This window comes from Schistocerca cancellata, chromosome 12, assembly GCF_023864275.1.
Source record: "Schistocerca cancellata isolate TAMUIC-IGC-003103 chromosome 12, iqSchCanc2.1, whole genome shotgun sequence".
NCBI lineage: Eukaryota > Metazoa > Arthropoda > Insecta > Orthoptera > Acrididae > Schistocerca > Schistocerca cancellata.
In genome coordinates this window covers 103,898,014-105,019,722 of record NC_064637.1, presented here as the reverse complement: position 1 = coordinate 105,019,722, position 1,121,709 = coordinate 103,898,014, and the positions used below count along the sequence as shown (strand labels likewise).

The window sequence follows — 1,121,709 nt, the reverse complement described above, 5'->3', positions numbered from 1 at the left end:
CGCACGGCACAGCGGACACACCAGGAACCGCGGTGTTGGCCGTCGAATGGCGCTAGCTGCGCAGCATTTGTGCACCGCCGCCGTCAGTGTCAGCCAGTTTGCCGTGGCATACGGAGCTCCATAGCAGTCTTTAACACTGGTAGCATGCCGCGACAGCGTGGACGTGAACCGTATGTGCAGTTGACGGACTTTGAGCGAGGGCGTATAGTGGGCATGCGGGAGGCCGGGTGGACGTACCGCCGAATTGCTCAACACGTGGGGCGTGAGGTCTCCACAGTACATCGATGTTGTCGCCAGTGGTCGGCGGAAGGTGCACGTGCCCGTCGACCTGGGACCGGACCGCAGCGACGCACGGATGCACGCCAAGACCGTAGGATCCTACGCAGTGCCGTAGGGGACCGCACCGCCACTTCCCAGCAAATTAGGGACACTGTTTCTCCTGGGGTATCGGCGAGGACCATTCGCAACCGTCTCCATGAAGCTGGGCTACGGTCCCGCACCACCGTTAGGCCGTCTTCCGCTCACGCCCCAACATCGTGCAGCCCGCCTCCAGTGGTGTCGCGACAGGCGTGAATGGAGGGACGAATGGAGACGTGTCGTCTTCAGCGATGAGAGTCGCTTCTGCCTTGGTGCCAATGATGGTCGTATGCGTGTTTGGCGCCGTGCAGGTGAGCGCCACAATCAGGACTGCATACGACCGAGGCACACAGGGCCAACACCCGGCATCATGGTGTGGGGAGCGCTCTCCTACACTGGCCGTACACCACTGGTGATCGTCGAGGGGACACTGAATAGTGCACGGTACATCCAAACCGTCATCGAACCCATCGTTCTACCATTCCTAGACCGGCAAGGGAACTTGCTGTTCCAACAGGACAATGCACGTCCGCATGTATCCCGTGCCACCTAACGTACTCTAGAAGGTGTAAGTCAACTACCCTGGTCAGCAAGATCTCCGGATCTGTCCCCCATTGAGCATGTTTGGGACTGGATGAAGCGTCGTCTCACGCGGTCTGCACGTCCAGCACGAACGCTGGTCCAACTGAGGCGCCAGGTGGAAATGGCATGGCAAGCCGTTCCACAGGACTACATCCAGCATCTCTACGATCGTCTCCATGAGAGAATAGCAGCCTGCATTGCTGCGAAACGTGGATATACACTGTACTAGTGCCGACATTGTACATGCTCTGTTGCCTGTGTCTATGTGCCTGTGGTTCTGTCAGTGTGATCATGTGATGTATCTGACTCCAGGAATGTGTCAATAAAGTTTCCCCTTCCTGGGACAATGAATTCACGGTGTTCTTATTTCAATTTCCAGGTGTGTATTATCCGTTGCTCTTTACATTCTCATGCTGCTTTGCAACAGCAATTTTGTTCTGTGTTGTATGTGTCATTAATTTCTGTGTAATGACTGAAATTAATATTTTGTATATTGTTGGTAGGCATGTTATGGGGCGGTATTTAGCTGGGTTTGCTGTGTCTGCTTGATCTTTAGGTTTCAGATAAGTTAATCTATGTGTAAGTGTATCAGGGAATGTGTATGGGTCTGCAATGTAACTGTTAAATAATTTAGTTGGATGTGAATGTGTTGAGGTGAACTTCTTTAGCCAGAAATTTGCTATTTTATCTTTCCCAGGGGCTTTCCAATTGTGCATAGAATTAACTGCTCGGGTGACTTCATGTTCCAAAATTATCACTTCAGGCATCCGCAGTATCATCTTGTATGCATCTGTTTCTGCTTGTATTCACCGTGCATGCCAGTTATCCTGCACTGGGTTTGACCATATGTTGCTCCAGAAGTGTTCCATGTCTGTTATGTTTGGTGGATTGTCTATTTTAATGTGTGTGTTATCTATTTTCTGGTAAAATTTCTTTTGGTTTGTGTTGAATGTTTGGTTTTGTTTCCTTCTATTTTCACTTTTTTTGTATCTTCCAAGTCGTTCGGCAAATGCTTGTAATTTCTGCGTCTTTTCATCTAATTTCTCTATCGCTTCTTGTTGTGAGATGTTACCTAACCTTTTTCGTTTTTTGTCTGATGTTTCATTTCTTATAAATTGTGTTAGCTGTCTGATGTCTTTTCTCAGTTTTTCTATTCTGATCTGTAGCCTGTGTTGCCATGCTGGTTTTGTGGGATTATTATTATTATTATTATTATTATTATTATTATTATTATTTAAAGAAAAAATAAGAAATCTCTGTCCCACACACATACACACACAATCACAAAACAGTTGAATACAGAGAATTGAAAATGTTGGTAACACAGAGAAACAAACGAAACTCTGTATTAAAAAGATGGCAGTTACAGTGATGTGTAATGTAAACAGTGAACTGTAAGACGTCCACCTGGTTGCCAGATGGGAAAAAGTAGTATGCTTAGAAGCAATTTAGAAGTTACCTGTAAGTACCTTTACGTATCATAAAATACGTTAAGGAACTGTTTTCAACTCTATAACCTAGATGTGAAACCATAACCTATGTGTAAAAATGGACAAATCACGTAATATTTCAGGACACCCACTGAAGATGCCTTGTAAAAAAAAGGTTAAATGCGTCTGGATGCATAAATAAAAATAAAGATTTCGATGTGCAGCATACAAAAAAGGCATTTTCTTTGAAACAACTGCAATTTATATACAGCTGCTGCGAAAATGGCCACTACAAGAAACGTGTTAAAACGATAGCTTTTTATTTTTGAAATAGAGTTGGACTGTGGAGCGTGTTTTGGATATACAGAAGACAGTCACAGCTAAGTGGTACACTGAGCAGTGCCTGCCCAAAGTCATCCAAACTTTGAAGAACCTGCGACCGAAGTCAAAAATGGATACTTGGTCCCTCCATCACGACAACGCTCCAGCTGACCGCGCCAAAGCATGCACCGAATATTTGAGCGATACAGGACAAGCTTCTTGAGCACCCGCCTTACAGTTCAGAACTTGCTCCTTGTGACTTTGCACTGTTGCCACATGTGAAAATTAAGCTGAAAGGAGCGCTGTTTTCAAGCGTTGAGAACCTTCTGAGGGCTTGGGACGATGAGTGTGCTTTACTCCCTACAGAAACTTGCGAGAACTGGTTTAGAGATTGGTTTCGGAGGATGGAGAAATGTACTCAATGTTGCGGAAATTACTTCGAAAAAACTTTCCTAGTATCCGTTGTACGTGCTGTTAAACATTGCTAACGTGGCAGATGGCGAGACAGAGGTGTCGTGAGGCAATTTCTAGAGAGGAATCTTCTGTCTTATTATTATGACACTCGAAGAAGAAAAAATGACGCACCACGAAGAAATTTTCCGAATGGGGCAAAAATCTGTAGATGTAATGTACAAACAAACGATTACAATTTCAGAAAAACTAATTAATTTCCCCTGGACATTTTTGTACTTCCTTCTTCCGTTCAGTTTTTTTTTTTTTTTTTTTTTGCAGTTACCTTTTTTTTCCAACTTCTGTGATTGAACTTTTTACAGATGTCCGTTCCCCTTCAACTGCATTGCCTGCAGTGCTATTCATTACCGCAGTGTCTATAGCCTCAGAAAAATTCAGTAGTATCTATTCATTCTTCAGTTCTTCCGTATCTAATTTCTTTGAGCGCTGATGAATCCTTTATAGTCTCTTAAATTTCAACCTACTGTTCTTCATCATCATAATGTGATCCTAGTCCATATCTGTTCCTGGGTACGCCTTACAATCCAGTACCTAATTTCAGCCACACTGTTCAGTCATGATGTAATCTAACTGGAATCTTCCAGTATATCTTTCCAAGTATACCACCCCCTCCTGTGGTTCTTGAACAGAGTATTCGCTATTACTTGCTGCATTTTATAGCAGAACTCAGTCTTTATCCTCTCTCATTCATAGTACCAAGCCCACATTGTATCGTAACCGTTTCTTCCCCTCCTTCCCCTACAATCACATTCCAGTCCTTATGACTATTGGATTTTTATCTCTCTCTTTAAGTACTGAATCACCAGTTCATTATCCTCATATACTTAGACTCTTCATCTTCGGCTTGCGACGTCGACATATATACCTGAACTATCGTTGTCTGTGTTGGTTTGCTGTCGATTCTGTTGCAAACAATCGTATCACTGTTCACAGTACATCACTCTTTGCCCTACCTTTCTATTCATAATGAATCCTACTTCCATTATACCATTTTCTGCTACCGTTGATATCACCCTATACTCATCTGACCAGAAATCCTTGTCCTCCTTTCACTGCACTTAAATGACCCCTCCACCAAATCTAGATTAAGCCTTAGCATTTCCTGCCTACAATCACGAAATCGCCAGTACCAGAGGCAACCATATTGTCTCCGTTACTGTACGGTGGAGGTACTGTCGATACAAGTCGTCCAAATAGAACGAAGACTTAGCGTTATACGCACATAACACTATGTTGGTGCCACGAAAAGACAACGACAAATGAACACGCAGGAAACCAGAAAACTGTCTCGGCCTGTGGCTTTTAAAAACTAACGCTACAGAAAGTCACCTTGTCTTCAGACACAAAATGTTTTCAAGGAATACAAAATACACGCCACGATATAACATTTAACTCCTTTGCAATATTATTAGTACTGTCTCAGGAAAAAAACCATGTTTAACATTAAAACGTCCTCTCACACAGAGAAGTATAACGTTACTCATGTGCAGCCTTGTCTTCTAAACGTGGTCTCCTGTCATAATGTTAGAATCAGTACATTACCTGAGAACTCCTATGAAAGCTACTCCAAAAATAGAGACTAAATCATACATTACCCTTTTTATTGGCATTTAAAAATATTACATTGACCGTGTAGTGTATGTCTGATGGATAACAATATCAGATTACTACTTCGTATACTGAAGGGATTCCAGTATGGAGCAATGTTATAGGTGATCTGAGATGGAACAGGTAACCTTTTGGTTCCCGGCGTTTTATGTGGAGAAGTCGCTATCCTAATCAGGCACGAAACTACCTTGCTGTATTAACGAAAGCAGAAACAGTTTCTCATATACAGCATAACACTTAACTTTCATTCTTACTTTGTCAACAGCAGCCAGATACATTAACACTTTCTCTACTCTCTGTGTAGATACCTTTGGTCAAGTGTAGAAAAAGAAAAATCTGCCATGAGGGGTTTCTACACCTCATGCTCATGCTCATAAATTAAGGATACTTGCAGAATGTGGTGCCCCACAACGTGGCACTACACAAAACTGGCGCTAATTGCATAGGCACATAGGCAACACACACGACACAGACTTGGAAGTCCACAGTATTGGTGGTAAGTTGAGAAAACCGTCCCAAAATACATGTGCTACAAAACGCTACTGTTTCATGCGCATGTACCCAGATATCAATATGGGATATAATCACCATGCACACGTACACAGGCCGCACAACGGGTTGGCATACTCTGGATCAGGTGGTCGAGCAGCTGCTGGTGTACAGCCTCCCATTCTTGCACCAGTGCCTGTCAGAGCTCCTGAAGTGCCATAGGGGTTTGAAGACGTGAAGCGATACGTCGACTGACAGCATCCCAGACGTACTCGATGGGGTTTAGGTCTGGAGAACAGGCAGGCCACTGCATTCGCCTGATGTCTTCTGTTTCAAGGTACTCCTCCAAGATGGCAGCTCGGTGGGGCCGTGCATTATCATCCATCAGGAGGAAGGTGGGACCCACTGCACCCCTGAAAAGGCGGACATGTTGGTGCAAAAAGACCTCACTATACACCTGTTACAGTTCCTCTGTCAAAGACATGCAGGGGTGTACGTGCACCAATCAGAATCCCACCCCACACCATCAAATCACGACCTCCATATAGATCCCTTTCAACGACATTAAGAGGTTTGTATCTGTTTCCTGGTTCACGCCAGATGAAAACATGGCGGGAATCACTGTTCAGACTATATCTGGACTCGCCCGTGAATGTAACCTGGGACCAATGTTCTAATGACTATATACTATGTTCTTGACACCAGGCTTTACGGGCTCTCCTGTGACCAGGGGTCAGTGGAATGCACCTTGCAGTTCTCCAGGCGAATGAATTATGTCTGTTCAGTCGACTGTAGACTGGGTGTCTCGAGACAACTGTTCCAGTGGCTGCGGTAATGCCCTGAGCAAGGCTACCTGCAGTACTCCGTGGCCGTCTGAAGGCACTGATGGTGAGATATCGGTCTTCTTGTGGTGCTGTACACTGTGGACGTCCCGTACTGTAGCGCCTGGACATGTTTCCTGTCTGGTGGAATCGTTGTCATAATGTTGAGATCACACTTTGTGGCAGATGGAGGGTCCATACTACAACCTGCTGTGTTTCTCCAGCCTCCAGTCGTTCTAGTATTCTACCCCTCATAACGTCATCAATATGTGTTCTTTTAGCCACTTTCAACACACAGTCACCATTAGCACGTCTGAAAACGTCTGCACACTTACTCGCTGCACCATACTCTGACATGCACCAACACACCTCTGCTGCCAGCGCCACCGTGCGACGACCGCAGATCAAATGCACCGCATGGTCATCCCCCGAGGTGATTTGCAAACCGCCCACCAGAGCGTTTTTTCACGATGTATCAGCATTATCCTTAATTTATGAGCATCAGTGTATAACAGTGATTTCAAGAAACAGCTACTATTCTAATTCAATTAAGCAAAATTACTTTGTTATAATACTGACAATCTTAAGACATACTTTGAAATCATCCTTTCATTTATGGACCATCTCAAATATATTACTATATTAAGTTTCAAAAATTATAGTTCTTTGTAATTATAGGATACTCTGAATCATTTTCACTTGCGTAGGATCCTGTCTAGGTCTAGACTGATCATCCAGAACTATATGACCACCTAACTAATATCTGGTACATCCACCTTTGGCACGGATAACAGTGGCGACGCGTCGTAACACGGAAGCAATGAGGCGTTGGTCGGTTGCTCGAGGGAGTTAGCACCGCATCTGCGCACACAAGTCACCTAATTGTTTAATCACATCCCAGATGTGTTGTATTGGATCCATACCTGGCGAGTTGGGGGGGGGGGGGGGGGGGAGGGCTGCACATCAATTCGAACTCGCCACTCTGTTCCTCAAACGACTCCATCACACTCCTGACTATGACACGGCGCATTATCCTGTTGGAAAATGGCACTGTCGTCGTGAAACATGGTTCAAATGGCTCTGAGCACTATGGGACTTAACATCTGTGGTCATCAGTCCCCTAGAACTTAGAACTACTTAAACCTAACTAACCTAAGGACATCACACACATCCATGCCCAAGGCAGCATTCGAACCTGCGACCGTAGTGGTCGAGTGGTTCCAGACTGCAGCGCCTAGAATCGCTTGGTCACACCGGCCGGCCGTGAAACATGATCGTCATAGTCTGCAACTAGTGTGTGATACTCACTGGCCGTCACGGTACCTAGATCGAGCTCCACTGGACCCATGTATGGCCACGTGAATGTTTCCCAGAGCATAACGGAGCCGGAGCTCGCCTTTGTCCCACAGTACGAGTGTCAAGAAACTGTACCCCTGGAAGACTATGGATTAGCGCACTCCCATTGGCATCGTGATTCATCAGACCATGCAACACACTGGCACTGCGCCAAAATCCAGTGCCGATGGCCACTTGCCCATTTCGGTAGTAGGTTGCCGATGTCGTGGTGTTAACGTTGGCACATGCACGGGTAGTCGGCTGCGGAGACCCATCGTTGGGAGTCCTCGGTGCACTGTGTGTTCAGACACACTTTTACTCTGCCCAGCATTAAGGTCTGTTATTAGTTCCGCCACAGTTCGCTGCCTGTGCTCTTTCACCAGTCTGCCCAGCATATGACATCCGACATCTGTAACGACGGGTGGCCGCCCAACCCCACGTCGTTCAGACGTAGTTTCACCTTGGTTTCGCCATGTGTTGAAGACACCACAGCACTCCTCAAATACCCAACAAGTCCCACAGTTTCCGAAATGCCCGTGCCGAGCCTCTGGGTCATCACAGTCCGCCCTGAATCAAACTCAGACAGATCGCGCTTCTTCCCCACTCTACACGTGGACAGCACACTCACTGATACTACATATCACGTGCATGTGTCTGACTAGCAGTCATTCCTCACCATGTAATGCTGCTTTCGCCCAGACGGATTTATGTCGACAGTAGGTCACTGGTCATAATGTTCTGCCTGATCAGTGTGTGCCTTAGGAAAATGTTCTTTGAGCAAGTGTACAATATAACAGGAACATACTACGAGGGTGAGTCAAATGAAAACCTTAAATATTGTTTTCAATATTATTTATTGTGCAGAAGTGGTACAAAGCTGTATCAATTTTCAACACAATCTCCACCACGCTCAATGCAAGTCCTCCAGCGCTTACAAAGTGCATGAACTCCTTTACAAAATTATTTCTTTCTGTAGTCGGCGCAACCACTCGTGCACCGCGTGGCGTACCTCTTCATCAGAACGGAACTTCTTTCCTCCCATTGCGTCTTTGAGTGGTCCAAACATATCGAAATCACTTGGGGCAAGGTCTGGTGAGCACGGTGGATGAGGAAGACACTCAAAATGCAGGTCTGTGATTGTTGCAACTGTTGTACGGGCAGTGTGGGGCCTTGCATTGTCATGTTGCAAAAGGACACTTGCTGACAGCAATCCAAGTCGCTTTGATTTTATTGCAGGCCGCAGATGATTTTTTTTTGGAGATCTGTGTATGATGCACTGGTGACAGCGGTCCCTCTAGGCATGTAACGCTCCAAAATGACGCCTTTTTCGTTCCAAAAGTCAGCATAACCTTCCCTGCTGATGGTTCTGTTCGAAACTTCTTTGGTTTTGGTGCCATTCCTTGCTCGCTCTCTTCGTGTCCAGTTGGTGGAAGTGAACCCAGGTTTCGTTCCCAGTAACGATTCTTGCAAGGAAGCCATCACTTTCTCGTTGAAAGCACCGAAGTAGTTCTTCACAAGCATCAACACGTCGTTCTCTCATTTCAGGAGTCAGCTGCCGTGTCACCCATCTTGCAGAAACTTTGTGAAACTGGAGCACATCATGCACAATGTGGTGTGCTGACCCATAACTAATCTGTAAACATGCTGCAATGTCATTCAGTGTCACTCGGCGGCTTTCCTTCGCTATGGCTTCAACTGCTGCAATGTTCTGTGGAGTCACAACTCATTGTGCCTGACCTGGACGAGGAGCATCTTCCACTGAAGTCACACCGTTTGCGAAGTTCCTACTCCATTCGCAGACTTGCTGCTGTGACAAACATTCATCACCGTACTGAAGCGTCATTCGTCGATGAATTTCAATGGGTTTCACACCTTCACTACGCAAAAACCGAATAACAGAACACTGTTCTTCCCTGGTGCAAGTCGCAAGCGGGACGGCCATCTTTATACTGACACTGCGACGGTATGTGTGCATCTGCACTATGCTGCCACCTACAGGCCATTCTGCCCGCTGTTTGTAGCACGCTTACCAACGTACAAATAACGGCGCGAAATTTCGATTTATTACAAATTTGAGGTTTTCATTTGACCCACCCTCGTATTTTTAAAAATACACACAAGAAACTTTACTGGTTCAAGCTGTTACTACAGTTCTAAATGAAGTTCTTAATCCTTTGCTGTAGGCGATGGGTGTGGCATTTCACTGTGGCGACTACACAACCCATGCATTAGCAGTCAGGGCTATGATTTTGGGCCTAATAAACTCTTCTTGCTGTCTATTTACATATACAACATAGCCCAACTGTAAACGCCGTGCTACTATAAAACAGCAGTCTCCATCCAAGGCTGTTTAGGCAGCTGATGCATAAGCCACAAAGCCACACTCACGCCAAGCCTATGACGCTTCTATCACTGCTGCCTATAGAGTAACACCACTCTTCCTTGTTCTAGCTAGCTGCAGCGCGCCAAATCATTCCACCTTTTCGCCATCCCGCCTTTCCATTCCGTTTTGGATGCCTTCAGCATGAACCAGTTTTCAATTTGACAATATTTCTTTTAATACACTAATATATTTATCTCAGAGAATGGATTAGTTGGAATGCTGGGGAAAGCAATGCAATGGAATCCAGAAAAAATAAACTTGAATTGGCCTTCCAACTAACAAAAAATACGCACAACAAAAAATCCCTTTCATGGAGGTCCAAAATTACACATTACAAGACATTGATTAAGCCAGAAGCCCTGAATGAAGCAGAAACACTAAACATGAATTTCAAAGGCCAAATTGAGAAACTTGAGCTAAAGGAAAGAACAATTTTAAGAAAAATCATAGGACCAAAATTTCAAGGCAATAATATTATATACATAAAAAATGAAACACTCTACAAGAAAACTGAAAAACTTTCAGACACTATGCGAAAAAGGAGGAGAAATTTTTATGGTCATCTTCTCAGAATGAATTCCAACAGATTAACTAATCAAATCTTTGACTTTTTCCGTAAGCGCAAAACGAAACCCAAATGGTTTAAAGAAACCCAGGAAGACCTAGTAGATTTAATGATTTCAGAAAATTCACTTATTGATCGAACACCTAAATTAACTACTAAAGATAAAACCATAAGGTTCCAAGACAAATCTACACTTAAGTCCAAACCCTGCGTCTCGGAAGAAGAGAGGAAAAGAAGACCAGAAAGAAGGAAGAAATACTGGGCCCTAAGAAAAGAACAAGATGCAAAGTAATGATTGATCCAGCGTACCCCAAAGAGGGTGAAACGAAAGAAGACATTTATCTCGTTCAGAAATAAATTGTTTAAAAATGTTATAAAAAAGTCTTTTACAAATTCATCTTATTACAATTTAGACTTAACTTGCTATATAGCAGTTTTGTTAAAAGGTATTAACTTTCACAGATAAGACATTAAACTTATGATCTTTCTTATAAAAATGATTATTTGTCTCTTACTATGGATGCTACATTATCATGGAAACCTCACAAAGACGTCATAGTAAAAGCAATGGAATGACTAGGACTCTTGAAACTGCATGGTTGTATAAACAGCGCTTCAAAAGAAACATTAATTCACACTGCAAGATTACTACTTATTGAGGAACTTCGAGCAATCATCTATCCAGTGGCACATGTAATGTGATTCTTTTACAGTTCGTAATAAACAACTGAAATCTTTTCTTTCTTTTTGAATCAATCTACACTGAAGAATAACCGCTGGCCATCGCGAATGACAAATAACAAGTCAAAGTATAACATAGAACATTTGAATATAATAATTATTATCCTCATCATTTGTCAGTTAATTATCAAAATATGTGAATATATTACAATAACTGCTAATATTTACAGAATTGATTCACTGTCTGAATAAAACATAGTTATGTACTTTTAATAAATTTATCATACACAAAGTAACTGATCTTGACTGTTGTGACCAAGTGCTGTCAAAACTGAAATACAGCAGAATGTTTACTTAAGCCGGTCTAACAGTCTCTGTTAAGATATTCATCTACAGAGTAGGAGGAGGGGGGTCAATGGAAGCGTCCGATTCTAGCCGTCTGCTTTGACGTAAAGGTGTTGTGTGTGAATGTCATTCCACGGTGTTCATGAGGTGATTGTGTTGCAGATGTCGGAATTTGCTGGTGGTAAGTAATCTTTTTTTCCTAGTTGTGATGTTTTGTGAATTTATGGTGTTTTAATTTATGTAGGGATGTTTGATTTCTGGATTTTTGAGGTTGTGGTTTTGGTTTCATTTTTCGCAGTTATAGGTGATGGTTTTTTGGCATCAATAGTTGTGGTGGTCACCGGAAATGACCGATTCCCATTTTCGTAGTTGAAGGTTTTGGTTGACCTATATAGGCCAAGGGAAATCTGCAATTCCAATTTTCGTAGTTTTAGTTGTAGGTATTGGTGTTTCGGTATTGTCACCTATGGTTGAGATGATGATGTTTGGTTTGTGGGGCGCTCAACAGCGTGGTTATCAGCGCCCGTACAATTACCCAATCTTTGCTCAGTCCAATTGCGCCACTTTCCTGGATGATGATGAAATGATGAGGACAACACAAACACCCAGTCATCTCGAGGCAGGTGAAAATCCCTGACCCCGCCGGGAATCGAACCCAGGACCCCGTGCTCGGGAAGCGAGAACGCTACCGCGAGACCACGAGCGGCGGACACACCTATGGTTAACCAACCTGTATAAGGTTCAATGGAAGTGTCCCATTCCTGTAGATTTTGTTGGTGTAGCGGAATGTTTTAGTCTTTTTCTTTTTGTTCGTCATTTTGTGTTTTAGGATCGTGGCTTTTTTTACTATTATATTTAGTTTGTCCTCACCCTAGAACCCACAACTTCCCGCGGTTGTCCCATTAGTTTGATTGTATTTTTGGAGGGAGGTGTCTTTTTTATATGTATCTTCGTGTTGGTTGCCGTGTGTATGTAGTGACGTCATAGGAGACACTTAGAATAGCCATTTCCGCCATATTGATGACGTCATGGGTCAAAGTAGACGGGTGGAATCGTACACTTCTGTATCAAAAAGTCTTTATCTAAAATCAAGTTTTTAATCGTTGCTGACTTGTTGGCAGCTTATTGAAAATGAGTGTTCCTGAATATTGTACCCCTTATTGAACCAAGGTAAGTGATTTTAGGTGTTTATGTACATTGCTGTTCCTATTTCTGGTATTGATATTATGTATTGAGCTATTGGTTGGAAATACTTGCAACAAATTTCATTAAGGAATAAATATACTAGGATGCAATGGTTAGAATGCGAAGTTCCTCGAACAGATTCCTATGTGATCTTTAATTTACACCACAAACGATTTTTATTACACGCTTTTACATCCTAAAAATTTTTGCTCCGTTTGATGAGTTATCCCGGAATATGATCCCTTATCAAATAATAGAATGAAAGTATGTAAGCTTTTTCACTTTTATGTCTCCTACATCTGACATTCTCAATGCAATTACAAACTTCTTTACGCGCTTCATCAATTCTGTGGTATGCCCTTCCCAACTGAATGTATTATCGAGTTGTAGTCCCAGAAATGTAACGCTGTCAACGTTTTCGATCTGCATGTCTTCATATGTTACACACATGATGTAGATGGAGAAATAAAGCAGTTTTCCAAATTTCACATAAAACTTGGTTTAGCGTACTCACACTTGCCCCAATAGGACTGTCGTCTACAGGACAGGAGTAAACGAGTCTGTCACATTACGTATATTTTTTTGTTGTATTACAAGGCTATACACTTATTAAGTGAGCAGCACAAGAAATTAAGCTTTGAATTTAACCTACAGTATTCAGTTTACATATTCCTTCATACTTAAAAACGCACGTTGTTAACATTTTACTTAAACAGTGCTGTGGCGAAGTTCCGCGTACTTTCTGATGCAGCTGCGAAAATAATACACTACTGGCCATTAAAATTGCTACACCACGAAGATGATGTGCTACAGATCCGAAATTTAACCCACAGGACGAAGATGCTGTGATATACAAATGATTAGCTTTTCAGAGCATTCACACAAGGTTGGCGCCGGTGGCGACAACTTCAACGTGCCGACATGAGGAAGTTTCCAACGGATTTCTCATACACAAACGGGTGACAGGCGTTGCCTGGTGAAACGCTGTTGTGATGGCTCGTGTAAGGAGGAGAAATGCGTACCATCACGTTTCCGACTTTGATATAGGTCGGATTGTAGCCTATCGCGATTGAGATTTATCGTATCGCGACATTGCTGCTCGCGTTGGTCGAGATCCAGTGAGTGTTGGCAGTATATGCAATCGGTGGGTTCAGGAGGGTAATACGGAACGCCGTGCTGGATCCCAACGGCGTCGAATCACTAGCAGTCGAGATGACAGGCATCTTATCCTCATGGCTGTAACAGATCGTGCAGCCACGTCTCGATACCTGAGTCAACAGATGGGGACGTTTGCAAGACATCAACCATGTGTACGAACAATTCGACGTCGTTTGCAGCAGCGTGGACTACCAGCTCGGAGACCACGGCTGCGGTTACCCTTCACGCTGCATCACAGACAGGAGCGCCAGCGATGGTGTACTCTACGACGAACCTGGGTGCACGAATGGCAAAACGTCGTTTTTTCGGATGAATCCAGGTTTTGTTTACAGCATCATTATGGTCGCATCCGTGTTTGGCGACATCGCGGTGAACGGACATTGGACGCGTGTATTCGTCATCGCCATACTGGCGTATTACCCGGCGTGATGGTATGGGATGCCACCGGTTACACGTTTCGGTCACCTCTTGTTCGCACTGACGGCACTTTGAACAGTGGACGTTACATTTCAGATGTGTTACGACCTGTGTCTCTACCCTTCATTCGATCCCTGCGAAACCCTACATTTCAGCATGATAATGCACGACCGCATGTTGCAGGTCCTGTACGGGCCTTTCTGGATACAGAAAAAGTTCGACAGATGCCCTGGCCAGTACTCCAGATCTCTCACCAATGGAAAACGTCTGGTCAATGGTGGCTGAGCAACTGGCTCGTCACAATACGCCGGTCACTACTCTTGATGAACTGTGGTATCGTGTTGAAGCTGCGTGGGCAGCTGTTCCTGTACACGCTATCCAAGCTCTGTTTGACTCAATGCTCAGGCGTTTCAAGGCAGTTATTACGGCCAGAGGTGGTTGTTCTGGGTACTGATTTCTCAGGTTGCATGCACCGAAATTGCGTTAAAATGTAATCACATGTCAGTTCTAGTATAATATATTTGTCCAATGAATACCCGTTTATAATCTGCATTTCTTCTTGGTGTAGCAATTTTAATGGCCAATAGTGTGATCGATGAAAGTATTTAAGCTTTTTCGTATTTATTTCTCCTACATCTGACATTCTCAATCCAAATGCAAACTTGTTTACGCGCTTCATCAGTTCTGTGGTATGCCCTTTCCAACTGAATTTACTATCGAGTTGTAGTCCCAGAAATGTAACGCTGTCAACGTTTTCGATCTGCATGTCTTCATATGTTATACACATGATGTAGATGGAGAAATAAAGCAGTTTTCCAAATTTCACATAAAACTTGGTCTAGCGTACTCACAGTTTCCACAATTGGAGCATCTTCTACAGGACAGGAGTAAACGAATCTGTCACATTACGTATATTTTTTTGTTGTATTACAAGGCTGTACTCTTATTCTATTAAGTGAGCGGTACAAGAAATTAAGCTTCGAATTTAACCTACAGTATTCAGTTTAGATATTATTTCATACTTAAAAACGGACGTTGTTAACATTTTACTTAAACAGTGCTGTGGCGAAGTTCTACATACTTCCTGTTGCAGGTGCGAGAATAATATTTGTAATAGCGACCGATAACCTGCATACATATATGAAACACTAATAATCGTTCTGACATCAACTGAAATGTACCCTCAGCTAATTAGCTAAGGTTATTTCACTATTCATACGACATTCCTGCGATTTCGCGCTACTCGCTGTTTTACTGATAACTAAACTGATGGGTTCCAAGTATGTCGTTATTTAACTGTAACACCGTCCGAGTAATCGGTATTCGATAGTGAAAAATAACTTGTCAGTTATTGATAATCGTTAAAAATAACTTATCAAAGAATAACTGTAACCGTGGTAACGGTTACTCCAAAATAACTGTTTGGCCCACATCTACTGCGACGTAGCGAGTTGTGGACGGGCGGGTTCGAGAGTGGGGGAACAATTGCACACGGCACTACTGTCGGATTTAGCGTAGCACCTTGCTTCGAGGCTGTAGCTCATTGGGAACCTTACTTTTGGAACAACCCTCGTACCTAGGTGCGCGAGTGACGGTGCTGTGGTGCTAGCGACGTCAAGGGTGACAGTGTGGTTTAGTGCAAGCTAGGCCGGCCGCTCAGTGCTTCACTACTGATGTTTTACGGTCGCAGTGTCGCATAGGGACAACACAGCGACGAGGCAGAACTGTGCTGGCCAGCGTTGTGGCTGCGGTTAGCACGTGTGTCCGTTGGCATTAAGCTCTGCGGAAGCGTCGATGTACGCCTATGGTGGTTTAGTTCTAAGGTGCTGGTCACGGCTTTGGTTACCATCTGGATTCATTCAGGATACTGGAGATTAGTGGCTGGGCTTGGAAGACCATTCCCCTTGTCTTTCTTCAACATTACTGGACGGATTCCGTTAAGTGGTGCTTAGTGTCATCGTAACGTTTATTTCTACCTTAAGAAGACAACGCCGATAGACAGTGCCGACGATAAGAAGCCATGTGGTAGGTGACGGTAGTTGACAACGAGAACTGGCTAAGACAGTTACGTTGGTTCCGTAGTTTCTTGGTGGTAACGACTCCGAGTTGTTAGCGTTATTGCCGGCGGAGTGGCCGAGCGGTTCTAGGCGCTACAATCTGGAACCGCGCGACCGCTACGGTAGCAGGTTCTAAGATCTAGGGGACTGATGATCTCAGAAGTTGAGTCCCATAGTGCTCAGAGCCATTTGAACCACTTGTTAGCGTTATTCTTCAACTGTGTGCGAAGTGCTCATTTCCTTGTCTTGGTTCATGGTACGGTCGTTGTGAGTTATTGCAAGGTCTGGCTCCGACAATGGCTGTGGATAATAATAATCTTGTTGAGAAACACAAAAGAATGTCGACCGTAGTAAAGTGATGGAAACGACCGTTAATGAGTAGCTATATTAGATGAGATTAGTACTTGTTCCATAGATCATGAATACGACACTTCGTAATGATGTGGAACGTGTCAGGTTAATAAAAGGTGTCTATACAAGATATTACATTATACAAAATATTACACGACACTTAATTTTTTTTTCTGTGGGGGTTGAGGAAATTACCCACTTACTGTATCCAAAAATTCATCTAGTGAGTAGAAGGAGTTGCCATTAAGAAATTCTTTTAATTTCCTTTTAAATGTCTATGTCAGACTTTTGATGCTATTAGGTAAGTGAGCAAAGACTTTTGTGGCAGCATAATTTACCCCCATCTGAGCCAAAGTTAGATTTAACCTTGAGTAGTGAAGATCATCCTTTCTCCTAGTGTTGTAGCCATGTACACTGCTATTACTTTTGATTTCGTTCGGATTGTTAATAACAAATTCCATAAGTGAATATATGTATATTGTGAGGCTACAGTGAAGATCTCTAGCTCTTTAAATAAGTGTCTGCAGGATGATTTTGGATGAGCTCCAGCAATTATTCTGATTACACGCTTTTGTGCAATGAACACTCTTTTACTCAATGATGAGTTACCCCAGAATAAGATGCCACACGAAAGCAGAGAATGAAAATAGGCATGGTAAGTTAATTTACTGAGATGTATATCGCCAAAATTTGCAATGACCCTAATAACATAAGTAGCTGAACTCAAACGTTTCAGCAGATCCTCAGAGTGTTTTTTCCAGTTCAACCCCTCATCAATGCATACACCTAGAAATTTTGAATATTCTACCTTAGCTACCGATTTCTGATCGAAGTCTATATTTATTAATGGTGTCATTCCATTTACTGTGTGGAACTGTATGTACTGTGTTTTGTCAAAGTTTAATGAGAGCCCATTTGCAGAGAACCACTTAATGATTTTCTGAAAAACATCGTTTACAATTTCACCAGTTAATTCTTGTCTGTTGGGTGTCATAGCTATACTTGTATCATTGGCAAAAAGTACCAGCTTTGCATCTTCGTGAATATAGAATGGCAAGTCATTAATATATATTAAGAACAGCAGAGGACCCAAGACCGAACCTTGCGGCACCCCATTCTTGATTGTTCCCCAGTTTGAGAAATCGCTAGTTTTTTGCTGCCACCATTTGTTTTATTGTCTTGTGGTGTGGTGAGGCCGTTCTGAAATGTAAGTATTGCCTCATGTGGCAACGCTGCCGGCAAAAGTTTCATTAGTTGCAACGGAGTGTTAGCTCATGGACCCGTCCCATTAGGCTGATGGAGAGATTCGTCATTCGGCAGTGATACCATTCTTGGCAGTGGCGATTCTGAATCGTCCGTATCTGGTCGTTGCTACTGATGTAACCTACAAGGGGGAGGCACTGGCGGTCTGTTGCGTGCGTACATTGTTTTTACAAAAGAATTAAGCTTGGACTGTGGAAAGTTGAGACGTCCCTGTGCTGTGTTGTGTTGTGTGGGCACAACGTTTGGTATTGCAGGGCGTTGTATGGTCAAGATTTTAATCGTATTTTTCCTTTGAACTGGCTATGAAGTTTTTATAATAAAGTTTGTATGTTGCCCTTTGGGGTGGTTGTTTTGCAGAGTGTGTTCTTCAAGTATCGTGCTTCGCTCCTGTAGGACTGTAAAGTGGTGCACCACTGCAGATAGTAAATTTTAAGTAAGAATGCTTGACCGCAGCTGATGAGCTGGGTACGGTGGCACAGACTTACTTAACATTTTTTGTGCAGCTCCTTAAGGTGAAGCTATTGCATTGAGATTGTGTCCCTGGCAGCATATAACACGACTGGGCGACAGTAGCTTAATGTTTTAACGTTGTGATGACTGAGCTTGGCCAGTACTGAGTTTAGCGTAATAAATTTTAAAGGCCTTGTTGCTAAGCTCTGTTAGCCTATTTTGTTTAAATCTAGGAATTATGTGCTTGGCCAATATGAAGGTTTTTTTAGCGTTGTATGTTTGAAAAGCCTTGGTGCTAAATCTGGGCCCTATTAGCTTAAATTAGTTATCGTGCACGTGGCCATTATTAAGCTGTAAGAAACTTTTTACTGAAACGTGACTAGTTTGCATGCTATTTGCGTGTTTGATGGTTAAAACATCGCCCTAGTACTGAAGTTCCTTACTGCCCTTTCTTGTTCTGTGGTAGCTGTACTTCTCGTGGGACTACGTAGTTGAGCTCTGCTATTTAATTATTCATCGGAAGCTTATGCTCTTAAGCCAGCAGCTAAGTTTGTGCTAAGCTAATTCCAGGAGGAAGGTAGTGACTCTGGTCTTAGTTTCAGGGATCCTGCTGCAGCGTGTTGCGAGTTTGGCCTGGCTTCAAGTTTCATCACCCGATCTACTCGAAAGTCTTCCTTGGGTGGACGGCCAAGATCAAGAACTCCATTAGGGCCGAGACGGCTTCGCTTCCTGTCATCATACAGCGAGCGACGGGTGTTGAACATCCGGGAGAACTTGTACCATTAATTGTTGAAACCCATTAAAGATTTCTCCATTGAAGCCTGCACGCTTAATAATCAAGCGCTCCAGTCCCACGATATTGGGAATACGCCTTACCTTTAACTCCTTTTCCAAAACGAACATTATCGGGCGACAACATTAGCTTCATCCGCAACCAGCATTAACCGTCGCTGTATTCACCAAACAAGTGCAACAGGCATGGAACACCATCCCACAAACTGATATCTGGCAACTGTGCAACACAATTCACGCGCGTTTGCGTGCTTGCATTCAACATTCTGGCGGTTACACCGGTTATTGATGTACCCATATTTCACATTTGCAATGGCTTTCCTCCCGTTTACATTAACCTATGCTCTTGTAATGCTAATCACTTATATACGTTGTCTAGACAAATGTATTCCAGAAATTTCAATAATGTACTTTTTTTGGGCTGCGTTCTTTTTCCAAAGAAACCAATAATAATTAATTACTTTTGAATACAATATAGGAATGGCAGTGATCAATGTCTTACAAATTATAACTATCTGTTTTAGAATTTTTGCTTATATGATTTTAGACTCCATATTGCTAATTAACATTCTTTAATTTTGACACTATGACTCATAGTATTATAATTTTAAATTGCTTCCATTTTCATTATTTTTATTTGTTTATAAGACTGGCATATAACTTAAGGAATAGCAATACCTTTTAAAAATTGTCACATATAATTTACGTACGAACTTCATAGACAATATTTCATATATATGGACAACTAATTCGTATCATATTTGTGCAGCATGTAGTATACATGTCAGCTAAAGATTATTGCAGCCTAGTCATTGAAAATCGTTTCAATAAAGGCACGTTGCTGATCAATAATACATCGTCTGACGTGACAGTCTTCGCCATTTCACTTTCGCAACAACTTCGTTAGAAAGAAGCCTGCTGCCACATCTTTGCACTGGCGTTTCTCCTCACCACGGCAACCACTAGTTCGCCTGGAAAGAAGCTTGCTGCTTCATCTTTGGAACGGCGTCCAACTTCACCATGGCAACCAGTGGTTCCAAATGGTTCACTAACAGGCCTTGAGAGGGCAACCCATGTACTGCCAAACCGAAGTTCATTTGTCCTACATATTTAAATATTTTTAACGCTTCTTAATTGAGAATAGCTGTTTAATAAGCTAAGTTTAGTGTGTGTTTATTTTTATTTCTTGACAATGTTCTTTTAACTAAGAAATTTTAAATTGTTATTCGACTTATAACTCATTGGTTAGTAATGACATCATGCCGTCAGAAGTCGGCGGAGCCTCCATTATATATAGTAAGACGTGCACTGGTTTCTCCAGTAGTGATTCTCCAACAGAAAGAGGTTCCTACTCAATGATAATTCATCGTTTTATAGCTTTATAACTTCTTTATAATAGTAAATATCAATAATAATTAACTTTCCTTCATTTTTCGGCACTGTAAGCTAATTCACGCCCTGTGGCGTTTTCAAGCTATCTTGTAGTTAAACAAATGAAGAAAGTTATAGCAGCTTCAAAAACAGAAAAATAATGTCAGTAATGTGCAGAGACACTTTTTATTCACCTCCCTCACAGTGAACAACTAGTTACATCTTCAACACAGCGTGGATAAAACGCAATCTAATGGTATCCCTAATGAAGGTTATTTATGAACGTTGTCGAAACGAGCACAACCTGCACGTACATCACTAATTAGCACAACATACATAAAAAACGTAAAAACGTTTATATTTAGTACTACCGGCAAATTATGTTACAATTTCCGTATCTGAAATGAAATAATCCGACCTTATACAGGTCTTTGCACTGTGACAGGGTACGAAACATACGGAATTCACATCTGCCAAAGCAAGATGTAACACCTTTTGGCGGTAATACCAAATATAATTAATATTCTTTTCTTTTTTATGTAAATTGTGCTAAGTAGTGATGTACATTCAGATTGTGCCCGTCTCGACGACGTTTATAAATAACCTTTATTAGGGAGGCCAATAGATCTTGTTTTGTCCATACTAATCTGTGAAAGATATGTGACTATAGTTTTGCATTGTGTGTAGGTAGTTTTTCAGTACATTTGTGACATTTTCCTATCCTTGAAGCTGCTTTAACTTCTGTCATTTGTTTCACTAGCAGATAGCTAAAAAATGACAAAAGGGGCCAAATTAGTTAATAGTGCAGAAGCATGACACAAAGTGTTTATTTCAAAAATAAAAACAACCTATGCAGGACAGTGTCTTCGCTGAATAAACCTGAAGGAGTTTTGGAACCATACCTACAAAAGACTATACCCTACATTAATTGCTGCTACAGTAGTGAGAGCTCAGACAATGAACACCCAAGACAGAACCACGTTATAAAAGAAGGGGAACAGGCGCGCTCTGCTGAGCTCTGATCATCACATAGCAAAATGCCCTAATCTGCCGGTCCTGCGGACATACATTACCAAGCTGTCTTCTTAACTGCAAGACACGATCTGGCATACCAGAGGTGATGGCTGGTTGCTTCGACGTCCCGTCGTGGTGGTGATAATGTCGCGAGTATAGCTCGAAACAAGTTACCCTGGCCTGGTTGTTCCAGACTAAAGACTTCCTAGCAACACAAATGCACCTCTGAGGGAGACGAAGAAGGGTCGCTACACAATCACTGACTGTACAGTGACTGATTTTAACATGCGAAGTCACGCAGTAACTCCGCTACAGTCAACTTTAGCCAAAACTGTTCAAGACGGACAACATAGGCCGCTTGTATGCAGAACGCTCAATTGTCAATGGTACTCGGAAAGTTACGTTGAAGTCGAAACTTCAGCTACTTCGTCAAACAGTTACAATTAAATGAAAGTATATTAGACAGCCAACGGAAGGCAGGCTGTCCAGAGCAGCGAGAGCTCAGTTTTGTAACCTACCCCAACCGAAAGGCGAGAGCCGACTCCCTCAACAACACCCGTACAAACCGAACACCGAACATTCCCACACCCACGACAGTGGCCATGGTTAAAACGTGCCAATCAGCAACTCGAAAACCGGCGGAAAATTCCACTCTATTGCCGAAGCACTACTATTCTAATAATGGAGATACTTGGCGCCAATTTCTGCGCCCATTTTGCGACGTCACGGAGCTATCCCCTGAGCAAGCCAATCACTGTTATGATTTTGCAGAAAACGCGGGAATTTGCCCGCCAAGACTGCCTGGGAACACAAATTCCCACTCCTCGCTAGTAGCCCGTCAGAAAGTGTTTCACTAAGTTTCTGCGAAGTAATGGAATCTCTAGCCCCACCCGCTCCTTCAAGCCCCTGTGGGTGTGTCGCCCCCACTCTTACAACAATGTTGGCGTCTGGAAAGCATCCACTCGACTCACTCACAGCCGTCGGCATAACCCGCCCGTCACCGGACCACCTGGGTCACGAGAGACACTGAGTGGGAAGTCCGCGTGTGAAGCAATAGCAACTTTTCACCACATGCAATTAGAGAGGAAAATATTCATATCTTCTGGGTTCTCAGTACTAGCCTTGTAATAACCATACTTGGCTATACTTCCCCAAACGAATTACTCCGAGTAAGATAGAAATATGAGAGGGGGCAAGTCACTGTGCGCATTTAAAGGCACGTAACCTCTCATACAGACAGACAGACAGACAGACAGACAGATAGATAGAACAACAAAATAGGACACTTTTGAAAAGTAAACGTCCAAACTCACTATAATAATGTATATTTTCACACAAAGGACGAATGAAAATTTATACCAAGGCGAGGACTCGAACCGAGTTTCCTGCTCAATAAGCTGACATGTTAATCGTTATGCCCCCTAACAAGCCTTCCTCCTCAATACAAATTCCCGTTCTCACCTCAGCCCACTTGGTATTTCCTCAAAACTAAATGCATTGCAGCAGCTCTCCAGCTGTATTGAAGCAGCATCTTAGCACCGAATGAAACTGCAGATCCTGCCTGAAACTCAAGCATAGGTCTTTAATCAAATGAAACTATGGTTCTAGCAGCTCGCCCGGTTAGCCGAGTGTCTAACGCACTGCTTTCCGGATTGGCAAGGAGCGTGTCGTCCCTGGCACGAATCCGCCCGGTGGGCTTGTGTCGAGGTCCGGTGAGCCGCCCAGTCTGCGGATGGTTTTTAGGCGGTTTTCCATCTGCCTCGGCGAATGCGGGCTGGTTCCCCTCATTCCGCCTCAGCTACACTACGTCGGCGATTGCTGCGCAAACCAGTTCTCCACGTACGCGTACACCATAATTATTCTACCACGCAAACATAGGGGTTACACTCGTCTGGTGTGAGATGTTCCCTGGGGGGGGGGGGGGGGGGGGGGGTCCACCGTGGGCCGAACCGCGCAATAACCCTGGGTTCGGTGTGGGGCGGCGGAGGGGTGGACTGCAGTAGTCGTCGTGGGGTTGTGGACCACTGTGGCTGCGGCGAGGACGGAGCCTCTCCGTCGCTTCTAGGTCCTCGGTTAACATATAATACAATAGAATACAATACAATGGTTCTAGAATATGAATTTGGATTGCGAAGGGGGGAGAGTTAGAGTAGTCCACGCAGTTCTGCGAAGGCACTGTGCCAGGGTGGCATAGAGGTTAGCACATCTGCCTAGTGAGCAGGAAAGCTGGATTAGAACCTTGGTAGTGGTACAGATTTCTTTTTGTCGCTTCAGCCCCGTTTGAGACTTGAAAAGATCACTGGAACCAAACAGTTTCATTTGATTAGCTGCAGTAAGTTTAATATTCTTTATTACGACAGCTGTTTCTGGTTTATTGTCACCCTCGACTAACCTGCGAATACAACACTGGTGAAATTATCTACTCATTCGGTCGTTGTCCATGTGAGTAATTATGCAGTAGAATAGTACAGTGGTACTTTCATCAAGTTTGTTTTGACGTCCATATTGTTTCTATAGTAAACTGTCATTATCTAATTCAAATGGTTCAAATGGCTCTAAGCACTATGGGACTTAACATGTGAGGTCATGAGTCCCCTAGACTTAGTACTACTTAAACCTAACTAACCTAAGCCCATCACATACATGCCCGAGGCAGGATTTTGATCCTGCGACCATAGCAGCAGCGCGGTTCCGCAATGAAGCGCCTAGAACCGCTCGGCCACAGCGGCTGGCCATTATCTAATTCATAGACACTACGCAACACGTTATTATAAACGTACGAAATACGTTTTCTCACTTATTTGACAGTTCGCTTGCTATGAAGTGTGATTTGACATTGGAGTATTCGTGTATTCTGGTGCTATATGTTTACAAAATATAGTTAGCTAAGTAATGATAAAGTTGTATTTCACTGCCTAGAGTTTGCTGTGAATTATACCTATGTTTTATTGTACATATATACTATCCCTTTTCGTATTACAATACGTTAATGAAGCTTTCCACATAATATTTATATTTAAAGTCTGTGTTCGTTTAGCATTTCGTCTAGACAGTCTTTTGTACGTATATTTATCTCCCAACTCTTGAAATATGTTCGGCCACCATATGTGTAGATAGTTTCTCCGATGTTGCATTCGCGGATTACTTGAGAATGCAGTAGAGCCGAAACTCCTGTCGTAATAAAGACTATTAAACATATTATAGCTAGTTTGGATTTTTACTTCTCAAAATGTCATATGCCGTGTACTATGCTGCGGGCGCAATCGAACGAAAGAAATAGGACACAGTACATGTTAAGTAATAGTTCCTTCTTTCGCTACACGACCGCATGTCTGTACTTGCTAAACCTTCACCTCTTTATTATATAACCAATTACCACAGGTACAATTACGTGTAAATGACATTTAGAACTTTCTGCCATATGTTGTGACACAGTTGCGGGATGAAATACAGTAGCCCTTGCGGGTACTTTCCCTAAGTCGCTCCAGTATCGACTTATGTTTGGACAAGAACCAGTAAACTTTCACCTCCTATACTTCCGTACGACCTTAAGCCTCGCGCACACACATGGAAAACATTTATCAACAATCTGAGCGGTTTTAGGAAGGCGTTTCCCAACTGAAGACGCTCGTTTGCTAGAGGCGCATGGGCGGCGAGAAAACTGCCCATTCAGCACGAGCGTAAATACGATTGCGTAGGAAACAAGAAACAAAATTTTCCCCCCATCGCCATAAGATTAAATACCGTGCAAACTCAACTTTCATGTTTCCGTCTCAGGTCACTGCAAAGTAACATAGGTCGATGGAACTTCGACCATACATACAAAGAACTATTATAATATACTGAGGTGACAAAAGTCATGGGATAGTTATACTTACATATGTGTATGGCCGTAGTATCGCGTACACAACGTATACAAGGGATAGTCATATGAACTTATATGATTGATATGAAAAAGTTTTCGACGAGATTATGGCTGCACAATGGGAATTATCAGACTCTGAACGTGGAATGGTAGTCTTCTAGATGCACGGAACATTCCACTTCGGTAATACGAGGGTAGTCCCAAAAGAAAGGCCTCCTATTTTTTTTATAAGTACATAGAACCGTTTATTTCTACAATGGTTTACATCAGTTCACAGTTTGTACATTTAGCTATTTTTCGACATAATCACCATTTCTGTCGATGCATTTTTGTATGCGCACGTCATACCAGCTCGCCGCCGTGCTGTTCAGAAAGTTACGAACCTCTTCTTTCACCTCGTCGTCGGAGCTGAATCGCTTTCCGGCCGAATGTTCTTTTAACTTAGGGAACAGGAGATAGTTACTGGGCGCCATGTCACGACTATAGGGAGGGAGGGTGATTATGTTCCACTGAAATTGTTGCAGCAGAGCAACGGTTTGCCGAGCGATGTGTGGGCGAGTGTTGTCATGGAGAATGTGTACGCCCTTGCTCAACATTCCTCTCAGAGTCTGAATTGCTCGTTCGAGTTTTTTCAGAGTCTCACAGTACCTGCCAGCGTTACTTGTGGCCCCAGCGATTCAGCTACGACGACGTAATGAAAGAGGAGGTTCATAATTTTATGAACAGCATGGCGGCGAGCTGGTATGACATGGGCAAACAAAAACTGCCACAGCGTCTACAAAAATGCATCGACAGAAATGGTGATTATGTCGAAAAATATCTAAATGTTGAAGCTGTAAACTGATGTAAACCATTGTAGAAATGAACAGGTCTATGTACTTATAAAAAAATAGGAGACCTTACTTACCCTCGTAGCTAGGAAATTCAATATTCCGAGATCCACCGTATGAAGAGTGTGTCGAGAATACCAATTTTCAGGCATTACCTCTCACCACCGACAACGCAGTGGCCGATGGCCTTCACTTAACGCCCGGGAGCAGCGGCGTTTAAGTAGAGTTGTCAGTGCTGACAGACAGCTGGTGGTGGCTCAATATTTGTGTTGGCTGTGTTTACATGGAATGTACTGGGTCCCCTGGCTCAACGGATCATTGAGTGGAAATGGTTATGTTCGACTACTTTGAGATCATTTGCAGCCATTTGTGGGCTTCACGTTCCCAGACAAGGGTATGTACCCAGATCACAATTATTCGCGACTGGTTTCAGGAACATTACAGACAATTTGAGAAAATGGTTGGGCCCCACAGGTCGCCCGACATGAACACCATCCAGTACTTATGGGACATAATCGAGACGTCAGATCGTGCACAACATCCTGCAGCGGCTACGCTTTCGCAGTTACAGACGGCTATAGCGAGGCCTATGAGAAAGACAGGCCGCAGCGCGTACGTCACGAAGGTAGTCCTGTGCTCGCTCGCTCAAATCAGCAGACAAACTACGTTTCTACACCTGTTAACTCGTAACTAGGCGTGTCCGTACAAACGAAAACTGAATCTTCTACTGGAATCTGCTATTATGGAATCTTACTTTTATTAGTCCTATAATGATGGGAAGTCCATGGGCCTACTTATTTGTTACGGCTGTACTAGCGTACAATAAAATAAAATCATGCTAAAATGATTATCAGTTGCATAAGGCACCACTTCCAACAGGTAATGAGTACTGTTAAGCAGAAGAGACTAAATGCTATAAACAAGCCGTTATACCATGAAACGTCCCCTTAGAACAATTATACAAGACTGTGCTTGTTCTGGACACACAATATTTTTTAGCGCAACGCAATCTGACTTTCAAAAATCCCTACAAAAGAATGGCCCTGACTAACATTAATCTGTACCTTTCACAAATCACTTACCTCATAAAAATCTTCGTTACTCAAGCTACTGCAATACAGCGAGCGCCACTACTGCCAGCTAAATAAAAGATTCAAACTACGGAAGGCACTAACTACTGATAGGCGTAGTTAGCAAATGAAAGATTTTTGTAGAGAACAAACAATGTATTTACCTTAATAGTCATAATATATATATCAGTTCATGACATCCAGTCTAACAAATTTCAAAACTCCGCCGTCTCTCTCCCCACATCCACCACTGCTGGCGGCTCACCTCCAACTGCGCAACGCTACGCCCTGTTCACGTCCAGCTGCCCAACACTACAATGGCAGACAACAATGCAAACTAGCACACAGAGCGCTACGTAACGTTGCCAATAAGAAAACATAAACAGCCCACTTACATAGCCCCCACGCTCCCCACAAAAAATTTTACAAATTGTTTTGGGCACTGGGCAATACATATTCGTTAAAATTTTTCATAATCGTAATTACAATAACAAAGAAATCAAATGCACACACTTATTGATACAATGTTGGTCAAAAGCTAAAATTTTCTAACAGTCCATAAAGACAGTCCTGATCATTCATCATAGTAGTAATTACAGTTTTTTTTTTACAAAGTCTCATTAGTAAAAGAAATTGCACACAGAAGTAGTGGATTTCCATGCAGTCTTGAAGAAGTAGTGTTGTCCTTCCAACGGAAAGACAGTGCTGACTCTTGACACGCTGACAGGTAATGGGTCACAACAGAGCAAACCCACAGCAGAGTCATTCGACGTTTTGAAGAATATTGGTAGGTAGTTCATCACAGAGCAGACCCACTGTAGTCCTGGTAGAGATTACGGTATTGGTGGGCCACCAGAGATGCAGACCCACTGCAGTCCTTGTAGAAATAATGATATTGGTGGGCCATCAGAGATGCAGACCCACTGTAGTCCTTGTAGAGATGGCCAGCAGCCATCTGTTGTGACTGTGCGGGTGCACAATCACCATTGAAGAGTCTTACAGATAATATAGCAAGTCCATAACCACCACTTGTGCACTCACAAAGTTTTTGGAATGTCCTTCGAACCAGCAATGCTGTTATCCAGTCCCTTGCTCAATTATTAACACACGTGCAAACACTATCAGTCCCTACTTCTCATATATTGTGCATATAGTATGACCAACAGAAATGTGTGCAGTGAAATGTAACTTACAAGTTACTTCACTTGATGAACTGGTGTCAATTACAATTTTATAACATAAGAATACAATAACAAAGGTACAAAATACATCATTAAAAACACAATAATGCAGATAACATTTGTAGTAATACAGGCTTTACAAAAGAATAGAAATAGACATATACATCAGTGTTACAGGAATTATGACATAAGTAAATACATAAAAGATCAGAATAATTATTGAAACATCTTCACACATGAGCATTAAAACAAAACAGAATAAATAATGTCTAAGCATATTTACAAAGTAAATAACATATTATTAATGCAAATTATATTTGAGGATAACAGTATTCCTCATCATAGTTCATGTAGCTGAGTATTAGAAAAATTCTACAACATAAGTCTTATCAGATAAACATATAAATACAGGAAAAACATAAATACACAAGGGTACACAAACACATAGTGGGATAACACAAAAGGAAAGGACAGGGTTTGTTTTCAGTGTAACATTTGGTACTGCAGTCCAACCCAAAACTTCATTCCATAGATCTTTCGTCTTATTTCAACCTTTGCTTCCACCAAAAAAAAATCCTATCCAAGCATGATTTCTGTATTTATTTCACATATTTCTTACCTCATTATTTATTTCCAGGAAAATCCTACCTATACCTGTACTTTGTTCGTATAACTTCTCACTGCATTTCTTCAAATTCATTGCAACTCATTCTCTTATAGGCTACCCCCTCTTAAGCTAACTTAAATCTACTGAGCTCAGATGCTAAACTAAGGGACGAGGCAATGCAGCAGCACAAAACAATTAACACAAACAGTAATGACAAAAAAATGCAAATTGGCAGCAGCAGTAAATCTAAATTAACAGAGAAAACGCAACATTACAACTAATATGAGCCAATGTGCAGCAACAAGAAAAATAAAACAGTAGTAAAGCTAGCTTAACAGAGTAATACAAAGTGAAATTTAGTAGCACTATGCCTGGCAAAAAGCAGTAACTTATATCTAAACATGACATAGCTCAAGCAAAAAAACATTACGCTAAAGACAATAATGCAGATAAGGGAAATGTATATTCACATCTTAATGTCTATGTAATTAAAGTGGTGCACCACAACTTATTCTACAAAATAAATTACCAAGTGCTTGAAAAGAAAATTATGTATGCAGTTCCTGTGAAGGGAAATGTCTTTTTATGCTCCTTCATTTGTTTGAAAAAAAATATTATTTACTCGATCTGTAGACAGAAAACATTTATATTAGTACATCTATAAAATTCTATTTTAACCAATGCTGCTGCAGCTAGAAACTTGATATTAAAGAAAATGAGCAAATATGTACAAAGGACGGCATGAGACATCATTCATTAGCCATATGGCATTTCATAAGGCAGTAAAAATTCTCTCAATTCTCGAGAAAGACGCTTGTCATAATCAGGTGTGCAGATGTAAGAATGTTTCCAAGTAATGAGCGTGTCGTATTTGCGGTGCTTTATATAAAGGAATGTCAATAGCGAAGTCAATGGCCTCCCCTTTTTTTTTCTACCTGTGCCTCTGAAATGCACACCCTAATGGTTTTTTCTCAAGACGGCTGGCACACCTGGCCACTCACAACGCATTACGTGCAGGTGGTCACTTAACTTTCTTACGGAAATATTTACGACAGCAGTTTCCGCTACACTGACAGTCTCATATACAAAATTTCACGGGTCGAGAATTTGCATCGCAAATGTGTAGAAACAAAATCTTATGAATATAACAGTGTCCAAAAAATTTTCGCCGGCATTGTGATACATTCACGCATTTACACACATTTCATAACTCTTAAAGTACGATTCTTGGTTTCCAACATCCTTTTTCACAAGTCAGAGTCCCTAACCACTATTCATTACTCCTTATCTTATTCGTCAACACTTCTTCAATATTTCATCATAACAGATATGTAGCATAATCAAATAACTCATATAGCATCAGCTTATTGATCATAAACATACCGCAACAGCATAATACACATAGTCATCGTAATAATAACATCATAACACCTCAGTCACAAACCAGAGTCCCTAAACACTACTCATTATTCCTTACCTTATTCGTCGACACTTCTTCAATATTTCATCATAACAGATACGTAGCATAATCAAATAACTCATATAGCATCAGCCTATTAATCATAAACATACCCCAGCAGCATAATACACATCGTCGCCGTAATAATAACATCATAACACCTCAATCAAATCTCAAAAACGTCGTAGCTTTCTGCAATAATTTCAAAACCTAAAGAAAATTCTCTGCTCATTTCAGTAGTGTCATCTACCTCAAACGTACTTTAAACATCGTGATCCCATACCAAATACATCATTCAAAGCTCTCATAGTATCAAAGTCATTCTGAAAAAATATGAAGAGTTCACAAAGTACATACAAAATACAGTTTCATAAGTGTGAAGTTATCCAACGGTGTAATTGCGTAAACATGTGTCACTGACGTAGTAAAAAACATGTTTATCTCTCAGTTAAATGATCAGATATCTGTGTAATTTATGTATTAGAGAAATATGGTACCGATGTGTAAAGTTGTATAAGCAAATACCATATTAGCTAGGGCTCCTTGTGCTTGCCAAACACATGGTACACAAAGTAAGCGTGTACCCCCCTGAGGATTAATGTAATTATACCCTCAGGTGTTACAGATTACAGCAATGGAATGAAATGTATAACGGAAAACCTTTGTGTCATTGTACTTCAAATATCTTTAAAAATAAATGTTTTAAGTATAAAATTAATCACTCAAATACGTGTACTGTAGCGCTAAACTGTGCGTCTTGTTGTAAGATAATCTCTGTGGAAGTGTCGTAGTTATCGTCCTCCGAAAGCTAAGTTCTGTAGAAGCCTATGTACTTACCTCATGATAAACAAAAGTGAAATGCTTTGCGTATAGATATCTTAGTTATTATGCTTATTGTTGTGATGAAGAACGTACTGTGCTGTAACGTATTGTTGTGCTATGAAAGAGGCTGTCTCATTGTAGCTATACCACAAAAGTTACTACTAAAACATGTTTTACTTTCCAGAATAATACAGAAAAACTGTGCAGATATGAAACAGAAACACCGCATAAGCAACATTGTAAATTGTCACTCATTAGTAGCGTCATGATAAAATCGTGTAGCTGTCACATAAACTAACCACTGTGTCGTCTGTTCACTGTAACAATGCATTCGCAGTATCTGTTTAAAAATGTTCCCTAGGTTCTAGACTGGATATTTAACTTCAAACATTGTTGCATGGTAACAGCTTCTAAAGCATACTAGTAACGTGAAGTGAAACGTTTTATGACAAAGACAAAGTTAAAAAGCAGATTATCTTTCAATAAACGGTTTTGCATGTGAAATGTGGTGTAAACCTTTACTCTTCCTAGTACACAGAGTTTCAACTTCAACGCAATTATCATGTGGTATACGTCGGTAAAGAATACTGGAATTTTTCTCAAGTTAGCGTCTATGTTATTTTTCTCTGAGCCAGCCGACGCATGCGGCAGCCTGCGGTACGAGTCATTGTCTGTTCCTTTGTTGGCGCACGTCATTATTGGGATTTGGAGACCTAACTTCTACAAATTCACGTTGTCGAGAGTGCCCTGCTCTGTTTGAATCCCGCCAGTTCTGATGAAATTCAGGTCTGTCATTATGATTATATCGTCTGTCGTCATGTCGGTAGTTCCTGTACTTACTTTCTTGTCGGTTAAGTGGTGGAGAATTTCTCCCTGAATTATCACTGCACGGTGGACCATTGCATCTGAAGTTATTCTGCCTCCCGTGATAATAATAGTTCTGGTTGCCATATTGTCTGTTTCTAAGGTAATCTCTGTCATATTCATTACTACAGAAATGCGATCTTTCTCTGTAACTATTATTACTCTGCCAGTGGTTGTCATATGGGTGGTGTCTGTTTTGGTTACGATTTGCGTTGTAAGAATAGACTTGTCGTGTCCAGTTATTGCTTCCGTTGTCACGGAATTGTGACGGATGTGACCTGTAGTGATTGTTTTCCTGTTTTCGCAACCCGCGACTGTTTGTGTCAATTTCTAATTCTTGTAAGAGTCCCTGAAAAGCTTCAATGCCATCTTTGCAACGTCCTGCCAAAATAATATTTCTTAAATGTTCAGGCAATTTCAGTAAGCAAATGCGGATGAGTTCTGAAGGGCTGTATGGGTTTGAAAGATATTGATTCTTATGCAACATGTCTTCAAAATATTTCACAAGACTGGAAAATTCAGATTGTTCGTAATGTTTCATCATTATGATGCCATGTTTTACTCTGTCTTGTGTGGCTTGAGACCAATATGCTGAGAGGAAGGCATGATAAAAATCTCCTTCACTGTGACAATCGTGAATGACCGATCGCATTCTTACAGCTGGTTCATTCTCCAAGTAGCCACACATAAATTCTAATCTGTGTTCTAATGACCAGTTGGGAGGAAAACAATGAGAAAATTGATGAAGCCATGCTTGTGGATGAATGTCGTTGCCAGAATTCTTAAATGTTTTGAATTTACGTGTAGTAATGAACAGCTTATAGTCGAAATCATCGTGTCGGCGAGTCGCACATCGCTCATTGTTACTTCGTTTCGGCGGTTCCATCTCAAAATCCAATGCGCCTTGCCAATTTCTTTCATAATTTCCGAAGTGTCCTGTGTTATTATTTTGTGGTTGTTCCGTATTTCTATGTCCCTCTTCCCGTACTGGAGCGCGAGTGTCCTCTGAAATATGTAATTCTTGTATTACCTGCGTCAACTGATCTTGTACTTCCCGGATATCTCTTTTGTACTGTGTATTGATTTGATTTTGTTTGAATTTTCTAATTTGTTCATACTCTTCTGTGTCATTAAAGACTACCGGTTTTGTGTCATTCAGTTTATCATCTACCTTCGTAGATAAATTATTTAGCTGATCCGAAAGTTCAACTACTTTCTCTGATAATGAACTAATTTCCTCCATGTGTCTTTCTGAACCAATTTTCAGAGTATCTACTGTGTCCTTTAAGTTTTCTTGAGTTTTTGCAAGTTGCGTAACCGAATCGGTAGATGCAACTGAGTCAATTTTAGCCCACAACGTCTCATGATTTTCATGAACAATGGTTTGCAGTTCTTTTATGGCTGCTTCGTGATTCTGTAATGCATTTTCATGTCGCGAAAAAATAGGTTGAAAATACTCACAAATTTGTGTTTTTACGTCATTACAGACTTTTTGACATTTCGATTCAATGTTATGTAACTCAATAGTTAAATCTTCACGTGTTTGTTCAAGTGTAGTGTCTAACTTTTTAAGATTTTGTTCCACTGTGTCTAACTTTTTAAGATTTTGTTCCATTGTATTTAACTGTTGCTGTGTTTGTCTCTGGTGTTGTTCCATTGTGTCTACCTTTTGAAGATTTTGTCCCATTTGTCTCTGATTTTGTTCCATTTGTTGCATTAATTGCAATAATAATGTATTAGTGTATGGAATCTTTTTCTCTATGCTTTTTGGCAGTGCATTTTCACCGGCAACATTCACATTTTGACAAGCAGAAAATGTGTCTTGACTCATTTGAGAAAACGGTGAGGACCCAAAACCTAAGTCTACAGTATTTGCAGTATTGTGTTCTGTCATTTCGGATTCCTGAGGCGAGCTGTTGCCGACCGATCGATCGATAATGCTTCCCTGTTCACTACCTGTTTCACTGTCTACACCATTATTTGCCGCCCGCTCCATTTCCCTATGCACAATTACCAAATTACTACTTCGAATGTCTGTTAATTCATTACACGGTGGCGCTAACACACTACTTTCGTCTTCACTGTCATTTCTCAGTTTACTTTGGAGCCTAGTGTTACGTTTTTCACACGCCATTATTGTCACAATATTTCACACGACAACACAGAAAAGCACAATTTGAAGAGCAAAAATAAGAAAACACATTAACATAGCACTGAAAATAATATCTAGTTAATTGCAAGCGCAGCTGCGACATACTTGGTGCAAATCTAAATGCATGCCACAACTGTGTACAATATTATTTAGCGCAACGCAATCTGACTTTCAAAAATCCCTACAAAAGAATGGCCCTGACTAACATTAACCTGTACCTTTCACAAATCACTTACCTCACAAAAATCTTCGTTAAGCTACTGCAATACAGCGAGCGCCACTACTGCCAGCTAAATAAAAGATTCAAACTACGGAAGGCACTAACTACTGATAGGCATAGTTAGCAAATGAAAGATTTTTGTAGAGAACAAACAATGTATTTACCTTAATAGTCATAATATATATATCAGTTCATGACATCCAGTCTAACAAATTTCAAAACTCCGCCTTCTCTCCCCCCACATCCACCACTACTGGCAGCTCACCTCCAACTGCGCAACGCTACGCGCTGTTCACATCCAGCTGCCGCTGCCCAACACTACAATGGCAGACAACAATGCAAACTTGCCACAGACTGCACACAGCACAGCCAGTGATTTTCATACAGAGCGCTATGTAACGTTGCCAATAAGAAAACATAAACAGCCTACTTACAACCATTTATGTGGAGTATTGGTCTTAAATTAAATTTTGCTATAGTAATGTTAATCAGTAAGACTTCATTATAGCAGATTCCAGAGGAAGATGCAATTCTCTTTAGTACTTACACGCCCAGCTGCGAGTTAACAGGTGTAGAAATGCATTTTGTCTGCTGAGCTGAGCGAGCGAGTTCAGCACTACCTTCGTGACGTACGAGCCGCGGCCTGCTTTTCTCATAGGCCTCGGCTACAGGGGCAGTATGGCTCAATATTCCTCCATAGGAGTTCCAACGACTTGTTAAGTCCATTCCACGCCGAGTTACTGCACTACACAGGGCAAAAGAATGTCCGACACGATATTGCAAGGTATCCAATTACTTGTCTCCTCAGTGTATAATACAGAAATACACTCCTGGAAATGGAAAAAAGAACACATTGACACCGGTGTGTCAGACCCACCATACTTGCTCCGGACACTGCGAGAGGGCTGTACAAGCAATGATCACACGCACGGCACAGCGGACACACCAGGAACCGCGGTGTTGGCCGTCGAATGGCGCTAGCTGCGCAGCATTTGTGCACCGCCGCCGTCAGTGTCAGCCAGTTTGCCGTGGCATACAGAGCTCCATCGCAGTCTTTAACACTGGTAGCATGCCGCGACAGCGTGGACGTGAACCGTATGTGCAGTTGACGGACTTTGAGCAACGGCGTATAGTGGGCATGCGGGAGGCCGGGTGGACGTACCGCCGAATTGCTCAACACGTGGGGCGTGAGGTCTCCACAGTACATCGATGTTGTCGCCAGTGGTCGGCGGAAGGTGCACGTGCCCGTCGACCTGGGACCGGACCGCAGCGACACACGGATGCACGCCAAGACCGTAGGATCCTACGCAGTGCCGTAGGGGACCGCACCGCCACTTCCCAGCAAATTAGGGACACTGTTGCTCCTGTGGTATCGGCGAGGACCATTCGCAACCGTCTCCATGAAGCTGGGCTACGGTCCCGCACACCGTTAGGCCGTCTTCCGCTCACGCCCCAACATCGTGCAGCCCGCCTCCAGTGGTGTCGCGACAGGCGTGAATGGAGGGACGAATGGAGACGTGTCGTCTTCAGCGATGAGAGTCGCTTCTGCCTTGGTGCCAATGATGGTCGTATGCGTGTTTGGCGCCGTGCAGGTGAGCGCCACAATCAGGACTGCATACGACCGAGGCACACAGGGCCAACACCCGGCATCATGGTGTGGGGAGCGATCTCCTACACTGGCCGTACACCACTGGTAATCGTCGAGAGGACACTGAATAGTGCACGGTACATCCAAACCGTCATCGAACCCATCGTTCTACCATTCCTAGACCGGCAAGGGAACTTGCTGTTCCAACAGGACAATTCACGTCCGCATGTATCCCCTGCCACCCAACGTGCTCTAGAAGGTGTAAGTCAACTACCCTGGCCAGCAAGATCTCCGGATCTGTCCCCCATTGAGCATGTTTGGGACTGGATGAAGCGTCGTCTCACGCGGTCTGCACGTCCAGCACGAACGCTGGTCCAACTGAGGCGCCAGGTGGAAATGGCATGGCAAGCCGTTCCACAGGACTACATCCAGCATCTCTACGATCGTCTCCATGGGAGAATAGTAGCCTGCATTGCTGCGAAAGGTGGATATACACTGTACTAGTGCCGACATTGTGCATGCTCTGTTGCCTGTGTCTATGTGCCTGTGGTTCTGTCAGTGTGATCATGTGATGTATCTGACCCCAGGTATGTGTCAATAAAGTTTCCCCTTCCTGGGACAATGAATTCACGGTGTTCTTATTTCAATTTCCAGGAGTGTATATACGCGATGACACGAACAGAAATGAGACTTTTATTCGAAGACAATGATTACACAGAAGACTCCACGGTTAATAACGGTCCCCTCAACATTATAAAGCGCCAGGGAGACTGGTATACGCAAGCGTATTCAAATACAAAAAAATGGTTCAAATGGCTCTGAGCACTATGGGTCTTAACATCTGAGATCCTCAGTCCCCTAGAACTTAGAACGACTTACACCTAACGAACCTAAGGACAGCAGACACATCCATGCCCGAGGCAGGATTCGAACCTGCGACCGTAGCGGTCACGCGGTTCCAGACTGAAGCGACTAGAACCGCTCGGCCGCAACGGCCGGCGCGCTAGTCAAATACAGAATTGTAAACAGGCAGAATACGGCGCTGCGGCCGGCAACGCCTATGTAAGAGAAGTGCCTGGTGCATTTTTTTTAGATCGGTTGCTGCTGCTACAATGGCACGTTATCGCGATTTAACTGAGTTTGAACGTGGTGTTACAGTCGGCGCATGTGTGACGGGACACAGCATCTCCGAGGTAGCGCTGAAGTGGACGATTTTCCTCTACGACCATTTCACCAGTGTTCCGTGAGTATCAGGAACCCGATAAAACATCACATCTCCGACATCGCTGCGGCCGGAAAAAGATCCTGCAAGAACAGGACCGACGATCATATAAAATTAATTGTTGGTAAGGCGGGTGCCAGGTTGAGATTCAGTGGGAGAGTCCATAGAAAATGTAGTCCATCAATAAAGGAGGTGGCTTACATAACACTCGTTCGACCTATACGTGAGTATTGCTCATCAGTGTGGGATCCGCACCAGGTCGGGTTGATAGAGAAGATCCAAAGAAGAGCGGCGCGTTTCGTCACAGGGTTATTTGGTAAGCGTGATAGCGTTACGGAGATGTTTAGCAAACTCCAGTAGCAGACTCTGCAAGAGAGGCGCTCTGCCTCGCAGTGTAGCTTGCTGTCCAGGTTTCGAGAGGGTGCGCTTCTGTATGAGGTATCGAATATATTGCTTCCCCCTACTTATACCTCCCGAGGAGATCACGAATGTAAAATTAGAGGTATTCGAGCGCGCACGGAGGCATTCCGGCAGTCGTTCTTCCCGCGAACCATACGCGACTGGAACAGGAAAGGGAGGCAATGAGAGCGGCACGTGAAGTGCCCTCCGCTACACACCGTTGGTTGGCTTGCGGAGTATAAATGTAGATGTAGAAGAGAATCGTTCAACGTGACAGAAGTGCAACTCTTCCGCAAATTGCTACAGATTTCAATGCTGGGCCATCATCAAGTATCAGCGTACGAACCATTCAACGAATCATCATCGATATGGGCATTCGGAGCCCATGGCTCACTCGTGTATTCTTGATGACTGCACGACACAAAGCCTTATGCCTCACCTGTATCCGTCAGCACCGACACTGGATAGTTTATGACTGGAAACATGTTGTCTGGTCGGACGAGTCTCGTTTCAAATTGTATTGAGTGTATCGGTGTGTACGGGTGTGAAGACGTCATGAATCCATGGACCCTGCCTGTGAGCAGAGGACTGTTCAAGCTCTGTAATGGTGTCGGGCGTGTGCAGTTGGAGTGGTACGGGACCCCTGGTACGTTTAAATACGACTCTCGCAGGTGACACGTACGTAAGCATCCTGTCTGATCACCTGCATCCATTCATGTCCAGTGTGCATTCGACGGACTTGGACAATGCGACACCCCACACGTCTAGAGTTGCTACAGAGTGTTCCAAGAACACACTTCTGAGATTAAACACTTGCGATGACCACCAAAATCCCCAGACATGAACATCGAGCATATGTGAGATGCCTTGCAACGTGCTGTTCAGAAGAGATCTCCACCCCCTCATACTCTTACGGATTTATGGACAGCGCTGCAGCATTCATCGAGTCAGTTCCCTTCAGCACTTCTTCAGACATTAGTCGAATCCATGCCACGTCGTGTTGCGGCACTTCTGCGTCCTCGCGCGGGGACTAGACGATGTTAGACAGGTGTACCAGTTTGTTTGGTTCTTCAGTGTAAAAGGTAGGACATGGCTCTTAATAGCGCGTACGATCGCCACGGAGGGCAGTAGATGCTCTACAACGTGGTTCCTTGCTGGCCACATCGTGGTAAGGAGAGCGTTCCATTTCTCAACCACAGCGAACGACAATTGCTAGATGGTGGTTTGTGCGTGTGGGCGTGCTGAAATAAGTCTGTCCAGTGCATTCCATTCGTGCTCGATTGTATTTAAGCTGGAGAAAAGGGCAGGTCACTCCATTCGCCGAATATCCTCTTTCCAAGAGCTGCTCCTCCTGCTCAGCTCGATCTCGTCGCCCATTGTTATCCGTATCAATTAAGACAGGGCCCAATGCAACCCTGAAAGGACGCGCATGGGAAAAAGTGCATTGTAAAAATAATGTTGACAAGTGAGTGTATCGTGTTGAAAGATTTTAATGTCATTACACCCATGCAGCGTTAGGGCTCCACCAGCCGCGAGATGTGGACCACCAAAACGATCATGTCGACGATGCTGGACGTACCCTCACATGGCGAGAGGTGGTGCAGCCAGAAAAATTGTCGAAATGATCGTTTTGGCGGTCCAGATGGTTTGGTGTGGGGAGGCATACTGTTGCATGAGGGTACTGTTCAAAAAATATGTGAAGGTACACACATTGGTGAACGTTATTGTGAATTTGTACCCCTTCCCCATCTCCAACGGTGCATTCGGCAGTAACGTCATTTTTATGGATGCGACTCATAAAATGACTTATCTTAATAATATGAATATTTATGTATGTGTTGAGAGAGAGAGAGAGAGAGAGAGAGAGAGAGAGAGAGAGAGAGAGAGAGAGATTGATTTTTGATTAAGATTTTTACTTTAAGTCGTAACTGGTACCTGAATTTTGGTTGCTGCCTCCTTGAATGATCAGGTTATGCACCAGTTGGTGACGTATTGCAATTTGGAGGAAGTTATTATTCTTTAAGGTTTAAAAGACGACTCAGTTACTTGGCCGTATTGCGGATGGCTTTGAGCCCAAGTTTTCGTACCTTTTCATACTTAAGGGACCACTGTTGTAAGTAAATAAGATCAAACAGAAATCTGCTTTTCGTGAGAAAAGGAGATTGCTTAGCACACAAACTTCCTTCAAACTACAAGTCCTGCTGCATCAAAATTGGTCAGTGGAGTTCAGCACCATACTATTGTACAAGAACATAATCCAATTACTGTAATTAAGAAATTATGAGAGGTTGTTACTTATTGGATGAAAACTATAGAGAATGCATTTCCTTTCCTGTATTTTAGTGAACTTTGTACACTTAGAGTTCTGTCGATTGATAGCCGACGACAACAATGAAGTTCGTCTCCTTTTCCAAAAGCAAGATATTTCTATTCTTCAATTCCAGAAAATTTGTATACGAAAATGTTTGGCAACTATTACACATACTTTACTCGGTTTTATCACTGAAACAGCAATTTCCATTAAATGTAACAATACGTTCTGAGCGACGCCCTAGCAACACGTCATCTTTCCACAAGATACAGATTAACAGTCCTTTTTATTTAATAAATCAATTGTTTTTGAGTCCATACTCAAAGACTCACAACTACCATCGTTGCGGGGATTGCGCGCTAAAGAGTTTCTTGCTGTCCAGCTGCGCTTCACTTCACTTCAAGTACTTTTTGAAGCAAATGTACATTTACAGTATTTACATACATTACTGAGCTTCTCAGAATAAAATCAGGCACATATTAGTTAAAAAGGTGGGCAGTGAGGCTCACATAACATTACAAACTGCATCGAACTGCGCAGGTGGAAGAAGAATGAGTGGATATTCGGACTGCCCGCTCCTCTGACCCACGTCCCATCGAGAACGTGTGGCATGCGTTGAGCATACGTTTTGAGACACGTCTACATGCATCAAGCATCGACCACCATCCAGGAGTTAACCTCGCCGATGGAGGAACGGAACGCCGTGTCACAAGAACTCTTACCAACCATGTGACCAGCTTGGAAGCACGTTGCAAAACATGCGTTGCAAATCTTAAGACTGTATACTCAACAAAGGACTAAGGGATTACTATTGCAAATAACTCAGATTGGAGTGATCACATAGCTAATGTGAGGAAAGCACCAAATACTGCGGTTTATCAGAAAAACACTTAGAAAGTATAACATGTCTACTAAAGAGACTGCTTACACTACGCTTGTTCGCCCTCTGTTGGAGTATTGCTGAGCAGTGTGGGTTCCGCATTAGATAGGATTGACAGAGAACACCGAAAAAGTTCAGTGAAGAGCAGATCGTATTGTATTGGATTGAAAGAGGGGAGAAAGTGTTATGGACACAGTACACGAATTGGTGTGACAATCATTAAAACAAAGGCTTTTTCGTTTCCGCAGGTTCTTCTCGTGACTTTTCGATCACCAACTGGTAGCAGTTACTTCTGTAAAATATCTGGGAGTATGCGTGCGGGACGATTTGAAGTGGAATGATCATATAAAATTAATTGTTGGTAAGGCGGGTGCCAGGTTGAGATTCATTGGGAGAGTCCTTAGAAAAGGTAGTCCATCAACAAAGGAGGTGGCTTACAAAACACTCGTTCGACCTATACTTGAGTATTGCTCATCAGTGTGGGATCCGTACCAGGTCGGGTTGACAGAGGAGATAGAGAAGATAGAGAAGATCCAAAGAAGAGCGGCGCGTTTCGTCACAGGGTTACAGAGATGTTTAGCAAACTCAAGTGGCAGACTCTGCAAGAGAGGCGCTCTGCATCGCGGTGTAGCTTGCTGTCCAGGTTTCGAGAGGGTGCGTTTCTGGATGAGGTATCGAATATATTGCTTCCCCCTACTTATACCTTCCGAGGAGACCACGAATGTAAAATTAGAGAGATTCGAGCGCGCACTGAGGCATTCCGGCAGTCGTTATTCACGCTAACCATACGCGACTGGAAGAGGAAAGAGAGGTAATGACAGTGGCACGTAAAGTCCCTCCGCCACACACGGTTTGGTGGCTTGCGGAGTATAAATGTAGATGCAGATGTAGAACTTTCTCCTGAAAATATGTTGTTGGTGCCCGCCTACATAGGGCGAAATAATAATCATAATCAGAAATCAGAGTTCGCACAGAAATATGTAAGTGGTCGCCTTCCCCTCGCGCTGTTCGGGAGCGGTATCGTAGAGAAATAGCTTCAAGGTCACTCGATGAACCTTCTACCATGCACTTCATTTGAATTGCAGAATAATTACGTAGATGCAGATCCAGATTTCTGTGCGTGGTGACCACATACTCTCCCCCTCCTATGTTGTTCAGGGGACCACCGCAAATCGTGATGGGTTCACTGTAATTATCATCTTTGAATAGAAGTGTCATTTCTGAACGTCTTATTGCGTATTTTTTATGTGTACTATACACCAAGGTGACAAGTCATGGCATAGCGATATGCACATATACAGATGGCGGTGGTATCACGTACACGAGGTATGAAAGGGCAGTGGATAGCCGGAGCTCCCATTTGTACCCAGGCGATTCACGTGAAAAGGTTTCATCTCCACATCTACATCCACACTCCGCAAGCCACCTGACGGTGTGTGGCGGAGGGTACCTTGAGTACCTCTGTCGGTTCTCCCTTCTGTTCCAGTCTCGTATTGTTCGTGGAAAGAAAGATTGTCGGTATGCCTCTGTGTGGGCTCTAATCTCTCTGATTTTATCCTCATGGTCTCTTCGCGAGATACGTAGGAGGGAGCAATATACTGCTTGACTCCTTGGTGATGGTATGTTCTCGAAGCTACAACGAAAGCCCGTGCCGAGCTACTGAGCGTCTCTCTTGCAGAGTCTTCCACTGGAGTTTATCTGTCATCTCCCTAACGCTTTCGCGATTACTAAATGATCCTGTAACGCAGCGCGCTGCTCTCCGTAGGATCTTCTCTATATCTTCTATCAACCCTATCTGGTACGGACCCCACACTGGTGAGCAGTATTCAAGCAGTGGGCGAACAAATGCACTGTAATTTAATTCCTTTCTTTTCGGACTGCATTTCCATAGAATCCTTCCAATGAATCTCAGTCTTGCATCTGCTTTACCGACGATTAATTTTATATGGTCATTCCATTTTAAATCGCTCCTAATGCCTACTCCCAGATAATTTATGGAATTAACTGCTTCCAGTTGCTGACCTGCTATATTGTAGCTAAATGATAAAGGATCTTTCTTTCTGTGTATTCGCAGCACATTAGACTTGTCTACATTGAGATTCAGTTGCCATTCCCTTCACCATGTGTCAATTCGTTGCAGATCCTCCTGCACTTTAGTACAATTTTCCATTGTTACAACCTCTCAATATACTACAGCATCATCCATAAGTAGCCTCAGTGAAGTTCCGATGTTATCCACAAGGTCATATATATATATATATATATATATATATATATATATATATATATATATATATATATAAATCCGCCATTGCCGGTCCCAAGCCCGGATGAGAAAGGAGGAGGGTTAGAGGATGGGCCAACCCCCCATCCTCTGTAAAAAAAGATTCTGGTTAAAGAAAAAGACAAAAGGAAAAACTGGACGGATCAAAATGGTGACGAAACTGGATACGTAAATGGATTTTCTGGATTTAGAATTGGAACATGGAATGTAAGGTCAATCATGACGGGGGGAATGAAACAACTTGGAGGAGAACTGAGTAAATATCAATGCATAGTGGCAGCAATTCAAGAAACAAGACTTCCTCAGGGTGTTATGAAGATTGGAGATACTCATACGCTCTTTAACAGCAATGAGCTAAGCCCAGCCTGGACTTCTGGAGTTGGTTTTGCTGTACACAATAAAATGATATCGGCTGTCAACAAATGGTCTCCTGTAAACGACCGAATCTGTTGGATGATTTTACACGCTAAACCATATAAGATCTGCCTAGTCAACTGTCATGCCCCATCAGAGGATGCCGATGAAGAAACAAAGAATAACTTCTATCTAGAACTAGAGAATGTAGTAGACAAACTCCCAAGACACTCAATTCAGTTGATAATGGGAGACTTCAATGCCCAAGTGGGAAGAGAAGTGCAGTATCGTCCAACGATAGGGCCTGATAGTATCCATGAAACAAGCAACGAGAATGGTATCAAATTAATTAACCTTGCCGATACAAGGAGAATGATCGTTAGAAGCACATACTTCCCCCGCAAAGCAGTGCATAAAGTAACCTGGATATCCCCAGATGGAAGTACGATGAACCAGATCGATCACGTTCTTGTTGACCGAAGACATCATTGTAGTGTCGAGCATGTAAGATCCTTTCGCGGGGCAGATATGAATTCAGACCATTTCTTAGTGGTAGTCAAACTACGTCTGAAACTTTCAACCATGTGGAGAAGAAATTCTGAAATGATGGTCCGCTTCGACAAGAATAAGTTGAAAGATGTAGAAGTGAGACAGCGCTATCAAGAAAAAATTGCAGAACATCTCACAATAACAGAGAACCCTACCAGTGTGGAGAACGCATGGATGCTGCTGAGGAATGCAGTGTTAGAAAGTGCAAATGAAGAACTAGTTTGCGATGCAAAACGAAGAAGTAAACCTTGGTTCGATGAACAATGTCGAGAATCTGTTGAGATTAGATCAGCGAAGAGGATAAAATGGCTACAGCAACTCTCGGAAGAAGCAAGGGTAGCTTACTACGAAGCGAGGCGTAACACGGACCAACTCATGAGAAAGAAGAAACGGGACCACCACAAAAGTCTGTTGATTGCAGTCGAAGAAGCAAAGTCGTCACGCTCGTTTTTCCAGGCCTCAAGATTCGCCAGAGGCGCATACAGACAACGTACATTGGTCCTAACGAATGAGACGGGTGAAGTTGTACCGCCAGAAGAGCAAGCAACCCTATTTAAAAAACATTTTGAAAACCTATTGAATCCCGACAACCCACCAGTAGGGACAACACAGACGGATGCCCGTTTTGACAGAGTTGAAGTCCCTGAACCATCTGAGGAAGAAATCAGTGTTGCCCTAAAAGCACTCAAGAACAACAAGGCTCCAGGAGGTAGTGGTATCACAGCTGAGATGCTTCGCTTGGGAGGGGAAACACTGGTGGGTGCTTTGAAACGATTAATTTCTACCATCTGGGAAGCAGAAGTTATTCCTGAGGAATGGAAGGGAGCAATCATATGTCCCATATTCAAGAAGGGAGATGCTACTCATGTATCCAACTACCGAGGGATTTCGTTACTTGAAATTGGCTACAAAGTTTTTACAACACTGCTACTAAACCGCATGAAACCACTGGCTGAAGGAATTGTAGGGACCTATCAATGTGGGTTCGTTGCTGGACGATCGACAATTGATCACATATTTACTCTGAGGCAGTTGATAGAAAAATTCTACGAATTCAATAAGGATCTACACCTCATCTTCATCGATTTTCGACAAGCTTATGACAGCATTGACCGCGCCACGTTATGGGAAACGTTAGAGGAACTTGGCATCCCATCAAAATACATCCGCTTAATTGCTGCTTGCTACTCTCAGTCTACGGCCCAAGTGCGGTTTGGTAATCAACTATCACCATCATTCAGTATACAAAATGGATTGAGACAAGGAGATCCATTGGCGCCAATATTATTCAATTTGGCCCTGGAAAAAGTAAGCCGTGACACTTGTCGAACCAGAGAGATGGAGATGGTGGGAGCAGACACAATCTTGGCATTTGCTGATGATGTTGTGATCCTTGGCGACACTCTAGAGCAAGTACGCAGGGATACTTCCCGATTCCTCCACAATGCAGAGAAAATTGGGCTGGTGGTGAACGAGGAAAAAACTAAATATCTTGTTGTATCACGCCGCCGAGATCTCCCTCCTTCCATTGATGTCGACAGGCATACCTTCGAACGAGTTGAAGAGTTCAAGTACCTGGGCTCCATACTAACAAATAGAAGTGAAGTAACGAAAGAAGTACAGCAACGTATAACAAATGCTAATCGCATGTTCTTTAGCCTGAACAATCTTTTCAGATCTCGGCTGATATCGCAGAAGAACAAGATCCACCTATACACGACACTGGTGAGACCAGTACTTTTATACGGCTGTGAAACTTGGGCAACATCAGCAACAGCAGAAGAAGCAATATGTGCATTTGAAAGGAAGGTACTTCGGAAGATATATGGACCCATCTACAATGCCATGGAAGGTAAATGGGAACGAAGAAAAAAAGAAGATTTATACCAGCGGTATGGAAAGCCACACATTGGACGAATATTGGCGCAGAAGAGACTCCAATGGTTTGGCCACATCCTACGGGCAGACGGATCCCTTCCAAACAGAGTCCTCCACTCTCAACCCACAGGAAAACGCCCTAGAGGACGCCCAAGAACTCGATGGAAGGATAGGATAACAACGATCCTGAAAGAAGTGGAACCAGCAGCCGTGGAGGAGGACGCCAACGACCGGATGAGATGGACTGCCATCTGCAACAGCTCCCTCCTCTCGTGTAATTGACAGACACTGCGTGTGTGTTTTTTTTTGTTTTTTGTTTCTGTAATGTATCCCTCTTGCCTTTTAAACCTTTGATTGATTGCCCTGTTTATTTTTTCGTTTCTTCTTTAAGCTGTAATGTACATATGTAACTTTTACTACTGTATAGAGTACTTTTGTAAGTCCTTTGTCTTTACTTTTCCTTTTGTTCTTCTTGCTGTAGGCCTTAAAGGCCCGATAAGGCAATAAATAAATGAAATGAAATATATATATATATATTGTGAATAGCAACAGTCCTACGGCACTCCCCTGCGGCACACCTGAAATCACTCTTACTTCTGTAGACTTCTCTCCATTCAGAATGACATGCTGCCTTCTGTTATCATTCCGTCATGATTATGTCCGTACGACAGGAATTAACAGACTTTGAACGGGAATGGTATTTGGAGCTAGACCTGTGGAACATTCCAGTTCGGAAATCATTTGGGAATTCAATATTCGAAGATACACAGTGTCAATAGTGTAACGAGAATACCACATTTCAGGCGTTACTTCTCACTACGGACAACGCGGCCTTTGTGCAGAGATGTCAGTGCTAACAGACAAGCAACACTGCCGCAGATATCAATGTGGGACAAACAAATTTACCCTTTAGGTCAGTGCAGCGAAATTAGGTGTTCATGGGGCTACGGCAGCACAGGACCGTAGCGAGTGCCTTTGGTAGCACCACGACATCACCTGTAGCGCCTCTCTCGGACTCATGACCGTACCAGTTGGACCCTAGATGTCTGGAAAACCTTGGGCTGGTCAGATGTGTACCGATTTCAGCTGGTAGCAGCTGATGGAAGGGTTCGAGTGTGGCGCAGACCCCATGAAGCCATCGACCCAGGTTGTCAACACAATGCAAGCTGTTGGTGGCTCCATAATGGTGTGGGATGTGTTTACATGGAATGGACTGGGTCCTCTGGTTCAACTGAACCGGCAATTGACTGAAATGGTTGTGTTTGGCTATTTAGAGACTATCTGCAGTCAATCATGAATTTCATGTTCCCAAACAACGATGTCGTGTCACTAAGCCAAAATTGTACACAATTGATTTGAAGTACGAGGATGAGTCAAATGAAAATATTAAATATTTTTTTAAATATTATTTATTGTGCAGAAGTGGTACAAAGCTGTATCACTTTTCAACATAATCTCCCCCACACTCGATGCAAGTCCTCCAGCGCTTACAAAGTGCATAAATTCCTTTAGAAAACAATTGTTTTGGTAGTCCGCGCAACCACTCGTGCACCGCGTGGCGTACCTCTTCATCAGAACGGAACTTCTTTCCTCCCATTGCGTCTTTGAGTGGTCCAGACATATGGAAATCACTTGAGGCAAGGTCTGGTGAGTATGGTGGATGAACACTCAAAATGCAGGTCTGTGATTGTTGCAACTGTTGTACGGGCAGTGTGGGGCCTTGCATTGTCGTGTTGCAAAAGGACACCTGCTGACAGCAATCCACATCGCTTTGATTTGATTGCAGGCCGCAGATGATTTTTTGGAGATCTGTGTATGATGCACTAGTGACAGTGCTCCCTCTAGGCATGTAATGCTCCGAAATGAGGCCTTTTTCGTCCGAAACGAGAGTCAGCATATCCTTCCCTGCTGATGGTTCTGTTCGAAACTTCTTTGGTTTTGCTGATGAGGAATGGCGCCATACCTTGCTCGCTATCTTCGTTTCCGGTAGGTGGAAGTGAACCCATGTTTTGTCCCCAGTAACGATTCTTGCAAGGAAGCCATCATCATCTCGTTCAAAGGTCCGAAGTAGTTCTTCACAAGCATCAGCACGCCGTTCTTTCATTTCAGGAGTCAGCTGCCGTGTCACCCATCTTGCAGACACTTTGTGAAACTGGAACACATCATATCATGGACATAATACTATGCTGACCCATGACTAATCTGTAAACATACTGCAGTGTCATTCAGTGTCACTCGGCGGTTTTCCTTCACTATGGCTTCAACTGCCCCATTGTTCTGTGGAGTCAAAACTCGTTATGCGTGACCTGGACGAGGAGCATCTCCCACTGAAGTCACTCCATTTGCGAACTTCCTACTCCATTCGTAGACCTGCTGCAGTGACAAACATGCCTCACCGTACTGAACCTTCATTCGTCGATGAATTTCAATAGGTTTCACACCTTCACTATGCAAAAAGCGAATAGCAGAACGCTGTTCTTCCCTGATGCAAGTCGCAAGTGGGGCGTCCATCTTTATACTGGTACTGCGACGGTATGTGTGCATCTGCACTATGCTGCCACCTACATGCCATTCTGTTTGTAGCACGCTCACCAACTTACAGGATGACGGCGCTAAATTTCGATTTGTTATTACAAATTTAAGGTTTTCATTTGACTCACCCTCGCACTTTGTGGACAGTTGAAATGAATGATTCGGCCACCCATATCGCCCGACAGGAATTTCATCGAACATTTATGGGATATAATCGAGGTGTCAGTTCGTGCACGAAATCCTGCACTGGCTACTCTTTCGCAATTATTGACGGCTGTAGAGGCAGCATTGGCTTAATATGTCCGCAGAGAATTTCCAACGACTGGTTGAGTCCAAGCCACGTCGAGCTGCTGCCTCACGCCATGAAAAAAAATCTGGGACTGACGGGGGCCGAGGGGAAAACTGAATAAACTCACAAGCAGAATGCTCCGAGAAGCCTGTGGCAGTCGGAACAGAAAGTTGGTAGTAGCATTATCAGGGCAGCCATAGAGACTAGCGTAGGCTGGGCTAAGCAGAGTTATTTCTAGTAAAATTACCAACGATGCGGCAACCAGTCGCAAAATCATGTTTTATTTATTCAAATTTGCAAATCGATTTCAATTGATTAACAGCCATCATCGATGCTTTCAACCAATATGTGCCCTGAGCAGTAATACTGTCTTAAGCAGAGGTCAAACATAATTATGTTTGAACTCTGCTTAAGACAGTATTACTACTCAGGGCACATATTGGTTGAAAGCATCGATCATGGCTGTTAACAAGTTGAAATCGATTTGCAAAAGTGAATAAACAAAACATGATTTTGCGACTTGTTGCTGCATAGTTGGTAATTTTATGGTTTACAGTCGCTGCACACGGAGCCCACCATGCATTATTTGTAGTAGTTGCAACACAGCTGATTGAATACTAGTCGTGTAGTTAGGAAAGTCTGTGTGTTTTGCCGTAGGTGTGGGCTCAGTTACTACTGACAATTCCATTTAAAATAATTTGAACTGTAATGGAAATGAGCGTTTGGCGTCATTGGCCGGGAGGCCCCTTGCGGGGCAGGTCCGGCCGCCTTGGTGCAGGTCTTACTACATTCGACGCCACATTGGGCGACCTGCGCGCCGGATTGGGATGAAATGATGATTAGGACAACACAACACCCAGTCCCTGAGCAGAGAAAATCTCCGACACAGCCGGGAATCGAACCCAGGCCCGTAGGACGTCAATCCGTCACGCTGACCACGTTAGTCACTGTCTCTCAGTGAAGTCTGAGAGTACATGGGTACGCTTCCTTTAAAGCAAGTATAGCTGGAGTTGGTACTATTTTCCGAATGACACCAGAAGTTTGGAGGACCACACTTTGTCATTTCATTTTAACATAGTCAGGTCAAGACTACCTCTCAATTAGGCCAAGTGACTATTTCTCTCCCTCCCGAAACCTGTCGCCCAATTCCAAGCAACACTCCCGTTTGGGATGCGACACCACAGGTACGAAACACTGAAGATATGATTCGTAGCGTTCAGGCAAGAAGCTGGTGGTACGAAATTTTCCATCACTACCAACATAGGTAGTGTAAGGCGCCTCTTACGTGAGGAAGACATTTTTACCAGTTCTAATAAATTATTGTCTCTTATTGATGTATTCACGATTTTTAGGAAGTTCTGTAGTCCTTAGACGGCCATGAGTCAGAGCATTTAGCACGCTGGCTGGTAGGTGACGAAGCGACCATATGTCGCGCGTAGTGGGGTGGGGCTCGGCGCTGGACCGTAGCAACAAGCGTCAGCCTGGGGAATATACGTGACGGGAAGTACCGCCATCTTGGCGCCAAAGTCACCGATTTTGTTTATTTGTATTTAATAATTAAAGTCATTTATGACAACATGGATACTAGGAGGAGCCTCTGGATGTTTAAAACTATTTATCATAATTTTGCCTCGTTAAAATTCACACCCGTTCATTAACAAATGCATCTCTCAGCAAGTACGAACTTGATCGGAAATCCACGAACTGTGACGAAACTAGTAAGAGATACGGACTGCGCGCCAAAGTCGGCAGTCGGCGTTAAAAACTCTTCCTGTCTTGTTCAATGGTAGCCATGCTCTCGGTTACGAGTAGTTTGTGACGTGAGTGTTTCATTATTGATCTAATAGGAATAAAAGTGATATTACAGCATTCTGAATGTTACTTTCGAGTAAATAGATACCTCAAAGTTGATTGACAGCAATTCAAATAATTAGCTTCCACCGACAGAGACATCCAATGCGCCAATGGAGAATCTGAACGGGACGACATTTACGAGAGCTGCACCGCGCACAGGTAGGAGGAAATCCGACGACACGACCCACCAAGGCGGATCAAGGAAGGTCCGACTTACACTCGCAAATTCTGGGTGGAAATGCTGACCAGTTATACTGTACGTCACATATACATACTACCCTCTATGAACTCGCGGTTAAGCTGAGTAATAACAGTATCAGTTTAGAGGTGAGGGGATCTTTCACATTCCTCCACTTTTCTCAGTCGCTCCTGACCCCCAGTTGATGACCTGCGATGCACTCTGGTGCAGTGCCCACGTGACCACCGGCGCCGAACTTGGCCGAGGCCTGCGTAGAGTAAGGACAAGGCGTCTGCGGCGCTCGAGTCCAGGGCCGCGCCACGCGTGGCTGCATGCAGCAACACCGCCCCGGAGTTGCGTCATGCCGCTGGCCGCGCGCAAACAAACCGCCCCGTGCAGTCGGGACAACAATAGCGCTCCCCGTACCTGGCCGCCGGCTGTTTGTGGCCATGTGAAGCCTGAATGCCACAGACGCCACCCGCTGGGATATGACAGTCGCCGCACGTGGAAGCGTACCAGAGCACACGGCCGAGGTAACCAGCAGACACAGCCGAGGCTGATGCCAGAATGGTTGAAGCTGCAATCTTGGTGTTGGAGAAAATTCAGTTTTTGGCTACTATTAGTCTAAAAAAACGCACCATGATTATCCAAATGGGATGGGAATCGATAGATGCGATATACACTACTGGTTGTGATGATGATGTTTGGTTTGTGGGGCGCTCAACAGCGTGGTTATCAGCGCCCGTACAATTACCCAATCTTTGCTCAGTCCAATTTCGCCACTTTCCTGGATGATGATGAAATGATGAGGACAACACAAACACCCAGTCATCTCGAGGCAGGAGAAAATCCCTGACCCCGCCGGCAATCGAACCCGGGACCCCGTGCTCGGGAAGCGAGAACGCTACCGCGAGACCACGAGCGGCGGACTACACTACTGGCCATTAAAATTGCTACACCAAGAAGAAATGCAGATGATAAACGGGTATTCATTGCACAAATATACCATGAGAAATCAGTATCCAGAACAACCACCTCTGGCCGTAATAATGGCCTTGATACGCCTGGGCGTTGAGTGAAAGAGCTTGGATGGCCTGTACAGGTACAGCTGTCCATGCAGCTTCAACACGATACCATAGTTCATCAAGAGTAGTGACCGGCGTATTGTGACGAGCCAAATGCTCGACGACCATTGATCAGACTTTTTCAATTGGTGAGAGATCTGGAGAGTGTGCTGGCCAGGGCATCTGTCGAACATGTTCTGTATCCAGAAAGGCCCGTACAGGACCTGCAACGTGTGGTCGTGCATTATGCTGCTGAAATGTAGGCTTTCACAGGGATCGAATGAAGGGTAGAGCCACGGGTCGCAACACATTGAAATGTAACGACCACTGTTCCAAGTGCTGTCAATGCGAACGAGAGGTGACCGAAACGTGTAACCAGTGGCACCCCATACCATCACGCCAGGTGATATGCCAGTATGACGATGACGAATACACGCTTCCAATGTGCGTTCACCGTGATGTCGCAAAACACGGATGCAAGTATCATGATGCTGTAAACAGAACCTGTATTCATCCGAAAAAATGACGTTTTGCCATTTGTGCACCCAGGTTCGTCGTCGAGTACACCATCGTAGGCGCTCCTGTCTGTGATGCAGCGTCAAGGGTAACCGCAGCCATGGTCTCTGAACTGACAGTCCATGCTGCTCCAAACGTCGTCGAACTGAACTGTTCCTGCAGATGGTTGTCGTCTTGCAAACGTCCCCATCTGTTGACTCAGGCATCGAGACGTGGCTCCACGATCCGTTACAACCATGCGGATAAGATGCCCGTAATCTCGACTGCTAGTGATACGAGGCCGTTGGGATCCAGCACGGCGTTCCGTATTACCCTCCTGAACCCACCGACTCCATATTCTGCTAACAGTCATTGGATCTCGACCAACGCGAGCAGCAATGTCGCGATGCGATAAACCTCAATCGCGATAGGCTAAAATCCGACCTTTATCAAAGTCGGAAACGTGATGGTACGCATTTCTCCTCCTTACACGAGGCATCACAACAACGTTTCACCAGGCAACGCCGGTCAACTGCTGTTTGTGTATGAGAAATCATCATGTCAGCACGTTGTAGGTGTCGCCACCGGCGCCAGTCTTGTGTGAATGCTCTGAAAACCTAATCATTTGCATAATACAGCATCTTTTTCCTGTCGGTTAAATTTCGCGTCTGTAGCACGTCATCTCCGTGGTGTAGCAATTGTAAATTCTGATGAAGACACTCTTATTAAACCGAGCGAGGTGGCGCAGTGGTTAGACACTGGACTCGCATTCGGGAGGACGACGGTTCAATCCCGCGTCCGGCCATCCTGATTTAGGTTTTCCGTGATTTCCCTAAATCACTCCAGGCAAATGCCGGGATGGTTCCTCTGAAAGGGCACGGCCGACTTCCTTCCCCATCCTTCCCTAATCCGATGAGACCGATGACCACGCTGTCTGGTCTCCTTCCCCAAAACAACCAACCACTCTTATTAAGTGTTGAAACCTGGTCAAAAAGACTAAAAATTGTGACCGAGAGCTTAATTATTTTACTTTAATTTAAAAACGACATTACTAAATAGCTCATTCTGAACAAAACCAGAGTTGAACCGAGTTTAGCGAGAAATGAGCTTGTAATAAGCCGAAACCATTTTGTAAAGCAGATAAAGTTTTGAAGCGTAAGGGATTCTGAGGCTCCCACCATACCACTGATCTGGACCCTGTAGGGCTGATATGAAAAACGATTACACCAGAATCAGGGGACAAAAACGTTTCTTCCTACAGCAAATAACAAGAGAGACTTCATCTAAGACTCGTCAACCCAGCAAAGCTTCGCAGTCTCTCTCTGTAACTAGAAAGGCAATGTCCCTGCTGACTCACTCACTCACTGACCCGTCACCGCCCAGCCCGAACCACTAACAAGGGAACTACCCATTTCAGCCCTCCTCAGATTTAATGGTAAAAAACTGAACAGAAAAATTCGAATGGCTCTGAGCACTATGTGACTTAACATCTGAGGTCATCAGTCGCCTAGAACTTAAACCTAACTAACCTAAGGACATCACACACATCCATGCCTGAGGCAGGATTTTAACCTGCGACCGCAGCAGTCGCGCGGTTCCTAACCGAAACTGAACAGAGCTCAAGCATGAAAACAGGAATAAGGTGTACTGATGTGGGGGAAAAAAATAAAGACAGCAACAGAGAACGGTCCAAGCTTAAGAAGTGCAACATCGAGCAAATATAAATAGCCACAGCGTTGTGGTTATGTGGTCACGGTATTGAATTGCAAAGAGGGAGATACGTATTCAAATCTCCCTCGTGATTTTTATTTTCTTCATAAAATTATGAACCTTTCGCCCGGGTCTTGACATGTCTGTTGTTTATAGAATACGTGTAGTAAGAATATGTTACCGTCTCAAGTAACTATGATGGATAGTGAGGGCAGGCGAGATGCCGAACAGAACTGTCACGTAGATAAAAACGACAAACCTGTGTGAAACACTCGTGCTCATAAATTAAGGATAATTGCAGAATGTTGTGCCACACATCGTGGCACTACACAAAACTGACGCTAATAGCATAGGCATATTGGGAACACACATTGCACAGATCTGTAAGTCCACGGTAATGTTGATTAGTTGAGAAAACCGTCCCGAAACACATGTTCTACAAAGCGCCACTGTTTCCTGCGAATGTACCGCGACATCAATATGGGATATGATCACCATGCACACGTACACAGGCTGCACAACGGGTTGGCATACTATGGATCAGGTGGTCGAGCAGCTGCTGGGGTATAGCCTCCCATTCTTGCACCATTGCCTTTCGGAGCTCCTGAAGTGCCGTAGGGGTTTCAAGACGTGCAGCGATACGTCGACCGAGAGCATCCCCGACGTGCACGATGGGGTTTAGACCTGGAGAAGAGGCATGCCACTCCATTCACCTGGTATCTTCTGTTTCAAGGTACTCCTCCACGATGGCAGCTCGGTGGGGCAGTGCGTTATCATCCATCAGGAGGATGCACTGCACCCCTGAAAAGGCGGACATACTGGTGCAAAATGACGTCCCGATACACCTGACCTGTTTCAGTTCCTCTGTCAAAGACATGCAGGGGTGTACGTGCACCAATCATAATCCCATCCCACACCATCAAACCACGACCTCCATACAGGTCCCTTTAAAGGACGTTAAGGGGTTGGTATCTGGTCCCTGGTTCACGCCAGATGAAACCACGGCGAGAATCACTGTTCAGACTATACCTGGACTCGTCCGTGAACATAACCTGGGACCAGTGTTCCAATGACCATGTACTGTGTTCTTGACACCAGACTGTCTCTCCTGTGAGAGAATGCACCTTGGAGGTCTCCGGGCGAATAAACCATGTCTGTTCAGTCGTCTGTAGACTGTCTGGAGACAACTGTTCCAGTGGCTGCGGTAAGGTCCCCAGCATGGCTACCTGCAGTAGTCCGTGGCCGTCTGTGGGCACTGACGAGATATCGGTCTTCTTGTGGTGTTGTACACTGTGGACGTCCCGCACTGTAGCACCTGGACACGTTTCCTGCCTGCTGGAATCGTTGCCATAATCGTAAGATTACACTTTGTGGCACACGGAGGGCCCGTGCTACGACCTGCTGTGTTTAACCAGCCTCCAGTCCCCTAGTATTCTACCCCTCATAACGTCATCAATATGGGTTCTTTGAGTCATTTTTAACACTCAGTCACCATTAGCACGTGTGAAAATGTCTGCATACTTACTTGCTGCACCGTACTCTGACATGCACCAACACACCTCTGCGTATGTGGACTGCTGCCAGCGCCACTGTACGACGAACGCAGGTCAAATGCGCCGCATGGTCATACCCCGAGGAGATTTAAATCCGCAAGCAGCCCATCAGAGCGTTGTTTCACCATGTATAGCATTATCCTTAATTTATGAGCATGAGTGTATATTACAACAAAGGAATTAAATTGTCAAAACTTCTAAAGCGGAACGCAAGAGTCGTAACATGTGGCACTGGTTTAGGATGTATGTACGTCTGGAGGCGCCATCCTTACACCCAGCTGTTCCAAATGGATATTACAGCACGACACACACACAAATTTGAATACAGAGAACATACATTCAATGACCCGACGGACAGTTCACAATTTTGTAAAAAAAAAAAAAAAATAGTCGGGCATAAGGGAGATTCGAACGCGGATCTCCTCCCACGTGGTCCAACACCGAGACCACATAACGACGACGCTGTGGGTGTTTATATTTGCTCAATATCGCACTTCTTAAGCTTGGACCGCCCTCTGTTTCTATTTTCCTGCTTTTTTCACACTTCAGTACACCTTCTTCCTGTTTTCATGCTCGATCTGTGTTCAGTTATTGACGGGCTATCCATTGGGCCATTTTGGCGCTAATTCTAAGGGGGTTGCGATGGGGAATTTCCCTTGTAAGGATAGAAACTTAAAATTTGCAGTTTTTTTATGGATGGGGCCCCCAGCGGCTTGGTGACCATACCAAAAGTTCTACTGTCATCTCCGTATAACATATTAGTTTTCGATGATGATGAGTTGGGTTGAGGGGGGCGCTCGACATCACGGTCGTCAGCGCCCTGACGAAAAGTCAACATGAAATCTGATGGGTGGGGACGAAGGCTGTCCCGACATGCAGAGCAGTTTATAACGTGCTAAAGTCTCCCGCCCTTCCCCACCAGTTTATGGATGAGGCCTGATAGTTCACAAAATTTCACCACTCTGATAACACTGGTATCGCTATCTGCGAGGACAGTGGGCAGATCTCCAGCGAGACCAAGGGCTGCCCTATTATCAGCATACAAGACACACACAGCCACAATATGCTGAACTGAAAGCGGCACGCCACAAACTCCACAGAAAGGTGGATAATCCCCCCTGGAGGAGGAAGCCGTGTGTGAAAGGGCTGTGGCCGATGCGCAATCTGGTAAGCAAAACCTCCTTCCAGCGGTGAGGCTGACATGAAGTCCGCCAAGCTTTTGTGGGGTCGGCCTGAGTGACCGCAGTTTGTTGTCCGACACCTGCAACCATTCAGTCTCCCATTGACGCATGATGCATCTGTCAGAAAATGAGACCATGGGGTGCAACAGGATGGGACACTGATGAACTATCCCCGCATGCTTCGTTGGCAGCTTTGTCAGCCACGTCGTTACCCTGTATCCCAATGTGGCCAGGTATCCAGCAAGAAACATCACTTCAATGCTGTTCAACCCACATGGCCAAGTTTCAGTAGCCAACAGAAACCCAGAAAAATATGGACACACACGATTATTCCTTCCCTATTTTACACTCTATCGTATGATTACTCATCGTGTACAATATATTTTCAGATCGAAACTACAATTTATCAATGCGGCGGTTGCCCCAACCGACCACGTGGCGCGAAAGCAAGTTCACAAAGGAAACATATGGAAAATAAATAAAAATCCCCAAAATATTACTGTAAATACAAGAGCAGATTAAAATACATTGAATGAGTGAATTTCCGTTAAGCACAGAGCCATAACGTGACCGTGAGCTTAAGGCACAGCGTGCGTTGTCTGAACAAGGCACTAACGCAAGGTCTACTGAAATTCAAGTAAATTAAGAAAACCCATTCCCTTATTGCGTTCAGTGGTAATTTCGCACCTGATTTTAACATCTGGACTTCATTACAGAGCAGATTTGAGACAATCTAATACCTATGTTAACGTTACCAAAACGAGAGCTGCGTCTCCATGTCTTTCCAGCACCACGACCCAGGAACAAGTGCTTCTCTAAACGAATTCGCCTAACCGTTCCGCTTACAAACGTGGTGGGGGTGGCGCGCCAACCTGACAGAGCCAATACGCGCGCCTTCGTGTGATCTTTGCCCTGACCTGCAAACTTGGTCTCTGCTAAACTGGTTCACGCTTGGGGGGGTTGGTACTACCCTACCCCAGAACGACCATTCATGCAGTGTTACTATCTGTGCCTAAAGCTTTCTGCTAGTTCACACACTCACTCATTTATACCGTCCAGGCCGCACAAAGGAAAGGAAAATGGGAAACGTGGTATACAACAACAAAAAACTCAGTAAATAACCCTGTTTAGTCCATTCTCTCCTTTTGGACATCAGCTGAGGTATTACCTGCAAGAGAAGAAACTCTTGCTAATAATTTCTGCGTGCTAGCAATTTAATAAAACATTGGAACGGTACAACAAGTTCCGTTTCAGTATAAATAACGATAAAACTATAGTACATACTTAAAATAGACGGAAACGAAGTTGTAAAAGCCGTATCTGGAGTACAATTTTTCGGATACTGCTTCAGGCTTCAAATCACTTTGGGTCTCTGAAGACACCAAGGCGGCACTGCCTTCCATCCCTGGGTGTGTATTTTCATGCCAGAGAGATCCGGATCCTTGAGGCAGGCCGTAGCACGTATACCAAATGGGTGGGTCTCTTGGAGCAGATTCCTGAACAGTCGTTTGAAGGCGGGTTGGATCACTGGACTGAATGCCAACGACAGGGGTGACGCTGAGATTAGTTCTCGAATCAGGAGTCACAAAATGCGGGCTGTGATGTTGTCCATGCGTCTAGGTAGGATTACTCATTGACATGGTCCTTCATGAGACAGAGTGGACGAAGGTGATCAAAATGTAGTGGTTTGTAAGGGCAGAGGGGAAAAAGTGCCAAGGCAAGCGCCAAGGGAAAAGAACCTCTGCGACAGTAGGACGGGTAGTAGGGGCAGTAGCGGCTTGCTAGCTGCGACAGTGCATGCAAGGTGAGGTTACGTTAGTGCGAGGTAAAGTGCATCGTTACCTTTGTTTCTGCGGGTGCTCGTTGTAGATGTGTCAGTCCGTGCTCAGCAGCTGGGCTCCTGTTAATTCTCCTGGGGCTGCTGCAGTGGCTTCGTCCCTGTAACAGTCCGAGGTCGTCATACATTAGAGGGCGAACGGCCATAGATCGGCTCACAGTGTAGGGGGCGCGTGTGGCTGGTTTGCGTGTTGTGTACAGTACGGCTTCCCTGCGATTGCCTGTTTTTCGCCGGGTCGAGCATCTGGGGTTGCCAGTAGTAGCTGTGTTGCAGGGGCTCGCCAGTACTGTTGTGTTAGCGTGCTATGGACCATAGATGTTGAGTTGCTTGCTAAGAGTGTCTTTGCTCTATTATGTTCCCATCTATGGTTGTGGTCGTAGTTCCCCAGAGAAAGAACAAACGGGTTATGCGAGTGTCTCTTGTTTCTGTACAGTCGTGTGGAGAGTTTTTGGAATACCTGCAACAGGGTATCTACCCGATATTCCCTGTGAAGATCTGCGGTGCGTGTGTAACGCGGACCATCGCTTATGATTCTGAGTACTTTGTTGTGTATGAGCTGCAGACGGTGCAGGCGTGTGGGTGCAGCCAATCCCCCAGACGGGACCAGCATACGTCATCAGAGGTCTGGTAAGTGTGGTGTACACGGACCTGGACACCCTCCAATTCAGCGTGCTACACCTGTTAAGCATTGGATAGAGTTGTTTGAGCCTCGCGTTTAATTTGTTGGTCACGTGTTGAATGTGGTCCCCCCCCACAGAGTAGTTTCCGGTCCAGCAATACACCGAGGTATTTGACCTTTTCGCGGAAACTTATTGGGCGTGCATGTAGTGTTATTGGGTTGCAGTGCTGATGTTTGGGCAGTAGTTTCGGTCTTCTAGTGAACAGAATGGCTTCGCACTTGTCGACGTTTACTCTAACACGCCATTTCACCAACCAAGGCTCTGTCGCTCTGAGTGCAGTCTGTAGTCGTGAGTTAATGTTAGACGGCTTCCAATCCTGCGCGAGGATGGCAGTGTCATCCGCGTACATTGCCACCATCGTGTTGCGTGTAGCTGGAAGGTCATTAATGTGGAGGTTCAACAGTATGGACCCTAGGATGCTTCCTTGGGGTACTCCAGCCTGAATACCGTGTCGTGTTGATTGTTTGCCCTGCACGTCGGTGTTGAAACTCCTGTCCGTGAGATATGAGTGTATGAGACGTACGAGCCCATCAGAGAACCCTGCGTCACTAGGTTTGCGTATGAGGCCGTTGCGCCACAGACGGTCGAAGGCCTTTTCGATGTCCAGGAACACTGCCCCAGTTTCTTTATTGGTGTTGTATCCGTGTGTTATGTATTCCATGACGCGGAGGAGTAGTTGTGTTGTCGAGTGGTGATTCTTGAAAAAATGGTTCAAATGGCTCTGAGCACTATGGGACTTAACATCTGAGGCCATCACTCCCCTAGAACTTAGAACTACTTAAACCTAACTAACCTAAGGACATCACACACATCCATGCCCGAGGTAGGATTCGAACCTGCGACCGTAGCGGTCGCATGGTTCGAAAGTGAAGCGCCTATCACCGCTCGGCCAGAGCGGCCGGCGGTGATTCCTGAAGCCGAATTGCTCCGTCCTCAGAGAGTCGTTTGTAATGCAGTGCATAGTGAGTCGTTACTGAGCACGCTCAGCAGAGTGATGGGTCGCTAATTTTGTGGGAGGGAGTGGTCTTTCCCCGGCTTCCTGAACATCAGGACTTTGGCCGTCTTCCAAAAGGCGGGAAGTGTCTGTGTTTAAGTATGGCATTCGTGATGTGTGTAAGGTATTCTACTGCTTTATTTGTGAACTCCTGGAGTACGATTATGAACTTCGCCTCTGGGTAGGGAGTCGTCGTTGAGTACGTAGTGTTCAGTGACAGAACACTTCTTCTGTCCATACTCATACTGAGAAGTTATCTGAATTCCGTCCTTGTGGCTGGGAGTTCGCGTTTCTTGTCTGTAGAAGGCAGAGGGGAGAAGGCAGAGAGGAGAAGAAGGTATTAGAGTATACTGGTCAGAGGACCGCCTTCTGCCGTCCTAGTGTTTGAATGAGTTTCTTATTTTGCGGCTGGAGTTATTCCATTGCCACAGGCGTGTACGAGAACCATCACGCGATGCGCCGGACGCAGTACATACGGTGATATTACTAATTGCTTCGGCTTATTGGGGCTATAAAGCTAAACAGCTGTGATTACGTAAGTTTTATTTCCACTGAGGTTGCGCGCCACTGTAGATCATCTTTGAAAGTAGTGTCTTCTAGTGTTTGGTACGTAGGTGTCAGTGATCTTGCGTTATTTATAATAGATTCCGTAGCCATAAAAAGGGGCAGATTTGGGCAATTGATCAGTAATATTAGTTAGGAAATTCATTTGTATCTCTTTATGTCCATTGATATACAAACATTTGTAATATATAAATGTATAATGTACAATAAATATATAAGGCGAAACAACATTTATCATTTAGTAGTTACTAGTTCCCTTAATCATTCATTTATGTTTATGTTGTAATATATATGTGTAATATATATGTGTTAAAGAGCAAGGAGGAGGAAATAATATCACCATTAAGAGATCCTAAGATCTGCTTCAGGGGGTAGTCAGATAGAGGCAAATCTTCATTTTCGCGTTCAGTATTTTCCATGGCGCACATTCATTTTTACACCTGCCTGGAGTGGCATCCTGGAATATTAACAAAATTTTTAAACTAAATCTATGAAAACTGATATTTTACTTCTCGTTTAGATATAAATATATATGTATTAGGGGATAAAACTTTTTATGTAAATATCACCACAGGAACACAACAGACATGATTAACAAGAGCCCAGGACTCCTGCTTCCAGAATTTGTGCTCAGAATTATTTTCAGTAAAGACCATGCTTCAATAGAGTTAATTAGCATGAAAAGTTTAGAAGGTGTTGCAGTTTCTGAACAACATACAAATTTGATAAAAAGTCTGTGCAGATCATATAATCTACACGAGTGTAGCAGCTGGTGCTAAATGTGTATGGGAATTGGATTACATCCAAAACTACTCCCCATCTCTGTCCGTTTCCTCCTTCGCTCTTTGTGCGTTTCTTCCTTCCCTCTCTGTCCATCTCCTCTTTTCCCCCTCTCACCTCTAGTCTTGTTTACTGCTAATACAAACGAAATCTTGACTGGAAATTAAAGTCGCTTAAAATGAATGGGTGAATCTGTCGAGTTCACTGGTAGCCTACATACGGGGTATGAGAGCGGCCCCTCCAGCTGCTGGTTCTGAGAGGATGGTGGCTTCAGTGACAGTATTTCGCATAGTTTTAATCTGCAGACGCTTAGGATTGGGAAGTTGCTGACGATTCAGATTCCTTAGTAACATTCCAATCATAAGCCGATTAGCCACAAATACAACTTTCCTGTATTCCGTTAAAACCATCTGTGAAGAAGAAAAATACAACATTTTGTATACATTTTTTTGTTTTAAATTTTATGCAAGGAAAAAGGGTATATACGCGAGAAACAATTTGTGTAATAGTTTAACTACCTTACTGTTGTAGCTAAAACTGATTGAGAGAAAGGGTTTTCACAGCACAGCATTATCTTTCTCGTCATCGTTTTTAGAAGACAAAAAGAACATAGTTTTTCAGAAACAAGCTATAGCCTGTGTCCATCTGAAAGTTAGTAGAGAATGTGTAAAAATTTGAAGTAAGTCGGTCACGAACTTTCCGAAGGTTTTTGCTACCAACATCGACCCTTTCTTATTGTATATTAAAAATATACAGGGTGAGGCAGCTAAGCCATGATGTCTCTTGTATCTCTCCAACCGTAATAGATACAAAGATGCCGTTTGGACGGTGAATTGCTGGGACAGGGGCTACATGAATACATCGCATTTCGTGTTTGTGCTATTTTTTTATTACAGAGATATGAGGCCATCTGTTTTTTTTAATGGAACCCTATGTTAAATTTTAGCGTAACAGGATGGGCTTCAAAAGACGGTTTCAAATACGTGTGTATCATAATATTTAGGTGAATAGTTTTTGAGACACAGATATGTTCTCGTGTCGTATTCGTCCTTAGAAGCGGCGTTGTCCAATGCGACATTTCCTGTTCTGTAGAGTACATGGTAAACGGCGCGAGTCCGTCCTTACACACACTCGCCCATTTACCCAACAATAGTAATACATAATGCGATATTTTGCGCAAAAATTGAGTTATGATGTCGCGTAAATACTATCAGTTATTTGACAACTGTGATACCAAAATAGTAGACAAATAGTATTAAAATACTAAAAGATGTTAATACATTTTAAGTAACAGAAATACAAATGTAAATGAGGAGGCCCTTATTGGTCACAATTATTTCGCACGTATTTGTTTTTTATTTGAAAATATTTTGGCAAGTGACCTGAATAAATGCAGCTACAGCAAACAACAGATCATTTCATTCAGTTTCATTTTTAAAGTTTTAAAATATTTTAAAAAACAGTTCACTGTATGAATTGTCAAGCAGTCATGTTAAACTATTTTCGCTGTGATTCCCCAAGTTTTAAAATTATCTGTAAAACTGTCGTGCCGGCCGAAGTGGCCGTGCGGTACTAGGCGCTGCAGTCTGGAACAGCGAGACCGCTACGGTCGCGGGTTCGAATCCTGCCTTGGGCATGGATGTGTGTGATGTCCTTAGGTTAGTTAGGTTTAACTAGTTCTAAGGGGACTAATGACCTCAGAAGTTAAGTCCCATAGTGCTGAGAGCCATTTCAACCAAAGCTGTCGTCGTCGTCGTTGTTGTTGTTGTGTTAGGTGGAGCTAAGAACATGCTGGAAAGAAATTGACGTCTGCATGAAATTTATTGCCATCAGCTTCAGGGAGACAGCGATGGGGACCCTTGAAAAAAAAAAGGGGGACCACATCAAAACAAATTTAACGATGTGACTTGCTTAGACTATGTGCTCCAAGTCTATCAATAAAGACTGTCGAGTTGAGAATGTGAACATTTTCCAGACACTCTCTGACCATAAAGGCATTGAATCGGACTATGAGAGACAGGGGGTCGAAGTACTTAATTCCTTTTCCCAGAACTGTTTTACTGACGAAGATCGTGCTGCAGCTCTTTCCGTAAACCGTAGTAAGAACGGAAACAAATAACTGCGTTATAACGTCACAAACTTTTACGCGAAATTTACCCTAAGTAATATAATTATGCCAGATACCTCTGGATAATACATCGATAACCATACAAAAATCAAAATGTGTAATTAGTAAAAATAGCAGTGAAACAAGGGCAGCGTTCCCTTCTGCTCTGCTCTTTTCGCTCTTTACCCTCTTGTAATTGTGCTTGATTCATGTTACACAGTTCTGCGGATTTCATGGAATGGTCATAGGAGATCTTTTTTGGACTTAATTATTTGCAACTGGAACGTATTAGTAATCAGAATATAAAGTGCGTGCATTTGAATATCACGCGTTTCTTGTAGAGGATCTTTTGTTTTAAATATTTGCTGTATGGAATAGTGTAGGTTGACTTATTTCTTTAAAATATTATTATTATTATTCTGGATTTACAATGTGAGTACATTTTTCCAGCACCTTAATATACTTTTAAAGTTTAATCACATATCATTTGCAATCCTGACCTTCCTTTACAGATTCATAATTTTGTGAATTTTCTTAAATACGGAAGCATTTCTTTTGGTTATTACAGTTTGTGTGCACCGTTTCATGCGCCATAGTCTTGTTTGTGGAATACGCTAATACCTGCAATCATTTTAATATTAGTAATATCTGCAAGGAAACATACTAAAATTCACTGTCAGTAACAAATTTTGCTAAAGAAATTGCTTTCCAAGATACAGTTATGGGCAGTTGCTACTTTCAGAAGAATTGCATTGAATTTCGTAACAGTTTGAATTAAGTCAGTCATTTAATGAAAGAGACTACTCTTTCTTTTAACGTTGCCGCCATTGCTTTTCATTTTAATATAAAAGTAGTTCACAACCCGAAATTTCCTTCCATATTAAATACTAAATGTCTTTTCCCAAAGCAGTTTCACAGAGGAAGACTGCACTGTAGTTCCTTCTCTAGATTGTCGCACAGATGACAAAATGGTAGATATCGAAATAGATGGCAGAGGGATAGAAAAACAATTAATCGCTCAAAAGAGGAAAGGTCGCTGGACCTGATGGGATACCAGTTCGATTTTACACAGAGTAAGCGAAGGAACTTGGTCCCCTTCTTGCAGCGGTGTACCGTAGGTCTCTAGAAGAGCGTAGCGTTCCAAAGGATTGGAAAAGGGCACAGGTCATCCCCGTTTTCAAGAAGGGACGTCGAACAGATGTGCAGAACTATAGACCTATATCTCTAACGTCGATCAGTTGCAGAATTTTGGAACACGTATTGTGTTCGAGTATAATGACTTTTCTGCAGACTAGAAATCTACTCTGTAGGAATCAGCATGGGTTTCGAAAAAGACGGTCATGTGAAACCCAGCTCGCGCTATTCGTCCACGAGACTCAGAGGGCCATAGACACGGGTTCCCAGGTAGGTGCCGTGTTTCTAGACTTCCGCAAGGCATTCGATACAGTTCCCCACAGTCGTTTAATGAACAAAGTAAGAGCATATGGACTATCAGACCAATTGTGTGATTGGATTGAAGAGTTCCAAGATAACAGAACGCGGCATGTCATTCTCAATGGAGAGAAGTCTTCCGAAGTAAGAGTGATTTCAGGTGTGCCGCAGGGGAGAGTCGTAAGACAATATACATAAATGACCTTGTGGATGACATCGGAAGTTCACTGAGGCTTTTTGCGGATGATGGTGTGGTTTATCGAGAGGTTGTAACAATGGAAAATTGTACTGAAATGCAGGAGGACCTGCAGCGAGTTGACGCATGGTGCAGGGAATGGCAATTGAATCTCAATGTAGACAAGTGTAATGTGCTGCGAATACATAGTAAGAAAGATCCTTTATCATTTAGCTACAATATAGCAGGTCAGCAACTGGAAGCAGTTAATTCCATAAATTATCTGGGAGTAGGCATTAGGAGTTATTTGAAATGGAATGACCATATAAAATTAATCGTCAGTAAAGCGGATGCCAGACAGATTCATTGGAGGAATCCTAAGAAAATGCAGTCCGAAAACAAAGAAAGTATGTTCCAGTACACTTGTTCACCCACTGCTTGAATACTGCTCACCGGTGTGGGATCCGTACCAGATAGGTTTGATAGAAGAGAGAGAGAAGATTCAACGGAGATCAGCGCGCTTCGTTACAGGATCATTTAGTAATCGCGAAAGCGTTACGGAGATGATAAATAAACTCCAGTGGAAGACTCTGCAGGAGAGACGCTCAGTAGATCGGTACGGGCTTTTGTTGAAGTTTCGAGAACATACCTTCACCGAGAAGTCAAGCAGTATATTGCAGTATATAATGTTACAGGTCCTCCACAGACATGCTTTTGTACGGAACGTGACCGTGTAGCTCTCTGGAATGAGATTGCAATTAACTAAATACCATTAGCTGCCGACGGGCGTTGGTATACATCAACCGGGACAGTTTAAAATGTGCTCCAACCGGGACTCGAATCCAGGATCTCCTGCTTACATGGCAGACGCTGTACCCACCTGGGGCACAGAGGATATTGCGCCTGCGCAGGGATTTATCGCCGGCACGGTCCCCGTGAGACCCACATTCTCAACTTATAGTCCCCGATTCGAGTCCTGGTCGGGGCACACATTTTCAACTGTCCCCGTTGATTACATTGTCGAACGATTTTTCCAGGTCGACAAATCCCATGAACGTGTCTTGATTTTTCTTTAGTCTTGCGTCCATTATGAATCGCAACGTCATAATTGCCTCTCTCGTGCCTTTACCCTTTCTAAAGCCAAACTGATCGTCATCTAGCCCTTCCTCAATTTTCTTTTCCGTTCTTCTGTATGTCACTGTCACTTCCGATACAACTCTCCAAAACAAGCGACGAAAAGGCGAAGGATGGGGAAAAAATAAAAGATCAACCAACGTATATTCTTGTATCATCGAGTTTTACAATACTATTCAGTAACGTCTAATACTGGTTATATGAGAAATATTGCAATAAAAGCTTCAGAAAATACCGTGTGGTTCTAATTAAAGGGTAGCTTTTCACGGATAACCTGCATGTGCTGTAATTATCGTGCGGCATCGAAACTTGGTAGATATGCTAATGCGTTAATGCGGAACCAGTTTACGATGGAAAACAAATTAGTTCCAATTTCGGCCACAAGATGCAAATCTCGCGCTGTACATTGTGTGTGTGTGTGTGTGTGTGTGTGTGTGTGTGTGTGTGTGTCTGTGTGTGTGTGTGTGTGTGTGTGTGGCCGGCTGCGGTGGTCTAGCGGTTCTGGCGCTGCAGTCCGGAACCGCAGGACTGCTCCGGTCGCAGGTTCGAATCCTGCCTCGGGCATGGGTGTGTGTGATGTCCTTAGGTTAGTTAGGTTTAAGTAGTTCTAAGTTCTAGGGGACTTACGACCTAAGATGTTGAGTCCCATAGTGCTCAGAGCCATTTGAACCATTTGTGTGTGGGGGGGAGGGGGGAGGGGGGGGGCGGTATGAAATCCACGCTGTGTTGTGACACAGCTATAACGAGAGAACAGTACGGCTATTGAGCAGAGAGACTGTATCCTGTTACTGAAACAATTTTATGTGAGCGGCAGCAATTCCAGTGCTGCATTGAGAGAGTATCGTTGATGCTCTGAGGAGAGTTACGATGTCATTAAATGATTTAAAGGAGATCACCTTGACATTCGAAAACCCGTGTGGCCCTTAGAAGAGGCGTCCTGTCCCGGAAGCTACTGACGAGGTTGCTATTGCCGTAATTAACCACGCAGCACGGGCCCGGGTAGCTAATGCTCGCGCAGTGTCGCGAGAATTGAGCATCCCATGGTCAGTGGTACGGAATGTTTTACGATCTACACTCCTGGAAATGGAAAAAAGAACACATTGACACCGGTGTGTCAGACCCACCATACTTGCTCCGGACACTGCGAGAGGGCTGTACAAGCAATGATCACACGCACGGCACAGCGGACACACCAGGAACCGCGGTGTTGGCCGTCGAATGGCGCTAGCTGCGCAGCATTTGTGCACCGCCGCCGTCAGTGTCAGCCAGTTTGCCGTGGCATACGGAGCTCCATCGCAGTCTTTAACACTGGTAGCATGCCGCGACAGCGTGGACGTGAACCGTATGTGCAGTTGACGGACTTTGAGCGAGGGCGTATAGTGGGCATGCGGGAGGCCGGGTGGACGTACCGCCGAATTGCTAAACACGTGGGGCGTGAGGTCTCCACAGTACATCGATGTTGTCGCCAGTGGTCGGCGGAAGGTGCACGTGCCCGTCGACCTGGGACCGGACCGCAGCGACGCACGGATGCACGCCAAGACCGTAGGATCCTACGCAGTGCCGTAGGGGACCGCACCGCCACTTCCCAGCAAATTAGGGACACTGTTGCTCCTGGGGTATTGGCGAGGACCATTCGCAACCGTCTCCATGAAGCTGGGCTACGGTCCCGCACACCGTTAGGCCGTCTTCCGCTCACGCCCCAACATCGTGCAGCCCGCCTCCTGTGGTGTCGCGACAGGCGTGAATGGAGGGACGAATGGAGACGTGTCGTCTTCAGCGATGAGAGTCGCTTCTGCCTTGGTGCCAATGATGGTCGTATGCGTGTTTGGCGCCGTGCAGGTGAGCGCTACAATCAGGACTCCATACGACCGAGGCACACAGGGCCAACACCCGGCATCATGGTGTGGGGAGCGATCTCCTACACTGGCCGTACACCACTGGTGATCGTCGAGGGGACACTGAATAGTGCACGGTACATCTAAACCGTCATCGAACCCATCGTTCTACCATTCCTAGACCGGCAAGGGAACTTGCTGTTCCAACAGGACAATGCACGTCCGCATGTATCCCGTGCCACCCAACGTGCTCTAGAAGGTATAAGTCAACTACCCTGGCCAGCAAGATCTCCGGATCTGTCCCCCTTTGAGCATGTTTGGGACTGGATGAAGCGTCGTCTCACGCGGTCTGCACGTCCAGCACGAACGCTGGTCCAACTGAGGCGCCAGGTGGAAATGGCATGGCAAGCCGTTCCACAGGACTACATCCAGCATCTCTACGATCGTCTCCATGGGAGAATAGCAGCCTGCATTGCTGTGAAAGGTGGATATACACTGTACTAGTGCCGACATTGTGCATGCTCTGTTGCCTGTGTCTATGTGCCTGTGGTTCTGTCAGTGTGATCATGTGATGTATCTGACCCCAGGAATGTGTCAATAAAGTTTCCCCTTCCTGGGACAATGAATTCACGGTGTTCTTATTTCAATTTCCAGGAGTGTATGTTACACTGTTACCCGCTGCGACGTCCCCTCTCCCCTTTTTGTTGTCGCTGTTGATGTTGAGCCGCTACTGCCTCGGCTCGGTCGGTGGGAATGGAGACGCGATGCGCAGCGATGGTCGTCCCCGTCGGATAACGTGGAGCAGCACCTGAAAATCTCTAACGAAAATTGTTCCTCGCGTAATGTACGAAAGTCCGTTTGCGAGTCTTCTCAGCGATGCGAACTGCTGACTTTAACTGTCTGTTATGGTTTTATGATTATTTGCTATGCCCGGTTAGTTAGTTATTGCAGTACTGAGTGAATCATTCATCACCGGCGTCGTTTCACACCACTGAAGCGAGGAAAAATTAATTTCCGGTTCAGTATCAGTAGTAGTTACATTGCTAGGCAGAATTATTGACTACGGCACGACGCAAATCCAGAGATAATCTATAATGTTATCTTGCTTTTGTGCGTCGTGATATTATTTCGGCAAAACACTCCTTTCAATGCTCAATGTTCATCAAGTCACTCTTTCAATTAAAATGTTCCCAGTTAGTTTTGATTATCGACTATCACACAGTTCAATTAATGATGGAGCCAACACGTGAGATTTCCATTACTGACGAACAATTTTATTATTCCTTCTTAACAATTAGTTTATAATCATCACACCACACGCAACCGATGGATCAGATCAATTACGATTCTTTTCAGTTCGGTGATCGTGACAATTACGACAACTTTTACAATCGGCGTATTTGTATTATCTTCGTGTGGTCGTATTAATGTTCCCTACTCCAGACTAATCAGGTATTGCAGTCTTCGATACTATGTCCATTCTTCGTTGTAACTTGACTTGGATGAGGGTTGAGTCCAACAATAATATCTCCAACACTTAAAGTTGATTAACTCGACGTAAACTATCAGAATATCACTTCAGTTCAAGTACTCAAGTCAGAATAACAGAGAAAGTCCGCGCATCTCTATCACACAATATTAATTTTTTTTAAAAAAAAGAAACAATCTCGTAGCGATCCGTTTGTAGAACTATAACAAACGGTGCTCCCTCTCGACTTGATAGCAAGCAAGCGACTAACTTTTCCATGATCGAGAAATTGTAGACGCACTGAATTTCCTTTGCGCCGTGTTTACAACTCACTTCCACAATTAATGTTATCTCTGACCGACATATTACATTGGACTTAACTTTCGTCGTATTGATTTGCAGTCATTACTAAGATGTTTGGTAGATAATTAAAAATAATCTTACTTTCTTTCCAGCTTTATATCATGAGAGACTTAGTAATTATTGAAATTGGTGTTCATCAAAAGTTTAAGGTGTTATAGTATTGCCAAAGTTGTTGTACCTGTCAGGATAACACTGTTCCCTGCTTTAAATTATCATGACATTCTTATTTGGGTTTTCGGGTTTCTAGACAGTGCAGCGACAGAAACCTCATGATCCGCAAAGAACGTTCTGAATTTGCTCTTCGGTTTCTGGCACGGATCGAAGTTCATAAATGTGACTAGTCAGTATTCTATGCAGTGACGAGGCGCTTTTTATAGTACAGATTGTAGTGTATACACGAAACTGGTGAATTTGGGGTGCTGTTGAATGATGTGTTATGCACGAAAAAAATTGCTCTCGCCGTATGTGGTAGTGTGTTATGAATGCACAAGCACCTTTATTCGCGGTCCGTCCTTTAAGAGAGAACACCCATTGAGCCTGTCATGTGCACAGTGACGTCTGCACGTTATCGAGACCTCCTTTTACAGCACGTGATTCCTGCATTGGATGAACACAACTGTGTGGAAACCACTGTTTTCATGCAAGACGGGGCAACACCTCACGTCACTCTCCCTGTGAAAGATCTGCTTAACGAAACCTACCAGGAACTTTGTCTTCAGACGTTATCAAGATGCATGGCTTGCAAAATCACCTGATCTGAATCTATTTGACTTGGCTCTAGGGACGCCTAAAAGAACGCGTTTACCAGGGACACTTTCGGTCTACCTCATCTGAAGGCCAGTTACAGGAACACGTGGCTCAGGTTCCAAAGGAACTGCTGCAAGCAACCATTGATCACGTCGCTTTACAGATCCAGCATCTCGTCGACAGCTCCGATGGCCATATTTAACGAACTGTGAAAGCGACGGTTAATAATAAAATCAACGTTATACTTTCTATCTTGTTGGACCATTTCTGCCCATGCCCCGTTGCTAATCCATTACGTATGGAAACGTATCTATGAGAGGTGGCATGAGCCCCCTCTCATATTTCTATCTTACGATTCTCCTCTCTAATTGCATGCGGTGGAAAGTTGCTATTCCTTCACACGCGGACTTCCCACGCAGCGTCTCTCGTCACCCGGGTGGTCCAGTGACAGGCGGGCTCTGTTGACTTTGAGGGTAAGCCGACAGGTGTGAGGGAGTCGAGTGAATGCTTTCCAGACGCCGACATTGTCAAGAGGCACGCCCGCAGGGCCTGAAGTAGTGGCTGGGCTAGAGGTTCCGTTACTTCGCAGAAACTTAGCGAAAACACTTTCTGGTGGGCTACCAGTGAGGCGTGGGAATGACTTGTGTACCCAGGCAGCTGTGGCGGGAATATTCCCGCGTTTTCTGCAAAGTAGTAACTGTGATTGGCTTGCTCAGGGCATAGCTCCGTGACGTAGCAAGATCGGCGCAGAAATTGGCGCCAAGAATCTCCATTGGTGGCATGGTAGCGTTCCGGCAATGGAGTGGAATTTTCCGCCGGTTTTCGAGTTGCTGATTGGAACGTTTAACCACGGCCACTGTCGTGGGGGCGGGAATGTTCTGTTTTCGGTTTTTGTACGGGTGCTCTTGCGGTAGTCGGCTCTCGCCTTTCGGTCGAGGACGTCGAAGCAACCAGCCAACGGCTCCGGTACGCCAGATCGTGTCCTGGGAGTCAAGAAGTCAGTTTGGTAATGTATGTCCGCAGCACCGGCAGATAGGGATTTTCCTAGGTGATAATCAGAGCTCAGCAGAGCGCGCCTGTTCGTCTTTTTTCTAACTTTGTTCTGTCTTGGGTACCAGCAATTAATGTTGGGTTGGCTATGTGTTTTCTCTAAGATTTGAGTTGCAAGGAATTGGCTGCACATACCACTTCGTCATAATCGTCACAATCTAGTTTAGGGACAACTTCACATTCACAGCGTTTGTTTGAGTATCCAATTTGAGCCAATTTGATGTATTGTTAATGTTTCATGTGTTTTTGTTTATTATTTTGTGTTTAGTCTTAATAAATCATATTGTTATTTTGGACAGAACTTTCATTCTGTTAATCGGTAGAGCAACCCCATCATTCCTCATTATATTAATGAAACCATCGTTTAACTAACTTATTTATCAAATTAAATTATTGCAGGTGCCAAACTCTCTTCTACTCCACTGGCAGGGTTGATTAGAGTCAGTTCGCGTATTTTTTTATCCTTGTGCAACAGCAAAAGTTGGAGTTAGAATAGGGGGCTTAGAGCATCATGTACACATGTAGATTCTAGAAGAATTGAGTGTTAAATACACTGCTAGTCCCGGCACCTCGCATCTATACGTCTTTCTTGCGTTCACAGCGCCAGTTTTGCAGCTGCTGGCCAACATAAGAACTATTGTTTTCCAGTAGTCCGCCCAGTTAGCCGAGTAGCCTAAAGCCTTCGGCACACGGACCGTGCTGTCGAACGTTAACGCCGGGCGTGCCAAGTTAGCGTGCTGCTGAACTCTCAGGAACAATGCGACTGCGCAATACGTTACGTGCGCCCCAATGTGGTAAACGCGATCGCAACGCACTCCAGCAGCAGTTGAGGGGTGTTTCTAGTTCGTAAATCACACTATTTACTCAACGGGCGCGCGTAAATTTCCCACGTTAACTCTATTACAACGCACATTTCATCCATCGTCCACGAAAAGGGAACTACCACGTCCAATCAATAAGGACACAGGCTTACAAAAGTTCCATTACAAACAGTGCGGTACAAATTTGGAGTACTTATCAGCATACGAATAATAAATAATGTTTATTATTTCATCATTCGCACATTTTAGTAAAACCCCAAGGTCAGTCTTACTTGATCACTGTTCCTACCCAGTAGCAGAATCTTTGCAACATGTGAATTACGAAGCGTAAAAGAAAAAGGAGCAAAATATGTTTATACATGTAGCGGAAGCTGTATATTAGATTAAGCCAATCGAACAAAGTCACCCCTCAAAAAAAGGTGAACTTATATTTACATAACATCAAATATTATAGTATGTACTTATATTAAACCAGTAATAAAGTATCAGAACCTAATAAAAACGCGAATGTTAGGAAAAAAATTTGGAAACGTCAAGACGCGAACCACCGCCTTGATAAGATAACCAATTACAACACGGTGATTCTACGTATTACACTAAACCAACAACACAGCCGTAGGTTCTAATCATAGTACGTTACCCGTTGCTGAAAACCTTAATGATAGATACGCTACCAATTGAAATTTAATTATAAGAAATTGTACCAAGAACAATGCGTTTTGGGTGGATCTTAAGTGTGTCGCTGCCTTCAAATACCCTACTCTCATAATACGCATGTTACAATAATTCTTTTGCCACGAATATGTTGTTTCTCGTTATTTTATTGGAACGAATCTCACAGTTAACAACGGGTTTTTTCGTGATTCTCAATTTGCTGGTGCTCAGAAACGGCATATATACATATATAGTCTTGAAATGAATGCCAATATGGCGCCTCACAACTCTCTACTGAAGGGAGACGGTGTGCGTGTGACGTAGGTGGCGTTGTGCCATCTCATTGGTCAACGCTCAGACGCACGCTCAGAATATCTGACATGCCAGATATTGCTCTGCACGTTCGGAAAGACTCCCGAACGTGCTGTTCCACGCTATGACGTCAGAAACTCGGCACGCTCAACTCTCAACGTTCGGATGCACGGTCCGTGTGCCGACGGCTTAACGCACGGCTTTCTGGAGCGGGAAGGAGCGCCTGGTCCCTGGCAGGAATCCGCCTGTCAGACTTGTTTCGAGGTCCGGTGAGCCGGCCCGTCTGTGGATGGTTTTTAGGCGGTTTTCCATCCGCCTCAGCGAATGCGGGCTGGTTCCCCTTATTCCGCCTCATCTACACTATGATGGCGATTGCTGCGCAAACAAGTTCTCCACGTACGCGTACACCAACATTAGTCTACCACGCAAACATAGGGGTTACACTCGTCTGGTGTGAGACGTTCCCTGGGGGGTCCACCGGGTGCCGAACCGCACAATAACCGTGAGTTCGGTGTGGGGCGGCGGCGTGGGGTTGTGGACCACTGCGGCTGCGGCGGGAACGGAGCCTCGCTGTCGTTTCTAGGCCCCCAGTTAACAAACATAAGTTTTCCAGTGTATTTCGGTTTCCAATTAACGCTCTAGTTTCGCTGCCATACGATAACTACAGCCCACACTGGACCTCCGTGAACACCTGCACTTTAATTATATAACCTTTGATGACAAATGTTGCGTGTGGAGGTCCAGGCCGAGGGATGAGAGATGGTGCGCGGTGGGGAAGCTGGAAGATGCGTGCGGCGCCTGGCGTCGTTGACGGGGCTCTCTTTCCCGCGGCGATGGACGTCAGACGACTGAGCGGATCGGGGCACAACACCGAAATGGCGGGAACCACGGAAGCAGACCACGGAGGAAAACAAGTCCACACCAGCACCAGTTAGATATATAAATCGCCCTATGTTTTTTAGATCGTATAAAAATGATAATTTTACTGTTTTTTAATTTTGATAAGTACAGATTTTAACCTTGACATCTACGAATTTTAACTAAGTATTTTTTAATCAAAAAAATCTACTGAATATAGTATGTGCAAATGGAATGTAACAAATGTACCAGACGCCACCTGTCGGTAATAGTGTTATAATTAATATAAATGACGTGCACTCTGCCAACCAATTTTATGTGACGCAGCATGTGAAAGTTGCTGGTTTTGGACGGGTCACTCCTGTAACTGAAATATCAGGTACGTTCTGGTACATTTCATGTTGATTAGATAGGATGAAAAAGATTTGCTTCCGTGAAATAGTAAATTAGTATCATTATCGTTACGGGTCTGAAGATGGTTCTGAATGAACCGAAACCGGTCATATGAATAAAAAAAATTGCAATCAAGACGGATTATAAGTAACCTTAATTATAACCACCCGGAAATATACCATCCGACCCTCCGCTGCTTGCCCAACTTCTTAATTGCCACTGTTTTAAAAACAACATATGATGGAATTTCTAACAGTAATAATGTCAGGGGTAATACCGCCACCCTGGCGTACCGTACAAACTTGTATGGCGCCCCTGGTATGTAAGCCACAAGAGTACAGCGCTGTAATTAGCACGGAGCTGTGCGGGACCTCGTCCATAAGGGAACGTGAGAAGCTGTGTATAGTGGACGTGTCGGTTACGTAAGGAAGCAGTGGAAGCGAGAAGGCACGTGGACCATTAATATCTGTTTACACCATCCTTTTACTCGCATTAGCGCGGAGTTGCACACACCGCCTAAACTCGCTGTCGCCACCCCGCTGCTGGCTGCTGTACATGTTGCACGGAACTGAAAGTCTGCAGCTGCAAGTGAAAGAACATACGACGAGGGCGTCCTTAAAAATAATGCCTCCAGTTGTATTATTCTGTTCTCAATGCACACTCCAAGGAAAAATAAAACGCACCACGATGGAATTAATGACCCAAATGGCACGTAAATCGGTAGATGTACATGAACAGACAAGCAGACGACTACAATTTCTCGAGAATTATATTATTTATTCGGGAGAAAGAGCCACAAATCGAGCAAGTCAAGAATGCGTTGGTCCACCTCTGGCCATTATGCAAGCAGTTACTCTGATAGCCGTTGGTAGAGTTGTTGGATGTGTAAGACGTGTATATTTCTATTGTCAAACCACAATTTATGAAAGATATATACCGTATACCATGCACATGCGGAAAAGTTTATGTCGGAATGACACCAGGATCAAAGAACATAAGCGACATTGCAGGCTGGGGCAGGTGGAGAAATCGGCCGTGGCAGAGCACGCACTGAGTGAGACCGACCGCGTAATAAAATTCGCAGACACGGAAGTTCTGGCTGTAGAGAAGCACTATCAAACGTGCTTGTTGAGAGAAACTGTAGAAATACAAAAACACGCGAACAGCTTCAACAAGAAAGAGAAAAGCCTTAAGGTAAACGGATCCTGGCTTCCCGTACTGCAGGGAACGACCGTCGCAGGCAGCAAGAGGAGAACCGCACCGGAAATGACAGCGGAGAAGCCCTCGGACGTTGGCGCGCCAGGTACATATAGCCTGCGGCCGCGAGCTCGGCTCCTGTTCACCACCGGCAATGGAGGGTGAAGCTTTGACAATTCAACCACTCGTGCTGGCGAAACGTCAGTAAAATCATTAGATGAACGTCGGCCGAAGAACCCGAGACAGAAGCCAATAGGCAGTTTGGCAGGACCCCTTTGGTTGCCATCTGTAACAGCCTTACTGAACACCGGTACTTCAATGATATTCTACGCTCCGTTTAGTTACCTTTCATTTGGTAAGCCACACTGGGCTTACATTTCAGCAAGATAGTACCTGTCCGCACGCGGCGAGCGTTTCTGTTGCTTCTCTTGAAATCCCACCTTGGCCACCAAGGTCGCCGGATCTCTCACCGACTGAGCAAGTTTGGAGCAGTATGGGCAGGGGCTTCCAACCAGCTCGAGATTTTGACGACCTAACGCGCCAATTGGACATAATTTGGCACAATCTCTCAGGGAGATATCAGACAACTCAATCAATGCCAATACGAATAAGTGCTTTCATAAAAGTCGGAGGTAGACCAAAATTTTACTGACGTGCTTAATTTTGTTAATTTCTGTCTTGAATAATCATCCATTTTTTTCTGAAATTTTAATGGTTGGTTTGTCTGTACACACAAATCATAACTACCGATTTCCGTCGCATTCCAATAATACCTTCGTGGAGCATCTTCTTTCTTTTGAGTTTACATATTTTTATTGAGCAATATTTCAAAACAGTACTGACCGTCCAGGCACCGTTACATAAACGATTAAATGAGGACTATGGCGGAGCCCTGGTATGCTGGCCACGTATGACAGTTTTGGGCCTAACACATCTAGTTCTACATCCATACTCCGCAAGCCACCTGACGGTGTGTGGCGGAGGATACCTTCAGTACCTCTATCGGTTCTCCCTTTTATTCCAGTCTCGTATTGTTCGTGGAAAGAAAGATTGTCGGTATGCCTCTGTGTGGGCTCTAATCTCTCTGATTTTGTCCTCATGGTCTCTGCGCGAGATATACGTAGGACTTGACTCCTCGGTGAAGGAGTGTTCTCGAAACTTCAACAAAAGCCCGTACCGAGCTACTGAGCGTCTCTCCTGCAGAGTCTTCCATTGGGGTTTATCTATCATCTCTGTAACGCTTTCGCGATTACTAAATGATCCTGTAACGAAGCGCACTGCTCTCCGTTGGATCTTCTCTATCTCTTCTATCGACCCTATCTGCTACAGATCCCACACCGGTGAGGAGTATTCAAGCAGTGGGCGAACAAGTGTACTGTAACCTACTTCCTTTGTTTTCGGATTGCATTTCCTTAGGATTCTTCCAATAAATCTCAGTCTGGCATCTGCTTTACCGACGATGAACTTCAAATGATAATTCCATTTTAAATCACTCCTAATACCTTCTCACACATAATTTATGGAATTAACTGACCTGCAATATTGTAGCTAAATGATAAAGGATCTTTCTTTCTATGTATTCGCAGCGTTACACTTGTCTACATTGAGATTCAATTGTCATTCCCTGCACCATGCGTCAATTCGTTGCAGATCCTCCTGCATTTCAGTACAATTTTCCATTGTTACAACCTCTCGATATACTACAGCGTCATCCGCAAAAAGCCTCGGTGAACTTTTGATGTTATCCACTAGGTCATTTATATATATTGTGAACAGCAACGGTCCTACGACACTCCCTGCGTCACACCTGAAATCGCTCTTACTTCGGAAGACCTCTCTCCATGGAGAACGGACATGCTGCGTTATGTTGTCTAGGAACTGTTCAATCCAATCCTACAATTGGTCTGATAGTCCATATGCTCTTACTTTGTTCATTATACGACTGTGGGGAACTGTATAAAACGCCTTGCGGCAGTCAAGAAACATGGCATCTACCTGGGAACCCGTGTCTATGGCCCTCTGAGTCTCGTGGACGAATAGCGCGCATGGGTTTCACACGATCGTCTTGTTCGAAACTCATGCTGATCCCTACAGAGTAGATTTCTAGTCTGCAGAAAAGTCATTATACTCTAACATAATACGCGTTCCAAAATTCCACAACTGATCGACGTTAGAGATATAGGTCTATAGTTCTGCACATCTGTTGGACGTCCCTTCTTGAAAACGGGGATGACCTGTGCTCTTTTCCAATCCTTTGGAACGCTACACTCTTCTAGAGACCTACGGTACACCGCTGCAAGAAGGGGGGCAAGTTCCTTCGCGTACTCTGTGTAAAATCGAACTGGTATCCCATCAGGTTCAGCGGCCTTTCCTTTTTTGAGCGATTGTAATTGTTTCTCTATCCCTCTGTCGTCTGTTTCGATGTCTACCATTTTGTCATCTGTGCTAGAATCTAGAGAAGGAACTACAGTGCCTTGTGGCACCTCGTGTAGAAGGGAACGTGGGGAGCTCTATGCAGTGGAAGGCACACGTACCACGGAGCAGCGCTGTTTCGAAAGGAAGCAGTGTGGGCTATTAGCGTGACGAGGTCGCACGTCCCACTGCTGTAGGCTGGGCCAGCGGCTGCGACACGACGGAGTGTGTGGGAAGGGGAAGATTTGGACGATATATCACCTGCTTACGGCGTCACGCAAGCCCCAGCGCCACATCTGGCATGGCGCTACCGCTTCGCCTCCCCTACCGCCGTCCCGTGGCGCAGTAGCACAGCCCACAGGACGACGCGCTGACCTCGTACGTAGAGATGGGTCAACTCGTTCATTCCCGTGAACTACTTCATTTCACTCTTTGCCGTGAAGCGTTCAAATGAAGTAGTTCGTTCATGAAGTACGGAAGTCTGGCGAAGTTGCCCAGTTCGCCGCTCAGCTGCGGCTACGCTCGCTTCGCCTCACTCGTACAATAAAGCTTCGTAATACTTCATAATTTTACCAACAGATGGCCGAACTATGCAGTAACGTGCACGCAACGTTTTACGCTCTTACAGCGTCTGAGTTAAATAGAGCATGGTCGAAGGGGACAAAGGAAAGGTAAACAGAGAAGCCTGTGACATATAAAGAAGGTATTACATTTAATCTTGCTCGACATTTTCTCATGAAGCGCCCAAAAAAGTCTTTATCTGCCAAATGAAACATTATTTGTTGTATTCATGGACTGAAAACTAGGGCTACCAACGAAATGCAGTCCAATTTTATGTTCCTTTAAAAATTTAATCCAAAATAGAATGAGTATGTTTACCACTTCGGAGTAGGTATTAAAATTCATGGAGAAGAAGTAAAAACTTTGAGGTTCGCCGATGACATTGTAATTCTGCCAGAGACAGCAAAGGACTTGGAAGAGCAGTTGAACGGAATGGCCAGTGTCTTGAAAGGAGGATATAAGATGAACATCAACAAAAGCAAAACGAGGATAATGGAATGTAGTCCAATTAAGTCGGGTGATGCTGAGGGAATTAGATTAGGAAATGAGACACTTAAAGTAGTAAAGGAGTTTTGCTATTTAGGGAGTAAAATAACCGATGATGGTCGAAGTAGAGAGGATATAAAATGTAGACTGGCAATGGCAAGGAAAGCGTTTCTCAAGAAGAGGAATTTGTTAACATCGAGTATAGATTTAAGTGTCAGGAAGTCGTTTCTGAAAGTATTTGTATGGAGTGTAGCCATGTATGGAAGTGAAACATGGACGATAACTAGTTTGGACAAGAAGAGAATAGAAGCTTTCGAAATGTGGTGCTACAGAAGAATGCTGAAGATAAGGTGGGTAGATCACGTAACTAATGAGGAGGTATTGAATAGGATTGGGGAGAAGAGAAGTTTGTGGCACAACTTGACTAGAAGAAGGGATCGGTTGGTAGGACATGTTTTGAGGCATCAAGGGAACACAAATTTAGCATTGGAGGGCAGTGTGGAGGGTAAAAATCGTAGAGGGAGACCAAGAGATGAATACACTAAGCAGATTCAGAAGGATGTAGGTTGCAGTAGATACTGGGAGATGAAGAAGCTTGCACAGGATAGAATAGTATGGAGAGCTGCATCAAACCAATCTCAGGACTGAAGACCACAACAACAACAACATGTTTACCACTGTCACAAAGTCTATATACACATGTTTACCACTGTCAAAAAGTCTATATACCAAAGATAAGTAATTATTCAGAAGTTCTCCTGTAGATTTTATTTTTGTTGAGAATAATAATCCTCCAGATTCAAAACGTAAACTGTCACCTGTAGTTGTTGGTACGATTTCAGGTAAAATCCCTCTTTCAGTGTTATTAACAAACCTTTTATTTTTATGTTGGCTGGGCGTGCTCACACAGCAAGCCTCTTCGTTTATATTCATTTGTCTGCAAGCGCTTCCAACGGTAGGCTACCCGTAGACGCGAAGTTTAACTGCACAAATAGTCACGGGTAATGATGTCAGCACTGCAGGAAGCAACTGACGCTGCTTTTCCCTCGCCCCCTCACCTCCCCAAGCCATCGTAAACCTATCGTTCGTCGACAGGCAGTAGAGGGAGGACTAAAGGGAAGGGAGGATGAGTGACGTAGCGTCGATGTAGTTGGAGAGGGAGAGGGGAAGAGAGTGAGTGAACTAGGAAAAGTGTGGAGTGTGCTATCTGTGAAGAGTTTGAAGTACCAGTTCTTTGAAATTGAGTGGTTAGTTCACACTTCAATGGAGTGAAGCGTTCATCTGAACGACTCATTCACGAGCTCTCCATCACTACTCGTACGTGGACTGAGCCGGTTCAGTTTCGAGCGCAGGCTAAGGCTTCACAGTAAGCTCTCCAGGGCACTAACGGCAGAAAGAAGGGCGAACGCGAACAAATGTAAGAGAGCACCATACTCACCATACCCACGATTTTGGAAAGGTATCTGGACTTGGGTCGTTCGATGATCACCGATACAAAGTATGACTTTGCAACACCTCTGCCCCACATGACTGCACTGAATCGGTTGGGAAAGATGTCACAAAGCCACTGTATCCTCTACTTTGGCAAGCTGCCCCACAACTGTTCGAACCGGTCCCTGGTATCCCTGATGGTGGCACTAGGACAGAGTTTACTTCTGAGCTAGCCATATTTTGTGTTCAGACATAATTACCTTTCTAGACTGAGAAGCTAATCTGCAGAAACCAGCACGGTTTTAGGAAACAGCGGTCATGCGAGACACAGCTGGCCCTCTTTGTGCATGATGTACAACAGGCTCTAAGCTACCGGCTCCCAGGTTGATGCCATATTTCTCGACTTTCGAAAGGCGTTGGACTCAGTTCCGCACTGTCGCATGCTCCAAAAAGTGCACGCTTACGGTCTATCCGATGACATATGCGGTTGGATAGAAAGTTTCCTAACAGACAGGTAGCGGTATGTCGTCCGGAATGGGGTGACTTCAACAGAAACAAGCGTAACTTCAGGTGTGCCCCAGGGCAGCGTAATAGGTCCAATGCTTTTTACGACTTACACAAACCATCTAGTTGATGGTATTGACAGCGGTCTTAGACTGTTTGCCGATGATGCTGTAGTCTACAGGAAAGTAGTATCACACGAAAGTTGTGAACAAATGAATCAGGATTTGCAGAAAATAAATGCGTGGTGTAATGACTGGCAGTTATCTCTCAATATTAGTAAGTGTAACCTACTGCATAAAACAAGGCGAAAATCCCCATTAATGTACGAGTACAAAATAAATGCCCAGTCTTTGGAAGCGGTATTGTCCGTCAAGTATTTGGGTGTGACTATTCGAAATGATCTCAAATGGAATGATCGGATTACACAAGTAACGGGTAAGGCGAACTCTAGATTGCGGTTTATTGGTGGAATCCTGAAGCGATGCAGTCCTTCAACAAAGGAAATGGATTACAATACGTTAGTTCGTCCAGTCTTGGAGTATTGTTCGTCTGTATGGGACCCTTACCAGTTGGGTCTGATTCAAGAGATTGAGAACGTCCAAAGAAGAGCGGCAAGATTCGTGACCGCTACATTTAGCCACCGCGAGAGCGTTACAAATCTCATAGAAAGTTTGAACTGGGACGCACTAAACAGAGGGGGCTGCTCACTAAATTCCGAAATCCGATCTTCACCGAGGATGTAGAGCATATATTATTACCACCAACTTTCAAATCACGCAATGATCACCATTCAAAGGTAAGGAAAATTAGAGCTCGTACTGAGGCGTTCAGACAGTCGCTTTCTCCTTGCGCGATCGGCGAGTGGAACGGACGGTGGGGTGGGGTGGGGGGAATATGACTTTGGAGCGAATTGTGCCCTCCGCCACACACCGCTTGGTGGCTAGCGGAGTATATATGTAGATGTAGACATATCTTCCGCTGATGACAGTTCTGGGGCTCTTGCTGGCCACATGAGGACCACAAAATTCCGCAGACGAGTCGTAGAGGCACGTGCCATGTGTGGAAGGGCATTAGCCTGTCGAAAAATGGCCCCACGATACATTTGCATGGGAGGTAACACATGCAAATGAAGACTAAAAATGATCATGACGTACCATTGTCCTTCAACCACTTCTGCTAAAGTCACACCAGATGGCTCCCCACACCATGATGGCAGGATTAACGCTGGTCTGGCTCTTCTTAACATTGGAAAAAGAAGACCTCTCCCCAGGTAGCGGCCATGTTGACAGGTGGTCGTTCACGGTGGTGCACGACTGCAGTTCACTGCTGATCACAATACGCCATTATCAATCAGCAGTCCGTATCTCCCAAACACGGCACCACTCCAATTGTAGCCTTTAGCTGATCTTCGATAAGGATATAAGGTGAAGTAATGAATTAAAATTTGTGCTAAGACTAGGACTTGAACCCAGGTCTCCTACTTAATAGACAGATGTGTTATTCACTACACCATCCTGGCACTGTGGCTAACACATCTGCATGCAATACTCTAGTCGAATCCTCGCCAGGAAAAAAAGTAATTGCATCGAATCAATGCAGGAGGTACAGTCAAGATTTCCCCATTTTGTAAAAAGCTTGGGTGCTAGTCCAGCATCGTAGAGCCTCAGCAACACTGCTGATAAAGATGAAAGTCAAGAGGGTCTGAAGTGTGAACTGAAGTTTGTTCTAGGTAGCACATTGGACTAGAGCAGTGGTTCCCAACAGATGGTCCGCGGACCCCCAGGGGTCCGCAAGATGCTATTGGAATAAAAAATATATTAAATATATTTCGCATGATACTCAATTGCTATTTTTTAAGGAGTCTGTTATACTAACACCCAGATTTAAAGACAAAGATTTTGAACAAAAATCAAAAATTTAACAATAACAATGATGGCTAAACTGAAAAAGTTTTAAGCTTTTTTCAATAACGAATATGTCAATTTTTTTCTATGTACCAAACATAGAAAACGTATAAAAAGACTCTTAATTTGGTTTTTTTAGGTACTTGGTACTGTGATATGACAAGGTACCACTCATGCTCGATGAGGGGGTCCTCGAGAAAATTTTGTTGGGAACCGCAGGACTAGAGTATTCTGCACAGCTGTTTTATCCACAATACCAGGTGGTGTAGTGGATAATATCTGCCTAATAACAGGAAACGCGGGTTCAAGTCCCGGCCTTGGCACAAATTTTAATTCGTTACTTCAGTTTCTACCCTTATGACAGTCGTTTGTGTGATGGTGTTGACGCCAACCTACATACGGACCGGTAATTCGCTAGTCTGGCTGCTGCTGGTCCTCGACTGATGGTGCGGTATGACAATGTTGCTGGGATTCCATTACTTGTTCTCGGCAGCGAGTATAGATGTGAAGGGGTTACGATATGTTGGACGCACAGTACAGCGATCCTCCACTGTTGTGGTCAGACTTCACTGACCGGAACCTTGACTACGAGTATTCCTGCCTTCACGTTCCCGAGCAGTCCAACATCTGTCGCACTTGACCCGTTTGGTCAACGAGTGACTGAACATAACGGTTCGACATGCTTAGTGATTTTACGTAGCACCAGATATTTTTCTTGGTATCTCGGCAGGATCCTTTGCTGAGGTATGATGGGGGTTTTTCTACGCACGAAATTCGACGAACTTTCGACATTTTGACGTTCTTTTTTTACTCGTGTGGACGGTTCGGTAGTGCACCATATTTTATCTTGAAACGGAAAGTGATCTACCATGGAACACATGTTAGATGCAAATCGACCGAATCTCTTTACTGTCTCAACAATTTCAATCTTGAAAATGTGAATTAGTGTTAGTTGCGTAAAGCTTTTATTTCAAAATGTAACTTTTAACTGGTTTTTGATGGAACTAAATTTGATTTCATTTAGTGATTATTGGTATACAGCATGTGACAGATCTTATTTTGGTTTAGCCATGAAGCATATGTCATCTAGTAAGTATCTGAATTCTGTGCTGGGAAAAGATGCAATATAAACTTTCCCGCGCCAAGAAGAGATGTACGAAAGCAAAGATGAGCATTTATCTATATTCTAATGTTTCCTTAACCCAATATCAAAATTTTCATACTTTAACGATCTGTCTCTTCCCGTCCTTGATTCTGGGTGGACGTGTTGCTTGTCAGACAACAATGTACACTCCTGGAAATTGAAATAAGAACACCGTGAATTCATTGTCCCAGGAAGGGGAAACTTTATTGACACATTCCTGGGGTCAGATACATCACATGATCACACTGACAGAGCCACAGGCACATAGACACAGGCAACAGAGCATGCACAATGTCGGCACTAGTACAGTGTATATCCACCTTTCGCAGCAATGCAGGCTGCTATTCTCCCATGGAGACGATCGTAGAGATGCTGGATGTAGTCCTGTGGAACGGCTTGCCATGCCATTTCCACCTGGCGCCTCAGTTGGACCAGCGTTCGTGCTGGACGTGCAGACCGCGTGAGACGACGCTTCATCCAGTCCCAAACATGCTCAATGGGGGACAGATCCGGAGATCTTGCTGGCCAGGGTAGTTGACTTACACCTTCTAGAGCACGTTGGGTGGCACGGGATACATGCGGACGTGCATTGTCCTGTTGGAACAGCAAGTTCCCTTGCCGGTCTAGGAATGGTAGAACGATGGGTTCGATGACGGTTTGGATGTACCGTGCACTATTCAGTGTCCCCTCGACGATCACCAGTGGTGTACGGCCTGTGTAGGAGATCGCTCCCCACACCATGATGCCGGGTGTTGGCCCTGTGTGCCTAGGTCGTATGCAGTCCTGATTGTGGCGCTCACCTGCACGGCGCCAAACACGCATACGGCCATCATTGGCACCAAGGCAGAAGCGACTCTCATCGCTGAAGACGACACGTCTCCATTCGTCCCTCCATTCACGCCTGTCGCGACACCACTGGAGGCGGGCTGCACGATGTTGGGGCGTGAGCGGAAGACGGCCTAACGGTGTGCGGGACCGTAGCCCAGCTTCATGGAGACGGTTGCGAATGGTCCTCGCCGATACCCCAGGAGCAACAGTGTCCCTAATTTGCTGGGAAGTGGCGGTGCGGTCCCCTACAGCACTGCGTAGGATCCTACGGTCTTGGCGTGCATCCGTGCGTCGCTGCGGTCCGGTCCCAGGTCGACGGGCACGTGCACCTTCCGCCGACCACTGGCGACAACATCGATGTACTGTGGAGACCTCACGCCCCACGTGTTGAGCAATTCGGCGGTACGTCCACCCGGCCTCCCGCGTGCCCACTATACGCCCTCGCTCAAAGTCCGTCAACTGCACATACGGTTCACGTCCACACTGTCGCGGCATGCTACCAGTGTTAAAGACTGCGATGGAGCTCCGTATGCCACGGCAAACTGGCTGACACTGACGGCGGCGGTGCACAAATGCTGCGCAGCTAGCGCCATTCGACGGCCAACACCGCGGTTCCTGGTGTGTCCGCTGTGCCGTGCGTGTGATCATTGCTTGTACAGCCCTCTCGCAGTGTCCGGAGCAAGTATGGTGGGTCTGACACACCGGTGTCAATGTGTTCTTTTTTCCATTTCCAGGAGTGTATATTTATAAGGTTACCCTCCATTCAGAGGCTGTTGCACGCAGCGATCGTTATTTTGATTTGTAAATAATAGATTTCAGCTATCAGTCGTCCTTTGGAATTTTTATTAGCAGATCTAGATTTGAGCTAGCAACTAGCCATTCTCAATGCACTATCCTTTTTTTTTTGTCAATGCATGTAACGCCTGTTGGTCTGGCTTTGTACACAGTTCATGGAGGGTGTACAAAGCCAGACCAACAGGCATTACATGCATTGATCAAAAAAGGATAGTGCATTGAGAATGGCTAGTTGCTAGCTCAAATCTACATCTGCCAATAAAAATTCCAAAGGATGACTGATAGCTGAAATCTATTATTTACAAATATACAGAGTTATTACAAATGATTGAAGCGATTTCACAGCTCTACAATAACTTTATTATTTGAGATATTTTCAAAATGCTTTGCACACACACACAAAAACTCAAAAAGTTTTTTAGGCATTCACAAATGTTCGATATGTGCCCCTTTAGTGATTCGGCAGACATCAAGCCGATAATCAAATTCCTCCCACACTCGGCGCAGCATGTCCCCATCAATGAGTTCGAAAGCATCGTTGATGCGAGCTCGCAGTTCTGGCACGTTTCTTGGTAGAGGAGGTTTAAACACTGAATCTTTCACATAACCCCACGGAAAGAAATCACATGGGGTTAAGTCGGGAGAGCGTGGAGACCATGACATGAATTGCTGATCATGATCACCACGACCGATCCATCGGTTTACTAATCTCCTGTTTAAGAAATGCCGAACATCATGATGGAAGTGCGGTGGAGCACCATCCTGTTGAAAGATGAAGTCGGCGCTGTCGGTCTCCAGTTGTGGCATGAGCCAATTTTCCGCGGGCTACGCGTGAAACTTGCCCGCACGCGTTCAACCGTTTCTTCGCTCACTGCAGGCCGACCCGTTGATTTTCCCTTACAGTGGCATGCAGAAGCTTTAAACTGCGCATACCATCGCCGAATGGAGTTAGCAGTTGGTGGATCTTTGTTGAACTTCGTTCTGAAGTGTCGTTGCACTGTTATGACTGTTATGACGCTTTCTCGGCTCCTGTCGCCATATTGTCTCACTGCGCTCTCGAGCGCTCTGGCGGCAGAAACCTGAAGTGCGGCTTCAGCCGAACAAAACTTTATGAGTTTTTCTACGTATCTGTAGTGTGTCGTGATCATATGTCAATGAATGGAGCTACAGTGAATTTATGAAATCGTTTCAATCATTTGTAGTAGTCCTGTATATGTACTGTAAATTTTTTACAATGTGTTTTGGAAAGGGAGGCAGTTTCTTTCATTTCTATATTGCTTAATCCTAAAAATGATACCTGGGTACACGGTGCCTGCAAACTTCGGTAAACACGGCGACACTGTTTATGACTGTTTTATACTGCATTCCTTATCACGGGACTGGACGGTGCACCATTCAAGAAAGGAGAGGTAAATATCACTGTGTTCAACGGAGAGTTAATGTATCAATCGATTTTGGCTGTTACAATGGTAATTGTAGCGAGAGACTGTGGAGGTGCGAAGTTAGGAGCGTGAATTTGTACTGGTGAAAGTACCCCCAACCACACACTTCGAAATAATGGACATTATTCGCACCTCTTTACGGGGCCAGTACTTAAACACCAGTATAACAGATGAATAATGTAACGCAGCACTGATAAAATTCTGATTGCAATTGTTTTCAATTTATATGGAATATTTGTTTCTTGGTAAGTGACTGTTGTACTTCGGAACTGATTGTCACATTTGGAAAAACCTTCATTTTGTGGAATAGTTCTTGTACATTGTTGTAGAGAAATACTGCAACACTTACAAAGTTAACGGAGTAAGAAAACAGTGGTCAAAATAAATGTTGCATATTGCTTTATTGTCAGTACTGGGCATAACAGGAAGCAAAACTAATTTTGTTTTGTCAGATGCAGTCATAAAACAAAAATAAACCTAAACACAGTACCAGCTGGTACAAACAGACAAAAAATGAAAAAGCAAGACCTTCCAAAAATTCCACTGCAGACGCTGTTTCTTCTCAATATCATCTCGCATAGCACATTGTTTATAAACCATTTGGACCCTCGCAATTGGTGACACTTCGGAATGCGGTTAGACGTACCACTTATCAAACTGTCAACATAGGCCTGCGCTATATTGTTCCACTCCTCCTTAACTGCTTCTTTGATGCCCTGTAAGGTCTCTGGCGGGACGGGACGATAGCAAATCGCTCGTCTAAGCACGGCTCAACCATTCTCAATGCAGCTGAGATCTGGAGAATAGAGAGTCATTCCTTCAGATTGATTATATGCTCCACTAGGAAAGTGTACACAATATTGTGACGTTGGGGGCGTGCAGTGTCGTCCATCAGTGCGAATCCCGCTCTAAGATGGTCAAAAAAAATGGAGCCACAGTCCTAATACTTCACTCCAGCCTGCTTCTCATGTATTGGCACACGGGGTGTCCTGAGACCACACACTTGCTCAATATACAGATTGAATAAGATCGGGGACAGGCTACACTCCTGTCTCACTCCCTTCCCAACCACTGCTTCCCTTTCGTGCCCCTCGACTCTTGTAACTGCCATCTGGTTTCTGTACAAATTGTAAAAAGGTCTTTCGCTTCCTGTATTTTACCCCTGCCACCTTCAGAATTTGAAAGAGAGATTCCAGTCAACATTGTCAAAAGCTTTCTCTAAGTCTACAAATGCTAGAAACGTAGGTTTTGCTTTCCTTAATCTAGCTTCTAAGATAAGTCGTAAGGTCAGTATTGCCTCCCGTGTTCCAACATTTCTACGGAATCCAAGCTGATCTTTCCCGAGGTCAGCTTCAACCAGTTTTTCCATTCGTCTGTACAGAATACGCGTTAGTATTTTGCATCCGTGACTTATTGGAATGATTGTTCGGTAATTTTCACATCTGTCAGCACCTGCTTTCTTTGGGATTGGAATTATTATATTGTTCTTGAAGTCTGAGGGTATTTCGCCTGTCTCGTACATCTTGCTCACCAGATGGTAGAGTTTTGTCAGGACTGGCTCTCCCAAGGCCGTCAGTAGTTCTAATGGATTGTTGTCTACTCCCAGGACCTTGTTTCGACTCAGGTCTTTCAGTGCTGTGTCAAACTCTTCAGGCAGTATCGTATCTCCCATTTCATCTTCATCTAAATCCTCTTCCATTTCCATAATATTGTCCTCAAGTACATTGCCCTTGTATAGGCCCTCTATATACTCCCTCCACCTTTCTGCTTTCCCTTCTTTGCTTAGAACTGGGTTTCCATCTGAGCTCTTGATATTCATACAAGTGGTTCTCTGTTCTCCATTACAACCTTTAAGTGACTGCGTGCTCTCCTTGGATCGTCATATGAGGGGTCTCTGCTCTGAGCGGCGCTTACTTTCGGAACACAGTTGGTGCGATGGCGACGTGAGGAGAGTAGCGGTTTGAGCTTGAAGCGGTTTTTCTGGAATGCGGTTCGCGCGCAGGGCTACAGTTTTACAGGCTGGTGGAGCGGTGTGTGTCGCAGGTAGTGGCCGCGGCCGTCCCTTCACCTTGGGCTGCCCCTCCCCTCCCCTAACTCCGATACACAAGCTTTGTTTACGCGACAGCCGAGTACGTTAGGGCAGACACGTGGAGCGCTCTGACGCGGCGGTTTGGGCGTAAAAGCCGCGGCGGGCTCAGCTTTCCTGCCGGGGCTGCGTGTGCCGGGATACCTCTCAGAAACAGATCTGTTGACGCAGCCAGCACGGATTAAAAAAACATCGCTCTTGTGAAACTCAACTGGCTCGGTTGTCCACACGAAGTAAAGTGTGTGGCTAGCCAGATTTCAGTGAGGAAAAATAGGACCGAATGTATCGACACCAACTACATACATTTGTATTTACTACACATTTCCTTTACTGCATACTCAACACATTTGTCAGAATAAAATTCAGCCATCAGTTGCGAAAATACTTTTATTTCGCTTTACCAGTTTCGACAAATTTGTCATCTTCAGAAACCTACAAAATTAGGTTGTTATAAATTTGGCTGCACATTTATGTGAAGAATAAGAAGTGTATTACAGAAACTTACTTGGTTTAGCATACGCAAATACACTCATAAATTAAGGATAATTGCAGAATGTTGTGCCACACAGCGTGGCACTATACAAAACTGGCGCTAATAGCACAGGCATATAGGGAACACGAACGACGCAGATCTGTAAGTCCACGGTATTGGTGATAAGCTGACAAAACGGTCCCAAAACACATGTGGTACAAAACGCCACTGTTTCCTACGCATGTACCCCGACATCAGTAGGGATATGATCACCATGAACACGTACACAGGCCGCACAACGGGTAGGCATTGGATCAGGTGGTCGAGCAGCTGCTGGGGTATAGCCTCCCATTCTTGCACCAGTGCCTGTCTGAGCTCCTGAAGTGTCGTAGGGGTTTGAAGACGTGCAGCGATACGTCGACCGAGAGCATCCCAGACGTGCTCGATGAGGTTTAGGACTGGAGAAGAGGCAGGCCACTCCATTCGCCTGATATCTTCTGTTTCAAGGTACTCCTCCACGATGGCAGCTCGATGAGGCCGTGCATTATCATCCATCAGGAGGAAAGTGGGACCCACTGCACCCCTGAAGAGGCGGACATACTGGTGCAAAATGACGTCCCGATTCACCTGACCTGTTACAGTTCCTCTGTCAAAGACATGCAGGGGTGTATGTGCACCAACCATAATCCCACCCCACACCATCAAATCACGACCTCCATACAGGTCCCTTTCGAGGACATTAAGGGGTTGGTATCTGGTTCCGCCGGCCGCAGTGGCCGTGCGGTTCTGGCGCTGCAGTCCGGAACCGCGGGTCTGCTACGGTCGCAGGTTCGAATCCTGCCTCGGGCATGGGTGTGTGTGATGTTCTTAGGTTAGTTAGGTTTAAGTAGTTGTAAGTTCTAGGGGACTTATGACCTAAGATGTTGAGTCCCATAGTGCTCAGAGTCATTTGAACCGTTTTTATCTGGTTCCTGGTTCACGCCTGATGAAAACCCGGCGAGAATCACTGTTAAGACTATATGTGGACTTGTCCATGTACATAGCCTGGGACAACTGTTCCAATGACCATGTACTGTGTTCTTGGCACCAGGCTTTATGGGCTCTCCTGTGACCAGGGTTCAGTGGAATGAACCTTGCAGGTCTCCAGGCGAATAAACCATGACTGCTCAGTCGTCTGTGTGTCTAGAGACAATGGTTCCAGTGGCTGCGGTGAGGTCCCGAGCAAGGCTACCTGCATTACTTTGTGGTCGCTGCACTGATGATGCGATATCGGTCTTCTTGTGGTGTTGTACACTGTGGACGTCCCGTACTGTAGCGCCTGGACACGTTTCCTGTCTGCTGGAATCGTTGCCATAATCGTGAGATCACACTTTGTGGCACCCGGACGGCCCATGCTACAACCTGCTGTGTTTGACCTGCCTCCAGTCGCCCTAGTATTCTACCCCTCATAACGTCATCAATTTGTGTTCTTTGAGCCATTTTCATTTTCAACACACAGTCACCATTAGAACGTCAGAAAACGTATCCACACTTACTCACTGCAATGTACTCTGACATGCACCAACACACCTCTGCGTATGTGGACTGCTGCAGCGCCACCGTGTGACGACCGCAGGTCAGATGCACTGCATGGTCATACCCCGATGGGATTTAAACCCGCAAACCGCCCACCAGAGCGTTATTTCACCATGTATCAGCATCATCCTTGATTTATGAGCACGAGTGTGTCTTATTCATAGAAGCGTAATGCCATGACATGTCCGGAAACGTAATGCGATCCATTGTGAACACAGACTTAAAATTTACAGTAACTGAATCACATCTAGCCTCGAGTAGTGGCCGCGCGGTTAGAGGCGCCATGTCTCGGACTGTTCGGTCCCTCCTGCCAGAGGTTCGAGTCCTCCGTTGGGCATTGGCGTGTATGTTGTTCTTAGCATTAGCTAGAGTAGTGTGTAAGTCTAGGGACAGTTGACCTCAGCAGTTTAGTCACTTAGGAATTCACACACATTTGAACAATCACATCTATGTACACGCCAAGCTGGGCTCGGGGAGGTGCGCCGGCCCCGGATCGAACCAGCCTGACACATTAACCACGAGGGCCAGTGTGCTGGCCAGTCTGGATGTGGTTTTTAGGCGGTTTTCCACATTCCAATAGGTGAATAGTGGGCTGGTCCCCACGTCCCGCCTCAGTTACACGGCTTGCAGACCATTCCACGGCTTACACTAGATGCAGACAGCTGGGGTACACTAATTCCTTGCCAGAGGGTACGGGGTAGTGACAGGAAGGGCATCTGGCCACCCTCTGACCCCAACAATGCCAAATTCATAACAACAGGGCCGGCCCCATAGGACAAACGCCCAAAGAAATGACGATGATCAATGTACATGCCAAGCTGTTGTGCTAGCAAGAAGGAACATACATAAAAGCACATAAAAACACAACCAAGGTATATATGAAGAAGCTACAGGGTGTTTCAAAAATGACCGGTATATTTGAAACGGCAATAAAAACTAAACGAGCAGCGATAGAAATACACCGTTTGTTGCAATATGCTTGGGACAACAGTACATTTTCAGGCGGACAAACTTTCGAAATTACAGTAGTTACAATTTTCAACAACTGATGGCGCTGCAAGTGATGTGAAAGATATAGAAGACAACGCAGTCTGTGGGTGCGCCATTCTGTACGTCGTCTTTCTGCTGTAAGCGTGTGCTGTTCACAACGTGCAAGTGTGCTGTAGACAACATGGTTTATTCCTTAGAACAGAGGATTTTTCTGGTGTTGGAATTCCACCGCCTAGAACACAGTGTTGTTGCAACAAGACGAAGTTTTCAACGAAGGTTTAATGTAACCAAAGGACAGAAAAGCGATACAATAAAGGATCTGTTTGAAAAATTTCAACAGACTGGGAACGTGACGGATGAACATGCTGGAAAGGTAGGGCGACCGCGTACGGCAACCACAGAGGGCAACGCGCAGCTAGTGCAGCAGGTGATCCAACAGCGGCCTCGGGTTTCCGTTCGCCGTGTTGCAGCTGTGGTCCAAATGACGCCAACGTCCACGTATCGTCTCATGCGCCAGAGTTTACACCTCTATCCATACAAAATTCAAATGCGGCAACCCCTCAGCGCCGCTACCATTGCTGCACGAGAGACACTCGCTAACGATATAGTGCACAGGATTGATGATGGCGATATGCATGTGGGCAGCATTTGGTTTACTGACGAAGCTTATTTTTACCTGGACGGCTTCGTCAATAAACAGAACTGGCGCATATGGGAAACCGAAAAGCCCCATGTTGCAGTCCCATCGTCCCTGCATCCTCAAAAAGTACTGGTCTGCGCCGCCATTTCTTCCAAAGGAATCATTGGCCCATTTTTCAGATCCGAAACGATTACTGCATCACGCTATCTGGACATTCTTCGTGAATTTGTGGCGGTACAAACTGCCTTAGACGACACTGCGAACACTTCGTGGTTTATGCAAGATGGTGCCCGGCCACACCGCACGGCCGACGTCTTTAATTTCCTGAATGAATATTTCGATGATCGTGTGATTGCTTTGGGCTATCCGAAACATACAGGAGGCTGCGTGGATTGGCCTCCCTATTCGCCAGACATGAACCCCTGTGACTTCTTTCTGTGGGGACACTTGAAAGACCAGGTGTACCGCCAGAAACAATTGAACAGCTGAAGCAGTACATCTCATCTGCATGTGAAGCCATTCCGCCAGACACGTTGTCAATGGTTTCGGGTAATTTCATTCAGAGACTACGCCATATTATTGCTACGCATGGTGGATATGTGGAAAATATCGTACTATAGTGTTTCCCAGACCGCAGTGCCATCTGTTGTTGAAAATTGTAACTACTGTAATTTCGAAAGTTTGTCTGCCTGAAAATGTACTGTTTTCCCAAGCATATTGCAACAAACGGTGTATTTCTATCGCTGCTCGTTTAGTTTTTATTGCCGTTTCAAATATACCGGTCATTTTTGAAACACCCTGTATATATATAATACACTCGAAATAACATGGTTACTTTTCACATTTTATAAGATATGATATGCATACAAAATAGTGTATATTTTTTATGCAAGTTGATCACTGACAACTGTTAAACCAATACTATGTAAATTACTGTAATACTCTTTTTGAACTTCACATAAATGTATAGCCAAGCATTAAAGATGTCCCTAATTTTGTTGGTTTCAGAAGATAACTAAGTTGTCAAAACTGCTAAGATGTAACAAAAATGTATTTGCAACTGACGACTGAATTTCATCCTTAAAAACATACTACAGTTGCTGCAAAGTACAGCCATGAATAAATTAATAATCAGCTCAATTACGAGGAGTACCTTTGAGTTGAGTGCTCAAATCTCAACTTTTTTCCAAAAGGCAGCGGAGACATATAAAAATCACTTCAGTTTTCACCATATTTGAAGGATATGTGCAATTTTTTTTTATTAGATCAACTGAACACCTGTTCAAATTGTCCCTCTACTTAATGTTCACAATAAAGAAAACCCTTCCCGTGAAAGTATTTGAAGGAAGTGCACTTAAATATAACTAAAACACTGTACATTTCTGAGCGCAATCAGTTCTATTCACTTCCCAACAAAATAAATCAGAAACCATTGCGATCTCTGAACAAATTTTATCTACACTATGAGAATGAGAAGTAAAAATTTCTTAAAGGATTTATGACTGGTTCTGCCAGCAGTAGTAGTATTTATTAGGCGACTAATTTCGAATCCTTACAAGTTAATTTCCAAACCCTGCCTACTGAAGCTGCACTGATAGCAACTGATCCTAATAATAAACACTGAGTGGTATTACATGATCAATGGATGTTAACATGAATGTCACGATCTACCAAGTCAAAATCAAATCACTCGTTTGTTTTGGGGCGCAAAAACAACTAAGGTCATACGCGCCCATGTCAGAGCCGTAGAACACAAAGGCGAAAAAGGAGTTAAAAGCGACTACTAGTTAACATTAGAAATACCGAACTTTTCCGTACCTCTAGAAATACCATGTGGGTCATTTTTTACCCACAATAGGAAACTTATCATTTTATTCTTATTTGGGTGGTATTTTTTGAGCGCCACCATGTTAGCAATATGTTCAGGAAGACTCCAAACGGTAATCAAAGAATAATTTGGCCTCTAGGATGAATAGAACATCGTCAAACATAAATTACCAGGAACAAACTTTCATCTTTAATTATACAGAAGAAATTCCACAGTCTCATTAATCATCATTAAAACAAATAAGATATGTTACAGTGTATTTCTTCATAAAAAGATTGACAAAGAATCAAAAAGTATAGTTTATAGGAGTGCTAATAGTATTTTTACTTTCACAGACAAATTAAGTACCGGGTATTTGCGAAAGATTCTAAAACGTAACAGGTGACTGAATTCTTTGCCTGTTTTCTTGCTTTTTGTAATCGAACTAAAACATAAGGACGAATAACTTCAGTTTATAATTATAAATATTTGGAAATATTTAGGAACAAAGGCTTGACAATTGCCTAAGATGAGATGGGCGCACAGTTCAGACATTCGACAAGAATTTTTGTTTGGCAACTTTTGCATACACATTTGTTGCACTTTAAGCATACGTTTGTTCTTTTGTTGTTTGCAGGAAACTTGAATTTGACAACACCTGTTATTTCCATATTGGCCCAGCACCAGTATCGAGTGCCTGTAAAGAGATTGGCTCCTCTCTGCAGTTTGCACAGGGCAGCAAGCCTAAGAAAATTGTAACATACATGTGCTGGCCATCGGTGGGCGCCAGCTTGGACACTGCAGCGTCTAGCCATTTGGTCAAATATATAGACTCCACCCTTAGTTTCATTATAAAACTTCAGAGTTTCTCCAAGTTTCTTCTCAGTATTCTCAGTCATCTGACATCCAGCATGCATGTTACTCAGAATAAGGATTTTTTTTTCTTTTTCCCTTGGTATGCGCCGGCCATTGTGGCCGAGCGGTTCTAGGCGCTTCAGTCTGGTACCGCGCGACAGCTACGGTCGCAGCTTCGAATCCTGCCTCGGGCATGGACGTGTGTGATGTCCTTAGGTTAGTTAGGTTTAAGTAGTTCTAAGTTCTAGGGGACTGATGACCTCAGATGTTAAATCCCATAGTGCTCAGAGCCATTTGAACCTCGGTATGCTGTGAGAAGTTTGTCGCAAAGAATGCGTCGTCTCCACGCCGCAGGGAGGACCTCTTTGAGTCATCTCCGAAGAGTGCCAACTCCACTTGTTCCATTTTACCAGTGTCTCTCTACAGGGTGTTACAAAAAGGTACGGCCAAACTTTCAGGAAACATTCCTCACACACAAAGAAAGAAAATATGTTATGTGGACATGTGTCCGGAAACGCTTACTTTCCATGTTAGAGCTCATTTTATTACTTCTCTTCAAATCACATTAATCATGGAATGGAAACACACAGCAACAGAACGTACCAGCGTGACTTCAAACACTTTGTTACAGGAAATGTTCAAAATGTCCTCCGTTAGCGAGGATACATGCATCCACCCTCCGTCGCATGGAATGCCTGATGCGCTGATGCAGCCCTGGAGAATGGCGTATTGTATCACAGCCGTCCACAACACGAGCACGAAGAGTCTCTACCTTTGGTACCGGGGTTGCGTAGACAAGAGCTTTCAAATGCCCCCATAAATGAAAGTCAAGAGGGTTCAGGTCAGGAGAGCGTGGAGGCCATCGAATTGGTCCGCCTCTACCAATCCATCTGCCACCGAATCTGTTGTTGAGAAGCGTACGAACGTTTCGACTGAAATGTGCAGGAGCTCCATCGGGGGTGAACCACATGTTGTGTCGTACTTGTAAAGGCACATGTTCTAGCAGGACAGGTAGAGTATCCCGTATGAAATCATGGTAACGTGCTCCATTGAGCGTAGGTGGAAGAAACTAAAATGAGCTCTAACATGGAAATTAAGCGTTTCCGGACACATGTTCACATAATATCTTTTCTTTATTTGTGTGTGAGGAATGTTCCCTGAAAGTTTGGCCGTACCTTTTTGTAACACCCTGTATAGGTCTATGTGTCGCCAGTCCGTATAAAACGGAAAGCCGCGCTGATATAAAGTATCGTCCGACTTCCAAATTCTTCGTATTTCGCGTTATTTTTTGCCCAAAGAGCTGTAATATACTCCATCTCGTGAATAATGTCGAGGCACGCCCAGAAACTATTTAGTGTCTGAAAATCGCTTTTATTGATATCAAATATCGTTAAAATGGGTATGGGTCAAAAGGGACTCACATGGTACTACTGGTAAAACAGGTAAATTTTTTATACTTCTAGGTGGGCTAGGGAGGATTAAATTTTAGTGAGTTTTACAACCCCATAAATGATTAAGTCACGGGAGCGTTTGGTCCTGCGAGGATTATGGAGGGGGGTAGGGCACTCAAAGAAAACCTCGTGGGCCAAAAATAGCACTTCCAGTGTTAAACTAAATGGATGGAAGGAAAGGTAGCTAAAAACAGGGACTTCCTCTTGGGTGGTGGTGGTGGTGGTGGTTGTGGTGGTGGTGGTTGGTTTGTGGGGCGTTCAACTACGTGGTTATCAGCGCCCATACAAATCCCCAACCTTTGCTCAGTCCAGTCTCACCACTGTCATGAATGATGATGAAATGATGAGGACAACACAAACACCCAGTCATCTAGAGGCAGGTGAGAATCCCTGACCCCGCCGGGAATCGAACCCGGGACCCCGTGCTCGGGAAGCGAGAACGCGACCGCGAGACCACGAGCTGCGGACTCTTTCTCTTGGAGAAAGGGCCGTGAAATACGCCATAGACACAACGGAAGTCCAGAACTACAGATTAAATGTCCTTCACCAAGTGCGACATGGTCGCATATACAAACAGTGATCCAATACTGTCAAATGTTTTTTTATTCCAGTCTTTGATCACAATATGAATTCTTCAGACGATGACCGGTTTCAGTCCGTAATGACCATCATTAGATCTATAATGCACAAATATACACACGTAGTGAGCAATATGTCTTTCAGCATAATACAGAATACTTATCACAATATACTATCATACAACCAGAGATATGTACAGAAAATACGGTAAAACATAAATTAGATTAAAAGGAAATATATGAATAGAATAGGACCGATCCTTCTTGTGGTGAATTTACGGTCAACAGTTAATATACGTATTACATTGCCTGTAGCAACCTATAAATTGCCTGTGAAAGATAAAATGTGTATATGACAGCTTAAAAAAAAGACAGATCAATAACTTTTTAATAATTTTATATAGGTGACTGTATTCGTCTTTTGATGTATCACAATTTAGTTTCTATGATAGTTATTAATTTTAAAAGTCTGCTACATGTATTTTACATAATGTGTTTTTATCAGATTATGTTTTTTGCGTAAATGATGACTACATCTAAGCCGACAGCAGCGACATCTAAGGATGATGTAGGCAAACAGATTACTGGTAGCTACTGTACTTCAGTAGCCAGTTGCAACAATGACTGTGTGGACGATGCGGTCTGTTCTACACCTTAGTTTAGATCAATATGACGATGCTATGCTGATTATATGTTTTGACGATGCCATTATGGCCTTATCACTTTAGGACGTGGTGTAAAAAAGGTATGTTCTATCGTATTTTCTGTACATCTCCCTGGTTGTATGACAGTATATTGTGATACGTATTGCTGTATTATGTTGAAAGACACACTGCTCACTACATGTATATATTTGTATAGTATATATCTGAGGATGGTCATTACGGACTGAAACCGGTGATCGTCTAAAGAATTCATATTGTGATCAAAGACTGGAATAAAACACATTTAAATGTCCTTCGCTCTATTGCTACAGCGGATAGAAAGTAAAACGCGGTAGACAGGTCGCGTGTCGTTAGCTGGAACGGCCGATAACTCAACGGCAAATATAAATTAGAACGTAAGTGGTTAAAAGAAAGTGCATCCCATCAGGAAATGACGAACCGTCAATGGTTGATGACACTAAGCACAAAGTGGTGGTGGATCACAACTTAAATTGCGATGGTTAATCATGGAATTCTTTTAGATAAGCCAAATCATTATGGTTTGAGTGGGGCAGTGCACAAATGGTTTAATTCATACTTAACTGGAAGAATGCAGAAAGTTGAAAGAAGTGGTTCATGTAATGTTAAAACAGCTGATTCCTCAAACTGGGGGGCTATCAAGTACGGGGTCCCACAGGGTTCGTTCTTAGGTCCTTTACTGTTCTTGATATACACTCCTGGAAATGGAAAAAAGAACACATTGACACCGGTGTGTCAGACCCACCATTCTTGCTCCGGACACTGCGAGAGGGCTGTACAAGCAATGATCACACGCACGGCACAGCGCACACACCAGGAACCGCGGTGTTGGCCGTCGAATGGCGCTAGCTGCGCAGCATTTGTGCACCGCCGCCGTCAGTGTCAGCCAGTTTTCCGTGGCATACGGAGCTCCATCGCAGTCTTTAACACTGGTAGCATGCCGCGACAGCGTGGACGTGAACCGTATGTGCAGTTGACGGACTTTGAGCGAGGGCGTATAGTGGGCATGCGGGAGGCCGGGTGGACGTACCGCCGAATTGCTCAACACGTGGGGCGTGAGGTCTCCACAGTACATCGATGTTGTCGCCAGTGGTCGGCGGAAGGTGCACGTGCCCGTCGACCTGGGACCGGACCGCAGCGACGCACGGATGCTACGCAGTGCCGTAGGGGACCGCACCGCCACTTCCCAGCAAATTAGGGACACTGTTGCTCCTGGGGTATCGGCGAGGACCATTCGCAACCGTCTCCATGAAGCTGGGCTACGGTCCCGCACACCGTTAGGCCGTCTTCCGCTCACGCCCCAACATCGTGCAGCCCGCCTCCAGTGGTGTCGCGAATGGAGGGACGAATGGAGACGTGTCGTCTTCAGCGATGAGAGTCGCTTCTGCCTTGGTGCCAATGATGGTCGTATGCGTGTTTGGCGCCGTGCAGGTGAGCGCCACAATCAGGACTGCATACGACCGAGGCACACAGGGCCAACACCCGGCATCATGGTGTGGGGAGCGATCTCCTACACTGGCCGTACACCACTGGTGATCGTCGAGGGGACACTGAATAGTGCACGGTACATCCAAACCGTCATCGAACCCATCGTTCTACCATTCCTAGACCGGCAAGGGAACTTGCTGTTCCAACAGGACAATGCACGTCCGCATGTATCCCGTGCCACCCAACGTGCTCTAGAAGGTGTAAGTCAACTACCCTGGCCAGCAAGATCTCCGGATCTGTCCCCCATTGAGCATGTTTGGGACTGGATGAAGCGTCGTCTCACGCGGTCTGCACGTCCAGCACGAACGCTGGTCCAACTGAGGCGCCAGGTGGAAATGGCATGGCAAGCCGTTCCACAGGACTACATCCAGCATCTCTACGATCGTCTCCATGGGAGAATAGCAGCCTGCATTGCTGCGAAAGGTGGATATACACTGTACTAGTGCCGACATTGTGCATGCTCTGTTGCCTGTGTCTATGTGCCTGTGGTTCTGTCAGTGTGATCATGTGATGTATCTGACCCCAGGAATGTGTCAATAAAGTTTCCCCTTCCTGGGACAATGAATTCACGGTGTTCTTATTTCAATTTCCAGGAGTGTACATTAATGACTTACCATTCCACATTGATGAAGATTCAAAGTTAGTTCTTTTTGCTGATGATACAAGTATAGTAATAACATCCAAAAACCAAGAACTAAGTGATGTAATTGTAAATGATGTTTTTCACAAAATTATTAAGTGGTTCTCAGCAAACGGACTCTCTTTAAATTGTGATAAAACACAGTATATACAGTTCTGTACAGTAAATGGCACAACTCCAGTAATAAATATAAACTTTGAACAGAAGTCTGTAGCTAAGGTAGAATTTTCAAAATATTTAGGTGTGTCCATTGATGAGAGGTCAAACTGGAAGCAACACATTGATGGTCTGCTGAAACGTCCGAGTTCAGCTACGTATGCTATTAGGGTTATTGCAAATTTTGGTGATAAGAATCTCAGTAAATTAGCTTACAATGCCTACTTTCATTCACTGCTTTCGTATGGCATCGTATTCTGGGGAAATTCAGCGTTGAGTAGGAAAGTATTCATTGCTCAAAAACGTGTAATCAGAATAATTGCTGGAGCCCACCCACGGTCACCCTGCAGACATCTATTTAAGGATCTAGGGATCCTCACAGTATATATATTCACTTATGAAATTTGTTGTTAATAATCCAGCCCAGTTCAAAAGTAATAGCAGTGTGCACAGCTGTAACACCAGGAGAAAGGATGATCTTCACTATGCAGGGTTAAATCTGACTTTGGCACAGAAAGGGGTAAACTATGCTGCCACAAAAGTCTTTGGCCACCTACCAAACACCATCTAAAGCCTGACAGGCAACTAACATTTAAAAATAAATTAAAAGAATTTCTAGATGACAACTCCTTCTACTCATTGGCTGAATTTTTAGATTTAAATTAAAGGGGGTAGGGGCAAAAAAAAAAAAAAAAAAGAAAAAACAGCTTAAACATTAATGTCATGCAATATTTTGTGTAATGTAATATCTTGTACAGACATCTTTTATTAACCTGACACGTTCCACATCATTACGAAGAGTCGTATTCATGATCTATGGAACAAGTATTAATCTAATCTAATCGACATTGCCCGATACGAAGCGTAGCTAAGATGATTTCCTCGCGGCGAGAGGACCGAAAAGGAGGTCGGCCAAACCGTTGGAGAGGTTTAATTCCTCGGAGCTTGTCCCCGTGAAGGCAAGACCAGTGCTAAAGCCAAAATGACAGGAGCTGCTGACAAAGGGCACACAGAGACCATCGGAGGGAATGGAAGAACCAGCGGGCCGAGGTGCGACAACTCCACCTTTGGCAGCAGCGTCAGCGTCCATGTTTCCTGTCAGACCGAGGTGGCCAGGAACCCACATAAACATCACAGTGGCTCCGTCGACAGTGAGCAGGTGGAAGCTTTGATGGGTCGTGGCATAAGGGATGGACGGTGTACAGCACACAGGCTCTGAAGGGCATTGAGGGAGTCGGAGCAGATGACAGAAGCCTGTGTCGCCGGATGTACTGCATGCCTGACACAGGGCGAAGAGCTTCGCTGCAAACGCTGACAAGGGGAGACCACGACGTTTGCAACGCGGATTTACTGCAGACTTCGTACACTCGCAGTACTTCACGAGAACAACAAAATGTGTAAGCAGTAGCGCTTACTTCACAAGCGTTATTGAGAAAATCGCAAGATAATTTTAGTCGTCAAATATGTACCTGTGCGTGGCCATTTTTAACATGAAGCGGAGGTAGCCTCGTGCTGGGGAAAAAAAAAGAAGTGGTTAGCGTTCAAGTCCCGTAATCGCTGGGTCGCTGGATCGAGTCCCACTCCTCAGTTTTTTTTATTTCTAACACAGTCATTTTCCTTACTATTTATATTACAGTTGATGTAATGGGAAAAATACTTTTATTAAATTTACAATGTTATTTGGCAGTCTAAAAATTTTTATTATCACAAATAAAATAATATTCATAACTACCGACTAGTAAACGACCAAACGCATAAAGTGATACTGAAAATGTGTGCTTGTCCGTGACTTCAAAATTGTTCGTACTTAATCGAAAAAGAACGAGAAATTGCTTCTCGTGAAGACGCTGTTAAAATGCACTCGATACTGCATGATCAATTATCAGCGCCGATATTTCAGGAAATGCTGCGTTAGCCATGGTCTGCTTCCAAAGTATCGGCTGAAAGAGAGGTTTTTGAAAATGTTAACGAGGTTTGTTTTTCCACGGAAATCCTCAAAAGACCTTGCGTGTGCGTAAACCTAGCATTTATTCAATGCAGCTGGTGCCCTTTAACTTTGTTTTTCATGTTTTTTTTCGAAAAATACCATCCCGCAACTTGTACTCGTAATGTCGAAAGCGACGATTAATTGTACATCTTTCGAAAGCCGTCTGTGCCGGTCAAAACTTGGAAGTAACAAGTCGTTTCAGGCTCCTTCCAGGCATAACGGATTCCTCAAATCATGGACAAGCATACATTTTCGGTATCACTTTATGCGTTTGGCCGTTTAATAGTCGGTAGTTATGAATATTATATTATTTGTGATAATAAAAATTTGTAGACTGCCAAATAACGTTGTAAATTTAATAAAAGTTCATCCGATTAAACGTATTTTTCCCATTAAATCAACTGTAATATACAGGGTGTTACAAAAAGGTGCGGCCAAACTTTCAGGAAACATTCCTCAGACACACAAAGAAAGAAAATGTTATGTGGACATGTATCCGGAAACGCTTACTTTCCATGTTAGCCGGCCGTGGTGGTCTAGCGGTTCTAGGCGCTTAGTCCGGAACCGCGCGACTGCTACGGTCGCAGGTTCGAATCCTGCCTCGGGCATGGATGTGTGTGATGTCCTTAGGTTAGTTAGGTTTAAGTAGTTCTAAGTTCTAGGGGACTGATGACCACAGATGTTTAGTCCCATAGTGCTAAGAGCCATTTGAACCATTTTTTTTCCATGTTAGAGCTCATTTTATTACTTCTCTTCAAATCACATTAATCATGGAACGGAAACACACAGCAACAGAACGTACCATGTGACTTCAAACACTTTCTTACAGGAAATGTTCAAAATGTCCTCCGTTAGCGAGGATACATGCATCCACTCTCCGTAGCATGGAATCCCTGATGCGCTGATGCAGCCCTGGAGAATGGCGTATTGTATCACAGCCGTCCACAATACGAGCACGAAGAGAGTCTACATTTGGTACCGGGGTTGCGTAGACAAGAGCTTTCACATGCCCCCATAAATGAAAGTCAAGAGGGTTGAGGTCAGGAGAGCGTGGAGGCCATGGAATTCGTCCGCCTCTATCAATCCATCGGTCACCGAATCTGTTGTTGAGAAGCGCACGAACACTTCAATTGAAATATGCAGGAGCTTCATCGTGCATGAATCACATGTGTCATACTTGTAAAGGCACATGTTCTAGCAGCACAGGTAGAGTATCCCGTATGAAATCATGATAACGTGCTCCATTGAGCGTAGGTGGAAGAACATGGGGACCAATCGAGACATCACCAACAATGCCTGGCCAAACGTTCACAGAAAATCTGTGTTGATGACGTGATTGCACAATTGCCTGCGGATTCTCGTCAGCCCACACATGTTGGTTGTGAAAATTTACAATTTGATCACTTTGGAATGAAGCCTCATCCGTAAAGAGATTTGCACTGAAATGAGGATTGACACATTGTTGGATGAATCATTCGCAGAAGTGTACCCGTGGAGGCCAATCAGCTGCTGATAGTGCCTGCACACGCTGTACATGGTACTGAAACTACTGGTTCTCCCGTAGCGCCCTCCATACAGTGACGTGGTCAACGTTACCTTGCACAGCAGCAACTTCTCTGACGATGACATTAGGGTTATCGTAAACTGCACGAAGAATTGCCTCGTCCATTGCAGGTGTCCTCGTCGTTCTAGGTCTTCCCCAGTCGTGAGTCATAGGCTGGAATGTTCCGTGCTCCCTAAGATGCCGATCAATTGCTTCGAACGTCTTCCTGTCGGGACACCTTCGTTCTGGAAATCTGTCTCGATACAAACGTACCGCGCCACGGCTATTGCCCCGTGCTAATCCATACATCAAATGGGCATCTGCCAACTCCGCATTTGTAAACATTGCACTGACTGCAAAACCACGTTCGTGATTAACACTAACTTGTTGATGCTACGTACTGATGTGCTTGATGCTAGTACTGTAGAGCAATGAGTCGCTTGTCAACACAAGCACCGAAGTCAACATTACTTTCCTTCAATTGGGCCAACTGGCTGTGACTCGAGGAAGTACAGTACATACTGACGAAACTAAAATGAGCTCTAACATGGAAATTAAGCGTTTCCGGACACATGTCCACATAACATCTTTTCTTTATTTGTGTGTGAGGAATGTTTCCTGAAAGTTTAGCCGTACCTTTTTGTAACACCCTGTATATAGTAAAGAAAACGACTGTTACAAATAAAAAAGAACCTGACAAACGGGACCCGATCCAGCGATTACGGGGCTTGAACGCTAACCACTCGGCAGTCGGCGCTTCATGGTAAGAATGGCCACGCTCAGGTATATATTTGACGACTGAAATTATCTTGCGATTTTCTCAATAACGCTTAAGAAGTAAGCGCTACTGCTTACAAATTTTGTTGTCCTCGAGTGTACGAAGTCTGTAGTAAATCCGCGTTCCAAACGTCGTGGCCTCCCCTTGTGAGTAGTGTTTAGGAAGCCGATACCGAAAAACGTCGGTGACAATGACGAAGGCTCACCCAAAACCACGGTCTGTCCGAGAGCCGTCAGTGTACACAAAGGTACTATCGCGAAGTTCCGTGCGAAGGTCGTGAAACTGAAGGCGATAGAGCGAGGCTGGCGTAGGATCCTTAGCAAGCGAATGAAGGCAGAGGCGAACACGGGCTGCCGCACGACGCCAAGGTGGTGAAGGGTTCACACTCATCAGGAAAGAGGGAGAGACGCGCCCCATACTGGCGGTCAAAGGAATCCTACATCTACATGGATGCTCTGGAAATCACTTTTAAGTGCCTGGCATTCATCGAACCACTTTCACACTAATTCTCTATTATTCCAGTCCCACACAACGCGTGGCAAAAACTAACACCTATATCTTTCCGTCCGAACTCTGATTTCCCTTATTTTATTATGATGGTCGTTTGTCCCTGCGCAGGTCACAGTCAACAAAACATTTTCGGATTTGGAGGAGAAAGGTGGTGATTGAAATTTCGTGAGAAGATTCCACCGGAATGAAAAACGCCTTTCTTTTAATGATGTCCACCCCAAATCCTGTATCATTTCAGTGACACTCTCTCCCCTGTTTCGCGATAATACAAAATGTGCTGTCGTTCTTTGAACTTTCTCGATTTAGTCCGTCAGTCCTATTTGGTTAGGATCCAACACCGCGCAGCAATATTCTAAAAGAGGACGGACAAGCGTAGTGTACGCAGTCTCCTTAGTAGGTCTGTTACATTTTCTAAGTGTCCTGCCAATAAAACGAAGTCTTTGGTTAGCTGTCCCCACAACATCTATGTGTTCCTTCCCCAGGGGCCAGGGGGAGATGTTTCAGGGGGGAGATGTTTGGGGGGGGAGATTGTTTTGGGGGGGGGGAGATTGTTTGGGGGGGAGATGTTTTGGGGGGGGAGATTGTTTTGGGGGGGAGATTGTTTTGGTGGGGGAGATTGTTTTGGGGGGGGAGATTGTTTTGGGGGGGAGATTGTTTTGGGGGGGAGATTGTTTTGGGGGGGGAGATTGTTTTGGGGGGAGATTGTTTTGGGGGGGGAGATTGTTTTGGGGGGAGATTGTTTTGGGGGGGAGATTGTTTTGGGGGGGAGATTGTTTTGGGGGGGAGATTGTTTTGGGGGGGAGTTTGTTTTGGGGGGAGTTTGTTTTGGGGGGGAGTTTGTTTTGGAGGGGGAGTTTGTTTTGGGGGGGAGTTTGTTTTGGGGGGGAGTTTGTTTTGGGGGGAGAGATTGTTTTGGGGGGGGATTGTTTTGGGGGGGAGATTGTTTTGGGGGGAGATCGTTTTGGGGGGGAGATTGTTTTGGGGGGGAGATTGTTTTGGGGGGGGAGATTGTTTTGGGGGGGAGATTGTTTTGGGGGGGAGATTGTTTTGGGGGGGGAGATTGTTTTGGGGGGGAGATTGTTTTGGGGGGGAGATTGATTTTGGGGGGGGGAGATTGTTTTGGGGGGAGATTGTTTTGGGGGGGAGATTGTTTTGGGGGGGAGATTGTTTTGGGGGGAGATTGTTTTGGGGGGGAGATTGTTTTGGGGGGGGAGATTGTTTTGGGGGGGAGATTGTTTTGGGGGGAGATTGTTTTGGGGTGGGAGTTTGTTTTGGGGGGGAGTTTGTTTTGGGGGGGAGAGATTGTTTTGGGGGGGAGATTGTTTTGGGGGGGGAGATTGTTTTGGGGGGGGGAGATTGTTTTGGGGGGGGAGATTGTTTTGGGGGGGGAGATGGTTTTGGGTGGGAGATTGTTTTGGGGGGGAGATTGTTTTGGGGGGGAGATTGTTTTGTGGGGGAGATTGTTTTGGGGGGGGATTGTTTTGTGGGGAGATTGTTTTGGGGGGGAGTTTGTTTTGGGGGGGAGTTTGTTTTGGGGGGGAGTTTGTTTTGGGGGGGAGTTTGTTTTGGGGGGGGAGTTTGTTTTGGGGGGAGTTTGTTTTGGGGGGGGAGTTTGTTTTGGGGGGAGTTTGTTTTGGGGGGGAGTTTGTTTTGGAGGGGGAGTTTGGTTTGGGGGGGAGTTTGTTTTGGGGGGGGAGTTTGTTTTGGGGGGGAGTTTGTTTTGGGGGGGGAGTTTGTTTTGGGGGGAGATTGTTTTGGGGGGGGAGATTGTTTTGGGGGGGGGAGAATGTTTTTGGGGGGAGATTGTTTTTGGGGGGAGATTGTTTTGGGGGGAGATTGTTTTGGGGGGGGAGATTGTTTTGGGGGGGGAGATTGTTTTTGGGGGGAGATTGTTTTGGGGGGAGATGGTTTTGGGGGGGAGAGGGGGATTATTCTCACACTGCCGAATTTATCCAGAATTTATCTCAATGTATGAGGTGTGATCAAAAATATGGTAATCTGTTTTTCTTTAACATTAAAATAATTCATATCATTTATATTTCACATGTGCTAGCAATTTCTCCAATTTTGGAAGCACTTCTCGGACTGTTTTCACTATAGTTTTCAGCTCCTTCATATGGTGGCAAAATGACATCCTCTTATGGTTCCCTTCTGCCACGACAATAGTAAGTCTCAGGTGGCCATGTCTGGCGAATACTGTGGCTGGAGCAACAAAGGTTTTCTGTTTTCCCCAAAAAATCACTAACATGCATTGAGGTGTCGGCAGGAGCATTATCGTTATGCCATTTTGACCGAAAGTTCTATAACAGTTCTGTTCGTTTTCTTCGGATCGCTTCACACAAACGGTGCATTATTGCCACATAGTACTCATCATTGCCCGTACCACCATAAGGAAGGAACTTATGATCTATCCCGTTGTAATCAAAGAAAACCGTGAAGAAACTTCACATGTGATCGAACTTGCCGAACTTTTTTTCTGTCTTGTCTCTTCGGGCAGTTTAAATACAGACGATTCGGCCTTTGTTTGGACGTCACAACCTTATTTTTTTTTAAATTTGTCTTAAGATCCTATGGGACTAAACTGCTGAGGTCATCGGTCCCTTGTCTTGCACACTACTTAATCTAACTTAAATTAACTTACGCTAAGGACAAAACACACACACACACACACACACACACACACACACACACACACACCCATGCCTGAGGGAGGACCTTAACGTCGCGGCTGCCCCACGTGGCGTCATAACAGTATACCCATGTTTTGTCACCTGTTATGAACCTGTTAACAGATTCTTCCGTCGGTTCTTGGTAGAACAACTTTATAATAAATGAAAAGCACCAGTTTTCTTTTGTTGTACAATATTACTTTTATTGTTAACCGGTTTTCGGCTTCTTATCTTCAGGTGACCTTGTAAGCCGAAAACCGGTTAACAATAAAAGTAATATTGTAGAACAGAAGCAAACTGGTGCTTTTCGTTTATTGTTATGAACTACTTTAAAAGCTCTATATCGTCGACTTCATTCAGCAATTGCTTGGCGGTGCCTACGTGACATCATTTCTGATCGAAATTCAACAATTTCGGAACAAACTGTGTTGCTACAAGTTTTATGCCCAAAGCATCCGAAAAAATTTCTTGGATTGAGCCGATAAGATATGCCAATATCATTAGCAGTCTCTCTGATTCAGCGATTTTCCAGAACCATTTTCTTTATTTCTTCCACAGTGCCGTCAGTAAATTATGTTCTAGCGCATGCAGGGTGGTTGTTTCCAAAGTCTTATCGACCCTCTTTGAAACGTTTGTACCACTTATAAAGTCTAGTTTTACTCATAGTAGACTCCAAATCCCACAGTCAACATTTCGAATGCGGTGCTACACTATATTCCATTTTTTCAAGAAAACTTTAATGCACATTAGACGCAGAAATCGAAACAAAAGAACAAGTACATTCTGGGCATAAAGTCCCCAGATATGCGTCAGTTTATCAATCGACCGATTGACCAATTTTGTCTCCATCTACACATCCCGACTGACTGCACTCTGCGATTACAGCGCCGCCCCGTTGAGTTGCTTATCTCAAGTTCATGGAGTTTATGTTCTATGAGGTCCCCCTGTTTTACGCAATCATAAACGGGGTTTGCGTTGGGTGTTTTAGAAGTAACAAGGGAAAAAGTCGGAGAGAAAGCTTTGGGGAAAAAAAGAAAAAAAACGGCTACTGGAAGGAAAGACTCACAGACGCTCTATTGCTTAAACAGCTTTGAGCCGATGATTTTTGTGAGTATCTAAGAATGGATGAAAAACGCATTTCGGAGCTGCTGAACATCAAACCATTCCTAACGGAAAAAGGACAGTGTTGAGAGAGGCTAAGCTACATTACGGTTTCTAGACACTGGTAGAAGTTAAGAGACTGTCTACACGATTATTACAGTAGCGCGTAAATATTTGAAGGAAATCTGAAAGTTAGATTTCGAGGCTTTTGCTAATAATGCTTTCCCTTCTATAATGTAAAAATTTCGAAGCAATCTGTCAAGAGCTTTCGAAGATTGATTTTGAACAAACGAATATTTACGTTTTTATTTATACAGGTTCGAAGACGGAAGACTACACATGGTGGCACCCATCTAATAAACACAACAAACATAAATGCATCTAGCAACTGTTAGAACTACATAAAAAAAACATCCACACTTTGTTCTTCACAGCAGAAGGCTTGTATACACGCTGGACTTCAACAGTTATGACAATGAGCCAAGTATGTTTTATGAATATTCTATTGAGTGTGTTTTCGTTTTTAGATAAGGTATCTGGCAAGTTTCAGAAATAAAATCCAAGAACAGAAATACAGAAGGTCTACAGACTACCATTCTCTCTATGGTATGTGCCACTCGATCGTTAAATAAATGAAAGTTCATTTTTTTGCATCTGTATTGCTATATTATTCGCACGACGCGTCCTCCAGAAACTCAAAGAATTCGGCACTCATACTCTGTGTGGGCATTCACGTCTCTGACTAAAAGAATCTGCACTATTGCAGCTTTGGGCGTATTGCCATTATCCAGTAGTACAGTAGTAGGACATGTCAAAACCTAAAAATATTCCGACAAGTCTTATCTGTATGTCGAATCTGTTCACTGCAAGAAAGCGTCATCATTAAATGAGCACAAGACTATCTACGTCGTGAAAATGCCGATGAGTTATACGTAGCCTCGCGTTTATTTAATGCCGAAGCATTCTCACAGGGAACAGCCTGGGCATACAGAGACTTACACATGTCAGGAGATTTTTAGATTGTTGTTGTTGTTGTGGTCTTCAGTCCTGAGACTGGTTTAATGCAGCTCTCCATGCTACTCTATCCTGTGCAAGCTTCTTCATCTCCCAGTATCTACTGCAACCTACATCCTTCTGAATCTGCTTAGTGTATTCATCTCTTGGTCTCCCTCTACGATTTTTACCCTCCACACTGCCCTCCAATGCTAAATTTGTCATCCCTTGATGCCTCAAAACATGTCCTACCAACCGATCCCTTCTTCTAGTCAAGTTGTGCCGCAAACTTCTCTTCTCCCCAATCCTATTCAATACCTCCTCATTAGTTACATGATCTACCCACTTTATCTTCAGCATTCTTCTGTAGCACCACATTTCGAAAGCTTCTATTCTCTTCTTGTCCAAACTAGTTATCGTCCATGTTTCACTTCCATACATGGCTACACTCCATACAAATACTTTCAGAAATGACTTCCTGACATTTAAATCTATACTCGATGTTAACAAATTCCTCTTCTTGAGAAACGCTTTCCTTGCCATTGCCAGTCTACATTTTATATCCTCTCTACTTCGACCATCATCGGTTATTTTACTCCCCAAATAGCAAAACTCCTTTACTACTTTAAGTGTCTCATTTGCTAATCTAATTCCCTCAGCGTCACCCGACTTAATTTGACTACATTCCATTATCCTCGTTTTGCTTTTGTTGATGTTCATCTTATATCCTCCTTTCAAGACACTGTCCATTCCATTCAATTGCTCTTCCAAGTCCTTTGCTGTCTCTGACAGAATTACAATGTCATCGGCGAACCTCAAAGTTTTTACTTCTTCTCCATGAATTTTAATACCTACTCCGAATTTTTCTTTTGTTTCCTTTACTGCTTGCTCAATATACAGATTGAATAACATCGGGGAGAGGCTACAACCCTGTCTTACTCCTTTCCCAACCACTGCTTCCCTTTCATGCCCATCGACTCTTATAACTGCCATCTGGTTTCTGTACAAACTGTAAATAGCCTTTCGCTCCCTGTATTTTACCCCTGCCACCTTCAGAATTTGAAAGAGAGTATTCCAGTTAACATTGTCAAAAGCTTTCTCTAAGTCTACAAATGCTAGAAACGTAGGTTTGCCTTTTCTTAGTCTTTCTTCTAAGATAAGTCGTAAGGTCAGTATTGCCTCACGTGTTCCAACATTTCTACGGAATCCAAACTGATCTTCCCCGAGGTCAGCTTCTACCAGTTTTTCCATTCGTCTGTAAAGAATTCGCGTTAGTATTTTGCAGCTGTGACTTATTAAACTGATTGTTCGGTAATTTTCACATCTGTCAACACCTGCTTTCTTTGGGATTGGAATTATTATATTCTTCTTGAAGTCTGAGGGTATTTCTCCTGTCTCATACATCGTGCTCACCAGATGGTAGAGTTTTGTCATGACTGACTCTCCCGAGGCCATCAGTAGTTCAAATGGAATGTTGTCTACTCCCGGGGCCTTGTTTCGACTCAAGTCTTTCAGTGCTCTGTCAAACTCTTCACGCAGTATCTTATCTCCCATTTCGTCTTCATCTACATCCTCTTCCATTTCCATAATATTGTCCTCAAGAACATCGCCCTTGTATAAACCCTCTATATACTCCTTCCACCTTTCTGCCTTCCCTTCTTTGCTTAGAACTGGGTTGCCATCTGAGCTCTTGATATTCATACAAGTGGTTCTCTTCTCTCCAAAGGTCTCTTTAATTTTCCTGTAGGCAGTATCTATCTTACCCCTAGTGAGACAAGCCTCTACATCCTTACATTTGTCCTCTAGCCATCCCTGCTTAGCCATTTTGCACTTCCTGTCGATATCATTTTTGAGACGTTTGTATTCCTTTTGCGTGCTTCATTTACTGCATTTTTATATTTTCTCCTTTCATCAATTAAATTCAATGATACATCCTAAAGTATAGTTGGACATTTGGCAATAGCCCTACGCCGAAGTTGCAATAGTGCAAATAATTTTTGCACTGAAAGGCGGTTGTTTTACAAAATTCGTAATTTTAGCACACTTGAATCCTGTAAGGACAATGTCTTCATTACGAATGGTAAGTAACCTGTTAAGTTGTCGTATGCAAATACCTGTTTCAGTGTGCACGAAACTGTTTTCCGGTAGCTGCAACCACCAGCCGCAGTCATCACGCTTGCATCTCGGACGTCGGTTACTGGTTGCTGGCCTGTGAGAACTCCATTCGATGAGCGACCCTAACCGTCTGGCTGACGTCATCAAAACAATCGCCGGCGCGGGAGGGGAGCATCCTCTCCTGAGTTGAACAACAAATTAAAGGCACCAACTTATCGGTCGGCCGACCGACCGACCAATTTCGTGTCAGCCCACACACGTCACGACCGACTGCACCCAGCGGCTACAGCGCAGCCCTGTTGTGATTTGTTCATTGAGTTTTATGTTCTGCGAGATCCCGCTTGGTTTTACGCGAACAAATCGGGGGCTTTGCCTTGGCTGTTTTTGAGGCAACAGGGTCAAACAAACAAAAAATAGCTAGAGGAAACAGTGGGCAAAGAATGCTCAATGCAATAAAAGAAATTCACCCGCTTCCGGTTACTTAAGGCCCCTACACACGCACCAGTATGTTGGGCGACCGACCGATCGACCAATTCCACAGCAGGCTACTCTCGTCCCGACTGACTGCACTCAGCTATTACAGCGCCACCGTGTGGTTATGATTTGTTTATCTTTCCTTCATTGAGTTTATGTTCTACGAGATCCCGTCGGTTTCATCCAGTAACAAAAAGAGGGTTTGCAAGGTGATTTATTGTTGACTGAGGAAATACGTCATGACAAAACAAAACAAATAAAAGACGATCATGTTAACCTGTGGTGGATACAGAAAAACCTCAAGGAGGGGGTGCTAAAGATATCTTGACCTACCTTTACTTTAACCGTAATAAGAAATAATCAAGTCACATGCAAAGTTTAAGAAAGTTTTATTTAAACTGATTATACATGTATACAAGACAATGCCATCTTATGATATAATGAAGTTACTATTGTGGTTCCCTTCCTTAAATGATGAATTCTATGCGCCTATTCTTCCTTGGAAATTGCTTAATTACATCGACAATAGGACAATCAATGTCAGGATGAGTGTTCAACAAAGCTAAGCCATTAAATCGATCCTCCATTGTCGACCTCAGCCATGTCTTTGTACGCCACAATGTTGAAAAACGTCTTTCTATTGCAGCAACAGATTCAGATAGGCAAGCAAATGCCGGCCGCGGTGGCCGAGCGGTTTTAGGCGCTCAGTCCGGAACCGCGCGACTGCTACGGTCGCAGGTTCGAATCGTGCCTCGGGCATGGATGTGTGTGACGTCCTCAGGTTAGTTAGGTTTAAGTAGTTATAAGTTCTAGGGGACTGATGACCTCAGATGTTAAGTCCCATAGTGCTCAGAGCCATTTGATCCATATGAAGCAAGCAAATATTTTGTACAGCATGTGCTAAGTAGGATAGTCAGATCTAGGACAAATAGACAACGCTTACATAACATAATCACGATCATTAAGGGCGTTTATACTCGTTTGCTTGTATTGACGAACCTCTCCCGCTAGTCTCTTTTTAATCACAAAGAGTGATTCTTCTTCAAAGAACGGTAGATCAGTTAAGCACTGATTCAATTTATGTATCAGATCATTACCATCATGATTCAGTAGTTGTGAGGGCAAAAGTATGTTGAATTTTAGATGATAAATATTTTCTTCAGCAAAACGTTCTCTCATATCAGTCGTAACATGGACCAGTGTTGGAATAAAAACAGTTGTTTTCCAATGTGTCATAGTATCGTCATTATGATCGCAGTTTTTACTGTGTCTTTGTCTGCCTGTAAGACGAGGAACACTCGTCTCCACGTCTAACTCTTCCATAACTGCCTTCGCTTCTTCAACAATACTATTATTAATACTTCACAATCGCCTCATTACTGTCACTCTTGACTAATCTTCACACTTGCTACAACTACGACTTTTTACTTATTCATTCTTCAGTCTTAATATTCCTGCTTCTGAATGTAAACTAGCTTCCTATTCGACAAATAGTCCGTATTTATAACGCTACGTATCGAAGGTTCTCTGTACAAGAAAACAGTAGAATATTCGCGACTTTTCTCGAACAAGTGCCAGACAGAATAACTTATAGAGATCACTAGAATGGCTGCAACTTTTCTCGTAGGTATGTGTTAGCTATGTATGTGCCAGACATAAACGTATAAAGTACGATGACGCGGATGCGCGTACTACATAGGAAAGTGCAACTACTAGATAACTCGATTCAGTCGCGTCGACTGACGAAAGAAACGAACGAATAGCGTGCGAGCTGACGGGTGGGGGCGGCGCGGGTGGCAACGCTGCCCCCCCCCCCCATATGTATCCTCCACTGATATTAACGTTATTAATATGTTTATGTATGTAGTATAAAAGAAGACCTGTAAGTTTAAGAAACTCATTTTACATTCGAAGGAGAAAAACTACACAAGACGGTGATGCACGTCACCTAATAAATACAACAGATACATAAGAAATGAAGCATTTAGCATCTGTTAGAAACGTAATAAAAAGTCCCTCCATAAAAAGAGTGCTTCATTTCTTGCATCTTTATTGGAATACTCCTCACCCTACGTATCGCACTAGCATATGCAGCTCTTTAAATTTCTCCAGAGACTTTGCTCTTACAGTTTCGTCTCCCTGTGTATTAGACAGCATTCAATCCCGCTCGCGATGACAAAAGACGAACTTTTGTCGGCTGGTTAGCACGACAGCGCTACAGAGGGCAAAATTTATCGGGTGAAGTGTTGGGGTGGGGATTCAGCTGTCTGATTGTCGTACCCGTCCGACACCCGGACAACGAAAGTTTGTCGGTCAGTCGGTTGAAATTTGTCCAATTTGTCTGTCAGTCCGTCGATCGGTTGTTGCGTGTGTAGAGCCCTTTAAGCAGTTAGGAAGCAATGCTTTTTGTAAATATCTAAGAATGGATTAATCGTGCATTTCGGAGCTGCTGAACATCATCAAATCATTCTCAACGAAAAAGGTGATCAGAGAGGTTGTAAGCTGCGAGGATAGGCTGTTAGATTGAGGTTTCTAGCCATTGGAAGAAGTTAAGAGGACCTCAGATTCAGAGCTGTTACATTCTCAAAATTATTATCTAAAATCATTCCTGAACATGCAACGTGATTTATAGTTTCCTTAGGAAATACATCATGGTAAAGCAGAATATATAAAACAGAAGACGTTCATGTAAACGTTATTAATTTGTGTATGTAGTATAAAAGATTACCTGTAAGTTTAAGAAACCTATTTCAAATTCGAAGTAGAAAGATTACGCATGGTGGTCGTGAACATCATCTAAAAATTCGACAGATTTATGAGAAATGAAGCATTTAGCAATCGTTAGGACTATTTTAAAAAATACAACTCTTTGCTCTTCATAGTAGAGGGCTTTGATATATGCTGGACTTCTTTTTAACACTTATAACAATGAACCAGGTATACTTTTTGAATAATCCATTGACTGTCTACATTTCTGTTTTTATATTTAATTTGCGGTAAGTATAGGAAATAAAACCTAAAAACAGAAATACAGAAGGTCAGCGGACTTGTATTCTCTTTACGTGCCACATGAAACCATTATGGATTCATTCTCAATAATAAACGCTTTTCTGTACTTGTAAATAACCTAGAAACGACATCATTAGGTTAAATATGGCGAATCATGACATTAAAATTGCGTCTTGGACGGGACAGAACTACGAATAAATGACAAGGAATGTTCGGTTCCCTCCGAGTTACAACTTTAATGTCATGATTCGCCGTATTTAACCTGATGGTGTGGCTTCTAGGTATGAAACTGGTCATTAAATAAATTCTTTACAAGTGGATATTATTCAAGATATCTACTAATGGCTGTGGTTGTCCCTCACGCAAGTAATGCGCAGCATTACGGATTCGTGCTTCATTTTTTTTCTATTATATTGCTATTCTCCTCGTACAATGTGTCCCACGCACATCTGAAGTCTTCAAATTTCTGCAGAAACTCTGTCCTTAAAGTTTCTCCCGCCTTGCAGCCTGTCGTGTGTATGGCTGTAAGCACTATGGGACTTACCATCAGAGGTCATCAGTGCCTAGACTTACGACTACTTAAACCTGACTAACCTAAGGACATCACACACATACATGCCCGAGGCAGGATTCGAACCTGCGACCGTAGCAGCAGCGCGGTTTCGGACTGAAGCGCCTGTAACCGCTCGGCCACAGCGGCCGGCTGTCATGTGTACTATAATCTAATCATCGTAAGAACAACGCTAGTGTAAACATTACGCTGGGTATTCATCTGTGTTTGCTATTACCTCATTGGATTTTATTTATCATGCAGCTTCAGCTGCATATAGTCAGGTACAGTAATACCCTTATGTTTTACGTGGCAGCGAAATTAGCCCACATTAGTCAGCAATGATAACACGCTACGCACTATAGGCGCGTTTAAACAGGGAAGCCGCGCCATCAGGCCCGCAGCGATGTGAACAACTGCAGATAATTGTATGGAAGCTTATGCGTTTCTGATCGACAGTCCCCCACTGAGTGGGAATAAAGTTTGGCTTAATCTGTTGCCAGTTGTTTTATTTTAACACTTCTCATGGATAGGTATCTGAAAATGCGGGAACACTGAAATCATGCACGACAGAAATATTAATATACGACGGGCGTTGAATAAGTAATACAACAATTTTTTTTTCTCAGTCAGTTTCGGTTGAGAAAATGCGGAGTTTGATGTGGGATGTCGTGGAATATTCTCGCTTCAGCCCTACAATTTCATGAAGTTCCGATAGGTGGCGGCACTCTACATGATGATGATGATGATGAGTCCCATACTTCTTTACAGAGAGTAGGGGAACGACGCGGGAGACCAGCGCCGCCGTACTGGGCAAGGTCCTAGTGGAGGTGGTTTGCCATCGCCTTCCTCCGACCGTAATGGGGAAGAATGATGATGATGAAGACGACACAACAACACCCAGTCATCTCGAGGCAGGAAAAATCCGCACTCTACACAACCTTCAAAATAGCGTTTGTAACAGAGATGCGTTCCAAGAGGCAAGCTGTCAGTTTCTTTTGGCGGAAAACCAGAGCACCGCAGATACTCATGAGCGCTTGCGGAATGTCTAATAAGACCTGGCAGTGAACGAAAGAATGGTGAGTTGTTGGGTGAGGCGCCTGTCATCATCGCGACGAGGTCGCGAGAAGCCTGTCCCATCTCCCGCTTGCCGACCGGCCGCACACAGCTCTGACTCCTGCAGTGTTGGGACGTGCGGACTCTCTCATTAGGGGTGACCGACGGATTACAGTCAAACACCTCGCTGCTCAACTGGACGTCTCTGTTGGTAGTGATGAAATACGCTTACCAGTTGGGATACTCAGAAGCGTGTACCCATTGGGTTCCCCGACGCCTCATAAAAGACCATAAAGAGCAACGAAGGTCCATCAAGCGGAACTGCTCGCGCATTACGAGGCTGATCGTGATAATCTTTTGTCGAACATCATCGCGGTAAATGAAACATGGGTTCATCACTTCGTAACGGAAACAAAACGGCAATCTACGAGGCGTGTTTTTTAAGTAAGTACCATTTTGAAATTAAAAAAAGACGTGCTAAGATATCTCAATAATTTTATTTTTACATGAAACCCTGTACCTTAATCTACGCACTGACACCATTACAGTCTGATTCTTCCTTGAAACTTCCTGGCAGATTAAAACTGTGTGCCCGACCGAGACTCGAACTCGGGACCTTTGCCTTTCGCGGGCAAGTGCTCTACCATCTGAGCTACCGAAGCACGACTCACGCCCGGTCCTCATAGCTTTACTTCTGCCAGCATCTCGTCTCCTACCTTCCAAACTTTGCAGAAGCTCTCCTACCGAGCGAGGTGGCGCAGTGGTTAGCACACTGGACTCGCATTCGGGAGGACGACGGTTCAATCCCGTCTCCAGCCATCCTGATTTAGGTTTTCCATGATTTCCCTAAATCGTTTCAGGCAAATGCTGGGATGGTTCCTTTGAAAGGGCACGGCCGATTTCCTTCCCCATCCTTCCCTAACCCGAGCTTGCGCTCCGTCTCTAATGACCTCGTTGTCGACGGGACGTTAAACACTAACCAACACCACCACCAGAAGCTCTCCTGCGAACCTTGCAGAACTAGCACTCCTGAAAGAACGGATATTGCGGAGACATGGCTTAGCCACAGCCTGGGGGATGTTTCCAGAATGAGATTTTCACTCTGCAGCGGAGTGTGCGCTAAGCCATGTCTCCGCAATATCCTTTCTTTCAGGAGTGCTACTTCTGCAAGGTTCGCAGGAGAGCTTCTGTAAAGTTTGGAAGGTAGGAGACGAGATACTGGCAGAAGTAAAGCTGTGAGGACCGGGCGTGAGTCGTGCTTTGGTAGCTCAGATGGTAGAGCACTTGCCCGCGAAAGGCAAAGGTCCCGAGTTCGAGTCTCGGTCGGGCACACAGTTTTAATCTGCCAGGAAGTTTCATATCAGCGCACACTCCGCTGCAGAGTGAAAATCTCATTCTGATTCTTCCTTGTTTACATTGTGTACTGAGTGTTTAAGATGCCTCCGATAATCGTGAGTCCTGCCGACTGTGAAGTACGGGCTGTTAAAAGATTTCTTGGTGCTAAAGGCCTAAAAGTGATCGATATTCATCGTGAGATCTGTGCAGTTTACGGAGAAAACATTATGAGTGATGGAATGGTAAGAAAGTGGGTGAGAGCATTTAAAGATGGCCGCATAAATGTACATGATGAACAACGGAGGGGGCGTCCTTCGCTCGTTAATGAAAGTTTGGTGCAGGAAGTTGACAATAAGGTGACACAAAACAGACGCTTTACGATTTCGTCCTTGCGGGATGACTTTCCTAATGTTTCTCGTAGTGTTTTGTATGGCATTGTGACCGAGCACTTGAATTACCGAAAATTGTGCGAACGTCGGGTACTGTAAATGTTGACGGATGTGCACAAAACCAAACGTATAGACAGTGCATTGACTTTCCTTGAGCGGTACCACAACGACGGTGATGATTTCTTAAGCCAAATTGTTACGGGAGATGAAACATGGGTGGCCTTCGTCACACCAGAATCAAAGCAACAGTCCATGGAAGTTGAGCAAGGGCATTGTTTTGCTGCAAGACAATGCCCGTCCGCATGTGGCGAATCAGACCTAAGATCTCATCACATCTTTTCGATGGGGAACTCTAGATCATCCTCCGTACAACCCCGATCTTGCGCCCAGTGACTACCATCTGTTCCTGCACTTGAAGAAACACCTGAGCGGTCATCGTCTTAAGGACGATGACAACAGTGGTGATGCAGTGGTTGACAAGTCAGGCGGCAGACTTCTATGAGGAGGGTATTCAAAAACTGGTACAACGTCATGACAAGTGCCTCAATATTGACGGAAATTATGTAGAAAAGTACATTAAGGTACTGACTTTCATGTATAAATAAAATTATTGAGATATCTTAGGACATCTTGTTTAATTTCAAAACGGTACTTACTTAAAAAACACGCCTCGTATGACTTGGCGCCACACTATCTCTCCTCCGAAGAAAAAGTTCAAGGCTGCACCCTCAGCCGGTAAGGTCATGTCGACGGCCTTCCGGGAGTCTGAAGACGTTGTCCTGTTCGATGTCTTCCCTCATGGTGCAACGATCAACTCCGAAGTCTATTGTGCTACCGTCACGAAACTGAAGACACGACTACAGTTTGTTCATCGCCACGAAAATGAAAACAAACTGCTCCTTGACAATGCAAGACCTCACATAAGTCTGCACAACCCGAGAGGAACTCACAGAATTTGATTAGATTGTCCTTCCACATCTACCGTACAGCCCAGATCTAGCACCTACTGAATTGGCTCAATGAAGGACACATTCCGCGGGAAGCAAAATGTGGATGGCAAGCAGGTTGTTGAAGGAGCAAAGACTTTGGCTCCGACGTCGACTAATAGAGTGGTGCCACGCCGGCATACAGGTCTTCCCAGTAAAGTGGCCCAAGGCCGTAGCATTGAAAAGAGAGTATGTTGGAAAATAGGGTTTCGAAGCCAAAAGGGTGGGGCCTAACATCGTGTACTGGAATCCTGAATAAAACCAACCTGGTTTCTGAAAAATAGTGTTGCATTACTTACTGTATGCCCCTTGTATATGCAGTTCATCTATGGTTGATTTTCCCCTTCTAAACCCTTCTTGCTGGAATCCAAGTTCATCCTCAGCTTATGACGTTAGCTGCCTCAGCAACAGCATGCTCAGTACCTTCTAAAAACAATAATTGTTGCAATACGTATTGAACTCACGTCGTATTTATTCTGACCCGTTGCGGTCTTAAGGGAACGTTTACTATCTTTGGTCCGAAAAACGCATGTTCTTCGAAAATTTTTTTATCGGGAAGTCTTATAGATATCAATGTCAAATTCCGCTGCAGTATCATACAATCAGCCATTGCCCGCCGAAGTTTACCTCCTCCGTGGAGTATCGCGTTTTTGTTTTAGAGTGTACATTTAGAAAGGCTTTAAGGGGAGGTTTACTATCTTTGGCCCGAAAAAAAGCATGTTCTTTGAGATTTTTTTCTCGGGATATGTTATAGATATCAATTTCAAATTTGGTCAAAATGTTTATTGATATTTCTTCTACAAACTGGAATTTTTTCGATTGGAAATGTCGAAGAGCAAAGCCGGAATTGCCGTCGGAACGAAACAAAATTTCGATGTAGACCTCCACGCGCCATGTGTCACAGGTCAGCCGGCTCCCCTGAAATCAAAATTAGGTTGACCTTAGCGAAGTACACAAGATTCTTTAGGAGTTTTACCTCGCTTAAGTTATTTGGACCATAGGAAACAAATGGCGGACATTTGAAAAAAAAATGGTTTTTTTCATTGATTTTTCGACTTCGTCGGCCAAGTTAATATATTTATCGTTGATGGATCGGAATAAAAGTGGCACAACTCCTAGACTCCGGTGACAAGCGGTTTTCGGCCGCTTGAATCCGGTGGTCGCCCGAATGCTTGGCGAACTGCGTCGACTAGAGTCCCATGGTGACGTCCATCGTTGTCATGGTCTTCAGAATTGCTGAATACCCTTCGTTGAAGCTGCTCACTGCCAGGAAAGTCGCAATCTCCACAGTCTTCGCACCAGAATGCAAATGGTTGCGAGCTAACTTCCAAACACACGCCTTCAAACTTTCATTTGAATTTTGTGTGTTTCCTCCCAAGCACCGGTACAATAACTCGTCCTCCGAAAGAAAAAAACTGGTGCGTGAAAAAGGCCGATTTCAAGCAGGTGCATTTTTTTGTTCAACCGCGAATAACAAACATTTCCGTTCCGTATTCGGAAAAACCGTTTCAAGGGTGGATTCCAAACACTTTTATGGATCCAAAACTGCAATTTTAAAAAAAATCGATCTTTTGAACCAAAAAATAGTAAACCTCCTCTTAAATCCTGGAAAAATTGAAATAAAAAAAGCTCTCACATGTCGTACTTAACACAACACAAGATTATCATCCTCGGTGACAATAAGGACGGTATTGTGACAGCTTTCTTATTTTTATTTACATTTTTCCTGAATGATGGTTTAAGACCAAAACCGTTCGGAACAAATACAAAACTGAAAAACAGCACTGTGTCGTGCATTTTGTACGATATACTCGATTTTCTGGTCACTGTAATGTTTATATCATACGCAAATAAATATGTGGCATCTAGTAACGTCGCTGATGAAATATCATTAATACACGAGGAAAAAGTAAGGGCGATACATGCAATCTTGTGGGACACCAGATGTAATTAGTTTCCAGTTGGGTGACGCCTGGTACCATAACACAGGCCTCTTTGCTGTTGACACCCTCTGTTTGCTGTCAGAGAGACACGATTTCAACAACTTCTCAACATTTCCTGTGTTACGCCATGTTGTTGTTGTGGTCTTCAGTCAAGAGACTGGTTTGATGCAGCTCTCCATGCTACTCTATCCTGTGCAAGCTGCTTCATCTCCCAGTACCTACTGCAACCTACATCCTTCTGAATCTGTTTACTGTATTCATCTCTTTGTCTCCCTCTACGATTTTTACCCTCCTCGTTGCCCTCCAATACTAAATTAGTGATCCCCTGATGCCTCAGAATATGTCCTACCAACCGTTCCCTTCTTCTCTCCAATTCTATTCAACACCTCCTCATTAGTTATGTGATCTACCAATCTAATCATCAGCATTCTTCTGTAGCACCACATTTGGAAAGCTTCTATTCTCTTTTTGTCTAAACTATTTATCGTCTACGTTTCACTTCCATACGCGGCTACACTCCATACAAATACTTTCAGAAACGACTTCCCGACACTTAAATATATGCTCGATGTTAACAAATTTCTCTTCTTCAGAAACACTATCCTTGCCATTGCTAGCCTACATGTTATATCCTCTCTACTTCGACCACCATCAGTTGTTTTGCTCCCCAAATAGCAAAACTCCTTTACTACTTTAAGTGTCTCATTTCCTAATTTAATTCCCGCAGCATCACCTGACTTAATTCGACTACATTCCGTTATCCTCGTTTTGCTTTTGTTGATGTTCATGTTATATCCTCCTTTCAAGACATTGTCCATTCCGTTCAACTGTTCTTCCAGGTACTTTGCTGTCGCTGACAGAATTACAATTTCATCGGCGAACCTCAAAATTTTTATTTCTTCTCTATGGATTTTAATTCCTGGTCCGAATTTTTCTTTTGTTTCCTTTACTACTTGCTCAATATACAGGGGATACGCTACAACCCTCTCACTCCCAACTACTGCTTCCGTTTCATGCTCCTCGACTCTTATAACTGCCATCTGGTTTCTGTACAAATTGTAAATAGCTTTTCGCTGCCTGTATTTTACCCCTGCCACCTTCAGAATTTGAAAGAGAGTATCCCAGTCAACATTGTCAAAAGCTTTCTCTTAGTCACCAAATGCTAGAAACGTAGATTTGCCTTTCCTTAGTCTATTTTCTAAGATAAGTCGTAGGGCCAGTACTGCCCCACGTGTTCCAACATTTCTATGGAATCCAAACTGATCTTCCCCGAGGAAATACACCATTACACCATAAAATTTTAATTTATGTCAGTAATTCTCCAGGAGACTTCTCTTCCGCACAGCAGTTCGGCGGGCTCCTGCTGAACTTGAAAGTTTTGTAGTTATCAGTGGGAAACTCCTTCCGGATTTCAATCATGATGGACAGGTGTGGGTGTCGAACAGTGTATGCGTTGGATCTGTTTCTTGCTTCTTCTTTTCATTCTCTTCTGCTACCTATCTTCTTACATCTGAAGGTGCTACTTCCTTGAATGGAAATATCTTGTATCCTGGGGTTGGCCTTAGGGACCCTGTGACTGTGTGGCTTGTTTCATGAAGAGGCACACCAACTAGATTAGCATGTGGCCGAGCGGTTCTGGGCGCTTCAGTCTGGAACTACGCGACCGCTACGGTTCGAATCCTGCCTCGGGTATCGATGTGTGTGATGTCCTTAGGTTAGTTAGGTTCAAGTAGTTCTAAGTTCTAGGGGACTGATGACCTCAGATGTTACGTCCCATAGTGCTCACAGCCATTTTGAGCAGAGCTGTTCCACACTAGTGCAGGTACTCCGCAGCAGAGAAACACAGAGCAAGCGAGCATGTGTGAAGGATGCTGGGCTGCAGTCCCTGCGTGGTGTTTGTCAGCTTGCGGATATTGTTCCTGGTGCATACCTTGTGTCTTGTGTCTATACATTGTTGTTTTTAGGTTAATGAGCTATCCAACTTTAACCCTACGTGTAGGGTTGGGCACATAGATTGAGATTTATAAGAGAGGGTGTCAAAAAATAACCAGAATTATTTGTTTGGATTTTAATGCGCCCGCGCTTGAGATTGGTGTTGGCAGCACTGGAGAGGACTGATGTTGAGTGACGTAGTACCATTCGCATCAGTTGCCTGGGATTACACAGTTGGAGGGAAGCAGGGAACGTGTTTACTGTACCCAACGTGGATCTTAAGTTGCAGCAGCGCGCGTCAATTAGACTTTGCGTTCTTCTTGACAAAACTCCATCACAAACATTTCGAAATGTTGCAGCAATCCACCAAAGAGCAAATCATGGGAAAAACACAACTTTCTGAGTGGCATAAACGATTTCGGGAGGGTGAACCCGCGCATGCTCCACGCCCCAGGAAGACTGAAAGCAATGTCAACACAATTGATGTCTTGTTGCGGGAAGAAAGTCGTTTATCGTTAACAAAGATTGAAGAGATTCCTACGGATCAGCCAAAGATATTGTTACAAATGTTCTAGGGCATACAGAAGTTGCAGCAAAGTGTGTGTCTCGTGTGGTCGGTGACGAACAAAGGCTCACCGTGTGATGGCGTGTCAACAATGGAAGAGAATCATACAATGTAGGCTTTCAGGGCCGGTGTTGTCTTCAGTTGAAACTTCCGGGTTGAGAGACTATGGTCGATGTATAAAATTTCCACCTGACGTTTCGTCTCCATCTGCGGGAGACATCTTCTGAGGTCGTCCGGCTACTGCCACTGAGGCTCCAGGTACTCTCGCATTCATAGAGCGCATAGAGGGCACCACCATTCGTCACGTGATGCCGACGATATGCCTGTCTTTGGAAGGCGTCATCATTCTCGATTAAGAGTAATCGATTGTCATTCTGCTGGCGCCACGTCGACATCCATAATTTGTCCAACTTTAAAACTTCCTCTTTTCTGTTAAAATTGTTATGGTGTTTGTGAATCTGTATTGCTTCTCTATACATGATAATGGGATGTTCGTGCTAGAACGCTTGTCTCATTAATTTTAATTTCGTGATTCCCATCTCGAAAAACATGCTCAGCTACGGCCGATGTTTCGATGTGTCCTAAGCGACAGTTTCTTTTATGTTCGGCTAAGCGGGTGTTTACACTTGTTTCGGTTGTCCCAATATATACTTGTCCACAACTGCATGGAATTTTGTATACCCCAGATGTTGCTAGGGGGCGTCGGGCGTCTTTTGCAGTTCTTTAAATATTCCTTAATCTTCTTGGTGGGTCTGAAGATTGTTTCGATCCCATACTTGGCCAGAACTTTCCCGATACGGTACGTGACCTTATTAATGAACGGTAGGAAACTTTTCCTGTAGGTGACCGATGGGAATCACGAAATTAAATTTAATGAGACAAGCGTTCTAGCACGAACATCCCATTATAATGCGCGCGTGTATAGAGAAGCAATAGAAATTCACAAACACCATAACAATTTTAATAGAAAAGAGAAAATTGGACAAAATATGGATGTCGACGTTGCGCCAGCAGAATGACAATCGATTACTCTTAATCGAGAATGATGACGCCTTCCAAAGACAGGCATACCGTCGGCATCACGTGACGAATGGTGGTGCCCTCTATGCGCTCTATAAATGCGAGAGTACCAGCAGCCTCAGTGGCAGTAACCGGACGACCTCAGAAGATGTCTCCCCCAGATGGAGACGAAACGTTAGGTGGAAATTTTATACATCGACCACGGCCTCTCAGCCGGGAAGTTTCAACTCAATGGAAGAGAAGGCTTCAGCGAGAACCAGATTGGTTTGGACAAAGTCGTCACATGCGACCAATCGTGGTTTCACATTATGACCCAGAGACAAAACAGGACAGCGCCCAATGGAAAAATCCTTCAAGTTCAAGACCCAAAAAGGCCAAAGTTCAGCCAAGTGCAGGAAAAGTCACGCATCCTGTCTCCTTCGATAAGCAAGGCATTGCGTACGATCACGTGGTGGATGAGCAACGTACTGTTACTGCGAATTAGTAGTGTGATGTATTGAATCGGCCATTAAGGAGGAAAACTGCATCAAAAAGACCACATCTAGCTCAAGCGGGACGGATCCTTCAACAGGATAATACACCGGCTCATCACTGAATTGGGCACTGAGGTGAAATCACATCCACCTTACTTACTGGACTTGCCGTATGACTTCCACCAATTTCGTGCTGTGAAAAAAGAGCATCAGGTCGTTGTTTTCAGGGTGATCTAGAGCTTAAAAATAAAATTTCATGGGTACTCAACAATCAATAAGCGGCTTCAGAGAGTACTTTGAACATAGGATTGAACGTACTGTGTACGGGGCAGTTTGCTTTGAAGATCTGTAATGGAATTTGAATAAAGGTGGGCAGTATTTATTTCTGTGCCAGTATGGGCTTAGTAATCACAAACTTCTTTTTAAAACATACGAACATTCACCGGTATGCTTGGGAAGGCAGGGAAACCAGATCTATCATTGACTATATAATAACAGATCAGGAATTCAGGAAGGCTGTGAGGGACACGCGTGTATTCAGAAGATTCTTTGATGACACTGATCACTATTTAATCTGCAGTGAAATTGGTACTGCGAGGCCGAAAGTGCAGGAGGTCAGGTCCATGTGTAGGAGGATAAGAGTGGAGAAACTTCAGGATAAGGAAATCAGACACAAGTACATAACAGTGATCTCAGAAAGGTACCAGTTAGTTGAATGTAGTCAATTGCAGTCACTGGAAAAGGAATGGACAAGGTACAGGGACACAGTACTAGAAGTGGCCAAAGAATGTCTTGGAACAGTAGTGTGTAAAGGTAGGATGAAGCAAACAGCTTGGTGGAATGACACAGTCAAGGCAGCCTGTAAAAGGAAAAAGAAGGCATATCAAAAATGGCTACATACTAGAACCCAGGTAGACAGAGAAAGTTATGTTGAAGAAACAAACAAAGCCAAACAGATAATTACAGCATCCAAGAAGAAATCTTGGGAAGACCTTGGAAACAGGTTGGAGACCTTGTGTCAAGCAGCTGGAAAACCATTCTGTAGTGTAATTAGCAGTCTTCGAAAGGGAGGTAAGAAGGAAATGACAAGTATTTTGGACAGGTCAGGAAAACAGCTGGTGAATCCTGTGGATGCCTTGGGCATATGGAGGGAATATTTTGAAGAGTTGCTCAATGTAGGTGAAAATACGATCAGTAATGTTTCAGATTTCGATGTACAATGAGACAGGAATGATGATGGAAATAGTATCACATTTGAGGAAGTGGAGAAAATGGTCAGTAGGTTGCAGTGCAATAAAACGGCTGGGGTGGATGAAATTAAATCGTAACTCATCAAATACAGTGGAATGTCATGTCTTAAATGGCAACACAGGATAATTGAAATGGCGTGGGAGTCGGGACAGGTTCCATCAGACTGGACGAAAGCAGTAATCACACCAATCTTTAAACATGGAAACAGAAAAGATTGTAACAACTACAGAGGTATCTCTTTAATCAGCGTTGTGGGTATAATCTTCTCAGGTATTATTGAAAGGAAAGTGCGAGTATTAGTTGGGGACCAATTGGATGAAAATCTGTGTGGGTTTAGGCCTCTTAGAGGTTGTCAGGACCAGATCTTTAGCTTACGGCAAATAATGGAGAAGTGTTAAGAGTGGAACAGACAATCGTATCTATAGATCTAGAAAAGGCATATGACCGGGTTCCTAGGAGGAAGTTATTGTCTGTTCTACATGATTATGGAATAGGAGGCAAACTTTTGCAAGCAATTAAAGGTCTTTACATGGATAGTCAGGCAGCAGTTAGAGTTGACGGTAAATTGAGTTCATGGTTCAGAGTAGTTTCAGGGGTAACACAAGGCTGCAACCTGTCTCCACTGTTGTTCATATTATTTATGGATCATATGTTGAAAACAATAGACTGGTTGGGTGAGATTAAGATATGTGAACACAAAATAAGCAGTCTCGCATATGCGGATGACTTAGTTGTGATGGCAGATTCGATTGAAAGTTTGCAAAGTAATATTTCAGAGCTAGATCAGAAATGTAAGGACTATGGTATGAAGATTAGCATCTCCAAAACGAAAGTAATGTCAATGGGAAAGAGATATAAACGGATTGAGTGCCAAATAGGAGGAACAAAGTTAGAACAGGTGGACAGTTTCAAGTAGTTAGGATGCATATTCTCACAGGATGGCAACATAGTGAAAGAACTGGAAGCGAGGTGTAGCAAAGCTAATGCAGTGAGCGCTCAGCTACGATCTACTCTCTTCTGCAAGAAGGAAGTCAGTACGAAGACTAAGTTATCTGTGCACCGTTCTATCTTTCGATCAACTTTGTTGTATGGGAGCGAAAGCTGGGTGGATTCAGGTTACCTTATCAACAAGGTTGAGGTTACGGATATGAAAGTAGCTAGGATGGTTGCAGGTACTAGTAGATGGGAACAATGGCAGGAGGGTGTCCACAATGAGGAAATCAAAGAAAAACTGGGAATGAACTCTATAGATGTAGCATTCAGGGCGAACAGGCTTAGATGGTGGGGTCATGTTACACGCATGGGAGAAGCAAGGTTACCCAAGAGACTCATGGGTTCAGCAGTAGAGAGTAGGAGGAGTCGGGGCAGACCGAGGAGAAGGTACCTGGATTCGGTTAAGAACGATTTTGAAGTAATAGGCTTAACATCAGAAGAGGCACCAATGTTAGCACTGAATAGGGGATCATGGAGGAATTTTATAAAGGGGACTATGCTCCAGACTGAACGCTGAAGGGCATAATCAGTCTTAAATGATGATGATGATGATGGTGAGTATTTTCCACTAAGTAAATAATTCTGGCTATCTTTTGTATCCCACCGTAGCTACCATCAGACTGCCACCTCCAATTCAGTGTATGTAAAACCCTCAATAAGTTGAGAACAGGGGTGAAAGGTGAAAGAATAATTTGAAGAAGTGATGACGAATGTGGGTATGGTGAGACTCTGAACACGTGTTATGCAGTAACCTGAGCGAAGCCTGTGACACGGAAGACTTGTTTGCGGTAAATAGCCCTGTCACGCTGGTTGCTGACAATGGATCCACAAAATGTGAAATTCTTTGTAATTAATGTTAGACTGTAGCTTTTAATAAATTGTATTCTAGTGTTACGTGGATGACGATAATTAAATACACTACTGGCCATTAAAATTGCTACACCAAGAAGAAATGCAGATGATATTGGAGTACTCATTGGACAAATATATTATACTAGAACTGACATGTGATTATATTTTCACGCAATTTGGGTGCATAGATCGTGAGAAATCAGTACCCAGAACAACCACCTCTGGCCGTAATAACAGCCTTCATACGCCTGGGTATTAAGTCAAACAGAGCTTGGATGGCGTGTACAGGTACATCTGCCCATGCAGCTTTAACACGATACCACAGTTCATCAACAGTAGTGAATGTCGTATTGTGACGAGCCAGTTGCTCGGCCATCATTGACCAGACGTTTTCAATTGGTGAGAGATCTGGAGAATATGCTGGCCAGGGCAGCAGTCGAACATTTTTTTATCCAGAAATGCAGGTACAGGACCTGCAACATGCGGTCGTGCATTATCCTGCTGAAATGTAGGGTTTCGCAGGGATCGAATGAACGGTAGAGCCACGGGTCGTAACACGTCTGAAATGTAACGACCACTGTTGAAAGCGCCGTCAGTGCGAACAAGAGGTGACCGAAACGTGTAACCAATGGCACCCCATACCATCACGCCGGGTGATACGCCAGTATGGCGATGACGAATACACGCGTCCAATGTGCGTTCACCGCGAAGTCGCCAAACACGGATGCGATCATCGTGATGCTGTAAACAGAACCTGGATTCATCCGAAAAAATGACGTATTGCCACTCGTGCACCCAGGTTCGTCGTCGAGGCTCCTGTCTGTGATGCAGCGTCAAGGGTAACCGCAGCCGCGGTCTCCGAGCTGATAGTCCATGCTGCTGCAAACGTCGTCGAACTGTTCGTGCAGATGGTTGTTGTCTTGCAAACGTCCCCATCTGTTCACTCAGGGATCGAGACGTGGCTGCACGATCCGTTACAGCCATGCGGATAAGATGCCTGTCATCTCTACTGCTAGTGATACGAGGCCGTTGGGATCCAGCACGGCATTCCGTATTACCGTCCTGAACCTACCGATTCCATATTCTGCTAACAGTCATTGGATCTCGACCAACGGGAGCAGCAATGTCGCGATACGATAAACCGCAATCGCGATAGGCTACAATCTGACCTTTATCAAAGTAGGAAACTTGATGATACGTATTTCTCCTCCTTACAGAAGGCATCGCAACAACGTTTCACCAGGCAACGCCGGTCAACTGCTGTTTGTGTATGAGAAATCGGTTGGAAATTTTCCTCGTGTCAGCACGTTGTAGGTGTCGGCAGCGGCGCCAACCTTGTTTGAATGCTCTGAAAAGCTAATCACTTGCGTATCACAGCATCTTATTCCTGTCGGTTAAATTTCGCGTCTGTAGCACGTCATCTTCGTGGTGTAGCAATTTTAATGGCCAGTAGTGTAAATAAATTTTAATATGTTTTGAAGGATGTTGTGAATTACACAGTAAACGCCTTTAGCAGATTACAGACCGTACCAGTAGACTGTAAATTCCCGTGTAACGGACTAAGATAGAAAAACTCAGAGAAGGGTCGCCGATCACCATACCTGTGACTTTTCCCTTATTGCCTGAACGCGGCCAGTAACTGCGGTATATTTCCCGCGCTGGAGGTAAATGTCTCGCCCGCCCGTCTGGAATGAGAAACGAGTGGCCACTTTCGCAATTTATCGGGCTCGCAGCCTTGGCTGGGCCGCATTTAATTCACCGGCCGGCTTGAGGCCTGCCCGAACCAGAAATAACACCGCTGCTTACTGTACTCACCGACTATTTCTAATCGAGCTGTTTTGCAGTGCTGGAGACGGGTTCTCAATGGGCGACGACTCCACATTCCAGCTGACGTAATTCACACTGGAATTGCGTCGTCTTGGCACGCCTCCACGAAGCTGTTGTTGCACCGGGGGTAGAGGGTCAGGTGCATGCAGATCAGCTAGGCGTCCCTGCACTTATGATTCTGCCAGGGCAGTCATAACTATCACCGCCAACAAATCAACCTGCTCTAGTGCAACTCGGTGTTAATCTATTCCTACATATTCACCCTTCAAAGCGTCACATTTTTTCTAGATGATAAACGACTTGTCGGAGACCTCGGTTGTGGAAGCCTGCCTTTTGCACTCCAGGAAACGTACCGGCTCGGAAATCACCTCGTCATTCTGCAACTACATTGGTGTGCAAAACTTAAGTGACTTTCACATGACGTGTCTCTGCCAAGTAGCATAACTTGATGGAACTTGGACCATACACTGGTGTCCAAAATTAATGCTTTAACATAGTTGTGTGGAGATAACAGCGATTAGTTATAATCAATTATTCAAAATTACAGTCACAATCGCATTATTTATTTTGCTGCCAACCGGTTTCAACTCGCAATACACAGTTGGAGGCAAGCAGGAAAAGTGTTTATGTACCCAACATGGATTTCGTGTTGCAGCAGCGCGCGTCAATTAGATTTTGTGTTCTCCTTGGCATAACTCCATCACAAAAATTTGGAAATGTTGCAGCAATCCTACAAAGAGCGAGCCATGGGGAAAGTACAAGTTTCTGGGTGGCATAAACGATTTCGGGGGGGGGGGGGGGGGGGGTGAACCTGCGCCGGCCGGAGTGGCCGAGCGGTTCTAGGTGCTACAGTGTGAAACCGCGCGACCGCTACGGTCGCAGGGTCGAATCCTGCCTCGGGAATGGATGTGTGTGATGTCCTTAGGTTAGTTAGGTTTAAGTAGTTCTAAGTTCTAGGGGACTGATGACCTCAGAAGTTAAGTCCCATATTGCTCAGAGCCATTTGGACCATTTTTGATGAAACTTGGACCATACATTGGTGTCCAAAATAAATGCTACAAACTTTTTTTTTACACAACATAGTTGTGTGGAGATAACAGCGATTAGTTTACTTATAATCAATTATTCAAAATTACAGTCACAATCGTATTATTTATTTTGCTGCCAACCGGTTTCAACTCGCGATAGGGTCATCTTCAGGGCAATTTACACTGTAAAGTTATAATATTACTAAGTAATCATGTACATAATCTACAAGCAATTAGTCAAAGTTACATAAATAAACAGATCAACACGTGGACAAAATATGGATGTCGACGTTGCGCCAGCAGAATGGCAATCGAATACTCTTAATCGACGCCCGCATCTCGTGGTCGTGCGGTAGCGTTCTCGCTTCCCACGCCCGGGTTCCCGGGTTCGATTCCCGGCGGGGTCAGGGATTTTCTCTGCCTCGTGATGGCTGGGTGTCGTGTGCTGTCCTTAGGTTAGTTAGGTTTAAGTAGTTCTAAGTTCTAGGGGACTGATGACAGGTTTAAGTAGTTCTAAGTTCTAGGGGACTGATGACCATAGATGTTAAGTCCCATAGTGCTCAGAGCCATTTGAACCATTTTGAACTCTTAATCGACAATGATGACGCCTTCCAAAGGCAGGCATACCATCGGCATCACGAGACGAATCGTGGTGCCCTCTATGCGCTCTATAAATGCGAGAGTACCTGGAGCCTCAGTGGCAGTATCCGGACGACCTCAAATGTCTCCCGCAGATGGAGACGAAGCGTTAGGTGGAAATTTTATACGTCGACCACGGCCTCTCAGCCCGGAAGTTTCAACTGAAGACAACAGTTTCTGCCTGCAGCAAGAGGCGTTCGCTCGCGCGTACGACGTAGACCTGGCAGGTCTCATAGAATGCATTCGTTCAAGAAACACTGGCGCCACCCCAGGTCTGGGCTGCGATAAGCTCCAAATTTCTTCCACCTTTAGTGTCTCTGGAGGGGACGCTAACCAGTGCTCAGTGCAAGCACAACGTTGTTCGTTATTTTGCAGTCCTTTGCAGCAGGAAGGTGATGCGTTGCCACAACTGTCCGTGACACTCAATACGCTCCGCAAGACGTGCAGCAACTTCTCTGGCCAGCACGATCTCCAGTGGAGAACGCGTGGAATATGATGGGACGAGAAGTGGCCCGTGCGACTCATCAACCAACAACTCTTACTGAACTACGTGAACCGGCCGAGAAGTTGTGGAACGACGTATTCCAGGACAGTATTCGCAATCTGTACGATCGTCTGGATGCATTATCTGAAAACTACCTTGAGCAGTTAAACAGAGAACCGACTCGTGGCGATAACATATTAGACCTTTTGCATCGGTGATTTCAGCCGTAAATAGAAATATTAAAAAAGGTAGGAAGATTTTTCTGTTTAGCAAAAGCGACAATAATTAGATTTCAGAGCACTTGACGGCTCAACACAAAAGTTTTATCTCAAGTGCAGACAGTGTTGAGGATCAGTGGACAAAGTTCAAAACCATCGTACAGTATGCATTAGACGAGTATGTGCCAAGCAAGATCGTAAGAGATGGAAAAGAGCCACCGTGGTACAACAACCGAGTTAGAAAACTGCTACGGAAGCAAAGGGAACTTCACAGCAACTTAAACGTAGCTGCCGGCCGTTGTGGCCGAGCGGTTCTAGGCGCGTCAGTCCAGAACCGCGCTGCTGATACTCTCGCAGGTTCGAATCCTGCCTCGCGCATGGATGTGTGTGATGTCCTTAGGTCAGTTAGGTTTAAGTAGTTCTAAGTTCTAGGGGACTTATGACCACAGCAGTTGAGTCCCATAGTGCTCAGAGCCATTCGAACCATTTGATAAACATAGAAAAAGCCTTACAGACAAACAAAAATTACACGAAGCGAAATGTAATGTGAGGAGGGCTATGCGAGACGCGTTCAATGAATTCGAAAGTAAAGTTCTATGTACTGACTTGGCAGAAAATCCTAAGAAATTTTGGCCTTATGTCAAAGCGGTAGGTGGATCAAAACAAAATGTCCAGACACTCTGTGACCAAAATGGTACTGAAACAGAGGATGACAGACTAAAGGTGGAAATATTAAATGTCTTTTTCCGAAGCTGTTTCACAGAGGAAGACTGTACTGTAGTTCCTTCTCTATATTGTCGCACAGATGACAAAATGGTAGATATCGAAATAGATGACAGAGGGATGGAAAGAGAATTAAAGTCGCTCAAAAAAGGAAAGGCCGCTGGACCTAACGGGATACCAGTTCGATTTTACACACATTACGCGAAGGAACTTGCCCCCTTCTTGCAGCGGTGTACCGTAGGTCTCTAGAAAAGCGTAGCGTTCCAAAAGATTGGAAAAGGGCACAGGTCATCCCCGGGTCCAAGAAGGGACGTCGAACAGTTGTGCAGAACTATAGACCTATATCTCTAACGTTGATCAGTTGTAGAACTTTGGAACAAGTATTATGTTCGAGTATAATGACTTCTCTGGAGACTAGAAATCTGCTCTGTAGCAATCAGCATGAGTTTCGAAAAAGACGATCGCGTGAAACCCAGCTCGCGCAATTCGTCCACGAGAGTCAGAGGGCCATAGACACGGGTTCCCAGGTAGATACGGTGTTTCTTGACTTCCGCAAGGCGTTTGATACAGTTCCCCACAGTCGTTTAATGAACAAAGTAAGAGCATATGGACTATCAGACCAATTGTGTGATTGAATTGAAGAGTTTCTAGATAACGGAACACAGCATGTCATCTTCAATGGAGAGAAGTCTTCCGAAGTAAGAGTGATTTCAGGTGCGCCGCAGGGGAGTGTCGTAGGGCCGTTGCTGTTGACAATATATATAAATGACCTTGTGGATGACATCGGAAGCTCACCGAGGCTTTTTGCGGATGATGTAGTATATCGAGAGGTCGTAACAATGGAAAAATGTACTGAAATGCAGGAGGATCTGCAACGAATTGACGCATAGTGCAGGGAATGGCAATTGAATCTCAATGTAGACAAGTGTAATGTTCTGCGAATACATAGAAAGAAATATCTTTTATCATATAGCTATAATATAGCAAGTCAGCAACTGGAAGCAGTTAATTCCGCAAATTATCTGGGAGTAACTATTCGGAGTGGTTTAAAATGGAATGACCATATAAAATTAATCGTCGGTAAAGCAGATGCCAGACTGAGATTCATTGGAAGAATCATAAGGAAATGCAGTCCGAAAACAAAGGAAGTAGGTTACAGTACACTTGTTCACCAATGCTCGAATACCGCTCGCCAGTGTGGGATCCGTACCAGATAGGGTTGATAGAACAGATAGAGAAGATCCAACGGAGAGCAGCGCGCTTCGTTACATGAGCATTTAGTAATCGCGAAAGCGTTACGGAGATGGTAGATAAACTCCAGTGGAAGACTCTGCAGGAGAGACGCTCAGTAACTCGGTACGGGCTTTTGTTGAAGTTTCGAGAAAATACCTTCACCGAGGAGTCAAGCAGTATATTGCTCCCTCCTACGTATATCTCGCGAAGAGACCACGAGGATAAAATCAGAGAGATTAGAGCCCACACAGAGTCATACCGACAATCTTCCTTTCCACGTACAATACGAGACTGGAATAGAAGGGAGCACCGATAGAGGTACTCAAAGTACCCTCCGCCACATTTCGTCAGGTGGCTTGCGGACTATGGATGTAGATGTAGATGTAAATACCAGAGGCAGCGCCTGCGTTGGCTCCCGTGGAGTCTACACCTCGAACTAATATGAGCGTGTCAGCATGGGTCGATACCTGGTACCTCATAACCGCTTGTTTTATTGAACTGTAAATGTAATCATTTCACGTATTCCATATGCACTGTTGCAACAATAAATCTTGAGTGCATTGGAAACGTGTAAAAGTGTGTACTAACTTTTTTTTCTGGCTGTGTATAAAGAACTTCTTGTGTAGGGGGCAAGAGCTACACGAGAAACACTGCAAGAGGTCGCCACCACAGAGGCTCAGCCACACGCCTGGCATGTCTCAAGTACGAGCAGTAGCCTGCAGATGGCGCTCACAAACACGGACCCCTCTCTGCTTCTGCGCCCCTTCCTTCAGCATGCCGTGTACGTCCGCTAATAATGCAGACAGCCAGTAGGGAATGCTGTCGACCGCAGACTACTTTCCTTCTGCCAAGTACCGGCGGACCCGGAAATCCTTGGCATTGACAGGCACCAAAACACGATGTGCCATGGACATGCACACACAGTTCCGCACCTGCAATTAGACAGTAGCATTCAGTGCCTACAGTTAGTGCAGTAATCTGAAGACTATGTTCCGACTTAGCAGACGCTATTTGCGTAGTAGTTGGACTAAGAAGAGTATATGCAACATTAGTTGTACATAGACTGCCAAGAAGAATATAATAATTCCAGTCCCAAAGAAAGCAGGTGTTGACAGATGTGAAAATTACCGAACGATCAGTTTAATAAGCCACAGCTGCAAAATACTAACACGAATTCTTTACACGCGAATGGAAAAACTAGTAGAAGCCGACCTCGGGGAAGATCAGTTTGGATTCCGTGGAAATACTGGAACACGTGAGGCAATACTGACCTTACGACTTATCTTAGAAGAAAGATTAAGGAAACCTACGTTTCTAGCATTTGTAGACTTAGAGAAAGCTTTTGACAATGTTGATTGGAATACTCTCATTCAAATTCTAAAGGTGGCAGGGGTAAAATACAGGGAGCGAAATGCTATTTACAATTTGTACAGAAACCAGATGGCAGTTATAAGAGTCGAGGGACATGAAAGGGAAGCAGTGGTTGGGAAGGGAGTAAGACAGGGTTGTAGCCTCTCCCCGATGTTATTCAATCTGTATATTGAGCAAGGAGTAAAGGAAACAAAAGAAAAATTCGAAGTAGGTATTAAAATCCATGGAGAAGAAATAAAAACTTTGAGGTTCGCCGATGACATTGTAATTCTGTCAGAGACAGCAAAGGACTTGGAAGAGCAGTTGAACGGAATGGATGGTGTCTTGAAGGGAGGATATAAGATGAACATCAACAAAAGCAAAACGAGGATAATGGAATGTAGTCGAATTAAGTCGGGTGATGTTGAGGGTATTAGATTAGGAAATGAGACACTTAAAGCAGTAAAGGAGTTTTGCTATTTGGGGAGCAAAATAACTGATGATGGTCGAAGTAGAGAGGATATAAAATGTAGACTGGCAATGGCAAGGAAAGCGTTTCTGAAGAAGAGAAATTTGTTAACATCGAGTATAGATTTAAGTGTCAGGAAGTCATTTCTGAAAGTATTTGTATGGAGTGTAGCCATGTATGGAAGTGAAACATGGACGGTAAATAATTTGGACAAGAAGAGAATAGAAGCTTTCGAAATGTGGTGCTACAGAAGAATGCTGAAGATTAGATGGGTAGATCACATAACTAATGAGGAAGTATTGAATAGGATTGGGGAGAAGAGAAGTTTGTGGCACAACTTGACCAGAAGAAGGGATCGGTTGGTAGGACATGTTCTGAGGCATCAAGGGATCACCAATTTAGTATTGGAGGGCAGCGTGGAGGGTAAAAATCGTAGGAGGAAACCAAGAGATGAATACACTAAGCAGATTCAGAAGGATGTAGGTTGCAGTTGGTACTGGGAGATGAAGAAGCTTGCACACGATAGAGTAGCATGGAGAGCTGCATCAAACCAGTCTCAGGACTGAAGACCACAACAACAACAGACTGTCAAGAGACAGCAAAGTCATATTGAAGAGCCAAAGAAACTGTTACATCTGCCTAATATCCTGTAGGACCCCCGCGAGCACGTTGAAGTGACACAGCACGACGTGTCATGGGCTCGACTAATATCTGAAGTAGTACTGGAGGGAATTTACACCATGAATCCTGCAGGGATGTCCATAAATTCGTAAGAATGCGAGGGGCTGGAGATCTCTTCTGAACAGCACGTTGCAAGGCATCCCAGATATGCTCAATAATGCTCATGTCTGGGTAGTCTAGTGGAGAGCGGAGGCATTCAAACTCAGACCAGTGTTCCATGAGCCACACTGTAGCAATTTTGGACGTGTGGGATGTCGCATTGTCCTGCTGGAATTCCCCAAGTCCGTCAGAATGCAAATGGACAGGTGATCAGACAGGATGTTTACGTACGTGTCACCTGTCAGAGTCGTATCTAGACGTATCAGCGGTCCTATATCACTCAAACCGCACACGTCCCAATCTATTACAGAACCACCACTAACCTGAACAGCAGCCCCTGCTGACACGCAGGGTCTATGGATTCATGAGGTTGTCTCCATACCCGTACACGTCCATCCGCTCGATACAATTTGAAATGAGACTCGCCCGACCAGACAACATGTAAAGTCCAATGTCGGTGTTGGCGGGCCCAGACGAGGTGTAAAGCTTTGTGTCGTGTAAAGCTTTGTGTCATCAAGGGTACACGAATGGGCCTTTGGCTCCGAAAGCCTATATCGGAGATGTTTCGTTGACTGGTTCGCACGCTGAAACTTGTTGATTATCCAGCATTGAAATCTACAGATCTTGCGGAAAGGTTACACTTCTATCACGTCGGACGATTCCATGCAGTCGTCGTTGGTCCCGTTCCTGCAGGATTTTTTTCCGGCCGCAGTGGTGTCGCAGATTTGATGTTTTGCCGGATTCCTGATATTTACGGTAACTCGCGAAATGGTCGTGCGGGAAAATCCCCACTTCATCGCTACCTCGGGGATGCTGTGTCCCATTGCTCGTGCGCCGACTATAACACCACGTTCACACTCACTTAAATCTTGATAACCTGTCACTGTAGCAGCAGTAACCGATCTAACAACTGCGCCTGACGCTTGTCTTATAAAGGCCGCAGCGTCGTATTCTGCCTGTTTAAATACACTCCTGGAAATGGAAAAAAGAACACATTGACACCGGTGTGTCAGACCCACCATACTTGCTCCGGACACTGCGAGAGGGCTGTACAAGCAATGATCACACGCACGGCACAGCGGACACACCAGGAACCGCGGTGTTGGCCGTCGAATGGCGCTAGCTGCGCAGCATTTGTGCACCGCCGCCGTCAGTGTCAGCCAGTTTGCCGTGGCATACGGAGCTCCATCGCAGTCTTTAACACTGGTAGCATGCCGCGACAGCGTGGACGTGAACCGTATGTGCAGTTGACGGACTTTGAGCGAGGGCGTATAGTGGGCATGCGGGAGGCCGGGTGGACGTACCGCCGAATTGCTCAACACGTGGGGCGTGAGGTCTCCACAGTACATCGATGTTGTCGCCAGTGGTCGGCGGAAGGTGCACATGCCCGTCAACCTGGGACCGGACCGCAGCGACGCACGGATGCACGCTAAGACCGTAGGATCCTACGCAGTGCCGTAGGGGACCGCACCGCCACTTCCCAGCAAATTAGGGACACTGTTGCTCCTGGGGTATCGGCGAGGACCATTCGCAACCGTCTCCATGAAGCTGGGCTACGGTCCCGCACACCGTTAGGCCGTCTTCCGCTCACGCCCCAACATCGTGCAGCCCGCCTCCAGTGGTGTCGCGACAGGCGTGAATGGAGGGACGAATGGAGACGTGTCGTCTTCAGCGATGAGAGTCGCTTCTGCCTTGGTGCCAATGATGGTCGTATGCGTGTTTGGCGCCGTGCAGGTGAGCGCCACAATCAGGACTGCATACGACCGAGGCACACAGGGCCAGCACCCGGCATCATGGTGTGGGGAGCGATCTCCTACACTGGCCGTACACCACTGGTGATCGTCGAGGGGACACTGAATAGTGCACGGTACATCCAAACCGTCATCGAACCCATCGTTCTACCATTCCTAGACCGGCAAGGGAACTTGCTGTTCCAACAGGACAATGCACGTCCGCATGTATCCCGTGCCACCCAACGTGCTCTAGAAGGTGTAAGTCAACTACCCTGGCCAGCAAGATCTCCGGATCTGTCCCCCATTGAGCATGTTTGGGACTGGATGAAGCGTCGTCTCACGCGGTCTGCACGTCCAGCACGAACGCTGGTCCAACTGAGGCGCCTTTGGAAATGGCATGGCAAGCCGTTCCACAGGACTACATCCTGCATCTCTACGATCGTCTCCATGGGAGAATAGCAGCCTGCATTGCTGCGAAAGGTGGATATACACTGTACTAGTGCCGACATTGTGCATGCTCTGTTGCCTGTGTCTATGTGCCTGTGGTTCTGTCAGTGTGATCATGTGATGTATCTGACCCCAGGAATGTGTCAATAAAGTTTCCCCTTCCTGGGACAATGAATTCACGGTGTTCTTATTTAAATTTCCAGGAGTGTATTTCTGTATTTGAATACGGATGCCTGTACCAGTTTCTTTGGCGATTCAGTGTAGTTGGCAGTAACGGAACAGTATTAGAGAAATATTAAAGGTGACAATACCAGTGGGGGAGGAATAAAGAGAAGGAGAAAGTGGAAGAGGGTGGATCCAGTCATGATGAGAGACAGTGTATGTGACACTGGCAACGAGGATGAGAGTGTAGTGACAGCAGCAGATGCAGTAATGAATGGGATAGCAGCAATCAGAGAGAGAGCAAGGAGGAGGCACTGACAATGAGAGGAGATAGTAGTAGTCGGACAGAATGAAGTAGAATGCGGCTGTGACGCAGGAGACAGTGACAGAGGGACACGAAGAGATAAAGACAATGAGTTGGGCTGCATGAGCGAGTGAGAATGGGAAGTGGGAATGAATGGCTGTGAGTGACTTACATCGATGGACAAATGAGTGTGAGGGAGTTACAGTTAGGGGACCCTTTGGGAGTGAGAGTTTAGTTAAAAAGAGCACGAGTATATTCGCATGTGAAACTTTTTGGGAAAATTTTTAGACGTGCTGATGGTGATAGAATGAGGCAGCTGGTGGTCCACTTTTCAGTCAGAGCCTTTTAGAACAGGAGTATATTAGCCTTGTAGCATATTAGAGTCTTTCAAATAAACAGGAACACAATCGCATTTTTTGTGCTGCAGTATAATCATTTTCTCGCAGGTAATAACTGCTTAAACGCCTCTGCGCGCGCTATTATTACTGTAATCTTGTCATTGCGATGACTCCGAGAGATATACGTAGGAACTCTCTCCGTCCGAGCAGGCCCTGAAGGCCCAACGGTATCGACCGACCGCCGTGTCATTCTCAGTCCATAGGCGTCACTGGATGTGTATATGGGGGCATGTCATTAGCACATCGCTCTGCCGGACGTTGTCAGTTTTCGTGACCGGAGCCACAACTTCTTAATCAAGCAGCTCCTCACTCTGCCTCAAAAGGGCTGACTGCACCCCGCCTTCCAACAGCGCCAGATGGTCACACATCCAATTGCTAGTCAAGCCCGACAGCACTTAAGTTGGGTGATCTCACGGGAACCTGTGTTACCACTGCGGCAAGGCCGTTAGCTATACATAGTGGGGTTGCAGTATATCCCTAGGAATAACTTAAAGTTAGTTCATGAAACTTTCTAATTAGGCATTCACGGGAAGGTTGACATCTATCGTCTAGCGTCTGCAAGTGCAGTTTCCTCAGTGCCTCCGTGGCTTGAGTTGGAAAATTTATCCTGACCTTATTTCTTTATGTACAATATCCTCCACTAATGCTGTTTGGTTCGGGTCACACTACTTGGCATATAGTCAACAGTGGGTTACACCAGTGTTTTGTAAAAGTGATTGCATTTTCCTGGTATTTCACCAATAACCTGGAGCCCACTACTTTACCTGCAGTGAGCCTATGCGATCTTTACATTTCATACGCAAAAATTTGTTAAACACACGTTATTGTATGAGTTAACAGATTCAAATCGTGATTCATAAGATATATATGTCTGTGTGTGTGTGTGTGTGTGTGTGTGCGCGCGTGTGTGGACAAGTGACCGATTTCGTGCAATTAATACTATATCTTCAGGTGGCACATAACTATTATATTTATCCTCTAGTATAAGAGCATAATCTTAAATGTAACAGTAAGGTATTCGCGTATCCTCAGTCATAACATGAGCAACACTGGGGATATGCTCTGAGGTGACGGAAGTCATGGGATAGCTCAAATGGTTCAAATGACTCTCAGCGCTATTTGACTTAAAATTTGAGGTCATCAGTCCCCTAGAACTTAGAACTACTTAAACCTAACTAACCTAAGGACATCACACATATCCATGTCCGAGGCAGGATTCGAACCTGCGACCGTAGCGGTTGCGCGATTTCGGACTGAAGCGCCTAGAACCGCTCGGGTCCGCAGCTCGTGGTCGTGCGGTAGCGTTCTCGCTTCCCACGCCCGGGTTCCCGGGTTCGATTCCCGGCGGGGTCAGGGATTTTCTCTGCCTCGTGATGATTGGGTGTTGTGTGATGTCCTTAGGTTAGTTAGGTTTAAGTAGTTCTAAGTTATAGCGGACTGATGACCATAGATGTTAAGTCCCATAGTGCTCAGAGCCATTTTTTTAACCGCTCGGCCACCGCGGCCGGCTCATGGGATACAGATATGCACATATACAGATGCGTACGCAAAGCATAAAAAGGAAGTGCATTGATGGGGCTGTCATTTGTACACAGGTGATTCATGTGGAAAGGTTTCCAACATGATTATGTCCGGATGATGGGAATCAACAGACTGTGAACGCAGAATGGTAGTTGGAGCTAGACACGCGGGACATTCCATTTCGGAAATAGTTAGGGAATTCAGTATTCCGAGATCCACAGTGTCAAGAGTGTGCCGAAAATGACAAATTTCAAACATTACCTCTCACCAAGGACAACGCAGTGACCGACGTCCATCTCTTAACGTCTGAGAGCAGCGGCGTTTGCGTAGAGTTGTCCGTACTAACAGACAAGCAAAACAGTTCCTTCACTTTTTTATTAAATGGAAAAGTACTTACAGGTAACTTCTAATTCATTGCATCTAAGCAAACTGCTTTTTCTCACCTGGCAACCAGGCGGACATTTTACAATTCACTTTCAGTTCACTGTTTACGTTACACAACGCTGTAGCTGTCATCTTTTTAATACAGAGTTTCATTTGTTTTCATAAGCGTTACCAACATTCTCAGTTTTCTGCATTTAACTGTTTTGTGAATGTGTGTGTGTGTGTATTAGAGAGAGAGAGAGAGAGTTTTTTTTAATAAAATAAAAATTATTTTATTTGTGTTACTATTTTTTATTCATTTATTTATTCTTAAAAAAATAATAATAATTATTATTATTATATTTTCCTGTATATACTTATGAGAAGAATCAGATGTGTAATCATTTGTTGGCATTTCTATTATATGATCAATCAGTGTAAACAGTAAGTTGTTAGTCATATTTCCTTGGTCATTTAGTAGTTGTTTCTTTTCAGCCTTTGTTTTGTATATATGATAATTTTCTTGTAATGTTAGGAGATGTCTTTCATTATTTATTCTAATTATTTTCATATCATTTTCTCTTGTGGGTTTGTGGTTATTTTCTCTCAAATGTTCTGTAAAAGTTGAGTGTCTCGTTCCATATTTCCATGCTCTGATATTTTCTTTGTACTGGGTGTCAAATGTTCTGCTGGTTTGTCCTATATACCTTCCATCACATGTGTTGCACTGTAGTTGGTATATTCCTGCTTTGTGGTAGATATCTGTTGAAAATGATAAAAATGAACAGGGACAAAGCCCAGCGATAAGATTCTAAGATGCAATGGGTAACAATCAGTACGTGAGGGCGTATGACAGCAAAAACACAAACTAAACAAAATTAAGAAGGGAGAGAAGGTGGAATACGATTGGGAGTGGGGGGTGAAAGTCAGGAGGGGGGGGGGGGGGAGGGCGGACGAATGTACTAAACATAAATGTGTCAGTTAACTCTATTATGGCAATCGAAATTCGCTAGTATACTACAATGTCTCAACTCAACATGTCCATTAAGTATACTTTGGGGAAGATGTTTTATCGAATGCATGACCTCCAGTTCTTCAAGTACACTGACGGAAAAAATCGCACCACCAAAAATGATTAATGTAGAGTAATGAAATTTCTGGAATACATTTGTGTAGGTAACATATTTAAATGATTAACATTGCAAGATCACAGGTTAATGTAAATGCGAAGTAAGCCATTGCAGATGTGAAATGCTTGTACACTCCTAGAAATTGAAATAAGAACACCGTGAATTCATTGTCCCAGAAAGGGGAAACTTTATTGACACATTCCTGGGGTCAGATACATCACATGATCACACTGACAGAACCACAGGCACATAGACACAGGCAACAGAGCATGCACAATGTCGGCACTAGTACAGTGTATATCCACCTTTCGCAGCAATGCAGGCTGCTATTCTCCCATGGAGACGATCGTAGAGATGCTGGATGTAGTCCTGTGGAACGGCTTGCCATGCCATTTCCACCTGGCGCCTCAGTTGGACCAGCGTTCGTGCTGGACGTGCAGACCGCGTGAGACGACGCTTCATCCAGTCCCAAACATGCTGAATGGGGGACAGATCCGGAGATCTTGCTGGCCAGGGTAGTTGACTTACACCTTCTAGAGCACGTTGGGTGGCACGGGATACATGCGGACGTGCATTGTCCTGTTGGAACAGCAAGTTCCCTTGCCGGTCTAGGAATGGTAGAACGATGGGTTCGATGACGGTTTGGATGTACCGTGCACTATTCAGTGTCCCCTCAACGATCACCAGTGGTGTACGGCCAAAGTAGGAGATCGCTCCCCACACCATGATGCCGGGTGTTGGCCCTGTGTGCCTCGGTCGTATGCAGTCCTGATTGTGGCGCTCACCTGCACGGCGCCAAACACGCATACGACCATCATTGGCACCAAGGCAGAAGCGACTCTCATCGCTGAAGACGACACGTCTCCATTCGTCCCTCCATTCACGCCTGTCGCGACACCACTGGAGGCGGGCTGCACGATGTTGGGGCGTGAGCGGAAGACGGCCTAACGGTGTGCGGGACCGTAGCCCAGCTTCATGGAGACGGTTGCGAATGGTCCTCGCCGATACTCCAGGAGCAACAGTGTCCCTAATTTGCTGGGAAGTGGCGGTGCGGTCCCCTACGGCACTGCGTAGGATCCTACGGTCTTGGCGTGCATCCGTGCGTCGCTGCGGTCCGGTCCCAGGTCGACGGGCACGTGCACCTTCCGCCGACCACTGGCGACAACATCGATGTACTGTGGAGGCCTCACGCCCCACGTGTTGAGCAATTCGGCGGTACGTCCACCCGGCCTCCCGCATGCCCACTATACGCCCTCGCTCAAAGTCCGTCAACTGCACATACGGTTCACGTCCACGCTGTCGCGGCATGCTACCAGTGTTAAAGACTGCGATGGAGCTCCGTATGCCACGGCAAACTGGCTGACACTGACGGCGGCGGTGCACAAATGCTGCGCATCTAGCGCCATTCGACGGCCAACACCGCGGTTCCTGGTGTATCGGCTGTGCCGTGCGTGTGATCATTGCTTGTACAGCCCTCTCGCAGTGTCCGGAGCAAGTATGGTGAGTCTGACACACCGGTGTCAATGTGTTCTTTTTTCCATTTCCAGGAGTGTATATTAACAACCGGTGTAACCGCCAGAGCGTTGAATGCAAGCATATAAACGTGCATGCATTGTGTTGTTCAGGTGTCAGAAATCAGTTTGTGGGATGGAGTTCCGTGCCTGTTGCACTTGGTCGCTCTATACACAGGGACAGTCAACGCTGTTTGTGGATGCTGTTGGAGCTGTCGGCCGATGATGTACCATTCGATGTGTGATCAAAAAGTAACAGGAATCTTTGTTTTTCTTAAAGAATCTTTGTTTATTCATCAGCATGAACCTTGTCTCCTTCAGAGCTATCCCCTCGGATATAATACACTTGTGCCAGCGCTTTATTTCAGTCGTGGAAGCTCTTCTGGAAGTCGCTTTTCGTTACGGTGTTCAGCTCCTACAGCGATTCTCTTTTCATCTCATCAGTCGTAGCAAAACGTCATCTTTCATGGTTCTCTTCTGACTCGGGAATAGAAAGAAGTCGCAGGCGGCCATGTCGAGCGAATACGGTGGTTGAGGTAACATAACGGTTTTATGGCAAAAAATCACGAACAAGCATTGTGATGTGAGCGGGAGCATTAACGAGGTGTGGAATTTTCGTGAGTGGTTTTGCCACAATCCCGGTCGTTTTCTTCGGATTGCTTCACGCAGACGGCCACGTAGTATTCTTCACTGAGCGTACGACCATAAGGCAGGAACTGATGATGCACTGCATTGTAATCGAAGAGAGCAACGAGAAGAACTTTCACATATGATGGAACTTACCGAGTTTTTTCGGCTTAGACTCCTCGGGCAGTTTCCATTGGGACGCTTGGGCCTCAGTTTCTACATAATATCCGTGTACCCATGTTTCGTAACCTGTTACAGCCTTCATTAGGAGTTCTGGATCGGTTTCGACTTCATTCCGCGATTCCTGAGAGATGTCCACGCGACGTCGTTTTTGGTCAAAATTCAAATATTTCGAAACAAAATTTGCTGCTACACGTTTCATGCTCAAAAAATTCGAAAAAATTGCTTGATATGAGCCAAAGGATGTGTCTACATTATCAGCAATCTTCTAATTCGGTGATTTTCCAGAACCATTTTCTTTACTTCTTCCACATTGTCGGAGTAAACAATGTTCTAGAGCGTCCAGGTCGGCCGTCAGCGTCTTCTCATCTCTCTTCGGAACGTTTATATCACTTGTAAACTTTCGTATTCTCATAGCAGATTCGCCAAAAGCCACAATCAACATTTCGGATGCGGTGCCGCAGTTTATTCCATTTTTCAAGCAACATTTAATGCAAAATCTTTCAGTCAACTTTTTCGAAGGCAAGAATTCGCCATCACCTGAAAACACGTATAACCTTTTCGACTGTCAACAGCAAACTACATGTGATACGTCCCCTTAGAACAATTATACACGACAGCCACAGACTGCACACAGCACAGCCAGTGATTTTCATACAGACCGCTATATGGCGTTACCAATAAAAAAACCTAAACAGCCTACTTACATAGCCCCCATGCTCCCCACAAAAAATTTTACAAATTGTTTTGGGCACTGGCCAATACAGATTTGAAAAAATTTTTCATAATTACAGTAGGCTGTTTAGGTTTTTTTTATTGGTAACGCCACATAGCGCTCTGTATGAAAATCACTGGCTGTGCTGTGTGCAGTCTGTGGCTAGTTTGCATTGTTGTCTGCCATTGTAGTGTTGGGCAGCGGCAGCTGGATGTGAACAGCGCGTAGCGTTGCACAGTTGGAGGTGAGCCGCCAGCAGTGGTGGATGTGGGGAGAGAGATGGCGGAGTTTTTGAAATTTGTAAAAATGGATGTCATGAGCTGCTGTATATATTATGACTTTTGATGACTATTAAGGTAAATACATTGTTTGTTCTCTATTAAAATCTTTGATTTGCTAACTATGCCTATCAGTAGTTAGTGCCTTCTGTAGTTTGAATCTTTTATTTAGCTGGCAGTAGTGGCGCTCGCCGTATTGCAGTAGTTCGAGTAACGAAGATTTTTGTGAGGTAAGTGATTTGTGAAAGGTACAGGTTAATGTTAGTCAGGGCCATTCTTTTGTAGGGATTTTTGAAAGTCAGATTGCGTTGCGCTAAAAAATATTGTGTGTCAGTTTAAGCACAGTCGTGTATAATTGTTCTAAGGGGACGTTTCACATGTTCAAAACAGCTGAAAATGCAAACGTGCAGTAGGAAAATGTGCATCGACAAGAAAAAAAAATAAATTGGTTGCATGAACACCACGAAATTTAAAAAAAAAATCCCGTTGCTTTTTAATCAAATTTCGTATGTGCCCGACTGGAGACAGTTATGGTGATCGAGCAGGCCGAAGCAACATGTCGGCACTCTGTGGGGCGTGTTGACTTACAACAGCGTTATGTGGGCGAGCGTTATCCTGTTAGAAAACACCCCTTAGAAAACACGTTCATGAACGGCAGCACGACAGGTCGGATCACCAGGCTGACTTACAAATCTGCAGTTAGGATGCGTGGGATAACCACGGGAGTGCTCCTGCTGTCGCACGAAATCGCATCCCAGACCATAGCTCCAAGTGTAGGTTCAGTGTGTGTAGCACACATAGAGGTTGGCTGCAGGCCGTCAACCAGCCTCCTTCTACTCGAGACAAGGCCTTCACTGACACCGAGGCAGAACCAGCTTCCATCGGAAAACACAACAGACCTTCACCCGGCCCTCCAATGCGCTGTCGCTGGACCCCACTGAAGTCACAAATGGCGGTGAAATTAAATGAGCGTATGGTATCTGATACGTGTTACAAACCGGACACAATAGGAAGGACAAGGCCCCTTTGCTTTTTTTCTTTTATAACTTGTTTATTACATCAGAGAAATACACATTTTAAGACAAAATTTAACTACATGAAATATTGCTCCCAGTAAAGGTTAACATAAACAGTGACAAAACTTAGTTCTCTTGAGGGTTTCTGCTGGCAACAAATTTTAAGGAGGTAATGTAAGGTTTATATCAATTTAGCTCAAACACGTAGCTAGTGATTGAATCACGACGCAGACACTTCAACAATTTCGGCAACAACTAAAAAGCGTGAATTTGTACTCACAGTAACCAACTAATCAACAGGCCTTGTCATTGAAGAAGTAGTAGGCCATTTGGAACGAATTAGCAACACCCCGCAACTAGAGGAGTTAATACCAACAGTCTTTAAATGTCTTGCTCCCCATTAAATAAACAAACTTACAGTAATTAAAAGAATAACAAATCAAACACACTACGCTCCACTCAAACTCTTCAGTGGAAGCCAATCCAAAATGAAGATTCCATTAACTGACTAGCACTGAAGTCACACTAAAGCTCATCTCTGTGTTCCCAGACACACACGGGGCAAACTTATACAAGACAAGATTTTGAAAGGAGCACATCAGTAAAACCGGTAGTGGAGCTAACTCGGGCCACTGAAAATTAAGGTACTAGACTGGGGCGCAAGGTGGTATATAATAAGGTTGCCTTAGTGCTATACTGCGCTCCAAAATATTAATTCGAATGGCCAATTCAAAATTAAGTACACATAAACCAGCTTTAACTAACGAGGAGTGACACCAGGTCGCTCGAAGGGGTGACAATACTTAATTGAAAAGACGAATGCCGGAGGCGGCAGTAACATCAAACACCTTCTCCAAGTTTTAACCAGGAGTCACTTCCCGCTATACAAGTAAACATTTAACCAAGCACAAGGAAGGAACCCTAAAGAGAAAATTCAAATAAAAACCCCAAAAAATAATAAAGGACAGGGAACCCCAACTATTTAAATTTAAAAGAATTAGCTCTCCCCAAAGACAGTGTAAACGTGAAGGCCACACTTTAGAGGCCACCAAAATTGGTTACAAGAAGTCTTATACATTTGGTCCTTTTCTTTAAAAGAACCACAAGGCTGCTTGACTTCTGCTGGACGTCCAGTATGGCTCGTGTAGGATACACCAGGTAGCAACCCAAGCTAGGCGGCCGCAAGGCACGGCGAGCAAAATCAGGAGAGCAGACAGGCAGGCAGCCAACACATATCCTCCATCCTGAACCAGCAGACCGCGTACAACCAACTCCACGTATACGTCATTGCTTCCCACCTCGTACCTCACGGCGTCTCAGCGGGTAGCCCGAGCAAACGTCAACCGCCACTCGCCCCGCGAATGCGGAAAACAACACGGCAAGCAAAGATAAGAAACCTCGAAGGATCGATAACGGACATCCAAGAGACTGGCGCGCCAGTAACGAGCGCCACGGCTCAGTATCTTTGGCCGGGAGGCCCCATCCGGGGAAGTTCGCAGGCCCCCACAACCGCACGAGTGGTCGACTGTAAAGAGCGGACAAATTGAATAGCTGGCCGGCGGCCATTAGAGTGGTAAACTGACGCGCGGATTTCGAATGTTTATACATCGTTTTTGGTTATAAAACGCCTTCCCTAGAGTTAGGTCACAAACATAATGCCTCATTTAAATACGTTACTACAATATAGTTTTTAATTTATGAACAAACAGCAACTAGTCACTGTTTATGAATTTATGTTACGTAGTACATGGAATCTGCCGTAGCTAAAAGTTATGCACTGGACCCCTAGCATTTTTCGTAGTTCATTTACGATATATGTACGCAAAATGCATCAAAATACTCGAAGATTTGCCCACTATGTTAATAGATATTTTCTGACTCTATCTTGCTTTAGATTTTATGACGAAAAGTGCGTTATATATGGCTTCGTGCTTTGGCATCTCACGACCAAATTATCAAGTTTCAACCTAACCTAGACCATGAAAACACTACCGATCAGCCAGTTACAACAAACAAGACTTCAGGCAGGCATCCAGTATCGCATTAGTCACAATATTTACTTTCGAAGATGTACACTTCAGTTTATGTGTGTGGTTTTTTCATATAATAAATAAAACTCAACAACTGTTCCATCAAGAGAAGTTGTGAAATCAGACTACAATTACACACATTCAGTTGCATTTTATAACGATAAAAAGCCTGCTAACTCAAATTTCGTGTTGCTTTCAACTCAACTTTTATAGTTAAAATAAAATGTGGTTCACAATGAAAAATTTATCTTCTGCTGTATATGGTCTGGAAAACGAAAGATGGATGGAACAGCATCATCTTTCAGCTTTATGCGATTTACGTAATTTTCAAGGAAACAACTTTCTTCAAAATGATCGCAACATATAAAATGGTATTCTGTCGGTCGGAAATCTTGCCTCCTGACAGCGTGTAACCATTTTTGTAACAGTTGTGGTTTTGAGAAAGGAAACCTGCAAATATATGCACAGACATTATGCTAATACCGTGTTACAAAAACATTTACTAAGCAAGTGCATTGACATACAAAACAACTAAAAATATCCACATACCTGTGAAATGTAATATTCGTTCCTTTCTCGAATTTATTTGTACAATTCATCGCTGCACAACTCTTCACCATTGTACTTCTTTTGATTGGAACGTACAGACAGTAGACTTACGAGTAACAAATACTGTATGTACGCCCCAACAAATATACAACGTTGAATCAGGGTCTTCATAAACAACAGTACTACGCAACACATCAGACTACAAACACTATAATGGCGTCCAGCCGAAGGTTCAAATTATCCCGCGACTGCAGCGCCATCAGTGAGTCTAGTTATTTTTTACAAGGTCTTTGGAAGTTCGTCCGCCAAGTGCAAGCCTTATTTCAGTCGACGCCACATTGGGCGACTTGCACGCCGGTGGTGAGGATGAATTGATGATGAGGACAACACAACACCCAGTCCCCGAGCGGAGAAAATCTCCAAGCCGGCCGGATATCGAACACGGGCCCGCTAGCGTGGGAGGCGAGCAAGTTGCCACCCAGCTAAGCAGGCGGACACAACGAATGGCGGTGGTTTGGGGTCAGTGGGACGTGCGCGACAGAGCATCTGGCCCTGAGCTGTCCCTGAAGTGACTAATTTACAACAGTGTGGTCCCAACTGCTGCTCAAAACTGTCGCTGCAGATTCAGTACGATGCGCCATAGCCATATGCCGAACACGATGGTCGTCCCTCTAGGTAGTACTACGTGGCCATCCGGAGCCCGGTCCTCTTGCGAGCGTACATTTCCGTGACTACAGCTGCCAGCAGTCATGTACAGTGGCTACATTCCAGCAGAGCCTTTCTGCAGTATCACAAGAGGAACATGCAGCTTCCCGTAGCCCTATTACACAACCTCGTTCAAGCTCAGTGAGGTGTTGACAATGACGTCTTTGTTGCCTTAGAGGCATTCTTGACTAATATCAACTACCACGTCCAGGGCCGGCCTTAGCCATCCAGGTGCCCCGGGCGAGTCGTCCAGTTGGCGCCCTTTATTGTATAAATAGCGAACCTGGCAGTGCTTTGCAACACGGTATTTGACTGTTATCTAGAAATCGTATTAAGTGGTTAATGGCGTCATCTTATGATCATAACATGGTTTTTCCATCGTAAATTTGAGTATTTTATTTTTTAAAATGGAAATGAAATCCAAATAATCTGAAAGCCCGCTAAGACGCTCCATGTGAGTCTTGTGTAGCCTGTGACGTCAGTCCAGCATGCTGCTGTCGCTGCCGTAACAGTCAGTATAGCAGTGATATATTGTTTGGGCATTCACGTTTTGGGAAATTGTCTAAAAATATTGCGTAGTACTGCGCTGTACATCTACAAAAACTCCAGAAAATTGTTTTTGCGTGTTCCAAACAAAGAAAAGATGCGTAAAATGTGGTTGAAACAGGCTCGTATATCCCAAATATTTCTTTTCTTTTCTGAAGCACCCCTGTACTAAAGCGAACAAAACAAAACAAAAATTATTCAAATTGGTCAAGCCATTTCTTTATTTTGGTGAGACTAACACACAACAATTGATTTTTATATATAGGAGGTAATATGTATAACGAAAAAACTCTAATTTTGAATTGGGTACCATATTTTTATTGAATTTAATGTAACTGTAAGCCATAAACCCATATTTTCTGTCAGTCATCTGAACACAAAACATATTACGCCTAATGAAAACAATTATAAACAACTAAAATTTTACTTTTCTCGCTTTTCTGTCGGCAAAGTCTCTGATCAGATTAGCAAAGTCCAGGTTTGACTTGGAGAAATATCAGAGGATTCATGCAAAGATGTACTGCGCTGGTCAATTTGATCACCTTCAATAGGTGATTGTATATTTTTTGTGTATAATTGTTCACAGTCTGAAGAAATATTTGCTGATACATGGACTTTTGATTCAATATCTGAAGTATTTGCCTTAGAATTTCCTTTAAGGTACTTATAAATATTCATGTGCTTTTTAGTTTCTTCAAGAACTTTTTCTTTTTCAGCTTTTCTTTTCCGATTTTCTGAACCAGAAAGCCTTTTTTTTATTATTTCCTTCTCTTCTGGCATGATTTAATAATTTGACAAATTATTGCTTGGACACTGCTCTATTTTGCGACCACAATATTCGATCTATAACAAATAAAGAAATTCACCTATCAGTAGACGTAACTAGAAAAAAACCTGAACTGAAAGATAAAAATGTTTTTCGCAATTACCAGAAAATTAAAATGTTGACACAGTCACGACACTCGTTTCTCTCACAATTATTCAGCCACGAAAACATGACCGCTGCCTCCGACTCTTACTGACAATTACTGACATGCGGGTGCAAATCGTAGTGCTGCCAACATATGCAGTCTAACAAACATTGTGTGGCGCTGTATTAATTTCAGTACGTTAGGGGAGAATTCTCTATGAATGAAGTGCACGCTTTGCATGATCTATTAATTAATGTACATGAGTCATTAAGTCACAAATATTCGATATAAATACATTCGTATTAATTAAATCATAATGTAATGTATATTTCACAGTCTGTATTTTCTTTTATTTGGAGCGACCGGTAGTTTCTGTTGTGAACGAGAGATGGTGCAGCTGCATGGGCTCTTCCTTGTTGCAGTTCTTGAAACAAATAAGAGAGGCGCTTTGGTAGAGCCCGTGCTAGCCCGCGTCAAACGTGGATGGTTGCAGACAATACGAAGATTGCATTCAGCATGATTTCTCTTCTGCTACCCCGAATTCATCTCGCATTCGTGAGATTAGTGACGTATGTTGAATGGGACTGAATAATATTTTAGTTTCGCGAAATGGGTGATTGTAAATTGTAATTTTTTTTTTACATGCGTTTAGTACGTGGCGCCCCTTGGGCCCCGGCGCCCTGGGCGACCGCCCGGGTCGCCCCACCCTAAAGCCGGCGCTGACCACGTCCACTGTCAGAGGTAACTAACGTTCACGTGTTTAACCCTTTCTCGCCGGCGTCGTGATAGTAGCGTCGTGCACTGTGTGCGAGAACCAGTCCCACCCGGCCGCGCCCGCTCTACGGCACATCTTTCGCGCTGCCCGCGGCGCTACTGCGTCCTGCTTTCCCCTTCGTAGTACTATCGCAAATATTGGACTTTACGCTAGCTATACCAGGCGAACTTCGTTCTGCCTCTGAAAATCTTTATACTTTATAGCTGACTCGGCAAACGCTGTTTTGCCATATAAATTATCTAGTCTATAAGAATAATGTATACGTGTAATACAACGTATACGTCTAACACAATAGCCGTTGTTGGCGGGAGCTCGTGACACAAACAGTAATAGAGACCGAAAACTGTGTAGGGAGTGGGAAAAGGCTAAGGGGGAAGTCCGACAGTATCGACCACTATTGGTTCAAGCGCTTCTATGGTAGATCGCGCGGATTTAACAATTGCAGCCGATACACTACTCGTCCATGAGAGTACAAACACAGCGGCAATTTCGTGTCGAAACGTGTTCGCCAGCATTATGAATAAGGCCGAGCGCACACGCATCAATTTTTATCGTACGTAAAAATATTGTACGATTAAATTCTTTTAGTGGAACAAAGGAGAGCATAGGAACTTCTTTGTTCCACTAAAAGAATTTGATCGTACGATATATTTCCGTACGATAAAAATCGATGCGTGTGCGCTTGGCCTAAATGTCGGTTTGGCGAATGACGCGTGCTACCTAGTTAAACTTCTCGGTCTAGTTACGTCAATTCAAAGAGGGATATTCGAGTCGTTGCTTTTGGTACGTTTTCTTCAATTACCTATCTATCGAATATTGAAAGACTACCATCGGTAGACACATGGCGGGGATAAATGATCAAGTGATAATTGATCAGTTATCGACCGGCGATTACTAAATAGGGGTTGGTGGTAGAAGGGTGAAAATTTAGGGTTGTGTGTATTTTGTAATGCCACATCAAGAAAAAAAAATAAATAAAAATAAAAAGTTTTGTCCAAAAATAAGAAAAAAATTTTTGGGGTGGACCACCCTTATCACTTAGGAGTATGAAAAATAGATTACGACCAATTCTCAAACGTACCGAATACACATGTAAAATTGTAAGTAGGCTGTTTAGATTTTTATATTGGTAATGCCACGTAGCGCTGTTTAGATTTTTATATTGGTAATGCCACGTAGCGCTCTGTATGAAAATCACTGGCTGTACTGTGTGCAGTCTGTGGCTAGTTTGCATTGTTGTCTGCCATTGTAGTGTTGGGCAGCGGCAGCTGGATGTGAACAGCGCGTAGCGTTGCGCAGTTGGAGGTGAGCCGCCAGCAGTGCTGGATGTGGGGAGAGAGATGGCGGAGTTTTGTAATGTGTCATGAACTGCTATATATATTATGACTATTTAAGGTAAATACATTGTTTGTTCTCTATTAATATCTTTCATTTGCTAACTATCCCTATCAGTAGTTAGTGCCTTCCGTAGTTTGAATCTTTTATTTAGCTGGCAGTAGTGGTGCTCGCTGTATTGCAGTAGTTCGAGTAATGAAGATTTTTGTGAGGTAAGTGATTTCTGAAAGGTGTAGTTTAATGTTACTCAGGGCCATTCTTTTGCAGGGATCTTTGATAGTCAGATTGCGTTGCGCAAAAAATATTGTGTGTCACTTTAAATAGTGTAAGAGGTTTATCAGCACAGTCGTGTATAATTGTTCAAAGGGGACGTTTCAAAATTTCATCAGAATCGATCGAGTTGTTGATCAAGTGATAACTGATCAGCTATCGACGGGGGGTGAAAATTATTAAATTACTAAAATCGCTATTAAAAAATAGGGGTTTGTGGTAGAATGGCAAAAATTTAGGGTTGTATGCATATTTTCATGCCACATCATAATAAAATAAAAATAAAAATAAAAAGTTCTGTCCAAAAAATAAATTTTGGGTTGGGCCACCTTTATCTGTTAGAGGTATGAAAAATAGATTACGACCGATTCTCAAACGTACCGAATACACATGTAAAATTTCATCAGAATCGATATAGCCGTTTCGAAGGAGTATGGAAACTAACAGTGTGACACCAGAATTTTATACATAAGGATTTATTCGGGAAATATGTTTTTGATATTCATTTTGAACAAAATCAGTTTTATTGGATATTTCAGATAATTCGCGTAATTTTTTCGTACATTCTGTAAGATCCGTGTTCTGGATTCAGCTCTGGTTTCGTGGGTGGGGTGGGTGCTTTATTATTTAAAATGTATATTGAATACTATTTTGGTTTTCACTTGTTCAATAATATTTATTTACAATTGGTTTACATTGCATTTCAGTAGGATTACATTACGAGAATATCACTGCACAGCGTTACATTTCAAAAAGGCTTTTGTGTATGGTAAATCATGAAGTAGGGAAAGACGCGAAGCGTCGTACTGCATTCCTTACAACACGTTTTAGTCTGCTTCCTCTTCCTCTGCGCTCTACAGACAACGCAAGTTCTGTAGCTGATCCGCTCGTCAGGTAGGTGAGGCGCAGCTGTCAGCCTCGAGGGACGTTCTGAATCTTTTCCTCCGCTGGATCTATTTTTTTCAGGGTTCCCTTTGTGGCTCCCATTTCAAAGTTGGCAAATTTTATATACAGGGGTGTCGTGACCGGGCCAAATATCTCACGAAATAAGTGTCAAACGGAAAAACTACAAAGAACGAAACTTGTCTAGCTTGAAGGGAGAAACCAGATGGCGCTATGGTTGGCCCGCTAGATGGCGCTGCCATAGGTCAAATGGATATAAATTGCATTTTTTTTTAAAATAGGAACCCCCATTTTTATTACGTATTCGTGTAGTACATAAAGAAATATGAATGTTTTAGTTGGACCACTTTTTTCGATTTGTGATAGCTGGCGCTGTAATAGTCACAAACGTGTGGCTCAATTTTAGACGAACAGTTGGTAACAGGTAGGTTTCTTAAATTAAGATACAGAACGTAGGTACGTTTGAACTTTCTATTTCGGTTGTTCCAATGTGATACATGTACCTTTGTGAACTTATCATTTATGACAACGCATCCTGTTACAGCGTGATTACCTGTAAATACCTCATTAATGCAATAAATGCTCAAAATGATGTCCGTCATCCTCAATGCATTTGGCAATACGTGTAACGTCATTCCTCTCGTCAGGTCTGTGTCTTTTAGCCGTTCTCCTTGTTCGCTGTCCGTCTTCGTCCTTTCACTGCATGTGTTCCTGTTTCTATGCGTTTGGGCGCTGATGACCACGCTGTTTAGCGCCCGAAAACCTCAAACCACAACACACGCACAACAGCGAGTAGTTCGCCTTCCGTAATGTTCGCACATGCATTGACAATGCGCTGACGCATGTTGTCAGACGTTGTCGATGGATCACGATAGCAAATATCCTTCAACTTTCCCCACAGAAAGAAATCCGGGGACGTCAGATCCGGTGAACGTGCGAACCATGGTATGGTGCTTCGACGACCAATCCACCTCTCATGAAATATGCTATTCATTACCGCTTCAACCGCACGCGAGCTATGTGCCGGACATCCATCATGTTAGAAGTACATCGCCATTCTGACATGTAGTGAAACATCTTGTAGTAACATCGGTAGAACATTACGTAGGAAATCAGCATACATTGCACCATTTAGATTGTCATCGGTAAAATGGCGGCCAATTATCCTTCTTCCCATAATGCCGCACCATACATTAACCCACAAAGTTCGTTGATGTTCCACTTGTCGGAGCCCAATAGTGCATATTATGCCGGTTGACGTTACCGCTGTTGGTGAATGACGCTTCGTCGCTAAATAGGACTCGTGCAAAAAATCTGTCATCGTCCCGTAATTTCTCTTGTGCCCAGTGGCAGAACTGTACACGACGTTCAGAGACGTCGCCATGCAATTCCTGGTGCATAGAAATATGGTAAGGGTGCAATCGATGTTGATGTAGCATTCTCAACACCGACGTTTTTGAGATTCCCGATTCTCGCGCACTTTGTCTGCTACTGATGTGCGGATTAGCTGCGACAGCAGCTAAAGCACCTACCTGGGCATCATCATTTGTTGCAGGTCGTGGTTGACGTTTCACATGTAGGCTGAACGCTTCCTGTTTCCTTAAATAACGTAACTATCCGGCAAACGGTCCGGACACTTGGATGATGTCGTTCAGGATACCGAGCAGCATACACAGCACACGCCCGTTGGGCATTTTGATCGCATCAGCCATACATCAACACGATATCGCTCTTTTCCGCAATTGGTAAACGGTCCATTTTAATACGGGTAATGTATCACGAAGCAAATACCGTTCACACTGGCGGAATGTTACGTGATACCACGTACTTATACGTTTGTGACCATTATAGCGCCGTCTATTACAAAGCGAAAAAGGTGGTCCAACTAAAACATTAATATTTCTTTACGTACTACACGAATATGTAATAAAAATAGGGGTTCCTATGTAAAAAAAACGCAGTTGATATCCGTTTGACCTATGGCAGCGCTTTCTAGCGGGCCAACCATAGCGCCATCTGGTTTTCCCCTTCAAGCTAGACTAGTTTCGTTCTTTGTAGTTTTTTCGTTTGATGATTATTTCGTGAGATATTTGGCCCCATCACTATCAATGGACCAAGCAATAAGCTTTGAAAAGGGACATGTCCAGGATGTGAATAAACAGCTTGCGACTCTGTCATCGGGGAAGCAGCTGAAATTAGACTATGTGAAAATAATTTGAACAGAGACTTCGGATATGCACTCAGCAATGCATGGAAGTAGGCTGTTTATGCTTTCTTTAATGTAAGTAGGCAGTTTATGTTTCTTATTGGCAACGTTACGTAGCGCTCTGTACGAAAATCACTGGCTGTGCTGTGTGCAGTCTGTGGCTAGTTTTCATTGTTGTCTGCCATTGTAGAGGGGCAGCTGGATGTTAACAGCGCGTAGCGTTGGGCAGTTAGAGGTGAGCCGCCAGCAGTGGTGGATGTGAGGAGAGAGACGGCGGAGTTTTGAAATTACATATATTATGACTTTTGATGATATTAAGGTAAATACAGTGTTTGTTCTCTATTAAAATCTTTCATTTGCTAACTATCCCTATCAGTAGTTAGTGCCTTCAGTAGTTTGAATCTTTTATTTAGCTGGCAGTAGTGGCGCTCGCCGTATTGCAGTAGTTCGAGTAACGGAGATTTTTGTGAGGTAAGTGATTTGTGAAAGGTATAGTTTAAGGTTACTCAGGACCATTCTTTTGCAGGGATCTTTGATAGTCAGATTGCGTTGCGCTAAATAATATTGTGTGTCAGGTTAAGCACAGTCGTGTATAAATTCTTCTAAGGGGACGTTTCACGCGCAGTTGATAAAGAAAGAGCGCAGAGGGAGAGTCCTTACATTCCTCGCAGTTCTCCGCCTGTTGCGATGGATGGCGCTGCAAGCAACGCTGGATAAAGCACGCAAACAATATCTACCGACATAGAGGCCGCCACCTCCGTATGCGTCGTTTTCACTGTGACGTCATCCAGCCAATGAGAAGCCGTCCACTGCTTATAAAAGCGGAAGTCTCACTGTTCCACGACCCCCCCCCCCCCCGCCCTCCCCTTCGTTTTTTCCTCTCCTTCCCCCCTTTTATTTTCCCATCATCTGTCCAATTTCCCACCACCTGCTCTCGGCAGTGATATATTTGCCAACTTTTTTGTGCAGTATTCAAGCGAATGTTCAGTGTTGTTCGGTTTTCCAAAGTGTTGCGAACAGAAACCATGCTGTAGCTGGGTGTGAATTTTATGTCTTTTGCGAACAGAAACCAGATTGTCGTCGTGTTTTTTATTTGTCTGTCTATTATTTTACCTGTCTGCTCATATGTATTTTATTAGCATCATCATCCCTTTGTTCCATGTATTAAGTTCTACGATTTTTTCGCCTTGTTACCATTTAAGTCTCCGATTTTATCGCCTGTTTTTATTATTTATTATCTTCACCTTTTTAAAACAAAGTGTGTAGGCTGAAGAGCGGCATACTAAGCTGCTGCCAGCCCGCCCCCTTCGGGGGGAATCGAAACTCAATAAAGTAAAAAAAAAAAAAAAAAATGGTCCACGACAGTCAGTTTTACCCCTGACGAAGATGACGGAGGTAGTCATCGAGAGCTCGGAATTTTATCCAAATTTGACGCAGCAAGTAAACCGAGAACTTTTATGCAATATCTGTATGTGACCCAAAGAAGACAATAAAATCTAAAATATTTTTAGTGTGAGCGTCGCAAATAAAGAATATCCCACAACGGCTACGTTTAGCAGGTATATACTGCCTGATTTTTAGTCTGACTTTGAATAATAGAAGACTTTCATCTAGGCGTAATTTTTCACTAGGACAGAAAATTTCCTTATATCGTTTTCTCAAGTGGCCAGTTACTGGCCGTAGCTTGTACAAATAGTCACTGTCGTGAGGCTTTTCGTCATTGGCGAAATGCAAAAACCGAAAGATATGTTGAAATCGGTCTCTAGGTAGCAGTTTAGAAAATATTGGTGTATGAATAATGGTGCATAGGTCAAACTTCCACACAAGTCGAGCGCAGTGAAACGGAGAAATATGACGCGAGGCGGAACTGCTACTGCAGTCCACCGGCTGGGCGCTACGGACCGCACTCGACTTTTACAGAAGTCCACCGTAGCGACAGGGTTAAAGCAAACCTGACATGAATCTTCATACTGTCGCTACTAGCTCCACTTTTACGCGATGGCGCGAAAGCGGAATAGACTTCGTCTTTTAGATGTAGAAACGGGCCTCTCAACTATCGTTTTTGTCGTACAACTCCTTCTTTGTGGTATGATTTTTTCCGTCAGTGTATATTGAGGATATGGTCTTTACTTTCTCCGTACAGTATTTTTAAATTACAGTACAAATTAGTGACAGATTCCATAAATGAATGCTCAGGACAGATTCTGACCTGGTTGCATTTAGGTGTCCGTTGAACATGATGTCAAAGCTTCTACCAGCCTGTCCAGTAGACTGCATGGGGCAGCTATCACAGGAAATGCAATAAATCCCCGTGATACTTCGAAATGTGTCAAGATCCGGCGTACTATTCGTACAGCTGTTTTTTCAGACAGTACTTCATTGTAGATAACGTCATCATCGGCGAAAAGTCTGATGTTACTATTAATTGTTGTCTGCAAGGCCATTAATATGAATCACGAACAGCAGGGTTTCCAGCACACTTCCCTGGCATGACGTTTGCGTGAGGCCCGTACCTGCGCAGCCCCTGCACAGAAGGCAACCACACTGACGTACGAGAACGTGTGGTTGCCACAACACAATTGGTGCAGACAATATTCTACAGGGCTATTACAAATGATTGGAGGGATTTCATAAATTCACTGTAGCTCCATTCATTGACATATGATCATGACACACTACAGATACGCAGAAAAACTCATAAAGTTTTGTTCGGCTGAAGCCGCACTTCAGGTTTCTGCTGTCAGAGCGCTCGAGAGCGCAGTGAGACAAAATGGCGACAGAGGCCGAGAAAGCGTATGTCGTGCTTGAAATGCACTCACATCAGTCAGTCATAACAGTGCAACGACACTTCAGGACGAAGTTCAACAAAGATCCACCAACTGCTAACTCCATTCGGCGATGGAAGCGCAGTTTAAAGCTTCTGGAAGCCTCTGTAAGGGGAAATCAACGGGTCGGCCTGCAGTGAGCGAAGAAACGGTTGAACGCGTGCGGGCAAGTTTCACGCGTAGCCCGCGGAAAATTGGCTCATGCCACAACTGGAGACCGACAGCGCCGACTTCATCTTTCAACAGGATGGTGCTCCACCGCACTTCCATCATGATGTTCGGCATTTCTTAAACAGGAGATTGGAAAACCGATGGATCGGTCGTGGTGGAGATCATGATCAGCAATTCATGTCATGGCCTCCACGCTCTCCATGCGATTTCTTTCTGTGGGGTTATGTGAAAGATTCAGTGTTTAAACCTCCTGTACCAAGAAACGTGCCAGAACTGCAAGCTCGCATCAACGATGCTTTCGAACTCATTGATGGGGACATGCTGCGCCGAGTGTAGGAGGAACTTGATTATCGGCTTGATGTCTGCTGAATCACTAAAGGGGCACATATCGAACATTTGTGAATGCCAAAAAAACTTTTTGAGTTTTTGTATGTGTGTGCAAAGCATTGTGAAAATATCTCAAACAATAAAGTTATTGTAGAGCTGTGAAATCGCTTCAATCATTTGTAATAACTTCGTAGGAAGCGTTAGGGATGGCGGTTATCGCTGCGACAACCGGTTTTCGGTTATATCAGTTTTTTAGACGGTTTAATCTGAGTGTCAAACTCGCTCAAGATAATCAGTCCCTGAACTAATTCTTTTCCTGTTTTTATTCATAATGTGTCCTGCCATAAACATAGAAGTTTTGACTGTTTCAAGATACATAGAATGAAACTGTTAGGTTAAATAGGAACATAAAAGGAAATTTAGTGTCTCCTACATTCGCTTCTTTTTCGAAAAGTGATAAGTGGTTGAATACTACACAAAATCACCAGTAATGTCCTACCGATCCAAATTTTTTGAAATTCTGGTCAAAAATCATTTTGTCATCGGAGATCGTACCACTATTTGGGTATTATGAATATTCAGTGCTAAAAATGTAAGAAATGAGCTTTAAAACTCTGTTTTTCGTGTTAATTTGTCCGTTTTCATGGGCTTCAAGCAGATAAAGGCATATTATGTAGACACAGGCTGCAGAAGCAAATAAAGGCATATTATGTAGACAGAGTCTGCAGATCAGTTACTTTCTATTTTTATTGTCTACTATAAATGAATTGTTGTCACGTTTTTTATTACTGTTGCCATAATTTCCTTCTCTGTTTTTCTTTCAGAAAAACGACAGACAAATCTTTAATCTTTTAAGTGAATGGAGCATATTCCTTCATTGTTACGTCACTTCGTAAAAATATTTCAACAGTAGAGTTCGTGCCATTCTGCAATTCAACGGATGTCCGGCGACGACCGCTAGAAAAATGGCTCTGAGCACTATGGGACTTAACATATATGGTCATCAGTCCCGTAGAACTTAGAACTACTTAAACCTAACTAACCTAAGGACATCACACAACATCCAGTCATCACGAGGCAGAGAAAATCCCTGACCCCGCCGGGAATCGAACCCGGGAACCCGGGCGTGACCGCTAGAAACAACAGTACAAATGGTTCAAATGGCTCTGAGCACTATGGGACTTAACATCTATGGTCATCAGTCACCTAGAACTTAGAACTACTTAAACCTAACTAACCTAACGACATCACACAACACCCAGTCATCACGAGGCAGAGAAAATCCCTGACCCCGCCGGGAATCGAACCCGGGAACCCGGGCGTGACCGCTAGAAACAACAGTACAAATGGTTCAAATGGCTCTGAGCACTATGGGACTTAACATCTATGGTCATCAGTCCCCTAGAACTTAGAACTACTTAAACCTAACTAACCTAACGACATCACACAACACCCAGTCATCACGAGGCAGAGAAAATCCCTGACCCCGCCGGGAATCGAACCCGGGAACCCGGGCGTGACCGCTAGAAACAACAGTACAGACCGGGTGGGGCGAGTCTTGCACACGGCACGTACTCGTGCGCCTTATGCCACGACACACGGCAACAGGGACATTATTGTCTGAGAAATGTTGTACTCGTTCTTATGCCACGAGTTTGTTACTCGTTTCTGTCGGCATTGTCATTAAAATAGTGCTGATCGCTTTTCAAATTTTCTATAATAACGCAATGTTTCCAACCAATATAAATTTTACGAGTAAAAATTACTCCTTTTTCAAAAAGGTTTATTTAAAAATGAAGACTTTTAGCACTCCTGCTACGGCTATCTGATATTTCGGTCTTTTTACTCGGTTATTAGTAAAAAATACACTACTGGCCATTAAAATTGCTACACCAAGAAGAAATGCAGATGATAAACGAGTATTCATTGGAAAAATATACTAGAACTGACATGTGATTACCTTTTCACGCAATTTGGGTGCATAGATCCTGAGAAATCAATACCCAGAACAACCACCTCTGGCCTCAATAACGGCCTTGATACGCCTGGGCATTGAGTCAAACAGCGCTTGGATGGCGTGTACAAGTACAGCTGCCCATGCAGCTTCAACACGATACCACAGTTCCTCAAGAGTAGTGACGAGTATTGTGACGATCCAGTTGCTCGGCCACCATTGACCAGACGTTTTCAGTCGGTGAGAGATCTGGAGAATGTGCTGGTCAGGGCAGCAGTCGAACATTTTTTGTATCCAGAAATGCCCGTACAGGACCTGCAACATGCGGTCGTGCATTATCCTGCTGAAATGTAGGGTTTCCCAGGGATCGAATGAAGGGTAGAGCCACGGGTCGTAACACGCCTGAAATGTAACGTCCACTGCTCAAAGTGCCGTCAATGCGAACAAGAGGTGACCGAGACGTGTAACCAATGGCACCCCATACCGTCACGCCGGGTGATACGCCAGTATGGCGATGACGAATACACGCTTCCAATGTGCATTCACCGCGATGACGCCAAACAGGGATCCGATCATCGTGATGCTGTAAACAGAACCTGGATTCATCCGAAAAAATGACGTTTTGCCTTTCGTGCACCATCGCAGGCGCTCCTGTCTGTGATGCAGCGCCAAGGGTAACCGGAGCCACGGTCTCCGAGCTGATAGTCCATACTGCTGCAAATGTCATGAAACTGTTCGTGCAGATGGTTGTTGTATTGCAAACGTCCCCATCTGTTGACTTGACGTGGCTGCACGATCCGTTACAACCATGCGGATAAGATGCCTGTCATCTCGACTGCTAGTGATACGAGGCCGTTGGGATCCAGCACGGCGTGAAGTATTACCCTCCTGAACCCAACGATTCCATATTCTGCTAACAGTCATTGGAAGTCGACCGACGTGAGCAGCAATGTTGCGATACGATAAACCGCAATCACGATAGGCTACAATCCGACCTTTACCAAAGTCGGAAACGTGATGCTACGCATTTCTCCTCCTTACACGAGGCATCACAACAGCGTTTCACCAGGCAACGCCGGTCAACTGCTGTTTGTGTATGAGAAATCGGTTGGAAACTTTCCTCATGTCAGCACGTCGTAGGTGTCATCACCGGCGCCTACGTTGTGTGAATGCTCTGAAAGCTAATCATTTGCACGTCACAGCATCTTCTTCCTCTCGGTTATATTTCACATATGTAGCACGACATCTTCGTGGTGTAGCAATTTTAATGGCCAGTAGTGTATAAAAAACACGTGTAATAACCGAGACCAAACAATTATTGAAAAATGCCGGTTATTGAGAACTGAGATACCGGTATCGGTTTTTATCAGCGGGTTTTTCGCTTCCCTAGGCAACAGTGGACCGCATATGATGGGGCCTCCTGCCGTGCAAGACACCAAAGTCTCTAAACGCTCCGCAGCAGTCTTCTGCAGATGCGCCGCCTGACTATCGCATCACAAGCAATGCAGTCCATATCTGCAATATTGACAAGGAAATTACTCCAGCTCGAACAGGTAAAGCATAATAAAAAAATTTCAAAATACTGCCACGTGCCTTTTTTACCACTCATCAAGGTCACGTATCTGTAAAACTCTACATTTGCCTACAACTGATATCTGGAGGTTAATCAGTCTAAACACAACAGAAGCATCTACATTTGCATGTACATACGAGCTCCACAAACCATCGTGTGGTGCGAGGCGGAGGGTACACTGTACCACTACTACTCATCCCCTTTCCTGTTCCACTCGCAAATAGAGCAAGCGACTGTCTAAAAGCCCCCGTACGATCCCTGACTTCTCGTATCTTACCTTCGTGGTCCTTACGCGAAATGTACGTTGGACGCAGAAGAATCGTTCTGCAGTCGGCCTCACATGCCGGTTCTCTAAATTTGCGCAACTGTGCTTCGCGTAAAGAGCATCGTCTTCCCTCCGGGGAGACCCATTTGAGTTCACGAAGCATATCCGTGATACTTGCGTACCAAATCTAGCACTCCGTCTCTGAAGTGCTTCGATGTCTTCCTTTAACACCGACCTGGTGTGGATCCCAAAAACTCGAACAGTACTCAGCATGCAATACGCTGATCCTTTTATAGATGACCAAACCTCTCCAAAATTCTCTCGATAAAATGAAATCGACCATTCGCCTTCCCTACTGCAATTCATTCCATTTCGTTTCACTCTGCAGTATTAGATCTTGGCAATTAATCGATGCGATTGAGTCAAGCAGCGCATTACTAATTTTCTAGTCGAACATCACAAGATTATTTTTGCTATTCATCCACATTAACTTACATTTTTCTCCACTTAGAGCTACCTGCCATTAACCACACAACCCAGAAACTCTCTGTAGGCCATCTTGTATCAACCTACAGTCAGTCATCAACAAACAATCGTAAATTGCTGCTCGCAATGTCCTTCAGCTCACTTATATACAGCGTGGTCCATTGGTCGTGACCGGGCCAAATGTCTCACGAAATAAGCGTCAAACGAAAAAACTACAAAGAACGAAACTTGTCTAGCTTGAAGGGGGAAACCAGATGGCGCTATGGTTGACCCGCTAGATGGCGCTGTCATAGGTCAAACAGATATTAACTGCGTTTTTTTTAAAGCAACCCCATTTTTATTACATATTCGTGTAGTACGTAAAGAAATATTAATGTTTTAATTGGACCACTTTTTTCGCTTTGTGAGAGATGGCGCTGTAATAGTCACAAACTTATAAGTACGTGGTATCACGTAACATTCCGCCAGTGCGGACGGTATTTGCTTCGTGATGCATTACCCGTGTTAAAATGGACCGTTTACCAATTGCGGAAAAGGTCGATATCATGTTGATGTACGGCTATTGTGATCAAAATACCCAACGGGCGTGTGCTATGTATGCTGCTCGGTATCCTGGACGACATCATCCAAGTGTCCGGACGGTTTGCCGGATAGTTACGTTTTTTGAGGAAACAGGAAGTGTTCAGCCACATGTGAAACCTCAACCACGACCTGCAACAAATGATGATGCCCAAGTAGGTGCTTTAGCTGCTGTCGCAGCTAATACGCACATCAGTAGCAGACAAAGTGCGCGAGAATCGGGAATCTCAAAAACGTCGGTGTTGAGAATGTTACATCAACATCGATTGCACCCGTACCATATTTCTATGCACCAGGAATTGCATGGCGACGACTTGGAACGTCGTGTACAGTTCTGCCACTAGGCACAAGAGAAATTACGGGACGATGACACATTTTTTGTACGCGTCCTATTTAGCGACGAAGCGTCATTCACCAACAGCGGTAACGTAAACCGGCATAATATGCACTATTGGGCAACGGAGAATGCACGATGGCTGCGACAAGTGGAACATCAGCGAACTTGGCGGGTTAATGTATGGCACGGCATTATGGGAGGAAGGATAATTGGCCCCCATTTTACCGATGGCAATCTAAAAGGTGCAATGTATGCTGATTTCCTACGTAATGTTCTACCGATGTCACTACAAGATGTTTCACTGTATGGCAGAATGGCGATGTACTTCGAACATGATGGATGTCCGGCACATAGCTCGAGGGTGGTTGAAGCGGTAATGAACAGCATATTTCATGAGAGGTGGATTGGTCGTCGAAGTCCGCACGTTCGCCGGATCTGACGCCCCGGATTTCTTTCTGTGGGGAAAGTTGGATATTTGCTATCGTGATCCATCGACAACGCCTGACAACATGCGTCAGCGCAATGTCACTGCATGTGCGAACATTACGGAAGGCGAACTACTCGCTGTTGAGAGGAATGTCGTTACACGTATTGCCAAATGCATTGAGGATGACGGACATCATTTTGAGCATCTATTGCATTAATGTGGTATTTACAGGTAACCACGCTGTAACAGCATGCGTTCTCAGAAATGATAAGTTCACGAAGGTACATGTATCGCATCGGAACAACCGAAATATAATGTTCAAACGTACCTACGGTCTGTATTTTAATTTGAGAAACCTACCTGTTACCAACTGTTCGTCTAAACTTGAGCCATACGTTTGTGACTATTATAGCGCCATCTATCACAAATCGAAAAATTGGTCCGTCCAACTAAAACATTCATATTTCTTTACGTACTACACGAATATGTAATAAAAAATGGGGGTTCCTATTTTTAAAAAATACAGTTGATATCCGTTTGATCTATGGCAGCGCCATCTAGCGGGCCAACCATAGCGCCATCTGGTTTCCTCCTTCAAGCTAGACAAGTTTCGTTGTTTGTAGTTTTTTCGTTTGACGCTTACTTCGTGAGATATTTGGCCCGGTCAAGATCAATGGACCACCCTGTGTATGTTTTATATACCAAAGTATATATATCCGACTGCAAAATAAACATACGTTTAATAAATCGATTTCTCTAAATTTTTGACGTCCTGTCTCAAACGCTCGAGGAGGGAGTGGGGGGGCCACTATCGAGTTTTAGCCCCGGTTCCGAAATATAGTAGATCCGGGGCTGACGTGCGATTCTATGTTGGCCACACGACTCTAGTGTCACGTGTTATGGTTACCATTTACAGCGTTTACTAGAGCAACAATAAAAGAACAACGTTTACTAAATCACAAGTAATTATAAATGAAAGGATTATCTCTACTCACTTTACTCGTCAGCCACGTCTTCTATACACCTTCTAATTCCTCGCATTGTATTAAGCCGACGGCTGCAATCCATTTTTCAACAGTCATTGTCTCTGGTATTTCCCAATAGGCGTGTTCGATTCGTCTATTTCGAAAACCTTGTTTTGTCTCGTTCGTGACTGTGACGTAACAGGCTTCTTGGCTGAAACCGCAGTAGTCGCACACTGTGTTCTTGGACAATAGTGTTACAGAAGCCGTCGCTTGTACCGCATAGTACTATTTCATTCAACAAGAACCTAAAACGATGCTCTTCGCGGTAATTTCCAAGAATGATTGCCTCTCAAGGTCGCGGGAGCCAAACGATCCATATCGAACGTGCGATCCTAAATCGATGACGCGACTATAGCGGCAGGTATTATGATCAATTATTTGTGATCGTCATTTCATCTGTTTTCCGTCGTTCCCTTAGTTGCTCTAGGTTATACACCTCTGCGAATTAATGGCCAAAAGAGAATTGTTCCCGTAGCGTGCACATGGACTTTCACATGACGACAACACCGACAACGAGTAAGGAAAGTCGTCTCCTTTGTAATTACAAGTATTTTTGTAACGCTATTCTTTTGTCGTTGATGTAGTGACAACCGTAAACATACTCATAACGCCCGCCACCAGAGTCGCGTGATCGATTTAGGAACGCAAGTTCGATATGTATCGACTTCGAGAGGGAGTCATTCTTCACCCTCTTCTCCATGGGTAACTAGGAAGCGTCAACCCGCGAGTTATATCTTATAGGAGTTTTTTTGTTGCACTAGATGCAGTACAACTGCGAAAGAAAATAAGCAGCCGCAAATTTCTTGTGAAGCTCATCGGAGTGTATTCCAAGACAATCTCCCATTCCCGCTATCGTCATCTTAAGTGCCAACAAAATTTCAAACAACTTTCCACAGTACATAACCGAGTAACTAAAATTCGCCATGTGAGACTACCAGTATTTGAAACTGCAACGCTTTCACTCATTGCTATTCACAACCAAAAACAATATACTATGTTCCCCTGGCACTGCACCAAACGCTTATTATAATTCGCGCCCCCAGAATTGTGCGGTCGACTTAGAGTTCCACGTTCGATATACATCGCTAGCGGCCGCGCGTTCGATAAACAATTATTCTTGGAAATTACCGAGGAGTGATACCTTTTAGGTACTGCTTGTGGTTAACTCGTGAAAAGATTTTTTTCCACATATAAATTAATTACACATAAGGATGCAGTTTGCATGACATTCAGCGCCAACTAGACAACGCAAGAAATAACTACACTACTGGCCATTAAAATTGCTACACCACGAGGTGACGTACTACAGACGCGAAATTTAACCGACAGGAAGAAGATGCTGTGATACGCAAATGATTAGCTTTTCAGAGCATTCACACAAGGTTGGCGCCGGTGGCGACACCTACAACGTGCTACATGAGGAAAGTTTCCAACCTATTTCTCATACACAAAAAGCAGTTGACCGGCGTTGCCTGGTGAAACGCTGTTGTGATGCCTCGTGTAAGGAGGAGAAATGCGTACCATCACGTTTCGCACTTTGATAAAGGTCGGATTGTAGCATATCGCGATTGCGGTTTATCGTATCGCGACATTATTGCTCGCGTCGGTCGAGATCCAATGACTGTTAGCAGAATATGGAATCGGTGGGTTCAGGAGGGTAATACGGAACACCGTCCTGGATCCCAACGGCCTCGTATCACTAGCAGTCGAGATGACAGGTATCTTATCCGCATGGCTGTAACGATCCCTGAGTCAACAGATGTGGACGTTTGCAAGACAACTACCATATGCACGAACAGTTCGACGGCGTTTGCAGCAACATGGACTATCAGCTCGGAGACCGTGGCAGCGGTTACTCTTGACGCTGCATCACAGACAGGAGCGCCTGCGATGGTGTTCTCAACGACGAACCTGGGTGCACGAATGGCAAAACGTCATTTTCTCGGACAAATCCAGGTTCTGTTTACAGCATCATGATGGTCGCATCCGTGTTTGGCGACATCCCGGTGAATGCACATGGGAAGCGTGTATTTGTCATCGCCATACTGGCGTATAATCCAGCGTGATGGTATGGGGTGCCATTGGTTACACGTCTCGGTCACCTCTTGTTCAATTGACAGCACTTTGACAGTGGACGTTACATTTCAGATGTGCTACGACCCGTGGCTCTACCCTCCATTTGATCCCTGCGGAAACCTATATTACAGCAGGATAATCGCGACCGCATGTTGCAGGTCCTGTACGGGCCTTTCTGGATACAGAAAATGTTCGACTGCTGCCCTGGCCAGCACATTCTCCAGATCTCTCACCAATTGAAAGCACCTGGTCAATGGTGGCCGAGCAACTGGCTTGTCACAATACGCCAGTCACTACTCTTGACGAACTGTGGTATCGTGTTGAAGCTGCATGGGCAGCTGTACCTGTACACGCCATCCAAGCTCTGTTTTGGTTCATTGCCCAGGCGTATCAAGACCGTTATTACAGCCAGAGGTGGTTGTTCTGGGTACTGATTTCTTAGGATCTCTGCATGCAAATTGCGTGAAAATGTAATCACATGTCAGTTCTAGTATAATATATTTGTCCAATGAATACCCATTCACCATCTGCATTTCTTCTTGGAGTAGTAATTCTAATGGCCAGTAGTGTATATTATCAAGGGTAATGCTCGTTTCACAATAATCCCCGCAAACGTGACCGCAATTTGACGGCCAGCGCGACATCGACGATCAAATGATGGCAAGGAAGACTTTGTGACAGGGAAGAATATAAATATTATTGCTCCTCGATTCACGCGCTGCAGTTTGAGTCGCAAATAAAAACTGATATATTTGTGACAAGGTAGAATGTGAATGTTAATCTTAATGCTCCTCGTTTCACTCGCAGCAATTTAAGCTATCCTCGCCGGCCGGAGTGGCTGGGCTCTGAGCGCTATGGGATTTAACATCTGAGGTCATCAGTCCCCTCGAACTTAGAACTACTTAAACCTAACCAACCTAAGGACATCACACACACCCATGCCCGAGGCAGGATTCGAACCTGCGACCGTAGCGGTAGCGCGGTTCCAGACTGAAGCGCCTTGAACCGCTGGCCGGAGTGGTTTATTACAAGTTTTAGTTATCTTCTACCTTGAAGACTTATATCGTTGATGCGTTGTTAAGTGACATTTAATGACAATGGTGATGTGCTCGTATACATTTTAAATGCTCTGTTTACTGAAACAGCATACTACAAATTATAAAAGACGTGTGTTTCATTCTTAATTTGTAAATTGTTGACGATAGCAACCCACTCCTAAGAGAGCACTCTTATATGGAGGCATTAACCGCCGATAAACCATTACGTTGACATTTTATTATAGCAATTACACTCCTGGAAATGGAAAAAAGAACACATTGACACCGGTGTGTCAGACCCACCATACTTGCTCCGGACACTGCGAGAGGGCTGTACAAGCAATGATCACACGCACGGCACAGCTACACACCAGGAACCGCGGTGTTGGCCGTCGAATGGCGCTAGCTGCGCAGCATTTGTGCACCGCCGCCGTCAGTGTCAGCCAGTTTGCCGTGGCATACGGAGCTCCATCGCAGTCTTTAACACTGGTAGCATGCCGCGACAGCGTGGACGTGAACCGTATGTGCAGTTGACGGACTTTGAGCGAGGGCGTATAGTGGGCATGCGGGAGGCCGGGTGGACGTACCGCCGAATTGCTCAACACGTGGGGCGTGAGGTCTCCACAGTACATCGATGTTGTCGCCAGTGGTCGGCGGAAGGTGCACGTGCCCGTCGACCTGGGACCGGACCGCAGCGACGCACGGATGCACGCCAAGACCGTAGGATCCTACGCAGTGCCGTAGGGGACCGCACCGCCACTTCCCAGCAAATTAGGGACACTGTTGCTCCTGGGGTATCGGCGAGGACCATTCGCAACCGTCTCCATGAAGCTGGGCTACGGTCCCGCACACCGTTAGGCCGTCTTCCGCTCACACCCCAACATCGTGCAGCCCGCCTCCAGTGGTGTCGCGACAGGCGTGAATGGAGGGACGAATGGAGACGTGTCGTCTTCAGCGATGAGAGTCGCTTCTGCCTTGGTGCCAATGATGGTCGTATGCGTGTTTGGCGCCGTGCAGGTGAGCGCCACAATCAGGACTGCATACGACCGAGGCACACAGGGCCAACACCCGGCATCATGGTGTGGGGAGCGATCTCCTACACTGGCCGTACACCACTGGTGATCGTCGAGGGGACACTGAATAGTGCACAGTACATCCAAACCGTCATCGAACCCATCGTTCTACCATTCCTAGACAGGCAAGGGAACTTGCTGTTCCAACAGGACAATGCACGTCCGCATGTATCCCGTGCCACCCAACGTGCTCTAGAAGGTGTAAGTCAACTACCCTGGCCAGCAAGATCTCCGGATCTGTCCCCCATTGAGCATGTTTGGGACTGGATGAAGCGTCGTCTCACGCGGTCTGCACGTCCAGCACGAACGCTGGTCCAACTGAGGCGCCAGGTGGAAATGGCATGGCAAGCCGTTCCACAGGACTACATCCAGCATCTCTACGATCGTCTCCATGAGAGAATAGCAGCCTGCATTGCTGCGAAAGGTGGATATACACTGTACTAGTGCCGACATTGTGCATGCTCTGTTGCCTGTGTCTATGTGCCTGTGGTTCTGTCAGTGTGATCATGTGATGTATCTGACCCCAGGAATGTGTTAATAAAGTTTCCCCTTCCTGGGACAATGAATTGAAGGTGTTCTTATTTCAATTTCCAGGAGTGTATTATAATAAATCATTCCAAGAAAAATGTGTTTTTTTGTAAATCTCCGGTATGCGCACATGAAATCTTGAGAGGCCCATATCGAATGCTAAAGAAAGTCGATAGCGAATCATGTGGTCCTCGATATTGTTTGTGACGTCAAAACGAGGTCACAATTGCGGGAGTACTGTGAAATGAGCTTTCACGATGACGTAGCGTTACGTCACTATGTCGTAGCGTTTTCCTCATCCAGCGTGAGAATGAAGGGTAGCATTCTTCTCATGCTAGGTGAGCAGTATCCTATGTCATAGTGATGTAACGATACGTCATCCTGACGTAAATAAACCTGAAAGAAGGAACCATAACAATAACGAAAGTAATAAAAGTGAGTAGTTATTTAAAAAAAAATCCGATTAATTGAGCATAAATCATGTGGATAGAAACGTGAAACAGGGAGAAATTAAAGTGTTCCGTATTTTCATAAAAGCCAATGGATTGTACAAAATTCTTCTGAGCAGAAACGTTAAAGCGAGAAATTAATGTGGTTCCAAAAATAACTCCGAATGTTGCTAGAGTTTTAATTTTGCCTAGACGCTATTTTTTACTTTCGTTATTGTTATGGTTCCTTCGCTCAGAGATTCATTACATTCAAGAAACACACACATACATCCAGAATTGTTGGGATTACAGCTTAATAAGTAATTCAACTGGGATGAGCATACCACACAACTGCTGTCACTTCGTTTGTACAGGTCTATTTACATTTAGTTTTCACATTATCGGTGCAACGTCTATTGTACAACTGCAAAGAACGATGTACGTACTCATGTAGTCGATTTAGGCTATTTACGTCACAATGACGTGGCGTTATGTCACTATGCCGCAGGTTCTCTTCATCTAGCGTGAGGTGAATGATACCCTGAGCCTTGACCCTAAAAAACAGAGAATAAACACATTACGATACAGACCCATGGAATTCTCGTATAATCTACACCACTGTACCGTAGAACGTATATAGTAGGAGTCACTACTATTTCTTCTATGCATTTGTAGCTATTATCTGTTGGTAACTCTGATCTCTTGGAGATCGATGGTTGGTTCTTGGTTGGTAGAAATGGTGTTTCTCGACTGTAATCTATGGATACAGAAGTTAGGCGGACTGTTTGATGAGAAATTGTTGTCAGTGACAGGTATTGATATAACATTTTTTGTGTAATACATGCATATAGTGTATATATCCATAACGTGAATAGTATGTTATTTTTCAGTATATGCTCCGTTGAAATAGAACGTATAGAGAATTTCAATCCGAGATATAGTTTTTTTGTCACATGTTGATGCGTCTAAGTAATTGTGTTGTATACTGTTTTGTTATGCTAACTTTTTAAAAGTGTTCGGTGATACGAACTTTACACTACGCCGCCGCTTTATCGTTGTCGCGTCCAGTTCCATATAATACGGCATATCTTGATAGAGTGAACTGGATCGAGTTGTAGGGAGACGTGTATTACGAAGCATTTATTTCGGTTTTGTTTTCTCTAGTTTATAATTCACACCCTGTAAGCAGCAGGGAATGCCGCCACCGTGAAACTTTGTGTGAAGTTATAATTAAACTCATTGCGTTCCTTTATTTTTACATCAGTAGAGGAATGGAATATTTCGCTCTGTGAGACGAGATGCTGTGGGAAAATGATCAGATGCATATGTGGCGTCTGTTATGATATACTTGCGATCATTGGCATTGTATCCAACATCCATAGCAGTTTATGTACATAATGTGCACGAAAATACTTTTTGTGTAATTGTATGGTACGTAAAATTCCGGACCTGGGGGGGGGGGATATAGACTGTGTGACTGGCCCTTCTAAGATATCTCAGATAATTATTCTCCTCCACTAACTTTTATTACCGGTATGTCATCATTTGGAAGACAGACATAATTTGTATGTATGCATAGTGGTATTTAGATTTTGATAAATTTTCTTTATAAATAGAATTTCATCATGTATTAACTGTCATAAAGCCAGCTGAAGTGTAAAATGAAAAGTAACATTATTTACAATACATCTGTCTTGATAGTGTTCCTGTGGCAGGTGTCTTATGGCACACCTTATGATGTTGACACGGTCCTTTTTACAATAAATAAATAAAAAACAAAGTTCTTGTTATGTTTTTCAGTTTCTCTAAATTGGAACAAGTATGGATGGAAGCAATCACAGCATTTTTGTGCATGGTTTGACAGAAATTGAAGTGAACCTAATGCGAGAGTTACTTGAAGTGTTCTGCAAAGATCGGAAAAGAAAATGGCTATCTTATACAGTGAAAAATACGAAAGATGATGACAGTACCATGTTCGCTGTATTGCTGGTACAGGTATGTATTATTCAGTATCTGCACAATTTGAGATCAAATATTATAGGAATGTTTTTGTAGAAAGTAAACACTTTAGGATTAAAGGATACTACTCATTCAAAAGTAGAGAGAGAGAGAGATAGAGAGAGAGAGAGAGAGAGAGAGAGAGAGTGAGAGAGAGGGGGGGGCAAGAGAACGACGACACACACACACACACACACACACACACATATATATATATACATACATATATATGTGTGAATGGATATGTGTGTGTGTGTGTGCGCGAGTGTATACCCGTCCCTTTTTCCCCCTAAGGTAAGTCTTTCCGCTCCCGGGACTGGAATGACTCCTTACCCTCTCTCTTAAAACACCTTAAAACCCACATCCTTTCGTCTTTCCCTCTCCTTCCCTCTTTCCTGATGAGGCAACAGTTTGTTGCGAAAGCTTGAATTTTGTGTGTATGTTTGTGTGTCTGTCGACCTGCCAGCACTTTCATTTGGTAAGTCACATCATCTTTGTTTTTAGGTATATATATATATATATATATATATATATATATATATATATAGCAAAAATGTTTTGAACTTCAAATTTTCTCCCATGTAAAATCTATAAAATAGTCTTAACCCTTCTTCCCGTGTAGTCTTCACATTTGCTACATGATTCTATTGATGGACTGGATTCTTTTCATTAATTAAAAAATTGTAATATTCTGGACGTACATTAGCACTTTCTAAAATTAATTATCTACTGTGTATGCCCTTACTTCATGTTATCTGAAAGTGCAATAAGATGTGTTGTCTCTAGACGAGTCATCAGCCCTCCTAAATATATCCATATGTTCTGAGACATTTATAAAGTATAAAAGTCATTAGGTTCCCATGGAATGTGGGATACATTCGTAATTTTATTTCTGTCACTACAGTAACAGAAATTTCCCTTGTGTAATATTGAGAAGGTAAAATTTATATACTTAGTTATCAGATGTCTGGTCTTTGTAACACAACAAACAGTCCTGCAAACAGAATGCTTTGGCGAGATCTGTAACACAGTGTATCATTGAAACTGCATATCTTTGGAATATGCAAGTATAAATACGAAATCCACAGACTATGGCATGTTAGCTTCTGAAGCATTGCAATTAAAATGATGGCTGCTAGATTTACTAATGACAACCAGTCGTAGCAATCACAGGTCATGTGATCTAGTTAGCCAATTACAGTGAGCAGATGTGATCTAGTCAGCCAGTTACAACATGACTTTTACATTGCATGCTCACACACATTCCTATACATACTGTATAGAAATAAGCAGAGCTATGCCTTCACATATAATTTTGTTTGTCACAAAAATTAGCTGCTTTTTAGGGGAGTTGTGGTTAGGCTGAGATTTAACAGTATAGCTTAAATTGCTCTAAACAAAGTAATGACATGGATGTTCCTATTATTGCACATTAGAAATGTTTGGCTATTGCACATTAGAAATGTTTGGCTTCCACCTCCCCAAATTGGTTGCAATCTCAGAGGGTGCATTTAGGCTGTGTAACAAGAGTACAGCTTGGATTGCCACAAAAAGTCTTGTTCACAGCATATATGATTTAGTCTGTTAATTTGACTCTTTTCGTGAGTGTAACCTTAGGTTAATGTGCATACAGTACAGAAATAAGCAAAGTAATGTCCTGTGTCTTCACACAATTCAGATTGTCACAAGAATTGGTCATTTTTTTCTTCAGTGGGAGGGGGTGGGGGATGAGGCTTGTGGTTGTGTTGCGATCGATGTGAGAGCAGAGCTTCAGTTGCTGTGAGTGAAGTGATGACATTTCTATTCGTGGTTAACTGAGAAATACGTGCTGTTATTATTTGATTATGTCACAATTTTGACATCATGATTTCCCAAGATATGCGTAGGCTTGCCTATCACAGCTTTAATTGCCATGAGTGAAGCGGTGATGTTTGGATTCTTTGTTGTCAGAAATATTTGGCTGTTTTTCTCTATAGGTCGCAATTTCCAGTCTGGTTAGGCTTGGACACGAGAGCAGAGCTTGAACTTCCACAAAAAAAACTTTATTGTGGTGACAGGTATGTATGTAGCTTAGCTCAAGGTCTTGGTTAGGTTGGGATGTGACAGTTTGGTTGCGAGATGGCAAAGCAAATGAATGTAACGACCCCCCACCCCCGGGTACTCATCGCTCTTTGGCAGATTCGTGCTTTGCCACCACTGGGCCCCAGCCATTGCAGCATCTTTTCCCTTCCGTGCTACATGTCTATCCTCTTGCTAATCTTTTTCTCCTCCCCTAGGGAACATGTCTGGGGTGTTTTTGGGAATGTCCCGCACTATCTATAGCTGACATACGAACAGTCACGCCATTGTTTTTCGTTCCTTTTTCCGTTCTTCATTCACCTTCTCCTATCCTTCCTCCACTTTGGTGTTTGAGGCTCCTCTTGCATATGACGCATAACAGCTGACTGGGTAATGCGTAATTCCCAGCCCGACAAGTAGGGTTCGGATGTAGTCCCTGGTACAGGCCAGGCCTAGGAAGGGGTGATTGCTTGAGCTGCTACCTTCCCAAATTGCGAGTGGTCCCTCTGTGAGGTGTTTGGGGGTGTGACCTGAGGTGTGAACAATCACTTACGGCGGGTGTGCCCCCTTGTGAAGGGGACCCTAGTGGAAGGAGCGTGCCATCAGTCATAGGGGATTTCCTCGCAATGAGCCAATCGTCATCTTTGCAGTCCACATCTACCAAATGTAAATTTAATGAAGCTCCCGATTCAAAGACCCAGCTCCACCACAGTTTCTTGTGGTTTCATGTACTGAAGACGGTCAGTCCTTTGCTACAGTAAATCCATTTATTACTGAGAAAGGTGTTGATGCAATTGCCGGCCCAATGAAATCCTGCTCTCGTTTACGCAATTGCACTTTGTTTTTGAAGACTACTTCCGATTCTTAGGCACAACAACTGCTTGCCGCATAGCTTCTCCACAGCTATCTTGTTCGTGTCAGGCCCCTAGAACTCTGAATTCCGCCTGTGGTGTTATTTACACTATGCTGCTCAATGGTCTGACAGAGTCCAAAACCCAAACATGCCTCTGTGATCAGCATGTCATTGCCATCTATTGGTTGATGAAAAAGGTAGATGCCTCCTTAGTGCTCACACACACTCCTTTTCTCACCATTGATAGAGTGGTGCTTCTGTCTGTGATCAAAGCAGGATATGAAGTTACCGTAGTCCGACCGTACACTGCTGCCAGTGTCATCATTTCAACCACAATTGAATGTCTTGTTGACACCCGGCCAAATGTGTAACTTGGGGTAGGGATGCACACGAGTGCAATTGTCCACCTCCTTCTCTATGCTGCCTCCTCTCGGGATTATCCCATGTATCTCGATGAGCGGGTTGTCCAGGAGATCCGGGTAAAGGAAAAAATACCTTACCCACTCGCTCACAATGTATTGGGTAGTCGCAAGCCCTGTGTTCTACCATCTGGCACTTACAGTAATGTTCTTTCTACATCATGGTCAATAGAGGACATAGCCATGCAGACATGCGACCTCAAATTCAGCTCCGAGGTTGTGAAATCGCCAGGTGTCATGGTAGCATCGTCGTCCCCTCGTCCAGCTGTGCAACAAGCCATAAAACTCTCGCCTCACTGGGCGAAGTCACCAGCTACACAACTGGCAGGCCAGAAAGGACAGAAGGAATACTCCCGTGAAGACTTCCTACTTTCCTCCAGCCAACCAACCAACCCCTGACTCTTCCTCTGCTAACTGGAAAACCTCTAAGAAATCCAGCAAAGGCAAATAGTCTTCTTCTTCACTGCCTTTAAGATCCTCTTCGACGTTGTCGCCACGTGATACCTTCGCCTGGTCAGCCTCCGTGTTGCCAGCATGCACCACCAACTGTTTTTCTGCACTGGGCTCTGCAGGCCAACAGCAGAAGAAAGTCAATGCTTCTGTAAACCTCATGGAGCAGGGTCCTCCTGCCTCTGTGCACTGTAGCAGTGAGTCTTCACAGGCTGACACTCGCCAGCCACTGAGATGACAAGCCTTGATTTTTTCCTCATTGTGACTCTCCTCCAATGAAACATTTGTGGCCTTAGAGTGAACAAAGAGGATTTAAGTCTGGTTTTAGAATTGCAGCATCCACTTGTACTCTGCTTTCAGGAAACAAAATTGTGTATTCGTGACCACTTTGAGCTTTTGCATTTCTTCCCGGCCCGTTTTGACCTCCACCCCGAGGTTGGCATTCTATCCCATGGGGGAATCGTGTTGCTCATACGGGATAACATTCATAGTCAACTCATATCCCTGACCACCTGTTTTCAAGCCATAGCAGTTCGCCTTTTTCGTCCTCACTTGACCTTTTCCCTGTGTACCGTTTACATTCCTCCATCGTTCAGTGTCATCAGGGCAGACATCCTCCAGTTTATTGGGCAGCTACCTCACCCGCTTCTGCTGCTTGATGGCTTCAATGTGCACCATCTCCTTTAGGGTTCTCCCAGAACCTGTTAGAGAGGTGCCCTCTTGACTGACCTCCTTAATCAATGTAACCTCATATGCCTTAACACAGGAGCACCCATATTACTTTCAGATTCCTCACACACCTATTCTCATTTGGACCTACCCTTCTGCACTGCCAGATTGCACATCGTCTCAAGTGGTCCGTTCTTTCTGACACCTACTCAAGCGACCGTTTCCTGTGTGTTATCCGTTTGCTGACTCCTACCTAACCTTTGTGCACTTCCAAATGGCAGCTTACTAGGGCCTTTACCCCTCACTGGTGATCTTCAAAAAACAATATTTCCAAAGTTGTGATGACCAAGTGAAATATCTTACAGACGCTATCCTTACCGCTGTGGAACGTTCCATTTCTTACACTTCCTCTTTACCACGCTGTGTCTCGGTCCCTTGGTAGACAGAGGCGTGCCATGAAGCAGTCCGCGTGTGGGTACGTGCTCTCCACGTTTTTAACAGTCATCCTACGATGGCAAACTGCATTCATTATAAACAGATGTGTGCTTAGTGTCGTCGCGTTCTTTGGTATAGCAAGAAAGCTAGCTGGATTTCATTCACTTGTTCTTTTCACAGTTCCACTCCCTCTTCCATCATGTGGTATGGCTCTCTGGGACCAAGATCAATCACTCAATTTCTGACCTGACAGTAACAGATGATGTCATTGTGGACCCTGTTGCTATCTCCAACACGTTGGGCCGCCATTTTGCGGATATTTGAAGCTCCTCCCATTATCACCCTGTCTTCCTCCATCAGAAATGAGCGGAGGAGGCTCAGGCGATACCGTTCTCTTCTCAGAATTGTGCGTGTTACTGTGAGGGAGCTAGATCATGCTCTCACTTCATCTCGATCCTCTGCCCCAGGGCCAGACATTGTTCACATTCAGATGTTGCAGCACCTTTCTCTTGCGGCAAAGCACTTTCTGCTTAATACTTACAACTGTATCTGGGCAGAGGGCATGTTTCCCAGATGCTGGCATGAAACAACTGTCATACCCATACCTAAGCCCAGTGAGGATAAACACCTTCCTTCTAGCTACTGCCCCATCTCTTTCACCAGCTGTGTTTGCAAGGCGATGGAACGTGTGATTCATGCCCGGCTCATATGAAGGCTAGAGTCTCGCAATTTATTAACTACTGTACAATGTGGATTTTGAACGCGCTGTTCTGCAGTTGACCATTTGTCTACCCATGTCATAAATAGTTTTCTGTGGAAATCAAAGACTGAGGCCATGTTTCTCGATTTGGAGAAAGTGTAAGACACCTGCTGGAGGTCTGTTGTAGCCATCTGCCCCATTTTCTGCCCCATTTCCTTGAGGAATTCTTAAAAGACCGAGTTTCCAAGGTACATGTGGGTTCTGTCTTGTCAGACACCTTTATGCAGGAAAACGGTGTGCCTCAGGGTTCAGTGCTGAGCATCATCCTCTTTGCTATCGCCATTAACCCTATAATGGCCTGTCTTCTGCTGGACATGTCTGGCTCCCTTTTTGTTGACGATTTTGCCATATATTGCAGTTCTCCATGTACCTGTCTCATTGAGTGTCGACTTCAGTGATGTCTCTATTGTTTTCACTCATGGAGCATCAATGATGCCTTCAGTTTTCCACTGATGGAACCATTTGTATGAATTTCTGGCAGCACTGTTGGTTTCTCCCACCATCTTTACGTCTTGGACCTGTTGGTCTTCCATTTGTTGAAACTATGAAGTTCCTGGGGCTACTGCTCAGTAGGAAATTCTGTCTGTCTTACCTGGCAGCGCACTGTACATGGACCCTTGTTGTCCTACATGTCCTCAGTGATACTTCCTGGGGTGCAGATCGAGCCAACCTCCTCTGTTGTATCTTGTCCGTTCAAAACTAGAGTATGGGGGCTTTGTTTATGCATCTGGATGCTCGTTCCTCTTATGCTGTCTCAATACTATCCCCCACTATGGTATCCATTTGATCACTGGCGCCTTTCGTACTAGCCCGATTGAGAGTCTGTATGCAGAAGCTGCCAAACTACCACTGTCCTACCACTGTGACTTTCTCCTCAACAGATATGCATGCCATTTGTCTGCTAAGTGTGGCCACCCATCCTATGCCGCCTCCTTCGATGACTCCTTTGATTGCTAGTATGTGACACATCCCTCTTCTCTGTTACCTCCTGGAGTTCACTTTCGACTCTCGCTCCGGCAGATTAATTTCACACTACCTGCAACTTTCCCTGTGGGTGTGAACCCTTGACCATCTTGGCTTCGTGCGGCAGCCTGTGTTCACCTTGGCCTTTATTCGCTTCCTAAGGACAGCACTCCAGCCTTGCTCTATCACCTTCAGTTTCATGACTTTCGGATGGAACTTCGTGATAGTACTTTTGTGTACACTGATGGCTCTCGGACTGACCATGGTGTCAGGTGTGCCTTCGTCATTGGCCCCTACGTTTTTTGTTATCTGCTTCCGGCACACTGCTCAGTATTTACAGCAGAGCTCTTTACCCTGTACCAAGCCACGGAGTACATCCAGCAACACTGGCTTTTCAATTGTCATCTGCTCAGACTCTCTCAGTGGTCTTCAAAGTCTCTGTACACTGTGCACTGGCCATTGCTTAGTGCATTGGGTCCAGGAAAACTGTCACTTGCTCACTCTTGATGAAGCCACTTTGATGTTTATGTGGATTCCTGGTCATGTCCGTCTAACAGGAGACCAGGCTGCAGTCCTCATACGTCAGCCCGCTAGTTCCCTCCGATCTGTGTGTTGCCGTATGTCTGGAGGTAGTGTCACTTTGGCATTACCACTGGTCCTCCCTTCATGGGAATAACTTTAGGGTTGTTAAACTTCTCCCAGTGGCTTGGACGGCCTTCTCTCAGCCCTCCTGCTATGAGAGGTGAATCGAAAATATGAGGTTGTCATCGGCTGATTACATCATGAGTCATGTGCTCTGATTTTTGTGTGCTGCCATTGGCTAATGAGATCACATGTCCCTTGTTCTGGTTGGCTAAGAAAAGCACATTGTGCAGTGCAATCTCGACTTAACAATTTCTGAAGCTGTTTTTCCACATTTAGTGGCTCTCGTATTTATACTTGCAGGTTTCGAATATATGCAGTTTGTGTTACAGCACATTAAAAATATCTCAAAAACACATTGTTATTTGTAGGGATTGTTGTGCTACAGTGGCAGGAAGTCCGATAACGGTATATAAAAAAGATTCCATTCAGAATGGAGTTCTACAGAGTGTGACAAAAGTTGGTTAACTGGAATTGCAGTTCAGTGTTTTGTAGCTTTAGTGGTTTATACGAAGTAATTTTTTCTACTGAAATTGTTCAAAGTGACCTTTGTTACCCAGACATCTAACACATTGTTCAGACATAATAAAAAGAAGATGATGAGACTTACCAAACAAAAGCGCTGGCAGGTCGATAGACACACAAACAAACACAAACATACACACAAAATTCAAGCTTTCGCAACCAGCGGTTGCCTCATCAGGAAAGAGGGAAGGAAATGGAAAGACGAAAGGATTTGGGTTTTAAGGGAGAGGGTAAGGAGTCATTCCAATCCCGGGAGCGGAAAGACTTACCTTAGTGGGGAAAAAGGACAGGTATACACTCGCGCACACACACACATATCCATCCGCGTATACACAGACACAAGCAGACATTTGTAAAGGCAAAGAGTTTGGGCAGAGATGTCAGTCGAGGCGGAAGTACAGAGGCAAAGATGATGTTGAAAGACAGGTGAGGTATGAGCGGTGGCAAATTGAAATTAGAAATTAGTGGAGATTGAGGCCTGGCGGATAGCGAGAACAGAGGATATGCTGAAGGGCAAGTTCCCATCTCCGGAGTTCTGACAGGTTGGTGTTAGTGGGAAGTATCCAGATAACCCGGACGGTGTAACACTGTGCCAAGATGTGCTGGCCGTGCACCAAGGCATGTTTAGCCACAGGGTGATCCTCATTACCAACAAACACTGTCTGCCTGTGTCCATTCATGCGAATGGACAGTTTGTTGCTGGTCATTCCCGCATAGAAGGCTTCACAGTGTAGGCAGGTCAGTTGGTAAATCACGTGGGTGCTTTCACACGTGGCTCTGCCTTTGATCGTGTACACCTTCCGGGTTACAGGACTGGAGTAGGTGGTGGTGGGAGGGTGCATGGGACAGGTTTTACACCGGGGGTGGTTACAAGGGTAGGAGCCTGAGGGTAGGGAAGGTGGTTTGGGGATTTCATAGGGATGAACTACCAGTCCGGAATCCTTGAACCATTACACCAACAACCTGAAAACAGCTTTCGCATCCCGTAACTACCCTCCCGACCTGGTACAGAAGCAAATAACCAGAGCCACTTCCTCATCTCCTCAAACCCAGAACCTTCCACAGAAGAACCCCAAAAGTGCCCCACTTGTGACAGGATACTTTCCGGGACTGGATCAGATTCTGAATGTGGCTTTCCAGCAGGGATACGACTTCCTCAAATCCTGCCCTGAAATGAGATCCATCCTTCATGAAATCCTCCCCACTCCACCTAGAGTGTCTTTCCGCCGTCCACCTAACCTTCGTAACCTCTTAGTTCATCCCTATGAAATCCCCAAACCACCTTCCCTACCCTCTGGCTCCTACCCTTGTAACCACCCCTGGTGTAAAACCTGTCCCATGCACCCTCCCACCACCACCCCCACCTACTCCAGTCCTGTAACCCGGAAGGTGTACACGATCAAAGGCAGAGCCACGTGTGAAAGCACCCACGTGATTTACCAACTGACCTGCCTACACTGTGAAGCGTTCTATGTGGGAATGACCAGCAACAAACTGTCCACTCGCATGAATGGACACAGGCAGACAGTGTTTGTTGGTAATGAGGATCACCCTGTGGCTAAACATGCCTTGGTGCCCGGCCAGCACATCTTGGCACAGTGTTACACCGTCCGGGTTATCTGGATACTTCCCACTAACACCAACCTGTCAGAACTCCGGAGATGGGAATTTGCCCTTCAGCATATCCTCTGTTCTCGCTATCCGCCAGGCCTCAATCTCCGCTAATTTCAATTTGCCGCCGCTCATACCTCACCTGTCTTTCAACATCATCTTTGCCTCTGTACTTCCGCCTCGACTGACATCTCTGCCCAAACTCTTTGCCTTTACAAATGTCTGCTTGTGTCTGTGTATATGCGGATGGATATGTGTGTGTGTGTGTGTGTGTGTGTGTGTGTGTGTGTGTGCGTGCGTGCGAGTGTATACCTGTCCTTTTTTCCCCCTAAGGTAAGTCTCTCCGCTCCCGGGATTGGAATTACTCCTTACCCTCTCCCTTAAAACCCAAATCCTTTCGTCTTTCCCTCTCCTTCCCTCTTTCCTGATGAGGCAACCGTTGGTTGCAAAAGCTTGAATTTTGTGTGTATGTTTGTGTGTGTTTGTGTGTCTATCGACCTGCCAGCGCTTTTGTTTGGTAAGTCTCATCATCTTCTTTTTAGATATATTTTTTCCACGTGGAATGTTTCCCTCTATTATATTCATAACATTGTTCAGACACTTATTTATACCTTGTCATTTAACTCCCCATTATTACCAGAAATGTTTTCAAATTCTTATTTATTCAAATCAAGTGCTGTAGGTTTAGTGGTTGTGTAGCAACAACATTGTCTTCCTGTAATCCCGACATTGAAAAATGGCACAGTGTGAGGATCCATGACCAACCAATTTACCCCCACCTACCTCTCCACTGTTGAAAATTGTCATTCAGAAATGCACAAACTTGGAAATCATAGTGCAGTGGAGCACCATCTTGCTGCAAAACGGGGTTGCTCCAAAAAACATCAAGTACAGGGTATTGTATTTTCTAACTTCTCTTTAGTGTTTCAAGCATTAATAGACCCATCAAAAAAATAAGGGCTTATCACTCCTCTGCTGCACATAGCAGCCCAAGCTCTGACTCCGAGAACATATACCTTCTCCTCAATAACAAATCATGGACTTTCAGAAGACCAATACATACAGTTGTCTGTTAACTCTTCCATTTAACTCAAAACTTGCTTCATCAGACCACAGGATTGTTTTGTAAAAGTTAGGATAACTTTCACTGCAGATCTCACACCATTCACAGAACTGATGTCTTCGATCAGGATCAGGCTTGTTTAGGGTGTGTAGTAAAGTAGGCTTAAGAGTCTTAGGATGTAATGTTTTTAACATTATCTTAAACTTCTGTTGGAAAATTGCAGTTCCTTAGAAGATCTTCTTTCAGATTTCTTGGGTGATTGAAAAAAATGCAGATTATGTAAATTCTTTGAGAAAGAGATGTATTCTAGAATAGTATCTCACCTAAGAAACAATAATATCCTTAGCAAATTGCTTTGGATTTCAGATGATTTGCTCTTTTGGGAATGACATTTATATGTTCACTCACCAAATTTTACATGCTTTAAATAAGAAAATACCACTAATTGGTATTTTCTGCCACCTTTGAGAGGCATTTGACCGTGTGAATCACAGTATTCTCATAGATAAACTGAAGTTTTATGAGATTGATGGTATAGCCACGTAATGGGTAATGTCATATCTAGCCAAAGGAATGCAGGAAGTTGGACTTAGTAACTCAACCAATGTAATCCAGGAATTGCCAACTGATAGGGTGTTGTAACCTTTAAACATCAGTGTCATTCTTTAGTACCAGAGTTGTTGCCTTTGATCCCAAGTATCATTGTTTCAGTGCAATCTCATGGGCAATGTCCTAAGTACAGCTTTATTATGTACTTCACAGTGGTAAAAGTTCACACATAGGTCACTGCTCATGAAAGTTATTTTCTAAAGATAGTGAGGCTGATTTCTCAGTTTTGTGTGAATGAGATTCTGGAACGACAAGTTATAATTAGTGCATTTTTGCAGTTTGGGAGGTTGTAGTAAGTGTGCATGTTTCATGGAGCACATTTTATGTTTGATGTTACCCTGCTGTAAATAAGTTATTGTAGCTAGGTCATGCCTATTTTGCTGAAGATCTGGTGGGTAGCACATTATGTCCGCATCTACATCTACCTATATACTCTGCAAACCATCGTGAGGTGCATGTTAGAGAGGGTATGTCCCATTGTGCCAGTTGGTATGGTTTCTTCCCATTCCATTCACATATGGAGTGTGGGAAGAATGATTGTTTGAATACCTCTGGTATGTAGCCTTATCTTCATGCTCCCTATGTGAGCAATATGCAGGAGGTCGTAGTATATTCCTAGAGTCATCATTTAAAGCTGATTCTTGAAACTTTGTTAATACTCTTTCTCAGGATAGTTTACATCTGCCTTCAAGAGCCTTCCAGTTGAGTTCCTTCAGTATCTCTGTGATATTCTCCCATGAATTAAACAAACCTGTGGCCATTCATACTGTCCCTCTGTATACATTATCACCTGTTAGTCCTACTTGATGTAGGTTCCACACACCTGAGCAGTATTCTAGAACCAGCCTCACCAGTGATTTGCATGCATTCTCTGTGGTAGACTGATTGCACTTCTCCAGTATTCTACCAATAAACTGGTCTACCACCTGCTTTATCTATGACTGAACCTGTGTGATCATTCCATTTCATATCCCTACGAAGTGTTACACCCAGGTATTTGTATGAATTGGCAGACTCCAACAATGACTCATTGATGTTATAGTCATAGGATACTACATGTTTTTCATTTTGTGAAGTGCATGATTTTGCATTACTGAACGTTTAAAGCAAGCTGCCAATCTTTTCATCACTTTGAAATGTTATCAAGATATGACTGAATATTTATGCAATTTCTTTCACACAGCATTTCATCATAGATGACTGCACCATCTGCAAAAAGTCTGAGGTTACTATTAATATTGTCTGCAAGGTCATTTATATGACACGGAGAGCAAGGGTCCAAACACACTTCCCTAGGGCACACCTCAAGTTACTTTGCATCTGATTATGACTCTCCATCCTAGAAAACATGCTTTGTCCTCCCTACCAAAAAGTCCTCATTCTAGTCACAAATTTCACTTGATACCCCATGTGATTGTGCTTTCAACAATTAGCATAGGTGTGGCACTAAGTCAGATACTTTTTGAAAATGGAGAAATACTGAATCTACCTGACTGCCTCGATCAAAAGCTTTCAGTATATCATGTGAGAAAAGTGCGACTTGAGTTTCACGTGAACAATGTTTCTGGAATCTATGATAGTTGGCATTGAGGTGGTCATTATGTTCAAGATACTTCATTATATTTGCACTCAGAATATACTCTTAAGATTCTACAACAAATATATGTCAAGGACATTGGATGGAAGTTTCGTGGATCATTTCTACTACCCTTCTTGTAGACAGATGTGACCTGTGCTTTTCTCCAAGACCTGGGAATACTTTTTTGTTTGAGGGACCTAAGGTAGATTACAGTTACAAGAGGGGCTAACTCACCACATGTTCAGTATAGAAACCGATAGGGAATCCATCGGATCCTGAAGCTTTGTTCAGTTTTAACAATTTCAGCTCTCTCTCGACACCACAGACATTAATTCTTATTTCATTCATCTTTTCAGTGGTATGAGGATTTTCTTGGGTTCTCCTTTGTAAAGGAACATTTGATAACATTAACTATTTCAGCTTTTGCTTTGCTACCATTAGTTTCAGTTCCTGTCTCATATACTAGGGGTGTACACTAACTTTGGTGCCACTAACAGTCTTTACATTTGGACAGAATTTCTTTGGATATATAATAGCATAGAAATGTGTAATAATATTTTGTAGTTTGAAAAGACAAATATGTTAGAAAGTTTGAAGTAAGCATTTAACATTGGCATTCCACAGTGGTAAATGTATATTTCTGATCTCTTTGTAGCCTTGTACTGCTGGAGAAGAAGTCAGGGTGCAAGAATACAGCAGAACTGTGTGTGTCAATGATCTCCCAAATTCAGAAAAATCCATAGATGAGACTAAACAAAGCTGTAAAAAACTTGGTGAAGCAGGTTTTGTGATATAATTTAATTTTAAGAAATGCTTGAATATGTTTTTATTTAATAATCAGTACCAGAGGCTTCTTCGGCTTCATTATTTATTTATTTTTTTATTTTATTTATTTCTCAACAATGTTATGAAAAGGGTAGTTGCTGCTCACTCTGTTGCGGATATACTGAGTTGCAGATAGGTGCAACAAAATGACTGCAAGCAGTAGTGCATGGTGGGAGAGGCAGCTGGGTGATGGGGGTAAGGAGGAGGCGGGGAGGGGGAAGGATGGAACAGTAGGGGTGGATGACAGTAAGTGTTGTTTGTGGGTGCGAATTGGGACGAGGTGTAGAGGGGGTAGGGCAGCTGGATGCAGTTGAGTTAGACGATGGGCAAGGGAGAGGGGGTGGGGGGGGGGTGGTAGTGGAAAAGGAGAGAAGTAAAAAGGCTGGGTGAGATGGTGGAATGAGAGATGTGTAGTGCTGGAATGGGAAGAGGGAAGGGGCTAGATGGGTGACGACAATGACTAACGAAGGTTGAGGCCAGGAGGGTTACATGAATGTAGGATATATTGCAGGGAGAGTTCTCACGTGCACAATTCAGAAAAGCTGGTGCTGGTGGGAAGGATCCAGATGGCACAGGTTGTGAAGCAGTCACTGAAATGAACAATGTTGTGTTGGGTGCCATGCTCAGCAACAGCATGGTCCAGCTGCTTCTTGGCCAGTTTGTCAGTGGCCATTCATGCAGACAGACAGTTTGTTGGTTGTCATGCCTACGTACAATGCAGCACAGTGGTTGCAGCTTAACTTGTAGATCACATGCTTGGTTTTGCAGGTAGTCCTGCCTTTGATGGGATAGGTGTGCTATACTCAGTCCACCCTTTAGTACAATGGATCCAAGAAGGCCTCCACTCGTTTACTGTGGGGGGAACCAACGTGGTGTTCCTGTGGGTTGTTGCTCACATTGTCATGCCAGGGAACAAAGCTGCTGATGATGCTTCTCCCTCGGTCTGCTAGTCATTCTGTTCCCTTGGATGATCTTCATGTCGCTGTCTGCCGGCATGAAATACCACTTTCTACTGCAAAATGCTCTTCCTTCCAAGGGAACAAACTCTGGGATATTAAATATCTCCCAATAGCATGGTTGACTTCCTGTCTGCCCTCACACTGCGAGGAGGTTATTTTAGTCTGGTTGCGTATAGGACACTGTCATTTTAGTTACCACCATTTATTAAGTGGCTACAGTCTATGCCTGTTGCCGTCAGCCCTTGATGGTGTGCCACTTTGTGATTCGGTGCCCATTTTTTAACTGTTTGTCTGTTTTTTGCCATCTACTTTGTCATATGTTTTAGCAGATGACGTGTTCTGTGGATCATGTCTCAAGTTTTATTCACTGCAGTGGCATGGTGAAGCAAATTTGGTTCTCCTCCCCACAGGGACCTCCACCATCTCAACAATATTTTGAGAATTTTTTCGTAGGGACTTCCTTGTCCTTAGCTGCTCCTCTTTTAAAGTTGATTGATTGGGTTTTTGCATTTTTTGCCTCAGGTTTTTATTTAGTGCTTGTTTTTTCTTACATTATGATATGGGTGCTTGTGACCATAGCAGTTTTGTGCCCTAAAGCGCGAACCACCCCTAACTAGGAAATACTTATGTGCTTCACTACTGTGTCTTCCTGACCTTAGTTCTCAGTTCTAGATTACTACCCTACCTTACCTTTGAATAAACTGTAAAATTACAGGGGTGCAGAATAGCTGGCCATTACTTGCTTCCTGGAGCCAAAATTCCAAGTGCTGGTGACAGCTGCATTTAAAAGCAGAAAAAAATTAGGTAGCTTCCAGAACTGACAGTGCCTGCCCCAGAGAGGAAGGACAGCTAGGTAGTGAGGACAAGGTAAGAGATGAAGGTGGGGAAGGGGGGTGGGAGTTGCCGTAGAGAGTAGAAGATCAAAGAGTGTACACTGGTAAGCACTATGACAGCTTCGGTTCAGAGATGATAGGACAGAGTTAGAAGTAAAGAGGAAAAGAAGTAGGTAATAGAGTAAATATCGAAATTAAGAACTAGGAGGAACTCGGGAAAGGAGGCGAAGAAAAACACACACACACACACACACCCAGGGGGTCCACAACTCTTTTGTGGATACGTGCGTAGCGAGCACGGGACCCCGAGCTAATGTGGCCTTCCTTCCTTTCCGGGCTGCATACCTTCCCATTCCGCATCCTTCCCCATCCCTATCTTCGCCCCTCCTCCCCTCACCTCTGGCTCTTTCCTTCCCTTTCTCCCCATCTGGGAGTATGGTTTGTGCCTATGTCCGGAGACGGACGCTCGTAAATGTACTGCATTCTTCGCCTTTCTTGCTTTTATGTCTTCTTCCTTCCTTTGTCCTTCCCTTTTTCCTTACCTCTTCTCTTTCCCTTTTCTGCGCTGCGGCGTTTGAGACCTCTCTTCTTTCCTTTCCCTTTCTCTTTCTTCCTCCCTGTGCGTGTCTGAAGGCCGACCCACGCCCTTCGTGCGTAGCCGGTGACGGGGTAACGCGTAATTCCCCGCCCCGGGTAGACAGGTAGGACACGTACGTACCCCCTGGTAACGGCCAGGCCCAGGGAGGGGTGATTACCCGAGCTGATACCTTCCAAAAATGCCGATTGGTCCCTCCGTCCGTTTGTCGGGAGGTGTGACCTGAGGTGTGAACAATCACCTAAGGCGGGAGTGCCCTCAGAGAGGGCCCCCACAAGGGAGGAGCGCGCCATCGGAGACGCCGGTAATCATGGGGGATTCTTCCGCAATGGTTTCCTCACCTTCCACTATGTCTGCTCACAAACGTAAGTATACTGAGTCTCAGCCACAGACGATTCTTCCATCGTTGCCACAGTTCCTTGTTGTTTCTCGGTCTGATGAAGGTCACGACTTCTCCACGGTCAACCCTTTCATTATTCAGAAAGGTGTCGACGCAATTGCAGGTCCTGTAAAGTCTTGTTCCAGATTACGGAATGGCACCCTGTTGTTAGAAACACACAGTGCCCTCCAGGCACAAAAATTGCTGCGTACTTCTCTGCTCCACACCTTTCCTGTCCGGGTGGAACCACACTGAACCTTAAATTCCTCGCGTGGAGTCGTTTATACACGCTCCCTCGATGGATTGTCTGACGAAGAAATTCAGCACTATCTGTCTGACCAGGGCGTAACGGCAGTTCATAGAGTAATGAAACAGGTTGACACGAACATCATTCCAACCCGCACTGTCTTCTTGACATTTGACACAGTTCAACTCCCATCGAAAATCAAAGCTGGCTATGAGATAATTTCCGTTCGCCCTTACGTCCCAAACCCTACGCGTTGCTATCGATGTCAGCGGTTCAATCACACCAGCCAGTCCTGTTCCAATCCAGCCAAATGTGTTACGTGTGGCAAGGATGCCCATGAGGGTGCTTGTCCACCTCCATCCCCTCGCTGCATCAACTGTATGGGTGACCACGCTGCTTCCTCTCGAGATTGCCCCGTTTTTAAGGACGAAAAGCTCATCCAGGAAATAAGAGTGAAGGAAAAGGTGTCGACCTTTGCTGCTCGAAAATTATTCGCCAGTCGCAAGCCCACCGTGCCTCAGACAGGAAAATATAGCACTGTCCTTGCTTCTCCTCGGCCAACAAAGGAGGCGGCCACACAGACTTGCGACCTCACCTTTAGTGCCACGGTCGTCAGATCGGCCAGCGCAAAGATCGCTCGTTCAACCTCACCACTTTCGCCTGCCCACTCTATGGCTCACCCTTCGTCGGGTTCTGCTAAATCTCGAGCCCAAAAGTCGGACGCCAAGTCTTCGAAAAAAGAGCATACTCGTGAAGAGTTTTTACGTACCGCAACTTCCCAACCATCGGTTCCTCCTTCATCTAAACATCATTCTTCCAAGAAGGCTACAAAGAAACCCAGTTCCTCTCCTTCTCCGCCAAGGCGTGTCCCATCTACAGCACCACCTGGTGGAAATCGCCCTCGGCCGTCTTCTGTGTCGCCGAGGCGCACTGCTGGTGGCCGGTCAACCGGCCGATCGCTGGTGGCAGGAGCTGCTCCTGACCAACCTATGGATCAGGATCTTCTGCCTTCGGCTGACTGCCATTCCATGCTGTCGGTCGCTAGCTCCGAGCCGTCTTTGACTTGACAGCAACTTTGGTCACAGTCCTCCATTTTCTGTTCACCCCATGTCCATTATCCACTGGAATATCCGCGGCATTCGAGCCAATAGGGATGAATTGTCGATCCTCTTAAGATCCTACTCGCCGGTCATCTTCTGTCTTCAGGAAACGAAGCTGCGTCCCCATGACCGCTTTGTTCTCCCTCGTTTTCAGTCCGTCCGATATGATCTCCCCTCTGTTGAAGGCTCTCCAGCCCATGGAGGACTCATGATTCTTCTCCATGATACTCTCCATTATCACCTAATCCCCTTAAACACTTCCTTCCAAGCTGTCGCCGTCCGTCTTTCCCTTTCCGGATACACGCTCTCTCTTTGTACTGTATACATTCCATCGTCCACACCAATGGCACGAGCTGATCTCCTTCATCTTCTTGGTCAGCTTCCACCCCCCTATTTGCTGGTTGGGGACTTCAATGCCCACCACCCGCTTTGGGGATCTCCACATCCTTGTCCACGTGGCTCCATATTGCTAGACGTCTTCCACCAAGCGGATCTAGTTTGCCTCAACACTGGGGTCCCCACATTTTTGGCTGCCTCCACGACAACCTTATCTCATTTGGACCTTGCGGTCGGTACTGTTCCGCTAGCTCGGCGCTTCGAATGGTTCGCCCTTGATGATACACACTCGAGTGACCACTTTCCATGTGTCCTCAGACTGCAGCCTCAACTGCCATATATGCGCCCGCGACGCTGGAAGTTTGCCCAAGCCGATTGGACACTTTGTTCGTCTCTCGCGACATTCGATGACCGTCGCTTTCCCAGCGTCGACGATGAGGTCACACATATTACCGACGTTATCCTTACAGCTGCGGAACGTTCAATACCACGCACCTCCGAATTGCCCCGGCGCCCCCCAGTTCCTTGGTGGAACGAGGCATGCCGTGATGCAATACGTGAGCGGCGACGTGCTCTTCGCATTTTCCGTCACCATCCTACTTTGGCCAACTGTATCCGCTATAAGCAGCTCCGTGCGCGATGCCGTCGCGTCATCCGCGATAGCAAGAAGGCAAGCTGGAAATTCTTTATTAGCTCATTTAACACCTTCACTCCCTCCTCGGAAGTTTGGAGTCGGCTTCGACGGTTCTCAGGCGCGCCTAGTTTCTCCCCGGTCTCTGGGCTCACTGTCGCGCATGATACCTTAGTGGACCCCGTCGCAATTTCTAACTCGTTGGGTCAGCACTTTGCTGAGATTTCGAGCTCCTTTGCTGAGATTTCGAGCTCTTCAAATTACCCGCCAGCGTTTCTCCCGAAGAAACGTGCAGTGGAAGTGCGACCTCTTGCTTTCTCCTCTCAAAATCACGAAAGCTACAATACTGTTTTCTCCATGCGGGAACTCCAACATGCCCTCTCATCTTCTCGCTACTCCGCCCCGGGACCGGATGGTATCCATGTCCAAATGTTGCTGCATTTATCAACCCCTAGTCTGCGTTACCTCCTTCGCCTTTATAATCGAATTTGGACCGACTGTACCTTTCCCAAACGGTGGCGGGAAGCTATTGTCGTTCCTGTTCCGAAACCTGGAAAGGACAAACATCTCCCCTCTAGCTATCGCCCCATTTCTCTCACGAGTAGTGTCTGTAAGGTTTTGGAGCGTATGGTGAATTACCGTTTAGCTTGGTGGCTGGAATCCCGCAGTCTTTTAACACCAGCCCAATGCGGATTCCGGAAGCATCGTTCTGCAGTTGACCATCTTGTTGCTCTCTCCACTTATATCATGAACAATTTTCTCCGGAAACGCCAAACGGTAGCAATATTTTTCGATCTGGAGAGAGCATACGATACCTGTTGGAGGACAGGCATCCTCCGCACACTGTTCTCTTGGGGCTTTCGAGGCCGGCTGCCCCTTTTTCCTCGCGAATTTATGGCAGAGCGCACTTTTAGGGTGCGGGTGAACACTACTCTCTCCCGTACTTTCTCCCAAGAAAACGGGGTACCCCAGGGATCCGTGCTGAGTGTTGTACTGTTTGCCATCGCCATAAATCCAATTATGGATTGTCTCCTTCCTGATGTCTCGGGCTCCCTCTTTGTGGACGATTTTGCGATCTACTACAGCTCTCAACGGACCAGCCTTCTTGAACAACGTCTTCAAGGATGTCTCGATCGCCTCCACTCGTGGAGCATCGAAATCGGCTTCCGTTTCTCACCCAGTAAGACCGTTTGTGTCAATTTTTGGCGACGTAAGGAGTTTCTTCCGCCCTCCTTACATCTAGGTCCTGTCAACCTTCCGTTTTCAGACGTCGCTAAATTCTTGGGTCTTATGTTTGACAGAAAACTGTGCTGGTCCTCCCACGTCTCCTATCTTTCGGCTCGCTGTCTGCGATCGCTTAACACCCTCCGTGTCCTGAATGGTACCTCCTGGGGAGCGGACCGAGTGGTCCTTCTCCGCCTCTATCGCGCCTTAGTGTGCTCAAAATTGGATTACAGAAGCATAGTCTACTCCTCTGCTCGGCCGTCTATTCTTCGGCGTCTCGACTCTATCCACCACCGTGGATTACGTTTAGTGTCTGGAGCTTTTTACACTAGCCCTGTGGAAAGCCTTTATGCTGAGACTGCTGAACCTCCGCTGTCCAATCGGCGAGCAGTCCTCCTGAGTCGTTATGCTAGCCATCTGTCTTCCATGCCTGCTAATCCAGCCCATGACCTTTTTTTCGACGCCTCGTTTGATGTAGGGTATGCAGGCCGCTCCTCCTCCCTACTACCCCCGGGAGTCCGCTTCCGTCAATTGCTCGATTCTCTTTCCTGCCGCTTTCCGAAAACCTTTTTGACAACTTGGGGTACAGCACCGCCTTGGCTCCGTCCCCGGATCTGCCTGCTCTGTGACCTTTGTCAATTTCCCAAGGATGGTACCCCTACACTTGTTTATCGTCGGGCATTTGCTGCTCTATGTGCACAAATGACGGACGCCACGTTTATTTACACCGACGGCTCGAAAACATCATTAGGTGTAGGGAGTGCCTATATTGTTGGTGACACCCCAAATCGCTTTTGACTTCCCGACCAGTGTTCGGTTTATACTGCGGAGCTTTACGCTGTTCTCCAGGCTGTCCACTACATCCGCCGCCATCAGCGGATACAGTACGTTATCTGCTCAGATTCTCTCAGCTCTCTCCTCAGTCTCCAAGCTCTTTACCCTGTGCACCCTCTGGTCCACCGGATTCAGGACTGTCTGCGCTTGCTCCACCTGGGGGGCGTCTCGGTGGCGTTCCTCTGGCTCCCGGGACACGCTGGTATCTGTGGGAATGAGGCGGCCGATATGGCGGCCAAGGCTGCAGTCTCTCTTCCTCGGCCAGCTATTCAGTCGCTTCCCTTCACCGATCTACGGAGCGGTTTATGTCGCCAAGTTGCTCATTTATGGCATGCGCATTGGTCAACACTTCCCCGTAATAAATTGCGGGAAGTGAAAGCCCTTCCTTGCGCTTGGACTTCTTCCTCCCGAACGCATCGTCGGGAGGAGGTAATTTTAGCTCGACTCCGGATAGGGCACTGTCTTTTTAGCCATAGACATCTTTTAAGCGGTGATCCTCCTCCACTCTGTCCCCACTGCTCTCAGCCGTGGACGGTCAGACACCTTTTAATTGAATGCCCCTATTTTAATCCGTTACGCTCCCGTCTACAGCTATCGCCTGATCTATCGTCGATTTTAGCAGATGACACGCGCTCAGCCGACCGCGTTCTCCAGTTTATTAGTGACAGTGAAATGACGTCAGTCATTTGAAGTTTTTTTTTTTTTTTGGGGACAACCACCCCCTGTCTGTACTGGATTTTTAAGCATTCTTTCTACTTTTAGTTTCTCCAATTTTATGAGTTTGTTTCCATTGCTGCTGGTTTTAAAATTCGGTTTTTTACTGTCTTAAGTCACGGGCTGGGCGCTAATGACCTTAGCAGTTTTGCGCCCTAAAACCACAAAAAAAAAAAAAAAAAAAAAAAAAAAAAAAAAAAAAAAAAAAAAAAAAACACACACACACACACACACACACAGAGAGAGAGAGAGAGAGAGAGCGAGAGAGAGAGAGAGAGAGAGAGAGAGAGAGAGAGAGAGGAATGGGGGGAGGGGGAGGATGAAAATAAAAAATAGGAAAAGAAATACGTTGGAGAGCAAGTTCCCGTCTAGCTTCCTTTGTCCTCAGAACAGATGGCTGAGTTCTTCACAAGTTGTTCATCCTTTTCAATCCACCTCCAGCTATCCCTCTCTAAGAAAGGAATTTACGTTTCTGAGAGTGAGATATAATTTTTTTCTACTTTTAGATGTGGCATATATTGACAGTACTTGGAAAGAAGCTGCTGCTTCCTCAGCTGTATTGAATTTCAGTTAACACTGATGTTCCTATTAATTAGGTATTAACCTTTTTGGTATATACAATAGACAGCTGATAACATTCTCTTAAATCAGCAATGGTATATAAATCCTTAGTATCAAGTAGCAGAGAAAAACAGCAGGTTAGCAGTAAAGTAGGAAGATGGATTAAAGTTGGTGGTAGAACGGATACTGAAATTAATCTTCCCCACCCCTCTCTGCAATGTATCTCCTTTTTTCTAGTGTACATAACATTTTATAACAACAGTGGAAATTCCTGGATGGATAATATGTAAAAGAAAGGAAAGGCAACCACTTATCTATAACTGACTGGTATGTGGCACACAGGAACATTCAACAGAAAGCAGTGTTTGTACTAGCATTCGAGCTCTTGCTCTTTTGCTGGAAATAGTACATATACTCTCTCACACACACCCAAATGTGCTCACACATGTTCACAGCTCATGCGTTTGGGTGTCTCATTTTGTGCATGATGAATGTGTGCTTGTGTTAGAGGAAGACCAAGAACTCTATCAGCCAGCTGTAGGTGAGTGGTTGCTTCTCCTTTATTATACAAGTATAAAATTGTGATTTATGATACACTTTCAAAAATATAGACTTAATTGCCCTAATAAAAAATGTACGTAGATTAGCTCTAGTTATAACTGGCTGTTAGTGTGTTACAGAAGCAGTCAGAAAAGGCTGCTTCTGCCCATTAACATATGGCTTCACTCATTGCACATCCCTGCAAGATATACTTCATCCTGGGATATGTGGAACAGGGTGTTATGAGACATCTTCTGCCTTTCAGTGGATACTTGTTTTTAATTGAATTTAATCGTCAGTATTAATACTGCAGCAGAAATTTGATTTCTGTATCAGACCTTTCTGCACTTTTTATTTGGGAAAGTCAAAAAGTAGTAGAATTCTTTTGTTACTCAGAATCTCAGTTCATGTAGTATAAACTCACTTCTTTAATTATGAGAGCTGACTGAAAAGTTCTCAATGGGCCCAATAAAGGTTGCCACTAGTCCAAATGTTTATGGCTATTTTTCAGTGTAGTTGTATTTCAACAGGCCCATTGTACCCACCTTGTAGAATATTTCTTCCTGCTTGGCAGAAAAGTCCTCCAGTTCAGCCACGATAACATCATCTGATGTGTACTAAGCTAGATGTTTATTGAGCTTAGGAAAGAGATGAAAGGTAGACGGGACCAAATGGGGTGAATAAGGTGAGTGCCAAAGCAGTTTGAAGCCATAGGAGTCTAGGGCAGTCATTAAAAAGCTGGATGTATGCGCGGGTGCCTTTTTTCTAACGAGAGCACTCATTTTGTCAACTTGGCACTCAGTGTCATACAGATTATTAACCCTTTCATCACTTATTGCTACATCTTGGTTCATACAATCTCGTTGACTATACTCTTCAAAATCAACATTTTCATTTTCATCTCCATTTGAACAACATTTTTTGTCTCTTGGGTAACCAATTTTTGTAATTGTTTCACACACACACACACACACACACACACACACACACACACACTATTTCAGGAAAATAAACACAGTGTCCACAGTCGTCTTAACGAACCACATATCATTTTAAGTATTTAGCATCAAACTACTTCTGTTTTTGTGTAGGAATCCAAGCATAGCATTCTGTTCCGAATATCACCAAATTTTACAAACAACCTTGTTTCTTCCAAAATATTTCATTTGGAGCTTTACCTTTAATCTTTGGGGGTCCAGATTGATTCAGAGTGTGTGTTGCTGCCAGAACAGCCTCCTCCCACAATGCTCTTGGTAGGTATTGAGCAGAGAAGAGCCAAGAACTTACCATCTCACGAAGTATTCAGTTTTTTTTGCTCAGTAACTCCATTCTGCTGAGGAGTATATGGTGCAGTCATTGAACGTTTTAGTTCAGTTGAATCAGCAAACATATGTACATATTTATTATGGAACTCTGCCACTGTCTGTATGTAATTCTTTGATAGTAACATCAGCTTGAGTCTTTATCATTTTAATGAACAGTGGTAATTTTTCTTTAATTTCATCTTTGTGTTGCAAAAGGTATGTTACTATAAAACTGGAAAAATCATCCTCAAAGACAGCAAAGTATCGATGACCCTGAAAATCATTTTCTTCCGTTGGTCCACAAATACCTGCATAAAATAATTCTCCAAGTTTAGTGGGTTCTGTACTCTTTCACCAAATGCTAGCCAATGATGTTCGTGATAGATACATGCCTCTCAAAGGTTGCCGTCAGTCTTTGTTTCTATGCCATGATCCTTCAAAAACTGGTGCACATAGCATTTGTGTCGGTGACCCATTTTTTCATGCCACCTCTAAAGTGTCGTCATTTTCTGCAACAGCACAAGACTTTTCTTTATGAAAAACTTTCATGGGTAAACGATAAAGCTCATTTTCCCCACTGGATGTAGCAAACGCAATTGGAATATTGCTTTTGAAAAAAGTCTTTTTAACAGAAAATAGGTTATGGGAGTTTCAAATGGTTCATACATAGTGTAGCAAACATGTTGATTTGTTACAATATGTGTCGCACCACTGTCAGTGTACTACTCGTCACAGTCTAGGGGATTTACATCTACAGAAAAATTATTGTGTCCCACCATTAAAACTTTTCTCTCAATTTTTGAAGTAGGCCTATCTGTACGACGACAACTTCCTGAACGGTCCGCTGGTGTTATACCCCTTGACAACATAGCACAGTCTTCTCTTTTGGCTGTTGTAGTACATGCATTTGACCAATGGCCCTTTTTCTTACATTTGAAACAAACTAATCGTGTTTCACATTGTTCTGCTAAGTGACCTGCTTTACTACATGAAAAGTATTTTCTGTCTTTATTCCTTTTCTAATTAGATGTTGTAAATGTATCATATTCAGATGAAGATTGATTGTATCTTTATTGCTGTTTGTTAATATTCATTTTTGACATCATTGCTGTAGCAACACTTTCATCATGGTCTGTTATTCTCGGTTCATAATTTAAATACCGTTTTTGTAACTTATTCCATGTCATCTCTTCAGCAGATAAGTCGTGCTACGTAATATGAATGTAATCGAACTCTTTGGGCAGAGTTTGCAAAAATCATGCACAGAGATCACCACTGTCAATTGGCTTGTCTAACAAGGAAAGTTGAGTTTGTACTTCATCAAATTTGGCTAAATGGCCTTGTATACCACTAGGTGCTTCCCACAAAGTGTTGTGAAATTTGTGTCAAAGCAGATCAATGTTTCCAGCTGAGTGAAAATCATAAATTTTATGTCACTTATCCCAAATCACAGTAGCAGTATTGCATTCTCCAACAGGAAGTAAAGTCCACTTTTCCTGGCCTAAGCAGTTCACCATTTATGACTTCAAAGATTTTGTCACAATCCAAGATACTACTCATTATGATTCTCCAAGTCCCCAAATTGTCTTCGCCAGTGAGCTTTTCAATTTGGTGTCTTTTGTCAGCCATTGGCCATTGTCTCATGTTCTGCACTGCTACGTCAATTTGTCATGGAAATTGGCTTCAACTGTCGCACTTTAGCAAAACTTTATCTAGTACACACATTTGCTACCATGTTGACAAAACATGAAACGCTGTTAAGAAATGAAACATTTATTTGAAGAACCACAAAAGTACAATAATACCACAATACTATCAGCGAATAACAGAATCGCACTATACATCACAGACAGCCATTATGCACAACTGAAAAACCAAAGAACAAAACCATGATGACCTGTGAAGGACAACTTCCAAAGATTATTAATAAAATGTCACCTGTATAACAACATTGAAAATGCTAATACTTTCACAACCCCTATGCGTTTCATGCTCATGGGGCCCATAAATGCATTAGGTTTTGTTTTGTTTTGTTCACTGATTCACCTTTTTTGAGGTATTCAGCCAGGATAACACCCCTCAAATACCGAAAAACAGAGACCAGCAGCTTGCCAGTTGGTGCGACTGATTTGAACTTCTTGGGAAATGGTGAGGGAAGGTGTTTCCACTGTTTCAACTGAACCTTGGATTCGAGTGGAAAGTGGTGAACCTATGCTTCATCCATTGTCACAAAACATTTGAAAAATGTCACAGGATATTCCCAAAAAATACTAAGGTTTTCATTGGTCATGACTTGTCTCTGGCATTTATTTTTTGCTGTCAACCTTCTTGATACTTACTGAGATGAGACCTAGTACACATCAGGTACAACTCTTGTAAATTTGTCCAACTCATTGCTGAGACATGTGCATTTGGGTGTCTGTGGTTTTGTGCGTAATGGATGTGTGTACTTCTACTAGAGGAAGAGCAAGAGCTCAAAAGCTAGTATAAATACCATTTCTGTTTCTTGTTCCTAAATGCCACATATCAGTCAACTACAGGCGAGTGATTGCCTTTGCTTTGTTTTATGAATGTAAATACACTACTGGCCATTAAAATTGCTACACCAAAAAGAAATGCAGATGATAAACGGGTATTCATTGAACAAATATATTATACTAGAACTGACATGTGATTATGTTTTCACGCAATTTGGGTGCATAGATCCTGAGAAATCAGTACCCAGAACAACCACCTCTGGCTGTAATAAAGGCCTCGATACGCCTGGGCAATGAGTCAGACAGAGCTCGGATGGCATGTACAGGTACAGCTGCACATGCAGCTTCAACGCGATACCACAGTTCATTAAGAGTAGTGACTGGCGTATTGTGACAAGCCAGTTGCTCTGCCACCATTGACCAGACGTTTTCAATTGGTGAGAGATCTGGAGAATGTGCTGGCCAGGGCAGCAGTCGAACATTTTCTGTATCCAGAGAGGCCCGTACAGGACCTGCAACATGCGGTTGTGCATTATCCTGCTGAAATGTAGGGTTTCGCAGGGATCGAATGAAGGGTAGAGCCACGGGTCGTAACACATCTGAAATGTAACATCCACTGTTCAAAGTGCCATCAATGCGAACAAGAGGTGACCGAGACGTGTAACCAATGACACCCCATTGCACCCCATTCCATCACGCCGGGTGATACGCCAGTATGGAGATGACAAATACACGCTTCCAATGTGCGTTTACTGCTATGTCGCCAAACATGGATGCGACCATCATGGCGCTGTAAACAGAACCTGAATTCATCCGAAAAAATGACGTTTTGCCATTCGTGCACCCAGGTTCGTCGTTGAGTACACCATCACAGACACTCCTCTCTGTGATGCAGCGTCAAGGGTAACTGCAGTCGTGATCTCCGAGCTGATAGTCCATGCTGCTGCAAACATTGTCGAACTGTTCGTGCAGATGGTTGTTGTCTTGCAAACGTCCCCATCTGTTGACTCAGGGATTGAGATGTGGCTGCACGATCCATTACAGCCATGCTGATAAGATGCCTGTCATCTCGACTGCTAGTGATACGAGGCCGATGGGATCCAGCACTGTGTTCCGTATTACCCTCCTGAACCCACGGATTCCATATTCTGCTAACAGTCATTGGATCTCGACCAACGTGAGCAGCAATATCACGATACGATAAACTGCAATTGCGATAGGCTACAATCCAACCTTTATCAGTCGGAAACGTGACGCTATGCATTTCTCCTCCTTACACGAGGCATCACAACGACATTTCACCAGGCAACGCCAGTCAACTGCTGTTTGTGTAGGAGAAATCGGTTGGAAACTTTCCTCCTGTCAGCATGTTGTAGGTGTCGCCACCGATGCCAACTTTGTGTGAATGCTCTGAAAAGCTAATCATTTGCATATCACAGCATCTTCTTCCTGTCGGTTAATTTTCGCACCTGTAGCTCATCAATTTCGTGGTGTAGCAATTTTAATGGCCAGTAGTGTAAGTATACATCTACTGCCTTATAGTGGATGCACAGAGATATGTCCACTGTCTCAGTACCACAGCATTCTGTCCCACGGCCTCTGCGATGGTGATATCTTGGACTGCAATTGCGTTTTCCTCCATACTTGCTGTTACCAGTGTACCACTGTGAGGGCCGTCTCAGAGGTGTTGCCACACTTGAATTCTGCACCCACTTTTTCACAGTGGAAATGGAAGGGAAATCCTGCCCTAATGTTTCCATCATTTCACTATGGACCCCCTGTGCAGTCATGCCCTTTTTCGGCGGGTATTGGATGACCACATGCTCACTCTCTTTATCCATTTTTCGAAATGTGTACACTTTGGACACTCGAGACTCTTGTACCTGAAACAGAAAAAGGATAGTCATGAACAGTTTTGTCTGTAATCTAGCAAAGAAATGTACTATTAGTTGCTAAGCTGCCATTTGACAAGGACAAGTATTTCACGGCTTGGCTGTAAAACTTTTCAGTCACTCTTTGTTTGAGAAATAATACAGAACGTTGGTGAACACCAGTTTATTAACAGTTTCGTCAGCCTGAAGTTTATGTGGAGAGTGATTTCACCAATCTGGAAAAATCACATTGTCCATTAATTTTTCAAAGCTTTCTTCGTGTAGTAGAGCCTTTCAAAGTTGCATTCCTTGGCAATTCTTGGAGGGCTTTCCTGACATGGATCTGCTCCAGGCTGAAACTACAGTGTGTTGCCTGGTTCTTAGTGTACTTCTTGCTTGTCTCATTAGGGTCTATGAGATTGTGTGAACCAAAGCTTCCTGTGTAAGGAGCAAGTCAGAGCATAGTTTACAGAGCACTAATTACAAAAATGCGAGACTAAAGAATTTATAAAATTCAGGAAAAATTATGAGAAAATATTTGATTAAATACCATATTACAAAATTCTCTATGACTGTGAAGAACTCTTCTACAGAAATGCAGTGTGCCATAAGGAAAATTTTCAACTTGTATTTGAATACTATTGATTTATAACTACATTTTTTTTTCAGTTCTGCTGGAAGACTATTGAAAACGAAACCTAATGAGTAGTGCACACCCATCTGTGGAATACCCAAGGAATTATTATTCAAATATACACTGAGATTACTAAAATCATGGGATGGTGATATGCTCATATGCAGATAGCAGTAGTATTGTGTAAACAAGGTATAAAAGGGCAGTGCATTGACGGAGCTGTCATTTGTACTTGAGTGATTCATGTAAAAAGTTTTCCGATATGATAATGATTAACAGACCTCGAAAGGAATTGGTGATCAGAGCTAGAAGCATGGGCCATTTAATTTTGGAAATCATTACAGAATTCAATACTCAGAGATCCACAGTGCCCAGAGTGTGCTGAGAATACCAAATTTCCGGCATTGTCTCTCACTGCGGACAACGCAGTTGCCAACGGCCTTCACCAAGAGCAACGGCATTTGCAAAGTTGTCAGTGCTAAGAAACAAGCAACTCTGTGTGAAATAATTGCAGAAATCAACGTGGGGCATAGAACGATCATATCCATTAGAATAGTGGGGCAAAATTTGACATTCATGGGCTATGGCAGCAGACGAGTGACGCGAATGCCTTTGCTAAAAGCACACATAGCATGCAGCGGCTCTCCTGCACTTGTGACCTTATCAGTTGGACCATAGATGACTGGAAAACGTGGCCCGGTCAGACGAGTCTAGATTTCAGTTGGTAAGAGCTGATGCTAGGGGTTAGTGTGTGGCACAGACCCTATGAAGCCTTGGATCAAAGTTGTCAACAGGGCACTGTTCAAACTGGTGGTGGTTCCATAATGGTGTGGGCTGTATTTACATGGAATGGACTGTGTCCTCTGGTCCAACGGAACAGATCATTGACTGGAAATGGTTATTGTTGGCTACTTGCAGACAATCTGCAGCCAAACAACGATGGACTTTCTGTGGATGACAGTGTGCCATGTCACCGGGCCACAGTTGTTCATGATTGGTTTGAAGAATATTCTTGACAATTTAAGCGAATGATTTGGCCACACACACCCGACACGAATCCCAGCGAACACTTATGGGTCATAATCAAGAGGCCATTTCTTGCACAAAATCCTGCACCAGCAACACATTTGCAATTAGGGATGACTATAGAGGCAGCATGGATGAGTATTTCTCCAGGGGACTTCTGATGACTTGTTGAGTCCTTGCCACATTGAGTTGCTCCATTATGCCAGGCAAAAGGAGATCAGGCATGATGTTAGTAGGTATCCCATAATTTTTCCCACCTCAGAGTATATCTTTCTGGTTTACTGTTAGTCAGTATTGTGAGCTGTAAACACCAGTATGGGACTTGCGCACAGGAATTACAGAGTTAAAATTCTGAGACAGCTGAACAGTGGCCTACACAGTGTTACCGATCTGACACCACAGATCAGTCTGACCATCCCTTTCTGGTCTGAGAACATTCTCGGTGAGTGCACAGAATTCCGCATGTGAAATAATTTGAGAAAAAGTAAGCAAAATAGACAATCCCTCATGCTTCAATAAGAATATAAAATAGTTGACTTCATTGACTGTTTGATCACCTTGAGACAACAAAATTTCACTGTTACAAAAGTTCCATGTCGGAAACAGTATGCAGTGCATTATGGTGCAGTTAAACGTTAGTATGTTCTCTCAGTGCACAGTACTGATGTTACTGACTACCCTGTTACCTATATCATTTGTTTTACATTGCACATCATTCACAATAACATTTGAAACATGGAAAGAGTACTCAGGAACCTATGAAACACGCATAGTACTTCAAAAATTAGCATCCTGCTAAAATACTCAAAACTTAAGTTGATGACACACAACTATGATGATGTCACAGGTGCCAATCCCCATGATATACTCACCATGCCCAATTGTTTACCATAACAGTGTGCAAGTGAGTAAGGGACTGAGTGAGTTGCTGTTTATTTCCTGTCACCCACTGCTTCGCTCGTGTTGACTGTATAGGTTGCATAGGTCTTACTTTCTTTTTTTTTTTTTCTTGGACAGAATTTTTATGGTGCTCACAAGTTGCAACACCTTCTAAACTCTTCATACTAACAAAGGCCATAGCACCATTGTCTTTTCCAAATGTACTTCTGACCAAAAGGCTGTTCTAGTATCTGGAGTCGCAGGTTTTTCTTAATCCTGTCTTTTGATTTCTTGTGATGAAAACTTTCGTCCCCTAACACATTTCGTTATTTCCAACCAAAATTTGAAATATCAACTTTCATACATGTAGCTTTAACAATATTTTAATATAATATTTTAATATACAATATTTTAATATATGTTATTCAATCTGTATATTGAGCAAGCAGTAAAGGAAACAAAAGAAAAATTTGGAGTAGGAATTAAAATCCATGGAGAAGAAATAAAAACTTTGAGGTTCGCCGATGACATTGTAATTCTGTCAGAGACAGCAAAGGACCTGGAGGAGCAGCTGAATGGAATGGACAGTGTCTTGAAAGGAGGATATAAGATGAACTTCAACAAAAGCAAAACGGGGATAATGGAATGTAGTCAAATTAAATCGGGTAATGATGTGAGAATTAGATTAGGAAATGAGATGCTTAAAGTAGTAAATGAGTTTTGCTATTTGGGGAGCAAAATAACTGATGATGGCCGAAGTAGAGAGGATATAAAATGTAGACTGGCAGTGGCAAGGAAAGCATTTCTGAAGACAAATTTGTTAACATCGAGTACAGATTTAAGTGTCAGGAAGTCGTTTCTGAAAGTATTTGTATGGAGTGTAGCCATTTATGGAAGTGAAACATGGACAATAAATAGTTTAGACAAAAAGAGAATAGAAGGTTTTGAAATGTGGCGCTACAGAAGAATGCTGAAGATTAGATGGGTAGATCACATAACTAATGAGGAGATATTGAATAGAATTGGGGAGAAGAGAAATTTGTTGCACAACTTGACTAGAAGAAGGAATCGGTTGGTAGGGCATATTCTGAGGCATCAAGGGATCACCAGTTTAGCATTTGAGGGCAGTGTGGAGGGTAAAAATCGTAGAGGGAGACCAAGAGATGAATACACTAAACACATTCAGAATGATGTAGGTTGCAGTAGGTACTGAGAGATGAAGAAGCTTGCACAGGATAGAGTAGCATGGAGAGCTGCATCAAACCTGTCTCTGGACTGAAGATGATGACAACGACAACAACAACAACAACAACAATAATGAAATATTGTCCTCAAAATTTTTGTTCCCCATTTATCTCTCTTAGGGGTTAAGCTTCCAGAAATACTGAAATACACACTGTTTTTATTTCTAACCAGGAACTCAAATACCAATTTTCATGGATGTGGCTTTAAAAATGCTTTATTTCTTTGATAATGATTTATTTTCAAAAAAAAAAAAAAAAAAAGAAAATCATCCACCATTATAACCGCTTAGCGATTGAATTTCCAAAAATCAAAAAACCACATTTCTTTTAATTTCCAACCAAACACCAGCCTTCTTAGATCTACCTTCAGACTTGTCTTAATAGCAGCATTTTTCTAAATAATTTTTCACTACCTATTTCACGCCCATAGGGGTGGAATTTTGAAAAATCTCTTCCTAAATTATGCCTTCAGTATAAGATCAACATGCTCTCTAAATTTCAATTCTGTCCTGAGCAGTTCGAACAGTGCAGTGATGAGCCAGTGAATCAGTCATGCCGTAATGAACCCCCTTAGGATTTGAATTTCTAAAAATGCTGAAACACTTAATTTTTTTAGTGAGAAGGCAAATACCAAGTTTTATACAGGGTGTTTCAAAAATGACCGGTATATTTGAAACGGCAATAAAAACTAAACGAGCAGCGATAGAAATACAACGTTTGTTGCAATATGCTTGGGACAACAGTACATTTTCAGGCGGACAGACTTTCGAAATGACAGTAGTTACAATTTTCAACAACAGATGGCGCTGCAAGTGATGTGAAAGATATAGAATACAACGCAGTCTGTGGGTGCACCATTCTGTACGTCGTCTTTCTGCTGTAAGCGTGTGCTGTTCACAACATTCAAGTGTGCTGTAGACAACATGGTTTATTCCTTAGAACAGAGGATTTTTCTGGTGTTGGAATTCCACCGCCTAGAACACAGTGTTGTTGCAACAAGATGAAGTTTTCAATGGAGGTTTAATGTAACCAAAGGACCGAAAAGCGATACAATAAAGGATCTGCTTGAAAAATTTCAACGGACTGGGAACGTGACGGATGAACGTGCTGGAAAGGTAGGGCGACCGCGTACGGCAATCACAGAGGGCAACGCGCAGCTAGTGCAGCAGGTGATCCAACAGCGGCCTCGGGTTTCCGTTCACCGTGTTGCAGCTGCGGTCCAAATGACGCCAACGTCCACGTATCGTCTCATGCGCCAGAGTTTACACCTCTATCCATACAAAATTCAAACGCGGCAACCCCTCAGCGCCGCTACCATTGCTGCACGAGAGACATTCGCTAACGATATAGTGCACAGGATTGATGACGGCGATATGCATGTGGGCAGCATTTGGTTTACTGACGAAGCTTATTTTTACCTGGACGGCTTCGTCAATAAACAGAACTGGCACATATGGGGAACCGAAAAGCCCCATGTTGCAGTCCCATCGTCCTGCATCCTCAAAAAGTACTGGTCTGGGCCGCCATTTCTTCCAAAGGAATCATTGGCCCATTTTTCAGATCCGAAACGATTACCGCATCACGCTATCTGGACATTCTTCGTGAATTTGTGGCCATACAAACTGCCTTAGACGACACTGCGAACACCTCGTGGTTTATGCAAGATGGTGCCTGGCCACATCGCACGGCCGACGTCTTTAATTTCCTGAATGAATATTTCGATGATCGTGTGATTGCTTTGGGCTATCCGAAACATACAGGAGGCGGCGTGGATTGGCCTCCCTATTCGCCAGACATGAACCCCTGTGACTTCTTTCTGTGGGGACACCTGAAAGACCAGGTGTACCGTCAGAATCCAGAAACAATTGAACAGCTGAAGCAGTACATCTCATCTGCATGTGAAGCCATTCCGCCAGACATGTTGTCAAAGGTTTCGGGTAATTTCATTCAGAGACTACGCCATATTATTGCTACGCATGGTGGATATGTGGAAAATATCGTACTATAGAGTTTCCCAGACCGCAGCGCCATCTGTTGTTGAAAATTGTAACTACTGTAATTTCGAAAGTTTGTCTGCCTGAAAATGTACTGTTGTCCCAAGCATATTGCAACAAACGGTGTATTTCTATCGCTGCTCATTTAGTTTTTATTGCCGTTTCAAATATACCGGTCATTTTTGAAACACCCTGTATATGTAGCTTTAGAGATGATTCAATAATTCTTTAATAATAATTCACTTAAAAAAATTTCACTATTTCAGCACTGTAGATTTTAAATTTCCAAACATGCTGAAACACACATTTACTTATTTCTGTTCAAGAAACCAAACACCAATTGTTGTAGTTCTAGCTTCAAAATTGCCTTAATAGCAACACATTTTCAAAAAACTTTGCACCCCCTATTTCACCCTTTTAGGGGCTTTAGGGGTGGAATTTTGAAAAATACCTCCGTAAACAATGCCTACAGCACAGGATAAATACCCTCTCCAAATTTCAAGTTTCTGTCTTAAGTGGTTTGGGCTTGGCGATGATGAGTCATTCAGAACATGTCCTTTTATGTATAGAGATTTCTAACTCATTATGTAACCATATTGATATTTTTGAGTACCAGTCATGTGCACTGATGGAGCCTTGTGAAGCACCAATGTGTTATTTACCAAATTTTGTGGAGGTGTTAGTCATATAAAGGGTACTAAATGATTACACTTTCATTCCATTTGGAACTCATAACCATCATCAGTATCAGTATAATGTGTAACCTCACACGGGCACCAATACATTCATGTATTTGTTTTGGCATGGAAGCAGACAGCCTCCAAATCTCATCTTAAGGAATTTCTTTGCCATGACCATCTTAAAAAAATTGCTGCCATTTGACTTGATGCACAGATGTGATGGGTGCAGGTCAGAGCAGTGTATTGGCTGTTAAATATGCCATACTTTGTGTTAATGGCTATTAACAGTGCACAGTGTCAGCCATATGTGTCCTTGTATGTACCCATACCCTGTAATATGACAACTGGTCTATAACATCAGAATAATGTGTTTTTTTGGCAATGACATGTCACATATGTGTCCCATTCTGACAGCGTTGGGTTCAGTGGCAGAAATGGAGATTGAAAAACACAGACACACACTGTTAGCAGTTTAATGTAATTGTATATTTAACTTGCTCCGATGATTCCGTTGAATGTCCTGATATAAATCCATACAGAAGCTGGAAGTACGTACAGGTATTTCTACCAACAAGAACTCTTGAACTTTAATCACTGTCTGATAACAAGCAGAGGCCCAAGTCCATTACACTCATACTCGCAATTCTATCACAACTGAGCTGACCTTGGACGTAGTCTGAAGACTCTAGAGACTCAAACACTGTAGCCAGAATGCTGGAGTCGAAACACCGGAGCCCGAACACGAGGGACTGGAGGTTCCTTGCTCAGTGTCGATTGCTGATGATACCGCCACGAAGATGGAACATGCACTACATGCACTTGAGAATGGTTATAAAGCCAAGGTCATGATTGTGTGAAATAAATGAACAGTAATTACAGTCAAATGGCAGAAATATGTTGTGATATACCATCCTCTATTGTCGAGTGGAGGCTTGTTTGAATAGATATGTTTTCCTATCAGATTCCAGACATGCTCTGTCAGGGAACTGTGCAAGCCAGTCAAGGATCTGTACATTACTTAAGGCATTTGTGATTTGAACTGCAGTGTGTGGTCTTGCATTATCTTGCTGAAATATACCATTTGGTACTCCGGTCATTAAGGGTATGACAACTGGGTTTCACCTTCTTATCACACATCGGTGAGCATTCAGCCTTGAGAGGATTGTGTGTGTCTGAATCGTAAAAACAGTATTGTTCATGAAGTATATTCCATTTCAATGCATTACTTATTCACCTTTTTTCTAATTACTTCAAATAAATTTCCACTGAATTGTATAACAGAATAAATTTATTGCACCAATGTATGCAGTATTCTGACTGTGAGTATATCTCACTTACACTCAGGCTGCTTCTTATTTGATCTGCACATTTTTAGTATATGTTATTCCACAGTGATACTTCTCATCGTCTACTCCCGAGGGGCCACTTCAGCATCTGTGCTCTGTGGAAAATTCTGTGGCATACTTGTTGTGATGTGGAGGCATCAGCTGGCACGCTCCAGCTACTGCCCACAAGTAAAGGAGTCCCTCAAACAATTAACAATATGATGCAAGCAGGTAACAATACAACAAAAACAAATATCACAGCACATTGTATCCAAAAATCAGGGTGGCAGTTCTGAGCAACCTAGAATTCTCAGAGAATTACATTTTACCTGGAACAAATGGTGAAATTTCAGGAATTTCATAAAATCTGAGGGGCTTCCCCATTTTTAACCTAGCATTGGAATTTAATTTTATTGAGTTTTGTAAGCCACAAATTTTAAAATACTTAATATTTTAAAGTACATTGATTATATGAATATTATTACATATAAATTATCGATGTTTAAAAATTGCGGTGATCTGTGCCAAGATGAAAGAGAAAAGTTGTTGCTGTGAGATGCTCCCCCTTACTCGTTGTTAATTACCAGGAACTTCTTATGATGCCATCCCACCCTGAAAATACAGGCCTGTGTGCTATCTGAAAAATACTGTTTTGCATGACATTAATGAACAAAACGATTACTTGTTTACACAGGATGGTGAGAAACAATCTCAAAAGGTTGTAAGGGTGTTGCAGGGTAGATTGTACTGAGAAATAATTGTGAAGGAAAGAACATGCTACACTGCACCATTTCCAAGTTAATTAGCAATGAAGTTAGCCAATCAGGCCATTGCACATGCAAATTAAACTGGCCTGCCAGATACAATTAGAATCAGTTGTTCTCGTACCCTAGATGACAGGGCGTGAGGCTGCTCAGCCTTTGGCTAGGGTACAATCCTTACTACTGTCACACGTCTAATTTTTGTGTCACTCTTGTTGTTTTTTGGAAACCAAACAAAGATCGCATCTGGTGATACTGTCTCGGGCAGGCCAGTTGAATTTTCATGTGAAACAGTGTGATTGGCTAACTTCAATGCTAATTAACTTGGGAATGGTACAGTGTAACCAGTTTTTTAAACGATTATTTCTCAGTACAACCAGCCTGAAACACCGTTACAAGTTTTTCGGACTGTTTCTGACTACCCTGTGTAAACAAGTAATAGTTTTGTTCATTAAATGTTATGCAAAAGACTGTTTCAGCTAGTGGACAGGCCTATATTTCCAGGGGGGCTACTCAAACTCAGGAAAATGAAGTTCCCTGAGAATTCCAGTGGTAGAGGATTTGTGGTAATTTGAGATATGAACCTCGCAACCAGTAATCCATTCCCGTCAGTTCATGGTGACACACTGCCTGTAATCTCTGCCTGGATTTCAGCTGCCATCATCCGTCTATTTGTCACAGCCAGTTGAACAATACTTCTTCTGGTGCAGTGCTTCTGGAAGGACCTGTGCTGAATCCTCTTGCCACACTATTGCCCCCTGTCATTCTCGTCATCACTTGGTCTGCAGTCTTTCCCTACAGCCAGCTGCATGATATGTCCCTCGTGCCAGTGATTCAATCTTTCCCAGCATCTGAAAGTTGGTGATAAACTGCCCTCGTACTTCCTCTGGGCATGCTGTGTGGTGATCTCCACCTGAAAAGTTCTGACAATATTACACATACCCAATAGCTATCATGTGCTGATACTGTTCTTTGTTTGTAGAGAGGGCTTTGTTTCTGTACTGAAAATATATTCACATCATGATGAAACTGTTACAAGCATATCACAAACATACACTGTCCAGTCACATTAATGTGACCACCATCTATGTTTGATGTTAATGTACAATAAGCACTCACAGATGGCAAGTGGCAGCATTAGCAGTGTGGGTATATAAAACATGTCAGCAGTATGTGGAAAACAGTGCATTCATTGTAATGTAGAAACAGAGTGATTTATCTTACGTCCAAAAGGGCATAATCATTGGCTTTTGGGCCAAGGATGGAAGCATTTCCAAAATGGATAAGTTTGTAAATTTTTTGTGTGCTGCTGTGTTTAAAGTATACTATGAATGTCAGAATGGTGCTATCCAAAATCAGCACTGTGGTGCACCTCAGGACATAGATGACAGTGCTGAATGATGGCTGCAGAGCTTTGTGCAGGCGAATAGATGTCCAACTGTTTACCAAGTGACTGCCCAGATGAACCAAGGGGCTACCAACAATGTGTCCTCAGTGACCATTCATCGAAAGGTGCTACTTATAGGCCTCCAAAGCAGGCACCAGCCTCATGCACTCACGCTGACTGCCGTTCATTGGCAACAAAAATTGTATTTTGCACACCAGTACCCCAACTGGATATCCACTGTGTGGCAACAGGTGGCCTTTTGGATTAATCACATTTTATGCTCCATCGGACGTATGACTGTTGACATGTGGGGCCCTGCAACAATTGTCGGAAGGGTCCATCCGAAAGAGGGAGCATTATAGTTCGGGGAAGGATTTCGTGGCACTCCCTGGGGACCTCGTCACAGGCGCAATGGATGAACAAAAGTATTCATCTATTCTTGGAGATCATGTCCAGCTGTATATACAATTTGTTTTTTCTTGGTATAATGGCATCTTTTAAGCAAAGAAGGGAAAGCAGAAAGGTGGAAGGAGTGAGTATATAGAGGGTCTATACAGGTGCGATGTTCTTGAGGACAATATTATGGAAATTGAAGAGGAGGTAGATGAAGATGAAATGGGAGATATGGTACTGTGTGAAGAGTTTGACAGAGCACTGAAAGACCTAAGTCGAAACAAGGCCCCGGGAGTAGACAACATTCCATTAGAACTACTGACAGCCTTGGGAGAGCCAGTCCTGACAAAACTCCCCCCTGCGGGTCCGGGGATTAGAATAGGCCCGAGGTATTCCTGCCTGTCGTAAGAGGCGACTAAAAGGAGTCCATCCCCCTCACGGGGGTAGTTAGCGCCTGCGTCCGGAGACGGACGGTTCCACGACCTATAATTGTGGTCTTTTTGTTTTTTCACTTCTCGTTTCTTACTTCCTTTGGTTGGTTCCTTTCTTTGCTCTTCTCCACCTCACTGTCTTCCTTACTCTTTCCCTTGACTTCTTCTACTTGCCTCCTCATTGCCTTGTTCTCCTTGCCTTCACATTGCCTTGTTCTCCTTGCCTTCACATTGCCTTCTTCTCCTTGCCTTCTCATTGCCTTCTTCTCCTTGCCTTCTCATTGCCTTCTTCTCCTTGCCTTCTCATTGCCTTCTTCTCCTTGCCTTCTCATTGCCTTCTTCTCCTTGCCTTCTCTGGTCTCCACCTCGGCGTTTGAGACAGTCTGTCCTCTTTCTCCCTCTCTCTCTTCTTTTTCCTCTTCTTCCTTCCTCCCTGTGCGTGCCCGAAGGCTGACCCACGCGTTCGCACGCGTAGCCGGTGACGGGGTAACGTGTAATTCCCCGCCCTGGGTAGACATGTAAGGCACGCACGTACCCCCTGGTAAAGGCCAGGCCCAGGGAGGGGTGATTGCCTGAGCTGATACCTTCTGACCATGCCGATTGGTCCCTCCGTCTGTTTCTCGGGAGGTGTGACCTGAGGTGTAAACATTCACCTAAGGCGGGAGTGCCCTCTGAAAGGGTCCCCACAAGGAAGGAGCACGCCATCGGAGACGCTGGCAATCATGGGGGATTCCTCCGCAATGGATTTCACTCCATCTCTCTCGACTTCTGCCCAAAAACGGAAACATGACCAGCCAACAGTGACAAAAGTCCTACCGCCTGCCCCACAGTTCCTCATCGTTTCTCGATCTGAGGACGGAAAGGATTTTTCTTCTGTCAACCCTTTCGTTATTCAGAAGGGCGTAGATGCCATAGCCGGATCTGTCAAATCTTGTACCAGGTTGCGTAACGGTACCTTATTACTAGAAACTGAGAGCGCCTTTCAGGCACAAAAACTGCTTCGGGCCACACTCCTGTACACCTTCCCTATCCGGGTGGAGGCTCACCGAACTTTGAATTCGTCTCGTGGTGTGGTCTATACTAGATCCCTCGACGGATTGACTGATGAGGAGCTTCAATCTTTCCTCACTGAGCAGGGCGTGACGGCTGTCCATAGGGTCATGAAAAAGGTCAACAATGACCTTGTACCGACCCGGACACTTTTCTTGACCTTTGATAGTGTTAAGCTGCCATCCCACATCAAGGCGGGCTACGAGGTTATTTCTGTTCGCCCCTATGTCCCAACACCTACGCGCTGCTACCAGTGTCAGCGTTTCAATCACACTCGACAGTCTTGTTCCAATGCGGCTAAATGTGTCACTTGTGCCAGGGATGCCCATGAGGGTGACTGTCCACCTCTGTCTCCTCGTTGTGTGAACTGTCAGGGTGACCATGCCGCATCCTCCCGCGACTGTCCTGTCTGTAAGGAAGAACGCTGTATCCATGAAATTTGGGTCCAAGAGAAAGTGTCCACCTCGGCTGCTCGCAAGCTATTGGCTAGTAGGAAGCCCACGCTGCTCCCAGCGGGGACATACAGTACTGTCCTCGCCTCTCCTCGGACTACCAGACATGCAATCTGACCTGCAGCACTACAGTCGTCCGTTCGGCCAGTGCTAAGATCGCGCGGTCGACGTCTCCTCTTCCTCCCATCACCCCACAGACACCAGCCCCTTCATCAGCTTCTGCTAAGACGAAGACCCCGAAGTCAGATGCTCGGGCCTTCAAGAAGGAACTGTCCCGTGCAGACTTCCTACGTACCTGGACCTCCCAGCCTCCGACCGGTACTTCCACCAAACGACCTTCCAAGAAGGCTCATAGGAAGCACAGTTCTCCTTCTCCGCCACGGCGCATTTCTTCTCCTGCGCCACCCAGCGGTTGCCGCCCCAGGCCATCATCTGTTTCGCCTGGCCGCACCGCTGGTAGCCGAACATCTGGCCGTTCACCGGCGGCGGAAGCTTCCCCTCCCGCCCATCTTCCCGAGATGGCTGATGAACCTATAGACCCAATGGACGATGACTGTCCGCCTACTGATAGCGGCGGCAGTTCTCGCTCGAAGTCAGGCCCTCAGCGGCCTTCGAGGTGACCCCTTCTTTCATCTTCCTTTTCTTCTTACGATGGCACTTCTTCACTGGAATATTCGCAGCATTCGCTCCAACCGAGAGGACTTGAAGTTGCTGCTCCGCTTGCACCGTCCGCTCGTCATAGCCCTCCAGGAAACGAAGCTACGCCCATGCGACCAAATTGCCTTGGCACACTACACCTCTGTGCGTTTTGACCTACCCCCTGTGGTAGGTATCCCGGCTCGTGGAGGGGTTATGTTGCTGGTCCGGGATGATATTTACTACGATCCCATCACGTTGCACACCGGCCTGCAGGCAGTTGCCATCCGCATTACTCTCCCCACTTTTACATTTTCCATTTGTTCCGTTTACACTCCATCGTCGTCTGCCGTTACCAGGGCAGATATGATGCAACTTATTGCTCAGCTACCTGCACCATTTTTGTTAACTGGAGACTTCAATGCCCACCATCCCCTTTGGGGCTCTCCAGCATCCTGCCCGAGGGGCTCCCTGTTAGCAGACCTTTTCAACCAGCTCAATCTTGTCTGCCTCAATACTGGTGCCCCTACTTTTCTTTCGGACACATCTCACACCTATTCCCATTTAGACCTCTCTATATCTACTTCCCAACTTGCACGCCGCTCTGAGTGGTATGCACTTTCTGATACATATTCGAGCGACCACTTCCCATGTGTTAGCCATCTCCTGCAGCATACCCCCTCTCCGTGCTCATCTAGTTGGACCATCTCCAAAGCAGACTGGGGGCTCTTCTCTTCCAGGGCGACCTTTCAGGATCAAACCTTCACGAGCTGCGATCGTCAGGTCGCACACCTCACGGCAGTCATTCTCACTGCTGCTGAATATTCCATCCCTCACCCTACTTCTTCTCCACGTCGCGTACCGGTCCCCTGGTGGACCGCAGCATGTAGAGACGCTTTATGTGCTCGTCGACGTGCTTTACGCACCTTTAAACGCCACCCTACATTGGCGAATTGTATCAATTATAAACGATTACGTGCACAGTGTCGTCGTATTATTAAAGAAAGCAAGAAAGCCAGCTGGGCTGCTTTCACAAGCACCTTCAACAGTTTTACTCCTTCTTCTGTTGTCTGGGGTAGCCTGCCCCGGCTATCTGGCACTAAGGTCCACTCACCAGTTTCTGGCTTGAAGGTCGCGAATGACGTCCTTGTGGCCCCTGAGGCTGTCTCCAATGCCTTCGGCCGCTTTTTCGCAGAGGTTTCGAGCTCCGCTCATTACCACCCTGCCTTCCTCCCCCGCAAACAGGCAGAGGAGGCTAGGCCACCTAACTTCCGCTCCTCGAATTGTGAAAGTTATAATGCCCCATTCACCATGCGGGAACTCGAAAACGCACTTGGCCGATCACGGTCCTCCGCTCCAGGGCCTGATTGTATTCATATTCAGATGCTGAAGAACCTTTCTCCTGCGGATAAAGGTTTTCTTCTTCGTACTTACAATCGCATCTGGATTGAGGGACATGTTCCCGCATGCTGGCGCGAGTCTATTGTTGTCCCGATTCCTAAGCCGGGGAAGGACAAGCACTTGCCTTCCAGTTATCGACCCATCTCTCTTACCAGCTGTGTCTGTAAAGTGATGGAGCGAATGGTTAACTCTCGATTGGTTTGGCTGCTCGAGTCTCGACGCCTACTTACCAATGTACAATGTGGATTTCGTAGGCGCCGCTCTGCTGTTGACCATCTGGTTACCTTGTCGACCTTCATTATGAATAACTTCTTGCGGAAGCGCCCGACCGCGGCTGTGTTCTTTGATTTGGAGAAGGCTTACGACACCTGTTGGAGGGCAGACATTCTCCGCACCATGCATACATGGGGCCTTCGCGGTCGCCTCCCTCTTTTTGTTCGTTCCTTTTTAATGGATCGACAGTTCAGGGTACGTGTGGGTTCTGTCCTGTCGGACACCTTTCGCCAGGAGAATGGGGTGCCACAGGGCTCAGTTTTGAGCGTCGCTCTCTTCGCCATAGCGATCAATCCAATAATGGATTGCCTCCCAGCTGATGTATCAGGCTCCCTTTTCGTGGACGATTTTACCATCTATTGCAGCGCGCAGCGTACGTGTTTCCTGGAGCGCTGTCTTCAGCATTCTCTTGACCGTCTTTACTCCTGGAGTGTCGCCAATGGCTTCCGTTTTTCTGCCGAGAAGACGGTCTGTATCAATTTCTGGCGCTACAAAGAGTTTCTCTCGCCGTCCTTATGACTCGGTCCCGTTGTTCTCCCATTCGTGGAGACAACAAAATTTTTAGGCCTTACATTTGACAGGAAACTTAGTTGGTCTCCCCATGTGTCATATTTGGCTGCCCGTTGTACCCGTTCTCTAAATGTCCTCCGTGTTCTCAGTGGTATGTCGTGGGGAGCGGATCGAACCGTCCTACTTCGCCTATATCGGTCGATCGTCTGCTCCAAGCTGGATTATGGGAGCTTCGTCTACTCCTCTGCACGGCCATCCATCTTACGCCGTGTCAACTCCATACAACATCGGGGTTTACGACTTGCGATCGGCGCGTTTTATACTAGTCCCGTCGAGAGTCTTCATGCTGACGCTGGTGAGTTGCCACTCACCTACCGGCGCGATATACTGCTTTGTCGGTATGCCTGTCGGCTACTGGCAATGCCTGACCACCCGTCTTATCGTTCATTTTTTGATGACTCTCTCGACCCTCAATACGGGTTGTATGTCTCTGCCCTGCTACCCCCTGGAGTTCGCTTTCGTCGCCTCCTTCAACACCTTAATTTTTCACTCCCTGCAACCTTTCGAGTGGGCGAGAGCCACACGCCACCTTGGCTCCAGGCTCAGGTTCGCATCCACCCTGACATCTGCTCGCTCCCGAAGGAGGTTACCCCCGGTTCAGTCTACCACTCCCGTTTTGTCGAACTTCGTTCGAAGTTCATTAATATGACCTTCATTTATACAGATGGCTCTAAGACCAATGACGGGGTCGGGTGTTCTTTTATTGTCGGGGCACAAAGTTTCACATACCGGCTCCATGGCCATTGTTCGGTCTTCACAGCTGAGCTCTTTGCCCTCTACCAGGCTGTTCTTTACATCTGCCGCCACCGACATTCTGCATATGTCATCTGCTCCGATTCCCTGAGCGCTATCCAGAGCCTCAGTGATCCGTACCTGGTTCACCCTTTCATGCACCGGATCCAACGCTCTCTTCAGCAGCTGGTGGATGTCGGTTCTCCGGTTAGCTTTATGTGGGTTCCTGGCCATGTCGGTATCCCTGGGAACGAAGCTGCAGATGCCGCGGCCAAGGCTGCGGTCCTCCAGCCTCGGACAGCTTCTTGTTGTGTCCCTTCGTCAGATTTTAGCAGGGTCATTTGTCGGCGCATTTTATCGCTGTGGCATGCCGATTGGGCTGCACTTACAGACAACAAGCTTCGGGCCTTGAAACCTCTTCCTGTGGCTTGGACGTCCTCCTCACGCCCTTCTTGGCAGGAGGAGGTAGTTTTGGCCCGGTTACGAATTGGACACTGCCGGTTCAGCCATCGCCATCTGCTGACGGCTGCGCTGGCACCGTTCTGTCCATGTGGGCAATTGCTGACGGTCCGCCACATTTTAACGTCCTGTCCGGATTTTAACACACTGTGTCTTGATCTTGGCCTGCCATGTACTCTAGAAGCCCTTTTAGCGGATGACCCACGAGCAGCTGCTCGCGTTCTTCATTTTATCAATTTGACAACCCTCTCTAAGGACATTTGATTATGCTGTTTTCCTTTTTTTTTTTAACCCTATGCCTCAGTCTGTCTTTTATCGTGTTTTCCGTTTCGTTGCTGTTTTAAACTTGTGCCTCGCGGTGCATTCCTAACATAGTCTGGGCGCTAATGACCGTTGAAGTTGTGCGCTCTAAAACCACAAAACACACCTGACAAAACTCTACCATCTGGTGAGCAAGATGTATGAGACAGGCGAAATACCCTCAGACTTCAAGAAGAATATAATAATTCCAATCCCAAAGAAAGCAGGTGTTGACAGATGTGAAAATTATCGAACTATCAATTTAATAAGTCACAGCTGCAAAATACTAACGCGTATTCTTTACAGATGAATGGAAAAACTGGTAGAAGCCGACCTCGGGGAAGATCAGTTTGGATTCTGTAGAAATGTTGGAACACGTGAGGCAACACTGACCTTGCGACTTATCTTAGAAGAAAGATTATTTACAATTTCTACAGAAAGCAGATGGCAGTTAAGAGTCGAGGGGTATGAAAGGGAAGCAGTGGTTGGGAAGGGAGTAAGACAGATTTGTAGCCTCTCCCCATTGCTATTCAATCTGTATATTGACCAAGCAGTGAAGGAAACAAAAGAAAAGTGTGGAGTAGGTATTAAAATCTATGGAGAAGAAATGAAAACTTTGAGGTTCGCCAATGACATTGTAATTCTGTCAGAGACAGCAAAGGACTTGGAAGAGCAGTTGAATGGAATGGACAGTGTCTTGAAAGGAGTGTATAAGATGCACATCAACAAAAGCAAAACAAGGATAATGGAATGTAGTTGAGTTAAATCAGGTGATGCTGAGGGAATTAGATTAGGAAATGAGACACTTAAAGTAGTAAAGGAGTTTTGCTATTTGGGGAGCAAAATAACTGATGATGGTCGAAGTAGAGAGGATAAAAAATGTAGACTGGCAATGGCAAGGAAAGCGTTTCTGAAGAAGAGAAATTTGTTAACATCAAGTGTAGATTTAAGTGTCAGGAAGTCGTTCGTGAAAGTATTTATATGGAGTGTAGCTATGTATGGAAGTGAAACATGGACAATTAGTAGTTTAGACAAGAAGAGAATAGAAGCTTTCGAAATGTGGTGCTACAGAAGAATGCTGAAGATTAGATGGGTAGATCACATAACTAATGAGGAGGTATTGAATAGAATTGGGGAGAAGAGGAGTTTGTGGCACAACTTGACTGGAAGAAGGGGTTGGTTTGTAGGACATGTTCTGAGGCATCAAGGGATCACCAATTTAGTACTGGAGGGCAGTGTGGAGGGTAAAAATTGTAGAGGGGGACCAAGAGATGAATACACTAAGCAGATTCAGAAGGATGTAGGCTGCAGTAGGTACTGGGAGATGAAGGAGCTTGTACAGGATAGAGTAGCATGGAGAGCTGCATCAAACCAGTCTCAGGACTGAAGACCACAACAACAGCAACATGGCATCTACCAGCAGGACAATGCAACACGTCACACAGTTCACATTATACGTGCTTGGTTTAAAGATTACCAGGGTGAGTTTACCACACGCCCTTTGCCATAAAATTCTCTGCATTTTAACCTAATCGAGATTCTGTGGGACCACCTCAGTTGGGCTGTTCACACTGTCGATCCTTGACTGAGAAACCTAGAGTAGCTGGCTACAGCACTGGAGTCAGCATGACCACACTTCCCTGTTGATACCTCCCAGAACCTAATTGACTCTCTTCCCACATGTCCACATTGCGAAGGTAGATATTTAGGCTTTTGACATGTGTTCACATTAATGTGACTGGACCATTTGTGAAAATACTGGAAAATCAGTTTGATCAGGGTGTTGATGCTGTAGTATTTTCCATTTTTGTGAGTGTATGTGCCATAAGAATGGAACATGGAATTTTCATACTTCCTGATTTCAAATGGCAACTTTATTTTCAGATAAAGTGAGGAATGAATCTGTAGCATTGAAGCCCCATTTTGAAATAACTGAACAAAAACAGACTGGCAGAATTATCAAGGTGGTTCCTTACTGTCAGTCAAGATCTGTACAACTGTTAGAAAATTATTTTGATGAAGACAGTAAAACAGCAGATGTTCCTGACGCACATCAACAAGAACACTGTGACGAAGAATCACTGGTGCGTTACAATGTGTCTGAATGCTTCTTTTTATTCTAGCATGTAGCTTTGAATGTGTTAAATAGCTGTTGGTAAATCTCAAACAATGGAAAGTGTAGGATGGAATAGCATCAATAGGGAAAAGATAGATTACAATCCAGCTCATAAAGGACACTTTGAGTACAGGTACAGGTACAATGAAAAAGAATGCTAAATATATTCAGCTTTCATACTAAGTCAGTGTTTCTTTCGTAACATTGATCCACTACGTTGTCAAAATGAGAACTGATATCCATCTGTTGCTCTATCTTACGGTAAGTTCACGCTTGTATACAAAATTGAGTGATTGTCTGAACACATTGTAGAGGGACTGTCTAAAGACATGTTGATAGATAATGTATACAGACAGTCTAGATATTTTGTCTCGTGTACACACTTGAATGCATTGTTCATCAATATTTGCTAAATATGGCTGAAGGGATCGTAGCTTGTGCAGTGATAACGGATAGTAAAAGAAATCAAAACAGGAGATGTTGGTGGAAACTCGTACTATTTGCAGAGGGGTGTCACTTCAGCTATTATTTATTTCAGAATTTGAAGGGAGAAGCAGTCTATTTTATCATTATTCACTGATACTTAATATTTTTTGATTGGCTCTTCCATGCAAATTTTTATACAGTCGAACCTCGGTATAAAGAATTTCATGGGACCGTGAAAATTAAATTGTTGTACCATGGTTATTGTTATTGTGACTTGGAGCAAGGAGCCATGTTTTCATGGCTGAGAAGTACATTACTGTAGTACTTTTCTGATCAAAAATAAAATTAAAACAGTCCACAGGTGTACTGCCACTCTATAGTGTCCAACGGGCACAATATTTTGGTGATCAGACATGTTGCCATCGCCAGGTGCGCTGACGATCTGAGCTCCTGAGTGTGGGCAGCCGTCTTAAATGCCCTCCTCTCCCTGCGAGGAGTTCTCTCCGCTGTCCGCACCCGTGGCCATGCTTCGGTGGACGCTGAGACGCTGGCGTCTCGACAACTTCAAGCTGAAATACTCCAATATCCTGGTGGGTTTTGACGTTGTTTCATTATTCACCAGGGTACCTCTTCAAGAGTCAGTTGAGCTTGTTGCACAGACATTTGATGAGGAGACACCCGACCTTTTCAGTCACGTTTTGACCTCCAGGTATTTTCTCTTTAATGGAGAATACTATGAACAGACAGGAGGAGTCACAGTGGGGAGCTCACTCTCGCCTGTGGTCGCGAATTTCTATATGGAGCACTTCGAGGAGGAAGCTTTAGCGTCATCCAAATGGAAACCTACTTGTTTTATCCGTTATGTGGATGACACGCTTGTGATCTGGCTCCACGGAAGGGACAAGCTCCTAGACTTCCTTACGCAGCTGAACTCCATACATCCAAACATCAAATTCACTATGAACACGCAGAGTGTCTGCCCCATGAGCTGGAACACCTCAAAATTGTATTCTGGAAAAACGGGTACTCAGAATGGCAAATCAGATGCGCTCTCCGCCCCACCTCTACAGTACAGCTTGTGGAGATGGAAGAAGTCATGGAGGAAGAGATAGCCACTGCTTACATACTGTATACTGATGCACTATCGGGGAAAATAGGACGAATATAGAGAAAACACTGATTAGGAACTGTCTTTTGCCTACCCAATAAAACACGAGCATTACTGGGAAGTGTCAAAGATGATCTCGGTTCATGGAAGGTTGGCATATACCAGATTCCATGTCAGTGTGGGAAGACTTATATTGGACAGACAGTGTGCACCATCGAAGATTGTTGCCAAGAACATCTGAGGCACACTCGACTTATGTACCCTGACAAGTCGGAGGTTACAGAGCACTGTTTGTCCGAAAATCACAAAATGGACTACCAATATACCAGGGTCTTAGCACAGACTTCTAAATACTGGGACAGCGTCGTTAGAGAGGCTATCGAAATTCGTACCAGAGATGGACTCACCAACCGAGATCGTGGCTATAACCTCAGCAAGGCATGGGAACCAGCATTGAGTCTAATTAAAAAGATGCTCAGCAAAGAAAATGAACAGGTGACCAGGGTGGACAAGGCAATTACACCAACGCCACCACAGATGCTGACGCCAGCATGTCAGTAACCACCAGCGTGCGGGTGCGGCCCACAGACAGAACGCCTCGCAGGGGGAGGGGACTTAAGATGGCCGCCCACCCTCAGGAGCTCAGTTCTTCAGCACACCTGACGGTGGTGACATGTCTGATCGCCGAAATAGTGTCCCCGTTGGACACTACGGATCAGCAGTACACCCATGAACTGTTCGAGCAAGAAATACGCCAGGAGAAACTGAAGAATCGCACGTTGAAAGACAAATAATGAAACACATTTTGTTCACTTCATTTACTAATACTGTACCTGTAGAATCTTACTTTTGTGTACAGTAAAAAAAATCACTTATTTTCCTTTGTTTCTTTTTTCTTAAAGATTCTCTTGTGAATACTGTCTTTATCTCCTCTAACACAATCAATTCCTGTGCTGAAACACTGCGGACTGAAGATGGTACTTGCTGAATAGTTTCCAACTGACCTATTAGCTCCAGCACAGGAGGGGTATTCACACTTATCACATTACTGTCATCGTCAGAGTCTTCAATAGGCAGATTACCCTTTAACTCCTCGATTCGTTGGTATATGCTTCAAACACCAACACTTCATCATCCACTGACAAGTATTCAAATACTGAAGCATCTATGGTTTTACCAGTAACTGCTGAATAAATCTCCAGGTCACTTTGAATATCATTCTGCATTATTTCATCCACCACAACATTCTCACCAACGTCTTCACTTTTGGAAATTCTTGCATTTGTCCAGCAGTTCAGTCACAATTGGCTGTACAGTGTTTCGGTGACTAGCAATCGTGTCACAAGCCTACTTCACATTGAAACTGTAGGGACTGCTCACCTTTCTTTCAGTGTTTCTGATCTGAGGTTGAACTAAACATGGGCGGTATTTTGTCTTAAAGTTCTTCATTATTCCCATATCTGGTGGCTGAAGAATCAAAGTACAGTTCGGGGGAAGTAGCATAGTCCAACGTTTTTCAGTGCTGGCCTGTTGTTATGCACACTAAAAGTATCCACCAGCAATGCACTAGTCTTATTCTTTACTGACATCTCTGCATCAAGCAAAAGCAACTACTCAATAAAAAGAATAGACGTCATCCATGCTTTTTGATTTGCCTTGTAGTTGACTGCAATAAAAGAAATCACATTGCTGAAGCTATACTGTACTGAATTAACTTATAAATTAAAGGAAGGTAAAACAAAATAAAATGTATGTACCCTCTTATCTGGTAAGCTTCTTACATTTTTGAAGCACCGTGCGTTTGCTGATCATCTGATCATCAGTGGTGTCAATTTGTGTGTCTCTGACACATTGCTGCAGAGAAGAACAGTTGGATGTACTTCAGACTGCTTCCCTCTGGTACACTTTTCTCCTCTAAAGGCCATTGTCTCCTCTGGCATCAGTTGATAAAACAATCCTGTCTCACCTGCATTGTATAGGTTCTAGAACTGTATTTTTGTAACAGTTTACACATGCTGTTTTTCCTCCAAAATTATGCGGCACCTAAAGATTCTGATTTTTCTTCTCCCAAAATCACTTTAAAAATGATCCCATGCCTGTCCTCAAATCTTTGCAATTATTCGTTACTTGCCTTAAAATTAGAATCGACAGGCAACTTAGCCAAATCTAAGGCTTTTTGAAGTATCAGTCTACCATTAATTGGTACGTTCTGCACGGGCATCTCATTAAACCACCGCAGTGGAGCACTGTCCACATCGTCAGCAGCAACCGTCTTCATTCTTTTCCTTGAAAGGTTAAATTTGCCACCTACAAAACTTTCTTCAGTTTCTTTTCATATCTTAAGGAATGTAGTTAACATTGATTGTGCAAGTCCATAGTTTCTCACCACGTCTACTTGTTTCATTCCATTATCAATGTCTTTGAAAACTTCCATTTTTGTCTCCAACCTTACTGTATTTGTTTCAGAGCTCCAGCCATTGTTAAAATCTTAGCAAAGTCCAAAGCATTTATATCAACTGAAAAGTCACAGATTGCAAAAATCACAGAGATAAGCAGCGTCTGTCTGCTACTGAAACTCAACAGTGGACAAACTAAACACTCGTTCAAATAAAGGAGCTCTATGACGTTTGCCGCTCAGCACAGCTCTCTCGCGGCTGAACACTATTCTCTTTGCCACTAGAATAAATACAATACTGTAGTATGTAGCGAAGCTTCTGGAAATAAAGTGCCAAAAGTCTAGTAGCTAAATAAACAGTACCTACCACTATAGTGAGCTGCTTAGAAGTAGGAAATAGTAAATGCCTTCATTGTTGTAATGAGGGGTAATTAACATAGTACATATAGCAAATCACCCTGGGCCATATAAAATTATTGCTGTACCCGGCTTTATCATTGTATTGGTAATTGTAATACGGAGGTTTGACTGTATTTGGAATCACTTAACTTCCCACAAATGTGATGCCACATGAAAATCCTCACTCAGCAGCAACACTTTCTCCATTAGCCACATCTTGGTAAGTATTTTTTAACAATAAGAAAAAAATAATAAACTGATGATGTGTTTTCCACAGTGCAATGAGAATAATTGGAGGCCATGTCTACCAACATGTCCACATTACAAAGCGTTGCGCAACATTGTCTAGGAACTGCCTCATGTCTCCTATTTCAAACGGAAGTCGCAAGTTCTGCGATTTTGTTGCAAAAGCATGTCTATAGACAAGGAATGTCTCTCAATTGTCTATATACAAAATAGCTTGATTGTGTATAGACACTGTCTAGATACAAAAATCATTCGACTATGTGTATGTGTGCAAGGCCTTAAAAGTAGCCTGCGAATATACTCCTAAAAGTCTTTGAACATGTCTGGGGAAAAAAATCTTCATAGGCTTCACAGAAAGTGGCAAAATTGGAAAACAATTTAGTAATAAATTGCTCATTGAATTTCAGGCAGCTGTGGATGGCAAGTTTCCTGCACTGAAAGCAGCATTTTGTGTATTAATGCAATTTTCAACCTCCAACCTTTGCAAAACTAGTTTTTCTGCATTGTTGACTCTGTAGACAAAATAAAAATTTCAGCTAAACCAAGAGAAAAAAACTCAATGTCTACTTCTAATATATTAAACCCTCCTTCAAAAACCTTTGCTCTGCAAACCAGACCAAATTGAGTCAGTAGTAATTACTAAACTTGTTTTCTTTTTAGTATTGAAAAGTTAATTATTAAATGCATTGTGTAGTACTGAAATTCATTTCTGGACTGCTGAAGGAAAAACACCAGTGGATATTAATCAGAGAATGAGGAATGTGTATGGGGCATCATGTCTGTTGAAAACCGTCATTGTGGAATGTGAATTTTAATTTTTTATTATGTCAGAATATATGTTGCTTTCCTTTCCTTTCCTTCCAGTAAATTAATAAATTTTTTAATTAATGTTTTTTTGTTCTTTTCAGTAAGGTAACACCCTCCATTTAGTGTTGTCATACCCCCCTCCTCCCCCCCCCCCCTAGGGTGATACATCCCACAAGTTGAGAAATGCAGCACTAAGTCCTTAATCAACTGCAGAAGACTCGCACACAAGCACAACTCTCACATGATTAGCACCGTTGTCTCCATGCATTAAGGTGTGACTGTTACTGTGTCTAAGGTAAACAGCAATCTTTTCTGGGGCTACAGAAGAGGAATGGGGGTGGGAAGGGGATGGGGAGAGATACCAATAGTGGGGTAGAGGTAGAGGAGGGGGGGGGGAGAGGGGGAGAGATAGCTTGGTGGAGATGGCGGAAGGTGTTAGTGCTGCCTGTTGGAATGTGCAGGAACGGGATAGGGACAGGATAAGGCTGCTAGATGGACCATCGGAAATGTGCTGGGTAGGGGAGGTGGGAAGGGGAGAGGAGAGAAGTAGAGCAGGGTGAAAGACTATATAGGTGATCTTGGGGGGTTAGAAGGCAAAGGCATGTGTAGAGGGAGCAGGGAAGACGATAGGCAGGTGGAGGTCAGGGACTAGTGGAGGTTTGTAGGACTGAAGGCTATGTTGCAGGGAGTTTTCACACTTCAGAAAAACTGTTGCTTTTGGAAAGAATCAGAGTGACAGCTCATCCACTCAGTTACTTTGCATGCGACCCAACCTGATGTGCTTCGCTTTAATGACTGCTTCACAGCCTGTTCCATATGGATTCTTCCCACCACAACCATCTTTTCTGAAGTGCATGGGTGGAAACTCTCCAGTATTCCCGTAACCCCTCCTGTCCTCTACCTTTCGCTCCACTGCTACACACCTTCTAACCCACAGAAACACATAGTCCTGTACCCTTCTGTACTTCAGTCCCCCCTCCTCCCCCTAGCACCTAGCAACATTATCCTATTGTAACGTGCATGCGGGGCACACGATACTCATTAAAGCCTGTACTATGGTAAGTTGACGGGCTTCACCTTATAAGAAAGGATTTTCGTATAGATATTGACCGTGTGTACCTGAATGGAGGCAAATCAGACTTACACCCACTCTGTAATACCAATGATACGTCAAGCAAGTCTGAAATGCAACTACACGTCAGGACGGAGAAGAAACAACACAGAAGATGCTACCAATTTGTTAATAATACAGTCGCCAGCCTAATTAGGCTATAACTGAGTTTCTTCCCTAAACAAGTTGATGTACATTCATGCAAAACAACACGTAGTAACACTGCATAATATGGTAAATTTTAGAACCAGAAAATCTACTGAACTGATAATTTTACTTTCTGTACTGATATGGATAAACCATAAATACACAACACTACACTATAATGCTTACTACAAAACTTCGTACTGTCTATAGATCTGATTAAAATCAGGCATAGGTTACCCTAGAAATAGTAATTTCGAGCCACAGACAAAATGTCAATTTTAATAAAGATAAAACACTGATAAATTTTGGCTTTTATATTGACTTTAACTTTGCTGGTCAAATGAGTTTAGAACACTTCAGAATTCAAATGAATAAAAAAGAGGGGGAGACCCTGAAACTGTTATGGTCACTGTATAAAAAAAATTTGATTACTGAAATCATTATGTTCTCAAGATTTTCAATAAATGAGTTACTACTCTTTTTATCTTATTTCCTGCTCATTTAAATACCATTATATCTGTCTCGAAATAATTATACTTCATTACTAAATCAATATCAAAATTATCTTCCAACTTTATCAGACCTTTGTCAATCATCTATTGGTTCATTAACAAAATAGTTCTTTAAACATCATTCTAACATAGCTAGGTCTGCAAGTAATTATTATTAACATAAACTTTAATTCTCCATTTCGGGACACTCGGATTGCACATCATTTGGAAGGGATCCTGTCTAGGTTAGTTGTGAGGATAATTAAATGATAGGACAGTTCTGGTAAAATTTAAGTTGTTATTGAACAGTATGGAACACAAGTAACTCTGGTCCATACGAATACAGTACTAAAAGTTTCAACCTGTTTGTATCGATGCGGCGGTTGGCGGGCGGCGAGATGGCGAGGCACAGAGCACACATACAACCACAGCTATGGCCTTTATATTGGCACTTTATTTCTTCATAGTGTCGCAATACTTTTCCATTTAGTGCCTATGGAATTTTACCATGCTGTATGGGCGTTGGAACGGCATATCCGAGGCTCAATGAAACTGCGTCTTCCAGGAGAGCCTCCTCGATCCAGAACGTGTTGCTCAGACCAATGCCCAACTCCGACTAACTCTGCTGAGCCCGTTATGCCGTGCAGCGCCCGTGCGCATTTTCCCGTGCTCGCCTGCCATCCACCTTTTACCGCTCCCTTACAGACAGGGTATTCACCCGAGGTTTTGCATTCTACATATCCTAATACATTGCCTACGTATGGACCAGACGCACAATTACAATTTTAACATCTTACAACAGTCTCAACATTTGTTACACTTCAATTCTATTACAATATTGCTTGAAATTTGACATAAACATTAATATTCACATCGAAATTTGTTTACAGTTTCCTTAACATAATGGCATGAAACAAAAAAAAAAAAAAAAGAAATGAAATCAGAATATCGATTACACTAATTTATCGAAAATCAGAAGGAAAAAATATTATATGTACAATAGTACAGCATTGTTGTTGTTACACTATCACTGCATAATCTCACAGATAGCACTTCCATCTCCCCACTCCGCTCTCCTCCCCTACCCTACTATGGCCTCCCCATTCCTTCTCTGTATGACCACTATGCTCCCTAGCAACGTTTGCTGCTTACCTCAGATACAAACACAGTGGGGCCTCAGCATTCAGAGATGGTACTGGGAACATGAATATATCTAGTACGCTTATTCGTTGGACATGTCTGCTGCTCAGCATCTCCTCTGTGTACTGAGTAAGAGTCTATCCTTTCCAAATCATTGTTTGGAAATCTCTGTTATGAGTATCCATAGATGCTGTGTCATAAGGGGTGATCAAAAATTTTGTTTTGAGGGTATTGCTGCAGCATATATATTTAACATATCGTGACTCCGAAGCAGATATATAAGCACCACCATGGAGACAAGGAATTACTGTGGCATTCATGTCTTTCTGTCACATGTGCAGTAAATGCAGAAACTTGTACTAAGGCTATGTTATTACCAGATGCTTCCAAAACGGACCAATGTGCTGTTATACTTTTCTTAGCTGCTGAAGGACAAAAGCCAGTAGACATCCAATGGAGATTGAAGAATGAGTGTGGGGCAACATGTCTGTGCTTCATGTATGTCCCAGTATTCCAAATCACGTGAATGTGTGGTGTCGATTCTTTCAGACATGTCCGAAAGAACAGACACCACTGTAACGAGGAGATTCACCTCGATGAGCTGCGAATGCACCACCTTCGTTGCAGATGCACTATTATGTTAGACTTCCTGCGGGAATCTCAGACTAGTGAATGTGAAGGGTCTGGATGGAGACTGGGGACAGGTGGCACTCACTGAGTGTTTGGGCCAGCTGAGAGGCATGCTGAGATAGTCCATGCAATTGCAATAAACAGTGTGTTTGGGTGGCACAGGGTTAACGCAACTGTCTAGTAAGCAGGTGATCCTGAGTTCTATTCTTGCTCTACCGCACATTTTTACTCATTGCCGCTGATTCCACAGAAAAGTCCCAATTCAGCTGATGTCAATAATTCCTTCTTTTTCCTTTGCTTTCTTCTCCCTCCACCTTTGGGTTACATGATAAATTTTGTAATGCAGAAGTTACGCCAACTCGAGTGGTCACACTTCAGCGCCTGCCCCTATAATTGTGATCTCTCCCTATGCAATTATCATGCCCTCAGTCCTTTAAAAAAGACCTTCATGGGTCTACAATTCCTGTCGAATGAAGATGTGCAGCAGCCGGTTATGGAATTCTTCGTGCAACAGGACACAGTGTTTTTGCCAAACAGGCATCTTTCCCTTGGTGCATCAGTGGGATGATTACCTTAATGCTCATAGCGATTTTGCATGATTGGCACACCGATTTTTGGCTGTACAGCCTTCATACAGGAATGCTTTGATTGCCCCTTAAACACTACTGGCCATTAAAGTTGCTACACCAAGAAGAAATGCAGATGATAAACGTGTATTCATTGGACAAATATATTATACTAGAACTGACATGTGATTACATTTTCACGCAATTTGGGTGCATAGATCCTGAGAAATCAGTATCTAGAACAACCACCTCTGGCCGTAATAACGGCCTTGATACGTATGGGCATTGAGTCAAACAGAGCTAGGATGGCGTGTACAGGATACCACAGTTCATCCAGAGTAGTGACTGGTATATTGTGATGAGCCAGTTACTCGGCCACCATTGACCAGATGTTTTCAGTTGGTGAGAGATCTGGAGAATGTGTTGGCCAGGGCAGCAGTTGAACATTTTCTGTATCCAGAAAGGCCCGTATGGGTCCTGCAGCATGCAGTTGTGCATTATCCTGCTGAAATGTAGGGTTTCGCAGGGATCGAATGAAGGGTAGAGCCACGAGTCGTAACACATCTGAAATGTAACATCCACTGTTCAGAGTGCCGTCAATGCGGACAAGAGGTGACCGAGACGTGTAACCAAAGGTATCCCATACCATCACACCGGGTGATATGCCAGTATGGTGATGATAAATACACGCTTCCAATGTGTATTCACCACGATGTCGCCAAACACGGATGCAACAATCATTATGCTGTAAACAGAATCTGGATTCATCCGAAAAAATGACGTTTCGCCATTCGTGCACCCAGGTTCGTCGTTGAGTACACCATCGCAGGCGCTCCTGTCTGTGATGCAGCGTCAGGGGTAACTGCAGCCGTGGTCTCCGAGCTGATAGTCCATGCTGCTGCAAATGTCATGAAACTGTTCGTGCAGATGGTTGTCGTCTTGCAAACGTCCCCACATGTTGACTCAGGGATCGGGACATGGCTGCACGATCCGTTACAGCCATGCGGATGAGATGCCGGTCATCTCGACTGCTACTGATATGAGGCCGTTGGGATCCAGCATGGCGTTCCATATTACCCTCCTGAACCCACCGATTCCATATTCTGCTAACAGTCATTGGATCTCGACCAATGCGAGCAGCAATGTCGCGATACAATAAACCGCAATCGCGCTAGGCTACAATCCGACCTTTATCAAAGTCGGAAACATGATGGTACGCATTTCTCCTCCTTACACAAGGCAACACAACAACGTTTCACCAGGCAACGCCGGTTAACTGCTGTTTGTGTATGAGAAATCAGTTGGAAACTTTCCTCATGTCAGCATGTTGTAGGTGTCGCCACCGGCACCAGCCTTGTGTGAATGCTCTGTAAAGCTAATCATTTGCATATCACAGCATCTTCTTCCTGTTGGTTAAATTTCACATCTGTAGCACGTCATCTTCTTGGTGTAGCGATTTTAATGGTCAGTAGTGTAGATTTCATCATTTATTGATTGTGTAATCATTTGTTACTAAGCAATGAATACTCTTTCTACTTTAATACCACATGTTATCTATTCAGTGTCCCTGTTTCTGTTTTTAGCTGTGTGGCTTTCCTTTGTATGAAGTGAAGGCTAAGGTTAGAAGCAGACAGAGACTTAAAAAGATCAAGAATGTCGTTCTGCTAGGTAGTAGTCCTGGGTGGGTAATGTCTATACTAGTACAGAACTCTGTGGGTAGTGAATGGCAGGTAACATGATATTTTTAGACCATGTACATGAATCATTGATATCATCTGAGATTTTGAGATTTAAGCTTTCTTGAAAATGAAAATGAGCTTGGTAAACATGATCATGTAGTGGTTATTGGTGGGGGGGGGGGGGGGGGTGCAGGGAAGTTGGCATCAGGCACATTGTGAGGTGTTCCGTCCTGCTATTAGTTGTGATACTATTTTCCACTGGTTACAGAATCTCTTAAATAGAAACCGAGCAAGGTGATGCAGCGGCTAGCATACAGGACTCGCATTCGCGAGGACAATGTTTCAGACCAGCGACTGGCCATTTTGATTTAAGTTTTCCCTGATTTCCCTAAATCACTTCAGGCAAATGCCGGGATGGTTCCTCTGGAAGGGCACAACCGATTTCCTTCTCCATCCTTCCCTCGTATGATGGGACCAATGACCTCGCTGTTTGGTCCCCTCTGCCAAATCAACCAACCAGCCTTAAATATAATCTTAACAATTGAAAGCCTCTCGGTCTTAAATTACTCGCAGAGACATACCAGCATATTCAGGATATGGTGAAATGTTGTACTCTTGAAGGAAGAGGTGTTGAATTTTATTAAAATTTCTCAAAGAATGTGTCTGATATTACAGATGGCCATGTGTATCAGCAGGACACCATCTCAGAGTAAAGTCTTCATAAATAATTTTATATCTTCATTTTTCGAAAATATAGTCCATTTTTCATAAAATATGTCAGTGTCATATTATCACCTAGATGAGAGAAAACTGTGTTCTAGATTTTTAGTAAATTGTCTCCTTCATGTAAGGAGTAAATTTCGATCAATAACCAATAAGAAACTAAGAGTTGTTACTCTTCAAAATTCCTATGTTCATTTTCCTCTTTAATCTAAAATGATGATTGGTAAGCCTCACAGTTCCATCATGCATTATTAGTTTGCAAAATTATCTTGTCTGTTCATGACTTCATAATCGATTTCAATAGTCGCCATCAGATAAAGGTGGAAGATCTATCTTTGCAATACAGTAGCACTCGGATGCCTTGAAAGATAATCTTGCTAGCAGTCTAGCTCCAGTAACTTCATTATGGTTCAGTGGTACAATTACTATTCTATTCAGTAGACATAGTTGACACTCATGTGGTAAACATTCAGTTTATTTTACAAACACTGACAACAAATAATGGTCATAAAAGCTGAAGACCTGTAGAACTGGTACATTTTGATGTATTAATTTCAAATCTAAATATTTAATGAAGTGCAGAGATGATACTGATTGTGGTGACCCAATGTTCACAGTGCCATGGACCATTAGCGGTCTTGTGATAGTGACCAGCACTGACAAATTCCTGCGTCTGTGGAAAAGCAATGACTCACTTGTCAGGATCGCCTCTGTAAAACATGCAACAAACAGAAAACCTCAACTTTTCAGTACACAAATCCTAGTAAAGTTACATATGTGAAGCATTTGCTATTACCCCTTATCTGATATCACTCAAGTGAAAAGTAGGGACAGTGCTGATTACCATTTTCAAGCCCTACAATTGGTGAGAATGCTCCTCACACAAATGTGAAAATTGTCACTCTTTGAATGACTCACCCAGATAGTCATGCATGTAAGCACACTGCGTCTGAAATGGAGGACGGCATACCAGCCATGGATCTAACAAGCCTGGCAAGATTAATGATCAGGGCCAATTTGCTGGCCGGGCTACATGTGCATTTAAAGTGGTTTCCCACAACTGACCAGGTCGAACACTATCACATGGAGCAACACTAAATGCAGATGGATGGGGTACACAAATTATGTCTGTGGAGAGAGGGGGGGGGGGGGGAGACATAGGGAGGCCATCTGGCCACCAGCTACCACAAACATTGCGAGATCAAGAAATTGACATGACGACTTTTTGAAGATAAGGGATAAAGACCAACAAAATGAAGATGATGTCACTCTTCCGAATGATACAGAAAGTCCTGGCTGAGAACTCCTATTGAACATGTAAATGAACGGCTTTGGGTGAGACTTAACAGATTGGGCCAGTCACACATGGGTGTGAAAGATGTGGCCACACCACACCTTGTGTCTACATCTGAATGTTTCCATGGAAAGGTTACTTGCACAACCACAGCTGATTTCCACAAGAATTCCAGGTAACTAGAACACTGTCCATTACCTGTGATTTACAGTAGTTGGCCTTTTGTGTAAATGTTTCCAAAAAACTGACCTTCCAAATAACTACAGAGTTCCAATAAAAAATAGGGAAACAAAAAACAGCTTGGGGAGTACAAAGGTTAAGTCGTTATACATTTAGAATTTTTCATCAGATCATAAGAAACTTGTTAAGTTAGAAAAATAAGTTTCTCATATCAATACAGGGCACTGAAAAATCTAAATGTATCCCTACAAATGTGTTATGTATAACAAAACATCACCTAGAAGTCACAGAGACTGAACAGTTGTACCCATGTGGATTCGAGTTAGTATTACACTACTGTAGGTTTAATATGAGGAAAAAGGGAGTGGCTGTATACAAAAGAAGTGGAATAAAATCCCAGTGAATACTGTATTGAAAGCTGCAAGGGTGGTTCGATAAGATTGGTAAATTTCCATGAAAGATGGAACATTTTTTGTTGTGCTTTTGTGGTTGGTAAGTATCGTCGTTCTAAGAACAGTATAAAGAATTTGTACAATGTACAGCATACAGTTCACTGTTGACAGCTGTTGGAATTGGTCAGTGTATTGACTGTGATTTTAAATGGAGAAAAACTGAGCTTTGTACTGTTATTAAAACTCCAAGACTAATTTTATTCCTGGTGTTCAAGTGACATCAGCACAGTAAATATGGTGGCAGCTTGAAGTAACAACTGTAAACAACAGACGTGCTTTGACCAGTGAGTTGTAAGGAGGCAGTGTTAAGTAGTGGACGTGCAGCAATAGTGTGTCATTTGTTGTCACACATTACAGTGGACAACATCCCTAAATCAAATGTCCAAGACATTCTCCACGATGTTTTGAAGAAGAGAAAAGTGTGTGAAAAGGTTGCCTTAAACATTTTGACCCCCAAACAAAGACAATGATGTGCGGACACTTTCTGCAACTTGATTGAAATGCAAAATACAGACAGATGTTTTCTGGAAACAATTATCATGGGTAATGATACAAGATGTTATCACTGCAAACCTACCACAGAATGACAAAGTATAGAATTTCATATGAAGGATCAGTGTTTCAATGAAATAAGAGTCAAGCCAGTGTGATGGGTGAGTTGAACAGAATTTTGAAAAAGGACTTTGACAGTTTCATATGGCTGTAGGAATGTTCTGTGTGTTATACTTAAGCGCTTGGGGTCTCTCTATAATGGAAGCATTAAGAGCACCAGTGTAACTTTTATCTATTTTTTAATTAATCAAGTTTCAGAACTTTTTGGGTTGATTGGGTACTTTACATGCTTTCAATAATTTATGTTCTATGTCACAATCATTAAGGCCGGTCCAAATAAGGTTAAAAAGTATTTGTATGGAATAAGAATACCATGTAAAGTAGATAATCGAACCTCTTTCAGAGTCCTCTTCGGGGACCTGGGGACTCCTACACTTAAATGCCAATCATATGCACACACTCTAATGGTATTTATGGTTAATAAGAGTGAACTTAGGATGAACTCGGCAATTGATAACCACAATAGTAGAAGTAGAAATAATTTTACATACAGACTGTGCACATGTGTCTAGGGTTCAGAATAGTCTTATATTCTGGTGCAAAAGTCTATAACAGGTTACCAGTAAACATCAGGTAAGAAGTTAAAAATCCTGAAATATTTAAAAACAAAATAATACCTCATTAGCCACTTCTTCTATATTACATCAAAATACTTGCACTCAGGAATTTAAATTTCATGTAAATATAATATTTACAATGTGAATTAGGATTGATTTCTAATCACCATATAGAGTAGACAATGAGTGGCAGATACCCATATTTTTACCAAAAGTGGACTAAACTATCAGACAAAATTCTTTTCAGATTTAGAGTGAAACTAACACTAACATGTTCATAAACACACACACACACACACACACACACACACACACACACACACACGTCTCCAGGTGCTAAGGGCCTCTGCACCCAGAGATGACAGTGGTCATGTGTGTGAACTGTCACGCATACAGATTTGTACCTTAATGCACAGAATTTCCATCACCCTGTTCAGATGAGAGCTGTTTTGAACATATTAGTATGAAGAGCAAAAACTCTTTCTTATGAGGACTACTTTAAGTCCGAAATGATCCAACTGAAGCATGTGTTCCGATAGAATGGCTATGGTGTACACGATATAAAGACAGTGTTCTCCAAGAAAAGGAAATCTGAAAATGCTGCACACTCACAGGATGAAACACTGAGTGCGGTTCTTCCTTTTTGTGGCGCTATGTCCAGCAAAATAGGAAGAGTCCTGGGTAGAAGGGGTATATGACAAATTTTTCATCCTCCTAAGAAAATTAAGGAGATGATGCGCCCTGTTAAGGGCAGTCTCGGCCTCAGGGTCTGTGGAATTTATATCATCTCCTGTGAGCGTGGAAGCAATTAGATAGGTCAGACCATTCGTACTGTTTCTGGTCACTGTGCAGAACACCAGTGGCATATTAAAAATAGAGAACTGGAGAAATCGGCAATTGCGAAGCACATCCTCATGAACAAACATAAAATACTGTTTGATGAAACAAAAATTTTGTCCCATGCCTCCACATACTGGGATTCCGTCATTAAGGAGGTTGTTGAAATAAGAATGAGCGAGAAGAACTTTAACCGTGATAGCGGATACTATCGGAGCGGTGCATGGAAACAAGTGCTCGATGCAGAGAAGCAGCAGAGACATTCCTTTCAAGGTTTACATTCCAACGAAAGTGGTGCCCCCCCACCAGCGCACATATTGACACCATCTGTAACAGCAGTATGTAATCGCTGACCAATCAGAAGCTGTCCACGAGCTTTATAAGGCCACCAGTGAAGCCAGTCAGTTGCAACACTGAGAATGTTTTACATATAAGTGCCATCATGAAAGACTTCGTTCTCATTGTCTGGATTACTCATGGTATTTCGGAAAGGATGTTCCAGGGAGAAAATGAATGTGTGATAATTAGATTTCAGGATTTAGGCTCAAGAAGTTCCAATCCTGCAAATACACTCCTGGAAATTGAAATAAGAACACCGTGAATTCATTGTCCCAGGAAGGGGAAACTTTATTGACACATTCCTGGGGTCAGATACATCACATGATCACACTGACAGAACCACAGGCACATAGACACAGGCAACAGAGCATGCACAATGTCGGCACTAGTACAGTGTATATCCACCTTTCGCAGCAATGCAGGCTGCTATTCTCCCATGGAGACGATCGTAGAGATGCTGGATGTAGTCCTGTGGAACGGCTTGCTATGCCATTTCCACCTGGCGCCTCAGTTGGACCAGCGTTCGTGCTGGACGTGCAGACCGCGTGAGACGACGCTTCATCCAGTCCCAAACATGCTCAATGGGGGACAGATCCGGAGATCTTGCTGGCCAGGGTAGTTGACTTACACCTTCTAGAGCACGTTGGGTGGCACAAGATACATGCGGACGTGCATTGTCCTGTTGGAACAGCAAGTTCCCTTGCCGGTCTAGGAATGGTAGAACGATGGGTTCGATGACGGTTTGGATGCACCGTGCACTATTCAGTGTCCCCTCGACGATCACCAGTGGTGTACGGCCAGTGTAGGAGATCGCTCCCCACACCGTGATGCCGGGTGTTGGCCCTGTGTGCCTCGGTCGTATGCAGTCCTGATTGTGGCGCTCACCTGCACGGCGCCAAACACGCATACGACCATCATTGGCACCAAGGCAGAAGCGACTCTCATCGCTGAAGACGACACGTCTCCATTCGTCCCTCCATTCACGCCTGTCGCGACACCACTGGAGGCGGGCTGCACGATGTTGGGGCGTGAGCGGAAGACGGCCTAACGGTGTGCGGGACCGTAGCCCAGCTGCATGGATATGGTTGCGAATGGTCCTCGCCGATACCCCAGGAGCAACAGTGTCCCTAATTTGCTGGGAAGTGGCGGTGCGGTCCCCTACGGCACTGCGTAGGATCCTACGGTCTTGGCGTGCATCCGTGCATCGCTGCGGTCCGGTCCCAGGTCGACGGGCACGTGCACCTTCCGCCGACCACTGGCGACAACATCGATGTACTGTGGAGACTTCACGCCCCACGTGTTGAGCAATTCGGCGGTACGTCCAACCGGCCTCCCGCATGCCCACTATACGCCCTCGCTCAAAGTCCATCAACTGCACATACGGTTCACGTCCACGCTGTCGCGGCATGCTACCAGTGTTAAAGACTGCGATGGAGCTCCGTATGCCACGGCAAACTGGCTGACACTGACGGTGGCGGTGCACAAATGCTGCGCAGCTAGCGCCATTCGACGGCCAACACCGCGGTTCCTGGTGTGTCCGCTGTGCCGTGCGTGTGATCATTGATTGTACAACCCTCTCGCAGTGTCCGGAGCAAGTATGGTGGGTCTGACACACCGGTGTCAATGTGTTCTTTTTTCCATTTCCAGGAGTGTATTAAGTCTTTGTGATAATGAGAGGAATTTGATTGACTACAAGACATGTTACATAATCTAACAGATGTGAGTGTATATAATGTGATGAAAACATTTGTTTCAGAATTAATGCTCATAAGAGATTATTGTTTGATTGAAAAAAAAATATATAATTTCTTTAAGAATTTAATTAAGAAGTCATTGACATCAGAACACCAACCACTCTGAGCAGATGGTTGAAGGAGTAGAAGAAGCATTTAGCTATTGCTTCTCACAAATAAAACTTAGATATTAGAAAATGTAGTTGCTGTTTAGGAACAGAAGCGCAATATTTGATTTGTTTCTGATAATTGTGAAAGGAAAGTAACTTATTGAAACAGAATGAAATTGTTTACCAGCACACTCTAGACCTGCCTCAAATAATTTTTTTTGCTCTGGTAGTTACAAAACGCGCTTTTGGGCATAAAAATGAAACCTAGACCATTTTTACTTTGTGTTCAGAAACACACTGGTAAATCAAAGAGTATGTGGTTTAGTTGATTTTAATCATATCTTATATTTTTGTGATAAAAAAAAATCACAGCTATAAAATTAGTAAAACAGTAACTGCACAGAATTTAGTGTCACCATCAGAATAATCACATAGTTAGTTTCATATCTCAGGAGCATTATAAATAAGCGTATCATATTGTTCTTTTCCAGACATATAAAGATGCCAGATACTCCACTAAGAATAACCACAGAGAGGAAGAACCTCATATTGATACAGTCACAGGGCTTGTTTACAGGTATGTTCGAAATATTCTTTTTCTCCTCTAAAGAAAAACTCAATTTATTTATTTTTTTGTTTGCCTATGGTTTTATATTGTAGCAAGCCTAGACAACTGTTCATTCGGTTTGACTTCTGGAGTTGGTTGAGTGGATGCTACAACATATAAATAATATTAGATCACTTTGAGTAAAACTCTTAAATACAGGCTACTTAAATGTGAAAAATGCTGTAAGGTTGCAACTCCCCCCCACCCCACTCCACCCCCTGACTAATGACTAAGATGATGGTGGTACTGAGTGTGGGTGATGAAAATTGTGCATGTGGCACTGTGCTCTGATGTAAGTACACTTTTCAGCAACGACGACACACCAAGCCTCTCAAGGATATGTCATTGTTGATGTCTCATTCATGGCTGTTTCTCGCAGCAACTGTCTGCAGTTTGTTGTTCCGTTGTGAGATACCAAACTCTTAAATACAGGCTACTTAATGTGAGGGTGAATAATAGATATAATTGCAAAACAACCTCACTCTTTGGATGAAATTACAGACTGCTGATTACTAATCTAACAACATGAGGGCTATGCACAATATGTCATAACTGAAAAATAAGTCACCACAACAAAATTTACAAGCATGTCATATCCAAGGTGAGAGTTCAACTTTTTCATCCACACGGTTGTTCATTTAGACACATGAGAGTTAGCAGAAATTTATACAAGAAACAACAAGACTCTAAAATCGGCAGTTTGTGTTATCTGATTCAATGTGTTTGGGAATGTCAATCGTTGCGGTCTTCAGTCTGAAGAATTGTTTGATACAGCTCTCGATGCTGCTCTATCCTGTGCAAGCCTCTTCATCAATGCGTAACTACTGCAGCATACATCCTTTTCAATCTGCTTACTATCTCCAGCCTTGGGCATCCCTGCACTTCCCTCCAGTACCAAATTGGTGATTCCTTGATGCCTCATAATGTGTCCTATCAACCAATCCCTTTTTTTTAGTTAAGTTCTGCCACAAAATTTTTTCTTTCCCAGTTTGATTCAGTAGCTTCTCATTAATTATTCGTTCTACCCATGTAATGTTAAGCATTCTCCTGTAATACTGCTTTTCAGAAGCTTCTTTGCTCTTCTTGTCTGAATTACTTATCATCAATGTTTCACTTCCATATGTGGCTACATTCTATAGAAATACCTTCAGAGAAGACAACACTTAAATCTATATTTGATGTTAACAAATTTCTCTTCTTTAGAAATGCTTTTCTTGCCATTGGCAATTTACAGTTTATGTCTCCTCTACTTCAGCCATCATCAGTTATTTTGCTTCTCAAATAGCAAAACATACCTACTACTTTGTGTCTCATTTCCTAATTTAATTCCCTCAGCATCATCTGATTTAATTGGCTGTGTTCCATTTCCCTTGTTTCACTTTTGTTGATGCTCATCTTTTAACCTCTTTTCAAGACACTGTCCATTCCATTCAACTGCTTTTCCAAGTCCGTTGCAGTCTGTTGGAAGTTTTTATTTCTTCTCTCTGAACTTTAATTTATTCTCCAAATTTTTCCTTTGTTTCCCTTGCTGCTTGGCCAGTACACAGATGGAATAACATTGGGGAATGAGCTACAACCTTCTCTTACTCCTTCTCAATTACTGCTTCCCTTTCGTGTTCTTCAACACTTATAAAAAGTAGTACGGTTTTTGTATAAGTTGCTCATAACTTTTCACTCTCTGTATTTTATCTCTGCAATTTTCAGACTTTCAAGCAGTGTGTTCCATTCAACATTGTCAAAAGCTTTCTGTAAGCCTATGAATGCTGCAAACATAATTTCCTTTTCTTCAACCTTCCTTTAAAGATAACTCATAGGGTCACTCATGTGTTCCTGCATTCCTGCATTTCTGCAGAACCTAAACTAACCTTCCATGAGATCGGCTTCTACCAAATTTTACGTTTTTCTGTACATAATTCGTGTCAGTATTTTGCAGACATCACTTCGTAAAATGATAGTTCAGTATTATTCGCACCTGTCAGCAATACTAAGCTGGCATTCTGTGTCAGGTGTTTGTTGATTCCCAATAACTTAAAAAAAAAAAAAAAAAAAAAAAAAAAAGGCTCTGAGCACTATGGGACTTAACATCTCAGATCATCAGTCCCCTAGAACTTAGAACTACTTAAACCTAACTAACCTAAGGACATCACACACATCCATGCCCGAGGCAGGATTCGAACCTGCGACCGTAGTGGTCGCGCGGTTCCAGACTGAAGCGCCTAGAACCACTCGGCCACCGGCGGCCGGCCCAATAACTTTTCTTAACAGAATGTAAAACCTTACATTCTGCATCATGAGAATGGTATTCTGGTAAAAGATGATTTGCATTGGTGAATCTTTCTTCCTTTATCTCTAGCTTCTCTACAATTCACTTAGCACAATTGCCACAGCTCTGCCTGACTGACCAATATACACTTTTTCAAACCACTTGCAAGTGATTTTATACATCCCACTCTGTCCCAAGAGTTGCAGTTTATCTTTACTGCTAAATAAAACATGTGATATGCTAATGGTATTATAAAATGCAGGTCTGTAGTTGCAAGACTTCAACTTTTTGGAATGTTGTCTGAAATGTTGAAAGTATATGGGACTTTGCACCAGGCGTTGTAGCTACTGACTAATTGCTGTTGGCCATTGTACAGAAGTGGTTTAATTTTACACATTTTCTTTTTTCCTTGATATTATCAGTCTGGGAAGAGCTATGGCCATTTCTGGAATCGATGTGTTTGGTGATCTGTAGTTTTGTTTGAAAGGCTGCTTCACATAATGGAAAAGATATGAGGCTGATGGAAAGCTGCATGTTTCCACTTGTGTAGGTGCTGGGAGTGTGCAGGAATTACTGTGATTGTGGCTCTGTGTTTTTCTTTAAATGCTTATTAAGTGTCTTCTTGTACTAATGTCTATGTTAAGGCACAACAAATTTATATAAGAGCCTTCCAGCTACATTGTAAATTGAATTTTCTTATGTTGTGAGTATAATTGTTGTAGTAATGTACTTAATTGTCTATTGGTGCTGGTCCACAAACACAGCACATCATCCACATACCTGACCCAGTACTTTATTTTCAAGTCAGTGGCTCTTTCTATAAGAAAGTTTGTTTGAAATTGTCCATAAAAATTTCGGATAGTACAGAACTAAGAGGCGAGACACTAGCTAGCCCATCAGACTGACTATAATACTTGTTTTGAAACTGAGGTGAGACCCTAGCTAGGCCATCAGGCTGACTATAATACTTGTTTTGAAACTGGAAGTAATTCTGTTTTACACACATTTGAATAGCATTGATTATATCATGTAATTCTACAGAATTCAATTTGGCTTTGTTCAAGAGATCTGTTTATATGTTTCTCCATTCATCAGTAGGAACACACGTTAATAAGCTCGTGATGTCGAACAATTTTTGTTTAGAATGGGATTGGATTTGCTTATCTTTAATTGTATCAACAAGAGCCATGGAATTTTTGATATCAAACTTAGATTTAAAAATGGTTTTCTTTAATGATATAATTTACATGTTTTGCTAGTAGATAACAAGGGACAGAAAAGGATGACACAACGGGGCATACTGGAATGCCATCTGTATGTAATTTAGGTAAACCATATACTTTAGGGACCATAGGTTTCAAATATAATAATACTTTTAAATGAAGATTTTCATTTATTCATTGTAAGGTATAGCTGCATCTTTTTGTGCCAGCTGAAAGTAGGAACTATCAAGAAACTGTTACACTTCGATAATGTAATCACCAGTATGATGTGTGTGTGTGTGGAGGGGGGGGGGGGGAGGGGGGAATAATGCCAGCTTAATATTAAATGGTCACTCAAGTTCCTTTTTCCCCTTTCTTAAATAAAGTTTTCAGTACAAATACTAGATTCAAACTGTATGTTCACCGTGTTTTTCATCAGTTGTTAAATGTGTCTCCTCATAAAATCTTTGTTGCCTGCCTCCCTTTTTTAGTTAATGTATTATTCCTGTTTGATGAAAACTGTAATTTTTTACTGTGTAAACAATGTTTGTTTCTTCTGTACAAATAATATCTGTGTAGGTTGCACATCATGTTCAATTGTGTTTATGGCATTCAGTTGTCACCTGAAGAAAGTGTAAGAAGACAAAAATCAATTTGTGACCAAATAAATATATTTTAGCAGTACCTTACAAAGTGTCTTCCTATTATTATTATTTCTTTACTTTCTCAGACGTTAAGTCTGGTTAAAAATGGAAAGTGACGCGGACCTTGATCAAGCGTCACTTCCTTTTAACTGTACGGTATATGTTATATTGCATTTACGAACTTTCGGGTAATTGAACATGTATCAATAATTACAGATTTCTGAAGTTGTATATACATGTTTGGATGTAGCTGTATTCCCTTAATATACTGGTGGATATTGTGTGGTATGACTCCTGTAGTTGATAGTATAATTGGTACAATGTCAACTTTATCCTGATGCCAGATGTCCTTGACTTCCTCAGCCAGTTGGATGTATTTTTCAATTTTTTTCTCCTATTTTCTTTTGTATATTTGTTGTATTGGGTATGGATATTTCGATTAGTTGTGTTAATTTCTTCTTTTTATTGGTGAGTATGATGTCAGGTTTGTTATGTGGTGTTGTTTTATCTGTTATAATGGTTCTGTTCCAGTATAATATGTATTCATCATTCTCCAGTACATCTTGTGGTGCATACTTGTATGTGAGTAAACCCGTGGTCTAGGGGTAGCGTCTTTGATTCATAATCAAAACGTCTTCGGTCCCGGGTTCGATCCCCGCCACTGCCTAAATTTTGATAAATAATCAGCATTGGCGGCCGAAGACTTCCGGCATAAGAAGTCAGCCTCATTCTGCCAACGGCCTTGTCAAAGAGGGCGGAGGAGCGGATAGAGGTTCAGGGCACTCTCTTGTCCTAGGGGTGGGAAATTGCCCCTAAAGGCGGAAGAATCAGCAATGATCCACGACATGAGGATGCAGAAGGCAATGGAAACCACTGCATTAAAGACACGTAACGTGTATCCACAGGACATGTGGCCTGTATTTGAAGAAGTGTCATGATGATCTCTCCATTGGCAAAAGATTCTGGAATAGTCCCCCATTCGGATCTTCGGGAGGGGACTGCCAAGGGGGAGGTTACCATGAGAAAAAGATTGAATAATCAACGAAAGGATAACATTCTACGAGTCGGGGCATGGAATGTCAGAAGCTTGAACGTGGTAGGGAAAGTAGAAAATCTGAAAAGGGAAATGCAAAGGCTCAATCTAGATATAGTAGGGGTCAGTGAAGTGAAGTGGAAGGAAGACAAGGATTTCTGGTCAGACGAGTATCAGGTAATATCAACAGGTGTAGGATTCGTTATGAATAGGAAAGTAGGGCAGAGGGTGTGTTACTGTGAGCAGTTCAGTGACCGGGTTGTTCTAATCAGAATCGACAGCAGACCAACACCTACAACGATAGTTCAGGTATACATGCCGACGTCGCAAGCTGAAGATGAAAAGATAGAGAAAGTGTATGAGGATATTGAAAGGGTAATGCAGTATGTAAAGGGTGACGAAAATCTAATAATCATGGGCAACTGGAATGCAGTTGTAGGGGAAGGAGTAGAAGAAAAGGTTACAGGAGAATATAGGTTTGGGACAAGGAATGAAAGAGGAGAAAGACTAATTGAGTTCTGTAACAAGTTTCAGCTAGTAATAACGAATACCCTGTTCAAGAATTACAAGAGGAGGAGGTATACTTGGAAAAGGCCGGGAGATACGGGAAGATTTCAATTAGATTACATCATGGTCAGACAGAGATTCCGAAATCAGATACTGGATTGTAAGGCGTACCCAGGAGCAGATATAGACTCAGATCACAATATAGTAGTGATGAAGAGTAGGCTGAAGTTCAAGACATTAGTCAGGAAGAATCAATATGCAAAGAAGTGGGATACGGAAGTACTAAGGAATGATGAGATACGTTTGAAGTTCTCTAACGCTATAGATACAGCAATAAGGAATAGCGCAGTAGGCAGTACAGTTGAAGAGGAATGGACATCTCTAAAAAGGGCCATCACAGAAGTTGGGAAGGAAAACATAGGTACAAAGAAGGTAGCTGCGAAGAAACCATGGGTAACAGAAGAAATACTTCAGTTGATTGATGAAAGGAGGAAGTACAAACATGTTCCGGGAAAATCAGGAATACAGAAATACAAGTCACTGAGGAATGAAATAAATAGGAAGTGCAGGGAAGCTAAGACGAAATGGCTGCAGGAAAAATGTGGAGACATCGAAAAAGATATGATTGTCGGAAGGACAGGCTCAGCATACAGGAAAGTCAAAACAACCTTTGGTGACATTAAAAGCAACGGTGGTAACATTAAGAGTGCAACGGGAATTCCACTGTTAAATGCAGTGGAGAGAGCAGATAGGTGAAAAGAATACATTGAAAGCCTCTATGAGGGTGAAGATTTGTCTGATGTGAAGGAAGAAGAAACAGGAGTTGATTTAGAAGAGATAGGGGATCCAGTATTAGAATCGGAATTTAAAAGAGCTCTGGAGGACTTACGGTCAAATAAGGCAGAAGGGATATATAACATTCCATCAGAATTTCTAAAATCATTTGGGGAAGTGGCAACAAAACGACTATTCATGTTGGTGTGTAGAATATATGAGTCTGGCGATATACCATCTGACTTTCGGAAAAGCATCATCCACACAATTCCGAAGACGGCAAGAGCTGACAAGTGCGAGAATTATCGCACAATCAGCTTAACACCTCATGCATCGAAGCTGCTTACAAGAATAATATACAAGAATAATATACAATGATGGAAATAAAAGAAAGGTTCAGGAGTGGAATTAAAATACAAGGTGAAAGGATATCAATGATACGATTCGCTGATGACATTGCTATCCTGAGTGAAAGTGAAGAAGAATTAAATGATCTGCTGAACGGAATGAACAGTCTAATGAGTACACAGTATGGTTTGAGAGTAAATCGGAGAAAGGTGAAGATAATGAGAAGTAGTAGAAATGAGAACAGCGAGAAACTTAACATCAGGATTGATGGTCACGAAGTCAATGAAGTTAAGGAATTCTGCTACCTAGGCAGTAAAATAACCAATGACGGACGGAGCAAAGAGGACATCAAAAGCAGACTCGCTATGGCAAAAAAGGCATTTCTGGCCAAGAGAAGTCTACTAATATCAAATACCGGCCTTAATTTGAGGAACAAATTTCTGAGGATGTACGTCTGGAGTACAGCATTGTATGGTAGTGAAACATGGACTGTGGGAAAACCGGAACAGAACAGAATCTAAGCATTTGAGATGTGCTATAGACGAAAGTTGAAAATTAAGTGGACTGATAAGGTAAGGAATGAAGAGGTTCTACGCAGAATCGGAGAGGAAAGGAATATGTGGAAAACACTGATAAGGAGAAGGGACAGGATGATAGGACATCTGCTAAGACATGAGGGAATGACTTCCATGGTACTAGAGGGAGCTGTAGAGGGCAAAAATTGTAGAGGAAGACAGAGATTGGAATACGCCAAGCAAATAATTGAGGACGTAGGTTGCAAGTGCTACTCTGAGATGAAGAGGTTAGCACAGGAAAGGAATTCATGGCGGGCTGCATCAAACCAGTCAGTAGACTGAAGACAAAAAAAAAAACTTGTGTGTGGGAACGTGTTGTTTTATAAGTTTATGTTGTAAGGCAAGCTGTTGATGTATTATTTTGGCTACATTGTCATGTCTTCTGGGGTATTCTGTATTTGCTAGTATTGTACAGCCGCTTGTGATGTGATCTACGGTTTCTATTTGTTGTTTGGAAAGTCTGCATTTATCTGTTGTGGTTTGGGGTCTTTAATAATATGCTTGCTGTAATATCTGGTGTTTATTGTTTGATCCTGTATTGCAATCATGAATCCTTCCATCTCACTGTATATATTGCCTTTTCTTAGCCATGTGTTGGATGCATCTTGATCGATGTGTGGCTGTGTTAGATGATAGGGGTGCTTGCCATGTAGTGTTTTCTTTTTCCAATTTACTTTATTTGTATCTGTTGATGTTATGTGATCTAAAGGGTTGTAGAAGTGGTTATGAAATTGCAGTGGTTTAGCCGATGTATTTACATGAGTGATTGCTTTGTGTATTTTGCTAGTTTCTGCTCGTTCTAGAAAGAATTTTCTTAAATTGTCTACCTGTCCATAATGTAGGTTTTTTATGTTGATAAATCCCCTTCCTCCTTCCTTTCTGCTTAATGTGAATCTTTCAGTTGCTGAATGTATGTGATGTATTCTATGTATGTGGCATTGCGATCGTGTAAGTGTATTGAGTGCTTCTAGGCCTGTGTTACTCCATTTCACTACTCCAAATGAGTATTATTATTATTATTATTATTATTATCAGTATCTGCCAAGCACTGGTGGAAAATTCAGTTAATGTTATTAATGAAGTTATAACAGCTACTTCTCTTTGTTAATTTGCGCCTATTACTTGTGAACTATGGTTTATTCATCTTGTGATGTATGTGTACAAACCATTTGATATGTGCAAACTTACAGTCATTACCTAATGGCATAAATAATAAGTTTTATCCATCAGAAATTTATACTACAGCTTTTGTCAATATCCCCCATTGAGTAATTGGATCTCTCTGATAGCACCCATAATTTTTAGAATATATTGCACCTTTCCTGAATAAATTAGCATTTAAGTTCAAGTGTACCACTACAGATGATGATGCCAGACATGTTATTTGTTTAATTTCGTAAAACTGAACAAGAGAGCAGTACAAGAAATTGGACATGGAACTGTAGTAAGGATTGTACCATAGCCAGAGGCTGAGCAGTCTTGTGCCCTATCGTGTATGCGATGAGATCAACTGACACTAATTTTATCTGGCAGACTGCATGAATTTGCATGTGTAATGGCCTAATTGGCTAACTTTAATGCCAACTAACTCAGAAATGGCACCATATCGAATTTTTTCGTAACAATTATTTCTTTGCACAACCTGATGCACAACACCCTGACGAGCTTTTCAGACTGTTGCTGAGCACTCTCTGTGGGGATATGACAGTTGACAGTAAATGGGTTTCTGATGTGTGGTGCACATATTCAGATACATTTCTTGTCTTCCTTCCTCCTGTATATCTGTAGTGTTTGTGCTGCGATAGTTGAGTGTTTCCAAGGACGCAATCCACACTTAATTATATATTTAAAGTAACATCTATTTGCTACTTTCCATATATTGATGGCCAGTTGCAGCTGACATTATTTAAGATTCTTTTACATGATAACATCTACACTGCATGGTGAATGAAAGAATGACTATGGAATGTCCGTATCTTTCCCTGAGTTTATTCAGTGATTGCTGTCCCCATCCAGACATTCCCCTAGTAATATTAGCCTTTATTCTGCAGCTCTATGTTGCTTATTTGCTCAATCATGTCAGAAACACATTTTCTGGCTTTATTAGCATGTGTGTAACCTCCCTGGACAGAATGTTAGTCACCACTTAAATGAGCACAGTGGTTGCTCTGAAGCTCTGTGGATAGCATAGAACTGGTATTAGGTGGCCATGTAACCCTCCACTGCTGACACAAATCATGCTGGTAGTATGTATAGAATCACCACAGTAACAGGCAATGAAATTACAAAACTGTCAAAATTGCACAGAAGTTTCTTATTTAAATGGATAATAGTTGCATTTTTAGTATGTGGTCTTGCCTATTCTGTTTTTGACAGTGGTCATAAGATTATCAAAAGCTACTACTAGTAGGATGATTATGCTCAGTATGAATGGACTTCGCATGCATGATGTTAAATGTTATTCCAGTAATGTACGCACAATAAATGTTCTCTGTTGTGTGTTTGTTGATTTAGTTTCACATAATAGTGTATGCATTGCAGTGTATTTTATTGTCAATAAAAATATACTGAAGTATATCTAAAAACAAAGATGATGTAACTTACCAAATGAAGGTGTTGGCATGTTGATAGACACACAAACACACACACAAAATTCAAGCTTTCGCAACCAACGGTTGCTTCGTCAGGAAAGAGGGAAGGAGAGGGAAAGACGAAAGGATGTGGGTTTTTCGTCTTTCCCTCTCCTTCCCTCTTTCCTGACAAAGCAACCATTGGTTGCGAAAGCTTGAATTTTGTGTGTGTGTTTGTGTTTGTGTGTCTATCAACATGCCAACACCTTCATTTGGTAGGTTACATCATCTTTGTTTTTAGATATATTTTTCCCACGTGGAATGTTTCCCTCTATTATATTCAAAATATATTGAAGCTTTGCTATGCTCTCGCTTAAGTGGTCTTGGGCATTCAGTAATTTGGGCTGTGTATTTTGCCATTGCCATTTGTTAAGTGGTGATCCCAGTTCGCCATTTCCTAACATAATGCCCTTTTTTTAACCCTTACGTTCTCATTTATGTTAGTCATTTGAGTTATTAGCCATTTTCTGAACAATGTACAGGCTTTGACCGCTTTTTATCTGTCATAGCAATATGGCGAAGGACATTTAATCTTTAGTTCAGGACCTCCGTTGCCTCTATGGTGTGATTTATAGACCTTTTTCCAAGTTCCTGGTTTTATGTGCCTATCTTTTCATTGATTGGGCTTAACATGTAGTCACTTTTAGCTCCTTTTTCGTCTTTGTGTTCCACGGTTCTGACATGAGCATGTATGACCCTTGTTTTTTGTGCACCCTAAAAAAATAAAAAAAAGACAGACTGTATATTGTCATGTACAGTACATTCATTTGTTTATATTGATCGGTCACTGGTGGCACTACGAAGTGTAATGTTGGAGCGTTTGCAAAATTCTTCTTCTACTTGTTACTGTTGATTGTTTGACTTGGATATTTTAGTTTTTTATAAAAAAAATTTAAATTGTGAACCATTATTTATGCTACAGTCATTTTAATGTTACACTGACTGGCCAGTGGCATCACTACGAGACAAGATGCACATATGTGCACAAGATTTCTTTTGTACATTCATCTTCCATGTTGTGACAGTTTTTAACATCAAGCTAAAATGTGTTTGACTTACAGTCATATGTAACCATTATTTTGTAATTTTGTAAAATAAAACAACCTGTCCACGATGCTCTCCCTTCAGCACCATCCCTTGGCTTACCGAACAATGTTCAACGCTCACGTAACTTTGTTTTGCTGCACGCAACACAGGACTGTCGTATGCAAATAGTACCTTGCACTGAGCCACTCATACAAACAGTGTGGTCAATGTACAAACATTATGGTGCTATGGTAGGACTTCTATGGTATGTAATCATATTGCCAAACGTACTTCTGCTTTGAGTGATCATATGTATTGTTTATGTTCATTCTAACACGGTGCATTTTCTTGTACAGGATGGCTTGATAATGGACTAAAGTCCAAAGCTGGTCGCCATTTAAATAATCAACATCTGTGCAACTTCGGTTACATAATTTCATTAATTTTTGGTAAGTTGCTGCCTGTTGCCATCTGGTATGCTAAAAGTGAGAATACACTAAGATGTGGCACTCTGATAATATAACAGAATGGCAGAAAGTGGCTGTGACCACACTGTGAATGAAGTTGCTCAATTTGTCAGTATATCAAAGAGGACTGTCCAAAGACTCTACAAGAAATTGTGTACAATTTGCAGCCACGTAACACAATATAAGAACAGTGATTGTACAGAGATCCTACTTGACAGGGTATGCTAACAGGAACTGCTGCAATTGTGAATGCAGATCCATATTGACAAGTTATCGAGTGAACATTTCGAAAGGAAATGCATGCAATAGACTTCAGGAGTCAGTCACCTGGCAAAAGACCATTGCTCACAGTATTACATAGAGCCACACATCTTAATGGGCCAGACAATACAGAAACTGGACTGGAGGCACATAGTTTTGTCTGACGAGTCACGTGTTGGCCTTTTATCAAATGACGCAAGGTTTTGAGTGCACCAACTGTCCAGTGAGGCATTTAACACTCGCTGTAGTTCAAATCAAAGGAGTTTTCGTGATGTTTTGAGGTCATTTTTCATATTATGTGTTGGTATACTCATTCACATTACCATGAGCATGGACCAGGATGTTAATTTCAACAGCCTCGGTGACTAAGTCTTGTCATTTCTGCTACATGTTGCAATGTTGATACTCTCAAATGAGATATAAAAATTCAGTGAAAAGTTATATTTAAACATTGCATTTTCATTGACATAAAAATTAGGGATTTTTGCTAATCGTAGAAGTTTTTAGGGCAGAAAACATTACTTTTAACATTGTCACACATCTTGAAGAATCCAAGGACAATATTCATTACTGCTTACATGCTTACAGTTGTTGTCTGCAGTTTTTTTTTTTTTGGATAATGATAAATTCTTAAACAGTTTTCATAGGGAAGATTAGGGTTTAACACCCTGTCAAGATTAACATAGGATAACTTGTTGAAATCAAAAGATTAAACACTAATACACTATTAAGTTTTGTTCATTTATTCATTTCAACTAATTCATACTTGTACTGCCATTGACAACTCACTTGAACCAATCAGTAATTAAACAGAACTACCATCTCTTGCCGCAGTTGCGGCTATGATTACATATATATCTCGACTAAACATGGCACTTAGAATATTATTATATTTAATATTTTTATTATTTATCGTGGAGAAGAACCTGTACAATATTATTCATGCATGACACTGCGCTCAATAGGAAATATAAACCTATTTTGCTTAAATAGTTTCATAAAATACAGAATCTTTCCAAGTTAAATTTTGTATGATGAATATTTTTAACAATGAATACTATGGTACAATATGCAAATTTTTGTCAAAAATAAATTAATATTCTGTGCGCTCCCACTCAATCCTAAACCCTCACAATTTTATACAAAACACAGTACCATCTTTTATTCAAGACAAGCAATTAAAATAGGTTTACAGTATGAACAAACATTTTTGACATTTAACAAGTTTATTTTGAATCAGTATCCTCTTCACAGCAATATACAGTGACTGGTGTAAATTGAAAATTAGAACAGGGTGGTACATCTATTTTTATGTACTGAAATTTTCAATGTATTGAGAGGCATACTAAAATATGAATCCTGTACTATTATTGTTGAATCTCAGTCTGTTACATTATAATTTTCATAATGAGTAAGCTGTGGACACTCTTGTCTTCCAAGATGACCACATCCATATTCACAGGGCTGCTTGAGTACATTTTCAGCTTGACGATCACTGACACAGCCTATTGCATCTCAATTGGTGCACTAAATCACCCCATCTTAATTCCATAAAAGATTTCTGGGATATTTTGGGAGAGCAGGTGAAATATTGTGGGACCTAATGATCAGTGATTGTCTTCAAACAGATAGAGCATGCCTCAAGAAATTTGTAGTCTCTCTTCCTCACCGATTGAGGCCTTTCTCAAGGCTAGAGCTGCTATTACACAGTATTAGCACTGTGTCTCTGAGAGTTGTTCTTATTTGGAGATTTTTTAAAATTTGTGTAATACACACTATTTCACTGTCAGTGTACATGATAAATATGATATGCTTAAAGTGTTTTTTTTTCTTTCAGTTTGGGTCCTCCATTTCCTTTATTAATGCTGAACAGTCAGCAACCGGAAAACAGTCACAACCTTCTTATAAGATTTCTCGAACACCGCATGAAGAGGTCATCTCAGCTTGTGAGCAACTTGTATGAAAACCGTAAGTTATTTCCTCTGACAATGTATGTAGTCATTTCCATTTTCTGGAATAATTTTATTAAAATTAAATTAAATGGGAAAGCATATTACATCCTTATGCAAGACTTTTTCATGATGTTTTATCAGATTGGTTTTATTGCTACAGTTAATGTAGCATTTGGCCAAATGCAACTCAGTTGTGCAGATCTCATTAGGAAGAATAAAGAAAAATGAAGATTGTGCTTCAACACATATCATGTTTTGAAAATAGATTAAATAAAAGCAGAGGGAGAATATACCGAGGTTGGACAAAATAATGTAGATGCTCTGGTATTGACACCACATTTTCGTAGTAATCTTTATGACTTCTATTCCTCGGGGCTGGCTACAGCAACCAACAAATATTGAAAGCAATTTCAGGCAATATCTGGAAACAGAGCACAACTGAGGAGGAGAGTGAGAAGCTCATATTTTTGCCATTCAGTGGTTCAGTGATGGGAGATTAACTATCTGCTGAAGAGAAATTACATCAAGTGTTGGGCACACTCTGTATACAATAGACTGACATTAGATTGAAGATGAGAGGTGTCAGCGACCATGCTGTCTAGAGAAATTAGCAGTAGTTGAACGTTCTTTGGAAAATGACCATAAAATATCATTTGATGGCATCCTGAAACATAATGAGGTCGAATGGATCCACTTGTTGTCATAGCTTTCCTAACATAAAATACTATATTTTTTCTCCTATCTTTTCCATACACAATACATATGCCAGATACACAAGAAATTTCCAAATTCTTTGCCAAGCTTTATTTTTCTAAACCTTATTATTCTGTGTATGAGATCTACATTCTTCTGTTTGGTATCCATAAAGAAATATTGAAAATTTATGTTTCATGAGAACCATGTAGGCTTGAAAATTTGACCCCACTAATAATTCTTTGTTTTAAAATTGCCATACCTTGTTTGAAAGCCTCATTTACATCTTTATAAATATCATCTTGTATGACATGTGATTCAAAAGTTATCACTATTCACTATTAGTTTTATTGTAAGAAATCAAAAATGTTCTAATCTTAAAATGCAGTCCATTCGAAAACCTGTTTTATAGTATTGTAGCTGTAATTTTCCTGTTTCCAAATATCTATACCTTTATAGAGCAACCTGTGAAATATTTCAATCAGAAAGTTCATTTCATCCTTTGCTAAATCCCTGGGATAAAATTGCATGTCAAAAAATCCACACACAAAAGTAGAATCTGTTGTTTATATTATGAGAAGTACATATAGTTGACAGTTAGACAAAATAACCCCATCGTTACGTGTGTATGTACAAGGTTTACGACAAGACTTCCTGATCCTATAATTAAATAATTTGATAACAAAGATCGAACAGTACATTTATTGTGAAAACTAAGAATTGTGTACAGAATTTTGAAGAATAGTTGCAAAAGCTGCTAACAGATGGTGCTGTAACCTCAATAATAGTACCTATAAATAGTACTCCAAAGTTCAGAGCAATCAGTTCCACCACTGACATGTAAGAGGTGATTGAAATCATGTATTCCATTGCACAATGAGATTTTCTGATACTGGAATATCAGAGGCTAGAGCACAGTATTATGGCAACAATGAATATTTTTCAGGCATGATTAAATTTCCAAAAGGGTCTGATGCAAATACCATTTGGAACATCTTCAACAAATTCAAATTGACATACAGCATGGCTGATGATCTAGTGGGGAATGTTTGCACCAGGCAAAGTATAGTTATTCTTGAAAGTGTTGACATAGTTCTAGATTTATTTAGCAACATCTAAGATAATCTGTCTTAATAATTACAATAAACACTGGTTTGAAATGATCAGCATGCATAAAATACTGAATAACAGTTTACATAATCATGTTCCCATTCAAAATCCATAGTCACTATGTACAGTGAACATCATGACTTATGATGTATTGGATGGATAAAAAAAATTTACTCACCAAACAGCGTCAAGATAACACACATATAAAAGATATTACGTGTGCAAGCTTTCAGAGCCAGTGGCTCCTTCTTCTGACAAAACGACTGAAGGAGAAAAGAGAAAGGTGAATGAAAAGGACTGGTAAGATTAAGAAAAGGAGTCTTCCCTTATCTGGGGTTCTGGGTGACTTTTCCGAACTCTACCCTTTTCTGAACCTCGTCAGTCATTTTCCTTGATCAGTCTTCCTTCCCCATCAGCCCTTCTGCCAGAAGAAATAACCACTGGCTCTGAAAGCTTGCAAACCTAAGACCTTTTATACGCATGTTCTCCTGCTGCCATTTGGGGAGAAGATTTTTTTATCTATCCAATACATTATACTTTCAGAGACTGATTATTTTCATTGGAACATCATGACTTGATACCCACCTCCATTCCCCCCCTCAAACCTCCCCCCTCTCAAACCTGCCCCCTCGAACCCTACCCCATCACCAGTTGTGACATACTCCTCCAGAGGCACATGATTGGCCCACCTGTTATACCTTGAGCAGAGGAGTAGAAGGTCAAGCAATTATAAAAGAAACCAACACTTTGCCAGATGATGACCAGTAGGAAACTTGTTGAAACTTTACTACAAGATGACACTACCATTCGGCTAATACCCTGAGATTTCATCAACGAAATACTCTGGGAATGGCTCACCAACTGGACATTTAAATAGGAAGATGACTTAGGAGGCATCCAACAGGTCAATAAAGTTATAACTTTTGTCATCACAAGTGCTAACATTTCTGGAATAGTGTAATGAAAGAAGGTATAGAGTAGCAAAGAAAATGACTTGCAGCTCAGTTCAATCTGGAATTTGGCCATTGTGAGATGTAGTCTTGTGTGGCAGAAGCAGGACATCAACATAGCTTTTGTATCAGTGCTGAAAGTGAGATACTTTTTCCTTACAGCTGACATCACTACAGCACTGACCACCCTCTGTGTTATGATGACATTCCAGCGAGCTGTCAGATGACATTCCAGCAAGCTGTCATGCAGGGCGCCGAAGTGGCATAGCATCAGCTGTTGCAGCACCAAAACAAGTACCCACCAAAGCTCTAATTGCACGTGCCCATTCAGCCGCCAGAGCATGCATCAATCGGTTGAGTCATTTGGCCACCATGCAGCCGGATCACCTGTGCATCTTCCAGATAGCTGTTGTTCACTCATCAGCTACCACCCGTACAATGACATCTGGAGTTCAGCGCTCCAACTCACTGCCGCCATCAGTATTACTGTCGCAAACTGCAGTACCTCACGGGCCTGAGCAGTGAGGCTGTGACAGTCAGCTGCCACCAGATCAGTAGTGCCCACATCTCTTGTAGTGCCATGTAAGCCACCCCCCACATAGTTTCGCCTCACGAGCCAGGCACAGTAAGACCCAGTTCACACAGAAATGGTGTGGTGCAGATGTGTGGCAGGGAAGTGGTGCTGTTTTGTGCCACCTCCTTGTACATAAATGAACATTCCACACAAGATAGCATGCGGGGACACGACACTTCACGGTCTGCACTACATCTGTTTGTCGCCGCAAATGGCGCACCGAAAGGGTGCATGGCAGAGACGTCAAAATGGCATGCTGTTGTTTTCAGCGATTTGAAGTCATCCGATGTGCCTTAAAAAAATTAATGCAGATGAAGCAAAGATGCATCAGTCTCTGAAGGCAGTTTCTAAGTAAAACATGTACCTTTAATGTAAAAAATAAAGGTACACAGTTTTGAGATTCACTTATGTTCACTGCTACACAGTCTTTATTGTTCAATTTTGAGGGAACTATTTAAAAAAAGTTTTTGATTTTATTTTATTTTCCCCCCAAATTGTTGTCTGACATCACATCGTGGTAGTCAAGTGGTTTTATTTTTGTTACTGTGCATAGTAGTGAAACTTCCAAAATAAATAACCACCAGGCATATTTTGAAAAGTTTGCAGTGAAGAATGTAGTTGTTGATCAGTTTACGTTTGGTCAGTTTTAGGACATAGGCTGCTGTGTAGAAATGTAGCTAATACACCAAAATTGTTGTTAGTGGTGGAAGGAGACAGATATCTCTTTCCAGTCCTGGGTAAATAAGTGATATATTTTGACATTTGGCGGCAATGAGCTACGAAGTGCAACAGTCAATGTTATGGTCTCTCACAGTGCGGATTTGTGGCTCATGTTCCTCTTTCGTGTGTTGCTTATGAAGTCATTTGATCAATATTTTAAGTTAATATTCAGTTAAGAGTTATTTTAATTTTAAAACTAGAGGTAGACAAGCACAGATCCAGTGTCAGAGTTAGCTGTGTACTGTATATTGTATATGTGATTTTTTTTTTTTTTTTTTTTTTTTTTTTTTTTTTGCTGCACAAACAGTTTCATTCACAAAACATTCAGTAACTATTTTTGTTCACATACTGTCGAAGAAATGGCTTGTGTTCCGGTGTGCAGTGAGTGAATGAGAAATGGGATTTTGCTATTGATATAACTAAAGTATTGTTTGTTCCAGATGTTTAATGTGTACCTATTTTATCTACATATTTGGGCTATCTAAGTGCAGGTAGTGTATATGACATGAAATGACATTTTACATATTTTTGTTACATTTATTACACAATTACTTATGGTATCGTTTAAAAAATAGTACTATCTTTTTTTATATTTTTGGACAAACGGTGTTGAATATAAGCAATTGCTACTGAAACACTGGTTTTTTTTGTGTTACTTATTGCAGAAACAGAAACCTTATTTTGAGAAAGTATAACAACACATGTCAAAAAACTTAATGTTTACCACAATACAGATCTGCACAAGCAACAGCAGAAGATACACACAAATTTAACACTATTCCTGCTACAATTACACTAAACATGTACAGTCAATATTACATTTTCCATCCTTGGTCAAAGATTTTGCCAGACAGACAAGCAGATCCACTATTTGCTTGGTACTTGCTCATAGAAATTCTGTTTTTCAGCTGGGATATACTGTCACATGTCAAGTAAGGCTTTCTTCTTGGTATTTTTTAGTGGCAGAATTTTATCACACAGGAGAGGGCAAACTGTCAAGTTACCTAGTGGCAGATTCCTGTTCCCAGCATTTCTTGGTTTCTTTGCAGTGCTTTGACAAATTCATGGTTGCTGGATGTTATGACTTTTCCTACTCCGTAATGTAGTAGGTTGTCAGATGAAATGTGTAGCCAGACATATCCAGTTATATTGAATGAGCCTGTGTGCAATCTGTGATATGCTGTGCTAAGATCACTGAAATCCTCTGGTTCCATCTTGCACAGAAGGAATGCATTGTCCTTGGTGTTGGCAATGACTTGAATCTAGTTTTATGGATAAAAGGATATTTTGATCCTCTCTATAAGGGCGAAATCTCTGTCACATGGTAGGAAACTGTGACCTATAACGAGAAATTTCTGGTGTACAGAAGGGAAATATTTACAGATGATCAGATTTTGGAAAAGTGTCAGAGTGTTTTGAACATCTGCCACAAAATCAGCAATCTTTAGGTTTACATTGATATGAAAAATAGGAATTATGATCAAAACATTCCAGTTTCATTGCTTTTCTCTGAATGCTGTTTTCCACTTTGTCTAACACGATATAGAAACACTTTTGAGACATTCTGTAATATGCTGGAAACATTCAGGATACATGTTTGTTTTTGTGGTCTTCAGTTCTGAGACTGGTTTGATGCAGCTCTCCATGCTACTCTATCCTGTGCAAGCTTCTTCATCTCCCAGTACTTACTGCAACCTACATCGTTCTGAATCTGCTTAGCTGTTTAGTTGTTTCAATACCTTGAACGTGCCATATATTTCTTCCTTTTTTTCATCCATAACTGATGTACCTCGATGTACATCAATATCTTCATCTTATGAAGACAACATATTCTGATCCATTCATAGCATGATGGTCCCATACCTCTCTGACAGGCCAGTTCAGTGTGAAGTGTGGAGTGTGAACATGCCATATTAAACTGGAAATGCACTCAGACTGTATACAACTTGATTTTATATTTAACATTTCTCAACAACATAGATCACAAATCACATTTTCAGTATATTTCATTATTTGGGTGCACTGAGTAATATAGTATTCGTGTGGGACACACGCAGACAGTTTCACAAATTTTCATGCTCAGGTTGGCACGTATCTTGACTGACTTAGTTTCAAACATCTTACACACACACACACACACACACACACACACACACATACACACACACCGGTCAAAAATTGTTGCACTTTCGCAAACTCATTATGGGGACTTGGAAACTCTACCTGAGGAAAGCAATGTAGACGTTCTGGACAGTTATAATATTAAAGGGAATTACTTTGCTGATCAATCAGTTACATCTGCATATGTGCAGGGGCTCTTGCAACTGAAACAACAAATGGTCTTGAAAACTGCTCAAAAACAGATGTTTGATTGTCAGTGTCCTCAAAATGTTTAGGGAACAATCATTATAATTTTTCCAAAGCCACAATGAATTCTTCAAACCATGTGATTTTTTTAGTACAGATGAGCTTAGGAAACTAGACAGTGTTTCTCAGAATGTGTTCCTTCTACAACATGGTTTTCTTTTTGGATCCATCAAATCAAAAAGAAGTTGTTTCTCACCTTGTAATGTCTTACTGTGGGCAGTATGCAGTCAAGTCCACTTAAAAACAATGTCAGCAATTAATTCTGGATGTTCTAATTTTTGTTGCTGACCCCCTTTTTCCTTCGTGAATTAAACAATAGCAAGTTTTAAATTGAAAAATCATTCTAGTCATGCCCCTTGACTTAGCCAATGTACTTCGCAGTAATATATACAAGTAAAGTCTTCATACTCTTTGTTTAGTTCCATCAAAAACTGTTGAAACTGACAATGGGGTAATGCTTGTGACTTCAGGAATGTTGCTGTTTGTACCACCAATTTCTCCATGTATTTGTGACGTTATCTTTCAGTAGTATAATGCAGGATTACATATGTGCTGTGCTGTCCTGACCTAGTTCGATACAAACCATGTTCAACTATTGCCTGGCCATCACATTCTGTAACTTTAGCGCAAAGTACTTCTTGAGGTACAGAACAATGAATTGCATCTGTTGATTGCTGTAATTTTTGGTCTTTAATTGTCAACTAAATATCTAGATTCTTTCTCCACAGTATTGTGGTGTTGTTTCATAACAAATATGTCGTACCTATTACTTATGCAACTTCATAATATATACTGAGAACTCTCATCCCTGTTTTCTGTCATTCCCATTCATTGTGAAAGGCTTGTGGTGATAGATCTCTAGACTGTCTGTTTTTGTGCAGACAGACATTGGATCTTTGAATGACCTTCACACCATGAACAAATATTCTGTGTTCTTCCGAGACGGACTGAGCAAATCCCACATGCAGCCTGCACACAAGAAGTTTGGCATGCCGTGGCCATTCATGTGTTTGATGTTACATTAGTTACAGCTATGTGGAAGCATACATACTTGAGCAGCTTAGGAAACATGTGCTGTGTGTGGAGATTTGTGCCAATGTTGCATGTCTGAGATTTAAAATCCTGTGCTATGAGGGCAGGTTGAATAGCAGCCTTATTCAAAGAATGATTGTCCTTGTTTAAATGTTCCTTGCCTATAAATCATTATCTTTCATAGTTTATCTACAGGGTGTTTCAAAAATGACCGGTATATTTGAAACGGCAATAAAAACTAAACGAGCAGCGATAGAAATACACCGTTTGTTGCAATATGCTTGGGACAACAGTACATTTTCAGGCGGACAAACTTTCGAAATGACAGTAGTTACAATTTTCAACAACAGATGGCGCTGCAAGTGATGTGAAAGATATAGAAGACAACGCAGTCTGTGGGTGCGCCATTCTGTACGTCGTCTTTCTGCTGTAAGCGTGTGCTGTTCACAACGTGCAAGTGTGCTGTGGACAACATGGTTTATTCCTTAGAACAGAGGATTTTTCTGGTGTTGGAATTCCACCGCCTAGAACACAGTGTTGTTGCAACAAGACGAAGTTTTCAACGGAGGTTTAATGTAACCAAAGGACCAAAAAGCGATACAATAAAGGATCTGTTTGAAAAATTTCAACGCACTGGGAACGTGACGGATGAACGTGCCGGAAAGGTAGGGCGACCGCGTACGGCAACCACAGAGGGCAACGCGCAGCTAGTGCAGTAGGTGATCCGACAGCGGCCTCGGGTTTCCGTTCGCCGTGTTGCAGCTGCGGTCCAAATGACGCCAACGTCCACGTATCGTCTCATGCACCAGAGTTTACAGCTCTGTCCATACAAAATTCAAACGCGGCAACCCCTCAGCACCGCTACCATTGCTGCACGAGAGACATTCGCTAACGATATAGTGCACAGGATTGATGACGGCGATATGCATGTGGGCAGCATTTGGTTTACTGACGAAGCTTATTTTTACCTGGATGGCTTCGTCAATAAACAGAACTGGCGCATATGGGGAACCGAAAAGCTCCATGTTGCAGTCCCATCATCCCTGCATCCTCAAAAAGTACTGGTCTGGGCCGCCATTTCTTCCAAAGGAATCATTGGCCCATTTTTCAGATCCGAAACGATTACCGCATCACGGTATCTGGACATTCTTTGTGAATTTGTGGCGGTAGAAACTGCCTTAGACGACACTGCGAACACCTCGTGGTTTATGCAAGATGGTGCCCGGCCACATCGCATGCCCAAGTCTTTAGTTTCCTGAATGAATATTTCGATGATCGTGTGATTGCTTTGGGCTATCCGAAACATACAGGAGGCGGCGTGGATTGGCCTCCCTATTCGCCAGACATAAACCCCTGTGACTTCTTTCTGTGGGGACACTTGAAAGACCAGGTGTACCGCCAGAATCCAGAAACAATTGAACAGCTGAAGCAGTACATCTCATCTGCATGTGAAGCCATTCCGCCAGACATGTTGTCAAAGGTTTTGGGTAATTTCATTCAGAGACTACGCCATATTATTGCTACGCATGGTGGATATGTGGAAAATATCGTACTATAGAGTTTCCCAGACCGCAGCGCCATCTGTTGTTGACAATTGTAACTACTGTAATTTCGAAAGTTTGTCTGCCTGAAAATGTACTGTTGTCCCAAGCATATTGCAACAAACGGTGTATTTCTATCGCTGCTCGTTTAGTTTTTATTGCCGTTTCAAATATACCGGTCATTTTTGAAACACCCTGTACATAGGTACACATTGCCTTATGCTAAGACCACCACGCAACGAGCGTGGCACATTGTTAGTGAGAGTACATGTTCTGGGTTTCTTGCAGACACAGTTCTCCTGCAGATCGGATATCAGGTGTTTCCAGAATGAAATTTTCACTCTGCAGTGGAGTGTGCACTGATACGAAACTTGCTGGAGGATTAAAAATGAGTGCCGGACCGAGTCTCGGACTCGGGACCTCTGCCTTTCGCGGGCAAGGTAGGAGACGAGGTGAGTTGTGCTCGGGTAGTTCCCCATCTGTTGACTCAGTGATCGAGATGTGGCTGCACGATCTGTTACAGCCATGTGGATAAGGTGCCTGTCATCTCGACTGCTAGTGATATGAGGCCGTTGGCATCCAGCACGGCATTCCGTATTACCCTCCTGAACCCACCGATTCCGTATTCTGCTAACAGTCATTGGATCTCGACCAACGCTAGCAGCAATGTCGCAATACGATAAACCACCATCACGATAGGCTACAATCTGACCTTTATCAAAGTCGGAAACGTGATGGTACGCATTTCTCCTCCTAACACGAGGCATCCCAGCAACGTTTCACCAGGCAACGCCAGTCAACTGCTGTTTGTGTATGAGAAACGGTTGGAAACTTTCCTCATGTCAGCACATTGTAGGTGTCTCCACCAGCACCAACCTTGTGTGAATGCTCTGAAAAGCTAATCATTTGCATATCAGAGCATCTTCTTCTTCTTGTTTAAATTTCGCATCTGTAGTATGTCAGCTTCGTGGTGTAGCAATTTTAATGACCAGTAGTGTATCTGTCATTTTAAGTGTGATGCAGCGTTTAATAAAAGTTATTTGACTTGTCATAATAATGTGTTACTTACTTTTGGAGTTCCCTCATACGACACCTGGATCTGCTAATAAAGTTTGTTTTTAATTTATGTTTTGCAAATTAAACTCTGAAATTTCTCTTCCTTACAGCAGCTAATTTATTTTTCAGAAAATCAATTTCGTTTGAGATTAATAGAAACTCAGAAGGAAAATGATTTATTCCGTCAGCAGCTTCACACTTATAAGGAAGAACTGAACCAAGAGAGAAAGAGAGTGAGTATTTTACAATAAAAAATTTGTTTTTATGGTCAGTATTTACAGCACGATTGAAAAGATATAAATCTGAATATCTATGGAAATTGACACTTTGACCTTGCAGCTGATTACAGGAGAGTGTTGAAAGTAGTTTCTATGTTCGTTTTATGGCTCATCTGCTCAGTTTCCACTCCAGAAAATCAGACAACTTTTAAAGATAAGTTAGAAGGGGAGATCCTCCGAGTGAACTAATTTTAAGTATATAGGTGTGCTTGTTAATAGCAGATTGCCTCGGTATCTTCATGTGTGGGTTTTTCTTTAGTGTGTTAGGCAAACAGTGTCCTGTTCCAAGTAATAAGGCTGTTCAAGGAAGGTTAAATGAGGCATTCTATTCCTTGATGAGTCCACGTCTGGAGATTGCAGTTCCGTATGGGACCCATACCAACCACACCTGATTTCAAACCTCGAAAGCATACAAAGAGGGGCAGCAAGATTTATCCAGGAAAATTTTGAGCAGTACATTAGTGTCACTGTCTTGTTAAAGAAGCTGAAATGGAACTCGGAAACCTGGATAAAAATAAGTTAGATTTGGTAACATGTATAGGGCTGTTGGATTGCATGCACTGGTATTAAAAATAAGGTGAATGTGGGGGAATGGAGGTTAAGGTTAGATCATTTCCATAAAATAAATGTGCTACTTTGCACCAAGTCTATGCCCACATTTTTTGTTCAGAGGTAGAGGGAATTGGAGTGGAACAGTTTACCAAAAGAGGTCTTAAATCCATGGGCATTGATATTTTTTACCATAATAGTCATCTCTGACATTTAGGCACATTATGCAGTTTTGTTTTTGCAATGTGTAGCTGGAATAAACCCCAAAAAAATTTGCTCATTACATCTTTCATATGACACCCAGTGTTGACGAAAAGCAACTGTTTGCTTCTTATTACAAAGATTTTTTTTTAAAGATGAATTTTACATGACCAAATTAGTCTAGTGCTATATTAATTTTATTGATATGTGTTAACAGGGACAGTAAAATAGAAAGAATAACCAGTGCTCCTTCAGTGACAGCACTGCCCCGGCCTGCAGTGCCTGCTACCCGCTTGCAGAAATGATGCTCAGTTTCTGCTGGAATACTGATTCTTCTTAATGTTTTAATATTCCTGTTAATACATGTAGATAAAATTAATATCACACTGAACTAATTTTGGACCCTCCTATTGAATGGGCACATAAAACTCTGCTTTAAAAATAATTTTGTTTGTAACACTTTATGCACTGAGAGTTGCATGAAAGACGAGATGAGCAGTATTTATCTGGGATGACTCCAGCTACTCACTGCAAAAATGAAATTGTAGATACCTGCCGACATATAAGAGAAAATGTGTCTGATGACTCTTAGCAGTAACGCCAATATACAGGGTCGAGAAAAATTGTCACGAAATTTTAACCCCGGATACCTGATGCCAGTAGGAAACAAATTTACTAATGCCGTGTAGGTTGACAACGCACAATTTTTTTAAACTACGGAAACTTGGCGCCATGCACCCCATTTGCCCTGTTGCCAGATGCTCTGGTCAATGCATGACCGTGAATTCTTTGCGTATCACGTTGGGGGACGAGGGATGTTTGTTTGTGTGAACAGAAAACCATGGCAATGCCCGTCAACCGACGAACGGCAATGGGGCAATCCCACGGCCAATCGGGGTGCAAGGCACCAAGTTTACATAGCTTAAAAATGGTGTTTTGTCAACTTACACAACATTATTATTATTATTATTATTAATTATTATTATTTATATAAATGATGTGCCCTCTAGTATTATGGGTAACTCTAAAATATTTCTGTTTGATGATGATACTAACTTGGTAGTAAAGGATGCTCTGTGCAACAATGGCTTGGTTTCAAATAGCGTAGTTCATGACTTAAGTTCATGTCTCGTAGAAAATAAACTAATGCTAAATTACAGCAAGACTCAGTTTTTACAGTTTCTAACACACAGTTCAAGCCGGCCGCAGTGGCCGTGCGGTTCTAGGCACTTCAGTCCGGAACTGCGTGACTGCTACGGTCGCAGGTTCGAATCCTGCCTCGGGCATGGATGTATGTGATATCCTTAGGTTAGTTAGGTTTAAGTAGTTCTAAGTTCTAGGGGACTGATGACCTCAGATGTTGAGTCTCATAGTGCTCAGAGCCATTTTTGAACACAGTTCAACAAAACCTGATGTTTTAATTTCACAGAATGGGCATATGATTAGTGAAACTAGATAGTTCAATTTTCTAGGTCTTCAGATAGATAGTAAACTGTCGTGGAAAGCCCACATTCAGGATCTTGTTCAAAGACTTAATGCTGCCATTTTTACGATTTGAATGGTATCTGAAGTGACTGATCGTTCAACATGAAAATTAGTCTACTTTGCTTATTTTCATTTGCTTATGTCTTGTGGTATTATATTTTGGGGTAACTGCTCCCATTCTGAATGGATATTTTTGGCTCAGAATGGGCGGTTCAGGTGATAAGTGGTGTAAGTTCATGATCTCTTGTTGACCCCTGCTCACGAGTCTGGGTATTTTGACATTGGCCTCTCAATACTTATGTTCCTTACTGTCATTTCTTGTTAACAATATTAGCTTGTTCCCAAGAATAAGGACCTTTCACTCAGTTAATACTCGGCAGAAATCAAACATGCATTTGGATCGTATTCCCTTAGCTCTTGTGCTGAAAGCTGTGCAGCATACTGCTGTATCCATTTTCAGTAAGCTACCACCAGACTTCAAAAATATTAGCAGTAATCCACATGCTTTCAAGTCAAAACTGAAGAGTTTCCTCATGGGTCACTCCTATTCTATCAAGGAGTTCCTTGAAAAATTGAGCTGATTCATTTTGTATTGTTGATTGTGTTTAATGGCTTGACTTTTTTCGGCTTCATTAACATTTTATTTTTAGCTGTTATTACTTTTAAGTTGTAATTTCATGTACTGACACATTCGATGACCTTGGAGATTTGCTCCTCAATTGAGAACTTGATGTGTAAATAAATAAATTAGTAATTTTGGTTGCTTCTGGCATCAGCTATCGAGGGTTCTCCACTGTGTGTGTAACAAAGATGATGTGACTTACCAAACGAAAGCACTGGCAGGTTGATAGACACACAAACATACACACAAAATTCAAGCTTTCGCAACCAACGGTTGCTTCATCAGGAGAGAGGGAAGGACAGCGAAAGATGAAAGGATGTGAGTTTTAAGGGAGAGGGTAAGGAGTCATTCCAATCACGGGAGCGGAAAGACTTACCTTACGGGGAAAAAAAGGACAGGTATACACTCACACATACACAGACACAAGCAGACATTTGTAAAGGCAAAGAGTTTGGGCAGAGATGTCAGTCGAGGCAGAAGTACAGAGGCAGAGATGTTGTTGAATGACAGGTGAGGTATGAGCGGTGACTTGAAATTAGCGGAGGTTGAGGCCTGGCGGGTAACGAGAAGAGAGGATATACTGAAGGGCAAGTTCCCATTTCCGGAGTTCTGACAGGTTGGTGTTAGTGGGAAGTATCCAGATAACCCGGACGGTGTAACACTGTGCCAAGATGTGCTGGCCGTGCACCAAGGCATGTTTAGCCACAGGGTGATCCTCATTACCAACAAACACTGTCTGCCTGTGTCCATTCATGCGAATGGACAGTTTGTTGCTGGTCATTCCCACACAGAAAGCTTCACAGTGTAGGCAGGTCAGTTGGTAAATCACGTGGGTGCTTTCACACGTGGCTCTGCCTTTGATCGTGTACACCTTCTGGGTTACAGGACTGGAGTAGGTGGTGGTGGGAGGGTGCATGGGACAGGTTTTACACCGGGGGCAGTTACAAGGGCAGGAGCCAGAGGGTAGGGAAGGTGGTTTGGGGATTTCATAGGGATGAACTAAGAGGTTACGAAGGTTAGGTGGATGGCGGAAAGACACTCTTGGTGGAGTGGGGAGGATTTCATGAAGGATGGATCTCATTTCGGGAAAGGATTTGAGGAAGTTGTATGCCTGCTGGAGAGCCACATTCAGAGTCTGATCCAGTCCCGGAAAATATCCTGTCACAAGTGGGGCACTTTTGGGGTTCTTCTGTGGGAGGTTCTGGGTTTGAGTGGATGATGAAGTGGCTCTGGTTATTTGCTTCTGTACCATGTCGGGAGGGTAGTTGCGGGATGCGAAAGCTGTTTTCAGGTTGTTGGTGTAATGGTTCAGGGATTCCGGACTGGAGCAGATTCGTTTGCCACGAAGACCTAGGCTGTAGGGAAGGGACTGTTTGATGTGGAATGGGTGGCAGCTGTCATAATGGAGGTGTGATTGATGTGGACGGACGTGTGAAGCTGGCCATTGGACAGATGGAGGTCAACGTCAAGGAAAGTGGCATGGGATTTGGAGTAGGACCAGGTGAATCTGATGGAACCAAAGGAGTTGAGGTTGGAGTGGAAATTCTGGAGTTCTTCTTCACTGTGAGTCCAGATCATGAAGATGTCATCAATAAATCTGTACCAAACTTTGGGTTGGCAGGCCTGGGTAACCAAGAAGGCTTCCTCTAAGCGACCCATAAATAGGTTGGCATACGAGGGGGCCATCCTAGTACCCATGGCTGTTCCCTTTAATTGTTGGTATGTCTGGCCTTCGAAAGTGAAGAAGTTGTGGGTTAGGATGAAGATCTCTGCCCAAACTCTTTGCCTTTACAAATGTCTGCTTGTGTCTGGGTGTGTGTGCGAGTGTATACCTGTCCTTTTTTCCCCCTGAGGTAAGTCTTTCTGCTCCCGGGATTGGAATGACTCCTTACCCTCTCCTTTACAACCCACATCCTTTCATCTTTCCCTCTCTCCCTCTTTCCTGATGAAGCAACCGTTTGTTGCGAAAGCTTGAATTTTGTGTGTATGTTTGTGTTTGTTTGTGTGTCTATCGACCTGCCAGCACTTTCGTTTTGTAAGTCACATCATCTTTGTTTTTATATATATATAAGCTGTAGACTATAATCTAGATGGAGAGATAAAAAATCTACTCACCAAGTGGTGGCAGGGGAACACACACACACGGATTTAACTTCTACAAGCTTTCAGAGCCATTGGCTCCTTATTCTGGCAGAAGAGTTGAAGGGGAAGGAAGAGGGGCGAAGGAAAAGAACTGGAGAGGCTTAGCGAAAGGGGTACAGTTTAGAAAAATCACCCAGAACCCCAGGTCAGGGGAGACACACCTGATAAGGGTCTTTCCTTGTAATCCTGTCCAGTAAGTCTCCCCTGACTCATGGTTGTGGGTGACTTTTCTGAACTGTACCCCTTACCCTAAGCCTCTCCAGTCCTTTTCCTTCACCTCTCTTCCTTCCCCTTCAACTCTTCAGCCAGGAGGAGGAGCCACTGGCTCTGAAAGCTTGTAGAAGTTAAATGTTAAATCCTTTTGTGTGTGTGTGTGTGTGTGTGTGTGTGTGTGTGTGTGTTTTCCCCTGCTGCTGCTTGGCGAGTTGATTTTTTTTTTATCTGTCCATTTACATTGTATTATCAGTAATTGATTATTTTTGCTGTCATAAAGCCGTAGATTGCAACAAAAGCAAGGAAGCTTCATTGCAATCTAATTTATAAATTGTAGAACATCATTACATATTAAATGTTTCAGGTGAACTTGCTGGAACCAAAAATTTCACTCTTGAAGTCTCACATCAGAGCTTTCCAAAAGGATGTGGATGAGAAAGAACTTGTGTTACACATACTGGGGCGAAAGGTAAAGCTTTTAACCTCAATTCTACAAAAATGTATGCTGCATTGACGGACACTGTAATGCAAATGGAAGACTATGATATTTAGCAGATTGGTGTTAGACGGAAGTGCTCATTCTGCAAACAAAAGATTCTCCAAGATTATCTGTTGTAGTCTGTGAGATTCTTACACAAACACAACAGAAACATTTCATAAGCACCTTCAAAGGCAATAGTAACACAACAGTTCAGATATACACTCTATTACTTCAGCTTCCTTGAGGTGTGTATGCTCCAGGACAACCAGGAAACCCAGGAAAAATGGCAGAATAATACTGCAACGATAAAACATAATGAGAGAATAACACCAAACTAACACTATAGTTGCTAAGAAAATGTGCCATTTACAACAACAAAATGCAGTGCATACAGAAGTGTCTGCCGACAGTAAAATGTGTCAAAGGCTTTAGGACGGAGACTTGTGCAATATTTTGTAACAACAAATTACTTATGATAAGTGTGACATCACACCTGTATACATTTCTAACAGGTCAAGGGAGAATATTGAGTGGTATAAGAAGCATTACTTTCAAAGTAAATTTCCTTGTACACAAAATGAATTAGGTTGTGTCACAATGTGTATCACAAGCCAAAACTGATGTGTCTCCTGCACAATAAAATCAGATGATCTGTAATATGTATGGTATGAGATGAATAAAATAAAAGTACAAATACAAATTACATGTGAGAATGTGTGATCAGTTTCTTAAATCATGGAGTGTGTGTCTCTCTCATCCAAAACAAAAAGAATTATATGTAAAAGCTTTTCTTTCCTTATAATTATACTGTATGTATATTAATCGAAATCCAGAAAAACCAACAACTTTTTCTGTTTGTGTGTTGGTGATAATTAACAGTGAGGTTGCTATTGTCTGTCTATATGACATGAATATCTGCTGTCATTGGCTGGCAAGATAAAATAATGTGAGCTATGATTTGCTAACAAAACTACATCATGCATTGCAATCTCGATTTCATTGCTTTGGAAGGCCCTGTGCTGTATTTCGTCGATTACTTATTCTTATTTTTGCAGTACAAAAATATGAAGTGCGCATGTTACTACACATCAAAAATCTTTCCAAAATGCATTGCTTTTTGCTGTGTTTCATGTGCCAAAGTGCCAGGAATCTCTACACCAGTGTATAAAAGCTTTACCATTCAAAGTATTGAGAAGCTTTGTACCTTTAAGGGAAAGTATATTGTCACTTAATGCAGAGAGAAAGGACTTTCACCCAGTTTTCCATATATTTTCACCTAGGAAAAAGTGTATTTTTAAATTGGGGAAAAATTTGATTTGTGGACCTTTCGGAGGTGGAATGCCGAAGCTTCCTCTGATCTTTGAACTGTCCTACCCATCAAGCTATGGGGGACCTGCAGTTTAATGTAGATTCTGAACCATGGCATCTTTAACATCAACAAACATTGTCAGAGGTGAAACAAGTGATAAGTGACAGATAAAAATCCTAGGATTTACTGGGGATCAAATCCAAGACCTCTGTGCTTGGCACTTTATCACAGCCACATTTCTGGTGGGAATATATTCAATAAACAAAAGCAAGAAACTCTTTGTTGGATTAAAACTGTTTGCTGGACCACTACCCGAACGTGAAACCTTTTTCTTTAATGGGCAGATGCTCTACCGACTGAGCTATCAGAGTACGAATCGTGACCCATCCTCACAGCTTAACTTCAGACAGTACGACAATTCCTTCCTTCCTAAATTCACAGAACTTCTCTGACATTCCATGTGGAACTAGCACTCCAGGAAGAAAGATATCACAGGGGCCATACAAACTTCTTGGCTGATTAAAACTTTACACCTGACTAGAACTCGAACCTGGGACCTCTGCTTTTGGCCGGCAAGTGCTCCACCAACTGAGCTACATGAGTGCAACTTGAGACCTGACCTCACAGCCTTAATTCCACCAGTACTTCTTGTCTTACCTTCCAAGCATCACAGAAGTTCTCCTGCACCCTTTGCACAAATAGTACTTCTTAGAAGAAATGGTATTGTGGAGACATAGCTTAACCACAGCCTACAAGAGTTTTATCAGTGTGTGAAGTCTGGAAAGTAGGAGATCAAATACTGGCAAAATTGAAACATGAGAGCTGGTTGTGAGCCTGTGCACGTATAGCTCAATGAGCAGAGTACTTGGCCATGAAAGACAAAGGTCTCAGGTTTGAGTCCCAGTCTGGCACATAGTTTTAATCTGCCAGGGAGTTTCAGATCATTTCACACTCGATTGCAGAGTGTATATTCATTCTGGAAACAATCCCCTAAGCTGTGGCTAACAAGAGGGCTGTACAAACTTCCCCTCATCAATTTGATTGCTGTGTAAGACATGACTAGACTTCAATATATATAAATAGCAAGAGGCAACTCTCAACCATTTTTGAGGAAATAGAGATTGAACATTTCACTCACACTTGCATACTTCGTATGGTCATTATTAATCATGGATTCTGCAGCCAAGCATAAGTGCTTAGTTTCCTAAGGGTGAGGTCTGAATCAAATCTTACTTCTGTCACATACTTTTTATTTCACTCCGACATAATTCTACCAACAGATATGCGTGATATGCTGCAAAACTGTGTGATGACCAAGCACTGCTTATGAATGTGAACTTGTTTGTTTTGCAATGGATACACTGAAAAAACCAAACCACGCACACGCAAAGATTCAGCATTCATTAAAAATGAACACAAAACAAAAATAAATTAACCTGGAAAGATTTTGCTTATTGAATGAACAAAAATTCCTGCTTTCTGCAGTTTCAATGTCCCCTGGAATTATTGGTGCCTGACATTGTGTGTCAGAATCAGTTAATGATAAAATCTTATTGGGTAATCAGCGAAGTGCCATTGGAATGTCCCTTGAAAGCCTGCAATCGTATAAAAGTCAGTAAATTTTCTGTCAAAATATAGTTTCCTCTTTTCCAGCAACGTACACACTCTGCTCATTCTGGGTTAATTTAATCTTTATTTTAAAAACTGTGCAGCTGATTATGAGACTTCATTTTATAAAATACAAAAATAACTGGTACAAACAGTGATTAGATTTTAATATTTTAGCTCTGCTAGATGTGATCTCTGTGTTGTTGTTTCACTTGAAAAATGTTCAGGGGCAAGTAGCAGTTTTCATTCCTATACTTTCAGTCCATTTTGTTTCTGACACACACTTTAGTCTGTCCTCGATATTTACTAGGATTTCCTCCTTTATGTACCTTGTTCACATTTCCCTGCCTCTATAACTTTGAATAACATAGTGGATTTAGTGGATTGTCAGTGAATTGTAGCATTTTGTGTTTTAGCTGCATGAGAAAGACCTTGCCCTCAAGAAACTTGAGCTGGAGAAAAATTTGATCAAACAGAGATATAGCAGCCTTCTTGTTTCTGAAACTGAAGAAATATCACAGAAAATGCAAAAGCAGTTGAAAATACAGTCGGAACTCAAGGTAACAAATGAACATTTTCCTGTTGTCCAATGAAACATAGTGTTTCATATTTCAATCTTACCAGTTCCTGCATTCAACGGTGAAATTAACTAAAATAAGCACAGGGTTGTCACTGGTCAGTTGAACTTGAAAGTGTAACAGACAGTGACAATAAAACTTTTAGGAAACCCCACATTTTTAATGCACTATTCTTCTTATCTGACCTCAGAAAAAAAAAGAGAGAGAGAGAAAAGTGCTCCAAACTATGAAACATTATAGAAAGAAATAACAAATAACTTTTTCTTGGTTAGTTGTTTGTGTTTTATCTGTAGGGTGTAAGAGTTTCATGTCCATCAAAATCTGATAGGCATTCTGAATTTATAGCAGTGTGGCATAATGTATGGCAGACTTCTATCATTTGCACTTTTTTTCTAATATGCAATAATGATTATTAACTTGCACTTCACTAAATGAAAACATTGTCCTCTTTGCAGAATACATAAATACTAGGGCAGTTCAGAACGATCTGCTGTTTTAGTGTGCCACTAGTGTTTTTGTGCAGCATCATTGTCACATTTGCATGTTCCCTGATTCAGTAAGCATCCAGCTGTGACAGTACGAATCTTGTTCTTCTGTACATTGTCTTATTATAACATCAAAGCGTGAATGCTGTAATAAAGAAATTACACAAAATGCAAAGTGCGAGCGGCAGTAGGATTTCTTTCAGCACAATTCTCCATGCAAGCCGATGAAAGGCTGCAAACTTTGTTGTCATCAAGGAAGGTTATGGATGCAGTTCTTGGAGATGCCGAGGGAATTTTGCTGGTTGAGTTAATGGATTGTGAAATGAATCACTTCAGCTGTCTGCTGTGAAACTCTGAAGAAACTTAAGTGAGCCACTCCAAAGAAATGTTACAGTAAGCTGACATCTGGGGTTGTATTTTTGCTTGACAACACTCGCCCTCACAGTGCCTGAAAAACTTGAGTGATTGTGAATCAATTCAAACAGGATGTTTTTATTGTGCAATTAGTCTAACCTTGTCTTTGTGGTCCTAATGAGTATGAATTGTAGGGAGCTGTAGATTCCTCTAAAATTCTAAAAGGTTTATCAGTAGGATTGTGTGTGATAGTTCAGGTTTCTGAGCATCTCCTACAGCCTAAACATACATGAGACCATTATCAACCTTACATGGCTCAGTATGCACAATTTGTTAAATGTCACACAATCCAACAACTTAAAATTATAATCCATTAAAATTCAGCACATAGATAAGGGTACAGTTTTTGGAAGTACAGATATCTCATTAACTGAAATGGAAAATCCATTTCAGGTTTTAATGAAGCATCCTAGCTCAGTTACATGATTCCAGTTGAGTGATTTAAAATGAAGAAGCTAGTCTTATCTGCCTTCAGAGTATTTATGTCTAGTGTCAACGGAAAATGGCTACTTTCGTGTATCATTGAGGAGGGATGTTTCATCACTTGGTGGAAGAGATAAAGCTGGAAGCATTCCTTCTGTACTTTGAGGTGAAAATCACCTAAATAGGATCGTAGACATGGGTTGAGACCAGCGTTCTGGCCCACTTCAAAGATCCAAGAGACACAATACCAGGTAAAGATTACACGGGCAGTGTGCACGGTATCCCTTGCAAAAGCGGCAGCATCTGTGTAGGATAAATGATTTGGACTTGCTCAGAATTGTACTAGGCACATACACAACCCAAAAGACAAAGGGATCTTGGAAGTAGGCCATAACTGGACATTGCTTAGAGAACTGATGAAAAATACAATTTGAAAGGACAAGAGTATCAGTCCATGTGCTTTTGTGTTGAGGCTCCATTATACAGATGATGACTGACAAGATGTCCTTATGGACTGGGCCTCATCAATTTTATTTGTAATGTATAAGATTTAAGGCTCAGTGATCGGACGTCAATTACCTAAAGTAGTGCGACACCATTTTAAAAAATGGAAAAAAGTTGCCTTTGATGATTGGAGGATTTAGAGTGCAACTGGTAGCTGAAATTTTGATATTGTAAAATTGTTCCTTCAGATCTCATAGTAGCAACATTTTTTGTTACTTCTATTTAAATTTCTCATTTATTAAAAAGTGGAAATACTAATTAATAAATATTGCAGCAATTTTTTAATAAAAATTATTATTTTTAGTTACTGCTCTTACGAAAATTAATTAAACCGTGATTCAAACATGTGAAATGCTAAAGTGTTAAATGACAGGGAATTTACATAAAAATATTTATTTTTATTTAAAAAGTATGATTCCATTTGTTAATAGATACGGAAGTTTAAAAAAATGCTGCAGAGGAGATACAAACCAGAAAAAAGACTTACGCTACCCTGTAAGCTGCTAGCAAGTGGTTTAAATCAATAGAACATTTTCGACTCACCAACGCTTAGTAATGTTCTAATTTTCAGGGGCTACATTTTTCTTTTTTTTCTCTCTTTTTTTTAACTAAAAAAAAAAAATAAGGTGGATCTTTGGAGCTTATAGGTAGTTGGAAGCAACAGTTTCAGACATGGCGCCATCCCCTCTCACCTCCAGATGTAACTCAATAGCACAGAGGCTGCCTGAACTGCTTTGCCACATGTGTGTCCTTTTGCTCCTCATCTGGAAGGTTCTAGACATTGCAGTCATACCTATACAGGGTGTTGGGAAACCCTGTTACAAACTTCTAGGAGTTGTAGAGGGAGTGAGTACATAATGTGTGTGTGTGTGTGTGTGTGTGTGTTTGTTGACAAAGACCATTGGCTGAAAGCTTTAAGTGTGAAAATATTTTTGTTTTGGCTATCTGCAGCTCAGCATCTCCGCTATATGGTGAATAGGAACTTTCCTTCTCATAATATTGAAGCATTTTGAATAGAAACTTATGCCTGAAAATGTACTGTTTCTGTGCTACAGCCATTTGAACACATTTGCTGGGTAGGTATGCAACAGGGCAGTTACAGTGGGGAGTGGTTAAGTCAGATCAGCTGGTGTCATTTGACGTCTGTACTACCTCTCCGACATGTTTCGAGCGTCATTCATGTATGTGTGGGAGCAATGTGGTTCAATACACATTTGCAGAACATACAGACACTATCCTTCTGAATGGCGAAGCTGTTCATCACCTTTTTTGAGATCATTCTCCACAACGTCTGACTGTCGCACACTTTTTTGCCACAATTACACATTGGCTTCTAGAATAGGCACCTTCACTGTCAAAAGGTAGGGCTGTGGTGCTCCTAGGAGATGCTACACATCCTAATTGGAAGAGGCCATACTGCATCATCAGAGAACCTGTCAGTGAGTGCATGAGTAATTTCTTTGGCTATTAATGAGTGTAATTGTAAAACAAGTGATCTACTGGGTCCCATCTAATCAGTTATATGTGAAAGTGGTCATGTTACCAATATGTTTTCAAACAACTGCAGCACAGAAATTGTACGTTTCCAGACATGGGTTTCTGTTAAAAATATGAACACCCTTTATGAGCAGAACACTGTGCATGACCCCAGCAGGTACTCCTGACTGTGACGGGGGAGATAGACAATTTTATTCGAAATGATGTGCTGTGAAAGCAGAAGTTTTCATCTGAACTAGTTCCATCTGCATCTTTCCACTGATTGATCAGAAATAGTCATTTTTTAAGGAAATTGCATACAGAAAATTCTTCCTCAGAGTTCATTCATCACCACCTATAGATCCCACCAAGAATTATAAATATTGTATTAGTTCTAGATGTTCCTACATGTAGATCTTTAAATAGCTTGTTGCTGTAACAACTACTTCACATTATATACACTACTTAATGTCCTTTCTCATGGGCCTACTACAAAGCATGTTAATACCAAGATGTCTGCAAATACTTTGTGGGTTTAATGATAGTTTGGATAGGAGTCAGACACTGGGATACACTTTCTTTCAACCACTTGCAACAGGATATTGAATGTTTTGAGGCAAATATGGTAGCACGAATTAAAGACCTGTTTAATGTCCAACTCAACCCAATCTAATGGAGAGTAACTTCACAAGGATTATCAAATATAATGTGAAATAATTGGAAATCTTTCACTGATGTGTCATTGTATTTACACCCAATGATATTTATGTTTACTAACAAAAATAAAATTTCATGTGAATTGTAAAATTCACAATTGCAGTACTAAAAGTAAAAATAATTTCCATGTAAACTATTCTTAACAAAGATTAAGATATGTAATGGCGTTTTATATTTCAGTGCCCAAATCTTTTGGAGGTTACTGCAGATATCAGTCATGAAATTGAAAATCTCAGGATATTGAAAAATGAAATAAAAATTACTCCTTCCATAATTTATCATGGTTTTTGTAAATTCAATTTGACAGCAATATTCGTGAACCAGAATGAGATTTTCACTCTGCAGCGGAGTGTGCGCTGATATGAAACTTCCTAGCAGATTAAAACTGTGTGCCCGACCGAGACTCGAACTCAGGACCTTTGCCTTTCGCGGGCAAGTGCTCTACCATCTGAGCTACCGAAGCACGACTCTCCTGCAGGAGAGCTTCTGTAAAGTTTGGAAGGTAGGAGACGGATACTGGCAGAAGTAAAGCTGTGAGTACCGGGCGTGAGTCGTGCTTCGGTAGCTCAGATGGTAGAGCACTTGCCCGCGAAGGGCAAAGATCCCGAGTTTGAGTCTCGGTCGGGCACGCAGTTTTAATCTGCTAGGAAGTCTCACAGCAACATTCGTATTGAACAGGTGCCGACTTTTCTAGTATGTAGATAGCTGATCACGTGCTCTGAAATCAGTAAAGTGAAAAGTATGCTTATATAGTTTAAAAATAGCTGCTGACAAGGGAAACTCCCCATCACACCCCCTCAGAGTTAGTGTTAAGATGACCCAGTGGATGGGCCATCAAAAACTGAACACAGATCAAGCATGAAAACAGGAGAACTGCATTCGTGGGCAGGGGAGGGGGGGGGGGGGAGGCGCAGTGAATGGTTCAAGCTTAACAAGTGCAATATTGAGAGATATGCAACCACAGTGGTGTTAGGGTTGAGTGGCTACAGTGTTGGATTATAAACCAGGTGACCCATGTTCAAAACTCCCTCGGGCCATTTATTTATTTATTTATTTATTTCACAACATTATGGTCATTGAAATGTTTGTTCTCTTTTTGTAGGCTTGGCAGTTGTCATACTATATACTAGTTACAGAATATGAGTCATGTGGTAAGGATATGTTAACATTGCAAGTAAATGTGATAAATGATGAGAGCAGGCGAGATATCACATAGACATCTCACAGAAATGAAGACAGCAAATAAACAGGTGTGAACTATGTTATAACAAAGGAATTAAATCAGTCAAAGCTTCCAAAATAGAACACAACTTCAAAAACATATGTTTTGACAGAGCACAAAGAAACTGTATGATTCTGAAAATTTTGCTTATGTGACAAACTATTATGTTTTATCTTTTTTGTGGGAGTGATCACAATCACATTCACATTCATACGAACACCCACAACGGAGATTTGAGCATGGCTCACCCACTGGGCTGTCCAACACCTTACCACAACACTATTGCTCATTCACCCTGCCTTATATTTCATTTCTTGTCCTTGGACCAGTCATTGTTTCTATTTTGCTTTTTTTCCACCTTCTTGTTTTCATGCTTGATCTGTGTTCTGTTTTTGACAGGCTGTCCACTGAGTGCTCTTACTACTAAATCTGAGGAGAGTGCAATGGGGAGTTTGCCTTGTGTGTAGTCTGAGAAGTACAGTTGCTGTTTCCAGAGTATCCACCTATGTATTGTCTACATCGAGGTGTCTATAGTTAGTCCGCAGTTCACGCTTAAGTATTTAGAAGAGGGTTAACTTACGGTGTAACACAGTCATACAGGAGAACTGCAATAATGTGGAAAACTTGGGGAAACTTATTCCAGTGCTGATTAGGTTACTAGAATAACAGGTCACTTTCTGTTCAAAAGTTCTCATTTACTAATGCATTTCAGGCACAGAACATCTGCAAAGTAAAATGATAAACCCAAAAATTCAAACATAAATGATGAAAGTCACTTAGAGTAAATTTTATTAAAACTATTGCGAAGAATGCTCGCGGAGAAGACGTACCAAAGAGGAAAGTCTTTGTACAAAGTATTGAGTCGCATGTATCAGATGTCAGCATCAGAACTCGACAGATAGAGAGCGACAGCATCATAAAGCTTAACTAACAGAACTTGCCAGCAATTGGTGTGAATGTATAACAACAGTGGCACTACATTGTGCCCACAGAAATAGCTGAACAACCTGATATTAAAACCAAAAGGATACCTATATTGACAAGGCTGTCGTCCCATATAGTGAGAATGTATGTAATTCATTATACAATAAATTACAGGCTGTTGCTACATTTTGTGATCTGTCAAAAGCATTTGGCTGTGACAACCACAAATCCTTTTAAATAATTTTAGACTATTATGGTGTACCAGAAAATGCTGCAAAATGATTCTAATCCTATATCTCTGCCAGGAAACAAAGAATGTCAACAAGAAACAGAAGTGCATCATCCGATTGGGAGCTAATTACACGCAATTTCCCACAAGTTTCCATCTTAGGGCTCTTATTTTTTTGCGTATACTAAAGACCTTCCAGTATCATTACTAGTTGTCAAGTTTGTTTTGTTTGGAGATGACACACTCACCGCAGTTAATAGTGAATAAAACATACTCTAAGCAAATCAGTTAATGAAATTCTTTTGAACATTAATAAATGGTTCCTCATCAATTCTTTGTCACTAAACTTTGAAAAGCACACTATATGCAATTCAGAACTTTTAAAACGTTTCCTGCTAGTACATTTGTAAAATACAATCACAAGCAGATAGAAGTACACTACTGGCCATTAAAATTGCTACATCAAGAAGAAATGCAGATGATAAATGGGTATTCTTTGGACAAATATATTATACTAGAACTGACATGAGATTACATTTTCAAGCAGTTTGGGTGCATAGATCCTGAGAAATCAGTACCCAGAACAGCCATCTCTAGCCATAATAACGGCCTTGATACGCTTGGGCATTGAGTTCGGATGGCGTGTACAGCTACAGCGGCCCATGCAGCTTCAACACGATACCACAGTTCATCAAGAGTAGTGACCGGCTTATTGTGACGAGACAGTTGCTTGGCCACCATTGACCAGACGTTTTCAGTTGGTGAGAGATCTGGAGAATGTGCTGGCCAGGGCAGCAGTCGAACATTTTCTGTATCCAGAAAGGCCCATACAAGACCTGCAACATGCGGTCCTACATTATCATGCTGAAATGCAGGGTTTCGCAGGGATTGAATGAATGGTAGAGCCACGGGTGGTAACACATCTGAAGTGTAACGTCCACTTTTCAAAGTGCCGTCAATGCAAACGAGAGGTGACTGAGACGTGTAACCAATGGCACCCCATACCATCATGCCGGGTAATAAGTCAGCATGACGATGATGAAGACACGCTTCCAATGTGTGTTCACCACGATGTCGCCAAACACAGATGCGACCATCATGATGCTGTAAACAGAACCTAGTGTCATCCGAAAAAATGACGTTTTGCCATTCGTGCACCCAGGTTCGTCGTTGAGTACACCATCGCAGGTGCTCCTGTCTGTGACGCAGCGTCAAGGGTAACCGCAGCCACGGTCTCAGAGCTGATAGTGTGTGCTACTGCAAACATAGTTGAACTGTTCGTGCAGATGGTTGTTGTCTTGCAAACGTCCCCATCTGTTGACTCAGTGATCGAGACGTGGCTGCACTATCCGTTACAGCCATGCGGATAAGATGCCTGTCATTTCGACTGCTAGTGATACAAGGCCGTTGGGATCCAGCACAGCGTTCCGTATTACCCTCCTGAATCCACCGATTCCATATTCTGCTAACAGTCATTGGATCTCGACCAACGCGAGCAGCAATGTCGCGATACGATAAACCGCAATCACGATAGGCTTCAATCCGACCTTTAACAAAGTCTTCTCCTTACACGAGGCATCACATCAACGTTTCACCAGGCAACGCCAGTCGACTGCTATTTGTGTATGATAAATCGGTTGGCAACTTTCCTCATGTCGGCATGTTGTAGGTGTCGCCACCGGTGCCAACCTTATGTGAATGCTCTGAAAAGCTAATCATTTGCATATCACAACATCTTCTTCTTGTCGGTAAAATTCCGCATCTGTAGCATGTCTACTTCGTGGTATAGCAATTTTAATGGCCAGTGGTGTAGTTGACAGTGTTAAATTCTTGGGATCACAGACTGATAATGAAACTGGGAGGAGCTTACCACAGAACTGCTGAAGTGCCTAAACAAATCTCTATTTGCAATGTTAATGTTGCCAGATACAGGTGATACAAAAATAAAAAAGCTAGCATACTTTCCTGACGTTCATTCCATAATGATGTAAGGATTATTTTTTGGGGTAATTCATCATGCTAATCTAAAATTTCTGAGTCCAGGAGCATGTAACAAAAACTGTTTGTGGTGCGAACTCAAGAATTTCCTGCAGAGGCCTGTTTAGGGCACTATGGATACTGACTACTGCTTCCCAGTGTCTCACACTACCTATGCCGTGACAAACCCAGACAACAGAGTGTGTTAATAAATCCCTTCTGGGATTCTGAGAGGCGAGCCTGCCCAATATCAAATCATCTCACAAATTAACGACAAGGGCCAGTGACCTGGCCAGCCCAAATATGTGTTTTAGGCAGTTTCCCCACACCTGACTACATGAGCATTGGGCTGGTACTCATATCCTGCCTTGGATACACATTGCGCAAACATTTGGAAAATTCTCACACATTTGAACATGATGCATTCAGATGTGGTACACAGGTTCTGTCCTGGGGAGAGTGGCGGTGCCAGGAAAATCATCCCGCCACCAACTGTCACCAACATGGCCAAAACCTGTATTACTAATGCAGATCCCATAGATAAATGGGAAAATATGCAGATCCCATAGATAAATGGGAAAACCAAGAAGGTGGTGGAGGAGGAGGAGGAGGAGGAGGAGGAGGAGGAGGAGGAGGAGAAAGAAGAAGAAGAAGAAGAAGAAGAAGAAGAAGATGACGACGACTACCTATGGCTATGCATAACTATCATGTGAGTGGGTGTGGGCACAAACCCGTGTGTGTGCCAGCTTTTATCTTCACCTAACTAAGCAAAAGTTTGCATACGATTTATATTATGTCTCATTGTTTTTTTAAAAAAAATAACTATTTCATTCTGGAAAGAATATTTCCCCTTGCAGTAGAGTATGCACTGCTTTTAATTTTCCTACCAGATGCCTTTCTTAGTGGTGCTCTGACTGACTTAAGCTGTGTGGGTGGCTCACGAGTAGTGGCCAGATACTAAGCTTGTAAGAGCACTACCTGCAGAACATGAGACTTTGGGATTTGAGAAAGACAGGCACACAGTTTTATCTCCTTCTTGTTACTTAAGAAATAATTACTGTATCTCTGACACATTACATACTATATATGTTAATCTTTCAGAGACATTTAGAAGTCAAGGACGAGAAATTGAGACAAATCAGACATATACTGAACATTGCCCCTGCTGGCTCCCATATGGGTACATCCAGACTGAAGAGAAGCCATAGTTTGAGAGATGTTGCATTGGTAAGTGTGCTATGCTGTTAAAATTATAAGATACTATATTTTTAAAGACTCAGCCAACTGACAAACAAATGTAGGCTTACAAAACCTACTTTTAATGAAGTAATTAATATCTCTGAGAACTTCAGTAGTTTTTCTCCTATAATTTACTCACATTCAAACTTCTGTTCCTTAAAATTTAATTCAGGAGGACGACAGTTCAATCCCGCGTCCGGCCATCCTGATTTAGGTTTTCCGTGATTTCCCTAAATCGCTCCAGGCAAATGCCGGGATGGTTCCTTTCGAAAGGCACGGCCGACTTCCTTCCCCGTCCTTCCCTAATCCGATGACCTCGCTGTCTGGTCTCCTTCCCCGAAAAAACCAACCAAACTTAAAATTTTGATCATCTACTTTGCAGATGTGTACAAGAGATTTTATTTGGGATGGGCCGAGGAGTAACACACCAGAATTCTGTAGTGTCGCTGTACAGTGGTATGAGAATTAGCTCAGTTACAATAGCACAAAAATCAAATACAATACATGGGGTTTTCTGGCCAAAGATAATCCCTAGCTCTTAATTGCATCACTTACAGACAATTTGTTTGAAAGGCAGCATAGAAGACAACAATCCTGGCTAACCTAATCAAAACTTCTCCACTAACAAAGAAGGAAAATGGAGTGGTTTGCAGAATATGTGAACAAGAGGCAGAAACACCAATTATCCCAGAAGATGCTTTGTAAATAAAAGTGAATAGAGTCTGGTAAAAACTTCGAGATAATTGCAGTAAACTTAAGATGGAGAAACCAATGACAACTGAACTCATCTACAGTGTTTAGTGTGTCATTACCTAATGTAATTCCATCAGATGAACCTGACTTAATTTGACTATACTACATTGTGTGTCCCATGCACACTAAAACTATCAGTTTTTCTGCCTGTTAACACTGATTAGATGGGGATTCCATCTTCTTAAACTCCACTTCGATACACATCAACTGAGTGGTAAAATCAATTGCACTGTTTTAGAAATGATTCAGTTTACAAGCTATCTATAGACACACTTCATGATACTTGAAGTAATTGTGTAAACTGTTGTGGGTTGGCAGGAGAGCCAACACCGGTATACTAGAGGAAACCGAAAGGCACGCGTTTTAGCTCACGCAGGCTGGCATGAGGTCTGGAACAGGACAAGGAAATTAGACTTTAGAAAAAACGGACGTAGCTGGTGGAATACTTAACTTTAATCCATAAATGGTGAACATCGCTCTTGACGGTACATTATTCATAATCTCAATAGTAACTGGTAATGGCGCCTTGCTAGGTCGTAGCAAATGACGTAGCTGAAGGCTATGCTAACTATCGTCTCGGCAAATGAGAGCATATTTTGTCAGTGAACCATCGCTAGCAAAGTCGGTTGTACAGCTGGGGCGAGTGCTAGGAAGTCTCTCTAGACCTGCCGTGTGGCGGCGCTCAGTCTGCAATCACTGATAGTGGCGACACGCGGGTCCGACGTATACTAACGGACAGCGGCCGATTTAAAGGCTACCACCTGGCAAGTGTGGTGTCTGCAGTGACACCACATAAACAACTCTTCCTGATGATTGGACAATATTGGTGCTCTTCAGATAATCCTTCCCACCACTGTATATGTCTACAAAGTGATGCTGTGGTGTTTGCTCAATAATAGACTGTGCAATGTGACACAATGGTTAGGATAGCTAATCAGATCCCTATCCAGGTATCCAGATCTAGGCAAATGCCAGGAAGGTTCCTTTTTAAAAGACATGGCCAGATTCAAGGCCCAGTCTGAGTTTGTGCTTTTTATGTAACAACTTTATCATCAGTAGTACATTAATAATAATAATCTTCTTCACTCAGCCTTAAGCCGTCGGCACACGGACCGTGCATCCGAATGTTGAACGTCCCAACTTTCTGACGTCATAGTGTGGAATAGCACGTTCGGGAGTCTTTCTGAATGTGCAGAGCAATATCTGGCATGTCAGATATTCTGAGCATGCGTCTGAGTGTTGACTAATGGGATGTCACAATGCCACCTACGTCACACGCACGCTGTCTCCCTTCAGTACAGAGTTGTGAGGCGCCATATTGGCATTCATTTCAAGCCTATATGTATATATGCCATTTCTGAGCACCAGCAAATTTGGAATCACTGGAAAACCTGTTTTTTAACTGTGTAATTCGTTCCAATAAAATAATGAGAAACAAAATATTCATAGCAAAAGAATTATTGTAACTTGCTTATTATGGGAGTAGGCTATTTGAAGGCAGCGACACACTGAAAATCCACCCAAAACGCATTGTTCTAGCTATAATTTGTTACAATTAAATTTCAATTAATAACATAATTATCTATGGTTAACATTTTTAGCAAGGGTTAACATAATATGACTAAAAACCAAGCCTGTGTTGTTGGATTAGCGTAATGAGTAGTGTCACCTTCCTCTGACGAATTCATCATTGGAGTGGTGGTTCGCATCCAACACTGCCAAATTTTGTTTCCTAACATTCGCATTTTTATTAGGCTCTGATACTTTATTATTAGTTTAATATAGGTATATGCTACAATATTTTATGTTATGTAAATATAAGTTCACCTTTTTGGGGGGTGACTTTTTTCGAGTGGCTTAATTTACAGGACAGCTTGCGCTACTTGTATAGAGATATTTTACCCTTTCTCTTTTATGCTTTGTAATTCACATGTTGCAAAGATTCTGCTACTGGGTAGGAACAGTGATCAAGTAAGACCAGGGTGTCTACATGGACAAGGAAAAAATAATTCCCGGATTTTTCCCGGTTGAAAATACACTTTCTCCCGGGTGAAAATACACTTTTTCCGTGGTATGTGACAGTATACTTTTTCTCGGCACTTATCAATCCTTTTATGGTTTTATACACCGGCATAGTATTTCCCAGCACTTTAGAAAATGAAACTCAGGGGAAAAAAACACGTTTTGGAAAGATCTTCGATGTGCAGCAACATATACACTGCATATTTCCGTGTTACGAAGGTATAAATTCGAATTTCACCAAACACCGCATGTTAGTTTCCGAAGCATTAAAATCGAGACTGCGGCGTGCTTTTGTAAACCAGTCACAGCTCATGTCACCTGATCTTGCCAGCTGATGACAGCATTTGACACGTGATGTAGTCAGTCAATAGCAAGATCACTCTTAAGAAGCGCGAACATGCAAATAAGAAAAATTAATGGCTTAAATTAATGTAAAATTGTTGCTGCAAGAAAAGAAAAGCTATCACATATAATATTGATCTCTAAGATTAATAAGCTGCAAGAGAAGCTAAGCTTCCACATATATTGATCTTTTTTGCGCGCCATGTGTCACATAAATGTGCCAGTAAAATTTTTTAATAACGACGTAAATGTCTGATCTTGTGGGCTCAAAATTCTTCATATGGTCGTCCCCAAAGAGTTGATTTTTAAATGAGAGTCAAACGCTCTGTGATTTAAGAAATTCGTTGTACAGTCTCTCACATAGTTTATCTTACATAAAAGGAAATTTACTTTGAAAGTAAAGCTTTTCAAAGCAATATTCGCAATATTTTTCCATGGCCTATTAGAAAGGTACATTTCAGCAGTTGCCAGAGAGCGCCAGATAACAGGCATCACTGCAATTGCGCAGCTACGATGACGCAGCCGCATGTTCGTACGTGTGAAATAATAAAAGATCTTGCATTAAAACGAATCTAATGTAAAAAATCTGTCACGTCACGCTCATTGGAGGCAATTTGTTGTTAAAAAAAGCACTGCACAGTCTTCCTAAAGCCTTTGACACAGTTTGCTGTTGGCAGATGCTTGTATGAGCACTGTGTTTTGTTGTTGGATATGGCGACTTAAGTTTTATTTTGGTTTTTTTCTCTCGTTCATGTTTTGTTTCTGCAGAAGCGGGATACAGTAAATTTTTTTGGTAGAGTATTGTTTCTTACCAGTCAAAATCAAAAAAATTTAACTGAAAACTAAAACAATGAAAAATTCCCGGAACTCAAAAAGATTCCCGGGTTTTTCCTGGTTTTCTCCCGGCTGAAAAAATTCCCGTTTGTCCCAGGTCATAGACACTCTGAAGACTGAGTTTTACTAAAATGTGGGAATGATGAAATAATGTTTATCTTATGCGGAGAAGTATTGCAAATTTGTATCGCACTGTTTGTAATGGAACTTTTGTAAGCCTGTGTCCTTACTGATTGGACATGGTACTTTCCTTTTTGTGGACGATGGAGGAAATGTCAGTTTTAATAGAGCTAACGCTGGAATTTTACGTGCGCCCATTGAATAAACAGCTTGATTTACGAACTAGAAACATCCCTCAACTGCCTCTGGAGTGTGTTGCTATTGCGTATACCGTGTTGGGGCCCATGTATTGTATGCACAAGTCGCATCGTTCCTGAGCGTTCAGCAGCATGTTAAATTTGGCACGCTCAATGTTAATGTTTGACAGCATGGTCCGTGTGCCAACGGCTTTAGTGTGGCCCAGGCAGGAGTGAGATATTTACCCATGAAATATCTTTGATGATCTACTCTGTCATGTAAAGAAGCTAATAAGGAACAACGACATTTGACGACGACAGTAATAATATAATAATTCTCTGCTTCTCAACAGCCTGGTACAAGTATCTCAATTGAACACCAGATCATAAGCTCCCGTATTCATTACCTACAACAGTGATTCTACTGAACGATTTGTCACTCCCGGCAAATCTTGACATCACTGACAGATAAGGGCTAGGGTAGAATATACTCAAATATAATAAATCACCGTATGAAGACAAGAGCACAAGATAATTATGTAAATGGTCAATACGTTGCCATATTTTCCACTGTTAAAGTGTACTGTAACAGTAAAACTTACTCATTCCACAATACAGCAAGATACTGTAATCACAATCTGTAGAATTATTACTATCTAATAAAATAGCTGCTTACCTGTCCTTTACATTATTAGTGCTGTGTAAAGGAATTTATATTTAATGAACAGCTGAACTTGCACTTGCATGAAAAATTGTGCTTTTTTTATCTAGGGAGATGCTGCACTGGATGTTGATAGTGGTTCACAGATTGAAATACTGAGACAGCCACCGGAAATGGGGAACTAAAACCTGGAAAACAGTTGGATTGATGGAATAGTGCATAATACTTCCATCATATTGTGCTATTCCTCACCTCCAGGTTCATGAGGTCTCTTTTCTTCTTTGAAATGTGTTTGGTTTTCTTTCTGTTGTTTGAAAGGTTAGACTAATTTTATTCTATTTGTTAACTTATTTTTACAAATATTTAATGTTATTCTATAGGTAAAATAAAATAATTTGGCATTGTCTTTTACCCAGTTTGTGTTCAAAAGTGCATACACAACAAAATCAAATTGGCATGAAAATTTATATTACAAGTGACATTCACTGTTCATTCATTCATTGTTAATAGAGAACCTTCAGGACCATGGAACACCTCAAGGTTTACATTAATGTAGAAGCAGCTGTTAACTAACTCCAGTCACTTGCTGATCATTAACTGTTACTGTAGTGGTAAATTCTCTCTGTGCTTAAACTTTTAAGTATGAGACCTATCATATGACTGGCCAGTAAGATTATGCCTGCATTATGAGACGATACAAAATTTTGAGCTGGTCAGTATATCAATAGAATTTTAGCATCAGTTGTGCTTTTATTTTGTATAAAATAATGGTGCAACTTATGCTCTAATTCTCTTCAATTGATTCACCCAAGGGTTTTTTTTTCTTTTTTTTTTTCTCTTCACCTTTTTAACAAGGTATTCTCAGTGGATGACAGTAAATGTTTAATTCATTACTCGAAGATTGTGCTGTTTTCTACCGTCTGGAAACGTGTTGTGACACACTAGAAACAAAAATAACAGTTGGATTAATTTCTGTTATGAAACTACTACATTATAGATATCCATCTCCCTATGTTATCTTTTGCATTATTTGCTCAGTATTTTGTAAACATAACTATTAAGCTTGCGACATATCTATGGCAGCCACAAGTATTCTATATATACTTGTTCGAGGCAAACATTTTTTGCATCGTATCACAGGTAGTGTTACAGATTGATTGTGTGGTGCACTAGGACACACTTCTCCAAGTCTTCTCTACAGATTTATTTATGTATTAGTTCATTTAATAACTGAAACAGTGGATAGAAGATCAGCTGTATTGTGAAGAGGTCTGATAAATTTGTACTACAAATCAGCTTGGAAAATGTATTTGTCCCACTTATTTGGTTCTCTCTTACTATTGAGCTGAAACTCATCCCGAACAGTTATGTCACTGAGACATTAGTTTTGTGAACTTATACAAGTTTCATGGTTGCTAACCTTGCACCACTGCCAAATATATTAAACTCTCAAATCTCAGTTTTGTGGACAGGCTCTCAAATGTTTGCCCAGTTCCTCACCCTTCTGGCACTACAGCCAATCCAGTGAACTCTATTGATGAAGTGTTAAAACTTAACTTCCTTCCACAATTTTCCTTTTGCTCTTGCATAATGCTTGGTTGTGGATGGAAAGGAACACTCTGACAGAGAACAGACAGCTCACATTTAAGCTTAAATGGCAGGTGCTTAGGCATAATGCCAGAGACAACTGCTGGTCTAACACTGCCCACACTGCCCACACTGTAGCATAACATTTAGGATAAAATCGTAATGGCAAGCAGTGCCAGGTTTTGTTCTTTTTCAGGCCTGTGGCAGTCTAGTGAGTTTGGGGGTCCTGGATAGAGGTGGGAATTTTTCCTCATTCCAGCCCCTCCATGAAAGTCGAAATCTACACAGCCTCCCCTTCAAAATGTGTGCCTGCAATCTTTCATAGGCGTAAAGAGTAGCTGATCATCTTGTCAAATTTGGTGACCTCAAAGTCCCATATCCTGCTGCTAGTGTACCCTTCATTACTTTTGCAAGCTGTTTCAGTGTATTCCTCGTGGCTACATGCTAATGGCCGTGAATTAATACATTCAGATCCTAGGCACACTGTTTCAGTGACCCAGCCATATTTATGATGGCACACGAAAAAGCTGTCAAGTCACCACATTCTAAATAGAGGTTTTATAAACTTACCTGCTGAAGAGGGCAGAGAGAACTGCTGGAATAGTTAAAGTGATTCCAGCAGAGCGCAGAAACTGCAGTAAATGGGTAAGTAATAAATTATGAGAGAAAAAAATACAAGGCTCTATACCACAACATATTACACCAAAATTGGTATGGATGTCACTTGGCTCAGCATGGTATTAAAAAGAGATAAACAACAGGAATAACCTGGGAGCATCAGAGTACAGCATACGTGGTGAAACTGCTGAGCCTGTCACATTGTGTAATACCTTTGGGTAAAAATAAAGGGGTATAAAATAGGGAAGTGAAGAAGATGACTCAATTACCATGTGACCAGTTGGACTACTACTTCAGTGTTAACTTCTTGTCATGTTAACAAGGAAAAAATTCAAAGATTGTAAAACGGATGTTGTTGTTATTGTGGTGGTCTTCAGTCCTGAGACTGGTTTGATGCAGCCCTCCATGCCAATCTATCCTGTGCAAGCTCCTTCATCTCCCAGTACGTACTGCAACCTACATCCTTCTGAATCTGCTTAGTGTATTCATTTCTTGGTCTCCCTCAGATTTTTACCCTCCACGCTGCCCTCCAATGCTAAATTTGTGATCCTTTGATGCCTCAGGACATGTCCTACCAACCGATCCCTTCTTCTAGTCAAGTTGTGCCACAAACTTCTCTTCTCCCCAATCCTATTCAATACCTCCTCATTAGTTACGTGATCTATCCACCTAATCTTCAACATTCTTCTGTAGCACCACATTTCGAAAGCTTCTATTCTCTTCTTGTTCAAACTATTTATTGTCCATGTTTCACTTTCATACATGGCTACACTCCATACAAATACTTTCAGAAACGACTTCCTGACACTTAAATCTATACTCGATGTTAACAAATTTCTCTTCTTCAGAAACGCTTTCCTTGCCATTGCCAGTCTACATTTTATATCCTCTCTACTTCGACCATCATCAGTTATTTTGCTCCCTAAATAGAAAAACTCCTTTACTACTTTAAGTGTCTCATTTCCTAATCTAATACCCTCAGCATCACCCGACTTAATTCGACTACATTCCATTATCCTTGTTTTGCTTTTGTTGATGTTCATCTTATATCCTCCTTTCAAGACACTGCCCATTCCATTCAACTGCTCTCCCAAGTCCTTTGCTGTCTCTGACAGAATTACAATGTCATCGGCGAACCTCGAAGTTTTTATTTCTTCTCCCTGGATTTTAATACCTAATCCGAACTTTTCTTTTGCTTCCTTTATTGCTTGCTCAATATACAGGTTGAATAACATGGGGGAGAGGCTACAACCCAGTCTCACTCGCTTTCCAACCACTGCTTCCCTATCATGCCCCTCGACTCTTATGACTGCCATCTGCTTTCTGTACAAATTGTAAATAGTCTTTTGCTCCCTGTATTTTACCCCTGCCACCTTTAGAATTTGAAAGAGAGTATTCCAGTCAACATTGTCAAATGCTTTCTCTAAGTCTACAAATGCTAGAAACGTAGGTTTGCCTTTCCTTAAGCTTTCTTCTAAGATAAGTCGTAAGGTCAGTAATGCCTCACGTGTTCCCACATTTCTAAGGAATCCAAACTGATCTTCCCCGAGGTAGGCTTCTACTAGTTTTTCCATTCGTCTGTAAATCATTCGTGTTAGTATTTTGCAGCTGTGACTTATTAAACTGATAGTTCAGTAATTTTCACATCTGTCAACACCTGCTTTCTTTGGGATTGGAATTATTATATTCTTCTTGAAGTTTGAGGGTATTTCACCTGTCTCATACATCTTGCTCACCAGATGGTAGAGTTTTGTCAGGACTGGCTCTCCCAAGGCCGTCAGTAGTTCCAATGGAATGTTGTCTACTCCCGGGGCCTTGTTTCGACTCAGGTCTTTCACTGCTCTGTCAAACTCTTCACGCAGTATCGTATCTCCCATTTTATCTTCATCTACATCGTCTTCAATTTCCATAATATTGTCCTCAAGTACATTGCCCTTGTATAGACCCTCTATATACTCCTTCCACCTTTCTGCTTTCCCCTCTTTGCTTAGAATTGGGTTTCCATCTGAGCTCTTGATATTCATACAAGTGGCTCTCTTTTCTTCAAAGGTCTCTTTAAATTTCCTGTGGGCTGTATCTATGTCACCCTAGTGAGATAAGCCTCTACATCCTTACATTTTTCCTCTAGCCATGCCTGCTTAGCCATTTTGCACTTCCTGCATTTTTATATTTTCTCCTTTCATCAATTAAATTCAATATTTCTTCTGTTACCCAAGGATTTCTACTAGCCTTCGTCTTTTTACCTACTTGATCCTCTGCTGCCTTCACTACTTCATCCCTCAGTGCTACCCATTCGTCTTCTACTGTATTTGTTTCCCCCATTACTGTCAATTGTTCCCTTATGCTCTCCCTGAAACTCTGTACAACCTCTGGATTAGTCAGTTTACCCAGGTCCCATCTCCTTAAACTCCTACCTTTTTGCAATTTCTTCAGTTTTAATCTACAGTTCATAACCAATAGATTGTGGTCAGAGTCCACATCTGCCCCTGGAAATGTCCTACAATTTAAAATCTGGTTCCTAAATCTCTGTCTTACCATTATATAATCTATCTGATACCTTTTAGTATCTCCAGGGTTCTTCCATGTATACAACCTTCTCTTATGATTCTTGAACCAAGTGTTAGCTATGATTAAGTTATGCTCTGTGCAAAATTCTAAGACGGCTTCCTCTTTCATTTCTTAACCCCAATCCATATTCACCTACTATGTTTCCTTCTCTCCCTTTTCCTGCTGTCGAATTCCAGTCACCCATGACTATTAAATTTTCGTCTCCCTTCAGTACCTGAATAATTTCTTTTATCTCATCATACATTTCTTCAATTTCTTCGTCATCTGCAGAGCTAGTTGGCATATAAACTTGTACTACTGTAGTAGGTGTGGGCTTCGTGTTTATCTTGGCCACAATAATGCATTCACTATGCTGTTTGTAGTAGCTCACCCGCATTCCTATTTTCCTATTCATTATTAAACCTACTCCTGCATTACCCTTATTTGATTTTGTATTTATAACCCTGTAGTCACCAGACCAAACGTCTTGTGCCTCCTGCCACCGAACTTCACTAATTCCCACTATATCTAACTTTAACCTATCCATTTCCCTTTTTAAATTTTCTAACCTACCTGTCCGATTAAGGGATCTGACATTCCACGCTCCGATCCGCAGAACGCCAGTTTTCTTTCTCCTGATAACGACGTCCTCCTGTGTAGTCCCCGCCCGGAGATCCGAATGGACTATTTTACCTCCGGAATATTTTACCCAAGAGGACGCCATCATCATTTAACCATACAGTAAAGCTGCATGCGCTCGGGAAAAATTACAGCTGTAGTTTCCCCTTGCTTTCAGCCGTTCGCAGTACCAGCACAGCAAGGCCATTTTGGTTAATGTTACAAGGCTAGATCAGTCAATCATCCAGAGTGTTGCCCCTGCAACTACTGAAAAGGCTGCTGCCCCTCTTCAAGAACCACACATTTGTCTGGCCTCTCACCAGATACCCCTCCGTTGTGGTTGCACCTACGGTACGGCTATCTGTATCGTTGAGGCACGCAAGCCTCCCCACCAACGGCAAGGTCCATGGTTCATGGGATATTGTAGGCATAATATCTAATTTTTTCCAAGTATTTACTTGCTTCACTGACAGTAGTTGAATCTCTTCCATTTGCACGTGACAACATTTCTCTGTGTGGAGTAGATATCATTCGTCAGATTGAGACTATTAAGCCAGTTGTATGTAAACAATGGAAAACAACAGTGTCATCATGCTTCCAGAATTGAATCAATGCCAGTTTGATGACATTGCCCGCTGCTGATGTCTGTCTCCATTGTTTTACAAATCCAGTCCTGAGTTACCGGCAATTCATAGTACTGTGTCCTCTGTATCTAGTTTGTTCAGTGAATTCGTCCATAGTTCTACAAGACCATTAAAAATGAAGCAGGGTGTGATGTGACTCGCCAGTTTATTGTATTGCACACAAGGAAAGACCAGAGGCCAGAAATGTTTTAGATTGAGAGTTTACCATCGTACTGCTGAGCCGTTCCCAAACCCAGAATTTCTTTGCAATTATAATAAAAGTTATACATTAGTATAAAATACATATCATTAAGGAGAAACATTACTAGCAAAAATTTCAGTTTTGACTGCTCTCTCTCTCTCTCTCTCTCTCTCTCTCTCTCTCTCTCTCTCTCTCTCACACACACACACACACACACACACACACACAGTATACCAATTTACTCATTCATTTTAAGCAACTTCATTTCCCTATCAAGGTTTCGCTTGCAATAACAATAAACAAAGCTCAAGGTCAAATATTGTGCAATTGATTTTTGATCAGTGTCTTTTTCATGTCGTCAGTTAAATGTTGCCCTTTCACTAACTGGTGGTTCGGAAAACCAACTCATCTTCTTACCACATAGTATCCAAAAAACAAAATTGTGTATTCTGAAGTTTTGTTATTGTATTGTGTACATTTTATAATTCTTAAAAAAATAAAAAATAAAAAATGACGACAAAGGACTTCTTTATTCACATTATATATGACGTATAATAATTTCGAGTGAGCAAAGTCACAACAAGGAGTCGAAATACGCGTCGCAACACAATTCTCAGGGATAACCCAGATTAGGATGTACATCCATTTCCCATCAATATTTAACGATTGAGAAGCATGGCCAAGTTTGCTAGTTATGAACATCAGAGATTACATGGTTGGACACAATCAGGTCTACTCCAGGTTACTTCCTGCGTCCTGAAGAGTAGGACTGGTGATTTAAATTAGTAAGGTACAAATACGGATGATTGTGAACAGTATGACACCATTTATTTCAGATTCTAGGCCACGCATGGGCAGCGTTCGGTGGGGTGACCTGCAGGCCTGTTTGACATACCCAAACTCACTCATACGTGATGCAAGAGCACCACTCTGAGTGCATGAAGTAAAAAACTATAGCATCCATGACGATGTTTGTGGGGTAACCCAATACGAATGGCACCCATTTCCCTGCATACCACGCCAACAAATTATGCCTCAACATTGCTCTTTTTCAAGAATACATTCATTTTATGTTCACCCTAGGTTCAGATGTTTACATTTATTTACATGTATGAACATTATTACTTTACTCACATTTTACAATAGCTGTCTCAAAAATTGCTGCTGAAAAAGTCCTCTCTGAAACAAGAAAAATAAACCCAGTGAACATGGGTCCAGAACTTCATAACTAAAAGTCTACGGTATTGAGGTCTAGCCCCCCACCCCCCTGCTGCCCCCCCTCCAACCAATCCAGTTAGTTGGATTTTGAGCAAGTACACCAAGTCCTTTCATCCATCCATGTATTTTTTCATCATTACTAACTTTTCTACAAGAACGAGTATACAATGTAAATGGCATATTACTATAGACATAACTAGGTCTACTATTAGTCTTCGGGTCAATTCCACAATGGCACGTCTTGTAGGCGATAACATCTCAATCGGCGGATGATTCTAGTCCAGGAAGGAAGGCGTTTTCACAACAGACGATGGCTAGCGTAAACCAACCCCTACCAGAATTTCCAGTAGCGACGTCCAGACTAAAATTAACCCTGCAGCCATGGAAGAATATAGGTCCATTTAATATAACTGCTTGAGCTGTTCCATTTCCTCCAAGTTTATTCTTGAGGCTAATTATGTGTTTGTAGACAGGCATGCGGTGGCGGCGTTGACGATACACTCGTCGATGAGCCATAGTGCTTCAATGCTGTTGCAGATAGAGCTCACAGCGGAATGGTTCCGGTGCACCAGGGTACGCGTGCTGCCAGTACTACTACAGCACACGTACGGGATAACTCCCGCCGGCTGGTGCCTGCAGAGTCTAAGTCCATTATCAGTGCGTTACGTAATCGAGGTCACCCGCTTTCTATCTAAGCGGGCAGTGCACGCCAGCGGAACCATTCCGCTGTGAGCTCTATCTGCGACAGCATTGAAGCACTATGTCTTGTCGACGTGTGTATCGTCAACGCTGCCACCGCATGCCTGTCTACAAACACATAATTAGCCGCATAACTAGCATACCCTTCAGCTAGGTAGCCAGTATACTAATGAGAAAGTCCAGATAATGTGTGCCATTTAACCTCTGTGGTAGCAAGTATGGCCTTATTAATCTATTGCGAAGTATGCTTGCCCATACATTGATTGACAGTCGGTGTTGATACCCTCTTTCCTGAACTGCTTGGGGATTTACATCTGCCCGTATATGCTGGTTATGGAAATACAAAGCATCACCTCTCATGAACCCTGCCTCACCTTCAAATAAAATCTTAGATGTGAACAGTGGATCTGCGGCACACTTCTGCAACAGCCCTTGACAGAACTGCGATCTGCCATGATCGTCTTGTGGCCTTATGGCCTGAACTCGCTCTAGATGATACGGGTACAGCATATGCAGTAATTCATTACCCCCCCCCCCCCCCGATAAGAGAGAGAGACATGCCTTCTGATCATCGCACACTGGTCCCAGGGGGTTTCTTCCACCAAACGGAGCAGGCATGCAGACTGTGTTAGGCCTCCCACTGTCAGTCTTCCAAGGTACAAGGGAACCTATGTCCCTCAGACACTGGAAAAGTCTGCTGAACAGCTTAACAGAGGACACGGCATGCAGCTACATCCATTTGCTAAACAAAAGCAGAAAATCATATCTGCCATTTCTCTTGTAGATTAGTAGGCTTCCATTGCTACTAAGTGACGCAAGAGAGAAAATGTAAATTTACTGTAACCCCTGTTGGTAAGTACAAATGGTGTAGTAAACAGTTATGTGAAAGCACATTTGGAACAAGATAAAACACCATGATACATACCCAGGGTAGACAGTACTCTACAATAAGGCACACAAACATGACAAAAAGTAACGCAGCCCACAGCATGAGTCAAACCATACAACTGACTGCAGACCGCCTAATGGTAGGTAGAGTACTGTGAGTAGACACCTGCCAAAACATTTTATGGAGCGCCAAATGACTGTGGTAATATCCACAACCGAGAGTCGCACAGCTCAGGAAAAAATGTATCTCCGGACCCTATGTAATGGACTTGTTTCAATGAGTACTACCAACTTTCAAAGTATTAGATATTTTTTTTTCTGAACACCCTGTATATTATTTTGTGCACACTATTTTCTCTTCGGCTATATGATGTCATTATTTGTGCCACACATCATGTGATATTAAAAATCTGATTTCAGTAACAGAATCAACAAATGCTGTTATCCATTCAGATCATTGAAGCCAAGGAAGAAGGTTGAGCAAAACTTTAATATCTTTTAAAACAAGATACAGTGTTTTAGTTTCTCTATACATATTAAACTAAAACAGTTTTACTTATGAAAAAAATTTAGTTCAATATATTTGTAACAGTATATAGCGGCAGTCTATCTTACTTCGAGAATATGGCAAAAAAAGGAAAGATAAGTTTCCAAAAATGGTACAAATTAAAATCTGTTATTGTTAATATTTTCAGCCATTTTTCCTCAGTTGCAACTTCAATTTGCTTTATCATACAGATTAGAAAAAAAAAATTGTTTTTTGCCAAGCAGAAGTTTCAGAGGGAGATGTGGAAGTGGTGAACAGTAGTGGTACACAGCAATCTTCAAGTTTCTTCATACACTTTCACACAACTGAAGACGTCCAGCATAAATACGAAACGTGTTCAGAACACACAAATAAAAAAATTCAGCTGCTCGAGACACAACTTTTTCCTTATCTATGTGATAAAGCAATATTAAAATCTGTGCATGTTCTGGCTACAATGACAGTTTATGTATCACAATATCAATAAAAATCAGAACAACAGTAATGTACACATGTTCACAGTAATATAATTATTATTTCAAAATGGCACCAGTGCTTCAACTGGAAATAATGAGAACTAATCACAATAAATCATGAATTATGTGTAGTAAAAATGTTTTAAAAATGCCTGAAAATAACATCTGAAATGCATGCGAATGGAAAATGAATGACACGATGGGCTGAATGCTTCTTACAAACAAACAAATGGACGGGAGGAGGTGTAAAAAGGTTTACACTTTAAATAAGGAGCACATTTGTAATCAACAAAGAAAACAACAACAACGACTTAAAAGCAATACACAATAAGCAATGTTGACTGAACTAAATTGTCCCTTCAATTTCTTACATTTTCTTTAAAAAATAAAACACTCCACTTATCCAGATAAAATTATCCAGAAACTACTTGTCGTTCTACTGGAAGGGGTGACAAGATTCTTTGAGCTTTCAGCTCTCCTATAATTCTTGGAAGCACACACATCACAAATTCATGCTCCCCAGTGAAATGGGAGGAGAAAAAAGTGGATAAAATAACTGCTATGGTATAAAGATAATAATAAACTGAGATTAATATTAGAACAACAACATTTTTATGAGTATTTTTATTCAGCGTTGACAGACAACCTAATACTCTATGCTGACGAATAACAGGGTATGATGAATGCTACACTATTGTAAATTCACAAATGAAATGATGGCGTAGCAAGAAAATGAACTGTGACGTTCTGAAACCTTCACCAGTGGTTCCCAAAGACACAGGTAGTGCCCCTAATGGAGAGGGTGGGGAGGCATAAAAAAAAAGGGTATTAAAAAAAAAGGGTAAAATTATCCCCATGAAGTGCGGAAGTGGGAATAAAGACAGTAATGTGAGCAACAATTTCAATTTAGACTGAAAGCCTGTGATCCTCCTTTCCCTGTTTTGAGAGAATGGATTGGATAGCAGCAGCTAAAGGAAGACACAAATTGGCATAAATGCTCCCTGAAACAAACTGTGAGCATGCAGTGGAACTGGTCAACTTCCACATTTCTTAAAGCAAGAAGCAAACCAGCAGATCAGAAATTTCCCCAATTTTTTCTGTCTATGTGTGTTTACTTTCCAGCGTAATAAATACTGTCACATAGACATTAGGAAGTACTGGCGTTCTCCTTTCAGACTATTAATAGAATTAGTGTCTTGTTATGTACTTTTCTTCTCTTTTTGTTTAATAAAGGCACTTATGGGCAGTTTTAACTCCTAGCTAGGCACCTGCAGAATACCTTTTTCTGATGGAAGAAAAAAAAATTTTGGAGACAATTTTGTGTTGTGCAAGATTATGGAGAGAACATTTGGTTTTTGTAGTTTCCAATATTCCACCGGGCTACATACAAGGAGGTAGATCGACAAAATATCTATTTTTCTACACAGTTCTCTCTCAACTGCAGGAAGAAAGAAATTTCTCAAGAAGAAGGATAAAAACACTGCCATATAAAATGCTTTCTCACAAAGATGGCAACTTGGCAACAGTGGCACATTACGATAAACACGTGCCGTATCATTTATTGCTGGTCAAGTGGAATGTTTACAACTTGAACAGGTAAATCTGTAAGGAGTACTAAATGCACATAGTGAAAACTTCGATGTATCTCCGGACGGACAGAATGAAAACGTTTGGGGACAGGTTTGCAGCGTGCTGACAAGAGCTTCGAAGAGTGCCCACTCTCTTTATGCAGGTGCCTAGGTAGGAGGGTGTCTGCCACAAAAACTGTGTTACAGGACATAGGCCACTGATAAAGTACTCTTACAGATTCTACAAATACAATACAATATATGTAACAATTTTACAGTCACTCTTGGCTCCACGTCTGGGCTCTTGTCTTGACGAGGGTAAAATTATAACCGAAGCAAAATCGGCACAACTCTGTTTAAAATGTCTTATTCTGTATCGACGTTTGTTCACAAATGATTATTCCTAAAAAAAAAAAAAAAACACACAGATGACAATTTACAACAGCAATAAAATTCAGCATGCTAACAGAGAAACACAATAGTGAGAAATAATTGTCCTGTGGTGTAGCACATAATGATTACTTGTAATATTCTTATAAACTATTGTATATAAAAATAAATTCAGAAGAGTAATTTTCATTTGGCACAATTTTATGCCCAAGACAAGGCAAAGAAGACCAAAAAAGTGGGAGAGATATCTTGATGTTCTTGAGGGGGGGGAAAAAATCAGTAAATGGAAATAGAAATTTGAATAGTCCCTTAGCCTGTGGGCTTGCAACAGTATTAGCAAGACAAGAATGAGTGTGATTCGTATTCTGAGCAATGTGAGCAGCTATAAGAAAACCTGCAGCAAACTTATAGCTGTCATAGTAGTTATATTTATATTAAAATAAGATAAAATAAGCTGTAAACTTCATAAAGGAAATTTAAATTTGACCGTGATTGCTTCAGAGTAACCAAATATAAAAACACGGCACCAGAATGTAGCTAATACAGGCAGAGCATGTTAAACAAAACTAAAAGAACAACTCCATTAAAATGTATGCTTACTTGTCCTTTTTTCATACATGACATTTGTCGTCTAGGAGGTAAGAACCCTCCTCCAAAAATTCAATGGTCTGACAATATTTCTCTCTAACACATACAATAACTAAGTGAAACTATACTGCCTTTTAAAACTGACCAACATTTTCAGAACTTCACCTTCAGAGGATCTGTCATCCTGCAATTGACTAACAAGTTGTAATCATAGAATGATGTCACTCTGCACCATTTACACAGTTTTGTCTGCACCGTGGCAGCAGGGAAAGTCACATGTAGTATAGAGGCGGACAGGCCCTCTCGAGTAAAGCAGAGATTCTCAGGTTTGCGTGTGACGGGAAACGGATTGCGGTGGGCCAGGAGCAGAGCCAAGAGTGGACCGGCCGGCCGAGGAACTGCTGGCCGAGCCGTGCCGCGAGGCCGGAAGCTGCCGTCACAGATCCGTGCGGCAGCGGCCACCTCACAGCGGCCGCGTGAAGTTGGCAGGGAACATGCCCTTCTCTCCTGTACCCTCTTTCACGCCCATCAGCCAGCCTTCCTCCTGGAACACAACAAAACCCATTCTATTAGTCTCCAAACATTCTTTATGACTACGGTAATATTTGAAATAGAATAGGAACGCTTATCTATGTAAAAGAATGCATAATGTTGCAATAAGGAACCCAGGGAGTGTGCACAATGAAACAACCTCTTCAGAATGTGGAATACTCACTACCGGTGTACTGGCTGGGTTTAATACCGGTTGCCATCTTGTTCTTGTTCTATACTGGGTGGCTATAATAATTAAAGTGCAGCTGCTCACGGAGGTCCAGTGTGGACCGTAATCATTGAATGACAGTGAAACTTGACAGATGTTTTGCTGTGAATTAGAGACTGTTTCGAAACAAATGAAACAGTAATGTTTTGATACGTTGTTTCGAAACAGTGAAACAGTTTGTGTTTCGTAATCTAATAAACCTACACATTTTATCATCTTGAATGTCTACCGTATAAGTATGTCCATATAAACACAAATGAGGTGTGAGAGCGCTGATCATATTGCAGAAAGTATGAAACTATCACTTAGGCGTCTTGCCAGTTTTGTATTTCCTGCAGCAAATGCGCTGCTTTCGTGTCATGTGACTTTCATACTTTTCAATTGGCTGAGGACAGCCATAGCTGAAGATAGAAGAACCACCACGAACGGAACTGGAGGTGGAAGCAAACTGCAGAAACAACGGATATGCTACTAGGATTACCACATTCCTTTAGTATGGTTAATATACCCATCCTGCTAATTTCCATGCACACAAAGGGAATCATTGTGGATAATAGGCACAGTGACTATAGACTCACAAATAATGCCAAGTAATTTGAATAAATAACAAAAGATAACAGAAAAAATTTGTCTTTCAAGGTGTTTCGAACCGTCGATACGTCAAACAGATTGCTTGCAATTATAACTACATCAAATGTATGTATATGTCTAATAACTGTCACTCTATGCCTTTTTTATTCAAAATGTTGTAGGCTTACTTGCGTTTCTTAATATGATTACTGTACATGAACAGAGAAGCGTATGTTATAAAAAAAGTGTAATTTAACAATGATTTTCACATATTTATTATTTTGAATGTGAACAGTATGCGTTGTTTTATTGCTTGGTTAGTGTTTATAAAGCAGATGTTATGCCATTTCAGAATAGGACAGTCAGCTAGAAATGAAGCTTTATTTTCGGATATCTTAAGCTTCCTGCTATTGCTTGTCAAAAAGATTTCGACACTCTTTAAAGTGTTTCATGAAGTAGTACATTGTGTTTCAGTACCTGTGCCGAGCCCAAATCTCGTCCGACACAGAGCGGAATGAAACATCACTGTTTTGATACAAATAGTCCATTCCAAGCACAGGTGGACTGAAACAGCCTTATTTTGAAACAACGATACAGTTTCTGTGTCTGGCTAGAGATCGAATCTGGTCCGGTTATCTGAGACAGGGGTGGAATGAAACACCACTGTTTCGAAACAGTGAACCACAGCTGTTCCGAAACACTGAAACAGTTCCATGTATCGATACACTGTGTCAAAAAGTAGAAACAGTGGCCAAGTCTACTGTCAATGCAAGAAAGACCTATAGAAATGTTTCCATATGCAATGGATTAGAAACAGGACATGGGCAGAAATGGTCAAATGAATGAGAAAGTCATAATGTTTATATTTTATTATTAACTGCCACTTACACAATTTGCAGATGTACAGCAGCAGATTTGCACCTGGTGGCCAACATTGGAGCTTTTTTTTCCAGTGTAAATTGGTTCTACATTAGCTCATATGCCAAGTTTCTTTCTCATATGATAATTACGGCTCACACTGGATCTCCACAAGTAGCTGGACATTAATTATAACCACCCAGTATAAATGATACTCCATTAAGCACCTGAGATGTCTGACTCTTTCTCTCTGCTTGCATTTCAGGAATTATAATTAAGGCTATAAGAATTAATAACTGGTTCTCTGCAAATGGACTTGCAACGAACTTATGATACTTTTGTGAAAAAACTGTCTAAGATTGGCAAATAAACTGCTTTATTTTTATGCCATTTTTGGCTACTACTTTCATCAGTTATCTGCAATTAATATTAAAGGAACATAAAGTGCAACAAGTTGTACATCACTAAGCTACAATAAATTAAAAACAAAAGTTAAATAATATATTTAATAAAGTTTACTTAACTTAGTACTTGCAAAACAAAGGTTCATTGTCAATCTTAAAGCTCTAATAATGGCATCAACTAATGATGGAGTTAAAAAATTATACGAAGATGGGTGGAGCTAGTGTGAGGTTGTTGCCTTCAAATTTTATTTTATCTTCTTTTTGTCCTTGTTCACTTCATTCTTGTAAAAAAGACAGACATTCTTTTAATTATAAACATACAAAGCTCAATTATAAATGGCAACAAATGAATATAGTTGGATACTCATGACATTAACTTTACAGATGGCGGCAATTAGTCCGTGTGGACTTTGCTTAAACTTAACAAGTATTAATTGACTGTGTTATACAGTATTTTCTATACAACAGCTGTATGTACTTTAGTACATGTCAAATAAATAAGAAAACTGTGAACTAAAACTTAGCCAAACAATATTGTAAAATGTGTAGATTTTTAAAACAGACTGTAAAGAATAAAAGCAAATCTGATTGTTAAATTCAAATATTTTGGAACACAGCTCTGTCTAGGTCCACATGTTGCTACAATGAATGTCTTCATATTAGCTGACACCTCAATTAGGCATAGATTTTACGACTGACATGGAACCTTGTTTTGCAAGTTCTAAGTTTTTCGGTGAGTGAACTTTCTAAAAATATTTTTTTTTTAATGTTGTACAACAAACACCTGTCACTCTTTTATGTTCCTTTTATCTTAATTGTAGATCTGACGTATCCAAAATAGCATAATAAATCAATCAATCAATTTGGTGAACTAGACTGTTTTATTCACAATAACCATATTGATAAGAATCTAACCTGGAAGTTACATGTTACGCCTCACCATAAATGCTTAAGCTTTACAACTTTTATATTACAGATAGTATCAGATGTTGGAGATACCAGTGTCAAAGTCGACTTCACATTTTTTGGCACAGCTCTCCATAGAGGAAGAAAGTGTTGTGGTACAGAACATGTACATGGCTCTTTTGAAATGTTGAGCATACTGACAATACCCTAACAGTACATTTAATTTCTTATAAAGTTGTTGACAGCAATTAATGACTGGTGAAAAACAACAGTATTATTCATAAATATAAGTTCAATGAATGGTCTCAGAAAATAAAGGAAACAATAGTTAAAAAACCTTTCCTATTCTTCAAAATAATCACGTTTAGCTACAACACACTTCTGACATCAGTAGTAAAGTTGGTAGAAACAGTCTGCAAATGCTTCCTGTGTAATCACTAGGCATCATGGCCATAAGTTGTTGGATATCCTCATCATTTGCAGGAGCTGAGTATGGGTTACCAATACAATCCACAGATCAAGTGACAGTTAATGGCACAGTGTTCATCATCTTGCTCACCTCCCCACAAAAATGGGGGGGGGGGGGGGGGGGAGGAGGGAGGGGGGGCGGAGAGAGAGAGAGAGAGAGAGAGAGAGAGAGAGAGAGAGAGAGAGAGAGAGAGAGAGAGAGAGAGAGAGAGAGAGAGACTTCCTTTTTTAACTTCTCAACCTATCCTTCCTCAGAAGAAACAGAATTAATAATTCCAACACCATATAAAAGTAAATATTTTGCTTACTCAAGGTGAGTACTGGCCACTAGGTCTGTCTCATAAAGTAGAATTCTGTGATCAACAGAATCAAAGGCTTTGGGAAATATCACAGAATTTTCCAACAGAACAATTTTTCTTTTTGAGCTCTGCCATGACATCATTTGTCAGGTCAGGTATTCCTGTACCTACCGAGATTTCTTCCTGAAAGTCAATGGGAGAGGCAGCAGACAAGTTCTGCTCACTTAAATGAAAACGTATTCTACCATAGGTCACTGTCGCAAACGCTTTTGCAAAGACTGGAAGGTAATAGATAGATCTGTAATTGGAGGTGGTTTGCATGTCTCCAGTTTTGCAAATGGCTGTTATTACATGATATTTACATCTTTTATGAAATATGCTCAGAGCTGTAAATTCACTTCAAGAATAACTTACGGGTAATGCTATCAAGTCACTTTTTACACCACTTTCTGTGTTCGTGTTTTAACAAGAATTAAATATTATGCTAGAAACACCACCACAGCCAGCAGATTTACTACTTTTTGGTGATCTGATGAATTTTGCAAATATTCTTAGGGGTTGTGTTTTTCAAACTAATATTTGTTGGTGGTACATGGAGCGTCTGTACAAGTAAATCTAACTCGTGTGCATTTTTTTGTTTGTTAGTGGGTGCAATGTCTGCTACCAATGTGAGGAAGTAACAACAGAATTTGTTGGTTGATGGTTTGCAAGTGTAACCATTTCTGCAGAGATCTTAGCTAGGGGGTGAATTTCATAATGGTCACTAAATTGTTTGTTTCATTTTTAATTACGATTAAAATAGTTTTTGGCTTATTCTTGGAGTAACGTATTTTTGTAGTAAAATACACAAGTTTTGAACTGCCTGGCAGATTAAAACTGTCGGCCAGACTGGGACTCAAACCTGGGATTGTTTCCTTCAGCAGGTAAGCATGACCCACGGCCTGCCCTCAGTTCTGTCAGTACCTCATCTTCTACCTTCCTACATGAGTTTTGCTTTTTTAACATCAGATTGGAGATTTTTACCATACTAGTGGTAATGCAGTTTCAACTCTTTAAATGAGTTTGAACATGGTGTGGTGTTACAGTTGGTGCACAAGCAATGGGACACAGCATCTCTGAGGTAGTGGTGAAGTGGGGATTTTCCCATATGACCGTTTCACCAGTGTACCGTGAATATCAGGAATCTGGTAGAACATCAAATCTCCGACATCACTGCGGCCGGAAAAAGATCCTGCAAGAACGGGACCAATGACGCCTGAAGAGAATCTTTCAATATGACGGAAGTGCAATCCTTCTGCAAATTGCTGCAGATTTCAATGCTGGGCCATCAGCAAGTGTCAACGTGCGACCCATTCAATGAAACATCATCGGTATGGGCTTTCGGAGCTGAAGGCCCACTCATGTACCCAGCACAACACAAAGCTTTACACGTCGCCAGGCCGCATCAACACCAACATTGCACTGTTGATGACTGGAAACATGTTCCCTGGTTGGACAAGTCTCATTTAAAATTGTATCGAGTGGATGGATGTGTACAGGTATCCATGGACCCTGCATGTCAGCAGACATGATTTGAAGTGGAATGATCATATAAAATTAATTGTTGGTAAGGCGGGTACCAGGTTGAGATTCATTGGGAGAGTCCTTAGAAAATGTAGTCCATCAACAAAGGAGGTGGCTTACAAAACACTCGTTCGACCTATACTTGAGTATTGCTCATCAGTGTGGGATCCGTACCAGATCGGGTTGACGGAGGAGATAGAGAAGATCCAAAGGAGAGCGGTGCGTTTCGTCACAGGGTTATTTGGTAACCGTGATAGCGTTATGGAGATGTTTTACAAACTCAAGTGGCAGACTCTGCAAGAGAGGCGCTCTGCATCGCGGTGTAGCTTGCTCGCCAGGTTTCGAGAGGGTGCGTTTCTGGATGAGGTATCGAATATATTGCTTCCCCCTACTTATACCTCCCGAGGAGATCACGAATGTAAAATTAGAGAGATTAGAGCGCGCACAGAGGCTTTCAGACAGTCGTTCTTCCCGCGAACCATACGCGACTGGAACAGGAAAGGGAGATAATGACAGTGGCACGTAAAGTGCCCTCCGCCACACACCGTTGGGTGGCTTGCGGAGTATAAATGTAGATGTAGATGTAGATGTAGATGTAGGACTTTCAAGCTGGTGGAGACTCTGTAATGGCATGAGGCTTGTGCAGTTGGAACGATATGGGATCCCTGATACATCTATATACGACTCTGACAGGTGACACATACATAAGCATCCTGTTTGATCACCTGCATCCATTCATGTCCATTGTGCATTTAGGGCGACTTGGGCAATTCCAGCAGGACAATGCGACACCCCACACGTCCAGAATTGCTACAGAGAGGCTCCAGGAAGACTCTTCTGAGTTTAAACACTTCCACTGGCCACCAAACTCCCCAGACATGAACATCATTGAGCATATCTGGGATGCCTTGTAACATGTTATTCAGAAGAGCTCTCCACCCTTTGTGCTCTTATGGATTTATGGACAGCCCTGCAGGATTCATGGCGTCACTTCCCTCCAGCACTACTTCAGACACTGGTCAAGCCTGTGCCACATCATGTTGTGACACTTCTGCATGCTGGCGGGGGTCCTGCACAATATTAGGCAAGTGTACCAGTTTCTTTGGCTCTTAAGTGTATTTTATTATTGACAACTGTCTGCCAAGATAAACCATTTACTATTGACGTTAGTGCTAAATAAATGCAGACTGTTTGGTCTAAAACCTAATTGTCAACAGCTGTTGCACTATTTATTTCACACACATCCATGCCCGAGGCAGGATTCAAACCTGCAACCATAGCAGCCGCGTGGTTCCAGACTAAAGTGCCTAGAACTGCTCGGCGACAAGAGGCCAGCTCAATCCTCTTGGGAAGTTTACTGAGGAAAATAATGCATAGCTGTACATTAACAACTTAGGTGCCCTTAGTCAGTACCATCCGACAGAAAATTGATGTTAAAGCCTCCACAAACAACGATGCTCCAGGAACATCTGCATGACCTCATTAAAACTGTATCCAACTGCTTTACAGAGCTTAAGAGTCTTTCTTCATTAACCTGAAGGGTTGGAAACATTTTGAAGACCTTCATCTGTCAAAATAGATCTGTTCTGCTATGCACAACAAGTCTGCTGAAATTCCATCTACCCTTTCATTTTCTTGAATGGATATAAGACAGTCACCTTTTTTATTTATGAGGCTTCTGAGGTTTTAGTGGAAAATACTAAACATTTCTTTTAATGTATGAGGTTTTGTTCAAGCAATATTTTGTTTTGCCAGTAGCAGTAAATATTCAATCTGTGTCTGCACTTATTCTACAGCACTGGCTTTTGAAAGAATTGACCCTTAAATAGTTTAGGGAACACATGGTAGATCACTGGGATGGGATGGATACTGCCTTGGTCAGACTGGACAGTTTTGGGAATTAGCCATGTGGGCAGCCTCTTACCAGAAGCATTCGTTTACGTACTGCAGCATGTATTGTGCGGCAGTACTGTGATGCATTAACAGATTTCCTGTTAACAATGAGTCTGTGTGTAAGGTCAGTGTGTAATAAGAGGTCTGTGAGCACTAGATGGAAGTCAAAACCAAAAGAGAGGGCACATAGTACAGAAAAAGTCCAGATACATTTTATCCGAGAAAATATAGTAAGGGGATTCATGTTGAACTTAGTGAAAGAAATCTAATACAATGCTCAATTTTGAGCCTCTTAGCCCCTGCTACTATTTCTAGAGAATAAAATTAAGTCTACTAGAAATGAGTTTCTGGGTTGCTATCACGAGCACATGAGCACATCAATTGAGGAAGGGGGGGGGGGGGGGGGGGCAGGTGATGAAAGAAAGGTGCACAGTGGAAGTGAGATGTGTTAATTTATGCACCACTTACTAAAAATATCGTTTTCTGTCATCTAAGATAATCTGCCATCCAGAAATCATAAATTTCAGATACCTTTTTTTTATTTATTGGAGTGCACAGCTATTTAAAACCAGTACCAGTAACATTAATTAGATCTTTGGTATTAAAAAAGCTGCATAATATGTCATTCAAAGTAACATGGGGATATGCTGTTACCCTGGAAGTCACCATATAAAAGAAATGTGACAAAAAAACGATATCATCATAGTAAAATCACTGATAGACACAAAAGGTACAATTATATAGATGTTATATACAACATGTAATAAATTAAAGTTTTATATTAATGACTTCATGTCCTCAGCAAAACAACATTAACCATATTTTACAAATGAGTATCATGCAGTCACACAAACAGAATATGGTACAAATCTGTGCCATATGTGTCAGTATCGTGAGATTGAAAGTGTTTAATTTTTGTCAAACATTTGAAAATTTCTTTGTCGAACACTTATCTTTCAGTGTGTCCTTTCAAGTGTACAGTGGAGTTGTCAATTCCTTTATTTTATGGGCACCTAACACTATCTATACCCCCATGAAGGGACTCCTCACGAGGTGGAATCAAGTAGACAATTAAAAATGCTAACTTTCTACAAAAGTACGGAATGTTGGAAATTAGAAATGCAACTGCGAAAGCCATACAATGATGTACCACCAAAAGCTAAACTTAACTGATACTGAACTGAACTGAACTGAACTGGAGAGCGAACAAAGAGACTGTACGGTTAATAGCAACATCAGTACATAGAGTAACAGGCCATTTTATCAGTATATATGCCACTACACAGTTACATGAATGAAATATCTAAAGGTGCTGGTGGAATGAAGTGCATTAGGGAGAATGTTTTATGCACATTCTGCCACACTTTTATCACAGGGAATGCATAATTTTATGCTTAAAGGAAAATAAAACGAAGTAGTTAATATAAAATGAGGCCCTTTCATGGTTGTCTTCAATCTTAGGAACAGAAAGAAGTTGCAGGAGGCTATGGCAAATACAGTTGTTGAAGCAACATAATGGTTTTGTTTTTGCTGAAAAGTGATGAAAAAGCATCAATGTGCAAGCAGGAGCACTATTATGATGCATTCAGATTGCTTGAGGCAAATAGCACGTAACTCCCAGGAAGTATCCCTTATTGACAGTATGACCATAAGACAGGAATTCATGATGGACTATCCCATTTTAATTGAAGAAAATAGTGAAAGGAACCTTCACACATAATTCAACTTTAATTTTTTTCAGTTTTGGCAGTTTCCATTGGGATGATTAGGCCTCAGTTATGCCATCATACCTATATACCCATGTTTTGCTACCTGTTATAACCTCCTTTATAATTAGAAGTTCTGGATCATTGTTGCTTCATTCACCAATTCCTGAGCAATGTCTATTGTATGCAATGTCATTTTTGGTCGAACCTCAATAATTTCAAAACAAACTTTGGTGCTACACATTTCATGCTGAAAAAAAAAAAATTGCTTGTCATGAGCCAAAGGATATGCCGATATCATGAGCAACCCCTCTGATGGTGATTCAACAATTTTCCTGAATCATTTTCTTTATTTCTTCCTCATTTATGTGCTAGGCCATCCCGGGCAATTGTCATCTTCAAAATCTTCTCAACCCACTTTGGAACATTTATACCGCTCATAAAACCTTGTCTTACTCATAGCAGATTCACCAAGAGCCACAGTCAGCGTTTCGAATGCAGTGATGCACTTTATTCCATTTTTCAAGCACAATTTAATGTAAATTCTTTGACCTATCTTTTTTGAAAGTAAGAAGTCTTAAGGCACTTTACACCGCTTTTAACCTTCTTGACTGTCAACAATAAACTAAATATTCAAAACAGATGAAAATGCCAGCATACATCAGATAAATGTGTACTAGCAAGATTTTAAAAATTGAAATTTGGATGTTTAAAACCTGTGAAATTAAATTCCCATTATTTTTTGATCGCAGCTCCTATGAACTACAACGTTTCTCTCTACATTTCCCTTTCTTATACATGCTCCCTGTTTAACTAACACTTAAGCAGCCTACAACACTTCGACTGGCAGACTAAATCATCCAATGTTAATCCCTAGAAAATGTGTAGGACTAAATGGAACAGCAAGTGAAAGCTTGATATTAACATCCCTGCAAAGTGGCAGCTCTAAATGATCTAACCATCAGCTGGATACTCCATACCCAAAGAAACTTGTCAACATTTTTTTGTCTCATAATTGAGGCTGTTATTGATCTGATAGTGTTATACAGCATTAGCGAGATGTCTTCTTGTGGTAACTAATTTTTGGTGCAGTGTGATTATTTATGAGAAGAAATGCGGAACATGGAGCAGCATTCAATCAGGCATAAATAGAGTGCCATTAGTTGTCACTGACTGCACGTAAAATCCAGACACAGATTGGACAGTACAAAATCCTGCAACAAACCTGTAATGGCAGACTCTACACCAATAGACGCTCCCCCGTCACTCTTACTGAGCCAACAGCTACAAGTAGCAGAATGCTACAGCCACACAGAAGAGGAACCAGATGGGGGCACCACCGCTATTACAGACCTGTTCCTCCGGGTCGTCGTACTCCACGACTCTGATAATCTCGCCCACGTCGAATGACAGCTCGTCCACGTCCTCGCGATTGTACTTGTACGTCGCTTTCACACGGTACAGGACCCCTGGTGGGAGGTTGTCGGTTGTAGCACCTGTCGAGAAAAGGGGTACATTTTTACAAAACAGTTTGCTAACAACTACTTGAGAAACTGGAGTACATCAGTGGCTTGCCTCAAATTAACAATTAAAGCATGTAGAACACATCAGAAAACAGGATTAGTATCACCTCCCTAAATTTGCAAATCTAACTGTGATGCCATGTCACCTGTGGGAAGCAAGAACAGACAAATGTTATCCCCTCTCAAGTTCATTGCTAACCTTAGTGGCATGGCCTTTACTTTGGAAAGTCATTAGCAGCAAGTCTCTTATCTAAATATTTTCAGTAACATTCTGCTGCTGTAAAATATTAATTAAAAGGTGCAAAAGTTTCGAATAAGCAGTAAAATGCAAATTACACATACAGCCTATAAAACAAAATGGAAGCACTCATCTGCTTGAAAAACAGGCATAAATATTTCTTCCAGCCATCTGTAATCAGCTAAATCTTATATTCAGAAAGTGTGAATGCTAAAAAGTTCTCGATTGTCATATTTGTGTAGTGCAGATCAGATAATGTGAGCATGAACACTGCAGTGAGATAAAGAGAAAAGTGTTGCTTCATCTGTAGTCATCTGAGGGTTCTTACTCACATGAGTTCAAATATAGCAACAAGTCATCAGAAGAATTTTATGTTATCATCTCCAATAGGCTCCACCTTGATAGCTGTGTGATGATGTTTACAACACTGAATGTGAATTAAGTTTTGTGGCCATTATTTTTAAAATCAGATTTTCATCAATTTTTTGTTGTTGTGGTCTTTAGTCCAGAGACTGGTTTGATGCAGCTCTCCATGCTACTCTATCCTGTGCAAGCTTCTTCATCTCCCAGTACCTAATGCAACCTACATCCTTCTGAATCTGTTTAGTGTACCCTTCATGCTGCCCTCCAATACTAAATTGGTGATCGCTTGATGCCTCAGAATATGTCCTACCGAGCGATCCCTCCTCCTAGTCAAGTTGTGCCACAAATTCCTCATCTCCCCAATTCTATTCAATACCTCCTCATTAGTTATGTGATCTACCCATCTAATCTTCAGCATTAATAAAAATATTTAGGAGAACATGGTACAGTTAATATTATGTTATTTGCTGGTTCTCAGTCATTATGTCATACACTGCGGTTTGTAATGGGACACCCTCCTCTAACATTGCCCTCCACCCCACCCCCTTTTAATAGAAATGACGGATACAATGTATACTATCGATTATTCTATAGGTGAACATTGTATCAGCTGTTTAACTGAATGAACTTCATTTGATTCTGTGTATGATGTGCTATATTTCAGGCTGGAATGTATAAAAATAAATTAATTTGTTACAAGCGACATGTACTAACAGTTAAAATTATTCTTCTCTTAAAAATATTTGAAATTACGAAATATCGGACATATTTAAAATTAATGTTATTAATTGCACAACATAATGCTAATTATTAAATTTATTTCTGAATAATGATATAATGATATATTCAAGAAAGTATGTTAACTCTTTCGCTTCGTAAACTCTTTGGAATATTGTGAGTACCGCAGAATGTTATTAGTAGTGGGCATGGTTCTGATTGAATCAGACGTGTTTTTGACTGTGTCACTAATAATGTAATTTGTGGTGTGATAGACGTGGATATTGTGTAGTCTGTGTGATATTTAAGAATGTTACAAAGAATAAAATTCAAGAATAATACAGCAAAATCTTATTCAGTCATCAGGAACCCACAACATTAAATCAAAATTTCAGCCACAAGAATGTACCCCTAGACGCAAAAACTGGAGCCAACAACAAGAGAAAAAGAAGATGAGTAAAAAGTTTTTCTTTTGTATCTCATGCCTCACGAAGCTTTAAAAACTTGTGCAGAGACAGAAAATTTTAATAGTGACGTGTGGGAGCGTAATATTACAGGTTGCATGTAAGTGGTTGATTTGCATTTCATCTTCATCTCTTTCCATACTTAAAATTCAGCAATAGAATCAATCTTTCATGCCTAGAGGTCACTTCCATGATGGGACATATTTAGGAATACTACTCATTCAGGGATTTACTTCTCAGATAACACAAGGAAAAAACGTGTGCTTTATACACTAACTAAATTATGGCTATGGTATGGTTCAGTTATGTAATAAATCTCAATACAGAAACAATTTTAATTATTTCTGCACAAACAAGTCTTACTGTTAACACTGACAAGGTTTCTGAGTCATATGGTCTACTGTTAGTCACCCTGGGTACAGATATGCTGTGTACATAAAACGTTAATACAAACATGTTATACATTCAACAATAAATGTTATTTCCAAAATGCAACACTTATTTGTTATAATGCTCAATTATTAACCACATAAAGTCAAAGACAGTACATTGTAGGGATAATGGGAAACCTTGGTTGTACAAGAAAGCTGTAGAACAAATTTACAAAGAAATCATAACAACAGTTAATTGGCATTGCAGCACAAATAAACTCCTACTCAAAGAACAAGTTGAACAGTGAATAATCTTGCCTGTCTTCCAATTTGTCAAAACTGACCTAACACAATGACAGAAAAGGCAGCTGCATTGCAGAAAAATGTATAAACCCGACTTTGTATTGCTTCAGTGCACCATTATTGACATTTCAGAGCCCGTCTGCACTTTCTGTAGTAGGAGGAGAGTTCAATATTTTGGGAAGTTCCTTACTAATGTATTGTTGTGTAATTAGATATGTATTTTACTTTTACCTGTTTCAGAAACTTGCTTTATGTGTAGCTCCCTGGACATGAGTATTGAAAGAAACCAACAGGAAAGAAAGTGAGATTCAAGATATACAAAATAATATTTTCTATCAAGTGGTTTCCAGCAATAGATTACTGTTATATGGCTATGTATAACTATTTGCTCACAAGAATAATTATTGTTCTCATTCTAATCATCATTTTTTTAAATAGTTTGATCTTTTCATACAGATTAGGTTAAATAAGACTGGCTCGGAAAATATTTACAAGTGTGATGCGAGACTGACCCTCTTTCAGGGGGCTCCGACTGTGGGTGCTACAGTACTTGCGCACCCCATTCTAAATTCTTTCGGATGCCCAGCACCCACACAATAAGGGGAATGAATAATAAAAGTGAAATAAAAATCATACCAAATGCAGTTTTACAATAACAAGTGGAGATCGTATTGTAACCCACTCACCCACAAATGCATACAAAAATAAATTCAAAGTAGCATTGATGGTACTGATCTTTGAACCATTTGAGTGATGGTCCATCTCTGAGGTGGACATAATGGAATGATGGATCAGCTCTCAGTCTGTGCAGATGGCTGCATCAGTCACAAATAGTAATTGATACGAACAGTTTTAAGTGGTTAGGCTTATAACGTTAGTGTATGTAATGTCAGGCAAAGTGTCGTAACTAGTGTTTTGTGTAATTGGGAAAACATAATGCAATTTATCAAGGAGGTTGAACTGCCATCAGCACAAGATGAAGGCATAATAAAAAGAGTCTCCTATGAAATGCACAATACATTTTGTACAAAGGGTGAATATGCGGACAAGAAAAACAAGAATCCCCAGATTTTTCCAGGATTTTGCAAGGGAAAATACACTTTTTGCAGGGTGAAAATACCCTATGGCCCTGGTGAAAGTAATTTTTTCCGTGTTAAGTGACTGTATACTTTTCCTCGGAGCTATAAAACTTATCAGTCCTCTGGTATACATTGGCATAGAACTTCCTGGAACTTCAGGAAACAAAAACCATGTGTTTTGGAAAGATCTTTGATGCACTGCAACAGATACATTGCATATTTTCGTATTATAAAAGTATAAATATGAACTCCACCATATACAGCACAGTAGCTTCTAAAGCACTGAATCTGAAACTGCGATGCGCTTTTTCAGCCAATTGTAGTCCACGTCACATTTAAGAAATTCATCGCACAGTCTCGCATGCTACGTAATTCATCTTGCATAAAAAAAATCACTTTGAACGTAACACTTCTCAAACCGCCATTTGCAATATTTCCTGCGACCTGTTAGAAATGTAAACAATTGTAATGTCATGCTTATCGAAAGCAGTTTGTTATTACGAAGTACTGTGTAATCTTTGCCCTAAAGCCCTTGGGCACATTTTGCTGTCAGCAGACACTTTTGTGTCCACTGTGTTTTGCTGTTGTCAATAGCTGTGTCTTTTATGTTTTATTGCTGCAGTATCAGTTCATACCAGCCAAAATTACTAAAATTTAACTGAAAAGTAAACCAATGAATGAAAAATTCCCAGGTTTTTCCCGGATGAAAAGATTCCTCAGTTTTTCCTTCATTTCCTGATTGTCCTGGGGCATATACACCCTGATAAAGTAGCTGAACAACCTATTAACCAAAGTCATCTGTTCTTTTTACTTGAGGAAAATAACAGATCAGGGAACTGTGAAACAGATGCTGCACAGTAAACGGTAAGAACTCTAGAATGTAGCAGATAGGGATCACCAGCAGACACATTCCCTACATAATAATATGTCTATTATTCCATCCATCATATAATGCAGAAGAATTAGATTGTTGTCATTATCGCATATTTATTTCAGGAATTATAGAATCTCATGGCAACAGTCACTTGTCAAAAACTGTATTAAAATTAGATACCAGTCTGCTGATAATACCACCATGCTATTTTTTAAGAGCACCAACCAGAAAGTACAGAGAAAAAAAGAATTAGAAATGCTTATACAATACACATCAAACTAATTGTCAATTTCCATACTCACCCACAGGTATGTCGTACAGCTCTTCCACTTTCTTGCCAGGTGCCGTGCCATCCGGCACTGCCGAGGAGGGTGTCGGCTTGGCGTTACCGTTTACCTGCGGGTGGGGCTCGTCACCTCCTTTCGGAGCCGTCTCCGCCCTCGGTGGGGCAGCCGCTGTGGGGGGTGGGTTTTCGGCCGCAGGTTCCGGGGACGGAGCACTGGGAGGGGGGCTGCTAGGGGAGGGGGGAGGGGGGCCTTGGTTGTCATCGCCAGCTGCAACACACGGGGACCGTGCAGGGCATGCACACGACACCTCAGTCTCAGAGCCGAGCAGTCCGTACAGAATACCAGAAAGAGAGGTGGCCAGGGCACATCTGTCACTCTTGTTCTCCAATAGTACGCTTACCGGTATCCAGCGGAGGTGATGAAGTCATGTCATTCTTGTGCACAATACTGAATGACTGATCAAACTGTCTTTGCTTAATACAAGATTTGTTTGGATTACCTGTATTCTGTCACTTGTAATACTTGTAATTAACAAAATTTATTGTTTATACTGTGCTATGTCCTCAAGGTAAGTGTCATGGTGTTACTTTGCTATTATTTGACAAAGAAAACTGAGCACTTGGGAGAAGTGGAGACTATTTCAGTCATTTGACTAGGGACTGCCGCACTACAGTTCATAGTAGTATATGCTTTCACTACCACCCACGCCCGAATTGCGGGAATAAACACATTCAGTGAACTCGTACACGACGTGCACATCAGGTAAGCCCACATCAGTAAACATATCCGTACTGCAGTGTATCCCTTTTACTTTACAGCCATCACTGCCAGAGAAACAAACTCAAGACAGATCCAAGCAGTACTGAATGCAGGCTTGAGAGTAAAGAGTAAAGTCGGCATTACTGTCGTCAACAGCAAGTACCACAAGTGAATGAAATAAATTTGTTTCCGAACAAGACACACACAGCTCATACCATTAACATTTGACATCTTTTATTTTACAGTTATATTGCACAATGCTTAACGACAGCTTATCCATTTTGGTTATTTCAGTCATGTGTGTCACTTATGTTCATAGCACTCTCCTCTACTGTTCTACTGGCCTGTCCCACATATGTGCCACGTAGGCACAATATGTGGCATAAACCTAGGTATTGAATGCCTATATTGCCTTTATCTTTATAAAAGCAAACCTTTAATTCTGTCATGGGAGTAAAGTGCATTAAATGGAGTACTTTTGTAGCAGTCTTTCAATGATTTCCAAGTTCTGGGGGTTAGCAAACAAACAGTTTGGTTGGAGTCCAAATGGTGAGCAAAAAAATTTACACTCGGCAACTGGTGAATACAACTATGAAAGTGGAAAGAAAATGCAACACCAACTTGGCTTCCACCACAGAAACTGAGGAATCACAAAGTCTGGCAAAAGAATCTTGTAAAATTTAGCCTACAGAGTTTTCTAAAATCTGAGGCAGATAAGCAACTGTCTGTCAGCAGTCAGGCAGCAAGTACACAATGATGAAACTACGTCTACATCGATAATCAAAATATCGTGCACATGAACTGGATCAACTCAAATGGAAACCCAAACCGTACTATTGAATGTGCCACAGAAACTTCTGCAATGAAATTTCTTTCTCATATTCTGTATGACATTGTATGAAAAATTGTGGAGCAATGTGAACTGTAATACCACAATTTTAACAACAATCAGCTCTGAAACAACAGTTAGACTATTAATAAACACATGAAAGTTAATAGTATTAATACATGTATGGCTCAGATGAAATGCTCAAGAACCAGGTATGCACAAACATTAATTAGTAGATGTACTCATGCTAATTCTCATTCACAATACTAAACAACAGCATACTTCATATATTCCTTGCAACTACAGCACAATGATACAGCAAGCCATACATTTGCTTAATTTACACCCTTTTCAATTATCAATCTGGTTTTTATACCTAGAAAAGCTAGTGACACACCAATGACTTTTTTGTGTCCAGAAACAATCACTTTTACATTTTTAGACTACATGTGTGACCATCACAAATGGTAATCTTCAGACCAAAACCAATAAACTAAAACCATAAATGTGTCTCTGGAAATAAAAATTATTGTAACAAGTACAAGAATCACAGTCATCTCCAAACAACAAAAATGGATAACTTTGTAACATCAGTGGTAATCACAAAACTTTTAACATTTTTGGATGAATTTTCTACATTGAAGCAAAAATATTCTTTTAATCAAAGTTTGAATATGGCACACAGGACATTAATCTTTTGGAGAGATGGGCAACCATACCCCACAAGAAGATCTCTGCACTGTAGTTAATAATAAGTTTCACTGATCAGAGCCATAGTTTGAATTTCAAAACTCACTCAGTCATCTAGAACAGAAGACTAGGATTCACATTACAAATGTAAGTCAAGTGGCTTTGGAGGCAACACAAACCACAGAATTTCCATCCACGTTCACGTTTTCTATCGTTTCCACAGATCCTTGTGTGTTAATGCCTGAATGGTTCTTTAAGAAAGGGCATGGCCTATTTCCTTCCCCGATCCAACCCATTCCATTTTTGTTTTCGTATCCAGGATAGACAGTACAGTTATTTACAAATTCAAATACAAATATATACACAATACTTTGTAAACATTAAACTGATTTTGAGGCCCAGAACTCAACAATATCAATTGATGGAACATCTGATAAAACCCGGTCACCAGATGCAGACTTCAGGCAACTTCTGGCAGACAAAGAGGCGTTCAGCATCTTTAAGTTTTCCACTCTCGCAGGTTGCATCTCCAGTAATTTAGCCCCATCACTTCAAGTTTTGTTTGCACCTTGTCACTCCAGTTTGCATGGTGTTCAGAGTCCTCCACATCTGGTAGGATATCTGGAAACTTGCAGCAGGTTCTTTTTTTCGGTCTTGGCTATTACTTCCAGTTGCCTTGTTTCGTCACACTTCTATTCGGTGAGTGGAAGGCGGTGATGTAATTGTTTCAGTTATTCGAAGAAAGCTCTTTCTTGTCTTTAGTGCAGGTCATATGCGTCGCTTCAAAACGAGGGATCGCTAGTATCATTTTCCTATTTTTGGTTACCATTTTTGTAGCTGAAGTGTGATACTAGTGTGATGTAGTAGGAAGCAAGTAAACAGTGGTCAAAAAGTCACATGCATTAAAGTGAATAACTTCACACATATTGTCGTGAACATATTTTCAAGATAGTTGCCCTGTTCAGCAACACATGCATAACTCATTTTACCACGCTCTAGGCCATTTTGTGGAGTACATTTCACTGATGATGTTAAGCTCCATCATTACCTTATTCTTCAGTTCTGCCAGGCATGTAGCCACACACACATTGGCATTCCTTTAAGATAGTCTCACAAGAAGTCTGGAGACAAATTGGGAAAATGTGGAGGCAATAAGACTTTAGAGATGAGTCAATCACCATAACATTCACTGAAGAAATGATTTGTTTCATTAGATGTGTGACAAGTGGCATTGTCCTTTTGCCACCAACAATAACATTGATCAGCCTCTAGAAGCAAAATAAATGGCATAATGATGTCTCAATAAACAACATTGTTCACTGCAGCTAAAAAAAATTGCCCCCCCCCCCCCCCTATTTTCCGACACTATATGGCATACCATACACCTATTTTTTGACTGGGCAAGGTGTCTTCATGAAAGACATGTGGATTTTCAGTTGAGCAAATTCTTGTGTTGTAACTAATCACATATCTTGTATTTTAACGAATCACATATCCACACAGATCAAATGATACCTCATCAGTGAAGAAAACACGTTCCCATTCTGCAATTCCTAGGATGTCAAAAAAAATCACACTTAAACCATGTACAGTTTGATGAAATCTCTCTCTCTCTCTCTCTCTCTCTCTCTCTCACACACACACACACACACACACACACACACACACACACACACACACACACACACACACACACACACACACACACACACACCTTCTGCACACTACAAACATGATGTGCACAAAATTTTGTCTGTTCATCACTTTCTTATCACTCACATAGAAAATCTGAGATTGGGAAAGTAATCTCCTCAAGTTTTTTGAAGGAAAACACACTGTCACATCTATCTCTTCAGTCATGTTTCAAAATGACCCGTCTCTGTGTTCTCACTTTCTCTCCAACTGATCTGCATTGCCAGAAACATTTAATTAATATTATTATTGCGTGTGGCATTTGGATATTTTTCATGAAATGTCTACAATATGTGCATAGGAAAGACGAAAACTCATTGCTCTCGGCAAAATTACATGCTTATCAAGCAATAAACTTTGCAGTATTACAGACATAATGCCACCTGTAACCGTAACACTGGTGTTGACTGTTGTATGTAATACTTGTGGTACCATCTTAGGGTGGCTGATAGAATGAATGCAATACGAGTCCTATTTGTAGACATTTATTTTCATGTGCGTGACTTTTCGATTGCACTGTACAATGATGGAGGAAGAGGGAGGAGCAATGTAGCTCAGTTGACAAGATGAGAGGCAGGTAGGGGACAAATGGACACTCCAGTTTAAAATCTCCACGGTTCCCCTTTGACAGGTGACTGTCAAGTATATGGATCCAGAGCTATCTGAGGGAGGGCGTGTTTGTGATGCAAATGCTCCACTTCAGAACATTTTAGTAAAAATATTTATACAGTGTGTTTCAAACTGAATAGACAGGTTTAAGGCTCTGTAGCATTTATTACATTCAACTTACAATTATAAATAATATATCAAATGACTGACATAGTCAAACAGTTCTTCTTACAAGGAACAGTTTTTCTTCCAAGTGTTCAATGATCGCATATTAAGTTCATAGGTGAGTTCTTCCCAAACCATTATCAGTGTGTCTGGAGTAATTGTTGCAACAATGCTGTTTCTGAAGTTGGGTAGGTCAGTTCGTAGTACCATCTCATGCGGAACTTCAGACCCCAGATGTGCACGTTAAATGATGTTCACATTTACACTTAGGTGAAACGTCAATTCATCACTGAAGACAACACGATAGAGAAAATCTTCGTCGTCATGCAACAACATTTCATTTGCAAAATTGTCATGTAACTTGTGGTCTGTAGGCTTAGAGCTTGTAACAACTGCAGACGGTACATAGTTTTAAGCACCTCCTTTAAAGTCTCCATACTGAGGCCACTGGAATTGCTAATTCACGACTTGCCTTCTGAACTGATTTCTTGGAGCTACAGGTGAAAGACGCACTCATTCAATATTTTCTTCAATCACTCTTGGTCATTCTGTATTCTTCCCTTTGTGCATAGGTATAAAAACAAAACTATGAGTTGCTCTTTCATTTGAAGAATTATTTATTATTGTAAGTTGATTATAATCAATGTTACAAAGCCTTAAAACCTACATGTTCATTTTGAAACATCCTGTATTTTTACATATAGCACTTTTCCAAATGCCTCAGCTAACTCTTGGAGAATGAAGTAGCACGGAACTAACAGCCTCAGATATGGCAAGGTATTCTAGAAATTGCAGGCTACATTTAACACAGGATGCTTTTCAGTCCATTACCTGAAGAATAGCTCATATGGATAGGCCTATTCCACCCAGCAGTTAACATACCTGTCATGAAAGACACCCATTTACATACTGACTGTACACTGTACCTGTTGCCAACAACAAATACTACACAGTTTATGAGTCCATAAGTAGAACCACCAAACCACAAGTGGTCGAGTAACGTGAGACAAAGGGAAAGACCTTCCACTAAGGTAAATAATGACAGAAAGACTGATTTCCCCAATGTTGGCCAAATGATTGAAAGATACACTATTCTCTTTCTTAAAGCACTCGTATAGCCACATACTTGTGTTCACAATACCACTGCTAAGTGAAATACTGACATTGGTCAGTGCACAATTCAGTTTTATGTTGTATAAATTACAACACTGTCAAAGTTGACAGCAAGTGATACTGTTATACATCATCAATCATTTGCATGACACAGGTACCTCTCAAATTTTTTTGACACAGCCTGCATATCTCTGAATTGCATTTTCTTGGAAGTTATTCCATAACAGTGTTTCAATGTAAACAATTTATTATTATTAAACTTGTACATCCCTATTCCTAAGAACAGGAAAAAAATTGATTTTTTGGCCAATTTTGATGTTAATTTTTGTCAAATCCAGTGTTACTTTCTGACTGCTTGTTTTTTAAGTTCTGTTCTGTGTTGAATTATATTTATTTCCATCATACAACTCATTTTGTTTCATTATGTAAAGTGTTACTTCAGATCTATTAAATTTAACCAATTAAAAAACAATTAACTCTGCAGCCAACCAGTGTTAAGTTTTCCAAAAGAAAAAATTCCTATAACTAACGATTTCTATTTAGTGACAGCATGCTGTCAAAACCCTTATATGGTGTGAAAACTGCTGCTTGGAGTCAATATTTTCTATCGATATGAAAGTTGCTGTTTGACTAAATACTGAAGGGACTTGCATGTACCTGCCATTCCCGATACACACTACAGGCTCATGGCCATGTCATCATTAATAGAGTTCACCCTTATCTTACTGAAATGAGAACCTACTGCTATGAACACAGAATTGCATTATATGTGGTCGTAAGAGTTGGCAGTCTGGTTTGAAGGCACAGCCCAATGTGTTTCATGGTTCATTCCACATTGTCTGAAGTATTCCTTCTAATGTTTTTAAAACATTTATTTGTCACGTCATTAAAAATACTTTTTCTCTTAATAACAATAAGTGTAGTTTCAGCTCTCTGAGAATGCAGATGTGTGTGCAAGTTGCGTTTGCATGAATGTGTATTATGTGTGCGAGTGTGTATGCATGTCTACTCCTGACAAAAGCATTAATGGCCGAAAGCTATGAGTGTGTGAATCTTTTTATTGTGCCCATCGTGACTCAGCATCTCTGCTATATGGTGAGTAGCAACTTTCCTCCTCTGGTATTGTTACATTCCATTCTGGATTTTCCATTGTTTTATTTTCTCATAATAATGATTTTATCCTTAAATCATTTTTATTTGTAACTGCTGACAACACTTTTCCCTATACTTTTGCACAACAAACAGTATCACGCATTTTGGGGAGATTTTTAATACTGAGCACCAATTAAATGGTATGTTTTCATAAGAATTAAGTTTAAATACAGGAATCTTCAAAGACAGCACTTCAGCTTCACAAATACATATATCAACATGGCACCTACTTGGTTTGTTTCCATAAACCAATCACAGAACAGGATACGTGATGTCACACAAAGGTGTTTCTGGTGTAGAAATGAATACTGAGATTGTTTATTACAATATTTACTCCATATTATTTCTACTATTTTGTAAAATGAATTCTGTGATGACAACATGATCTGTAGAGTAGCCCAAATGACTGACAGAAGGAAAACAAGGAGGTGCTATGCTGATTTACACGTTTGCAAAGCTGAAGTGCTGTATTTGGAGTTGTAATATTTGCTTGTCGTTATAAAAATATGCTGTTTAACTGACGTGCTGCATTAAGGATCTCTCCAAAATGTGCCTTTTTCCCAGGTGTTTGTTGTGCAAAAGGAGGTACAAAATATGACTTCAGCAGAGAAATCTGTTACCAGGCCGACATCACACCTAGGCGTGTTTCATACGGGAAGTGAACTATCATTTTTGAGGTAATATGCATACCTCAATCTAGAGAACAAAAGTCAAAACCAAATTTCAACATTAAATAACTATTGGTTACCAGTCTCAGTGAATTGTTGGCTTCAGAGTCACAAGATTTGTGTGCAGGAATGGGGGAAAATGCTAAATTTCATGATCTTTGTAAAAACTGCCAAATTAGTTTTACTTGTCACATCATCCATTTATGTAATATTTTCCTGTCCCTGTTTATGGCACATTGCAAGCACGGATGGCAGCAAATTATAATGGGTGGGAGAAGTAACTAATTGAACTTTCATAGAAGCCGTGGCGATATCCTCCATAGATGGGATGAAAAGTTGGCTTTCTACAAGGTATTTATTCAACCACAATACTATAGCCCAGACTATTTTAATAATTATGGCCTTTAATGCATTTAGTTCTACTGACATATCTAAAGATTAATTCTACAGAACATTGGAGACTGTACACAGCCACACTACATATGTGCTGCATGCTTCGTTTTTGTTTTATTCTGAGACTGACTTACCCCCTATGGATGTCGGTGAAGATGGTACACTCTGGATCATGCTGAAACAATAAAAATGTTGTTATGCTAAAGTAATACATCTCAAAATTACAGCACAAATTAAAGTTGTCACCATATGAAGGTCATCAAATATTTTATTTGCCTCGGCAGGCACACACATACTAAGGGACAATCAAAAAAGATTTTTTTCTAATTCAGAATGTAATAGTGTGAGAGAACAGGTACCTGACATGCACAAACATCACTTTTCCAGTAATATTTTGTTAACTCTGAAGAGTTATACTCCATTGTATATACCCAGTACTGCTTCCACCTCCTCCAATGCAGAACTGTTAAAGCTTTCTAGCCATCACTAGAAGGATGTAATCGACTTAGCCTGAGCCAATTTCGGGGCAAGTACAATTCGCCACTGATCAGGTGATAACAGACAAAAGCCTACTCAGAAGATAGAAGAGCAGCTTTCGTGCACTTTGTTACAGATCATCGACCAGGGCTGACTTCGACAGGGAACGTCATTTAGTGAACTCTGAGAAGTGAACAGACAGTTGTTGTAAATTGCATTTGCTGTGTACTGTGAAGTCTACCTACGATTACTTGCACTTAGCCATTGAGGGCCTTTTTGGCATTATATTACATGCAGTGTTGCAGGCTTTATTATTCAGCAAGTCACCAAGATAAGTAACCCCTTTTAACTGATCTGTGTGACATTGTTACTAATTTGTTTGGGTGTTTTAGAACCTTCGTTCTCCTATCCTGTTACGTGACCCTGGGGGATAGCTGTGTAATAGCGGCAGGGAGAAATTGTCTTAGCGGTGTACTGCACAAGAAGCCATTTCATGAACTCTCAAACTCTGCCTACAGCAACAACAATGGAACTCAGTCTCCCCAGCAGCAGTGATGAGGCCTTTGCAAAACTGAGGGTTTACGAAACACAGTAAGGAAATTCCTCGACAGTTGCTGCATCTCGTTGTGTCGCATTTCTTAAGTACTGGGGTGATGACAGACTGCTTCCATTCTGCCAGGATCCTTCCTCTACTCCAGATTAAACAAATCAGACAGTACACGCTCTCGTAGGCTCCCCTTCTTTCTCTCAGCATCTCTGCATGTATTCCATCCATTCTTGATTCCTGTTCTTTCTTCAGCATTTTTATGATTACTACTGCCTTTTCTACACTTGGCAGTTCATTCTCCCCTGTTGGTACTGTTACTATTTCTTCATCTTCTCCTCCTCCTCTGTTTGGTTGAATGTTTTATGGGTAGAAAATTAGCCAAAAGCAATTATGTCATTAGATAAATGAAGCATAACCTCTAAGGTTTCCCGAGTGCAGTCTAAACAGAAACACGCCAAGTATGAGAATTAATACAATAACGCATTATACTACTCACTTGTTATTACTAGTCGAAATCTTGGGCGACTTGGGTGAACTTTTCTTGACAGTGTACGATCCGCGTTGGCATTCAGTTGCTAGCTTGTCCACAATAGCCTCCAGTTCTCCGAAAACCTGCAGTACAAGAGAAAAAAGATATACCCTTTAATGACAGCATAAGTGGATGAGGGATAGCAGTCAGCATGCAGAAGAGGTAGCCAAGTCTCTACCAAAATGGAAGACTGACTGGAAGTACAACAACTCCTGCTGTTGTTACTCTAAAAGAATAAGAGTGCAAAGAATTAGGATGTGTGAAATCAGTCAGTTTCAAGTGCGTGTTTGAAATGATATATTGTTATTTCATAAAACTGTAATATCAAGGCAGTTGCCATAAGCTTTGTGAAGTATGCAAAGAGCCACTAAATCCAATTTACAAAAATAAATAAATAAATAAATAAATAATTCTTAATAATATACAGATTGATATCAAATATCATATTGCATAACTTTCTCTGACATAAGGCACAGTGAATAAAGAGCTGACGGTTCAGTAACGTGAGTCAATGGCACATACAGTGCCACAGTTTGAGCAACACCTGGATTGCCGCATGCACAGTGATGGACATTTGACTGATAGGCCAGGCCAGGGCATCATGTGTGAGTATCTGCTGTCACCAATGGCAGACTTGTGGCAGTCAATGTGTTAAACGTTTTGGCACATCTTCTCTCTCATTTGGATGATATCAGTGAACCACATCATCTAGTTTGACAGCCGCCAAGTTTCTCTTTTTAACTAACTGTAAAGAAGATGAAACTGGTGGACTTGTTTCTACACCTACAGCTACAGCTACATTACCTCTATAACTGCATCAGTTCTCCGTAAGTCACCATACAGTGCGTGCCAGATGGTACTTTGTACCACTACTGATCACATCCTTCCCTGTTCCACTCACAAAAAGAGCAAGTGATAAACAACTTTCTATATACCTCTGTATGAGCCCTAATTTCTTGTATCTTATCATCATGGTCCTTACACGAAAAGTACATTGGCAACAGTAGGATCATTGTGCAGTGCGAACTACATACTGGTCATCTAAATTTTCTCCATAGCATTCCCTGAAAAGAATGTCACCTTTCCTCCAGTGATTTCCATTTCAGTTCCCTAAGCATCTTCGTAATACTTGCATGTTGTTCGAGCCTACCAATAACTTATCTAGTAGCCCATCTCTGAATTGCTTCAATCTCTTTAAACACACTAAGAGTACTCATCAATGTGTTGCACTGACAACCTATATACAGTCTCCTTTACATACGAACCACACTTTCCCAAAATTCTCCAGATAAACTGATGTCCACCATTCACCTTTTGTACCACAATCCTCAAGTGCTCGTTCCATTTCATATCGACCAGATATTTAAACAACAAATGTGTCGAGTAGGACACTGCTAATGCCGTATCTGAGCATTACGGGTTTGTTTTTCTACTCATCCTCCTTAACTTACATTTTTCTACATTTAGAGCTAGCTGCCATTCATTACACCAACTAGAAATTTTGTCCAACTCATCTCGTGTCTTCCTACAGTAAATCAACTTCGACACCTTAACCGTACACCACAGCATCATCGGCAAACAACTGCAGAATGCTTCACACCCCATCTGCCACATCATTTACGTATATAGAGATCAGCAACAGTCCTATCACACTTCCCTGGGGGACTCCTGACGATAACCTCGTCTCCGACAAACACTCTCTGTCAAGGAAAATGTACTGGATTATATTGTTTAAGAAGTCTTTGAGCCATTCACATATCTGTGAACTAATTCCATATGCTCATACCTTTGTTACCAGCTCTCAGTGGGACACCGTGTCAAGTGCTTTTCGGAAGTCTAGAAATATGGAGTCTGCCTGTTGCCCTTCAACCATAGTTTGCAGTATATCAGAGAACAGGGCAAGCCGAGTTTCGCATGAGCAAAGGTTTCTAAAACCGTTCTGATTCTTGGACATAAGAGTTTGAACTCAATTTACTACATTCAAACTGAGTGTATGTTCAAGAATTCTGCAGCAGAACGATGTTAAGGATATTGGTCTGCAATTTTGTGGTTTCATTCTTTTACCCTTCTTATATCCAGCAGCCACCTGCGCTTTATTCCAGTCACTCAGGACTTTGTGGTGGGTGAGAGATTCACAATAAATGCAGGCTGAGGAATGGCCAATGCTGTAGAATGTTCTTTATAAAACTGAATTGTGGTTCCATCTGGACATGGTGACTTATCTGGTTTCAACTTTTTCAGTCATTTCTCTAAGCCAGGGATGCTTATTACTACTTTGTCCATATGGGAGTCTGTTCAGTGGTCAAATGACAGTGTGTTTAAAGCCCATAACTGTGGTGTGTTCTTATTTCCCAGTGTCCACGCCTTTACTTCATCTAGAACATGTAATACTCCTCCTACAGACGGGTTTCTGCAGTTTCATTTGAAACCTTTAAAGTTTATCTGGACCACCCACAGTAACGATGCATGAGGGTCATATTCTGCACCACTACTATTGTCTACTTCAATGGTAAACAAATGTAAACCAAACCATAGACCGAACCTTGGAAATTAACTTGGTCACATGGCTAGGTACAGCCATGTTCCAGTTCGAAGCAGAGCACGTAAAAAAGACTGAAGTCAGTGCTAAGATATTTGACAATATTCTTCCTTGGGAGTTAATTAATTCAAACACTCATAAGAATTAGGATAATCTTGTGCTCCTTCCACTATTTGTGTTCCATCAAAAACTAGTCTTACACTGAGAAGATCATACTCTTATGGACTACAATAGTGACCCTTTAATTGTATTTAATATCTGTCTCAAGATGACATCTTCCCCTGGAAGTTTATTAAATGTCTTTAGTCCCAATTGTGATTTTGGCCTATTATGCCATTCTCAAGTGACAGTTCACTATAAAGTATGTCAATGCCCAGTGATTCCTTTTAGGAAGACACCTTCCTCATCTCCACCATGTTCACATATTTTACATGCGAGGATTCTTTGTCATCTTTATACAAGGTGCATGCCATAAGTAATGCGATCAAATTCATAAAAAGTCATTTATTGACTATATTCATACAAATAATCAAAAAAATTTTAAATAGCACCCTCTTGCGTTGATACACTTCTGGAGGCGGTGTTTCCATGCCTGGAAGGCATCCCGAAATGCCTTTTCTGGAATGTCCTTTAGAGCTGATGTAACATGCGTCTAGATGCTTTCAATCGTGTCCCAGAGTTTTCCTTTCATGACTCCTTTTAACCAAGGAAACAAAAAAAAGTCAGTGGGAGCCAGGTCAGGACTGTAGGGAGGCTGGGGAACCAAAGGGGTCTTGGTCCTGGCCAGGAAGTCATTGGCAATGAGGCGCTGTGACTCGGCGCGTTGCCGTGGTGAACTTTCCACATGTCCTCTATGTCGCTTCAGCTGTGCCAGACCCTCCTTTTCAGTCTTTTGAGCACTTGCAAGAAGGAAGCTGAGTTCACTGTAGTCCCGGTAGGTACGAATTTGTGGAGGACAATGCATCTAACGACAAAGAAGGCAATGAGCACGGTTTTGATCCTGGACTTGTTTATGCATGCCTTCTTGGAACATGGCGATGATGGGGTGTGCCACTCTAAACTCTGCCTTTTTGTCTCAGGGTCGTACAAAAAAAATCCACTACTCATCACCAGTGATAACTGAGTTAAAAAAATGAGGATCATTTTCACACGTTTCCAACATTTCTCGGCACCAAAGCACTCATATGTTCTTGTGTTTGTCGGTCAACACTTTTGGGTCGAGTTTGGCACACACCTTTCTCATGTTCAAATCTTCCGTCACAATGCAGAAAACAGTTGTTTTTGACATGTTTAGAGTTTGTGCTATCAATTGAAGGCTCAGCCATCTGTCAGAGTACAAACAACTGCGCACTCGCTACATTTTCGTCGACTCGTGCCGTTGATGGCCGTTCACTGCGACGTTCGTCGGTGATCTCCTCTCGGCCCTCCACAAACGACTTGTGCCATCGGAAAACTTGTGATTTGGACAAGCAATCATTCCCAAAGACATGCTGAAGTAATGGAAACGTTTCGGTGGCGGACTTCCCAAGTTTAACGCAAAATTTGATAGCATACCATTGCCCTACAGAATGATCCATTGTGCCGTGTTACATAAACTCAAAACGGGGTTGACGGAAACGCACGTCCCGACTCTCCGGCAGCTCGCAGCCGAATGAAACAAAGAGCATTTTGAAGCTAACACCGCCCTTCACTTAGCCCAGCCGGTTACAACACACTACGGTGTTCCGTTGTGTCAGAAAAAATTGGTCGCATTATTTACGGAACACACACTGTAAAGGGGATGTGACACTTCATGTAAAAAATTTTATTCAATTTAAATGCTTTCAGTTCCAAAAAGCAGACATCAATAGTTTATCCCCGATCTGCTCTATTTATGATGCACATATTAGAAGGACGCTCCTCCAGTCCTCTACCAGGGAGACTCGAGTACTGCGAGCACAATGAAGAAACCAAAATCCAAAGAAAAAGTAGGATAATAAAATGGAAAAAGGAAACATAATTCATTTTCCATTCACACAGGCAGAAACATACTGACCTTCGCAGACTCGCAGTGAAAGACCTGTTCGGCAGCGAAGAAGGTCTGCAGGTTGGTGACGAGGAAGAGGACGCGCGAGTCGTAGAGGGCGGGCAGCTCGTCGTGCAGCTCCGAGTTGAGCATCTCGTAGGTGCGCTTCGCCTCCTCCAGCGACTCCCGCGCCCGCACCATCTTCAGCTCGTCGCGCTTCTTCGGGTTGCTCTGCTGTAGCGACTGATAGCTGTGTCGCTGGCTGTCGAAGTCCACCAGCTTCCGGCCGCGCTTCTCGATCTTTTTCTGCAATTACAAAATATTTGTTATAACGCTTAATTGCTTTTAACTCATTCACTCACTCGCACATCGTGTACCATAAATATCACTGTAAAGGAGAGCTTTCAAGGATGTGCAACGAGTCAACATACACACTAAAAGGCAGAAGGCAGCTCCTGTGGTATACGAGGGTGAGTCAAATGAAAACCTTAAATTTGTAATAACAAAACGAAATTTCGCGCCGTTATCCTGCAAGTTGGTAAGCGTCTTACAAGCAGCGTGCAGAATGGCCTGTAGGTGGCAGCATGATGCAGATGCACACATACAGTCGCAGTATCAGTATAAAGATGGCCGCCGCACTTGCGACTTGCACCAGGGAAGAACAGTGTTCTGTTATTCGGTTTTTACGTAGTGAATGTGTGAAACCTATTGAAATTCATCGACGAATGAAGATTCAGTATGGTGATGCGTGTTTGTCACAGCAGCAAGTCCACGAATGGAGTAGGAAGTTCGCAAATGGTGTGACTTCAGTGGAAGATGCTCTTCGTCCAGGTCAGGCGCAACGAGTTGTGACTCCACAGAACACTGCAGCACTTGAAGCCATAGTGAAGGAAAACCGCCGAGTGACACTGAATGACATTGCAGCATGTTTACAGATTAGTCATGGGTCAGCACACCACATTGTGCATAATATGCTCCAGATTCACAAAGTGTCTGCAAGATGGGTACCACAGCAGCTGACTCCTGAAATGAGAGAATGACGTGTCGACGCTTGTGAAAAAATTCTTCGGCGCTTTGAACGAAAAGCCGATGGCTTCCTTGCTAGGATCGTTACTAGGGACGAAACCTGGGTTCACTTCCACCAACCGGAAACAAAGAGAGCGAGCAAGGAATGGCGCCATTCCTCATCACCAAACCCAAAGAAGTTTCTAACAGAACCATCAGCAGGGAAGATTATGGTGACTCTCTTTTGGGACGAAAAAGGCCTCATTTTGGAACATTACATGCCTAGAGGGAGCACTGTCACTAGTGCATCATACACAGATCTCCAAAAAATCATCTGCGGCCTGCAATCAAACCAAAGCGACGTGAATTGCTGTCAGCAGGTGTCCTTTTGCAGCATGACAATGTAAGGCCCCACACTGCCCGTACAACAGCAGCAACAATCACAGACCTGCATTTTGAGTGTCTTCCTCATCCACCATACTCACCAGACCTTGCCCCACAAGTGCTTTCCATATGTTTGGACAACTCAAAGATGCAATGGGAGGAAAGAAGTTCCGTTCTTATGCAGAGGTACGCCACACAGTGCATGAATGATTGCGCGGACTACCAAAAGAATTTTTTTCTAAAGGAATTTATGCGCTTTGTAAGCGCTGGAGGACTTTTATTGAGCGTAGCGGAGATTATGTTGAAATTTGATACAGCTTTGTACCACTTCTGCACAGTAAATATTTTTTAAAAATATTTAAGGCTCTCATTTGCTCACCCTCGTACTAACAGTAGACTATATATAGTGCTCATATAAACAATGCAAAGAAACAAAATGTTCCCAGAGCGAATTTTCACTCTGCAATGGAGTGCACATAGTTTCGAAACTTCCTGGCAGATTAAAACTGTGCGCCAGACAGAGACTCGAACTCGGGACCTTTGCCTTTCGCAGGCAAGTGCTCTACCAACTGAGCTACCCAAGCACAATTCACGTCCCGTGCTCACAGCTTTACTTCCGCCAGTACTTCGTCTCCTACCTTCCAAACTGTACAGAAGCTCTCCTTCGAACCTCGCAGAAGTAGCACTCCTGAAAGAAAGGATATTGCAGAGACATGGCTTAGCCGCAGCCTGGGGGATGTTCCCAGAATGAGATTTAAACTCTGCAGCGGAGTGTGCGCTGATACAGCACTTGCCCCAGTTCGAGTCTCGGCACACAGTTTTAATCTGCCAGGAAGTTTCATATCAGCGCACACTCCGCTGCAGAGTGAAAATTTCATTCTGTTCACGTGCTTCTGTTCTACGGAAGCTAAAATAGTTTAGCAGTGTCACCGACTGCCGATTCAGCACACTGCGTTGTAAGATAAGGAGTAGTAAATTAGGAGTACTGCGTGACTACGGTGCTCACCCTCATCTCGGGGAACTGGCTCTGGTAGGTGTTGAGCGGGATGAGCACCTGGTCGCCCAGCTTGTGGCTGAAGTCCTGCCACAGCATCTCGCAGTTCTGCGCCTGCACGTACAGCAGGTCGTGGCCCGTCCAGTTGCTCTCGTAGATCTCGTTCAGGGAGTCCATCAGGGTTTTGCTCGCCGCCTGCACCGCTGCAAACCGAACAGACTCCCCGCTCTCACTCCGACAACGCACTGGTGCTTCGAGACTAACAGTAATGAGCGACTGCTCTGGAAGCTTTTACTTCACTTTCTACACTAGACAGTACAGACAAACAACAGAAGGAGTATCATTAAGATATTCAAAGCATCATTAAGCTTCTAACAATACAAGTAATCTGCAACAGGGAAACAAAATACTTTAACCGAACCTTCACACACACACACACACACACACACACACACACACACACACACACACAGAGAGAGAGAGAGAGAGAGAGAGAGAGAGAGAGAGAGAGAGAGAGAGAGAGAGAGTCGCACAGCGAGTGAATTATCCGAATTGGATGGAAATCTGTAGATGTCATGTACATGTATTAACAAGAAAATGGTTACAACGTCAGGAGAATTGGATGGTTTGTTCAAGAGAAAGATCTTCCAAAACTGAGTAATTCAGTAACACGTTGGTCCACTGCAGGTCATTATGCAAGCACTTATTCAACTGGGCTTTGACTGACAGAGTTGTTGGATGTCCTCCTGGAGGACATTGTGCCAAACTGTGTCCAATTGGCGCGTTACATCATCAAAATCTCCAGCTACACTCATGCTCATAAATTAAGGATAATGTTGATACATGGTGAAACAACGCTCTGGTGGGCGGTTTCCGGGTTTAGCTCACCAAGCGGTGCATTTGACCTGCGCTCGTCGCACGGTAGCGCCGGCAGCAGTCCACATACGTAGTAGAGGTGTGTTGGTGCACGTCAGAGTATGGTGTAGCGAATAAGTGTGCGGACGTTTTCAGACATACTAATGGTGACTGTGTGTTGAAAATGGCTCAAAGAACACATATTGATGACGTTGTGAGGGGTAGAATACTAGGACGACTGGAGGCTGGAGAAACACAGCAGGTCGTAGCACGGGCCGTCCGTGTGCCACAAAGTGTGATCTCAAGATTATGGCAACGATTCCAGCAGACAGTAAATGTGTCCAGGCGCTACAGTACGGGACGTCCACAGTGTACAACACCACAAGAAGACCGATATCTCACCATCAGTGCCCGCAGACGGCCACGGAGTACTGCAGGTAGCCTTGCTCGGGACCTTACCGTGCAGCCACTGGAACAGTTGTCTCCAGACACACAGTCTATAGACGACTGAACAGACACGGTTTATTCGCCCGGAGACCTGCAAGGTGCATTCCACTGACCCCTGGTCAGAGGAGAGCCCATAAAGCCTCGTGTCAAGAACACAGTACATGGTCATTGGAACAGTGGTCCCCGGTTATGTTCACGGACGAGTCCAGGTATAGTCTGAACAGTGATTCTCGCCGGGTTGTCATCTGGCGTGAACCAGGAAGCACATAACAACCCCTTAATGTCCTTGAAAGGGACCTGTATAGAGGTCGTGGTTTGATGGTGTGCGGTGTGATTATGATTGGTGCACTTACACCCCTGCGTGTCTTTGACAGAGAAACTGTAACAGGTCAGGTGTATCGGGACGTCATTTTGCACCAGTATGTCCGCCTTTTCTGGGGTGCAGTGGGTCCCACCGTCCTCTTGATGGACGATAACGCACTGCCCCACCGAGCTGCCATCGTGGAGACCTTGAAACAGAAGATATCAGGAATGGAGTGGCCTGCCTGTTCTCCAGACCTAAACCCTATCGAGCACGTCTGGGATGCTCTCGGTCGACGTATCGCTGCACGTCTTCAAACCTCTACGACACTTCAGGAGCTCCGACAGGCACTGGTGCAAGAATGGGAGGCTGTAACCCAGCAGCTGCTCAACCACCTGATCCAGAGTATGCCAACCCGTTGTGCGGCCTGTGTACGTGTGCATGGTGATCATATCCCATATTGACGTCGAGGTACATGCGACACTGCGCAATTACCCTTAATTTATCAGCAGGACTGTAGTTGGTGGGCCCAACCCGTTATGCACCAAACGTCCTCAGTTGGGGAGAGATCCGGCGACCTTGCCGACTGAGGCAGCATTTGGCAAGCACGAAGATAAGCAATAGAAACTTTCGCCGTGCTCGGGCGGGTATTACTTGCTGAAACGTAAGCCCAGGATGGCTTGCCATGGAAGAGGGCAAGAAAATGGGGCACATCATTTCGTCGACGTACCGCTTTACTGTAATGGTGCTGTGGATGACAGCGAAAAGTGTCCTGCTATGAAATGAAATGCAACCACAAAGCATCACTCCTGTTTCTTGGACTGTGAGGCAGGTGACAATTAGTCTGGTCTCCCACCGCTGTCTGGAGCGTCTCAACAGAAGTGTTCGTTAGTCACTGGGGCTCACTTCGAAGCGGAAACGCGTCACTAAAATCAATTCTTCTTCATTTAATGAGAATCCTGGACGACTGTGCACGACACCACTGCAAGCGGACTTGGTGCACAGACGTATTCGAAGGCAGTGTTACAGCAACACTACTGTTCACAAAATAGAGTGCCCGGCAAAAAAATGTGAGGAGAAAACGAAATGAAATGTCATGGGTTGAGAGAGCATACAATGTTACTCCAGTGATTAAAAAATCTAGTCAAATTTACAAAGAACTTGGCAGTATGAGCCCACTTATCAGTATGTCACTGCAATCCTCTAGCTTGGATACCTGCACTGATTCACTTGAGAAAGGTGTCACAAGGTCATTGAATCCTCTCCCGAGTCACGCTATTCACGAACTGTTTACTCGGTTCTCAAGTCTCGCGCACCTCACACTTTCGGTGCATCTAACAAATCGTTGATAGGGAAAGAATGAGCAGCTGGTGTATCTTTGCCAGCCACAATTCATTCATATCTGCTTAGCAACAAGATTTTTTTTTTGTTTTTTTCCCCACACGAGTATGTAATAGAAGAAATACTTCAACTGATCGATGAAAGGAGGAAGTACAAAAATGTTCCGGGAAAGTCAGGAATACAGAAATACAAGTTGCTGAGGAATCAAATAAATGGGAAGTGCAGGGAAGCTAAGGCGAAATGGCTGCAGGAAAAATGTGAAGACATCGAAAAAGAAATGTTTCTCGGAAGGATAGACTCAGCATACAGGAAAGTCAAAACAGCCTTCGGTGACATTAAAAGCACGGGCGATAACATTAAAAGTGCAACGGGAATTCCACTGTTAAATGCAGAGGACAGAGCGTATAGGTGGAAAGAATACACTGAAAGCCTCTATGAGGGAGAAGATTTGTCTGATGTGATAGAAGAAGAAACAGGAGTCGATTTAGAAGAGATAGTGGATCCAGTATTAAAATCAGAATTTAAAAGAGCTTTGGAGGACTTACGATCAGATAAGACAGAAGGAATAGATAACATTCCATCAGAATTTCTAAGATCATTGGGGGAAGTGGCAACAAAACGACTATTCACGTTGGTGTGTAGAATGTAAGAGTCTGGCGACATACTATCTGACTTTCGGAAAAGCATCATCCACACGATTCTGAAGACGGAAAGAGCTGACAAGTCCGAGAATTACCGCACAATCAGCTTAACAGCTCATGCATCCAAGTTGCTTACAAGAACAATATACAGAAGAATGGAAAAGAGAATTGAGGATGCGCTAGATGACGATCAGGTTGGCTTTAGGAAAGGCAAACGCACGAGATGGGCAATTCTGACGTTGCGTTTAATAATGGAAACACAACTAAAGAAAATTCAAGACACGTTCATAGAATGTCGACCTGAAAAAAGCGTTCGACAATGTAAAATGGTGCAAGATGTTCGAAATTCTGAAAAAGGTACGGGTACGCTATATGGAGAGACGCGTCATATACAATATGTATAACAACCAAGAGGGAATAATAAGAGTGGACGATCAAGAACGAAGTGCTCGTATTAAGAAGGATGTAAGACAAGGCTGTAGCCTTTCGCTCTTACTGTTCAATCTGTACATCGAGGAAGGTTGACGAATGTGAAGGAGAATTACATGATATGCTGAACGGAATGAATAGTCTGATAAGTAAAGAGTATGGATTGAGAGTAAATCGAAGAAAAACGAAGGTAAAGAGAAGTAATAGCAATGAGAATAGCGAGAAACTTAACATCAGTATTGGTGGTCACGAAGTAGATGAAGTTAAGGAATTCTGCTACCTACGCAGTAAAATAACCAATGACGGACGGAGCAAGGAGGACATCAAAAACAGACTCGCTATGGCAGAAAGGGTACTCCTGGCCAAGAGAAGTCTACTAATATCAAATATCTTCCTTAATATGAGGAAGAAATTTCTGAGACTGTACGTCTGGAGTACAGCATTGTATGCTAGTGAAACATGGACTGTGGGAAAACCGGAACAGGAGAGAATCGAAGCATTTGAGATGCGGTGCTATAGGCGAATATTGGAAATTAGGTGGACTGGTAAGGTAAGGAATAAGGAGGTTCTACGCAGAATCGGAGAGGAAAGGAATATGTGGAAAACACTGATAAGGAGAAGGGACAGGACATTTGTTAAGACATGAGGGAATGACTTCCATGGTACTAGAGGGAGCTGTAAAGGGAAAAAAACTGTAGAGGAAGACAGAGATTGGAATACGCCAAGCAAATAATTGAGGACGTAGGTTGCAAGTGCTACTATGAGATGAAGAGGTTAGCACAGGAAAGGAATTCGTGGCGGAACGCATCAAACCAGTCAGAAGACCGATGAAACAGAAAAAAAAGTAGGTTATTACGGAATCTGCCACACCTGTCGAGTTGAATAAATTGTTCATTCCAAATTCTGTTTTCTCTCAATCATGATTAAAAAGAATTCGGGATAGGCCGTCGCCTTGTCGTGCACATGTTTTTATTCTGAAATGCTCTGAAGTTACTTCCATAAACTTTACTTTACAGACTGCATCTGTAAATGGTTCACGGATTAGGTTTGCCAGTTTAGACTTTACGCCAAACTGTCGATTTGTTTTGTCTATAGCTTCTCTATCAACAAAATCAAAAATATTTGTGAAATCCGCAAACAAAACTACAATGTCCTTTGAATTAAGTAATCTGTGGTGAATTACTGACTCGAGATTAAATATATATTCTGTGCATGACCTTCCCTTCGTAAAACCACCTTGATTTTCACCTAAATGACTGTCTAGTGTTGTTTCTATTATTATTATCATTATTATTACTACTATTATTATGCAAACTATGGTACGTTTTTGCGCCATGTGGCCTAAGACAAGACCAAATGGTGCACAAGATGGTGCTCGACGCTAGACTTATTCAGAGTAACGGTGGCGCTACTTCTGTGGCACTCACCCCGGACGCAGCGGATGTAGTTGTTGAACTCCTTCTGCAGGCGGTTTGCGGCATTCTGCTGGCGTGTGAAGTTCTGCAAGTGCTCGTCGAAAATTTCGTCTGCAGTGCGGTCCACCTTCCCCAAGTTCTGGAGGATCTATGAACAGAGAAGAAAAATGGTGTCAGCAAGTCAATAGTAACAGACAGATTCACAGTTTTAAGAGCTGGGAAAAGAAAGTAATTATGGGCCTCACTGTACGTCAGCAACTTAGCGGAACAAGTCAATATTTTAGTTTATGTTGCAGCTGACAGGCTGAACGCATAAATCAGATTTAGCACAGAGTCAGAAACATGAAGAAATGAAAAGTGAGACTCTGTGCTAGGAGTCTGTCCATCGTGTTTCGTGCAGCTCTTTGGAATTCTGAACTTTTCTCGGATAAAATTCTTGTCTTTCGTTCACTAGCGCTGTGTTGTCCCGCAATGGTCGGAGGGTCGGCGTGGTTTCAAGGGATTTGGCAAGGTTAATTGAAAGGGGTGGCCGGATGCCCTTCCTGCCCCCCCACCCCCCAGGGCAGAATCAGTGTACCCCAGCTGTCTGCATCTAGTGTAAACCATGAAATAGTGCGGAAGTGTTACAAATGTCTGTGTGTCGTGTAACTGAGGCGGGATGTGGGGACCAGCCCAGTATTCACCTAGTGGGATGTGGAAAACCGCCTAAAAACCACATCCAGGCTGGCCGGTACACTGGCCCACGCCGTTAATCCGCCAGGCGGATTCGATCCAGGGCCGGCGCGCCTACCTGAGTCCAGGAAGCAGCGCATTAGCGCTCTCGGCTACCCTGGCGGGTCTTTTCTCGGATAAAATATAGGGTGCGAACGAATATGTACAAATTTTACGGAAACCAGAATGCAGTTATAAGAGCCTAAGAATGTGAAAGAAAAGCCATGGTTGAGAAAGGAGTGAGACACGGTTGTAGCCCAAGCCCGATGTTAATTTATACACTGAACATGCTGTGTAGGACATCAGAGAGAAATCTGAGTTGGAAATTTTAGTTCAAGAAGAAAACTGAAACTTTGATGGTTTTTCGAAGGTATTTTAATTGTCAGGGACGGAAAACTATTTGAAAGAACTTAGTTGTTGATGTATGGCCGTGGCAGAAGAAACTTTATAAGTTCCTGGCTTGTCTGGAGACGCTCTGGATACCAGCCTGACTGATGCCCGTCACACGGCCCCACAACCAGGATTGATGGTCTGGAGTGGCATTTCTTTTCAAAGTAGGGTCCCTTTGGTTATCATCCGTGGACCCTTGTAGCACAGCGGTACGGCTTGCTGCCCCTCGTCACAAGCCGAACTGGGGTTCTGCGAGGGTAATCCCAAAAGTAAGGTCTCCTATTTCTTTATAAGTACAGAACTCTGTTTGTGTGGCAGTTGGCCACACTGTTACGAAGAGTGTTTCACGTGCTGTGTGTAAACATGCGCACGCCGCGCTGAGCAGCTCAGTCTTGGCTTGGCAGCCGTTGAGAATGGAGCTCCCGTTGGATGTTACCGCCAAGTGCGAAAGACTATTTACAATTTGTACAGAAACCAGATGGCAGTTATAAGAGACGAGGGGCGTGAAAGGGAAGCAGTGGTTGGGAAGGGGATGAGACAGTTTTGTATCCTATCCCCGATATTACTCAATCCGTACATTGAGCAAGCAGTAAAGGAAAAAAAAAAAGAAAAATTCAGAGTAGGAATTAAAATCCATGGAGAAGAAATAAAAACTTTGAGGTTCGCCGATGACATTGTAATTCTGTCAGAAACAGCACAGGATCTGGAAGAGCAGCTGAACGGAATGGACTGTGTCTTGAAAGGAGGATATAAGACGAACACCAAAAAAAGCAAAACGAGGATAATGGAATGTAGTCGAATTAAGTCGAGTGATGCCGAGGGAATCAGATTAGGAAATCATACACTTAAAGTAGTAAAGGAGTTTTATTATTTGGGGAGCAAATTAACTGATGATTGTCGAAGTAGAGAGGTTATAAAATGTAGACTGGCAATGGGATGGAAAGCGTTTCTGAAGAAGAGAAATTTGTTAAAATCGGGTATAGATTTAAGTGTGAGGAAGTCGTTTCTGAAAGTATTTGTATGGAGTGTAGCCATGTATGGAAGTGAAACATGGACGATAAATAGTTTGGACAAGAAGAGAATAGACGCTTTCGAAATGTGGTGCTACAGAAGAATGCTGAAGATTAGATGGGTAGATCACATAACTAATGAGGAGGTATTGAATAGAATTTGGGAGAAGAGGAGTTTGTGGCACAACTTGACTAGAAGAAGGGATCGATCGCTTGGTAGGACATGTTGTGAGGCATCAAGGTATCACCAATTTGGTATTGGAGGGCAGCGTGGAGAGTAAAAGTAGTAGAGGGAGACCAAGAGATGAATACACTAAACAGATTCAGAAGGATGTAGTTTGCAGTAGGTACTGGGAGATGAAGAAGCTTGTAAAGTATAGAGTAGCATGGGGAGCTGCATCAAACCAGTCTCTGGACTGAAGACCACAACATTAACATTCGGTTTTTGAACGCAAAGGGCACTGCGCCTATTTAAATCCATCGCCAATTGACGGAAGTGTATGGTGGGTCGTGCATGGATGTCAAAAATGTTCGTCAGTGGTGTATAGAGAGTTTGCAGCTGGTCGGGCCGAAATTCAAGACGAACAAAGGAGCGGGAAACCGTCACTTTCTGAGGAGACAGTGTTGAAGGTTGAGCAAAGCATGCGTGAAGATCGGCGGATGACGCTGGATGATCTCTGCACGTCGGTTCCTGAGGTTTCCCGAAGCACCGCTCACAGAACTTTAACGGAAACATTGAACTACCGGAAGGTGTGCGCAAGATGAGTGCCACGTATGCCGACTGAGGACGACATGCGGCAACGAGTTCATTCTTCCCGCGCATTTCTTCACCACCTTGGAGACGAACAGGACAACTTTCTGGGCTCAATAGTCACGGGTGACGAAACCTGGGCATACTGCTTTACACCTGAGACCAAGCAACAATCACGCCAGTGGCGGCATCCTTCTTCGCCAAAGCCGCGGAAGATCTAACAAACATCGGAAAGGGGTATTGTTGGTCGTCTTTATGCCCACTGGGACCACAATTAACGCTGACAGGTACTGTGAGACTCTGAAAAAACTCAAACGGGCAATTCAGAACCGGAGAAGAGGAATGTTGAGGAAGGGCGTACCCATTCTCCATGACAACGCTCGCCCACACATCGCTCTGCAAACCGTTGCTCTCCTGCAACAGTTGCAGTGGGACATAATCACCCACCCACTCTCTATAGTCCTGACTTGGCGCCCAGTGACTATCACCTGTTCCCTAGGTTAAAAGAACATTTGGCCGGAAAGTGATTCAGCTCCGACGACGAGGTGAAAGAAGAGGTTCATAACTTTCTGAACAGCACGGCGGCGAATTTGTATGACGTGGACATTCAAAAACTGCCACAGCGTCTCCAAAAATGCATCGACAGAAATGGTGATTATGTCGAAAAATAGCTAAATGTTCATGCTGTAAACTGATGTAAACCATTGTAGAAATAAACAGGTCTATGTACTTATAAAAAATAGGAGATCTTAGTTTTGGGATTACCCTCGTATTTCAGCAATATAACGCCCACCCGTGCACAGCGGCAGTTTCTACTGCTTGTGTTCGTTCTTGCCAAACCCTACCTTATCCAGAAAGGTCGCCGCGATCTCTCCACAACTGAGAACATTTGGATCACTACAGGCAGGACCCTCAGGAATTTTACGATCTAACGCGCCAATTGGACAGAATACATATAACTGTATCAATTAACGCCAAGGCGAGTAAGTGCTTGCCTAAGGGCCAGCGGTGGACCAACGCGTTATTCAAATGCTTCAAATGGCTCTGAGCACTAAGGGCCTTAACATCTGTGGTCATCAGTCCCCTATAACTTAGAACTACTTAAACCTAACTAACCTAAGGACATCACACACATCCATGCCCGCGGCAGAATTCGAACCTGCGACCGTAGCGGTTCCAGACTGTAGCGCCTAGAACCGCTCGGCTACACCGGCCGGCCCACGCGTTATTGACTTGCTCAATGTGTAAAGATATTTCTCTTGAATAAATCATCCATTTTTTCTGAAACTTTACTGATTTGTTTGTCTGTACGTCTACATCTCCCGATTTCGGCCCCATTGGGATAATTCCTTCGTGGTGCGTCTTTTTGTCTTACGGTGTATAATTATACCAATTTTTCTTCAAATTTTGATCAATAGTACGTCCTGTAGCAATATGTGACTTTTTTTTTAAACACTGTGCATAGCTTATTTCTACTCCTCCACTCTTTCAAAGATCAGGCAACCATCCGATCTCAAACTTCCTGCCAGATTAAAACTGTGTGCTACCCGAGACTCGGATTCGGGACGTTTGCCTTTCGCGGGCATGTGCTCTACCGTCCGAGTCCTTGCGGCTTTACCTCGTCCCCCATCTTCCAGACAGAAGAGCCCTTGCCTGTGAAAGGCAAAGGTCCCGAGTTCGAGTCCCGTTCCGGAAGGCAGTTTTAATCTGCCAGAAAGTTGCTTATCAGTACACTCAGCTGCAGGGTGAAATATTCATATGGGATCCGGTCTCTGTTTAGAGAGGTCTAAATAATATCCATTTTACAACTACAAATGCAATAATACTCTCAGGTGAACATCTACATTTACGTGATTACTCTGCTCTAGTCTGACGAGTTTTTGATTTTAGGAAAACATGCAGACATTAACACAACAAAAATAAATATTTCCAAATACAGTTGGATTTAAGTGAAAAAAATTACACCTCGTGTCGTCAACACGAGAACATCTACATCTATGTGATTACTCTGCTATTCACAATAAGGTGTCTGGCAGAGGGTTCAAAGAAACCACCTTCAAGCTCCCTCTCTACCGTTCCACTCTCGAACGGCACGTGGGAAAAACGAGCACTTAAAAATTTTCTGTACTAGCCCTGATTTCTCTTATATTATCGTGATGATCACTTCTCCCTATGTAGGTGGGTGCGAACAGAATGTTTTCGCAATCGGAGGAGAAAACTGGTGATTGAAATTTCACGAGAAGATCCCGTCGCAACGAAAAACGCCTTTGTTTTAATGATTGCCACTCCAATTTACCTATCATGTCTGTGACACTATCTCGCGATAATACAAAACGATGATGTATATTTGTACTTTATCGATGTAATCCGTCAGTCCCACTTGATGCGGTTTCCGCACAGCAATACTCCAGAATAGGGCGGACAAGGGTGGTGTAAGCAGCCTCTTTAGTAGACCTGTTGCACCTTATAAGTGTCCTGCCAGGGAATCGCAGTCTTTGGTTTGCTCTACCTACAATGTCATCTATGTGATCGTTCCAATTTAGCTTTTATGTAATTGAAAAAATGGCTGGCTCTGAGCTCTATGGGACTAACATCTGAGGTCATAAGTCCCCTAGAACTTAGAACTAATTAAACCTAACTAACCGAAGGACATCACACACACCCATGCTCGACGCAGGATTCGAACCTCAGACCGTAGCGGTCTTTGTAATTGAAATCTCTAAGTATTTAGCTGAATTTACAGCCTTCAGATTTCTGTGACTTATCGCGTAATCGAAACTTAGCTGATTTCTTTTAGTACTCCTGTGAATAACTTCACACTTGTCCTTATTCAGGGTCAATTGCCAATTTTCGCACCATACAGATATCTTTTATAAATCGTTTTGCAAGTCGTTTTGATCATCTGATGACTTTACAAGACGGTAAATGACAAAATGTTCAAATGTGTGTGAAATCTTATGGGACTAACTGCTAAGCTTACACACTACTTAACCTAAATTATTCTAAGGACAAACACACACACACACACACACACACACAAACACACACACACACACATGCCCGAGGGAGGACTCGAACCTCCGCCGGGACCAGCCGCACAGTCCACGACTGCATCGCCTAGACCGCTCGGCTAATCCCGCGTGGCGATAAATGACAGCATCATCTGCAAACAATCTAAGACGGCTACTCAGATTGTCTCCTATGTCGTTAATATAGATCAGGAACAATACAGGGCCTATAACACTTCCTTGGGGAACGCCGCGTATCGACATGACTCTAAAGTACCTGTTTCTGTTTACCACAGAAGGCATATCAGAACACAAAGTGCCAGAGTCTGTCGGCGGCCTTTCGTGAAATGACCGCTCACTCTGTTCGGTCCGGTCGGCCTCAAACTGCTCGGTCAACCGGAGCGCGGCTGACCAGCTCTCCAAACAAGTGACCGACGCCGGGGTCCCTCCTGTGGGCCAGATGGCCAGATGGGCTGCACTTCGCGACTCCGGTTCGCTAAAAATACGCGCCGCGCTGCACAGCACAGCGTTTCCAGGATGTCTCAAGTGGGCAGTGAGTCACGGCCCGGGGAAGCCAACGCGGCCCGCTCCCTCTCCAGCGGCACGCGCGCCGCTCACTTCAGCTGCGCTCTGTCATCTCCTGATGAGAAACAACGCCTTATAAAAAAAATCCGTCCGGGCATACACGTACAGCCACCGTGTGGTGTGTGCCTCTGGCCTCATAATACATAAGTTCAACAACAATATGAAAACACCGCAAGAAATGCATCCTTGAACATAAATGTAGAGAGGAAATCAACAACGGGCTAAGAGCCAAAAAACTGACTCCGAGTTACTCAATTTTTCTCTTTTCACCAAGATGTTGTTGTTGTTGTCTTCAGTCCTGAGACTGGTTTGATGCAGCTCTCTATGCTGCTGTATCCTGTGCAAGCTTCTTCATCTTCCAGTGCCTACTGCAACCTACATCCTTCTGAATCTGCTTAATGTATTCATCTCTTTGTGTCCCTCCACGATTTTTACCCTCCACGCTGCCCTCCAATATTAAATTGGTGATCCCTTGATGCCTCAGAACATGTCCTACCAACCGATCCATTCTTCTAGTCAAGTTGTGCCACAAACTCCTCTTCTCCCCAATCCTATTCAATATCTCCTCATTAGTTATACGATCTACGCATCAAATCTTCAGCATTCTTCTGTAGTACCACATTTCGAAAGCTTCTATTCTCTTCTTGTCCAAACTAGTTATCGCCCATCTTTCACTTCCATACATGGCTACACTCCATACAAATACTTTCAGAAACGACTTCCTGACACTTAAATCTATACTCGATGTTAACAAATTTCTCTTCTTCAGAAACGCTTTCCTTGCCATTGCCAGTCTACATTTTATATCCCCTCTACTTCGACCATCATCAGTTATTTTGCTCCCCAAATAGCAAAGCTTCTTTACTACTTTAAGTGTCTCATTTCCTAATCTAATTCCCTCAGCATCACCCGATTTATTTCGACATTCCATTATCCTCGTTTTGCTTTTGTTGATGTTCATCTTATACCCTCCTTTCAAGACACTGTCCATTCCGTTCAACTGCTCTTCCAAGTCCTTTGCTGTCTCTGACAGAATTACAATGTCATCGGCGAATCTCAAAGTTTTCACAAAGATATTATAATGAAAAAAAACACAGCAATATTTTTATTTATTGTCTACAGTAAGAGTCACATAACTATTACAGTTTTTTTAAGTTCCCTTCCTTTTATCAATAAAAATACATATTTTATTCTGAAAAACGCATGGTGTGCTAAATGTCATACACTTATCGACAAAAACGAGGTAAGTACCAATGAAATCTCGATCATTTATCAGATTGTTGTGTCCATGCTAACCCATACCTTGAAAAGCTTAGAATAGCTCTAGTCTTTAAATATGTACATTGTTCTCGTGTTGACGACACAAGGTGCAATTTTTTTCACTTGAATCCACCTGTATTTGGAAATATTTATTTTTGTTGTGTTCATGTCTGTATGTTTTCCTAAAATCAAAAAGTCGTCAGACTGGAGCATAGTAACCACAAATCGATTGTCTCCATAAGTTTTACAAGGTCTTCAGGTACTTGACATTCATCCAGCCTCTAATGGCTAAGATTGCTGCCTCTGGATCACGGGGTCCCAGGTTTGATTTCCCGGCCGGCAAATTTTCCAAATGGCTGTAGTTCAACACGCGCAAGTACTCGTCGGTGCAGCAAGATTCTAACCGTAGCATGAATTTTGCAAACCTTGTCCACCTCTGAACTCGGCACAGTTACTGCCTGCAGAGTCAAAACAGAGGGTGCAGAGACATACAAACTCAACGCAAATGGTCGTGACAAATGAATCGCTAACACCACAACCCTTCAGTATGCATACGTCTCACCCTAGTGCTACTGAACACTGTCCATGAAAGTTTTTTTGTTTTGCGGCAGTGTAGATGTACATATATATAAAACAAATCCCGGAACAACAGGCTGTAGATACCGGCTCCCAGGTTGATGCCATATTTCTCGACTTTCGTAAGGCGGTCGACTCAGTTCCGCACTGTCGCTTGCTGCAAAAAGTGCGCGCTAACGGTCTATCCGATGACATATGCGGTTGGATAGAAAGTTTTCTAAAAGACAGGAAGCAGTATGTGGTCGTGAACGGGGTGACTTCAACAGAAACAAGTGTAAGCTCAGGTGTGCCCCAGGGCAGCGTAATAGGTCCGCTGATTTTTACGATTTACATAAACGATGTGGTTCATGGTATTGACAGTGCCATTAGACTGTTTGCCGATGACGCTGTAGTCTACAAGAAAGTAGTATCACACGGAAGTTGCGAACAAATCAATGAGAATTTGCACAAAATAAATGCGTGGTGTAATGACTGACTGTTATCTCCCAATATTAGTAAGTGTAACCTACTGCGTATAACAAGGCGAAAATCCCCATTAATGTACGAGTACAAAATAAATGCCCAGTCTTTGGAAGCGGTAACGTCCGTCAAGTATCTGGGTGTGACTATTCGAAATGATCTCAAATGGAATGATCAGATTACAGAAGTAACGGGTAAGGCGAACTCTAGATTGCGGTTTATTGGTAGAATCCTGAATCGATTCAGTCCTTCAACAAAGGAAATTGCTTACAGTACGTTAGTTCATCCAGTCTTATTGTTCGTCTGTATGGGACCCTTACCAGTTGGGTCTAATTCAAGAGATTGAGAACGTCCAAAGAAGAGCGGCAAGATTCGTGACCTGTACATTTAGCCATCGCGAGAGCGTTACTAATCTCATAGAAAGTTTGAAGTGGGAGACACTTGCACATAGACGGCGCGCTAAACGAAGGGGCTGCTCACTAAATTCCGAAATCAGATCTTCACCGAGCATGTAGAGCATATATTATTACCACCAACTTTCAAATCGTGCAATGATTGCCATTCAAAGATAAGGGAAATTAGAGCTCGTACTGAGGAGTTCAGACAGTCGTTTTTCCCCCGCGCGACCCGCGAGTGGAACAGAGGGGGGGGGAGGGGGGGGGGTTATCACTTTGGCGCGAATTGTGCCCTCCGCCACACACCGCTTGGTGGCTAGCGGAGTATATATGTAGATAGGAATTATCCAAATGGGGCGGAAGAAGGTGAACGTGATGTCCATGTGGAGGCAAACAAATCATTACAATTTCACAAATTGAGCAATTCAAAAACGTGTTGGCCGACCTTTTGTCTTTATGCAAGCAGTTTTTAGTGCTTTGCATTAATTAATTGAGTTGTTGGATGACCTCCTGAAGGATATCGTGATAAAATCTGTCCAACTGACGCGTTAGATCGCCAGCATCCGAGACGGTTGGAGGGCCCTGCTATAAACCCTCCAGACGTTGCCAATTGGGGAGAGATCCGGTGACGTTGCTGGCCAAAGTAACCTTTGGCAAGTACGGAGACAGGCAGTAGAAACTCTCGTGTGCGGAAGTGCATTATCTTGCTGAAATGTGGATGGCTTGCCATGCAGTGCTACGAAACGGCAGCTAGAACATCGTATGTCGACTGTCGCCCGCCGTACGGCGCGACAGCCAGGAGAGATGATTTGGGGTGCCATTTCCTTTCACAGCAGGCCTCCTTTGATTGTCATCCGCGGCCCCCTTAACAGCACAGCGGTACGTCAATGATATTCTACGCTCCGTTTTGTTCCCCTCATGGCAAACCATCCTGGGCTGGCTTACATTTCAGCAAGATAATTCCCGCCCGCGCCGGCGAAACTTGGTACTGCTTATTTTCGTGCTTGTCAAACCATGTTTAGGCCAAGAAAGTCGCCAGATATCCCCACAATTGAGAATTTTGGAGCAGGATTGGCACTGCCCTTCAAGAGAGATTTTGACAATATAACGCGCCAGTTGTAGAGAATTTGGCACGATGTACCTCAGGAGGGTATTCAACAAGTCTACCAATGCCAGGCCGAATAACTGCTTGCATAAGGGCCAGAGGTGGAGCAACGCGTTCTGACTTCCTCAATTTGTGAAGCTCTTTCACTTGAATAAATCATCCAACTGTTCTGAAATTGTAATCATTTGAAACTTCCAGGCAGATTAAAACTGTGTGCCGGACCGAGACTCGAATTCAGGATCTTTGCCTTTCGCGAACAAGTGCTCTACCATCTGAGCTACGCAAGCACGACTCACGCCCCGTCCTCACAGCTTTACTTCTGCCACTGTTGGTAGAGCACTTGCCCGCGAAAGGCAAAGGTCCCGAGTTCGAGTCTCGGTCCGGCACACAGTTTTAATCTTCCAGGAAGTTTCATATCAGCGCACACTCCGCTGCAGAGTGAAAATCTCATTTTTGTAATCATTTGTTTGCCTGTACATGTACGTCACATCTGCCGATTTGCGTCTCATTCGTATAATCCCTTCACGGTGTGTCGTTTTTAGGATTCTGTACCTCAATCTGCAAAAACGGAAGCCTTACATGATCACTTCGTTGTCCGTCTGTGTCTGTCCATCCGACTGTCAAAACACGTTTCCTCGGGAACAGGTGGAGGCATCAAATTAAAATTTATGTCGCATATTAAGGTCGATGTCCCTTGGCGGTATAATAAATATAAGTCAGTGGGAGATCAAAAGATATGATCATTGATGTCTACCTTGACACTCGCTAACTCACTTATCAAAACCCACTATGTCCTGGTCGTTGACCTAGAATCGTGAAATTTCCTTAGAAGCAAGGTTTCACAGTTCAAGTATAGGAAAAAATCCGTAAATTGTTAATTTGTAATTATGCACAAGAAAAAGTTCTTATCATTTAGTCTGTCTGTCTGGTAAGCCAACTTTGTCTCAGGAAGAGACAGTCATTTAAAGATCTGCAGTCGCTTGGCAATTTAAATAAATGTACGCTACTAAGTCAGTGCAAGCAAAAGATTCGGCCATTTAAGTGACACAATCTGATACTTCCAAATTCACTTATTAAAACCTAGAGGTACTTCCTTCTGTCATAGTATCATGAAATTTGGGAAGAAGAAAAGTTTCACGTTGCAAGTAAAGGGAAAAATGTCCGAAAATTGTAAATTTTTAATTATATCACTCGAAAAACATGTTTATTTTGTCATTTGTTGCCTTACTTCGGACTTGAAATTAAAGCATTGGAATCCCTAGGAGCGCTTTCTTGCCAGTATTGGCGTTGCTCTAGGGTAGCCTCACCTTGTTTTCGCGATCTCAATGGGAACTCTCTGTAGAGGGCTGGTGTATGCTCCTCCTAGATTCCTTATTTAACACCCGTTCTTGAATCTTGAAAGAAAGTTTCCGTGCGATAGGTTGCCCCAAGGGTATGATGAACCTGGCGTGAATCACTCTGCCCTTCTTTGAATACTTTCTCCTCTTCGTCGTATCTGGTCTGAATCCCAAACACTTGGGGAATATTATAGTCGCACAAGAGTCTTGCAAGCCGTCTTCTTTATAGACTGATTGTATGTTCCTAGAGTCCTGTCAACGAAGGGAAGTCTGGCACCTTCATTACCTACGACTGTGATCGTTCCATTTCGTATCGCTACAAATTTTAAACCAGGTATTGGTGTCACTTTACTGGTTCTATTGATATTGTAGTCAAAGGATACTAAGCTTTTGCACTTTGCGAAGCACGCAAATTTACATGCATGCACATTTAAAATAGGGTCCAACTCTTTCCACCCCTTTCAAAAATGTTCTGCAACATTTTTGGGGGGTAGTACTTCATTAGATAGAAGCGCATCACGTACAGAATGTCTGAGGTTGCTATCCTACGTCTAGTCTTTTAATACATTAATGTAACACGAAGTAGGGGACAGAGTCTCACTGAAATGATACAGGATTTGGTGTGGACATCGATAAAACAGAGGCGTTTTTCGTTGCGGAAGAATCTGCTCACGAAATTTCAATCACGAACTTTCTCCTCCAAATGCAAAAATATTTTTTTGACGCCAACCTACATAGAAAGAAACAGGAAGATACGATCATCATAATAAAATAAGGGAAATTAGAGCTCCCTCGGAAAGAAATAAGTGTTCGTTTTTTCCGCGCGCTGTCCGAGATTGGAATAATAGAGAATTATTGTGAAGGTGGTTCGATGAAACCTCTGCCAGGCATTTAAGTGTGACTTGCTGGGTATTGATGTACATGTAGATGAACGCAGCCGAGTTGCTTGCTGTGAGTGCGGTGTGACGATCTGCGGATCCTTGCTCATGTCGTCAGCTTCCGCACCCAGTCGCGCCTCACCAGCCATCACTATTCCTCACCATCACGTCACCACCCCTCTGGGATAACTCTTATTTCATCGAGCTAAATAGGTCGCATTCTGGCAATGCAAGGCCACGCAATTGTTTCGGTGAAGCCCTCACTAATATAACAACAATGAACACACCTGATAGCTCTTCCTTCCTAGAACATGTATACCTACATGATTACTCTGTACTTAACACCCAGCTGTTTTGACAGACGGTTCGTCGAACCGCTGTCAAACTATTTCTCTACCGTACTACCGCGCGAGAAACGCGCGCCTACATCTTTCCGTGAGAGCTCTGATTTCTCCTATTTTATTACGATCGTCATTTCTCCCTGCGCAGATGTGACTCAATAAAATATTTTCGCATTCGCAGGAGAAAGTTAGTAAGCGATATTTCGTGACAAGATATCGCCGCAACTAAAAACGGCCTTGTTTCAATGATCGCCACCCCAACTCGCATATCATATCAGTGGCATACTATCCCCTACTTCGCTATAATACAGGGTGATTGTAATTAAACTTTCAAAACGCTGTAGAAATAACACCACAGGTCAGAATGAAGACAAATTGCAACGGAATACTATCGGAGAAGGGGGAAAACGAATGACTGAAGGAAAAAAAAGTGTGAAAATTGATCAATACATAGCGCTGTATGTGTCAGAATACGTAAATGAAAGCATCAGTCATGCGCACGACCAAATGAAGTACACGGCTTTTCCTCATTTCGCGTCTGCGACGTTCGCCATGATTGTCTCAATGCAGGATCGCGCTCTGCTTGTAAAGCTGTATTACAAGAATGATGACTGTGCACACGTCGCTCTGCAGAAGTTCCGGACACTGAAGGTTTGAAAAAAGACGTTGGTCAGATGACTGCCGTGGGTCTGGAGAAAGTCATTCGGAAATTCGAAAAGACGGGTTCTTTTAGTGTGCGACCTGGTAGAGGAAGGAAACGAATTGATTTGACGTCAGTAGAAGCAGCGGCCACAGCAGTGTAGGAAGAGACGTGTGGTGGTGTGCAAACGCGTACTGCACGGATAATTGCCTGAATATTGGATATACCCGTGAGCACGGTGCGTAAAATCTTACGAAACATCCTTCTTTGCTACCCGTTCACCAAAGTGAACGGCTTGCTTCGTGTTGACCTGCCAGCAAGAGAGACCTTTGCTTTAGAATTTCTTGCTCGCATGAAAGTGGACAATGATTGGCCGTGGAAGATTTTGTGGACAGACGAAGCCCACTTCCATCCGACAGGATATGTCAATACACAGAATTGTCGAATATGGGCACCGGAAAATCCACACGCAAATCAACCAGTACCACTTCATCCTGAAAAGGTCACTGTGTGGTGCGGTTTTACGGCATCATTTATCATAGGGCCATATGTTTTCGACGACAGGTGCTTCCTGTTCCGTTACCTGTACCGTCACTGGTAAGTGCTATGAGTGTCTTTTGCACAACCACGTCATTCCAGCTCTTCAGCATCGTGGATATGCGGATGGGATCATTTTTATGCAAGACGGCATATGGTAGTACGAAATTTTAAAGTTAATTTTAGGGAGTGATCGTCTTGGCGCACTAGGAAACCATTTTGAAATGCCACCGAAGCATAATTTTCTAAAACACAGACTCGGCATAACGATGAAGTCCTGTACAAAATCTAAAAAATACAGTTGCAGTGGCCATGCCTACTTTTCCTCTTTACTGTATCCACAGTAAGCTGCTTATGAAAAGTCAGTACAAAATTCACTGTACATTTCAACGGGAGCTATCCGTTCTAGCGATGTATTACTGAAAATACGCAGTGCGCTTACGAACATACACCAGACAGCACAGACTTTTGAAGTCAGTGTACTATGACGACAACAAACCTGTTGCGCGCATCTGAATGCTAACTCCTTAGATATTCCTATGCTACGAGTTGTTTTGAAGACGTCATCAGTGACGCTCGACAAATCTTTATTTGATAGGGCTATATCACTATATCGGCCTATATCACTATCGTCGATTTGCAGTAGGGTTTTGGAACATATACTATATTCGAACATTATGAAAAACCTCGAAGAAAACGATTTATTGACACAGTCAGCACGGTTTCAGAAAATATCGTTCTTATAAAACACAGCTAGGTCTTTATTACTTCATGAGTATAAGTGCTATCGACAGGGAACGTCAAATTGATTTCATATTTTTAGATTTCCAGAAGGCTTTCGACACCGTTCCTCACGAGCGTCTTCTAACCAAACTGCGCGCTTACGGAGTATCGCCTCAGTTGTGCGACTGGATTTGTGATTTCCTGTCAGAAAGGTCACAGTTCGTAGTAATAGACGGAAAGTCATCCAGTAAAACAGAAGTAATAACCGGCGTTCCCCAAGGAAGTGTTATGGGTCCTCTGTTGTTCCTGATCTACATTAACGACATAGGAGACAATCTGAGTAACAGTCTTAGATTGTTTGCAGATGATGCTGTCATTTACCGTCTTGTAAAGTCATCAGATGATCAAAACAACTTTCAAAATGATTTAATATCTGTATGGTGTGAAAATTGGTAATTGACCCTGAATAAGGAAAAGTGTGAAGTTATTCACATGAGTACTAAAAGAAATCAGCTAAATTTCGATTACGCGATAAGTCACACAAATCTGAAGGCTATAAATTCAACTAAATACGTAGGGATTACAATTACAAATACCCTAAATTGGAACGATCACATAGATAATAATGTGGGTAGAGCAAACCAAAGACTGCGATTCAATGGCAGAACACTCAGAATGTGCAACAGGTCAACTAAGGAGACTGCTTACACCACGCTTGTCCGCCCTATTCTGGAGTATTGCTGTGCGATGTGGGATCTGCATCAGGTGGGACTGACGGATGACATCGAAAAGGTACAAAGAAGGGCAACTCGTTTTGTATTTTCGTGAAATAGGGGAGATAGTATCACAGACATGATACGTGAATTGGAGTGGCAATCATCAAAACACAGGCGTTAATTGTTGCGAGGGATCTTCTCATGAACTTTCAATAAACTGTTTTGTCCTCCGATTGCGAAAACATTCTGTTGGCACCCACCTACATAGGGAGAAATGATCATCACGATAAAATAAGAGAAATCAGGGCTCGCACAAAAAATTTTAAGTGCTCGTTTTTCCCGCGTGCCGTTCGAAAGTGGAACGGTAGAGAGACAGTTGAAGGTGGTACATTGGACCCTCTGCCAGGCACTTTATTGTGAATAGCAGAGCAATCACGTATGTGTATATGTAGAATCGACGCAGGACTTAACGTGTGAACAAGACAGCGAAAAACGCTTCCCGAAATTCCGATTCCGTTTCTGTCTTCCGGAGGTCGTGAGACACTTAAACGTGGCAAGTGTTGCGCTGTAGCAGTGCGTGAGAGACAGCTCTCTCTCTCTCTCTCTCTCTCTCTCTCTCTCTCTCTCTCTGCGGCCCACGCCAACAGGTTCCCCAGCCGAGGCCCGGTCTCCGGGGGCACCAGTGACGTCACACGGCGCCGCCTCCGCCGCCGCCCGCGCCACGCCCCATAAGGGCAGGAGAGCATCCCACGACCAGAGGTCACAGCCCCGCCGTAACCCCTGGGAGGGGGCCATTAAGGTCATTTTAAGCCCGCCACCCCGCTTGCTTCTCAACATACCAGCTCACGTCGCTTTGATCAGTCCGGTAGTTCGATCTGACTTAGTTGCCACGTTGTCGCGATGGGCGACATATACGAAGGACAGTCAAAATTTTAATCATCATCTTGGGAAATAAGCTGCTCAATTAATTTTTTGATTTTGAGGTGCACGTCTGCAGTTGAGATCTGCCGATGTTTCTTTGTTTTTCCATAAAAGGAGAGCGCCCATCGGTAGATGCTAAAATCCTAAATTCCCCCCAAATACCCGCGTTTTTTTCATCCACGGTTGCTCCATATCACGGCATCTTTTGTGTTGCTGCTATACTGTTCATTAGACTCTAATAACCTGGAACGCTTGCTGCCACTATTCTGTTAGTAAGTGGTCCACCTCACTGTAAACATGCCAAACTGCCTACCTTCATCCCAGAGTGCTTCTTCGGTGTCGTTTGTAACTTTTTTTTTTCAGCGTCACAATTACGAAGTATGTTATGGCCATTCGTTCAATTTCCAATGACACAAATGACTAAAATAGGTACAGGGGCGAACGAAATCAGCTGTAATTTGTACAGTTAACGCCTTCCAGGTGAAATAAAAATTTTATTTTCACTATTTCCCGTAATTATTGAACGAATTTAAAAATTTTAAATGCTCTCATAATGTGCTCATTAAGAGGTTATAATCTTACATCAAAGACTTAACACAATCAGACGCGTATTAAAGTTAGAGACAGTATACATGCGTATATGCGTAAGTCATAGCGCGGATTGCATAGACGCTAATGATCCAATATTCGACAATGACAGTAATTAGCGACATCCAACAAACTTTACACATAATTTAAAATCCTTACGAAACATTGACGTCATAAACACTGAACTACGTGAAAAAATGCTGCATCATGCATAAACTTTTAATAGATTTATTGCCGCGCGGCTACACCGCGCGGTCTAAAGGCGCATTTCCACGGTTCGCGCAGCTGCCCCCGTCGGAGGTTCGAGTCCTCCCTGGCGCATGGGTGTTAGTGTTGTCCTTAGCGGAAGTCAGTTTAAGTTACTTTAATTAGTGTGTAAGCCTAGAGACCGATGACCTCAGCAGTTTGGTCCCACACAACCTTACTACAAAATACACTACTGTCCATTAAAATTGCTACACCAAGAAGAAATGCAGATGATAAACGAGTATTCATTGGACAAATATATTATACTAGAACTGACAGGTGATTACATTTTCACGCAGTTTGGGTGCATACATCCTGAGAAATCAGTACCCAGAACAACCAACTCTGACCATAATAACGGCCTTGATGCAATCAAACAGAGCTTGGATTGCTGCCCAGGCAGCTTCAACACGATACCACAGTTTATCGAGAGTAGCAAGTGGCGTATTGTGACGAGCCAGTTGCTCGGCCACTATTGACCAGACGTTTTCAGTTGGTGAGAGATCTGGAGAATGTGCTGGCCAGGGCAGCAGTCGAACATTTTCTGTATCCAGAAAGGCCCGTACAGGACCTGCAACATGCGGTCGTGTGTTATCCTGCTGAAATGTAGGGTTTCGCAGGGATTGAATGAAGGGCAGAGCCATTGGTCGTAACACATCTGAAATGTAACGACCACTGTTCAAAGTGCCGTCGTTGAGTACACCATCGCAGGCGCTCCTGTTTGTGATGCAGCGTCAAGGGTAACCGCAGCCATGGTCTACGAGCTGATAGTCCATGCTGCTGCAAACGTCGTCGAACTGTTCGTGCAGATGGTGGTTGTTCTCTTGCAAACGTCGCCATCCATCTGTTGACTCAGGGATCGAGACGTGGCTGCACCATCCGTTACAGCCGTGCAGAACAGATGCCTGTCATTTCGACTGCTAGTGATACGAAGCCGTTGGGATCCAACAGGGCGTTCCGTATTACCCTCCTGAACCCACCGATTCCATATTCTGCTAACAGTCATTGGATCTCGACCAACGCGAGCAGCCATGTCGCGATATGATAAACCGCAATCGCCATAGACTACAATGCGACCTTTATCAAAGTGGGAAACGTGATGGTACGCATTTCTCCTCCTTACACGAGGCATCAGAACAACGTTTCACCAGGCAACGCCGGTCAACTGCTGTTTGTGTATCAGAAATCGGTTGGAAACTTTCCTCATGTCAGCACGTTGTAGGTGTCGCCACCGGCGCCAACCTTGTGTGAATGCTCTGAAAAGCTAATCATTTGCATATCACAGCATCTTCTTCCTGTCGGTTAAATTTCGCGTCTGTAGCACGTCATCTTCGTGGTATAGCAATTTTAATGGCCAGTACTGTACATTTATTCTTTACTACTAAGACGATCCTACAGGTAAGTGAACTTAAGGAACTCCCAGACCCCCGGCAGCGCCTTTGACGGCTTTCAACTGCGAAGCGCTAACGACTATAGGCAAAAACAGCCGCCATCTACAGAGCTATGAAGTCACGATGCCAGAGACACGTTCACAAAATCACGTTACAAACACACGAAGCAGCTGCGCCCAGCGTACAGAAACTGCCCAGGAAACTTACACATTTGTACACAACGTATACTTCTTTGTACGACTGTTTCATAATTTCAAAGGTGTTTTTGCTGATAGATGGAAATGAAATTTTTTCGATGTTACACTACAAACAAAGTTCAAGTTTTGTTTCAGTTTCTGATACAAAATTAGTAAAATGAATATCCAGGCAATGCCGAGTTTGTCGGTCAGTAGCTGCTCATCTTAACACTATGCCGTCCGGCGACACCATAGTGGTGTCATGACCATAGCATCACGCAGTGGCCGGCGACAGCACATTAGTATCTTTTACATTCTGTTGGTGTTTTGTTTAGGTAACAATAAGTTACACTCGTCAACAAATTTTTTTGTTTTTATAAGTACTTGTGCACTTTCATCATGGCAGACGAAAGAGACGATTCGGTTATTTAAAATGAATGCGCGGACGTCTTGTCTGACAATCCGGACGACTTGGCCGATTGGGAAGAAGACATTGGATATCAAGAAAATGAAAGTGAAGCAGAATCGTAGGAGGACAGTGAAATACGTCCGAGAAGAATTCGGTGAACGCTACGGTTGCCAACTCATTCACATGAATCAGACGTTGAAGACAGACTATGATTTACTGAGGACCAATAATATATTTGAAGGATTTCTGGGTCCACACATATTTCCCAAAGATGCACAGAGCGTCGTGGATATCGTAGCATTATATATTGGGAACGGTCTACCTGAATATATTAGCAACGAAACCAACAAGTTTTATAGTAAAATTGCAATAGAAGAAAACTGGATAAAAAAGCGCCAAATTTGTCGAAGTTACAGGACCCGAACTTAGAAAATGGTTTGTGCTTGGTATCCTTACGTGAATTGTAAAAAAAAGCAAAGATCAATGATTACTGGTCAACGAATCCATTGATAAAAACACCGATATTTCGGAAAACGATGTCCCCCAACCGATTCAGACACATGTCATTTTTACATTTTTCCGACAACAATAATAAACCGGGTAATGCCGACCGGCTTTTCAAATAGCAATTCGTAATTGATTATTTTTCCAAAAAGTTTAAAGAAACGTTTCATCTAAGTCAAAACATCTCAGTTGATGAAGGAATGATACCGTGGCATGGACGGTTAAATTTTAAAGTTTACAATCCGTCGAAAATTACGAAATACGACATACTGATTCGGATGCTGTGATTCGAGTACGGGATACACTTCCTAATTCAAGATATATGCCGGCGCTGGACAGCCTTTAGCAAAAACAGTGATGGAACTATTGATACCTTCTTATGGAAAGCGGCATCACCTCTACAAGGATAATTATTATAACAGTGTAGAACTTGCAGAGAAATTACTTGAAAAGAAAATTCGAGTTTGTGGAACGATACGGCAAAACAGACGATTTCCGGAAAAATAAATGCGCGCAAAAGTCAATGTGTTTGAAACTTGTCATCAAAGGAAAGGTGACAAGCGGCCGGCGACAAGCCAAGCAGTCCGAATTAGCGCTGCCGGCGCCAAGCGAATAAGTTTGTACGAGGCGTGCGGACGGCAAAGTGTTAAATGCAGAAGTAGACATAACCCACAGTGATGCAGCGTCCTAAGGATAATCTGCGGTGTTTCCCTGTGCTAATAGGAGAATAAAGGCAACAGTTTTCAACGAAGGTTGTAACACTACATTTTTTGGCCTCTTATTAGTAATACAACAAGTTTCGGCTTTAAAAAGCTTCATAAAATATCTAGACTGATCTTAATAAGAATTAACAGTGCGGTGAACACTGGCAACTTGCTTTAAATGTACAGAAATGTAAAGCTGTGATTTTCAGAAAACGCAGAAGAAATGGAACGCTACCAATCTTAAGCGACTTGTCGCGTGTAACAATTTGTACAGATATGAAATGGAACAACCACACAGTCACAGTTAAATAAATCAGATGGCAGACTACGCTTCATTGGTAAGACACTGGGAAAATACAGTCATTCTACAAAGGAGACGACCTGAACAACACTCGTACGAGCCACCATGCAACAGTGCTGAAGTGTGTGGGATACTTGAACCTACCACATAGCACGCACGGAGGACATTTAAGGGCAGCACCCATTATCACATTCCTCCTCACTCGCTCACCCTCTCTCCTATGGGACAGGGCCAGAGAAATCTCTCATCAATATTCCGCAAGCCACCGAAAGATGTGTTGTGGAGGGTAATTTGTGTACCAATGTGACGTCAGGTACCCCCCCCCCCCCCTTTGCTGTTCCAATCGTGAATGGTTCGCGAGAATAACGATTGCAGGTAAGCTTCTGCGTGGGCTCTAATTTTATATCCATGGATTTTTCGAGAGAAATATGTAGCGGGAAGCAATGTATTTGGTGACTCTTCAGGAACATACCGACTCGGAACAGTAAATCACATCGTGATGCAGAACGACTATGCTGTAGCACCTGGTACTGGTGTTCGCTCACCATCTCCGGGACGTTCCTGCACTTACTAAACGAACCTGTAACAAACCGTGGTGCTCTTCTCTGGACATTCTCTATATCCTCTGTCAGTCCTATCTGCTACGGATCCGAGGCTGATGACGAATATTCAAGTATTGGTTGAAAGAACGATTTTGTAAGCTACTTTCTTTGTTGATGGACTACATTTCTTGAGGATGCTTCCAAAGAATCTGTCTGGCAATTCCTTAATTAGTTTTATGTGGTCACAAATGGTTCAAATGGCTCTGAGCAGTGTGGGACTTAACATCTGAGGTCATTAGTCCCCTAGAACTCAGAACACAGTCCGCTGCAGAGTGTGAATCTCAGTCTGGAAATATCCCCCAGACTGTGGCTACGCCATGTCTCCGCAATATCCTTTCTTTCAGGAGTGCTAGTTCTGCATGGTTCGCAGGAGAGCTTCTGTAAAGTTTGGAAGGTAGGAGACTAGATACTGGCAGAACTAAAGCTGTGGGGAAGGGCCGTGAGTCGTGCTTGGGTAGCTCAGTGGGTACAGCGCTTGCCCGCGAAAGGCAAAGGTCCCGAGTTCGAGTCTCGATCCGGCACACAGTTTTAATCTGCCAGGAAATTTCATTTTTTTTAACAACTACTCTGCAGTGCACGATGGTTCCTGTCCGTCGGTACATAGAAGGGAAGACCAGATTCTTTTTGCGAAACACTACTGAGAAAAATTAAACCAGCTTTTGTAGCTGATTGCAGAAGGATTCTACTGCTGCCAAAGCACGGCGAAGACAAGATAATAGACATTAGGGCTGGTACGGAGGCGTGTAGATGGTCGTTTTTTCGCACGCTCCATTTGCGAGTGAAACAGGAAAAGAAATGACTATCGGCGGTAAAAGGTACCATCCGCAATGTGCCCTGTGGTGGATTGTGGAGTATGTACGTACACGTAAAATAAAGGGCCACTTACTGTCACCGGGCATGTGGAGATAAACATCACTGTTGGTGTTCACGTTAACATGGATGATGGGTCGAAGAGATGGTAAGAAAAATTATTCCAAAACATCAAAGAAGCAGCACTGGCCCGAAGCGCCTGCACAGCTGTATGTGGCGTGTGACAGGAGCCGCCCGGTCCCCTCGCGTTTTATAAGAGGCTTAACTTCGGCCCGGGGCTTCGGGCACGCACTCGGCACGCACACGGACCGCGGCTGGTTGCGCTACGCCCGTCCGCTCACCATTCAAGTACGCGAAGTCTTACACCTGCTCGCTAGCCAGCGAAAACAACACGCATACAATCTAACCCACGCTACACTTACCAGTAGACAACATCACTTACATGTCCCAACTAGAGATGGGTCTTACGCGAACCAACTGGTCCAAAAGAACGATTCACCAAGATGAACGGAACGGAACGAGCGAGCGAGGTACGAATTCTAAGGAACGGTCTCTCATAGTTCTCTTCGGTCGCGGCTTTCTACTTATACAGGGCTATTACAAATGATTGAAGCGATTTCATAAATTCACTGTAGCTCCATTCATTGACATGGTCACGACACACTACAGATACGTAGAAAAACTCATAAAGTTTTGTTCGGATGAAGCCGCACTTCAGGTTTCTGCCGCCAGAGCGCTCGAGAGCGCAGTGAGACAAAATGGCGACAGGAGCCGAGAAAGCGTATGTCGTGCTTGAAATGCACTCACATCAGTCAGTCATAACAGTGCAACGACACTTCAGGACGAAGTTCAACAAAGATCCACCGACTGCTAACTCCATTCGGCGATGGTATGCGCAATTTAAAGCTTCTGGATGCCTCTGTAAGGGGAAATCAACGGGTCGGCCTGCAGTGAGCGAAGAAACGGTTGAACGCGTGCGGGCAAGTTTCACGCGTAGCTCGCGGAAGTCGACGAATAAAGCAAGCAGGGAGCTAAACGTACCACAGCCGACGGTTTGGAAAATCTTACGGAAAAGGCTAAAGCAGAAGCCTTACCGTTTACAATTGCTACAAGCCCTGACACCCGATGACAAAGTCAAACGCTTTGAATTTTCGGCGCGGTTGCAACAGCTCACGGAAGAGGATGCGTTCAGTGCGAAACTTGTTTTCAGTGATGAAGCAACATTTTTTCTTAATGGTGAAGTGAACAGACACAATGTGCGAATCTGGGCGGTAGAGAATCCTCACGCATTTGTGCAGCAAATTCGCAATTCACCAAAAGTTAACGTGTTTTGTGCAATCTCACGGTTTAAAGTTTTTCTTCTGCGAAAAAAACGATACAGGACACTTGTATCTGGACATGCTAGAAATTTGGCTCATGACACAACTGGAGACCGACAGCGCCGACTTCATCTTTCAACAGGACGGTGCTCCACTGCACTCCCATCATGATGTTCGGCATTTCTTAAAAGGGAGATTGGAAAACCGATGGATCGGTCGTGGTGAAGATCACGATCAGCAATTCATGTCATGACCTCCACGCTCTCCCGACTTAACCCCATGCGATTTCTTTCTGTGGGGTTATGTGAAAGATTCAGTGTTTAAACCTCCTCCACCAAGAAACGTGCCAGAACTGCGAGCTCGGATCAACGATGCTTTCGAACTCATTGATGGGGACATGCTGCGCCGAGTGTAGGAGGAACTTGACCATCGGCTTGATGTCTGCCGACTCACTAAAGGGGCACATATCGAACATTTGTGAACGCCTAAAAAAACTTTGAGTGTTTGTATGTGTGTGCAAAGTATTGTGAAAATGTCTCAAATAATAAAGTTATTGTAGAGCTGTGAAATCGCTTCAATCATTTGTACTAACCCTGTAGTTCCCGCGAACGGGAAACGGTCGGTCTCGTTCCAACCTCGGTCCCGTTGCCGCCTGTCTCGGTCTCGCTCGGCCGGACTCGTCCTCCTTCGCGTGGCCACTCGTCGCAGTTCCACTGCCGACTGCTCATAGTTTAGTTCAGTATCAAGTTGTTCGCTTCGCACGCCCATTCTAAATCTGTTTCGAACCTGTCTTGAACTCTGAACTTCTGGTTCTTTTCGTATTCTATTCAGCGTCCACGACCGGTGACGAAAATGTATTTTACAATTACGTAAACTACATAAAAATTACGTGGTATGTAATACATACATCTTTTCAGGTAACAAAACGGCGTATCAGCTTACTTCACAGCAGAAGAAATATTTGTAAACAGGCAAGATTTTTTGTTATTATACATGCAGAGGAAGTCGGCACGGCACACACAAGTGTCCATTTTCCGTCTTTTTTTGTTCCAAGGTAAAAGAGCATGCACTCCGACTTACAACCGAATGAAGGCCGCGAATCGAGTGTATGGTGTCACATTTTGTAAAGAGATTATGATAACAACTTCTAAAATATTATTTCAGTGGTACAGGGTGGCGCACGAAAAATCGGCCCCGAGTACTATACTGCTCACTGTCGCCCACCAATCGTCATCTATTTTGTTCGCATTAGCTTATTTGTTATTTCTTCACTGCCCAATTATTACATGTTTATCTATTCTCCACGCAGCAGTCAACAAATCGTGCGTAATTGGCGAGCAGTCTGTGCTCGGGGCCGGTTTTTCGTGCGCCACCTTGTATTATTTCACTGCGATCAGCCACATAACGTTACAGTTGGCTAAACGAGATGTTTTGCAGAATCATGAAAATTAGAAGTGTGTGAGAATTCTGTTACGAATAAAAACTCTGTACCGCAGGAAGGAGGCAAGTGCCCCTCTTGGCGCCTTCCATCTCCAATCACCTATGCTGCTAATTTTCAGTTTTTCATACGAACCATGTACCAAGCGCAATGAACAGTGAACGAGTAAAAATGAATGATTCCCAAAAAAGAGCCATCACCAGTGAACTAGTTCCCAAGGATGAACGACTTGGCCTATCTCTAGTCTCAACTTTCTTCAACCTGACATTTAATTCATACGATTGTCTGTCAAATGGGGCATGATGCAAGTTAAGTTTGGAAAGTTTTATTTATTTATTTATTTATTTTCTGGTTGGTGCATCGAAGGGGGGGAGGGAGTGCGGCAGCGGTGTAATACCTCGACAAGACTGCCTAGCAGGAAATTTTTGTCTTGCGGATTTTTGTGGTGGTAAGGTCTTATGGGACCAAACTGCTGAGGTCATCGGTCCCTAGACTCACACACTACTTAAACTAACTTACGTTACGAACAACACGCACACACCCATGCCCGAGGGAGGACTCGAACCTCCGGCGGGAGGGGCCGCGAAATCCGTGACATAGCGCCTCAAACCGCGCGGCCACCATGGGCTTACAGTTGGAACCATCTAGGCATTTTCCTGAAGTAAGTTGGGGAAATCACAGAGAAGCTAAAACAAGATAGTCAGATGACGACTGGCCATCCATCCTCAGGAATACAAGGACAGCGTGCTGAAAACAGCGCTAACTCGTTCGTTTTATCCCTAGTGTATAATACTGTTTCGCAAAGATGTTATATAACAATGTAAAAAGCGAGTGCTGCACTGTTCATTCGTTTCTCACCATGGATGACTGCACACACTAGCAGCTGACATCATGACCAGGCGACGATGTTTGGTTGCCATTTTGAGTACCGTAAGTTCGCCTTTGCATGTTTGAGAAATGGACTCTGGACCTGCCCGCATCTCGTGGTCGTGCGGTAGCGTTCTCGCTTCCCACGCCCGGGTTCCCGGGTTCGATTCCCGGCGGGGTCAGGGATTTTCTCTGACTCGTGATGGCTGGGTGTTGTGTGATGTCCTTAGGTTAGTTAGGTTTAAGTAGTTCTAAGTTCTAGGGGACTGATGACCGTAGATGTTAAATCCCATAGTGCTCAGAGCCATTTGAACCATTTGACTCTGGACCGAGCCACAGTCGGCGAGATGAGCTCAAAAAAATGGAAATAAGTGTTTGGCGTCATTGGCCGGGGGCCCCTTTCGGAGCAGCTCCGGCCGCCTTGGTGCAGGTCTTACTACATTCGACGCCACATTGGGCGACCTGCGCGCCGGATGGGGATGAAATGATGATGAAGACAACACAACACCCAGTCCCTGAGCGGAGAAAATCCCCGACCCAGCCGAGGATCGAACCCGGGCCCGTAGGACGGCAACCGTCAAGCTGACCACTCAGCTATCGGGGCAGACATGAGGAGCTCAGAAAAGGACCAAGTGTTACTGTTATCGATTACAGAGCTTTGGAGTAAGGTTTTCCAGATAAAGGGAGAAATGTATAGTGCTGAAGTCTTGTGTGAAATAACAGAGATGTTTTCTTACTAAATACTGGTGTTGCATTACCACTCGCCAGGGTAGCTGAGAGCGCTAACGCGCTACTTCCTGGACTCGGGTACACGCGCTGGCCCCGGATCGAATGCGCCCGGCGGATTAACGGCGACGGCCGGTGTGCCGGCCAGCCTGGATGTTTTTAGGCGGTTCTCCACATCCTCCTAGGTGAATACCGGGCTGGTACCCACATCCCGCCTCAGTTACTCGACTCGCAGACATGTGAAACACATTCACTCTATTTCACGATTTACACTAGGCGCAGACAGCTGGGGTACACTACTTCCGTCCCGGGGGGTACGGGGTGGCGGCAGGAAGGGCATCCGGCCACCCCTTAACATTAAGCATGCCAATTCCGTACTTAACCCTGCCGACCCTGCGCCCAATGCGGGATAAAGGCCGTAGCAAAAGAAGAAAGAAGAAGACTGGTGTTGCATTACCAGACACCTACTCGGTTATCTAAATAATTGAGTTACTGTATCAGTACTCGACGATGCGGTACGGTGTCTAACACCTTTTGGGAACTATGGCAAGACGACTGCGGTCGCTCGAGAATCTCCTCGCACATAGGTAGCAGCAGCAAATGGTGCCACAGGTGAGCACGGGCAAAGTCAGTCACATGACCGAGCCGCCGCTAACAGCCGCTAACTGCTCGGTGACGGCCTTGGCCGACACTGCCGGTCCTCCACCACGTAACAGCCTCCGTCTCTCTCTCTCTCTCTCTCTCTCTCTCTCTCTCTCTCTTCCTGGGTCTCGCACGGACTGAGCGTGCATCGCAAGCACAGACTTACACACCAGTATGGCTGACGATGGAACACAGCCTAGTAACTGACTGTATACTGACGTCGACTTCTTGGGAGAAAAGGGCTCGTCGACAGACTTCTCTGCAGGAAAAATTGCTCTTGATTGTCTAGTCACACCACCTAGGTAGACTTGTCTTCAATCGGGGCCACACCATACTTGTCACCAGGCACAAATGGTTAAAATGGCTCCTAACACTATGGGACCTAACTTCTGAGGTCATGAGTACCCTTGAACTAATTAAACTAACCAACCTAAGGGCATCACACACATCCATGCCCAAGGCAGGATTCGAAACTGCGACCGTAGCGGTCTCACGGTTCCAGACTGTAGCGCCTAGAACCGCTCGGCACACCGGCCGGCTCACCAGGTACAGATTGTTAAAGTGAATGTGTATCCACACATCTTCGAACCACAGACAATGGGTGTGACGATGAGTTAACCACAGAAATTAGTCAAAACAAGGAAGCCGATATGACAGACAAGTTGTTGAATATCTCTGTGGTATGGTGCACTCATGTGGCTAGTTTACGCTGCAAGTAATGGAAACATTTGTATCATCGCAAACCACACACTTTCTAGGGAAAGTCTTTGTGGTACCATGTATCAATACCAACCCATGGGAATCACAGTTCGCAATGAAATTGTAAGTTTCCGTCAGATGACGATAGTGGTTGTGCAGGATCTGTTTCAAATGGTTCAAATGGCCCTGAGCACTATGGGACTTGACTTCTAAGGTCATCAGTCCCCTAGAACTTAGTACTACCTAAGGACATCACACACATCCATGCCCGAGGCAGGATTCGAACCTGCGACCGTAGCGGTCGCGCGGTTCCAGACTGTAGCGCCTAGAACCGCTCGGCCACTCCGGCCGGCTGTTCAGGACGTGGTGGACCCATTGGTGCAGGAATTGCAAATTTCAGTCAGACGGCGGTCGTGCACGATCCATCGGACCCAATCGTGTGCGCCTCCTGAGCCATACATCCAGAAGCTGTGGACTACGAGCGCCCTCTGCTGAAGAGCCAAAGAAACTGGTACACCTGCCTAATATCGTATAGGCCCCCGCGAACACTGAGAAACGGCGCAACACGACGTGGCGTGGACTCGACTAATGTCTGAAATTGTGGTGGAGGGAACTGACACCGTGAACCCTGCCGGGTTGTCCGTAAACCCGGAAGAGCACGAGGGGGTGGAGATCTCTTCTGGACAGCACGCTGCAAGGCATCCCAGATATGCTCAATAATGGGTAGTTTGATGGCCAGCGGAAGTGTTTAGACTCGGAAGAGTGTTCCTGGAGCCAGTCTGTAGCAATTATGGATCCATGGGGTGTCGTACTATTCTGCTGGAATTGTTCAAGTCAGTCGGAATGCACATTGGACATGAATGGATGCAGGGTTCCCATATCACTCCAACTGCACACGCCCCACACCATTACAGACTCTACACCAGCTTGAACAGTCACCTGCTGACATGCAGGGTCTATGAATAGATGCGGTTGTCTCCAAACCCGTACACGTCCATACGCTCGATACACTTTGAAACGAGACTCGTCCGACTAGGCAACATGTTTCCAGTCGTCAACAGTCCAATATTACTGTTGATGGGCCCAGGCGAGGCGTAAAGCTTTGTGTCATGCAGTCATCAAGGGTACACGAGCGGGCCATCGACTCCGAAAGACCATATCGATTATGATTCGTTGAATGGTTCGCACGCTGACATTTGTTGATGCCCAGCACTGAAATCTGCAGCAGTTTGCTGAAGGGTTGCACTTTGTCACGTTGAACGATTCTCTTCAGTCGTCGTTGGTCCCGTTCTTGCAGGATCTTTCTCCGGCCGCAGCGATGTCGGAGATATGATGTCGTACCGGATTCCTGATGTTCACAATACACTCGTGAAATGGTCGTACGGGAAAATCCCGACTTCATCGCTACCTCAGAGATGCTGTGTCCCATCGCTTGTAAGTATCCTGTCTAATCATCTGCATCCATTCACGTGCATTGTGCATTCCGACGGACTTGAGCAATTCCAACAGGTCATTGCGACACCCCACACGTCCAGAATTGGTACAGAGTGGCTTCAGGAACTCTCTTCCGAGTTTAAACACTTTCGTTGGTCTCCGAACTCCCCAGACATGAACATTACTGAGCACGTCTGGGTTGCTTTGCAACGTGCTGTTAAGAAGAGATCTCCACCCCCTCGTAGTCTTACGGATTTGTGGACAGCCCTGCAGGATTCATACTGTCAGTTCCCTCCAGCACCACTTCAGACATTAGTCGAGTCCATGCCACGTTGTGTTGGGCACTGCTGCGTGCTCGCGGGAACCCTACACGATGCTGGGCAGGTGTAAGAATTCCTTTGACTCTTCAGCGTATACAAATGTGCGACACTTATCGTGAAATCCGGTTATAATTTTACAATTAATACTACGTCTTTGTATCCCCTAATTTGATTAGAAGCTTTCGTGTAGTAACCTTCTACAGATATGGGTAGGTAAATGAAAACAAAAAAAAACAATAAAACAAAATAAATAAAAACAGTAACCGGGTTTCTAACACGGGGTACAAGATTAAGTTGCCGTGTCGCTAACACTCTCCCCTCCCCTCCCCCCGAGCCACCATTTTCTTTGAGGATATCGCGCGTTACTACTAGGGTAGTCCCAAAAGTAAGGTCTCCTATTTTTTTTATAAGTACATAGACCTGTTTATTTCTACAGTGGTTTACATCAGTTTACAGCTTGAACATTTAGCTATTTTTCGATATAATCACCATTTCTGTCGATGCATTTTTGTAGACGCTGTGGCAGTTTTTGTATGCTCATGTCACACCAGCTCTCCGCCCTGCTGTTCAGAAAGTTATGAGCCTCTTCTTTCACCTCGTCGTCGGAGCTGAATAGCTTTCCGGCCAAATGTTCTTTTAACCTAGGGAACAGGTGATAGTCACTGGGTGCCAAATCAGGATTATAGGGTGGGTAGGTGGGTGGTTATGTTCCACTGAAACTGTTGCAGGAGAGCAACGGTTTGCCGAGCGATGTGTGGTAGAGCGTTGTCGTGGAGAAAGTGTACGCCCTTGCTTAACATTCCTCTTCTCCGGTTCTGAATTGCCCGTTTGAGTTTTTTCAGAATCTCACAGTACCTGTCAGCGTTAATTGTGGTCCCAGCGATTCAGCTCCGACGACGAGGTGAAAGAAGAGGTTCATAACTTTCTAAACAGCATGGCGGCGAGCTGATGTGACATGGGCATACAAAAACTGCCACAGGGTCTACAAAAATGCATCGACAGAAATGGTGATTATGTCGAAAAATAGCTAAATGTTCCAGCTGTCAACTGATGTAAACCATTTTAGGAATGAACATGTCTATGTACTTACAAAAGAAATAGGATACCTTACTTTTGGGATTACCCTCGTATGTACATAAAATACCTATAAAATACCACGAAAATATTTGACCGCTGTTTTTTCAGAAACTTACTTTGCGCCTCTTCCACTGAGCGAGATTCCTGAGAATCACTTGCCGTGTTCTGCTTGTAAGTAAAACGATTCGCCTTCCACATGAGATATTAAGAGATTTATGTCTTTGCATGAATATCAAGAGCTCAGATGGAAATCCAGTAATAAGCAAAGAAGGGAAAGCAGAAAGGTGGAAGGAGTATATAGAGGATCTATACAAGGGCGATGTACTTCAGGGCAATATTATGGGAATGGAAGAGGATGTAGATGAAGATGAAATGGGAGATATGATACTGCGTGAAGAGTTTGACAGAGCACTGAGAGACCTGAGTCGAACCAAGGCCCCCGGAGTAGACAACACTCCATTAGAACTACTGACAGCCTTGGGAGAGCCAGTCCTGACAAAACTCTACTATCTGGTGAACAAGATGTATGAAACAGGCGAAATACCCTCAGACTTCAAGAAGAATACAATAATTGCAACCCCAAAGAGAGTAGGTGTTGACAGATGTGAAAATTACCGAACTATCAGTTTAATAAGCCGCGGCTGCAAAATACTAACACAGATTCTCTATAGACGAATGGAAAAACTGGTGGAAGCAGACCTCGGGGAAGATCAGTTTGGATTGCATAGAAATGTTTGAACACGAGAGGCAATACTGACCCTACGACTTATCTTAGAGAATAGATTAAGGATAGGCAAAGCAAAGTTTCTAGCATTTGTAGACTTAGAGAAAGCTTTTGACAACATTGACTGGAATACTCTCTTTCAAATTCTGAAGGTGGCAGGGGTAAAATACAGGGAGCAGAAGGCTATTTACAATTTGTACAGAAACCAGATGGCAGTTATAAGAGTCGAGGGACATGAAAGGGAAGCAGTGGTTGGGAAGGGAGTGAGATAGGGTTGTAGCCTCTCCCCTATGTTATTCAATATGTATATTGAGCAAGCAATAAAGGAAACAAAAAGAAAAATTCGGAGTAGGTATTGAAATCCATGGAGAAGAAACAAAAACTTTGAGGTTCGCCGATGACATTGTGAATCTGTCAGAGACAGCAAAGGGCTTGGAAGAGCAGTTGAACGGAATGGACAGTGTCTTGAAAGGAGGGTATAAGATGAACGTCAACAAAAACAAAACGAGGATAATGGAATGTAGTCGAATTAAATCGGGTGATACTGCGGGAATTAGATTAGGAAATGAGACGCTTAAAGTAGTAAATGAGTTTTGCTATTTGGGTAGCAAAATAATTGATGGTCGAAGTAGAGAGGATATAAAATGTAGACTGGCAATGGCAAGGAAAGCGTTTCTGAAGAAGAGAAATTTGTTAACATCGAGTATAGATTTAAGTGTCGGGAAGTCGTATTTGTATGGAGTGTAGCCATGTATGGAAGTGAATCACGGACGATAAATAGTTTGGACAAGAAGAGAATAGAAGCTTTTGAAATGTGGTGCTACAGAAGATTGCTGAAGATTAGATGGGTAGATCACATAACTAATGAGGAAGTATTGAATAGGATTGGGGAGAAGAGAAGTTTGTGGCACAATTTCGACTAGAAGAAGGGATCGGTTGGTAGGGCATATTCTGAGGCGTCAAGGGATCACCAATTTAGTATTGGAGGGCAGCGTGGAAGGTAAAAATCGTAGAGGGAGACCAAAAGATGAATACACTATACAGATTCAGATGGATGTAGGTTGCAGTAGGTACTGGGAGATGAAGAAGATTGTACTGGATAGAGTAGCACGGAGAGCTGCATCAAACCAGTCTCAGGACTGAAGACCACAACAACAACATGTTTGAACACCTGAGAAAGTGTCAGAATGTTGAGGTGTTGTAGCGTATATTCTTTTTAAAGAATGTTCCGTCGTGGCAGCGCAGAGACCGGTGAACGAGGCACCGCGTGCTCTAGTGCAGCGTAAGCAGCGGACGCGGCTCCGCCCAGTGGGGGAGCAGTGGAGTGCCGGGGCGCTGCCTCGACTGCTGCTCTCGTCAGCAGAGGGCGCGCGCGGCGTCTGGTTACACGGCACGCCCGCACACCTCACCACCTCTAGCGGCACTCAGACGGCGACACTTGCCAGCGCTTCAATTGTCCTACGTGAACTTCAAGTATCCTATGCGAGCGAACACGCGCGGGCTCTAATGCAAATCGCGATGCGACGAACTGGACGCGATTTTCTTCCTTCTTTTTGCGTGTCCACACAGCCATCTCCATGGCGAAAAAGCGATCCGACAATGTCTTTTGAAAATTTCCTGTCAGTAATGACTATACGAATTTAAGGACAACACAACGCCCAGTCCCCGAGCGGAGAAAATCTCCCACCCGGTCGGGAATCGAACCGGGGCTTCATCGGCTAGCAGTCTGCCGCAGATAACGAGGCGGGCAAGACGCGATCAGTTAGCTTGATATCTTCGCGCGAACTGGACGCCGTTCGTGTTTCAACTGACGATATCTGAAATTTTGATGAGAGGTGCCCTGTAACGCAGCGTAAATTTACATCGATACTACACGGCTCTGAGCACTATGGGACTCAACATCTTAGGTCATAAGTCCCCTAGAACTTAGAACTACTGAAACCTAACTAACCTAAGGACATCACACACACCCATGCCCGAGGCAGGATTCGAACCTGCGACCGTAGCAGTCCTGCGGTTCCGGACTGCAGCGCCAGAACCGCTAGTCGATACTACACAAACCAATGTAAAGTACATGGCAGAGAGTACGTTTCGTTGTACCAGTTGTTCGTTTTTTTTCCGTTCTACTAGTGCACTTCGTGCAGAAGAGCTGCCATATCCTACAACTATACGTTCACCGACCGGAAAAAAAAACACTAATTTCAAACGAAATTATTTTCAATTATATGCACTACTCGCCATTAAAATCGCTACACCACGAAGATGACGTGCTACAGACTCCAAATTTAACCGACAGGAAGAAGATGCTGTGATATCCAAATGACTAGCTTTTCAGAGCATTCACACGAGGTTGGCGCCGGTGGGGACAACTACAACGTGCTGACATGAACAAAGTTTCCAACCGATTTCTCATACACAAACAGCAGTTGACCGGCGTTGGCTGGTGAAACGTTGTTGTCATGCCTCGTGTAAGGAGGAGAAATGCGTACCATCACGTTTCAGACTTTGATAAAGGTCGGATTTTAGCCTATCGCGACTGCGGTTTATCGTATCGCGACATTGCTGCTCGCGTCGGTCGAGATCCAATGACTGTTAGCAGAATATGGAATCGGCGGGTTCAGGAGGGTAATACGGAATGCCGTGCTGCATCACAACTGCCTCGTATCACTAGCAGTCGAGATGACGGGCATCTTATACGCATGGCTGTAACGGATCGTGCAGCCACGTCTCGATCCCTGAGTCAACAGCCTTTACCAGAAATATTGACCCTTACACAATGTGTCTAATAGTGTATTTTAAATACGACAGTATGCCATCTTACGCACTGTATAACATTAAAACAGTTGATAATGGCACTGTAAAGCCGAAATCATGATCGTGGCCGCGCGGGATTAGCCGAGCGGTGTAATGCGCTGCAGTAATGGTTCAAATGGCTCTGAGCACTATGGGACTTAACTGCTGTGGTCATCAGTCCCCTAGAACTTAGAACTACTTAAACCTAACTAACTTAAGGACATCACACAACACCCAGTCATCACGAGGCAGAGAAAATCCCTGACCCCGCCGAGAATCGTAATGGACTGTGCGGCTGATCCCGACGGAGGTTCGAGTCCTCCCTCGGACATGGGTGTGTGTGTTTGTCCTTAGGATAATTTAGGTTAAGTAGTGTGTAAGCTTAGGGACTGACGACCTTAGCAGTTAAGTCCCATGACATATCACACACATCTGAACATCATGATCGTGTAAATGTAACACTGCAAATAAAAAAGTCTAATGGCGTCACTGACTTTAAAGAATTATATCTCCTGAACTATGTGACGTAACATGGAATAATTTTGCCGTTGCATTCAGTGATGTATGCCAATACTGTCTGCAATGTGTGTTGCCAATAGAGTTGGTAGTAGAGAAGTAATATATTAAAACGTCATGCCGGATGCTGAAGTTATACTGCATGAATAGCTAAAGTATAGTAGGAGAGAACCTTTGTTCCTTTCGTCGTCTCGCGGGTGTCCCTTTTTTTATGATGGCTCTGAGCACTATGGGACTTAACATCTGAGGTCATCAGTCCCCTAGAATTTAGAATGACTTAAACCTAAGGACATCACACATATCCACGCCCGAGGCAGGATTCGAACCTGCGACCGTAGCGGTCACGCAATTCCAGACTGAAGCGCCTAGAACTGCTCGGCCAATGCGGCCGGCTTTTTTCTGAGAAACTGTCACATAAACCACAGATTTCTCATAATTAATTCTCGCTATCGTTAAATGTATAGGCTGCTTATTTAAATTCATTGCCAGTATCTAACTACTATAAGCTACGGCAACCAGCAAAATTTGATAAAAGAGCTAAAATACCTCAGATCCTATTTATTATGTTACTAATATTTTTGTCAAAGCCATCGTGACTGAAATAGTGTAATGCAAACAGGTAGTACGTTGAATGCAAAGTCCAGGATAGAGTAGCAATATGGATTGGATAGACTGCTACTCACGATATAGAGAAGGCGTTGAGTCCCAGATAGGCACAACGAAAACGACTGCTAATATATTTAAGCTTTCGGGTACAGTCATTCTTCCGAGAAGCGCCGTCTGAATGAGTCTGTTTCTTACCAGTTGCGAACAAAATATTTTCGAAGCGAAAATTTATGTTTCCATTCGATAAAGCACTCAAAGATTAGTCTAGTGTGGTATTCGCTTTATCGACGTGTTTTAATTGGGACAGCAAAACACGAAGAATAACCAGTACTAAAGCAGCGACAGCACCGCCCAATTAATACACGTCGATAAAGCGAATACCACACTAGACTAATCTGGGAGTGCTTTATCGAATGGAAACTTAAATTTTCGATTCGAAAATGATTTTGTTTGTAACTGCTAATAAACCGATTATTTCCGTCCACACTGGATGGCTCGTGAACGACGTGACGAGCAGTATCTGTTTGGGCTGACTGCACACTTCAAAAGTAAATTAAAAGTTCGTGCCGAAACACCAGAGAAAATGCCTCTAACGTGTTTTAGTAGGGAGCCGGGTTGTCTGAAATTCTTTGCGACAGACGTCGCCGGTTGATAGATGACGTCACGGGAAACAACTGCCGTTAGACACAAACAAATATTCCCTGAAGCAGCGGTAGGTGTCTTTTTATATATATTTCATTTGCTTGTATCTTTCGCCGAGTTTTGCAGTGAGGAAGGGAACAGCAACAGCTAAATTAATTACAAAGCAAAGGAAAGTACGACTAAGCTGGCATTGCACCATGTCAGCGAAACTACTTATTTAAAATCTGCTAGCAAAAACAGTAAAAGCCTGAGCTTGCACTCACCTTCTTCGATGGCTTAAGCCTCTTATACGCCATATTATTAGTCTGCAACTGCCTTAAGCTGGGTGCAAGGGTAAGACAGTATTTTAAGAAAGCTCGTGGTACACCAGCACGACTGTATTACTTACTATTATCTCTGGAGTTTATGCGCCCAGAGATACATCCAGAGAGTGATTGTTTTGTTTGCAACTAATTGTTTGTACGTGACATTTGAGTTTCGCAAAAACCATACACGACCGAAAAACTTCGGTAAACAGAAAATTATTTACCACGTTGCAACACACCGCCGGTTCGTTACGTTCCGCTGATATCCAATGTGAATCGACCTTTACTCGACAATGCTAACTACAGACTTCGTTAGGGTGGCAGCCCTGTTCATTTACACACCAGAGAAAGAGAGAGAGAGAGAGAGAGAGAGAGAGAGAGAGAGAGAGAGAGATAGACTGTGTGCAACATAGGGACATATAATTACCATAGCCCATAACCCAACAGTTAGATTAACATTACATTACCTTTTTGTTCCATAGATACGTACTAATGAGATCCTCAAGGATGTAGATGATGTCGTAATACAGGAATTCCATATTTATAGAAGAAACAGAGGACAAGAAGACTATAGATTTATGGACGCATACTGTATAAAGAATGGACAGTAGCAGACTAACGAATTAGACCTTCAACTTACTAAACAGCTACAAATCCAACCTCACATGGTTAACTGAAATTGACGAAGATACGAAAACCACTGGAATTAGAATTGACGTAGTACTGTAGACAACACTATACTTTCTAGAGCAGCAACAGAAAGGACAGGTTTTTAAGAAAGAAAGATGTCAACAAAAGGAAAGAAATGGACCGACGAAGAGAAGGAACGACACTCTCTAAGAATGCAGGAAGTCTGGGAGCAACGAAAATTTAACACAAAGAAGTAAAACCAAAGTTGATTTATAGTACTCTTCAAAAGCGTTATTCGAATAAACAAATAAATAAATAAAAAGAAACAGAGATACTAATATATCTTCCACAGATTCTAATGAAACCATGTTCATGGATGTGGACTAAATTTTAAAAAAATGGTAAGGTAATAACAAACTTGTCACAAAACATGTGAATGCATAATACACAGAAGTGCCTATGATGACCATTAGGTTATTGTGAACACGTACGATCGCACAGAATAATAGTTTACGACACTTACATTGATCACATTAAAGTCAGTTTTTCGTAATACATTACATCTATACCTACATACATAACCTGCAAGCCACCATACAGTGCACTGCGGAGAGTACTTCGCCCACTACTAGTCATTTCATATCCTGTTCGACTCGCAAAATAGTGTTCGGGAATAATAACTGTATCACTTCGGGCAGTATATGAAAGTAAAACAGTTTCCACAAAGCCAACTACCTTAGTGAAAGGCAAAGATAGTTATTAAAAAAATGGTTCAAATGGCTCTGAGCACTATGGGAATTAACGTAAGAGGTCATCAGTCCCCTAGAACTTAGAACTACTTAAACCTAACTAACCTAAGAATATCACATACATGCATGCCCGAGGCAGGATTCGAACCTGCGACCGTAGCGGTCGCGCGGTTCCATACTGAAGCGCCTAGAACCGCTCTTAGTGTCTACACATTCGGAACTGGGTCCATCGTTTCAAATCAAGCTATACGGCGCGGACGTGCCAGGAAGCCCGTCTCCTCGTTGTGGGCTGGCCCTTATCAAAATTAATGACAGTCAACTGGGAGAGGAAATCCTGGAAGGAGGGGGTGGGGGGCATCCAGAGCTCACTGACCCTTCCCTCCTCCTCCCTCTCAGCCTTCAGCCGCAGCACGGCCTTCCCTCCACCAACTGGCTAGTGCCGTCTGCTTGATAATATTGCAGCATGACAGGGGCATGGTGCAGTGTTTATTTGCTTGAAACAGTGATGAGCGAAATAGTGAGCGATACGCTACCTGAACGGAGGCGAATAGATCGTGTGTCTGTATGTGTAGGAGAATCGGATTCGTTTTTTCAAATAAACGTATGGCGGTTTTTTGGTTCCAAAATACTAATTCTAAAGTTGTTTCTTTATCATTTATGCATTATCAAAAATTGTTGAAATGGCTCTGAGCACTATGCGGCTTAACTTCTGAGGTCATCAGTCGCCTAGAACTTAGAACTAATTAAACATAACTAACCTAAGGACATCACACACATCCATGCCCGAGGCAGGATTCGAACCTGCGACCGTAGTGGTCACGCGGTTCCAGACTGAAGCGCCTTTAACCGCAAGGCCACACCGGCCGGCCTATGCATTATCCATAAGTTAGTACATTGTTAGGTAATGTTTCATTGGTAAGGATATTTAGACAAAACAAAGCTTAATAACGATACGATACAATACAATACCTTTTTTTTACCGTCAGCATAAGTTTCATGAACTTCTTATGTGATAATACGCGTGATATAATTTGGAAAGAGAGATACGTAAGAATACAGGGTAAAAAAAAACTAAGAAAGTCACATGTTCCTGATACAGACTAGAGGGCTTCCTATAATTCTCTGTCCGGAAACCGATGCGTGAAGACATATGGGCCGTTGAAGATCCACATTTAACAGTCTGTATTTTACTTCCACGTGAAGCAGAATTCAGAAGAGATGGCCAAATAAACTACACCGCAGTATGCACGTATGGGCAGATCCTCGAGCAATCATGGAAGTGAAGCATCAGGAGCGCTTTATTCAAATGTTCAAATGTGCGTTAAATCTTACGGGACTTAACTGCTAAGGTTATCAGTCCCTAAGCTTACACACTACTTAACCTAAATTATCGTAAGGACAAACACACACACCCATGCCCGAGGGAGGACTCGAACCTCCGCCGGGACCAGCCGCACATTCCATGACTGCAGCGCCTGAGACCGCTCGGCTAATCCCGCGCGGCAACGCTTTATTGTCAGTGTATGGGCAGAAATAGTCGATGACAGATTTACAGGGCCACAACTCTACTAGGCAAATTAACAGGTGCTGCCTATCGCTCATCTCTGCGAGTTGAATTGCCAGCACTAAGTGGAGAACGTTGCCCTAGCAGAAAGGCTCGAGGCGTTGGGTTGTTTTGGGGAGGAGACCAGACAGCGAGGTCATGGGTCTCGTCGGATTAGGGAAGGACGGGGAAGGAAGTCGGCAGTGCCCTCTCAAACGAACCATCCCGGCATTTGCCTGGAGCGATTTAGGGAAATCACGGGAAACCTAAATCGGGATGGCCGGACGCGGGATTGAACCGTCGTCCTCCCCAATGCGAGTCCAGTGTGCTAGCCACTGCGCCACCTCGTTCGGTGGAAAGACTGGTTTATGGACGAAGGAGCATCCCTCCACCATTTCCTTACGGCAGTACCTCACCACAACGTTTCATGGACGATAAACTGGCCGAGGAGATCCGCTGTCATACCCTCCCATTTGTGATAAACCTTTTGCATTTCCTTTATGTTTTCGTCTTCTTTAAAGGCAAAGAGAGAAGATGAAGCGGTAGCCCATCATAGAGCCTATGCCTACCGTCATGTATTTTTTGACTTTCAGTTGTCAAAAAACTGAAGATTTTTTCTGGTACCAGTAGGAGGAGGGAAGGATTCGCGCTCAGCTAGTGAACGAGTGAGAAGCACGCCATTTTTAGCGAGTAATTGTAGACCGCCATTTTGGGGTCGCTATGAATAAGTGAGGAGTATGTATTTCATATGTGCACCGTTTAGAAAAATACAGTATTGTTTTATTAACAGAAAAGTCGTGTGAGTTGTTATTTCAAATAGTACAATAATTACAAGAACTGAAGCCCACCTGTGTACTTTGGAAAATTACGAAGATCCGATAAGCTTAATGGGAACACGGTCAAGACTTCAAAGGTGAACACGGCGACCAAACGTAGCATTATAAAGAATGGTAAGCACAAATCTACAGCGCAGAAAGAAACTACTTCGCCCTGCAAAATAATGTTAACTAATACGAACTTATTTCCAGGCATAGCTCAGCTTATTGTGCTTGTCATTCATGCCGAAAAATTAATCTAATTAATTCAATACATTTTAAAAAGCCACGCATTTTATTATCATCTATTCCATTATTTTATTATATTATACCGTCCACCAGAATCCCATGGATTTCTGGCTACAGAGACGTTTACAGACTTTGGTGTATGCCCAACCCATCGACAATTTGCAGACTTTACAACGGTGTGTGATCAGTGAGTGTTAAGTGGTCCGAACGGAACTGGGAGTATTTCAGAAAGTGCACGGTTCACTGCGGAAAACGGATGTGCCAGGACGCGAGGTAACAATGTGCAACAATGCCTGTAATGTCCACTTCTACGTAAAATACGGATGGGAATGAGACTGGCCTCTTTCTCAACAGGTATTGCTTCCCAGACACATCACTGTAGGGTCTTTTCTTCTAGTTTTGACCTATACTAATTCTGTAGGAATGTACGATACTTTTTTAAACATCTTGCACAGGGTAGACTGTAGACTGTAGAATCGCCAATTAAGCGCAAAATGCTGCCCGCCACGAGAAGATACAACAACGAATAGATAAATCTGCAACAATTAGATAATAGAGAGATAATAAATAATCTAATCGAAAGGTCTATATTTACAGTATTGACATTGTCTTTTTCATTACATTAGGTGCTAAAAATAACCTAGTCCTTCAATGCACTTTCGCGCGCGCCCTACATGTTAAACTTTGCGCTACTTTGCCGCACTAGTTTTCACAGTTTAATTACGACTAGTATGTTTCAAGTATTCTAACGTTATTTGGTTACTTGTATACACTTTTCGCTTCAGACTGTTCCACAGACAACAGTCAAAAGTGGATAGATCCGGTGAACGCGACGGAGACAATCCTTTCTTCTATGAATCTTCACGAATTCGTGAGACCGACTCGCGTGGTATGACGGGTCGCCCCATCCTGTTGAAAGACAGCGTACGTACGTTCAAGAGGGGTCAACGCTGCGTAAAATTCCTCAAAGACTCGCATGTGCACAGCAGTGTGTACTGTTGTTTCAATAAACACTGGACCCGCAATCCGACTTTCACTGTGAAGATCTTCATCATTAATCGTATAGCGATTGTTTGTTAAGCATTATCTGGTATTGTGGGAGTTCACACGCACTGTCAGATGGAACCAGGGATTATCATTCATTGCAGAGCCGTTTTACATAGACACGTACAATAACCCACACTTTTTGTGTTATCTTCCTTCTTCAGTTCATGGACACATGACATTTTGTAGGGCTTTATAACTATTTCGTGTAAAAGACGCTGAGCAGTACGTTCAGTTGTTGCGACAATTTTCGGATCGACTTGTTTGCACTCTGGATTATTCGTACTTGAATATCCATGATTACAGCAGGAATACGAACGGACAGGGCTGGATTCTTTTTTGCATATATAACTGACCTTGTACGAGGGTGAGTCAAATGAAAACCTTAAATAATTTTTTAAATATTATTTATTGTGCAGAAGTGGTACAAAGCTGTATCACTTTTCAACATAAACTCCCCCACGCTCAACGCAAGTCCTCTAGCGCTTACAAAGCGCATAAATTCCTTTAGAAAAAAATTCTTTTGGTAGTCCGCGCAACCACTCATGCACCGCGTGGCGTACCTCTTCATCAGAACGGAACTTCTTTCCTCCAATTGCGTCTTTGAGTGGTCCAAACATATGGAAATCACTTGGGATCAAGGTCTGGTGAGTATGGTGGATGAGGAAGACACTCAAAATGCACGTCTGTGAGTGTTGCAACTGTCGTACGGGCAGTGTGGGGCCTTGCATTGTCATGTCACAAAAGGACACCTGCTGACAGCAATCCACGTCGCTTTGATTTGATTGCAGGCCGCAGATGATTCTTTAGGAGATCTGTGTATGATGTACTGGTGATAGTGGTCCCTCTAGGCATGTAATGCTCCAAAATTACGCCTTTTTCGTCCCAAAAAGAGAGTCAGCATAACCCTCGCTGCTGATGGTTCTGTTCGAAACTTCTTTGGTTTTATTGATGAGGAATGGCGCCATTCCTTGCTCGCTCTCTTCGTTTCCGGTTGGTGAAAGTGAACCCATGTTTCGTACCAAGTAACGATTTTTGCAAGGAAGCCATCACCTTCTCGTTCAAAGCGCCGAAGAAGTTCTTCACAAGCATCGCCACGTCGTTCTCTCATTTCAGGAGTCAGCTGCCGTGGCACCCATCTTGCAGACACTTCTTGAAACTGGAGCACATCATGCACAATGTGGCGTGCTGACCCATGACTAATCTGTAAACATGCTGCAATGTCATTCGGTGTCACTCGGCGGTTTTCCTTCACCATGGCTTCAACTGCTGCAATGTTCTGAGGAGTCACAACTCGTTGTGCCTGACCTGGACGAGAAGCGTCTTCCACGGAAGTCACACCATTTGCGAAATTCCTACTCCATTCGTAGAGCTGCTGGTGTGACAAACACGCATCACCATACTGAACCTTCATTCGTCGATGAATTGCAATAGGTTTCACACCTTCAGTACGCAAAAACCGAATAACACAACGCTGTTCTTCCTCGGTGCAAGTCGCAAGTGGGACGGACATCTTCATACTGATACTGCGACGGTATGTGTGCATCTGCACTATGCTGCCACCTACAGCCCATTCTGCACGCTATTTGTAGCACGCTTGTCAACTTACAGGATAAAGGCACGAAATTTCGATTTGTTATTACCAATTTAAGGTTTTCATTTGACTCACCCTCGTACAACACACTTTGTCACTAGATCCTGTGAAGTTCTCTTCGCTGGTGTGGAAAAGCCAGGAAACTTCTTAGCGAAAATGTCGCGCGTTTCTTCAATTGAACCGGTAGACACGTACGCCTCCTTATTGCTATTCTTTCTTGAAGACGGTACATCTCATTGAGATATTTACTTCACACGTTTTAACCGAGTCACAACGGCTTTCCTACTGGCAGTACAAAACGTAGTCGCAACAGCTTCGAAACAATAAATGACAACTGGCGGATGACAACGCACAGTCTAAGTACTGGGGCCGGTTTTTCGTGCGCCACCCAGCATAAACGCTTCTACTAATATGAAGATAGTAACTGTTCCGAAAGAAGAGATACCAATGATGCCCATGCAGCTTCTCTAGAAAGAAATGATAATTAATCGAAAACTTCAGCTGCCAACAGGTGTTTTTGATATACCTCAAAGGCGACAGGTGAAAATGTGTGCCCCGACCGGGACTCGAACCCGGGATCTCCTGCTTACATGGCCTACGCTCTATCCACCTGAGCCACCGAGGGCACAGAGGATAGCACGACTGCAGGGACTTATCTCTTGCACGCTTCCCGTGAGACCCACATTCCGAATTGTCCACAACGGATATTCGTAATGTTTCTAAAGGATATTTGCCCATTCACTCATTACTCGCGCCAACTAGGGTGACGATTCGCGTAAGAGTTGGGGCAAAGGCCGGGTAGCCTTTAACTGTTGGCAGCTGAGGGTTTCCATTAATTATCATTGCTTCTACTAATGTATTTTCTGGGGAGTGGGAGGGGTGCGTCCATGATCCCCATGAACACTGGCCCCCTACACTCCCCCTCCCCTCTGTCCCCCCCCCCCCCCCTAATTCTTTGACGAACGGCCGCTACACTCGGCTGTACTGGATTGCGTCAGAGCCACTGCCAGTGTACGCTGCAGCCTCCAGTCACCCCAGCCCAGCTCACAAGCGGCGCTGATTGGCGGTCTGGAGTCTCGCCAAGCGATGCGGGCCACGCACAAGACAGAACCAGACCACACAGCTGCCCGTCACCAGCTAATGGTGCGTGCACACCTCTCTCTTCTCTTTCTGTCCCGTCTCGGCGGTGAATAACAGCAGCCAGTGCAGTCGGCGTTTCTCTCAGTGGGCTGCAATTTGGAGGCAGGGAAGGGAGGGGGGGGGGGGTGTAGAGGGCACGACATCCACATCTACATCCATACTCCGCAAGCCACCTGACAGTGTGTGGCGGAGGGTACCTTGAGTACCTCTATCGGTTCTCCCTTCTATTCCAGTCTCGTAGTGTTCGTGGAAAGAAAGATTGTCAGTATGCCTCTGTGTGGGCTCTAATCTCTCTGATCTTATCCTCACGGTCTCTTCGCGAGGTATACGTAGGAGAGAGCAATATACTGCTTGACTTATCGGTGAAGGTATGTTCTCAAAACTTCAACAAAAGCCCGTACCGAGCTAATGAGCGTCTCTCTTGCAATCTTCCACTGGGGTTTATCTATCATCTCCGTAACGCTTTCGCGATTACTAAATGATCCTGTAACGAAGCGCGCTGCTCTCCGTTGGATCTTCCCTATCTCTTCTATCAACCCTATCTGGTACGGATCCCACACCGGTGAGCAGTATCGCGTCTGGGTGTTTAAACAAACATAAAAATTTCGATGTGGAGCATGCAAAAAAGGCATTTTCTTTGAAACAACTGCAATTTATATATAGCTGCTACGAAAATGGCCACTACAAGAAACGTGAAATAGTACAAATTATGCCAAGTTCCATATACTACGTGTCGATCAGAGTCCAGACGCAGGAGAATGATGAGCAGTGGATATCTCGTTGGTTGCTGGCTGCAAAGGAACTGCTCTGCTAAGCTCGCACGCTGACCTAAATAGCTGCCTCGTGGAAGGGCACATGCAGACCTATTTTCGGCCCATGACCCTCAGATGCAGGAAAAGGTGCGGTGCGTCAACGACCTCTACCGCCGCCTGGTGACCGGGATGGAACGCTGTTGTCGCCACCTCCCGGCCTGATTTGCGGAGTTCGTAGGGGCGAACGTAGCGGCTACCCAAACGACGTACAAGTTGTGCGGGCTGCAGTCGGCGCCTGTTGCCTAGGAGTCACGGCAATTAGGGTATTAAATGTGGTGTTCTCCATAGAGCAGTCTTTCCCAGCCTGGGGTAACTATCCCCAGAGGGGAAAAAAACTACGGGATTCGCTTCTGTTCCAGTCACGAAACTCAATTATTTTCAAAAGATCATTACTATTATCACAATTTTCTAAGACTCTGATACCGATTATATACACTATTGGCCATTAAAATTGCTACACCACGAAGTCGACGTGCCACAGACGCGAAATTTAACCGACGGGAAGATGATGCTGTGATATGCAAATGATTAACTTTTCAGAGCATTCACACAGGGTTGGCGCCGGTCGCGACACCTACAACGTGCTGACATGAGGGAAGTTCCCAACCCATATAAACAGCAGTTGACCGGCGTTGCCTGGTGAAACGTTGTTGTGATGCCTCGTGTAAGGAGGAGAAATGCGTACCATCACGTTTCCCACTTTGATAAAGGTCGGATTGTAGCCTATCGCGATTGCGGTTTATCGTATCGCGACATTTCTGCTCGCGTTGGTCGAGATCCAATGACTGTTAGCAGAATATGGAATGGGTGGTATCAGGAGGGTAATACGGAACGCCGTGCTGGATCCAACGGCCTCGTATCACTAGCAGTCGAGATGACAGGCATCTTATCCGCATGGTTGTAACGGATCGTGCAGCCACGTCTCGATCCCTGAGTCAACAGATGGGGACGTTTGCAAGACAACAACCATCTGCACGAAAAGTTCGACGACGTTTGCAGCAGCATGGACTATCAGCTCGGAGACCATAGTTACGGTTACCGTTGACGCTGCATCACAGACAGGAGCGTCTGCGATGGTGTACTCGACGACGAACCTGGGTGCACGAATGGCAAAACGTCATTTTTTACGATCAATCCAGGTTCTGTTTACAGTGTCATGATGGTCGCATCCGTGTTTGGCGACATCGCGGTGAACGCACATTAGAAGCGTGTATTCGTCATCGCCATACTGGCCGATCACCCGGCGTGATGGTATGGGGTGCCATTGGTTACGCGACGCGGTCACCTCTTGTTCGCACTGACGGCACTTTGAACAGTGGACGATATATTTCAGGTGTGTTACGAACCTTTACCTTTCATTCGATCCCTGCGAAAACCTGCATTTCAGCAGGATAATGCACGACCGCATATTGCAGGTCCCGTACGGGCCTTTTTGGATACAGAAAATGTTCGACTGCTGCCCTGGCCAGCACTTTCTCCAAATCTCTCACCAACTGAAAACGTCTGGTCAATGGTGGCCGAGCAACTGGCTCGTCACAATACGCCAGTCACTACTCTTGATGAACTGTGGTATCGTGTTGAAGCTGCATGGGCAGCTGTACCTGTACACGCCATCCAAGCTCTGTTAGGCTCAATGCCCAGGCGTATCAAGGCCGTTATTACGGTCTGAGGTGGTTGTTCTGGGTACTGATTTCTCAGGATCTATGCACACAAATTGCGTGATAATGTAATCACATGTTAGTTATAGTATAATATATTTGTACAATGAATACCCGTTTATCATCTGCATTTCTGCTTGGTGTAGCAATTTTAATGGTCAGTAGTGTAAGTTATCAATTATTACTTTTCTTAATAAGTAGCATTAATGCGGTGGAGGATACAGATTCCTCACATAGAACACCCACTACACACACATGTCGTGCTTTGTACTGCACACTGTTGATGATAAAAGTGAGAGATACATAACAAATGCTGAATATCACAAGATAATTTCTTCTCCAAGTTATATGTAGTACCTGCAGTAGGCCAGACATTGCTTCATTACTCGCCTCGAACCAGATAAATGAACCAATTGACAGCACGACACAGCAATTACTTAGTTCCGTGCACACAGTATTATTATTATTATTATTATTATTATTATTATTAGTGGCTGTGGTCAGAGTCAAAGAAGTAACAGCATGAAGTAATCCAATTTCCGCCAATTCTAAAACAAGGAGTGTAGCAAAGATGTGATTTACAAACAGTAATTATAGTACACATATCTGAACTTGTTTGGTTTTAAATGGTGTTGCAGTGTGCAGGTCAATCAAGTGCTGCAGTGGAGAGGAGTAATGCAGGAAAAGCGTGTTTTGTAATAAGTGTGTGGATATATATAGCTTCTTAGGAGTAGTTATCAGTAGCACTTAACCACCTCCCCCCCCCCCCCCAACAAACACATATATATCGTTAATTCTTCATCACTTAAAAAATAACTTTCAGTATACAGTTTAGTTAGGTGCTCAAGCTGGTGGCAATGTGAGGTTGGCGGGAGGACAACAAATGGCAAGGGGGGGCGGAGGGCTAATAGCTAATGTCTGATTGCAATCAGAAGTAATGGTCTAAGAAATGTTGGGAACCACTACTGTAGAGCAAATAATGGCAAAAAAAGTAAAATTACTTTAAATTATTGGTGTCAGAAACACAAATAACAGAATCCTGACTTAATGATCAAATACAGCGTGTAACAAAAGGATATGGTCAAACATTCAGGAAGTACTGATCGAAACAGAGGAAATAAATTGAAATTTGGGCTGCGGCCGGAACTCGAACACGTGTCTTCTTGCTTTCTAGGCAGAAATGCTAACTATTACACCACCGCAGTACGATGGTCAACATTGCCGCACGAACTACCTAAGCTGAGTGCCCTCCCCAACACAAACTTTGTATGTCACTACTGCCAGGGCTCTCCGACATTGGCAAGCACCCCAGCACTGGACGTAATGGGACGTCCTTGTACCATTCTATGTATATGTTTGAAACAATAGTATTAATTGGAAAAGATAAAAAATATAATGTCGTAATGCAGAAATTCATGATCACAATACTAGACAAGTACAAAATTACCATATGATACACAGAAGACTGAAAAAAAAAACCGCAAACAGTCCCTATATTAATGAAGCAAAATACTTCAGTGCACTGCCAAATGCAAGGTAATAACTGGAGAGACATTCAAAAAACATCTAAAATCGTGGCTGATTGAGCAGTGCTTCTATAGCCTACTGTGGAAACTAAAATCTGAAGTATTATGTCAAATAATTTGGACTACATTCTTAAGTTCCTATTATAAAGTAAAATTAGATTATATACTGTTGTACTTACTACCAATTGCTATGCATTTAATTACATTCTTTTCTTTCTTTCTTTCTTTTGCTTGTGCCTTTTTCCCGCAGTGAAGCAGGGTCGGCATGGTTAAACGCATTTGGCAATGTTAGTTTAAGGAGTGGCCGGATGCCCTTCCTGTTGCCACCCCTTACCCCCCCGGGACAGAATTAGTGTACCCCAACTGTTTGTGTCTAGTGTAATCCACGGAATAGTGCGAATGTGTTCAGATGTCTGCGAGCCGTCTAACTGAGGCGGGACGTGGGGACCAGCCCGGTATTCACCTAGTGGGATGTGGAAAACCGCCTAAAAACCACATCCACGTTGGCCGGCACACCGGCCTCCGTCATTAAGACGCCGGGCGGATTCGATCCAGGGCCGGCGCGCCTACCCGAGTCCAGGAAGCAGCGCATTAGTGCTCTTGGCTAATCCAGTGGGTAGCTACGCATGTAATTACATGTTTCACGCAAATAAATTACAAATGACAAAGGAATGTTTCTGCAGTTTTTTCTTTGTTTTTTTAGTTCTTCAGATAGTACCTCATTGTAGGTAACCGAAAATCTGCAAGAATTCAGAAGTTCCTATTCCAGGGTGTATACGTGGACAAGGAAAAAAAATTCCCGGATTTTTCCCAGATTTCCCGGTTAAAAATACACTTTCTCCCGGGTGAAAATACACTTTTTCCGTGCTAAGTGAAAGTATACTCTTCCTCGGCACAGTAAAACTCATCAATCCTTTGAATGTTTATGGTTTCATATACCGGAGTAGAAATTCCCGGCACTTTAGAAAACGAAACTCGGGGGGAAAAACTCGTTTTGAAAGACCTTTAATGTGCAGCAACATGTACGCTGCATATTTTCGTATTACGAAGGTATAAATTTGAATTCCACCAAACAGCGCATGTTACTTTCCGAAACTTTGAAATCGAGGTTGCGGTGCGTTTTTGTAAGACAGTCACAGCTCATGTCACGTGATCTCGCCAGCTGATGGCAGCATAGGAGACGCGATGTAGTAAGCCAATGGCAAGATCACTCTTTAGTGGCGCGAACACACAAATAAGAAAAGTTAATGGTTTAAATTAATATACATAGCATTCACATATAATATTGGTCTCGAAGATTAATAAGCTGGAAGAGAAGCTAAGCTTCCACGTATAATGTTGATCTTTTTTGCGCGTGTTACACTTCAAGAACATCAAACAAATGTGCCAGTCAAAGTTTTAATAACGACATAAATGTCTGATTTTCTGGGCTCGAAATTTTTCTAAATGGTCGTCCTCAAAAAGTTGATTTTTAAATGAGAGTCAAACGCTTTGTGATTCATCGTACAATCTCGCACATAGTTCATCTTGCGTAAAAGGAAATCTGCTTTGAATGTAACGCTTTTCAAACCACCATTCGCAATATTTTCCCGCGACCTGTTAGAAATAGGTTCGCTTCAGCAGTTGCAAGAGAGTGCCAGATAACAGGCGTCACCGCGCTTGCGCAGCTACGATGACGCAGGAAGCCCATATGTTCGTACGTGTAAAACATTAAAAGATCTTACATATGTCCTAAAAGAAACAACACATCAGACGATACTTCAAGTGCGTCGGAATTTCGTGAACCATACTAAAACGCATAATTCGGCTTAAAATGCACATTCGTACGTAAATTTTGTTAGAGCACCAGTCTGTACTATCTAATGTTTGATTTTTTAATATGGCATAATACCATACGTGCACTTGAAATGCAGCGAACAGTTGAAACTAGCCAATAGTGTGAAATTAAACACTTCGTTTCAAATAAATTGACTGCCTCAGCAGAAAAGATTAATTTTAAGCCAAATCTCTTTAGAAAACCGGCAAATATAACTTCATTGTTCTGCAAGGCAACTAATTCTCGACTGTCAAAGAGGTGGAAATAAAATCTGGAACTAATAACATATTTTAGCCTTCCGTAATTATGCGAAAGTATTTTAATTCATTTGATAGCTCCCTGCCACAAAAATCCGTTTGTTTATCATTTAACGTGAGAGCAATAAACGAAGTGGAAACAACAAAATCACCTCAACTCAGACTGCTCTGTGCATCAGCCCCGATTTACTATATTTCCGAACCGGGGCAATATTAAGTAGTGGCGCCCAGCCACACCTCTGTGACTAGAAGCGGGAGAAGGTATCACTCATACGCGACTCAACTGCGCATGCTCAAGAGTCCTCCCGCAACAGCTCCATCTAATCTAAACAGTTGTTTCGTCACGCTCATCGGAGGCAATTTGTTGTTATAAAGCATTGCACAGTCTTCATAAAGCCTTTGGCACACTTTGCTGTTGGTAGACGCTTGTATGAGCACTGTTTTGTTGTTGTAGACGGCGCATTTCCTTTGCAACTTAAGTTTTATTTTTGTTTTTTTTTTCTCTCGTTCAGTATTATTCTGCAGTAGCGGGACACAGTAATATCCTTTGTTAGAGTATTGGTTCTTACCAGTCAAAATCACAAAAATTTAACTGAAAACTAAAACAATGAAAAATCCCCATATTCTAGACAATTCCCGGTTTTTTCCCGGTTTTCTCCCGGATAAAAAAATTCCCGAGTTTTTGCCGGATCTCCCGGTTGTCCCGCGTCGTATACATCCTGTATTCATATTTTCTACGAGGTTATTAACACTTAATATGAATAGCCGCGGTCCCAATATACCGCCGTGGCGATCACGCCTGGAGTTGTCTACCTGTCTTTCTGTGTCTATGTCTCTTCATCCAAAATAACTCGCCGCGTCTTCCTAAACCCACTCCAGTTTTTTTTTTTTTTTTTTTTTGTGGTTTTAGGGCGCACAACTTCAATGGTCATAAGCGCCCTGACGACGTTAAGAATGCACCGCGAGGCACAAGTTTAAAACAACAACTAAAAGGGAAAACACGATAAAAGACAGACTGACAGGCATAGGATTAAAAACAGCAGCATCAAATGTCCTTAGTGAGGTTTGTCAAATGGATAAAACGAAGAACACGAGCAGCTGCTCGTGGGTCATCCGCTAAAACGGCATCTAAAGAACATGGCAGGTTAAGATCGAGACGCAGTGCGTTAAAATCCGGACACGACATTAAAATGTGGCGGACCGTCAGCAATTGCCCACAGCGGCAAAACGGCGCCGGCGCAGCCGTCAGCAGATGGCGATGGCTGAACCGGCAGTGTCCAATTCTTAACCGGGCCAAAACTACCTCCTCCCGCCGAGAAGGGCGTGAGGAGGACGTCCAAGCCACGGGAAGAGGTTTCAAGGCCCGAAGCTTGTTGGCTGTAAGGGCAGCCCAATCGGCATGCCACAGCGATAAAATGCGCCGACAAATAACCCTACTAAAATCTGACGAAGGGACACAACAAGAAGCTGTCCGAAGCTGGAGGACCGCAGCCTTGGCCGCGGCATGCCCACCCACTCCTGTGGCTTCTATCAAAAGAGCGCGTGCAAGCGTTACGGGTCGCAGACCGGACTGGGGTAGGCACAGCGTGGGAGTGAAGGCGAGGTCGCCGTGTCGCCCCGGCAGCCAGGTGGGAGTCACTGTAAACACACTCGTATACTCTCTCTGCAGTCCTCCCACCAGACCTACTGCGAGCGCGCGCCGACAGCTCGACGGCGACCGTATTTCTCCCGGTACTACAGAGCCATTCGTCACACAGCGTGGCAGCCACTTGTACTGGGCAGCAAAGTGCCACGCCGCACACTAGAAACGCGGAGCCCGCTACATTTCCTTGACGTGATTTAAAACGGAAGTCCGGACGGGTGTCTGCGTCACGGTGTGTACAGGAAACCGTCCGCCCCGATAGCTGAGTCGTCAGCGCGACGGAATGCCGCGCACTGGTTCGATTCCCGGCTGGGTCGAGAATTTTTCTCCGCTTAGGGGCTGGGTCTTGTGTTGTCCTCGTCCTTGTCATCGCATTGAGTTGTTATCATCATCGTCTCCTCCAAGGGGTGGCGACAGGAAGGGCTTAGGCCACCCTTTTAATCAACCTTGTCAAATCAGACGATAACCGGGCCGACCCTGCGGAGTGCGCGACACAGGCACAAGGAAAGAGCGAGTGAGTGAGTGAGTGTGTGATGATGATGATGTTTGGTTTGTGGGGCGCTCAACTGCGTGGTTATCAGCGCCCGTACAATTACCCAATCTTTGCTCAGCCCAATTTCGCCACTTTCCTGGATGATGATGAAATGATGAGGACAACACAAACACCCAGTCATCTCGAGGCAGGTGAAAATCCCTGACCCCGCCGGGAATCGAACCCGGGACCCCGTGCTCGGGAAGCGAGAACGCTACCGCGAGACCACGAGCGGCGGACTGTGTGTGTGTGTGTGTGTGTGTGTGTGTGTGTGTGTGTGTGTGTGTCTGTGTGTGTGTAGAAGACACAAAAGCAAGTGTGACATTCAGTGGAGCACTGTCAGAAGAATTTGAGATCAAGGCTGGTGTTAAACAGGGAGATGGATTGTCACCATTGTTTTTCATTATTTCACTGAACGAAGTGATCAGGCAGTGTAGAGCAATAAACGAGGAAATAGGAATACCGAAGACCCATGTGGGGGACAAAAAGGACAACAGGGCTCAAGTGGACTGCCTAGCCTTTGCAGATGACATAGCAATAGTGAGACGGAAGAAGACGCAAAGACACAACTCGAAAACTTACGTAAGAGGATCGCCTACACCAAGACAAACACATTAAACACCACTGCCGACTGGGAAACACTGGAAGGCACTGTGCAAATGGTGGACAAATTTAAATACCTGGGAGAATTTAAAACAGGAAGGAACAGGAGCAAGGAAGCAAGGAAGGAATAACAGAGAGGATAAAGAAGATGAGGTCAGCCTTCTGCATGACGAGAGACATATACAATAAAAAGAATATATCCACAGAGCCAAAGATAAGCCACTACAAGGCAACAGTGAGGAATGCAGTATTATATGCTGCTGAGATGATGACACTAGGAAGAAATGGGGCAGAGCAACTAGAGAAAGAAGAGAGGAAAATACTGAGAAAAATACTAGGTCCCAAAAGAGGTGGAGTGAGGTGGATGTGAAGACCTAGGGAAGAATTGTACCGGAACATGAGAACAATATACGGGGAAATCAGACTCAAAAGGGCAAGATTTGCTGGACATGTAGTTAGGATGAGTATGGACAGAATGACGAAGAGAGTGTGGGAAACAACAAGGAGGGCAAGGGGAAAGACAGGAACCAAGTGGGTTGCTGAACTTCGGAAGGACTGGTTGGAATTGGGGATCAAGGTGGAAGGAAAGGAAAATTGGAGTAACAAATATACACCGACAAATATGCCGGAGGTCAATGACAGAAGAATACAGGAAAAGATTAGAGTGTCACCAGTGGAGCCGACAGGAGAAACGGAAACTCAAGATCTCGGAAGATGAGCGGGAGAGAAGAAGAGCAAGAATGAAGAGGTTCTGGGAGAAGAAGAGGAAAATGCAGTCCACGAAGGGGCTACCCGTGGTCCTACAGAGGCCGTAACAGAAGAAGAAGAAACTCACTTACACTTACCTCTATCTACACGCTTGGAGCATCATAAAGATGCTCCGTGCTCAGACTCTGGCTCATACTTTCAAAGAACAAGAGCCTTGCCGAAGGATGAATAATGTTCCGAAGTGGTTGGTCCTCATATTGTCAAACTGTTTGGGCGTTCCATTCAAAATCAAGAACGTTTGAGAAAGAGGTTGATATTAATGCCGAGGGAGAAAAGCAAAAAATCGCTTATCTACCTTATGTTCGCCCAGTATCTACATCTACTTCCATATTCCGCAAGCCACCTGACGGTGTGTGGCGGAGGGTACCTTGAGTACCTCTATCGGTTCTCCCTTCTACTCCAGTCTTGTACTGTTCGTGGAAAGGAAGATTGTCAGTATGCCTCTGTGTGGGCTCTAATCTCTCTTATTTTATCCTCATGGCCTCTTCGCGATTTACACGTAGGAGGGAGCAATATACTACTTCTCGGTGAAGGTAAGTTCTCGAAACTTCAACAAAAGCCCGTACCGAGCCACTGAGCGCCTCTCTTGCAGAGTCTTCCACTGGAGTTTATCTATCATCTCCGTAACGCTTTCGCGATTACTAAATGATCCTGTAACGAAGCGCACTGCTCTCCACTGGATCTTCTCTATCTCTCCTGTGGTGTCACCCCCAGACACCACACTTGCTAGGTGGTAGCCTTTAAATCGGCCGCGGTCCATTAGTATACGACGGACCCGCGTGTCGCCACTGTCAGTGATTGCAGACCGAGCGCCGCCACACGGCAGGTCTGGAGAGACGTCCTAGCACTCGCCCCAGTTGTAGAGCCGACTTTGCTAGCGAAGCTACACTGACAAATACGCTCTCATTTGCCGAGACGATAGTTAGCATAGCCTTCAGCTACGTCATTTGCTACGACCTAGCAAGGCGCCATTACCAGTTTATATTGAGATTGTACTTAATGTATCATCAAGAGCGATGTACACCAATTATGGATTAAAGTTAAGTATTCCAGCAGCAACGTACCTTATTGGCTATATTAATTACATTGTCCTGTTCCAGACCTCACGCCAGTTTGCGTGAGCTTAAACGCGTGCATTTCGGCATCCTCGCCTAGTGACTTGGCTGTCTTGCCAAGTCACAACATCTCCTATCAACCCCATCTGGTACGGATACCACACTGGTGAGCAGTAATCAAGCAGCGGGCGAACAACTGTACTGCAACCTACTTCTTTTGTTTTCGGACTGCATTTACTTAGGATTCTTCCAATGAATCTCAATCTAGCATCTGCTTTACCGACGATTAATTTCATATCGTCATTCCATTTTAAATCACTTCTAATTCCTACTCCAGATAATTTACGCAATTAACTGCTTCCAGTTGCTGACCTGCTATATTGTAGCTAAATGATAAGGGATCTATCTTTCTATGTATTCGCAGCTCATTACACTTGTCTACATTGAGATGCAATTGCCATTCCCTGCACCATGCGTCAATTCGTTGCAGATCCTCCTGCATTTCAGTACAATTTTCCAATGTTACAACCTCTCGATATACTACAGCGTCATCCGCAAAAAGCCTCAGTGAACTTCCGATGTTATACACAAGGTGCAACGGTCCTTCGACACTCCCCTGCGGCACACCTACAAATCACTCTTACTTCGGAAGACTTCTCTCCATTGAGAATGACATGCTGCGATCTGTTATCTCGGAACTCTTCAATCCAATCACATAATTGGTCTGATAGTCCATACGCTCCTACTTTGTTCATCAGACGACTGTGGGGAACAGTTGCAAACGTCTTGCGGAAGTCAAGAAACACGGTATCTACCTGGGAATCCGTGTCTACGACCCTCTGAGTCTCGTCGACGAATAGCGAGAGCTGGGTTTCACACGATCGTCTTTTTCGAAACCCATGCTGATTCCTACAGGGTAGATTTCTAGTCTCCAGAAAAGTCATTATACTCGAACATAATACGTGTTCCAGTATTCTACAACTCTGTAACTTCAACGTTTACAACAGATCAGATTCAGAAGAGGCGTTAGAACACAGAGTAGCCTAGCGCAGAGAATGTGTTGCACTGCCCCCTACCGCTGAGAGTAGGATCGCCAAGCCCAACAGCCGCATGTACGGCGAGGTACGTCATGTCGTGACGTCATGTGTTCAGCATTTGTCATCCACTTATCGGGTATTTCCCGAAATTTGAGGCCCTATGTATCTTAGATTAAATTACTTGTCTCAGCGACGTCTTCGAAACATGTGGCGTTTTGCAACGTTAACGAGCATCGTCCTGTATAGGCTATCTAGGGTGAGGCAGCCGCTTCGAGCGGCCGGTAAGGCAGTGCCCCGCGGTCAGAGCCGTCCTAATTAATGCGACCTTTAAACTGCTGGCGCCGGGCGCCGCGCTAAAAGTGGACGCCGGGGAGTTCCTCACACAGCACGTTGCCTCAGCGGCGATCTGCATCCACACCCGCAACTACACCCACACCCTGCGAACCACTGTGAATTGCTTCCTGGTATTTCCCACTGTACCAACTACACTACAGGCCATTAAAATTGCTACACCACGAAGATGAAGTGCTACAGACGAGAACGATGACGTGCTACAAACGTGAATTTAACCTACACGAAGAAGATGCTGTGATATGCAAGTGATTGGCTTTTCAGAGCATTCACACAAGGTTGGCGCCGGTGGCGACACCTACAACGTGCTGACATGAGGAACGTTTCCAGCCAATTTCTCATACACAAACAGCAGTTGACCGGCGTTGCCTGGTGAAATGTTGTTCTGACGCCTCGTGTAAGGAGGAGAAATGCGTACCATCACGTTTCCGGCTTTGATAAAGGTCGGATTGTAGCCTATAGCAATTGCGACATTGCTGCTCGCGTTGGTAGAGATCCAATGACTGTTAGCAGAATATGGAATCGGTGGATTCAGGAGGGTAATACGGAACGCCGTGCTGGATCCCAAGGGCCTCTTATCACTAGCAGTCGAGATGACAGGCATCTTATCCGCATGGCTGTAACGGGTCGTGCATCCACGTTTCGATACCTAAGTCAACAGATGGGGACGTTTCCAAGACAACAACCATCTGCACGAACAGTTCGACGACGTTAGCAGCTGCGTGGACTATCAGCTCGGAGACCGTGGCTGCGATTACCCTTGACGCTGCATCACAGACAGGAGCGCCTGCGATGGTGTACTCAACGACGAACCCGGGTGCACGAATGGCAAAACGTCATTTTTTCGTATGAATCCAGGTTCTGTTTACAGCATCATGATGGTCGCATCCTTGTTTGGCGACATCGCGGTGAAAGCACAATCATGATGGTCGCATCCCTGTTTGGCGACATCGCGGTGAAAGCACATTGGGAGCGTGTATTTGTCATCGCCATACTGGCGAATCACACGGTGTGATGGTATGGGGTGCCATTGGTTACATGTCTCGGTCACCTCTTGTTCGCATTGACGGCACTTTGAACAGTGGACGTTACATTTCGGATGTGTTACGACCCGTGGCTCTACCCCTCATTCGATCCCTGCGAAACCCTACATTTGAGCAGGATAATGCACGACCGCATGTTGCAGGTCCTGTACGGGCCTTTCCGGATACAGAAAATATTCGACTGCTGCCCTGGCCAGCACATTCTCCAGATCTCTTACCAATTGAAAACATCTGGTCAACGGTGGCTGAGCAACTGGCTCGTCACAATACGCCAGTCACTACTCTTGATGAACTGTAGTAATGGGTTGAAGCGGCATGGCAGCTGTACCTGTACACGCCATCCAAGCTCTGTTTGACTCAATGCCAAGGCGTATCAAGGCCGTTATTACGGGCAGAGGTGGTTGTTCTGGGTACTGAGGATCTATGCACCCCAATTGCGTGAAAATGTAATGACATGTCAGTTCTACGAGGGCAGTTCAATAAGTAATGCAACACATTTTGTTTCTCGGCCAATTTTGCTTGAAAAAACCGGAAATTTCTTGTGGAATATTTTCAAACATTCCCGCTTCGTCTCGTATAGTTGACTTCCGACAGGTGGCAGCGCTGTACGGAGCTGTTAAAATGGCGTCTGTAACGAATGTGCGTTGCAAACAACGGGCAGTGATCGAATTTCTTTTGGCGGAAAACCAGGGCATCTCAGATATTCATAGGCGCTTGCAGAATGTGTACGGTGATCTGGCAGTGGACAAAAGCACGGTGAGTCGTTGGGCAAAGCGTGTGTCATCATCGCCGCAAGGTCAAGCAAGACTGTCTGATCTCCCGCATGCAGGCCGGCCGTGCACAGCTGTGACTCCTGCAATGGCGGAGCGTGCGAACACACTCGTTCGAGATGATCGACGGATCACCATCAAACAACTCAGTGGTCAACTTGACATCTCTGTTGGTAGTGCTGTCACAATTGTTCACCAGTTGGGATATTCAAAGGTTTGTTCCCGCTGGGTCCCTCGTTGTCTAACCGAACACCATAAAGAGCAAAGGAGAACCATCTGTGCGGAATTGCTTGCTCGTCACGTGGCTGAGGGTGACAATTTCTTGTCAAAGATTGTTACAGGCGATGAAACATGGGTTCATCACTTCGAACCTGAAACAAAACGGCAATCAATGGAGTGGCGCCACACACTCTCCCCTACCAAGAAAAAGTTTAACGCCATACCCTCAGCCGGTAAAGTCACGGTTACAGTCTTCTGGGACGCTGAAGGGGTTATTCTGTTCGATGTCCTTCCCCATGGTCAAACGATCAACTCTGAAGTGTATTGTGCTACTCTTCAGAAATTGAAGAAACGACTTCAGCGTGTTCGTAGGCACAAAAATCTGAACTAACTTCTCCTTCTTCATGACAACGCAAGACCTCACACAAGTGTTCGCACCCGAGAGGAGCTCACAAAACTTCAGTGGACTGTTCTTCCTCATGCACCCTACAGCCCCGATCTCGCACCGTCGGATTTCCATATGTTTGGCCCAATGAAGGACGCAATCCGTGGGAGGCACTACGCGGATGATGCTGAAGTTATTGATGCAGTACGACGTTGGCTCCGACATCGACTAGTGGAATGGTACCGTGCAGGCATACAGGCCCTCATTTCAAGGTGGCGTAAGGCCGTAGCATTGAATGGAGATTACGTTGAAAAATAGTGTTGTGTAGCTAAAAGATTGGGGAATAACCTGGTGTATTTCAATGCTGAATAAAACAACCCCTGTTTCAGAAAAAAAATATGTTGCATTACTTATTGAACTGCCCTCGTAGTATAATATATTTGTCCAATGAATACCCGTTTATCATCAGCATTTCTTCTTGGTGTAGCAATTTTAATGGCCAGTAGTGTAAATTCCATCACTTTAAAGTTTTATATTAGCTCAGTTATTACATGAAATATGCCACGAAGCGGGTAACTTCGATTATAGCGTCGTAGTGCGTTAAAGAACTGACGTGCAGTCTCTGAATCTAACTGCTGTACGTATGAAGAAATTCGAGGCGGGGCAGTCAGTGTGGTCTCCTGGGGAGCCCCCAGGCCGACTATAGACTACTAGGCGGCAGAGTACCGGCGTAGCTTTCGCTGCCCGCTTCCAGGACGCCGGCCGCTGCGTTACGCAACGTGGCTGGCGGCGCGTGGCAGCTGCGTGTGCGTGAGGTCGGCGCACGCGACGGGCTCGCCCGTAGGCGGTAGGCGGCTCCGTCACTCATAGCGAAACACGCCACCACACAGTTTCTGCTTTCTTCCTCCATCCCGTACTGGATGTCACGGTGTCCGCTTGTTGAGCGGTTTGCCGTATCACACCACCAGGAAGGCGGCAAGCGATGAACGCCAAACGCATGAAGTCTACAACACGTGATTGGATATGCTACTTATTAACTTGCGTGAGTTTCTTAGAAGTAGATAGGGGTTGCGAAGCAACTAAAAAAGCTTGATACGGGCAAGTCTTCAGGTCCAGATTGTATACCGATTAGGTTCCTTTCAGATTACGCTGATACAATAGCTCCCTACTTAACAATCATATACAACCGCTCGCTCACCGATAGATCTGTACCTTCAGATTGGAAAATTGCGCAGGCCGCACCAGTGTTTAAGAAGGGTAGTAAGAGTAATCCATCGAACTACAGACCTATATCATTGACGTCGGTTTGCAGTAGGGTTTTGGAGCATATACTGTATTCAAACATTGTGAATCACCTCGAAGGGAACGCTCTATTGATACGTAATCAGCATGGCTTCAGAAAAACGTCGTTCTTGTGCAACGCAGCTAGCTCTTTATTCGCACGAAGTAATGGCCGCTATCGACTGGGGATCTCAAGTTGATTCCGTATTTCTAGATTTCCGGAAAGCTTTTGACACCGTTCCTCACAAGCGACTTCTACTCAAGCTGCGGGCTTATGTGGTATCGTCTCAGTTGTGCGACTGGATTCGTGATTTCTGTCAGGAAGGTCGCAGTTCCTAGTAATAGACAGCAAATCATCGAGTAAAACTGAAGTGATATCAGGTGTTCCCCAGGGAAGCGTCCTGGGACCTTTGCTGTTCCTGATCTATATAAATGACTTGGGTGACAATCTGAGCAGTTCTCTTAGGTTGGTTGGCCGGCCGGTGTGGCCGTGCGGTTCTAGGCGCTTCAGTCTGGAACTGCGTGACCGCTACGGTCGCAGGTTCGAATCCTGCCTCGGGCATGGATGTGTGTGATGTCCTTAGGTTAATTCGGTTTAAGTAGTTCTAAGTCTAGGGGACTGATGACCATAGATGTTAAGTCCCATAGTGCTCAGAGCCATTTTTTTTTTCTCTTAGGTTGTTCGCAGATGATGCTGTAATTTACCGTCTAGTAAGCTCATTCGAAGGCCAGTATCAGTTGCAAAGCGATTTAGAAAAGATTGCTGTATAGTGTGGCAGGTGGCAGTTGACGCTAAATAACGAAAAGTGTGAGGTGATCCACATGAGTTCCAAAAGAAATCCGTTGGAATTCGATTACTCGATAAATAGTACAATTCTCAAGGCTGTCAATTCAACTAAGTACTTGGGTGTAAAAATTACGAACAACTTCGGTTGGAAAGACCACATAGATAATACTGTGGGGAAGGTGAGCCAAAGGTTGCGTTTCATTGGCAGGACACTTAGAAGAAGCAACAAGTCCACTAAAGAGACAGCTTACACTACACTCGTTCGTCCTCTGTTAGAATATTGCTGCGCGGTGTGGGATCCTTACCAGGTGGGATTGACGGAGGACATTGAGAGGGTGCAAAAAAGGGCAGCTCGTTTTGTATTATCACGTAACAGTGGAGAGTGTGTGGCAGATATGATACGCGAGTTGGGATGGAAGTCATTAAAGCAAAGACGTTTTTCGTCGCGGCGAGATCTATTTACGAAATTTCAGCCACCAACTTTCTCTGCCGAATGCGAAAATATTTTGTTGAGCCCAACCTACATAGGTAGGAATGTTCATCAAAATAAAATAAGAGAAATGAGAGCACGAACAGAAAGGTTTAGGTGTTCCTTTTTCCCGCGCACTGTTCGGGAGTGGAATGGTAGTATGACTGTCGTTCGATGAACCCTCTGCCAAGCACTTAAATGTGAATTGCAGAGTAATCATGTAGATGTAGATTTCAGCTTCACGGAACGAAGTGTGTAAAAAGCAATCGGTCTTCAGGCACAAGTGGCCCATCTTGACCATCCGACCGCCGTGTCATCGTCATCTGAGGATGCAGATAGGAGGGGCGTGTGGCCAGCACACCGCACTCCCGGTCGTTATGCTGGTTTTCTTTGACCGGAGCCGCTACTATTGGATCGAGTAGCTCCTCAACTGGCATCACGATGCTGAGTGCACCCCGAAAAATGGCAACAGTGCACCCATCCAAGTGCCGACCACGCCCGACAGCGCTTAACTTCGGTGTATGCACTGCGGCAATGCCGCTGCCCGAACGTAGTGTGTAGGGTGGTTATAATTAAACTTTCCCTATTTAACACGCCATAATACAGAAACTAATTACCAGATGAGGACCAAACTTGCTGGTATTAATCTCAAGGACATGGTGAAGAGAAATAATGCAAAATCAATTCAATTCAAAGACTTTTAATGTGTTGGTAGGGTACATCATACCATTACGTACCGGCACCATTATTGCTACAAAAGGGATTCAATATGGCGCCGATCAGTGTCCAGTAGAGTCAAACCGCAGGATTGTAATCTGCACAGCAGAACGAACCATGTCCGTAGCTATGCTGGCTACCTCTCTTGGTATGCTGCGTTTCAGATCAGCACATGTGTGAACGTTCCCTGGTACTAGAGATGGGCAAAACTGTTCTTTTCAGAGATTGGATCAGAACTGTTCACTCCCTGAAATGAATTAGCTCTTTTTCATGACTCACCACTCATTTACAATAGAAAATAAATGGAAGGCACATTGCCCTTTAAACTTTGTTTATTCCAGTACTATACCTGTATTTTGATCTTATTTGATCCTATTTTGAAGTAACACAGATAATGAGTAAGAATTTTGTATTGTTTATTGAAATTTCCACGATATGACAAAGTTTTTGATTATTGATTTATTTTGCACTATCATGGTTTTTTGGGTGATCGGAAAATGTTGTAACTTGAGATTTACATTAACAATATATTTGGCTATAATGTATTAAAATTTCATTAACCTCATACAAATACATCGCAAGCCATATATTTTTAAAGTGAACGTTTCCTTCCAAAGACGCCTAAAATCGCAAAATCCGTACAAGAATAAGAAAAAAATATATAAATTTGACTGTAAAACGAAAGTGCTGCATATAGCCTTACGCAGAATAAAACAAGGAAAATATTGGTGTATCACATTTTGCGATACGTTTATCGGTTCGCTCGTAATTAAAGCGTAAATTCGAGTGTCCATAATAAAAATCCTATAGTAAGAGGAGTCATCAGGAACCTAATCTAATCAGTTTAAACAAATAAAAATAAAATAAAAACAATTGATGTATACATAACATAATAATGTAATATACATAGTGGTATTACTACGAAGAACAATATCCAGTAGGGACGAACTCCGATGCAGAGGCGCTGAGTCGAGCAGGTCGAGCCGCGAGCTGTATTACTGCGTGAGCTGAGACCGCAGAGACCAGAGTGACACCTGAGTCGCTTTGCTCAACGCTCTGGCTAGAGTCGAGACGGTGGGGTGAGCGTTGAGTGGGCGAGTTCCGAGGGTGGGGAGGAGCGGTGAACTCACCCGCTCCGAGACAAATCGTCCGTTCCCTTGCGAGCAGGTTGTTGCAAGTAGTTCCTATGTTATCCGCTAGGTGGCTCTCTGTCCTGTTGCTCGCATCAACTGCCCAGAGGGCAGGACGTGCGACTGAAACGATCGCCGACAGAGTGCGATGCGAAGTTAAGCTGCGCCAGACACCACGTGGCAGACGACGCACAGAGACGGCACGGCATATGTGAAACACAAAATCCAATGGGGCACTGCACAATGCAGGCAGCCAAGGTAGAAGCAGGGCAGAGGCCGGCGCTGGCTGTGTTGTGTGGCGTGCACTGTGCTCTGACCAGCAGAGGCGCTGCTGATATGCTCCGTCTCTCTCTCTCTCTCTCTCTCTCTCTCTCTCTCTCTCTCTCTCTCTCTCTCTGCCGTGGGGAAACGTTTGGAGCTACCGTTCTTTTTTTCTGAAACACTGATTGTTCACTTCTTTGAAAGATTCAACTCTATGAATTAGTTCAAGAGCGGATCCCCCATCTCTACCTGGTACACCCTGTGCTTCAGGTAACCCCACAACCAGAAATCACAGGGAGTGAGATGAGGTGATCGTGCCGGCCAAGCATTTGGAAACGATTGACCGATAATTTAAAAAAAAAATATGGTTCAAATGGCTCTGAGCACTATGGGACTTACCATCTGAGGTCATCAGTCCCCTAGACTTAGAACTACTTAAACCTAACTAACCTAAGGACATTACACACATCCACGCCCGAGGCAGGATTCGAACCTGCGACCGTAGCAGCAGCGCCGTTCCGGACCCCTCTTTCTGTTTGTGAATGGAACACGAAAGGAAATGACTAGTAGTGGTACAGGGTCCCCTCCGCCACGCACCATATGGTGGCTTGCGGACCATGTACGCAGATGTAGATCCAGAAACATCGCTGATGTGGAACGCATATACAGCAAGTGGATTGGAGCCTAGATGACTCCGAACGTGAGAACTGTGACAACTGGAGACACCAAACGATTGAATCTTGCTTTACATGTGAATAAAATGTTATTGTCAAATGTAGGCTTGCCTACACATTGTTCTTGCCCCCATAGACGAAACGTTAGTGTAGGACCGAAGTTCGCCTCATTAAGCCACTGAACTCGTCGGAGGTGCTACCCCTACATTGCACCCAAACACTGTTGTGGCACATTCCAGGGATTTCTGTCACACGTCTCCTTGTCGAGATTCCTGAAGACTTTTAGACTGTTTCCAGCAACACATCTTCAAGTACAGGTGCAATTCGTGCCCGCATATCCACTCCCGCAGCATGTGCAAAGCTTGCAATTTCTCTGCGGCATCGATGCAGCCTTGCAAACGTTCGTCTTCGGGAGCTGGTTGTTTCTCGGTACACGTGTGCAGCCTCCCGTACATTGCAGTTAGCCTTACTGCACACGAAACGGTCTATCCGATGGCATATGCAGTTGAATAGAAAGTTTGCTAACAGACAGGAAGCAGTATGTCGTCCTGAACGGGGTGACTTCAACAGAAACAAGCGTAACTTCAGTTGTGCCCCAGGGCAGCGTAAGAGGTCCTCTGCTTTTTACGATTTACATAAACCATCTAGTTGATGGTATTGACAGCGGAATTACACTGCTTGCCGGTGATGCTGTAGTCTACAGCAAAGTAGCATCACATGAAAGTTACGAACAAATCGATGAGAATTGCAGAAAATAAGTGCGTGGTGTAATGACTGGCAGTTATCTCCCAATAATAGTAAGTGTAACCTACTGCGTCCCCCACCCCCCCTCTTGAACCATGGACCATGCCGTTGGTAGGGAGCTTTGCGTGCCTCAGCGATACAGATAGCCGTACCGTAAGTGCAACCACAACGGAGGGATATCTGTTGAGAGGCCAGACAAACGTGTGGTTCCTGAAGAGGGGCAGCAGCCTTTTCAGTAGTTGCAGGGGCAACAGTCTGGATGATTGACTGATCTGGTCTTGTAACATTAACCAAAACGGCCTTGCTGTGCTGGTACTGCGAACGGCTGAAAGCAAGGGGAAACTACAGCCGTAATTTTTCCCGAGGGCATGCAGCTTTACTGTATGGTTAAATGATGATGGCGTCCTCTTGGGTAAAATATTCCGGAGGTAAAATAGTCCCCCATTCGGATCTCTGGGCGGGGACTACTCAGGAGGACGTCGTTATCAGGAGAAAGAAAACTGGCGTTCTACGGATCGGAGCGTGGAATGTCAGATCCCTTAGTCGGGCAGGTAGGTTAAAAATTTAAAAAGGGAAATGGATAGGTTACAGTTAGATATAGTGGGAATTAGTGAAGTTCGGTTGCAGGAGGAACAAGACTTTTGGTCAGGTGACTACAGGGTTACAAACACAAAATCAAATAGGGGTAATGCAGGAGTACGTTTAATAATGAATAGGAAAATAGGAATGCGGGTAAGCTACTACGAACAGCATAGTGAACGCATTACTGTGGCCAAGATACATACGAAGAACACGCCTACTACAGTAGTACAAGTTTATATGCGAACTATCTCCGCAGATGACGAAGAGATTGATGAAATGTATGATGAGATAAAAGAAATTATTCAGATAGTGAAGGGAGATGAAAATTTAATAGACATAGGTGACTGGAATTCGATAGTATGAAAAGGAACAGAAGGGAAGAATTTTGCACAGAGCATAACTTACTCAAAGCTAACACTTGGTTCAAGAATCATAAAAGACGGTTGTATACATGGAAGAAGCCTGGAGATACTGGAAGGTCTCAGATAGATTATATAATGGTAAGACAGAGATTTAGGAACCAGGTTTTAAATTGTAAGACATTTCCAGGGGCAGATGTGGACTCTGACCACAATCTATTGGTTATGAGTTGTAGATTAAAACTGAAGAAACTGCAAAAAGGTGGGAATTTGAGGAGATGGGACCTGGATAAACTGAAGGAACCAGACGTTGCAGAGAGCTTCAGGGAGAGCATTAGGGAACGATTGACAAGAATGGGGGAAAGAAATATAGTAGAAGAAGAACGAGTAGATTTGAGAGATGAAATAGTGAAGGTAGCAGAGGATCAAGTAGGTAAAAAGACGAGGGCTAGTAGAAGTCCTTGGAGTAGACAACATTCAATTAGAACTACTGACAGCCTTGGGAGAGCCAGGCCTAAATAAACTCTACCATCTACTGAGCAAGATGTGTGAGACAGGGGAAATACCCTCAAACTTCAAGAAGAATATAATAATTCCAATCCCAAAGTAAGCAGGTGCTGACAGATGTGAAATTTACCGAACTATCAGTTTAATAAGCCACGGCTGCAAAATACAAAAACGAATTCTTTGCAGACGAATGGGAAAACTGGTAGAGCCGACCTCGGGGAAGATCAGTTTGGATTCCGTAGAAATGTTGGAACAAGTGAGGCAATACTGACCCTACGACTTATCTTAGGAAATAGATTAAGGAAAGGCAAACCTAAGTTTCTAGCATTTGTAGACAGAGAAAGCTTTCGACAATGTTGACTGGAATACTCTCTTTCAAATCCTGAAGGTGGCAGGGGTAAAATACAGGGAGCGAAAGGCTATTTACTATTTGTACGGAAACCAGATAGCAGTTATAAGAGTCGAGGGACATGAAAGGGAAGCAGTGGTTGGGAAGGGAGAGAGACAGGGTTGTAGCCTCTCCCCGATGTTATTCCATCTTTATATTGAGCAAACAAAAGAAAAATTCGGAGTAGGAATTAAAATCCATGGAGAAGAAATAAAAACTATGAGGTTCGCCCATTACATTGCAATTCTGTCAGAGACAGCAAAGGACCTGGAAGAGCAGCTGAACGGAATGGATGGTGTCTTGAAAAAAGGATATAAGATGAACATCAACAAAAGCAAAACAAGGATAATGGAATGTAGCCGAATTAAGTCGGGTGATGCTGCAGGAATTAGATTAGGAAATGAGACACTTAAAGCAGTAAACGAGTTTTGCTATTTGAGAAGCAAAATAACTGATGATGTTCGAAATAGAGAGGATATAAAATGTAGACTGGCAATGGCAAGGAAATCGTTTCTGAAGAAGAAAAATTTGTTAACATCGAGTATAGGTTTAAGTGTCAGGAAGTCGTTTCTGAAAGTATTTGTGTGGATTGTAGCCATGTATGGAAGTGAAACGTGGACGATAAATAGACTAGAGAAGAAGAGAATAGAAGCTTTCGAAATGTGGTGCTACAGAAGAACGCTGAAGATTAGATGCGTAGATCACATAACTAATGAGGAGGTATTGAATAGAATTGGAGAGAAGAGAAATTTGTGGCTCAACTTGAGTAGGAGGAGGGATCGGTAGGTGGGACATATTCTGAGGCATCAAGGGATCACCAATTTAGTATTGGAGGTCAGCGTGGGGGGTAAAAATCGTAGAGGGAGACCAAGAGATGAATACACTAAGCAGATTCAGAAAGATGTAGGTTGCAGTAGGTCCTGGGTGATGAAGAAGCTTGTACAGGATATAGTAGCATAGAGAGCTGCATCAAACCAGTCTCAGTACTGAAGACCACAACAACAACCTACTGTGTATAACAAGGCGAAAATCCCCATTAATGTTCGAGTACAAAAGAAATGCCCAGTCTTTGGAAGCGGTAACGTCCGTCAAGTATCTTTGTGTGACTATTCGAAATGATCTCAAATGGAATGGTCAGATTACACAAGTAACGGGTAAGGCGAACTGTAGATCGCGGTTTATTGGTAGAATCCTGAAGCGATGCAATCCTTCAACAAAGGAAATAGCTTACAATACGTTAGTTCGTCCAGTCTTGGACTATTGTTCGTCTGTATGGGACCCTTACCAGTTGAGTCTGATTCAAGAGATTGAGAAGGTCCAAAGAAGAGCGGCAAGATTCGTGACTGGTACATTTAGCCATCGCGAGAGCGCTACAAATCTCATAGAAAGTTTGAAGTGGGACACACTTGCAGATAGACGGCGCGCTGAACGGAAGGGGCTGCTCACTAAATTCCGAAATTAGAGCTCGTACTGATGCGTTCAGACAGTGGTTTTTCCCTCGCGCTATCCCCGAGTGGAACAGAGGAGGGGAAATATGACTTTGCCGAATTGTGCCGTCCGCCACATACCGCTTGTTGGCTAGCGGAGTATATATGTAGATGTAGAAATGCATATCCGCCTACTCCTCGCTTCTCTAATGTTCCTTGTTAACACAGACACTCATACAACGCAGCAGAAGCTTCGCGAGCAACTGACATGAATGGTCCGTTGACTGTGTACTGTATTGTCGTATCCATTCTGTATACAGCTCCACGTCTCGAAAATGTAAACAAAGACCACACCATGCGGTGTTTACACAGAATCATGTCAGTAGTGGCTGGCAACTACACAGTCGCAATTACCTCGCAAACGGTTTGTTTGCGGACCTGTGTTTATCGAGACTTTTCTGCTTCTAGTACCGTGTATTTTCAAGTGTACGCGTTCACGCCATTAATTATGAAACACCCAGTATAATGAAAGATTATGCAGCGGCTGTTTCATTCAGAAACTCCACTAGAATGCTGTGTGTGTGTGTGTGTGTGTGTGTGTGTGTGTGTGTGTGTGTAGGATTAGTGATGGGAACAACGGAATGAAATAATGGGATCCGCGGCTTGTCCGAAAATAATCGCCTCATTCCGCTATAGTTTTAGAATCAATTGAATTATTCATTCACATTTTTGAATGAAACCATTCTGTGGGAGCAACTGAATGAAATTAGTCGACGCAGTCCAGTGAATACAGTCCTTAGTGGAAACATTCGATCGATGTGCCGTTGCTGAGTAATTTTTGTTGGCTGCACTCAGTTATCGCCTGTACTAACTGTTATTTCCTTTTTTATTGAGTGCAAATACGAAGCTTTCAGTTCAGTTTTTCGTCCTTGTTTATGAATAGGTGTTTATTTGGATTAGAATGCAGAAATGGTCAGTGGAGTGGGAATGCAAGAAATAGTATCACGGTATAAAAAGTTATCCTGAAGATAAATTCAGTGTGATTTACAGTGTCTACAAGGATAGTTCATATTAGGAAATTATGTTAATTAAATGAGTCAACGACCTTGCCGCAATGGTAACACCGCTTCCCGTCAGACCATGGAAGTTAAGCGCTGTCGGGGTGGGCTAGCACTTGGATGGGTGACCATCTGCCGGGCACTGTTGGCACAGGGGTGCACTCAGCCCTTGTGACGCAAACTGAGGAGCTACTTGACTGAGGATTAGCGGCTCCCTCTCGTAAACTGACATACGGCCGGGAGAGCGGTGTACTGACCACATGCCCCACCATATCCACATCCAGTGACGCATATGGCCTGAGGATGACACAATTTGAAACGAGACTCGTCCGACCAGGCAACACGTTAGCAGTCATCAACAGTCCAATGTCGGTATTGACGGGCCCAGGCGGGGCGCAAAGCTTCATGTCGTGCAGTCATCAAGAGTACACGGCTCCGGAAACCCATGTCGGTGATGTTTCGTTGAATGGTTCACACGCTGACGCTTGTTGATGGCCCCGCATTGAAATCTGCAGCAATTTGCGGAAGGGTTGCACTTCTATCACGTCGAACTATTCCCTTCAGTCGTCGTTGGTCCCGTTCTTGCTGGATCTTTTTCCGGCCGCAGCGATGTCGGAGATTTGATGTTTTATCGGATCCCTTGTATTCACAGTACACTCGTGAAATGGTCGTATGGGAAAATCCCCACTTCATCGCTACCTCGGAGATGATGTGTCCCGTCGCTCGTGGGCCGACTATAACGCCACGTTCAAAAGCACTTAAATATTGGTAACCTGCGATTGTAGAAGCAGTAACCGATCTAACAACTGTGCCGAAACGTTGTCGACAGCAACGCCGTTTTCTGCCTGCTTGCACATCTCTGCATTTCAATGCGGATGCCTATGCCAGATTCTTTGGCGCTTCAGTGTAAATCTGAGAAGATTTGTGGACAGAAGCTTTTCACTTGATGTGGTGAGTGTGTAAGCCATCGAAACGCGTCTTGCAAGAAAATCAGTGACTGACAGTGGAATCTCTTTTTATATCACAAACAGCAGTAGTTTCAGTAATGTTTCTACGACCGTTCGCATCTGTCGTGACTACAAATTAAAACCAGAGTGTGACTGTGAATATATGTACGTGTCAATTCCAACAATTAATAAGATGTAACTCAACTACGAACCTACGTAGTAGAATCTTATACTAATCAAGGGTTAAAGCGATGGATTCATTTCTTGTCCACTCTATACATCTAATTGATGTTAGGTATATTTTTTGTTCACAGGATAGAGTGACCGATTGATTGAGAGGGCTTATGGGATAACAAAAGGAGTAGCCGACCGAAGTGGTCGTGCGGTTCTAGGCGCTGCAGTCTGGAACCGCGAGACCGCTACGGTCGCAGGTTCGAATCCTGCCTCGGGCATGGCTGTGTGCGATGTCCTAAGGTTAGTTAGGTTTAAGTAGTTCCAAGTTCTAAGGGACTGATGACCTTAGAAGTTGAGTCCCATAGTGCTAAGAGCCATTTGAACCATTTGATAAAAAAAATAAAAAATAAATAAAGGTTCAAATGGCTCTGAGCACTATGGGACTTAACTGCAGAGGTCATCAGTCCCTGGAACTTAGAAGTACTGAAACCTAACTAATCTAAGGACACCACACATGTCCATGCCCGAGGCAGGATTCGAACCTGCGACCGTAGCGATCGTGCGGTTCCAGACTGAAGCGCCTAGAACCGCTCGGCCACACCGGCCGGCGCTTATGGGATCGAGCGGCGGGGACATCAGTCCCGTGATTCCGACGTTAGTCACAGAAGAATGAGGGTCTGCTAAAAGTGGATGTACCCAGTCAGGGGAGTCAGATTATAAAATAATGAAATTAAAACACACACAGCAAAAGGCATAAAAGGTGAAACCAGATCTAAAAACCGCAAAAAGGGGGGCGATCTTCCCATGGCGGAATGATGATGGGGTCCCAGATCGAGAAGACATGACAAGTCCAAACCACAATCATGCTGCCCCTGCTCGAGGAGTAAAGCAAATCCTTACTTTTGTGACGGCTCCCAAACCCTAGGTCCTCGGCGGTACTTTTGGGGCAGCCACCACAAATTGTATAAAGCGTGGGTAGTGACCAGGATGTAGCTATGTCTGTTGGCCAAAAAATAATTAATGACAAGAATTGGGCCAGCTAGAATGAAGAGATAACTTATCTTTATTTCTGACAAAACGTGCACCAGCAATACAAGTCCAAGTAATATCCGAGAGTAATCCGTGTACTGAGCCTAGTCGAATACAATTACAAATACCACACTGCAATGGCTCCGCTATAAACTCCACGAAAGGCTAACAATAGACAATCGACAATAGACTGTCCGTCTCGGGGCCAGCGCTCCTCCTTATATGCAAAAGGCAGAGGGCGCTGCGGACCCGAGCTCAGGCATGGCGCGACCTCTTCCGTCGGCGGTAACGACCTGAGACGCCGACGGCCGCGACAGGAACTGTGGTCAGCGATGTCACGGTCAGGGCGCGCGAGTTGGTTGGTTGGTTGGTTGGTTGGTTGGTGGGTCCGTGGATACAACATTTACATCTGGAAATAAAAACCAGCTTCACGGAAGAAACTGAGAACCAATTCAGCCACCCGTGAATCGTCCGCTAATTTAAGGAATCTGGAAGACAGCACGAAGGGCCAAAAGAAGGGGACATTCCACCAGTATGTGCGATATCGTCAGTCTGGCTCCACAACCACATTGTGGGGGTGGTTCATTAGGCAGGAGGAAACAGTAGGTGGGCCTAGTACGACCAATGCGCAGACGGCATGAAACGGTGGACTAGTTCCGAGAGGGGCGGAAGGAAGAGCGCCAAACTGCAGTAGAGTACTTGCGGTTAACAGGGTGGGCGAATAAGGGTACTGCACGGTACAGTACGTTCTGGGAACATCTCGTATTCTGGTTCAGTTGGCAGGGGCCACGAGTACATTCCCGCAAGCTCTGATTTGCCAACACACACACACACACACACACACACACACACACAGACACAGACACAGACACAGAGCGAGGGGGGGGGGGGGGCAGGCACATGTTTGTCGTGAGTAAACACCTCAAGCGACGCAGCAGGGAAAGACAAGGGAAGGCGTGACGCGTGAAGTCCAGGTGCGCCTGCTTATCCCCGGGCCTCGTTACACAGTCGTCTCGCGTGTACAAAGCGAACAGTCGAGTTGAGGCACACAACCTGACGCCGGGCTCGTTTCTGCGCTGCAGACGGCAAACCGAGGACCCATCGCCTACTAAACTTTCAAATCCTGGGATGACTGACAACAGGCGGTACTCCTTGTCAACAACAGAATGCGAAACCTGTGAAGCAACTGACAAGGGTGGTGGTTGTTGGGATGTTTAAGGGGGACTAAACAGCTAAGATCATCAGTCCCCCAACTGACAAGGGAAGCCGGCCGCTGTGGTAGAGCGGTTCTAGGCGCTTCAGTCCGGAACCACGCTGCTGTTACGGCTACAGGTTCGAATCCTGCCTCGGGAATGGATGTTTGTGATGTCCTTACGTTAACTGGGTTTAAGTAGTTCTAAGTCTAGGGGACTGATGACCTCAGATGTTAAGTCCCACAGTGCTTACAAGGGAACCTCCCCATCGCACCCCCCTCAGATTTAGTGATAAGTTGGCACAGTGGATAGGCCTTGAAAACTGAACACAGATCAATCGAGAAAACAGGAAGAACTTGTGTGGAACTATGAAAAACATAAGCAAAATATACAAACTGAGTAGTCCTTGCGCAAGATAGACAATGTCAAGGATAGTGTGAGCTCAGGAGTGCTGTGGTCCCGTGGTTAGCGTGAGCAGCTGCGGAACGAGAGGTCCTTGGTTCAAGTCTTCCCTCGAGTGAAAAGTTTAATTTTTATTTTCAGACAATTATTATCTGTCCATCCGTCCGTCCGATGCGATCACTTTTTGAGAGTGATTATCACATCCACAAGAAAACCTAAATCGGGCAAGGTAAAAGAATCTTTTTACCCATTCGCCAAGTGTACAAGTTAGGTGGGTCGACAACATATTCCTGTCATGTGACGCACATGTCGTCACCAGTGTCGTATAGAATATATCAGACGTGTTTTCCTGTGGAGGAATCGGTTGACCTATGACCTTGCGATCAAATGTTTTCAGTTCCCATTGGAGAGGCACGTCCTTTCGTCGACTAATCGCACGGTTTTGCGGTGCGGTCGCAAAACACAGACACTAAACTTATTACAGCGAACAGAGACGTCAATGAACGTCATAACTTTGCGAAAATAGAGTAAGTAAACTTTTCACTCGAGGGAAGACTTGAACCAAGGACCTCTCGTTCCGCAGCTGCTCACGCTAACCACGGGACCACAGCACTCCTGAGCTCACACTATCCTTGATGTTGCCTATCTTGCGCAAGGACTACTCAGTTTGTATATTTTGCTTATTTGTTTCATAGTTCCATACAACTTCTTCCTGTTTTCTCGATTGATCTCTGTTCAGTTTTTCAAGGCCTATCCACTGTGCCAACTTATAACTAAATCTGAGGGGGGTGCGATGGGGAGGGTCCCTTGTTAGAACCATTTGACAAGGGAAGCATACGGCCAAGGGGGCCCCGATTTTGCTCATCTCTCGCACTATTTTAGTAGGAACTTACCTGTAACAAATGCTTGTCTATTACACTGCGTCCAAACGTTTCAAGAAATCAATGTTCCATGTTGTCAGATCCTATTCAACAGCAGATGAGTATTACAGACGCAGACTAGAGCAGAATATAATTTCTTTTTTTAAATTTTTCACTGTCTGAAACCCTCCCTTGTAGACTGTTTGTAACATCCGTTCATACGAGGGTTGGACCTTTAATAGTGGCAACTATTTATTCACAACCGATGCAAAAAAGTTACATGTTTGCACGTGTTACTGTTTGTCAAAGTAGTCACCAGCGTTGTGTAGAAGCCGCTGCCAGCGATGTGGAAGGCGTAGTATACCGTTAGCAGAGCCAGTTCCGTTGATGGTGCGTGTGCCGCAGTCTCTGCTTTGAACAACGATTATGAAGTCGACACCTAAACGGGCTTCGGAACACGAGATCACATGAAAAAAGAGCTTAAGGTCGCACTTTAAGATCGACGTTACTAAACGAGGCATCGGATACAACCTGCAGTGAGCGCATTTTAGCATGCCGTGGTTCAGCTCAATTTCCAAAAAAGTGAACCGTGGCGAGGTTACGCTTTCAGATGAATGTGCCATATACACTCCTGGAAATTGAAATAAGAACACCGTTAATTCATTGTCCCAGGAAGGGGAAACTTTATTGACACATTCCTGGGGTCAGATACATCACATGATCACACTGACAGAACCACAGGCACATAGACACAGGCAACAGAGCATGCACAATGTCGGCACTAGTACAGTGTATATCCACCTTTCGCAGCAATGCAGGCTGCTATTCTCCCATGGAGACGATCGTAGAGATGCTGGATGTAGTCCTGTGGAACGGCTTGCCATGCCATTTCCACCTGGCGCCTCAGTTGGACCAGCGTTCGTGCTGGACGTGCAGACCGCGTGAGACGACGCTTCATCCAGTCCCAAACATGCTCAATGGGGGACAGATCCGGAGATCTTGCTGGCCAGGGTAGTTGACTTACACCTTCTAGAGCACGTTGGGTGGCACGGGATACATGCGGACGTGCATTGTCCTGTTGGAACAGCAAGTTCCCTTGCCGGTCTAGGAATGGTAGAACGATGGGTTCGATGACGGTTTGAATGTACCGTGCACTATTCAGTGTCCCCTCGACGATCACCAGTGGTGTACGGCCAGTGTAGGAGATCGCTCCCCACACCATGATGCCGGGTGTTGGCCCTGTGTGCCTCGGTCGTATGCAGTCCTGATTGTGGCGCTCACCTGCACGGCGCCAAACACGCATACGACCATCATTGGCACCAAGGCAGAAGCGACTCTCATCGCTGAAGACGACACGTCTCCATTCGTCCCTCCATTCACGCCTGTCGCGACACCACTGGAGGCGGGCTGCACGATGTTGGGGCGTGAGCGGAAGACGGCCTAACGGTGTGCGGGACCGTAGCCCAGCTTCATGGAGACGGTTGCGAATGCTCCTCGCCGATACCCCAGGAGCAACAGTGTACCTAATTTGCTGGGAAGTGGCGGTGTGGTCCCCTACGACACTGCGTAGGATCCTACGGTCTTGGCGTGCATCCGTGCGTCGCTGCGGTCCGGTCCGGTCCCAGGTCGACGGGCACGTGCACCTTCCGCCGACCACTGGCGACAACATCGATGTACTGTGGAGACCTCACGCCCCACGTGTTGAGCAATTCGGCGGTACGTCCACCCGGCCTCCCGCATGCCCACTATACGCCCTCGCTCAAAGTCCGTCAACTGCACATACGGTTCACGTCCACGCTGTCGCGGCATGCTACCAGTGTTAAAGACTGCGATGGAGCTCCGTATGCCACGGCAAACTGGCTGACACTGACGGCGGCGGTGCACAAATGCTGCGCAGCTAGCGCCATTCGACGGCCAACACTGCGGTTCCTGGTGTGTCCGCTGTGCCGTGCGTGTGATCATTGCTTGTACAGCCCTCTCGCAGTGTCCAGAGCAAGTATGGTGAGTCTGACACACCGGTGTCAATGTGTTCTTTTTTCCATTTCCAGGAGTGTATTACAGCTCATGTGCTACAACTGTTGGTTTGGTCCGAAGAGAATCCTCATGACACAGTCGAGTTAAAAAGGAGCCAGCTCGCGTAATGATATGGTCGGCGATGACATCACGTCTGCTTGGACTGCATTTTTTTTTTTAAGAAAAGCAAATTATTTTCACTTGTTACTAACGTGGTTAGCACTCCAGCTTGAGGAACGAGGCCTGACACAACACATGTGCTTGCAGCACGACTTAGCGCTTGCTCCCTACGCTCTTGCAGTGCGGTATTTCCTAAATGAATACTTTCCAGGACGGTGGATACGCCGTGGTTCATCAGCAATACCAGCTCCTTCGAAATGGCCATCAAGAAGTCCTGGCCTCAAGTCACGTGACAACTCGTTATCGGGAGTCATTAAGGCGCATGTATGTGCACGCAGTTATGTCACAAGCGCAGAACTGCGCAATGCTGTCGTTGATACATTTCCACTGTAACACCGCACATGCTGAAAGTGTGTCAAGAACAACATGGAGGCGTGTGGAAATGCGTTTGCAGGAAGATGAGGAATATATTAGAGACATGCTTTCGTAGGTAAGTACTTGTGCTAAAACAAACCAAATTAATTAAAATTCGTCACTGGGTGTTACGGGACTCCCGGGTTCCCGGGTTCGATTCCCGGCGGGGTCAGGGATTTTCTCTGCCTCGTGATGGCTGGGTGTTGTGTGCTGTCCTTAGGTTAGTTAGGTTTAAGTAGTTCTAAGTTCTAGGGGACTGATGACCGTAGCAGTTAAGTCCCATAGTGCTCAGAGCCATTTTTTTTTTGTTACGGGACTTCTCGCCCTCCCTCTATACAAAGATTACAAGGTGCGTCTGACGATGTGATTCGCAGTCCCGATATCGATTATGCAGTAAAGAAATTCTACGACACGGATGGAAGCAGAAGAAATGAATTAAAATTTGTGCCACGACGGGGACTCGAATACGGGTCTTCTTCCTTACTCTTTTTTTTCCATTTTGTTCGTTATTGTAAGTTGTATTTGGTCGTAGCGGACGTCAGATGACATCCGTTGATGTTCGTTGTTGGTCCGTTCACGCATTTTTTAAATTTTTTTTACTATACTACTGGCTATTAAAATTGCTACACCACGAAGATGAAGTGCTACAGACGCGAAATTTGACCGATAGGAAGAAGTTGCTGTGATATGCAAATGATTAGCTTTTCAGAGCATTCACAGAAGGTTGGCGCCGGTGGCGACACCTACAACGTGCTGACATGAGGAAAGTTTCCAACCGATTTCACATGTTGTGATGCCTCGGGTAAGGAAGAGAAATGCGTACCATCACGCGATTCCGCGTTATCGTATCGCGACATTGCTGCTCGCGTTGGTCGAGATCCAATGAATGTTAGCAGAATATAGAATCGGTGGGTTCAGGAGGGTAGCACGGAACGCCGTGCTGGATCACAACGGCCTCGTATCACTAGCAGTCGAGATGACAGGCATCTTATCCGCATGGCTGTAACGGATCGTGCAGCCACGTCTAGATCCCGGAGTCAACAGATGGGGACGACGTTTGCAAGACAACAACCATCTGCACGAACAGCTCGACGACGTTTGCAGCAACATGGACTATCAGCTCAGAGACCATGGCTGCGGTTACCCATGGCGCTGCATCACAGACGCTCCTGTCTGGTGTACTCAACGACGAACCTGGGTGCACGAATGGCTTAACGTCATTTTTTCAGATGAATCCAGGTTCTGTTTACAGCATCATGATGGTCGCATCCGTGTTTGGCGACATCGCGGTGAACGCACATTGGGAGCGTGTATTCGTTTTCGCCATACTGGCGTGTCACCCGGCGTGATGGTATGGGGTGCCATTGGTTACACGTCTCGGTTTCCTCTTGTTCGCACTGACGGCACTTTGAAAAGTACACATTACATTTCAGATGTGTTACGACCCGTGGCTCTACCCTTCATTGGATCCCTGCGAAACCCTACATTTCAGCAGGCTAATGCACGACCGCATGTTGCAGGTCCTGTACGGGCCTTTCTGGATACAGAGAATGTTCGACTGCTGCCCTGGCCAGCACATTCTCCAGATCCTTCACCAATTGAAAACGTTTAGTCAATGGTGGCCGAGCAACTGGCTCGTCACAATACGCCAGTCACTACTCTTGATGATCTGCGGTATCGTGTTGAAGCTGCATGGGCAGCTGTACCTGTACACGCCATCCAAGCTCTGTTTGACTCAATGCGCAGGCGTATCAAATGGTTCAAATGGCTCTGAGCACTATGGTACTCAACTGCTGTGGTCATAAGTCCCCTAGAACTTAGAACTACTTAAACGTAACTAACCTAAGGACAGCACAAAACACCCAGCCATCACGAGGCAGAGAAAATCCCTGACCCCGCCGGGAATCGAACCCTGGAACCCGGGCGTGGGAAGCGAGAACGCTACCGCACGACCACGAGATGCGGGCAAGTGCAGGCGTATCAAGGCCGTTATTACGGCCAGAGGTGGTTGTTCTGGGTACTGATTTCTCAGGCTCTATGCATCCAAATTGCGTGAAAATGTAATCACATGCCAGCTCTAGTATAATATATTTGTCCTATGAATTATCATCAGCATTTCTTCTTGGTGTAGCAATTTTAATGGTCGGTAGTGTATTACAGAGATCTGCCAGCGCTCTGACCGAACACGCTGAGCTACCGTTCCGGCTGCTTACTAGGCAGAAATGCTGACCATGACACCACCGCAGCGCTATGGTCAACATTGCTGCACGAACGAGTCAAGTCGAGTGCCCTCTTCAACACACACCTTTATTCATATCTTCAGCTTATTTTCGCTCTACATTGTATCAGCATTTCTGCATGAAGAACCGGGTTCGAGTCCCGGCCGTGGCACAAATTTTAATTCATTTCTTCTGCTTCCATCACTATCGTAGAGTAAAGACGAGGCTTAAATGTCTCAGGGAAAATTTAATTATAAGAATAAAGAAATTAAAAACCATCTTTGCAGCCAAATGCTAACTTGTTTACAGTGTAGCTGCACATCATGTCACGGCAGCTTTCCCACCACCCACTACGACGGGACTGGAGTAGTCACAGTAAAAAAGAAACTGTACAGGAATGTGTGCACTATTCCGCCTGTCCCATTTTCAGCAGGTTGGCAGAAGAACACAAACCGAACTCTCACTCGGAGCGGGCTTTGATCAAGGGAAACGTTACCTGTCGACATGCCCGGCGACCGCTGTAATGGTGCTCACAGGACAGTCGCTCTCACTCACCTGCAACAAACAAAGAGCCGGAGATCAGTCGTGTTGTCAATCCTAGTTCTCATCAAAACGTATTACACGATTATCTTATTAGATCGGTGCTTAAGTTCGTAGGGATTTTCCATAAGTTTAATAAACACAACAGATACACACAATAGAGACTTCAGTCATCAATACTACAGGGTGTACATTAAGTCCGCGAAAACTTTCAGCTACTTATTGCACAAGAACCAAACATTATAAGGATATCATACTTCACAAAGGCATATGGCTCCTTCGACGGACAGACTTGTTACGATCCTGAAGAACAGAGGACTTTAGGGAACTACACAAGAACTCATAAAAGAAATTCTGACAGACACAAAAGCAAGGGTGAGATTCGAAGGAGCACTGTCAGAAGAATTTGAGATCAAGACTGGTGTTAAACAGGGAGATGGATTGTCACCATTGTTGTTCAATATTTCACTGGACGAAGTGATCAGGCAGTGGAGAGCAATAAACGAGGAAATGAGAATACCAAAGACCCATGTGGGGGACAAAAAGGACAACAGGGCTCAAGTGGACTGCTTAGTCTTTGCAGATGACATAGCAATAGTAAGTCAGACGGAAGAAGACGCAAAGACACAACTCGAAAACTTACGTAAGAGGATCGCCTACATCAAGACAAACACATTAAACACCACTGCCGACTGGGAAACAATGGAAGGCACTGTGCAAATGGTGGACAAATTTAAATACCTGGGAGAATTTAAAACAGGAAGGAACAGGAGCAAGGAAGGAATAACAGAGAGGATAAAGAAGATGAGGTCAGCCTTCTGCATGACGAGAGACATATACAATAAAAAGAATATATCCACAGAGGCAAAGATAAGCCACTACAAGGCAACAGTGAGGAATGCAGTATTATATGCTGCTGAGATGATGACACTAGGAAGAAATGGGGCAGAGCAACTAGAGAAAAAAGAGAGAAAAATACTAAGAAAAATACTAGGTCCCAAAAGAGGCGGAGAGAGGTGTATGAGAAGACCTAGGGAAGAATTGTACCGGAACACGAGAACAATATCTGGGGAAATCAGACTCAAAAGGGCAACGTTTGCTGGACATGTAGTTAGGATGAGTATGGACAGAATGACGAAGAGATTGTGGGAAACAACAGGGAGAACAAGGGGAAAGACAGGAACCAAGTGGGTTGTTGAACTTCGGAAGGACTGGTTGGAATTGGGGATCAAGGTCGAAGGAAAGGAAAATTGGACCAACAAATATACACCGACAAATATGCCGGAGATCAATGACAGAAGAATACAAGAAAAGATTAGAATGTCACCAGTGGAGCCGCCACGAGAAACGGAAACTGAAGATCTCGGAAGAAGAGCGGGAGAGAAGAAGAGAAAGAATGAAGAGGTTCAGGGAGAAGAAGAGGAAAATGCAGTCCACGAAGGGGCTACCCGTGGTCCTACAGAGGCCGTAACGCAAGAAGAAGAAATCATACATATGTCATTTTGAAGATAAACCCTGAAAGTTTGTCTTTCGTGTTTACCGCCACGGCGTAGTTTGGTAATTTGCCGATAGTCAGCGCTAGTCGCAAACATGGCGGATTTGAGTGCGGAGGGAAGCTGTTTCATGAAATGGCGTCGCCGATCGCCAGATCTCACTCCGTGTGACTTTTTTCTGTGGGGACACATTAAAGATCTGGTGTATGTACCGCCTCTACCACGTGATGTAGCAGAGCTCCGGGAGATAATACGAGAAGCGACTGTCACAGTCGACGATGTCATGCTGGGACGGGTATAGCAAGAATTCTATTACCGTATAGACGTCTGCCGGATCGCTCATGGTTCGCATATCGAATGTTTGCAAAAACTATCTGAGTTTCTTTTCAAAATGCAATATGTATGACATCTGTACAATCTTTAGTTCTTGTGAAATAAATAATGGAAAGTGTTCTCGGACTTTATGTACACCCTGTATTGTCTGTAAGGTCATTAATATACAACGTGAACAGCAAGGGTCGCAACACGCTGTTCAATCTACGAAGTCACTCTGTCGAAGATTTCTTGTCTCCCCAATCCATGATATTGTATTGTATTGTATTATATTATATTATATTATATATGTTAACCGGGGTCTAGAAGCGACGGAGAGGCTCCGTCCCCGCCGCAGCCGCAGTCGTCCACAACCCCACGACGACTACCTCAGTCCACTTCACCCCACCGCCATTAACCCCAAACCAGGGTTAATGTGCGGTTCGGCCCCCGGTGGACCCCCCAGGGAACGTCTCACACTAGACGAGTGTAGCCCCTATGTTTGCGTGGTAGAGTAATGGTGGTGTACGCGTACGTGGAGAACTTGTTTGCGCAGCAATCGCCGATATAGTGTAGCTGAAGCGGAATAAGGGGAACCAGCCCGCATTCGCCGAAGCAGATGGAAAACCGCCTAAAAACCATCCAAACATTTAATGTGAAAACTTGTAAGTAAAAATGAATATTCAACAAATTAGTAATTTGTATTTCACCGAGTTTCATTTCGGTATATTCACTGCGGCATACGGCACGCGCGTCTAACAATCATACGACACTGCGGAGAGACTTTTTGAACACTCCGTATTTTCGGGTCACTGTTCAATTCGCGACCATGTCGCAGCTTGTGGAATAACAGATAAATTTCTAAAAAAATACGTAGGTGGACAATATTAACGGTTTTTACATAAAAACAAGTGCCAAACGAGGACATAGATGGAAAATATTGATGGTTTTTAAAACTCGATTTTACATCACGCTTACAATATTGTCACTGTTGAATGTGACTGATACCATGGTGTAATGGTGATGCTAGAAGACACAAAAAAATTTGTCATAGTTAAGGTGCCGACCATGGGGCCCTGTATTCAAACTTCGAATGACGGCTCCTTCACACCATCAGCGCGCACGAAAGAAATCATCATTAACTGCCCTATAGAGGAGGTGAACATATAGTCCCACTAGCGGCAGTAGGCGAAATCGATAAATCACTAGCAAATACGATTCTGATGACCGAATCAAAGACCGTTGTTTTTTAATCTCTGATAAAACAAAGATCCAAATCTTCCTTAAAGGGTAACCCTCGCCTCTGTTTATAAGGTTGACAGATCGTGGAATTTCAATATAGATTCTCTTCATACAACATTTTATGTCCCTAGGTGAAACAGTACTCTGCCACCGTACACTTCTCACGCTGAAACAAATGTGCGTTGCTCAACACATCGGTCCTGAATGGTACGAATTGTGACCAATACACGTTTTCCCACGATGCCACGGGTATTTCGTACACATCGGGCTTCCTCAAAAAAAATTGTTCAAAATGGTTCAAATGGCTCTGAGCACTATGGGACTTAACAGCTGTGGTCATCAGTCCCCTAGAACTTAGAACTACTTAAACCTAACTAACCTAAGGACAGCACACACATCCATGCCCGAGGCAGTATTCGAACCTGCGACCGTAGCGGTCACGCGGTTCCAGACTGAAGCGCCTAGAACCGCGAGACCACCGCGGCCGGCGGGCTTCCTCAATCCATGATAGATTACTTAGAAAAAGGCAGAACCATAACTGGACACTCTTATGCTTTACTGTTGCATCGTTTTAAACTTACGTTGACTGAAGAAAGACCGAGGTTGGCAGACACAAAAATGCTCTTTTCACCAGGATAATGCACCATCCCACACACACAGCGATAATAACAGTGAAACTGCATGAACTGGGCTTTGATTTGTTTCCTCGTCCACCCTGGTGACCAGACTTAGTACCAACTGACATGAAACTTTAGTTTGCCGAAAGAAATTTTCATGAATTGAGGATGTGACAGTAGCAGTCAACGAGTATTTTGCAGAGTTTGAGTGAACCTATTTTTCCGGTGGGATAAAAAAGCTGGAGGATCGCTGGACCAACTGTATAACCTTCAAAGGAGACTATATTGAGAAGTGTTCACGAAACAAACTTTTTTTCCTTCCTTTTTTTAGCACACTCATCAAATCACCCTCGTACAATCACTCGACAAAGGACACTGCTAACAAAACAGTAATGCATCCGATTTTTGATTATTGCTCTAGTGTATGGCACCCTTAGAAAATATGTGTAGTAGGAGACATTGAACGTATACAAAGAACGGTAACAAGGATGTTCAAAGGTTTGTTTGACCCGTGGGAGAGCTTCAGAAGAACTTCCTGGCAGATTAAAAGTGTGTGCCGGACCGAGACTCGAACTCTGGAACTTTGCCTTTCGCGGGCAAGTGCTCTACCATTTGAGCTACCGAAGCACGATTCACGCCCCGTCCTCACAGTTTTACTGCCGCCAGTACCTCGTCTCCTACTTTCCAAACTTCGCAAGAGCTCTCCTGCGAACCTTGCAGAACTAACACTCCTGGAAGAAAGGATACTGTGGAGACATGGCTTGGCCACAGCCTGGGGGATGTTTCCAAAATGAGATTTTCATTCTGCAGCGGAGTGTGCGCTGATATGAAACTTCCTGGGAGATTAAAAGTGTGTGCCGGACCGAGACTCGAACTCGGGACCTTTGCCTTTCGCGGGCAAGTTTGGAAAGTAGGAGACAAGGTCCTGGCGGAAGTAAAGCTGTGAGGACGCGGCGTGAGTGGCGCTTCGGTAGCTCAGATGGTAGAGAACTTGTCCGCGAAAGGCAAAGTTCCCGAGTTCGAGTCTCGGTCCGGCACACAGTTTTAATCTGCCAGGAAGTTTCATATCAGCGCACACTCCGCCGTAGAGTGAAAATCTCTTTCTGGAAGCTTCAGAGGAACTTCAAAAATCCTGAACTGGCGGACACTAAGACAGACGCCATTGTCGAACTATCGCGCGAAAGCCTACCTGAAAAGTTTCCCAGAACCGGCATAACTGAGGAAACAACCAATAAATATACTAAAAACTCGTCCCTATTTCTTCCGTGGGGATCGCGAATACAACATTAGACTGATTGCGACGCTTTTCCGCGCTGCATATGGGCAAGAAAAGGGTGGTACATTCGAAAGTACCTCTGCCGTGAGCTTCACGCTGTCGTCGTAGGTACGTACGCACGTTGACGGGTGCAGGCGAATGGTGATGGAAACTGGCGAATTGTCTGTGAATGTTCGCTCGCCTTTGTTTCCTACCATTCGCTGCGGTGTGAACGAGTCTTTCAAATTCGCGTGAATGGGAGGCGTGCCTGCCAATACTGAAAGGCGCGACCGGTTACCATCGACAGCGCAGTGGCAGCTGCCGCGTCGGGCGTCACAGCACAGGGAAGACTGTCTGTCATTCCGATGCCACTCACTGTACAAAAGCGTACAAGGGTCCCGACTCTACGCTCTGCCGTCATTAGATCTGCTACCCACATGTTTGTCTCCAAAACTCTGTCAATAAAATGCGACAATCGTCATAGTGCTCGTGAGCACACTTTTCACCACGATGATGATCATGATCATGAAGTTGATGCTGGATTTGGGGTGCTCAACAGCACAGTCATCAGCCGCTTCCTCGGTGTTCAAAATGGTTCAAATGGCTCTGAGCACTATGGGACTTAACATCTATGGTCATCAGTCCCCTAGAACTTAGAACTACCTAACTAACCTAAGGACATCACACAACACCCAGTCCTCACGAGGCAGAGAAAAATCCATGACCCTGCCGAGAATCGAACCCGGGAACCCGGGCGTGGGAAGCTAGAACGCTACCGCACGACCACGAGCTGCGGACTCCTCGGTGTTGGTAAACTACTATTATTGTAGATGCCGACACCAATGTTTATAAAATCTCTCGACAGTAACTTACATCTGAAGCGACACATACGACGACATACAAGCAATTACTTTATTCAGCATGTATTGCACTGCATAAAGGCATTTCTCCTGAGTGACAGTCACGTGGAACATTTTTAACATATACGAGGGCTATCCACAAAGTACATTACGTTTTCGTTTGTGTCCGTTAGGGGCGGGGCTAGCGCGGCCATCTTGGTGTCATGGCATTCCGCCGCTCAGTCGGCATCCTGCCGTGCTAATGAGAGATTCGTGTTGTACTCAGTTGAGTTATTGTGACAGTTTGAAATGTCAGCGTCAATTGAAAAATTGCCGCGAAGAGGGAAGTGCGTGCTGTAATAAGGTTTCTGACAGCAAAAAACTGTACACCGATAGAAATCTATCGGCAGCTTTGTGAAGTGTATGGGGACAACAATCACTGAAGGTGGAGTGCGTCAGTGGGTCATAAAATTTGAAAATGGCCGAACTAACGTTCACGACGAAGAGCGAAGTGGAAGACCCAGCATAGTGACTGCCGAACTTGACGAAAAAGTCGATGCCGCGGTCCGTGAAAACCGTAATTTCACAATAACGGAACTCTCTATGAGTTTTCCACAAATTTCACGAAGCTTGTTGCACGAAATCATTACCGAAAAGCTTGGTTACCACAAGTTTTGTGCAAGATAGATGCCAAAAATCTTGACAGAGACTCACAGAAATCAGCGAATGGCTGCAGCGTTAACGTTTTTGGACGCTTACGAGAAAGATAGCGACTCATTACTCGATCGCATCGTTACTGGTGACGAAACGTGCGTTAGGCGTGTGAACTGCGAGACAAAATTGCAGTCAATGCAGTGGGGGCACACAAATTCCCCCCCAAAACCCAAGAAATGCATGCAGACAATGTCGGCAAGGAAGGTGATGGCGACTGTCTTTTGGGACAGAAAAGGTGTGATTTTTGCGGATTTCCTGGAAAGAGGCATTACAATATACTCTCAAAGGTATTGCCAAACTCTGCACAACCTCAGAAGAGCAATACAAAACAAGCGCAGGGGAAAGTTGGGCTCAAAGATCTTGCTGATTCACGACAACGCCCGGGCCCACACGGCAAATGCCACTCGTGAAGTTCTCGAATCTTTTAAGTGGTAGTTGTTTCCTCATCCGCCGTACAGTCCCGACCTGGCACCGAGCGACTTCCACTTATTGCCAGCAATGAAGAAGTGGTTGGCTATGCAGCGTTTTGATGACGACGCACAGCTTCAAGAAGAGGTAACCACGTGGTTGAAGGTGCAGGCGGCCGAATTTTACGACGGAGGAATTTCCAAGCCCGTCCATCGCTACGATAAGTGCCTTAATTTAAATGGCAACCTATGTAGAAAACTAGTATTTAAGTGTGGCTTTCATCTGTATATAATTAAAAAAAATTTCAATACTTTATTTATTTTCAATTCCAAAACGTAATGTACTTTGTGGATAGCCCTCGTAGTAATAAAACTTCGTAAGCACATAGTTTATTTTAAAATAAAGAAAATAACAGGCCGGCCGCTGTGACAGAGCGCATCTAGGCGCTTCAGTCCGTAACCGCGCTGCTGCTGCTACGGTCGCAGGTTCGAATCCTACCTCGAGCATGGATGTGTGTGATGTCCTTACGTTAGTTAGGTTTAAGTAGCTGTAAGTCTAGAGGACTGATGACCACAGATCTCAAGTCCCATAGTGCTTAGAGCCTTTTGAACCATTTGTCCATACCACTTCACTTCAATGGTTTTCTTTCTATCCTATCGATCACTTCACCATTACTTTCTTTTCTCTCTTCTTCATATTATGACGCACCTTCGTAAATAATTAATTTTCATAGCTATTAGTCTACTTTGGAGGTCAGCATTAAAAATTTATATTTCTGATCCGCAGCGTTATCCTCCACTCTTATTATTGTTTTTAGAAACGTTCTTTTCCATTTAATCTCGCCCCAAAAAAAAATTATCGCTTTTATAGGTCAAGACCTGGTACCAATGAAAAATGTAACAAACGACGAGAAAGCAGAAAGAGGGAATCAATTTGTACAGAAACCAGATGGCAGTTATAAGAGTAGAGGTGCATGTGAAGGCAGTTGTGGTTGGGAAGGGAGTGAGACAGGGTAGTAGTCTGTCCCCGATGTTATTCCATCTGTATATTACGCAAGCAGTAAATGAAACAAAAGAAAAGTTCGGAGTAGGTATTAAAATCCATGGAGAAGAAACAAAAACGTTGAGGTTCGCCGATGACATTGTAATTCTGTCAGAGACAGCAAAGGACTTGGAAGAGCAGTTGAACGGAATGGACAGTGTCTTGAAAGGAGGATATAAGATGAACATCAACAAAAGCAAAACGAGGATAATGGAATGTAGTCGAATTAAATCGGGTGATGCTGAGGGAATTAGATTAGGAAATGAGACACTTAAAGTGGTAAAGGAGTTTTGCTATTTGGGGAGCAAAATAACTGATGATGGTCGAAGTAGAGAGGATATAAAATGTAGGCTGGCAATGGCAATGAAAGTGTTTCTGAGGAAGAGAAATTTGTTAACATCGAGTATAGATTTAAGTGTCAGGAAGTCGTTTCTGAAAGTATTTGTATGGACTGTAGCCATGTATGTAAGTGAAACATGGACGATAAATAGTTTGGACAAGAAGCGAATATAAGCTTTCGAAACGTGGTGTTACAGAAGAATGCTGCAGATTAAATGGTTAGATCACATTACTAATGAGGAGGTATTGAACGGAATTGGGGAGAAGAGGAGTTTGTGGCACAACTTGACAAGAAGAAGGGACCGGTTGGTAGAACATGTTCTGAGGCACGAAGGGACCGCAAATTTAGCATTGGAGGGCAGCACGGAGGGTAAAAATCGTAGATGGAGACCAAGAGATGAATACACTAAGCAGATTCACAAGCATGTAGGTTGCAGTCAGTACTGGGAGATGAAGAAGCTTGCACAGGATAGAGTAGCATGGAGAGCTGCATCAAACCAGTCTCAGGACTGAAGACAACAACAACACCTCCATCACAAACGAAGACGATATTATCGAAAATAATTATCGATCTATAGGGGAAAGGTCACGAGATAGACCAAGAAAAAGGTCGCGGGACCAAATAGCAACTAACCACCGTCTATGTAGGTAGTCAACTAGAGACGTAACAGGCAAAGTCCTAACACGTGAAGAAAGAGTAAGAATAAGAGGAAGAGGTGACCGACTTGGACGAGAAACGCTGACCAGTCCCGGTTCCAGTAACGCTGCTAACCAGTTCTGCTATCACCCAGACGATGGGGAAACGCGTACGGTACCGTAGATAGCCAGCTAGTTTGCCTTCCTATTGTGGGTCGCAGGCCCTGTGCTCAGCCAGACTCGACAACGCGAGCTCCAAAGCCGTGGGTGGGCGTTGTAATCACTACACGGAGTGAGTCAGCTGCCCCTACCGATGTCATTTTATGCAACACGCAGTGTAATACCGGGCCTTCCGAAACCACGCGCGAGAGTCTCATATTCTCGCGCTCGCTACGAGCAAGCTACTAGTCCTACAGGAAAAATAAACAGGACTTTTTGCAGGAAATTTAATGGAGTTTAATTCATTACTGGAACACATTTTCCCTGGAGACCACGGTTTTCAAGTTATTCAGGAAAAACGTACTAAAGTGACCAAATGCTTTCCCACTGCCACAGTCAGCCCTCACCGGTCAGGATTTCTATTATGTTGTTGTGGGACTCCTTCCTAAGACTGTCCAAAAATTTGGAACTGCGCGAATTATTTCCCACAATCTGTCTTTTTCGTCTTCACTGGCTTAGTCAACTAGTTACACAAACTGTAAAAATGAGGTCTGTGTAAATTTTACCCGAATTCTGTGAATTTTAACAGCATACAGTCAATAATTACGTTGATGTATTTTTTAGGCCATCTGACTACGAAAGTACTTTTGATATATGGTTTAAGTCTGCATCGAATTGTCAAAGCAATTAGTTTTACAGTAACACGTTTGTTTGTGTGGTCATATTCCGCAGCAAGCATACAAATACTTGTTTTGCAAATCAAACTGCCTTTTCCTGCTGCTATTTATTTTATTTAATCCATACGCGTTTCGCCTTCTACTGTTTATGATTATCAAACAGTTCACTTCGCGATTTTTGTAAAAATGTAATTACTTACTATTTGCTGATTTGCGTTTCCTCACATCTGGCCTGGAGGTCGCACTATCACTTTTATCACTGTTCTATATTCACCTCTTCGTGTTTTCGCCATCCACACACTGTTCAGCATGTTTGTCACTCTCTTTGTGGTGGACTGTCGTTCTTCTGTCACTCGATACAACTATTTCGTCGTGCACTTCTTTTCACAGCGTAAATATTGCGACTCCATTACGTGTTTCATCGTCTTTGGTACGTTTACCTATCTGTCGCCAACCTAACGAGGTATCTGTTCGTTACTAACTGCCGGCCGGTGTGGCCGTGCGGTTAACGGCGCTTCAGTCTGGAACCGCGTGACCGCTACGGTCGCAGGTTCGAATCCTGCCTCGGGCATGGATGTGTTAGGTTAGTTAGGTTTAACTAGTTCTAAGTTCTAGGGGAATGATGACCTCAGATGTTGAGTCCCATAGGGCTCAGAGCCATTTTTGAAGGTTACTAACTTCTGTTTATACTGTCTATGTGCGTATGAGAGAGAGGGGGAGAGGGGAGAGAGCCTATTTTGGGGGGGGGGGGGGCGGGGGGTGGCGGTGGCGGTTGTACTAGTTGTTAGCGAGTGGCTGAACTTTGGTGACAGCTGTTTCAATATTCTGGGTAGCGGTCATGGATGAGTGAGTGTAAAGATGTTGGGAAGTTCCAACACGATACCACAGTTCATCAAGTTCAGTGACTGGCGTATTGTGACGCGCCAGTTGCTCGGTCACCATTGACCAGACGTTTTCAGTTGGTGAGAGATCTGAAGAATGTGCTGACCAGGGCAGCAGTCTAACATTTTCTGTATCCAGAAAGGCCCGTACAGGACCTGCAATATGAGGTCGTGCATTATCCTGCTGAAATGTAGGGTTTCGCAGGGATCGAATGAAGGGTGGAGCCACGGGTTGTAACACATCTGAAATGTAACGTCCACTGTTCAAAGTGCCGTCAGGGCGAACAAGAGGTAACGGAGACGTGCAAGCAATGGCACCCCATACCACTACGCCGGCTGATACGCCAGTATGGCGATGACGAATACACGCTTGCAACGTGCGTTCACCGCGATGTCGCCAAACACGGTTGCGGCAATCATGACCATCATGATGCTGTAAACAGAACCTGGATTCATCCGATAAAATGACGTTTTGCCATTCGTGCACCCAGGTTCGTCGTTGAGTACACCATTGCAGGCGCTCCTGTCTGTGATGCAGCGTCAAGGGTAACCGCAGCCACGGTCTCCGAGCTTATAGTCCTTGCTGCTGCAAACGTCGTCGAACTGTTCGTGCAGATGGTTGTCGTCTTGCAAACGTTCCCATCTGTTGACTCAGGCATCGAGACGTGGCTGCACGATCCGTTACAGCCATGCGGATAAGATGCCCATCATCTCGACTGCTGGTGATATGAGGCCGTTGGGATCCAGCACGGCGTTCCGTATTACCCTCCTGAACCCACCGATTCGATATTGTACTAACAGCCATTGGATCTCGACTAACGCGAGCGGCAATGTCGCGATACGATAAACCGCAATCGCGATAGGCTATAATCCGACCTTTACCAAAGTCGGAAACGTGATGGTTCGCATTTCTCCTCCTTACACGAGGCGTCACAACAACGTTTCAACAGGCAACGCGGGTGAAGTGCTGTTTGTGTACGAGAAATCGGTCGGAAACTTTCGTCATGTCAGCACGTTGTAGGTGCCGCCACCGGCGCCAACCTTGTGTGAATGCTGTGAAAAGCTAATCATTTGCATATCACAGCATCTTCTTCCTGTCTGTTAAATTACGCGGCTGTAGCACGTCATCTTCGTGGTATAGCAATTTTAATGGCCAGTAGTGTAATAATCGATACTGACAGTTGTTACCGATGTGTTTGAACTGTGGTTGGTTGTATGGTCGTGAAAACAAAAGCCTAAATAAATGAATAAATAGCGCACCTGATACGTAAAGTTAGAATTACCGAATGGATCGTTTTCACTGCATTTCCCTCATAGACTGGTATCACTCAATAGAATGAATGAATAAATGCGTAAATAGTCCAACCGATATGTAAAGTTAGAATGGAATGAGTCGATTCTAAAAAAAAAAGGCGACAGACAGGATTGTTTTGTTTCAGCTGTTTCCATCACTACTGGTTAGCTCCCTGCGTTCTCGCATTCCCCTCTGAATATTCCTCCCCTTCTGCTGGAGGGGCATTCGCTGGAAGCTGAGCACTTGCGCTGCTCTGGAAGCAATGCGAGGGAAGGGAAATAAAGCCCTAACGAGGCCCTGCGTACCAGCTGCCGAGCCAGACTTCATCACGGCAGCGCAGTCCTAATTGCAGCCGCGGATGAAGGCAGGTAGACTGCAGGCGAAAGGAGAGAGAGAGACCTGGAAAATATCCAACCGCAGCGAGCCGAAAAATCTGGAGGGCCGCACGCGCCCCGCCCGAAAGGCTCCAGCTGCGCGTCATAATCCTCCGAATATGGCGCCGGCGCCATCTTGTTTTAAAGCAGACGTGTAGACCGGCAACTCTGTCACATGAAGGCTAGGAGTTGTTTCAGAATAATGCACCCGATAGCGTGCTCAGTTCAGTTCAACTAGTGTTCAAGTAATTACCGATTGTGAAGGTTATTTCAGTATCATATTTTCTTCTTCATCTACATCTACATTTATACTCCGCAAGCCACCCAATGGTGTGTGGCGGAGGGCACTTTTACGTGCCACTGTTATAACCTCCCTTTCCTGTTCCAGTCGCGTATGGTTCGGAGGAAGAACGACTGCCGGAAAGCCTCCGTGCGCGTACGAATCTCTCTACTTTTACGTTCGTGATCTCCTCGGGAGGTATAAGTAGGGGGAAGCAATATATTCGATACCTCATCCAGAAACGCACCCTCTCAAAACCTGGACAGCAAGCTACACCGCGATGCAAAGCGCTGCAGTCATGGACTGTGCGGCTGGTCCCGGCGGAGGTTCGAATCCTCTCTCGGGCATGGATGTGTGTGCTTGTCTTTAGGATAATTTAAGTTAAGTAGTGTGTAAGCCTAGGGATTGATGACCTTAGCAGTTAAGTTCCATAAGATTTCACACACACATTTGAACATTTGATGCAGATCGCCTCTCTTGCAGAGTCTGCCACTTGAGTTTGCTAAACATCTCCGTAACGCTATCACGCTTACCAAATAACCCTGTGACGAAACGCGCCGCTCTTCTTTGGATCTTCTCTATCTCCTCCGTCAACCCGTCCTGGTACGGATCCCACACTGATGAGCAATACTCTAGTATAGGTCGAACGAGTGTCTTGTAAGCCACCTCTTTGTTGATGGACTATATTTTCGAAGGACTCCCCCAATGAATCTCAACCTGGTACCCGCGTTACCAACAATTAATTTTATACGATCATTCCACTTCAAATCGTTCCGCACACATACTCCCAGATATTTTACAGAAGTAACTGCTACCAGTGTTTGTTCCGCTATCATATATAATCATACAATAAAGGATCCTTCTTTCTATGTATTCGCAGTACATTACATTTGTCTATGTTAAGGGTCAGTTGCAACTCCCTGCACCAAGTGCCTATCCGCTGCAGATCTTCCTGCATTTCGCCGCAATTTTCTAATGCTGCAACTTCTCTGCATACTACAACATCATCCGCGAAAAGCCGCATGGAACTTCCGACACTATCTACTAGGTGATTATATATATTGTGAAAAGCAATGGTAACATAACACTCCCCTGTGGCAAGCTAGAGGTTACTTTGACGTCTGTAGACGTCTCTCCATTGAGAACAACATGCTGTGTTCTGTTTCATCCTAGCCGTATCCCGTATCTTCCAAGAGTCCGCATGTTATTCTAAATCTGGCCAAGTACGAGGGCGCTACGATAAGTCTGATACGTTTCCGTGAAACAATGGAACATTTCTGTTGCGACCGTGTTTGGCAAGCTTGATTATTCCATACAGAATTTCAACGATGTACAGCGTACAGTTCATCGTTGACAGCCATCTAAATTGGTCAGTGTATCGTCCGCGATTAAAAATGGAGAATACAGAGTTTCGTCCTGTTATTAAACATTTTCATTTGAACTACTGGACTGCCGCACTATTCAAACAGAGTTGGATGAAGTTCTCGCGGACCCTGTACCATCACACCTTGGATTAATGAATTTAAATGCGGTCGGAGAGGTACCGAAGATGAATCACGCTCCAGCGGTCTAACTGTGGCCACCACAAAGGAAACCATTGATAAAACCTATGGTAAGGTAATACAAGACCGCCGAATAAAAACTCTTGGTTTTGCTCAGACTGTAGGAATCTCAACTGAGCGAGTGCAGAAGAAGATGCTGTGTGCGAGTTGGGTGCCGCGATTGCTCACTGTCGACAAAAAGCGCATCCGGCACATTCCAACATAGTGGCAGTCGATGTCTTATCGCAGTCCGCTACACTGTTGGCGTCGATTTGTGACTATTGATGAAACCTGGATCCATCACTACTAACCAAAGTCACAACGGCCGTCAGAACAATGGACAAAGGCTGGTGAAAGTGCACTGAAGAAGGCAAAGACCATTGTCAACTGGTAAAGTGATGGCCACTGTTTTTTTGGGAATCCCTAGCAATAATCCAGCGCAGTTCACCCGTCAGTTCACCGAAGTTAAGCGCTGTTGGGCGTGGCTGGCACTGGGATGGGTGACCGTCCGAGCCGCCATGGGCTGTTGCCATTTTTCGGGGTGCACTCAGCCTCACGATGCCCATTGAGGAGCACAGAAAACCATCGTAACGACCGGCTGAGCGGTGTGCTGACCACACGCCCCTCCTACCCGCATCATCAGTGAGGATGACACGGCGGTCGGATGGTCCCGATGGGCCACTTCTGGCCTGAAGACGGAGTCTTTTAAGTGATAATCCAGAAAGATTACTGGCAGAAAGGCACAGCCATAGCTGCACCCTATTATGGTTCATTGTTGGATCGTTTGAAACCTGCTTTGGCTGGAAAAAAAAAGCTAGCGCGCAAAAAAGTGCTCTCTCACCAAGACAGTGCACCATCTCACACATCAGTGACAACAATAACGAAAGTGGTGCATGAACTCGGCTGTGTTTTCGCTCCTCATCCACCCTATTCACCAGACTTACAAGGCTAGGTCCCGAGTGTTGCGACCGACTTTTTGAAACTACCTATACTGTGATGTAGTTTAGGATCCCAGATATCGCACGCTATAGCCCTTCACCCTTGTATGCACTCGTTTGCGAGTAATTGACGACAAAACAATCCGCAATTTCGTGTGACAATAATAGCGTTGAAAAAGTTGCATTATACAGTCTGGTTGTGTGGTGCAATGCATAGGATAACAGTTCTGCAAGTAGGAGGTTGTGGGTTCGAATCTCATGAGATGCAGTGCGTTTCATTTTTAAATCTTTATCGAAATGATTTTGATCGTCTGTTTTATTCAGTCAATTGATTTAAAGGTAATTTTTAAATTCCATTCTTTTGTCACATAATTTTAATTAAATATCAACTTCTTCATTTGCTCTCATTTTTCTTTCTGTCGTTCTTTCTCCACTTGAAATCTTTGTTCGTGTGTTTCTAATTATTTTTATCTGCGTTATTTTGTCCATAGCGCAATAGGTATTTAGGTTATGTTTTAAATGTTTGTTCAACGATAAGCCTGCAAAAAAATTGCTTATCTGCTAACGAGAACACATTTTATACCATTGCACGAACATAAATAGATTATTTCATGTTTTGTTTTTTAACAGAGAAATCGAAATTTTCAAATAATTTACTATTTTAATAAATATAAATAAATTCGTATTCAAACACTTCCGATTGGAGAAAGAATGATATAAAGAAAAAATGAAACAAATGAAAAAGTTCCTACGGCAATTAAAATGATATGACGAAGGGCTGGAAATAAAAATTACATTTAAACCCACTAACTGAATAACAATAACGATCGAAGTAATTTCGATAAAGATTTCAAAATAATAATATTTCCTAACATGTCATTCAGTAAGATGTTAGCATGTCCTACGCCATACATTAATATGTTTAATTCTTCGTATAAATCCATGTCCTGTTCCTTGTCCATTTAACGAAGATCGTTCACGATATAGTGAGATGTGTGGCTAGTGGCATTGATGTGTATAGCTTTTGGTGATATATTATTTTTTGTGTGGTTGGCATTTACATGTTTATCGTATTTTTTTCTGGAAGTCTCTCTCTGGCGTGTGCTTCACAAGGGCGATTAGCATGACTTCGTAATCCATACATATTATAAAAATGTATGTCTGTCTGTGTGCGTGAGTCTGTAGGTTTGTTCCACATCTCCTAAACCACTGGATCGATTTCAACCAAACTAGATATATGTATTCCATATTGTCGGGCAGCAATCGGTGATGGGGTAAGAACCGCCCATCATAGTTCAGGGGATATGACGTCTTAAACAATGAGATGCGTGAGAACTGACGCATCATGCATGACGTTAAAATTTGGCAGACCGTATCCACATATGTCGGTAAATCCACCTACAAAATTTTATCACGATAAGACAGATCAGGAGAAACGGCGTCATAACCACTGAGATGCGTGACAAACTGCCGCATCACGCATTAAGTTTTAATACATTCATTCTTTACTATTAAGTCTCTCCTACAGTCGCGTGCCTCTACAGCTATGAAGAGGCGTGCCGTAGAGACGTGTACAAAACCGCGCTCAGCGTGAAGAACCATCCGGGATCGTGTTCCTTAATCTGGATACTGTACTTATACGTTTGTACATTACGCATATTTCTTTGTACAACATTCCTAATTTCACATGCGTTTCTTCGAACCGAGGAAAATGAAATTTTTTTCCGATACTTCACCACAAAAACACAGTTCATTATCTGTTTTCGTTTCCAATAGAAAATTGGCAAAATGAATATCCAGGCAATGCCGGGTTTTGTCAACCGGCATTTATGTGTGTATTCATCTGTCTTGTACGTATGTTGTGTCTCAGTGTATGCTGCAGTTTGTTATTTGTTGCGAAGACAAAATGTTGTGCGGTCTGAAAATATTTGCTGTTTTGTGGGAGAGATTTCCTGTGAACGGTATGCAAGCAGTGGGTAGCTTTTTCCTTTTCTGTGCGGAAGCTGTTATTACTGTTGTTTTCTGTGTGAGGTTGTTAAAAAGTGCGGCATCGTTGACATTTGCTGCTGGTGTTAGTTTGATTGTGCCGAGTTAATCAAACTCCGCATGTTTATCTTTATCAACTGGTATATTGGTGGCTCTGTTAACCGCTGCTCTGAATATTTAAGTCTAGGACAGTGGTTCTCAACCTGGGGTATTTTCCCGAGGGGGGGGGGGGAGGTCAGCATTAACACGTGATACAATGTGGTAGAGGTTACAGCTTGTGAAATGAATGGATGATCATCATCTGCCTCGCACTGTGCTCTGAATACACTCATACTTCGTACTGTTGTTGTTGTTGTTGTTGTTGTTGTCGTCGTCTTCAAGCCAGGAACGGGTTTGATGCAGCTCTCCATGCTACTCTATCCTGTGCAAGCTTCTTCATCCCTAGTACCTACTGCAACCTACATCCTTCTGAATCTGCTTAGTGTATTCATCTCTTGGTCTCCCTCTTCGATTTTTACCCTCCACGCTTCCCTCCAATACCACATTGGTGATTCCTTGATGCCTCAGAATGTGTCCTGCCAACCGATCCCTTCTTCTAGTTAAATGTGCCACAAGATCCTCTTCTCCCAATTCTGTTCAGTACCTCCTGATTCGTTACGTGATCTACCCATCTAATCTTCAGCACTTCGTACTAAGAGAGTAAATTCGTGACATGTGTGTCACATATGCTTAAAGCTATCATGAAAATGCCTTCTCAGAGTTGTAGTTAGTTCCCGCAACAGACCCGAAATTGCTTCCCTGTAGCTACTAGACATCCTATGTTGTACACTGTACTATAATTATTATTGTTATTATTAATATTACTATTATTATAAATTTTATTAGTGGCAGTGGTCAGACACAAAGCGCTGGCTGTTTGAAGTCCTCCGCCGGTTCAAAAGTAAGGAGTTCAGCAATTAAATGTGTTACCGACACTAGGCCTAAGATTGGAGCAAACACTTAAGTGATTTAGGATGTGGACGGAGAGGAATCATGTTTTGTATCCACGGCCGACCCTCACTGACAAGGAAACTCTCCATCGCAGCCCCTCCCCTCAGATTTAATGGTAAGAGGGCTTGGTAGTCAGCCCGCCATAAACTGAACACAGATCAAGCATGAAAACAGGAAGAACGTGTACTGAATTGTGAAAAAAAGGCAAAACAAACAGTGAACGGTCCAACAACAAGATGTGCAATACAGAACAGCGTGACAAGAAGGGGGTCGTGATTAAGTGGTCACGGAGCTGGACTGCTAAGCTGGCGAACCGTGTTCGAACCTCCCTCACACCAAATTTCTTTGTTCTTCGTTGCATTCCAATTTGTGTCTGTGTCATGGTGTAACGTCCGTTTGCAATAGCGAGGTGTAAGGTGGTGGTTGTTGTGGTGTTCAGTCCTGAGACTGGTTTGATGCAGCTCTCCATGCTACTCTATCCTGTGCAAGCTGCTTCGTCTCCCAGTACCTACTGCAACCTACATCCTTCTGAATCTGCTTAGTGTATTCATCTCTACGATTTTTACCCTCCACGCTACCCTACTAAATTGGTGATCCCTTGATGTCTCAGAACATATCCTACCAACCGATCCCTTTTTCTAGTCAAGTTGTGCCACAACCTCCTCTTCTCCCCAATTCTGTTCAATACCTCCTCATTAGATATGTGATCTATCCATCTAATCTTCAGCATTCTTCTGTAGCACTACATTTCGAAAGCTTCTATTCTCTTCCTGTCCAAACTATTTATCGTCCATGTTTCACTTCCATACATGGCTACACTCCATACAAATATGTTCAGAAACGACTTCCTGACACTTAAATCTATACTCGATGTTAACAAATTTCTCTTCCTCAGAAACACTTTCATTGCCATTGCCAGTCTACATTTTATATCTTCTCTACTTCGACCATCATCAGTTATTTTGCTCCCTAAATACCGAAACTCCTTTACTACTTTAAGTGTCTCATTTCCTAATCTAATTCCCTCAGCATCACCCGACTTAATTCGACTACATTCCATTATCCTCGTTTTGCTTTTGTTGATGTTCATCTTATATCCTCCTTTCAAGACACTATCCGTTCCGTTCAACTGCTCTTCTAAGTCCTTCGCCGTCTCTGACAGAATCACAATGTCATAGGCGAACCTCAAAGTTTTTATTTCTTCTCCATGGACCTACCCCGAATTTTTCTTTTGTTTCCTTCACTGCTTGCTCGATATACAGATTGAATAACATCGGGGAGAGGCTACAACCCTGTCTCACTCCCTTCCCAACCACTGCTTCCCTTTCATGCCCCTCAACTCTTATAACTGCCATTTGGTTTCTATACAAATTGTAAACAGCCTTTCGCTCCCTATATTTTACCCCTGCCACCTTCAGAATTTGAAAGAGTATTCCAGTCAACATTGTCAAAAGCTTTCTCTAAGACAACAAATCCCAGAAACGTAGGTTTGCCTTTCCTTAATCTAGCTTCTAAGATAAGTCGTAGGGTCAGTATAGCCTCACGTGTTCCAATATTTCTACGGAATCCAAACTGGTTCTCCCCTCGGTCGGCTTCTACTAGTTTTTCCAATCGTCTGTAAAGAGTTCGCGTTAGTATTTTGCAGCCGTGACTTATTAAACTGATAGTTCGGTAATTTTCACATCTGTCAACACCTGCTTTTTTGGGATAGGTGTAAGGTAGGGACCGATAATGATAGTTGGCCGCCGAAACTAAGTGGATTTCGAATGGCAACCGCAAGTGTTTGATGACAAAGCGACAAGTCACCGGAATCCTCCACCGGGAAACACGTCTGGTGTGTCATACACGGTATTAATAACATTACGTGTGAAACTTCCTGGCAGATTAAAACTGTGTGCCCGACCGAGACTCGAACTCGGGACCTTTGCCTTTCGCGGGCAAGTGCTCTACCATCTGAGTTACCGAAGCACGACTCACGCCCGGTCCTCACAGTTTTACTTCTGCCAGTATCTCGTCTCCTACCTTCCAAACTGCAAGGTTCGCAGGAGAGCTTCTGTAAAGTTTGGAAGGTAGGAGACGAGATACTGGCAGAAGTAAAGATGTGAGGACCGGGCGTGAGTCGTACTTCGGTAGCTCAGATGGTAGAGCACTTGCCCGCGAGAGGCAAAGGTCCCGAGTTCGAGTCTCGGTCGGGCACACAGTTTTAATCTGCCAGGAAGTTTCATATCAGCGCACACTCCGCTGCAGAGTGAAAATCTCATTCTGGAAACATTACGTGTGTCGTATAATAGGAATCTCTTATAGACACACCTAATTTTTACGACAGGTCAGTGAGTTACATATGCCCCTTGTCCGATTTAGGTGTTCGTATGAATGTGATCACTTCCAAGGAAATGATGAAAACATAATACTTTGTCACATAAGCTGCAACAGATGAAAGCAACAGTTTCACAGTCACAGAGTTTCTCTGTAATCTGTCAAAACATACGTTTTTAACGTTTTGAAGTTGCGTTGTGGAAGTTTTGACTCTTGAATTCCTTTATTTTAACATAGTTCACATCCGTTTGTTTGTTGTTTTCATTTCTGCGAGATATCGGTGTGGTATCTCTCCTGCTCTCAGTACTCATCACATTCACTTGCGACGGTAACGAATTGTCACATGATTCATATTCTGTAACCAATGTGTAGTATGACAACTGCCAATACAACAGAACGAGAACAAACATTTGAACGACCGGACGGAGTTTATAAAGTTGTGAAAATAAAATAAAAATATACAGCAGGAGGGGTTTTGAACGCGGCTCGTCCGGTTTTACAAAAATGGTTCAAATTGCTCTGAGCACTATGGGACTTAACTTCTAAGGTCATCAGTCCCCTGGAACTTAGAACTACTTAAACCTAACTAACCTAAGGACATCACACACATTCATGCCTGAGGTAGGATTCGAACCTGCGACCGTAGCGGTCGTGCGGTTCTAGACTGAAGCGCCTAAAACCGCTCGGCCACACCGGCCGACCCCGTTTTACAGTCCACCACCGTGACCACTTATCTGCGACGCTGTAACTGTTTAACTTTACTCGATATTGCTCTTATTAAGCTTGCTTTTCTTCATACTCACATCAAAAAAAAGTTTTGCATCACTCCGGTTCCCAGAACGCCTGAGGATAGTCGTTGCTGTGGATGTTGTATCACAGACTGTTTAGAGATGTCGCTAAACCCGGCCAAAGATGTACACAACCATGCATTAGCAGCGCCTATTAGACGGAGGGCGTCAGACAGCTGATCAGTTCCAGTCATTCCGCCAGTGAGGAGGTACACGGCTCGTGGTGTCTGTAGTTCAGCCACGCCTAGACGGTCAATACCGCGGTTCGATCGCGTCCGCATTGTTACTTTGTGCCAGGAAGGGCTAATACAAGGGAAGTGTTCAGGTGTCTCGGAGTGAAACTATGCGATGTTGTTCGGACATGGAGGAGATACAGAGAGGCATGTCGATGACATGCCTCGCTCAGGCCGCCCAAGGGCTACGAGGTGCATTCAAGTTCTAAGGCTTCCGATTTTTTTTTCTCCGGACTGGAAAGAGATAGAAACATGCGCATTGTTTTAAAATGAGGCCGCGTTCATTGTCAATACGTGCAGAGATGGCAGCACCGTACGGCAGATGGAATTTTACCGCCAGCGGCGAGAATGAGAACCGTTTTAAATACTTAAAATGGCGACGTTTTCCTTACTTGAACAGCGTGCAATCATTCGTTTTCTGAATTTGCGTGGTGGGAAACCAATTGAAATTCATCGACAGTTGAAGGAGACATGTGGTGATGGAGTTATGGATGTGTGGAAAGTGCGTTCGTGGATGCGACAGTTTAATGAAGGCAGAACATCGTGTGACAACAAACCGAAACAACCTCGGGCTGGCACAAGCCGGTCTGACGACACGATCGAGAAAGTGGAGAGAATTGTTTTGGGGGATCGCCGAATGACTGTTGAACAGATCGCCTCCACAGTTGGCATTTCTGTGGGTTCTGTGCACACAATCCTGCATGACGACCTGAAAATGCGAAAAGTGTCATCCAGGTGGGTGCCACGAATGCTGACGGACAACTACACGGCTGCCCGTGTGGCACGTTGCCGAGCAATGTTGACGCGCAACGACAGCACGAATGGGACTTTCTTTTCGTCGGTTGTGACAATGGATGAGACGTGGATGCCATTTTTCAATCCACAAACAAAGCGCCAGTCAGCTCAATGGAAGTACACAGATTCACCGCCAACAAAAAAATTTCGTGTAACCGCCAGTGCTGAAAAAATGATGGTGTCCATGTTCCGGGACAGCGAGGACGTAATCCTTACCCATTCCGTTCCAAAGGGCACTACGGTAACAGGTGCATCCTACGAAAATGTTTTGAAGAACAAATTCCTTCCTGCACTGCGACAAAAACGTCCGGGAAGGGCTGCGCGTGTGCTGTTTCACCAAGACAACGCACCCGCACATCGAGCTAACGTTACGCAACAGTTTCTTCGTGATAACAACTTTGAAGTGATTCCTCATGCTCCCTACTCACCTGACCTGGCTCCTAGTGACTTTTGGAATTTTTCCAACAATGAAAGACACTCTCCGTGGCCGCACACTCACCAGCCGTGCTGCTATTGCCTCAGCGATTTTCCAGTGGTCAAAACAGACTCCTAAAGAAGCTTTCGCCGCTGCCATGGAATCATGGCGTCAGCATTGTGAAAAATGTGTACGTCTGCAGGGCGATTACGTCGAGAAGTAACGCCAGTTTCATCGATTTCGGGTGAGTAGTTAATTAGAAAAAAAAATCGGAGGCCTTGGAACTTGAATGCACCTCGTACTACTGCAGTGGATGACCGCTACTTACGGATTATGCCTCGGAGGAACTTTGACAGCAACGCCACCATGTTGAATAAAGCTTTTCGTGCTGCCACAGGACGTCGTGATACGACTCAAACTGTGCGCAGTAGGCTCCATGATGCACAACTTCACTCCCGACGTCCATGGTGAGATCGATCTTCGCAAACACGACACCATGCAGCGCTGTACATATGGGCCCAACAACATGCCGAATGGACCGCTCAGGATTGGCATCACGTTCTCTTCACCGATGAACGTCGCATATGTCTTCAACCAGACAATCGTCGGAAACATGTTGGCAGGCAACCCGGTCAGGCTGAACGCCTTAGACACACTGTCCAACGAGTGCAGGAAGGTGGAGGTTCGCTGCTGTTTTGGGGTGGCATTATGTAAGGCCGACGTACGCCGCTGGTGGTCAAGGAAGGCGGCATAACGGCTGTTGTACGATACGTGAATGCCATCCTCTGATCGATAGTGCAACCATATCGGCAGCATCTTGGCGAGGCACTCGTCTTCATGGACGACAATTCGCGCCCCCATCGTGCACATCTTGTGATTGACTTCCTTTAGGATAACGACACCGTTCGAGTAGAGTGGCCAGCATGTTCTACAGACAAGAACCCTATTGAACATGCCTGGGATATATTCGAAAGGGATGTTTATAGACGACGTTATCACGAAACACTGAGGGATCTGCGCCGAATCGCCGTTGAGGAGTGGGACAATCTGGACCAACAGTGCCTTGATGAACTTGTGGATCGTATCCCGCGACGAATAGAGGCATGGATCAATGTAAGAAGACGTGCTACTGCGTGTTAGAGGTACCGGTGTGTACAGCAGTCTGGACAACCACCTCTGAAGGTCTCGCTGTGTGTTGGTACAACATGGAAAGTGTGGTTTTCATGACCAATAAAAAGGGCGGAAATGAATGATCTCTATTCCAATTTTCTGTACAGTTTCCGGAACTCTTTTAGGTATGTATTTCAGTACACGTTCTGTTTTTTGTGCTTGATCTATGTTCAGCTTTCGACGGTCAATATTCACTGGGCCATCTTGTCACTAAATCTGACAGGGGGGGAGGGGGGGTTGGGGAGGGGGAGGGGGGTGTGCGATGGGGAGTAATGCTAGCTGATGAGGAGTTGTAGGTAGCACTTAAGATCCATTGAGAACTGCTTTATCATTTTTAGGGGATTAAGCAGCCCCAACCGTGTCAGCGACTACAAAAAAGAAATACTGTATCATTTATCTTTTGTGATTTCAAAAATGAGTGTCCAAAGAAAGTTTAGCTGGGTGCTAATGTTGATGGTGATAGTGCTGGTGCGCGTGCATTGCGGGGGAGGGGGTTAACTGTAGCCGCGCGGGATTAGCCGAGAGGTCTAGGGCGCTGCAGTCATGGACTGTGCGGCTGGTCCTGGCGGAGGTTCGAGTCCTCCCTCGGGCATGGGTGTGTGTGTTTGTCCTTAGGATAATTTAGGTTAAGTAGTGTGTAAGCTTAGGGACTGATGACCTTAGCAGTTAAATCCCATAAGATTTCACACACATTTGAACATTTTTGGTTAACTGTATAATACAAGATTGCTCTCAGGTTCAATGGTCTCTGAGAGCTTGCGAGGCACTGGCCTAGGAAGTGACTAGGCTATCCTGGTGACTGCTAGCTGACTTGTCTGTCCCCCGCTCCTGTAGGCGCATCACGCCTCGCTCCGAGACGGCCTCGTTTGAAGATCTGCGCTGTGCCGCCGCGGCCGTGCGTCGCCTTTTAGCGACTGCCCCTTACCGAGTTCTGAGTACCGGGCACCGACCAGACAGACAGACCCACTAACCTCGAGAGGCGGGACAGGTTTTTTTCTCGCCACCCGGCTACGTCCCGGCAACTGCAAGCTGAGTCACATGTGTGTCGAGCTGTAACGCACCAACCCCGGCTGCGGCCATGGACTCGTCCTTAATACGTAACTAATGTCGTCCATACAGGGTGATTCAAAAGTAACTGTACTCACTTCGTGTGTGTAATGTACGCGTCAAAATAGACTAAAGGCCATTAAAATTCCTACACCAAGAAGAAATGCAGATGATAAACGGGTATTCATTGGACAAGTATATTATACTACAACTGACATGTGATTACATTTTCACGCAATTTGGGTGCACATATCCTGAGAAATCAGTACCCAGAACAACCACCTCTGGCCGTAATAACGACCTTGATACGCCTCGGCATTGAGTCAAACAGACCTTGGATGGCGTGTACAGGTACAGCTGCCCATGCAGCTTCAACACGGGTCCACAGTTCATCAAGAGTAGTGACTGGCGTAGTGTGACGAGCCAGCTGCTCGGCCACCATTGACCAGACGTTTTCAATTGGTGAGAGATGTGGAGGATGTGCTGGCCAGGGCAGCAGTCGAACATTTTATGTATCCAGAAAGGCCCGTACACGACCTGCAACTTGCGGTCGTTCATTATCCTGCTGAAATGTAGGATTTCGCAGGGATCGAATGAAGGGTAGAGCCACAGGTCGTAACACATGTAACTTCCACAGTTCAAAGTGCCGTGAATGCGAACAAGAGGTGACCGAGACTAACCTAAGGACATCACACACATCCATGTCCGAGGCAGGATTCGAACCAGCGGCCGTAGCGACAACAGATACACATAACAGATTTTAGTCATCAGTAACATATGCTCCTTCACTATTTACAACACACTGCCAACGCAGGGGTAACTTTCAGATTCCGTGACTGCAGACATGACGTCGTTTTTAGGCGAAGAACTCATCGAGAAAATTAACAGACTAGTCCGTGAGGTCCCTCCTTAATTCTCAGGAACGGCGATGCGGCTCGAGTGTTTCCTGAGGACAGTGTGTAACACCATAGCTCTAAAACTCTACTGATTTATTTTGCTTTTGTTTTATTTAATGTTACGTTGTTGATCTTCTGTAAATGTGTTTGAATCGATAACATAAAATTGTATACTCCTTTCTTTGTTAAAACTTTGATGTCCCGGTTTGATTCTATGCAATGTAGTATATCTGTCATTTAAATTTTTTGTCCCATTTGGAGGGAACAAAACTTACTCTATATAATTGTAATTTCTGTGTGAATAATTTTTTGTAGAAATGTCAATATGTGCAAATGTTCTTTTTTATTTAATGTATTTGATTACTGTTATGTAAACTGCTGATCCTCACTTAGGGTTCTTAGTTATTTTGTATGTAAAACGTGTTGTGGTTCCCCTCGGGAACGGAACTATGTAGCGCGCGCAAATTGTGGTTGGCCTAGGTAGAAAAGGTGGAATTGAGAGTCAGTCGGGGACGAGCTACCCAACTGTGCACAGCCATGTTAATATTGTATATTGTGCTGGTTGCGAGAGAGGTTTTTTCTGCCACTTTCCCATGTCTCAGATGCATGGATAAATAGCTCTAACGATTCTGGAATTGGTATTCATCATTGCCACCAAGAAGGGACAGAGTCCAGCAATTCTGCGTGCAAATCCACCTACCAACATGCAGTTGCCACCACATTGCACAATCACTGTATCGGAGTGCTATAATAATGTACAGTGATGGATCAGCTCATTGGATGTTTTAGTGTGCACAAATATAAGGTAACTTATAACAATTTATGTACCTACTTGATTTTTTCCTTATCTTAACACCTCTCAGGTTCCTCTCCGTTTGAACTAAAGTGATTACCGAGTGTCCCTACTGAAAGAACATTAAAAACCAGTGTTTCTTTTCTAATTAATTCCTCTTGAACATAGTAAAGAGAAAGTTAAAGTTAATGTGGCAATAGAGTGAGTTAAAGTCAGTGATGCTTGCTGAAAATAATTTTCCTAGTAAAACTGCTTATTAATGTGTTGTTGCCAACTTAAAATTAAAAGTTCTTAAGACTGAGGCTTATAAAGTTTTGCTTAGTAAATGATCACATTACTGCCTGTTGTAAATCGCAGAAGGTGAGTCAGTATCTTTTATATAAGTTAATTTTGTCTCTCAGTGTAGTAAAAGTGGAAAACTCCAGTTGTGAAACGTTATATACCCATGTTTGCTAAGTGTTTGTCTCTCTTGTGTATTGGAAGTGCATATTTAATAATATAACAGGATCCACAGTTTGTCTATTGTGTTAATGCTAGGTAACAAGTAATGGGAACACCACTAATTATGAAAACCATAATTTCTTTATTCAAATGATAGTGAGAAGCAATCTGTTAGTTGATTCCAATTAACTTTCATTTTAAATAGTAAAGTATTTAACTGAGAGAGACTTAACCTATATCCAGTTAAGGATTCTGCAGTGAATAGTAATAGTAACGTTATAAAGACCATTGAGTTTGTATAAGCCCTGAAAGTAATAGCGTGTTTCGGTATCTGTTATAATTTTGCAAATAGTTTCTGCTGCTCTAACTGTTAGGTTCAATCTTACCGTAAACATATGTAGGTGTCAGAGTTCGCTGCACTCGCGGTCGACAAAGTATAGGTTGTGTTTATCCATTAAAGTTACTAATAACTACTTTCTTGAACGAGAATGTTAATCATTCTCTTGCCTAGTTAGGCTGGCGACCGTTTTCTTTATCAGTTAAACAGTGCAGATAGGCGAAATTTTGTTTGTACTGTTCAAATATTTACGTAATTCTGCCTTTCATTTCCGATAAGCCGTCCGCAGCTCGTGGTCGTGCGGTAGTGTTCTCGCTTCCCGCGCCTGGGTTCCCGGGTTCGATTCCCGGCGGGGTCAGGGATTTTCTCTGCCTCGTGATGACTGGGTGTTGTGTGATGTCCTTAGGTTACTTAGGTTTTAGTAGTTCTAAGTTCTAGGGGACTGATGACCATAGATGTTAAGTCCCATAGTGCTCAGAGCCATTTGAACCATTTTTTTTTCGATAAGCCACCTCCGTTAGGTACAACACGATCAACATAACAAAATTCCTCTCAGAGGGTGACACTGCTCTGTTGCTTTATGCCATAATTGCTTTAACAAGATAGTTTTATTTCACGACCTGCCTACAACTTTAAGGTTATGGTACAGCAGTAGCAGACGGGAGTGTTACAAGTGGGCTGCCGACAGTTTGAGCGTGACTCGGACGGGGAGCGCGGTGTGGCCACGGCGCTCCACAGCTGTGGGAGTCGGTGGGGCAGGCGCGTGTGCTGGCTGCGACGTAACCGACCGCGCCTCCCTCCCGCTATCTGCGCACCGCGGCTGGCCACTCGGCCGCCTCTCCAACGCGAGAGCCCGCCACCGGCTGTCCAGATAACCAACCCCCAGCTGCAGCAGGCCTCTCCTGTGGATGTTAGCGTCTGCCTCGGATATACGGCGCAACTTCTCGTCTGCTTCACTAGCAGTCGTAAGCGTCCACAAGGACGGGGTAGACTTTCTTATTATTTCAAAATCATGGGGGTGTAAACGTAGACGACGACAACAGCAAATTCTGAAACTTCCTGACAGATTAAAGCTGTGTGCCGGACCGAGACTCGAACTCGGGACCTTTGCCTCACACGGGCAAGTGCAAGTCTCGGTCCGGCACATACACTCCTGGAAATGGAAAAAAGAACACATTGACACCGGTGTGTCAGACCCACCATACTAGCTCCGGACACTGCGAGAGCGCTGTACAAGCAATGATCACACGCACGGCACAGCGGACACACCAGGAACCGCGGTGTTGGCCGTCGAATGGCGCTAGCTGCGCACCATTTGTGCACCGCCGCCGTCAGTGTCAGCCAGTTTGCCGTGGCATACGGAGCTCCATCGCAGTCTTTAACACTGGTAGCATGCCGCGACAGCGTGGACGTGAACCGTATGTGCAGTTGACGGACTTTGAGCGAGGGCGTATAGTGGGCATGCGGGAGGCCGGCTGGACGTGCCGCCGAATTGCTCAACACGTGGGGCGTGAGGTCTCCACAGTACATCGATGTTGTCGCCAGTGGTCGGCGGAAGGTGCACGTGCCCGTCGACCTGGGACCGGACCGCAGCGACGCACGGATGCACGCCAAGACCGTAGGATCCTACGCAGTGCCGTAGGGGACCGCACCGCCACTTCCCAGCAAATTAGGGACACTGTTGCTCCTGGGGTATCGGCGAGGAGCATTCGCAACCGTCTCCATGAAGCTGGGCTACGGTCCCGCACACCGTTAGGCCGTCTTCCGCTCACGCCCCAACATCGTGCAGCCCGCCTCCAGTGGTGTCGCGACAGGCGTGAATGGAGGGACGAATGGAGACGTGTCGTCTTCAGCGATGAGAGTCGCTTCTGCCTTGGTGCCAATGATGGTCGTATGCGTGTTTGGCGCCGTGCAGGTGAGCGCCACAATCAGGACTGCATACGACCGAGGCACACAAGGCCAACACCCGGCATCATGGTGTGGGGAGCGATCTCCTACACTGGCCGTACACCACTGGTGATCGTCGCGGGGACACTGAATAGTGCTCGGTACATCCAAACCGTCATCGAACCCATCGTTCTACCATTCCTAGACCGGCAAGGGAACTTGCTGTTCCAACAGGACAATGCACGTCCGCATGTATCCCGTGCCACCCAACGTGCTCTAGAAGGTGTAAGTCAACTACCCTGGCCAGCAACATCTCCGGATCTGTCCCCCATTGAGCATGTTTGGGACTGGATGAAGCGTCGTCTCTCGCGGTCTGCACGTCCAGCACGAACGCTGGTCCAACTGAGGCGCCAGGTGGAAATGGCATGGCAAGCCGTTCCACAGGACTACATCCAGCATCTCTACGATCGTCTCCATGGGAGAATAGCAGCCTGCATTGCTGCGAAAGGTGGATATACACTGTACTAGTGCCGACATTGTGCATGCTCTGTTGCCTGTGTCTATGTGCCTGTGGTTCTGTCAGTGTGATCATGTGATGTATCTGACCCCAAGAATGTGTCAATAAAGTTTCCCCTTCCTGGGACAATGAATTCACGGTGTTCTTATTTCAATTTCCAGGAGTGTAGTTTTAATCTGCCAGGAAGTTTCATATCAGCGCACACTCCGCTGCAGAGTGAAAATCTCTTTCTGGAACAAAAAAATTCTCTGATACTTCCCTGATTTCGCAGTTGAAAATACTCTTTCTCCCAGTTGAAAATATACCGTTCCTGTGTCAAGTGACAATGTATTTTCCCTCGGAGCTGTACACCACAAATACCTTGAATGGTAAAGGTTTCATATACCGGCGTAGACCTCCCATGCACTTTAGGAAACCAAATCGAGCAAAAAACAGCGCGCTGCGTAGCAGCCAGCTGCGGTGACCTAGCGGTTCTAGGCGCTTCAGTTCGGAACCGCGCGACGGCTACGGTCGCAGGTTCGAATCCTGCCTCTGGCATGGATGTGTGTGATGTCCTTAGGTTAGTTAGGTTTAAGTAGTTCTAAGTTATAGGAGACTGATGACCTCAGATGTCAAGTCTCATAGTGTTTGGAACCATTTGAACCTCTGTACACCACAAGTCCGTCTGCTGTGCAGTCTGACACATTCGGCCTGGAATCTAACGGACTGGAGTAGAGTTGTCTTCTGTGATGAGCCCCGACGACCAGCGACGATTGCGGTATACCAACGTGACTGTCGCCCGCCGTAAGTGTTGGTATGCCGTGCCATTTCACTTCATAGCAGGACCAGTCTGATTGCCATCCGCGGCACCTTACTTCACAGCCATACATCGACGGAATTCTACAGCCCATTTTCTTGCCCTTCAAGGCAGGCCATCCTGGGCTTACATTTCAGCAAGATAACGGCCGCCCAGACACAGCAAGACTTTTTACTGCTTGTCTTCGTGGTTGCCGAACACCGCATTGGCCAGCAAGGTCGTCGCATCTCTCTCCAATTGAGAACGTTTGGTGCATTATGGGTAGGGTCAGCCAACCAGAGCGGGATTCTGGCGGTCAAATTGGCAGAATTTGGCACGATGTCCATCAGAACGACATCCAACAACTCTATCAATCGACGCCGAGCCGAATAACTGCATGCATAAGTGCCAGACGTCCGCTCCCCGGTAGCTGAATGTTAGTGCAACAGAATGTTAATCGTAAGGGCCCGGGTTCGACTCCCGGCTGGATCAGAGATATTTTTTCCACTCAGGTACTGGGTGTTGTGTTGTCCTAATCATCATCATTTCAGCCCCATCGACGCGCAAGTCGCCGAAGTGGCGTCAAATCGAAAGACTTGCACCCGGCGAAAGGTCTATCCGACGGGCGGCCCTATTCACACGACATTTACACTTTAGTGCTAGACTTTGACAAACGCGTTTATGACTTGCTCTATTTGTGGAGCTCTCTCTCTTGAACAAATCATCCATTTTATTCTGAATTTGTTCTCATTTGTTTGTGCTACATGTAGACCACATCTACAGATTTCTTCATGGTGCTTCGGTTTTTTCCATCTTAGACTGTAATTAACAGGGTTACAAACAAATGTAAATATCTTATCACATGCTTGCGATGCAACTCCACTCAGTCAATGCCTCTCTCTCTCTCTCTCTCTCTCTCTCTCTCTCTCTCTCTCTCTCTCTCTCGTGTTCTACTAAAATATTTTGAAGAATCAGCCTCAGTTGCGCAAATTTTCTGGTCTTCACCAGGTTTCAGCTAAATTAATCTAGCCTTCTTCAGAAGCATAAAATTGCTATAACATGCCAGAGTAAGACACAGTCACCATTAAAATAAAAACCTATAGTACCGTGGTACCATGTCGAATTAAAACTACCCAACTGAAGTCCATCCCCAGCATCTCTTCACCACGCGGTCGGTTGGAAGCGGCAACTACGTTTTAATTCTACATGGTACCACGGTACTATAGGTTTTAATTTTAATGTTGACTCTGCCTTAGTCTGGCACGTTATAGTAATATCATGCTTCTGAAGAAGGCTAGATTAATTAAGCTGAAACCTGGTAAAGACCAGAAAACATGGGCAACTGAGGCTGATTCTACAAAATATTAGTCTATCACAGTTGCTGACGGGGCTGCAGTATGCTAAAAGTTCTTCTACTAAAATAAGTGTAACTGTAGTTTGTAGCATAAGCGATACCTAAACACAGTCTTCCCTGTCGCCCTCTCCACTGTTAAATCGCGCTTACTCACTGTTAGATGTGTGCGAGAATTGCGAAATGAATTAAAAGTCTGCACCCCAGATTGCTTGTGGAGCGCGTGGCTCTTTTGCGTACCTACGGTCGGGTGAAGGTTGCCCCGATCTCAGCGTGACGTCACGTGATGTGACGTGGCAGCCTCTTATGCACAGGCTGTGTTTTGCTGTCGCCGGTGACATTGCTCGCGCGTCTTCGCAGTTGTAAAGTGTTTTTTTTTGCGAAACCATGGAGCTTCCGGGATCGCGTAGCGGGTCACGGCAACTTCTTTAACCAAACCCCGAGTAACTCGACAAATCACTTCCATTACCGACCGTCGGTTTCTTTACTTACGGATAGGCCCTCTACGACTTGCCTCAAATTTATAGCGCCTGAAGGCCATGGAAAGGATATGTTTTCTAAAGCACGGACCACCGCTGCTGGATTTTTGTTAATTTATTTGATGGTTCTACAACAGTACGATGCACTTCTCAAAAACACTCCAAAAATCGGATTTCAAATATTTTCGAGCGCTGTTAAGTGTAAAGACATGGGCCAGTCACGTGTTTGTTACGAACTTCCTTTATAGACAGCGTTTTGCAGCATACTGCCAGTGAACCAAAGTATGACACTTGGTTTAGCTACGGATGTGATGTTTTCCATTACACATCCCCACAGATTCGAAGAGGATAGAAGCCGAAGTAGTGAATTAAATGGACGGGACTCGAAACCGGGTGTGCTGCTTACTAGGCAGATGTTTTACCCACTGCACTCCCCTAGCATTCTGGCTAAAACAGTCCAATGTCTTGCCTAACACAAAACTAGAATAGTACGTGGCGCTAGGTTAACCACAACGTCAGCGTAGTGCAGTGGACAACCCATCCGCCTGGTAAGCAGAAAATCTCGGTTCAAGTTCCGGCCTTGGCAGAAAATTTTAATTCAGTACTTCAGCTTCTACCCTCGTTGAACACAAAGTTGAGACTCAGTATGACTCCAGGGAAATGTAATTCTAGCCCCAGAAATTATTAGAGCCAAGTTTTTGTATGAGTTCACCCATTCGAACTATGACTCACTGATGCAATCATAGCATATTGCCGGCCGGAGTGGCCGTGCGGTTCTAGGCCCTACAGTCTGGATCCGAGCGACCGCGACGGTCGCAGGTTCGAATCCTGCCTTGGGCATGGATGTGTGTGATGTCCTTAGGTTAGTTAGGTTTAATTAGTTCTAAGTTCTAGGCGACTGATGACCTCAGAAGTTAAGTCGCATAGTGCTCAGAGCCATTTGAACCAAGCCATAGCATATTGCTTACCTGCTATTTGCAAAGTTGACGAATTTAATTTTCTAAATACAGAAAGCAAGTTACAACTATAGTCACAATTTAAAAAGCTTATCACGATCTGACTTCTTTAGTACAACTTTTTTTTTGACAGTAATTCATTCTAGAAGGATATGTCAACTGCAAAACATCTTGTGGTCACCATTGCCATTAATATTGTTTGCTAGGCACTTAACGAGGACTGCTGATATTTTTAAAACTATCGAAAATCCGTTATATCGATATTAAGAAGTATCGCTCTTGTACCTCGGGACATCGAAAAATTATCGATATATCGCCAGAAGAAATATCGACTGAACAACCAATAAAGACATCGGCTACACATTGCAAATATACTGCTAATTTTAGAGGTGTATATTTAAGCACTAATTTATTATATGAAGATAGTAACTGTTCTCGAAAGAGCAGATACTATTGATTACCGTGCAGGTTCTCTGGAACAAATGATAATTAATTGAAACCCTCAGCTGCCGACAGATGTTGATATACCATGATGGGGACATGTTGAAAATGTGTGCCCCGACCGGGACTCGAACCCTAGATCTCCTGCTTACATGGCAGACGCTCTATGCATCTGAGCCACCGAGGACACAGATGAATAGCATGACTGCAGGGACTTATCCCTTGCACGCTTCGCGTGAGACCCACATTCCTAACTGTCCACAATCTACATACGTAATGTTCTTAATAGATATTTGCCCATCCACTCATTACTCGCGCCAACTAAGGTAACGATTGCCGTAAGAGTTGGGGCAACCTGTGCGCATTCGCACAGACTGTCAATGGCCGGGCAGCCTTTAACTATATATGAAGATAGTAATTGTTCTCGAAAGAACCCGGTCGGGGTACACATTTTCAGCTGTCCCCCTCGAGGTATATCAACAACACCTGTCGGCAGCTGAGGGTTTCAATTAATTATCATCTGCACTAATTTATCATTAGGTATTACGTACATCCTGCAGCAGCCTGCTTATCCCCCTTACAGCAAGAACCGAAAGGAAAACCATGCACGTTCATGCTTGGCGATACCTACTTTCCTGTATATAAATGGCACAATAAAAGGCGTCCGATGGGTCCGTCCTTCGGTTTCACCACGTATCGGGTTTGCAAGAAACACTTCACTTCATGTCGACTTCCCTATGTTTTATTTCCCCAAACGCCAGCGGCCTACCAGTCGTAGGGTCAGAAGTGGGTGGCGAAGCTAAACACTGCAGTTTCTGTTGGCAGCGCCAATTACATCAGCATTTATCTCGCCTGTCTCCGCCCACTGCAAAGACCAATCTTGTCATTCAGATTTTTGTTCATCAATTTCATCGACTGTTTTTGAAGAATGCCGATGTGACGAAATAGCACACTACTTGCTGTATCTCGAGCCGGACCCTGTGGCCGAGCGGTTCTAGGCGCTTCAGTCTGGAACCGCGCTACCGCTACCGTCGCAGATTCGAATCCTGCCTCGGGTATGGGTGTGTGTGATGTCCTTAGGTTAATTAGGTTTAAGTAGTTCTAAGTTCTAGGCGACTGATGACCTCAGCAGTTAAGTCCCATAGTGCTCAGAGCTATTTGAACCATTTTGCTGCATCTCGTTATTCCATTCGCACCGCCACGCCCCAGTGCAACCGGACTACTATTTTGTGCCATCTATACTTGGTTCGCACAGTCAAAGAGAAAAACTGGACTAGCTGAAAGCTTAAAAAGTAGTAAGACTCCTTCACAAAGTGAAAGTAAAACTATGTTGTATTACAATTTCAACAGAACAGTTCCAAATTTTTACCGAAAACTGCGAAAAAAATATTATATAAAATGTATATTATATAAAATAAAAATATCGGCACTCGATATATTTCCATTTGCATATCGATGTGAGAAATACAGTAAAAAGTATCGACATTTTTGGGGAAGGATCGACATATCGATATTTTATCAATAGACCTACCATTCCAGAATGAGATCCTTACTCTGCAGCTGACTGTGCGCAGATATGAAACTTCCTGGCAGATCAAAACTGTGTGTCAGACCGAGACTCGAACTCGGGACCATTGCTTTTCGCGGGCAATTGCTCTCCCAGCTGAGATACCCAAGCACTATTCACGCCCCGTCCTCACAGCTTTACTTCTGCCAGTACCTCGTCTCCTACCTTCCAAACTTTATAGAAGCTCTCCCGCAAACCTTGCAGAACTAGCACTCCTGGAAGAAAGGATATTGCGGAGACATGGCTTAGCCACAGCCTCGGGGATGTTTCCGGAATGAGATTTTCACTCTCCAGCGGAGTGTGCGCTGATATGAAACTTCCTGGCAGATTACAACTGTGTGCCGGACCCAGATTCGAACTCGGGAACTTTGCCTTTAGTGGGCAAGTGCTCTACCAACTGAGCTATCCAAGCACGACTCACAACCCATCCCCACAGCTTCAACTCTGCCAGTACCTCGGCTTTGGAAACATCCCCCAGGCTGTGGCAAAACCATGTCGCCGCAATATCCTTTCTTTCAGGAGTGCTAGTTCTGCAAGGTTCGCGGGAGAGCTTCTGTAAAGTTTGGAAGGTAGAAGACGAGGTACTGGCAGAAGTAAAGCTGTGAGGACAGGGCGTGCTTGGGTAGCTCAGATGGTAGAGGGCCTGCCCGCGAAAGGCAAAGGTCCCGAGTTCGAGTCTCGGTCCGGCACACATTTTTCATCTGCCAGCATGTTTCAGACCTACCATTAACATACACTGCACTCCACAACTCAAAGACGAGATAATGTAAAGTAACACACCACTGGGAGTGAATGTAAGTGCGGGATCATATCAGAGGTGTCCCAGTCGTGTAGAAAAAGCTGGACGTCAGACGTCGGGAGGCCAGCGTCAGTATAGAGCTAAATGGGGCTGGACGTGACAGGAAATTGGAGAAACGGAAGAAGAATGTATGTGTGTGTGTGTGTGTGTGTGTGTGTGTGTGTGTGTGTGTGTGTGTGTGTGTGTGTAGAACGGTACGTTAGTTAAGAGCAGCTCCGGAACAGCAGTGTCGCTGCCGGAAGGTAGCGGAAGATAAAGCCGGCCGAGTTATCAGCGCTATACTCTGCTCTGCAGGAAGCGGAAGTACACTGTGACTGAAGGGCGCTCCGTGTCCAGGTTTAGTGGCACACTTTACCGCTGTCTCCCTACTGGCCGCCTACTTCAGCAACAGGTTCGCAAGCATCGTCTTCAGCACCTGTTGCACGAGCGACATTCGTGTCTCATTTTGATGATGATCGAGAAAACAGCACAGCTGTATTCATACACATCTGTTATGTCACGAGCTGTTTAGCTCCTCAGAACATCATGAGATTCTCGAGTTGTGCCAATATGACGATGTGAGAGGCGTAGTTGTCTTATGTAACGGCTTTTTTGTCATCAGTCTACTGACTGGTTTGATGCGGCCCGCCACGAATTCCTTTCCTGTGCTAACCTCTTCATCTCAGAGTAGCACTTGCAACCTACGTCCTCAATTATTTGCTTGACGTATTCCAATCTCTGTCTTCCCCTGCAGTTTTTGCCCTCTACAGCTCCCTCTAGTACCATGGAAGTCATTCCCTCATGTCTTAGCAGATGTCCTATCATCCTGTCCCTTCTCCTTATCAGTGTTTTCCACATATTCCTTTCCTCTTCGATTCTGCGTAGAACCTCCTCATTCCTTACCTTATCAGTCCACATAATTTTCAACATTCGTCTATAGCACCACATCTCAAATGCTTCGATTCTCTTCGGTTCCGGTTTTCCCACAGTCCATGTTTCACTACCATATAATGCTGTGCTCCAGACGTACATCCTCAGAAATTTCTTCCTCAAATTAAGGCCGGTATTTGATATTAGTAGACTTCTCTTGGTCAGAAATGCCTTTTTTGCCATAGCGAGTCTGCTTTTGATGTCCTCCTTGCCCCGTCCGTCATTGGTTATTTTACTGCCTAGGTAGCAGGATTCCTTAACGTCATTGACTTCGTGACCATCAATCCTGATGTTAAGTTTCTCGCTGTTCTCATTTCTACTACTTCTCATTACCTTCGTCTTTCTCCGATTTACTCTCAAACCATACTGTGTACTCATTAGACTGTTCATTCCGTTCAGCAGATCATTTAAATCTTCTTCACTTTCACTCAGGATAGCAATGTCATCAGCGAATCGTATCATTGATATCCTTTCACCTTGTATTTTAATTCCACTCCTGAACCTTTCTTTTATTTCCATCATTGCTTCCTCGATGTACAGATTGAAGAGTAGGGGCGAAAGGCTACAGCCTTGTCTTACACCCTTCTTAATACGAGCACTTCGTTTTTGATCGTCCACTCTTATTATTCCCTCTTGGTTGTTCTACATATTGTACAGGACCCGTCTCTCCCTATAGCTTACCCCTACTTTTTTCTGAATCTCGAACAGCTTGCACCATTTTATATTGTCGAACGCTTGTTCCAGGTTAACCTTACACGCTACTTAACCTAAGTTATCCTAAGGACAAATGAAGACCACATAAACAAACTGAAGGCTGTCTGGCAGTAGCATGGCGAGGATTTAGTGCATGCGGTACGGCATGACACCGACACTAGCCTAGAGTCTCTCTCTCTGTTCAAGGATCTCCACCTTAATCTGCTCTCACTTACTTCCTTACTTTAATAGCTCGGCTTGTACGTTCAGCTCATTCCGAACATTTTCATTTCTAATCAAATCATCATCTTGTGCAGCTCCTCGCTCACCTCAAAGATCTCACTTCTTTGATTTGATGTCTCTGTTTATTTATCCAGTTACCACTTCCATACAATACGATGTGCATTCAAGTTCTAAGGCCTCAGATTTTTTTTCTCCGGACTGGAAAGAGATAGAAACATGCGCATTGTTTTAAAATGAGGTCGCGTTCATTGTCAATACGTCCCAGAGATGGTAGCACCGTACGGCAGATGGAATTTTACCGCCAGCGGCGAGAATGAGAACCGTTTTAAATACTTAAAATGGCGACGTTTTCCTTACTTGAACAGCGTGCAATCATTCGTTTTCTGAATTTGCGTGGTGTGAAACCAATTGAAATTCATCGACAGTTGAAGGAGATGTGGTGATGGAGTTATGGATGTGTCGAAAGTGCGTTCGTGGGTGCGACAGTTTAATGAAGGCAGAACATCGTGTGACAACAAATCGAAACAACCTCGGGCTCACACAAGCCGGTCTGACGACACGATCGAGAAAGTGGAGAGAATTGTTTTGGGGGATCGCCGAATGACTGTTTAACAGGTCGCCTCCAGAGTTGGCATATCTGTGGGTTCTGTGCACACAATCCTGCATGACGACCTGAAAATGCGAAAAGTGTCATGCAGGTGGGTGCCACGAATGCTGACGGACGACCACTCGGCTGCCCGTGTGGCATGTTGCCGAGCAATGTTGACGCGCAACGACAGCACGAATGGGACTTTCTTTTCGTCGGTTGTGACAATGGATGAGACGTGGATGCCATTTTCAATCCACAAACAAAGCGCCAGTCAGCTCAATGGAAGAACACAGATTCACCGCCACCAAAAAAATTTCGGGTAACCGCCAGTGCTGAAAAAATGGTGTCCATGTTCTGGGACAGCGAGGGCGTAATCCTTACCCATTGCGTTCCAAAGGGCACTACGGTAACAGGTGCATCCTACGAAAATGTTTTGAAGAACAAATTCCTTCCTGCACTGCAACAAAAACGTCCGGGAAGGGCTGCGCGTGTGCTGTTTCACCAAGACAACGCACCCGCACATCGAGCTAACGTTACGCAACAGTTTCTTCGTGATAACTTTGAAGTGATTCCTCATGCTCCCTACTCACCTGACCTGGCTCCTAGTGACTTTTGGCTTTTTCCAACAATGAAAGACACTCTCCGTGGCCGCACATTCACCAGTCGTGCTGCTATTGCCTCAGCGATTTTCCAGTGGTTAAAACATACTCCTAAAGAAGCCTTCGCCGCTGTCATGGTATCATGGCGTCAGCGTTGTGAAAAATGTGTAGGTCTGCAGGGCGATTACGTCGAGAAGTAACGAAAGTTTCATCGATTTCGGGTGAGTAGTTAATTAGAAAAAAGTCTGAAGCCTTAGAACTTGAATGCACCTCGTAGTACAGCTATACCTCGTGATTTTTTTTTGTTTTTTGTTTGTGGGATTATTTCTCTGAAGTTTCGTCTCCTAATGCTCGAGACATCGTTAGATACGATAAACACTCAGATAGCAGTTTCAAACTTATACCGGTTAGTTATAATTGAAGCATAGGTGCTTATGGAGGTGCAGTGTCAGCTGTAATTATCGTGTGGCAGCAAAATTTGGTAGATATACTAATGCGGAACAGACCTAGGCTAGAAAAAAAATTAGTTCCAATTTTCAAGATTTTAAACATCGTGTAGTTCCAATTTTGGCCACCAGGTGCAAATCTGGCGCAATGCAGCACCTCGTCGTCTTCGGTGCTCATACTGAACAAATTGTGTAAGTTACTAATAAAATCAACCTTACATTTTTCTCACTTGTTTGACCTCTTCTGAGCCAACGTCCTATTCCTAATTCATTACATACAGAAACAATTCTGCGTGTTTCTTGCATTCACAGCGCCAGATTTGTTCCTGGTAGCCAATACTGGAACTGACTGTTCTTCGCCGGCCGTTGTGACCGAGCGGTTCTAGGCGGTTCAGTCCGGAACCGCACGACCGCTACGGCGCAGGTTCGAATTCTGCCTCGGGCATGGATGTGTGTGATGTCCTTAGGTTAGTTAGGTTTAAGCAGGTCAAGGTTCTAGGGGACTGACGACCTCAGATGTTAAGTCCCATGGTGCTTAGAACCATCTGAACCATTTAGTTCTCGGCGGACAGTGTGGATACAAACGGGATACAGATGGGTATTGAGCTCTGCAGTGACTTTAGCCCCCGTAGTTTTGCGTTGTTTTGACAAGTCGTGCTAGCGTGCGACGACCTTTGTTGTTTAGTTTTGATTTGCGCCCACTATTACGTTTACACGATGATGTCTTTTCATGCTTTGTGTAGGCTGTCATTACTGTTGAAGCAGTTGGCTGTCTTTGTTACTGATGCTCTAGCTAATCGGGCCCCCACAATCAGCCCTCTCTGGAACTCTGTTAGGTCTTTCATTGCACGTCGACCTCGGCCTCTGAATGCAAATATGAAGTGTGCACTACTCGTAAACAACGTGCACTGATGCCTAGGCTGTACTGAACACGCACAGTCCAGCGCGACACGTGCCTTATCTGTGTTGTTGACCATCAAGCACAATCACACCTTACTACCACTGTTGACGGTATTTTACCTATCGCCTGTATTTATACTTTATGGGTCTACAGAATGAAGAGGGGAATCGCTATGCACTGAAATATGCCATGGGCAAGGTCGTCGATAAAACAAAATTCACAGAAACGAAAATATCGTCCGTGAAAGCACAGGGGACACAAACATCAAACGAGCACACATTACGCGCTATCCTGGGGTACACATAGATGAAAAATTGTATTTCCACGAACAACAGACAAAGCAGAAAAAATACTACACTAACTGGTGAGGGTACATTCAAAACAGTCCAGACTACCTCTACCAGTCATACGTACATACCACTGTGCGCTCTTCGAATCAGTACTCAGCTTTGCAGCTAGCACGTGGGCACATAGACTGAACGTGGCCACCAACAAAGCATCCGTCAGACGAGGGCAGAGAAGTGTCCTACTTAGGCTATCTGGAGCCCTCGGTACCACCTCAGCGGATGCACTGTGTGTGGTGCTAGAAATATGCCCCATAGATATCACGATCAAATACAGAGCTGCAAGGTACTGGTTAAAGGTGGGGAGACTAATAAGGTACACACAATAACCGGTGTGCCCATGGAGACGATACGTCACCTTAAAAGTTGGCGTTTGGATACATGGCAAGGTGAGTGGGATGTAAGTGATAAGGGACGTAGACTGCACGACTTCCTCCCTGACATAAGGGAGCAGTTGAGAATGAGACATATCGATCCCAGCCACGGTATGGTACATTTCATAACCGGACACGGACCTTATCTCACGCACTTAAACTGCGTGAGTCTGAGGCAGACACCTATATGCGCATGCGGGGAACAAGGTTCCCCAGAACATAGTCTTTTTCTGCAGGCAATACGCGAACAATAGACATGCACAACACTTAGACTACACAGATAAAGATACAGATCTATACACAGCAATAAGAGACGAAGAACAATGGGCACAATTAAACGCACTGACAAACAGTATTTCAAAAACAACACATGAAGAGTACATGCGGACACGACATTACAGACATGCCTATATGCAGTGTAACAACAATGTCCAGAGGGTGAACAGCGATACCCACAGTGACAGCGAAAATAGTGACAATGAGGAGGAACAGGATGAGGAAGCCGAGATGTGACAGTAAATAAGCAAAAGTGCTGGGGATCTAGCGAAGAAATCACCAAATGCTGTACATGGATGGGCACCTAAAGTAGGTCATACATAGGATTAGTAATAAATTGTTTTTTTGTTGTTGTCTTCAGTCCGGAGACTGGTTTGAAGCAGCTCTCCATGCTAATCTTATCTGTGCAAGCTTCTTCATCTCCTAGTACCTACTGCAACCTACATCCTTCTGAATCTGCTTAGTGTATTCATCTCTTGGTCTCCCTCTACGATTCTTACCCTTCACGCTGCCCTCCAATGCTAAACTTGTGATCCCTTGATGCCTCAGAACATGTCCTACCAACCGATCCCTTCTTCTTGTCAAGTTGTGCCACAAACTCCTCTTCTCCACAATTCTATTCAATACCTCCTCATTAGTTATGCGCTCTCCGCATCTAATCTTCAGCATTCTTCTGTAGCACCACATTTCGAAAGCTTCTATTCTCTTCCTGTCCAAACTATTTATCGTCCATGGCTACACTCCATGCAAATACACTACTGGCCAATAAAATTGTTACACCAAGAAGAAATGCAGATGATAAATGGGTATTCATCGGACAAATATATTATACTAGAACTGACATGTGATTACATATTCACGTAATTTGGGTGCACAGATCCTGAGAAATCAGTACTCAGAACAACCACCTCTGGCCGTAATAACGGCCTTGATACGCCTGGGCATTGAGTCAAACAGAGCTTGGATGCTGTGTACAGGTACAGCTTCCCATGCAGCTTCAACACGATACCACAGTTCATCAACAGTAGTGACTGGCGTATTGTGACGAGCCAGTTGCTCGGCCACCATTGACAAGACATTTCCAGTTGGTGAGAGATCTGGAGAATGTGCTGGCCAGGACAGCAGTCGAACTTTTCTGTATCCAGAAAGGCCCGTATAGGACCTGCAACATGCGGTAGTGCATTATCCTGCTGAAATGTAGGGTTTCGCAGGGATCGAATGAAGGGTAGAGCCACGGGTCGTCAAACATCTGAAATGTAACGTCCACTATTCAAAGTGCCATCAATGGGAACAAGAGGAGATCGAGATGTGTAACCAATGGCACCCCATACCATCACGCCGGGTGATGCGTCAGTATGGCGATGAGTACACGCTTCCAATGTGTGTTCACCGCGATGTCGCCAAACACGGATGCGACCATCATGATGCTGTAAACAGAACCTGGATTCATCCGAAAAAAAGACGTTTTGCCATTCGTGCACCCAGGTTCGTCGTTGAGTACACCATCGCAGGCGCTCCTGTCTGTGATGCAGCGTCTAGGGTAACCGCAGCCGTGGTCTCCAAGCTGACAGTCCATGTTGCTGCACATATCGTCGAAATTTTCGTGCAGATGGTTGTTGTATTGCAAACGTCCCCATCTGTTGACTCAGGCATCGAGACGTGGCTGCACGATCCGTTACAGCCATGCGGATAAGATGCCTGTCATCTCGACTGCTAGTGATACGTGGCCGTTGGGATTCAGCATGGCGTTCCGTATTACCCTCCTGAACCCACCGATTCCATATTCTGCTAACAGTCGTTGGAACTCGACCAACGCGAGCAGCAATGTCGCGATACGATAAACCGCAATCGCGAAAGGCTACAATCCGACCTTTATCAAAGTCGAAAACGTGATGGTATGCATTTCTCCTCCTTACTTGAGGCATCACAACAACGTTTCACCAGGCAACGCCTGTCAACTGCTGTTTGTGTATGAATAATCGGTTGGAAACTTTCCTCATGTCAGCACGTTTTAGATGTCGCACCGGCGCCAACCTTGTGTGAATGCTCTGAAAAGGTAATCATTTGCATATCACAGCATCTTCTTCCTGTCTGTTAAATTTCGCGTGTGTAGCACGTCATCTTCGTGGTGTAGCAATTTTAATGGCCAGTAGTGTACTTTCAAAAACGACTTCCTGACACTTAAATCTACACTCGATGTTAACAAATTTCTCTTCTTCAGAAACGCTTTGCTTCCCATTGCCAGTCTACATTTTATATCCTCTCTACTTCGACCATCATCAGTTATTTTGCTCCCCAAATAGCAAAACTCATTTACTACTTTAAGTGTCTCGTTTCCTAATTTAATTCCCTCAGCATTACCCGACTTAATTCGACTACATTCCATTATCCTCGTTTTGCTTTTGTTGATGTTCATCTTGTATCCTTTCAAGACACCATCCATTCCGTTCAACTGCTCTTCCAAGTCCTTTGCTGTATCTGACAGAAATATAATGTCATGGGCGAACCTCAAAGCTTTTACTTCTTCTCCATGGATTTTAATACCTACCCCGAATTTTTCTTTTGTTTCCTTCACTGCTTGCTCGATATACAGATTGAATAACATCGGAGACAGGCTACAACCCTGTCTCACTCCCTTCCCAATCACTGCTTCCCTTTCCTGCCCCTCGACTCTTATAACTGCCATACGGTTACTGTACAAATTGTAAATAGCCTTTCGCTCCCTGTATCTTACCCCTGCCAACTTCAGAATTTTAAAGAGAGTATTCCAGTCAACATTGTCAAAAGCTTTCTCTAAGTCCACAAATGCTCGAAATGTAGGTTTGTCTTCCCTTAATCTATTTTCTAAGATAAGTCGTAGGGTCAGTATTCCCTCACGTGTTCCAACATCTCTGCGGAATCCAAACTGATCTTCGGCGAGGTCGGCTTCTACCAGTTTTTCCATTAGTCTATAAAGAATTCGCGTTACTATTTTGCAGCCGTGACTTATTAAACTGATAGTTCGGTAATTTTCACATCTGTCAACACCGGCTTTCTTTGGGATTGGAATTATTATGTTCTTCTTGAAGTCTGAGGGTATTTCGCGCGTCTCATACATCTTATTCACCAGATGGTAGAGTTTTGTCAGGACTGGCTCACCCAAGGCCGTCAGTAGTTCCAGTGGAATGTTGTCTACTCCCGGGGCGTGGTAATAAATAATAAATAGGATAACCAATATTATTTCTCTACTAATAAACATTTGTGTGTGTGTGTGTGTGTGTGACTGGCGGTCAACGGATCGAAGAAACCATTTCGAGGTGTCGACCGTCAGTCACATAGGGTGATTGTACTAACAAATCTCTCCTCTATCCTATCTTCTTTTTATATTCTTCTTAAAATTTTTTTTTCTGTTTCAACCTTCTATTATTGTTATTTTGAAAAGTATCATTCCTTGTACATGATGTAGATAAAACAAAAGAAAAGAAAACTGTAATAAGATGAAAAACGAAAATTGTAAGATGTACGACCTGTTTTAAACATGAGGTAACAGGTCTATAATTTGGCAGTAAATAAATAGTAATGCTATCGCCAGTTTCAGAAACTTTACATTTTCTGTTTTTTCGGGTATTTAAAAAAAATTAAAACGACAGTAACAAGAGTGGTCCCAGCATCACGCCCTGTGGTGCACTCAAAGAGATCAGCTCCCCCAAAGACGCACGATAACCGGCTGCGTTAAAACGCGCCCCGACGCCTCCTTCCAGCGTGGCTCGGCACGCACAAGGGACAGACTGGGAGACAGTTGATCCGCGCGGCTGCCTAGCCGGGTGGCGCAGCGCCCAGCAGCGCCGGACCGGGCCGGCTGGGAGCACGGATTGCATATCGACCCGGCGGGAGGCGACGCGACGCGATGCGACCTCCCCCAACTGGGGGGGGGGGGGGGGGGAGTCGCCCGGGCGGGAAGGCTGCAACCCCCGCCTGCCGCCCCCGCTAATTACCGGGGCACGCGCCAATTAGTCTGCCGCTCGCGGGCCGTCGCTGCACAGGGCACGACGCCGCTCACCCGTCCACTGACGAACAGCAGTTCTGAAAATACACCCTGTGCACGCTAATTAATATCGCGATTACAAACGGCTGCAACTATTTTACGCATAGCAGTACGTAAGAGATAGATTAAGCCGCTAGAACAGTGGTTCCCAACCTGGGAGTTATTACCCCCTGAAGGGTAAAATGGAATTTGCTGAGGGATACAACATGACCGATTCGATCCTATTTCAGTTAGAAAACTGAATTATTTTCAAAAGATCATTACTATTATCACAATTAGGAAACAGCGGTCGGCCGACCGGTGTGACCAAGCGGTTCTAGGCGCTGCAGTCTGGAACCGCGCGACCGCTACGGTCGCAGGTTCGAATCCTGCCTCGGGCACGGATGTGTGTGATGTCCTTAGGTTGTTGTAGTTGTGGTCGTCTTCAGTCCTGAGACTGGTTTGATGCAGCTCTCCATGCTACTCTATCCTGTGTAACCTTCATCTCCCAGTACCTACTGCAGCCTACATCCTTCTGAATCGGTTTAGTCTATTCATCTCTTGGTCTCCCTCTACGATTTTTACCCTCCACGCTGCCCTCTAGTACTAAATGGGTGATCCCTTGATGCCTCAATATGTCCTACCAACCGATCTTCTTCTTGTCAAGTTGTGCCACAAACTCCTCCCCAATCGTATTCAATACCTCCTCATTAGTTATATGATATACCCATCTAATCTTCAGCATTCTTCTGTAGCACCACATTTCGAAAGCTTCTATTCTCTTCTTGTCCAAACTATTTATCGTCCATGTTTCACTTCCATACATGGCTACACTCCATACAAATACTTTCAGAAATGACTTCCTGACAAATCTATACTCGATGTTAACAAATTTCGCTTCTTCGAAACACTTTCCCTGCCATTGCCAGTCTACATTTTATATCGTCTCTACTTCGACCATCATCAGTTATTTTGCTCCCCAAATAGCAAAACTCCTTTACTACTTTAAGCGTCATATTTCCCAATCTAATTCCCTCAGGTTAGTTACGTGTAATTAGTTCTAAGTTCTAGGCGACTGATCACCTCAGAAGTCGCATAGTGCTCGGAGCCATTTTAACCATTTTTGAAACAGCGGTCATGCGAGACACAGCTGGCCCTCTTTGTGCATGATATACAACAGGTTCTAGATACCGGCTCCCAGGTTGATGCCATATTCCTCGACTTTCGAAAGGCGTTCCACTCAAAAAATGGTTCAAATGGCTCTGAGCACTATGGAACTTAACTGCTGAGGTCATCAGCCCCCTAGAACTTAGAACAACTTAAACCTAACTAACCTAAGGACATCATACACATCCATGCCCGAGGCAGGATTCGAACCTGCGCCGGAGCGGTCGCGCGGTTCCAGACTGAAGCGCCCAGAAACGCTCGGCCACACCGGCCGGCAGTTCGACTTGGTTCCGCACTGTCGCTTGCTCCAAAAAGTTCGGGCTTACAGTCTATCCGATGACATAAGCAGTTGGATAGAATGTTTTCTAGCAGACAGGGAGCAGTATGTCGTCCTGAACGGGGTGACTTCAACAGAAACAAGCGTAACTTCAGCTGTTGGCAGCGTAATAGTAATAGGTCCACTGCTTTTTACGATTTACATAAACGATCTGGTTGATGGTACTGACAGCGGCATTAGACTGTTTGCCGATGATGCTGTAGTGTACAGGAATATAGTATCACACGAAAGTTGTGAACGAATCAATGAGAATTTGCAGAAAATAAATGCGTTGTGTAATAACTGGCAGTTATGTCTCCATATTAGTAAGTGTAAGCTACTGCGTATAACAAGGCGAAAATCCTCATTACTGTAAGAGTACAAAATAAATGCCTACTCTTTGCAAGGTAACATGCACCAAGTAATTGGGTGTGACTATTCGAAATGATCTCAAATGTAATGATCAGATAACACAAGCAACAGGAAAGGCGGTTTATTGGTAGAATCCTGAAGCGATGAAGTCCTTTAACAAAGGAAATAGCTTACAATACGTTAGTTTGTCCAGTCATAGAGCACTGTTCGTGTTGTGTACATAGTTCCGCGTAGTCAGCGCGTACACAACTTTTCCCACTAGAGCGCGCCCCGCTAAGCACAACAGCGCAGGCGCAGCGCTCGTACGTCTCCACACTACGAGATGGCGCTGCCATAGAGACGGACCAAATTCTGCTTCCACCGATCCGCGTAATAATATGTAACGCAGCCAATGAGATTGCTGCTAACGTAGAACCTTTTCCCCTCGCGGATCACACTCGCTCAGTGATAGCTGAACGCTCAAGGTATTCTAACGAGTGTACAGACCTCTGATTAGTCAGTCTGCACCAGTCTGCATTTGTCTGTACCAGTCTGTAGTCAAGCGTCAATCTGTGCCTAATAAGATGACCATATTCCTGCACATAGCCATGAAGATAAATATATATACGCTTTTGTCAAGTATCAGAGATATATGTGAGAATAAGATTAACGTACCAAGACCAAAGGAATTTCAGACTGTCGATTGTAAACAGCATCCAGAATCAAGTTACGTAATGTCTATCCTTTTTATTATTTTAATAAATGTGTGTGAAAATTAATCAAGTTCTGTTTAAAGTTTGTCACCGTCAATCTGCTACTCTAAGCGTGCAAGTGGCATTTCTATCGTCTGACCTAACGGGAGAAGATAAACACGCCACGATAAGACCACGAGACATATTGCTGACACTCGCCTACTTCGCTAGAGCGAGAAGTCAAATAATCTGATGGTGTGTCTACCGAAGGTCTTACAGTACGCACACCACATTTCGTCTGTATGGGACCCTTACCAGTTGGTTCTGATTCAAGAGATTGAGAAGGTCCAAAGAAGAGCGGCAAGATTCGTGACTGGTACATTTAGCCATCGCGAGAGTGTTACAAATCTCATAGAAAGTTGGAAGTGGGACACACTTTGCTAAGCGGAAGGGGCTGCTCACTAAATTCCGAAATACGATCTTCGTCGAGAATGTAGAGCATATATTATTACCACCAACTTTCCAACCGCGCAGTGACCACCATTCCAAGATAGGGAAATTAGGGCTCGTACTGAGGCGTGTATAAGGAACGAGGAGGCGGCAACTTCCTGGCAGGTTAAAATTCCGGGACGAGCGCGAACAAGCAGCACTCGGCAAGGGACCGCTAAAGCATCGATAACTGGATGAGTAAAAGTTTTTAGTAAGCGTTACAAAGTGAGTGGCAGCAGTACCAGTAGAAAACAACCGCCCAGTGCTCAGACAAGGGCCAAAAATATCGGACGCGCTTCAGTTTAGCGAGTACCGGCGCTGACTTGCTGAAGACGTGACCTGCCGAGTCGCAAGCCGCGGCGGAGGCACAATGGGTGATTCATCAGCCGCGCCGACGGCGCCCCGAATAAACGGCTGCGCGGCGCGCGCTCTTTGCGGCTCCCTCCCCCACTCGCGCCAGTACGCCTAGGAAAAGTGCTCCATTCTGGGACCTGGCCGGGTCGCTTTTGCGGGCGACCCACTTCGATGCCTACGCGCGGGCGAATAGTTTCCACCTGGTGCCAACTGAGCTCTGGTCTTCCGTGTACGGTACGCGCAGCGTGATTCAGCAGCCAGAAATATCTTCCGACATACTGCCGGCGGTGTTACAGTCTGTCGCTGTTGGTGGGGGAAGTGGCCTTTCCCTTTGCCTTGCAGACAAACAAAAATTACGCGAAGCGAAATGTAGTGTGAGGAGGGCTATGCCAGAGGCGTTCAATGAATTCGAAAGTAAAGTTCTATGTACTGACTTGGCAGAAAATCCTAAGAAATTTCGGTCTTATGTCAAAGCGGTAGGTGGATCAAAACAAAATGTCCAGACACTCTGTGACCAAAATGGTACTGAAACAGAGGATGACAGACTAAAGGCCGAAATACTAAATGTCTTTTTCCAATGCTGTTTCACATAGGAAGACTGCACTGTAGTTCCTTCTCTAGATTGTCGCACAGATGACAAAATGGTAGATATCGAAATAGAAGATAGAGAAACAATTAAAATCGCTCAAAAGAGGAAAGGCCGCTGGACCTGATGGGACACCTGTTCGATTTTACACAAAGTACGCGAAGGAACTGCCCCCCTTCTTGCAGCGGTGTACCGTAGGCCTCTAGAAGAGCGTAGTGTTCCAAAGGATTGGAAAAGGGCACAGGTCATCCCCGTTTTCAAGAAGGGACGTCGAACAGATGTGCAGAACTATAGACCTATATCTCTAACGTCGATCAGTTGTAGAATTTTGGAACACGTATTATGTTCGAGTATAATGACTTTTCTGGAGACTAGAAATCTACTCTGTAGGAATCAGCATGGGTTTCGAAAAAGACTGTCGTGTGAAACCCAGCTCGCGCTATTCGTCCTCGAGACTCAGAGGGCCATAGGCACGGGTTCCCCGGTAGATGCCGTGTTTCTTGAATTCCGCAAGGCGTTCGATACAGTTCCCCACAGTCGTTTAATAAACAAAGTAAGAGCATATGGACTATCAGACCAATTGTGTGATTGGATTGAAGAGTTCCTAGATAACAGAACGCAGCATGTCATTCTCAATGGAGAGAAGTCTTCCGAAGTAAGAGTGATTTCGGGTGTGCCGCAGGGGAGTGTCGTAGGACCGTTGCTAGTCACAATATATACAAATGACCTTGTGGATAACATCGGAATTTCACTGAGGCTTTTTGCTGATGCTGTGGTATATCGTGAGGTTGTAACAATGGAAAATTGTACTGAAATGCAGGAGGATCTGCAGCGAATTGACGCATGGTGCGGGGAATGGCAATTGAATCTCAATGTAGACGAGTGTAATGTGCTGTGAATACATAGAAAGATAGATCCTTTATCATTTAGCTACAAAATAGCAGGTCAGCAACTGGAAGCAGTTAATTCATTAATTATCTGGGAGTACGCATTAGGAGTGATTTACAATGGAATTATCATTTAAAGTTGATCGTCGGTAAAGCAGATGCCAGACAGATTCATTGGAGGTATCCTAAGGAAATGCAATCCGAAAACAAAGTAAGTACGTTACAGTACGCTTGTTCGCCCACTGCTTGAATACCGCTCAGCAATGTGGGACCCGTCCCAGATAGGGTTGATAGAAGAGATAGAGAAGATCCAACGGAGAGCAGCGTGCTTCGTTACAGGATCATTTAGTAATCGCGAAAGTGTTACGGAGATGATAGATAAACTCCAGTGGAAGACTCTACAGGAGAGTCGCTCAGTAGCTCGCTACGGGATTTTGTTGAAGTTTCGAGAACATACCTTCACCGAAGAGTCAAGCAGTATATTACTCCCTCCTACGTATATCTCGCGAAGAGACCATGAGGGTGAAATCAGAGAGATTAGAGCCCACACAGAGGCATACCAAGAAGCCTCCTTTCCACGAACAATACGAGACTGGAATAGAGGGGAGAACCGATAGAGGTACTGAAGGTACCCTCCGCCACACACCGTCAGGTGGCTTGCGGAGTATGGATGTAGATGTAGAAGAACGCTGCCACAGGCCTACAGGGGCACCAAAATCAGTTTCCCGTTACCTGTCTAGTGGTATAGACCGGCGTGTAGTGATACATCGTTTCTGTTCATGGGGACTTAGTTGCCAGTGTCAGTCAGTTAACCTTGTATACTCACTGACAAACTTCGGTATCCGGAAGTGATTGATGTTCACCCTCATTGCAAGAAAATGTGCAGAATATGAAGAAGAGGAGGCGTAACGAGCGTTCGATCGTCTCTAATGTTATACCAGCGTGTGTTAAAGAGGCGACACAAAAAGAACTGTTGGCGCAATATTACCAGTCCCAATCAAAGGGCTGCAATTTATGCAAACGTCAGCCTCGCCACTATAGGACGCATAAGGAAGTAAAAGCAAAAATAGGCCGCATGCTTTACTGGAATCGCTACGAAAGAAAACTAATAATTTTGGGAGGAAACCCATCGTTATAGACAGGTGCACAATCACGTAAAACCTTTGATGCTTATGAAACAGCAGCATCTGAATGTCTGTCACTAAATATCTATTTCGTTTACTATTCATCTGGTTCTAAGACATATTGCTTAAAACATGTGCGCATTAGCTATTCTAAACACTGCTGAAATTTCCTTCGAAACACGTACACCGATTCTGGACTTCTAAGCAAAAACCTTGATATACGAGGTGCGTTCACATATTTATTTTTATTTTTTGCTAAGAACTTCATTTGCTAATCTACAGCAAGGTTATCATCTTCAAAATATACCCCGTTAATTATTATACTCTTACGTCAGATCTTTAACCAATTTCCGAAACAGTTTAGGAACTGTTTCCTCAGGGTAGTTTATAGGTCTCTTAACTGTGCATTTTTAATCCTATCTGTGCTTGTAAAACCGCTTTCCTTTAAGGCCTGCTTTGAAATGTTTGTACCAGGTGTATGTCCTTGGTTTACTCATAACAGACTCACCAAAAGCAATATTTAACATTTCGAAAAATTTCATACACTTTATTCAATTCTTGTAACAAAAATTAATACAGATTCTCTAATCTATTTTTATAGAAAATAAATAATCGTTGGTGCTACCAAAACACATGTAACATATTTGACAGCTGACAACAGAGTAAATACCCAACATGCATTACATTTTTCACATACTCTTCAGACATGTTTTCGAAAACAGTGAGGAAAAAAAGTACTGAAAATCTGACTAGTACAACATACAAAATAATAAATTTTTCGTTACTTTTTAAACACTCTTCGTGTCGCAAGATTTGTTAAATTTCAATGCAGCGCTTCAAAAAAGAAACTATCTTTTAGTAGAATCGCAAAGTAAGAAAAAGCCTTAAATTATACAGACTGATTGCGTTACATGGAGTTCTTTTTACGAATAACAATAGAGGAAGATACATTCACATGAACAGGCATTCGGTTCTACGTTTGTAGTAGAATCCTGGAAATTGGGGGAATTTGTGGCAAGTTCCTATGGGACCAAACTGCTAAGGTCATCGGTCTCTACGCTTACACACTACTTAATCCAAATTAAACTAACTTACACTAAGGACAACACACACACTCACGCCCGAGGGAGGACTCGAACCTCCGCCACGGGGGGAGCCGCGCGAACCGTGGCAAGGCGCCACAGACCTCGAGGCTACCCCGCGCGGCAGTAGAATCCTGACTTCCGTTCTTATGTTAATATTATTTACTCTATAATGTTGTGTTTCGGAAGAAGCTGTCGTCTTCGTATCCCTTTGGTCTTAACGCATTTGTCTAAAAATAAAAGCAGCAGCCGGGACGTATCTGTACACTGCGTCGCCACAGATTTAGGGCGCGCGCCGCGGCAGGGTCGGCACTACATTGTGAAACAGCCTGTAGAAGCGCCCTGTGACGTAGCTGGGTAGGCAGAGTGGGGACACGCTCGCTCGCTCTTCAGTTTACCGACACACTGTAGTACGGTACTCGGAACGGGGACCGTAAAGCTACAATGCACACTGAACAGGAAGTTTTCAGTCCTTCATATCTAGACAGTCCTCACAAGCATTGTCAGATATTCGACCTTCAGGCCGCCACGAGGAATGTGGCCTGAATCTGTGACAACACTAGCCACTCCTGAATGCCGTTAAAACTCAAACGCAGGGGTTCATGACAAATCTACATATATATACTCCGCTAGCCGCCAAGTTGTGAATGGCGGAGGGCACAATTCGCGCCAAAGTCATATTTCCCCCCCCCCCCCCCCCCCTCTGTCCCACTCGCGGATCGCTCAAGGGAAAAACGACTGCCTGAACGCCTCAGTACGAGCTCTAATTTCCCTTATCTTTAAATGGTGATCATTACGCGATTTGAAAGTTGGTGGTAATAATATATGCTCTGCATCCTCGGTGAGGATTGGATTTCGGAATTCAGTGGGCAGCCCCTTCCGTTTAAGAGCGCCGTCTATATCTACAAGTGTGTCCCACTTCAAACTTTCTATGAGATTTGAAACGCTCTCGCGATGGCTAAATGTACCAGTGACGAATCTTGCCGCTCTTCTTTGGACATTCTCAATCTCTTGAATCAGACCCAACTAGTAGGGGTCCCGTACAGACGAAAAATACTACAAGCCTGGACGAACTAACGTATTGTAAGCTATTTCCTTTGTTGAAGGACTACATCGCTTCAGGATTCTACCAATAAACCGCAATCTAGAGTTCGCCTTACCCGTTACTTGTGTAATCTGATCATTCCATTTGAGATCATTTCGAATAGTCACACCCAGAAACTTGACGGACGTTACCGTTTCCAAAGACGGATCATTTATTTTGTACTCATACATTAATGGGGATTTTCGCCTTGTTATACGCAGTAGGTTACACTTACTAATATTGAGAGATAGCTGCCAGTCATTACACCACGATATTAATTTTCTGTAAATCCTCATTCATTCGTTCACAACTTTCGTGTGATACTACTTTCCTGTAGACCACCACATCATCGGCAAACAGTCTAAGGTCGCTGTCAATACCATGAACCACATCGTTTATGTAAATCGTAAAAAGCAGAGGACCTATTACACTGCCCTGGGGCACACCTGAGGTTACTCTTGTTTCTGTTCAAGTCACCCCGTTCAGGACGACATACTGCTCCGTGTCTGATACAAAACGTTCTATCTAACCGCGTGTGCCATTGGATAGACCGTTAGCGCGCACTTTTTGTAGCAAGCGACAGTGCGGAACTGAGTCGACCGCCTTTCGAAAGTCGAGAAATATGGCATCAACCTGGGAGCCGGTATCTAGAGCCTGTTGTACATCATGCACAACGAGGGGCAGCTGTGTCACGCATGACCGATGTTTCCTAAAACCGCGCTAGTTTCTGTAGATGACAAATAGCGAAGTTTTACTTCTTGTGCGTGTGAGGGAGAGAACATAAATTGGTAAGTGACTTGAACGTATGCAAGGTGCATAATGACGGGCGCCTCATAAAAAAAAAATAAAAAAAAATTATTTGCAGTACATAATAATTATACAATAGAACCCACCACCTTAATGATTAGTGGGTCCTAAGTGATACAATGGTGTATGTTATTTACAGCTATTACAGTTAATTTGCGAATTTGTAAACTACAGACAGGGTAAACAGTACAGGTTAATGGGCAGACTTACGATTTTTGTTAAACTATACACTAATACCTACTTATTAGTAATCCTAACTGCCTGCAGCATTACAAGTGTGTCAGTGTGGATATAAACCTACTTCAAGGCCCTGCTCATCGAGCTAATCCCGATGAGCGTGCCCCTGACACTGGGCAGGTCAAAACTACTAGTCGCTGCAGGTTCCTGTTTTGGTATCTACTTCTAATCCTATCAACTACTAACCAACCTACGTCAAGTCCGGTGCTATTAATATCGTGAAGTTAATGTACCCCACTCCCCCTAGCCCTGCACGTGGCGGATTCCAACTAACAAGTCGACCTGTCCACGCACAGGCGGTACAGGATTAGGCTACTAGGACACGTTCAGTAGTTGGTTTCAATCTCGAATATCCCTCAGTTACGCAGTCAGAACGTTACGTGATACCTTGTTTGCCAGGTTATTCGAAAGTCTATTCGTGTCTCAGTAGGTCATATGTATCATTGTTTGGTAGTTGTTATCGTAATGTAACAGCTACATCATCGAATAGGGGGCACTCGTAAACCACATGGTCGGGAGCGCCCTCCGATGCGCCACTGTCACACTCAGGCGTAGCCCTCTTCCCAAACCGCCGTAGATGTCGGGTAGGGCCCATGACCAGTGAGAAAATGAATTAGGAGGTGCATTCAAGTTCTAAGGCCTCCGATTTTTTTTTTCTAATTAACTACTCACCCCAAATCGATGAAACTGGCGTTACTTCTCGACGTAATCGCCCTGCAGACGTACACATTTTTCACAACGCTGACTCCATGATTCCATGGCAGCAGCGAAGGCTTCTTTAGGAGTCTGTTTTGACCACTGGAAAATCGCTGAGGCAATAGCAGCACGGCTGGTGAATGTGCGGCCACGGAGAGTGTCTTTCATTGTTGGAAAAAGCCAAAAGTCACTAGGAGCCAGGTCAGGTGAGTAGGGAGCATGAGGAATCACTTCAAAGTTGTTATCACGAAGAAACTGTTGCGTAACGTTAGCTCGATGTGCGGGTGCGTTGTCTTGGTGAAACAGCACACGCGCAGCCCTTCCCGGACGTTTTTGTCGCAGTGCAGGAAGGAATTTGTTCTTCATAACATTTTCATAGGATGCACCTGTTACCGTAGTGCCCTTTGGAACGCAATGGGTAAGGATTACGCCCTCGCTGTCCCAGAACATGGACACAATCATTTTTTCAGCACTGGCAGTTACCCGAAATTTTTTTGGTGGCGGTGAATCTGTGTGCTTCCATTGAGCTGACTGGCGCTTTGTTTGTGGATTGAAAAATGGCATCCACGTCTCATCCATTGTCACAACCGACGAAAAGAAAGTCCCATTCGTGCTGTCGTTGCGCGTCAACATTGCTCGGCAACATGCCACACGGGCAGCCGTGTGGTCGTCCGTCAGCGTTCGTGGCACCCACCTGCGTGACACTTTTCGCATTTTCAGGTCGTCATGCAGGATTGTGTGCACAGAACCCACAGAAATGCCAACTCTGGAGGCGATCTGTTCAACAGTCATTCGGCAATCCCCCAAAACAATTCTCTCCACTTTCTCGATCGTGTCGTCAGACCGACTTGTGCGAGCCCGAGGTTGTTTCGGTTTGTTGTCACACGATGTTCTGCCTTCATTAAACTGTCGCACCCATGAACGCACTTTCGACACATCCATAACTCCATCACCACATGTCTCCTTCAACTGTCGATGAATTTCAATTGGTTTCACACCAAGCAAATTCAGAAAACTAATGATTGCACGCTGTTCAAGTAAGGAAAACGTCGGAATTTTAAGTATTTAAAACAGTTCTCATTCTCGCCGCTGACAGTAAAATTCCATCTGCCGTACGATGCTGCCATCTCTGGGACGTATTGACAATGAACGCGGCCTCATTTTAAAACAATGCACATGTTTCTATCTCTTTCTAATCCGGAGAAAAAAAAATCGGAGGCCTTAGAACTTGAATGCATCTCGTAAACCCCGGGTTGGCTCGAAATACCTCATGCCTAACCTTTCTTTAACATTTGGCAAGAGTCTGAAGGTTCTTCTGCCAGATTTATCCATTTCCCATAACTCCTGCCATAGATCCTCGCCCCTTTTCCTTATCTCCCACTTGTCCCTAGCCCGAACTCTCAGAATATTTTCTATTTTCATATCATTCCCTTTCTTAGCCCAGTACCATGTTGCTTGACCTCTAATTTTGATGTCCAGAGGACAGAGCCCCATTATCACTAATAGGGCACCCCCTGGAGTTGTCCCATAAGCCCCCATAGATCTTAACAGCATGTTCCTCTGTACTATTCTCCCTGTCATGGCGGCCACCACCCTTGTGAGCCTGTGTGCCGAGACTCCCGAGCCGTATCCCACTATTGAAGTTAGTAAAACTGTTATGGTACTATTTTATTAGGAGGAGGGGGGGAGGAGGTGCAATCTTTTGTGTCCTATGGAGATGAGGTTATTGAGTACTTGTAATGCTCTTTGGGTTACGGGTTCAATGTGCTTCCCGAGTTCCTTATCGCGAATTCCGCTCTCACCGATCCCCAGGAGCCGTTGTCAGCTTTATTTGGCCCCCAAACCACAGTTTCTGTACGGAAAACGATTCGCGGAAAACTGCTGCGTTAACTCTATGGAAATACGCATTTCCTCCCTTGTCCGTATGTTAGTCACGTAATCCTCTGTAACGCACCTAAACAGAGACTTCAATATCCTTGAAACCGAGCGAGGTGGAGCAGTAGTTAGCGCACTGAACTCGCATTCAGAAGGACTACGTTTCAAACCCGCGTCCGGCCATCCTGATTTAGGTTTTCCGTGATTTCCCTAAATCGCTTCAGGCAAATGCCGAAATGGTTCCTTTGAAAGGGCACGGCCGAATTCCTTCCCCATCCTTGACGAATATAGGAGGGGCGTTTGAAAAGTCCGTGCAAAAATAAAAACTACTTACGTGTTTGGGGTAACCTTTATTTTTCGACATAGTCTGCTCGTAGACTTATACACTTCGTCCAACACTGTTCTAACTTGTTGAGCCCTTCCCGGAATCCTATTTCCATTAATTTTGCGACCACAACTGCTGATTTGTCTGCTGGTGCATTGTCGTGATGGAAAACGACATTTTTGCGGTCCACACGCCGGCATTTTCCTTGCAGCTCGGTTTTCAAACGGTGCAATAACAATGAATAATATGCACCTGTGATGGTTTTACCCTTTTCCAGGTAGTCGACGAGGATTATCCCTTGCGAATCCCAAAACACAGTCGCCACAACTTTTCCAGGAATGGTCTTCGCATTTCTTTGGTGCAGATTCTCCCTTGGTTCAAATGGCTCTGAGCACTATGGGACTTAACATCTATGGTCATCAGTCCCCTAGAACTTAGAACTACTTAAACCTAACTAACCTAAGGACAGCACACAACACCCAGCCATCACGAGGCAGAGAAAATCCCTGACCCCGCCGGGAATCGAACCCGGGAACCCGGGCGTGGGAAGCGAGAACGCTACCGCACGACCACGAGATGCGGGCATTCTCCCTTGGTAACCCATTTTTTAGATTGTTGTTTTGTCTCAGAAGCACAGTAATGTATCCAAGTTTCATCCACAGTGACGACACAATGCTTAAAGTCCTGCAGATTCTTCCTGAACAGCTGCGAACCGTCCTTGCAACACTTCACTGGATTCCGTTTTTGGTCAGGCGTGAGCAATCGCGGAACCCATCTTGCGTTTATACCGAGCGAGGTGGCGCAGTGGTTAGACACTGGACTCGCATTCGGGAGGACGACGGTTCAATCCCACGTCCGGCCATCCTGATTTAGGTTTTCCGTGATTTCCCTAAATCGCTCCAGGCAAATGCCGGGATGGTTCCTCTGAAAGAGCACGGCCGACTTCCTTCCCTAATCCGGTGAGACCGATGACCACGCTGTCTGGTCTCCTTCCCCAACCAACCACCCATCATGCGGATAGTTTTCTCATGTCCAAATGTTTATGCAAAATGTTATGTACCCCGTTCATTCGAGTTGCCCACAGCACTAGCAATCTCACGCACCTTAACTCTTCTGTCATCCATAACCATATCATGGATTTTATCAATGATTTCTGGAGTCGTAACCTCCACAGGGCGTCCAGAACGTTCAGCATCACTTTTGCCCATATGGCCACTCTGAAAATTTTTTAAACCACTTATAAACTGTTATAATCGAAGGTGCAGAGTCACCGTAATGTTTATCAACCTTCTCTTTAGTCTCCTGACGGACATAGAAAACCATCAAAACCATCCTCAACTGAGGATGACACGGCGGTCGGATGGTCCCGATGGGCCACTTGTGGCCTGAAGACGGAGTGCTTTTCTTTAGTCTCCTGAGGCGTTTCGCCTCTCAAAGTAATGATTAATCACCACACGAAATTCTTTTTCGTCCATTTTTTGACAATCACTCGACTTCCTTGATTCACACGAAACGCCCCTCGTAATATGGCATCTCCCAACTTTTTTTGTGACGTTGTGTATTTCAATTTACGGAATAGCCCCTCAATGTGAAATAGTGGGAAGTGACGTCACAAAATTCGTACAGGTCCACGTCAACGTTAAGGAACTCGTCTCGTGTGAGGACGGCTTCAGAAGAGAGCGTTTTCCGCGGTCGGTCCCACGCTGCGGCTGAGGTGAGGCGGTAGCGAGGCCCTGCCGCCTGGCAGGTGCGGGAGGCCCTCTGTGTGTGTGCGTGTGTGTGTGTGTGTGTGTGTGTGTGTGAGGCTGGCAGATTTTCAGGCAGGAGGGCTCAGAAAAGAGCAGACGGCGGAATGCGTCTATTCCCGTCCGCACGCCTGCAGCCCGGCCCGCGACGCGTGGCCCACGTGAGCTCGCCACGCGCGCACGGTGGGGCTGCCACCAGCTCTAGGCCTGGGTTAGCCTAGGCAACGCTAGAGTAGACTAGACTAGACTAGACTAGACGACCCGAAGATTCGCCTCTGGCGAGACTCGATGCCCGCGGCTTCAAGAGACGCGCAAAACCGGCGCCTCTCCACCCACGCTCAAATGGCTCTGAGCACTTTGGGACTTGACAGCTGAGGTCATCAGTCCCCTACAACTTAGAACTACTTGAACCTAACTAACCGAAGGACATCACACACATCCATGCCCAAGGCAGGATTCGAGCCTGCGACCGTAGCAGTCGCGCAGTTCCAGACTGAAGCGCCTAGAACCGCTCGGCCACCCCGGCCGGCTAATAACTAATATCCAAAGACGTTATTAACTATCTTGTCTTCGGTAACGCAGCAACAAATGAAGGGTGCAAAAAGTCATTATTATTATTATTATTATTATTATTATTATTATTATTATTATTTCTTTACTTTCTCGGACGTTAAGTCTGGTTAAAAATGGAAAATGACGCGGACCTTGATCAAGCGTCACTTCCTTTTAACTATACGGTATATGTTATATTGCATTTAGGAACATTCGGGTGATTGAACATGTATCAATAATTACGGATTTCTGTAGTTGTATATATACGTTTGGATGTAGCTGTATTTCATTGATGTACTGGTAGATATTGTGTGGTATGACTCCTGTTGTTGATAGTATAATTGGTATAATGTCAATTTTATACTGATGCCACATGTCCTTGACTTCCTCAGCCGGTTGGATGTATTTTTCAATTTTTTCTCCTGTTTCCTTTTGTATATTTGTTGTATTTGGTATGGATATTTCGATTAGTTGTGTTAATTTCTTCTTTTTATTGGTGAGTATGATGTCAGGTTTGTTATGTGATGTTGTTTTATCTGTTATAATGGTTCCGTTCCAGTATAATTTGTATTCATCATTCTCCAGTACATTTTGTGGTGCATACTTGTATGTGGGAACGTGTTGTTTTATAAATTTATGTTGTATGGCAAGTTGTTGATGTATTATTTTTGCTACATTGTCATGTCTTCTGGGGTATTCTGTATTTGCTAGTATTGTACATCCGCTTGTGATGTGATCTACTGTTTCTATTTGTTGTTTGCAAAGTCTGCATTTATCTGTTGTGGTATTGGGATCTTTAATAATATGCTTGCTGTAATATCTGGTGTTTATTGTTTGATCCTGTATTACAATGATGAATCCTTCCGTCTCGCTGTATATATTGCCTTTTCTTAGCCATGTGTTGGATGCGTCTTGATCGATGTGTGGCTGTGTTAGATGATACAGGTGCTTGCCATGTAGTGTTTTCTTTTTCCAATTTACTTTCTTCGTATCTGTTGATGTTATGTGATCTAAAGGGTTGTAGAAGTGGTTATGAAATTGCAGTGGTGTAGCCGATGTATTTATATGAGTGATTGCTTTGTGTATTTTGCTAGTTTCTGCTCATTCTAGAAAGAATTTTCTTAAATTGTCTACCTGTCCATAATGTAGGTTTTGTATGTCGATGAATCCCCTTCCTCCTTCCTTTCTGCTTAATGTAAATCTTTCTGTTGCTGAATGTATGTAATGTATTCTATATTTGTGGCATTGTGAGCGTGTAAGTGTATTGAGTGCTTCTAGGTCTGTGTTACTCCATTTCACTACTCCAAATGAGTAAGTCAATATTGGTATAGCATAAGTATTTATAGCTTTTGTCTTGTTTCTTGCTGTCAATTCTGTTTTCAGTATTTTTGTTAGTCTTTGTCTATATTTTTCTTTTAGTTCTTCTTTAATATTTTTATTATCTATTCCTATTTTTTGTCTGTATCCTAGATTTTTATAGGCACCTGTTTTTTTCCATCGCTTATATGCAGTCACTGTGGTTATCCAATATGTAATCTTCTTGTTTAGTGTGTTTTCCCTTGACTATGCTATTTTTCTTACATTTGTCTGTTCCAAAAGCCATATTTATATCATTGCTGAATACTTCTGTTATCTTTAGTAATTGGTTGAGTTGTTGTTTTGTTGCTGCTAGTAGTTTTAGATCATCCATGTATAGCAAATGTGTGATTTTGTGTTGGTATGTTCCGGTAATATTGTATCCATAATTTGTATTATTTAGCATGTTGAATAGTGGGTTCAGAGCAAGGCAGAACCAGAAAGGACTTAATGAGTCTCCTTGGTATATTCCACACTTAATCTGTATTGGCTGTGATGTGGTATTATTTGAATTTGTTTGGATATTAAGTGTGGTTTTCCAATTTTTCATTACTATGTTTAGGAACTATATCAATTTAGGATCTACTTTGTATATTTCCAATATTTGTAGTAACCATGAGTGGGGTACACTATCAAAAGCTTTTTGGTAATCAATGTATGCATAGTGTAACGACCTTTGTTTAGTTTTAGCTTGATATGTCACCTCTGCATCTATTATCAGTTGCTCTTTACATCCTCGTGCTCCTTTGCAACAGCCTTTTTGTTCTTCATTTATAATTTTGTTCTGTGTTGTATGTGTCATTAATTTCTGTGTAATGACTGAAGTTAATATTTTATATATTGTTGGTAGGCATGTTATGGGGCGATATTTTGCTGGGTTTGCTGTGTCTGCTTGATCTTTAGGTTTCAGATAGGTTATTCCATGTGTAAGTGTGTCAGGGAATGTGTATGGGTCTGCAATGTAACTGTTAAATAATTTAGTTAGATGTGAATGTGTTGAGGTGAACTACTTTAGCCAGAAATTTGCTATTTTATCTTTTCCAGGGGTTTTCCAATTGTGAGTAGAATTAATTGCTTGGGTGACTTCATGTTGCAAAATTATCACTTCAGGCATTTGTGGCATCATCTTGTATGAGTCTGTTTCTGCTTGTATCCACCGTGCATGCCAGTTATGTTGTACCGGGTTTGACCATATGTTGCTCCAGAAGTGTTCCATGTCTGTTATGTGTGGTGGATTGTCTATTTTAATGTGTGTATTATCTATTGTCTGATAAAATTTATTTTGGTTTGTGTTGAATGTTTGGTTTCGTTACCTTCTATTTTCACTTTTTTTGTATCTTCTAAGTCGTTTGGCCAATGCTTGTAATTTCTGCTCTATCGCTTCTTGTTGTGAGATGTTACCTAACCTTTTTCGTTTTTTGTCTGATATTTCATTTCTTATAAATTGTGTTAGCTGTCCGATGTCTTTTCTCAGTTTTTCTATTCTGATCTGTAGCCTGTGTTGCCATGCTGGCTTTGTGGGTTTCTTCTGTGTGTTGGTTGGTTCTGGTCTCTGCCTAATGTGTATATTTAGTGTAGTGAGTGCTCCTATATAAACCAGTAGCTGTAACTCTTCCATAGTTGTATTTTCATTTATTTTGTTGTGTATGATTGTGTTGATAGTTTTTATTGTTGTTTCGGCTTGTGTGTTATTTGGTGGTCTATACAAGAATGGTGTAATGTCGGTATTTGTGTCTTTGTATTCTATATATGTCAGGTGAAATTTCTCTTCTATATCTAACATGTGTGTCACTGCGTGTTCTATTTGTGCTTGTTCTGGTGGCTGTCTTAAGATTTCGTTTTCCTCTGATTGTTTAATTGATGTGTGTTGTTCTTTGTTTGTTTGCTCTGGGATGTTTGCGTCCATTACTGTATTTTCTTCTTCTTCTTCTTCTTCTTCTTCTTCTTCTTCTTCTTCTGATTGCAGATTATGTATTTTGAAACAAACACGGACAACAAGTAAGAGTCAATAGCAAGATGAATATCGACGTTATTTTATCCATTATGTTTTGAGAATACCCGGGCTATTATCGTATAAATATCACCCATTGAGACGTTTTGAGAGAACTGCATTAATTTTTCCGTAACTAAATACGGACCTGAGCCCACTTCCATACGGCAGCTAGGATTACTTTTACAAATTTCACATATAATGAAGATTTTCACGGCAGGTGTTGTCATCACTTAACACTTCCGGGCTGAGATGCCGTGGCCCATACATAAAATTCTCACCTGACGTTTCGCCTTCGACTGCGGAAGGCATCCTCTGAGGAAAATCGGCGAACTGATGAAATTTCACATATTTGTCTTGAGGAAAGGCTTTTCTTTACCCATTACGGCATGGAGGTGTACCTAACTGGAATAAATAGTGTTGAACATGAGCAGCACTGCTCATGTACGGCAGTCTCCATTATAACGTCAACTGCGGAAATTACTCATCCTTGAAATCAACCTAGTCGTCTTCGACCACCATCCCCTTAGGAGGAATACGGAAAGACCGATATGTCACCCTTGGGCCAAACAAAAAAGCCCTCCCTCCTGGAGCCCGAAACTTGCCAGGGCCACTGCAGTAGCGAACAGCCTAGCACACATGGATGGCCACGAAATAAGTTACATTCTTCGCGTTTTCAGTGGATTATAGTGCGCTTAGTCGGTACACAGGATGAGGTAGCTAACGCTGATGTCGCGCTCTGCCATTTTTGTGACGATATTTCAGCTATTTCACATTGAGGAGCTATTTCGTCACGTGAAACACAAAAGTTCTGCGACATTTCGGCGACGTGTCACGTAAAGTACACCCGGATCGCCAAAGAAACTGGTATAGGCATGCCTATTCAAATACAGAGATATTTAAACAGGCAGAAATGGCACTGCGTCCGCAGCTCGTGGTCGTGCGGTAGCGTTCTCGCTTCCCACGCCCGGGTTCCCGGGTTCGATTCCCGGCGGGGTCAGGGATTTCTCTCCCTCGTGATGACTTGGTGTTGTGTGATGTCCTTATGTTAGTTAGGTTTAAGTAGTTCTAAGCTCTAGGGAACTGATGACCGTAGATGTTAAGTCCCATAGAGCTCAGAGCCATTTGAAATGGCACTGCTGTCAACAAAGCCTGTATAACACAACAAATGTCTGTAGCTGTTGTTAGACCGGTTACTGCTGCTAAAATGGCTGGGTATCAAGATTTAAGTGAGTTGAAGAACGTGGTATTATAGTTGGTGCACGAGCTATGGGACACAGAATCTCCGAGGAAGCGCTGAAGTAGGGATTTTACGGTCCGATCATTTCACGAGTGTATCTCAGGAATCCGGTAGAACATCAAATCTCCGACATCGCTGCGGCCGGAAAAAGATCATGCAAGAACGGGACCAACGACGACTGAAGAGAATCGTTCAACGTGACGGAAGTGCAACTTTTCCGCAAATTGCTGCAGATTTAAATGCTGGGCCAGCAGCAAGTGTCACCGTGCAAACCATTCAACGGACCATCATCGATATGGGTTGTTGGAGCCAAAAGCCTACTCCTGTACCCTTTATGACTGCACGATACGCTAGCCTGGGCACGTCAGCACCGACATTGAACTGCTGATGACTGGAAACAAGTTGCCTGGTAGGACGAGTCTCGTTTCAAATTGTATGGAGTGGATGGACGTGTACGGGTATTAGCACAACCTCATGAATCCATGGACCCTTCATGTCAGCAGGTGAGTGTAATGGTGTGGGGCGTGAGCAGTTTTAGTGATATGGGACCCCTGATGACTGACAGGTGACACGTATGTAATAATCCTATCCGATCAGCCGCATCCATTCATGTCCACTGTGCATCCCGACAGACTTGGGCAATTCCAGCAGGACAATGCGACACCCCACACGTCTATAATTGCTACAGATTGGCACTGGGAACACTCTTCTCAGTTTAAACACTTCCGCTGGCCACCAGACTCCCAAGACATGAACATTAGTGAGCATATGTGGGATGCCTTGTAACGTGCTGTTCAGAAGAGATCTCCACCCCATTGTACTCTTACGGATTTGTGGACAGACCTGCAGGATTAATGGTGTCAGTACCCTGCAGCACTACTTCAGACATTAGTCCAGTCCATGCCACGTCGTGTTCAGACACCTCTGCGTGGTCGCGGAGGCTCTACACAGATCTTTTCCGTTGCGGCAGGATCTTCATGAAATTTCTATCAGCAACTTTCTCTACAGAACGTGCAAGTATTTTGCTAGCGCCTACCTATATAGGAAGGAACAACTGTCATAATAAAGGAAATCAGAGCTCTCAGAAAGATTGAGGTGTTCCTTTTACCCGCGCGCAGTTCGAGAGTAGAACGGTAGAGATATAGTTTTGATGCGCTTCGATGAACCCTCTGCCAGGCACTTAATGGCCAATTGCAGAGTAATGATGTAGATGCACGTGTACAGGGCTATTACAAATGATTGAAGCGATTTCATAAATTCACTGTAGCTCCATTCAATGGTCACGACACACTACAGATATGTAGAAAAACTCATAAAGTTTTGTTCGGCTGCAGCCGCACTTCAGGTTTCTGCCGCCAGAGCGCTCGAGAGCGCAGTGAGACAAAATGGCGACAGGAGCCGAGAAAACGTATGTCGTGTTTGAAATACATCAGTCAGTCATAACAGTGCAACGACACTTCACTTCAGGACGAAGTTCAACAAAGATCCACCGACTGCTAACTCCATTCGGCGATGGTATGCGCAGTTTAAAGCTTCTGGATGCCTCTGTAAGAGGAAATCAACGGGTCGGCCTGCAGTGAGCGAAGAAACGGTTGAACGCGTGCGGGCAAGTTTCACGCGTAGCCCGCGGAAGTCGACGAATAAAGCAAGCAGGGAGCTAAACGTACCACAGCCGACGGTTTGGAAAATCTTACGGAAAAGGCTAAAGCAGAAGCCTTACCGTTTACAATTGCTAAAAGCCCTGACACCCGATGACAAAGTCAAACGCTTTGAATTTTCGGCGCGGTTGCAACAGCTAACGGAAGAGGATGCGTTCAGTGCGAAACTTGTTTTCAGTGAAGAAGCAACATTTTTTATTAATGTTGAAGTGAACAGACACAATGTGCGAATCTGGGCGGTAGAGAATCCTCACGCATTCGTGCAGCAAATTCGCAGTTCACCAAAAGTTAACGTGTTTTGTGCAATTTCACGGTCCCTTTTTCTTCTGCGAAAAAAACGTTACAGGACACTTGTATCTGGACATGCTGGAAAATTGGCTCATGCCACAACTGTAGACCGACAGCGCCGACTTCATCTTTCAAGAGGATGGTGCTCCACCGCACTTCCATCACGATGTTCGGCATTTCTTAAACGGGAGATTGGAAAACCGATGGATCGGTCGTGGTGGAGATCACGATCAGCAATTCATGTCATGGCCTCCACGCTCTCCCGACTTAACCCCATGCGATTTCTTTCTGTGGGGTTATGTGAAAGACCCAGTGTTTAAACCTCCTCTACCAAGAAACGTTCCAGAACTGCGAGCTCGCATCAACGATGCTTTCGAACTCATTGATGGGGACATGCTGCGCCGAGTGTGGGAGGAACTTTATTATCGGCTCGATGTCTGCCGAATCACCAAGGGGCACATATCGAACATTTGTGAATGCCTAAAAAAACTTTTTGAGTTTTTGTATGTGTGTGCAAAGCATTGTGAAAATATCTCAAATAATAAAGTTATTGTAGAGCTGTGAAATCGCTTCAGTCATTTGTAATAACCCTGTATATGTACAGATAGAACATGACTAGCATATGGACAAAGGAGGAAATGTGCATTTTAATAGGGTTAACGTAGTAATGTTACGAACGACCGTTTTCGTGAACAAACTGTGTGGATCGTGAGCCAGATAAAGCCGACAGCTGCCGCTGGAGAGCTCTGACAGCGCAACATCGTGTTCCGACAGCGTCGTGTCTCGTGACATCTGCGACCGCGTCGACGTTAGCTCCCTCCTGCCGTGTGCCGACAGGTTAGCTGCTGCGCCACCATGCGTTGAGGCACGGCTTCTCAACGCGCATACCGGGGTTGTCAGTAAGGTGGGCGGACATTTGCCACGCCGGACATTTGCCACGGTTTTACCTGCTCCAAAGGGTTGGGTCCCTTGTCTCCCCCGCCTCCTCATCGCTGTCGCGCAGTAAAGGTACTTACTGAGCCTTTGCGCTGGTTTACTTAACACAGGACCGGAATCTGTTTGGATCTTGCAGATTTTGCGTTCGTCTAAATTATACGTGCCTTTTTCGGTGCTCCTGCAGCAGCTTCCTGTCGTGTTTTGTATACCGTGGGGGATCAGTTCCGTCTCTTATTAATTTATTTGGTATGAATCTCTCAAGTGCTGTTGATACTATTTCTTTGAACTTAAGCCACATATGGTATTCACTTACATAGTTTGGAAGGACTGGAGACTGTCTCTTAGAAAGACGTCAACCGAATTTTTAGCTGCTTTTATAGATAGATATATTTCGCGTTTGGTTTTGGTGAATTTCTTTGTTACAGAATTGAGCCTCGCCACGACTGTAATGCCTGTATCCGTCGTGACGCTCAGGATTATTTGTGGCTAAGAGGTCAAGTGTGTTTTCGTAACCATTTACAATTTGAATGGCCTCGTGAACTAACTGTTCAGAATAATTTAAAAAAAAAGCATTTAGAACAATTACGGGAGTTCTTTTCTATCAACAATAGGGTCTCAAAATGTATTTTTGTCAACATACGGAAGGTAGATCGAAGTCACTGTCAACGACAATTGTATGAGTAGCGTACCTATTTGTGATGAGACTCAAGTTTTCTTTGAGTTCTTCAGGAACTGTTTCATCTGAGACCGGAAGTCGGGAAAAGGAGCTCGTTATTAATTTATTCCAGTTGTCGAATATAACCTGTGCCCACACTAAGTCACAGGAACTACCTGCTTCAATGTCGCTTGTGAGCTGAAACACACATTATATTATTTTTCTTTAAGTTGTGCTTCTTGTTTCTCTTGTAGCGCAGATCATTACAATTGCGGCTTTTCCCTCCAAAACCTAGGAACTCTGTGACCCTGTAAATACCAGAGCTAAACAATGTAGAACAACAACGAACGTTACAAGCATAGCATTCTGTATTACTTCATTTCCTTATTTCTAACACTTCAAAAATTGTACGTCGCCTTTAGATGACATGTCAATCATAGATGTTCTTATTCTATTTAGTGAACGTATTTTCAGTCATGTTTTGAACATTGTCCCGCTACACTTTACTAATGTTTCGCCGCAAGGGATATCGGATTTTAGACGGTGGTGGTTAGTGTTTAACGGCCCGTCGACAACGAGGTCATTAGAGACGGAGCGCAAGCTCGGGGTTAGGGAAGGATTGGGAAGGAAATCGGCCGTGCCCTTTCAAAGGAACCATCCCGGCATTTACCTGAAACGATTTAGGGAAATCACGGAAAACCTAAATCAGGATGGCTGGAGACGGGATTGAACCGTCGTCCTCCCGAATGCGAGTCCAGGGTGCTAACCACTGCGCCACCTCGCTCGGTCGGATTTTAGAGAGTAAATTAATATGGAGTATGTCGTTCTTCTTTTCAAACATTCATATTCCCATTTCTTCTTTCCTTATTGTCTTTTGGGCATGCAGTTGTAGTAATTAAAGTAGGCACAAAAGCAGTAATCAAAAAGAAATTATTAGCGTACATTCGAATTCTCTTTACATTGTTCCTGTCTTTTTTTTGTTATGGTTTTAGGGCGCAAAACTGCTACGGTCATTAGCGCCCGGTCTGTGACTTAGGAAAAGCTAAAAAACGAAACTGGAAACCAGCAGCAATGGGAACAAAACTCAAAACATTAGAGAAACTAAAAACAGAAGGAAAGCTTTAAAAAACTACTATGGAAGGGGGTTGGTTGTCCCCAAAAAGAGCTTCAAGTGACTGACGTCATCTGACTGGCACTAATAAACTCGAGAACGCGATCGGCTGAGCGCGTGTCATCTGCTAAAATGGAAGATGTATCAGGCGACAGCTGTAGACGGGCGCCTAACGGAGTAAAATAGGGGCACTCGAGTAAAAGGTTTCGCATCGTCCACAGTTGAGAGCAGTGGGGACAGAGTGGGGGAGGATCGCCGCTTAAAATATGTCGATGGCTAAAAAGACAGTGCCCTATCCGGAGTCTAGTTACGATTACCTCCTCCCGACGACGAGTTCGGGAGGAAGAGGTCCGAGCACAGGGAAGAGCTTTCACGTCCCGCAGTTTATTATGGGGAAGTGTCGACCAATGTGCGTGCCATAAAAGAGCAAAACGACGACATAAAACACTCCGTAGATCAGCGAAGGGAATCGTGAGAATAGCTGGCCGAAGAAGAGAGACTGCAGCCTTGGCCGCTATACCGGCCGCCTCATTGCCACAGATACCAACGTGTCCTGGGAGCCAGAGGAACGCCACAGAGACGCCCCCCAAATGGAGCAAGCGCAGGCAGTCTTGAATCCGGTGGACCAGAGGGTGGACAGGGTAGAGAGCTTTGAGGAGAGACCTGAGAGAATCTGAACAGATAACATACTGTATCCGCTGATGGCGACGGATGTATTGGACAGCCTGGGGAACAGCGTTCCTGTCTTGTTGTTCCCATGCCGATGGACTATTTCTATCGCAATCAGTAAGCGTGAAAGGAACCTACCCTACAGACAGAGGGATCTATATTTATATTTATTTATTTTATTTATTTATGAATTTATTTTACCTGGCAAGATTAGGGCCTTCAGGCCCTCTCTTACACCTAACCAGGCATACTCAGATTCAACAAATTTCAGTTTCTACAGAAAATTAAGGACATATAACATCTTATACAGTATTAATGTTACAGAAAAAAATTAGAGATTATAAAAGTAGTACAATGATAATTATAACAATCAAAAAATAATTATAATAATCAAGAATAATAATAATAATAATAATAATAATAATAATAATAATAGTAATGACTATGTATAGGAAAGTAAACATATTTTTTCTTTTATGAATGTCAGTCCTATCGCTAGTTGGGAATTTTCTCGTTATATTCTTGCAGCTTGTGAGTTATTCTCATCAAGCAGAGACATAAGACGATAGAATGGGGTGAAAGAGATATAGAAGAGGTAGATAGGTTAGAGGAAGAGAAATAGAATGGTAAAATTCGAAGCTATGATGGAGAGGAGAAAGAAAAAGATGAGAGGGGCACGACAATGGTGGCTATACCGTCCCTAATATGTAAGTCTTGAGTTCCCTCTTGAATGTTAAGTGGTTCTGGATAAGACGCAGATCACAGGGGAGCGCGTTCCACGTGTGGAGATCGCGTGCCTTATGTGGGCGTATCCAACCTAGCTGGGAGTATGAAGGACTGATATGATCATACAACCGTATATTGCATACGTATCTAACGCAAGCATTCATCACTAGCTCGAGGCATCTCGAATTTTCACTATTTGTGCCGTGTTGAACTACATCACAGTAGTAAAGATTAGGCAAGACTAGTGTTTGGACTAATTTTTGTTTAACATGGGCTGGAAATATTTTTCTAAATTTTTGAATTGCATGTAGGGAGGAGAGCGATTTCCGGCAAGCTGTGACTGTTTGTTCTTCCCAGTTTAGGTGTTCATCCAAGATTATTCCAAGGTCTTTTACTGTTTTTTGGTATGGTAGTTGGGTACCATTGAGGAGTATTTGAGGGACTGTTTCGCGAAAGTACCGACTGATTAACTTTGGGTGAGATATAAGTATGACCAGGAATTTCTTGGGGTTTAGTTTCAGACCTAGGTTCTGTGCCCATCGAGAAACAGAGCAAATATCTGCGTTCATACTCGCTATTGCGTCAGCGATGTTCTTGGGGCTTGCACTTATGTACAGTTGGATGTCGTCGGCATATAGATGATAGTTGCAGGAGTGAATCACTGAAGAAATATCATTAATTTACAGTGAGAAGAGTAATGGACCAAGGACGGAGCCTTGGGGAACTCCAGAGCTCACGTTTTCCATGATGACTTTTCCGACCCACAAATGACTTACCAGAACTGATTACATATCGATATAGTCGTCGGTATTGCTTTCGTTTTCCAAAAGTTATAAATATTTCGATTTCGGAAAAGAAGCTCTGTATTTGGGCAAGATGTCGAAGACGAAGGTCCCTTACGTAATGGGTGCATCGAGTAAGATGTGGAGACGGCGGTTTGAAAGCGGACAGAAGTAGTACGAGGAAGGGCGTCCCTTACCTGAGGGATCGCTACCTGGCGAAGGGGCAAGTGTGACAAATGCCCGGCATTCGTCAGTAACACGGACAGTGACCCGTGTGGACGCCTGGAGCCCGCTCGCTCTATTTCCACGCTACCCCCACCCCTGCCACGCTCCCCCAGTGCGGCTCGGGCTATTCCGACGCGCCGTGACTCAGCCCGGGTGTCCGCGCTCCATTAACGCGGTCGCAGCCCGGTCGGTTGCGCGAGGTCAGCGCTTCGCACCCCCGCGACGATCCGCCACCGACTTCCCCGGTGGCGAACAGTTCCGTTCTGAGAGCCGCCAACTTCCCGCCGGCTATTTCGACCGCGCGGCGCGCAGAGTGGCCGCCGGACGGAAAGTAGTCCGCGCTAAAAGTAGCCGCAGCCCGCTTAATTCCTCGCGAGGGTCCGGTTTGTTGTGACGCGCCGCTGCCACTTTATTTTCCGGGCGGCGTTTTGCCGGACCTTAGCACGTGATTCGCCCTCAGCGGAGTATCTCAACAGCGAGGCCGTGCGACTTCAAAGAGCAGCAGTAACGACGCAGTTACACGCCACCCATCCGCGCTCGTATCGCGTGATTTGTTTATTTCCCCATCGAGCTTCCGGACAGTGAGCGCTCTGTATTTATGTTTTAACACTGCCGGTACGGTCAACTCAGCCATTATAAGCAGGAATACTGCGAAGGCTAACACACAGCGACTTTACTTGTAGCTCGCGTAACGAGGGTAGTGTTATAGGCTCTCTGCTGTTCCTAATCTGAAGGGTCGTCCATTGATCGTGACCGGGCCAAATATCTCACGAAATAAGCGTCAAACGAAAAAACTACAAACAACGAAACTTGTCTAGCTTGAAGGGGGAAACCAGATGGCGCTATGGTTGGCCCGCTAGATGGCGCTGCCATAGGTCAAACGGGTATCAACTGAGGTTTTTTTTTTTTTAAATAGGAACCCCATTTTTATTACATATTCGTGTAGTACGTAAAGAAATATCAATGTTTTAGTTGGACCACTTTTTTCGCTTTGTGATAAATGGCGATGTAATAGTCACAAACATATGGCTCACAATTTTAGACGAACAGTTGGTAACAGGTTGGTTTTTTTTAGATTCAAGTTAACCAGCGGAATTATCTGCCTTGTGGCAGTTAGTGTTCCAGTTACCTGCCCTAGCGACTAGCGTAATTTCAGGCAGTGTCCTTTCCTCACCTGTTGTCGCTGTCCAACATGATGTGTAGTTTGACAGCTTAACACATATTTCATTGTGGATAATCACGTCCGTAACAATTTGGTTTTTGAGTTTTTATGTACCGATTGGTGGCAAGCAAGTCGTTTGGTCGGTCGGTCTGTGACTGTCTCTTGGTTGGGTTACCGATGGATCAGGTGTAGTTGGACCCACCACTTGTCTCATCGTTAATATTTCGAGGGCAGCCCCCCCCCCCCCCCCCCCCTCCCTGTAGGCGTCTGAGTGCCGTTGTCTATACTGTCCTTTTGATGGGTGTTTAATAGTCTGTTGGTAGTCTATTATAGCCAACGCTTCAAAAGAAGCCGGCCGGAGTGGCCGAGCGGTTCTACGCGCTACAGCCTGGAACCGCGCGACCGCTACGTTCGCAGGTTCGAATCCTGCCTCGGGAATGGATGTGTGTGACGTCCTTAGGTTAGTTAGGTTTATGTAGTTCTAAGTTCTAGGGGACTGATGACCTCAGATGTTAAGTCCCATAGTGCTCAGAGCCATTTGAACCATTTTTGCTTCAAAAGAAAAAAAATTATTGTGTTTTATGTAAATCAATTCTGGGCCTTCAGCCGCTTAAAACCTTATTCTTAAATTTAGTTATTGTCGTTGCGTTGCCTTTTCATTTAATGCGCGTTCGGCCATTGAAAACTTACGGTATTTTTGAATTTTTTGGAAAATCAGCTGTGGGCCTTCAGCCGCTTAAAGCCTTATTCTCAGAATTTCTCCTTAAGCGAAAACATTGCGGCCTTCTGCCTTAAAAGATTATTGTAGCATATTTTAAAATTTTTAAATTTAATTGTGGCCTTCAGTAGTTTGTATTGCACCTTGTATATGTTTGTTTTATCCACTTTTGCCTTGAGGCTTGCTGTGATGCATATATTTATTTGCAATTTTAACTGCATGTCTTCGGTCACTTGAAATTTATCTTGTTGCTTTTTAAGATTTCTTGTCTAGAGGCCTTCAGCCGTGAAATAATTGGATTTTGAAACTATTAGTTGTAAAGGTTCGGCTATTTGCCGTTTTGGTTGTAAAGGTGTTATTAAAATAAAATAATTTACAATTTTGAAGTGAAACTGACCGACACCTTCTTTGGCCCTTTCCACAATCCTAATCACCTGATCCGGCCAGCGGCTTTAGCGGGCATCTCGCAGCTTATCCCAGAAATGTTCTGACAGACTTCGAGGGTTGCTGAGTGTCTTCGCGAGCAAATCGAGGATTTGAACCAGTGTCCGCAAACGTCATCCAACGACGCTACAGAGCGTCTGACTTACAGGCCCCAGGGCCTGCCAACTAAGACACCCCTTTCGCACCACCGCGCTTGGTAGCCGCGCGGTCTTGGGCGCCTTGACACGGTTCGTGCGGCTCAACCCGTCGGAGGTTCGAGTCCTCCCTCGGACATGGGTATGTGTATTGTCCCTAACGTAAGTTGGTTTAAGTTAGATTAAGTAGTGTGTAAGCCCAGGGACAGATGACCTCAGCAGTTTTGTCCAATAGGAACTTACCACCACCACCACCACCACCACCACCACCAAACGTGGCTTTATAAGCTGACGGACTGCAGACGCAACGCATCGGATCGGAATGTTGTCTGTTGTTCAGTGATGGCGACTGATTGACACGATGGGCACGATAGGGCTAGCTGCTCTGTAGAAAAGCCTTATCTCTTATGAATGCGGTGAGAAGGTCGTTACAGCTGCTCTTACACTCATTTCACCCGTTCTTTTGATGCCTCTGTGGAGGAAGTCAGAACAGGGACCCCCCAGCGCTGAAACCATGCAGTGGCCGAGGAAAACATTTCAGACACACCGCCGCTCAGAATCGACAAGAAAAAGCCGCAGGGTGTGGCACAAAGGGCGTCAATGGAACCACCCCTTTCCTTGAGACATTAATTCCCACACATTTCGCGATCGAAAATGACAGTCTGCAGCGTGACGAGCATCAGAAAGACGTTCTTGACAGCCTTTGGCACCGTAGATACCTCCTGGACGATTCAACCTTTCTCTATGGAAGACACAGTGCTACAACCCCATTCGACACGATTGTACTTCTTTGAAGTGCAACGCGACCGCAGTTTTTGCTCTGGTATACAGGTGCAGCCACTATGCACCATTCAAAACCCTTCAACGATATCTGAACGTGATCTGAAGCAGCAAACGGTCTTTACAACTATTCAGTGCTAGTTTTTCACGTCTTCCTGTGCCGTGATCATACAGCAGTGCGACAGACACATCTGTGAATAAATGAGAAAAGATCCCTCTAAGACCCCCCAGTTCACCTAACGCTCTGTGGCAGCTAGCCACATTTATTGAGTATTTGAGCCTTTACAGAGACGACCTGCGAAATACTCCTAGACATCTGCTGGGAGGCAACTGGCCTCTGTGTCAAGTGGTTGCCTACATTTCGGCGCCACAGACTAAACTGCAGGTTTTCTGTGTAATGGTACATATTTAAAATTATAAATAAATGTGGCCGGATGCCACCGACGGTTGTGCCGAATTGGGGGCTTTCAAAGTGACCCTTTGCCCTTTTACTCTCGCATGTGTCAGTCTCACACCCCTCTATGATAAGATCACAGGAGGGTGTGAAACGGGAAGACTGAGAAAGCCTAAGGACCCTTTGCTGCTGCATATCACGTTCAAATTTCAGCAAATGGTTTTGGGAACTCTATAGTTGTTCCAGCCTGTACACGAGACAAGAAATTGCACTCGCACTGCACTGCAAAGAGGTCAGATCGTTTTTAGTGGGGATGCAGCCGCACAATATCTATGTGGAAGGGCTGATACGTCCGAGGGTGTCAGCAATGCGAAAGGTTACAAGTCGCAAGGAGAGTTGTAGTTTCATTGACCCCCTTTATGCCATCCCTGAGGCTTTTTTGTGTCGATTCTGAGCGGTGGTGCGTCTGCAATGTTTTCGCCGACCAATCATAAGGAATGGACGTGATTTCAGCCCTAGGCGTCGCTGTTCTGACCGCAGTCACAGCGGCATCAAAAGAAGGGCTGAAATGTGGATAAGACAGGGTCTGACAAGCTTCCCATCGTGTGGCACGTCCACGGTAGCGTTTGGCAGAATTGCGGCGAAATTTGGTGCCAGTGTGACCTCATTAACCCACTCTAAACGTCGCATGAACTTCTGAGCTGAGGCCTTCTTTTTTCGCATGTGTCGACACCTCCCTGTTTGCAACCCAAGGGTAAGGTCGCAAGGCGCCACACTTCTGCACCGTTACAGTGGAAGATTGTCGGCACCTTTGAGAAAAATTTCAAACTTACAAGTCCGAATGGGAAACAACGGCGTTTGAACAAAGTGATCCTTAAATTCTGTTGCTCCGTGTAGTTGGCAAGGGGTGGCAGGCCAGTCTATGGGCAAATTGTTCAAATGGCTCTAAGCACTAGGGGACTTAACATCTGAGGTCATCAGTCCCCTAGAACTTGGGACTACTTAAAGCTAACAAACCTAAGTACATCACACTCATCCATGGCTGAGGTAGGATTCGAACCTACGACCGTAGCAGCAGCGCGGTTCCGGAATGAAGCGCCTAGATTCGCTCCGCCACAGCGGCTGGCGTCTGTGGGCAACCAATGACCAGATTTATTATCTCTGTACTGATATAGGACACCACCGGCTACATGTGATCTCGCGCTATTTCTTTTATAGATAACAGCACAGAGACCTCAAAAACGTTTGAACGGCTAGTGTCAAAGTAGGTTGGTTGGTTGGTTGATTGATTGATTGATTTGGGGCAGGGGAATAAGACACCGAGGTCATCGGTCTCATCGGATCGAAGAAGGATCGGGAAGAAACATGTTCAAATGTGTGTGAAATCTTATGGGACTTAACTGCTAAGGTCATCAGTCCCTAAGCTTACACACTACTTAACCTAAATTATCCTAAGGACAAACACACACACCCATGCCCGAGGGAGGACTCGAACCTCCGCCGGGACCAGCCGCACAGTCCACGACTGCAGCGCTAGGAACCGCTCGGCTAATCCCGCGCGACGTCGGGAAGGAAGTCGGCCGTGCCCTTTCGAGGAAACCATCCCGGCATTTGCCTGAAACGATTTAGGGAGATCACGGAAAACTTACATCAGGATGGCAGGACGCGAGTTTGAACCGACGTCCTCCCGAATGAGAGTCCAATGCGCTAACCACTGCGGCATCTCGCTAGGAACCGTCCAGGTAATCGGCTACGCAAACCAGAGTTAATCGTGATATGTACCTAATGGCACGCCATACTATCATGGAAGATGTTAGCCCTGTAAGATGATGAATGCTAATTGGCAATATCCATTCTTCTCGGAGCCTGCACACACCGATATGAAAATCGTATGAAAGAGACTCCTAAGATGAGTATTGTTGGGCGTACCACAGTCGACACCTCTCTCTCTCTCTCTCTCTCTCTCTCTCTCTCTCTCTCTCTCTCTCTCATGCCGCAACAATGGTCACCATGCCGAGAGCCTGTGGAGCTCCAGACACTGTCGAACTGTCGTGGGAATGCTGCAAACAAGGTCACTGCAACGCACGTGATGCAGCTATATGAGCCGTCACGGACGAGCGAGCGTGGCCACAGATGTTACATTGCGGGAAATGAGCCTTCTAAACTGATTGTTTCCATATTTCCGTAGCAGTCGTGGGAACCGTACCAACGCGAGCAGGAATAGCGCAGGACGATAAATCTTAGGCCACAACCCTGGTGCTGTTCAATTCAGACGGGTGATAACAGACCGAAGGTATAACTCCATCCTCTTAAAAAAAAATGCAAATATAAATCCTTAATGAGAAATATGCTGCGTATCTTCACTTATATAATGCACACAGTGGCGCACCAAAAACCAGCATCCAATGCTAGTAGACTCCTCATTGAAGGCAGCCAGTTGTCATCTACAGCTTCGAAGCTGTTGCCACTACGTTTTGTATCGCCAGAACGAAAGCCGTTACGATTTGGTTATGACGTGTGTAGTAAATATCTCAGCGAGATGCATCCTCTTCAAGAGTGAGTCGCAAATTCGAGACGTACGTGTCTACCGGTTCACGTAACGAAACGCGGGACATTTTTGTAAAGAAGTTTCCTCGCGTCTCCAGACCAGCAAAGAGCAGTATACAGGATTTGGCTGCAAAATGGCGTAGTAAAAGGTCAGCTGGAAACGTAAAAAGTGCTATGATCGCGGATGTCAGAGCACGAATGATCCAGAGCCCAAAGTAGTCTACACGTAAAATGCCGCAATAAGTGAAAGTTTCTCGCAGTTCTCGTCAACCTGTTTCACACCACGTAGGGATAAGCCCAACGAAGTAACATCTGTCCAAGAAATGGAGGAGGAAGATAAGGCAAAACGTGTGAGTTACGGTATGTCAAAGATTTGCGGGTGGAATGTTGGATGTTTCATGTGTGTTGAAGCCGGTTCTATCTGGGAGGACCGCGTGAACTGCCAGAGCACCGGGATACTGGTCAATAAACGACCCCTATACGATTAATGAGGAAACCACAGTGAAAAAATTCGGAGTGTCGTGTGCTATGTCAGCAAGTCGGATTACGTGTGCCGTATTTATTGAAACAACAGTAAACACTGTTTCTTTGACAGATTTCGTAAAATTTGACACCCTCACCGTGGACGTACGTTATGCTTTCTTTCAAAAGGATGGGGGCGAACTGTCAGACTTCAGACAATCACTCACAAATTCATAAAAGATTGACAGGACTCGCAGTAAAGAATTGTGGCCACCGCGTTCGCCGGACCAGACGATTTGTGACTTATTGGTGGGGCAGTCTAAGGTGAAAACTGTACGCAAACAACACAATAACGTTAGAAGGCTAGAAGGACAATATTCGTAATGATACTTTGAGAACTGCTGCAGCAGGGTTGCGTAAAATGCATATTAACACGTTAGGGCGCGCGAAAATGCATTGCAGCACCAGTCGGTCATTTTCAGCACCTAATATAATGTCAAAGACAATAATTTCATTAAATATAGACCTCTGCATTAGCTCATTTGTCATTTCTTTATTATCTAATTATTAAATGTTTATCTGTTGTTGTATCTGCGGTTGGCGAGCAAGAATTCGTGCGAAATAGGCGAGGAGTCTAATCGGGGCCGGTGTTTCGTGCGCCACCCTACACACGATGTTACTCCTATATACAGGGCTATTACAAATGACTGAAGCGATTTCATAAATTCACTGTAGCTCCATTCATTGACATATGGTCACGACACACTACAGATACGTAGAAAAACTCAAAGTTTTGTTCGGCTGAAGCCGCACTTCAGGTTTCTGCCGCCAGAGCGCTCGAGAGCGCAGTCAGACAAAATGGCGACAGGAGCCGAGAAAGCGTATGTCGTGCTTGAAATGCACTCACATCAGTCAGTCATAACAGTGCAACGACACTTCAGGACGAAGTTCAACAAAGATCCACCAACTGCTAACTCCATTCGGCGATGGTATGCGCAGTTTAAAGCTTCTGGATGCCTCTGTAATGGGAAATCAATGGGTCGGCCTGCAGTGAGCAAAGAAACGGTTGAACCCGTGCGGGCAAGTTTCACGCATAGTGATGTGAAAGATTCAGTGTTTAAACCTCCTCTACCAAGAAACGTGCCAGAACTGCGAGCTCGCATCAACAATGCTTTCGAACTCATTGATGGGGACATGCTGCGCCGAGTGTGGGAGGAACTTGATTATCGGCTTGATGTCTGCCGAATCACTAAAGAGGCACATATCGAACATTTGTGAATGCCTAAAAAAACTTTTTGAGTTTTTGTATGTGTATGCAAAGCATTGTGAAAATCTCAAATAATAAAGTTATTGTAGAGCTGTGAAATCGCTTCAATCATTTGTAATAACCCTGTAGTTCGTGCAGTTGTGCCGAATGGATCATGTGTGTATTGAACCATGTAGTACAGTAACAGGATGTTTTTACCGACCGCCCAACAGATGATACAATTGCTCAAAGGTTCAAAGAAAATTTGAGTTTAAATTCAGACACGTACCTGAGTCATACAATTGCACACTGAAGCGGCAAAGAAACTGGTATAGGCATGTGTATAAAAATACACCGACATATGTAAACAGGAAGAATACGGCGCTGCGGTCGGCAACGGCTATATAAGACCAGTGTCTGGCGTAGTTGTTAGCTCTGTTACTGCTGCTACAATGGCAGGTTTCAAGATTTGAGCGAGTCTGAACGTACTGTTATAGTCGGCGCACGGGCGATGGGAGACAGCATCTCCGGGGTAACGATTAAGTGGGGATTTTCCGGTTCGTCCATCCGACGAGTGTACCGCAAATATCAGAAAACCGGTAAAACGGGACCAACGACGACTGAAGAGAATCGTTCAACGAGACAGAAGTGCAACGCTTCGGCAAATTGATGCCGATTTCAGTGCTGGGCCATCAACAAGTGTCGGCGTGCGAACCATTCAACGGAACATCATCGATTAGGGCTTTCGGAGGCGAAGGCACACTCGTGTATCCTTGATGACTGTAAGACACAAAGTTTTACGCCTCGCCTGGACACGTCAGCACCGACAATGGACATTTTGTTGTGACTTGGTAAGACAGCCAAGCCACTAGGAGGAGGAAGCCGAAAGGCACGCGTTTAAGCTCACGCAGGCTAGCGTGAGATCTGGAACAGTTAAGGGAATTTATAGAAGCAAAGAATGTAAGTCACTACTGGAATACTTTAATTCATAATTGGTGAACATCGGTCTGACGGTACATCCATCACAAGATAAATAGCAAATGATAATGGCGCCTTGCTAGGTCGTAGCAAATGACGTAGCTGAAGGCTATGCTAACTATCGTCTCGGCAAATGAGAGCGTAATTTGTCAGTGAACCATCGCTACCAAAGTCGGCTGTACAACTGGGGCGAGTGCTAGGAAGTGTCTCTAGACCTGCCGTGTGGCGGCGCTCGGTCTGCAATCACTGACAGTGGCGACACGCGGGTCCGTCGTATACTAATGGACCGCGGCCGATTTAAAGGCTACCACCTAGCAAGTGTGGTGTCTGGCGGTGACACCACACATTTGATGACTGCAGACATGTTGCCTGGTCGGACGAGTCTCATTTCAAATTGTATCGAGTGGATGGACGTGTACGGGTATGGAGACAATCTCATGAATCCAAGGATCCTGCATGTCAGCAGAGGACTGTTCAAGCTGGTGGACGCTCTATAAGGGTGTGGGACGTGAGCAGTTGTATGGGATCCCTGATATGTCTAGATATGACTGACAGGTGACACGTACGTACGGATCCCATCTGATCACTGCATCCATTCATGTTCATTGTGCATTCCGACGGACTTGGGCAATTCCAGCAGAACAATGAGACACCCCACATATTCAGAATTGCTACAGAGTGGCTCCAGGAACACTCCTCTCAGTTTAAACATTTCCGCTGGTCACCAGACATGAACATTTTTGAGCATATCTGGGATGCTTTGCAATTGCTGCTCAGAACAGGTCTCCAACCCCTGATACTGCTACGGACTTGTGGACAGCCCTGCAGGATTCATCGTGCCAGTTCCCTCCAGCATTACAGACATTAGTCGGGTCCATGTCACGTCGTGTTGCGACACTTCTGCGTGCTCGCGGGGGCCCTGCACGATTTTAGACAGGTGTACCAGTTTCTTTGGCTCTTTAGTGTATATCAAATGATTCGTAAATTTACGTGTAGTTGGATCTACTGTCAGAGAAGTAAAATGTATTTTCTTGCGACACACTCTTTTTCAGAAAGCGTGGACAGGATGGCTGTCGTTCCTACTGCACACCATATGACAGAGCAAAGTCTCTGCTCTACAAGCACCACTTTAGTATCTAATCTCAGAGAGATGAAAATGTGAGCAAAATACACTCATGCTCATAAATTAAGGATAATGCTGATACATGATGAAACAACGCTCTGGTCGGCGGTTTTCGGGTTCAAATCACCTCGGGGTATGACCATGAGGTGTATTTGACCTGCGGTCGTCGCACGGTTGCGCTGACAGCAGTCCACATATGCAGAGGCGTGTTGGTGCATGTCAGAGTACGGTGCAGCGAGTAAGTGTGCAGACGTTTTTAGACATGCTAATGGTTTCTGTGTGTTGAAAATGGCTCAAACAACACATATTGATGACATTATAAGGGGGCAGATTACTAGGGCGACTGGAGGCTGGTCAACCACAGCAGGTCATTCCACGGGCCCTCTCAAGATTATGGCAACAATTCCAGCAGACAGGAAACGTGTCCAGGCGTTACAGTACGGCATGTCCACAGTGTACAGCACCACAAGAAGACCGATATGTCACCATCAGTGCCCGCGGACGGTCACGGAGTACTGCAGGTAGCCTTGCTCGAGACATTACTGCAGCAACTGGAACAGTTGTCTCCAGACACACAGTCTACAGACGACTGAACAGACATGCTTTATTCGCCCGGAGACCTCCAAGGTGCATTCCACTGACCCCTGGTCACAGGAGAGCCCATAAAGCCTGGTGTCAAGCTCGTTGGAACAGTGGTCCCAGGTTATGTTCACGGACGAGTCCAGGTATAGTCTGAACAGAGATGCTCGCCGGGTTTGCATCTGGAGTAAGCCGGCAACCACATACCAACCCCTTAATGTCCTTGAAAGAGACCTGTATGGAGGTCATGGTTTGATGGTGTGGGGTGGGACTATGACTGGTGGACGTACACCCCTGCATGTCTTTGACAGAGGAACTGTAACAGGTCAGGTGTATCGGGAAGTCATTTTGCACCAGTATGTCCACGTTTTCAGGGTGGGGTAGGTCCCACCTTCCTCCTGACGGATGATAACGCACGGCCCCACCGAGCTGGCATCGTGGAGGAGTACCTTGAAACAGAAGAGGTGTCAGGCGAATGGAGTAGCCTGCCTGTTCTGCAGACCTAAACCCCATTGAGCACGTTGGGATGCTCTCGGTCGACTTATCGCTGCACGTCTTCAAACCCCTACGACACTTCCGGAGCTCCGACAGGCACTGGTGCAAGAATGGGAGGCTATTCCCCAGCAGCTGCTCGACCACCTGATCCAGAGTATGCCAACCCGTTGTGCGGCGTGTGTACATGTGCATGGTGCCCACAACGATGTCGGGGCACATGAGCAGGAGACAGTGGCGTTTTGTAGAACATGTGTTTCGGGACGGTTTTCTCAACTTATTACCAATACGGTGTGTCGTATATGTTCACAATGTGCCTATGCTATTAGCGCCAGTTTTGTGTAGTTCCACGTTGTGAGGCACCACATTCTGTAATTATCCTTAATTTATGAGCACGAGTGTAGAAACGAAACGAAATACACCAAGGTGTCAATTGATCACGAATTGCGAGTGGCCGCTAGTCGAAGACACCTGCTGTACAAGCCTTGCACTCGCTGAAGAAGACAGCGACAGATGACGGTGCATGGTCCGCGCCGGAGGAAGAGACAGTTGGAGCAGGAATCGGTTCCAGAAATTGAAAGCCCGGCCGACTGTGCTATTGGCGGCTGAGTGGGCTGTCGCTGAGCGCCGAGAGGTGAGATCGATACGGCAGGAAGGCGGCCGTCAGCACGGCGGCGCTCCCTCCTGCAGCACACACTGTGCACGTCACGAGGAGACGGCAGAACGCACGTATAGTGACATTTTCAAACTGAAATAATATACGACGGAGAAACTAGTAATACACTACTGGCCATTAAAATTGCTACACCAAGAAGAAATGCAGATCATAAACGGGTATTCATTGGACAGATATATTTTACTAGAACTGACATGTGATTACATATTCACGCAATTTGGGTGCATAGATCCTAAGAAATCGGTACCCAGAACAAACACCTCTGGCCGTAATAACGGCCTTGATACGACTGGGAATTGAGTCAAACAGAGCTTGGATGGCGTGTGCAGGTACAGCTGCCCATGCAGCTTCAACACGATACCACAGTTCATCAAGAGTAGTGACTGGCATATTGTGACGAGGCAGTTGCTCGGCCACCATTGACCAGACGTTTTCAATTGATGAGAGATCTGGAGAATGTGCTGGCCAGGGCAGCAGTCGAACATTTTCTGTATCCAGAAAGGCCCGTACAAGACCTGCAACATGCAGTCGTGCATTATCCTGCTGAAACGTAGGGTTTCGCAGGGATCGAATGAAGGATAGAGCCACGGGTCGAAACACATCTGAAATGTGACGTCCACTGTTCAAAGTGCCGTCAATGCAAACAAGAGGTGACAAACGTGTAACCAATGCCACCCTATACCATCACGCCGGTGACGAATACACGCTTCCAATGTGTGTTCACGGCGATGTCGTCAAACACGGATGCCACCATCATGATGCTGTAAACAGAACCTTGATTTATCCGAAAAAATGACGTTTTGCCATTCGTGCACCCAGGTTCGCCGTTGAGTACACAATCGCACACCTGTAGGGCGTCATCTTCGTGATGTAGCAATTTTAATACTTAGTAGTTTATGTTCTTACCAACAGTTGGTTTTTACTCAGGTGCATTCGTGGTCTTTTGTTTCTTAATCACTGACCGCTATGTGAAATGTTTAACTTCCAGCACTGAAGATGATCATCATGTGATCGAAAATCGATTTTGCTGTTAATAAATCATCAAAATTACGGCTAATGATGACCTTGAAGTTAAAATCTTCTGGGTTATTAGGCCGCGTCATGTTTCTACTAAAATGTTCGACGTTTCGACTCCTCTGCTGGGATCTTCCTTAGGATCTTTTGGTGTCCACTACTGCTAGAACACTGGGACGAGTGCCGCGTCCACGTACAAAGGGGGAGATTTCTAGCGTTGGTGCGGGAGAAGTGATAGTATTGGTTAAAATTCATATGGCTACCACTGGTGGGCCATAGTCATAGGCTTATATTCCCGCTCTGATGCAGAAGAAAGGGCGTTGGTAGCTCATCTCCTGTGGATACTATTGGCGGTCCATCGTCATTGAATAAAAAGGCACTTTGCCACGCTTATGCTGGAGAAGGGTTATTGGTTGAAATGCCTGCTACCGCTACTGGTTGGTCGTCATCAGTGGCTAGATTCGAAACGGGCAGAGCATGGGAGGGGGAATGTTTACCCAGAAGATTATTGTCCGCCGAGGTGACTTGCAGCGCGTTGTTTACGCCGCTCACACACCGCGGCCGCATATTTACTTCCTTGATGGCGGGGAGCCACGATGCCGGAAGCCTATAGCCATCCTCTCTATTGAAATTAGATGCATTCTTAGAAATTTAAACCGCTTCTCGGACCTTTCTTCTATAAATATTTGTTTCTTTAGCCAGTACACATACGTTATTAAAATCGATGTCAGAGCCACAGTTCTCGTGATGTTCCGCTACTGCCGATTTTGCACTTTGTTTTAGCCGCATGTGCCGTTCGTGTTCCTTAATGCGTTCCTTAACAGTTCTTCCCGTTTCGCCTATATAAACTTTGCCGCAGCCACATGACACTTGATAGACGCCTGCATTGTGGAGGTAATCGGGTGCATCCTAATAACCCAGAAGATTTTAACTTCAGTGACAATGGCCATGAAAGCCTGCAGACTTACATAATGATGACCCTTCTAATATTTTTTTTTAATTCAGGAGGTGACGCGACAAGTCATTTTAAATCAGTGAATAAAGAAACAGACTACTCAAACGAATCTTGCTAATAATACAGGGTGTCCATAATTACATTCCAGTTCAAAAACCCTGTAGAAAGAGAACTATCGTTTATAATGACATCAAATTTGAACAGTGTATCAGTGGTGCAGAGGGAAAACGTTGTAATGTTGATCCATTAAGTTGTTCTGAAAGCGGTGCTTATATTCAAGATAATAAAAGCGGGTTAAAAGCCGTGAGCTATCTGGGGAAGTTATCCTTGCATTACTGAGCAACTGTTTCGCCAGGTGTCCAGTCTAGTTTACCAAATTGCCAACCAGATTAACATTAATAATAATCTTTTAATAGTCACCTTACGACAACCAATGATATATATATATATATATGTTAAATAAAAAGAAATAAATCAGTTTATATTTTGACATTTATTTTAACACTGATCATTGTAACGTTAAAATTTCAGCAAAATAAACTTGATTCATAACTAAACTGGTGCCTTATTTAGGATTGTGAAAATGTAATCTTACGGAACACATTAAATATAGCGCCAAGATTGGGTGACTGCATACAGCACTGCATTCATAAAATAACACACGAAGAACGTTGAAACATATGCAAGAGGAAATTAACCACAACCAACCGATTCAATTTTCACCCAAAGAAGTTACGGTCGTAGCGCAATCCTGTCCGTCGTGAAATTACCACTCACTGGTATACTAAATTCATACTAACACTCTGTGAAATCTTCCCGAAAGGAACAGCTGAGGGCTATTTTGATGATTACACCACATGCTTCACGTGGTCAACTTGGTTTACACAAAGAGTGTAACTCAACAATAATTTTGAGAATTAAAAAAAATTACATCGAAAAGAAAAACCTCGAACTGGTTAATATCGTCATACTATTAACCTGATGGGTCAAACAATTATATAAGCACGTGGTACTGGTCTCACAAAGTACACTCCATGTGGGTTGAACATGAAGAGAAGTTGCTATATTGAAAAATATTTTCAAGATGAGACGTTGCAATCTCACGCACATTCGCATTTAAGATTGATGACCTTAGAGTTATGGATCATCAACACGTGGTTCCACTTTGCTTTCAAAGTAGTGACAAAGCAACTACTGGAAGATATTCTGAACTTCACACCCAAACTACACTGTGTTGCAATTTAACATAAGATATTTTAGATCTAAACCTGAAATAAAGGTGATTAAATTTTTAGTTAGGCTGAACTTAAGAAATCCATTGTCCTACGGACTTAGCAGAGACGCGCTTAGCCGGAGATCTTACCACTTCAGACGCTCGCCACGGACTGACTGGCGTGGGCCCCTACCGAGGGTGCCTCACATATACAAACGGAAGTGACCGGAGAGCCAGATTCCTATACCAATACGACAAGGGACGAACAGGACCATACCAAGAATAGAAACCTCTTTGCTTCTAGAAAGCGTAGCTACCTGTTCCGACATTGGTCCTACTGTTCTCTAGTAGACCGGCTTGTCTGCTACCATCGAGCATGCAACTAGAAATGGATTTGCTTATTCATCCTTTCACTCAGAAGGGAAGGGGGATGACAGTATCTTATCATGTACAGTATATAAAAGAAAGCGGATGTAGGTTCTGTATGAGACTGTGTGACATGAATTACATATAAACTGTATTTTAAAGTGTAGTAGTGTGACAGATCGTTCTTGATTATGTGTAAAAGTAACACGTTCCACTGCTCAGTCTCCTCCCAGATCGTCAGAAACACCACAGTAAATTTAGAAGTGGAATGTATGCCGTAAATGACAACAGATTTAAGAAATTAACATGAAAGGAATCCAACAGAGACCTTTCAACGTCATCTGACAAAAAAACGTGCTGAAAATTTGGCCAATAGGTGGCACTGTAAGCGTCACAATGTGCACACCAAGGGACGCTCGACACACGGGTGTGCCTCAGTTTGTGTCCGAGACGCCCAATTTGGCTGTCTCCATGAAGGATCACAGCCTGCAGGTAAAACATTTTTACAATAACGGTCATTATGTGACCGTAGCCCTGCGTAAGTTCCAGACACTCGAGGCCACGAAAAAAGATATTGGTCCGATGTCTCCTAACGGTGTGGAGAAAATGATCACAAAGTTAGAAAAGTCACGACCTTTTGAACTGCAATGTGGCAGACGGAGGAAAGCAGCTGATCCGACGTCTGTCGATGTGGTCACGGCATTGCAGAAGGGCTCGAGCGGTGGTTTGGAAACAAGGAGTGCGCAGGGAATTGCCCGAACTTTGGACACGCCTGCGAGCGCGGTGCATTGATATCCATACAAAATCACCCATGTTCAGGAGTTGCTTTCTGCTGACCTGCCAGAAAGCCAACATTCGCTCTGGAATCTCTTGCTCTCGTGGAAGTGGACAATGAATGGCCGTGGAACGTTCTGTGGACAAACGAAGCACATTCCTATCTCCAGCGGCACGTCAATAAGCAGAACTGCAGAAAATCTGCACGCATATTGTAAGTAGGCTGTTTATGTTTTCTTATTGGCAACGTTACGTAGCGCTCTGTATGAAAATCACTGGCTGTACTGTGTGCAGTCTGTGGCTAGTTTGCATTGTTGTCTGCCATTGTAGTGTTGGGCAGCGGCAGCTGGATGTGGACAGCGCGTAGCGTTGCGCAGTTGGAGGTGAGCCGCCAGCAGTGGTGGATGTGGGAAATGAGATGGCGGATTTTTGAGTACAGAATGGATATTATGAAGTGCTATGTATATTATGCTTTTTCAACACTATTAAGGTAAATACATTGTTTGTTCTCTATTAAAATCTTTCATTTGCTAACTATCCCTATCAGTAGTTAGTGCCTTCTGTAGTTTGAATCTTTTATTTAGCTGGCAATAGTGGCGCTCGCTGTATTGCAGTAGTTCGAGTAATGAAGATTTTTGTGAGGTAAGTTATTTGTGAAAGGTATAGTTTAATGTTAGTCAGGGCCATTCTTTTGTAGGGATTTTTGAAAGTCAGATTGCGTTGCGCTGGAACGTTCTGTGGACAAACGAAGCACATTCGTATCTCCAACGGCACGTCAATAAGCAGAACTGCAGAAAATCTGCACGCATATCAGCCGGTACCACTTCATTCTCTAAAGGTGGCTTTGTGGTGCGGGTTGACGGCATCGTTTATCGAAGGGCCTTTTTATTCCGAGGAGATGAGTCCTGCGGATTATGTTACCTGTACCGTCACTGGCAAACGTTATGAAACTTCCTGGCAGATTAAAACTGTGTGCCGGACCGAGACTCGAACTCGGGACCTTTGCCTTTTACAGAAGTAAAGCTGTGGGGACGGGGCGTGAGTCGTGCTTGGGTAGCTCAGATGGTAGAGCACTTGCCCGCGAAAGGCAAAGGTCCCGAGTTCGAGTTTCGGTCCGGCACACAGTTTTAACCTGCCAGGAAGTTTCATATCAGCGCACGCTGCAGAGCGAAAATCTCATTCTGGTTATGAAAGTATTTTGCGCACCAATGTCATTACAATCCTTCGAACAGGTGGACGGGGATGGGGGGGGAGGGGGGGAAAGGGGGGTAGGACCATTTTTATTCAAGATAGCGCTCTTCCGCATATAACACTGCCACTGAACCAGTGAAGCGGCTACTGCAGAGGCATTTCGGAAATCTTAGAATTGTCGGCCATCATTTCCCTACAGCCTAGCCATCCACAACACCTTAGTCCGTGTGACTTCTGGCTGTAAGGTTATCTGAAAGTTGTGTTCAGTGCTCAAATTACAAAATTCTGAACCGAAGACACGCATTGCGCAACGCACTCTGAACGTGGCTTCCGAGTCACTTCGACGTGGGCCGGCCGTTGTGGCCGAGCGGTTCTAGGCGCTACAGTCTGGAACCCCGCGACCGCTACGGTCGCAGGTTCGAATCCTGCCTCGGGAATGGAAGTGTATGATGTCCTTGGGTTAGTTAGGTTTAAGTAGTTCTAAGTTCTAGAGGACTGATGACCTTAGATTTTTAGTCCCATAGTGCTCAGAGCCATTTGCCACTTCGACGTGCTGTTGAACGTGCTGTTCCTCGATTTCAACTTTTGACAGAAAACGATGGACAGTATATTGAAGATGTGTTGTGCCAGTCTCACGACATTTTGCTATTATGCAGTTTTTGGCTCCAGGACAATTAAATTCCAAAGTCACTTTGCTTTTTATTTGGTTTTTGGGCTATAGACCATTACAAAACCGATTTTCCCCATCCGATGTGGAATGACCTTGCTGCGGTGTTACCCAACTAAGTGTCGCCTAAGTGTCGCATCTCGTGGTCGTGCGGTAGCGTTCTCGCTTCCCACGCCCAGGTTCCCGGGTTCGATTCCCGGCGGGGTCACGGATTTTCTCTGCCTCGTGATGGCTGGGTGTTGTGTGCTGTCCTTAGGTTAGTTAGGTTTAAATAGTTCTAAGTTCTAGGGGACTGATGACCATAGATGTTAAGTCCCATAGTGCTCAGAGCCATTTGAACCATTTTTTGAACTAAGTGTCACAACTGTTGAGTGCTGAACTTGTGCGGTCATGGACACTCAACAGTACGAATGGTGTAATGTACAACTCAAACCATAGCCGTCCTATTCATCCATCATTTCTTATCAACCGCCGGCCGGGTGGCCGAGCGGTTCTACACGCTACAGTCTGGAACCGCGCGACCGCTACGGTCGCAGATTCGAATCTTGCCTCGGGCATGGATGTGTGTGATGTCCTTAGGTTAGAAGGTTTAAGTAGTTCTAGGGGACTGATGACCTCAGAAGTTAAGTCTCGTAGCGGTCAGAGCCTTTTTGAACCATTTTTTTGTTATCAACCTCATATACGTTACTGCACTTACAGCACCATCTACTGACAAAAGTTTCGTTAATTTTTTCCTATGGCGTTTCTCCCCGCGTCAATAATGTTCTGTTTAACTTTGTCGTCATTCTGAGCAGTGGTTCTCTTTCTAAAGCGTTTTGAAATTAATTATGGACCCACTGCGTAACACTGCTGGCACAAAAAGATCTCAACAACATTCCACTGCGAAGCAGTTAAAAAATCCACTCTACGTTACGGAAAGTGATTCGCTGGACATCGACGCAGCGGCTGCAGCATACCCGCTCTTAGATCCCGTTCCTGGTACGCCACACACACCACATGCTGTCAGCTACTCACCTGAAAAGCAAACAAAAAGAGTAATTAACACTCTCTCCGGTTTACAGCCGTAAATACATTTGTATATCTGGGAACTGCACCGCCATGAAGGAATGGGGCAAATATTAAGAAATCTGAAGGAAGTTAATGGCTCGACATGACAAGTATTTTACACTACTGACCATTAAAATTGCTACACCACGAATATGATGTGCTACAGACGCGAAATTTAACCGACAGGAAGAAGATGCTGTGATACGCAAATGATTAGCTTTTCAGAGCATTCACAAAAGGCTGGCGCCGGTGGCGACACATACAACGTGTTGACACGAGGAAAGTTTCCACCAGATTTCTCATACACAAACAGCAATTGACCGGCGTTGCCTGGTGAAACGTTGTTTTTATGCCTCGTGTAAGGAGGAGAAATGCGTACCATCACGTTTCCGATTTTGATGGTCCAAATGGCTCTGAGCACTATGGGACTTAACTTCTGAGGTCATCAGTCCCCTAGAACTGCTTAAACCTAACCAACCTAAGGACATCACACACATCCATGCCCGAGGCAGGATTCGAACCTGCGGCCGTAGCGGTCGAGCGGTTCCAGACTGTAGCGCCTAGAATGGCACGGCCACAGCGGCCGGCTCCGACTTTGATGAAGGTCGGATTGTAGCCTATCGCGATTGCGGTTTATCGTATCGTGACATTGCTGCTCGCGTTGGTCGACATCCAGTGATTGTTAGCAGAATATGGAATCGGTGGGTTCAGGAGGGTAATACGGAACGCCGCGCTAGATCCCAACGGCCTCCTATCACTATCAGTCGAGATGACAGGCATCTTATCCGCACGGCTGTAACGGTTCGAGCAGCCACGTCTCAATCCCTGAGTCAACAGATGGGGACGTTTGCAAGACAACAACCATCTGCACGAACAGTTCGACGACGTTTGCAGCAGCATCGACTATCAGCTCGGAGACCACGGCTGCGGTTACCCTTGACGCTGCATCACAGACAGGAGCGCCTGCGATAGTGTACTCATCGACGTACCTGGGTGCACGAATGGCAAAACGTCAGTTTTTCGGATGAATCAAGGTTCTGTTTACAGCATCACGATGATCGCATCCGTGTTTGGCGATATCGCGGTGAACGCACATTGAAAGCGTGTATTCGTCATCGCCATACTGGCGTATCACCCGGCGTGATGGTATGGGGTGCCATTGGTTATACGTGTCGGTCACCTCTAGTTCGCATTGACGGCACTTTGAACAGTGGACGTTACATTTCAGATGTGTTATGACCCGTGGCTCTACCCTTCATTCGATCCCTGCGAAAGCCTACATTTCAGCAGGATAATGCACTACCGCATGTTGCAGGTCCTATACGGGCCTTTCTGGATACAGAAAATGTTCGACTGCTGTCCTGGCCAGCACATTCTCCAGATCTCTCACCAACTGGAAATGTCTGGTCAATGGTGGCCGAGCAACTGGCTCGTCACAATACGCCAGTCACTACTGTTGATGAACTGTGGTAGCGTTTCGAAGCTGCATGGGCAGCTGTACCTGTACACGCCATCCACGCTCTGTTTGACTCAATGCCCAGGCGTCTCAAGGCCGTTATTACGGCCAGAGGTGGTTGTTCTGGGTACTGATTTCTCAGGATCTATGCATCCAAATTGCGTGAAAATGTAATCTCATGCCGGCCGGAGTGGTCGTGCGGTTCTAGGCGCTACAGTCTGGAACCGAGCGACCGCTACGGTCGCAGGTTCGAATCCTGCCTCGGGCATGGATGTGTGTGATGTCCTTAGGTTAGTTAGGTTTAACTAGTTCTAAGTTCTAGGCGACTGATGACCTCAGAATTTAAGTCGCATAGTGCTCAGAGCCATTTGAACCATTTTTTTTGTTGTCACATGTCAGTTCTAGTATAATATTATTGCCCAACGAATATCTGTTTATCATCTACATTTCTTCTTGGTGTAGCAACTTTAGTGGCCAGTAGTGTACAACTTACACACGTTGCCTAAATTTCATACACAGCAATATATGACCTAAAATGAACCACACCGGTACACAAAGTCTACGCTATGTGCATTTATCTCTGCAAACATTTATAATTTCGTGAAGTATGAGACTATAAGATGTTACAGAATCAAGTTCTTTCACTGAATAGTTTTCTTAAAATTTAATCCTAAGTATTTCATATCGGCCGGCGAGTCCTCTTAGTGGCTTCACCTCGCTTGGCTGGAATATTCGCGCGGCCCTGCGGCGCTCGGAAGGATGTCTGCCGAGGGTGAGGCGGGTGTGGGGGAAATAAGCCCGCCCAGTTGGCCGTGCGGTCTAACGCACGGCTTTCCGGCGGATTTGTGTCGAGGACCGGTGACGCAGCCAATCTGTGGATGGTTTTTAGGCGGTTTTCCATCTGTCTTGGCGAATGCGGGCTGGTTCCCCTTGTTCCGCCTCAGCTACAGATACACAAAGTCTGCGATTGCTGCGCAAACAAGTTATCCACGTACCCGTACACGACCATAACTCTACCACGCAAACATAGGGGTTACACTCGTCTGGTGTGAGACGTTCCCTGGGGGGTCCACCGGGGGCCGAACCGCACAATAACCGTGTGTTCGGTGTGGGACGGCGGAGGGGTGAAGTGGACTGCGGTAGTCGTCATGGGGTTGTGGATCACTGCGGATGCGGCGGGGTCGGAGCCTCTCCGTCGTTTCTAGGTCCCCAGTTAACATACAATAAAATACAATACAATGCAATACAATGTATAAAGGCAGTTCAACCATGCCGGGAAATGAGGTCTTTTTGCCTGTTATCGACATTGATACTTCGGTCCCGGGAGCTTCAAAAGTTTTGAGAATATTGTAATTTTAAGTGTGAATTAGGATAAGAAGCGACAAAAATATTTTTGTGCAATATAATTAAAAATTAACAATTTCGGATTTTTCCCTTTACCTGCATTTTGAAACTTTCTTTTCGGTAAATTTTATCATTCTCCACCATGGTAAGTCCCCTATAGGTTTTGAAGATCGAGTTTGCATCAAAATAAGTGATAAATGGCCTTATTTTTGATGGAATTTTTTTAGAAGCTAAAATATACTACAGCACCAAATGACTGTAAGCCTTAGTATGCAATATAAATTTCAACTTGATACGCCTACTCGTTCCGGACAAGAGGGGTTTTGAACAGTGGGACCGACAGACAGACACACAGACAACGAAGTGATGCTACAAGGGTTCCTTTTTCACTTGAGTTACCGAACCCTAAAAATAAAGGCTCCTAGTTTTAAAAAAGGACTGACGTTCATATCGTCTTAAGGAAGTTACAAGGACCGCAGCCATGCTGATTAACGTATGGTAGCTAAACAACATTTGGTTGATACATAATCTCTGTGAAACAAGTTTTTGTGGCTCCATACCTCAGTCGGTAACCCTTATAGGATCACTTTGTTGTCACTGGCTGTCTGACAGGACCCCGTTTTCTAAGGAACAGGTACTATCAAGATGAAATTTATGTCACATAATAAGGTACATGGTGCCTTTGCACTATAATAAATATTAGCTTCTAAGTCAATGCAATCAAAAGATAAGACCATTTATGACACATACACTCCTGGAAATGGAAAAAAGAACACATTGACACCGGTGTGTCAGACCCACCATACTTGCTCCGGACACTGCGAGAGGGCTGTACAAGCAATGATCACACGCACGGCACAGCGGACACACCAGGAACCGCGGTGTTGGCCGTCGAATGGCGCTAGCTGCGCAGCATTTGTGCACCGCCGCCGTCAGTGTCAGCCAGTTTGCCGTGGCATACGGAGCTCCATCGCAGTCTTTAACACTGGTAGCATGCCGCGACAGCGTGGACGTGAACCGTATGTGCAGTTGACGGACTTTGAGCGAGGGCGTATAGTGGGCATGCGGGAGGCCGGGTGGACGTACCGCCTAATTGCTCAACACGTGGGGCGTGAGGTCTCCACAGTACATCGATGTTGTCGCCAGTGGTCGGCGGAAGGTGCACGTGCCCGTCGACCTGGGAACGGACCGCAGCGACGCACGGATGCACGCCAAGACCGTAGGATCCTACGCAGTGCCGTAGGGGACCGCACCGCCACTTCCCAATAAATTAGGGACACTGTTGCTCCTGGGGTATCGGCGAGGACCATTCGCAACCGTCTCCATGAAGCTGGGCTATGGTCCCGCACACCGTTAGGCCGTCTTCCGCTCACGCCCCAACATCGTGCAGCCCGCCTCCAGTGGTGTCGCGACAGGCGTGAATGGAGGGACGAATGGAGACGTGTCGTCTTCAGCGATGAGAGTCGCTTCTGCCTTGGTGCCAATGATGGTCGTATGCGTGTTTGGCGCCGTGCAGGTGAGCGCCACAATCAGGACTGCATACGACCGAGGCACACAGGGCCAACACCCGGCATCATGGTGTGGGGAGCGATCTCCTACACTGGCCGTATACCACTGGTGATCGTCGAGGGGACACTGAATAGTGCACGGTACATCCAAACCGTCATCGAACCCATCGTTCTACCATTCCTAGACCGGCAAGGGAACTTGCTGTTCCAACAGGACAATGCACGTCCGCATGTATCCCGTGCCACCCGACGTGCTCTAGAAGGTGTAAGTCAACTACCCTGGCCAGCAAGATCTCCGGATCTGTCCCCCATTGAGCATGTTTGGGACTGGATGAAGCGTCGTCTCACGCGGTCTGCACGTCCAGCACGAACGCTGGTCCAACTGAGGCGCCAGGTGGAAATGGCATGGCAAGCCGTTCCACAGGACTACATCCAGCATCTCTACGATCGTCTCCATGGGAGAATAGCAGCCTGCATTGCTGCGAAAGGTGGATATACACTGTACTAGTGCCGACATTGTGCATGCTCTGTTGCCTGTGTCTATGTGCCTGTGGTTCTGTCAGTGTGATCATGTGATGTATCTGACCCCAGGAATGTGTCAATAAAGTTTCCCCTTCCTGGGACAATGAATTCACGGTGTTCTTATTTCAATTTCCAGAAGTGTATTTTAGTATTCACAAACTGATTCATTAAAACCTATAGGGTTTACGTAGAATTATTAAACTGGGCAAGAAGGAAGGTTTCGCAGTACCATAAGATCGTTAATTTGTAACTATAACACACGATTTTTTATTTTTTGTTATTTGTTGCCGGCCGCTGTGGCCGAGCGGTTCTATGCGCTTCAGTCTGGAACCACGAGACGGCTACAGTCGCAGGTTCGAATCCTGCCTCGGGCATGGATGTGTGTGATGTCCTTAGGTTAGTTAGGTTTAAGTAGTTCTAAGTTCTAGGGGACTGATGACCTCAGATGTTAAGTCCCATAGTGCTCAGAGCCATTTGAACCATTTTTTTATTTGTTTGTGTCTGTCCATATGTTAAGACTCCTTTTCCTCAGGAAATGGTTGACATTTCAAATCTAAATTTATGTCACAAATTGAGGTCTATAGTTCTTTGGTGGTGTAAAAATATTAAGCTTCTAAGTGAATGCAATCAAAAGATGTGGCCATTTACGTCAGAAATTTTGGTACTCGTGAACTTACCCATTAAAACCTACAGGGTTGTCCGCGTTCACTTCGAATCATTAAATTTGGCTAGAATAAACGTTTCATAGTACAAGTGAAGCAAAAATATAACAAAACTTAATTTTTAATTATATCAAACAAAAACATTTCTTTTGTGGTATGTTAACCGACTTCAAACTAGAAATTAAAACATTCTCGAAAGTTATTCCAGGTTGTTCGGCCCTGGTCCATTGAACTCTTCAGTCCCTGACGTTTCGTCGAAGGCTACGTTGGACATCTTCAGAGGTGCTCCTTGTTGTGCTGAGTCCTGCCGACTGTCGAGTCGGACGTCGAAGAGCGGTCTAAATACCGCGGAAAGTGTCCAAGACGCGACGCACACTAGCGACTGCGACGGGTCGCTACGTGACGTCAGAAGTTGTTTGCTGGCGCATGCGCAGTTCGAGTTTGGGATGCGACGCGCGACTGTTGCGGCAGCTGCTGCAGCACTGCACCAGTGAGCAGTGTTGCGACGGAAGTCCGACTACACAAAGACGTACGGCTGCCAGAAAGATGTCGAGCCACTCAAGGAAAACTGAAATGAGTCACGCACAGGATGTGATGCTCTGTGAGCTGGTCTCGCAACATCCTTGCCTTTACGATTTGAAGAACCCTAAATATAGAGACACTATGTTCAGAGACAGAATTTGGGAAGAAATTGGTGCACAGTTGAAACTGGCAGGTGAGTGAAATATATAGTATTTTCCCATTAATGCAAATTTTTCAGGCCTGTTATGAAAATCAGTATAATCCATGCAGATTTCGAATTAGAATGATGAAAATGAACTTGAAGGTCAATTTTCGCATTACTCTTTTTTGTGACGATAAAAATTGAAAACGGCAAGTACATTATAAAATGAACAATCTAAAGTACAACGAGAAAGTTACATTTTACAATACCTTCACTTTGAAAGTAAACGGTAGATTGGTGTCTTTATGATACCTTCTAGTTGTGAAAAACCACCACCAGATTGTTGTACAACTTTCTGTAATCAATAGATGTTCGTTTTTGAGGAAGGCGTTTCTCAACAGATTGCGCAAACCGTATGCTGCAAGAAGTAATTTGTCACATTCACTTCAATTCATTGGTAGAAGATGGTGCTCAAAAAACTTGCACCAAAAGTGCGCTACTGTTTTACAAGACCCTTCTGGTCTGACACAGTTCACAATTGAAATTCGTCTTTTGTAAATCCTGGAGTCATCTTTTGAGTGCAGCTTGGCAAGATTAAATGTTCATGTCATCCATAACGATGTATGCTGTCAGAATATAAGAATATGGAAGTTCATTTGGATGGGAATAAAGAGTCAGTCGGCTATGAAAGTTGCCTTAGCTTGTTCCAAAAGTTCTGCATGGGAGAAACTGACAAGTATAATTTGGGGAAATTTTGTGAACAAGCACGGACATTATTTCTTCCACATTTCTGCCAGTGTATACTGTAGACGTTCTGAATGAAAATTCTAGAGATGTTTAAGGTGTAACCCTATCGTGTTGTCAAGAACTTGAAACAATGCAATGACGCTAGCGTGCGCTTATTGTTAATAAACTTATCTTTCATTGGAATTTTAGGTGAAATGTGCAAAAACAGATGGAGGAATATTCGGGACTCGTATCAGAGAAATAAACGAGAAAGAAAGCTTGGAACAGGTTCAGATGCCTCAGAAAAACCAAGAAAATGGGTTCTGCTTGATCACTTGGCTTTAAGAAACCTACATTTCGTGGCATTTTAAATGAAATTGTCAAGAGGATATGGAGAAATATTAGTAACTCATACAGAAGAAATATATGACATAAAATGGTTTCATTAGGTCCAAATGTGTCAGCGAAACAAAACAAATGCATTCTCTATCACTCGTTGCGCGTCTACAGAACAGGCGGCTAGTTGCGACGCTCCCGGAGATATATAAGCCCAAATCTCGGAAACGGAGATCGATATCATTCTGATCTCAACTTTAAAAGTTTCGATATATTAGCTTCTTTTCATCGGCAACGATGTATGACCTAACGGGAACCGTACGTAAAGTAGCCAGCGACCACATTTTTCACTGTACACAATTCAAATTTTAAGCAGTAGGTTACTTGTAAATTAAGTATCGGAATAACTGTGACGAATATCGGAAAAATAGACACCTCATTATCAAGCTGTGATGTGAAACTGTAAGATACGCAAACATCAATTTTTTGTGCCTTTTATTTTCCTCACAATTGATAGAGAAGTAATATACAGCGAAAAAAACACGCAAAACCGGAAGAGATACTTTTCAATTTTTTAAAGTAAAAGGAGAATCTGTATCGAAAAACCAACTCTGGGAGCCGATGTAACTTTGTTGCATTAACATACAGTACTTTTTACAGCAAGAAAATCGGAATTCTTATTTTTCTTATGTATTTGAATCCGCCGCCGCCGACCGGAGCTTGGGAAACGGCGACGACTCCAGTCGTGTTGCGGCCGTGTCGCCGTCTGCCAGGGTGGGAAAAGAGGAGGGGGCAGCGTCGCAGTCGCAGCCAACTGTCGCGTCTTGCACAACGTAACTTAGTGTGTGTCGTCCGGAGTGCTAGATCTCTTTTGTCCGGATCAATCTTTAAAGCCGGATAAACGAGAGTCTCTCCACTCCGCCAGTAAGAGAACTCAGCGATTGGTCGCCCGGTCGGGGCTGAGTTCCTGCATCTAAGTCTGCGTGTTAGGCCGCCAGTCTGCTCGAGTTGCTCGGACAACGGTCATTGGCGGTTGGATCGGTCGGTTGGTCGGTCACGCATTGAGACACGAGATGACTTGTCCGTCTCGAGCGTCGGCGCATGTGAGGTCGCCACGTGAGTCCAGTGGGCCGCGCCGTATAGCGAGGGTAGTGGCTTCGCGGCCGACACGAGAGCAACAGGAGTCAACCCACGACATCGGGCTGGCCGGTGCGAGCTGCGACGCCGTGAGACGGGAGATCGGCGCGCCTTCCTGCGTCCGTTGAAGCGGCTGGCAGCGGACGGTTCGGGAGAGCGATTTGGTGGTGCTGCGCCAGGTCTTCTCGAGAAATCGCAGTTTATTAGAAGTTAAGTGATTGGTGATATGTTGTTTGATTTACTCTTGTTAAATTCTACTTGTTTTCTTGGTGAGGTCACCAGCCGCTTTATTTTGCGGTCGTCCCACCATTCTTCTCAGTTTGCCCACCCGCGGGAAGTTGGTTATTTATGAATTGGGTGGTCCGTTTTTCCCTTGTGGAATTGGGGGCGGGTTAGAGCAACCTGCCGTTCGGGTTGTTCGTCATGTTTGTCGGATTTGGTGTGTTAACGAATTTATTGCTTGCAATATAACGGCCAAATTTCTGAAATATGTTTTCATCTTCCCTGTCACCTTGAGAGGCGGTATCTGTGTACTGTAGAGCATCTTAACTATTGTTAGGCCAACCTTGCATAATTTTATATAAGATTGCATTTCATGGGCTTTTATTGAAATGGTCATTTTAGTACATAAAGTTGCCACCCTTCCACCGTAAGATTTTTCTTAGAAGTTAAAATCAAGTTGCACCTTCGGTGGCAAGTTAATCTTTAATTTTAGTGTATTGTACCATTTCCATCCCTCCTACTGGGTGCATAGTTGGTGTGAGTTGTTAAAGCTTTTACTTTAAGGTAATCTGCTGTGTTGCAGATTCGCACGAGTGTAGTCTTTCAGAGGTGGTTGTGAGCGGTCGTGACTACGGCCGTGCCAAAAGGGAGCGGCAAGGTTCTCAGCCCGAAAGCTCATATACTCAAAAATTTCTTTCTTTCTGCCTCTGAAAAAATTGTAACTTGATATTTAGAGGGTGCTTTCTGCTTATAATTTTAAATCTGTTTCTTTTAAAAAATGCTTTTAGGCACTACTGAAGTGAATAAAATTCCCATTGATTTCACCAGTTACTCCCTGGCAACTACTTCCACGCTCACATTGTGTGATTAAATGTGTTAATGTTCTTGATGAATCGCTAGTAAATAAAACTCTAAAGTATATTCTTTGAAAATAAATCCACGGTTCATATCTCTGCTATCACGTGAAATCCAGACCACGCCCACTTTCCAGGATACTTAGGCCGTTCTTCGACGTCCGGCTTGACAGTCGACAAGGCTCAGAACAACCAGGACCACCTCCGGCGATGTCCAACGTAGCTTTGGGCGAAACGTCAGGGGTGGAAGAATTCCATGGACCGCGTCCATACAACCCGAAAGAATTCTCGGCAGCTAAAACACCGGTCGTGAAAGCATTCATTGTATGAAAGTCTTGGACTCCCTGGACCGATATACTGCCAGTGTTATAGTCGACAAGAGACATATACCTAGACATCGATTCCAAGAACGGTTGAACTGTACACATACGAGGGTCACTTCAAAAGAAGTGCACACTATTTTTTTTAATCCATCTTTTATTCTACGTGTTTGAAAGTATTACAGTGTGTAGATACATCCTTCAGGAACAATATTTTCATTTCTCCACATAATTTCCATCCCTCTCAACTGCCTTACGCCATCTTGGAACCAGCGCCTGTATAACCGCACGGGAAAATTCTGGACCAACCTGTTGGAGCCACTGTTTGGCAGCGTGCACAAGGGAGTCGTCATCTTCAAACCTTGTTCCACGAAGAGAGTCTTTCAGTTTACCAAAGAGATGATAGTCACATGGAGCCAGGTCAGGACTGTAAGGCGGGTGTTTCAGTGTTGTCCATCCGAGTTTTGTGATCGCTTCCGCGTTTTTTTGACTGACATGTGGCCGTGCATTGTCGTGCAACAGCAGAACATCCTGCTTTTGCCGATGTGGTCGAACACGACTCAGTCTAGCTCGAAATTTCTTCAGTGTCGTCACACATGCATCAGAATTTATGGTGGTTCCACTTGGCACGATGTCCACAAGCAAGAGTCCTTCGGAATCGAAAAACACCGTAGCCATAACTTTTCCAGCAGAAGGTGTGGTTTTGAATTTTTTTTTCCTTGGGTGAATTTGCATGATGCCACTCGATTGATTGCCTCTTCGTCTCTGGTGAAAAATGACGGAGCCATATTTCATCACCCGTCACAATTCTTCCAAGAAATTCATCACCACCATTCTCGTACTGTTCCAAAAGTTCGCTGCATACCGTTTTTCTTGTTTCTTTGTGAGCCACTGTCAACATCCTGGGAGCCCACCTGGCACAAACCTTTTTTAACGCCAACACTTTCAGTATTCTGCAAACACTTTCGCCGGCTGGTGTGGCCAAGCGGTTAAAGGCGCTACAGTCTGGAACCGCGTGACCGCTACGGTCGCAGGTTCGAATCCTGCCTCGGGCATGGATGTGTGTGATGTCCTTAGGTTAGTTAGGTTTAAGTAGTTCTAAGTTCTAGGGGACTGATGACCTTAGAAGTTAAGTCCCATAGTGCTCAGAGCCATTTTTTGCAAACACTTTCTCCCTCTATCCCAACGTAGCGTGACAATTCGTTCCCTGTGATGCGTCTGTCAGCAGTCACCAGTTCGTTAGCTCTCTGCACATTGTCTGGAGTGTGTGCAGTACGACGCCTGCCGCTGCGAGGACAATCCTCAACATTGCCGTGCCCGCTTTCATCACGTAACCTGCTTGCCCACCGACTAACTGTACTGCGATCGACAGCAGCATCTCCATACACCCTTTTCAACCTCTTGTGGATGTTTCCCACTGTCTCGTTTTCACAGCACATGAGTTCTATTCAGCACGTTGCTTCCGACGAACGTAAAGTGTAGCAGCCATCTTGAAGACATGCTGTGACGGCGCCACTCACGGGAACAGTTTGAACTAAATTTGAAAACAAGTGGGACGGATGTATCTACACACATTGTAAAAATTTCACACATGCAGGACGAAAACTGTATTTTTACAAAAATAGTGTGCATTTCTTTTGCAGTGACCCTCGTAATTAAGCTTGTACTTAACCATGAGTGTCCCAGTGCATCTGGCAGCTGGACAATATTTTTTTCGTCACCTTTTATAAGGGGAACCGTGACTCGTACGGATTGCCGATATTTGGGCAGGGCAGAGCAGAGGAGAGGAGAGGTAGGTATGGTATGGTATGTGTGGCAGGCGCGCCGGCTCGACTTACATAACGGCTCTGGCTGGGCTCGCAGCCACACACGGCCGCATTCTTGAGCCGGCGCTCTGCACAAGGCGAGGCCGTCACCGCCAGAACAGAGTGCTGTAGCTTAGCTCCAGCTTTCACTGGTGGGGCCGATCCGTTTGTGGAAGCCGTCACTGTCATAGAACAGCCGCCGCTGTCACCTGAAGAGCAAGGGACAGCGCAGCGGATGCGGGTCCCATTCGGGAAGTCTGAGTTAAACAAGCTGTAATGCCGGACATTTGCCACACTTGCCCCTTCGGCAGGTAGCTTCAGTAGCGATCCCTTAGGTAAGGGAAGCCCTTCCTCGTACTACTTCTGTCCGCTTTCAAACCGCCGTCTCCACATCTTACTCGATACGACCAGTACGTAAGGGACCTTCTTCTTCGACATCTTGCCCAAATACAGAGCTTCTTTTCCGAAATCGAAATGTTTATAACATTTGGGAAACGAAAGCAATACCGACGATTATGTCATTATGTAATTAGTTCTGCCAAGTATAAATATAGATCCCTCTGTCTGTAGCGTAGCTTCCTTTCACGCGTACTGATTGCGATAGAAACAGTCCATCGGCATGGGAGCAACAAGAAAGGAACGATGTAAAGAGAATGCGAATGTACGCTAATTATTTCTTTTTGATCACTGCATTTGTGCCTACTTTAATTACTACAACTGCATGCCCAAAAGACAATAAGGAAAGAAGAAGTGCGAATGTGAATGTTTGAAAAGAACGACGACATACTCAATATTAATTTACTCACTAAAATCCGATATCCCTTGCACCGAAACATTAGTTAATAAAGTGTAGCGGGAGAATGTTCAAAACATGACTAAAATACCCTCACTAAATAGAGATAAGAACATCTATGACTGCCATGTCATCTAAAGTCGACGTACATTCTTAAAATGTTAGAAATAAGGAAATGAAGTAATACAGATTGCCATGCTTGTAACGTACATTGTTGTTCTACATTGTTTAGCTCTGGTATTTACAGAGTCACAGAGAAAACATCTCTGTCTCTCCTAATAGTCCTACTTGGTAAGACTTCCAGATTGATGAACAATACACTAGAATCGGTCGAACAAGCACATTGTTACTTGTTTAATGAATCAGTTACATATCCCGAAGATTCTCCCTATGAATCCCAGTCTGGCATCTGCTTTTCCTGCTATTTGTTTTATATCATCGTCCCACTGAAGGGTGCACTGGATAGTTACTCCTAGATGTTTTGCGGTAGAGACAGTTTCCAGAAGTTTGTCATCAATAGTGTAGTTTTACAGCAGTGGCTTTCTTTTCCTATGTATGCGCAACATGTTACATTAATTTACGTTCAGGATCAACTGACAGGCCCTGCATCATTCATCACTCTTCTGCACGCTATCCTGCAAATCAGTACTGTCTTCTACCGTTGCTACTTTTATATGCAACCGCATCATCTGCAAACAGTCTCATGGAGCATAGGACGTCATCAATTTACTGAAAATAGCAACGGTCTGTCATACCTCCATGTGGTAATCCTGAAATTACATTTGTCGAATTTGTTCCGTTAGGAACGACTTGATAATTTGCATTTTCAAGGAAGTCTTCAGTCCAGTCAAACATGTGGTCCGAAACACAGTAAGTTCGATTTTTCTTTTCAGTAAAGGACCGTCCGGGGCGGTGACAAATGCCTTTCTGAAGTGAAGGAACACACGGCATCAACCTGAGAGCCGTTGTTCATAGCGCTGTGGGTCTCATGGAGGTACAGAGCGACCTCAGCTTTTTCAAGATGTCCTTGGGATCCATGTTTGTTTTCATGGAGGAGAATTTCTCTCTCCAGAAACGAGAACATAAAATACGTTCCATAATCCTACAACACACTCATCTGAACGAGATACGTCTACAATTGTATGCGTCTGTCTTACGGCCCATCTTGAAAACGGGATTGATCTGCGCTTTATTCCAGTCCCTAAGAACCCATCGTTGCTCCAGCGATCCACAATGACCAACATCGTCCTAGGTATAATTTGAAATTTCTTTATGTATATTTTAGCTGACAAGACCAGGACCTCCAGGGTGACTACGTTGAAAAATAGTGTCATGTTTCTTTTGTAAATAAAAAACGCCTTCTCTTCCTGCAGTGTATTTTATTTTCCGAGACACGTTTCGCCTTTTTTCACTGTAAGGCCACATCAGTGGGATGTTTCTTCATGTTTTTAGTTGACATTGGTCACATGGAGGTCGCACTGCCGCTTTATTTAGGAAACAGAAACATGTTTCATCCCACTTTTCATTTTGTTTGCCTCGTTGTTACGTACATGTACGTAAACAAACCAAACGGGATGAGGAGTGCAAGGAAAATTGAAGTGCCTTTTTAATTAACAAAAAACCTGTGTCACAAGGAATCTGTATCCATAAATGCAAAATTCCGGCACTACAACACTGTCACTAGACCAGAACGCCTTTCGTTAAATACAGCCCAAGAATTAGATTTAAAAAAAAAAAAAAAAGAAAAAAGGAAAAAAGGAAAATAATCATGAGAATCTTGGAACCAAGACATCACAATGTGAAATGGAAATGAAGAAGTAATAGAAAACGTTTATGACAGAATAGAATGAATATTAGACACATTGATTCTAAGAAGAATTGTATTCTATGGACATCCAAAAACAGTTACACGAAAGGAAGACTACCAACAAGATTTAATTGCCAGAATGAGATTTTCACTCTGCAGCGAAGTGTGCGCTGATATGAAACTTCCTGGCAGATTAAAACTGTGTGTCCGACCGAGACTCGAACTCGGGACCTTTGCCTTTCGCGGGCAAGTGCTCTACCATCTGTGCTACCGAAGCACGACTCACGCCCGGTACTCACAGCTTTACTTCTGCCAGTATCTCGCCTCCTACCTTCCAAACTTTACAGAAGCTCTCCTGCGAACCTTGCAGAACTAGCACTCATGAAAGAAAGGATATTGCGGAGACATGGCTTAGCCACAGCCTGGGGGATGTTTCCAGAATGAGATTTTCACTCTGCAGCGGAGTGTGCGCTGATGTGAGATACTGGCAGAAGTAAAGCTGTGAGTACCGGGCGTGAGTCGTGCTTCGGTAGCTCAGATGGTAGAGCACTTGCCCGCGAGAGGCAAAGGTCCCGAGTTCGAGTCTCGGTCGGGCACACAGTTTTAATCTGCCAGGAAGTTTCAAGATTTAATTGTTTTGACAGAACCCCTCAAAACATCAATAATGGCGATCAAGGTACGAGGGTAATTCCAAAAGTAAGGTCACTTTTTTTTTAATTACACACATCTGTTTGTTTCTACAATGGTTTACATCAGTTTACAGCTTGAACATTTAGCTATTTTTCGACATAATCACCATTTCTGTCGATGCGTTCTTGTACACGCTGTGACAGTTTTTGTATGCCCACGTCACACCAGCTCGCCGCCATGCTGTTCAGGAAGTTATGAACCTCTTCTTTCACCTCGTCGTCGGAGCTGAATCGCTTTCCGGCCAAATGTTCTTTTAACCTAGGGAACAGGTGACAGTCACTGGGTGCCAAATCAGGATTATAGGGTGGGTAGGTGGGTGGTTATGTTCCACTGAAACTGTTGCAGGAGAGCAACAGTTTGCCGAGTGATGTGTGGGCGAGCGTTTTCATGGAAAATGGGTATTCCCTTGCTCAACATTCCTCTTCTCAGGTTCTCAATTCCCCGTTTGAGTTTTTTCAGAGTCTCACAGTACCTGTCACGTTAATTGTCGTCCGAGCGATTCAGCTCCGACTGCGAAGTGAAAGAAGAGGTTCATAAATTAATGAACAGCACGGCGGCCAGCTGGTATGGCATGGGCATACAAAAACTGCCACAGCGCCTACGAAAATGCATCGACAGAAATTGTGATTATGTCGAAAAATAGCTAAATGTTCAAGCTGTAAGCTGATGTAAACCATTGTAGAAATAAACATGTCTATGTACTTATAAAAAATAGGAGACCTTACTTTTGGGATTACCATCGTAGTTAAAGTAGACGTGAAGGAAATTGAAATAACGAAGGAGGGAACAGGCGAAAAAAGGAAAGCGCAGAGCAGAAGTATGAAGTTCAAGGGCTTCCAAGAGAAAAACAAAGAAAAAGAAAGGGGCAATACGGACAGAATAAAGAAGTGAACAACGCACGGAAAATATGACAAACAAGATGGGTGGGGGGGGGGGGGGGGGGGAGGAAGGAAGGAAGGAAGGAAAGAAAGAAAGCGTTCCAAACCAATGCAAACAAAAATACGTTAAATGCGAGTAGAACTCGCGCTCTCAGAGTTCCGTACAAACTTAATTATGTATGTAGACAGTTCATCCATCCCGGGAATCTAAAATCTCGACGATTTTTGCTTGTTATCGATATCGGCAAGATATTGGTCCCGCGAATTCCAAAACTGTCGGAAAAAAAGCTTTTCTTCGCGTGATAAAATTACGCATAAACAATTTTCGGATTTTTTCGCTTCCTGCCAAATTTCATGAATCTAAGTCTAGTGAAGTACCCTCTAAGTTTTGATGAGAGTGTTTGCGAGTATCAAAATATGCGACAGAACTGCCCGTATCTTTTGACTGCAATGACTTAGAAGCTTACATTTGTTACACCGCGAAAGGACCGTTGACCTTAGCATGTGAGACAAATTTCAACTTGAAACGTCTGCCCCTTTCTGAGAAAAATGATTTCCAACTGTCGGACACAGACAGACAGGGCGACAACAAACTGATACTATCACGGTTCCGCTTTAACCGATTGAGGTACCACACCCTAAAAAGAGAAAAATGTTACAATTAGTTACTCAGATAATATCCCTTTCCATGCATTGTGTTTTATACGATTTTACCAAGCAATTTTGATGTTTTGAGTGGAGGAAACTCATTGTGTTACTCAAGTCAGTTTAGCATCAGCATCGTTCTGTACTGACAATATGCCTAAATTTCATAGTCTGCTTTCACCCACATTCTACCTTAAGGTTCCTCCATCTTTAATTTTCGGAGACCGCACTTACGAAATGCCGTAATCACTACCGTTGCCATATACTTCTGCAAAGCTGTTGCCCCCTCCTCCCCCCTCCAACCGCTCCCTTTCTTGCTCGCTTCCTCCACCGCCGTGTCTCGCTCGCCCCAGTCCTAAATCGGTCACGCAGCATTACCGGTTCGGTTCAGCAGTTGTCCGCCGCTTTTTGAGACTCTTCAGCAGCGTAGCGAAGCAACAGCGAGAAATGCACTACTAGTACAAGAGTGAGCGAGGAAGGAGAGCACGGCTCGTAAATGTTCCATGAAAATCAAGTGTAGTCCGAAATCTCAAAGAACCAATACCTTCTTTCTGGTTTTATCATCAGGTTTCTAGCATTTGTAGAACTAGAGAAAGCTTTTGACAATGTTGACTGGAATACTCTCTTTCAAATACTGAAGGTGGCAGGGGTAAAATACAGGGAGCGAAAGGCTATTTACAATTTGTACAGAAAGCAGAGGTCAGTTATAAGAGTCGAGGGACATGAAAGGGAAGTAGTGGTTGGGAAGGGAGTGAGACAGGATGGTAGCCTCTACCCAATGTTTCTCAATCTATATATTGAACAAGCAATAAAGGAAACAAAAGAAAAATTCGGAGTAGGTATTAAAATCCATGGAGAAGAAATAAAAACTATGAGGTTCGCCCATTACATTGCAATTCTGTCAGGGACAGCAAAGGACCTGGAAGAACAGCTGAACAGAATGGACAGTGTCTTGAAAGGAGATATAAGATGAAGATCAACAAAAGCAAAACGAGGATAATGGAATGTAGTCGAATTAAATCGGGTGATGCTGTGGGAATTAGATTAGGAAATGAGAAGCTTAAAGTAGTAAAGGAGTTTTGATATTTAGGGAGCAAAATAACTGATGATGGTCGAAGTAGAGAGGATATAATATGTAGTCTGGCAATGGAAAGCAAAGCGTTTCTGAAGAAGAGAAATTTGTTAACATCGAGTGTAGATTCAAACGTCAGGAAGTCGTTTCTCAAAGGATTTGTATGGAGTGTAGCCATGTATGGAAGTGAAACGTGGACGATCAATAGTTTGAACAAAGAGATAATAGAAGTTTCCGAAATGTGGTGCTACAGAAGAATGCTGAAGATTAGATGGGTAGATCACATAACTAATGAGGAGGTATTGAATAGAATTGGGGAAAAGAGGAGTTTGTGGCACAACTTAACTAAAATAAGGGACCGGTTGGTAGGACATGTTCTGAGGCATCAAGGGATCACCAATTTAGTATTGGAGGGCAGCGTGGAGTGTAAAAATCGAAGAGGGAGACCAAGAGATGAATACACTAAGCAGATTCAGAAGGATGTAGGTTGCAGTAGTTACTGGGGGGTGAAGAATCTTGCACAGGATAGAGTAGCATCGAGAGCTGCATCAAACCAGTCTCTGGACTAAAGACCACAGCAACAGACGAGATAAAAGAAAATTCGCAGACCGCGCTTCGAGCGATCCAGCAAGAGGCATACCGAGACTGCTTCCCGAAGTGAAAACTGATTTGGGAGCGGTGTGTCAATTGTGGAGAAGAGTATTTCGTATGAGACCATGCACAGTAAGTAAAAAGTAAGGATAGAAAAGTTTTGTGGACAAAGTTTCGAAATTTTTAGAACAGGCCTCGTACTATGAGGTTTTCAGAGAGAGGAATTCTCCCTTACAATAGTCGAAATGATGATGCGAAACCCAACTCGGTTTGTTCCTCCACGAGGCCCATACCGTTGCAGATAGAAGCGTTCAATTGATGGCGCCTTCTGCTATTTCTGGCAGGAATTCGATTCGGCCTCACACAGTCCTTTAGCGGAAAAAAAATACGAGCTTACTGTCTACTTTTTGAACAGACCTCGTATTGAGGGATACGTTAGTTTCAGTAATAAACAGGTATATTACATACGTTGATACAGCCGTCGGTTGCAGAGAGCCCAGCAGGTAGCAGCGGTCCCGGGACCATGGAGGTAAGAATAGAGGGAGACGCCGTGACGTCACAGCTGTGAAGCTATGTGAAGCCGAGGGTAGCCATCTCAATCCGACCAAAACATTGCTGTTGTAAGCTTGTGTGCATAGGCTTGTCGCTCGCTTTTGGAAGGATTTTGCGCTATTATGGTGACTTGTGTGGTGTTCGGATGTACGAATCGTTCTGATTGTGATGCGAAATCGAAGGGAATAACATTTCATGTGTAAGTTGTCACGTTAAGTATGATTTTACAACTTCATTGTGAATGAACGTGTGCTACATCGGTACTTGTACTATAGCGTGTTTTTCTCCTGCATGATTTTAGATTTCCTAAAAATGAAAGTCGGAAAGCTCTGTGGGAGAATGCCGTGAGGAGGAAGAATTGACGTGCGTCTAAATCGAGCACTATATGTTCTCAGCATTTCCGAGAAGAGGACATAGACCGAACTTCCCTTTCAACAGTAAGGCTCCGAGAAAATGCTGTACCATCAGTTTTCCCTACGCACCCAAAACATTTGCAAAAGGTGTGTTAATTCAAAGAATTAAATTCTTAGTTTTCAATTTCACGTTTCAGTATAATACGTACGTATCGTCGATAATCGAAGTGTTGAGTAACTCACTTTCTCTTCATCATGTACCAAATTAAAAGCTAACACTACATTAACTGGCGTAAAGTATAGGCCTAAACAGGACACTGTGTAGATTTGCCATTCTATGTACCGTATTTCAGTAAATATTGGTGGTAATGAACAGTGTTTCCCAGTAGTGTAACGTAACTGGAATGTCCCAGTACATATTACAAACAAGATGTATTTATGGGGCTTTGGAGGGAGGGTATAGCTAACTTAGTTTTCAGTTTCTATTATTTAGTTTGTGATACACGTTTATTACTGAATTAACAAAATTGTATCGTTTACATTGAAGACTAGCTATTCGTAATATTACATTAAAAACTATTTTTAATCATAAGAAACGCGGAATTTCGCCTTTACGAGATTTTATTTTAAACAAAAACTTTGAAACAACAAATCTGATGACGTTACATGCGTATATGGTGCAATTAGCGACTGTAATACACGCAGCGCTATAGCACACTGGCCATGTTTTGGTCAAAGTGTCATGGCAGCGAGCCACGCCCCCATGGCTTCAAAACGTAGTACGGCTGGGATACGTAGCGCCATCTCCCCTTATTCTTACCTCCATGCCCGGGACAGAGCAGCCGCAGGTCACGGCGTGCAGAGACAGCCGGGCAGTGGCAGTGGCAGTGGCAGTGGGTCACCAGGACAGCGAGGTCGGCCTCAGGGTCACGGTCAGGGTCAAGAGCCGCCGCGCATGCGTACTCCCCCGTCCACACGGCTTTCCCCACCCGCACGCTTTCCACCGCGGCCCGCCTCTTAGCCTTATTCCCCGAGATATGCCGGACCTGCTACAACCGGCTCCCCCTCTTCCCTATCGCCGCCCGCATCTCTGTGGGCCTCGCTTCCCCCTGGCTTTCCTTCTCACAACCGGCCGCGCGAGGACGGAGAAAACTGTTTACATCAGACCAGCACGCCTTCCCGTCTCCTTCGCTCGCTAGCCAGCGCGTGTGCCTGCGTCCGTGTTTCGTTTCGGCACGCATGCGACAGCATGCGCTGCTCAGTATGTCCCAAAACGGCGCGCATAAATACAGGATTCTTCCGGGGCTCATATCTTGGGTTCTATTGGTGGCCTGATCTCATATGGAATAATATTTTGGGTAACTCAACATTTAGACAAAAAGTATTCACTGCTCAAAAGAAAGTGTTGAGAATAATATGTGGCGTTCTTAGTCGCACGTCTTCTAGGCATCTTTTTAAAAGATTAGGATTTCTTAGAACAGCCTCACAGGCCGGGGTGGCCGAGTGGTTGTAGGCGCTACAGTCTGGAACCGCGCAATCGCTACGGTCGGAGGTTCGAATTCTGCCTCGGGCATGGATGTGTCTGGTGTCCTTAGGTTAGTTAGGTTGAAGTACAGTTCTAGGGGACTGATGACCTCAGAAGTTAAGTCCCATAGTGCTCAGAGCTATTTGAACAACAGCCTCACAGTACATTCATTCACTAATGAAATTTGTTCTCAACAACATGAGCCAGTTTAAAAACAACAGTGACATTCATGATTATAATACCAGAATAAAGAAAGCCACTATCCTTTACTCAACCTATCTTTGGCACTGAAGGGGATAAAATATGCTGCTATAAAAATTTTCGACAAATTACCAGATGAACTAAAATGTCTGACAGACAGTAGTAATAGCTTCAAAAATAAATTGAAATCATATCTCCTTGACACTACTCCTATACCATGGATGAAATCTTGAATAGGAATGAATAAATCTATAAATATAGTATATGCATTTTGTGCCATTTAAGGGAGTGGGGTATATATATATATATAGAAAAAAATCTTGTTTCAGATGTGCATTTCTTGTGCACTTGAAACGTTCCACATCATAACGTACAACTAGCAACTAGCTAACTAGAAAAGCACGATCAAGAGTTTTGGATAGTCCTTAGGCTATCAAATGTCCCGCACACTGTAAGGCAGAACTGAAGAAAATAATTTCTTTAAAAAAAAAAAAAAACCTTTAAGGGCCTTCAATACACACTGCATTCATGCTTATGGCAGCTTCCCAACGTTTTGGTAATTTCGGTATTTCGGATGCGGCACCTTCAGTGTTGAGCTGTCTCATTACTCGGGTCATTTCACTGTAAGTTTCATCAACTGTATCAATATGTTTACCACTGTGATGACTGACCCTTCAGCTCTGGCTCAAAACCTCGTATCCAGGATTCACAAAGTGAAGTGACTGTCCTTTTCACAAACTGTTCTTCTCCTGTTCGATAATGCCGAAGCAATTGTTCTGCGATTCTTTTGCGACCTGCTTTCTGCACTTCACTCAGACGATACAGAACCCTTTTGTCTGCATTTTACTCATCTTTAAATTTTCAGTTATGATTCTGTAAACTGACGAGACATTCTGGTCTCATATGCAATTTCCTCTCACGTTTGTCGTCGACCCTCTCCCAAAATGATATTAACAGTAACCTGGGGGTTTTAGCCTGTGTAATGCTGATGCATCAATTTGTTCTCAAAGCGGTGCTGATATTCAACACAAGCGGGTTAAAAGCTGTGAGCTATCTGTGGAAGTTTCACCAGGTCTCCAGTCTAGCTTACCAAATTCCCAACCAGACTAACATTAATTCTAATCTTTTAGTACTCATCTTACGATAACCGGTGATATATATATGAAAAGATAATTTAAATAAAAAGAAATAAATCAGTTTATATTTGGACATTTATTTTAACATTATCATTGTTCCGTTACAATTTCAGCATATCAAACTTGATTCATAACTAAACTGGTGCCTTATTTCAGATTGTGAAAATGTGAGTTTGTAATCTTACGGAACACATCAAATATGGAGCCAAGATTGAGAGACTGCATACAACACTGCATTCATAAAATAACAGACGAAGAACGTTGAAACATATGCAAGAGGAAATTAACCACAACCAACCGATTCAATTTTCACCCAAAGAAGTTACGTTCGTAGCGCAATCCTGTCCGTCATGAAATTACCACACAATGGTATACTAAATTCATACTAACTCTCTGTGAAATCTTCCGCCGGCCGAAGTGGCCGTGCGGTTATAGGCGCTGCAGTCTGGAACCGCGAGACCGCTACGGTCGCAGGTTCGAATCCTGCCTCGGGCATGGATGTGTGTGATGTCCTTAGGTTAGTTAGGTTTAACTAGTTTTAAGTTCTAGGGGACTAATGACCTCATAAGTTGAGTCCCATAGTGCTCGGAGCCATTTGAACCATTTTTTGAAATCTTCCCGAAAAGAATAGCTGAGGGCTACTTTGATGATTACACCACATGCTTCACGTGGTCAACTTGGTTTACACAAAGAGTGTAACTCCACAATAATTTTGATAATTAAAATAAATTACATAGAAACACAAATTACAAAAGGAAAATCTCGAACTGGTTACTATCGTCTTACTATTAACCTGATGGGTCAAACAATTGTATAAGCACGTGGTACTGGTCTCACAAAGTACACCCCACGTGGGTTGAACACGAAGAGAAGTTGCTATATCGAAAAACATTTTCAAGATGAGACGTTATAATCTCACGCACATTCGCATTTAAGATTGATGATCTTAGTTAGAGTTACGAATCATCAACACATGGTTCCACTTTGCTTTCAAAGTAGTGACAAAGCAACTACTGGAAGATATTCTGAACGTCACACTCTAATTACACTGTGTTGCAATTTAAGATAACATTAGATATATTAGATCTAAACCTGAAACAAAGGTGATTAAATTTTCAGTTAGGCTGAACTTAAGAAATCCATTGTCCTACGGACTTAGCAGAGACGCGCTTAGCCGGAGATCGTACCTCTTCATACGCTCGCCACGGACAGACTGGCGTGGGCCCCTACCAAGGGTACTTCCAGATACAAAACGGAAGTGACCAGAGAGGCAGCTTCCTATACCAATACGACAAGGGACGGACAGGACCATACCAAGAATAGAAACCTCTTTGCTTCTAGAAAGCGTAGCTACCTGTTCCGACATTAGTCCTACTGTTCTCTAGCAGACACGGTTGTCTGCTACCATCGAGCATGCAACTAGAAACGGATTTGCTTATTCATCCTTTCACTCAGAAGGGAAGGGGGATGACAGTATCTTATCATATACAGTATATAAAAGAAAGCGGATGTAGGTTCCGTATGAGACTGTGTGACATGAATTACATATAAACTGTGTTTTAAAGTGTAGTAGTGTGACAGATCGTTCTTGATTATGTGTAAAAGTAACACGTTCCACTGCTCAGTCTCCTCCCAGATAGTCAGAAACACCACAGTAAATTTAGAAGTGGAATGTATGCCGTAAATGACAACAGTTTAAGAAATTAACATGAAAGGAATCCAACAGAGACCTTTCACCTGTTTCAATTGATGGCTTCAGTGCTTCCCCAACAATCGCGGAACGAGCACACCTGAATGATGCTGTGCTGCGATCCACTACAATATCCCCACACACATCACTCAAAGCGTTGTAAATTTCCGCTGGGGTCCTCCCACTTACGGATCCGATTTTGATATACCAACGCTGGTCACTATGTGTACTCCGATCTGAGTCAGTTTCGGCTTCGATTTTAAAACTGAATTGCTCTCGACACAGGCACGTAAACCAGCAAACACATATACGACTATCATACCTGAAGTCTCGCTCACACTGATATGACTTTCAACTTGATCACACCACGGTAAAACTTGCGCATGCGCAGTATGCAAGACTTTTGAAATGATCCTCGTACAGCAAACAGAAGGATCGTCTAACTGTAACTACTCTACAGTACAAGGTCAAAGTTTGAATATTACACACTTCGTCCAGCTTAAGCAAATGATGCAAATCGGTTGCTTCTTTTTGCATCAGCTGTGGTCTACGAAGCCCCTTGGAGGGGGATGTACGTAAAATTGGTCAAGAATGTTGAAGTATTGGCGGCCGGAGTGGCTGCGCGCTTCTAGCCCTGCAGTCTGGAACCGCGCGATCGCTACGCTCGCAGGTTCGAATCCTGCCTCGGGCATGGATGTGTGTGATGTCCTTAGGTTAGTTAGGTTTAGAGCCATTTGAACCATTTTTTTTGTTGAAGTATTTTGCCAAGATTTGGTTCTGTAGCATGTTAAAAAGTATGTCTCAAATATTTGAAGTGTAATTCGCACTGAAAATGCTGGAAAAGTCATCTTTCAACCAATGCGTAATGCGACGCCCCCTTTTCTACACCACTCTGTTTGCGATGTTTTATCATTTACTGCGTTCAGGGAAGCATCTCAGAGTATAAAAGGCAGTGAGCCAGTTTATGATGCGTTATCTTTGCCTGCCGTTAACTGTGTTCGCCTGCTGTTAATGTCTGGTGTAACACAAAATCTCAACAAAAGCTTCGGTTACCGATTTGGGAGATATGCCCAAATAAAAAGTTTTGCGCATCTAGTATGGTTATAACTGGCCCATATGATGCTCGTTTGCTGTTCAACGACATTAACACCAGAAGAACCAGGACCCTTATGACACTAGGAGTTCATGCAGGTTGCTTCACTGAAAACCCAGTGAAGAAGATTGATTATGTGCTTATTGTCCGTTCTGAGAAGTGAGTGATGGATACTGCCGAAAGGGCACGCCAGAATAATCAGACTAGAAAAAGAGAGCTACCCGAGAACCAAGAAGAACAAATGTTTTCTCATGGACAAGATTAAGGAACTTGTGACTTACATTCTAACAAGGGAACATTTTCTGCTGAATCACTGCAGATAAAAAGGCGACAGACATTGAAAATACTTATAACACATTTTTTTTTCTTTCTTTCTTCATCAGTCTACTGACTGCTTTGATGCGGCCCGCCACGAATTCCTTTCCTGTGCTAACCTCTTCATCTCAGAGTAGCACATGCAACCTACGTCCTCAATTATTTGCTTGACGTATTCCAATCTCTGTCTTCCTCTACAGTTTTTGCCCTCTACAGCTCCCTCTAGTACCATGGAAGTCATTCCTTCATGCCTTAGCAGATGTCCTATCATCCTGTCCCTTCTCCTTATCAGTGTTTCCCACATATTCCTTTCCTCTCCGATTCTGCGTAGAACCTCCTCATTCCTTACCTTATCAGTCCACCTAATTTTCAACATTCGCCTATAGCATCACATCTCAAATGCTTCGATTCTCTTCTGTTCCGGTTTTCCCACAGTCCATGTTTCACTACCATACGTCTCCAGACGTACATCCTCAGAAATTTCTTCCTCAAATTAAGGCCGGTATTCGATATTAGTAGACTTCTCTTGGCCAGAAATGCCTTTTTTGCCATAGCGAGTCTGCTTTTGATGTCCTCCTTGCTCCGTCCGTCATTGGTTATTTTCCTGCCTAGGTAGCAGAATTCCTTAACTTCATTGACTTCGTGACCATCAATCCTGATGTTAAGTTTCTTGCTGTTCTCATTTCTACTACTTCTCATTACCTTGGTCTTTCTCCGATTTACTCTCAAACCATACTGTGTACTCATTAGACTGTTCATTCCGTTCAGCAGATCATTTAATTCTTCTTCACTTTCACTCAGGATAGCAACATTGATATCCTTTCACCTTGTATTTTAATTCCACTCCTGAACCTTTCTTTTATTTCCATCATTGCGTCCTCGATGCACAGATTCAAGAGTAGGGGCGAAATGCTACAGCCTTGTCTTACACCCTTCTTAATACGAGCACTTCGTTCTTGATCGTCCACTCTTATTATTCCCTCTTGGTTGTTGTAGATATTGTATATGACCCGTCTCTCCCTATAGCTTACCCCTACTTTTTTCAGAATCTCGAACAGCTTGCACCATTTTATATTGTCGAACGCTTTTTCCAGGTTGACAAATCCTATGAAAGTGTCTTGATTTTTCTTTAGCCTTGCTTCCATTATTAGCCGTAACGTCAGAATTGCCTCTCTCGTCCCTTTACTTTTCCTAAAGCCAAACTGATCGTCAGCTAGCGCATTCTCAAGTTTCTTTTCCATTCTTCTGTGTATTATTCTTGTAAGCAGCTTCGATGCATGAGCTGTTAAGCTGATTGTGCGATAATTCTCGCATTTGTCAGCTCTTGCCGTCTTCGGAATTGTGTGGATGATGCTTTTCCGAAAGTCAGATGGCATATCGCCAGACTCATATATTCTACACACCAACGTGAATAGTCGTTTTGTTGCCACTTCCCCCAATGATTTTAGAAATTCTGATGGAATGTTATCTATCCCTTCTGCCTTATTTGACCGTAAGTCCTCCAAAGCTCTTTTAAATTCCAATTCTAATACTGGATCCCCTCTCTCTTCTAAATCGACTCCTGTTTCTTCTTCTATCACATCAGACAAATCTTCACCCTCATAGAGGCTTTCAATGTATTCTTTCCACCTATCTGCTCTCTCCTCTGCATTTAACAGTGGAATTCCTGTTTCACTCTTAATGTTACCACCGTTGCTTTTAAAGTCACCAAAGGTTGTTTTGACTTTCCTGTATGCTGAGTCTGTCCTTCCTACAATCATATCTTTCTGTGGTACAAAATTTTTCAAAGTGCATTACTATCAAATTTATTTAAAACTTCGTGAAATAAAAACCGGTACGTATCAAACACATAAATTGAATATTGACTGTGAGAATAATACTAAAAAACTGGTACACGGATTTGTTTATCTAATCACAAAAATAACATATCACATTGTGAGAGTGATAAGTGAAGGAATGTTTGAGAAAATGTTCCTGGTGTGGTAGAATGTGTTCTAAACATATCCAGTACCGTCAATCATATCATTGGTACAAAAAATTGAAAAAATGCAGATTATACCGAACACCCCAATGACATGATGTGCACAATTTGGTTCAATTATCTCTCAAACAGCAAAGGTTACATAAGCTTATACCTAACCGTGCATTTTCTCATACGATCCCCCGTAAGGGGCTTATGGAGGCACCATTTAGTTCATGTACGGTTCGTGACAAAATCCCAAAAAGATGGTTTTTAGCTACCAAAACCGAACCGCGGACTCCAAGGCGCCTTTGCACAGAAAATGGCTGAAATTTTTACGATACATTCGTAATACCCCGATCTCGAAGAACCGTGACAATTTTCTTGATATGTTTACTGTTTCCAGGATACAGAGATTTAAAGTTATACTACTTGTACATGTGCACGTAATATGCGGTGTGAGGCGAAAACGTAGTTTATAAAATGACACAGCACCGTGCAATATGTTGGAAGAGTCGCGTTTATCGTCAGAAAGGTTCTCATGTTATTGTACTGAAGCACATACAAAATTTTTTCCCACGTAAAATACGGTCTGCTGTGTAAAATTACACAAGTTTTGCTTTTGTTCAATTTCACATAAGTGAATTATCAAAATTTCACTGACTTGTTAAGTTCGTTTGATATGAGTGACATGCCCTGCTGTGGAAGGGAAAAGAAGGCAACCAGCGGAGAAATGTCTAATATGCTCCTGTTTACTGAAAGACTGATTGAAAAGTGGGGTACCAGCTGTCTAATTGCAACTTTTTCAGCTTCATAAAATTTCCCTTTAAGTTTTGGCATGCGAACATACTCGCGCTTCCAGAATGAAATTTTCCCTCTGCAGGAAAATGTGCGGAGATATGAAAATTCCTGGCAGATTAAAACTGTGTGCCGAACCGAGACTCTAACTCGGGACTTTTGCCTTTCGCGGGCAAGTGCTCTACCAACTGAGCTACCCAATCACGATTCCCGACCTGTCCTCACAGCTTCACTTCCGCTAGAATCTCGCCTGTCTTCCAAACTTCACAGAAGCTCTCCTGCTAAACTTGCAGAAATAGCTCTCCTGGAAGAAAGTACTGGCCCAAGTGAAGCCGTGACGACGGGTCGTTAGTCGTGCTTGGGTAGCTCAGTTGGTAAAGCACTTTCCCGCGAAATGCAAAGGTCCCGAGTCCGAGTCTCGGTCCGCCACACAATTTTAATCTGTCACGAAGTTTCATATTCGCGCTTTTTTATGCTGAAAGAGAAGGAGACACTGGCAGAGCGAAAAAGAGACGGAAAAGTAATAAATACGAGGGCAGTTCAATAAGTAATGCAACACATTTTTTTTCTGAAACAGGGGTTGTTTTATTCAGCATTGAAATACACCAGGTTATTCCCCAATCTTTTAGCTACACAACACTATTTTTCAACGTAATCTCCATTCAATGCTACGGCCTTACGCCACCTTGAAATGAGCACGGTACCATTCCACTGGTCGATGTCGGAGCCAACGTCGTACTGCATCAATAACTTCTTCATCATCCGCGTAGTGCCTCCCACGGATTGCGACCTTCATTGGGCCAAACATGTGGAAATCCGACGGTGCGAGATCGGGGCTGTAGGGTGCATGAGGAAGAACAGTCCACTGAAGTTTTGTGAGCTCCTCTCGGGTGCGAAGACTTGTGTGAGGTCTTGCGTTGTCATGAAGAAGGAGAAGTTCGTTCAGATTTTTGTGCCTACGAACACGCTGAAGTCGTTTCTTCAATTTCTGAAGAGTAGCACAATACACTTCAGAGTTGATCGTTTGACCATGGGGAAGGACATCGAACAGAATAACCCCTTCAGCGTCCCAGAAGACTGTAACGATGACTTTACCGGCTGAGGGTATGGCTTTAAACTTTTTCTCGGAAGGGGAGTGGGTGTGGCGCCACTCCATTGATTGCCGTTTTGTTTCAGGTTCGAAGTGATGAACCCATGTTTCATCCCCTGTAACAATCTTTGACAAGAAATTGTCACCCTCAGCCACATGACGAGCAAGCAATTCCGCACAGATGGTTCTCCTTTGCTCTTTATGGTGTTCGGTTAGACAACGAGGGACCCAGCGGGAACAAACCTTTGAATATCCCAACTGGTGAACAATTGTGACAGCACTACCAACAGAGATGTCAAGTTGAGCACTGAGTTGTTTGATGGTGATCCGTCGATCATCTCGAACGAGTGTGTTCGCACGCTCCGCCATTGCAGGAGTCACAGCTGTGCACGGCCGGCCCGCACGCGGGAGATCAGTCTTGCTTGACCTTGCGGCGATGATGACACACGCTTTGCCCAACGACTCACCGTGCTTTTGTCCACTGCCAGATCACCGCAGACATTCTGCAAGCGCCTATGAATATCTGAGATGCCCTGGTTTTCCGCCAAAAGAAACTCGATCACTGCCCGTTGTTTGCAACGCACATCCGTTACAGACGCCATTTTAACAGCTCCGTACAGCGCTGCCACCTGTCGGAAGTCAATGAAACTATACGAGACGAAGCGGGAATGTTTGAAAATATTCCACAAGAAATTTCCGGTTTTTTCAACCAAAATTGGCCGAGAAAAAAAATGTGTTGCATTACTTATTGAACTGCCCTCGTACTAGGAGATGGCAGACAGTGGTTGTGTTACAGAAGTAGCGAAGGGCGCAATGGCAACTTGTGTGAAAGAGAGGCACAGTGGCAGTGCAACATAGCTGACAGAACAGTGTCAGGGAAGGAGTGAAGGAGACAGTGGCGATGGGAGAGGAATAAACAGAAGGAGGAAGTGGTGAGAGCCAGTGATAATGAGAGACAGAGTCTACGCCAGTCACAACGAGGAGAAGGGAGAGAGGGAGTGATCGTGGGAAGGAAGGTTCAAAATGGCTCTGAGCACTATGGGGCTTAACATCTGAGGTTATCAGTCCCCTAGAACTTAGAACTACTTAAACCTAACTAACGTAAGGACATAACACACATCCATGCCCGAGGCAGGATTCGAACCTGCGACCGTAGCAGCAGCGCGGTTCCGGACTGCAGCACCTAGAACCGCTCCGCCAGGAGGGCCGGCTCTTTAACTTCCGTCCGGCCATCGTGTGAACCATTCGTAACACAAAGTACGGCTCAAGCACTCATCACCGTAGACTTCCTGCATCATTTGTCGTGTTTCTGCAAAGGTTTTCCTGAGCTTCACGCAAAATTTAATGCAGGCGTGTTGCTTCTCTAACTCTGCCATCTCTAAATTCGCAAGCAGTGCGACACAACGTTCTACTCAATACAGCACTGGGCAATAACACACATACACCAATGAAACTTCCGGCAGTTACACATTAAACACAGGCGTTTGCTGGGATGCCAACTGCATTTCGCTTCAACCCACACCACTAGCGCGAAATCCCGGATGCTCCGGAATTTTCTGAACAGACCTCGTAGGTAAGCACATGTTGTTGTTGTGGTCTTCAGTCCTGAGACTGGTTTCATGCAGCTCTCGATGCTACTCTATCCTGTGCAAGTTTCTTCATCTCCCAGTACTTACTGCAACCTACATCCTTCTGAATCTGCTTAGTGTATTCATCTCTTGGTCTCCCTCTACGATTTTTACCCTCCACGCTGCGCTGCAATACTAAATTCGTGATCCCTTGATGCCTCAGAACATGTCCTACCAACCGGTCCCTTCTTCTAGTTAAATAGTGTCACAATTTCTCTTCTCCCCAGTTCAATACCTCCTCATTAGTTACTTGATCTACCCACCTAATCTTCAACATTCTTCTGTAGCACCACATTTCGAAAGCTTCTATTCTCTTCTTGTCCAAACTATTTACCCTCCATGTTTCACTTCCATACTTGGCTACACTCCATACAAATACCTTCAGAAAAGACTTCCTGACGTTTGAATCTATGCTCGATGTTAAAAATTTTCTCTTCTTCAGAAACGCTTCCCTTGCCACTGCCAGTCTACATTTTATATCCTCTCTACTTCGACCATCATCAGTTATTTTGCTCCCCAAATAGCAATACTCATTTACTACTTTAAGCGTCTCATTTCCTAATCTAATTTCCGCAGTATCATTGGATTTAATTCGACTACATTCCATTATCCTTGTTTTGCTTTTGTTGATGTTCATCTTATATCCTCCTTTCAAGACACTGTCCATTCCGTTCAGCTGCTCTTCCAGGTCCTTTGCTGTCTGTGACAGAATTACAATGTCATAGGCGAACCTCAAAGTTTTTATTTCTTTTCCATGGATTTTAATACCTACTCCGAATTTTCCTTTTGTTTCCTTTACTGCTTGCTCAATATATAGACTGAATAACATCGGGGAGAGGGTACAACACGGTCTCACTCCCTTCCCAACCACAGCTTCCCTTTCATGTCCCTCGACTCTTATAACTGCCATCTGGTTTCTGTACAAACTGTAAATAGCATTTCGCTCCCTGTATTTTACCCCTGCCACCTTCAGAATTTGAAAGAGAGTATTCCAGTCAACATTGTCAAAATCTTTCTCTAAGTCTACAAATGCTAGAAACGCAGGTTTGCCTTTCCTTAATCTAGCTTGTAAGTGAAGTCGTAGGGTCAGTATTGCCTCACGTGTTCCAATATTTCTACTGAATCTAAACTCATCTTCCCCGAGGTCGACTTCTACCAGTTTTTTCCATTCGTCTGTAAAGAATTCGCGTTAGATTTGGCATCCGTGACTTATCAAACTGATTGTTCGGTTATTTTCACATCTGTCAGCACCTGCTTTCTTTCGGATTGGAATATAACATGTACCATAATTCTACAACCGACGTCAGCGATATAGTCCTTGGAATATGTGTATAATGGTAGTTCTACTGTTGCTACGTGTATCGCTGCATTGGGAATGACTTCTGTTCCCGATACGGCGGCTGTAGCGCCGGAAGTTACTACGCGGCACGGGCCGGAAGAGGTAGGACGCTCTCTTCCGGCAGGCGAGCCACTGCTGCGTCCGGAGGAGGAGACGACCGCTGGTAGACACGTCTGCCGGCCCACCTCAGTAAAGCCGTCCTCTCACGAGGCGTCAAAACGCACGCGGCCGAGGAGCTGGTGACGTCACAGTGTGGAATACCACGTTCTCCCACACCGCGGAGCGCGAAATAAGGTGAAATTTAAAATTTTCTCGGCGACATTTCTCCGAACAAACGTGAAATAAAGAGCCCGTCAAACCAGACTTTTGCCTGGTGGAGAGGAACGCGGCCGATGAAATGCGACATAGTTTTAACCTCGCAAGCGGAACTGAGGAGCCGCCATGTTGAATTGAGCTAAACTACACTACTGGTCATTAAAATTGCTACGCCAAGAAGAAATGCAGATGATAAACGGGTATTAATCGGACAAATATATTATACAAGAACTGACATGTGATTACATTTTCACGCAATTTGGGTGCATACATCATGAGAAATCAGTACCCAGAACAACCACCTCTGGCCTTGATACCCCTGGGCATTGAGTCAAACAGAGCATGGATGGCGTGTACAGGTACAGCTGCCCATGCAGCTTCAACACGATACCACAGTTCATCGAGAGTAGTGACTGGCGTATTGTGACGAGCCAGTTGCTCGGCCATCGCTGACCAGACATTTTCAACTGGTGAGAGATCTGGAGAATGTGCTGCCCAGGGTAGCGGTCGAACATTTTCTGTATCCAGAAAGGCCCCTACAGGACCTGCAACATGCGGTCGTGCATTATCCTGCTGAAATGTAGGGATCCGCAGAGATCGAATGAAGGCTAGAGCCACGGGTCGTAACACATCTGAAATGTAACGTCCACTGTTCAAAGTGCTGCCGGGTGATACGCCAGTATGGCGATGACGAATACACGATTCCAATGCGCGTTCACCGCGATGTCGCCGAACACGGATGCGTTCATCATGATGCTGTAAACAGAACCTCGATTCATCCGAAAGAACGACATTTTGCCATTCGTGCACCCAGGTTCGTCGTCGAGTACACCATCGCAGGCGCTCCTGTCTGTGATGCAGCATCAAGGGTAACCGCAGCCACGGTCTCCGAGCTGATAGTCCATGCTGCTGCAAACGACGTCGAACTGTTCGTGCAGATGATTGTTGTCATGCAAACATCCCCATCTGTTGACTCAGGGATCGAGACGTGGCTGCACGATCCGTTACAGCCATGCGGATAAGATGCCTGTCATCTCGACTGCTAGCGAAACGAGGCCGTTGGGATCCAGCACGGCGTTCCGTATTACCCTCCTGAACCCACGGATTCCATATGACTGGATCTCGACCAACGCCAGCAGCAATGTCGCGATACGATAAACCGCAATCGCGATAGGCTACAATCCGTCCTTTATCGAAGTCGGAAACGTGATGGTACGCATTTCTCCTCCTTACACGACGCATCACAACAACGTTTCACCAGGCAACGCCGGTCAACTGCTGTTTGTGTATGAGAAATCGGTTGGAAAGTTTCGTCATGTCAGCACGTTGTAGGTGTCGCCACCGGCGCCAACCTTGGGTGAATGCTCTGAAAAGCTAATCATTTGCATATCACAGCATCTTCTTCCTGTCGGTTAAATTTCGCGTCTGTAGCACGTCATCTTCGTGGTGCAGCAATTTTAATGGCCAGTAGGGTATTTGGAGGGGTTTCTTTCTCACAGAGTACCTGGCATGAGTATATGTTTCAAAGCAGCGGCGAACTGATCTCTCGAAAACGCGCGATTTTAGCTACGATTTCGTATGGTAAATGACATGTAAGAGGCTTGGAACTTTATTAGTGGCAAATATTTATTTACAGTTCGTATAAAATCGGTACCTGTTTCAAAGTTTTACTGACCTTCAAAATAGTGACCAGCATTGTTTACAGCCCGTATAGCCAGCGATGTGGAAGTCGTAGGATACTCTTAGCAGTGCCAGTTGTGTTGACAGTTCGAGTGGTGCGGTCTATTGCCGGATGAATTTGCAGCAGTTCTGAAGCGAATGCCGTGAAGTGTTTCCTTCAGTTTAGAAATCGAGTTGCACTCACGAGGGCCGAAGTCAGGGGAGTGCAGTAGGTGGTATAGCACTTAGCAGCCCCATCAATCAAAGAAATCAGTAGCAGCTTGCACTGTACGTGCTTGAACACTGTCCTGCAAAATGGTCAGGTCCTGCAAAAGTGTCATCACTTCTAAGCTGGTCGTAGGTTGGGTTCCCAAAATGAACAGCGACGAGATAGAGCGTTGTCGTGATGCAGACTTTCTTCCACCATTCGGATCGTTTCCTTCTTATTTCCTCACGGAGCTGGGCAAGAACCTCAAGGCAGTAATGTTCATTAATAGTTAGACCTTCAGCAACCTAGTGAACATACACAATTCCATCAATATAGAAAAAATATCATCGCTTTGAATCTTTATTTGCTCTTTTTTTTCTGGCCCTTCAGTGAAAAACCAAGATTTGTCACATGTTATCATTCTTTCCAAGAAGTTAGAGCAATTTTCAATGGTATTCAAAGCTTCAGTACAAATATTTTCACGCGCAGTATTTTGTTCCATCGTGAGAATTTTTGGGCAACTGTTCTGCACGCACTTTTCTCATGTTACATTGGTTTTGTGAAATTTGCCTTACGCATTCTGTCAGTTCCTACAGTTCCAGCACTCGATCGAATACTCGACCGACTGTCACATAAAATCAGTTTACTTACTTTTTCGATATTTTCATCATTTTCTGATGATGGGCGACGCGAGCGCGAGTATCTTCTACGTCTTCTCGACCATCTTGGACGCGCTTGACCATCTTCGATACTCGAACTCGGGTAAGTGATAAACAGTCTTCGCCAAACACTTATTTTAATAAAAGATAAGTTTCAGTAGGAACCCGCCAGGGTAGCCGAAAGCGCTAACGCGCTGCTTCCTGGCCTCGGGTAGGCGCACTGCCCCCAGATCGAATCCGCCCAGCGGACTAACGGCGAGGGCTGGTGTGCCGGCCAGCCTGGAAGTGGTTTTTAGGCTGTTTTCCACATCCCACAAGGTGAATACAGAGCTGATCCCGACGTTCCGCCTCAGGTACACGACTCGCAGACATTTGAACACGTTCGCACTATTCCATGGCTTCCACTAGATGCAGACAGCTGGGGTACACTTATTCCATCCCGGGGGGTACAGGGTGGCGACAGGAACTGCATCGGGCCACCTATTAAAATTAACATGCCACATCCGTTTACATCTACATCTACATTTATACTCCGCAAGCCACCCAACGGTGTGTGGCGGAGGGCACTTTACGCGCCACTGTCATTATCTCCCTTTCCTGTTCCAGTCGCGTATGGTTCGCGGGAAGAACGACTGTCTGAAAGCCTCTGTGCGCGCTCTAATCTCTCTAATTTTACATTCGTGATCTCCTCGGGAGGTATAAGTAGGGGGAAGCAATATATTCGATACCTCATCCAGAAACGCACCCTCTCGAAACCTGGCGAGCAAGCTACACCGCGATGCAGAGCGCCTCTCTTGCAGAGTCTGCCACTTGAGTTTGTTAAACATCTCCGTAACGCTATCACGGTTACCAAATAACCCTGTGACGAAACGCGCCGCTCTTCTTTGGATCTTCTCTATCTCCTCCGTCAACCCGATCTGGTACGGATCCCACACTGATGAGCAATACTCAAGTATAGGTCGAACGAGTGTTTTGTAAGCCACCTCCTTTGTTGATGGACTACATTTTCTAAGGACTCTCCCAATGAATCTCAACCTGGTACCCGCCTTACCAACAATTAATTTTATATGATCATTCCACTTCAAATCGTTCCGCACGCATACTCCCAGATATTTTACAGAAGTAACTGCTACCAGTGTTTGTTCCGATATCATATAATCATACAATAAAGGATCCTTCTTTCTATGTATTCGCAATACATTACATAACCATAACAACAGACCCCGCAACGTCGGGATTAATGCTTGGAAACACAGATAGGTTTCAGGAAGAGTTCTCCCAAGTTTCATGTGAATCTTCACGGCATTTCGTTGCTGCATTATTACACTTACGATTTTTCCGCCAAAACAAAAAGCCAGTTTTAAGGCCACATTAAAAAACTAAACTCCGTCCGAACAGGCCATGAAGGCCCGAGGGTACCTACCGGCCGCCACGTCATCCTCACCCACAGGCGTCACTGGATGAGGATATGGAGGGGCATGTTGTCAGCGTACCGATCTCCCGGCTATATGACAGTTTACGAGAGCGGAGCCGCTACTTCTCACAGTTTGCCTCACACGTGTACCCCGCTTGCCAACAGCGCTCGGTAGATCGGATGGCTACCCATCCACGTGCCAGCCCAGTGCTACAGCGCTTAACTTCCGTTATCTGACGTGAACTGGTGTTACCACTGCGGCAAGGCCGTTCACTTTAAGGCCTCATTGATTCGTCTATATACGAGGTGCATTCAAGTTCTAAGGCCTCAGATTTTTTTTCTCCGGACTGGAAAGAGATAGAAACATGCGCATTGTATTAAAATGAGGCCGCGTTCATTGTCAATACGTCCCAGAGATGGCAGCACCGTACGGCAGATGGAATTTTACCGCCAGCAGCGAGAATGAGAACTGTTTTAAATACTTAAAATGGTGATCTTTTCCTTACTTGAACAGCGTGCAATCATTCGTTTTCTGAATTTGCGTGGTGTGAAACCAATTGAAATTCATCGACAGTTGAAGGAGACATGTGGTGATGGAGTTATGGATGTGTCGAAAGTGCGTTCGTGGGTGCGACAGTTTAATGAAGGCAGAACATTGTGTGACAAACTCAAACAACCTCGGGCTCGCACAAGCCGGTCTGACGACACGATCGAGAAAGTGGAGAGAATTGCTTTGGGGGATCGCCGAATGACTGTCGAACAGATTGCTGCTGTGTGGTATGTTGCCAAGCAATGCTGACGCGCAATGACAGCACGAATGGGACTTTCTTTTCGTCGGTTGTGACAATGGATGAGACGTCGATGCCATTTTTCCAATCCAGAAACAGAGCGCAAGTCAGCTCAATGAAAGCACACAGATTCACCGCCACCAACAAAATTTCGGGTAACCGCCAGTGCTGAAAAAATGATGGTGTCCATGTTCTGGGACAGCGAGGGCGTAATCCTTACCCATTGCGTTCCAAAGGGCACTACGGTAACAGGTGCATCCTACGAAAATGTTTTGAAGAACAAATTCCTTCCTGCACTGCAACAAAAACGTCCGGGAAGGGCTGCGCGTGTGCTGTTTCACCAAGACAACGCACCCGCACATCGAGCTAACGTTACGCAACAGTTTCTTTGTGATAACAACTTTGAAGTGATTTCTCATGCTCCCTACTCACCTGACCTGGCTCCTAGTGACTTTTGGCTTTTTCCAACAATGAAAGACACTCTCCGTGGCCGCACATTCACCAGCCGTGCTGCTATTGCCTCAGCGATTTTCCAGTGGTCAAAACAGACTCCTAAAGAAGCCTTCGCCGCTGCCATGGAATCATGGCGTCAGCGTTGTGAAAAATGTGTACGTCTGCAGGGCGATTACGTCGAGACGTAACGCCAGTTTCATCGATTTCGGGTGAGTAGTTAATTAGAAAAAAAATCGGAGGCCTTATAACTTGAATGCACCACGTACACCAGAGATGCCGCATTCGAATGACAAGGCTTCACAGCTAATGGTCGTTCATCTTTGACGCATGCGTACTTACTGTGTGACAGCGAAAGTCCTATTATTTTACAGCCACACGTCGCATATAAACCGTAAGGTAGCTGCTTCTCAGTGGGATCCGTCCGCCGGCTTCTGTCGACCGAGCGCTGCACCCGCTTCCTCATCGTCTGCCACGGAGGCAGCGGAGCCAACCGGAAACTCCGAGTTAGCCGCCGGTTAACCGGATCCGCTGAGCACCGCTACGGAGTTGACAGCCGGACAGCAAGCGCAGGTGCTCAGCTCCGGACGCTCGAGTTTCCTCGACAGTAGCTACAGCTGTAAACAGGAGCGGCGGCGCTCGTTAATCGCGCCGTGTGTAGCAGCCGCCTGTGGACGTGTAAACAAGCGCGGCGCCAAACTCAGCACACAGCGGCCGACGGCGCACAGCTGACAGCGGGCGGCCAGTGGCACTGAGCTGCTTCTCCATCTCTTAGTGCTGCGTTTCTGACACAAGGGACACTGACCATCGAATCCCCTCCCCTCCTAGATTTAGTGGTAAAATGACTCAGTGGATGTTGTTGGAGTCTTCAGTCCAGAGACTGGTTTGATGCAGCTCTCCATGCTACTTTATCCTGTGCAAGCTGCTTCATCTCCCAGCACCTACTGCTACCTACATCCTTCTGAAATTGCTTATTGTATGCATCTCTTGGTCACCCTCTATGATTTTTACTCTCCACTTTGCCCTCCAATACTGCATTGGTGATCCCTTGATGCCTCAGAACATGTCCTACCAACCGATCCCTTCTTCTAGTCAAGGTGTGCCACAAATTTCTCTTCTCCCCAATTCTATTCAGTAGCTCATTAGTTATGTGATCTACCCATCTAATCTTCAGCATTCTTCTGTAGCACCACATTTCGAAAGCTTCTATTTTCTTCTTGTCCAAACTATTTATCGTCCACGTATAACTTCCATACATGGCTACACTCCATACAAATACTTCCAGAAACTTAAATCTACACTCGACGTTAACAAATTTCTCTTCTTCAGAAACGCTTTGCTTCCCATTGCCAGCCTACATTTTATATCCTCTCTACTTCGACCATCATCAGTTATTTTGCTCCCCAAATACCAAACTCCTTTACTACTTTAAGTGTCTCATTTCCTAATCTAATTCCCTCAGCATCACCCGATTTAATTCGACTTCATGCCATTATCCTCGTTTTGCTTTTGTTGATGTTCATCTTATATCCTCCTTTCAAAGTACTGTCCATTGCGTTCAACTGCTCTTCCAAGTCTTCTGTCTCTGACAGAATTACAATGTCATCGGCGAACCTCAGAGTTTTTATTTCTTCTCCATGGATTTTAATACCTACTCCGAATTTTTCTTTTGTTTCCTTTACTGCTTGCTCAATATACAGATTGAATAACATCGGGGATAGGCTACAACCTTGTCTCACTCCCTTCCCAACCACTGCTTCCCTTTCATGTCCCTCGGCATCTTCATCTGGTTTCTGTACAAATTATAAATAGCCTTTCGCTCCCTGTATTTGACCTCGGTCACCTTCAGAATTTGAAAGAGAGTATTCCAGTCAACATTGTCAAAAGCTTTCTCTAAGTCTACAAATGCTAGAAACGTAGGTTTGCCTTCCCTCAATCTGTTTTGTAAGATAAGTCGCAGGGTCAGTATTGTCTTACGTGTTCCAACATTTCTACGGAATCCAAACTGATCTTCCCCGAGGTCGGCTTCTACCAGTTTTTCCATTCGTCTGTAAAGAATTCACGTTAGTATTTTGCAGCCGTGACTTATTAAACTGATAGTTCGGTAATTTTGACATCTGTCAACACCTGCTTTGTTTGGGTTCAAAATGGTTCAAATGGCTCTAAGCACTATGGGACTTAACATCTGAAGTCATCAGTCCAATAGAACTTAGAACTACTTAAACCTAACCAAGCTAAGGACGTCACACACATCCATGCCCGGGGCGAATTCGAACCTGCAACCGTAGCAGTTGCGCGATTCCAGACTGAAGCGTCTAGAACGCGTTACTCATTTCCTCAATTTGTGAACCTCTTTCTTTTGAATAAATCCTCCGATTTTTCTGAAATTGTAATCATTTGTTTGTCTGTTATATGCATATCACAGTTACAGATTTACGTCCCATTCACATACATCAATAGTTCCCATCCTGCGGTAATTACACCCCCCCCTCCCCCGCTCCTCAGAGGGGTAAAATCACTCTTCTGAGGGGTAAAAACTGAACGATTCAATGCTGTATCAGTCAAGAGACCAAATTATTTTCAAAATATAATTACTACTATCGCAATTTTGTAAGACTAATATTGATTATGTAAGTTAGCAATAATTAGTTTTTCTCAGTCAGTAGCATTAACGCGGTGGAGGTTATAGGTTCCTCAGATAGTCCACGCAATACACACACCTGTTGTGCTTTGCCCTGTACATTGCTGATGGTAAAAGTGAAACATATACGTAACAAAAGCTTAATATTCCAAGGAAATGTCCTCTCCAAGTTTAGTACCTGCAGTAGTGCAGAAATTGCTTCATTACTCGCCTCGGAACACATAAATGAATTAATTGAATGCACGACACATCAGGGCCAAAATAAGGGCTACTAGAGTGCTGCATACATTATTATCATTATTATTGTCACTATTTCTATTAGTGGCTGTGGTCAAACACACACCTCAAATTTTTCAATTTCTACCAGTTGAGAAGTACGGAGTGCAGCAATTAAGTGATTTACGCACAGTATGTATAGTGCAGACATTTTTAATTGGTTGATTTTAAATGGGGTTGCCGCTTGCAATGGAGAGGAGTAATACTGGGGATGTATGTTTTGTAACAAATGTCTACGCTCACTGTCCATAGTTACATTCATAGCTGTGGACGAGTTGTGCGTAGAACTTGCGATGCACTACGAATTCCCTCGTCGTTCTTTCAAACACACAGACACACACACAGACACACACACACACACACACACACACACACACACACACACACACACACACACACACAAACGAACAAACAAATTAAATAAATATCAGTCATCTGCTTGCATTATAAAAATGAAAGTATTCCAAGAAAAGTCATCCAAAAAATGGTTCAAATGGCTCTGAGCACTATGGGACTTGACATCTGTGGTCATCAGTCCCCTATAACTTAGAACTAATTAAACCTTTCACCCATGCCCGAGGCAGGATTCGAACCTGCGACCGTAGCAGCAGCAGCAGCAGCAGCGCGGTTCCGGACTGAAGCGCTTAGAACCGCTCGGCCACACAGGCCGGCGGTAAAACGAAATTCTGCGAGATGATACCCCGATCAAATTATACCTTTCAACTCAGAAATACTTAATTTCAGACTCTGGTAAATCGTTAATGTACACTGTGGTATTCGAGTGTTGTACTGTAAGCTAGAGTAACTCTCTCCTGTTGCAAGGAATCGGAGTGTTACAGTGAGCCTGTCTTCTGCAGATATAGCAGTTCGTAAGTGAGTATTGTGCTTTGTGATAAGAAGATACGCTTCACTGAGCACATTCTGAAATGTATGCTGACCCGTTGCAAATAATTTTGTACGACTTGACGCCCACCACTATAAGCTCACGTAACAAGTTTTGTTGAATGCTTTTATCGTCTCGTCGTAAAACCCACGGCTTCACCCAGGTATGTTTCCTTTTTTTCCCCCCCGCTTCTCTTCCACATGTGCACACAGTGCAACTGTGGTACATGCAACTGCTGCGGTTAATAAGTAGTTGTCAGCCATCTTGATCTTTGACGAAAAATATTATGACAGTGTAATACCCCTTTTTAGCGCCACGTCAAAGATCTTGTCAAATATATTTGACGAATATTTGATCACATCTTTGATCAAATATTTGACAAAGAAATATGATAGTGTAATACCGGCCACAGCGCTGCCCGTCAACCGACGAAAGGCAACAGGGCAGCCCCACCGCCAATCGGAGCGCGTGGTTTCCGTAATTTAAAAATGGTGCGTTGCGACCTACAGAACATAGTAAGTTAAAATTTCGTGACAATTTTTCTCCACTCGCATGGCGCGCGCCCCACGCCATCACGCGCTGTCCCCTTGACCTCGCCACCTTCCAGAAGCTTCTATGCTGCTCTTCGTACATCCATAGTTGAAATGTAGGACGTGAGCTGGTATAAATTTATATTAAAAATTAAGAAATTCCTCCAGCTGTATTTAAGGTGTCGATTTTTGGCAACTAGTTTCAACGTTGTAGCAACGTCATCTTCAGGCCCAACACTTGTTGACGTCAACTGCGTGCGGCTGATACTAGAAGTCAGTGGTGATATAGGGGCGTGCTCCGTGTGGAAGTTGGGTAGTCTATGCCGCTGGTCACGGAGCCCGCACTATCCTTAAGCCGTCGGCAGACGGACCGTGCTGCCGAGCGTTAACGTTGAGCGTGCCAAGTTCAACGTGCTGCTGAACGCTCAGGAACTATGCGACTTGTGCATACGGTACGTGAGCCACAACGCGGTACACGCGATCGCAACGCACTCCACCGGCAGTTGAGGCATGTTTCTAGTTCGTAAAATACACTGTTTACTCAACGGGCGCGCGTAAAATTCCCACATTAGCTCTATTAAAACGCACATTTCCTCCATCGTCCACGTAAAGCAAAGTACCATATCCAATCAATAAGGACACAGGTTTATAAAAGTTCCATTATAAACAGTGCGGTACAAATTTGCAATCCTTCTCCGCATAAGATACACATTATTTCATCATTCCCACATTTTAGTAAAACCCCAAGGTCAGTCTTACTTCATCAGTGTTCCTACCCAGTAGCAGAGTCTTTGCAACATGTGAATTACGAAGCTTAAAAGAAAAAGGAGCAAAATATCTTTATACAAGTAGCGCAAGCTATCCAGTAGATTAAGCCAATCGATCAAAGTCACCCCTCAAAAAAATGTGAACTTCTATTCACATAACATCAAATATTATAGTATATACTTATATTAAACTAATAATAAAGTATCAGAACCCAATAAAAACGCGAATGTTAGGAAGAAACGAACCACCGCCCCATCAAACTAATCTACAGGGGGCAGTGACGCTAGTAACTACGCTACAGCAATAACATACTCCAGATGTCTAATCATAGGATCTTAGCTGCTGTAGAAAACCTTAATCGTAGATATGTTACTAATTGAAGTTTAATTGTAAAAAATGGCTCTGAGCACTATGCGACTTAACGTCTGAGGTCATCAGTCGCCTAGAACTTGGAACTAATTAAACCTAACTAACCTAAGGACATCACACACATCCATGCCCGAGGCAGGATTCGAAACTGCGACAGTAGCTGTCCCGCGGTTCCGGACTGAGCGCCTAGAACCGCTAGACCACCGCGGCCGGCCGAAGTTTAATTGTAACAAATTGTACCAAGAAAAAGGCGTTTTGGGTAGATCTATAGTGTGTCGCTGGCTTCAAATAGACTACTCTCATAATACGCAAGTTACAATAATTCTTTTGCCACGAAAATGATGTTTCTCATTATTTTATTGCAACGGATCACACAGCAACGGGTTTTCCAGTGATTCTAAGTCTGCTGGTGCTCAGAAACGGCATATATATACATGTAGGCTTGAAATTAATGTCAATATGGCGCCTCACAACTCTGTGCTGAAGGGAGATGGCGTGCATGTGACGTAGGTGGCGTTGTGCTATCTGATTGGTCAACGCTGAGACGCACGCTCAGAATATCTGAGATGCTAGATATTGCTCTGCACGTTCGGAAAGACTCACTGAAATCAGCAGACAAACTACGTTTCTACACCTGTTAACTTGTAACCAGGCGTGTCCGTACAAACGAAAACTGAACCTTCTACTGCAATCTGGTATTACGGAATATTTCTGTTATTAGTCCTATAATGATAGGAAGTCCACGGGCCTACTTATAATCTGTTACGGCTGTACTGGCTTACAATAAAAGAAAATCATGCTAAAATGATTATCAGTCCCACGGGGTACCACTTCCAGCATGTAATGAGTACTGTTAAGCAGAATAGAATGAACTGTTAAGCAGAAGACTAAATGCTATAGACACGCCGTTATACAATTTTTATAGAGTATTGATCTTAAATTAAATTTTGCTGTAGTACTGTTAATCAGTAAGACTTCATAATAGCAGATTCCAGTGGAAGATGCTGTTCTCGTTAGCACTTACACGCCCAGCTGCGGGTTAACAGGTTTAGAAACGCATTTTGTCTGCTGAGCTGAGCGAGCGAGTTCAGGACTACCTTCGTGACGTAAGCGCCGCGGCCTGTCTTTCTCGTGGGCCTCGTATTCCACGCTATGACGTCAGAAAATCGGCATGCTCAACCCCCAACGTTCGGATGCACGGTCCATGTGCCGACGGCTTTACCACAAAAACGCAGTTCCTCCTGCTTCGTAGCGTCCCTTCTGACGTTAGGTTACTCGTTTACTGGCACACCCTGTGCTACCTTATACCCTCGGCTATACGAGGTGCATTCAAGTTCTAAGGCATTGTCTTGGTGAAACAGCACACGCGCAGCCCTACCCGGACGTTTTTGTTGCAGTGCAGGAAGGAATTTGTTCTTCAAAACATCTTCGTAGGGTGCACCTGTTACCGTAGTGCCCTTTGGAACGCAATGGGGTAAGGATTACGCCCTCGCTATCCCAGAACATGGACACCATCATTTCTTCAGCACTGGCGGTTAGTTTTGGTGGCGGTGAATCTGTGTGCTTCCATTGAGCTGACTGGCGCTTTGTTTCTGGATTGAAAAATGGCATCCACGTCTCATCCATTGTCACAACCGACGAAAAGAAAGTCCCATTCATGCTGTCGTTGCACGTCATCATTGCTTGGCAACATGCCACACGGGCAGCCGTGTGGTCGTCCGTCAGCATTCGTGGCATCCACCTGGATGACACTTTTCGCATTTTCAGGTCGTCGTGCAGGATTGTGTGCACAGAACCCACAGAAATGCCAGCTCTGGAGGCGATCTGTTCAACAGTCATTCGGCGATCCTCCAAAACAATTCTCTCCACTTTCTCGATCATGTCATCAGACCAGCTTGTGCGAGCTCGAGGTTGTTTCGGTTTGTTGTCACACGATGTTCTGCCTTCATTAAACTGTCACACCCACGAACACACTTTCAACACATCCATAACTCCATCACCACATGTCTCCTTCAACTGTCGATGAATTTCAATTGGTTTCACACCACGCAAATTCAGAAAACGAATGATTGCACGCTGTTCAAGTAAGGAAAACGTCGCCATTTTAAGTATTTAAAACAGTTCTCATTCTCGCCCTGGCGGTAAAATTCCATCTGCCGTACGGTGCTGCCATCTCTGGGACGTATTGACAATGAACGCGGCCTCATTTTAAAACAATGCGCAATTTTCTATCTCTTTCCAGTCTGGAGAAAAAAAATCGGAGGCCTTAGAACTTTAATGCACCTCGTACACTCACAATACTTCACGCTACACATTCGCGACAGTGGGATTCCACGCTGTGACGCCAGTCAACTCTACTAACTCCTCGTCCACGAACGCATGCACGTCACGCGAGAAGACGCCTTTATTGGTGTCCGGCCGGTGTAGAGCAGGCGAGACGACACGTCGTTCGAGCCTTTAAACTGCGAGGCGGCGGCTGGCTTTGTGGCTGTGGAGTAGGCGCGTCCGGTGCTTTGTGTGCGGCGGCATTGAGGGCCACTTACCCAACAGCTGGCCAATCACGGACCAGCGCACTGCAGTCTGCGACTGCGACGAAGACCCTCAGTCGTACTGCTCCGGAGGCAATGGCTTAACAAGAGACTGCACCAACACGTCACAACACCTAGACTGCAGGAGACGTGGGACAAGGTCAACAATCGTCCTTCCAAACTGCCCCACTTCCCACGAGACAATGCAGCAGACATTGTGTTCGCTTAAAAGTAGTGAAAAAACAGTCTAGATCGCGATGGTTATTTTATTTAAAACGACTGATTTCGGGCTAATCTTAAGCCATTTTCAGAATAGCACCATCAGCTGAAGTTGACAATGTCCAGTCATCAGACCACAGTCGCTGAAAATACAGTTCAGCAGTTTCAGCGACTGACGTCTGCCGACTGTTCTGGACATCGTCACTTCAACTGATGGCCTAGTCTTAGGTCATTTTAAACTAAATTACCATCGCGATCTAGACTTTTTTGTCACTAATTTTATACAGCTTACTACATCGCTGTTCACCAAAAATGTTACCAAAAAATGTGTTCACTGGCTTAATAACTTGTTGGCCCACCTTTGGAACGCAGTACACCGGGGGTTCTGCCAGACATGGATTCGACAAGTGCTCGTTAGGTTTCTGAAGGTACGTAGCAGCAGAAGTCTATTCACGGGCACCCATTTTCTGTAAATTAAGGTGCAGAAGGTTTGTGTGGGCGGAGATGGGGCGTGGTAGCGTCCAAGATGAGGTCCATCGGCTTCAGATCGGGCGAATTTGGTGGCCAAGACATCAACGAGCCAGCATGAATGTGGAAGTCTATCAAAACTAGACGCGAATGCATTAATGAGATTGCCGCGATCGTTCTTCGTTCTTTAAATAATGACCGGTTTCAGGCTAGCTGCCCATCTTCAGATCATATATTGCAGTTACAGAGTAACCTGTCAGTATAGAACTATCGGTTCGCTGTCCTAACTCAACTGTTCCGAGCAGCGTCGCACTGTATCCATATCTGCATTTCCGGCAAACCGTATGGAATCCGTCGCCAGGCATTTTTTTTTCCCACCCCTCATGCCTCCACAATGTGAAGCACAACCACCAGTCAGCTCAGGGAACGCTTGGGTCGGTCAGTCTCCAGTAAGGCGGTAAGAACACACACTTCTTCACTGACACGGGGACACCCCTAGCTTCGCTTTGCTGTAGAATTCTCGAACATATTCACAGTTCGAATATAATAAAATTTCTTGAGACTGAGAAGCTTATGGCCTCCAATCAGCATGGCTTTAGAAGGCATCGCTCGTACAAATGTCACTTGATACACTGCTAACTATGGGGTTGGGTTGTTTGGGGGAGGAGACCAGACAGCGAGGTCATCGGTATCATCGGATTAGGGAAGGACGGGGAAGAAAGACTGCCGTGTCCTTTCAAAGGAACCATCCCGGCATTTGCCTGGAGCGATTTAGGGAAATCACGGGAAACCTAAATCAGGATGGCAGGACGCGGGGTTGAACCGTCGTCCTCCCGCTCGGTGCTAACTATGGATGAAGGGCAACAGGCAGATTTCATATTTCTAGATTTACGGAAAGCATTTGAGACGGTGCCCCACTGTAGGCTGTTAACGGAGTTATGCGCATCTGGAATAGGTTCGCGGATATGTGAGTGGCTCTAAGACTTCTTAAGTAATAGCAACCAGTATGCTGTCCTCGACGGCGAGTGTTCATCAGAGACAAGGGTATCGTCAGGAGCGACCCAAGAAGTGTGACAGGACCGCTGCTGTTCTCTATATACATAAACGATTTGACAGACAGTGTGGGCAGCAATCTGCGGTTGTTTGCTGATGATGCCGTGGTGTATGGTAAGGTGTCAAAGTTAAATGACGGCAGGAGGATGCAAGACGACTTAGACAAAATTTCCAGTTGGCGTGAATGGCATTTAGCCCTAAATATGCAAAAGTTTAAGTTAATGCGGATGAGTAAGGAGACACAATGTTACTAGTGTCCTGCTTGACACAGTCTAGTCGTTTAAGTATTTGGGCGTAACGTCCAAAGAGAGACAAAATAGAATGAGCATGTGGGAACTGTGGCAGGGAAGGCGAATGGTCGACTTCGGTTCATTGGGAGAGTTTTAGGGAAGAGCGGTTCACCTACACGAGACCGCATATAGGGCGCTGGTGCGACCCATTCTTGAGTAGTGCTGGAGTGTTTGGGATCCGTACCAAGTCGGATTGAAGGCAGGTGAGCCTTGCATGGCTCGTGTTCCCGCCATCATGTATTTTAAACCCTGTTTTTAACGTACTTCCACCTCACTATGTTAATTTAAATTACTACTGTCACTGAGTTGCTGCTTTGCTTGATCGTGAGCGGCACTAGCAGCACGTACCGATAATCCCCTCTCGTAATATCTTTGCTCGGCTGCTATTACTTCCCGGTCGTTCTCTGTCGCGAGTGAGTTTGGGTTGCGAGTTTGGGTCTGCCAGAGTTGGAACGCGTCTGGGAGTTGCAATGCAGCACTAGTGCACTCGGGTTGGAGCTGTTAGGCCTCCGTCGACATGGCTCGCTTGACCATAGCCGCCACGCACCATTTGAGCCGGGCCACGGTCTCGGTGGATCGACGGTCGGTCGTCCTACCGGACGACGCGATTTGGCTCGCCGATCGTTCATGAGTCGGCTGTGTGCGTGTGCATCGACTCCCAATATGTCTTTGTGCGTGCTTAGTTACTGTTGGGTATCGTTCAGGTCTTCGTGCAAGTGTTTGTCAGTTCGTGTGTGTAGCTGGCGTGATTTCCACTGACAACTATTTCAGACGACGTCGGCATTCTGAGCGAGTCGGTCGGTTCGCGCGGTCCAGGGAAGTTATCTCCGCGCAGTGCAGTCGGCTGGGTCCGCTGGCAGTCCCTGCGCAGTGTCGGAGCGTGTGTGGAGCTGTCCCATCGCTACGAGCTTCGTGGTTCACCGATCCAGGACGTCAAAGTTGAGTGGTGTTTTAAGTACCCAAAGCCACGTCCGTTCATGTTGTGGTCCGTTTCGGTGGTTCTCTGTTGGGGAGGTTTTACTGTGAGCAACACCGAGTGTTTATACTGCTGAAATTTAGCCGTCATGCGGTGGAATTAACTATATTGGTTGACTACAACTCAAGAGCACCAGCGAAATTTTCTGCCTTGTGGCCGTCAGTGTTCCGGTTACCTGCCCTGGCCACAAACGTAATTTCAGGCAGTGTCCTTTCCTCACATGTTGTCACTGCCCAACACGGTGTGTAGTTTTGACAGTTTAATACATATACATATAATCACGCCCGTAACATTTTTTGTTTGAATTCTCATGTACGGATTGGTGACAAGCAAGTCGTTTGTCGGTCGGTCCGTGGCTGTCCCCTGGTTGGGTTCCGACAGATCAAGTGTAGTTGGGCTCACCACCTGTCTCACCTAAGTAAACGAGGGCAGACCGACCATCTAGAGGCTTCTGAGTGCTGTTATCTTTACTGTCTTTCTCACCAGTGTTTAATTGTTTATAATTTATCATAGCCAATGATAAAAGAAAAATTCTTGGTTTTACTGTGTTTTATGTAAGTTTGAATTCTGGCGAGTGGATATTCGCTGAAAGGTTATTACCGTCATGTTGCCTTTTCTTTTAGTCTGGTTTCAGTTACTTGAAACTTAAGGCTTATGGTTCTTTAAAATTTTGGAAAATTGTGGTTCTTCAGCCGTTTGTATTGCATCTTGCTTGTCTATCCACTCTTGCCTTGAGGCTTTCAGCCTAGCTGTGTTATATATATTTTTTAATTATTTTATTTGCAATTTTAGCTGCGTGTCTTCAGTCACTTGAAATTTACCTTGTTGATTTTTAAGATTTCTTGTTTGGAGGCCTTCAGCCGTGAAAGACTTGGAGTCTTAAACTCGTAGTTGTAGAAGTTCGGCTATGTGCCGCTTTGGTTGTAAATGTGTTATTAAATTACAATTTTAAGGTGAAACTGACCCCAACTTTATTTGCTCCTTCCCACGACCCTAATCACCTGTTCTGCCCAGCGGGTTTGGCGGCCGTTTCAGCAGGCATCGAAGCAGTTCAGAGCCTGGCTGGTAGATTTGTCACTAGTAGATTCGAACAACACGTAAGTGTTACGGACATGCTTCGGGAACTCAAATGGGAATCCATGGAGGGAAAGCGACGTTCTTTCCGAGAAACACTACTGAGAAAATATAGAGGAACGGGCATTTGAAGCTGACTGCCGAACTATTCTATTGCCACCAACGTACGCTGCACCTAAGGACCACCAACATAACATACTAGAAATTCTCACACGGTGGCATTAAGACACACGCTTTTCCTTCGCCCTATTTGCGGGTGGAACAGGAAAGAAAATGACTTAGTGAATACAGAATACCCTCCGCCACGCAGCGTTCGGTGGCTTACGGAGTATCGACGTAGATGTAGGTGAACAGTTACCGGGCCGGCCATGATAATGCTTAACTCACTTTTGGACGTCTCCTCGCGAGTGTATTTTCTTCTGAAAGCGATTGACTACCGAAAGTCGAACGGAGGTATCATTCCTGTGTGAGTCACTCATAAAAATTGCAAAACATCGTGCAACGAAAAGCCTGAGGCGAAATTTCCGTTTCTTCACAACTCTCTCCCTCCAAACACTCATTCTCAACAAACTATTGGGGGCATTCTCAGAGTTGTTATTCTTTTGACAATAAAAAATACAGATTTTAACACAAGTGTCGTAGGACCGTTGCCATTCACAATAAACATAAATGACCTTGTGGATAACATCGGAAATTCACTGAGGCTTTTTGCGGAGAAGTTGTAACAATGGAAAATTGTACTGAAATGCAAGAGGACCTGCAACGAATTCACGCATGGTGCAGTGAATGGAAATTGAATCCTAATGTAGACAAGTGTAATGTGCTGCGAATACACGGAAAGAAAGATCCTTTATCATTTAGCTACAATATAGCAGGTCAGCAACTGGAAGCAGTTAATTCCATAAATTATCTGGGAGTACGCATTAGGAGTGATCTAAAATTGAATGACCATATAACATTAATTGTCGGTAAAGCAGATGCCATACTGAGATTAATTGGAAGGATCCAAGGAAATGCAGTCCGAAAACAAAGTAAGTAGGTTACAATACACTTGTTCGCCCACTGCTTGAATACTGCTCACAGGTGTGGGATCCGTACCAGATAGGGTTGACAGAAGAGATACAGAAGATCCAACGGAGAGCAGCGCGCTTCGTTACAGGATCATTTAGTAATCGCGAAAGCGTTACGGAGATGATAGATAAACTCCAGTGGAAGACTCTGCAGGAGAGACGCTCAGTACCTCGGTACGGGCTTTTGGTGAAGTTTCGAGAACGTACCTTCATCGACGAGTCAAGCAGTATATTGCTCCCTCCTACGTATATCTCGCGAAGAGACCATGACGATGAAATCAAAGAGACTAGAGCCCACACAGAGGCATACCGAAATTCTTTCTTTCCACGAACAATTTTTTTTTTTTTTTTTTTTTTTTTTTTTTTTTTTGTCATCAGCCTACTGACTGGTTTGATGCGGCAAGCCACCAATTCCTTTCCTGTGCTAACCTCTTCATCTCAGAGTAGCACTTCCAACCTACGTCCTCAATTATTTGCTACATCCTCAGAAATTTCTTCCTGAAATTAAGGCCGGTATTTGATATTAGTAGACTTCTCTTGGCCAGAAATACCTTTTTTGCCATAGCGAGTCTGCTTTTGATGTCCTCCTTGCTCCGTCCGTCATTGGTTATTTTACTGCCTAGGTAGCAGAATTCCTCAACTTCATTGACTTCGTGACCATCAATCCTGATGTTAAGTTTCTCGCTGTTCTCATTTCTACTACTTCTCATTACCTTCGTCTTTCTCCGATTTACTCTCAAACCATACTGTGTACTCATTCGACTGTTCATTCCGTTCAGCAGATCATTTAATTCTTCTTCACTTTCACTCAGGATAGCAATGTCATCAGCGAAACGTATCATTGATATCCTTTCACCTTGTATTTTAATTCCACTCCTGAACCTTACTTTTATTTCCATCATTGCTTCCTTGATGTACAGATTGAAGAGTAGGGGCGAAAGGCTACAGCCTTGTCTTACACCCTTCTTAATACGAGCACTTCGTTCTTGATCGTCCACTCTTATTATTCCCTCTTGGTTGTTGTACATATTGTATATGACCCGTCTCTCCCTATAGCTTACCCCTACTTTTTTCAGAATCTCTAACATCTTGCACCATTTTATATTGTCGAACGGTTTTTCCAGGTCGACAAATCCTATGAAAGTGTCTTGATTTTTCTTTAGCCTTGCTTCCATTATTAGCCGTAACGTCAGAATTGCCTCTCTCGTCCATTTACTTTTCCTAAAGCCAAACTGATCGTCACCTAGCGCATTCTCTATTTTCTTTTCCATTCTTCTGTATATTATTCTTGTAAGCAGCTTCGATGCATGAGCTGTTAAGCTGATTGTGCGATAATTCTCGCACTTGTCAGCTCTTGCCGTCTTCGGAATTGTGTGGATGATGCTTTTCCGAAAGTCAGATGGTATATCGCCAGACTCATATTCTACACACCAACGTGAATAGTCGTTTTGTTGTCACTTCCCCCAATGATTTTAGAAATTCTGATGGAATGTTATCTATCCCTTCTGCCATATTTGACCGTAAGTCCTCCAAAGCTCTTTTAAATTCCGATTCTAATACTGGATCCCCTCTCTCTTCTAAATCGACTCCTGTTTCTTCTTCTATCACATCAGACAAATCTTCACCCTCATAGAGGCTTTCAATGTATTCTTTCCACCTATCTGCTCTCTCCTCTGCATTTAACAGTGGAATTCCCGTTGCACTCTTAATGTTACCACCGTTGCTTTTAATGTCACCAAAGGTTGTTTTGACTTTCCTGTATGCCGAGTCTGTCCTTCCGACAATCATATCTTTTTCGATGTCTTCACATTTTTCCTGCAGCCATTTCGTCTTAGCTTCCCTGCACTTCCTATTTATTTCATTCCTCAGCGACTTTTATTTCTGTATTCCTGATTTTCCGGAACATGTTTGTACTTCCTCCTTTCATCAATCAACTGAAGTATTTCTTCTGTTACCCATAGTTTCTTCGCAGCTTCTTTCTTTGTACCTATGTTTTCCTTCCCAACTTCTGTGATGGCCCTTTTTAGAGATGTCCATTCCTCTTCAACTGTACTGCCTACTGCGCTATTCCTTATTGCTGTATCTATAGCGTTAGAGAACTTCCAACGTATCTAGTCATTCCTTAGTACTTCCGTGTCCCACTTCTTTGCATATTGATTCTTCCAGACTAATGTCTTGAACTTCATCACTACTATATTGTGATCTGAGTCTATATCTGCTCCTGGGTACGCCTGACAATCCAGTATCTGATTTCGGAATCTCTGTCTGACCATGATGTAATCTAATTGAAATCTTCCCGTATCTCCCGGCCTTTTCCAAGTATACCTCCTCCTCTTGTGATTCTTGAACAGGGTATTCGCTATTACTAGCTGAAACTTGTTACAGAACTCAATTAGTCTTTCTCCTCTTTCATTCCTTGTCCCAAGCCTGTATTCTCCTGTAACCTTTTCTTCTACTCCTTCCCCTACAATACGAGACTAGAACAGAAGGGAGAATCTATAGAGGTATTAAGGTACTCTCCGCCACACACCGTCAGGTGGCTTGCGGAGCACGGAAGTAGATTTAGATTTTAACGCAATAGCAGTATCTCGCATCAACAGCGGCTCCTAGTGGCCTGTTTCTAAGAGTGTCCTCTATACAAGCTGTTCCGCCAGAGCTACAGCTTGTGAGCAAGTATAATGGCGAACTTGTCTCCAGGAACGAAGCAACTGTTTTTGTGAATGGTGGTGAAAACCAGACAATGCCCGAATCTGGAGCGCAGAAAATCCCTGGCCTTATAGCCACTACTAATCTCAACGTCAGGGGTTCAGTTCTCCGAGGATAATTTAACACTTTTTCTATCCTCTATTGCTTTGTTCAACTCCTTCAGCAATTTTTTGACTGAAAAATGACGTTGGACTGTGATTCGGGATCCACCTTACCGTTAGATGTACTGGACCTTTACACAGGTTACTCCTGTTGTGTGGTAAGTCTTTAGGGGCCAAACAGCTGCGGCATCAGTCTCCTATTCACCCACCCCCCCCTCCCCACCCCCGCGTCCACAGCTCGTCGTCTCGCGGTCGCGTTCTCGCTTCCCGAGCACGGGGTCCCGGGTTCGATTCCCGGTGGGGTCAGGTGTTATCACCTGCCTCGAGATGACAGGGTGTTTGTGTTGTCATCATCATTTCATCATCATTCATGGAAGTGGGGAGACTGGGCTGAACAAAGGTTGGGAATTTGTACGTGCGCTCATAACCGCGTGGTTGAGCGCCCCACAAACCAAACAACATCATCATCATCATCATCATCATCATCATCATCATCATCATCATCATCATCATCATACCCCCTCCTCCCCGCTCCCCAGCATTGTGCCCCATCTGTCTGCGTATAGGGTAAATTACGTGCGCAAGTGTTGGAAAGTGCTCTTAATGCTTGGGTAGCGTGTATCTGAGGTAGAACATGGCAACCAACCCGGTATTCATCAAATGGCATGTGGGAAACTGCCTAAAAATCACGTTCAGATTGGTCGGCACACCTCCCATTCGTCGTTAATCTGGGCGCGGCATACCTCCCCGTCGCAAAAGCGGTCGCGTTAATACGCCTGGATACGCGGCGAGTACACATATCGATATGTTCATCGCAGACTGGACGTAATGTGCGGTCATAAATGCAAAATGAGAACACCTCCACCAACAACGATAATAATAGTATTAATCTCTTAAAGTACCGAGGTGGCGCAGTGGTTAGACACTGGACTCGCATTCGGGAGGACGACGGTTCAATCCTGATTTAGGTTTTCCGTGATTTCCCTAAATCACTCCAGGCAAATGCCGGGATGACTACTCTGAAAGGGCACGGCCGACTTCCTTCCCCATCCTTCCCTAAACCGATGAGACCGATGACCACGCTGTCTGGTCTCCTTCCCCAAACCAACCAATCTTATAGTACCTACACAAGAAATGCCCAAGTAGAAAAAGAAAACCAAAACACCGTATCGCGGTGGTGCGACCACAATGTTTCTATCCGTGTGACTGCTTCACGATGAATTCACTCAAGAGCCAAAGAAATTGGAACACCTGCCTAATATCATGCAAGGCCTCCGCGAGCACGCAGAAGTTCCGCAACACGACATAGCATGGACTCGACTAATGTCTGAAATAGTGCTGGAGGGAATTGACATCATGGATCCGGCAGGGCTGTCCATAAATCTGTAAATGTACGAGAGGTGAAGATCTCTTCTAAACAGCACGTTGCAAGGCATATCACATATGCTAAATAATGTTCATGTCTGGGGACTCTGGCGGCCATAGGAAGTGTTTAAACTCTAAAGAGTGTTCCTGGAGAATAGCAATTCTGGGCGTTTGGGGTGTCGCATTGTTCTGCTGGAATTGCCCAACTCCGTCGGAATTCACATTGGACATGAATGGATGCAGGTGATCAGACAAGATGCTCACGTACATGTCACCTGTTAAGAGTCCTATCTAGACGTATCAGGGGTCCCAACTGCACACGCCCCACACCATTACAGAGCCTCCACGAGCTTTAACAGTCCGCTGCTGACATGCAGGGTCCATGGATTCATCAGGTTGTCTCCATACCCGTACACGTCCATCCGCTCGACGCAATTTGAAACGAGACTCGTCCGATCAGGCAACACGTTTACAGTCATCAGGAGTCCAGTATCGGTATTAACGGGTCCAGACCAGGCGTAAAGCTTCGTGTTCTGCGGCCATCAAGCGCACACGAATGGGCCTTTGGCTCCGAAAGCCCATCTCGATGACCTTTCGTTAAATGGTTCGCACGCTGACACTTGCTGACGGTCCAGCATTGAAACCTGCAGCAATTTGCGGAAGAGTTGTACTTCTGTCACGTCGAACGAATCTCTTTAGTCGTCGGTTCCGTTCTTGCAGAATCTTTTTCCGGCCACAGCAATGTCGGAGATATGATGTTTTACCGGATTCCTGATATTCACAGCACACTAGTGAAATGATCGTACGGGAAAATCTCCACTTCATCGCTACCTCGGAGATGGTGTGTCCCATCGCTCGTGCGCCGACTAACACCACGTTCAAAGTCGCTTAAATCTTGATACGCAGCCATTGTAGAAGCAGCAACTGATTTAACAACTGCGCCAGACGCTTGTTGTTTTTTATAGGCGTTGCCGACCGCAGCGCCGTATTCCGCTTGTTTACGTATCTCTGTATTTGAATACGCATGCCTATACCAGTTTCTTTGGCGCTTGATTGTGTAAGCTGGACACAATAGAGGTAGTTGAAAGACGGATTATTAGCAAAATAGTGAATGCAATACAAACTACAGATAACTGGAAAATGAGAAGTTACGAAAATATACAGAAAATACCAGACGTAATGGCAAAGCTAACATTAACCTTCCTTGGACGCATTCTGACAAAATAAAAACCCTACACCCGACCTTATGATTTTATTTTATTTTGTTGCAACCAGTTTCAACGCTTCAGTGCGTCATCTTCAGGCAGTTGTTGATGCGGTACGGGTTGATTAACAACGCACTGAAGCGTTGAAACTGGTTCCAACAAAATAAAATAAAATCATAAGGACGGCTGTAGGTGTCTTATTTTGTCACAATAGTAAAAGGCCGTCGTCCCAGAGACCTCCTGCCAAAAGGATGGACATACAAAAAAAATTCCTTGCACGTGTATGCTGAATGAATGAGAACAGGCAACGAAACAAATATTGCTGTATTTCTGAAAAAAGAAATCGATAGTAGCACGGATTACATAAATTAGAGGATTAGAAAGAAACAACATCAAAGAATCGGAAGTAATAGAAAGAAACGCTGTTAAGAATAAAGTACCAAATTCATGAGACTTTCAAGGCAGAGTAAGTAAGACATCGGGAACAACTTGGACAGCAGAAAGGAAAAGACAACGTGGGGACAAGATTAAGGACTACTAGCAAAACAGAAACTACGATGTAATAAGAGGAACTGAAGTCGTTATATTTCTAGTTGTTCAACAGGAAGATTAAAGAAAAAAATATTGCGATTTTCTCTGCTCGACTGCAGTACTGTGTAATACTATGAAGAGGTCTGGACAATGTAGCATAGCTATGATTTTTCGGCAGTCACTTCCAACACCCATTAACGCAGATGGAATTTCAAGTGCATCGTGTAAGCACTCGGAACTACCGGAAAACAGGTTGACAGGTTATCAGCAAGGTCGGCGGATTGAGAGATAAAAAGAGAATACTACGAACAGTTTCAGATCTGATACAGACAGCTCACGGATCAAGTCTGCTATCAGAAAATTTTAAATACCGACCTGTATCTGAGCACGTTCGGAGCATGCGGGAGAAGTTATGGGCTTGGTGGTTAATGGCTATTTGCTGTGTTACCCGACGAACAAATACGAGCGTATACTTTACACGGGCTACCATGAATAATAGCAAATACCGACAAAGGGTATGTCCATAATAATAGAAATAAAAACATTACAGCGGGCAGGGATTCGCGAGCGAGCCGTTCGCGAGAGAAATGCAAATGCATCGTTACCAGCTGTTACTTCAGTACCGTAAATCGGGTACATTTTGACCACTCAAACAGCTGAAGTTTTACAGCTCTCTGCTGGCTTTCAGTTGGGTGTTTAGTACATTCTGTTTGGTGGTACAGTTACATCGATATACGTGAAATGGCGCCAGGCAGTGCCTTGCGCAACAGTTGGCGAACCTGTTGCGACTTTTAGTTGTATACGAAGACAGTGTGTCAAGATCAGTGCCGGTCAGCTATTTATACCCTCCTGGCTTATTTTGCTGCTTAGGTAGCAGAATTCCTTAACTTCATCTACTTCACGATCACCAATCCTGTTAAGTTTCTGTCCTCATTTGTGCTACTTCTCAATACTTCCGTCTCTCTTCGATTTACTCTCAACCCATTTTCTGTGCTCATTACACTGTTCACTCCATTCAGAAAATCATGTGATTCTTCGTCACTTTCTACATCTACATCCATACTCCGCAAGCCACCTGACGGTGTGTGGCGGAGGGTACTTTGACTACCTCTATCGGTTCTCCCTTCTACTCCAGTCTCGTATTGTTCGTGGAAAGAAGGATTGTCGGTATGCCTCTGTGTGGGCTCTAATCTCTCTGATTTTATCCTCATGGTCTCTTCCCGAGGTATACGTAGGAGGGACCAAAATACTGCTCGACTCCTCGGTGAAGGTATGTTCCCGAAACTTCGACAAAAGCCCGTACCGAACTACTGAGCGTCTCTCCTGCAAAGTCTTCCACTGGAGTCTATCTATCATCTCCGTAACGCTTTCGCGATTACTAAATGATCCTGTAACGGAGCGCACTGCTCTCTGATGGATCATCTCTATCTCTTCTATCAACCCTACCTGGTATGGATCCCACACTGGTGAGCAATATTCAAACAGTGGGCAACAAGTGTACTGTAATCTACTTCCTTTGTTTTCGGATTGCATTTCGTTAGGATTCTTCCAATGAATCTCAGTGTGGCATCTGCGTTACCGACAATAATGTTATATGGTCATTCCATTTTAAATCACTCCTAATGCCTACTCCCAGATAATTTATGGAATTAACTGCTTCCAGTTGCTGACCTGCTATATTGTAGCTAAATGATAAAGGGCCTTTCTTTCTATGTATTCGAAGCACATTACACTTGTCTACATTGAGATTCAATTGCCATTCCCTGCACCATGCGTCAATTCGTTGCAGATCCTCTTGCATTTCATTTCAATACAATTTCCCATTGTTACAACCTCTCGATATACCACAGCATCATCCGCAAAAAGCCTCAGTGAAATTCCGATGTTATCCACAAGGTCATTTATATATATTGTGAATAGTAACGGTCCTACGACACTCCCCTACGGCACACCTGAAATAACTCTTACTTCGGAAGACTTCTCTCCATTGACAATGACATGCTGCGTTTTGTTATCTAGGAACTCTTCAATCCAATCACACAATTGGTCTGATACTTCATATGCTCTTACTTTTTTCGTTAAACGACTGTGAAGAACTGTATCAAACGCCTTGCGGAAGTCGACAAACACAGCATCTACCTGGGAATCCGTGTCTATGGCCCTCTGAGTCTCGTGGACGAATAGTGCGAGCTGGGTTTTACACGATCGTCTTTTTCGAAACCCATGCTGATTTTGAAAACGGGGATGATCTGTGCCATTTTCCAATCCTTTGGAACACTACGCTCTTCTAGAGACCTACGGTACACCACTGCAAGAAGGGTGGCAAGTTCCTTCGCGTACTCTGTGTAAAATCGAACTGGTATCCCATCAGGTCCAGCGGCCTTTCCTCTTTTGAGCGATTTTAACTGTTTCTCTATCCCTCTGTCGTCTGTTTCGATATCTACCACTTTGTGCGACAATCTAGAGAAGGAACTACAGTGCAGTCTTCCTCTGTGAAACTGCTTTGGAAAAAGACATTTAGTATTTCGGCCTTTAGTCAGTCATCCTCTGTTTCAGTACCATTTTGGTCACAGAGTGTCTGGACATTTTGTTTTGATCCACCTACCGTTTTGACATAAGATCAAAATTTCTTAGGATTTTCTGCCAAGGCAGTACATAGAACTTTACTTTCGAATTCATTGAACGCTTCTCGCATAGCCCTCCTCACACTACATTTCGCTTCGCGTAATTTTTGTTTGTCTGCAAGGCTTTGGCTATGTTTATGTTTGCTGTGAAGCTTCCTTTGCTTCCGCAGCAGTTTTCTAACTCGGTTGTTGTACCACGGTGGCTCTTTTCCATCTCTTATGATGTTGCTTGGCACATACTCATCTAATGCATATTCTACGATGGTTTTGAACGTTGTCCACTGATCCTCAACACTATCTGTATTTGAGACAACTTGTGTGTTGAGCCGTCAAGTACTCTGAAATCTGCTTTTCGTCACTTTTGCTAAACAGAAAAATCTTCCTGCCTTTTTTAATATTTCTATTTACGGCTGAAATCATCGATGCAGTAACCGTTTCACTCAGGACAGCAATTTCTCAGTCATTATCATCACTAAAATCCTCTCACGTTGAATTTTAATGCAACCCTTTAATCTTTATTTTATTTCTGTCATTACTACTTCGATGTACAGATTGCACCCTTTCTGATTCGTACACGTCCATTCTTGTACATATTGTATATTGACCGTCTTTCCCTATAGCTTACCCTATAGCTTACCCTATTTTTCTCAGAATTTCGAACATTTTGCACTATTTTACATTGTCGAACCCTTTTCCCATGTCGACAAATCCTATGAACGTGTATTTTTCTTTAGTCTTGATTCCATTATCAGCCGCAGCGTCAGAACTGGATCTCTGGTACCTTTCCTTTTCCTAAAGTCAAACTCATCGTTATCTAACACATTCTCAATTTTCTTCTCCATTGTTCTGTATATTGTTTTCGTCAGTATCTTGGATGTACGAGTTATTAAGCTGATTGTAAGATAATCCGCGCACTTCTCGGTTCTTTCAATCTTCGGATTGTGTGGATGATATTTTACCGAAACTCAGATGGTATGTCGCCAGACGCATACTTTCTACACTCCAAAGTGAATAGTCGTTTTGTTACCGCTTCCCTCAATAATTTTAGACATTTTGTTAGAAATTTATCCATTCCTACTGCCTTACTCGATTTTAAGTCTTCCATAGCTCTTAAGTTCTGATTCTAGTAGCCGGCCGGGGTGACCGAGCGGTTCTAGGCGCTTCAGTCCGGAACCGCGCTGCTACTACGATCGCAGGTTCGAATCCTGCCTCGGCCATGGATGTGTGTGATGTCCTTAGGTTAGTTAGGCTTAAGTAGTTCTAAGTCTAGGGGACTGATGACGTCAGATGTTAAGTTCCGTAGTGCTCAGAGTCATTTGAACCTTTTTCTTCTGATTCTAGTACTGGATCCGGCATGTTCATACAAGACCCCTGTTCATTCTTCTCCATGTCATCAGCCGTCTTCCCCTCACAGATGCCTTCAATGTATTCTTTCCACTCATCTGCTCTCTCCTCTGCATTTTGCAGTGGAATTCCCATTGCACTCTTAGTGTTAGCATCCTTGCTTTTAATTTGACAGAAGGTTGTTTTGAATTTTCTGTATTCTGAGTCACTTCTTCCAGCAATCATTTCTTTTTTTGCCTTCAAGTTTTTCAGGCAGTCATTTCACCTTAGGTTACCCGAACTTCCTACTTATTTTATTCCAAAGCGACTTTTATTTCTGTATTCCGGATTACCCTGAATATTTTTGCACTTCATTTTTTCACTCATCTATTGAAGTATTTTTTCTGTTACCGTCTTTGTACCTATGTTTTTCTCTTGAGTTTCTGTGGTTGCCCTTTTTTCAACTGAACTGCCTACAGAGCTATTCATTATAACAATATCTACAGCCTCAGAGAACTTCCAGCGCATCTCTGAAGTCATGAGTCCTTCCGTATCCCACTTCTTTGCGTATTGATACTTCCTGACTAGCCTCTTCATTGCTACTGAATTGTGATTCGCGTCTGTATCTTCTCCTGGTTACGCCTTACAATCCAATCTTGTCACGGTCCCCGAGGCTCTCCCCATCGGAGGTTCGAGTCCTCCCTCGGGCATGCGTATGTGTGTCGTCCTTAGCGTAAGTTAGTTTAAGTTAGATTAAGTAGGGTGTAAGCTTAGGGACCGATGACCTCAGCAGTTTGGTCCCATAAGACCTTACCACGAATTTCCAATTACCAGTATCCGATTTCGGAATCTCAGCCTGACCATGATGTAATCTAACTGAAATCTTCCCGTATCATTGGCCTTTTCCAGGTATACCACCTTCTGTAGTGATTCTTGAGGAGAGTATTCGTTATTACTAGCTGACATTTATTACAGAATGTCTGTCACTCCTAATACCAAGCCCATATTCGCCCGTAACCATTTCTTCTATTCCTTCCCCTATAACCGCATTCCAATCCCCCCACAGACTATTAAGATTTTCATATCCTTTTATGAATTACATGTTCAAAATCCTCATATACTTTCTCTATCTCTTCATCTTTGGTTTGCGACATCGACAAGTATTCCCTAACCATTGTTGTCAGTGTTGGTGTAGGTTTATTGCTTCGACCATAGATACTAGTAGACTGGCCTTGCTGTGCAGAAGCTATAGGGCTGGTGTGGCTCCAACATAAACCACGTGACTGTTGGCAAAACGTGGCGGGATTTCAAATCAGCGGTCTGCCATCCTATGTTTGTATCGTATTTTCCCCACATTTCTCAATTGACTGCCTAACGCTTCCAACAAAAATTACTTTTTTATTTGTGAAAAATTATGCCAGAACTACATTTCACCTGGATTTGTTCACAGTACCATTTATAAAATCTAACAAATACATCGAACGCCACTCTGGTGGGCAGCGAGACGAAATTACTATTAACTATCAATTACAGTAAAATGTCGTTAAAATTCTTTTAGACAGTAAGAGTGGGCTCGTTTCAAAACTTTAAAAATTGGATTCGCCGCGTTTTGAGCTCTAGTCACTTATAAAAGAAAATAGGATATGAGAATTACGTCAACTATAGGTGCCAAAATTGTCGACTTTATGGGCAGTCCATTTTAGAGTATCAATTTTAGGTGCCCTTCAAAGGTTCAGTTCCCACAATTTTTACAAAAGTTTAAACTATCAGTTTAAAAAATGATATTTTAGTTGAAAGGTGAGACTTTGAAGTTTCAGAAAATAATTTTGGAGCCTCGGTTTAAAAATGACAGACACTGTAAATATAAATTATAAATATACATTGTAAATAATGACTAACCTATCAAAACACTTCTCCGCAAAGTGCTTCGAGCAAAGGCGCATATGTGCAGATGGCTTCAAGTTTTTCCGTTTCAGGGCCTGTATCCAAAGCTTCCTTCGGTTTTCATCCTTGGGGAATCTATGAGTAGGAACGAGAAACAGTTATACTTACTTCTGTAACCGAATTATCGCAGATACTTTCCAAAATGCAATACGAGTCTGACTTTACAGGCATCACTTTCAACACCTTAATTTACGTGATACTCTATTTCAAGTGTAAAAAAACATAAGTCACTTCAGCAGATTTCAATAAACGCATCTGCACTATCATAGAAACACTTACACGTGAAATGTAATGCCATTTCCCCCGACAAAACGCTGAGTACAGCCATAAGCGCAGCACGAAACAACCATGTTTTGCCAACATTCACGTGATTTCAGCCCAGAGATGTTGGAGGCACGAAAATGACGTCAGGGCCAGTCTATTATATTTATGGTCGAAGGTTTATTGTCGATTCTGATGAGAACAAGAGTATCACTGAACTGTTCATTGCAGGATCCATTTGGTTGCCATCGACAGTATCATTACGGCACAGCGGTCGGTCGACGATGCGCTACAGCCCCTTTTATTGCCCTCCATGGCAAGCCATCCTGGGCTTCAATTTCAGCAAGATAACGTCCACCCGCACACGGCGAGAGTTTCTGCTGCTTCTCGTCGTAGTTGGCTGTCCCCAACTTGGACAGTAAGGTTGCCGGATCTCTCCCCAACTGAGAACGTTTCGAGCATTATGGGCAGCGCCCTACAACCGTCTCGGGATTTTCATGATTTAGCGCGCCAATTGGACAGACTTTGGCACGACATTCCTGAGGAGGAAATTCAAAACTAAATCAATCGATGCCAAGTCGAGTAACTGCTTACATAAGGGCCAGAGGTGGGCCAATGCGTTATTGAGTTTCTCAATTTGTGAAGCACTTTCTCTTGAATAAATCATACAATTTTTCTGAAACTGTAAACGTTTGTCTATACATTTACAAATCTACCGATTTGTGTTCATTTCGGTAACTCCTTCGTAGTGCGTCGTCTTCTTTTTCCCCTTAGAGTGTATGTTATCTCTCATTCGACACCATCGTGGTGACGTTCTTGAACAACTCAATCTCTCTTCCACTTACGGCACGTGTCTCTGTGAACTGTGTGCGTGATTTTGAGGTACGCCCCTGATCAACAGGATCCTCAGATCTGGCCCCAACAGGATATATGTAGGGTCAGCTTCGACGTCATCTCCGTTTCAGTGCCAGCACCCAGGATATCAAGAACCAATTGCAACATTTGTGGGCCAGCTTGCCTCAGCAGAGGCCACGGTTTTATGATGTGCTTCCCAAACGAAGAGTCTGCATCGAGGCCAGAGTGCGTCTAACGTCATGATGGGATGTGGGGCCATAATGCCAGCTTGTCTGTACATTTGACCGGCAGCAGCGACCGAGCGGTTCTAGGCACTTCAGTCTGGAACCGCGCGACCGCTACGGTCGCAGGTTCGTATCCTGCCTCGGGCATGGATGTGTGTGATGTCCATAGGTTAGTTAGGTTTAAGTTGTTCTAAGTTCTAGGGGACTGATGACCTCGGATGTTAAGTCCCATAGTGCTCAGCGCCATTTTTTTGTCTGTACATTTGACTCAATATTGTCAACCCTGAAACAAAAATCATATTATCTCTGAACCGGTCAGGATTCCTTTCGTTTCCTCTTCCTCTTCCTTCTGTTCCTCCTCTTCATCTTCTGCGTGCCTCGCTTTTCCAGTCAGCGAGTGTGACTTTCGGAAAGATTCTTCCGGGTGTGTGAGCGCGTCATACGATAAAAGTAGCGACGTTTTGTCTATTGCTGCAGGCAGCTTTCATGAGGCTGGCTACATGGTGACCTGTGATTGCTGCTTTACGTACAGAATACCACTGGCTCTCGGCTGTCGCCAATAGCTGCAGACCTGTTAGAATCAATGACCGACGTCCTCTTGACACGCGTGCCAGTACGTGAACGCTACACCAAGAGTAAGCGCAAATGAAAAGGACGGTGCCAAAGCAACGTCTACTGTCATTTGGCACTTACCATCTGTCATTAGTACCTACCTTTCTGTGACGCAGGAAATCATCTCTTCGGAATTGGCATGCTGACGTGCGCAGCGCGAACTCACCTGAAAAATAAAAGTACATATCAGAATGAACAGAGACCTTCCCTAAAACAGTCATTTAATTTTTTAATTAATTAGTTAATTGAGTTTTATTATTTTCCATGTGCCTGTTTGACGTTTACGTCCTGAACACAGGTACCTGCGTCTGGTATATTACTTATGAAACATGGCGGACACACCTCAGCTTACTCTGATTCACGGGAGAGAGTGACGGAAATGTCGAAAAACATTAACCAGCAAACGCCCGAAGATGGATGCCAATTTCGCCGCTAAAGCTCACTTATTAAGTTTTAGGAAGCAGTACTAAGTGAAGACTGTAGATACATTCTTCATCTCGCTAGGCTTATCTACTGTAGTACGAGTCACGAAGACAAACTTTGTGTTCTGCCTTACGGCAAGTCTTGTCATGGGGGGAAGCCTCGTCAGCGAGGTCCACCGCATGAGCGCCTAGGGAGGTGATTCCAGTGGTGGTTTCGCGTTGCCTTCCACTGATGATGATGATGATGAAATGAGAATGAGGACAACACAACACGAAGTCCCTGGGCAGAGAAAATCTCCGACCCAGCCGGGAATCGAACCCGGCCCCTTCGCGTCACAGACCACCGCGCTGACCACTCAGCTATCGGGTCGGAATCACGGAGATAACATTAGTCTTATTACAGCACGCACAGACATATTTGAGCTCCATACGCGATAGAAAGTAGATAAACGCATACATGTGATTGTAAGGGATCCGTTACATATGTTTTTTTTTTCCCCCTTTGAAGCATTAATTTCACGTATAAAGCAAGAAAATAAATATCCAACATTTGCTGAGTGATGGGAGAAGAGGGAAAAGAGGGAAAAAAATCTCTGTATTAATAATTTTGGGGAAAGGAACACGTAAAACATGTGCTTCATGTTCAGCGTTAAGAACTTCCGAACCAGGATCCAGCTTGTGGTTCCGGGAAACGTAGTGAACACTAAAGTGGACGCGCCCGAGGAGCCAGGTGAAGTTCTAAGATTCAGGCCGTCGACAACAAGCGTTGTAACAAAAAAAAAAGTAGGGAAAATAGAAACTGTAATTGTCAATCACTGTACTGCATTCATTCTGGACTCGCTGTTCAAATACACGAAAACAGCCAAGACACAACACCTTACGACGCCTAGAAAGGTGTAGGAAAACCACTGGGATTCAAAACAGGTTCCAGTCGTCTCGGAATGGATAAGTACAGGTCCTGTATGGTTTACAAGGGAATCTTATACCATCCTTCCTGCAAAATGGTGGCAACGATGATTGAGGCGGAGTAAACCAGAAAGGCTCAATAGTATTGAGATTTGGCCAGGGGAGATGCGACAATTCATGCTCGTGCTCACACAACCAGTCCCAGACGATAAGAGTTGTGGGAACAGAGGCGTTGTCTTGGAACTCACTATCGTCACTGGAGAACAAACACTGTACAGTGGGCTGGACCTATCAGCCAAAACGGTCACACGATCCTTGCCACTAAAGTGACGTTGCAGAGTGACCATGGAATACCAAAATATAGCTGCCGAAATCACCACCGAACCCCGCCATGTTTCACTCCTGGGAGGTAAACTCGGCCAGAAATTCTAACCAGTACGGAAAGAGACTCATTCGGCCAAATGACTTTCGTCCATTGGTCCATAGTCCAAGTTTTATAGTTTCGCCACCCCGTTTACCTGTTACGGACAGGCTATATTCACCCAGTATATGAGAAAGAGCACTCTCAGCAAATTCCAAGAAATTTCACACATGCTTTCAAACTTTTTAGAAACTTTTTCTCGCTAACCCCTCCACAAATCGATAAAAGGAAAAAAAGTTTATCGCTTATGACAGTTTCACTTTTTGTGTAGTAGAACTTCAGCATCGAGAAGGACAATTTATTACTCCTTCACTACTAACTCTATTTGCAACACACTTTGTAAACAGCGTCCATACATACGAGTGAACGTACCAGAGTATGTACAGAGAGTTCGATTTCTTAAAGAACTAAGGCTGGAGGGAGAGTTACTAATTGGAACTGAATTATGTGCAGAATGTTAAAAGCTGATCTTCGTCTTAATCTGTCCGACATCGATTGTTTAACAAGGAAAAACTACAGCTGTGCAAACACAAAATGAAAACGTAAAACATGACTATATAATGAAGAGTCTGAAGTACTTTGTATGTTGTTAGGAAAAACAGTGAGTGTTGGCCGCAGGAAAAGGGGGACAATTAGCAGGGAAGTGTGACTTTGTACACTCACGTCCTCACTGATGACGGCAGAGTCCCGCCGAAACGTGTCGCGTCACTTTACTTCGTAAACAGAGACAGAAGCAAGCGGATGTACGTAGAACATGTGCTGTTTTAATAGTGTGCACGCCACTTCCGACTCTTTAACACAGTTTCAACAAAAACTAGTTTTTGAACCATCTCTATGTTTATTATGTTCCATTTCCTGATGTACGTGTCGCGCAATGATACAGGTTTTAGGTACATTCAATTATATATGCGGATACTGTATGCAAACAGCGTTGCAAATAGCGTTATTAATTGGTAAAGAAATAATTAATTAAAACATAGTCTGATGCTGAAGTTTTACTGCACGAATAGCGAAAAACTAGTAAGCGATAAACCTTTTCCTAAACGAGACCAACGACGACTGGAGAGAATCGTTCAACGTGACAGAAGTGCTAGCTTTCCGCAAATTGCCGCAGATTTCAATGCTGGGCCATCAACAAGTGTCAGCGTGCGAATCATTCAACGAATCATCATCATCGATATGGGCATTCGAAGCCGAAGGCCCACTCGTGTACTCTTGATGACTGCACGACACAAAGCTTTACGCTTCGCCTGGCCCCGTCAACACCGTCAGTGGACTGTTGATGACTGGAAACATGTTGCATGGTCCGACCAGCCTCGTTTCAAACTGTATCCAGCGGATGGACGAGTACGGGTATGGCGACAACCTCATGAATTCATGGACCACGTATGTCAGCATGTAACCTCCCCCTCACTTATCCACCCTAATGACAGTGAAAAATTTAACCGCGTGTACCTAATGGAATTTGGGAAAAGCAATCGTCACCGAAGTTAATTTGTCGGTAAATGAAAGGAAAAATGCTAATGAAACTGGTGGAAATTAATTTTGAAAAGGGGTAAAGTTAATAAAGAAAGTAAATGTGCGGCCGTTACGTTAACAATTAACTAGCGGTAATTAGATATTTGAGATTTGGGGGAAATTACGGTCGCCAGTCCTAAGGACAATTACTATAGTAACTGGAAAAGAAAGGTTATTACATATATAATTATCACTAGAAGCGTGGCAACTGAAGATTGACACGTGTAGTGTGAAAACTGAAAGTTTGTCAGAAGTAATAAATTTCGCTACACTCTGACTTAATTTAGCAAAAGAATTAATAAAACCGGAAAATCGAAAGTTAATTTAGTGACTGAAGTTAATAGTGAGCTTTCTTTCTGAAGCACATCGAAATTCAGTAAAATACGGTTAGTCTTGGACTACCTCAACAATCATTTCAAAAGCTACTTGAATCTATGCAATTTAGAAATAAGAGATTTAACTTTGAAAGATGAATTAAATTATTCTGAACAATTAACAATAGTAAAATTTAGTACGTACCAAGCTGAGCTGCAGTCACAGGTAAGCTAAAATACGGTAACAAAACTCGCACTCTTAATTTGTGCTTGTGTAATCTAAATATTGTAGCCAGCTACGAATACCTTAACTGAACTTTGAAATTAAAGCAGTGAAATAGAATGATGCTGGCGTTTGAATTTCAGCGACACTCGCGTTCATTCCGGCAAAGGAAGGGACCCTGCTTGGTAATGCAATTGGGACAACGAGCAACAAACATTCATGCTAAGTTGCTGTAATTTTGTGATGCAACAATTTTAAAAGTTTGAAAAGCTGAGGTCTGCCATACAGTTCTAAAACTTTACGTGCTTCCAGTCTTCCTTGTTGGTTGATTGAAGGTTTGAAGCCGTCGATCGAGGAGGTGGCGACAGTCACTCATTGTCGGCCGTCGCTGTTGCAGAAGCTGGATGTTGGCGCGCCTTCTTCTCGACACGATCACCAGACGAAACGGGCTCTTGATGTGGGCCAGGTAATGCTTCCCGTCCGCGACACCATGTCAGAAACTATCATCGCAAGTCGAGTGCAATTACTTGCTGCCAAACCCCGAAAGCGCGGCAACTCGCGGGAGCGTCACACAACACACCTGCTCCACTGCACCACCCCAGCCAGACTCCTCTCTGCCCGCGCTCCACGCGACAGAGTTAACACTACCAAAGATCCTAAACACTTTGGTTCTCCAGACGACCTATCGATGTATTCGTTCGATAGCATATTTTTCCCTAGGCCAGACTCAGCGCATAAATACAAATAATATTCACAAAACAAACCAATTATAAATCGACATAAATGCATATATATACAAATAGTAAAACAATTACAATATACAAAGACACAGAAATGTCATATCTTGAGGTAACAAAACAAGGAAAAAGAATTATAGTACAATAGATGAAAATAGGAGGATATGCATTTCCGGCGTTACAAGCAGGGGACTGTTAAAGGTGGTGAAGGCTCTGTAATGGTGTGGAGCGTGTGTTGCTGGAGTGACATGGGACCGCCGATGCGTCTAGTTACGACTGTGACAGGTGACACGTACGTAAGCATTCCGTCTGGTCACCTGCAGCCATTCATGTCCATTGTGCATTCCGACGGACTTGGACAATTCCAGCAGGACAATAAGACACCCGCAGACGTCCAGAACTGCTACAGAGTGGCTCCAGGAACACTCTTCTGAGTTTAAACACTTCCGCTGGCCACCAAACTTCCCACACATTGCGCATATCTGGGATGCCTTGCAACGTGCTGTTCAGAAGAGATATCCACCCCGTCGTACTCTTACGCATTTACGGACAGCCCCCGGGTCCCCGGATTCGATTCCCGGCGGGGTCAGGGATTTTCTCTGCCTCGTGATGACTGGGTGTTGTGTGATGTCCTTAGGTTAGTTAGGTTTAAGCAGTTCTAAGTTCTAGGGGACTGATGACCACGGCAGATGTTAAGTCCCGTAGTGCTCAGAGCCATTTTTTTTATTTTTATGGAAAGCCCTGCAGGATTCACGGTGTCAATACCCGCCAGCACTACTTCAGACAATAGTAGAGTCCATGCCACATCGTGCTGCGGCATTTCTGCTTGCTCGCAAGGGTTCTACAGGATATTAGGTACCAGTTCCTTTGGTTCTTCAGTGTACTATCGGCTGAGATGGAGGATGTGTATGGACTTCGCATAGAAACTTCTGGAGCGTGGTCAAAACGTGCTAGGCAATATTTGGGCAAGCATTTTCTTACAACAGACTGATGTCGTCCGTCAACATTCCTGGTCATTTGGACTGCCCTGCAGAAGTTTCGCTGGGAAGCCCTTACACATCCTCCATACAGACCATACTATTTCCGTGTACTCGGCACTCTGAAGAAGACATTCGTGGCCGTCGATTTGGTACAGGCGGACAAGTGCACGCCTAGGTACAATCACTGTTCCATAGGCAACCGCAAACATTTTTGCATGAAGGCATTGACGTTCTTGTCTCATACTGGTACAAATGTATTGACACTTTGCCGTCCGCACGTCTAGTGCAAATTTATTCGCTTGGCGCCGGCAGCGCTAGTTCGGATTACTTGGATTGTCGCCGGCCGCTTGTCACCTATCCGTTGATGGCAAGCATCAAACACATTCACTTTTTCGCGCTTTAGTTTTCCTGAAATCCTCTGTTTTGCCGTATCGTCCTACAAACTCGAATTTTCTTTTCGAGTAACTTATCTGCAAGTTCTACACTGTTACAATAATCATCCATGAAGAGTGATGCCACTTTCCATCACAATGTGTAAATACTTCCATCACTGTTTTTGCTAAAGGTTGTCCAGCGGCGGAATATATCTTGAATGAGGAAATGTATCCCGTACTCGAATCTCACAGCATCCGAATGAGTATGCCGTATTTCGTGATTTTAGACGGATTGTAAAGTTTAAAATTTAACTGTCCACGCCACGGCATGATTCCTTCATGAACTGAGATATTTTGACTTAGATTAAACGTTTCTTTAAATTTTGTGAAAAAATAATCAATTATCAATTGCGATTTGAAAAGCCGGACGGCATTATCCGGTTTATTGTTGTTGTCGGAAGAATGTAAAAATGATAATATTTGTCTGAATCGGTTGCGGGACATAGTTTTGCGAAATATCGGCGTGTCTATCAACGGATTCGTTGACCAATAATAATCGATTCATGCTTTTTTTTTTTTTTTTTTTTACAATTCCCATAAGGATAGCAAGCAAAAACAATTTTCTAAGTTCGGGTCGCGTAACGTCGACAAATTTGGCATTTCTTAAATCTAGTTTTCTTCTATTGTAGTTTTGACTGTAGTATTTGTCGTTGCTAATATATTCAATTAGACCGTTCCCAATATATAGTTGTACGATATCCTCGAGGCTCTGTATGTTTGGGAAATACACTCCTGGAAATGGAAAAAAGAACACATTGACACCGGTGTGTCAGACCCACCATACTTGCTCCGGACACTGCGAGAGGGCTGTACAAGCAATGATCACACGCACGGCACAGCGGACACACCAGGAACCGCGGTGTTGGCCGTCGAATGGCGCTAGCTGCGCAGCATTTGTGCACCGCCGCCGTCAGTGTCAGCCAGTTTGCCGTGGCATACGGAGCTCCATCGCAGTCTTTAACACTGGTAGCATGCCGCGACAGCGTGGACGTGAACCGTATGTGCAGTTGACGGACTTTGAGCGAGGGCGTATAGTGGGCATGCGGGAGGCCGGGTGGACGTACCGCCGAATTGCTCAACACGTGGGGCGTGAGGTCTCCACAGTACATCGATGTTGTCGCCAGTGGTCGGCGGAAGGTGCACGTGCCCGTCGACCTGGGACCGGACCGCAGCGATGCACGGATGCACGCCAAGACCGTAGGATCCTACGCAGTGCCGTACGGGACCACACCGCCACTTCCCAGCAAATTAGGGACACTGTTTCTCCTGGGGTATCGGCGAGGACCATTCGCAACCGTCTCCATGAAGCTGGGCTACGGTCCCGCACACCGTTAGGCCGTCTTCCGCTCACGCCCCAACATCGTGCAGCCCGCCTCCAGTGGTGTCGCGACAGGCGTGAATGGAGGGACGAATGGAGACGTGTCGTCTTCAGCGATGAGGGTCGCTTCTGCCTTGGTGCCAGTGATGGTCGTATGCGTGTTTGGCGCCGTGCAGGTGAGCGCCACAATCAGGACTGCATACGACCGAGGCACACAGGGCCAACACCCGGCATCATGGTGTGGGGAGCGATCTCCTACACTGGCCGTACACCACTGGTGATCGTCGAGGGGACACTGAATAGTGCACGGTACATCCAAACCGTCATCGAAACCATCGTTCTACCATTCCTAGACCGGCAAGGGAACTTGCTGTTCCAACAGGACAATGCACGTCCGCATGTATCCCGTGCCACCCAACGTGCTCTAGAAGGTGTAAGTCAACTAGCCTGGCCAGCAAGATCTCCGGATCTGTCCCCCATTGAGCATGTTTGGGACTGGATGAAGCGTCGTCTCACGCGGTCTGCGCGTCCAGCACGAACGCTGGTCGAACTGAGGCGCCAGGTGGAAATGGCATGGCAAGCCGTTCCACAGGACTACATCCAGCATCTCTACGATCGTCTCCATGGGAGAATAGCAGCCTGCATTGCTGCGAAAGGTGGATATACACTGTACTAGTGCCGACATTGTGCATGCTCTGTTGCCTGTGTCTATGTGCCTGTGGTTCTGTCAGTGTGATCATGTGATGTATCTGACCCCAGGAATGTGTCAATAAAGTTTCCCCTTCCTGGGACAATGAATTCACGGTGTTCTTATTTCAATTTCCAGGAGTGTATATCTGGACCCGGGGATCCTTCAAATTTATTACTGGTCCTCGGTAAATCAAAGTCTGACCACTGTGCACTGCCTTCTTCGTCTGATTCAGCTGAATCAGCTGGCAACCGTAGCGTTCGCCGAATTCTTATTGGACGTATTTCACTGTCTTCCGACGATTCTGCTTCACTTTAATTTTTTTTATATCCAATGTCTTCTTCCCAATCGGCCAAGTCGTCCGGAACGTCAGACAAGACGTCCGCGCATTCATCGTAAATAATTCTATTGTCTCCTTTGTTCGCCATGATGAAAGTGCACAAGTACTTATAAAAACAAAAAACTTTGTCGTGTGTAACTCATTGTTACCTAAACAAAACAATAAGAGAAGGGAAAAGATACTACAGTGCTGTCGTCGGCCACTGCGCGATACCATGCAGACGACACCACTGTGGTGTTGCCCGACGGCATAATGTTAATTGTTATGGAGATTACTTCAGATATAACAAATAGGTTACTTACGAGGTGCATTCAAGTTCTAAGGCCTCCGATTTTTTTTTTCTGGACTGGAAAGAGATAGAAACATGTGCATTGTTTTAAAATGAGGCCGCGTTCATTGTCAATACGTCCCAGACATGGCAGCACCGTACAGCAGATGGAATTTTACCGCCAGCGGCGAGAATGAGAACTGTTTTAAATACTTAAAATGGCGACGTTTTCCTTACTTGAACAGCGTGTAATCATTCGTTTTCTGAATTTGCGTGATGTGAAACCAATTGAAATTCATCGACAGTTGAAGGAGACATGTGGTGATGGAGTTATGGATGTGGCCAAAGTGCGTTCGTGGGTGCGACAGTTTAATGAAGGCAGAACATCGTGTGACAACAAACCGAAACAACCTCGGGCTCGCAGAAGCCGGTCTAACGACACGATCGAGAAAGTGGAGAGAATTGTTTTGGGGGATCGTCGAACGACTGTTGAACAGATCGCCTCCAGAGTTGGCATTTCTGTGGGTTCTGTGCACACAATCCTGCATGACGACCTGAAAATGCGAAAAGTGTCATCCAGGTGGGTGCCACGAATGCTGACGGTCGACCACACGGTTGCCCGTGTGGGATGTTGCCAAGCAATGTTGATGCGCAACGACATCACGAATGGGACTTTCTTTTCGTCGGTTGTGACAATGGATGAGACGTGGATGCCATTTTTCAATCTAAAACAAAGCGCCAGTCAGCTCAATGGAAGCACAATGATTCACCGCCACCAAAAAAATTTCGGGTAACCGCCAGTGCTGAAAAAATGATGGTGTCCATGTTCTAGGACAGCGAGGGCGTAATCCTTACCCATTGCGTTCCAAAGGGCACTACGGTTAGAGGTGCATCCTACGAAAATGTTTTGAAGCACTGTAACAAAAACGTCTGGGAAGGGCTGCGCGTGTGCTGTTTCACCAAAACAACGCACCCGCACATCGAGCTAACGTTACGCAACAGTTTCTTCGTGATAACAACTTTGAAGTGATTCCTCATGCTCCCTACTCACCTCACGTGGCTCCTAGTGACTTTTGGCTTTTTCCAACAATGAAAGACACTCTCCGTGGGCGCACATTCACCAGCCGTGCTGCTATTGCCTCAGCGATTTTCCAGTGGTCAAAACAGACTCCTAAAGAAGCCTTCGCCGCTGCCATGGAATCAGGGCGTCAGTGTTGTGAAAAATGTGTACGTCTACAGGGCGATGACGTCGAGAAGTAACGCCAGTTTCATCAATTTCGGGTCAGTAGTTAATTAGAAAAAAAATCTGAGGCCTTAGAACTTGAATGCACCTCGTACTTTGAAGCGTTCTGTACCTCAATCGGTAAAAACAAAACCGTTACAGGATCGCTTTGTTGTCTGATCGTCCGTCCATCCGACTGTTAAGAACTCCTTTTTCTCTGGAACGAGTGGACGTATCAAGCTCAAATTTGTGTCACAAACTCCCTTGGAGGTGCAAAGAACGTAATTTTCTGAGTCAATATAGTCAAAAGACTCACCCATTTACGTCACATATTTTGATACTCTCATACTCACTTATCAAACCTATAGGCTATTTCTCGTTGACCTAGAATCGTGAAATTTTGAATAAACTAGGTTTCGCAGCACACACAAAGGCAAAAAATTTAATAATCGTTAACTTGTAATTATATCACACGCAAAAATATTTTTGTTGTCATTTGTTATCCAACTGTGTCCGCCCGTGTTTGAGACCACTATTTGGTTCAAATGGCTCTGAGCACTATGGGACTTAACATCTGTGGTCATCAGTCCCCTAGAACTTAGAACTACTTAACCCTAACTAACCTAAGGACATCACACACATCCATGTCCGAGGCAGGATTCGAACCTGCGACCGTAGCGGTCACGCGGTTCCAAACTGAAGCGCTTAGAACCGCACGGCCACACCGGCCGGCTGAGACCACTATTTCTCAGGAACAGATACACACATAACTTGCCAGTACGGATAGCTGTAACAGGTAAAAATCTTAAATATCCTCGATTCCCGGGATGAATGAACTCTCTGTATACATAATTAAGATTGTACGGAACACTCGGTTCGCGAGCCCACTTATCCAGATTTTTTCCCATCTGTCTCATTCTCATTTGATGTCCGCCCCCCGGTAGCTGAATGGAGGTCGTGAATCGTGCTTGGGTAGCTCAGATGGTAGAGCACTTGCCCGCGAAAGGCAAAGGTCCAGAACACAGGTAAACGGCACGATAGGTCAGCGTGTTCGTTCAGAGGGTTTAGCTACCCTCTGTAAAAAAAACTGAGTGAACGGATCAACGAACAACCTGAACGGGGGTCATCGGACATCTGCCACGAACAAATTCAACGAACAATACAGAACAAAATGAGATCAACAAAAAAAATGGTCAGTGCGACAGATCGTCAATCCTAAGGGCCCGGGTTCGATTTCCGGCTGGGTCCGAGATTTTCTCTGCTCAGGGACCGGGTGTTGTGTTGTCCTAATCACCATCATTTCATCCCCATCGACACGCAAGTCGCCGAAGTGGCGTCAGCTCTAAAGACTTGCACCCGGCGAACGGTCTACCCGACGGGAGGCCCTAGCAACACGTCATTTTTTTATTCTCATTTGATTGCCCTCTTAGACTTGTCTTGCTATATTAAACCTTTAAGACAAGATTATACCTCTTAATGAGTCGATTATGGCAGCACTTTAAATTTGTAAATTGCGTCACTAACTATACGAAATATTGAAAATCCCATTTCTATTGCCCCTGAAAGCAGTTAGATAGGCAACCTGCAACTAGGATGCAGCGTGCACTGTTTTAGACATTACGCCAAATATTAAAGAGTAGAATTATTTACTGAAAGAGATCCTTACGTTAACCATATTATAATGGATAACGTCCGATGGGAGCTGTACAAGTGCTTTATAGCAGAGCTGGTCACTGGTCCCGGTTAACCAGTACGTTCCCTTTCGTTGTTTATAGTTTTATCACAGGATGCGGTGAGGTAGCGGATGAGGCGGTTATCTCACGAAAGACAGCTGGCGCAAATTGACACTGTTGTGTTGCCAAACACTGTGTGTGCCGCACAGAGAAGCAAGTACGTTGAAATTTATATATAGTAGTGGATTTTTCTCGCTAAATTGATTTATATGAGCGTATTATTATACTTGTACAAGGAAAATAAATTTGAAGGCTCTCATAGTGAGAAATAAGGAGTAACCTGTATGTAAATTTAAAGGAATTCTTTTTAATAACCAAGATAGCGTTAAAAACTTTTTTTATTACCCGTTTCGACAAGTAAGACCCATCCAAGTGTCGGCCACGCCCGACAGCGCTTAAGTTCGGTGATCTCACGGAAACCGGTGTATCCACTGCGGCAAGGCCGTTGCCGGAGAATGGATAGGTCGCCTAACAGTGAAGTACTGAGCCAAAATTAATAGAAAAAGTAATTTTTGGCGCAAGTTGATTACAGGAAGGGATCGGTTGAGAAGATACATTATGAGGCATCAAGAGATTGTCAATTAGGTAACAGAACGAAGTGTGCGGGGTTAAAATTTAAGAAAGTGACGAAGAGGTGAATACAGTAAGCACGTTGAAATGGACGTGGTTTGAAGGTCGCTGATCGAAATATAACACGCTCTCAGTTAAAATATGGCATCCCGAAATGTGTACTCCACAGGCACCGCAAACGACCTTAGTTTCCTGCTTGGATTACCTGGAAGATGCCCTCTGTTAACAGCCACTTACGTAAGAAGGACGATGCAGTGTACACAGGAGACTGTAGTTGTTTCAACACTCTCTTAAAGCGACTAGGCTAATAACGGCACCGCAGGGGCGCAAAGCCACAAGAAAATCTTGAGTCACACGTTACACAGGTAAGCGGCCTGGCGAAGTACGAGAGTCACCGCTGATTCTGTGGACTCGAGCTCACCGCCAAGGTGCACACGCTCTAACGACTACATCTACATCTACATCCATACTCCGCAAGCCACCTGACGGTGTGTGGCGGAGGGTACCCTTAGTACCTCTATCGGTTCTCCCTTCTATTCCAGTCTCGTATTGTTCGTGGAAAGAAGGATTGTCGGTATGCCTCTGTGTGGGCTCTAATCTCTCTGATTTTATCCTCATGGTCTCTTCGCGAGATATACGTAGGAGGGGGCAATATACTGCTTGACTCTTCGGTGAAGGTATGTTCTCGAAAATGACATCAACCGATCCGAAGTAACCGCCTCCCACCATGACTACCTGTTGGGCCGGCCGCGGTGGCCATGCGGTTCTAGGCGCTTCAGTTCGGAACCGCGCTGCTGCTACGGTCGCAGGTTCGAGTCCTGCCTCGGGCATGGATGTGTGTGATGTCCTTAGGTTAGTTAGGTTTAAGTAGTTCTAAGTTCTAGGGGACTGATGACCTCAGATGTTAAGTCCCATGGTGCTCACAGCCATTTGAAACATTTTTGAACAATTTCGAGAAACAGGTTGTTTGTGCAAAGGCAAATCGGGCCCTCCCCGAGTCGGACGCATCCGTTATAGTTTCACAAGGAGTCTGCAGAAATCCGTTCGACTTGCAGATCGACAGCTCCACATGCGCCCGATGTACGTCTGGCGTGTGTTGCGTCGACGTTTACACATGAAACCATACAAAATTCAGCTACCGCAAACACTTCGTAAGGGTGACAATTGTAAGTAGGCTGTTTATGTTTTCTTATTGTCAACGTTACGTAGCGCTCTGTATGAAAATCACTGGCTGTGCTGTGTGCAGTCTGTGGCTAGTTTGCATTGTTGTCTGCCATTGTAGTGTTGGGCAGCGGCAGCTGGATGTGAACAGCGCGTAGCGTTGCGCAGTTGGAGGTGAGCCGCCAGCAATGGTGGATGTGGGGAGAGAGATGGCGGAGTTTTGAAATTTGTAATACTGGATATTATGAACTGCTATGTATATTATGATTTTTCAACACTATTAAGGTAAATACGTTCCTTGTTCTCTATAAAAATCTTTCATTTGCTAACTATGCCTATCAGTAGTTAGTGCCTTCCGTAGTTTGAATCTTTCATTTAGCTGGCAGTAGTGGCACTCGCTGTATTGCTGTAGTTCGAGTAACGAAGATTTTTGGTGAGGTAAGTGATTTGTGAAACGTATAGGTTAATTTAGTCAGTGCCATTCTTTTGTAGGGATTTTTGAAAGTCAGATGGCGTTGCGCTAAAAATGTTGTGTCAGTTTAAGCACATTCTTGTATAAATGTTCAAAGGGGAAGTTTCACAATCAACAACGTGTGAACAATTGTAATTTCGTTCTTGGCAAGATGGAGGATGACAGTTTTCTTCCACGCTTATTGTTTAGTGACGCGGCAACGTCCATTTAAATGGAAAGGTGAACCGTCATAATGTGAGAATATGGGGTACAGAACAACCAGAACAAGATGTAGAATGCAATAGGAACTCTCCATAATTTTTACGTGTTTTATGCAGTTTCACAGTAAACAGCAAACAGGTGTAAGGTCCGTTTTGCTTTGCCGAGAACACTGTTACTCGATATGTTTGAGAACTTTCTTTTCCTACAGTTGGAGACAGATTCCAACGACTTCATTTACGAACAGGATGGGACGCCGCCACACTGGTATCTGGAAGTGCGGGAATTTTTAAATCAGAGGATTACTGAACGATGGATTGGTCGCACTGGGCCAGATGGTTCAGCCTTACATTACTGACCTCCAAGGTCACCAGACCTGACTGTATGTGATTATTTCTTGTGGGGGGTTTATGAAAGATACTGTTTATGTACCTCCGTTACTAACAACAATGAATGACCTGAGACATCGCATAACAGCACCTGTGGAAGCTGTAACTCAAGACATGCTCACTGCAGTGTGGGAACAATCTGAATACCGCAGTGACATATGCCGTGCATCTAAAAGGAGGGCATATTGAACATCTACGAAAAGGTATAAAAAACTGAGTTTCCCCATTCATCAAAAAACAAAATTCATTGTATTAGTTTCACAAATATAGACGTGCCACATCGGATGATTCTTTTTGATACACGCTGTACGGTATTATCTGCTCACTTCCTACTACAAGTTATACCGCCCCCAGAGAAATACTAAGAAAATATTTAAAAACGGCACTTATAAAGAAGATACATTTAAAAATTGAATAATAAGTGGACACTAGCCGCTCAGGCGAACATGTATTTTTCTCATGTGTCCGTATTATAATAATTTCTCTGCGTAAGTTTCGAGGGAAAAGAAATATAAAGATGCACTAGAAACAACATGATCTAAAGAGATGACAAAACGCGCTCTTTTGTTAAGTTTTTAGTCGTCTTCACTACTTCTCTTGTCTTGGTTGCGTGTAGACTGACATCTTGCGAGTGCTGGCAAATGTAAACCTATTTGTACTAATTAAGCAGATAATATATTCATTTAATATTATTGTTCACTTTTAATTTGTAAGAGGTGATCCCGATTTCATGTCCGCCATCCTTGAATTAACCTGCATGCGAGTAATTTACAGTGCAACAATCGCAGCGGCCGACGCAGCAAACGACGCCATTATGTGGCGATATTATAAAAATTAGCGGAAGCGAAAAACTCGCCCGCCATCAACATAACATACATTCTACTCCACAGCCGCCCGACGTTGCAGAAAATACGTACCTTTAAGATTCTTATTTTCAGTACAACAGCCGAAAGCCGGGACTCTAACTACAATGCATTGGTTAACGGAGGTAAGAAAAAATACTCTCGTGTGTGTGTGTGTGTGTGTGTGTGTGTGTGTGTGTGTGTGTGTCGCAGTTGTAATTAATAACTAAAGATTTTTTGCTTTAAAGTGAACTGACTAGCCGAGGGAATTACTATGAAAAGTTTATTCCATTGCACAACTTACGAGGGTCACTCCAAAAGAAATGCACACTATTTTTGTAAAAATACAGTTTTCATTCTGCAGTGAAAAAGTTTTATAGTGTCTAGATACATCCTTCCCGCTTGTTTGCAAACTTAGTTCAACCTGTTTCCGTGAGTGGCGCCGTCACAGCATGTCTTCCAGATGGCTGCTACACTTGACGTTCGTCAGAAGCAACGTGCTGAATAGAACTCATGTGCTGTGAAAACGAGACAGTGGGAAACATCCACTAGAGGTTGAAAAAGGTGTATGGAGATGCTGCTGTCGATCGCAGTACAGTTAGTCTGTGGGCAAGCAGGTTACGTGATGAAAGCGGGCACGGCAATATTGAGGATTGTCCTCGCAGGCCTCGTACTGCACACACTCCAGACAATGTGCAGAGAGCTAACGAACTGGTGACTGCTGACAGACGCATCACAGTGAACGAATTGTCACGCTACGTTGAGATAGAGGAAGAAAGTGTTTGCAGAATACTGAAAGTGTTGGCGTTAAAAAACGTTTGTGCCAGGTGGGCTCCCAGGATGTTGACAGCGGCTCACAAAGAAACAAGAAAAACGGTATGCAGCGAACTTTTGGAACAGTACGAGAATGGTGGAGATGAATTTCTTGGAAGAATTGTGACAGGTGATGAAACATGGCTCCTTCATTTTTCACAAGAGACGAAGGGACAATCAATGGAGTGGCATCATGCAAAGTGACCCAAGAAAAAAAATTCAAAACCACACCTTCTGCTGGAAAAGTTATGGTGTTTTTCGATTCCGAAGGACTCTTGCTTGTGGATATCATGCAAAGTGGAACCACCGTAAATTCTGATGCATATGTGACGACACTGAAGAAACTTTAAGCTCGACTGAGTCGTGTTCGACCACATCGGCAAAAGCAGGATGTTTTGCTATTGCACGACAAGGCACGGCTACACGTCAGTCAAAAAACCACGGAAGCGATCACAAAACTCGGATGGACAACACTGAAACACCCGCCTTACAGACCTGACCTGGCTCCATTTGACTATCATCTCTTTGGGAAACTGAAAGACTCTCTTCGTGGAACAAGGCTTGAAGATGACGACTCCCTTGTGTACGCTGCCAAACAGTGGCTCCAACAGGTTGGTCCAGAACGTGCGAGTATACAGGCGCTGGTTCCAAGATGGCGTAAGGCAGTTGAGAGGGATGGAAATTATGTGGAGAAATGAAACTATTGTTCCTAAAGGATGTATCTACACACTGTGAAAGTTTCAAACATGTAGAATAAAAGTTGGATTTTTTAAAAAAAGAATGCGCATTTCTTTTGGAGTGACCCTCGTATATGCTCATGTTAAGATTCAGCGAGTCTTACAGTCATTAACGTAGCAAATAATTTCCACTGAAGATTAATATTGTTAAAAAAGAAAACTTCACAAAAGCATTTAACTGTAAATCAAAATTGAATGAAATATCATTTTCATTAAGGCCCACCACGTAAGTCGTCAACAGTCACCATAACCACATATATATAAAGTCGTGTTAGTTACACTATTTACAACTCAACCGATTTGGCTGAAAATTGGTGGACAGGTAGCTTAGAACCAAGAGACGGACATAGGATACTTCTTATCACGTTCTACCGCTATAAAACGTGATACAACAAAACCGCATCTGGCATGGAATAACAAAACGCAAATGACAGCTAAAGGTCTATGGTTAAGTATCAGTATATATACCTTTAATTAAAAATTTAAAGAAATAATTTGTAGCCGGCCGGTTTGGCTGAGCGGTTCTAGGCGCTTCAGTCTGGAACCGCGTGACCGCTACGGTCGCAGGTTCGAATCCTGCCTCGGGCATGGATGTGTGTGATGTCCTTAGGTTAGTTAGGTTTAAGTAGTTCTAAGTTCTCGGGGACTGATGACCACAGATGTTAAGTTCCATAGTGGTCAGAGCCATTTGAACCATTTTTGAAATAATTTGTGTTTTCTTTGAATCCGCGAACAAGACGATCGAATATTTCTCGACAAAGCCGTAATGCAAGAAGGATAAAAAAGATTGCAAATGAAAGGACTGAAGAACAACAACAAATTGCCCGTGAAGAGCGCCGCGTTTCTGTGGCTCGACTTCGTGCTTCTCAATCACGAGAGCAAAGTGAGGCAGCCCGTGAAACGGCTCGGTTGGCAATGCGAAATCGTCGAGCGAACAACAGAGATCAACATGCAGATAATTTTCGACGCACAAGAAGAGATTTATGACGTGATGATTTGAATCGAGCAGCGTGTAGATACGATTGCAGCACTGATTACTGCTTGCATCCTTGCGTTTGCATTGGGCCGATGGACGTTGTTTGCGAGTATTGTGACGCATTGAAGTTTTCCGGAGAAACGCACGGATTGTACCCCTTGGATGTGCCTGGCTTACCACCGCACAATTTATGCCTAAAAGTTGGCTCCGTAGTAATCATGCTTCGAAACATAAACCAATCAAAACTGTGCAACGTTACGTGTTTGGTGGTAAGGAAATTGATGAACTATGTTATTTACGCTGCGATACTCAATGGAAAATTCGAAAGTGAGGAAGTTCTCATTCCAAGGATCCCGATGAACCCAGCCGATATGCCGTTTGAGTTTAAAAGACTTCAATTTCCGATCCGTCTTGCATTCTTCATCACCATTAACAACTCACAGTGCCAATCCTTGAAAGTTTGTGGTTTAAATCTGGAATATCCTTGTTTTTCACATGGTCAGTTATATTTGGCATGTTCACGTGTCGGAAGACCATCTATGTTGTTTGTTCTTGCGCCTGATAATAAAACAAAAAATGTCGTGTATCACAAGGTACTTAATTGAAGAGTGGAAGCTATGCACCAAAAAACAAAGAATGAAGAACCATTAAAATACTTAATTTTTTTTATTTGTATTTCCTAATAAAAAAATTGAAGTTAACATCCAAAATCTGATTATTTATTGGCTTTAAGGCGGAACAGAGCTCGCCGGGTCAGCTAGTAATAAGTTAAATTACGACGGCCGACGGACGCGAGAAAGTACTGACAAGATTGTTATGGGAATCTTCAAACTTCCTGTATTTCTTAGGCTCAAGGCTCTGAGCACTATGGGACTTAACATCTATGGTCATCAGTCCCCTAGAACTTAGAACTACTTAAACCTAACTAACCTAAGGACATCACACAACACCCAGTCATCACGAGGCAGAGAAAATCCCTGACCCCGCCGGGAATCGAACCCGGGAACCCGGAAGCGGGAAGCGAGAACGCTACTGTATTTCTTCTTTACTCCTTTTTGTATACAGCGGGTTACCTAACTAAGCTTTACCAAGCTCAACTTGTGTACGCTGTCGCGTACAAGATTTACAGGAAAAACTCAATTACACTGGTGTGAGGCTTGCGTGCACAGGGAGCGTGCTTATTACCCAGAGCGGCTGGTGCGTGCGGAGCTGTCGAGCGCAGGGAGGGAAAAGGCGCCGAGAGGGAGTAAGAAGGAAAGGAAGGCTTTACACGGAGAGACACGCAGAGGCACGTGGGATGAGGCGTGGCCGCAAACCGGTTCCACCCGCGGCCTACGCGCCTGCCGTGCTACAGCTTCAGCTGTAACTGTCTGCTGAGAGGAGGCGCCGTTACTGCCTCTACACTATAGGTCTGTCTGTAAACTCAAGAGCGAGCAGCGCTTTTGCTGCGGTGAAGTGGCCTTTCCCGGAAGAACGCTGCCACCGACCTACAGGGTCACCCAAAATCCGTTGCCCGTTATCTGTCTGGCAGTGTAGATCGCCGTGCAATGATATACGTCGCTTCTGTTCGTGACATCTTACACTACTGGCCATTAAAATTGCTACACCACGAAGATGACGTACTACAGATGCGAAATTTAACCGACAGGAAGACGATGCTGTAATATGCAAATGATTAGCTTTTCAGAGCATTCACACAAGGTTGGCGCCGGTGGCGACACCTAGAACGTGCTGACGTGAGGAAAGTTTACAACCGATTTCTCATGCACAAACAGCAGTTGACAGGCGCTGCCTAGTGAAACGTTGTTGTGATGCCTCGTGTAAGGAGGAGAAATGCGTACCATCACGTTTCCGACTTTGATAAAGGTCGGATTGTAGCCTATCGCGATTGCGGTTTAGCGCGACATTGTTGCTCGCGTTGGTCGAGATCCAATGACTGTTAGCGCACTATGGAATCGGTGGCTTCAGGAGGGTAATACGGAACGTCGTGCTGGGATCCCAACGGCCTCGTATCACTAGCAGTCGATATGACAGGCATCTTATGCGCATGGCTGTAACGGATCGTGCAGTCAACAGATGGGGACGTTTGCAAGACAACAACCATCTGCACGAACATTTCGACGACGTTTGCAGCAGCATGGACTATGAGCTCGGAGACCGTGGCTGCGGTTACCCTTGACGCTGCATCACAGACAGGAGTGCCTACGATGGTGTACTCAACGACGAACCTGGGTGCAAGAATGGCAAAACGCCATTTTTTCGGATGAATCCAGGTTCTGTTTACAGCATCATGATTGTCGCATCCGTGTTTGGCGACATCGCGGTGAACGCACATTGAAAGCGTGTATTCGTCATCGCCATACTGGTGTATCTCCCGGCGTGATGGTATGGGGTCCCATTGGTTACACGTCTCGATCACCTCTTGTTCACACTGACGGCACTTTGAACAGTGGACGTTACATTTCAGATGTGTTACGACCTGTGGCTCTACCCTTCATTCGATCCCTGCGAAACCCTACATTTCAGCAGGATAATGCACGACCGCATGTTGCAGATCCTGTTCGGGCCTTTCTGGATACAGAAAATGTTCGACTGCTGCCCTGGCCAGCACATTCTTCAGATCTGTCACCAATTGAAAACGTCTGGTCAATGGTGGTCGAGCAAGTGGCTCGTCACAACACGCCAGTCACTACTCTTGAACTGTGGTATCATGTTGAAGCTGCATGGGCAGCTGTACCTGTACACGCCATCCAAGCTCTGACTCAATGCCCAGGCGTATCAGGCTGTTATTACGGCCAGAGGTGGTTGTTCCGGGTACTGATTTCTCAGGATCTATGCACCCAAATTGCGTGAAAATGTAATCACATGTCAGTTCTAGTATAATATATTTGTCCGATTAATACCCGTTTATCACCTGCGGTTCTTCTTGGTGTAGCTATTTTAATGGCCAGTAGTGTAGTTGCCAGTGTCAGTGAGTTAACTTTGTATACTTACTGATGTACTTCGATATCCGGAAGTGATAGATAATCGTCTAGCATTGCAAGAAAATATTCAGAATACGAAGAAGAGGAGGTATTTGGGGACTAACGAGCGTTCTATCGTCTCTAATGTTATTACAGCGTGTATTAAGGAGGCGAAGCAAAGAGAACTGTTGGCTAATATTACCAGTCCCAATGAAAGGGCTGCAATTTATGCGAACGTCAGCGTTACCTAATAGGACGCATAGGTAAGGAATGGAAAAATAAGCCCCACGGTTTACTGGAATCGCCACGAATGAAAAATAATAATTTTGGGAGGAAACCCATCGTTATAGACAGTTTCGAAATCTCGTAAAACCTTTTAATGCTTATGGAACACTAAATCTCTATCTCTGTCACTATTCACGTGATTCTAAGACATAATGCTTAAAACATGTGCGCAATACCTATTCTAAACACTGCTGAAAATTCCTTCGAAACATGTACACCGATTCTGGACTTCTAAGCAAAAAGCTTGACATACGAGATGCGTTCACATATTAATTTTTATGTTTTGGTAAGAACTTTATTTTATAACCTACAGTAATGTCATCCTCTTCAAAATATTCCCCATTACATACTATACACTTACGCCACTGATTTTTCCAATTCCCGAAACAATTTAGGAACTGTTTCTTCGGGATAGTTTTAGGTCTCTTAACTGTGCATTTTTAATCTCAACCATGCTTGTAAAACCGCTGTCTTTTAAGGCCTGCTTTGAAATGTTTATACCACTTGTCTGCCCTTGGTTTACTCATAAGAGGCTCACCAAAAGCAATATTTACCATTTCTAAAAATTTCATACACTTTATTCCATTATTATAACAAAATTTAATAAAGATTCTCTAATTTACTTTTACACAAAACAAATAATCGTTGATGCTACCAAAACACATGTTATCTTTCTGATAGCTGACAACAGAGTAGATACTCAATATGCATAACATTGAACACACACTTTTGAGGCATGTTTACGAAGACTGTGACAAAAAAGTAGTGCAAATCGGACTAATACAACATAAAAAATTATTAATTTCAGCTTACTTTTTAAACACTCTGTGTTGCAAGAATTGTTAAGTTTCAATACAGTCCTTCAAAGAAAACTTCTACCTTTTAGTACAAACACAAAGTAAGAACAAGCCTTAAATTCTACAGCCTGATCGCATTATATTGGGTTCGTTTTACGAATAGCAACAGAGGAACGTACATTCACATGATCAGGCATTTGGTTCTATGTTTGTAGTAGAATCCGGACTTCCGTTTTATGTTAATACTATTTACACTAAAATGTTGTGTTTCGGAAGAAGCTATCGTTTTTTATATTCCTTATGATCTTAATGCATTTGTTGAAAAATAAATGCAGCCGCGACGTATCTGCACACGGCCTCGCCACAGATTTGGAGCGAGCGCCGCGGCAGGGCCGGTACTACGTTGTGGAACAGCCGGTAGAAGCGTCTTGTGACGTAGCTGGATTGACGGAGTGGGGACTCGCTCGCTCTTCTGTTTGCCGAGACACTATAGTTGCTGCTGCTGCTGCTGCTGCTCTGATCTTCAGTCGAAAGACTGGTTTCATGCAGCTCTCAATGCTACTCTATCCTGTGCAAGCGTCTTCATCTCCGAGTAACTACTGCACCCTACATCCCTCTGAATCTGCTTACTGTATCCATCTCTTTATCTCCCTTTACGACTTTTACCCCCCACTGACTGAATTGGTGATCCCTTGACGTCTCAGAACGAGTTCTACCAACCATTCCTTATTATAATAATACTTTCAGCTGCCAATGGGCGTTGATATACATCAACGGAGACAGGTGAAAATGTGTGCTCCGACTGGGACTCGAAACCGGGATCTCTTGCTTACATGGCACACACACTATCCATCTGCGCCACCGAGGGCACAGAGGACAACGCGACTGCTGGGACTATCTCGCGCGCGCCTCCCTCGAGACCCACATTCTCACCTTACGTGTCCACACACTACATTCGTAGTGTCCCTACCAAACACTCATTACTCGTGAAAGACATTCTTACCAAGTCCCGTAAGAGTTCGGGGAATGTGTGTGCATCTAAACGGAAGAAGGAGGTCATGGCCGGTGTTGCCAGAACTATATACTTATATGGATATGGTGTCTGTTCTTTCGGACATGTCCGAAAGAACAGACAGGCACCATATCCATATAAGTATATATTCCTCCTCCTAGTCAAGTTGTGCCACGAATTCCTCTTCTCCCCAGCCCTACTGAGTACATCCTCATTACTTATGTGATCTACCCCTTTGGCGACTCTAAAGGTTTGCCTGCGACATTGTAATTCTATCAAAGCTTTTTTTTTGTTCTCTACATCTACACCTACATGGAACTCTCCAAATCGCAATCCCGTACAGCGCGCCGAAAAAAACGAACACCAACATCTTTGCGTGCGAGCTTTGATTTCCCTTATTTTATTATGATCATCGTTTCTCCCTATGTAGGTCGGCGTCAACAAAACATTTTCGCATTCGGATGAGAAAGTTCGTGATTGAAATTTCGTGAGAAGATTCCGGTGCAACGAAATACGCCTTTCTTTTAATGATTTCCAGTCCAAATCCTGTATCGTTTCAGTGACACACTCTCCCATATTCTGCGATAATAGAAAACGTGGCGCCCTTCTGTGAACTTCCTCGATTTACTCCGTCAGTCCTACCCGGTAACGATTCTAAAAGAGATTGGACAAGCGCAGTGTAGGCAGTCTTTTTAGTAGATCTGTTACATTTTCTAAGTGTCCTGCCGATAAAACGCAGTCTTCGATTAGCCTTCCCCACAACACTTTCTGTGAGTTCCTTCTAATTTAAATTGTCCGTAATTGTAATTCCTAAGTATTTAGTTTAATTTACAGCCTTTACATTTCACTGATTGATCGTGTAATCGAAGTTTAACGGATTCGTTTTAGCACTCATGTGGATGACCACAGACTTTTCGTTATTTAGGGTCAACTGCCACTTTTCGTACCATTCAGATATCTTTTCTAAAACGTTTTAAAGTTTGCTTTGATCTTCTGATGACTTTATTAGTCGATAAACGACAGCGTCATCTGTAAACAACCGAAGACGGCTGCTCAGATGGTCTCCCAAATCGTTTATATAGATTAGGAACAGCAAAGGGACTATAACACTACCTTGGGGAACGCCAGAAATCACTTCTGTTTTACTCGATGACTATTCGTCAATTACTACGAACTGTGACCTCTCTGACAGGAAATCACAAATCCAGTCACATAACAGGCGATATTCCATAAGCACGAAATTTCACTACGAGCCGCTTGTGTGGCACAGTGTCAAAAGCCTTCTGTAAATGTAGAAATACGTAATCAGTTTGAAATCCTTCGTCAATAGCACTCAACACTTCATGCGAGTAAAGAGCTAGTTGTGTTTCACAAAAAGTTTCTAAATTCTAAACCCGTGTTGACTGTGTCAATAGGTAGTTTTCTTGGAGGTAAATCATAATGTTCGAACACAATGTATGTTCCAAAATCCTGCTTCATATCGACGTCAATGGTTCGAATGGCTCTGAGCACTATTGGATTTAACTTCTGAGGTCATCATTCCCCTAGAACGTAGAACTACTTAAACCTAACTGACCTAAGGACATCACACACATCTATGCCCGAGTCAGGATTCGAACCTGCGACCGTAGCGGTCGAGCGGTTCCAGACTGTAGCGCCTAGAACCGCTGGGCCACCGCGGGCTTTGAATTAAGTGGATTACACCTACTAGTTTTCTTGAATATTTGTGTGATCTGTGCAACTTTCCAGTCTTTGGGTAAGGACTTTTCGTCGAGCGAACGGTTGTATATGACTTAAGTATGGAGCTATTGTATAAGTGTACTCTGAACGGAACCTAACTGGTATAAAGTTTGGACAAGAAGACTTGCGTTTATTAAGTGATTTAAGTTGCGTCACTACTCCGAAGATATCTACTTTTAAGTTACTTATTTCTGCAGCTGTTCTTGATTCGAATTCTGGAGGGTATGGTGAAGGAATTTCCGGAGGCTATGTTTGGTAACTCTGCTTTGGCAGCACTGTCTTCGTTAGTATTTCCATTGATACGCCAACATATCGAGAGTAAATTGAGGTCACAACCAACCATAGTTGTATGAGTCAGGTACGTATTTGAAATTAGACTCAATATTTGTTCCAATATGTGTGAAATCTTATGGGACTTAACTGCTAAGGTCATCAGTCCCTAAGCTTACACACTACTTAACATAAATTATCCTAAAGATACACACACACACACACACACACACACACACACACACACACACACACATGCCCGAGGGAGGACTCGAACCTCCGCCGGGACCAGCCGCACAGTCCATGACTGCAGCGCCTCAGACCGCTCGGCTAATACCGCGCGGCCGACTCAATATTTCTTTGAAACTTTCATCAGTTGTATCATCTGAATTTTGAGGTCCGTCGACTAATTCTTTTTAGAGATTTCTCCTTGGTTCCGTTCGCAGCGTATTTAATACACAGACTGAACAACACGGGATAGGCAACAACCCTGTCTCACTAGTTGAACTGCTTCCGTTTCACGTCCATTCTGCTTCCTGTACAAGTTTTTGCGACATTTATTAATTTTTCCAGAATGAGAATTTCACTCTGCAGCGGAGTGTGCGCTGATATGAAACTTCCTGGCAGATTAAAACTGTTGTGGGTTGGCAGGAGAGCCAACACCGGGTACTAGAGGAAGCCGAAAGGCACGCGTTTTAGCTCACGCAGGCTGGCGTGAGGTCTGGAACAGGACAAGGAATTTAGACTTTAGAAAAACGGACGTAGCTGGTGGAATACTTAACTTTAATCCATTAATGATGAGCGTCGCTCTTGACTGTACATGACTCAGCATCAGTAGTAACTGGTAATGGTGGCTTGCTAGGTCGTAGCAAATGACGTAGCTGAAGGCTATGCTAACTATCGTCTCGGCAAATGAGAGCGTATGTTGTCAGTGAACCATCGCTAGCAAAGTCGGTTGTACAACTGGGGCGAGTACTAGGAAGTCTCTCTAGACCTGCCGTGTGGCGGCGCTCGGACTGCAATCACTGATAGTGGCGACACACGGGTCCGACGTATACTAGCGGACCGCGGCCGATTTAAAGGCTACCAACTAGCAAGTGTGGTGTCTGGCGGTGACACCACAAAAACTGTGCGCCGGACCGAGACTCGAACTGGGGACCTTTGCCTTTCGCGACCAAGTGCTCTACCAACTGAGCTACCCAAGCACGACTCACGCCCCGACCTCACAGCTTTACTTCTGCCAGTACCTCGTCTCCTACTTTCCAAACTTTACAGAAGCTCTCCTGCGAACCTTGCAGAACTAGCACTCCTGAAAGAAAGGATATAGCGGAGACATGGCTTAGCCACAGCCTGGGGAATGTTTCCAGAATGAGATTTTCACTCTGCAGCGGAAGGTGCGCTGATATGAAACTTCCTGGCAGATTAAAACACTGTGCCGGACCGAGACTCGAACCGGGGACCTTTGCCTTTCGCGGGCAAGTGCTCTACCATCTCATTCTGGAAACATTCCCCAAGCTGTGGCTAAGCCATGTCTCCGCAATATCCTTTCTTTCAGGAGCGCTAGTTCTGCAAGGTTCGCAGGAAAGCTTCTGTAAAGTTTGGAAGGTAGGAGACGAGATACTGGCAGAAATAAAGCTGTGAGTACCGGGCGTGAGTCGTGCTTGGGTAGCTCAGTTGGTAGAGCACTTGCCCGCGAAAGGCAAAGGTCCCGAGTTCGAGCCTCGGTCCGGCACACAGTTTTAACCTGCCAGGAAGTTTCGTTTATTAATTTGTCTGAGGCAGACCTGCCAGTCCTCGAGATACGCAGCCACTAGGCAGACGGCGGCGCCGCTGCAGTTGAGTGAACGCGCTGTTAGACGGGTGTGGCAGGCTCGCCGGCTCTGCTTCCCTTCCACGGCTCCGCTGACCTCCTGGCCTTCGCAAAGGAATTCACGCACGCTGCGATCTCGGCAGGCAGCGGGAGCAGGGCTCACACCACATCTCACGCACTCGACCGCGTCAGGTGATCCAAACCTCGTCTCCTCCAGTGCTACGCTTACAATCTCAAGCGTATTTAAAATCTGCGTACATCTACATGATTACTCTGCAATTCACATTTAAGTGCTTGGCAGAGGGTTCATAGAACCACAATCATACTATCTCTCTACCCAACTCGCTTTATTTGTTCATGAGACCCAGAAAATATTAGATGCAGATTCCCAGGTAGATACTACTTTCCTTTACTTTCGGAAGGCGTTCGATACAGTTCCGCACTGTCGCCTGATAAATAAAGTAAGAGCCTACGCAATATCAGACCAACTGTGTGGCTGGATTGTAGAGTTTTTAGCAAACAGAACACAGCATGTTGTTCTCAATGGAGAGACGTCTACCTACGTTAAAGTAACTTCTGGCATGCCACAAGCTAGTGTTATGGGACCATTGCTTTTCACAATATATATAAATGACCTAGTAGATAGTGTCGGAAGTTCCATGCGGCTTTTCGCGGATGATGCTGTAGTATACAGAGAAGTTGCAGCATTAGAAAATTGTAGCGAAATGCAGGAAGATCTGCAGCGGATAGGCACTTGGTGCAGGGAGTGGCAACTGACCCTTAACATAGACAAATGTAAGGTATTGCGAATACATAGAAAGAAGGATCCTTTATTGTACGATTATATGATAGCGGAACAAACACTGGTAGCAGTTACTTCTGTAAAATATCTGGGAGTATGCTTGCGGAACGATTTTAAGTGGAATTATCATATAAAATTAATTGTTGGTAAGGCGGGTACCAGGTTGAGATTCACTGGGAGAGTCCTTAGAAAATGTAGTCCATCAACAAAGGAGGTGGCTTACAAAACACAAACTATAATTGAGTATTGCTCATCAGTGTGGGATCCGTACCAGATCGGGTTGACGGAGGAGATAGAGAAGATCCAAGAACAGCGGCGCGTTTCGTCACAGGATTATTTGGTAAGCGTGATAGCATTACGGAGATGTTTAGCAAACTCAAGTGGCAGACTCTGCAAGAGAGGCGCTCTGCATCGCGGTGTAGGTTGCTCGCCAGGTTTCGAGAGGGCGCGTTTCTGGATGAGGTATCGAATATATTGCTTCCCCCTACTTATACCTCCCGAGGAGATCACGAATGTAAAATTAGAAATATTCGAGCGCGCACGGAGGCTTTCCGGCAGTCGTTCTTCCCGCGAACCATACGCGACTGGAACAGAAAAGGGAGGTAATGATGGTGGCACGTAAAGTGCCCTCCGCCACACACCGTTGGGTGGCTTGCGGAGTATAACTGTAGATGTAGATTCCACTCCCGAACAGCGCGCGGGAAAAACGAACACCTCAACCTTTCTGTTCGAGCTCTGATTTCTCGTATTTTATTTTGATGATCATTCCTACCTATGTAGGTTGACCTCAACAAAATATTTTCGAATTCGGAAGAGAAAGTTGGTGACCGAAATTTCGTAAATAGATCTCGCCACGACGAAAAACGTCTTTGCTTGAATGACTTCCATCCCAACTCGCGTATCATATCTGCTACACTCTCTCCCCTATTACGTGATAATACAAAACGAGCTTCCTTTTTTGCACCCTTTCGATGTCCTCGTCAATCCCACCTGGTAAGGATCCCACACCGCGCAGCAATATTCTAACAGAGGACGAACGAGTGTAGTGTAAGCTGTCTCTTTAGTGGACTTGTCGCATCTTCTAAGTGTCCTGCCAATGAAACGCAACCTTTGGCTCGCCTTCCCCACAATAATATCTATGTGGTCTTTCCAACTGAAGTTGTTCGTAAATTTAACACCCAGGTACTTAGTTGAATTGATAGCCTTGAGAATTGTACTATTTATCGACTAATCGAATTCCAACGGATTTCTTTTGGAAGTCATGTGGATCACCTCACACTTTTCGTTATTTAGCGTCAACTGCCACCTGCCACACCGTACAGCAATCTTTTCTAAATCGCTTTGCAACTGATTCTAGTTTTCGGATGACCTTACTAGACGATAAATTATCTGCGAACAACCTAAGAGAAATGCTCACATTGTCAGCTAGGTCATTTATATAGATCAGGAACAGCAGAGGTCCCAGGACGCTTCCCTGGGGAGCACTTGATATCACTTCCGTTTTACTCGATGATTTGCCGTCTATTACTACGAACTGCGACCTTCCTGACAGGAAGTCACGAATCCAGTCGCACAATTGAGTCGATACCCCATGGGCCCGCAGCTTGATTAGAAGTCACTTGTGAGGAACGGTGTCAAAAGCTTTCCGGAAATCTAGAAATACGGAATCACCTTGAGATCCCCTGTCGATAGCGGCCATTACTTCGTGCGAATAAAGAGCTAGCTGCGTTGCACGAGAACGATATTTTCTGTAACCATGCTGATTGCGTATCAATAGATCGTTCCCTTCGAGGTGATTCATAGTGTTTGAATACAGTATATGCTCCAAAACCCTACTGCAAACCGACGTCAATGATATAGGTCTGTAGTTATATGGATTACTCCTACTACCCTTCTTGAACACTGGTGCGGCCTGCGCAATTTTCCAATCTGAAGGTACAGATCTATCGGTGAGCGAGCGGTTGTATATGATTGCTAAGTAGGGAGCTATTGTATCAGCGTAATCTGAAAGGAACCTAATCGGTATACAATCTGGACCTGAAGACTTGCCCGTATCAAGCGATTTGAGTTGCTTCGCAACCCCTAAGGTATCTACTTCTAAGAAACTCATGCTAGCAGCTGTTCGTGTTTCAAATTCTGGAATATTCCATTCGTCTTCCCTGGTGAAGGAATTTCGGAAAACTGTGTTCAATAACTCCGCTTTAGCGGCACAGTCGTCGGCAACAGTACCATCGGCACACCACATACAGACACGTTATGCAAACCACTATCAAGTGCATGGCATAGGGTACGTCCCATGGTGTTAGTTATTAGGGTTTTTCTCCATTCCATTCAGAGTGTCTATTTCTAATATTAAACCCTTCTTCGATAAATTCTGCTCTGCAATCCAGGCCCAAGGGGCTAACCGTTAATTACAAAACTTATTTTCAATTTAGTATTGAAAAGTTAATTACTAAATGCATTGTGCAGAATTGATACAGTCCTGTTTATAAGCCCGTTACATCAGAGTGAAGAGTTAATTTCACTTTCTTATTGTGTCAGAATAATTTTGCTTTTCTTTTATTTTCTTCGAGTAAATCCTTTAATTTTTGAATTAATATTATTTTCTTTTCATTAAGCTCGCCCTCCCCACATTGTGTTGCCACGCCCCCAAACGGGGCGCGCCAACGCTGTTAAAAATCCCTGCGCTAGGTACCGTAGACCCGCGTATTTAGCACAAATTTCAACTTGACACATCTTCCCCCTGCTGAGAAGAACGGGTGGTAACAGACAGACAAAAAATTGATCCACTAAGGGTCCCGTTTTTACTGACTGAGATACGGAACACTGTCTCCTTTCCTCCACCTCGCCCCCCCCCCCCCTCCGAACTACCACTTAACCTATCTGGAACCGGTCCCACAAGTCGAGCAATATTATAAGGCGGGATACAGAAGTGATTTGCAAGCAGTCTCGTTTATTGCAGACTGACTTCATTTCCCAAATACTCTACCAATGATTATCTTGAGGTTCAAGCTCTTTTGTCTGTGTTTGCTGTAACAATAACATATGTTTTTGGATGGGGTCCGCCTTTAGCAAAACAATTTTATTTTTTCTCTCAGATATGTTTTACCGCAGTTGCAGCATCATCAGTGGGTTTTTTATTATTATGGCTGTGAAACATAAGGAATGTTCTTTACTGTTTAATTACATGTAAATATTAGTTTCTAAACCGTAATTACAGATTTTTGAAGACCACTTAAAATTATGCATTCATACCTTCTTACCACATGGTGTGTTTCCCCTGCTGTATTACGTTTTTACAGTGTCTGTTTTTTCTTTACAGTTTGTCATCTGCAACTATATACAACTTAATGTAGGCAAAATATTTACGCAAAAATTACGATTTCTGAACTGTTATGGCTATGCCTGAAATTAATTTATGCGAAAAGTTAAGTGAAATATAATTTAAATAGACACACACACACACACACACACACACACACGGTTTCACAGAAATTATTAATTTCAGGCGTAGCCATAACAGTTTAGAAATCGTAATTTTTGCGTAAATATTTTGCCTGCATTAACTTGTATATAGTTGCAGTTGACAAACTGTAAAGAAAAAAATCAGACACCGTAAAAACTTAATACAGCAGGAAAACCACATTATGTCGTAAGAAGGTATGAATACATAATTTTATGTGCTTTTCAAAAAATCTGTAACTCATATGTACATGTAATGAAACAGTAAGGAACATTCCTTATGTTAAACAGCCATAATAATAAAAAAAAACCACTGACGATTCTGCAACTGCAGTGAAACACGCCTGGGACAAAAAACAATCGTGTTTTGCTAAAGGCGGACCCCACCAAAAAACAAATGTAACTCTACCAATGAACCGAGCTCTCCCACACCTTTTCCCTACGACAGCTTATTTTATCGTTCCATTTCATATATTTTATATCCCGCATGTTCTTACACGTAAACGATTCCGGTTGTGACCTATAAATATTATCGTTAGTTGCTAAGTTTCAGCGTTTTGTAAAGTGCACACTTTTCCATTTCTGTACATATGAAGCAAGCTGACCACCTCTGCACCAGTTTAAAATCTTACTGTGTTACTTTTCACCAGACAGCACTTTATTATAGCTAACCGACGTCTGTAAATAGTCTGAGGTTGCTATTAATATCTCTGGCAGGACACTTTGACTGCCGCAGCAGTTCAGCGACGATGTGCCCACCCCTGTAGTGAATGCTCGTATAGTTTATCGGTAAGCTGTAATGGAATATCAAGTTCATTACATTGCGCGTAAAAAAGACTCATCATCTCCGACGAGATACTGCCTCTTGCTGACGGAGATTTATTACCTAGAACCGTTATGGCCATGAGAGAGAGAGAGAGAGAGAGAGAGAGAGAGAGAGAGAGAGAGATTCATTCTCTTCACACCCTGCAATTACTAGTGCGCTGTCAACGACATCGAGGAGACAAACGGTCCTCGGATGAAGATATAACACAGTTCAAATGGCTCTGAGCACTATGGGACTTAACATCTGAGGTCATCAGCCCCCTAGAACTTAGAACTACTTAAACCTAACTGACCTAAGGACATCCATGCCCGAGGCAGGATTCAAACCCGCGACCGTAGCGGTCACCCGGTTGCAGACTGTAGCGTCTAGAACCGCTCGGCCACCCCGGCCGGCTACAACACAGTCAACACACAAAAGACAAATAAAATGGGAAAAATTCAAATGCAAATACAAATCCCGAAACGTATTCAGTGTCATCAGTTACGATACTGGGAAAATGCAGTCTTCATAGCTGACCGCTTACAAATCATTCCGTTCGACCCAACCTAGAATATTGCTCAAGTTTGTGGGGCGCGTATCAGATAGGACTAACAGGCAACACTGAACGTATACAGAGACAAGCATGGTTGTTTCAACCATGGGAGAGCGCCATACTGATGCAGAAACAACTGAACTTACAGACTCTTTAAGACCGACGAAAACTATCCTAAGAGAGCCTACTTACAAAGTTTGAAGGACCAGCTTTAGTTGATGACTCTAGGAATATACAGGATGATTCAAAAACAAAGTTTACAATTATTTATAAAAGACAAACAACAAAAAACAGAAAGGCAATGCGCATGTCACTGGACAGAGGAGGGTTAAAAGTTTTATATTCGCATAGTCAACGGCCTTGCCGCAGTGGATACACCGATTCCCGTGAGATCACCGAAGTTAAGCGCTGTCGGGTGTGGTCGGCACTCGGATGGGTGACCATCTAGGCCGCCATGTGCTGTTGCCATTTTTCGGGGTGTGCTCAGCCTCGTGATGCCAATTGAGGAGCTACTCGACCGAATAGTAGCGGCTTCCGTCAAGAATACCATCATAACGACCGGGAGAGCGGTGTGCTGACCCCACGCCCCTCCTACCAGCATCCTCCTCTGAGGATGACACGGCGGTCGGATCGTCCCTGTAGGCCACTCGTGGTCTGAAGACGGAGTGCTAATATTCGCACAGTTACTACACCATACCCTCAACATGAGCACCGTGCCATGCTCGAGAAACATGGAAACGGTAGCCCATTTCATTCCACACATGAATCAACAGCTTCAACAATTAGATTTCTCAGATCTTGAAGAATAGCTGCCATAGATGGATCAAGGCTGTCTGTTATGTACCGCCTCTGAAAAAAAAAATCTGAAGGTGTTGTCTGGTGGCTGGCACGCCAAAAGCAATGAACGAGGTCTTTGTTGTCCACCTCTTGTCATCCATCGTTGTGGCGCGGAGTGGTCGCACGGTTTGACGCGCCATGTCACGGACTGCGCGGCCCCTCCCGCCGGAGGTTCGAGTCCTCCCTCATATATATATAGGGTGAGTCAAAAGTCCTTGGACACCTTCACAAGTTGGAAGATTAAAGGGAAAATTGAAATGATATGATGGGAACATAGGTTTGACGTGGTGCCACAACTTTTGGAGTGAATGCCATTCATGGCCGCCATCTTGAAATCAGCCATTTTGGATTCAAGTACTTTTTTTTTAATGGGAAGGGGGGTGTATGACACATCAAATAACACTTGCTTGAGCCCTGGAATTTAGTGGTGTAATTTGTTTTTGTCTATTTGTACAGTTTAGAAGTCATTAATGTTCAAAGTTACCTTGATACTGACTCGTGTCTCTCTTTGTTCCAGGTCTGATACGTGAACAGAAGATCGAAATCATCCTTATATCAGGGGAAGGCAGCTACCGAACAATAGCAGCTGACTACAACAGACGGCATCCAGACAGAGAACCGGTATCGCACAGCACGGTGGCTCACCAAATTCCGAAAGACGGCCTCTGTTCACGATAGGGCACGTAGTGGGCGACCAAGGATTGCCACCAATGAGGAAACTGCAACTGCGATTGTTGCGTCGTTTGAGAAAAGTCCTAAAAGAAGTACCCGTCATGTGGCCCTAACATGTGGAATAAGCCAAACCTCCGTTGTCCGGATATTGCACACCAATACGGTTGATTTCGATCTTCTGTGCTCGTGTCAGACCCATTTTAGATCACTTGGAACAAAGAGAGACATGAGTCGGTATCAAGGTAACTTTGAACATTAATAACTTCTGAACTGTACAAGATAGACAAAAACAAATCACACCACTAAATTCCTGAGCTCAAGCGAGTGTTATTTGATGTGTCATACACCTCCTTCCCATTTTTAAAAAAATTACTTGAATCCAAAATGGCTGATTTCAAGATGGCGGCCATGAATGGCATTCAAAAAATGGCTCTGAGCACTATGGGACTTAACACCGGAGGTCATCAGTCCCCTAGAACTTAGAACTACTTAAACCTAACTAACCTAAGGACATCACACAACACACAGTCATCACGAGGCAGAGAAAATCCCTGACCCCGCCGGGAATCGAACCCGGGCGTGGGAAGCGAGAACGCTACCGCACGACCACGAGCTGCGAACAATGGCATTCACTCCTAAAGTTGCGGCCCCACGTCAAACCTATGTTCCCATCATCACATTTCCATTTTCCATTTAATCTTCCAACTTATGAAGGTGTCCAAGGACTTTTGACTCTGTGTGTGTGTGTGTGTGTGTGTGTGTGTGTGTGTGTGTGTTCTTAGCATGAGTTAGTTAAAGTCAGTTGCAGTAGTGTGTAAGTCTAGGGATCGATGACCTCAGCAGTTTGGTCCCTTAAGAATTCACACACACACACACACACACACACACACACACACACACACACACAAACCATCGTTGTGAGATGGTGGTGTTAAGATAACGCCGCACCTCAAGGTGAAAGAGACGAGGCGCCGTCATGAATAAAAATAAAATCATTGGAAACTTCGTAAAACTGAGGAAATAACCACTTTTCCAGCATGTCCCAGTACGACACCCTTGTCACAGCTTCCCCCGCAAAAAAGAAAAGTCCATAAAGTTTGTGAACAGAAAAGGTAAAAAACACGTTCAGTTTCGGTCAATCTCATGTTCGACGACAACGCCAAGATTTTGTGACCCGAAAATTCTGACATTATGGAAGCTTACTTTAATCGAAAGATGAAACGTCGATACGTCCGGAAAGGTGAGTCCTTTGCCATACCAGGGAGAACTGAAATGCAGAATTCGTAGCTTCTGTTATGGTTGGCGGGACGCAGTTGCTGCAGTAACTGCAACTCCAGATGCAGAAGTCTTTCCACAACAGGCCAAACCGTTGTTTGATGAAGTTTAAGTTCCTGGGCTGCTCATCCTGTGGACTTCCGATGGATCCGAGTCAACCCATATCTGATACGCTGGACATTTTCATCAGACATGGGAGGCCGATCTTTGCGATCGAGGGGCGTTTGAAAAGTCCGTTCAAAAATAAAAACTACTTACATGTTTAGGGGTAAACCTTTTTACATAATCTCCTTTTAGACGTACACTTCGTCCAACGCTGTTCTAATTTGTTGATCCCTTCCGAATAATAGGAATTGTCCAAGTCTGCAAAATAGCTATTAGTTTCCACACTCACCTCCTCGTTTGAACAAAATCTTTGTCCAACCAGCCATTTCTTCAAATTGTGGAACAAATAGTAGTCAGAGGGAGCCAAGTCTGGAGAATAGCATGATGTGAAATGAGTTGGAATCCGATTTCCATCAATTTTACGACTACAACTTAGGAGGTGTGTGCTAGTGCATTGTCGTGATGGAAAAATGACTTTTTTGCGGTCCAATCGTCGACGTTTTTCTTGCAGTTCGGTTTTCAAACGGTCCAGTAACGATGAATAATATGCAACTGTAATAGTTTTACCCTTTTCCAGATAGTCGTTGAGGATTACCCCTTGCGAATCCCTGAAGACAGTCGCCATAACCCTTCCGGCCGAAGAAACGGTCTCCGCCTGTTTTGGTGCAGATTCTCCCTTGGCAACACAGTGTTTAGATTATTGTTTGGTCTCAGGAGTATAGTAGTCTATCCATGTTTCATCCAAAGTGACGAAACGACGCTTATAAGTCTTGCGGATTCTTCCTGAACAGCTGCAAACCATCCTTGCAACACTTCACACGATTTCGTTTTTGGTCAAGTGTGAGCAATATCGGAACCCATCTTGCGGATAGCTTTCTGATATCCAAATGTTTACCCAAAATATTATGTACCCGTTCATTCGAGATGACCACAGCACTAGCAATTTCACGCACCTTGACTCTTCTGTCATCCGCCACCATTTTATCAATGATTTCTGGAGTCGTAACCTCCACAGGGCGTCCAGAACGTTCAGCATCACTTGTGCCCTTATGGCCACTCCAAAAGTTTTGAAACCACTTACAAACTGTTGTAATCGAAGGTGCAGAGTCATCGTAATGTTTATCAAGCTTCTCTTTAGTCTCATGAGGCATTTTACCTTTCATAAAGTCATGTGTAATCACCACACTAAATGCTTTTTCGTCCATTTTTGACAATCACTCGACTTCTTTGATTCACACAAATTCCAAACACAAAGAAATAGACCAATATGGCTGAAACTTGGTGTCCGTTCTTTCCAAAGATGCTAAACATGACCTCGGTATGCGCCGGTGGTGCCATATCTCGGACTTTGCATGGGCTTTTCAAACGCCCCTCGAATGGAACCAGTTCCCAAGAATTTTGTGTGCCACTCATAAGTCTGCTTGTTCAGAGGAGACTTCTTGCTGAATCGTTCCACGTGAAAATGAATTGACTTCGCGCGAATTCCCAAACGAAGAATGATTTCTCTTCCTGCTACAAACTAACAACAGCGCAGCTGTGCCAAAAATTTCAACCTTCCTCTATCCACTGCCCTGTGCAATGCCTTCCTATCTTTTGTACAATGAAGCGCCAAAGAATCTTGTGTAGGAGTGCGTATTCACATACAGAGATACAGTGTATAAACAGGCAGAATACGGCGCTGCTGTCGACAACGTCTATGTGAGACAACAAGTGTCTGGCCCAGTTGTTAGATCGGTTACTGGTCATACAACGTCAGGTAATCAAGATTTAAGTGAGTCTGAAGTGGTGCTATAGCCGGCGCACGAGCGATGGGGCACAGCATCTCCGAGGTACCGATGAAGTGGGGATTTTCCAGTACGACCATTTCACTTGGTACCGTGAATATCAGGAACGTGGAAAACATCAAATCTCCGACATCGCTGCGGTCGGGAAAAAATCCTGCAAGAAAGGGACCAAAAACGACTGAAGAGAATCGTTCAACATGACAGAATTGCAACCTTTCTGCAAACTGCTGCAGATTTTAATGCTGGGTCATCAACAAGTGTCAAGAAACAAAGAAACATCATCGATACTGGCTTTAGGAGCCGAAGGTCCACTCGTGTACCCTTGATGACTGCACGACACAAAGCTTTACGCTCCGCCTGAGCCCGTCAACACCGTCATTGGGCTGTTGATGACTGCAAACATGTTGTCCGGTCGGACGAGTCTCGTTTCAAATAGTTCAAATGGCTCTGAGCACTATGGGACTTAACATCTGTGGTCATCAGTCCCCTAGAACTTAGAACTACTTAAACCTAACTAACCTAAGGACATCACACACATCCATGCCCGAGGCAGGATTCGAACCTGCGACCGTAGCAGTGGCACGGTTCCGGACTGAGCGCCTAGAACCGCGAGACCATCGCGGCCGGCGTTTCAAATAGTATCGAGCGGATGGACGTGTAAGGGTATGGAGACAACGTCATGAATCCATGTACCCTGCATATGCAGGTGACTGTTCAAGCTGGTGGAGGCTCTTTAATGGTGTGGGGCGTGTGCAGTTGAAGTGACATGGGACCCCTGATACGTCTAGATACGGCTGACAAGTGACACGTACGTAAGCATCCTGTCTGATCACCTGCATCCATTCATGTCCACTGTGCATTCCCACCGACTTGGTCAATTCCAGCAGGACAATGCGACACGCCGTACGTCCAGAATTGCTACAGAGTGGCTCCAGGAACATTCTTCTGAGCTTAAACGCTTCCGCTGTCCACTAAACTCCCCAGACATGAACATTTTTGAGCATATCTGGGATGCCTTCCAATGTGCCTAAGGCGCTGCAGTCATGAACTGTGCGGCTGGTCCCGGCGGAGGTTCGAGTCCTCCCTCGGGCATAGGTGTGTGTGTGTTTGTCCTTAGGATAGTTTAGATTAGGTAGTGTGTAAGCTTAAGGACTGATGACCTTAGCAGTTAAATAACTTAAGACTTCACACACACATTTGCAACGTGCTGTTCAGAAGACATCACCCCCTCGTACTCTTCCGGATTTATGGTCAGCCCTGCAGGATTCATGGTGTCAGTTCCCTACAGCACTACTTCAGACATTAGTCGAGTCCATTCCAAGTCGTGTTGCAGCACTTCTGCATGCTCGTGGGGGCCCTACACGATATTAGGCAGGTGTACCAGTTTCTTTGTCTCTTCAGTGTATTATGTCTGCAATAAACAATTAATATCTGTTCTTTGTTTTAGAATCACCCGGTACTACAACCACCTACGTACCGCTCCGGTGCGGACGGCGAGCACGAGATTACACTCATTATAGCGCGCAGGGCATTCAAACAGTAATTCCTCCTGCGCTCCACATATGCATACAGCGGGCAAAGACTCCTCTTAGCTGGTACAATAGGCGTACGCTCTGTCATGCACTTCACAGTGGTTTGCAGAGTAGGATGTAAAACTGTTGTTAATACTTACAAAAAAGGAAAAAAAATTCGACGACGAAATATGCATATGTGATCAATACGCACATGCGTGTTTTGCACGAAAGCTGTTGCAACAGTTGACATGCATAGGTGATGCGCGCGAGTTCACATTTTTAAGCCCAGTCTGATTTCTCCCGAATAAATAAGGAAATCTGAAAAACTACGCCAATCAGACGTACCGCTAACTCGGAGTGAATGCTGCATCGCCAGGCTACGTAGTCACAGGTGGTTGTGTGTGTGTGTGTGTGTGTGTGTGTGTGTGTGTGTGTGTGTGTGTGTGTGTGTGAGAGAGAGAGAGAGAGAGAGAGAGAGAGCGCTCTGCTAGGCGGCCGCCCACACACACTCAGAGGGCAATGACACGTGCCGTGCTGTTTCCACATCGGTCCTACACCTGCCCACCAGACGACGACTAAGCAGTAAGGAAGCTTTCAGTTGGCTCCAAAGTAAAATTCTGCCTACCGACCCCACTGAAAAAAACGTAACAACTTTTGGTTTTACGCAAAGCCAGCAAATCGATGAACGTAATCTACATACTTGCTCAGTGACCCAATTGGCAACGAGGAGAATCAGGATAACACAGGCAAAGCCGAAATATCGAACTCGGTCTTCCGAAATCGTTTCACAGCGGAAAATCATTGTACCGTGCCTCCTATCAGTCATCTTACGAATGCTAAAACGATAAGTACTCGGGCAACTGTCTTCGAACATATCTACATGCCTCCGGAAACCATTAAAGCACATGGCAGAGGGAGCTTACCATTCTACCACGCACTTTCACTTCTCCCCTATACATTCGCGTTATTTAGCCGGCCATTGTGGCCGAGCTGTTCTAGGCGCTACAGTCTGCAACCCCGCGACCACTACGGACGCAGGTTCGAATCCTGCCTCGGGCATGGAGGTGAGTGATGTCTTTAGGTTAGTTAGATTAAAGTAGTTCTAAGTTCTAGGGGACTGATGATCTCAGATGTTAAGTCCCATACTGCTCAGAGCCATTTGAACCATTCGCGTTATTTACCACGGGAAGGATCTACGTCACTAAACAGTTAACCCGGTGCATGGTTGGCGGTTCATGGTACACAGTCAGTTGCAGATTGCCTACCTAACAGTTTTCAGGAGCAATAAAAATTAGTTTTTTCACAACTTCATGTTATTGAACTAATTTAAAAGTCTATCACAATCTGCTCATTAAGAGGTAAAACTTGCCTTTTTTACGCAGTAAGACAAGCATTAAAGTTGGAAACTTTGTATATGTTTGTTTTGTAAATAAAAAGACCTTCTCTTGTTGCTCTGTGTTTTATTTTCCCCCAGACGCGTTTCACATTTTTTCATTTTAAGGCATCGTCGGTGGGATCTATAATGATATTCAAAACCAGTCAGTCAGGTAAATTGCTCCGTATCCAAATTACAGCAACAGCTGCACTGTTTTCCGCGTTCCCCGAGCTGTATACCCTCCACTGCTGGTGCTGCCACCTGTCACATGAGGGCTGTTATTGCACGGCGAAGTAGAACGTGCCAGTGGACACATTAATGTGACTCGGCCGTGTATAAGCCGTGTGGTGGCTACCGTCGGACGCTCCGTGGATAATACAGTTATCTATAATAAGGGTGAAACGCCACAAGACTGGCGAAATGCACGAAGACCTGCGCCGGATGGTGCTGGGACTCTAAGTTGGCCCTCATCACAAATGTAACGTACTGCGTGTACGTAGGCGGCTAGAGGCTTTGATGTTCGATTACACTGCTGGCAATAAGTCACGGGGAACAGAAACAACAGTAAATCACCTTAGAGTGGCCATCCGTGGCCACCTGAAGTGTAACGACCACATAAAACTAGTCTGGCGCAAGCAGATGTCAGGCCGAGATTTACTGGGAGAACCTCAAGGAAATTTTAATACATCCACGGAAGACGCGACTCACAAGATACTCGTCCAACCGATTCTTGAGAATTGTTGTTCAGTCAGGGACGCTTGTCATGTAGGATTCATACAGGAGAAAGGGAAGATCCAAAGAAGAGCGGCGGGTTTTATCACAGGGATCATTTACTCGACGCGAGAGCGTTACGGAGATGTTGAACAAACTGCAGTGGCAGGCGCTACAAGAGAGGCGCGGGGCGTCACGGACAGATCTGAGATCTATTGACACTGGACGTCAACGAAGCTGACAGTGACAGATCATCGACTTAACGAAGCATCACTTAGCCCGGTACTGAAATGCGAAAGTGATGTTATGAAGTACCGACCGCGATACAGAAAGTCTGAATATACAGCGTGAACTAAAACTCTGGAGATGGTAGTATCCTGCCGCTTGGTCCGCCGACTGTCTGTCGGTTGGTCGGCCGGGGTGGTCGAGCGGTTCTAGGCGCTACAGTCCGGAACCGCGCTGCTGCTTCGGTCGCAGATTCGAATCCTGCCTCCGGCATGGATGTGTGTGATGTCCTTAAGTTAGTTAGGTTTAATTAGTTCTACGTTCTACGGGACTGATGACCTTATAAGTTAGGTCCCATAGTGCTCAGAGCCTTTAGAACAATTTTGTCTGTCGGTTGGGTTGCCGTCGGATTGAGAATTTGTTGGGCCGACTGCCTGTCTCACCTAAACAAGCGTTAGTGTGAATTCCAGGCCGACCCTTGTAAACTTCTGAGCGCCGTATGACGTGCTGCCTTTTCTTATTTGTCCTTGTTGTTTGTTTATATATGGCTTCTAGCCGATTTTAAATTGAAGTTGTTTTACAAAATTGTTAAGGCTTTCGTGGCCACTTGTTGACAAACCGGCCAGGCAACACCACCGGCAATGGAGGGTGAAGCTTTGACAGTGCCAGCCAGTCGTGCTGGCGAAACGTCAGAAAAATCAGTATATGAACGTCGGCCGAAGAACTCGAGACAGAAGCCAATAGGCAGTTTGAAGTTGTTTTGCGTGAGATTGTTTGAGCCTTCAGCTTAATTTAAAGAAATGTTTTAAGATAAGGCCTTCTGCCTTTTAAAATTCAAATTCTTGTTTGTAAGTCTTAAGTGACTGGTCTCCAGCAGTTATCATATTAAAGTTGTTTTGCCCTTGAGGCGTGAGATTGAATGGCGCATTTTGCCGCGAATTAAGTTCTAAAATTAATGTTGGCTTCATCTGTTTTTAATGTTTTCTTTACTCTTGTAATGTTTGTCAAATGAATAAAGTAGTATGTCCGAGTGCAACTGACAGCCACTCATTTTGGCCCCTTTCCACAGATTAAACTATCTGTCCTGTCCTGTCCTGCGGATATAGCACGGGATCGCGGGGTGTTTTAACGTTTCATTCAGTAACGTACAGTGTAAATCAACCTTTCCCGTTAAAATTCCGAGCCGCCTTTTGCCGGCCAGCGTTGCCGAGCGGTTCTAGGCGCTACAGTTTGGAACCGCGCGGCCGCTACGGTCGTAGGTTCGAATCCTGCCTCGGGCATGGATGTGTGTGATGTCCTTAGGTTAGTTAGGTTTAAGTAGTTCTAAGTTCTAGGGGACTGATGACCTCAGATGTTAAGTCCCATAGTGCTCAGAGCCATCTGAACCAGCCATTTAAAATTCAGAGAGCGTACCGTTCTAAGAACAGCATTAAGACATTACTTTCTTGTACGCAAATGTCCCAAAGCGACCATGACGAAAAATATCAGAGGATTTACAGCTAAGAAGCTGCCTTACCAACGGTTGTTCTTCCCACGAATCATTCGCTAATGGAACGGGAGGAGAGCTTTGCAATGGACGACTTAAAGTAACAGAAATTCCCGCTGGGAATGCCTTTTATACGCAGACGACGCTACACGCTGAAGGACAATGAAGATGACGTACGAAGATAGTTTTTGAAGGAGAACGCCCTGTACGGACAAAAATTAAAATTAATAACAGAACACGTTTAATACTTTAGGTTGCTGCGCCACACATGTGTCTGACGAAGTATGGGAGTGTATTTCCAACAATAAACATATGTCTAAAAATAAAAAGAGGAAAGAAACCAAACTGAAATTTTACAAGAATATAGCATCTCCAACGCTTGTTTACGGAAGTGAATCGTAGGCTATAAATAAACGCCCAAGAAAGTCGCATGCTAGCATCAGAGATCAGATTTACGACACCAGAAAAGAGGTGAACAAGAGCTGGTAGATTTCGAGATTCGGAGATTAGGAGACAACTGAATATATTAAGTATCTTCAATAAAATACATAAAAAATTGGAGATAATTGGAAGCACTCTTATTTGGATGAAAGATTCCGTGCTATGATTCTTAGCGATTAGGAACCACAACGAAATAATATTTTTAAAATAGATACTCAAATAATATGGACATCGAAAAAGGCGAAAGAATTAAGAATAATGTAGTAGCCGGTCGTTGTAACCGAGCAGTTCTACGCGCTTCAGTCTGGAACCGCGCTGCTGCTACGGTAGCAGATTCGAATCCTGCCTCCGGTTGGATGTGTGTGATGTCCTTAGGTTAGTTAGGTTTAATTATTTGTAAGTCTAGGGGACTGATAACCTCAGATGTTAAGTCTCATAGTGCTCAGAGCCATTTGAACTATTTTTTGAACCAACCAACCAACAAACCAGCCAGCCAGCCAACACCTGTTAGAGGACGTAGCGGTAGCAATGTAGTTCAGAGCTCCATTTGCTTTAAAAAATTAAAAACAGTAGACAAACTTGCAACATCATACATGGAAAAAACATCCACAATATTCTTTTATATACTTACAAGTTACCGAGCGAGGTGGCATAGTGGTTAGCATGCTGGACTTTCATTCGGGAGGACAACGGTTCAAACCCGCGTCCGGCCCCCCTGATTTAGGTTTTCCTATATCGCTTCAGGTAAATGCCGGGATGGTTCGTTTGAAAGGGCACGGCCGACTTCCTTCCCTATCCTTCGGTAATCTGTTGGGGCCGATGACCTCTCTGTTCGGTCCCCTCCCCCAAATTAACCAACCGTGCGAGGTGGCGCAGTGGTTAGACACTGGACTCGCATTCGGGAGGACGACGGTTCAATCACGCGTCCGTGATTTCCCTAACTCGCTTCAGGTAAATGCCGGGATGGTTCCTTTGAAAGGGCACGGCCGACTTCCTTCCCCTTCTTTCCCTAATCCGATGAGACAAATGACCTCGCTGTCTGGTCTCCTTCCCCAAACAACCCAACCCCAAGTCAACCAACCAACCTTACGCTGACAAATTCATTTACAGAGTCAAAAAGTAGAAGACTGTACCATTCTTGTGCTGTTCTCCTTATCGGATACCAGACATACCCTCACATAAGAAATAACCGGCGCGATTAATTCGCACGCACGTATAATAAGGAAGGAGACGGCACAAACCGAAACGAACATCTCTAAAGAGTGGGTGGAGGAAGATTACCTTTCCAGATACGAAGATTTAATACAGTTGTGAGAAGAAGCAGTGGAAGCGATGGGTACCGCAACAGGGGAAAACAAGAAAGGCCTACTGCTTGAAGTAAAGAAGAGGATTGTTGAACACCAGTGGCGTAAGGGGCGCCGCCCCTGGTCTCGAACCGCAGACTCCGTCGTCGGCGGACCACTCTGCCGGACCACAAGAGTCCCAGTAGCGCAGCCTCCCCCTGGCTAGACTACGGCGGTCACTTAATGAGGAAGCCCGCCGTCTGCCAGCAAAGCTCGGGCCACCGACCTACGTCGCTGACGTCACACGCCGCCCCCGCCGCCGAGACTGCCAACCTGTCACCACAGACCGGCAGAGGACGGGAAACCAATTAGCTCCCCAGCGCCCGGTGATGCCCCCTGAACTATTCATCTCGCATGTAAGTGTCCCGTTTACATGGCAGGCTTTCGTAATCGGGTAGTTACGCATATTCGAAGCTCACACATTACGACGTTTCTGGATTCAGGAAAAACCACTCATTTTCAAAGACGGTGAGGTTTATTCATACTAGAAATCTTTCAAACAGTAAATGCAGTTGAAGACGCGGACTCCATCTTCCTAGAAAAGTCATGAGAATAACCAAGAATCAAGGGTCACTTAACATATTTTTAGACGGAAAAAGCTAGAATAATTAAAATTCTTTCGGTATCTGGGAAGTTTAATGGCACGGAATGCAAGCTGAACAGAAGTAACAATATGTCGGATATACACTGCCAGAAAAAAAACACTCTTTTAGAGGTTTCCAGTTCCCTCAAGATGTATTGTTTCAACAGTGCATATGGTGTATATGAAATGATTACAGGTCAATGACATATCGGCTCAGAGGTATCATGCTGAAACATCATACGAGGGTCACTCCAAAAGAAATACACACTATTTTTTAAAAAATACATCTTTTATTCTACATGTCTGAAAGTTTTACAGTGTGTAGATACGTCCTTTAGGAACAATAGTTTCATTTCTCCACATAATTTCCATCCCTCTCAACTGCCTTACGCCATCTTGGAACCAGCGCCTGTATAGCCACATTGTAAAGTTCTGGACCAACCTGTTGGAGCCACTGTTTGGCAGCGTGCACAAGAGAGTCATCATCTTCAAACTTTGTTCCACGAAGAGATTCTTTCAGTTTCCCAGAGAGATGATAGTCACATGGAGCCAGGTCAGGACCGTAAGGCGGGTGTTTCAGTGTTGTCCATCCGAGTTTTGTGATCGCTCCCATGTTGTTTTTTTTTTCTTTTTTTCTGACATGTGGCCGTGCATTGTCGTGCAACAGCAAACCATCCAGCTTTTGCCGACTCAGTCGAGCTTGAAGTTTCTTCAGATTCGTCACATCGGCTGGTCCCGGCGGAGGTTCCAGTCCTCCCTCGGGCATGCGTGTGTGTGTGTGTGTGTGTGTGTGTGTGTGTGTGTGTGTCCTTAGGTTAAGTAGTGTATAAGCTTAGGGACTGATGACCTTACGTCCCAAAAGATTTCACACACATTTTAACATTTTTGTCGTCACATATGCATCAGAATTTATGGTGGTTCCACTTGGCATGATGTCCACGAGCAAGAGTCCTTCGGAATCGAAAAACACTGAAGCCATAACTTTTCCAGCAGAAGGTGTGGTTTCGAATTTTTTTTTTTTTCTTGGGTGAATTTTCATGATGCCACTCCATTGATTGCCTCTTTGTCTCTGGTGAAAAATGACGGAGCCATGTTTCATCACCTGTCATAATTCTTCCAAGAAATTCATCTCTACCATTCTCGTATTGTTCCAAAAGTTCACTGCGTACCGTATTTCTTGTTTCTTTGTGAGCCACTGTCAACATCCTGGGAACCCACCTGGCATAAAACCTTTAACGCCAACACTTTCAGTATTCTGCAAACACTTCCTTCCCCTATCCCAACTTAGCGTGACAATTCGTTCACTGTGATGCGTCGGTCAGCAGTCACCAACTCGTTAACTCTCTGCACATTGTCTGGAGTATGTGCAGTACGAGGCCTGCCGCTGCGAGGACAATCCTCAATATTGCCGTGCCCGCTTTCATCACGTAACCTGCTTGCCCACCGACTAACTGTACTGCGATCGACAGCAGCATCTCCGTACACCTTTTTCAACCTCTCGTGGATGTTTCCACTGTCTCGTTTTCACAGCACAGGAATTCTATGACAGCACGTTGCTGCAGCCACCCTGAAGACATGCTGTGATGGCGCCACGCACGGGAACAGGTTGAACTAAGTTGAAAACAAACGGGAAGGATGTATCTACTCACTGTAAAACTTTCACACATGCAGAAAGAAAACTGTATTTTTACAAAAATAGTCTGCATTTCTTTTGGAGTGACCCTCGTATTAGTATGTGGAGTAGCCTCCGCAATCGGCAATGCAGGCGTTTGCCCTGGCAACTAGTCGATCATCCAGATGGCGAATACTGTCCTGGGATACATTATGCTACGTCTGCTCAACCTGTTCACATAGTTCTGTAAGAGTTGTTGGCTGACGAGTCGCACGTGAATTCTCGTCCCATCATACATGCTCCACTGAAGACAATTCCGGAGAATGTGATGGGAGGGAAGCTCCTGCAGAACACGTTGGGCTTCACGGGCAGAGGGCGAGCGTTATCCTGTTGGAACAACAAATGATTTCCCTGCCGCAAGAGCGACAAAAGAACGAACGACATTGTGCATGTACTGAGCGCTGGTTAGCATCCCCTCGAGAAACACCACAGATGAACGAGAGTTGTGACTCATTGCACCACAGACCATAAGAAATGGGGTGGGCGCAGTGTGCCTTGGACGAATTTACGAGACAGCGCTCGCCTGGTCTATCTCATACGCACAAACGACCACCACTTGAGTGCAGGCAGAATCTGCTTTTATCACTGAAGACCACGGTGCGACATCCCTTCTTGCAAGTGATCCTCTGAGGGCATCGGATTTTAGAACATGTTTTTTGCTCGTGTATCATGTCATTTCTGGAAACCCAGAATCCACTCTGTTGGAATCAACATGGATCCCGGAAACAGCGATCGTGTGAGACCCAACTCGCTTTATTTGTTCATGAGAACCAGAAAATATTAGGTACAGGCTCCCAGGTAGACGCCATTTTCCTTGACTTCCAGAAGGCATTCGATACAGTTCTGCACTGTCGCCTGATAAACAAAGTAAGAGCCAACGGAATATCAGACCAGCTGTGTGGCTAGATTGAAGAGTTTTTAGCAAACAGAACACAGCATGTTGTTCTCAATGGAGAGACGTCTGCAGACGTTGAGGTAACCTCTGGCGTGCCACAGGGGAGTGTTACGGGACCATTGCTTTTCCCAACATATATGAATGACCTAGTAGATAGTGTCTGAAGTTCCATGCGGCTTTTCGCGGATGATGCTGTAGTTTACAGAGAAGTTGCAGCATTAGAAAATTGCAGCAAAATGTAGGAAGATCTGCAGCGGATAGGCACTTCGTGCAGGGAGTGGCAACTGACCCTTAACATAGACAAATGTAATGTATTGCGAATACATAGAAAGAAGGATCCTTTATTGTATGATTATATGATAGCTGGACAAACACTGGTAGTAGTTATTTCTGTAAAACTGTAAAATATCTGGGAGTATTCGTACGGAACAATTTGAAGTGGAATGATCATACAAAATTAATTGTTGGTAAGGCAGGTGCCAGGTTGAGATTCATTGGGAGACTCCTTAGAAAATGTAGTCCATCAACAAAGGAGGTGGCTTACAAAACACGCGTTCGACCTATATTTGAGTATTGCTCATCAGTGTGGGATCCGTACCAGATGGGGTTGACGGAGGAGATAGAGAAGATTCAAAGAAGAGTGGCGCGTTTCGGCACAGGCTTATTTGGTAAGCGTGATAGCGTTACCGAGATGTTTAGCTAACTCCATTGGCAGACTCTGCAAGAGAGGCGCTCTGCATCGCGGTGTAGCTTGCTGTCCAGGTTTCGAGAGGGTGCGTTTCTGGATGAGTATCAAATATATTGCTTCGCCCTACTTATACCTCCCGAGGAGATCACGAACGTAATATCAGAGAGATTCGAGCGCGCACGGAGTCTTTCCGGCAGTCGTTCTTCCCGCGAACCATACGCGGTGGAACAGGAAAGGGAGGTAATGACGGTAGCACGTAAAGTGCCCTCCGCCACACACCGTTGGGTGGCTTGCGGAGTATAAATGTAGATGTAGATCAGTCGAGTGGTGCACGCCGATGCTGTGGCGTGAGTGGAAGACGGGCTAGAGGTGTGCGTTCCAGTAGTCCCACTGCTAATAACTGCTCCGTAACAGTTAATGTTGACTTGCCTGGGCTCACAAACCCTCTTATCTGTGTTGTGGTAGCTTAACGATCTGCCAATACTGCCCTTACAATACGAACATCCGAGTGAGCGTCTACGCTGTGTGGACATCCAGAACCTCGTCTGCAGATGTGAGAATGTTCTCGTGACCACGAACACCAGCATGTTTGAACAACTGACGCAGCGTCTCCAGCTTGTCTGGGAGTTCTCTGAAAAGAGCGTCTCGCCACTCTTAAGACCACAATATGACCCCTTTCAAACTCGCTCAGTTGGCTGTAGGAAGGACGAATGCATCTCCATGGCAAGGTTTCCTGCTTGCTTAACTCGTTTGTACCACCCCCAGCCTTCTACCTGTGAGCATTTCGTATTAATGGTAAGACACAGATGGCACTCAGGCCGTTATGCTATTCTGCTTTTGGCGGACGACACAAACCACTATCAGTACATCTATCTTCACAAGCTGCGACATCGTCGCGAAAAAACAGTGGCCCGTATATGTAATAAGTTTCCTTTAATTTGCGTCTACGGTCACAAACTTTTTGTTAACACATTACCGGTTTCGGTCTTTAATGACAATTATCAGATCTGTTTCATAAAAACAAAGTCCTAATGTACTGCAGCCATAGTGGCATTTAACATTTCACGATACCACTATGGCTGCAGTACACTAGGACTTTGCTTTTATGAAACAGATCTGATGATGGTCATTAAAAACCGAAACCGGTAATGTGTTAACAAAAAGTTTGTGACCATGTACGTAAAATAAAGGAAACTTCTTACATCTGCAATCCCCAGACGGAATATGCTGTCATCGGATCGAAATCGACGTCGTCTTTCGAGATGTATTAAATTTTTTCAGACAGAGTGTGTGGGAAAGGGATCATTTGAATATGTGAAGCACTTACTAATACCCAGAATACGAGTAATATTCCGATGGAACTGAGAAAATACTTGTTGAATGTTGTATGTGGAGTGTAGTATAACACTGCAGTGAATCATCGACAAAAAGACAGATGAAAGATATTTAGATAGTTTTGAAATATGAATACAGAGAAAGAGTGCTTCAGAATTAAGAATTTTGTTGTAAATAGGGAAAAGTGCATATATTGGAAATGATCAGAATACCTTGGCTGGGACATGAATTGCGCAGGAACTGTCTGCAGCAAAGCATTACAGAGGAAAAAGTGGGAGGCATGTGAGCAAGAGGTGGGAAGAGAATTGGAATATTGGACAACACTGAGGACGACCATACAACAGATGAAGAAAATGCTCAGAACAGTGCACAGCGGAAAGTGTCCTGCTGAGATCTGTCGTAAGGCGCACACACAAAGAAGGAGACTGCGCGGTCAGCAGCGCCAGTACACATTCCAAATCTGAACACAGTCTAATCTTGAACGTGCATGAATGATCATGGAATGATGAGGACCACAAAAACACCCAGTCCCCGGGAGGACAACAAATACACGCAGTCCCCTTGGCAACGAAAATCCCAAACCCGGCCGGTAATCGAACCCTGGACCCCGTGATCCAAAGGTAACCAACGCTAGCCACAAAACCGCGATCTGCCGACATATCCTAGTGGCGGCTCCATAAAGGTGACAGTTGTGTTTACATGGAATGCACTAGGTTGTCTGGTCCAACTAAATCGATCACTGACTAGTTATGTTTGGCAACTTTGAGATAATCTGCAGCCATTCACGTATGGATGACAATGCGCCATGCCACTAGACCGCAGTTGTTCGTAAATGGTTTGAGAAAAGTACTGGACATTTCCAGCGAATGGTTTGGCCGCCCAGATCGCCCGTCATGAATACTATCCTACATTTATGGAACATAATCAGGAGGTCAATTCGTGCACAAAATCCTGCACCGGTAAGTTTCTACAATTACGGACGGCTATTGAGGCAGAATGATTCTGTACTTCTACCGGGGACTTCCAAAGAAATGTTGAGTCCAGGAGACGTCGAGTTCACACGACGCCGGACAAAGAGAGGTCCGACACTACAGGGTCGTTCATTGATAGTGACCGGGCCAAATATCTCACGAAATAAGCGTCGAACGAAAAAACTACAAAGAACGAAACTCGTCTAGCTTGAAGGGGGAAACCAGATGGCGCTGTGGTTGGCCCGCTAGATGGCGCTGCCATAGGTCAAACGGATATCAACTGCGTTTTTTTAAATAGGAACCCCCATTTTTTATTTCATGTTCGTGTAGTACGTAAAGAAATATGAATGTTTTAGTTGGACCACTTTTTTCGCTTTGTGACAGATGGCGCTGTAATAGTCACAAACGTATAACTACGTGGTATCACGTAACATTCCGCCAGTGCGGACGGTATTTGCTTCGTAATACATTACCCGTGTTAAAATGGACCAATTGCGGATAAGGTCGATATCGTGTTGGTGTATGGTTATTGTGATCAAAATGCCCAACGGGCGTGTGCTATGTATGCTGCTCGGTATCCTGGACGACATCATCCAAGTGTCCGGACCGTTCGCCGGATAGTTACGTTATTTAAGGAAACAAGAAGTGTTGAGCGACATATGGAACGTCAAACACGAGCTGCAACGAATGATGGTGCCCAAGTAGGTGTTTTAGTTGCTGTCGCGGCTAAATCGCACATCAGTACTAGACAAAGTGCGCGAGAATCGGGAATCTCAAAAACGTCGGTGTTGAGAATGCTACATCAACATCGATTGCACCCGTACCATATTTCTATGCACCAGGAATTGCATGGCGACGACTTTGAACATCGTGTGCAGTTCTGCCACTGGGCACAACACAAATTACCGGACGATGAAAGATTTTTTGCACGCGTACTATTTAGCGACGAAGCGTCATTCACCAACAGCGGTAACGTAAACCGGCATCATATGCACTATTGGGCACCGTAAAATCCACGATGGCTGCGACAAGTGGAACACCAGGGGGTGTTAATGTATGGTGCGGAATTATGGGAGGAAGGACAATTGGCCCCCATTTTATCGATGGCAAACTAAATGGTTGCTGATTACCTACGTAATGTTGTACCAATGTCACTACCAAGATATTTCACTGCATGACAGAATGGCAATGTACTTTTAACATGATGGATGTCCGGCACATAGCTCGCGTGCGGTTGAAGCGGTATTGAGTAGCATATTTTATGACAAGTGCATTGGTCGTCCAAGCACCATACCGTGGCCCGCACGTTCACCGGATCTGACGTCCCCGGATTTCTTTCTGTGGGGTAAAGTTGAAGGATATTTGCTATCGTGAGCCACCGACACCGCCTGACAACATGCGTTAGCGAGTTGTCAACGCATGTGTGAACATCACGGAAGGCGAACTGCTCGCTGTTGAGAGGAATGTCGTTACACGTTTTACCAAATGCATTGAGGTTGACGGACATCATTTTGAGCTTTTATTGCAATAATGTGGTATTTACATGTAATCACGCTGTAACAACATGCGAAACGATAAGTTCACAAAGGTACATGTATCACAGTGGAACAACCGAAATAAAATGTTCAAACGTACCTACGTTCTGTATTTTAATTTAAAAAACCTACCTGTTAGTCTAAAATTGTGAGCCATACGTTTGTGACTATTACAGCGCCATCTATCACAAAGCGAAAAAAGTGGTCCGACTAAAACATTCATATTTCTTTACGTACTACAGGAATATGTAATAAAAAGTGTGGGTTCCTATTTAAAAAACACAGTTGATATCCGTTTGACCTATGGCAGCACCATCTAGCAGGCCAACCATAGCGCCATCTGGTTTCCCCTTCAAGCTAGACAAGTTTCGTTCTTTGTAGCTTTTTCGTTTGACTCTTATTTCGTGAGATATTTGGCCCGGTCACGATCAATGGACCACCCTGTATATTAGGAAGTATTCCGTAACTTCTCTCACCTCAGTGTATTAAGCATGCCGACCCTGTGCTGATGCAGGTCAAAGATACAGTAAACGAACGCCTGATCGGGAAATCTTAGGACTTAAGCGCGGTGTATTGCGTGTTGCTTAAGAGTATCCCCGACTAGGAGTTTGTCGAGAGTGTAACGGGCGACGTGCTGGGACTGCGAGACGAGGCAGCGGGGAATGCGGAAAGCGCCCCGGTCAGCTGCCGGCGCGGGCCGTGACGTCACAGCTCCCGTGGGCTGCGCGGCTCGGCCGCTTCCGCCGCTCCTCGGCGCAGTTCGTGGTGACGTCACGCGGAGACGGGTCCTTTCGGCGTCGGTTGCCAGGGAGACGGGCGGCCGGCCGCCGCCCGCGCTGCTACATTACTGGGAATGGCCCGAAAGGTCAGAGCAGTGGCCGAGGTGTGCGGGCGGCAGCACGCCTCAACCCGCTATTGCCGCACTCCGCGCCGGTCACGCCCGCGTGGGCTACGCAGTACGGATGCCGGTTATCGCAGGAACAAAATTTTTTCGGTTATATCTTTTCTTTCGTCGCCACTTTAATCTGACCTTTAAAACCGTCAAAACCCGTTTTGGAAATAACCGATTTTTCGGTTTTTTTTGCTACTATTTCCAATTTATAAATTTGGACTCTCAGCAAAGGTGAAAAATTCTAATAAAGGTGATCTCGATTAACTTCTCATGGTTGGGATTCAAAGTCGTAAAATATTTCTTAAAAGACATCATAGTTACCGTTGACTGTGTAAGGTGTCAGGCAAATCCAACACCTTCCATGAAAACCCTGACATGATAAGCAAATCCGGCAGTATGTCACATAGCTCCGAATAAATCCTGACATTACATTAACCAAAGTAATACGATCAACGTGTGAGCAAATGGAATACCACAGACTAACACAAGAACGCCTAAATGCATGTCATACCTTCCCACCGTGAAACAACGCAGTTCCGAGGGAAGAAACGAGAACAGAAGCCGAGAGCAGAGTCGTGTAGGGTAAGAGGCCCTACGATAAGGGACAGACACCCACGTCACCAGCCAGCCACCAGGACCACCACCCAGCCCATGTTAAAAGATAGATCCCTCCAGAAGAACAGTATAGATCTTACGATAACACTAAAAGGGCCACACCAGCTGCAAGTTGTAGCGTGAGACTTTTTCGCGTCTCTGTTACGTTGCAAACTTTAAAAACATTGCCCCACCACGAAAAGTATAACGTTTCTCATTGGATGGACAGAATTTTTGTAGGTGGAGCTTAAGGTTAACATTGAGACCCTGATTGGTCAGATGAAAACACAGCCAGATAGTCTTTTTTTAAACCAACTTCGGTAAACTGTAGTAGGAGAAGTTAGGAGAGAGTTGCTTCCGAGACAGCGAGGTGAGCAGAGCTGTGCTGGCCGCCGCCCCCTGACGAACACCGACGAGGTAATGAACGCACACGATGCCGCATTTTTGAGCGCATAAGGCTTCACTCAGAACTGCAGAAGTCTCATCTGTTACATCCCCTTTTTACGTAATACTAGTGTCTATCGTCAATTAAAGCTCATGGTGTTCACATTTGCCACTTGGAGTAAAAATCTGAAACTCCATGATTTTTCTGTTATATAGTTATTGAGAAGCCACATCAGCCACTGTAATTTACGACAAGTTAGATAAGTAATTAAAGATAATTTAGGGTCACTGTAGACCATTTTGATAGTTTTCTCCTTTGTGAAAGTTAATTTACATCTAGATTATAGATGTGATATGGCATAGGTCATCCTTCGATCCATTGTAGAACTTGGAAACCCATTCAGGGAATATTCGTTCACATTTTTGTTGAACGCAGTTGGTTTTTACCATCCTGTATTAAAATATTTTCTTTTATCAATAGTGCAATTTATAAACGATGTTTTGTGAGCAGAATAAAATTTCCAATGGTAAACTTAACTGCTTTTTCGACGTTATTTTACCAGCTAACTAAAAATAGGAAAGCCTTGAACCCCTTCCACTAAATTTAGTTAGTATTAAGATTCTTTTACACGGAGTGCAGTGGAGCTGACGCTGAAATCATTAAGTATTTTGTTATATCATCGCTAGTCTCACTGAACTCTTCTGAACTCTACATGTCATGTGTGGTCTGGCGTCTCCTTACCAGCAACAGGTCCCAGGTTCAAACTAGTCAATTCCCTAAAAAACACGCTCAGAGCGTCGTTTCGCGAAAGTGGTAGGGAGACACGACTTAGAACAAATAGACACAACGCAGAATGTTAGAACTGTACAAAATATTTATTATTACTATTGCAATTTCGGCCTTAAGCCCATTTTCAAGTAAACTGCAAAAGTTACATTCTGTCAGAATATAGAACTATCTGACATGAGTACAGGGTTATTACAAATGATTGAAGCGATTTCACAGCTCTACAATAACTTTATTATTTGAGATATTTTCAAAATGCTTTGCACACACATACAAAAACTCAAAAAGTTTTTTTAGGCATTCACAAATGTTCGATATGTGCCCCTTTAGTGATTCGGCAGACATCAAGCCGATAATCAAGTTCCTCTCACACTCGGCGCAGCATGTCCCCATGAATGAGTTCTAAAGCATCGTTTATGCGAGCTCGAAGTTCTGGCACGTTTCTTGGTAGAGGAGGTTTAAACACTGAATCTTTCACATAACCCCACAGAAAGAAATCGCATGGGGTTAAGTCGGGAGAGCGTGGAGGCCATGACATGAATTGCTGATCATGATCTCCACCACGACCGATCCATCGGTTTCCCAATCTCCCGTTTAAGAAATGCCGAACATCATGATGGAAGTGCGGTGGAGCACCATCCTGTTGAAAGATGAAGTCGGCGCTGTCGGTCTCCAGTTGTGGCATGAGCCAATTTTCCGCGGGCTACGCGTGTAACTTGCTCGCACGCGTTCAACCGTTTCTTCGCTCACTGCAGGCCGACCCGTTGATTTCCCCTTACAGAGGCATCCAAAAGCTTTAAACTGCGCATACCATCGTCGAATGGAGTTAGCAGTTGGTGGATCTTTGTTGAACTTCGTCCTGAAGTGTCGTTGCACTGTTATGACTGACTGATGTGAGTGCATTTCAAGCACGACATACGCTTTCTCGGCTCCTGTCGCCATTTTGTCTCACTGCGCTCTCGAGCGCTCTGACGGCAGAAACCTGAAGTGCGGCTTCAGCCGAACAAAACTTTATGAGTTTTTCTACGTATCTGTAGTGTGTCGCGACCATATGTCAATGAATGAAGCTACAGTGAATTCATGAAATCGCTTCAATCATTTGTAATAGCCCTGTACATGTCGTCGTCGCATTTTGACGATTTATGTGTAGTGCAGGCTCTCTCCTTGTGCCGGTATTGTTAAGATGTGAACACCTTTTTGCTTTAATATTCCTTTGTAGTATAAAAACCATCAGGCCCATGAGCAAAGTCTGCAATATCTCACGAAAAAAAGCAAAGAGATCAAAAAAAGATTAGGAAGACACAAAAGGCCAAAATACACACTACAACTGAAGAACCGTCGGACGTCGAAGAAATTATCCGAATGGGACGGAAATTGGTAGAAGTGATGTACATGTACACAAAAATGAATTTTTACAATTTCAGAAAAAATTGATCTATTCCAGAGAAAGAGATTCACAAATAGACAGTAACACGTTAGTCCACGTCTGACTCGCATGCGAGCAGTTATTCGGCGTGGCGATGACAGACAGACTTCTTGTATATGCTCCTGAGAGATAGTCCCAAAGTCTGTCCAACTGGAGCGTTAGATTGTGAAAATCCCGAGCTGGCTGAAGGGTCCTACCAATAAACGTTCTCAATTGGGGAGAGATCCAGCGAACCTCCTCACCAAGGTACGACGGGCGTTTGAAAAGCCCGTGCAAAATCCGAGAGATGGCATCACCGGCGCGTATAGAGGTCATGTTTAGTTAGTAGCATCTTTGGAAAGAACGCACAACAAGTTTCAACCATATTGGTCTATTTCTTTGTTTGGCATTCGTGTGAATCGAGGAAGCCGAGTGATTGTCAAACAAATGGACGAACAAGAATTTCGTGTGGTGATTACACATTACTTTATGAAAGGCAAAATGCCTCAGACACTAAAGGGAAGCTTGATAAACATTATAGTGACTCTGCACCTTCGATTAGAACAGTTCATAATTGGTTTCAAAATTTTCAGAGACGTCATATGGGCACAAGTGATGCTGAAAGTTTTGGACGCCCTGTGGAGGTTACGACTCCAAAAATCATTGATAAAATCCATGATATGGTGATGGATGACAGAAGAGTTAAGGTGCGTGAGATTGCTAGTGCTGTGGGCATCTCGAATGAACGAGTACATAATATTTTGCATAAACATTTGGACATGAGAAAGCTATGCGCAAGATGGGTTCCGCGATTGCTCAGGCTTGACCAAAAACGGAATCGTGTGAAGTGTGGCAAGGATGGTTTGCAGCTGTTCAGGAACTATTACAAGTGCATATTATTAATCGTTAGTGGACCGTTTGAAAACCGAGCCGCAAGAAAAACGCCGGCGATTGGACCGCAAAAAAGTCTTTTTCCATCAAGACAATACACCAGCACACGCCTCAGCAGTTGTGGTCGCAAAATTAATGGAAACAGGATTCCAACTCGTTTCACATGCTCCCTATTCTCCATAGTCCCTTGGACTGCTATTTGTTCCCCAATTTGAAAAAAATGGCTGGCGGGACAAAGATTTTGTTCAAACGAGGTGGTGATTGCAGCAGCTAATAGCTATTTTGCAGACTCGGACAATTCCTATTATTCGGAAGGGATCAACAAATTAGAACAGCGTTGGTCGATGTATACACGTCTAAAAGGAGACTATGTCGAAAAATACAAAAGGTGTACCCCAAACACGTAAGTGGTTTTTATTTTTGCACTGACTTTTCGAACGCCCCTCGTAAAATTTGGCAAGCACGAAGACAAGCAAAAGGAAACGCCGTGCGGACGGGCTTTGTCTTGCTCAAACGTAAGCCCAGGATGGATTGCCGTGAATGGCAACAAAACGGGGCGCAGTACATCGTCGACGTACCACCCCGCTGTAAGGGTGCCGCGCATAACAACCGAAGGGGTAAAAAATGGCACCCAGAATACTGCTCCTGGCTGTCGGGCCGTATGGTATCTCACTGCTTGGGGAGTCTCCAGACAAGTCTTCACTATTCATTGGGGCTCAGTTCGAAGCTGCACTCGTCACTGAATTTTACTCCAGTCAATAAGATTGCAGGGTCGAATCTGACCGACAGCACCGCAAATGGGCTTGTTGGTGTAGAGAGGCTAATGGTAGTCGGCGCAAAAGTCTCCGTGAACTCAGCTCCCTTTTCTGTGAGCCGCCTATTAATGGTTCTTATGGTTACTGAAGCACTAGTTGCTTATCGAATCGATGATAATGTTGTATCTTTATGATTGCTCGGACCTCACGTTCTGTCGTCTCTCTAGGCCGACCACTTCTTTCTTGACACTGTGTTCGGCCGTGGTTCACCCTGTCTTGTCAACATCGTCGCATGGTGGTGTCGGTCCTATCTAAATGACTATCGACTCGCCGATTACTCCAACCAGATTCTTTGAGCCCGACTACATGTCCTCTCTCAAATGCTGACATCTGCATCTGTTGTTCACGCACCTGTCTACGTGATATAGTTACTGTCCAGCTGAGTACACGGAATAAAATTCGCACAGAGTTCATGCTTTCGCATCGACATGTCCCTTGTTTACTATCTGTGTCAGTTGCGCGGTGAAATTGAGCTGCAGCGTCACACATTCATCCATCGACAGCCAAAGTTTACAGTTTTCCATTTTCCGTCATGTCGGTACCAATTTGCGACCAATATTCGTAACATGTTAGTGGTGCGCTGTTTTCTTTTCTCTTAAAGTGTGTTACTTCCTTTCACACAGTTTTCGCTGCAGCTAACGCATGTTTTACCATTGTGTTAAGGAAAAAAAAGAGTAGCACTTAAAATCCATGGAGAAGAAATAAAAACTTTGAGGTTCGCCGATGACACTCTAATTCTGTCAGAGACAGCAAAGGACTTGGAAGAGCAGTTGAACGGAATGGATAGTATCTTGAAGGGAGGATATAAGATGAACATCAACAAAAGCAAAACGAGGATAATGGAATGTAGTGGAATGAAATCGGGTGATGCAGAGGGAATTAGATTAGGAAATGAGACACTTAAAGTAGTAAAGGAGTTTTGCTATTTGGAGAGCAAAATAACTGATGATGGTCGAAGTAGAGAGGATATAAAATGTAGACTGGCAGTGGCAAGGAAAGCGTTTCTGAAGAAGAGAAATTTGTTAACATCGAGTATAGATTTAAGTGTCAGGAAGTCATTTCTCAAAGTATTTGTATGGAGTGTAGCCATGTATGGAAGTGAAACATGGACGGTAAATAGTTCGGACAAGAAGAGAATAGAAGGTTTCAAAACGTGGTGCTACAGAAGAATGCTGAAGATTAGGTGGGTAGATCAAGTAACTAATGAGGAGGTACTGAATAGAATTAGTGAGAAGAGGAATTTGTGGTACAACTTGACTAGAAGAAGGGATCGGTTGGTAGGACATGTTCTGAGGCATCAAGGGATCACCAATTTAGCACCAGAGGGAAGCGTGGAAGGGTAAAAATTGTAGATGGAGACCAAGAGATGAATACACTAAGCAGATTCAGAAGGATGTAGGTTGCAGTAGGTACTGGGAAATAATGAAGCTTGCACAGGATAGAGTAGCATGGAGAGCTGCATCAAACCAGTCTCTGGACTGAAGACCACAACAACAACAACAACAACAACAACAACAACAACAAGGAAACCTTCACTAAAAATGCTAAAATTATGATAAAGATGAACTGAACAGCATTCCAGAAGTCGACAGAAAACGGATGCGGCCACATGGCAGGTGATCGAGACGTTGGTTTGAATATAATGAGGTGATGAGCGGTCTATAACATGTACGGTCTGAAGAACTTTGCTCACGCGCCGTCTTTTGGCGCCAGTTTGGCGTAGCCCCGCCCGCTGAGGGTTTAAACTGCCCTCTGCAGTCCGTCGTGCTTCCATTTGTGCCTTGAAGTCGTTACGCGGCTGCATGTCAATAGTGTGGTATCGATAGCTACGATGCCACAACGTAGGTGCGCTCTGCTAGTTTGACACAACGACAGACACCGACGACATCGCACTCTAGCCGGCGCGGGAGAGCTCTACGAGCTCCGCTCCAGATTCTGATTCTCCCCTTTTCATCAAGAGCAGATGGCCTGGAAACATCGCTTCAACCTCAGCTTGCTATTAGAACTATGTACTACTTACGACGGGAATACGGTTTTGCACCTACGGGCTCTTCAGTTGTAAAGTTACGTATGTCATTGACTAATAATTAAATGTACTTACAGTGAAATGAACACCCTTAACTGCTTTCAGGTGTTGACATACGTCAACGGGGACAGATGAAAATGTGTGCCCCGACTGGGACTCGAACCCGGGATCTCCTGCTTACATGGCAGACGCTCTATCCATCTGAGCCACCGAGGACACAGATAAATAGAGCGACTGCACGGTTTTATCTGGCACGCCTCCCGCGAAACCCACACTCTCAACATATTGTCCCGCCCATTATACTCATTACACGCGGCGCGTTGCCGATTCGCGTAAGAGTTCGGGCACTGTTTGTGCATTCGCACAGAAGAAAAACATGGTCAAGTGGCCGGTGAGCCTTAACTATATATATAATAAAATGGTATCTGTTCCTTCGGACATGTCCGAAAGAACAGATACCATCTTAGTATACAGGGTGTCCCAGCTATTTTGTCCACCCAAAATATCTCTGGAACAATAGCAGCTATTGGAAAACGACTTTCACCGGTATCAATGTAGGGCTGGGGCCCATGAATGTACATATTAGGAAACATTCTAAAACGAAAGCATATGTGTTTTTTAACATAAACTTATGTTTTTTTAATGGACCTCCTATATTTTTTCTTCAGCAATCCATAGCATGACAAAGCACATACGCAATGGCGTTGATTGCATCGCATTATTCCCATTACATCCCGAGATATTGAGATGCGAAGTTGATGCTTGAAACACCCGACATGTGCTGCTGGCGCACGTCCTGAGGCTCAGGCGTGAACCCCATGCTGCCCGTAATCGCGATGTAATTGACAAGTAAGTATCCCTCTTTGATACGTATGGAGGTGTGATTACACATGTGAATCACATCGCGATTACGGGCAGCATGGGGTTCAGGCCTGAGTTTCAGGACGTGCGCTAGCAGCGCATGTCGGGTTTTTCAAGTGTCAAATTCGCGTCTCAATATCTCGGGATGTAATGGGAATATTGCGATGCAATCAACGCCATTGTGTACGTGCTTTGTCATACTACGGATAGCTGAAGAAAAAATATAGGAGGTCCATTAAAAAAAACACAAGTTTATGATAAAAAACACATATGCTTTCGTTTTAGAATGTTTCCTAATATGTACATTCATGGGCCCCAGCCCTACACTGATACCGGTGAAAGTCATTTTCCAATAGCTGTTATTGTTCCAGAGATATTTTGGGTGGACAAGATAGCTGGGACATACTGTATATAGAATTAAATGTACTTTCACGTAAAAATCTGTACCGAGAATCTTACCTCACCTGCTCCTGCTCACTTCCTACAGTCTGCTTACCCATTCCGTTTATAGGAGCAGATCCACGCGCCGCCTACCAGGGGGGGGGGGGTTACAAGTAATACGTTATATGAACTACAGAAACGCGAGAAACTCTGACCGGCCGGGGAATCGAAGCAACGACCTCCCGAGTGCGAGTGCAGTGTTTCACCCGGCGCGCCAGCTCGCTGTTCTCGGCTGCGACCTTCACGCGCGTGGAACCGGGTCCGCGTGTGGGAAGTGTGGCAGACACACGTGACGCTGGGAGAACACGGCAGGACGCGCGAACGCCCGGGATTGCGCCACACTGCTGCCCACGGATACACCACACTAGCACTTACGCGTGAAATTTGTTTGGATACCAATATGTTTCTTACGTCTTAATTAAGAACTTAAATCAATCATGGTCAGGCAAAATTATAAAAGTAAAAAAAAAAGAAAATGGCTCTGAGCACTATGGGACTTTACTGCTCAGGTCATTCAGTCCCCTAGAACTGAGAACTAGTTGTTGTTGTTGTGGTCTTCAGTCCTGAGACTGGTTTGATGCCCCTCTCCATGCTACTCTATCCTGTGCAATCTTCTTCATCTCCCAGTACTTACTGCAACCTACATCCTTCTGAATCTGCTTAATGTATTCATCTCTTGGTCTCCCTACACGATTTTTACCCTCCACGCTGCCCTCCAATGCTAAATTTGTGATCCCTTGATGCCTCAGAACATGTCCTACCAACCGGTCCCTTCTTCTTGTCAAGTTGTGCCACAAATTCCTCCCCAATTCAATTCAATACCTCGTCATTAGTTATGTGATCTACCCATCTAATCTTCAGCATTTTTCTGTAGCACCACATCTCGAAACCTATTGTTTTCTTGTCCAAACTATTTATCGTCCATGTTTCACTTCCATACATGGCTACACTCCAAACAAATACTTTCAGAAACGACTTCCACACACTTAAATCTATACTCGATGTTAACAAATTTCTCTTCTTCAGAAACGCTTTTCTTGCCATTGCCAGTCTACATTTTATATCATCTCTACTCCAACCATCATTAGTTATTTTGCTCCCCAAATAGCAAAACTCCTTTACATCTTTAAGCGTCTCATTTCCTAATCTAATTCCCTCAGCATCACCCGATTTAATTCGACTACATTCCATTATCCACGTTTTGCTTTTGTTGATGTTCATCTTATATCCTCCCTTCAAGACACTGTCCATTCCGATCAACTCCTCTTCCAAGTCCTTTGCTGTCTCTGACAGAATTACAATGTCGTCGGCGAACCTCAAAGTTTTTATTTCTTCTCCATGGATTTTAATACCTACTCCGAATTTTTCTTTTGTTTTCTTTAAACTGCTTGCTCAATATAGAGATTGAATAACATCGGGGACAGGCTACAACCCTGTCTCACTCCCTTCCCAACCATCTACATCTACATCTACATCTACATCTACATCTACATCTATACTCCGCAAGCCACCTGACGGTGTGTAGCGGAGGGTACCTTCAGTACCTCTATCGGTTCTCCCTTCTATTCCAGTCTCGTATTGTTCGTGGAAAGAAGGATTGTCGGTATGCCTCTGTGTGGGCTCTAATCTCTCTGATTTTATACTCATGGTCTCTTCGCGAGATATACGTAGGAGGGAGCAATATACTGCTTGACTCTTCGGTGAAGGTATGTTCTCGAAACTTTGACAAAAGCCCGTACCGAGCTACTGAGCGTCTCTCCTGCAGAGTCTTCCACTGGAGTTTATCTATCATCTCCGTAACGCTTTCGCGATTACTAAATGATCCTGTAACGAAGCGCGCTGCTCTCCGTTGGATCTTCTCTATGTCTTGTATCAACCCTATCTGGTACAGATCCCACACTGCTGAGCAGTATTCAAGCAGTGGGCGAACAAGCGTACTGTAACCAACTTCCTTTGTTTTCGGATTGCATTTCCTTAGGATTCTTCCGATGAATCTGTCTGGCATCTGCTTTACCGACAATCAACTTTATATGATCATTCCATTTTAAATCACTCCTAATGCGTACTCCCAGATAATTTATGGTATTAACTGCTTCCAGTTGCTGACCTATTTTGTAGCTAAATGATAAAGGATCTATCTTTCTGTGTATTCGCAGCACATTACACTTGTCTACATTGAGATTCAATTGCCATTCCCTGCACCATGCGTCAATTCGCTGCAGATCCTCCTGCATTTCAGTACAATTTTCCATTGTTACAACCTCTCGATACACCACAGCATCATCTGCAAAAAGCCTCAGTGAACTTCCGATGTCATCCACCAGGTCATTTATGTATATTGTGAATAGCAACGGTCCTATGACACTCCCCTGCGGCACACCTGATATCACTCTTACTTCGGAAGACTTCTCTCCATTGAGAATAACATGCTGCGTCCTGTTATCTAGGAACTCTTCAATTCAATCACACAATTGGTCTGATACTCCATATGCTCTTACTTTGTTCATTAAACGACTGTGGGGAACTGTATCGAACGCCTTGCGGAAGTCAAGAAACACGGCATCTACCTGTGAACCCGTGTTTATGGCCCTGTGAGTCTCGTGGACGAATAGCGCGAGCTGGGTTTCACATGACCGTCTTTTTCGAAACCCATGCTGATTCCTACAGAGTAGATTTCTCGTCTCCAGAAAAGTCATTATACTCTAACACAATACGTGTTCCAAAATTCTACAACTGATCGACGTTAGAGATATAGGTCTATAGTTCTGCACATCTGTTCGACGTCCCTTCTTGAAAACGGGGTTGACCTGTGCCCTTTTCCAATCCTTTGGAACGCTACGCTCTTCTAGAGATCTACGGTACACCGCTGCAAGAAGGGGGGCAAGTTCCTTCGCGTACTCTGTGTAAAATTGGACTGGTATCCCATCAGGTCCAGAGGCCTTTCCTCTTTTGAGCGATTTTAATTGTTTCTCTATCCCTCTGTCGTCTATTTCGATATCTACCATTTTGTCATTTGTGCGACAATCTAGAGAACGAACTACAGTGAAATCTTCCTCTGTGAAACAACTTTGGAAAAAGACATTTAGTATTTCGGCCTTTAGTCTGTCATCCTCTGTTTCAGTACCATTTTGGTCACAGAGTGTCTGGACATTTTGTTTTGCTCCACCTACCGCTTTGACATAAGACCAAAATTTCTTAGGATTTTCTGCCAAGTCAGTACATAGAACTTTACTTTCGAATTCATTGAACGCTTCTCCCATAGCCCTCCTCATACTACATTTCGCTTCGCGTAATTTTTGTTTGTCTGCAAGGCTTTGACTATGTTTATGTTTGCTGTGAAGTTCCCTTTGCTTCCGCAGCAGTTTTCTAACTCGGTTGTTGTACCACGGTGGCTCTTTTCCATCTCTTATGATGTTGCTTGGCACATACTCATATAATGCATATTGTACGACGGTTTTGAACTTTGTCCACTGATCCTCAACACTATCTGTACTTGAGACAAAACTTTTGTGTTGAGCCAACAGGTACTCTGAAATCTGCTTTTTGTCACTTTTTCTAAACAGAAAAATCTTCCTACCCTTTTTAATATTCCTATTTACGGCTGAAATCATCGATGCCGTAACCGCTTTATGATCGCTGATTCCCTGTTCTGCGTTAACTTTTTCAAATAGTTCGGGTCTGTTTGTCACCAGAAGGTCTAATATGTTATCGCCTCGAGTCGGTTCTCTGTTTAACTGCTCAAGGTAGTTTTCAGATAAAGCACTTAAAAAAATTTGACTGGATTCTTTGTCCCTGCCACCCGTTATGAACGTTTGTGTCTCCCAGTCTATATCCGGCAAATTAAAATCTCTACCCAGAACTATAACATGGTGGGGAAATCTACTCGAAATATTTTCCAAATTATCCTTCAGGTGCTCAGCCACTACAGCTGCTGAGCCAGGGGGCCTATAGAGACATCCAATTACCATGTCTGAGCCTGCTTTAACCGTGACCTTCACCCAAATCATTTCACATTTCGGATCTCCGTCAATACTATTGCACTTCTTATCGCTATAAACACGCCTCCCCCTTCACTGTTCAGCCTTTCTCTGCGGTATACATTCCAATCTGAGTTTAGGATTTCATTACTGTTTACGTCTGGTTTCAGCCAACTTTCTGTCCCTAGTACTATATGGGCGTTGTGACCGTTTATTAATGAGAGCAGTTCTGGGACCTTTCTATAGACGCTCCTGCAGTTTACTATTAGCACATTAATATTGTTATTCCCTGTTGCATTTTGCCTACTCCTACCTTGCCGCGTCTCAGGAGGCGTCTTGTCGGGCCTAGGGAGGGGATTCTCTAACCTAAAAAACCCCCATGTGCACTCCACACGTACTCCGCTACCCTTGTAGCCGCTTCCGGCGTGTAGTGCACGCCTGACCTATTCAGGGGGACCCTACATTTCTCCACCCGATAGCGGAGGTCGAGAAATTTGCACCCCAGATCTCCGCAGAATCGTCTGAGCCTCTGGTTTAAGCCTTCCACTCGGCTCCAAACCAGAGGACCGCGATCGGTTCTGGGAACGATACTACAAATAGTTAGCTCTGATTCCACCCCGCGAGTGAGGTTTTCCGCCTTCACCAATTCCGCCAACCGCCTGTACGAACTGAGGATGACCTCTGAACCCAGACGGCATGAGTCATTGGTGCCGACATGAGCAACAATTTGCAGTCGGGTGCACCCAGTGCTCTCTATCGCCGCCGTTAGGGCCTCCTCCACATCTCGGATGAGACCCCCCGGCAAGCAGACAGAGTGAACACTGGCCTTCTTCACCGACCTTCCCGCTATTTCCCTAAGGGGCTCCATCACCCGCCTAACGTTGGAGCTCCCAATAACTAATAAACCCCTCCCCCCGTGTGCCTGCTCGGACCTTGCTGAAGGAGCAGCCACATGTCCACTCACAGGCAGAGCGGGCGATGCCACACGGCCAGCCTCCACATTGACCCTCCGCCTCGTGCGCCGCGAACGCCGCTGAACCCGCCACTCCCCTTGGGGAGAGGGTGGCCCAACCGCGCCCGGTACCCGCGAAGATGTCTCGACAGCAGGGACAGTGGGTGAAGCATGTAACACCTGGGGTGTACCTTGCGACGCACCAGACTCCCCACTGCCGCTACACTCCGAGGCAGCAGCCTGAAGACGGCTGACCGCGGCCATCAACACGCTCAGCTGTTCGCGAACAGTGGCCAGCTCCTCCTGCGTCCGTACACAGCAGTCACACATCCTATCCATCCTAAGGAATCAATTTACTGAAGAGAGTTAATCAACCTTTAACTAGACTGCTAATTCACTAAAGGCGGCTGATTATTCACTAAACTTTGGTTGCTAGCCACTTCTTGCAGAAAACAATGAAAATAGCACTACCTGTCTCTGGACTGTATTGAAAACAAACACTAGCACTACTGGCACTATGGTTGACTACAGGGACTCTCTCTGACTGTATTCAAAACCAACACGAAATCTATGGAACACTATTACTAGCACTCGAAAATTAAAGATTCCTAAAAGCAAATTCACACGGAAGAAGAAGTGACAAGTAAGAAAAATACAGTTAATACTTAAATTAAGGTAGCTCGCTGCACAGCTGACGTGAAGCAGGCGGCAGTTACGACGACACTGCTTCCCTTTCATACCCCTCGACTCTTGTAACTGCCATCTGGTTTCTGTACAAATTGTAAATTGCCTTTCGCTCCCTGTATTTTACCCCTGCCACCTTTAGAATTTGAAAGAGAGTATTCCACTCAACATTGTCAAAAGCTTTCGCTAAGTCTACAAATGCTAGAAACGTAGGTTTGCCTCTCCTTAATCTTTCTTCTAAGGTAAGTCGTAGAGTCACTACTACCTCACGTGTTCCAATATTTCTAAGGAATCCAAACTGATCTTCCCCGAGGTCGGCTTCTACCAGTTTTTCCATTCGTCTGTAAAGATTTCGCGTTAGTATTTTGCAGTTGTGACATTACACTGATAGTTCGGTAATTTTCACATCTGTCAACACCTGCTTTCTTTGGGATTGGAATTATTATATTCTTCTTGAAGTCTGAGGGTATTTCGCCTGTTTCATACATCTTGCTCACCAGATGGTAGAGTTTTGTCAGGACAGGCTCTCCCAAGGCCGTCAGTAGTTCTAATGGAATGTTGTCTACTGGGCCTTGTTTCGACTCAGGTCTTTCAGCGCTCTGTCACACTCTTCACGCAGTATCGTATCTCCCATTTCATCTTCATCTACATCCTCTTCCATTTCCATAATATTGTCCTCAAGTACATCGCCCTTGTATAGTCCTCTATATACTCCTTCCACCTTTCTGCTTTCCCTTCTTTGCTCAGAACTGGGTTTCCATCTGAGCTCTGGAGAACTACTTAAACCTAACTAACCTAAGGACATCACACACATCGATGCCCGACGCAGGATTCGAACCTGCGACCGTAGCAATCACGCGGTTCCGGATTGAAGCGCCTAGAACCGAAAAAGGGTGTACCAGAACCTTGTAAAAAAATCTTTGGAGCAAGTGAGGCGCAAATCCACATCTCGTCATTTGATACCTTACAATTCTGAGACTCGTTACGCAACACTGAACACGAATGTATACCACCATACTTTGCGTCTTACCGTCTCCTGGAAGCTTTGATCGTAGATGTGTTATTAACTGACATTTAACTTAACAATTTGTACCAAGAACAATGCGTTTTTGATGTATCCTCAATGCGCCATTGCCTCGAAAAGGCATACTTCCATAAGGCGCAAGTTACAATAATTCTTTAACCATCATTATGAAGTTCCCGTCGCTTTATTACAACACATTCTACAATTAACGACTGGTTTTTGAGGTATCTTTAATTTGCTGTTGCGGCAGCATATACAGGGTGTTCATAATTCCCCGTTACAGACGTCTAGTTCTTTTAGAGGGGACTCAGTACATAATATTTTAAATAGGAACCCATGCCCGGAAACGTCATCCATCGACGTCAAAGAGCGTCGAAGTCATAGGCCCCGGCGCCTGTAATGCATGTACATAACATACAAGGTGATATCGCGATGATAAAGATTTTCTAGTATGATGGAGAAGGATAAATGCATCAATTTTAGGTAAGAGATCATGTACCGGAAACGAACGATTCTAAAGCTACACGCGAAAACCGTTCTACTATGTCTGACAGTGGAAGACACGTACTGCCACTGTTGTTCCTAAGACTGTACGGTAGACAGCTTCCAGAGTTGGTAGTATGGACCATAACATGGAAAAAATGTCCATGGACTCTGAAATGCTTACCAAGGAGCTATGAACACCTGGCCATCTTCGCTACTGTGAAACACATCTCCATTGAACAAGTGCCCATAGTTCCTCAGCTCATGTTTACTCAACGTTTTTTCCTTGTTGTGGTCCACGCTACCAAGTCTCGAAGTTTTTTATCCTAAGACCTTAGCAACGATAGTATCACTAGATGTATTCCACTGACAGAGGATCCCGTGTCTAATTTCAGACTCGTTCGTTTCCACTAGAGGGACTCTTATCTCAAACTTATTCATTTATCCTTCATCACCCTAGAAAGTTTTTCTAATCGTCACAGAATGTATACACGGTGATCCATTGATAGTGACCAGGTCAAATATCTCACGAAATAAGCGTCAAACGAAAAAACTACAAAGAACAAAACTTGTCTAGCTTGAAGGGGCAAACCAGATGGCGCTACGGGTGGCCCGCTAGATGGCGTTGCCATAGGTCAAACGGATAACAACAGCGTTTTTTAAAAGAGAAATCCCATTTTTTATTACATATTCGTGTAGTACGTAAAGAAATATGAATCTTTTAGTTGGACCACTCTTTTCGCTTTGTGATAGATGGCGCTGTAAAAGTCACAAACATAAGTACGTGGTATCACGTAACATTCCGCCAGTGCGGACAGTAAGTATTTGCTTCGTGATACATTACCCGTGTTAAAATGGACCGTTTACCAATTGCGGAAAAGGTCGATATCATGTTGATGTATGGTTATTGTGATCAAAATGCCCAACGGGCGTGTGCTATGTATGCTGCTCGGTATCCTGGACGACATCATCCAAGTGTCCGGACCGTTCGCCGGATAGTTACGTTATTTAAGGAAACAGGAAGTGTTCAGCCACATGTGAAACGTCAGCCACGACCTGCAACAAATGATGCCCAAGTAGGTGTTTTAGCTGCTGTCGCGGCTAATCCGCACCTCAGTACCAGACAAATTGCGCGAGAATCGGGAATCTTAAAAACGTCGCTGTTGAGAATGCTACATCAATATCGATTGCACCCGTACCATATTTCTATGCACCAGGAATTGCATGGTGACGACTCTGAACGTCGTGTACATTTCTGCCACTGGGCACGAGAGAAATCACGGGACGATGACAGATTTTTTGCACTCGTTCTATTTAGCGACGAAACGTCAGTCACCAACAGCGGTAACGTAAACTGGCATAATATGCACTATTGAGCAACGGAAAATCCGCGATGGTTGCGACAAGTGGAACATCAGCGACCTTGGCGGGTTAATGTATGGTGCGGCATTGTGGGAGGAAGGATAATTGGCCCCCATTTTATCTATGGCAATCTAACTGGTGCAATGTATGCTGGTTTCCTACGTAATGTTCTACCGATGTTACTACAAGATGTTTCAGTGCATTACAGAATGGCGACGTACTTCCAACATGATGGATGTCCGGCACATAGCTCGCGTGCGGTTGAAGCGGTATTGAATAGCATATTTCATGACAAGTGGACTGGTCATCGAAGCACCATACCATGGCCCGCACGTTCACCGGATCTGACGTCCCAGGATTTCTTTGTGTGGAAAGTTGAAGGAAAATGCTATCGTGATCCACCGACAACGCCTGACAACATGCGTCAGCGCATTGCCAATGCAAGTGCGAACATTACGGAAGGCGAATTACTCGCTGTTGAGAAGAATGTCGTTACACGTAGTGCCAAATGCATTGAGGTTGACGGACATCATTTAGAGCATTTATTGCATTAATGTGGTATTTACAGGTAATCACGCTGTAGCAGCATGCGTTCACAAAGGTACATGTATCACATTGGAACAACCGAACAAAATGGTTCAAATGGCTCTGAGCACTATGGGACTTAACATCTGTGGTCATCAGTCCCCTAGAACTTAGAACTACTTAAACCTAACTAACCTAAGGACATCACACACATCCTTGCCCGAGGCAGGATCCGAACCTGCGACCGTAGCGGTCACGCTGTTCCAGACTGAAGCGCCTAGAAGCGCACGGCCACACCGGCCGGCCTAACAGCCGAACAACAAGTTAGTCTAAAACTGTGAGCCATATGTTTGTGACTATTACAGCGCCATCTATCAGAAAGCGAAAAAAGTGGTCCAACTAAAACGTTCATATTTCTTTACGTACTACACGAATATGTAATAAAAAATGAGGTTCCTATTTAAAAAAACGCAGTTGATATCCATTTAACCTATAGCAGCGCCATCTAGCGGGCCAACCATAGCGCCATCTGGTTTCCCCCTTCAAGCTAGACAAGTTTCGTTCTTTGTAGTTTTTTCGTTTGACGCTTATTTCGTGAGATATTTGGCCCGGTCACGATCCCAGCATACATACGGTACATTTACAGCTGCCGGCGTCTATAAATTTGACGCTCTGTAGCATCATTGGATGACGTTTCCGGACACAGGTTCCTACCCAAGATATTATGCTCTCTCCTAGCAATTTTTAACGATAATTTCGGAAGATCCTGTGCACATAAGGGTTTCCACTGAAACCCAATACGGCGTTTCGCGAATCTGTAATGAAGAGACAGATGGCGCACACGTGTCGTCGGCAGATTTCTGCCATGTCACTGGTCTACGTTCTAACGCAGCTGGGTACCGTAGGTCTCTAGAAGAGCGTAGCGTTCCAAAGGATTGGAAAAGGGCACCGGTCATCCCCGTTTCCAAGAAGGGACGTCGAACAGATGTGCTGAACTATAGACCTATATCTCTAACGTCAATCAGTTGTAGAATTTTGGAACACGTATTATGTTCGAGTATAATGACTTTTCTGGAGACTAGAAATCTACTCTGTAGGAATCAGCATGGGTTTCGAAAAAGACGATCGTGTGAAACCCAGCTCGCGCTATTCGTCCACGAGACTCAGAGGGCCATAGACACGAGTTCCCAGGTAGATGCCGTGTTTCTTGACTTTCGCAAGGCGTTTGATACAGTTCCCCACAGTCGTTTAATGAACAAAGTAGGAGCATATGGACTATCAGACCAATTGTGTAATTGGATTGAGGAGTTCCTAGATAACAGGACGCTGCATGTCATTCTCAATGGAGAGAAGTCCTCCGAAGTAAGAGTGATTTCAGGTGTGCCGCAGGGGAGTGTCATAGGGCCGTTGCTATTCACAATATACATAAATGACCTGGTGGATGACATCGGAAGTTCACTGAGGCTTTTTGCAGATGATGCTGTGGTGTATCGAGAGGTTGTAACATTGGCAAATTATACAGAAATGCAGGAGGATCTGCAGCGAATTGACGCATGGTGCAGAGAATGGCAATTGAATCTCAATGTAGACAAGTGTAATGTGCTGCGAATACATAGAAAGATAGTTCCCTTATCATTTAGCTACAAAATAGGTCAGCAACTGGAAGCAGTTAATTCCATAAATTATCTGGGAGTACGCATTAGGAGTGATTTAAAACGCAATGATCATATAAAGTTGATCGTCGGTAAAGCAGATGCCAGACTGAGATTCATTGGAAGAATCCTAAGGAAATGCAATCCGAAAACAAAGGAAGTAGGTTACAGTACGCTTGTTCGCCCACTGCTTGAATACTGCTGAACGGTGTGGGATCCGTACTAGATAGGGTTGATAGAAGAGATAGAGAAGATCCAACGGAGAACAGCGCGCTTCGTTACAGGATCATTTAGTAATCGCGAAAGCGTTACGGAGATGATAGATAAACTCCAGTGGAAGACTCTGTAAGAGAGACGCTCAGTAGCTCGGTACGGGCTTTTGTTGGAGTTTCGAGAAGATACCTTCACCGAAGAGTCAAGCAGTATATTGCTCCCTCCTACGTATATCTCACGAAGAGACCATGAGTATAAAATCAGAGAGATTAGAGCCCACACAGAGGCATACCGACAATCCTCCTTTCCACGAACAATACGAGACTGGAATAGAAGGGAGAACCGATAGAGGTACTCAGGGTACCCTCCGCCACACACCGTCAGGTGGCTTGCGGACTATGTAGATGTAGAAACGTACTTTCAGAGTATCTGACGTGCTAGATATTGCTCTGCGCGCTCGGAAGACTCCGCAACGTACTTATCCATGTTACGACGTCAGAAACTCGGCACGCTCAACGCTCGAATGCACGGTCCGTGTGCCGACGGGTTTACAGCGTGCTCGCACAATTATGCCTCGCACGGCGCTTGAGCTGTGTTTTAAATGCCGCGAGCCCGCAATGAGCAGAGCGTCCTTTTAAAGCACGGGACACAGCACTGGCGGATGTTTTGTGAACGGCTAGTAGCGCAGCGCGCTACCTGCTGAGGCGACCCTCCAAGGTGACTCTGGGTACAGCGAGACAGCACGCCACGGCCAGCTCTGCCGCTGCTCGCTCATCTACACTCCTGCTCTGCGTAGAAATGAAGTGCATGGGAGTGGGTACTCCCCACTACGTTATATAGGGCTACTTCCCGTTTCATTCACGTATAGAGGGCGGGAAAAGGCTCTTGCGAGAGCTGTAATTAATCTAATCTTATCCTCACGATCTAATCTCTTCTTCGGGAGAGCGACACACACACACACACACACACACACACACACACACACACACACACACACACAGAGAGAGAGAGAGAGAGAGAGAGAGAGAGAGAGAGAGAGAGAGAGAGAGAGAGAGAGAGACTGATACATGAGAAGTGGAAACGGCTACAAACCGTCGGTGATAGACGGTTATAATTTCTGTTCCAATAAGTATCTCGTAGATGGCGCTGATACACACGAACGTGCGAGTAGAACATTTAAGTGTTTTTTTTGAAATTAAATTCTTTAAACTGTACTTTCGCAGTTTGACCACAGTCATGAGAATGATGACTCTGATCAATTGAACCGAGAAAGATTTTATAACATTGTAAAGAGAAAGGCAAAATAAAACTCGTGTGAGCGTCCTTCGAATATTGCACCCTTCGACGAAGCTCAGAACTCAGAATTTGGTTCAAATAAGGAACAATATTAATGCCACTGCCAGCCGGAGTGGCCGTGCGGTTCTAGGCGCTGCAGTCTGGAGCCGAGCGACCGCTACGGTCGCAGGTTCGAATCCTGCCTCGGACATGGATGTGTGTGATGTCCTTAGGTTAGTTAGGTTTAAGTAGTTCTAAGTTCTAGGCGACCTCAGAAGTTAAGTCCCATAGTGCTCAGAGCCATTTTAATGCCACTAGATTACGCAAACTTCCGAAGTTGCCCCATAACTTACGACAATTACATGAAGTTACATTGAAATAAACACCCCTAGCTGCATACAGGCGTAGATATAAGTGAACGGGAACAGTTGAAAATGTGTGCCCCGACCGGGATACGAACCCGGGATCTCCTGCTTACATGGCACACGCTGTATCCATTTTTTTTTGTCATAGTTCGTTGCATGTGTTCGCGGCGGACGTCTCCTGACGCCCGTTGAAGTTCTTAGTTGATCGATTCTTTTTTTTTTTTTTTTTTTTTTGTTACAGAGCGCAGCTAACCCTCTGACAGAACACGCTGAGCTACCGTGCCGGCATCCATCTGAGCCACCGAGGACACAGAGGATAGTGCGACTGCAGGGACTTATCTCTGGCACGCCTCCCGTGAGACCCACATTAGCAACTTTTTGTTCCGCACTATACTCATAGTGCCCCTGTCCATTATATTCATTACTCGCGGCTTTACCACAGATTCCCGTAAGATTTCGGGCACTGTTTGTGCATCCGCACAGAAGAAGATGGTCAAATGGCCGGTGAGCCTTAACTATATATTTATATGAAGGTGGTATCTGTTCTTTCGGACAACTATCGCCGGAGAGTGCTAAGAGCGCAAAATTACGTTAAGCAGCTTTTGCCACGTGTCGGCGGTGCCGTCTCTTGTGACGTCGTACACGCACATCCCGTCTGCGCGCACGTCAACGTTAGCTGTCTCGTCCCGTGTGCCAGCAGCATTAGGATCAGGCTGTGCGGGCGGGAAATGTACGACAGCCAGTAGTTCAGCGAGACTGCGAAACTGCTCATCGGCCAGCGCAGTAGATCGCGGTTAAGAGGCGAGAAGAGACAGGCCCGCACTGCGGCGGTTATTTGCGAAGGAAGCGCCGCATCAGTCGGCTGCCAAGTGGCCGCCTTCCAGCTGCTGCCGACATCTCCGTCCAGCGCACAGCGTCCCGTGTCCCAGCCGGGCAGGACACGCTGCCACAGCCGCCCTCTCACGGGAACACGAGGAGTTGATGACGTCACACCGGCGAATTGCGCGCCCCACTACTCCGCGGAGCGTGAAGTAAACTGGTACGTCAGACTTTTTGCCTCGTGGAGAGGAACGTGGCCAATGAGATGCGACACAGTTTTTACGTCACCAGCGCCACTTAGGCCCCGGAGTTAAACATCGTATTTGGTGACTCTTATTTATCACAGAGTACGTGATACGAATGTAAGCCGTTTCAAAGCATCATCAAATTGAATACCTCTCGAAAACGCGTCCTGTAACTTCGATTTGTTATACACTACTGGCCATTAAAATAGTTACACCAAGAAGAAGTATAGATAACAAACGGGTATTCATTGGACATATATACTATACTAGAACTGACATGTGATTACATTTTCACGCAGTTTGCGTGCATAGATCCTGAGAAATCAGTACCCAGAACAACGACCTCTCGCCGTAATAACGACCTTGATACGCCTGGGCATTAATTAAAAACAGAGCTTGGATGGCGTGTACAGGTACAGCTGCCAATGCAACTTCAACACGATACCACAGTTCATCGAGAGTAGTGACTGGCGTATTGTGACGAGCCGGTTGCTCGGCCACCATTGACCAGACGTTTTCAATTCGTGGGAGATCTGGGGAATGTGCTGGGCAGGGCAGCAGTCGAACATTTCCTGTATCCAGAAAGGCCCGTACAGGACCTGCAACATGCGGTCGTGCATTATCCTGCTGAAATGTAGGGTTTCGCAGGGATCGAATGAAGGGTAGACCCACGGGTCGTAACACATCTGAAATGTTATGTCCACTGTTCAAAGTACCGTCAATGCGAACAAGACGTGACCGACACGTGTAACCAATGGCACCCCATACCATCACGCCGGGTGATACGCCAGTATGGCGATGACGAATACACGCTTCCAATGGGCGTTCACCGCGATGTCGCCAAACACGGATGCGACGATCACGATGCTGTAAACAGAACATGGATTCATCCGAAAAAAAAAATGACGTTTTGCCATTCGTGCACCAAGGTTCGTCGTCGAGTACACCATCGCAGGCGCTCCTGTCTGTGATGCAGCGTCAAGGGTAACACCAGCCACCGTCTCCGAGCTGATAGTCCGTGCTGCTGCAAACGTCGTCGAACTGTTCGTGCAGATGGTTGTTGTCTTGCAAATGTCCCCATCTGTTGACTCAGGCATCGAGACGTGGCTGCACGACCCGTTACAGCCATGCGGATAAGATGCTTGTCATTTCGACTGCTAGTGACACGAGGCCGTTGGGATCCAACACGGCGTTCCATATTACCCTCCTGAACCCACTGATTCCATATTCTGCCAACAGTCATTGGATCTCGACCAACGCGAGCAGCAAATCGCGATACGATAATCCGCAATCGCGACAGGCTACAATCCGATCTTTATAAAAGTGGGAAACGTGCTGGTACGCATTTCTCCTCCTCACCCGAGGCATCGCAACAACGTTTCACCAGGCAACGCCGGTCAACTGTTGTTTGTGTATGAGAAACCGGTTGGATACTTTCCTCATGTCAGCACGTTGTAGGTGTCGCCACCGGTGCCAACTTCGTGTGAATGCTCTGAAAAGCTAATCATTTGCATATCACAGCATCTTCTTCCTATCGGTTAAATTTTGCGTCTGGAGCACGTCGATTCGTGGTGTAGCAATTTTAATTGCCAGTAGTGTAATAAAAAGACGGGAAATTATATATAGATAGGTGAAGACTTACTGTAGTTGACATTTTTAGTGTCATAAATTATGTGCTCCGAGAGTAGGAATGCTACGGCACAACAGTGATGTATCAAAAGGGCTTCTTTTTGCTACAATTTATGTCATATACGGAGACCTAGTCGTTACGTCGAAGGCGTAGCACAGTTGGTAGCATCATTACTACATGAGTTTTGGTGAGAAAGAGTTCAGAAAACATTCCAATTTTTAACATAAAAACAGGAGAAAGTAAAAAGACGTTCGTGGGAAAACGTACATTTATTATTATATAAAGAAGACAGAGACATACATAGGCTCTGCTTGAACATTTTTTTTTTTTTTTTACATAGATAGAACCTAAGCATGATGAAAACGCCTCATACATTATTGGAATGAAAGCCTTTGACGGCTCCATTTATACAGTTGTGTAGCATTGGTTTTAGTCGCTGCTATACACAAAAAATAACCAATTTACACACACTTAAGAAGTAGTCAGCCATTTCTTTCTCACAAAGAGCATTGAACTGACTTGACAATCACATGTTCCGCCATCGCCGCATCATTTGGTGCTGAAGCGTAAGGCGGCGACAAGAGCATGTGCCGTGTCTGTGTGTGATAAGAGTTCAGTGTGAGCTTTGTCTTTGTTATGGTTTTAGGGCGAAACACTGGTACGGTCATTAGCACCCGGTCTGTGACTTAGGAAAAGGTAAAAAAAATAAAATTAAAAAACTGGAAACCAGCAGTAATGGGAGCGAAACTTAAAAAGGTGGGGAACCTAGAAACAGAATAAAAGCTTAAAAAACCACTATAGAAGGCGGGTTGTTTGTCCGCAAAAGGGCTTCAAATAACTGACGTCATCTGACTGGCACTAAAACTCGAGAACGCGATCGGCTGAGCGCGTGTCATCTGCTAAAATGGAAGATGTATCAGGCGACAGCTGTAGATGGGCGCGTAACGGAGTAAAATAGGGGCACTCAAGTAAAAGGTGTCGCCCGTCCACAGTTGAGAGCAGTGGGGACAAAGTGGGGGAGGATCGCCGCTTAAAAGATGTCGATGGCTAAAAAGACAGTGCCCTACCGGAGTCTAGTTAAAATTACCTCCTCCCGACGACGACGCGTTCGGGAGGAAGAGGTCCGAGCACAGGGAAGAGCTTTCACGTCCCGCAATTTATTATTGGGAAGTGTCGACCAATGTGCGTGCCATAAAAAAGCAACACGACGACATAAAACACTCCGTAGATCGGCGAAGGGAACCGTGCGAACAGCAGGCTGAAGAAGAGAGACTGCAGCCTTGGCCGCTATATCGGCCGCCTCGTTTCCGCGAATACCAACGTGTCCTGGGATCCAGAGGAACGCCACAGAGACGCCCTCCAAGTGGAGCAAGTGGAGGCAGTCCTGAATCCGGTGGACCAGAGGCTGGACAGGGTAGAGGGCTTGGAGACTGAGGAGAGAGCTGTGCGAATCTTAGCATATAATATACTGTACCCGCTGATGGCGACGGATGTATTGGACAGCCTGTTCAGTGTGAGCGTTCACCACCTCCCCGCTTTCCTCCGAGTCGACCTGAGCTGAAGAGCCCAGCACCACTACTGCGATTTCTTTGTCTCTGTATTCCTGGTGGCTACTGTCAACAGGAGACCACTCCTCGTTACGGCTGTCTTCTGTCTTCATAGTTAGTGATTTGCTTCACTACTGGAAGAACGCCACAGTCCTCCATTGGTGTAAAAGTTGTTTCAACAAATTCCAACGTAGATCAGAGATTTTCCCACGATTTTTGCAATGCGCCTTTAGTGGTGGTGTTCCATGCTTCGCCAACCAGTGAATCACATCTTTTATTGTAATTTTCTTAGGTTTTTGCAGGATAGTGATTTCATTTTCATCCTCTCCAAATGATGTGCGGAGCAGCATTTTTCTGTCTTTTTGTTGTAGTAGCAGAATCAACCGTCTATGCCTTAGTGAGGATGATATTGTGGTCAGTTTTGATGTAGTGTTACAAACATTGGTGCATCGTGCAAGAGTAATATCAGACGACGATAACCTGCACCATGAACTGAGCCACCTACGCAAGGTTTTCAGGAATAACGGCTACAGCGCCCATCAAGTGAAAGAAGTGGTTTCTGGGAAATATCAGAATAAGACCACCGACGAAGAGGAGGAAAAGAAACTTGCTTTGCTGCCATTCTATGGCTCTGTGTCGGGGAAGAAAAGCCGCCTGTTGAAAAGATCAAATCAATCTTCAGGCCTCCAACGAAAATCCGTCAATTACTGAGAACAGTTAAAGACGCAGTAGTTCTCAGAACACCTGGAGTCTGCGAAATGCCTTGTGAGTGTAGCCAGAAGTACATAGGACAAACAGTGCGCACTGTGGAACAACGCAAGAAAGAACACGAGAGGTATCGCCTACTCTATCCAGAGAGATCTGCGTTAGTTGAGCATGCGTTAGAAAACGGTCACCACAGAAAATTTGACGATACCTCTGTCGCGGCTCGCACTAACGGCTTCTGGGACAGTTTAATAAAGGAAGCTATTGAAATAAAAATTACCGCACCAACACCCTGAACAGAGACGGTGGCTTGCAGCTCAGCGCCGCGTGGGATCCAGCGAACGCGCGGTTGAAGAGGGCACGTCGAACGCCGACTCAAAACATGCCCATATATGGCAATGTCATGGGCACCAGTGACGTCACAGCCGGCAGCTAGCGTATATAAGGGCGCACCAACAGCCCACTGGCAGTCATACCACTTGACAATGGCCAAGGAGTGTTTGGCCGAAAGCTCGTGTAGTTTCGAGCAATTGACGCGGTTGGAAACCCGAGATTGCACTTCTGTCACACTGAACGATTCTCTTCAGTCGTCGTTGGTCCCGTTCTTGCAAGATCTTTTTCCGGCCGCAGCGACGTCGGAGATTTGATGTTTCACCGTATCCCTGATATTCATGGAACACTCGTGAAAAATCGTACGGAAAAATCCCCACTTCATCGCCACCTCGGAGATACTGTGTCCCATCGCTTTTGCACCGACTATAACACCACGTTCAAACTCACATAAATCTTGGTAACCTGCCATTGTAGCAGCAGTATCCGATCTAACAACTGCTCCAGACACTTGTTGTCTTACATAGGTGTCGCCGACCGTAGTGCCGTATTCGACCTGGTTACACAACTCTGTATTTGAATTCGCATGCCTAAATCAGTTTCTTTGGCGTTTCAGTGTAGATACATATACAGGGCTATTACAAATGATTGAAGCGATTTAATAAATTCACTGTAGCTCCATTCATTGACATATGGTCACGACACACTACAGATACGTAGAAAAACTCATAAAGTTTTGTTCGGCTGAAGCCGCACTTCAGGTTTCTGCCGCCAGAGCGCTCGAGAGCGCCGTGAGACAAAATGGCGACAGGAGCCGAGAAAGCGTATGTCGTGCTTGAAATGCACTCACATCAGTCATAACAGTGCAACGACACTTCAGGACGAAGTTCAACAAAGATCCACCAACTGCTAACTCCATTCGGCGATGGTATGCGCAGTTTACAGCTTCTGGATGCCTCTGTAAGGGGAAATCAACTGGTCGGCCTGCAGTGAACGAAGAAACGGTTGAACGCGTGCGGCAAGTTTCATGCCTAGCCCGCGGAAGTCGACGAATAAAGCAAGCAGGAAGCTAAACGTACCACAACCGACGGTTTGGAAAATCTTACGGAAAAGGCTAAAGCAAAAGCCTTACCGTTTACAATTGCTACAAGCCCTGATATCGGATGACAAAGTCAAACGTTTTGAATTTTCGGCGCGGTTGCAACAGCTCACGGAAGAGGATGCGTTCAGTGCGAAACTTGTTTTCAGTGATGAAGCAACACTTTTTCTTAATGGTGAAGTGAACAGACTCAATGTGCGAATCTGGGCGGTAGAGAATCCTCACGCATTCGTGCAGCAAATTCGCAATTCACCAAAAGTTAACGTGTTTTGTGCAATCTCACGGTTTAAAGTTTACGGCCCCTTTTTCTTCTGCGAAAAAAAGGTTACAGGACAAGTGTACCTAGACATGCTGGAAAATTGGCCCATGCCACAACTGGAGACCGACAGCGCCGACTTCACCTTTCAACAGGATGGTGCTTCACCGCACTTCCATCATGATGTTCAGCATTTCTTAAACAGGAGATTGGAAAACCGATGGATCGGTCGTGGTGGAGATCACGATCAGCGATTCATGTCATGGCCTCCACGCTCTCCCGACTTTCTGTGGGGTGTAACGGAACATATTAAAGGCTTTACTTTACCGAAGTATGCGATACCCTCGAAATTCAACCAGTTTAATGAGTATTTATGATTATAGAAAAGTTATTGTGTATGTTAACAATGATTGCATAACATGTCTGCATAAACAGTCAACCCATTAAATTATACTGAATAACTGACCCACACAAAAGTTTATATCACTTGATCACTGATACAGCAAATGTCATCATGTAAAAACACTAAGTTCATCTTAAATAATTAATATGAAGTACGAAAAATAGTGGCCAACTTAGGTATTTTAGATCTCCTTAAATAAAAATCACCCAGTGAAACCTATTTGTTCACTAGGAGCAGTTTCACTCAGTATTCACGAAATCAATCCTATTTTAGACGAAAACCAATGTAATTCTTAATAATTCATGTCATTTACTTATTTATGCAAATTAGAGAAGTCAATTGACAAACTTCTAAAAAACGGCCTTTTTGTAACAGAGAATTATTCTGTCAAGTCAACAAATCTGTCTGTCATTTTAATAACATGTTAAATTATGTCACTCGATGCAAATTAATAACTTTTCTGCACAAATTATGATAACAGATGTACATGTGACTTGTAAACTATATCTCTTTTTAGTAGTTCTTTGACAATGTTATAAATACAAGCAGCAAGAACGGTCGAGAAGCAGTCGGAATGTCACTTTGGTAAAGAGTGTTTGTGTGTTATTGTTTGAGGTGGATAAACAATGCAAAGAACATGTAACGGAAGTACTACTTTGTGTTGAGTCATGGTCTTTGGCGGACAGTGGAATTAAGATGGCCACCAGAATAATAAATATTTGAAGTTTACATATTTGTTGGTTTCGCTCGTTCTTTATCATCAAAAGCACATAAAAAACACGGGACCTCATGTTTTTAACCCTAGACAACCAGATTTAGAGCCAGCATCAGCATCGAGACAAATCAGCGATCCAGCAAGTAGCAGCGATTACCACAACACAATGCATTTTAATGGCGCCAACCTAACATCAAGTGCTAACAAGCTCCGTAAATGGGAGTGAAATAGTGCGATTACAGCAATTAGCTATATCTACGACCAGGCGACCATTACAGGGGTTATGTGAAAGATTCAGTGTTTCAACCTCCTCTACCAAGAAACGTGCCAGAACTGCGAGCTCGCATCAACGATGCTTTCGAACTCATCATCTGCCGAATCACTGAAGGGGCACATATCGAACATTTGTGAATGCCTAAAAAAACTTTGAGTTTTTGTATGTGTGTGCAAAGTATTGTGAAAATATCTCAAATAATAAAGTTATTGTAGAGCTGTGAAATCGCTTCAGTCATTTGTAATAACCCTGTACAGGGGCTGGTGCCTGCAACATGTACGCTTCGTGGCGGTCTAGGATGATGTTTCCGGAGACGGGGTCCTGTCCTCATTTTGTTCCTCAGGACACCTTCTGCATTCCCTCGAAGTTTGTCTGTGCAACTCTGAAACACCGTTTATATGGCGCACGAGTTAGGAAAGTTTTACGTCGCCAGCTATCCCACGGATCTCACTAGCTCCGTGGGAACGTCGTCTGCTCCATAAACAGACTGCTATATTCAGTCCTAGAGACATGAGAGTGCGCCGGACACCACAGTGCGCGCCTTTAGTGGAATTGGGCGAGTCGCAGTGGGGAGGAGAGACTGCGTTTGCAGGTGGAGGCCACGGCAGTTAGCGTGTGGGAGCCGCGAGGAACAGGTAGCCAGAGATAAGCCCGCCTGGCGCTGACAAGGGGCAGGCAAGGCCAGCGGCGCGTGGACTGCAGGGGGCGCTCCCACGCCAGCCCAGTGGCGGAGTGGGGCCCTGCTAGGGACCTTGGGCTAGTCAGAAAGCTTCAGTAACCTCCAAAAAATGCAAGGTTACGCAATTAATATTTTTTTTGTTCACTGGTACACGACTACAGTACTGATAGTCGTTGAAAGCGCCGACCGCAGTGGCCGAGCGGTTCTAGGAGCTACAGTTTGGAACCGCGAGACCGCTACGGTCGCAGGTTCGAATCCTGCCTCGGGCATGGATGTGTGTGATGTCCTAAGGTTAGTTAGGTTTGTTCTAAGTTCTATGGGCCTGATGACCTCAGCTGTTGTTCCATAGTGCTCAGGTCCATCTGAACCATTTGGACCGAAATTGCCTGTTATCCTACGTTGCAAAGCGCTTCATTTCAATACTAGAAGTTCAAAAATCAAATAGCTCTAAGCACTATAGGACTTAACAAAATATGGTTCAAATGGCTCTGAGGAGGAGGGGGATATTAGTGTTTAATGTCCCGTCGACAACGAGGTCATTAGAGACGGAGCACAAGCTCGGATTAGCGAAGGATGCGGAAGCAAGTCGGCCGTGCCCTTTCAAAGGAACCATCCCGGCATTTGCCTGGAGTGATCTAGGGAAATCAAGGAAAACCTAAATCAGGATGGCCGGACGCGGGATTGAACCGTCGTCGTCCCGAATGCGAGTCCAGTGTGCTAACCACTGCGCCACCTCGCTCGGTCAAATGGCTCTGAGCACTATGGGACTTAACATCTGAGGTCATCAGTCCCCTAGAACTTAGAACTACTTAAACCTAACTAACCTAAGGACATCACACACATCCATGCCCGAGGCAGGATTCGAACCTCCCACCGTAGCAGCAGCGCGGTTCCGGACTGAAGTGACTAGAACCGCTCGACCACAGCGGACGGCATACTAGAAGTAATCAAGTGGACAACCAAGAGTTCGTAAGCGCTCAGAACGTTCGTTCGTTACTGCATACTGGAAATATATTTCTGTGTTGATGAAATGGATTTAGTACCAGGACCTGCAACAGGTTTGGCTCAGACAGACTCGGGGCCTGCCGCCACAGCTGGTTCCGCTAACGCCACTACTCGACCGCTAGCGATCTCTTACTGTATTCAACAGCATCGTAAAACGTGGAACTTCGATTTCTTGGAAGAGCGTCGTAATAGATCAGCATTTGTTACAGCGTCTTATGCACTACAGCCGCAACAAAGATTAGCAGAATCGGCGACACGTTGGATCTAGGCTTCATTTGAAAACTGCCCTTCACTCCCCAAGCGAAGCGAATGTGCATTCGCAGACAATTCGCCAGCGTTCACTACGATTCGCTTGTATCCGTGAACAAGAGTTTACACCAAAGTGAATCGCACAGAACGAGCATAGCCTATGAAAGTTGTGTTATTGTTTTTCAGCGCTAAAAATACGTGCACTGGATGGAACGCTACAGGGCGCGGGTGGTTGAGCGTCGGACTTCATGCCCAACTTTTGAAAATATAGGAAACTTATATTTTGAAAAAAATTGTTTTTAACGAATTCTTCAACAAGATTCCACGATTTTTTTAAAATTTTTCTGTTACAGTTGCACCAAAACTTTAAGTCTTTGGAGTAGACGTCACTTTCTCAACGAGTGCGATATAGAATACTTTTACGTTCAGGACCTCGTTTACAGATCACAGTATCTCTTTACATAGTATGTCGTGAGAAAGTCAACAACAATTAATGAAATTTGCATTTTTAATTATTTTATTTTTTATTCCTCTTTGTTAGTATACGTTATTGAAAATGTCGACATTGCTAAGAGCGTGGTAAAAGATGTTTTCACTTACTCAAATAAATTGTTCAAATGGCTCTGAGCACTATGGCACGTAACATCTGAGGTCATCAGTCCCCTTGAACTTAGAACTGCTTAAACCTAACTAACCTAAGGACGTCACACAGATCCAAGCCCGAGGCAGGATTAGAACCTGCGGCTGTAGCAGTCGCGCGGTTCCGGACTGAAGCGCCTAGAACCGCTCGGCCACCACGGCCGCCTTTTTCAGTAACTGAACCCTACTTACTCATTAGCACGCCTTTAAAAAGTGTCTTATTGATACAAGTCAACAAGTAGCGAATTTTTCTTCAGCTACTTTTACGGTGGGCATGAAGTACCCCTCCCTCCCTCTGGTAACGCGCGCTATGGAAAATGTGTTGGTATTGCTACGCTTCAAGCCACGATGCAAAACTTTGATACTCAGTATTTTGCATGGTGAGCGCACTGCTTCTGACAAAGCAAGCAAAATGGCGTAGGAAAGCGACAGTTTAAGTGTCTGAATTTGTACGTAAAAGAGAAATGCGTGGACGTAGCGCACATAACGGTGAATTTGACCTCCAGCTTTCCTTAACATTATTCCACAACTGCACTTAACGTCGGTTGACGCTTTTCGCTGGCTTCTCACTACAACTGAAGAGGAAGTTTAAAAGCAGAACATTAATTACCGACGACCAACGTAACCTCAAGACGCGCTAGGATTTACTATCTGATTATTAGCAACCGGTAACATTTACCTTAGTGGCTGTTTTGCTTTTCAGTAGCTGCTGTATATCACATAGTTTCTTATGTCAGCAGTCACATGTGTGAGGCACTTCACTTCAAGGATTTTGTTGACGTCTATCTAACGGAGAAAGTGCCAATAAAATGCAGTTACTGAAATGTGAAATATTCGCACGACCTGTCACATACGCTATTTGATAAAATCTGCTCTATAGTTGTTAGGAAACGGTTTTTATTTCTCATTAAATATCTCTGACCTAATAGAGACACATCAGCCATGAACGTAAGCAATGAAAATCATTAGGTTTTTCTTACTTTCTTAATTTTAATCAGTATAATAGATACACATTCGCATTTTTTTACTTTCGAGGATATTTATTGTACTTTTCCTTTTTAATAAAAAAATTACAAAACATGTGCTTAATCACTCTGTTGCCTCCTGGTTGAAGCATCTAACGCATTTATCGTCTTTCTGATCTTAGCACTACAGCGGTTGAATGCTTCGACAATTTTCTACTTACCTTATTTCTTTTACTTCGTCATCTGTGCTGTGGATCTCGTAGCTTTCAGAAGGGCATATGCTATTTATAGCCTCCTATCAGCGACACTGCATGTTTTTCGGAACATTCCATCGCTTATAGCTCAAGCAACTCATGTCGACGACGACAGCCGGCCGGAGTGGCCGAGCGGTTCTGGGCGCTCCAGTCTGGAAGCGCACGACCGCCACGGTCGCAGGTTCGAATCCTGCCTCGGGCATGGGTGTGTGTGGTGTCTTTAGGTTAGTTTGGTTTAAGTAGTTCTAAGTTCTAGGGGACTTATGACCACAGCAGTTGAGTCCCATAGTGCTCAGAGCCATTTGAACCATTTTTTTTTTTTACGACGACGACGACGACGACGACGACGACGACGACGACAACGACAACAACAGTATTAGTCAAAAAATGGTTGAAATGGCTCTGAGCACTATGGGACTTAACATCTATGGTCATCAGTCCCCTAGAACTTAGAACTACTTAAACCTAATTCCTAAGGACACCACACAACACCCAGTCATCACGAGGCAGAGAAAATCCCTGACCCCGCCGGGAATCGAACCCGGGAACCCGGGAACCCGGATGCGGGAAGCGAGAACGCTACCGCACGACCACGAGCTGCGGACCAGTATTAGTCTAATACAATCCAGTGTCCGTAAGTTATGTGCACAACTTAAGAGTTAACTAACCTCAAAACTATACTACATACTAACAAATCGTTTTTAAAATGTGATAATTAAGTGTTTTTTTTACCTTCCGGGTGACTGTTTTGACGTGAAATTGAACTTAAAAACGTGATAAAAATGTGGACGCCATAGGAGAAAGCGGAGTATGTGGTCTGGTTCATACAGACAACGCCCGACACCCAAGTGCAATGAAACTTTCGAATAGGCAACCACTGTCCCGACCAACTATGCGGACTCGGCGTAAGACACTTATGAAAACAGGTAATGCTCTCCGTAAGAAGGGGGCGGGTCGTCCTTCTGTTTCAGACGCTAACATAGACAAGGTACGGCAGGCGTTCGCAAGGATTCCGAAAAAGTCGGTGCGTATGGCAACCAGAGAGTTCGAAATGAAACAACCAACAGTGCACAATGTATTGCATAAGATTACGGCTAAATCCCTGCAACAGGCAGCTGCTTCAAGCATTAAAGCCTACGAACATATCTCAGCGCCAACAGTTTGCAGTGGATATGCTAGGCAAGACTGAGGCAAACAGTGACTTTTTGGAAAAGATTTGTTTATCTGGGAGGGAACGTTTAATGTATCCGGCAAACAGAATCGTCATAACGTTCGTATATCCTCATGTAGATTAAAACTGAAGAAACTGCAAAAAGGTGGGAATTTAAGGAGATGGGACCTGGATAAACTGACTAAACCGGAGGTCGTACAGTGTGTCAGGGAGAGCATAAGGGAACAAGTATCACGAATGGAGAAAAGAAATACAGTAGAAGAAGAATGGGTAGCACTGAGGGATGAAGTAGTGAAGGCAGCAGAGGATCAAGTAGGTAAAAAGACGAGGACTAATAGAAATCCTTGGGGAACAGAAGAAATATTGAATTTAATTGATGAAAGGAGAAAATATAAAAACGCAGTAAGTGAAGCAGGCAAAAAGGAATACAAACCTCTCAAAAATGAGGTCGACAGGAAGTGCAAAATGGCTAAGCAGGGATGGCTAGAGGACAAATGTAAGGATGTAGAGGCTTATCTCACTAGGGGTAAGATAGATACTGCCTACAGGCAAATTAAAGAGACCTTTGGAGAAAAGAGAGCCACTTGTATGAATATCAAGAGCTCAGATGGAAACCCAGTATTAAGCAAAGAAGAGAAAACAGAAAAGTGGAAGGAGTATATAGAGGGTCTATACAAGGGCGATGTACTTGAGCACAATATTATAGAAATGGAAGAGAATGTAGATGAAGATGAAATGGGAGACACGATACTGCGTGAAGAGTTTGACAGAGCACTGAAAGACCTGAGTCGAAACAAGGCCCCCGGAGTAGACAACATTCCATTGGAACTACTGACGGCCTTGGGAGAGCCAGTCCTGTCAAAAAACTCTACCATCTGGTGAGCAAGATGTATGAGACAGGCGAAATACCCCCAGACTTCAAGAAGAATATAATAATTCCTATCCTAAAGACAGCACGTGTTGACAGATGTGAAAATTATCGAACTATCAGTTTAATAAGTCACAGCTGCAAAATACTAACGCGAATCCTTTACAGACAAATGGAAAAACTGGTAGAAGCCGACCTCGGGGAAGATCAGTCTGGATTCCGTAGAAATGTTGGAACACTTCAGGCAATACTGACCCTACGGCTTATCTTGGAAGAAAGATTAAGAAAAGGCAAACCTACGTTTCTAGCATTTGTAGACATAGAGAAAGCTTTTGACCATGTTGACTGGAATACTCTCTTTCAAATTCTGAAGGTGGCAGGGGTAAAATACAGGGAGCAAAATAAGAGTCGAGGGTCATGAAAGGGAAGCAGTGGTTGGGAAGCGAGTGAGACAGTGTTGTACCCTATCCCCGATTTTCAATGTGTATATTGAACAAGCAGCAACGGAAACAAAAGAAAAATTCGGAGTAGGTATTAAATCCCACGGAGAAGAAATAAAAACTTTGAGGTTCGCCGATGACATTATAATTCTGTCAGAGACAGCAAAGGACTTGGAAGAAGAGCTGAACGGAATAAACAGTGTCTTGAAAGGAAGATATAAGATGAACATCAACAAAACCAAAACGAGGATAATGGAATGTAGTCGAATTTAGGTGATGCTGATGGAATTAGATTAGGAAATGAGACACTTAAAGTAGTAAAGGAGTTTCGCTATTTGAGCAGAAAAATAACTGATGGTGGTCGAAGTAGAGAGGATATAAAACGTAGACTGGTAATGGCATTGAAAGCGTTTCTGAAGAAGAGAAATTTGTTAACATCGAGTATAGATTTAAGTGTCAGGAAGTCGTTTCTCAAAGTATTTGTATGGAGTGTAGCCATTTTTGGAAGTGAAACATGGACGATAAATAGTTTGGACAAGAAGGGAATAGAAGCTTTTGAAACGTGGTGCTACAGAAGAATGCTGAAGGTTAGATGGGTAGATCACATAACTAATGAGGAGGTATTTAACAGAATTGGGGAGAAGAGGAGGTTGTGGCACAACTTGACAAGAAGAAGGGATCGGTTGGTAGGACATGTTCTGAGACCTCAAAGGATCACCAATTTAGTATTGGAGGGCAGCGTGGAGGGTAAAAGTCGTAAAGGGAGACCAAGAGATGAATACACTAAGCAGATTCAGAAGGATGTAGGTTGCAGTAGGTACTGGAAGATGATGAAGCTTGCACAGCATAGAGTAGCATGGAGAACTGCATCAAACCAGTCTCACGACTGAAGACCACAACAGCAACAACAACATTACTGAACCACTATAGTATAGCAAAACTGTCTGGAAATCAGTGACGGTATCGTATCTTTTCCTCAGTCGCCACTGTACATGTTTGCTGTAACATCACCGCGTGGATGCGAGACTAAGTGCAATAATATCGTGGTTGGATAGTAGCAGCCAACAGCTTTCCGTACTGCTAGCGCCGAAGAGTAGAGGACGCGAACTTCCTTTGATGGATCGCAAGAAGACCGTCGCGAACCGAAAACGACCGTAAGCGTTCTGCTGACGCACGCCTAGCTATTAGACCACAGAGGAATATGGTTCGCTGTTGGACGTCCGTTCGAGTTCGCTTCGGTGCGAAGGGGGAGGAACAGCTGGGCCGTCGCCAGGCGACACAACCTGTGCTGGCCCGGCAGACAGGTTCGTGACGCAAGCAGGCGGCAGCGCCCGTGATGCAACCTGCGGAGGAAAAACGCCGCGGCCCAAGGTCCCTGCTACACGGGAACCCGCGTCCCAGCTGCAGGCGCCGCTGCCGACAAGTAGCTATCCTCAGGACGCCTGCAGCGTGCACGGAAACACCGCGGCGCGGCCGTAACTCTTCAGAAGCGCAGACTGAGAATACCGTGTCAAGTACACTATTGGTCATTAAAATCGCTACACCAAAAAAGAAACACAGATGATAAACAGGTATTCATGGACAAATATATTATACTAGAACTGACATGTGATTACATTTTCACGCAATTTGGGTGCATAGATCGTCAGAAATCAGTACACAGAACAACCAACTCTGGCCGTAATAAGAGTCTTCATACGCCTGAGCATTGAGTCAAACAGAGCTTGGATGGCGTGTACTGGTACAGCTGCCCATGCAGCTTTAACACGATACCACAGTTCATACTGAGTAGTGACTACGTGTTGTGACGAGCCAGTTGCTCGGCCACCATTGACCATACGTTTTCAATTGGTGAGACATCTGGAGAATGTGCTGGGCAGGGCACCAGTCGAACATTTTCTGTATCCAAAAAAGACCCGTACAGGACCTGCAACATGCGGTCGTGCATTATCCTGCTGAAATGTAGGGTTTCGCAGGGATCGAATGAAGGGTAGAGCCACGGGTCGTAACACATCTGAAATGTAACGTCCACTGTTCAAAGTGCCGCCGGGTGATACGCCAGTACGGCGATGACGAATACACGCTTCCAATGTGCGTTCACCGCGATGTCGCCAAAACACGGATGCGACCATCGTGATGCTGTAACCAGAGCCTGGATTCATCCGAAACAATGACGTTTTGCCATTCGTGCACCCAGGTTCGACGTCGAGTACACCATCGCACGCGCCCCTGTCTGATGCACCGTCAAGGGTAATCGCAGCCGTGGCCTCCGAGCTGATAGTCCATGCTGCTGCAAACGTCATCGAACTGTTCGTGCAGATGGTTGTTGTCTTGCAAACGTTCCCATCTTTTGACTCAGGGATCGAGGTGTGGCTGCACTATCCGCTACAGCCATGCGGATAAGATGCCTGTCATCTCGACTGCTAGTGATACGAGACCGTTGGGATCCAGCACGGCGTTCCATATTACCCTCCTGAACCCACCGATTCCATATTCTGCTAACAGTCATTGGATCTCGACCAACGCGAGCAGCAATGTCGCGATACAATAAACCGAAAGCGCGATAGGCTACAATCCGACCTTTATCAAAGTCGGAAACGTGATGGTACGCATTTCTCATCCTTACACGAGGAATGGTTCAAATGGCTCTGAGCACTATGGGACTCAACTGCTGAGGTCATTAGTCCCCTAGAACTTAGAAGTAGTTAAACCTAACTAACCTAAGGACATCACAAACATCCATGCCCGAGGCAGGATTCGAACCTGCGACCGTAGCGGTCTTGCGGTTCCAGACTGCAGCGCCTTTAACCGCACGGCCACTTCGGCCGGCTCCTTACACGAGGAATCACAACAACGTTTCACCAGGCAACGCTGGTCGACTGCTGTTTCTGTATGAGAAATCGATTGGAAACTTTCCTCATGTCAGCACGTTGTATCTGTCGCCACTGGCGCCAACCTTGTGTAAATGCTTTGAAAAGCTAATCACTTGCATATCACAGCATCTTCTTCCTGTCGGTTAAATTTCGCGTCTGTAGCACGTCATCTTGGCGGTGTAGCAATTTTAATGGCCAGCAGTGTAAATTAACTGACGATAATGAGGGGACGAGATTAGGAAATGAGACACAGGGTAGAAAACTACTTTCGTTATTTGGGCAGCGAAGAAACTCATACACTGAAGGCTTTCTCTACCGGATCTTTCATCTGCTGAGAATCTAAAATTCTAGTGGACAGAGCTAAAAGGATTTGTACGCCGGAACACCTGTACGCCGAGATAAAACATCTAAAGCAGGTTTTTCAGAAGAATGGGTACTCTAGTAAGGAAATAGTTTTGTGACCGAATAACAGGCCTAAGGACAACGATAGGGCACAGCGATGGAAGAACACGGTTTCTGTACCCTTCATGAAAAAAGTAACGGATCAAATCGGCAAGATTCTAACGAAACGCGACGTTCGCCCGATTTTCAGACCAACAAAGAAAACAGGCCAAGCACTTCGTTCAGTTAAGGATAAACGTCCCCCTCTGTCTGCAAGTGGTGTATATAAGATCCCGTGAGCGTGTGTCAAGGTCTACATTGGAACTACAAAGAGAAGTGTGTATACACAGTTGAAGGAACATAAAAGTCTTTGCCGACTAGGGAAAACAGACAAATCAGCCGTGGCGCAACATGCTCTTCGATCAGGTGATCACGTAGTGAAATTTTCGGAAACAGACGTTTTATGTACTATGACGAACTTTTGTCCACGGCTATGTAGAGATGCCATCGAAATATGTGAACATGGGGATAATTTTAACAGAAAAGAAGAAGCCACGAAATGAAATGATCGTACGGCATTGTTGGCCGGGAGACCATATGGGGTGTGTTCGGCCGCCGAAAGTGCAAGTCCTTTTTAGCAATCGCCGTTTCGGCGACTTACGAGTCGATTATGATGAAATGATGATGAAAGACACACAACACCCAGTCATCTCGATGCAGGAAAAATCCCTGACACCGCCGGAAATCGAACCCGGGACCACGTGCGCGGGAAGGAGAACGCTACCGCAAGACCACGAGCCGCGGACAGAAGAAGCCACGAAACACAGTGGCGCTACAGAATCGATGAGAAGTTTTTAGCTTTGGCGTACTAGAATCGATGGCTGAAAAATTTTATCTTTGACAAGGTTTATCTCTGCTTTCACGTCAAATCCAGACCACGCTCACTTTCCAGGGTACTTAGGCCGCTCTTCGACGTCCGACTCGTCAGTCGGCAAAACTCATCAATCACAACCAGGAGCACCTCCGAAGATGACCAACGTAGCTTTGGACGAAACGTCAGGGATGGAAGAGTTCCATGGACCACGGCCATACAACCCGGAAAAATTCTCATCAGCGAAATAAGTGCCGAAGGAAGCAGATTGCTTCTAGGAAAAAAAATTATAAAAAAAGAATACTTGCAATCCAATATAAAGTTAAATAGTCATATTTAGAGCTCTGTACCTCAGTCTGTAAAAACGAAGCCTTACAAGATCACTTTGTTATACGTCTGTCTGTCTGTCTGTCTGTCTATCTATCTATCTATCTATCTAATCCGTTCGTCCGTAATCAGTAACGGATAGCAGTATCAAGTTGAAAATTATGCGACATACTAAGGTCTGTGGTCCCTTGGAGGTGTAATAAATGTATGTCTAAGTCAACGCAGTCAAAAGACACGATCAATTATGTCACATATTTTGATACTTGCAAACTCACTCATGAAAACCTATACATTACCTCGGGTTGACCTGGAATCATGAGATTTGGCGGAAACCAAGAGTTCACAGTAAAAGTGAAGGAAAAAATTCGAAAATTATCCATTTGTAATTAAAGCACACGAAAAAAAAATTTCTCAGTCTCGAAAGCTTTGCAACTCTCGGGACCAATACCGTGCCATTCCTGGAATGGATGAACTGTCTACATACGTAATTAAGTATGTTCGGAACTCTCAAGAGCGCGAGTTCTACTAGCACCTGGCCAATATTTTGTGTTTTCCATCGCTCCTTACCCTCTTCTACCCGTCTACGCAACTAAGTGGAAGCCACTTTATTTTATGCCACATGCATTTAGCTTTGGTTTATTTATGAAGCGGTTCATATGGCTCAGAGCGCTTTGGAACTTAACATCTAAGGATATAAGTCCCCTAGAACTTAGAACTACTTAAACCTAACTAACCTAAGGACATCACACACATCCATGCCCGAGGCAGGATTCGAACCTGCGACCGTAGCGGTCGCGCGGTTCCAGACTGAAGCTCCTAGAACCGCTCGGCCACAGCAGCCGGCGACTCATAGAACGTCCCCATCGCTTGGAAATATTTGGTGCCTAAGTTGAAAAATAATGTCATACACCTGTATCATTTTGCAGTGTAGTACACCACTCAGTAACAGGTACCTGGCCTGCCATGATAATCTGTAAGTTACTTTTTGAAGTCTTATCGTGCTACATGTCCACCGATGACTCCCGCAGGGACCACGAAGACAAGATTAGATTAATTACGGCACGCACAGTGGTGTTTCAAGATCGCTCTTCCCGCGCTACATACGCGAATGGAGGAGGAACAAACCACGATACGTAGTAGAACGGGAAGTGCCCCCTGCGGTGCACTTGTAGAGTATGGTCGTAAACACACTATTAGCCATTAAAAATGCTACACCACGAAGATGACGTGCTACAGTCGTGAAATTTAACCGACAGGAAGAAGATGCTGTGATATGCAAATGATTGGTTTTACGGAGCATTCACACAAGGTTGGCGCCGGGTGGCAACACCTACAACGTGCTGACATGAGGAACTTTTCCGAACGATTTCTCAAACAGCAGTTGACCGGCGTTTCCTGGCGAAACGTTGTTGTTTCCTCGTGTAAGGAGGAGAAATGCGTACCATCACGTTTCCAAATTTGATAAAGGTCGGATTGTATCCTATCGCGATTGCGGTTTATCGTATCGCGACAATGCTGCTCGCATTGGTCGAGATCCAATGACTGTTAGCAGAATATGGAATCGGTGGGCTCAGAAGGGTAATACGGAACGTCGTGCTGGATCCCAACGGCATCGTATCACTAGCAGTCGAGATGACAGGCATCGTATCCACATGGCTGTAACGGATCGTGCAGCCACGTCTCGATCTCTGAGTCAACACATGGGGACGTTTGCAAGACAACAACCATCTGCACGAACAGCCCGACGACGTTTGCAGCAGCTTGGACTATCAACTCTGAGACCACGACTGCGGTTACCATTGACGCTGCATCACAGACAGGAGCGCCTGCGATGGTGTACACAACGACGAACCTGGGTGCACGAATGGCAAAACGTCATTTTTTCGGATGAATCCAGGTTCTGTTTACAGCATCATGATGGTCGCATCTGTGTTTGGCGACATCGCGGTGAGCGCCCATTGGAAGCGTGTATTCGTCATCGCCATAATGGCGTATCTCCCGGCGTGATGGTATGGGGTGCCACTGGTTACACGTCTCTGTCACCTCTTGTTCACATTGACGACACTTTGAACAGTGGACGTTACATTTGAAATGTGTTATGACCCGTGACTCTACCCTTCAGTCGATCCCTGCGAAACCCTACATTTCAGCAGGATAATGCACGACCGCACGTTGCAGGCCCTGTAGGGGTCTTTCTGGATACAGAAATGTTCGACTGCTGCCCTGGCCAGCACATTCTCCAGATCTCTCACCAATTGAAAACGTCTGGTCAATGGTGGCCGAGCAACTGGCTCGTCACAATACGCCAGTCACTACTCTTGATGAACTGTGGTATCGTGTTGAAGCTGCATGGGCAGCTGTACCTGTACACGCCATCCAAGCTCTGTTTGACTCAATGCCCAGACGTTTCAAGGCCGTTATTCCGGCCAGGTGTGGTTGTTCTGGGTACTTATTTCTCAGGATCTATGCACCCAAATTGCGTGAAAATGTAATCACATGTCAATTCTAGTTTAATATATTTGTCCAATGAATACCCGTTTATCATCTGCAGTTCTTCTTGGTGTAGCAATTGTAATGCCCGGTAGTGTAATTCCCGCAAGATGTCATGGTCGAGAGTGGAGTCGGCAGAGTAGAAAGATTGGGAAACGCGTGGAGGTTTCTCTTGCGGCCGGCCTGGACCTGAATTACAGAAATTTCGCTGCAACTGACGCTGCGGTTTGGTTTCCACACAGCTGGCCACCTCTGCGTCCCTCGGTGATCTTTCTCACCCTCCTCGTGCAGCATCTCCTAAATATATTTTTCAGTATTCTAAATATATTTTTCCAGTATTCCTACCATCTGTGTGCACTACAGAAGCTGTAGTCTATAACAACAGGAGGTAGGAAAAGGTCGATGCACTGGTCTGGCCACTCGAGTGAGGTCTGTTTCCCGATTTGCTTTACTGAATTGAGTTAGGACCGCATTATGAATCACCTTGGAGAAAAAGACTTATTCATACATAAACAACACTGATTCAGATAATATCGCTCTTGTGCAACACAGCTAGCTCTTTATTCCCATGAAGTAGTGAGTGCTGTCGACAAGGGATCCCAGATCGATTCCATATTCCTAGATTTCCAAAAGGCTTTTGATACCGTTCCTCACAAGGGACTATTAATCAAATTGCGTGCGTATGGAGTATCGTCTCAGTTGTGTGACTGGATTCGTGAATTCCTCTCAGAGAGGTCACAGTTCGTAGTGATGGACGGTAAATCATCGAGTAGAACAGAAGTGATATCTGGCGTTCCGCAAGGTAGTGTCATAGGCCCTCTGCTGTTCCTGATTTACATAAATGATCTAGGTGATAATCTGAGCAGCCCTCTTATATTGTTTGCAGATGACGCTGTAATTTACCGTCTAGTAAAATCATCATCAGACGAGCAATTCGAATTACAAAATTATCTACAGAGGATTTCTGTACGGTGCGAAAAGTGGCAATTTGCAATAAACAAAGAAAAGTGCGAGGTCATCCACATGGGTACTAAAAGAAATCCGATAAATTTTCGGTATACGGTAAATCACACAAATCTAAGAGCTGTCAATTCGACTAAATACCTAAGAATTACAATTACGACCAACTTAAATTGTAAAGACCACATAGATAATATTGTAGGGAAGGAGAAACAAAGACTGCGATTTGTCGGCAGAACACTTACAAGATTCGACAAACCCACTAAAGAGACAGCTTACATTACACTTGTCCGTCCTCTGCTGGAATATTGCTGCGCGGTGTAGGATCCTTACCAGGTAGGATTGACGGAGGACATCAAAAATGTGCCACTTATATCCATATAAGTATACCGTTTAAAAATGGCCGGACGGAACTTTAAGATGACCCTCGTTCAGAATGGCCTTCGACGTCTACCGACGACACTCATATCAGAAACGTCAGCGAAATCGAGCGCTGACTGTCCGAAACATTGCAGAAGAATGTACCATTTCAGTTGGATTATGTCATGAAATCCTGACACAGCATCTTGGAATGCACCGTGTTGCCGCCAAGTTCGTCCCACGGCTCATGAGTCGAGACCAAAAAGACCTCTGCCTCGCAACCTGTGAAGAGCTTTTGGATCGCGCAAATGAGAACGAGATGTTCCTTGGGAGAATCATAACTGGTGATGAGACGTGGGTCTACGGTTATGATTCCGAGACCAAGGTTCAATCTTAACAATGGGTCGGGAAAGGTTCTCCAAGACGAAAAAAAAAGCTCGTGAGGTCAGGTCAAATCTCAAAACCATGCTGATAGTTTTCTTTTACTTTGAAGGATTAGTTCATCAAGAACTAGAGCCACAGGGACAAACTGTTAATCGATTGTACTACCGGGACGTGCTTCGACGCCTGCGAGAAAATATGAGAAGTAAACAGCCTGGAATGTGTCGGGACGATTCGTGGCTCTTCCATCGCGATAACGCACCGGCACAGCACACTCATCCCCGTTGGTGCGTGACTGTTACAAAAAATTAAAAATAAATAAAAATAAGAAAACGAAATCACTGCGCTGCCTGATCTTCCGTACTCTGCAATCCTGGTCGCTGCGGACTTTTTTTTTTCTTCAAAGTTGAAAACACCGTTGAAAGGACGAAGATTTGCACCAATAGACGAGATAGAAGAAAATTCGCAGATGACGCTTCGCGCGAGTTAGTTAGGTAGTTAGGTGTTCTATTGATCAATAGCACGGAAAAGCGTTATGATGTGGAACGTGTCAAGTGCACAAGAAATGCGCACAGGAAACGAGTTTCTTTTTGTTTACATTATAGTATTTTTCCTAAATATTCCTATTATATATCCCATTCCCTTAAATGGCACAAAATGCATATATCTCCAGATTTATTTACTCACATTCAAGAATTCATCTACGGTATAGAAGGAGTTTTCATGGAGGTACGACTTCAATTTGTTTTTGGAACTATTACTGTCTGTCAGACATTTTATTTCATCTGGTAATTTATCAAAAAGTTTTATACCAGCATATTTTACCACTTTCTGTGACAAAGATAGGTTAAGTAAAGGATAGTGTTGGTCTTTCTTTTTTCTGGTATTGTAATCATGAATTTCGCTGTTGATTTTGAACTGGTCCATGTCGTTGAGAAAAAAATTTCATTACTGAGTAAATGTACTGTGAAGCAGTTTTAAGAATTCCTAACCTATCTAACAGATGCATACAAGATGTGCGACTATGAACCCGCCACATTATTCTACACTACCGGGCATTAAAATTGCTACACCAACAAGAAATGCAGATAATAAACGGGTATTCATTGGACAAATATATTATACAAGAACTGACATGTAATTACTTTTTCACGCAATTTGGGTGCATAGATCCTGACAAATCAGCACAGAACAACCACGTCAGGCCGTAATAACGGCCTTGATATGTCTCGGCATTGATTCAAACAGAGCTTGGATGGCGTGTACAGGTACATCTGCCCATGCAGCTTTAACACGATACCATAGTTCATCAAGAGTAGTAACTGACTTATTGTGACGAGCCAGTTGCTCGGCCACCATTGACCAGACGTTTTCAATTGGTGAGTGATCTGGAGAATGCGCTGGCCACGGCAGAAGTCGAACATTCTCTGTATCCAGAAAGGCCCGTACAGGACCTGCAACATGCGGTCGTGCATTATCCTGCTGAAATGTAGGGTTTCGCGGGGACCGAATGAAGGGTAGAGCCACGGGTCGTAACACATCTGAAATGTAACGTCCACTGTTCAGAGCGCCGTCAATGCGAACAAGAGGTGACCGACACGTGTAACCAATGGCACCCCATACTATCTCGCCGGGTGATACGCCAGTATGGCGATGACGAATACACGCTTCCAATGTGCGTTCACCGCGATGTGGCCAAACACAGATGCGACAATCATGATGCTGTAAACAGAACCTGGATTCATCCGAAACAATGACGTTTTGCCATTCGTGCACCCAGCTTCGTCATTGAGTACACCATCGCAGGCGCTCCTGTCTGTGATGCAGCGTCAAGGGTAACCGCAGCCACGGTCTCCAAGCTGATACTCCATGCTGCTGCAAACGTCGTCGAACTGTTCGTGCAGATGGTTGTTATCTTGCAAACGTCCCCATCTGTTGACTCGGGGATCGAGACGTGGCTGCACGATCCGTTACAGCCATGCGGATAAGATGCCTGTCATCTTGACTGCTAGTGATACGAGGCCGTTGGGATCCAGCACGGCGTTCCGTATTACCCTCCTGAACCCACCGATTCCGTATTCTGATAACAGTCATTGCATCTCGACCAACGCGAGCAGCAATGCCGCGATACGATAAACCGAAATCGCGATAGGCTACAATCCGACCTTTATCAAAGTCGGAAACGTGATGGTACGCATTTCTCCTCCTTACACGAGGCATCACAACAACGTTTCACCAGGCAACACCTGTCAACTGCTGTTTGTGTACGAGAAATCGGTTGGAAACTTTCCTCGTCTCAGCACGTTGTAGGTCTCGCCACCGGCGCCAACCTCGTGTGAATGCTATGAAAAGCTAATCATTTGCGTATCACAGCATCTTCTTCCTGTCGGTAAAAATTTCGCGTCTGTAGCACGTCATCTTCGTGGTGTAGCAATTTTAATGGCCAGTAGTGTAACTACTTTCTACAATAATGTGTGGTGTTGATAGTCTCACATCTTGTAGGCATCTGGTTAAAAGTTTAGGAATTCTTACAACTGCTTCACAGTACATTTACTCAGTAATGAAATTTTTTCTCAATAACATGGATCAGTTAAAAATCAACAGCGATCCAACAAAAGGCGCACCAAGACTGCTTTCGGAACGGCGTTGGGAGACCGTGCACAATTAGTGAAAGATAAACGTTGATAAATTTTGTGGACGAAGTTCCGGAATTTTTTTTTTGAACAGACGTCATATTGTCAGGAAATGTGGCAGACAAGGAAACCTCCCCATCGCACCCCCCTCAGATTTAGTTATAAGTTGGCACAGTGAATAGCCCTTGAAAAACTGAACACAGATCAATCGAGAAAACAGGAAGAAGTTGTGTCGAAGTATGAAAAAAATAAGCAAAATATACAAACTGAGTAGTCCATGCGCAAGATAAGTCAACATCAAGGAGGGTGTGAGCTCAGGAACGCCGTGGTCCCGTGGTTAGCGTGAGCAGCTGCGGAACGAGAGGTCCTTGGTTCGAGTCTTCCCTCGAGTGAAAAGTTTAATTTTTTATTTTCAGACAAGTATTATCTGTCCGTCCGATGCGAGGTAACTGCGCCGTAGTATGGGGACGCCACACCTAAACAAACATCGAAACACACGACGTCAGTCGACTACAGCGCACGGAAGAGAGAGTATTCCTGCTAACGAGGCTCCCTGGCTGGCAGTTGACTGTTCGCTACTTTGGACGAGAGTGCATTAAATACGTGACATGTATTCCGTGGGCAATATGAATCCAGCAAACAGAGATCGCGACTTAAAGAACAAGGTCAACGAATATTTTCCGAACTGTAAGTTTGCGGTGCGGTCGCAAAACACAGACGCAAAAGCTATTACAGTGAACAGAGATGTCAATGAGCGACCGGACAGATCATAACTTTGCGAAAATAAAGAAAATTAAAGTGGACTCTTCACTCGAGGGAAGACTTGAACCAAGGACCTCTCGTTCCGCAGATGCTGACGCTAACCACGGGACCACGGCGGTCCTGAGCTCACATTATCCTTGATGTTGCCTATCTTACGCATCGACTACTCAGTTTGTATATTTTGCTTATTTTTTTCATAGTTCCACACAACCTCTTACTGTTTTCTCGATTGATCTGTGTTCAGTTTTTCAAGGCCTATCCACTGTGCCAACTTATAACTAAATCTGAGGGGGGTGCGATGGGGAGGTTCCCTTGTGAGACCTGTTTGGCGACCACTGCTCTAGAGCGGCAACAGACACGGGCGCCCCCGTCTCACCAGGCTGGCGGTGTGCTCCTTATCGGCGCCACCCACGCATACGCATAAACACACACACACACACACACACACACACACACACACACACACACACACACGCACACACTCTACCCGCTGTGTCCTCGCGCTCCCACTGCCGCTTTTGTCTCGCGTCGCCCACATGTCCTTGCTACACCGCTGATAACCGCAGTATTTAGACACGCTACGGTGCCCCTATCTGCAACGTACCTTTCAACGAGTTATTCTAGAGAAACCGTACACAGGTTCGCCACTTTTTGTTTGTTCAGCTCTTTGCCGGAGAGGGACTTACCACACGGCACACACTGCTTCATTCGGACGCAGTAGCAGGAACAATGGGCCAAGACCTAGACACCAGAATGTATCGCATCGAAAACGACCCTTCCGTCCGGCGAAGCTTCCACTACGTCGCACAAAAGCCCCACATACGGCGGCAGTGGTAGCAAAAAATGTTCAAATGTGTGTGAAATCTTATGGGACTTAACCGCTAAGGTCATCAGTCCCTAAGCTTACACACTACTTAACTTAAATTATCCTAAGGACAAACACACACACACCCATGCCCGAGGGAGGACTCGAACCTCCGCCGGGACCAGCCGCACAGCCCATGACTGCAGCGCCCAAAACCGTTCGGCTAATCCCGCGCGGCGCGGTGGTAGCCATAACCCGCGCTCTCGGTAACATCTCGGACGTCGTATTGTTGCGTTTTCCAACCAAATCGCCGAAGCGCACAGTCCTTTCCGATTGGCAATGTACGGGCTGGCGTTATCATGCAACAGAATGACTCCGTCCGACAATATTCGGACAGCCCGAGAGCAAACAACGAACGCAGTAGTGGAAACATCCCACTTCTCCCTCCGCCAAAGAAATCCACAGCTCTTCGCCCAAGTTCCAGTAATGTAACGCTGACCACCGACTGTTGTGGCCGAGCGGTTCTAGGTGCTTCAGTCCCGGAACTGCTTTGCTGCTACGGTCGCTGGTTCGAATCCTGCCTCGGGCATGGATGTGTGTGGTGTCCTTAGGTTAGGTAGGTTTAAGTAGTTCTAAGTTCTAGGGGACTGATGACCTCAAATGTTAAGTCCCGTAGTGCTCAGAGCCATTTGAACCATTTTTTTGACTAATTCTCAAATTGCAACTATAATCTTGCCGGATGGTGCTACTTCGATGGGGAACCAGTATGCGACTGTACAAACGGACGACCACCTACTGAAGAGCCAAACCCTCAGCACAAACTGTACCCCGCTAGATTTAGTTACCTAACAACAAGACCATCTGTGTAACTGATTATTGAGCAAAGCATATTTAAAATTTAAATTTCATTACAATTGGCATATTTTCTTTAAAGATTTCTTGAAGCCTTCAGCTCTGCCACCCTCTTTATTTCCTGTACGATTGTACAATTTCGGCCTCAGCCCATTTTCAAGTATTTCGTGGATGATTTTCTAGTAGCAGATTATGTCATACGTCGTTGCTCCTATGACATCATGTTATGCTCTTAAAATAATTCCGAGGTGGTGTTTACGCTATTTTAGGAGCACGTTACCAAGAACAGTTCTTGCAAAGCTCAAGGCTTCAATAAATCTTTCAAAAAAATTCATCGCAGCTGCGGACCCTATCGCATTGAAAAAATGCCATAACAAGATTGAAGCACCAAAAAAAAGTAACGGTTTGACAAAACACATTCTTCAAATGCACGCCGAGATGAAAATTTTTAGCAAATTGCTGCTACCACTAATTTCTAGAAAGCAGAGCTTCAGTTCAGTGGCCGGCATAGCACAAGAACGCAGTGAAAGCTTGTAGAACGTTGACTGGTCCCCGTAGCTACTGAGCTGAGAGATGTTGACATAAGACAGCCTAATCACGTTATTTACAGTCGGCGCGAAGTACAGTGTTATGAAGAAGTACCTCCGGTGTATGGGAACACGACCCAGCGAAACTCCAAGGCAAACAGAACTGTATACATTTGAGTGGTACGTTCTGTCTGACATGTCAGACACCACTCACCAGTTCTCTAAGACCGCCACGGCTCTATGCCATTTACTTCAGTGCGAATGCACTAATATTGTCACAACTCTAACGGGAATCAACAACTTGCGAGAAGGGGGTTAATGGATGAGGGAAGCTCCGTTGCGAGCGGTAAGTTTTGAAATTTGAGTCGGTCATGGACCTTGGTTGGATGGCCGAAGCAGTTGAGGCAACCGCTCATGGATGGTGGTAAACCAGGGTTCGAGCCCTGGTCCGGCACAAATTTTCAACTTTCGTCGCTGCATTATCACAATGCCCTGCGCAGCTGAAGTCATGAATCCCCACACCTCCCTTCCCTTTCTTTCTCCATCCTCTACTTCATACTAATACAGAGACAGCAAAGGACTTGGAAGAGCAGTTGAACGGAATGGATGGTATCTTGCTAGGAGGGTATTAGATGAACATCAACAAAAGCAAAACGAGGATAATGGAATGTAGTCGAACTAAATCGGCTGATGCTGAAGGAATTAGATTAGGAAATGAGACGCTTAAAGTAGTAAAGGAGTTTTGCTATTTGGGGAGCAAAATAACTGATGATGGTCGAATTAGAGAGGATATAAAATGTAGACTGGCAATGGCAAGGAAAGCGTTTCTGAAGAAGAGAAATTTGTAAACATCGAGTATAGATTTAAGTGTCAGGAAGTCGTTTCTGAAAGTATTTATATGGACTGTAGCCATTTTTGGAAGTGAAACATGGACGATAAATAGTTTGGACAAGAGAATAGAAGCTTTCGAAATGTGGTGCTAGAGAAGAATGTTGAAGATTAGATGGGTAGATCACATAACTAATGAGAAGGTGTTGAATAGAATTTGAGAGAAGAGAAATAGAAGGGATCGGTTGGTGCGACATATTCTGAGGCATCAAGGGATCACCAATTTAGTATTGGAGGGCAGCTTGGAGGGTAAAAATCGTAGAGGGAGACCAAGAGATTAATACACTAAACAGATACAGAAGGATGTAGGTTGCAGTAGGTACTGGGAGATGAAGAAGCTTGCACAGGAGAGCTGCATCAAACCAGTCTCAGGACTGAAGACCACAACAACAAAAACAACAACAACAGGAAAGTGTCACACATCAGTGGAAGGAGCATCTCACTGTGTTACGATTCGAAATACGAGGCGTGGTGTAGCTGCACTAAGAGGCAGGCGTGGCAGAACAGAGACAAATCACCTTCCCCGGAGTATCGAATCAGCTCGCGCCTGCAGACAGGCAACACAACGAACGGATTTCGAAAGCGGGTTGCTGTCGCACCTTCCCTCGCGTTTCGCGTCAGCGACCTCAGTGAATTGCGAGCTGACGTTTGCCGCATCACGAACTGTGTCCATTTTCTTATACTGAGGACCTGTAATGTGAGTTGAAAACTTGGACAGATGCTTTGTCCACTGATAAGTGTCTACTTTCCGTAATCTTTGAGTTTTCGTGGAGTCATCTTCCGAAACACAAGCTTTAACTGTCCGCCACTTCCTGATGGAATGTCGACTTTTTAACCTTTTCCGTTCCCGCTTGGGTTTGCCGTGTGTTATCAGCCGTTTTAGCAAATGACGCGCGGGCTGTCGACCACAATATGGCGAAGGTCATTTACTTTTTAGTTTTGGACCTCCGTTTCTGTATGGTGCCTTTAACCCTTTATACACGTCCCTGTTTTTGCCTGTCTTGTGTCAGTTGGGGCTGACGTACAGTCGTTGTTTAATTCCTCTGTTTTCGTTTTCTGTAGTTCTGACTTGGGCGCGTATGACCCCAGTTGTTTTGTGCGCCGTAAAGAAAAACAAAACCATACCACCGACGCACCACGAAGGAATTATCCGAATGGGACGGAGATCTGTACATGTTGTAATGGTACTTGAATTACGTAACCATTACGGAACCTCACCTCAACCTCTCGATACCAGCAATATCCTACTGTGTTTCTGTAAAATGTAGAGGTTCTTCGATACATCGGTATGTATATATTGCAATGATATTATTCTTATGTTTATTCTTTCTTTTGTCACTATGATCTTTGACGTACTTGCAACTCTGATTTTTGGGCGCGTAAGCGGTTATTAGAGAGTCAAGTCTTGGTCGTCATGTTGAAAAGACGCAAAATGTAGTCAGTTTATAAAATGTCAACTTTAACAGTGAGGAAAATATTTTCAAGTATGTCTTATATTGTGAAGTGATGTTGCAACAAAAGTAATAAAAAAGAAGTGTAACTTAAATTCGGAGTGTTGATTACTTTTTGTACATCACCATTGTCCTAACTTGCAAAGGTTTAATCTTTAAGAATGGTTTATGAAACATCTATAAAACTTTTGAATATCGCAGAGTAACACCTAGGCATCTTTGCATCCAAGCTTGGAATCATCACTGCCTAGATTTTCGACGATTGAGCCATGAGTTCACAACGAGACCAGCGTGGGAAACACGAAAAGATGAGTGCCTAGTTTATCCATTATTTCAAGAAATTACTTTATTAACTGTGCTGTATTGATACCTGCCACATAATATAACTTTGTTGTTGCCCGAAAATGCAATATTTAGCAGCGTGAGCAACACTACAATCATAATTAATTTTTGACGTTTGTTGTGGTAGGGTTGTTAGAATGTGCAGATAAAAAAATTATTATAATTTCAGAAAAATTGAATGATTTATCAAGACAAGGAGCTACGGAAATTGGTCAAGTCAATAACGTATTGTTCCACCTCTGGCCGTTATGCAAGCAGTTAGGAGTTTCTGGGTGTCCTGAGGGATATCGTATCAAATTCTGTCCAATTTGCGTTTTAGATGGTCAAAATCTCGAGCTGGTTTAAGGTCCCTGCTCGTAATATTCCCAAGGTTTTCAATCGGGGCCAACCGTTGTGGCCGAGCGGTTCTAGGCGCTTGAGTCCGGAACAGCGTGACTGCTAAGGTCGCAGTTCGAATCCTGCCTCGGGCATGGATGAGTGTGTTGTCCTTAGGTTAGTTAGGTTTAAGTAGTTCGAAGTTATAGGGGACTGATGACCTCAGATGTTCAGTGCCATAGTGCTCAGAGCCATTCGAACCATTTTTTCAATCGGGAGGGATCCGGCGATCTTGACGGCCAAGGCACCTGAAACGTAAGCCCAGGATGGCTTGCCATGAAGACCAACAACAAGTCTTCGGCCTCGCCCGCAATACGGTCCGACAGCCAGGAGAGATGATTTGAAGTGCCGTTTCTTTTCAGAGCAGGACCCCTTTGGTTATCATCCGCGGCACCGTTACAGCACAACGGTACGTCGTCGATATTCTACGCTCCGTTTTGTTGCCCTTCATGGCCAGTCATCCTGGGCTTACATTTCAGCAAGATAATGCTCGGCCATACGTGGCAAGAGTTTCTACTGCTTGTCAAATCCAACCCTGGCCAGCAATGTCGCCAGGTCTCGGAATTTGGCACGATATCCCTCAGGAGGATATGGAACTACACGGCCAATCAATGCGAAGCTGAATACCTGCTATCACATGGGCCAAAGGTGGGCCAACGAGTTACTGAGTTGCTCAATTTGTGAAACACTTTCACGTAAATGTATCGTCCAGTTTCTCTGAAATTATAATTTGTCTGTTTTTACGTGTACATCACATATCCCGCTTTCCGTCCCTCCTTCGTGGTGCGGCAATTTTTGTTTTTGTGTGGTGTACTTATGAATGCCCCTGTAGATCACAGATACTACAGCTACTTCAGGAACAAGCTGATTGTTAGAATCACTGAAGTTGAATCATTGCTCAGTGACGGAAACATACATAAATTGTACTCACGCGCTCACTGATTATGAAGCACACCCAACAAATGTAGAGTTCACAAACCTGCAACAGAATACAAAAGTTTGTATTAGGTACACTGAAGGGTAGCCACAAAATAAATTTAAACCTAATGATGACAGAATTGGGTAACTTTGCAAACTTTCGCTCTGCAGCACGGAGCTCGCCGATACGAGATCTCTCCTGCCGAGCTGGGTCTCGAAGATGGAATCACTTTCGCTGCTCCTCATTTAGCTATCCCACACTTCTTACGGCCCCACCCAGAACATGAGTCTGCCACAGTACGCGTTTTGTTGGTTTCTGTTAATATCGCAACATTCAAACTGCTACTTTTTGCTTGGTTTCCGGTTCGTAGGAGTAACTTCTATCACCCGTTATGACGTTGTATACAGATTTTGCATCTCCTCAGTCGAACTTTTGCAGTCTCGGTCGACTTGTGCGGAATCAGATCTTTCCCCAGCTAAATGGTCCAACCAAATCGAGGTACGAGGCGTGTTTTTTTTAAAGTAAGTACCGTTTTGAAATTAAAAAAGACTTGCTAAGGTATCTCAATAATTTTATTTTTACTTGAAAGCCTGTACCTTAATTTACGCACAGACGCCATTACAGTCTGATTCTTCCTTGTTTACATTGTGTACTGAGTGTTTAAGATGCCTCCGATAATCATGAGTCCCGCCGACTGTGAAGTACGGGCTGTTAGAAGATTTCTTAGTGCTAAAGGCCTAAAAGCGATCGATATTCATCGTGAGATCTGTGCAGTTTACGGAGAAAACATTATGGAATGTTAAGAAAGTGGGTGAGAGCATTTAAAGATGGCCGCACAAATGTGCATGATGAACAACGGAGTGGGCGTCCTTCGGTCGTTAATGAAAGTTTGGTCAGGAAGTGGACAATAAGGCGAGAGAAAACAGACGCTTTACGATTTCCTCCTCGCTAAATGTTTCTCGTAATGTTTTGTATCGCATTGTGACCGAGCACTTGAATTACCGAAGATTGTGCGGACGTTGGGTACCGAAAATGTTGACGGATGTGCACAAAACCAAACGTTTAGACAGTGCATTGACTTTCCTTGAGCGGTACCACAACGACGGTGATGATTTCTTAAGCCAAATTGTTACGGGCGATGAAACATGGGTGGCCTACGTCACACCAGAATCTAAGCAACAGTCCATGGAAGTTGAGCAAGGGCATCGTTTTCCTGCAAGATAATGCCCGTCCGCATGTGGCAAATCAGGCCAAAGATCTCATCACATCTTTTCGATGGGAAACTCTAGATCATCCTCCGTACAGCCCCGATCTTGCGCCTAGTGACTACCATCTGTTCCTGCACTTTAAGAAACACCTGGGCGGTCAGCGTCTTCAAGACGATGACGAAGTCAAAACAGTGGTGACGCAGTGGTTAACAAGTAGGGCGGCAGAATTCTACGAGGAGGGTATTCAGAAACTGGTACAACGTTATGACAAGTGCCTCAATATTCACGGAAATTATGTAGAAAATTAGATTAAGGTACAGGCTTTCATATAAAAGTAAAATTATTGAGATATCTTAGCACATCTTTTTTTAATTTCAAAACGGTACTTACTTAAAAAGCACGCCTCGTATGTATAAGGATGCACCTATCACTTTGTGAGTCATAAGTGGGTCCTCTTGAACCATAATACACATAGCACGAATGATTTGTGGAACGATAGCCTTTTTTTTGGACGACCTTTACCAAATTCATGCACACCCACGGCGAAGTTCTGCCAACCGATTCTAAATAGTCTTTACTGAAGGTGACAAGATCTTCAAAAGTTGAACGGAACGAATCTCGGCATTATAGAGTAATTAGGCATTTACGAGAACAGTAGTAAATCGCCTAACGAAAACCTTCACGTCAAGTTTCTACGTTTTCGTAACGAAGTGTCTTTCATAGTTGATGTCAAAAAGCTACTGGGATACTTTCTGCGCTGCCATTGTTACAACAGCACAAAATGACAATTTTTGAAACAATGCGTACGTCCCATCTCAGCAGTAACCATCGATCGAGTATTCGTCTGTAAAAATTTAAAATAGTGTCCGCAATATCCTTGTCCTGGACGAGACAGCCTCCCATTGTTCCTGAGACCACGAAGTCCAGGTAATGAAGACAGCGTTTTCCTGCTGTGTTGTTGCGCAACGTGAAATGCGAGGCACGCGAGCTACGCGGAACAAACACACGCTCTCATTATCTACGTCACAACCAGCGACGAGAGAAACTCACCTAATTTCCGGAAGGCACCAGCAGACAGCGACACAACATTCCGTTCCGGGCTGCGAGACACAGTGCGCTACCGACGACCCAGCTTTAAGTCTAAGGCTAGTTCTACACAACTTCTACATCCATACCCTTGCAGTTCAGCTATGCAGAAAATCTAGGAGGACCTGTCTATGGGGTCGAAACAGGTAAAGTCTTTACTTCTTGAAATGAAAAAGACAAAAAAAAATGCAATTATGGCAGAGAATATTCAATCTATTGAGCGTCGGGCACGATTTGCCGCAGACACGCCAGAGGACAGGTTACAATGGTCAACATGGAAAGTGCTTTGCAGATAAAAGTAACCATTTCTTACTAATCTGAGAGCGCTGATAACAAATATTGCATTAGCATTTGAAGATCGGTTCTGGTTTCCAATGCCCAAGTGCGCAAAATAAGCGTTCACGAGAACAGCAGTTGTCTACTTGTTTAATAAACATCCACTGTTTGGTGTTCAACTACGTAGCTATTCTTATTGCTAGCACTATAACGCTGACAAGGAAACATCAACTTCATTAGCGTGGACAATTTAATACTCTTCAGCGGGAAAATATATTTTTTTAGAATGAGATCTTCACTCTGCAGCGGCGTGTGTGCTGATATGAAACTACCTCGTCTCCTACCTTCCAAACTCCACAGAAGCTCTCCTGCGAACCTTGCCGAACTAGCACTCCTGAAAGAAAGGATACTGGCAGATGTAAAGCTGTGAGGACGGGGCGTGAGTCGTGCTCGGTTAGCTCAGGTGGTAGAGCACTTGCCCGCGGAAGTCAAAAGGTCCCGAGTTCGAGTCTCGGACCGGCACACAGTTTTAATCTGCCAGGAAGTTTCATTTTATTTTTTACATTGAAAACAACAGGTAGCGAATTTTTTTAAAACGTTTGATAGTCTGGCTTGAAATTAATTAGCAGCAATGGACATCATGCTTTAGTTTGTATTAGAAAATTTTTCGGAGAAAGCGGGTTGTGTAGAGTTCTTCAGAAGTTACAATTTGCATTTCCAGAAGTGGTCGTGGTGATATACTAGGTTACTGTGTTGTGTTTTATCCGTTGTCGTTATTTGAAGTCACGAGGTTTACACATATCGCCTAAATGTGTTAGCAGCGCACATGAATTTTTCGCGGCCATCAAAAAGAAGGCGTACCAGGACTTGTGCGTTTGTAGTGCTCGTAATGATAATTGATAATCGCAGATGTGACCGTAGTGACGTAATGTGTGTCTGCTCCTGTTGTGTGTGTGTGTGTGTGTGTGTGTGTGTGTGTGTGTGTGTGTGTGTGTGTGTGTGTAAACAGTGCAGACAACTTTTGTTATATATGCGGTGAGATAACGTCAAAAACCAAATTTCACGTCAATCATAAAGAAAGCATACTACTTGTATTTTGGTTGTAAACTGTGAGACATGGACAAGAAGTGGACACCACACATTTGTTGCAATACGCGGAACTGATTACACGGAAAAAGACCAAGCATGCCGATTGCTGTTCCCATGATACTGAGAGATCTGAGCAAGCATTTCACAAATTGATATTTGGCAACGATTCCTCCAATTAAGGGCACATCCAGAAAAAAGTGGAGGATCACTTATCCCAACATTCCTTTAGCTATTCATCCTGTGCCACATTCTGAAGAACAATCATCAGAAGCAGTTAATTAAATAAATAAACTGGTCTCGCCGCGATTTCATTTCATACCCCTTTCCAATTTTACTACGCCTCCAGCCTCATTCATTTTCTATTGCTGCCTCCTGCCTCATTCACTCCCTCCTATTCCTAATTCTCCTCTGCCTCCTGCTTCATTCACCTCCTAGTAGTCCTAATTCCCCTCCTCTCCCAATTTTCTCCTACAATTACTCCTCCTAATTCTTCTCCCACTTCTTATAAATCTTATTCTACCACTCCTCTTACTTCTTTCTTCTACTACTGCATCATCTAATTTTTCTCCTACTTCTAATTCTTCCCCTTTAACTTTCAAGTCTTCTACTTCTTCCTTCAGCTCTCATCCACCTTTCTTTTTTCTTGCTGCAGGTACACGGAAACGGCGCTCCAGCTGCCATACCCTGGCTACGGTGCTGGGTCGATGGGAATTTGCTGGATTTGGACTGCACACGACTGTGTTGGTTCTGCAGGGCAGCAGTTCCTAGTTTCCCTGCCCGGGCTCAGCCGGTGCCAGCAGCCAGCAGGCAGCGGGCGCGCCTAAACATAGCGGACAGCCGCCAGGCAAGCCAACCCGTCCCGGGGACAAGCGCGGCCTGGAAGTATCTGCTAGCAGCGCTCGCTGCCTGCCGCCACCTGCTTTCTTCATCTGCATCTAATCTCCGCGAGCCATCTCTTGGTGCGTGGCGGAGAGTACTTCGTGCACCACTGACCCTCCGACCCATTCTGCTGTTGCATTCGAGAAAGGCCTGCGGAAGGAACGATTGCTGGTAGGACTCCGTCTCAGTTCGAATCTCTCTAATCATACCTTTGTGAACTTTTCGCGAAATATACCGGGTGATCAAAAAACAGTATAAATTTGAAAACTTAATAAACCACGGAATAATGTAGATAGACAGGTAAAAATTGACACACATGCTTGGAATGAGTTCGCAAAATGTCCGACAGATGGCGCTGGACAGCAAAACGTCAGTGACTGCGCATGACAATCTTGTATAAAAGGAGCTGTAATGAGAGAGAGAATCAGATGCGGCAGCAGACGCAGCATGTTGACGTCACCTCAAAAGGCGCTTTTAGTGAAGCTGTATTATCAGAATGGAGAATGTGCTAGTTCAGCGTTACGATCCTACCGCCATAGGAAGGGGATTCGAACGGGTGAAGGTCCGAGAATGTAGCACGAATGATTTCGAAGTTCAAAGCCATGGGTTGTTTAGACGACAGACCCCGTAGTGGCCGACCGAGCACAAGGCGTAATGCTGCTGAGACAGTTCAGGAAGAAATGGAGACTGTAGCGGGTACGTCTATGCACGGGGAAGTCAGCGCTCGTGCAGTCGCACGTCGCACCGGCATTCCATACACTACTGTTTGGTTGGCACCTATGCGTACCTTCCGATGCTACCCGTACAAAATCCATCGGCAAACTGTTACCTGGCGATTTAGTGAAGAGGAGGGCATATGCGGTGTGGGCGTTTCAAAAGTTGGCGGAAGATGACGATTGGTTGAGTAACGTGTTGTGGACCGACGAAGTTCATTTCACGCTCCGAGGGTCTGTCAACGCCCACAACTGCAGAATTTGGGCTACCGAAAATCCTAGAACTGTCGTGGAAACGACATTGCACGAGGAGAAAGTCACGCTATGGGTTGGATTTACCACATCTAACGTTATCGGGCCTTTTTTCTTCGAGGAAATGCGTGATTCTGGTTTTGTAACTGCTACCGTGACGGGTGAGAGGTACGCCGATATGTTACAGAATCGCATCATTCCCAGCGTGGCTGATGAACACCTGCTGGAACGTACGATGTTTATGCAGGATGGCGCTCCACCCCATATTGCTAGACGCGTGAAACATCTCTTGCGCGCGTCGTTTGGTGATGACCGTGTGCTCAGCCGCCACTTCCGTCACGCTTTGCCTACCAAGTCCCCAGACCTTAGTCGGTGCGATTATTGTCTTTTGGGATCCCTGAAGTCGCAAGTGTATCGTGATCGACCGGCATCTCTAGGGATGCTGAAAGACAACGTCCGACGTCAATGCCTCACCATAACTCCGGACATGCTTTACAGTGCTGTTCACATTATTCCTCGACTACAGCTATTGTGGAGGAATGATAGTGGACATATTGATAACTTCCTGTAAAGAACATTATCTTTGCTTCGTCTTACTTTGTTATGCTAATTATTGCTATTTTGATCAAATGAAGCGCCATATGTCTGACATTTTTTTGGTTCTTACAAAACCCCACGTCATTCCAAGCACGTGTGTCAATTTGTACCTCTCTATCTACATTATTCCGTTATTTATTCGGTTTTCAAATTTATACTGACTTTTTGATCACCCGGTACGTAGGAGAAAGGATTACTTTGGTTAAATTTCGTAGGAATTTACGCTCTCGGACGTTTAACAGTAAACCACAGCGTGATGCGCAACGCTGCACTCGCTGCGTCGCCCACTAGAGTTGGGTGGGCAGCTCCGCGACACTTTCGCGCTTCCTAAATGAACCTCTGAACAAACACGCTCCTATTCGTTGAATCTTCTCTATTTTCTCCATCAGTTCTATCTTGTACTGATCCCAAATTGACGAGCAATATCGAAGTATTGGTCTAAAGAGTCTGTTGTAATCTAGTCCCTTTGTTGATGGACTATATTTCCTGAGCATTCTTCCAATGAATTTGCTGCTATTAGTGCTGTGTTTTCGTTCCACCTTAAATCAGTCCATACACGTACTCGCAGATACATCGAGGAGGCAAAAGTCATTGGGTAGCCATATGCACAAACACAGGTGGCGGTAGTATCGCGTACAAAAGGTATAAAACGATAGTACATTTGCGGAGCTGTTATTTGTATACAAATGATTCAAATGGCTCTGAACACTATGGGACTTAACATCAGAGGTCATCAGTCCCCTAGAACTTAGAACTATTTAAACCTAACTAACCTAAGGACATCACACACATCCATGCCCGAGGCAGGATTCGAACCTGCGACCGTAGCGGTCGCTCGGTTCCGGACTGAAGCGCCTAGATCCGCTTGGCCACCGCGGCCGGCATTTGCACTCAGGTGATCCATGTGAAAAGGTTTCCGACGTGATTATGATTATGAAAGTCTGTAGGCTTTCGTGGCCGTTGCCACTGAAGTTAAAATCTTCTGGGTTATTAGGCCGCGTCATGTTACTTCTAAAATGTTTCGACCGCTCTGCTGGGACCTTCCTCAGGATCTTTGGTGTCCACTACTGCTAGAACACTGTCAGAGACGAGTGTCGCGTCCACTTATAAAGGGGGAATTTTCTGGCGTTCGTGCTGGAGAAGGGATACTATTGGTTAAAATTCATATGCCTACCATTTGTCGGCCATAGGCTAATACAGAAGAAGGGGCGTTGGAAGCTCATCTCCTGTGGATAACATTGGCGGTCATCGTCATTGGATAGAAAGGCACTATTCCACACTTATGCTGGAGAAGGGCTATTGGTTCAAATGCCTGCTACCGCTATTGGTTGGACGTCATCAGTGGCTAGATTCGAAACGGACAGAGCAAGAGAGGGGAAATGTTCACCCAAAATATTATTGTCCACCGAGGTGACTTGCAGCGCGTTGTTTATGCCACTCACACACCGCGGCCGCGTATTTACTTCCTGGATGGCGGGGAGCCACGATGCCGGAAGCCTATAGCCGTCCGCTCTGATTGCACGATTGGAATTAACAGACTTTGAACGCGAACGGTAGTTGGAACTAGATGCGTGGGAACATTCCTTTTCAAAAAAACGTTAGGGAATTCAAGATTCCGAGATCCACAGTGTGAAGAGTGTGCGGAGAATGCCAAATTTCAGGCATTACTTCTCAGCACAGACAAGGCAGGGGCCGACGGCCTTCGCTTAACGACAGAGAGCAGCGACATTTGCGTACAGATGTCAGTGCTAAAAGACAAGCAACTCTGTGTGAAATAATAGCAGAAAATAATATGAGACATGCAACAAGCCCCCCCCCCCCCCCATGAACCATGGACCTTGCCGTTGGTGGGGAGGCTTGCCTGCCTCAGCGATACAGATGGCCGTACCGTAGGTACAACCACAACGGAGGGGTATCTGTTGAGAGGCCAGACAAACGTGTGGTTCCTGAAGAGGGGCAGCAGCCTTTTCAGTAGTTGCAAGGGCAACAGTCTGGATGATTGACTGATCTGGCCTTGTAACAATAACCAAAACGGCATTGCTGTGCTGGTACTGCGAACGGCTGAAAGCAAGGGGAAACTACGGCCGTAATTTTTCCCGAGGGCATGCAGCTTTACTGTATGATTAAATGATGATGGCGTCCTCTTGGGTAAAATATTCCGGAGGTAAAATAGTCCCCCATTCGGATCTCCGGACGGGGACTACTCAAGAGGATGTCGTTATCAGGAGAAAGAAAACTGGCGTCCTACGCATCGGAGCGTGGAATGTCAGACACTAAGCAGATTCAGAAGGATGTAGGTTGCAGTAGGTAGTGGGAGATGAAGAAGCTTGCACAGGATAGAGTAGCATGGAGAACTGCATCAAACCAGTCTCAGGACTGAAGACCACCACAACAACAACAACAACAACAACAACGTGCAACAAGCGTATCTGTTCGGGCGGTGCGGCGAAATTAGGCGTTAATGGGCTATGGCGGCAGACTATCGACGCGAGTACATTTGCTAACACCACGACACCGCCTGCAGCGCCTCTCCCGGGCTCGTGACCGTACCAATTGCAGCCTAGACAATTGGAAAACTGTCACCAGGTCAGATGAGTTCAGATTTCAGGTGGTTAAGAGCTAATGGTAGGGTTCGAGTGTGGCCCAGACCTCACGAAGGCAATGACCCAGATTGTCAACAGGGCACTGTCCAACTGGTGGTGGCTCCATAATGGTGTGGGCTGTGTTCACATGGAATGGACTGGGTCCTCTGGTCCAACTAAACCATTCATTGACTGGAAATGGCTACGTTCGACTATTTGGTGACCATCTGCAGCCATTCGTGGAGTTGATGATTCCAAACATGGATGGAATTTTTGAAGAACATCATGGACAGTTCGAAGGAATGACGTGGCTACCCAGATCGCACGGCATGAATCCCATCGAACATTTACAGGACATAATCGAGAGAGTTCACCCACAAAATCCTGAACTTTCGCAATTATGGACGGCTACAGAGGCAGCATGGCTCAGTAATTTCTGCAGGGGAGTGCCAGCGACCTGCTGAGTCTGTACCACGTCGATCTGATGCACCACGCCGGGCAAAAGGAGGTCCGACAAGACATGAAGAGGTATCCCATTACTTCCGTGACCTCAGTGTAATAGATGCGAATCTTTCAAGTGATTTTTCTGCAGTCGTGTAATCATACAATAATGGGCAGCTCCATCTATTTATCTGTTTATGTTGAGGGACAACTCCTAAAAAATGGCTCCGAGCACTAAGGGACTTAACATCTGAGGTCATCAGTCCCCTAGAACTTAGAAATATTTAAACCTAACTAACCTAAGGACATCACACACATCCATCCCCGAGGCAGGATTCGAACGTGCGACCGTAGTGGTCGCGCGGTTCCAGACTGTAGCGCCTAGAACCGCTCGGCCACTGAGGGACAACTGTCATTGAACCAAGCATCGATGTTCTGCAAGTCGCCATGCCTTTCGCTACGGTTTTATAGCGCTGCAGCTTTTCTGTACGTAACGGCATTGTCCGCCAATAGCGTCAAGAAACTTCCTACGTTATTCACCTGCCACATATACATGGTGGTCCATTGACAGTGACCGGGCCAAATATCTAACGAAATAAGCATCAAACGAAAAAACTGCTCAAAATGATGTCCGTAAACCTCTATGCATTTGGCAATACGTGTAACCGACATTCCCCTCAACAGCGAGTAGTTCGCCTTCCGTAATGTTCGCATATGCATTGACAATGCGCTGACGCATGTTGCCATGCGTTGTCGGTGGACCACGACAGCAAATATCCTTCAACTTTGACCACAGAAAGAAATCCGGGGACGTCAGACTCGGTGAAAGTGCGGGCCACGGTATGGTGCTTCGACGACGACTCCACCGTCATACCGCTTCAACCACACGGGAGCTATGTGCCGGACATCCATTATGTTGGAAGTACATCGCCATTCTGTCATGCCGTGAATATCTTGTAGTAACATCGATAGAACATTAAATGGTGCAATGTATGCTGATTTCCTACGTAGATTGCCATCGATAAAATGGGGGACAATTATCCTTCCTCCCATAACGCTGCAGCATACATCAACCCGCCAAGGTCGCTGATGTTCCACTTGTCACAGCCACCGTGGATTTTCCACTGCCCAATAGTGCATATTATGTCGGTTTACGTTACCGCTGTTGGTGAATGACGCTTCGTCGCTAAATAGAACGCGTGCAAAAAATCTTCATCGTCCCGTAATTTCTCTTGTGCCCAGTGGCAGAACTGTACACGACGTTCAAAGCCGTCGCCTAGCAATTCCTGGTGCATAGAAATACGGTACGGGTGCAATCGATGTTGATGTAGCATTCTCAACACCGACATTTTTGAGATTCCCGATTCTCGCGCAATTTGTCTGCTACTGATGAGCGGATTAGCCGCGACAGCAGCTAAAACACCTACTTGGTCATCATCATTTGTTGCAGGTCGTGGTTGACGTTTCACATGTGGCTGAAGACTTCCCGTTTCCTTAAATAACGTAACTATCCGGCGAACGGTCCGGACACTTGAATGATGTCCAGGATACCGAGCAGCATACATAGCACACGCCCGTTGGGCATTTTGATCACAATAGCCATACATCAACACGATATCGACCTTTTCCGCAATTGGTCCATTTTAACACGGGTGATGTATTACGAAGCAAATACCGTCCGCACTGGCGGAATGTTACGTGATACCACGTAGTTATACGTTTGTGACTATTACAGCGCCATCTATCACAAAGCGAAAAAAGTGGTCCAACTAAAAATTCATATTTCTTTACGTCCTACACGAATATGTAATAAAAATCGGGTTTCCTATTTAAAAAAAGCGCAGTTGATATCCGTTTGACCTATGGCAGCGCCATCTAACGGGGCAACCGTAGCGCCGTCTGGTTTCCCCCTTCAAGCTAGACGAGTTTCGTTCTTTGTAGTTTTTTCGTTTGGTGCTTTTCGTGAGATATTTGGCCCGGTCACTATCAATGGACCACCCTGTATACTGCGCTTGCCACCAAGCTGTGTGTGGCGGAGGGCACAATTCGCTCCAAAGTCGTATTTCCCCCCCTGTGTCTGAACGCCTCAGTACGAGCTCTAATTTCCCTTACCTTTGAATCGTTATCATTGCGCGATTTGAAAGTTGGTGGTAATAATATATGCTATACATGCTCGGTAAAGATTGGATTTCGGAATTTAGTGAGCAGGCCCTTCCGTTTAGCGCGCCGTCTATCTGCAAGTGCGTCCCACTTCAAACTTTCTACGAGATTTGTAACGCTCTCGCGATGGCTAAATGTACCAGTCACGAATCTTGCCGCTCTTCTTTGGACCTTCTCAATCTCTTGAATCAGACCCAACAGGCAAGGGTCGCACACAGACGAACAATACTCGGAGACTGGACGAATTAACGTATTGTAAGCCATTTCCTTTGTTGAAGGACTGCATCGCTGGATTGTGCCAATAAACGGCAATCTAGAGTTCGCCTTGCCCGTTACGTGTGTAATCTGATCATTCCCCTCAGAGGGAGAGAGAGTGTTATAATTCACTGCTCGAAAATTGCGAAGGAACAACTGATACTTGCTACGCAAAAACTGCCAGTTGCTGAAGAACAACCGACAACTGCTACGGAACACCGGATCAATGATAGTAAAAGGAAATTTAGAGGTAGGGACGCGTTAACTGCAGCGAAGCCGGTGCTGCAAGGCCCTGTAGCCTTTCGACAGTTCATGTCGTACGGTGTCTGACGACGGTGGTTGTGAACAAATTTAATACGACATTCCGTGTGGTACGGCAACATGTCTGAAAGACATCATCTGAGTGGTTACGATCGTGGACGAGCAGCTGGACAGCTCGAAGCCGCTTAAGCGGACCACACCGTGGTTCAGGTCGAAAAAAATCGATTTTCGGTTTCCATCATATTTCGATAGATTAAGGTTTTATTTAAGTACTCTGATAAGTATTTTGCTGTAAAAAATTTTTTCGAGCATTTAAAGAGCATTTTCCTACCATGCGTGTTTCTGTGCCACGCCTACTTTTCAAATGGTTCAAATGGCTCTGAGCACTATGGGACTTAACATCTGAGGCCATGAGTCCGTAGAACTACTTAAACCTAACTAACCTAAGGACATCACACACATCCATGCTCGAGGCAGGATTCGAACCTGCGACCGTAGCGGTCGCGCGGCTCCAGACTGTAGCGCCTAGAACCGCTCGGCCACTCCAGCCGGCACGCTCACTTTTCTGTCACCCACTGTCAACCCACCCACTTGCATCTCTAAGCCATATGGAGAGGCCATCATTAGGGAAATAGAATATGTAGGCCATGTTCAAAAACGTTTCGGAGCAAGGCTGAGAAAACTGTTGATATGAGAGGAAAAAAAATTAGAAGATGGAAAATTGTTGACCAGACAGGGTCGATTAACTGAAACTGAAATAGAAAACTTGCAGGTATACTATGGGCAGGCAATTAGGAGAAATAAAGAAAATCTGGAGGCAATGAATTGAGATTTTGGGCCATATTCTTCCGTAAGTCCTCTACTGGTAAGTCATGTCATGAATTGCGTCCATCAGTAGAAAATTCGTGGTGCAAATACAATAGGGCTCAGGCAACTGGAGAATCTTATTCTCACCAGTATTCTCTTCCTGCTGCTGTATTTACAGCAATTCAACCTATTTTCAGAGACTTGGCTCATCCTGACCTAAGGAAGTGTCTGCATGGGCAGACACAGAACCCAAATGAATGTTTCAACAGCGTAATTTAGAACTGCGTTCCTAAGACTGTATTTGTACCCATGCATACAGTGAAACTAGGAGTTCATGATGCTCATTCAGTTGTGGTAATATTGGAAAGTGTTGGGTACTGAAAAAGCTGAGAACTAATCCTGGTGTAAATATGATGACTGGGCTGCAACATTGCGATAAAACGAGGATAGCAGATGCAGACAGGTCTGCATCTAATATGGCCAAGAAAGCAAGACAAACACCCAGGAAGGTGAAGGAGAAGCTGGAAGACCTGCTAGAGGCCAAAGAAGGGCCATCATATGCAGCATGACAGTTTTAATTAACTGTAAGTAAGAAATTTCTAAAGTTTTTCTTTAAAGTCAATTTCCCGCAAACTAACATTTTCAGTACATATGCCCCATTATATCAGAAACTATCACGGCGCTATCGGTACACTTGTCTCTGCCAGAACCATTTTGCGGCGATTAAATCAGGCCGGTTTGTAAGACTGTTAAATTTATTCCACTTCAACCACGCAATCGTCGATAAGGAGTTCGTTGGTATAGAGGTCATGTTGGTTGGGGATCAGAAAAAGTGGTTCTGGGTGAAGTTCTCCGACTGAGCCGTGTGTGGCTTGTGTTTCCGCCATCATGTATTTTACACCCTGTTTTTAACTTACTTCCACCTCACTGCGTTAATTTAAATTACTACTGTCACTGAATTGCTGCTTTGCTTGATTGTGAGCGGCGCTAGTAGTGCGTATCGATATATCCCCTCTCATAGTATTTTTGCTCGCCGGCTATTACTTCTCTGTCGTTGTCTGTCGTAAGTTCGGGTCGCGAGTTCGGGTCTGCCAGAGTTGGAACGCGTCTGGAGCGCAGTCCGGACCTGCCAGTCGGGAAGTTGCAAAGCGGCACTGGTGCAGTCGGGTTGGAGCAGCAGTGTGTGTGTGTGTGTGTGTGTGTGTGTGTGTGTGTGTGTGTGTGTGTGTGTGTGTGGTGCGCGCGCGCGCGCGCGCGTGTGTGTATATCGACTCCCGATTTGTCTTTGTGTGTACTTAGTTACTGTCGGGTATATATGACGGTAGTATCTCTTCCCGAAAGAACAGTTACCGTGGATGACCATGCAGCTTTGCTAGAAATGAAATGATAATTAAATGGACACCCTAGCTGCAAACAGGCATTGATGTACTTCATTGGGGGCATGTTGAAAATGTGTGCCCCGACCGGGACTCGAACCCGGGATCTCCTGCTTACATGGCAGACGCTCTATCCATCTGAGCCACCGCGGGCACAGAGGATAGTGCGTCTGCAGGGACTTATCCCTTGCACGGTCCCCGTCAGATCCACATTCCCAACATGTCCACACCACTACATTCGTAGTGCGCCTAATAGATGTTTGCCCATCATACTCATTACTCGTGGCAGATTAATCTACCAAGTCCCGTAAGAGTTTGGGCATAGCGTGTGCGTTCGCACAAGAAGGTCAATGGCAGGGAAGCCATATTTTAACTATATATGACTGTAGTATCTGTTCCCGAAAGAACAGTATGATGGGCAAACATCTATTAGGCTACGAATGTAGTGGTGTGGACATGTTGGGAACGTGGGTGTCACAGGGAGAGTGCAAGGGATAAGTCCTTGTAGGCAAGCTATCCTCTGTGCCCTCGGTGGCTCAGATGGATAGAGCATCTGCCATATAAGCAGGAGATCCCGGGTTCGAGTCCAGGTCGGGGCACACATTTTCAACATGTCCGCAATGAAGTACATCAACGCCTGTTTGCAGCTAGGGTGTCCATTTAATTATCATTTCATAACTGTTGGGTATCATTCAGGTCTTCGTGCAAGTCTTTGTCAGGTTGTGTGTGTAGTTGGCGTTATGTTCACTGACGACTATTTTAGATGTCGGCATTCTGAGAAGTGTCGGTCGGTAGGCGCGGACCAGGGAGGATATCTCCGCGCGGTGCAGTCAGCTGGGGCCGCTGGCGGTCCCTGCGCAGTGTCGGAGCGTGTGTGCTGTCCGATCTTGAGTGGTGTTTGAAGTACCCAAGCCACGTCCGTTCATGTTGTGGTTCGTTTCGGTGGTTCCGTGTTGAGGTGGTTTTCTTGTGAGCAACACCGAGTGTTTGTATTGCTGAAATTTAGCCGTCATGCGGTGGAATTAACAATACTGGTTGACTACAATGCAAGTGCACCAGCGGAATTTTCTGCCTTGTGGCCGTTAACGTTCGGGTTACCTACCCTGGCCATTAACGTAATTTCAGGCAGTGTCCTTTCCTCACCTATTGTCACTGCCCAACATTGTGTGTAGGTTTAGACAGCTTAATACATATACATATTTGATTGTGTATAATCACGCCAGTAACATTTTGTGTTTGAATTCTCATGTACGGATTGGTGGCAACCAAGTCGTTTGTCGGTCGGTCCGTGGCTGTCCCTTGGTTGGGTTCCGACGGATCAAGTGTAGTTGGGCTCACTACCTGTCTCACCTAAGTGGACGAGGGCAGACCGACCCCCTAGAGGCTTCTGAGTGCTGTAGTCTCTATTGTCTTTCTCACCGGTGTTTAATCGTCTGTTTATAATCTATCATAGCCACAGTTTAAAAAAAATTCTTGGTTTTACTGTGTTTCATGTAAGTAAGTTTGAATTCCGGCAAGTGGATATTTGCTGAAAGGTTACTGCCGTTGTGTTGTCTTTTCTTTTAGACCGGTTTCAGCTACTTCAAACTTAAGGTTTATTCTTTTTAAATTTTGGAAAATTAATTGTCGGCCTTCAGCCTTGGAACCTTATTCTTAAAATTCCCTTTCAGGCTTAAACATTGCGGCCTTCTGCCTTTGAAAAGTTATGGTAATTTATTACAAAATCTTGAAAATTTTACTGGGCCTTCAGCCGTTTGTATTGCATCTTGTTTATGTTTGTCTATTCACCCTTGCTTTCAGCCTAGCTGTTATATATGTAATTGTAACTGCGTGTTTTCAGTCACTTGAAAATTCACCTTGTTGATTTGAAAGATTTCTTGTTTGGAGGCCTCCAGCCGTGAACGATTTGGAGTTTGAAACTCTTATTTGTAAAAGTTCGGGTATGTGCCACTTTCGTTGTAAATGTGTTACTAAATTACAATAAATTACAATTTAAAGTGAAACTGACCCCGACCTTACTTGGCCCTTTCGACAATCCTAATCACTTGTTCTGCCCAGCGGGTTTAGCGGGCGTCTCAAATGTATTCCACTTCAACCATGCAGACATAGATAAAGAGTTCGTTGGTTGGGGATCAGCAACAGTGGTTCAGGGTGAAGTTCTCCGACCAATTCCTCTTCACTATGACGCGTAGTTCTAGCCACCAGTTGGCGTGGAGCGAGAGAGAGGAACACGTTACACGCCACAGAATGCTCATGAACGTCGTGGGTATGGCTGTTGATATACTTTCCGGGATGTGAGGTCGTGGTCCAAGAAAGAAAAGTTCTTGGACCACGACCTCACATCCCGGAAAGTATATCAACAGCCATGTCACCCGGTCGTGAAAGCCTTCATTCTACAGTCGTGGGTATGACCTGGCATTGTGCACAATAGCCTAACACCGCTGCATATCATTGCGCTAGGTACAGTTACAGCATAGCAGTATTGCAGAAGGACTATTCTGGGTCGTGTCTGTCTGTTGAGGGGCGTAGTATGTCCGACTTTCTGTTTATGGACGACAATGCCCGACCACACAGGACGACTGAGGTGTCTGACACATTGCACAGTGGAAGATACTGAGTGTATGGAATGGGATGCGAACTCTCCGTACCTAAACCTTACAGAGCATACCTGGAATGCTCTTGGCAGAAGTGTTTCTCAACAAACGCACCTTCCGCGAACAGTGGAAGAACTGAAAACCGCCTGGAGAGAGAAGTAGAAGAATAACCCCGACTTCCCCCCTCTACAATTTGGTAGCCAGCATGAGTAACAGAACAAAAAGTGCATTAGCGCCCGAGGAGGGCGTATTCCTTACTGGAGGAGGAGGAGGAGATTAGTGTTTAACGTCCCGTCGACAACGAGGTCACTAGAGACGGAGCACAAGCTCGGGTTACGGAAGGATGGGGAAGGAAATCGGCCGTGCCCTTTCAAAGGAACCATCCCGGCATTTGCCTGAAGCGATTTAGGGAAATCACGGAAAACCTAAATCAGGATGGCCGGAGACGGGATTGAACCGTCGTCCTCCCGAATGCGAGTCCAGTGTGCTAACCACTGCGCCACCTCGCTCGGCATTCCTTACTGACCTGTGTCAAATATGAACGTTATTTACGTATAATCATGCAATGTAGGCTTTCACGGGCGGTGTAGTCTTCAGTTGAAACTTTCGGGCTGAGAGGCCGCGGTCGATGTATAACATTTCCACCTAACGTTTCGTCTCTATCTGCGGGAGAAATCATCTGAGGTCGTCCGGCTACTGCCACTGAGGCTGCAGGTGCTCTCGCATTTATAGAGCGCATAGAGGGCACCACCATTCGTCACGTGATGCCGACAGTATGCCTATCTTTGGAAGGCGTCATCATTCTCGATTAAGAGTGATCGATTGCCATTCTGCTGGCGCAACGTCGACATCCATATTTTGTCCAACTTTAAAACTTCCTCTTTTCTATTAAAATTGTTATGGTGTTCGTGAATATTGCTTCCCTATAGATGCGCGCATGAGGTGTCATGAAAACCTTGGTGGACAGAGCCAACAAAATCTGCGAGCCGACTTACTTACAAGATGAACTAAATCACTTACGGTCAGACTTCATGAAAAACGGATATACCAGCAAGTAAATTGATGGAGCCCTCCATGAAAGAAGATAAGAAGCCATAAATCCAGAGCAACAAAGGTAACCTATTGGAAAAGTTTTCCTACCGTTCATTAATAAAGTCACGGACCGTATTGGGAAAGTTCTGGCAGAGTATGGGATCGAAACAATCTTCAGACCCAGCAAGAAGATTAAGGAATGAAACTTCCTGGCAGATTAAAACTGTGTGCCGGTCCGAGAGCACTTGCCCGCGAAAGGCAAAGGTCCCGAGTTCGAGTCTCGGTCCGGCACACAATTTTAATCTGCCAGGAAGTTTCATATCAGCGCACACTCCGCTGCAGAGTGAAAATCTCCTTCCAGATTAAGGAATATTTAAGAAGTGCAAAAGACGCCCGACACCCCCTAGCAACACCCGGGGTATACAAAATTCCATGCAGTTGTGGACAAGTATATATTGGGACAACGAAAAGAAGTGTAAACACCCGCTTAGCCGAACATAAACTGTCGCTTAGGACACATCGAAAAATCGGCCGTAGCTGGGCATGTTTTTCGAGATGGGAACCACGAAATTAAATTTAATGAGACAAGCGTTCTAGCACGAACATCGCGTTATCATACGCGCATGTATAGAGAAGCAATAGAGATTCACAAACACCATAAAAATTTTAATAGAGAAGAGGAAGTTTTAAAGTTGGACAAAATATGAATGTTGACGTTACACCAGCAGAATGGCAATCGATTACTCTTAATCGAGAATGATGACACCTTCCAAAGCTAGGCATACAGTCGGCATCGCGTGACGAATGGTGGTGCCCTCTATGCGCTCTATGAATGCGAGAGTACCTGGAGCCTCAGTGGCAGTAGCCGGACGACCTCAGAAGATGTCTCCCGCAGATGGAGACGAAACGTCAGGTGGAAATTTTATACGTCGACCACGGCCTCTCAGCCCGGAAGTTTCAACTGAAGGATTATTTATGTCTGTTATCCTGCTTTCCAATGTGGTCAGATCGTTGTAAGTGTACCACTGCACCTATGTTACGTATGTACTGTGTTTCTTGTCGCCTGTGATTAGCCCTGTCCAACAACGTCTGTGTTCCTTAGGAGCTGTGAAGCAGTGTAGCAGTCTGCCTCTGGCGCGTTGAGAGGATATGTGAAAGGATAAGCGGCGTTCTCTCGTATGACATCACCACCAACAGCATCACATTTGGCTGCCAAGGCACTCAATAATTACGGCGCCTCTCCTGAGCACACGTGTTGAAAGCGCCCTTCTGCCCAAGAGTCACACTGTGGAGATTTCGCAACTGTAATAAGCTAAGAGAATTTCCTTGGCGCTGTGATGTAAACGTCACACATTAACATGAAGGCAAACGCCGGAGAAAATAAATGATTGCGCGTAATCGCTAATGACTATTCAGTCATCCGGAGAAAGGAGCGCCCATATTAAGTGACTGCAAACTGCGCGCCTTGCTCCTCGCATTCAGAAGGGGCCCGAAAAGGAGGCGGCTCGGTTTCAAATCCGCTGACTCCCTCCTCAAATACTCTGTCCGTTAAGTCTACGCGGCCAAACTGTTACTTTTCGAGTACACGGAAATCTAGACTGAAAAACCCGTATGCAGAAACGAACGAGGTGTGTGTGTGTGTGTGTGTGTGTGTGTGTGTGTGTGTGTGTGTGTGTGTGTCTTAATTCCTCGTACCACTGTAGATGGTTCAAATGGCTCGGTGCACTATGGGACGTAACTTATGAGGTCATCAGCCCACTACAACTTAGAACTACTCAAACCTGACTAACCTAAGGACATCACACACATCCATGCCCGAGGCAGGATTCGCCACAAAGGCATTATCCGAATCGGACGAATTCGTGAATTCCGCCAGAGACGTCGCTGTTCGTAGTAACTGACGGAACGTCATGGTGTAAAACAGAAGTGATTTCTGGCGTTCCCCAAGGTAGTGTTACAGGCCCATTGCTGTTCTTTATCTACATAAACCATTTAGGAGACGATCTGAAGATCAAAACAAACTGCAAAACGATTTAGAAAAGACATCTGTACGGTGCAAATATTAGCAATTGACCCTAAGTAACGGAAAGTGTGAGGTCATCCACATGAGTGCTAAAAGGAACTCAAACTTCGGTTACACGATAAATCAGTCTAATGTAAAATCCGTAAATTCAATAAATACCTACAATTACAATTGCTAACAACTTAAATTGGAAGAAATACATAAAAAGTGTTGTGGGGAAGGCTAACCAAAGACTACGTTTTATTGGCAGGAGACTTAGAAAATGTAACAGATCTGCTGAAGAGATTGCCTGCATCACGCTTGTCCGTCCTCTTTTAGACTACTGCTGCGCGGTGTGGGATTTTTACCATATAGCATTGACGGAGTACATCGAGAAAGTACGAAGAAGAAAGAAAAAAAGAGCACGTTTTGTATTATCGCGAAATATGAGAGAGAGTGTCACAGAAATGACACAGGATTTGGGATGGTCATCATTAAAAGAAAGGCGTTTTTCGTTGAGCCGGAATCTTCAAGAAATTTCATTCACCAATTTTCTCCTCCGAATGCGAAAATATTTTGTCGACACCGAACTACATAGGGAGAAACGATCACCACGATAAAATAAGGGAAATCAGAGCTCGTACGGAAAGAAAAGTGTTAATTCTTTCTGCGCGCTATACGAGATTGGAATAACAGAGAATTGTGAAGGTGGTTCGATGAACCCTCTGCCAGGCACTTGAATGTGATTTGCAGAGTATCCATGTAGATGTAGATGTACCCGGTACGATTGCGTAATACTCCCGGCGACCCCTAGCCTCCATGGCGTACTCTACATCTACATCGATAATCTGCAAATCACATTCAAGTGCCTGGCAGATGGTTCATCGAACCACCTTCACAATTCGCTATTATTCCAATCTCGTACAGCGTGCGGAAAGAAACGAACACCTATCTCTTTCCGTACGAGCTCTGATACTCCTTTTCTCCCTAAATGTTTTCTCATTCTGAGAAGAAATTGGTGATTGGAATTTCGTGAGAAGATTCCGTCGCAACGAAAACGCCTTTCTTTTAATGATGTCCAGCCCAAATCCTGTATCATTTCGTTGACACTCTCTCCCATATTCCGCGATAATACAAAACGTGCTGCCCTTCTTTGAACTTTTTCGACGTACTCCGTCAATCCTATCCGGTAAGCATCCCACACCGCGCAGCAGTATTCTAAAAGAGGACAGACAAGCGTAGTGTAGGCAGTCTCCTTAGTAGACCTGTTAAATTTTCCAAGTGTCCTGCCAATAAAACGCAGTCTCTGGTTAGTCTTCCCCACAACACCCTCCGTGTGTTCCTTACAATTCAAGTTGTTCGTAATTGTAATACCTAAGTATTTAGTTGAATTTACGGCCCCTAGATTAGAGTGACCTATCATGTAACCGAAGTCGAACGAATTTTCTTTCGCACTGATATGGATGACCTCACACTCTTCGCTACTTAGGGTCAACTGCCAATATTCGCACCATTCGGATATCCTTTCTAAATCATTTGCAATTTTTGATTTCTGATTACTTTATTAGTTGATAAACGACAGCGTCATCTGCAAACAACCTAAGACGGCTGCTCAGATTGTCTCCCAAATCGTCCATATAGATAAGGAACAGCAAAGGGCCCACAACATTACCTCGGTGAACGCCAGAAATCACCTCTGTTTTACTCGATGACTTTCCGCCAGTCACCACGTACTGCGACCTCTCTGACAGGAAATCACAAATCCAGTCACATAACTGAGACGATATTCCATTAGCACGCAATTTTACTACGAGCCGCTTGTATGGTACAGTGTCAAAATCCTTCTGGAAATCCAGAAATACGGAATCGATCTGAAGTCCCTTGTCAATAGCACTCATGTGAATAAAGAGCTGTGTTTCATAGGAACGATGTTTACTAAACCCATGTTGACTGTGTGTCAATAGACCGTTTTCTTCGAGGTAATTCATAATATTCGAACACAATATATGTACCAAAATGGTGCTGCTTATCGACGTTAACGATATGGGCCTGTAATTTAGTGGATTACTCCTACTAGTTTTCTTGAATTTTGGTGTGACCTGTGCAACTTTGAACGATTCTCTTCAGTCGTCTTGGTCCCGTTCTTGCAGGATATTTTTCCGGCAGCAGCGATGTTGGCGATCTGATGTTTTAGCGGATTCCTGATGTTCACAGTACACTTGTGAAGCCGGCCGCTGTGGCCGAGCGGTTCTAGGCGCTTCAGCCGGAACCGCACTGCTGCTACGGTCGCAGGTTCGATCCTGCCTCGGACATGGATGTGTGTGATGTCCTTAGGTTAGTTAGGTTTAAGTAGTTCTAAGTTCTAGGGGACTGATGACCTCAGATGTTACGTCCCATAGTGCTCAGCGCCATTTGAACCATTTTTGTGCAACTCTCCAGTCTTTGGGTACGGATATTTCGTCGAGTGATTGTTAAGTATGGAGCTAATGCATCAGCATACTCCGAAAGGAACCTAATTGGTGTACAGTCTGGACCAGAAGACTTGCTTTTATTACGTGATTTAAGTTGCTTCACTACTCCGAGGATATTTACTTCTACGTTACTCATGTTGGCAGCTGTTCTCGATTCGAATTCTGGAATGTTTACTTCGCCTTCTTTTGTGAAGGCATTTCGGAAGGCTGTGTTTTGTACCTCTGCTTTGGCAGCACTGTCTTCGATAGGATCTCCATTGCTATCTGAACAGTGTTAGTGGGTGTGTCGTACAATGGCCGGAATGCGATCTCCTTATGGGAGTAGGGCTGCTCGTGAAGAGCGAGTCGCTACAGCCGAAGACGCGGCAGTGAGGCTTATACGAGGGTCACTCCAACAGAAATGCACACTATTTTTTTTTAAATCCATCTTTTATTCTACTGGTTTGAAAGTTTTACACTGTGTAGATACATCCATTAGTAACAATATTTTCATTTCTCCACATACTTTCCATCCCTCTCAACTGCCTTACGCCATCTTGGAACCAGCGCCTGTATAACCGCACGGTAGAATTCTGGACCAACCTGTTGGAGCCACTGTTTGGCAGAGTGCACAAGGGAGTCATCATCTTCAAACCTTGTTCCACGAAGAGAGTCTTTCAGTTTCCCAAAGAGATGACAGTCACATGGAGCCAGGTCAGGAATGTAGGGCGGGTGTTTCAGTGTTGTCCATCCGAGTTTTGTGATCACTTCCACGTTTTTTTGACCGACATGTGGCCGTGCATTGTCGTGCAACAGCAAAACATCCCGCTTTTGCCGATGTGGTCGAACACGACTCAGTCGAGCTTGAAGTTTCTTCAGTAACGTCACATATGCATCACAATTTATTGTGGTTCCACTTGGCACGATGTCCACAAGTAAGAGACCTTCGGAATCGAAAAACACCGTAGCCATAACTTTTCCAGCAGAAGTTGTGGTTTTGAATTTTTTTTTCTTGGGTGAATTTGCATGATGCCGCTCCATTCACTGCCTCTTCGTCTCTGGTGAAAAACGATGGAGCCACGTTTCATCACCTATCAGAATTCTTCCAAGAAATTCATCTCCACAGTTCTCGTACTGTTCCAAAACTTCGCCACATTCCGTTTTTCTTGTTTCTTTGTGAGCCACTGTCAACATCCTGGGAACCCACCTGGCACAAACCTTTTTTAACGCCAACACTTTCAGTATTCTGCAAACACTTCCTTCCCCTGTCCCAACGTAGAGCGAGAATTCGACCACTGTGATGCGTCTGTCAGCAGTCACCAATTCGTTAACTCTCTGCACGTTGTCTGGAGTGTGTGCAGTACGAGGCCTGCCGCTGCGAGGACAATCCTCAATATTGCCGTGCCCGCTTTCATCACGTAACCTGCTTGCCCACCGACTAACTGTACTGCGATCGACAGCAGCACCTCCATACCTCTCCATGTACATTTATACTCCGCAAGCCACCCAACGGTGTGTGGCGGAGGGCACTTTACGTGTCATTGTCATTACCTCCCTTTCCTGTTCCACTCGCGTATGTTTCGCGGGAAGAACGACTGCCGGAAAGCCTCCGTGCGCGCTCGAATCTCTCTGATTTTACATTCGCGATCTCCTCGGGAGGTATAAGTAGGGGGAGCAATATATTCGATACCTCATCCAGAAACGCATCCTCTCGAAACCTGGACAGCAAGCTACACCGCAATGCAGAGCGCCTCTCTTGCAGAGTCTGCCACTTGAGTTTGCTAAACATCTCCGTAACGCTGTCACGCTTACCAAGTAACCCTGTGACGAAACGCGCCGCTCTTCTTCGGATCTTCTCTACCTCCTCTGTCAACCCGACCTGGTAAGGATCCCACACTGATGAGCAATACTCAAGTACAGGTCGAACGAGTGTTTTGTAAGCTACCTCCTTTGTTGATGGACTAAATTTCCTAAGGACTCTCCCAATGAATCTCAACCTGGTACCCGCCTTACCAACAATTTTATATGATCATTCCACTTCAAATCGTTCCGCACGCATACTCCCAGATATTTTACAGAAGTAACTGCTACCAGTGTTTGTTCCGCTATAATCATACAATAAAGGATCCTTCTTTCTATGTATTCGCAATACATTACACTTGTCTACGTTAAGGGTCAGTTGCCACTCCCTGCACCAAGTGCAGCACGTTGCTTCTGACGAACATCATGTGTTGCTGCCATGTTGGAGATGCCGCTCACGGGAACAGGTTGAACTAAGTTTGAAAACAAGCGGGAAGGTTGTATCTCCACACTGTAAAAATTTCGCACATGCAGAATGAAAACTGTATTTTTACAAAAACAGTGTGCATTTCTTTTGGTGTGAGGCTCCTACTAGCTATTCGGTGCCGTAGCGGTAGCTGCCGTGTTGTGCGTGGCCAGCCGGTAGCGCCTGGGGCCCTAGGCCGCCCAGCACACACTCAGAAATAGACAGGGGAGGCCCCTGCCAGCGCCCAGGCTCTGCTCTAGGTTACTACACCGACCGCTACTCAATGGACCCGGCTTTACTATATGGCAGCCACGCGGCACCACCAACTGCACTTCTGGTCTCAAGTCCCAAGGCTACGCTATGCTGTGACAGTCTCTTCACCTCCGAGTAACGACTACATCCAACTGGATCTGCTAACCGTAGTCAAACCGTTGTCTCCCCGTACAATTTACATTCCACCGCACCCTCCATAATCAAACTAGCGATTCCTTGGAGCTTCAGAGTGTGTTCTTTCAGCGGATCCCCTTTTTTAGTCAAGTTGTGCCATAAATTTTTCTTCTCCCCAATTCGATTCAGTACCTTCTCATTAGTTATCCTATCTATTCATTTAATCTTCAGCATTCTTCTGTAGTTCCACATATCAAAAGCTTCTGATCTGATCTGTTTACCATCCATGTGATTACGTAGGCTTTCCCGGCGTAATAAGTCTTGAAAGTCTCTTCGGGTTTGCTGCCGGATCCTAAAATCGACTTGACTCGATATTTCGGCGATCCACCTGGTCTCCATCTTCAGGAAAATGCTGCTTCTGGTGATGAGTCCCGCTGAGAACTGACGCCAGGCTGCAAATCGACGTCTTATACAGGGTGTTACAAAAAGGTACGGCCAAACTTTCAGGAAACATTCCTCACACACAAATAAAGAAAAGATGTTATGGGGACATGTCTCCGGAAACGCTTGATTTCCATGTTAGAGCTCATTTTAGTTTCGTCAGTATGTACTGTACTTCCTCGATTCACCGCCAGTTGGCCCAATTGAAGGAAGGTAATGTTGAACATGTGCCTTTACAAGTACGACACAACATGTGGTTCATGCACGATGGAGCTCCGGACATTTCAGTGGAAGTGTTCGTACGCTTCTCAACAACAGATTCGGTGACCGATGGATTGGTAGAGACGGACCAATTCCATGGCCTCCACGCTCTCCTGACCTCAACCCTCTTGACTTTCATTTATGGGGGCATTTGAAAGCTCTTGTCTACGCAACCCCGGTACCAAATGTAGAGACTCTTCGTGCTCGTATTGTGGACGGCTGTGATACAATTCGCCATTCTCCAGGGCTGCATCAGCGCATCAGGGATTCCATGCGACGGAGGGTGGATGGCATGTATCCTCGCTAACGGAGGACATTTTGAACATTTCCTGTAACAAAGTGTTTGAAGTCACGCTGGTACGTTCTGTTGCTGTGTGTTTCCATTCCATGATTAATGTGATTTGAAGAGAAGTAATAAAATGAGCTCTAACATGGAAAGTAAGCGTTTCCGGACACATGTCCACATAACACATTTTCTTTCTTTGTGCGTGAGGAATGTTTCCTGTAAGTTTGGCCGTAGCTTTTTGTAACACCCTGTATAGGCCACCGTTCAGTACACGGCGCATGCGCCGCCCATCACGGTTTCTGCCTTCCTAGACAGGGAGGTGGCGCCGCCCTTAGTGAAACACTGCTGGCAACGATATATCGCACTCAGGGCCGCACCGAAGAACGTTCAGTTTTGATGCGAGATAATACAGGACTCCACGTCAGCAAGGAAACCCATTGTCTCTGTTGATTGGCAACCCAATTTCAGTCGCCTCTTTATAGACACTGTTCCAGAAACAGGAAATGTTGGCAACTACCACAGTTTCATCAAATTTCATACTGTGTCCCTCATTTAGGCAATGTTTTGCTACTGCCGATTTTTCCGGCTGTTGTAGCCTCGTATGACGGCGATGTTCCACACACCTGTCATGCACTGTGCGAATCGAACGGCCAATGTAAGCTTTCCCACATTGACACGGAATTTTGTACACACCGGGTTTCCTAAGCCCCAAATCATCTTTCACAGAGCCGAGCAGAGCCCTAATCTTAGAAGGTGGACGGAACACACTCTTGATGTTAAAATTCCTTAAATCTGGGAACGCTTACAGTGGCCGTTCGATTCGCACAGTGCATGACAGGTGTGTGGAACGTCGCCGTCATACGAGGCTACAACAGCCGGAAAAATCGGCAGTAGCAGAACACTGCCTAAATGAGGGAAACAGTATGAAATTTGATGAAACTGTGGTAGTTGCCAATATTTCCGGTTTTTGGAATAGTGTCTATAGAGAGGCGATTGAAATTAGGTTGGCTGATAATTTGATGAACAGAGACAATGGGTTTCCTCTTAGAAAGACGTGGAATCCTGTATTATCTCACATCAAAACTGAACGTTCTTCGGTGCGGCCTTGACTGCGATATATCGTTGCCAGCAGTGTTTCACTAAGGGCGGCGCCACCTCCCTGCCTAGGAAGGCAGAAACCGTGATGGGCGGTGCATGCGCCGTGTACTGAACGATGGTCTATATAGGACGTCGATTTGCAACCTGGCGTCAGTTCTCAGCGGGACTCATAAGCAGAAGCAGCATTTTCCTGAAGATGGCGACCAGTTGGATCGCCAAAATATCGAGTCAAGTTGATTTTAGGATCCGGCAGCAGACCCGAAGAGGCTTTCAATTTTTACCATCCATGTTTGACTTCCATACAAGCCAGCACTCCACACAAATACTTTCAGAAAAAACTTCTAAGGCTTACACTGATAGTGAGTAAGTCCATCTCCTATTTTCCTCTCTCTCTATCCATATCCCCCTCCCTCTGCCTATCTGCTTCTCCCCCTCTTTCCATCTTCTCCTTCCCCCATCTCCTCACCCCACCTCACTCTATGTCCTCGTTCCCCCTCTCTCTCTATTCATATCCTCCTTGCCTCTCCCTCTGTCCATCTACTCCTCCCCACCCTTCCCCTGTCCATCTCCTCACCAACCCTCCCTCTGTCCATCTCCTCCTCCACACCCCACCTCTCTGTCCACCACCTCTTCTTCCTTTTCTGTTCAGTGCCCACTTCCCCTCTGTCCATCTCCCCCCTCCTTCCCCTATTTGTGCCCATCTCTTCCCCCATCTATGTCTATCCATTTCTTTCTACAATGATGATGTAGACGTTTGGTTTGTGGGGCGCTCAACTGCGCGGTTATCAACGCCCTTACAAATTCCCAACCTTTGCTCAGTCCAAACTCGCCACTGTCATGAATGATGATGAAATGATGAGGACAACACAAACACCAAGTCTTCTCGAGGCAAGTGAAAATCTCTGACCCCGCCGGGAATCGAACCCGGGACCACGTACTCGGGAAGCGAGAACGCGACCGCGAGCTGCGGACATTTCTTTCTACCTCCTCCTCTTTGCAACTTATCACGCCTACCACTACAGTAGGTTGCTGGTTTTTACCCCCACTGTATTTCTTCCCAGACAGTAATATCTGTACGGAGTCTGGTTGAAATCGATCCAGGGGTTTCGGTGGAGTTTTTACCCCCTGGCTCTGCCCATGTACACACGTCACATATATTGAACATATCTCACAAATATCTGTTCACCTGCATCTCTACCTAATCTCACACAGCAGTTGTGTTTTCTCGCAGTATACATTTCAGGACCTCATATCTCCTGAACCGTGTGTCGTACAATGGTATATTTTTACAGAAACAGTCAGTGTTATATGTGAATACTGTCTGCAAACCGTGTTGCAAATAAAGAAGTAATAAACTTTAATGTCACGCCTGATGCGACAGTTTTTCCACGCATCTCAGTGTTTATGACGTCATGTCTCCTGAAGTGTTTATCGTCCAATGACACAGTTGTGATCGTACATTCAGTGGTGAATGTTAATACTGTCTGCAAAATACGTCGCGAATACTGCCACTACTAAAAGAGTAATAAATTAGTAAGTCATGCCTGAAGCGGCATTTTTCTGCATGAACAGCGAACATGTAGCAAGTGATGAAGGTTTCCTCCCCCCCCCCCCCCCCCTCATCATTTTTTTGGAGTTGCCAGCGAGAAAAAGTTTCGCAAAGGTCTGAAAATATGTGTTAAGTTGTTGCAAGTCACTAATGCTCTCATTCTGATATACTAGATTAATACAATCCGGATATTCGATCATCGTGGACTACAATTTCACACCCATCATCAGTCCTTAGATACTTACCCCCACAGCAGTTATTTCCAGACGTCAGTGATGTGTGTACTAAGTTTGGTTAAAATCGGTCAAGTGGTTTAGGAGGAGATGGGGAACTTACATTCATCTATTTTTATAATATGTATGGGTATATATTTATTTACCACTTCTTGTTGTTGTCGTCGTCGTCGTCGTCGTCTTCTTGAGTCCTGAGACTCGTTTGATGCAGCGCTCCATGCTACTCTATCCTGTGCAAGCTGGTCATCTCCCAGTACCTACTGCAACCTACATCCTTCTGAATCTGCTTAGTGTATTCATCTCTTGGTATCCCTCTACGATTTTACCCTCCACGCTGCCCTCCAATATTAAATTGGTGATCCCTTGATGCCTCAGAATATGCCCCACCAACCGATCCCTTTTCCTAGTCAAGTTGTGCCACAAATTACTCTTCTCGCCAATTCTATTCAATACTTCCTCATTAGTTATGTGATCTACCCATCTAACCTTAGCATTCTTCTGTAGCACCACATTTCGAAAGCTTCTATCCTCTCCTTGTCCAAACTATTTATCGTCCGTGATTCACTGCTATACATGGCTACACTCCACACAAATACTTTCAGAAACGACTTCCCGACACTTAAATCTATACTCGATGTTAACAAATTTCTCTTTTTCAGAAACGCTTTCCTTGCCATTGCCAGTATACATTTTATATCCTCTCTACTTCGACCATCATAAGTTATTTTGTTCCCCAAATAGCAAAACTCCTTTACTACCTTAGGGTGTCTCATTTCCTAATCTAATTTACTCTGCATCACCCGACTTAATTCGACTACATTCCATTATCCTCGCACTGCTTTTGTTGATGTTCATCTTATATCCTCCTTTCAAGACACTGTCCATTCCGTTCAACTGCTCTTCCAAGTCCTTTGTTGCCTTTGACAATTACAATGTCATCGGCGAACCTCAAAGTTTTTATTTCTTCTCCATGGATTTTAGTACCTACTCCGAATTTTCCTTTTGTTTCCCTTACTGCTTGCTCTATATACAGATTGAATAACATCGGGGAGAGGCTACAACCCTGTATCACTCCCTTCCCAACCGCTGCTTCCCTTTCATGTCCCTCGACTCATAACTGCCACATGCATTACAAAATATGTAGCCTATGTCCACTCAACACTTATTAGAGTATCGTGTAAAGGTCTGGAGTAAATCGGTCAAGAGCGTTTCGATATTTCGGGTAAGAATATTAAAAAACGATTTGTGTTAATATTGTACTATACACGTGTTTTATCGAGCACAGCAAGTTAGGTAGCGTCCGTGAAACGCTACGGGACCAGTGCGGAGTAAAACGAAGCATCACGCCCGTGAAAATCTCTGAATGTCAACCTAATCAGCGAGCGGCGACAACGAAAGCAAGGTCAGGGGTAAACACGGAACTAAGAGAGCATGCCAGCGCGAATGAATTCGCGACACGAACGCAAGCGAGCGAAAGCCGTGTAAACAAGAGTCAGAGCTAGGCCGGGATGGCGTTGGCTCCAGATCCGTGCTGCCGAACGTGGTGAGTTAGGACTGCAGAGGCACTGCCCAATGTATGTGACACCACGCTGCTACGGTGTAGCCGCGGATCACTGCGACTCTCGACCGCAAACAACTCCTCGACTGACATGCATGACTGGCGGGGATATCAAAACATCTTACCAAAGACCTGTTTTAGAGAAACGCTATTCTTATCACAGCCAGTCTTCGTATTACATCCTCTCAACTTCGGCCATTATTTGTTATTCTGCAGCCTACGTAGGAAAACTGATTTATTATTATTATTTACGTATGGGCCCAATAGGACTACGCGAGTACAATCAGTCAATGTCGCTTTTGATGGTTGACCTCCCTTTGCGACCAAATTTATTTCATTCTTTCATCAGACCACGGTGTTCCGCCCGTCGGAGTGGCCGCGAGGTTCTAGGCGCTACAGTCTGGAACCGCGTGACCGCTAAGGTCGCACGTTCGAATCCTGCCTCAGGCATGGATGTGTGTGATGTCCTTAGGTTAGTTAGGTTTAAGTAGTTCTAAGTTCTAGGGGACTGATGAGCACAGATGTTAAGTCCCATACTGCTCAGAGCCATTTGAACCATTTTTTGAACCACGGTGTTCCAGTCCGTTTTCTAATTTCCCTCTGACCAACTTTCCAACCGAATATCTTTTGCCTAAATGTTTTTGTAACGGCTGCCTGAGTTATATCGGCTACTTTAAGACCCTCCTTAACAGGAGCGGTCCATATACTTGGCTCAGGATTAGCCGAGCGGTCTAAGGCGCTGCAGTCACGGACTGCGCGGCTGGCCCCGGCGGAGGTTCGAGTCCTCCCTCGGGTATGAGTGTGTGTGTGTTTATCCTTAGGATAATTTAGGTCTAATAGTGTGTAAGCTTAGGGACTGATGACCTTAGCAGTTAAGTCGCGTAAGATTTCACACATATTTGAACATTTGAACATACTTGGCTCAGTTTTGGCCTTACCTCTGGTTTCGTAGAATTCTACTATTTGTTTTGTCAATCTAGTGGGTGCCATTCTTTTAATGTGCCCGCAAAATTTTAGACTTCGTTTTCTCATGTTACCCTGTATGTCTCTGTGTAAGTAGGCTGTTTAGGTTCTTATATTGGTAACGCCGCCGCCACGTAGCGCTCTCTGTATGAAAATCACTGGCTGTGCTGTGTGCAGTCTGTGGCTAGTTTGCATTGTTGTCTGCCATTGTAGTGTTGGGCAACGGCAGCTGGATGTGAACAGCGCGTAGCGTTGCGCAGTTGGAGGTGAGCCGCCAGCAGTGGTGGATGTGGGGAGAGAGATGGCGGAGTTTTGAAATTTGTAATACTGGATGGCATGAACTGCTATATATATTATGATTATTAAGGTAAATACATTGTCCGTTCTCTATTAAAATCTTTCATTTGCTAACTATCCCTATCAGTAGTTAGTGCCTTCCGTAGTTTGAATCTTTTATTTAGCTGGCAGTAGTGGCGCTCGCTGTATTGCAGTAGTTCGAGTAACGAAGATTTTTGGTGAGGTAAGTGATTTGTGAAACGTGTAGGTTAATGTTAGTCAGGGCCATTCTTTAGTAGGGATTTTTGAAAGTCAGATTGCGTTGCGCTAAAAATATTGTGTGTCAGTTTAAGCATCTGTATTCTATTTCCTTATTACTTCTCAGCCTACAAGTTTCACCACGCGCGGTGTTCTGCGCTCATAGGCAGCACACCGCGCCTGGTACACGCGGCGCTCGGGGACCACAGCACAGCTACGACACCTGAAGATGGGTTTCTAACAGTTTGAAACCGGTCGTGTGAAAATAATTTACAACTGAAGCGGTATTTTCAACCTCTGCTATAATGCTCAGTTGCGGATGTTTTCCAACAGGATTGTTTGTATAAAAGTAAGTTAATGCGGATCAATAGGAATAACAGACCAGTAATGTTGAAAATCAGCATTGTAGTACTGTCCTGCTTGACACAGTTCGTCGTTTCAATATCTGAGCGCAAAGCTGCAGAGCCATGTGAAACGGAACGAGCATGTGAGGAAAGAAAAGGGTCAACTTCGGTTTATTGGGAGGATTTTAGGAAAGAGTGGTTGAATTGTAAGGGAGACCGCATATACGACGCTTTCACGGCCTATTCTTGAGTACTGCTCGAGTGCTTAGGATCCACACCAGATCGGACTAATGGAAGACTTCGAAGCAATTCTGAGGTGGGCTGCTAGACTGGTTACCGTTATGTTCGAACAACACATAACTGTTACGGAGATGCTTCGGGAACTCAGATCAGAATCCGTGGAGGGAAGGTGACGTTCTTTTCGAGGAGAGCTAGTGAGAAAATTTAGAGAGAAATTTAGAGTAAGCTTCTTATTTGAAGCTTACTGCCGAACGATTCCAATGCCGCCAACATACACTACTGGACATTAAAATTGCTACGCCACGAAGAAGACGTGCTACAGACGCGAAATTTAACCGACAGGAAGAAGATGCTGTGATATGCAAATGATTAGCTTTTCAGAGCATTCACACAAGGTTGGCGCCGGTGGCGACACCTACAACGTGCTGACATGAGGAAAGTTTCCAAGCGATTTCTCATACACAAACAGTTGTTGACCGGCGTTGCTTGGTGAAACGTTGTTGTGATGCCTCGTGTAAGGAGGAGAAATGCGTACCATCACGTTTCCGACTTTGATAAAGATCGGATTGTAGCCTATCGCGATTGCGGTTTATCGTATCGCGACACTGCTGCTCGCGTTGGTCGAGATCCAATGACTGTTAGCAGAATATGGAATCGGTGGGTTCAGGAGGGTAATACGGAACGCCGTGCTGCATCCCAACGGCCTCGTATCACTAGCACTCGAGATGACAGGCATCTTATCCGCATGGCTGTAACGGATCGTGCAACCACGTCTCTATCCTTGAGTCAACAGATGGGGACTTTTGCAAGACGACAACCATCTGCACGAACAGTTCGACAACGTTTGCAGCAGCACGGACTATCAGCTCGGAGACCATGGATGAGGTTACCCTTGGCACTGAATCACAGACAGGAGCGCCTGCGATGGTGTACTCGACGATGAACCTGGGTGCACGAATTGGAAAACGTAATTTTTTTTTTCGGATGAATCCAGGTTCTGTTTACATCATCATGATGGTCGCATCCGTGTTTGGCGACATCACGGTGAATGCACATCGGAAGAGTGTATTCGTCATCGCCATACTGTCGTATCACCCGGTGTGATGGTATGGCGTGCCATTGGTTACACGTCTCGGTCACCTCTTGTTCGCATTGACGGCACTTTGAACAGTGGACATTACATTTCAGATGTGTTACGACCCGTGGCTCTACCCTTCATTCGATCCCTGCGAAACCCTACATTTCAGCATGATAATGCACGACCGCATGTTGCAGGTCCTGTACGGGCCTTTCTGGATACCGAAAATGTTGGACTGCTGCCCTGGCCAGCACATTCTCCAGATCTCTCACCAACTGAAAACGTCTGGTCAATGGTGGCTGAGCAACTGGTCCGTCACAATACGCCAGTCACTACTCTTGATGAGCTGTGGTATCGTGTTGAAGCTGCATGGGCAACTGTACCTGTACACGCCATTCAAGCTCTGTTTGACTCAATGCCCAGGCGTATCAAGGCCGTTATTACGGCCAGATGTGGTTGTTCTGGGTACTGATTTCTCAGGATCTATGCACCCAACTTGCGTGAAAACGTAATCACGTGTCAGTTCTAGTATAATATATTTGTCTAATGAAAACCCGTTTGTCATCTGCATTTCATCTTGGTGTAGCAATTTTAATGGCCAGTAGTGTACATTGCACGGAGGACCACGGTGATAAGATACGAGAAAATAGGTCTCGTACGGAAGTATACAGACAGTCTTTTCTCCCTCGCTTTACTTGCGAGCGGAACAGGAAAGGGAATGGACAAGTTCCTTCGGTGGTATGCGGAGTATGGATGTAGATTAGATGCAGATGTAGATGGATATGAAGGGGGAGGGAGGGGGGACGTTGCACCCTCCCCACCACACACCCAGATGAGTCTCCAGCGAGGAACGGTGGGAGGGGGGGGGGGAGGAAGGAAGGAAGGAAGGAAGGAAGCAGCAGCTCGCTGGCCGCCCCCGCCTCCCTGACCTTCCACAAGGTTTATTTTCCGCCCGCTGCCTCACGCCCAGCCGCAAACAAACACACCAGGCGGACAGACAGACAGACAGCTACTCGGCCTGTTTTCCTCCGGGCCGCTACGGCTTTCAGGTCAGGGCACGGGCCTTCTTGCTCGCACAAGTCCAGCTCTCCATGTTCCACTAATATGCTCTCGGTCACAGAGCGAGTTACACTTTAAGGTTGAGGTGCGATTGCAGATCAAGACAATGTTATGGCCTTTCAACCTGAATACCCAGTATGGTAGGAAATACTAATGAACATCGGAGTATTTTAAGAAGTGTCAAAATATACCTATCTATGTTGCGACACGAATTCCTCGACTTCCTCTGTGCGCTCGGTACAGTTCCTTACTGTCGCCTCATCTATGTAAATAAAAATGTAAATGTGTATGTGTGTGTTCAAATTGCCCATCTCCGAAAGTTTTTGGTCAATTGCTTCCAAATTTTGGCACAACGTTGCATTCTAATACAGGCATGTTTTCGGAGTGTGTGTGTGTGTGTGTGTGTGTGTGTGTGTGTGTGTGTGTGAGAGAGAGAGAGAGAGAGAGAGAGAGAGAGAGAGAGAGAGAGAGAGAGAGAGAGAGAAACAATCGTGAGCTATTGGGGCCCGGTGACACGGTGCGTTCTCATCCATAAAAATTACATCGTTGTTTGGGAACAGGAATGGGTGCAAATGGTCTCCAGGTACCCGAACATAACCTTTTCCAGTCAGTTCTTGGTTCAGTTCGACCAGAGGAACCAGTTCGTTCCATGTGAACACAGCTCACAACACTCTTGAGCCACCAGCAGCTGCCGCAGTGTCTTGTTGACAACTTGGTTCCATGACCAAGTAGAGCCTGCGCCACATCCCAACGCTTCCACCCGAAATCGAGATCCATCTAACGTGGCCACCGTTTTCCAGTAACCCACTGTCCAACCGATATGCTCACGTGCCCAGGAGAGGCGCTGCAGGCGATGTGGTCCTATTCGCAAAGACACTCGTGTCGGTCGTCTGCTGCCGCAACGGCCTAACGGAGACATTCGTCGTACGTCCCTCATTGATTTCTCCCGTTATGTCACGCAGTGTTGTTTGGCTATTGGCAAAGACAACTGTACACAAACGCCGCTGGTCACGGTCGTTAGGTGAAGGTCGTCGGCCACGGCGTTGCCGTGGTGAGAGGTAATGCTTGAAATTCGGTATTCGCGGCAAGCTCTTCACACGGAATTCCCTACCATTTCCGAAATGGAATGTCCCATGCGTCCAACTCCAACTACCAAGACAGCAGTTTTGGATGCAAGCAATGGAGGAATGGGTCTAACGGACATCAACTCTAAGGCGACGGCATTGTATGTCAAACGAACATGGAGCGTAATGTGTAACGACGCGGGGTGCATTACAGCAAAACTACACGCACATCGTCGGGCCAGAAAGTGTACAGCCGCCGATAAATATAAAAAAGTTTTAAACTAAAACACATTAGGGAGTATTATCTTGAACTAAGCTATCTCACCAGAAAGCTTTTAAACTACAAAAACGTTGCAGCAAAGGCGATTTAGCTGAAAGATGAAACATGAAAGGAAAAATAACATACACTACTGGCCATTAAAACTGCTACACCACGAAGATGACATGCTACAGACGCGAAATTTAGCCGACAGGAAGAAGATGCTGTGATATGAAAATGATTAGCTTTACAGAGCATTCACAGAAGGTAGGCGCCAATGGCGACACCTACAACGTGCTGACATGAGGAAAGTTTCTCATACACAAACAGCAGTTGACCGGCGTTGCCTGGTGAAACGCTGTTGTGACGCCCCGTGTAAGGAGGAGAAATGCCTACCATCACGTTTCCGACTTTCATAAAGGTCGGATTGTAGCCTATCGCGTTTGCGGTTTATCGTATCGCGACACTGCTGCTCGCGTTGGTCGAGATCGAATGACTGTTAGCAGAATATGCAATCGGTGGGTTCAGGAGGGTAATACGGAACGCCGTGCTGGATCCCAATGGCCTCGTATCACTAGCAGTCGAGATGACAGGCATCTTATCCGCACGGCTTTAACGGATCGTGCAGCCACTTCTCGATCCCTGAGTCAACAGATGATGACGTATGCAACACAACAACCATCTGCACGAACAGTTCGACGTTTGCAGCAGCATGCACTATCAGCTCGGAGACCACGGCTGCGGTTACCCTTGACGCTGCATCGCAGACAGGAGCGCCTGCGATGGTGTAAACAACGGACCTGGGTGCACGAATGGCAAAACGTCATTTTTTCGGATGAATCCAGGTTGTTTTTACAGCATCATGATGGTCGCATCCGTGTTTGGCGACATCGCGGTGAACGCACATTGGTAACGTGCATTCGTCATCGCCATACTGCCGTATCACCCGGCGGCGTGATGGTATGGGGTGCCATTGGTTACATCCTTCATTCGATCCCTGCGAAACCCTACATTTCAGCAGGATAATGCACTACCGCATGTTTCAGGTCCTGTTCGGGCCTTTAGGTATGCAGAAAATGTTCGACTGCTGCCCTGGCCAGCACATTCTCCACATCTCTCACCAATTGAAAACGTCTGGTCAATGGTGGGCGAGCAACTGGCTCGTCACAATACGCCAGTCACTACTCTTGATGAACCGTGGTATCGTGTTGAAGCTGCATGGGCAGCTGTACCTGTACAGGCCATCCAAGCTCTGTTTGACTCAATGCCCAGGCGTATCAAGGCTGTTATTGCGTCATAGATGGTTCTTCTGGGTACTCATTTCTCAGGATCTATGCACCCGAATTGCCTGAAAATGTAATCGCATATCACTTTTAGTATATTTGTCCAATGAATACCCGTTATCATCTGCATTTATTCTTGGTGTATCAATTTTAATGGCCAGTAGTGTACAAACTATATATGCTGGAATAGCATGGAATGTGGTCTGGAAAAACATCAGTAGTGATGTTCTTTCGTCTGACGTGAGAACAGCGTGGTACAAGGTAGTCAATAACATCATCAGGACTAATGAGCGTCTCTTTGCCATCGGTTTAAGTGACACAAACCTCTGCAGCTAATGCAACCTCGTTGATAGTGTGCCTCATCGTTACACATGTGGAGATCGGATCATCAACTGGAGGTGGACCAGGGAGAAAATTGCTCAAATGACAAGAACTTCAGCAAACAATGCACCGATTAACATTTTCTTCAGACCAACAGAAAGTTACTACCCTCAGGCAAAAAATAACGCAGTGATTTGGTTAATTGGCAAATACAAAAGTTACATTTTTAACAATATTGGCAGCGATGAACATACTGAATACAAGATGTATATGGAAAATGAATTCGATAAAACACTTAAGTATTAGAATCACAATAAGAAATCCTGCAACATACTCCGAATTGTGTTCTACAGAATGGGTATAGGTTAGGAACTGGACTCTCCGTAGAGAGGGGATGGGTTGGGTCACGTTCCCGACCCTAACCTCATCTGCGAGTCACACATGAAAAATAAATCACTAGTACAGCTGATACAAGAATATGACGGCAAATATCTGGTGTCTGATATAAAGGAAGATCTTGAACTCCCTACGGATGCGCTTTGAAGGCTGGAACTGCCAAAAACAACAAGGCAGTTAAGGATTTTGCAATGTCGCTGTTCGGGACTGTTCTTCTGTCCACGTAATTCACCCTGGAAGGAGCACACATCAAGGATTTACTGAATTATTAATTTGGGTCTGGGAAACAGTAATATCAGAAGCTGAGTCCGCCTAGATGCAAAACACCTTGTTATTCGCTTATTTCTTTATTATCCCCAACGAGTTTCGGCGATAATTATCACCATCATCAGCGTTTTTTTTTAATCTAAAACATGCAGAAAATGGCATGGTTGTACAAACACAGTAAAACATTATTACATTTTTACAAATCGTCTTTGGAAATATAGTTTTACATTGATACTTTCATACTACCTCATTTTATGTTAAGCATGTTTTAAGCAATTATTGGCGCTGTTTGTGACATTTTCTGTGCTCCTTTTACTTAGCGAACATCATGTCATCTGCAACCATGTGAGCGGCTGTTAGTAAACACATACTATAAGGTGAACTTCGTATATCAGCAGTATATACTTGGGGTTGTGGCAGTGTTGTGGAAACCAGTTATTTGGTGTGTACTGATCAGTTGCTTAGCTATTCGTGTACTCACGTTCGTTGTGTGATATGTGGCTGCTTTTATACACAGAAGAGCCATAGAAAATGTTAAACCTGCCTAATATAGTGTAGGGCCCCCGCGAGTTTGGTGTCCAGAGCAAGTGTTTAAACTCCAAAGAGTGTTCCTGGAGCCACTCACAAGGGAACCTCCCCATCGCACCCCCCCCCCCCCCCTCAGATTTAGTTATAAGTTGGCACAGTGGATAGGCCTTGAAAAACTGAACACAGGTCAATCGAGGAAACAGGAAGAAGTTGCGTGAAACTATGAAAAAAAATAAGCAAAATATACAAACTGAGTAGTCCATGCGCAAGATAGGTAACATCAAGGATAGTGTGAGCTCAGGAGCGCCGTGGTCCCGTGGTTAGCGTGAGCAGCTGCGGAACGAGAGGTCCTTGGTTCAAAACTTCCCTCGAGTGAAAAGTTTCCTTTCTTTATTTTCAGACAATTATTATCTGTCCGTACTATTTTAGTGTGGGAGTAGACGTGATTACCACTCGTCCAGGTTGTACACCTCTTGTGCCACCGTTAGATGTGTTTGGTTTTCGGCAAGTGAAATACTTTGTGAAAAGATTCTATGATTTTGCGAAGCTGCACGGGTACACCGAGCAGTATTGTTTACGTGGTCGTGTGTCAATTATCAAAGTTCAGGCACTCACAGATAATCAACTTCGCTCTCCAAAATTCCAGGACATGTTCAGATTTGGTTGGACATATGCAGGATTTGACGGTCTACACACGGAAAATTTTGAAAACGTTAAAAACATATGTTTTGACAGAGCACAGAGAAAACTGGTGGACTGTGAAACTGTTGCATTCATTTGTTGCAGTTTACGTGACACACTCTTATGTTTGCATCACTTTTTTGGGAGTGATTATCACATCCACAAGAAAACCTAAATCGGGCAAGGTAGAAGAATTTTTTTACCCATTCGCCAAGTGTACAAGTTAGGTGGGTCGACAACATATTCCTGCCATGTGACGCACATGCCGTCACCAGTGTCGTATAGAATATATCAGACATGTTTTCCTGCGGAGGAATCAGTTGACCTATGACCTTGCGATCAGATGTTTTCGGTTCCCATTGGAGAGGCACGTCCTTTCGCCTACTAATCGCACGGTTTTGCGGTGCGGTCGCAAAACACAGACACTAAACCTATTACAGTGAACAGAGACGTCAGTGAACGAACGGACAGATCATAACTTTGTGAAAATAAAGAAAGTAAATTTTTCACTCGAGGGAGGACTTGAACCAAGGACGTCTTGTTCCGCAGCTGCTCACGCTAACCACGGGACCACAGCACTCCTGAGCTCGCACTATCCTTAATGTTGCCTATCTTTCGCATGGACTACTCAGTTTGTATATTTTGCTTATTCTTTTCATAGTTCCACACAACTTCTTCCTGTTTTCTCGATCTGTGTTCAGTTTTTCAACGCCTACCCACTGTGCCAACTTATAACTAAATCTGAGAGGGGTGCGATGGGGAGGTTCCCTTGTCAGTAGCCATACTGGACGTGTGGGGTGTCGCGCTGGCCTGTTAGAATTGCCCCAGTCCGTCGGAATCGACGATGGACACTGTAGGTGATCAGACAGGATGCTTACGTATGTGTCACCGGTCAGAGTCCTATCTAGACGTATAAAGTGTCCCATATCACTCCACTGCACACGCCCCACATCATTACAGAGCCCCCAACCAGCTTGAACAGTAGCCTGCTCAGATGCATTCATGATGATGTCTCCATACACGTGTATGTCCATCCGCTCGATACAGTTTGAAACGAGACTCGTCCGACCACGCAATATGTTTTCAATCATCAACAGTCCAATGTCGGTGTTGACGGGCCGAGGCGAGGCGTAAAGCTTTGTGTCGTGCACTCATGAAGGGTACAAGAGTGAGAGGTCGGCTCCGAAAGCCCATGTTTCGTTGCATGGTTCGCATGCGCACACTTGTGACGGCCCAGCATTGAAATCTGCAGCAATATGCGGAAGGGTTCAAATGGCTCTGAGCACTATGGGACTTAACATCTATGGTCAACAGTCCCCTAGAACTTAGAACTACTTAAACCTAACTAACCTAAGGACAGCACACAACACCCAGCCATCACGAGGCAGAGAAAATCCCTGACCCCGCCGGGAATCGAACCCGGGAACCCGGGCGCGGAAAGCGAGAACGCTACCGCATGACCACGAGATGCGGGCAGATGCGGAAGGGTTGCGCTTCTGTCACGTTGAACGATTCTCTTCAGTCGTCGATGGTCGCGTTCTTGCAGGATCTTTTTCAGGCCGCAGCCATTAGGAGATACGATCTTGTACCGGATTTCTGATATTCACGGTACACTCGTGAAATGGTCGTACGGGAAAATCCCCACTTCATTGGTACCTCGAAGATGCTGTGCTCCATCGCTTATGCGCCGACTACAACACCACTTCAAACTCACTTAAATCTTGATAACCTGCCATTGTATCAGCAGGAACTGCACCAGACACTTGTCTTATATAGGCGTTGCCGACCGCTGCGCCGTATTCTGCCTGACTGCCTATCTCTGTATGTGAATGCGCATGTCTACTTGGTGGTCCATTGATCGTGACCGGGCGAAATATCTCACGAAATAAGCGTCAGACGAAAAAACTACAAAGAACGAAACTCGTCTAGCTTGAAGGGGGAAACTAGATGGCGCTATGGTTGGCCCGCTAGATGGCGCTGCCATAGATCAAACGGATATCAACTGCGTTTTTTAAAATAGGAACCCCCACATTTTATTACATATTCGTGTAGTACGTGAAGAAATGTGAATGTTTTAGTTGGACCACTTTTTTCGCTTAGTGATAGAAGGCGCTGTAATGTCATAAACATATGGTTCACAATATTAGACGAACAGTTGGTAACAGGTAGGTTTTTTAAAATTAAAATACAGAACGTAGGTGCGTTTGAACATTTTATTTCGGTTGTTCCAATGTAATAAGTGCACCTTTGTGAATTAATTTCCGAGAAAGCATGATGTTACAGCATGATTAACTGTAAATATCGGATTAATGCAATACATGCTCAAAATGATGTCCGTCAACCTCAATGCATTTGGCAATACGTGTAACGACATTCCTCTCAACAGCGAGTAGTTCGCCTTCCGTAATGTTCGCACAAGCATTGACCATGCGCTTACGCATGTTGTCAGGCGTTGTCGGTGGATCACTATGGCAAATATCCTTCAACTCTTCCCACAGAAAGAAATCCGGGAGCTTCAAATGCGGTAAACGTGCGGGCCATAGTATGGTGCTTCGACGACCAATCCACCTCTCATGAAATATGCTATTCAATACCGCTTCAACAGCACACGAGCTATGTGCCGGACATCCATCATGTTGGAAGTACATCGCCATTCTGTCATGCAATGAAACATCTTGTAGTAACATCGGTATAACATAACGTAGTAAATGAGTATACATTGCACCATTTAGATTGCCATCGATAAAATGGGGCCCAATTATCCTTCCTCCCATAATGCCGCACCATACATTAACCCGCCAAGGTCGCTGATGTTCCACTTGTCGCAGTCATTTTCGTTTGCCCAATAGGGCATATTATACCGGTTTACGTTACCGCTGTTGGTGAATGACGCTTCGTCGCTAAATAGAACGCGTGCAGAAATATCTGTCATCGTCCCGTAATTTCTCTTGTGCCCAGTGGCAGAACTGTACACGACGTTCAAAGTCGTCGCCATGCAATTCCTGGTGCATACAAATGTGCTACGGGTGCAATCGATGTTGATGTAGCATTCTCAACACCGACGTTTTTGAGATTACCGATTCTCGCGCAATTTGTCTGCTACTGATGTGCGGATTAGCCGCGACAGCAGCTAAAACACCTACTTGGGCGTCATCATTTGTTGCAGGTCGTGGTTGACGCTTCACATGTGGCTGAACACTTAGTTTCCTTAAATAACGTAACTATCCGGCGAACGGTCCGGAGACTTGGATTATGTGGTCCAGGATACCGAGCAGCATACATAGCACACGCCCGTTGGGCATTTTGACCACAATAGCCATACATCACGATATCGACCTTTTCCGGAATTGGTAAACGGTACATTTTACGACGGGTAATGTATCACGAAGCAAATACCGTCCGCACCGGCGGAATGTTACGTGATACCACGTAATTATACGTTTCTATTACAGCGCCATCTAACACAAAGCGAAAAAGTGGTCCAACTAAAACATTCATATTTCTTTGCGTACTACACGAACATGAAATAAAAAATGGGGGTTCCTATGTAAAAAACGCAGTTGTTATCCGTTTGACCGATGGCGGCGCCATCTAGCGGGCCAACTATAGCGCCATCTTGTTTCCCCTTTCAAGCTAGACGAATTTCGTTGTTTGTAGTTTTTTCGTTTGATGCGTGTTTCGTCAGATATTCGGCCCGGTCACGATCAATGGACCACCCTGTATAGGCATTGCCGACGGCAGCGCCGTATTTTACCTGACTGCCTATTTGTGTATATGAATACGCACGTCTATACAAGTTCCTTTGGCGCTTCTGTGTATACAGGGTGTTACAAAAAGGTACGGCCAAACTTTTAGGAAACATTCCTCACACACAAAGAAAGAAAATATGTTATGTGGACATGTGTCCGGAAACGCTCACTTTTCATGTTAGAGCTCATTTGATTACTTCTCTCCAAATCACATTAATCATGGAATGGAAACACACAGCAACAGAACGTACCAGCGTGACTTCAAACACTTTGTTACAGGAAATGTTCAAAATGTCCTCCGTTAGCGAGGATACATGCATCCACCCTCCGTCGCATGGAATCCCTGATGCGCTGATGCAGCCCTCGAGAATGGCGTATTATATTACAGCCGTCCACAATACGAACACGAAGAGTCTCTACATTTGGTACTGGGGTTGCGTAGACAAGAGCTTTCAAATGCCCCCATAAATGAAAGTCAAGAGGGTTGAGGTCAGGAGAGCGTGGAGGCCATGGAATTGGTCCGCCTCTACCAATCCATCGGTCACCGAATCTCTTGTTGAGAAGCGTTCGAACACTTCGACTGAAATGTGCAGGAGCTCCATCGCCATCGTGCATGAATCACATGTTGTGTCGTACTTGTAAAGGCACATGTTCTAGCAGTACAGGTAGAGTATCCCGTATGAAATCATGATAACGTGCTCCATTGAGCGTAGGTGGAAGAACATGGGGCCCAATCAAGACATCACCAACAATGCCTGCGCAAACGTTCACAGAAAATCTGTGTTGATGACGTGATTGCACAATTGCGTGCGGATTCTCGTCAGCCCACACATGTTGATTGTGAAAATTTACAATTTGATCACCTTGGAATGAAGCCTCATCCGTAAAGAGAACATTTGCACTGAAATGAGGATTGACACATTGTTGGATGAACCATTCGCAGAAGTGTACCCGTGGAGGCCAATCAGCTGCTGACAGTGCCTGCACACGCTGTACATGGTACGGAAACGACTGCTTCTCCCGTAGCACTCTCCATATAGTGACGTGGTCAACGTTACCTTGTACAGCAGCAACTTCTCTGACGCTGACATTAGCGTTATCGTCAAGCGCACGAAGGATTGCTTCGTCCATTGCAGGTGTCTCGCGTCGTTCTAGGTCTTCTACAGTCGCGAGTCACAGGCTGGAATGTTCCGTGCTCCCTAAGACGCCGATCAATTGCGTCGAACGTCTTCCTGTCGGGACACCTCCGTTCTGGAAATCTGTCTCGATACAAACGTACCGCGCCACGGCTATTGCCCCCTGCTAATGCATACATCAAATGGGCATCTGCCAACTCCGCATTTGTAAACATTGCACTGCCTGCAAAACCACGTTCGTGATGAACACTAACCTGTTGATGCTACGTACCGATGTGCTTCATGCTAGTACTGTAGAGCAATGAGTCGCATGTCAACACAAGCACCGAAGTCAACATTACCGTCCTTCAGCTGGGCCAAGTGGCGGTGAATCGAGGAAGTACAGTACATACTGAGGAAACTCAAATGAGCTCTAACAAGGAAAGTAAGCGTTTCCGGACACATGTCCACATAACATATTTTCTTTCTTTGTGTGTGAGGAATGTTTCCTGAAAGTTTGGCCGTACCTTTTTGTAACACCCTGTATATGTGCATATCGCTATCTCGTGACCTGTCAATCTCTGTGTATGTGGTTGGACGTCGCAGAGGTTGCGGCACCTGGCGGTGAGACGAGGCGGGGCTGCGGAAGGCGGTCAGCCGGCGCTCCTCCCGGACGTGGGGCGGGGAGCGGCAGCACGTAGAAAGTCCAGTCCACTCCGGGCCCCCCTGTGCTCTCCTCTCTACCTTTCTCCCGGCTGATCGGCGGCTCACGACTCTCCGTTTTGTGGGCCGCTGACCTACACACACACACACACACACACACATACACACACACACACACACACACACACACACACACACACGGCCCTGAACCTGACCAGCTTTCTTCTTCGTCTGCTCTCGCCCCTGCCCGTGCAACCACGGCGCTTGCTGATTGCTATACCGGGAAGCTCTAACGACTGCCCGCTCTTCACATTTCCCAAGACGCACTGACCAACTGCCGTACCTAGGCGCTGCACCTGGAGACGTTGCAAGGCGGTTAAAACCCATACCTGCATTTTATAGTCGGCTCCCCGAAAGATGGGGTTTCCGGCATGCCGAGGCATGGACGGGGATTGCATTTTTGGCGATCCCAAACGACAGCTGCGGTGCTTTCCGCTTGAAGAAAGCGTATATCCTGCAAACTATGACTCTCGCGTGCTTATGCGGAATTTATAACTTACCGAATTCTTTACAGACGAATGGAAAAACTGGTAGAAGCCGACCTCGGGGTAGATCAGTTTGGACTCCGTAGAAATATGGGAACACGTGAGGCAATACTGACTCTACGAATTAACTTAGAAGCTAAATTAAGAAAAGGCAAACCTACGTTTCTAGCATTTGTAGACTTGGAGAAAGCTTTTGGCAATGTTGATTGGAATACTCTCTTTCAAATTCTGAAGGTGGCAGCGGTAAAATACAGAGAGCGAAAGGCTATTTACAATTTGTACAGAAACCAGATGGCAGTTACAAGACTCGAGGGGCATGAAAGGGAAGCAGTGGTTGGGAAGGGAGTAAGACAGGGTTGTAGCCTCTCCCCGACGTTATTCAATCTGTATATTGAGCAAGCAGTAAATGAAACAAAAGAAAAATTCGGAGTAGGTATTTAAATCCATGGAGAAGAAATAAAAACTTTGAGGTTCGCCGATGACATTGTAATTCTGTCAGAGACAGCAAAAGACTTGGAAGAGCAGTTGAACGGAATGGACAGTGTCTTGAAAGGAGGGTATAAAATGAACATCACCAAAAGCAAAACGAGGATAATGGAACGTAGTCGAATTAAGTCGGGTGATGCTGAGGGAATTAGACTAGGAAATGACACACTTAAAGTAGTAAAGGAGTTTTGCTATTTGGTGAGCAAAACAACTGATGATGGTCAAAGAAGAGATGATTTAAAATGTAGACTGGCAATGGCAAGGAAAGAGTTTCTGAGGAGGAGAGATTTGGTAACATCGAGTATAGATGTAAGTGTCAGGAAGTCGTTTCTGAAAGTATTTGTACGGAGTGGAGCCATGTGTGGAAGTGAAACGTGGACGATAAATAGTTTGGACAAGAAGAGAATAGAAGCTTTCGAAATGTGGTGCTACAGATGAATGCTGAAGATTAGATGAGTAGATCACATAACTAATGAGGAGGTATTGAATAGGATTGGGGAGAAGAGGAGTTTGTGGCATAACTTTGAGCCTTTTTAACTCTCAGGTTTAATTGGCAATGAAAAAAAGAAAAAACGATATAACCGAAAACTGGGTATCTGTTTCAGCTATAACCGCCCCTCCCCAGCCCCCCCCCCCCCACTTGCTGCAAGTTTACTACTTAGATATCTATTTTTCCGTTTTCTAATATTCACGTAGTGTGATAAGTTTGTTTTCGTGGCTATTATCCTCGCAATCTATATTTGTTCCAGGCGCATTTCCCCGTTTTACACTAAGGCATAAGATTACTTTGAGTGACTGTATGAGAACAGAGAATGACTTGGATGGAATTTATAACTTACGTGATGAATATGAGCTTGCCCTAATTGGGGGGAAATGTAAATTTATGCAGATGAGTAGGAAAATCAATCCTGTAATGTTCGAATACAGTATTAGTCATGTGCTGCTTGACAGTCCGGTTGCTTAAATGTCTAGGAGTAACGTTGCGAAGCGACATGAAATGGAACGAGCATGTCAGGATTGCAGCATGGAAAGCGAATGGTCGCCTTTAGTTTATTGGGAGAAGTCCAGAAAAGTAGGCGTTGTCTGTAAAGGAAACCGTGTGTACAACACCTGCGCGACTAGTTGTTTGAGAGCTGCTCCAGTGTTCTGGATCCCCACCAGCTTGTATTAAAGACATCGAAACAATTCAGAGTCGCGCTACTGCATTTGATACCGGTAGGTTCGATCAAGATGCGAGTATTGTGGAAATTATCTGTGAACTCAAGTGGGGATCCATGGAGTAAAGACGACGCTAAACACTGTTGAGAAAGTTTGTTACAGAAAGATATTACTGCTACCAACATAAGTCTCGCGTAAGGACCGCCAAGAAAATGTAAGAGAAATCAGGACAGTCGTTTTTTCCTCGCTCCATTTGCGTAGTGGAACAGGAGAGGGAATGACTAGCAGTGCTACCCTCCGCCATGCACCGTATCGTGACTTGCCAAGAATACATGCAGATGCACGGAAATACCGGGTCCTACGATACTGCATAGCACACACCCCAACGAAGGTCGCAGAAAGAAGTATGAACGTTGTCAATGGACTATGACTGCAGCTTCAGAGCACATGGTATTTAGCGATTCAGGCAGAGCATGTAACACGAATACTCATAAAACTAGATATTTATTACAATTAATACCCCATCCCAACTGTGATTCCTGCAGTGCTGAAGAGGGCATATAATGTGATACATTCAACTATTTTTAAAAAAATTCTGTGCGCAACGTTTAAAAAATTAGGGGTTACTTCTCTCAGAAGAGCTATTAGCTCCATTACTCACTCTTACGTTGGCTACGATAAGAATGCAGTGGGAATGTATTCACATCTGTTGGACGAATGTAACCAAAACAAACACTCCAAACCGACACTTCACGTAAGTCACATCCAATGAAAATCTGTAACGCAACCAACTGTGTGGCGTGCTTATAATTATGTATCATATTTTAGGTCAATTAATCTGTAAAAAAACGTAATGAAAGCATGAAAACCGTCTGAAGATGAATCATAACCATTCGAAACCGGTAACGGTACCCTTTGAATAAAGGAACTGAAAATAAATGCTGTCTCAACACCATCGACAATTTCTTGTTTATCATTATGTGTACCCACTTATACACAAATAATGAGGTTTATATAAAGAAAACCTGTGTCCGCTATTACGGTGGTGCTGTCAGATTAATGGACGGAGGCGAGCCTTCGAATTTTTTATTCTGTTCTCAATATCGGTTGAGGCATTACATATTACGTTGAGGCCTTGCATATTACTCGGTCGACTTACTCGCTTGGCTGACAAGTTTCAACCCTCTGCCGCTAGAGGGCTCCGAATTGCAGCTTGTAACATGGCGCTGTTTAGCTTAAATACACTCGTGCTCATAAATCAAGGATGATGCTGATACATGGTGAAACAACGCTCTGGTGGGCGGTTTGCGGGTTTAAATCACCTCAGTGTATGACCATGCGGTGCATTTGACCTGCGGTCGTCCCACGGTGGCGCTGGCAGCAGTCCACATACGTAGAGGTGTGTTGGTGCATGTCAGAGTACAGTGCAGCGAGTAAGTGTGCAGACGTTTTCTGACATTCTAATGGTGACTGTGTCGAAAATGGCTCAAAGAACACATATTGATGACGTTATGAGGGGTAGCATACTAGGGAGACAGGCGTGATCTCAAGATTACGGCAAAGATTCCAATAGACAGGAAACGTGCCCAGGCGCCACAGTACGGGACATCCACAGTGTACAACACCACAAGAAGACCGATATCTCACCATCAGTGCCCGCAGACGGTCACGGAGTACTGCAGGTAGCCTTGCTCGGGACCTTACCGCAGCCACTGGAACAGTTGTCTCCAGACACACAGTCTACAGACGACTGAACAGACACGGTTTATTCGCCCGGAGACCTGCAAGGTGCATTCCACTGACCCCTGGTCACAGAAGAGTCCTTAAAGCCTGATGTCAAGAACATAGTACATGGTCATTGGAACAGTGGTCCCCGGTTATGTTCACGGACGAGTCCAGGTATGGTCTGAACAGTGACTCTGGCCGGGTTTCATCTGGCGTGAACCAGGAACCAGATATCAACCCCTTAATGTCCTTGAAAGGGACCTGTATGGAGGTCGTGGTTTGATGGTGTGGGGTGGGATTACGACTGGTGCACGTACACCCCTGCATGTCTTTGACAGAGGAACTGTAACAGGTCACGTGTATCGGGACGGCATTTTGCACCAGTATGTCCGCCTTTCCAGGGGTGCAGTGGGTCCCGCTTTCGTCCTGATGGATGATAACGCACGGTCCTACCGAGCTGCCATCGTGGAGGAGTACCTTGAAACAGAAGATATCAGGCGAATGGAGTGGCCTGCCTGTTCTCCAGACCTAAACCCATCGAGCACGTCTGGGATGCTCTGAGTCGACGTATCGCTGCACGTCTTCAAAACCCTAGGACACTTCAGGAGCTCCGACAGGCACTACTGCAGGAATGGGAGGCTGTACCCCAGCAGCTGCTCGACCACCCGATCCAGAGTACGCCAAACCCGTTGTGCGGCCAATGTACGTGTGCATAGTGATCATATCCCCTATTGATGTCTGAGTACATGCGCAGGAAACAGTGGCGTTTTATAGCACACGTGTTTCGGGACGGTTTTCTCAACTTATCACCAATACCGTGGACTTACAGATCTGTGTCGTGTGTGTTCCCTATGTGCCTATGCGATTAGCGCCAGTTTTGTGTAGTGCTACGTTGTGTGGCACTATATTCTGCATTTATCCTTAATTTATGAGCATGAGTGTACATAGGTGCGTGAGAAATAGCGTGCTGCAATAAAAAAAACCGAAAGCACGAGCTCGAAGGGAGTGTGCACACAGTGAAGGAGTGGTACTACTAAATACCTATGACGAACAACTTAAATTGGAAATAACACACAGAAAATATTGTAGAGAAGGCAATCCACAAATTGCGCTTTATTGGCACCAAAATGTAACAGATCTAATAAAGAGACTGCCTACACAACGGCTGTTAGTCCTTTTCTGGAGTACTGCTGTGCCGTCTGGGATCCTTACCAGATAGGATTAACTGAGTACACCGAGAAAGTTTTGTATTATCCCGAAACAATGGAGGAAGTGTCACTGCCATGATAAGGGATTTGGGGTATACATCATTAAAACAAAGGCGTTTTTCGTTGCGGCGGAAATATCAATGACCACTTTCTCATTTTGTTGACGCCGGCCTACATAGAGAGAAACGATCATCATAATAAAATAAGGGGAATCAGAGCTCGCACGAAAAAATTTGGATGTTCGTTTTCTCCGCGCACTGTTCGAGATTGGAGTAACAGTGAAGTCCGATGAACGCTCTGCCAGGCACTTACGTGTAATTTGCGGAGTATCCATGTAGATGAGGTGAGGTTGTGGCTCGGTTAACCAAATCAAACATTTTACAGTGACGGCATCAATAAACAGGTCTCCTATTGGGAGATTTGTGTTAGCCGCCATGGTTACTATGTTGAGCAATTAATACGTAAACATTAAGAATAAAGATGTAGAATGTTAACGAAGTTTGTTTTATTTAAAACGCTTTAAGAGTTTTCACAGAAATTCGGAGGCATTCCTTTCCACCATGCCCTCTTTACTTTTTAATCTCCCTCCCTCTCCCCCCCCCCCCCCCCTCCCAATATTGTTACATAACTAAAGCTGTGAATAACAAAGCAACTGTGAGTCATTATGAAGGCATGTCACGAGGAACACATATATATTGTATGTGAAGTTGTTATTTTGGTTTGTTGCTATTGTACAACCAGAAGCACAGATTGTATCAAAAAGAATCATCCTATTTGGCGCGTCTATATTTCTGAAACTAATAAATATTTACAATGAATTTTGGTTTTTGATGGGCGGCAAACTCAAAAAGTTTTTTTTCCATATATGTTCATAGGTGTTCAATAAGCCGCATTTGAGATGCACGGCATATGTCAATGCGATATTCAAATTGTCCCCACACTGCAGCGAGCCTGTCTTGAGTTACAGTTTCCACAGCTGCTGTTACGCGATGTCTCAGTTCATTCATTGTTGTTGGTAAAGGAGGCACATAAACAGTCTTATAAACCCCCCCCCCCCACACACACACACACACACACACACACACACACAAGAAATAGTCACATGCAGTCAGGTCTCGTGACATTTGAGGCCAGTATTAAAGGCTGAATCATTTGGTTCAGTGCGACCGATTCAGTAAGACTTTGATTTAAAAATTCCAGCACTTCCAGATGTCAGTATGGCGGTACCCCATACTGTTGGTAAATTAAGTAGTTCGAATCAGTCTCCAACTATGGGCAAAGAAAGTTCTCAAGCATATCGACATATGTGCTTTCCGTAACAGTGTTATCGGCGAATAAAAATGGACCATACACCTTTTCCCGTGAAAACGCACAAAACACATTAAATTTCGGAGACACTCGCTCATGTGGTTGTTCCGAACCTCAATCTCACATTATGACGGTTCACCTTTCCATTTAAATGGAATGTTGCCTCGTCAATAAACACTAAGCGCGGAAGAAAACTCATTCTCCAGCTTGCCAAGAACGGAATTACAGAACTCCGCACGTTCTTGTTCGTCACCTTCACGAAGAGCTTGCAGTAGCTAAATATTGTACGGTTTCATATGTAAACGTCGACGCAACACACACCAGACGGACATTGGGAGCATGTGGAACTGTCTAGCTGCACTGCGAACGGATTTCTGCTGACTCCTTGTGAAACTATGGCGGATGCGTTCGAAGTCTGTGTCAGACACTCGGGGCCAGCCCGGAGAGTTGCCTTTACGCAAACAACCTGATTCTCGGAATTGCTCATCCCATCGTCTAAAGTTCTGTGCTGTAGGAGGTTCCACACAATACCTTGTACGTAAGTCACGTTGAACAGTTATTACTAACCCCTACAGTGCAAAACGTAGCACGCATAAAGCCTTCTGTTGTCCCAACACCAGTTTCACTAGAACTGAAGCGGACGCACACTGCAGCTATCTACACTAGTGGCCATTAAAATTGCTACACCAAGAAGAAATGCAGATGATAAACGGATATTCATTGGACAAATATATTATACTAGAACTGACATGTCATTACATTTTCACGCAATTTGGGTGCATAGATCCTGAGAAATCAGTACCCAGAACAACCACCTCTGGCCGTAATAACGGCCTTGATACGACTGGGCTTTGAGTCAAACAGAGCTTGGATGGCGTGTACAGGTACAGCTGCCCATGCAGCTTCAACACGATACCATAGTTCATCAAGAGTAGTGACTGGCCTATTGTGACGAGGCAGTTGCTCGGCCACCATTGACCAGACGTTTTCAATTGGTGAGAGATCTGGAGAATGTGCTGGCCAGGGCAGCAGTCCAACATTTTCTGTATCCAGAAAGGCCCGTACAGGACCTGCAACATGCGGTCGTGCTCATCCTGCTGAAATGTAGGGTTTCGCAGGGATCGAATGAAGGGTAGAGCCACGGGTCGTAACACATCTGAGATGTAACGTCCGCTGATCAAAGTGCAGTCAATGCGAACAAGACGTGACCGAGACGTGTAACCTGGCACCCCATACAATCACGCCGGGTGATACACGCTTGCAATGTGCGTTCACCGCGATGTCGTCAAACACGGATGCGACCATCGTGATGCTGTAAACACAGCCTGGATTCATCCGGAAAAAAAAATGACTTGCCATTCGCGCACCCAGGTTCGTCGTTGAGTACACCATCGCACGCGCTCCTGTCTGACAGTGTCAAGGGTAACCGCAGCCGTGGTCTTCGAGCTGATAGTCCATGCTGCTGCAAACGTCGTCGAACTGTACGTGCAGATGGATGTCGTCTTGCAAACGTCCCCATCTGTTGACTCAGCGATCGAGACGTGGCTGTACGATCCGTTACAGCCATCCGGGTAAGATGCCTGTCATCTCGACTGCTAGTGATACGAGGCCGTTTGGATCCAGCACGGCGTTCCGTATTATCCTCCTGAACCCACCGATTCCATATTCTGTTTACAGTCATTGGATCTCGACGAACGCGAGAAGCAATGTCGCGATACGATAAACCGCAATCGCGATAGGCTACAATCCGACCTTTATCAAAGTCGGAAACGTGATGGTACGCATTTCTCCTCCTTACACGAGGAAACAACAACGTTTCACCAGGCAACGCCGCTCAACTGCTGTTTGTGTATGAGAAATCGGTTGGAAACTTTCCTCATGTCAGTACGTTGTAGGTGTCGCCACCGGCGCCAACCTTACGTGTATGCTCTGAAAGGCTAATCATTTGCATATCACAGCATCTTGTTGCTGTGGGTTAAATTTCGCGTCTGTAGCACGTCATCTTCGTGGTGTAGCAATTTTATTGGCCAGTAGTGTAGAACCAAACTCGAGAGTTTGCTCTTTCCAACTGTACATTGTTCACGCACGTATCTCAAATAACACAATTGTTATGATTTTTTAAAAATCGGATGATTGTTTTTGATACACCCTGTACATTACCAATTATAACGAAAATACAGGATGAAGCTTATTTCGGTGGTTATTAAGGGATATTTTGCTGGTATTTTGGCTTGAGAGACCAGACGTCTCCGGTGGATCGTTTCAACTCCGCTATGAGGGGCAGTGTCAGCTTGGCTCACGTAGCGCTACAAGGTCGCCCCCGGGAATGACGCCCCCCCCGCTTCAACCCCCCTTTCGATGTCCCACCCACTGCGAGATTGCAGCAGACAGTTCATCTTGTACCTCAAGCTGTCGCCGCAGTGTACGAACGGAAAATAGCAATTTACACTGCTGCAATGCAATACCACCTTAGACAAGGTTACTTTATTGACAGGTAGCCAACGGCCTTGCCGCAGTGGTAACTCCGGTTCCCGTCAGATCACAGAAGTTAAGCGCTGTATTTTTCGTTACAAGATGTGCAATTTTTTTGCGTGGTCATCGTCCTAGAAAGATTTAAAACATAGCGTAAATTCCTATTGCACTATGAAAAACATAACGCAGATGATGAGTAAGGTGAAAGAAGGGTTTATAAGTAAAATGAAATCCAAGCAAAATGAGGTCTAGATTTATGAATGCCTTAACCTGGACGAAAAAATAGGATGATAAAAGAAGTTATACCGAAATTAATACACGAAATTTAATTAAAAACACATGAACGGAGATTTCAAGTGCAAAAAGAATGACAGGAAGAAAAATAAGAGCAAATGAAGTTGATGTTATGATTAAAAATGTGACAAAGGAATGGAAATAAAAAAATACGTTTAAATCAATTAATTGAATAAAATGATGATCAAAGTGAGTTCTATGAAGGATTAAAAATAAAAACAATAATAGTTCTAATGAGATTTTAACGCATATCCTCCGACAAGTGAAGACCTTGTCCTATCCATTACGCCACGCAACCAGTCTACGGAATACACCTTTTTTAACGCTATTGAGCGTCATGCAGAGTTCCGAAATTATTTTTCGTGTATTTCTCGCAGGGTGAGTGGCTGCAGTGTGTGATACCTGGGATCTTAACCTACATAACCGTACAGACGGTTTCAAAAAGTCGATCCCATATCTCCTTGGCAGTAGTGTGGACAATTCAACATATAGCAAACACTAGTTCACTCTTTTCAGCCTTATAGTTCTGTATATACGAATTGTGATTAGGGTGACCAGATGCAATTGTTTAAAAAGGAGGACAAACAGCTTCAAAAAGGATGACAAAGGAAGAAAAAAAAAGGACACATCAAACGGGTCAACTGCAGATGAGGATACCACCCGTCAGCTTTGGACAAGTCACGTGACTGCCAGGAATTACCGGTAAAACTAGTGGTTAATTGTTACTGATGGTCAGGTTACGGTTAAATGAGCTATATTAAAAGCTTTGATTGTGGTGACAGTGTGGTGTCAATTGTTTTGTTATGTCAACAACACGGAATTCTTTACAAAGCGAAAAACGTAAGACCGTTTACCTCCCTTCATTCGACGCACCACTACCAACCATCAAAATTCAAGCAGCATCCGACGACATGTAAACTGCACTTTAACCTTCCGAATACAAATAAACTGAATGACTATGAAACAATGAAATAAAATCATGACAGTGAATCTGTCGAGTAATTTTTTAGATTTATTGGCCACTGAGACGAACGTTCCAGCTCTACATATCTTACATTCCGCTTCAAATTCATTTCTCCCTTTCTTAAAACCGGATATTTGCAGGAAAGGACATCAGAAAATGGACACCTTCGCTTACGCATAGCCAAATATTTTACGTAACTCACTAGGTTAAAAATTACACTCACAAGTCGCACGTGCACTACAGGAAGCCAAGCCAATACAAAGCGAAGATACGAAACGAAAATTTTAAATAATCGATATTTGCATTCGCTTATAGGTAGATCAACGATAACATCGACGACCCTGGTACCACGTACTAACACCGCCTTCGTGTGTTTATCACGAAGGCTGTGCCAATAGTTAAAGTACACTGCTGGAAATTGAAATGAGAACACCGTGAATTCATTGTCCCAGGAAGGGGAAACTTCATTGACACATTCCTGGGGTTAGATACATCACATGATCACACTGACAGAACCACAGGCACATAGACACAGGCAACAGAGCATGCACAATGTCGGCACTAGTACAGTGTAAATCCACCTTTCGCAGCAATGCAGGCTGCTATTCTCCCATGGAGACGATCGTAGAGATGCTGGATGTAGTCCTGTGGAACGGCTTGCCATGCCATTTCCACCTGGCGCCTCAGTTGGACCAGCGTTCGTGCTGGACGTGCAGACTGCGTGAGACGACGCTTCATCCAGTCCCAAACATGCTCAATGGGGGACAGATCCGGAGATCTTGCTGGCCAGGGTAGTTGACTTACACCTTCTAGAGCACGTTGGATGGCACGGGATACATGCGGACGTGCATTGTCCTGTTGGAACAGCAAGTTCCCTTGCCGGTCTAGGAATGGTAGAACGATGGGTTCGATGACGGTTTGGATGTACCGTGCACTATTCAGTGTCCCCTCGACGGTCACCAGTGGTGTACGGCCAGTGTAGGAGATCGCTCCCCACACCATGATGCCGGGTGTTGGCCCTGTGTGCCTCGGTCGTATGCAGTCCTGATTTGGCGCTCACCTGCACGGCGCCAAACACGCATACGACCATCATTGGCACCAAGGCAGAAGCGACTCTCATCGCTGAAGACGACACGTCTCCATTCGTCCTTCCATTCACGCCTGTCGCGACACCACTGGAGGCGGGCTGCACGATGTTGGGGCGTGAGCGGAAGACGGCCTAACGGTGTGCGGGACCGTAGCCCAGCTTCATGGAGACGGTTGCGAATGGTCCTCGCCGATACCCCAGGAGTAACAGTGTCCCTAATTTGCTGGGAAGTGGCGGTGCGGTCCCCTACGGCACTGCGTAGGATCCTACGGTCTTGGCGTGCATCCGTGCGTCGCTGCGGTCCAGTCCCAGGTCGCCGGGCACGTGCACCTTCCGCCGACCACTGGCGACAACATCGATGTACTGTGGAGACCTCACGCCCCACGTGTTGAGCAATTCGGCGGTACGTCCACCCGGCCTCCCGCATGCCCACTATACGCCCTCGCTCAAAGTCCGTCAACTGCACATACGGTTCACATCCACGCTGTCGCGGCATGCTACCAGTGTTAAAGACTGCGATGGAGCTCCGTATGCCACGGCAAACTGGCTGACACTGACGGCGGCGGTGCACAAATGCTGCGCAGCTAGCGCCATTCGACGGCCAACACCGCGGTTCCTGGTGTGTCCGCTGTGCCGTGCGTGTGATCATTGCTTGTACAGCCCTCTCGCAGTGTCCGGAGCAAGTATGGTGGGTCTGACACACCGGTGTCAATGTGTTCTTTTTTCCATTTCCAGGAGTGTATTTAAGAAAAGAACAGTAAAACGGGACGAATTGTAAATTTAACTGTATTACGCTCAACTTTGCGAAAAAGCCGGACAGTGTAAAAATCCGCCCGGACCCTGGACAAAGAGCTAGAAAGGAGGACATATCCGGATTAACCCGGACGTCTGGTCACCCTAAGTGTGATCAAAAAGTAACGGGAATTTTTTAATTTCGCGGCTCTATACATCCAATTTCTCAACTTCTTTTTATCTGGTTCGTACACATGTTCGTGATGCATGTTTGCATTTTCAGTTGTTTTGAATATTTAGTTTACTGTTGATAGTCAAAAAGGTTATAAATGATTTCGAAGGCGCGGAGAATTTTTACTTTCGAACAAGCGTGATCAAAGAATTTGCATTCAATAATGCTTGAAAAATGGAACGCAGTGCAGCACCGCATTCGAAACGTTGACTGCAGCTTTTGGCGAATCTACTACGAGTAAGTTGAGAGTTTACGAGTCATATAAACGTTTTAATAACTGTCGAGAAGAAGTTTTTGTATCCCGCCTGGGAGGCGGCGCGTGAGTAAGGAACAGGAACAGGAAAAGGAAAAGGTACTAATCTCTCGGTACTGCAGATACAGCGAAGGCACCTTTACTAGCGGATAACATATGCATATTACATAACTCGCAAAGTGGTGCGAAGTTGAAGCGAAGTGTCCTGGCTGGCTGCACCTGATGGAATGGACTGAATCAGTAGCGGAGCTCGTAGAGCTGCACAGCACCAGCTAGAGGGCGCTGCCGTCGGTGTCTCGTGGCAGAGCCAACCTTTGAAACTATGCCGCGGCATCGTTGATACCACAGAAGTTTAATATGACGACCGTCTTGGACGCCTTAGCAGATCAATTACTGACGACAATGTGAAAGAAGTAATGAAAATGGTTATGAAAAGTGGCCAGACCACCATCAGAGAGGTTGCTGATGATACTGCCATATCCTCTGGCTCATGCCAAGCAACATTTTTGGATGTTTGGTCCATAAAACGTGTACTCGCTGCTCCGGAACGGTTGAATTTCGAACAAAAACATCGCGTAGATACCGTCCAGGAATTGCTTAATGAAGTCGACAACAATCCGGAACTTCTACTGAAGGTTATAACAGGTGTCGAGACATGGGTATACGGGTATGACGGGCGAGGTGGCGCGGTGGTAAGCACACTGGACTCGCACTCGGGAGGACGACATTTCAAACCCGCGTCCGGCCATCCTGATTTAGGTTTTCCATGATTTCCCTAAATCGCTTCAAGCAAATGCCGGGACGGTTCGTTTCGAAGGGCATGGTCGACTTCCTTTCCCCATCCTTGTTTTATCTGATGGGACCGATGAACTCGCTGTTTGTCCCCCCTCCCCCCCCCCCCGCGGAAATTAATCAACGAATCAACGGGTGACGTCGAATCCAACGCCCAGTCGTCTCGATGGAAACTGCCTGAAGAGCCAAGGCAGCAAAAAAAAAAAAAAAAAAAAAAAAAAAAAAAAAAAAAAAAAAAAAAAAAAAAAAAAAGTTCGATCACATGTGTCGGTCCTTCTCATTGTTTTTTTAGACGACAATGGGATAGTGCACCACGATATGCTGCATTATTTTCGTACGGTCCATAAGGAATACTACACTGAAGTCAGGGGCCGTTCGCGTGAAGCAGTTCGTCGGAAACGGCAAAATTGTGGTGAAACCACTCGTGAGAATTGCTCCAGCTCACACCTCACGGTGTGTGTTTTTTTTTTTTTTTTTTTTGTGCAGAAAAACTGTTATGTTTCCTCAGCCACTGTATTCGCCGGACACGGCCCCCTGCGACTTCCTTCTGTTCCAGAGGGTGAAGAGAACCGTGAAAGGATGCCGTTTTGCCATCACTGATGAGACAAAAACAAAACGAATCGCTGACGGAGCTCAACGCATTAATGACAAGTGAGTTGCAGACTTGCTTTCAAGATTGGAAAAAGTGTTGGTGCAAGGGGTGGATGATTTGAGGGGGACAAAGTCTACATCTACATCCATACTCCGCAAGCCACCTGACGGTGTGTGGCGGAGGGTACCTTGAGTACCTCTATCGGTTCTCCCTGCTATTCCAGTCTCTTATTGTTCGTGAAAAGAAAGATTGTCGGTATTCCTCTGTGTGGGCTCTAATCTCTCTGATTTTATCCTCATGGTCTATTCACGAGATATACGTAGGAGGGAGCAACACACTGCTCGACACCTCGGTGAAGGTATGCTCTCGAAACTTCAACAAAAGCCCGCACCGAGCTACTGAGCGTCTCTCTTGCAGAGTCTTCCATTGGAGTTTATCGATCATCTCCGTAACGCTTTCGCGATTACTAAATGATGCTGTAACGAAGCGCGCTGCTCTCCGTTGGATCTTCTCTATCTCTTCTATCAACCCTATCTGGTACGGATCCCACACCGGTGAGCAGTATTCAAGCAGTGGGCGAACAGGTGTACTGTAACCTACTTCCTTTGTTTTCGGATTGCATTTCCTTAGAATCCTTCCAATGAACCTCAGTCTGGCACCTGCTTTACCGACGATTATTTTTATATGGTCATTCCATTTTAAATCACTCGTAATGCCTACTCCCAGATAATTTACGGAATTAACTGCTTCCCACTCATGACCTGCTATATTGTAGCTAAATGATAAGGGATCTTTCTTTCTATGTACTCGCAGCACATTACACATGTCAATGTTAATGAATAAATAAAGATTCTTTAAGAAAAACATTCCCGTCACTTTCAGATCACGCCTCGTACAGGCTTTCTTTACCACGGGCGGTATTCCAGTGTTACTTTGAACGTCCAGTATAGAGTTAAGCGACGTGACATTGACGTTCCTCCTAGTGTGGAAACAATGCCGTTTTGCGGTGGCGGTGACGGTGACGTTCAGTATGGCTCGACCTTTATTCCGACGGCAGGGAGGCGTCCGCAGACAAGGGCTGACGTATCGCGTTCGGAAATCGGCCGACACGCCGCCTATTGTCTAGCCTCCGGCGATTGTTCTGCCCCCTGATTAAGGCTGGCAGCCGGAGACGAGAATCGGATACGTAGATGACGCGCTTTCTGCCGACACGTATTGGATTTTAGCGCGCGCGACGCTCCACTGTGGGACAACACGGGGTGAAATGAATGAGGCGGAAAATAGCTTTCGCTGCGGCCCGTTTTATTATGGCACAAGGATGGAACAATGAACGTGCGATTCTACGCCCACCGCATTACGTCATAAATAGTCCATTAGGTTCAAAATGTTTCAAATTGCACTGAGCACTATGGGACTTAACATCTGAGGTCATCAGTCCCTATAACTTAGAACTTCTTAAACCTAACTAACCTAAGGACATCACACACATTCATGCCCGAAGCAGGATTCGAACCTGCGACCATAGCGGCCGCGCCGTTCCAGACTGAAGCGCCTAGAACCGCTCGGCCACTGAGGCCGGCAGTCCATCGGGTATGCGAGAAATAAAACTGTTATTCTCGTAACATATACACACAATATCACACAAAAGTCGATAACAATTGCAGAAATGGATACATTACGTTACATGTATTCGCAGTTGCGAATAAGAACACCCATCAGCTACATATATCTACATCTACGTCATTACTCTGCTATTCACAATAAAGTGTCTGGCAGAGGGTTCAATGAACCACCTTCAAGCTGTCTCTATCGTTCCACTCTCGAACGGCACGCGGGAAAAACGAGTTCTTAAATTTTTCTGTACGACCCCTGATTTCTCTTCTTTCATCGTGATGATCATTTCTTCCTATGTGCCAACAGAATGTTTTCGCAATCTGAGGAGAAAACTAGTGATTGAAATTTCATGAGAAGATCCCGTCGCAACGAAAAACGCCTTTGTTTTAATGATTGCCACTCCAATTCACGTGTCATGTCTGTGACTATCTCCCTTATTTCGCGATAATACAAAACGAGCTACCCTTCTTTGTACTTTTTCGATGTCATCCGTCAGTCCCACCTGATGCGGATCCCACACCGCACAACAATACTCCTGAATAGGGCGGACAAGCGTAGTGTAAGCAGTCTCTTTACTAGACCTGTTGCACCTTCTAAGTGTTCTGCCAATGAATCGCAGTCTCAGGTTTGCTCTACCCACAACACTATCTATGTGATCGTTCCAATTTAGGATATTTGTAATTGTAATCCCTAAGTATGTAATTGAATTTACAGCCTTCAGATTTGTGTGACTTATCGCGTAATCTAAATTTAGCTGATTTCTTTTCTACTCATGTGAATAACTTCGCACTTCTCCTTATTCAGGGTCAATTGCCACTTTTCGCACCATACAGATATCTAATTCATTTTGCAAGTCGTTTTGATCTCCTGATAACTTTACAAGGCGGTAAATGACAGCATCATCTGCAAACAATCTAAGACGGCTACTCACATTGTCTCCTATGTCGTTAATATAGATGAGGAACAATAGAGGGCCGATAACACTTCCTTGGGGAACGCCGTATATTACTTCTGTTTTACTCGATGGCTTTCCATCTATTACTACGAACTGCGACCTTTCTGACAGGAAATCACGAATCCAGTCGCACAACTGAGGCGATACTCCGTAGGCACGCAGTTTGCTTAGAAGACGCTTCTGAGGAACGGTGTCGAAAGCCTTCTGGAAGTCTAAAAATAAGGAATCAATTTGACATTCCCTGTCGATAGCACTCATTACTGTATAAGGAAATGACAATGAAAATTTGTGCCGGATGGGGACTCAAACCCTGATTTCCCGCGTTACACCGTGGCCGCCTTAACCACTTTGGCTACCCGTGCATGACTCACGAGCAGATCTAAACTTCCAGATGTCCACAGCCACGCTTCACTGTCTGTACGAAACACATGTTAAGTAATTTACGTACAGGTAGGGTCCTTCTGGATTGAAAGTCACTGCCTGACATGGGCGGTTAAATACGATATTGCGGTGCCTGTGTTACGAATAAAAACGTCTGTAGTCTCCGCAGTGCCTTTTCCTTCAGACACGCGAGCATGTTTGAAGGAACACTGCATTGTTCAAATGGCTCTGAGCACTATGGGACTTAACATCTGAGGTCATCAGTCCCCTGGAACTTAGAACTACTTAAACCTAACTAACGTCACATACGTCCAAGCCCGAGGCAGGATTCGAACCTGCGAACGTTGTAGTCACGCGGTTCGGGACTGAAGCGCCTAGAACCGCTCGGCCACCGGCGGCCGGCGAGGAATTTGGTGATAACTTCATGAGAAGATTGCGCTTCAACAAAAAATGCCTTTGTTTCAATGATGTTCACCCTACATCCTGTATCATGTCACCGACACTCACCCTCGTACTTCGCGAGAATTCAAAACGTACTGCTCTTCTCTGAACTTTCTCGGTGTAGTCCGTCAGTCCTATCTGGTAAGGATCCCACACCGTACAGAGTACTCCAAAAGAGGACGGACAAGCGTAGTGTAGGCAGTCTCCTTAGTAGGTCTGTTACATTTTCTAAGTTTCCTACCAATAAAATGCAGTCTTTGGTTAGCCTTCCCCATAACATTTTCTGCATGTTCTTTCCAGGTTACTTTGTTCGTAACTGTAATTCCTAGATATTTAGTAGAATTTACGGCTTTTAGATTAGACTGCTTTATCGTGTAACCGAAGTTTTTAGCACTCAAGTGGATGACTTCACACTTTTCGTTATTTAGGATCAACTGCCACTTTCGCACCATTCAGATATTTTTCCTAAATCGTTTTGCAGTTTGTTTTGATCTTCTGATGACTATTAGTCGATACACGACAGCATCGTCTGCAAACAACCGAAGACAGCTGCTCAGATCGTTTCCCAAAACGTCTATATACCGGGTGATCAGAAAGTCATTATTAATTTGAAAAATGAATAAATCACGTAATAATGTAGACAGAGAGGTAAAAATTGATACACATGCTTGGAATGACATGGGGTTTATTAGAACAAAAAAAAATACAAAAGTTCAAAAAATGTCCGACAGATGGCGACTCATCTGATCAGAATTGCAATAATTAGCATAACAAAGTAAGACAAAGCAAAGATGATGTTCTTTACAGGAAATGTTCAATATGCCCACCATCATTCCTCAACAATAGCTGTAGTCGAGGAATAATATTGTGAACATCACTGTATAGCACGTCCGGAGTTATGGCGAGGAATTGGTGTCGGATGTTGTCTTTCGGCATCCCTAGAGATGTCGGTCGATCACGATACACTTGCGACTTCAGGTAACCCGAAAGCCAATAATCGCACAGACTGAGGTCTGGGGACCTGGGAGGTAAAGCATGACGGAAGTGGCGGCTGAGCACACGATCATCACCAAACGACGCGCGCAAGAGATCTTTCACGCGTCTAGCAATATGGGGTGGAGCGCCATCCTGCATAAACATCGTACGTTCCAGCAGGTGTTTATCAGCCAGGCTAGGGATGATGCGATTCTGTAACATATCGGCGTACCTCTCACCCGTCACGGTAGCAGTTACTGACGTTTTGTTGTCCAGTGCCATCTGTCGGACATTTTGTGAACTTTGTTTTTATGTTCTAATAAAACCTCACGTCATTCGAAGCATGTGTGTCAATTTTTACCTCTCTATCTACATTATTCCGTGATTTATTCAGTTTTCAAATTTATACTGACTTTTTGATCACCCCGTAGATAAGGAACAGCAAAGGGCCTATATGTCAGTATTTTTTGTAAAAATATCGACATATCAACATTTTATCAACAGCCCTAGTTAACAGAAACCAGACGGCAGTTATAAGAGTCGAGGGGCATGAAAGGGGAGCAGTGGTTGAGAAGGGAGTGAGACAGGGTTGTAGCCTATCCCCGATGTTATTCAATCTGTATATTGAGCAAGCAATAAAGGAAAAAAAAGAAAAGCTCGGAGTAGGTATTAAAATCCATGGAGAACGAGGATAATGGAATGTAGTCGAATTAAGTCGGGTGATGCTGAGGGAATCAGATTAGGAAATGAGATACTTAAAGTAGTAAAGGAGTTTTGCTATTTGGGGAGCAAAGTAACTGATGATGGTCGAAGTAGAGAGGATATCAAATGTAGACTGGCAATGGCAAGGAAAGCGTTTCTGAAGAAGAGAAATTTGTTAACATCGAGTATAGAGTTAAGTGTCAGGAAGTCGTTTCTGAAAGTATTTGTATGGAGTGTATTTGTATGGAAGTGAAACATGGACGATCAATAGTTTAGACAAGAAGAGAATAGAAGGTTTCGAGATGTGGTGCTACGGAAGAATGCTGAAGATTAGGTGGGTAGATCACATAACTAATGAGGAGGTACTGAATAGAATTGGGGAGGAGTTTGTGGCACAACTTGACAAGAAGAAGGGACCCGGTTGGTAGGACATGTTCTGAGGCATCAAGGGATCACAAATTTAGTATTGGAGGGCAGCGTGGAGGGTAAAAATCGTATAGGGAAACCAAGAGATGAATTCACTAAGCAGATTCAGAAGGATGTAGGTTGCAGTAAGTACTGGGAGATGAAGAAGCTTGTACAGGATAGAGTAGCATGGAGAGCTGCAGCAAACCAGTCTATGGACTGAAGACAACACCACCATTTAAAAAGAAGAATTTTAAATTTTTAGTGAAAATTACGAAAGAAAAACAATATAAAATAAAAATATCGGCACTCTATATTGCCATTTCGAAATATACATCGGGGGAAAATAGCGCCGCTATATATCGATATTTTTTGTAAAAATGTCGACATCAGTATTTTATCGACAGCCCTGGTTCGCGGGTGCCATTGAAACCCGTGTGACAGACGAAGCTTTCCTGGAGTGAAGGTACTAAGCTGTCCTGTCGCTGCGGCGCCCACATTAGCACTGAATGGAGCGTGGAGCGCCGGCCGGCATGCAGTCTCACACCGGTCCCGGAAGCCACTTCTCGCCTACTTTCCACCTAGACCGGCCACCAGCCGCACGCGCCGCCTCGTTTCTCCGGCGGAGAGACCACATGTTGACACTCTGATCTGGAATCATTTACTACCACCTCACATACCATTGCAGATGACCTCCGGCTGTCCCGGCTAACTGTGCTAGGCCGCATCTCCGGTACTGCCGTAGCAGGCGACGAGCAAACCGAGCCTGGCCGGAGCAAAAGGAAAGGGCAGTCATTTGAGTGGAGTACAGCTAGTTGGCGGGCCCGGTTAAACGGCGACTATAATTCAATTCTTTTATCTTGGCGGTTCGCGCATGCCCGCCCAGACGCGGAAGATTGCTGAGTTGACAGTTGTACGCGCCAAGAGAAGCAGCGCCATAGTATAGTTAGCAAACTTACGTTTAGGGGGTAGCGCGCAGTTTATGAAGTAAAGCCACCACCGCCGCATTAACCCTTTCGCTGCTACAGAGACGTGCTCCCTGCATTCCGCGATGTGTGCGATTTTGTCATCATTGCACTGTTAGCCTGTACAGACACATGGTGTTTCGACTGCTTTGACACACTTTATCGTTCGATTTCATAAAAACTATTTGGCCCAAAAATTTGATTTTTTACACATCTTCTTGACTGATACCTTCCCCCTATAAATGACAATTTTGATTCGATCTTCAACGCAGTTATTGTGCAGAATTAGATGTAGTAAACCATTGCACGAAATTTTGAAGAGTTTGCAGAGGTAAAAGTCCATAGGGTATACTTTCCATATGGTTGGTTTTAGTTGCCACTAGAAATTTCAAAAAATTACATTCAAATGAATAAAATTCATGAAGTAAGACACTTCGATATTGTTTTTAAATAAAGAAAATATTAAGCACCGAACCTTTCGCTTAGAAGCCATACACTTTAACCATTACGCTAACGCAGCTCGTCATTCTACAGATCTCCTGGAGGACTTTAAAATATCACGCAAAATACCGACAAACACTGTTTGTATGACTGAATTACTCACGTTTCGTGCAATAGGAAATAAACAATTACCGCTGTTCTTTATTGCGAAAAAGCGGTTAGTGAGAACGATACAAACACCTATCCTTGCTGTCGCCTGATTTAGGAGGCTTATTGCTTGTTTGGTTTAATTAATTAATAGAATATGAAGCAATTGGTATAAAGAATGCTTTTTCCAAACTTTCTATAAAAGAAAGTCTGCTATCAAGACATTGCTTTTCTTCAATTACTTTATTTATGACTGAACGTTTCTAAAACTGAAGACACTCGTCCGTGCTCTGCACTGCAGTCGAGCTCTGGCAAAGTCGTTCTCTTTTCATTGGCTGACTGTGTTTTGTGACGCCAGATGCGCAGAACGAACCTAAACTCAGCCGCCGTCATAAATGACGCGCACTTTAAATCGGATGATGATGATTGGTTTGTGCGGCGCTCAACTGTGCGGTTATCAGCGCCCGTACAAATTCCCAACCTTTGCTCAGTCCAATCCCGCCACTGTCATGAATGATGATGTAATGATGAGGACAACACCCAGGAGGTACTAGGGAGAAGGGGCGGCCTGCATACCCTACATCAAAGGAGGCGTCTTAAAAAATGTCATGGGCTGGATTAGCAGGCATGGAAGACAGATGGCTAGCGTAACGACTCAGAAGGACTGCTCGCCGATTGGACAGCGGAGGTTCAGCAGTCTCAGCATAAAGGCTTTCCACAGGGCTGGTGTAAAAAGCTCCAGACACTAAACGTAATCCACGGTGGTGGATAAAGTCGAGACGCCGAAGAACAGACGGCCGAACAGAGGAGCAGACTATGCTTCCATAGTTCAATTTCGAGCGCACTAAGACGCGATAGAGGCGGAGAAGGACCACTCGGTCCGCTCCCCAGGAGGTACCATTCAGGACACGGAGGGTGTTGAGGGATCGTAGACAGCGAGCCGAAAGATAGGAAACGTGGGAGGACCAGCACAGTTTTCTGTCAAACATACGACCCAAGAATTTAGCGACGTTTGAAAACGGAAGGTTGACAGTTCCTAGATGTAAGGAGGGTGGAAGAAACTCCTTACATCGCCAAAAATTAACACAAACGGTCTTACTGGGAGAAAAACGGAAGCCGGTTTCGATGCTCCAAGAGTGGAGGCGATCGAGACATCCTTGAAGACGTCGTTCAAGAAGGCTGGTCCGTCGAGAGCTGTAGTAGATCGCAAAATCGTCCACAAAGAGGGAGCCCGAGACATCAGGAAGGAGACAATCCATAATTGGATTTATGACAATGGCAAACAGTACAACACTCAGCACGGAGCCCTGGGGTACCCCGTTTTCTTGGGAGAAAGTACGGGAGAGAGTAGTGTTCACCCGCACCCTAAATGTGCGCTCTGCCATACATTCGCGAAGAAAAAGGGGCAGCCGACCTCGAAAGCCCCAAGAGAACAGTGTGCGGAAGATGTCTTTCCTCCAACAGGTATCGTATGCTCTCTCCAGATCAAAAAATATTGCTACTGTTTGGCGTTTCCGGAGAAAATTGTTCATGATATAAGTGGAGAGAGCAACAAGATGGTCAACTGCAGAACGATGCTTCCGAAATCCGCATTGGGCTGGTGTTAAAAGACTGCGGGATTCCAGCCACCAAGCTAAACGGTAATTCACCATACGCTCCAAAACCTTACAGGCACTACTCTTGAGAGAAATGGGGCGATAGCTAGAGGGGAGATGTTTGTCCTTTCCAGGTTTCGGAACAGGAACGACGATAGCTTCCCGCCATCGTCTGGGAAAAGTACTGTCGGTCCAAATTCGATTATAAAGGCGAAGGAGGTAACGCAGACTATGGGTTGATAAATGCAGCAACATTTGGACGTGGATACCATCCGGTCCTGGGGCGGAGGAGCGAGAAGAAGAGAGTGCATGTTGGAGTTCCCGCATGGAGAAAACAGTATTGTAGCTTTCGCGATTTTGAGAGGAGAAAGCAAGATGGCGCACTTCCGCTGCACGTTACTTCGGGAGAAACGCTGGCGGGTAATTCGAAGAGCTCGAAATCTCAGCAAAGTGCTGACCCAATGAGTTAGAAATTGCGACGGGGTCCATTAATGTATCATGCGCGACAGTGAGCCCAGAGACCGGGGAGAAACTAGGCGCGCCTGAGAACCGTCGAAGCCGACTCCAAACTTCCGAGGAGGGAGTGAAGGTGTTAAATGAGCTAATAAAGAATTTCCAGCTTGCCTTCTTGCTATCGCGGATGACACGACGGCATCGCGCACGGAACTGCTTATAGTGGATACAGTTGGCCAAAGTAGGATGGTGGTGGAAAACGCGAAGATCACGTCGCTGCTCACGTATTGCGTCACGGCACGCCTCGTTCCACCAAGGAACTGGGGGGCGCCAGGGCAATTCGGAGGTGCGTGGTATTGAACGTTCCGCAGCTGTAAGAATAACGTCGGTAATATGTGTGACCTCATCGTCGACGCTGGGAAAGTGACGGTCATCGAATGTCGCTAGAGACGAAAAGTGTCCAATTGGCTTGGTCACACTTCCAGCGTCGCGGGCGCATATATGGCAGTTGAGGCTGCAGTCTAAGGACACATGGAAAGTGGTCACTCGAGTGCGTGTCATCAAGAGCGAACCATTAGAAGCGCCGAGCTAGCGGAACAGTACCGACCGCAAGGTCCAAATGAGATCAATTTGTCGTAGAGGCAGACAAAAATGTAGGGACCCCAGTGTTGAGGCAAACTAGATCCGCTTGGTGGAAGACGTCTAGCAATAGAGAGCCACGTGGACAAGGATGTGGAGATCCCCAAAGCGGGTGGTGGGCACTGAAGTCCCCAACCAGCAAATAGGGGGGTGGAAGCTGACCAAGAAGATGAAGGAGATCAGCTCGTGCCATTGGTGTGGACGATGGAATGTATACAGTACAAAGAGAGAACGTATATCCAGAAAGGGAAAGACGGACGGCGACAGCTTGGAAGGAAGTGTTTAAGTGGATTGGGTGATAATGGAGAATATAATGGAGAAGAATCATGAGTCCTCCATGGGCTGGAGTGCCTTCAACAGAGGGGAGATCATATCGGACGGACTGAAAATGAGGGAGAACAAAGCGGTCATGGGGACGCAGCTTTGTTTCCTGAAGACAGAAGATGACAGGCGAGTAGGATCGTAATAGGATCGACAATTCATCCCGATTGGCTCGAATGCCGCGGATATTCCAGTGGATAATGGACATAGGGTGAACAGAAAATGGAGGAATGTGACCAAGGTTGCTGTCAACTCAACGACTACTCAGAGCTTGCGACCGACAGCATGGAATGGCATTCAGCCGAAGGCAGAAGATCCTGATCCATAGGTTGTTCAGGAGCAGCTCCTGCCACCAGCGATCGGCCGGTTGATCGGTCGCCAGCAGTGCGCCTCGGCGATTTCCGCCAGGTGGTGCTGTAGATGGGACACGCTTTGGCGGAGAAGGAGATGAACTGGGCTTCTTTGTAGCCTTCTTGGAAATATGATGTTTAGATGAAGGAGGAACCGATGGTTGTGAAGTTGGGGTACGTAAAAAATCTTCACGAGTATGCTCTTTTTTCGAAGTCTTGGTGTCTGATTTTTGGGCTCGAGATTTAGCAGAACCCGATGAAGGGTAAGCCACAGAGTGGGCAAGCGAAAGTGGTGAGGTTGAACGGGCGATCTTTGCGTTGGCCGATCTGACGACCGTGGCACTAAAGGTGAGGTCGCAAGTCTGCGTGGCCGCCTCCTTTGTTGGCCGAGGAGAAGCAAGGACAGTGCTGTATTTTCCTGTCTGAGGCACGGTGGGCTGTCGACTGGCGAATAATTTTCGAGCAGCAAAGGTCGACACCTTTTCCTTCACTCTGATTTCCTGGATGAGCTTTTCGTCCTTAAAAACGGGGCAATCTCGAGAGGAAGCAGCGTGGTCACCCATACAGTTGATGCAGCGAGGGGATGGAGGTGGACAAGCACCCTCATGGGCATCCTTGCCACACGTAACACATTTGGCCGGATTGGAACAGGACTGGCTGGTGTGAGTGAACTGCTGACACCGATAGCAACACGTAGGGTTTGGGACATAAGGGCGAACAGAAATTATCTCATAGCCTGCTTTGATTTTCGATGGGAGTTGAACTTTGTCAAAGGTCAAGAAGACAGTGCGGGTTGGAATGATGTTCGTGTCAACCCTTTTCATAACTCTATGACCAAAGGTTACGCCCTGGTCAGACAGGTAGTGCTGAATTTCTTCGTCAGACAATCCATCGAGGGAGCGTGTATAAACGACTCCACGCGAGGAATTTAAAGTGCGGTGCGCTTCAACCCGGACAGGGAAGGTGTGGAGCAGTGAAGTACGCAGCAATTTTTGTGCCTGGGGGGCACTGACTGTTTCTAACAACAAGGTGTCATTCCGTAATCTGGAACAAGACTTTACAGGACCTGCAATTGCGTCGACACCTTTCTGAATAATGAAAGGGTTGACCGTGGAGAAGTCGTGACCTTCGTCAGACAGAGAAACAACAAGGAACTGTGGCAACGATGGAAGAACTGTCTGTGGCTGGGACTCAGTGAACTTACTCTTGTGAGCAGACATAGTGGAAGGTGAGGAAACCATTGAGGAAGTATGCCCCATGATTACCAGCGTCTCCGATGGCGCGCTCCTCCCTTGTGGGGGGCCCTCTCGGAGGGCACTACCGCCTTAGGTGATTGTTCACACCTCAGGTCACACCTCCCGACAAACGGACAGAGGGACCAATCGGCACTTTCGGAAGGTATCAGCTCGGGTAATCACCCCTCCCTGGGCCTGGCCGTTACCAGGGGGTACTTACATGTCCCACCTGTCTACCCGGGGCGGGGAATTACGCGTTACCCCGTCACCGGCTACGCACAAAAATGCGTGGGTCGGCTTTCAGACACGCACAGGGAGGAAGAAAGAGAAAGGGAAAAACAAAGAAAGGAAAAGGAAAGAGGAGAGATCTCAAACGCCGCAGCGGAGAAAAGGGTAAAGAGAAGAGGTAAGGAAAAGAGAAGGACAAAGGAAGGATGAAGACATACAAGCAGAGAAGGTGAAGAATGCGGTACATTTATGAGCGTCCGTCTCCGGACGTAGGCACAAACCATGCTCCCAGAGGGGGAGAAAGGGAAGGAAAGAGCCAGAGGTGATGGGAGGAGGGGCGAAGATGGGGGAGAGGGAAGGATGCGGAAAAGGAAGGTATACAGCCTGGAAAGGAAGGAGGGCCACATTAGCTCGGGGTCCCGTGCTCGCTACGCACGTATCCACAAAAGAGTTGTGGACCCCTAGGGGTGCTGGGGACATCTGTTCAAGAGCGTGTAGAGCACTTTTGGAATCGGATATTACGAGCTGGGGACGACTAAATCAGAGACTCACCGTCGAGTGAACCAGCCTCGGTCAAAAAGCAAGATAACCAAGGTACCGTGATCACGGTAACCAAGCCCCGTTTACAATGTCCCTGTGGTGCACCAACGTTAATATCGATTAGCAAACATTCGCAGGATAGGAGAGCATAGCATAGGTTGGTATATATGTTAAAAAAAGACGAAATTCCTCCAGCTGTATTAAGGTGTTGGTTTTATTGGCAACTAATGTCGATGTTGTTACATAATCATCTTCAGGCCCTAAATACAAAATGGTTCAAATGGCTCTGAGCACTATGGGACTCAACATCTTGGGTCATAAGTCCCCTAGAACTTAGAACTACTTAAACCTAACTAACCTAAGGACATCACACACACCCATGCCCGAGGCAGGATTCGAACCTGCGACCATAGCAGTCCCGCAGTTCCGGACTGAAGCGCCAGAACCGCACGGCCACCGCGGCCGGCCCTAAATACAACATACCAAACATAAACAACCAATGAAACAACAGTAATTTATGAGTTATTATGCAAAACAATTCTATTATAACCATGTTGCATAATGGATAATTTTAATGAAACTAATTATATTTTTGGTGATTTCCGTTAAAATTCCATCGCTCTGGACATTAGCCATTTACGTGGTATCACTAAATACAAATGAAGCTGTATCTGCACAACCGTTTTATTATAGGTTAATATCAGGTATTAAAAAATGGGAGTATATAAAAGCTTAAGCGACAAGCCGTTATTCTAATGGATAATAATATTGGCGTTGAACATTGTAATTTTTTAAAATAATGAACTATAAAAAGGAGAACATACGCATTGCCAATCAGACATATGTTGGGTAAACTTCATTGTTTACTAGTAGTGAATGGTGGGCAAGGTAGACTAGAGTTACTTCGCAAAATTCTGTGCTGTCGTCATACTAAAGTAACAGTGGCGTAATTTACTTAGACAACTTCGTTCATAACACCACGAAAGAAATGGTAAGGGACCGAAAAAAATGGGGTGAAATTTGTACACGTAACTCTAGTCTAACTTGCCCACCGTACTCTACTAGTAAACAATGAAGTTTACCTCACATATGTCTGATTGGCAATGCGTATGTTCTCCTTTTCATAGTTCATTATTAAAAAAAATTACTATGTTCCACGCCTATATTATTATCATTCATTAGAATAACGGCTTCTCGCTTAAGTTTTTATATACTCCCATTATTAATATCTAATATTAACCTATAATAAAACGATTGTGCATATACAGTTTCATTTGTATTTAGTGATACCACGTAAATGGCTAATGTCCAGAGTGATGGAATTTTAACGGAAATTACCAAAAATATAATTAGTTTCATTAAAATTATCCATTATGTAATATGGTTATAATAGAATTGTTTTGCATATATCATAAATTACTGTTGTTGCATTAGTTTTTTATGTATGGTATCTTGTATTTAGGGCCTGAAGATTATTATGTAACAACATTGAAACTAGTTGCCAATAAAACCAACACCTTAATACAGCTGGAGGAATTTCGTCATTTTTTTAACATATATTATACTAGCTGACGTCCGAAGTCGTCCGTTTCAATTATGGATGTACGAAGATATGTTGGTATAGGCGCACGACAGCAAGGTTTTCAGCACCCGCGCGGAAACGGTTTGAGACGAGTGTCGGTAAAATATACACTGAAGAGCCAAAGAAACTGGTACATCTGCCTGATATCATGTAGGGCCCCATCGAACACGCAGAAGTGCCGCAACGCAGCTTGGCATGGACTCGACTAATGTCTGGTAGTGGGCATGGGCACTACGAATGTAGTGTGTGGACATTAAGATGGGAATGTGGGACTGATGCGGAGCCTGCAAGGGATGAATCCCTGCAGTCGCACTACCCTCTGTGCCCTCGGTGGCTCGGAAGGATAGAGCGTCTGTCATGTAAGCAGAAGATTCCAGTTTCGAGTCCCAGTCCGGGCACACATTTTCAACTGTCCCACACAAGTGGTATCTGTTCTTTCGGACATGTCCGAACAGATACCCTCTCCATATAATGTCGGAAGTAGTGCTGGAGGGAACTGACACCATGAATCCTGCAGGGCTGTCCATAAATCCGTAAGTGTACGAGGGAGTGGAGATTTCTTCTGAATAGCACATTGCAAGACAGCCCAGATATCGCCAATAATGTTCATGTCTGGGGAGTTTGGTGGCCAGCAGTAGTGCTTAAACTCAGAAGACTGTTCTTGGAGTTACTCTATAGCAATTCTGGATGTGTGGGGTGTGCCATTGTCCTGCTGGAATTGCCCACGCCCGTCAGAATGCACGATGGACGTGAATGGATGCAGGTGATCAGACAGGATGCTTACGAACGTGAATCCTGTCGGAGACGTATCTAGACGTATCAGTGTTCCCATGTCAAGCTGCACACGCCCCACATCATTACAGACCCTCCACCAACTTCAACAGTCCCCCGCTCACATGCAGGGTCCATGGATTCATGAGGTCTCCATACCCGTACGCGTCCATCCGCTCGATACAATTTGAAACGAGACTCGTCCGACCAGACAACATGTTTGCAGTCATAACAGTTCCATGTCGGTGTTGACGGGCGCAGGAGAGGTGTAAAGCATTGTGTCGTGCAGTGATCAAGGGTACATGAGTGGGCATTCGGCTCTGAAAGCCCATACCGATGATGTTTCGTAGAATGGTTCGCACGCTGACACTTTTTGATGGACCAGCATAAAATCTGCAGCAATTTGGGGAAGGGTTGCAGTTCTGTCACGTTGAACGATTCTCTTCTATCTTCGTTGGTCCCGTTCTTCCTGGATCTTTTTCCGGTCGCAGCGAAAGACGCTTGATGTTTTACCGGATTCCTGATATTCACGGTAAACTCGTGAAACGGTCGTACGTTGTACGGGATATCCTCACTTCATCGCTTACCTCTAATATGCTGTGTCTCATTGCTCGCCAGCCAACTATAACACCACGTTCAAACTCACTTAAATCTTGATAACCTGCCATTGTAGCAGCAGTAACCGATCTAACAACTGCCCAGACACTTGTTGTCTTACATAGGCGTTGCAGGGCGCAGCGCCGTATTCCACCTGTTTACATCTCTGTTTTAATAGCCATGCCTGTACCAGTTTCCTTGACGCTTCAGTATCTATAAAACAGCACAGAAAATAAAGATAAAAAAGGTTGGAAAACTATGTGCGTATCCACACACAAGCATGCAACGAAGTATTGCGCCATTATTAAAACACCAACTGAACAGGAAAAAAGAGGCACAAGAAGTTAAAATATAGTATCAGATGGACGTGGCTGGCTGATCACAAGAACAAAACAGGGTGAGCCAGGCATTCTGCAACACAGCAAAACCTCCAGCCTAAACGCTTAGGGCAGAGTCCAGGCACATCGCAAAACTTTAAAACTTAAGTCACACGCATGTCATCAGCAGCTAAAATAGAGGGCAGATCCCCACAGACATAAAATACCGGGTGATCAAACAGTCAGTATAAATTTGAAAACTGAATAAGTCACGGAATAATGTGGATAGAGAGGTACAAATTGACACACGTGCTTGGAATGACATGGGGTTTATTAGAACCAAAAAAATACAGAAGTTCAATAAATGTCCGACAGATGGCGCTTCATCTGATCAGAATAGCAATAATTAGAATAACAAAGTAAGACAAAGCAAAGATGAAGTTCTTTACAGGAAATGCTCAGTATATCCACCATCATTCCTCAACAATAGATGTAGTCGAGGAATAATGTTATGAACAGCACTGTAAAGCATGTCCGGAGTTATGGTGAGGCATTGGCGTCGGATGTTGTCTTTCAGCATCCCTAGAGATGTCTGCCGATCACGATACACTTGCGACTTCAGGTAACCCCAAAGCCAATAATCGCACGGACTGAGGTCTGGGGACCCGGGAGGCCGAGCATGACGAAAGTGGCGGCTGAGCACACGATCACCACCAAACGACGCGCGCAAGAGATCTTTCAGGCGTCTAGCAATATGTGGTGTTTCTTTTTTCGGTTCTAATAAAACCCCATGTCATTCCAAGCATGTGTGTCAATTTTTACCTGTCTATCTGCATTATTCCGTGGTTTATTAAGTTTTCAAATTTATACTGACTTTTGGATCACCCTGTATACTGCTTCATAAAACGGGGGATCCTCTCGCCGTAGTAAAAAGCCATGTTTAAGAGGGCAGTGCCCAGTTCTAAGACGTGTGGGGGTCAGTTCATCCTGTCTGGGCAACCGATGGGATGAACGCCACGGCCGGATGGTTGACTTCACCAACCGCAGCTTAATGTCTGTCACCGCTAGCCATTCCTCATCCCGCAACTGCGTGAACTTACTGTTTAGTGCAGGAACGACAGCCTGCAAGGGAACAGGACACTGCGCCACATCCTGTCCTCTGCAGGCCTCCTTGGCAGCCCGATCGGCCTGTTCATTTCCCCGTATCCCCATATGTCCTGGTACCCAGCAGAATGACACCTGCTTTCCCTGCCACTAGGGCAAGTATAGTTGCTCATAGGAGGGTAGCCGTCCGGTATTAGCCGAGCGGTTTAAGGCGCTGCAGTCATGGACAGCGGAGGTTCGAGTCCTCCCTCGGGCATGGACGTGTGTGTTTGTCCTTAGGTCCTTAGGTTCAAATGGCTCTGAGCACTACGGAACTTAACTGCTGAGGTCATCAGCCCCCTAGAACTTAGAACTACTTAAACCTAATTAACCTAAGGACATCACACACACCCATGCCCGAGGCAGGATTCGAACCTGCGCCCGTAGCGGTCGCTCGGTTCCAGACTGTAGCGCCTAGAACCGCTCGGCCACATCGACCGGCTTGTCCTTATGATAATTTAGGTTAAGTAGTGTGTAAGTTTAGGGACTGATGACCTTAGCAGTTAAGTCCCACAAGCTTTCACACACACATACGAGGGTAATCCCAAAAGTAAGGTCACCTATTTTTTTTATAAGTACATAGACCTGTTTATTTCTACAATGGTTTACTTCAGTTTACGGCTTGAACATTTAGCTATTTTTCAATATAATCACCGTTTCTGTCGATGCATCTTTGTAGACGCTGACCTCGCCGACATGCTGTTCAGAAGCTTATGAACCTCTTGTTTCACCTGTCGGAGCTGAGTCACTTTCCGGACAAATGTTCTTTTAACCCATGGAACAGGTGATAGTCATTGGGCACCAAGTCAGGACTATAGTGTGTGTGTGTGTGTGTGTGTGTGTGTGTGTGTGTGTGTGTGTGTGTGTGTGTGTGTGTGAGTGATTATGTTCCACTGAAACTGTTGCAGAAGAGCAACGGTTTGCCGAGCGATGTGTGGGCGAGCGTTGTCATGGAGAATGTTTACGCCCTTGCTCAACATTCCTCTTCTCCGGTTCTGAATTGCCCGTTTGAGGTTTTTCAGAGTCTCACAGCGCCTCTCAGCGTTAATTGTAGTCCCAGCGATTCAGCTTCGACGACGAGGTGAAAGAAGAGGTTCATAACTTTCTGAACAGCATGGCGGCGAGCTGGTATGACATGGGCATACAAAAACTGCCACAGCGTCTACAAAAATGCATCGACAGAAATGGAGATTATGTCGAAAAATAGCTAAATGTTCAAGCTGTAAACTGGTGTAAACCATTGTAGAAATAAACAGGTCTATGTACTTATTAAAAAAAACATGAGACCTTACTTTTGAGATTACCCTCGTGTATCAGCTGGGCCAACTTCTCAGATGGGTACAGATTTTGTGTTCATCAGCCAACCGTGCGTTTGACCGCGGTTAACTCCGTGGAAGCAAGACTGAACTAAATCAACACGCGTTCATACGATTTGTCGACCTCGAAGAAGCGTTCACAGTGTAGAACGGTGCGAGGTCTTCGAAATTCTGAGAAAAATAGGGGCAAGCTATAGGGAAAGACGAGTAACATACAATATGTGTAAGAACTAAGAGGGAACAATAAGATTGGAAGACCAAGAATGAAGTGCTCAGATTAAGAAGGGTATAAGGCAGGGATTAGGCTTTCCCCCCTACCTGTCCAATCTGTACATTGAACAAGCAATGACAGGAATAAAAGAAAGATTCGACAGTGTAATTGAAATTCAGGGTGAAAGGGTATCAATGATAAGATTCGCTGATAACATTACTATCCTCAGCGAAAGCCAAGAAGAATTACATCTGTTGAATGGAATCAACAGTCTGAGTACAGAATATGGGCCGGCCGCTGTGACGGAGCGGTTTTAGGCGCTTCAGTCTGGAACCGCGCTGCTGCTACGGTCGCAGGTTCGAATCCGCCCTCGGACATGGATGTGTATGATGTCCTTAGGTTAGTTAGGTTTAAGTAGTTCTACGTCTAGGGGACTGTTGACCTCAGATGCTTAGAGCCATTTGAACCATTTTCAACAGAATATGGACTGAGAGTAAATCGAGGGAAGACGAAAGTAATGAAGACACCGGGAAACTTACCAGAATTGGGGATCACGGAGTAGACGAAGTTAGGGAATTCTGCTACCTAGGGAGCAATGATGACATTAAAAGCGGACTAGCACTGCCGAAAAGGGCATTCCCGGCCAAGAGAAGGCTGCTAGTATCAAACATCGGCCTTATTCGAGGAAGAAAGTTCAGAAACAGTACGTTTGGACCACAGCATTGTATGGTAGTCAACCATGGACAATGGGAAAGGCGGACCGTATAAAACTAGTCAAAAGACTGACGACAAAAAACTCCGTATAGTGCAATGTAAGACACGACCGCCTAAATATCTAAGCTTGTACACGCTGGTGAGTGACATCATTGATATATGCTCTCACTTTCGTCAAGAAGCAGAAATGCGTTTATACCTCGCGACCAGCCAGTTCGTTTACGTTTGGCGACTGCGATATTCACATTTCCGTTTCCTTGAACGCGAAATAAGATTAAAAATACAGCATCTGAAAATAATATCTGAAGAATTACTTCCCTGAAAAATTTTAACTTTGTTAAACTGTTGATTTCCTGCATGTCATTCAATCGAATTAGTCTTCTTTTTTTCAGGGGATTATCACTTTCACGTACTGGAGACCATTCTTCCGCTGCTACATACAACAACATCTGAGTGTAACATTTGTCACAAACAGGCGAAATGCCCTTTAACTTTGCACGCTCAGTTTTTTGTTGAGTAATTCTTTCCACGAGTATCCTTTCAGTAGGATTAGCACTGCACACTTCCCATTCGTTTATGTAGAGTTTACCGTCACTAGCGTGACGTTTGAGCAACAGAACTTCATTTGACAGATAATCAACAAATTGAACTTCATGGAAAAAGCCTAATTTTGAAACTGAACATTTGGCACAGGCAAAACCGAAGTTCTAATTGACACGAGCCTGCAGCTGACATCTGGCAAAAGAAGAAGCTAAGCGCTGCTAGATTGCTCGATAGATATTCTTAGACCTTTCGGCAACAATACTGTCATTGACATCGAAATGCGAGCATGTTGCCAACACTGTAGGAGCCGGGACAACCTGCTTTATACAAATATAGCACATTTTGGCGTCCACGTTAAATCGTAAAATAGTCTCTTCCTTGTGATTATTTTCTTCCTTCCTCTTAATACCATAATTTTTTTTCTCGATTCTTATAATTTAGAACGGATTCATTTTCGACAGGTAGAGCACCAAAGAAATGTTGCCGCACTGCGAATCTGAATCTACACTCCTGGAAATTGAAATAAGAACACCGTGAATTCATTGTCCCAGGAAGGGGAAACTTTATTGACACATTCCTGGGGTCAGATACATCACATGATCACACTGACAGAACCACAGGCACATAGACACAGGCAACAGAGCATGCACAATGTCGGCACTAGTACAGTGTATATCCACCTTTCGCAGCAATGCAGGCTGCTATTCTCCCATGGAGACGATCGTAGAGATGCTGGATGTAGTCCTGTGGAACGGCTTGCCATGCCATTTCCACCTGGCGCCTCAGTTGGACCAGCGTTCGTGCTGGACGTGCAGACCGCGTGAGACGACGCTTCATCCAGTCCCAAACATGCTCAATGGGGGACAGATCCGGAGATCTTGCTGGCCAGGGTAGTTGACTTACACCTTCTAGAGCACGTTGGGTGGCACGGGATACATGCGGACGTGCATTGTCCTGTTGGAACAGCAAGTTGCCTTGCCGGTCTAGGAATGGTAGAACGATGGGTTCGATGACGGTTTGGATGTACCGTGCACTATTCAGTGTCCCCTCGACGATCACCAGTGGTGTACGGCCAGTGTAGGAGATCGCTCCCCACACCATGATGCCGGGTGTTGGCCCTGTGTGCCTCGGTCGTATGCAGTCCTGATTGTGGCGCTCACCTGCACGGCGCCAAACACGCATACGACCATCATTGGCACCAAGGCAGAAGCGACTCTCATCGCTGAAGACGACACGTCTCCATTCGTCCCTCCATTCACGCCTGTCGCGACACCACTGGAGGCGGGCTGCACGATGTTGGGGCGTGAGCGGAAGACGGCCTAACGGTGTGCGGGACCGTAGCCCAGCTTCATGGAGACAGTTGCGAATGGTCCTCGCCGATACCCCAGGAGAAACAGTGTCCCTAATTTGCTGGGAAGTGGCGGTGCGGTCCCCTACGGCACTGCGTAGGATCCTACAGTCTTGGCGTGCATCCGTGCGTCGCTGCGGTCCGGTCCCAGGTCGACGGGCACGTGCACCTTCCGCCGACCACTGGCGACAACATCGATGTACTGTGGAGACCTCACGCCCCACGTGTTGAGCAATTCGGCGGTACGTCCACCCGGCCTCCCGCATGCCCACTATACGCCCTCGCTCAAAGTCCGTCAACTGCACATACGGTTCACGTCCACGCTGTCGCGGCATGCTACCAGTGTTAAAGACTGCGATGGAGCTCCGCATGCCACGGCATACTGGCTGACACTGACGGCGGCGGTGCACAAATGCTGCGCAGCTAGCGCCATTCGACGGCCAACACCGCGGTTCCTGGTGTGTCCGCTGTGCCGTGCGTGTGATCATTGCTTGTACAGCCCTCTCGCAGTGTCCGGAGCAAGTATGGTGGGTCTGACACACCGGTGTCAATGTGTTCTTTTTTCCATTTCCAGGAGTGTAATTATACTGCAGTGTGAATGTTAAACATTAGTTAGTCCGAATAACTCGCTTTTTTGTTTTATTTTCGCAATTATATTGCGAATGTTGCACGGCTTACAATACAATAACAACGTGAAGGCTACAATGTGAAAGCGCACAGAAAGTAGAAGCTGACTAATCCATTCATTTTCCTTCTTTCATTATTCATGGGTGATGATGTTAGTTCAAAAATGGTTCAAATGGCTCTGAGCAATATGGGACTTAACTTCTGAGGTCATCAGTCCCCTAGAACTTAGGACATCATACACATCCATGCCCGAAGCAGGAATCGAACCTGCGACCGTAGCGATCGCGCGGTTCCAGACTGAAGCGCCTAGAACCGCTCGGCCACAACGGCCGGCGGTGATGTTAGTCATTTAAACAAATTTACACTATTATCTACCGTAAACGAAAGTTTCATTCTAAGACAAATATTTTCTTAACAAGATACTGAATTTAACTTACGAAATGAATACTACTTTCGTCGTTGAGGAACACAGCGATCGTACGTCGTATTTTAATAAAAGCAACAGTCCACATTGCAATATTGCAATCTGGACAGCTACTTTTATTAAAATTACAAAAGGAGGAATATAAGAACACTGCTAATGCAACAGTCCGAAGGTAATACAGACGTATAAAAACAGAGCGACAAAGTACAAAACTGCTGGGCGGGAGTGGCTAGAGAACAGATGCAAGCCTGTAGACGCAAGGTGAAAACTAGCTGCTGTCTTTACGAAAATTAAAGAGACCTTTGGAGTAAAACAAAAGCAGCTCTGTGAAAATTAAGAGCTCAGATAAAAGCCAGTAAAAATCAAATAAGGGAACGTTGAACGGTGGAAGGAAAATGCTGGGTATTAGAAGCATAGCAACAGACATTATAATTTGGTACCTTAATACGTACCGACTTCATTGTGGTTCCCCCCCCCCCCCCCCCCTCTGGGTCTACCAGTCTTCCCGCAAGCACATCAAATAATTTGCTATGTGATATTTTCTGCATGGCGGACTACGCCTATAGTACACACCATTTTGAGTCTACGCTTCCACACTTCAATACATGACTGGCTGCCCAGGACATAATTAACACCAATGGCTTGTTTATGCAATGCATATTTAAAGGTACTAACCAACTTTAAAAAAATACTACTCGTAATAGCTATAATTACTAGTCTGCAAATGACTTAAATAATTGTGAGCGCAGGCATTAGCCTGCACGGGAACAGGGACCGCCAGAAATTAAAATTGTAGAGCCACCACAAGTCGCACCTAGCCTTTTCTTTATTTCACATGATTCACTCAACCAACGCGATCATCACCTTATAATAAGATAAATTCACAGTTTCAACTTACAACAAGGGCCACGCATTACAAATATCGAGCTGTATATACACTACTGGCCATTAAAATTGCTACACCACGAAGATGACGTGCTACACACGTGAAATTTAACCGACAGGAAGAAGATGCTGTGATATGCAAATGATTAGCTTTTCAGAGCATTCATACAAGGTTGGCGCCGGTGGCGACACCTACAACGTGCTGACACGAGGAAAGTTTCCAACCGATCTCTCATACACAAACAGCAGTTGACCGACGTTGCCTGGTGAAGCGTTGCTGTGATGCCTCGTGTAAGGAGGAGAAATGCGTACCATCACGTTTCCGACTTTGATAAAGGTCTGATTGTAGGCTATCGCGATTGCGGTTTATCGTATCGCGACATTGCTGCTCGCGTTGGTCGAGATCCAATGACTGTTAGCAGAATGTGGAATCGGTGGGTTCAGGAGGGTAATAAGGAACGCCGTGCTGGATCCGAATCGCCTCGTATCACTAGCAGTCGAGATGACAGGCATCTTATCCGCATCGCTGTACGGATCGTGCAGCGACGTCTCGATCCCTGAGTCAACAGATGGGGACGTTTGCAAGACAACAACCATCTGCACGAAGAGTTCGACGACGTTTGCAGCAGCTTGGACTATCAGCTTGGAGACCACGGCTGCGGTTACCCTTGACGCTGCATCACAGACAGGAGCGCCTGCGATGGTGTACTCGACGACGAACCTGGGTGCACTAATGGCAAAACGTCATTTTTTCGGATGAATCCAGGTTCTGTTTACAGCATCATGATGGTCGCATCCGTGTTTGGCGACATCGCGGTGAGCGCCCATTGGAAGCGTGTATTCGTCATCACCATACTGGCGTATCTCCCGGCGTGATGGTATGGGGTGCCACTGGTTACACGTCTCGGTCACCTCTTGTTCGCATTGACGGCACTTTGAACAGTGGACGTTACATTTGAAATGTGTTACGACCCGTGACTCTACCCTTCAGTCGATCCCTGCGAAACCCTACATTTCAGCAGGATAATGCACGACCGCACGTTGCAGGCCCTGTAGGGGCCTTTCTGGGTACAGAATATGTTCGACTGCTGCCCTGGCCAGCACATTCTCCAGATCTCTTACCAATTGAAAACGTCTGGTCAATGGTGGCCGAGCAACTGCCTCGTCACAATACGCCAGTCACTACTCTTGACGAACTGTGGTATCGTGTTGAAGCTGCATGGGCAGCTGTACCTGTACACGCCATCCAAGCTCTGTTTGACCAAATCCACAGGCGTATCAAGGCCGTTATTACGGCGAGAGGTGATTGTTCTGGGTACTGATTTCTCAGGATCTATGCACCCAAATTGCGTGAAAATGTAATCACATGTCAGTTCTAGTATAATATATTTGTCCAATGAATACCCGTTTATCATCTGCATTCCTTCTTGGTGTAGCAATTTTAATGGCCAGTAGTGTATATATGTATAAGAGAAAAGGGGGGGGGGGAGGCTTGGCCAGAGTGGAGCACTGATTCACACAAATGACTGAAGAACACAACCACGACAAAACATTTCTAAGTGAGAAATGGCAAAATCGTAAAAAGCTACGTGTTGTATGATAGCTGCAGAACGCCTATTCACGAGCAAGTAAAGTGGCCGCTGAGCTGCAACTAAAAACGTCCAACTGCATGCGGCTCGACCTTGGCTCCTGCTGACCGTAGAGGCGCAGTCCGAAGCACAGTCCGCTTGGCTTTTAAAGATAGTACACAAGTCATTGACGGAACAAATTATACGAGGGGTTGAAAAAATGCTTCAGCTCCTATAGTTCCATGAAGATTCAATAGGTGGCAGCGCTATACGTAAAATCCAAAATGGCGCCCTGTAACGGAGGTGCGATCCGAGCAGAGCTTCTTTTGGCGGAAAACCAGAGCATCGTAGATATTCGTAAGCGCTTGCAGAATGCCCTAGAGACCTGAAAGTGAACAAAAGCAAGGTGATTCGTTGGGTGAGGGCAAGAAGGTCACGCAAACCTGTCCGATATCCCACATGCAGGCCGCCCGCACACAGCTGTGACTACTGCAGTGTTGGAACTTGCCGACATCCTCATTCGAGGCGATCGACTGACCACAATCTAACACCTTGCTGCTCAACTGGACGTCTTTGTTGGCAGTGCTGACACACTTGTTCATTAGTCGCGGTACTCAGACGTTGTGCCCACTGGGTTTCTTGCCTTCCGACTCGCATCTGTTTGGACCATGAAGGATGCACTCCGTGAGAAGCAGTACGTCGACCAGTTGGGGATATCATGCGGGCAAAGAGGTCCTCCCAGTAAAGTGCCGTAAAGTCGTCGCATTGAACGGAGATTTTGTTGAAAAATAGGGTTTTGCAGCCAAAAGAGTGGGGAATAATATAGCGTATTGGAATCTTGAATAAAGCCAACTTTCTTTCTGAAAAGAAAATGTGTTTTATATCTACATCCATACTCCGCAAGCCACCTGACGGTGTGTGGCGGAGGGTACCTTGAGTACCTCTATCGGTTCTCCCTTCTATTTTCACAGAGGAAGACCGCACTGCAGTTCCTTCTCTAAATCCACGCACGAACGAAAAAATGGCTGACATCGAAATAAGTGTCCAAGGAATAGAAAAGCAACTGAAATCACTCAACAGAGGAGAGTCCACTGGACCTGACGGGATACCAATTCGATTCTACACAGAGTACGCGAAAATACTAGTCCCCCTTCTAACAGCAGTGTGCCGCAAGTCTCTAGAGGAACGGAAGGTTCCAAATGATTGGAAAAGAGCACAGGTAGTCCCAGTCTTCAAAGCGTCGTCGAGCTGATGCGCAAAACTATAGGCCTATATCTCTGATATCGATCTGTTGTAGAATTTTAGAACATGTTTTTTGCTCGAGTATCATGTCGTTTTTGGAAACCCAGAATGTACTATGTAGGAATCAACATGGATTCCGGAAACAGCGATCGTGTGAGACCCAACTCGCTTTATTTGTTCATGAGACCCAGAAAATATTAGATACAGGCTCCCAGGTAGATGCTATTTTCCTTGACTTCCGGAAGGCGTTCAATACAGTTCTGCACTGTCGCCTGATAAAGTAAGAGCCTACGGAATATCAGACCAGCTGTGTGGCTGGATTGAAGAGTTTTTAGCAAACAGAACACAGCATGTTGTTCTCAATGGAGAGACGTCTACAGACGTTAAAGTAACCTCTGGCGTGCCACAGGGGAGTGTTATGGGACCATTGCTTTTCACAATAAATATAAATGACCTAGTAGATAGTGTCGGAAGTTCCATGCAGCTTTTCGCGGATGATGCTGTAGTATACAGAGAAGTTGCAGCATTAGAAAATTGCAGCGAAATGTAGGAAGATTCTGCAGCGGATAGGCACTTGGTGCAGGGAGTGGCAACTGACCCTTAACGTAGACAAATGTAATGTATTGAGAATACATAGAAAGAAGGATCCTTTATTGTATGATTATATGATAGCGGAACAAACACTGGTAACAGTTACTTCTGTAAAATATCTGGTAGTATGCGTAAGAAACGATTTGAAGTGGAATGATCATATAAAATTAATTGTTGGCAAGGCGGATGCCAGGTTGAGATTCGTTGGGAGAGTCCTTAGAAAATTTAGTCCATCAACAAAGGAGGTGGCTTACAAAACAGTCGTTCGACCTATACTTGAGTATTGCTCATCAGTGTGGGATCCGTACCAGGTCGGGTTGACAGAGGAGATAGAGAAGATCCAAAGAAGAGCGGCGCGTTTCGTCACAGGGCTGTTTCGTAGGCGTGATAGCGTTACGGAGATGATTAGCAAACTCAAGTGGCAGACTCTGCAAGAGAGGCGCTCTGCATCGCGGTGTAGCTTGCTGTCCAGGTTTCGAGAGGGTGCATTTCTGGATGAGGTATCTAATATATTACTTCCCCCTACTTATACCTCCCGAGGAGATCACGAATGTAAAATTAGAGATTCAAGCGCGCACGGAGGCTTTCCGGCAGTCGTTCTTCCCGCGAACCATACGCGACTGGAACAGGAAAGGGAGGTAATGACAGTGGCACGTAAAGTGCTTTCCGCCACACACCGTTGGGTGACTTGCGGTGTATAAATGTAGATGTATTCCAGTCTCGTATTGTTCGTGGAAAGAAAGATTGTCTGTATGCCTCTGTGTGGGCTCTAATCTCTCTGATCTTATCCTCATGGTCTCTTCGCAAGATATACGTAGGAGTGAGCAGTATACTGCCTGACTCCTCGGTGAAGGTATGTTCTCGAAACTTCAACAAAAGCCCGTACCGAGCTACTGAGCGTCTCTCTTGCAGAGTCTTCCACTGGAGTTTATCTATCATCTCCGTAACGCTTTAGCGATTACTAAATAATCCTGTAACGAAGCGCGCTGCTCTCCGTTGGATCTTCTCTATCTCTTCTATCAACCCTATCTGGTACGGATCACACACCGGTGAGCAGTATTCAAGCAGTGGGTGAACAGGTGTACTATAACCTACTTGTTTTCGGACTGCATTTCCTTAGAATCCTTCCAATGAACCTCAGTCTGGCACCTGCTTTACCGACGATTAATTTTATATGGTCATTCCATTTTAAATCGCTCCTAATGCCTACTCCCAGAAAATTTATGGAATTAACTGCTTCCAGTTGTTGACCTGCTATATTGTAGCTAAATGATAAACGATCTTTCTTTCTATGTATTCGCAGCACATTACACTTGTCTACATTGAGATTCAATTGCTATTCCCTGCACCATGCGTCAATTCGTTGCAGAGCATTTCAGTACAATTTTCCATTGTTACAACCTCTCGATATACTACATCATCATCCGCAAAAAGCCTCAGTGATATCCCGATGTTATCCACAAGGTCATGTATGTATATTGTGAATAGCAACGGTCCTACGACACTCCCCTGGGGCACACCTGAAATCACTCTCACTTCGGAAGATTTCTCTCCATTGAGAATGACATGCTGCCTTCTGTTATCTAGGAACTCTTCAATCCAATCACCCAATTGGCCTGATAGTCCATATGGTCTTACTTTGTTCACTAAACGACAGTGGGGAACTGTATCAAACGCCTTGCGAAAGTCAAGAAACACGGCATCTACCTGGGAACTCGTGACTATGGCCCTCTGAGTCTCGTGGACGAATAGCGCGAGTTGGGTTTTTTTCTTTTTCGAAACCCATGATGATTCCTACGGAGTAGATTTCTAGTCTCCAGGAAAGTCATTATACTCGAACATGTTGAACGCCTCTCGTAAATTTTGATTTCTCGTTCCGTATCTTTTTCCACAGACTACACCCTCACTTGAGCAAGATATAAATCTCTGCTGTCGAGTTATTTTACTTGCCACCATGAAAAATGAAATCAAGCAGCTAAACAAAAGTGAAGAACAATATCACTCTCTGTTGCAACTCAAGAAGCATGCTCGTATTTGTAACAAATTGATAATAAAAATTGTTTGAATGTCTCTTACTTGCGTTGCCTACATTTAATAATCATCGACCAGTTACATATGTTTAACGCAACAGAAGCAAGGGCCAAACACAGGAAGGTCTGAAACAATTTAGAGATTTAGAATGCATATAATTTTCTGGACTCAGTGCATATATTGCAATAACTTCCAAGTTAGCACCTTTTATTGATTTTTTTCCTTCATATGAATTACGCCTGAAGCGCACAACATGAGTAATTTCGCGAATTTTGTTAAACTTCAAAAAATGTTCAAATGTGTGTGAATTCCTAAGGGACCAAACTGCTTAGATCACCGGTCCCTAGACTTACACACTACTTAAACTAACTTATGCTAGGAACAACACACACACACCCATGCTCGAGGAAGGATTCGAACCTCCGGCGGGAGGGGCCGCGCAGTCCGTGACATGACGCCTCAAACCGGGCGGCCACTCCGCGCGGCGTTCAACTTCACAGTGACCTCAAGCGACCAGTTCGTCTCGGTTGATGTTGGTAGAAGTCGGATCAACAAATTTAAATAAAAAAGGGTTCTGTTGTTAAGTTATGGTGCACCGCATATGAAGGCCGGGAAAGTAATTAAAATATTTAACCCCAACACAAGCATGGAGGGAATGAATAGGGCAGTTAAAGGTACAGTAAAAGAAAGACAAAAACATGATTTTTGCAGATGATATGGTACTATGAGGTGATGAAGAGGTAGATGTACAGTTACAACTCGATGCGTGGAAGGAAATAATGAAAAGGTATGGATTAGAAATAAAGATAAGAGTGAAGTAATGGTATTTGGAAGAGAGAAAGGGATCAACGGAAATATTACCTTGAATGAAGAACCCCTCAAAGTGGCAGAAAGTTTCACTTATTTAGGGAATGAAATATCTAGGAATGGAAGAATAACTAACGAAATTAATAGGTTACAGAAGGGAGGCAATTTCTACCAAACAATAAAACACCCGATTTAGAATAAAGAAGATTCAGAAAAAGCAAAACTCCTTATGTATAAGAATTCCTACCGTCACCTATGGTGGAGAAACATGGACAATGACAGAAAGGAACTGGAGCAGACTGCAAGCAGGGGAAATGAAATTTCTCAGAGCAGCTAAGGGAAAAATAAGAATGGACAGAGTAAGGAATGTAGAGATTAGAAAGGACCTTAAACAAGAAAGTATGAGAGAAGAAATTGAAAAAAAAAAGAGATTAAGATGTTATGGGTATGTTAAGAGGATACGTGGGCAGAGACACCCCAAAATTATGGAAGAACTAAAGATGGATGGGAAAAGGCCTAGAGGTCGCCCAAGAACACGGTGGAAAATAGGAGTGAGAATGTCTGCGGAAAGGAGAGGTATGACCTGGCAGCAAGAGGAGGAAGAAAAGTGGTGGGAGGACCGAGCCAAATGGAGAGGACTCGTCAGCACCCAGAACCGGCAGTAGCTGGAGCGGGATCCGGATGTAGATAGATAGAAAAGCTTGTTACATGTTTTGCTCTTACGCTGAAATAGTACTGGTACGTCTCAAACATGAAAATGTGTATATGCTGATGTCCTCTACAAACAAAGCCGCGCAAAATAAAAAGGTTTGTTAGCTCTGACGCATTAAGGCATGCCCAGTATTCCTTTTTTTCCTATTGACAGATTTCTGCAAAGCACCTGTCCGTGAAGCTGCCAAATTTTGGTTTGGCACCACAATCTATTTTAACCAGATGGGAAACCTGGATAAGTGCTGCCGTCTTTTACTGTGCTAATTTTGATGAATTTAAGTCGGTTGGGGACCGTAAATTATTGAAATTAATAACTGTTTACTACTACTCACTCCGTCTCCAGGCCACGAGTGGCCTACCGGGACCATCCGACCGCCGTGTCATCCTCAGTGGAGGATGCGGATAGGAGGGGCGTGGGGTCAGCACACCGCTCTCCCGGTCGTTATGATGGTATTCTTGACCGAAGCCGCTACTATTCGGTCGAGTAGCTCCTCAATTAGCATCACGAGGCTGAGTGCACCCCGGAAAATGGCAACAGCGCATGGCGGCTGAATGGTCACCCATCCAAGTGCCGGCCACGACCAACAGCGCTTAACATAGGTGATCTCACGGGAACCGGTGTATCCACTGCGGCAAGGCCGTTGCCCATTAACAACTGTTTGCTGACTTCAATTTAACCTCCCCCCCCCCCCCCCCCACTCCCACCTCCGTCCAGTTTTGTGTCTTAGACACTTTCAAAGCCACTAACGCAGCTTGCAGAAGCACCATTCAAGAAAGCAGATTTGAAGAAAGACTTAATTTACATCAAAGCAAATAGTGTGCATTTGCTTGCGGCAATAACAAAGTTGGATGTAAGTGGATGAATCTCTGACGTTTATTGAAGAGGTTAAAAAATCTGTGTAACAAAACATAAGATGAACAAAGTTATCGAATCAAGTGCTGATTTTTGAGTTTATAAAGAATATTTTGTAGCGAAAAAAAATTACTTTCAACTTGATCTGACTGATCCGAAATTTCTTCACTTAAGTATACACCTGTCACTTTTCGACGTAGAAAGGTTGTAATTACTTTACCCTGAATTAACACTCGCGTCGATTCCTCTGACTTTTGATATGTGTCGCCAACATATCTCTACAAGATCATTTGCTATGTACAAAAATATTTTCCGATACAAGCATGAGCCTGAGAGAAGAAAATTTGGAGAAATTTTGTTGTTGTTTACTGTTTTAGAAGAAAGTAAAAATAATTATAGAACTGAATTTTGATACTGCATGTTTTTGTTTTGGTGTCTCATTATGCGTGTTTAATGATGATATTACACGAATGCATGCATGTTTTACTACTTAACAGTACGTAAAAATCCGGGTCTTATTTGTTATTTTAAGACTCTTTGTATCACACAATAAGGGCGATTGATGATTTAAACCATCTATTTCTCCTTCTAGTGTTATATTTATGAATGCGATCGTTTTCGAACTGTGGTTGTTGACAACAAACTTCGTAAGGTGGCTGTATGCTCCTTAGGCAAAAATAATTAAATAAAATTTCATAAGGGCGTAAATGTATTGTGTTGCTGATGTCAGTATGCCCAAATGTTTACGAGCTGGAGCAAGTTTCAAATGCGCCATTATTGCGTGAGTCGTCTAATTACATTACTAAACAATTCATATAATTCCTTCTATTCGATGTCGGATGGGTGGATAATGTCCGGTGGACACACTGAACACTCTATAAGTTCGTTAACCAAGCTGGGTGGGAGGGGCAGCATTCAGACAATCGCTATTACGTGAAAATTTCTACTCGTCATTATGAGTATGTCACGCGTCGAAACGTCGCAGTTTGAAGATACCACCACCCGGCTGGAAGCCAGAGAACCCTTCACCACCTGTGTACGCCGGGAAAGCATACATTCACATTCTTGCGCATTGGTTACAAATAGGATTTTCGCGAGCGGAGTGGATTGTCTACTGATAATCTGAACGAACCAAAACCGTAGAGCATACAAAGCGCAACCGAATGAGAAGAATCATCATCTGATGCATTCCCATACAGTAGTTGCTTAAGTACGGTAGTAATACACTTTTACAAGGATACTCGGTATATCGTGATATTAAGGTGGGAAAAAAAATTCTTACACACTGGCGTTTACATATTTTTGCAGATCTAATTTAAGAGGGACGGGAAAAGTAGTCAACCGTGCTCCTACCGTAGGAACCATCTGGTATTTACCTGGAGTAATTTAGAGAACCCACGGGAAATCGTCCATCAGGGTGTTCGGGGAACTAGAATATCCATCCCCCTCCCTCGGATTCAAAGCTAGTCAACTAACATCTCGACTTCCTACGGTTTATGCCCACTGCACAATATTGTTTTGTTTATACATAACTGCAACTGTATTATATAATAATGTAAAATATTATTTCATTTCACTAATATATTGACGAAACTTCTGTAAACAACATATTCACTTACTTTCCGACTGTCACCCTTTTATCCACTTTCTTTAGCCCTTACTTCAATATACGTACAAACCGAAAAGGTAACGAATGAGGCATTTTTTTTTTACTGGTAAATATGCAGGAAAAATACGTAATGGAATCTCCCCCGGCTTCGACCTAATTATTTCTGTCTTGGAACGCGACATATACGACTTATTTTTGGTGGTGCATTTTGCTCCTAATCCAATCGATTAGGAAGATCACTTGAGCCGCTGTCTCTGCTGTCAAACTAATTTTCAGGAATAAAGTTACGAATACAGTCTTCGAGAAGGCGTTTGGTGTATAAGCAAGAAACCGAAAACTATTACATTTAATAAATCATTAGTGCGCAAAGTAGTAATCCCAGTGTGGGCTGTAACTTACATCATTCTATTCAAATTATTACACCAAGTTACAGAAAAAAGAGTTGAAACGAAATTAGCCCAGTAATTCACAACTCGCTGACCGGACAAACTGATTGGCAATTAGATTAATAAAAGAGGAATAACTGATGGAGAATAGTTTTCCATTCTGAAATTAAACTCATTTTTCCAAGAGTCAGTAGGTGCTAGGGCATTGATGCTATAAAATACATCGTTAATATGCTGTGCGCTATGAGAGGCAATGCCACTCGACGTCTCCCATTAATTTCTGGTGCGAAGGAAGAAAAGCCCAACGATGTAGAACGTATTGCCCGCAGAACCCGATCGCTTCCTTCTTAAGATTCTGACAGCGTCGCGTCCCACTATGGAAAAATACTATTCACACCATATAAATAACCCCCCCCCCTCCACCTCTCTCTCACGCCCTCTTATCTCTGCAATAGGGCAGTGATAGACGCTACAGAACAGGTGTCCGGGCGTCAAAGAGTGGTTTGCTATTAAAACTCGAAAGACAGACTACTCCGTCTCGCGAAATGACCTTGACAGAAAAGTGCAATCCCATAAGCAGGATTATTTACAGCTGTTCTTCCCGTGCACCATTCGAGAAGGAAAAACAAACTCTCAAAAGGCCTGCTATTCCCCCTAAGCAACGAGAGGAAAAAACGTTTCGAGAACGGAACAATTAACTATCGTAGCAGGAGGTACGCGGAGTACCCTCCGCCACACACCGCAAGGTGGTGGCCTGCAGAGTATAGCAGTAAACGTAAAGTCGAACACTGAATTCCTGAAATACATCAGCAAACTGAAAATCATTTTTCTATTTGACTTTACACACACACCGCAGCAAATTAACTAATTCACATGGAGAGATGTCAAAAATATTCAGACAGTAAGAATTCCCTCTAACATAACTACAGCTACACTGTGTTCTCTGATGGCATTCTTCACCAGTTGATACACATCACTTCCGGAATCTGTTACGCCCCCCCCCTCCCCCCCCACACACATACTAACAGAATTGTAACAATACTTAAAAAAAAAAATAAACTCCAACATGAAGATGAACAGGTCTAGTATATGTTCTGTAGTCAACTCGACAGACACACAAAATTAAATGACCATGTACTACATACTTTTAAACGCACTTCCAAAATAAACACGATACCGCGGACGATAATATTGAATCTTCGTTGCAGAATTATGTTGTCACAGAGAAGACGACATTTTAGACAAGGCCATGCGTATCAAACACAGAAAAATGGGCACCCACTTGTTCTTGTTCAGGAGACGTAATACAAAACGTAATAAAAAAACAATCATTACATGAAGAAAAGTGCGATAATGTCATTTTAATTAGGATCCAATTAACATCTTGTCGACCTAACTGCATTCTCTGCGCGTCAATTGGCTCTTTTACTTTGCCTTATGAAAGGTGAATATATTACAATTAAGGAACTGCTTCGAAACATAGATTTGATGGTATGTACGTACACTTTTCTTTGCAGAACTGCAACAAAGCATTGCGAAAAAATGAAATTAAATACACAATACGATCCTTATCCGTATTAACACTTGAGACTTGGCAGAAAAAAATGAATGCACCAGAAGTTAAAAAGTTAGCAACTCCCGTTTTATGTGGATTCAGGTTGTCTGGGTTATGTTTCAAGTTAAAAAGTAGATTACTCATTTTTCTCGCGGTTAACGTTTCGTTTTTTTTTTTTAAGACATAATCGAGATAAATTTACGTAAATCTCAGAAAGCATTGTTATCAGTTACAAAAAAAGAAGTGGGTGTCACTATTGTTAAAGATCGTGTTAAGACGCCCACTACACCATAATTACTTCAAAATCACCACTGTTTTATTTTAAGCTAGTTTTAGACAGGATATAAATAACCTTAGGAAACTGAATACACGCCGGTGCTCTTGGTCGCGCTAGCTGTATTATTTTTACATTTCATACATCCAGGACAAGTGGGTGTTGCTTCTCCAATACAAGGGAAAAAAATGAGTCCTCTGTCACATGATTTAATTAAATTACGCACAACAAGAAGTTATTTAATACACAGCGTAATGGTATCAAATAAATCTTAGAATAACAGTATTTTATGTAGCGCGCCTGCGGTCAGCTGTTCACGTGTGATATTGACAGACGCGCAAACTACGTATTTTTATATCTTTGCACTGTCGTATTCGGTATGCTTACACAAGCAGCCGACCACTCCGCTTTTGGTAATAGTCTCATTATTTCGAGGTTTTGCGATCACAGCACAAAAAGCTCTGTGATTTAGAAAGAAGAACACCCGAAAAAGGTGAAATAAATATTGTCATTGAAAACTCACCTTTTCTTTCGCTCTTCCCGCATGTTTTTGCACCGATTTAGCAAGTAAAGCACCCTTACTCTCTGCCATCTTGAGTTCACTTCAGAGAAAGCAACTGGTTCGCTTGCGTTCCTTGCGTTAAAATATATACTGGACTGGCGGGCGACTCGAAACGTTCCTTGTACAAGAAGCGAAAAGCTTCCAAATACCAGGCTACAAACATGTGATTCTGTTGTCAGTGGGAGCAAAATTCCTATTTGTTATGATAAAATAACATTCAATTGGAGGTTAGCGTAAGCCTACTATAGTGTAAAGACCCTCTAATGTAGAAATGAGAAAACATGCCTACCGTTCCTTTAGTTAACCTATCCAGAGATAAAAAAGTTTAAAGTAGTTCGATTTAACATCATATTAGATCGTAAAAATTTTACGGAACAACTACTTGACGTTCAGTTTTGAAAGGTGTCCCAAAACACCCCAGGATAAGACTTTTCACTACAACTGTTATAGTTATTTTGTTGATTAAAAAACACAAAAATAAAAAATGCCGCGAATAGTGTAAAGAAAAGTTATCCGACGACAACGTTGTAATTATGCAATTGCATATTAATAGTTTTTTTGGAAAAAAATATTCGTTTAACCAGACTTCGATTACGAACGAAAATGGCGATTGTGTGTGTTACGAAATGGGTGGCACGGAGGGGTAGTTTGTTTTGAGCTATGGTATAGCTTCCTTCTGTTTATTTTGTGAGTTTATGTAGGAAATGTAGCGTTTTTAACACTTAAGATATTGCCCCCAGGAGTAAGTCCAGTTCACCAGGAATAAGTACTGTCATATAATAGGCAAAATGATTTCGTTCGAAGTTGGTGTCATCTTGCCGTCAGCTGGAACAGGTGAACGGGTCGGAGCATCGTCACCAAAACAATACATCGAAATAATGGTAATAATTAGTTTTACTTTCTTCTGAAGAATGCAATACCACAAGTGAAACATCGAAAAAGCCTTTGTTTACAAACAATAGTTGTGTTTATAAACATGACCTAACCTCAACTTCAAAAACATTTGCCGGTAAATTTACGTATTACTGATTTTCGTGTCGATAATTTCTTAATTTTCCGTCCACACCATCTGATGTTAAGCCCTAGTTATCGTACATTCACCGAGAAATGTTTTTAAACTGTAATATCCGTCTCTTTTTAAGTATGTTTTGTGTACAACTTTAATACCGGTACCTCAGATTGGACATTTGCATCAGTTTATTTTATATCACCTTTGCCCATCGATTTTTGTTCTGTTATTTGATAATGTAGGCAGTCCATCTTGTTGATATTACATGTATCTTCCGGGAATAGCAGTAAATTACTTATAGTTGAATATTGAAGTGTGATATCCATGAAATTACAGAGGGGGGGGGGGGGGGGGGGTGGTGGTGTTAGATATAACACAGGAACTCTGCAACATACTGTATGGGCGATCCACCTTTCATTCTGTTGCTCCAGGGTAACATTGAATGCTGTTACTGACTCCATAACTGTGCATGTGATGCGCGTTCCTACTTACTGTACTACAATGGCATTTCACAAATTTAAGTCGTTTAGTTGTATAGTACTTCTACATAGTTTAAAACCTTGAGTCCATTAGATATATCCCAGACACCTCATCCCATCGGATCTGTGGCATGTGAGTAATGAAATGTAGTCCAACGTGTGGCCTGTGTTGACTGATCTCTATATATTATAACTATCTGGAGATTCAAATATTTCTCTGTAGTAAACCACATGAATTTGACTAACAGAAATCGGGTTAGAATTAGTTCAGCCTGTTCACCCACGAGATCCAATAGCTAGTAGATAGCACCGTAACTGATGTTGTATGGGTTGACTAGTGCAAAGTGTTCACTGCATTTCAGCCTTGTTCTGTAGTGCACAAAATATGGGCCTGCAGAATACTGGACCCACATTGCAACGTGATTGATGTTATGTCAATTTTAATTCTTAAATGTGGAATTTGAATCTGTAACTGACCTAAAATGCACCTTCACCTTTCCAGAGAAAGAGTAAATTTAATGCATTCTGGCACCTGCATGCTCTTTGAGTTCCTTTTCAATTTGCTTCAGGGGTTTCTTTCCTACGACTGCTAAACAGACTCGACTTACTTAGGCCTACTGTTAATATTTTACCATAAACATTTCATTGAGCATCATGTTTACAATCCGTGCATCAGTTCATTGTATGAAATTGTGTAGTCTGAAATGCCATGAAGTCTTTCCAGAAGAAATACACCTTTTTTGTACCATTAAAATAACTATAGACACTACCAACATATCAGCTTTTGTAGTCCTGAAATTATTGTATATACTTAGTGTTTCTTTAGTATGGTTTTACACTCTTACTGTTCCTTTTCGTAATTGGTGTGTGGACAGCTACATAAACAAAACTTTGTCTAATTTTAATGTCTTGATGATTATTTTTTTTTTTTTCCTCGCTGGGGATTGTGGAGGATCTTCCCACCGAATGAACAAATCCATGATGAATTCTGCAATTTAAATTTGAAACAGATGTATTGTGCTCTGTAACCAGTTGGACAAATTTGCTTTATATGAGTGATCTTCAATGTTTGTATCACAATTTCTTAGTATTTTTCCAATGAATATGCATTCACCACAACTGTTTCCAGTAATTGATATGGCTCCCTGCATCAACTTTCTGATTTATTTTTATTTACTCATGTCAGATTTGTGTTAAATATGTGGGAGGGATGGGCAGTATTCAGGGATATGACAGGCACGATCATTTGAACCAAACTTCTACTTATACAAAACCAGAAATCAGCCCATCTAAATGCCATCATAAGCATTTGGAACTAGATTTTGCTTAATATGGAAGTAGACAAAAATGAGGCAGCCTTCTCAGACGAATCGTCCCAGCAGTCACCTTCGGTGATTTACAGGTTATTTCAAGTACTGAACACAAGCCCAAAATCTTTTCCATGCTGAGTGTGGTTAAATTGTAACTACACCAGGAATTGATTCCATCCCCAGAATTTCTTGAAACTACACCCACATTTATTTAGATGATTTTCTATAAATATAAATAAATCACAGGTGAGTCCTTGATGTGATGCAGACCTTTGTTGTAGATGTCTGCACTTTGGCTGTTGAGGAAATGCTCCACCTCTAAAATCACCTCTTCGTCATTCTGGAAATGCTTGCTATGCAGTGGTTTCTTTACTCGAGGAAAGAACAGATCACTGGGCAGCGTGTCAGGATGATAAAAGGTCGGAGGCAAAATTTGATAGCCCAAAAAAAGCAGGAGAATGAGCAGGGGTTTTGTCATAGAGGAAAACCACCACCTCACACAGATTCCTGCTATACTTTGTCTTGAAAGCCTGTCATAATGTCAGGAGGTTTTGGCATTATGCTCCTGTGATGATTTGCACCATAAAACGTAGTCTGTTGACACCACCCCACGGCAGTCTCAGAATCACCATGCCTGATGATATTTGTGTCTTCGCCTTTTTTGGTATTAATGAATTGACATGTTTGCACTGCTTGCTTTGCTGCTTTGTCTCTTTGTCATAGTGATACATGCAGCACTCGTCCATGATGATCAAGTGGCTAAAGAAGTCGTGTGGATCAGGTTGACACAGTTGCAATCTCTCCCCTATCACATTTTATTCAGCAGGCTTTTTGAATGGGTACAAACAGTCGCGAAACTGAGCAGATGATGGCCTTTGTCACAATCAGAATATTGTATGAGGTGGGACTGTAGGCTTTCTGGGCAAATTTCATAGATGAAATCTTCTCAGTTTATTAGCCGAGTCGAGACATAACTGTGTGGCAACATTTCAACACCATCAAACTACCTTCCATTAGGAAAATGCACTCTGCGACTGTGACATAACTTTCAAAATGGTAATGGGCAGCAATGAGTTGTTATTTCCATTCTAGCGTTATTATAGCAGATCCAGATTTCGGCTAGTTAGTAGCCATTATGGATGCAGTATTCTGGAGTTGTTATACACTCCTGGAAATTGAAATAAGAACACCGTGAATTCATTGTCCCAGGAAGGGGAAACTTTATTGACACATTCCTGGGGTCAGATACATCACATGATCACACTGACAGAACCACAGGCACATAGACACAGGCAACAGAGCATGCACACTGTCGGCACTAGTACAGTGTATATCCACCTTTCGCAGCAATGCACGCTGCTATTCTCCCATGGAGACGATCGTAGAGATGCTGGATGTAGTCCTGTGGAACGGCTTGCCATGCCATTTCCACCTGGCGCCTCAGTTGGACCAGCGTTCGTGCTGGACGTGCAGACCGCGTGAGACGACGCTCCATCCACTCCCAAACATGCTCAATGGGGGACAGATCCGGTGATCTTGCTGGCCAGGGTAGTTGACTTACACCTTCTAGAGCACGTTGGGTGGCACGGGAGACATGCGGACGTGCATTGTCCTGTTGGAACAGCAAGTTCCCTTACCGGTCTAGGAATGGTAGAACGATGGGTTCGATGACGGTTTGGATGTACCGTGCACTATTCAGTGTCCCCTCGACGATCACCAGTAGTGTACGGCCAGTGTAGGAGATTGCTCCCCACACCATGATGCCGGGTGTTGGCCCTGTGTGCCTCGGTCGTATGCAGTCCTGATTGTGGCGCTCACCTGCACGGCGCCAAACACGCATACGACCATCATTGGCACCAAGGCAGAAGCGACTCTCATCGCTGAAGACGACACGTCTCCATTCGTCCCTCCATTCACGCCTGTCGCGACACCACTGGAGGCGGGCTGCACGATGTTGGGGCGTGAGCAGAAGACGGCCTAACGGTGTGCGGGACTGTAGCCCAGCTTCATGGAGACGGTTGCGAATGGTCCTCGCCGATACCCCAGGAGCAACAGTGTCCCTAATTTGCTGGGAAGTGGCGGTGCGGTCCCCTACGGCACTGCGTAGGATCCTACGGTCTTGGCGTGCATCCGTGCATCGCTGCGGTCCGGTCCCAGGTCGACGGGCACGTGCACCTTCTGCCGACCACTGGCGACAACATCGATGTACTGTGGAGACCTCACGCCCCACGTGTTGAGCAATTCGGCGGTACGTCCACCAGGCCTCCCGCATGCCCACTATACGCCCTCGCTCAAAGTCCGTCAACTGCACATACGGTTCACGTCCACACTGTCGCGGCATGCTACCAGTGTTAAAGACTGCGATGGAGCTCCGTATGCCACGGAAAACTGGCTGACACTGACGGCGGCGGTGCACAAATGCTGCGCAGCTTGCGCCATTCGACGGCCAACACCGCGGTTCCTGGTGTGTCCGCTGTGCCGTGCGTGTGATCATTGCTTGTACAGCCCTCTCGCAGTGTCCGGAGCAAGTATGGTGGGTCTGACACACCGGTGTCAATGTGTTCTTTTTTCCATTTCCAGGAGTGTACGTGCCCTGGTATGTCTACACCTGTTCCTTAAGCTCTTGTCACTGTTCGTTAAAGTTTATTGTGACAAGAGCCTGAACAACAGGTGTAGACATACTAGGGCACTTATAATAACTAAGGAATACCGCATTGATAATGGCTTGTTACTAGCCGAAATCTGGAACTGCTGTAATAAAGCTAGAATGGAAATGACAACTGCTGCTCTTTACCATTTTGAACATTTTAACAAGTTTCCTACTCATCATCATCATCATCATCAGGTGAAGTGTCTGTTTCATGTCCAGCTCATATCTTTATAGCCCCTGCAAGCTCCTTTGCCTTGTCTGCAACAGCTGGTCCAATCATGTGCCGGTTGACAAGGTCATCACAAACCCTTACCTGCACTGCCTCTTTGAAGATCACATCCCAAAACCTGTTTGTGTGGCACAGCACCTCTGTCTGTTCAAAATCAAACACATGGCCTCCGTTGAGGCTGTGCTCTGTCACTGCAGATATGTCCATTTGGCTGAGGCAGACACTTCTCACATCTTCCGAGTGATACTGCAAAATATACTGCTGTGTCTGGCCAATATTGCTTGCCCCATTTGCAACTGATGCTTAGACTCTAGTTATGGTGTGCCTTTTATTGAACCAAGTATATTTTTGATTTTAGCCTATGGCTGGTAAAGGCATAAATGTGTGTTGTTCCTTCCTTATGCTGGGCCATGGTCAAGGTTACCAGGATACTAGAAAAAAACAACATTAAAACCGTTTTCTGCTCATTGCCCCCAAAATCAAAAATATGTTTGTCTCAATGAAAGACAAACAAGGACTGCAGATATCTGGAGTCTAAGGCATTAGTTGCAAATGTAGCGAGCAGTAGATCGGCCAGATGCAGCAGTATGTTTTGCAGCGCCGCTCAGAACATGCGAGAAGCATTCACCTCAGACGAACAGACAGATCTGCAGTGGCAAAACACAGACTCAATGAATGTCATATGTTTAATATTGAACAGACACAGGTGTTGCACTGGAAAAATGAGGTCTAGGATTCGATCATCAATGAGGCAGTAAAAATATGAGTCTGTGATGATCTTGTCAACCAGAGCAATGGTTTCCAACTTAGCTCCATATGGAATATAGCACTAGCAAGAGTACATCAGGAGCACTCTGACGTGAAAGCAGCGAAGGCAGCAAATGCAATAGACAGGCAACACCAGGACGTGGCACTGGGTCCCTCCAATGTGCCGGAAGTCCCCCTACCATTGTCTACGATCCCTCTCCACTGTCCACAACATCCCTTCTGATGTGTGCGATTGGCCCAGCCGTTGCAGATGAGCCAGAGAAACCTGTTATCTACCGACTATAAATGTACAAACTGTACATAAACCTGATGCTTCGCCTGATGGTGATAGTAGAAAAATTTTCGAAATACTGCCGCTGAAAGATGTCTCGACTCAGCTGATAACCACAGAACACTTCCTCATCGTGCAATCCGTGACTGATTTAAACTTGTTCCATCACTGCTTCGATAGTGATTCACTGGTCTTTGAGCAAGAGGGTCACCAGTTCCTACGATTGCTGGTTCTCAATGGAGAAATGGCCGCACTAGAAGTGCTTGCACCACTTGATCTCTGTATCATATGATGGTGTGTTGTTGTCTTACTATACTTTCACCAACTTAGCACAGATTTGTTGCACCACTGTTTCCCATTAGATGCAGAAAATTAACGACCTTACGATACTCTACCTTAATGGTGGACTGTGTTATTTTGTTCTCGCCATCTGGTAGAGTGGTACCGTACTGTGGTGTGGGAATTCAGTGTGTACCAGGACTGCAGACATGTACTTGCAAATAAACAAAAATGTAATTGAATACCTTAATTTTTTGAGAGGATAATTGAAACTTTATAACTACCTCTTGTAATAATGTGTTAACCCTTGCGTTACCGAGGGGGGAGGGGGTACTTTGTGCCCACCTTTTACAAATATTGTGATCTAGAGTGGTACTTTATATCCTAAATTTTTGAAAAAAATGTTTATCCTTTTTGATGATTTCTTATATCAGATTCCATAACTGTTTTAAATTTTTCAGGAATACTTAACCAAAAATCTAAGTCTTATTGCTCACTGTGACTTTTCACAACAAATGTCATATTCATATTTTCAGGTTTAGGTCCTGTCTTACACATCTATAGAATTTTAAAAGGTATGTTGTGAGGCAAAATCAATGACAGTTAATGGAATTTATGTTTTTTAAATTTTTGGTGATGGTCACGAAGTACCCCTGCACTTGGAGTAAACATTATTGTAAATTGTGTAGGTGTTGCTAAGATCATGCTAAAAATGTTTTCAGGTTCTGTACCCTTCTCATCCATCAGTACCTATTTTTAAAAAAATATGTCGTTAAAAAAAATGAAACACTTATTCCCACCCCCCCCTTCCTCCCCCACAAAGTAACTCCCCGCCCTAGTAATACACATTGTTGGAAAATGCATTGGTATCACTCTGGTTAACTGTAGTAAATATCTGAGATTTGGAATATATTTCACTATGGTTGTGGCATCTTTAGTGGCTGTTTATTTCCTCTGTAAATTACATTTTGTTTTTCATTGAGTGACTGCTCAGATCTACAATGTATGCAGCATAGCACTGTTGTTGCTGTGGACCAGTAGCTAGCTTTCTCAAATGAAGTTATTTTTTAAGCTTCTCTGTAAGTCTTATTGCACCTTTCTTTTTTGTTTTTAACTTGGCAGTGTTTTCCTCATGCTCATTCACACATTCATTTCACTGTCATTCATTTGGCAACACAGTTTCTGAGCTATGTCACTGCAGTATGTGTTTTCACTTAGAGAGTATGAGAAATAATAAGATCAGTTTTTAAACACATATCGCCTTACTCTTTTGCAAAATGTTTGCTTTTAAAATTTATACACCATTGCATGGCTTTGAACTAATTATGGACAATTTTTTTTCCCCCACTCGTATGTTGATATCTCAAAGTGTGATTTCCGACTGTTTCAAACACTTAAAGGTGATGAAAATCACTGTTGGACATTGTTTGACATAAAGTAACAAAAATGTGTCTTTAAGTGATAAATCAGGTGAATGTGGGCAACAATGTCTTTCTCCATCAAATAATCAGTTGTGTGTAGTGTGACTCTACAAGAGACAATGATACAACATTTTCAGTTGATTTTCCTGACTTTCATCAATGACTTGTGGCAAAACATTGTATAGTACCCAGCATTTTACTTGGTCCTCTAAAGGAATCGTCGCAACACGACCAGTGCAATCAAAGAAAGGAACTCAAACAGTGGACCATCCAGGTAAGAATTCAGCAGTGTAGGAAAACTATGGATTGCTGCTTGCTGTAAAGAAGAGACATCAAGTTGCAGACAGGCACAGTTAAAAGACACTCACATATAGCTTTTGACCACACACACACAACCTTCCAACTCCAACATCTTGGACTGGAATTCTGGCCCAAGATGTGCTTGCTTGTGTGTGTGTGTGTGTGTGTGTGTGTGTGTGTGTGTGTGTGTTTTACTGATGAAAGCTGTGGTCAAAAGCTATATGTCTTCTAATTGTACCTGTCTGCAACTTGACTTGTCTTCTTTACGGTAAGTAGCGTCTTTCTCCTACATTATCAAAGAAAGGAAGTATCATTTTGTAGGAAGTCTTGAAGTGCTTTGTTGGTGCTTGTTCACTTCAGAACTCTCAAACAGTTGACCATTGCTCAGTGTCCAACTCGTATGCAGATTCTGAAGATTCACCTCCCATTATGATCTTGCATAAGGGCTTTGCATGTTCTAGGTCAAATGTTCCAGGCATTTCCTTACAACGATTAACATGGGCCAATTTTTGGACTTCTGTCAAACTGTGCAGAATCCATCAGTAACAAATTTTTATTGCAGTTGAATATCAATGTAGAATCAAATGTACCGAAGTCCTTGATATACCTATGGATAACCCCATCTCATGATAAGTCACGTACTCTTCAGTTGTAAATCTTTTCTGAAGGTGGTTAATTGATTGCCAAACATTGAGTCATTTTTGTCAAGTTTGGCATTTACAAAAATCATAAAAAATCATCTGACAGAAACCTTTATTTGAAATTGCAATTTTTTCACATTTTGGTCTTTTTAGCCAGTCACTGTGAACAATCTACTCTGTCAGTTTCTGGCTGCCACCATTTGATCAATAACCAATGACAAATATTAAAACAACAGTAATGCCAAATCTTATGGGGACCTGCTCATGAACAGGTAGCATTTTCATGCTGTACTTTCAGAGTTAATTACTCTTTATATATAACACTTAGGACATTACTGTTTTATACCAACACTGAATGACTTTAGGGTTGTTGTTGTTGTTGTTGTTGTTGTTGTTGTTGTTGTGGTCTGCAGTCCAGAGACTGGTTTGATGCAGCTCTCCATGCTACTCTATCCTGTGCAAACTTCTTCATCTCCCAGTACCTACTGCAACCTACATCCTTCTGAATCTGTTTAGTGTATTCTTCTCTTGGTCTCCCTCTACAATTTTTACCCCGCATGATGCCCTCCAATTCTGAATTGGTGATCCCTTGATGCCTCAGAATATGCCCTACCAAGCGATCCCTTCTTCTAGTCAAGTTGTGCCACAAATTTCTCTTCTCTTCAATTCTATTCAATACCTCCTCATTATTTAAGTGATTTACCCATTTAATCTTCAGTATTCTTCTGTAGCACCACATTTCGAAAGCTTCTATTCTCTTCTTGTCGAAACTATTTATCATCCACATTTCACTTCCATACATGGCTACAGTCCATACAATACTTTCAGAAACGACTTCCTGACACGGACATTAGGGTAAGTATTACTATAAACTGTATTTATTTATGTATAATACTTTAATTACTACAGCACTTTGCTTATGCAGTGAATTTTGAAGACATGTTTTGTTCTCGGGGCCATTATCTGAGATATCATGTATTGTATTTATCACTCAGCTGCACTCATACACACACACACACACACACACACACACAAACACACACACACACACACACACACACACACACAAGCAAGCAAGCACACCTCACGCACAGACGGCCACCAATTCTAGCATCTCAGGCCGGAATTATATAGTTTGGTGTATACTACACATCATTATTGATGGTCATTCTTAAATAAAATTACTGATTAGGTGAAACAATATTTAATGTTTCTCAGTCATACTCCAAGTATATAATAGGATACATAACATAATTCTATGAATGTCGAGAGAGGCCTGACACAGTTTGAATGGTATTGGGTGAGATAATGATACTGGAAACTAAACCTGACTTCAAAATTCATCGCGCAGACAAGCTGTTGTAATAATTAAAGTATTATGTATAAATAAATACAGTTTATGGTTATTGCTTAACTTAATGTCATTCGTTGTTGGCATAAGACAGCAACTTAATAGCCCATCTAAGGGAGATGTGTATAAATTTAATATGTGACCCTTGCAATAACAGCTGTGCTGAAATGTGTTTTTTGTTATTTTGCTAGAACGCCCAGCTAATTGTGAGTGATTAAATTGCTGACAGGGCAGGCCCCTTTTGCTGTACGCTCTGGAGGAGGTGTTGCGGCCGCCGTGGGTTCGTCGTGTCGCGCTGGTCGTGGACTCCCCGGAGAAAGTGCAGACGGTTCTGGACGGGTCCGGCATCAAAGGTGCAGACCGTGTCTCTGTCGTCAGAGGGGGCTGCAGTCGACACCGCTCCATACGGAGTGGCCTGCAGGCACTCCAGAAAGCTGGTATGTCAATGTGTGAAGGGGAGGGGATTAGAGATCGTTAATCTGATTACATACATTTACAAACTGTTTGGTTTGTATGCAGGAGTCATGCCAAAAATTATTCATAGAATAATTTTGGTACTAGAAAAGAACAATACAGCAAGTTTCAAAAAGAATATATGTGTGATTTGAACACTTGTGTTTATTAAACTGTAAGATGTACAACTATGAAACTTGGGACACATGTTTACGAATCTCTCAAGTTAAGATTATAGATGGTCAGTATGTCGTCTACCAGCAATACGAACAGTATCACAGTGATACTCAAATTCCTCCCATTGGAAGAATTTTGTTCAGATATTCACGCACTCGGCAACTCCAGTGAGGAGGGTAACACATCTTAATAAAAATTATGTTGTCCTCTTTTTTTATTTTAAGTACAAGTGTTTTGCTGCACTATTTATTTATTTATTCATAGTGATACAGTGTACAAGATGAGCTCATGTCAGTGATTTGCCATTGACTAGTGTACGTCTTAGCTTGTATGATTTGGAACCTTGGAGCATAAATGTCCTTTTTTTTTTTGCAACAATAAGATCACATTACGCAAGCTGCGGGCCCACTGGAAAGGAAGTCTCGGAAAAAAGCAAGTTTTGTAACATACCAAGACACTGCTGACTGTTAACTGTGACTCCATCAAAGAAGAATGAGCTGTAAACAGACAAGTGGGATATCGCTCAAAACACATTGACTTTGGGTGAATGACATACAAGTTCAGTATGTGCATGTGGATTCTGTAGCCCCAATTTTGAACATTGTGTTTGTTCACTTTCCTACTAGGGTAGCGTTGTGTGAAAGTGTTATTATCATCAACAGCATTCCGAAGCTTGTCAAAAAATTCCACACGTTTGCATTTCCCATCATGATGTAGAGCCTGTAACAACTGTAACTCGTGTGGCTTCATAAACTACCAACATCTCAAAACATGCCAAATTGTTGTTGTAGGCACGACTTTTACAATGAGTTAACTTTATAGGACTGCATTGGAAAGCAGTTTGAATTTGTGCAACATTTGCGTCGGAAGTACGAGGCCAGCCTGGACTCCTTCCTTTACATACACAAACTGTCGATATGATCTGCAAATGTTCATCCATTCTGATTATCAGTTTGGTACCTCAACCTGAAATGTCTTTGCACTATAATCACAGAATTACACTTAGCGAACTCAAGAACACAAAATGATTTCTGCGCCTTATATCCGTTTTATAACCTGTGACATTGACCGAGCACACAGAAGGATACCAACATGTAGTAGCAATGAATATAAACTAGAAAATGTATTTGTTCCTCCAATAACTGAGCCATGACACAGTGAAACTGATTGTCACAGACACTTGTGTCCTGACCCATTGGTTAGGATTTGTTTACGACCATGGTTCTTGTACTATGCTACATGGTTGTGAATGGTACATCATTGCTTGTAGACACTTCACACGGTCTGTGTCGATACATCAACAAGTCTACCAGCTTCGTTAAAAGTGTGATTACGGACACGTCAGAAGACTATAGCTGCTTCCTGCCATTATGTAACATCTTCACTTCGACCCATCTCACTGTACTGATTCCATATAACTGACAGCACATACATACCACTCCATTACCACGATTTGCTGCTCGACCATGCTATTACTGCACTTGGCCACCCATGGCCATTACTGGAAATGTGCAGCGACGTTACAATAAACAAGTGAAATAGTGACGGGGGAAACGGCACAGTGTAAATGCTTTCAGGACAGTTGTGCTTGTACTGTCAAGTGGTTCAGCATGTCCTCAGAAATATCACAATAAAAACTCACAGTAAGGAGACCGAATTGCCCTCACTCCCAAGTGTATTAATAATGTAGTCAACTAATAGGTAAGTAGTGGAGGGTCACACAAGTGTCTGGTAATGAGGGTGCTCTTTTACGAGGGTGACTAAAATTTGTCCAGTGAGGTTACACATAAACACAGCATGTGGAGGGTATCACCACATATGCAAGTACCTCATGTCGTGCTCTTCACGCAGAGGCGGGTGTGCGCGTGGTGGTGGTGCACGATGCGGTGCGCCCTCTGGTACCTGCGGAGCTGCTGGAGAGGCTAGTGGTGTTGGCCGAGCACCACGGGGCAGCAGGTGCGACGCGGCCGCTCACCTCGACTGTGGTGCGCGCAACTCCGGACGCCGGCGGGACGCTGCTGCTGCAGGCCAGTCTCGACCGCGACTCTCACCTCGCTTCGGAGACCCCACAGGCGTTCCGGACGGAGGTGCTGGCCACTGCTTACAACAAGGTACTGCTGTCGTGAGACTCAGATTTCTGTAGCAATCTATCATTTCTGGAATATGGGCCAGATGCACTCAGTTCTGAGACTTTATGGGCTATTGTACTTGTATCAGCAACACTTTACGAGTATATGGAGACGCTATCATGTTGTTTTATAGCACTATGTTTTGGCCTGTTTTGGAAGTGTCATACCTCATGGGATTTTATTTACTACAGTAAGTTACGCCTTTGTCTCATGGTTCCCCTTTTCTAATTCAATTAGTTCTCTATTGAATCATATCAGTTGGAGGGTAGATAGTATTTACAGCATCCTGTTGAAAACCACTTGCAGTACTGGCTGAAACGTTGGCCTATAAGACAGTGTAGTTACACGCTTAGGGAAGTTTTATTGAAGATGGGGATGGCTGTACTTGCACCATGTAATGACGTGTCAACTGGCAGCACCCTGTATCATGCAACTGAAAAAGTCAGTGATATAGTTAGCTAAGATTTTAAACATGGCTGAAACAGCAACTGTTGAAATTCTTCACGGTAAATGATGACAGCCAAAACAGTTTCAAACCCCTCCTTGCTTTAATGTAATATAGTCTGGATGACTAGAAGCTAGTTTTCTTGCCTGTTGATGTCGGTGAGATGCGCTTTTCCTGTCTTGTTAGGATTTTACGTATTTTTTATGTTTTGCTGTTTGTGGTTTTTGATATGTACGTGTGGTTAATTGACTGTTATGTTTTTATTCATGACAACAGATGGTTTCGTTTTACTTTAACATTTTGGCTGTTTTCGCTAGTATGTATTTTACAGTTTAAGTTACGCAAGATTCTCGCGCATAACACTAGTGCCCTCTCTCGTTTGATGTGTTCCGTAGCGCAAGCTTCATCTGTTTGACACTAGGACACAAGTAAATTGGTTTCATATTTTCTATTTTACGTAGATGTTTTTAAATGGTTCTGATATGTTTTATTTATTAAGACAAGAAGTTTTGAATTAGCACAACTTTTAATAATTTTGATGCGCATGTGTATGTGTCCATGGATTTCAATGTGCGCGAGTATCTGGCACATACCACAAGTGCCCTCTCTTGGCGTAACTATCTGCCCTAGGGCTTTCACACCCTCTTCATGATAGTTCTTAGGCAAAGTACTGATGTGAAGCTGTGTTCGCATTGACCCTCTATCCCTAATCGTGTTGTATAAATGAAGATGATGTTTTAACTACTGACGACGCCTTTGGCATAATTGTTTTCTTAAACTCCATTGCAGGATGTAATTTTAGTAAGTCACTAGAAGTTTTTGTGCCTGTAATACTCTGGTAATTTTATGTTTACTTAAGCTATAGTGTTTTTTCTTTCTCATTTCTGATGTTAAGTTTTTGCTAATGAAAGTGTCTTCCTGTTCAGGGTATTTTACTTCCGATGAAGGTATATTTATACGAGGGCCGTTCAGAAAGTAACCTCCGGTTGATTTAAAAAAATACACCAAGTTAAATAAAAATATTTTAATATATACATCTTACAACTACATCTTTGCACTATTTTTCTACATAGTCTCCATAGCGATTGAGGCACTTATCGTATCTCTTCACAAGCTTTGAAATTCTTTCTGCATAAAAATCACCCGCTTGTGCCTGGAGCCAGCCTGTGACCGCATCTTTGAGCTCTTCGTCGTCATCAAACCGCTGTGACCCGAGCCATTTCTTCAAATGCATGAAGAGGTGATAATCACTTGGCGCCAGGTCTGGGCTGTAAGGTGGATGGTTGATAACGTCCCACTTGAAGGACTCAAGAAGGGCCGTTGTTCTGCGAGCAGAGTGAGGACGGGCGTTATCGTGCAAAAAAACGATACCAGAAGTCAGCATACCACGGCGTTTGTTCTGTATAGCCCGTCGTAACTTTTTTATTGTTTCACAGTACACGTCTTGATTAATGGTCGTACCACGTTCCATGAATTCAACCAACAACACCCCTTTGGCATCCCAAAACACCGTTGCCATCAGTTTTCTGGCAGAAAAATCTTGCGAGGCTTTTCTTGGTTTGGTAGGCGAATTTGAATCTTTGATTGTTCTTTTGTCTCAGGGTTCACGTACTTAATCCAGGTTTCGTCACCGGTCACGATTCTGTTTAACAATGGTTCTCCTTCGTCCTCATAACGTGACAGAAAGTCTAATGCAGAGGCCATTCTTTGAGTTTTGTGGTGGTCGGTAAGAATTTTGGGCACCCATCGTGCACAGAACTTACGGTAACCCAATCTTGCTGTCACTATCTCGTACAAGAGAGTCTTAGAAATCTGTGGAAAACCAGTAGACAACTCCAACATTGAGAAACGTCGATTTTCACGAACTTTTGCATCAACTGTCTGAACGAGTTCGTCAGTCACCAATGATGGTCTACCACTCCTCTCTTCATCATGAACGTTTTCTCGTCCATTTTTAAATAAACGTACTCATTCACGGACAACTCCTTCACTCATAACTCTTGGTCCGTACACGGCACAAAGCTCACGATGAATAGCTGCTGCAGAATATCCTTTGGCTGTAAAAAACCTTATGACAGCACGCACTTCACATTTGGCGGGGTTTTCTATTGCAGCACACATTTCAAACTGCCACAAAAACTAAACTAGCGCAGGTACGATGTTCACTCGACCACGGCTTGATGCCGACTGACCTGTTGAGTGCGTGAACGCACAGATGGCGTCGCTACTCCCCCCACAACCCGCACTGTGACCGATCGGAGGTTACTTTCTGAACCGCCCTCGTATATACCGAAACTGTGGTCAAGAATTTTAATAAATCTTTATTCTGCAACTATTTTGGCTGTCATCATTTATCGTGAAGATATAGTTAGCTCTTCTACATCTACGTCCATACTCTCAGGCCAGTGTACCCATTTAAGGACTCTTCCTCATTCCATTTGCATATGTGGTATGGAAGAATGTCTGCTTAAATGTCTCTGTGTGCACTGTAATCATTCTGATCTTGTCTTCAGTGTCTGTACTGGAGCAATACATTGCTGCATTCCTTACTAAAAGTGTTTCTTGAAACTTTGTACACTTTCACAGGATTTTACCATCTCGCCAACAGGCATTGAACTGAATGCAGACGAGCTGGCATCGATATCACAGTGAAATAATGCAGAATGCTGTCACAGAAGGTACTCATAAAGTGTGGTATTGGCTGACCCACTGATCCAGGTGTTTACTTGCCAGATGCAATAGGCTTGGACCAGCAGCTCTTACAGAATATCAATGTACTTGGACCTGGCTCTCACTTTGCACCATACTCTTGGTTTCTATGTGTCAACTTCCTCAGTCATTTGCAACAGTCACATGTGTTTTTCTTTGTGCTCATCTCTGTGTTGTTGTCTGATTCCCTCCTCCCCCACAGATTAACATGTCGGGTTCGTTCTTTTCTTTCCTTTTTTTCTTTCATGTCCGTTCCATAAGAACAAATTGAGGAGCAAATCACCATGGTTGTGTGTGAAATTAACATAAACAAAATAGAATGTAGACAAAACCTATGCAGATGACAAGCTGCAAATATATATATTATTATAGTCATATGAATATAATAGAGGGAAACATTCCACGTGGGAAAAATATATCTAAAAACAAAGATGATGTGACTTACCAAACGAAAGTGCTGGCAGGTCGATAGACACACAAACAAACACAAACATACACACAGAATTCAAGCTTTCGCAACAAATGGTTGCTTCATCAGGAAAGAGGGAAGGAGAGGGAAAGACGAAAGGATGTGGGTTTTAAGGGAGAGGGTAAGGAGTCATTCCAATCCCGGGAGCGGAAAGACTTACCTTAGGGGGGAAAAAAGGACAGGTATACACTCGCACACACACACACACACACACACACACACACACATATCCATCCGCACATACACAGACACAAGCAGACATTTGTAAAGGCAAAGACTTTGGGCAGAGAGGTCAGTCGAGGCGGAAGTACAGAGGCAAAGATGTTGTTGAAAGACAGGTGAGGTATGAGCGGCGGCAAATTGAAATTAGCGGAGATTGAGGCCTGGCGGATAACGAGAAGAGAGGATATACTGAAGGGCAAGTTCCCATCTCCGGAGTTCTGACAGGTTGGTGTTAGTGGGAAGTATCCAGATAACCCGGATGGTGTAACACTGTGCCAAGATGGGCTGGCCGTGCACCGAGGCATGTTTAGCCACAGGGTGGTCCTCATTACCAACAAACACTGTCTGCCTGTGTCCATTCATGCGAATGGACAGTTTGTTGCTGGTCATTCCCACATAGAAAGCTTCACAGTTTAGGCAGGTCAGTTGGTATATCACTTGGGTATTTTCACACGTGGCTCTGCCTTTGATCGTGTACACCTTCCAGGTTACAGGACTGGAGTAGGTGGTGGGAGGGTGCATGGGACAGGTTTTACACCGGGGGGCGGTTACAAGGGTAGGAGCCAGAGGGTAGGGAAGGTGATTTGGGGATTTCATAGGGATTTTAGCGATGACCGGTTTCAGTCCGTAATGACCATCCTCAGATCTTGTCTAAAGAATTCATATTGTTATCAAAGACTGGAATAAAAAACATTTGACAGTATTGGATCACTGTTTGTATACACAACCATGTCGCAGTTGGTGAAACATACACTAACGGCCAACTTACTTGATGTTTTCACACAGCACAACTCAGCGGCTCATGCAGCTTAACCACTTTACTTCAGGGACCTTTCCCTTGATAGAAATCATGAAACTTGGATCTCCAAGCTGCTCCAAAACAAAGACTCGCCGACCAATACAACTCCGCGGCATATCACGCTGATAGGGCACACCTAGTTGTAGTCGACACTCCTTTCTTCTCAGATGTCCCAAGTCTCTCAATGTTTTGCTTTCAAAAGCTGACGGCTGACTCTTGAAGCCCACCAACCCAGAAGAAAGCCACACAATATCCAAAGATCATATACAACCTCCAAAATGGTTGCAACAATATAACGAGTGTACCCAGTGCTGGTGCCAGTCCGCCATGGCTCAGATGCTTATTACAATAGTTTTAATGCCAGACAGATTTTAGAATTCAGGAAAACATTGCCATTTAATAAAAGAGGACAAAATGAATGTAAATGTGTACTAAATATGAAAGTTAATGGATGATGGCAAACTGGAAAGCAAAAGTAGGTAACTGAATAACAGAAAAAAATATACAAAATTAATTGACCTCAGTTTTCTATTGCTGCTTTCTTCATTTATTTACTTTTCTCTGCCTAAGAGCTTCAATGTTGAGTATGACTGATTTAGTGCAGCTCAGTCTCAAAACACATTTCAGATGATAATGGATAACGGCAAACTGGAAAGCAAAAGTAGGTAACTGAATAACAGATAAATTATACAAAATTAATTGACCTCAGTTTTCTATTGCTGCTTTCTTCATTTATTTACTTTTCTCTGCCTAAGAGCTTCAATGTTGAATATGACTGATTTAGTGCAGCTCAGTCTCAAAACACATTTCAGATGATAATCTGATATAAAGCATCTCATTTGTATTTTCATTAGGGAAAAGAGCTGCTCACAACTGTACGTTGGTCCGAACAGACTAACCATCACTGCTGCATGGCTATGAAGTTTCAGGTAACTCGTCTGTGACAAATTTTTGTAAAAGTCACTTAAAGTCTTTCTGCTCTGATATCTATGTTTCAATTCTGAATCACACTGAAAGACCTATGAACTCCATTTGCAGAAGGTGGCTTACAGAATCGATGTCCAGAGGGTAGAGTAGCAAGAATTCTAAAATCTTTTTCCAAACGTGAATTATCAGTGAATCTTGTTTCAAAATCAGTACGCAATTTTCAGAAAAGATCTGTATACTCTCCAAAATCTGTAGCAGTGACAGTGTTTATTAATGCTGACAGTTTTGGAAATTAAGAGACATTTATAGCCTCCAGCTACCTTTCCCAGAGCGACAGTTTCATCTTGAATGCTTTTATTTAGTCACAGAAATGGATGATGAGAACATCCTTCCCTTGAAGTGACAAGCACAAGTCAAGAAGATGCCCTCTCAAATCAGTTAAAAAGGCTAAATTACAAATCCATCTATAATCCAGCAGCCCATGAACACTTTCTTCCTTCATTTCCATGAGTAACGATATATCTTGGTGCAGTTCGATGAAGCGCTCCAGAACTTGAGCACGACTGAGCCAGCGAACCTCTAATTTATAAGGTAAATCTCCATATTCACAACCAACGTCATCCAGAAATGCTCTGAACAAGCACTGATTGAATCCTTTTGCTCAAATAGAATTGGTCATTTTCACAACCAAACTCATTCAGTATTCAGTTTTATGCTTTTGGAACACAAATGTTGTTGATAAATCAGGCAATGTGTAGGGATAAGCAGAAAATCATGATTCTTCATTTTAAATGTAGGCGGTGGTCATATTAATGTTTAAAATGCAATAATTCCCAGCCAAGTTAATCTGTGAATGTGGAAAAGAAGACCACATTGTTGTCGACATTGTCTTATGTACAGGGATTAGGAATCTGCGTATACTGTCTTCATGAAGTTTATGTTCATTGTTTTCTTGGTCAGTGTATGTCTCTGCTACCTTCCAGCCTGTAGTTCAGGATTATCCTGGGTAGTCTGTCATCTCTCATTATATTCACATGTTGCTTACCTCTATCTCTGTATTCATTGTCAGCAACTTGTGGTCTTGTAATTAGCGTTGCTGACTCTCGATAACAAGGCCCCGGGTTCGATTCCCAGCTGGGTTCGGTTCGATTCCCAGCTGGGTTGTGAACTTTCTGTGTGTGTGTGTGTGTGTGTGTGTGTGTGTGTGTGTGTGTGTGTGTGTGTGTGTGTGTGAGCGAGAGAGAGAGAGAGAGAGAGGAGGGGGGGGGGGGAGAGAGAGAGACAGAGAGAGAGAGAGAGAGAGAGAGAGAGAGACACCTGTCCAAATGTGCCATGTAAATTCAACTCATTTCAATCTTTAACAAATCTCTATATTGTCAGTCGCTCTCTTCAAGAATCTCGCATCTCCTGTCTATATTTTGCTGTCATCTTTCTCTTTGTTTACTCGATTTTCATTTCTATACAGCAGTTATGGTATTACAGTAATTCTATTAAATTCAGTTTTTGTATCTTTTTCATTATCATAATTTAACTAGTGTAGCATGCCAGGTAGCTAAAAATTTGACAAATGTTCAGTTACTTCATTGTTAATTATGAGGGTCACTCCAAAAGAATTGCACACTCTTTTTTTTAAAATCCATCTTTTATTCTACATGTTTGAAAGTTTTACAGTGTGTTGATACATCCTTTAGGAACAATATTTTCATTTCTCCACATAATGTCCATCCCTCTCAACTGCCTTATGCCATCTTGGAACCAGCGCTTGTAAGCCCACATGGTAAAATTCTGGACCAACCTGTTGGAGCCACTGTTTGGCAGCGTGCACAAGGGAGTCATCATCTTCAAACCTTGTTCCACAAAGAGAGTCTTTCAGTTTCCCAAAGAACTGATAGTCTCATGGAGCCAGGTCAGGACTGTAAGGTGGGTGTTTCAGTGTTGTCCATCCGAGTTTTGTGATCACTTCCACGGTTTTTTGATTGACATGTGGTCGTGCATTGTCGTGCAACAGCAAAACATCTTGCTTTTGCCGATGTGGTCGAATACGACTCAGTCGAGCTTGAAGTTTCTTCAGTGTCTTCACATATGCATCAGAATTTATGGTGGTTCCACTTGGCATGATGTCCACAAGCAAGAATCCTTCGGAATCGAAAAACACCATAGCCATAACTTTTCCAGCAGAAGGTGTGGTTTTGAATTTTTTTTTTTTTTTTTCTTGGGTGAATTTGCATGATGCCATTCCATGATTGCCTCTTCATCTCTGGTGAAAAATGAAGGAGCCATGTTTCATCACCTGTCACAATTCTTCCAAGAAATTCATCTCCACCATTCTCGTACTGTTCCAAAAGTTTGCTGCATACCGTTTTTCTTGTTTCTTTGTTAGCCACTGTCAACACCCTGGGAACACACCTGGCACTAACCTTTTTGAACGCGAACACTTTCAGTATTCTGCAAACACTTCCTTCCCCTATCCCAACAAAGCATGACAATTCATTCACTGTGATGCTTCTGTCAGCAGTCACCAATTGGTTAACTCTCTGCACATTGTCTGGAGTATGTGCAATACGAGGCCTGCCGCTGTGAGGACAATCCTCAATATTGCCATGCCCGCTTTCATCACGTCACCTGCTTGCCCTCCGACTAACTGTACGGTGATCAACAGCAGCATCTCCATACACCTTTTTCAACCTCTTGTGGACGTTTCCCACGGTCTCATTTTCACAGCACAGGAATTCTATGACAGTACGTTGCTTCTGACGAACATCAAGTGTAGCAGCCATCTTGAAGACATGCTGTGACGGCACCACTCACGGGAACATGTTGAAGTAAGTTTGAAAAGAAGTGGGAAGGATGTATCTACACACTGTAAATTTTTCACACATGCAGAATGAAAACTGTATTTTTACAAAAATAGTGTGCATTTCTTTTGGAGTGACCATCATACTATCATGACCATACTGGGTATTTACCTAGAAAGACCACAACTTTCATCTTGTGTAATGAAGTTTTAAGACTTTATTCTATACATATATGTTTTATTCAATGTGCTATTAACTGAAAGTCATCTTTTTATACTCAAATTATTAGTTTTTCATCTGCAAATAGTAGTGTGCTTAGATTCACTTGTTTATCCAATTTAATTCCTTGGTAATCATCAGATTTCAAATTTTTAAGGACACTGTCACTATAGCTGCAGGGTAAATTTGTCATCAACCCAAAGGTTGCACCGAGCACCACAGTGCTTTACCAGACAAGATCATCCTGTTGCCTTCTTCTGACTTTTGAACCGATTTACCCAGCCAGTTAAAGGGGGTCTGCAGTTTAACATAGACTTTGAACCCTGGTGCAGTTCAACGTTTATCACATAACAAAGACCACCAGAGCTGAAACGAGTGATCACTAACAGAAAAAAAATTATAGGATGACTCAGGTTTGAACCCCAGGTCTTAGTCAGCATAAGTGTTAAAAATACACAGAGGAATTACAGACCTGGGCTGTGAGTGAGCATTGATTGTAATCAGTGGGGAAAGTTAAACCTGTGTCCTCTCCTTACTAGGCAAAAGCCCTGACCACTGAGACATCTGCACCCAATAGATTGCAGTAAATGCCTGCTCACAGCTAAGGTCTGTGGTAATTTCCAGGAAACAGTGCACATCAAAACCATAACCTCACTGCAAACTATATGTATCGAGTGCTTGATCCTTGAAGTGGAACGTCACCTGACAGTAGTTGAACTTTGTGTGAGAGTAAGCACTTCAGTTTTTGTATTTTCACTACTTATGAGTATCTGGTAAATATCTCTCCTGTGAGTTTCTCCCAATTTTCCAGCAACATGTGAAAAATGTGTGCTGGGAAAGGAATGGTGCTTACATCAGACACGGTATTGTACATGATGCCAATACCTGATAAATAATGTAAGTGATAGTATTGATTTCTTTAATTCCTGTGAGTGAAATAAGTGCTGTTACTCTCTCTTCTTTAATGACTTTCTATTTTCAATACATTTGTCGTTTATCATCTCTCTTGTCAACACCTTGAGAGTGAAGCATTCCATCTGTATATTGCTCGTTGTCAGCCCGTGATTTTGATGTGCACCATTTGTTGGAAATTACCAAGTCTGTATGTCGTTTTTGTATTAATTCATAGTGGCTGCTGGCTCAAAAATAGTGTCTGTTCTTTTGGGCAATTCTGAAACAACAGACCCCACACATGTGTAAATGTTAATAAGATTGGGTGAAAGAGAACGCCCCTATTTCACTCCTTGGTTGCCCGCATCTCGTGGTCGTGCGGTAGTGTTCTCACTTCCCACGCCCGGGTTCCCGGGTTCGATTCCTGGCGGGGTCAGGGATTTTCTCTGCCTCGTGATGGCTGGGTGTTGTGTGCTGTCCTTAGGTTAGTTAGGTTTAAGTAGTTCTAAGTTCTAGGGGACTGATGACCATAGATGTTAAGTCCCATAGTGCTCAGAGCCATTTGAACTCCTTGGTTGATTTTTATCTCATCTGTAATCTTTTCCCCTGTATTCATTACTATTTTTATTTCACAATATAAGCTTTCAATTCTACTGATGAAGTGTGCTGGGTAACTTCTATCATTCATTCTTGTCCATAATTTATCACAATCAGTTCGGTCAAGAGCTTTTCCAGAATCTACAAGCAATGTGGATTGTGAGACAAATTATCTTTTTTCTATGTGCCATTTGATTGTGAAAATATTGACTCAGCGTAATTTTAAGACACTTGTGCAGAGAAATGTTTTGCATTGCAGAGCACGGAGGATGAACTGGATCGCGGGACAGAGTGCCTTGCTCTGGTTCTGCGGCACGCCGGGGTGCGGCCACGTCTCCTGGAGGGACCACCAGACCTCTGGAAGGTCACCCACAAGAGGGACGTGTATGCCGCTGCCGGCTGCCTCAGGGGTGAGCTACAGCTGTGTGTGAATGTTGATGGTGTCAGTGGGCAGAATGAAAAATGTAGATGCAACACATTTCTGCGAAAGTGCAGATAATGATTATTTAACACTCAGACTGCTTCATTCGATACTTGGCAGTCATGCTTCTGGTGCACCACTGCTGCACTTCTCAAACATACCGGGTGACAAACACTTCAGACATGCTCGCCTTTTCTCATGAGAGGAACACACCATAGGCTGCTTTCTGATACAGTTGAAACTTGGCAGTTGAAAGAAGGGGAAGATAAAGGTACACACATTTTGGCTTAGGTGCCAACTTTCAGTAGTTTCTGACCAAGTGATGGTCAGAAGATTCAGAGTTATTACATCACTCTGATTGTGCAACAAGTATACAAGAGAGTTGATAGTGCAGTGGCTGAGCAAGCCTGTGCTCTAGGGGTAGTGTCTTTGGCCAGTAAACAAAATGCGTGGGTTTTGGAGCCCTTGGGAGGGGGGGGGGGGGGGGGTGAGAAGAGGGAAGCAAGGAGCACAGCTTCAAATTTTTGTGCTCCATGTTCAAATTCAGTCGTATGTCATATGTTTTCTTTTTCTTTACTCTCTCTCTCTCTCTCTCTCTCATTGTTACGGAACTATGTGACATCAACACTTTTTGTGCCATCGTGAAATCTAATGGAAGTACTTTCAAAAGAAATGATCCTTTCAAATCTTACTAGAAACAGATTTTATTGCCACAAGTCTTATATACTAAGTGGCAACTGAAAATTAAAAACATGTTACTTCTAGTATTTCAGTTTTTGCTTTCATTTTTACTTTTATGCTCAAGAGAACCAATGTGTTCCCCAGGGTGATACTTTTCAGTGAAAGTATACATCACATGATTAACAAAAATGCATACAGTTTTGGTGGAATTACTTTTAATGAAAAGTTTGGTTTTCCCATTTCATCGACTAACAGCCAATCATGTAAGGAGTGATGACTTTGTCCATTCCGTAAGTCACTAATGTAGAGAAACGGCCTCATTTTTATGTAAGTTTGGAAAACTTTTCCGAAAAATGATGAGTGGTTTCTTCTGTGAGCTCACCCAATTTTGTGGCCACTGCCATTCTATTACTTGGTTTAAGTCTTGTTGGACTAAATGACAAAATTTGCCACTGACTTATTAGAGACAAACAATTACTGTTGGTAACAGTTTTCTGGAATGTCTTAATCCATGCCAGTTGTGATGATAAATGATGTTTTAATATTATTTAAGTGCTTACTTCGTTTTTCAATAATTCCATTGTATCCAGAATGAGATTTTCACTCTGCAGCGGAGTGTGCGCTGATATGAAACTTCCTGGCAGATTAAAACTGTGTGCCCAACCGAGACTCGAACTAGGGACCTTTGCCTTTCGCGGGCAGTGATAGTTCTGCAAGGTTCACAGGAGAGCTTCTGTAAAGTTTGGAAGGTAGGAGACGAGATACTGGCAGAAGTAAAGCTGTGAGGACCGGGCGTGAGTCGTGCTTCGGTAGCTCAATTGGTTGAGCACTTGCCCGCGAAAGGCAAAGGTCCCGAGTTCGAGTCTCGGTCGGGCACGCAGTTTTAATCTGCCAGGAAGTTTTAATTCCATCGTATTTCAAGATGTCACAAAAAATATTGATGCCACATACTTTTGTGACAACAAAAGAAAAAAGAAAACATAAGACTGAATTTGAACACAGGATGTAGAAATTCGAAACTTTGCTCCTGGCTGCTCCAATACCACCTTACTTGGATACATGCTGAACAAGAGGGCTGATGAAGTGGCATCGAAACTTTGACTGCCATTTTCTTGGAAACTATTATGTCTGGGCGCATAAGCCAGAACAGGTGTCCCTTTATTTTCACCCTTCTTTCACCCTGCTGAGTTTCAACTATATCAGAGAGTGACTTATGGCAGTTTCCCCTTATTAGTTATCTTGTTCTGGATTTATGATGCACATTAGGATAGACAGGAATATTTATTTACATTATTTGCTGCAATCTGCAGTGACAGAACAGTCCCACAGCAAAGTGTGAAGACACAGAGTTGACATAAAGCACGGGCCGTATATTGAAACATCATCTGTCCATTTCATATTGAATGACAGAGTGCAAAGAAAGTCTGCCAGAGACACTGACATACATCGATGACAAAATGTGTACTCTGTCGCCTGAAAAAGTGAACTGAAGACATGGTCAGGTCGGTAGCACTATCATGTTTATAAGAATTTTTAACATTTTGCAGCCCTGTCAGCAGCTGTGATAAATTAATACGTCAAAGATCTGCCTCAGTTGCGAAAAGTTACTGGTCTTTACCCAGGTTTCAGCTAGAGTAATCTAGCCTTCTTCAGAAGCATAAAATAAACTAATACATGCCAGAATAAGGCACGGTCAAACATAAAAAGCTAATACCGTGGTACCATGTCAAGCTATGTTACTTAGCTGAGGAACAGCCTCGGCCCTACTTCATGGAAAGTGGTCGGTTAGCCGCAGATGCTGCGTTCCAACCATCAGCTGTACAGTGGAGTGACTACAATGAAAATCCGTGCCGGATTGTATTTTATAACGGCTGTAGTCGCCACAGTGCCTGTTCCTTTGGACCTTCATGCATGTCCAAAGGAACTTTGCATCATAATCAGAATAACTCAGGTGCTGCAATATTGTAAAAGTTTTGTAATTGTGAAGTTGCTGATTCAAACCTTGCTAGCAGCAACATAACCTTTTTTTCCTGGTTCAAGTTGCCTTTTCATTTACAAATAAAAAAGTTAGTTAACAAAAAGAAAAACTTGGTGTGAAAATGCGAAACCTCAAATAAAGAATACAACAGTCTTTTATTTTTAGAGATTGAACAGTATTGCTGAGGTGCATAATGTTTCTCATTTAACAACAAGGTATTTTGCATGTATATATCAAATTTTAATTTTTCATATGACCAGTAATTAAAAATAAAAATATCGACTTTTTATTTGAAAATATGATTCACTGTTCATTAATCAACATTTTTATTTGCTAATAAATGTGTAATTTAAATAAAAAGAAAAATAATATTACTGCCAGTGAGAACTGAATCAGTGACTATACAATTCCCAAGCTTTTACGTTGCTCACTTGGCTACTGATGACTGAAGACTGCCTTAATGATTTACAGTGTGCGTACGTGTGTGTGTTTCGTACTACTGGTTTAGGGAATTTATGTCTTGGAAATGATCTGCAAGTGCTATAAATACTAAGAAATTCAAAGATTGTCTGTCCGTAAGGTCTCATTGTGAGAAGTGATGCAGCTATTGTTGAAACTTGGAAAGTGAAGATCTTGTACTTAACAACAATAGTTGGTATTACTGTAAAACTGTGTTGACCTTACACATGAAATTATATGAGGAAGATACCATATCAACCAGTAACATCAGTTCAGTCTCAGTAAAGGGCATGCATACTGCACTTCAGTAGCCCACATAGCAACTTTATTCACTGAACTGCAAAGTTCCTGATGAAACTGATAGCCTGCACAGAACTAATATTTTTATTTAAGTGCAAAGAACCTTGTCATACGATGTGTATGGTTTGTTGGTACACTGAAACTGAAGGGACAGCTTCTATCACTTGAAACAATGAACAAAACTTATAGGACATGAACAAGAGTTGGTGGTTTGTAAAGATAGCTTGACAGGTCTGCCCCCTCCCACAGCCACATTGTGCTGTTGTGGCAGGGGAAGACAAAATGAGGATTGCCATGCTGACAGTCTGTGCTTCTACAGACGTTGTGTAAATAATGTCTTCTACATCTACATCTACATGCTTACTCTACAATTCACACTTAAGTGCCTGGCAGAGAATTCATCGAACCATTTTTATACTACTTCTCTACCATTCCACTTTCGAATGGCGCATGGGGAAAAAAGGAACACCAAAATCTTTCCGTTCGAGCTCTGATTTATCTTATTTTATTATGATGATCATTTCTCCTTACGTAGATGGGTGTCAACAAAATATTTACGCATTCGGAAGAGAAAGTTGGTGATTGAAATTTCATAAATAGATCTCGCCACAAAGAAAACGCCTTTGTTTCAGTGACTGCCACCCCAACTCACGTATCATATCAGTGACACTCTCACCCCTATTGTGCGATAACACGAAACGAGCTGCCCTTCTTTACATTTTTTCGATGTCCTCCGTCAATCCTACCTGGTAAGGATCCCATACCGCGCAGCAATATTCCAGCAGAGGACGGACAAGTGTAATGTAGGCTGTCTCTTTAGTGGGTTTGTTGCACCTTCTAAGTGTTCTCCCAACAAAGCGCAGTCTTTGTTTCACCTTCCCCACAATATTATCTATATGATCTTCCCAATTTAAGTTGCTCGTAATTGTAATTCCTAGGTATTTAGTCAAATTGACAGCCCTTAGATTTGTGCGATTTATCGTATACCCATAATTTATCAGATTTCTTTTAGTACCCATGTACACTTTTTTTGTGTAGTGCAGATTGCCACTTTTCACACCATACAGAAATTCTCTCTAGATCATTTTGTAACTGGAATTGATCGCCTGATGATTTTACTAGACGGTAAATTACAGCATCATCTGCAAACAATCTAAGGGGGCTGCTCAGATTATCACCTAGATTATTTATATAAATCAGGAACAGCAGAGGGCCTATGACCCTACCTTGCAGAATGCTGATATCACTTCTGTTCTACTCGATGATTTACCGTCACTACGAACTGTGACCTCTCTGAGAGGAAATCATGAATCCAGTCACACAACTGAGATGATACTCCATATGCACGCAATTTGATTAATAGTCGCTTGTGAGGAACGGTATCAAAAGCCTTCTGGAAATCTACGAATATGGAATCGATCTGAGATCCCTTGTCGACAGCACTCATTACTTTGTGTTGCACAGGAACGATATTTTCTGAATCTGTGTTGGTTATGTATCAGTAAGTCATTTTCTTCAAGGTGATTTATAATGTTTGAGTACAGTATATGCTCCAAAATCCTACTGCAAATTGAGGTCAGTGAGTCTGTAATTCAATGGGTTACTCCTATTTCCCTTCTTGAATATTGATGTGACCTGTGCTACTTTCCAGTCTTTACAAACAGACCTTTCATCAAGTGAGTGGTTGCATGTGATTGCTAAGAAAGGCGCTATTGTGTCTGCATACTCTGAGAGGAACCTGATTGGTATACCATCTAGACTGGAAGACTTGCCTTTCTTCAGTGATTTTAGTTGTTTCGCAACACCTAAGATGTCTACTTTTATGTCACTCATGCTAACAGCTGTTCTGGTTTCAAATTCTGGAATATTTATTTCATCTTCTTTCGTGAAGGAATTACGGAAAACTGTATTTAGTAACTTCGCTTTAGTGGCACCATCATCGGTAACATTGCCATCGCTATCGCACAGTGACGGTATTGACTGTTCTTTGCCACTGCTGTACTTTAAATCCGACCAGAATCTCTTGGGGTTTTCTACCATATTTTGAGACAATATTTCATTGTGGAAACTATTAAAAGCATCTTGCATTGACGTCCACACTAAATTTCGAGCTTCCGTGAAACTTAGTCAGTCTTGAGGATTTTGCATTTTTCTGAATTTTGCGCGCTTTTTCATTGCTTCTGCAACAGTGTTCTGACGTATTTTGTATACCATGGTGGATCAGTCCCATCTCTTATTAACTTATGCGGTATGAATCTATCCATTGCTGTCAATACTGTATCTTTGGATTTGGGCCATATCTGGTCTACACTTACATAATTAGCTTGAAAGGAATGGAGACTCTCTCTTAGGAAGGCATCAAGCGACTTTTTATCTGCTGTTTTAAATAGATATATTTTGTGTTTATTTTTAGTGGTTTTAGTTGATATGGTTTTAAGCCTCACTACAGTGACCTTGTGTTCACTAATCTCTGTATCCGTCATGATGCTCTCTATTAGATCAGGATTATTTGTGACTAAAAGGTCGGGTGTGTTTCACAACCAAACCCATTTCCTGACGTGAGGTACATAGCATGCCTGTATAATCCTGCATGTCTGAGCATACACTGTCTGTTGTCTCGTTCACTAAATATGTGGTAATTAGTATGCCGCTCCTGAACCCACCAATTCCATTTTCTCATTAGAGTTGTGAGACCTCGATCAAGATGAGCAGCAATATGAAATGATAAAGACAGTCACAATAGGCCACACTAATGCTACTCCTGAATTCTGACATACATCGGTAGATGCTTTTTCCCCCTTACACAATGCATAACACATTCTTCTCACAAACAACCAGTATTCAAGTGCAATTTATAAAAGAGTAACTCACTGCATAATCACTCCTATATGCAGCTTGTAGATGGCATTACTCCTACTTACTTTCTGTGGTTGTGCTGAAATGGTTATCTTTTGCATATTCGAATATGTGGTACTCTCAATGACAATTTTACATTTGTTACATGCTGTCTTCACGGTATTGTAATGTAATAGTCCGCACTGTTCTCTGTGCAGAAACAAACTTGGAGGCTTTGCCTATCCATCACTGCAACAATAATAATCTTATGTTTTCTGTTGTCTCTAGACACCAACAGCCTTTTAAAATAACCCTCTATTTATACCACTGCATACCGGAGTTGAACAACAGTCGCCCATCCCTGCAGAGCGCAGCACACGCGTGTGCGTGGTGGCAGCGGCAGACACGGAGGCGGCACGGCTGCTCGCGGAGGAGCTGACCCCGCGGGTGGGTGAGCTGGCGCGCATCACGACGGGTAGCATCCCGGAGCCCGGCGACTCCCCACCTGGCACCCCGCCCGCCACGGCTGCAGCGGCACCGGCGGTCACCTCCACGTACAACACGGTGGTCTTTTTCCACGTGCACGAGATCTCACAGGACGGGCAGCTGCTCGACCTGGCCACGGTGCTCGATGTTGAGAAGCAGGTGGGTACCTCTACATCTACATCTACATCTACATTTATACTCTGCGAGCCACCCAACGGTGTGTGGGGGAGGGCACTTTACGTGTCACTGTCATTACCTCCCTCTCCTGTTCCAGTCGCATATGGCTCGCGGGAAGAACGACTGCCGGAAAGCCTCCGTGCGCACTCGAATCTCTCTAATTTTACATTCGTGATCTCGTCAGGAGGTATAAGTAGGCGGAAGCAATATATTCGATACCTCATCCAGAAATGCAGCCTCTCGAAACCTGGACAGCAAGCTACACTGTGATGCAGAGTGCCTCTCTTGCTGAGTCTGCCACTTGAGTTTGCTAAACATCTCCGTAACGCTATCACGCTTACCTAATAACCCTGTGACGAATCGCGCCGCTCTTCTTTGGATCTTCTCTATCTCCTCTGTCGACCCAACCTGGTACGGATCCCGCACTGATGAGCAATATTCAAGTATAGGTCAAACGAGCAATATTCAAGTATAGGTCAAACGATGCGTGAAGAGTTTGACAGAGCACTGAAAGACCTGAGTCGAAACAAAGCCCCCGGAGTAGACAACATTCCATTGGAACTACTGACGGCCTTGGGAGAGCCAGTCCTGACAAAAGTCTACCATCTGGTGAGCAAGATGTATGAAACAGGCGAAATACCCTCAGACTTCAAGAAGAATATAATAATTCCAATCCCAAAAAAAGCAGGTGTTGACAGATGTGAAAATTACCGAACTATCAGTTTAATAAGCCACAGCTGCAAAGTACTAACACGAATTCTTTACAGACGAATGGAAAAACTAGTAGAAGCCGACCTCAGGGAAGATCAGTTTGGATTCCGTAGAAATACTGGAACACGTGAGGCAATACTCACCTTACGACTTATCTTAGAAGAAAGATTAAGGAAAGGCAAACCTACGTTTCTAGCATTTGTAGACTTAGAGAAAGCTTTTGACAATGTTGACTGGAATGCTCTCTTTCATATTCTAAAGGTGGCAGGGGTAAAATACAAGGAGCGAAAGGCTATTTACAATTTGTACAGAAAGCAGATGGCAGTTATAAGAGTCGAGAGACATGAAAGGCAAGCAGTGGTTGGGAAGGGAGTAAGACAGGGTTGTAGCCTCTCCCCGATGTTATTCAATCTGTATATTGAGCAAGCAGTAAAGGAAACAAAAGAAAAATTTGGAGTAGGTATTAAAATCCATGGAGAAGAAATAAAAACTTTGAGGTTCGCCGATGACATTGTAATTCTGTCAGAGACAGCAAAGGACTTGGAAGAGCAGTTGAACGGAATGGATGGTGTCTTGAAGGGAGGATATAAGATGAACATCAACAAAAGCAAAATGAGGATAATGGAATGTAGTCGAATTAAGTCGGGCGATGCTGAGGGAATTAGATTAGGAAATGAGACACTTAAAGTAGTAAAGGAGTTTTGCTATTTGGGGAGCAAAATAACTGATGATGGTCGAAGTAGAGAGGATATAAAATGTAGACTGGCAATGGCAAGGAAAGCGTTTCTGAAGAAGAGAAATTTGTTAACATCGAGTATAGATTTAAGTGTCAGGAAGTCATTTCTGAAAGTATTTGTATGGAGTGTAGCCATGTATGGAAGTGAAACATGGACGGTAAATAGTTTGGACAAGAAGAGAATAGAAGCTTTTGAAATGTGGTGCTACAGAAGAATGCTGAAGATTAGATGGGTAGATCACATAACTAATGAGGAAGTATTGAATAGGATTGGGGAGAAGAGAAGTTTCTGGAACAACTTGACCAGAAGAAAGGATCGGTTGGTAGGACATGTTCTGAGGCATCAAGGGATCACCAATTTAATATTGGAGGGCAGCGTGGAGGGTAAAAATCGTAGGGGGAGACCAAGAGATGAATACACTAAGCAGATTCAAAAGGATGTAGGTTGCAGTAGGTACTGGGAGATGAAGAAGCTTGCACAGGATAGAGTAGCATGGAGAGCTGCATCAAACCAGTCTCAGGACTGAAGACCACAACAACAACAGGTCAAACGAGTGTTTTGTAAGCCACCTGCTTTGTTGATGGACTACATTTTCTAAGGACTCTCCTAGTGAATCTCAACCTGTCACCCGCCTTACCAACAATTAATTTTATATGATCATTCCACTTCAAATCGTTCCGTACGTATACTCCCAGATATTTTACAGAAGTAACTGCTACCAGTGTTTGTTCTGCTACCATATAAGCATACAATAAAGGATCCTTATTTCTATGTATTCGCAATGCATTAAATTTGTCTATGTTAAGGGTCAGTTGCCACTCCCTGCACCAAGTGCCTATCCGCTGCAGATCTTCCTGCATTTCGCTGCAATTTTCTAATGCTGCAACTTCTCTGTATACTACAGCATCATCTGCGAAAAGCCGCATGGAACTTCCGACACTATCTACTAGGTCATTTATATTTATTGTGAAAAGCAATGGTCCCATAACACTCCCCTCTGGCACGCCAGAGGTTACTTTAACGTCTGTAGACGTCTCTCCATTGAGAACAACATGCTGTGTTCTGTTTGCTAAAAACTCTTCAATCCAGCCGCACAGCTGGTCTGATATTCCGTAGGCTCTTACTTTATCAGGCGATAGTGCGGAACTGTATCGAACGCCTTCCGAAAGTCAAGGAAAATGGCATCTACCTGGGAGCTTGTATCTAATATTTTCTGGGTCTCATGAACAAATAAAGCGAGTTGGGTCTCACACGATCGCTGTTTCCGGAATCCATCTTGATACCTACAGAGTAGATTCTGGGTTTCCATAAATGACATGATACGCGAGCAAGAAACATGTTCTAAAATTCTACAACAGATCGATGTCAGAGATATAGGCCTATAGTTTTGCGCATCTGCTGGATGACCCTTCTTGAAAACTGGAACTACCTGTGCTCTTTTCCAATCATTTGGAACCTTCCATTCCTCTAGAGCAGGGCCGGCCAGAAATTCTGCACGCGTGCGGTGCTCCTGCACATGTGCAACTTCCGGGTCACAGCGTGTACGCCGCAGCCGTCAGCGTTCCTGTAGTGCATGTTTCTACCCACAGATGTCGCTTTATCCACTTGCTGGGATAGATTAGATTAGATTAGATTTACTTTCATTCCAATTGATCCGTAGTGAGGAGGTCCTCCAGGATGTGGAACATGTCAGAAAAACAACAATACATGACAAATATTTACAACTAAAACAAATAAGCTAATTTACCATTCCACAGGCCCCAAGTGGAATGATCATCATTCTTTAATGAACACTAAGAGTCATTTTACAAATACTATTGCACTGAATTTAAAATAAAAAAGTTTTATATTTATTTATAAGGTAAGAAACATGTAATACAACTACTGTAATACTTATTTACAATGAACACATTACTGCACTGAAATGGTGCAGAAGTTAGATTATACTTACACACACACAAGCACACACACACACAAATTTTCAGTGAACACATTACTGCATTGAAATTGTGCAGAAGTTATGTTGTACTTATATACAAATCAGTTGGTTTTACTAAGAAATTCATCAATGGAGTAGAAGGAGTTGGCCACCAATAAATCCTTTAGGCTTCTCTTAAACTGAATTTCATTGGTTGTTAAGCTTTTTATGGCTGCTGGCAAGTTATTGAAAATGTGTGTTCCTGAATAATGCACACCTTTTTGTACAAGACTAAGTGACTTTAAATCCTTGTGAAGATTATTCTTATTTCTAGTATTGATTCCATGAATTGAGCTGTTGGTTTGAAAAAGTGATATATTTTTAATGACAAATTTCATTAAGGAATAAATATATTGGGAAGCTGTAGTTAGTATCCCTAGTTCCCTAAACAGGCTTCTGCAGGATGTTCTGGAGTTCACACCACATATAATTCTTACTGCACGTTTTTGTGCCCGGAAAACTTTAGCTTGGCTTGATGAATTACCCCAGAAAATAATCCCATATGACATTATGGAATGAAAGTAAGCATAGTATGCCAGCTTTTTCATTTTTATATCCCCTATGTCTGACAAAATTCGCATTGCAAACAGAGATTTGTTAAGACGCTTCAGCAGTTCTGTGGTGTGCTCCTCCCAGTTGAATTTATTATCAAGCTGTAATCCCAAGAATTTAACACCGTCCACTTCTTCTATCTTCTTGTCATCATATGTTAGACATATACTCTTGGGACACCCCTTACAAGTTCTGAACTGCATGTAGTGTGTTTTTTCAAAGTTTAGTGACAAAGAATTGGCTAGGAACCAGTGATTAATGTCCACAAATATTTTATTGGCTGATCTTTCTAAGACTACACTTGATTTGCTATTTATTGCAATGTTTGTATCATCAGCAAACAAAACAAACTTGGCATCTGGTAATGTTACTGATGAAAGGTCATTGATATACACAAGAAAAAGTAAGGGCCCCAAAATGGAACCTTGTGGGACCCCACATGTAATTAGTTCCCAGTTGGATGATGCCTGATAGCTTGATACATGTCTCTTTCCTAATAACACCCTTTGTTTCCTGCCAGAGATATAAGATTTGAACCATTTTGCAGCATTTCCTGTTACACTATAATATTCTAGTTTACTTAAAAGGATATTGTGATTTACACAGTCAAATGCCTTTGACAGATCACAAAATATACCAGTTGCCTGCAATTTTTTGTCTAATGAATTAAGTACATTTTCACTGTAAGTGTAGATAGCCTTCTCAATATCAGAACCTTTTAGAAATCCAAACTGTGACTTTGACAGTATGTTATTTGAGATAAGATGGTTATAAAGACGACTGTACATTACTTTTTCGAAAATTTTTGAGAATGCTGGCAACAGTGAAATCGGACGGAAATTTGATGCTATTTCTTTATCTCCCTTCTTAAACAGTGGCTTAACTTCAGCATATTTCAGCCATTCAGGAAATATTCCACTGATAAACGACTGGTTACACAGATAGCTTAATATGTTACTTAGCTCAGAATCACATTCTTTAATTAACTTTGTTGATATTTCATCATACCCACTAGATGTTTTTGATTTTAAAGATTTTATGATGGACATTATTTCTGTTGGGGTAGTGAGGGTCAAATTCATATTATGGAAGTTACTTGAAATGTCTGGTCTAAGGTAATCCATAGCAGCATCTACCGAACCTGACAACCCCATCTTTTCAGTAACAGTTATAAAATGTTTGTTAAAAAGTTCTGCAACACTATACACATCTGTCACCAATGCATCATTTACTCTTAATGCTATTTGTTCCTCTTCATGTCTGGTTCTACCGGTCTCCTCCTTCACTATATCCCATATTGTCTTTATTTTGTTATCTGATATGACTATCTTTTCCTTGTAATATATTTGCTTTGACATCCGTATTACAGTCTTTAATATTTTGCAGTATTTCTTATAATGTGCTATAGCATCAACATTGGAAATGTTTCGGATTGACAGATACAGTTTTCTTTTTGTTTTACAAGATACCCCTATTCCTCGAGTAATCCATGGCTTCTTTGTAGACTTTGCTCTAACCTTGGTAAGTTTTGGGGGAAAGCAGTGTTCGAATAAGGTAAGCACTTTATTAGCAAAAATGTTATATTTTTCATTCATGCCATGAGCACTGTAAACATCAGTCCAGTGAATGTCTCTGAGGAGTGTCCTAAAATAATCAATTTTTGGCTTACTGATTACCCTCTTGAGCTCAGATTTAACAGATTTTATATCCTGTTCAGTATTAACATTTAACAGATGGAACTGCATGTCATGGTCTGAGAGGCCATTGACTATTGGTTTTGTAATATAATTTTGTTCATTTGACTTTTCTATAAAGATATTATCAATGGCTGTTTGTGAGCAAGTGGCTATCCTAGTGGGGAACTTTACTGTGGGAATTAAGTTGAATGATAGTGTTACTAACTCAAATAAGTTCTTATTGGGAGAGTCTTTAAGGAAATCTACATTGAAATCACCAGCAACCACTATTTCTTTGTTTTTGGTTCTTAAATGGGCCAGTACAGCTTCAAAGTGGATACTCTGTACCAGCGCAATCTAGTGCTCTTTCCACAGCTTGCAAGCTAACCATGGGAAGGGTTTTCGTGTATTAAACATTTAAAATACTATCACAGTCTACTCATTGAAACATCTACTATTATGTTAACAGTCTAAACCAGTAAGACATGTAATACAGTTAACAACCGTGGGTTTTTATTAAGGCAGCTTGACTGACGGCATGTAAATATGCGTGATGTTTTTGAGCTAGTATTTAAGAAAGAGAGCACTTAGCGACTTCCAACGAACCTTATTCATGATTTCAAATAACATTAAACTAATGCAAGGTTTCCTATAACGTGCAACTTCCGGGTCACAGCGTGTACGCCGTAGCCGTCAGCGTTCCTGTAGTGCATGTTTCTACCCACAGATGTCGCTTTATCCACTTGCTGGGACACACTGTACCGGCGCAATCTAGTGCTCTTTCCACAGCTTGCAAGCTAACCATGGGAAGGGTTTTCGTGTATTAAACATTTAAAATACTATCACAGTCTACTCATTGAAACATCTACTATTATGTTAACAGTCTAAACCAGTAAGACATGTAATACAGTTAACAACCGTGGGTTTTTATTAAGGCAGCTTGACTGACGGCATGTAAATATGCGTGATGTTTTTGAGCTAGTATTTAAGAAAGAGAGCACTTAGCGACTTCCAACGAACTTTATTCATGATTTCAAATAACATTAAACTAATGCAAGGTTTCCTATAACTAATTCTCGGTGCCCTCAGTTACACTCACATAATTTCTGTCTCACTGACCTCTGAACAGAATCATAACCGCAGACCGCTCGCTGATCACCTGTTATTTCAATACCATTATTGCTATATCTTTCATCAGTCCCGTATGAAATCTGCATAATAACCGACAATTAGATGAATGTTATGTTTTATCGACTTCAGCTGAGCGTAGCCCTTCACATATTTTTAAAAAAAACCTAAATGTAAGTATACATTGAAACAATCGGTTTAATGACCAATTTTCCTCTTGCTTGTACCACATAAACAGGGAAGTGGAGCCACCGCCGTTCATTTAGGACACATGTCTAATAACAGATGTCACTGTCGCTCCCTGTCGCACATGTGCAGTACTTCCGCACGTCTGCACACTGTGCAGCATTTGGCCAGCCCTGCTCTAGAGACTTGCGGTAAACAGCTGTTAGAAGGGGGGCAAGTTCTTTCGTGTACTCTGTGTATACTCAAATTGGTATACTGTCAGGTCCAGTGGACTTTCCTCTGTTGAGTGATTTCAGTTGCTTTTCTATTCCTTGGACACTTATTTTGATGTCAGCCATTTTTTCATTCGTGCGAGGATTTAGAGAAGGAACTGCAGTGCGGTCGTCCTCTGTGAAACAGCTTTGGAAAAAAGTGTTTAGTATTTCAGCTTTACGCATGTCGTCCTCTGTTTCAATGCCATTATCATCCCAGAGTGTCTGGATATGCAGTTTCGATCCACTTACTGATTTAACGTAAGACCAGAACTTCCTAAGATTTTCTGTCAAGTTGGTAACAGGGAATTTGAGAAATGAGAACTTTAATTTATCGGAATGAAATAAAAATGCGTGTGCGAAAACTGAAATTGTGAGCAGATGAAATGGCTGGTGTAACATTTGCATTCTGTCTAAAATGTCCAAAAATATAATTTAGCATCAGTGTAACAGCCTCAAGTGTTTTTACAGTTTACGACCTATAACACAGAACCACATGCCAGCAATAATGACAGCAATGTTAAATTACTGAACTGCAAGCCCATTTTAAAACTTATCTCAATAGCTGGATGTTTTGGTTCAGCTTTTTGCAGCTAGCTCCACACTATTGTCATAAATTTCCATTTATCTGAAAAATGCGCTATACAAAAATGTGCAGTCTGCTTGTCAAATCAATCTCCCATGGCCTCTGTCACATATACATTTATACCCTAACAACATTCAGCAGAATACCTCATAAGAATCAAAGTTCCATCTTGGTTAACTTCATTACAGTACAGCATTTTTTTAAAAACTTTTTAATCAGAAATTATTTAGCTCTTATATTTATTATTAACTATGTAATAACTGTTTAATGTTTTTCCATTAGTCACATTCTACATTTCTTTTTCACATATTGCTACTTCTAACACTTCCCCGCATTTGTATATTATTTATTTAATAGGTTTTATCTGTGTCTATTTTAGTTTTTCTAATAACTACATTTTTTGCATAAAACATATGCAGACTTTGGTTACAATAAACAGTGGAGTATACATATTAGTGTTGCATTATTTGCTACATAAAATGTGCAAAATGTTATTTCACTGTTATTAAACTGAGAAACATATATATATATTGTCACATGCTATCCAGACTCGAGTCCAAATCTGAAAGCAGGATTATCGGGAAAGTACAACATTTAGAAGTGAAGGCATGTTTATCACGTACAACCAGAGCAGAGCAGAACAGAACAGAACAACACTGAACTCTCAGGTGGAGAGTGCTGCTGTGTAGACATACATGGAATATCTCAAAATAAGCAACCATTAAAAATGTAGGAACTTTTGAGAACCTTCCGGAAATTACAAATATTAAATACAAATAATTGCTGGTGGTTGGGTTTGAGCTAGCAACCCACAGCACACTGATCAATGACACTAACCACAGTGCCACACTGCTTGCAGCACAGCTTGTGGCAGTATCTATATTTGTGAATTATTAGTAATCGATATTTTGGAATGCTGCGTAACTTCTTTATTTTAGAAAAAGTAATTTTTTTTGACTGCACAAATGGGGGTGTCAGACAGTTCATAATGTACTGGTATTGGTCAGCTCATCAACTTCCTGTTGTATCAGTTACATCAAAATGGCCCTTACTTCCAAAAGGGAAAATTCAGGACTATACAACACCGTCATAACTTAATTTACGTATCAAATGTGGCAACTGATCACGTAAAGTAGACACTACACCAGGACCGTGGGACAGGAGTTGTTCTTACTGTGTACCTGTCATTCTGCATATTTCTGTCTTCTGCAGTAGGGAACTATGGCTAATAATTGTTTATAAAATGGTGAAATAAATTGCTAAATTTTACTCTTTTTTCATAGCAATACAAGAAATCAAGCTGTGCAGGAACGGCTCTGTTAGGAGTGGCTAAGGCAGTGGGTGAATGTGTTGAAAGAAATAGATATTGTTCTGACATCTTTTCTTGAAATAAGGCCATTTATTTGTAGAAAAACCAACAGATGAAAATTCAAATGGGCAACATGAGTCAGGCCAGGGGAGGCGAGGGTGAGCCAAGATGTAGTGGTGGGCGAAACATAGTTCGCAGCAAACTTAGGCGAAGTTAAAGAAAAGTGGTGGTTGCCATTCGTACAAGTCCGAATGACGTGGCAGCTACAGAAACAAAGTCCTCAGTGCCGTAGCACTGGGAAGAGAAGATAACGTTCACAGCCACAAGGCACGCAGCAGAGAGAGCGTTTTTGGCCGACGGGCGGCAGGGTACCTCTATCATGGCCACGCAATTTCCTGATTGGCCAGGAGCTGAGAAAATTGTGGGGGCGGCATGGAAAGTTGTGAAGCGTGGCTTGGTCAGCTTCGCCTAAGTGACGTTACCTTGTCAGCACACTATGGAGGCGCATGATCGAAAAGCCCACCTTGGTGCTCACTTTCTGTTGCCAGGCCATGGGATGAGGAAATTACAGGCAGCTGAAGCTACCGGCTAATGCTTGACCACAACAGGAGAATGAAATAAGCCTTTTGAAATAAAATAAAGATAGAATCCCCTACTATCTGGCTCAACCTTATAAAGCAACTTAATAAACTTATTCACTATTATTTGGTTTAAACAGAGGTTTTCAATCAGATTAGCCACTTGGATTGAGTCTTACAGTGGTTGCAAATGCTAAATTCTACAAGTTTTGCCATTAATAAATTCACCTTGAGAAATGAAATTATATTCCTGCAAATTACTACATATCACTTCATCCTGCCCACTAAATACTGTCACAGTGTTTTCCAGTACACTGATGATACACGTCTGCCCTTGGAAAGATTCCATTACTGACACTCCAATAAGCTGACCAAAGCCCACATAAATTCTCAAACGCATTGTTGATGAAATCTACATCTGTGCTCAGAAAAACCTCGGTGAAGTCCACGAGATATGAGGGATTCTTCCTGTCCCAGTCACTTACGCAATACAGGATTAACAGTTGCTTAAACACATCTGCATGTGTTGTAACAGGTGCAATTCTTATGGCATCAGAAGTTAGGCAGTTGTAATGTATTTATAGATTCCTCACTTAAAGCTCAATTGCAGGTGGGCTTTGATGGGATGTCTGAAAGAACAGCAACTGTTGACATTCCACAGCTGTACTAAATACTTTAAAATTAATTAGCTGACTGCTAAATCCTTGATATAAGTTGCATCAGGTAAAGATTTAATACTCATTAGTGACATATGAAAATTTGTACTAGACCAACACTTGAACCCGGATATTCCATTTATCATGAGTGGTCTCTTTAACTACTTTGACTTCCCAGACTGACCCAAACTTCCATATGTCACACTGTCTACATCCTACATTGTACTCCACTAATTTCAACACCTAATGCTCACAAAATTACTTGGACTCGATAGTAACATTGGTCTTAACTCCTCATCGTCTCGTTCTCCCTACTGTGGGAATTCACATAATGGTGGGAGCATTCGGTGATGAAATTATTGGTCTATGATATAAGGATGTAGATAGTGTGATATATGAAAGTTTTTGTCAGTCCAGGGAGTGTGCACAGACAGATGAAGTGGTTAAGGTGACTACTCACGGTAAGAGGAAATCCAAGTTTGAGTCCGAAGCCCAGCAGAAATTTTCATGTCACTTTTGGGTAGTAGATCTATACCTAATATAGGTGATGCCAAGGAATTCACAGTCTAATTAATTCTGAAGTATTTTTGAAACAGTTTGCATCATCTTCTAGTGTCTGCCATTTCAGTTTTTTTAGCATCGCCTTTGTGATCTTCAGTGAGGCAGATAAACCTGTGATCATTTGTGCTCGCTTTCTTAACATGCATTCAACATTCCCTATTAGTCCTATCTGGTATGGGTCCCACTCACTTGAGCAATACTCTAGGATGGGTAGCGTAATTGATTTGTAAGTGGTCTCCTTTGTAGACTGCATTTTCATAATATCCTGTCACTGAACCAATGTCTGCCACGTACCTTATCTTTGATTGAGGCTATGTGATCATTCAGTTTCATATTCATAGAAATTGTTACACCCAGGGATTTGTACAAGTTGACCAAATCAAATTTATGACTCATTGATATTGTATATTATAGCATAGCATATTATTTCATTTTCTTGAGTGATGATTTTAAATTTTGAAACATTAAAAGCAAGTTGCCAGTCTATACACCACTTTGAAATTTTATCACGGCATGACTCAATATTTATGCAGCTTTTTTTTATTTTTATTTATGCAGCTTCATTATTATGGATAACTGCATCAACTGGTAAAAGGCTGAGGTTACTATTAATACTGCCTCCAAGACCATTAGTATACAACATGAACCTTGCCACAGTGGAATGGCTCACAGGCCTCTGCACAACACATAACTGTACCATAGATTCAACCACAACGCAACACAGCCATTATATTTCCTGATGACATACAGCTCTAATTTATGGCATAATGATGCAGGCATCCTCTTGAGTAAAACATTCCAGAGGTAAATTAGTCCTCATTTGGATCTCCAGGCAGCGAACACTCAGGAAGATGATGTAATCAGGAGAAACAAAATGGATGTTCTACAGATCAAAGTGTGGAATCTTAGATAATGTAATTGAGTAGGTAGATTGAAGAATTTAAAAAGGGAAGTGGATAGGTTGAAGTTAGGTATATTGGAAATTAGTGAAGTATAGTGGCAGGAAGAAAAGTATCTCCCTTCAGGTGAATGAGGCTATGAATACTAAAAGACATAGAGGTGATACAGGAGTAGGTCTAATAATGGATAAGAAAGTAGGAATCGGGGTAAGCTACTCTGCATAAATGAATACATTATCTTAACAAAGGTAGACAGGAAGTGAACACTTACCACAGTACTACATATTATAACCTACTGGCTCTGCAGATGATGAGAAATAATTCAAATAGATAAAGGAGATTAAAATTTAATAGTCATGGAAGACTGGAATTTGATAGTAGTAAATGGAAGAGGAAGAAATGTAGTGGGAGAACATTAATAGGGAGAGGGGGGGGGGGGGGGGAGCTGCCTGGTAAAATTTAGCACAGAGCGAAATTTGATCGTTGTAAACATTTGGTTTAAGAACGATGAAAGAAGGTTGTATGTGTGAAAAAGTCATGGGGCACTGGCACGTTTCAGATTGATTATATATTAAAATGGTAAGACATTTCCAGGGATAGAGATGGACTCTGACCATAATTTATTGGTTACAAACTACAGACTAAGAGTAAAGAAATTGCAAAAAGGACAGAAATGAAGGAGGTAGACCATGGATAAACTTAGAGAATCAGAAGTTATTGAGAGTTTCAGAGCAAGCATTTGACAATGTTGGACTGAAACATGGGGAAAGCAATGCAGTTGAAGACGAGTGGGTAGCTTTTAGAGATGAAATAGAGAAGGCAGCAAAGGACAATTATGCAAAAAGACTACTTCCAGTAGAAATCATTGGACAACACCCAACATATTGAATCTAATTTATGAAAGGTGAAAATATAAAAATGTAGTAAACGAAGCAGGCAAAATGGATTACAGATGACGAAAAAATGAAATGGCAAAAAGTGCAAAATATCTAATCAGGAATGGCTAGAGGCCAAACGCAAGGCTGTAGAAGCATGCATAATCGAATGGCCTCACTGCAAGTGGTAACAGCAGTTCCTGTCAAATCACCAAAGTTAAGCACTTTCAGGCTCAGATGGGTGACGGTGACTGTTCAGATCTGCCGAGTGCTGTTGGCAAGCAGGGTACACTCAGCCCCTGTGATGCCAGTTGAGGAGCTACTTGAATGAGCAGTAGTGGGTCCAGTCACGAAAACTGAAAACAGCCGGGAGAGCGGTGTGCTGACTACATACCCCCTCTCCGTATCTGTGTTCAGTGATGCCTATCAGGTGAGGATGGCACGGCGGTCGGGCACTACCGTTGTGCCTTCCGAAGCCTGTTCAGGCAGAGTTTAGTATAACGAGGGGTGATGTAGGTGCTACCTACAGGATTCATATTATTATTTGTCATTAAACTCATTTGATTTACAGAGACACATTGTGGCCTTTAGTATACCTATTTTAAAACTTTCCAAATGATGTACAACCTCAATTGTTAGTTACAATGTGGGCCCCTGCAAGTTAATAATTTTAATTGTCATCCAGTTGTTGTCACTAATTACACATGCCACTATATGAGTGCTGGAATTAATGGATCAAAGTCCAAAAACGGTACAGAGTGTGTACTAAGATGCAGCATAGTGCAGCATTCTTTGAACATCAAATCAGGAGGCTCGAGAAAGAGGCCACGTGAGTGCCTCCCGTGGCTGTCTGCAGATACAGACTTCCGAATTACACTATCTGGTATTTACCACCTCCTACAGAGGAGACGGCTTAAGCCATCTGCCCCTGACCTTTGCAACTTACCTCTGCTTCTCTCTATTATTCAGCATTTGCCCCAGACATATTAGTGTTTTTTTGTAATGTCTTTTAATATGTTGCCTCTCACCCCTGTCACCCACATGACTGGGTATAACTACATCCACCCAAAGGGTCCTAATGTAAAGTCAAAACTGCAATATATGCAGACAGTTTATTAGAATTCATGACTCTCAGTCACTCCTGACAACCACTTCTCCATTTCTGCCTACATCGCTTTCACCACCCTGTACAATTCTAAAACAATAAATAAATAAAGTTATAGAAAAAATACCCCCAATGTGACAGAACAACACATTTAAACTATGTAAAGCTTTGCCTCTAGAAAACATAAATGAACAACCTAAAATGAAATTGTTTGGTTAACAAACAGATGGTATAGGATGCAAAAATTGCAAAAGGTACTGACTGATACTGTGGCATCAAAATAAGTGAACAATCCGATACCTCACAAAGCAGAACCCGGTGATGAACATATTGATACTCCTGATAATATTACGACTAGCACACTCGCTTTTGAGGCAGTTTAAATTACTTGTATGCCTACAGCTGACCGTCATTCCAGATTACATACCACGTGCAGTTTTTTGTCAATTCCTCCTTTCGGTAACTGAAACGAGAATGAGTTGTCGGGTAGGCCGAGGCGGCAGTAAGTGGTACACTTCTGTCGGCAGGGTGTCATCGTGCACGTGATCGAGCACCCGGAGGGGGACGGCATGCGCGGTGTGTCGGCACTGGAGCTGCACCGCTCGGGCCGCCACATGGCGCGCCACCACGAGAAGTTGCGCAAGGCGGTCGTCGTGGTGCACTGGCTCTCCGCCGGCGAGGAGCGCGGGCTCGCGCGCCTCGTCTCCGCCCTCGTCCTCTCCGATGACCCGCGTGCATTCTCAGGACAGACGCTGTTTCTCTGAGTGTCGGTCGGGATAGAGAGGAGGAGCAGGTAAGTGGAGGGAAGGTGTCGTCAATATACGAAAGTATATTCTTGTATGCATATCTTGTCTTTTATATATCACTAAACATTAGAAATATGACAAAGCGACATTATGGGCTACCCCTCTTCAGTTTTCCCCATGATTGTAGAATTTAAAGGTTAATGCTCTCCCATCAGTCTGTTAAAGCAGTACCGTGCACTTCTCAAAAACATTTGGTAAAACTGATTGTTTTAAATGATTTTTGAGAGCTTTTAAGCAAAAAAAAAAAAAAAAAAAAAAAAGAGAGAGAGAGAGAGAGAGAGAGAGAGAGAGAGAGAGAAATATTGACCCCTTTGGTAAAGCGATCCCTAGCTGTATAGATTTTTGAACTTGTAATCATGAGGTTGTTGGTCCAATTTCTATATCTACATCTACATACATAATCTGCAAACCACTGTGAAGTGCATGGCAGAGGTTTATTCCCCTTCTAATCAATCCATTTGGGTGTGAAGCATGGAAACAACAACTACTTAACTCTCCATTGCTTGTGCAGATGACACTCATCATCCACATAATTTTCCCAATGTATTGTGAATGACTGGATTGGATTTAATTCATGTCATTTTTTTATCTTTCTGTTTACTCTCCATCTGTTAGCTTCAGCCATCATTGGCTTTCAGTTATGCAGGGCTGCATTGTTTCTGAGATATTACTATAGCATGGAGGACACTAGTCATCCATGTGAGCACTATTGCTACAATCTGAAACAAAGCAAGTGTATGTCACTTTACTGCTTTCCTACGAGGGTAATCCCAAAACTAAGGTCTCCTATTTTTTTATAAGTACATAGACCTGTTTATTTCTACAGTGGTTTACATCAGTTTACAGCTTGAACGTTTAGCTATCTTTCGGCAAAATCACCATTTCTGTCGATGCATTTTTGTAGAAGCTGTGGCAGTTTTTGTATGCCCATGTCATACCAGCTCGCTGCCGTGCTGTTTAGAAAGTTATGAACCTCTTCTTTCACCTCGTCATCGGAGCTGAATTGCTGGGCCCACAGTTAACGCTGACAGGTACTGTGAGACTCTGAAAAAACTCAAACCGGCAATTCAGAACCAGAGAAGAGGAATGCTGAGCAAGGGTATACACATTCTCCATGACAACGCTTGCCCACACATCACTCGGCAAACCTTTGCTTTCCTGCACCAGTTTCAGTGGAACATAATCACCCAGCTCCCCCCTATAGTCCTGACTTTGCGCCCAGTGACTATCACCTGTTACCTAGGTTGAAAGAACATTTGCCCAGAAAGCGATTCAGCTCTGATGATGAGGTGAAAGAAGAGGTTCATAACTTTCTGAACAGCATGGCGGCGAGCTGGTATGACATGGGCATACAAAAACTGCCACAGAGTCTACAAAAATGCATTGACAGAAATGGTGATTATGTTGAAAAATTGCTAAATGTTCAAGGTCCAAACTATTGTAAACCATTGTAGAAATAAACAGGTCTATGTACTTATAAAAAAAACTGGAGACTTTACTTTTGGGATTATCCTTGTAGACTCAATCCAACATTCTTGTCCGTAGTTATAGTTAATTTGCTTTTTACATGGGATACTTACCTACAAAAAGTAAATATTTCCTATACTTTTAGTTTGTGAAATAAATGTAAAAGTTAAAAAAAAGCTAGGACAGAGTTTAGCAGAGATCTTGGTGTATGTCTACAATGGTTCCATGAGCTGAGTGATGGAGATCCTGATATGATATTACTGACTCAGAAAATGAGGATTGTGCACAAAAAAGTGGTCATGATTCATGAAAAGAACAAGAAGTACCTGAAAATGATGAATATGAATCACAGGAAGAAGTAATTCAAGAGGACATATTTCTTTTAAGAAAAGATGGAATAGCTAAATGGAGGAAAAGTAAATATCCTGCCAATATTAGAACCAGTTCTTGTAGTATTATTACGCATTTACCTGGACCCAAAAACAAAGCACATATAAGAAAGACAGAAATACATATAACGAAGCTATTTTGGGATGAAAATATAATATTCGTTATTGCTTCATGTACTAATATTTACATTAGTGAAGTTCATAGTAACTTTTTTAGCTAAGAAATGCTAAATGAACAGATGTTATAGAGATCAGAGCTTTCTTTGATTTTTATTGTCTGTCTGGGTATCGGAGACATTCTAGGAAGAGTTTATCAGAGTTGTGGGAAAATTCAAAGGGCAACGAACTTGAATCGTGCTACTTATCCATGAGTGAAAACCAATTCAGTTTGCACTTGAGATCTCTGAGGTTTGATAGCACACTCGATAGAGGTGTTGGCAGTGAGAATGCAAGTTGGCTGCCATCAGAGATGTACTGGAGCTATTTACGAAGAATTCCTAAAAATATTTGTCACCTAGTGCATGTCTTAATGTATCTGTGTATTATATTTAAATTTAAATAAAACACTTTGTTAGCTAGCATGTGGCGTTCTGTATTTGTGTATTAAGTGTATTATATTTAGAATTAAATAAAACACTCCTAAATCATTCACATACACCATTCAAAGTATCCAAATGCACCATTTATGTTGTGGATGACACCTGTCATCTGCACAGGTAACTATGTCAGGAATTATTATTGCATGATTAACAGAGGTTAAATGCCTCTGTGAGCTGTAATTAGACTGAGCTACTGTCCCTACATGAGCAATAGATCTCAGTTATAGTAGTCTGCTGTGAAGCAGTTAAGGATGGAAGTAACTTTCTCATGACGCGGCACTACCAAATAAGATAGCTCAGTAAAACGTGGACCATCACAGAAAGAACCACTACAATATAGTACAGAAGATAACTAAGAGAAATACACAATGAGACGAACAGGAAGGTCACTTTCATTCGATGAATATAATCACACTGAAGTCAGTGCAATTCATGATTTTCTCCTGGAGATTACAAATAGTGGGACATGGTTCTTAATAGGGTGTGTGAGCACCACAAATGGCAGAGCATGTTACAAATGTTGGATAGTTACTGCTGACGTACATCTCCACAACACATACTACATGTGCTCGACGGAATTTAAGTCGGAGAATGAGCAGGCCACCCATTTGATGAATATCCTCTCATTCTAGAGCTTTTTCGTCTGTGTAGTTTAAAGTAGTCGTGCATTGCCATCCATTAAAGCTATGGCAGGGTGAAATGACCCATGATGCACATATGAAAGTAGTCCATTGTCACAATAATATTGAACTGTGAGTGTACTGCGTTCAAAGATTCGGAGATCAGTATGTCAATGCAACATTATGCCTCCTCACAATATAACACACGGACCACTGAAACGTGTTTGAAATGTTCACTGGCTGCCTTAAATGCTTCCACCTCTCACCGTGTGAGGGTATGTATAGCATTGTCAAACATGATCCAGGTAGATGACAAAGCATGAGCGCATCGAACGAACAGTGCTCGTGGAGGAGCTCTCAGAATGAAAGGATATTCGACGAATGAATTGGTGTGCCCATTCCCCCAACTTAAATTCCATCGAGCAGATGTGGGATGCATTGGGGATATGTATTGCAGCATTGGAGGACTTTGCAGAGCATGCATTACCATCTGTGGTGATCACACAGCCTATTAAGAACCTTGTATTCTGTTCTCAATATTGGTTGAGGTATTACATGTTTACATTACATTACTCTGCTTTCAGGGCTCCGAATTGTATTGTGTAACATGGAGGTGTGTAATGTAACTATGTCATTGTGTGAAGAACAGACCCTCAGAAAACTGAAAGCACGAATTCTGAGAGTTTATCCACACATGTACACCCTGTCCTTCAGCGCGACAATGCCAGACCACACAAGTGTTGTGACATCTGCGACAGTCTGGCACCTCGGGTTCACCGTCATCAGTCATCCTCTGCTCAGTCCTGACTTGGCCTCATCCGATCTTCATCTGTTTCCAAAACTTAAAGAACACTTTCGAGAACTTCACTTTGATAGTGATGAAGCAGTGCAAGCAGAGGTGTGGTTGTAGCTAGAGGTGTGATTGTGGCTCCATCAACAAAGTCAAACATTTTACAGTGACAATATCAATAAACTGGTCTCTTGTTGGGAGAAATGTCAGACAACGGAAACCCCACGTTGGAATATCAACAATATAGGAGAAAGGTAGATTGCCGACAAGTGCTTGTACTCCAGCAATTCGTGCAAAAAGGTCTCTGATTCAATTATGGCTGCACGACGGGAATTAACCTACTCTGAAAGAGGAATGATAGTTGGAGCTAGATGCATGGGACATTCCATTTTGGAACTGCTATTGAATCGCAGACAGGCACATTGAAAAGATAGTTACCGTACACATTTAGCTTTTGGCCAAAGCCTTCTTCAGAAATGACACACACACACACACACACACACACACACACACACATATTCATTCACATAAGAAAGCAACACACACACACACACACACACACACACACACACACACACATACGTATGACATTATGACATCTCCAGCAGCTCAGCTTGTGTGTGTGGGGGGGGGGGAGGGGGGGGCTGTCTGCAACTCAGCGTGTAATCTTTACAGTGAATAGCTATCTATCTTTCCCTTATATTGTTGGGTTGGGGTTGGGTTGTTGTACGGGAGGAGACCAGACAGCGAGGTCATCGGTCTCATTGGATTAGGAAATGGCGGGGAAGGAAGTCGGCCGTGCCCTTTCAAGGAACCATCCCGGCATTTGCCTGTAGTGATTTAGTGAAATCACAGAAAACCTAAATTAGGATGGCCGGACGCGGGATTGAACCGTCGTCCTCCCGAATGTGAGTCCAGTGTATATTGATTGGAAAAATGTGTTTGTCATCAGAGTGATTATGCCAAGAAATAAATAAGTAGACATGAGAAATAAAAGTGTAGGCTGCTAATAAAGTTTGTTTTATTTAGAAAGTGCTAAGTGTTTTCACATAAAAAAAATTCAGAGGCAGTAATTTTATGCGTGCCTTCATATATGCCAGTTGTAACAAGCCTGAATGAAATATGTGGCTAGTATTGTAGTGATAGGATAGCATCTATCAATTAATATTTCAATCACTTTTTCTTAGTAACAGGGAAATATCCTGAATATAATAATTTTCTGTTTAACGCCAATAGTAGTGTGGCGTGCATCTGTGCAAGTAGGCCAGCCCACAGTCAATTCATTGAAAGTGGGAAGTACGCGGAGGTGACGGAAGTCATGGGACAGTGAAACGCACACATATACAGACTGCATATGCAAGGTGTAAAAGTACCGTGCATTGGCAGAGCTGTCATTTGTACTCGTGCACCAAAATGAAATTTTTACTCTGCAGTGGAGCGTGCGCCAAAATGAAACTTCCTTGCAGATTAAATAAAACTGTGTGCCAGACTGGGATTCGAGCTCACTACCTTTGACTTTTGCAGGCAAGCGCCTGTACTCAGATGAATCATGTGAAAATGTTTCTTACATGTGCTTGTACTCCAGTGATTCGTGCGAAAAGGTTTCTGACGTGATTATGGCTGCATGACAGGAATTAACAGACCCTGAATGAGGAATGGTAACTGGAGCTAGATGCATGGGACATTCCATTTTGGAATTGCTATGGAATTCAATATTCTGAGATCCGAAGTGTCGAGAGTGAGCTGAGAATACCAAGTTTCAGGCATTACTTCTCTCCACGGACAACACAGTGGCTGACGGCCTTCACTTAATGACCGAGAGCAGTGGTGTTTACATAGAATTGTCAGAACTAATAGACGAGCAACACTGTGTGAATTAACCACAGAAATCAACGTGTGATGTACAATGAACATATCTGTTAGGTCAGTGCAGTGAAAGTTGGTATTAATGGGCTACGGCAGCAAATGACTGACGTGAGCACCTTCACTAACAGCACGACATCGCGTGCAGTGCCTCTTCTCGGCTTGTGACTGTATCGGTTGGATCCCAGATGGCTGGAAAACTGTAACCTGGTCAGATGAGTCCCTGTTTCAGTTTATAAATCACAGAGCATTTGACTCTCATTTAAAACTTAACACATTGAGGACTAGACACTTAGAAGTATTTCGAGCCCAGAAGACCAGACGTTAATGTCATCATTTAAAATTTTACTGGCATATTTGTATGATGTATCTTAAAGTGCAAGAAAGACCAATATTATATGTGAAAACTTAGCTTTTCTTGTAGCTTATTAATCTTCATGACAAATATTGTATGTGAAGGCTTAACTTTCCTTGTAGCTACACTGTGTACAACTTAGCTTTTCTTGTAGCTTATTAATCTTCATGACAAATATTGTATGTGAAGGCTTAACTTTCCTTGTAGCTACACTGTGTACATTAATTTAAACCATTAACTTTTCCTATTTGTGTTTTCACACTTCTTAACAGTGATGTTGCTATTGGCTGACTACGTCACGTGTCCTACGCTCTGAATATCTGCTATCATTGGCTGGCGAGATCATGTGACATGTGCTATGACTGGCTTATGAAAGCACATTTCAGTCTCAATTTCAAAGTTTCAGGAACTAACTTCAGAATCTATACTTTCATAATATGAATACAAAAATATGCAGCATATCATAAAATGAAAATAGGCAGTGTAAATGTTACTGCACATCACAGATCTTTTCAAAACTTTTTTTTTCCCCCTGAGATTTTTCATTCTCTGAAATAAAACCTTTACCATTCAAAGGATTGATATTTTTACAGCTCCAAGGTAAAATATATTGTCACTTATCATGGAAAAAATGTACTTTTCACCTTGAAAGAAGTGTATTTTCATGTGGGAGAAAGTGCATTTTTAATTTAGAAATTTGTTTTTATTCCCCCCCCCCCCCCCCTCTTGTGTGCATATACACCGTGCCTTCCCTTCATATTTTTCATCAACACTTTACTTCTGTAATTATGAGATAATGTAGGTAATGCGAATCTGTGGCATTTCTTTGAAGCTGTCCATAAAAAGTATATGTAATTACAGATGACATTATCATACAACAGTGTTATTTAAGAAGGTGTAATCTAACAGCATATACCATATCCAGTAAGTGCAGCTTCAGTGGTTCCTGGGTTACTGGAAGAACAGACAATTAACAGCACGAAAATTTTTAGTTGTGCTGGCAAAGTCAAGGGTTACACTGAAGTAAATGACTCGTGTTTGCCAGTATGATACAAACATTTCAATTTTAAAGTCACTCCAACACCTTGTGTTTTGATCTTGCTAATTATTTGTTCACATGGCTTTTCATTTGGCATTGTAGCTTTGACTGGACCCTATTTCAGACATTACCATTGCAGAAAATACATGGAAATTGCCAGAAATCAAGCTTGGTACCACCTGGTCAGTAGCTGGTGATGTTAACCACTAGGCCACTTGGATGAAAACTGACCCAATTTGCATGAGGCAATGCTACATTAGAGTGCTGTAAAGGGAAGGATGGAAAACACACAAACTTCATGTGAAAATATTTATACAACTAAGTTTAAAACTTTAAAGCATGTATTCAGATAATTACTGTGCTGATAAATACACAAATTGGAGGTTCAAAGTCCTGAATTACACTAAACTAAAAGTACAGCAAACATTGTGTTAAATATTGTGAAATAATAAATTGTCATATATTTATATGGAATTATTCATATACCATCCAAAAATATTCATACACCTTGATTTCCATGCCCTTGATGATTTTATTGCACAGTTGCACATGAAATGTGTCATTCCATATAAACTGTTCAGACCCACACACATCTTTTAGTTTGTGGCTGCCTATGGACAAATCACTGTATCATAAAACACACAGGAGAAGATGAATGTCTAGGATTATGTGTGCGCAATTTTGAAAGTTACATTAAAGTTACAAAACATTACTGACAGAGAACTATGTCCTACATTTTCTACTTCAGTCTTATGACTTGTTTGTTGTAACCTGCTACAGACAAAAATTTACTGGAGATTTAAGAAATGTGTTGGAAAATTTCTCAGCATCCGCAAGCTTTCAACTGTGCAATATATGTGCTGTTTACATAGTGTAAATATTACAGGAAAATCATTCACAGAGCTAGCAAATAAGTCTCATGATACAATAAAAATTAAGTTAGAAAGTTTTTTATGTGGTTCACAACAAATGAGAGCAATGTCACAGACAGTCACTGTATTTTGTTCACTGTATAAAGTAACAGGATGCTTTTGACTTCATAAACAAAGCAAAGAAAAAACTATTGGGTTGGTGCATGAATGTGTAGCATTGTTCTGCATGTTTAATCAACACTAAAAAGAAATTAGTCATCAATAGTATACTCTCCTTCACAATTAACAACTCTCTGCCAATGCTGGGGGAACTTTTTGATTCTGCAATTGTAGAAATCATTTGGTATTAAGGTGAAGAACTCATCAAGCTATGTTCAGAGTGCATTTTGATCTGGATAGGAAATTCCTTGAAGACTGTTCAAAAGAGAGCAGAGAGGTGAAACTCTGAGAGCGCAAGATCAGGTGAATAAGGTGGGTGACTAATGACTTCACAACCTATCGCCTTTACAGTGCTTTTTGTCAGTCTAGCATAATGTGGGCAGATATTATCGTGGAGTAGCATCACATTATCGTGGAGTAGCATCACTTCACATCGTCTTCCTGGTCATTATTCTCGGATTGTGTCTACAAGATGTCTCAGTTGTTGATAATAAATATCAGCAATGATGGTTACACCTCAGGGAAGCAATTCATAGTACACCACACCATTGCTGTTCCACCAGATGCAAGACATTGTCTCTTGCAGATATGCACAGTTTTTGCATGGGAAGTTGCTACTTTGTTTGGGTTCAACCATTCCTTTTTTTTTACCTTACTTTAGCATAAAGACAATATTTATCATCACCAGTAATGATACAGTGTAGGAACAGTCAGTGTTGTTCACTATCCAATTGATGACGAGCAAGCAGAGATGCACATATGGCCACCTGCTGATTTTTTTGGATTTTACCTCAGAGCACGCGGTACCGATACATCCAATTTTTGAACCTTAACTGTTACATCCAAGTGTTGCACAATAGTGGAATGATCACGGTTCATCACGTGTGCCAGTTCTTGACTGCACTGACATAAATCATTGTGGATTAATCTGTTTAAATGATCTTCATCAAACCCTGAAGGTTTTCCTGAACATGAAGAGTTACTAATGTCAAAAAGGATCCTCCTTAAAACGAGAAAACAATTCTCTTGCTGGGCTCTGTGCAGTGGCATTATCCCCAGACAAGGTACAAATGTTTCTGGTTACCTCCGCTGCTGTCACCTCTCTACTGTACTCAGACAGAAGGATGTGTTGGAAATGTTCTGATTTCTGCACTTGGCATGGCATTTGCAGCATCCACAGCTCCACTCACTGTTCTCAAATGACAACATGTGAACTCAAACAGCAACTACAAATAAAAAATGATAATCAATAAATTTGATGCAATTTGTTATTGGTCCAGTTTTATCATACAGCACAAACTGTACAACTGATATTGGACAGGTCAAAGATAAGTTACAATAATACATAGTATTAGCAAAATAGGCAAATTAAAAATAGGTACCTGTTACAATTAATTTTGTTACGTATTCAGAAATTCTCTGAAAGAGTAGAAACAGTGCTTTATTAGAAATGCGTTTAGTTTAGCTTTAAATATTGGACGAGTAGCATTTTGTATTTCCTCTGGTATCTTATTGTGTAGTATTACACCAATGTTAATTATACTCCTCTGACAGGTGGTTGTTCTGTGATGTTTTTGATGTATATTTGATTTACCTCTGGTACTATGGTTGTGTACATTTTTGTTCTGTAGCGGTTTGCCTGTTTCCAGGAGTTAGTCCCTAGTGAACAGTATACAGGGCTATTACAAATGATTGAAGTGATTTCATAAATTCACTGTAGCTCCATTCATTGACATATGGTCACGACACACTACAGATATGTAGAAAAACTCATAAAGTTTTGTTCGGCTGAAGCCGTACTTCAGGTTTCTGCTGCCAGAGCGCTCGAGAGCGCAGTGAGACAAAATGGCGACAGGAGCTGAGAAAGCGTATGTCGTGCTTGAAATGCACTCACATCAGTCAGTCATAACAGTGCAACGACACTTCAGGACGAAGTTCAACAAAGATCCACCAACTGCTAACTCCATTCGGCGATGGCATGCGCAGTTTAAAGCTTCTGGATGCCTCTGTAAGGGGAAATCGACGGGTCGGCCTGCAGTGAACGAAGAAACGGTTGAACGCGTGCGGGCAAGTTTCACACGTAGCCCGCGGAAGTCGACGAATAAAGCAAGCAGGGAGCTAAACGTACCACAGCCGACGGTTTGGAAAATCTTACGGAAAAGGCTAAAGCAGAAGCCTTACCGTTTACAATTGCTACAAGCCCTGACACCTGATAATAAAGTCAAACGCTTTCAATTTTCGGCGCGGTTGCAACAGCTCATGGAAGAGGATGCGTTCAGCGTGAAACTTGTTTTCAGTGATGAGGCAACATTTTTTCTTAATGGTGAAGTGAACAGACACAATGTGCGAATCTGGGCGGTAGAGAATCCTCACGCATTCGTGCAGCAAATTCGCAATTCACCAAAAGTTAACGTGTTTTGTGCAGTCCCACGGTTTTAAGTTTACGGCCCCTTTTTCTTCTGCGAAAAAAACGTTACAGGACACGTGTATCTGGACATGCTGGAAAATTGGCTCATGCCACAACTGGAGACCGGCAGCGCCGACTTCATCTTTCAACAGGATGGTGCTCCACCACACTTCCATCATGATGTTCGGCATTTCTTAAACAGGAGATTGGAAAACCGATGGATCGGTCGTGGTGGAGATCATGATCAGCAATTCATGTCATGGCCTCCACGCTCTCCCGACTTAACCCCATGCGATTTCTTTCTGTGGGGTTATGTGAAAGATTCAGTGTTTAAACCTCCTCTACTAAGAAATATGCCAGAACTGCGAGCTCGCATCAATGATGCTTTCGAACTCATTGATGGGGACATGCTGCGCCGAGTGTGGGAGGAACTTGATTATTGGCTTGATGTCTGCCGAATCACTAAAGGGGCACATATCGAACATTTGTGAATGCCTAAAAAAACTTTTTGAGTTTTTGTATGTGTGTGCAAAGCATTGTGAAAATATCTCAAATAATAAAGTTATTGTAGAGCTGTGAAATCGCTTCAATCATTTGTAATAACCCTGTAGTTTCATAAATGAATAAACTTGGAACATTTAGAACCCAAGCTCAATAAAATGGGATTTACAGGACTCCATCTTTTTAACACCACAAATTATTCTTAGAGCTCTTTTTTGCATTCTAAAAACCTTTACACTGTGAGTTGAGTATCCCCAGAAAACGATCCCATATCGGACTAATGAGTGGAACTGTGGATAGTATGCCTGCAGTACTGTTGTTTTGCTTGTTGTAGCCTTTAAAATTCTTAGGCCATAGCATACAGATGATAGTTTCTTAGACAACTTATTTATATGTGTGCCCCACTTTAAGTCTTGCTAAACCCATAGACCCAAAAATTTTGTGACACTTAGACCCATAGCAACCGGGAACATTCAAAACAAAAACACTACGAACTTATGCACCAACCTAGTATATCGCTGATGGTCTTCACCCCTCATAAATTATGGGACTGTATAATGTGAACACCAACAGAAAGTTAAAAAAATGGGCATTGAACTAAAATCAAATTTGTGTATTTCTTTATTTAGTAGGTGAAGAATACATGCATTACAGTAGGTGCTGTAGACATGCAGCTATTAAGGAACACTAAACTGCTGATTTATACTGAAATTGGATTGGGTTACCAAAATTGGATCAGAAACTACTGAAGGGAAAGATGTCTTTACATCTGCGCAGATTTGTAAAGGCTGTTAATTTCCAGACAGGCTTCAAAGTCAGAAACTAGTGTTTGCGGCTAGAATAATGTATGTCTCAGTGGCGAAAAATCTTAGAGCAATAGAAGGAGACGGTGCAGAAAGCATTTCAGAAGTATTCAGAACAGGGTGAAACCCGCCGCTTGGTTAATCCTGGCCCAGGTAGAAAACAAAACACAGGCTTCTTACAAGGGAACCCCCCCATCACACCCCCCTCAGATTTAGTTATAAGTTGGCACAGTCAATATGCCTTGAAAAACTAAACACAGATCAATCGAGAAAACAGGAAGAAGTTGTGTGGAACTATGAAAAAAATAAGCAAAATATACAAACTGAGTAGTCCATGCGCAAGATAGGCAACATCAAGGATAGCGTAAGCTCGGGAGCGCCATGGTCCCGTGGTTAGTGTGAGCAGCTGCCGACCAAGAGGTCCTTGGTTCAACCCTTCCCTCCAGTGAAAATTTTATTTTCGCAAAGTTATGATTTGTCCGTTTCTTCATTGACGTCTCTGTTCACTGTAATAAGGTTAGTGTCTGTGTTTTGCGACTGCACCACAAAACCATGCGATTAGTAGACTAAAGGACGTGCCTCTCCAATGGGAACCGAAAAAATTTGATCGCAAGGTCATAGGTCAACCGATTTCTCCACAGGAAAACACGTCTGATATATTCTATACGACACTGGTGACGGCATGTGCGTCACATGACAGGAATATGTTGTCGACCCACCTAACTTCTACACTTGGCGAATGGGTAAAAACATTCTTCTACCTTGCCCGATTTAAGTTTTCTTGTGGATGTGATAATCACTCCCAAAAAAGTGATGAAAACATAAGAGTTTGTCACATAAACTGCAACAAATGAATGCAACAGTTTCACAGTCGCACAGTTTTCCCTGTGCTCTGTCAAAACATATGTTTTTAACGTTTTCAAATTTTTCCGTGTGTAGACCGTGAAATCCTGTTTATGTCCAAGCAAATCTGAAGATGTCCTAGAATTTTGGAGAGCGAAGTTGATTATGTGTGAGTGCCTGAACTTTGATAATTGTCTGAAAATAAAAAATTAAATTTTTCACTCGAGGAAAGACTTGAACCAAGGACCTCCCGTTCTGCAGCTGCTCACGCTACCCACGGGACCACGGCGCTCCTGAGCTCAGATCATCCCAGATGTTGCTTATCTTGCTCATGGACTACTCAGTTTGTATATTTTGCTTATTTTTCTCATAGTTCCACACAACTTCTTCCTGTTTTCTCGATTGATCTGTGTTCAGTTTTTCAAGGCCTATCCACTGTGCCAATTTATAACTAAATCTGAGGGGGGTGCGATGGGGAGGTTCCCTTGTGAGCACAGGTAGACGCATCAGATGGTAATGGCACAGTGCTCAGCTCAGCATGCAGCAATCAAGTCTGCAGCAACTTAAGTCCTCCAATTTTTCAGCATTATTATATTTTGGATTTTGTAGATGATGTCTTTGTGCTTCTTTACAATTGTCAGGTGTCAGTACGGAGAGTGCTCATTGGCTACTAACTGGCTGGTTTGTTTTGCCTCAAAGTTCAAGACCCAATGCGTCTACATGTGCTAAGTAGCCTGTGTTTTGTTTTCTACCTGGGCCAGGATTAACCCAGCGACAGGATTCACCCTGTTCTGAGTATTTCTGAAAAGCTTTCTGCACTGTCTCAAGTGTGTTATCATTTCCAAACAGTCCAATGTGAAATAACTACTGTTTCTGCTCTGTTACCTGTTCCTCCAATCACGTAGTTGAGAATTAGTGCACAGTAGTACATCATATTAGGTTGAAACTGCCTTGGCAGCTTCTCTCCTTAAAGTAAAGGACAGTTAGTCAATAATCCATAAGAATAATTGTGGGAAAACTACAACCAAGTACGTCCGCAGCTCGTGGTCGTGCGGTAGCGTTCTCGCTTCTCGCGCCTGGGTTCGATTCCCGGCGGGGTCAGGGATTTTCTCTGCCTCGTGATGACTGGGTGTTGTGTGATGTTCTTAGGTTAGTTAGGTTTAAGTAGTTCTAAGTTCTAGGGGACTGATGACCATAGATGTTAAGTCCCGTAGTGCTCAGAGCCATTTGAATTTATAACCAAGTACAAATACAGAAATGTATATTTCTAAGACAGCTGTAAGTTAAAAGGAATTCAAAAATGAAGTTTCCTTTTCAGGCAGAAAAAGAGAAGATACAGGAATTGGGTCTATGTGAACTGGATGAGAATGTTGTGCAGCACACGTCAATGAGGGAGACCCGTGACAGCATAGTGAGGACGTGTGAAAAAAACCAAACTTTCTGCTACTTTTTCTGTATTTGTTTTTGTAATTTTATTTTCAACTGTTCTTTTCTTATAAAGGCTTTGTGGTAAGAATGTTTAATGAATATCAAAACTTATGAATTTAGTTCTTTCAGAGATGTTCGAAAGTTGAAAAATTTGCTGCTACATATTATTTTGTAAACTTTGTTAAGTGCATACTTATTATCGCATTTCATGATACACATTTATACAATATTGAACTGCAGTAATAGACAATTACTTCTTAATTCATTTAAATTAATTTTGTTATTTGTAAGATCTGTATTGTATCCCCAGCTGCACAAATAGCTGGAGTTGTACCAAAACATTGAATCTGTTTGAAGGATCTCATTTAATTTTTTAACATGTTATAGTAATGAAGAGGCATTATGTGTTGTACCTGATACATGTGCAGTCCCATCAGTGTTTGAGAAAATGGTCTTATTCACTTTTTACTGGACCTTTTTTGGTTTGTCTTTTGGCAGCCTGTAGTGCGAGAGGAAGAAAGAAAACGAAAAAAAAGGAAAAAAAAAAAACGAGGTTAGTTGGATCCCTCCTGAAATTGCCCCTGATATGTCAGACTGTTAGTGTCGTAGAATGCCACAGTATTGATGTGGTGTGTGCTTTGTAAATGTATTTGTAGGTTTTTGGCAAGTCTCATTTTGACATATAAGTGTCTTGTTTATGTAGTAAATGTCATAAAGTAATATTCAGTAGATAGGTGGTGTAGCTGCTAATTCATGCCCGCATAATGTTATTGGTGTGTATTACAAACGTAGAATATGTGTCTCGAAGTAGTTGTATAATATTAATGTAAACTGGATGTAAAGTCTGTTTAACTGAAACTTGAAACGGGTAAAATACCATATATTTACATGGATGTTGGTTAATTTTTCTTTGTAGTTTACACTTATATTAATGTTTACACTAACTGCAAATGATGGAGTTCTATTTTTCTGTAGCTTCTTGTGACTCCTAAAAGGAATGAGATTATATGTCGATTTACTTATATTAATCATTGAATACAATTGTATATACTGTATGAGAGTCAATTCAACAGATCTTAGAGATGCGGTGTATGTGCTTGTCTTCCTTCCTTTATTTTTTGATGTTAAAATTATTGGAATTTAACACTGAAGCCAGCAGCAAATATTGGATGTGTTATAGAGTAGTGTTTTAGCACACAACATATAATTCAGATTATTATATTTCATGTATATTTTACTCTAGAGATTTTCCTGGTGATCAGTGTGGTGAGGAAACCACAGTACAAAATAAAGTGATGAGAAAATATTGATAAATTTTCCTGCCATTGAGAGTACAACACATTGTTGTAGTCTAAAAAGATTAATTACAAAACTTCTTCACAGCAATAATTTTTATGAAGTTCCACATTATTAGGAGCTCGAATACAGCTGGACTAGCAAAAATTGCTAGATTTTTAATGCTGTTTCCATTAAAAATTTTAATATTCGTGCTGCGTTATATTACTTTATAATAAAGTTAAAAGCTCGATTATAGCTGATCTAAGGTAAAATTGCAAGATTTTGAATGCTATTTCAGCGGCTCAAAGCTAAAGAAAATTTTGGACGAAGAAGGGACAGCTGTTAATGATTGCAGAACTTGAAAAGTGGCCAGTTCTGAAATAAACCAGATGTGGTACCTGGGCCACTAGACATGATTCCATGAGAATATGTACTGTGATTTGTTCCTCTTACAGGTGTAACAGTCCCGTCCCTTGATTTCAGTGTCACTTTTACAAATATCTTGTTTGTCTTTTTAAAATTGTTGTATATTTTTAAATATGTTAGACTGATAATTATAATATTTAGTCAGCACTACTGACATCTAGATAAAAGAAATTTCTGCATTTAGTGCTAGTAATATAGTTCTGTGTCTGCAGTTATGTTAATTAAGAAAGTGGAAGTTGCTGAAAACTGAACTTTGCACAAAAAAATGTATTTTGTTGGAAATTTAACTTAACAGGAGGTGGCTTTATGAGGGGAGCCATTGTTTCTGTTCTCCATTCCCTACAGTCACTAGGATTTTGACTCGAAAACTACAGTGCTTGGGAAGACAGATATATTTTTGTAGATTGAGGCAGGTAATTGAAGACTATAAACTATAAGAAACACTGAAAGACATGAAGATTCCTGTGTTATTTTTGTGACCCAGCACAACAACTTACTACAATATCACATGTCAATTTTCAGGAATAATGGAACTTTGCATTACAAGTGCCACACATAAATAAACAGTGGTCCTCTGTTAGAAGTTCTAAAATGAGTCAGGAGAGTTCTCTTGATGTTGTTGCAGCCATTGAATGTTGGAAACCTGCAGTGAAATTTTCATTTACTTTGTGTTAGTTGGTATCCCAGTATCAAATGGAAAATTGCTGATAGACACATATAAAATATGCAACTCTATCCTAGTTTTCTGAAGCAGTAGTTCCTTCATTGGGAGGAAACAGGAATAAAAGGATAGGAGTTATCGTGTCTACCCATTCGAGTTGATATTTTGAGTGCCACCCTTTCGATCATTGCTGAACTTGCAGTTCTCCACTAGAATGGTTCACACTGTTTATTTGTATGCATCATTCAAACTACCGCACTGAAGTATTTTGTCATTAGTGCACACACACTGACTGCCATTGCAAGAAGTAAAGGAGCACAAGTTGCTCTCGGACATCTGGCTCCAACTCCACTCGCAAGGAAATAACAACTCAGCTCCTATACCAGCTCGTCAGAGAAAATGAATATTACTTAGAAAATTGTCTCAGTGAGTTCCTAAAGATTTTAAAATGAAAGCTTTGAAGCATGAAATAAAAGGTGGGTCAGTCATGAATACTTTACGAGGATTATTTCTTAAACAGGGCAGTTTTTTAAATACGTTTCCATGTAAAGTTTATTTGACATTGCTGCTTTACAGTGCCCCAATATAGTCTTCCTGCTTCTAAGCAACATGTCCGAGTGTTGGGAAAGTTTTACAGTTTGATCTGACACACAGTCTTCGTTCAGCTGACTAATGGCCCATGTAGCAGATGCACCAAGCTCTCACAGAGATGAATGCAAAATTGTTTCAACTTTGGGAATTAGTCAGACAGTGGACTAATGTCAGGGCTGTAGGGAGCTGGAGGTACCACTTTCTACCTGTATTGGCACAGCTTTTGAGTTATAACTTTGGCACTGTATGGGCGGGCAAACATTGTCGTGGTGAATGAGTAACCTGGCCTCGACGGAAACGTTGGACTCTAATTATTGCTCGACCTTAGAGTTTGACGGAATTTTTTGGCCCACAGGGAAGTCTTGTACTCGCCACTCATCCGACTCTTGCTCAAAGCATGTAAGCCACATATCATCAATAGTGACAATTTGGTGCAAGAAAGCTTGATCTTCAGTGTTAAATCTGTCTTTTTGGAAAGGTTATGATGACTAGGTGTTTGCAGTTCAGTACTCAAGTAGTGAGGGACCTATCACAAAGAAATCATAGAGTGTCAGAAATTTCCTCACGTGTTGCGCTCCAGTCTCCTTCGAGAACACCAGCCACAAGTTTCACACTCCATTACATCTACATCTACATCTACATCTACATCCATACTCCGCAAGCCACCTGGCAGTGTGTGGCGGAAGGTACTTTGAGTACCTCTATCGGTTCTCCCTTCTATTCCAGTCTCGTATTGTTCGTGGAAAGAAAGAATGTCGGTATGCCTCTGTGTGGGCTCTAATCTCTCTCAAGGTCTCTTCACAAGATAGACGTAGGAGGGAGCAATATACTGCTTGACTCCTCGGTGAAGGTATGTTCTCGAAACTTGAACAAAAGCCCGTACTGAGCTACTGAGCATCTCTCCTGCAAAGTCTTCCACTGGAGTTTATCTATCATCTCCTTAACACTTTCGCGATTACTAAATCATCCTGTAACGAAGCGCGCTGCTCTCCGTTGGATCTTCTCTATCTCTTCTATCGACCCTATCTGGTACGGATCCCATACCTGAGCAGTATTCAAGCAGTGGGCGAACAAGCGTACTGTAACCTACTTCCTTTGTTTTCGGATTGCATTTCCTTAGGATTCTTCCAATGAATCTCAGTCTGGCATCTGCTTTACCGACGATCAACTTTATATGATCATTCCATTTTAAATCACTCCTAATGCGTACTCCCAGATAATTTATGGAATTAACTGCTTCCAGTTGCTGACCTGCTATATTGTGGCTAAATGATAAGGGATCTATCTTTCTATGTATTCGCAGCACATTACACTTGTCTACCTTGAGATTCAATTGCCATTCCCTGCACCATGCGTCAATTCGCTGCAGATCCTCCTGCATTTCAGTACAATTTTCCATTGTTACAACCTCTTGATATACCACAGCATCATCTGCAAAAAGCCTCAGTGATCTTCCGACGTTATCCACAAGGTCATTTATGTATACTGTGAATAGCAACGGTCCTATGACACTCCCCTGCGGCACACCTGAAATTACTCTTACTTCGGAAGACTTCTCTCCATTGAGAATAACATGCTGCGTCCTGTTATCTAGGAACTCCTCAATCCAATCACACAATTGGTCTGATAGTCCATATGCTCTTACTTTGTTCATTAAACGACTGTGGGGAACTGTATCGAACGCCTTGCGGAAGTCAAGAAACACGGCATCTACCTCTGACCCCGTGTCTATTGCCCTCTGAGTCTCGTGGACGAATAGCGCGAGCTGGGTTTCACACGACCGTCTTTTCGAAACCCATGCTGATTCCTACAGAGTAGATTTCTAAAGTCATTATTCTCGAACATAATACGTGTTCCAAAATTCTACAACTGATTGACGTTAGAGGTATAGGTCTATAGTTCTGCACATCTGTTCAACGTCCCTTCTTAAAAACGGGGATGATCTGTGCCCTTTTCCAATCTTTTGGAATGCTACGCTCTTCTAGAGACCTACGGTACACCGCTGCAACAAGGGGGGCAAGTTCCTTCGCGTACTCTGTTGATAGTTTGAGATTAATGGTCTCGGTTCATTTTCAGCACTCACACGACCTTCACAAAAATGATTAGTCCAGTGAGAAAGTGTATTGTAGCCCCAGGTTAACTGACCATAAAAGTTACTCATATCACTGGATTTAAATTGGACTTTTTCATGTAGTAGTTTGCTCTTTAATGCACAGTTGTTGATTCTCATCAATCACAGTATCTAAGATTATTTATGAAATGACCCTCGTAGATTATAAAATTAGAAAGAGCAGTTGGGGGTAGAGTAGGGACACGGGAGATATAATAGATCCCAGGATAACAGGGCCACATACAGGTCAAAACTGTATCCCTCAGCAATAACTTTCTTGCATTACGTGAAAAGAAAATGGCAGCTCAGTTAAGACTCATATCAGTGTGAAATTTTTGTGAAGTGCAGAACACACAAAAATTATATTCCTTGGTAAAAATAGCCTGACAGATGACAGGTGTGCAATTAATTATACGAGTCAAATTATAACAAACAAAAAAAAAGACTGAGTAATGGGTGTGTTATGTCTTAAAATAAATGGTTATCCTTTGGTTTTTGTCTCAATGTGTTGACAATCAATTTTCCCTAAGTGTGTTGAGCCTCAGCTGATGATATTTTACTCTTGTTTGTCAGAGAGTATTCTAATGTCTATTTATTGTTTAAGATGTTCACTTTATATTTACTGAAAAGTATCTGGTTTAAGAAATCTTCTACAAGACTGGATTTTGTGTGTATAAATGTTCCACTGTGCTCGTGCCATATTTGCTATATTCATTGCAACACACTGATATTAGCATCTCGCCAGCTGAGCTACAGTTTTGCTGCAGCTTCCACATGAGGAAAAGGTACTGACCGAGGCTGGCATTGTAATATTGTTGGCTACATAACTGTGCAAAGTATTTTGAGATTAATCTCGAAGTGATGTCTGCAAGGTGCTATTTTGATCACCACGAGATTCTTATTCTCGGCAAGTTACAGATTCCCAGAAGTAATCAGATAGTGAATACACACACAGAGAGGATGGACAGTAAGTTTCTGCATTGATGCTTACGATGCAAAGATGTTGTGTAATTGTTATTTTTGCAATAGTCTCAAGAAGAGTGTCAGGCCCACAAAGTATTTAATTTTCTGTAGAAGTGCTATTCATGTTTCTATTCAGTCGGCTGTGCCCTAAGCCCTTTTTTGGCAGCGATATATGTGCTTCTGGACATTACACACACCTCCTGTGGTATACTGCCTGATGGTGAAGATATTTGAATAATATTACTTCTTATGACTGTCAGTCTAATGACTGGTCAACACAGCCCTTCTTATTAGTCTGCCCTGTGTAAGTCACTTCATCTTTGCACAACTACCGCATCCTACATCAATTTGCAACTGCCTACTCTACAATTGTTACCCACATCAGTTCTCTCCATTACCAAACTGATGATTCTGTGATGTTTCAGTATGTGTGCTATCAACTGATCTCATCTTTTAATCAAGTTGAGACATAAATTTCTTTTCTTCCCAATTCAGTGCAGTAGCACTTCACTGGTTGCCTCATGTACCCAATGAGTGTTTGGCATTCTCCTGTAGTAACAGATTTCAAAAACATCTATTATCTTCTAGTCTGGACTATTTATCATCCACATTTAACCAAAAATATTATCATGTTTATCTTTGTCGAGAAATCTTTTGTTGTTATTACCAGTAGTCTTCAAGTATATTCTCTTTACTTCTTAGTGCTCAAGACATCCAAATTAAGTAACAGAGCATCACATAATTCAGCTTATTATGTGACACTCACACAAGCTATTCCTCTGTTCCTATAAATTGTCAAACACACGGAGATAGAGGAGGAGGGTAGTTACACAGACTAGATATGCTGCCTTATGGTAACAGTGATCAAATCATAATTTTTTTATGATATACTCTGTGTGCCTCCAAAGATCCATCAGGTGCATTTTCTGTGGTGTTTCAGCAGGTATTTGTAGTTTTGTTTTTACAATGTGTAGGTGAAGTCAGCCCAAACCAATACCACTCGTAATATCTTTCATGCGACCTCCAGTGTCAGTGGATAGCATCGGTTTGTTTCCCATAGAAAACTTAAATGATTTTTAAACTGGAATTTCACATGCCTATTAGATGGCGTAGTCCCAAATTAATCTAGTGTGATATTAATTTACCAGTATGTATTAACAGGGACAGTAAAACATGAAGAATAACCAGTACTCCAGCAATGACTCGTTTGTCACCCTGACTCGTGCTGACTGTTACTGTCATGTAGCAGCACTGCTCATTTGCTGGTGGAGTACTGGTTATTCTTCCTGTTTTACTGTCCCTCTTAACTGATATTGATAAAACTGGGCATCATGTGAAAGACATGATGAGCAGTATTTATTTTGGGCTAACTCCATCCACACATTGCAAATATCTTCCGAATGTCAGAGAAAATGCGAATTACGACTTTTAGGAGGGACACACAGTATATCTGCCTGAAGTCACCCGAGGCTGATGTATATAAAATGGAAAAATAATTACAATTTGGTTTTCTTCATTCTAATTGCGATTATATAACAGCAACTACAGACATTACTCCAAAACACAATTTTACTAGCTAATGCTGCATCATTTCCCAATTATGAGTATCCAAAGCTTAGTGGAGAAGCACTCTCCTGATGCATTTGATAATCCCACGACAGCTGCTTTCTTATTTATCTCAGTTCTGAATTTGCCCTCCCTCCTAACACAATCAGACATCAGTATAACTAATTTTTCCCCATTGGCTTACTAATCCACATATTATTATTATTATTATTATTATTATTATTATTATTATTTTGCCCAAATCAGTTTTGGGGCTGAGTAGATTAAAGTATACATCTTGCTACTGACATTCTGATACTCACATATGTAGTATCCATGCACTGGATAATGAGCAGAAAGAGTTCTGCAATGTGCGTTACAGATAATGGTAATAATAATAATAATAATAATAATAATAATAATAATAATAATAATTTGGGGAGATTAGTTATTTGCCCATAGAAATCAAATGGAGTACAGTATGTGTTAGACTATATTCGCTTTATTGGAAACAAACCAAAGATTCACATCACATATGAAGGGAAACAAATATTAGTATTGTGGACAAAGAGAAGTGGCTATAAAAGTAATAGTAGTTGGGATAACATTGTAACACACTGCAGACACCACAAAGAGTGTTATTTCGTATTCTTTTCCTCTGGTAAGGCACTGTTGTAGAATTAATTTCTACCATTAAGTCTATTTTAGATGTTTATAAAATAAAATTTTTATATATAAAGTACAGATATTTTCAAATATTTATTTTTATCAAAACATTAAGGAGAGATTCCATTGTCATTTACAGCTGAAAAACTATTGTTGTTTAACAATTAATATGACATATGTTTAAAAATATATTTACAAATTAAAGCTGTGTTATTTGTCGAGGCCAGTAAGTGAACATAAGTGTATAACTATTTAAACTTTATAATTATATTCTACTCGCTAGCATGACTTCATAATTTTCTATGAACTTCCTTATTATTTCTTTATCAGCAGATCAATTGGTGTATACTAAATAATTATTTGACCCCATCAATTTGGAGCAACCTTGTGCACTGCTGAAAAATTAAAGAAAAAAAAATCACGCACATACAGTTTAACTCATATGTCTTGACTGGAGAAACCAAAGAATCAATTTTCTGCTTTTTTCTCTACATGCATACTCTCAAAAGGTATGTGTCCTACAGCAGTATTGTAATAGAGTAACATAGTCAGCTTTTATGTGTGCAGATTGTTATCATGTGTGTTTCAACTAGAAAATATGTAACAGTATTCTCATGTGTATGTCAATATTTAGTGCTTATCATGTTCTGCAGCATACATTTGTTAGAAGACAAGATATTACAATGAAACCAAGCTTTAATAACCTGCAGCAGCTATAATAAATGGTTTTATATGCAAGGAAGCACAGGCTATTTTTATTCACATTTATTTTTTGTGCAAAAATATGTAATTGTGATGTTATGTACATAATAAAAACAATTTAAAATGACATCTGCCCATTTTAAATTCCAACAATTCCTCCCCCTCCAAAATTTCTTCCATCTTTTTTCTACAGTTATTGTATTACTTTAAAATTAGACAAATTTGTGGAATCTTTACTTTGTAGAAAAGCAACCACCACAGTCAGTGTGGTAGTTCAAGTGAGACCCATTTCAGGGACAGTTATTGGATGCAACACCAGCTACATGTAGGTGCTCAGGTTCTGTCGGTATTAAAAAATTGATCTTTGTGTCTGGGAGCCTTTCGCTAACGGCACATGCTGTACTGCATTTTGCTGGGCATTTGTTGATTATATTATTATCCTAAATGGAAACAGTTCTACCTATGTACCTCAATTTTCTATGTTCAAAAGACCCATCTTGTATCTTTAAACTAGCACTATCTACAAATAAACTTCATATATTCACATTTATGAAAATGGCATTGTGAAGTACATTGCATGTTGCATACTGTTTCGAGGCAGGGAGGCAATTATGAAGCAACCTGGATCTCTCTTTACTTCCATTCAGTGCAACATACCGATAACCCTTCTTTCCACGAACAATACGAGACTGGAATAGATGGGAGAACCAATAGAGGTACTCAGGGTACCCTCCACCACAAACCGTCAGGTGGCTTGCGGAGTATGGATGTAGATGTAGATACAGGGTGGTTATCTGTCTGGAAAATCGGGAATTCTCAGGGAACCTATGTTTACTGGAAGGGTCAAGAAAATCCCAGAAGGGAATTCTGAGAGTCTTAGATAATTCTGGGGAGGGAGGCAGGAGGGGGTGGGGGTGGGAAAAAATTGATTGCGGAGCCCCGTAAGTAAGGTGGAGAAATGTATTGAATTATTGTAATGTTTGTTACTCAGCTACTCACAAAGTCCTTGCGAATCCTGGTGAATTTTCTTTATAGTCCATTGTGCAATTCTGAGTATGATGGAGATCTCGTAGGTCAGCATTGAACATTCAGGATTTGGATCTTCTTTATTAATTTCAGTATAGCACAGTATTTTGCCAGTTTTTTGCAGTGCCGTGTTTCAAGTTAATAAGGATCATAGTATGTGATGAATCAATATCAGAATCTATTGGTTTTACATTCCAGTGGCAACAATTTGAAGTGTGTTGCTGTGAAGATTTTTAATACACTTGAGGTTGTCACATGGCAACATGAAATAGTAATTGATGACAGTAACATAGGGATTTCCTGCGTCAGCAAGAGCATATAACCTGCAGAATTGTTGATAAGTATTAAAACAGTAAAACCCCATATGAATTTGGAGTAATCACTAATAAGTTATACAACAACTGAAAAAAATTAATTTGTGGACTATTAAGGCAAAAATTGCCTATATGCAATACACAAGAATTGGCACAGAAATATCTGCAGAGATAAGCACAACATTGGCTGTTAAATATAAGGGCAATTCAAAAAGTAATATCCATTTGCTTACTAAGATAACATTAACACATGGAATGACTCTTAACTGTATACAAAAAGTGCAGCTCCATCTTTAAGCTATTACTCAACGTAATTTGCTACAACTGTTCCGCTAAGCACTAGAAACACAATTCGATAGCTTCTCGAAGATGATCAATGTTTGTGAAACATTGTGAAGAAAGCCATTTTATACATTGATGGAACATAGGGTAACTGCTGGGAGCCAAAGAGGAAGGGCAAATGACTCCAGTTTTGAGCTTGTCAACAGTTCTTAAATTTTGTTGACAGGATGGAGATACAGGATAAGCACTGTAACGCAACAAAGCATCCAATTCACAAATTGTCCCAGGAATATACTAATGTCACCATATATTGTCCCAAGACAATGCTGATTACCTTCTTTGAAAAAATAATAAAATATTCTGGCTCCCTTTCGCTTATTTCCATGGTAAACATGCGTGAACTCAATTCCATTTCCTACAGGGTTGTTATGAGCAAGTGAAAATATCAGACAGCTCGTGAACCAATCATAATGTAATTGTAAAGTGTAATGAATCCACTTCCTGCAATGTGGGAGGCCCACATCTCTGATGATCTCTTACTGCCAATTGGTGCTCGATGTGGAGCCCTCAAAGAATTATCAAACTCAAATGGCATTCATTATAGGGAATAAAAAGACTTATTTTGGTACAGTATGTGTTTTCTTATTTTTGCATGTATTTTGATGGCATGTAAGACATTCTGGCATGGAAGAGCACCAAATTCCTAGGAGGCAGTAACAATATCAATGATCAAAAGTTAAAAAAATGGTTTTGAATTGTCTATAGTTCGTATAAGTTTCATCTGAAGAAAAGTTGGATGGTTTTTGAATGTGCAGCACTTGGACAATGTAATTAAAATGTTCAATTGCCTCGAAGGTGTTTTATGTTAAATTAAAGTAGAACATAAAATGTATGTGGTGTTTAGTCATTTGCAGGAAACAAGGTTAGATGATATGGTCATAGAATCTTTGTGGAAGATGGCATTTCTAGTGAATGAATACCCACAAGTACACACAAAGAAAAAGTAACACAACAAATATCACAGTTGTTACCAATAACACTGATTGTAACTGATAAAATAACAATGCCACATAGGATGCGGAGTGCTGGGGGTGTCGCACTGGTGGCACAGGTTCTCTAATTGGTGAAGGGGTAGAGTGGGTTCTACCTATGTACAGGCTAGAATAATAGAGTAATACATTAAAATTCTGCAATTCCAGCCAAGTAAAAGGTACCAGAAATCTATTAGCTGATAATGGCCCACAATTTACTAGCCATAATTTTAAGGATTTCTTGGCTTGGGAAGGGTAAGGACATAACTATAGCCAAGTATTGTCCACAAATTAATCTTTGTGAACCTGTTATGTAGGAATTAGGACAATTGTATAAAACATACTGTTCTACGAGCCACACTACCTGGGCACAACTAGTGTCGGAATTTCAAGCAATCCTTAATGAATTACTGCATATTTCAACAGAATTAGCTTCCGAATTCACCAACAATTTACTAGGTAAAATTGAAATAAATAATTTGGTATTAGAAAGGGATTTTCACCATAGTTCAAATTTAAGGAAGGAAACGAGCAAACTTTCTCAGCATTACAATGGATCTTTTAAAGCTCAGAATATACCACATCTAAAAGCAATATATCTAACAGACCCTGATACACAACAAGATAAAGGATTATACAATACAGAAATGATTAAAAGATTTAAGGCCCCATGATAGTTCACAGCCTACGGGAATTCCGTGGATTGACAACCACCAGCCGTCTGAGTTTTTATTGTTTCCGTATTTCTATCTTAGTTTTTTCGGGGACAATTCCTATCTTCTTTGACTATTCTTTTATCTTTTATTAATATTATACCTTCTACTACCTCTTCTTCCAGAAACAAAACTGAAAAAAAAAGTACGATCCCAACACCTATATGCATAGTGTCTAGTGTTTATTTGGTACCGAATGCATCAGTAGGTTTACAAACATAGCCATGAGCTTAGTTAATAAACTTAATTACAAATTAAAATTTCAAGAAACATTCTGAAGATGTAGGATGTTCATGTAGTACACGATAAGCCAAGAAGAACAACAATATTAGTTCTGTTATCATATTATGATAGTAATAGAAAGTGGAAGAGGTTATAGCTCTATGAGACTGCAGAGAAATGTTTTAACTCACAAGGTCTTTGCATAAGCTATGGGTATAGCAAGCTAAATATTCTGGAATTTAGAATAAGAAATTATTAGTTTTGTACATTTAAAAGAACGAAGAATAGAATGGTTGGGTCTGTATTTGAATTTTTTTACGAGATAGTAATATCACCTCTATTGAGTATTTACCAATGAACAGATTGACCACAGAAGCTATTATTACTGAGCATTGACAATGGCTTACATAATATATTTACCTATTCCGTTGCATTTCACAGGGGTTCATTAGGATAAACACAGAAGCTGTGACATGTCCGTTCTGTAGGGAATGCCGAAGAACTTTGCCCTCCGGCACCATGGTGAAGTACCTTAGCAGATGGGATCCCTGTGGAGGGGGTCGTAAGGGAATCCATCTATGGGGTATGGTCTTCCTCTCTATTTCCTTTCCTCTTACTTTTCCATTAGGAGTACCAAATCTATCTTCCTTCTGTCCATATGCAAAGTTTCTATTGCAAGATCTCTTCTTTTTACAGTCTGTGTAGTAGAATTTACAACATACAACAGTAGGATTTCACTGGCAGGTATTTGAAGCATGACAATGACAATAGACTAACAGAACTTTTATTTTTTTTCAGTGAACTAGGTGACACATGTTTGTCATGCCACACATTGTAGGGGAGAAGAGTTCAAGTAGGAGATGGAAGGCAAGGCAAATTGATTGCGTGCTTACATACGTAGCTAAATAAGAAGCAAGATCTTACGGGTTAACTAGTATTCAAAAAAGAGTAGGTCCATGAGGAATAAATTTTAGTAACAGGAGATGAAGTGCTAACATTATCCTTGTGTATTCACAAGAAATACCTGGAATAAAATCTTTTGTATTGTCTAAATCTAGTAATTATAAGAAAGTAAAGGATAAGCTATATGTATCAGTAAGCAGGAGCAAAATACATAAACATCAGAAGTATGTGTGTGTAGTGATGTTATATGTGTTGTGAACAAGAGTAAGAAAACAAAAAAAGTTAGAAGAGAGGAATTGGGTAGAGAGCAGTCAGGTAATGTCCGCAGAAAGCAATTATGGGAGAAACTTGCTGTTCAGAGTGAGTAAATACAGTTAAATGTGGCTAGTAACTGTGTTTACTGATGAAGTTAAGACGGGGAATACTCATCTAGTTGATAATCAAACAATGGAAAATCCAGGATGGAATGTAAGAATCTATGAGAAGAAAAGTTGTTACTCACCATAAAGCCGAGATGCTGGGTCACAGATAGGCACAACAAAAAGACTCTCACATTTAAAACTATCGGCCATTAAGCCCTTTGCATCAACAGTAGACATATGTGCACCCCCCCCCCCCCCCACACACACACACACGTAAACGCAACTCCCACAGATGACTGCAGTCTCAAGCAACTGACCCCACACTGCGGGCAGCAGTACCAGTGCATGAAGGGAGTGGCGACTTTGTGGGGGTAAGGAGGCGGCTTGGGTGGGGAGGGGGAGGGATAGTATAGTGGGGGTGGTGGACAGTAAAGTGCTGCAGGCTAGACAGAGAGCAGAGGAGAGGTGGGGAGGGGGGGGGGGCGGGGTGAAGAAGTGGAAAACAAGAGACATAAAAAGACTAGGTGTGGTGGTGGAATGACAGCTGTGTAGTGCTGGAATGGGAGCAGGGAAAGGGGCTGGATAGGTGAGGACAGTGACTAACAATGGTTGAGGCCAGGAGGGTTATGGGAACGTAGAATGTGTTGTAGGGAAAGTTCCCACTTGCACAATTCAGAAAAGCTGGTGTTGGTGGGAAGGATCCATATGGCACAGGCTGTGAAGCAGCCACTGAAATGAAGGATATCTTGTTTGGCAGCGTGTTCAGCAACAGGATGGTCCATTTGTTTCATTTCGTGACCACAGTTTGTCGGTGGCCATTCGTGTGGACAGACAGCTTGTTGCTTGTCATGCATACACAGAATGCAGCAAATTGTTTGCAGCTTAGCTTGTAGACCACATGATGGGTTTCACAGGTAGCCCTGCCTTTGATTGGATAGGCGGTGCAAGTCCATAACACACACTGAAACTCTTGCCCTGAAGTAACTTGAGCAACATGCACAATGCCACCTCAAAAAGCTCTCCATCCTGCTCAGTTCCTACTCCCACCTTGAAGTACCACTATCCACCACCTCTACAACAACCTCCAAACCTCCCCCACATTCCTTCATCACTGACAAATCCTGTCTCGCAAACCTACTACACTTAACCCACCCTCCAAAACTCCCTCCCACCACCACACAGAAGCCAGAACCTAAACAGACCCGCAACACAGTCATGAATCTTTCCTCCAGAAGCCTTAGCCCCACAGAAATATCAGTCCTTTCCAAAGGCCTCACCTTTTGTTCCACTCCCAAATTCAATCATGCAGGACTTTTTACAAGAACTTCTCTCCTTCTCCCGGTCCCTATGGTGAGACACTTTTTTGCCATCAACCGTACCAATCAGACTCAACCAAAGACCAATATTGAACCATGCCTAACTCTGTTCACTCCTCCATCCAACCATGATCCACCCCCACTGCCCCCAAACCATTGCTTTAACTTTCCAGAATTTCTTTACCTCAAACCTTGCCTCACCATCATTCCCCAAATCCGTCAACAGGCAAACTAACCTTACACCTGCAGAAAGAACTGCAGTCCACCATCTAAAATGTGATCCCGGACCTTATAATCCTACCTGTGGACAAAGGCTCCACCACTGTTGTTTTGGACTGCAAGGATTACCTAGCAGAAGGACTCCGTCAGCTGTCAGATACTTCCAGCTACAAACATTACCACAGTGGCCCCATTCCAGTAATCCAGCAGGATCTCCAGTCACTACTCAAATCCTTAGGCCCATCCCAGAACCTCTCCCCAGAGTCCATCTCCCTACTTACACCTACCACTCCCCAAACTCCCACCTTCTACATGCTTCCCAAAGTCCATAAACCCAACCACCCAGGACGACCCATTGTGGCCAGTTACTGTGCCCCCACTGAGAGAATCTCTGCTCTTATGGACCACCACCTTAAACCTATTACCTGGAACCTACCCTCCTATATAAAAGATACCAACTATTTCCTCCACCGACTCTCCACAGTTCCCTCCCCTTTACCACACAGTGCCCTGCTCATCACTACTGATGCCACCTCCCTGCACACTATCATTCCTAATGCACATGGCATTACTGCTATTCTATTCTACCTTTCCCAACGTCCTTTCCTAATTGCCATGACAAACTATATCCTCACCCACAACTACATATCCTTTGAAGACATTACCTACAAAAAGAATCAGGGTATGGCTATGGACACCCACATGGCACCATCCTATCCCAATCTATTCATGGGCCATCGAGAGGAATCTTTCCAAAAAACTCAGAATCCTAAACCCATCACCTAGTTCAGATTCATTGACGACAACTTTGCTATCTGGACTGAAGGTGAGGACACCCTGTCCACATTATCCCAGAACCTCAACAACTTCTCCCCCATTTGCTTCACCTGGTCCTACCAACCCAACAAGCCACCTTCCTAGATGTTGACCTCCACCTCAAATATGGTTACCGTCAGTACCTCCGTCCATATCAAACCTACTACCTCCACTTCGACAGCTGCCACCCGTTCCATACCAAGAAGTCCCTTCTGTACAGCCTAGCCACCTGTGGTCATCACATCTGCAGTGATGAGCAGTCCCTCTCAAAATATACCGAAGGTCTCACTGAAGCCTTCACTGACTGTAATTTCCTCCCAACCTTGTACAAAAACAAATCTTCCGTGCCTTATCTTTCCAGTCTCTCACCACCTCCCAAAGTTCTACCGTCCAGCCACAGAGGAGCATTCCTCTTGTAACTCAGTACCACCCAGGACTGGGGAAACTGAATTATATTCTCCGCCAGGGTTTCGATTACCTCTTGTCGTGCCCTAAAATGAGAAATGTCCTGCCCACTATCTTTCCCACACCCTCCCACAGTGGTATTCCACCGTCCACCGAACCTACACAATATACTCGTCCATCCTTACACAACCCCTGCTCCCAACCTCTTACCTTATGGCTCATACCCCTGTTATAGACCTAGATGCAAGACCTGTCCCATACATCCTCCACCACCACCACCACCACCACCTACTCCAGTCCAGTCACTAACATTACCTATCCCATCAAAGGCAGGCTACCTGTGAAACCCGTCATGTCATCTACGAGCTAAGCTGCAACCACTGTGCTGCAGCCTGTGTGGGCAGGACAACCAACAAGCTGTCTGTCCACATGAACGGCCACCGACAAACTGTGGCCAAGAAACAAGAGGACCACCCTGTTGCTGGACGTGCTGCCAAACATATCTTTCACTTCATTGGCAGCTTCACAGCCTGTGCCATATGGATCCTTCCCTCCAACACTAACTTTTCTGAATTGCCCAGGTGGGAACTTTCCCTGCAATACATCCTACAGTCCCGTAACCCTCCTGGCCTCAACCATTGTTAATCACTGTCCTCACTCATCCAGTCCCTTCCCTGTTCCCATTCCAGCACTACACAGCTGTCATTTCACCACCACGCCCATTCTTTTTATTTCTCTCCTTTTCCACTACTTCCCCCCTCCTTCTCCACCTCTCCCCTACCCTCCGACTAGCCTGCAGCACTTCACTGTCTACCATCCCCACCATACTATCCTTCCCCCTCCCCACCCCAACCTCCTCCTTGCCCCAACCAGTTGGCACTACCATAATGTAATCGTGTGTGTGTGTGTGCGTGTGTGTATTGTTGATGAACAACTAGTTGATAAAGTGTACAAGATGGAAAGAGTAGGTGGATCTGTAGAAGGAATGGCCTGTACCTTGGTTGGGTGAATCCATTGAGGAAATGTCCTGTATCATATTTTTTTTTAGGAAAATAAAGGTACACCCACATCTATAATGGAATAGAGGTTTGACACAGTGACTGCCCTTCTCAGTGCAGAGAATACAGAATTGTGAAGCTGCATAATGACTGGTGTTCACAATATGAAAGTTTTCTCCAAACTAGTTCTATAATCTGATAGACTTAACTGTTAGTAATGAAGAAAATAGTTGGAGCAGGGATGTTGAGTAGAGCCTGTACTGAGATTTGACTCTAGAGACCAAATTGTAGGCACATACCTGACAAGCAACTCCTCAGATAATAATAATGTGAGAAAGAGTAAAAGGTCATTAACTAGGCCTATGTACATATACAAAAAGTAAACAGGAAACTCTCAAGTATGTTGGCTTGAAGGCAACATATTGTTAAATAAATAAATATAAAAACCATAATTAAGTTGTCACAATAAATACATGTGCTTCTGCATCGTCAGGATGTGAAGTAAATAAGATGGAGATACACAAAGTAGACTAAAACTGTAAGACTTGTTATTAAAAATGAAGTTTTATTCCTTTTTAAAGAAAGACATCGTATCCAGTGTTTTTAAGTAATTAGGTTGTTTACAGTTGTATGTTAATTATAACTTTTTTTTATAGATTATCAGAGGTCACAACATCTTTCCTTTAAGTGGGGGAATATGAAGTGTTATATGCTATTTAGGCAAATGACATTTTGCACTCCTTGTGTAGTACAAAGTACATGGAAAGATGAACATGACAGCATAGTATTAAGTAGGGAGTAAGTCACGGAACATATACCGTGCACAGATGACATTTTAAAGTCGCAATTTGCCAGTGGCTTGACTGTCAAACGGCAACCACACTCTCCAAGAATGAAAATATAAGACAAAATGGTTTTTTGACAAATGACATATATTGTAATCTCTAATGTCATGTTGAACCTTTAAGGTAAGTAGTATGAAAAGTTGTGTTCTACTCTAATTCACAAGTCACTAAGGATCTGTGCACCCATTCAAGGAAATATATGTTTGTAAAAGGAAAGTAGTGAATGTGCTTTTTCGTGATATGAGTAGAAGTTATCTTCTTTTGCTCCAATAACAGCTGCAGAGCATGAAGAAGTCGAGCCTTTCCTGGGCTGCTCACAGGATTTCAGAGGCACTGATTAGCAGGCCCTGTACTTCAAGAGCGTCAACTACAGCAACTGGATTAAAATAAAAAGGTAAATACATCAGACATCAGATGTTACATTGGAAGACAGATCTCATGAGGTGTTCTGACCCACCTTCAATTATAAAGTGTTAGCCAGCAGCTACATAAAACCCTAAACTAACAAGGAAAACACTTCAATGACTGCACCCTAGAGTGCACAACACACTTCAAGCTGTAAACATTCTGAAGAAATGAATATGTTGGAGTTATGCAAATAACATTTGTGTATGCATTTTTTATTTTCTTTTTTTTCAGAGTAAAGTGTGGGCTTCATAGCACATGGCTTCACAGATTTGATGGGAATCTCTTGTGCTGTTTAGCATATAACAGACAACAGGTGCCAATGTGCATTTTATTGTGCACTGTATTGTGTTTACACATTTGTCTAATTTATGTCCAACAATGTCTGTTGACAGAAATTTGTAGCTGATTGTAGCTAAAAGAAATTGCTTGGTACTCTTCTTCTAAAGATTATTTGAACAAAAGTTTCAGGTGTGATGCTTTGGGTGCCAAGGTTCGCTTGCTTTAGTGGGAACTAAAAATTATTTTGTCTCCAGTCGCATTATTGAAAATAACAGGGGAACCTCAATGTATGAAAACAGAGAAGAAGCAGTCAACAAATTTGTGGAAAGTTCATGTGAAAAGTTTGAACAAATATCTTTACTTTGGTGACTCAATAATAAAATTGAGGAGCCAGCAGCTGAATGACTGATAAGGGGGCACACATGGAACTCGTAAACAAACTGTAACTGAAATGAAGGACACAGGGATCCAGAAACTACAAATTTGGAAAATAATGCCTCTACTGCTGTGGATTCTTGGGTCAATGACATTCCCATCTTTGTCGAGTCGGAGAACATTTCCTGATTGAAATTCCCCCCCTGCCCCAGGTACTTCTTTCCTTTGACAACCTAAATGTTCACTGTTGAGCCATAATACACTCAGTCTCATTCTTTTATTTGTAATATGACAGTGTTCACAGTGTATATACATTGCCATTCAGTGTAGCACCTCTTGCTACATTACATCCACCACAAACTTGCCAACTTAAACAACACTAATGAAAAATATTCAATGAACAATTGTTACCTTTGTTCAATTATACTACATACAAACTGTAACGGTAGCTGTCCTTCATTTTTAATCGATCAGATTTTTCATCTGATATGGATAAAAAGATCTGTGATTGTGGTGTTTCGTCTGTGAATCAGAGCATACGGTTTCCACCAACTTCCTGGGATGATGACTGGAGGACCCCCATGCTGGACCAAGTAGAAGTTTCACATCACAAGCCTGAGATGTTCTTGTTGTTTCTGCCACCCAAGCTCATACAGTCATCCATACAATGTATAACATGTTTACGGTAATTGTTGGTTTATTTTTCAAAGAATTAGTTTGGATATCCTCAACAACTATGTTCACCACACAAACAAACCTTGCATTTGGTGCAAATAAAAGAGTACTCATGGACTGCCACAAATTATTTCTTATAAGGAACTGCAAAACAGTGAATAATAATAGTTTATTGTAAGAAAACAAAAGGAAAAATTTTGCTGATCAGTAATTTGCAATCTTCTTCATTTTGTCCAAGTCAGTGACAGTTCGAAGCAGCATACAGGTAAGTGATCTGCCCATAGACAGATGCGTTGTCTGTGTAGGCTAGTGAGCCACTCGACGAGTGCAGTCTGTGCCATGACACGCAAGCCACCTATAGCCCTCCGGGACGTCCCGGTACAGCAGAGCTTGGCGCACCAGCCCAGGTCGAGCAGGCCCTGGCAAATGGGGTTGAGCTGAGACCGCTGCCATATGGCTGCAGTCACCGCAGCTCTGCGATCAATGAATTCCGACGATGACCAACACTGGCTGTAGATTGATGATCTTTTCAAATCAGAACACCATTACATGCACAGTCACACTATAGCCGATCATCTCTCCCGAACATACAGACTGCAGATTTCTAGGTATTCACCTAGATGAAAATCTAAGATGGGTAAACCATATCAAATTTTTATGCAATAAAATCAGCAGTTCTTTACATCTAATCAGCCAGTTATCAAAAGTAGTTCCACATCAGACATTAAAAACAATTTATTATGGAACCATTTTTGCACAGATTAATTACGGGATAGAGATATGGGGTTGTGCTGCCAACATACACATGAACAGAATATTAACCCTACAGAAAAGAGCAATCAGAATTATCTGTGGATTAGGGTATAGAGATTCATGCAGGGAAATCTTTGTTCATCATAAATACCTCACAGTCTACTCACTGTATCTTTACAAATTAATTATGTTTTTGTGACACATCAAAACAAAGAAACAAAGTGTTCTGATATGCATGCCTATAATACAAGAAATAAAGACTGCTACTACAGACAAAGAACAAAATTAAAAACAACAGACCATAGTCCATGCATTAGTGGTCAAATATGGTACAACAGATTACCGAGCTCTATAAGGTGCCACAAAGGGAACTTATTCAAAGTGAAACTAAAACATTTCTTGATTGACAAGTGTTTATACTCTTTAAGTGAATATTAATATTAAACTAAAATAAATTATTGTGTGTGTATATATATATATATATATATATATATATATTGTACTAAACTTGTAAAAAATGCTATGACGTTTGCAAAAGACACCAGTTGGTGTCTCCATGCAAAAAAATACAATAAATAAATAAATAAATAAATAAATAAAGACTTTGGACGACAATCGGTGAAATTCTTATCAATTTGTTTTCTTCGGTCAAACTGACCAACATTCTCGCACATGAAATATGGAACTTAAGAAACTGATAAGTTTAGTCCAACAAGTCCAAGAGTGAGTTTGTGACATCCTGATGATGAAAATATCATAATCGGGCTATAGTTCAGAATCTATGGACTGAAACTGCAGGTGTATTCGAAACCTCAAATAGGCAAAATCCTTATTGGAAAATTTAGTAATAGATAATTTGTTCAAGTGAAAAGGGTGGAGTATCTTATAGCTAGTGTACTGGATCTTTTTTTATTTTTTTTTTTTTTGGTAGATTGTCATTAGTTGTCCACAAATCATTAGTACTCCTTGCTGGCATTTTATGCAAGTACGGTAGTGATTCCGTTAATACGAAGTGGTCTGCAAATGTGGCGTACGGTATGTATTTCCACTTTTAAGTGCTTCAGGTTTTCAGAGTATCTTATGCTACACTTTATGCACGTCTTCCACCCATGTGCTAAATGACAGTTGTTGAAGTGTAATTGTCGTTCGTCTGCACAACTTTAAATAAATGCAGCAAAACAGTGTTTATGACGTGCTTTCAAATTCGCCATGAATTATCTCGAGTATGTAACAGAACGTTTCTCCCGTCAGCTCATGTTGTTGTGTTCTTGATGCAGCTCTCCATGCTACTCTATCCTGTGCAAGCTTCTTCATCTCCCAGTACTTACTGCAACCTACGTCCTTCTGAATCTGCTTAGTGTATTCATCTCTTGGTCTCCCTCTACGATTTTTACCCTCCACGCTGCCCTCCAATGCTAAATTTGTGACCCTTGATGCCTCAGAACATGAGCCATATATTCGTAAAACTTATCTGGTTACTCCGATAATTGAGGACAGTCTGTATAGTACTGACCACGTTCTTTACGAGACAGGAAAGCTTATTCGGTGTCTCTTTACTAGCAGAAGCCACTATGCGTGACTCGTAACCAACCACAGAGACATCGTGGCATCCACACCACCCTAAGAGGTTAAAATCTAACCTACTTCATACATACACTCCTGGAAATGGAAAAAAGAACACATTGACACCAGTGTGTCAGACCCACCATACTTGCTCCGGACACTGCGAGAGGGCTGTACAAGCAATGACCACACGCACGGCACAGCGGACACACCAGGAACCGCGGTGTTGGCCGTCGAATGGCGCTAGCTGCGCAGCATTTGTGCACCGCCGCCGTCAGTGTCAGCCAGTTTGCCGTGGCATACGGAGCTCCATCGCAGTTTTTAACACTGGTAGCATGCCGCGACAGCATGGACGTGAACCGTATGTGCAGTTGACGGACTTTGATCGAGGGCGTATAGTGGGCATGCGGGAGGCCGGGTGGACGTACCGCCGAATTGCTCAACACGTGGGGCGTGAGGTCTCCACAGTGCATCGATGTTGTCGCCAGTGGTCGGCGGAAGGTGCACGTGCCTGTCGACCTGGGACCGGACCGCAGCGACGCACGGATGCACGCCAAGACCGTAGGATCCTACGCAGTGCCGTAGGGGACCGCACCGCCACTTCCCAGCAAATTAGGGACACTGTAGCTCCTGGGGTATCGGCGAGGACCATTCGCAACCGTCTCCATGAAGCTGGGCTACAGTCCCGCACACCGTTAGGCCGTCTTCCGCTCACGCCCCAACATCGTGCAGCCCGCCTCCAGTGGTGTCGCGACAGGTGTGAATGGAGGGACGAATGGAGACGTGTCGTCTTCAGCGATGAGAGTCGCTTCTGCCTTGGTGCCAATGATGGTCGTATGCGTGTTTGGCGCCGTGCAGGTGAGCGCCACAATCAGGACTGCATACGACCGAGGCACACAGGGCCAACACTCGGCATCATGGTGTGGGGAGCGATCTCCTACACTGGCCGTACACCACTGGTGATCGTCGAGGGGACACTGAATAGTGCACGGTACATCCAAACCGTCATCGAACCCATCGATCTACCATTCCTAGACCGGCAAGGGAACTTGCTGTTCCAACAGGACAATGCACGTCCGCATGTATCCCGTGCCACCCAATGTGCTCTAGAAGGTGTAAGTCAACTACGCTGGCCAGCAAGGTCTCCGGATCTGTCCCCCATTGAGCATGTTTGGGACTGGATGAAGCGTCGTCTCACGCGATCTGCACGTCCAGCACGAACGCTGGTCCAACTGAGGCGCCAGGTGGAAATGGCATGGCAAGCCGTTCCACAGGACTACATCCAGCATCTCTACGATCGTCTCCGTGGGAGAATAGCAGCCTGCATTGCTGCGAAAGGTGGATATACACTGTACTAGTGCCGACATTGTGCGTGCTCTGTTGCCTGTGTCTATGTGCCTGTGGTTCTGTCAGTGTGATCATGTGATGTATCTGACCCCAGGAATGTGTCAATAAAGTTTCCCTTTCCTGGGACAATGAATTCACGGTGTTCTTATTTCAATTTCCAGGAGTGTAGAATAGATTCCAACCAGACCGAACCTCCTTGGCCCGGCCAAAAACTGAGGGAGAAGATCGGATGCACTATGACCACGCTGTTGGCCGATGTCATTGTGCGACCTCTGACGACCGTTTTCGCTGCCACTAAGAATTATGGGTGCCAGCACGTCCGAGGTGGGCCAGCTAGGTTGGCTTACGGACCTTGCAGGTTGGCGGCGTTCCATGCACGCTTCTGATTTTGTATGATCAGTTCATATGAAGTCCTAGAGGACGCACCGCAATGCCAGTATCGGCTGTTGAGTAAAAATATTTCACGATCGTTGCCATAGACCAACAACATAATAAATGTTTAGGCTTAAAGAATTTTTTAAGTTCTATGACTGAATATTCAGTACATGATGGTGATACATAGCACTCCGGAGGAATGATGTGTATCCCTACATCTTCTTACCGGCGAATCATATTCACAACAAAAGTTATTTATAGAATATAAAGTAGCAACATAAAATAACATGTCGAGTATAAATGTACATGTATTGTTCATTGATTGTATTTTGCATGTGCAGAGCTATATCTAGAAATGCGACGGCGTTAACATAGGCTTCACGAAAGAAAATGCCAGCTCGGAGCGACAATGAGTATTACATGGATCGCCGCCCTGGCCTGTTCATGCGCAGGCGGGTAAAGCTAGTTTCATAACGAGCTTTACATCACACACAATATCGACGACCACATTATCAGCTATCCACTTTGGTTAGAATTCGATATGGGCCTCTCACAAGATTTCCTTCCCACATATCGGAGAGTTACAAAAACTTGTAATTCTTGGAATGAGTTATTATAATTATTGTTGTAATAAAATGTCACTTAGGGATTTATCGACGTTAATGCGTTCATATAAGAGAGCTCTCTTAGATGTGAGTTATTATCGTCAATAATTTACAAATTAAGAATGAAACACACTTATAATTGGCAGCATGTCGTTTCAGTGCAACGGAACATTGAAACTTTATTACAAACACATCACCGTTATCATTACATGTTAGTTAATAATGCATCAACGATACAAACCTTCAAGATGGAATATGATAGCCAATACCGGAGTTAAACGTCACATGAATAACATCGTGATTGCTGGAGTCGGAAGTTGTTGGTTCGCATCCCGTTACATGTGACTTTTTCAATGTTGGTGTTGTTAACACGTTCTGTTACTCTCTTATGAATGTAATACGAGTATGTTCTGCAATATTGCATATTATTTACATTCAGTCTGATCTGAGATCGAAGGATGAAATAAATACCGGTACTTAGCGATTTCCAAATGTGTGGTTAGGCAGGAACCTACGAGGACATCTTAAATTGCTGCGAGTGAAACGAGCTACAATAAAACCCATGTTCTTCCTTCTCATAAATATTTTGCCCTTTATTCCCGAGTATGTGCCGCCTTTCGAGTGTGTGATTAGACACGGATATAAGAGAACAGTTTAAATTGCTGGGAGTGAAAAGTGGAGCATTAACATTCATACTCTTCCTTTTCACAAATATTTTGCTGTTTATTTACGAATGCGTAGCGTTTCCCGAGCGTGTGGTTATACAGGAAGCTATGAATGCAGCCTTAATCGCTGCGACTGAAACGAGCAGTAATAAAATTCCTATCCTGCTTTTTCACTAATATTTGGCTTTTTATTGCCGAATATGTGGCAATTTCCGAGTGTGTAGTTAGGCTGGAACCAAAGATTACAGTTTTAAATGCTGCGACTAAAACGAGCTGCAATAAAATTTGTATTTCTTCTCATCACAAATATTTCAGTCTTTAGTTCCGAATATGTAACGACTTAGGAGTGTGTGGTTAAGCAGGAATCTAAGAGGACAGCTCAAACTGCTGCGAGTGAATTGAGAAACAATGCTATTAATATTCTTGATTGTCACAAAATCGATAGCTGACCATGTGGTCATCGATACTGAGCGTGGCGTCAATATACATCACATTCGCGGGCATTGTTGTGTGCAAAGAGCTTTACCTGCGCAGACTTTCAAAGAACTATTATATTACCAACAGACGCATGTTGTAATAGACAGAGAATGGACTAGATTAGTATGCCAGTCTCTTCCATACTGAACGACTGAATTTTGTAGTTTAATGTAGTTCATGTAACGATGAAAAGAATGGACGACTTGTTGACTCGAAAGTAGCAGTGAAAGTTATTTATTAAAATAGCAGATATAGAAAGAATGGATTTTTAATTAATTATGCCAGATTTGGAGAATCAGTCTGGGAGAATAACGATCACACAAATGTTAATATGATAACCGCACACGCGAAGAAATAGTTACACCGCAACGTCTACTTTCGACGAGATTAATACCAGGTAAGTATGCAGACTAGCGTAAAACGCTCGTATAGTGTCTTGGGGTCTAAATTACACAAGAACAACTTACTTATGCTTTACTTAATTTCACGAAGTTACATCATGTTCACACCAAGGTGTCTGAGAGTATCGATGTAAAAACGGAATCGATGCATCTCACGTTGTGAATAAAATTTAGCTGTGTTTGTAAGAAAACTGCGCTAAAATTCATTCATAGTGTTTCTGGATCGAAGGGAAGACAAGTAGCTTCCAGTTACGAAGTTTCTGTATCAATGGCCTCGTAAATTAATATAGGGGGCCGTAGTTAATGGCAGTCTTTGAGTCAGTAATAACCTCTGCTTGATCAGCTGACTTGGGGGCGTGATTTAAGTGTTGTACGGTTTACGTGAACTGCTTGTGTAAAATGGCATTACATTCAGCCTACAAAGGAAAACTCGTCTCAGTCATTGGAGATGAGGTACGATTTCTGACCTGGCTGGATGTCTCGCTTATTTATTTATTTTTTGTTTTTTTTTTACATCTGTTGTTATTGTTTTTCGTTTTTAGGACACTTGCGTTGGCTTTCTTCTCGGAGGAGTTGGAGAAGTAAATAAAAGCAGACACCCTAACTTCATGGTGGTAGACAAAAGTACGTAAATTCTTCAAATAAATGGTAATAATATCCCATAGTTTATTAAATGAGAGTTCGTATTCCATTGCATTGGCAGAGTAATAGCGTGCTGTTAGTGTCGTATGTGGTCAGATCACGTTACCGGGAAAACGATACAACTGCATTTTTTCGTCATAATGTATTACTCTATCAACAATATAAATAATTCATTCCACAACATTCAAATGGAGCGTGTAAGATATACAGCTTCTCTCCCCTTCATATCCAGTGTGCTATTTTACAGACCAAAATGCATGGTTTTTAAACTAGTGAGATAGATTGTTATCTTTACATTATTCGCCCCCTATTTCTAAGGAAAAAAATATTCGATTTTGCACCATTTGCGGTTATTGAAAACGCATCATCCATGGAGATTTTTGTGATGCAGAGTTACATAGATGTTCAATAGTTGCAACTTTCCTGTTTGTATTTTGGCTACAGTAGTGTGTTACAACATACTACCCTTTGTTAGGTTCTGTAAACTTTTATCATTGCCTTCCAGCAGTCTTAAACCTTGATACACCTACATGAAAGCAAGAGTAACAAATTGCCACCAATATTACTTTTCCAATTAAATCAATACATTTTACAGAAAACTTAAAAACCTATATTATTTGTTAAATGGAAGATGAATATATTTACAACACATTATTGTCTACAGTGAAAAGTGTAGCATTTGTGAGGAAACAAAAAATAAACGTATTCAAATGCTAGGCAGAGACGGGGGCGGGAGGGGGGGGGGGGTGGTAAGACTGCTGCTGCACTCAGACCATTACACACAGTTAATTTCACTTGTGCAATCATTATTGCTCTTTGACATGCTCTGATGGCTTGATGGGTATGCAGCTGCCCAGAACCAGAAACAGCAAAGCGGCAGAAACATTTATTATATGAAAGACATAGCGAAACATATATTACAAAACAAATTAGCACATCTCATTGAAGGTGATGGCTCTTCAGTACTGTATTAGTTAGATATTAGTATCTTCTTCAGCTCTTTCTTAAATAAACCATGTATTTATTTTTGTATTTTCGCGGGCAGTTCATTGAAGATTATTTTTGGTTAATACACTTTTCTGATATAGAATCTTTGTAGGCACTTCTGTATGAAAATCATGCGTACTTCTGGTTTCATAATTGGTTAATACTGTGAATTATTTATTTGATTTCACATATATGTAATCCGAAGAATATAATAATTCCAATCCCAAAGAAAGCAGGTGTTGACAGATATGAAAATTACCGAACTATCAGTTTAATAAGTCACAGCTACAAAATATTATTGTGAATTCTTTACAGACGAATGGAAAAACTGATAGAAGCCGACCTCGGGGAAGATCAATTCGGATTCCGTTGAAATGTTGGGACACGCGAGGCAATACTGACCCTACGACTTATCTTAGAAGCTAGATTAAGGAAAGGCATTTGTAGACTTAGAGAAAGTTTTTGGCAATGTTGACTGGAATACGCTCTTTCAAATTCTGAAGGTGGCAGGGGTAAAATACAGGGAGCGAAAGGCTATTTACAATTTGTACAGAAACCAGATGGCAGTTATACGAGTCTAGGGACATGAAAGTGAAGCAGTGGTTGGGAAGGGAGTGAGACAGGGTTGTATCCTATCCCCGATGTTATTCAGTCTGTATATTGAGCAGGCAGTAATGGAAACAAAAGAAAAGTTCGGAGTAGGTATTAAAATCCATGGAGAAGAAATAAAAACTTTGAGGTTCGCCGATGACATTGTAATTCTGTCAGAGACAGCAAGGGACTTGGAAGAGCAGTTGAACGGAATGGACAGTGTCTTGAAAGGAGGGTATAAGGTGAACAACAACAAAAGCAAAACGACAATAATGGAATGTAGTCGAATTAAGTCGGGTGATGCTGAGGGAATTAGATTAGGAAATGAGACACTTAAAGTAGTAAAGGAGTTTTGCTATTTGGGGAGCAAAATAACTGATGATGGTCGAAGTAGAGAGGATATAAAATGTAGACTGGCAATGGCAAAGAAAGCGTTTCTGAAGAAGAGAAATTTGTTAACATTGAGTATAGATTTAAGTGTCAGGAAGTCTTTTCTGAAGATATTTGTATGGAGTGTAGCCATGTATGGAAGTGAAACATGGACGATAAATAGTTTGGACAAGAAGAGAATAGAAGCTTTCGAAATGTGGTGCTACAGAAGAATGCTGAAGATTAGATGTGTAGATCACATAACTAATGAGAAGGTATTGAATAGGATTGGGGAGAACAGAAGTTTGTGGCACAATTTGACTAGAATAAGGGATCGGTTGGTAGGACATGTTCTGAGGCATCAAGGGATCGCCAATTTAGTATTGGAGGGCAGCATGGAGGGTAAAAATCATAGAGGGAGACCAAGAGATGAATACACTAAACAGATTCAGAAGGATGTAGGTTGCAATAGTTACTGGGAGATGAAGAAGCTTGCACAGGATAGAGTAGCATGGAGAGTTGCATCTAACCTGTCTCAGGACTGACCAAAACAACAACAACATATGTAATCCTTTAAGAGTCAACTTTCATTTCCTCAGTACAGGATGTTTCAGTCTTATCTACCAGGAAAGTTGTGGAGGTAACATTGAAGATACGTTTTTAGAAATACTTAGGTGGAAACTAAAATTCCGCCACAGAATCTTAATACAAGGTGTTCAAAATTCAATACCCAAACTTGTACATACAATGGAGACATCAAGACAGACATTTCATTTAGCAACCAGGTGCCAGAACTGCATATCTAGTACGGAGTGTCCAGGAGGTTGTTGACTGTGACTGAGAATAAAACTGTTGTGTCTAGACAAGACAGCCTAGACACAATGAGAGGAAGCCGAAAGGCACGCACTTAAACTCACGCAGGCTGGCGTGAGGTCTGAAACAGGATACGTAATGAATGCTATAAAGAAAAGTACGTAGCTTCTGGAATACTTAACTTTAATCCACATTTGTAGAACATTGCTCTTGATGATACATTAATAGAATCTCAATATGAATTGAATACGGCGCCTTGCTAGGTCATAGCAAATGTAGCTGAAGGCTATGCTAACTTTCGTTTCGGCAAATGAGAGCGTAATTCTCAGTGAACCATGGCTAGCAACGTCAGCTGTACAACTGCGGTGAGTGCTAGTATGTCTCTCTAGACCTGCCGTATGGTGGCGCTCGGTCTGCAATTACTGACAGTGGCGACACGCGGGTCCGTCGTATACTAGCGGACCGCGGCCGATTTAAAAGCTACCACCTAGCAAGTGTGGTGTCTGGTGGTGACACCACAAAAATGTGTTCTAGTTCTTTATTATTCTGATCAGTCTTACAGTAAATGCTTGAAATGAATGCCATTAACTTAAGTGCAGAGCCAATATCGATGCAGCAGGACGTCCCGTGTTTGATGGGAAGTATGTTAGGGTCGACAGAAGCGTCCGATCCCACTCGTCGGCTTTGAACCGTGACATAAGGGTGTTGTCGTGTGTGACATCATGACGGCGCGGAGTTTGGTTTGTGAGTGTGGCGTGTTTGTAGATGTCGTCGTGTTGTGATTTGTTGTGTTCTCTGGTGGTATGTTCAGGTTTTCGTTTGTGTGGTGTAATGGGCTGAGTTTGCTTTTGCTCATTATCCAGAATTGTTAGAGTGTCGGCTGTGTTTTGTAGTGGAATTCGTTTCAGTGAGTTAACGATTTTGTGTGAAGATTAATTTAGTGTTGTTCGCCGTACATCGTGTGGTAATTTTATTCAAATTAATTGGTTGTTGTTTTTGTTCAGGAATGGATATTACGGATAAAATTAACAGGGTGCAGGTCAAGGGAAGTGTTTGATCCCAATGTGTGGCTGTGTATGATGATATTGGTATCAGGAGATGTTTTTGAGCTATATAGGCCAAGGGAAGTGTTTGACCCTAATTTATGGGATCCGGAGCTGCTGTTGGGCTATATAGGTCGAGGGAAGTGTCCGATTCCAGATGCTATTGTGTTTAGTGGTATTTGGGGAGTTTTGTGATGTCGGTTTTTTTCGTCGTTTTGTGTGGTTTTGTATGGGGGTGGGTGTCTAAATTTGTTTATATTTAGTTTGCCCCCACCCAAAAACACCCTGTTTCCCACACTTGTCCCGTTAGTGTCATTACGCTTTTTGTGGAAAGTGTGTGTGTTTGTTTCTTGATGTATTTTCGTCCTCATAATGTGTGCGTTCCGACTTTATATGCGCCGTATTGGAATCGTGGTTTATGGTCGTTTCAGCCATATTTGTGATGTCGTGGGTCAAAGCAGATGGGCGGGATCGGACGCTTCCTTATTTCCGTATGTTACATGTTTTTTACACGTGGGGCCGCTTTGAGAGTTCTTGCAAGTAACACCTGTGGCTCCACAGGGGAATGGGGTGAGGTCGGGGATCTAGCACATCGATGTACTGGTCCTCCGTAGCCAGTAAGTGGGGTCAGTGCTGCATGTACTGTTTCTGCAAAGTGTGCCTGATCTTCATCGTGCTGGAACCACATCCTCTCACTGACACATAGGGGTACCTCCTCCAGTAACATCAGCAGTTGCTCTTGCTAGAACATTCTCTATTGGCCACCAGTCAAGAAGACATGTAGGACTCAAGCAAGTAGTCATCCACAATACTAGTGTCTCCGATGACCTCACATAACTTACGTGGCTTTTTATCTACCCATACTTGCATGCATGTAAATTGACTTTCATCCGTAGAAAACTGAAGGTGTTTGTTAGCTTGTGCAGGAATTTGTGTACAAACTTGTAGCCTGTTGCAGAAATCGGCATACAAACTCGAGCTGAGGGGGGGGGGGGGGGGGGGGGGAATAGTCATCTGGTCCCAGGGCCAGTACTCTTGCAACACACCCTATACTAAACCGTGCTGAACACCGAAGTTGGCAGCAATAGCACATATTCATGCCTTGAGCCTGTCCTCAACACATAATAATGTGTCTTCGTCAAACATTGGCGTACGCACTGTTCGTTGCCTGCCTGCATTTGACCTGCATACCACCAATATGCCAATATTGCTCAGTTGATTGTGGATGTCTGTAAAGGTGTGATAATGTGAACATGTTCATGTCGGGAAATTTTTTTGGTTAATTCGCCAAGCTCTTTGACTGTTGCCTTCAGCTGCACTGTTAAACAACGTTTGTCTTGCAGTGCTCTTTACATGCAGTGTTCAGTGTTACATACTGAAACTGTCAGGCATGTGCTACAGCATTATATGCCATTTACTGACTCACTTTGAATGTCATGATGCCGCAACACTATACAACTCAAACCGACTTCGATGTTCGATAATTAAAGAAGGTACTTTTTTTTGAGTCACTGTTTATGTGCATGTTGAACTCACTCCATGTGCACTTCTGGCACCTGCTTCTTTAACAATATATATTTGTTGTTGGTGCTACTTAAGGAAATACGGAAGTGTCCAATCCCGCCTGTCTGATTTGACCCATGACGTCACAAATATGGTGGAAACAAAAACAAACACACTCACTTTCCACAAGAAGCCTAATGACACTAACGGGACAAGCGCGGGAAATGGGGTGTTTTGGGTGGGGGGGGGCAAAGTAAATATAAACAAATTTAGACGCCTTGCGTAGCTACAACATGTAAGTGAAGACAGCCATGCATGAATATCCACCCACCTCCCCAGGGGTCGTAACCCCTGCAACCCATAGAAGATAAAGATGCTTCAGTAGCTGATTAGTGTTTTTTGTCTTAAAAAAAAAAAAAAAAATTTCACGGGATAGAACGAACAGATCAGAAAAGTAAATAAAATAAGATAAAACAGAACTGTAGACAGCCACACTCAAACCAAACTCCGCGCCGTCATGACGTCACACACGACAACATCCTTACGTCATGGGCCAAAGCCGACGCGTGGGATCGGACGCTTCTGTCGACCCCTACTTAATATTTCGGTTTGTGCATTGAACTGTTGAACGCCCAGTATAATGCCTTCAGTTGAAGTCTTTACTTGTCACGTTTTTCCTCCTTTTCTGTAGTCGCTTTTGTAAGATTTACTGTGTTGTAAAAAGTATTTGTAACAGGTTACTTAATGTGGTGTTGGTTGTTCACAGACACCAGTGTTGGTGAAATAGAGGAATGCTTCAAGAGATTTGTGAGGAGAGATGATATTGACATCATACTGATTAACCAGAATGTGAGTACTGCCGTTTATTTCAGCTGGGTTTGGTACAATTGTAGGGGCTTAACACAAAATATGTATTTATTGACCATGTTAAGCAGTACTTCTGTTATGTTTGTCTGTGATTGTGTCCTCTATATGGTGAGCAGCAGCCTGTTATTTTCATCATAATATTGTCATTAATAAGAAAGAGTATTACAAGAGCTATGAGTATCAATCCTCCTAAACAAACTGACTACATAGTGATTAATCTGAATAAGATTTTCTCCTTGACCAGCCTGTTAGCTGGTGACTAGATGTAATCACACCACTGTGCACAAGTGGCAATGTGGCACAGTGGCTTTCACCTTACATGTTGCGTCAACTATGTTTCACTGTTACGTGGACAATGGAAAAAAAATTCTTATCTCAGGTTTTGGCTATTGCCGTTATTTGGCAGCATAACTACCTCTTTATAGTTATTCGGCCACTTTTTCATATATGGTAATGATCTGATTTCAGATAAATTATGAGCTTGACAAACAAATCAATAACAGGGTGGTCTGAAACAGTCTGAAAAGCTTTTGAAGGTGTTGTAGTGTAGGTTATACTGAGAAATAATTGTTAAGAAAAAAAATTCTGTATGTTGTGTCTTTTCCAAATCGATTAGCTGTGAAATCAGCCATTTGGGCCATTGCACATGCCAATTCAAACAAGCCACTAGATACATTTAATGTCTGTTGTTCTCATTGCATAGATGACAGTGCACAAGGCTGCCCAGCTTTTGGTTCAGGTTCATGCCCTGGGTCCCTGTCACCAATTGTCCTCCATACAGTCTCAACTTGGTGCCACTCCATATCCATTTCTTGTATTGCTGTCTTGTTCAGTTGTAGGAAACCAAATAAGAACATGTTTGGTGAAACCATCTCTGGAGGGCCACTTGAATTTGTGCGTGCAATGGCCTGATTGGCTAACTTCAGTGTTAATTAACTCAATTTGAGAAACAGATGAAACTCAGATGGCACCAAGTTGAAACTGAGAGAGAGAGAGAGAGAGAGAGAGAGAGAGAGAGAGAGAGAGAGAGAGGGAATGAGGAGATCTGTCTTAACTGATGAGTTGTGCAGCATGGTCAAGACACAGGAGCAACTCATTGAGAAAGTGCATTGGTATATAGAGTGAAACCATGTAAACAATGAAAGATTGTGTGAACAAACAGTTTTAGTGACAGAAAATTCATATAGTTCAACAAAAAAAATCAGTGAATACATATTATGAGAATGGGGGAAGGGATATTTAAATCCATGCATATAATGATGAATGAAGACAAAATCTTAAGCTTTCCAACAGAATTCTGAAATTGGATCAATGTTCTCAGTATTCCCTCGCAAAAAGTCTTGCAAAAAACAGCATAGAAGTGGCAGTATTAACTGTAAAAGAAAAGGCAAGTCAGTTTTTGTACTGTTTAGCTGTAAACAGCTCCCTTTTATGATAAAGGTAACATACAGTTTATCAATAAAGCACAAGGGCCATCATACCAGTGTTTTGGAATGAATTTATGAGAATAAGAATTGTGTTTCTCACACAAACTATTGTACAGTATGTGTTCTTGTGCTTGGCAGATTACAAAACTTATTAATCTTTGTCCCCAAAGCAAAATACCAACTCTGGTTCATAATAACATAATTTGCATGAGTTAAATACTATACAGGTAAAATGATTAATTGCACTCTTTTTTCCAGTTCAAAAACAAATGGAAAAAAAAGTCCAAGTGAAGCTGTTCATTTGCAGCTAGTACTGAAAATGTATATTTTAACATTTCTCAGAAATAACTGGTCTTACTCAGATGCAATGAAAGTAGATGGCTTATTTTTGCCCCAGTTAGTGTTCTTAATTTCAAGAACATTTAACAAAATAACTCCACGTTGTAATTATGGTAGAATTAATATAAAAACATAGTAGCAGGTATTCCAAATGAGGAGTTAATGGGCAAACTATGTTGCGAAAAGCTGCTTTGAATTGATTTATTAATATTTAGCCATACAGACTGCAAGGACTTATTGTTTGTACCTTATTTTTAAAAAAAGAAAGAAAAACAAGTGTGAATGCACTGCACGAAGTGGTGCGAAGCAGAACCACAGTTACACAGAAAATTCTTTAGTTACATGATATAACCTGTAGAAGCTCTTATTTCAGCCCGAAGGAGCTTCTCAAAGTATCAATCGTATAATATTCGTGTTAGTCAAAGATATAATTGCATCACCATTAGTTAGGTGTGGTATCAAATTAATGTCTTTAATTAGTTTTTTACAGTTCTACAGCTTTCCTTGAGCAGCTATTAAGTTTCCAGAATGAATTTTCACACTGTAGGGGAGTGTGCACTGATTTGAAACTTAATGGGAGATTAAAACTGTGTGTTGGACTGAACTGAACCTGTGACCTTGCCTTTAGCAGTAAATGCTCTGGAGACTTAGCTATTCAAGCACAGCCCACATTCATAGCCAGTATCTCATATCATACCTCCAAAACTTTTCCATGATTCTCCTACATACCTTGTGGGATTAGCAATCTTGAAACAAAGGTTATTGCAGACACATGGCTCGGCAACAACATAGGGGAGGGGGGTTCCCAGAATTGAATTTCAAAGTTTGTGAGGTAGGAGATAAGGATAAGGGACCGGTGGAAGTAAAGCTTTGAGGACAGGTTGGGAACTGTGCTTGGATAGCTCAATCAGCAGAGCACTTGCCTGTAAAAGGTAAAGGTCCCAGGTTTGAGTCCTAGTATGGCACTTAGTTTTAAGCTGCCAAGATATTTCAGCTGTTATATTAATGTAGCTGAGAAAGCAGCAGCTTTATTTTTAATGTAGTACATTGCATTGAGAGAGAGAGAGAGAGAGAGAGAGGCGAGGCAAGGCAAGGCAAGGCAGCAGATTTTCTCATCTAGTGTCCAACTTCTATTGAACATTGTTGGGTGTAAATGTAAGTGCTACGCTTGTACTCCGGGCTGAAGAGAGGGAAACTGTTGGGAGCTGCATCAAACTGGTCATATTCAAACACAGTAAATGAGTGAATGAATTAAGACTTGGACCACTTCATTATTTTCGGGGTACAACTGCAATGAGAGATCGCTGTGCATGGCAACTGTGATTGCAGAACTTTGCCTCAGTGTCACTCATCTGATGGAATGTAACAACACAGAGATTGTGGCACATATTTACAGTTACTTTGGGGTGCTGTTAACAAAGAAGCTGTTGAGATTAAACGAGCAAGTGACTGTAGAGATAGAGATCTAAGTTCAAGCATAAAATTGCTTGAAATTGCGCTCTCTCCCAGAGTTCCCGGAGGGACAGAGATTAGTGCTGCCTGCTAACCCATTGTCAGTTAATATTTCACTATTGATAACGTCTGAATTTGGTCATCCGTTGTATGCTGGCACTTGTTGTTTATGGCGTGTGTCATCTTTCTGCAATAAATAACTTAACAGGATACATTGAAAAGTAAATGATACGTAAATATCTACAGGACTGTCTTAAATTTATTTAGGTTTTAAGCTTTTTCATGTAATTTACCCTCCCCCTCTCCAGTCCTTTTTTCCCCCTCTAAACATCACTCACACTTAGCCACAACACTGTACAGCGCATCACATTAAAGAATCTGAGACCATTTACGTACATTCTCCAGATTGCCGAGATGATTCGACACGTAATTGACAGCCACTCGCAGCCCGTTCCAGCTGTTCTCGAGATACCCTCCAAGGATCATCCTTACGATGCCACCAAAGACTCGATATTGCGAAGGGCGAGGGTAAGCAAAAGTTTTGCAAGTGGAAACTTTCTCGAAGTTTCACAGTGTGTTTATTTATCCACGTAACTGTTCATCTTGTGTAGATATTTTAAATGATTACCTTAGCTGCTAACAGTTTCCAGATTATTTTCATTGTCCTTTCATAGTTAATAACTCATTTGTGAAGTGTTAATTGCAATATTAATAGAATTTCAGTTATTAGTGTTATAGCACGCAATATGTCTTTTAGTATTCTTGTAAAAATTATGAGATAGACTTACCCCCAAGACACAAAATTTTTACAGCTCCCGATAAATACACGTAAAAGTAGTGATGGGACAGCTGACTGTTTTCAAGAACTGACTGCCCAGTTAATTGTCCCCCCCCCCCCCCCCCTTTTCAGGCTTTTTTCCCCCCTCCACTCGAATGAAACAACCGGATGAGAGAGTCTCTATGGCCATGTCAACTGTGTCTTCAGTTTCACCAGTTACATGAATGTTTTCACTCTGTCTCTGGATTGAGTGATTTCACGCCCATACTTTTTCACCCTTTTCCAAGAGGGTGACGGTCGCTAGGGCAGGCACGTGACGCTACCACTGTAGCCGCCTCCTGGTGCTGCCAGGGCTAACTAGGGTTGCAGCCAGTGAGAGTGCAATGCAGCATTGCCGGGACCTATGCTGGCGGTGACTGTCCTTCACGCCACCTCCTCGCACCAGTTGCAACCCCGGCCCTGGCAGCAACAGGATGCTGACGTGGAACGTGCACAATGCTCAGAGGCAGTTTTCACTTGAAACATGGTATGAAAAACACTGAAGGATTGTGCCAACTGTTTTCATTTGGTTGCTCCCACGGACTGGTTTCACTTAGAAGAAATGAATGTATAATAATCCAACTACTATATAAAGCTAGAACCAACTGATTCACTTGTTTTCCATTTGGTTGCTCCCATACATCGACTGGTTTCAGTCAAGAGTGAATGAATAATTCAGTTGAGACGTAAAGCTACAAGCGAATGAGTCAGTTGTTTTCCAACAACCATCTGAATCAACTGTTTTCATTTGATTGTTCCCAATACTATCTAAAAGTGCCAAAAATTATCCTAACTTGTGAAACTACACTCATGCTCATAAATTAAGGATAACTGCAGAATGTTGTGCATAGGCACATAGGGAACAAACACGACACAGATCTGTAAGTACACAGCATTGGTGATAAGTTGAGAAAACTGTCCCGAAACACGTGCTACAAAACGCCACTGTTTCGTGCGCATGTACCCCAATGTTAATATGGGAAATGATCACCATGCACACGTACACAGGCTGCACAACGGGCTTGCATACTCTGGGTCAGATGGTCGAGCAGCTGCTGGGGTATAGCCTCCCATTCTTGCACCATTGCCTGTCTGAGCTCCTGAAGTGTCCTAGGGGTTTGAAGACGTGCAGCGATACGTCGACTGAGAGCATCCCAGACATGCTCGATGGAGTTTAGGTCTGGAGAACAGGCAGGCCACTCCATTCGCCTGATATCTTCTTTTTCAAGGTACTCCTCCACAATGGCAGCTCAGTGGGGCCGTGCGTTATCATGCATCAGGAGGAAGGTGGGACCCATTACACCCCTCAAAAGGCGGACATACTGGGGCAAAATGATGTCCCGATACACCTGACCTGTTACAGTTCCTCTGTCAAAGACATGCAGGGATGTACGTGCACCAGTCATAATCCCACCCCACACCATCAAACCACGACCTCTATACAGGTCCCTTTCAAGGACATTAAGGGGTTGGTATCTGGTTACGGGTTCATGCCAGATGAAAACCCGGTGAGAATCACTGTTCAGACTCTACCTGGACTCGTCCGTGAACATAACCTGGGACCACTGTTCCAATGACCATGTACTGTGTTCTTGACACAAGGCTTTAGGGGCTTTCCTGTGACCAGGGTTCAGTGGAATGCACCTTGCAGGTCTCCAGGCGAATAAACCATGCCTGTTCAGTTATCTGTAGACTGTATGTCTGGAGACAACTGTTCCAGTGGCTGCAGTAAGGTCCCGAGCAAAGCTACCTGCAGTACTCCGTGGCCGACTGTGGGCACTGATGGTGAGATATTATTCTTCTTGTGGATGTCCCATACTGTAGCTATTTTTCAATGATTGTTCCCCGTGTTTTCTGTTCCGTTTTATATAAATGTTTTTGACACCCGTCTCAGTATGTTAATGAACGGGCGCTGAAGACCTTGCTGTCGTGCGCCCAAAAACTACTACTACTACTACTACTACTACTACTACTACTACATACTGTAGCAGCTGGACAGGTTTCCTGTCTGCTGGAATCGTTGCCATAATCTTGAGATCACACTTTGTGGCACACGCAGGGCCCATGCTACGGCCTGCTGTGTTTGACCAACATCCAGTCACCCTAGTATTCTACCCCTCATAACGTCATTAATATGTGTTCTTTGAGTCATTTTCAACACACAGTCACCATCAGCACGTCTGAAAACATCTGCACACTTACCTGCACCATACTCTGACATGCGCCAACACACCCCTGCATATGTGGACTGCTGCCAGCGTCACTGTACAACAATCGCAGGTCAGGTGCACCGCATGGTCATACCCAGAGGTGATTTAAACTGACAAACTGCCCACCAGAGCATTGTTTCACCATGTATCGACATTAGCCTTAATTTATGAGCATGAGTGTATTAGTTTCCTCCTCTTGAAGGAAATAGGGATCAATTGGGGAAGGGAAAGTCATTCAACACCAGCATGAGAGGGGACCCAGCCTGTTGCCAGATAACTGTTTTAATATGTCTTCCATACTCTGACAATTAAAAAAATAGTGAAACATCCACAAGGGGAAGCGGAAATTAAATGAAACTTTGTAGGCTGAGATGGTATGTGGTGTTGTATCAGAGATTACATTAAATTTACAGAGAACACAGCAGTGTGGGCCCTCTTATCAGTATGACATTGTTCCCTGTGGCTTTGATGTGTGTACCAATTTGGTGGTAAGGGCATCATAAAGTAGTTGTATCCTGTCTGAGGTAAGCCGGCCAACAACTGTCGTAACTGGTCCTCAATGTCCCGGATATTGGCACTGCGATTTTGTCTGTGTCCGAATTGGTGTTACACATGTTCTATCAGAGACAGATATGCAAATCTAGTTGGCTGAGGGAGTGCCTCAGCATCACACAGACGGTTCATACGGACACGTGTACGTGTGGATGAGCTTTGTCCCAGCGAAAAGTGGCACGAGAGAGAATATGTGACAACACAGGATATCCGTGACATAGAATTGTGTCTTAAGAGTTCCCCGATTCAGTACTAGCTGTGACCTGAAGTCGTACCCTGTGGCTCACTGCACCATAATGCATGTCCAAAACACTGATGAATGAGACACCTCTGCAGGTTGCTGCCATACTCTCGGATAGTGGTCATCCAGGGTACTACAGAACTGGGATTCTTCGTCAAACACAGTATATCACCATTCGTTACCAGTCCTTGCTTCCCAGTCAGAGAATCACTCCGAGCTCAGTCATTTGTATTGTGCTGCTACTGGCAGCCTACATGTGGGATTGTGACTGTCTTGTCCGACTACTGCTAGTCTCCAACCAGTGGTGCAGCATGACTTAGTGTTGCAAGGAGTCCATTACTTGTTTTCGGATGGCAGGCTCAGTTGCAAAACAGTTAAGATGTGCTCGGTGCACAATATGGCGCTCCTCCCTTGTGGTCGACCAGAATATTTATAATTATATCTGCCCTGACCTTACAGTGCAGCGAACAGTGGGCAACTCGCCAAATGGAGACCAACAATCGGGCCATTTTTCAAGCTCTGTCAAGTGCTGATAATGCTGTCTCATATTAGTACATGGTCTTTGTGTTTCTTTCACGGTGATCACTCAACATGTGATGCTGTCACATCCCTTATGTAGCCTACTGGATCTGGTTACAGCACTAAACGTGAAAAATGCTAATGCATTCTGGTGGCCATTTTACCTGTCACAGAGGAGTCCAACATTCCAGAATCAATTTACGTACCTGCTGATGGTGTATACATGTATGAAGTTACATGGACATCTGATTGTGCCTTGTGAGTGGTTCACATTGTTCGTCAGGCTGTGTACCTGCATGTATTGCAAAGAAGAGCAACACAAATAGTGACAGGTTCGCTGATCCGTGGAAGAGTGTCAGTGAAATGCTGAAAAATCCAAATTGACAGACTATTGAAGAGTATCATGCAAAAGCCTACCTACCAAATTTTTTAAAAAAAGTGTTAAGGAATCTAGGAATATACTACAGCTCTTTATTCTTTCCTCCTGTAAGGACTGTGGAGAAAACATTACACAAATTGTGCTGCACACACAGGCTCTTGAGCAGTCATTCTTCTTGTGCAAATGGAAGAAGGGGAAACCCTAATACTAAGTACAATTTGCCATGCATTGAACACTGGTTTGCACGCTGTGGCTGTATGTGTAGTTGTAGAATAGGTACAGTCTGCTCTACTAAGTACACTCCTTAGTAACCAGCTGAAAATGGTGTTCATTCTACTCTTCCAGTTGTTGATTTACTATTGCATGCCAGTTGTCATATCGAACAATGTCTTTAAAGACATAAAATAAGTAATTGGGATAGTGTATACAGTCAATTGTAAGACACATTTTTGTCCCCTCTGTAATTATGAACTGTTTATCTTTATGCAAGCAATTTTCAACACCAGATTCCACAGAAAGTGGTCATGAAAATTTATAATAGATTTCAGGTGAAAACATTGAGAGTATGGAATTAGATTTGCTGAAAGAAAATAACATGACAACCTTGTGCAAAAATTTGATTACTCAGTCACAGAATCGTTAAAAGATCATAAATCTTTCTGTGTTGAGTAATGTGATAAACTTGTACAAATGTTGTAAATTAAGATATTTTTACACATTGTATGTCTTAATTGTATTACTTACATTGGCGAGTATTCATGTACATTAAACCAGTGACTTATGTAATGTGATAATAAAATTATGATTTTGGTGAGCTGAAGAAACTTCTGCAAACCATTCTATCTATGTACCGTGTAAACTTTACTTTATTATAGCCAGAGATCAAATGTTTTGTGCTCCATAATTGGACTACACGAGTGCTTCCTTGCTACCCTGCATAATTTGTCAAGGGTGCATTTACTGGGGCAGTTGGGACGGGTCATGAGGTGTTCCGTATCCTGATATTCGTCAGTCACATCTGTCATCGTATTCTCCTGTAAGGCTGCACTCGATACGATCTGGTTTCACTGGTGCAGTGCTCACTCTGATGCAGTTCAGGCCTTTCCAAATCTTTCATCTCGAGTTCTCTGCACTGGGTATCTCCCGTGGTGGATGATAGTTGTGCAGGTGTTTGAGTTTTTTGTTCAGGAAACTTTTGCAGGATTTAAGTTTTCCAGGTTCACCAGAAGCTCCAAATGAGGTGTGGCATCGAAGGTACATTTAAGCTTCAGTATGTTCGTAACCAGCTCTTTGCCAGTTGGGGTTTGTAAGTCCGGCCACTTTATAAGTTTATCGAACAATGTGGGTTTCGTGCTACCTGTTATGAGTTGGCATTTGTCGTTTAAGCTTAACCTTTACAAACGAGTGGCCATCCTCAATCTAAAGGTCAGTCTGGACACCAGTGCTTTACTAAGCAAGGTGCTCATGAGAGATGATATGTTGTTTTTCTTTGTAATTTGCAGTGACTTACCCAGACAGTTAGAGGATGACCCAGAATGTATTTTGAACTCCAGGCCACAGTGCAGCTTGTTGCTTTTCACAGATACAGTTGTTTATTAGAGGTGAAAGAAGCAATAAATCCCTGGGCCACTTGAAGTCTGAACGTCAGATCTTTGCATTTGTAATATAACACTTACCCACTGAGCCACATATATCTCATGTTAAAACCATCTTATGAAAGTTTGGTATCTGAGGGTTTAGTAGAACTTCGGTGGTTAAAACGTCATTTGTGTATAAGAAATTGAAAAAGAACGTGACTGGGCCTAACAAACCGGAAGCTTTTACTTTCAATGAAAATGGCAACAAAGTCTGCAGATTTACATAATACAGGTTGTTTCAAAATGAGTGTATGGGTTTTAAGGCTTGGTAGATTTATTACATTCAACTTACAGTTATAAATAATACATCAAATGAAAGAGCAGCTCAGATTTCTTTGTATACCCGTGCACAGAGGGAAGAGTATGGAACAACCAAGAATGAATGAAAAAAATCGTGAATGAGTGAGGGTCTATCATGCGTAGTCCCAAGAAATCAGTTCGTCCGTGTCGTTCGCAGTTGTTACAAGCTCTAAAGCCTACAGACTACGGTTTACATGCCAACTTCGCAAATGAAATTTTGCTGCATGAGATGAAGATTTTCTAGATCGTGTTGTCTTCGGTGGTGAATCGACATTTCACCTAAATGGAAATGTGAACACACGTACAGTGTGTATCTGGGGGTCAGCAAATCCTCAAGAGATGGTACAGTTTCAACGAGACTCCTCTCAACTTTTTCGATGAAGTAACTGTAACTGGTGTTTCTCATCTTGATGCTCTAGAACTATGACACTCTCCTCAACTGGAAGAAGCTGAACCACAGAATTTTATGTGGCAGCAAAATGGTGCACCATCTCACTGGCCTAACTCAGCACACAACTGGTTAAATAATGTTGTACCCGACCACTGGATTGGCCGCAACGCACTGGATGACAGAGCTAATTTTATATGACCTTCATGTTCACACACATTCTTACCCCATGCCTTTGGGAGTTCACAAAGGATGATGTGTGTATGTCTCCACTACCAGCTGATCTCTCTGACTTCAGAAACAGCATTGTTGTAACAATTGCTATAGACACAGAGATCAAGGTTTTGTAATAACTCACCTATCGACTCATGGTTCTGACATTTAACACTTCTAAGAAAAAGTGTTATAGTTGCTCTTTCACTTGGTGTATTATTTATAATTGTTAAGTTAAATATAATAAATGTTACCAAGCCTTAAAACCCATTTATTCATTTTGAAACAGCCTGTATATCCATAGTCTTTTCTGTCTTGGAGACCAACATTGGAATGATTTACTCCTTTCCAACTTCTATTAATGCCCCACCTTTTTATCAAAAGAACTCTCTCTTCCACATTCTTGTCTGCCTTTCACTCTCGTTAACTTGCCCTCAAGCCTTGTCTGAAAGTTTATCTAAGATCTGTGCGTAGGTACAGGCCAGTTTACTTCTTAAAGTAGTCTGTGATGTTGATCTGGTTCTGAGAGTAGTATACATTTTTCACATGGCATTTCGAATTTTTCTTGCAGCAATTATATCATTGTACAAAAATCCCCTCAGCCCATATAATCTAGAAGAATATCAACACATTGCAGTATGGTACAGTGACTGACAAGGTCACTGTCTTCACCCGCACGTTCACATTCACTCTCCTCTTTGTTTCGTTGTGAAGCAACAGTCACAATTTTGGTGTCACTCATATACTAGAAGCTGGGTTCACATGCATTGAGCTTCAGACACTCATTCAAATTTCAGTCATCAGTCATTGACACCTTCAAAACTAGTTGGAGCCATTGTCAGTGTACAGTTATTTCTTCATCACTGAAAGCTTGAAAACACACTTTCTTCTATATGTGGAAGAATGTTCCTCCACAATCATTCTCATCAAATAGTATTCTCAGTAGACCAACCTGGTACTACCGTTTTATTGATGCATTTATGCCTTGGTCCTTTGGCCATATTACAGCAGACAGTTTAAGAGGTAAGAACGTAGTTGTGATGAGACCATCGTCAAGATACGAGAATCTTCTGATCAGGATGTGAAGAGACGTTATCAAGCAGTAGAACTGCATTCTGTGGCAATCCTTTCTCTTCTAGAGATCACCGAACTAGGGATACAAAATGTGCGTAGAACCAGTTTTTGAAAATTTCACTATCAGTCTGTGCTCCTTTGACTGTTTAATCCACAGGAAGATCCTTAGCTGTGATATCCTTGAATGCTCTTTTTTTTCCCCCAATCAGTAGCAGTTTCACTCTGTGGTTACCAGAAGCATTAAGGGTGCACGAAATAGTAATGCTTTCATTAGACAGTGGATGTCCAGGATCATGAACTTCACTTTTAAAAGCAAGGATACTGTTGGCAGTTATTTCTAGGTATCTCTTTAATCAGCATTGTGGGTAAAATCTTCTCAGGTATTCTTGAAAAGAAAGTGCGAGTATTAGTTGAGGACAAATTGGATGAAAATCAGTGTGGGTTTAGGCCTCTTAGAGGTTGCCAGGACCAGATCTTTTACGGCAAATAATGAAGAAGTGTTAAGAGTGGAACAGGGAATTGTATCTATGCTTTATAGATCTAGAAAAGGCATATGACCAGTTTCCTAGGAGGAAGTTATTGTCTGTTCTACGAAATTATGGAATAGGAGGCAAACTTTTGCAAGCAATTAAAGGTCTTTACATAGATAGCCAGGCAGCAGTTAGAGTTGACAGTAAATTGAGTTCTTGGTTCAGAGTAGTTTCAGGGGTAAGACAAGGCTGCAACCTGTCTCCACTGTTGTTCATATTATTTATGGATCATATGTTGAAAACAATATACTGGCTGGGTGAGATTAAGATATATGAACACAAAATAAGCAGTCTCGCATATGCAGATGACTTAGTTGTGATGGCACATTCGATTGAAAGTTTGCAAAGTAATATTTCAGAGCTAGATCAGAAATGTAAGGACTATGGTATGAAGATTAGCATCTCCAAAACGAAAGTTAATGTCAGTGGGAAAGAGATATAAACGGATTGAGTGTCAAATAGGAGGAGCAAAGTTGAACAGGTGGACAGTTTCAAGTACTTAGGATGCATATTCTCACAGGATGGCAACATAGTGAAAGAACTGGAAGCAAGGTGTAGCAAAGCCTAATGCAGTGAGCACTCAGCTACGATCTACTCTCTTCTGCAAGAAGGAAGTCAGTACCAAGACTAAGTTATCTGTGCACCGTTCAATCTTTCGACCAACTTTGTTGTATGGGAGTGAAAGCTGGGTGGATTCAGGTTACCTTATCAGTAAGGTTGAGGTTACGGATATGAAAGTAGCTGGGATGATTGCAGGTACTAGTAGATGGGAACAATGGCAGGAGGGTGTCCACAATGAGAAAATCAAAGAAAAACTGTGAATGGACTCTATAGATATAGCATTCAGGGCGAACAGGCTTAGATGGTGGGGTCTTGTTACACACATGGGAGAAGCAAGGTTAAGCAAGGTTACCCAAGAGACTCATGGGTTCAGCAGTAGGGGGTAGGAGGAGTCGGGGTAGACCAAGGAGAAGGTACCTGGATTTGGTTAAGAATGATTTTGAAGTAATAGGCTTAACATTAGAGGAGGCACCAATGTTAGCACTGAATAGGGTATCATGGAGGAATTTTATAAGGGGGACTATGCTACAGACTGAACGCTGAAAGGCATAATCAGTCGATGATGATGATGATGATGATGATGATGATGATGATGATGATGATGTGATATTCTCTTCTTTCACAAATGTTTGGAACTCTTCTTGGAAGGAATCAGCTGCTGCAACATCGAACTAAGTCACTCTCCTACCACAGTAAGCTCACAAATCTCATGATGTCATATGAATCTGGTTAGCCATACTGATGAGGCATTAAATTTGCCCTCGACCCCTAGAGCTTCATGGAAAAAAAGCTTGTTTGGTATATATGAAACAATGACACCTGCTTGTTTTTGGCTAAAAAGTTGAAAAGGAGCAGCATTTAATTCATCAAATGTAAATCCCTTAATGCTTTTTCGTGTGGATGGTCCAGAATTAGAATCGCATTTCCTGACAAAATCCTGTATTTTCTGCTTGTTCATTTTGATGTCCCAAACAGTCTGCACTTCAACACCATAATCAGCATTTGCAGCAGTTTCTCCCTTTTCAAATCTTTCAGTTAATTCTAATCTATGTTCGAAGGTCAACACGTTTGTTTCGTTTCTGTGCCATCTCCTTTACAAATTTCTTTAAACTAGATTTGTCGACACTTACATGCCAATTAAAATCAGAAAACTGAGTTTATTTTTGATTTACGTGGAACATGATGGGCAATAACAATTGAACTGGTACTTTAATGTCAGTATGTCATTTAAACGGTGGAAATGGTTCTTATGGTCATACTGTGTGTTGTTTATTCCTGTTTGCCAGAAAAAAATATTACACACATACACACACACACTTGTTCTCATTTTCCAACCATTAATGGCCATTATTATTATTATTTGCTATTGTCCTTATAACGGTGTCTCAGGTTCAGGTACATACATAGCTGCGCCACAAGTACACAGAAAGGTGGTAAAAAAAAAAAAAATAAAATTGCAATAGATTCTGTCAATCATAGGAGCTGAAGCCCACAATCTAGTCATGATAAACTAACTTTAAAAAAAAAGTTACTGTACTTGGAATTACTTTTATGGCTCATAGATTGTGTGATGAACCCTATTGTGCTGCTAGTGACCATTGGTTTATAAAGATCTTTGATTTGTGCATCACTACAGTCACCCCAGAATATTAAACTTTGAAGAGAGAGTCTTCTTTTTCTAAACTATTGTTTTTGTTTTTATAATTTTCAGTTACCAAACTGAACTTATTTTACACTACTTCTTGATTTAACATATGCCTTTTCTTTGCAGGGAATGTTCAACCCAGATGACTTCAAGTAAAATCATTGCATTGCAGATGCCAGATGGAATAATTTACATTTTACCTTATGTAATTACATGTATCTGCCTTGTATTGCTTAAAATTAATTAAGCATATACTATATTTAAGGCTCAAATGAAAATGGTGTTGGATAAATAGCTAATTAGAATATCAAACACATTCCAGTCTTGTAGTGTGACTGTTGTACAGTCCTGTGTAAATACATTATTTATTGTGGGATTGACAAAAAGTAACACTGTTTCAATTTAAAAGCTAGGGATCTGTGTTGTGATAAGGGTTGTAACTCTCCTACCCACAGTATTATAGTATGATTTGGAAATAAGTTGATTGTATCATGTGTAACAATATAGAATTCTATTGGTAGCCGACAGAAACAATTCATAAAATATGTTAATATCTTAACACTTGTTGAATACTTTGTTGAACATGATTTAAAGTTGAATGGTTCATTTATGTAGAAATATAAAGCTACAGTTCTTATATTTTGTGTGCTGAAGCTGAGCAGTTATTTTTACATTATTATTATGATCATTGATATTTGTTGAACATCCTATGCAGCCTGCATAATATTATGTAAATGGTACATTTGATGATTACAACAAATTAAGGCAACAAATTGCAACTCATTGTGGTATTACTTCTTAAGTGACATTGCCACATTACCTTCTGGTTTTATGATGGCTTTCATAAGTTAAAGATGAAGTAATATACAAGTATAGCACTATCACAGTTATATGCTATCTGCTGATTACACTTAGTCTCCGCCTCCTCTTCAGATATTACGTGAAATTACCTGTTACGCTACCCATCTTGGGGTACTAGGAGTAGTGAATGTTTTCCGAGAGCAGGTTGCCAGCCATACCTCAGCCCCCTTTTTTAGGAGGACCAAGATTTTTTTTTTTCCAGGGTTGCGCCGGAAAACATACCTTTAATACTCTCCTGTTGACTACATAACACACAGCTCCCCCCCTGCGGGTCCGGGGATTAGAATAGGCCCGAGGTATTCCTGCCTGTCGTAAGAGGCGACTAAAAGGAGTCCATCCCCCTCACGGGGGTAGTTAGCGCCTGCGTCCGGAGACGGACGGTTTCACGACCTATAATCGTGGTCTTTTTGTTCACTTCTCGTTTCTTCCTTCCTTTTGTTGGTCCCTTTCTTTGCTCTTCTCCACCTCACTGTCTTCCTTACTCTTTCCCTTGACTTCTCCTTGCCTTCTCATTGCCTTTTTCTCCTTGCCTTCTCATTGCCTTTTTCTCCTTGCCTTCTCATTGCCTTTTTCTCCTTGCCTTCTCATTGCCTTTTTCTCCTTGCCTTCTCATTGCCTTTTTCTCCTTGCCTTCTCATTGCCTTTTTCTCCTTGCCTTCTCATTGCCTTTTTCTCCTTGCCTTCTCATTGCCTTTTTCTCCTTGCCTTCTCATTGCCTTTTTCTCCTTGCCTTCTCATTGCCTTTTTCTCCTTGCCTTCTCATTGCCTTTTTCTCCTTGCCTTCTCATTGCCTTCTTCTCCTTGCCTTCTCTGGTCTCCGCCTCGGCGTTTGAGACAGTCTGTCCTCTTTCTCCCTCTCTCTCTTCTTTTTCCTCTTCTTCCTTCCTCCCTGTGCGTGTCTGAAGGCCGACCCACGCGTTCGCACGCGTAGCCGGTGACGGGGTAACGCGTAAGTCCCCGCCCTGGGTAGACATGTAAGGCACGCGCGTACCCCCTGGTAAAGGCCAGGCCCGGGGAGGGGTGATTGCCTGAGCTGATACCTTCTGACCATGCCGATTGGTCCCTCCGTCTGTTTCTCGGGAGGTGTGACCTGAGGTGTAAACATTCACCTAAGGCGGGAGTGCCCTCTGAGAGGGTCCCCACAAGGAAGGAGCGCGCCATCGGAGACGCTGGCAATCGTGGGGGATTCCTCCGCAATGGATTCTACTCCATCGCTTTCGACTTCGACCCAAAAACGGAAACGTGACCAGCCAACAGTGACAAAAGTATTACCGCCTGCCCCATAGTTCCTCGTAGTTTCTCGCACTGAGGACGGAAAGGATTTTTCCTCTGTCAACCCTTTTGTTATTCAGAAGGGCGTTGATGCCATAGCCGGATCTGTCAAATCTTGTACCAGGTTGCGTAACGGCACCTTATTACTCGAAACTGAGAGTGCCTTTCAGGCACAAAAACTGCTTCGGGCCACCCTCCTGTATACGTTCCCTGTCCGGGTGGAGGCCCACCGAACTTTGAATTCGTCTCGTGGTGTAGTGTATACTAGCTCCCTCGACGGATTGACTGACGAGGAGCTTCAATCTTTCCTCGCTGAGCAGGGCGTGACGGCTGTCCATCGGGTCATGAAAAAGGTCAACAACGACCTTGTACCGACCCGGACACTCTTCTTGACCTTCGATAGTGTTAAGCTGCCATCGCGCATCAAGGCGGGCTACGAGGTTATTTCTGTTCGCCCCTATGTCCCGACACCCACGCGCTGCTACCAGTGTCAGCGTTTCAATCACACTCGACAGTCTTGTTCCAATGCGGCTAAATGTGTCACTTGTGGCAGGGATGCCCATGAGGGTGACTGTCCACCTCCGTCTCCTCATTGTGTGAACTGTCAGGGTGACCATGCCGCATCCTCCCGCGACTGTCCTGTCTATAAGGACGAACGTTGCATCCAAGAAATTCGTGTCAAAGAGAAAGTGTCCACCTCGGCTGCTCGCAAGCTATTGGCTAGTAGAAAGCCCACGCTGCTCCCAGCGGGGAAATATAGTACTGTCCTCGCCTCTCCTCGGACTACCCGGGAGGTCGCAACCCAGACATGCGATCTGACCTTCAGCACCACGGTCGTCCGTTCGGCCAGTGCTAAGATCACGCGGTCGACGTCTCCTCTTCCTCCCATCACACCACAGACACCAGCCACTTCCTCAGATTCTGCTAAGTCGAAGACCCCGAAGTCAGATGCACGGTCCTTCAAGAAGGAACCATCCCGTGCAGACTTCCTCCGTCCCTCGCCCTCCCAGCCTTCGACCGGTACTTCCACCAAACGTCCTTCTAAAAAGGCGCATAGGAAGCACAGTTCTCCTTCTCCGCCACGGCGCCTTTCTTCTCCTGCGCCACCCAGCGGTTGCCGCCCCAGGCCGTCATCCGTTTCGCCTGGCCGCACCGCTGGTAGCCGAACATCTGGCTGTTCACCGGCGGAGGAAGCTCCCCCTCCCGGCCATCCTCCCGAGATGGCCGATGACCCTATAGACCCCATGGACGATGACTGTCCGCCTACTGATAGCGGCGGCAGTGCTCGCTCGAAGCCAGGCCCTAAGCGGCCTTCGAGGTGACCCCTTCTCTCATCTTCCTTTTCTTACGATGGCACTTATTCACTGGAATATTCGCAGCATTCGCTCCAACCGAGAGGACTTGAAGTTGCTGCTCCGCTTGCATCGTCCGCTCGTCGTAGCCCTCCAGGAAACGAAGCTTCGCCCATGCGATCACATTGCCTTGGCACACTACACCTCTGAGCGTTTTGACCTACCCCCTATGGTAGGAATCCCAGCTCATGGAGGGGTTATGTTGCTGGTCCGGGATGATATTTACTACGATCCCATCACGTTGCACACCGGCCTGCAGGCGGTCGCCGTCCGCATTACTCTCCCCACTTTTACGTTTTCCTTTTGTACCGTTTACACTCCCTCGTCATCTGCCGTTACCAGGGCAGACATGATGCAACTTATTGCTCAGCTACCTGCACCGTTTTTGTTAACTGGAGACTTCAATGCCCACCATCCCCTTTGGGGTTCTCCAGCCTCCTGCCCGAGGGGCTCCTTGTTAGCAGACCTTTTCAACCAGCTCAATCTTGTCTGCCTTAATACTGGCGCCCCTACTTTTCTTTCGGACACATCTCATACCTATTCCCATTTAGACCTCTCTATATGTACTCCCCAACTTGCACGCCGGTTTGAGTGGTATGCACTTGCTGATACTTATTCGAGCGACCACTTCCCGTGTGTTATCCATCTCCTGCAGCATACTCCCTCTCCGTGCTCCTCTAGTTGGACCATCTCCAAGGCAGACTGGGGGCTCTTTTCTTCCAGGGCGACCTTTCAGGATCAAACCTTCACAAGCTGCGATCGTCAGGTCGCACACCTCACGGAAGTCATTCTCGCTGCTGCTGAATATTCCATCCCTCACCCTACTTCTTCTCCACGTCGCGTACCGGTCCCCTGGTGGACCGCAGCATGTAGAGACGCTTTACGTGCTCGTCGACGTGCTTTACGCACCTTTAAACGCCACCCTACAGTGGCGAATTGTATTAATTATAAACGATTACGTGCTCAGTGTCGTCGTATTATTAACGAAAGCAAGAAAGCCAGCTGGGCTGCTTTCACAAGCACCTTCAACAGTTTTACTCCTTCTTCTTTTGTCTGGGGTAGCCTGCGCCGGCTATCTGGCACTAAGGTCCACTCCCCAGTTTCTGGCTTGAAGGTCGCGAATGAAGTCCTTGTGACCCCTGAGGCTGTCTCCAATGCCTTCGGCCGCTTTTTCGCCGAGGTTTCGAGCTCCGCTCATTACCACCCTGCCTTCCTCCCCCGCAAACAGGCAGAGGAGGCTAGGCCACCTGACTTTTGCTCCTCGAATTGTGAAAGTTATAATGCCCCATTCACCATGCGGGAACTCGAAACCGCACTTGGCCGATCACGGTCCTCCGCTCCAGGGCCTGATTCTATTCATATTCAGATGCTGAAGAACCTTTCTCCTGCGGGTAAAGGTTTTCTTCTTCGTACATACAATCGCATCTGGATTGAGGGACATGTTCCCGCATGCTGGCACGAGTCTATTGTTGTCCCGATTCCTAAGCCGGGGAAGGACAAGCACTTGCCTTCCAGTTATCGACCTATCTCACTTACCAGCTGTGTCTGTAAAGTGATGGAGCGAATGGTTAACTCTCGATTGGTTTGGCTGCTTGAGTCTCGACGCCTACTTACCAATGTACAATGTGGATTTCGTAGGCGCCGCTCTGCTGTTGACCATCTGGTTACCTTGTCGACCTTCATTATGAATAACTTCTTGCGGAAGCGCCCGACCGCGGCTGTGTTCTTTGATTTAGAGAAGGCTTACGACACCTGTTGGAGGGCGGGCATTCTCCGCACCATGCATACATGGGGCCTTCGCGGTCGCCTCCCTCTTTTTATTCGTTCCTTTTTAATGGATCGACAGTTCAGGGTACGTGTGGGTTCTGTCCTGTCCGACACCTTTCGCCAGGAGAATGGGGTGCCACAGGGCTCAGTTTTGAGCGTCGCTCTGTTCGCCATCGCGATCAATCCAATAATGGATTGCCTCCCAGCTGATGTATCAGGCTCTCTTTTTGTGGACGATTTTACCATCTATTGCAGCACGCAGCGTACACGTGTCCTGGAGCGCTGTCTTCAGCTTTCTCTTGACCGTCTTTACTCCTGGAGTGTCGCCAATGGCTTCCGTTTTTCTGCCGAGAAGACGGTCTGTATTAACTTCTGGCGCTACAAAGAGTTTCTCCCACCGTCCTTACGACTTGGTCCCGTTGCTCTCCCAATCGTGGAGACAACCAAATTTTTAGGCCTTACCTTTGACAGGAAACTTAGCTGGTCTCCACATGTGTCATATTTGGCCGCCCGTTGTACCCGTTCTTTAAATGTCCTCCGTGTTCTCAGTGGTATGTCGTGGGGAGCGGATCGAACCGTCCTACTTCGTCTATATCGGTCGATCGTCCGCTCCAAGCTGGATTATGGGAGCTTCGTATACTCCTCTGCACGGCCATCCATCTTACGCCGCCTCAACTCCATACAACATCGGGGTTTACGACTTGCGATCGGAGCATTTTATACCAGTCCCGTCGAGAGTCTTCATGCTGACGCTGGCGAATTGCCACTCACTTACCGGCGCGATATACTGCTTTGTCGGTATGCCTGTCGGCTACTGTCAATGCCCGACCATCCGTCTTATCGTTCCTTTTTTGACGACTCTCTTGACCGTCAATATAGGTTGTATGTCTCTGCCCTGCTACCCCCTGGAGTTCGCTTTCGTCGCCTCCTTCAACACCTTAATTTTTCACTCCCTGCAACCTTTCGAGTGGGCGAGAGCCACACGCCACCTTGGCTCCAGGCTCAGGTCCGCGTTCACCTTGACCTCAGCTCGCTCCCAAAAGAGGTCACCCCCAGTTCGGTCTACCACTCCCGTTTTTTGGAACTTCGTTCGAAGTTCATCACCATGACTTTCATTTATACAGATGGCTCTAAGACCAATGACGGGGTCGGGTGTTCCTTTATTGTCGGGGCACAAAGTTTCCAATACCGGCTCCATGACCATTGTTCGGTCTTCACAGCTGAGCTCTTTGCCCTCTACCAGGCTGTTCTTTACATCTGCCGCCACCGACATTCTGCTTATGTCATCTGCTCAGATTCCCTGAGCGCCATCCAGAGCCTCAGTGATCCGTACCCGGTTCACCCTTTCGTACACCGGATCCAACGCTCTCTTCAGCGGCTGGTGGACGTCGGTCCGCCAGTTAGCTTTATGTGGGTTCCTGGCCATGTCGGTATCCCTGGGAACGAAGCTGCAGATGCCGCGGCCAAGGCTGCGGTCCTCCAGCCTCGGACAGCTTCTTGTTGTGTCCCTTCGTCCGATTTTAGCAGGGTCATTTGTCGGCGCGTTGTGTCGCTGTGGCATGCCGATTGGGCTGCACTTACCGACAACAAGCTTCGGGCCTTAAAACCTCTTCCCGTGGCTTGGACGTCCTCCTCACGCCCTTCTCGGCGGGAGGAGGTCGTTTTGGCAAGGTTAAGGATTGGACACTGCCGGTTCAGCCATCGCCATCTGCTGACGGCTGCGCCGGCGCCGTTCTGCCCATGTGGGCACTTGCTGACGGTTAGACACATTTTAATGTCCTGTCCCGATCTTAACCACCTGCGCCTCGATCTTAACCTGCCTAATACTTTCGATGACATTTTAGCGGATGACCCACGAGCAGCTGCTCGTGTTCTTTGTTTTATCAATTTGACACACCTCGCTAAGGACATTTGATGAAGTTTTTTAATCCTATGCCTGTCAGTCTGTCTTTTCTTGTGTTTTTCCTTTTAGTTGTTGTTGTCAACTTGTGGCTCGCGGTGCATTTTTAGAGTAGTCAGGGCGCTAATGACCATTGAAGTTGTGCGCCCTAAAACCACAAAAAAAAAAAAACAAAAAAAAAAAAAAACACACAGCTGTACTGAGCAGAGATCATGCAATTCATGTAGCCTTGTACGTAGGAGTAGGGTTTGTTGGCAGAGCTGCCTTGAATTCTTCAAAGTCTGATTCATTTCATTAAATTTTAGTAGACAGTTCTAAGAGTTTTGATTTTGAACAGGTATTGGCAGACTCTTGAGATCCTTTGCTAACCTTTGACGTCTTTCAAAGTCATGTAATTGTATTTCCTGATTTGGTGATAATGTTGATATTAGTGGAAAACTGGTGGCTTCAGTTTTTCTTGCAAGGAAAATATTTGAGCTTGAGCAAATGCATTTACACCACAATCCTGTGATGGATAATTGGAAGATCCCTTATTGCACCAGTGATACTCGTTTATCTGCGAACCTCTGCAGTTGCTCTGCTGAATTCAACTTTTGCTTGCTGCTGTGGCAGTAGAGACCAGTATAGCCAATGCACTGTGTATGTGAAGTTACTTGTATAATGAAGTGTCAGGTGAGTCAGCAATTAGTAATCAATCCTGCTAATGTATTGCAATTGGTTGGGATGAAGTTACAATGAACTTTTCTTTGTGGAGATAGTATTGGTGTAGGAGATGAATCATTCAGATGTTTTCTGGTATCTATTACAATGCAAATATTTTATCACTGGTTACAATGGATAGTATTGTAACACATAGCACAGAAATATTATGGTTGTTGGATTCCAACCTTCTCCTGATAAGAAGTTTAAAGTGGAAAGTATAATCACGGTCTTTGACAACACATGAAGAACATATACAATGATTATCATGTCGGGGTTTCAATGTATATGATAAGTTCCTGAAAAGATAGCCTAAACTGAAGGCTATAAGCAATCTTAAAAGCTTACTGGACTATGTGGCAAAGAAAAGAGAAGGCAATACTGGTTTCAAAAGAATAGTTCGTTGCAGTTTAATATCAACAAGCAATGTGTCATGACGAAGTCTGAAGAAGTGCAAAAATGCGGATTTTCCATTCCACTGATCGCATTCACAACAATGGACATTGGATATAGCTAGAAACTGCGGATATACAATCTTTACATCACTGGGATCTATTAATAATTTGAAAAAAGTGTTTAAGGTAACGTGCTCCAAGCATGAAAAGATGAATATGATGAAGAGATGATTCAAAGAATTCGAACATTTGTTACTGAAGTTTATGTGCATATCATGACAGAAAATATCGAAATGGGTTCTGTACAGAATCGTGAGCTTTTTCCAGAAGAACGCTATCCATGAAAAGGAAGAGGAATGCTGTCTTGATGTTGCGATCAGTTAAGTGCAACACACAGCTACACGATCAATGTTGTTGTTTGGACGTTTGGCAGACAAGCTATATATGCTACCAACCACCAAATGGAAAGTTTGGACCCTGTGCATGGGGAGGCGGGAGGGGGGGGGGGGGGGGTAGGGCTCTTCAGATGTTTTTGTAATTGCAGTTGTGAGTGGGAAGATGACAAAAGAAGGTGGTGGTCCCCCCCCCCCCCCCCCCCCCCCCTCAGTTTTGAATCCGTGTGTGCCGACAAATTCGGTAATCCTTTGTGACTCCTTATATGGGCATAAGGATGAACGAGTCCTACTGGAAGACTTTGGAGGAAAAGATATCTTAAAAAATCACTCCACCTAAAACTCCTGCGGGTAAAGGTTTCCTTCTTCGTACTTACAATCGCGTCTGGATTGAGGGACATGTTCCCGCATGCTGGCGCGAGTCTGTTGTTGTCCCGATTCCTAAGCCGGGGAAGGACAAGCACTTGCCTTCCAGTTATCGACCCATCTCGCTTACCAGCTGTGTCTGTAAAGTGATGGAGCGAATGGTTCACTCTCGTTTGGTTTTGCTGCTCGAGTCTCGACGCCTCCTTACCAATGTACAATGTGAATTTCGTAGGCGCCGCTCTGCTGTTGACCATCTGGTTACCTTGTCGACCTTCATCATGAATAACTTCTTGCGGAAGCGCCCGACCGCAGCTGTGTTCTTTGATTTGGAGAAGGCTTACGACACCTGTTGGAGGGCGGGCATTCTCCGCACCATGCATACATGGGGCCTTCGCGGTCGCCTCCCTCTTTTTATTCGTTCCTTTTTAATGGATCGCCAGTTCAGGGTACGTGTGGGTTCTGTCCTGTCAGACACCTTTCGCCAGGAGAATGGGGTGCCACAGGGCTCAGTTTTGAGCGTCGCTCTCTTCGCCATAGTGATCAATCCAATAATGGATTGCTTCCCAGCTGATGTATCGGGCTCCCTTTTCGTGGACAATTTTACCATCTATTGCAGCGCTCAGCGTACGTGTTTCCTGGAGCGCTGTCTTCAGCGTTCTCTTGACCGTCTTTACTCTTGGAGTGTCGCCAATGGCTTCCGTTTTTCTGCCAAGAAGACGGTCTGTATTAAAGAGTTTCTCCCACCGTCCTTACGACTCGGTCCCATTGCTCTCCCATTCGTGGAGACAACAAAATTTTTAGGTCTTACATTTGACAGGAAACTTAGCTGGTCTCCACATGTGTCATATTTGGCTGCCCGTTGTACCCGTTCTCTAAATGTCCTCCGTGTTCTCAGTGGTATGTCGTGGGGAGCGGATCGAACCGTCCTACTTCGTCTATATCGGTCGATCGTCCGCTCCAAGCTGGATTATGGGAGCTTCGTATACTCCTCTGCACGGCCATCCATCTTACGCCGCTTCAACTCCATACAACATCGGGGTTTACGTCTTGCGATCGGAGCGTTTTATACTAGTCCCGTCGAGAGTCTTCATGCTGACGCTGGTGAATTGCCACTCACCTACCGGTGTGATATACTGCTTTGTCGGTATGCCTGTCGGCTACTGTCAATGCCCGACCACCCGTCTTATCGTTCCTTTTTTGACGACTCACTCGACCGTCAATACGGGTCGTATGTCTCTGCCCTGCTACCCCCTGGAGTCGCTTTCGTCGCCTCCTTCAACACCTTAATTTTTCACTCACTGCAACCTTTCGAGTGGGCGAGAGCCACACGCCACCTTGGCTCCAGGCTCAGGTTCGCGTTCACCTTGACCTCAGCTCGCTCCCAAAGGAGGTTACCCCCGGTTTGGTCTACCACCCCCATTTTGTCGAACTTTGAACGAAGTTCATTAATATGACCTTCATTTATACAGATGGCTCTAAGACCAATGACTGGGTCGGGTGTTCTTTTATTGTCGGGGCACAAAGTTTCAAATACCGGCTCCATGGCCATTGTTCGGTCTTCACAGCTGAGCTCTTTGCCCTCTACCAGGCTGTTCTTTACATCTGCCGCCACCGACATTCTGCTTATGTCATCTGCTCCGATTCCCTGAGCGCCATCCACAGCCTCAGTGTTCCGTATCCGGTTCACCCTTTCGTGCACCGGATCCAACGCTCTCTTCAGCAGCTGGTGGACGTCGGTTCTCCGGTTAGCTTTATGTGGGTTCCTGGCCATGTCGGTATCCCTGGGAACGAAGCTGCAGATGCAGCGGCCAAGGCTGCGGTCCTCCAGCCTCGGACAGCTTCTTGTTGTGTCCCTTTGTCAGATTGTAGCAGGGTCATTTGTCGGCGCATTTTATCGCTGTGGCATGCCGATTGGGCTGCACTTACAGACAACAAGCTTCGGGCCTTGAAATCTCTACACGTGGCTTGGACGTCCTCCTCCCGCCCTTCTCGGCGGGAGGAGGTCGTTTTGGCCCGGTTACGAATTGGACACTGCTGGTTCAGCCATCGCCATCTGCTGACGGCTGCGCCAGCGCCGTTCTGCCCATGTGGGCAATTGCTGACGGTCCGCCACATTTTAACGTCCTGCCCGGATTTTAACACACTGCGTCTTGATCTTGGCCTGCCCTGTAGTCTAGATGCCATTTTAGCGGATGACGCATGAGCAGCTGCTCGCGTTCTTCATTTTATCAACTTGACCAACCTCTCTAAGGACCTTTGATTATGCTGTTTTTTTTTTTTTTTTTTTTTTTAAATCCTATGCCTGTCAGTCTGTCTTTTATCGTGTTTTCACTTTTAGTTGCTGTTTTAAACTTGTGCCTGGCGGTGCATTCCTAACGTAGTCTGGGCGCTAATGACCATTGAAGTTTAGTGCCCTAAAACCACAAAAAAAAAAAAAAAAAAAAAAAAAAAAATTCACAACCTCTGGACGTGTATTTCTTCAGCCAATATAAAATATATGCCAAGAGAACAACAGACTTTCTTACATTACGTTCCAGGAATGTGAATGCATTTGCAGTCAGTTATCTGCAGAAGTATGCTGACCAATTCTTCGTAACATATGACGATATTGGTGAAGCTATGGACAACTTCAAAAGTTGATATGGCATTCAGCACTAATATTAGACTGTAGACTGTGCAGTTATGACATGTGGTCAACTTGCTTTCCTTCACTGTGCATTTTGTAGTCGTTCATACTGATTGAAGCATTTTATTGAAAGTCATCACTTGCATTTGTAGTTAAGATATCTGCGTTGTTTGCTTCTACATGGCATCTAGAGCACATTTTCAGAGTCTTGGGGAAAAAACGACTCTCTCCAGCAAATTGAGTGGTCTTGTAACCAAAATTTCACACAGATATGTTCATTCTGACACAAATAATTTCCTTGTTAGTCTCATTCACATAAGCAGTTGCTGATTGACATAACACTCACATGAAAAGTATGTATGATATAAATTACCTTCCCATGTGGGGCATAGCAGACAAGTCAAGGAGTGTGATGGCTGTCATGCCGAGGTGATGGGATGTTTCCGTGATCGTGATGGAAATCCCACTGATTTTCAAAGTTTCTGTTCTTAAGGTGGCCACAGTCACACAGGAGTGATTAGCTCTAGTCCATAGCTCTGGTATCTGCTGCATCACGAGGAATATTATAAAGCATTGAACTGCCCCCTCCCCCTCCCTTTAAAGAATTAAACTCCCATACGTAAAGCAGCTTCAAACTTTTCATTACTTTACAAACAAATTAAAGTGTTAGATGCTTGAAGTTAAGATTATAAGTGAGAAAAAGTATAGAAAAGGTTTGAAATTACATTCACAGTTTGTTGCAAGTCGTCAGGAACTCTCATTCTGAAATATTGGATGAATGCAGTATGGCTAATTTGTGCACCTCGAGCTACAATGCCTCAAGACATGTACACAGTTTCCAGTTTGTAATACTTTACTTATATTAAAATTTTGATCTAAGATTATATATCGTAATGAGTAGGTTGACATCATTTTAAATTCGGTCAAGGATCATATGAAATACAGAAAATCAGTTTTTTGTTACCCATGGAAGCCACTAAATAAGCAGCTTACAAACTGGTGACTGTTTTAGCCATTTAGTAATATAGATTGTCTGTTCGCAGAACAATTCAGCCAAATAAGCCCAAACAAGATAATGAAGTCTATATTTTTCATGCTTATAAGAGGGCTGCCTTACCAGTACATTTTTATTTAAATTTCTTGTGTCGTGGGCCTCTAGGTTGCACCATAGATACACTCTGGGGTGTGTGTGTGTGGGGGGGGGGGGGGGGGGGGGAGGGTAGTAGCTGCACATTTTTGCCACACTAATTACCTATCTGTTGTCTGCCCCAAATAGATAAGATGAATGCTGGGATGGTCCCTTTGGAAAGTGACAGTGTCCACATCTTTCCCTATCCATGTCCTATCTCAGATTGTACTCCATTTCTAACAACATTGCTGTTCACTTTCACCTTTCTTTCATTTGGTTTTTTCTTTGCACTGAATGCCTCTAGAAGTGTTACCAGCTGCCATTACACCATTAACTGTTTTGATGGTGTTAATCTACAGCTGTGCTGGGTGTCAGAAACTTCCAGAAATGACGAGTTAGTGGCATTCATATAATTGGTGTATATGTGACACACTGCATCATATTGACATTGGATTTTTTTTCTGATTCTCTGCTGGCTAGCTTGCACTAAGTTAAACAGAGAAATGTTTTAATCTCCACTTCTGTCCTAACCTTAAGGCATATATTCCATTTCATTGTGTTTTGTATTGTTTTTTGAACAATGTGTTTGTTAGTGCCATTTTATTAGTAGGTCTTGGTGGTGGCAGTGTATTTTCCTTTTACGTTTTCTTTCCTGCAAGTCACTGGAGAGTGATCATTTAAATGTGACAGACGAAAGTGTTGGAATACATAAATTTAAAAGTTATACTGAAGAATGTAAGTCATTTGCAAACGAGAGGCCACAGACACATGAGCCTGGTAAGCATTGCATCTGCAGATTGACCTGTTGTTACAGTGTTCAGGTATTTGAAAGGTCAAATAATGATAGATTTTTAGCAGTTTTGCTCCTGCAAAGCCCGAGACTACTACTTGTTGTTATGACTTGAATGATGTATTGTTAGTTTCAAAATATCAAGTAATGTCAGATGATTTATAGTAAGAAAGAAACTGAATTATTTTCAAGTTTTGTAAAAATTTAAAGCCACAGAATGGAAAAAAGTGTTTTTCTATCTATAATCTGATATTTCCTCTTTTGCACCTGAGCGGGTTAATGTAGAACTAGTTTCCATTGTATTGTTTATTTATTTATTCATTTATTATGGAAGTGCTCTTGTAACATACAAGATACACACTCCAATAATATGTACCATGACAAGAAAAGTGTTTCTGAAGAAGAGAAATTTGTTAACATCAAATGTAGATTCACATGTTGGGAAGATCTTTTCTGAAGGTATGTGGAGTGTCTCCTTGTATGGAAGTGAAACATGCACAATAACACTTCAGACAAGAAGAGACTAGAGGCTTTTGAGAAATGTGCTACAGAAGAATGCTGTTGATTAGAACTGTGGAGAAAAGAAATACGTGGCATGACTTGACTAAGAGAAGGGACTCGTTGATAGGACACATTTTGACCATAAAGGGATCACCAGTTTAGTATTGGAGGAAGTATTGGGTGTAAAAATCATAGAGGGAGACAAAGAGCTGAATACAGTAAACAAGTTCAAAAGGATGTCTGTTGCCTTTGTTGTTTGGAACGCATGAAACAGTCTTTGGACTGAAGATCACAACAACAAACATTTAATTGTATAGATAAAATAAAAAATCTACTCACCAAGCAGCCGGCAGAACACACGCATAAAAGCCAGTTATAATAGGCAAGCTTTTGGAGCCAGTGAAGTGGATTATATTTATTTGTGTAGGGGAGTGGGTGGGGGCGGAAACCAAACTCCGAGGTCATCGGATTAGGGAAGGAAGGACAGGGAGGGAAGCTGGCTGTGCCCTTTCGAAGAAACCATCCCAGCACTCGCCTGAAGCGATTTAGGGAAATGGTGGAAAACCTGAATCAGGATGGGCGAACACTGGATTGAACCGTCATCCTCCCGAATGTGAGTCTAGTGTGCTAACCACTGCACCAACTTGCTCAGTTCAGAGCCAGTGGCTTCTCCTTCAGGCAGAAGGGTTGAAGGGTGAAGGAAAATGACTGCAGAGGTCTAGGAAGAGGGTTAGATTTCGGGAAGGTCACCCAGAACGGTGGGTCAGGGGAGATTTAGCATACGGGATGAGAAGGAAATCTATCCAATTAAATAATTGTGTAATAGGTTTGTTTATAAATAACTCATCTGCTACCAGTCAAAATTTTCTTTATTTTATTTTTTGTATATAAACAGATCAATTTGTTTTCACAGTCGCAGGCTTTCAGAACCATATATAATGGATCGAATCAAATAATTCTCTCTCAGTAATCGATTGTTTTCATTGTTACATTACAACAAGTTTGTATTATAGCAAGGTATCAGATGAGGATATTGGTATATGAATCATTGTGCTTTTTGAAAGTCCTTGACAGTAAAATGATTTCAAATGGACTTACCCCATTTCCCAGTGATTTTAAATTCTAAATGCGCTTTGGATTCAAGAACTACTGTCTAGTGTCAAGACAGTGCGTAGAATTCACAAAGACTTTTTGTCTGATGAATGCAACAGTAGAAGAAAAACTAAACTTACCTAAGTCCATGTTACACACGGCCAGTTTCACTTAAGGGGGGTAGGACGTCAAGCGGCCCGACTTGGAGCAAGACAGGCACCACAGGACATTTTAATACCCACTGTCTATACTTTTACAAATAAATTCGTAAAACTTTGTCAGCATGACCAGCAGGGATTCAGGATTCACACTCATAGTAGTGGAAGTTCAAAAACAACAAAATAATTTTTTTACATGTGAAATTTCATCATTTTTTTTACATTTACTACTGGCTCATTTGTTGCTATAGGTACACTTTTCTTCGTAAGTAAGAGAGATTCTTCGATGAATTTTGCACAGCACACAAACCATACTTACAGGTATATGAAACTCTAGAAATTATTTAATTTATGAAAAAATGAATGAGCTGTTGCATTTTAAACTTCATGTTTAGAAAAAACTCAACTCTTATAATTACCTCAATTTTTACCACAGTTTTTAATAGATCTGGAAAATTCTAGAGTTTCATACACCTGTAAGTATGGTTTGTATGCTGTGCAAAATTCATCGAACAATCTCTCTTACTTATGAAGAAAAGTGTACCTATAGCAACAAATGCAGCCAATAGTAAGTGAAAAAATGCTGAAATTTCACAAGCAAAAAAAAAAAAAAAATTCTGTTATGTGTTTGAACTTCCACTGCTATGAGTGTGAATCCTGAATCCTTCCTGGTCATGCTGACAGTTTTACAAATTTATTTGTAAAAGTATAGACAGTGGGAATTAAAATATTCTGTGGTGCCCGTCTTGCTCCAAGTCGGGCCGCTTGACATCTTACCCCCCTTAAGTTGTCAAAGCTGCCTTTTTGGTGGCTGTCACGTTAACTGTAAGTTAAATTACAATGATTCTTACTGTGTTAGACAAGAAAGTATTAAAAAAGACTCATTAATCATAATAAGAGCACCACTGCCTCAACATTGACTGATGAGTTTAATATACACTGTCCAGTCACATTAATGTGACCACCTGTCAGAAGCCTGATTAACCACCTTTTGCAGTGGGGACCACTGCAAGACTTTTAGAAAAAGGTCAGTGAAGTTCTGGAAGGTACTGGCAGGGATGTGGAGCCATGCCAACAACAGTGCTACACTGGGTGTTTCAGTTGAAGGTATGTGGTGTGAAAGCCAGATCGAGGTGGTCCCACAGATTCTCCTTTGGGTTTAAGGGGAGTTAGAATAGTAAAAAATTTTTTCACGTTTTCGGATTTTTATCTCATTACAAAATTTGCAATTTTTTGAATGTAATTACACAGGTTGAAAATGTCAAAATTTTTACATGTCTCACTTAAAGATCTAATAAAATTGGTAATTTTTTTATATAGAAGGCTGTGAACTGCTGTGTTATAAAGGTTAAATTACATGTTTGTGTTGGTAGCACTGTCAAAACCAGTATCGTATCATTTAACAGTTATAAACGTACATTTTATGTCGAAGTGCTAATGTATTTCCGAGGAAAAGTGATGAATAGATTGGTAAATCTCTCAAAAAGTAAACTATGACACCAAAATGAAGTGTTTTTAAGAAACTTGGGTTTCATGATAATAGATTTCCGATAAAGGGAAACATTGTGTTCAACATGTGGCGTGTGAAGTTACAGACAGTGAAATACAAGCAAACTCATCAGTATCTAGAGAAACACCCATTAGTGCTTCGAAGATTAAAATAAAACATTGTGATACACAGTTTTCTCAAAACGAAAGTGATGTAAATAGTAGGTGAGGTTATATTTTGATAGATTCACACATCCTAACAAGGGTGTTAGGTGAATGTGTGTGTTGTAAAATATCTGGAGGGCCAATAAACATGAAGACAGTGAGGTGTCAAATGAACTAGCCAGGAAACTTATCATTAATGGTGCCAGTTGTAAATATACTCATTCATTTTGGAATTCTGATAAGTGTAAAGGTAATTATTTTGAAGTAAATGTTAGATGGTGTTACAGATTGAGAGCTAATGGCAAAGGGCACACTGCAGCAGAAACAATGTGTGCCGCCATGAATATGCCATGCCCACCTTGTAAAATTGACAAGTGTGCAGGATTTATTGGAGCTGCCGTGGAATCTGTTGCATATGAGTCTATGAAGGGTGCTGCAAACGAAGCTGTTGAAATAAATGATGGTATGACTGACATACCAGAAGCTTTTGATGGCACGTGGCAGAAGCTCGGCTACAGTTCCAAGAATTCTGTTGCTACGGTGAGCAGTGTGGATATTGGAAAGGTAATTGGTTTCCAGATCTTAACCAAACATTGTTATAAGTGTAAATCAGGAACTGAAGAAGGGCATATCTGTGACAGAAATCATGAAGGAACAAGTGGTGACATGGAGGCCTCGGCAGCTATTGAAATTTTTAGCCGATCTGTGAACGAAAGGGCAGTGTGTTACAGTTAGTTCTTAGGTGATGGAGACTCAAAAGCATATAGCAGTGTAGTAGCTGCTCAGCCGCATAGTGAGAAGATTATTACAAAACTGAAATGTGTTGGTCATGTCCAGAAGAGGAAGCTGAAACGACATTTTAGAGACAAACCTTCTGACTGTAAAACCGTAAGGCAGGCTGACAGACAAAATGATTGATGAACTATAGCAGTATTATGGGATGGCCATTAGAAATAATACTGAGGATTTGTTGAAAATGAAACAGGCAGTATGGGCTACCTTCTTCCACAGACTGTCAACTGATGAAAAACCAGTACACCACCTTTGCCCTCCTGGACCTGATTCATGGTGCAATTACTGCAATGCCCAATACTCAAACAGTTTATTCAGCCATTAATATTCTGTCCCAGCAGCAGTCGTGGATATCATAAAACCTATATAGAGATCTGGCAAATCTTGAATTACTGAAGAAGGGTCTACATGGTGAGACTCAAAATACCAATAAGTCCTTCAATAATCTTATGTGAACTCGCTTACCAAAAAATGTTTTTGTTTGAAATAAGACACTAAAGTGGTGGGCCAGTGATGCTGTTATTGATTTTAATGATGGCAACATTGGTAGGGTGAAAGTGCTACAGCATATGGGAATTAATGCTGGAGCAAACTGTGTCATAGAACGTGAACAGATGGACAAGGTTCACATTGATAAAGCAGAGTATGCAGCACAGTTGGCCACTGAGGAGTCCAGGACGAAGTAAAGAAGAAAAAAATTTGGAAAATGATGATGATACACAGTATGGTGCAGGGTGCTTCTGAGTGATTAAAAATAAAAAATTAAGCATATATTAAATGAGTTACAGTCTTTTGAAAGAAGCCGTTCCTTAAAATTTACATTTTCTGTTGCATTTTTCCCTAAATCTTGGAAACCACTTTGAGTTGAGTATTCATATTTTCAGGGCGTAATAATATACATATTCTGAGTATACTGAACTTAAATAAGAACATAATGTTATGTATAATTAAAATTATTTAGGATAATGTACAAAAAAAGTACACAAAATTTTAACTGTATAATTAAAAAATTGTATTTCCAATAGCAGTGGCTGAAGTGTAATTATTGTACTTCAGTAGACTCAAAACATACAGTTTAATGTCCTGTAAAAGTTTCATGTCAATGGCTGCAGCAGTTCCTGAAATACAAAGTCACTAAATTTAAGTGTCGGGATAGGGTGTTCCAACTCCCCTTAAATCCTGGGAACTTGGTGGGTAGGGGAGTATGCTGAACTCATTCTGGTGCTCTTTGGACCACGCATATACACCGAGAGCTACGTTGACATGTCGCATTGTCCAGCCGACAGGTGCCATTGCGCCAAGGCAAAATAAATTACTTATGGGGGTGATGGTCCTGAAGGATAGATGCATACTTGTGTTAATCCATTGCGCCTTTCAGAATGACGAGATCACCCAGCGAATGCAACAAAAATGTTTCCCACGCCGTAACGCTCCCCCTTCCGATGATCATTGCAAGGGGTTTTCTTCACGCATTTCACACAGATGGAGCATAAAACTTGATTCACCTGAAAAGGTCACCTGTCACTGCTCAGTGGTTGTCAAGTTGTGGTAGTGGTGTGCAAATTCCAGCCTTCATCGCTGACGAACAGCAGTCAGCATGAACCTGGTGGAGGCCCATACGCATCACATTTGCTGAACAGCCATTGAGGAGACACTGTTGGTAGCCCCTTGGTTCATAGGGGTGATCAGTTGCACATATATTTGTACATACACATCTCTGCAGCTGTCGGTCATCCCTGTCATCTATGGCTCATGGTGCCACAGTTGCCTGGGAGCCAGTTTTGGTTGCGCTGTTTTGCCTTGTACGGTATACTTTAACCACGGTGGCACGCAAACAGTTGACATACATAGCCATTTTGGAAATGCTTCCACCCGTGGTCCAAAAGCCAATGATCGTGCACTTTTGGATGTCAGACAAACTGCCCTGTTGTCAGTGTCCCTCCGACATGCTTTATATACCCTCAACTGCTAGTGCTGTCACCTTCCGTTCACAAACCCTTGTGGGACGATGGGTAGCCCCTTTGTATATTGCATTTTCATCTCCTGCTTCAGAATCTCTTCACCCTCTTCCTTCTTCTCTCGTGCATTTCTTCTGAGATCTTCAGGATCCTCTTCTCCTCTATGCTCCACTGATAATGCTCTCTCTTTGTTCTGTGCCTTTCTCTCATTTATCTCAGGCATTGCACTCAGTGTGTACTTGCTTCTCCAATTTTCCTTCCCTCCACATTAATCCCCAGTTCCAACCAACTTTTTCAGAGTTCAACAATTAGTTGGTTCCTCTCTTTTGTCTTATCCTGCCCATTGTCTACCATACTCCTTTGGTCAATATGCCCGTATTCATTCTGGTAACACATCCTGCAGATCTTGCCCCAGTCAGTGTTATTTCTCCTGATATTGTGCTTATACTCTGGTACAGTTCTTCTCTATGTCTTCACATCTGTGTTTCATAATCTCTTTCAAGGCCTGTATTGTCCTTAGCATTTTTCTCTCTTCTTTCTCTACTCATTGTGTACCATGTCTTCCTAGTGTTTTTGTCCCAGCCACGTATAGGACTGCATTTGTCACCACTGCATTATGGTGCCTGGTCTGTGCTTCTATAGCTATATTTCTATTGCATACATTATGGGTGTATGTTGTTGTTGTTGTTGTTGTTGCAGTCTTCAGTCCTGAGACTGGTTTGATGCAGCTCTCCATGCTACTCTATCCTGTGCAAGCTTCTTCATCTCCCAGTACCTACTCAGGGTGTATACGATCCGGGAAAAACCCGGGACTTTTTTCGTCCGGGAGAAAACCGGGAAAAACTCGGGATATTTTTAGAATTCCGGGAATTTTTCATTGTTTTAGTTTTCAGTTAAATTTTTGTAATTTTGACTGGTAAGAACCAATACTCCAACAAAGGACATTACTGTATCCCGATACTGCAGAATAATACTTCAACAATAAAACATAAACGAGAGAGAAAAAACGAAAATAACTTAAATTGCAAACGAAATGCGCCATATACAACAACGACACACAGTGCTCATGAAAGCTTCTGCCAATTGAAAATGTGTCAAAGGCTTTAGGAAGACTATGCAGTGCTTAATAACAACAAATTGCCTCCAATGAGCGTGAAGTCACAACTGTTTCCGTTCGATTTGTTTTAGCAGTTATGCGCGGGCTCATGCTAATGCGCAGTTGAGTCACGTTAGAGTAGTAGATTCTCCCGCTTCTGGCTACAGGAATGTGGCTGTTGGCTGTGCAAGCAGTCGCAGCAAGCAGCTAGATGCTAACGGGAAAAGGGGGCGCCAAATTCATATTCTTGAGGAAAAAAACTTGTGTTTCACAAAGCGCCTTGAATCCAGCGCACGTTTGTCTAGCGGTTATTCATATGATTTTGAAACGCTTCCCTGTTGTTTTCTGAACATTTTTGAACACATTTTAAGTTGATTTCTGAATGAATCATAAGTTGACTTTTGAATGCATGCATAGTGTACGTGATGTCTCTGTCAGGAGAATCCTCATCGCATCTAGAAATAAGCTTCCCGCAGACAAAAGGGGACGAGGCTATATGAGCTGAGGGAGCAAAGCCGAACGAATGTATGCCCATCGCTGTCTGATTATGTGGTTGACTGGGTTTGCGAATGATCAGCGTTGTTATAATTACTAGCGAAATCCATAGATTCAGATTACCAGAAGGAAAATAATCGACTGACAGGAATAACAGATGAGAAAGATTACGTATTATCATCTCAGTGTGTCCAAGAAAATGAAATTCTGACAGAAAATTTTTGGCCAGATCGCTACACTAGTAAGGACCAGTAGTACAGTCCCCAGCTAGGAGCTGCGTAGTTCTATTCTGGAAGTAACGCGGAAATCGTGTTGTTCGAACACGTAATAACGCCTTACCGGAAGATAATCGCGGGATAACTAAACCTGTGATTCTGGCAGGGTTAGTGAAGTTAATCGGCGAACAAATTTTGACAGTGGCAGCAATAGCTACAGAATTTGTGATGACAAGATTGTTTGTTAGAACCAGGAAGGAGAAGAAACGGGGACATCACACAATAAGACGATTCCAAATTTATATAAAAATTTCGTACAACTACTTTTCGATCTCATGTTTGAGAAGCTAGTGCGTATGAATGAAATGTGAAACTATTTCCTAACATACAGCTTTTTGCTTGCAGTAGGCCTAATAGGCATTTGATATTGGTACTTCGTGGATTATATTCTATCGTGTTATAAAATGGCCATTTGTGCCAAAACAGTCTAGTTTATTTGGTGTGTGTTACAAAACTGCTGCAATAATAGAAAGGCCTATTTTGTTTCATCTAGCAGACAGTGACAAAATAGACGTAATCAGATCGAGAAACCACAGTAGTCTTGTGTATTATTTGTATTAACAGCTTTTTCAGTATTAGATGACGACTTTTCAAGTAGCAAAACGTTTGACTAACATTGATGAGGTAATAGATTCTTTCGCAGAAACGAAAGCACGTCATGTACAGCTGTAGCAAGATTAGAGAGAAAAAAATGCTATGAGCTAAGGTTTGCAGCAATGTGTAATTTCTTGCTTATCTCTTGTCAGTATTGGTTTTATATATCCTATATTTAATTTTATGCCATACAAAACAGCAAGTTATTAACTAATATGCAATAAAGAGTCCAGATTTTCTGAAGAGTTCTTGTTCTCTCGATTACAGATAATCCCATCCGTTATTAATTACGAGATTTTTTTAAAGAGGGGCAGGTAGTCAAACCGGCCGGCTGGGGGCAGGAGAGGCACCACAGGATATTTCAATTTCTACTTTCCTGAATATAGTTTGGACGTGCGGTAGAAAAAGGCTTTATGAAGAGGCGTGGCACTGCACTTTGGCATACTTAAGACCAAATAATATGTCTTACATTTCCTCGAATACGTATGTTTTATGTTTCAGACTTTTCAGAAAGATGTGCGCTAAAAGATGAACATATTTTGAAAATTCGATTTTTTTTTTTTTTTTTTAGCATTGATACGGTTCGCAAATGGAGATCGGGGGCTGATGCACAGAGCAGTCTGAGTTATAGTGGGTACTGGGTAGTCTCCACGTGACCTTTGTTTACATTTAGTGATTTTGCTGTTTCCCCTTCGTTTACTTTCACGTTAAATGAAAACAAAACGGATATCTGTGGCCGGGAGCTATCAGGTGAATTGAAATACATTCACATAATTACGGAAGGCTGAAATACGTCATTAGTTTCACATTTTATTTTATTTCCATCTTTCTGACAGTCAAGCATTAATCGCCTTGCGGAACAATGAAGTTATTTTTGTCTGTTTGCTAAAGAAATTTGGCTTTTGTTAATCTTTTCCGCGGAAATGTTTAATTCCATAGTACTGGCAAGTTTCGACAGTTCGCTGCATTTCAAGTGCACGTTTTCATTTTCTAGCACATATGGCATTATGCCATAATAAAGAACCAAACATGATATAATTCAGTACTGGTGCCCCAAGAAAATTTACATCCCGAAAACCACACTGAAAAGCTTAATATCAGGTCGAGGTCTACTTCAATGGGAAACTGGACATACGAATGTGCCCTGTAAGTATGCACTTTAAATGTGCACATTTTAATATGGTTCACGAAATTGCGATGCTCTTGCTGTATCCTCTGATTTCTTGTTTCTTTTATCACATAATGTACGAGATTTCAGTGTTTCACACATACGTACACGGGTATTAAAATCCACGGAGAAGAAATGAAAACTTTGAGGTTTGAGGTTTGCCGGTGACATTGTAATTCTGTGATAGACAGCAAAGGACTTGGAAGAGCAGTTGGACAGAATGGACAGTGTCTTGAAAGGAGGATATAAGATAAACATCAACAAAAGCAAAACGAGGATAATGCAATGTAGTCGAATTAAGTCGGGTAATGCTGAGGGTATTAGATTAGGAAATGAGACACGTAAAGTAGTGAAGGAATTTTGCTATTTCGGGAGCAAAATAACTGATGATGATCGAAGTAGAGAAGATATAAAATGTAGACTCGCAATGGCAAAGAAAGCGTTTCTGAAGAAGAAAAATTTGTTAACATCGAGTATAGATTTAAGTGTCAGGAAGTCATTTCTGGAAGTATTTGTATGTAGTGTAGCCATGTATGGAAGGGAAACATGGACGATAAATAGTTTAGACAAAAAGAGAATCGAAGCTTTTGAAATGTGGTGCTACAGAAGAATGCTGAAGATTAGATGGGTAGATCACTGAACTAATGAGGAGGTATTGAATAGAATCGGGGAAAAGAGGAGTTTGTGGCACAACTTGACAAGAAGAAGGGACTGGTTGGTAGGACGTGTTCTGAGGCATCAAGGGATCACAAATTTAGCATTGGAGGGCAGCGTGGAGGGTTAAATATCGTAGAGGGAGACCAAGAGATGAATACACTAAGCAGATTCAGAAGGATGTAGGTTGCAGTAAGTACTGGGAGATGAAGAAGCTTGCACAGGATAGAGTAGCATAGAGTAGCATGGAGAGCTGCATCAAACCAGTCTCAGGACTGAAGACCACCATAACAACACAGTATATGTTGCTGCAAATGAAATTAAGCTCAGATATTTAATTTCTGTTTAGAGTCAGAAAGAGATCTTGGTCTGTCTCCAATTTCGAGAAAATAGAATTTATGTAGCTCATTCATTTCCAACCTCACTTGTGAGAGAGTGAAATGTGAAATATTCACACACTATGTGATCAAATTTATCCAGACCCCCCCGCCGCCCGAAACATGCTTTTTCATAGTGGGTGCACTGTGCTGCCACCTACTGCCATGTACTCCATATCAGCAACTTCAGTAGTCGTTAGACATTGTGAGAGAGCAGAATGGGACACTCCGCAGAACTCACGGACTTCAAACATGGTCAGGTGATTGTGTGTCACTTGTGTCATACGTCTGTACATGAGATTTCCACACTCCTAAACATCCCTAGGTCCACTGTTTCTGATGTGACAGTGAAGTGGAAACATGAAGTGACATGTACAGCACAAAAGCGTACAGGCCAACCTCGTCTATTGACTGACAGAGACCGCCGACAGTTGAAGAATGTCGTAATGTGTAACAGGCAGACATCATCCAGACCATCAAACAGGAATTCCAAACTGCCTCAAGACCCACTGCAAGTACTATGACAGTCAGGCGGGAGGTGAGAAAACTTGGATTTCGTGGTCGAGAGGCTGCTCATAAGCCACACATCACATCATTAAATGCCAAATGGTGCCTCGCTTGGTGCAAGGAGCGTAAACATTGGATGATTGAGCAGTGGAAAAACGTTGTGCGGAGAGATGAATCACGGTACACAATGTGGTGATCCGATGGCAGAGGGTGAGTACGGCAAATGCCCAGGAACGTCGTCTGCCAGTGTGTGTAGTGCCAACAGTAAAACTCAGAGGCGGCAGTGTTATGGTGTGGTCGTGTTTTTCATGGAGGGGGCTTGCACCCCTGGGTGTTTTGCATGGCATTATCACAGCACAGGCCTAAATTGGTGTTTTAAGCACCTTCTTGCTTCCCATTGTTGAAGAGCAATTTGGGGATGGTGATTGCATCTTTCAACACGATTGAGTGCCTGTGGCAGAGTGGTTACATGACAGCAACATCCCTGTAATGAACTGGCCTGCACAGAGTCCTGACCCGAATCCTACAGAACATCTTTCGGATGTTTTGGAACACTGACTTCGTGCCAGGCCTCACTCAGTGCAGCACTCCGTGAAGAATGGCTGCCATTCCCCAAGAAACCTTCCAGCACCTGATTGAATGTATGCCTGCTGGAGTGGAAGCTGTCATCAAGGCTAAGGGTGGGCCAACACCATACTGAATTCCAACATTATCAATGGAGGGTGCCACAAACTTGTAAGACACAGGTTTGCGGATACCTTTGATCACATAGTGTAACATCCCTCACACAGCCTAAACTGTTTGAGATATCTTTGAGATTTTGTCAAGTGAAAGCATGCAGAGAGAAAAGTATTTTTCTATATAGGTTCTTATCTACTACGATACAGCAAGAGCTATGTTTTTTTTCTTTTTTTTCCAGTACTGTAATTTTTTAAGGTTCTTTGACACCTCTTGAAAACAGACTTTGCTTGTACGAAAATAATCATGAAATTTCTTCTCTTATGTTATTGCAAACTGAAAGTATGAGGTTTTCTGTAAGCTTTTGACCTCTCTGATTGCCAACTGCTTAATATGACAGTTTTTCAGAATTACATATCACAGTAGTTACTGCAAGGTTAGCTACTCCAACTTGTGTTTCGGCAAAAGATCAAAATGAAACAAGAGAAATGTGGCCGTTCCGTATAACTGATCGTGCTTGTTTGAATGACAAAAAATTAACAATTCAGACGAAAATAACTCGCTAATGCTGTTAAAATTTTGGGAGGATCCCATAACCCATCGTATCTTGAATAGTGAATGACTTGAACTTACCAAAGGATTTTCCATTTCTGTTCCTATCCCCATTCAGAGTGAACTTCTCTACCATAATTATCTTTAATGTATTGTAGATAGATTGTAGATCTTTATGATCTATTTTTAGTCTCGAGTGGTTTGTCCAGTAATGCACCACAAGGGTCCAGCTGACCAAGAAAAGATTGGATTAAACTCAACTGTATTCGAAGCAGCCACACAACGTACAAGGCCACGCTTATAAATGGGGACTTGTGGACTGCTCATACTGCGCTTGTGGACCGTATCATAAAAGTGTACCCAATAAGAAAATGTGGTGGATCAGTCAAGGAAGCTACAGCAACCACACTTCATGCTTTGAAGTTGATACAAAATCTGGGCATTGATGAGTAGTCAGCATTTTGTTATGTGACACTTGTTACATCTTTTACATTCTCTTATGTGTTGTAGCACACTTTTATTCCCATTTATTATTGTATTTATATTTGTATATGTACTGCTGCCTAGTGCCATACGATAAAAAAATCTATTCCTAATTTCATCATCTGTTTCCTCTGTTATTCTAACAATCTCAAACTCACATCCAGTTGTTCCACGATGGATGTCCTGTACAAGCGGTCACTTTGTATGTTAAGCTGTTTTCACCTACTTGATTTTCTTCTAAGCTTTGTGTTATTTCAGGCGGACATCCACTTACTAGTTCTTTAGTCTGCTCTGGTAGTTTGTCACAATTCTCCAATTCTCAGTTCATCACTCAAAAGAACCTCAACAACACACTAAAGTTTGTAATCTTCTCACAGTTTGCTTTTGTATTGCTCCCCCTCCCCCAGTCTAGGATCATCAGGAATTCTCTCATTATTCTTGACTTAATGGCATATTGCTGAATCAAGTTCGCTATACAGTTCTCAAACTGTACAATGTTTCTAATTTCGTAAGCCCAGAGTTGGCCACACTTAGATACTAACCAACTAATTTTATACTTTTTGCAATACAACTAAAAATTATCATGTAGCCCTGTGGAATAAGGTCATGTGTGGATTATTTTGTAAATGTTTTTAATCTAACTTTTTTTTTTGCCAGTGCAATATTCTCTCACAAGGTGTCAACCTTAGCTTTAGAGTTACCTTGCTCTTCACAAATATCCTCATATCCTCCCTCCAGCCATCAATTACCTCAATGTCTGCAATATCTTCTCTAGAAGCAGTCCTAAAATATCACCTGATACTTTGTGTGTGAATTTGCCTCCTTTACCACACAGATATTTTGTCCTAAATTCTCCATATTGTCCTGTAGTTTCTCAACTGTTTTTTTTTTTTTTTTTTTAGTGCATCTTCTACCCCAGTGCTAAAGTCCATCGTGCACCATTTTCATCTCACCTTGTGTGATTTCCAAATCTGCTAAACTAGTCTTAGTCTCTTGGGACATAAAGTATTCTCTAACAAACTGTTTGACTTTGTCTCACACCAATGTGAGTTTCTCCCACAGAAATCAACTGTACATCAGATCTTCACCTGAAAGCAAATTTTAGAAAAGATAACTGAGTTCAGGATTGGCACATATCACCTCTTCATTGACTAAAAAGTAGCATATGATAGCATGCATAAGAGCAACTGAAATGTTCTTTGACTGAACTAGTAACTTCTGGAAATTTGTAAAGGCACTCTAGAATGATGATGAATGAGGGACAGAGTAGTCTAAGAATGGGAAGAATGGGGTCTCATCCACTAGATATAAAAGATGGTCCACTGGTGGTGGTGTTTCTTACATAGCCTTGAAGAAGTTATGAGGGACACAAACTTCCTGGGCAGGGAAATGATCTTTTACAAATCACTGCAGATATTCGCCTATGCTGATGACAACAACTCAGAAGGAAATGGAGGAGACATCCACTGCATTTGAGCAAGCCAGCAGAAATATGAAACTGAATATCAACCAGCAGAAAGCTAAAACCATGGTTGCTGGGAAAGCACATACAGAGAAAATTTCACCCTCGATAACTTTGAGCAATTACACTTTCGAGAGAGTTGAGCAGTTTAAATATATGGGATGGGCAGTTACCCACTCAAATGACACTTCTTATAAAATTAAACGGTGATTAATAGCACCCAACAGAGCCTAATTTTGCATTAAAAAAACTGTTTTCCTAACTGTGAATCATCCAGACTGAGACAGACCGGGCACATGGTATGGATGAGTGATACAGAAGTGACCAAAAAAAGATATTAGGTGGAAATCAAGGGGTGAAAGAGGACAGTGTTTACCAATTACCAGATGGATTCATGGAGAACCTGAAGAAATTGGACTGTAGGGGTGGGAAGCTCAAGTACTAGATCGTTAAAACTGGCAGAGAATTATTGAAGAAGCTGACACTGAAGAAGAAGGAGTAGTCTTCGTGTTTGCTTCCATTTATTTGGCATATCAAATATGTGAGCAAGCAGTTTCCACATTCTTCCTTGACTTTGATGTTCCCTCTGCCTGTCTTACTACTCTAGGATGTCCACATAACAGTGGTGCTTCTTTTACAGTTCCTGTCACTATTTGCTCAAAACTGCAGGGTGGTGCACGAAATGATCCAACATTTGTTTCAGTAAAATGCATTTCTTTCAGTCAGGATACATAAATGTAAAGTACAATGTGTTAACAATATACGTGAAGATTACGTTCTGCTTATTGCCTGTTCAATTTGACCACCAACACATTTACCAACTGCCAGCCGGGGTGGCCGAGCGGTTCTAGGCGCTACAGTCTGGAACCGCGCGACCACTACAGTCGCAGGTTCGAATCCTGCCTCGGTCATGGATGTGTGTGATGTCCTTACGTTTGTTAGGTTTAAGTAGTTCTAAGTTCTAGGGGACTGATGACCTCAGAAGTTTAGTCCCATAGTGCTCAGAGCCATTTGAACATCTACCAACTACTCCTTCACAAACTCCTATGTTTTGAATTACTCACCAACATGCATCTTCGGTATGACACTTGCCTTAAAATTTTCATGCAGAAAGTTTGACAACATTAGCTGGATCCGTCCTGCATGAGCCACTCATTTTTTAATTTAAACCCTTTTGCAAGAAGCTGAGGACCAAAATTATTACGCAGCATGTTAAATAATGTTCATTGTTCACTGTCTGCTCCAAAAAGAACAGCCCTATTACTCCACGATTTGAGATACTGGCACATACAGTAATTGTTGGAGTGAGACACTCCTTTTCGTGAAGCACATTTGGATTTTCGGAAGCCAAAAAAGCACACATTTTGTTTATTAACAAGGCCATCAAGTTGAAAATGTGTGTCATCCGAAAACCAGACATGTTTAACACTACGCGGTGATTCACCTCCCATTCAGTGAATTTGACCGATTCTTCGACCTTTGTCATCCGTCATTAACTTAGGCAAAACTCTTATTTTGTACATATACAAATGCAAATTAGTTTTTAAAATTTTCTGTACAGATTGTCTAGAAATACCAAGTTGTGCCACTGTTTTCCTTATTGAGTTGCTGGGATTAGCAATAATGCTGGACTGACAGTTTCGACATTCTGTAGACCACGAACATTCGCAGGCCGTTTGCACTTCCTCTCAAACATTGAAACACCTTTATTAAATGTTTTGTAACGTCTACATATTGTTTTAAATGAGGGCAATCATTGAGTTTTAAAATGAACATGAAACTGTCTCTGTGAAAGCACCACACTTTTAAATTCATGCCATTTGTCTTCCTTTGTCTGCCATTTTGGAATGATACACACTTGGAAATAAAAGAAACTAATCTCCGTGAGACGTGCTCACTTCTACCAACAAAACACACAATAAAAATTGATGACCTAAAAAAATTAATGCCAATACAAATGTTGGATCATTTAATGCGCCACACTGTTGTTCGAGGCGACTGCCCCGCTCCAATTTCACCTGGAATATCATTCATTAGTTTTGACTATTATTTCCATTGTTTCTTCTACAGACAACATCCTTTATTCACTTAACCCATTCACACATGATTTTTTGAGAACAGATTTGTCACTGGAATATGATTACTTTTGTGGTGTGTTTTTATTTCTCACACAGACATAATTATTACCAAAATATGAAGAAAGATACTTTTTCTAGGGACTTACATCACAATCATTCACACACAGTTTATTTGGGTATGGTATATCAAGAAACATTTGTCCACATGAAGGGCAACTTAACATACTTCACATTCAAAACTTATTTTCCATTGATCAAGGATGTAGACAGGACTTCGTTAATTGGGGCAGGGGGTCCAATTCATTAAAATGACCTTAAAAAGACTCATGTTTTTCATTTTATGTTGAAAATATACATAATGAAATGTCATAAAAATGCCTCAAATTTTCAAGCACTCTTTCATAAAGATGGATCAAATGGAAAATACATTTTGCATTGGATCTATTCATAGAGCTAAGAGCTACTCTTAAGAGAAAAATAAATCCTATTTGTTTTAAAATATAGGTATTGTACAGCATTCTTGGATGATTTTATTTGCATATGTTCAGTGCTTTCCTCAACAAAGCAGGAATAACAGCTTGAAGAGGGTCTTATTCTGTCAATAGTAGCAATATCTTTCCTCATGAGTGCTGATAGAGGAAACTGAATCATCCAGTTTCATGTGCTGTTGATGTTACGATCTATATTTACTAACAATGTCCTTTCCATTCTTGTTTGTTGGGCGAGCATACTATGCAAATCACTGTATGCTATTTCAACGGACATACTGCTATACCATATTCGCCGGTTGGTGTGCACATTCGTTGCCATTAACACCAACTTGCCTAAACTGTGTTCTTGAAGTGCACATTTCATGGGAAAATTGCAAGCTCTTGCTTATAAAACATCTTCCACATAATCCAAAACTATTGCCTCAAATTCTATTGTTAACTGCTATTGCAAAGCTTTCCTCTGCACATTCATTTGGCTTTCCAGGTACAGAATCCTGCTGCACTATACTTTAATTGAAAATTTTACCAGTTCCTGTAACAGGTAACACTCCATTTTTGATAACTAGTCGTGAAGTGTAAACACTGATAATCTTCACAATGAACATAACACAGAAGATAGTATGCCTTGTTATTTAAGATATCACCACCAAGTTGGCTCTGAGCACTATGGGACTCAACTTCTGAGGTCATTAGTCCCCTAGAACTTAGAACTAGTTAAACTTAACTAACCTAAGGACATCACACACATCCATGCCCTAGGCAGGATTCGAACCTGCGACCGTAGCGGTCTCGCGGTTCCAGACTGTAACGCCTAGAACCGCACGGCCACTTTGGCCGGCACCACAAAGTTGATGTGGCATGCAACTATTTGTTATGAAACATGTGCAGCCTACAAAACGTGCTTCACATGGATTGCTCATTCGGTACCTCTAACCCCTGACTTATTAATTTTCGACCATTAGATCTTTATCTCAGCTTACTCAATTTATAATTCTCCACCGTCTGTACGTTTTTGACCCTTAAGCTTACAGGCACCCTTTATCTGCCTCACTCAAGAGTGACAAAATAAAGCTAAAATACTAAATTTTAAAAATATTAGGCATGTAGCATACATGATCCAACAAATGCACTTTAAAGGGGGAAAGGGACGAAAATAAGTAGATGTAATTTACATGTACATGCAAACAAATGATTACAATGTCACAGAGACTGTACGACTTATTCAAGAGAAAGAGCTTCACAAATCGAGCATGTGTAAGTACATCTCTGGCCTATTGTTCGGCTTGGCACTGACAGACAGAATTGGTGGGTATCCTCCTGAGGGACATCGAACCAAAATTCTGTCCAATTGGCATGTTAGATTGTCAAAATCCCAAGCTGATTGGAGGGTCTGGCCCATAATGCCCCAATGTTCTTAAATGGGGAGAGATTCAATGACGTTGCTGGCCAAGGTACAGTTTGGCAAGCATGAAGACAAGTCTTGCTGTCTCTCTCTCTCTCTCTCTCTCTCTCTCTCTCTCTGTGTGTGTGTGTGTGTGTGTGTGTGTGTGTGTGTGTGTGTGTGTGTGTGTGCTGTGAATGACAACCAAATGGGTCCTGCTATGAAATGAAATGGCATCCCCGACCATCACTCCTGCCTGGCAGATGACAATTAGGTTGAATCTTCCTGGTAGATTAAAACTGTGTGCCGGACTGAGACTCGAACTCGGGACTTTTGCCTTTCGCGGGCAAGTGCTCTACCAACTGAGCTACCCAAGCTCGACTCAAGATCCATCCTCACAGCCTCAATTGTGCCAGTATCTCGTCTCCTACCTTCCAAACTTCACAGAAGCTCTTCTGCGAACCTTTCAGAACTAGCACTCCTGGAAGAAAGCACTTGCCCGCGAAAGGCAGGTCCCAAGTTAGAGTCTCAGTCTGGCACACAGTTTTAATCAGCCAGAAAGTTTCATATCAGCGCACACTCCCCTGCAGAGTGAAAATCTCATTCTGGAGACAATTAGATTACAGGAACATGAATACATTTTGGATGAAACCGGGAGCATGCAGAGCACAATTGCCTCGGCGACTTCAAGCAGCCTGCTGAAAATATCTTTTAGGAATGAGCAAACTATAGAATGTGCTGTCATCACAAACCCCTTGCACTCTACACAAACTGATCCCCCCGCCACCCACCCCTCTTCCCACACCACTCCCATGTCATTCTACATTAAAACCATTGTCTGGGGCATCTCCAGACAGGTCTTGCTGATTACCGGAGTGCAGTCTGAAGTGGGACTCATCACTGAAGACAATTTTACCCCAGTTAATGAGATTACAGGCTGAAGACATGTCTGGAGATGCCCCAGACAATGGTGGGGTACCAATCTGACTGTCACCTGCTATTTGGCCCAGCAACCAGGAGGGATGTTCTGGGGTGCCATTCTGCAGTATGTCAGTGATAGTCTACATCCCATTTTGTTCCCTTTCATAGCAAGTCACCTCACCTCCCAAATCCAATGACTGCTAGCTCCGTGCCTCAAGGCACAGAGGTACACTGCTCAGTGGAGAATTTGGGAAAACTGGTGGTTGTACATTCTTTTCAAATCAAATAAAATACATCCCAACAAAAGATGAAAATCTGATATTGCCTGTTTTGTCATTTGATAGTGCATCAAGGCATGAGTATTTTAACATTTAGTTGTGCAGTGAATTCATGACCTAAGTTACTATAGTATTACAGGAGCATAAATAGATTTTTGATGAAAAAGGGAGAATGCAGGGCACAATTGCCTGTGCGACTTCTAGCAGCCTGCTGAAAATATCTTTTAGGAATGAGCAAACTATAGAATGTGCTGTCATCACAAACCCAAGCCACTCTCCACAAACTGACCCTCACCCCACCCCCACCGCTCTCCCATGTCTTTCTATATTAGAACCAGAACTGAGTACCACCCATATGACCAGATTGGGCGATATTTTTGTTGATCAACGTGATTTCTCCACAAACTGACCCTCACCCCACCCCCACCGCTCTCCCATGTCTTTCTATATTAGAACCAGAACTGAGTACCACCCATATGACCAGATTGGGCGATATTTTTGTTGATCAACGTGATTTCTGGGTGACATTGGCCAATCCAAGTACATTTTTATGTACTGATTTTAATTTAATGTTATTTTAAATGATCTTTACTGCACTGCTGCCTTGTGAAATGCTGAAATATTGTAACCCCAAGGTTCTACCATTCACCACATAACGACTCCAGTGCTAACATTAAACTGCTATAGAAACTGTACACACTATGTATATGTAGTGCAACCACAGCTGAAATTTCATGATTTGAATAAACAAGACCACTGTGGCTGTTAGAATTCTTTGTTGAAGAAGACGACTGGTTTCACAAATTAAATTGCACCTTCAGGTGCCTCAAACGGACAAAAGAACTCATCAGAAATTTAGCCATGCCAAGAAACAGACAAATAAAAGTGATAAGGTCTGAGTCTACTTAAAATCAAAAGATTAAAAGTTCTATTTAAACCAGACAAACCCACTCCCAACATTTATATCCAGGTATTTAAAACTTCTGACTCACGAATGTGCGAGCATTTTTCTTGTTACAGCTTATCAATAATTAGAAACTATCAGGACAGCATCCCACAAAAAATGACAGCACTTACATTAAATTCAACTGCAAGTAAGAACTGAAATGCTGAACAAAACAACAACTCCACTCAAGTAAGGTCATGATGTACAATGTTTGGTCTTGGCTGAAGTAGGGATGGGCGACAGCCGATAGTGCTATCAATACATAGATATTTCAGCCTATCAGTGACCTTATTGACTGTTGATAGTTCATATTCTTTTTGCATCATATGATGGAACATCAGTATACAAGGGGAATCAAAAAGTTTCTATTCAAAGGCCATACAGTCCACGATTAGTATGCTACTTAGGCAAAACTGCCATGGGCATTGAGGAAATTATTCCATTAATGCACCATGTTGAAGGTAAAACATCATGACCTGCTGTGTGAAGAAGTCTGTAACTGCCGGCTGCACATCCTTGTCCAACAGGAACAGTTGACCCTTCATCTCTCTTAAGAGACCAAAGGCATGATAATCACATAGGCGGAGATCAGGACTATAGAGCAGGTGCCTGAGTGTCTCCCACTCGAACTGGCATAATGTCTGTGTTACAACATTTGTGATGTGGGTATGTGCATTATCACGGAGCAGCAGCAGCAGCAGCAGCAGCACCACCACCACCACCACCACCACCACCACCACCACCACCACCACTCCTTTCCAGACCATTCCATAATGATGGTTTTCAACAGATGTGCTTCCCTGTACACATTCTTAATTCTCCAATGGATGTCTGGCTCTGCCAGTGTTTGCCCTTCCACAGCCAAGAAAAAATTAACAGCACATTGTCCTGTTTGGATGCATTTGGTAATAACATCACCATAATTCACATTTCCATATTTATCTCACACATGTTGGAAAGACACTAATGACACACTAATCCCTTGCCCCTGTTGGTGCTTGTACACCTACACCGGAGTCGCATTACATTGCATATACACAGCAGCAATGTTCCCAAATGGAAAATATGATCATCCCTTGTATCCTTCTATTTGAGTACACAGTAACATCAGACTTTCATCGATGCTGACATTTTTACCATGAAAATATACTATTTGAAATACGTCGAGCAGCTGTGAAACTACTGATCTTAGTTTCCTCAGTTTACCATGTCGTGTTTCTGGTGATTCGGTGGCAAAGTGCAAATACATAGAGATAACATCTTCTCAGTGGCATTCTTTTAGCAAATATTGGAGTTTCAATTATTTTTCTTTGTGACCAACTGTCTTGTACAAAAGGTTTTCATGTCTGCGACATGAGGATGCAGAAAGCAAAGTGTGCCTTCAGTTCGTCAGCTGTTGTAGGAAACCAGCATGTGTTGTCACTGCTTGACTTAGTAGTCTGTGGTTTTGCTGCATAAGGGATAGTTTCTCTCACAGTGGAGTCAAAAGCTGTCATTAGAAACTGGTTTACCACCTGAAGTTCTGTAGGATTTTGTCCCAGATGCTGCAGAACCATTGTTTCTATTTTAGATGTTACGGGGCAACTGCCAGTTATAGGACGAGTAGCTACATTGTCCCAGTCCCAATGGGCCACCTTTCAAGATCCCGCAAAATATTTTGTCGTTACATCGGCACAAGTTTCGCTTGACGCTACCCTTCATTTTGCATCTACAGTTTCCCTATCCTCCAATATGCTAACTGTTGATATCTCACATGCACTGTCATTGTCTTCACTATTATCTGCATCACCAATATCACTCTCTTCTAAAAAATGTCAATTTTTTGTGGCCATATAGCGGTGTGGCTTCAATTTCATAAACATACAACTAGTGCCATGAAGCGGTATGGCTCACAATTATTTCAGAAAGCACAGAGCTACAGAAGAGTCGTATGTTGCATCTACAGCGCTGTGATGCGTGTACCCGTCGTCGTACCACAATACACAGAGCTGCTATGGTGGCTATATCCATGTATTGTGCACTCTTAGCCTCTTATACCAATTGTGTAATTATCAGCATCTGCCTGTCATCAAATAAAATAAAATAAAATGAGGGTTGACGGATGATAATGTACCAATAATGCCTGGGCTGTGGTACTCCAGTATCAGCTATCGTTACTACCACACCACCCATCACATGCTACCACCTCCCAAAATGAGTCAGTGACGAACTACTCTACTGTCTGGACAGTCTTTATTATTATGATTGTGAATGTTCTGTCCTTGTCAACCAGTAGTGTAATACTGCACTACGGACTCGGGCTAGTTACCTGCAGCAGTAGTTTGTTTTGTATATCACTCTGTTGCTGTAGAATGACAATTGAATTTTGTCACAGACCTTATGGAGCTTTTTGTTACCAGGTCAACGAGAGGTTATCTGTAAATGATTACCATGGGGGAGGTGTCACTGATAAGCTGTTAATGGTTGTGCATCGCTTCCAATAGTACTGTTTTAAGTTCAATAGATAATCAAATTTATTTGGTTCAAAAACTTGTTATCTCTCGGATGAAACCTTCTTCCAGCCAGAATACAACACACAGCCCCCCCCCCCCCCCCCCCCCCCCAACCCCCAAGCTTGAAAAAGTGTTTGCCCGCAATTTTGAACCTTATTTATGTGCTCATTGACGACTCAATGCTTCTCCTATTCAGTGCGATATTCAGATTCGCTAGATATAGAACAGATTAGCTTCCCATCATTCAATATATTCACAGACTTCACTGTCAGTGCTTGCACAAACTTCAGTAACCTCCCAGCATGTGCACTGTGGATGAAGTACTTCACCCCACGCAACAAAGAATGTCAGTACAACAACATATATTCACCCACTATCTTAACAATAAAAAGACAAAGCTCCATTTAGTTTCGTGCTTATTTCTACTTGTTACACAGTTTTATTGGAAAGTGATCACTGCCAGCGCATTTTGTACCATGTGCAACTGCTCATGTAAGCTGTTTTACATTATACTATTATTATGCTACCACAAGTGTTTTTTGATTAATTTACTAATTGAGTGAGACAGTTATGATCTCTGTGTAACAATAAAGATGTTTCACCCAGTTGGGATTTTCGCTCTCTAAGAACCACGGAAAATATTTTACGAATTATTCACTAAAAAAGAAGCCACAGATGGTGGTGAAGCTGACAAAGAGAAAGAATTGATAGTGGATTATCAGCACAACACTGATTGGGAACTGGACTATGTTACCAATGAAAGTGATGCATTTTTCTTTGGTACAGATAATGTATGTGAATAATGTAAAACTGATTATTATTATTTTCGATTATTCCCATTTAAAGAGAGCGTTTGAACTTGAATTTCTTTATGATGATTGTTTGTTTTTTCTGAGCCCAAATTTTCTTCATGTGTTCACTGTGTTGTTTCTTTCGCTCCGCTATCCATTTGCATCCTGGTCTCTTCTGTGTTGTTGTTGACAAATTCATGTTTTTTGATGATGTTCCTGAATTCAGTTCTATTTTCTGCATCGTTTACTGTTATGTGTGCTTGTCTGATGTCCTCTTCAACTTCTTTTATCCATTTTGTTTTTCCCCCGCCTGAGTTGATGAATTTAAGAATTCACTTTGAAATTCTGTTTTCATTCATCCTGTGGATATGACTAAAGAACTGCATTCTTCTTTTCCTTATTGTATCCGTAATCATGTCTGTGCATTTATATAATTCTGATGTTGGTCTCTTCTTCCAGGTTCCTTATTCTTGTATCGGGCCAAAAATTTTCCTGAGAATTTTCCTTTCTTGTTTCTCTATTTCTTTGATTTTAGTTTGCCCACTTGTTTGTGTTGTTTCAGATGCATACAGTGCCTCCAGAAGTAGTGCCTCAATTTTGCGTTAATGGATATGGACTTTTTGTTATAATAGTTCCACATGAGTTTATATGCTTTCTGTAGTTTATTTTATTCTTTCCTCATTGGCCTTCACGTTGATCCCTGATGGCTGGATGATTTCTCCCAGGTACTTAAAATGTGGTACTTGTACGATTTTCCCATGGGTTGTCACAATAGGCAATTTGTCATGTGGCACTCTTTTTATGTAGTTGGTTTTCTCATGTGCAATTTCGTGTAACTTCTCTATGGCGTTAGTGGCTTCCTTTCGAAAACCTCAAACCACACACACCTCTATTATTTGTGAGGATTGCAAGGTCATCTGCAAAAGCTAAGCACTTCACATTAAATCTATTATCTTTTCTAATGCCAATTTTGATTCCTTTGACTTTTTTCCCATGCCCTGATAATTTTTTCAAGAATGATATTAAAGGGTAATGGTGAAAGTCCGTCACCCTGTCGCACTCCAGTTTGGATTTCAAGTGGTTCAAAGATATCCCCCATAAATTTGACCTTGGAGACTGTGTCAGTTACTGTTTGCCGAATGATTGCTCGTCTTTCTGTCAATACTGAATTCTTCCAGCGCGTTGCAGAGCGCTACTCTGTCTATTGAATCGTAGGCCTTTTTAAAATCTACAAAAATGACCACTGTGTTTCAGGTGTTTCTCATCTGGAGGACCATTTTCAGATTCCAGATCTGTTCTATGCAGGATCGTCCCTTGCAAAAACCAGCCTGGTATTCTCCTATTTGTGGGTCAGTTTATTCTTCTAATCTATTCATGAGAACTTCTGATGGGATTTTATATGTGACCGGCACGAGTGAGATACCCCTGTAATTATTTGGTTCAGTTTTGTCCCCTTTTTCGTGGAGTGGATGGATGAGTGCACATTTCCATTCAGAAAGGATCTGTTCTGTTTCCCAAACGTTTAATATGATTTTGTGGATTTTTCCTGTTAATCTTTCATCATTTAACTTCCATAGTTCTGCAACAATTCTATCTTCTCCTGGGGCTCTGTTATAGATGTCTGGTAATGAATATCCTATGTAGGTCTTTCGCAGTTGAGAAGTTTGTTGAAATAGTCTGTGAGGATTTGGCAGTTATTCTTCATGTTAGTTTCTAGTGAACCATCCGGTTTCTTGAAGCAAAGATTGGGTGGCTGGTATCCTGCAATATGTTCTTTAAACGTCTTATAAAAATTCCTGGTGGTGTTCTTCTTAAAGTCTTGTTCTATCTCATCTAGTCGCCGTTTGTCATAATTTTATTTTCCCTCTGAATTGTTTTCGATGTTTGTTTTTGAATTACTAGAAATTGTTGCCATTTTTCTCATGTTTTTTGACTATTGAAGTATTTCCAGGCATTGGTCCTTTCTTCTATTGCTTGGTCGCATATTATATACCACCACCTGTGTTTTCTCCTTCTCGGGGGTTGACCCAATTTCATGGCGGATTTGAGGACGTCCACAAGTTCTGTCTAGTTTGTGGTGTTCGTCTGACTAATTTCCTGTAAGATGTTTTCCTTGTTGAGTTTTATGTATTCAGGGTCTGGTCTCAGCACTTTGTTTAGTTTTGGCTTTTTCTATTGGGTTGTAATCTGTAGAAGATGGTGGTCTGATTCAAAAAAATCCTCTTCTCGTTTTCACAATCAGAATTTCTGTTGTGTTACTCTTGGAGATGGCCACATGGTCTATCTGGAATTCACCCAACATTGTGTTGGGCGACTTCCAAGTATACAGTTTCTTGTTGGGTTTTTTAAATTGTGTTGACATAATTACGAGGCCGAAATTTTCACAAAAGCTTATCAATCTTCCCCCATTCTTATTATTATTATGGGGAAGGGGGTATGCTTAAAAATATTTGTGTTCCGTACCCTATTGAACATAGCAGACTTGGGATTGTTAAAGTATTAGGTTTCATGGGAAGATAAACAAACAACCTACACTTCTCTTAAAAACAGCTGTGTCAGCAGGCTCAGTATAGATTTATTGGTGATTTCTTTTTGGCCTGAACTTATCTGTCGTATGATAGACTCTTGCGTATAGCTTCTAAAAAAGCAGTGCAGATGCAGTCAAAAATCTGTTTCTAAAATGAGTAAGAAATTTTACTGGCTTAACTTTCTGTAATCAAACTGGGAAATTGACCATCTTATGACACCCTCACGTTCCATAACCACGTGCTTTACCTTACAATTTTTCGTTCATTTCTGGAGCACTGTATTCCACAACTGAATAAGTTATTCTCTTTCAACTCTGAGCTGTTCTAATATACTACTCTGTTCAAAAGACATTTAAAGCAGAATTCCTATATGCGTTAGCAGTGCTCAAACAAGTTACCCAACCAGTCAGTGTGCACAACTTACCCTTTTCAACACATATATTTTTATCTTTTGCCTTTTATTTGAAAATATACAGGATCACATGTGGCACTCGCACTATAAAAAAGGTTCAGCAGTAATCAAATCTGTATTGGAAATACAGTATTTGGAAACTGTGTGTCGTCACAAATGCAGAGAGAGATGTAAAGCTGCAGAATGCAGCTTACATCAGCAGTTTTCACATTAACAAAATCATTTTTATGGGCCTTTTTGAGAATATACTGATCAAAGCTAAAACCATAAACACAAACATGCAAACTAAAAATCAGCAATTCAAAAGTCATTGCACATATAATGGCCAATCTGATAATTTGATCAGTCATCAGATTTGCCAAGAGTACATTAAAATGCAATCAACTGCAGTTTTTCAGTACAAATTCAAAAAGAACTTTTTTTTTCTCATGCATATGATCTCACTATATACAAATGGCAGGTTTGTGATAGTTCACGAAGCGTTTTTTTCTTTCACTTTGAAGCGTAGTTACAGTAACAGTTCACAGCCTACGACCAATGCCGACCACTATTAAAATGCCTCTAGTTCTGCTGCTCGGTGGTGGGACCCTCAACAGCCCCCGAGTTGCTGCCCGCTGCCTGCTTCGTCTCCTCCTTTCTCTCTTCCTCATTTGACTGAGCTGGCTGCTTCTCATCATCAACGTCCAGGCCGTAAGTGAAGCGCGCTGCTATACGCACTTTGCGGGTCTTGCGTGCTGCCGGCCCACCGGAGCCCTTGCTGGGAGTAGACACAACTTTGTCGGGAGTTCCCACGTTGCCCCCGCTCGACTTATTCACAGGCGACTGCTCGACGGAAGTTGTTGAGTTCTGAAAATTTATGGTGCACAGACATTAATAAACAATAAAAAGTAAAGAGCCCTCCACCCAAGTATTAAAAATCTGTTAAATTTGGATTACACAGTAAATATCACAAATGTAATGGTTACCAATTCAAATAAATATCTAGGGATTACAATATGCTATTTTCTTATGTTAAAAATATGGTTCGGATGGTTGTTATTTGGAGTGATTATAACATTCAAATTACATTTACAATCAATATTCACACAGTATCTCTCTTACTTTTATGTAATTAAAGCTAAAAAATCATTAAATTTCAAGATTTGGTCATATGATCGAAAACACTCTGTTACTGACTGAAGCTCTGGTGATGTCACAGACTAGGAGTAAAACGAAGCTATATGTGTGTTACAGGAGTGTTAGCCAAAGTTACTAGGTTTTTACGTACTTTTTCTGCAAATAGTTACACTATTTAGGGATGGAAAACACATTTACATCTTTTAAGTAACAACAGGAAGGAATTTTGTGAATGCTGACAGTGGAAACCCTGCAAAAATTGATGTGTTTATGCTCCACTCATTCATAGCAGCGATATGTGCAAGGATGGCCATTCTTTTCCCTATTCTTGTGGAAAATCTTATTACTCATTTCCAGTATACAAGTTACGCAGCAGAGGAGCCACAAGCAGCATGCACTCTGTTGTGTGATTATGAAAAGGAAGAATATAGGTTTGAATCCTGGAGGAGTCATAATTTTTTAAAAATTTGACACAAAATATGAAAATAGTGTTAGCAAGAACTCATTGTAGCAGTTGCTTCAATGATGGGATGTATTGGATATAGCTTCACATTAATCTTGTCTGAAAAATGGACAACTGAGGATAAATGCATCTACTTTGCTTACAAACAATTATCTTTTTTGGAAAGCATTGCAAACAGTGAAGATACCACCATATTCTCACAGTACAATGAGGTTTAGTGCAATATGCAGGTAACACAAATGTAAGGGCTGCACTGTTTGTGAGTGTAAACTAACATCATGTCTGAAGCAAACTTAACTTCATTTTATGCATGACGCTGAAACTTCGAAAGATTAAACAATAAGGATCCTTGCTGAACAGTATGAAGATTAAAAAAAAAGTTCTACTAAAATAAAATGTGTGGGGTCACATTAATTAGAAAATGTCTTTTTGAAAGTGATGTGTATGAACAGTTATTGCAAATGTAAGTGCATGTAAATGCCAAGAAAAACATAAAAATACACTGTTTGTAATCAGTCGGGTGAAGTTATGTAATTGTGATTTGGTTTTCACATGAAAGGACTGCCGATTTGTTTTATAAATAAGTTAAAATATTGTTGCAGGCTAGATTCAAACCAGAGATCTATGGATATCATCTTCTAATATTCAACTGTCCACTGCTCTACCAACCAAACTGCCAATGCTGTCCAAGGAAGTGGGTATAATGATAATTTTTGTTAAGAGTTAAATTTCGTTGACTGACACTATCCTTCTTTTAACAGTGAAAATGCACATCTCGGAGGTAAATTAATATTAGCTTCAGAGTGCACAACATTTTTAACTAAGTAACGGAATTTTGACATCGATATGATGGCATTTTGCTGGTACAGTCCAACTAATTTTTACACATCTTCTCCTCTCTGAAACAATCAAAAACATTTTTTCAACAGCTTTTATGGATGTATTTGTACACTGTAGTACTACACACCATTTGGAATCCATTTTCTGAAATGTAAATTCCAAAACAAGACACCACTGTGAATTAGGTTTATGACAGTATGAGCAGCGAGCTAGCGTGTTGACATCACAGGCATCACGTGACTCAAATGGAGCATTTTAGCAGGCGTTCAAATTATTCAATTTTTTTATAAAAACAGAAATGAAGAGTGCTGAAATTCATGAAGGAAAAACACATAAAATGACATAATTAACCATTTACGATGAGTTAAAAAAACAACCAGTCAAATACCCTATTACAAACATCTTACATAGAAGCTATCTCACAGAAAATGTTGTGGGGAAGGCAAACTAAAGACTGCAATTTATTGGCTGAACATTTAAAAGATGCAACAAATCTATTTAAGACACTATCCACTCTACACTTGTCCATCTTCTTCTGGAGCATTACTGCAAGGTATGGGATCCTTAGCAGACAGCAGAAGGAAGACATCGAAGAAGTTCAAAGAAGGGTAGCTCATTATGTGTCATCATGAAATAGGAGAGAGAGAGATGTTAATGGATGTGATAATTAAGTTGGAATGGCAATCATTAAACCAATGGCTTTTTCATTGCAATGAGATCTTTTTGTTAAATTTCAGTCACCAACTTTCTCTCCTGAATCCCACCAATGTAGGAACCATAGCAATAAAAAAGGAGAAATCTTAACTCAAACGGAAATATTTAGGTATTCATTTTTTCCATGTCCTATTCAAGTGTGGAACAGTTGAGAAACTGTCTGACGGTGGTTTGATGAACCCTCAAGAAAGTATGTAAGTGTGAATTTCAAAGCAGTCACATATATGTCAATTAGTAACTATTGTGAACATCTGCATCAGAAATTTACCCAAGAGGGACAAGATTTTAAAATTGCCATTGTTAAAAATACAACTGATTCCAAGAATTTCACAATGTGTCATGCTCTAAGAAATTAATTTAATGGGAGGTACATAAAATTCATACCTCAAATGCTTGTTACTGATCTATTAAAATGTGATTTGGAAGATTACTTTAATACACAAAAGGAAAACATATTTAATGAATACTGCAAGCTTCCAATTATCTAAGTGCAGATCATCCTGCTTGCAGATTATTCGGACACAGGTTGATGATTTTTGAAAAAATAACAAACAGTGCCTGAAGTTTTCTGTTTTAGTTAGATCAAATATTTTTATTCATAGTACGTATTTTTGACTGTAAAAAAGTAGATGTTGAAAACATTAAGGAGCAGTTAAATAGTGATGTCTGTGAGGTGGCATTCGAGTCTGAATGTGATAGTGATACAGTGAAGAGTGACAGGTATGCTTACATAAATGGAAAGAGTTACAGCACAAAACATCAGGCGAACATTCATCAATAGGGACAGGAAAATTTTGCAATAACAATAATGCAAAATTAGCATTTTTAGCAAAATTACGTGAGATAAATGGTTTTGAGGTATTGGAACATTCATAATTTTGCCATATAAAAATTTTATAAATCTGAGGACTGCAGTTTACTAAATTCCTAACTGATCATTATTGAATGTTAAAACTGCATTTTGACTTCTAAATTCCTCAAGGCTGAGGGTTGGTGTATAATCTTAAACTGACACTTCATTTCCTTTGTGATGAACTTCGATGTGACAAAGATAATAGTACCAAAATTAGAAAAAATAATAAAGAATATAGCAATAAAACACTGAATTTGGCAAGGAACACTGAATTTTGGCAAAAAAGTAACATCTCCATTCAAGGAAAAAGTAACACCAAATGTGGCAACATGGTCAACGAATTTGGCAAAAAACTTACACTGTATTTGGCAAAAATAATATAGACTTTGGCAGAAGAGATACCATACATGGTAAAAATATAAGAAATTTGGTAAATAAATAATAACAAATCAGTCAGTCAAAAAATAGCACCGAGTTTGGTCATAAAACAAAAGGATTTTTTTCTGCTTCCTATTTATCACGTTCTTTTCTTTTGTGCAGATGTTCATTGCATAATGAGTATTAAATGAGTACATTTTCATTCTGTTTGGTACTGATGTCCATCAGCAACGTCATTATGAGTTGTGACCTAGGAATGTCATCTTGAGCAATTTCTTGCTATGCCTGAAGCACATGTGTCATTTCACTAAGATTGTTGATGGGAGGCCAGTATGAAAGCATATCACTTACCAGACATGCCCTTTCAGTGACAAATCAGTGAACTGGGCAGGCCAGTCTAGGATTGCCACATTTCTCTAGACATCTGTTGTGTGAACTGCAATGTGGGTTTTGCACTATCCTGGATTAATATGCCATCTGGAACCCAAGTCATGAAAGGTTTACCACTTTTGCCACATGCTAGAGAGCATTCGGCCTCCCTTCAACAATTACCAAATCAGTTTTATTGCCATATCCACTAATTCCTCACACCAAGACTCTACGAGTCAGAGACTGACATCTCGAGAACCACTACCTCACCAGGTCATATAAGGATGCGTAAGAGTCAATTTGATTACCACAAACAGAAGTGCGACCTGTCACTGAACATAACAGAATACATTCGAAACACTGATGCATCTCCCAGTGACCTGTTCCTGACGATTTGTGGAGAACCTCTCGCCGGATCTCAACTGTCGTCATCCATCTTTTCATCAGAGCCGTCCAACAATCCTATGACTTGCTGTGCTTACTCTTCTATGTACACTCCATCTACTCACCACTCGTTCTACAGCCATCAGGCTCCAGCCAACTGTCTGTGGGATCTGTTGGTACGGTCCTCTCATGCCCCCCACACCAATGATATGACCTCTCTCAAATTCTGAAACACAGCAATAAACTGCACACGTGTGTCCTATGGGCACGATGTGTTGCAATCTCCACTTGAAACAACTGAGTAATGTTACACACACCCAGTGGCTGTCATATACCCACACTATTCTTTTTTTCTGTGTAGTATATAAGCTCATGTAACAATGAAATTTTAATCAACGTATCCCACAAGAATATACTGGAGTACCGGTTTGGTCAAGGTTTTCACTGTATAACACTTTCAATTTTTATAAGTGTATGCAATCGGTTAATCTTATTTTGAGTTCCATTCTGTTAAACTACATCTCTTTCATATCTTCTTTATATCCCTCAATGCCTTTCTCAATAAACAGGTTGAAGAATATTAGTGGCAAGTTATGTCTCTGTCACAACTGACAACTGTAATAACAGGTCTTGACATGTGGGACCATAAAAGACTAACCACTCAGAATCTTAAAATTAATTAGATTAAAATTGACATTTGTCACAGGGAGTTACCCGCAACCATTCTTTGTAGAAAATAGACTTACTTTCTGTCTTTCCATAGCTGTTCTTATTTTTTCAAACTGACCGGTTTCATGCAGTGTCGCCCATATTCAGAGTTAGTAAACAATATAAAAATAAATGACTATTGGGTTCTAATCCTGTGTTTACCATATTATAGAGATAAACAAATTGTGTGATTACAATACAAATGTTGTACAACATACTATTTCTTACAGTTACAGGGCTACCAGTCTTAACAAACGTATCAGCCTGAGTGTCATATACTGCAGCCACAATTGTATGCTGCCATTTTAAATTACAATTTTAAAATTATACTTAAAGTTTGTTGGAAATCACTAAGTGTGCTCATTGTAAACACTGGATGAATATAGTCTGGGTAATTTGAGCACTATTTTAAGCAAAGGCAAGTTTTTCACACATTTCAAGGCCTATGATGTCATACCTCCTGGATTATGTAGCATACAATGATATCATTTTGCAGGTACATTCAGTGATATATATATGGATACTGGCCACAAAATGTGTTGTAAATAGAGTTTGCAGTAAAAATGTAATAAATTAAAATGTCATGCCATTTTAAGCAGAAGCTAGGTTTTCACGCATCTAGATGTCTACGACATCTTATTTCCTAAGCCATATGCCATACAATGGTATAATTTTGCAGGTACATTCCAATTAAAACATCATGTCTGATGCTGATGTTTTACTACATGATCAGTGAAAATCTTTGTAAACTATGAATGTTTTTCCATTCATCATTTTGTGTGTGTGTGTGTGTGTGTGTGTGTGTGTGTGTGTGTAAGTTTGTTCGAAGCAGTGCACTGGTCAGTTATGCAGCATCGAGACAAACACAGAGTTTCCAAGACACAAGGAATTACAGACATTGGCTGAAAGTGGCCACTGACTTTAGTATAACTAAGGTGAGGCAGCCAATGATCTCTTCATCGCAGATGCACACCAGGCTCATACTCGTGCAGGAATCGGCAAAATGCTGTGAGTAATGAGGATAATGGCCAAGAGGCACTACATTAGTAGTGTGTGAATAAGTTGGTAATTTGCGTACGATGGGAGACATGTTAGAGTAGTCTGCGCAATCCCTGTCTGGCAAAAATTTCAACTTTCCCCACTGATTTCAATCAATGCCCACTCGCTGCAAAGGTCTGCAATTCCTTTATGTCTCGAGTCATAATGTCTGCTGGATCAAAATGATGTCCGCTGAACATTCACTACATATATACAGAGTTTATAACTGTAATACTTGTCTTATTGTGTTAAAATTTTGACATAAGATTGTGATAGCATTTGAAATGGTCCTACTCAACCCAACAAGCCATCTTCCTTGATGTTGACCTTCACCTCAGAGATGATTACATCAGTACCTCCATCCATATCAAACCTGCTACGCACCAGCAATACCTCCACTTCGACAGCTGCCACCCATTCCATACCAAGAAGTCCCTTCCGTACAGCCTAGCCACCAGTGGTTCTCGCATCTGCAGTGACGAGCAGTCCCTCTCAAAATATACCGAGGGTCTCACTGAAGCCTTCACTGACCATAATTATCCTCCCATCCTTGTACAAAAACAAATCTCCTGTGCCTTATCTTTCCAGTCTGCCACCAACTCCAAAAGTCCCATAGTCCGGCCACAGAGGAGCATTCCCCTCATAGCTCAGTACCATCTGGGACTGGAGCAACTGAATTACATTCTCCACCAGGGTTTCGATTGCCTCTCGTTGTGCCCTGAAATGAGAAATGTCCTGCCCACTATCCTTCCCGCCCCTCCTACCGTGGTCTTCCACCGTCCACCGAACCTACGCAATATACTCGTCCATCCTTACACAATCTCTGCTCCCAATCCCTTACCTCACGGCTCATACCCCTGTAACAGACCTAGATGCAAGACCTGTCCCATACATCTTCCTACCACCACGTACTCCAGTCTGGTCACTAACATCACCTATCCCATCAAGGGCAGGGTAACTGTGAAACCAGTCATGTGATTTACAAGCTAAGCTGCAACCTCTGTGCTGCATTCTAGGGAGGCATGACAACGAACAAGCTGTCTGTCTGCACCAACAAACTGTGGCCAAAAAACACGTGGACCACCCTGTTGCTGAACACGCTGCCAAACATGATATCCCTCATCTCAATGACTGCTTCACAGCCTGTGCCATATGGATCCTTCCCACCTGCGCAATTCAGAAAAGCTTGTGTTGGTGGGAACGTACCCTGCAATACATCCTACGTTCCTGTAACCCTCCTGACCTCAACCTTCATTAGTCCCAGTCCTCACCCATCCAGCCCCCTCCCTGTCCCCATTCCAGCACTACACAGCTGTCATTTCACTGCCACACCCAGTCTTTTAATTTCTTTTATTTTTATTTCTCTTCTATCCGCTACTTACCCCCTTCCCCTCTGCACCTTCTCTCCTGCCCTCCGTCTAAACTGCAAAACTTCACTGTCCGCCACTCCCACCATACTACCCCCCCCCCCCGCCCCAGCCCCCCTCATTACCCCCACCCAGTCGCGACTCCCATCATGCACTGGTGCTGCTGTTCCCAATGTGGTTTCAGCTCTCTGAGACTGCAGATATGGGTGCAAGTTGCGGTTACGTGTGTGTGTGTGTGTGTGTGTGTGTGTGTGTGTGTGTGTGTGTGTGTGTGTGTGTGTGTTTGGGGGGGGAGGGGGGGGGGGCACGCACGTGTGCGTATGTGTGTCTACTGCTGACAAAGGCCTTAATGGCCGAAAGCTTTAATTGTGTGAATCTTTTTGTTGTTACTATCGTGACTCAGCATCTCTGCTATATGGTGAGTAGCAACTTAAAGATCACTGTCGGAACCAGTCGTTTTAAATAATAAAAACCGTGATCGACAGATCGAAAATAAGTCTACTTTCTTAAATTTACGATTCAGAGAAATTTATCAGATGGTTGTTGTATATAAGATAGAGGGAGTGAACAGACCTGCACCCGCTCACTCTCCTGCCCTCTGTGACGACCCTCCTCGCCCTGCGAACCGCGACCGGTGACAGCGCGGGACTTGACGGCCGCCTGCAGCGGCACGAACGGCTGCGCCTGCTGCCCGAGAAAACGAGGGGGCAGTGCCCCTGGTGGAGGGGCCACATTCTGGAAGAGCTGCTGGTGTGGCTGGTGGTGATGGAGGTTCTGCAGGCGCGGCGGGAGGCCTCCGGCGACACCTACGCCTGTGCCCGGGCCGTACTGAGCATGGCCGGCCTCTGCCAGACCGGAGCGGCGGTTGTACTGCTGCTGTTGTGAACCCTGCAACAGAAGCTGTACAGTGGGTGGTTGCCACAATTGTGAAACTTCTAAGTTTTAGAATAGACTATAGTCCAAAGCAGCTAACTGTTCAGTTGCACTGTCACCAGAATTTGTAACATTAGTTAAATATTTATGAATACCTATTTGGAGTGGATTTCAGTTGGAACGATTGCCTGAACATAGTTACAGGATATCAAAATTGAAAAACCATCTGTGAAAGTCTAATTCAAGCACTGACAGCATCATTAACAAAATTTGCCAGACTAATTCCTGACTGTACATCATCCAGGGCACCCAATTTGATTACTGGAAGATAGAGACACATAACACAATGATACTTCAGTAATAAAGGGAATGGGTAATCCGTGAGAAAATGTCCATTTGGGAAGTTGAAGAGAGACACAAAATTACTGAGGCGCCCTGTGTACTTATTTGGTTGGTGCATAAATTTGTAGCATTTTTGCACAAGTTTAATAAACGCAACAGACACACATAGCGGAGACTCTAGTCATGAACAATATATTCTCCTTCACTATTTACAACAGTCTTCCAATGCTGGGGTAGCTTTTCAATTCCGTCACTGTAGACATTGTATGGTTTTGAGGAGAAGAACTCGTCAAGGCATGCTCAGAGCGCATTTTCATCTGTAGTGGAATTTCCTCGAACACTGTTTAATAGGGAGTGGAAAAGGTGAAAATCTGAGGATGCAAGAACAAAGAAATAGAGTGGGCACAGAATGACTTCCCAACCCAACTTCTGTGTAGCATTTTTTGTCAGTCTAGCCAGATGTGGCCGGGTGTTATTGTGGAGTAGTACCACTTCACACAGTCTTTCTGCTCACTGTTGCTGGATTGTGTCTGCAGCATGTCTCAGTTGTTGACAATAAATGTGATTAGTGATGGTTTCACCTTGGCGAAGCAATACATAGTACATCACACCATTGCTGTTCTCTCAGATGCATAACATTATCTCTTTCAGATGCATGCAGGTCTTTATACAGGGAGTTACTGCTTTGTTTGGGCTCAACCATTCCTTTCATTTCCATATGTTAGCATTGTTGTTGTTGTGGTCTTCAGTCCTGAGACTGGTTTGATGCAGCTCTCCATGCTACTCTATCCTGTGCAAGCTTCTTCATCTCCCAGTACCTACTGCAACCTACATCCTTCTGAATCTGCTTAGTGTATTCATCTCTTGGTCTCCCCCTACGATTTTTACCCTCCACGCTGCCCTCCAATACTAAATTGGTGATCCCTTGATGCCTCAGAACATGTCCTACCAACCGATCCCTTCTTCTGGTCAAGTTGTGCCACAAACTTCTCTTCTCCTCAATCCTATTCAATACTTCCTCATTAGTTATGTGATCTACCCATCTAATCTTCAGCATTCTTCTGTAGCACCACATTTCGAAAGCTTCGATTCTCTTCTTGTCCAAACTATTTACCGTCCATGTTTCACTTCCATACATGGCTACACTCCATACAAATACTTTCAGAAACGACTTCCTGACACTTAAATCTATACTCGATGTTAACAAATTTCTCTTCTTCAGAAACGCTTTCCTTGCCATTGCCAGTCTACATTTTATATCCTCTCTACTTCGACCATCATCAGTTATTTTGCTCCCCAAATAGCAAAACTCCTTTACTACTTTAAGTGTCTCATTTCCTAATCTAATACCCTCAACATCACTCGACTTAATTCAACTACATTCCATTATCCTCGTTTTGCTTTTGTTGATGTTCATCTTATATCCTCCCTTCAAGACATCATCCATTCCGTTCAACTGCTCTCCCAAGTCCTTTGCTGTCTCTGACAGAATTACAATGTCATCGGCGAACCTCAAAGTTTTTATTTCTTCTCCATGGATTTTAATACCTACTCCAAATTTTTCTTTTGTTTCCTTTACTGCTTGCTCAAGATACAGATTGAATAACATCGGGAACAGGCTACAACCCTGTCTCACTCCCTTCCCAACCACTGCTTCCCTTTCATGCCCCTCGACTCTTATAACTGTCATCTGGTTTCTGTATAAATTGTAAATAGCCTTTCACTCCCTGTATTTTACCCCTGCCACCTTTAGAATTTGAAAGAGAGTATTCCAGTCAACATTGTCAAAAGCTTTCTCTAAGTCTACAAATGCTAGAAACGTAGGTTTGCCTTTCCTTAATCTTTCTTCTAAGATAAGTCGTAAGGTCAGTATTGCCTCACGTGTTCCAGTATTTCTACGGAATCCAAACTGATCTTCCCTGAGGTCGGCTTCTACTAGTTTTTCCATTCATCTGTAAAGAATTCGTGTTAGTATTTTGCAGCTGTGGCTTATTAAACTGATAGTTCGGTAATTTTCACATCTGTCAACACCTGCTTTCTTTGGGATTGGAATTACCGTATTTACCCGAATCTAAGCCGCACTCGAATCTAAGCCGCACCTGAAAAATGAGACTCGAAACAAAGGAAAAAAAGATTTCCCGAATCTAAGCCGCACCTGAAATTTGAGACTCGAAATTCAAGGGGAGAGAAAAGTTTTAGGCCGCACCTCCAAATCAAAACAAAGTTGGTCCATTGTAATATGAGACACAATTTAGGTCGAATGAATGACGATACAGCTACAGTAGTTTGGTTCGAGTCGTAAGCTTTACCAGGTAGCCATTGCTATGCGTCAGGCGCTCCGTCCGTATTTATACGGGTACCCTTCCTTTTTCACGTGCTTCGTCTGGTTTGAATCGATTGCTTATTTTGTTTGATCTGATAAGTGCCGTTTTCTCTGTTATAGGTGTTTATGTCACTCTAAGCTGAAAATGCATCACTGTACTGTGTCATGCATTGTTTGTCGCATTCTGATAGTGCGTGTTTACGGCCTGTCGCCGTTCGCGGCATGGCTTGCTTTTGTGCGCGCTACCGCCGCTTACAGCTAAAAAGAGGCGAATCGTCTAATTAGCGAAGCAATGTCAAGAGACTGCTATTTGTTGTTTACTTACACTGCTGCTTTCTTTGAGAATGAACAACAAGAACCAAATAATAGGCTGCGTATGATAGAACATGTTTTGAACGAGAGTTAGGCGAAAATTTTTCTCCGTTTGAAAATCTTTGCGGCCGCTTCTTTAGTACATCAAATTCTGCACAGAAATTAGAGTCATCTTAGATTTAAAAATCTAGTCAGTTGACGTGGTTCATTTCTGACTGTATCACTATTAGGCTAAGAATAATACGAATATAAACATGACACGAGTGTATTCTTCCGCGTTTGCTGTTGTCTCACTCTAGTTTCGTAGTTTATTAGGCAGACAGGATTTAAATGAGATAGCAACAAACACGGAAGAACACATGGCAAAATGTTTATATTCGTATTATTCTTATGGTGAATGGTGAAGAGAATACTGTTTGTGATTCACATTTCATCAGGTTACTATTAGCAACCATCTCTTCTCGCAGGTAGGAAAAAATTCAGAACGTAGAGTTGGCCATATTGAAAAACGTCCCAAACAGTCTTGCCAGTCGGATTTTCGTAGTACATTGAAATTCTAATACATTCGAAGATGAACAATACGGAATTTGTATTTACTTCGTTGGATAATGTATGAAAATGCAGTGGTCGAAACTCGGGGCGGAGAAAAAAAAGCTCGTCTTCCACCTTTTTTTTTAAATTTATTTACTGACGCATAGGTTTTGGCGCCAGTATTTATCTTTGTGCCTACAGAGCATGTCTGTGTAGCGCTACATATATTCAACGGCAGAAGTTAGTTGTGGCGGCACCTACCAACATTTTTCAGAACTTCCGCTTGCTTTGCACTCGATTCTAAGCCGCAGGCGGTTTTTTGGATTACAAAAACCAGAAAAAAAGTGTGGCTTAGATTCGAGTAAATACGGTATTATATTCTTCTTGAAGTCTGAGGGTATTTCGCCTGTTTCATACATCTTGCTCACCAGGTGGTAGGGTTTTGTCAGGACTGGCTCTCCCAAGGCCGTCAGTAGTTCTAATGGAATGTTGTCTACTCCGGGGGCCTTGTTTCGACTCAGGTCTTTCAGTGCTCTGTCAAACTCTTCACGCAGTATCGTATCTCCCATTTCATCTTCATCTACATCCTCTTCCATTTCCATAATACTGTCCTCAAGTACATTGCCCTTGTATAGACCCTCTATATATTCCTTCCACCTTTCTGCTTTCCCTTCTTTGCTTAGAACTGGGTTTCCATCTGAGCTCTTGATATTCATACAAGTGGTTCTCTTTCCTCCAAAGGTCTCTTTAATTTTCCTGTAGGCAGTATCTATCTTACCCCTAGTGAGATAAGCCTCTACATCCTTACATTTGTCCTCTAGCCATCCCTGCTTAGCAATTTTGCACTTCCTGTCGATCTCATTTTTGAGACGTTTGTATTCCTTTTTGCCTGCTTCATTTACTGCATTTTTATATTTTCTCCTGTCATCAATTAAATTCAATATTTCTTCTGTTACCCACGGATTTCTACTAGCCTTCGTCTTTTTACCTACTTGATCCTCTGCTGCCTTCACTACTTCATCCCTCAAAGCTACCCATTCTTCTTCTACTGTATTTCTTTTCCCCATTCCTGCCAATTGTTCCCTTATGCTCTCCCTGAAACTCTGTACAACCTCTGGTACTTTCAGTTTATCCAGGTCCCATCTCCTTAAATTCCCACCTTTTTGCAGTTTCTTCAGTTTTAATCTACAGGTCATAACCAATAGATTGTGGTCAGAGTCCACATCTGCCCCTGGAAATGTCTTACAATTTAAAACCTGGTTCCTAAATCTCTGTCTTACCATTATATAATCTATCTGATACCTTTTAGTGTCTCCAGGGTTCTTCCATGTATACAACCTTCTATCATGATTCTTAAACCAAGTGTTAGCTATGATTAAGTTGTGATCTGTGCAAAATTCTACCAGACGGCTTCCTCTATCATTTCTTAGCCTCAATCCATATCACCTACTACGTTTCCTTCTCTCCCTTTTCCTACACTCGAATTCCAGTCACCCATGACTATTAAATTTTCGTCTCCCTTCACTATCTGAATAATTTCATTTCATCATACATTTCTTCAATTTCTTCGTCATCTGCAGAGCTAGTTGGCATATAAACTTGTACTACTGTAGTAGGTGTGGGCTTCGTATCTATCTTGCTGTATCTATCTATGCTGTTTGTAGTAGCTTGCCCGCATTCATATTTTCCTATCCATTATTAAACCTACTCTTGCATTACCCCTATTTGACTTTGTGTTTATAACCCTGTAGTCACCTGACCAGAAGTCTTGTTCCTCCTGCCACCGAACTTCACTAATTCCCACTATATCTAACTTTAACCTATCCATTTCCCTTTTTAAATTTTCTAACCTACCTGCCCGATTAAGGGATCTGACATTCCACGCTCCGATCCGTAGAACGCCAGTTTCCTTTCTCCTGATAACAACGTCCTCTTGAGTAGTCCCCGCCCGGAGATCCGAATGGGGGACTATTTTACCTCCGGAATATTTTACCCAAGAGGACGCCATCATCATTTAATCATACAGTAAAGCTGCATGCCCTCGGGAAAAATTACGGCCGTAGTTTCCCCTTGCTTTTAGCCGTTCGCAGTACCAGCACAGCAAGGCCATTTTGGTTATTGTTACAAGGCCAGATCAGTCAATCATTCAGACTGTTGCCCTTGCAACTACTGAAAAGGCTGCCCCTCTTCAAGAACCACACGTTTGTCTGGCCTCTCAACAGATACCCCTCTGTTGTGGTTGTACCTATGGTACGGCTATCTGTATCGCTGAGGCACGGAAGCCTCCCCCCCAACGGCAAGGTCCATGGTTCATGGTTCCCAAAACAGTCCATTGGAAATGACACACCAAATCCTGCATAGCATGGTTAGCATAAAGTCACCATTTCTCAGCACCAGTAATAATACAGGATAGGAGGAGGAGGAGGAGATTAGTGTTTAGCATCCAGTCACCAATGAGGTCATTGGAGACAGAGAACAAGCTAAGATTAGGAGAACAAAAGTGGCTATGCTCTTTTGAAGGAACCATCCCAGCATTTGCATTAATGATTTAGGGAAATCACAGGAAACCTAAATCAGGATGGCCGGACAGGTTTGAACCTTTGTCCTCTCAAATGGAAGTCCAGTGTACTAAACACTGTGCTACCCTTCTCAGTTACAGGACAGGAATGGTCAGTGTTGTTCATGAGTGGACTGAGGATGAGCAACAAAAGATGTACAAATAACCACCTGTTGATTTTTGTGATTTTCCTTTAGAGCACGAGGTGCCCTTTACGGAAGATCATTTTGACATTAGTGACTCTCCATGTTCAGGAAGACCTTTGGGGTTTGATGAAGATAATTTAAAAACATTAATTCAGAAAGTGTTATCAAAGCATGAATGCAGCAGTTTCTTCTCAACAAGTCAATACTGCCAACAACAAATGTCACGGTGGAATATATGTACATGGTAACAGTTACAATTACACGACAGCTGAATGATGGCTTACACAAAGTTGACAAACTGACAATACAGATCAACCTGACCGCCCCTTGCTGGGCTTGGAATGTTCTTGGCAACTACACACACTTGCCCATAGATGTAACACCGTACCAGATAATACGAATGAAAGAAAACAAAGTGAGTAACCATTAGTGCTTTCATTCAGTCACCACACTTGTCTGTACATTCGTTCTACTGGTAAACCAATCTGTTGGTAAACACACAAGAGAACTCAGGCTCGAAGTCTAGGAGTCACTTAACACCAGCCCACCTGTCTGTCTCAGTTCTGAAGGAACTGCTTCTTTAATGGTGCAAAGAGCTGAAAATCACTTGGAAGGTGAGCCGGGCAATGAGGGTATCCCAAAACAGTCCATTGGAAATGCCACACCAAATCCTGCATAACAGAGGATGTATGCAATCAGGCCGAAACTGATCCCGATTGAATCCTATGAATTCGAAGGCAGCCAATTTATACATATATATAAGAAGAAGAGAGGGAGAGGTACAAACCTTGTTTCTAAGTGTAGCTGCGTGAGTATGACTAAAAAATAATGTGTTCATTAATGTTAACACTAATTGTGTATACATAGGCCATAATTGACTCATTCCAAATAATTTCAATAAAAGAATCACTCAAATAATCTATGGAACAACTAACTAACTGACTGATTAACTAACTATGTGTTATTTAGATATGAAGGTAATTTGTTTTCTCTTAAGGTCCTAGTATTCTCATTTTAAGAAAATGTAATGCTGGCAAGTGTGCCAAAGGCAATATGTGAGATTCTCATAGAGCAATTTAGTAAGGCATGGAAAGAAGAAATGGATGGTTCAACACCAGTCATTAACTCAAGTAAAATGAGTAATCTTTTTTCCGTGATGACTGTTTCAGATTGTAATGCCCTAAAAATTATTCCCAGGTGAGAGAGAGAGAGAGAGAGAGAGAGAGAGAGAGAGAGACTAATGAATGTCACAACTTACAGAATGAAGAAGTGAATTAAAAAAACCATTAACAAATTTTAATACACAGTTCAATTGGAAGAGTTTCATGATCTTTAAAAAAATCACTTAGATACCACCAGCATAGAAAGGCAGCACCAACTGACACAGAATTACAGATCAACTCCCATGAACTCAGCACTGAGCAAGTTACCTGAAAGAGTAATCCTAGATAATAATTTTTTGAGGCTTTCAATAGCAAGCTGCTTCTGTGACTTATGTCCCTAATCTACTCACATTATCCATCTGGGAACGGGAATCTACAAGTTGATGAACAATCCAAACCACGTGTTGTTTCTGGCAACCCTTTTTCATCACTGAGTAGACGAGTAGTTTAAAGGCAGACAGAAAATTTCTATGCTCCGACCAGGTTTCGATCCTATGACATCTCAATTTCCAGTCACATACTTTACTGCTGGATCACTAGGATCAATCAAATGGAATCTTTCTTCAGCAAACAGGGGCTACTACACAACTTGCAGCACAGATTAAGAAAATGGCGATTCATATAAAAGCAGTAGTATCTTTTTTCATGAAGTGTCGAACAGAGTTGACATAGGAAAGTCACTGGGACATTTATACACTTCCAGAATAAATTTTCACTCTGCAGTGGAGTGTGCACCGACACGATACTTCCATATGTATAAAAGCTGCGTGCTGATTCATACTCTAACTAGGGGTCTTTGCCTTTCACAGGCAAGTGCTCTGCAAACGGAGTTACGTGACAACTTGTGACCTATCTTCAGAGCTTTACTTCCATTAGTATTTCATCTCCTACCTTCCAAACTTCACAGAGGAATCCGTGCGTAACATGCAAGACTACTACTCCTGGAAAAAAGGATATTGCGGAGACACGACATAGCTACAGCCTCGTGGGATTGTTTCCAGAATGAATTTTCACTCTGCTGTAGAGTGTGTGTAAGTTATGAAAGTGAAAACAAATGCAGTGACCAGGTTCATGACCAAAAGAGAAAAAAAAGTAAGAAGCAACTAAGTGAAACGAAGTTTTTGAGAAATCAGATAGGAGTGGTAAAAACAGAAAAGATTTAAAATAAAACTGTTAGTTAAGTACAGACGGGTGTGAATATCAGTTTAATATGTTCTCATTCCCCCCATGAACCATGGACCTTGCCGTTGGTGGGGAGGCTTGCGTACCTCAGCGATACAGATGGCCGTACTGTAGGTGCAACCACAATGGAGGGGTATCTGTTGAGAGGCCAGACAAACGTGTGGTTCCTGAAGAGGGGCAGCAGCCTTTTCAGTAGTTGCAGGGGCAACAGTCTGGATGATTGACTGATCTGACCTTGTAACAATAACCAAAACGGCCTTGCTGTGCTGGTACTGCGAACGGCTGAAAGCAAGGGGAAACTACAGCCGTAATTTTTCCCGAGGGCATGCAGCTTTACTGTGTGGTTAAATGATGATGGCGTCCTCTTGGGTAAAATATTCCGGAGGTAAAATAGTCCCCCATTCGGATCTACGGGCGGGGACTACTCAAGAGGACGTTGTTATCAGGAGGAAGAAAACTGGCATTTTACGGATCGGAGCGTGGAATGTCAGATCCCTTAATCGGGCAGGTAGGTTAGAAAATTTAAAAAGCGAAATGCATAGGTTAAAGTTAGATATTGTGGGAATTAGTGAAGTTCAGTGGCAGGGGGAACAAGACTTTTGGTCAGGTGAATACAGGGTTATAAATACAAAATCAAATAAGGGTAATGCAGGAGTAGGTTTAATAATGAATAAAAAAATAGGAGTGCGGGTAAGCTACAACAAACAGCATAGTGAACACATTATTGTGGCCAAGATAGACACGAAGCCTACGCCTACTACAGTAGTACAAGTTTATATGCCAACTAGCTCTGCAGATGACGAAGAAATTGAAGAAATGTATGATAAGATAAAAGAAATTATTCAGATAGTGAAGGTAGACGAAAATTTAATAGTCATGGGTGACTGGAATTCAAGTGTAGGAAAAGGGAGAGAAGGTAACATAGTAGGTGAATATGGATTGGGGCTAAGAAATTAAAGTGGAAGCCGTCTGGTAGAATTTTGCACTGAGCATAACTTAATCATAGCTAACACTTGGTTCAAGAATCATAAAAGAAGGTTGTATACATGGATGAATCCTGGAGATACTAAAAGGTATCAGATAGATTATATAATGGTAAGACAGAGATTTAGGAACCAGGTTTTAAATTGTAAGACATTTCCAGGGGCAGATGTGGACTCTGACCACAATCTACTGGTTATGAACTGCAGATTAAAATTGAAGAAACTGCAAAAAGGTGGGAATTTAAGGAGATGGGACCTGGATAAACTGAAAGAACCAGACGTTGTACAGAGTTTCAGGGCAAGCATAAGGGAACAATTGACAGCAGTGGGTGAAAGAATTACAGAAGAAGAAGAATGGGTAGCTCTGAGGGATGAAGTAGTGAAGGCAGCAGAGGATCAAGTAGGTAAAAAGACGAGGGCTAGTAGAAACCCTTGGGTAACAGAAGAAATATTGAATTTAATTGATGATAGGAGGAAACATAAAAACGCATTAAATGAAGCAGGCAAAAAGGAATACAAACGTCTCAAAAATGAGATCGACAGGAAGTGCAAAATGGCTAAGCAGGGATGGCTAGAGGACAAATGTAAGGATGTAGAGGCTTATCTCACTAGGGGTAAGATAGATACTGCCTACAGGAAAATTAAAGAGACCTTTGGAGAAAAGAGAGCCACTTGTATGAATATCAAGAACTCGGATGTAAACCGAGTTCTAAGCAAAGAAGGGAAAGCAGAAAGGTGGAAGGAGTATATAGAGGGTCTATACAAGGGCGATGTACTTGAGGACAATATTATAGAAATGGAAGAGAATGTAGATGAAGATGAAGTGGGAGATACGATACTGCGAGAAGAGTTTGACAGAGCACTGAAAGACCTGAGCCGAAACAAGGCCCCGGGAATAGACAACATTCCATTAGAAATACTGATGGCCTTGGAAGAGCCAGTCCTGACAAAAGTCTACCATCTGGTGAGCAAGATGTATGAAACAGGCGAAATACCCTCAGACTTCAAGAAGAATATAATAATTCCAATCCCAAAGAAAGCAAAAAATTACCGAACTATCAGTTTAATAAGTCACAGCTGCAAAATACTAACGCGAATTCTTTTCAGACGAATGGAAAAACTGGTAGAAGCCTACCTCGGGGAAGATCAGTTTGGATTCCATAGAAATATTGGAACACATGAGGCAATACTGACCTTACGACTTATCTTAGAAGAAAGATTAAGGAAAGGCAAACCTACATTTCTAGCATTTGTAGACTTAGAGAAAGCTTTTGACAATGTTCACTGGAATACTCTCTTTCAAATTCTAAAGGTGGCAGGGGTAAAATACAGGGAGCGAAACGCTATTTACAATTTGTACAAAAACCAGATGGCAGTTGTAAGAGTCGAGGGGCATGAAAGGGAAGCAGTGGTTGGGAAGGGAGTGAAACAGGGTTGTAGCCTCTCCCCAATGTTATTCAATCTGTATATTGAGCAAGCAGTAAAGGAAACAAAAGAAGTAGGTACTAAAATCCATGGAGAAGAAATAAAAACTTTGAGGTTTGCCGATGGCATTGTAATTCTGTCAGAGACAGCAAAGGACTTGGAAGAGCAGTTGAACGGAATGGACGGTGTCTTGAAAGGAGGATATAAGATGAACATCAACAAAAGCAAAATGAGGATAATGGAATTTAGTCGAATTAAGTCGGGTGATGCTGAGGAAATTAGATTAGGAAATGAGACACTTAAAGTAGTAAAGGAGTTTTGCTATTTGGGGAGCAAAATAACTGATGATGGTCGAAGTAGAGAGGATATAAAATGTAGACTGACAATGGCAAGGAAAGCGTTTCTGAAGAAGAGAAATTTGTTAACATCGATTATTGATTTAAGTGTCAGGAAGTCATTTCTGATAGTATTTGTACGGAGTGTAGCCATGTATGGAAGTGAAACATGGACGATAAGTAGTTTAGACAAGAAGAGAATCTAAGCTTTCGAAATGTGGTGCGACAGAAGATTAGATGGGTAGATCACATAACTAATGAGGAGGTATTGAATAGAATTGGGGAAAAGAGGAGTTTGTGGCACAACTTGACTAGAAGAAGGGATCGGTTGGTAGGACATGTTCTGAGGGATCAATGGATCACCAATTTAGTACTGGAGGGCAGCATGGAGGGTAAAAATCATAGAGGGAGACCAAGAGATGAATACACTAAGCAGATTCAGAAGGATGTAGGTTGCAGTAGGTACTGGGAGATGAAGAAGCTTGCACAGGATGGGGTAGCATGGAGAGCTGCATCAAACCAGTCTCAGGACTGAAGACCACAACAAAACAACAATTTCTCATTACAAAACAATGACAAATTATTTAAAGAAGATGGAAAAAACTGGTAGTTCTCCATCTCAGACAAGATGAGTTTGGGTTCTGGAGAAGTGTAGGAGTAACAGTGGCCTTACTACGTGTTTTAGAAGACAAGTTAAAGAATAGCAGACCTGCCTGGATAGATGAGCATGTTAAAGCACCACTTCTAGAATGGGGAGCTGCACTAACCCCAGATCCAATCAGCCTGACAGGTTAAAGATGAGGGAGATATGTCAGCCAGTCTGGATGTGTTTTTAGGTGGTTTCCCACATCCAACTAGGTAAATATTTGGCTAGTACCTGAGCTCTGCATCAATTATGCAATTTGCAAACATTTATGAAACTTTCACACACTGTCATGTAAATAACACTATATGCAGACTGTTGGAGTACACATAGTTTGTCCTGAGCGGGTGACAGGAAATTGCATCTTGCCATAATTAACCATGACAAATCGGTCCATAACAAATTTTGTGCCTGTGGCAATGTGGAAGAAAGGCACAAGATAAAAGTAATGTTAAAGAATAGCTTATCTATGTTTAAAGCAGTTGTTAATTTAGGGAAACCTTTTGACAATGTTGACTGCAGCACACACACTTTTAAATTCCGAAGACAGCAGGGAGTGGAATATTCTTGACAATTTGTGCGTAAACCAGACTGCAACTATGAGAGTAGAAGGACATGAAAGGAAAGCAGTAGTTGAGAAGGGAGTGAGACAAGGATGTAGCCTATCCCCTATGTTTCTCAACTTCTACAGTGACCAAACAATAAAGGGAACCAAGGAGACTTTGGAAAGGGAATTAAAATTCAAGCTGAATAAATAAAAGCTTTCACAGAATTACAATGTCATTAGCAATCCTCAGAGAATGTAACGGACTTGGAAGATCTGTTGAAAGGAATGTATTATGTCTTGAAATGAACTGAACATTAAGAAAGTAAAATAAATGTAATGAGATGTAGTCAAATCATATCAGGCAATGGTGAGGGAATTAGATGAGGAACTCAGACATTAGAAGTAGTCAATGAATTTTGCTATTTTGGGCACCAAAAAACTGATGATGGCTGTCGTAAAGTGCAGACTACTAATAGCAAGAAAAGTGTTTTTGGAAACATCAAATGTAAATTTAAGTGTCAGGAAGTATTTTTCTGAAGATGTGTGTCTGAAGTGTGGTGGTGGACAAAAGTGAGGTATGGGCAAAGATTAGATATGCAGGCAGGTTAACTACCAAGGAGATGCTGAACCAAACCCTGGAGAAAGAAAATTTATGTCACAACCTAACTAAAATAAGAGGTTGGTTGATAGGATATACAAACTGAGATTTAAAAAAAAAATAATAGAAATTTTTCAATTTCATGGGCATTATAAGTCTGATTTTCAAATAAATTTTATTATATTATTGGTACACATGTTCCTCCTGTACATTTGCATTTTCAGCTGTTTTTAATACTTAGTCTATTGTTGGCAGTCAAAAAGGTATGTGTTTTTTAGGGCTTGGCGAATTTTTACTTTCGATAAAGAGAGATTGAAGAATCTGGATTAAATTTTGCTTGAGAAATGGAATAATGTGCACCACATCATTCAAAATGTTGACCATGGCTTTTGAAAATGTACTACATGTAAGATAAGAGTTTACGAGTGGTATAAACATTTCAGATAAGGCCGAGAAGACAAAGACGATGACTGCCCTTGACACCCTAGCACATTAATTACTAAAGAATTGCTGATTCTTTGAACCTCAGAATACCAGATGTGATCAGAAAGTAACAAGAATTGCGTTTCTTAAAGAGTCTTTCTTTATCCATCAATTTCAACTTTGTCCACTTTAGACTAATCCCCCTGAGATATCTCATGTCAGCACTTTTTCCAAACTAGGATGCACTTCTGGAACTCACTTTTCATTATGATGTTCATTTCCTTCAGCATCCCCTCTGGTCCATGCCAAGCAATTTTCCGAACGTTTTAGGCATGAAACATGTAGCAGCAAATTTTGTTCCAAAACTGTTGAATTTCGACAAAAAATGTCACTTAGACATTGCTAATGAGCTGCTGAATGAAATCAACAATGATCCAGAATTTCTGAAGGAGGTTATATACAGGGTTATTACAAATGATTGAAGCGATTTCACAGCTCAACAATAACTTAATTATTTGAGATATTTTCACAATGCTTTGCACACACATACAAAAACTCAAAAAGTTTTTTTAGGCATTCACAAATGTTCGATATGTGCCCCTTTAGTGATTCGGCAGACATCAAGCCGATAATCAAGTTCCTCCCACACTCGGCGCAGCATGTCCCCATCAATGAGTTCGAAAGCATCGTTGATGCGAGCTCGAGTTCTGGCACGTTTCTTGGTAGAGGAGGTTTAAACACTGAATCTTTCACATAACCCCACAGAAAGAAATCGCATGGGGTTAAGTCGGGAGAGCATGGAGGCCATGACATGAATTGCTGATCATGATCTCCACCACGACCGATCCATCGGTTTTCCAATCTCCTGTTTAAGAAATGCCGAACATCATGATGGAAGTGCGGTGGAGCACCATCCTGTTGAAAGATGAAGTCGGCACTGTCGGTCTCCAGTTGTGGCATGAGCCAATTTTCCAGCATGTCCAGATACATGTGTCCTGTAACGTTTTTTTCGCAGAAGAAAAAGGGGCCGTGAGATTGCACAAAACACGTTAACTTTTGGTGAATTGTGAATTTGCTGCACGAATGCGTGAGGATTCTCTACCACCCAGATTCGTACATTGTGTCTGTTCACTTCACCATTAAGAAAAAATGTTGCTTCATCACTGAAAACAAGTTTCGCACTGAACGCATCCTCTTCCATGAGCTGTTGCAACCGCGCCGAAAATTCAAAGCGTTTGACTTTGTCATCGGGTGTCAGGGCTTGCAGCAATTGTAAACGGTGAAGGCTCCTGCTTTAGCCTTTTCCGTAAGATTTTCCAAACCGTCGGCTGTGGTACGTTTAGCTCCCTGCTTGCTTTATTCGTCGACTTCCGCGGGCTACGCGTGAAACTTGCCCGCACGCGTTCAACCGTTTCTTCGCACACTGCAGGCCGACCCGTTGATTTCCCCTTACAGAGGCATCCAGAAGCTTTAAACTGCGCATACCATCGCCGAATGGAGTTAGCAGTTGGTGGATCTTTGTTGAACTTCGTCCTGAAGTGTCGTTGCACTGTTATGACTGACTGATGTGAGTGCATTTCAAGCACGACATACGCTTTCTCGGCTCCTGTCGCCGTTTTGTCTCACTGTGCTCTCGAGCGCTCTGGCGGCAGAAACCTGAAGTGCGGCTTCAGCCGAACAAAACTTTATGAGTTTTTCTACGTATCTGTAGTGTGTCATGACCATATGTCAATGAATGGAGCTACAGTGAATTTATGAAATCGCTTCAATCATTTGTAATAGCCCTGTATATATAATTGACAAGTCTGATTACATGTGAAGGTTTTTCTCACCATTTTCTTTGATTACAAAGAGATAATGCATCAAAAATTTCTGCCTTAAGGTCGCGCAGTCGATTTGGAATAAAAATTGACAAGTCTGATTACATGTGAAGGTTTTTTCTCATCATTTTCTTTGATTACAATGAGATAATGCATCAAAAATTTCTGCCTTAAGGTTGCGCAGTCAATTTGGAATACTACCTAGAAGTTATGTGCTGTTTGTGTGAAGCAATCTGAAGAAAACAACTAGAATTGTAGCAAAACCACTTGTGGAAATTGTATCACAATAATTCTCCCAGTCACACCGCAATACTTGTTAATGACTCTTTCGGCAAAAGACACAACCATTATGTTGCCTCAACCACTGTTTTCACTGGGTTTGGCCCCCTGTTACTTCTTTCTATTGCTGAGGCTGAAGAGAACCATGAAAGGCAAATCATTTTGCCACCATTGATGAAACACAAACTGAATCACTGAAGGAGATTAACATCGTAACGAAAAGCGAGTTCCAGAAGTGCATCCAAGATTGGAAAAAGTGCTGGCATGAGTGTATTATATCTCAGGGGGATTATTCTAAAGTGAATGAAGTTGAAATTGATGAATAAATAAAGACACTTTAAGAAACACAATTCTCATTACTTTTTGATCACACCTCGTATTCTGAGGTTCAAAGAATCATCAATTTGGTAACAGAGGGAGACGTGGGGGGTAAAAATTGTAGATGGTGACTAAGACCTAACGACAGTAAGAAGGTTCAGAAAGATATAGGTTGCAATCGTTATGAAGAGGCTTGCAGGGGGTTGAATTGTATGGACAGCTGCAAAAAATTAGTCTTGGATGGAAGACCACAACAACAGCGAGATAACAAACGAGGCAGTTATCAGCAAGCAATTGCCATTCAGCCTACCTGCCCAAACGGTGGTTGGAATCCCTGGCCATGACGTCCGTGATGTTGCAGGTGCTGCTGCTGATTTTGATGCTGGTGCTGCCACCCCGGGCTGCCCCGAGATCCTTTCGGAGGGTGCCCCTGATGGTCCCTCAGACGACTCCGGTCTGACGTGTCAGCTGCAAGGCAGATGACACCACTGTATGTTAAGCGTTGAAACACTGCATGGTGGAATATCTCTCCTTTTATAGCAACACTACTAACTTAAATCTATTTTGTTTTTCTGATAAATAAATAAAAATATGGTTTTGAGAGACAAGGATGAATTGCTGCATCTCCCCTGCCCACCAGTCGCCAGATCTCAATAATATAGATCCTTTTTGGTCTAATTTAGAGAGAAGAGTGAACAATCGTTAGCCACCTCCATCACTGTTATATGAACTTGCCACTATTTTGCAGGAAGAATGGTATTTATCCATTCTGAGATGACTGGAAGCTATTTTGAATGCCAACAGTTTTCCCATATTGTATTAGTCATGGTAATGGGGTGAGTTTTTGCTGTTTCCATATTTTTGTCCACCTTGTGTGCACTGGATGCAGTAGGATCTTTTTGCAGTCACAAATGTCAGTTCTCTAAACTTTTCAATAGTGTTCCCATCAGAGATTCCCATTCAAGTTTACAGAACATATCCGTAACACTTGTGTGTCGATTGAACCTTCTCGTAACAAATGTAGCAGCATGCCTCTGAATAGCTTCGATGTCTTCCTTTAATCCAACCTAGTGGTGATACCAAACATATATAGGAACCTTTTCTATATACTCAGGCCGCCAATAACAGTTTGCAGTGTGGCACTCTGGCAGACGCTTTGCACATACTTGGGAAGATAGCACCAGGATGTTGCCCTTCATCCATGGTTTGCAGGTTATTATGTGATAAACGAGTAAGCTGATTTCTGAGTCAGCATTGCTTAGTAAACTCCAGTGTGAATGAGCAAGTCCCTCATAGTCAGTCTCCCAACTTTAGATTGGGCTACTAAACCAATGTTCACCTATACCGGGAGCTGGTTTAAGGTGATGTGGGGCCCATAACATTGAATAATTGTCAAGGCTATTCAGCAATATGTGCTAATTTTTTAAAAAATATTGCTTAATCCCATACAAAATATGATGACATCTTAAAATATATTTAGAGCCACTACCTACATAGGCCATCTATTCACTAACATTGACCAAGAGACTCAACTGTTATTACTCTTATTTTCGCTAGGTCGGAAGAATATGTATTGTTTTGTCCCAGAACATGTGCCTCTGTAGACACATGTACTTACTGGGTATGTGCACTGAGTAATATGTTTATATTTTACGGATGTAACAGTGATGTATCTAATATAGTTATAGAAGATCCAATAACTTAAATTGATGAATAAATGTGATACTCATTCTGCACTGATTGACTTGTGTGTTCACTTGATCATACCAGACAATATTTGTGAGCTCACTCCATAAAAACAGGATAACAGCGCAGGAGGTAATGAATTTGGTGCATGTGCGGTAGTTGCCTTGAGTTGAGGAGAAGGATATGATACCATTTTGAGTCCTACATGTGTTGCCTATGCTGTACGGTGCTCGTTTAGAATGATGAAGTTGGCTGAAAATCCTGCTGATTGTGGGATTAGATCTGTAATTAATTTCCTGAATGTGGAGAAGACCACACCACATTCGTTTGTAAGACTGGCAAAGAAAATATGGGGTGATTCAATAGTAACAATACTATGAAAGGATAGAGTGCTACTCACCATATAATGGAGATGTAAGAAAATGGAGCACTTACATCTGTCCTTATGATGCTATTTATTATATGGCTACGTTTTGGTGCTTCAGTGTACCATCTTCAAGCCATAACTGATGCTGCAGGGATTAACTCCGATCACATACCTGATACATCAGTAGTCAATAACTATGAACTGGTTTTTGCAGACTGCCTGTAACAGTGATGTGGTGTCCCTGGCCATCAACTACAAACTATATCAACAAGTGGAGATGTAGAGTCGCAGAAAGGTACCACGAGAAGACTGCTAAACAAGTACACCAGTCAAGAGGCCTTCTTCTGAAATAGACAACACAAACATACATTCAAGCCAATACAACTCACTTACCACGACCACTGTCTGGGTACCGAGACCAGATTGTGAGCAACTGCAGATGATGGGAAAATCTGGGTGGTCAGGGTAAGGAGAGAGCTGGAGAGGAGACGGGGAGGGATAGTACGGTAGGGTTGGGGGACAGTCAAGTGATTCTTGTGGGAACTTACAGGGATGAGGTGGGGAGAGGGTAGGGCAGCTAGGTGCAGTTGTGTGGTTGGATGGAGGGCGGGGGAGGAAAGAAGTAAAGAGACTGTGGGTGCATTGTTAGAATAGAAGGCTGTGTAGTGCTGACGTGGGAACAGGATAGGGGATGTGTGGGTGAAGGACAGTAACTAACGAAGGTTGAGGCCAAAGGAGGTTACAGGAATGGAGGATATATACTGCAGGCAGAGTTCCCATCTGCGCAATTCAAGAAAGCTTATGTTGGTGCACAGCTTGCTTGTTGGTACCCAGATCTTACCCCCACCACCCAGAATGCTTCTCCCCTCATGGACAGTTGCTCAAAATCTGGCCTTGGTGGCCAGAGACAGTGGTCATGTGTATGTTGAGTTATGTGTCTGTGTGTATTTGAGTCAGTGTATGTGTGTGTATACGCGTGGGTGGGGGGATGGGTGTTTTGTCTATTGCAGAAGAAGGCCTTCTGGCTGACAGCTTACCTGTTTAGCAGTCTTTTTGTAGTGTCTGTCTGTGACTCAACATCTCTACTTTACAAGGTGGAGAAAAATTGTCACGAAATTTTAACCCTGGATAGCTGATGACAGTAAGAACCAAAATTACCAATGTTGCGTAGGTCGAAAACACACCATCTTTAAACTATGGAAGCTTAGTGGCACACGCTCTGATTGGCTGTGGGATTGCCCTATTGCCGTTCATCAGTTGACGAGCAGCGCTACGGCTGTCAGTTCACACATACACTATGTGATCAAACTTATCCGGACACTTGGCTGAAAATGACTGACAAGTTCATGATGCCCTCCATTGATAATGCTGGAATTCAATATGGTGTTTGCCCACCCTCAGCCTTGATGACAGCTTCCACTCTTGCAGGCATACATTCAATCAGGTGCTGGAAGGTTTCTTGGGGAATGGCAGCCCATTCTTCACAGAGTGCTGCACTGAGGAGAGGTATCGATGTCAGTCGGTGAGGCCTGGCACAAAGTCGGCATTCCAAAACATCCCAAAGGTGTTCTATAAGATTCAGGTCAGGACTCTGTGCAGGCCAGTCCATTACAGGGATGTTATTGTCATGTAAGCACTCCACCACAGGCCGTGCATTATGAACAGGTGCTTGATCATGTTGAAAGATGCAATCGCCATCCTTGAATGGTTCTTCAACAGTTGGAAGCAAGAAGGTACTTACAACATCAATGTAGTAGGCCTGTGCTGTGAGAGTGCCATGCAAAACAACAAGGGGTGTAAACCCCCTCCATGAGAAACATGACCACACCATAACACCACAGCCTCTGAATTTCAGTTTTGGCACTACATATGCTGGCAGATGATGTTCAATAGGAATTTTCCACACCCACACCCTGCCATTGGTTCACCACATTGTTTACCATGATTCATTACTCCACACAACGTTTCTCCTCTGTTCAGTCATCCAATGTTTACGCTCCTTACACCACGAGAGGCGTTGCTGGGCATTTACTGGTGTAATGTGTGGCTTATAAGCAGCCGTTCAACCATGAAATCCAAGTTTTCTCACCTCCAGCCTAAATGTCATAGTACTTGCAGTGGACCCTGATGCAGTTTAGAATTCCTGTGTGATGGTCTGGTTAGATGACTGTATATTACATATTATGACCCTCTTCAACTGTCGACAGTCTTGGTCAGTCAACAGACGTCAGCCTGTACACTTTTGTGCTGTACATGTCCCTTCACATTTCCACTTCACTATCACATCGGAAACAGGGGACCTGGGGATGTTTAGGAGTGTGGAAATCTCGCGTCCAGGTGTATGACACAAGTGACACCCAATCACCTGACCACGTTCAAAGTCCACGAGTTCTGCGGGGTGCCCCATTCTGCTCTCTCACGGTGTCTAATGACTACTGCAGTCACTGATATGGTGTACCTGGCAGTAGGTGGCAGCACAATGCGCCTAATATGAAAAATGTATGTTTTTGGGGGTTTGATCACATAGTGTACAAATGTCCCTCGCCCCGTTACTGCCCCAACGTGATACACACACATGTCGAATAGGTCTTAGCTTCAGAGCCAGACATGTCACTTGTGATTTAATCATACCGTAAGCATGGTGGCATAATATTCGTTTGAAGAACAACGAGATATGGTTTTTGTTTATGGATGAGCCATCGGTAATGCGCATGAAGCTCGATGGTTGTACGAGGAACGATACCCAGCAAGATGCCACCCACATCTGCGAACTTTTACAGCAATGAACTGGCAACTTGGTAAAACAGGCTCGTTAGCGGGATATCACGGTGATGCCGGAAGATCTTTAACACAATGTGATACTGCATTTGAAGATTCTGTTCTCGAGTGCTTTGAGAAAGCATCTACGACAACTACTTGAGCAGTTGGACACGACATGGGGGTCATTTGTCGGTTAGTCTGGGAGGTTTCGAGGGATGATGCCCAGCATTGATTTAGTTTCCACCCTGTCCAAGACCTAAATACTGTGGCGGACTACGAAAAAAGGCAAGGATTTTGCCAGTGGTTTCTGCGATATGTTGCACGAGATCCCAACTTTCCCACCATTGCTTTGTTTACTGATGAGTGCACCTTCCATCAGGATGTCCTCCACAACACTCTGAACGTTCATTACTAGGCAACGGGAAATCCTCATGTCAAGTACGTCCACAGATATTAGGAATGATTTTTGCCCAAAATTTGGGCAGGCATTGTGGGCGACCATCTGATTGGGCCAGTCCATCTACCTCCCTGACTTACCGGGGCAAATTACCTTCACTTTTTGCAAGAAATTCTATCCCGCCTGCTCGAAGATGTTCCCCTGCACATACGGCTACGCATGTGGTTGCAGCAGGATGAGGCACCCACACATAACAGTCGTGCTGTGCGCGGATATTTAAATGAACTCTTCGACGGCCGGATAATTGGCAGAGGTGCTCGTACGACATGGCCCCCGCAATCACCAGATCTCATGCCACCAGACCTTTTTCTGTGGGTATTCTTCAAGGTTCTAGTTCAGCCACCCGAACATGAACCACCTAGAAATGAAGAGGAATTAATGGATCACATTCAACATGCCACCAATCACATAAAGGCAATGCCATGAATCTTTGAAAGAGTTTGGCAAAACACCACTTGACGTTACCAAGCTTGTGTCGCATCAGAGGGTCACAAGTTCGAGCACCTGCTTTAAGCAAACAATGTTCTAACTACAAAAAAGGCCCTTTTCAGGGCTGATACAATTTGTAAAAGGCTTTCTGTATGCGAACTAACAGCTGTTGACGGGTTTGTTCCCAGAGTGTCTTATCACGAAACTACAATGGATGTGTCGGGGCCCAGGCAGATTTGTCCCCAAACCCCCAGAGTGGAAGGCTGGCGCGCTACCACCGAGCATGCGGGCTACATCACGATCTCCGGCAGGCAAAGCATTTGCTGTCATGCATTGTCCAGAGTATTTGGCTACAGGGCAATCTCACGGCCAATCGGAGCATGTGGTGCCAAGTTTCCGCAGTTTAAAAATTGTGCATTGGCGACCTATTCGGCATTAGTAATGTTGGTTCCTACTGGCATCAGCCATCCAGGATTAAAATTTCATGACAGTTTTTCTCCACCCTGTATAGTGACTAGCAATCTGTCCTTTTCATAATGTTGTCATTACTCCATCCTGTATTTTTCACTGTTTGATTCAATAGTAAGAAAATGGGGGTCAATGAAGGATGACATCAAATGCAGGATGACAAATGAAATGGGTGTCCATGTTTGGTTAATAAAGAATTCATCTGTGCAGTTGAAAGACTCGTAGCGGAAACCCGGAAGATTATAGTTTCTGACCTTTCTACAAAGTTTTGGCAAATTTCGAGATAATTTCTTCTCATTGCTCGACCAGAGCATGTTCTAAACAGCAAAAAGAGTTCCGAAAGTGCAAGACCTGCCTGAGTACCGGGAGCAATCTCTGGAGGAATATGATGTACAGGCTAAAATTCAGTTCACTGAATTATTATTGGAAGTCGAAGTGAAGGCTAACATTTACCCAAAAGGCAAGAGTGAAGACAAGTTACGCTAGAAATTGCACGGTTTCTTTGCGAGGAGGGTGTCAATTATTAAAGACAACATGTTGGGTCAGGCAGAAGGGAGGCCTCCGAACAGTTGAGCAATGTTTACCTGCTGTGTGTGACCTCCACTGTCCGTGCGGCTGCTGATTGAACCGGGCACTGGGGCTGCCATTCTGGAACCACTGCTGGGGAGGTGCTGGCAGTGCACCTACCCCTGCGCCTTTGCCGTGGTGGACTCCACTCCCACTGCCAAACGGCTGCTGTTTTTGGTGCAACTGCATCCAGCTCTGGCCAGACGCTCCAAACTGCAGTGCACCGCCGGCAGCTTCCAACTCGGCAAGTGCCACTCGGGCTGCACTCTCTGATGCCTGCAGTGCACAGAAAAGGCACTTTAAAAGTTGCTTCTACCAATTATTAAACACTGAGGAGTAAGCAGGTATGTCAGATGTCATTATCGAAAAGTAAAGTTTCGAAGGTACTACGAAAGAAATGAAGCAGATCTACTTTTTGAAACCACTTGTACTGTAGTGTAGGTTCTTGTGCCCGGTACCACGCCCTGCAACCTTTTACTTTTTTATCCTGGTTGACCCTCAGTTAGTAATGCTCAAAAAATTCTGGACTGATATGCAAATGGTTGAGTGTCTGCCTCACTGAGTTGCCCCCTCTCCCTCCCTGAAATTTGTGTTTGTGCCTAGAAACTTGCCTGTAACTGATTTTATTAGTGCTGTTGAAGAAACTATTAGACCTCTTCCTAGTAATGCTGCAGAACAAATCAGATGTGAAACTACGAGAACTCCACCCCAGAAGAAAAACATTTCCTCGACGGAAAGGACCACACTATGCAAGCTACAAGACAATCCTCACACTGTGGTCCTTCCAGTGAATAAGGGAAATGCCACTGTGCTGCTACGTGACCTTTATTAATCGAAGATTTATATTTTGTTGACTGAACCAATGTACAGGAAGATTGATAAAACCCCACAGGGACAGGAGAAAGAGAAATAACAGTGGTGCTGTATTCTTCTTCCCTTCTGCAAGAAGCTGTAAAAAGATTAAGACATTGTAGCTCTGTCCCAACACGGTTATATGGCTTACCAAAAAAAAAAAAAAAAAAAAAAAAAAAAAAAAAAAAAAAAAAAAAAAAAAAAAAAAAACACAAAAACGGTCTTCCATTACATCCTATTGTGAGCAATATCAGCACTCCAATGTACAACCGAGGTGGACATATTGCATCTTTACTGAGAATTTTTGCAGGGAAGTGTTCATATCATATTCACATCGTGTGGGACGTATTAGTAAGCTCTGATGTCATCTCACTCTGCACTAGGGTCCCTCTCATAGATTTGCTGTCACTCATTCTACAGCTGATATAACAGCACTATTTCATCATGTCCTTTCCTCAACCAACTTTTTATTCAACAGTGAATATTTTGAGCAAATTGATGGTGCTGTCATGGGTAACCATCTGTCCCCTCTGGTAGAAAACTTTTTTTATGGAAGACTTTTGAGGAGAGGGCACTTGATTCAGCACAATTTAAACGGAATGTCTTCTGGTAAAATGTGGATGATACTTTTGTAGTGTCACCCCACAGTGAAAAGGAACTGCCACACTTTTTGCAGCATTCGAATTCTATTCACGAGAGTATCAAATTTACGATGGAAGTGGAGAAGGGTGGCTGTCTGCATTTTTGGGTGTCTTGGTCACATGGAAAGTGGACGGATTATTGTGGCATTCCGTTTACCTTAATGCCCACACATACAGACCTGTATTTGCAGGTGTTTAGCTGCCACTACCCATCACAAAATATGGGCATCCTTCAAATGTTGGTTCACCGGGCACATATTGTGTCTGATGGAGAGCCTTGCACAGAAGCTGGAACACCTTCAGTCAGTGGTTAAAGATAATAGATATTCTCTATATCAAATCAGCATAGCTTTACAGAAGAATGAACGTTACAATTCACATGATCAAGATGAGAACAACTGGTTCAAGTCCAGGGCATACCTCCTGTATGTCAACAACATTTTATTGACATTAGGCAGAATATTATGAAAAAGTCAAGTCAAAGTAATCTTCCGCCTACCTACAAAGACATGTGCTCGACTTGGTTCAGCAAAAGGCAATCTGGGACTGTGGAAGACTAGAATCTGCAAAGTACCTTGCCAGTGTGGCAAAGCCTACAATGGTCAGACAATGTGCACTTTGTGTGAAAGATGTGTTGAACACGATTGCCACACTCGCCTTTCGCAGCTCATTAAGTCAGCCATAGCCGTGCACTATACCTCCACAGGACATTCCATGGACTACTCTCCCACACGAGTCTTAGGCTTCAACAAGATCCTTCTGGGATTCGGTTATTAAGGAACTGGTCCATTTTGTACAAGATCTTATTAATCGTGGTGGTTTTCAACTGGATAAGGCATGGGACCTGGCGATATCTTTAATTTCCTTAGAACGAAAACATTTTATGACCTATGATACGTTCAGTGACATTTAATTTTATTCATTTTGAAATTTGAATTTTAACTCCGCAACTGTGCATTCTGATAAAGCACGTGCATGCAGTATCTCTTTACGCATATGCCTGTGCATCATAGACGAAACAGTACTTGAAGAAAGTGTTGAACTTGACAGAGGTCACTCATGTAGCGGCTGTCTTTGGGCATGCATCTTCTTGCCAATTTTTTGTATAAAGGTAGCGATGTTTACGAGCAATCCCTGCGACAAAATTCTCATCTGAAGATGGTTGAATGACTGTCAGCTAAAATATCATGGCAAGAAGATGACATCATCTGACTGAAATCCTGAAACTTCATGGAATACTTTTTAATTCTCTGTTTACAAATTTTCTCATCGTCATTTTGTGAACTACGCACCGACTTGTTCACAACGAACTAGCATTTGCTTGCAAGTTTGCGTGAAAACTTATTAAAAAAATATATATATATATATATTTTGAATCTCCAATGAAGTTTTGAAATATTACTTCATTTTTTCTAATTATTTCATGTTCTCACATTTCTCTCCACTACTCAGTATTTTTGCATGTAGCTGCTAAAGAGCACAACACAGCAAAATTATAACACATCTGTTATATAGCATCAAGTTTCCATTGCACTGGATAACTAAATCAAGATTACAGCAGGTGAAGATGTGGCGACTGACAGACCTGTTCCCTGTTGGCAGCACACTCCCCGTGGTAGGTTGTGTTGTCCGGCATCTGAACATTAGCCTGCACTGTCCCGTCTTCCTGGGGAATGTATGCATAGCGGGGGATGCCGAGTCCTACAAAAAGAACACAGAAACATTTCATTATCCTGCTACACACACACACACACACACACACACACACACACAACCTCCTCATATGTTAGTTCACTATGTGGTCAGTAATTTTTACTGTCTTTTCATCTTGTTAAGACTATGCATTCAAGTGTCCTATCACCATACCCAGAAACACATCCTGCTACACAAGTGCTGAATCACTGGACCAAAGTCTGAAGGCAATACAGGGCCCTACCAATGAGGAAACCACATGGCAATCAGATTTTTGTAATTTTTTATATTTGTGGTACGTAAGACTCCCAACTCAAATATAAATGACCCAAAGCAGTTAGATAAGCACTCTAAAATACTTGAGAAAAACGGCTTAGAATTTTTCCTCACGTCTCTACCTTCCAAAGCTAGGAGGAGTCTTCAATGAACCACTTGCCTCCTTGCACATGTGTGCAGAGCCAAGTGTGGAGTTTTGGACAGCTAATCACACTCAGAGTAGTTCCCTTCAGACTCCACAAACTTCTCCCAGCAGTGCCGTCATTGTTGGAAGCATGCCGAAAAAGCCGCTTTCAGACTGGAGTTGCTGCCATAATGTTCTCTCTTGTCTGAAATTGTGTTTCTTTCAATGGCCTCCTGAGTTTGGGGAACACCAGGAATTGCGGGGGGCCAAATCAGAAGAGCAAGGAGCCTGTTGAAGCACAAGTATCTGATTTTTCCCTAAAAAAGTTTGTATCAAGTGTATGGAAAGTGCTGGAGCATTGTCTACATCTACATATCTACATATATACTCCGCTAGCCACCAAGTGGTGTATGGCAGAGGGCACAATTCATGCTAAAGTCGTATTTCCACCCCTCTGTTCCAGTCGCAGATCGCATGAGGGAAAAACGATTGTCTGAACGCCTGAATACAAGCTCTACTTTCCCTTATCTTTGAATGGTGATCATTGTACGATTTGAAAGTTGGTGGTAATAATATATGCTCTACATCCTCGGCAAAGATCGGATTTCAGAATTTAGTGAGCAGCTCCTTCTGTTTAGTACATCATCTATCTGCAAGTGTATCCCACTTCAAACTTTCTATGAGATTTATAACATTCTCGCGATGGCTAAATGTACCAGTCACGAATCTTGTTGCTCTTCTTTGGACCTTTTCAATCTCTTGAATGAGACCCAGCTGGTAAGGGTCCCATACAGACAAATAATACTCTAGGACTGGACGAACTAACGTATTGTAAGCAATTTCCTTTGTTGAAGGACTGCAGCACTTCAGGATTCTACCAAAAAACCGCAATCTTGAGTTCGCCTTGCCTGTTACTTGTGTACTCTGTCATGATAGAGGCATGAATTTTCTGTTGACCACAGTCTCTTGTACCACAAAGCATCACACAGGTGACGGAGGACATCCCGGTTGTACTCTTTGGTGATTGACCCTGCGGTGGACACTTGTGGTGTACCACACCACAGGAGTCAAAGAAAGCAGTCAGCATCATTTTGACATTGCTGTTCACTTGGCGGGCCTTGTTTGGTCTTTGTGAGAAGCAATGCTTACACTGTGATGACTGGGATTTGGTTTCTGGATCATACCCGTACACCCAGGACTCGTTACGAGCGATTATGGTTTCGCACAGTCTGTGTCACTGTTCGTGGACTTCAGCATGTCCTGTGAGACTTCAACATGAAGTTGCTTTTGCTCCGCCGTCAGCAGCTTTGGCACGAATTTTGTTTGCCGACACTCTCTTTGTCGCCAAATCTTCTGTCACAACGGAATTTGCCAAAAAAGTGCTGATGCCCTCCTCTTCCAAAATTTCTCTGACAGTCACACAATAGTCCTGCATCACTACAGTAGAAATCCATCTGAATTCCCACCTGGCTGTCACCCTGTTGCTGGCAAAATTTGATGCAATAGCACCACTCCAGTTTGTCCGCCATTTCAATTGCAATGAAAACCCAATACGAGCATACACACTACCACACTCAACTGCTTTCCAGCAACTGACACTATCAACTGGCGGGAAAAAATTCACACATCTGCATGAAGATTCACGTCAGCTTGTGCAAAGAAGAAGAAGAAGAAGAAGAAGAAGAAGAAGAAGAGAGAGTCAGATACTTTTGAAACAGACCTCGTGTAAAGAATTACAAAAATCCAATTGCCATGTGGTGTCCTTGCAAGATGCAGTACAGCCAGGAGGTATAGAGACGGACCACATGGCTGCCTCCAACATCTGCCTGCAGAGAGATTGCTCAATTACACTCTCTTGTATATAGCATCTCATTCAGGACACACGGCTTTTTTCCATCTGTCCTAACACTCTAGTAATGTGCATCTGCTCCTATCTCTGTTATTCAGCACTCACTCCTGTAATATTACTGCACCTTTCTAGCTTTTGGCAACCCACCCCTCTTGCCTTTGCATGTGGCATATGGAATAACTACATCCATCCTGGAGAGTTCCTTTGTACCCTGAATCGGCAATAAATGCAGAAACTATTTTCAGAATATTTTTGTCTTTTAATCACTCCTGATAATCATGTCTTCCATTTTAACCGCACAGTGCTCGTAGTCCGGCACACACACAGCTGCCAGGGACAGTTAAAAAAATTATATATACTCTTAAAATAATATCTGGATCTATTGCAAATTTGGACTAAAATTAGCTATGTCAGATAGAAGTAATTATTCCACATGCCAGCTGCATGGCTACAGGTATGGGTGAGTGACACACACACACACACACACACACACACACACACACACACACACACACACACAATCCCTCTCTTTAGTAGTGGTTTTTTGTTTGATTGTATCTCCTGTAAGGCTTACCTCTGGCCTGGAACATGTGCAGAAGTTTCATGCAGCTGCTCTCCGTTGTAGGTTTCTGAATGCTCTTAGCTGGCGAAGTCTGGAAAAAATAAATAAATAAATTAAATTAAATAAAAAACCTAAATGATAAGTGTGCTGAAAAGTGAAAGAGTAATTCTACACTTAATGGGCAACTATGGAAGTAAGCAGAACAGAATTATTACAGTATCAGGGTGCAGAAGAATTTACACAATGTGAAAGGAGTAATAATGTAAGGAAGGAGTTGCTGCTGTGGTCTTCAGCCCACAGACTGTATTCATATGGTTCTCCACATTAGTCTACCTTAAGGATGCCTCTTCATCTCTGCATCCATTTGAGCCTGCTTACTGTATCAACATCTACCACTACATCTACATCTACATAGATACTCTGTAAGTCACACTTAAATGGCTAGCAGACAGTTCATCAAACTACCTTCACAATAATTCTCTATTATTCGAACCTCTAACAGTGCGCGGAAAAAACAGACACCTATATCGTTCCAAGCGTGCTCAGATTTCCTTATTTTATTATGATGATCGGTTCACCCTATGTAGGTCAGCATCAACAAAATATTTCTGCCTTCAGAGGAGAAAGTTGGTGACTGGAATTCATGTGATGTTCACCCCAAATCCTCAGGTCAGCAACACGCTCTCCCCTATTTCACGATAATACAAAACACGTTGCTCTTCTTTGACTTTTTCGATGTACTCCATTAATCCTATCAGGGAAGGATCCCAGACTGCACAGCAGTACTCCAAAAGAGGATGGACAAGTGCAGTGTAGGCAGTGTATTTAGTAGATCTGTTACATTTCTCAAGTGTTCTGCCAGTATAACACAGTCTTTGATTTGTCCTCCCCACCATTTCCTATGTGTTCTTTCCCATTTAAGTTGTTCAAATTGTAGTTTCTACATATTTAGAAGAATTTGTGGCCTTTAGACATGAATGATTTATCATGTACCTGATGTTTGATGGATTCCTTTTAACACTCGTGGATGACCTCACACTTTCCATTATTTAGGTCAACTGCCAATTTTCGCACCATACAGCTAGACTTCCTGAATTGTTTTGCACGTGTGTCGATCTTCGGACAATCTAGATGATAAATGACAGCATCGTCTGCAAACAACCTAAGACGGCTGCTATAAATCATTTATATAGATAAGACAGCGAAGGGCCTATAACACTACCTAGGGGAATGCCAGAAATCACTTCTGTTTTACTCGATGACTTTCCACCAGTCACCATGAACTATGACCTCTCTGAAAGGAAATCACGAATATAGTCACACAACTGAGACGATATTCCATAAGCACGCAACTTCACTACAAGTCACTTGGGTGTTACAGTGTCAAAAGCCTTCCGGAAATCTAGAAACACAGAATCAATTTGAAATCCCTAGTCAGTAACACTCAACACTTCATGCGAGTACAGAGCTAGTCGTGTTTCACAAGAATGACATTTTCTAAATCCGTGTTGACTATGTGTCAATAGACCGTTCTCCTCGAGGTAATTAATAATTTTTCGAACACGACATACATTCCAAAATCCTGCTACATATCGACATTAATGATATGGGCCTGTAATTTAGTAGATTACTCCTACTACCTTTCTTGAATATTTGTGACCTGTGCAACTTTCCAGTCTTTGGGTACGGATCTTTTGCCGAGAGAGCGGTTGTATACGGTTGCTAAGTATGGAACTATTGCATCAGTATACTTGAAAGGAACCTAAATGGTACACTGTCTGTGTAGTGTGTAGAATTTATGAGACCAGAGACATTCCATTGGAATTTGGAAAAACATCGTACATAATATCCTGGAGATAGGAAATGCAAGACATATGGCACAATTAGCTTGCCATCTAAGGTGACCATGTTACTGACAAGGACAGTATAAAGATAACTGAGAATCTTGTAGATGATGATCCATTTGGTTTTAGCAAACACAAAGCCACTAGAGACGCAGTTCTGACAATGCAAATGGTAGTAGAGGCAAGATCTAAGAAAACTCAAGACACTTTCACTAAATGTTTCAAGTTAGGAAAAGCACTTAGCAACATAAAATGGTGGCAGATGTTTCAAATTTTCAGAAAATAGACACATGCTATCGGGTATGACACACAACAAAAAGACTCTCACAATTATAGCTTTCGGCCATTAAAGCCTTTGTCAACAATAGATGAAGACTTTAATGGCTGAAAGCTATAATTGTGAGAGTCTTTTTGTTGTGCCTACCTGTGACTCAGCATCTCCGCTATATCGTGAGTAGCAAATTTCCTTCTCATAATATTGCTACATTCCATTAATAAACAATATATAGAATAACCAAGAAGGAATAATAAGAATGAAAATCAAGAGACAAGTGCTTGGATTAAAAAGGGTGTAAGACAAGAGTATAGTCTTTTGCCCCTACTGTACAGCCTGTACAATGATCAAGCATAATAATGATGATAATAATTTAAAAAAAATGTTCAAATGTGTGTGAAATCTTATGGGACTTAACTGCTAAGGTTATCAGTCCCTAAGCTTACACACTACTTAACCTAAATTATCCTATGGACAAACACACACGCACCCATGCCCGAGGGAGGACTCGAACCTCCGCTTGGACCAGCTGCACAGTCCATGACTGCAGCGCAAAATAAAAGAAATGTTCAGGAGTGGGATTAAAATTGAGGCAAACATCAACATTGAGATTCAGTGATACCACTGCTATTTTCTGTGAAACTGAGGAAGAATTACAAGGATCTGTTAAAACAATGAACAATCTAGTGGCAAAGAATAAGTATCAAGAGTAAATGAAAGCAATACAAAAGCAGTAAGGACTATAGCAGAAATCAGATTATTGATAAATTTATCATCAAAATTGGGGATCAGGTAGTAGATAAAATGAAGAAATTCCACCACCTTGGAAGCCAAATAATGCATGACAGATGAAGCAATGAAAGATGTAAGAAGCAGACCAGTGCACAAGAAGGGACATTCCTTTCTATATGAAGTCTACTGTTATCAGACATCGACCTTAACCTGAGGAAGACATTTCTGAGAGTGTATGTCTGTAGCACAGCCTTGTATGAAAGCAAAACATGGACTATGGGTGATGCAGAACAATCTTTGAAACAAGCTTTGCAAACACCTCTCTACCTCTATCACCTTTTTAATCTCTATCTGTTCTTGTGTCTGTATATTACGGTTTTTACCCAAATGTAAGGTGACAATTCTTATCCTAGTAAGTGCTGGCATTTATTCTAGAGTATCACTGTTCGTCACCTGTGTCTCAGCAGCCACAGATGCAGCACCCGTCTTGCGTTTCTCTTTGGCTGCCGCACCGTCAGGGCTATCTGGCACGATTCTGAGCACTTTCTTCAACAGCTCTGTCCCCTGGTCTTCCACCTTCAAAACATACACACAGCATAAAACCACAGTTACCTTCCACCTTCACATTATACACACACTTCAACAACTATTCTGATAGTATATTAGTAACTTATTTATCTGAGGAACACTTTACAATGATACACAATGTGTAGACTAAATACAAGGAAAAGCATAATTCGCATACACAAACATATGAGTACATAAGATACACCATAGTTATTAGTAAAAACTGACAACAGAAACAAAAACTTTCCAGTAAACATGGATCTGAGCTGTTGACACCATAATTGGGAAAGTGATTACAAGTGGCCCTGACTTCAGGATGAAATATTGGCCTAGTTTGTACAAATGTGAACCTTTTAATCAAGTCACCATCCATTACATCTCCACTGGCCATCGAGGCTCAGTTTCAAGTGGGACTCATCACCAAACAGAGTTCTACTCCAGTCAATGAGATTCCAGGGCAAAGATGTATCTGCAGATGCCACCAACAGCTGTGAGATACCAACCCGACTGTCGCTTGCCATACGGCTCAACAACTGGGAGTGCCATTTCTTTCCAGAGCAGGACACCTTTGGCTGTTATCCACAGCACTCACAGCACCGTTACAGCACAATGGTACATCGATGATATTCTATGCCCTGTTTTGTTGTCCTTCATGGGGAGCCATCCTTGGCTTACAACAAGATAATGCCTGCCCGCAAATGACGAGTTTCTACTGCTTGTCTTCATACTTGCCAAACCCTACATTGGACAGCAAGGTCGTTGGATCTCTTCCCAATTCATAATGTCTGAAGCATTACAAGCGTTGCTCTTGAACCTACTCGGGATTTTCTTGCACTAACATGTCAATTGGACAGAATTTGGCACCATATCCCTCAAGATGACATCCAACAATTCTATCAATTAATGTCACACACAGTAACTTAACTGCTTGTGCATGGGACAGAGAATGACCAATGCATTATCGGCTTACCTAGTGTTTGTTGTGAAGCTCTTTCTCTTGAAATAATCATCTATTTTTTCTGAAACTGTAATCATTTGTTAGTCTATATATACACATATCACATCTACTGATTTCCATCCCATCCCATTCATTCATGGATAAATTCCTTCATGGTATGTAGTCCCTCCCCCTCCCCCAGAGTGTATACATGTAATTGGCCCACAACTACGGTTGTTCGATTTTTAATTTCATTGGCTGTCAGAACTTCACCAGAACTCCACTGTACTTATTTGTAACACATTCTTTCTTTTTATGGTTTGGATGTAGCAACTGATTTGGACTATCCAATGTGAGCATGAATCATTCTGGAAGAAGTCTTTGATCTACAATTGTAACAGCCTGATCTTGAAGGCCAAGGAGCACCCTGCTTGACCTATCTGTCTCTGACCATACTGGCAAGTTAGATGTCTTACATCACCAATAAAATGTGCTGGTGCTGCAACACAAAACTACCGCATTCCCTACTGTTGTGCAAGAGTAACATTCTTGAGCAATTCTAGTATGTCCTGCCACAAAAACAGAAGACAGCCACGTTCATCAAGTTTTCTCAGAAGAATGTGTAGCACAATAAGATGATCATCTAGAACCCCTAACTACTTTGTGAACAAGCAATATTGCTCGTGTATTGACTAATAAACAGCATACGGGTTCACGCCAAATTAGATGGAAGCTCTATTGAAAAGTTTACATTTCAATACATTCCTACTGATTAGGACAATACTTAATACTGAACTCAGTGGTGACTTGCAACCACAAATTTGCAATTACCTCGCAAACAATTTGCCTACTGAGCTATGTCTATTAAAATGGTTTTCTTCTATTATCATGTACATTCATCAATGTCATTTTCTTTATTAACTATGGCACACACTGTGTTGTTGTTGTTGTTGTGGTCTTCAGTCCTGAGACTGGTTTGATGCAGCTCTCCATGCTACTCTATCCTGTGCAAGCTTCTTCATCTCCCAGTACCTACTGCAACCTACATCCTTCTGAATCTGCTTAGTGTATTGATCTCTTGGTCTCCCTCTACGATTTTTACCCTCCACGCTGCCCTCCAATACTAAATTTGTGTACCCTCGATGCCTCAGAACATGTCCTACCAACCGATCCCTTCTTCTAGTCAAGTTGTGCCACAAACTTCTCTTCTCCCCAATCCTATTCAATACCTCCTCATTAGTTACGTGATCTACCCACCTTATCTTCAGCATTCTTCTGTAGCACCACATTTCGAAAGCTTCTATTCTCTTCTTGTCCAAACTAGTTATCGTCCATGTTTCACTTCCATACATGGCTACACTCCATACAAATACTTTCAGAAACGACTTCCTGACACCTAAATCTATATTCGATGTTAACAAATTTCTCTTCTTGAGAAACGCTTTCCTTGCCATTGCCAGTCTACATTTTATATCCTCTCTACTTCAACCATCATCGGTTATTTTACTCCCTAAATAGCAAAACTCCTTTACTACTTTAAGTGTCTCATTTCCTAATCTAATTCCCTCAGCATCACCCGACTTAATTTGACTACATTCCATTATCCTCGTTTTGCTTTTGTTGATGTTCATCTTATATCCTCCTTTCAAGACACTGTCCATTCCGTTCAACTGCTCTTCCAAGTCCTTTGCTGTCTCTGACAGAATTACAATGTCATCGGCGAACCTCAAAGTTTTTACTTCTTCTCCATGAATTTTAATACCTACTCCGAATTTTTCTTTTGTTTCCTTTACTGGTTGCTCAATATACAGATTGAATAACATCGAGGAGAGGCTACAACCCTGTCTCACTCCTTTACCAACCACTGCTTCCCTTTCATGCCCCTCGACTCTTATAACTGCCATCTGGTTTCTGTACAAATTGTAAATAGCCTTTCGCTCCCTGTATTTTACCCCTGCCACCTTTAGAATTTGAAAGAGAGTATTCCAGTCAACATTGTCAAAAGCTTTCTCTAAGTCTACAAATGCTAGAAACGTAGGTTTGCCTTTTCTTAATCTTTCTTCCAAGATAAGTCGTAAGGTCAGTATTGCCTCACGTGTTCCAACATTTCTACGGAATCCAAACTGATCTTCCCCGAGGTCGGCTTCTACCAGTTTTTCCATTCGTCTGTAAAGAATTCGCGTTAGTATTTTGCAGCTGTGGCTTATTAAACTGATAGTTCGGTAACTTTCACATCTGTCAACACCTGCTTTCTTTGGGATTGGAATTATTATATTCTTCTTAAAGTCTGAGGGTATTTCGCCTGTCTCATACATCGTGCTCACCAGATGGTAGAGTTTTGTCATGACTGGCTCTCCTGAGGCCATCAGTAGTTATAATGGAATGTTGTCTACTCCCGGGGCCTTGTTTTGACTCAGGTCTTTCAGTGCTCTGTCAAACTCTTCACGCAGTATCTTATCTCCCATTTCATCTTCATCTACATCCTCTTCCATTTCCATAATATTGTCCTCAAGTACATCGCCCTTGTATAAACCCTCTATATACTCCTTCCACCTTTCTGCTTTCCCTTCTTTGCTTAGAACTGGGTTGCCATCTGAGCTCTTGATATTCATACAAGTGGTTCTCTTCTCTCCAAAGGTCTCTTTAATTTTCCTGTAGGCAGTATCTATCTTACCCCAAGTGAGACAAGCCTCTACATCCTTACATTTGTCCTCTAGCCATCCCTACTTAGCCATTTTGCACTTCCTGTCGATTTCATTTTTGAGACGTTTATATTCCTTTTTGCCTGCTTCATTTACTGCATTTTTATATTTTCTCCTTTCATCAATTAAATTCAATATTTCTTCTGTTACCCAAGGATTTCTATTAGCCCGCGTCTTTGTACCTACTGCTGCCTTCACCACTTCATCCCTCAGAGCTACCCATTCTTCTTCTACTGTATTTCTTTCCCCCATTCCTGTCAATTGTTCCCTAATGCTCTCCCTGAAACTCTGTACAACCTCTGGTTCTTTCAGTTTATCGAGGTCCCATCTCCTTAAATTCCCACCTTTTTGCAGTTTCTTCAGTTTCAATCTGCAGTTCATAACCAATAGATTGTGGTCAGAATCTACATCTGCCCCAGGAAATGTCTTACAATTTAAAACCTGGTTCCTAAATCTCTGTCTTACCATTATATAATCTATCTGAAACCTGTCAGTATCTCCAGGCTTCTTCCATGTATACAGCCTCCTTTCATGATTCTTGAACCAAGTGTTAGCTATGATTAAGTTGTGCTCTGTGCAAAATTCTACAAGGCGACTTCCTCTTTCATTCCTTCCCCCCAATCCATATTCACCTACTATGTTTCCTTCTCTCCCTTTTCCTACTGACGAATTCCAGTCACCCATGACTATTAAATTTTCGTCTCCCTTCGCTATCTGAATAATTTCTTTTATCTCGTCATACATTTCATCTATTTCTTCATCATCTGCAGAGCTAGTTGGCATATAAACTTGTACTACTGTAGTAGGCATGGGCTTTGTGTCTATCTTGGCCACAATAATGCGTTCACTATGCTGTTTGTAGTAGCTAACCCGCACTCCTATTTTTTTATTCATTATTAAACCTACTCCTGCATTACCCCTATTTGATTTTGTATTTATAACCCTGTAATCACCTGACCAAAAGTCTTGTTCCTCCTGCCACCGAACTTCACTAATTCCCACTATATCTAACTTTAACCTATCCATCTCCCTTTTTAAATTTTCTAACCTACCTGCCCGATTAAGTGATCTGACATTCCACTCTCCGATCCGTAGAATGCCAGTTTTCTTTCTCCTGATAACGACGTCCTCTTGAGTAGTCCCCGCCCGGAGATCCGAATGGGGGACTATTTTACCTCCGGATATTTTACCCAAGAGGACGCCATCATCATTTAATCATACAGTAGAGCTGCATGTCCTCGGGAAAAATTACGGCTGTAGTTTCCCCTTGCTTTCAGCCGTTCGCAGTACCAGCACAGCAAGGCCGTTTTGGTTAATGTTACAAGGCCAGATCAGTCAATCATCCAGACTGTTGCCCCTGCAACTACTGAAAAGGCTGCTGCCCCTCTTCAGGAACCACATGTTTGTCTGGCCTCTCAACAGATACCCCTCCGTTGTGGTTGCACGTACGGTACGGCCATCTGTATAGCTGAGGCACGCAAGCCTCCCCACCAACGGCAAGGTCCATGGTTCATGGGGGGGACACAATGTGTATACGTGCTTAATGATGAGAAAAAATGTAGTCAGCTGTGGCCTTGCTGAAGGCATCACCCTGATATTTGCCTGAAATGATTTAGGAAAACTTAAATCAGGATAGCTGGACACAGCTTGAGCTTCTGTCCTCCTGAACCTGAGGCCAGTGCCTTAATATATGCACTCCTGATCTGTTATGCTTAACAACAATGCTCTCATGTTTGTACACGGTTGGATCAGTTTACCTTTCAGAATGAAATTTTCACTCTGCAGCAGAGCATGTGCAGATTAAAATTGTGTGGCAGACCGAGACTCTAACTTGGGACCCTTGCCTTTTGTGAGCAAATGCTACTGACTGGACTACACAAGCATTACTCATGACCCATCCTCACAGCTTTACTTCCACCAGTAAATAATAAATGTACACTGTTCACTGCCTTAGCATTTATCACTACACACATGCAGTCAACTTCAACAACACACCCTTGCTTTCATGCATCTCCTTTTCCCTTCCTGAAAAACTGGGTCCAAATTCCCTCATGGCAAGCGAGGTACTGAGCTCCGAGAAATAGTCAGACATTAGCATTATGCGCTCCCAATCTCAGGCGTAAGATTTTTCTGTAAAAGGGATTACATTGTGAGTGTATGTCAATAAATCAATATAGGTGTTTCAGTTGTGCCCCTATTAATTACTACTTTGAATTTTATAACTACTCTCTCTTACTCACGTGAATGCCATAATGATTCCTTCAGTAAGGCCATGGCCAGCTCTTTACCTAATACTTCCAGAGATGTGCGAGAGCTACACTTCTAACGACACCACTATCATTAAGATTACAATCCTTAATTTCCTTGAAACTTCCTGGCAGATTAAAACTGTGCGCCGGACCGAGACTCGAATTCTGGACATTCGCCTTTCGCGGGCAAGTGCTCTACCAACTGAGTTACCCAAGCACAACTCACACAACTCACGCCCCATCCTCACAGCTTTACTTCTGCCAGTATCTCTTCTCCTACCTTCCAAACTTTATTGGGTAGCTCAGTTGGTAGAGCACTTGCCTGCGTAAGGCAAAGGTCCCGAGTTCGAGTTTCGGTCCGGCACACAGTTTTAATCTGCCAGGAAGTTTCATATCAGCGCACACGCCACTGCAGAGTGAAAATCTCATTCTTAATTCCCTTCCTCATCAGCAATGTGACCATTTCCACTGTATGTAATGTATATACAGTTCCTGACATCTTTCGATTTCAGCTTAGACAAATGTAGTGGCTACATGGAAAAGTAATTAATACCAGTGCCTTACAATTCTGTGTGTATCTTTAGTTTCCTGAACAAATCTTTTCTAGCAAAGGACTTGTCCCATTACTTTTTGAACCATGCTCATATTAAGAGAGGTTCACTGATCATCACCATACATTTCTTTTCAACGGCACGCAAAAACTATCGCCTCTTATCTTGTCAATATGAAGTACCGATTGTAATAACTTGCAAGTATCCTTACTGTTGTGCTTACTTCTGGAATGTATTGTGGTGTTAGCAAGCACGTAGTTTTGTTAGGGCATGTGCAATTTTTTTATAAAACATTAAAAACAATTAAACATGTACAACATTGTTAGAAAGTCTGCCCCAGTAGCTGAGTGGTCAGCGTGACGGATTGCCGTCCTCCGGGCCCGGGTTCGATTCCCGGCTGGGTCGGAGATTTTCTCCGCTCAGGGACTGGGTGTTGTGTTGTGTTCATCATCATTTCATCCCCATCCGGCGTGCAGGTCGCCCAATGTGGCGCCGAATGTAATAAGACCTGCGCCAAGGCGGCCGGACCTGCCCCGCGAGGGGCCTCCCGGCCAATGACGCCAAACGCTCATTTCCATTTCCATTGTTAGAAAATGTGTGTATATGAACCAAAATACTTTTATGGACAAAGCTGCAGTTAAGCCAATGACAACTTATTCAATTAGGTATTCAACTGCAGAACAACAAATAAACCAGATAAGAAATGTTCCAGCTTTTGTCCACTTTTGATAATATCACTTACTTAAGAGTAGGATTCATATGTTTTTTACATTACATCTACATACGTACTCTGCAAGGCACCGTATGTTATGTGGAGGATCACACTACCACTACTAGTAGTTTCATTTCCTGTTCCACTTACAGATAGATTGAGGGAAAAAACAACTTTCTATATGCCTCTGTAAGAGCCCTAATTTCTTGTATCTTACCTTTGTGGTCCTTACATGAAATGTATGTTGGGGCAATAGGATCATTCTGCAGTCATCTTCAAATGAGTGGTTCTCTAAATTTTCTCATTAGTGTTCCTCGAACAGAATGTCATCTTCCCTCCAGGGATTCCTGTTTGAGTTTCCAAAGCACTTCCGTAACACTTGCATGTTGTTCATACCTACTGATAACAAATCTAGCAGCCTGCCTCTGAAATCCTTCGATGTCTTCTTTTAATCCCATCTGCTGTGGACCCCAAAAACTTGGACAGTACTTCAGAATAGGTTGCACTAGTGTCCTATATGCAGCCTCCTTCACAGATGAACCTCAGTGTTCCATTACTTATGGAACATTACAAAACATGTTGGGAAATCTAACCAATTTTAGCAGTTTAATATTGTTTTGTGTGCATACACCAACATAAAAGTATGAGCAAAGAATCCCAAAAGACATTTAGGTAACATACATTGCAACCAACATAAAACCGTTCCCAGGAGGATCTAGTGTTTAATGTACGTACCTCTGCAGATTTAGGCACCAGTTTCCCATCAGGTTTCTTAGGCACCACACTGTTGTTGGCTGGTAGCTTCTGGAAACAGGAATAACAACATTTCTAAGAACATACTCTGGTCACAAGTGAAGTTTTCTATCTGTCCACTGACACTACATAAACTAACCTGCAAGTTGTTCCATAGGGCACGGAACTCGGCACCTGCTGTATTCTCCTGGAGAACGGCTGCTTGTGGTGGGTTTTTGCTTGCAGCACTCTACAGAGTAAAGGAAACCAAGTGAGAGAAATGCAGAAAATAATTATGTATGAAGCTTGAAAGAACACAAAAAGGATAATGTATCAAATTTTGTTACAAGATTTTCCTGTTGCTAGTTGCAATTTGCATTTGATCAAAGGACAACACAGTAGGGAAATGGGTCTAATTCTTAAGTGCATCTTATCATACTGCAATATTTATATCTACATTTATATTTTGCAAACCACTGTGAAGTGTATGGCAGAGGGTACTTCTCACAGTATAACATATTAGGGTTTCCTCGTGTTCTACTCACATACAGAGTGTGAGAAGAGTGACTGTTTAAATGCATCTATGTGTGCTGTAATTATTTTAATCTCATTTTCGTTGTCATTACAGGAATAATACCTAGGAGGCTATAGTATATCCCCACATTCCTCACTTAATACTGCTTATTGGAGCCTTGTAAGTAAGCCTTTATGGAATAATTGTCATCTATCCTGAAGCAACTGCCAGGCCATGTTTTTCGCAATTAATGTGAAACTTTCTGTGGATCACATAAACCTGTCACCATTTGTGCTGCCCTTCATTGTCTATACAGTTCATCAAAAAAGTTACAAGCTTATTTTATTCCTGGCATACAAGCAATGTTAGTGCAGTAATTGCAGGGTCAGCTTGAACTAACAACTGGAAACAACATATATGCATTTCACCAGTCAGTTGTGTGCAGGCAGTATTAAGTAGCGGACGTGTGAATATAGTCAGTCAACTTTATCATGTCATAATTTACAATGGAGCACTGAACTGAACATCTCTAAATCAAGTATACAACACATTCTCAAGAATGTTTTTAAGAATTGAAAAGTGTCTGGAAAGTTTGTACCACACACCTGGACTCCCAAACAAAAACAATGACACATGGACACCTGCAGCTCCTTAGTTGAAATGCAAAATGTGAACAAATCTTTTCTGGAAAAAACTGCCACGAGTGACGAGACTTTTAGTTACCAATACGAACCTACCACAAAATGGCAATGTGCAGAAACTCACATGACAGGGTGACGGTTTGACGACATACATGACACTTGAGAAAATGTGATGAGCGAATTGAACAGCACCTGAAAGAACTTTTATGACAGCGTCATATGATTGTATGGATGTTCTGTGTGTTACACACAAGTGGCGAGAGGCTATGTAGAACACCTGAGGGGTTAAAACAACCATCTTAACATTTCTCTCTTTATTATTAACCAGCCTCAAAACTTCTTTGAACTGATGTGGTACATTCTATACCGCATGTTAAATCTGTTTGGTATGACGTCCACACACCTGAGCAGTATTCTAGGATGGGCAAGTAATTTGTAAACAGTTTCTGATGCAGACTGCATTTTCCCTGGTCTCCTATGTAGACTGCATTTTTCGTGTACCGTGCAAATGAACTGAAGTCTGACATCTGCTTTACTTACAATTAAGCCTACAGGATTGTTCCACTTCATATTCCCACAAATTGTTAAACAGTTTACAGAATCAAACTGTGAATTACTGCCATTGTAGTCAAAGGACACTGTCTTTCTCGATCTCATTACTCCATCATCAAAACACACACCTGAGAAAGTGGGAGTGACATCCAGAAACACTTTCTAGGGGTGCATGGGTGGTGGGGAGTGACTGGCAGCAGTGTTCATTAACAAGTGCTTTGGACAAGATTTTTCATTATAAGGAGTGCCAGTTACAAAAGTGTGTAGCAATCAACTTGAAAATGACAAGTGACGCCAATACTACACCGGTACAAACTGAAGAGCACTGTTCTGTCATCACATAAGGCAGTTTGCAAGCACTTTGAATCTTAGCAACACACAATATCTCCACTTGTTGTAATACCACTCCTAACATGAATATTATTTTCTCTTTCTGTTCTCCTTTTCACACACAATTCCTAAACAGTGTATATATTAAATATACAAATTCTTTTTTAAGCCAAAATTTTCAAAATTTGCTATTCAGTACATAATTTGCAGGCCACTGATAACAACAGTAAACACAGAATGTGTAGCAGAATTTTATTCAATAAAATATTTGAAATTTATGATCCATAAAATTCACAAGCACTCAAATATTCGACTGTGCTAATAACTGTTTTATTACCAATTCACCTTATTTGAACACCTTCTCATTTTCTCTATTCTAACAAACATTAGATCTTTTTTGAAAATTATGTCAATGTCACTATTCAACATTACTATTAATGTAAGAATTCTATGATGTTTGAACCTCAAAATGTAATCCCTTCAAAACTCAAATATCACAGTACTGTAGCCCTGATTTTTCTGTTTCCAAAAATATACAATTTCAATGTATAATTTTACTAGATTACCACATTAATTAATGAAATATTTCGGTTTGAAAATATGAATCAGCAGAAAACTCTTGCCAGGTTTTGCTAAATCCTGGGGATAAAGGGGCATGTCCAAAACTCCTGCTAGCTGTGCTCCTTTGAAGAGATTTAACTAAAAACAACTTCACTGCCTAATGTGCATACATAAACTCTTCTCCACCTGTCTTTTGTGTTGTTATTTAAATTGTAACAAGTTTGTATTCAAAGAATTTGTTTACACATTATTACAAGCATCTTTAAATAAGTTCTGTGGGCAATGCTAGATTCAGTCTGCACTGAGCCAGGACAGAGCACAGTCAAATGTATGTGATTGCTGCCGGGCTTCAGCAGCACAAAGTTTCATGTTTATCAGCGTTATGTACAGTCAAGTGTTTAACACCCATCTGCTCCCAGCTATCACAGCACCCAATCACTATTACTGAACAATTACTGAACATGGTCACTGTATTACATATTCTCAACATACTGTCAGTTGGAACCATGACAGACACAATCAGAGGGAGAGGGCGGGGGGGAATATTTGCTTTAAAAATCACAGCACACAGTGATAAAATCACTATACTTGCATCTGAACAGCGCCATCAGGATTAGCACTTAAGTTAAGAGGACAACATTCTCATCATGACTCAGTGGCATAGATTGGTGTTTTGGTCTTTGGGGGTTTTCTCCTAATGCCAAGGCCTGTCGATATAACACCTCACAACTTTACACTGCATACAAGCAGTTATCACAGCCATAATGACAGGTAAATTGCAACATGTTGTGGAGGAAGCACAGTGTTGTGCTGCAGAGAACTCCATTGTACACACGGACACTGCTGAGACGAACTGGAAACTGGAAATACAGCCAAAGATCAGTTACGGAATAATATGTAGCCACACTGTGCCATTATTCCCTATGGTTGCTGATATCTTTCCATTATAAATAATTTTGATTTTCAGTAAATAATGCTATTATTATGTACCAGGTGGTTCTCATTAAATTGCAGCTTCTCATAGATGTCCAGTGTAGGCTGTAATTATAGTATGGCAGTGAAACTTGGTAGATATTCTAACGCGTTAATGCAGAACCGATTTACTCTGGGAAAAAAAAGAAAGTTCCAATTTTGGTCACCAGGTGCACATCTGGCACTATAAATGCAAGAAAGAGGCATAGAAATGGTAGCATAAGTAATGGATTAGAAATGGCATGTGGGCAGAACAGGTAAAACAAGTGAGAAAGACATAATGTTCACTTTATTATTAACCACAACTTACATAATTTGTTCAATATGAACACTGGAGACGTTGGCAATGTAAGATGATGTACAGTGCCAGATTTGCAAATGGTGGCCAAAAATGGAACTAACCTTTTGCCAGTAAAAATCAGTTCCGCATTAACACATTAGAATATCTACTAAGTTTTGCTGCCATATGACAGTTACAGCCCACACTGGGTCTCTATGGGTAGCAGCACTTTAACTGTAACCACCTGGTACAACACGTACTTGATTAGAAGATTCAAATGGTACATGCTCAGGTCGTTTTATAGGGGTATGCACCATATACAAATGTTGGATGAAACACAGCAATTTAGATGAGTTATTCTGCCTTTAACATTTTATTACAGTGAGGATAGCTTCACTCTTTGTGTTTCAATGTATGTTCACTTACATTGAGACTCCCTCCTCTTTTTTTTTGTGTGTGTGTGTGTGGGGGGGGATAATTCTGCACACAGGGGGCACTTATCGCTTCTGGCTGCAATTTGCACTTATTTAAAGCACAGTACTGACTGCATTAATTGACTGTTCTGTTAGGTCTTGGTAGAATATTTTATAGATTGAGAATGAAAAAACAAATGGCACTGGTGTAATACTCAACAATATTTATTATTTTACAAACTAGTTTTCGGCTGTACACCGTCATCAGCTACAAAGATAAATATTTGCGGCTGTGAAGTTTTTGTGAGATCAAAAATTTTAAAATACTACAACTACACAGTATCTCAGTTGTTTTTGCGAGATGACAATTGTTAATGTTTGATTTAGGATTAAAACGAGATAAAATCACTTGCGACTGTGGCAAATTCTGTATATGCCAGTCAGAAAGAACACTGTCTTCCTGCTTGAGGGAACACCAAAGAAGTTGACATAGAAAAGGAGACTAGTTTTACACACCACCTGCTTAAAGAAGGCCACAATTACAAGATGCGACATGAAGTCTTACGTCACATCTATATTCATAAAGGTAGGAAGATTAACTACCTTGAAACAGTGGAAATCAATAAACTTATGTCCACTTGCCCAAGCTTGGAACTGAATGATCGGACACAGCTCCCTTGCTTGCTAGTAATCCTATTCAGACCACGTTATAAATTACCCTAACTAGGTACATGCTCCATTTATTTTCTTTATTTCCATTACTGTAGTTTCACTTGACCTGTTAAAATTTTACTTTGAATAATTACAGTTGTGTCATTTAAATTTTTAATCTCGTTTGTTACATTGCACCTGTTTGTAATTCTGGACCTTTTATAATGCATTTCAAATAAGTTGCAACTTTTGACAGTTTGGTTAAGAGAGAGTGGAAGGAAGTGTAGTTGCCAGCATGTGTTAAGTTCACACTATTTGATAAAAAATTACAATTTTTGCACATGTTATAGCTTCATGATTAACCATCCTTCATTTTGTTAATGGTCATAGTTATTTTAATATTTCAAATTAGGTAAACTACTGCACAAAATTCTTAAAGTTTGCTATGAAAAATAGGGGTCGCTACGAATTTGCATTTTGTGTGTGTTATGTCGTATGTTGCTGCACATGAAATGTAGATAACATATTGAATTATTTTTAAACATGGAAGGATATCACTGTCTGCCTCCAATATCAAGAAAATGAAGCATCCGTAAAGTGCTCAGTCATGAACGGGCATGCCAGCAAAAATGCCAGAATAAAATACTCCTAAATCCCTCACACCTTATAAAAGCCTCGAGATATCAAAACAAGATTTTGGCAAATGATAACACGCAAAGAGGAAAGCCTTGAGATATCAATACAAGATTTTGGCAAATGATGATACGAGGGGAGTATTTTGCCATTTGATTAATACACAAAACTTCCATGTCTACCCAAGATGTTCACGCAACTATAGCTCCCCCCCCCCCCCTCCCCCCCCAATGAAGTAACATTATTTTTAAGAGCCGCCAATAGCTTGTGAAACAATAATTGCTGTGGTTTCTACGAGAATATAAGTGAAGAAATTGCATGTTTATTGTTATACTGGGGAATGAGCTTCTTCATAAAATATGGACTTGTCTTGTCCTCAGTTGCTGCATTAGTAGGTTAGTGAGATGAGTATACATAAATCTGCCATGTTTTGGTACAAGAAGCAGATTTTAACATGGAAACAAGAGAAGTTACGTATTACTCAAAACTTGTCAGTCATTCACGAATCCACGTCTCCTGAACTACTGTCTCGATATGGCTGGCAACTTGAAAAAAGTCCTATGGCGTCATCTGCAATGGCTTCTTTTGTCAGCATTTCAGTCTCTCTGAGCATAATCTTCTTCTTGTTATTTGCCACATTACTTTTACCTGGGACCATATACTCTCAATCAGATTTAAACAAATGAGATATGGAGGAAGCTCGATTTAACTATGCTCTTCAACATTAGCTACATTGTCAACTGGTAGCATGGAGTTCTTAACTTGTACAGCACTAAAAGTTCCGTTAACTCCATCTTACATGTGCTAGGTTCAACTTATTCCATGGAACACTTTTTTGCACTTAGATCAAAATATCGCTAAACTCCAGCGCACTGTTGGAGCTTTATCCATCACAACAGAGTTGTATGGTGACTTGTTCATTACTTTTGTCAAATTCGGAGGAATATTTTGCAATAAAATATTATTTCTCAGTTGGTAAACATGTTCTTGGATGACCACTTTTATTTCGAATCTCGTGCTGAGACATGGTACACTGTTAAATGTTAATGCAACACCTAAATAAAACACTCATTCACAAAACCTGACAATCACAGAACACTTCAACAGTAAAAAATACCACTTTACAATGACAGCTGACGAGTGTCATGCATCTAATGCATGACACCACATGGTACTGTTTATTTATGCCGTGTTAATAGGGATGCTTTACCAAATGAACTGCTGGTGGCTTGCCATTGGTGTTACCTCGGCAAGGGCATCATATCGCCTTCGGTGAGCCAAATGTCAAAATTCGCAACCAATTTTAATGCACTGTAAGTGCAAGATTGTCTTGTTCAGTCAACTCCAAGGAAGATGTCAACTAATTTTACTGTATATTTTTCAACTTATTTTTCCTCTTTGAACAATTGTTTTCATTTGTCACGGAGGTTCATTATTTAATGTGCCACAAATTTTATCTAACCTAAATATACTGAGTCACATTTTTATTGAAATAATCCACAAAGTCATAGTCCTTAATCATATATTAACAATTGTCATCTCTGGAAATCAACTGAGTTGCACTACTTTAAAATCTTTGATCTCATAAAAATTTCACAGTCGCTCATATTTATCTTTGTACCTGACGAGTGCATAAAATCCAAAAACTGGTTTATAAAATATTATATAACAACACACCAGTGTCAAGTGTTTTTTTATTCATACTGTAATACTGACCTATAGTTTTGAGAAAGCGAGTTTGACGAGTGCATGCCTATACTTTCAGGCTGTGCTGTTTACTAAATGTTACTTATCAAAGAGGAAAATATTTTGCAACTGTTTCTCAAAACATATGTTAACTATTATTACTGTGAGGTTATGATCATATGACTGTCTGATGATGGTACATGGTACCAAAACCAGCAGTCACACAATAAGAGCGTGACTATAGGCTAAAGCACGTACCTGTTTCTCGTCTATGTATTATTGTCACTTCTAATCTTTTGTTGAACTCTTTAAGTCTACATGATTTACTGTTTTGTTATGATATAAGTATGAAGTATGCTATACAAAAGTTGAGTATGATCAAATTGCGACTTGTAATAATTATGCATAAAAGTGAAAAGCTTCTTTGATGGGGTTGTGTAAAGACATTCAAAAATTATTCAGAGCCCCCAGCAACTGACAACTGAACTTCAGAAGAAGAGGAAGCATTTTAAGGCACCCATTCAGATAGGTAAGTAAATTTACAACCCAATTTGTGGAAAATGATTGCTGGCCAGTGCAATTTAGCAAAAACAATGGAGAATAACATCAGCACTTGCATTACACAAAACAAGTCACTGTTTAACTGCACCATACAACTTACCAAAACAAACAGTGAAGTTGAACATTTTACATTCCTAGGACTACACTAAGGTGACAAAAGTCAAGGGATACCTCCTAATATCATGTATGACCTCCTTTTGCCTGGCAAAGTGCAGCAACTCAACATAGCATGGACTCAGTAAGTCGTTAGAAGTCCCCAGTAGAAATATTGAGCCATGCTGCCTCTCTAACCATCAACAATTGTGAAACTGTTGCCAGTGCAGAATTTTGTGCACAAACTGACCTCTCAATTATGGCCCATACATGTTCGATGGGATTCATGTTGAGCGATATGCGTGACCAAAACATTTGCTCAAATTCTCCAGAATGTTCTTCAAATTTCTTCAAATGAATAATGAGCAATTGTGGCCCGATGACATGTTTGGGGACATGAAGTGCATGAATGGCTGCAAATGGTCTCCTAGTAGCTGAACATACCTCTTGCCAGTCAATGACTGGTTCAGCTGGGCCAGAGAACCCAGCCCATTCCACGTACACACAGTCCCCACCATTTTGGAGTCACCACCAGCTTGTACAGTGCCTGGTTGACAGCTTTGTGAGGTCTGTGCCACACTCTAAACCTACCATCAACTCTCGCCACCTGAAATCAGGCCTCATCTGACCAGACCACAGTTTTCCAGTCATCTAGCATTCAACTGATATGGTCACCTACCCAGTGCAGGCACTCCAGATGACGATGTGCTATTAGCAAAGGGACTCGTGTCGTCATCTACTACCGTAGTCCATTAAGCCAAATTTTGCCACACTGTCCTAACGGTTATGTTTGTCATACATCCCACAATGATTTTTGTGGTTATTTCATGCAGAGTTCAGTGATTAAATTTTGTAAAAGAAGGTTTAAGACATATTGAAATTCATTTGCATCTTGTAAAAGTGTATTGCAGTTCTTCATCTTCAGCTTCCACTGTGTAGAAATGGGCAGCCGAGTTTAAAATGTGGCTGCGAAAGCACCCAAGATGAGCCATCTGTAATCATTGATAAAGTGCATTACAAGATTCTGGGAGATTGGTGTATAATGGTGCATGAAATTGCTAATGCTCAAGGTATATCAAAGGAACATGTCGGTCACAGCTTGCACTAGGAATTGAACATGAGATAACTTTGCGCAACGTTGGTGCCTTGCATTCACTGTGGATCACAAATGTATTAACACGACACTTTCCAAAAACCAATAGACGCATTTTAAGAAAAACTGACTTAACTTTCTGCATTGATATGTGACAGTAGATGAAACATGGACTCTCCACTACGCACCTGAATCCAAACAGCAGTCTATGCAATGTACAGACTCAGGTTTTTCAGCTCCAAAGAAGGCAAGGAGATGCCATCAGCAGGAAAAATCATGGTGTCGTCATTCTGAGATGTGAAAGGAATTTTGTTGATTGGCTGTCTTGAAAAATATAAAGCCACAACTGGAGAATACCACTCTCACCTTGTAACAGAACTGGAAACAAGCATTCATGAAAACAGATCCGCCTTAAAGAAGAGAAAATATCATATTCCATCAGGACAATGCACCTGCCCACAATAGTGTCTCGGCAATGGGGGAATCGAGTGATCTGCTCTATGATGTGCCGGAACATCCACCCTACTCCCCAGTTTTGGCTCCCCCAGATGTCCATCTCAAAACCACAAAAATTCTTCCCCAGTCGCTATTTGGTCCAACTGATACGCCACTGCGACTTAAGGTGGCTACCATGCAGCCCTTCCGGGGGAAAACAACAGAGAGAGGGTAATGACATTGAAACACCACTGGATGAAATATGTTGATACTGTAGGAATTATGTGGAAAAATAAAAAGTCTTTGAAAGCATAAATTATCATTTCCACTATCAGACAGAGAACTTTTCAGACTGCCCTCATACACATGGCTACACAGAGGAAAATGGAAATCTGATGAAAAGAAAAACAACAGATAACTCTACTACCTAATACACAGGTTCACTGATACAATGTGTGTAGTGAGAGACAAATGTCACGATGACGACAATGACGATGACGACATTGATGACGATGGACACGGGTGTAGACGAAGGTGTAGCTTACCACCAGAGGAGGTCCCTGCACAAACGCCACTGCAGGCGGGAACTGGTGCGGAGGCTGCACCTGGGCTTGGCTGTGTGCCGGCCGTTGTGGGGATGTGACGCCCCTGCCGGCTGTCCAGCTGACAAACGCCGAGCCCTGCTGCTGGTTCGGTTGCTGCCGTAGGGGAGACACTGACACGGGGGCTGCTGCCTTCTTCCACGGAGGTGTGAATGTGTGTACAGGTGGTGCCACTGGCAGGTTTGGTCCTGGGGATCAAGTGAAGCATTATGCACTATAGCTTATAATATGCCACAATTGGGTAGTTATCTATACAATTTGTACTTAGCTATGTTCAGTCTCTCTTAAGAATGAACACACACACACACACACACACACACACACACACACACACACACACACACACACACACATGTGCGCGATGTAATGTCACAAATCCATTTGTGACACTGTTTTTTCTCCAGCTGCCAAGCCAATGTATGTGGTAAGTATTTTGTAATTATTTGTTGTGTTTATAAAGTATGAATGTCATTCTTTCTTGTAACTAAAAACATACGGCGTTTTGTTCCTTTTTCTGTTTGTGGCAAGTAACAGAACTATACACGAAGCCTCCACCAACTGAGCTGTGGCGAGTGCCCTGATGCGCATGTGCGTTGAAGACCGTGGCTCTTAGGAGCAGCACACATGCATTATCCCCTGATGTTCTGAGCAATGTTAAAGCTTGTTCTATATTTTTCTTTCTTTGACGTACTCTGGTCGAGATATTCAGTAGTTACATCAACACGAGGCAGTCCGTAAAACCAAGATAGATGTATATCTTTTACACAGTCTCATAATAAGAAAGGCTTCCCATGAGTAACTTATGCTTGCTTTCTGACATAGACTGGCAGTCATGTTAAGATTTCTGGCAACTGAGGAAACATTCCAGTCTTTGGCCTATGCAATAAGAGGTGCAGGAAATACATTATTTATAATAAATAACATCGACTATTGCAGATAATACTCCTATTAAATTAGTAAGAATGTCTCAGAATGTTTTAGGGGAAAAAAAGTAAAGGAAAAGGGGAAGTAGATGGACATGAACCTACAACCTAAATTTTGTTTTAAAAAAATTACGGTGTGGCCTATAATCAAGATTTCTCCCCTCAGATCATAAATTGTGAATTTCAAAGTGATGTGTACACGTATCTTGTGGGTTGAAATTAATATCATTATCAGGTACTGCAGTGTAACATCAGGAGCTCTTAAATAACATCAGCTGGCAAGCTTTCTCCCTTGGGGATGGGTGGCCGATTAAAAACTGCAACAGTGGCACTTTTGTCCATCAGCTGTAATGCTTGACATCATTGTACACAGCTGCTTTCAGGACCACTTGTACATATTTTCACACTACGTTCCCTTACATTACTTACTGTGATCCTGTTTGGTATATTTTTTATTTGGGAATGTAAACAAAAAATTTTACATCACAGCTAGATCGTGTAGCAATGGAAATATTTCAAACTGTTTTTGTAAGCCTGAGACAGCTTTTCACGATTGCAGTTCTGCGAAGATTAGGTAAATTATTTCATTGCATGAATCACCGAACCCACCCATACAAAACTTTAAATTCCTTTGGCAAAAAGTTTCTTTTCCATGCTATTCATTTCCATATGGACCCAGAGCATATTATTGTTGCTCTGTACTGTTCACTTGTTATGTAGGGGTGCCAACATAGTTTAGTGTCTGCACTGAGAATGTAGTTGTAGTACTTAGTAATCTGAGGTATACTGGCTGTTTTATCTGAACTTCAAGCCACAGGATGTGCTTAATGAAAATGATGATAACAAGAACCACGAAGAGAGATAGAGAGAGAGTGTGTGTGGGTGTGTGTGGAGGGGGTGGTGATTCACTCCCAGTTATGTGAGAGCTGAAGAAGGAGAGTGAGACAGACGTAACTCAGAGTACTGCCTAATTGAACTTTCTCGTTAATTCAGCAGTGTGGCCTATATTCGAGATTTATTTTTTACTGTAATCTCATGTCAGAAGTTCAGATGCAGCCTATATTCGCACAAATATGTTAGTCTAGGTAAATTTCATGTTGTGAGGTACGCTGTCTCAAGACATACATATTGTTTCTAACTGTAATACTTATTGTTGTAAACCTTTAACGTAAGTCTAAAACTCCTAATGTGTAGATTACAATAGCATTTTAAATTTTTAAATTTGGTCAATGATTATGAAAAACAAATCTTTGTTGTCGCTGGGGTCTGAGATAGTCTCATAGTAACATAAATTTTTGAATATTAGTATTGTTTTCAAACTGTGACCGACTGTTGACAACAAACTTTGACAGTGAGTAAATTTTTTGTGAGGCTGTTGTCGGTATGCCCAACTTTTTAAAGAGCTGTACGAGAAGGAAGATAAACGTTCAACATCCCGTCAACATCGAGCCCATTAGAGATGGAGTGCACACTCTGAACGTTTTAAGGATGGGGAAGGAATTTGGCCATGCCCTTGTAAAGGAACCATCACAGCATCTGCATGGAACAATTTAGGGAAATCATGGAAAACTTAAATCTGGATGGCAGTACACGGATTTGAACTGTCATCATCCCGAGTCCAGTATGCTAAACACTACGCCACTTCGCTCGGTTTGTCTACAAGATGTTCAAGAGAGGGTACAACACATTATCCTCATTACATGCCTCTACACAACAGTAACGTTCTTCTTCAATGACAAAATACACCTAAATATGATGGCACAGAACTTAATGAATGAAACCAGAAAAGGTTAGGAAATTATTTAACATTTTCATCTCCAAAATATGATATTATCCATAACGCAAAATCTGCAGACCTTACGTGTTTAAGAGAATTTGTAGTATGTGACTTCCATTTCAGATTCTCATCAACATAAACACATAAGAATTTAGGCTATTCTGCTTCATTTATTGATTTTCCCCTCCTGCATTATTTCTAGTTGTGCAATCAGGCCTTGTGCAAACTCCTACTCTTCAGAACTGTTTCTCCCTTTCCCAACTTTGAATAAAATCCTTAGACAACATCCACCTTTATTTATTTCTGTTTTCCTGTTGTATTTTGTTTTTTGCCTTTTTCCAAGTGCTGAAGTTTCTCTTTTAGGATTGAATGCGATACTTCAGTTATAAGGATGATTTCTGCATTGTGTATAGATGACAGAGGGTCATTTGTATTTAATGAGACCAAGAATAGACACAATATTGATCCCTATGGTACACTTGTGGCAATTACTCCCCAGTCAGATGATGCTGTTTCATTGTGTGCACTCCCTGGGTCTCTCAACGTGAAACTCTGCATCCTTTTTGTTTAAGTAGATTCTAGTCAGGCCTTTAAGTACCAAGCAATGTCTACTGCCTGCCACATAATTCTCTGCCTTATGGTGCCACGCAGTTGCGGTACGGAGGGGCGTGTGGTCAGCACACTGCTCTCCTAGCTGTTTTGCAGACTTTCCATACCATGTAGCCACTACTACTGGTTTGAGTAGCTCCTCAATTGGCATCGTAATGCTTAGTGCACCCTGTATCCATACTCTCACCACGGAAAAATCCCTGGCAGCACCCAGAATTGATCCTGAGTTCTCTGTACAGGAGCCATCTACGGTAACTACTCAGCTACAGAGGCAGCCCTTTTTTGATACATCAACAAAAATAATCAATTTTTTGAAAATATAATTAGATACACAGAAACTCTCTCACCAAGCAGTGGCAGGAAAACACACTTGAGAGTTAATGAAATGTGCAAACTTTTAGACCCAGTGCTCCTCTTTCTGGCAGAAGTGTTGAGGCAGAAGGAAGTGGGGTGAAGGAAAAGACTGGCAAAGATTACGAAATGAGCACGAATGAGGATATGTTACCCACAAACTGGACAGGATGAGAAGGAATGACTGAATGCATCATCTGGTGCAGTCCCCAACCATCAGTCTTTCCTTCCCATCCCACCTGTAAGTCTCCCCTGACCCACAGTTCACTCCGTCTTCAGGCCACAAGTGGCCCATCGGGACCATCCGACCGCCGTGTCATCCTCAGTGGAGGATGCGGATAGGAGGGGTGTGTGGTCACACATGGTATTCTTGACCAAAGCCGCTACTAATTGGCCGAGTAGCTCCTCAATTGGCATCACGAGGCTGAGTGCAGCCCGAAAAATAGCAACAGTGCATGGCGGGGATGGTCACACATCCAAGTGCCGGCCAAGCTTAACTTCGGTGATGTGACGGGAACCGGTGTATCCACAGTGGCAAGGCCGTTGTCCCCCTGACCCACAGTTCTCACCCATTTTTCTGTAATTATCCCCATTTCTTAAACCTCGTTAATCTTTTTCCTTTATCCTTCTTCATTCCCCTTCAACCCTTTTGCCACAGGAAGGAGCCACTGGCTCCGTAAGCCTGCACATTTCGTTAACTTTTGTGTTTTCTCCTGCCGCCACTTAGTGAGTAGATTTTTTGTCTATAATTTTAGTCAGACAGGATGAAAGCCAGTTATCAGTGTGATCTCCAATACCATACGATGTGCACTACCACACAAAAATGTAGATGTAATTATCAGTAAGGCCTCTGATCCTGGCTCACCTCCGGAGGGCTGCACGACGGCAGTGGGCTTGCTGAGGGGCTGCAGCTGGCGACGGCGCTGCTGGCGCTCCCCGTGACTCAGGTTGACAAGGGCCGCCGCCGGCAGTGAGTAGCTGCGCTTCTCCGAGCACAGCAGCGACAGCCCACCGGGGAATGCCTCGTCGAACATCACGTCGTGCATCACGTCTGCCTCCTTGTCTCCCATCTGCCGTATACCTTCAGAGATGTACGACAGTGAGGTTTCACTTATTGTCTGTGTTGTATAGCTGAATGTTTGCAAAACACAGTAAATATTCAAACTTCAAACACTTGTTTAAATCCATGAAGCCCTTACAACAGAAGTAGATTGTGCAAATGCTACAAAAATTGTGCAACAGTTGGGAAAACATTGCACAAGCTATAAAATCCTAATGACGACTGGAAAAACAGTGGAGAAGGTACAAAATCTGTGCCAGAGCTACAACAACTACGCAAGAGCTACAACAAGTACACAAGAGCTACAACAACTACGCAAGAGCTACAACAACTACGCAAGAGCTACAACAACTACGCAAGAGCTACAACATAGAGCTACAACAACTGTGCAACAGCTACAACAACTGCGCAACAGCTACAACAAGTATTGTAAACAAGGGAAACTCCAGCATTGGTCATATAAATTTGAAACCATCTTTTTTATTATTGCACACTAATTTCGGTCATTTTCACTGCAAGACTAAGTCCAGTGGACTCAGATAGTCATGCACAAGATATAACTTCAAACATAGGTGTTCATATTGAAGAACATGCAAACTAGCAGATAAGATTCAATTCTTAGTTGGCATTCAAATCTAACCTACTAGTTGGCATGTTGTTCACTATGAACACCTATGTTTGAAGTTACGAGTCCACTGGACTTAGTCTTGCTCTGAAGATCATCATTGAAATCGATATGCAATAATAACTAAAAGGTTTCAAACTTATAGCATCTATGCTGGAGTTCTCCTCATTTGCATTATTTTTTGTGTCGTCATAGTGCACAAATTTCCTAATGAAATCCAATCTCAAGAGCTACAACAATTGTGCAAGAGCTACAACAACTGCACATAAGCTATAACAAACTGTTCAAGTGCTACAAATCATACAAGAAAAAAAGATAATTGTGATCAGTCAAATGAGCAGATGGAAAAAAATGAGTAAACTGTTTATAATTTCAAAAGTAATTGTCACAACTGTTAATACATTTATCCCATTGTGAGATAAAGTGCCTTCATGGAAAAATGTTTGTAGTTGTCAACAGAACCACAACAGTACCCACATGTGCATCTCTTCATCTGTATCAAAAGTCTTCCTTCTGAGCTAAAAGAAGAAGAAGAAGAAGAAGGAAATCACAGGTGGAAAGATCAACATTGTCTGGAGGATGTATAAGGGCTTCCCCATGAAACTTCTGCAGCATTCTGATGTGTCTAAAACAGGTGACTGCCTCTTGTACTAAAAGAAAATTTGGTAGAAATAGCTATCAACATAGAAAAGTGTGTACCAGAGGGAAGGAAGTCACAGAAGCATCATTTCACACCCACAGAAGCATCATTTCACACCAGTAAGATATTATGGTCCAGAAGATTAGTGAAATTAAAAACTGGACAAAAGGAACAGTGTGACCCTCAGCAATAAAAAATGAAAGGTAAGCGGCAGCAGAGATATAAATATTCAAACAAGTTTATAATCAACACTAAAATACATTAAGACACAAAGATATATAGGATTAATTTATGTTGCAGCCAAAGGAGGTATAAAAAGACATAACTCATCCTGCTAACATGTTCCTAATTAAATCTCATACACATTCCAATATAATTTACTCATTACATGGTAGCACAGAACCATACTGAAAGGTTGGAACATTGCATCAATTAGTATCCTCCAGTCTACTACTGAATCGACTGTAAGTGTCTCATGCCTCCCCTGAAGCAGAGCTTGGAACAACTTCCCTTTCCTCAAGACATGTTGCTGATGCTGTTTTCAATCTGAGATAACCTACACTAATCTGAAACTGTTTACTGTGGTCAGGCCTTCATCTCCCTCTAAAATTTTTATCCCCCAGTCTTCCCTTTATTACCAAATTGACAATTCCTTGATGGCTCAGGATGTATCCTACCAATCCATCCCTTCTTTTAGTCAGGTTGTGCCATAAATCTCTCTTTTCCCCACTTTGATTAAGTACCTTATTAATAATCTGACTTGCCCATCTAACCTTCATCGTGCTCTGGTAACACAATTCCAAATGCTTCTATTATCTTATTGTCTGACCTGTTTTCTGTCCATGTTTTACTATCATACAAGACTACATTCTAGACAAATACCTTCAAAGTCTTACTAACACTTAAATTTCTATTCAATATTAACAAATTTCCCATTTTCTGAAATGCTGGCAGACTGACTTAATATTCTCTCTACTTTAGCCATCTTGAGTATTTTTTGCCTATATAGCTAGAATTTCTTTTCTAATCTAGTACCTCCAACACTGGCCAATTTAATCTGACTACATTCTATCACACCTGTTTTACTTTTAAGCCCCTATTACACAATGAACGTAAACCATACACCTATGCACCAGCACCCCCAAGTGTGCATATCTGTAACTACAGGCTGGTTCACATAGACCACATGGAAACACCTGGTGCACATGCATAGTAGATAGTGACAACATGTGAAACGCAAACAGAACTGTCTGATCTTTTGTAAAGTCGTTCATTCTATCGAGTGAAACACAAGGGGGACCGTGTGACATTGGATTGACATTCGTTCAAATTATTTATGTGACTCAAGGTTCCCATTTAAGAAGAAATGTATTAATTGTTATTCTCTTATGTAGGTTACCACTATTCTGAAGCACAGACTCAACAGTTAGTTTTATATTATGACACTTGGTTACAACAAGTATATGTATTTATACTGCATTTTGCACATGGAGGGCTCACTTGTTTTTGGAGCTTTTGCCCTGCCAGCGACAGTAAATCTTCGAATTTGGGCAGAATAATGACGAAAACAAAAAGCCAGACATTGTTGAATTCAACTCTGGCTGGAAATAAGGGACAAAGGCTGGGGATTATATTCACTACTTATGAAAGAACTGAGGCTTGAAGATCCGGATGAATTTAGGAGCTTCATGAGGATGGACATAGCCTGTTTCGAGAAGCTGCTGTCTATGATACAAGATGGATTTAGCAAGTGTGACACAGTCATGAGGGAGGCTGTCTCACATTCTTGAAAGTAAGAATTAAATCATATGCTTATACATTTTATGATCAAACTGGTAAATGCCCCATTATGTTTCAGGCTGGTTGTAAAATTACGTTTCCTGGCTACTGGGGAATCTTTTTAGAGCCTGGCCTTTAGCCACAGAATGGCACAGCCCACCTTTTCAAAAGTTGTTGTGGATATATGCACTGTAATTTGCAACACTCTGAAGGACTGATACGGAAGGGTGCACTTGTGTTATTTTTCCAAGTTTGGAATATATATGTGCTACTCAGTTTTTTGCAGTCCTCGTCTGTCACATTCGACCAAACTGCACTGACTTTCTCTCCTATCACTGCCAGTTTCTCTTTTCTGGCATGCTGAAATAAAGCAAGAGATGCAATCAAATCAAACATGAACTTTCGTAAACTGAGGCATTACGATACAAATTGTAAATCACCGTCTAATGTTATATGCATATTACTCAGAAAGAAACAATTGCCAACGTACTGTATTATGATAGAGCGGGTCATATATACACCTCTCCTCGCTGTATGCCGGAATTAAGATGCTTAAAGTCTCTTCGCTCCATTTCATCTCCAGATACAAAGCAATCAATAGAAAAATTCTTTCATAAACAGCCAGTATAAAAGTCTAATGAAAAAAAGTATTTTTTCTGTATTTATGAAACCTACTTACTGGGGAGGGCAGGGAAGGAGCAGGAGCAGAAAATCTCCAACACAAAAATCTGAAATTAGCCACTAGCTGCCGAACAATAAGAAAATAACAAGCAGAAAGCACTGCGTTACCCCCTTCTGCGCATGCGCAAGTTATCGCTGCCTACTGTGCATGCGCAGATTGACATCAGTTTAGAACTGCTGTCTATTCTGGCGCACAGATAATGTGTCTGCTAATTTTCGTAGATTCACCCGTTCTACCACTAGATGGCTGTCGGGCTAGACCACTACCGTTTGTGGTGGATCATCGTGTAATATTAACTTTATTGGCATTCATCCTACAAACACTCTTCAATCCACCATCTGTTCCATTCAACACTCTTTCAAGTCCTTCGGTGATACTCACTTTGTATCTTCTCCATGGACTTTAACCCCTTTCCAAATCCATCTTTTGTTCAATGTACAGACTGAATAACATCGGGGCAATGGATGGTCACAGCATATCTGCAAGCTGGGATGATGATGGAAATTTTATCACATTCACAGCACTTGCTGGTTGGCTGGTTTATTCTGTGTCATCAGGTCCTGCCTTGGAGACACTATGCAAGCCAAGGAATAAGAATGGCCCTGATATTACCAATGACATCACAGGGAAATTTAAAAAGTTATCTACGAGGGACAGACAAATGGAAACCAAACACCCGCCACAACAAAACCGTGGAATGATTTCATTCAAGAGTAATAACAACACGCATTACGACATCCCACTGGGAGAAGAAGCCATCAATTCCTGTTCTGTAGAGGATGTTTGGCCACTGACAGATCCACAACAGCACCCACTCTTGCATTTCCTCATCAGACTGAAACAGACGTCCATGTGTGTCTTTCCTCAGGTGGTGAAAGATCTAGGCTGTATGGAGGATGTTGCAGTGTTTCCCAGATTACTGAAGCATAGCCTTCATCCAATTGGCAGTGTGGGGCAGGTATTATCGTGCAACAGGATGATTCCTGTCTGACAGTGTTCCTGGGTGGTTTGACTTTACGGTACGTCACCGTTACCGACAGTGTCTTCGTAGTGCTGAGCACCGATTGTCATTCTGCACTCGAGGAACTCAATGAGCAGAGGGGCCCTAAAGTCGAAGGAGGAGGTCATTGTAATCTTACCAGGACTTGTGTGAACAGCTTCAAATTTCATTAGTGGGAGTGATGTGGGATGTTTTCACTGTTGGCATTGCCTGCCCCTACACTGCCAATCAGACAAAGGCTAGAATGAGATTTTCACTCTGCAGCGGAGTGTGCACAGATATGAAACTTCCTGGCAGATTAAAACTGTGTGCCGGACCGAGACTCAAACTCGGGACCTTTGCCTTTCGTGGGTCAAATTCTCTCAAACAGGAATCAATCAACTCATTCTCCAGTGGGATAAATGCCTTAATGTGTGTGATGATTACTTTAGAATGGAACCATTCCACAGTCCTGTTGTCGTAGATGTTCGATTTTCACTGACTGCCCCTCATATATATTCAACTGGTACCTGTTAAGACAGACCATTTTAGATATAGTCTGAATTAATGTATCTGTGATGTTCTGAATAATAAGCAAACTTTGTTACGGAAGGTCTTTGTAAATGACAGTACAATACACATGTTGTTTATGAGAAGCACTGTATTTATTTCGAGAATTTTATGTTGGACTCTGGTCTTAACTTCTAGTGTTAACTGCAGCACTTCAAGAAAGAACATCCGACAAGACACTTACTGGCAAGGGTGATGAAATAACAAGGTGAGCAAATGAACAATAAGAAATTGTAGTCTCAGAGCAAACTTGACATCATTACTCAATATCATGCTAATGAAGCAGTGGAACATCGCGTTCTCTTCACAACTACTGCTTCTCTTTCACATCTTCTGGTTCCTATAACTGCAGTTAGGTTTCTGTACAAATTGTAGACAATATTTTGCTCCCTGTATTTTATTCCTGTTAATTCAACATTTCAAATATTGTATTCCTGTAAACACTGACACTAGGAAATCTTTCACTAAATCTGCAAATGTTATAAATGATGGTTTGACTTTCTTCTATCTGCCTCCTAAGATAAGTCATAGGGCCAATAAATGCCTTGTGTTACCGTAACTCTCTGATACCGAACTGACATTCCCCCGAGACTGATTCTAAAAGTTTTTCCATTCCTCTGTAAACAGTTCATCCTACACGTTATATTCTTGCTTTTTCTTCTTCCCGCTGGCTCTCAATGAAAAAATTTTTATGGACTGTAAAGCTGTCACTTATTTACTTATTTATTTTTTATTTATGTATTATTTAGCCCTGCTCCAGTTTTTCCTTTCTGTCTCAAATACTGTTGACATTATAAGATTTTTGTTGAATCTCATATTATAATTCTAGTTTATCACCTTACCTATGATGGTCCCCCTGAGGCCGAGGGGCACCGTGTAGCCCTCCCGCACATTTATGACTCGGTCCAGTAGACTGTACGTGGCCGTCGTATCAGGCGCGAGGTTCCCGTCCTGAAGTTCGTGCTTTAAACAGATACACATGTTACTGAAGCAAACTCACCTCAGGTTTCTTTCATGGAATGTCACGACTTGCACAACAGCTGTATCTCAGTGTACTACAAACAATCAGTTTTAGTCAGATAACGGACTGCGCTCAGGTACAAAATATCGCTTACAGAACATATATCAGAACATGACAAATGTATCTACAACAATGCTAAAGGCCGTAAAGAATTTGACTCACACATAATGTAAAAAGTTAATGGGGTGAAGCAGATGGTTGTGTCTATGTGATCTTTATGAAAAAAAGATGTAAAGATGACGCAATGAGCTGCAGACAGGCATAACAAAAAGACTCGCACACACAGTTTTTTGCTAAACCTTCCTCAGAAAAGAAATGTGCATACATGCGCGTGTCTCCCCCTTTCCCCCTCACACACACACACACACACACACACACACACACACACACACACACACACGTGGAGGGGGAGGGGGAGGGAGATAGGGAGAGTGGGAGGGAGATAGGGAGGGTGGGAGGTGAGGGGGAGGGAGAGTGGGATGAGAGCGAGAGGGGGATGAGAGCGAGAGGGGGATGAGAGAGAGAGGGGGATGAGAGCGAGAGGGGGATGAGAGCGAGAGGGGGATGAGAGCGAGAGGGGGAGGAGAGCGAGAGGGGGAGGAGAGGAGAGCGAGAGGGGGAGGAGAGCGAGAGGGGGAGGAGAGGGGGAGGAGAGTGGGAGGAGAGGGGGAGGAGAGTGGGAGGAGAGGGGGAGGTGAGGGGGAGGAGAGGGGGAGGGAGAGGACGGGCATGGAGATATGTTTGCAGCTCATGTTGATTTTATGTAAGTACGACACACAAACACATGTAAATTTATTATTCCCATTTCTCTTATTTTCAGACCAAAATGTAAAACTTAATGTTTATGCCCATTTTCAGACACAAGACTTTCCTCCATGTGAAGTGACAGATGCATCACATCACAACAGTATCAATGATATGCCAGCCACTCACGTTTCACTGTCTATCCATCTATTTTACCTAGTATTTGCATTTAAAATTCCTTAGTGTGGCATAGAAACAACTGTAAAATACAAAGGATTGAAATAATCTCTTCTTCTTCTTCTTCTTCTTCTTCTTCTTCTTCTAAAAAAGAATTGTATTGACCAACTAGGATCATGTTAACAACTTCAGTTCCTCTTCTTCCTTTGTTGTTGTTTCCTATTTTTCCAGTATTCCCTCATTTTCTCCCCATGAAATCTCTTCCTTTCTTCTGTCCATGTTGTTAACGATTTTTTATTTCTTCTGCTTTGAAAGCCTTCCAAATTTAGTATTTAATTTTTAAAACAGTTTCTTTCTGCTATTTCTGATTCTTTGATGTTTCTTTCTAGATTTTTCCTTACTTCTCTAATCCATGCTGTTGTCAACTTATTCTTACAGAAATATAGGAGTATTTGTTTTGTTAGTCTGTTTCCATCCATCCGGTCGAGATGTCCGTGAAAGGTTAATCTTCGTTTGGCCATTACTTCAGATATTTTCTCTATATTTTTGTAGATCTCCCCACTACTTCTTATTTTCAAACCATCTGCAGTTTTTATTGCACCCATTATTTTTATAACAATCCTTCTTTCCAGTATCTCTAGTCTGTCCATCTTATAGTTCATCGTTAGGCATTCATTCAGATCCATATAAACATTCTGGTTGTACCACTGTGGGGTAGTGTTTTAGTGTTGAAATAATCTACTTATTCAAATTTTATTTGCTGGTTTTATGCTTGACTTTCCTTCTTTTATTTCTTTTGTTTGCTGTAACGAATCACTAAACGCAAGTAAATGAATGAAAAACCATAAAGAAGTCTTTATGAATTTAATATTCACTAAACCAAATTAAACCATAATGATGTGTTGGATCAGTTACATATCATCATTGATTATTTCAACCATCTGCAGACAAATAAACAGCATTGATATGTCAAGGATTTTACCTCACATTATTCTGCAGCAACTTGAATCAAGAATTTGCACGAGGAAACCACTTCAGTTCTTTGTTACACAATATTCTCATCAGTGAAACTTAAACCTATAGGTGATGTAGTTAATGCTCGAAAATTCTGCTTGTTGCATACATCCCTTAAATAGGAATTCTATAGAGTTTCCTGCCCTTCAGACCTTCAAAAGCGCAGCAGAGAGAACAATATTGCAGCATTATTTCAGTGGAAACTTCCGAAATATGTATCATTCCTATGCTAAACATGAACATGGGGACCTAATTTGGATGGGAGTGTCACGTGAAGTGCTTAAAGCCAATTGTGAACATCAGATGGCAGCAAGCCAGGGGGAAAAAAAAGGCCATATATTCCATAAACAGAGCTTCAGTTTGCAAGACTTATGAATTTTTGGTGCCCTATACAGGTGAAAGTGTCGACATTTTTGTCTTGTGAGCTTATCTGTATACATGCTGAATGGAACTTATGACAAGAAAAGCATATGATAATTTTCTGTGGAGCACTCATACGTGTCCACAAAATACAGGGTGAGCTACCGGAAACACATTTTTTTTTTTTTTTTTTTGATTCACTAGTACATTCATGTCCGTGGTGGGAAGGAGATGGCACAGACTATTCATTTTGGGACTATCCACCATTTCAGCAGGAATGAAACTGTGACAACAAAAGATTGAGAGTTTGCATACAGTATGTTTGTCCTAAAAGCCATTGCAACATGGCAGATACTCTATTGCCATTTCTGTCACACAGCTCCGAGTTGAAATACAATACAATACTGAGTTTGCAATGCCCGGTTCTGATAAAAAAGCAAGGACACCTGAAAACATCGTCATTGTGAGAGAGGCAGTCATCAGAAGCATAAAAAGATCGACACATTAATATGCACTCCATCTACAGATGAACTGGGAGTCTGTGAGAAAAAAATTGTTACAACTAAATTTACAATTCCATCTGTATAAAATGCTGGTGGTTTAGCAGATCAAAGTTACAGACTTCCAACAATTAGACAACTTTGCTGTGTGTATTTAGATGACCTATGAGGATGATCCAAATGAAATAGTGTTTATGAGGAATGAGGTACATTGCTAGTTAAATGTTTCAATTAACAAACAAAACTATCACTTTTTGGGCCCCTAAACAGCTTCGAGGTTCATTAAAGATCTCTTCACTCCTCAAATGTGACTGTTTGATGTGCCATACCTGCTATCGATGTTCTTAACTGAACTTTATTTTTTGAGAATGTAATAATAGTGACTATGAACACTGAACATTATGTACAAATGCTGAACATTTTCTTTCAGCCAGAATTACGGAGATGGTAAATAAACATGCATAGTGTTTATTTTCAACAATATTATTATGCAACACTGCACACTGCAAATGCATCCATGGCAATTGTGAGTAACATTTCCCCCGGATGCCTCATTTCTCATTTCGGTGACATGCTGCAGCCACCAAGATCACCATTCTTGTCTGCTCGTGACTTTTTTTTGTGGGAATATTTGAGAAGAGCTTGTCTATGTTACAAGCCCCAAAGTTTAATCGAGTTGAAAGCTGCCACTAAAGAAGAGATGGGCTTGACTGACCAATGCTCATTGCACCAAGCTGTGAGTAACTTCTGGCATAGACTTAAAAACTGTGTTCAAGAGGACACCTGCCTCTTGGATGACAAAATTTTTTATAAGTGATCATGCAAATGAAACAGCAGTTGTTTAGCTTTGATTTTATACAAATGCTGTTTTTCCTTAACAATTAACATATTACAATTTGAAAACCATATGTTTCCTATAAGTCAACCTGTATTATTTCCACTACAACTGAGGATCTGCCTCAATTGAACATTTGTGTGTACACTTGTTATCTGACCTGACTTACCCTGTACAGAAGCCTCGGTTTCACATGCATGCCAACATTCTTGCTTGCTAACTTCTTTGCCTGGTGGGCATCCACGATCTCCATGAGCATTTCACCGACTTCCGGTTCCAAATACTGTGATCCACAGGGCCTCCGTTCAACAGACGAACAGTGCTGGTTGCGGATCCACATATTTATTTGTGAAACATAGTTCCAGCTAGTAGAGAGAATGCAAATAGGACATGAGTTTTGAGCCTTGCTTGCTTTGAGTGTTAATTTGGGAGTGTAATTGTTAGGAATTCGACATAGTAAAGCACAATGTTGCAAAAAGAAACATTACACACTAAATAATATGGACTGAATTTTGTAAACACTTTCAAAGAAGGAATCTTCACAGAGGAACTCCAAAAGTAGGAGGATATATTTTGTAGTAAATTCGATCAAAGAATTTAGAAAGCTTGCACAAAATACACATTAGGGAAACCATCCTCGTGGACCAAATCAAACAATGGAAAATCCAGGATGGAATGTAACAATATTATGAGAAGGAAAGTTGCTACTCACCATACAGCGGAGGTGCCGAGTCACAGATAGGCACAACAAAAAGACTCTCACCATTATAGCTTTTGGCCATTACGGCCTTCGTTAACAACACACACACACACACACACACACACACACACACACACACACACACACACACACACACACGTGCGGGCGCGCAACTCACACACACGACTGCAGTCTCAGGCAACTGAAACCACACTGTGAGCAGCAGCACCAGTGCATGATGGGAGTGGCAACTGGGTGGGGTTAAGGAGGAGGCTGGAGTAAGGAGGGGGAGGGATAGTATGGTGGGGGTGGCGGACTGCGAAGTGCTGCAAGTTAGACTGAGGGCATCGGAGAGGTGGGGAGGGGGGAGTAGTGGAAAAGAAGATAAATAAAAACACTGGGTGTGGTGGTGAAATGACGGATGTGTAGTGCTGGAATGGGAACAGGGGAGGGGCTGGATGAGTGAGGACGGTGAGTAACAAAGGTTGAGGCCAGGAGGGTTAAGGGAACGTAGGATGTATTGCAGGGACTGGTGGAAGAAAGGAGCTCTCAGGAATGACACTGTCCCAAAGTTATTACTATATCTCGCTCGATCTGCCAGATACATTTTACAAAGAACAGATAAGATTAATATAAATCACAATAAATGTTTGGAACTTACAATATGGAAACAAATAATATCGGTTATTACATTACAATTATGTCAGGGAAACTACATTACTACATTAAATGGAACAAAAATAACAATAATTGAAGACAATTAATTACACAGTGACATTAAGATTATAGAGTCATTTCCTAGCATTGTCTGAAAACTTGTGGAGTGACATCAGAGAGCCGTCTCTGAAACCATGAATGTTACAAATCAGAAGATGGTCCATTGTTTGTACCTCACCACAGTCACAACACCAATCGTCTGTATAGCCCCATTTGGTTGTTTGCTGTCTGTATCGTCCAACTCCCGTGCAAAGCCTGTTTAGGGCCAACCAGTGTTTCCTGTTGAGATTGAAGCCTTCAACCGTTTTGGTTGGGTCGTGGATTAGGTGATGGTTTTCCACGATGCCTCTTCTCAGACCCTGCCATGCATTCTCCCATTCAGCATTGAGACCCTCTGTGCCCAATGTTCTGCTCCAGGCAATTTGTTTACTGGACTCGAGTCTCGTGGGTCCTCCCATGTCGGCATGTATAGGTAGCCTTGGGTTTGCTTCAATTTTTTCTACTATGTCCTGGGATGCTTTCTCTCTACGTATGGAAGCAGAGCAATGTTTGCCAGCACCAGAAGCCAATCAACGGGGGTTGGCCTGAGAGTACCGGTGACGGTTCTCAGAGTGGCAGCATTTAGTTGTATATCCACTTTTTGGCGTGCGGGCTTCTGCTCCAGACTGGGGCACAGTATTCTGCAGCGCTGTACACCAGTGCCAGTGCAGCAGTTCATAGAGTGGCAGCATCACAACTCCAAGTGGTGCCTGCCAGTCTGTTGAGCAGGTTATTTCTCGTCTTAAGCTTTTGGGCAGTATCAGTTAAGTGTTGTCTGAAACTCATGCTGCGATCTAGCTTAATACTGAGATATTTTGGGAAATTCTTGTGGCTTTACCATTTACAACCAGGCGCAGTTCCCCTCCTTGCTGTTTAGATGCATGACTGTGCTTACTGCTTTTGTCACATTGATTTTTAGATGCCATGTGTCATAGTATTTTTTCAGTGTAGCTAGATCTTCATTTAGTGTTGATTCCAGGTTTTCAAACGAGATACTTTGTGCTGTAATAGCTAAATCATCTGCGTAGGCAAATTTACGTGAGTGCAGATCAGGCAAAGCTGCTATATAGATGTTGAAGAGCCAGGGAGCTAAGACTGATCCTTGCAGAAGACCTTTTTTAGGGTATGGCACTTGCTGGTTTCACCACGTAATTTGACCCTGAACTTCCTTTCGCTCAGCATGTTGTTCATGAGCTTCAACGATGTTTTGCATTTGACTATCTTTGCCAGTTTTAACATAAGACCATTTAGCCATACAGTGTCGTACGCTGATGTCAGTTCAATGAGAACTATTCCCGGCTGGGTCGGAGATTTTCTCCGCTCAGGGACTGGGTGTTGTGTTGTGTTCATCATCATTTCATCCCCATCCGGCGTGCAGGTCGCCCAATGTGGCGCCGAATGTAATAAGACCTGCGCCGTGGCGGCCGGACCTGCCCCGCGAGGGGCCTCCCGGCCAATGACGCCAAACGCTCATTTCCATTTCCATCCCTGTTTTCTTCTTTTCCTGAAAGCCTCGTTCATTGTGTGTGGTAAGTGCCAGCACCCGGTCGCAGCAGCTTCTTCCTTGTCTAAAACCTGCTTGCTCCACTGGTAGTTGTTCCTCCAGTACTGGTTTAAGTCTTTCCAACAGTATCCTTTTGAACAGTTTGTAGGTTATGCACAGACTGTTCGAAAGGATACTGTTGGAAAGTGAAAATTCTCCAGAGAAAACTATAAAATTATCAAAAAGAACGGTTTGCTATAGTTTACCTTCAGGAAGAATGTCAGTACTTCCAATGGAACCATTTGAAGGTATGTGCAGTATCCCACTGAAGGCGCAGAAGAGATTGCCACATGACTAAAGATAAGACAGACAAGAATTGCAGATGACACACGCCACTGTCTGGCAGCACAGCAAGTGCAGGCTTCTGTAGCCACTGTTATCTCCACTAAAATGTTTCCAGATATGTGACAGCTTTGTAGTGTTGCCTTTCAGACCAGTGTTTCAGCCACTGTTGCTAGCACCTTCTTCAGGGTGCTATAATTATGATTGGGCCACTGCTGTATTCATATTGTCATCATCATCATCTTGGACAGTTTCCAGCCACTGGCTGGGTCTGTCGGGAACACAAGCCTCTCCATCGTGTTCTGTCTTTCCACCATTCCCCCTCTTCCACCTTCGTCCAGTTCTCTCCTCTTCTCGTCACACATTCCTTCACTCCCTTCACCCATCTATCTCTTGGTCTTCCTCTGGGCCTCTTCCCCTCCAGTTGCAGATCAAACATCCTCTTTGGAATTCTTCCCTCATCCATTCTCTTCATGTGTCCATACCACTGCAGTCTTGATTTTTCTATCCTGTCCTGTACTGGTTCCTCCTTTAGTCTCTCCCTCACATACACATTTCGCAATCTGTCTCGTCTTGTTGCACCCAACCTGCTCCTCTGGAACTTCATTTCGCTAGCCTGTATTCTACTTTTGTCGCTATTGTGCATTACCCATGTCTCACTTCCGTATGTCAATATGGGGACAAAGTAGGTTTGGTATATAATTCCCTTGGATTTCTGTGGCACCTCCTTGCTCCAAATAAGCCCCCTAATGCATTTGTAGAACTGCCCTGCTTTTCTGCACCTTTCATTTATTTCCATTGCGTTTCCCCCCTTACTTTCAATCACGCTTCCCAGGTACTTGAAGTTCTCTACCACTTGTAGTTTTTCCCCTCCACAAGTTATATCCACATTTGGCCTATTCGTCTTCCTTGTTGTGACAATTATTTCACTTTTCTTTGCAGAAAAATGCATTCCATATTGTGCTGCCATTGTTTGTACATAGTCTAATTTAATCCTGCTCACAGTGTTAGTTTGCCAGGGCTATTACTGAACTACATACACATACATCCACGATGACCAACAGATGTAATAACTTCAGTTACTCTTAATTCTTTGGAGTCTCCTATTTATACAGTAGTTCATCTCCCCCTGATGTTGTCTATTCCTTTCTTCTGCGTATGTTGTTGCAGTTTTATTATTTTTTCTGGTTCAAAAACTTTCTCAATTTAGTATTTTATTCTTTTAGTTGTTACCTATTCTCTGATTTTATTTTATTCTATTTCTTGTCTTATTTTTGCAATCCATGTTATCTTTTACTCCTTTTTTCAAGAAGTACAGCAATGTTTGTTTCTTAGCCTAGTGTCACTTATTCAGTAGAGGTGCCCAAAGATGTTTTTCTTTCTGTATATTTTTGTAACACTCCTCATTACTTCTTCCTATCCCATCCTCTGTTGTTTGTACTCTACCCATTGTTTTTCTATTCATGCAACTTTCAACTACCTCTGTTCACATGTTTTAGTGGTAGCAGCTTTATTTTAATTTCTGTTGGCTGGCATTGGCAAATGAAGGGCAAGTAAGTTCAATGACTTGGCATTTTCGTCCCAAGGTGTTCAGTGGTAGCCGAGACAACTCAGTGGGTCGTGTGTTTTTGGATGCTATGGTTACTGCAGCACTAGACAGGACAGTCTCTGAGTGCCATCAATCCATAGGCTGACTACTACAGGCTGCAGAAATGATGGCAACTTATATTTATCATTGCAGTTCTTGTAGGCAGGATGCATCAAATTTTAAATTTCCACTATTTATCTTTCTCTAGCAAATAAGAGGCTGCATGGTTACTATGCAAGCTTCCTGGATCTGAGTAGTTTTGCTTGAATCAGTGCCGTGTTCTGCCACGACTGACTTCTTGTGTTGTCGGAATCCTATATGCTGACCATATAGCGTTGGGTATGTGTTAACATGACTTCCTGCCTCACCAGTATGTACTATTCTGCACTCACAGCTAACTTCACAGACTCCATGCATGTGCAGCTTGTCAGTGCATCCTTCATGGAGCCTAGCACATCTTTAATTTTCTTGTTTCTTTAGTAGACTGACTTGATGCCAACATGCATATACATCAAACTAACACATTAATACCTCTCCCCCTGGAATATGATGGAACTGGGCAAACATTTTCTGGGCTAGTGCTGCATGTACGAAAACATTAAGCATATCTTACTTTGGTTTACTGATGTGGATTTGCCTTTTTATACTCCATGAGGCTAAAAATCTGCTAACAAGAGGCATATTTCAGAGCTGACTCACTTATTCTTGTTCTTTGATGAAAGTTCAGGAAGGCAGCTTCATACAATATCAAGATGTAACTTATCTGCCCGTTATATTCCAGTATTCCTGTGAGTGTTAGTCAATGTCAACTACTTCCTTAGAAAGTGTTGTCAATGGATTTTTCTTTTGTTAATAAGTTTGTATGAATGAAATCTAGGTAATATAGAAGCAGCTAAAGGGAAATATGTTACAATAATAAAACATGGTGTGGTATTAAGCCATAATTTATGTGTAAATTGAAGACAAAAATAATACGCATTAACAAATGATTTGAGAGCCAAATAAGGAGATAAAACATAGGTGGTGGAAAAAAAATACCACCCTGTCACAAACAGTTCAAGTTCAAGCAAATCAATACTAGAAGGCACCTCTCACTCTGTGGATTTGCATGAGTGTTGGAAACAGCTGCTTGGGCAAAATTTGTATTAATTTTAAAACCAAATATCATTCTGCAACTTCATACAGTTAGAACAATTTAAGTGCCAACACCTACATGCTGCTTTAATAACACAAATCCCCATTTGGCTTTACTGTGTTCTTCCTCTTACTTTACTTTGTAGTTGCTTTAGAAGCTGCCTGCATAGTCGTGCATGTTCAAGTGCCACTTCCAGGAAGGGCAGGATGGGGAAGTGCAGTGGTCCCAGACTGAATCTGCTGGGCAGATTAAAAATGAGGGTTGGTAAGTTGGCCAGCCTGTATGTGGTTTTTAGGCGGTTTTCCACATCCAACTACACTCCTGGAAATTGAAATAAGAACACCGTTAATTCATTGTCCCAGGAAGGGGAAACTTTATTGACACATTCCTGGGGTCAGATACATCACATGATCACACTGACAGAACCACAGGCACATAGACACAGGCAACAGAGCATGCACTAGTACAGTGTATATCCACCTTTTGCAGCAATGCAGGCTGCTATTCTCCCATGGAGACGATCGTAGAGATGCTGGATGTAGTCCTGTGGAACGGCTTGCCATGCCATTTCCACCTGGCGCCTCAGTTGGACCAGCGTTCGTGCTGGACGTGCAGACCGCGTGAGACGACGCTTCATCCAGTCCCAAACATGCTCAATGGGGGACAGATCCGGAGATCTTGCTGGCCAGGGTAGTTGACTTACACCTTCTAGAGCACGTTGGGTGGCACGGGATACATGCGGACGTGCATTGTCCTGTTGGAACAGCAAGTTCCCTTGCCGGTCTAGGAATGGTAGAACGATGGGTTCGATGACGGTTTGGATGTACCGTGCACTATTCAGTGTCCCGTCGACGATCACCAGTGGTGTACGGCCAGTGTAGGAGATCGCTCCCCACACCATGATGCCGGGTGTTGGCCCTGTGTGCCTCGGCCGTATGCAGTCCTGATTGTGGCGCTCACCTGCACGGCGCCAAACACGCATACGACCATCATTGGCACCAAGGCAGAAGCGACTCTCATCGCTGAAGACGACACGTCTCCATTCGTCCCTCCATTCACGCCTGCCGCGACACCACTGGAGGCGGGCTGCACGATGTTGGGGCGTGAGCGGAAGGCGGCCTAACGGTGTGCGGGACCGTAGCCCAGCTTCATGGAGACGGTTGCGAATGGTCCTCGCCGATACCCCAGGAGCAACAGTGTCCGTAATTTGCTGGGAAGTGGCGGTGCGGTCCCCTACGGCACTGCGTAGGATCCTACGGTCTTGGCGTGCATCCGTGCGTCGCTGCGGTCCGGTCCCAGGTCGACGGGCACGTGCACCTTCCGCCGACCACTGGCGACAACATCGATGTACTGTGGAGACCTCACGCCCCACGTGTTGAGCAATTCGGCGGTACGTCCACCCGGCCTCCCGCATGCCCACTATACGCCCTCGCTCAAAGTCCGTCAACTGCACATACGGTTCACGTCCACGCTGTCGCGGCATGCTACCAGTGTTAAAGACTGCGATGGAGCTCCGTATGCCACGGCAAATTGGCTGACACTGACGGCGGCGGTGCACAAATGCTGCACAGCTAGCGCCATTCGACGGCCAACACCGCGGTTCCTGGTGTGTCCGCTGTGCCGTGCGTGTGATCATTGCTTGTACAGCCCTCTCACAGTGTCCGGAGCAAGTATGGTGGGTCTGACACACCGGTGTCAATGTGTTCTTTTTTCCATTTCCAGGAGTGTAGTTGAATACTGGGCTGGTACTCGAGTACTGCCTCAGTTACACATTTCGCAAACAAAACTTTTGCTGACACACACACACAAATAGCACTATACACAGACAGTTGGGATACACATATTCCGTCCCAGAGGGGAAAAGGGGGAGGGGTTTCATGGGGTGGCACCAGATAGGGTGTCCAGCCACCCTTTAAACTAGCCATGGCACATATAATGATAACCACGATGACACAATTAAAGTAGAAAATGAGTTTTGCTATTTGGGAAGCAAAATAACTGATGAAGGTCGAAGTACAGAGGATATAAAATGTAGACTGGCAATGGCAAGGAAAGCGTTTATGAGAAATTTGTTAACATCGAGTATAGATTTAAGTATCAAGAAGTCATTTCTGAAAGTATTTGTAAGGAGTGTAGCCATGTATGGAAGTGAAACATGGACGATAAAAAGTTTGGACAAGAAGAGAATAGAAGCTTTCGAAATGTGGTGCTACAGAAGAATGCTGAAGATTAGATGGGTAGATCACATAACTAATGAGGAAGTATTGAATAGGATTGGGGAAAAGAGAAGTTTGTGGCACAACTTGACCAGAAGAAGGTATCGGTTGGTAGAACATGTTCTGAGGCATCAAGGGATCACCAATTTAGTATTGGAGGGCAGCATGGAGGGTAAAAATCGTAGAGGGAGACCAAGAGATGAATACACCAAGCAGATTTAAAAGGATGTAAATTACAGCAGTTACTTGGAAATGAAGAAGCTTGCACAGAATAGAGTAGCATGGAGATCTGCATCAAACCAGTCTCTGGATTGAAGATTACAACAACAACATTAATTATGTGACCTTTCAAAAGCTTATATTTTTCTTCTTGTCTGAACTGCTTATCATCTGTGTTTTGGATACATACAGAACTACACTACAGACAAATACCTTCAGAAAAGACTGCCTAACACTTAAATCTGTATTTGATCTTAACATATTTCTCTTCTTCAGGAATGCTTTTCTTGCCATTTCCGATCTACGTTTTACATCCCCTCTAATTCAGCCATCAGCAGTTACTCTGCGGCTCAAATAGCGGAACTCACCTATTCTTTTTATTGTCTCATTTCCCAATCTAATTCCCTCAGCATCACCTTATTTAATTCGACTACATTTCATTATCCTCATTTTGCTTTTGTTTATGTTCATCTTTTATCCTCCTTTCAAGAAACTATCCATTCCGTTCAACTGCTCTTCCAGTTCCTTTGCTGTCTATTAGAGAATTACAATGTCATAAGCAAACCTCAAAGTTTTTGTTTCTCCTCCCTAAAAAACATTACTACATATTTCTTTTAGTTTTTAATTATTTCTATGTTATTATACAAAAGATGAGATATTCTTGACCATTTATTTCTTTGCTTTAAATTTTTTGAGGCATCTACTTCTCTTAATACCAGCAAGTATAAATAAAAGAGGCAGCTGTTACACCAAAACTTAATGCTAGAAAGTATCACTGATTTTATCTTACTCTTTCCCAGGGAAGACATCACTAGCGACAAAGCAGTCATTGCCAACATTTGACGTGAGGTACTGAAACAAATCCGGAAACTCCCTCACGTATGCTGCCACAACATCCACTGCACGTTGACTGTACAACCAGGTCGTACCTTCTTTCCGTGTGTAGCCGGGAACCTGGAGTTGAGAAAATTTGAAATTAATAAATAGAATTATTCTCAAACATTTTATGTCATAACTGTTTCCAAAGGGGGGCGGACACAGAGAGGAAGTGATAAGCAGATAGGCACAGAGAAAGGACGATGGAAAAAGTTATCTTCCAATGCTTTAATCAAAATGGGACAAGTAGGGACCTTTGCTGGGGAGAGGGAGGCACAGGATGGGAGGGGTTAGTGAAAGTCAGTGGGAATTAACTGTGTACGAGTGTATTGGGTAACTGGAAAGGACCAATAGAAGCAATAATGGGGGATGATTTGGTGAAAGGTTAAAGCAACTGAAGGCACAAGAAGGCAAAATGAAATAATAGTTATGTGAAGAGGTTGGAAAACCACAGGCTTGTTTAGCCCTTGAGCTAGCTTTCGACATTTATAAAAATATCTTCTTCAGAAGGAGTGGGCCTTGTTACATCGCATAGCGGTAAATTACACTAGCTGAAGCTGAGTGGCTCTTGTCATATATAAAACTGACATAAAAACCAGAAACATCACAATGCCGTGATTTAAGACAACAACCAGATTACACTCAGCATATGTCAGAATAAATGCATAATTGTATTTTCCAATGGTAAAAGCTCTTGTATACATTAAATTATAACAGGAATCCAAAGAATAAAATATTTGCATAACATAAGTATTTTATAAATATCAAAACCTAAGTTAAGGGCTAAATAAACCTTTGGTTTGCAACTGGTTGGCTGATTTTTTTCAACCTCTTCAAATTTATACAGTTGCTGAATCGCACCCATGTTTAAGATTTTGTAATAGTTCTGTGTTGGAAGAAACTGAATGCACAAAACTGGTGTCGTCTGGGTAGGTGAGAAATTGCCACACAAAACACTCAAGTGAGACCATTACGACAGGCTGGTGTCGACAATGCGACACAGGTTTCAGGATATGAATGCAGAAAGTGTGTAATCATATGAGGGAATGACGAGGAGGAAGTACAAAAGTAATTAAATGTTTGGTTAAAAACTGTGAGTGAGTAGATCTTAAAATTTAAAGCAAAGAAGTGTGTGCTGGCACTCACAACAGGAAAAAAGGATACTGGGTGGAGAGCAGCTGTAAAAGGTGGAAAGTTTCAAGTACTTGGGCAGTGTAACACAGGAAAATGGAAGAAATGACAATGATAAGTGAATGTTCAATGCAAGCCAACAGCTGTCTGAGCGATGTGAGGGAAATGAAATGGAATACAGAAGTTTTCCTGAAAAGTAAGAAGGTGATACATCAAACATATTACACTGCATGACAAAAAAAGTGAAGCATTTGGTCAAATATCAATGTACTCACCAAAAGCAGTAATGTGAATGATTAGAATTATCTGAGACAGAAAGTCAATTAGAGTACATTAATGTTGTTAGCAGGCCTGGTAGGTATTTATGGAGCACGAATAGCATCAGATGTTGAGTGATCACTGTGAAGGGCATCGAGATGCTGAGCACTCGAGTGAGACAGAGCATTATCAGCAACTGACAAAGTTTTGTATGGGTTTCATTATGGGTTCCCATTTGGCTGGCCAGTTGAAATGTACAGTATCCAGATTTGTGGAGCATTTGGGTGACAGTGGCCTGATGTTGGACTGAGGGCAGGCATACTCTTCTTCAAGGTCTGACATGTAGTACAGTATTGTAGTACTTTTAAGTAATGTGTTGTGTACAGCAGCAAAGGTGATCCTTGATTAAAAACTCATCATTTCCACTTGATTACTGTCAGCTCTAACCAGTGGACAAGTTACTTTAAGTACATTCACTGTGTGCTTTTATAGTAGAGTCAAAGGCAATTTTGTTATGTGCATTTTTCCCCATCCTCCTCCTGGAAAAAAAAAGATGTCTGGAGGGGGATAGGTAGCAAGATAAATAGAACACCTAGTATTAATGTGACAGCATATTGTTTCCAGATTATGAGAATGTTTTCTTTTGAAAAACTTTCAACATTAATTGGATGAAGAGTTTTCAAGATTGTTTGGATGAAGAGTCATTTCTTCCTTAGTGGGTTGATTTTAATATTTTTATATTAAAGCAAATAAACGGAAATAAATGAGACGTGTGCTGTCAATAAATAATTGACAGGTGTATGTTCATTTTCAATATGACTTACAAAAACAATGAAATATGACAAAAATACAGAACGTATTTCAAAAATAATTCATCAAGAAGTAACACCAAAATCAGGCAAAAAATAACAACAAAACTTTGCACAAAAAAAAACCTTTTCCTGTACCTGTTCACTAGTTTTCTCAGTTCTGTTTTGCTCTGTTACATACTGTATACTAATTCTATACACTGAACAAACATGAGTCAGGAAGGATCGAGAAAAAACAAAGTTAAATGACATTCTTCAGATGTCAGACAGTTAGAACAAAAATGGAAAACTGGAGAATTTAAAGTGTTAGGGAGATAACACAAGAGGAATCCCTACAAGAGAAGACTGAGGATATAAAATTAAAATGGTACAGGCATGTAAACATAGTCTGCAATGTCGAAGGCACCTCAGAAGGAGCCCAAGATGGATATGGGAGGCAAGAGACTGAGGGGAAGGACAGGGGACAAGTGGCAAAAGGGTAGAAAGACAGCAGCTAGATGAGTGAAGCAACTATGGCAAGGTTATTGGAAGATTGGAGAAGCTGGAGAGGCTCTTGTTCCAAGCAGATTCAGTCGGTAGCAGGAAGCTGTACAACATGGCTGAGAACCACTACCTTCCATAGGTGTGGGTGAAAAGGGCAAACTTAAAAGCTTAATGCATGAATGTCTGGGTCAATTTCAACCAAATTTTGTTTGCACATGGTTCATTACTTGTATCAAACAATGGAAACTCCAGGTGGGACGTCAACAATGTAGGAAAAGACAGATTGCTACTTAACGTAAAGAAGACACATGAAGTTGCAGACAGGCACAATCAAAAGAAACTTACATAAAGCTTTCGGCCATAGTCTTCATCAGTAAAACAAACAAACACCATTCACAAACACAAGCAAGCACACCTCAGGCGCACACAACCACCATCTCCAGCATTTCAGGCCTGTCTGCAACTTGACACATCTTCTTTAAGATGAGTAGCAATCTGCCCCTACCGACATGGCTCATTACTTGTATAATTACTTGTAGGGAAATACTGTGTGGGTAATTTGTATCTTATGTGAGTTATTCGACATGTCAACCATGTCTGAGCACGAGACTGAAAAGAGCCAATAATTTTGGCAGTGTGTTTTGAGGGTACAGATCCTGGCACGTGGAAGAGAGCCACAGATATAGTTTATGTCATCTCTGGAGGGGCACGCTATAAACTAGTGGAGAATCAGGCAGCTGTGAGTGACAGATTTTTCTAGATATGACAATCAGTTACTGTTGTAAATATGCCTCAAATGAAGTGGAGTCTATTGGACAGATCTGACAGTAAAAAAAAAGAAAAAGTGAGACTATTGTGAAGAAATGAAACAGAATATCAGTAACACCATCGACTGCAGGCATATGGGCATGCAAAAAGTTAGTATAAAATAAAACAAAAATGTGCGGAGCAAAGGTTGTGACCAGCCAAATGAATCATTTGCACAGACACATCCAGTTGAAATGATAGTGATGAACATAAGAGAAAAATAGGCATCAGCAATTCATGTAATACATAAAACTGCTGCAGTGACCTCAACTGCATAACAAAGGGAGGAGAGGAGTTTGACTGATACAAAAATGAGTTTGAGCTGTAACTGTCTCTCACCTCCTCGTTCCTCTTGTTGAACTTTAGATTGAGGCCGAGGTTCAGCTTGGCGGACGAGGACGCCCCAGCCTGCTTGATGACGTAGACGGTGCCTGTGATGCGTGATAACAGGTGTGGTGAGATGCTCAGCCTCTGAGCTGCCTGTCCCACTGCAACATAAACAGTTTATATTAGTGCTGGAGACACAGTGGTATTTCTGGAAGTGGAGCTTTTGCACCCTTCCAAATGGATCCTTGAAATTGATCCAGCTGATTAGTGAGAGAGGGAATTTCAAACAGCCAGCCTCTGCCATCCCAGGGTAGCATCACAGTCAATAATTACGTGAAATATTGCAAATCATATTTTTGTAGTGTCGCTTCCTCGAACAATACGTGTAGCGTGAGACAAATCTATACAACTTAACATTCATTTTGATGGTGTAAACACACTGATAATGCTTTTGCAGCATGACAAATAGTCACCACCAATAACCCCCTTGATTCTTTAAAGAATCAAACTTCCACGCAAAAACAGCTTCAAATTTGTGATTTCTTTACACTGAGTTAATGAGTAAAATAGTTGCCTTTAATCACTTTGTTGGAACGTGCCAAGTTCTGGGAAATTTGTACTCCATTTTAAGTGAAAGGTACTTTCTCAAGCAACTCAATGTTTATGATGTCAGCATCTCCAGAATCATGTGTAGTACAACGACGCAATTTTTGAGCTACATTCAGTGATGTATGCAGACACTGTAAGCAAACTGTTGCTAATGGAGTTGTTAGGTAAGGACTAATAAATTAAAATGCTGTACCTGATGCTGCTCTTTTACTGCACAAACAGCAGAAATGTAAGTGATAAACATTTTTCCTTTCGTCATTTTGTGTGAGATGCCAGTGAGAAAAAGTTTTGAAATTACGTGTAAAGTTAGTTAGAAGTCGCTAAGTGTTCTCATTCTCAAATACTAGATGAATAAAGAGCTTTTGCTCACTGGCAGTTACATTGCCTTGAGACAAACGGACGTTTTCCTGTAATATTTGTCATACTGCGTTAAATGTTTAACGCAAGCTTACACATCTTAATAACTTGCCATAATCAACGATTAAAATTGTTAAATTTGGTTATTAATTACATGAAATATTGCAAATGAAGTTTTTGTAGCCCCTGGAAGCTACTGGATAGGCAACATGCAAATGGCTTCGGATACTGTGCCCCAGCCCAGCTTCCGGGACCGTAGTTTAGAAACATAGATGGCCTCATAAAATTATGAAATATTGTTTTTTGCTCCTTCCAAATGAAACTATGTGTTTCATTTTATGTCCAGGATAGTAGTTCTAGATGAGTTCTACTGTTCTTTATGCATTCTGTACAAATTGAATATTGGCAGATAATTCTTCATCAATTAAAAAATCACTGTATTTAAAACAGTCATAAATCAATAAATTCAGTAAGGTCATATACAACCCATCAAAAGAACATAATATTCTCTCTCTCTCTCTGACATGGGTGCGCGCAGAGACAGACAGACACACACACACACACACACACACACACACACACACACACACACACACACAACATTAGAAACTTTTAATAGGATTGCATAAAATTATCATCAGAATTTTTCATGTACACGTTCTCTTTTATGAATTGCAAGACTCCCTTATTTTTTTGGCCTTTCATCATTAGAATACTCTTTGTGGCTTGTATGAAACAATTGCACGGGTTTAGATGTTTCCTTGTCAGTGGCATGTAACTGCCCTTAAAAACTACATATTGCTGCTTTTTGGTCATCTGCTTTTTCAAAAAACAGTCCCGTATCTGACCTTCATTTTTATCACAGTATTTATTTTCTGATTACAGTGACAAAAGTCATTGGATACCTCCCAACATTGTTCCACGCCTCCTTGTGCCCAGGGTAATGCAGCAACTTAATGTGACATGGATTCAACAATTCATTGGAAGTCCCCTGCAGAAACATTGAGCTGTCTATAATTGTGAAGTGTTGCCAGAGGATTTTGTGTACGAACTGACCTCTCGACTGTGTCCCATAAATGTTCGAAGGGGGTTCACGACAGGTGATCCTGGTGGCCAAATCATTCCCTCAAATTGTTCAGAACATTCTTCAGTCACCCAGTGACACGGCACACTGTCATCCATAAAAATTCCGTAGTTTTCTGGGAAAATGAAGTCCATGAATGGCTGCAAATGGTCTACAAGGAGCTGAACATAACCATTCCCATTCAATGATCAGTTCACTTGGACCAGAGGTGTCCGTCCATTCCATGTAAACACAGCCCACACCACTATGGCACCACCACCAACTTGCAAAGTGCCTTGGTTGACGACTTGGACCCATGGCTTCATGGGGCCTGCATTGCACTCAAACCCTACCGTCAGCTCTTACCAAGAGAAATAAGGACTCATCTGATTAGGCCGTAGTTTTCCAGTCGTGTAGGGTCCAACTTATATGGTCACGTGCCCAGGAGTGGTGCTGAAGATTATGTCATGCTGCTAGTGAAGGCATTCACTTCAGTCATTTGCTGCTGTAGCCCACTATGCCAGATTTTGTCGCACTGTCCTAACAGATACATTCACCGAGTGTCACACATTGATTTCTGTGGTTTTTCACGAAGTATTGTTTGTCTGTTAGCAATGACAGTTCTAAACAAACGCCGCTGCTTTTTGTCGTTAAGTGAAGGTCACCACCGCTGCGTAGTCCGTGTGAGAAGTAATGCACGAAATTTAGCATTCTTGGCACACTCTTAACACTGTGGAGTTCTGAATATTGAATTCCTTCACAATTTCCAAAATGGAATAGTTCCTGTACCTAGCTCCAACTACCATTCTGCACTTAAAAGTCTGTTAATTCCTCTCGTGCAGCCATAATCACGTCGGAAAGCTTTTCACACGAATCACCTGAGTACAAATGACAGCTCTGCCAAAGTACTGCATGTACGTGATACTACCATCATTTGTAGACGTGCTTATTGCCACTCCTCAATTTTTGTCATATCAGTGTATGAGAACACACAGTGTCTGTCTGTCCACCGTCTCTCATCAAATGGTCACCTAATCTGTTTCCTCTTCGCCTCCCATGAGAGCAATGTAGATAAACAGAGGGACAACACTAGTCAGATGCTCCAGTGTGTTTGCCAGTTAATAAGATCTACTGACTAGCTCCACTTTATATGACACTGATGCTTGAAGGGTATTATGTACTGGCTTCAGAAAGTAAGTTACTTACGTCATCTCACAGGAAGACCACCACACAGCACAAATGAGAGTACTGTTCCTAGTTCCTACACATAAACTCCACTGTGGTATGCATAACGTAAGTCAGGTTACCTTCCATTCAGAAGGCTGTTGCACGCAGTGACTGTCATTGACTTGTAAATAATAGATTTCAGCTATCAGTCGTCCTTTTTTAATTTTACTGGCAGATCTAGATTTCAGCTAGAAACTAGCCATTCTAAATGCACTATCAGTTTTGATCAATGCATGTAATGCCTGCTGGTTGGGCTTAATCCACAGTTCAATGAACTGTGGATGAAGCCCAACCAACATGCATTGATCAAAACTGATAGTGCATTTAGAATGGCTAGTTTCTAGCTGAAATCTAGATCTGCCAACAAAACTTAAAAAGGACGACTGAAAGCTGAAATCTATTATTTACATAACATAAGTATCACACGGTGAGAGGGAAATGGCACAGTGAAGTTGAAGCAAATGGTACAGTACGATTCTTATGGACAAAACATCTAAACTGCACACAGATTCACTGTGAAATTCTGGTGGTATATGGACAAAATGCAATGTCACATCCAGCCAAAGAGAAATGGTGCTAACAGTTTTCCAAGGCTGTACAGCCCTAGGTGTTGCCAATAGGGAGGTTCAGAATTGCACTCTGCAATTTCCATCTCTGTGTCAAGCAGCAAGATCATCAAGAGAGAGAGGGGAAGAGATTTTCCAAAGATGAGGATGTTTACACAGCAACTCTCAAATGGCTTCACAACAAAGGAGCAAATTTCTGTCATTCAGAAACTGAACTATCGGTAGGACATTCCGATTAATGTTTACACAGACTGTGTGACTGTTGAAAAATAGTGTTGTGTATATGTGCCACATTGAAACATAGTGCAGCAGTCAATAAAAGTAGCTTCACTTCCCATAATAATGTGAAACTTACATCTGGAAGCCGCCCTTGTGCAGGGTTTTCTACCTAGCATGACATAGAGGATGGGAGAACATTAAGCTTTGCGACACACTACTGTAAAGAGCACATGCATAGGCCATCTGTACTACCTTCTTTGGCTCTTAACTGCCAGAAGAAGGAAAATACTGCAGGGGTAAGTAATAATGTCCATTTACCATACATCTTAAGCAATACAGCTAAAGAATAAGAAAGAAAATAACTGTCCATCCAGTTTTGTTTACGAACTTTTACATTATTTATTAAATTCATTGTTTGTGTACAAACTTATTTCCCTGCACAACAAGAAAAACATATAGTTTTCTGGGTAATATCTACAAATTTATGAACAATATTTTGCAGTTAACATGCATCTTGGAAAATCTTAGTGTGTTACTGCTTCTTATGATGTTCTGTACCTGCTGAGAGCAGCAGCTGAATCAATAGAAATCAGGTGGCACTCATTGACATTGATTGCTTTCTAGTTATTACCAACTTAAGCTACAGTCTGTTTGGGAAAGAAGAACGATGCCAGGTAAAAGTTGGCTCGCTGTGCCTGCCTTGCACGTCTGCCACAACCGTCACGTATGTGATCCTGCATACATCTCTACGGCAACATCTCACTGTCGCTGTCATGTATAGGAGATGACTATAATTTTCAGTGTTGCCAGAAGACTTAGCAATATGCAGTCAAAAACTGGCAACAATTGCTGCCAGCCACCACGGATCATCGTATGGCGAAAAGACATACAGTATATACGGCACTGTGAATAATACGAATGACATCTTAATAAATAAAACTCAGTCACACATAACATTCCTACGATTGTTAGAACTGCACACCACTTTGGCTTTCCTAGATTTAAATGTCTAAGGATATTGTCATCTGCCAGTAATCAGAACTGGCCAATGTTATTCTACTTCTTTCAATTCTGCAGCTCTTGTCAACCACACCCACTAGTGTCTTCATAGAGTGCATGCATAAAACAACAACCCCAAAATGTTTTCACTGTCAATGATGATGACAGGGTGTTCCATTTACATCAAAATTTCACAATGACATTTCTTCAGTCATTTTGTCCATACAAATTCATTTTCTGGAGATAATATGACACCATTTAAATTTTTATTTCTATGATTTTTTGGCCTTCCTGTAGACTCTAAGACAAGAGGATTACATCTACCTCCAACCTCTATTTTCCAGCACAATCACACACAAATTAAATATGAAATTACCAGTTTCATCTTCCGATCATTAGGTTGAAGTAGCAGTACATTCCAACAGCTGAAAAAACTATACTGTCATTATTTTTGCTCAACATTATTCGACTACTGCATTTCCAGCTTTTGGTTTTCCTATGCAATTTTTCTCAACAAACACAAGAGAATGTAGTCAGTATGTTAAAACAGCAAACATCCATTAATCAACTACAGACCTACATAGATAACACTGAAAGTCATCTGTAACCCAACTGAATTTAAATTTTTAGACAAATTGACTATTGAAACTTCGTGGAAGATTATACCTATTAGCCAGATCATGCTTGGATAGGTCAGTCAGTACAGCACTTGCCCATGAAAGGCGCAGGTCCCAGGTTCAAGTCCCAATCTGGCACACAGTTTTAATGTGCCAAAAGGTTTCAAATAAGCACACACACACACACACACACACACACACAGATATCTAAGGTCATAACTATAACTGATAACAGTGTTAGCTGTAGAAGGCATTAACACTGAGAGATTTCTGTAAAATGCCAAAATATATCAGTGGGAAGACTTTAAGAACAGAAAGCCAGCTCACCAGTCATATAGTTGGCCTGTATGTTCTTGTACGTTCTGAACAGCTGCGACAGGTCGGGCTCTACCGGCACTGACACAATAATCTTCAGGCGCAGGGTTCTGTTGTCCATTATACTCTCCTTCACCTTGTGACACAAAAGACAGATTATGCAGTTTTTTTTATGTTCCACGGACCAAAATTACAAACTCTCACTACAATATGGAACAAGTCACAGTTTTACAATATTACTGTATATCTTCTCTGTGGAAAAAACAGCAAAATGTTCACCGTTTACATGACTCCTTAAGTTCATTTTACTTAATTTATTTCTCGTACTTGGTTCATACATATACAAAATGACACATTCAGAATTCTTCTGTCTAATAGAATGGCAGAAGTTATAAAGAAGATATGATTTCAGTTCGCATTTGAAGTTTATTTTATTATCCACTAGTAGGGGCCTGCAGAATTTGCAGTTTGCAATACATACAAATATAAACACAAATTGCAATAAATGCAAAAATAAACACAAATTCCTACCCCCATGAACCATGGACCTTGCCGTTGGTGGGGAGGCTTGCGTACCTCAGCGTTACAGATGGCCGTACCATACGTGCAACCACAACGGAGGGGTATCTGTTGAGAGGCCAGACAAACGTGTGTTTCCTGAAGAGGGGCAGCAGCCTTTTCAGTAGTTGTAGGGGCAACAGTCTGGATGATTGACTGATCTGGCCTTGTAACACTAACCAAAACGGCATTGCTGTGCTGGTACTGCGAACGGGTGAAAGCAAGGGGAAACTACACCCGTAATTTTTTCCGAGGGCATGCAGCTTTGCTGTATGGTTAAATGATGATGGCGTCCTCTTGTGTAAAATATTCCGGAGGCAAAATAGTCCCCCATTCGGATCTCCAGGCAGGGACTTCTCAGGAGGACGTCGTTATCAGGAGAAAGAAAACTAGCATTCTACGGATCGGAGTGTGGAATGTCAGATCCCTTAATCGGGCAGGTAGGTTAGAAAATTTAAAAAGGGAAATGGATAGGTTAAAGTTAGATATAGTGGGAATTAGTGAAGTTCGGTGGCAGGAGGAACAAGACTTTTGGTCAGGTGAATACAGGGTTATAAATACAAAATCAAATAGGGGTAACGCAGGAGTAGGCTTAATAATGAATAAAAAAAATAGGAGTGCGGGTAAGCTACTACAAACAGCTTAGTGAATGCATTATTGTGGCCAAGATAGACACGAAGCCCATGCCTACTACAGTAGTACAAGTTTATATGCTAATTGGCTCTCCAGATGATGAAGAAATTGATGAAATGTATGACGAGATAAAAGAAATTATTTAGGTACTGAAGGAAGACGAAAATTTAATAGTCATGGGTGACTGGAAATCGAGAGTAGGAAACGGGAGAGAAGGAAACATAGTGGGCGAATATGGATTGGGGGAGAGAAATGAAAGAGGAAGCCGTCTGGTAGAATTTTGCACAGAGCATAACTTAATCATAGCTAACACTTGGTTCAAAACTCATAAAAGAAGGTTGTATACATGGAAGAATCCTGGAGATAGTAGAAGGTATCAGACAGATTATATAATGGTAAGACAGAGATTTAGGAACCAGGTTTTAAATTGTAAGACTTTCCAGGGGCAGATGTGAACTCTGACCACAATCTATTGGTTATGACCTGTAGATTAAAAGGTGGGAATTTAAGGAGATGGGACCTGGATAAACTGACTAAACCAGAGGTTGTACAGAGTTTCAGGGAGAGCATAAGGGAACAATTGACAGGAATGGGGGAAAGAAATACAGTAGAAGAGGAATGGGTAGCTCTGAGGGATGAAGTAGTGAAGGCAGCAGAGGATCAAGTAGGTAAAACGACAAGGGCTAGTAGAAATCCTTGGGTAACAGAAGAAATATTGAATTTAATTGATGAAAGGAGAAAATATAAAAATGCAGTAAGTGAAGCAGGCAAAAAGGAATACAAACATCTCAAAAATGAGATTGACAGGAAGTGCAAACTGGCTAAGCAGGGATGGCTAGAAGACAAGTGTAAGGATGTAGAGGCTTATCTCACTAGGGGCAAGATAGATACTGCCTACAGGAAAATTAAAGAGACCTTTGGAGAAAAGAGAGCCACTTGTACGAATATCAAGAGCTCAGATGGAAACCCAGTTCTAAGCAAAGAAGGGAAAGCAGAAAGGTGGAGGAAGTATATAGAGGGTCTATACAAGGGCGATGTACTTGAGGACAATATTATGGAAATTGAAGATGAAGTAGATGAAGATGAAATAGGAGATACGATACTGCGTGAAGAGTTTGACAGAGCACTGAAAGACCTGAGTGGAAACAAGGCCCCGGGAGTAGACAACATTCCATTGGAACTACTGACGGCCTTGGAAGAGCCAGTCCTGACAAAACTCTACCATCTGGTGAGCAAGATGTATGAGACAGGTGAAATACCCTCAGACTTCAAGAAGAATATAATAATTCCAATCTCAAAGAAAGCAGGTGTTGACAGATGTGAAAATTACCGAACTATCAGTTTAATAAGTCACTGCTGCAAAATACTAACGCGAATTCTTTAAAGACGAATGGAAAAACTGGTAGAAGCCGACCTCGGGGAAGATCAGATTGGATTCCACAGAAATGTTGGAACACGTGAGGCAATACTGACCCTACGACTTATCTTAGAAAATATATTAAGTAAAGGCAAACCTACGTTTCTAGCATTTGTATACTTAGTGAAAGCTTTTGACAATGTTGACTGGAATACTCTCTTTCAAATTCTAAAGGTGGCAGGGGTAAAATACAGGGAGCGAAAGGCTATTTACAATTTGTACAGAAACCAGATGGCAGTTATAAGAGTCGAGGGGCACGAAAGGGAAGCAGCGGTTGGGAAGGGAGTGAGACAGGGTTGTAGCCTGTCCCCGATGTTATTCAATCTGTATATTGAGCAAGCAGTAAAGGAAACAAAAGAAAAATTCAGAGTAGGTATTAAAATCCATGGAGAAGAAATAAAAACTTTGAGATTCGCCGACGACATTGTAATTCTGTCAAAGACAGCAAAGGACTTGGAAGAGCAGTTGAATGGAATGGACAGTGTCTTGAAAGGAGGATATAAGATGAACACAACAAAAGCAAAACGAGGATAATGGAATGTAGTCGAATTAAGTCGGGTGATGCTGAGGGAATTAGATTAGGAAATGAGACACTTAAAGTAGTAAAGGAGTTTTGCTATTTGGGGAGCAAAGTAACTGATGATGGTCGAAGTAGAGAGGATATAAAATGTAGACTGGCAATGGTAAGGAAAGCGTTTCTGAAGAAGAGAAAGTTGTTAACATCGAGTATAAATTTAAGTGTCAGGAAGTTGTTTCTGAAAGTATTTGTATGGAGTGTAGCCATTGATGGAAGTGAAACATGGACAATAAATAGTTTGGACAAGAAGAGAATAGAAGCTTTTGAAATGTGGTGCTACATAAGAATGCTGAAGATTAGATGGGTAGATCGTGCAACTAATGAGGAGGTATTGAATAGAATTGGGGAGGAGTTTGTGGCACAACTGGACTAGAAGAAGGTACCAGTTGGTAGGACATGTTCTGAGGCATGAAGTGATCACAAATTTAGCACTGGAGGGCAGTGTGGTGGGTAAAAATCGTAGAGGGAGACCAAGAGATGAATACACTAAGCAGATTCAGAAGGATGTAGGTTGCAGTAAGTACTGGGAGATGAAGAAGCTTGCACAGGATAGAGTAGCATGGAGAGCTGCATCAAACCAGTCTCAGGACTGAAGACAACAACATCCAACAAACTTACTGTGCTGCATCAAATTAAGTAAAATGCACATGAAATGTTAAAGAGATTGCAGAGATATAAACACATCGTGTAAATGTATAAAATGTAGATTAGGTATTGATATTTTATTTAAAACTGCCAGCAGAATGATATCTCATTGTTTGTTCTTAAGTTACTGGGTTTCACATCCAATGTAAAGCTGCGTGCAACATGCCCAGTTCTGTCCATGCAGACTTGCCAGCCGCTATGGAATACTTCTCATTTGATTTTTTAAAAAACTATTGTGTAAAAAAATTGATTTTGACACATCTTACAGTCTTTGCTTTATAGAGGACTGAATTTCTTTTTATTATATGCCACAGTTACCGTGCTGCATCAAATTAGGTAAAACACAGTGTGAAATTTTAAAGATTTAGCAGAGGTAAAAAATTCATTCCGTAAACTTTGCAGAATTGATTGTAGCTCACATATTGCAGTGAATGAAATGTAGACAAGATAATGAAATTTTATTTAACATTCAAAGCAGAACAATATCTTATTTCATTCCTGAATTACTAGGTTTTATAGCCAATAGATGCTCACATGCAGTGCTCCCATTCACAGCCTTGCACATCATGAACAGTGAGAGGTCAGCAGTGCAGGACACATACAGATGTCCATAGCACTATAGGAAAACCGAAGTGGCATACGAATACATGTTCACAGCATCTGGGGAACAGAGCAGCAGGATGTGTGTGCACATCCACAGCGGTGAAAATGTTAAAGTGTTAAAGGAGTCACCGTGTCATGCCCTCACTATAACCATCACAGGCCTTCTATCACAGATAGGATGAGCACAGTAAACAGCTGAATATCTATCTGCTGCACCTATGAACTTCAGTATTAAAGGGTGGTAAATCACAACTGAAATATTTGTTCTGTTATTCAAGATTTCTTTGGAACTACCCTCCTCCTACTTGTATTTGGTTGTTTGTTATGATTGCCAGATGTGAGGGATGTCAATTCCTCTTAAACTGGACTGCTTACTACAGTATTCATTGCTGCAGCATCTACAGCTTCAGAAAACTTTAAACACAAATCATTATTCCTCAGTGCTTCAGTAGTGTCACTACTTCACACACTGGTTCTGCCTAATGATTCTGTTAAACTTCTGTCTTCCTTAATCATTACCAAAGTGAAAGCTGAACCTATATCTCTTCATATGAATTTGGAATCTCTATGGCATCATGACCTACCTAATCCAGGTGGCATCGTCTGATGTCTCCCTATCTTTCCCAAGTACATTTCCTCCTCTTGATCTGCGTATTTGCTATTACTAAATTTATTGCAAAACTCAGTGTCGCCTCTTTCTCACTCCTGCTACCAACCCCATATTCCCCCATAATTCTGTTTTTCATTCCTTCCACAAGGACGGTGTTCCTATTAACCAAGATAATTTGTTTTTCATCTCTCTTTACATACTGAATTATCTGTTCAGTATCCTTATATACTTTCTCTATCCCTCTGCCTTATGCTTGTGACAGTGGCGTGTAAACCTGAACCATTGTTGTTGACATTGGTTTGTTGTCAATTCTGACAACAGCCCTATTACTGAACTGTTCACAGCAAATAACACATTGCCATAACTTATACTCCAGATATACCATTTTCTGCTGTTGATAATATTACTCCATATTCATCTATCCAGGAATCCTTATCTTCTTTCTATTTCACTGATCATTACTATATCACACTGAGTCACTGCATTTTGCTTTTCAGATTTTCTAGCTTCCCTAACATACTCAGACTTCTGATATTCCACATTCAGACTCATAAAATGTTACCCTTTCACTGGTTATTCCATCTCTTTCTTCCCCTTGGTAGTCCCCTTTCTAAGGATCAGATGGGGGATTAATCCAGAATCCGTTCCAATGGTGAGATCATTGTCACACTTTTTCAATTTCAGACAACAAGTTCTTTTGATAAACATTACCCGACCATAATGAAAGTGTTTCCATTGCTTTCTGCAGCCCTATACCGTTGATTACTAATTATTCTTCCACTTCCAGGGTAAATTTCTGACTTCATTTTCTTCAACAAGGCTGTTAGCGGAATGAAGGTGAATCATTATACTAGAATTTGTTGGCCAACACTGTTGTTGATATTTATTTGAAATCAGTGATGGATTCAAACATGAGCCCCTGAATATTTTGATTAATAGTCGAAGACAAGGCCCTTAGACTATGCTGACAATACCTGGAAACAAAAACTAATCTTTCCTTGACTCCTGTTTGTGTAAGACAGCTTGATGTTGCTGTCTGGTAAACTTTAAGAATTTTAACATCTTTATTGTGTCAGAAGTTATTCCACGACTATCATTACTGTAATCATTTTGTAGCATTTTAGAAGTTGGAGACCTAATGTGATTGGGGAAAATACATATAAAAGGAAACAAAGTTCTCTTGACATTATTCCCAACATTCCACACCAAGTTTGTCACTCATAATAATTGCACATTACAGCAACATGAGTCACAACCCATCTGATGTCATTGCTCTTAGATATTTACACAGATCAGACACACTGCTGGCTCATACTTGTCTGGCAGTATCTTCATTTAACAGCTGTCTCATTCTGGGTGTATGCACATGTATGGAAGTGGGCATGCTGCGCATTTCTGTCAACTAGATTTAAAAACCAATAGCCCGAGAAAGAAATGAGACACTATTTTGCTCTTAATTTTAAATAAAGTTTCGATACTTTTTCTGCATTTCATACACAACAATTTACAGGCACATTTACAAAGTTTCAAGAGTGGTCTCATAACAAAGAAATTTACTGAAAATTTATGTACAGTGAACTAAAAGTTTTCAAAATATGACCCCTGTCATAAACACAGTGCTGCCAACATTTTTTCTATCATTCATAGGTTCCTTGGAACTTTCTGTGCAAAAGGCTGTCAAGGGACCGCATCAGAGCTGCCTGGACCACTGGAATCATCATAAATCGCTACCTTTTCAGGTCTCTCTCGATTCAGGGGAACAAAAAGCCGTTGCTGGGCACTAGGTTGGGACTGTAGGGTGGTTGCAGCAGTGTTGCCATGGTGAACTTGACTAAAACTTTGTTGGCAGTGAGCGACCTGTGAGAGGGTGATTTGTCATGGTAAAGAACTTGATAGTCTTTGGTCTCTTGGCAGACCCAATCCTCCAAACGGCAGAGCACTCTAGCTTTAAAGTAACCTGTGACAGTGTGTTTGGCAGGAACAAATGCACTTTCCCAAAAATTTTCATCAGTTCTGCTTGCTGAAGGTCTCCCAGTGCGGTCGTTGTCTTAAATGTCCTTGTAGCCATCTTTGAACCTCTTGTGCCACACGAAAACCATTACACATGACGTGGTTTCTTCTTTACAGGCCTTTTAATCATACCAAAAGTTTCTGTAGTGGTTTCACTCAGTATTGCACAAAACATTACCGAATAACGCTGCTCCAATTGACACTGCATTAGCTGCTCTGAGTTTTTGACGGTAGTCACTGACATGTACTCATGCCACCAGCAATCTACTCCCTCCAATAACTCAGAGGCAACAGCCACTGGTGCTGTCGGTTAGCTGACGCCCCCACTACTTCACCCAGTCAGTGGAACCAGTCTGTGCCCCCTTCCCCTACTTAGGAAAAAACCATTCTTGAAACTTTGTGAATGCATCCTGTATGACCTACCACAAACCACACTAAAAGTTTAGACTATATGCTTTTACCTCTGTAAACTCTTTATAATTTGTGAAATGGTTCACTTAATTTTATGAAATGCAGTAACTATGACAAATAATGAATAGAAGTTCAGTCTTCAACTTTTGTAGTCCTGTCTTCCTCAGTTGCGTGTAATATTATGGTATTTTGATAATTTTTACTTATGGACTGTCTGACAGCAACTGAATAAAACACAATTTTAGTGCCATATGCGTTTCGCCTTTATTTTCTGCAAGGCATCATCAGTGGCCTGGAATATGTAGATATGTTAGCTATTTAATTTACATTTTTGTCACTGTGCCTATAGGTTATAAACAGTTCTGGTGGTTGGTATTTCCTATTAAGTAGTAATGTTTTGAACTGTACTTACAGGTTGCATGGACAATTTCTTACATATTACACTCCTGTTGGGTTGGGTTGTTTTGAGGAAGGAGACCAGACAGCGAGATCATCTGTCTCATCGGATTAGGGAAGGACGGGGAAGGAAGTTGGCCGTGCTCTTTGAAAGGAACCATCCCGGCATTTGCCTGGAGCGATTTAGGGAAATCACGGAAAACCTAAATCAGGATGGCCGGACGCGGGATTGAACCGTCGCCCTCCCGAATGTGAGTCACTCCTGTTGCATTTTTGCTGTTGTTGTTCTTCTTATGAATGCCAGTTTGCGTATTTTTTTCCCCACATTCCACAGCACTATGGACTGAACGCTTGTTTCAATGCAATGTTTTGGTTTCTGTTGCTGACTGTCAAATGTTTTTGACAAAGATAGAATGTTATTGCCAAACTTTCGAGTGTAATTATTGAAGTATCTGTGTCTGTGTAAAACAAACACACACACACACACACACACACACACACACACACACACACACAAATGCATACACAAACAGATCACAGATACTTCAATAATTACACTCAAAAGTTTGGCAATAACATTCTATCTTTGGCAAAACCATTTGACAGTCAGCAACAGAAACCAAAACATTGCATTGAAACAAGCATTCAGTTCATAGTGCAGTGGGGCAAAAAAACGCAAATTGGCATTCGTAAGAAGAACAACACCAAAAATGCAACAGGAGTGTAATATGTAAGAAATTGTCCACACAACCTGTAAGTACAGTTCAAAACATTACTACTTAATAGGAAATACCAACCACTAGAACTGTTTATAACCTATAGGCACAGTGGCAAAAATATAAATTAAATAGCAAACATATCTACATATTCCAGGCCACTGATGATGCCTTGCAGAAAATAAAGGCGAAACGCATATGGCACTAAAATTGTGTTTTATTCAGTTGCTGTCAGACGGTCCATAAGTAAAAATTATCAACATACCGTAAGAAGTTCAGTCCTTTATTGAGCAAAGATATCAAACTGTAAGATGTGAAACATCAAATTTTTTCACCTAACAGCTTTCATAAAAGCAAATGAAAAGTATTTCATAGCAGCCAGAATCCTGTCTCTCAGCACAGGTAGCAGCTTTAGACAAACAGTACAGCAACAACAAAGCTTTGCTCAGCATAGAATGCAGAGAGCATGACTGCAGAAGTCTAAGGGTTGATCTTAGACTTCCGAGTTACCAGCTTTATACTATTATGTTGTTAACAACAGCCTTCAAATCCACCAATCAGAGTGCAGATACGTGCATTATGTAAGCTCCCCCAAACCTGTTCAATGGATGAGTTAGTGTGTAGCTTTCTGAACTATGTATAGGTCTGCCTACAATCTAGTTTCATTTGTAATTTAGTTTCCTAGTATCTCCACAGCCATATTCCTCTCTTATTCAAACAGATCACCTGATGATGACTTGCTAAAAAGTTGGCATTAGTTGTGATACCAACTGTGTGGCCTGAGGCGAAAAAATAAATAAATAAAATGAAATAAACCTATCAGATATACCCACCTCTCCCATAGCACCATAGTGCGGTGGAGCCATCACAAAGCACATGCAACCACGCGGGAAGAGATCGTCGACGGTGCGGTACTTTGGGCCGTCGGCAACCTTGTCTTTTGTCTTGATGTCCTTCACCGTCGTCTGGAGAGCATATGCTACAGGTGTGGAGCTCCACTGCAAAGTACCAGGTCAAGACTTCAGTGGAAATAACAATACTGTGTGACACAATTACACTGAGTGGAGTACTGATTGTTCTGAGGGACAGAGAGGACTTCCCTGTCCAGCAATAACGATCCAAACATGCAGAAAGATTAACAATACAGGAGCTGAACAAAACAGCATGAACTCTTTGGAGCAATATGTACTTATCAATACCACCTGTCTGCAGTGACCCTCATCATAATGAAAATGGCAGACATAAACCTCTCTCAGTGATCTACAGTATGTGTAAATTGTGAATCGTAACAAGAATTATAGTTTTTTTTCCGAAAATAAAGAAATAAAAGAAAAAGGCAAACAAACAAACAAACAAACAAACAAACAAAAACACACACACACACACACACACACACACACACACACACACACACACACCACAAAACAATTGCCTGGATGGGACAGACATTGGTACACGTGATTTACCTGTACAGACAAACAAATAATTACAACTTCAGAAAAATTGGACAACTTATTCAAGAAAAGAGCTTCACACATTCAGTAAGTCAATAATGCACTGGTCCATGTCTGTCCCTTACGCAACCAATTATTCGACTTGGCATCGATTGGTAAGAGTTGTTGGACGTCGTCCTGAAGAATATCTTGCTAAATTCCATCCAACTGGTGCGTTAGATCATCAAAACACTGAGCTGGTTGGATGCTCCAAACATTCTCAATTGGGGAGAGATCCGGCAACCTTGCTGACCAAGACAGGGTCTGGCAAGAACAAAACCAAACAGTATAAACTCTCACCACGTGCGGGCAGGCATTATGTTGCCGAAATGTATGTCCAGGATGGCTTACCATAATGACCAACAAAACGGGCCTGGAATATCATCAGTGAATCACTATGCTGAAAGGGTACCACTGATGATAACCATAGGGGTCATGCAATGAAAACAAATGGCACTCCAGGCCATCGCTCCTGGTTGTCTGGAATTATGGTGGGCAACAGTCAGGTTAGTATCCCACCACTGTCTGAGGTGTCTCCAGACATGTCTCCAGCCTGGAACCTCACTGCTGGAATAGAATTGTCTTCAGTGGCGAGTCCTGCTTAGAACTGAGTCCCAATGACCAGTGAAGAAGTGTTCGGAGATGCCCTGGGCAGCAGTGGTATACCAGCCTCTCACCCATGATAACGCCTGACAGCCAAGAGTGGTGGTCTTGTGGCACCATTTCATTTCATTTCATAACAGGACCCTTTTCGTTGTCATCTGCGACACCTTACAGTTTATTGGTACACTGACTACATTCTACATCTTGTTTTGTTGCCATTCATGGCGAGCCACCCTGGGCTTACATTTCAGCAAGATAATGCTCGCCCACACACGAGTTCCTACCGCTCGTATTCGTGCTTTCCATACCATACCTTAGCCATTAAGGTCACTGGACCTCTCTTCCATGTGAGAATGTTTGACATTTTTGCAAGGCCCTCCTACCAGCTTGGGATTTTGACAATCTAACACACCAACTGGACATCCAACAACTCTGTCAAGCAACACTAAGATGAATAATTGTTTGCATTACGGCCACAGGTGGACCAATGCATTATTGATTTCCTCAGTTTGTGAAGCTTTTACTCTTGAATAAATCATACAATTTGATCTGAGATTGTATTCATTTGTTTGTCTGTACAGGTGCATCGTGTGTACTGGTGGTGCATACTCAGTAGTGGGAAAATTTTGTTGGCTGAGCAAATAAGTAGAGAATATATTGACCTGAATGAGAGAGAGTGCAGTGCCACAAAACTGTTGGCTCTGGATCACTCAATCCTACCACTTGCGCAATCACAGTTAATGTCCAACTGTAATTCATTTTGTACTGCAATATATTATGAAGTTATTAAATTTTATATTTTAATGTGCTACATTTTCAATTTTTATATACATACATTTTTTGAACACTGTTACTGACACCATAATTAATAAAAAATATTTAGGTACAGACACTAAAACTTTTTGTCATCGTGCTGCATGACACCCTAAAGTCATTTTCTTACTATTTTTGGGGTGGCCAGCTGACAATCCTCAACAAACTTGAGTCTTCTGTGGCACTTATTTACTTCAAAGGAAAGAGAAGCCTTGTGTTCGCCCAAAACATCTTACACAGTTTATCCGAAAGTATTTGAAAAGGATCAGAAGACTGGAGCAACTAAACATACAGGTGATGCAGTCACTGACCACAAAATTGCACCTTTTCCTTGCACTGAATAGCACTGGTAAAGTCACATGCTCTTAGGTGAAATTATTTCTAAATTTTAGTTTTCATCAGGAGGTGTCTCTGCAGGTTCTACACTCTAGAAAACAATTACGAATCACCTGTTTGTGAAGAACCACCTCGCTGTTATTGATGATGTGTTTTATGCCACAAAGAGTTGCCGCGTGAACCAAAACTGACGTAGAGCCGATTTCCACGCCCCTCTTGGTCATGTACCTGGTAGGAAAGCAAGCAATGAACATAATTTGTAACAAACTGAAAGCACGTTGCTACAAACACTGTACACATCCTTCACACAGTCAATATGCAGAAGTAATAGCACTCACATTCATTTTCCCCCTATGAAACTACAGAACATCTTCAAAATATTTTTTGCGAAAATTGCCAGAGCAGAGGAATAGTTAACACCACATGAATGAGCTCAAGATGAAAGCTGCAGATTCACACTGGAGGACACGTCACACCATCCCAGCCGCACTTCCAACAGCCACTGTATGTAATGCATCATGTTACATCACATTGAGGGTGAATCAAATATAAATGGGATTTTTGTTCCTGAGCATCAACAGTTAATAGGAATAGATCTGCGTTTCTAGTACTGTTGGGTGGGACCATTAGGAGTAGGATACATACTTCCAACAACATAGTCAGTAATGCTCAAGATATCAAAGCAACAGGTGCACCCCTCCACTGCACATTGTGCAATTACAAAATTTCTTGCTTGTGAATGAATTTACTTGCAGTACATGTACTAGTAACAATGGAATTCAGAAGCTTAAACTCATCAACTTGTGCTAAGTAAACCATTAGAGAGATTGAGGCCGGTAAGTAAAATATCTTATCTCACTGTAAACACACAGTTGTCTAATGCAGTGAAAGAAATGCTGCTAACCAGACATAACCCCGAGTCCAAGCATTAAAGCCGCACACAAGGGCTCAGAGCTAACGCCAATACTTGACTTAGGTTGGGACGATCAGACGAAACAGACCGATAGGCTCGACTGCTGCAAATGTGGTGAGCTACATCATCTGGTGAGGTCACATGTTCAAAATTGTCATCCCCTTTCCACCTTTCCACTCCCTCATGCCTCCTAAACTAGAAGGTTTCTTTCTAATTCATACAATCAAATTTAACTCTTTTATGCATTAACCTTTTTGCTTCTACAGACGTGCTCTTTACTTTCTGTGCTGAGCCAGTTTTTGTTATGGCTGTACTGCTCATCAAATGCTCGTACCTGTGCTGAGAAATGGCATTCCAGCCGCTATGAAACACTCGTCTGATTTTTCGAAAACTATTATGTGAAAAAATTAGATTTTTGCACATCTTACAGTCTGATATCTTAACTCAATAAAGAATTGGATTTCTTTTCATTATCTGTCATATTTACTGTGCTGCATTAGATTAAGTAAAACAGTGAAGAAAATTTTAAAGAGTTTGCAGAGGTAAAAATGCACTGCGTAAACTTTGCATATGGTTGATTGTAACTCTTACTTTGCAGTGAATGAAATGTAGAGAAGATATTAAAATTTCATTTCAATTGAGTGCAGAATGATGTCTCATTTCATTCTCACATTATTCAGTTTTATAGCTGACAGTGAATGAAATGTAGATAGGATACCAAAATTTTACACAGAATTGAGAGTAGAAGGATATCTCATTTTGTTCTCCAGTTATTGTGTTTAATATCCAAAGGACAACTGCATGTGACAGGCATATCTCATAAATGATTCAAGACACTGAAACGAGGTTTTTACACATGACAGCATGCAATGAAGCACATTTGTTGTATGATAAATACCCAAAATGTTTTTATTCACTGAGATATGGAAATAACTCATCCACAGCAGTGAGAGTTCAGTGGCTCAGGACACATTGAGACATCCTCAGCACTGTAGTAAAACCTGAGAGGCACGCTTTTACAATCGACAAGACGTGGGGATTAGCATAGCAAGACGTGAATACACGCCCACGGCAGCGAAATGGTTAATAGCATTAAGCAGTACAATGTCAATTTATTGTCAGTACACTATATTTAATAAGTTAATGTGATTTGCTGGTCTTTTTATAATGTATGCCATGTCTAGCCTCACATCCCTGAAGTTTCTTCTTCTTGATGGGAATGTACAGAACACAATGATTGACTGGACGAGATGCTGCACACTCTTGGCTGACTACTCACTGTCTCTTGATGGCCTGCACCTGGCGCGACCACGCATCCCTCCCGTCGGCGCTCTGCCTCTCCTTGTTAAGCTGGCCTGATGCAGCCAACGACAAGTTGAACTCGTGGTTCGACACAGCATACACCCTGTGTACAAAAATGGGGTAATAACAATTTACCACTCTACAATTATTAAAGAACTTACAGCTAGTTGAAAATTATTTGAAGTCAAGCAAGATGCAATGACACAACATGATTTTAATGTTAACCATTCACATATGCTGAACACACAATGTAATGAATATGTAATGTTCAGAAACCGTAGGTGGAAACATTAACATAAAACACCACTCAGAGGTTAGGCCTCCGGTCTGTTCCAACTAGCTGTCTGCTACCTACGACACAGTACGAGGAGCGATCCACAATCGTCAGATGCGAGATCAGCGTGCCACCAATCTCTCTGGCAATTATTGCCAGTATATGAATGAATAGAAGCATATTTCTCTTGGGGAACCAGGAAAACCCAAGGGGCCTTTCTAGAAAAGGAAAGCAGCTGTATGAATATCAAGAGCTCAGATGGAAAACAAGACTCAGCAAAGAACGGAAGGCTGAGAGCTGGAAGTAGTATATAGAGGGTCTATACAAGGGAGATGAATTTGTAGGCAATATTATGGAAATGGAAGAGGACACAGATGATGAAGAAGTGGTGGCAGGATATGTGATACTGAAAGAAGAATCTCACAGGGCAGTGAAAGACCTAAGTCGAAATAAGACCCTGGGAGTAGATGACATTCCGGAAGAGCCTGCCAAGACAAAACTCTTCCATCTGGTGTGACAGATGTACGAGACAGGCAAAATAGCCTCAGACTTCAAGAAGAATGTAATAATTCCAATTCCAAAGAGAGCAGTAGCTGACATGTGCAAAAATTACCAAATTATCAGTTTAATATGTGAGTGTTGCAAAATACTAACCCAAGTTATTTACAGAAGAATGGAAAAACTGGTAAAAGCCGACCTTGGGAACGATGAGCTTGGACTCAAGACAAGTGTAGGAATATGTAAGGTAATACCGACCTTACGACTTATCTTTGAAGACAGGTTAAGGAAAGGCAAACCAATGTTTATAGCATTTATAGACTGAGAGAAAGCTTTTGACAATGTTGACTGGCATACTCTCTGTGAAACTCTAAAGGTAGCAGGGGTAAAATACAGGGTGCAAAAGTCTATTTACTTGTACAGAAACCAAATGGCTATTATAAGAGTTGAGGGGCACGAAAGGGCAGCACTGGTCGAGAAGGGACTGAGACCGAGTTGTAACATATCTGCGATGTTATTCAATCTTTGCACTCAGCAAGCAGTACAGAAACCAAAGAAAAATTTGGAGTAGGAATTAAAACTCAGGGAGAAGAAATAAAAACATTGAGGTTTGTCAGTGACATTGCAAGTCTGTCAGAGATGGCAAAAGAGTTGGAAGAACAGTCGAACAGAATGAACAGTATCTTGAAAGGAGAATATATGATGAACATCAACAAAACTCACACACACGACTGCAGTCTCAGGCAACTGAAACAACACTGTGAGCAGCAGCACCACTGCATGATGGGAGTGGTGACAGGGTGGGCATAAGGGGAGAATGGAGCAGGGAGCGGGAGGGATAGTATGGTGGGAGTGTTGGACAGTGAGTGCTGCAGGTTAGACTGAGGGCATGTGACTAATTTCACAGGTAGCCCTGCCTTTGATAGGATAGGTGATGTTAGTGACTGGACTGGAGTAGGTGGTGGTGGTGGTGGTGGTGGTGGTGGTGGTGGTGGTGGGAGGATGTATGGGACAGGTCTCGCATCTAGGTCCATTACAGGGATATGAGTCGTGAGGTAAGGGATTGGGAGCAGGAGTTGTGTAAGGATGGACAAGTTTATTGAGAAGGTTCAGTGGACGGCAGAATACCACTGAAGGAGGGGTGGGAAGGATAGTGAGTAGGACATTTCTCATTTCAGGACACGGCGAGAGGTAATCGAAACCCTGGCAGGGAATGTAAGTCAGTTTCTCCAGTTGGAGGCTAATTAAATCAATGAAATGTAGAGTAAAAACAATTATCAAATTTTTAATTTTCAAAATAAATGCCACTGCCATATGGCAATGCTAGTTGCTTACATGGGCTAATATTTCACATTTACATACGCACTCAATATAGGAATGGCATGATCGTATTTAGATATAATAATTAATCCTTTAGAGTGCAACATTCACAAAATGTTGATATGACAAAAGTAACCACGTATGTAAACAGTAACTAAATTATTAGATGAACATAGTGTCATACATATAGTGGGAATGTAACAGAATGAATCAATCACTGTATAATCCTACTCTGTATTTAGAACACATTGTTCTTACAATTGAGTTACAGTTACTTCCAGCACATCTTTTCTTTTCTTTTCTTCTCTTCTCTTCTGTATATTGAATACAATGTGATTTCCATAATAGCACATTTGCTATTTCCCGCCTGAATTGTAATTGAGAAATTTTTGGTTTGCCTGATTTATTGTACAGAATCAAACTGTTTTGCATAGCTACATCAAGCATCCATGTCAACAGTAGCCAATACCAATTCTTGGTATGAATTCCAGTTTGGTAACATCCCACATTTTGATCCACTTGGTCTGTTCATCCCATATACAAGGTATAGTCTGCAATTAATTGAGGCCTCAAGATTTTCACATGAAGTGGAGATCACTGTGATTATGGCATTTCCATCCAGTAGTCCATTATTTCTCTCAATTGCAATGTCACAGCACCGAAGATCTTCCTTGGAGAAATAGCCTATACTTTGAAGTGAGCTTTTTTTCTTAAAGTTCCGATGGCTGAATATCTGGAGAATTTTAAAAACAACAAAAGGACAGAACCAGAAAAAAGATTATCCATGAAATATGCATGTCCCTCTTCTCTGCTGGAATTTCATCAAGTAATACCAGTAAATGACTCACTGCCTTGCTAAATACACCAACGGGGGAGGGGGGAAGGGGCGTTGATCCAGCACTAAAGAGGAATTGTGTGACATAAATGGAAGTTGGTACGTGTCCTCCTACATCTAAAAGATGGTGTCTAACTTTTGCACCAGGTGCATAAGGGTGGTGCTAGTAATGCCACTATAAGGATGCAAATTAGGATTGCTTTAAACGAACACTGTAACGGTCATGAGTGTTAGTTACTTTTGAGATTGGACGCGGTGAGTTGATGTTAGCCAAGACTGACTTTAAGGCAACAAACACACCATTATCAGCATCTCACTTTGTTGAACCTGGTCATGTGACAGGGCTACAAGAAGCTGGATGGTCCCTGTGCAATAGTGAACAAAGACTTGGCAGGAATGTAGACATTGTACACGATTGCTGGCGGTGGTGGTCACAACAATGTACAATCGCAAGAGCAGGCTCCAGATGGCCACGTGGCTCTGCTGAGAAAAAAGACCGTCATGTTCAGCATATGGCTCTGGAGCATCACACAGCATCTGCAGCAGCAATTTGAGCAGCAGTTGGCACCACAGTGACACAACAAATTGGTTACTTCAAGGACCGTCCCGAGCCAGACACCCTGCAGCATGCATTCTGTTGGCCCGAAACCACTGCACCATTTGTGACTTCAGTGGTGTCAAGCAAGAACCCTGTGAAAGGGCAGGGTGGAGGTCAATTGTGTTTTCTGATGAAAGCTAGTTTTGCCTTGGTGCCAGTGATGGGCAAGTGTTGGTTAGGAGGAGGTTAGTCTGCGTGCTATACACACTGGACCTACACCTCAAGTTAAGGTCTGGGGTGCAATTTCATATGACAGCAGATCCCACACACCCTGACTGCAAATTTGTACATCAATCTGGTGATTTGACCTGTTGTGCTGCCAGTCATGAACAGCTTTCCAGATGTTTTCCAACAGGATAATGCTCACGCACATACTGCTTTTGTAACCCAACATGCTCTACAGAGTGTCAATATGTTACCTTGGCCTCCTCAGTCACCAGATCAGTCACCAATTGAGCACATATGGGACATCATCAGATGGCATCTCCAACATCATTCCCAAACAGCATTAATAATCCCTGTACTGACCAGCCAAGTGTTACAGGCACGGAACTCCATCCCACAAACTGACGCCCGGCACCTGTACAACACAATGCATGCACTTATGTTGCTTACATTCAACATTCTGGCATTTGCACTGGTTATTAATGTTCCAGCATTTCACCTTTGCAATAGCTTTTCTCGCTTACATTAACCTGTGATCTTGCAATGTTAATCACTTAAATACGTTACTTACAAAAATGTATTCCCAAAATTTCATTTCTCTACAGTAATTATTTTTTTGGTGCTGAGATTTTTTTTCTCATCATTGTACTTTCCTCTATTTTGTTTCCTTTAGGACCTTTACAGTGGTGGAGCTCAAAATTGACTAAATACCCATGCTTAGTGTTAAGAATCTATATTTTGTACCAAAATCTTATTGGTTAACCCCTAATAAATTCCTTGCAACCACGGTGGCCAAAATATTTAACAATACTTTTGCCATATGCCTGGTTTTCATCAACTTCAAAATTATCTATAAACTGCTTCTTTAGCATTTCCATAACCAGACAGATTTCCAAGCCTTACATTAAGGTCAATTTTGGTGTTATCATCATAGTGCAGAAATCGACAGATTTGTAGAAATCTATGCTGCCTCAAGAAGTTACATAGAGCTCAGTTCTTCATGCCATCATTACTATCCCAGTAATGTCTTTTATTAGCACTCGACTGCCAAGAAGATACACTATCAACAAGTCTATAATGGTATACTCAACACTGGTAAGTGATATGTAAAACGGTAATCACAAAATTGTTAATTATATAGGTAATAACACATTCACTCGCCCTCATTCTTGTCTCCTGAAGCCCCATCTGATTTCTACACGGACATCTGGAGGCTCCACAAAAATCCCTCAAGTAATATGCTCATTTGGTAATATGTCTACGAAATTGTTAAGGCTTTCGTGGCCACTTGTTGACAAACTGCCTATTGGCTTCTGTCTCGGGTTCTTCGGCCGACGTTCATCTAATGATTTTTCTGACGTTTCGCCAGCACGAGTGGCTGGCATTGTCAAAGCTTCACCCTCCATTGTTCACCACCGGCAATGGAGGGTGAAGCTTTGACAATGCCAGCCACTCGTGTTGGCGAAACGTCAGAAAAATCATTAGATGAACGTCGGCCGAAGAACCCGAGACAGAAGCCAATAGGCAGTTTGTCAATATGTCTATGGTTTCAAGAAGTGAAAAACATGGCCTAAAAATGACACACAAAAAATAATGTAGCAGTGCAAAAGCCTACTGTTGCGAAAGGGCAACACCAATGTTCAAACTAAGATATACTGATTATTATTTCAAGTTGTATTATAACATGGAAAATAACAATATTATGAAAAGAAAAGTTGCTACTCACTGTACAACGGAGATGCTGAGTTGCAGATAGGCACAATGCAGATGCACTGGTGCTGCTGCTCACAGTGTGGTTTCAGTTGGCTGAGACTACAGTTTTGTGTGTGTGTGTGTGTGTGTGTGTGTGTGTGTGTGTTTTAACGAAGGCCTTACTGGCTGAAAGCTTTATTTGTGACAGTCTTTTTGTTGTGCCTATCTGCAATTCAACATCTCTGCTATACTGATGAGTAGCAACTTTTCTTTTCATAATATTGTTACATTCTGTTCTGGATTTTCAATTGTTTGATTGTATTGCAACATGGGTTATTTGTGAGAATTACCTATGTTTCACTGAGGATTCTCACACTGTCTCTTATAAACATTTTATGTTGTGGGAACAATCCACTGTGTGCACCCGAATCTGTGGTCTGTGCAGATGGTGCATACATAGTGATACAACATAGCATGGGCAAGGTGCAACATGATGAGCACAGTAGCCCTTGGTGGAAGTGGGAGTTTTGGTGATGCCTCCTTGAAGGTGTCATGAACACCTCAGAGATAATGGACATATTACAATGTAAACGCTCAAGACAAATGAAGATTGTAAATCTTAGATCTTACGTCGAGTTCGATGTGGTCAGATGTACTTATCAATGTATTTGAGTTTATGACTTAATAGATACTTGGCTCTATCTCCATAATTGATGTATATAGTTTGAACAATACAGCAGATTATTACTGAAGATGTGTGTCATTCGGTAGTTGAACTGAGAGTAAACCAAAGAAAGACAAAAGTAATGAGAAGTAGCAGAAATGAGAACAGCGAGAAACTGAACATCAGAATTGGGGATCACGATGCTATGTAGGCAGCAAAATAACCCATGAGGGACGGAGCAATGAGGACGTAAAAAGCACACTAGTATTGGCAAAAAAAGGCATTCCTGGACATGAGAAATCTAGTAGTATCGAACGGAGGTCTTAATCTGAGGAACAAATTTCTGAGAATGTATGTTTAGGGCACAGTATTGTGTGGTAGTGAGATATGGATTGTGGGAAAAGCAGAACAGAAGAGAATCAAAGCATCTGAGACATGATGCTACAGAAGAATGTTGAAAATTAGGTGGAATGATACAGTACGGAATGAGAAGATTCTCTGCTGAATGAGGAAAGGAATATATGGTAAACACTGACAGAAAGAAGGGACAGAATGATAGGCCATCTGTAAAGACATCCCAGAATAACTTCCATGGTATTAGAGGGAGCTGTAGGGGGTAAGAACTGTAAAGACAAAGATTGGAATACATCCAGCAAATAATTGAGGACATAGGTTTAATTGCTTTTCTGAGATGAAAAGGTTGGCACAGAAGAGGAATTCACGGTAGACCACACCCAACCAGTCAGAAGTCCGACGTCTAACAAAAAGAAGAAAAAGAAGACTCTCTCTTACAGCATCACCCTGCCTGGATACGAAGTCAAGAGAACAAGTTCACGCACGGTTGTGGTAAGGAGTAGCTGGACCACAAGAACAAAACTAAAAGGCAACTGCATTGGAAGAAGAACAGTCAAAGGTAACTTAGACCACATCACACTGAAAGATCTGCCATGCAGTGGTCCCTATTCACAGTGTTACACACACACACACACACACACACACACACATATATATATATATATATACACTTAAAAACAAAGATGATGTGACTTACCAAATGAAAGTGCTGGCAGGTCGACCTGCCAGCACTTTCATTTGGTAAGTCACATCATCTTTGTTTTTAAGTATATTTTTCCTTCGTGGAATGTTTCCTTCTATTAAACCATATATATATATATATATATATATATATATATATATATATATATATATATATATATATATATATATATATATATATATATATATATATATATAAAAATAGAGGGAAACATTCCACGTGGGAAAAATATATTTAAAAAGAAAGATGAGACTTACCAAACAAAAGCGCTGGCAGGTCGATAGACACACAAACAAACACAAACATACACACAAAAATCTAGCTTTCGCAACTAACGGTTGCCTCGTCAGGAAAGAGGGAAGGAGAAGGAAAGACAAAAGGATATGGGTTTTAAGGGAGAGGGTAAGGAGTCATTCCAATCCCGGGAGCGGAAAGGTGATCTGAAGGCTGACCAATCCATCGTCATTCTTCCGGCGGACAAGGGTTCCACGACTGTGGTACTTGATCGTCGGGAGTACGTGGCTGAGGGACTGTGTCAGCTTTCAGACAACACCACTTACAAAGTTTGCCATGGTAATCCCATTCCTGATGTCCAGGCGGAGCTTCAAGGAATCCTCAGAACCTTAGGCCCCCTACAAAACCTTTCACCTGACTCCATCAACCTCCTGACCCCACCAACACCCCGCACCCCTACCTTCTACCTTCTTCCCAAAATTCACAAACCCAATCATCCCGGCCGTCCCATTGTAGCTGGTTACCAAGCCCCCACAGAACGCATCTCTGCCTACGTAGATCAACACCTTCAACCCATTACATGCAGTCTCCCATCCTTCATCAAAGACACCAACCACTTTCTCGAACGCCTGGAATCCCTACCCAGTCTCTTACCCCCAGAAACCATCCTTGTAACCATTGATGCCACTTCCTTATACACAAATATTCCGCATGTCCAGGGCCTCGCTGCGATGGAGCACTTCCTTTCACGCCGATCACCTGCCGCCCTACCTAAAACCTCTTTCCTCATTACCTTAGCCAGCTTCATCCTGACCCACAACTTCTTCACTTTTGAAGGCCAGACATACCAACAATTAAAGGGAACAGCCATGGGTACCAGGATGGCCCCCTCGTACGCCAACCTATTCATGGGTCGCTTAGAGGAAGCCTTCTTGGTTACCCAGGCCTGCCAACCCAAAGTTTGGTACAGATTTATTGATGACATTTTCATGATCTGGACTCACAGTGAAGAAGAACTCCAGAATTTCCTCTCCAACCTCAACTCCTTTGGTTCCATCAGATTCACCTGGTCCTACTCTAAATCCCATGCCACTTTCCTTGACGTTGACCTCCACCTGTCCAATGGCCAGCTTCACACGTCCGTCCACATCAAACCCACCAACAAGCAACAGTACCTCCATTATGACAGCTGCCACCCATTCCACATCAAACGGTCCCTTCCCTACAGCCTAGGTCTTCGTGGCAAACGAATCTGCTCCAGTCCGGAATCCTTGAACCATTACACCAACAACCTGAAAACAGCTTTTGCATCCCGTAACTACCCTCCCGACCTGGTACAGAAGCAAATAACCAGAGCCACTTCCTCATCTCCTCAAACCCGGAACCTTCCACAGAAGAACCCCAAAAGTGCCCCACTTGTGACAGGATACTTTCCGGGACTGGATCAGATTCTGAATGTGGCTCTCCAGCAGGGATACGACTTCCTCAAATCCTGCCCTGAAATGAGATCCATCCTTCATGAAATCCTCCCCACTCCACCTAGAGTGTCTTTCCGCCGTCCACCTAACCTTCGTAACCTCTTAGTTCATCCCTATGAAATTCCCAAACCACCTTCCCTACCCTCTGGCTCCTACCCCTGTAACCGCCCCCGGTGTAAAACCTGTCCCATGCACCCTCCCACCACCACCTATTCCAGTCCTGTAACCCGGAAGGTGTACACGATCAAAGGCAGAGCCACGTGTGAAAGCACCCATGTGATTTACCAACTGACCTGCCTACACTGTGAAGCGTTCTATGTGGGAATGACCAGCAACAAACTGTCCATTCGCATGAATGGACACAGGCAGACAGTGTTTGTTGGTAATGAGGATCACCCTGTGGCTAAACATGCCTTGGTGCATGGCCAGCACATCTTGGCACAGTGTTACACCGTCCGGGTTATCTGGATACTTCCCACTAACACCAACCTGTCTGAACTCCGGAGATGGGAACTTGCCCTTCAGCATATCCTCTCTTCTCGCTATCCGCCAGGCCTCAATCTCCGCTAATTTCTAATTTCAATCTGCCGCCGCTCATACCTCACCTGTCTTTCAACATCATCTTTGCCTCTGTACTTCCGTCCCGACTGACATCTCTGCCCAAACTCTTTGCCTTTACAAATGTCTGCTTGTGTCTGTGTATGTGTGGATGGATATGTGTGTGTGTGCGAGTGTATACCTTCCCCCTAAGGTAAGTCTTTCCGCTCCCGGGATTGGAATGACTCCTTACCCTCTCCCTTAAAACCCATATCCTTTTGTCTTTCCTTCTCCTTCCCTCTTTCCTGACGAGGCAACCGTTAGTTGCGAAAGCTAGATTTTTGTGTGTATGTTTGTGTGTCTATCGACCTGCCAGCGCTTTTGTTTGGTAAGTCTCATCTTTCTTTTTAAATATATATATATATATATATATGGGACGGAACACAGCAAAATTTTTAATACCATAATATTGTATTCAGTAGTATATCTATAATACAATTACAAAACATGTTTCTAAAAATAAAATTAAACAATAAATAAAATAATTTATACGCTCAATAATAAACTCACCCAAAGTGCCACTCATGTTTCTTGCAGCACCTGTCAATGATCTTATTACTATGATAATAGCATGCTGCATTTGAGGAAATGCTCCCCGCCATTTTCATTCTAGCTTGAAATTTGTATACATAGGAAAATATTTAATAGAGTCGTGTGTACCACTGTAACATGGCAACACGAGGCAATAATGGCTTAAACACTCGCATGTTCTTTGTACCATCATGCCATATTGTGCTTTCTTTCTTCTCAAAATCACTTTGTCAGCACACTGTGAGAGCTCTGAAGTGCACAGCTGCTGATATCTTCACCACCTGAAGGCACACAGGTTAGAGAATGCTTCGGCTTCCATAGGTAGCATTTATATAACATAATATGTGCATTTATGTGTGGATATAGACTTGCCTTTGGTTTTGTGTCAGAAAATTTTGGCAGCCTGTGCAACTCCACGGACCCTTGTTGTGCACTAAAAGGAGCCCATAAACTGGCAATAAGTGTTAAGGCAAATGCTGGCAGTAAACAGGAAACCCAGGTTCGAGTCCCGGTCTAACACAATCTTCAATTCTCACTATATATTCATTACACTGCATGTTCAACATATCCAAATGGGTAGCACTGGTATCACTTCATGTCACTGCACCTTCATCAGTTTCATCCCCATCGATCCATTCACTTTATTCACTTCAAGGCTAGAAGTGTAGAAGCAGATCAAGAGTATTAATTTACAACGGTATGCAATGCTGCACATCATTTCCCTGTGTTACCTGGCTTCCACCAAATGAGGCCACGCCACAAAGATGTTCTTGCCGAGGAGGTGCGTCGCAACTTCCTCGGGATCGGGTTTGCCTTGGTTCTCGATTGATAGAATCATATTTTCACCTCTAGAGGGCTGGTCAAATACGTGGACCTCACGCTTCTCCAATTTTGCCTGTAATAAACATAACTTTATTCAAAAGAAAGTGGAGGGGGTCATTAACAGTATCCAGAAAATTGGAACTGTGCAGTGATGATGATGATAATAACATTGAAAATGTAAGCCTATATTTAAGAGACACTGAAGACTGAAGACAAATTGTCACACATTAATTAGGTGATGAAGACTTCTTGGGTTATTAGTCAAGTCAAGGTGTTATTCTGTGACAACGTTTCGATAAATTTCCTATTCATCACATTCAGGTGAAGCGTCAGGTTCATGTCCAGTTTTTATCTCTACAGACAGGCTCCCCTGCCTTGTCTGTAACAGCTGAGCCTATAGCACATCTCCGGAAAGAGTGTTGCAGACGGTGGTGGGGGTGACTCCCGGCATGCTGGAGGGTCCGTCCACTGCCTACACCTCTTTTACATCAGGGCACTCTTGAAGTACCCTAGCTGGTGTTAAATCTCATGCGAAGTTCAGTTGGAAATTACAATCCCACTTGATGAGATTATCAGGGACCTGTACCTCCACTGCCTCTTTGATGATTGAGTCCCAGAATCTCTTCATCCAGCACACGACCTTGGTCTATTCAAAATCAAACATATGACCTACTTTGAAGCTGTGCTCTGCCACTACAGATTTATCTGTTTGGCTGAGGCAAATGCTTGCCTCATGTTCCGGGTGACACAGCAAAATACACCACTGTGCCTGGCCGATACACTGCTTGCCACATTCACAACTGATGCTGTAGATTCCACATGTCGACCCACATAATGGTAACATGCCTCTGGTTTCAGGTGTGTGGTTCTACTGATATGTGGATGACCACATCTGTAGCGTGGGCCACAGGGCGAAGAAAATCTGCAGGAATTTCTTTACCACCTTAACAGCATACACGACAACATAAAGTTCACCATGGAGGTAGAAGAAAATGGATGCTGTCCTTTCCTTGATTTCCTGATAAGGAGGAAAACTGATGGCATGCTGGAGCATTCTGACTGTAGAAAAAATACACAAGCAGACCAGTACCTAAACACCAATAGCGGCCACCGTCCAGTACAACACAAATCTGTTGCACAAGACATACGCGACTAGGAGATTCTACCCAACGAGCTGCAACATCTGAGAGAAACCTTTTGCAAGAACGGCTACTCAGAGACACAGGTAAGACGCGCTCAGCACCTGAATAAGAAGAAGAAATACGACAATCTGGCAGAAGATATAAAGCATCTGGTGCTCCTTCCTTCTACAGTCAAAACTGCCAGGGCATTACAGCACAAAAACATTAAAACCATTTTCCACTCATTGGCTAAAACCAAAAATATGTTTGGCTCAATGAAATAAAAACTAGGACTACAAACAGCTGAAGTCTACACCATCAGTTGTGAGTGTGGCATGCAATGTATTGGACAGATGCAAAGGTGTATTTCACAGCATTACTCAGAACATGTGACAAGCATTTGCCCTGGCCAAACAGACTAATCTGTAGTGACAGAGGGTCATATGTTTGATTTTGAACAGACGGAGGTGTCATGCAGATGAACGGGTTCTGGGACTCAATCATCAAAGAGGGAGTGGAGATATGGGTCCATGATGATCTTGCCAACTGGGATAGTGGTTTCCAACTGAGCGCCACATGGGATGGAGTACTAGCAAGAATCTGCCAACAGCGCTTGGCAAATGCAACAGATGGAATAGACACACAGCACCAGAACTCTCCAACAGGCCAAGAGCTCCCCACTACTGTCTGCAACATCTCTTCCAGACATACCCGATTGACCCAGCCATTGTAGATGAGACAAGAGGAGCCTGCAGTCCAGTGTCTGTAAAGATATAATCCGGAAATAAACCAGACACTTCACCTGAAGATTACAAGTAGGAAACTTGTCGAAATGTTGATGCACAATGCCACATTGACTCTGATGATATCCTGAGAAGACTTCTTCATCAAAATTCATCAGGGAAGCTTGCATTTGCTTATAACACATTAAACAGATTTGCAGACCTGAAAATGGTAACAAAGTCAACCCAGAGAATTCTGTAAGTTTTTCTAGCCTCGAGTAAAACAATTTTTATGCACTCTTCATGTTCTTATTTTCTCATAGGCGAGGTGCGTTGTTTGCTCCACATTACTGTACATTTTTCAGTTATCACTAACAACGTAGTGTGTAATTTGTATTACACAGTGTTTTGTCATTATTATTATTATTTTATTTATTAGCATATAAAGAAACAATACTACACAACTGACTTTTTTGATTTTATGGATTTTGGTTAGTTGGCACAAGAGTCAGTGCCTCTCTTTCTACTGTGACTAGAAACTTGCTCACTGCACAATAAAGTTTACTGTAACTACAATAAAGTTCACTGTCACTATTATCAAGGCTAGGGGTCTTTTACAATGGTGCAATCAAATAAAATCCTTGGCATTTTCAACATTATTTTGTAGCCATTCATCAGGCAATAGTCCACCATAAGCTTACATACCTCTCTCCCTTCGGTTTTTATGCCACATGGGTTCAATGGAGTACTCAGCAACAGAATGATACACTGCCATGTCCACAGAAAATACAGATATCTCCTGAGTCATCCTCTGGAGTCTTTGGAATATGTCTGAACACTGCACCCAGATTCTATCTCAAAAGGAGGACCCAGATTATATCTCAAAAGAAGATTTATCACCTTGTTAATAACTACATGACAGAACAGAAGAAATATAATCAGGATTTTCTTCATTATTCAAACAAAGAGGGATAGAACACTCAATTATGATGAAAGTGACTAATAATTATTTATAAAAAAACTTTCTAATATCAGACTTTTTAAATCTGACTAGAAAGTATAAGATAATTTCTCCTAACCACACTCAGATTCCTAAGCCAATGCAAATAGCCCCACAAAAGTTTTGCTTGTGAATAACTATGACAATATTTGTAAAATTTAAAATGAAAAATGTAGGGCACATGGGATACATAACTGACAGATGAACAGTGAACCTAACTTACTAGCAATTGTTTTCTGCTGCCAATGATATGAACTGATCACAGTATGAACTGCTGTCCCCCCCTACTCTCTAAACGCCTTACTACTACCTACTGCTTGCACCACCATTTGCTGTTTTAAATTTCAAAAGTACTGTCATAACTATTACAAATTCACAAGGGCAAATTTTTCAGGATTGTCTGTATGGGGTCAGGAATCTGTATGGAGCTGGGAGATAATTATTTTATTCTTTTTAACCAATTCTGAAAACCTGTTATAGTAAAAAGCTTTTTTTATTTGAATTATTAAACCTCTTTCAAATATTCAGATGAAATGACAACAGACATTTGGTAAATTTCAGTATTATTTAATTTTGTTTTCACCTGAGGCAGCCAATATACCGTACTTCCTCCTGTGTGTACCTCACGAAAAAGAGCGCAAAGGTAAAATTTAGGAAAATTTGAGCTCACACGGGCTTATTAGTATTCTTTCTTACTGTGAAACATTCATAACATCCCAGCAGTGGTATACAAAGTACCCTCCACCACACACCAGACAAGAAAGCAAGTTAATAGTACACTGTAATCAAGTTCTGGAATATGCTGAAAGTTTTAAGTCTCTAGCTCATCAGGAGGTTACTTTCAAAACCAATTGCAAAATTTGTACCAGACAGAAAGCCAAACAGAAAATCAAAGTACCCTTCACTACACACCGGACTGAGTTAATATTTTCGGGTCACCAGTTCTGGGTTATATTGACAGTTTCAAGTAGGTCATTGACAAGTTATTTTACAATCAATTGCAAACTTTGTACTGAACATGCAGACAGACAAGAGAAGTGCCTAATAAAATCATGTTAATAAATATAAAAATGAAAAACACCTCCATCTATTAACGGAATAGCAGAGGGTACTGCATATCATACCACACATAGGGGTCCTTTCTGTTCCAGTCACGTACGGAGCCCTTTAAGAATAACTGCCCAAGTGCCTGTGTGTGTGTGTGTGTGTGTGTGTGTGTGTGTGTGTGCACCATAATTAATATAATCTCACCCGGACATGATACATAACAAGATGTAATTTATTCCAAGGTTCATCTTTTAAAGCTTGCTCTTGAAACTTTGTAAGTAGTTCTTCGCTGGATAAGTGGCATCTATCTCCAAGCACTTGTCAATACAGGTTTTCTAGGATCTTCGTGACCCTCTCCCACAGATAAAACAAACACCTGACCATTTGTGCTGTGCTTATTCGTGTACCCACAATATTCCCTGTCAATCCTGTCCTGTACACTATTATAGGATGGGACTTACATGTGTTTTGCAACCAATTTCCTTTGTAAACTGACTTCATTTTCCCAGTATGCTGCCAATGGCCTGAAGTCTGCCACCCGTGCCACATGTCAACATTCCATTTCGTACTTCCACAATTTGTTAGACTCACGTATTTTTAGGACCTGACCGATTCCAGCTGTAGTTAGAGGATACTACAATTTTGCATTTTGTAAAGAACAATATTTCTGAACATTTAAAGCAATCACTCTGAAATTTTCTAAAATTGTAACTGGATATTTGTGCAGTTTTTGTCAGAGACTACTTAATTTTAAATTACTTTATAATATGAAAAAAGTCTGAGGTTCCAACTGATTACATCAGCCAAACAGCGAAGCTCCCTGCAGCACATCTTAAGTTACTTCTATATTTGCCAATGACTTTCTATCCCATATAACACCCTGCATCTACCTGCCAACAAAGCCTCAACCCATTCACAGTTTTTGTTTGATACCCCAAAAGACTGAACTTTCTTTAATAGATGCTGGTGCAGTGCTGAGTCAAATACTTTTTCTGCACATTGTGTCTTTCTAGATTCACAGTTTAGAGCAATATTTCATTCACTCTAGCAACTTCACACTTTTAATTAACATTACATTTCATGCAGGAGCTTGGAACTGGAAAATGCCGTAACTACCAAATATACATACACACTAATATGGTGTGGGATGTGTTTCCTCATAGGAAAGCCAATACTCACCTTGTGTGGGATGTGTTTCATGGTAGGAAAGCCAGGGTAGTAAACGTCCAGCTTAGCACCAGGCCAGAGTCCCTTGATGAGGTCTTTCTTCTCCACATTCAACTCGTCTCGCCACACTTCGATAACTTTTGCGTGGTTCGTCTCCAGTGTTGGGAAATATTCTGGTGCTTCGTACACACCTGCAAGCAAAATTCTGTTACATTACACTGAGCGTATGCTAGTCTGCTACATCCACACCCATATTCTGCAAACAACTTAAGTGTGTACAGAGGGTGACTAGCAAGGGGAGGATCTGACATGTGGATCACCAATTTTGATCAAATTTTGCAAGGATGTTCTACATAGAAAATAAGGAGACAAATGTTTCAGATTTTTGCCAGAAACTTCCTAGATTAAAAAAAAATTAGATCAAAGTTGATGATGGAAAACAGTATTTTCACTGCTATAAATTGAAAAATTGTCGAAGTCAAAATTTTTTTGCCAATATATTATGGGAGTAATTGCATTTGAGTTATAAACGTTTTTGTGTTTTCATTATTTAGCTTGGGTACCCATCTTTCGGTGCAACAAGCAAACCAAGGTTGGCAGTCAACCAGTCAAGGCATTAGAATATTGAACTGCTGGTCTGTGTTCGATTCTTGTTCATGCCTTTTTTTCCATTTGATATTGTTTTCATTGTATTTTATAATATTCTGATAATGGAAAACTTTTCATTCCTTTTTTGGAGTAAATCATTGGGAACTCTGATTACTGATCAAACATGTACACTCCTGGAAATGGAAAAAAGAACACATTGACACCGGTGTGTCAGACCCACCATACTTGCTCCGGACACTGCGAGAGGGCTGTACAAGCAATGATCACATGCACGGTACAGCGGACACACCAGGAACCGCGATGTTGGCCGTGAAATGGCGCTAGCTGCGCAGCATTTGTGCACCGCCGCCGTCAGTGTCAGCCAGTTTGCCGTGGCATACGGAGCTCCATCGCAGTCTTTAACACTGGTAGCATGCCACGACAGCGTGGACGTGAACCGTATGTGCAGTTGACGGACTTTGAGCGAGGGCGTATAGTGGGCATGCGGGAGGCCGGGTGGACGTACCGCCGAATTGGTCAACACGTAGGGCGTGAGGTCTCCACAGTACATCGATGTTGTAGCCAGTGGTCGGCGGAAGGTGCACGTGCCCGTCGACCTGGTACCAGACCGCTGCGACACACGGATGCACGCCAAGACCGTAGGATCCTACGCAGTGCCGTAGGGGACCGCACCGCCACTTCCCAGCAAATTAGGGACACTGTTGCTCCTGGGGTATCGGCGAGGACCATTCGCAACCATCTCCATGAAGCTGGGCTACGGTACCGCTATCATAACACATGATGTACTACAATATGACTTTTGCAAATGATGATGTTCAACTGAGCTGCACTGTGAAAGTAATACCACCGAAATGTACCTGTCTTTGTCAATCATGTGACATTTATTTCTTAGTATAAGTAAAGAATTCCATCACATGATGTCACCATGATGTACCACCACAGCACAGCAGATAATTCTAAGATAGAATGGGCACTATCAAAACTCATGCATTGGTCCACGAGCAGTTGTCCATGCCTGTCTTTCAATATATGCTTTTATACGGTTGGTACGCACCCAAATTAATATCTGATAGATCTGTTTTTAGCAACAAGAATCGGATATGTTTTCCATGGCTAATGTACCAGAAAACATCTCAATATGGCAAGATTTCATTAGTGTGTTGCACATGGTGCAAGAAATATTTATGATTTGCCTGTTTCTATAACCAGTTTCACACCACTGATTGAAAGAACATTCATGAACAGAAAATCAGTTAGGATTATGTATTAATAAACTTTAGGCGTATTTCTGTACTATGTTTCATGATGAAAATAACTGTCAGTACAATATATACTTGGATGATTATTTATCATACCTCCCTAAGCTTTACTTCAAAAAGAGGAAAGACAGGTATTTCGATCATCACAACAATATCAAGATATGCTAAAAAATATCAAATGAAAAAAAGAAGCATGGCCAATAACCGAACACGGAGCAGCTGTTTGGTAGTCTAAGGCCTTGACAGTTCGACCGTACCTCTTTCTGCTTGACGCACAGAATGATGCATTCTCACTGACAGCATAAAAACACAAAAACATTAATAAACTCTAACATTATTAACTTTAGATGACATATTACATTAATAAAAAATGTTTGTTTTTAGATGATCTTTCAATGTATAGCATTGAAACAATTATTTTCCGTCATTAACTTTGACCTTGATTTTTCCAAAAACTAGGGTGTCTAACAAAGAGCTCAAACATATGTCTCTCTACTTTCAATATAGAACGTCCTTGCAAAGCTTGATCCCTCTCCGTGTAAGACAGGTATTATGGTATATATAGCATACAATGATGAGTTGAGACATGATGACTGTGTGCTTAACACAGTCCAGTCAGGCCACAGCAACTGCTGCAGTCCCGCAGAAATCATACAACTTTTTTGACTTATTGGTGTGGCTCCTGCTTATGAGATGGAGGAGGAAAGCAGATTACCATCTGTTTCAGAAATACTGTCACCTATTTCAAAACCATCACCGTCAATTTTGGAACCAGATTCTTCAAGCAGACCCAGATTTTCTTCATCAGACAGACTGTAGTCTCACTTTACAACAGACTTTTGCGGTCAAGACAACAGACGTGCCGGACCTGTTAATGCTTGTAACATGTTTTTCAAGTCACACAGCACTTCGCAGAAACAGGAACATCCACCTAGTGGCTCTCTGAAGCACCAAAAGAGTGAACATTTACATCATCTGCATATACACAATTACTCTGCAGTTAAAGTAAGTGACTGACAGAGGTTTGCCTTCAAGCTATTTTTCTACCATTCCACTCTCAAACAGCATGTGGGAAAAACAAACACTTAAATCTTTCTGTGCAAGCTCTGATTGCTCTTATTTTATTGATGACTATTCCTCCCTATGTAGACAGGTTCCAACAAAATATTTTCACACTCTGAAAAGAAAGATGGTGACTGAAATTTCATGAGAAGATCATGTCGCAATGAAAAACGCCTTTGTTTTAATGATTGCTACCCCAATTCGTGTTGCTAACCCAATTCCCTTATCATATTTTCAGCACCCTCTCCCTTATTTTGCAATATCATAAAACAAACTGCTCTTCTTTGAACTTTTTCAACGTTCTCCATCAACTCTAAATGATGCAGATCACACACCACACTGAGATAGCGCAGAAAATGGCAGACAAGTGCAGTGTAAGCAATCTCTTTAGTAAAGTTGTAGCGTTTTGTAAGTGTTCTGCCAATAAATTGCGCTCTTTGGTTTGCTTTCCTCACAACATTATCTGTATGATTGTTCTAATTTAAGATATTCGCAATTGTAATTCCTAAGTATTTAATTGAATTTACAGCATTTAGATTTATGTATTTTGTCCTGTAACTGAAACTTAGCACATTTCTTGCCGTACCCATGTGGGTGAAGCCAAGCTTTTCATTATTTAGGATAAACCGACACTTTTGCACCACACAGATATGTTGTGTAAGCTGTTTTTTAATTTGTTTTTACCATCCGACAATTTTATAAGATGGTAAATGACAGAATCATCTACAAACAACCTGAGAGAACTGCTCAGATTGCCTCCTAAGTCATTTATGTAGATCAGCAAAGGCAGAGGACCGACAACTCTTCCTTCAGAAACACTAGATGTCACTTCCATTTTACTCTAAGATTTTCTGTCGATTACTATGTACTGTGACTTTTCTGACAGGAAATCGTGAATCAAGTTGCACAATTGAACTGATACTCCATAGGCATACAAACTGATTAGAAATTACTTGTGAGAAACGGTATCGAAAGTCTTCTGGAAATCCATAAATATGAAATCAATTTGATATCCCCTGTTGATAGCATTCGTTACTTCGTGAGAATAAAGAGCTAGTTGTGTTCCACAAGAATAATATTTTCTGAATCTGTGTTCACTGTTTGTCAATGAATCTCACTCCAAGCCATCACTGCTCGGAAATAATACATTGTGAAATAACAATCAGGACAGCTGCACTCTGAAAAATCTTTGGATACCGACTGTTAGTAAAATCAAAATGAGCCTGTAATTTCTACATGCAATGATCAGAACATGTTAACAGCATGTCAGTCCACCTCTGGAACTCAGTACAGCAGTGATTCTACGCGATACAGATCAATAGGTTTCAGGGGGTATGTGGCATCAAATGTCTAGACACAAGTCATGCAGTTCCTGTAAATACAGGCTGGTGATTTCCGATCGTGGAGCTGATGACACCTGATAATGTCACAGATTTATACCAGTTGAATTTGGCAGCCACGATACCAATGTAATATCACTGTCATGTTCCTCAAACTACTGCAGCGTAACTCTCACCTGGTCAAAGATTCTGCAATAAATGAGTCATCATATGTGCAAATGATATGAGAGTCTCAGGAAAGCCATATTACATTAAACTACTACAAATTAATGAAGAATCAGGTTTAAAATGACCAGTGGTTTATTCAAATGAGATGTGTGCTAGCACACATTGCACTGTTAACAAATGTTTTCACGGTAATAGCGTGGATTGACCCAGTGTGGAAAACATTGCTTCATTAGCCAACAAGGGACCACAACAGTGACAGCTGGGTGGCGACACCAACGGGCGCGTTCTCGCTGCCTCGGGCTAGATGGAATGAAAAACTTCTTTGCCTATCTTCATAGCGTCAGTTAGCAATGCACTCCATTGACAAAATCAAGGTGTACGTCCTATAATCTTCCTCAAACAATTTTACAGAAACTATTCAGTAAAAATTTTATTTTTACATTACTTATAACTTTATGTGTCAGCTTCATTGTGAAATGTCCATTATCTCCCAAATGGTCATACTTATTGTGAAATTCACAGTTAAGGAAGATACTGCACAAAATTTGAGAAGTTTGCAGTGAAAAATAGGGCTAACTATGAGTATCAACAATGTCGGAGAAGACAGGTTGCTACTTACTGAAAAGAAGTCATGTTAAGTTACAGACAGGCACAATTAAAAGACATCTACACGAAGCTTTCAGCCAAAGCCTTCCTCAATGAAAGAGAGACACACACAATAGTCATACACACAAGCAAGCACACCTCACGCACCCATGACTGCCAACTCTGGCAGCTCGGGCCAGAATGTAACTATCACGCTGTGGGGAAAGACAAGGAATAGCAGTGCCTGGGCGAGGGGAGAGAGGAATTCTGTCTGGTGGAGTGTGTAGGGACTAGAGTACCAACAGGTGCAGTGTCATGAGACTGCGGGAAGGGACGTGGAGGAAAAAGGAGCAAAAAAGGAAAGAAGTGGGAAAAGATGGGTGGGTTCGTTGGCAGAGGGGTGACAAACAAAGAGGATGGCAGACAAGAATGGGGAGGAGATGATAGGGCAGAAGAAGAGGAAACTGTTGGGTGGAGGATGTGGGAAGAGTATGTTACCGTAAGGTGAGGCAGGGATAATTACGGGAGTGGAGAATGTGTAGTAAGTATAACTACCATCTGCGCAATTCAGAAAAGCTGGTGGTAAGAGGGGGAGGTCTACAGGGATAAGGTAGTGAAGCAGCCATTGAAAACAAGCATGCTATGTTCAGCTACACATTGTGTCACAGGGTAGTCTACTTTGCTGTTGGTCACAGTTTGGTGGTGACCACTCAACCTGCTGGACAACTAGTTGGTAGTTGTATCATCATAAAAAGCCGTGCAATGATTGTAGGAAAGCCAGTAGGTAGGTCTTTCACCTGGATCTTCCCTGTGACAAGGGGTTGAGATAGGAAGTGGCCAGTTCTTGAGGAAGTTGGGAGGATTGGGGATATGAGGGGGGAAATTACACAGGAGATCTGTTTGCGGCATTTGTCTAGGGGACAGTGTTTGTCTGTGGAGGCCTTGGTGAGAATACACTGTCCCCAGGTGGCCAGCCTGTATAAGAGGGGTTTTTTTGCTGTGAAAGGGATGACAGCTGTCAAAATGCAGGTGTGGTTGGTGGGTTTAATGTGGACAGAGGTGTATATGGAGTCATCAGAGAGGAGAAGGTCATTTAGGAAGTTGGCATGCTGGGTTAAGGAAGACCACGTGAAGTGAATGGGAGAGAAGGTGTTGAGGTTGTGAAGAAACGAAGATAGATTGTCTTGGTTCTGAGTCCAGATAATGAAGATATCATCAATGAACCTGAACCAGACTAGGGATTTGGTGTTTTGGGAGGCTAGGGAAGTCTCATCTAGATGATCCACAGAACGGTTAGCATAGGAGGGCACCATGCGGTTGCGCATGGCTATGCCACGGATTTGTTTGTTTACCTTCCCTTCAAAGGAGAAGTAGTTGTGAATTAGGATGAAATTAATAAGGTGTATGAGGAAACTGAGGGGTATCTGTTGAACAAACGTGTGGTTCCTGAAGAGAGGCAGCAGCCTTTTCAGTAATTGCAAGGGCAACAGTCTGGATGATTGACTGATCTGGCCTTGTAACAATAACCAAAACGGCCTTGCTGTGCTGATACTGCGAACGGGTGAAAGCAAGGGGAAACTACACCCGTAATTTTTCCAGAGGGCATGCAGCTTTACTGTATGATTAAATGATGATGGCGTCCTCTTGGGTAAAATATTCCGGAGGTAAAATAGTCCCCCATTCGGATCTCCGGGAGGGGACTACTCAAGAGGATGTCGTTATCAGGAGAAAGAAAACTGGCGTTCTACGGATCGGAGCGTGGAATGTCAGATCCCTTAATCGGGCAGGTAGGTTAGAAAATTTAAAAAGGGAAATGGATAGGTTAAAGTTAGATATAGTGGGAATTAGTGAAGTTCGGTGGCAGGAGGAACAAGGCTTTTGGTCAGGCGAATACAGGGTTATAAATACAAACTCAAATAGGGGTAATGCAGGAGTAGGTTTAATAATGAATAGGAAAATAGGAATGCGGGTAAGCTACTACAAACAGCATAGTGAACGCATTATTGTGGCGAAGATAGATACGGAGCCCACACCTACTACAGTAGTACAAGTTTATATGCCAACTAGCTCTGCAGATGACGAAGAAATTGAAGAAATGTATGATGAAATAAAAGAAATTATTCAGATAGTGAAGGGAGATGAAAATTTAATAGTCATGGGTGACTGGAATTAGAGTGTAGGAAAAGGAAGAGAAGGAAACGTAGTAGGTGAATATGGATTGGGGCTAAGAAAGAGGAAGCCACCTGGTAGAATTTTGCACGGAGCACAACTTAATCATAGCTAACACTTGGTTTAAGAATCATGATAGAAGGTTGTATACATGGAAGAACCCTGGAGATACTAAAAGGTATCAGATAGATTATATAATGGTAAGACAGAGATTTAGGAACCAGGTTTTAAACTGTAAGACATTTCCAGGGGCAGATATGGACTTTGACCACAATCTATTGGTTATGACCTGTAGATTAAAACTGAAGAAACTGCAAAAAGGTGGAAATTTAAGGAGATGGGACCTGGATAAACTGAAAGAACCAGAGGTTGTACAGAGTTTCAGGGAGAGCATAAGGGAACAATTGACAGGAATGGGGGAAAGAAATACAGTAGAAGAAGAATGGGTAGCTTTGAGGGATGAAGTAGTGAAGGCAACAGAGGATCAAGTAGGTAAAAAGACGAGGGCTAGTAGGAATCCTTGGGTAACAGAAGAAATATTGAATTTAATTGATGAAAGGAGAAAATATAAAAATGCAGTAAATGAAGCAGGCAAAAAGGAATACAAACGTCTCAAAAATGAGATCGACAGGAAGTGCAAAATGGCTAAGCAGGGATGGCTATAGGACAAATGTAAAGATGTAGAGGCTTATCTCACTAGGGGTAAGATAGATACTACCTACAGGAAAATTAAAGAGACCTTTGGAGATAAGAGAACCACTTGTATGAACATCAAGAGCTCAGATAGAAACCCAGTTCTAAGCAAAGAAGGGAAAGCAGAAAGGTGGAAGGAGTATATAGCGGGTCTATACAAGGGCGATGCACTTGAGGACAATATTATGGAAATGGAAGAGGATGTAGATGAAGATGAAATGGGAGATACGATACTGCGTGAAGAGTTTGACAGAGCACTGAAAGACCTGAGTCGAAACAGGGCCCCCGGAGTAGACAACATTCCATTGGAACTACTGACGGCCTTGGGAGAGCCAGTCCTGACAAAACTCTACCATCTGGTGAGCAAGATGTATGAAACAGGCGAAATACCCTCAGACTTCAAGAAGAATATAATAATTCCAATCCCAAAGAAAGCAGGTGTTGACAGATGTGAAAATTACCGAACAATCAGTTTAATAAGCCACAGCTGCAAAGTACTGACACAAATTCTTTACAGACGAATGGAAAAACTAGTAGAAGCCGACCTCGGGGAAGATCAGTTTGGATTCCGTAGAAATACTGGAACACATGAGGCAATACTGACCTTACGACTTATCTTAGAAGAAAGATTAAGGAAAGGCAAACCTACGTTTCTAGCATTTGTAGACTTAGAGAAAGCTTTTGACAATGTTGACTGGAATACTCTCTTTTAAGTTCTAAAGATGGCAGGGGTAAAATACAGGGAGCGAAAGGCTATTTACAATTTGTACAGAAACCAGATGGCACTTATAAGAGTCGAGGGGCATGAAAAGGAAGCAGTGGTTGGGAAGGGAGTGAGACAGGGTTGTAGCCTATCCCCGATGTTATTCAATCTGTATATTGAGCAAGCAGTGAAGGAAACAAAAGAAAAATTTGGAGTAGGAATTAAAATCCTTGGAGAAGAAATAAAAACTTTGAGGTTCGCCAATGACATTGTAATTCTGTCAGAGACAGCAAAGGACTTGGAAGAGCAGTTGAACGGAATGGATGGTGTCTTGAAGGGAGGATATAAGATGAACATCAACAAAAGCAAAACGAGGATAATGGAATGTAGTCGAATTAAGTCGGGTGATGTTGAGGGTATTAGATTAGGAAATGAGACACTTAAAGTAGTAAAGGAGTTTTGCTATTTGGGGAGCAAAATAACTGATGATGGTCGAAGTAGAGAGGATATAAAATGCAGACTGGCAATGGCAAGGAAAGCGTTTCTGAGGAAGAGAAATTTGTTAACATCGAGTATAGATTTAAGTGACAGGAAGTCATTTCTGAAAGTATTTGTATGGAGTGTAGCCATGTATGGAAGTGAAACATGGACGGTAAATAGTTTGGACAAGAAGAGAATAGAAGCTTTTGAAATGTGGTGCTACAGAAGAATGCTGAAGATTAGATGGATAGATCACGTAACTAATGAGGAGGTATTGAATAGGATTGGGGAGAAGAGGAGTTTGTGGCACAACTTGACCAGAAGAAGGGATCGGTTGGTAGGACATGTTCTGAGGCATCAAGGGATCACCAATTTAGTATTGGAGGGCAGCGTGGAGGGTAAAAATCGTAGGGGGAGACCAAGAGATGAATACACTAAGCAGATTCAGAAGGATGTAGGTTGCAGTAGGTACTGGGAGATGAAGAAGCTTGCACAGGATAGAGTAGCATGGAGAGCTGCATCAAACCAGTCTCAGGACTGAAGACCACAACAACAACAACAACAACAACAACAACATGAGGAATGAGGTAGTGGGTTTGGAGTTTGAAGAACTTTGGGAAAGGTAGCGTTCAATGGCAGGAAAACGAAAGGCATGAGGAATGTTGGTAAGTACAAAAGTGGTATCAACAGTGACGAATGGGTATCCAGGAGATAAAGAGGTGGGGATGACGGGCAGTCGGTGAAGGAATGGTTGACATGGGAAGCTAGATTATAGGCAATTGGTTGGATGTGTTGGTCAATGAGGGCTGAAATTCCTTCAGTGGTGGTACAATAACCAGCCACAATGTGGCATCCAGGATTGTTGGGTTTGTGGATTCTGGGGAGCATGTAGAATGTGGGTAGGTGGAGTGTCAGAGGGGTAAGTAGGGAAATTGATTCAGGGGAGAGGTTCTGGGAAGGGTCTAAGGCTTTAAGTAGAGATTGGAGGTTGTGGTGGACTTCTGGGACGGGATCACTCTGGCAGAGTCTACACATGAAGGAGTAAGATAATTAGCGGAGGCCTTCCGCCAGGTAATCATCGCCACTCATAACAACAGTGGTGGAACCTTTGTTTGCTGGTAGGATGATTATGTCAGGATTTGTTTTGAGGTTGCGTATGGCTATTCTGTCTTCTGGTGAAAAGTTGGTTTTCTGAGGAAGGGACGTGGGGAAGGATGGTGGGGCTAAGTTGGAGGTAAGGAAATCCTGGAAGGTGACCGCAGTTGGTTAAGTGGGATGGGAAAAAGACACAGCTGGATGGTAGCGTGAACTGGGAGTGGCAGAGTTCACTGTTAGCATTAGGTTGATTTTGGTAGAAGGGATCGGTGGCAAAGGAGTGCTTCCACTGCAGGGATCAGGAGAAGGAGAGGTCTTTGACAAATCCAGCATGGTTAAATTTGGGTGTAGAGCTAAAGGCGAGGCCTTTGGATAGGACTAAAGCTTCTGTGGAGTCAATGGTTTTGGTGCAAAGGTTAACAACCGTGTTACGGGAATGTTTTCATTCTCGATTTGGTTGGGATGTGCCAAATTGAAAAGATCAGCTAGACAGGGATTAGGTGCTATGAGGGGTGGACAAGGAGGAACAAGGAACACTGTGTGTAAGATAGGGATTGGTTAGTGGTGCCCCGAGTCAGCAGTAGGATGTGAACAGGTTGGATAACTTATGGAAGTGGTATCTGGAATGCTCCTCCAGGCACTAGAGAGCAAGGGATTCAATTTAAGAGATGTGACGCATGAAGCAGTGATTGCACAGTAGTACAGTGAAACCCCGCTTTTACACTTTTCAAGGGACTTAAAAACGGTGTAAAATGCGGGAAAATGTAAAATGTGGGAAATAATGTTTTAAGCTGTAAAAGTTACGTACAGGATACTCCCTTGTACTTTATGTATGATGTATGTACATAACAGGCATAAAAAGACCTGTCAAGGACTTTTTTTATTACGTAATAAAGATTTATAATCCAATAAAAACCGCTGATGTACCTGGAATTGATAACTGTTTGGCAAGTGGAAACATTTGACTTAATTTCGAATGTCATAAGTGATGTTTTTGAAAAACCTGCAGCTGTAATTCATTATTTAAATAATGAAATACTGCACTAGTTATGTATTTTGACCTTCTTAACAATGCGTTTTGAGAATTTTTAATTTCAAACATCATAATCGATGTTTTTGGAAAGGCTGCAGCTTTCATTCATTATTTAAATAATGACATACTGCACTAGTTACATATTTTTTCATGCATAGCATGTCACGTTTCGAGAATTTTTTCTCATTGTCAAGTGCAAATATGTAAATAAGTATTTTGTATAGTTTCTGAATATGTGTTATTCTGTGTCTCTTGCACTGTACTCATCTTTTTGAGGTTATCAGGTACTGTGCCTCATCAGTTATGTAGAAAACCAAACATACACACAAGCAAACTATCACTCACATTGTTTGTTAATGTAACATCAGAAAAAATACATACATAAATACTGCACTTGACAATGAGAATAAATTCTCAAAATACGTTTTGCTCAGCATGAATACAATACGTAACTGGCACTGTGTTGACACTAAAAACATATGAGCAACACAAAGTGAATGACGGTGTCAACTAGCGCTCCATGTGGCCATACACCAAAACATGCTAAATATGGTTCTATAAAGGTGTCATGATGATCACAACAACGAAACTGCATTTGCACAGTAGAGACAGTTTGAAAATGGTTGCGATTGGACATATCTTCATTCGAATGAACCTAGTTACTCCCATCAGCCACCACACCACGTAGAGCTAGGCAGCGGCGGGAGATAGGCATCAATTGTTACAACTTTTACTCGTTTACCCGTTCAAATCCACTGAATAGAGTGACCTGGTGTCAAGAAACTTAACCACTTAATATTTGTAAACACTACTGGACAGCCAACATTATGCCAGCATCATATTTTCTCCACAGACATTTTTTCGCTCAACTGTGCTGTCATCAGCACCTGTACACATCTGAACACAGTCCAATCTCGCCACTTTTCATGAATGATGAGGACAACACAAACACCCAGTCCCAGGGCAGAGAAAATCCCCAACCCGGCCAGGAATCGCACCCAAGACCCCATCATGAAGAGGTAGCAATGCTAGCCACTAGACCACGAGCTATGGACTTATTATTATTGACTTTTTGCAGATTCCGACACACAAAATAATTTATCTTGCGGTGTAGTTGCCATGTTGCTACACACAACAGTGCAGCTGTGTCAAAACTTCAATCCTCTCTCTATCCAGTGACTTGTGCAATGTATTTCTATCTTTTGCAGTTTGTCTGTAATAAACGATTGAAATCTCTTCTATCATTCTGAACCACCCCATACTTGTGCTCCACACGCCTCACATACATACGCACCAAGATCGTCGTCTGTGTACTTGTACACTAGCATCGGGCCGGGAGTGTTCCTCTTCCGCTCCTCCTCCGTCAGCTGAGACTCGTAGGGAGCCATCGCTTTCAGCAATTCCTCCTGTGAACGCAAATTAGAAAAGATAAATTGTCACAGCTTTAGCATCTTTATGAAAACATCTAGAAAATAAATTCCACTGACACGTTATGCAGTATTTGTCGAGCCAACTTTGATGTGCAAATATGGCAGAAAAGTAGTTAGCTCTGTGGTCGTCACCCTATGGCAACTTGGTGGCCCCTTACTGTCTCACCTACCTCAGAACAGTGGCAGATACTCCCTTCCCTCTCCCCCTCTTCAACTGAGCTACCTAGTTACTCCCATCAGCCACCACACCACGTAGAGCTAGGCAGCAGTTTCAACACATCCAACATTTACCTTATATTCAAACTGCCCTAAGTATAAATTATAGTCTTAATCACAACTAGAATAAGAGTTTTTATACATAATAATTCCAAATGAAAATAAATTAAATTTAGTTATGTCCACACACTATATTTTCAGTCATTTCAGTGGAAGTATTAAAATTTAACATTTTTGAAACTAAGCCATAGATTTCCTAACAACAAAAATTTATTTTCTTTCTTACTTGTAAATTTTTATATGTACAACAGATTAGTGTCAATTATGAAAATTACCAGTACTGTTTAAAAAGAACAGATGACAGACACACTAAGACCATAAGGGACCAAAAAAGAGACAAAGTTTTGAGAAAAAAAAGATGTTTGTGAAAATCAGATTTGTAGGAAAACCACCATTTTCATACAGCTGACTGTTTTTTAACCAAGTTTCAACATCCTATATTTCCTATGAAGAAATAATGAGGATATGAAATTTCAATTAACATTTACAATTATTATTATTAATCATAATTCACAAACTTTTCATATATGGAATAGTGACTAGAGTGTCTTTTTGAAAGTTTGAAAATTTGGAATTAGTGAAACCAGAATCAAAACAAAAAAGGCAGATACTAAATGCACCACACATATAATTATGATCTATTCCAGCACTTCGTGGTCCTCATTATCATAATTTTCATTAAGCACATTCTGTTGCTTGAGGGGTAGATAAAATTGACTGTCCACTTCAGGCATAAAATCTAGTAGCTCTTTAATGTCGTTGTGTTTCAAGCTTGATATTTCCCTTCCACATACATATTTGAGCACTAGATTTTGCTAGGCATCTACAAACTACGGGGAAATGACAAACTGTCATCTCCCTCGGCGTGACCTGCAGAAAATAGTGGCCCCCAAAGTGTCCTACGAAGAATATGTTACTTCAGAAACAACTCTAGCAACCTTTGAAAACATTATTGTAAAATTTCTGAACTGTACAGTGTTATCAGGACATTGAAAAAGTGCAAAGAAGGGCAGCTCGTTTCGTGTTATTGCGCAATAGGGATGAGAGTGTCACTGATATCATACACGTGTTGTGGTGGCAGTCAGTGAAACAAAGGCAGTTTTCTTTTGGGTGAGATCTATTTACGAAATTTCGATCACCAACTTTCTCTTCCAAGTGCGAAAATATTTTGTTGACACCCCCTACATAGGGAGAAATGATCATCATCATAAAATAAGAGAAATCAGAGCTCGAACTGAAATTTCCCACGCGCCATTCGAGAGTGGAATGGCAGAGAAGTAGTATGAAAATGGTTCAATGAGCCCTCTGCCAGGCACTTAAGTGTGAATTGCAGAGTAACCATGTAGATGTAGATCAACTTTTGGGTCAGTAGTATGGCCTGTAACATTTCCACAGTTTCTGAAATCCTCGCCATCCATTATACAGACTGTAAAAGGTTTAGTCAGCCTTTTGAACATTGGCATGGTAGTTTAACCTTACATTTATCTCGCTGATTACACAGATAACCATTTCTCTGCTCTTTCCGTGTGATCATCCTTTTATGGTATTCACATAGTCTTCACCAATGTTCCTATTCTGCTTCCTGACCTTTCTCCACTACTTTTCATCCCTTAGACTTTTTTTTTTACCTTTATTTTGTAGCATTTCATTATTGCAAGCTATAGCCTCCATCTTCAACAGCAACTCAAAACAAACAGTATTGCCAATCTAATTACCTGGTACTACTATGAATGTCACACAGACACTAAATTACGCTAGCAACACTCTCTAACAATTTAGCAGTGCAGAGCAACAAAATTATGCTTCATGTTTTGGGCCCATATGGAAGTTAACATCAAAGATAGTTATAACACAGCTATTTGTCAATGTTCATATTTACGAGGGCATGCTGGCAAGTAGTCCCTCCAAATTTTTTATGTGAAAACTCTTAAACATTATTAACATTCTAAACTTTCATTCTTCAGCCTACATGTTTGTTTCTCAACATAATCACCTTTGCGATGACAACATTTCTCGCAACAAGACATCAGTTTGTTGATACCGTCACCATGGAATGTTCGACTTTGCTGACGGAGAAAGAACCTCACCTCCACTTACAGGCTTCATCACTATCAAAGTGAAGTCCTCAAAGGTGTTCTTTAGGTTTTGGAAATAGATGAAAACCAGATGGGGCCAAGTCAGGACTGTATTGAGGATGACTAATAACTGTGAACCCAAAGTATCAGATTATTGTATATTTCACAGCCTTTATATGTAGCCTGGCATTGCAATGCTGAAGGAGGCAGTGCTCCATATGTAGACAAACTCTTCTGTGTTTAGAAACTCTATTACAGCACACTGCTTCCCATTCAATGACATAGTTACACTGCGCACCGCCATGTTAAATGCTACAATTTGAAGCCCTCTAGCAGCAGAGGGCTGTAAATATGTAGACATGAAGAACAAAGGTGTAGAATGTTAGTAATGCTTGTTTTATTTAAAAAGCTTTAAGAGTTTTCAAACAAATTAGTAGCCATTACTTTTCAGTACACCCTCATACAACGTGGGTCAACATTTGTCAGGCTCATGAATACATGCTACAATCTCAAAATCAATGATGGTGTGCTTTAGGCCTTTATGACTCAGTACCTTAATTTGTACTTCAATTATTACATTATTGAATTCAATAAGAAAATTCAAGTTACCCATTGATCTTTAATTTTCACAAGATTAATAGGAAATGCAAGTTAATATTTAGTTTCTTGTTCCATGAATCATTTCGCATGACAGATCATGATGCTGAGGAATGAGTCATTTTACATTGAAATCACAAATTAATATGTTCAATCAAATTTAAATAATAATAATAATAATAATAATAACAACAACAACAGAAACAGATCATGTCCGGAGCAAATTTTCAACCTCAAAATCATACTCAAAATGTGAGCTCTCAGATAAAAACTAGTAGTATGCAGATTTGTAGGTTTCAAAACAGCATACGATTCAATAGACAGGCCCTCACTATTCAAAATTTTAGAAGAGAAGGGATTAGACCCCAAAACGAGAGAAATCATAAAACAAACACTAAATGGCAAGAAATCTAAAGTAACACTTATGGAGGAGATCTCAGAACCCTTCGACATTCAAACAGGTGCGAGACAAGGTGATGGACTCTCTCTTATTCTGTTCGACATAGTTCTAAACAAAGTTATGGAAGAATGTATATAATAGTGGATCCTAGAATGAAGGAGGAAGATAAGGTTGTACATCTCATGAAGGGCGATACAGAGGATATGTATCAAGTCCTACTCCTGAAGGAGGTTTCAACAGCAGACGACTTCATAAAATGGCGCCAGTATATTGAGACAATGCATCAAAACAGAATTACACACAAGAAGTTTTAATGGCTTCCAAATGTTGTATCGGTGTCTGTGATGGTGGAAGGAACTGACTTCACAAGTGTTCTTCATCAGATAGTGAGACAGGAAGTTCAGAAGGCATGTGGATTACACGGCAAGCAAAAAACTGAGACGCTTCAAGAGTTCATAAGGGAGGAAGTGGAACAGACATTGAGCCTAATCTCTCGTCCTTAATTTCCCTTTAAAATGGTGATAAGTTGAAACCCAGGTGAAGGTACATTCCTACACTGCCGCTTGAGGAACCTGTTTGGGCACCAAGAAAGACCGACGCCTGGAGGACCCAGATAACCAACCAGTATCTTTCCATTGCGGGCGACCAGGACATGTGGTGCGCTACTGTCGAGAAAGGCAGCGGATATTTGATGACACCCGTGCCACAAGACAGCAGAATGATCTTAGCCGACACCAACTCCCAGACGACGAAGATGAACAAGAAGATATGAGTGCAGGATGATGTAGGTCTAAAGGGTGCGACATTCCTTGGAGGTGAGGCCGCCGAAGAGGAAAATTGCTACAGTCCAGTTCTTATTAACCACATCTTGCAAAGAACTGAAAATTATACCCCTCCTCTATGTCCCACCTGCTTCCCCATCTACTGTCTGCAAGAAATGGTGTACACTACCATTTCTAGGTGAGGTATCACAGATTGTAGTCAAAGCACTGAAAGCCTACACGCATAGGCTTTCCTACTACGTTAAGAACATGGCAGCCCAGTGTGTTTTTAATAGCAAAGATACGATCCAGTTATTAGCCAACAGTGGGCTATACAAAATTGCCTGTTCTGATTGTGACAAATTTTACATCGGTCAGTCTGGCAGAGACATAGCAACTAGGCTGGCTGAACATGAACACAGCTGAAAGTTGCAGAATTCTGACTCCGCATTTGCTGAGCATGTACTGAGTGAGGGTCACAACTACCAGCCAGTGTCCCGTGTACTTCACTTAGCAAACAAAGGCCATAAACTCAACCTGCTGGAAGCCCTGGAAATTAACGAAGATCTAGTTCACAGTCCAGATCTAATCCTAAATGAGCAGACACTACTCAACACTTCCCCTCTCCTAAACTTCATATAATAATCTCTGTTGTTCATTACTTCCCACACTATCTGTTCCTACATATTCCCATTTTCCTGTATTTATTAAGTGTAGTTTCAATAGTTAAGGCTTTCTTTTAACTGGTACTTGTATTACTGTCCATGTTTGACATCTCTTTTGGTTGTCTCGTCAAATATTGTTCATATTTTACTTTGTTCATTTATTTAATGCAAACTATTACATAGCCACTGTTGTGAATATAATGTTAATGTTAAAATGCAGTACCATCACACACTCAAAGATTGCATTTACTGTATGTTCCCTCAAATGCCTCCATTTTCCTGCATTTATTTAGTTCTGTTTATCTTACTGATAATGCTTAAGTTCCTTATGTATTCTGTATTTACATTGATAACTGTCTCTTCTTTTAATTGGTTTGTGTATCACTCTCCACGTTTCATACTGCTTGATGTAGCCTTGTCTAGTACTAATTTTATTAGTTTTGTTTATTAATAGAAACTGTTATGTAGGCATGCTGTTCCTATTCTGTGTTAAAGGTTTTCCTGTCTACTCCATTGTTATTTATTTACTGTTCAATTTTTACTTTTTCTTTGCATTACCACCACATCGTCAAAGATGTTACTCACTGTATGTTTCTACTTCAGTCTCAATGTGTTACTTTTCTTCCAATGTTGTTGCAAACATTGTAACTTCTTTGGTGACAATACTCAGTAAATGTCTGAAGACCGGTTAACACCATAAAAGTAATATTGCAGAACAAAAGCAAACTGGTGCTTTTCATTTATTATAATGTTGTTCTACCAAGAACCAACGGAAGATTCTGTTAACAACAAATTCAGAGTGTTACATCACAATGCTGCGAACTCGAAATGACGGCTAACAAGGGTCGGAAAGGGAAAGGGAAATGTTTTCTTGCAGCATGACAATGCCAAACCACACACTTCACGTGCCACCACAGCAGAACTTCGGAGACTGAATCTCACCACCATACGGCATCCTCCATACAGTCCAGATTTAGCATCATCTGACTTCCATATGTTCCTGATAATGAAAGACGATCTGCAGGGGCATCATTATCCTTCCGATGAAGACACTGAGAGACCAGTGAGACTGTGGTTGTGGAAACAGAGTGTCGACTTCTTCCGTGACGGCTTAAGAAAACTTGCAGAGATGTCTCCAACTGTCTGATGATTATGTGGAAAAGTGAATATTGGTAATTAAAGATCACACTCTAAGGATTATTTCTGCGATTGGTTTATTAAAATATTCCCATCCAAACCTAATTTACGAAGGTGGAGGCATTACATTTCATTCAACCCTCGTACATACATTTTAACATGCTCCGATTCAGGTTTTGAGATGAACTTGTTGTGTATAAGGTAGATTATAATATTATTCATGGAGTTTTTGTTCCGATACAGAAATCAATAGCCAGGAGACAAAGAAGTAACTAGAACTAAAATAGAAGAAAACAAAATCTGGCTTTCAAACTGACACTTTGTAAATTTATTTCTGTTTTTTAACTTCTTACATACATACATTATCAATAAATGCCGCCATCATTGCATTATGACATCTGTTGGTTTCATATTTTGCAGGTACTGTAATTTCTGTGTACACTCTTCTCCCAGAAAATACACTGTCATCAGTTTCAGGCTCCTCCACTGATGCACTGACAGCCATATTGTGCAAGACAAATGCTGCAACTATTCTAACTGATTTACTTTCACTTTGAGTCCTAAGGAAAAGTGTCTTTTTATTACTACAAAAATTTTTTCAAATGCTAATCTGGTTTTCTTGTGGGCACATTTACAGATTCACTCAACCGCCATTTCTAGACAAAGTACCGGCATCAGCAAATACCTGCAACACTGATAGCCACCGACTCCCAGAAGTATCTCTTCTGGAATTTCTCGCATTTTCAATTGAGCATGTATGTGCGAGTTTCCAAAAGTATTGCTGTTATGGGCAGATCCTGGCCACCCAGCCATGATACTTAAAAATCACAGTTTAGCGTCCAAGATGACTTGTGCATTTAAAGAAAACCACCTGTGACAATTTCTAAAGATCTCAGCACTGTCGGCACCTGGCTCTTTGATGGGGATAATCGTGCAGTCAACAGTGCCTAAAATGCTACTGCACTATTTGATAAAAATTATGCTGAGTGTTATTAATGTCATTTTCATCCATTGGCATTTTGATAAATTCATTTTTTAATGAGGCAATGTAGGCTGATACCTTATGGACAACTCTGCAGGCTGTTGCTATGTCTACTTTAAACGGATCACCAACCACTATTTGAAAGGTTCCCATGGCATAATATCTTAAAGTTAATAGAAACGTGCACATTACAATTGGTGGCTGGTTTCTTTTGGTTTCATCAGATAGTCTCTGAGCCTTAGTTCCAACAACTCTACAGTACTTTTCTCCAAACAAAACCTAAGCTTAAATCACTGGTTATTTAACTGCAAGAGGAGGTTCACCCTTTCACGGAACATGTAGGGAGCTCACTGGACTCATCATCATCATCATCTTCAGTGGCCACATCTGAATACTCAGATATCTGTAAAGTAAATGAAAGGAAACAATGTAATTCACCAAAGGTTGTTGCACACAGAATTTTGCCCAACAGTGGTCCAGAACGCTCGGAAAATGGAGTGTATGGTATGGATGCAATAGTACTGAATGGAATGGCATGGTATTATTGTTATAATTATATTTATGACCAATAAAGTGGAGAAGGTAGTAACAAATGGAAAAAAAATCCAAGAACTGACATGGATTTCAACATGTGATGATCTGCACTGAAGTCCACAACGCAACTTCTGAGTCATCAAAACAAATGAAACAGATCTTAAATTAAATTTTCCCTGAGGCATTTAAGTCTTTAATTTATCTACGATAAAGTTGGAAGCTGAAGAAGTGAATTAAAATTTGTGCTGTGGCCAGGACTCTAAACTGGGTCTTCTTGCTTACTAGGCAGATATGCTGACCATTACACCACCACGGCATTATGCTCAACATAGCTGCCTAGTAAGCAAGAAGACCCAGGTACGAGTCCCGGCCACAGTAAAAATTTTAATTCACTTCTTCAGCTTCCAACATTATCAAATGAAACAGAGTTATGCAGTTAGTTTATTTCAAAATACTTGCTTATGTAATATTTATCAAAACATGTGGAAATATAGCAGTTTAGGGATGTGTTTGGTAGTTAAAAAATTTAATACAAATCACACAGTTACTGCTACTTGAGCCGAGAGAGAAAATGTATAAGAGATGGTGAATCGCTATTGGCTGGTTCCCATACCTAACTGTTCACTGCAAATATTTTGAATTTTCCTTTCTTACTCTGCTGCTACAAGTTTATAAAACGCCTTTGAATTAATCACATAAATTACGAGTCATCTCTCAAGAGCTGTTACGAGATTTATCATTAACTATTTAATTTCCTTAATATAACCTTCCAGATAAAAAAAAAAATTGCAACAGCTGCACGAGAGTGGCATAGTCACATACTTATTTACCATTTTTTGTGTTAATAATAACTTTTTTTATTATTTCAATTGGTATCTGCTAAAACCAAAATTGACATTCGTAAAGCCACAATACTAAATACTGACGATTAGAGCAGAATCTGTCTTTGAACGGTGAATTTTCACCAGTCAAATACAGGGTCTACATAAATTTATTGCACAAGAACCAAAAATTGTACAGATGTCATACACATGTCATTTTAAAGAGAAACCCTGAAAGTTTTTTTTCATGTATACTGCCACAGCGTAATTTGGTAATCTGCCAATAGTCAGCACTAGTCGCAAACATGGAGAGTGCAGGTGCCTTGCTACAGAAGGATACAGCTGTTTCATGAAATGGCCTCCCAGATCACCAGATCTCACTCTGTGTGACTTTTTTCTGTGGGGACACATTAAAGATTTGGTGTATGAACCGTCTCTACCATGTGATGTAGCTGAGCTCTGGGAGAGAATATGGGAAGCGACTGCCACAGTTGACGATGCCATGCTGGGAGAGGTATGGCAAGAATTCGATTACCGTATTGACGTCTGCCGGGTCACGCATGGTTCGCATATCGAATGTTTGTAAAAAAAAAAAAAAACTTTCAGAGTTTCTCTTCAAAATGTAATATGTGTGACATTTGTCAGTGTTTAGATCTTGTGCAATAAATAACTGAAAGTGTTCCCAGACTTTATGTACACCCTGTATGATCCAACTTCATGGTGATATGAGTTGGGATTACTGTTTATACAACACAGATTTCCAGGTTAAGCTTGATCTGAGTTCATTTCCTGTCTTAAACTAAGGTTAAACGCTTTATACAATCGGCCCTTAGTGATCAATTCTGCACTGCACTTGGGTGTGCAGGTACTTCTGATCAGATGGTGTACAGTTCAGACTCACGGTGGCACTCTGCCTAACACAACACAGTAAATTACTCCTGTTAGATGCAGTGGCCTACTACTTGCCTCATTTATGAACGGTATCAGGACGACAGCTTCCCACTGCTGCTTTTTCCCATTTAGGTCTGTCTTGAAGTCTGTCGGGTAGAAAGAGATGAGTGGAGAGTCTTTGTCTTCCATGAGATGCTGGTAAGGCTCAGGCAGAAGGTTCTTGCTGGAAGGAAGGAACAAACAGCTCACATTGGATAATAGTGAGAGTGTGACAGATTTAATTACAGTTGTTTGGAAGTCTCATGATGTAGATATCCATCTGTTTCTTAATGTTGCTTTACATACTTCATTACAAATAAAAGGCGATCTCATGTCAAGTGGTCTAGTTTTAAAGACTATCTCCACTAGATACCATCAGATTTTGTATGAATTTTTCTTGTGGAATTGTTAAATGATCAAAGAAAATGACACTATTATGCACCAGATTAGCTGCTTATAGTAACTAATCTTTATTCATGACATGCTGTTTCAGCATTTATTACCACTGTCAAATACATCTAGATTGGTGAGAGAGCTATATTATGTAGTTAGGAAACTGTCTTATAACTGTCACTGTTTTGACAAGAAGGTAAATAACAAACATATTCAAAATAATGTGTCAATTATGGGTTGACAGTAGCTTGACAGTTCAATTCTTACGACACTATATGTTTACAATTTTACTACTTAGTGAGTACGAGTCTATTATCTGAAGGGTGCTAAAATGGCACAAAAACATTTAAAACATTTTGATCAAAGCAATTTAATTCACTGGATGATTGTTGTGGAGCTGCGAGCCTTGGCAAGGTAGTTTAACAGTTTACACTGTGCACATTCTATAAGTTGTATGTTGTTTGCTTAACTAATTTTGCCCCATGTAGCACTCAAACCGTTCAATAAATTTTGACATAACAAAATTTCTCTCAAATTGAAGTACTTTGATTTCTTGATCTGACGGCATTACACTTTTCTGAAAACATACGAGTCTCAACATTATCTTTGATACAGATAGAAGCCGAAGAAATGAATTAAAATTTGTGCCAAGGGCAGGACTGGAACCCAGGTCTCCTGCTTACTAAGCAGATGTGCTATCCACTACACCACCATGGCAATGTGGCTCACACAGCTGCATGGACAACCCTAGTCCAGTGCCCTCCTTAACAAAAACCTCAATTCATGTCTTCAGCCCATTTTCCCCCTTCTTACTTTGTCAGTATTGCTGTGGTTCTCCAATACTGGAACAGCATCCCAGCTTTGTACATAATGGGGAAGGCATGAATTGAGGTTTGTGTTAGGGAGGGCATTGGACTAGTATAATCCGTGCAGCTGTGTGAGCCACAATGCCACGGAGGTGTAGTGGTTACCATATCTGACTAGCAAGCAGCAGACCCAGGTTCAAGTCCCAGCCTTGGGACAAATTTTGATTCATTACTTAAGATTTTATCCTTATCAAAGATACTTTGATGTCTTTATGCGGCTGATTTATAGTTCTCCTTTTTCTAACTTTGTTATTTAAGAGCTTGTTTACAAAGCTTGCAAGTTCTATCACTTTCTGACTAATAGGTTGTGAGATTGATGGAAGTGAACTAGACCCAATACACATTTGCTCCAAAAATAAATGACTTTTAAACCTCTGTATGTCTGAAGGAAAGCCTGATCCGTACTTTTATCAACTACCATTTGAAAGAGCACTTACCTCTGGTCCACAAAAACAGTTTCCATACAGTTACAGGAATAAACCGACATATCTTACCTGAGTGTGGGCAGAACAGCGAGCAGCTGCTGGAAGGGAAGGAAGGGTTTCCCCATGTCATACTCGAGCCGCAGGCCTGACGAGAAGTCACGGATGTCCGAGACGTAGGGGGCGTAGTGGTGGGGGTAGAACCACGACCACGAGCACACGCCGTTGTAGTAGTAGTGCAGGTTCCACTGGATGGCACGCACATAGCCCTCCGCTTGCGACCGCATCACCTCCCTGTACACGGAAAGAGTTACACCATCACATCGAAGGCAGACCGATTAGTGGGGTCAAAACTGACAAAACAGCGAGGTCATCACTCCCTTCTACCTTTAACAATCAAAACTGAAGGATTCAAGGAGACAATGGTGGACAGCCAACTTGATCTTTTGTAGCATTACCTCCAGTGTAACATACGCTAAGAAGAGTGAAGCTAAAAGAAAGTCTTAAAAAGTAATAAAATGCATGAAGAGTGGGCAAGTGCAAGAACCACGAACTGCTGTGGCTCATTTTGTGGTGGGAGATAAGCATCTGGCTGACAGCAACCCATTCAGTGTAGAAGATGGGCAGAACACTCAAGTCACAGATTAATAAAACAGGTAACTGGGAAACAATTATAGAAGCAAGGAAGAATAATGTCATTATTATATATGCGCATACTGAGGCGACAAACGAAAATTTGTACCAAGGCCGGGACTTGAACCTGCGCCTCCTGCTCGCTAAGCAGACTGGCTAATCACTACGCCATTCCGGCACAGTGGCACTGAACAACTGCATGAACTACCCTAGCACGCATCCCTCCCAAATTTAAAGTCTCATTCACACCTCAGCCCATTTAATATTCCCTATAATGGGAATTTTGACCGGGAAAGGAGGCATGTAGGGTAGTCCTTGTAGTTATGCAAAACCACTGTGCCAGGGTGTGTAGCGCTTAGTGCATGTGCCTAGTAAAAGCAGGAGACCCAGCTCCAAATTCCAGCCCTGGTACAAATTTTCATTTGTCACTTTAGTCTGGACATATATATCAGATATGCTCGAGACCTGAAAAGGTCTCTGGAACAATACAGTTTCATCTGAAAGTAGTAGTAGTAGTAGTAGTAGTTGTTGTTGTTGTTGTTGTTGTTGTTGTTGCAGTATCGATAGCTACGATGACGTAGGTACAAGTTCTTAGGTTGGCACTACAACACCGACACCGACAACAGCACCCTGTAGCCGGTGCTGTGCAGTTCTACAAGCGCGGCTCCAGATTCTGCCCATTTGTTCACGAGCTGATGACCAACCAACATTGTTTCATTTTCATAGTGGGCGAGTCACTACAGATTTTGCCTGTGTTAGCTTTGATACATCCAGCTTTACACCTACGTGCTCATCGTAGCCAAAGTTATGTAACCCTGTATTTATTGTCTTACCTAGAGTACAACCACCTTTACTTTAAAAGCAGTAATGAGATTTTTACCTCACCTGCTCCTACTCACTTCCTACATTTGGCCTACCCTTCAGTTTACAGGAGCAGACCCAAGCGCCGCCTTCCAGGTGGGATACAAAAGTAGTAGTTGTTGCTGTCTTCAATTTGAAGACTGCCTGGATGCTGCTCTCCATGCTAATCTACCCTGTGAAATCCTCTTCACTCCTGCATACCAACCACAGCCTACATCCATTCCATTTGGACCTACTTACCGTATTCATACCTAGGTCTCCCAATAAAATCCACCCCCTACCCACTTCTGTCCAATAGCACAAAATTCACTATTTGTTGGTGCCTCGGGACATGTCCAATAAAGCAATCAAATATTTTAGTCAATCAAGTTGTGGAATGATTTCTTTCTTCTCAAGCATGACTCAACCCCCCCCCCCCCCCCAAATTAGTTACTCGATCTATCTGTCCAATGTTGTGTAGCACCATGTTTCGAAGGCCTCTATTCTCTTCTTGTCTGTACCGCTTACTGTCCACATTTCACTTCCGTACAAGGCTGGATTCCAGACAGACACGTTCAGAAAATACTTTCTAACACTTACATTTACTTTGGATGTTAAGAAAATCCTCTTTTTTGAAATGTTTTTTTGTGCAATTGTGGACCGGAATTTTATACCTTCTTTCCCTCAACCATCGCCAATTACACTCTAAGACAGAAATGACACACAACAAAGGAACTATCTGAATGCAATGGAAATTTGTAGATGTGAAGTACATATACAGACAACAAACGATTACTATGTCAGAAAAACTGGATGGTTTATTCAAGAGAAAGGGCTTCACAAATTGAGCAAGTCAATAATGTGTTGTTCCACCTCTAGCCGTAATTCAGACAGCATTGATTGATACAGTTGGATTTCCTCTAGAGAGATACTGTGCCAGACACTGTCCAATTGGTGCGTTAGATCATCTAAATCCTGAGGTGGTTGGAGGCCCCTGTCTAAACGGTTTTAAACATTCTCAATAGAGGACAGATCTGGCAACCTTGCAGGCCAAGGGTGGGTTTGGCAAGCAGAGAGGCAACCAGTAGAAACACTTGCCATGTTCAGGAGACATTATCTTACTGAAGTGTAAGCCCACAACAGCTTGCCATGAAGGGCAACGAAACGGGGCATAGAATATTGTCAACATACTGCTGTGCTGTAAGGGTGTGTTGGATGACAACCAAACGGGTCCTGTTATGAAAAGAAATGGCACCTCAGATCATCACTTCTGGCTGTTTGAATGTATGGCGGGCATCAGTCAGGTTGGTATACCACCATTATCCAGGGCATCTCCGGACCACCTTCAGCCTGGAATGTCATTGACTGGAGTAAAATTGTCTTCACTGATGAGCCTTGCTTCAAACTGAGTGTTGATGACCAGTGAAGACATGTCTGGAGGCCTCCCTTTTGTTGTCCTTCATGGCAAGCCATTTTGGGCTTACATTTCAAGAATATAATATCCGCCCATACATAGTGAGAGCTTGCACTACTTGCCTTTGTACATGTCAAACCCCACCTAGGCCAGAAAGGTCACCAGATCTTTCCCCAATTGAATATTTTTGAATCATTAGAGGCAAAAACCTCCAACTAGCTCTGGATTGTGATGATTTAATGCACCAATTGGACAGAATTTGGCACAATATTCCTCAGAAGGACCTCTAGCAATTCTATCAATCAATGCCAAGCCGAATAAGTGCCTGCACCCCGGAGGTGGGCCAATGTGTTACTGACTTGCTCAATTTGTGAAGCTTTTTCTATTGAATAAATCATTCAGTTTCTCTGAAATTGTAATCACTTGTTTGTCTGTATATGTACATCACATCTACCAATTTCACATTTGGACAATTTTTATGAGGTGCATTTGTTTTCCTACACATTTTGCTGCCAAAACAATTAAATTCGTTTACTTCTTTCATTTCCCCCCTTTGTAATGTAATTTCCTCAGTACTGTCTAAAGTAATTAGACTAAATTCCATTATATTCCTTATACTTCTGCTGGCATTTGTCTTGTAAGATATTATGAAGACACTACCCATTCTGTTAAACTTATCTTGCAAGTCCAATATCCATCTAAGAGAGTTACAGTGACACTGGCAAACTCCCTGAATTTTAATTGTCTTTCCAAATCTCTCTCTGGTTTCCTTCACAGCTTCCGCAATGTACAGTTTGAATAACATTGGGGATAGGCTACAAACCTAGCAAGGAAGAATTTAAAAGTATAGTAGGGCTGAAAAGGCCACAAGTCAGGCTGCTCTACTGTTCAAGGACAGCTAGACAGATAGTTCTGTCTTTAATGGTTTCACCTGAGTTGTAGAACCAAGTATGAGGTACGGTAAAGGTTAAACAGCTGTAGTGAAGTTATGAACGACACTGAGATGAGAAACTTCTATAAAACAGAAGCAGCAGAAAGCCTACCAGGATGGAACAAGTCCAGTGGTGGGAGGTCAGCCTCTGCAGACAGCAACAGCTACTGCACAATTGCTTGCCGATGTTGGCACTGTTGTAAACAAGGTACTTCAGGTCTGACCTCTACCAGTTTTTGCTGCAATCACAGTTAAAAAAAAACTGCTATTTGGTGTCCACTTTATACCAACCCTTGAACTTTGGCTAGCAGACAAAGACATGTGTTCCTTTGTTCTAAGATGCTATGTCCTGCAACTGAGTCCAACGTTGCATTACACAGTGTGTATCCTTTATAGACCATTCAACCATCCAGGAATCGCATAGCACCAGCATGTCAAACACACTGATACATTTTTGCATTCATCATCTTTTTGCTTTGAAAACAAATTCTTACACAGATTATCTTCAGAAACTGGGTTTCAGCAGATGATTTTCAATATCAGTATCCAAAAACTGAGTAAATTTTTTGTATTTATATACAGAAAATAAACCACTTTCAAACTACACTCCTGGAAATTGAAATAAGAACACCGTGAATTCATTGTCCCAGGAAGGGGAAACTTTATTGACACATTCCTGGGGTCAGATACATCACATGATCACACTGACAGAACCACAGGCACATAGACACAGGCAACAGAGCATGCACAATGTCGGCACTAGTACAGTGTATATCCACCTTTCGCAGCAATGCAGGCTGCTATTCTCCCATGGAGACGATCGTAGAGATGCTGGATGTAGTCCTGTGGAACGGCTTGCCATGCCATTTCCACCTGGCGCCTCAGTTGGACCAGCGTTCGTGCTGGACGTGCAGACCGTGTGAGACGACGCTTCATCCAGTCCCAAACATGCTCAATGGGGGACAGATCCGGAGATCTTGCTGGCCAGGGTAGTTGACTTACACCTTCTAGAGCACGTTGGGTGGCACGGGATACATGCGGACGTGCACTGTCCTGTTGGAACAGCAAGTTCCCTTGCCGGTCTAGGAATGGTAGAACGATGGGTTCGATGACGGTTTGGACGTACCGTGCACTATTCAGTGTCCCCTCGACGATCACCAGTGGTATACGGCCAGTGTAGGAGATCGCTCCCCACACCATGATGCCGGGTGTTGGCCCTGTGTGCCTCGGTCGTATGCAGTCCTGATTGTGGCGCTCACCTGCACGGCGCCAAACATGCATACGACCATCATTGGCACCAAGGCAGAAGCGACTCTCATCGCTGAAGACGACACGTCTCCATTCGTCCCTCCATTCACGCCTGTCGCGACACCACTGGAGGCGGGCTGCACGATGTTGGGGCGTGAGCGGAAGACGGCCTAACGGTGTGCGGGACCGTAGCCCAGCTTCATGGAGACGGTTGCGAATGGTCCTCGCCGATACCCCAGGAGCAACAGTGTCCGTAATTTGCTGGGAAGTGGCGGTGCGGTCCCCTACGGCACTGCGTAGGATCCTACGGTCTTGGCGTGCATCCGTGCGTCGCTGCGGTCCGGTCCCAGGTCGACGGGCACGTGCACCTTCCGCCGACCACTGGCGACAACATCGATGTACTGTGGAGACCTCACGCCCCACGTGTTGAGCAATTCGGCGGTACGTCCACCCGGCCTCCCGCATGCCCACTATACGCCCTCGCTCAAAGTCCGTCAACTGCACATACGGTTCACGTCCACGCTGTCGCGGCATGCTACCAGTGTTAAAGACTGCGATGGAGCTCCGTATGCCACGGCAAACTGGCTGACACTGACGGCGGCGGTGCACAAATGCTGCGCAGCTAGCGCCATTCGACGGCCAACACCGCGGTTCCTGGTGTGTCCGCTGTGCCGTGCGTGTGATCATTGCTTGTACAGCCCTCTCGCAGTGTCCGGAGCAAGTATGGTGGGTCTGACACACCGGTGTCAATGTGTTCTTTTTTCCATTTCCAGGAGTGTATATCTGATAAAAGTACTTCATCTGGATACAATTCACTATGAAACAGCATTTAATAGGTAATTTTGTGTTTCTGCATTTTGAGGCAAAATTTGCATCACTATTTGCACTTATTGGAAATTGTGAATTTTTCAGGTCCCTACTTATTGTTAACTGTTACTCAACAAAGTGAACTCATAAGTCCAGCCATAGCAGGGATTAACTTTGTCAAATAACAAAGCACAGCCACGTTCTAATCAGAAATAGTATGCGCTGTTACCTCTTGATGCAAGCGCAGAAAGTACCTTTGCCAACAGCCACAGCCACAGCCACCTGCTGTCAACATCATTAAATTTACTGATGATGAGCAGCAGAAAGTATTAGTGATGCTGACCAGAAAAAGTGGCAGAATGCACAATCGTTGCAATGTCGAAAGTGTGCAAATTACAGCAAGAGCAACATTACGATGACCAGAGTAAATTTCAAGGAGGAGGGAAGAAGCGTACACAAATATTGCACTCACAATATCAACAAATGAATTATTTGACAACTATTTCGGCAATATTATAAGCAATAAGATGATGTACCAGTTTTGTCAGAACTTGATAACTTTTACAGAACTTAATTTCAAGACTAGCAAGAAAAACCTGAGTACAACTGTTCCATATTTGGGATTTGGTTTTACAAAGTTCCGGAGTAATCTAGTCATACGTGAACAAGAAAACAGAAAAACTACAAAAAATGTCATGACAAAAAAAGAAGCCGCAACTAAATTGGCCAATGGTTTGTTCAGAAGTGTAGACGCATTACATTGTAACTAAATGACGTTGAAGTGACTAAAGCTTCCCAACATCTAGAGCAGAAAAACAAGCAAGATACTCACGGCGTGACTGCCTCGTATTCCAGTTTGTTAATATAGTAGTCCCTCTTGTGAAGATCGAACTCCTGCAGAAATATCTTCTCCTCTTCATCGCTCCCTGCAGTTGACAATTCCTCATCCTCCAAGCAGAACTCTGGCTCCTCACTGTCTGACAGTCCATCTGCGAGCTGTGTGTCAAACGAGGCAGGCACCGTCACCAACAGAGCAGTCACAAATACAATTTCTGTATTGTCAATGAATGTCTGTTATTTCTGCTGTTATTGGCAGCTACGCAAAACACTTGTTTCTTCCTCAATATGTATACAACATCATTAGTGAACTGTCTTATACCTGTCAATTTTTTGATTAGATGGTAAATGATGTAAATGTATCAAAATAATATGTTAATTGTAGTTTGACAGCTGTTCTCTTATGGCATTATGTGTTCATGTATATATATTTTCATCATTTACCATCTAATCAAAACACTGATATTTATAAGTTAGTACACTAACAACATAATATGGATGTCGCATCATTCTAGACATACTTGACAATGGCAATAAATGCCTAAACAGTCTGTCATTAATAAAATTTAATTATTATAAGCAGATATTCTGGCGCATCTTTCTAACATTGTTTCTTAATTACTCTTAATACTGTGGATATAAATGAGATATACAGTTCACATATACTTTAAAATCTTTCAGTCGCTCCTCATCAGTGTGAGATTAATCTTGTTTTCAATTCAACCACTTTACCTTTTCATCAAAATCGAATCCAGAGCAGCATCAAGTACGATACACACAAAATACACATACAATATGAGCAGGAAAAAAATTTAATACTACCGATGGATGTCAGATTTTGAATTTTTATTTACACAAAGTTAAAAAAATAAATAAAATAAAATAAAAACCAAGAATTTTCTTTGTTTTTAAATCTTATTTATCACACAGATCTATAACAGCTTCACCAGAGTCCTGATTTGCGGGTACTTTTCAGGGTTTCTTTGGGGCCTCCACAGCCAATGTAAGCAGTCTTGGGGCACTGGTTCCCATGACACTTCATGCAGTTGCCTATCTCTTGAAATTTCATGGAAGACGTGACAAATATATAAGTGAAAGTACAAAAGAAGATGATTGCTTTATAGACAGTGTGAGAGGATTTTGTCTAATAGCTTAGTCTACTTTTAAATATAAGGGGCAGTGAAACTAAGTAAACTGTTTATTATTTCAGAAGTACTCACCATAACTGTCAATACATTTACCCAGTGATGGTCAATGCCTTCGCGGAAAAATGTTTGTAGCCCAAGGAACCATGATAGTACCAATGTGTGCGCCTCTTTGAAGCAAATAAACAGCCACAAATGTCTTTCTTAAGGCTTCACATGAGGAGAGATCGGGACTGTGCGGAGGATGTGTAAGGACTTCCCAACGAAACTTCTGCAAGGTACTCAAAACAACCTTGGCAATAAGTGGGTGGCTGTTTCTTGACTAAAAAGATTGCAGATTGGTGCTCTGTTTCCGGTAGTTGAATTATGAGCCCAATGTTCTTTGACACCACTATCAGCACAAACATTTAACCCGAAATTTTTGAGCACTTCTGCCCTCAGGTAAATGAGCACAAAAGGCAGTACCCCTTTTTCCAGCAAGGCGGACCTACATCTCGTATTCACGAAGTCTTCAGAGGATTGTGGCCAACTAATTCACTGGTATTGGCTGTTCATGATTTTCGTCATGGGGATATTTAAAAGGAAATGCAAAACAAAATAACCCAAATATGGTAAACCAACAAAAAGGAAACTTAAGTCACAGTGTTCAAAAGCTCAAAACTATGTAACTTGTTGTGAAACGGAACTGAAAATTCTGAAGGAATAAACTTTTACTAATAGTGTGCTTTTCGATGTTTCAGCTGAGTTGTCAATTCCATCTTACGCACAATGTTTCGACGAGTGACACAAAGGTCTTCTTCAGGAGAAGTGAGCTGTGTTGTTGTATGTATTGTATGTACTAACTGCCTGGACTCAAACCAGAGAGTTGGCCCAGTCATCAAAATATTGGGCATAAATTGATATTGACAACTCTGCTGAGCACCTGAAACATTAATCAATAACACCAAGAAAACCTATTGGATTACAACTTGTAAAACATGAAAAAAAAATTATTGTCACAGGTATGAAAATAGCTCTGTAGTATCACGTAACAGCAATCAATATGTTTGAGTGGAATTAACGTCAGACCGAAATGTAAACTACAGACAAACTGGACTTTGTGAAGTCTACTCTTGAATATTACGAAATGCTGGCTCACCATGTCTTCAGTGCGGCTGATCAGGTCACTGAGGTCGGGGTCCAATGCCTTCCTGGGGCTGTCATCCACTGCATCTTCAGTTTGATCTGGCCTGTACTGAAACATCCGAAGAGGACACCTTACAGGCCCTTCATACTTGAAAGCAGTCCACGACATTGTCATATCTAATTTTCCTTAAGAGAATAAACAGTACTTAACAATTATACCAACACTTCACCTACCAATCTGTAAGATAGGAACTTTATTTCACAATGTTTTACAACTTTTTGATGCTTACTCTAATTAGTATAACAGTTACAGAATAGATAAATGGCAAGTTTGGCCATGGTATACCCTATGGTTAAGTTAAGTAATTGCTTTGTGCCATTCCTTCACTTCTTTTTCGACACTACCTTACCTCTCGAATTCACTTGGCACTGGACTTTTTGGATTCCTTTGAATGCAAGCTTTCGTCTGAGATGCATTGTCTATAATTTGGAGCATACGTACGCATCAGGTGCAATGACAACTTTAATTGTTTGTAATTTTCAGTTTAATACGGATTTTCACTTTTGCTCTGGCAAATATTTTTTTGTCTCACTTTGGGCCCTAGCAGCCCTGAGAAAGCTCTTCACAATGACATCCACATCAATGCCCTAGCTAAACTTGTTTTCACACTACACCGATTTATGACTTTCCACAAAACTAATGTGTAACAATTGTCCACATATGCTGACATTGGTATGGTGACCTTGGAGACAAAACAAATACTGCATGACAAACATGCACAGATATGATGTAACTGTTGTGGTCTCAACCAGTGTTTATGCATTATTATCTTTATTATTAGTTATTCAAATTTGATGGTATTTTGTCTCACAAGAAAATTTGAGTGACGAGCAGACAGACACTTCTGCATCAAAAGAATTAGTTTACGAGACAATTTTTGTGTTTCCCTACAGTAGCGCGCCTCATTTGTATGGGTTTAAGGGAAGTCAGTTCCACACATAATATGCGATTACTGCACAGTCTGCTGGGTCATATTAGGAAATCAATGATGGGGAGATATCGTTGACCCCATACTGAAAGCAAGTGAAGAATTCTGTGGACTCTAAGATCCAGATACAACAGTGATTAACTTACGACTAAAGAATCTTTTCCATTCAGCGATAGTGGGATGCACATAGAAGATGGGTGGTGGAAAAATATGCAGAGGCAAGGAGCAGCGCACCATGGGACAATCCACCCAATAGCATCATTTTTTTATATCTACCTTTAGCAAGTACTTTAGGATGTATGTAGAATATTTAGCATTGCTTTCTCGTTTTTAAGGTATAATGAGGTTACTTAAACACTGTAATAGAAAACTGTAAGTTAATGCAGATAAGTAGGAAAAACAAACTCATAATATACTAATACAGCATTAGTAATGTACTGCTTGACACAGTCACATCATTTAAATATCTGGGTTTAACATTGCAAAGCAGTATGAAATGGAACATGAATGTGAGGATCATGATAGGAAAGACAAATGGTTGATTTCGGTTTACTGGGAGAATTCCAGGAAAATGTGGGTCATCTGTGAAGGAGACTGCATATAGGATGCTAGTGCAACCCCGAGGGTTTGGGATGAACATCAGGTCAGATTAAAGAATGACATGGAACCAATTCATAGGCCAGCTGCTAAATTTGTTACCGGTAGGTTTGAACAACATGCGAGTATTATGGAGATGCTTCGGGAACTAAAATGGAAATCACTTGGAGGGTAGTCAACTTTCTTTTTGAGGAGCCCTACTAAACAAATTTAGAAAACCGCCAGGAAGCTGACTGCAGTACAATTCTACTACTGACAACATACAATTCACATTAAGGACCACAAAGATATATGAGAAGTCAGGGCATGTATGGAGGCATACAGATAGTCATTTTTCCCTCACCCTTGCGGGTCAAACAAAAAAGAAATGACTACTAGTGGTACAGGGTAGCCTCTGTCACGCACTAGTATGGATATATATGTAGCTGTAGACATAGATGTAGTGTTCATTACGGACAGCATAAAGCAAACCGGAACAGAAGACAATCGAAGCATTTGAGATGTGGTGCTATAGACGAATGTTGAAAATTAGGTGGACTGATAAGGTAAGGAATGAGGAGGTTCTACGCAGAATCGGAGAGGAAAGGAATATGTGGAAAACAATGATAAGGAGAAGGGACAGGATGGTAGGACATCTGCTAAGACATGAGGGAATGACTTCCATGGTACTAGAGGGAGCTGTAGAGGGCAAAAACTGTAGAGGAAGACAGAGATTGGAATACGTCAAGCAAATAATTGAGGACGTAGGTTGCAAGTCCTACTCTGAGATGAAGAGGTTAGCACAGGAAAGGAATTTGTGGCGGGCCGCATCAAACCAGTCAGTAGACTGATGAGAAAAAAAAAAGCGAATGCAAGTAGTATTACATCAAGAAGTGACAGAAACAGTTTTTTGAGCATACAAATTTTACTAAGGAGAGTCATACACAGAAATAATTGCCTGATGCTGCCAGATACCAAGGTATGTGATGCCTGGAAGCTGAGACATGGAATGGAGACAGAACACACTGGCAATGGCTCAAAACAATCTCAGTACAGAACTCGCCACACAGCTGCCTTCTAACATGCATACCACTATAGTGAGGCCAATACCATGTATGTATTTGTGCACACTTGACCATTTTCAGTTTTGAGGTAAATTAAAATAGCTTCTGAGCCTGCCTGGCAGATCAAAACAGTGTGGCTGACTGGGACTCAAACCTATAACCCTTGCCTGTCACTGGCAAATGCTCTACTTTCAATCTAGCCAGGCACAACTCACAACCCACCCTCACAGCTTTACCTCTGGCAGTATCTCTATCCCACCATCCAAACTTCTGTGACTTGTGCCGGACAGCTCAATTGGTGGAGTATTTGAAAGCAAAAGGCAAAAGGTCCTGGGTTCGAGTCCCAGTATGACATGTAGCTTTTTTTTATCCAGCTGAAGTTTCAGACCAGTGGACACACTACTGCAGAGTAAAAATTCATTCTGAAAAAGCATCTTTTCAGAAGTAAGGGCTATTTTGTTTTTCACATTGCATTGTGATGATACAGTGTCATATCAATCACTTAACTTTAAACTGCCTTATTTATTTAACATATGAATGGTAAAACTGTCCTTTCCCTGAGTTCAGTGCACTTTGACTAGACACTCAGAGCGGCTGGAAGAAATGGTGCACAATGAATTGCATTTTACAGATGATAAAGTCTTCCTTTTTATAAAAATAATCTTTTATTGATAATATAATGTAAATGGACAGATAAGAAAAAATCTACTCACCAAACAGCGACAGGGAAACACATGCAAAAGGATGTAACTTTCACAAGCTTTTAGAGCCAGTAGCTCCTTCTTCTGGCAGAAGAGTTGAAGGGGGAGGAAGACAGGTGAAGGAAACGAACTGCAGAGGTTTAGAACAGTCACCCGGAACCTCAGGTCAGGGGAGACTTACTGGACAGGATGAGAAGGAAAGAATGATTGTTGGCCCTGGATGAGATTTGAAAACCTCACCCCAGTCTTGCCAGTTACCATGGTAAGCGACCATTTAAAGCAAACTGTAATTTCTCTCTTTCATTGATTACCTGAAACTATCCATGCACTGGGTGCACGAGTTGCTGGGTTACCATCCGATGAGTATTCCTGGTTACAGGTAATAGGCAACACATGAAAGTTTGAAACAAAACAAAAAGATAGGAAGGAAAAATAAAGGGCACATAAAAAAGGCAATATGATGATTAAAATTATGCAGCAAAGTACTAGAAATAAAAACAGTTTATTGCATAAAAATAATAAATAAGTCATCTTGCTAAGACTGAGCAATAAAAATTCAAACTCCATGATGAGATTCCAACCCAAGATCTTCCACACAACTGGAGCGCACCTTAAAAACTATGCTATGACACTGTTCTGCAGAACACTTATTTTTATATTTATATTATATTTATATTTATATTTCCAAGAACTTCAGCCTCACGTATGTAATGATATTAGCTGTATATGTGACTCCAAATCTTGTCTTGTGCAAAAGGATTCAGCTGTGTCTGGTTTGCAATATGTATGAAAGGTGCATATTTTGTTAGTATCGTAGGTGTTATCACATCTGATGAAATGCAAAATAAAAAGGGCAGGCCCAGGAGTTCGGACCTAAATTTCCAAACACATCAAGACAGAAATCTGAACAAGGAATTGGAATTGAACTGACTAACTGTTGAGGCAGTTTGGCAATGACGAAGAGTTTGGTTGTGACATTAAATGTGTGCTCATGTAATACCATCAAGCAGCCAGTGTTATTCCTTCTGCACCTCTAATGACCACAGCATTTACAGAATGTTAAACCCTTGCACTTCCTTCAAGCCTTTTAAGTTTACAAATTAAAAAATGAAAACTGAAAGACAGACACATTGGAAAAGTTATTGTTCAAACCACTGCAACACAACATAAGGGAAGAAGAACTATGGTTGCACAATTCAAATAAATTCTGTACTGCTAGACAAAAATAATGACTGTGCTAGTTTCATTCAGATTATCTGCAACTCACACTTTTCCTTTCATTTCCAGGCCGCCTACCAGTCTTCATCTCAAATTCCCGCAAGTCAGCATATGTATCCCGAAACTGGTCGACGTCAAATGTCGATAACCTCTGCATGAACTGCTCAAATCTCTTTAGGTTCAGGTCACCTGCTTCATTAATATATCCTGCAAAAACAAAGAGTGATATTAGTCATCACATACCATCAAATGTAGTAAATCACAGCAACTCCCATTAACTCATCAAGAACAGAAAAGAACTGGAAAGCAAAGTGTGAAACAAAATTATAGTAAAGACATAAAAGCTTACTTCTCTGGTGCCATTAGAATGATTTATGCACAGATAAGCTAACAGACACAATAAACTTTCAGAAACTGGGAGTCTGTTTTCTTATGAAAGAGTGAGGAAGGGCACAGAACTTTTGTGATTATGGAGCAAAGTCACTGAGGACTATTGATCATCAGTGAAGACACACAAAGGCAAGATAAAATGGAAAGTAAAATGTGGTTAAGACATCGTTTGTCTTGTGTCATACACGTACATAACCGCATTACTAATGTTTGTAGTTAGTCAATTATTCTATATATCACGAGTGTGCACCAGGCAGCCCGTGTGTCACGACATCAGAAAGCTTAGCACCAAATTAAAATTCTAGTATATTACCCGAGAACATTAATGTCACAGATGCTATACTTTGGAATTTGTGATCTAGAGGTACTGCTATCTCATCACACGAGTACCGTTACCTTATTGGCCGTACAGTCTAGTGAGTTCTGCTATTGTGAGTTTGAGCAGTTTTGGCCATATCATGCAGTTCTAAAAACATACAATTTGCGACTATCATCTGCAACAGTACAAATGTAACAAAGAAGTTAAGAGGCCCTCACATATTCAATATTACTGTCAATATAATGAGCATCTGGATTTGAGTATTATTGTATTGACAATATTAGAAATACTGAAGAACAGTATTAAAACTGCCCAAAATATTCACAGTATTATCAATATGTATCAAGCATGTCAGGGTGAGTATTATCGGGTGACAATTCGCCATTCTGTTCTTCGCATTTTTCCAGTTTGGCTTCTGTGTAATACAGCTGATATGTGCTATGTTCAAGCAATTTCAACTTTTATACTTTTTATTATCAACAAAGAAATAATACCTTAATTTATATAGTGTTATAGAAACAACACATGCATACAGTCAGTCATAAAAAGTATTTTTGGGCAAGTATTCAAAAATCTTGCTAATAGTGTTTGTGGATATTTACATTCTAAATTTCTAATACTTCAATGACTTGACAGTGACCAAAAATTGCAAAGTACTCGTAACTGCTTGTTAATGGGTCCTGCATATTTAATTGCCACTCTTTTCATATTAACATTAGTAAATAATTCTTATCTGTGCTGCATCAGAACAATGGTTCTGTTGAAGTCGTACATAATTTATGAAGAATCAGCTGCCACTAGTTACTTCTGTAGGTGTTTATTTTTCCACGATGACATTTCAAAATGCCTGGTACCTCAACTTCAAACATTTTCATTTATTTGTGTATTCTGAATATTGTTTCTTTACTAACGGCATCACAGAATTTAACAATGTAATATTTTAAGACAGCTACTTTAAAACAATGTTAAGTATTGTACAGAAACAGTGTTCACAACACATGATTAAATGCGAACTTCTGTACGTGGGGTGAACATAAAATGAATGTACTCTCAAAACATTGTTTAAGGCTTAATTTGTTGGTGTGGTGCAAACAGGAAAAGGGTGCCAGTCAAATCGGTATGTTATTAATGTATTGGATCCAATACTTTTGGTTTTATGTACGCTACAACTACTACTATTGTGTCATGTGATGAGCCGACCCATGAGTAAATGTGTGAATCAGGCCTGCGGATCACCAAAGGTTGTCCAGGCCTGCTATCTATTTATCTATCATCATCGTAGAAATAGAACTGTGGAACTGACTGCTCTGATTTTCCACATTTCAGTCATTTGGTACTTCAAGAATGTTGAATTTTCAATTATCTGCAATGAAGCCGGGGGGAAAAAATAAATAAATAAATAAATAATATGGTTATAATAGAAGGAAACATTCCACGAAGGAAAAATATACCTAAAAACAAAGATGATGTGACTTACCAAATGAAAGTGCTGGCAGGTCGACAGACACACAAACGAACACAAACATACACACAAAATCCAAGCTTTCGCAACAAACTGTTGCCTCATCAGGAAAGAGGGAAGGACTGGAATGACTCCTTACCCTCTCCCTTAAAACCCACATCCTTTCGTCTTCCCCTCCTTCCCTCTTTCCTGATGAGGCAACAGTTTGTTGCGAAAGCTTGGATTTTGTGTGTATGTTTGTGTTCGTTTGTGTGTCTGTCGACCTGCCAGCACTTTCATTTGGTAAGTCACATCATCTTTGGTTTTAGGTATATAAATAAATAAATAAATAAATAAAATTACTGCATGTATGAAACAAGGTAGAAGAAAGGTCTAAATTCTGCATTGCTTCGGTAGCTCAGATGGTAGAGCACTTGCCCATGAAAGGCAAAGGTCCCGAGTTCGAGTCTCGGTCGGGCACACAGTTTTAATCTGCCAGGAAGTTTCAAGACGAGTTGAAATTGTAACACGATCGTCGTTGGCCAACAGGGAGAAAAAGAAAAAGTTTTACGTAAAGTCTCAGTTTCAATACAAGCTTAGTTACTGCACAAACCATACATAGGTGTATGTACTCACTTATGTAATAAAAGTATGTCATAATTTAAAATTGTAGAAGCTATTGTGCAGCAATTAGAGAAACAAGATAATGGAAGAACATGTGTGGTGTCTGTTGTTTCAAACATGTCTGAAAGGACAACACCACACAGATACAAATATGTCCATCTACGTGCCTCGATGGCGAAATATCTTCGGCACACGTGCTCTCACTCATCTGAAACCTTGCGGGCTCAGCTGAATAACTGCAAGCAAATATGGGATAATGGACAGAGGACAGCATTTGTGTAATGTGCAGCATGTGGGAATTTGGGATGGACGGGAGGTGTGCTTGGATGGTTGAGGGGGTTAAGGAATCCATTTTAGAGAGGCATAGCATCTATGTCTGAGTCTCACTTTGGCACAAATTTGTACATGTCACCATTGCATTTAATGCAATACCCATATGCAGCTAAAGTCTGACAATTTCTCTTTCATTCTAGAAGATAAGAAGTCCGAATTTAGTAAATATTACACAGTTGTTGGTTTCAAAAATTCTAAAAGAGGAGATATATATTTAAAAGTAAATACTCATCATTTTCATTTTGACTCCAATCCTGACAGAATTCACCCTTCACATCTACACAGCAAATCACCATATAATTTATTATACGGTACCATTTCTTCAACAAAAATATATATTAGTATGCACAATATCAATAAGTTGTAAGCAAAGAAGTAATGCTGTCAACAACACAACAGTTTGTTAACACTGTAGTTCTTCACTAGGCAGGCTCCTGTAGGGTTGGTGAGCCATTGGTTTCCTCCGACCTTTGAACTGATTCCCCCAACTGGTTATAGGGGAACCTAGAGTTTAAAGTAGATTCCAAACCACAGTGCAACTTGGCATTTTTCACGTCAACTAACATTGCCAGAGGTGAATGATATGGTAAGTGAAAGATAAAAATCCTAGGACTAACTAGGAAGGAAACGTGAGGGCTATGGACCTGTTGCCTGACTATCAAGATAAATACAATAATAGCAAATTATGGATGCAAATTAAACACTGTGTTACGCAAAGACGCATAAATGTGGGAACAAAAGAATGAAACTTAAGGGGTAAAATGGTCCTACACTGTAAGAAAAATTTGGAACAGAGACAGTAATGATAGGTAACAGGGGGCAGGAGGAGCCCAGAGTTTGTTGCCCAGCCAGTTTCCCCACTGCTACATCAATATCAAAACAAAACAAGTTTCTTTGATATCACACTTCTACCTCCCTACTTCAATGAACTGAGTACTAACCTCCAAGCTGTGGTAGCACATCGATGTAAGCCTTGTACAGCATTGGCAGCGCTCCACTTGTGATGTGCATGTCCGGAAGCGGAGGGATGAAGTCGTTGCCAACTAAGAATCCCATCAGAACCTACAAGTCATAGTTGAAAGATTAAAAAAGACCTGCAAAGACAGTTCACAAACAGTAATCCAAACTGTTCACATATCAAAGTTCTACTTCTCTAAAGGGTGCAGCCTATCCTGCAATTATAAAATTTCTACACCTGTACTCTGGAAGGTTTTCTTCTTGTCTCAATCACAGATGGGGATGCGGGGCAAATAGTCAGTCACTGTCTCTAAGTGTGGTTTCGTTACTCTAATTTGCCCTTTGCATTCTCTATAGGAGTAATGTGTAGGGGTTTCATGGATAGTTGTACAGTCTACAGCTGCATATGTACTCCAAAAACATTGAAAAGTGCACAGTGAATGTTACTTTGGTACCAATGTTGTCAACTTTCTATCCCAGTGTTGTCAAACTGTGGTCTGAGGGTCGCATGCAGTTCGAATAAATTGTCCATTGACCCGCTGTTCTCAGCCGAATGTTAAGAGCTTCTTAAAAGCATAGTTTTCTTGCTCAGTAACAAACAAATATACTTACAGAAACAGTAATATAATATGATATGATATGATATGCTTTCCTCAGGGGCAGAGTGGTAAGTTGTGCAGCCACTGTGGTGGTAACTGGTTAACAAAGTGGGTGGCTGGGGAGAGGGGTATTTTATTGTTTGTGTTCCAATGTTGCCAACTCACAAGTGTGTGTAACTCACACCAATCAGCTGCTATGGCATAAATGTCAAATAGAAGTAACATGGATTCGGGAATGCCCATTTCAGAGACAGTCGTCTTCAAATGCAGTGCATCTCTGTAACAAGTAATTTGAAATCAAATTAACTCCATTGTAATACAATGCAGAAAAAAAGAAAGAAGAAGAAGAAGAAGAAGAAGAAGGGCATTCGGCACAACTGATAAACATTTGTGATGGTGTATAATATTGCAATTACTGCTCTTAGTTAATATAATGCACTAATTTGTGTAGGTATTAGGGGTCCCACACACTTGAGCAATATTTTAAGATAGGTCTCATTTGTACACTGAGTGTAATTTCCCAGTATCCTGGAAAAGAAGTGAAGTTTTCCCACTTCTCTTACTTATGACTGAGCCTACATCATCACTCCATTTCACATCTCTACAAATCGTTACACCCAGTATTTGTATGAGTTGACTGACTCCAATTGTGATGCGCTGATATTTTATTCATGTGATACTACATTTTTTCATTTAGCAAAGTGCGCAATTTTACATTGCTGAACATTTAAAACAAGTTGCCAATAACTGCACCACTTCGAAATCTTATCAAGATCTAAATGGATTTTATGCAACTTTTTTTCCAACATTACTTCACTAGTTACTACTGCACCACCTACAAAAAGTCTTGTCTGCCATTATCATTAAGATACAACATGAACAGGGGGTCACAACACATTTCTCTGAGCCACTTCTACTGTCAGCCAAAATATCCTCAATCGAGCCACAAATTTTGTTGATATCCCATATAGTCCCACTTTTTTTTAATACACATTGGTGTGGTAGCAACAAGCCAAATGCTTTCCAGAACTACTACTTCTTTTTTTTTTAAAATAAATAAAAAAAGATCTGCCCGACTGCATTGATAAAAAAGCTTTCAGGGTTATATGTGAGGAATGAGAACATTGTGTTTCACATGATCATTCTTTTCAGAATCCATTCTGTTCAAGACTCCTCATTACATTTGACCTCAGAGTATTTTCTAACATTCTAGAACAAATGGATGTCAAGGATATTCAACAGTACTTTTTGGATCATTTCTACTACCATTCTTGTCAACAGTTGTTATTCATACTTACTTCCAATCACTAGGTGCATTTTTTTTCCTCAAAATATCTGTGGTATGTTACACTTAGAATGGGAGCTAAATCACCTGCAATTTTCATCAGGCTCTGAGACCTTGTTCAAGTTTTGCGATCTGTTTCTGAATCCCACTGACACTAATATCTATATTACTCATCTTGGCAGTGGTGAGAGAAGTTACAGACAACATCAGTCTACCACCCTCTCATTTCACTACATGCCTACGGGAATTAGCTGAGGAAGAATACGCAGAGGACTGGCACCTTCCAATCTGCCACACAGGTTAAGTAATTAGAAACACACTCAATTTTCAAAAAATTTAGGAGGGCAGGAAGCTGATAACTTTCTTAGTACAAACATAGACCAACCACAGTTCAATTCCTTCACACTTACACTATACTGGCATAAAGGAGAACTTTCCATGTGATTGTCAGAAAAAGTAAAGCTGTTTTCCTGCAACTTCTTAAAAAAAAAAAAAAAAAAAAAAAAAAAAATTAGAGAGACAAACCCTCACACGCAGACTTACTGATAAATGTGCAGAAAATTAAGGTGCCCCTCCCAACAACTGCACCAGTCTTACTATTTCACTAAGATATTCACACACACAAAGCCCATTTATTTATTATACATCAGATAGTTGTGTGTCTTCGTGAAACTTATGACATATTGTTAACTACATTAACACTGTCATTCCCAGGTATAAGCTCCTCAATCACCATCAATAGCTTCTTTTTTATACTCTGTTCTGTCTGTAGCTGATATCATGTCAAGATTCTTTGGCTAGAATTGTTGTGGATATACAGGTACTGTAAAATATTCTTAAATCGCTGTTCAATTCAAACTATATAACTGGTGAGTCCTTTATACCGATTATTTTATATTTGTACCAAACTGTTGGCTGTATGGTTCAATAAACCTGTAAAAATATATATTTTGCTGTTCTTTCTTCCATTCTGACAGATGATGTAGAAAATCCAGCTGCTTGTGACAGATATACGTAATCACGTGTACTTTTTCAGGAACAAAGGTGTATACCAGTATGTGGTTTCCAGTTACACTCAAAGTGACAGATCTATAGTGGACTCCATGCTGAGTATATTACTCTGGTTTCATTCATTAGAATCTAACATGTACCTTTTCACATTCTTCTCCCATTTCCCTATATTAGTCTGTCACTAGCTATCATAAAAAGTGTACCAATTTCTTTGCCCTATGTATAGACCCGTGGTCTAGGGGTAGCGTCTTTGATTCATAATCAAAAAAGTCTTCGGTCCCGGGTTCGATCCCCGCCACTGCCTAATTTTTGATAAATAATCAGCATTGGCGGCCGAAGACTTCCGGCATAAGAAGTCAGCCTCATTCTGCCAACGGCCTTGTCAAAGAGGGCGGAGGAGCGGATAGAGGTTCAGGGCACTCTCTTGTCCTAGGGGTGGGAAATTGCCCCTAAAGGCGAAAGAATCAGCAATGATCAACGACATGAGGATGCAGAAGGCAATGGAAACCACTGCATTAAAGACACGTAACGTGTATCCACAGGACATGTGGCCCGTATTTGAAGAAGTGTCATGACGATCTTTCCATTGGCAAAAGATTCCGGAAGAGTCCCCCATTCGGATCTCCGGCAGGGGACTGCCAAGGGGGAGGTTACCATGAGAAAAAGATTGAATAATCTACGAAAGGATAACGTTCTACGAGTCGGGGTATGGAATGTCAGAAGCTTGAACGTGGTAGGGAAACTAGAAAATCTGAAAAGGGAAATGCAAAGGCTCAATCTAGATATAGTAGGGGTCAGTGAAGTGAAGTGGAAGGAAGACAAGGATTTCTGGTCAGATGAGTATCAGGTAATATCAACAGCAGCAGAAAATGGTATAACAGGTGTAGGATTCGTTATGAATAGGAAGGTAGGGCAGAGGGTGTGTTACTATGAACAGTTCAGTGACTGGGTTGTTCTAATCAGAATCGACAGCAGACCAACACCGACAACGATAGTTCAGGTATACATGCCGATGTTGCAAGCTGAAGATGAACAGATACAGAAAGTGTATGAGGATATTGAAAGGGTAATGCAATATGTAAAGGGGGATGAAAATCTAATAGTCATGGGCGACTGGAATGCAGTTGTAGGGGAAGGAGTAGAAGAAAAGGTTACAGGAGAATATGGGCTTGGGACAAGGAATGAAAGAGGAGAAAGACTAATTGAGTTCTGTAACAAGTTTCAGCTAGTAATAGCGAATACCCTGTTCAAGAATCACAAGAGGAGGACGTATACTTGGAAAAGGCCGGGAGATACGGGAAGATTTCAATTAGATTACATCATGGTCAGACAGAGATTCTGAAATCAGATACTGGATTGTAAGGCGTACCCAGGAGCAGATATAGACTCAGATCACAATACAGTAGTGATGAAGAGTAGGCTGAAGTTCAAGACATTAGTCAGGGAGAATCAATACACAAAGAAGTGGTATACGGAAGTACTAAGGAATGACGAGATACGTTTAAAGTTCTCTAACGCTATAGATACAGCAATAAGGAATAGCGCAGTAGGCAGTACAGTTGAAGAGGAATGGACATCTCTAAAAAGGGCCATCACAGAAGTTGGGAAGGAAAACATAGGTACAAAGAAGGTAGCTGCAAAGAAACCATGGGTAACAGAAGAAATACTTCAGTTGATTGATGAAAGGAGGAAGTACAAACATGTTCCGGGAAAATCAGGAATACAGAAATACAAGTCGCTGAGGAATGAAATAAATAGGAAGTGCAGGCAGGGAAGCTAAGACGAAATGGCTGCAGGAAAAATGTGAAGACATCGAAAAAGATATGATTGTCGGAAGGACAGACTCAGCATACAGGAAAGTCAAAACAACCTTTGGTGACATTAAAAGCAACGGTGGTAACATTAAGAGTGCAACGGGAATTCCACTGTTAAATGCAGAGGAGAGAGCAGATAGGTGGAAAGAATACATTGAAATTCTCTATGAGGGTGAAGATTTGTCTGATGTGATAGAAGAAGAAACAGGAGTCGATTTAGAAGAGATAGGGGATCCAGTATTAGAATCGGAATTTGAAAGAGCTTTGGAGGACTTACAGTCAAATAAGGCAGAAGGGATAGATAACATTGCATCAGAATTTCTAAAATCATTGGGGGAAATGGCAACAAAACGACTATTCACATTGGTGTGTAGAATATATGAGTCTGGCGATATACCATCTGACTTTCGGAAAAGCATCATCCATACAATTCCGAAGACGGCAAAAGCTGACAAGTGCGAGAATTATCGCACAATCAGCTTAACAGCTCATGCATCGAAGCTGCTTACAAGAATAATATACAGAAGAATGGAAAAGAAAATTGAGAATGCGCTAGGTGACGATCAGTTTGGCTTTAGGAAAAGTAAAGGGATGAGAGAGGCAATTCTGACGTTACGGCTAATAATGGAAGCAAGGCTAAAGAAAAATCAAGACACTTTCATAGGATTTGTCAACCTCGAAAAAGCGTTCGACAATATAAAATGGTGCAAGCTGTTCGAGATTCTGAAAAAAGTAGGGGTAAGTTATAGGGAGAGACGGGTCATATACAATATGTACAACAACCAAGAGGGAATAAGAAGAGTGGACGATCAAGAACGAAGTGCTCGTATTAAGAAGGGTGTAAGACAAGGCTGTAGCCTTTCGCCCCTACTCTTCAATCTGTACATCGAGGAAGCAATGATGGAAATAAAATAAAGGTTCAGGAGTGGAATTAAAATACAAGGTGAAAGGATATCAATGATACGATTCGCTGATGACATTGCTATCCTGAGTGAAAGTGAAGAAGAATTAAATGATCTGCTGAACGGAATGGACAGTCTATTGAGTACACAGTATGGTTTGAGAGTAAATCGGAGAAAGACGAAGGTAATGAGAAGTAGTAGAAATGGGAACAGCGAGAAACTTAACATCAGGATTGATGGTCACGATGTCAATGAAGTTAAGGGATTCTGCTACCTAGGCAGTAAAATAACCAATGACGGACGGAGCAAGGAGGACATCAAAAGCAGACTCGCTATGGCAAAAAAGGCATTTCTGGCCAAGAGAAGTCTACTAATAACAAATACCGGCCTTAATTTGAGGAAGAAATTTCCGAGGATGTACGTCTGGAGTACAGCATTGTATGGTAGTGAAACATGGACTGTGGGAAAACCATAACAGAAGAGAATCGAAGCATTTGAGATGTGGTGCTATAGACGAATGTTGAAAATTAGGTGGACTGAGAAGGTAAGGAATGAGGAGGTTCTACGCAGAATCTGAGAGGAAAGGAATATGTGGAAAACACTGATAAGGAGAAGGGACAGGATGATAGGACATCTGCTAAGACAAGAGGGAATGACTTCCATGGTACTAGAGGGAGCTGTAGAGGGCAAAAACTGTAGAGGAAGAAAGAGATTGGAGTACGTCAAGCAAGTAATTGAGGACGCAGGTTGCAAGTGCTACTCTGAGATGAAGAGGTTAGCACAGGAAAGGAATTCATGGCGGGCCGCAGCAAACCAGTCAGTAGACTGATGGGGGGGAAAAAAAATGTATAGTAAACTTTTGCTTTGCATGTAGATGTCTCATTTAACTTACCATAGTTGTAACATTAAGTGCAATATGTTTATGTATGTTATGCTATGCTATGCTGCAAGACTATAGTTTTACAATACGGCCTAGCAATGTTTTATTCCTACACACTGGCAATGTAAATGACGCTTCTCAGCTACACAGGTGCCCCGATGATGAAGTGAGTTAGATTCAAACCTGATAACATTGAATATTTTTGCATCAATAAATGAAACTGAAGAAAAATCATGATTCCTATCAAGACTAGTTCATACCATTGTGTTTGAACTCTGAACATGATCTAAAATGCTGTTCACAGTAGTGTGACATCAGTAAAATTAGTGATGACAGTGGAATGGAGAGGAGATGAAATGCTAACTGACAACAGCAATGAAAATTTTTCTAAACAAGATACAGTGCACGACTGGTGAATCAAAATGAACGGATGGGGGAGGAAGCCATTTTTGATAACAGTTTTTTCAGTTAATCCATGAATATTTCATATTTACTACAGTATTTTTTATTGCACATATTTTTGAAAGTTTTGAAGGACAAATGAATTCAAAATTTTCTTTCTAGGCTATCCTTATGTTCTTTATAAAAGTTAAAATTACAGTTTTGTATTTACAGTACATTAATATACAGTACACTGTACTTCATAGTCTGTAGCACAGCACAAAAATACTCATCCAATGGAAAGAAATAACCACTCGAATGCACTATTGTTGACAGTGTAGCTTTGTTTAGACTGGTGAATTGGTAGGTGGGGAAGCAACTCGTGGCCAGACGTTCATCTCTCCCCACTAACCGCAGCTCTGCAAAAACTTGCCTTGAATTGTTTCCTTGAGTGCAGGGTTTCACGCATGGTCGCATGTCAAAACAAAACATTCTTTACATTCTGAATGAGCCTCGTATTAAGTACTGTTGAAAAATCTGGAAAAATTCTCTATAACAAGAGATGTAGCTTTCTTTCTAAATTCAAATTTTCAAGTGTTTTGCATTTATTGTGTGTTAGGAAAAGACTAAATAAAAAATTTATAGAAATGATCAGGTGCATTGATGGAATGATTAATATTTTAGATTCTGAAATAGAGAATGGTAGTCACTTTTTGAGAAGCAAAATTGTTTCCAAAGACTATTTCTGCAGCCCTGACATGTTACTTTAACAGCAGCACAAAATTATTACTATACCTAATACCCCTACCACTTTCAAGATCAATATGTGCTATACCCACTTTTATTTCTACTGTTCACTTTCTTCTGGTCCTGGTGAATAGAAGACCTGCTTCTGACAATGTGAAATTTGTCACTTTTAAACAATCTGTATTCATGCTAGCTGTGGTCCATTTGATTGCCTACACAACTAGACAGCAGATTTTCTTTTTCACCTAATTGGAAATACACTGAAGACCTTATACATCCAAAGCCTCACCCAGTCATCAATTATTTTCTCCAGGTCGAATGGGAATGGCAGCTTCTCCTTAAGTTCCGAGAATTCGTGCTCCAGATATTCTCGCATAAGTGAAAGGTGAAGCAAGTAGAAAGTAGTCTCTTCGGGTGCAACAATCCTCTTCTGTTGGTTCCTTCGCCCAAATTTCACCTGGAAAATAAAAACTGACTTGTAGCTGTCTGCATCTCACTACAGAAACAGATTCTTGTATCATACTGTTTTAGCCACAATGTTGTTACCAAACATAAAATGAAGACAGGAAAGTCTGTCAATAGATATACACAATTTATTTGGCAGCATTTACCACTTGTTCACTGATGACACTGTTGTCTGCATGAATACCTCATTAGTAAGTATTTATGAGTTAACTTGTCACAATTTCAACTTGTATAGTCTATGGCAGCTTGGATAAGCATTATGAACTATGAATGGCAAAGTGAAGACTTCAGTTCACTTGGATAGACCTGGGAAAGTATTACGAAGTCATGTACAACCTATTCTGGAAAACTGCTCATTGTTCAGCATCCCGTCAAGCCAAGGAGAATTAATATAATGAAGGTAGAGGACTGGAGAACAACGACTGTGTGGCAGCTTGCTGTGTATGTTCATAGGCAACAAGATGTACATCATCATTAATAACCTTTTTGTACAAAAACAATTCTGTTGAATTTTAAGAATGAGACTATGCACAACACAATTAGAAGGACTGTATAAAATGTAGCAACAACAGTCTAATGAGAAATGGAAAGAGCAATCAATGGAAAATCCAGGATGGAATAATGACAATTTACGAAAAGGACGATATTACGAAAAGGGTAGCCTTTCCTTCTTATCCCATCACTAAGTCTCCCCTGACCCAGGTTCTGGGTGAATTTTCTGAACTGTACCCCTTTCCCTAAACCTCTCCAGTCCTTTTCCTTCACCCCTCTTCCTCCCACTTCAACTCTTCTGTCAGAAGAAGGAGCCCCTGGCTCAGAAAGCTTGAAAAAGTTAGATCTTTTTGTATGTGTGTTCCCCTGCTGCCACTAGGTGAGTAGATTTTTTTTTATCTATCAGTTTATATTATATTATCAGGAAAGGATAGATTTCTACTCACTATATAGTGGAGATGTTGAGTCACAGACAGGCACAACAAAAAGAGTACTACATACATAAGCTTTTGGATAGACGGCCTTTGCTGTCTCTGGCAGATAGAAACAGGGCGTGTGTGTGTGTGTGTGTGTGTGTGTGTGTGTGTGTGTGTGTGTTTTGCCTATTTCAAAAAAGATAAGGTCTTCTGCCCGAAAGCTTATGTGTTTGGTACTCTTTTTTGTTGTGATTGTCTGCAACTCAACACCTCTGGTACGGGGTGGGTAGCAATCTATCCTTAGCACTGTCAAAAAAGAGAAAGAATGTTATCTTACGGTTGTATCAGAGTTCACCAGAGCTCAACACTGAGGTGATTCAAGTCATGTGATAGTGATATGCACATATACAGATGGCGGTAGTATTGCATTCACAAGGTATAAAACGTCAGTGCATATGCGGAGCTGTCATTTGTTCTCAGGTGTTTCGTGTGGAAAGGTTTCAAATGGGATTATGGACAAACAATGGGAATAACAGACTTTGGGCACGGAATGGTAGTTGGAGATCGACTCATGAGACATTGTGGAAATCGTCAGCGAATCCAATACTCCGACATCCACAGTGTCAAGAGTAAGCCAAAAATACCACATTTCAGAAATTACCTCTCACTACCGACAATGTAGTGGCCGACAGACTTCACTTAATGACTGAGAGCAGTGTCATTTGTATAGAGTTGTCCATGCTAACAGATAATCAACACTGCATGAAATAAGTGCAGAAATTAATGTGGGACATATGACAAATGTACCCTTTAGCACAGTGTGGTGAAATTTGGCATTAATGGGCTATGGCAGCAGATGACCGACACGAGTGCCTTTGCTGATAGCAGATCGCCTGCAGTGCCTCTCTCGGGCTTTTAATGGTATTGGTTGGATCTTGTCTGACAGGAAAACTGTGGCTTGGTCAGATGACTCCCAATTTCAGTTGGTAAGAGCCGATGATGTGGTGCACACCCCAAAAAACCACGGAACTAAGTTATCAACAAGGCACTGTGCAAGCTGGTGGTGGCTAGATAATGGTGTGGGCTGTGCTTCCACAGAATACACTCTGTTCTCTGGTCCTACTGAACTGATTAATGATTGGAAATGGTTACGTTCAGCTACTTTGAGATCACGTGCACCTATTTACGACTTCATGTTCCCAAACAACGACGTCATGTCCCTGGACCACAATTGTTTGCGATTGGTTTGAAGAACATTCTGGTCAATTCGAGCAAATGATTTGGCCAGCCAGGTCGCCCGATATGAATTCCAACAAACAATGAGGTCAGTTCATGCATAAAATCCTGCACCGCCAACAATGTTGCATTTACGGATGGCTATAGAGGCAGCAGGGCTCAATATTTCTACAAGGGACTTCTGGCGACTTGCCATGACAGGTTGCTGCAATGTGCTAGGCGAAAGGAGGTATGAAATGATATTAGGGAGTATACCACGAATTTTGCACGTCAGTGTATTGGGACACCATTCTGCTTGAAAACTGGAGTACGTATTGGCAATACAATTCCACAGCAATGGTAATGCCACATTTCTGGCATACTGTCATATTAATGGTGGAGCCTTTTGTGTCATCTCAGTTGCAAGGACACGCACCATCTGACACCAGTGATAGCAACAGTCTTGTGTTTTAGATAAATGGGTGATCATATTTTCCACCTACTATTACAGAAAGTTTTACTTCTCTTTATTCTACTTTTGAAGCTAAATATGGCCTAATTCACCCAAAATTGGTCACAACAGTTACATAAAAATGTTATCCTGACAGTTTTGTTCATAAATATCATATACTTGCTAGCAAACCAGTTCTCAGCTTCATATGCCATCACAAGTGACAACGGTCCAAGAAGCTGAAAACTGAGGTTAGACCAAATAAATATTGCAAAACACCAGGACAGTGTTTCCTTTTTTACATTAAAAATCTTGCTTTATAATTCGTATTCTTTATTAATACTTTTAAGAATAAGCAAATAAAATAACTTCGATTTTATACTAGACATCAAGTAGATTTCCTCCCCGATATAGCTACCTCTTCGCGGAGAAGGGAGAAGTGTGGCTCGTGGCTGCAGAGCCCCAGCATGATGAGGTCAGCGTCCAGCCCGTACAGGCAGTGCCGCGTGTTGGGGTCGTGGTCTGGCCGCGACCGCGCGTACCTGATGTAGTCCATTATCTTGTGCTCTCCTTCACCCGGGGTCTGAAATCACATAATGTACATCCCAAGGTTATATGAAAGATGTGTCATACTTACAACATTAAGCTTTACCAGGATGGCTACTCGAACTTGGGAGGGGCGGGGGAGGGGGGGAGGGGGGGGGGAATAACTCTGAGAATTCCAGGTGTGAGGAGGGAGATGATGGGAAGAAGCTCCTGATAAATTAATGGTAAGCAGGGCAGGGCAACATACCACAATAATGACTTTTCTTTCCTTCCAGCAGAGCTATATACCAGCCACAAGCAGTAGTTTAACTGCAGTTTTGAAGCATCTATAATTCATATTGAATAATATTCATATAATTAGCACTCTGAGATATTAAGTATTTTTAAATGTGTGATTTATCAGACTGAATGAAATTCAGTTTGAATGCCAGATCAAAAACTCAGAATTCCCTGAGATTTTATGAAGTTCCTGAAATTCCCCTGAGATTTCAACGATTTTTCTAGGTAAAATGTAAGTGCCTGAGAATTCAATGTTTTCCAGGAGAAATGCCACCCTGTTTACTGAATTCACCATTGACACTCTTGTAAACCAAATTTTTTTTATTTACTTTTAAAGTCAGACAAATGACATCATAACCAGTTTTAACTTCATAGCCAGTCACCATCAGATAATCTGTTTAATAAGAAAGAAACAAGAAATTTGCAAGGAAGAACAAAGAGCAACAATAAGATTTCTTTGGTTAGAAGGAGTGAAAGAGGCTGAAATTCATCACAGACTGTTAGCAGAGTACAGGGACAGTACACAGCTGTGGTCAGGCATTTTTGGGTGGATTGAAAAGTTCAGAAGTGGCCAGACAAACATGATGCACACACAGGAAGCAGGGCGCCCATCAATGTTCACAATAGCTGACAAAATGGAGCAAGCTCAACAGGTGTTCTGACGAAAGCTGGATACAATGGCGTAGTATCTGCATTGAACACGAGTCATGTTCCTGCCTATACCATTCATATGTGATGAACCTGATTTCCACAAAGTTTGTTCACGATGGGTGCCACGACAGCTCACTAAAGAACACAAACTCACACATCTCGAATTCTGCCAACGCTTGCTCAACTGTTACAATGATGAAGGCAAGTCAGTTTTGGAAGGAAAAGTTACCTGTGATGAAATGTGGGCTCGTTACTATGAGCCAGAATCAAAGTGCCAGAATCTGGAGTGGAAGCACCCCAAATCACCAGTGAAGAAATATCCATGTCTGCGGCATCTGTGGGAAAGGTGGTGCTAACTGTGTTTTGGGATGCTACAGGGCCTACACTGGAAGACTACATAGAGGAGGGGAAAACCATAACAAAGACTAAAACAGGGCATTGTGGAATAACAAACTTAAACCAGCAATACGCAGCAAACACCGAGATCTTTTGTCACAGAAAGCAGTGCTGTTGCACAGCAAAGCTCATCCTCACATGGCTCACCTCACCCTCGAAATCATCCAGAAATTGAGTTTCGGGCTACTGGAACATCCTTCTTACAGTCCAGATCTTGTACCAGCATACTTTCATTCATTTGGGCCACTAAAAGATGCTCTGCCAGGTCATCGATTCTCCAGAGACACAGACATGCAAGAAGCAGTGCATCGGTGGCTTTGCAACCAACCAAAAACCTTCTTGGCACGAATACACAAGCTAGTGGAGCACTGGACTAAATGCATTTCAAAAAAGGGGGACTATAATGAAAAATAATGTGTAAATAAAACAGTATTTTCGAAGTACGTAAAGTGCTTTCATGAAAAGCCTGGATAATTTTTAGCTTATCCTCGCACTATTTATTTTGTAATGCATGTATGAAGAAAGGCTGCACATATGGTCACAGGTTCATTTGGCCGATGAGAGAGAAAGAGTTACAGAGATGCTGAAAAAATTGGTCCGGTAGATGCTTCGTGATGGACGCAAAATATCCCTTGAAAGCATACTTAGTAAGTTTTAAGAACCAGCTTGAGTGAGCAACCCCTAAATATTACTCCTGTATGTATCACAAAGGCAAAATTAAACTAGTTACAGTGTGCACAAGGTGTTCCAGCAGTCATTCTCCTTATACTCTATACACAAAAGGACATAATAAGGCCTAATAACTAGTACAACATGAAGTAAACTATGTCATGCACTTAAAAATAGTTTGAAAAGTATAGAAGTAGATTTAATGCTAAATGTTACTTCTAGAAATAAATATTTTTATCTTTATGACAGTTTGCTATTGCATTTTCAGGAAACTAAAGAAGATTCTGTCTCCTCCACCTCATAAAACAGCTTTCTTGGAGGGAACGGATATACTGCAATTACATTCTCACCTCGTGACCAGACAGTATGACAGTGACGTTCTGCCACAGCCTGTCAGTGGACACCTTGTAGGTGACAAAGTACTTGAGCTGCTGGTGTAGGCGATCCATGAAGCATGTACCAGGGGTGATGCAGTTCGAGTCAAACCGTGCCTCCGAAGGCAGCTTCTCACCCCTCTCGCGGGCGTTGCGCTCCAGAATTTCTGCCTCTTTGGCTGAACGAAATCTGTATACAAAGGCAAGTTGATTTAACACACTCCACTGTGCACAAAGAGACAATAGAAATACGCTGAACACAAGAGGAACACCTATCTCCTAGGTTGTCAACGCACACTAAGTGCAGCAGAACATATTGGACTCTGTCAGATGCTGTTCCAAATTCATAGAGAAAATACATAAGTAGGCCTATACAATGTGAGGCCACACACCGTCAGGTGGCTTGAGGAGTATGGATGTAGATGTAGATATTACCAAGATCTCACCCTTTCTTTTTGTTACAATGACTTAATATTCATTATACGAACTGGCCTAACTGCTGTACATTTATGATTGTAGAAATTTTTAAAAAGATAAAGAAAATCTGTTTTATCACCATCTTACTGTCAACTTTGTAGTGGAATTTTCTGAAAGACTAGAGGTTTAAGGAATACATACAAAGTGCAGAGTATCATCAACAAACCTATCAATTCAGACGCCTACCTGAACACTATTACTGATCTTTGAACAGATGTTGTGCGCGCGCACAACATCTGTTCAAAGATCAGTAATAGTGTTCAGGTAGGCGTCTGAATTGATAGGTTTGTTGATGATACTCTGCACTTTGTATGTATTCCTTAAACCTCTAGTCTTTCAGAAAATTCCACTACAAAGTTGACAGTAAGTTTTTATAGTAGTGATACAATATGCTTCATCTTTGTTTCGTTCCACCTTCTCAGTATGTGGGTTCCCTTTCATATTGGGTTCTGGGGTGACCTGCATGTAGGTAAGCACTGTGTTGGTACAAAAATAACAGATGGATGGAGTGAGAAGTAAAATCAAGTGGGGGAGAGAAATTAGAAGTATAATGACCTTAGTGGAAGGTGGGGAGAAATCAGACAGGAGGGCTGAGAGAGAGAGAGAGAGAGAGAGAGAGCGGGAAATTATTGAGCAAAAAAGATAATACTACCAATTAAAGAAAAAGGAAAACAGAAATAGTTTTGTGTGTGTGTGTGTGTGTGTGTGTGTGTGTGTGTGTGTGTGTGTGTGTGTGTGTGTCAATATCTCTAACTATGCTACAGCTCTGGAAGTTAGCAATCACATCTATGCCCTCGATCTGGAATGTACTGGCAGTTACTCCTGCTGAGGAATTGTCAAGTGACATTAAACTAATGACTGAGGCACGGGGGTAGATGATAGAGATATTAACGAAGCATGGGCTCTGCATTACTCACACTGATGGGGAGGGAGGGGGCAGTACTGTCAAAGACTTTTGAGAAGAGATGTACAACTACACCCAGTCCTGTGACCTGAAAGACACCGGTGACTCATTCACTGCAGCTGAGACAGGGCGTACTTCATCTCGTGTGAACAGTTACACACAGTTATACAAACGTGCGCACACTCAGACACGCACATGCACACAAACAAACAAAAGATAAGCACCAGAGAGAAGAGAAGTAAAGAAATGGTCTTATATTTATATGAAATTTGTTGGGTGGAAACAGTGTGTGACTCAATCATTTGGGAAGAATGTATTAGCTGATACTTAGTAACTTTTTCCATCAAATTCAGTGCAAAGTGTGTCAAAGAAATGAATAATTATTTTGTAGCTGACGGCAGAAGATTAGTATTTAGTACCCCATAGAGAGTGAGCCCATTAGAGGACACACACAAGTTTGAATAGGGAAGGTATGAGGAAGAGAATGGATGTAGCCTTTTCAAAGGCAAAATCCCAGCAATCGCACCCACCAACTTATGGAAACTGTGGAAAACAAACTGGCAAGGCGGTAAGCAGTTTCAATCCCATTCCTCCTGAATGTGTCATCTTATTCGATTTGCAATGAACTAATGTATACAGCAGCTAAGACAGGCTACCCCAAATATATACAGAGCAAGTAAATATATCGAGGTGCCATTTTCCCAATGTTATAGCAGACAACGTGGCCAATTTTACAATGTGCACCAGTAACTTTTTACATTTGTAGCTATTGAATTATGGTACCGACCTGCATATTTTCAAATGAAACCCTTTTCTGTGGAACTGGAAAGAGCCTGTGAACAACACTTAAAAATCACAGCACATGTGGAATTTGTAAAAAGATAAGAGCACCACTAACCACTGTCCTGCCAGTTGGAGAAGGGGTCCCAAATGTCTGCCTTACTTTATTAAATTCACCCAAACCCAGGTACAATTCAGATTTGTGTGTGTGTGTATGTGTGTGTGTGTGTGTGCGCTTGTGCGCGCGTGCTCATTACTATGATTGTGATAGTAAGACCTCAAAATATTCACTTTGAGCATTGATACATGCTACAATGCACTTCCAGGCAGACAATATTCCAGGTTGGATTTCATCTGGACTTAGCAGAGGCCCAAGGTAATGGCATTTTCTGACTTTGGGAATCAGAGTTTCCATGCAGACCTCTTGTTTTAATCTTTATCAAAGATAAAAATCCATAGGTTTTAAGTCTGTTGAGCATACAGGCCATTCTGTGTGTGAAGGATGACTGAGTGACCAATCTCCAAATGTTCTGTTAATATCTGCAATTACAAGGGGCATTCAATATGTAATGCAACACATTCCAATACATCATATTATTCCCAACTCTTTTGGCTATAAAACCCTACTTTTCAACATAGTCCCTGTTTTATATGACAATCTTACACCACCTTACTGAGACGACCCATACGTCCGCATACTACCACTCTAATGGTTAATGATGAAGTCAATGTCTTGTTGCATCAATAACCTCACCATCAGCTATGTACTACTTCCCGCAGATTGCTTCCTTCACTGGGCCAAACACATGGAAGTCAGATGGTGAGAGATCTGGACAGTAACATGGATAAGGAAGAACAGTGCAATGAAGTTTTATGAGCCCCTCTTGGATGTGCTGACATGTGTGGGTCTTGCATCTTGCATTTTCATGTAAAAGGAGAAGTTTGGTTGCATTTTTGTGGTGATGAACATACTGAAGTCACTTTTTTCAGTTTCCTGCGGGCAGCACAATACACTTCAGACATAGTGTGGCACCACTCCGCGGATTGCCGTTTAGTTTCTGGTTCAAAGTGATGAACCCACGTTTCACAGCCTGTGACGATGTTCAACAAAAAAATTGTCACAATCAGCCTTGTAATGTGCAAGCAATTCTGCACATATGGTCCTTTGTTGTTGTTTTTTATGGTCTTGTGTTAGGCAGCAAGAAACTCAGCAGCCACAAACCTTTGAGTACCCAATTGGTGGACAAATGTGTCAGCACTACCAACACAGATGTCCAGTTGAGCAGTGAGGTGTGTGACTGATTTGTCAATCACCTCGAATGAGACTGTCTGCATGTTCCAACATTGCAGGAGTCACAGTTGCGTTCAGCTGACCGGGACACGGGAGATCAGACAGGTCTGAGTGATCCCGTTGCGATGATGACAAATGCCTCGCCGTGCTTTTGTTCACTGCTACATCTCCGTAGACATTCTGCAAGCATCTATGAATATCTACAATGCTCTGGTTCTCCATCGAAAGAAACTCAATGACAGCTCTCTGCTTGGAACACACCTCTGTTACAGACAACATTTTGAAGGCTATGTGTAGTGCCACCACCTATCGGAACTTCATGAAACTATAGGGGCTTAAGCAGGAATATTTTTCAACGTCACTCAAGAAATTCCAGTTCTTCCGACCGAATTGGCCGAGAGAAAGAATGTGTTGCATTATTTATGGAATGCCGCTCATTCACGTGTGGAAAGAGCGAGACATCTATCGTATTGGTACTACATGGATAGCCTTAGGTGACAGCTTATCTGTTCAGCATGCATAGCAGTCTTCCTGTTGCGTGCCTGTGACTTGACTCTCCTCTGCATGGCGAGTAGCAATCCTACCTCTTCATAATACTGCTGTTAGAAACTACAGATACTTGAGGCTATTGGATTCCCATCACGAAAGCGGGGACCAATGTCGTAATACTTGTAAACCTGCACCAGATATTGACAGACCAATGTGGTCTTTAATATGTTTCCCTTGACAAGTGTACATTTTCAGCTGATCAGTAATGCTTTTGCAAAGATTGATTTGGTCTCAATCTGTAAAAAATGTTTCATCCATAAACACTGCCATGTCACTTTGCAGTTTTTGTACACACCCTACAGAAAACTTTGTTCAATTTTGAAAGCTTGTCAAAAGCAGTCGGTAGAGCAAAATGTGGAGGATGAAATGGGTTTGCACAATGTGCAACACACAGCTTTGGCTGATCCCATTTGCACATTCCAAGCTGCTTCGCAGTGCCATGTGGATAACATGTTACTGCTGCGACAATGTTAGTTGCATTTATCTCATCAGTTGCTGTTCTTTCTTGTTGGTATATTTTATTCTTCTTGCTTCTTTGAACTTTCATACAATGTTTGAAAGGGCTGGTTGTGAGAGTTTGGTACAATCAGTGTACTTTCCTGCACACAACAGCTATGCTGCACTAAAAACTTGGTGATATTTGCCAAAAATGAAAACCATACACCCTTTCCTGACTGGCATATTCATTGTGAGTCACAAAATATCTTCTCAAGTAAGTTTTTGAGCTACTACAACAATAAAGCACAGCCTGATGGGCTTCAAGCACACAGTAAACAGATGAACTGTACTTAATCACATGTTTGATTACATTTGGTACAGTAGGGTAGACATTTATGGGACATCACCTTCTGACAGAAGGACAGTAGTTTATAGTACTGTTACCTTGCAACTATTTGATCCAGTTCCACATGTCATGTCCCTGATGTCTTCTTCCAAAGACTCTTTCAATGCTGCAGAAAACACTACACAGTCCATTTACAAAAACAGTTGGCATCATAATGAGGCAGACATAAATGTTTCAAATAACTTTTGTACGCCACAAAATTCACCACACTTTCCACATAATTTAGCGCAAACTGCAGCTCGTTATATTTACTAGTTATGGATTTTGCTTAGCTGCCTCACCCTATACTGTGTTAACTCCTGTGACTGGCCAGCTGACATCAGTATTATGACAAGTTCTCCTGTAATACATGCGAACAGTGCTGTCCTCATGCTGAAGATGTATCCGTGTTATATGTGGTCATAATTAATACATTAAAACAATTCTGAACTTTTTAAAAAGAACTTGTAGCTAACCGTTTGCACTATCCACTGTGAGGGTTAAGAACTGGGCTGAATTACGTTCAGAATTTTTCTCATATGCACTAGGGGTGCAAAAGTTCCTGTGTCCTCACCAGCTATAAATGACAAAATGTATTTACAATTAAAGTTGCTACCATTTTAATGATGAGTATATGACACAAAATATGTTATTTGAAGGTAGATGATGTCCTCTACTCTCTCAAATATTTGTTACACATTTCATTATTTCTTTGAGCACTCTTTGGACAGCACTATGTCACAACAGTTAATTCATTACAATTACAGGACAATATGCCAGAACTGGTGCCACCTTACACCACCAACCTGTTCAGGAAGTCACTCTGACAAATTTATTAATGCGCAACTTCCTGTGAAGAGCTTCTGTGGTCATACAGAACACGAGATTTCTACAACATGTGTGGTTACCAAGAGCGAGTTCCTGCAATATGTGTCTGTACAAATTCACTTAAACCCTTTACACCAAAGCAAACATGCAACAGCGAATGAGAATTCTCTCTGGTTTAAATGCTTAGTGCATGGCATTCAGCCATGTGCGGGTCGCATTCGCAAGTATTCTCCTGTGATCTGTTGGGCGTCTATTTTAAAACAAACTATCAAAGGAAGTTCTTGTCCTCTCCACTGCTTCAATGGCAGACAGAGTGCGCTTGCTTTCCTGCAGTGTTTTTTTTTTTTTTGCATGTGAACTATTGTTGGTGGTGTTTATTGTAAGTGTTTTTGTGGTGAAACAGTGCTTCTGTTGACAGAAGAATACAGATCCCGCAGGTGATTGTGGAATCACAAAGATCCACAGTGGAAACACACTGAAAAAATAAAATAAAAAAATAATAAATAAATGAAAATGCTTGGAAAGAAATTGTTGAAGTGTTGGCAGTGCCAACAAGTGAAGTTAAGGACAAAATTAACTCACTACTGTCTTCTCTTAGGTGTGAAAGGGCTAAACAACATACAGCATTGGGAATATAATTCCAAATGGTTTGCTTTCAAACTGCTGCGATACAAATACTCTTTCTCCTCCTCCACATCTACAGATACTGCGTACGTGACAGGTAATGTGGTCCACAAATTTTCTGGTATCATCAATGTCCTGGTTTTTTCCCCATTTATTTCTTCATTTGTTTCATGTAAAACAAAAATACACATAAGACCTTATCGTTCCAGTGGTTTACATTCAAGGTATCCGTCTTAATGTCACAATTTTAGAAAATTTAAATACAGGAGCAGAATAAATGAAAATTTTTGCCTGTTGTTTCTTGTAAATTTTTACATTACATCACTCATTTTTAATGACTATCTCCCTTGCATTTACCTTTATAAAACTGCAAGTGTTTCACATAAGGCACTACATACTTCAGAAATTATTTGGGAAACAGATGCGGTTGATATACCACTTAGATATTTGAGCTAAGAAATGCAGGGTTAGCGCTAGCCTTTCTTCTACCGATTTGGACCTTCAATAATTTGTGTCCATCGGTTCAGTTGCAGGTAGAAGAAGATTGAAATTATCCACCAACATGTGGCTGAAGTTTTGGAACAAAGCAAGTGATGGGTGCAGCTGCAAATCACTAATCTGAGCCCAACCACTGCTTTCATGCCTGTGCAAAAATTCAGACACTCATATTTTTCTGTGTCTATGCCATTTTGCTTTCACATCCATCAGTGTGCTCGTTATACACAATAAACCTGGTTCTATGTTCCTTTTCTCTATCAAGCTGTGCTAAATATAGGTTAAGCATATTTACAGGAACAACGTTTTAGCACCAAAAGCCAAAACACGTTGAATGCTTTTTCTTCTGTTTGCTCTAGTGCAAATGCGTATTCGCAGGTACAAGTCAATGAAGGTACATGAAAGCAAACCCTGTGTGCATTGCTTGTGAATGTGCATTCACTCGTGTTCGCTCGAGTGTAAAAGTGGGCCTGCATTTCAAATCAGACCCTCGTTTGTTGTGAGCGATAACTACAGCTGCAGCAAATGAACCAAGTAATTCCACTTGTTATTAGTCCTCTCCTACTTTCCAGCATTTTCTACCTTGTAACATTCCTTAAAATTTAATAACTACACAAACCTTCGTCCACGTTGCTGGTTCATCTTTGCTCTAGGGGCTACACCATCCACAGCTAGGAAGAATAGTTTCTTTGGTTTGATCATACGAAACAATACCTAGAACAACAGAAAAACAATATTAAGAATAATAAATTCAATATAAAAACACATATTATTATCTGAAGTAGTACACACTTTTTGCGTAATGGTAAGGTAGTTTTCTTTTCGACTAAAAATATTTCAATACGACTTTCACATGTTCTGCAATGAAAAGTGGGTTATTTTCTCATTCAAAAAGCAAACTGATGCTCCAGCTGTACATGCAGAACTGGTTAACAACACAGCCCTGGGAATTTTATGAGACAGCCATTCACCACCTAGTGTCACAATGGGAAAAGTGTCTCAACAGCCAGGGTCAATACTTCTAACATACAGGTAGTGGTTTCTGTATGCTTCTGGCTCATTTCTTTTTGAACGTCCTTTATACAAGTAGGAGAGGAAATGCACAATTCCATGCGACATAATGACCTCTTTTTCCCTCTAATGAAGAAATTTGAAGGGAGGAAGGGGGATCAGATGAGTGTCAGCTAATCTGATGAGAAAAAAAGTGTTAAAATCCAAGTATATTACACAATATGTTTTTTTCCCCACTAATGTCACAACTGACATTGCAATGGTGACTTACCAGTTGCTAAATTGGTCAAAAAGTGAGAAATATATCAAAAAATTAGGCACTAAAGCAAACCACATTAAACATTTTGTACCTACTTTATATCTTCCAAATTTTCACTAAACTATACGCCTCAGGTGTTAAATCTGACACCCCGGTAGTGAAAATATTGACACATATCATAACTTGCACTCATGCTACATGCAATACCATAGTGGAACACCTTTATTTAATTTCCAGTCTATGGTATTTATGTGAGAAGTAGTATTAACCTCTTGTCAGTATCAGGCTGAATGTCAATTTTGACTACATGTAACACATTGTGGAGTTTGTCAGCTCCATACATCACTCATCGGGAACCACACGTCCTGAAGCCCATTTCTCTTATGGTTGAACTATATCAGCAAGATGAAGCTTAGTATTCTAGACTGCAATGCTATCTGTTATGGCTGCAACTTCCTTCTATACTGAACATAAGTAGACAATGGAAGCATAAAAGTATCTTTACAGCTGGATATACTTCCAAAAAATGAGGTGAGATGTTATCAAACTTCTTGCCATGAGTAAGTCTAGGCATTACAACAAGAATAAACATTCTGCCTCATAAGTTGTAACATTTTCAGTAAAAAATAAAAGAAAATAATTCTCTGCTACAATGTATTATTGAAATATCCACAATTGATGTAATACTTAATAGTTTCGCAAAAACTCACTCTGGGAGAATCATCTACCTTCTCGATGTGGCCTATATTGTCTGCATGAAGCTAACACGCAAAAATTCTGGGAAAATACTGAACTTGCTTGTAGCACTCAACTGATTTGTCTCGCGACATCATCAAAAAGGCAGATTTATCAAAAACCAGCTAGCATAAAATATGCACCGTAACAACAATTTTAGTTATTTTTATGAAATCACATTTGTTGGGTTTGGTTGGCTGGGTGATTAAAGGGGCCAGCTTACTACGTTATCAGTCCCTTTTTCCTCGAAAAAACAGGTCTACACGAGTGTACATCAGAGATGGCCTAGCTCGCAACACCCAGGGGAAGAAAATTTCCGCGGTCTACCAAAGGTCAACAAAGGCTAGACAAGGGACACAATAGAAGAAGAAGAGGATATAGGAAGAAAGGCAGGCAAGGTACCCTACCTAGAGAGCACTCGGAAGCACCTAAAAACAGAATACACCCACCACCAGTTACCAGAGGTGCCTCACTCAGAAACTGCCTAGGAAAGACTAGCAACAAAGATTGGGCAAGAGAAGCACAGATAAACATAAGATAAACAATTTGAACAGACCACAGGAGAGGGGAGGGAAGGAAAAGTAAAAGGTGGCAACAGAGTGTTCTGCCAACCCCTCAATGGGCTAACAGGTAAAGTAGCTCTCCCTTAGAGAAAGGGGTAAAAGCGCCCTTCACGAATAAAATGTAAAACTAAGTTAGCCACTGAGGTTTCGCCTCCTAACACCAAGAGCAGTGAGTCAGGGAGATCGAGTGTACACCACAGGGCAGCTAGGTTGGGACAGTCTAGCAAAACGTGAACCACCATCAAACAGGAACCACAACAACAGTACCATGTGTACTTGTGATTAAGGTTCACAATGGTTCAAATGGCTCTGAGCATTATGGGACTTAACATCTCAGGTCATCAGTCCCCTAGACTTTAGACTTAGAACTTCTTTTTTTTTTTTTTTTGGTCATCAGTCTACTGACTGGTTTGATGCGGCCTGCCACAAATTCCTTTCCTGTGCGAACCTCTTCATCTCAGAGTAGCACTTGCAACCTACGTCCTCAATTATTTGCTTGACGTATTCCAATCTCTGTCTTCCTCTACAGTTTTTGCCCTCTACAGCTCCCTCTAGTACCATGGAAGTCATTCCCTCATGTCTTAGCAGATGTCCTATCATCCTGTCCCTTCTCCTTATCAGTGTTTTCCACATATTCCTTTCCTCTCCGATTCTGCGTCGAACCTCCTCATTCCTTACCTTCTCAGGCCACCTAATTTTCCACATTCGCCTATAGCACCACATTTCAAATGCTTCGATTCTCTTCTGTTCCGGTTTTGCCACAGTCTATGTTTCACTACCATACAATGCTGTACTCCACACGTACAGCCTCAGAAATTTCTTCCTCAAATTAAGGCCGGTATTTGATATTAGTAGACTTCTCTTAGCGAGAAATGCCTTTTTTTGCCATAGCGAGTCTGCTTTTGATGTCCTCCTTGCTCCGTCCGTCATTTGTTATTTTACTGCCTAGGTAGCAGAATTCCTTAACTTCACTGACTTCGTGACCATCAATCCTGATGTTAAGTTTCTCGCTGTTCTCATTTCTACTACTTCTCATTACCTTCGTCTTTCTCCAATTTACTCTCAAACCATACTGTGTACTCATTAGACTGTTCATTCCGTTCAGCAGATCATTTAATTCTTCTTCACTTTCACTCAGGATAGCAATGTCATCAGTGAATCGTATCATTGATATCCTTTCACCTTGTATTTTAATTCCACTCCTGAACCTTTCTTTTATTTCCATCATTGCTTCCTCTATGTACAGATTGAAGAGTAGGGGCAAAAGGCTACAGCCTTGTCTTACACCCTTCTTAATACGAGCACTTTGTTCTTGATCGTCCACTCTTATTATTCCCTCTTGGTTGTTGTACATATTGTATACAGGGTGTCTACGTGGACAAGAAAAAAAAATTCCCGGATTTTTCCCGGATTTCCCGGTTAAAAACACTATTTCTCCCGGATGAAATTACGTATAAAGCGGGTGAAAATACATCCGGGTTAAGTAACAGTATACTTTCCCTCGGAGCTGTAAAACGGCGAAAGACGTCCCAGCACCTTAGGAAACGAAATCCAGGAAAAACAATGCGTTTGGAAAGTTGTTTGATGCGAGACAATATGCACAGAGTTTGTTTTCGTATTGCTAAAGTATATACCCAAATTCCACAAATTACAGCACGGTAGTTTCCGAAACTCTAAAATAGAGATTGCGTTGAGCGATGCCCTTTTGTCAGTCAGTCATAGCTCATGTCACGTGATCTCGCTAGCGAATGACGGCAGTTATTCGGAGCACGAGACCTACGAGAAAGACAGGCCGCGGCGCTTACGTTACGAAGGTAGGCCGAGCTCGCTCAACTCAACAAAGTACCGAGCGAGGTGGCGCAGTGGTTAGCACACTGGTCTCGCATTCGCGAGGACGACGGTTCAATCCCGCGTCTGGCCATCCTGATTTAGGTTTTCCGTGATTTCCCTAGATCACTTCAGGCAAATGCCGGGATGGTTCCTTCGAAAGGGCACGACCGATTTCCTTCCCTATCCTTCCCTAATCTGAGCTTGTGCTCCGTCTCTAATGACCTCGTTGTCGACAGGACGTTGAACGCTAATCTCCTCATCCTCCTCCACTCAGCAAAGTGTGTTTCTACAGCGGTTAACTCGTAAGTAGAAGTGTATGTACGAACGAGAATTGCATCCTCTATTGGCATCCACTGTTATTAGTCCTACAATGATAGGAAGTCCGTGGGCCTACTAACAGGCTCTAATTTGGCAATTAAAATCGTGCCAAAATAATTATCAGTCGCGTATAAAAGTGAAGTGTTCTGGCATGAAGAGACTTGTGACATTGCTCAGTAACACATTATGCACATTTTTTTGAAGGTCAATTACGCTTTTTGTCATCGATTGCATAATGTTTTATCTATGAAAGAACAATATTAAATATGAAAACTACCTTGAAGGTAGGTCTTTTTTTAGCGTGTGTTACACGTTAAGTCATATCAAATACAAATGTGCCGGTAAAATTTTGAATAGTGGCATAAATGACTTATCTTCTCGGCCCGACATTTTTCAAATGGCTGATCCTCAAAGCGTTACTTTTTGAATGAGAGTTATAACGCCCTGTGATTTAAGAAATTCACTGCACATTCCCACACGTAATATAAATCATCTTGCGTGGAAATTTACTGTGAAAGTAACGCATCTCAAGCCACTATTCGTAATATTTTCTGGTCATCTGTTAGAAATGTAAACAATTGTGACGTCACACACATCGAATGCACGTTAGTTGTTACGGACGTATTGCATAAACTTCGACCTAAAGCCTTTGACACTTTTCGGTGTCAGCAAATTGGTCTGTGCGTTGTGTAAATTACCCATTTTCTATGCAACTAAACTTTTATTTTTGGTGTTATTCTCTGGTTTATGTTTCATTGCTGCAGTATTATTCTGCAGTAGTGGACTAAAGTTCTTTGTCAGCGTATCAGATCTTACACGTCAAACCTACAAAACTTTAACCAAAATCTAAAACAATGAAAAATCCCGGAATTCTAAAAAATTCCCGGGTTTTTCCCGGATTTGTGCCGGATGATAAAATTCCCGGGTTTTTCCCGGATCTCCCGGATGTCCCAGGGCGTATACACCCTGTGTATATGATCCATCTCTCCCTATAGCTTACCCCTACTTTTTTTCAGAATCTCGAACGACTTGCACCATTTTATATTGTCGAACGCTTTTTCGAGGTTGACAAATCCTATTAAAGTGTCTTGATTTTACTTTAGCCTTCCTTCCATTATTAGCTGTAACATCAGAATTGCCTCTCTCGTCCCTTTACTTTTCCTAAATCCAAACTTATCGTCACCTAGCGCATTCTCAATGTTCTTTTCCATTCTTCTGTATATTATTCTTGTAAGCAGCTTCGATGTATGAGCTGTTAAGCTGATTGTGCGATAATTCTCGCACTTGTCAGCTCTTGCCGTCTTCGGAATTGTGTGGATGATGCTTTTCCGAAAGTCAGATGGTATATTGCCAGACTCATATATTCTACACACCAACGTGAATAGTCGTTTTGTTGCCACTTCCCCCAATGATTTTAGAAATTCTGATGGAATGTTATCTATCCCTTCTGCCTTATTTGACTGTAAGTCCTCCAAAGCTCTTTTAAATTCCGATTCTAATACTGGATCCCCTCTCTCTTCTAAATCGACTCCTGTTTCTTCTTCTATCGCATCAGACAAATGTTCACCCTCATAGAGGCTTTCAATGTATTCTTTCCACCTATCTGCTCTCGCCTCTGCATTTAACAGTGGAATTCCCGTTGCACTCTTAATGTTACCACCGTTGCTTTTAATGTCACCAAAGGTTGTTTTGACTTTCCTGTATGCTGAGTCTGTCCTTCCGACAATCATATCTTTTTCGATGTCTTCACATTTTTCCTGCAGCCATTTCGTCTTAGCTTCCCTGCACTTCCTATTTATTTCATTCCTCAGTGACTTGTATTTCTGTATTCCTGATTTTCCCGGAACATGTTTGTACTTCCTCCTTTCATCAATCAACTGAAGTATTTCTTCTGTTACCCATGGTTTCTTCGCAGCTACCTTCTTTGTACCTATGTTTTCCTTCCCAACTTCTGAGATGGCCCTTTTTAGAGACGTCCATTCCTCTTCAACTGCACTGCCTACTGCGGTATTCCTTATTGCTGTATCTATAGCGTTAGAGAACTTCAAACGTATCTCGTCATTCCTTAGTACTTCCGTATACCACTTCTTTGTGTATTGATTCTTCCTGACTAATGTCTTGAACTTCACCCTACTCTTCATCACTACTATATTGTGATCTGAGTCTATATCTGCTCCTGAGTACGCCTTACAATCCAGTATCTGATTTCGGAAACTGTGTCTGACCATGATGTAATCTAATTGAAATCTACCCATATCTCCTGACCTTTTCCAAGTATACCTCCTCCTCTTGTGATTCCTGAATAGGGTATTCGCTATTACTAGCTGAAACTTGTTACAGAACTCAATTAGTCTTTCTCCTCTTTCATTCCTTGTCCCAAGCCCATATTCTCCTGTAACCTTTTCTTCTACTCCTTCCCCTACAACTGCATTCCAGTCGCCCACGACTATTAGATTTTCGTCCCCCTTTACATACTGCATTACCCTTTCAATATCCTCATACACTTTCTCTATCTGTTCATCTTCAGCTTGCAACGTCGACATGTATACCTGAACTATCGTTGTCGGTGTTGGTCTGCTGTCGATTCTGATTAGAACAACCCGGTCACTGAACTGTTCACAGTAACACACCCTCTGCCCTACCTTCCTATTCATAACGAATCCTACACCTGTTATACCATTTTCTCTGCTGTTGATATTACCCGATACTCATCTGACCAGAAATCCTTGTCTTCCTTCCACTTCACTTCACTGACCCCTGCTATATCTAGATTGAGCCTTTGCATTTCCCTTTTCAGATTTTCTAGTTTCCCTACCACGTTCAAGCTTCTGACATTCCACACCCCGACTCGTAGAACGTTATCCTTTCGTAGATTATTCAATCTTTTTCTCATGGTAACCTCCCCCTTGGCAGTTCCCTCCCGGAAATCCGAATGGGGGACTATTCCGGAATCATTTGCCAATGGAGAGATCATCATGACACTTCTTCAATGGATACAAGTTACGTGTCTTTAATGCAGTGGTTTCCATTGCCTTCTGCATCCTCATGTCGTTGATCATTGCTGATTCTTCCGCCTTTAGGGGCAATTTCCCACCCCTAGGACAAGAGAGTGCCCTGAACCTCTCTCTGCTCCTCCGCCCTCTTTGACAAGGCCGTTGGCAGAATGAGGCTGACTTCTTATGCTGGAAGGCTTCGGCCGCCAATGCTGATTATTTATCAAAATTTAGGCAGTGGCGGGGATCGAACCCGGGACCGAAGACGTTTTGATTATGAATCAAAGACGCTACCCCTAGACCACGGGTAACCTAACTAACCTAAGGACAGCACACACATCCATGCCCGAGGCAGGATTCGAACCTGCGACCATAGCAGCAGTGCAGTTCCAGACCGACGCACCTAGAACCGCTCGGCCACAACGGCCGGTCGCGATTAAGGAGATGACCAAGAGTCAGCCAAGCATGGAAGATGCAGAGCCGGCAGAGTCATTGTGAGAGGCCTGCATAGGGGATCCCAATAGCTTCATAGTCTCCTTTATCACCCATAGTTTGTTCGGTGAAGTCAGAACGACCATTCCATATCCAGAACTGTAAAACATGATGGGGTAATAACAATCAGAGGTCTGCTTCTGGAAATACCAATCTCAAGCGTCGGCTTAGTGGTAGCCAGTTTTGTGAAGTTATCAGCGAGTTCATTCCCTGTGATCTCAATGTGGCTCAGACAAAGGTCACTTGGCATCCACACTGTTCAAGGGCATATGAGGAATCCTGGATAGCCAAGACCAAAGGATGGCAAGGGTATCACTGGTCAATAGCTTGCAAACTGCTCAAGGATTCAATGTGACTGACAAAGGACTCACTGGTGGAGGATCGAGTATGCTCAAGAGCGTGAGAGATGGCAACCATCTCCACAGTGAAAACACTACAGCCCTCCAGCAAGGAGCTCAGTTCAGTGCGTCCCGCATGAGTGTATGCGGGGCCCACATGATCAGCAACCATTGAGCCATCAGTGTAGACTACCCAGGATGCAGCAAGGATGAAGAAAAATTGGAGGGGGGGGGGGGGGGGAGAGGGGCAGGCTGAACTTTCGGACCATGTGATAGGTCAAGACAAAGCTGTGGCCAAGGGACACACCATGGAGGTGTATGTGAGTGGACCTGGAGGACGTGTTGTAGAGGAATTAACTGGTATTCAGAGAGGGAGAGCCGGATGTGGACTGCGATCATAATCCCTGATCTGGATTGCTGTTGTGGGAGATGGATTTCCATGTTTAGAAAGAGGAGATGGTAGTTCGGATGCTTAGGGAATGTGTATAGCATACTTGACAAGCTGTTGTTGTTGCCTGATCGACAATGGAGGGACCGCGACCTCCACGAGTAAGTTGTTCACAGGGCTAGTTCGAAAGGCTCCTGTCACAAGTTGAATCCCACAGTGGTGTATCAGACAAATTATCCGCAATGCTGAGGGTGATGCTGAACCGTATGCCAGACTCTAACAATCAAGTCAGAACTGTATCAGGGCTTTGTAAAGCTGCAGAAGGGTAGTGCAATCTGCACCCCATCCGGTGTTGCTCAGGCAGCGAAATGTATTAAGGTGCAGCCAGCTCTTTCGCTTAAGCTGGTGAAGATGGAGAACCAACATCAACCGGGCATTGAAGACCAGTCATAAAAAGCAATAAGTCTCCACCACACTGAGCAGTTGGTCATCAAAGTAAAGTTTAGGTTATGGGTGAATGGTATGATGTTGACAGAACTGCATGCACAATTCTTGGTGACTGAAAACTGAAAGCCTTGAGTGAGGGGCCATGGCTGCACCTTTCATATGGCACCTTTCAGTTGATGTTCAGTGATACCCACACTAAAGGAGCAATAGTAGAGACAAAAGTCGTCAGTATATAAGGAGAGTAATGCTGAGGACCCCACAACAGCTGCTAAACTGTTGTTGGCTACTAGAAAGAGAGGGACACTCAGTAGAGAGCCCTGCGGGCCTCATTCTCTTGGATACGGGAGGGAGGGGGGGGGGGGAGGGTGTTACTGTGGGAAGCACCAACTCGAACCCAGAAAGTACAGTGTGATAAGAAGTCCTGGATGGCAGACTCTAGATTATCAGTAGTGGAACAGCTTGGGACGGAGCCAGAAAACCTTGAGGTTCAAGGAGCCAACACAGTCGCTGGCTCATCAGCTGTGCAAGCAACTTGCAGAGAACACTGGTGTGGCTAATTTGGCCATAACAGTTCACCTATAGAGAATGCTTATCCGGTTTCAGTACTGGGATGATGATGCTTTCTTATGACTGCGATGGAAACCTGCCCTCACTCCAGATGCAATTAAAGATGGCAAGGATATGACACTGACAATCCACCGATAAGTATTTGATCAGTTGATTGTGGATCTGATCTGACCGTGGGGCTGTATCAAGGGAGTGGGCTAGGACACTAACGAATTCCCATTCACAGAATGGAGCATTATGCGGCTCCAGGTGGCATAAAGTAAAAGATAACTGCTTTTGCTCCGCCCACTGTTATAGGACATGAAAGGCATGTTAATAATTCTCAGACATTGTGTCTCAAGAATACTGCAGGGCAAAATGTTCGGTGACAAGGCCTGGGTCCAGGTAGACATTGCTATTCAAGGTAGTATCACATATACTTGCAGGTGTCTGGTCTCTGCAGACATCTGATCTTTGCCCAAACCTATGAAGGAGAGATATGTGATTTGCACTTCTGTCGTTTTATTATGTGTTGGCCCAGGGGCATGAAGCCACTTAAAGGCAGTGGGGTGCTCCATTGATAGATGCTGCTTATAGTACTTGAGAACCCGCCTACAATCTCTAATGGCCTCTGCGATTTCTGATTACTACTAATGTAATATCTTCTGTCAGGAAGGAATAGAAGATCACTAATTCAGCTGCCGAAAGGATGGCTGTAGTTATATTCTGGACTCCCTCGTTGAAATCTCCATTCGGTGGGGAGCCTTAGTCAGCACTGTTGAGAGCCCATATGGGTAGGCATTACCACCTTCAGATCTCAACAGACAGTTTAACAAGAATAAAGATTATTACTAGCGATCTTGGCAAAGGAGTTTACCTTCTCTAACCTCCGCAAATTATCAAAAAACTGAACAAAAATTATTGCAGAAAAGCAAGAAAACACTTGACTGCGTCGATACATTATGTATGACAGAATGATGCACTTTGCATCACATATTGACTACAACACAATATGTCACCAAGGAAGGGAAATACGGAAGCGTCCGATCCCGCCCGTCTGCTTTGACCCATGACGTCACAAATATGGCGCAAACAAAAACAAACACACACACTTTCCACAAGAAGCCTAATGACACTAACGGGACAAGTGCGGGAAATGGGGTGTTTTGGGGGGGGGGGGGGGGGGGGGGGCAAACTAAATATAAACAAATTTAGACGCCTTGCGTAGCTACAACGTGTAAGTGAAGACAGCCATGCATGAATACCCACCCACCTCCCCAGGGGTCGTAACCCCAGCAACCCATAGAAGATAAAGATGCTTCAGTAGCTGATTAGTGTTTATGGTCTTTTAAAAAAAAAAAAAATCTCACGGGATAGAACGAACAGATCAGAAAAGTAAATAAAATAAGATAAAACAGAACTGGAGACAGCCACACTCAAACCAAACTCCGCGCCGTCATGACGTCACACACGACAACACCCTTACGTCACGCGTCAAAGCCGATGCGTGGGATCGGACGCTTCTGTCGACCCCCAAGGAAGGCCTGTCAGAAATCACATGATGTAAAAATGATATCACATTTCTTTAAAATCCACAGAAAACGAAGTAATACATAATGTGCACCCTAAAACGATATGCACCAGTGGAAATCGAGGGGACAAAAACTGTAAATTTGCATCTACAAAACAACTGGAACATTTGTGAAACAAACATTGGTAGTAAATATAAAATCCTACTGGTTTCTTTAAGATTTATCCAAATCAAATAACATCTGTTATTAATAGTTAATATGCGCAGCTATGAACGGAAGTTGTACAGCAAAGGAACACAACAAAAAAGTAGGTAGAAATGTTTGACGATTTACATGCGATTGCACAATCTAAATAATAAAAACATTGATTATAAAAGGTAAACCAGAGTAGCGATATACAACAATAAACAGAAACTTACCTCGATATAATGGAATATATCTTTAAATATTTTCTCTTCTGTAATCCGAAAATGAGGATCAAAGTCATTTGGGTGAGAGCATGTGTGAATGATCCCATTCATGTCAAGATATAAGTTGTCAAAATCTGGTATCTGCAAAACAGCGGCAAATATATGAAAAACAAAATAATGTCACTAGCCTTGCCACAGTATTAAGTTGAACTAAAACAAAACATCGACAATTTCAGGTATTCATGGCTATAGTCCCAAGTTATGATTGAAATTCAGTAGTTTCTGTTATTAACAGAAAATAAACGTCCGTTCACCGAGACGAATAACACTTCGAAGAAGAACATTTCAATTTGTCAGTGCACTACGCGAATAAATACATTATTTACAAATTTCTGATAACCTAAACAACGTAACGAAAACACATTACATTTCTTATAAATTATGATCCTACCTGGTATTCCTTCACAATTTCGCTTAGACAGGGGTATCTTTCACTAATCCATCTAAAAAACTTAGGGACACCCATTTTTTCCTACTAAAATTTAAAACGCTACAACACCACAATATCAGCTGCTTACACAACTGTTTATATTCCACATTTTCAACGATTCACTGTAAGAGCAAGGTAGCCAACATTAGCTGAATCAACGGTTATTTGAATGACGTTTGTTTCAACAACGAGTTTGTTTGCGCGGCCATCCGCAGCAATCACAGAAATATTCGTTTTGTAAGTAAAAACCGTCTTTTTCTCGCTGCAATGTATTTTATTTGTTTCAGATGCGACTCGCCTTTTACTTTAAGACATTTTCAGTGGAATTTTGGTTGGCTCTGCGCTTACTCTGAGTAGGCCACATACTGGTGGTCGCACTATAACTTCACTTACGAAGTATAAGGAAAATATGCTTGTTTTTTGTAAGTGGAGTTACAGTGCATCCTCTAGTCTAGCATGTGACCAGATGAGAGGAAATGCAGATGCCAGCTGAAACAATCGAATAACTATTCCACTGAAGATGACTTCAAGTAAAAGGCGAAACGCGTCTGAAACAAATACAATACATTTCAGCAAGAAAAAGGCGAGTTTTGTGTACAAAACGGACATTTGTTTCTCCCTGAAAGTAAATTTTGAACCGAGGAGTGTACCGTTTTGGTTGGTCATATCGAACGCTCCGCAACGGTTAATGTTTAGTCACATAGTCTAACAGTATTATTCTTCGTAAACATCACAGCATTGTTGAATGCTGTGTTCAAGCACTAAGTAAATGCTCGTAATATGTGTAATTGCAATGAATTTCACTGTCAACATTTTCATGTAGGTATCCGGTATATTGTTCCGTTCCTCGTACTTTCTATCGCGTTTTTCATTTTCGGCAATCCTATTCATAGTTTAAGTTCCAACATTATTCTTTCTGATGATGTGTAGGGTGCCCCGAGGGTTAGGGCTGTGGGTTATGTTGGTGACAATTTGCCTGTTCGGGTATGGGTTGACGAAGTCAACAGAGATTAAAATGAATTAGATGTACGGTACTTTTCGTTTCACAGAGCCTTAGTGAGGAGATCTCAAGGATGTAGAACAAATCAGAAAACAAGTATACACAACATATATTTACAAAGAAAAAAGATATGCTAATGTACCCTCCATAGATGCCAGTTGAAATACTCCTCAAACTCTATGGCTGCCAGAACAGCCACTTTCAGCAAGTTGCTAATTGTAAGACTTGGAGGCATCCACACTGAATGCACAACGTGATACCTCTCAACCCGTGCTGCTATTTCCCTAAGGGTTGCCATTTTTACGTTTGAACTGCTGACAATTAATAGAACTTTACCAGTACCCTTTTGCATTTGTCTCCCCTTGACACAAGACAGTTGGTACCCCAACAGGCAAAGTGAGTCTCTCAGACTCAGTTTTAATTAGAAGCAGCACCTTGAACTTGTTGGTTAGGGGGATAGGGTAATACCCTGACTCCTCTCTAGCCCCTGTCTGCTATGTACAGGAACCCTAGATCCACCACTGCAACTGCCGGCCGTAGCGGCTGGCAATGACTGCGGGCAGTTGCGGCAAAGCAACGGAACATTTGTCGTCGTAACTGCTCGGCAGTCAGCGGTCGTGACGTCATCGCGACTGCCGCGTCTCGGCCGCTGCAGAAGCAGTCAAGCAGTTGCGCCGCGACTGTCAGGTGTGTGATGACTGCAGAAATCAACGACGCGCTATGTCGAAGAAATGTTTTCACGATGACGATGACGAGCAGTTAGTGGAGTATGTGAGCAGCTACTCTATACTGTACGATCGTAAGCATACAGATTTCAGAAATGTGATGGCAAAGGATAATGTGTGGAAGAAGATAGGAGAAGCAATGAAAAAAGATGGTAAGTGTTTTGCATATATACATTCATTTATTAATGTTTTTTTCCTACTGTGACAAATTGTACAATATGGAGGCTACAACTATGCTTCCATTCTTTCTGTCACCAAACGATTACAACAATAGTCGTTACGAGCAGTAACAATATTTTATTTCCTTTATTTGATGATGATGTTTGGTTTGTGGGGCGCTCAACTGCGTGGTTATCAGCGCCCGTACAATTTCCCAACCTTTGCTCAGTCCAATTTCGCCACTTTCCTGGATGATGATGAAATGATGAGGACAACACAAACACCCAGTCATCTCGAGGCAGGTGAAAATCCCTGACCCCGCCGGGAATCGAACCCGGGACCCCGTGCTCGGGAAGCGAGAACGCTACCGCGAGACCACGAGCGGCGGACTTTCCTTTATTTGAGCCTTAGTTCTTTTCCAGGTTGTAATCATTGATTTGTAGGTTCACAGAAGTAATTCTTAAATGTATCTCGTACCTGAAACCCTTCAGCTAGGTAGAATCCTCCTGTTCGGGAAGGGGAATAATGTTCTGTGGTACACTCACGTCATGGTCAAGTTCATAAAAAGGTCGTCCTCTTTTTTCTAAATAGGCATCTTGATTTCAGTTAATGGAAGCTCTTCATCTGCTGGAAACACGTCTCCTTTCATGATCATTTTCCCCATTGCCGACTTATTAAATATGCCACTGTCTCCTTCCTTCCCATATGAACGTATGTCTGTCGCAACGACTTTACAGTTCACATCAACCAATGCCAAAAGTACAATGGAGAAGAGCCCTTTGTAATCCCAGAAAAGGGAACAACTTTTTCCAGGGCACTGTATCCTTATATGTTTCCCATCAATCGCAGCACAGCAGGTAGGGAAACCCCAAAGAGTGTAGAATTCTTTTGCACCTTCCCTGAAAGATTCTCGAGATGGAGGAGGCAGGAAGATAGGTGCCAAGTGTTGGCACATAGCTTCTACTGTTTCATGAACTATGATGCTCACGTAGCTTGGTGATATCCAAAAACCATATCCAAGGGACGCGAAACTCTCCCCTGTAGCTAGAAACCTGTAACACAAACCATAATTATTATTAATACATGAAACATAAATAATATGTGTACTGTCTGCCATCGGGTTCCCCTAAATGGCAGGCAGCACCACATAACAGCCACGCTATGAGGGAAACAAACCAACAGCCAAACAGGCAAAGACATCAGGTAAACACGCCGAAGATTCCAGTCGATTAATAGGAACCTTTCCTTGCAGAGGTCGCCGTGACATATCCGACCATGGATTCCTACGCCGGGTTTCTATTGGCTCCAGCTCACTATATAGGCCCGGCCGGTCGAAGGCAGACCAGTCTTCGTCCGCTGCTAATGGCAACCGCTATAGTAGAGTCTCCGAGAAGATATCACCGAAACCGCTGTACTGCACCGCCGATCGAAGTACCAGCCGATCGAGAGGAACCACATCTCTGGCTAGATCGACGGACGTCTACATCTATTGTACAGCCAGCTATTGTATTGTAGAAGAAGTTACGTTCAATAAACTGTTGGAGAATACAACAATATGTCTTGTCCTAATTACACAGCTAAACAAATATCGTTCCATTTTAGGTAACCAGTGTAAGAAAAGATGGGAAGACATCAGAGATAACTACTGGAAAACAGGTTCTGCAGCACCAAGTTCAACAACAAAATGGGCGTTTTTCAACAGACTAGGCTTTTTGAGAGATGTAGAAAGGGAACGGTCATCTTTTTGTAGTGTTCCGCTAAAGGAGCCAACAGGTGTTGAAGGACTGTTATCTGATGAAGACGGACAAAATGCCAATGAAACAGGGCCTGACACTCCACAATCCATTGCTTCCTTGTCCTCTAATGACGCACCTGCTGCCAACTCTTTCACCTCAGCTCGCAGATCGAGGAAAACACACTGGGATTCAATCAACCGAAGTGGCCAACAATGATTGGAATTGCTGCAGCACTTGGCTAATAATCGGGAGCCGGAAGATGATGTGGGGCAGTTCATGAGAAGCATCGCAGCGTCCATTAGGAAACTACCACGTCACCTCATTAATAAAGCGGAAATTGACATTTTAAACTACACTCCTGGAAATGGAAAAAAGAACACATTGACACCGGTGTGTCAGACCCACCATACTTGCTCCGGACATTGCGAGAGGGCTGTACAAGCAATGATCACACGCACGGCACAGCGGACACACCAGGAACCGCGGTGTTGGCCGTCGAATGGCGCTAGCTGCGCAGCATTTGTGCACCGCCGCCGTCAGTGTCAGCCAGTTTGCCGTGGCATACGGAGCTCCATCGCAGTCTTTAACACTGGTAGCATGCCGCGACAGCGTGGACGTGAACCATATGTGCAGTAAACGGACTTTGAGCGAGGGCGTATAGTGGGCATGCGGGAGGCCGGGTGGACGTACCGCCGAATTGCTCAACACGTGGGGCGTGAGGTCTCCACAGTACATCGATGTTGTCGCCAGTGGTCGGCGGAAGGTGCACGTGCCCGTCGACCTGGGACCGGACCGCAGCGACGCACGGATGCACGCCAAGACCGTAGGATCCTATGCAGTGCCGTAGGGGACCGCACCGCCACTTCCCAGCCAATTAGGGACACTGTTGCTCCCGGGGTATCGGCGAGGACCATTCGCAACCGTCTCCATGAAGCTGGGCTACGGTCCCGCACACCGTTAGGCCGTCTTCCGCTCACGCCCCAACATCGTGCAGCCCGCCTCCAGTGGTGTCGCGACAGGCGTGAATGGAGGGACGAATGGAGACGTGTCGTCTTCAGCGATGAGAGTCGCTTCTGCCTTGGTGCCAATGATGGTCGTATGCGTGTTTGGCGCCGTGCAGGTGAGCGCCACAATCAGGACTGCATACGACCGAGGCACACAGGGCCAACACCCGGCATCATGGTGTGGGGAGCGATCTCCTACACTGGCCGTACACCACTGGTGATCGTCGAGGGGACACTGAATAGTGCACGGTACATCCAAACCGTCATCGAACCCATCGTTCTACCATTCCTAGACCGGCAAGGGAACTTGCTGTTCCAACAGGACAATGCACGTCCGCATGTATCCCGTGCCACCCAACGTGCTCTAGAAGGTGTAAGTCAACTACCCTGGCCAGCAAGATCTCCGGATCTGTCCCCCATTGAGCATGTTTGGGACTGGATGAAGCGTCGTCTCACGCGGTCTGCACGTCCAGCACGAACGCTGGTCCAACTGAGGTGCCAGGTGGAAATGGCATGGCAAGCCATTCCACAGGACTACATCCAGCATCTCTACGATCGTCTCCATGGGAGAATAGCAGCCTGCATTGCTGCGAAAGGTGGATATACACTGTACTAGTGCCGACATTGTGCATGCTCTGTTGCCTGTGTCTATGTGCCTGTGGTTCTGTCAGTGTGATCATGTGATGTATCTGACCCCAGGAATGTGTCAATAAAGTTTCCCCTTCCTGGCACAATGAATTCACGGTGTTCTTATTTCAATTTCCAGGAGTGTATGTTACGGTACTTGACAGTTCTTCAGAATCATCTCTTGTGCCACTACCTGTCAGCATCAAACCTTCCAGCTCGTCTTCCCTTTCATCTCCGTTCGAACGAACTTCATCGGTTGGAGACGATACGTACACTTTCATCCCATTAATAAACATCGAACCACAAGCAGGTGATACTACTTTTGAAATTAATTACTAATCATAATGTAAACACAGTGTAAAGATAATGTAAAAATAAACAACGAACTCTACAGGCCCTGAGTCGTTTCCAAATAAACCTATTATTTTAATAGAAATTTATGTTATTTCATAGAGATACAAAATTATGCATTTTAAACCATTGTGGATGAATATGTATGTTTTTATACATATACTTACCATAAAGTTACTGCCATTTTTTCGTCGGCTTCTATTGGAGTTTGCACTGCACTGGTAGCTGTTCCTGCTATATCTTCTTTCACCAGACTTAAAACAAAATCGAACTGAGATGGGTTAGGTGTAAAGAAATTTTTGAACCTCTCTTCATCGCTTCGCAAGTGACCGG

General features: G+C 43.1%; 5 protein-coding genes and 1 non-coding gene across 7 annotated transcripts; 3 read left to right on the top strand and 3 right to left on the bottom strand.

Annotated features, from left to right (window-relative positions):
• Positions 1-176,079: 176,079 nt before the first annotated feature.
• On the top strand, positions 176,080-289,463 carry LOC126109603 (uncharacterized). Its single transcript, XM_049914645.1, has 8 exons — positions 176,080-176,161; positions 241,447-241,532; positions 255,130-255,260; positions 265,417-265,520; positions 271,142-271,246; positions 274,592-274,735; positions 284,226-284,351; positions 289,382-289,463. The coding sequence occupies exons 1-8, from the start codon at positions 176,138-176,140 to the stop codon at positions 289,454-289,456; spliced, it is 795 nt and encodes a 264-aa protein (XP_049770602.1). The 5' UTR covers positions 176,080-176,137; the 3' UTR covers positions 289,457-289,463.
• A 9,551-nt stretch (positions 289,464-299,014) lies between these two features.
• LOC126109601 (myc box-dependent-interacting protein 1) lies at positions 299,015-772,049 on the bottom strand. 2 transcript variants are annotated; one of them, XM_049914643.1, is made up of 9 exons: positions 771,896-772,049; positions 339,457-339,592; positions 334,028-334,218; positions 331,663-331,938; positions 327,056-327,171; positions 325,670-325,710; positions 317,481-317,732; positions 312,600-312,742; positions 299,015-302,363 (listed from the first exon to the last, which is right to left on the bottom strand). In XM_049914643.1, the coding sequence occupies exons 1-9, from the start codon at positions 771,962-771,964 to the stop codon at positions 302,283-302,285; spliced, it is 1,305 nt and encodes a 434-aa protein (XP_049770600.1). In that variant the 5' UTR covers positions 771,965-772,049; the 3' UTR covers positions 299,015-302,282. The 2 variants fall into 2 exon arrangements, with proteins under 2 accessions (XP_049770600.1, XP_049770601.1); XM_049914644.1 differs by lacking the exon at positions 317,481-317,732 and having other exon boundaries at positions 771,896-772,041.
• Positions 692,411-692,485, bottom strand: Trnat-ugu (transfer RNA threonine (anticodon UGU)). Its single transcript has one exon. It is a non-coding gene; the product is annotated as a tRNA-Thr (tRNA).
• Positions 772,050-772,563: 514 nt separating the features above from the next.
• LOC126109714 (D-ribitol-5-phosphate cytidylyltransferase-like) lies at positions 772,564-831,559 on the top strand. The gene is made up of 7 exons (XM_049914768.1): positions 772,564-772,815; positions 782,872-783,079; positions 785,124-785,383; positions 795,734-795,884; positions 802,516-802,793; positions 817,127-817,392; positions 831,431-831,559. The coding sequence occupies exons 1-6, from the start codon at positions 772,723-772,725 to the stop codon at positions 817,361-817,363; spliced, it is 1,227 nt and encodes a 408-aa protein (XP_049770725.1). The 5' UTR covers positions 772,564-772,722; the 3' UTR covers positions 817,364-817,392; positions 831,431-831,559.
• Positions 831,560-858,017: 26,458 nt separating this feature from the next.
• On the top strand, positions 858,018-879,735 carry LOC126109615 (V-type proton ATPase subunit F 1). The gene is made up of 5 exons (XM_049914658.1): positions 858,018-858,310; positions 858,400-858,481; positions 864,572-864,654; positions 868,296-868,418; positions 879,083-879,735. The coding sequence occupies exons 1-5, from the start codon at positions 858,257-858,259 to the stop codon at positions 879,110-879,112; spliced, it is 372 nt and encodes a 123-aa protein (XP_049770615.1). The 5' UTR covers positions 858,018-858,256; the 3' UTR covers positions 879,113-879,735.
• A 39,562-nt stretch (positions 879,736-919,297) lies between these two features.
• LOC126109592 (5'-3' exoribonuclease 1) lies at positions 919,298-1,116,214 on the bottom strand. Its single transcript, XM_049914630.1, has 34 exons — positions 1,115,736-1,116,214; positions 1,115,294-1,115,425; positions 1,104,042-1,104,136; positions 1,096,628-1,096,841; positions 1,094,155-1,094,319; positions 1,090,987-1,091,154; positions 1,083,063-1,083,183; positions 1,079,064-1,079,221; positions 1,074,480-1,074,575; positions 1,072,192-1,072,355; positions 1,065,559-1,065,780; positions 1,063,842-1,063,989; positions 1,054,492-1,054,603; positions 1,042,014-1,042,192; positions 1,036,854-1,037,017; positions 1,026,157-1,026,282; positions 1,024,078-1,024,192; positions 1,021,553-1,021,717; positions 1,012,156-1,012,279; positions 1,006,184-1,006,332; positions 1,002,271-1,002,434; positions 993,211-993,406; positions 989,233-989,353; positions 982,921-983,136; positions 978,339-978,583; positions 968,539-968,628; positions 968,382-968,450; positions 960,382-960,504; positions 957,091-957,169; positions 954,161-954,276; positions 951,100-951,358; positions 944,659-944,816; positions 928,122-928,436; positions 919,298-920,164 (listed from the first exon to the last, which is right to left on the bottom strand). Exons 1-34 carry the CDS (start codon positions 1,115,808-1,115,810, stop codon positions 919,880-919,882), a joined length of 5,328 nt encoding a protein of 1,775 aa, XP_049770587.1. The 5' UTR covers positions 1,115,811-1,116,214; the 3' UTR covers positions 919,298-919,879.
• Positions 1,116,215-1,121,709: the final 5,495 nt, after the last annotated feature.

What these genes read in the sequence shown, in the direction of transcription:
- LOC126109603 (XM_049914645.1), top strand. Translation starts at nt 176,138, where the DNA reads ATGTTCGCTGTATTGCTGGTACAG. An exon ending in TACACATACTGGGGCGAAAG is followed by an intron (nt 271,247 to 274,591) that starts GTAAAGCTTTTA and finishes TTTGTGTTTTAG; the next exon opens with CTGCATGAGAAAGACCTTGC. An exon ending in AAATACAGTCGGAACTCAAG is followed by an intron (nt 274,736 to 284,225) that starts GTAACAAATGAA and finishes TTAATCTTTCAG; the next exon opens with AGACATTTAGAAGTCAAGGA.
- LOC126109601 (XM_049914643.1), bottom strand. Translation starts at nt 771,964, where the DNA reads ATGGCAGAGAGTAAGGGTGCTTTACTTGCTAAATCGGTGCAAAAACAT. An exon ending in TTCACTGCGAGTCTGCGAAG is followed by an intron (nt 327,172 to 331,662) that starts GTCAGTATGTTT and finishes CTTGTACTGCAG; the next exon opens with GTTTTCGGAGAACTGGAGGC. An exon ending in ACGACGACCCGGAGGAACAG is followed by an intron (nt 302,364 to 312,599) that starts GTCTGTAATAGC and finishes GTTGTGTTCCAG; the next exon opens with GAGGAAGGCTGGCTGATGGG.
- LOC126109714 (XM_049914768.1), top strand. Translation starts at nt 772,723, where the DNA reads ATGATTTCGTTCGAAGTTGGTGTCATCTTGCCGTCAGCTGGAACAGGT. An exon ending in AACAATACATCGAAATAATG is followed by an intron (nt 772,816 to 782,871) that starts GTAATAATTAGT and finishes AATTGCTGACAG; the next exon opens with GGCAGGCCCCTTTTGCTGTA. An exon ending in CGCTGCCGGCTGCCTCAGGG is followed by an intron (nt 795,885 to 802,515) that starts GTGAGCTACAGC and finishes CCATCCCTGCAG; the next exon opens with AGCGCAGCACACGCGTGTGC.
- LOC126109615 (XM_049914658.1), top strand. Translation starts at nt 858,257, where the DNA reads ATGGCATTACATTCAGCCTACAAAGGAAAACTCGTCTCAGTCATTGGA. An exon ending in CTTCATGGTGGTAGACAAAA is followed by an intron (nt 858,482 to 864,571) that starts GTACGTAAATTC and finishes GGTTGTTCACAG; the next exon opens with ACACCAGTGTTGGTGAAATA. An exon ending in CGATATTGCGAAGGGCGAGG is followed by an intron (nt 868,419 to 879,082) that starts GTAAGCAAAAGT and finishes TTTTCTTTGCAG; the next exon opens with GGAATGTTCAACCCAGATGA.
- LOC126109592 (XM_049914630.1), bottom strand. Translation starts at nt 1,115,810, where the DNA reads ATGGGTGTCCCTAAGTTTTTTAGATGGATTAGTGAAAGATACCCCTGT. An exon ending in TGAAACACATCCCACACAAG is followed by an intron (nt 1,037,018 to 1,042,013) that starts GTGAGTATTGGC and finishes TGTTTATTACAG; the next exon opens with GCAAAATTGGAGAAGCGTGA. An exon ending in TGGTGCCTAAATCTGCAGAG is followed by an intron (nt 960,505 to 968,381) that starts GTACGTACATTA and finishes TATGTTTTGAAG; the next exon opens with GTGGAAGACCAGGGGACAGA.